This window comes from Desmodus rotundus, chromosome 2 (genome assembly GCF_022682495.2).
Source record: "Desmodus rotundus isolate HL8 chromosome 2, HLdesRot8A.1, whole genome shotgun sequence".
Lineage (NCBI taxonomy): Eukaryota > Metazoa > Chordata > Mammalia > Chiroptera > Phyllostomidae > Desmodus > Desmodus rotundus.
Genome location: NC_071388.1, coordinates 150,451,409 through 151,604,841, shown reverse-complemented (window position 1 = coordinate 151,604,841; position 1,153,433 = coordinate 150,451,409). Strand labels below are relative to the sequence as shown.

General features: G+C 36.5%; 5 protein-coding genes, 2 long non-coding RNA genes and 3 pseudogenes across 12 annotated transcripts; 5 read left to right on the top strand and 5 right to left on the bottom strand.

The window, feature by feature from the left end:
* Positions 1 to 217,604: 217,604 nt before the first annotated feature.
* LOC112322223 (4-hydroxybenzoate polyprenyltransferase, mitochondrial pseudogene) lies at positions 217,605 to 218,262 on the bottom strand (annotated as a pseudogene).
* A 149,481-nt stretch (positions 218,263 to 367,743) lies between these two features.
* Positions 367,744 to 855,969, top strand: KCNH7 (potassium voltage-gated channel subfamily H member 7). Of its 4 annotated transcripts, none has more exons than XM_053918731.2 (15): positions 367,744 to 368,244; positions 370,019 to 370,249; positions 677,291 to 677,446; positions 696,988 to 697,416; positions 710,333 to 710,547; positions 757,559 to 757,873; positions 770,244 to 770,643; positions 788,835 to 789,034; positions 813,223 to 813,475; positions 816,368 to 816,573; positions 820,046 to 820,145; positions 831,671 to 831,934; positions 836,832 to 837,000; positions 844,424 to 844,616; positions 846,763 to 855,969. In XM_053918731.2, the coding sequence occupies exons 1-15, from the start codon at positions 368,169 to 368,171 to the stop codon at positions 847,027 to 847,029; spliced, it is 3,474 nt and encodes a 1,157-aa protein (XP_053774706.1). In that variant the 5' UTR covers positions 367,744 to 368,168; the 3' UTR covers positions 847,030 to 855,969. The 4 variants fall into 4 exon arrangements, with proteins under 4 accessions (XP_053774706.1, XP_053774705.1, XP_053774704.1 ...); XM_053918730.2 differs by having other exon boundaries at positions 757,559 to 757,984; positions 813,232 to 813,475; XM_053918729.2 differs by having other exon boundaries at positions 757,559 to 757,984.
* On the bottom strand, positions 580,794 to 582,068 carry LOC139440672 (targeting protein for Xklp2 pseudogene; annotated as a pseudogene).
* A 1,823-nt stretch (positions 855,970 to 857,792) lies between the features above and the next one.
* On the bottom strand, positions 857,793 to 875,189 carry GCA (grancalcin). The gene is made up of 8 exons (XM_024579891.4): positions 875,052 to 875,189; positions 870,963 to 871,136; positions 866,481 to 866,550; positions 862,801 to 862,844; positions 862,363 to 862,510; positions 859,707 to 859,820; positions 859,369 to 859,427; positions 857,793 to 858,497 (listed from the first exon to the last, which is right to left on the bottom strand). The coding sequence occupies exons 1-8, from the start codon at positions 875,076 to 875,078 to the stop codon at positions 858,471 to 858,473; spliced, it is 663 nt and encodes a 220-aa protein (XP_024435659.2). The 5' UTR covers positions 875,079 to 875,189; the 3' UTR covers positions 857,793 to 858,470.
* A 14,380-nt stretch (positions 875,190 to 889,569) lies between these two features.
* LOC128780247 (uncharacterized) lies at positions 889,570 to 901,437 on the bottom strand. The gene is made up of 5 exons (XR_008426171.1): positions 901,062 to 901,437; positions 899,961 to 900,139; positions 899,015 to 899,083; positions 892,370 to 892,503; positions 889,570 to 890,008 (listed from the first exon to the last, which is right to left on the bottom strand). It is a non-coding gene; the product is annotated as an uncharacterized lncRNA (long non-coding RNA).
* A 55-nt stretch (positions 901,438 to 901,492) lies between these two features.
* Positions 901,493 to 950,437, top strand: IFIH1 (interferon induced with helicase C domain 1). The gene is made up of 16 exons (XM_024579905.4): positions 901,493 to 902,297; positions 908,213 to 908,381; positions 912,661 to 912,807; positions 924,748 to 924,852; positions 930,194 to 930,414; positions 935,538 to 935,748; positions 936,623 to 936,840; positions 937,992 to 938,108; positions 939,858 to 939,981; positions 940,515 to 940,778; positions 941,132 to 941,388; positions 943,954 to 944,103; positions 945,614 to 945,775; positions 949,055 to 949,245; positions 949,743 to 949,836; positions 949,932 to 950,437. The coding sequence occupies exons 1-16, from the start codon at positions 901,845 to 901,847 to the stop codon at positions 950,109 to 950,111; spliced, it is 3,063 nt and encodes a 1,020-aa protein (XP_024435673.2). The 5' UTR covers positions 901,493 to 901,844; the 3' UTR covers positions 950,112 to 950,437.
* Positions 950,438 to 963,068: 12,631 nt separating this feature from the next.
* LOC112322222 (glucose-6-phosphate isomerase pseudogene) lies at positions 963,069 to 964,645 on the top strand (annotated as a pseudogene).
* A 9,446-nt stretch (positions 964,646 to 974,091) lies between these two features.
* FAP (fibroblast activation protein alpha) lies at positions 974,092 to 1,048,729 on the top strand. Its single transcript, XM_024579860.3, is given in 25 exon segments — positions 974,092 to 974,182; positions 991,736 to 991,834; positions 992,785 to 992,879; positions 993,775 to 993,849; positions 995,325 to 995,377; positions 999,371 to 999,443; positions 1,000,122 to 1,000,242; positions 1,001,129 to 1,001,283; positions 1,003,297 to 1,003,400; positions 1,005,473 to 1,005,608; positions 1,009,329 to 1,009,373; positions 1,015,368 to 1,015,472; positions 1,015,571 to 1,015,641; positions 1,018,290 to 1,018,343; positions 1,020,228 to 1,020,352; positions 1,025,470 to 1,025,517; positions 1,030,924 to 1,031,022; positions 1,031,355 to 1,031,424; positions 1,032,161 to 1,032,355; positions 1,037,079 to 1,037,133; positions 1,044,948 to 1,045,047; positions 1,046,083 to 1,046,147; positions 1,046,619 to 1,046,691; positions 1,046,954 to 1,047,027; positions 1,048,348 to 1,048,729. Coding segments are annotated over 25 exon segments (2,283 nt in total). The 3' UTR covers positions 1,048,450 to 1,048,729.
* A 21,490-nt stretch (positions 1,048,730 to 1,070,219) lies between these two features.
* GCG (glucagon) lies at positions 1,070,220 to 1,079,397 on the top strand. 3 transcript variants are annotated; one of them, XM_053919436.2, is made up of 6 exons: positions 1,070,220 to 1,070,308; positions 1,073,282 to 1,073,378; positions 1,074,781 to 1,075,005; positions 1,076,667 to 1,076,804; positions 1,078,159 to 1,078,302; positions 1,078,945 to 1,079,397. In XM_053919436.2, exons 2-6 carry the CDS (start codon positions 1,073,287 to 1,073,289, stop codon positions 1,078,949 to 1,078,951), a joined length of 606 nt encoding a protein of 201 aa, XP_053775411.1. In that variant the 5' UTR covers positions 1,070,220 to 1,070,308; positions 1,073,282 to 1,073,286; the 3' UTR covers positions 1,078,952 to 1,079,397. The 3 variants fall into 3 exon arrangements, with proteins under 3 accessions (XP_053775411.1, XP_045043390.1, XP_053775412.1); XM_045187455.3 differs by having other exon boundaries at positions 1,074,844 to 1,075,005; positions 1,078,945 to 1,079,374; XM_053919437.2 differs by lacking the exon at positions 1,078,945 to 1,079,397 and having other exon boundaries at positions 1,074,844 to 1,075,005; positions 1,078,159 to 1,078,306.
* A 32,652-nt stretch (positions 1,079,398 to 1,112,049) lies between these two features.
* Positions 1,112,050 to 1,127,196, bottom strand: LOC123478660 (uncharacterized). Its single transcript, XR_008426256.1, has 5 exons — positions 1,127,077 to 1,127,196; positions 1,126,886 to 1,126,954; positions 1,124,458 to 1,124,551; positions 1,119,851 to 1,119,957; positions 1,112,050 to 1,112,307 (listed from the first exon to the last, which is right to left on the bottom strand). It is a non-coding gene; the product is annotated as an uncharacterized lncRNA (long non-coding RNA).
* Between the last annotated feature and the right edge of the window lie 26,237 nt (positions 1,127,197 to 1,153,433).

The window sequence follows — 1,153,433 nt, the reverse complement described above, 5'->3', positions numbered from 1 at the left end:
TCCACTCAGTGAAAACCACTAAACCATTTTGGGGGACGAAACAAAGTAATCCATCCTGACACTTTTTTAAGAATCTCTAAGAGAAAAAATGTACTACTAGTAGTGGCTTGGTGATTCTGTGCCGGAGTAGACTGTTCTAAGCTACAATCTTAAAACCATAGACTGTCAAGGTCTGAAGGGGTCTTTGAATGGCTCACCCAACCAATCAAAGCCCCGTGGTTCCCCAACTTGCTGTTAGGTAGTCCTTTAGTTTACATTTAAATATCTACAGTGACAGAAGTTTCGTCACCTCTTGAGATAGTTTATATGATAACTACAATAGCTGCGATTAGTTTAGCCTCATGAGGTTTGAATGAGGCTAAATCCATCTATGTAAAGGGCCAGATCATACCACCTTGGAGTCAGCGTTTTCTTGAACAGCGCCTGTTTTTCTATCACTTGTTTCTCCTGTGAGAGTTTCAAGTTCCCTTACTATCCTGGCCAATTGTTTAAAAATGGAAGAGGTAAGCTTTCCATTTATCCACCCCTCCCATATATAAAGATACACCCAATGGTAACTTTGTAGTTACTTATTTCAGTGTTTCCCAGAGTAAGTTCGTACGCATACTCAATGAAAAACGTTTCAAAGGACAAACACCGTCAGAAAGGGTTGCAAATCTTCTCATGGTGATTCACATACAATTATCATACTAAAAGCTCTAAGAAGCCTTGAGAAAAGAACCCTATTTACCTTTCTATAGTTTAGTATTGTCCACACTTCTTTGACCTTAGAACACTTTCATAACAACTCTTAGCATTTCTTTCAACCAACTCTTCTTTAAAATGCATGTTCAGAAATAGTGGCCATAAATTTACTGACAAATCATAGGCGGAGGGCTGAACACATTTGGCCAAGTAAGTGTTGAATGAGAGACGTCATGTGACAGGAAGGAAAGGCAGCATTGTTGCCACAACACCATTGTCTTTGTGTTTGCGCCCCCTCGTTTTTCCCGAGCTCTCCCCTGCGTTGCCCTGTTGGTCTTGGTCTCCATATGCACACGACAGCCTCCTATAGAACAAGTCAGAGTGCATTTGTAAGAGCTCCATGGAGCTTTAGAACATCTGAAATGAGACCACAGTCCTTCTTTTGAAAAGGATAATGGATTAGGAAGAACTAAACAGAGTAAGTATCCATCACAAGCATGTGTCTTCCTTTATTGTAGTTTAGAGACAAGTGGTTATATGGCATACACTTCTTTGCCAGCCTCCACTCCAAAAAGACCTAAACCTTCTATGAATATTTAATAATTAAATATAATTTATTCTCAAGAAGAGTTTACCAAAGAAGTTCCCAGGAACAGTGCCTTTCCTTTGGATGGCAAGTTAACGGAGCAATGCAGAAACAAGCCATGACAAAATGAAAAAAAGAGTCTTGTTATTTAAACTATATTTTACAGGTAAATGCGAGGAATTCTGGCTTTCAAATGATTTTTGTTATGATTGGGTGGTATTTGCAACAAGAGTTTAATACCTTGACCTGTGTTTCATTACTTATCAGTAATTTTGCAGCTAACAACCAAACTAAAGCAAAATCATAGAAAGGACACAATTACAGTAGAATTTACAGAGAATACAATTAATCTACCTCTGACAAGCCAACATAAAACCCCTCCATTGCTATAAAGGGTCACCCTTAAATCCAGGTTCTCTATCTAGATTGTTTGATTAGACAATATTTTAAAAATTGAGGGAAAATGTTCCTGTGATAATGAAGTGGTTTCATTGACTAAAAATTAAGGTTTCCTTTTTTAAATCTTCTTTTGTAAAAGACTTTAACCAATACTCTCCCTAATGATAATTACTGTATTTCTAAATTGAGGAAGCTGGTAGAAAATAAAATCTCCTGTGTCGGGAGTCAGTAAATGTTTAAAAAAACCACCCAGAAACAGAAGCAGCAGGCCCCTCAGAATATAGTTCTGAGAAGTGGGATTGACTGAGAGGTCGCCCAACAACATAAATTTATGAAGTGATTATATATACATATAATCACACACACATGCATACACATACATAAGAACCATCTCAACTGTATGTTGGAACTTGCTAGAAAAATAAAATGAGCTGGACTCTCCTTTATTTTGTGGTCTTGCAAATGGGAATTTGTAAGAAATGAGTTCACATAACATAATAAGAAAAGCAGAAGAGACTATCTCTGCCTTTATTTCAGTACTTTGACTATGAAAGTAGCAGGTATCTGTTAAATGATGTTATGCTGACAGACATTCAGTAAATCTTGTGGAATGAATTAATATTTTTAGATCAGGGAGTTGCTCTATAGGTTTTCCTGAACATAGACGCCGTCTCATTAGAATCACTACTTTTCTGTCTGAGAGGGACACCATGTGTGATCGTTGAATGCCGGCTCTGCCAGTTAGAAGCTGTGTGATCCCAGGCAAGTTGTTCCCCCCTCTAAGCCTCAACCATTGGTATTTGTACGTAAAAATTGGCATGACAATGCCATCCTCACCACGCTGTGGTCACGGCCTCTACAAAGTTCCAGAGTGTCTTCCCTTTAATAAGTATGTAGTAAATCCCATACCTCTTTTTTCCTCTCTTCCTCTTTTCTTTTTCTCTTCCTCCTCCTTGTCCTCCTCCTACATTTTTATTTTCCTCCTGTATCTTCTTATTGTTACTATTAAATTCCCTGCTAACTGACTTTTCATGTAGAACTACCATAGAATTTCAGCTTTCCATGGGATCAGATGTCACTAGATTAAAGATACATGTGCCACAACTGTAGTAGCCAAGAATAGAATTACCTGCAACAAAAAATGTTGGGAAGAGAACAGTGGTGCCTCAGTTTCTCAGATTTTTGCCTTCTGTTTACTTCACCTTTAAAATGTGACTGATGATAGATATCCTGGTGTGACTCTGAAGGATCCTCTCAGCAGAGCTGGCTCGAGGAGAACGTTTGGAAGGGTGTCTCGGCCTGAACCGGCCTTGCTACCAGCAGAACTCCACCTAAGTACATCCCCCAGCTTCTCTTCTGGCCCACCCAATTTGCAGGCGGCTGCGTGGGGTGGGGGTGAAGGGGTGGGGGAGGAGTTAAGAATTCAGTGGCAAAAGTTGAAGAAATTATGAGGATTCTGACATTTAACAATTTCTTTTTGCAGTGCCTTATAATTTTTAAATGTCACAGAGAACTGTAGTGGCTATTAAATCTGAGATCTTAGCACAGAGTTAGGTCAGTTTTATTTTACTAAAATTGGCTTGTTTATTTCTGGCAAGTAAGCATTGCACCTCAGTGTGACTATTTCTCTTCCTCATCTCTAACTACTCTATCATTTGGTTTTAAGACCAAGGGCCACAATTTAAAAGACAAAGCAATAAAAACAAAAGCAGATTTACTTTATTGGCTACAGGGTTTTTTGTCTGCTAGAGCAATAAAATAAGAATGAAGCTAACATGTTTGATGCATTTCACATCCAAATAGTTTTATTATCAAGAGTCTTATCAATAAGCAGCATAAGTACATCTATTCAGAGACCTCAGGGTCACCTTCGGAGTAATATTGATATTTAGATATTTTACAGTAATCAATTTAGCTGTAAAATAGTGTTCTTTCAAAAGTAAAACAAAGGGAAAAAATCCAGTAAATTACATTGTCACTGAACCTCTTCTCAGTAAATGGCAAGAAAGTTTTAAAATCTGTAATAAATACTAAGTTACATAGTATGTGACTTGCCAGTAGAAGGGGGAAGTTCTGGACGTATAACTGATGCTGCTCTCAAGTATCTTCCTGTGATTTTCTGTGTGCACAACGAATTTTGGAGCGATGGGTTCCCCATATGTAAGGTGTGGTTCAAAGGCCATATTCTTAATGAAATTTTCAAAAAGACTCCCCCAGGTAAGAGCATTTACACCCTTATCTGAAATTCCAAAATGTTTTATTTATACTTCTTAGCATGGATTATTAGTTTCTACCTTATGTTGTCAATATTCACATACAATTTATATCTTTCCTATTTAAATGTGAGTCCAGAAAAACAAGGCATTTGTCCATTAGCCTCACCAGAGGACATACTTTTTGATTTTAGAGAGAGGGGAAGGAAGAGAGAGAGAGAGAGGGAGAGAGTGAAACACTGATATGAGAAAGAAATATCGACTGCTTCCTTCTCGTATGTACGTGCCTTGACCAGGGACTAAACCCACATCCTAGGTTAGGTATGTGCCCTGAGTGAGAATCAAACCGCAACCTTTGGTTTAAAGGATTAAGCTCTGACCAACTGAGCCACACCAGCCAGGGCTTCACTTTTATATTTGCCACAGGGCTTTACCAAAATAAATACCCAGTTTAGGTCTGTCCCTTTGGGGCTAACTGCCAAAGTGACACACACACACATACTTGTCAATTTTGCCATAAACCATTTTAAAATTTTAGAGTCAAGCATGATCCCAGAAATCCTCCTCTTTTACTATTCGCCCACATTTTATGCACTAAGATGTTGCAGCTGAAATAAACTGACCAGTAAAAGCAAGGTAAACGATATGTCCAAGAACACATAGTGAAAGGTTTTTTTGAACTAAAAGAAAACTGATATTAAAAGTTTTGATACCTTTATTTTCTGAACCTCTTATGTATGCATGTATATACACATGCATGCTATATGCATGCTAATTTATTATTTTTAATCATACCACCATCCAAAGAGGGAAGTGACCGGTGAAGTTTCTATCAGGAAATACCAGCAGATCCCAGGCTAGAATACTGTTCTCAGGCATACATTATACATCCAGGTTGTATCATTTCTCTGATCCATGAACCTGCTAGTTACTTCTCCATTGTGCTCAACCAAACCATCTCACAGATGTAAGATGGGATCCAGAGCTGTGTGAGGATACCAACAGGGGTAGGTCTAGAGATTTGGTGAGATAACACAGATCTCTAAGACTACAAAAAATATCGATAACTATGCCCTACTTTTCATCTTCATGTTAGATATTACTTTCCTCCCTTGATAAAAGAATCTTTCTAGATGTCCTTGTATCTGGCTTCTATGTGAACAATGAGAAAGAAATCATTTTCACATTTCACCTCTCACTTTTGAAGAAGAAAGAGCCAGAGAAGTTTTTAAGATTATAAACAGAATTGGAGATAGAACCGGGGTTTGAACCGAAATATGTAAACTCATAGCCTTTGTCTTTTTCATCTTCTGTTGTCACCTCCATATGCATACAAACAATGGGTATATAATGAGGAACAATTATGTTTCTCTAGAAATGCTGACAACTGTGACAATGAAATAGGCTACAGTTGAGGAAATCAACATATTTTGTGTACTTGCAACATGAAGATGCCAGTGGCTATGCCTTACAGGTCATGAAAGTTAGAGAAGGCCCTTTCGTATTGTGTTCTTTACCCGGGCAGACTCAAGCATTCGACTCCTCTGTGTTTAGTGATCCGACTTTATGTTGGTTAGTAGGGTTTGTGGTTTTATTGATAGCTCAGTAGCTTTTTATGTTAACAAAAACAACAATAAAATCAAACACAGAAATGTAATATGTGGATAACTGGATAAACAAGGTTGAGAGTTTGAGCTATTCTTTCAACTCTTTTTATTCATATATAAATATATATCTAAATGTCTCATACAAGAATATTTAAATTTTTAACCAGATGCATATCATTCTATAATTGGCTTTTAAACTTTATGTCATGATTTCTATATTATATATCTATTTAACCACACATACTCCTCCTGTTACTGGACATTCTTTCTCTCTCTCTCAGACTAATCTTCAATGGACATTTTGCCCTTACACTCTCATAAGTGATTATTTCCTTATGTTAAAATCTTACATGTAGAATTGCTGGGTATTGCAGGTTGTGTTTTCCAATAGCACAGTCTGAGGTGAAGATTGCATTTAGGAGATGTATTAGGAAGTGCTCCTGGCATCAGTGTCTAAGGCACAGGTGGCAAACACAGGGCCCGCAGGCCAAATCCGGCCCTCCACGTTGTTTCTACCCAGCAACAGCACTGAGCTCTCACTTAACTGTTAAGGAGTAGTTACATTTATTAAGGTCCTAAAATTACATTCAGCTCTTTGAAGGCAACCACAAGGCTGACATGGCCCCGGTGAAAATGAATTTGACACCCCTGCTCTATGGAATGGAAGAGAAGGAAGCTGGACCAGTGAGAAGTTGGTTGCCATGCAAACTCAAAGAAAGTCACAGCTGATTTTCCTGGGAAATTTTAAGCTGGGTTGTATGCTTAGAGTTTTCTCAAGTTAGGATGAGCCACTGGATGCAGGCCGCCCATGGAAGAAAGCTGGCTTGCCCTGTAGCTAGGTGGCTCTCTTCAGCCAGGTTGATTCCAGAAGACAGTTGACAGGTGAGGGTTGTTTGCTGTACTGCACTGGGTCAACAGCAATGCATGATATAAATTGATAAATTATGCCAGGTTACCGTCTAAAAAGCTGCTAAAATATGTGAATTCCATCAGCAGTATGTGAGAGTACTTGCTGCCCAAACCCTTAATAATGTTAAAAACTATCAATCTTTATAATGTTTGCCATCCTGATAGACAAAAATCCTCATTGTTGTTTTAATCTGCACTCATTCTTAGTGAGATTGATAACTTTTTATATATTTAAAGGCCTTGCATGTTTCCTTTTGAGTGGCTGGCTTGTTTATGCTCCCTTTGTCATTTTCTATTATGCTGATCTTTATGCAGTAAGAATATTAACCATTTGTTTTTTACACATGTTGTATGTGTTTTTCAAAGTTTGTAATTTGCTTTTTAATGTTCTTTGTGTATCTTTCCAGGTAGACTTTTATACAGTCAAATGAGCAGATCTTTCCTTTATTTCAACCTTTGTAGTAAGAGGATTTTTCTTATTCAAGATTATAAATGTATCTTCATATATGCTTTACTTCTAAATTTTATGGTATGTTGAATGCATTTTGATTTACTTTATAAATATGTATAACGTGACACCACAATTGAAGGTTGTTCTGAGGCACCAAGATACAACTGATACCTCGCTCTAAAGTATCTCAAGGGGCCAGAGCATGATGCAGCCATTGCAATTTTACATCGTGAAGGTTGCAGGGCTCTTCAAAACTCTCAGCTTCATCAAGAATATATGAGGGTCAGAAGCGGCTGATTACAAAAGTGCATGTTCTTCAGTTAAGCTCCTAATGTTCTGTGCATGTATCATACTCAGGGAGGTACGCATACGGCGGGTCTCTCTTCACTTTAAGGAGGTCACTTAGCAACTTCAGTGTGTCCTCTGAAGTTTCAGGACATGGTCATCAGGGGAGTAATGCACAATGGACAATTTAAGGGATAAGGGACTAGCTTCCTAGCTTTTTTTGAGTTTAGAACAAAGGGCAGATTGCCACTGACTGGCCGATTTGCATGCCCAGAATTTCTCAGAACAGAGGTTCCTGAGTGTTTCTTGTGATCAGAAGCTCCTCCACCACATCTCTCAACACAGAGATATAGAATGTGGGGTCAGCTTAGATCTTATCCCACAGGGACACCCATGAGAGCAAATATTGTAAATACCAGCAGACCTCAGATCATATTGAAAGGAAGGAAACTGGACAAAACACAGTTTATAATTGTAACTTAAGAGTCCTGCTTCTTCAACATAATAGTTACAGTGGTGTGAGACAAGGATCTAACCTTTTCTTCTTTTTTTTTATTTTTTAATTTTTTTTATTTTTTTATTTTTATTCAGTTACAATTGTCTGCATTTTCTCCCCATCCCTCCACCCCACCCCAGCCAGTCCCTTTTCTTCTTAAATGTAGCTAATTTTTCCAATGTTATTTATAAAACAATCCACCCTATTAATCATGGATTTGAAATGCTACCATTTTTATATATTAAATTTAAATATCTTTCTAGTTATCCTTCTACTCCACATGTTCTAGGAATGTAATAATTCCTCTGCTTTATCATAGTCATTTAATAAAATGAATTTATAAAATCTTTCAATATCTGGCTAGATAAATCTATTACTATTTTGCTCAAACATTCTTTTTTCTATATTTGAGTGTTTCTTTTTTTTGCAAATGAACAAAATGAACTTTAAGTTAATCAGCCTCCTAAATTATAGATATTTTATTGGAATTGCAATAAATTCAAAAAATGATTTTTGGCAATATTTGACATCTTTTATAAAATTTAGACTTCCCACCAAATGGCTTCCTTTATGTTCTTCAGCAACTTTTTCTGGCTTTCTTCCTAGTGTTTGCATTAAATCCTAGATATCTTTTATTTAATTGTTATGGTGACTTAGATTATTCATTGTCATACTTGCAAATGTCACAGGGTTACATAAATAATCTATAATTATTATAATTATATTACTGATAAATGCTTAACTTCTGACCCTCTGGAAAGTTTTTAAGTCCCTGATTTTTATATTGTAATGATTTCCACAGTGTAAATATTTCTGCCACGGCCAACTTCAAGCTATCAGCATTAATGACACCAGACGAGGAATTAGGAAAAGTGTGTTGAATTTACTCTTGTGAGCTGTTAGGTACCAATTCAAGTACATTAGTGTTACTTCTTGCCTAGTCAAATAATGTTTAAATGATTATAATCAATTTTTTGTAAAGTCCAAAGTAAACTTTTAAATAAGTATTTAGAACCTAAGAATCTAAGGACTTAGGAATTTAAAATTTAGAAAAAAAACCTTTGTCTTTATATATATTTTTCCTGTTTTTACCTCTTGCTACTACTTCAGATACATATTAATTGAAAGAACATTGTAATTTATCTTGTTCTCTCTCTTAGAGACTCTTGATCTGTGGTTTTCCTTTTCCTTTGGTTCTTATCTATAGCTGGGCGTGTAGGTGAGTGAAGTGCACACTGCATTGGGCGTGGCAGTCCTCTATACTCAACACCCTTAAGGACTCCAGTCAGCTGCGAAAGTTCTCTTCGCCAAGTAGACTTTCAGAGAAGCCACTTCAGCCACGAATTTCTTGTGAGTCTCAAAGCTCTTCACTGTCTTCTCTGACTGTGCTTCTTCCAAAAGCTTCTTTCATCATCTGCTGGCTGCATTGTGCACAAGCCTGTGTGGTGTGTAATTTATAGTTACAAGATGAGGAATGCTATTGGAATTCAGTGGAGTTCTGAACCTTTTGTTTTGTTTTAATTCAGTTTTGTTGTGATAACTCAAAACTACCTTTATAGTAGGTTAAAGTGTTAACCTCATTTTTCTTTTCTCCTCTCAATTAAGAGCCATGGATATTTTATTTATTTATTTATGTAATTTACATAAATAAATAAATAAAATATTGGGACAGATGTTGCATGCAGTTGCTTGGTTCTCAGCTGAATTTTACTTTTCTATCATCTCTTCCCACTGCAGTGCCTTCCCCAAGCAGAGTTACAGGCATTTTCCCAGCCACCGTTCCATGCTTGAGGGTTTTCCGAAGCTTTGTTTGGAAAATAATTCCACTGAATTTTGAGGTAGGTTCTTCCTTTGCCTGGCATATTAGTTTGCTGAGGCTGCCATAACAAATTACCACAGACTCAATGACTTAAAAAAAACAGCATAAATTTACTTCCTCACAGTTGTGGAGACTAAGAGTCCAAGGTCAAGGTGTTGGCACAGTTGGTTTCTTCTGAGATCTCTCTCCTTGACTTATATGTAGTCATCTCTCATCTTCACCTAGTCTTTCCTCTCTGTGTGTGGTGTCCTCGGCTTCTCTTCTGAAGTAGACACTGGTCACATTGGATTGGGGCCAGTTTAAAGATCTCATTTTAATTTAATTACTTCTTTAAAGACCTTGTCTCTAAAGAGAGTTACATTTTGAGGTATTGAGGGTTAGGGCTTCAACACATAAATTTGTTGGCAATAAAATTCAACCTAAAACACCATCATTGAAATTTAAGCTATTGTCCATTAGTTGGCACTGTACCTAATCTGCCTCTTTGATGACACTTAACCTGGTTTGCCACATTTAATCCCTTTTTATTCCTATATTTCCATGGACTTTTCAATGGGATTTGGGGAAAAGGGGAAGATGAACCCATGGACTCAAATTGTTACCTCTATATTGAAAACTTCTCATGTTTTCCAATGCCTAAATAGAAAGCAGAGCAAGGAGAAAACATAGGGAGGGCGGTCACTACAGTGTATTGATCTGCCCTAACCCTGAAAGGCACCACGTTCGTGGGTGCATGCACATGAATATTCAGTGGGGAGCGGACCTGAAATGCTCTCACATTTAGTCCTCATTTCATTTGCTCCAAAATGTTTATAGCCAAATTTTGAAGTTATCGATTAATATATAATTAAGCTTTGCACAGTTAAAAATGAAACACAGTAAGCACATTTATAAATATTCTAAGATCATTGTCAGAATATTATAGAAATACTTATATTTTGTTAAGGACAATTCAAAATTGTATTACTTTCTATACTACATATAAGGAAATACTATATACAATATTATATGTAACATAAAATACTATATATGAAATATATAGTAATTTACAATGTTTCTGTCTACTAGTCTCTATTTAGTAATATTATTTTCTAGTCATATCAAAATATGAGTTTTTATAAACTACACAAGCACTATTAATAAGAATGGTTAAAAATAGGTCTTAAAGTTTCATATTGTAAGAACATTTTCCAAGAATGCATTTCATTGTCTTCTCTTGATTCTTCAGCCCACACAGCTGACACAACTGCCCCCTTTAATTAAAATGAGAAAATATATTGCTTATAAAGCTTCATCTTAAGTGGAGCCAGAAACAAAATCTATAGTTCCCATAATGGGAGATGCACTATACAATGGAATAAAATGATAAATTGATAAATACATAGTATAATTATTTTTTCCTGTGGCTATCTTTTATCACTAGCAAGAAAGTACAAAGAATTCTAAAGCCCTGTTTAATAAAAGAAAAACTATGAACTATATAACTTATGAGATGAGATCTTATACTTTTAAAGGTTTTTGAAATTAAAATTCTGCATAGCTCTTTTTATTCTTGACATAATTTTACTCCTCTCTTTATAATAATAAAATCCTTCTGGATAATTTCTCCTGTTGCTTTTTTTTCAGAGGAGTGAAAATTTTCAAGTGTAAAACAATTTTAATGACATATATACTTTATTTTGTATTTGTCTATGAATGCTTTGGTCATACACTGGAAAAATGAGAACAAATACAGTTGTATCATTAAATGAACTTTGGACATCAAATAAATATTTACTGGAGGCAAAGAAACAAAAATATGAGCTGCTTACTCTGAGAGCTTTTCAAATTCTCTAATCTATTTGAAATTATTTTGATTTTGTTATTTAAAGGTTAGAGTTTTGTTTTTGTTGTAAGCAAGCCTCACTTTGGCTATCTTAACAGTTGTTGGGATTCTGGAGTCAGTGTTTGCCTTCATTCTGCTTAAAGTACTGCTGGGTGTTTCTACTTCCCATTACGTTTTGAGCCAAATAAAATTTTCATGTTTCTCTCACAAAATACGTATTTTCTGAGGGTGGGAAGACAGGAATGTGGAGATCGGGGGAACAACCCGAGCGGGCCACCGTGCTCACAAGCACGCGTTTGCACAGATTGACGATGCTACTCTGTGCCACCTCAGCGTTGTGTCCAGGTTTCATGTTAGATGGCAGCGATGCAGTAGGGCAGGGCCGTACTAGAGACCTACTCATAGTCAAAGCACTTCAAAATGCTTCCATCACAATATAGAAACAAAAAAATCGCACCATGGTTTTACTGTGGTTATATATCTATTGGCTGGTGTGTAGGAATATAAAACCTAATGGTTGTTCCTTAGAGAAGAAGGGGATATAATGCGTATTTCATTTTAACTCTTTAAAATAAAGCATTAAGGTTCTCCTCAGCGTTAGTGGATTCTTCTTGGCTTAGCCCCACTTTTTAAGGGGAACATGTAGAGACTAGGTTGAATCTATCATAACTCTTCCGTAATGAGCAAGATAATTAAAAGAGCATTTACCTACTAAATGTCATCTATATCCTTCTATTTCTTATAACCCTCAACTACTCTGTTAAAGTAGGTTATTTTAGCCACTTTTATATAGGAAGAAACAGACTCAGAGAATGATTATACTGCCAAGGCTTAAACATAGTACTGTCTTACTGAAAAGGCTACGTTGATTCTAACTCATATAGTTATCCCTAAAATGTTCAAAAGCCTTTTCTGATTTTGTTGCTAATAGTTACTACAATGCATTTGAAGTCACAGAATGGGGGTGAAACATAGCTGAGGTGAATCACAATACTCAGCTTTCCTTTGGCTCCACCAAAGAGGTTCAGCTGTGTAGTCAATTAAAATAAATGAATGAAAACATCTACATATAAATTCTGCAATGACTGCTCAATGACTGTCTACACACGGCATCATGGAAAAGCCTCAGATGAATTACAAACATGCTGAGATTTATAGATATGGAATATCTTAAGTTTTTGAGGTTGTAGGCCTACCCCCTGTCCCAAGCTGCTTCTCTGCCCTTCCCCCAGGCACCAAACCATGGTTGTCAGCATACAAAACCTTTATATTTCAAAAACATCCTTCGCCTAACTGGCCCGGTTCTGTCTTCTGCCACTCCTCATTTGGCACAGCAATATCAACATACTGGCATTTTAACAATGTGTCGTGTTTTACTAAACCACTGTGTCTTTGGTCAAGGTGACCTGTCTTTTTGGTATGTTAACACCACTACCACCTTTTTCCTAAACTCTCACTTACTCTACTTTGGGTCACAGATGATAGGTAACAATCTCTGTGGCTTCTTCTGTAGGTCCCCAGAGAGACCAAAGCAATTCTCCTAGGCTCCCACACACTTTGTTTTATCTTCACTTAAAATTAATTATTAATATTAAAGTGATTTTTTTCATTTGTATCTTCTGACTGTAATCTGGAACTCATTCTGACAGACACAACGCTTCACCTGCTTAAATTGATGAGTAGACCAGGGTAGGCACCACTAAAATTTGTTTAATTAATTTTTTAATAACTAACTTAGAAAACAAGGCCACAACTCCCATTCTTCTTTGGGGGAGGCAAAAAACCCAATATATATTCTGTCCATATATTAAATAATAATGAAAATACTTTCTCAGAATTATATACTACTACATACATAAAAAGGGGTACACTAAAGTTTTAAGTCCCCATTTGGAAAGAAATTTAAAGAATACTTATTATCAAATAATTATTCTTTAAAAAAATTAAAATAAGAAAAAATCCTATATTCTTCAATTCTGTATTTTAGTGATATTTTGTTTTAGTGTTATTATAACTTAAGCACTTAAGAGTTAGATGACCACTTGAATATAAGGTTAAAGGAGAGAATTTTTTTTCTACATTGTATTTAAGACTAGAACCTACCAGTGGGAAATAACAAAGACCTAAGGGATTTCCCATGAATTACCATCAAAAGAACTTGTGGCTCTTACTTTCAATTTGAGTTTTAGATTTTATATTCAGTAAATACTTTACTTTTTTAAGTGAGTTAAAACTTTAATTTGTTTAAAATAAAACAGTCACAATGAAATATTAAGAATATGCCTAAAAGTAGTACCATTCAGGGGGTACATCTGATACCTGTCTCTCTAACATAAGCATATTTTTGAAATGCCTTAGGGGAAAACACAACACTTCAAAAATTACTTCATAATGGTCAATTGTACATTATCACAATTAACCCAAATTACAATTATTACATTGTAACCCAACTTTTTCTTCCGTTATTTTTCAAAGATACACAAGAGTCTAACCTCATGAAATCAAGAGGGTAAATTTTATACTGCAGGCCGAGCAGTCTAGAAGTGCTACTGGATGATCTCCGTGGAATTAGAGAATGAGCGCCGTGAGCCATCAGGGGGTCGCCAGGAAAAAGTGGCCAACAATCATTCATTCTACTTTGCCATAAATGTCCCTGGGACAAACATCCTTGTAGCTACACTGTTTCACCCATAATTACTTTCTTTCCACAATTATTTGGAATTTGGGGTAAAAATATGCAAAATAAGGTGTGTGATCTCTGTTCCTAAATTATTTTTCAGAAAGCTTTCATAAATCTATATACCATCAGCAGTATATGAATGTTTGTTTTCCTCATCAAAATATAATTTATCATCAAAAGTATGTTATTTTTAAAGAATCCCTACCACGTTGATCAATGATGAATTCTTATTTAATTTTCATTTTGATTTCTGGGTGAAACTTACTACAATCGTAGACATTTACATTTGTGTGTGTGTGAACATCTGAAACATTTCTCTGTGTGAAAAACCTGAATATTTGTCTTTCTCTTGTGAATGTCGAAGGGCTTTTCATGGGGTAATGCTTGCCTGGAACATATATTTTAAATTCATTTTTTCACTTTGTTATTTTGATTTCAATGTTACATATATTCATTCCCGGAATACAGAAATTCCAAACTTTAAAGTAATCAAAAGCAACATTATTTTCTCTTTTTTTTCTTTTGTGGTTTTCATTAACTGTGTAGAGATCTTTTTGTCATAGTAATTGCCCACCTACACTTTCTTGGAGTGTGTTTTTGCTCATCATGACATCCATAATGGTGTGGGTGATTATTTTCTCATACGTGCCTTAGAATTGATCATGAGCAAGTCCATGCTACTGTTTTCCAATCACATGAGGCTTTATACTTAAGTTCCTGCCAATGGAAATATTTTCTGATTTTCTGATTCTGCATTGTGACGTTATTGCTGCCAGCACAAACCTTCATAAGTAACTAAATGCATTACATATTTGTCCAGACTCTGTATAGCTTTTGATGGAAGTTCTTCTTTTTGGCCATCTCTTCAACAATGAGACCATAAAAATGTAAAGGCAGTCTGTGCTTGTGTTAGAGCTTAGAAAAATTCTGAAAAATCTTGCAGCTTTTGACAGAATGGCAAGTGAGTGTCTTGCCGTTGTTCCTCAGGACAGAGGCAGCGAAAAGTACCAGCAGAATGCTGCTTAGTAAGCTCTTCAGCTGAAAAAGAATTGTTTTCTTCTGTACTATCATGTCAGTTCTGGTAGACCTACTTTATTTTGTCTCGTGATTTTTCCCCCTTTGATGTTCACCTTACTTCTATTTGCTCTCATTATTATTTTACGTGAATCATAGACACAGGGACCATGGGGAAAATGACAGGTCATTGTATTCAGACCTCTATACCTAGTGCATGTTATTGCCAGACACTTATATTATTCCCTTTAGAATTATATTTAATCTCTTTCTGAATGTCTTATTGATGTTTCCTCAATGACCTCTTTGGGTGGCTATTCCATTGTTAAATTGCTCTTGCCTTTAGGATACTTTCTCTTATAAGTAATTTAAACATGCCCTTCTTATTTCTTGTAAAACATTCTAAGTCAACCACGAATGATTCTTCACTCTACTGTACATTATTTTTTTCTTCTGCTGTAAAATACCACATGTCATGGGAGGCAAGCTCTGCATTCAATGAGCAGGCCATTCGGAAGAAACCTAACAAATTCGTGTCATTCCCTCACACGTAAAAGAAACAGCTAAATGTTTTCTAAATTTTTTTCCAGCTTTAATATTCTGTGATGTTATGCTTTGTATCTTGGTTGTGGAATTTCTAAATTAGTTTCTGACCCATGGTATGTTATGCCTATGAACTTTAAAGTCTTATGTTCTTAAATTTATGGTTTTAATTTTTAAACATATAAGACTCTGAATTTTATTTATAGTAATAATAATACCTATTTTATTGAGTACATAATTATGCACTACTTTATACTATAGAAATATTTATATATTTAAAATTTCTTTGTAATGATATTTCAGTATTTTGTTAGAGTTAAATACATGTACATACAAATACACACAATATACAATATTATATTATATACACCCTGACAAGGGTCTGTCCAGAAAAAGTCCAGCCATTGTTAATATAATGAGAATGGTTTGTGCAACATCAATGTAACTGGCAGCCAAGGAAAGTGGACTGGGATGTGAATATGTGAACAATGACGACTTCACTGTACTGTAAATGCCTGTAAGTGAGGCATTTAAGTGAGTAAATGCCTTTAACTGAGCATGTGTACTGTGTGGCCATGGCATTCAAAATGACTGAGAAAATAGAGCAATGATTCAGCATCAGATTTTGCGGTAAGCTTGACCATTCCTCCACAAAACTATTCAGATGATTCAGAAGGCCACAGCTATGGGCAACTGGTGGTTGGCAGCTTCATCACAACAATGCATCTACTCATGCATCACGTCTTATGCAAGGTTTTTGGCAAAACATCAAATCACCCAGGTGACTCAGCCCCCTACAACAGAGATTTGGTGCCCTGTGACTTCTGCCTTTTCCCAAATCTAAAATCACCTTTGAAAGAGAAGACATTTCAGACTGTCAATAAGATTCAGTAAAATAGGGCCGGGTAGCTGATGGCAACTGGGAGAACTGTGTGAGGTCCCAAGGTGCCTATTTTGAAGAGGACTGAGGCATCATTGTCCTATGTACAATGTTTGTTGTATCTTGTGTCTTCTTTAATAAATTCTCTATTTTTCATATTTCATGGCTGGATACCCCCTGGACAGACCATATATATAATATATAATATATAACATATAACATATAACATATATTCAATTGAAACCATTATACTCAACATACCTTTATTTCCATCCTTTTTCCTTTTATGCCTTCACTGTGTTTTTCCTTTTTATTTATAAAGAATTTCTGAGGGCATGTTACATGAAGACATTTTTTAGAACTCTTTTCCTATTCTCTATGACACTATTTTATAATTCTTCTTATTTTTTCTATGTCTATCAAGAATGTTCATTTACTTCTATGTATCTTCAAGAATTTTAGAGTTAACTAGTATTTTTAAAGAAACATTTTTTTCATTTTGAAACAACTTGGTAAGTGAGTTATTTAATTGATAATCTTTACTTTTAATTCTTTTAAAAATTTTATTCAAGTACAGTTTTCTCCATTTTCCCACCACCACTTTCCCCCACCCCACCAACCCTTACCTCCCACCCTCAGTCCTACTCCCCCCTTGGTTTTGTCTATGGGTTCTTTATACATGTCCCTTGATGACCCTTCCCCTCTTATCCCCCATTCTTCCCCTCCCCCTGCCCCTCTGGTTACTGTCAGTTTGTTCTTCATTTTGATGTCTCTGATTATATTTTGCTTGCTTGTTTATTTTGTTGATTAGGTTCCACTTATATGTGAGATCATATGGTATTTGTATTTCACCACCTGGCTTATTTCACTTAGCATAAGCTCCCCAGTTCTGTCCATGCTGCCACAAAGGGTAGGAGTTCCTTCTTTCTTTCTGCTGCATAGTATTCCATTGTGTAAATGTACCATATTTTTTTGATCCACTCATTTACTGATGGGCACTTAGGCTATTTCCAGCACTTGGCTATTATAAATTGTGCTGCTATGAACATTGGGGTGCATAGGTTCTTTTGAATTGGTGTTTCAGTATTTAGGATATTGTCCCAGTAATGGAATTGCCAGGTCAAAAGGCAGTTCCATTTTTAGTTTTCTGAGGAAATTCCATACTGTTTCCCACAGTGGCTGAAGCAGTCTGCATTCCTACCAACAGTACACTAGGGTTCCCTTTTCTCTGCAACCTCACCAGCATTTGTTGTTTGTTGATTTGTTTATGATAGCCATTCTGACTGGAGTGAAGTAGTATCTCAGTGTGGTTTTAATTTGCATCTCTCTGATGGCTAGTGATGCTGACCATCCTTTCATATGTCTCTGGGTCCTCTGTATGTCCTCCTTGGAGAGGTGTCTGTTCAGGTCCTTTACCCATTTTTCATTGGATTGTTTGTCTTCCTGGAATGGAGTCATGTGAGTTCTTTGTATATTTTGGAGATCAAATCCTTGTCTGAGGTATCATTGGCAAGTATATTTTCCCATATGGTTGGTTCCCTTTTCATTTTGCTGATGTTTTCTATAGCTGTGCAGAAGCTTTTTATTTTGATGAAGTCCCATTTGTTTATTCTTTCCTTTATGTCCCTTCCTCTAGGGGACATATCACTGAAAATATTGGTGTGTGGAATATCTGAAATTTTCCTGCCTATGTTTTCCTTTAGGACTTTTATGGTGTCAAAATTTATATGTAAGTCTTTCATCCATCTTGAGTTTATTTTTGTGTATGGTGTAAGTTGGTGGTTGAGTTTCATTTTTTTGCATGTAGCTGTCCAGATCTCCCAACACCATTTGTTGAAGAGGCTATTTTTACTCAATTTTATGCCTCTGCCCCCTTTGTTGAATATTAATTGACTATAGTGACATGGGTTTATTTCTGGTCTCTCTATTCTGTTCCATTGATCTATGCATCCGTTCTTATGCCAGTACCAGACTGTTTTGATTATAGTGGCCTTGTAATATAGTTTGATGTCAGGTATTGTGATCCCTCCTGCTTTGTTCTTCTTTCTCAAAATTGCTGCAGCTATCAGGTTCATTTATGGTTCCATATACATTTTTGAAATATTAGTTCTATAATTGTGAATTATATCATTGGTATTTAAATAGGGGTTGCATTGAATCTATAAGTTGTTTTGGGTGGTATGGATGTCCACTTTCACCCCCTCGATTTAACACAGTATTGGAAGTCCTAACCACAGAGATCAGACAAGAAAAAGAAGTAAAAGCCATCCAAATTGGAAAGGAAGAAGTAAAACTATCACTGTTCACAGATGACATGATAGTGTATATACTATCATGTAAAACCCTATAGACTCCACCAAAAAAACTCGTCAACCTAATAAGTGAATTTGGCAAAGCAGCAGGGCAGAAAGTCAATATTCAGAAGTTGAAGGCACTTTTGTACATGAACAATGAAATATCAGAAACAGAAATCAGGAAAAATATCCCATTTGCTATGGCAACAAGAAAAATAAAGTACCTAGGAATAAATCTAACCAAGAAGGTAAAAGCCCTGTACTCAGAAATCTACACAACACTGAAGAACGAAATTAAGGAAGACACAAATAAATGGAAGCATATACCATGTTCATGGATTAGAAAATTAACATAATTGATAATCTTAAACTTAATAGTTTCTTTGTTATATGAAATTTTTTTGTTTTGTTATTGATTTGGTGATATCATCTGTCAATAATAGTGATGAGAGTTGGCTCTCATACTGCCTGCACATAGTACAGCTTAAACCTATATTTTTTTATTAGTATTAGTGAATGGGAATGCATTTCTTGGTGTGCTCCTTAGGCAACATTCCCAGATGTTTTACTAAACAAAGTAGAAAATTGTGTCTTGAAAAGTGGCATATTCTTCGGGCATCTGATAATACAAAATAGATTCAATACTAGGTAAGTCTGTAGGCAAGGCTAGTTAGTTCCAGCTTCCCTGTGCCTTAGTGGTTCGGATCTGCCACCTAGACTGTGCACCTGTATTGTTCTTCTGACAGCCATCCCATCTCTCATTCCTATGAAAGTTCAATTTCTGTAAAGACTGTTTGATAGTGTTTTCACAGTCTTTCTTCTTAATCATGCCTCTTTTCATGACACTCATTTCCCCACCTCTCTACCCTATCCCACATCTCTACTGTCTAAAACTGTCCTCAGCAATATGGGTTTTTTTTTTCTGTGTGTGTTTAATCCAATGGATGCAAAGCTGTATTCTAAATGACCTCCTGAGCAGTTGCCACTATTGACCCTTATCTTGTGCTTGAAACTTTTCCCAACATTGGTATATATGACATTGTTTCCCTCTGGCTTTCATCGTAGTTAGATAAAATTGTGGTTAAGTATTCTGAATCTGGAGACAGATGGCCTGAGTTCAAATTCTGCTACTCCAATTGCTATGTGAGTTCAAGCATCCCAGTGAACTTTTCTGTGAAAAGTGGTGAGGATAATAATAGTAGCTACTTCCAGGAATTATTGTGAGAATTGAGATATCGCATCCAGAGACACTAGGAACTACATCTAGGCATGTAGTAAATGTTATATACTCATTATCTATTCTTATTTTTGGATTCATTACTGGGGACTTCTTACTTGGATGCTATTTTTCATGTTCTTCAGGATTTCATCCACGATATTCTTTAATTTTATATTACAAACTATTTTATGGGTAATTTCATCCTTTTCTAGATATGAATAACCAATAAGATGCCGACAGCTTCAGTTCAAATCTTTCAGTTGGTCTTTAAACCTGAATATACAACTACCTACTGATTATTACTTAGATGTCTCATATGCATTTCAAACTCAGCATGGTCAAAGTTGAAATCCCTTTTCTATCACTGTCAGCTGACTGACTGGCAATATCATTTATGCCAATCTTTTTCAGGGTGAGGTGCACAACCACAGGTGTGTAACTAAAGGGCGAAAATATTCAAACTTCTATGTATGTTAAAAATTAAAAATAAAGCTTGTCTTTTGAGGTGTATAAAACTTTGACTGACACTGGCTTACTCACTGAGCCTGTGTGTCAGAGAGCCTGAGCTAGGAGTTTGGGAGAGGAGCAGAAATCCATTCCGGACATTTCCAGATTTGCTTGCTACAGTGTATACCCTTTCTAGGTTTTATGGTCACGTCTATGGGCTAGGCGGAGTGATTCTCCAGGCCACCTCAAGGCGTTTTATTTTGTCTTGAATTCCCTATTCCTGTTCCTGGAGTTTGGGAAAGAGTCTGAATGGAGCAATTTCCCCCTCCCCCTCAACACCCAGGAGTTTGCAACAGCTATTAACTTTTTCTAACACAGTATTTGTGTTCTTGAGACAAATACTTAGTCATTAAAAGTTGTTTTGTTTTGTTTTTTACAAAGAATCAGTTTTTTATATATGTAGTCAATCATCTTTTAGTATTGTTAGAAAGATGAATATTAGAGTATAGCCAACAAATTACAAAAATTGATCACATACAATTAAGAAAAACTTCTTAATCATGGATGAAATGTTTCGGAGTTCAGTAATTGCTAGAATTTGTACCTAGTCGTGGCTAAGGAGCAATAAAACAAAGTGGTTGGATGATTCACCCACAAGGCGATTTTTATAGCACCTGCAAAACACAGCTGTGGGTTCTTTCTTTAGGTAACATATGTTTCTGTTTTTGAACTGATGACCTGCTTTGCACTTTTCAAAAACTAGCAAAACAAAATTCCCTTAGAATTGAAGAATTTTTAAACATGTCAAATAGTATGTGAAGTCGAGAATCCTCTAAGGCAAAGGAATCCAGTTTTTAAGAGGGTAGAGAAATAAGCAAAATGACCCAGACAGAAAACTTACCCTAAGAGAGGAAATAGCTGGGAGTAGAAAACCAATTCTTCAGAGGACAAAGATAGGAGGATAATTGGTTCAGAAGAAAAACTTCTACCTGAAGTGGAGAAAAAGCAGGTTGATAACCCTTGTGGAACTGTGAAGGAAGAGGACCAGAGCTGTCTTCATAATCATGGAGGCTGGGATGGCCCCTAGTGCTAGAGACTCTATTGTGGAAGTTAAAGGAAGTCATTGTTCACTTGTTAAGGAACTTAGATGTTTTCAGGCCACAGAAAATTTAATAGTGGGATTGAAACTATGTGGAAATAAAAAGTAAATAAAATACTAGGTGGAAAATAAATAATAGATTATTGAAAGAAGAATAATGTATATTCCCCAAATTGTTGAACTTTATTCACATTTCAGTTTTTATCAATCCTAAGTGTATCATTTCCAAAATAAATTTAATCAGTAGCAGTTTTCATCTTTACACATCAGTTATACGTATGCACTGATACGTACACACATCAAACATGATGCCTGCAGAGATTACTCAATGCTCTATGAGATGGTTAAGCAATTAAGCTTTGAGCTACTAGAATTGGAGTTAGGGATGTGCACGTGTTTAAACGAGTTATACTGACAATGGAGTGATATATACATTTCTTTATAATTCTGGAATCTTTTCTGTTGGGGCTGCATCTGGACTTTTTGTTGCTGTTGTTGTTCTAAAAGCAAGAAGAACACAACTCCAATATTTCAAATTATGGAATTATAAAAAATGAGACAGAAATAAACCATTGTAAATAGATAGGCAATTATTGGAGAAAATAGATGCCTTTAAATATGATTCTTAAATATTATGTATTAAAAATTAGAGAGTGGGGTCTTTATACTAATTTTAGAGGCATTATGCAAAGTAGCAACTATCCCAATATAGAACTTTGGACAAAGCTGCACATTTTGAACATTTTGAAGATCATTAGAAGCTAAATGATTCATGAGGTAAGTACACATAACACTCTCACATAACATAGTTTCTTACCCTGTCTGTATAAAGACTTTTAAAAAAATACTTTATGAGAGCAAATTTAAAACTAAATAAATGAAATATTGTCATTCAATTCAGGAGAATCTGACTGTCATAAATGCAGTGAACATCTATTAAAAATCCTGTTAATTCCAGAGCTAATAGAAATCAAAACTCCACTAGGGTAGATGATGCTGGTGTCCTGTCCCTATCCCCTCACTCAACTTTCAAGTTCCAGCACCTGGCTTAGTAATGAACAGTTTGGGAGCAGCCTTCCCTTCCTTATCTCATTTCCTCCCTGCCCTAGTGGTGCAGATTTTTTCCCCAAAATAAATTATTCCACTAGACTGCTTGTGTCAACATCCACTTCCCGGGGCATATAATAACGTCTCGAGGATTTCTATGTCATTTTCAGGGTAATTATGTTTCTAGAGGGCCGGTGGCCTCATAATCTAACCAGAGGTGGAACTCAGTTGCTTCTTTAGTTCTCCAAATGAAAACTTACTCTCACACCTTTTGTGAATTTAAAAGACTGTATTGAGAATTTGGAAGGCTCTCTGGCAGGAGTCACTTTGCACGATGTGCAGCTTTTCTCTCCCTCCCTTTTGCAGACTGCAAATTCTTCTCGCTTCCATGACATGGAACCCTTTCTTCAAAATTCCTCCTCTCATGGCGTACACAGGCCAGCCAGGACCGGGGAATCCTACCTTCTATTCCCACATGAACCCTGGAAAGTTAGAAACTTGAGAACTTACCTTTAATAGCTTCACAGTAGTTCAGCCTTATTATCTGGCTTTCTTACACAGAGTTGGCAAGCCGGAAATGTAGCACCTCTTAAAACTATCCCTTATGAAAACACTCAGAATATTTTGTGCTTAGAATCTTCCAGGTATTGTTTTAAGCAGTTAGCTAGGATTAATTGATTTAATCTATTTTTATCCCAGATTTACAATGAGGAAGCTGCAGGAAAGATAGGTTAAACAACTTGATAAAGGCCACACAACTAGTAACTGGCAAAGCTAACACAGTCCTACTGGGTCTCTACAGCTAGTACCCATAACCCCTATGCCATAACGCCCCTGAAGACTTTGTCTTCTGGGTCCCTAAATGGTTCACTATCTGTGAAAGGAAGTGCAAACCAAAGCCAAACCCATCATGAACAATCTAACTCAACTCACTACCTTCATACTACCTTCAAAGGTCATCGGGTCAGGCGTATACTCACACCATTGCCCAAAGGCCCCCTTCTCTCACCAGTCTTTCTTACAGGCAATCACCACTGGAGGAACTTCACTACTTGATAGGCTTCAAAATAAAACTAAACTCTCGTATTAAGCCACAAACATCTACATTTGTGCAGGCCTGTTAAGCTGTATGAGGTAGTAATAATACAATTGCTATAGAGAAGTAGGTCCAAATATACAACCCCTGAAGCAATCCAAATTCCTGGGTTACTAAAAATGTGCAGGGTAGCAGGGTGTGAACCAGCACTGGGATTGTAGTAAATGCCCCATGGAATTATTTTTCCAAATCACAAATGGCCATGGTCTCAACTGCCTTTTGTTAGCTATACTTGTGCACATAATCAACCAATTTTCTAGTTGATTGAGACAAAAGAGAATATTTTTCCTATCTGAAAAGAAAGAAGTGCCCCCCCGCAGAATTTATAATTTACCCTAACACATCTTTGTTCAGTGAAGAGCAACTATAGATTTAGAAGTGTGGTGTGACACTCTACTCTTCCACCCACTGCATGGCGGCCATTGAGTGGCAGAGAAAGCCAGTTTACATAGAGAGAAATTGCCAGTAAAACTTCCTGTTCAAGGATGAAAATTGGATATTTTCTTTTTGGGGTCTATAATATACCTATGCATCATTTATAATATTTGGGCTTTTTTCTTGTTTGTTTTTAATCCTCACCAAAGGTTATTTTTTAATTGCTTTTTTTCTTTTTTTTTTTTTTAAGAGAGAGATGAAGGGAGAAAAGAGAGAGAAACATTGATGTGGGATAGAAACACTAATTGATTGTCTCCCGTACAAACCCAGACTAGGCATCACAAGCATGCGGGCTGGGGAGTGAACCAGCAACCTATATGTATGTACCCTGACCAGAAATCGAACCTGCCACCCATTGGTTACAGGTGACATTCCAATCACTGAGCCACACGGCCAAGGCTCTCTTTGTTTCTTTATGTCTTATTTTTTAAGACTGAGGAAGAAATTATTTATTTATTTCAGTTTTATTTTGGTTTTAAATTTTCTATCGACAAGCATTTTTTATTGTTGTTGAAGTACAGTTGTCTCCATTTCCCCCCACCTGTCTCCGCTGCTCCACCCACCCCCACCTCCCACCCTAAATCCTACCTCCCTTTGGTTTGTCCACGGGTCCTTTATACATTTTCCTTGAGAACCCTTCCCCTTTTTTCCCCCAGTACCACCTCCCCTCGTCCCTCTGATTACTGTCAGTTTGTTCTTTATTTCCATGTCTATGGTTATATTTTCCTTGCTTGTTTGTTTTGTTGATTAGGTTCCACTTATAGGTAAGATCATATGGCATTTGTCTTTCTCTGCCTGGTTTATACTTAATCTACCTTGAGTTAATTTCTGTTTATTTCAATTTATAGTCCAAATTAATATAGAGATATAACCCACAATTTATATTTATTTTATTAAAAAGAACTCCCTGCCTTTTTAATCGTTTGTCCCCTTTCATAACTGTAACTAAAACTTGCTATGGCAGTTTCAGAATATAACTCACAAGAGCCAGAATGTTCAGATTCATCTGTGATCAGGGATATATCTCAGTGTGGTACAGCCAGGACTGGTAATTTCTGAAGGCAATGGTTATTTCTCAAGGTAAATGGCATTAAATGTGTCTTTACCACATACTTTCATAATTCCACATTCTCCTTTTAAAGATTGGGGTCATCTTATTTTTAGTCTTCAAGTCATTAATTTATTCCTGTTTTTTTTCTCTTCATAGAAACTTTTGATAATGAATCCTTGCTTTATCAGAGCTTGAGGCTTTTTAAAAGTTCAAGTTCACTGTGAAGTCAAGGTCTTAAAATTCCTTATGAGTAAATGATTTTTGCCTCATTTTCACCTCATTTTTAAGATTAGCTATAGCCTCCTCTAACTAAACTTTGATTTGATATTTGATTTCATGTGTATTTGTTAATGCAGGCATGCATTTCTGCATGTATGTATGCATGTAACACTGTCTAAATTGTGCTGAAAACAAGAAGCAGGTGAAGACCATTGGATTAATTAAAGTTATTTCATTAGTTAGTGAGGTATAATCTATGCATGTATTTTGTTGTTTGCAAGCCCAAAATAATTTGTTTTCTGGGGTATAGGATGTTTCCTCTACTAATACTGACTGTTTCAGTTAAATACCTGATTCTGTTAGATTTTCTATTTGTGAGTAATATGCAATTTTAGAAAAAGCTGAAAAATATTATAAAAGGAAAATATCACTCAGTTTTTCCAAGCAGACTGTGATGTATTTTACTAATAAAAATTGGAAAATGGGTTATATTCCTTTCAAATCTATGTCTAATGAGTAGTTTAAAAACTGGATTATCATTTATATACCTTCCAAAAGGAGAATTAGATAAAATTACATGAAACTAAGCAAAACATAGATTTGATTCTTCCAGGAAGAGCTAACAGTATTTGCATATCATTACAGTCCACATTGTTATTTCTTTCTTTAAACAGATATTTAAATTTGGAGCTATATTTACTATTTAAAGTAATATAATATTATGAAACAGTAGGAACCCTCAAGCCACATTTCTTTACATCTCTAATATGTAAGTACTGTGTTCATACACGACATTAGTAAGACTCACTGGGCAAAATGAAATTTTATGATAACTGATTGCAATTTTCTTGTAGAAAGCTGGGCTGAGAAAACGATGTATAGAAATTAGAACTAGTTAAAGTGTAAGGATCATGCAGAATAGAGCAATCATTATGCAAAAAATATTTTACTTGTGAAGTGTGTCTTTTTATTGATTTTAATTTTTATGTAAAACATCATACATAAAATTCATAAAATGTATAGGTACAATTCACTTATCTCTATTTATAGTTTTATCATATATGTAGTCACCCTGAAATATTTTCTCATTATTTTTGGATGGTATATACATGGAATTATACTGTCTGTATCTTTTGTTAAATTTCTGCTTTTCATTCAACTTTATGACTTTAAAAATTTATCAATTAATAGATCATTCAAAGAATATCTTCATTTATAAGACATTTTTCAAGCTACATTGTTTAATACATTATACTCTTGGTAAATAACATCTGGATTATTTCCAGGTTTAAAAAAATTGTTTTTAGCATTATTGTATTGCTGGAACATTCTTGTATCTCTAAATTATATATCTGGAATTGCAATTATTGAATCAAAGGACATCTTTACATTCAAATTTATTAGATAATTCAAATTTGCAAAGTTGTGTTATTTAAAAATTCCATCCATGTATGAAGATTTCATTTCTCCAAATCATAATCATGTTTAAAACTTACTAATGTTTTAATTATTATCAATATAATGACTGATATACAATAAAACATTATGGGCTTAATTTACCTTTTAATGATTGCTGGGGAGATTGAATAACTTTTTAAAATATAATTGTGTACCATTAGTTTTTATCTTCTTTGAAATGCTTCTTTATGTCATTTACCCATTTTTATCTATTGATTTGTTGGTCTTTTTATTATTGATTTGCAGGAGCTTTTATATATTCTAAATGCTAATCTCTTGTCTTTGTGTGTTTTGTCATTTTCTTGCAATCTTAGAGTTTGTATTTTCCCTATCTTATCATGTCATTTAATGACTATAAAGTTTTAGTTTTAATAAGATCAAATTTACTTTTCCTTTATGTTTGGTGTATTCATGTCTTATTTAATGTATTACATAACCAGATGATGTTTTTCTGTAAAAATATAAAAATTTTGCTTTTGGCAATTTGTGTCTCAATCTTCTGTAATTGATTTTGTGTGCAGTTTGGAGTAGCATTTTAAAAATTTATTTCTGAGAGGAAAACCAATTTTAGCCATACCATTTACTAAAGAGGCAGGCCATTTCCCCTCTACTGATCTGAATACCCAGCTTGCTCATCCATAAGTCGGCATGAATTCAGGAGGCCCTTTGAGTGCTGTCCCACTATTGCACTGGTCAATTTACCTACCCCTGCACTATTATGACATTGCTTTGAGTATGGTGACTTTGTAGTTAACATTGATATCTAAGACGGGAGCCCCCCAACTCCTCTTAGGGGCATATTTGATAATTTTTCTTTATATTTATCATAAAATCATATCATCACTCTCATTTTTTAAAAAAATGGCTATGATTTTGGCTGAAATTTCATGGACTCTATAATTAATTAGGCAAGAATTCATATTTTTACAAAATTGATTCTTTTTATACATATACATGGTATGCTTCTTCATTTAGTTAGGTCTTAAATATCTCAATGATATTTTATAGTTTTCTACGTGGAGGTCTTAGACATAATTTTTAGATTTATTTATAGTAACATATTTTATTAGTTTTGTAAATTTATGTTTCTTTTAATCACATTTTCTAAGTCATTCTCTCATATATATTTACACTTTTACACTTTATATATTAAATTTTCTAATATTTTACCTAAGATAATTCTTTCTTAAAGTCAATAATTTATCCATAACTTGCCATACATTTTCCATGTTGAAAATTATATCATTTGCAAATGATAAGTTTAGTATGTTCTTTATTTGTTGGGATATTATAAGATATAATTTTATTAATTTAAAATTTTAACATGCATATAAAATTTAACAAGATTTAAACTTAATAAAATATTTTATCCTTCCCCTAAATAATGTTAGATTGGTTAAACTTTAATCACCCATTTTCTAATATGCTGTTGTTATATAAGATTTTTATTCTCTCTTGATTTTATACCAACCCCATTTAAGTAGTTGTTATTAGTATAGATTCACCAAGTATATCTGTATAGTTTTACATTTTCCCCCATGCAATTCCTTTTTCATCTCAAAACTCCCTTCTTCTACAAAGAAGTAGATCTTTCAGGATTTCCTTCAATGAGAGTCTTTTAGTTTTTAACTCTATCAGTTTTCTTAATGTAAAAAAAAATATCTTGTCTTGGCTGGTGTGGCTCAGTGGATTAAGTGCTGGCTTGTGAACCAAAGGGCCACTAGTTCAACTCCCAGGCAGGGCACATGTCTGGGTTGTGGGCCAAGTCCCCAGCTGGGGGTGCAAGAGAGGCAACCACACGTTGTTTCTCTCCCTCTCTTTCTCCCTTCCTCTCTCTATAAAAATAAATAAATAAAATCTTTAAAATTATCCCTATCTTCTTTGAATATTAATTTTTCTAGATAGGTAATTGATTATTTATGGTTATCTTGCTGTTTGGAGAAATCATTTAGCCTCTTTCTTTCCCTCCGTTGTTCTTGTTGAGAAGCCAGTTATTTGTACAATCATTATTTCTTGCTATATTTTTTCATATTTTATTTTATTTTTTTATTGCATTATTTTCCTTTACCATTTAGTTCCCTTATCCTGTCTTCTCTCTGGCTGCTTTTAAGACCTTTCAATTTAATGATTTTTTGAAATTAAGAACAATCTAACAATAGCCAGAGGGAAGTGGGGAGGGGACAATAGGGAGAAGGGTTTTCAGGAACTACAGGGACAAAACCAAGGGGAAGAGTGGAAGCAAAGGAGGGAGACAGGTTTGGCTATGGTGGCAAGAAGTAGTGAGGGGAAAATGCAGACAACTGTAATTGAAAAACAATAATATAATTAAAAACAAGATTTTATGTCATGGGAATATAAATAGTCACTCCCATGGACATGGACAACAGGGTAGGGAATAACTGTGGGAGCAGGGGTGGGCGGGGCAGGGAAGAGCAATGGGAGAAAATTGGAACAACTGTAACAGAACAACAAAGAGAAAAAAAGAGAAAGAAGAAAAGAAGAAAAAACCGGAAAAAAGGCCTTTCAATTTAATGATTTTTTGCTTTAGCTTCTAATTAAATTTATTATATTTTATCTGAGCTAAGGATGTGGATCTCATTAGTAAGAACAGCTATATTTTGTTAGTTTTTTCCCTCAAATTGTATACTTTGATTTTCAGCTTGCTTCCCTTAAGTGTCAAACCATTAATCTTCATGGCATTAGGCTCACAGTACTAAGTTGTCAAAACTCAGCCCTGGTTGGCATAGCTCAGTGGATTGAGTGTGGACCTGCGAACGAAAGGGTTGCTGGTTCAATTCCCAGTCTAGGGCACAAGCCTGGGTTGCTAGCCAGATCCCCAGTGTGGGGCACGTGAGAGGCAACCACACACCGACATTTCTCTCCCTCTCTTTCTCCTTCCCTTCCCTTAAAAAAAAAAAAATAAATGTAATGTTTAAAAAAAAAAAACTCTTAACAAAATCCACCCAGATCTTTACTTAAAATGTTTACTCTTGGAATCATTCATTGGAGAGTCTAATTTGATAGGTGTATTTTGGGTCCCAGAAAATACTTGTAGAGGAGGAGAAACTTTTCCTCTAGCCTCTTAGGTTCAGTAATTGGCAGTTGTAAATTAAACTGACAAAAGGCAGATTAACAAGGGAAATATTTTATTTCTGCAAGCAACATTCATATATTTAGGACAGCTCAGTGATGAATAACTCAAAGAGGTAGAATTTGGAACTTAGATACCAAACCTAGCAGAGGGAAGGGAGGCAGGCAGAAAAGACTCTGATGGGAAAAAAAATAGGTTTTTAAAGAATGCTAAATGTTTTCCTCTTATGAGAAAAAGTGGAAGATAAAGTTTGTGATAATGTGTGCCTACAGAGTTGTGAAGTCTTTGCTTTTTTAATTTAATCTTTATTGTATTTTTTTTCTTTACCCTTTAGTCCCCTTATACCCCTGACCCCTAGCAATCACCATACTGTTGTCCATGTCCATGAGTGCTTTTTCCTTTTTGTTCAATCCCTCTACCTCCAAACCTCGCCCCTCCCTCCCACTATAGGGGTATGAATAGTCTTTGTGTCTTCTTCTAGGCCATAAAACTCCTCCAGTGAGGGGACTTATAGTAGGTTTACTCTAGGTGTCTCCTCTGGGAGTAAAAGTGACCTCGAGGGAATTTATGACAGTCCTCATTTCCCCAAAGTTTCTGCTTTTAATCAGATAAAGAGAGCTTTGAAAGGGCTTCTTTCTGCATCTATTAAATTGAAAATGACTTTAGGCTAAAACAGTCGTTACACCAACTTTGTCATTTCAAATGATTACTCACAGGCCACAGAGAAATCTAGGCCTAAACACAAACCTATGGCATCAGTTACGAAAACTAAATGCAACTTATACTGTTGTTCTGATTTCACTACGATAAAAGACCTCCAGGAAGTCACTTGCACTTCATCGTCTTTCATTTTACTCAGATAATCATACTGGCCCTTTGTCATCAGCTAGTTGAGAAAACTGGATATGAGAAACCTCTGAACATCTCAAGAAGAGGTAACAAATTCAATTGAAGCCAAATTATTTTCTAAGGTTGTTGTGATTTTTCTTTTGGTGTTTAAATTTTAGTTTTGTCCTCCAAATCTATCCAGATGATCGATAATCTTGTCTTGAATCCTCTTGTATCTCAGCACAATTTCCTTTTCTGTATTTTCCCTCACGTTACCACAGACCTTCTTCTATCACCCAGAGATGCTTTTAACATACACATGTTTAGTGACTTCACTTGGAAGGTGTGTGCCCTGTGGAGAGTGAGCTTATAAAGAGAGGGCAATCGGATCAGCTCACATTCAATGGGTAGCTCAATCCAATATAAATAGCAAAGTCTGTCTTCTTTCACATTGTGGACAGCTTTGTGAAGATATAAATTATATTACGTTTCTATACTTCATAAAGCAAAAATACATGATGCATATTAGAAAAATATATTAGTCACTAATATAAAGACACAAACTTCTGGTTTCTATTTATTATATATTTCTAATTGGAATTTACCAAATTCTTACAAGTTAAAGTTTTCACTATGGCTCACTCACATTATTTAAAATTTAGAACTTTGTGGCACCAGATACAGATATATTAAAATATTCAATCAAAAATGTTCCCAAACCAATAAAAGAGGTTACAATTGAGATATTTTCAGACCATTTATTGAAAGTCATGCATGTTTAATTGAAAAATGAATATGATGTGGCTCCTGCCCTTTCCTTTAAATCATTTTTAATTGTTATTCTATTACAGTTATCCCAGTTGTTCCCCTTTTGCCCTCCTCTGCCCATCCCACCCACTACTCTCACAGTCAATTCCCTCACTATTGTCCATGTCCATGGGTCATTCATACCTGTTCTTTGTCTAGTCCCCTCCCCTTATTTCCACCATTATCCCCTACCCTCCTCCCCTGTGGTCACTATCAGTCCGTTCCATTTTTCCATGCCTCTGGTTCTATTTTGTTACTTGGTTTATTTCGTTCATTAGATTCTTATATGTGAGTTCATATGGTATTTGTTTTTTACTGCCTTGCTTATTTCACTTAGCATAATACTCTCCAGTTCCAACTCTGGTGTTACAAAAGGTAAGAGTTCCTTCTTTCTTTCTGCTGCATAGTATTCCATTGTGTAAATGTACCACAGTTTTTTCATCTACTCATTTACTAGTGGGCACTTAGTTTGGTTCCAGCACTTGGCTATTGTAAATTTTGCTGCTATGAATATTAGGGTGCATAGGTTCTTTTGAATTGGTGAATCAAGATTTTTAGGGTATAGTCCCAGCAGAGGAATGACTGGGTCAAAAGGTAGTTGCATTTTTAATTTTTTTAATGAAATTCCATACTGTTTTCCACAGCGGCTGTACCAGTCTGCATTCCCACCAACAGTGCACTAGGTAAACAACCTTCCCCCACATCTAAAATAACTGGAGTGAGAACAATGAACAATGCCCAGAACAAGCAGTAGGAAGGACATAATCAAGATAAGGGCAGAATTAAATGACACAGAACTAAAAGAACAATTCAAAGGATGAATAAATCCAGGAGCTGGTTCTTTGAAAAGACAAAAGAAATTGACAAACCTTTAACCATATTCATCAAAAAGAGAGAGAGAGAGAGAGAGAGAGAGAGAGAGAGAGAGAGAGAGAGGACCCAAGTAAAGAGAATCAGAAATTAGAGAAGTTACAACTAATGCCATGGAAATACAAAAAGGATTGTAAGAAACTACTATGGACAACTGTATGCCAAGAAATTGGATGACCTGGGTTAAATCGGCATATTTCTAGAAACGTACAATCCGCCAAAACTAAATCAGGAAGAAGCAGAAAGCCTGAATAGACCTATATCAACTAGCAAAATTGAAGCGTTAATCAAAAAACTCCCGGCACACAAAATCGCTGGATTGGATGGCCTCACAGGTTAATTTTACCAAACATTTAAGGAAAAACTAACTCCTGTCCTTCTGAAACTATTCCAAACAATTCAGGAAGAGGAAAGACTCCTAAACTCTCTTTATAAGACCAGTATCATCCTAATTCCAAAGCCAGGTAAAGACACACCAAAGAGAGAATACTACAGGCCGGTATCTCTGATGACCATAGACGCTAAAAATCCTGTCCTTCTTATTAATGTAATCCTGTTTCCCCAGCTTCATCCTCCACCCACCAACCTCACTAGAAAAAAAAGAATTAGAAATGACTTTTAATAAAACGTACCTTATTTCTTCCATACATTGCATCAATTCTGATTACTGAATAGAGCCCTATGGTTCATTTATATCCAGCATTGTGAGTTCTGAGGAAGGAGCAATTAGACTTCAACAATGGGATTCCAGGACATAATGGACAATATGTCAGGTATTTAGTTTCAGTATCTTCATTTCTATTCACATCTTTGTGTACTGTGTGATTTTTCCTTAATTTAATTTTAGTGCCATTATTGTATCTTCTGTTTAATTTTTTTATAGCTTGCTATAATTAAGCTTTTATTTGGCAGTCATTTTAAGACCACCGCATAGTCATGGAATTGTTGGTAATATGTGATTACATTATGTTGTCTTTCGCCAAGACACTCTTGTAAATGAAGCATCATCCTCAGAGATTTTCTTGGCTGAAAATGTAAGTAATTAAAAATGTAAACAAATATTATCTGTTACATATGCTGCAATAATAAACACTTCAGTATAATACAAGTTAATGTCTCTTTGGGGAAACAATTTAATCCCGCTACAACATGTTTTATAAATGGACAAACAAATGGTGAAGCACTTAATATCGTATGTAATACGGCATGCAGATGCCCAGAGATTTTACGTGTTCTTTCCTTGAGTGTTTATGTATTTCTCAGTAGGCATTACCAAGAATCTTTCAGGATCGCTTATTATTTTATAACAATGCCAGATACTCAGATGTGAAAAAAAGAATTACCCAACAAAAATTTCTAATTAACACCCAATATAAATAATAACATAAGGAAATGGGGCCTCATTGTCTATAGATTTTAGGATGAAAATATTGCTTTCAAGGCAAAAATGTCCATGCATAAGCTTTACACATTATTTTAGTTCTTGGTAATCACCCTAAAAATCATTGAAATGTACACAAAAGATTGTGTACATGATTTTCATCATAATATTATTTTTCATATCAAAATATTATATAACCTAGGCATATAACTGTAGATCATTGGTTACATAAAATATGGTAAGCCCATAAAATGTGATACTATGCAGCTATTAAAAACCAAGTTGTAGGAGAAAAGTAAATTACATGACAAGTTATATTCCATGAATAAGTAACAAGTAAAAAATAGGTGTACAGTATTTCTCAGACTATAAGATGTATTCTCTCCCCCCCAAATTTGGGAGGAAAATGGGAGTGCATCTTATAGTCCAAATGTAGCTTACCTGGCTCACTGAGGGTGTGGCGGGAGGCGGTAGAGTGGGTTTTTTTTCATATTTTCCTCCTCAAAAACCTAGCTACATCTTACGGTCCAGTGTATCTTATAGTCCAGAAAATATGGTAACTAAGAGCAGTTTTTCAAAGATTATTCAGCTCTGTTAAAAATAAGTCATAATAGGTTCTACATGATCAGTATTTATTGTATATCATTGACTTTTTTCCATACTGAAGTAAACCACCCAAAGAAAATGATAAGATCAACTAATTGAACAGACTGAGTTCTAAAAAAAAAATTGATTGATATGTTTTGCATTATATAAACAGCTCAGGCTTTCTCAAACCTGTCCCCAGCCTTTAAATCATGTATATAAAGCAATAAATTGTACCAAAGTCCAGGCATCTAATTGAAAATCAGATTTTTAAAAGGTAAAATATTAGCAGGGTAATTCCTGTGAGGTGCTTAAAAACTATATCTATTTCTTATTGTACAAGGATAACTTTATTTAAGTTTGATTAAAATAGAACCTGTTATTTGACTCTGGCCAAATGAGGTTACCAAATTATCTTGCTTCAAAATAACTATAAAACTGTACAAAATTGACAAAAAACACAACTGTTTTCAGCATGTAGACAATGAACATTTCACATAAAACAATCTGAGAAGCATCTGTGCTTGAAAACCTGCTGAACTTTGAGTAATATCATTCCAAATCTCTGGCTCGAGGCTGCCCTACCACCAGCCACCCACCCACATCCACCAACTTTCTCTGCTAGGATGGGATGGTCTGGCAGGGTTTTTTTCAGTACACTAAATTTGGTGTGGTCCGTGGTACCCATACCCAGCAACATTGTTATTGTACGTAACTTAACAAAGGCAGGGAAGGAGAGAACCAATGACTTGGTGTAGTTAGGTTATGAATGCCATTATGATTGGGCAGTCTGATTTCTGTTGAGGTTGCATACATGCTCAGTGGAAACTGAAGAAGCCCCAAGCTGTTCACACGGTCCTGAGAATATGCACATGCACACAGAAGATGCGAAGGGGCCCAGACAGAAGGCAAACCCTGAAGTAAATTACGTGTTCTTGACATAAAAAAGGAAGTGATGATTTTGTGATGTGATGGGATGTTAGCTAATGCTATAGCACTAATCGTTTTATAATATGTAAGTGTATCAAATTAACATGCTTCATACCTTAAACTTCCACAATGTTATTTGTCAATTGTCTCTCAATAAAGTAGGAAAAAATGGCCTGAAATTTGGAAATGACACAGATATCAGTAGAGGACTGTAGCCATACTGGTAAATTATCAAGTGATTACATTGAAATTCTCAATAAGGAGGTACACACACAGTTGATATATACATACACACATATATCCAATATGTGTGTATATAGGTGCATGTTTGTACATATATAGTAAAAATTCTGGAGTTGAAGAGTCCAATAACAAATGAAAAACTTAGTAGAGAATGCAACAACAGATTTAAGATGGCAAAAAAAAGAATTAGTGAACTTGAAGGTAGATCAAGGGAAATTATACAATTTGAAAAGAGAGAAAAAATGAGTGAAGAAAAATGAACAGTTTTAGAGACCTGTGGGTCAACATGAGGTGTACTGATTTACATGTAATCAGAGTCCTGTAAGCAATGAAGAGAGAGAAGAAATAGAAAAACATAATGAAACACATAATGACAGAAACTCACAAAATCTGATGAAAAACATAATCTGTATACTCGAGATCAACAAACACCAAAAAGGATAAGTAAAAGGTAAAGTATATACATTAGAAGATGTGATGAATAGACACACTATAATCAAGCTTTTAAATGACAAAGACAAATGGAAAACCTCAAATATAGCCACAGAAAACAATACATCATTTACATGGAAGAATAATTACAATTGGTGATTAATGTCTCATCAGAAACAGCAGAGGCCAGAAAGCATAGAAAAACATATACAAAGGGCTGTGGGGAAAAAACAAACAACAAAACAAAAGAGAAAACTGTCAGCTAAAATTCCATGGCCAGCAAAAATACCATCTAAAAACGAAAGCAAGAGGAAGATGGTATAGACAAACTATTCCCTATCCCCCACTCTAGGCACTGCTAAAAACCTAGATTGTATAAAAAACAAATATAAAAAAGATTCTGAAAAGTGTAGACAATAAGGCATCTGCCTAGATATCTCAGACTGGGTACCAGAGAAAGTAAGAGTATAGAAATGCCATTAGTCACAAAAAAGAGTTCTCTCCAACCAAAGTGCCAGGGAGGGGCAAGTCTAGTAAAACAAAAATCTTTTCGATAATAACCACGGTACTTTAACCAAACACTCTCCATCAGAGGCAGCAAAGTTCAAGTGAGTATCCAGAATTTCATTCTTCACAGACCAGAATGAGACACCCAAACATCCCCTCATTCTTATTTCTCCTTGCACTGGCATGGTATAGAGTAAGCTGCTTGAGGGTTGGAATTTTTATCCCCACAGAATGATTAGGAGGGCCCCATCCTTAGCGTAACTAGAGATCATCATGAATAACAGTAATAAGGTGCTCCTCCCTTCCCAGCTGTGGTGTATCATTGGCGGTCTAATGAGAAACTTGAACTCCTTCTTATGCCTACCAGTAATAAGGAGCCCTCCTTCTAGGCACTATTGGACACAAAGTGGAGAACTAATACTTTGACTGAAGTAACAAGATGGAGCTGCCCCTTCCGCTGTCACATCATTAAAAAAAATGATAAAACACAACATATAAGTAAGATTCAGAGTCTTATGAGATGGTTTACAAAATGTCTAGGTTTCAATAGATAGTTACTCATTATACAAATAACCAGGAAAGTGTCAACTCGAGTAAGAAAACATGATCGTCTTAATGGATGCTAACACCAAGATGACAGATTTCAGCATTATCTGACTGATTTTTAGGCAGGCAACCAAAAATAATACTTGAATTAGCAATTATGAACATGCTTGAAAAAATGGGAAGTCTCATCAAAGACTCAGAAAGACAGAAAAGAAATAGAAGATAGAACCAAATGGAAATTTTAGAATCCAAAAATAGAATAACTAAAATAACTCAATGAATGAGCTCAACAGGATAGTAGAAAGACAGGAGAGAACAGAAGAAGGGATCAGTGAACTTGATGATGGAAAAATAGGAAGCATGCAGTCTGAACAACAGAGAAAATAGACTGAAATGAAATGAACAGAACCTTAAGAAACTGTTGTAATACAACAAAAGATCTAACATATTTGTCATCATAGTCCCAGAGAGAGAAGAAAAAAAGTGAGCCTAATAAAGTGTTCAAAGAAATAATAGCTGAAAATTCCCCAGTTTTGCCAGAGACGTAAACCTACAGATTCATGACCTAAGTAAACCACAAACAAGATAAACGCAAAGAAATCCATGCCAAGATTTATTTTTGTTGTAATTTCTAAAAACTAAAGATTAAGAAAAAAAAGTCTTGAAAGCAGCCAGGGAGAAATCATGCAATTTACATAAGGAAGAAACAAATCAAATGACAGTGGATTTCACACAAGAAACCAAGAGCTAAAAGGAAAGACCTGTCAAATCACAATTTTATACTCAACAAAAATATCCTTTGCTAATAAAGGGGGGATTTAAAATTATCAGATTCTGAAAAAATCTATTGTAAAAGAAATTCTCTAAGTAGAAAGGAAATAATAAAAGAAGAAAACTTGAAACATCATAAAAGGAAAACACTGACAGAACAAAATATGCAATAGACTTACCTAGTCTTGTTTCTAGATACCTTCTGAGTTTTCTAAATTATATTAGTGATGTAAACAAAACTTATAACACTACCTTATGTAATTTCATTAAATTAAATTGGTCAAAATATACCAATTAAAGTACAGAGATTGACAAAGTGGATAAAATAAAACAACCAACCTGAATGCTGTCTACAATCATCTCACTTTAAATATAATCATATAAGTAAGATAAAAGTAAAAGAATGAAAACAGATAAACCATGTAAAAAAAAAAGCAGGAGTAGGTATACTAACATCAGAGAAAGTAAATTTCTGAACAAATTACGTGAAAGAGGTGGAGACATTAGATAAAGATAAAATAGTAAAGCCATCAGGAAAATGTTATTCCTAAATGTGAATGCACCAAACAAACAACTATATGCGTGAAACAAAAATTAATAAAACTAAAGGGATAAATATCCAAATTCACAATTCTGGTTGGAGATTTCAACACTGTTCTCTCAACAAATCACAGAAACACTGAAGATAAACATCAGCAAAGGTATAAAATAATTCAATACCATGATCAACCAATAGGACCTAAGTGATATTTATAGAATACCCTTCCCAACAACGGAGAATATATTTTCTTTTAATTGTTCTCAGAACATATGCCAAGATAAACTGTAACTTGGGCCATAAATCAGTCAATCAATCAACCAATGTCCATAATTTAAAACAGTAGAAATTATACAGAATGAGTTATTTGACCAGAATACTAGATACCAGCAAGAGAAAGATAACAGAAAAAAATTGGCAAACACTTTGAAAATAAAATGCATACTTCTAAATTACTCATAGGTCAAACAGAAATTCTCAGCATAAATGTAAATGTAGAATGATACACTGTATTGAATGAAAATGAAAACAAGCACATCAAAACTTGGGGTAGCAACTAAAGCAATGCTGAGGGGGAAACTTACAACACTAATTGCTACATTAGAAATAAAACAAATCTATAATCTAAGATCTCCCAAATAGAAGCTAGAAAAGGAGAAAAATAAACTCAAAGCAAGCAGAAAAAAAACATAATAAAGATCAGAAGTCATGAAATGGAGAAAAAATTAAGGAACTCAGTAAAACAAATGAGCTGTTCTTTGAAAAAAATCAATACATTAGATCAACTTCTGGCAAGATGGACAAAAAGAGAAAACATAAATTACTAATATCCAAAATGAAATATGGCATATTACTACAGAAATTTCAGACATCAAAAGGATAATAAACAAGTACTATGATGACTCCATGCACATAAATTTGATACATTTAGATGAAATTAACTAATTCTTGGAAAAATATAAACTGCCACAACTCACCCAATACAAAACAGATCATTTGAATATCTCTGTGGCTATTAAGGAAATTTAATTCACTATTAATATCTCCTGAAGAATAAATCTCTGGCTTGGCTGGTTTCACTGGAGAATTCTACCACACAAACTGACACTTTACTGAAATTGTATAGAACTAAATAACACATATACTAACACAAATGTGTATGACTAACATTAAGGAAATTTGAATAAGATAGATAGACTGTATCCATGTCAATACTATAATATAGTTTTGTAAGGTGTTATTCTTGGTGGAATTTGCACAAAGGGTACAAGGAACCTCTTTGTATTATTTATTTTAAAATTATACAAGCAAGAAAAAATAATAGAAATTAAAAGCATCCAAATGTTTAAGGAAATAGTATCACTGACATTATTTGTAGATGAAATTATCTGGTGTGTATAAAATAGGAAGGAATTTACACACATCTATCATATTTCTATACATGAGCAATGAAAAATCTGTAACTAAAATTAAAAAAATATTCACTATAACAAAACTAATTTGAAATATATTTATTTATTTATTTTTAATATATTTATTGATTATGCTATTACAGTTGTCCCATTTCCCCCCTTCACTCCCCTCCATCCTGCCCACCCCTTTCCTTCCACATTCCTCCCCTATAGTTCATGTCCATGGGTCATACTTATAAGTTCTTTGGCTTCTACATTTCCTATACTACTCTTACCCTCCCCCTGTCTATTTTCTACTACCATTTATGCTACTTATTCTCTGTACCTTTCCCCCCTCTCTCCCCCTGTGACTCTCCTGTTGATAACCTTCCATGTGATCTCCATTTCTGTGGTTCTGTTCCTGTTCTAGTTGTTTGCTTAGTTTGCTTTCGTTTTTGTTTTAGGTGTGGTTGTTAATACCTGGGAGTCTGCTGTCATTTTTACTGTTCATATGTTTATCTTCTTTTTCTTAGATAAATGCCTTTAACATTTCATATAATAAGGGCTTGGTGATGATGAACTCCTTTAACTTGACCTTATGTGAGAAGCACTTTATTTGCCCTTCCATTCTAAATGAAAGCTTTGCTGAGTAGAGCAATCTTGGATGTAGGTCCTTGCCTTTCATGACTTGGAATACTTCCTGCCAGCCCCTTCTTGCCTGTAAGGTCTCTTTGGAGAAATCAGCTGACAGTCTTATGGGAACTCCTTTGTAGGTACTGTGTCCTTTAAATATTTAAGACTTGTGTACTAGAAAGAATAAAACATTGCTGAGAGAAATCAAAGTTGATCCATTTAAATGGAGTAGAGAGAGAGTCCATGTTCATGGATTAAGGTCTAATATTGCCACGATGACAGTTCTCCCCAGTTGACTTCTAAATTCATTGCAATCCCTATTACATTCTAGCAACTTTATGGTAAAGACTGTCAAAATGATCCTAAAATTTATATGGAAAATCCAAGTCACTAGAATAGTCAAAATCATTTTAAAAAAGAAAAATTGTTGGGACATATAAAATACCTTGTTCGAAAACTTAAGAAGTCCACGATGACAGGACAGTGCGGTGCTGGCATAAGGATAAAAAGACAGATCAATGAAACAGAGTTGAAAGTTCACAAATAAATTATTTCAGCCAAATTCAATTGAACTTCAATGAAGGCAAGTCAATGGGGTAAGGGTTATCCCCTTTAAAAATGATGCTGAGACAATTAGATGTATGAGGAGGAACCTCCCTATAAAAAAAAAGCCAAGAATTACCTTCTGGAGGGCAGACCCCATGTAAACAGACCTCCCCCACTAGCTAAGTGTTCTAGAAACCCATCTGTATCAGTGTACCAGCTGGCATTGGTGTGGGCGGCTGTGTTCAGCTTCAGTACATTTTTTTAAAAGACTCTCAATGTGTTTGCCCATTTCCCAATGGGTGATTTAGCAGCACATCTGCCCACATCTCACTGAGTGTTCAGCAATTTTTGACCAGAAATGGAACGACTCCTGCGCCTCACCCTCCCTATTCCCCCAATCTCTCCCTAAGTGGCTTTTCTTTTGTTTGTTTCCCAGGATGAAAAAGTCCTCAAACAGAAATATTTTGCCAAATGTGGAAGGACAGTACTTTAAAGGTGACTGAAGTTTAAATATGTAAGAATAAATACACAATGTTTTTATTGTCACAACTTTTTCCCCATTGCTCTCCCCTGCCTTGTCTCCCCCGACTCCCGCTGTCATCCCCCACCCATAGTCCATGCCTATGAGTCTGCCACTCATAAATACACAACTCTTTATAAATAAATTATTTTTTAGGGTACTCCCTTGTATACATTAGGTTACAAGCCACCAAAGTGAAAACTTTGTGCTTCAAAAAACATGATCTAAAAAATGAAAAAGACAAGCCGCAGAGTGGGGAGAAAGTTGGCAAGTTGTATATCTGACAAAGGAATTGTACCTAGAATATAAAAGAATTCTAACAACTCAATTGAAAGAAGACATACAACCCAATTTTTAAAAAGTCAAAGTATATTAATAGAAGTTACAACAAAGAGAACATGAGTGGCTTATACAAAATCATACAATGCTCATCATTAATCATTAGAAAAATGTGAAGTAAAATCATGGGAGAATATTACACATCTATTCAAATGTCTGTAATCCAAGAGAAATACAATAATAACAAGTGGTGGAGAGGATGTGAAAAAAACTAGAAACCTCACACATTGCAGGTAGTAATGTAAAATGTTAGGAACTTTGAAAAGAATTCTGGCAGTTTCTTAGAAAATTAAACTTACCATAAGAACCATATTTTCTCAAAGAAGCTAAGAGAAATTAAATGTATTCTCACCCAAAGACATGTATGCAAATGCTCAAGCAGGAACTATTCAAAGTAGTCAAAGTGTAGGAAAAAATCCAAAACGTCATTAGCTGGTGAATTGAAAAACAAATATGGTACATCTGTAGGAACCTATCCGAGTGACATGGCAAATGCAGCCTAGCCCCTGATTCGGAAAACCAATAGGGAGCAAGTCTGCACACAGGAAACAAGCCCGTGGATTGGTTTTCCCATGGGGAATCAGGCCTGCATTGTACCTGGGCTGCTTTGAGGCTTGCTTTTTGCTAAAACTCCCTCACCCTGAATTGAGGCAGCAAATGTTTGCTGCATATCTTTAAAGTAACTTCCCAAAATCTGTGCTAACCCTCCCAAGTATGGAGTGTAACCAGTTCAACCACTTTTCCCCTTGATCTGCAACATTCTTTTCTCTGAAATAATTAGCCGCATTATTTCCTTGGTTATCTGTAAAAGATAAACACCTAAAGTGAACCTGTGCATAGTAAATGAGAACCATCTTTGATGTAACTACCCAGAAAAGCAATAAAAGCCTGCCCAGGCAGGGGTTGAGGTGCCCTCTCTCACTTAGAGAGTGGCCATGCCACCCCTTTTTCTCCACAGCACTTCTATGGTCCATGTGAATTTGTCTCATCTCATCCACAACACACGGATCCTACTGGCTGGAGTCCGCATCATCTATCCACTCAATGTGATATTAGTTAGCAATTAAAAGAAATGAACTACTATACATGTATGTCAAAAACATTGTGCCCAGTAAAAGGAACCAGAGGCAAAAGACTTCATGTTATGATTCCAGTTATAGAAAAGTCTAGAAAAGGCATATTTATTTATTTTTTTAGATTTAATTTAATTTAGTATATTAGCATTTAGTATATACCAGACTCTTAGTGTTTTACAGATACTAACTCATGTAATCCTCATAATAGTCCTATGAGGTAAAGACCATAATAATTCCCATTTTATTATTTTTTGCCTATTTTAACTTTTATTTTTTTATTGTTGTTCAAGTACGGTTCTCTCCACTTCCCTCTCACCGTTCATCCCCATCCCTCCCACCCCCACCAGGTGGGAGTGTGAAAAGGCATATTTAAAAGATAGATCAAAATGCAGATCTATTTTTAATTTTTTTGAGGTATGTCCCTACTGCTATTCACAGTGGCTGCACCAGTCCGGATTCCCACCAACAGTGCACTAGGGTTCCCCTTTCTCCAGACCCCCTACAACACTTGTTTTTTGACTTATTGATGATAGCCATTCTGACAAGTGTGAGATATCTCATTGTGGTTTTAATTTGCATTTCTCTGATGATTAGTGACACTGAGCATCTTTTCATATGCCCATTGGCCATCTGTATGTCCTCTCTTGAGAAGTGTCTACTCAGGCTCTTTGCCCCTTTTGTAACTGGGTTGTTTGGTAGGGGAGGGTTGGTGTTGAATTTGTCTGCCATTTGACCCAGTGATCCCACTTCTGGGAATATATCCAAAGGAACCCAAAACACTACTTTGAAAGAACATAAGCACCCCTATATTTATTGCCATGCTATTTACAATCACCAAGATATGGAAGCAGCCCAAGTGTCCATCAATAGATGAGTGGATTAAACAACTATGGGGCATTTATCCAATGGAATTCTAATCAGCCATAAAAAAAAGAAAGTTTTACTCTTTGTGACAGTATGAATGGACCTGGAGAACATTATGGAAAGTGAAATAAGCCAGTCAGGGAAAACGAAATACCATATTATTTCACTAATATGTGGAATCTAATGAACAAACTGACATGGAAAATGGGGACAGACTCATAGATGGAGAGCATTGTGCCAGCTAGTGGGCAGGGAGTTGAGGGTTGGAGGGATTGAATGAAAATGAAAAAGGACTCATGGACATGGACAGCAGTGTGGTGATTGTTGGGGGGAGAGGGATATGTGAGGAGACTATATGGTAATGGAAAAAAATAAAATAAAAATAAAAAGATTGAAAGCCCGTCAGTGATTGCCAAGGACTTGGTGGGTGAAGAACAGGGATTAAGTGTGAGGGGGGCACAGGAAACTTTTTGTTGAAGAACATGTTCTCAAATTGGATCCTAGGGAGGTATTCACTTCTGTATAAATAATCTACCATCATCATAGAATTGTGCATTTACAATTGGTGACTATTTAATATGTCAATTATTTGTGTCTGTTAATCTGTTCAAAAATAAACACTGATATTATTAGATGTAGGATGTATTTTTTTAGAACAAATGTAAAATAGACTCTTGAAATAGCCTAAGTCCTTTAGGCAGCACTTGCATAATTCAGGCTTTTTGGAAACTATGCATTTATTTCATTTTATTTCCTGTATCTTGAGATAAATCTTTTATGTCATTGTTTTAAATGATGAAATTCACTTGGTAAGTGCATTATGGGTTCAGTAAAATTTAAATTTAACAACTTAAATTTTATGTTATTTTTTAAACTACATTGTTGTTCAACCTATCAATTCAATCACTTTTAGAAGCATTGTTTATGCTCTAATGTTCCCTGATGCTTCCATCGTTCTTTGAATAGGTGAACACATAGATGTAGAGCTGTTTCTCAGAAAACATTTGTTTAATGTCTACCTGTGCACATGTACGTTAAATACTCAATTTATTCATTTCGTATTTTGCATCCTTAAAGAGTAAAAATATTCTATAACAGTGCTTTTTTTCTTTTTTCATGAGAGGGAAAGAAAGGGAGAAGGAGAGGGAGCAAAACATCAATGGGAGGGACAAACATCAATCTATTGCCTCTCGCACATGCCAGACTGGGGACCAAACCCACACCCTAGCATGTGCCCTGACTGGGAATCGAACCCTCAGCCTTTCAGTTTGTGGGATCACTCCCAGCTAAGTGAACCACACCGTCCAGGGCTGTACAGTATTTTCTTACGGAATATCTTAAGATCATAAATTAGAGGAGATCTCAACAGTGTTGGAGTACTGTCAGATGTAAAGCTAGAGACTGGGAAAAAGCCAAAGGAAGCCTTGAAATCAAAGACACATTGCATGTCTTAAGTGTGACTAAAATTAAATCCTGTCTTCCGGTCTTTAACATCCAGCTCTAGTTTACTCCTTTTCTCTCTGACTTAATGCACACACTTTTACTTTCAATATCAGATTATCACATAAAAGCCCTTTTTATGTATCTTACTTGTACCTAATGGCATGCAGAACTGGTTAAACATATGTGGTCTTTGACCTTAAAGCAAATCACTTAAAACAAGTAACACATATATGAAAGGCATATGAACAACTAAATACATATGATTCTAATATTATGCTTTAGTTCTTCACAATATGCTTGCTTGTTATTAATATTTTAGGAAAGTGGTAATGGGCATCCATACAACACTGAGTCATTTTATTTCACCTTATTCTTCATTCCCTTTTACAGTTCCATATGAGAATTTCACAGCCTTTATTTTAAAGAGGTATGAAGACAACTAAGGGATGTCACAAAGTAATTTATATAGAGTTTAAAATTTAGGGGTCCTTTTTATTTATTTTTGGTTAGTTTTGAAGATTTTTTTTTGAATCTTGGAGAGGAGGGCCAACCAGATGTAACAGCCCCACCAATTTCTCAGGTGTCTCCACTAGTGTTGGAAGTATCCTATCTCTCCTGAATGTGTGGGCGTTCACTGACCAAGAAGAGGGAAAAAAGGAAGCCTCAGGGGACAGTAGAGTAAGTATTCATTCCATGGTCATCTTCACTGGAAAAAAAAAATAGAAAATGCTGCCATTTGGTAAATCCCTGACTTATGATACCAAAGTGTTTTCAGATAAAGCCTAATGGAAGTGAAGATTTCCAATGAAAGAAACATATGTTAAATATATAGACTGTTCTATCTTTAGTTCTTTTCTTGTGAAACCAATTGCTACTTTTCAAGAGTTACAGAAATCTCAGCTAGCATCTGTGATTGCTGTTTCAAAGCATAATAAGGAGAGAAAGGGTGTATTATTAATCAGAAAAGTCTTTAATTACTTTTTAAAAAAGAAAAATGGAGAAATATAAAAATAGAATACGATATCACATTTAATTGTGTTTATTCAATGTCACAAATGCTTAAGTTAAATTAAGAAAGAGGGGCTAACACACAATAATAAAAGTATCTCATATCTGTATACCACTTCCAGATACAAGCTGATGTCTTAGTCAAAAAAAAAAAAAAAGGGACCATTTTTTAAATCAACAGGAAAGATTCTGAAGGAGGTAGCCTTTCAGTCTTTATTCGTTCAAAATTGTTTTTTTCAGGTTCAGACCATGCTTCAGATCTTAACCCTCCTATACTCTATTTCCTTTTCCCCCTTTCACTTTGCTCTGTGGATGATAGGGATACCAAATCAATACTGTGTAAAAGAAGCAGATATAACATTCCCAGAGACACTGGAGACAGGGAATAGAAGCCACAATTCATTTTTTCTGTCTCAGTTTAGATTGTATTTATACCACCTGCTATGCCTGCGGGAATGGAATCTATAGTAGTGTCTTTTAGACACAAACTTTCTCTTAGTGGCTTTCCTTTTTCTATTCAGTGTGATAGGATTCTTTTTTTTTTTTTTTTTTTTCCCTGGGAAAGGTAGTCTATGGCACTTGGCTGAAGAGATGAGGCTTCAATGAGATATAGGAGAGAAAGAGTGACAAATTAAAATGACAAGGTTGTCTTATAAGATTGTGATCCAGTGAAATGAAGTATTTCTAGTCAGTCAATGTAGACAGCATTATGCTAGGCGGCAATAGATTGCAAGACCTGGGCATCCCGCATATGTCTTTGAGATAACTGAATTTGTCACTACCAACACTCTCCCATATTGTGTCTTTCCTGGCTTTTGAGAGTAGGAGTATGGGCAAAGGCATTCATGTAAGTCAAGTATTTAGGGATACTTTATTTCCGCTAAAAAAAGCTAAAAATAAATTTTAATAATATATCATTCATTGAAATGAAATTCAACCAAGAAGAAGCTTTGAAATACATAACTGATAGCCTTGAAAGTGACGGTGAACTTTGGCGTCAAATGTCTTGTCACATCTGTTTCCTCGTAACTCTACCTGGTGGTTGACCACACACACTCTTCTCTGAGCTGCAGTCCTGCTTGCTGCACATCTTTACCTGCATAAATTTACTATCGCTCCAAACTTAACAAACAGTGAATAAATTTGTAGACTTTCTTAAAATAAATCAGTAGAAATACAATTGCACATTATGCAACAACAAGTTTAAGTTTAATCTGTATTCAGCTGCTTGGTACCATATGGGGAAGGGAAAAAGAGTAGAGGATTATAAGCATGCTTGACTGGGGGAAACTCGGAGTCATCTCTAATAGGCCTTCTTTGTCCCCTTTATATGTGACCTACATGCCCCCTTTATCTGGACCCTTTATATGTAAATAACCAAGCCCTATATATGTAGTTGTTTCTTGAAATGTTTCTTACAAACACTTTTTTCCTTTCCTTCATTCTGCCTCCCACCTAACCATGCCCCTATTTCTCTTCAAAGTGAGAAAAATGATTCGTGGGAACTCTGTTATAAAACGCATTCAATGAAGCATTGAGAATACATAAGAGAGTAATTTTTTTCATTTCATTAAAGATCCTATTGATGATGTGGCCAATTATATTATGTTAAGGAATTGGGGCAAGCCCAATTGTAGGGTTTGTATTTATGGTATATTTTGGAAATGCTCTAAGATTTCTTGAGGACCCAAGGCAGGAAAAAGTTATCCCCTCCTAAAGTAGTGGATGTCTTCAGTTGTGGGTAGCCATGTTTTTCATCTTTTGGCGGATCATGGAATTTTAGTTATTCTAGTGTACTGATGCAATCCCTACAGAAAAGTAGAATATGGTGTGGCGTTTTTCAGAGCCGTGTAACAGTTGTAGAATGGCAAGATTATTATATTTGTGTCTTTAGTTAAATGTCATGCCCATTTCCCCCATTAGACTCTGCATTTTTAAAATGTATATATTGATAGTATGAGTATTTCAGATGATTTCTATTTTCCAAAACCAAATTCTAGAAAGTTTAGATAATTAGTTGAAAAGTTAAATAAATGATCGATGTCCAAACTGATTGTTACAGAAGACTTAAACTCCCTAAAATTCAAGGGTCTCTGGATATGTATTTCATACCCAGTCCTAGGAATGGGTGATAAAAACAGCCCTCGGGGTTGAGTGGCACAATTCTTTGTAGTCCAGAAACACAAAGGAAAAGTTAAGAAAAGTTCTACCATTCCTGAGAATAAGGGACTTTCTTATGCTGAATCAGGAAAGCTGTAACACATATTCCCATATGACAAAATAGAAACTACCTCTCAACGTCCCCATCATTAGCCTATTATCTTATTTTTGAAAATTTTAGATTGTTTTACTCAGTTTCCACTTGGAGATTTTCCTAATGTGTTAAATAGAGGAAAATAAAAGGTAAGTCATAAAATGTCAAAAAGAAATTTAAAATACTCATATAAAATGCAGGACCCAAATATTACATCTCAGATCCATCAGGTAAGAATCAGGAAATAAAATCTTTCTTTTGTAAAATTAGTGTTTTTATTTATTTTATTTTTTTATTTTTATTCAGTTACAATTGTCTCCATTTTCTCCCTATCCCTCCACCCCACAAAATTAGTGTTTTTAAATTATATATTGCTGAATATAAAATTTTTTGTCTAAAGCCAGTGGAAAAGAGAAAAGGTGACTTACTTCAAAATCAAAGATAACACTATATGAATGAGCTCCATGAGAGTCATAGTAGACTAAACTGAATTTAAGATGAATAAACAACTTCAATAAATTGAATTAATTAGATTGGGCTTAAGTATGCAAGCAGTCTATTTTCTGAAATCATGTACAATAACTTGTTCAAGAAGTGCTGGTTTATAATTGCCTAAAGTCAGAAGATAAAAAAGAAAAAGTTAAAAATCCATTACGTTTGTGTTAACAGTCTAACTAAACTAATTAACTGCTACCTGAATTTTCACACCTCTATTTTATGATTTTTCTTGCCTCAAATCTCCAAGTCTCAAAAGCAGCAAACAAAAAAAGCATTTGCAATAAAACAGTACTTAATATAATACTAAAATATACCATTGTGAAAATCAATTATTCTTATTTTCCCCCTTTATGATTACATTACTTGACCAACAAATTTGTCATAGACACTCTCTCTATAAACTTATGTACCTTCATCAGTTATGTGTACACACATAAAATAATAAAATATTTTATACAGCTATCAACATATCCTAACATAGCTACTTTTAAATTTAATACTGAGAATTAAAATTCCTAATATTCTAGAAAAGTTTGGAAGATGTGTATAATCAATTTTTTTAATAATTAAATAAAAATTTCAAGTTAAATACCTATAACCAGCTATCCATACATGCACAATATTGAAAGTGTCTAAAAGGATTTCTTTAGTTTCTGCCTGGATTTAAATACATTAAAGTCTCAGTTATAGATAGGATCAGTTTATCCACACACCTTCACTAACTGGGGTCTGTTCTTTGTATTTAATTTTTTTTAAGAAAAAGATGTATGAAAAGAAAAAAAGTCTTGATTAAGATGTTATGCTTAGCCCTGCCTGGTGTCTTAGTTGGAGCATTGCCCTATGCATCAAAAGGTACAGGTTTAGCCCCCAGCCAGGTTACATAGCTAGGTTGCTCGTTCAATTGCCTGTCGGGGCACATCCCGGAGGCAACCAATCAATATTTCTCTCACATTGATTTACCTATCTGTCTCTCTCTTTCTCTCACTCTCTCCCTCTTCCTCTCTTTCTAAAATCAATAAACATATCCTCGAGTAAGGATTTATGAAAAAAGAAGTTATGGTTATATAACAGGGCAAGTACTAACTGTCAACAAAAATTAGGCAATCCTGTTCTGTTCAACCATATGAAATCTCCGATATTTGACTATTTTTGTCTTGCATAAGTGATAATTTAATATAGTAAAACCAAATTTTATTTTGGTTTAAATCAGAATTTTTCATTTCCTATACATATCAGTAAATGGATATATAATGATATAGCAAAATAATTTTCAAAAGTCTTCCAATTTAATGTCAAGATGACAATTTTACCTTTGAAATTTGAAAAGTTTATCTTATAATACATCCTTATTTCCAAGTAATGGTCTTCTAAGCCACTATGATAAAATGTACTTTACTGAAGGTGCAATTATTCTCACAGTATATTATATTATTCTCTTGTAGAAGATATTCTGATGTTGCTCAACAACTGGTTTTATCAATATGTGTTTTATTGTGATTTACTTTGTATAATTTAATGCCATCTCATTTACAAAAGGAGATATTGATAGTGATAGTATTTTACATTTCAATAAATGTATTTCATTATATTGTATTGTATATAATATTTAATAATATATTTGTAAATATATTATATCATGTATAAAATATACTACTTCATAATATTTTACACTCATTATTTTCCTATATTTTCTGATGTATTTTAATTGACAGAGTTCTAAACAAAATAATACTGCCCATGAAGTGTTTGCTTATTGTTCTTAAAAAAAGTTTTTCTTTCTTGATGACATTTTAATACATAATTGATGAATAACATTGGATCTCAAATTACAGAATCAATGGAAATAAATTAAGGGCTCAGAAACCACCAATCATGCCATGTTTTAAGAGGGGAATCTGCTAGCAGTCAGTGTCATATTCATGAACTGAAATTTTTGAGAATGATCAGACCCGAATTTCTTGTATTGCTATCCCTCTTTCATGCTCTCTGTTGTCAGACTGTCTGGCAAATTTCTGCACTCGAGTGCTGACTGTGAAGTGGCATTGAAGTTTAGCAGGACACATTTCCTGTATATATCCACGGCTGTTTGTGCAATTGGTGAGAACACTCAGTTAATTAATCCAAGGTCACAAGTTCACTACTGTGTGGCCCCATTTACTTTGTTGTATTCAAGGGTTATGGCTCACACCCCTCGGCACAGGTAGCTTTCTTGCACTCTATATGCTATTTGTCACAACAGAGGTGCACGCAATGGTGTTTGGAAAGATCAAAGCCGATCCACGTTCATGGTTGGGAAAATCACTCGAGGTGTCTGTTTGTCAAGACTATGTTCGCATGTCCACCACACTCCCCTCCATCCCTCACAGCCGGGTAAAGATAAGGCTCTTCAAGTTTAGTTGGGAGAGGTGATCTCTTATTAATCACAAGTGGCCACTCTGCCGCCCCCATAGTAGTGAAAGACTGAAGCTCACATTCAGACCCACTGTCGCAGGTACTGTTCTTCCAGCCTTTTTATGTGGATTTTGAATTTTAATTAAAATCATTAAGCACACAAAATTTCTCAAGTCAAGAGTCATAGACTCTAAAACTCAGGAAATTCTCATAGATTATAAAAGAAATTGTAAGAGTCAAAGTAAACTTGTTTTAGTTATTTATAAAATCATTTTATAAAACTATATTTTTTATCGCCATCTAGTCTCTTCCAACTTTTAAGACATAATCTCAGGTAATGTATAGATTTTTAGAACTTAGAAACATTTATTTTTTAAATGTAAACAAGAAAGTAATCAACAACATGGAAGAAGATATTTTATAGAGTTTAAAACTAATATCTATCTCACTGAATTTCATTTTCAACATGAAGGAAGATATTTTATAGAGCTTAGAACCAATATCCACCTCATTGAACTTCATTTTCTAACAAATTAATTCTTACCTATAATTATTTATGTTCTTTTAAAAATTTTTATTCTGTTGTACTTCTTCCACTACCATTCATCCTCCTTACACCCTCTTCCACCTCCACCCACCCCCAGGTCCCGTAATCACCGCACTGTTGTCCATGAGTCCTTCTTCTGTTTGCTCAATCCCTCTGCCCGCAGAGCTGTCAGCCTGCTCTCCATGAGTTGGTCACTATGTTTTTTATGTGCTAATAAAAGTTTAAAAAGTAGTCACTAGTTAGTCCTATAGCTAAAGTCCCAAAATGTAAAGACTTTGAATAGCTGCAGACCCAAATTGTGTATGTGTGTGTGTGTGTATGAAACTTCACAAACCACTGTTGACATGATCAGTCACAGCACCTTCTCCATAGGCTGCACAAATCTTTTTCTTTTTTGCTTTTCAGTTACGTTTTTACCTTTCTTTAAATAATAAAGCATAATATTCCAAAAATGTTGCATATTTCCTTCCATCTTCAATATTAAAATGGCTACACAAAAATTCACCAATTTTGATAAGTCTTTTTAAATGCATGCTGTTATGACAGTTGTTCCAATGCAATCTAACTAGATTGTTTCAAATGAAGTTAAAATAGACTAAGCACTCCTAGAGCCATTTTATGGAAAAAACCAAATGAACTTTTCGGTCAACCCAATACATAGAGAAAGAGGAAGTCTTAAATTTTACAGCTCGGTGAGAAAAGTTAAAAAACCAAAACATAAAACCTAGAAAAGTAAAAACAAGGACTATCGTTAGTAGATATGATGTAAAAGCAAAAATCCCCATATACACAAAATGATCTTTTTAAGAATTCTTACCTTATAAATTTACTTTCATATTAGAGTGTGAACCTATAGGGAGGAGGAAAAAGGAAAGATGGGGATAATGGAGAAAAAATAACAAAGTAAAACAGTGATACACTTTGCAGAGATGGAGGATAAGGTAGAGTGAGCTTCCTGCTTTGCACCTGAGGTTATACAAGGGATGGACAATTGAGGAGGTGAGAAGAGGCAGAAGGAAGAAGATGAGAGGCTCAAAATCCTAGTCTGCCTAAATTGCTAAAGGTATCATTTAAGGTAAGTGCTGATTGACTTCAGAGCAAAAGTGAGGCCAAGGTTGTCAGAGCACCTCTGACAGCAGCCCACTCCAAGGACGGAAGGGTTGGTTTACCTTATGCTTTCAGTGGAAACGCTGCTGGTTCTTATTCATCTTACACTCCTTACATTCTAGCAATGATAGGTTCAGATTTTATTAATCCAGGAGTTGTTTTCCTAATAAGGCTATTTGTGTGATGATATGCCAATGTGACTTCAGGTACATTTGGTGAACTATTAAAATGTTAAAAGAGTACACTGGGTATATTGAACTTGATTAGAAAAAAGTGCTGCTGATTGCCCTACAGCTAAACTCTTTATTAATTTGTACCATGCGATTTCTACTTTGAAATTCATAGGCATTTAGAAAATTAATCCTTCATAGAGAGGATAATTCAGGTGGTGAACTTAATAGAAGAAAGGCCTTTCAGGTATTTACTTTGGACACATTATCCACAGCAGACCTGAATGGACAGCACTCTGAACCATTTGCTGCAAAACACCTTTCGGTAAAGCAAGTTCAGAAGTTGGCCTACAGCTTATAGTGATTGAATAAATCTTGCATGTACGTGGTCCTTTCCGTTTTAGAGTCTTAAAGTGGTTTATGTAGTACACCTGATTTTAGAAGGCAAAAGTATAAAATGCAGGGTTTGGGGCAAAACCAACTCATGCTACTAACCACATCCCCACACAGAAGCAAACAAAAAAGCCACCCATTCTTCCTCAGTGGTAGATATCAGCATTGACAGGAAAATCTCTCACAGAAAAGCCAACTGGGATATCACAAGCATAATATTATAGGCAAAATTTCTACCAGGCACCTACATGGTAACCTCAAGCTGAATTCTGTTCTTGGTGATTTTGTTTCAATTTTCAGAAGAGTTTTGTAGCATAAATAACAAAGTGCAGAATTGATTTGGGGACATAAATACATGAAATAAAAAGCTGATTTTCATAAAAAAGGAGGTGGGATGACTAAAGTCATCTTAAGTAATATTATTTAATAATTCCTCCATATTTTTCATATAATTCGATAAATTCACAGTGCACTACAAAATCAGTGTATACCCAGCTGGAAACATTGTTCAAAGGGTGATTATCTCTAAGATTTCTTCACAGTGAATATGAACAGGTAACATCTTGGAACTCAGTCTTAATCCGTTTAATGTGGCCATATCCTATATATATTTATGTGTATCTACACAGTTTGTCAGAACTCACCACAATGACAGAGATGCATGTAGTTCTCATATATCCATATGTAAATATGTATATATATCCAAATGTATATCCACAGTTCATAAATATCCATACATACACCAGGCATGGCTTCCTGCAGGAAAAAAAAGCATAAAAATAAGTACAACTTGAATTTAATAACCACCAATGCATTTCCAGTTTTGCAAAAGATCTATTCTCAGCTGTATAGAGAAAAGTAAAAAGAATCTGTCAGGTACATTTTTTTTTAAATAGAGTTTTGCTTATTATATCATCATTGTCCAGGCTGACAAAAATTCTTAGGAAAATTAATGGATAACACTTTAAAACATTTATTTCCAAGTCTGTGTTTTCTCCTTTCTCTGTCAATATGTTCTAATACTGAAGAGAGGATTTTTGGTTTATGACTACTGTACTCAGGAAGCTGTTGGCAAATCAAAACTGTCTCTTGAGCTGGGGATGTGACCAAGTATGTCTTTTCCTTTTTGTTGTTGCTGTTTTAAGAAAAATAATTGGAGCTTAAAAACAACAATGACAATCTCTAATGAGAACCTACATTGGAGATTGTATGTCAGTCGAAGTATAAACTAATCATTCGTATAAAGTTAGGCAGTTGATTGACATTAGCTGGGACATATAACATTCACGGTGTGTCTGTGTGAGTTTTGATTATTTACTTATTAATAGCTTCTGGCCTGCATATAACCTCCCAGCCTTCAACTAGGTTTACATCAGCTAATATCTGCATATAGGACAGAGAGTCCTGATTCCTCTCTGATAACGAGGTAACAGTCAAGCCAGACCAGCTAACCACACCCTGCCCCCACCAATCTTCAGGCCTGACACTTGATTTTGTGATGCTTCATAATCTCTAGTTTAAAACAAACTAATGTGGCCTACGAATAATATGGTCTGTGATTTTCATAAATAGGCATCCTGGGGAAAGGGTCAGTGTCAGAAATAAGAAGGTTATAGATGAGGGCACACTCAGGCCTTAGGGCTGTAGCACATCTGTGGCCAATTGTGGACAGATTTCCACAACCTTTCAGCCAGAGCCTCTGCACTGTTCTGGCAGGATTGTAAACATGTTTAAAATAATGAAGTGGGTGAGAGTGGTAGGGAATAGTGATATACGTAGTAGCAGCCAGATTGACAGGCACACGCATTATTATCTTTTATTCCTGCTTTTTAAAAAATCAGATTATTAATTTTCATAGCACGTATAGAAGAACAAAAGAATGATTTAAATGTCTATTACCACCTATTATCTGGGGCTACATTAAGAAGGTGCTGGTCAGCTTGGCTTCATTTGTCCTCCAGATGCTGCAGAGATGTGAGGCCAGGCCAATTGGGGTTAAAGCAGGCAGGGAACTGATACAGCTGGGGATCGTTAAGAGTGATCAAGGGCCAGCCAGAAGAAAAAGCCAGCTGAAAACAAGGCTGAGAGCTCTTCCAGGCAGAGCGGCAGAGTCACGTGCATTCAGGAAACGGCCTAACCCCATCCAGCGAACTTTGTTGATTTAATTAGATTTTGTTTAAAATTCCAGAGTAGGAGCAGCTTGGTCAGCTTTGATGCAAAAATTGGACTGGAAAAACTATTGTTAATTTTCAAAAGTAATATTGTCGGGGCATTTAAGAAATGTTAAGCACCCTTTTATGGTAATATATATATATATATAATACAGCATGCAAATATCTGCTTTCTGATAAAATATTATCATCCTTCCTTGACCAATTAATACATAGATTGTGGATTTGGGTAGCAGCCTGCTTATTTATACACTTTTAATTTATTGGCTTTCCTCCTGTCTCTCTGCCTGTCACATTTATACTCCCTCATAGTACTTTCCCAATGACTTCCCAAATAAATTATTTGCACTCAAATCCTTGTCTCAAAGTCTATCTGGTAAAACTAAATCAAGATGCACAAATCTTAGTAATTACTTAAATTTGATTTGTGCCTCACAGGGATATTTTGAAGATCACATTTGATATTACATGCAAAAATAGTTTTTAATAGTAAGTGATCCAAGGGGAAGTTATTCAATTTCCTCCACCAAACTATGAGTTTTTAAAGACCAAAAAATGTATGTATCTTCACAGAATTATCGAAGTAGAGGAGGACTTTAATAAATGACCGTGGAAAAATGCTAGAACTCTGATGCTTACTTGCCCACCTAAAATATTTTGAGATCTAAAAGAGGGTTTGTTGTTTTCATGGGCACAGATTTATGGGAGATGCAGTCACTGAGTTACCTTCCCCTGTGATTCTATGAGTGTAAGGGGAGGCAACAAAAGGGGTAGTCTTAGCTGAAACTAGCTCCGTACCTATACTGACCTTGCCTATAAAACATAGCCTTGAGAAAGACAACCAATCAAACAAACTAAATTCTCAGTCCCGAGAGGCCAAATTATTTTCCAAGGAAAAGTTAAACCCAAGTAAGATGATGAGGGAGGAGATGGACTCAGTTCATCCCCAGGATTTTTGTTGGTTTTCTATGTAGCTCTGGAATTTTCATCTCTTCTAGAATTTTCTTATTTAGATATAACTTAAAGTAGTGGTTCTCAAAGTGTGGTCTTTAGCCATAGCATTAACATAATCTGAAAGATTGTTAGAAAAGAAAACACTATTTTTTATTTGATATTTTTATATATTGCAAAACGATTATCACAATAAGTGCAGCTCACATTCATCACCATACACCAGCGATTTTCAGCCTCTTTCATTTCATGGTACACGTAAATTAATTACTAAAATTCTGCAGCACACCAAAAATATATTTTTTGCTTATCTGACAAAAAATTGGTACCATTTTGATTTATTCACACAGGATGATTATTGTTGTGTTTATTGTCGTCATTTTTTTTAAAATTTGGCAATCTACGGGAAAAGAGGTCAATGTCCCTGATTAAATAGTTAGGTATTGAATGTTTTAAAAATTCCTGCAGCACACCAGTTGAAAATTGCTGCCAGACATAGTTATAAAATATTTTTCTTGTAATGAGCTTTCAAGATCTACTCTTCTAGCCACTTTCAAATATACAACACAGTATTATTAACTATAGTCACCGTGCCGTACACTATATTCCCATTATTTACTCATTTTATAACTGGAAATGTGTACCTTTGACCCTTTGTATCCATTTTGCCCACCCCATCCTGTACTTCTGGAAACCACCATTCTGTCTCTGAATTGATGAACTTGAGTTTTTTGTTTGTTAGTTTGTTGATTCTACATATAATGTAGATCATATGGTATTTTTTTTCTGTATGAACTATTTCACTTAGCATAATGCCCTCAAGGTCCACCCCTGATGTCACAATTGGCAAGATTTTGTTCTTCTTTACAGCTGAAAATTCTATCATCTATCTATCAATCTGCCTACCTACCTACGTACATACATATAGATATCTATATCACATTTTCTTTATAATTTCATCCATCAATGGACATTTAGGTTATTTTTTATGCCTTGGCTATTGTAAATAATGCTGCAATGGACATGGGGGAGTAAATTACTGGATGATATGGTAGTTCTATTTTCAGTTTCTTGAGGAATCTCCATACTGTTTTCCCTAGTGGCTGCACCAATCTGCATTCACACTGACAGTACACAAGTATTCCTTTTTCTCCACATCCTTGACAACAAGTTATTCATTGATTTATCGATAATAGCCATTCTAACAGGTGTGGATGATATCTCATTGAGGTTTCGATTTGTACTTCCCTGATTATTAGTGATGTTGTTTGAGCACCTTTTCATGTATCTATTGGTCATCTGTCTGTCTTATTTGGTTAGATGGCTTTTCAGATCCTCTATCCATTTTTAGATTAGATTGTTTTTTAAAAATATTGAGTTGTATAAGCTCTTTATGCACTTTAATTATTGACCCCTTATGAAATATATGCTTTGCAAATATTTTACCTCCATTCAGTAGGTTGTCTTGTCATTTTGTTGATGGTTTCCTTGACTATGCAGAGGGAAATTCTTGAACTCCATCCTGACCTACTGAATCAGAAGTTCTAGACTTGGGGCTCAGCAATGCATTTTAACAAGCCTTCCACATGATTGTGATACACTCTTAAGTTTATAATTCCTGACCCATAGAGATCTCTTTGGACAAACTGAGAATGACTGCAGTTCAAATTGAGACTCCTAGAACCAGTCTAGTCTCTTAAAATTCTACTGGACGAAGGCTTTCCTGTTTCTGTCCTTAGAGCACCGTAAATTGAGAATCTGAGTTACATTTTCCAAGCTTCTGAGTACCAGAGCAATAGGAAGAAGCATTCAGGATTTCTAGGAACATGACTTTGGAAATCAGGTTCTGTATAACTCAGTAAGGGTAAGAAAGAACAGAAGCCTATGTACATCTCCCAAGGGACACAAAGCAGTGGGAAACTTAGCAGTGGAAAAGGATGTGTTTCTCTTAAATGACCTCCACGGAGGTTAGGAAATAATGCAACACCTTCCTAGTGTTGTCTGGACAGGGACAGCGGGTCTGCTGATGTATAACTTCTTTCCCCTAACCATCTTAATTACTCAAGTGTATCATTTTCTTGGGAAAGAATATAATGTAATTCTTGATCTTGGTAATATTGCACAGTAAAAGTCTTAGTGTGACCTCTGTGCATGGTGCCCTCTAATATTCTTAATAAATACAGGCTCTCAGATAAGTAGCACTCTCTATTTTATTTGGAAATTACATGCAAATTAGATATAATGGCAGTTTATTTGTATTTACTATTGGATTTTACTGCTTATTAATATGTTTAATGTGTTTAAACTCAGTATTTCCATGGCCAATTTGATGCTTGTACACTGTGGTATTCATCATGGAATTGTATTAGCATTTGAGATCCTCACATTAGGCTAGATATGGAAAATTGAAACCAGTATGAAGGAAAGACATGGAAATAACCAGAAGATTTGAAAGCAAACTAGTGGGGAAAGATTGAGGGAATTCATATTAAATAATTTTGAGAAAGGAAGACTTAGAGGAAGCCTACCCCTTTACCTCAAGTTTATGGAGAATAGTCACTAATTGTTCATCCCCTTCACTGACAAGAATAAAAACATGAGCTTAAATTGCAGTAGGTAGAATATAGGTTAACTAGAATGACCTTCTTGGAATTCAAATCAACAAAGGAATGTTTTATAATTGATAGATTTGGACTTCTTCAGTGGAAAATTGGGCAGCGATTTGAAGAGAAGGAAGCCTAAGATTTTTTAATTTTAATCCAGTTTACATTGAATTCCCATACTTAGATTTTAATAAATAGAAAGGTGTTATGGGAAATGAGCAGTTCTGCTTCACCAATGATTCAACTCTAGTTAAATATCCATGAATACTAAAAGGGTAGTTACAATCTATAATTTAAAAAACCTTAGAGTCAATCACCTACTATTTAGCCAAAACTTCATGTTACTTTTTCTAAACTTGAAAATTTTAATTCCCACCATTTCTAAACATTGTTTGTATATACTCCCTTTGAAAAAAATTATTTAAAAAATAAACCAATGAATTTTGTAAAACTATTGTTGAAATCTAAAGAAATTAATTCATTTCCAATTAGCTCTGTTATCAAAAGGTATTTCTTTCTATAAGGAATATTCATGTCTGAGAGGATAATCTACAAGTATAGATGCCCATTGACATTTAAATCTATATTACTTTTAAACACAATAGAAAATTTGAAATGCGTCTATCCTTCAAATTACTGTTTGTATAATAAAAAACTGAGGAGTTTAATAAATCAATAACAAATATGTTTTAATAAGAAAAAGATTTGGGCTTTGACTGAGTGGCTCAGTTGGTTGGAGCATCCTTCTGTGAATGGGAGGGTTGCCGGTTTGATTCCTGGTCAGGGCCTATGTGTGGGTTGTTGGTTTGATCCCTAGCTGGGGCCTGTGCGTGGTAGGCAACTGGGCAATGTTTCTCACCTTAATGTTTCTCTCTCTCCCTTTCTTCCACTATAAAATCAGTCAATAAATTTAAAAAGTTTGTGTAAAAAGTAAAAGATTTAGCATTCATTGTATTTTTAATTAAAAAATATTAATGTTTGATTTCTTTAGGAGTTGCAGGGGAGCTAAAACTTTATGTGTGTGCCTTTGTAGGTTTGAGGGTGGCTATGCATGTGCATACATTTGTGCACATATGAACACACACATGCACACTCATATTCACTTTTCTAAATAATTACTAACAACAGAATCCGTCAGGAAGAGTAATTGCAGGACATGATTGATGTAGATTGAATCTTTAGACTTGATAAATGATGGAACACTGGAGAAATTTTGGTTCAAGATGACTTCATTAAATCCTCGAATTTTTAAGTGGAGAACAGTTTGATGTTGTATAACCCATCAGAAAAGTATAGAACCTAAAACCACAGTGCTTCACTCTTAGAAATAATTGGATCTCAAATTGATAGACTTATAAACTTGTATTCTGTAGTTGTGGTAACATAAAAGTAGTATTGCATGTCAATTTAGATAGTGATGGTTTGAATATGTTCACAATTATCATTGCGTTGTTTTATTAATCTTGGCACATCTGTTAAATAACATTTACAACACAACTATATAAATCCATTAAATAGATAAATGTTTTGATTATCTTTTATTGTTTATTTTTCATCTTCAGGGATTCATTACACTGACTATACCTTTCAAAACATAATCTACAGCTTAATTATGCCTTGCAGTTATAAATTTTGAGCCAACATAGTAAGGGAGAAGTTATTGCTTTGGGGGTACGATATTACTAATGAATGTTTGCTCTACGACACCACTGCTGGTATGAAATTCTAAGTCTATCCAAAAGAAACTCTCCTTGATTTCACTATTCAGGGATCACAAGTCAAATTTTTATGTACTGTAAGCTTCTTAGGAACAAAATCCAAACCCATTGATGGCTGAATAAATTTCACAGCTTGTAGAAAAGACACATATCATCGTAATGTGTGAAATTTTAATCAAAAATGTTATGAAGGAGAAAGGTAAACTGACTGCTATAATTAATGTGTTCTGACACAGAGATTTAGCTGGCGCATTCGGGGACTGGGCTGCGCTGTGTTAACTGTTCCACTGCTTAAGGACTGTCAGAGTTTGAGGAGTTCCTATGTTACGGTTTCACCATTCGACACATTCTCCTAGAGCATCGGCTTTGTCATGATTTGAAATGTAAAGTCATTTCTTGCTTGGCTTTTCTATTAATATTTAGTTAGGTGTCATGAGTGTCTGCTGATAGGGTATATTGTATTCTTTTTAAAAGCAGCTTTTTAAAAAGATTATATAAGCATTGCTTTTAAAATGAATCACCTTGTGTTTTACTTCTCTGATGTTTAAATACAGTATTATCCAATCTCTTAAATGCGAGACTATTGAGTAAAACTAATTAAGGTAATGGAGGAATTAGGAACCATCCCTTCAGGCAACACATCATAACAATATATTTTAATATTATACTACACATATTTCATAATTAAACACTACTTGCTTGATCTCACAAAGTAACAAAACATATCTCCATGTAGGAAATAAGCTCTGATTTTTAAAAGGACATTTGCTAGATGTTTCTAATTTGGAAGTTGCATCAAATTTGTAAACTATTTGTAATCTGCTAAAATATTCTCTCATTCCAGACCCCGGGTGAGACAGTGGATTTCACACCAGACTGTTGGTTCGACGGCGGCTCTATATTTCACAGAGATTCTTCTGAAAATTATAGATTGGGTTCCTGGCTCTGTTGTGTCAATCTCCGTGCAGAGATCTACTGCAGACTCTCTCAGAACACTGCCAGTGTGGTTGTGCAGTAGACAAAAGACATACCTGAAAGGGGAAGACAGATATGCCACTTAAATTAAATAGGAAATGAATTGGCCAGCAAGTTGGTATGTCTGCTGAGACAAATCATGGACAACATGTCTCTCAACAACAAAACTTATTTGTTTTCTCTTGCCAACAGATTCATCACTGACCAGGCAAAACAGGCAAAATACATTAGTGTCATGGTAAACTGATAAAGAGAAGTGCCTCAATCTAGCATCCTCAATGGCGAAAGTCTTAGGGCAGTATTGATCTGTGTTATATAAATCTTGTTTTCTGTCTGCAGAAGTGAATCAGGAATGACCCGTAAGGTTAACAAACATTGTAATGTCTTTCAGCTGGGGCAGATGCCTGTGAGTTCCACACATTGTATTTGGTCAAGTTCCATCTTGTCATTTGACCGGCGAGAAGTTTAACTAATTGCTGGCAATCACAAGAATGTCTGACGGAAGGAGAGAATTCCTACAGTTTTTACCCTCTCTACCGTCCCCCCTTTTTCTTTTTCTTCTTTTTTTAGTCTTAACCAGCAGTCAAAGCCAAGTAGCGGAAAACAATCAACACTGAATTAGTCAGCAGGAGTCTTCACTTAGTTGAAAGTTTATGTAATTGGCATGTCATGTTCCTACATTGCCAAGAACAGACCTGATTAAGCTGATGCACTTTGTTTCAGTGAAGTTTGACAAAGAAAGCTTCTTATCCTTTTGAGTTACATGTCAGGGTATGTGCTTAACATGATTTTCTTCTGTTCATAAGGAACCAAAGGCTAAATGTGTATTCTGTGAACTGATAAAATAAAAAATCTCACCAAACTAAGGCCTGACAAAGTTGGTGTTTTGGGGAAAAAACAAGAGAATATTGGTGTGAAAGATAATCACCAATGAAAGAAAATTCATCAGTAAAACTACAATTGCCCATAATAACCTGCTTTATTTTATAAACAGAGCACTTTTAAAGGACTATCAAATTCAGTCCTATTTTACAACAGGGCTCATTTGATTGCATATGCTTTCTCCACATGCAGTGTCTTAAGCTTTTACTTAAAAACAAATCTTTCCTGGAGCTTTAACAATTTTTTTTTTTTTTACAATGGAAGCTCTCTTTAGAGATTAATCAGCCATCTGAATTTGGCCTGCTTATTTTTTTACAGTGTTTTATTAGGCAGTGTACAATGGATTTTGCCCTTATTTGTGAAGTCAGCCTTCTTGGTGAATAAACAAATGCCTGGCAGGAGAAGAGACTCCATAAAGCTTATGATATTTTATTTGTATTTGCTCACACTAGTGCCCCCCTTGTCATAGCCCTAAACAAAATGATAAATTTCAACTTGGCTTAGATTATTAAAGCTAAAAGAGAGCAGTTGCTCGGGAGCAGTCCACGCATCTATTGCGTCATAGTTGACAATATAAAGGCAGGATTCAGGGAACTAATGGAGTTTCTTTTTCTTCTCCCCTTTTGTCATAGAAAGGTCAAGCTAGTTTTCAACATTTTATGTATGTCATTCTCAATATAGCAACAGAATCTCTTATTGAAAACAATGTAAGTAAATGTCTTTGCGATGCTACTAGTCACCTGATCAAAAGCCAATGTTGAAAACACTTCTAATGACTGTCTCTTATGCATCAGTGCACCTACTAATGAGCTGCCAGAAAAGGCTTTGTAAAGCTTTGCCAAGATAGAGCAGGAATGTGAGAAGCCTGAGATATAACTTCCCTGCTGTGATCCCTGCCTTTCTACTAACAGGGAGCCTAGACTCTGAGCTGCTAATGAGCATGCTGGAGAGAGTGTCCAAACCAATGCAGGCTGGAGACAATTCACCTGTCTGCTTTCAGATCCAGGGTATGATGCATGACAGTAAGACACCCGGTTGTAGCTTTTCTTTAAATAATTTAGATATTTATTGATTTTTCCCTCTCTACCCCCATATTTTTATTTAGTCCCTTGCATTTTACTCTCTTTCGGTGATTTCTAGCACCATCAGAGAAAAAGGAATAAGAATTATTCCTTCCATTGACTTACTCCAGCACCTACATATATACAAGAAATTAATGTCATTATGTCATAGAGCAACAATATGGAATACTTAATTAGTTTTTCTGTAGGAAAGAGGAATATGTGATTTTCAGAGGTATATTTGTAAAACAAGGCAGTTAAAATTAATAGCTTTTTAAAGCCACAATATGACTTATTTAAATTAAAGGAATTCAAAATGTGGCATATATTTTGACACTTAAAACAATGTATGGCATAAGTTAAAGGATTTTTCTCCCTCTAGCAATGCCTTGTTCAACATCTTTATCCATAGGCAAAACCCAGCAGGATCTTTATAAAGAACACTTACTTGGTTTGTAGAAATTCCTGGCCTATAAATGAAATAGTTAACTGCAGGATACCTTTCAAGTTCAATGCTAAGCTTTTCACATTATACATTTTGATGTTATGCTTTCTTTGAATTTTCCTAGAGGCTATTTTACTGGTTAATATTTTTTAGTCAAACAAAATTACAGAATACAAACTGTGTAATTTTACCAATTTGCAATGCCACAATTATCCCGGAAAGAGAATCTACATCCCTATCCATTAATTACAATCCTATCTTCTAGGATCCCAGGAGGCAGCCCGTGCTGTTCACATGGGCTAGTGCTATCTGTCCCTTCCAGTTGCTAATGCTCCTATTTTCCACAGCTCACCCTTGCTTTTTCTAGGGTTGATACAACATGCCATGGGAAATCGCAGGCTCCGTGGCAACTGGGGAGATAAGAATTCTGTGTGCCTGGGCAGTCCCTTTTATCCAAGGATCTCCAAAGAGCTTTATAAAATCTATTTTTTTTAATCCTCTGGATGCCCCTGTGTGATAGGTATTAGCCTGACTTTATAGTTAGGGGTGCTGAAATCAGGAAGCATCTACCTGCATCTCAGCCCCTAAACCCTTCTCATCATTGGATATGGTACAAGGAGACAGGTTGAATTCCAAACCAAGTACTAACAATGTGGAGATAGGGTTGGAATACACAATTCCTGCCAAAAAACGTGTAAGGCCCCAAAGACATTGAATTGTTCATAAGTACAAATAAAAAAAAGTAAACACTGCCAGAAATACAAATAATATAATCAATATTTGAGGTAACATCTAAGTATTTTGTAATAGGTCTGACTTGGAACTTTGTCACCAAGAAAGCCTTACTTTCTCAAAGTTGGTATTCCAAAGTACATTATTTCAATTTGTATTCGGTTAACAATTTGCTAAAAGAATAGAGGGGATAGGGGTTAATTTGTAAAAGCTTTGAGTATATGTCAACACTGTACAGAGTTACCCAAGATGTAAAAATCAACTTTCTGCTCTCAGGAAACTTATAATCTAAGAGGAAAGAGAAAAAATAGTTAAGCATATTAACATAAATCATCTAAATGTCATGAATATTACTGCTGCTGCCAGCAAAATTATATTTTGAGAATTTCACAAATCCATTTCCTTCTCTCAGGAAACTTATACTCTAAGAGAAAAGAGAAAGGCCCAAGATAGCAGAGGAGTAAGTGCCATCTATAATTTAGTTGTAATTCCAGTTTGGTTCTGAGAGGAACAAACCTGGAATTACAACTAAATTATAGAAAAATCATCCTGAATAACCAACTGAACACTAGCTAGAGATAAGCCTTACAACTACAGACAGAAGGAAGAAGCTGCATCACCACAATGAGACTGGTAGGTAGCACAGAGGAGGTGCAAGAGGGCTGGCTTGGCTCTGAGGATCAGCAGTTGAAATCCAGGAGGGATAGTTCAGTGGCTGGGGGCTCTCCCTGAGAAGTGTGGGGAATAAACCCCAGAGTGGGCTCCCCAGCCTACAGAACTGGGTAAAGAACCCAAATAACTACCATACAGCTGTGAAATGCAGTGGGGTTTCTGTCCACCAGGGAGCAACACGTGGAGATGCAGAGAGCCTCTTAAAGGGCCAATGCCCAAAATTCTGTTTACAGCCACTTACCCTTGGCTCTAAAAGAGGGAGGGAAGAATGGACTAGGGATGTGTGAGGAGACTCTGGGGCTGGTAGCTCTGGAGAGAAAACTGAAGGAATAACTGCCAGGTTCCCTGTGCTAAGTCATTTCCTGTACTTCTGGAGACATCTTTCTCAGGCAGAGTACTGGCCTCCAAGTGATCAGCCTGAGGGGAAGCAATAGCCCCACCCACATGACTTACTCTGCCCCACCCTGTGGTAATTAAGTCCTGCTGCTGAGGAGTAGAGCTGGAAGACTTGAACTCTTTAAGCCTAACAGAAAGCCTGCAGACAGAGGTGGATCTCTGGGAGCTTCGAGACTGTAGCTGACCCTCCCCAGGGCCCAGTGCTGCCCTTGGTGTACAGTCTGATTCTTTGTGCACACAAACAGGACCAGCAGAGGGAGCCAAATACTGTGGTTCATTGATAGTTCCAAATAGGTTTCCCAGGACAGTCACAGGCAGGGTGTGCACAAGAATCTTGAAGATCTAACTAATACATAGAAACAACACAGAGAGGAAGCCCCAATTGGAAGACAAAGAAACAGGCTTCAAACAAAAGAACAAGACAATTCTCCAGAAGAAGAACTATATGAAATTGAGGGAAGCAATTTATCAGATAGAGAATTTAGAGTAATGATTATAAGGATACTCAACAGCATGAAAAAAGACAGAAACCATAAAAAAAAAAAGACCATTCAAAATAAAGAATGCAATGTCTGAAATAATAACACACTGGAAGGAATGAACAGTAGGTTAGATGAAGCAAAGCATGGATGATTTGGAAGACAAGATAGATGCAAATACCCAAACAAAACATCAAAAAGAAAAAAAGAGTTTTAAAAAATAACAAGAGCTTAAGAAATATTTTGGACAACATAAGGTGTAACAACATCCACATCATAGGAATACCAGAAGGAGAAGAGAGTAAGCAAGGTATTGAGAACCTATTTGAAGCAATAATAACCAAAACTTCCCTAATCTGGTGAAGAGAAAAGACACACAAGTCAAGGAAGCTCAGAGAGTCCCAAACAAGCTGAGAGGCCTATACTGAGACACATCATAAACAAAGTGACAAGTCTTGAAGACAAGGAGAGAATTCTAAAAGCCTCAGGAGAAAAGCAGGTACTTACATACAAGTGAGCACTAATTAGACTGACATCTGATTTCTCAACAAAAACATTTCAGGCCAGAAGGGAGTGGTTTGATATATTCAAGATGATGAAGAGCAAGGACCTACAACCAAGGCTACTTTACCCAGTAATGCTATCATTTCAATCAAAGGAGAGATAAGTAGGTTCCCAAACAAGAAAAAGCTAAAGGAGTTTGTCAACACCAAACAAGTAATGCAACAAATTTTAAAGGGCTTGTTTGAAGATGAAGAAAAAGAAAAAAAAAAAAAACAGAGGAAAATAACCTAACAATAAAATGGCACTAAGTATGTATCTGTCAATAATCACCTTAAATATAAATGGCTTAAATGTTCCAACCAAAAGACATAGCGGTAGCTGAATGGAAAAGAAAACAACACCCATATACATGCTGCCTACAAGTGGCCCACCACAGATCAAAAGATACACACAGGCTAAATATAAAAGGATGGAAAAATATATTTCATGAAAATGGAAAGGAAAAAGAAAAGCTGGGGTAGTAGTACTTATATCTGATAAAATATACTTTGAAACCAAGGGTATAGCAAGAGAAAAAGGACTTTACAGAATGATAAAGGAAACAATGCAATAAAAGGATATAACCCCAGCAAACATTCACACATACCCAACACAGGAGCACCTAAATATGTAAAGCAAATCTTGATGGACATAAAAGGAGAGATGAACAGAAACACAGTCTAGTCTAGATTTTAACACCCCTTAGTTTTCAATGGATAGATCTTCCAGACACAACATCAAAAAGGAGAGAGCAGCCTTAAATGGCACAATAGATCAAATGGATTTAATTGATGTCTTCAGAGCATTTCACCCCAAAGCTCTAGAATATACATACTTTTCAAGTGCACATGGAACAGTTTCTAGAATAGGCCCCATGCCAGGACACAAAACAAGTCTCAATAAATTTAAGAAGACTGAAATCATACCAAGCATCTTCTTTGACCACAATCCTATGAAACTAGAAATCAATCACAAGAACACTGAAAAACACACAAAGACTTGGAAGCTAAATAACATGTTATTAAACAACAAATGTGTCAAAAACAATATCAAAGGAACAATATCAATAACAATGGTCAAAGGAACTGAATAGACACTTTTCCAAAGAGGACATACAGATAGACAATAGTCATATGAAAAGATGCTCAACATCACTGATCATCAGAGAAACACAAATTAAAAACACAATAAGACAACATCTCATACCTGTCAGAATGGCTATCATCAATAAATCAACAAAAAACAAGTAGTGATGAGGATGTGGAGAAAGGGGAACCTTTTTCACTGTTGGTGGAAATGCATACTGGTGCAGCTACTGTGGAAAACAGTATGGGGATACCTCAAAAAATTAAAAATGGATCTACCTTTTGACCCAGTGATCCCAGTTCTGGGAATATATCAAAGGAACCCCAAACACTAGTTTGAAAGAGTATAAGCACCCCAATGTTCATTGCAACATTGTTTATAATCACCAAGATATGGAAGCAGCCCAAATGTCCATCAGTAGATGAGTGGATAAAACAACTATGGGATATTTACACAGTGGAATACTACTTGGCCATAAAAAAGAAGAAAGTGTTACCTTTTGCAACAGTATGGTTGAACCTAGAGAACATTATGCTAAGTGATATAAACATTATGCCAATCAGAGAAAGACAAATAGCATATGATTTTACTCATGCATGGAATCTAATGAACAAACTGAACAAGCAAAATAGAGACAGACTCATAGATAGAGAGCAAGATGACAGCTAAGGAGGGGTTGGGGGTGAAGGGATTAAGCAAAAAGAAAAAGGAGTCATGGACATGGACGACGGTGTGGTGATTGCTGGGGAGGAGGGGGTATAAGAGGACTAAATGGTGATGGAAACAAACACAATAAAGATTAAATTAAAAAATCATTCTAAAAAGAGAAAAGGAAATTACTTAAGCTTATAACATAAATGATATAAATGTCATGAATACTACTGCTGCTGCTAACAAAATTATATTTTGGGAATTTTAGAAAAATGTTTCTTTATATGATTCTGTTTGTGGAATTCTGTCATTGCATACCCATACCAAGGGGAAAAATATATTCTTACTTAACACTAATTTCTTATTAATTAGCACTAATCTTGAAATACTGTGCAATGCTTTGTTAAGGCCTGGCTAGAAACCTGGGTTCAATAGATGTAACATTGTCTCTGTTTTTTGGGATTTTACATTCGTATGGAAACTTTTGTTTTAGTATAAAGTTTTATCTTTTAATCTCAGGTCTTTGTCAAAATATGTATAAGTTTTAAATATACAATTTTCTTTCAATTTTCTCTTAGATCAATACAATCAAGAATATTTCCATGGATAAAGCCAAAGCACAGAAGGATTGAGGGTGGGAAGTGGGGTGGTGAGGGGGGAAGTGGTGGCAAGAAAATGGAGACAAGTGTACATGAACAACAGTAAAAAATGAAAAAAAAAAGAATATTTTATGTCACTCATTGGCCAAATATTTCAGAACCTATGTAAATGTCTAATAAATTATCAAACCAAAACTATAAGAAAGCCTGCCTTTCTTTCTCTTTATTTTTCTCAGAATCTGTGTAGAATTGCAAGTAAAGCACAATGTTATCCTAACCTATCATTAGGCACACCATGTTCTTTTTTAAGCAAAGGAATTTTCTGATAGTAAGTTAGGCTCTTGGAAAGAAATGCCTGCTCTTTGAGCCACTAGGGTCCCATTATGTAAGTATAACATTGACTGGTGCCTTGCACTCAGTTTAAATTTTTATATTCCCCACTTCTATCAGTAAAAGCGCAAACATCCTTATATATTCTCATTTGTATATAAATTATATATATATGTATATATATGCTACTATACTCAATATATGTGTTCTAAAATACACAAAAGGAGATTAAGAAGGATAAGACAAACTATTTTAATATTGCTTTATTAATAGGATAAAACATTTTGCTTCTTATAATGGTTAATTATTATATTATCCTTTCAACTGCTCCTGTTGCTTTCCTCCATAATGTTAAATAATAAGCCCATGATTCTATTAATCTATCAACCATAAATGACTACAACTGGTTTCTCATTAAGGAAGATAAGGAATTTAAATCATTAAGAGTCTCTAAAACTCCTCCAAATTTGTGAATTATATTTTTATCTCTAGTTATATGGGTTGCCCCTAGAAATCAAATACCATTCTTAATATTTTATTGTCTGATCCATAACTTTTTGGTGTTATATGCAACTTCCCTATACAGAAGAAGTCATTAACACTCCAACTCTTTCTTCATCTCTTTTTATCTTACCCCCAAAATTTGATTTTTATTTATTTATGTTATATAGTTAACTTGATGCTATATAATAGAGTATATATAATTATACAGTTTAATAAAATGTAACTTATGTATACTTCTACAGTATAATTTAGTTTTAAATGTAATTTGTATTTAGATTAATTCTGAAAATAGGTAAAAATAGTATTTGAAATATTATTATGAGAATCATAATTAGTTCTATGGAGTACAAAATGTAGCATGTTGTAATTTGTTCTGTAGAAAAAACAGGTACAGTTTTTAATTTTTAACTAAATCTATTTTTCTTAAAGATGGACACTCCAAATGGTTTAAACACATTTCCTTTTCTTACACTTGAGAAGTGCCCCAAAGCTTTGGGTCTATGATTTTCTTAGACAACTGGAGTTTCTGTTAATATCATTTTCTCATTAAAAATAGAAATGTATGCTCTTCATGCCATTGGATACATTGTGAAGTTCTGACAAAATACTCAAAATACTTTCTAGGAGTTAAAAAACTCCTGGATAAGACTGACTATTTTGGATTTCACATCTTCCTCTTAGAATTCATTTCGATATTCTAGGAATATTTTAGTTTCTTCTTTTTTTAAGAAGATACATGGTACAATTCTGAGACCTTCCATTTCCAAAATTAAAAAAAAAAACTGTTCATTATTTCACTGTCTTCAGCCCCCCAAACCTCTACTGGTATGCTGGAGCTGCCTCAAACCAGCTCACAGATGCTGACTTTTTGGCATCTCTTCCCAACTCTGTGACCTCACTGTTGTAGTTTAAAATTGGCCAAGATGGGAGTGTTTACCCCACAAAAATCATCACAGTATATATCAGGTTGGCTACTTTATTGTTTTGAGAAATGATTGTTAAGCTTTTCTTAATATACAACTTCAACCACCAGGTTGGGTATGGAATTTTAGATTCAAAATTACTTTCACAATGTATTTAGAAGCCCAGCAAAATATTCTTTTATTGATTGCTTATATACTTTCTTTCCTTCCATATTTTCTCTTCTTTCTCTTTCACTTTGGAACTGCCTTGAGTATTGTTTATGTACTTTAATGTGACGTAAATTCCCTGAGGACAGAAGAGTCTTTTTCATTTCCATGACAAAATCCATGAGGCAATATGTGGCACATAGTAAGCTTTCAATACATGTTTGACTAGTAAATGTAGCAAGTCTGTTAGAAAAACATTGGCCTACCTAGATTTATCTTCTGTGTCACTTTATGTTTTGCTCAAGTATTTAATCTCTTTGATGTTTTGTTACAGAGCAGAGGGGGGTGGTTCACGATAAATTATTACAGAAAGGATTCCCCCTTTCTGTCTCTGGAGGTTCCTTCCCCCACGCCCACCTGCTAGGTTTGAAATGCCCGCCGCCAGAGATGTCTCTCAATGCCAGAGACTGGTGAAAAGGAAAGGAATTGTTTATTTAAAAGTTACACAAACTTAGAATAATGACCTAATGTCTTCAATAAGATACTAAAGTCCTTTAGAATACCCACAGATGCACAGTCCTTCCCTCTCCCTGTGCCCAGTCCAGGGTACTGTGTCTCAGGAAAAGAAGTAGAAGTCCGTGATTCAGGCTCCCGGCACCATCAGCTGTGTGGCTGCTGCGATCTCCAGTTAATCCAAAGCCATGTGGCACCTTCTCATGGCCCACCAGCAAGAGTTCTTTCTCCCCTTTTCTTCCTGGCAAAGTCTCTCCTGCTGTCTAAGCTGTGTGGCAAAAAGCAGCACTCCAAGACCTCATGGTCCTCTCTACTCTCCTTCAGAACAGCGTGGTCCTTTTCCCCATTTCAGAACCTCGTGGTTCTCCTCTTTTACTTCAGAACCACATGGACCTTTATCTATCTACTTGCTTCAGAACCTCGTGGGTCTACTCTTTCCTTCAGAGCCGCATGGTCTCCTCCCCTTCAGAGCTGCATGGTCTCCTCCTTTCTCCCCCGAAACCTTGTGGTCCTCTTCTCTCTATGGCTGCCGGGCCTAGGTTTAAATCCCAGTGCCCATCTTCCTTTGCAGCCCCATTTCTGACTCCTCCTACAGTCAGTTACACCTGTCAGCATCCTTGTATTCTTCCAGCTTTTCTGAGCTGCCATAGTAAGTCTGGGCAGGTGTGGCCCCATGGCATGGAGCCAATCATCTCCAAGCTTTCACGCAGGCCCTGTAACCAGGGGGAGTTGCTTCCCAGTCCCATCTTGGGTGGAATTTGGTCCCATCCCCCTGGCTCAAAGCATGGCCACAGCTACTTAACACATCCATGAAACCAGTTAAAGGTTATAGATATGTTAAATGACTGTGCCAGGGGTTAGCTGCAAAGCTCTTGCTACCCAAAACAGCTCTGAATGGCCCTGTTCCATGTGTCCCATCCCCCCTGGCTCAGGCCTGTGGGGGTGAGGACATCCTATACACATTTTTCTAATATTTCCTGGACACCCCAAGTCCTGGACCCCATTACAAATCCCTTCTTGGGGCCATCCTCTTGGCTGCACCCTGCTTCAGTTTCACTTTTCGGGAGCTGTGTCTTATTCTCTCACTTCTCCTTGTTGATAGCAGCATGTTCTTGTCTTACAGCTCTTGTTTCTATTATATAAGATAGTGTTATGGTACACTCTTCCAGGGTGTGCCTTTGCAATTCTTTTAACATCCTTTTGCTTCATTTAATTTTCTTTGCTTCCTCTGATATTAGTCCTTCTGTTATTTTATCTATCCTTTTCTTTTACACTAATGATATTCCCTAGGTCTCATGATTCTTTAGTGATTGGCTTTTATTTCTGAAGAACCAGCTTGACTGAGATAGGTAGTTCATGTGGGCTTCTCTTATTATCACTGTTACCTCACCCAGTTTGAAAGGACTGACTGCAAAATCTGTGTGAGTGGATAAAGTTTGTTAACATCAGGAAGATTTCATTTTTTCTGTCAGGCAAGGCACAACACACCACATTCCATGCCATGTGTCAACACTAAAAGGCCTTACCCTGAAGAATATTCTGGGAGGCATATAGATAGATATGAGTGTGAATGTGAATATACATATATATGTATAATTTATATATTTATAATTTTAAAATAGGCTGACCCTTCTTTATCTATAGGTTTGATTTCATATGCTTTCACTTTCCAGAAATTCTACAAAATAATTAGTTCTGAAATTCTTGTTTTCTTCTTTCTTATGGCTCTTACCTCAGAATCTTAAAGTATTTTTACATTTATACTTCTTTATATTCAATTTCATAAGTCTTAATGAGAGATGGTAGTTGAAACAAGTGCCTAGCTCTCTATCTGGAATCATACAGTTGGTGTGCCTCTTAATAACTTCCTCAACAATAATACTAATTCTGACTATTTGGAGGACTTTTCTCTTAAATAAAACAAATCCCCAGTATGATATTAGAAATTATTGAATAATGCAAATTGCATTATCAAGTTTGCAACTAAATGTATTATATGTATAATCTGGGATACACCTGTAAGTAAAAAAAATCTACAGCATATTTATAATATCAAACACAATGCCTCTTTGGGAAAATCGGGATGTAGGAGAGGAGTTTGGCAAATGTGAATGTATACATAAGGAAAACTAATTAATATCAAATTTCTATATAATTTATTTAAATATAGGACATTTGGCTTTCTCATGAAAAAATGAAGGATTAGAGGCATTTTGAATGTGGTAATTCAGTTTAGCAAAAGAAACAAAAATTTCCTTTGGAAATGTTTTAGTCTATGTGGATATTTAAGTAACCATAATTGCTTAGTGAGTTCTGACAAGAGAAAACTGAACTAAAACCTCTAAATAACATGTGGTTGCCTATTGTGATTATATAGGAGACCATTCTGTGTGGCGTGGGCCCAGCTCCCACTTGGAAAAGCTAGTGGAGCAAGGTCCAGCACACAGGACCCACGCCCACAGATAGGTTCTCCTGTGGGGAATCAGGCCTGCATTGTACCTAGGCCACTAAAGCTAGTGGAGCAAGGTCCAGCACACAGGACCCACGCCCACAGATAGGTTCTCCTGTGGGGAATCAGGCCTGCATTGTACCTAGGCCACTATAAAACTTGCTTTTTCCAAAAGTCCCTCATGCTGAATTGAGGCAGCAAATGTTTACTGCATATCTTTAAAGTAACTTCCTAAAATCTATGCTAAACCTTCCAAGGATGAGTGTAACCAGTTCAACCACTTTTCCCTTTACATTTGCAAATATCCTTCCTTTTTGATGTAATTAGCAACATCCTCTCCTTTGTTTTCTGTAAAAGGTAACCACCCAAAGTGAACCTGTGCATAGTAAATAGGACCATCCTCGATGTACTTACTGTACCTAGAAAAACAATAAAAGCCTGTTCAGGCAGGGGTGGGGGCCCCCTCTCTCACTTGGAGAACGGCCATGCGTCCCTTTTCTCCACAGGACTCGGTAGTCCGTGTGAATTTGTCCATTGCCGCCACAACACATGGATCCTGTGGGCCGGGATCTGCATCAGATCAGACACAAGAAAGGTTTATTGGCTGTTAAGATTCTTTATTGGCCCTGCTTCCAGAGTTCCTGGAACTTTTCCTCTATTAATAAATACACTTAGCTGGAATTTAAGTATGATAAATGATCATTGGCATATCTCTCTATTTCCAGCAATTGAGCAGACGGTCTATATTTCCACATGCTATAGATTCGTTGTGTTATTACAATTTAATTATATTAATGACATTCATTTACAATGCTATCTTCTGATTGTGATTCTCCTTGGCGTCTGGAAAAGTTGTAAGTTGATTACTTAATCTAAATAGTATATGCGCAATTGTCTTTTGGATTGTGGCCTCACTCAAGAGGTTCAGAAATGGAGGGTTTTCAATAGCTATTTATAAGATATTTGATTGCTAAATTTTATTTCAAGGAGAGGGGTTCTTGGACCACACTACCAGATTGATCAGTCTAGGCTAGTTATTTACCATTTCCAACTTCAGCATCATTTTTCACCTATAAAACAAAGGAATTGTATTCATCATTTCATGTACCTTCTAGCCTTAAAATTCTGTGATTGTAAGATTCAAAACTGGTAATATACAATAATAATTTATTTATATATTAACATAATTTAGAAACCTAAGAAGGATATTTAAATTTGGGTGCATTAACTTATATAAATTTAAAATTATGAGAATGACCCTTGGTTAATGCTAAAGTTTTACTCTTTAATACTCCTTAAATTATATTTCCTAAAAGTTTCCTTGAAACTCCTCTTCAATTTTGGCAAAAATTGAGTCACTTTTCAATATATTACTATAGATCCCATTATATGCCAGAAAAAATGATTAATAAAAGTTGAAATCAGCTAGTAATTTCATTAAGTTAAGTGAAATGGGAAATCAGTAGCACAAAAAGGTGAAAAGTAAATGCCTCTTTCATGTTCTCATTTAACTCATAAATAATGTAATTAGAGTTTTGTCTTAAATGTTTATTGAGACCATGCTCTCTCACTGAGAACTTTCAGACTTTGCTCTCCTTGAGCTTTAATGTTCAATTTCATTAATATAGTGTTGGCATGAGTAATAAAGTACAAATATTTTATAAAATCAAAGTTCTAAGGAGTGACTATAAAACAGTTGGTGTGTTTCTTAAACTAGTTCCCTCCAAATTAATTTAAATTGGCTCTGGAATGAGCACTGAAAATTTGCTTAAGGACCATAAGAAAAAGGTAATTATAAGTGGCAGAGCATCTGACTTTGGGGAGCTGTCTGGTAGGGTGTTTGGTGTACATCCAAGTTTTCTCTAACAACTTTATTAATTATCTGGAAAAAGAAATAAACAGCATGTTAATTAAATTTGCAGCTGATAATAATTGGGAAATGTTGCCAACTTTAATGCAAAAAAATGAAAACGAAATAATAAAGATAAAAACATATTGGGTTGATATATGAGAACTAAAGAATACAAGTAAGAAATTACAAGTATGATAGAGGAAAATAACAGGATAGAATGAAAAATTTCAATCATAAAACTATGAAAAGAATACATTGGTAAATAATCTTAAAGATTTATAATTTAGCTAATAATACAACTAATAAATATTGTAAGCTTAAATGTGGCAGAAAATGTACATGGCCATCAGTAATGCTTTCATATATTAAGTCTATGGGTCATTAATGACTTCGTTCAAGAAATTCTAACACAAAAAAATTGCATGAAATCTTGGTGGTTGAGATTTGGAGAAATCAATGTGATGACCACAGTGAAAATGTTTTTTATTAAACTAAATCGTGTTTAGGCTTTCTCATACCTAATCTTCATTTTAACACTCTATCATCAGCCTTTACATAGTCTTTATCTATTCTTGAAATCAAACAACTGGGCTTTTTAAAAAATCCTAAATTGTTTGCTGAATGACCCCTGTACTATGTGGTATTTGTCAATCATACTGTCAAGGTTCTTTATGAACAAAGAATAGTTTCATTCATGTATGAAAGCCTAAATAGCCATAAAATGCAAGTCAGAAGAAGAAAAATAGCAAGACAAGATGAAATGATGATGCACTTCTGTTTTTCCTTACTCTTTACTCTCCATAATCCATTATTCTCCTAGTCATGAAATTCATAATACAGGAAGACATCACAGATTAAACTCCCATCGTATCTAAAATAATGGAGCCCTTACAGCATCACAAGTACCGTATTTTTCAGATTATAAGACATACTTTTCCCCAAAATTTGGGAGGAAAATGGGGGTGCATCTTATAGTCTGAGTGTAGCTTTACCTGGCTCGCTGGGCAGGGGGGAGGGGGCAGTGGTGGAGTGGGTTTTTTCCCTATTTCCTACTTTAAAACTTAGGTGCATCTTATAGTCCAAAAAATACGGTACTTAATTATCTGCCTTTCTTTATTATATGATAAGATACGTAAGGATAGAAACAGCATCTTAAACATTTTTGTACTTTTCAGCATCTAGAGTCATGCCAAATATCTACCAAATGCTCGGGGAAAGTTAGCTATTTAAATACATGCTACACAGTATTTTGAATACTGTTAGTTCCATGACATTGAGCAGATTTTTACCTCTCTGAATCTCAGTCTTCATGTTCCTAAAGATGGGGAAGATAATATTCTATTTTACAAGGACTTGGATAAATCCTTCACGTAAAATATAGTGCCTAGCCAAGAAAACTCTAACTCCTTTTCCTTTCCTTTCCTTTCCTTTCCTTTCCTTTCCTTTCCTTCCCTTTCCTTTCCTTTCCTTTCCTTTCCTTTCCTTTCCTTTCTTTCCTTTCCTTTCCTTTCCTTTCCTTTCCTTTCCTTTCCTTTCCTTTCCTTTCCTTTCCTTCCCTTCCCTTCCCTTCCCTTCCACTTTCCCTTCCCTTCATCCTTTTCCCTTTCCTTTCCTTTTCCCCTCCTCCAGTTTTGTTGAGATATGATGGACATAGAGCACTGTCTAAGGTACACAGCCTAATGACATGACTTACATATATTGTGAAATGATTACCACAATAAGTTAGTCAGCATCCATTATCTAACTATAGATACAAAAAGAAAAGTAAAAGAAAGCTTTCTTTTCATCTGATGAAAACTCTTAGTGTCTGCTCTCTGAACAACTTTCAAATGTACCGTACAGCAGTGCTAACTATAGACACCATGCAGCACATCCCTAATATTTATTTACCGTACAACTGAAAGTTTATAACTTTTGAGGCCCCCCTTTTAAAGACTCTCAACAAAACCAATCTAGATGATTTTCCCCTAAACTAAATTATTTTGATACAAGAAAATGTAAACTATTTATGAATATCAGTATTTTAAATGAATAGATGCTTCTAAGAGAATTGGACTTTATTAGACAGCTATAATGGCTCTATATTTTCAATACTTAGCTTTCTTGAAACTTGTACTTTTCTTTTTAGATTTTATCCAAATTCTATGTTCAACTCTGTATGCATTGTTAAGTAGGTGTTAAGTGACTTACCTTGACTTCACATAATGATAATATGTGAAAAGATCTTATGATTTATGTAGTTGAGAATTTTAAGACAATTATTAGAACACTATCTGACCACTCCATAAAAATACACATCACCATAAAATAACTGCACATGGAGTATTTAATCCTGAACTTCTAAAGATGTAAAGTGAAAGTAGTTACAATAATCATTATTTTCAATTTTATGTAGTTAAGTGGTTTTACACAAAAAAAATTAGCCTTCCAAATGACATAGTTATAATGTGTTAATGGTAGCATAACGTGTTATTACATTATGCAACATAATTTCATGGATATTATGTATGGCATTTATGTACTTATAGTTATTAGGAGATACTCAATTTTTTCAGACCACATTCTTCTTAACCCTATTACTTAATGTAATCCCTGAGTGGTTTCTCTGCCTTTTGATGAGGTCTTTATATGACTGTATAACCTATTTTCTAAAAATTTAACTTACTGATACCCAATTTCTTCATTATTACTTTTCTGTCTTATTCTTATTTCCCAATAAATATTTAGAATGTCCTAAAAAATATTCCAAAGAAGTGGTTATTGTCTAATGTATCTAGTTAATAAGAAATGCTTTGATTTTGAAAATTGGCTGTTTGTCTAGTAAGTCTTAATAAATGTGGATGGAATTGAATATTTCTTTTATCCTCATTAGTACCAAAAATAGTATTTTATTCCTCATAATTTATTCATTTCTTTAATAGTAAAGTGTCATTTCTCAAATGCTCAACATATACTTTAATTCAGCACTTGCTGAGTACTTGCTTCTTCAGAGACTATGCAAATAATGGTTGACAATACAGACTTTGCCTCAGACAGAATTGGCTTCAAATCCCATATTTGATGCTTAATTCCTATGTGAATTTAGATGGATTTTCTTTACCTATAAGATAAAGTTAGTAGTTATCATTCTAAGATTATTGTTTCTTGAAGATACATTAAAATAGGATAGCTAAAATTTCTGGCACATGGTACTTCAGGACATAAAAATGATATAGTTAGTATAATTAATAATTCAATATGTCGAGTGGTAGTATTACAGATGTGAACAAAGAGTCCATAGTTTTGTGGAGCTAAGAACAGAAAAGATGACATAATCAGATAAGATTTAAAGTCTCTGCCCTCAAGAAATGCCACACCATATTTGGGGGGGTTTGTTAGTTTGGTTTTTCCTTTTTACTTTCCTTTTTCCAACACCATTTATCACCTCTATACCCTCCTCTACTTCCACCTGCATAACCCTCTGCAATCACCCCACACAACAACAATATTTGTTGAATAAACAAAAAAAGTGGGAAACACATTTGTACAGATTAATGTCAATGGAAGTCAGTGTGTCAATTACTGTAATCAATACATTGGGTTGGCAAAAAAGTTCATCTAGTTTTTTTCCATATGATGGTTCAAGTAGTGCTTAGTTGTCTTTAAATTTGAAACAGTTTTGTTAGATTGTATTGTGACAGCTGTCACATCAGCGTGCATTTTAAAAAACTTACCAAAATTGGTAAATTTGTGTACAGTCATTTTATTATTGAAGATGGAAGAAAATACACAACATTTGCATTGTAGTATTTTTATTATTTCAAGAAAGGTAAAAATGCAGCTGAAATGCAAAAAAAGATTTGTGCAGTGTATGGAGAGGGTGCCGTGACTGACTGAACATTGTCAAAAGTGGTTTGCGAAGTTTCTTGGTAGTATTGACATTTTGGCCAAATATTTGATATGGGGCTCTCTCATGCATTGGAAGATGTTTAGCAGCACCCCTGGCCTCTAGTCACTAGAAGCCAATACCAGGAGATAGCCAACATACTCAAAATATCCAAATCAATAAAGTTATTGGTTAAAATGAAAAATGTGTCTTTTATTTAAAAAAAAAAACTAAATGGGCATTTTGGCCAATATAATATAAGCAAAGTCCTGTGGCTACTTAGGAGAAAGAGATTAAATGATTACAGTTTAGCATGGGAAAATGTGTAGAGGTTTGACTTTGGAGAATAAGTAGGAATCTAATATTTTGAGAAGGCTGGGAGGGTATTCAAAGCCAAGACAAAACCATGGAACATTACATTATTGAATGTTTGCAAGATCAAGATTTTGAGTATTCTGTGGATGAGAGCTGTAGAGTCAAAAAGCGGTGGAGAGGTATCCGGATGACATTGATGGGACAAGATATGTGACAATTATCTGAAGAAAATGGGGAGACATTCAATGACGAAAATCATCTAATATTTTTAAACAGTGTATTTCTGTATTTGCATGGATATGTGGGGGGTTTCTTTTGTAAGCATTGTGTTAGAGCTTTAGGTTGTATTCACAACATCCCAGAGCCTTTCCTCTAGCATCTTACAGTCCATTCAGATCTAGATTGCAATCGGTAAATGAAAAACATAGAAAGTGGTCTGACAACGGTCAATACGTTCGGTATAGTAAATTAGAAGGGAAAAGGTGGTTCTAATGTGTCTGGATGGGGTAAAGCAGTACTTACAGGTTGAGAAGTCACAGTTACAATGAGTGGGCTGGTGCCAAGTAAAGGATTTATTTCTTTTTTTAGAATATTTTTTTCTTTTTTTATAGTTGTTCAATTACAGTTGTCCCCATTTTCCCTCATTATTGTTCCCCACCCTACTCACCCCCACCTCTTACATTCAATCCTGCCCCCATTGTCTTTGTCCATGTGTCCTTTATACATATTCCTTGATGACTCTTCCTCTTCTTTCCCCCATTATCCCTCTCCCCCTCCCCGCTGGTTACTGTCAGTTTGTTCTTTATTTCCATGTCTCTGGTTCTATTTTGCTCACTTGTTTGGTTTGTTAATTACATTCCATTTATAGGTGAGATCATATGGTATTTGTTTTTTACCACCTGGCTTATTTCACTTAGCATAATGCTCTCCAGTTCCATCCATGCTGTTGCAAAGGGTAGGAGCTCCTTCTTTCTTTCTGCTGCATGGTATTCCATTGTGTGAATGCACCACAGTTTTTTGACCCACTTATTTAATGATGGGCACTTAGGCTGTTTCTAACACTTGGCTATTGTAAATTGTGCAGCTACAAACATTGGGGTGCATAGGTTCTTTTGGATTGGCATTTCAGCGTTCTTAGGGTATAATCCCAGCAGTGGAATTGCCAGGTCAAAAAACAGTTCCAGTTTTAGTTTTTTGAGGAAATTCTGTATTATCATTTTTCTCAAAGACCACAAAAGTGATGACAGCATTGCTCCCAGGTTTAGTTTTCTTTATTAGCTATTAGTCTTTTATACAAGAATACTATATTTAACTGTTTAATTTCTCTTTTACGCCACTCTGCATTTTGCTTTATTCCTTTTCTCTCCTCCTTTTCCATAGAAATTGATCAAGAAATTTCTCTGTCAAGAATCCTGAAAGCCAAATAAAAAATTTTAAAGCCCTTGCCAGAGCGTCTCAGTTGGCTGGGTGTCATCTCACAAACTGAAAGGTCGCAGGTTCAATTCCTGGTCAGGGCTAACACCCAGATTGCAGTTTCAGTCTTCATTGGGGCAGGTGCAAGAGACAACCAATCAATGTTTCTCTCCCTCTCTTTCTCCTTCCCTTCCCCCCTCTTTGGAAACAATAAAAATAAAAAATAAAATAAAGAATCCCGAAATGGAGTGTCAATTAATAATATGAAAACAGTCAGTTTAGGGTATTGAATTATATGAGCTTCTAGTCAGAGCCCCATTATCTTCATCTTACTTACTAAGCATGGTGCTTAGTAATCCTTGGGTTCCTGGCCTCTAGAATGGAAGTATTAATAATACCTTCTTTATAGGCTTCCTCTGGATATTAGGTTGAATAATACATACAAAGAGCCTACCACAATTGCTAGCATGTAATAGGTACTCAATACACATTAACGTTATTATTATCTTAGTGGTAAAAGCCCAAGACTAGAGCTTATGAAAAAGTTGGTTATCTTTTTTCTCCTTATGAAATGAATAAATTGGAGCAAGTCATTTAACACCTCTGACCCTCAGATCTAAGTCTTTTAACATCTCTGATTCCTTACAAAGATGCTGTAAAGAAAACAGAAGTATGTAGGAAAGTGCTTTTTAACCAAAGAAAGAAATCTTTACAGAGATAAGATATTATTTTCATCAATGTGGTTGTTAAGATAGCAAAATCTAGTAACCAAGTTTAGTGGGGTGGGATGGGGTGGGGGTCACAGATTAAACTACTGTTGTTAAAGAGCTGGTGACTGAATCAATAGGTGTCACCTCACCCAGAAAAATACAAAGCCTCTTATTCTGTGAGGGTTGCAAATTACCAGGTTTTTCCCATTTTGACTCCAACAACCTCACTTTTACTAATCATATAGTTTAAATTTCCGAAGACCTCAAGCAATGAGGGATGTCTTAAGTTGGTATACAAAGTAATCATAGAGTGCCCAGAACTATCACTCCTCTGTAAGGAGTTATCTCAGGACAGCTTTCTCAGTGTGGCTAAAGGTATATTTTCTACTCTTCTTTGTCTGGACCCAATGCCCTGTAATGAAGACGGCAGGGCTTTGAAAGCCAAATCTGTTTATGACAGACTCCCAGCTAACCTCTCTACTGTAATATTAAATAAACAATTTAAACGTAAGTCTCCATAATTATTGGGTTAAATAAGTCTGTAAACCAGACTTTAACCTGAACTTAATTTATTTTTCTGACTCTGATAAACCCTAATTCTAAAAAGAGGTACACAATGAAATTTTGGGTTTCTAGATGGCAACATCAGTTCTATCAGTGTCAAATAGTCCTCACTATAGACAAGTAGTCCCTTTTCCCAAGCATATATCCTTTCATGGAAAAACTGAGGGATTGTTACAATGCATACTTACCTTGCAATGTCTTTCCTCCTAGTTACCTGGACACTTCTGTCAGTGAGTTCAGATATAAATGAGTCCCTCCAGTTCAAGTATTGTATCTGACCAAGAAACAGTGACTTTTTATTGGAGCAACTGCCCTCAGCTTTCTCCTCAACTCATATCTTTTTCTGGTTGTTGATGATAAGCAACACCTTCATTGGCTACCTGTCAATTTTACCCATAGACATTATATTCACTCTGAACTATCTCTATAATTCCTGTGGGTCAAGCTCCCTTGGCTGCCTCTCCAACCTTCCCTGTTCTGACAACAGAGGACCCTGGCTTCTGACAGTTAAGCATCACCACCTGGCCTCTATTACCTCAGGTCACCCTCATCCTCAAGGGGGTTAATGATCCCAGCTCTGTGATTACCTCTGTTACCAAAGGAGATCCACCACTGAATGTCCCTTATAACCACTGCATTTCCAATAGCCGTGGTGAACGGTGTGTCTTCCAGGTCCTCCTGTGAAACATGAATTTCTGATAAATTTTTATTCAAGCTTGTCTAGTTCTCTCAGGCATCTACCATCTCCCAGAGTAACACAAGTATTTTTATTTAACTCAGCAGGGGTTACCATTTTCTTCAGGCTTCTAAGAACCATTTAAGCAGGATCCCAGCCAAGATGGAGGAGTAGGTAGAAACACTTCTCTTTTCCTTGCACAACCAAAATCAGGATAACGATCAATTTAAAAACAATAAACAACCATAACCACCAGAAAATCAAACTGCATGGAACTCTGACAACCAAGGAGTCAAAGAAACATTCATCCAGTCCAGTAGGAGGGGCAGAGATAGTCAGGGCAAAGAGGACCTGCGGCAAGGAGGTGGACTGTGTGGACAAGGTGGGGGCTGGCTGACCAGGAAACTAAAGACTCAAAACCTCTAGCTGTAAAATCCTGTGGGGGGTGCAAAGGCAGGAGAAACTCCCAGTGTCACAGTAGAGTTCATTGGAGAGGCCGTGGAATCCTAGAATGTACACAAACCCATACACCTGAGAATCAGCACCTGAAAGGGCACAGTTTGCTTGTTGGAAGTGAGGGAAGTAATGGAAAGTGGGGTTAGACAGGAGCAAGCAAGCAGCATTGTTCCCTCTCTAACCCTTTCCCCATAGATAGCACCACAATACAGCAAAGAGAGTTGCCCCACCCTGGTGAATACCTAAGGCTCCACCCCCTTACAACATAACAGGGGCACCTAGACAAAGAAATATGGACCAAATGAAAGAATAAATCAAAACTCCAGAAAAAGAACTAAGCAACAAGGTCATAGACAACCTATCTGATAGAGAGTTCAAAACACTGGTAATCAGGATGCTCACAGAACTGATTGAGCTCAGTTGCAAAATGAAGGAAAAAATGAAGGCTATATAAAGTGAGATAAAGGGAAACATACAGGGAACCAACATTGAAGGGAAGGAAACTGGGAATCAAATTAATGATTTGGAACAAAAGGAAGAAATAAACATCTAACCAGAACAGAATGAAGAAATGAGAATTCCAAAAATTGAGGAGAGGTCTGGGAACCTCTGAGACTACAAAGGCTAGCTACTTTAAGTGCTCTAACATCTGGATCATAGGTGTGCCAGAAGGAGAAGGGAAAGAACAAGAAATTGAAAACTTATTTGAACAAATAATGAAAGAAAACTTCACCAAGGCTAAGGAAATAGACTTCCAGAAAGCCCAGAAGGCCAAAGAGTCCCAAAGAAATTGGACCCAAGAAGAAACACACCAAGGCACATCATAATTACATTAGCCAAGATTAAAGATAAGGAGAGAATCTTAAAAGCAGCAAGAGAAAAGGAGATGTTTACCTACAAAGGAGTGCCCATAGACTGTCAGCTAATTTCTTAAAAGAAACCTTACAGGCAAGAAGGGGCTGGAAAGAAGTATTCCAAGTAATGAAAGGCAAAGACCTACATCCAAGATTACTCTATCCAGTAAAGCTACCATTTAGAATGGAAGGGGAGATAAAGTGCTTCCCAGATAAGGTCAAGTTAAAGGAGTTCATCATTACCAGGCCCTTATTATATGAAATGTTAAAAGGACTTATCTAAGAAACAGAAGATCAAAATATGAATAGCAAAATGACAACAAACTCACAACTATCAACAACTAAACCTGAAAAACAAAAACAAAAACAACCTAAGCAAACAACTAGAACAGGAACAGAATCACAGAAATGGAGATCACATGGATGGTTATCAGTGGGGAGGCAGAGGGGTAGAATGGGGAGGAAGGTACAGGGAATAAGAAGCATAATTGGTAGGCATATAATAGACAGGGGGAGGCTAAGAATAGTATAAGAAATAGAGAAGCCAAAGAACTTATATATACAACCCATGGATATGAACTAAGGGGGGGATGCTAGAAGGGGGAGTACAGGGTAGAAGGGGGATAAAAGGGACAAAAAATGTCGACAATAGTAATAGCACAATCAATAAAATATAACTTTTTTTTTTTTACAAAAAGAACCATTTAAGCCTTGTTCCATATCCCTGGAGTGGAGTGACATTGGTTAATAAAATTATATAGGATTCAAGTGTACAATTCTATAATACATCTATTTTTGTCTTTGTAATTAACAAATGTGTTGTGGGGATATAATTTGAAACTGTGCAAATACTTTGTTTCACATTAAACTTTTACCAAGTTACTTTATCATCCATTGATGTTTCTTATGTTAATAGATTATTATTTCATTATGCTTGTCAATGGCAATTTGATCATTATTTCACTGCTTTTGTATTAGTTGGCCATATCTGTATCTTTTGGTTGCAAAGAATTTCAGGTTGATAGACTATAACTTCCAAGAATATCAAGGATGTATCTGTCTCATACAAGCTGTAATGCTATACTTAACATAGTTCTTGGAATGATAATGATAAACATCTATTTGTTAAGTTAATCATGAAATAAATGAATAAAATAATGACAGATTTAAAATTTTAAAAATAAGTAGTAATAAATGAATATAAAGATAAATTAGTAATAATTAAGAATAATAGGCTAAGTTATCTCTTTGCAAAACATACTACCCAAAGCACTGGGAAGAAATCTACAAATATCCACATATAACCAAAGGGATCAAACTATATCCTCAGGTCCTGTCAATTCATTTGTATTACAATATGACAAAGAAAAGAGTCATTACCGAAGGGTGGTTATGTCACTGAAGTAGTAATAATATCATTACTATTCACCAGAATTTATTCTCTCCTTGTAGAAACATTATACTTTCTTTCTCTGTTGAAATCATGCATGATCATGTGACTCACTCTGGCCAATAAAATGTGAGTGAAATGTGTAGTAAACAACCACAGCAGAACACACATATTTACAAGCATCACCAAATCAATCATTCTGGGTCTTAAAACCCACCTTCATCGGTATAAAAGAAGAGACGTTATACAATGCTTACTCTCATAGCACAATAAAATTAAAATAGAATAACAGAAAGATGAATGGAAATTTTTCAGATATGTGAGATTAAACAACATACTTCTAAATAATGCATGGGTCAAAGAAGAAATCTGAAGAGAAACAAATACTTTGATCTAAATGAAAATGAGTGCACAATTTATCAAAATGTGTGGGATAAAGCAAAAGCAGTGTTAAGAGGGAAATTTGTGAATGCATATATTAGAAAAGAGGAAAGTGCCCTGGCTGGTGTGGCTCAGTGGGTTGAGCCCCACCCTGAGAACCAAAAGGTCACCAGTTTGATTCCCAGTCAGGGCACAAGCCTGAGTTGTTCCCCAGGTCCGCATTTGTGGGCATGTGTAAGGCAACTACACATCAGGGTCCCTTTCCCTTTCCTTCTCTCTCTCTTCCCATATCTCTAAAAAATAAATAACATCTTTAAAAAAAAAGAAAAAGAAAGAAAGGAGGAAGGACATAAATTCTCTAATCTCTAAGTTTCCACCTTAAGAAACAGAAAAAGAAAAGCAAATTAAGTCCAAAGTAGGCAGAAGAAAAGAAATAATACAAATTAGAATAGAAATCAATTAAATTGAGAACAGGAAATTAATAGTAAAAAAAAATCAATGAAACCAAAAGTTAGTTTTTTAAAAAGATCAAAGAATAGATGAGCCTCTAGCCGGCCTAACAATAACAAAAGAGAAGGCACAAATTACAAATTTCAGAAATGAAAGTGGGGATATCAGTGCAGATCTTTTGGACATTAAAAGGAAAATAAAGGAATACCAGGAGCAACTCTATTGCCCATAAATTTGATAACCTAGATAAAATAGAGACAGTAGTTGAAAGACACAATCTGCAAAAACTCACACACAAAAAATAGATGATCTGAATAAGCCTATACTTATTAAAGAAATTGAGTTAATAATTAATAACTTTCCAGAAAGCGCCAGGCTCAAATAGGTTCAGTTGTGAATTCTACCAAAGGTTTAAGAAAAAAATTATACCAACTCTCTACAATCTCCTTCAGAGATTGAAGCAGTGAGAATACTTCCATTCTCATTCTATGAGGCCACAATTATCCTAATAACAAAACCAGACAAAACATCAGAAGGAAATAAAACTATAGCCCAATATAGCTTATGAATGTAGATGCAAAATCCTCAGCAAAATATTAGCAAGTTGAATCTCAAAAAATATTAAAAAGTATTGCATATCACGACCAAAGTATTTGAGGCTGGTTCAACATATAGTAATCAATTAATGTAGTCCTTCACATAAACTTGTTAAATAAGAATAATTTTATCAATGGATGCAGAAAAAGCACTTCACAAAATCGCATACCCACTCATGATAACAAAAACTTTGAGTAAACTAAGAAGAAGAAAGGTAACTTTGTCAACTTGACAAAAAAACTATCTACAAAACATAGTTAACATCATACTTCATGATGAAAAATTCAAAGCTTTCCTACCAAGGTCAGGTATAAGGCTAGGATGTTTCCTCTCACCACTGCCCTACAATATCATAGTGGGTATTCTTGCTCATGTATTAAGACAATAAAAGGGGAAAAAAGAAGAAATAAAATTGTCTTTGTTCACAGATGACATAAGTGTCTGTGCAGAAAATCCAAAAGAATTGACAAAAAACTGTTGGAACTTATAAGTGATAATAGCATTGTTGCAAGGAGCAAGATTAATCTTACAAAGTCAATTGCTTCCATTATACCAACTAGGAAGTAATGGAATTTCAAAGTGAAAACACAATACCATTTATATCAACCCTCCTGAATATGAAATGTGAGGTATAAATCTATCAAATGTGTACAAAATTTATATAAGGAAAATTATAAAACTCTGATGAATGAAATCAAAGAAGAATAAATAAATGGAAAGATACTCCACATTCATGGATAAAAAGATTCAATATTGTCAAAATGTCAGTTGTTCCAAAATTGATATATATTCAATAAAATCCAAATAAAAATTCCACCAAGTTTTTATGGATTTTGACAAACTGAATCCAAAGTTTATGTGGAGCCAAAGCAATATGGAAGGAGAAGAACAAAGCTGGTGAACTAATTATCTAACTTAAATATTTACTCTAAAGCTACTATAATCAAGACAGTATGATATTGAAAAAAAATAGACAGATTAATGGAACAGAACAGGAAGTTCAGAAATAAACCCATAGTCCACCAATCTGTGACGAAGGAGAAAAGGCAATGGAGCAAAAATAGTCTTTTCAATAAATGGTGCTGAAACAACCGGACACCCACACGTAAAAAGTGAATCTAGGCACAGACCTTCCACCTTCACAAATAGAAACTCAAAATATATAACAGATCAAAATGTAAAGCACAAAACTCTAAAGCTCCTAGATTAAAAAAAAAAACAACAACTAGATGACCTTGCCTATGGTGATGACTTTTTTGATATGACACCAAAGACATGATGCATGAAAAAAGTAATTGATAAGCTAAAGATTATTACAATTAAAATCTTCTGATCTGTAAAAGACAATATCAAGAGAATTAAAGGACAAGTTATGGACAAAAGAAAATAATTCCAAAAGACATATCTGATAAAGGACTGTCATCCAAAATATATAAAGAACTCTAAAAACTCCCCAATAAAAAAGCCACCCTAAATAAAAATAAAGACCTTAATAGACACCTTACCAAAGAAAATACAAAAATTGCAAATAAGCATATGAAATATGCTTCACATCATATGTCATCAGAAAATAAAAATTAAAACATTAAGATACCACTACATACCTATTAGAATGCCCCAGATCTGGACCACTGGCAATATGAAATGCTGACAAGTACATGGAACAACAGAAACACATTCATTGCTGGTGAAAATGCAAAATAGTACGGCCACTTTGGAAGACAGTTTGGCAGTTTCTTATAAGATTAAACATAGTCTTAATACACAATCTATCAATCCTGCTCCTTGGTATTTACCCAAAGGAATGAGAAACTAATGTCCACCCAAAAACCTGCACAGGGATGGTTATAGCAGCTTAATTAATAATTTTCAAGTCTTGGAAGCAACCATGATGTCCTTGGTTAGAATAGATCAACAGACTGCAGTACATCCAGACAATGGAATATTACTCAGTGCTGAAAAGATGTAAGATATCAAACTGTGAAAAGACAATTTCAAGGCATATTATTAAGTGAAAGAAGCTAATCTGAAAAGGGTGCATACTATATGACATTCTGGTAAAGGCAAAACTATTTAGATAATAAAAATATTGGTGGTTACCAGAAATGCAGTGGGGGAGATGAATGCTCAGAGCACAAAAGATTTTTAAACAGTGGGAAAACTCTGTAAAATAATATAGTAATGAATATATGTCATTATTTTTTGTTCAAACAAAAAAGGTGCACCAAAAGTGACCCTTAACCTATGGACTTGGGGTGATCATAATGTATCAAGGTAGCTTCCTCTTTGGTTTAAAAAAAAAGTACAATTCTGCTCTGTTAAATGATATTTTGTTGTAAATCTAAAACTGTTCTAAAAAAAATAAAGCCTTTGTAAAAAAAAAATGTGTAGTAAAGAATTTGACCTGGTCCAAAGAGATATCTGGCCTTTGTCCCCAACTGCTAGGGCCCTAATCTCTAAACCCTTGGCATTCCATGAGTGATAAGAAATTTTTTTTGTTATTCACAACAGACTCCTTGGACCTCATCTGATAGTTTTTGCTAATGTGGTGGCTCATGGTAGGCCCGTTCAACACATGTAACAGCCTGATCTCTGTAGAAGTAAGGGTGAAGCCTGTTCAGCCACAAGGGCAATTAATTAATCAATCATGCCGGCACAATAAAGCCCCAGTAAAAGCTCTGTATACCAGCTCTTAGGTGAGCTTCATGGCTTGGCAATACTATGCACGTATTGCCACCCATAAATGACTTGGAATAATGTCTGCTGAGGACAGTGGAAGCCTAAAGTTGAGAACACTTTTTGACTCTGTCGTACATGTCTCTTTCTTTGGCTGCTTCTAATTTGTTTCTTTCTCCTGTATTAAATTGTAACCTTTAGTGGAATAGCTATCAATGAGTTCTATGAGTTCTGCCAGAAAATTATCAAATCTGAGGATGGTTTTGGAAACTCCCCAAACTTGCAATTGGTGTCAGAACCAGGACAGTCCTCTGGATTGTGTCTTCAGACTTTGCATTGGGGCTAAATCTGGATAGAAAGTGATATATTCACTTCAGAGCAGAGACTTCAGAGCCAGCAAACGGTTTGCCATGTCCTTTTCTCTGCTTCTGCAGTCTTAGAAAGATGGTTAACCTGGAACTTCCAGTGTACTAATTCTGTGAGTGCCTGCAATGAGCTGACCCCTCTGACATGCAGAGATGGCCAAGCCACTTCAGTGGGAAAGAAACTTTGCTGGTTTAGCCAACTAAGATATTACGGTTGTTCATTATCACTCAAAAACTAGCCTATCCTACTCTGATTCTAGAATATAGGAGCCAAATAAAAGAAGTCGTTAATGTTCGGGAGGATTACAGTTGTAAATATGTGAAACACAGAGCTTATTCTTTTATTATTATTTATTAATTATTGCATTATTTTTCCATGTGAACCACTGTGAACCTATTTTTGCCCACCTCTGTATTTATTTAACTAAAAGAGTGATTTATCTTAAAATGTAGGGATAATTTATAAGGTTTTTTCCATTGGCACAATTCTATTCTCCATGCAAATCACCTGTTGTTGCTTTTATTCTAGTCTAATCAACTGTCACATCCGACTTGAAGGTGAAACTATGTTACAGTAGTGAGAATTTCCATTAGTAGAAAGTTAGGATTGTCAATGAAAATATATAAATTAACATTCTTCTTTTTATATGACTCTTATAGGTCAACTCCTTAGGATCTCATCAATTAGTAAAGAATGATTGACCTGCAAATTTGAGAAAAGATAAGAATATATCTGTGTTGATTCTACCACATTGAGAGGCTCTGCTTTCATTGACAACTTCTATTTGAATAGCGCCACTAGAAGGTTTTCAAGTTCTTCAGATGAAATTACTTCAAATAATGATATTAAATCAACTACGTATGCCTGGCTGGTGTAGCTCAGTGGATTGAGCATGGGCCTGTGAACCAAAGGGTTGCTGGTTCGATTCCTGGTCAGGGCATAAGCCTGAGTTGCAGGCTAGGTCTTCAGCAGGGGGCAAGCAAGAGGCAACCACACATTGATGTTTCTCTCCTTCTCTGTCTCCCTCCTTTCCCCTCTCTCTAAAAATAAATAAATAAAATCCTTAAAAAAACAAAAATAAATCAACTATATGAAAAAGGTATTTTGCTATTATTTGAAGTTTGTACCACTTCTCTTTAAAGCATTTATTTTTCCTTTTCTCTTTTCATTTCTTCCTAAAAGATAGCAATTATATATAGAGCTAGTAAGGTACATTGACAGACTAGGGAGAAAAATAAAAACCTATTAGCTAATAGCCAGGAAGAACCAGTCTATTTTAAAGAAACCTCATTTATACCTATATTGCATTAACATCACAATTTAAAATAGATTATTCTAAATTACCTGTCACCTTCTGTCAGAAATATGTTACAGACATTTCTTGAACCATGAAAGCTGAACTAGAGAAAATTTGTAAATGGGATCGATCAGTTGATGCTTCCTCCCTTTCTTCCCTCTACTCTACGCATGGCTCAGTCATAACACAGGCTCCTATGGATGCCTTGTTTAATGGCTACCTAACAGCCATTCTCAACTCCCTCCTCCCTTGTCTGCCCTTCATTACAGAGACTGAAAGGCTAGCTACTTTCTTTCTCCATCTCTTTTATAGACGGGAATGTCCATATGATACAGTTCTGGCCAACAAGGTTTTAGAGGAAATCTGCTGAGATCCCTCTGAAATAAGTTTCCTTACTGGATGAAAGAAGAGAAACACTATTGTGAAGTTTTCCTGTGTGACACTTTGCTTCCCACCATTAAATCTGGTTATGTGAAGACATAATGATGGGAGATGCAGCACCTATGAGTGATCATGAAGTAATATGTCAAAAAATGCCGAGACATCAAGCAAATTGATGAAAAGACTCTGGGTTCTTGATGACAAAATTGAGCTCCTGAACTAAGCATAGGATAGCTGGACTTTAGAGTTCTAATCCAGTCACCATAAGTGCCAAGAATTGATTACGTAGTATAATATGTCTCAACCCCAAAATTATTCAAAGTGTGGTCATCATCAGCATCATCTGACAAACTGTTGAATGCAGAATCTCAGGACCTTCCCCAGACCTACTAATTCAGATAGGCACTTTAACAAGACATCCAGGTGACTGGTATGCACATTAAAGTTTAAGAAACCTTGGTTTAAGCCCACATAAGGTGGCCATGGTGTTATTTGCAGTTTCAAATTTTATCATAACTGATAGAACTGCTAAATTGCTGAGGTTCTCTAGTAGTATTTGTTGTTAAGTGTATGGTACTCTGATCCAAGAATAATTCCTTAACACTTATATTTTCCCACATTAGAATCAAATACATATATACTTCTATGTTTTTCAGTTTTTCATAGTTGACAACTCATATAACTAGCTTTTTCTCCTATTGTCTTTTATTCCTGTCTGCTTACCAAAGAAAAAAAAGCTTTCACTCCATTATTTTTTCCTTTCTCATTCTTTAATTATTATTTTAATTTATCAGTGGCTTATTACTATACATCTATATGTAAATATAGATGATAAATAGATATATATGTATAATTTTATGTGTACATATATATATAAACATATAATAAATTACATATTTATTGTACATTTATGCTAATATAGGATTAAAACTTATTTTATAAGTATATGTGATGCTTATAACATATACTTATGGTATTGATTATGCTATTACAGTTTTCCCAATTTTTCCCCCTTTATAACCCCCTCTGCCCTGCACCCCCCAACCCTCCGGCATTCCCCCACTTAGTACATGTTCATGGGTTGTACATATAAGTTCTTTGACTTCCCTGTTTTGTATACCATTCTTAACCTCTCCTGGTCTATTTTATGCCTACCAGTTATGATTCTTATTCCCTGTACCTTTCCCCCTCTCTTCTTCCCCTCCCACTCCCCACTGAAAACCCTCTATGTGATGTCTGTTAAGCCATGAGTTCTATTTACAGTCAAGAAATTATGCTTTCCTTATCTTTATTAAAAAACATATTTTTATTGAGGAAACAAAAATGTGAATATTAATTCAGAAATAAAAGAGAAGAAATATGTGAGACTAGAAGAGAAATTGGTTATGGTTAAAATTTTTTAAAAAAGAAATTTGCCCCCAAAGTTCTTAAATGTATTCCATGTGAAATTTTCAAAATAACTTTACTTTCTTCTCAGTTGTCTTTAAACCTACAGTTTAACTCAAATCAAAATAAAAGGTACACAATACTAACAACATTTATTGTATATTCAATGATATTTTTAAAATATGATATTTTAAAGAGGAATTATTTCTTTCCCTCAAAGATTATACTTTTTGAGTTCATAAAAGCTAATGATTTAATGGGCTTGCCTAGAGTCTTCATCATTACACATAACATTTTTTGAAATAACCCATTCCAGACTTACTCATAAAGAAATTTGGGGAGTCCAATCTATTTTTTATATGCCAATATAATACAATTCCCTGCAAGTTCATGAGAATTTACTTTCTGCTCTTCAGAATAAAAAACATTCTGCTTATGGAATGTTTATTTTGTTCCAGGTCCTATACGGTACACTTTTTGTGCATTCTCAAATTTAGTTTCACAATATCACTGTGATAGGAACTAGTGTCAGAGAAGAAGATATAGCTAATACACAGTGCAAGCCAGAATAACAAAATGAATGTGTAACAAGAGGTTTTCTCATTTCTGCTACAAATATAGATTCCAAGAAGCAAAGATACATGTTTTTTAATGTAAAATTTTTTGTAAGGTAAATCACTTTTTTTCTCTCAGTCTGCAGTCACCAAGATTTTTTTAATTTTCAGGAAAACCTCCTCTGATATCGAGACTGGCAATTCCACGAAACTTCTGGCAAAATAACTTTCTAATTTGTGCTCTGTAGAGTTTTGTGGGGTTCCTTGGCCTGTCCCTGGAGATAAGGCTGGGACACGGGGGCAGGCAGCTTCCCCAAGAAGTCTACAGATTCAGGCCCGCCATTGCTGGTGCCCTTTCCACTGTCTGTCCGTGGCACCAGATGCTTCTCTCTGCTGTTGTGACAGTTGGAAGGCACTGTGTCTTGATTCTTTTCATTATCCTGCTGAGCCTGTTCCTGAACTTTTGACAGTAGCTGCTGCTTAATGACAGCAAGGCTGTTGGTAAAATAGCTGTCGCTTGTGTTAAATGATCTATAAATCTATGATCAAACACTGTGGTCTGGAAAAAGTGGGTGTAGAGTTAATGTGGCCCAGCCATTTAATAAGATGAACTGTGAAAATATTGTAAGGAAGACCAAGTACAAACAAGGCTTAACACCATGGTCATCAGATTATAAAGACTTCCTTATTACCACATATGGGGATGACCTGGCTGAGGCTTTCAAATCCAGCAGTGAGTTGCATTTTTGATTGGGTCTCAGAAGTCAGAGGGACTCCCCAATGAGTCCATTTTTCTAGCAGCCAAATGCTAGTTATCAGCCTCTCCTCTGCATGCCGTAGGTCTCTATGATCTATGTGGAGCAAAGCAGAGATTGTTCTCCACTTTATAAAAGTTAGTCATTAAGAAGGTTTTATGTTTTACCAGTTTTGAAAGATTTTGTAAAGGCCATCACAAAGAACTGTGTGAGTATGGAAAAGTAAAGGAGATAAGAGTAGAAGATCATCTGTTATTTTTAAGCCATAAAATCAATGATAGGATTTGTACACTGAAAGAACTTAGATGAACCTGAAGACTTTTTTTCTCTGCTTCAATTCAACCTGGGCTTTTTGAAGCCAGGGAAAAAAATCTAAGATAAACAGAAATAAATTCATTGCTTTTACAAACTCTTATCAGAGCCTTGCTCCCCAGCCTTGTTTCTGTTGGTGAGACCTCTGTACACCTCGAAGACGGATATCCTAACAGACAGTGAACGCAGACAGGGAGCAGCTATATAAACCTCAGTGTCAAACACCCTACAAGTTGACTTGAGGCATATTTCACCAGATCTACTTTAGCAAATGGCAATTAACGTGCAAGGAAGATGTATTGGTACGAAGGAGTGGCCTAAGTCTGAAAATGACTTTTGTTTTGTGTTGTTTGGGTAGAGGTATGCTGGAGGCTAGATTTCAGACAGTGTCAAAGAGAGAGAAAATGAGGGTCAGAAAATAAGCTCCTCCTAACCTATTCCACAGCCAGCTGCTGGACAAGCAAGATCATTTCCATGAAATTTAAATGAGGCATTTAAATTGGCTCCCTGTATAAATTACATGTATATTCTCCTATCTGACATACATGCTGATTTTAGATCCGTCTTGTTGCTACTTAGAAAATAGTTTATGTAAAATGGGTAAGGACTGAAAAAAATTAGATTGGCCCAATAAGAAGGTTAAACTTGTTTTCTTTTCCCAAAGCTTGCATTATTCATAAAATTAGATTTTTAAAAATTTAAATTAATGAAAAATTGAGTTTGAGCTCTTCATTACATAGTTATAATAAATGTACAAGTTACAGAAGGATGATTCCTTTAATAGGAAAGATGTGTTTCAGAAGCTTACAATCTTTTATTTGAAGATAAAGAAAGGAATCATCAACACCGAAGGACAAAATGGGATCAGAGAAAAAGAATTTAATTTTATGAATCTCCTGAGCCCTACAGGATTCCTCTGCTGAGAAGTTAAAAAAGTGTCCACAATGCAAGATGTGAGTAGTGAAGGGAACAGGCTTACCCACTCAGTCACATCCTTCCTTTGGCTTTCGGCCTTCCCCAAATACTCTTTAGATTGATCTTCCTCTTCCCCTCTTTGTTTACCTTTGTTGTAGAATTAGTACAATAGCTCTAATTTGAAACTTCAATTTAGCTAGAAACATCTGCCCTGAGGTCAGTGTGAAAGGACCGGCATGAGTTCTTTAGAAAAACTGCTTGCTCCCTAAGTCATGTTTTATCATTAATATGAGAACACTGATTATAGAAGTATTTTAATTGCTTTATGTTTATTGTTTTATAAAATATAAATTCTTTTCTTATTAAAATACATAAAACAAGTCTAATGATTGTATTGACTGAAGGATTCAGAGTATTATCATGATACTTTTAATTCTATAAAACATTAGAATACAGATTATTCAGAATATGCATTTTGCATTTTTAGATACTTTAAATTTTTACTCAGAAAAGTTTATAGAAATCCATGTAGTGATCTTAATAAACTATCTTATATTTTCCATTTGAATGATATAGTATACCACTAGAATACAAAGAAACTAGGGAATTATAATTACATAAACAGGTGATTATAAGTCAGGTTGTTTAATAATGTCTGATGAAGTCTAAAATTCAAGTAGTCTTTCAATTGCTGAAGAATCCATATAGATTCCAGCTCAATGAAAAATTAAGAGCTGAATTTTGTTTTTCCAAAATTTCTTATTGAAGTCCTAACCCCTGTGACCTCAGAATGTGACTGTATTTGGAGGTGGGATTTTAACAGTAATTAGATTAAAATGAGGTCCTTCGAATGACCTTTAGTGCGATATGACTGCTGTGCTCATAAGAGCAAATTTGGACATAGACTCGAACAGACAAAGAGAAGACCATGTGAAGACCCGGGGAAGAGATAGCCATCTATAAGCAAAGGAGAGAAGCCTCAGAAAAACCACCTTGCTGATACCTTTATCTCAGACTTCTAGCCTCCATAACTGTGAGAAAATAAATTTTTGTTTTTAATCTATCCGCTCTGTGGTTCTTTGTTATGGCAGCATTAGCAAACTAACAAACTACCCCAGGGATTGTAAAGAGATAATTTCTTCCCTAAATTGTTTTGTCTACTCTCCCTAAAACAGTAAACTCGGAGACAATCTGGCTGATTAACTTCTTTAGTAGTTCTCTAATTAGCTCATACTGTAAACAAATAAGCTTTAATTGAATATTTTCTGTCCACGTCTCACATGCTAAGTTCTGCACATACAAGGACACATTCTCAAGGAATTTACAGCTGGAGGGAGATGCAGACATACAGAAGTCGCTGCAGTCCACGCGGGAGGTTTCCAAGTGCACGTGCGCTCGCGGAGATCTTACTCTTTGCCAGCACTGAGCTGGAAGAAAATTGAACTCTCAAGAAAGGATTTTTCAATGATATCTAATAATATTGCTTATTTTCTGTTGAGGGAGAGAAGTTTTATTCATCTTTCCCATGGTACTCTCTTCCACCTAGTCAGTCACTCAAGTCAAAACCTGAGATCAGCCTCAAATTATCTGTTCACTCTCACCCCATATCTACTGGTTCATGAAGTCTGGTGATTCTTCTGAAATATCTCTACACACCGTGTGCCCATACCTTATTCCCTTTCTCAAGGCTTCATCATCTCATACTTCTATTAGTTTAGTCTGCATCTACAATGGAGATTTTTATATTTATAGGAGGAGAACTTCTACCTTCTGTTGCCTTTAATTTTAATTAACCTTCCACATTCAGTCAAGAATTATATTCCTGAGGTGGAAATATGTAACTTTCCTGCACAAAACTTCAGGTCTGCTATTTAGATGTAACTTCTTATCCTGATAATACTACGTCTTGCCTGCTTCATTAGCCATACTTCCCATCACCTGCTGGACAGCATGTCATGCTGTGGTTGTAAGAAAATTAAGACTGTGAGATTTTAAATATATCATACAAACTTAAATAAATATAGGGGGAAATTAGGAAATATTTTCAGTAATTGTCAAATTAAAGAGAGGATAACCATCCTAGATCTTAATATTTATGTATGTTTTCAATATTTATTATTCACTATTTATTAAACCATACATTCTTGTCTAGGTCCTACATTATAATTATTATCATTGTCATTTTCCCAGTAATATGCATATAATACTTTACTATGGGAGAAAATCTATATTATTCAAATAAAATTTATATTTATAAATAATTAAATAGGAATGATCTCTGTCTTCTAGTGTCTTGATATTTATATTGAAAAACATTATGTGGATATTGTTGAACAACAGGGTAAATCAATCCAGCATGTTTTCCTCAATCGTATTTGATTTTCTTGGAGAAATCTGACTATATAGAGCCTTGTAGACTATATAGAGCCCTGTAATGGGTCCATTCAAAAATGTTTAATCAAATAACAAATCTCCATATTCTTTTCTTGCTTGGAAAAGAGTTTCCAGTGAAGAACATTTTAAAGAAAAATTAAAGCATTCAAATCTTTAACCCAATGAAAGCAATAAACTAGTATATTGTATTATATTTTTCATAAATAGTAAAATACGTATTATATTTCATGACTTCTAAATTTTATATGACATACATGACCCCAGAAGCAGAATCAAGAAGTTATTGCGATAATAATGTAAACAGTTGTTCTCTCCTTATGTTAATACGTTTGCTAAAATAGAATGTTATGAGCCATTGCTTCAGAATAATAAGCATTCATTATAAGAATACTGACATATTTTCAATCAGCCAAAGAAAAATTCTCTCACTTTTTGATAGCAAAAACTGACAATCTAAGTCTTTACACGTTGCATTCTTGTTTCTTTCCCCATCAAAAATAAAATTGCTGATATCCTAGCCTCCCTCTTTAGCATATAACACATTGTTAGAAATCAGTAATACTGAGAAATTATTTTCAAAAGCCATCCAACCGTGAATATTGTCTTCAAAAGTTTCAGCCCTCTGGAGCCAGCTGTCTGTCGAATTCATGAGAGTTATGGGAGGGAACAGTCCAACGACTACAAGAATGTCTGAGGATGAAGTCTCTGAATATTATGCTTAAAAGCACTGATCATCAAAGAAAGAACAAGAACCCAGCTTGATTTTAATGAAATCGTTTTAAAGTTCAGGAGAGGCACGGACTGTGGAAAACATCAGTGACTTGGAAAGCGGGTTGAGAGAGGAAGCCCCCAGTCTGTTCAGAAGATTACTTGATTGGTATCAGAGGAAAATTGGATACTCTCTTGCAAATGAGCTTATGGACAGCCCTTATTCTGAATAGGTATGTTCCCTGTCCAAACCTGAAATTGTTGCCCAAACTCTGTCTGTTAAATCCCTGCTGCTTACGTTGATGGGCTTGGAGATTACAATCACTTCATTGTCATTTCCAGGGCTTCTAAGAAAGCTTTTCAAAGTGTTCTGTAAGTTTTATGGATAAACATAACTTGCCAGCCTCCAGGGCTGCTAATTTAAAAGCTTTCTTGAGCATTAGAGTTTCAAGGAAAATAATCTTTTTTTTTTAGAAGTGTACATTAACTTACTTCTCACTAAATCATGAGAAAGGCCTCCTATACCTTCTCTACTAAGTATTAAAAAGTTACCAATTATTAGGGACAAGGTCATTTACTAAACAATCATTCAATCTAAACAGAGAAAACCCGCTGCTGAGAACACAACTAAAAAAATTCTTCAGCTAAATTCTCAGAAAATTAATGCTCCTGTTATCTATATTTATATTTAGAGAAGGAGCAGTGAGAATGTTTCATCCTTGAACTGGGAAACTACCTCCGAGTGCTTTGCAGAGAAAAAGCAGAAAGTTTGATTGCAACAGCAGGCTTGAACAGCTTGGATGTGCGGAGTATTGATTTCTTTCCTGCATTTATTCTATTACTGTGTTAGGAAACGTTAAGTATCAGAAGAAGGATGGCAAAGTGGACATTTTTAAAACAGTTTGACATGATTGAAAGTCTTCATATTTGTCACAGTGTTTACCTGCTACACAGAATTGTTTTGTTTTCACAGTTTTGTTCTCAATAGATGTCATATCCTTGAAATGTGGCAGATGCATGTCTCTGAAGTATCAGTTTTTCAGTTTAACACCAGATGCAGTCAGTTGTGGGCCAGGGAGCCTTGCTATATTGATAGATCCATATACTTTTGCTCCTCTTTTTACTAATAAAGCAGTTGGTAAGGGCGACAAATAGCCTGTATGGTGCTGTTCAGCACATGGATCAAACACTGTTCTGAGCACTGTTTTGTAGCCAGCCACGGTCATTCTTTCGTCATGTCTCAAAAGGTACCATAGTTCCCAAGTTGGTTTCTCTGGCAACTGTAGAGAAAGTTGAATCACAATTCAAAATTGACCAGTCACTAGCCCTGGGGATTTTTCTTCACCCGCCAAGCTTCCATGTGGCCTGTGGAGTGTGGAAAGGGGCTGCTCCTCCCAGTTTCCTGAGTCTTTTGAGACAGAGCCAGTGAACCACAGCTCTCTGTGTTCTGATCACACTGGAAGGATTTTTTTTTCTTTACAAGTCATTCAGAACTGCTTTGACTTTCTTAAAAAAATGTTATCCCAGGGAACAATGCTGCTTTTTTGGATTGTTTTGGGCTCTTCATACCTGTTGAGCTCGAATTATGCTGAAGCTGCTAACTCACTTGACAAAGAGTCATCTGGGAAACAGTTTGAAAGTGTAACCTTTTTGCTTCCTTTACAATCTTCACGTCTCTTGTATGACCAAATGTAATGAAAATAATAGCTTGCTAGGCCCCTAAAAGGTCCCTCAGATATTCCTCATGTAAAAGTCATTTCATATAAATTGTCTTAAGATAAAGATATTATCAAAGACATATGTCTCAAGTTTATGGAAAACTCCTTTCAGCCCTTGAAAGAATTATGTTGTATATTTCCTTTTTGGGTCTATGTGTAAGAAATATTGGTGATAGAAAACATGCTAGTTAGTCTAGGCCCTGAAAGTCTCTCACATTTGCCACAAATATAGAGTAATTCCAAATAAGCCTCATATTGGGAAGCATTGCCTATTTGGGGAAATATCCAAGCACATTTCTCCATTAGTTGATATATAAATAAACCACCAACTTCAGACAACTAGGGTAATTGCCATTAGAATTATAATTAGTTAGAGTTGCATTAACATTTACTTGGCATTTTCTATGAACACTGATAGGGTGGTGAAGATGGTAGAGCAATGTGACTTTTTACCTGTGTAGTTTACATCAGGACCCATACACTGCACAGACATTTGGGCAGAGACTGTGTGGGGTGGCCAGGCTTAAAAGAAACAGGCTGCAAGCACCCATAGCACAGAGGCATTTCCAATGCCACTGGAAGAGAAGTAGTCCTTTTGCTTACTGTTGTTAGTCACATTATCGATCACCAGCACCAGAGGAAATGTAACCACCAATGGTACAAATTGAGCCCAAGAAGTAACTCAATTAACACAGTTTCAATGCCATGGCCACTTTTTCAAGATGTGTTCTTGCTCACTCAGTGATTTTTCCTGTTTCATTGATTCTAGGTACTCAGGTTCCCTAAGAATATATATGGCCAAGCGCCCCTTCTTTTACTTTTATGGCTTACCATAGCACAAATTGCTGCAGATGTGAATGTTCTTATTGGCATACATGGAAGAATGACCTTACTTTCTAGTGCTATTATAAAGGCACAGTTTAAACCAGCCTTTCAATTTTTGTGTGACAGAAGAAGGGGCTAATCTTATGGGTCTTGACCTCTCTCGAGCATTCAAACTATTGATGACAGAGCACAAGGCTCTTTACATTCCCTGCTTGTCATTTTCTTGGCCTTAGATGGTTTCCAACCCATTTCAGTTCACGTGCCTTATTGACGTCCTGCATGGGAGGGTAATGCGTCTTCTCAGACTCAACATCTCTGGTCTACTCTTCTGTAAGGATTAAGGAAAGAAACAATTTTCCCGCGTCCCGAACTGGATTTCTACATCCCTAATTTATAGGAGCATACATAATACTAGAGGTATAAGACCTCCTGCCTTATTAATAGATTACCTAATCAATGCATGATTTCAAGCACCTGGTTGATCACCCAATTTCATAGCTCACATTTGTTCAATAAACTGGACCTTCCTCAGAGATACCTTTAATTTCTTTCACAACAGATGTCTCAAATTAGTTTCCCATTTTTCTTACTGAGCTTTCAATGAAGGTTCCATCTATTGTGCTTATTCTAGGCACCCACCCTTAGGCATCTATCAATACTCTATATAAATATAAGCAGGAACATTTTTAAATTCCTCATAAGGATATACAAAGGCAAAATATAAGATTGTTAAGGATGTACTAAATGCACTACAAAAGGAGATGTAAAAAATGCTAAAAGGGGATATTCTAAGTTGTCTGTCTGTTTGAATGGTATTCCTTGGAGAGGTCAAGGCACCCAGCCCTCCTGCGTGCCCTCACAGGGGTTCCTTATGCAGGTGGCCTCACTCCTCTCACCACATATAATTGGTCCCAGAGTCTGCGCCAGATACAAAGGCACCCTCATAGAGCCTGGCCAGCAGAGTGTACATAGTCCTGTCGAGAGGACTTTTACCAACGGGGTTGCCTTAAAATGGATGAGACTGACAGACCCAATCAGATTCCCATCTCTTTTGTGAAGTTTGAATGGGACAATCAAAGAAAGGGTGAAGACAACAGCAGGGTAAGTTGCTGAGAGATGCATAGAAAGGAGGCAGTAAGCAGAAACTATGGGGATATAGGACTCAGGGTTCAGAAAATGCCTCAATAGAGGGGAGAATAATGAGGGTCAGCTCACAAGTGACAGCAGGAGCTGTAGATGCAGAGAGAGAGAATGACTAAGTTGGCACCATGGAGAACAGCAAAGTAGGGAGGAGAGGATGACGAGCTGAAGGGACACCTTGGTTCTCTAGAACTGTTTTTACCCTAAGTGATCATCCACTTCCTCATGGTAGCTGGCTGTGTGGTTGTGGGTGTATTCGGAGAGTTGTTCCCTCTCCATGTTGCAAGTTAGGAAGCTATTTTGCCCTTCCATATTTATATTTATGTCTACCTATTTTTCTTCTCAATAAACCACATCCAGAGTATGTGGCTATTCTTAGAAGACAGAAAAAGTAGCACAATATTTATAGTCATTTTTGGCTGGGAGAGTAGATGATTGTTGAGAAAATTTATAGATCTGATAAAAAATTTATATTAAAAGGGGTTGTGAAACAATTGTCAGGATAAGTGTTCTTTAAACTGTTTTCTGAGGGATATATTTTGAGGCAATTCTTAAAAATGAGGGCTTAGGATGAGCATAATGTGTTAAGTTTGAGAACAATTGAGTATGTATATTAGTTTACTAAAAGCTCTATGAAGCCTTGCAGTTAAGAACAAATATTACTCTATTTAACTTAGCAAGAGAAAACACCTTTTTATTCCATCAGAGCAACAGATAATCACCATATTATTTTTCTATAGTATGTAGTTTGTAAAACTTTAATTTATATAATGATCTTACTAACCACATGACACCGTGGAAAAGATAGCTGTCCTTGAGATAGTACTTAGCTGTGAATTATTGTAAATCTTGGAATTCTTACTACTTCCAATGTCATGCAACTGGTCTTAGAAATAATACTAAAGGTATATTGGTTATTACAAGTTATGTAAATATCAGTTTGAAAAATTTCTTTCTCTTTCATTGTGCCTGTCATCCGGTCATCTGTAATAGAAGATTTCCTTTGTGGCATGTCAGGGCAATTTAGAGTTTCTGCACATACATTTTTTAACCTGAGGAAATTGGAAGAGCACTAAGAATAAAATGTGAATATAGTTGTCTTAACCACTTTGAAGTAATGTGACAAAGATCGAAGATACCAACAGGGATTAGATAAACATGTTTTGTATCCTGTGTACAGCTGTAACTGGATTTAAATACTATTTGCCATACGGTATTAAAATACTGGGTTTTCTAAAACAGTTTGACATGCAAAGTAAAATATTCAAATTTTATATTTCAGTAAGGAGGAGGGTAATTAACACTATTGTAATGGGTGTTCAACTAGAAAAAAGAAAGAGAAAAGGATTTTAATTAGAGATGCAACTATTGGTTTAATCTGAAGAAGATTTTTAAGAAAATGAAAGTAGAAAATTAGGGTAAAACTATGAAATCTCCTTAACAACTCTAAAAATAATTGGTCAGTAGAATGTAGTTCCATGCGATATTTACTTAGTCAAGTAACTTTTAACTCTGATGATATTTATGTGTAGAATTGGGGAGGAGGCAGGAATATTATAATTTTTGGACTGTTGAAATAATAAATATATACTTTGAAAATTTAAAGAAGCCTAAAAGGGAATTACCACCTACTCATAATTACAATGTCTGGCAACACTGACTCTTTTCTATCAGGCAGGTATTTTCCTTCCGCCTTGCTTATGCATATATTCTGTCAGAATTGATATATTAAAACATATTTTATAACTTTTACCTGTGCTATTATTTCATCAATATTTCCATACTTTCCACACTACTCAATCAAATAAAAATTATTTAAAACTCTTCTCAATCCTCCTTTTAAGAGTTACAAAACATCCCATTGCAATTTATTTAACATTTCTCCTCCACTCCTTAACTCAGGTTGATTTCTATCTAAATCAAAGTAAAGTTTTAATTTACCAATAGATTACAAAGACAGGCTTAATGAGTCAAAGGTTTCAACATTTTAAAAGCTTACAATCCATATTTTAAATATTTTGGCATAAATATTGTAAACATTTATATTCCATATTGTCGCACATTAGAACCTTTCTATTTACTCATGTGCAAACTTCTTGTTCACATCCTTTCTCAACTTATTAGACTTTGCGATTTTTTTGTTGGGTTTATATGAAATTTTTTTCATATTAAATAAAAATATTGTTAAATATTTTTAGATTTTTATTGCTCTTAATATTATTATAATAAATAAAAGTTGATCATAATCAAAAAGCCATTAATATTTCTGCTATGATTTCTTTATTTCCTTATATGCTTAATATGTCAATTTTTTCTTAGAACTTATGCAAAGTAGGGATGAATCCTCTCTGTGGGCTATTGTACTTATTGTGAGAAAGAATTTTCTGAAAACCTGTAGAAGGACTAATAAGCAAGTTTTATTTTTTTAATCCCTTAGCAATTTTTAGAGTTAGGAGAGGAGGAATTCTAACCCTCTTATGTTAACCTCTATCTCATCGGTGGTAACATCTCCTCGAGATTCTCAGCATTCCAGGACAGTGAGAGATAATCCAGTGTCTCCTGTCGATTCAGACAGAATGAGAGAGTAACCTGCACTACTTCTGCACAGAGGTGGTTTTCTCCCCTCGCAATGTAGTCCAAGGAGGACCTACACCTGGGCAGACTGACTTAGGAAATGTGAGCAAGTCACAGACTTATTTCACCTGATTTATACTTCTATCTCCTGTAATATATAAACTCCTTTGCAGAGTCTCTTTCTAGACTACTTTATTCTATCATATTGACTTAACACTTATATTAATATTATCATATTGTTTCAATTGTGTTATTTTATAGTAAAGTTTAAAATCTTGTATGCCAAAACCCTATTATTAGTCTTCTTTTTGTTAACCATTTTTCTAACTATGAATGTCTATTTAATCTTTCTAATTAAATGTCAGATTCTAAAATCATCCCTTTTGGATTTTTGTTGATTTTTCATTAAATATATACATTGATTTTAGAAGAAATTATAATATTATCTTCTAAGAGATATCCTAATTCACAAAAGCCAAAATTTGTTTTAGTTCCTCTGAGGTATAATTTATAAGGGACTGCAGTTTTTTGTAGTGGGAAGAACAGTGGGTTTGGGATTAGATCTAGTTCCCAGGCCCGGACCTTGATTTTTCTACTTTTATGAACCTTGGAAAATTAATTCACTGCTTTATGGCTCAGTCCTTTATTTGAATAATAGAGAGGCTGTACTAGATAAGGCATTATAATCGTCAATGAATTTCATTCCAAATGGTGAATAAAATGAACATCTGATGTTACATGAAATAATTGTTGGGTGCCCACTGGCTACTTAGCAATAATACCAACTCAGTTTAACCACCTCTCTTGCTACAATTCAACATTCCTTTGCTGGGTAAGGATATATTTCACAGAATTAGATAGAAATTATTATCTATTAAAATTATGCTTGCCATATAACAAATTAGCTAATTATCAGTAGAATGGTACTCTGCACTATATATGTAAAATTAGAATCCCAGATTCAACTAGTTGGATTTTTAGTAATATAATACCACTCTTTCTATGACATTTTACACAGAATTCCAGTATACAGAAATTTATGTGATGGGAAGTACGTCATAAATATTCAATCCCCCACAAAAAAGTTGTAAAATAAACATAACTATTGCTATGCTACAAAATGGATTTAATGTAAAACAACTTGGTTAAAATGAAGTTCCATATCTAAAGTAACTTCACAATTTTATAGCTATCAAACTTAAATATAAAAGCAACTTTAAAGTAATTATTTATAAACACTAAAGCAAGATGTGCAAGCTGCTATGAAAAAGAAACTAGATTCTCAGTTTTAGTTGTTTAAATGAGCAAAGTTCATTACTCTCTCACGTTTTCATTCAATGTGGATTTGCTCTCTGTTGTCATTGGCTGACTCAGGGTCCTTACCTCCTATGGATCCAAAATCTCTTATGGCCTAATTTTTATTTGCATTTAATGGCGTGGATGAGGAAAAAAAAGATGAGGGAGAGGACATTTTCTCTTAACCACCTAAACCTGTGGATGATATAGTACTTCTCTCTACTTTCTTTAGCCTCAATTGTACGAACCTGCATAACAAGAAGGGAATCTGAAAAGCACAGGTCCAGGGATGTTCCCAGGAAGAAGAGAACACAATTAGTTGTGAAAACTAGTTATTTCTGCCATAGTTCAGCCATTCTTGCCATGAAATATTATTTTTCTCAACATATAAAACACACACACCCCTTTCCCCAAGAAGAACACTTAACCAATGTTTGCTCCAGTGCTAAGCCTGGGCTATCCACATGGTAGGCAATACTCTCCAGCAGTCCAATTGTGAATCCTTGTTGTCTGAGGACCTATGAGCTAAACAGGCAAGTTTTCTGCTCTTTCCATATCCAAGAGGCACACCTGCCGAATATCACCTACCCTGGTAATTGGGAAGTTAGTGCTTTAGTTTGAGTCTTATGCTGCTCTCTGGAAGGGACTCATTTGTCCATCATTTATGGTGTACCTTTTCCCTGACCCTTGGGAGGCTATTCTTTGTTAGTTATTCTCCATGATCACATCTGAGGTAGGCTTGGGGAGTGTGTCCCCCTTGGAAGCAGTGAAATTTTTACAAACTGCTTTTAACAGAGTCAGTTTGGAGACTCAAATTGTGTTCCACAGCCTGAACAAAGGCTCTATTTAGCTTGGACTTGTTCTTAGAGATTTGACAAAAATATAGTTGACATAAGACCTATTTGCATCTAATTAAATCCATGTTCCAGTAATTATGTTTCTACCTAGACAATTCTTTATTTCTTGCTTCTTTCTCCCTAATACTCTCTGTCCCAACTTAATGGTGCTAATTTGAGGCCTTCTGGAACAAAACCCTCATCTTTTCCATGGCTGAATCACTGTCTTCAACTAAGAATTTTCTCTAAGTTTTCATTGCTCAGTCTTTTCTTGTGCTATCTCTTACTATTTGATACCTAAAAGCAAGTTCTAGAACTTCTGTTCTTCTCAACTCAGTTTTATTTATGTTAGTAAACCAAAAATTATTTCTATAGCTCCTCTATTTCATTTAGTAGCTGGCCAAAGTCACCAATAGTCATCTAATACATGCTAATACACTGCTTCTCCCCAGACAATATTTCTAGAACTGCCTGCTCAGTGGCGCAAGGTCTGCCTTCCAAAGCATCATATCAGCAATTTGATTGAATATTTTGCTGAAGAATATCAAGGCCCTCCAGTCTTCATTACATGTGGGACACCCACTAAGCCTATTGGTGAGTATTTTGAGGTAATTTACATTGGCATTCCACTCTTGGAATCATTTTCTCTTTTGGTCAACGTAAGTTAATGGCTATAACAAACAACTCCAAACTCTCACTATCTTAAATCAATAAATATTTGTTTTTCAAACATCAAAATCTAGTATGGGTGGCTCTGCTTCAGAGAATTAGCTTCTTCCCTTATGTTGCTTAACTATTTTAAGCACTTTTTTTCTCTTCTGCATTAAGTTGCTGGATGGGGAAAGAAAGGGCAAGTAGAAAGCACACACACTTCTATTGCCTTGGTGCAAACAGTGAAACATGCCAGCGCTGCTCTCGATGTATTGGCCTGAAATCCATGACACCACTGCACCAGCAGCATCAGAGGCTGGGGAATGTATGCTCCATGTATTTCCAGGAAGTGAAGGAACTCTGCGGCGCTGCTACAAGCCCACAAAATACTTGACAAAGAGGGTTAAAATTTACCTATTTGTTAAAATTGCCTGTTACTATCACTCGTTTCTAAATTCACTTCTAATATTACATCAGAACAGAAAAGAGTACAGCAATAATGCCGTTTCATGTCTCCATTTCTTATGTAACTTTCTTGCACATTTGTTTAAGTGTCACAGGCCTAACATCTGGGAAGACCCAAGTTGTCCTTTGCTGGCCACAACCCCCGTGCCATTACCCCTACCGACTGCATTCTCAAAGTGCATCTTCGGTGAAGGGAGGTGGTACCATTACTTGAAACTACTCATATATTTGGTCAGAAGAAAAGGCAGCTATGCATTGTACTGTTAGACACCACGTGGCAACTATCGGTTTGATTTAGTTCCATACCATGTAGGAATTTTTACATATAGATGGCGAGTCACTGTAATTAACTAAAAAATTTAAAGAGTAAATTTATTATTTTTTTACCATTGTGAACCTAACAAATGGGTAATCAATCCATGGAAAATTGAGCATGAACTATGAAAGAGATGAACACTTATGTTCTCTGGATTATGGTTGGGTAGGAATCTGGTAACTGTTCCTGCAGAGGAGGTTTGTTTAAAAATCTCTGGGGCTACTAGAACAGAAAACCACTGATGTGGTCAGTTATTGCTTCTAATTCTTTGCTCATCCCTGACTCCATATTCTTTTCCATATAATTTTGTAGTTCCTCCAAGTAGAGGCAAGGTCTATTTCTCTATTCTTTGATTTAGGCTCAGCCATGTGACTTGCTTTGACTAATGGATTCTAGAAGATGTGAAGTAAGTAAGCAAAGGCCTGAAATGAACTTGCACGGTTGGGCTTATCATTACACTCCGCCATGTCCATTGGAAAAGTGTGCTGCACCTAATGCACCAAACCAAGGAGGAGGATAGACAGTTAGGGACCAGTTTGACCCAGCTTCTGTCTTAGAGCCAAGGTTGTCCAGGCCCAGCCAGCTGAGCCTGCTCTGCATCACCCAAAGCCCAGTCAGCTGTCAGGTACACGGACAAGAGTAAACGATGGCTGTTTTAGGCCACTGAGTTTTGGGATGTTTTGTTAAACAGGAATAATTGATTGATATACCTCTCAACAGGTAACAAAATGGACTAAAATGAAAGTTCCTTGCCCAAATTAAGAGCCCAGATATATAATCAGATGACTGTATTTCCAGATGTGTGACCTTTGTAACAGTCTCTTCAGTTCAAACTTAGTTTCTATAGGGATCTACCCCAGACCATGGCTTAAGTTCAGAATAGCAAAGCTTACATATTTTCAATGTAAGCAGAATTAAAATGCTATTAGAGAATTAAGCTTTGTTTATGTTTTTAGTTATAGTTTTTTAGAGTGTACTTTAAGCATTGGCCATAAGCCACATTGGGACATTAAGTAATCACAATACTATCACATTACAATATTCAGCTGGCAACAAGGCCTACAATTATAGTTAAGCTTTTATTCTCTGTGTCTGCAATTACCTAACCAGTGAAAGGAGATTTTCATGATTGCCATTAAGGATTTAATTATGACTGAGTTAGACATAAGAACAGTTGTTAGCTAGATATCTATCCATCCCTGTGGGCAAATTGGTCCATCTGAGGAGAGGGCCTACAAACACAGGCCAAAGTAGTAAAGGCAGCAAGTCAGTGTACTATCGTGGACTCAGGACACATTGCTGCCACTCTAGTTCCCTTCTGGCAGCTTCATGTGGTTTAAGCCTCTTCGGTGGCCTTGGCACCTTGGGAGGACAATTGGCCTCATGTGAAAGAATAGTCTATGGTCCTGGCACAATCCTCTCACTCTAGGAGTCTGGCTACTTACCAGAAATAAAATAAAGTTCTTAGAATCGAAGTAATAGTAGACCAAGCAAACGCTTAGAGTTGCTTGGAAAAGGCCTGGGAGTTCGGATATCACTAATTCATTGGTTTTATTTATTGAATGCTCCTGTCACTTTAATAGCCCATTTACAAATGTAATCCAACATTGAATATTTAGTGGCTTTGTTATAAACCACATCAAACAGTTTGAATCTAAGCATGTCAGAGGAAAATGTCACTGGTTTGCCTAGTTTTTTGACAGGCATGTTTGTTGGCAGATAATAAGCCAAAAGTGCCATTGTTTTTTTTTAAATCTGTAGAATCCAGACAACACTCTGAACAAAGGACCAACTAGAAAATAGCAGAGATAGAGAGTTACTGTGGAGTGCTTGAGAGAAGCTACTTCGTAAAGATGTTAGAACAAAATTTAGCTAAGCAAAGGTGATGCTATTATCTGAGTGTATGAAGTACATATGTTTCTCATTAATTGTTTGCTTAAGCAGGCTAACATTGATTATAATACAGACAAAAAAACCCTTTGTTTTTGTTTCATTAAGAAAAGAAACATTATTCATTGTCCATATGCTAAATTTATTTTGACAAGCATGTGTCGAACCACTCTTATAGCTCTAAGATTTTCTTTATCTCACTAGCTCAAAACTGTTCTACAATTTTAACTATTTGGAAAATAAAACTGATGCATTTTAGAAGGTAACATAACATAAGGATTCTCAGTAGGAATTCCATGCCATGGTAAGTTATATTTTTAGGAAATGTTTAAAATTTAGCTTGAGCCTAAGAAGAGTGAAACCACTTTTTTCATATTTAAAAATATACTTAAAGTAAATTTAAATTTAAGCAGAATTTTTAAAAATCCCATCCATGATTAAGTTGAACAGAATTAGAATTATGCATTAATTCAGTTATAAAACACTTAAATTAATATTTACTGTTTTTAAGAGAACAAAACATACCCACGAGACACACTTTTTAAATAAAATTGCATGTTAAAATTTAAGATGTGAAAACTGTAACTTAGAATTAAATGTAGAAACAGGAAAAGATAAAATATCCCAAATGGCAAAATCAACATAAAGCCACATCAGAAAATGGCCCTGTAATTGAAAAGGGTAAAAATCTTAGAAATTAAAACATGAAAGGAGGGCAAGACCTACAATAAACAAGGTGATTAGACGTAGTGCAAATGAGAGTGAAGAGGTCCACTCTATAAAATCTCCAAAGATAGACCTCTACTCTACTACAGAGAAAAGAAGAAAGGAAGAAGGAAAGAAGGAAAGGAAAGTTCACATAGAAGAGATGATTTTATTGCCTAATTATTGTACTTTTAAAATTATTTTTAGCACATGTTTGTAGCATATGACCATGTATTAGCCACTAGCTAGGTCATTTACAGATTCAATTTATACAGTTTTCTAAGTAACTCTAACAGATTGGCTACATATTGCTACTGATGCATAGAGTAGGTAACAATTGGTAGAAGATCACACAGCAGTAAAGAGTGGAGGTGACTTTCAAACCCAGGCAGGCTGATGCCAGAGTAAGTGCCATGCTTCATTGCCTCTCTAGTGGTTTAATGAGTAGCCATGTCCTTGTCTACATGTATGCCTCGCTTACTTTCATATTTTCAGGTCATTGTAAATGAATTAATATGTATACACATATATGTAATATTAAACTGAACTCCAACTTTAACCAACATAAGTTGCATGCTATTCGTCTTCGAATGCATTGTCTGAACACAATTGAGAAATTGTGGTTCTACTAGTTGAATAAGTTCATATGTGTCCAAATACAAATTAAGAATTTTTGCCCAAGAAATTCCCTTAGAAGAGAGAAACATACCTTGTAATTGAATTCATTCAAAGTTTTTTTAGAGAAGACAAATCAGAATAATCATCACTGATGTTTGTTTTATGTGATTATAGAGGTTACCTATAATCTCTATTTTCTTAAATCAAAGAGGACTAAAGCCTTCCAATTGTGTTAGATGCTATTGTACATAAAACTTTTATAAATCACTTTAAAAAGCAAGACAGTGACTGATTACAAAGATCACATTACAAATCCATTGCCAAAACAACCAAAGCAAAAACAAAAAACACAGACAAAAATTACAACAGCAACAAAGACAAAATATAAAAATATGGAACTTTTCTAATCTCATACAGATATGTACTTATAACTTTGGATAAAATTCTAATGACAGCAATTATGTATTGATTCAAAAACTGTATCAAACAAACTAATTGAACAAAAAGATACAGCTTTCTAAGAGATATTTTAGATTTAAAAAATCCAATAATTGATAATAAAGAAATTTATGTTGAAAAATCATTAGAAGCATTTAAATAAAATTGTTTCATGGAATGTGAGAATGGAAAACGTTTCTAAATTAAACTATTATTTTCTAGTATGTGCTCGTATACCTTAACTCATATCTGTAATTAAATTTTTAAAAGAAATACTGCAGAGACATCTGACATTTTTACCTATAATCTTCAAAGTTAATATCCAAAACTTTTTTGTGTGTATATATGCTGATTACGCAATATATAGTATATAACATTTCAGTGTTTATGATCTTAAATATTTCACACTTAGATGTTAGGTTGTTGCCTTTATCTGCTGTCCTTATTGTTTGAACAACAGAAATGACATTAGCATGCTTGGTCCACTGGTTCTTCATCTAATTCTCTATTTGCTGAGTGCTATTCATAATTAAGAACCTCATATTGACTCTTGTGTTCTACCTTTAAATATACATACCATAAAGTTTACATAATACATATATACTTTTATTTATATTAGTATATAAGTATTTTAAAATTAAAACAAAATCTTCCCATATATGTTTGTATGTTTGTAAGTATTTTAAAAATTTTTAAAAATCTCCCCATATATGTTGCATGTGTGTTTTTTTTAACAGTTTTAAGCCATTAGAAGAATTAGGTTTACAAATTTATTCCATAAACTTGTGTCAAATACCAAAAACTAACCAAATGTGTTAGACCATATGCTTGAATGATTAGGAAGCACAAAACAGTAAAGCTATAATTGTCTCAAGAGAAGAAAATAGACCCCCAACAACTGTAGACAATGCTTGGTAAATAATAGTCTATCATTAAGTATTTTCTGAATATTTTACATGAAAACTAGTGTTTGTGAATGTGCCACAAAATGTAGGCTTATGTCCTGGAGAAACATGGATTTAGAACGAATTCAAGAAGATGAGCTCTGTAAAGGAATTTAAAGAAATTAGTGGACACCAGTGAGCAATGCTTATCACAAGTGTCAGAAAAGGAGCCTACACTTTGTAGAAACTCTCATAATATTGTTAAATGACAGATAATGGGACTTCTCTGGCTGGAGAGTTGAGAAAAAGTAGCAGTGCGTGTGTGCGTGTATGTGTATGCCAGTGTCTTGGAATTAAGATGGGGATGGAATTGAATATCAAATTAAAAATTTATATTTAAATTAATACATAATGGGTATCTACTGCAGTTGCTTGATTGAAATAAAAATACCTTATAAAAAGAGAGGTGACATGAAAACAGCCTTTAAGTAAAATGATCCTTTCCTTATTACTACTGTGTATGTGATAAACTAAAGCAGCAAGGAATGAGATTCTAGGCAAATCATAATGAGGAGCTGGCTATGTCAGTGCAGAGAAGTTCATTTATTAGTAAGATGCTAAGAAGAATACACTCACGGAGAGAAGTGGGTATTATAAATAGTAGAGATACCTCCTACAGGTTTAATTGTGATTACCCATCATATAAAAGTATTCATTGACTGGCTCAAAATATGCATTTGTTTAAATTAAGAAAACTTATTAATGAATTTATAAAAAATATATATACAAAATTAAGGGGGATGAATTACATAAATCAGTCAGAGAGCTAACAGAGAAAATGGTTAAACGCAAACTCTTAATCCTAAGAGACTGGCCCATAGTGCCATCTTGTGTTGAGGATCTGTTTTTTCTGTTTTGTTTTCACAGAGTAATTTTCATGGTGCTAAACTATACATGGAAGTAAACATAGGTGATTTTGCCCTAATTTCAAATTAGTAAATTGCTGAAATATATAGCAAATAAATATTTTAAAATAATTCTTGTCCACTTGTCAATTTTTATGTTCACTGTGCTGCAATTTTTTTTTTTTTTTTTTTTTTTGCTGAAATGTGGTCTGTCTCCTGGGACCAGGGGAAGGAGTATTGGAAACAGATGGATTCTGAACTGAATCTAAGGGCAGAACTAAATAAGCATATTGTTTTAAAGTATTAATAATGGTAATCAAAGATGGCACTCAACTAGAAAAAGAAGGTATGAATATTCTAATATAACTCTACAAACAATTGGATTCGGTGGTTTCTATATTTTTTACATCTATTATTAAAATGGGTATGCACTACTAATATTTTAATAGAGAAATTTTTTGATTCACTGTTTTGAAAATAACTGAAATAGGAACTAATTGAATCTATGTTTGGAAAGATAACAAATCAATCTTTTTATTACATCTAAACCTTTATTATTTCAACTACCATTTGATTACTATTTCTAATCACCAGCCAAATTGGATCTTCTTCCCTTAATCCCTGGAGAGCTAGTAAATAAAATGATTGGGGAAGATAATAGACAATGAACTGCGAGCCCTATTTCTAAAGCTACTATCCAAAATTGTTTTATGGCCTACAAGTCTTTGGATGCTTTCAATTGAATAATTTTTTTTCCTAGAAAATCATAGTAGCTTTTTCTTTCCTATCTTCCCTTGTCTCTATGACTGATTCATTTAAGGAAAAATAAGCTTGAATTGGCTTTTTGTACTTTCCTTTTCCTCCTGTCAAATGACCTTTATTTTCTTAAATATAGACTGGCACTAAGTTAGAAAATGAAGATAACATATATAATTTAAAATGTAGCCTACCAGGTACTAGACCTGTCCCTGAAATAAAAGTAGAATCCTCAGATTCTAATCTATTCAAGTCAGTATAACTTCTTAATTAAAAATCTATACATGCCGACATATATCCTGAGTCTTTATTTGTAATAGAAATGTTTAATAAGTTGAATATATAAGTAAAATATTTATAGTTACATGTAAGCCACAACATATGAGTTTTGTGTGTATCTAATTTATATATAACATATATATATCATTCTACTGAAAAACTATATTTTCTATGGTTGTGAGATATGATACAATGGCATTACACATTCTGTATCTTCAGTAGTATAGACAATGAAATTTTTACGTGTGCGATAGTAAATAACTAAGGCAAATTATCTACCCAACAAGGGTAATTTTAGATACTATATAAATTTTACTATAAGCCATCTTCTAGCACTAAGTCAAAAAATTTTATTTCTAGAGAGTTTGAGTACACTAATTAAAATTTCATACTGTCATGACCAATTCAACAATGTGCTTAATTATTGTCAAAGAATCTCAACTCTTCATATAAACAGATTTCTTCACTGACAAACCAGGAATTCATCACTAACAATTATTAAGGATGTCATGTCTTTCCTTTTCATCATAAACATTGTATGTCATCCCTTTGCAGAATGCATATTTTCGTTTAATTGAAGTGCATTATTTTTAGGGAGAAAGCTGCTCAGCAGATTAGGGAATTTGAGCTAGCTGGTGGAGAACCTAACTGCATAAGCCCACTAAGTGTAATTGTAAAAGATGAAGGTTTTAAAATTTGCATAATTGCAACTATTGGTAGGGGTCGGTAACATATTTGCATTATCTACTTATGTTCCATACCAACACTTTTAAGCACCACTTAAAAAAAAAGTCTGCTAAGTCAGATGCTTATAGGTGTCAGAACGTCATAACCTGCACTGCAGGCAATGCCTTTTCTACCTACACCCCTGAGTTTTGACAGCTTTCTAAAACCAATTTCTAGGTTTTGTTACTATTTCCACTTCTGAATTTTGAAATAAATAGTCTTTCTGTCCATAGCTACCTGCAGCAAAAGAAATATATGGTGCTTTAAAACCAAGCCACTTATCCCTTTATCTATTTGTTATCATTTATAATAATTAATATTTACAAAATGGCATTCACAAAATAAGCACAGAGATAGCTAAGAATAATGGTTTCTAGTAAATTCCCCTGGCCTACCCAATAATACATGAAGAATATTTAGGTTTTGTTAGAAAGTGTTTGTTTAACACATCTTGACTATAATATTTTGATATATTTGTGTCTTATGCACAGGAACTAGAAAAGTTTTCTACATACCATTCAGATGCTTCTAAGAAGAAAACGTGTTTGCATTTCAATCTACACAAATATAAAAATGTTAGCAAAATGTAATTATTAGGGTTTTCTAAATTTCTTTTTCATCAGCTTTACTAAAAATTAGCAAAAACTATAAAAACATTTTTGATGAAAGAGGATAGCTGTCATTATACCTAGGTAAGTAAGAGTCATCTAGTTCTTATTTACATTGTGCTTTTAATTTGACTACTGTGTTTTTGGTTCTCAACATTTTCTTCTCAGAGTACTCTTTCTTTTCGTCTCAGAACATAGTTTTTAATATTTAGTTGAAAGCTTAAAGTATTTTAGTTTATTTTAATAATTCCAATGTAATAATTTACCTGTCCTCAGAACACTGGTTTTCACCTTCTGTACTGAAACATTTCCCCCTAACTTTCTATTTTGATTTTTTGTTTGTTCTTTTTTCTGAAGCAAGGTCTATACCGCCATCTATTCTTTCTAATGGGTGTAATAATGTTTAGATTTTTGTTGCAATACCCTAGGCTCTGTTCTCTTACTATTTGGTATTTCCATTATGTGATCGCAGAAAATTGCACAGAGCAGACAGACAGTATTGGTTGAGTGAATGAAGAAATAAATGAAATTCACTTGGTATTATTTTGAAGACAACTAATGTTTATTAGTTAAGAAAAATGTTGAATTGATGATCTATCCTATTAACTAGATTATTAAGGTTCTGCCGTGAAGGTACCACGCATAAAATACGGTTGTAATTTTGTGGAAAGGAGGCAGTGTTGAATAGTAGAAAAAACATGGACTATCAAGCCAGAAAAGACAGGTTTAAATCTATGTTTAATTTTACAAGCTCTATAAACTTGGGCAAGTTATTGAACATCTCTGATCTTCAGGTTTGTCTTCTATAAAATAAGGGGAAAATATCATAATTGGGTTTTAATGAAAATTAGAAATAATATATGAAAAGTGACCAGGCCTTATATATAAAAGCTACCAAATCAGTGGTAGCTATTACCGTCATGATTTTTATTAGCAAGTTCTCAAAAGTGGTTTAAAAATCCCTGTCTTCATTTTTCAAATTCAACTATTTCAGATATATTTAGAGAAACAGGAGCAGCTACCAAAAGGTGATCATTTCCCTAAAGTATAGGGAATCTTTTAGCCTCGAAGGTACACAGACTCTCATGACTGATTCACAGACTTCCTGGGACACAGCCAGCCCTCTCGCTCCACACACTTTCGGACTTCCAAGTAGTTGGAAGAGCGCTTGCTGAAGACTCAGCCAGGTCATCTCCCAAGTGGCTCAGCCTACACCAGAAACTTCTCTTATTTTTTTGTCCTCTTGAAATCTGGCATAGGCTCCTCTTGTATCAGGAAAATGTTATTGTGGGGTGGGAAGAAGGAATGGGGCGTAGGATAAATGTGATTTCTATCAAGTACCAATATTCAAATATTTAATCTAAAATGTATGATACCCAGGGCACTAATGCAATCACAGACTTCCATTTTCTAAAATACAGAGTCACAGGGCACACGCTTTGATCTCCAACATGATTATTTTTTTAAAAAATTTTAATAAATTTGAACTTTAAAGTAATAACAGCCATTCAAAGAAATAAAAGAGAGAACTAAAACCATAAAATAGTAAATCTAAAAATGACCATTAGGAATCATTGCATAGATGAGAGGCCAGTTCTCAAGGGACTGGGTGAATTCCTTGCTCTGATTGGCTAAATGAGAACAATGATGGCGAGACTTGAATTCATGTGTCTGTTTGCTGTGCTAGATATATTCTATATGCGTTTAAGCACATACCTTTGAAGCAGTTTACCTTCCAGGATATTGTGACTTGAGACAGGTAGTAAGTCACTTATGGGAAGTCTAGCTCCAATCTGGCCATCTTTGAAGTCTCTCTTGGCTTCTATTTTATTGAGCCTGCAACGTTTTTCTCATCTAACAGAAGAGGCACATGCTGCATTGATGATGCAACATGGTGTGTATTTGGAGTGTACTTTTTGCCTGCTATTCAGGTGTTTCTAAAAGGGAACATTTTAATTCTACCTTATGCAAGAAAATGTGTCGTTCTTGGCCAGCTAAATGTTTAGTCAGATACAAAGACTTAAAGAAATGATTTAAGAAAGGGAGATGGTAAAAAAAAAAAAAAAGCATGTTGTTTTCTACAATGAGTCATGCTTTGTAGAGTAAGAGTCTGGAAAGTCAAATGGTTTTTTTTTTTTTTAATTTTACAAATGTAACTGAAAGCTAATTAATTCAGTAAAAGTGCTATATTCATAAAAGAAAAAACAAGCAACAATTGCTTACAAATCAAATGTGACAAGAAGATAACGTTTCCTCTAATTAAAACTGCTTCTGGTGTGCTGGCAATTCCCAATAATCAAAATTGCAGAGGAAGTGAGTTTGTTTCACTGGCTCCTGGCGAATGCATACATTGACTTCACACTTACAGTAAATATCAAGATTTTTCACTTGCGTAGCCCAGGTTCCCTTCAGTTTCTGCTCTCCTGAGGTAACTTCCAAGCCCAGCATTTTCTGTAACTTGATTCCTCAGCACTTTCCAGGAAAGAAGGGTCTCCTATGCCTCCACTTTTACTGTTAACTCCTTCATAATAGGGTAAAGCCTTTTCATCATTTTCAGCTTTCTCAGTCATAAAAAAGAAAGGAAAATATATAACCATACTTTCTTTTACAGAAAGTTAGAACATTACCACTAAATATAATGAAGTCTCTACTTAGATTTCCGGGTATCTAAAATAACTGTACATGCGTGTATGTTTGTCATATATTTCCTGCCACATCTTCACCTGGATGATAATGATAGGGTGGGACTCTGTAAGAGTATTTTTCTCACTGCAGAACTGGATTTGCTGGTTTGGGAACCCTGGGAAAACTTGGTGACACTGTGGCCGATCCACTTTATCCCTGCTTTGTTAGGGAATGCTCCTGCTCTCTGGGGCTCCTCTTCCCCAGTTTCATTGACTTCAGGAAAATGTTCATTAGGCCTGATCTCTCTGTCTTTTTTCTTCCTTGTCTTTTTTCTCCCACTCCACCCTGGACTCTAGGGCTCTTTATTCCTCAGGTCCCCCTGTAGGTTAAGCCTAAGCTCTTATCCTCTCTTCTCTTGAACTCATAGTCACCACTGGCATCTGTATTTCATAACCCTCCAAATAAATAAGTAAAAGCAGGTACTCGCCTCCCAAGTCTCCAGGGCTGACCACACAAACAGCTTGAGACACAGCTTCTGTCACAATTTCATACCACCTTGCAGCTAAAACTTCCCAATGGCGTTGAGATGAACCTGACTAGAACTTTAATTCCCCAGCACTTAAGCTTGCCAGACTTCGACAAGGCCTTTACGTAACCTACAAACAGTGAACATCTAAAGAAAAACAAACTATGGACATAAAAGATGAATGAAGGCAAAAAAAAAAAAGTCTGTATCTGTGCATGGGACAACGAAGGGTTTCTGCTGAGATCTTCACGCTTTTCGGGGGGTCTGATCTGTCAAGGGAGAGCTAAGGTCTGAGCCTAGTTGGGTAGGTCATCTGTTTTTGCCAAGACTTTTCACTCTTTCCTCTGTATGCACACGCACACATGCACACATATGGCTTTATATATATGGCATTTTTCAAATGGTGTGCACCTTTGAAATTATTCCACCATGATTATTGTCTGACAATGTAACTGGTGGTCAAAAGGGCTAATACTCCAGCTCATGTGAAGTTTGATTTTTGCTTCTGTTTATGAACTTGAAGTTTAAACAAAGGAGATATTTTCAGTTCACAAAACATTATCATCCTAGGTATATGTAAGTCTCCTATCTCATGAATTGGTTGATTGTTGATTTATCTTTTTTTTAAAGTTTTTGTTTATTTATTTATTTTTTATTCAGTTACAATTGTCTGCATTTTCTCCCCATCCCTCCACCCCACCCCAGCCAGTCCCACCTCCCTCCCCCACTTCAACCCTCCCCCTTGATTTTGTCCCTGTGTCCTTTATAGTAGCTCCTATAGACCCCTCTCCCCACTACCTCCTCCCCACTCCCCTCTGGCTATTGTTACAATTTTCTAAATTTCAATGTCTCTGGTTATATTTTGTTTGCTATTTTCTTTTGTTGATTATGTTCCAGTTAAAGGTGAGCTCATATGGTATTTGTCTCTCACCGCCTGGCTTATTTCACTTAGCATAATGCTCTCCAGTTCCATCCATGCCATTGCAAAGGGTATAAGCTCCTTCTTTCTCTCTGCTGCGTAGAATTCCATTCCAAAAACTATGGTACATTTACACAATGATTTATCTATTTAAAAAAAATTGTTCTTCCTTAACCACACTCACTATTCCCTAAATGGACAGCCACTTGAATATGTAGCTTTTTATTATATCGTGTTCTTACAAATTATGTATTAGGTTATGTGCATGTATTTTAACATGAATAATATTCTTATGTAACTCTGTTTCTTACTTTTACCTACTATGTTTTTAATACCCATCCTTGCTTTTAGGTATACAAATAGTTCATTGTAACCATTCCATAATATTCATCGAGTATACTACATTTTGCTTATTCATTAGAGTTATGAGGTTCACTTCAGAGTAGAGAAAAATAACCAAATTCCCTAAAGTTTATTTTCTCTTTTTTTTTTTCTTGCTTTTAGATTTTTTTCCTTGGCTGTTCTGGGTGAAGGGCTACAGTGACCAAATTTAAGGTTGGAAACAAAAGGAGAAAGGATATGATCAGAATTGTAATGAACAGGATTAAGGTTTAGGGGTTTTGGATATTGTACAGTAGTAGTGTCTGCAGGCCTTCATCTAGTCAGACTTCCTTGCTGCTAATCTTGGATCTACTCAGCAACTCCATGACCTTAGGTAAGTTACTTCAACCTTTGAGCATCAGTTTCCTCATCTATAATATGGATATAAAAATAATATGTATCTGGTACCAATCCATCTAAGCTATGTTATGCTGCCACAACAAACCACCCTAAAATCTCAAGGGATTAAAACCACAGAAGACATCTCTTGCTCAATTTACATGTCAATCAAAGGTCAGCTGGGGGCTCTGCTCCATGCAGTTTTCATCCTTGCTGCTGGAGCCAGCTGAATGGAATGACCACCATATGAATTGTTTGGTTGCCAAAATATAAGAAAAAGAGAACTCTGGAGTCTCAAACAGGAGATTAAATTCTCCGCCCACAGGAAATGACTATAAATTCTGCTCACAAGGTTTTGGCTATAACTGATCATATGACCCTACTCAACCCCAGGAGTTTATAAAGAAAAATCTGACCAAGTGCTTGGAAGTTAAAAAGCATAAACTATTCAGGGAACATCCTTAATGACTATCATATGCCTCATATGGTTGTCCTAAATATTCATAGGGTTATTTTTTATCAAGGGGTTAGTATAGTACCTGAAGCACCATAGACACTGAATAAATATGACCCTTTGCTTTATAGTTCATATTAGCTCTATAAAGCACTCTTTGCATGTTTTCCCAACATCCTGCAGTTGAACACTGCATTCTACTACCGTACTCCCAGATCTCCCTTTTCCTCCATATCCCATTAGAAAATATGCCAACAGCTCCTTCATGTTTTTGGTGAACAGCACCTTACAGCACCTTGATCCTCATTCTATTTCCCTTGGCTTTCCCGGGCACTGACTCTTTGCCAATTCTGCCATTAAACTACACTCTAGCCTTGGATCTGCTTGCCTTACTGATCTTGGTGACAAGTGGTTCACAGCTGTCTATGCTATGGCTTTATGGTTTATCATATAAATAAAATTATTATCCAAACTAACACTTTTTTAAAGAGTAAAAGGGGGCCAGCAAGTCAAAACTGACCACCATCAGGGAAATTGGGATGGATAGTCACTCTACTTTGTCAGTTTTGCAATAAGCCATATGGTGCCAGCTCGGCAGGCTGGTCCTAGCCTTGAGGATTATTTTATTTTTCAAGATACCCCAAGCATCACTTTTCCTGGGCAACATTTCAGAACTCCCTTCTTCCTCCAGAGTTAGTACATTCCTCCTTTATGTTTCCAAAGAAATAAGTATACTTTGCATTGAATGCAATTGTTTATTTACATGACTATCTCCATCATAGAACTATGAGGTCCTTAAACACAAGGATCCTTTTTCATTTCTTTGTATCCCCAGGAACCTGCAGAGTCCTGACCCACGGTAGGCAATCAATGTTTGTTGCACAGATGAGTGCAGTCCTAGAAATGAAGTACTTTAACAAAGGGGACCAAACCTTTAATAGGTTGGGGAGTGTTTCAGGCATTGTGCAAGGACAGCTGGAGATAGATTTTGAGGAAGAGGATATTTCAGTATTGTCCTAAGATTTCGTGTCAATCAACTTTCTTATTTACATTTGAATACTGTTTCTAATCCATTAGTAGTATTTGGAGTCATTAAGTTCTAGAAATGATAGCGCTCTACTATATAAAATAGTTTTAGATTTTCTAAAACTGCAGATGTTTTGTTATAAATAATAGTAGTAGTAATAAGAATCACATAAGCTTTGGAGGATTTAAGTCCTTTAAGTACTAACATAATTTTAATTTTCAAAAAATCTAAGCCCATCACTGATAGAATTTAATGTGCTTCCTGAAAAGAATTTCTCATACAGGCTGGTGACATAACTTAAAAAAAGGCCACAATTTTCTGGGAAGTTCCATAGCCTCTAGAACTCTTATTAGCATATATTTTCTCTATATTATGCCCCCCTCCTTTTTTTCTAGCCAAGGTCTTCCATTTTTCCAAGAGTCTCCTAAATGGCACCCCCAATTCAGACTCTTTCACCTCCAGCCCACGCACCAACAGTCACGTGGCCAGTGCTCATGAAACAGTAATTGCATCATAAGAGTCCCTTTATCAAAAAGTACTAATAAGGTTGATCCTTACGATTTTTAAGTTAAAGGACAATATGTTCACTCAAACTTCCTCATCAATTATACCTAACTTACCTTTCCAGACTCAAGACTTAGTACTATTCACCATAATTCCTACTCCGCAGTCACACAATTGCCTGTCTGAATATACTGTGTGTGGGCACAGGTGTCTTTGTCTGTTTGCTTCTTCCTTCATCTGGCTAAAACACTTCTACTTTTTCAATCGTTAACTTAAATAAGACACTTTCCTTCCATTTCATTCCCATCTATTTTTAATTTTACCTTAGTTTAGCGTTTACATCCCCAACTGATTTTAAGTTCCTTGACAAGAACTGTTATGTCCAATTCATGTTTATTTCTTGCAGTGCCTACTTAAAGTCCTGAAAATATTAGTTACTGGTTTTTAAATGTAATAGAAGTAATTATTATAAAATTACATTGCATTAGAGTTTCAATTCTGAACAAAGACATACTTTTTAGAATGATCAGATTTTTGGAAGAGATTAGACTTCCACAATTTTTTCTTTCTGAAATATTTTTTCCCAGGTCCACATTCATGAACTAAGGACAATCTTTCTTATTTCTTGATTTTATTTTCTCATGTCAACAGTTATTAAAAAAGCAATGATGGAATATGCTTTCTAAAAATATAAAAGTATTTTGTAAAATATACATAACAATCATGGACTCAAAATTGTTAATATTGTTTAAAGCTAAAATCTCTAATAATCTTAATATAAAAAGTGATACATATTGCCTATTATAGTGACATCTGGTGGCTTATAGGGAATGTTACATTAATCTACCAATTTTAACCTCTACATGTAACTATTTTCATCAGATAGTTGGTTTGTTTTTGTAAATTAGCCCTGTTTTAAATTTTTTGATTCCTATCTGAATGGAGAAAATTAATATCATTTGATATAATTTTATTATTATACTTTCTAATATACACATCTTAAATTGATATTTCCAGTGATAAAAGTAGGCTAAATTGCATACTTGGGTTCTTCTTATGCTGGAAAGGGTGGAAAGTGGAAGAATGTATTAATAGCACCTGTCACCTGTACCACTGTAACTCTGAACTCAACCCTCCCTAAACAGCCTGGTCCCCTCCAATGTGCATGTCATCATCTGTTCTTTGTACCTGGTGTGAATCACTGTGGTGGAACCAAGATCAAAAACACAGAAGACTGACATTTCAGACCGACTTACCCCTCACAGCTGATCTGTGTGACCCTGAGTCAGTTCTTTAATCCCTTGGGCCTTCAGGCCTCCGCTTCTGATTTGGACTAGATATCCTTCATTTTGAAAATTCTTAAAAATAGTGACTTACTATCAATAGATAGTGATGATTAACTACAATGACATATCTCTTCTCTGATATTTGGCTTTTAATACATAGAAGATAGGTATTTTTAAAAATGATAATAAGGCTGCTTTAAATTTATATTCAGTATTCGTATGATATGCATTCTGGTAACATTCATTACCAGAGTACCCAATGGGATAACTCAAGATTCCCAGGACCACTGGCAGGGAGCCAAAGCTATTACAGTCACATTTGTGAATAAATTAGAAAGAGCTTAGGCTCAGTCTCTTATTCGTAAGAATTGACTAAATGTACCTTGTGCTTTATCCCCATTCAGTAATTTCCAAAGTCTGTTGGAGAATAAATTCATGTGAATCATTTGGACACTTGTTAAATGTATGTCTCTAATGTTCCCCACTGAATCTACTGAAGGGAAAGTATTAAAATCCACATTTTTAACATGCTCTCTTGATACTAATGATGGTTATTCTGATTTTGGTACCATTTGCTATCCCAAGTCAGTAACCACATAGAATTAGATAGAAAAGGACACTAGTACCACCTAGTTGATGAAAGATAAAGTTCTTTAAACCAGGACTTGTAGATTCAACTGTCTACAGGGCCCACACAAGTAAGTTTATGAAAAAAATTACCAAGTAGGAATTAAGAGGAGCTCTAGAGAACATACTCCATGTAAAGTAGACAGCCTGTAATTAGCTGCCAGGAGGGCAAGCTTCCTAGGGTTGCAGTGTGCTTTGTAAAAAGAAGATGAAAATAGGATTCTTATGTGAAACCTGCAATTTGTATGACTTGGAACGAATTCAGTGTGAGCTAAATGAAACATATTTGTGGCTTCAAGTTTGTTTTCTCTGTTTTTGATCCAGTTCTTATTTGTGCCTTCTCTCTTTCTCAGCTCCACCGCATTTTTCAGTCTAATGCACTTAATCAGCCAGATGAACCTACAGAAAACCCTATACAGCATCCTTTTACCTCTCAGGGCACACATAAACTAATTACTAAAATTCTGCAGCACACAAAAATAAATAGGCTTTTTGCCAATCTGACACACACAAAAAAAAAATAGGTATAGTTTTGGTTCATTCACACTGGATGGCTATTGTCATCTTGGCTGTCATTTTTTTTTTTTTTGTAATTTCACAACTAAGGGAAAAGAGGTCAGTGACCCTGACTAAATAGTCAGGTATTGCATAGTCAGGTTTTGTTTTGTTTTGTTTTTCTTTATTTTTATTGCTTATCCTGTTACAGACGTCCCCATATTTCCCCTCTTCGAGGCACACTGGTTGAAAATCACTGCTATGTATATAGGATGGTCATTCCATCTTTTCTGTTGTTGTAGCCTTTCATATTCTTACATTTGCTGAAACCTGGTCTCTTCCATAAAGCATTTTAAAACTTTACTCTCCAAACATCTACAAACGTACTTCTTTTACACTCCCGAACTTTCTCATCGCCATCTGTTTAACAAATGTCAGTGTAGGCACCATTCATCCTCTCATGGTAAGATCTGTTAATGCTCTAGCTTAAATACGTGGAGATAAATAATACTTCCAATAACAATTTTTGTCAATGAGCAAATATATTATATACAATTAGCCTTCACATATATATTTAAAAATTGAAACCTTAATATGTATTCAGTACTTGCTTAACATTACCCTGAATAAAAGCAACTACTGTGCACATCTCTGTTCATTATAAAGCAAGAATCAGGCTTTTTTAAAAAAATGTATTTACTTATTTTTAGAGAGAGGGGAAGGGAGGGAGAGAGGGAGAGAAACATCAATGAGTGGTCACCTGTCACACACCCCCTACTGGAGACCTGGCCCACAACCTATGCATATACCCTGACTGGGAATTGAACCAGCAACCTTTAGGTTCTCAGGCTGGCACTCAATTCACTGAGCTACACCAGCTAGGGCAAGAATCAGACTTTTAAAAATAAATAAATAAATAAATAAATAAATAAATAAATAAATAAAGAGAAAATGACCTTTCTCAATTTAAAAAAAGGTAGAAAAAAGGCCTTCTCTATGAGGTGTACTCAAGAGCCTTGATCTCAAGGCAGCTTGAGAGAAAGGCAACAGGAGAGGTCCAAATAGAGGACTTGAAATGAAAACTTTTCATAAAATAAACACTATACTTCGTGATAGAAAGTGTTTGCAATTGCCCAAAGGTATTAGCCAACGTATCAGATGTGTTTTTGTTTTTTTTCTTGTTTGTTTTGGTTATAAGGAGTGGTGGAATGATGCTTCCAGGTGATAAGGAGAGACACTTCAGTTACCCTGAAAAGAAAGGAAAAAATATAAAAACATATTTCTCTGAGAGAAGACCCATAATAGTAGTATGAGGACTGAGGACACCAAAGAACTATCAATTATCTCCACATATTTGAATTGGGTCATCTAAAGAAACTTAGGCATTTATCCTAACCTGGAACGCATCCAAAAGCCACTATTTCTGAATCTATGACATATCACCAGGACTCGTATTATTGTAAAATGATATGACTCAATTAATTTGAATGAAGATAAAAGATATCTAAATTTTATGTCCTATAATCAGCATCACATATGTGACACATTAGTAAAATTTATAGAAGGTGATGATTTATTGAATGGTAGCTATTACCAAGGCTTTATAAGAAATGATGGAAAAAGAATAAAAACAAACACAAGAAATCATCTCTACTCTAGAGTAGATTAAACTCTATTTAAAAAATAAGAATAAAGTATAGGAATAAAGATATTTCAGAATGAGGTAATATTCTGAATGAATCGTGCATTTTAATGAGAACTTGGTCCACTGAATGTTACAGAAGATTCAGAGTATAGTGGCCATAGCTAGGGAAAGTAAATAAGCTTTTTAATTTGTCTGTGTAGCTAACCATCGTTGAGTTTTCTTATTTATTCAACCATGTATTCATTCAACAAACATTTAAGTGCTTCTCTGCATTTTTTATCACAAAGTAAAGCATTCTTGTGGCTCAAAAAATACATTAAGAAGTTTCATTACTACCCCATCGCAATCTATTCCCATATGATGATTTTTATCTATTTATTTCTTATCTTTCTAGTTTATTTAAACCTTTTAGTATACAAAAGATAATGTACTATATATACTGGTCTTCACCTTACTTTCAGTATTATAAAAGCTCCCTATAAGACTGAGTAGTGTTCCAGTGTCGCAGTAGTATTGTTTAGCCCATCCTCTATAGATAGATAAGATTATACCTGATCTTTTTGCTAATACCACCAGCATCACCATTGATATAACAATTATCTTGTAGATGAGTGTTTGTCCACAGTCCTTGCCTTTTCTCACCGAACTCCTTCAATAGATTCTAACACTCTAACAATACTTACGTAATTTCTTACTGGTTCAAGTGAAAGAGGATTGAGAATGGCAGCTTGGAGACTGACGTAGGGAAGAGAGAGCAGGAGAGGTGACAGGGGAAGAAGCATAGTAAGTGTGGACAGGTCCTGCTCCGAATGCTGCCTATTGCTAGGATGTCATTTCCCTGTTCACAGGAGCTGCAACTCTGAAAGTAAAATAATTCATTATTATCAGGTTATGGAAATTATAAGCCCTGCTGTGGTTGCCTATAAAATATAAAGAAAAATGATTAAAAAATGACCACCATCAATTCAGGAGGTATTAACTGCTTAAAAATATCCTAAACACTACTTTAAGATATATATGAATTATATACATATAATTATATATAATGCATATTTATATAATTTTACACTCAATATATTGACATTGTTGGTAACATCTGATATAAATCACAGCATGAATCATCATCCATTTCCTTCTAAGCAATTTAATGGGGCCCTGATGTAACTAATCTTAGGAGAAAGAGGATGATTTGGGGCTATCCATAGCTCATGCTATAATTTTTTTCCTAGCAATAACCATCTTTTCTATCTTAATCTCTTATTAGTATTAAGTTGTGGATTATTAAACAGTCAAAACTGAATTGTGTCATGTCCCATGGAGTTTTATCATGTTTAAATTTTCAAAACTTGACTACTTGTAGGAAAATGAAAGGTATTTAAAAAACCAAAGCCCAGTTCTTCCCAAGCTCTGACAGCTTGAAAGGAGCTCCAACAGAGAAACAGAAGCACAATGAAAACTCCTGGAGCCTGGAGCCACCCATACGGGACTCCTTGGCAGCCTCCGCAGAGAATTTGTCAGTATTTCAAGTTCTGTGTCCAGCAGAAGTAACTCCTGCTTGAGTGTGGCTGGTAGGGTAATAACATGGGTGTAATAATTTATTGTTTTAATTTGAACACTTCATCTGAAATTTCATATAGTGTGCTTGAGTGTGATATTGTTACATTACAGAATTATATACTTATGATTTTGTAATAAAAAGGGGTGTTGTTTGTGTCAGGCCTTGTATATATACACATTATTTCCTGACTAACTTTTAAAACATAGACATCATTTGAGACTGTGATTTGTCTCAAAATTAACATTAATTTGATATTTTATAAAAGTTTGCCTCTAACATGTGCATTTATTTTAAAACATACTCATTACATATTTCTTTACCTTTTACTAAGAACTGCTGTTTAAATACCTGCTTTAGATCCTAGTCCTTTTATGAATGAGAGCATGTTCATGATATCTCAATTCATAGCTCATTTAGTAAATTGATCTTTTAAAAATATCTCTATCTAAAGGTAAAATATTTTAAAGCTTTTCTCTGCAAGGTGGGTCTATAATAGGATACACCTGACACCCACTTTTAAAAACTTGCAAGATCCATCGCTAATTGAAAAGTTATTAATGCTGCTGCCTCAGAAGATCTCAAACAACTTTCAAATTATCTGGTTGTAAAATCCCATATGCCTGTGAGGGATCAATATTATTTTGAAGAATATGTGACTTCTGAAAGCTCAGAGTCAGTGGTGGAGCTCAAAATAGAAACAATGAATCTTGACTCTCAATTTGTGTCTCTAGCTAACCACATTAACTGGACAATTTTCTTTCATCTGTGTATTATTAATAACATAATATCCTGTGACACAACAGACTAATAGCCTCTCTGGAGAATTACCTTAGGGTTACATGGTACACGTTTTTAAAGAACATGATTTTATATATATATAACAGAGTACTTTTTTCAAGAAATGCCAGTGTTATCATATACCCAGATACCTCATTCAAAGGGAGGTATTTGGGATTTTCAATCCTATTTTTATTTTAGATTTGGGGAAACTGGAATCTAGACTAAATAAGTTACTGTCTTTGGGTCCAAAGAAAGTATTAGACAGAACCTTGAATCCACACTATTCAACTTCAAATCAAGACCAATGGGTTTTCCAACTAATATGGATTTTGGTTAATGTTATTACTGTTAGCTATTAAAATATCATGATGACTTCACTATTATTTCACTACATTTTAAATTCTTTTCTCCCTGAGGGGCAATGATACTGTGCTTTAGGGTTTTCATGTTATTTCTGTTTTTAATTTCTTATATACCTTAAATGCAGGCTTTCTTCAATGGCTGGCCTCTCCTTGAACTTCTCCTTTCTTTCTGTCATAAATGTGCACGGCTTCACGTGTTCCTTACATGGAGCTCATTCCAACATGTATAACACTAGCATACCCTTACTCTGGAGATTTATTTCCTTTCTAGTCATTTTCTCCTGGATTTTCAGCAGCAGCTCAAATTCAACATGTTCTAAGCTCTCCTTAACTTTTTACACTGGAAGGTATCAGCCTCATACACTCAGTGATACCATATGTATAACTAGCCTCTTTTTAAATTTTTTATTGTACTTTCCATTACTGTTTATCCTCCTCAATAAATAGCCTTTTATTTTCCAGATTTTCTTATCATTATATCTTCATAGATCTTTTTAAAAACATTTTCTTCCTTTTTCTTTTTTTATTGAATTTGTTGGGGTTACATCAGTCAATAAAATTATACTGGATACATCTTGTACATATTGCATTATGTGCTCACAATCCTAAGCCTGGTCTCCTTCCATTTATCCCCTTTTACTCCTTTCACCTGTCCCTACTCCCCCTTCTCTGGTAATCACCATACTGTTGTCTGTGTATGTGAGGGTCCCTTCACCTATTTGACCAACGTCACAGGCCCCCTCTCCTCTGAGGACTGCCAGTCTGTTCTCTGTATCTATGAATCTATTTCTTTGTTTTTTAAGATTTTATTTATGTATTTTTAGAGAGAGGGGAGCAGAAGGAGAAAGACAGGAAGAGAAATATCAATGTGTTGTTGCCTCTCGAGCACCCCCTACTGGGAACCTGACCTGCAACCCAGGCATGTGCCCTGACTGGGAATTGAACTGGTGATCCTTTGCTTTTCAGTCCAGTGCTCAATCCACTGAGCACAGTAGCTGGGACAAATCAGTTTCTATCTCTTTTGTCTACTTTGTTCATTAGATTCCACACATATGTGAAATCATATGGTACTTGCCTTTCTCTGACTGGTATTTCACCTAGCATAATACCCTCTAGGTCCATCCATGCTGTCAATAACTAAGATCTCCTTTTTATAGCTGAGTCGTATTCCATTGTGTAAATGTATCACATTCCCCCCCCCCCCCCCCGCGTCTACTGCTGGGCATTTGAGTTGTTTCCAGACCTCGGCTATTGTAAAGAACACTGCAGTGAACATAGGGGTGCATACATTCTTTTGAATTAGTGTTTTGGGTTTTTCCAGATGTATTGCCAGAAGTGGAATTGCTATGTCATAGGGCAGTTTCGTTTTCAATTTTGAGGAAACTCCATGCTGTTTTCCACAGTGGCTGCATTCCCACTGACAGAGCAGGAAGGTTCCCTTTATAGGTCTCTTATCTCAACTAAGTTGTAAGCTTCCTGTGAATATGGTGTTTTTCTTCTTTATTGTCCTGGTACATAGCACAACATAACAACTGGCATCTTCAGTACATTTTTGGTGAATGAATGAATGAAGGATCATTATGTAAATGTCTAGTAAACTTTTAGGGTTTATGAGATGGAAAAAGATCCATTCCAGGTAAGAAATATAGTTTAAGCCTTGCATTTTGAAAAGTTGTCAGAGAATAAATTACTAAAATCCCCTATATTAATATACTGAGACACCATTGCAATATGTATCACATTTATGTGGTTTGGGGATATGATTTTAATAAAATTATATTCCCTGATGGGGCAGTTTCAACAATAGGTTCTGGTTTCTTAAATCAGTTTTATAAAAGGATACCATTCTAGTAAAATTTGTTAGCAAAGTGTTAGGTGTTTATACTTATGAAGGAAATACTATTAAGACAAAGGCATTTTCAAACAAATAGGATTTGATTATCCATTAATGGTAAATGGGAAGTTCATGACCTGAGCCTAATGGGCCCCTTACAAGTTGTAGTGGACAATTAAACGACTCAGCAGTGAAACTGACATTGAGGAGCAGATTTTGCCTGCCAGCCGCTCTCAGGTTTGGATTTCACTGGATCATGTTCCGAAAGGTCAGCACTGGCCAGATGACCAGTCCAGGACTGCAGATGGCAGTATGGTCACCTGACCACTCTGGGGCTCCCCAACCTGCTGCACAGGCTCAAGTTCACTGAAAGGTCATGGCAGGCCCTGTGCCACTGCTCAGAAATCCTATAATCCTTGGGTACTCTTTCTTTTCCATTATGTGGATAAAATAGATACTTTTGTCTCCCAGCCAGAGGATAAAATCATGACGCCCTTGCAAGTTACAAGATAGTGGCCTGGTTATAGGGAGCAGCTCGTGTGGGAGAGCTTTCTCCAGAGGAATAGTCACGTTTTGTGAGTGAGACAGCATTTAAGAACTCACCAGAAACTTGGAAGACACACACCACCGTTCAAGTCTGACTATGCCAATCACAAGCTGAACATCCTTGTGCCAGTCATGTCATCTTGAACCTCAGTTTTATTTCTAGCTGCAAACTGGAGAAAATAGTATTATACGTATCCTACCGTGCCCACCTCAGAGACTTGAGAAACACAGTATGTAAATCACTGGCAAACTGTCTAGGGATAGCCAACCGTATTATCCATTCTCCTTTTGTTTGAACGAGTCACTGTAAGAATTTCCAGAGAAAAAAAGTGAAAAAAAATTTTTTTCTTAGTTTTGAGCTATATGAGTTAAGCTTAGTAAGTAGGTGAGAATGCACTTGTTGCTCCTTAACTCTTTTAACAGGAGACCCAAAGGAAGACAGGAGAATCTAGAAACGTCTCTGGTCAATGATTGTCCTGCTCAAATTTTGCCCAATTTAGCAAGAAAGGACATCAAATTTAATTTAAATATTTTATACTCTCTCAGAGTCAGAATTAAGGAATATATCTTTGAACATAGCATGGAGTTGTATTATTTATGATCAAATAGCATTTAAAAAAACTTCTAGGATATGGTCTCATCATTTCCCTTTGGTTATGTTATTCTTTGACAAGACAGTAGGTTGTACTGTCACTGCCTCAGTAGGGTGTTTCATTTGCTCCACAGGCCTAACCTCTTGTCCATCACCTACTCAATACAAATGGAGTGAAATTATGTCCATAAAGTACTCATCTGTGCACAAGGGACAGCTGGGTTCACAGGTGGTGCTGGAATCCTAAACAATGAATTTGTTTTCACATTTATATTTATTTTTGGCAAGCTGACTTAAGAATAATCAGAAATGGTATCTCAGTGTGGTTTTAATTTGCATCTCTCTGAGGGCTAGTGATGCTGAGCATCCTTTCATATGTCTATGGGCCCTCTGTATGTCCTCCTTGGAGAAGTGTCTGTTCAGACACTTTTTGCCCACTTTTTAATTGGGTTGTTTGTCTTCCTGGAGTGGATTCATGTGAGTTCTTTATATATTTTTGGGATCAAACCCTTCTCCAAGGTATCATTGCCAAATATGTTTTCCCATATGGTTGGTTCTCTTTTCATTTTAATGCTGCTTTCTCTAGAAATGGACTAGATCTGGAAAAAATGCCAATAACCCCTAGATGAGTCCTTAGCAGTGATTCTGCAGAGTTTATGCACAAAAGTCGTTAGGAGACAATTCTTTTTGGAGGTAAGATTTTAAACTTGTTTGTTTTAATTTACAGTGACCTAAAGAAAGACTTAAAACATTTTAACTTAGAATAAATGTGAAAAAATTTAATGTCTTGGTTGAGGAAATCTTCACCAGACAGAATCAAATTTGCACTAGTGCTTTCTAATTTTGCCCAGTTTTGTCTCTACGCCCTGCATCCGCTAGGAGAAGAGCATCAGTATACAGCTAATACAACCTTCTCTGAAAGTTCTCAGGAAAAACAAGCAAGAATACAATGAAAAAGAGGGCAGATGTGCAGTCCTCGAGCCTCGGTTGGCTCTGCTCAGCTTGGCTTGGCTTCAGGTCCTGAGTGATTGAGAGAACACTGATTTGCATGGCTGATGCAGATCAAAGGGAAGACAGAGTGACCCACTGCCCTGTAGCTTGAGCCACAGTAGTAAATATGTGGTTCCTTGGAGCAGAATCAAGCACACAATAAATAGATCAGTTGTCTCTTGGAAACAACACAGCTAGAATTCCTACCTTGTTTTTTTGTGACAACTTGAGAACAAGGCAAGTTTTGCAGCATGCTGGAAGGGAATAGTTACAGTTAGGAATAGACGGCTGTCATTTCTCTAAGTGTCCTTTTTCAGTGTGCGGGCAGTCAGCATTCTGAGTAGCTTCTGTTCTTTGTGTGGCACCTGCTCTGCTGTTGACTTCTAGACACTGTGTCCACACACACGTGGCTAAAATGATCTTTCTCCAGGTGGCTTCCATGGGTACTAAAGGTGGGGTTTGGCTTCAGGAACCTGGACTCTTACTTGTTCACTTAGCAACCTTCCTCACTATGATATTCACATATATGCTTCACACACTCACCTACTGTTTCTGCCTTCATCTCTGTCCCTGATGCCTCAGTTACCACCAACTTTTGCTCACATGATTTATTTGTTCATTGGAGCAACTGGTGGGGACAAACTGTAGCCTCTATTCCTCTGCCTCTATTTTATACTTTGTACCTTAGGGAAACATTGATTAGAAAATTCGTGTTCCTTGTGCTCGCAAGTGCTCCCACAAAGGTGGCTTTACAAACATTTGAACTCTATGCAAATCTGTCACCTCCCTTTTTCCCTGAAGCCAATCCTGATCTTTATTTTTATTTATTTGTTTATTTTATGTTTTTATTTTTGGTTAGGTGTCTGCACAACCCCACACAATCCGAGCCTGACTTCCAGCGTCAGGCTGTCTCTTCATGGTGGGAAAAAGCTGACGGAAACCATTCACACAGAGGTGTTAAGAGCTTAATGAGGACACTCCCTGGAGTGTCTTCATTTAGAAAGAGATTGCCTGGAGAGGTTACCGATTTACCCAGAAAAATGGATTTCTAATCCCAGAATTTCGTCAGAAAAAGGGAAGGAGATTTTCTTGGGGTGGGATTGAGATCTTTTTTTTCTTTTTGGCATAACTCCAGAAATTAAACAGAAGCAGTCACCTGATTTGTCCTCTGATGAGGTGGCCCAGATTATGTCATTGTCTTCGGTTCAAATGTAGCAAATAACCTTTGAGGGAGAAAAAGCAGAAGACAAAGGGGAGAGAAGAGGAAAGCGAGGGAGGAGGTGAAGGGAGGGCATACAATTGGTATCACTGCACAGTGACCTAAAGGGAACAGAGAACTCCACAACCCCTGTCCCTGTAAGGAAATGTGTTTCTGGGCAAATATTTAGGTGAATTTGGCATAGAACCAAAACTGGGGAGTTTGGCAACTGAGCTAGATGAAAATGAATTCATATTAACAGCATAAAATAAATTAGTGAAGTACTTTCGGGGGAGGGTGCATATTGAATTAATTTAGTCAACTAGAGTCCTTCTCGTGAATGCACTTCCATAAGAAATTTTAAAATCTCATCTGCTAGAGATTATGACTCAAAAACAAAACAAAAATCAAAACAGACAAGGGAAAAATTAGATCATTATAATTAGATACCTAAGATGACTTAAAAATAGCCACATCATATCCAGAGAAGCAAGAACAGGATGAAAAAATTAGTAGTAACATTGATAATATTTATTTTAGATAATGGTAATGGTAAGGATGATCACACAGCACTATTTTAAATCCTTACAAAACTAGATCATCATGACAATTGTATGAGCTAAAGACCATTAGCATTTTAGAGACGAGAAAAAGAAGGCACAAGAAGTTGCACTTAAAATTAGCAAGTGGCAGAGCCAGAAATAAGCAAAGTCCTTCTCTGGTTGTCTTTTCTTGTAGTGTGAGGCTATGCATTAGCATTTCAATGCAAAGTTGTATCAAACTTTTGCTGTGCGTTTGAATTGTGTTTAATCTGCCCCTTTGTTTCAGGGTCTTGGTAGTTCCTGGTGATGCAGTCCAAACAATGACACATCCTCTCAGTATTTGCAGATCCTGCGCTCAGTGCTTCAAAGGGAATAAGAACCAATTGTTTGGGGGATTTAAACAAATGCAGGATGATTGTTTCAGTCTATCAATTGCCACAATTTTCTTACTTTAAACAACAATGACAATAATATGATTTAAAATTCTTGGTTTTGAAGTTTGAAGGAAGTACAGTAGATAATTTTGTCCTTCACCCTCTCTTTACAGATGAGGAAACTGAGGCACAAGGGCATTAAGTAATTCGCTCAAGGTAACACAGATATTAAAAAAAAGATTACTTTTCCAAAAAGTAGCTGTATCATAACTTGCTAAAAGACACAATGCTTACGGCCACTGATGGCTATATAAAATAGACGCTTTACCACTTTTCGTTAACCTTCATCCTTCTGTTTGACTTTGGCTTCTCCCGAGGCTCCAGATTCGGTCTTGTTATTTGAGAGCAAACACTGGCTTTTTAGATAGTCAGTACCCTCTCCTGCACCCCCCACCGTCATTGTCATCCTTCACTGAAGGGTGACAGCTTCTACAACTTTGTTTTTCAGGGAGGAATCACTTTTTTCTTTTTACCTTCCTTCCTTTGTTTTTCAAGAGTGTTTCATTTTTAGTACCAGAAAAAAAAGATAGGTTAAGATGCTTATTTAATACATTTTTGACTTTTCCTGTAATCAAATCCCTGGTTCTAGAATTATTTACTTAATGAACATATTTTGTAATGAATTATGTATGTATGTATGTATGTATGTACATATGCACACATATTTATATAAGTGCACACATGTATATATGTGTATGTATATGTAGTTACCACTTGCCCACACCTCTCCTAGGCCTTGTGACATTTTGGATTCAAATGTTTGCTCTAACTTTTAGTGGGTGGGTAACTGAACAATTTACTTGCCTTCTTGAATCTCTTGTTTCTCCCTATATAAATTAATAATAAGAGTATTTATTTTTCAGAGTTCTTTTAAAGATAACAGATATATTGATAGTGTAAAGAGTTTAGCACAATGACTGGTATATAGTAAATGATCAATTAATGTTATGCTTATTATTTTTGCCCAGCCTGTAGTAGGTGTTCAGTAAATGTTCTTAGTGTTACTATTATTATTCTATGTCTCTGACCATTCACAATTTCTCTCACTACCCTAGCAACAATGCTTTATAACTACCACCATAATTTTATTAAACAGAAAAATAAATAACATGTAATATGCTGGTGAGAATTATGTGCAATGATCCATATACAACAGTTATTTAAAGTGTTCAAGTGTTCAACAAATAAAATTATTACAGTTTTGTTTGCCAACACAGTCGTCGTATAATGTTTGCTATGCACATTTTCCTTGCCTAGCTGCTCTAGCATCTTAAATATTGATGTTCTTTATCTAATTAGGCTAAATAACTTAGCTTTTCATTTCTAAGAGAAATGTAAAACCACTAATGTTATGAAAATCCCAGTTCTGCCTATGTAACAAGGTGTAGACTGGGAGGCCCAAGGGCCCCCGAAAGAGGGAATTTGTAATGGGGTCCAGCACTTAAGGTGTCTGGGAATGTAGGATAACCCCCATAGGCCTGGCTGGGGGAGGGGAGACACGGAGTAGGCCACTGAGAGTTATTTTGCATGTCAATAACAGTAGGCTAGCTTCCAGCCTGAGTGGAGCCAGAAGGTATGCATAACTTTGACCAATGATGTAACGGGGAGGCAGCCTTCCCCCACATCCGCTGTAACCACATCTGCAGGGCAGCTTGGAGATGGTTCCATCCAGGGCATGGGGCCACGACTGCCCGGACTAACTATGGCAGTCAAAAAAGGCAGAAACTACAGGAGTGCCAGCAGGTGTAGCCGATTGTGGGATTGTGGGAGGAGTTGGAAATGGGGTTTCGGAGGAGGTCCAGCCTGGGGTTTAAACTAAAGGTGGGCCATTACGAGGGACGAGAGGACAATGGGAGACCTTGTGGGAAGCAAAGGTTGTGAAAGGACTCTCACTGGTGGGCCATGAGGAGGTGCCACGCGGTTTTGGATTAAGAACTGGAGATCAGGCAACACAGCTGACGGTGCTGGGTCTGCAGGAGACCTGCCCAGCCGAACACGGACTACTGGGAGGAACAGGGAGTCTAGCTGAGCTACGGCTTTCTATTTCTTTTCATGAGATACGGGACTCCTGCCTGGCCTGACTGGGCAAAGCGGGTAAGACAGGACTGCGTGTGTGTATTTGTGGGTTTTTTAAAGGGACTTTGGGATTTTAACGGTGACATTCTGCCATTACTCTAAACCTGTATAACTTTTGAATAAATAGTTCCTTTCCTTTTCACCAAACTCTGGCACTGAGAGCCACAGTTCCTAACATCTGGTGGCTGGCAAGAAGGACCACAGTGACAAAGACCACAGGGCTGGTTTCGGTAACAGTATCTGGGCCCCACGGGTTGCTTTTGGTAACACCTACACTGTCCTCTGTGACTTTGGCCAGGCTATTTATCATCCATGACGCTCAGTTTCCCAATCTTAAAATAAGGTGTTTGAATAAGATCTCGAATTTCCTTCTGTGGTTGCATAGAGAAATGATGTTCCTGTATCTGCCCCGTGAGTGGAAGCCCGTGGTCAATCACCATTCACCACAAGTGCTTACGACCACCGCTTTGCTTTCAGGATCTAATTTGAAATAATCCAATGAGATTTCTTGTAAAAGAGGTACATGCCCCTTCAAATATAGTTTGTAATTCCCTGTATTTTCTGTTTCCAAAGTTGTCTCCCTGGTGCAGCATCGCGATAACGGGCAGTGTGCACTTCGCTAAGTGAGGCTCTCAGTGTAAGTCATTTGGTTTGTTAATGTTGTCGTAATTTTTTGTAACAGTGTTAGCCTGGACCTTATATGTGGAAGTACAGAGAGTCGTCATCTGATTAGCCATAAAGCAATACAGTTTTGTGAAAAAAAATGGATTTGTTGAGGGAAGGCATATAAGGTTGCTTGTTTTAATACATGGCGAATAGTGACATCTATCGGAGACTGTGTGTAATGAATTACATGCAGCTAAAAATCAGGATTTTGTGGGCGTGGTAAGGTTTTAATGTGAAGAAAATGTTTTAAATGGAAAAGGGAAAATATAAATTCAGTATTAACATGTAAGGTGGCTGTCTCCCTGAAGAATTAAAAATGCTCGGTATATATTCTATGAAATAAATGGCTTCAAATTACTGAACAAATTGAAGGAGAAGAGAACAATTTCCATGGTAATCACATAAAGGGGAACTTTTACCGGGGAAAGTAAGGTGAGAACAGAAATAACGAGAGGTTGCTCAGAAAGGAGAATAGTCCTGGCGAGCAAATAAATAGAGGTAGTCTTTAGTTGAAATATCTGTGTAAAATACTACTTAATTCTCTAAAACAATAACGCTAGTAAAACAACTGTAGATATAATTACAGTTGTGCCAAGTGCTATGCCATGTAAATGGTAGTTCCCAACTACAAATACTGGGTAGCAGACACGTCTGGAAACGTAGTGGCTGACAGCGAGGAGAGAAGCGTGGACTGGTGGCCAGGGCTGTGGTTCCGGATCCCCAGGCTCCCCAACCTCAGATCCTTACTTATTTTACCCCCAACATGAGGAGGGATGGCAGAGCAATTTCAAAGGCCAATTCCAGCTCTAAACTTTTTTAACTATAACTTTCAGTTCGTAGCTACTTTTCTCTTTGATGATTGTGTGATTAGCAGTTAACTTGATGTGCAACCTTGCACAAAACACTTAACATCTCCTTGCCAAAAGTTTCCTCACTTACAATTGCAGGTGTTTGGACTAGGTGACCTCTAAATTGACATCTGTAGAATGTGATTATTCTCAAACACGTTATCATATTCTTAAACTCAGTTTAGGTCTTGAGTAAATTAAAACTTTACCTTGAAGTAAAGTTTTCAGAAGAATCAGTGAATGCCCAAGCATATAGAAAAAGGACTACTTATATTAAACATGAATATATCTCTGTGGAATATATTCCTTTAGTTTCAAGGTTTTTTGGCTGGCCTAATAATTGATTAGACATGAGACAGAGTAGCAAGTAAAAATAACTAAATTTAACGCATACATGTGGATGGGAACCCCACATACAGGAAAGAGTCAGACCGCACATGCAGGAAAGGTTCAGAGATAGAAAGTGGGCTTGAGGAAGATAAGACATTAGCGAGGAACGAGGTAATGCACCTTAAAGGCTTTAAAGGGTTGTTTCAGGACAATGAGAGGTGCAGGTGTTTAGTAAGTAGAAATTTGCCCTGTCATATTGATAGGTCAAAAAAAGGTTATCTCTGGTAACCTTTCATTATAGGCAAGGCCCCTAATTCAAGTTCTTCTAGGTAGTCAAGGGTGGGGCAAGTGTCTCCCTTGAGCCTGAGTGGGTAAGGTTGCTTTTTGACATACAGCAAAAGCACATCTTGGGGTAACTAGCTCTGAACCTCTGTATCTACAAATATATTTGTATGAACTTAAAAAGGATATTTTGATTTTTAAAAATCTGTATCCCTATATCACTTCTGTTGTTTGGTCAGTGATAGGAGACAACAACCGAAAAGGCAGTGTCTCTGAAGGTCTTGTATCCTGTCAATCCGTCTCATTCAGGCCTGAAGTCTGGACCAGCGGCATTAAAGAGAAAAAGAAGTCTAAATTTCTGCTCTGGCTGGTGTGGTTCAGTGGATGAGCTTGGGCCTGGGAATCAAAGGGTTGTCAGTTTGATTCCCAGTCAGAGCACATGCCTGGGTTGCCAGCCAGGTCCCAGTAGGGGTTGCATGAGAGGCAACCACACATTGATGTTTCTCTCCCTCTCTTTCTCCTTTCCTTCCCCTCTCTCTAAAAATAAATACACAAAAATGTTTTAAAAAAGAAGAAGTCTAAATTTCTGAGTTCAATTTTCTGGATTCTCCCAAAGCCTTTATAGTTTAAGCTGATACTCATGAAGGGGACTACCGAAGATTTTGAAACATAACTAAATGTGCATTTCCTATATCTGTTCTGAAAAGAGACATTTTAGTACTATCTATATTCAAATTTTACTATACTCATTCTGGAGAAAACCATACATTTTCTTCGAGTTCAACAAAAGAGAAACTCTTTTCCCCTGATGGTTTCACTTGAAGCCAAACTTATAATCATCTTAATAGTAAATTAGAGACCAATTTTATTGGGCACAAGTATGTCCCAAAAATGATTTTAAAACTTCAGGCACAGTATCTCATTTTATTTTCTATTTATTCTGTGTTAGTTTGCCATGGAAAATAAACTTACAAAGAACCTTATATAAGGTTAAAAAATAGCAGTTGCTACTGACAAAGGTGAATGGAAAAGTTGAGGCAAACTGAATTAAGCTTGGTACATATATCTCAGGTAATTATGTGTTGAAAATTTAATTTCAAAATATTTTTAAATTTTGCCATTTTCATTATAGAGGATTTCCAACATATTAAAGAATGGAACTGTAAAATGAACCCCAACCAACATGAGCCTACAGGTGATCCTGCCTCGACCACGACCACACACTCCCCTTCCTCCCATTATTTCAAAGCAGTCCCTAGGATTACGTCATTTCATCTGTGTGTTTCAGAATGCGTCACTAAAACATTAGCAATTTTGCATCCAGTATCCTAAACTCCCCAAGCAATATTTTTATTATCAAATATTCAGTCAATGTTACTTAGAAATGCAGTTGAAATTAGAAAATATATTTTCTTAACAACCAAGAAATAGAAACTTGCTTAACCTGATAAAGAATGTCTTTTTAAAAGTTACTATATATCATAATTAATGGTGAACATTTTTGAAAAGTTTTCTCTAGTTATCAAGAACAAGACATGGGTGCATGCTAAACACTGCTCGCAGAAAACATTACCAAAATATTAAAATTGCAAGAAATTAAGAACAAAAAGTTTACAAAGCAAAAAATTAAGCTATCTGTTTTGCAAATGGCTTGCATGTGTATGTAGAAAATAGAGACTTTGTAGCAAGGTAGCTGAATAAAAGGGAAATATACAAAAATTAATGGCATTTCTAGCAGTAAGCAGATAAAAATGTAAATAACATAAAAACATGAAGTACTAAAGGAAAACCCAATTAAGTTATGCAAGACCTCTACATAAAAACTACCAATATTGTTGAGGGAAATTAAAGAAGTAGTATATGAATGGAGCAATGTAGTATTTGTGAATTGAAACTCTCAATATTGCAAAAATATCAATTTTCCAACCTGATCCATGGATGAAAAGAATTTTCAATCAAAAACACAAATTAATCTCTATAGAGAGATTTGACATCTGGTTGTCTATTCTTCTGTCTATTCTAAAAATATTGACAGAAGTGGATTTATACTAAATATTACATTTAAAATAATATCATGGAGTTCATACATAAGACCAAGCAAGACCTGGCAATTTCGTCTGGTAAAGCTACCATGAGTCACTTTCAGATTTAGAAAGTTCATTACTTACATTTACAGCAAAAAAGAATAAGCCAAATGTGCCAGCTCCCTGGGTCCTTGTCCAGCACAGTAAGAAGGACACTGAAAAAAAGAGCTAAATGAGCCCAGTGCAAGTTGTGAGATATCCTGTTGCTGAGGAAGCGAACTGAACACACGTCTATGTGATTTTGTGTTCTACAGCTCTGTTCTGAGGGTGTGAGAACAGAGGTAATGAGAACAGGCATGACAGCCTTCCAGGGGAGATAAAGAGATGACTGGGCAATGGCCACATAGAAGCCCCTTACAGGTCTCCCACACTCTCATGTACCCAGAAAATCGTTAGGACAGTGGCCAAGGCTAAGACTAGCCACTGTTTAAGCCTCTGTCTATAAGAATGCATCCGAGGTTTTCAAGATAGCATGGATGAGTCATTCCCCTGAAACCTTGTCTTACAGGAGAAATAGAAAAGGCAAAGAAGATATACAGAAAGCAAATCAGCATAAGAGAGATGTTCCACATCATATGACATCAAAGAGATGCAAATTAAAATGAGATACCACTATCCACCTGTCAGAATGACCAAAATCTGGAAAACAGATAATATCAAATGCTAGCAAGGATGTGGGCCAACAGGAACTCTCGTTCATTGCTTGTGGGAATACAAAAAGGTACAGTCACCTTGTTAGATACTTTGTAATTTTTTTAATAAATCTAAACGTACTCTTGGGATTGCAATCCAGCAATCAGAGTTCTTGGCATTTACTCAAAGGAATTGAAAACTATGCCCACACAAAAGCTTGCACATAGGTGTGTTTATGGCGGCTTTATTCATAATTGCCAAATTCTGGAAAAAAACAAGATGACCTTTAGTAAGCGAATGGATCGACAAACTCTGGTACATCCAGGTAATGACTGTCATTGTCAATGTCAATGTGAATTCTTCAGTGTTAAAAAGAGATGAGCTATCAAGCCACATAAAGACGTAGAGTTTTAAGACACCGGTTTGCATCTTAAGTGCATATTACTTAGTGAAAGAATCCAATCTGAAAAAGTAACACAGTATATGATTCTAACTATATGACATTCTGAAAAGTGCAAAACTATGGAGACAATAAAAGATTAGTAGTCATTGCCAGGGGCAGGGAAGGGGGGTGAGAAAAATGCATAGAGTACCCAGGATTGGTAGGGCACTGAAAATACCCTTAATACTGCAATAGATACGTGTCATTATGCATTTGTCCAGCCGTAGAATGTACACCACCAAAAGTGAACCCTGACCTAACTGGTGGACTTTGAGTGATTATGATGTATCACTGAAGGCCTGTCCTTGGGGAGAAAATGCACTATTGGGGTGAGTGATGTTGATAATAGGGGAGTCTGTGCATACGAGGGGGGAGGGGTGTACAAGAAATCTCGGCACCTTTCTCTCAATTTTGTAACTCTAAAACTGCTTTAAAAATACAAAGTCATACCAATAATAATAAAGGTTAAAAAGTAAAAATCAAAAGCAATACAAAATACCATGTATGTGAAACTAAAAAAAAGAATATTCTTGGGGTGAAGAAGAAGTCATGAGGATGTACTCATAGCCCACTGCCAACTTTCTGAATTGTAAAGGAGTATTTAAAAAAATTAACTTGTAGCTTTAAATATATATCAGAAAACAAGCAAATGTAGTACATAAATTCAATATTAAAATCACATTAAAAGAGAGAAGAAATCAATCTAAAGTAATAAAGAAGAAAGGAAACACTTCTATATGTAATCATCAGTATCCACATTAAGTTTAACATCAATTCTTACTGGTGTCTCCAACACTAATCTATTACCACCGGGGTCAACACCCTTGCTGATCTTTATGGAACTCGGCTCCAACCACTCACCATGCATACGCTTACTTGTTCATTTCTGGGATCCTTGCTTAACAGTATCAGAATTGTTAACCTGTCCCCCTGTTGGAATAGCTTTATCAACTAGAGCACACAGCTGGTATGCAGGTTTTTTTTTTTTACTTGAGTATTACAGGCTACATCCTTATCTATACATCTATTTATATATTTATAGATATGTATAAATGCAGTTTAGTATGCAAACTTATAATTCTTCACTCTGCCAGCTGAGAGGACATAAAAGAACTGACAGGGCAGTAGAGACAAAGGACACCAAATGCCCAAACCATGGTTTCTAACGCCACTCTCTAATAAAAGGAATCATAAATCTTTGGAGAAAATGGATGAATCTAGGATTGGGGTAGGGAACATCCAAGATGAACCTGGAGCACGTCATAGTGCCACAAAGTAAAAAGAGCTTAAACAAACAAACTCCCTTATGTTAAGGGGGTTAGTTAAACAGGCAGAGAGCCAACAGAAAGAGCTCACAATGGAAAAGCTGAAACAATTTGAGCAACAAAATAAATAGATTATAGCCCAAAGCATAAAATAAATATTTATGAGTTCACATTGATATAAATAAGTATTTCAATAAATGAGGCACACAAGTCAGATCTCCTGTGAAGAATAATTCCAAATAAGTTATATAGACATTCTACATTAAAGGTAGCGGAACATCACACTCCTTCGGTGACTTCCTTCCACAGAGTGCCGTATGGAAAGGGGTGGAAGAGTAACTTTGCTGTGGAGAAGCCTGGCAAACGACACTCCAGCCAGGCGAGGAAGGTCAACACCCATGGTTATGAATCGTGTTGATAGTGTGAGCTCTGGCATGATGACGAAAGTAGCATCGATCTTGGTGATCTCCACCCCACCCAGAGGAGAGGGGAGGACTCGCATGTGGTGTAGTCATGAGAAAAGCTCTGGACAAAGATGACCAAGAGGGTTCTATGTTACCTATACCTGGCCGGCACTCCTCAAAACTGCCACGGCCTCTAAAAACTGGAAGACCCACGAAAAAGAGGGCTAATGTGGTGCACTTTTGCCCACCCTGAGAAATGTCGTTCTTTCTTGTCTCAGATCTTTAGGTTGTGTCTTTGAGATGAGTATCTTTAAAGTCATTTCTATAGTTACAGTTGCTTTATGTGTTAGATGGACAGATATTTGGAATCTTATAAATATGGGTTGGTGACAATGTGTGACAGGCAAAAACAGAGAATAAAAGGTACTAGAAATTCTAATCAGCTATGGTGGGAGTTGGGTGCTGGTATTCAGAGTGCTTCTCCAGCACTGAGCACGCAGGAGGAGGACCTTTGCAAAGGTGATCCATGTGTCGGGAGAATGGGCCCCTGAGCACCGTGCCAGACTCTCCTTGCTTGCTTCCTGTCAAGTTCGTAGTGCTCTGAAGAACACTTTTTCTGTTTAATTAACATGCTGGCTTTTTTCCTCGTAGCCCCCTGCCAGTGCTATTTGTTACATGGTCTTAAGTGTAAGGTTTTTATACATATAGAAAGGACAAAGATTATACATTCTGACAAATGCTTAAGAGAAGCCCAAACTAAACAGTTTCATTCTTTTTAATAAAGGCAATTAATGAATTGAGTAATCAGAGGTCAGTTAATATTTATTTTCAGGAGAAAATGTTCATATACCTCAATTCACGTATTAGTAAAGATCTTTTTCAAACCAAATGATGTATTTTTGAATAAATAAAATATGAAAATGACCCTCTGCCTTTGAAACACTTTGGTGAGGCATTCCAAAACTATAGAATTTACCAATTAAAAATATGCTGATGATTGTAACAGTGGAGAATAAAGACTAGATTTGAGTTTTAGAGTGAGGAGTTGAGAGAGAAACATATACTTTGTTGAAAATATTTCTTCTATTCCTTATCTCTTTCTTCTTTTGGTACTCCTATCTTATGTATGTTACACCTTTTGTAGCTGTCCGGTAGGTTTTGGGTATTTCCTTCCATGTTTGCAGTCTTCTGTTTCAGTCTTTTCTGATCTGTTTTTCAGTTTGAGGATTCTACTGACGTGTCCTCAAACTCAGAGATTCCTTCCTCAGCCATGTCCAGTTCACTAAAGCGTCGATCAAAGGCATTCTTCATTTCTCTTACAGTGTTTTTGATCTCTAGCATTTATTTTTCTTTCTTAGAATTTCCACCTCTCTGATTCCGTCACTCATCTGTTATTACATGGTATGCATTTATTGGATTAGAGACCTTAGCAAATTCATCATATTTGTTTTAAATTCATGGTCTGATAATTCCAACATCTCTGTGATGTCTGGTGTTGATGCTTGGTCTGCCTCTTCAGATTACATTTTGCCTTTCAATGTATTCTGTACTTTGTTGTCGTCGTTGGAAGGCAAGCATGACATGTTGGGTAAATGGAACTGTGGTAAACTGAATTTTAGTAATGCAGTGGTAACGTGGGGGAGGTGAAGCGTTCAGTAATGATCTGATTAAGCCTCTGTCTTTTAGTGAGCCTGTGCTGAAGTTCTATTTTGCTTCCTCCAGGCCAGCTAGGCTCTGGTAAAACCCCACTGGGATAAGCACCGCTAAAAGGATTCCTCTTGAGGTCAGGCCTTGTAAAGTAGAACAGAGTCCTCTGGTGTATTTCAAAGTGGTTAATTTCCCCCTCCCCCTCCTGGAAGCCCAAGGGGGCGTTTCTCTGATCTTACAGCTTGTCCCAGTAAAACTGTTAGAGCTCCAGGAGTTAAAGCTCATAAAACTGTGGGGCGGTCCCTCTAACTGTCTCCCTCTTAGGCTTCTCCACACTGAATCTCCAGCAATTTGCCAATTATAGTTCAGGCCTGCCCTCCAGATCCCCGCTGGTTTCTGCTCCTAGGTTTCCACTTCAGTCAGCTGTGATTCCTGTATCCTCCCATCGGCCTCTCAGATTTGGAGCCAGTGGTTTGCTCTGTGGCTTCACATGTCTGATGGATGTCAACAAAGTTGTTGGTTCTCACTTTGTTTAGCTTTTTACTTGTTGGATGGAGTGATGACTTCTAAGCTCCTTACATGCTGGACTAGAAACCAGACATCTATAAACTCTTATTCTTTTCTTAAAATTAGTTGGCTACTTCAGCATCTCTTTTCCCTCCTCTGTTTGCTACAATAAATCTCTAAGGAGGAATTTCTGGTATTCCTTAAGTGTTTGATAAAAATCACCTGCAAAACAGTCTGGACCTGGAGGTCTTATGTCTCTTTAAATATTGCTTCAGCTTGTATTTCAACATAAATTAATTAAATTATTTGAGATTTTTAGTTCTCTGAATGCAGCCATAATAAGTCTTTTTTAATTTTCATAAAAACTCCAGGCATTACACATACTACCTCTGTTTGGGGAGTACTTTTTTTTACATGTATCTTGCCAACTAACTTTTATTATCCTGTAGCTTTGGCACTTTCGTTTGCAATCAACAGCTCTCATCAAATGGTCGTAATTGTCTGTGATAGAGAAACATGTCTTCCAGAAAGCCTTCCCTGATTTAAGTCAGATTCGATGCACACTTTACCCAAGCAGATGGAATCCTATACTTCCAGTCTCTATTCCTTCTCATACAATACTGTCATTTCCTCTAGACTGGTCATTATGCCCTAGTAGTCCACAATCTCCCTGAAGGCTTTCCCTTGTATCCCTTCTTCTGTAATGATTGACATAAATGAAGTCTTTAAAATATGTGTTAAATAAAATAATTATTCTATAACACTATAACGAGGTTCTTGTGTTAAAGAGAAAGTGATCAGCTTTCTCCATACCCTCTTTTATTACTGACATTTGTGGAGAGATTTTAATTGTCCAGTGTGCACTTTAAAGCAGATAACTACTGCCATCTGGTGGCAACTATATAAGTTACAGTCAATAGCCTCCAAGTGACTCAAAGTTTGCATTCTAAGCCAGTAGTTCTCACTCAGGAGTTAGGAAATCAGATTAGGGAAGAGGTAAGTAGCAAATAATGTGTTTCTCAAAATACTTAAGAGGTCAAAGTTAATGTTATTTTTAAAAGAATATTATGGGTGTATTTAGTGGTAAATCTATAATCACATATTTTACTCACAATCTCAAATATTCTTTAAAGGTACTTTTTTAGGTTAATACATATCATTATATTTTCCCACTGAATTAACTTTTTGATCATTATGAAATGTCATTTTTTATTTGTAACAATTATCCTTGCCTTACGTCCTACATCGATACTAACATAGCTACAACAGGGTTTTTTTTATTATTATATGCACATCAAATCTTTCTCCCTTTCACTTTCATTATCTGTGGTTTTATATTTAAAGTTTGTGACTTTTACTCCATCTCCACTGTTGGCTCTGGTTTATGTGCCAGGTTGTCCTCTGGAGGAGGTCACACCTGTCTTCTCTGAGGGATTTCAAGACCATTACTTTGTCTCTTGCCTTCAACAATGGGTGGGATGCTATCTTGGTTCAGTCTTAAGCTGGCCAGGTGAGGATGGATACTCCTGTACAAATAGGATGCTCTTTTTGTTCTGACAATGAATGCTTGCCTATACTCTCCGCTAGTGGCCATGTAGGAAAAGCATTGAACAAAATCGCACTCTAGGAACGCAGTGACTATCGCCTGAAGTGTTGCAGGGAAGACGTTGATGAATGATATGTAGTTTAAGCTATGAAATCCAAGTAGGAAATTAAACATGACCAAGAAATGAATTACTATTCACATTTTCCTCCAAGCACTAGAAAACTATCAATGATAATCAGTTATAAATATAAAAACTTGCTGGAAGTTTCATTGTATGAATTTATTGTCAGTTTAGTTGCCTTAAAAGTTGTGCTATAAAAACATATCGCCCAAATCACATTTGAAGGAAACAATAAAGTTCTTAAGATGTAAAAAACCAACAAAAAAACAAAACAAAACAAAAACTAGTATCTAAGGGCAGCATACTTAGATGATGTAGCATCAAAAGTAACAATGTAACCAGTATTAAATTAATAGTATTAAGAGGTTGCAGAGCCAAGATCTATATTGTTTCCATACAAACAAGTTCCAAGGAACCAAAGCATTGTGATTAATAACAATGTTGTCCCTTCAATATTGGAAACATGGAGCTAGCCAAGGACAGCCATTTGACAATATAGAACACACACACAGAAACCATTGCTGCACCTGGACAGAAAGAGGTTGTGCTTGGACAGTGCAAAAATCGCCATGTGTGCCAATGAATAAGCACCTTAAGTGCCTTGTCTCTACATAGTTAAAAAAAATCTCCATAATAAATCACTATACCTTATGTAGACTCAGGAATACTGTAATGCATTTAGAAATCATGTTGTAGATACTGAAAGGCTCCTGCATGAAGTATTTGCCTGATGTCCTGCCCACTCTGAAGGTAAGTCCTAGAGGTGGTCCTGTTTGTAAACATTTCTCATTAGACAGTAGGGGGCTTGTTTAGGAATGGGGTCACAGAAGGAAAATATCCCTAATTGAGCAAGATGTAATTAAACAGAACAAAATGGAAACTTCCCTTATAGTTTGAGAAGTGGTGAATATGCACGCTGATGCTGTTGCATAAATTACTGGAAAGCACCAATTCAAGTTTTGGCAAAAGGATCACTTGAGTCCAGGAATCTAGTTTCCATAGCCTTCTGAGTTTCTTCCTAGGATAATACAATATAAAATTATAGAAACTGCAAAACTATGGGCATGGGAAATGATTCAGATATTTTGCCACCAACCTACCCTATCTGAAGATAACACACAGAAGATTTTTATAATTTATAAAATTATAAATTACAATTTATAATTTTATATTTTTAAGGAGGAAAAAGCACTGTTGGTCAAATTATTCCAAAAAATTGATAGGGGCGAACTACACATTTTCATTCAATTAAAACAATATTAAAAGAGTAAAAAAGGATGTTGTGTTTTTTAGCACAATTTTTAAAAATCCTCACCCAAGGATATTTTATTATTGATTTTTGAAGAGAGGAAGGAGGGGAGAGAGAAAGAGAAACATAGATACGAGGGAGAAACATCAATTTGTTGCTTCCCGTACATGCCTTGACCAGGATCGAACACACAACCTAGGTGTGTGCCCCGGCCAGGAATCCAACCAGCAACCTTTCCGTGTGCAGGATGACGCACCAGCCAACTGAGCCACCCGGCCAGGGCTTTTAGTGCAATTTTACAAAATGTAAAATGACCAGCCAGAGATCAGAAAAGTGTAAACCTGACACAGTCCTCATTAAAAAGATGGAAATTCCAAATGTTGGTGAGAATTCAGAGCGATTGAGGTTCTCGTATTATGCCAATGAGACTGTAAATCAGTACAACCTATTGGAAAACTGTTTAGCAGTCCGTGTATACTACTGCTGAGCACATGCCTACTCCATGATGCAACAGTCCACTCCAAAGTATGTAGCCAGCAGAAATGCGTACGTGTTGACCAAAGTCAAAGGCATATAGAAGACGATTATAGAAACACTATTAAATGATTAAAATGAGCCATTGTAGTAAAATCACTTCATCAGAATACATCACAAACATATCCAATAAAGTCTTTAGAATTTATTCATATTAAGGTAGAAGTAGAGTGGAATGAGAATTTTAAAAAAAGGCAGATCAGTAATTTGTATATGTAATATTACATAATGTATTTTGTATACTAGGTCATATATTAATATATGTAATACAATATATAGCACAACATATATGTATATTTGCATTAATTATAATACCTATTACTAAAAACTTTTAAGAAAGCTTTCATCATTCTTACTAAAAAAAAAAAAAGAAGAATCAGCTGACTAGCAACCAGAGATGGGCCTTGGGAATAATTTTTCTTCTTGAGCTTATTTTTATCTGACTCCCCATGTCCCAACAGGGACAGCATTACAGGCTTTAGACTGAAGCAAGACTATGTGTAACATATTTGTGATATTCCCATTAAGTCCACACATACACTTCAGTATTTAGAATTTTTATCTATAAAATTTATTCATAGAGAATACTACATTTCTGTTTTTTAAATTTTTATTTATTTATTTATTTATTTTTAGAGAGGGGAAGGGAGGGAGAAAGAGAGGGAGAGAAACATCAATGTGTAGTTGCCTCTAGTGTGCCCCCTACCGGGGACCTGGCCCACAACACAGGCATGTGCCCTAACTGGGAATCGAACCAGTCGCCCTTTGGTTCACCGGCCCACACTCAATCCACTGAGCTATACCAGCCAGGACATGAGAATACTACACTTCTTAACAAAAGTAGATAAATGAGATCCAATTGTGTATATTATCAACTATTCAAATAGCTTAACTGTTGAGATATGATTACCACTTTGTACTAAAATTGCACAATATTTTTTACCTTGAGAATATTTAGTCATTTATTATAAATATTAAATATATGTAAGGTGTCTGATATAATGCTCCCATATACATATACATTGTGAAATACTTACTATGGTGATCTAATTAAAATATCCATCATTTCCCATAGTTACTGTTTCTGTTTGTGTGTGTGCGGTAAAAACAACTAAGATCTTCTCTCTTAGCAAATTTCAAATATACAATACAGTATTGTTAACTGTAGTCAATAATTTGTAGTTAATTTAATGATATACATTAGATCTCTAAAACTTGTTCCTCCTACAAAACTGAAATTTTGTATTCTTTGATCAATACCTCCCCATGAAGTGATCTTTTTTATAAGCCAAAATAATCAAAAATATTTTCTCTTCCTCAAGCATTATTGTAGTTTATGTTACATATTATATACAATATGATGTGTATATAAGGTATATGTATAGTATATCATATTTTAAAATGCTTGCATATAACTAACTCCCTCTCCCTGTTATTTTGTTTTTTGACCACTAACCAAGTAATCTCAGAGCCTAACTGGGATATAATTACACAACTATTTGAATGTCAGTTTTCTACTCTCAGAGTCACATGATAATCATGAATCTTATTCACCATTTTAGATATTTTTCATTAATTTGTTGTTCTACCCTTAACATTTTAACAAAAGCTATAATATCTATGTCTTTGTATCATCCCATCCTTTTTCTGCATGTCAACTTCTTTATTTAAAAACAGGTAATATTTATTTGGAGTCATAAAAGGTCCCCAAGTAAATCACAATTATGGAAAAACTGTGAAGTCATAAAGAAAGGTTCCTCCGAGACACACCATGACCTAGATAGAGAGTTTGCTCTGGAAAGAAAGTGCTCAGGCTCTTGTGCTGTGTTAACTTTGCATTGCTATAAAAAGTCGGACTCACAAAATCCCAGCGGAAAATGTACATTTCAGCAGTTGCTAAGGTAACCCCTTTAAAATTCCCTAAATAGAAAAAATAAAATAAAAAATACATTATTTTGAGGGCAGATTAGTTAAGACTGTCCCAAGACTTTCTAAGTGTGTTTTGCTGGCAGAGATAAATGACTGTGAAGAAAATAACTGGGGTCCGACATGAGACACAGACACAGGTAAGTAACTAAGAGACTGGTTTAAATGATGTTAAAACAGCATAGGGCCGCAATTTCAACCCGTGTGCTGGAAGAATTCTTAAAACATGTAATACCCAACTGTTTAGTCAGGGGCACTGACATCTTTTTCTTTAGATTGTCAAATTAAAAACGAAACCAACAAGAGCCAACACATCAATGTCTGGTGTGAATGAATCAAAATTATAATTATTTTTGTCAGACCAGCAAATATATATATATATTTTTGGTGTGCTGCAGAATTTTAGGAATTAGTTGGTGTGTGCCATGAGGTGAAAAAGGCTGACAGTCCCTGGCATGGGGCGAAGCCCGTCTGAAGTTCCCTCTGGTGCCCACAGGGTCGAGCGGCCTCAAGGGTAACCAAGAGTGAGGAAGTTAGAGCAGAGTCATATTCATCCCTGCGGGTGAATTCACTATTAAGCAGAAAGAAGCTGGGGATAATTTGCTCACCACACAACTCTTTCTATTTAAACTTTATCTTTATCTGGGTGACCTTTGAAATTACAGATTTCTTATATAAGAGCTTGGAAATGCACAGAGAATGAGTTTCAGAGAAAGATTAAGTCACCCTGTATTTGAAAAGGATACAGTATCTAAATACATATTATTTAAAGAGGCAGCCACTGGATGTCATTGTAATGCCATGGAAATAAAAGTTTCGTAAGTAACTTTTGGTCATATGGTGACCAAATACATATGGTCATAGTATTAAGCATTGTTCAGTCTCTAGCATCTAAAACATCATCAAAGATATGCTTCCCAGATTTCTGTTTGATGGTAACAGTGATGAGATTTAAATACCTTATTTAATTTACATATTTTCTGTTTCATTAGCCAATTGATAAGTAGACTGAAAATATTGTTACTCTACTTTGAATATTTAGATAGAATTAGTTTTTATTATTACCAAATGAACTAACATTTTATTAACTAAGACAAATTATGGTTCACTGGAAGCAGAGAAATGAGGAAGAGCTGAGGCCCAGCCCACAGGATGCCTTGGCTTTTGAGGGGAGGTACTGGAAATCAGTGATTCATAAGGACTGCAGGCACCCTGGGCACTCAGGAAGACTAACCATGGGAATACTGCCCCTGCCAAAGAAGTTGGCGCCTTGTGCTACTTAGGACGTCCCGTTCAGAGTACTAGCTGCCAGAGAAACTCCTGACAGGTTTCCACAGTTTTACATAAATGTAACAAATCAGCTTGAATCAGTCCCTTTTTCCACACAGCTCAAAATTCTATCTCTGACAGAAACACCAGTGGATAAAGTTACCCTTGTTCTGTGTGTGGTCAGACCAAAAAGCTTAGGTAATTAGAAGTGTCCCTTACCCCTATTTTTGACATCCATGTCTCCCTTAATAGGAACACATAATAAATCTAGTATTTCTTGATCTAAACAAACTTACTAAAGGAAATCAATTAAACCAGGTTTCATCCAAAAGGCTCAGTGGTCAAGACTGAAAAACCAGGCTCTATGAACTTCTTGGAACATGTAATAAATAGTATCAGGGGCTCTGAGAATTCCCTCAGTAAAGAATTCTATATGTTTAATATAGGTATGTTGCCTTTTAATTCCTATCATAATTTATCAGTTCTAATATGTTGTTATTTTATACCATACTTTAATTTATTTACAGATTCTCTAGACAAAAAGAAGCACCATATTAAATGTATGCATGCAATCATTAATCAACCATGCTATTTAATTATTCCTAGACTTAAGTACAACTTTTTTCTCAATGAAAGCATCAAAGTTTCAGCCTAGAATTTCACATTCTGAATTAAAGTTTCTTCTGAATCACCTATGGGTCAGATTTGTAAGGTTTTTCTCACCATGTGATGTCTTTTTTATCACGTTCAGTTCTGATGTGCCATTTCAAAGACTATTGTTTTTTAGTCGTCTGGGGCATTTCATTCCTGCCATGCTCTCCTTCTCGAGCTTTGGTGCAGCTGTCCCTTTAATCTTGCCATAAGGCAGCAGAAGAAAAACTCAGTGCACTGTAGGTTTCATACTTTTTCTGTAGATAACTGGTTTTGAATTTCGGCATGCATCGGATGCACTTGGAAAGCTATAAACACACAGATTGCTAGGGCTGATAAACACAGATTGCGGAGCCCCACTCTGAGTGTCTGATTCAGAATGTCCGGGTTGGACCTCAAGAGTTTATATCTAACAAGTTCCTAGGGGATGCTGATGCTGGGCCCTCGTTCGGACAACCACTGGCTCAGGTCTTCTCTGAAATGGTTTGTTCAAACAAAGCAAAGCCCTTGTTCAAGGGCTTTAAGGTGCTTAGCTGTAATATCAAGGATAAAAACAATGTCATTAAACATTCTCCTGGACTTATTTTCAGCCGATTGCATGAATATATTGCTCATGTGACCCATTAAAAATTTATGAACTAGTTGTGCTAACTAGAGATCTCTTGTATGAATATTCAAGAAAAATTTTACCAGTCTTGTACCAACACAAAAATCCTAAAATCACTTTTCATGAAAGTATAATTATATATTTGAGAAAGAAAATACATGCATTCTTATGTAATTTCTTATCTTTTACAATGGTACAAGATAGTAGGAGCAGCAATAAATAACATCAAAGTGAAGCTTCATTTCAAAACTGGTAGCTTTTGAAATTACTATTTTTAATAGCTTTAGTACTGGGAGTGTAATTTTGAGGTATATATTATACAATGCTTATCTATTTCTTATCTAGTTCAATTTGAGGTTAATTTCTTTCTTCATTGAATTTCTTCATTAGATCACTGAAAGTCATACAGCATCTTCTGAAAATTAAACATTTAAAGATGGAAATTTGTAACCTGATTGGCAGTCCTTAATTGTGCAAAAAATGCATCAGAAGTTTTTTTAGCTTAGAGAAGGCCATGACCTTGTTACAGAGAGTTGGCAATATTTTTGGTCTATAATTGCATTGTCTAGCATGAGACAAACAATTGTTTTGAATAAGTCTCAATGAAAAAATGAAAAATAGTAGTAGTCCCCCTTTGTCCATGAGAGATACCCTCCAAGACCCCCAGTGGGGGCATGAAAACACAGACAGTTCATTTTCTAAACATATGTACATATGATCAAGTTTAATTTATACATCAAGCATAAGAGATTAACAATAATTAATAATAAACAGAACAATTATACCAGTGCACTCTAATAAAAGTTATGTGAACGTGGTCTCGCTGTCTCTGCCCCTCAAAACCAATCCCATGACCGAGACTGCGACTCTGTGACTGATGAGTGGGTGACATGCACAGCACATGTCCTATGGACAAAGGGATGAGTCAAGTCCCATGTGAACAGAGCAGGATGGGGCAAGATTTTATCACTCTACTCAGAACAGTGTGCAATTCAAAATATGTGCATTGTTTAATTCTGGAATTTTCCATTTAATATTTTTGGAGCACACTTCAATCTGGGTAACTGATACTGAGGAAAGTAAAATAGCACATGGTGGGGGGGGCACTGTACAACTGTATTTATGTGTAAGTATCTGCATCTTGAGATTCTGAGAGTATTTTGGCTTTTTCTTCACAAGAAAATGTTTAAATATAGTCTTTTCTCCAGTGATAGGTGTTTAAGTCTTATAACTGTATTTCTATGTTTTTTTAAGTATGATTTTTAATTTTTTAAATTTTATTTATTTATTTTTTGAGGTTGGCTATCATTTTATTTTAGCACTTTGATGATTTCATTTCTTTTTTTTAATTTTAATTTTGTATTGTTATTCAATTACAGTTGTGTGCCTTTTCTCCCCATCCCTCCACCCCACCCCAGCCAAACCCCCCTCCCTCCCCCACCTCCACCGTCCCCCTTGATTTTGTCCATGTGTCCTTTATAGTAGTTCCTGTAATCCCCTCTCCTCACTGTCCCCTCCCCACTCCCCCCTGACCATTGTTAGATTGTTCTTAACTTCAATGTCTCTGGTTATATTTTGTTTGCTTTTTTCTTCTATTGATTATGTTCCAGTTAAAGGTGAGATCATATGGTATTTGTCCCTCACCGTCTGGCTTATTTCACTTAACATAATGCTCTCCAGTTCCATCCATGCTGTTGCAAAGGGTATAAGCTCCTTCTTTCTCTCTGCTGCGTAGAATTCCATTGTATAAATATACCATAGTTTTTGGATCCACTCGTTTGCTGATGGGCACTTAGGTTGCTTCCAGTACTTGGCTATTGTAAATTGTGCTGCTATGAACATTGGGGTGCACAGGTTCTTTTGGATTGGTGTTTCAGGGTTCTTAGGATATAATCCCAGCAGTGGAATTACTGGGTCAAAGGGCAGTTCCATTTTTAGTTTTCTGAGGAAATTCCATACTGTTTTCCACAGTGGCCTCACCAGTCTGCATTCCCACCAACAGTGCACTAGGGTTCCCTTTTCTCCCCATCCTCTCCAACATTTGTTTGTGGATTTGTTTATGTTGGCCACTCTGACTGGTGTGAGATGGTACCTCATTGTGGTATTAATTTGCATCTCTCTGATGGCTAGTGATGCTGAGCATCTTTTCATATGTCTCTGGGCCCTCTGTATGTCTTCCTTGGAGAAGTGTCTGTTCAAGTCCTTTGCCCATTTTTTAATTGGGTTGTTTGTCTTCCTGGAGTGGAGTCATGTGAGTTCTTTATATATTGTGGAGATCAGGCCCTTGTCTGAGGTATCATTAGCAAATATGTTTTCCCATACTGTTGGTTCTCTTTGTAATTTGGTCCTGTTTTCTTTAGCCATGCAGAAGCTTTTTATTTTGATGAAGTCCCATTTGTTTATTCTTTCCTTTATATCCCTTGCTTTAGGGGACATGTCTGTGAGGATGTTGCTGTGTGGAATGTCTGAGATTTTCCTGCCAATGTTTTCCTCTAGAACTTTTATGGTGTTACAACTTATATTTAAGTCTTTTATACATCTTGAGTTTATTTTTTTGTATGGTGTAAGTTGGTGATCGAGTTTCATTTTTTTGTACGTAGCTGTCCAGATCTCCCAACACCATCTGTTGAAGAGGCTGTTTTTGCTCCATTTTAAGCTCCTGCCTCCTTTGTCAAATATTAATTGACCGTAAAGACCTGAGTTTATTTCTGGGCTCTCTGTTCTGTTCCATTGGTCTATGTGCCTGTTTTTATGCCAGTACCAGGCTGTTTTGATGACAGTGGCCTTGTAATACAGTTTGGTATCAGGTATTGTGATCCCTCCTGCTTTGTTCTTCTTTCTTTTGTTTCAACATTTTATTATAGTAAAAACCTTGAAATAACATTTAAGTGACTTTTAAGTGTGCAAATAGAAATATAAACTATGATTTTTATCAATTTTAGTAACAGGTAACAATCCGTTAAGATTCTTTTTATGCATATCTGACAAAACTACAAGCAAATACAATGCACCTTTCCCCTCTGTCTAGAGATTGGCTATAAAGATGTGAGAAAATGTATACAATACACATGTCAATAGATTAAAAAAATATTGCATTAAAAATCAGGGAAATAGTGATGTACACTGATATAATTCATTCATAAAATGTCCAGAGTTGGCACATTTGTATCCTCTGACAGTAGTTTATGTGTGTGTGCACTTTCTGTCTTTATAGAACAGAGGTGGTGGTGCAGGTCCTATTCCTGCCAGCACTTCTTCAGTGGAGTGCTTCCCTACAAATATGAGCTACTTTCATCTCTTTATCTGAATTTCAAATTATCTGAAGGAACTTGTTTTGGAGGTAAAAATGTCATCAAAACAGTTCACAGTCTAAGTAATGTGATATTATATATATATGTAATACAAATGTTTAAACTCATTCATTTCTATATAGACAAGTCAATGGAATAAGATTGTGCCTCTATTAAAAGAGCAAGGGAAAAGTGAATGTTTAGTTAAGCGATATGGTAAATCTCAGTAAAATTTTCTCAGGTAACTACAGATCCCAAATATAATCTTCCCCCAAAGGTTTTAGTTTATAGCTCCTTTTCCTTCTGTTTCCTTCTGCAAAACACCCACTCTGAGTTACCTCCTTTTTTCTTCACAGTCTAAATCCCTCATGATAGAAGAGCTAATTCCCTGAGCAGGGAGTGGTCAGGGGGTAAGCAGTAATGCTTATGAAATAGGTGAGGAAGAAGATAGTGCGTTTGGGGAGTGGGAGTAAGAGGGCAGTCATAGGAATGGAATTTGACACTGATGAACTCAAATGTTCAACCTTATTTTTAAAGGTTCAGTAGTCATCCATTCGTGTTAAGGCCACATCTGAAAAGAGAGAGAGAGACACACAGAGAGAGAGAGAGAGAGAGAGATCGATTGGTTGCCTCCTGTGCATGCTTCATCTGGGGATCAAATATGAAACCTAGGCAAGTGCCCTGATCTAGGATCTAACCCATGACCTTTTAGTATATGGGACGATGCTTTAACCAACTAAGCCACCTGGCCAGGGCCGCATAGCAGAGACTTTATAAATTACTTGTTGATTGGTTGATGGGTAATTTTATGTACATGTTTTGTATTTTCAAGTTTGGGGTTGTAGGTTTATCCAATTTATTGTCTGAAGGCAAAATCCACTTATTATTTCATTTTTTCAATAAACATGAATTCAATGCTCATTATGTGCCAGGTGGGACTGTGCTAGACTCTGGATTTGCAAAGATGTTATGACCTCTACCACATCCTCCTCCACCACCACTAATGAAAATGTTGCAGCAGTCGCTGAGGCTGATGATAATAAAGATGATAAAAATGACTGCCAACTTTTGTTGAGTGCTTACTATCCTAGGCATTTCTCTAAGTGTTGTACTCATTTAATTTTTAGAACAAATGCAGGAAGTAGCTACTCTTATCTTCATTACATATTGAGGAAACTAGAGCCACTTGTCCAACATCACAGCAGCTAACTAACAGCATCAACTAACAGCTGATGCATCTAGGATTAGGTGACTCATTTGGGCGACTTATACGGGGTCTGGACCCCAAGCAGTCTGGCTCCAGAGTCGCTTATGCTAAAACAGTTATGGTAGAGAGAGGGACTTTGCCTTCCAGAAGCTCACGGTTTGGAGGCGGAGCATGAGACATGAGTGGGCATGAAAAATGCCAAATATGATTTGCAAATTAAGCACCGTGAATGTACAAAGAGTGATGTGCTGAGATCTCCCTGGACAAGTTGTTGAGGATGCACAGAACAGACAGTACAATGTAGAGCTAACAGAAGTTCTTAGCATCTGATAAGTCATTCACAGAATAATACATATAAATGCATAAAAATTAAATAAAAATGTAACTAAAGCTAAATGTATGGAAATGTCTGTTTAAAATGCACTGTTATATAGTAATACATGTTCTTCTTTATTAATGCAATAACTAACAATATCTAATGGTGGTTCTAATAATCACCATAATTAAAAGATGTGAAGAATGTAAACATTATTTGAGACACCTGTAAAAACAGTAAACTGTTATGAAAATATCCATGATTTCCATTGGTGATAAAGTCACAGGTTTCTAATAATACTGAGGTGTATAGACTACATTTTGTTTCAAAAGATATGCTAAATTTTAGTTAGGGTTTAGTAAAACTCAAGATATAATTTTTCCATCCACATTCACAAATACTTTGAATTCCATCATCCATGGTCTATCTGGAGTCCATGGACCCCCACTTAAGAAGCCCTGAAAGAATAAAAAAGCACGTATGATGTGGACAAGGCAGGCATAACCTAGTATGGTATGATTTAGAAAATGCCATATTAAAGGTTACCTTGAGGTGAATCATTATCACCTTCTCTAAGTACATGCAGCATATTACTATTCACACATTATGACCTGCTGAGAAGCACCATTAACTTAGACCGAACAGTAAGCACTTTGCTCTCTACAAACTCTGTTCCTCGTTGGTACCGCCAACTTAGAATTTACATGTTCTTGCCAGGAGTGTCCTGCAGATTTTAGTGTCTTAGTAGTTTTATTACAAGGTAAACCTTTGACCACATGAAAGCATAGTTTCTACCTGAGAGAAACGCACAGTGTGAGAAAGAAGCTCCAAAATATAATAACAAAGGGACCAGCATTTTGCAGCCAATGGAGTATACAAATTATGTGAATGTCCAATTTGAGACCTAGAAGGCATCTTGGAAAAACTGATAGAAGATGAAAAAGAAAGGAGAGGAGTTGGGGTTACCCTTTGAAGGCAAGATCACCATTGCAGTGCAGGGGGCATCACTGAAACTCAGTGTTCAGGTGTTTGTTTACCACTAGCCCCCTGCTGCCAGGGTGTCGGTGCAGGCTGGGACGTTTCCCACAGCACACGCGGAGGCTCCAAGCAGTTCATTAAGGTTTCTCACCTCTTCCTTGCTCACCCCATCTTGAAGGTGTAAATTAGACAGGCAGATGTAGCATCCGGGAAGTGTTCCAGCTGCACATTTAGAATGTGGAGTGTTCAGCACTATGGGCATTGAGCAGAGCTTTTCCGTCTGTCGCACGCCCAGCTGCAGTGCCAAGGAAACCCCCCAAGAGGCCCCTAAATGCTTTGTTCTAGAGGAAATAGTAACCTTTATCAGGACAAGCTACAGTTTGCTTTTTAATTTTTATTGTATAATGAATACGTATTGAACTTAGCTGAAGAGAAAGAAGATTCTGATTGAAGTCTGTGATGCCCTCAGCTCCCTGGCTACATGATACCTGTTAGGAGAAAGTTTTAAAGGGTCCATTTACAGCAATTTTCAGAAGACGCCTGCGTGCCAAGGAGAACACGAGGTACCCAAGAGATGAAATGGCATAAAGCATGCTTCCTCACACTATTTAAAAAGTCCTTTGAAGAATGATTTTATATAATTTATCTCATATTTTCCTTATCAAACCTCAAATCTACAGGTAGATTTTATTTTTCCAAAATAAACCATACACTGGTTAAGTAGGTAAACCAGTGTCATGAAGATATTTTATAGTACAATTGGGTCTCAATGTCTTCATTCATGAAACGCTTCAATAACTACCATTTGCCAGGAGAACATAGAGGAACATAATATAGAATTCTAGACTCATTGAATTTCCTCCATTATCTCCCAAATAGTCTACTATGGAGAGAAGTCATCTAAGAAATAGAAACAGTCAGGTACACGCAGAGATAAAGGGCAGCCTTACAAAGAACTTGGAGGGCTGGGAAAAGTTCTTCCTGTGAGTGCCTTTAGCGCACAGAGATCTGTTCCCATTTCACACTTTCTCAGCGGGAGTTCCCTAGTCTTCCTACTCTAAATGTCTCTTGTATTCCTGTACTCTAAACTGTAAAGAGTCAGACTCCACTGGTGGTAAAAGCACTCTCTGTTTTGGTCCCTGACATAAACAATTCTGTGATAGATTCTGCCTGGCCCCTCAGCGGGTCCCAGAAAGATTAAAGGCTAGCTGACCATAGTAATGACCATCTCAACAACACACACTTGTAATGACTTTCCCTGCTTTTTGTTCTTCATTCTTTCCAACATTTCACTCCAGTTCTCTGGGATTACTTCCAAAAGAAGCCTCTTGTACACATGCCATTATTTCAAGCTCTACTTTCTGGGGAAAGCCTAGGTAAACACAGGGGAACTACTGGTCTTTGGTTTTGTGCAATCTAAGTTCCTCCGGTGGCTCTATGTTAGAAAAGAATGATGCTACTGTATATACTATCAACTCTAAAAATTAAGAGTTGAATCAACACACCTTGGAAAAAGAGTGACTCCAACTTTGAAGGAAGTCAGGATGAGTAGAGCCTAAATGTCAATTGCTCACAAATTTTACTTACCACAAAGTTGCAAGATCATCTTAGTATTATGTTCCTTCCATCTCCCCTAATTACAGCTCTGAGCAAAAGAAAATGAAAACACCTTCTGCCCTGCATATTTCATGCAGCATAGATTCAGCCTAAAGGCAGATTTTTCTTTCAATTATGTAAGCCCCCCACTGAGGACTCCACTCATGTGTCCCATCCTATTCATTACAAAATGTTGTTTTCCTTTCTTAGCTTGATCCATTCCAAGTGAATGTGCCAGGGATCTCCTGTCCCTTTGACTTGTCTATGGCAGCAGAACACGAGTGGCATTGTTCCTGAAAGCCACATTGCCACAGGCACCTCCTCCTCACCCCTCTCCTCATGCATAAGGAAATAATGCCTTCCGCCTTTTTTCACATATGCAGTGGCTCTGTGGGTGATGATTACAGTTTATAATCTGGATGTCTCTTCCCCAAGTTACTGTAAGAAAAATGAATTGCCCAGACCCGTATACTCTATTTAAATGATTAGCAGTTACCTTAACATTAAAACATAAAAACATTTAAAAAATACAGCTAAACCATGTGACTGACCTGCGTTATGATATCACTCACAAGAAGCTGGAGAGCTGGTCATTTTGCCCCTGTCTGCCTTCAGGTGCTCCAGAGGAAGGCATTGTATAAAATTTTCATTTCAACATGATCCCAATCTTTGGAAAGAGCATAAAAGCTTGAGCTGTTGCAATTTGTTATCCACTGTTATAAAAAAAAGTTTCATTTACACTTTTACTTTAACATAAGGACATTTCCCTTTTAATGGTATGCTGGAGAACAAGAACAAACATAAATGTATCACAAAAATGGTGTAGCAACTGCAAAGTCACAATATTTGATACCCTACAATATTAGGCAAACATAAAGTAATTATTTTTAGGTGATGGTAATGTATCTGTGGGTGTGTTGGGAGAGGTCCAAACCACTCCTCACCTTATTTTCTAAGCATGGGTAATGGCAGGTTGTGTGATTTTTATTTAGAACAAAATAATTATATCCATTATTTCCACCTAAAATACTTTTGGAAAACTTTTGCTATTTTTAAAAGCTACCACTAGATGGTATGCAAATACACTTTCTCGGTGGCTGGTTCTACTGTCTTTATATTGTTAGAATGTGAGATATATCTGTATGTGAGATGTTCTGATTTAACTCTATTCTTGTCTTCAGGGTGGGAGAGAGGAGGGAACGCCCTTGGCTCAGCAACTTTTCACTGACTATTGTCAGCTCCATGGGATGAACTTATTCCCTCAATGTTAAAGGTAGTGTTTTGACTTTCTAAGCTTTAAATTTTCCATAATGTTTTGCAAGTATACCTAAGAACCAGTTATTAAATAATAATATTTAAGCATTGTCTGCAATTAGTAAGAGTACTTCATATCTAGGGGTTCTTTGGACTTGAGGAACTAAAGATAATTTACATTAATGATTTTTTAAATTACATAGAGTTTTTTAAAAACTACACAGTTACCAAATATAAATACCACCTCATGATCTGAAAAAATATGTATTTTCATATAAATCATCTAATATTTTAATAGTTAAATTAATCCCCAATTTGGCCTATTCAAATAACTATGGCTTTCAATATGTATGATAAAGTTTAATGACATTTTTTCCTACAGAGATTCTGATTTTTTTCTTCTAACTCATGAATGAAATCAGTAGGTTTCTATTTCCAATGAGGTAGTAACATCCATTACTCTATAACAAATCTATGGTGAGTCCAGGTCTTTCCAACACCAATTACTTATTCGAAGTATCAGTACAATCTAATTCACAGTATTAGATAGTATGTTCACCAGTGCAGCATCGTTATTCCTGCAGGTGAGTGCAGGTGAGCTCCTGTGCAGAAATCACCTACAAGTTGTCCCCATCCATGGCCTCCAATTGGCAGCAGTGGTCTTCCTGACATTCTTCTGAATGGAGAATTAATAAAAGATCAGCAAAGTGTAGGGAGAAAGTGAAGAGGAGATGGCATGGCCATGAGAATCACTGACTTGACTATTTTTAAAAATTAACCTTCTCTCTGAATATGTAACACAGTCCTTTGCATATTTTCACATTATTATATAACCACACATACCTAGACAGCTATAAATGCGATAAATATAAAAAAGACCATCTGCACACATAATCACAAATATAATGGGAGACTGCCTTACCTCTCAAATTATCTGAATTTCCCTGATTACTCATTCTGAGATAACTGAAACTTCATTAGTCTGAACTTCATGTTCATGTATTTTATTCTCATTGCCACATTTTCTTTTAAATCCTTGGTTTTTTCGTCTCATATATTTTTCTCTGTTGTTGCTCCGAATCACAAATTAATCCCAGAGGAAGAGAGATACCCATGCAGATTTCACACGGGATAGAGACCAGCCTCCCGCTGCCTCCCAAGTAATTAAATTCTTTGCCCACGTTCCAGGCTCACCGATTCCATGCAGACACTTCCTGTGGCAGGATAGAGACTCTTGGATCTATTTTCCTTAACCTAATTTCACATCTTCTGAAAAATTCTGTATTTTGCCATGTATAATGCACCCACATTTTTGGCCCAAACTTTCAGGAAAAAAATCTTTCATTTTAATTTTGTAATTCAAATTTTTAGTTATTTACATTTAGATACTTGTTTTTTTGCATTATAAAGGAATTTTAGCATTTATTTTTGGATATATTATGGTACAAGAAATTTTATGTAATAAATAATTACAGAACATAAGAAGAGATACAAGGTACAAGAAGTTTTATATGCAGGTAACAAATTTATGGAATTAGTACTACCCATGTGTGATGCCCATCCTTATTTTTCCCTCAAAAATGTGGGCAAACAAGTGCACATAATACAAGGCAAAATATGGCAGCTGCAAGGCAAGATGTAGTGATCCTTGTGGTCCACAGTTAGTTTCTCTTGAACCTGTCGTCCGCGGGCCCCTGCGGACTCTGTGCTGTTGTTTGTCTGGAGCCACTCCTCCTACTATGAGACACGGTACTTCTTTCCTTTCTATAAAAAAAACAAAGAGAAAAACCCTAATGAATTATTTTGTCCCTCCACACTTGCTCCCCATTACTAATGTTTATCTGTTATTTTACTGAAAAAGTGTCAATGTTCCAGCATTTTCATTCTTCTCTTTATTGATTATAACTTCTGCTGTTTTACATCTGACTCTACCCTCCTGAAGAAAAAAATGCTCACTTTAAATTTTCAGTAGTCCATTAATTGCCACCAATAATAACATTTCTTCTTTTCCTGGACCTGTAGACTGGATTTATTTTGTTGACAAACTTTCCTTCGTGAACCTCCTTTGTGCAGTGACTCTGTGATGACTAACTCACTACCCTGATTCTCCTCCAATCTTTCTGATAGCACATCCGTTCATTTAAGGCCTCCTACGCTTCCCGTTTCTTTTAAAATATAAACATTTCTCAGGGCTCACTACATTCGGATCCTTTTCCTCTCTATTTATTCTTCACTTAATTACTTTTTCACTTACCCAGTCCAGTTCAGTTAATCATTCCAGTTCAGTTAATCATTCCAGTTCATCCATTCCGTTGTCTCTCCTGGGAACTGATCATCACAGAAAAGCTAATTGACCAATGTGAAAAGAATACTGGGGTTACAAAAAATCATCATCTGTAATCAAATAAAGTTAAGTATATAAACCATGTAATCACAGTAAAGATTAGTCCAGGCAAGAATTATCAATGGAATCTAATCTAGAAAGCAATTTTGATGAGATGTACAATATTTGTATTGTCTTAAACAGTCTTACTATTGGTTATTAGTTGCAAAAGGAATTATGTAAAGTGTACAAGAAAAAATACAATAAAGATTAAATTTAAAAAAACAAAAAACTAAAGGGTAAAGGGTTTTGAAGGGAGACATAGGTAATCCAAAGGTGGGGGAGGGGTAATAAAATGATTTCTGTCCCCTGTCTAAATGGAAATAACCTGAGATACTGAGCCTCTCTGAATAATTAGCACCAGTCGGAGAGGTATCTAGAGTTGGATAAATTGCACCAAATAAATTCTGGGACTTCAATTCAAAACACAGGAAGCATGAGTTGTAGTATTATTTTATTTGAAATAAACTGATTTCCTATAAATAATAGAGTATACAATGCAGAAAGTAAGCATCACTTGCGCTAGGTGGTAAAGTGAACATCACAGAATGAACATTGATAGACATTGTCTGCCTCCAGATGTTATGCTCAGGTATACTATCACTTAAGCCCCCTGTACCTCAGCTTCTTTAATTAGCAATGAATCGAAGATATGCCTTGTGGAATCAAGGACTCAGCATCATGAGCATTTGATAAACATTCATCTCTTCTTTCAAAGTTTTTCACAACACATCTTCATTCAACATTTTTACCTTTTATCCCATTGCTGTTCAATATGCTTTTTTTCACTCAAGACACCTACTTGTGTGTCTCCTTTCAAAGGTAGACTGATAGGGAGTGTTTAGTGTTGTGTCTTACACAGAGCAGATGCTGATACGTGTTTGTTGTTGCCATTGGTGTTTGATTGCTATACACATTGTTTTGTTTGATGAATTGGAGGAGAAAGTACTCTTCTAATTTATACTGTCTGTTGCTATAGATACCACATTTTCCTTTAGGTTTTAATTTTCTTTCTTTTCTATGGGTCCAGCAAATTATTTTGATCATATCTCTTCTTAATTTGATTTAGCTACCCAAAGACAGTTATGAAATATAATTAAATTTAAAAGACAATCTAAATTCAAAGCCTATAAACAACTCCTTTCATAATAAAGTTTATTTTTGAAAACAAGTATTGGAAGACATTTATTGATTATGCTGTGAAGAATAAGATAACACTAAATTTAAACTTATTATTTAATTGTGCCTAAAAAAGCAAGTTAAGACTGAGTACATGATGCAACTTGTTTAAATAGTTTAAAATCTCATCTGTTACATTACAATTGTATTGGAAAATCTTGTTTATTGATTACACAGAGAAGTATAAGACAACTATTGATTTTAAACTGAAGTTTTTTTACAATTTGGTCTAAGAAATAATTAAGCTGTTAAGGTTTAATGCATGATCCATTTTTATTAAATCACCTTGGAGCTTCACCATTTACATTAAAATGTGTTTGTCAAATAGTAATTTTAGATTCTGAGATCAACAAGAAATATTGTTTTAGTTTTTGGTATTTACTACATTTATCATAGAGTTTGTGCTCATTAGCATATATTGTGATTTGTCTAGATTATGGCATGAAGTAAAAAAAAGAAGGAATGTCCTTGTAATACAAATAAAACTGTTGAGTCAGTCAATATTTTGAGTAATTTTCTCAACTTATTGCTTAGTAATTTAGCAATCTTTGTACAGTGATTTAATTTTTTAGCTGAGACAAAGGTTTCTTAAACTTTCTTTTTATTTATTCATTTTTATTTTTTGTTTTTCCTCTTTCATTCTCTTTTTGACTTTTTATTTTATTTTTTCCACTACCATTTATCCCCCTTATAAACTCCTCCCCTCCAGCAGTCACCACACTGTCATCCATTTCCATGAGTCCTTTTTTGCTCAATCCTTCCACCCCTAACCATCCCCCATAGATATCATTCTACTCTCCAACTATGAGTCTATCCCTATTTTGCTTGTTAGTTCAGTTTTTTCATTAGATTCCACATATGAGTGAGATCATATGGTATTTGTATTTTGCTGACTGGCTCATTTCACTTAGCTCAATGTTCTCCAGGTCCATCCATGCATCGCAAAGGGTAAAGTTTTCTTCTTTTTTATGGTCGAGTAGTATTCCATTTTGTAAATGTCTCATAGTTATTTTATCCAGTCATCTACTGATGGCCCTTGGGCTTCTTGGACTACATCAAACTAAAAAATTTTTGCACAGCCAGAGAAACCATCAACAAAACGAAAAGACAACCATGGAATGGGAGAGCATATTTGCTGATACATCTGATAAGGGATTAACATCCAAAATTTATGAAGAAGTTATGAAACTCACCACCAAAAACCAAACAATCCAATTAAAAAATAGGCAAAAGACCTGAATAAACACTTCTCCAAAGAGGACATACAGATGGCCAATAGACATACGAAAAGATGCTAAATGTCACCAATCATCAGAGAAATACAAATTAAAACCACAATGAGACACCACTTCAGACCGGTCAGTATGGCTGTTATCAATAAATCAATAAACAACAAGTGCTGGCAAGGATGTGGAGAAAGGGAAACCCTTTTGCACTGTTGGTGGGAAGGCAGACTAGTGCAGCCACTGTGGAAAGCAGTATGGAGATACCTCAAAAAAATTAAAAATGGATCTGCCTTTTGTCCCAGTGATCCCACTTCTGAGAATACATCTGAAGAAACCAAAAACACTAACTCAAAAGAACATAAGCACCCCTATGTTCACTGCAGAGTTATTTATAATTGCTAAACTTTCTTTTTGGACAGCCTTAGTAAACTTATTAAGGTTAAAATTAAGTATCTGCTTTTCAATTTGAAAAGTAAGTAATTGCAATAGAACCTGAGTTATCTACATATACAAAATTAAAGTAACCCTGTAAGAGAGGGGGCTGGAAGGGTGGAGGGATCAAGCAAAAAGGGAAATAAAAAGAGAAAGAACTCATGGACATGGGCATGGGTATAGCATGTTTTCATGGATATTAGATGAATTTTCTACATGCTCACATTCCATAATGAATAAGAACTTGTGAACTGACTGGATCATACATACTGTTCCTGATATGTATATACTATCACCCTATCTATACAGAAGAGCTTTTATAGATGAAAAAAGTTATACTTTAATATTTTCTCAATAGAGGGCCAATTTCTACCACCTGCATATCTGGTATTAAAGCATTTGAATCTTTCTAATTAATTGCATGGAGTATTGACAATTCAGATACTTGTCCAAATTCAATTATGAATTGACTCTGATTTAATACTTGCCAGATGTTCACTTGAGATAACTAATGTTTTAGAGGCGGTACAGGGATTCATTAAGTATCTATTCCTTTGAGTTCTCTAACTTCTCCAACTTTCCCTATACTGAGTCAGAACATCAGGAAGCAATATTAGGTTTTCTTAGCTTCTCATTAAAGACTTTCAAAGTCATAAAATGGAGCCAGACCCCTATGGCTATATATGGCCACCCCCAGATCATTGTTTTCCTTCCTTCATTCTAAACAAACAAACTCACACACAAATATACAAACAAAAGGAAAAAAGCTTGGAAGTTGTCACTTCCACACTTACAATGAGAAAAGAACAGAAAAACTGAAAATCAACAACTCTTCTTAAAAGTGGAGAACTGAATTTGCTGTACAAATTGCTACCCCAAACAGCAGAGACAGGTGAATACAGAGAATCGTGGCAAAACAAGCCAAATGGAAGAGGGGTAGGTTTTTCCTGTTGCCCACTTTAGGGAAGATAGTTGAAATCCTGACAACGCAGGCTTGCGACCCTATAAAGGCTACACCTTAGGAGTAAAAGACTGTCTATGGACCAACACATTCTCCCTAAGACAAAAGACCAAAAACCCCAGACCTTCTCTAGCAAAGATTAAGATCAAGCCTGCAGGTTCCCTGTCTGGTAATTGCTGAGTAGCTTCTACTGAATCAACTCTCCTAAAGAAAACAATAGATTCTACATTTAAAAAAACCCACGTGAAGGCAATGAGTTCCTAAGCAGGCAGAATCAGGAGGGTGTAGGCCCTTGAGAAAAGTGACCGCACTGGGTGAGTTTTCTCTTTTTCACATCTTTTCTACTGAAGGAAGATTGGACTTGTTACCACAGAAGGCAACTGACCTTTGATTAAAAAATCTTTAGTCTTGCTGGCTCAAACAAACAGAAGGTAAAGACACAGACAATCACAACAGCGAGGGCGAGATCATGGGAGCCCCGGCTCCAAGTCTTTGTATAACCTCTGATCAGATCTCTGGTTGGTCCCTGAACGACACATGGGTAGGACAGAGAGCAAGCAGCCCACCTTTAACGAAAAGAGTCACACACAGATTTTAGCTTTCACCCATGTTAGAGAAGGCAGAGCTTGGAATTTTAGCCCAAGTTAATTATTAAATGAATTGATACTCTGAAGAGAATATAGAGGAATCAAGAATGTCCACAATATATACTTTTTCATGCCCAGTATACAACCCATAATTATTATCCATGCTAATAAATATGAAAAAACACGACCCATTTGGGGCAACAAAAGTGTCTTTCATGATAATCTTTTGCCAAATTGTTCTAAGAATCACAATATGCATCATTTACTAACCATAATATACCATGAATTAATTAAATCACTGCATATATAATTAGAAACTCCTTACAGTATAATTGCATTTGTATCTCTCCTATTCTTTGTTATTTTGTCATAAGTTTTGTTATGCATGTTCTAAATAGCACATACATTATTACTATTTGTGATTAAATAATTTGCTTTTAAAGAATTTAAGAAAAGATATAAAAATATTTTTATTCACCTACATGTTTACCATTTCTAATGTTTATCATTTATTCCCCTATATAAGAATTTCCATCTGGAGTCATTTGCCTTATGCCTGAGAACTTATTTAGCAATATGTTAGTATATACCTGGTGTGACAAGTTCTATAGTTTTTGTTTACTTGAAAATATATTTTTGCCTTAAATTTTAAAGAATATGTTTCCTGAAGATAGATATTTTATTTCATGATTCTAAGAGTGTTTTTTCATTGTCTTCTGATTTATATTGTTTCTAAAGAAAAGTAAGGAAATCTCATTGCACATGAACTGTATATACTTTTTCTTTCTTTTTTGGCTCTTCTTATAATTTTTCTCTGGTTATCAGTATCTTGACTATGGAAAAGGTACATTTTGCCCTTTATTTATGCTGCATTGTATTCACAGAGTGCTTTGCACATGAAGGCTTCTCTCTTTGATCAAATTTGAAAAAATTTTCAGCCACTATTTTTTCAAGTGTTTTTTCCTACACTTTTCTTTCTTCTTCTGGGGCTCTAATTATATGTATGTTATACTATTTGATACTGTCATCTTGGCTGTTGAAGCTCTGTTCATATTTCTCAGTCAGCATAATTCTGTTGACTTGTTTTCATGTTTACTGAGATTTTCTTCTCCTTTGTGCAATCTGTTGTTAAACACAGGCAACTAATTTTTTGTTTCAGATCCTGGGTTTTTTTTCAGTTTTTCATTTTCCATTATTTTATAGTTCTGTAGCTCTTCTAAAATTTTCCATCACTTCACATATTTTATTCCTATTTTTCTATAATTGCTTTAATTTATATGAAAGTCTTAACCATTAATCCAATGTCTGGGTCATATGTGGGTTTATTTTTAGTAATTGTGTTTCTTGTTTCTTTATATGTCTAGGGTGTTTGTAGTAGTTTAGTTTAGTAGTGTCATAGAGAATCTGGACTCTGTTGCTGCCTTCTAAAAAATGCTTTATTTTGTACAAGTATGAAGTTAAGTTACAAGCAACTTAATTGATCTTTGAGAAGATTATTTTTAGGCATTCTCAGAATGGTCAATTTTTTGTTTCTTTGAGTCTTAGGGTAAACTCATCACGCTTTAGATGCAGTCTTTACTGCTAACGTGTGACCCTTATATTGTTCCAGTGGAAACCCTGAGAGGTTTGCCAATTTACTCAAATGTTGAGATTCACACTCCAATTCCATCTCTACAGCAGAGAGTAGTCACTTATATCTTAGTATAATACTTTCAGCCTTCCAGTCGTTGTTTTCCCAAAAAGCATTCATTGATGTCTTATTCTGCACACAAATAGTTGAGAGGACAATGATTTGAGGGGTGTTATGTGCAGAATCTCTGCCGAGTTCTTCTTTCCAGGGTGCTCCCCTCATATCCTATCTACTCCTAGATCCATGAGTCTTATTGTCTGACTCAGACCAATAAGACAGCAGCTTTTCTCCTGAGTTTTATAAAAAGCGTGTCATGTGGACCTGAGAGTTCTCTTAGGGAAAGATCGCACAAATGGTGATCTTATCCAAATTTTTCTATTCTTCCAGGGTTAAGCCTTCTCCAGTTTGTGTTTGTTTTAGATACTCTTCCGTTACTTTAAGTATTTATATGTTACGTTTATAATTGTTAGCAGCACATCAGCTAGTCCATTATAATTTTTTATCATTGTCAGAAGCTAGAAGTTTCCATCACTTTTATTTGCTTGATTTGCAAATTATTAGTGAACTAAGATATCTTTGAAATATTTTACTAATTTTAAATTCATTTACATGCACATTACCTCTTAATTATGGGAATGTTGGATCCAGAAATGAATATGAGCCTCAGAAATTAGATATGTCATTATTTTAGTATGCAATAAGTATACTAAAATTTACAAAAACATGCTTAGAAGACAGCAGTCAGGAAGCTCAAGCCATTTTTAAATATTTACTGAAGTTGCTAACATGCTTTCTAATGTCTATTTACATCACTTGCATTTTCTGCTCTATAATGGTTTAGATTAGTTTTCTTGTGTAAAGCAGCACTACATGTCTTGGGAAAGGATGTATATATTTATTCAACATATATGATTACTACTAAGGACATCTCACATTCACAGAATACTCACATATGTTTATCTGGTTTAATAGCCTGTTTTTAGAGAAGGAGAGGAAGGGTGAAAGAGAGGAACATAGTTTTGTTTTTCCACTTTTTTATGTATTCATTGGTTGATGTATGTGTGTGCCCTGACTGGGGATTGAACCCGTAACCTTGGTGTATCAGGATGATGCTCTAACCACCTGAGCTATCTGGCCAGGGCCCCTGGTTTAATACTCTTAACCCTTTTGAGGTATCACGTCAGGATCTCTATTTTATAGATTACAAAATTAGAATCTTAAAAGGATTATAGTGACTTTCCAAATAAAACAAAATATAGAAGGTGATAAACCCAGTCTTGGATAAAGAATGTGCCTAATGGTTAAATTTAGCAATCTCTTTAATTGTGTCCCATCTAATTCTGCTTTTGATCTCAATGCCCTTCTTGGTATAAATAAAATACCTTCTGTTGTCCTTGATATATAACACAGAGTAACACAAAACACATCATAGTAACTTTATGTTTAAGACTCATTACCTTGATAAGAAAAAAAATAGAAAACATTAAGTAGTACATAGAGGTCACATTTATTGACATAGTTCAGATTAGAATTTGGGTATCTTACCTACTAAGTTTTCCATTGTTGCATGCTTCACATAGCTAAAGAGATGCATTTGGACTCATTTTTTCTATTACCATGTTTATAATTTTAAATATTGATCAAATTTAAGTTTAATAAAAACAATTTATTTTCACTTGAGCAGAGAAAATTTTGTAGGAAAAAATCAGTAAGTGAAATTTTTAAAGTAAATGTTAGATTAAAATCTGTCTTCTTAGCCTGTAATGTTTTATATCATGCCTGAGAACAAGTTAAAAAATTGACTTGCAAATAGCTATATATATATAATATATATGAATAAATATATATTTGTATATATATATATATATATATATACATATTCTAGAACTAGTGTAGTTTATCCTGCGGAAAAAATAAAAGGTAAACAATTTTTTAAACTATAAGTTCCATTGATTTAACACCACTTTGAAATTAACCATTTAAAACAATTTAGCTCTGAAAATAGGACTCGCCCTGGTAAGCCCTGTACAATATACAGCATTTCGGTGATAGTGCTGATTTTTATGGGAGTCTCCTTCTCTGTGACTTTTTGAATTAAATCAGACCTAAAAAATCTGCTGCCTAAGCATTCTATTTGGCTTCTGCTCTTATATAATATAATTGTGCCATTACTTAGATGTCCTGCGCAGAAAATTAAGCTGTTTCTGAAAAACTCTTTCCTTGATAATACACTGAATGCATATCATTGCAGAGAGGGAGCTCCTTGAAGAATTTGTACTTGTTACTAGGAAACCATATTCATAGATTAAATATCTCTTTCATACATCCACCGCTCAATATAGACGTGTACAGATATCTTATACACACATGCATATGAATATCCAAAACTTGAGACATACATACAAGTCAAGTTAATATAGCCTTACAGAGGTATGAGTCCTACAAATCTTGTTATACTGAAAAGAAGGTCACTTTTGAGATGTTAAACAGACTTATGATTAATCCCAGAACTTATATTCTTCATCTTAGAAATATATAGAATAGATATTTAAAGAATAAAACAAGCTAAATTTGAAATCTTCCCAGTTTCTGGTTCTTCTGTTTTGAAAATAATTGTGAATGGTAATGAAGAAAGACAATTTCTGGTTAAACTGTCAGAGCTAAATGTAGCTATATTACAGGATTTATATATTTACTTCCTTTTAAGAAAGTGAAAATGAAAATTGTACAGCAGTGTAATCAGTTTCCTAGGATTTCCAAAAAGTTATAGATCATTTAGTCAAATTCTCTACATTTTTGATAAAATTATATAAAGCCATCTTTTGCAATTTGATATAATGGTAAAATGTATCCACCCAAGTACTGCTCATCAGAAAACTTTCCCTTGGTGGGTACTTGCTTAAAACTAAGTATGATATAGAGTAATATAAAAAGGAGAATTATTTTGACCCAATGTCAAGAATGACCACTAAGCATCTTGGGACAGAAGTAAAGCTTCACTTAAAGGAGCTATCTTAGCAAAATGATTACTAGCTCAACTATATTTTAAGGAAGCATATTAGACTGGGGACAATAATAACCCCTCCAGATTTGTAGGGCAGGTGCACACACTCTCCCAGCTCTAAAGAAGAGTAAGACACTTCATCATAGTTCCTTTCTGAGCCCTAACGTGTTCCCACCTACCTACCTGTGCCTTAAACCATTCTTGCACAAGCTCTTGTGCACACATGCATGCACGCACACGCACAAACATTCAACCACAAATGCCAAATCTTGGGTAGTTGACAGGAAAATTGGCTCTATAAAAGTCAGTATGTAGTTGATACAGGACAGTAAGAAAAATATAAACTGTTGTGGAATATGGATTTCTTGTATTCACTATATAAACATTTCTGTGGCTTTGTGTGAGTCAAAAGCACTAGCTGGGGTGAAAAAAGCGAGTGGGGATTATAAATTCAGGAAGTATAAGTAGTTGAGGAAGTTCAGAGAGCACTAAGTACACAATTGTGAGGAGAGAGGCTGAGTGAGGAGGGCTAGAAATCACAGAATTGCGAAGTTTCCAATTTGGAACAAATTTAGTCACAAATGTGCATATCGTAGACCAGAGATTTATTGCCCAATCTTGTAAGATATAATGCAAGAACAACAACAGTGTCTCCACTCTCCTGATCCTTATTCCAGAGTTTTTCCCATTATATTCTGCTGCATTCATGCATTAGTTCCCCCCAGGCTCCTATGCAACTGCATTTTTATTACTTCCATTACTGGCAAACAAAATAATACTCTTTGATTGACCGTATATAATAATGAAAGCACCCATATCCAGAAATTAATGTTTTCTCAGAGAATAAAGGACTTTGAGGTATCCTTGGAAGAGCATCTCTAGCCATAAAATTGTGAATTTAAACAAATATATAAAATTATGTGATTTTAGTTTAAAGTGAAAAACTAATTTAAAAATTAAAAACTATTTAATTATTTAATATAATTCAAATGCTCATTTTTCCTTTTCAGGAGAAAAAGTAGATTAAAAGAATTGAGAAATTGGTAAAATGACAAAAGCAAAATTAAATCATTTTCTAACACTAAGATACCTTTAAGGCATTTTGAGGACTTATTAAGCATACATTATCTGATTAGACTAAATATTCCAAAATTGAAGAAATAAACTGGCTATATGTGTGTGTGTGTGTGTGTGTGTGTATATATATATATACACACACACACACACATATATATTCAGAGTACAGAAGGAACAACCAGATACTAAAAAAGTGGTTACACAGAAGGAGCTGGAAAGGAAAGTGTTAGGAGTGAGACTCTTTTAACTATATGGTTTAATTTTGAAATTATATAAATAATTTACTTCAAATCAAGCAGATAACTTACATATTTAAAAATAAATTAAATAAAAAAGATGCAAAAGGAGTGAACACACATGACAAAGGAATGTAACACTGTAATATTGATAATCATACAGAAGAAGTAATTTTGTTAATCATAAGTGGAAGGAATACTCTTTTTAACACAGCTCTCTCATGGTACCCTTGGCGGGATATACTCTAAAAGCAAGATAAGCCCTGGCTAGTGTGGCTCAGTGGATTGAGTGCCAGCCTGCCAAGCAAAGGGTCACCAGTTCAATTCCCAGTCAGGGCACATGCTGGGGTTGTGGGCCAGGTTCCCATTAGGGGCACGCAAGAGGCAACCACACATTGTTGTTTCTCTCCCTCTCTTTCTCCTTCCCTACCCCTCTCTCTAAAAATAAATAAATAAAATCTTTTTAAAAAGACAAGATAAAACAACAGCAAAAACTGCAAAGAAAATATTACTTCATAGTTTTGATATTTGTAGTGGTAGAAATATAGAAATTCTGAAATTGTCTGCATGTATTTTAAGATTGAGCAAATGAAGAAATGTATTGATAGTATTGGGAACTGGGTTCTCACTGTAGGAGAAATGAGACACAAATATGGGACAGGAAAGAAGAGAAAGAATTTTATAGAGTGGGATTGGTGTTAGAGGTATCAGTACAACCTCTTGTTTAAAAAATATATGTCTATATAGCTATGCATTAGCTATAGCACAGCTTAACAGTGTTTGTTGACTAAAATTCCAGTAGCTGTCTAGTACCCAGGTCTTGATTTTTTCTTTTATCTTTTAAAGTATATTACTTTAAGAAACCAGGGCTTCTTAGAAAATTGACCAGGGGTGGAAGAAGGAAAGTACCAGTCTGGAACATGCCAGACAGAAAGTAAAGAACTTCAAAATAGATAGAGATTTGTAAAGGATGCAGGAGCCAGCAAAAATGGGGTTCACTGGCCAAATTTGGCAAAATTGAGAATGAGTAATGACATGAAAGGTTTTATAGCACACTGAATAAAAAAATACATGAGTTTATACAGATACATTTAAAAAAAATCTTTACCTGAGTAGAAGAGGGAAAACTCTACTTTATAGAAGAGCGCCAACCTATAAATATGAAAGTATTGATGGAATTATGACATCATAACCATGGTAATTGATTCAGGCAAGAATCATCAATGAATTTTAAAACTATTACATAAAAGGTTATTGTGAAAAAGGATTTTCATAATCTCAGAGTGTTACTCCACAGGCTACTTATGGATTCCAAAGAGAAAAATATACCTTCAGAATGATAAAGTCTGGCAGATGGCCAACTTGACAAAGAAGTCAAGTTTGGCATCAGAAATAATTAGGCACATTGACTTATACGGTTCCCATTATGATGTACTGAGGAGGCTGTATCATAACCTGTTCAACATTCTGAAAAAATGATAACCTGAATCTGATCAGGAGAAAATAATCAGAAAATTAAAATCAAAAGATATTCTGCAAAAACAATTGTCACAGGCATTTAAAATGTCAATGTTATGAAAGATTATTAAAAAAACACCTGGAGGTGTGGTCTAGATTGTACACGACTAAAGATCCATAATAACTAAATGCAATGTATGATCCTTGATTGAATCACAGGCTGAGAAAGAAAAAGAAAATGGACATTGTTGGGATAATAGCAAAAGTTTGAATATGGACTTCTTTTCAACTTGAGAATAAAATTTATATAAGTTGAAATGAGTTTAAATACTCAGGAAAGGTGGTCTAATTTGGTATTACTGACAACAAAACATTTTATATAAAACTCGTTGTAAGAACAAAATTAGTGATGTTGAAATGAAAATAAAAAATAGATTTTATAATTGAAAATGTGATAAAGAATAAAAAGTATTGTATTTAGAAAGTACAAAAGAATAAAGAATAAAATAAAAACCACCATTAATCTCTTTCCCATGAGAACTCTCCTTAATATTTCAGTATGTGTTTTTCCTATATTTCTTTTTTGTATTTACTTTTTTAACACAGCTTGTCTTCTCTGTGCACTACTTTTCCCTTGAGAGAGTGCCGTTTCCAAATCTCCCTGACTATTACGCTCTAACTTTCTAATAAGGGGAGTCATATGCTATAATGTGGCTCAACATCTATATGGTTTTAATTGTTTCCTGGATTGGTTTAACAAGACCATTCTTAGCTTAGTTCACTTTTTCAGGAGATATGTTTCCTTAAGTTCTGGTGCATATGTTTGTAAATAAAAATGAACTCTAGTTAAAATAATTGAAAAACCCCAGAATAGTCTATTTGTGAAACAAATGAAGCCACCAGCCATAGCATGCTGAGAACCTCACATTTGACTTTCTTTTCCTTGTAAAGAAAACTTTAAGTCTGGTGCACAATGATGGAGGGCATACAGCATCAAATGAAAATGCTCTTTGAAATGACAAGAATTGTATTGCTATAAATTTTCTTCTACTACTGTTCCTCTGTTAGAAAAAAAAGCAGGGGAAGATTCTTGGTCTAGATTGTTGGAGGCATAGATAGCATAGGGACTGCACAAGAACTGGGGAACTAGCAAAGGCAATCTCAGGCTCAGTTTCCCTTTTTCCACCCTGGCCCACAAGGGGTGCTCTGACAGTCCCTCTCTCACACCTCTGGTACCTTTCCATCACAGTTTCCTAGCTTCTGAAATGGGATTCTCTCTCCTCACACCCCATCCACATGGTGCTCACACACTCCTACACTTCCTGGTGAGCTGAACTGCTTCTTATTGTGGACTGTTTATTTCCTCACTGGTTAGACAAGCAGAATCTCTGTAATCACACAAACTTATAAACAAATTAGTCCAATTCCAGATCTACAATTCACCCCTAAAACTCACCCTCTCTAAAATATTCAAAAGACACATCACTGTAAGAACTTACCTTCAATATGTTTACTTTGAAAATACTGGCCATTAAAATCCAGTTCTTTCTGTATGTGTATGAAAACAATTATGTTCTATCTGCATATTATAGGGAAATCAGAGCCAGGCTCATTGTGTTCAGGCAGCTACCAAGACAGAAGTCTAGCATTAATATATTAATTATTTTTCATTTTAATTAACTCTGAAAGAAGCAAAAAAAGTAACTCTATGTTCCCTCTATTTTCCTCACATATGCCCCACACCCCTCCAATATAAGGAGGACCAATTCTGGTGGCGTTAATTATTGCTGTGTCACTGTTAGCTGCTACAAGAGTCTCACTGCAGTCCCGGCTGGCTGGCTGCCAAAGGACAGTTTTCCTTCTCCTTGGCCTTTCTCATTCTTTTATCGTTAGCTGCATGTGAAACTGTCACACATATTTTTATAAAAAGCCTTTTTTTTTCATGAGAACCTAATTCATTAAATATTATATCTAGCCTGAAATTCTGGGTATCACATGCCTCTGTGTGTTTCAAGAAAGTTTATTTTTAGCTTGTTCCTTCTCTTGTGCTCTGTCAGCACTTAAGGCTTCCCTCCCTCTGTAGTTAGGTGGTTAATAAAGGCTAATTGCTGAGAAGAAAGATTTATTCTGAAAGGAGATCTCCATGAATCCTTGGGATGTCTATTTCTCCTGCTATGTCAAATATTTATATCGCAGCTTATAAATGAGCATCGTTCAGTTGGGGTTATTTCCATTGGCACCAAAGGTCAACATTTCCTTTTATAAATTATGTTTAGATATCTGTTTACATTCACAAAGTCCTGATTTTGGTTTCTGTCCCTTTATCACCCACAGTGATCCAGCAACAATGCAGTCCTGATATTTTGAAGAGAAAAAAAAAAAGATCCTTCTAGACTTTAGTCAAAATGCAGTAGGAGCTCTGATCTCTTGAAAATCATTTGTCAAACTGATTTACACAGGAAACACGAATTACTTTTAGGCTTTCTTAGGGTGGGATGATGAGAAAATAAACTTCTCAAGGTTAGTGAAAAATAGTATTATTATTATATTTAGAAATTGATTTGATTTGATTGGAGACTAGTCCTTGAGTTTTAGGAAGAAGCCATGTTCTCACATTCCTTTTCCTCTGTGTCTTCCTTGGTTTGAGGGACAAACCTCAAAGTCATTAAGTACTAACTTTGAGGTTACATTATTTGAGATATTCACTGGCAGTTCTTTTTGGTGAAAATAATTAAGAGGTATTGAGTGGATATGCTCATTGCTTTTCAAACTCCACCCTAACATAAACACAGCAAGGAACCCAATGTTCAAGTCTAAAATAATTTTCCTTTCATAAGTTGAATTGATTTTTACACTAAGAAAATCAGAAGTAGCTAAATACTCTCTACTGTTGTTGCCTACAGCTGTACTCTAAAAGTAGTAGAGTTTTCCACCAAAATTATCTGATGTGGTATTCTGAAACCCAGCAAGAAGTAAGGCTGGAATAATCTTTGTTCTTTAGCGGTTGTTGAAGTAGCCACCAGAGAAAGTTCTGGGACTCATCAGCTACAGCCAATGAAAGTAGGAGCAGATGCTTTCTTTCAACATAACAAATCAAAATGCTGATCTTGTAACAGGGAATGGATACACTGTATTTATACAAAGCTACCCATATTAATCTGAGTAAATGTTAACCCAACTCGTTACCTGATATTTTTCCTCTCAAAACTAGAGTATACAAGTTAAAAATTTTATTTCTAACTATATCTTACTAGAATCAGCAGTTTCAATTCCTGTGTGCACCTCAGGAGCAGCCTGACCTCACTGCCCCCAGTCACAGGAATTCAGCTAGATGGTCAACTCCAGGACATTGACTGTGAAAAATCCGTATCAGCACCAGCAGGGACACTGCCTGCTGGTCTCTTTGTTCTGCTTTCCTTCTGCTTCCTTACAAAAACCTCTGCCTGCACTGAGATATTAAAATCGGCTTTGGGAAAACAGTCCCCTCATCCACTCAGGTCGCCAGCACTTGAATAAACATTTTTCCTTCTCACCAGCACCTGTCTCATGAGTTTGGCTTTCACTGCAGCAGGCAGCCAAACCTGGGTTCAGTTGTGATCTCACCAACACTGCCAAAAAGAGTTGTGAATAAGAAAATTTCACTGAAAACTTAGCAATAGTAAATTTCATTACTGGTCTGTGTTTGGTGAACTTCTCTCTCGTACTCTTTCTCTCCAGCCATTTCTGATATTATATATTCTTTCTCCTCTGTTAGTGGTTATTCTTAAAATTTCAACAGATATGTTGAATTAGGTTTAAAGTCAATCATTATTTCTATGATACTCACCCAACAACACAAGCAACATAGGATTATTTAACCTAAACATTTCCCTCCATATTACGTGTTTTTTTTTGTTTGGTATTTAAGGGTTTTTTTCTCTATTTTTTACACTACACATAAATAATAATTATTTTTATAAAGTTAATGTTAATATAGATTTACCAACTTGTTTTCAAATATTTTTGCACATTCTTCTGCATTGCATCCTAAATTGTCTTAAATATATATATATTTAAAAATCTGGAATGTATCTGTTAGAGTATCTTTAATGAAATTCTATTAAAAGTAAACTCTTATCTTTTATCAAAATATGTATTTCATCCAACTCTTAAATGTAAGATAAGGTGGGTTTACATTATGAAGTTATGGTTATTTTTTAATCAAAGATTGTTCCATTAATTTCTAATGTTGTTGAGAAGTTGCTGTCAGTGTAAATGCTGATTGTTTACAAATGAGCTGTCTTGGCTTTTTCATAACTTTTAAGATCTTCTTTTTGCAGTTTCACAGCTCCACCATTGTGTCCTACTTTTGTTTTGTTTTGTTTGTTCCCTGTTTGAATTTCGCTGAAATTCCTGAATCTGAGAATTCATGTCTTCAGGGAGTGCAATGTTTAGCCATTAACTCTTCAAAGACTGTCTCTCCTGCATTTGATTTGCTCCTTCTAAAATTTTGAAAAAATATAGATGTTCTTATTTTTATATCTTCATATCTCATGTTTCCCTAAGTTTCAGATTAATATCTTTTTACTAATTATCTTCAATTGTGCCTGCAGTGAATGTTTATGAGAGCCTCTAGTTTCATCATCACATGTCCTTTGTAGACAATCTACTTGTGTTTTTTGTTTGGATTTGAGTTTTGTGTGATTTTGATTTTAGTATCTTACTACTTTCAAAAAGTCTCTTGCTCCTCACTTGTGCTTTCAGATCCCATTCATTTTTAACACGCTTTCTTTATCTGATTCACCCAATCTTTCTAAAATCAGAAATATTCGTGGATATAATTCAGCTGATGGTTGTTTCTGCTTTCTCTTACTTATGGTAATTTATTTCTTAGTGTTATAATGATAGATTAGGAGCTCATATTCAGTTATTCCTTATAAAATTTCTAAAGACTGGGTTCAGATACATCCTTCTAAAAAGGATGTGTGTTTGATATTTCCAGATACTTGGGATCACACTAAGTTTTCAGGTTGGGGGTTTCCTGGGACTTGTAAGTAGTATAAATTCAGGCCCAAAATTGTGTGAAAATGCCTCTGGCTCTGACTTCTCAGGAGAGACATTTTTCTTTTACCTATAATCAAGGTGATAGACAGACAAATTATCTTGTCACTTTTAATTGCCAGAGGGAATATTTTTTCTAGCATGTCCTCCAGTGAGGGAATAGCTCATGGAGATTGTGGGGTTTTCTTTCACACAAGTCTTAGTTTCAACTCACCATTTGCATGGCCTGAGGCCTTAATTCCATTTAATCATGAGAATAGTTGCCATGTCAGTTTTAGCATTTTATGACTCTTTTATTTTTCAAATGTCCAACATGGTATTTAAAAGGATGCTTGTACTATTTTATCAAGAATGCCCATGTTTTATTTAAATGAAGTTTTCCCAGGCTAATTCAACCATACAGCCAGAAACTGATGATTACATTATTTTTCCAATGTGGCCCAAAGGATTAATGGAACATTAAAAATATGGGGTTTGATCCTAAGTCCATCAGTGATACTCTGAATGTTCCTGTTTAATAACATGAGCAATGAGCAATATGTCTCCTTTCCTACATATTTTTTATATAGTGAAAGTAATGTTACTGGCTTCTCAAATGCAGATTCTGGATCCAGATACTTTAATATGTTTTAAAAACTCAAGTCTGACCAAATAATATGAATTGTTTGGGGTATATTTAAGTTGTCTCATTTTGTATTAGTATATATTTAACACTTTTCATTACTTGCAAATCTTCCTTTTTCACAAGGAGAAAGCAATGCCCACACTTAAAGTCTAATGTGTTAGACATCAGTATCTAATTAGATTTAAAAGCATTGTTTTTGTGATATTGCATCTCTTTTAAAGTTATCTTCTATTTATAGCAATGTTGCTAGTTTTTATAATAGTGGTATAAGTTACCATAAGTATTTGAGTTTAAGAAGTGAGCCCATTTAAAGAAAATACTTAGTATATAGTAATATATGTGAGATATGGACATGGTAATACATTAAAGGTAGCATTCAGAAAACATTGATAATAAAGTTTGATCAAACATGTACTTTGAGCTACTAGTCATCAGTAACCATGGATTTGCCCTGCCTGATGTTAACAGATTCTTTAGTGTGCTTTCACTGGTTATAAACAACATATTTATAAGGCTCTTGGTGAGAAAATGAGGAAGAGTATATGGTTAGAGATTAGGGCTCTAATTATAACCCACACCTTAATTATATGATGCTTTATCTGACCCAAGTATATAATTTGCTTATAATTTCTTAATAATACACATAATTAAAAAAAACTAAATCACTTCTATAACCATAAAAATTAAAATAAAACTCAGCCTAGGTAACAAATTAGGAAAATTAAATTATCTAGAGACATGGTTGCTAAACCATCATGTTAGTTGGGTATTCTAAAGGACTTTAGTATTTTAATGAAGACATTAAGTCATTACTCTAATTCTGTAAAACTTTTTAAATAAATAATTCCTTTCCTTTTCACCAATCTCTGGCACTGAGAGATGCCTTTCCCTGGTGGTGGGCAAGGCAAACCTAGTATTGGGGGGAGACCCCTGGAGTACAAGGGGGATCCATTCGGTAATAGCATATTGTTCACCCACCCCAAGGTCTGTTCTGTAACATTTTGTCATGAAGTTCAGAAGCAATAGAAACTAGATATTCTCTGATATTGATTGAGTACAGCAGTAACATTATGTCTGAAGCCCTACTTGTAGGCACGCACTCTGAAAACATATTCTTTAGCATTGTTTACAGACAATTTCTTTATTTCTTTTCTATCATTGCAGGAGGATCCAAGCTCTTGAGTCCATATTTAGATTTATTAAAAAGAAATAAAATATTTAAACACTGGCTTTATTGGAATTCTATTAAATATAGTTTTTTGAACTTTACTACTTTTGAATTGAAGTTGAGTACCTGTGAATAAACTGATGCAGAAAGTCCTTGTATTCTGCCTTCGGTCACCCTGGATGTGAAACCAGGGTTAAGAACCAACCGTCTCCCAGTTATTTCATTCCTCACCAGTACTGCCTGCAAAGGGACAGGCAATACTCAAGCTAATGTAAAGGCATTTTTAGACTGATTAAAGAAAGGGATTTTCAACAATGAGATAAGTCAAGAACATATGCATCAGTGCTAGCTCAGGCAGTACACACACACAGTAATAATAAAAAGAAAATGATTTTTGTGGTTTGGAAAGGTGGTTGTGTGCTCCATTTTGATGGCACAGATAGAATGTTAATTTAAGGATAAGAATTTAGAGTCAGAGGAATGGAGATGAGCAAATAGAATTATACTAAGTGATAGACCTAGGTATGCCTAGGAGGAATGGAAAATCACCAGGTGGGAAAACTGGAGCCTGGGAAACTGTAGCCTGGGAAAATGCCTGGTTAGCCAGATGCCTGGCTAAAATTGGGGTCTGGGGTCGGCCTATCAGGCATAACAGGATGCAGCTTTAACTTGAGCCTGACAAAGTGTATCAAGAACAGCAGTCAGCAGAAATGGCACCCAGCAACCAGCTCTAGCCAATCAGACTCTGGCACCCCAACCAGTTACCCTTGCAGGTTTTTACACTTAAAAACCCTGCCTTTAGAACAACTGAGTGAGTCTTAACCTCCCTTGGTTGGCTCCCCAACCTCCCTAGGTTGGCTCCACTTTCCCTCTTATTCCCCACTAACAAACCCTGCTCCTTAGCTCGCTGTGTTTGTCTGATTTCTTGAACGACTCTGACCTAACACTAAGGAGACCAGCATAACTAGTAGATATCAGTATCCCTATATAAATGTGGAGAAAATGGCGCCATAAAGAATGTAGGAAATTTGACTAAGAGCATATTTCTAATAAATGCTACCACCTGAATTTCAAAATAGACTTTGCCAGTGAGGAGCCCAAGATTTACCCTAGGGAGAAATGAAAGACATTATTACGGACAGCAGGGGTAGGCCCTCTTCTAAAAACCCATTCCTCCAACTCATTTCTAGTTCTCATTCTCATTTCATTCTGGTTTCCTTTATTTCCACATTTCAAAATTCTTTTTTTCCATTTTATTTTTCATTCTCAAAATTTGTCAAAAATAATATTGTCCTCATTTACTTGATTTCAGAATCCTTTGGCCACTGCCTGAGAAAAACAAAAATTACTTTTTCTCCTACTGAGTTTTTTGTGTCTGCTTCCTTCAGAGATGTTCTCTGAGAATTAAGGACAAAGACAAAATGAAGAGCTGCAGGCAAAGCTGGCCTGGCTAATTACCATTTCAAAGGAATCTGATGGGAATTTTCCCCCCACATTTAGAGCTCAACTGTTTCTCAACCTGTAACCAAGGTAATGTAGCTGCACATTTTAGAACCGAAGAAATTGCTCACTCTTGATAGATCTCCACCTTTCTGTCTTTCTGTCTTCCTTCTAAGCACCTGTACCTTATACTCTCTGTCATCAAATTTTGTCTCTCAGCCTCTCATCTCAATGTATATTCTTTCCTTCTTATGTTTTACCCTAGTCCTTTCCTTCTCCCTCAAAATATGTAATGCTTGTATATGTTTTAATATAGTCTAAAGTACTTATGCATTTATTTAAAAGATGTCTCTATTAAAAAATTAACAGTATTTCTTTTAGCATTTTACCTCTCAGAAAGAATATGTCTACATGGAGATATCTTGGAACTCCATTTGTTCAGCCTGTTAAAAAGATAAACTAGGGCATATTTCAAAAGTTTGAGCAAAAATTGATTCAAACTGGACAGCACCCAATCTAGCAGAAAGAAAGGCACTCCAAAGAACTGTAAAAAATAAAACACCTTTATAAGCAGAGGAGAGCAGGAACAAGGAAGTTATAATAGACAAAAAAAGCAGGTTGGTTATTGCAAGGTGACTTTCCTTTAGAGGATGGCAAGGGTCTACCAGGCAGATCACCTAACTGGAGCTGATGGAGATGCCTCATTGACTGGTTTAAGACTCCACCTCTGGGAAACCTACAAATGTAATTCTCCGGTGAGCTGCAACTTAGCATAAATGACTCTGTTTGGGGCTTGTCATCTTGTTTTTAATAATCCCCATATCACTTTTTTCAGTATTTAAATTTCTTGCAAAAAATCTTACTTTCCTTGCTCACTTCATTATGAGCTATACAGGGGTGATCAAAAGTAGGTCTACAGTTGTTAGTACACAAAATAGAGTTTATCCTTGCTTTATTTATCATTTATTATTATTATTATTATTATTATTATTATTATTATTATTAACCTACTTTGCCCAACCCTGTATTTGGAGCTTTTTCTGTAAATAAATGCATGGGTACAAAAAAGTAGTATTTCTTTCCTCTACAGAAAACCTTTAAAATTTTATTCTTAACTTTCCTCCACTCCAAAAGTTTAGAAAACACTATTTTATATATATTTATTCTATCACTCAAATAATTGCTTGGCCTTCAGTTTTTCTCCCAGCAAATGTCATTGACTCCATATTACACTATACACATACACACAAATAATCATATAACTTGTAAATTGGTGAAGAGAAAGCAACAGATTGATTTAGTGTAAGGTTTTTCAAGAGCCCTTCATGTAGTAATATACATTTTGAATTCTCTTTAATTCATATTTTATTTTTCTCATAGTACGTTATGACAGAACTGCTGTGGCACAAACATACTGTAGGAAATGTTATTTTTCCATGTTTGTGTGTATGTGTGTGTGTATATATATTTATTTACATACATAAATTTGATATGAACAAATATCTCCATAAACTTATTTAATTGTTCTCTTTGATTGCATAATAAAGACAAAAGTTTTCGTTGACACTAGTCAGAAACAAAGTACCGAATCTAAACGAAGAAGTGTGGTATTGATATTCCAGTGTGACCTACAAGTACATTAGAGAATGTACTAGAAGTACATTTTGGGTTTCATGCTCCCTTGGTTCTTAAGAGTTAAACTACAGATTTGAGTCATAAACAGATCTGACACATGGACAAAAATAGAACTTTAAATGGTCCATGCCTATTTTTATGAGACATCTTGAAAGGAAATATTACTTGGTAAAAATTTTGTGATTGAATTTAGAGATTAAAAGCAGTAACATTGATTGATTAATAATTGGTACATCTAACTCTGAATATTTGGTAGTTACCTCCAGGGCACCTGATGTCTTTTTCCCAAATTGGAATTACAGTCTGATGACCATGTGTTCTCAGGTATAAACACAGTTATACACAGGCATATACATGGGTTATAATGAGGTCGCTTTCCTATCTTTTGTCTGCATTGACCGGAAACTAATTTGTTTGGAATTGGTGAGGTTAATTAAAAAGCCAGAAGAAATTATACTGAAAATACTACTATCCAATCCATGAGTTTCTGACAAAGAAACAGTATTTCCTTTAGGCGCTCTGTTGTGACTACATATTTAGATTACCTTACTCTTGAAAGGAAATTGTGTTTTTTGCGATCATAGACTCAATTTGTGTTTGCCAAAGGTTAAACAGATAATTGATAAATGTGCCATAGTCAAAATTTGTCATTTCTCAAAGCAATTTAATCTTTCCCTGGGATGTGAGGGTCTGCTCATAGTTTCCCTGTTTTGGATTGTTAATCTATATTAAAGCTGACCTTCGCCAAACTGATTAAGGCATTTAACACTTCAAAAAGAAACATTAAGCGTAGTGTATGTTGTGATGCTGACCTACTTTTTGAAACTTCAACACCAGTGACATCTTTGCAATTAATACAAGATTCTTTCAAAGGGCTTCAAAGGGAGATGATGGTAAAATCTACAAAGGTCTTCCAAAGTGGAAATTAGAAAATTAATAGAGGTGACCATGGGTTCAAGAGACTATATTTACTTAGTCTTTTTCTGCTCCTCTCCTAGCTCCTACTAGGAAACCCCACACAGAGATGTTAATAAAAACTGCCCCAGAACTTGGCTCAGTCTCCATGATGACTCATCCACAAAAAGTGGAGTGTTCGGCATAGAGTTTGAAAACTAAGTCAGAAGTTATAATTGCTATCTTAGAGCTAGAACAAAGGGTAGAAAATTTCTTTACCATTATTTGATACTAACTTTTGAGTTACAGCACAGTTTTAAACCCATAGAACGCAATATGTTTCAAATAGGTTGTCTCCTCTTTTCTCCTTTTTCACAAAATCATTTCAAAAGGAGCATGGGTTATTGTTTCGATTGTAGGAGAGGTCACATTGCACTAGGGAGTTTATAGATAAGTTGGCCCTGTGCCATTCTAAATATATCAAGAAGTTCCCACTCTGCACAGGCATTTGGTCTGCATAATTACCAGCGAGTCTTAGGCTTTGTTACAGAAGCCTATGAAAACAAATGTAACTTTCCACAAGGACAATGACCGAGTACCCTTAAGCATCTCTAGGCCCTGTGTTTAATTGAAGCTTTATCCAGCAAAGTATTTACTCAAACATGCAAAATTCCTGCCATATCTACAGATAATAATCAGGCTGTAGAGGGAAGAAAGAGAGGTGAGGTAGTCCCTAAGGCAACATGAGTTATGTATAGAAGCTAAAAACTAGTACTTCCACCAAACCAGAAGTAAAAGATTGCTTTCAAGATAATAACTTGGAATTGTTACTGAATTGTGCCCTCTTGAAAATGTGTTTCAAGGTTGCCTTCAGTGAGATAACATACATAATGTTAATAAGTATCAAATGATAATGAGATAATATTTTACAGAGAATAATATAAGGACTGTACCATAAAAGACTGAGGTATAGATTTTGAATCAGGAAACTGCAAAATAAATTCCACAGACAATTATTTTATTCTTCCTGCTTGTCTTGTTTTCATTTCAATAAGTTTCTAACATTTAAAAATTGGGATGGTTTCAATCAAAGAACCAATTTCTGCCATCTCTTGCACAGGTAGGAATTTCTTCTCACTAAGATATTAAGTGATAGAGACTTAAACCAGTAAGTACTTTAAACGAAATAGAAGCACTTAATAGGTAACAAGTACATACCATAAATTTTCATAACACGATAACATTTAATGTGCTCTCACAGGCATCAATTCTATGTCTTATAACAACTCTGAAAAGTAAGCAAAGCAGATATCCTTGTTAAAATAACTTTTGTTGAAGAACAAAAAATAATTTGAAAATTGATGAGAACTCTGGCCTGTTTTCTACCAATAATATGGTTTTGGAGTGTGTTCTTATATACCTGAATCATTGGAAATTGAGTAAGTGTTATAACAGAGAGGTATAGTTGTTAAGAAAGCAAGTTCTGGAATTAAAAGATTTGGGTTACTACTCTGGATGTGTTACTTAATATCTATAAGGCTTTAGGCAATTTAACTATATTTTTCATTCATAAAATGTACATAATTACATATATAATGCCTGTTGAGTACTTGTAACAGTGACTAGCACATCATAGAAATTCAATAAATGATATTTAAAAGAATTACATTAAGATTCATAGGAAAATGGGGAATTTGAATTTACCTACCTGGCTGAAAAAGTTATTTAGTTTGTTTTAATGTAACTTTCTCTTCACCAATTCCATACCATTAAAAAAAAAGGCCAATGTGGAATTTAACTTAGATAGTTGTAAGCAAGTGAGTCAGGATAGCAAGAAGCTAGGATAATTCCTTGGCAAGTGGAATAATGAAACTGAGACAGATAGCTGAACACACTGGCCAAGTTATTTACAACCAGATACAGGAGTTTACCTGCGTAGGTATAACATTTAGGCTTCAGTTATATATAAGCTCCAGGACTAGAAAAGTTGCAAAACCAGGTGGGTGATGCCAGGACCAGCTACAATGACTAATAACCCCCTTTCCTGGTGCCTGCCAATCAGTAGAGACTATGACCCTAAAAGAACACACCTGGAAAACTGATGAATATTATGTTGAAAGTCTCCCCTAAGATCTCCCCTAAGATTCCTACCTACAAGAGGAAATGAAAGGACAGTGGTCCCAGTGTGTGCACTCTCCCTCTGGGGAGCAGCCTGTGCCATTCTCTTTCACCTCTTCTTTCCTCACTTCTTCCCCAGCAGGCACGAATCTCCTGAATTCGAAGGCAATGGGCAGCTGGCAACCTGTCCCAGGAAAATCCCCTAAACCTGTCCCCAAGGCTCCCTTTTCTCTTACTTCCCAGTGAGCTAAGGCGGCCAGGCCTAGGCTCTCCTGTTGCTTCCTTTATGCTAAGCCCTCCCTTATTTTACTGATCCCAGCTTTAATAAACATATCCTCATAGTCACTTGGACTTGTGTTGTGAATCTTTTCTACATGAAGTCAAGAACCCACTCACTACGGTCTGGCCTGGCCTTAGGAAGACCAGTTAGGGCCAGGTCCCCTGTCCAGAAACATGTGGCGACCCAGATGGGACTTTCCTGAGCCTATGCATCCCAGCTGGCTCATTAGCAGTGACTTGGACTGTCTTATCGTGTTGTAGAATTGCAGGATTCCAGAGATGAGCCTGCCCAGGGCCACCCCTGAGATAGGACCATGCTAGGTACCAGCTTAAGTCTATTATCCTAGGTGGTTCCTTGATTTACATCAGGTGAGCTTGGGTGAGTTCCCTTGGAATTCCAGACCACCCTGTTTTTATAAGTTAAGAGGCTAAGGCTTTTTGCTCTGTCTTTTTAAAAATATTTGAGGTAGAGCTAAGGGTTAAGGTTTGAGAAGAAGCCAGGCTAAGTCAGGATAGCAGGATAAAAATGAACGGCTGATATTTAACTTTGGCTTTTAGTTGAAGTTGCTTTCTGGGAGTCTGAACAAAAACCTCTTGCTGGGTAAATAAAAGTCTAAACTCATTCAGCTCTGAGAATGAAAGGCACTTATTTCTTCCAATTCGAATCTCAGACCTTCTTAGGTGACTGAGAATCTACATAGAGGGGGTAGGGAAAGGCCAAGACATGTGGGAAAGTTTGAGATGCCTGGGCAGTCCCCCTTGGAGCTCAGAACACAGGTAGCACACTTTAACCCAGGACACAGTTCCCTCGAGGTTTGTTCAAGTTTTGCAGATCTCAAACTAAAATTGGGGTCTTCATGGGGAGGCCCTGACTCCAGGGTCAGAGAATTGACCTAGTTCCCATTAATGCTCCTGTGGATATACAGTTAATAGAAAGGCTTTATGTGCAGGTACTTAAAGAAATGAGATTTAACTGGAAGCGATTAACTTAACGTGGCCAAAATATAGCTCTTTTGATGCCTAAATCTATTTAGCATGCAAAATTAGAAAAGCAGGCTCTAAATTAAACTGGATGAATGGGAAGTTTATCTTAATTGCAAATTAGAGGTTCTTAGGGGGAGCACAGGGCAATTAATGCTAGAATAGAAAACCAGAAAGACCAGTTTGAGGTGATGGGCAGGGTCTGACAGCCACTGTTCTGTGGTCTTGGTTTTTTCCAGGCCTGGGTTGGGCCTTCCCCCTGGCCAGTCCCTTTGCTGGACCTGTCAGGGTTCTCTGTTCATGGTTGGTGTGGTTCTTTTGAGTTTTCCCAGGCTGGGCTCTGCCCCTTCCTTCCATCATTTTGGCTTCTGCTGTCAAGTACCTGTGTAGTTCTGCTGTGTCATCTGGTTTCTGCTGGTTTCTCCTGTGTCTGTACCTATGGGAGAGGTTTCACTTCTACCTTCTCCTTTTCTGATGTTCCTGGTGCCTGGCCTAGGTTGAGCCCCAGGGAAACACTTCCTGTCTGCCTGGAAGATTAAGTTCCAACTGCCCAGGACATGGTGGCCTCCTGGAGCCTGTGAATAAGCCTGTAAGTGCTATGGTTTCCCAGTAAATCAGGCTTGATGAAGTGCTGTGGCTTAGTGATGAAGCAAGCCTGGTGTCTGCTTTAGCTTCCCAGCTTGCTGAGCTTAATGTCTAATTCTACTTGCCACCTCCCTTTATTAAGGACTGGCTGACTACCTACACTAACACTTGGACTAAAGCAGAATTAAGAAATCTACCTTAAGGTTTTCCTGACTTTCTCCTGGGCCCTGATGGGTTTACAAAGAAATTTAATTTACTCTTAGGGAATATAGTCCTGGCTACTCTGATCTATTCCAATTAATATACCTACTGGTTTCTGAGAGCAAAACAGCAGAATTACTAAAAAAAGAATTGCTAGGAAGCTCTTAGGTAAGAGTCTGTTTCTACTGCAGAAAGCCAGGTCATCTAGGAGGGATCGTTGAAGGCTGAAGTGGAATTTGGAAAGAGGGGCAAGACAGAGGCAGGCATGGGGTTGCTCCTGAGGAGTTTCCCCTTCTCCTTACTAATAGTTTGGGAGAAGTTGAAATTATCATGGAGAGGAAAACTACTAAGGCCCTAATACATACTTTATTTTTTTTTTAATTACAGATTACATTGGATATTATTTTATATTAGTTTCAGATATATAGCGTAGTGGTAGGACAGTCATACTTTGTAAACAATCCCTGTAATATTTTAAGTGCTCAGCCAGCACTGTACATAGTTATTATAATATTACTGACTATATTCCTTATGCTGCACTTTTTATCCTTGTGACTATTTTATGACTACCAATTTGTAATTCTTAATTTCTTCACCTTAGTCACCTAATTCTTCCTTTTCCTCTGGCAGCTGTCACCCTACTTCAGAATAAGCTTCTATGCAAATGGTAGAGACTATTATCCAATGTCTCCTTTTAAATCAGAACCTGTTTCCTTCCAACTAGGAAATGTTATATGACAACATATATTTTTATCAATCTCATCTGCCCTGATTCACCTGATATGGCAAGACTTTCTTAAAACCAATGGTGCCCAGTATCATTTTCTAGAAGAGTGAAACTCATTTAAAAATATGTACGCATATGAAAAAAAATTTTAATAAGTAAATGGATTTGTCAGTCCTTTAAAAACATCTGAGTGGCAACCCAGTCTGGAGGTATTAAAAACACCTGTCTTTGTTTGAAGCAAATGAAGTCTTTACAGGACCAGAGGTGTGGCTCCAGAACATCACAGCCCACCAAATCCTTTGTAGGTAATTGACTTTATGAAACCAGAGTCCTAGAAGAAGCTTGCTTTCTTTCCCTACATTTTTGGAATGTAAATACCTAGTCTTTTCTGGGAACTCTCAACTGGGCCATCTTTTTAAATAGAAATTTTTGGAGGTAAATTTTATCAAAAGGGAAAAAATCCTTTGCTATTCTGAACAAATCAATTTAACCTATTTCAGCTATTATTCCTTTCCAAATTAGTAAATTCTGATAAAAATACTGAATATCTAGATATTTTGGAATAACAAGAAATACTAAAACCTTGATTGTTAGACAAGTCTTAAGTTCACCTGCTCTTGGCTTTTTATCACAAAGAGGCAGTAAAGTGGATTTGCAGCTGTTGATGAATGTCTTGTGCTTCACTGCAGGTGTGTTTCTCGAGAGTGAGAGTGTGTTTGCCAATAGAGGAACCTATGTTTCTAAAGGTCAAGAAATGTGTTTATAAAAGTCAACCTAAGGAATGTTGGTTGATTATTTTTTGCTTATGCTTGGAATTGAGGCTTCTAAGGGTTAAAAGTTAAAATTAAGTTGGAAAGGTATTTAATGGTTTTGGTAATAGAAGGCATAAGGCATGAAGATGTATTTTTGAAGTACAAGAATTAAAAAGAGTTGTTCTAAAGATGGTTGTTTCTGAATGGGTAAAAATTTGTGAAAGTTTAAGGACCTGGAGTTGTTTCTATTACACTTTCTCTTGCCCTAGTCAGTGTAGGGGAAACCGACCTGTCGACTGTGGAGTAAATCCTTTGTCAAAATGCTTCTCGTCAAAGCTGAGATGGAACGTGAGGCTGCCCTCTGGACACGGAGTCACCCACCCCCATGACCATCCCCCAGTGATACCTGGCACACAGGGTCCAATGAGTCAGGCTTGATCACCCCTGATGTCCAAAGGGACTGTTTTCCTCCCCTTTTGTTTGGCCAGCCTGATCATTGGGAAGGCCTCCCTCAGGTCACGGGGTAAACACACCCATGGCTCAAAGAAGCTTTCTCTCTCTTCCAGTGTGGAACTTTTTGAGTCCCCTGAGTATGTCAAATCCATCTCCAAGGCATCTAGCCAGTGTCCTGGTCCTTGGTGAGGCCACCCTCAGGTCATGGGGTAAACACATCCACAAACATATTTTCCCTTTGTATTCTTTTTGCTGGTGGGGACTATTACTCCTTGTCCTCTATCTGGAGCATTTGTCTTCTGTCATGAGGTTTCTGACTTGTCAGTGAGCCAAGGCTGTCCCCTCACCCCCCAGACTTTCTCCTGCTGCTTGATTCCTTAAATTGGAGAGAGACTTTCTTTATTTCCACCACTTATTCATAGCCCTTGAAGCTTTCATTGAAAGTCTCAGTAGGTCTTCTTGTTTGGTATTTAGGCCCTTCCCTCCTTCCCAGTCCTCTTAAAAGTTGTCAAAAGTGAATGAGAAAAATCTTGTGCATTCTCTACAAAAAATAGCGGTTTGGATTGTGTGTATGTCTTTATGTATTTAGTCTTTATGTGTGTAGACTTTTTGTAATATGTGTTCATCTGTGTATTGTATGTGACATGTTTCCTGCCTCTGGATGGCATAACTAAGGTGTAATATTATATTGGCCTAAAAAAGAAGAAAATGTTACCCTTTGCAACAGCATGGATGAGAACATTATGCTCAGTTAAGTAAGACAGTCAGAGAAAGACAAATACTATATGATTTCACTCATATGTGGAATCTAATGAACAAACTGAACTAACAAGTAAAATACAGATAACCTCATGGAGAGCAGGACCGCAGCTACAGGTGTGGGGGCAGAGCTTATAGGATAGAGGGATCTAGAGAAAAGGAAAAAGGACCCATGATCATGGACAACAGTATGGTGATTGCAAAGGAGAAGGGGACATTAGGGAGTTAAAAGGTAATGGAAAAATATAATAAGTAATTTTTTAAAAAACAGATTAAATACTTACATAAATTGAACAAGATCCTGTGGTCTGCAGAAAATATTTGATATTAAAACTGGTTGTAAGTTGATTAATGTCTTTTAGAGTTATTACTATAAAATATGTGTTTGTTTCACCCAGATGTACAAAAATGTTATGTTATGATCTTTTGATTAGGTTTGTTTGACAACCTTCCCAAAATTTATTTATTTTATTTTATTTTTTAAATTATTTTATTGTTGTTCAAGTACAGTTGTCTGCATTTACCCTCCACCACTCACCCCTACCCCAACCATCTTCACCTCCAAAATTTAAATTTTCAGTGACTTCTTTTAAAAACTGAGAAATGTTTTTAATGATCATCTCTCTGATGATTAGTAACACTGACCCAGTGATCTCACTCTGGAAATATATCCTAAGAAACCCAAAACACTAATTTGAAATAATATATATGCCCCTATATCCATAGCAGCATTACTTAAATAGTAAAAATCTGAAAACAGCTCAAGTGTCCATCAGTAGATGAGTGGATAAAAAAGCTGTGGTATGTTTACACAATGGAATACTACTTGGCAATAAAAATAATATTGTACCTTTTGCTACAGCATAGATGAACCTGGAGATTATTATGCTAAGTGAAATAAGCCAGTCAGAGAAAGACAAATACCATATAACCTCACTTACATGTGGAATCTAATGAACAAAATAAACAAACAATATAGAAACAGAGGCATGACTACATAGGACAGAGTGGCAGCTGTTAGAGGGGAGGGGTGTTCAGGGACTGGATGAAAGAACATGAAAGGATTAAGCAAAATATGGGATATATATACACATATATATTAGACATCATATATATACATATATGTAAGACATCATAGACATAGACAACCATGTGGTGATAACCAGAGGTAAAGGAGTGTGAGGTGTGAGGGGTTGGTGAAGGTGGGCAAAAGGGGAAACGTGGGAACACAAAGAGACCTGGCTCGGCGTCATGGGTGCACAATGCGGTATGAAGATGACGTTTTATTGAGTTGTACACTTGAAACCGACATGGTTTTGGGAATCAAGTTCATCCCAATAAATTTTTTAAAATTCCCTATGATAATTTTCTTTTGGAGAAAAGTATTGGGTTGGCCAAAAACTCCATAAAAGACAGTTTTCATTTTCACCAATAACTTTATTGACAAAATAAACTAAGCAAGAAATCTCCGACAAGAAACTTCACAAACCACTTCGGACACATTTGATCAGTCACAGCACCTTCTCCATACATTTCACAAATCTTTTTCTTGTGTTTTTACCTTTCTTGAAATAATAAATCATAATACACCAAAAAGTTACTTATTTTCTTCCATCTTCAATATTAAAATGGCTAAAGAAAGATTCACCAATTTTGATAGGTTTTTTTAAATACATACTGATATGACAGCTGTCACAATACAATCTAACAAAATAGTTTCTAATGAAGTTAAAGAAAACTAAGCAATACTAGAGCCATCTTATGGAAAAAAACAAATGAACTTTTTGGCCAACCCAGTAAAATAGGTTCAATTTTCTCTCTTTTTTATTAATTTTATGCTGTTATTTTAGTATTTTCTAGACTGTTATTTAATACCTTTTGTATAAAAAACATGCTACTACTGAAGGACTAATGAACAGTTATGTTATGGTGTAGTTAACCAAATAATTTGGTTAAGCAAATATATATTTAATCATTTTCATAGGGGTTGTCCATCCACCAAATTTCTACAGTTCTCCTTTGCTTTGCATTCTATTACAAGTAACTGAGTCTAGTAAATCAGGTACAGGTTGGATAAATATATTTTCTTATGTTGATTATAATAAAATATGGTAAAAATAAGCACACCTAAATAAATAATATAAATAAAGAATTAATACTTTAATTTTGAATGTACTTCAGAATCTGTTAGAACAATGTAAGAAAGTTCATTAAATAGTTTATCTTTGATGATGCTATAAAATGTGAGAAAGAATCTTAAGGTTTAGATTCTAGAAAAATAAAGATTTTTTTTCAGAGCTCAAAGAAAAATGATAAATATGTATAAAGCATCAACAATATATCTTTCCCTCTATATGAACATGTGCAGTATTTAAATTTAAAAGTTTAAAGAAGTAAATATTGTCAATTGTAATTTATAAAAGAAATGTGTTTATTTGCTATTCATCCAAAATTTGGAGTGTTCTATATCATCTAGTGTTCTAGTGTATATATCATCTTGAGATAATTAAATAAATTTTGGCTAAATATAGAGCTTAAGTTTCTTTGAATCTACTGTCATCTGTCTTTGCAGAGTATACAGCCAATTCATCTTATGAAAAGATGGCTGTGATAAGATGTAAATAAATGCATGCATATATATAAATAAATCCTCATATCTATATACGTTATGTACATATACATGATCACACAAATAAATATATATAAATTAATACAAACATATACCTAAACTAATGTGACAAGTGAATGCATTCAGCTAAAGTGAGAGAACAGGACTTATAAAAAAACAGAGTAGTGGAAACACAAGGGCAAGTTAAATTTCTGAAAATGTAACTTGAAGTGAAACAGCACTTATTTCCAGCATTAGAAAAATATATACAAAGCTCCCTGGTTGGATCTATTTTGGTCTGTAGACTTCATTTTTATTTATATGCCAACGTAGCTAAGTTTAGTAATTCTCTCTTTCTGTTACCAGCACTATTAACAAAACTCTTGGAATAAAAATATGCTTTTCACTGTAACCTGGTTAATATTCATCTTTAAGTTTAATTTTATCATATGATTCAGACGTAAGTTGATTTTTCGAGGCAATAACTAGCTTCCCAACCTCAGCCCTCTCTCATGCCTTTGCACTGCCTATTAACTCTCGGAACTGACAAACACTCCCAGGTTATGGGAATGGAACCCAAAGGAACTACTGAAATTAACTTTCCATACAGTTTGTTAGAATAGGAGCTGGAAATAAAAATTGATTAGAATTACAGAAATAAAATACAGTTCTTATAAACATGAACTTTAAGACAGAACTCTACACTTTGTATGATCATACAATTTGTTGTTTTGGAAACAGGAATGCAAAAAAAAGGGCATTCGAGGCAAGAACAGCCTATGGAAAGGTGAAAAGTTACACTGAATATTTCATATTGTGTCCCAGAGACTGCATGGGCCCTGATACAAAGTAGCTGCAAAATAAATATTTACTGAACATGCCAAATTAAGAGCTGACAACAATAGCTGATGAAAATGTTGCTTTTCTCTATAAAGAGCATGTGTTCCCAAGTCAAGACTGTGCAAAAACATTTAAGCCCTATCTGCTGAATTTCCAAATGCTTTCAAACATCCCCACTTGTGTTTCCTACCCCTACCTTAAAAGCTAAGAGTCCCAAATGAATTTTTTTTTTTACTTTACCTGATCCAAATTGATTGTAATTCCTCAGTCCTTTTGCATCCCTTCAATTATACATCCAACACCAGGTTGAGATATATCTGCGACTTCTCGAGTCTCCTCATCCAAGTATGCTGCTATTTTGATAGACATCTACCAAGGAGAAACCCTGCATTATCACATAGTCAGACGTATATGATTCTCCTCAGCTCATTTTCAGATTCTTGAGCTCCTTCCCATCTGGTACACTTAGTATTTCTGTTATACAGCACAGATATTTCTCAAGAATCTTGACAGTAACTTAAATCTATTCAAAATGTAATAAGATTCAATATTGTAGACTCTCCAATCTTTTTAATCCCTTTTATATAATTTATAATTTCAGTTTTCTAAATAAATTTCTATCACGTAGCCCTTAAATTTGTCCTTTTCCCTATTTTCTACATATTTATGTAGGCATAAACACTACTTCTTTGCCATTACAAGAAGACATTGGGATTTCTCCTTCCATATTTGAGCTTCACTGACCTTTTTGTAATTACTTGGTATTTGCGACTCAAACCTGGTTAGGTCCATGACTTCATAATTCTTCTCATAAAAGCACATGGCTTTCTCAATACATGATTATGTTCCCTAATTAAGTAATTATTTTTTGTTGTAGTTAGGGTAATTTTGACCTTTGAATTTTAGTTTACATTACTAGCACTTTAAACAAAATGTTCCAATGAAAGTTCAAATATATAGTTGGTACATTTTGAATTCTTATGACAATATGGTAATAAAAATAAGGCAAAAATTATTTTCATGTCAAATGAGGGAAAATGAGGCATAGCAAAGTTGGGCAATTTACCAAAACCATTTAACTAATGGCATTTTCAGAAAGAATATATAGTTTACTATGAATATTTCTTGGCCAAACTTTTTTTCTCAACTACAACATCACACAACATGAATAGAAAATTAATCATAAATTCAGACTGAAGAGGATTTACATCTGAAAATAACCCAAGTGTAGTTCTACTTAAATAGCATCTGTTCCCACCCACCATCTCTTCTGATTTTGTTTCCCCCAAGTGCGAGGAAATGTGATTGAGGACATTCAGCAATGTTCTTATGTGCTTTACCTCCAAACTCGAGGTTTAATTGGAACTTGTGGTGTGAGCTACATTTCCCTGTAAGAAACCAACTATATCTTCTGTAGTAAAAAATTCCTTAAATCAAAATAGATTTCATGCTAAGTTTTTTACAATAGAAATGGAAAGTCAGCTACTAATTTCCTTTGGTAAAATTATAACATTTTACTGAACATACACCTATATGTTTTTAAATTTTAGACACAAACATGGTTTGTTTTGCCAAATATATGATATTTCCTTTTTGATTTCCATTACAGGGTATCCTTTTACTTGTATTTTGTACAAGATGATAATCTGAACTCATCCATATTAAGCACTCCGTAATTCACAAAAATAGTAACAACTACAGCCTTTAGCTTATGATATCACACACAATTCCTAAGTTTAAAAAAATATTTATCATCACCAGTCATTAAGGTCTATAGCACTCACACAGATGTTAGGAAGCACCTGTAAATGTGTGATATGCTCACTGCCACGCTCCAGCAAAGAAAAACAGGTCTCCACGTGCCTCTGCTGGGCTGATCTCTCCCCATTAAAGTGCCTCACTTTCTCCTGCAAGCAAGGAAAGTATCTTTGGATGTTCATGGATGAGTTTCTAGGGCTCTATAAAGGTAGAACGTAGAAGATGGTGTTGTTTTTATTTCTCAATTAGTAAGCACAAGCTTACCCAAGACTACAAGGTCTATGCTTCTATACCAAAGATAGCATTCCTAGTCCTTTTTGCTCCCTTGAGGGTTTGAAAATACACTTTTACAAACTAAAGAGTAAGGTGTTCCTTCCCAGTCCTCCTAGAATCTAGACGGACGGTCCAAATGCTGACCATGGACCATAGAACCATCTTTCTTGTTTACCTTTCTCCAATTTATTCTTTGCTTCTACCTCTATTTCCATTATCTTCTCCCAAAACTTTGAAAAGGTAACATAATTTTTTAAAACATAAGCTAATATGCTAAGTTTTTTCCTAACTGTTACATATTGAAATTCAATTTGGCCCAAAAGACTTTTATGTTGGATATAGCTTCTGGGGTCTCTCAGATCTCAAGCCTTCTAGTTTGTCCACTGATTTTTTTTCTTATTTGATTGTATCAGTTTCTGTTCTACTCAACAGCCTTTAGTGGGTGTTTAAGCTCATTTATTACTTTTGGCTTAGTAGGCAGAAAGTGAGAGAAGAGAATCTAACCTCCAAGCTTCTGTCCTACTTTTTTTACATCTTCTTGTGATAATATCGGAGTCACTAGCAGACCTATTAAACCCATTACAGCCTGAGATTCATATTATTTATTGCACCTGACCCCGAGACAGAGCCAGAGAGACAGAGAGAGACTGACTGCGTGTGTGTACAACAGGAGGATTAACCAAAGCACTGAAACCTGACAGGGTTTGACGGCAAAGACCCCAGATAGAACCACTTAAGTAACTGTGAAAATGTAACTATTAGTCCAGATATCCTCCTGAGAAAGATGTTTTGTCTTCATGGTTATATCACAGTAGAACAAAGAAGTTACAAATAATTAATTCAGTGGGCCAAACATACATTTGAGTAAATAACAATGAAATGACATAAAATATAGAAACATTTGCCTGTTGATCTTTGGCACTAAACATTTATATTCTTCCTTTGCCATAAACCATGTTCATAACAGACTCTCTGTTTGGAAAAAAAAAGCATAAATGCTTCAGGAAACTTCTTTCAGTCTTAGATGTTAGCCACTAAAAATAGAGAGGTTTCTGGAGGAGATATTTTTGGCATTATTGACCATAGTCAGAAGGAAATGACCTACAAAAATACATTTTTGGTCATTTGTGTTTTTAGCTGTGTCAAAAAAAGAGCTATATAAACAAAAGCAAAGCACAGATTATATCCCGGTAGTAGTTAATATTTATTGAGGAATTACAAAGTACCAGATTCTATTCTAAGCATTTTATGCTTATTAATTTTGTTATCCTCACAATAACTCTAGTACCCTATTTTAATTCTTCAAATAATTCATACTGGTGGCAGTTCCTATTATTCACTGTTCAATGCAAATCATGTTACTTTTTCAGTAGCAAAATCCCATTACGCCTTGTCTTTAAGTGCTATAATAATTTATAAACAAAACTAAAACAATTCAATAAGCTAAATTAAACCAAATTAATTGAATCAAAACCAAAAAAAGTCTCTTTTAAAAATTAGAATATCAAGTGAAAATTTAGCATGACGGATCAAGAGATGATGATATTATGGCATTGCCATCATTTTCATTAGTGTCTCCTTTAGAATTTCCCAGAAAGTCAGTGACCAATAGAATCTTTACTGCACGTTAGTAGGAGACTAGATCTTAATTCATGAACTGATTATTTTGCTATTTTGAATAGAACATTTTATTTACAGATAACGATTATTTTAAATAATGACACACTTTACTTAAGAAATTGCCATTTAGTCCTTACCATTTTCAGTGCAATTTGAGCCCATGCGCACTTTGCAGTTCAACTGCAACCTTCTCATCGTGAGGGACTCAGCAGCCAGACACCTAATGAATGATGCATCCCTAACTCAGCTTCTTCACTTCTGCAGTAGTGCCTCCACTCACTCTCTAAATGGACCATTTCCTTGCTTAAAACTTTCCCTGAAAAGGTTTCCAGGTATAGAGGGCAATAGTGACCATCTGAATCTGATTCTCTTTATACAACCTTCCAAAAACCTACAAGAAAAACAATGACAAATAAAAAAACACAAATAAAGAACACTAAAGAAATTACTACTGGCCATGCTTTAGACATTACCAGGGGATGAAAAGACTATGAACACTTAATTCCTTGTATGTATTGAAATGAAAAACAAATTCCAACCAGCTCTCATGGCTGGTGGAAATCTATACTTATGTATGAAGAATGCGGGAAGGGAGACTTAAAAGGGTCTGTGAAAAAGAAGAGTAAAACAGAAGATGCAGATAAAAGACAAAATCACTTCCAGAAAGAGACATTTCAACAGGAAGTACCAAAATACAACACGCAAAGAATTGGTGGTTCCCAGTGTCAGCTATGATAATGGGCTTGAAAGTAAACAGATCTGCCTTTGGAAAGCATTGCTTTTAGCGGTAGAATCTTTGAAATAGACAAAGGGTGGCAGTGAAAAGAAAAGAAAGAAAGAAGAAATGAGAATTAAAAGTTAAAGATCTCACAGAAACAAGAGACAAACATGAATACCACACTTCCCTGCTTCCTGACACCATTCCTATCATCACTAACGTAAGTTTTTAATTACATTTTATCATACTGGTAGAAGACAGCACTCCTGAGCCAGGAAAATAATCAACAACAAGCCAAGGATTAAAAGGAAAAAAATAACCCATTCAATGAAAATTACTGTAAAAAGTGAATAATAAATTCAAATTAAAATATTTTTTGTAATAAATAATCTTTTCAAAAATAAATAAGGCAACAGAAGAACACTAACATTCTAAATTGAGTAAAATAGTCCTACGTAAGCATTTAGCTATAATTTTAAAAGTGGACTGCATCAGAAATATTAAAAAACTAATGACAAAAAAAGACAAAACACCAAAATATTCAATGAGAGTCAATCAAACTCATAAAAAATTGGAGAAAACAAGCCAAAGACAAGGAAATAAAGAATAAATTAGGAGGTGTCCTAGGGGGTATAGATTGAAATAAAAATTTCATAAGGGACTTTTAGGAAAGGCAGAAAATCAACAGAGAGTACATTTGAGATTTTTTTTAAAGGGTAAAAACTTTAAGGAGAAAGTGGATTAAATGTCAGGCAGGCAAGAAAAAGAACTATTCTTTATATAGTTAGAGTTCCCGGGATACACTTGCCATTCTCAAGGCTATTGGCAGTTGGTTGTTCATTCTGGTTGCTCTGGGGTTCCGGATTAAACTTTTCACCATCATATTCACATGAATGGTGGCAAGCATGCTGGGTGTGTGCAATTTGATTCACTTAATTTCTCAGAAGTTCAATACACATGATAGGAACATAGGAACTAAAACTCACAATTATCCTCTTGCTGAACATAAGGTCTTTATCAACATTATGATTTTTTTTTTTTCCGGTCAGGCTTCTGTCTCTGCTGAGATCTTTGAGACTGCTGATCCACGCTGGGTGCCATTTGAAAATCCATTATGATCCTCAAGGAAGGCATAGCATTATATTTGCTTTTTATATCAAAGGACACATCTGAAAAGCCTGCTCCATTGGCTTCTTGTATGAAGGAGATCCTGTCTAGAAAATAAGAACTATAGACCTAGAAAGAAAGAAAAAGTAAGAAACAAGTAGTTTTCACATTATAAATTTTCCAACTCATACTAGATCTCTACAGAACAAAGTTAAAAAGTTAAATATCATTATGGAAATAATTAAATAAAAATTTATTAAAACAAAACTCAAACAATTCACTAGTTTAGTCTGGTAATAATAAGAGTCTGTAAAATCATAATATTGAAATTTTGTTTTTCCTACACATACATGTTGATTAGTTAAAATTTATGGAATCTGCTATTACTGGTCATTATACTTGCCCAGCAGTGTGGCTGTTAAATTTTGAATTCCTGCATAATCACCTGCAGAATTTGTTAATCTCATGCTATATGGAGTCTCCTGGGGATTGGCCATTTGCATGTTTTGACTAGCTCACTACGTAATTTTGATATACATGTGTATCATGGATCACCATCTTAGCACATGGTAGGGTCTTTAATAAGGTATATAAAAGGAATTTACTATTGATAGTCCTTATCAGTGCTCAGTATGTAGAGGACCTATTTCTTTGCTGCAACTACACTTCTCTGTCATCTTTTTTTTTTTTTTGGCATTTCACTTCATGTTAATATATCTGTCCTGTAGTAGTAAGAGGAGGGGAAAAAAAGATGAAACAAAAAATTCTCAATTTTTCTTAACAGTTTTAGTAGAAGTTTGAGTTAAGAAATAGATTAAAATTGATTGTGAGATTACCTGGGGATTTATTATCTATACTCTCCATGTTTTTAGTTCTCACAGATTAATAGAGCTGATCATGTTGTCTTTGATCCTAAATATATCCTAAAATAGATTAAAAAATCTTAGAACAAGAGAGTTAGCAACATTGTCAGAAATTTTCTAAATCCCTTCAGTTTCTTGATATAGAACTGCATGATCCTATTTTACTTTCAGACAGGCTCTACTTTGCTTGGTATGAATACTCAGAAGGCAGCAAGCACTGTGGGGCCATTGATGTATAACGTGAGCATGATGTGTGCGTGTTTTCCTCTTTACAGCCGGTTATAAAATGTGCTTAGTCTTGTGCCAACCAGTTTGAGAAATAGGTAAAGAACAACTTGCAAAGGGTTCTTGAAAAGAGGTAAGTAAACAGAGGAATCTAAGAGGACTTAATCAGACTACCATGCAGGAGAGTAAAAGGTGTTTACTAATTTAATTGGGAATAAAATGGAGGATGTGTTTTAAACTGCTTCAGGAAGGGTTGAGCCTCACCTCTACTTGCAGTTTCCCTAAACTAAGCACACAATGCCATGTTTGTCTCTTTTCACATGCTTTTTTCTTCTACTCGGAATGCTATTCTCTTGCAAGACTTTCTTGACTTCACCTATCATGCATTTTTCCTTCTCTTGGCTTATAATAGGGTATAAAATAATGTTCTTATGCTTAGCTGCTACATCTCCTCCCAGGCAGAGATCATACTTGTCCGCTTTAATTCTCCATTCTCACTTCAGTGTGTTGCATACATTGGTGCTTGATAAATGTTTGTTGAATGAAGAAAAAGTAAAATGGGGAAAAAACAACCATCTCTTGATTAAAGAGTTGTAGGTTAACAAAAACAAATCACTGAATGGAAAATGGTAAATTGTCTTCTTTCACCAGAATTGGTCAGAAGTAAATACATGGAGCCTCTGTTGCTGTCTTCAAGTCTATTCTTTCTCTTAAGATTATAGGAAGGCTCTCAGCATGGCAACTGTGGTGGCCTCCGAGAAGCTTCCGAATTAGTTAGAACTGACACTTTGTAAGTCTGAGCTCACAACCTGGGCCCAACGGATTGCGATAATACATGACATTGCAATCCCTGAATAAATGAATGACGTGAACTGCAAGGTGCAGCCTCCTGTACCAGAGCAGCAACTTGAGAGACTGCAAGCAGAAAGACTGAGAGCTTAAATGCTGGCTTGTAACCAGGTAAATGTCAACTCCCAATCACAACAGATAGAGAAGAAAACACCCTGCATATTGTTTTAACCAGAGCTTCACAAAATTTAAAGTGTGTAACAGTCATCTGGGAAGACTTTAAACCCATATTCCCTTGGGCAATTGATTCTGTAAGTGTAGGAACCTGCCCAGGAATCTGCAATTCAACTAGTGCCTAATGATTCTAAGGCAGTTGGACCTTTGACAATTACTGCTTTATGTTAGCTACAGGGAAAATTTTCCTGCTAATTACATGACAAAATCCTGAAACTTACCCCAAAAGACTAATAAGAATAATTAAAATTGTTTTTGTGAAATTAATCAAATAATTCAGAAACTTGAATTCATATTCTTTGCAAGATACAGGCATATGGTATAGTAGTTCAGAGACTATATTCTGGATTGTTACTATGCATTGGATCATGGAGCTTTTAGGAGAAAGTTACTTCAATGTTTTACATCTTGATTTTCCCCTTCTTAAAGAATAAAAATAACAAAAGCACTTACAGAGCTATTGTAAGGATAAAATGAGATAATATAAAGTGCTTATTAAATATACTGCTCCCAGAGGAAGTTAAGTAAAGGTTGTCCATTGCAATGATGATATAACTTACAGTTTGGGAGATGATATTTGGACAATAATAACTATAATGCAAAGGAGATAGGAAAAAAGTAAAAAAAAATTCTAGATATCTATATTAGGACAAGAACAATGGGTTGCACAAGGTTTAAGGCATTCAATTCTATAACATAAGTAAAGATAAGCTTCTGTGGAACTCTAAAAGACAGAAATCATATATTCTGCTATGGGGAAGAGCTCAAACAAGGCATCATGGGTGGACTGACATCTGATTTAGGTCTTGAAGAAACAGTGGGGTAGCAGTGAGAAATAAGACTGAAATGCTACAGGAGTCTGAAAAAAGTAGCAAAAGAAGGCATTTGCTTATTTGATGGTTTTTTTCCACACAGGAGCATCTAACAGGGCAGGAGACACTTTTATTTCCAGCTTGTAAAGCAATTCCAGAGGTGGTAACTGAGATGTCAATATCGTGGCCTTTTCAAAATGCAATGAGTCAACTGAAGTCTAGAAAAGAGGTCTCTATTAGTCACAGATAAATATTCAACCAAGCTGGTGACATGAAGCTGACTGGCAAGAGTGGAGGTGCTGGTATTGAACAGATGCAGCCTTTTCAGACTACATCTCCCAGACTTCTTCTAAAGGCAATTTAAAACAATGATGGTACTTAGGCCCCGGGAAAAAACAAAACCTAACACCACAGCCTTGGGCAATGAGTGCGTGGTGTCAGTAAGGGCACCTGAGTGCTGTTGGCTCTTGTATTAACCCCTCCTGTGGTTTGGGGTAGATCCTAAAGTACTAAGGCCACTCTGTCCCCAGGGATTGTGACTCCCAACTAAATTGAAAGGAAAATCATTAAAGCAAAAAATGCCTCAAGACCTTGCATTAGGCCAGAGACTAAGTGGTGCTGCTATTAGAAAAGAAATACATATTAAGTTAATACTGTTTTTAGACTTAAACTAAAATATATATAATGTATTATTTTAATTCCAGCAGTGCTACAGAGATTAAAATAGAACTTTTTGAATTTTGCAAAGAATCAATAAATATAACATCCATATGTTAACCATTCAGCTGTCTTTTGAATATCAAGTTACTAGAAGATAGTCATACCTACAATATTTTCCAATAATATAAGTATTAATTTTTGTTCCTTCATGGAAATTATATAGTAAGAAAAACACTGTGGAGTTGAATTCAGAGGTTGTAAAATATACCAGAGACTATTAGCTCTGGAGACTATTAATGTTTCTCTTTATATTAAAAACTCATATTCTTTAAATACATATAAATATATAGGGTGGGCAAAAGTAGGTTTACAGTTGTGGGTATAGAAAATAATATAATAATTAATAAATAATAATACAAGAATAAACTGTTTACGTACTCACAACTGTAAACCTACTTTTGCCCACTCTGTATGTGCTTAAAACATATATACACATATATGAGCATGCTTAAAACAACACAACAAATATTCATAAATCACCTTGAAAGGATTTTTATTAATATATGTTAATATCATCTGAAAGAAAACCTGACCTCGTTAAACATCCAGAATTATGCACGCTGTGTGTACACCAAGAGAGATGTTATGCAGGATGCCTCGCTGAGTAGACAATTGTAGGGAACTTCTTCCTCATAAGAGAAATGTGCTGGCCTTGTGTGAGATGTAGGCCACATAACCGCCCCTCAAGGTAATATAAACATACTGAATGCAAGGGACGTGGTCTGTTGAATGACCTCCAAAATTCAATAGAGCAATCTAGCTCCGACAATTTTGCTGACTAATGTACTAGATAGCATTATTGGATTTCCTGATGACACATCATTTATGCTTTCAAATATATACAACAATTATTGACATCATCATCAGAGTGGCAATATACAAATACATCTTTACCACATAGGTGCCATATAAAAAGATACTCAATCTACTTATATAGAAATTACCACTAAAAAAGGAGGCATTACTTAGAGTCTGAAGAATAATAGTGACAGGAATCTCGGGTTAGATGTCAGGGTATATTCTGTAAATATCTAACCATTATTTGTATAAAAGAATGAGGGGGCAGCTGAGTAGCTCAGAAAGGAGAAACCCCGAATAAGCTTTGATTCAAATTATTTAATAAATTCTATGATTTTGCTATTGATAATGTTTACATAAAGAGAACAGGCTTGTGGTATTTAGTAGTTGGGAAGTTCACATACTAGTAATATTTTTTAAATCACCATTTATGTTTTAGAATATTAATAAATGAGTAATATGTTTAAGAAAATTTTATGTACAGAAGTGACTCCAAATTTTCTTATCTTAATTTATAAAACATAGTGGCTATAGAAACATGGTCCTATTTTAAAAAGCTTAGAAAAAAGCCAAACTTTTAGCAAAGTTATATCTACTTCTGATCTGATAGAAAAACATCATGGATTGGCTAGCTTGCTCAATGAGTAAATTACATCTGAAAGCACATTTGCACACTTTGGGATGTTGACTGAATAAACTCATGTTATGTGGCTCTTCATTCCTCCTGGAACTTGACCCTCAAAGCTGTGGGCAGGACTAAAATGGGTATTATGCACTCCTGTAACACCTGCTGGCATTTTATTGTTTTATTCTCTATGTGTACATATACTATTTGTCAAAAATATATAGGTTATGAGGAAATAATTACCATGTTATAGAACAATATAGTTCACTAATGATTTCCTACATACCGTCCATGAGTTAAAAGTTGTTTACTTGAATTTCTGTTGAAGCAGAGAAATTAATCTGGATGCTGCGTAGAAGATGAACTTGAGGCAATGACCCCAGTAGGAAGGAGGTGCCGTAGTCCAGTTAGAAATCCAAATTTTACTCATGTTGTGAGAGGGATGAAGAAGAAAAAAGTAGAGAATAATAAACAAATACTAAAGATGTTAATTGACTCCTCTTGATGATTAATTCTATGTAGAGGATGAAGAGAACCAAAGGAAAGAAAAGAGTTGAAGGTATTTCTAAGATTTTTAGTGTAGTTTGGAATGGTTAATGATGTCACCAATACAGAGAACACACAAGGAGGTATTGATTGGAAGCAGAAGAATATGATGAATTAAACTGAGTACATTAGTTTGGAAGTTATTCAAGGCATGCAGGTAGGGGTTTCCAGCTGATATATGGAAGACTGAAGCCCAAGGAAATTTCAGGGTTGGATTTAGAAATTTATTCAGTATCACTAAATGGTAGTAGCATGGATGACATCACATCAGGAGAAAATGGAAACAAAACCTTATAAAGATTATTAATGTTTTCCAATTATCATGAAAAGAATAAAAAGGATACCATAAAGGACATGGAGTAGGAAAGGTCAGAAAAGTAGCAATACTAACAAAATTGCTTCACTGAAGAAAACTACTTTATGATAACCAAACTGAGTGTTCATGTAAAATGTCAGCTCCGTTGGAGCAAGCCACACAACTGCCTAGTTCACTGCTGAGTCCCCAGCACTGGAAGTGATGTGTGGACCTTCATGGGTACTCCGTACATGTGAAGTGAATGACTCAAACAGTGATATAAAATGAATAATAGAGGTTTATTCAAATAAATACTAAAACATTTACTATTGATGAGGTAATTGAGGACATTTCAATACAATCATAGGAGCAGACATCAAACTTTAAGGGAAGCTTAAGTATTACAAATACTGGGAAATGACTTCTCTTCAAAAAATTGTATGTGAAGGAAAAGTAACAGGAAGGCAGCTCTTAAAATAAGAAAAATAAAACTCGGGAGGCAGAACATTATGAAAAGAAGAAAGCCCTCTAAACCTCTCAGCATATAAAGGATTGGGGTGAAGTCAGCCTAAAATGCAGCACAGAAAGGGAAATTCCATGCCCACATGGTAATTTCTTGAGAATGCAGGCGGAATGTCACTCTATTGTCTTCTTACTGTATAGGTTCTGACATGCAGGAGGTACTCAGATTGGATGTACCTGCTGAATCAACTACATTTAAACTATATTCCAAGAGGAAAATGTATTGGTTTGTCCTTGTTAGTCTTGTCTTTCCCCTCTCTCCACTCAGCATGGCAGCCAAGACAACTATCTCAGGAGCTGGACCCACACTTGACAGTCCGACAGGATGCTAGTGCTGTTGGCAAATGGGGCTTAATTATGCACAGGTCCCAGAAGCTCTGAGGAAATAAGATGAAACTATTGTTCCTTGTTATGAAATTAATTTCCCTCATCTAGAGATCATATATTTTTATAGCACTGAAAAATTTTTATGAAATGGAAAAGGTTTGAATCAGATACTAAAATTGTTCAGTTTTGGTTAGATTTTTAGAGCTAAATTTTTTAGTCCAAATAAGTTTGTTTCTGGGGATAAATTAATTTCATATGTGTGCCTGTATATTGAAAAATAATAACATTATTTTAAATCTGGGTTTGTTTTTCCTTCTTCCCTTCCTCCCTTTCTTCCTCTCTCCTTCCCTTTTTTCCTTCCTTCTCTCCTTTCATTTTCATTTCTCTTAGAATGATAGTCATAGAAGCTGGATGTTTTGATTTAGGGGATTGTATTCCATGTTTCTCTCTTAACTGTACACTACACAGCTAGTTTGCAGTGTTTGGATACATACATTGGTATCCGTAGTGTTTTGCCAAGAGGCAAGTTGTAGGTAGACTGTTACGTAAGTTACTGCTGCTCTACAGACTGTGAGCATTTGGAGCTCAGCCGTTGACAGTGCGGATATTGGGAGCTGTTTTATCTAGACTCACAGGATGTCTCAGTGGGTCTTTAATCCGATTTAATAGTGCCAAAATAACCGGGTGCCATGCATGTACAATATGCCTGTGTTAAAAATTCCCACAAAATTTTTGGATGAGTAACCTCACAGGCAAAGTAACTCATATCTGATATTTAAAAAACAAAACTGATGTGATTGTGTTTCTTATTTTCAAATGGCAAAGAGTATATGATCACTAAATATGCTTTAATTACTCCACATGTCCTAAAAAATATATGGTGTGGTAGGTCTCCTCTAGAAAACATCAATTTCACAAAAACCTTCAAGTGCTTGTTTTTCTCCATGGTGATGACAGCAGAGCCCCACTGCCTGTATAAAAGTTCATTTATGATGAAAAACTGCTTAAACTATCTCCTAAGATTATTTTTGAGCTTCTGCCCCCCAAAAAAATTTGTGATGTAATCAGCTGAAGAATCAGCTGTAAAGACCAAATAATTATATAAAAAGGCAGAAAAACATAAGACCTGACTTGTGTTAATATTTCTCAAACTTTTATGACCTTAAAAGTCACTTGGGAGGCTTATTAAACATACTTTTATGGGCCCCATCTCATGCCTCCTGAACAGGAACCTATGGGTATAGTGGCAGGACTAAGGAATTTAATAACCACCATTGATGAATTTCATGTCAGTGGTCCTAGACACACATTGTGTCCAGGCAAAGTTTTAAAATTTTCTGGGATTCAGTACCAGATGGTCTTTTATCTTAGTTGATTTACATTTTTTATTTCAACCTTTAGTCACATGTGGAGATGATGTGGGATTATCAATAGACCCTCCTGGGTCTGGGAACCTGGAGAGAGTAAAGGTCAAGAGAAGAGAGAGGGCTGTGCCGCCCCCTTCTCTTTGCTCAGGACTTGGTGGCCAGGTATCCTTATCCAGGCAGCAAAGCACACATTGAAAGCAATTGACCAGTGAAGTAAAGGAAATTGGGTCTTTCCTGAGCAGGTAAATTTGCTATCTGAATTATCTGGGGAACTGACCTGATTTTCTGCTTTTTCTTGTCAATGGAGACTTGGCCTAAATTTGCCCTGATTGCTTGCTCACCAAAGATGGTAAGTGGTCAGACTAATCCAAATGGTCTAGTGTGCTCTTGCAACATTTGTATTAGTCATTCATTAGCATCAATGACACAGTAAATTAAATTTTCCAAAAACCCTTTAGGCATTATGTAGCCTTTTTATATAGGTTATGTCATTTCAGCCTCCAGGTACAGGACAGTATTTTTGGTCCCATGTTACTGTTTAAAAGTTGGAAAGCCCAGGAAAATCTAACAGTTTATTATTTGGAAATCAGAAATTAAATCCCAGGTTCCTTGACATATTGTTTAGTGTTATATCTTTGATTGTGCTATGATTTATTTTTTCTTTAAAAATTATTAATACATAACTATTGCTATTTATTAATATGAATCTTGAATCTGCTAGGATAGTATAAATTGCAAGTCACAGATCATCTTCTCAATCTGGCTTAAATAACAAAAATGATTTATACACTCTTGAAAGCAAAGAATTGTATAGCTAATTTTACCTCAAGACCCAAGCTTGATCCTGAGACTCAAATAAGGACTTAGTGTTTTTCCTCCCTATTTCTTCACCCCACTGATTGTTTACTCTGTCTAGCAGCACGATTACTACTTGTGACCGTAAAGCAATGGCCAGCAGCACCCGAAGCAAAACGTTCCTTCATATTCAGCAGGAAAGAAAAAGCTTTTTGCTCTTATTCAAGCTGATGGCTGGATTAAATCCATTTAGATACCTGCCCTGTTAAAGAGGCAGAATTGATGCCACGATTAGTCTAAATCATGTAGAACTCACACTTGAAAGTAAGCTTCTCAAATACCCAGTGTTAAAAGAAAAGGATGTTCATGGAGAGCAGAATAATTTTGCTTGTCAGAATTCTGATTTCAAAGTCCCAACGTCTTTTACTACTGGCTTTTAAAATGTTTGCCTGATTGGTGGGAGGTTTGTGAAAATGGAATCCTGACATGGGGTAACAAACTAGTTAGACCAGTGTTATAGAGTAAAAACTCTATATTTATTAACTCATAATTAGAAACTCATTATTCTCCTAATTCTGGTCAGCATTCTTATAATTGTTTGCTTTTCATAACAAAAGGAACCAGGATAGAGAGTGTGCATGATACAGTATAATCCTTTTTAATATGTGAAATGTTTGATAAAATATGTAGACTACATATTAATCTTAAAACACTAATATTTTGAGGACATAGTAAGCCCTTTCTACATATTTATTCCACCCTGCCACCCAAAAGCTTTACTAGAATGAAGAGAGTGAGCCCCTTTGAAACAATCTTTGTACTGATTACCAGACATAACAAGAATATATCAGCAGAACAAAAATATGGAAGCAAAGGACAAATTAGGAGAAAATTTTTTATAGTTCTCCCTTGGAAATCTTTTTCTTTATGGAAATATTTTATGCCAAAATAAGAACTCTCTAAAGTTTAGGAAGATTAAGTTATCTTGAGAGAAAAATCATTCCAATTTTTAAGATCCATGTAACTTTATACAGAAAATGTAAGCATTAAAATGCTTCATTCAATGAACAAATATTTTTTAAGCACCAGCTCTGTGCAAAGTATTTATTTAAGCATCCTGTTGAATGATTACAGAGGATAGATTTTGTTTGTCAATGTTTAGTTTTGTTCAATATATTTGTGGATTGACTAGCCTCTAATTCCAAACTTGCCTTAGAAAGATATGAATTTTCCTTTTGGAAATCATATGTCCATAACTCTCAGTTCACAGGGTTGGGGCGTGGTAACCATACCACATTGTCCTCAATGAGCACCTACCAACTCCCTGGCCAAGAACAGAAGGTCTTTGTTCCTGTCCACAGAAACTGGTTCAGAGATTTACCCAAAGCAGACTACCATTGGGTAGTCACTTCAGAAAATTTTGTGGAAGCTATTAGGAAAGATAAATTAATAATGCTCTTTATACAAACTGCTGGATACAAACATCAAGCTCCTGGGGGTCACCACTGGGGAGAGAACTGTCAGGGAAATAAAACCAACATGGAAGAGAACAGAGCTGAGAGATGCAGATAAAAATCTAGTCTTAACGATAATATTTGAGTGGCTGATGTTATCAGTTTCTGAAACTATACTATCTACTTTTCAGTGAGCTGAGCCAATTCATTTTCTGTTTAGTTTAAACCAGTTTTATTAGTGTTTCTTACACAACTAAAGTATAAACAAATATAGTTGCTCTTATTTATAAACTAACAAAAATTAATGAATTGAAAACATATATAATATAAAGAGGATATGGCCAGTTGCATTATGTTAAATACAGTTTTTATAAGGGATTAAAATTTTCTAAAGGTAGACCAATTTAATGACAAAGTTTCTCAGTAGATTCCATAACTCTCCTTTATCACAAGTGGTCTGGGATTTCATCCCCTTTATATAAGAAAGACTAAGACAGAAACATCTCTAAATATTTATGTTGTTTTTAAATAAAATTTACATAGTTCTCAGAGGACCCTACTCCAGGGTAAGGGGATTTTAGAAAGAGATGACCTTGGGCACACTTATAATTCAATTTTACCTTAAGTTAAACAGGGGATTTAAAAGTTGTCGATTTTTAGTCTAGCACGTCCATCTAGATGACTTTTGGTGTGCGACGTTTGGAAAATACAAACCACAGAACAACTGTTTTGATAACTCCTAAAATAAATAGTGTGGTAAAAAAAAAAAATAAGAAGGTGACAAATAATACTATGATACCCTAGGTAAGTAGCAGAAGGCATTCTTTTAAACCTCATTTTCACATTTCATCAAAATTCGTAGTTAAATAACATAGCTATTCCAATTTTGTTTTGATTTATGCTTACATGATATAATACTTTGTGTCCTGTTTTTCACCTATTTTTGTCTGTATATTTAAAGTACATTTCTTATAGACAATATATAATTGGGTCTTACACTTCTCTGCTGTTCAATAAGAGCATTTAGGCCATAAACATTTGATGTAACTGTTGATATATTTACATTTAACTCTACGGTATTGCTGTTTCCTGTTTTGTGGTGTGTTCTTTTATTCTCATAGTAGGTAAAACATTTCATTTGCTTATTTAAATTCTCTAAAATGTAAAAAAATAATGTTTTTCTTAATTATACATTTTGGCAGTGAATAGAAGTTACAATTAAAAAAAAAAAAATCAAGCCCTGATTTTCTGTAGAAGCTTTTGTTTTTCCTTAAAAGAAAATTCATTACCCTACAGACATTAACTTGTGTGATTCTTTCTCTGATGTGCTCAAACTCATATAATTCCCCTTGTTTAAGAAAAGAATCATAGTGAGCAGAAGAACGCATCAACTTAAATACTCAAGGTCATCTCAAATCCTGGTTTCTGTGATAAAAAAAAGAATTTTGCTAGCAAATTGTTTGACTAAAATCCATGCAAGTTGCTCTAAAATTTATCTTCTGATTCTTGAATTTTTAATATATCATAACATTGCTTATTTGAGTTTAATTATAAGGTAGCAAGACCTGAGACTGTTTTGAAGAAAATTGTTTTTAAAATTCCTAGATAAACTTTATTTGCCAATTTTCTATTCTTCTATCTATAATTTTCCTCATTTTATCTTTTTATCTTTCCACTAATTTCCAAAGACAATCCCTCAAAAAAAAAAAAACTACTGGACCTATTATTTGGTTGGAGATAAATCTATCCCCACAATCCTCGGGTCTGTGACTGTCTAGAGTGTAAATCTAAAGAGCCAGATGGTCTTGCCTGATGAGGGCAGCGTCGTAGGGAGTGATCTGCTCGCTCTGCTCACCGTGCATTCCCACCAGACTCAGTCTCCAGCCGCAGTGACTCAGTGACTCAATGACTCAGTCTCCAGCCGCACAACATTGAAGCCACTGAGCTACTGCTTCATGTTTCACTGAGTAACAGTGTCATGGACTTAAGACCAATGACAGCATCATCTCTTTTGTCCAGTAGGGATAGGCAAAATTATGTATTAGTGTCCACATAATTCCAGAAAAATGAAGAGGAAGGCAAACAGATTATAGGAGCTCTAGACAACAGATCATTCAAATATTACTCCCCAATTAAAAGTCAACCCTAAGGTTAACTGAGGCCGGTGTATAAATCTTTTTATTACTAAGTAGGTGATGACAAGAAGTAGGGATGCTAATATCAGAGCTACACTTTTCATCATAGTCCTTGTCCAGAGTCATTAATAGTACAACCTGCTCCATGTATCAGAACAACTTCAATCCCGAATAAGGATAATATATACCCATCTGGAAAATAACCTGATTCAGAAGCCAGTCAAAGCTCCAGGCACATGGCAGTCACAACAATCAGATTCCAATGGGATTGTCCAACTGCACGAAGCGCAGGTATGACTGTAGAGGGTAAGACCCAAACCCAGGCCCTTCATGCCACGGTCTGAGAGGCTGCTCAGGCCCCCAGTTTCCTGAGGCAGTGCAAGGCAAGGGCAGCGAGCAGCATGACTGCAGGCTCATGAGAGCTGGCCCTGGAAAACTTAGGCAGCGTGGTCCCCTGCCCTGTGTTCTTTGTTCTCTGTCTCTGTCTCATTCTCTCTCTCTCTCTTCTTCATTTTTGGCTTTCTTTTGGTTACTGAATACTTTTTAATGCCTTTTATGATGGCATTGCAGCACCATCATTATCTTATTAGCTATACCACTGTATTAGTGAGGGTTCTCCAGAGAAGCAGAACCAATAGGATATAGTAACAGATTTATTTTAAGAACTTGGCTCAGGTGATTGTGAGAACTAACTACGGTAGTCCTCTTTTATCCAACAGAGATATGTTCCAAGACCTCCAGTGGATGTCTAAAAGAGCAGTTAGTACCTATTTATTCTATGTTTTTACCTACACATGTATAACAATATTGACACTTAGCATTTAAGTTAGGCACAGTGAGAGATTAACAATAACTAGTGTAATAAAATAGAACAATTATAGCAATATTCTGTATTAAAGTTATGTGCATGTGGTCTCTCTCAAAATATCTTACTGTACTCATGCTTCTTGTGATGAGGTGAGATGATAAAATGGCTTATTAAATCGAGGAAGTTTACATTTTCACTTAAAGTGTTTTCACTTAAAACTTATGTACTTTCTACGCATATCTGAATTGGTAGCATCACTACTCTTGCACCTCAGGGCCATTATTAAGTTAAATAAGGGTTACTTGAACACAAGCACCTTGACACTGGAGCAGTTGGTCTGACAACTGGACACCTACTACTTCAGTAATGGGTGGGGAGACGCTGGACCACAGGGTGGTTCATGTCTTACGTGGGGCAGGGTGGGATTCGCAGGATTTTGTCACACTACTAAGATGGCACACAATTTAAAATGGATGAATTGTTTACTTTTGGAATTTTCTGCTAGATACAGTATTATTGGACCCCAGTTGGCTAAAGGTAACTGAAACCTTAGAAAGCAAAACGTAGGATAAGGAGAGACTAATCTAATCAGAAGTCTAGATGCTCAGACAAGAGCGGATGTAGTTTTGAATCCGAACTGTTGTAGAATAGGCCAGTAAACTGACATTCAGATAGGATTTCTATGTTTTACCATCCTGAGGCAGAATTTCTTTGCCAGGAAACCTCAGTTGTTTCTTACGGCCTTCAACTGATACGAGACTTACTCATTATCACAAGAAACTCTTGTGTTGCTATTTCATAGCCATACCCGCTTCTCTCTGGCCCTTGCCCCTCTTTAACCCCTGTCAGTCAGAGATCTGTCCTCCCTTTCTACAACTTTGGGGTTTTAAGAGTGTTACATAAATGAAATCATACAATATAAGTCTTTTGAGGCTTTTTTCCTCAGCATAATTCTCTGGGGTTTCATCCCAGGTTTCTTTATGTATCATTAGTTTGTTCCTTTTTATTGTTGAATAGTATTCCATGGTGTGGTGATACTGTTTCCAGTTTGGGGCTAATATGAATAAAGCTATAGACATTTATTTATGTAATTTTTTATTTCTATGGGGTAAGTGCCTAGGCTAACAGTTACTGAGTAGTATGATAATTATATATTTAGTATTTAAAGAAAGTACCAGCCTGTTTTTCAGAATTGGTTTTACCATTATGCATTCTCAACAGCAGTGTATGAGGGATCCACTTTCTCTCTATCTTTACCCACTTTTGGGAACTGTTTTATATATTTTTTTAGTCATTCAGATAGGTATGTAGTGATATATCATGGTTGCATTTCCCTAATAGTTAATGATGTTGAACATGTTTTAATTTGCTTATCTGCTATATCTATGTATCTATTTTATTGCAATATCCATAATGTCTTTTTGCCTAGGCTCTAATTGAATTGTTGAGTATTTTACATTTTAACTATTTTGTGTGGTTTTTTGACTTTTGGGTTCTGAGTCTTTATATATTTTACAAATGAGTTCTTTGTCAGATATTTGGTTTAGATATTTTTCTCCCACAGTAGAAGTTCTTTTTGTTCTCTAACAGACTCACAGATGTTAATTCTGACGAACTCCAATTTATCAATTTATCCTATTATCAATGTGATTCTACTGTCAAGTCTAAGAACTTTTTGCCTAGCTCTAAATGAATGTAAGCTAATTAATACACATCTACTTACATAGTTATCATGTTTCATAATGACAGCATCTCAAATCTATTCTCTTAGCAAATTTCTAGTATTCAATAAAGTATTATTATCCATATTCATCATGCTGTGCTCTAGGTCTCTAGACTCATTCATCCGATATGACTACAACTTTGTGCCCTTTTGACCAACATTTTCCCATCCCCCACCTCTCCGACTCTGGTAACCACCACCTACCCTCTGTTTCTATGTATTGGTCTTTTTAGGTTCCATGTATAAGTGAGATCATGTGTTTTTTTCCTATTTGTGTCAGATTTATTTCACTGAGCATATTGGGTAATTTCTAATATTCTACCTTCCAGATTACTGATTCTTTCTTCACTTCCCCCTATTTTAGTATTTTCCCAGTCACTCATTTTTTATTTCAGTTATTTTGGTTTTCACATCAATTTTTTTATTCAGTTTCTTATTTTCCATATTTCTTTGATGAGGCTTTCTATTTGTTCATTTTTCAAGTACGTCTGTAATTGTTTGGTGAAGTGTGTTAACGATGGTTTCTATAAATCTTTGTCAGATAATTCTAATACTTCTGTCATTAGGTCTTGGCCTCTATTAATTGTTTTCTTTTTTATTCAGTTTGAGATCTTCCTGTTTCTTGGTACAAGAGGTGATTTTGGACTGAAGTGTGTACATTTTTATGTTATGTTATAAGATTTGGTCTTATTTAAACTTCCGGTTTAGCTTATTTTCTCTTACACTGTTTCATCAGGTAGAGGAGGCAGAGGAGGTAGAGGAATGCTGCCTCATTATTTCCAGATGGAAGTAGAAATTCAGGTGCTTCCCTCGGCCTTTGTTGACAATCAAAGGAGTGGGAGCTCTACATAACTCTTCGGTGCATATGTGAGCTTGAGCTCCTCCTGTGTGGTCTCATGAGGAGTCCCCTACCATTGTGGTGGGAATGACCTCATTGCCGCTGGGTGATAGAGTCCTGACTCTCCGCTAGGCCTGCTATGACACCATTGGTGAGGGGCACTTTGCTACTTCCGAGTGGGTGTAAAATTCGAGGCTGTGGTCTTCATTAACATTGTGGTGGTGGACTCATTACTAGTTAGTGGAGATGAAAATTCTAAATCCTGACTTCATCGTCTCTGACACCATCTCCGGGGCAGGGATGGGTATGAGACCACTTCATTTCAGCCTCACAAGGGTAGAAGTCTAAGTCTGCAGCTCAGCCTTTGCAGGTGTGGATGGGGTATGGCTACAGTTTTTTTTTTTCCTTGTGGCTTGATTATAATGAATTTATTATTGTCTAAAATATTTCTGTCTTTTAAGGTTGTCCTTCCCTAGCCCGCTGACTACAGAGAAGAGTTTTTGTGTAAACTCTTTGGCATTTCTAGGTTGCCAGGTTTTGCAGTCCAAGTGTGGGATATGAAGCAGAAAGAAAGACTGGAGAACTTATCATCATGTAGTCTCTTGGCTTCTGAGGTCCTGTTGGTCTACCTTTCCTTACTGCCTTCTGTCTCTCTCTCCCCTCCACGCACATATGCACACACACACATTTATATCTCTCAACCTATCCATCAATCTGTCACCTATGTATGTATCTGAGTTTTCTAGGACTATAATAATTAAGTACCCCCTACCCAGTGGCTTAAACAACAGAAATGTATTATTTCACAGTTGCGGAGGCTAGAAGTTCATAATCAATATGTCAGCAGATCTGGTTTCTTTTGCGGCCTCTCTCCTTGGCTTATAAATGGCTGCCTTTATGCTGCAAAATTTTTTCTTAGAGAACAAGTCAGATTATATTAAGGCCCACCCTAATGGTCTCACTTTAACTTAATCAGCTCTTACAAACTCTATCTCCAAGTCCAGTCACATTCTGAGGTACTGGGGGGTTTGGGCTTCAACACATAAAATTTGGAGGAACACAATTTATACCATAACACACTCACTCTCAGCCTCTCTCTCTCTGTCTTCCTCTCTCCCACTTCTCTCTTTCTAGGTGAACAGCATACACACGCATGTGGTGGGGCAAAAATAGGTTCACAGTTGTTCCTATGGAAAATAACACAATAATTAATAAATAATAATATAAGAATTAACCGTGTTTTAGGTACTCACAACTAAAAACCTACTTTTTCCATATATATACATATACATATATGGAAAAAAGTATATATATAAAAATAGTATATATACACACATATATACACATATATATGTATGCATATATATGTATACATACTTTATATATATATATATATATACTCTATATATAGAGAGTATATATAAAAGTATATATACATAAAGTGTGTGGAGTTTAGGAATTTAGTTGTACTTACAGGGAGGAATAAAGAAATAATACATGTACTCTATATGTTCTACATCTTCCCAGAAGGAAGTTCTTACTGGTTTTAATGTCATCGCTTTAAATATATCTTTACATTCTAACCTCCAAAATCTCAGTCATCATTTATAGAGTCCTATCTCTCTTTATAATATACATTTTTTCTTTTGGTTTCAGCAGTTTGATTATATGTGTCTACATGTGATCTAATTTGCGTTCCCTTACTTTGCATTTACTGAGCTCTTTTGCAATTTATATTTTCCACCAAATTTTGAAAGATTTTGGCTCTCATGTTCTCAAATATATTTTCTGTCCCATTTTCTCTTTCTAGTATTTATGGAACCCCAACCATAAATGATAGATTACTTTTTTGTGTTGTAGATTACTGATACTCTTCTGTTTTCTTGACATTTTTTCGCTTTTCCAGGTTAGATTGTTTAATTGAACATTTTCTAGGTACATTGATTCTTTCTTTTACAATCTCCAATCATCTGTTGGTCCATTTCAGTGAATCTTTTATTTAGAAATTATGCTTCTAAATTCTAAAATAGCAATTTGGGCTATTTTTTATGGTTTCCATTTTTCTGTTGAGATCCTCCAGATATTTACTGATTTGGTAAAAGTTTCTTTTTGATCCTTGGATATGCTTTTAAGAGTGACTATAAAGTTTTTTTTCTGTAAATTCCAACTTTGGATTTATCTCAAAAATATTTTTATTGACAATTTGTTTCTCTTAAATATAGACCCCATGTTTCTATATATCTAGTAAAATTTATTGTATACTAGATAATGTATAATGCTTCATAGAAATTTTGGATTTTCCTTGGAATGATGTTGATTGTTTTCAGGTAATAAATTATTTGCTGTTAACCTTGAGCTGTGGAGGTTTGTTTTTACACTTTATTAGAAGAGATCTGTTTGTTTTCATCTTTGTTCAATATAAATAATTTATTCCTGCTACATCATTTATAGTCTTAAGGCATACTTTTGTGGTATTTCACTGAGAACCCAAACTCAAAATTGTATCTTCCTTCTGTGGGAAGAAACTGAGATGTCTGCCTAAGTAATTCAGCCTTCCACTTGATGTTTTCCACTACTATCAATACAGCCTTCCCCACACACGCACAGTTTGGGGAATAGCCAAAGATCTGAGGGTGGTTACACATTCGGGGATCTATCCCTTCTCTGTCTTCTTCCTTTCCGGGATTTTCACTCTGAATTTCCAGCAACTCTGGCAGCCCAGACTCTATGCTCTGAGACTTCAAGCCACTGAGACAGCGGTTTTCTGTCTGAGTTCTCGTCACCTCGTGCCACATGAACTAGAATGTGTGCTAGTCGAAAAGTGGAAACATTGTTAAGATACAATTCCATTTAATTTTATGTCTCTATTTATTTGATCTCCCATGTCTTCCAATATATGTTTTAAAAAATATTTTGTTTAGAGTTTATCCTTGTTATCTGAGAGAGGTTTAGGTCGTACCAATAGAAAATACTTCACCCTACCAAACCAAAACTCTTTTAATTTCTAATTGTTAGGAAAAAAGGATAAATTAAAGAATAAGAACATGGAGAGAAACATAAATGATAGTGATTTACTGATTTATTAGAATGGTATATGTAAAGTGTTTTCCAGTGGGTTTTTGAGTTTTGGCAATATGGTTTTGTTTTTATTTGAATAAATGTTAGGAATATCAAGCAGTTCAAATCAATTATCAAATGAGTATATTAAAACAAAGAAACTCAAATAAATATAGAATTTGGCTGTATAACCCCATGCTAAAATCTGATTTTTGGACTGGGTCTCACATCAGGTTTGCTACTTCTAATGCTACTTGGAACAATTTCAGCTTCCATATCTAAGACTTCAAAGGAGAAATAAATAATAATGATTATTTAATTTTTTATCAGGTTCTGTGAAAAATAATATTTCTCTTCTTAAGACCAATAGAATTATTTTAGAAATAAAATAACGCAAACCAGTGAGCACCGTGTGTAGTGTTTGTATTTGCTAAGTCTGTAACAACGAGTTTAGGGGATACTCATGAGGACCCGTCAGTGTTCACAGATGTCATTTTTTGATCTTTGTCAAAATCCTCTTTAAGTATTCCTGCAAAATACTTGCAAAAAGATTTAACTGTCAGAGAGTAGAGTAAGCGGCTGGTTTGCCTTGACTGGGGAGGCTCAGTTTCAGAAACCTGGGTTTGTTCTCTTGTGATTTCAGGGCAAATTTCTTTTGCTTTCCTACACAATTACAGGAATTAAAGTCAATTCCTCCTTATAGCTATACTTATAAAATTGTTCAAGCAAAATGAATTAAATAGAAATACAATTATTTTCAAAGAATGAAATAAAAGCCTTCTCAGTCTAAACATTTAACTTTCCCACAATGCCCGCACTGTGGCCTACCTTTTCTATTATTTAGGCTTGGTTTTTTATTCTTAAGATCTCCTAGTCTTACTGTGCTTGCAAATAAATGGAAAGGCTGCTTCTGGGAGGATTAAAAAATAATTTTCTGGAAAAATACTTTTACACAAATAAACACTTCTTTTAAAGATAAACATTAAGCATTGTGTGCACAGTTATAGTCCTTTAACCTAAGCTTACACTCCATTGACTAAACCTGTGTTTAGATTTTATTTTTCAGCTTGACTTCATTTACCAAGTAGACCAGAAATATTAAGCAATTCAAGTTTCAAACATATGTTGTCTATAAGAAAATAATGTTAACAAATTGGTTATACATAGAAATTTGTTTGTATTTTTTTTATTTGTATACATATTTTTATACCAAACAGTGTTTTCTTCTTTATTTTTTCTCTGCCATATAGTTAAAATAGTAACACTAACTCAAAGTAGTACTGGCTAAGAACTTTTCAGTACTGACCAATTTGATCAGGTAGTTGGAAATTACCTCTCTATGTGGCTCCATATAGCATTTCTCTCTGTGAAAATGAGAATGAGTGCTTATCAATATTTATTTTACATACAATGTGTTTACATCTGTGTGTATTCCTCTTATCTCCTGATAATAGGCCTTTTGCTATTCTTCTCTATCCAATCCCCACCCCTCCGTCCGTCATTTCAATTTCACAAGTGTTTATTTTGCTAGTGACCTTTCTAATTCATCATACTCCCTGGATAGGTGTTTATCATTTGCCTTCTGCTGCTACATGTGAATCTTCTTTTCAAGTTATGTTACTGTCAAATACTTCCCCCCCCAGGATGCCAATTTCACCACAGGTAAAGTGTATTGGACTTCCTGGTATTCTCTTGCACCTACTGGTTTGAGAAGCAAAGAGGGAGACATACGCTGGGTAAAGAAAAGCGTATATACCCAACTATGGAGTCTCTTGGGGAAATTCTTATGTCAGGTACTCAACTTTCTTAATATGTATAGTATTTGTTGAAGCTTCTGCCAAAATTTATTTACAATTTTTAGCAATTTGTATCTTGTCGAAGTCTTAATGCAGTATATTGGACACAGAGGGTTGTAGTTATGTTTTGGCTCTTATGTATTGCTGTGCATGTGAGTGATCTCTTGTATTTTGCAGTAGTTTAACACGTATTTTACAAAAGATCTAAAATAATAGCAGTCACATTAATAAAAATAAGCAACAGTAAAGTCTGATTGAATGTATCTTACTTACCTTACCTATTCCTGCCATATCTGTTCCATAATATTTGTTCAATTCTTGGTTGCATTTATATAATGTAATTGAATACTTTCATACAAATGCTGCATAGAATAAGGCATTGTGTTAGCTGTAGCTTCCTCAGATGTATGGGGTAAAATTTATTCAGTTCATAGCTATGAGCACGCATGAGCGCCTGTCATTTATTGTAATATAATTGCCAAAGTGCTGCTTGTCAGAACTAGCACCACATTCATCATCCTATTCAAATCTTCTGCATTTTTTTCAAATATTTAAGAGTCTATATGTTACAGGCAAGGTCAACAGTGGTTCATTTTTTTAAAAATCATACTACTACATGTTTGGCTCTGTGTGTACTCTAGATTGCAATTAGATTCCATTTCTTGATCATGGGCCGAATTGTCTCTGTACTCAGCATTGTTTCTGTACTGTCTTATGTTGAGTAGGATGTTCCGGGCCTGTTTTGTATTAAGAAAACACAATATTAGATTAATGGTCAAAAGCCTAGGAGTGGCAGCCCTTCTGCTGTACATTTTCTGACATTGGTATAGACCAAAGCACTACGAATTTACATAATTTGTTCACTCTTCTAAGAGTATGAGGCTCTGGGCCCATAACTGTAATTACAACTTAATTATTCTCAGATGGTATAATCATCTTTATACAGAGAGATTAAAACAACTAGGTAGAAAAATAAAGTAAAAGTTCTTAGTGTGTAAGGCCAAGCATGGACTAGCATATATATATATATATATATTTATAATTGGAAGTTATCAAAAATATAAAGAAATGTTTACTTGAATATGTAAAATTTTATCATTATTCAGTATTCCTAAACAATGAATAAGGAAGAAATAATGAAATACCTATGGATTCAAATGTTAAAAATAGAAAGGAGGAAAGATATTGGAGTGCCTGTTGGACACCAAGTTGGAAATTTTCCTCATCCCTACCGGATCATCAGTTACTCAGCTTCTGGTTGGACTCTGGGAATAATGAGAAACCCTAATCTCATGAGCAAGCCTATACCTCCTTAGGCAAGGTTTTTTTTTAAGAGTTTATTTATTTATTTCTAGAGAGGGCAAGGGAGGGAGAAAGAGAGGGAGAGAAATATCAATGTGTGGTTGCCTCTCACTGGGAACCTGGCCTGCAACCCAGGCATGTGCCCTGACTGGGAAAAGAACCAGTGACTCTTTGGTTTTCAGCCCACGCCCAGTCCACTGAGCTATGCTGGCCAGGGCAGGCAAATTTAATTTTCATTAAAAATATTTAAACAATATTTCTATAGAATTTCCACATGACAGATTTATGAGAACTAAAGTTAAAGGACAAACTAAAATTATCATGCCTTATCATAATATATATTCTGTTATCTGCTTTTGTTGAAGAGTTAAATTATGCTCTGTTTCTAGCTTCATAGAAACACCAAGATGAAAATAAATAGGAAAGAAATAAGCAATCTAAGACTGTGGCTTTTTTTTTTTTAATTCAGTTGGGCTTGGTTTAAGTTTGGGGTTATGTTATATATACTCCTTTTATTGTGACCTTTCTTATTGGTAACGAATTCCATAATTTTTTCATTCCTTTACTAAATAAGTATGGTATATGTATACTAAATGTCAATTTACTAAACAAGTTTTTAAAATATAGCTCGTAAATGTATTATCAAACATCAAAATCTACTTTGGGGCCTTATTTGTCAGGAGGTTGTGTGCAGCTAATTTACCTTAGCTCAGTTTGTTCATTTGGCAGACTAATATCCCTGTCACCCATGCCCTGCAGGTTGCTGGCAACCCTGGACGATAGGATCAGGCCACCACCCCAAAGAGTCAAATCTCCTGGATCAGCAGTAAAATGTGTGTCTGCGGCAGACAGTTTGCTCCCAGGAGGAAGGCAGGCAGAGGTAAGCCAAGCATGTCTAGTTAATTGCCCCAAATTTACCCATCAGACACATCATCTCACCTTCGTGATGACAAAGAGAGGTGATCAGAATGTTGAGGAAAAATTCTTCCTCAGGGGAGCCAGAAGTAGGTGAAAAAATGTTCCCAGTTAACATGCTCCATGGAGAGAAATGGGCATGTATCTGCTGATCAAAGAAGTTTCGGAACACCGTTTTCTTTCCAAAGGCTACTACTTCAATGGAATATCAGGTAAGATTTAAAAAATGTTATTTGTCACTCTGTTTTACCCTATTTTAACCAGTTTCCTCTCCAGTTTGTAAAATTTTCTTTTAGGGGCATTCACAGCATCCAAAAACACCTCAGTACATGCCTGGTATTGTCATTGTTTTCCAACACCTATGCTTCTACGGCCATTTATTAATGGTTAACTATGTCCTTCATAATTATGTATTAAGTCCATATTTTAAAAATATCTATTTATAGTGAGATATTTATATAGTGAGATATAGTGAGAACTGAGGTTTTTAGTAATCATCTAGCCCTAAGCTCACAACTTTAACCATTAAAGAAGCTGAAGTTTTGAAGAAACTTAAGTCAAGAGATGCAGACTTCTATGGGGTCACAAAATTAAGCTAAAATGCTTTCTAAAAATATAAGCATTTCCTGATTATAAAATGTATTGAGTGACTAGATCATACATGAGTTCTGTCCAGAAAAAGTCCAGCCATTGTTAATATAATGAGAACAGTTTGTGTGACATTTACACAACCTGGCAGCCAAGGAGAGTGGACTGGAATACACATGTGTGAATAATGATTTCACGGTACTAGTCAGTGCGGACAGTAGACTCCACTGAGTGAGCATGTGTACTGTGTGGCCATTGTACTTAAAATGAATGAGCAAGCAGAGAGAGCAATGAATGTGCATCAAATAGTACATTGAGCTTGAAAACTCTGTGGAAACTATTGGAATGATTCAGGAGGTCGAAGCTTTGGGCAAGTGGTGATTGGCATGTTCATCAAAACAATGCAACCGCTGATGGATCATGTCTCATGCAGAGTTTTTTTGTGAAACATCAAATCAACGAGGTGACTTTTTGTGCCCTGTGACTTCTGGCTTTTCCCAAACCCAAAATCACCTTTGAAAGAGCAGAGATTTCAGACTGTTGATGAGATTCAAGAAAATACGACCTGTCAGCTGATGGAGACTGAGAGAACTGTGTGAGGTCCCAAGGTGCCTACTTTGAAGGGGATTGAGGCATCATTGTCCTATGTACAATGTTTCTTATATCTAGTATCTTCTTCAATAAATGTCTCACTTTTTCATAGTATGTGGCTGGATACTTTCTGAACAGACCTTGTATTCTTCAGAATAAATTTACTTCATGTATACCTTAAAAATTTTTTATTGTTGTTCAGTTACAGTTGTCCTTATTTTTCCTCCATTACTCTCCCCTGCCTTGCCCACCACCCCCTCCTATATTCAGTCCTCCCACCAGTTGTACATGCCCATGGGTCCTTTATACATTTTCCTTGACTGGACCCTTCCCCTTATTTCCCTCATTATGTCCTCCCCCATACATCTTAATTAATATTTTCTGTTCTATGAGCTAAACATTATTTTCTTAATTTTATAGATAAAGAACTGAGGATCAAAGGAATTTTAAAACTCACTCAAGAACACAAACCTAACAATTAGTATATTTCTGACAAACCTAATAATTAGCATATTTCTGACTTTAGAAAGAATATTTCATATTTCTTTTTGTAAAGACCTGTGTCCTTTATAGAAAGCTTAAAGAATATAAAACTGTATTTAAAAAAATACTATAATACAAAATTCCAAGACCTATAAATAACCATCATCAACAATTTGGTATGCTTTTACAATTATTTTTCTACTTTATATATTTATATATGTTTTACATAACTGAAATTAGTGTTAGTATATATTTTTCACTTTCTAATGAGATAATATTCACTTTTGTAGAGTGTACAGTTTAGTTGGTTTAATATATTCACAAAAATGTGTAACCATTACCATAGCCTAATTGCACAAATTATTCATTACCCCCACAAAAAAAACCCTTTACCCATTAGATCTCATTCCTCATTAGGCACTTCCCCCAGCCCTTTGCAACCCATATAACCCTGAATCTCTTTTCTCTATATATAGATTTGCATATCCATTCATATAAATGTAATTATACAACATATATCCTTTTCTGTCTGGCTTCTCTCACTTAGCATACTGTTTTTAAGGATCATCCATGCTGCAGCGTGTATAAATACTACTTCTTATGGCTGAATAATATTCTAGTGTATGAATATAATGCATTTGCTTATTCACTCATAAGCTGATAAACAGTTGGGGTTCTACCTTTTGAGTGTTATGACTAATTATGTTATCATTCATAACTAAGTTTTTGTGTGAATGTGTATTTTTAACACTCTAGGGTGTACACCTGGAAGTAGAGTAGCTAGGTCACATGGTGGCTCCCTTGTCTAGCTCTTTACAGAAGCACCAAACCTCCTGCAGAATCAGCTGTACCTTTTTCCATTCCTACCAGCAATGCATCTAGTTCCAATTGCTCTCCATCCTTACCAAGACTTGTTATTATGTCTTTTTGATTAAAAATATACTTAATATCTTTTTACCTATTAAATTATTTCATGAAATATCTTTGTACATGTATACTTTATAACTATTAAAACTTGAAATCCAAAACTAATGTAATATCGTGTGTCAACTTAAATTTTAAAATATTTTTTAAGTTGTCTACCACAATGTGTTTAAATATGGCTTCTCTTAATGCTTAGACTTTCGCCTATTTGAACTAGTCAGTATAATAATGCAAGGAGCTTATTTTTAAAAATATTTGTTTTTATATTTTTTCTGTTATAGATTTTCTAAATTATTTTAATACCTATTGTATAATCACCAAACAGAAAGGAAAAAATCTTAAGCATGTGACAAAAGTATGATCTTTTAAAATTATATTTTATTGATTATGCTATTATTGTTGTTCCAATTTTTCTCCCATTCTCACCCTCCACACATCAGCCCCCACTCTCTCAAGTAGTCACCACACCATTGTTCGTGTCCAAGGGTCATGTGCATAAGTTTCTTGGCTATTCTATTTCCTATACTGTACTTAATCCCCATGGCTATTCTGTAACTACCTATTTGTACTTCTTAATGCCTCTTCATCCATTCCCCCCACCCTGCTCCCTTCTAGCAACCATCAAAACACTCTCTGTATCCATGAGTCTGTCTCTGTTCTTGTTTGCTTAGTTCGTTTTTTAAATTCAATTGTTGGTAGATATGTATTTATTGCCATTTTACATTTTAGAGTTTTGATCTTCTTTTTCTTAAATAAGTCCCCTTAACAATTCATATAATAATGGTTTCATGATAATGAACTTCTTTAGTTTTTTTCTTGTCTGGGAAGCTCTTTATCTGCCCTTCTATTCTAAATGGTATCTTTGCCGGGTAAAGCAATCTTGGCTATATGTCCCTGCTTTTCATGACCTTGAATATTTTTTGTCAGTCCTTTATAGCCCGAAAAGTTTCTTTTGAGAAATCAGCTGACAGTCTTATGGGAATTCCCTTGTAGGTAACTAACTACTTCTTTTCTTAATGCTTTTAAGATTCTCTCTTTGAGCCCTGGCTATTATGGCTCAGTGGTTGAGTGCCAGCCTGTGAATCAAAGGTTTGCTGGTTTGATTCTCAGTCTAGAGCATATGCCTGGGTTGCGGGCCAGGTCCCCAATAGGGGGTGTGCAAGAGGCAAGCACACATTGATGTTTCTCTCCCTCTCTTTCTTCCTCCTTTCCCTCTGTCTAAAAATAAATAAATAAAATCTTAAAGAAAAAGATTCTCTCGTTGACCTTTGTCATTTTAATTATGATGTGTCTTGGTGTCAGGCTCTTTGCACCCACCCTATCCCTGCACAGTTAATTCCACAGAGGGTGGAGGTTTGTGGACAGTGGTCATAGCCAGTCAGTGAAGCTGAATGGCCTTGGTAAATCCCTCCCATTGACCTGCCAATAGCAATCAAGGCTAAAATACAAGAGGAGGGTGTCCCCAGCCCACACAAAGGGTGCACCTTGAGTACCCAGCTTGGGTGATAGGGGAGGCTGGACAACTGGACTCTACAGGACACCTACCACATTAGGCTATGCTACCAAGACAGGAAGTCATAGCAGCTCTACCTAACACATAGAAACAAACACAGGGAGGCTGCCAAAATGAGGAGACAAAGAAACATGGCCCAAATAAAAGGACAGATCAAAACCCCCCAAAAACACCTAAACAAAATGGAGATAAACAATCTATCAGATGTATAGTTCAAAACACTGGTTATAAGGACACTCATGGAACTTAGAACTTCAGCAGCATAAAAAAGACCCAGTCAGAAATGAAGGATACACTAACTAAAATAAAGAACAATTTACAGGAAAAGAACAGTAGCGTGGATGAAGCCAAGAATTATATCAATGATTTGGAACATGAGGAAGCAAAAAACAACTAATCAGAACAAGAAGAAAAAATAATAATAAAAAAAAAAGACAATAGGGTAAGCAGCCTCTGGGACAACTTCAAGCATTCCAACAGTCACATGATAAGGGTGCTGGAAGGAGAAGAGAAAGAGGAAGAAATTGGAAATGTATTTAAAAAAATAATGAAAGAAAACTTCCCTAATTTGGTGAAAGAAACAGACAAGCAAGTCCAGGAAGCACAGAGTGTCTCAAACAAGATGTTTGAATTTTAAATTACCTTTTAGGGATAGTTTCTTAGGCATTTCACTGATTAGAATTATATGAACATTATAAGTGTTTTTTATAGATGTTTTAAACATTTTTAAGATTAACAAAAACAAAATTAATGTTCTCCTCATCAGTACATAAGAAGAACACGCATTTTTGGATTTCTCATCAACTCTGAGTAAAAGTTTTTTTGAAAGGATAAAAGGTACATTTTTATTACTTTTTGAAAGTTCTTTTCAACATCTACTGGCCATTCATATTTTCTTTTCTGTGAATCATTTTTCTTATAAATATTTCCTTTTCCCCTGTGATTATTTCTAAATATGCATTTGTTGTAATCAATCTATATGGCCTCTTTAAATATTACATGACATGAAACTTTCACATATTGATTACAAATGTTTTCCTCAGCTTTACCTTTATTTTGTTTATAATGTGCATTATAAAGATACATATTAATTTTACTTACATAGTAAAATTTATTAGTCTTTGAACATTATTTTTCTATTGCTTAAAGGCAAGAAAACCTTTCCACCACCAGAGATCAGTTAAATATTCATCAATATTTTATTTTTCATGATGTTAAGTTCTTTTTACACTTGTGTTTACTACATGTATGTTTTATTTTGATATATGTGTCCAAGTTTGTTCAGAATTCTTAATAACTCTCTATTCACTGGTGAGGTAGAGTCTTTTAAAAGGTGAACTAAAACTATCTCATTTCTTTCAGGACTTGTTAACACTAGTAATATTCTGTTGGCTTTAGACCAAGTCTCCATTTCTTGAATTATCTTAATAACTCCCCATATGAATTTGGGCAGAGTCTTTGGTTCCTACATGGAAAATTGTTCTTTAATACTTGCCTCCACACCCCTCTTGTGACATATCTTCACTTGCAAGTCAACTCTGTGGCCCAGTAAAGTTTATTTCTTGATTGAATTTGGTTTTCCAGATGCTCAATTTACCAAACATTTTCTCATTTGATATGTGGTTATATGCATGTGGTAGGGAGAGGGGTGAGAAAGAAACAGAAAGAGAGAGGTTTGTATAACCTATGTTGTCCTTGCTTAAAGGTTTTCCAATTCTTTTTAAAAAATATTATTTTGATTTATTTTTAGACAGAGGGGGAGGGAGGGAGAAAGAGAGGGAGGGAAACATCAATGTGTGGTTGCCCCTCTTGTGCCCCCTACTGGCAACCTGGCCCCCAACCCAGCCATGTGCCCTGACTGAGAATCAGATTGGTGACTCTTTGGCTCACAGGCTGCACTCAATACACTGAGCCACATCAGCCAGGAAGGCTTTCCATTTCTTAATTGGTATCACATTTGTGGTTATTGTAACTTTTTGATGTGTTTTAATTCAGCTAATCAGTGTCCCTATGTCACATTATTTTAGAAACAGTTATTTGTGAATTTATTCTTCTTTAATGTTTTGATTTAACTTTTTAATTCTTTAATAATTTTCCCTTTCTCCTCTCTGAATTTGAGGAAAATTTTTGAGATTTTAAATTTCTTTAGTAATTTGGTATTTTGCTGTATTCACTGCCTCTATTAATAATTTTTAATGTTATGTTTTAAATCCTCTTCAAAGTCTTCATAAAGCTAATTACTCTCCATTTTTATTCTTTTATACTACTTGTAAAATTCAAATAGGCAAAGTCTTTTTTTTTAAATTTATTAAGAACATAAATTATGTGTTTATATAGATGACTCTTTTAGTAAGAATAAACACCTACATCTTTTAAGAGGTCACTTTCTTTCAAACTAAAATACCTTTGAAAGTCCTGATAGGTTTTGTTTTTTTTTCTGTCAGTAGAATGTTTTTAATTGCTCAGTATTGGCTGGTCATCAGACAGAATTAGACAAAGGTCAGTGAGGTCCCTACCTATATGTAAAGAAAAAAATTAAGATCTGTTAGTGATTATACAAAGAAAAGTAAAATGAAATGGTAATTTGAATATGAACATTTTCCTAAAAATGCTTTAATAATGATAATGACTGAGCAAAGAAAAAATGCCATACAGAATCTGTTTAGTTTCAAATATTGGATAATTTGGTATAAAGTATATAATGAGCCTGATTATTTTGCATTGGCCAGTGGATTTTTAGCTCTGAGATTGTCTTGACTTTTACCTTTTTTCTAAATAGGTTTTAGGGGAAAACACACACAAAAATGCAATTCTAAAGTACTCAGAATAGGTACATTCATAGAGACAGAGGGTAGAATTGTGGTGGCCATGGTATAGGGGAGGGGGAGTGGGAAGTTGCTGCTCCATAGTATGGAGTTATTTTTTGGGGGGGTGGTCAGAATGTTTTAGGACTCAGTAGTGGTCAGGATTGACAGCATGTTGAATGTACCAAATGTCACAAAAATTATACACTTTAAAATGGTTAGTTTTTATGCTATGTGTATGTTAACACACCCACACAAATCACCTATAAAAATAGGGCAATTTCTTTCTCTTTGTAGTCTTTATTATGCCATATAATAGGATGTTTCTTTCTCTGATAGACAAGAACAAGAGAAAAGCACAGTGTAAAGCTAAAGCTGATCCAGGGTGAGGCATTTATGGACAGCATGTTGTTCTCAGCAGAGCAAGGTACCTTGTAGCCTGGAGCTACCCACCTTCAGGAAACACGATACAAAATGGCAGAGCAGAAACACAACACCTATAAGAAAAGTACCTGCTTGAAAAACAGCAGAATAGGAAGTGCAGCAGTATCTCCCCAGCATACATTTCCTGCTAAACAGAATTACAAATTGGCAGTTACAAAATAGTTGCTGGCATATAAAGTACAGCATGGGGAATACAGTCAGTAATATTGTAAAAACAGTGTGTGGTGCCAATAGGTACTAGACTTATGGGGTTGGGGGGTCACTTTGTAAGTTATATGAATGTCTAACCACTATAACGTAAACTGGAAACTAATATAATATGAATGTCAGCTGTAATTAAAAAAATAAAAATAGCCCTGGCTGGTGTGGCTCAGTGGATTGAGTGCCAGACTGCAAAGCAAAGGATTGCCTGTTCAATTCCCAGTCAGGGCACATGCCTGGGTTGTGGGCCAGGTCCCCAGTAGGGAGCACACAAGGGGCAACCACACATTGATATTTCTCTCCCTCTCTTTCACTCTCCCTTCCCAACTCTCTAAAAATTAAATAAAATATTTAAAAATTAAAAATTAAAAAATAAAAAATAAAAAAAATAGTTGAGTTCCTGTCTGCCAGTGGAATAGGCTTCTATGTTGGCCAGTCTAGAAGTTCCGCTGTCAAGGAAGAGGCCCCTTTTCCATTGTCCTGCCTGTCCACACAGAAACAGATCCTTTCTACATCTACACTGCTTTAGTGGTTCACTTCATATTGGTGTTAAGTCAGTGGCCTTAGTATTGAATATTCACAGGTTTTTGCCTGGTCAGTACGTGCTGTCAGTGCCTTTCTATTAATAGAGCCCCCTCAGAAACTTGAATCTTCTGTAATACTTATCTGTTGGGCTAATACCTACAACCAAGATCTTGACTACACTGAACTCCATGTTCTTTCCACATCTGACCTTTAGTTTAATAGATTCTGCCTTTAGTACAGTAAATAATAATGACTCATCAGATATTATTTTAAAAATTATTTACTGATTTGAGAGACAGAGAGAGGGAGAGACAGAGAGAAACTGATTTGTTGCTCCACTTTTTTATGCACTCATTGGTTGGTTCTTGTATGTGCCCTGACCGGGATCAAACCAGCAACCTTGGCGTATCTGGACAATTCTCTAGCCGATTGAGCTCTCTGGCCAGGGCTCTGGGTTTCATTTTAACAGTGCTTGTTCATTCTGTCTGGTGAAGAATGACTAATGAAAGAACCCTGCTATAGGTGTGGGTGTCACTCTCAACAGTTATATTTTCTGCACTCCTCACCTCCTTACCTTCTGCAGTTGTTTGCCTCCTGGTTCTCTAAAGAAGCTGGCTTTAGCTCAAGGACAGAGAGATTTGTCTTATAAACCCTGAGAAGCAGCATATAAAGGGGTCAGTCTACGTAGAAGACCTAATAAAGACAAGAAAGCATTTTTTTCTTCTCAAGGCTGCATTTTCTTCCCTTTCTCCTTTCAGCTCAACCTTCCTCAGGTTAAATTTCTCTCCGCCGTAATCTCCTGTGGAAAGCCACAGGATGAAACCAATACACACAAACATTTTGAATTTTTAAATATATTTTATCTAATTCTATATCTCTCAGGTCAGAGGCCTGTTATGCTAGCAATAAAGCAAAGTGTAGGGGCGTTCTGGAAATGACAATGACTATTGATTAAAAGAGTCAGCAACAGCTGCTAGATTCAGGGCTTAGTAAATGTTTATTGAGTTATTTTGCTTGACTTCATAGTTGCTTCTGATATCTGAATATTAAGAATATTTTGTTATTTTCAAAATCTTTCTTTATCTGTTTTATTTCTCTGATGCTAAATGCCCCTGTATTAGTATGATCAAGCTGCCATACAAAATACCACAGACCAAGTGGCTTAAAAAACAGAAGTGTTTCTTCTCACAGGTCTGGAGGCTAGAAGTTGAAGATCAAGGCACCAGCAGTGCTGGTTGCTGGTGAGACCTCTCTTCCTGACCTGTTGACTACTGCCTTCTCACTGTGTCTGCACAAGTCCTTACCTTTGTGTATGATGGGAAGTAAGAGTGGTCTCCGGTGCCCCTTCCTTTTCTTCTAAGGACACCAGCCCTATTGAATTAAGGTCCGCCTTACAACCAGACTTAACTTTAATTATCACCTAAAGGCCCTATTTCCAAAGAGAGTTACAATGCTTATTAGGGCTTCAACATATGAGTTTTGGGGGGATAAAATTTCACTCATAACAAGTTCATTTTTTAAATCAAAAATTTAGCAATAAGTAATAGATATTATCTTGGAATATCTATTGCTCTCACTGTGAAAAGCACATTGCAACCTTTAGGTCAGAGGAAATGCTCACTACTATTGACTAGGTGGAGAATCTTTCATGTTGAAGCAAGGAAATTTATTAGATTAAGAAAAATCAATATATAATATATATTATATATTATAAAAATTAATATATAATATATTTAGTGTGAGGGTTGGAAAGGTATAAACATATGAGTAAAAATAAGTATGTGATTATTGTCCTTGGAAATATATGTTGAATTGTTAGAAGTATGAGATCTGTCCGGAAAAAGTGTAGCCATTGTTAATATAACAAGATCAGTTTGCATGGCATAAATGTAACCTGGCAGCCAAGGAGAATGGACTGGAATGTGCGTGTGTGAACAATGATGACTTCACTGTACTAGTCAGTGGGAGTGGTAGACACCATTGAGTGAGCATGTGTACTGTGTGACTTTCACATTCAAAATGACTGAGTGAGTGGAGAAATGCATCTGTATCAAATTTTGCATTGAGCTTGAACATTCCTCCATGGAAACTATTATTCATGTGATTCAGAAGGCTGCAGCTATGGGCAACTAGTGATTGGCATCTTCATCACGACAATGCACCTGCTCATGTATCATATCTGGCAGAGGTTTTTGGTGAAACATCAAATCACCCAGATGACCCAGCCCCACTACAGCCCAGATTTGGTGCCCTGCATCTTCTGGATTTGCCCAAAACTAAAATCGCCTTTAAGGACCAGAGATTTCAGACCATTCATGAGATTCAGGAAAATACAACTGGGCAGCTGATGACTATTGGGAGAACTGTGTGAGGTCCCAAGGTGCCTACTTTGAATGGGACTGAGGCAGCATTGTCCTATGTACAATGTTTCTTGTATCTACTATCTTCTTCAATAAATGTCTCTATTTTTTATATTATGTGACTGAATATCATCTGGAAAGAACTCATATAATATGCCAAACTGGTAGTCTGAATAAAAGAGGTCTTAGTAAGATACATATAAACACAAGAGAAAGTAGAAAGGAACTGTGAGGATTCTGCAGTCTTTTAACTGGGAAAATGAAGCATTCTGGGGAATGTTATATTCATTATAATATATTATTAAGCAGGGTAATTGTTTCAATTAAGAATGGACCATGCTGGCTTCATTACTGTTTTCCTCAGTTAGTGGACCCCTTTGTCAAGAAGGTAAGCCATTTGTTACAAGTACCTAATGTATTCTAGGCGCTGAGGAGATGGCAATGAATTAGACAAAAAGGTGGAGTAGAGGCAGGTGATGCTGCATTTCATACCACCTTAGCCTCTAGCAGTAGAAGACAGTTCTCCCACGGCTGACAGTTTTCCTATTCAAGTATATTTTCTCCTCAGTCTAAGTGTTAGGCTTTCTCCATAACTCAGGAAATTGCTCATCCCACAAAATGGGCAGCCCAGAAGGACTGGGAACTGAGCATTATCAGGAGAAATTCCCTCAGTGGGGAAGTTCTGACACAATCATTTCTGCTATAATGCTTGTTTTGAAAATGTGAATTTGTTCCAACACGGTAAGGACTGATTTGAGCAGGACCCAAATTTTGTGTTGACTTATGCATTATTTCTTCCGTGGGAAACATTAAATTAGGGACTGGCAAACTCTGGCTCATTGCCTATTTTTGTAAATAAGATGTTTTATTGGAGCACACAGAAATTCATTTTTTTACACCTTCTTTTGATGACTGCGGCAAGGGTTTGTATGTCCCATAAAACATTTACTATCTGACCCTGTAAGAAAAAGTGTGATAATTTCTGATATAAGTGAATGCAGAAAACAGCATGCAGCTGACCTAAATTACATGAAAATACAAAAAAATGCATGTGTGCACACACCTGGGACATCAGAGTGACCTCAGGGCTACATATTTTATGAGCCACACTTAGTGTTTCAACGTGCCATCAGATTCCACATAATTCTTCTCCCGCCACTTCGTAATAACTCACGAACTGGGCCTTTCCAGCATGCCTTCCAAAAGCAAACACCAGGTCATATTTATTGTAGATTTTATGTATTTCTAAACCAGTTAACATGTGTGACACCTTGCTACCACTTTTAAGGATTTTATTTTGTGTCCCTGTGTGTGACTGATGAAGTTTTTGATTATTGTAGTCTTCATTTTTCTATAAGCCCTGGGGTCCTTATTGCATGATTTTGTGTGATATTTTTGAAACACATATGCCACATTACATCAGACCCGATTGTACTTTCTATACTCTGTCCCTCAGAAGTCCCCCAGAAGAATGAGCACCGACTGGCCCATTAGTTACTCGCACATTAGCAGGCAGGTTAACTGGGTCCTCTCTTCCCTGTCTCACTCACCCCACCCCCTTCTTCTACTTCCTTGAATAGCCTTGCACATAAACTGCTGCACTCAAGTCTTTGTCTCAGGCTTTAATTTGGGGGAGAACAAATTACGACAACAGGTTTGTTTACTCATGAACATTTATCCTAATTTGGGAGAGAACTAATGTAAACAAATGAACATACGACAAACAAACAAGATAAATACAGATTGTGGTAAGTTTTATATAGGGTGATGACAGGAAAAAATTGGGGAGGGCACTTTAGAGAAAATTCAGTGAAAGCCTTTCTGAGGAAGTAACATTTGAATTGAGATATAAAAGATGAAAATTAGCCAACTGGGGTAGTAACGATAATGATGTTATAATGAGAAACGCTAGAGGCAAATCACTACATGGAAATGTACCGACGTGGTACACAATGATGTTTTGTCAATACTTGATGTGTTGGGCTCTGCAATGCTCATTTATCCTACTGGTGTGGCAACAAGTGTGCAAGTACATCTTAATTAAACTGTGTGATACTCACTGTATGGAAGGGACCACAGCCTGGAAATTCAAAGTTCACACTTAACCATAAAATGAACATAAGTGGTAGAAACTGTAGTAGTTTACTGCCTGAATGTTTCTCCCTGACCTTTACTCCTATGAAAGGAGGGTTTTCAGCACAAGATAAAAAACAACAAGTAGGATAAGAGATCAACAACCATGGCATAAAAGTACAATATGTGCTACAGATAAAACATCTAACATGACCCCGCGAATCCTCTTGTCCCTAGTAGTAGGCTCTTAAAGAAAGGGGTGGTAATGGCTTTCATATTGACACTGGCAGTTGTGATAAAGAATGGTGATAATTATGATACTATTTGATTATCGATCCTCAGTGCAGAAAAAAATCAACCATTAGGCTTGCCAATTTCAAAGATACACAAAATTTGAAAAGTCTTTATATATTACTGGGTCCTAAAACTTAAAGTATCTTATAAAAACGACAGCAACAGATGGAAGATGGGATGGGACAAGAAAAATCGCTTTGTTGAGTGTCCACATGTCATCGCTCTTTGGCACGTTACATTTGTTATCTTACTCATCTTCACAATAGGAACTGATTCTAGGAAAATTTCTTTAATTTGCTCAAGATCACAGAGCTCATTCAAACCGAAGTGTATCTGGCTTCATGCTAATAGAGAAAAAAAAGTTACTGATACAGGCTGATGAGGTATGGATAATTTTAAAGAAAAGAACAAACATGGGGGAAGATTAATGCCAGCTTTGAGTTTAAGAATTTACTGAGAAAAGGTTGGAAAGGTCAGAAGACAAGAAAGGCTGCAGTGGGACGTGAGGTCTCCTCACTTATACTGTACTGCAGTTAGCAGTCATTCAAGCTCATTGGTCATCCTTTCTACTAAGATAGATAGGATTCAGCTTACAATCAGTAATTAAACATTTGTGCTGATTTTGAAGAATTTTATGAACACAGTAGGGAAGACAAAATGATTTAATTGTTTTGCTAATTGCTGAATAACCACAGTATAATGACAGGTGTTTGCATTTGTATAATTGAAAAAAGGCCTAGAATTTCATTTGTAAGAAACTCTATACTGAAACTTGAGGAGTAAGGACTGTCAGTTGACCCAGTTCAATACTGTAAAGCAGGGGGGGGTGAATTTTTTTTTAATTTTAAAGTAACATTAAGATGCAACGTCTTTAGCTTCCTCTACCCTCTCTGGTAGAGCCCACTGATGGGCCAACGGGAATTACTTAATATAAAAGAGTATGGAACTAAAGGAATGCCCACCACTAGTAGTTGGCTCCTCCCTTGTTCTCTACTTCTATTTCTTCCTTTTAACATTTAAAAAAAATTATCTTCATAAATTTTAATTTTATAAACTTGATTTTTTCTCAGATTTATCTCTATTCTTCTTTTAAAATCCTTCTCATTTATATTATACTATACTCTTTTGTTATACATTTCATTTAGGCTTAAAGATAACGAGTGTTCTGTGACAATAGTCCTTCTTTGTACATAAATGTGGTTTGAAAAATTTTATGTTCTACTCAAAAGATGACATCTTACTGAAAGAATATCCAGTTGGTTGAATAGGTTCAAAATTTCAGCAACTTTGGGAAAATTGCTAAATTGCTGTAAGCATACACTGTACTGTATTATTTTTTAAATATTTTATTTATTTATTTTTAGAAAGAGAGAAAGGGAAGGAGAGAGGGATAGAAACATTAATGTGTGGTTGCCTCTCATGCGCCCCCTACTGGGGACCTGGCCTGCAACCCAGGCATGTGCCCTGATTGGGAATCGAACCAGCTACCCTTTGCTTTTGCAGGTCCGCACTCAATCCACTGAGCCACACCATCCAGGGAGGTACTGTATTGTTTTTCCATAGCTTTTCATCAGTTAAAGAAAGAAGTAATGCTGCTAATCTTTATCTGAGTCATGTGCTTCCAGAAAAAAGCGGCAGTTAAGAAATCCTCTCACCATTTTGCTTTCTGACCTCTCCTTACTATTTTATATTTCAAGAAACAGCTAACCTAACCAGAAAGGGCTCTCCCTCTCTTGCATATTTCATTTTAAAAGGCTCACTTCCACTTCCACCTATCCTCAGTGATTCAGACTAGGCCCATTTCTGTTCTTCATGACTCCAACAAGACTCACGGATAATTTTTTTGTTTACCTGCCTCTATAAAACCATTCTTCATTAATGAACATTCTCACTATTGCAATAGCCATAATAGAATTGTCTCCTTAATTGTCCTGTGCATTTTGTCTTTCACAGAAGGCTGAATGACTGGAGGAGATACTTAAATTGATTCTTGTCAAAAGCTTTCATTGTGCCCATTCTTAGTGTCCATTAGGCAGCCAAATGACTGAAGTACAGTTTAGCGCATAGCAAGTAACTGGTTCTGTTCACAAACATTTGGCACAAGCATGGCTCCCTAAAGTAGAGAAGTCTCTGTTAAAGCTCATCACCACCAAGTGATATGACTTAAATATCCAAGGATGACCTTTTAATCCAAAGTATTCTATCCCTACCTTACTGGTCTATACTCACAAATCTAGCAAAACATGGAAAGTTTTTAATTCAGTGCATGGCACATAGTGAATGCTAACTACTAGTACTTTTAAGTATCATTTTTAACCAAGTATTCATAGCTCTTATGGTAAATTAAACTTTCATTTCTCTGGCTTGGAAGACCTTTCATATCTGGGATGTTTGCTAGTAAATGCAAATCCTCTTGGAATGGGTTACATAAGAGCCTATAATTGGAAAAGCTCTAGATTAAAATGACTTATAACCACGGATAAGCCAAAGCATTTTTCATAGTAATTGGTGGACAAGAAAGGAGAAGGCATTACAATCTACTTATAATTTGGTCTTATACTGGCCACTCAAGGTCATGGCTATGTCCTAGAGTTTCATGTTACTACTAATAGAATAATACATTAATACTTTATATTCAGATGTCCACAAAAAGCTTCTTTTGTTTATTTCTTATAATTTATCTATCCTTGCTTAAAAGCATCCCACCACCCCATTACATATAGCTTTATTCTCCTGATTTTTCATATAGATAAATAAATATTTATATTTATATAAATAAATATTTTTCTATGTGTATCCATTTCAGAAAAAAGATAACTAAATGTAGTTCAGTCTGATAAACTCAATCTTATCTGATATTTTAGTTGCTGTCTCTTTCAGGTCCAAACAAATCTTGAAGATACTTCTCTCCTCCTTCCCACTCCCTTCTTGAATAGATTTTTGATACAATGAAAACTAAGGCTTACATGACACTGTATCTGAGGGAAGAAGTAGGGACTGAAGACTGGGTCTTTCACCTACATAGGAACTCTGAATGCTATGGTATGGCTAGTTTGGGCTTCTCTTTGGACTAGTAATTGCTGGAGCATGAATGGTCCTGTTCAGTCATGAAAACCATCTTTTCAGGGCTATTCGTCCTTGGTCAGAAAGTCCTCACACATGGTAGCTGCTTAGTCCTGAAAACAGAACCCTGCAGATCCACCATACTTCTCAGTTATTCTCTGGATCATCAACCAAGACAAACAGAATGCCTGGACACCCTATGCTTCACAGAGGGCTTGGGAACCAGAAGCACTTAAACAGAGTTTTCTAGGCACTTTCTTCTGCCAGTGCTGTACAATAACTCCACATCATGGCAGGTGTGACTATGTTCTGCTACACACAAAGATTTGTCGCCTTCTCGGGAAAGTAAACCACTGGCTGATACCAATGCACTCCACTCCCCCAGTCATTTCGGGGTTTCTTCCCATTCTATTCTTTCACATTGTTCATTTCCCATGGTAAAAGAGAGAAAGCAGGAACACACATGTCTGATCATTCTTCCCTCTCTACATGTCTGTCTGCTCCTTGTTACCATACACTGGGGCCATAATGGGTGAATGTTCTTTGTTATTTGCCATCTCATTCAAGGCAAAGACCACCTAAGATCCCCCTCCATATCCTCTTTCTACTGGAACAGTGGATCTTAAGGACTTTTAGAGACCCTGCTGACTAGGAAAAAACAGGCATCTTCCTGATAATTAGCAAGACAGAAAGCCAGAGAGATTACTCTCCAATGAACAACACCAGACTCTTGGTATTTTACATGAATCTCTGCAGTAAAGGAAACACCAAATATAACTGATATCTAATTTCCCATCAGGTCAACTGGCTGAGGACTCTTGTTTGACCTCCACTGAATTTAAATAGATTGAAAAAATAAAGAAATAAGATATCTTTTGCAAGCCTTAATTTGTGTATAACTTTCATCTGTTCTCCACTTTGTTTAGAATTTCTTTGTTTAGAATTTGCTTAATTTTGCAAGGACTAATAATATGATTTTAGAAATTGATAGTTTTATTTTAAAAGAGATTTCTTCCTCCTCTAGGTATGATGTTAATAGATTTAAACCTTGCAGACATTACATAGGGTGAACGGTTATTTATTGCTCTAAAGGAAATCAAACTTTTACAATTTATTATACTCAAATATCCTTGAGTTTCCCCATCATCATATGGTATGACAAGTATATCATATTAGCTATATCTATATTATTAACAGTTGTGGCTTTTAAGAATTTGAGTATTTTAGAAGCAAGACCTATCAACCCACACATTAATTCTTTATGCTGTGCAAAATACCTAAATCAATACGCATTTTAGAAGAATAAAACAATCAATACTACCAAAACTACAGTGAGCAGAGTATGTCTTTGCACTTCAGTTGAGTGCTGGAGATCTGTGGGGAGACCCATAATTGGATTGATTTAATGTTGAGCTTTCCATGCTGTATTACCACTGTACCCCTCTGTAGTAAACCTATGTATTCAGGATCAGAACCCCGGTTCCAACTGCATATGCTTAGTGTGTAACACCTGAGGTATATCTGGGGTCATCTGCTAAGGGGATGAGGATGTGACCATAAAGAAAAGATGCTAAAGGTAATTTGTAGAGTGATAATTTACATTTTTTTATTTAACAGAGTCATTTTCATAGAGAAGTATAACATTTTACCTAATCCTGAAAAAAAGGAACATCAGAAATAATTGAGTTCTAATTCCTCAGCAACTAACCTCTATTGAATTCAATTCAAGTAAAATAAGTGACAAATTTTCTGTCAACCTAACTCAAAACTCTAATGTAAATATATTATAAGTAGATAGATAAAGGAGTACAGATATACTTCCATTAGGTATTCACCCCCAGAATATATTTCACCAAACATGAATGTATTTTTTGTATTTAAAAAAATTATAATCAATTGTTTGTTTGAAAAGCTAGTCACTCCTCCTTTCCCCAGCCAGAATCTGCTGCAAGCGTCCTTGTCAGTTATAATTAGGTGTCAAGCTGCACCGAAGTAGACCAACTGGGTTTCACGTGTATTCCTCTTTATCACCTGTTATGGACTTACTCGCCTCCTCTCAAATATACATGTTGAAGCTCTAACCCCCAACGTGGCTGTCTTTGGAGATAGGACTTTTAGGAGCTAATTCAGGTTAAATGACGTTATAAGGGTAGGATCCTAATCCAATAGGATTGTTGTCTTACCAGAGGAGGGAGAGAGAGAGAGTTTTATCCATGTGCATGCTTTAGGGAAAAGACATATGAATACACACTGGGATGGCAGCTGTCTGCAGGCCAGGAAATGACCCTCACCAGAAATCAACCACGCTGGCACTGATCTCAGACTTTCAACCTCTAAAGCTGTGAGAAAGAAATGTGTTGCTTGAGCCTTCCAGTCTGTGGTATCTTGTTAAGGCAGGCTGAACTGAGTAATATAGCACCATTTTGTAAAAGCAGCATGTCCTCTTACTAATCAAGGCCAACTATCCCTGCTAAGATAATGACAACTCTTCCAGCCTGGTGTCCCCTGGTCACAGGGAATCCAAAGAGCCATGGTGGCAGCTGTAGCTTGTAGCTCAATGAGTCCTTTGCTGTGTTCTAAGAGTACACTCTTATTTGACAGTATGTCCTCTAACCCCACAGAAACAAGTGTTGTGCAGATAGAAAACATAATTTCCTAAGTCAGTGACTGGGAATGACAGTAAGAAGGGCCATTTCTTTAGGCACCTTCAGTTCTCAGATCCATGCATTCTTTTTATTGGGAACACAGTGTCATACGGTTTTCTGATTTAGTACATATACTGGGTCCTGAATTTAGTACATATACTGAATTTTGAATGATGACACACTTCCCTGCAGATTATTTCTTGGCACTTTAGCATAATCCTCCATAGGTATCCCTCCATTAAAGGACACCAGCTGCTTCTGGGTGTTGCATTATATGATATAATCAATGGATCCCAATATTATAGGCTCACTTCTGCATATTCTTTGCTGTGAAATGAATCCTTTGATTTGATGCTAGAGTATAAGGAATTTAATACCTAAGGACTGGGCATTTCCTGAAGCCACAGATAATGGTTCTTGCTGAGGTTCTGTAGGTAAGAAACACAAATCCACACCTGGAAGTAGCAATCTCTGCGAGGATAAAACACTGGCACCTCGAGGACAGAAGGCCTGGTACAGTTAACTTTTCATCAAGTTGCCGATTGGTCTCCTTGAGGAATTGTGTCATGTTAGTGGCTCAGTGTTGGTCTTTGTTGCTGACATGTTGGGTATTCAGAAGAAGCAGCAGCTAGATTAGCCTTGGGAAGTAGGCCTGTGAGTAACTTCTATGTCAAAAATGGTGATTCTGTCCATATGTTGCATCATTGCATCATTTCTGGGGTGACCAATGATGAGAAGTGGCTAATGCTGACTGGTCAAACAATTTTGTCTTTATGGTTGTTTGGTGCCTCTTATGCAGTAGATGCTTCTGGTGAGTGTTAACTTTATGATACACAAATCTTCACACTTTTTTGCCTACTCTCCAATGCCTACCCACAAGCCTCTACCCAAACCTCTTTATCTCAGATCTTTTAGTCTTATTCCTTCCAGGCTGCTGATGAGATTGTGAGGGCATTGAACTTGAACTACAATGAATGGTTTCTTTTTCCATGTGAGAAGAAAATGAGGTCTATCACTTTCAGCCATACCTTTAAAAAGCGTGTTCCTCTTTATTACTTTTCAAGGCCATTTCTGAATGTGGCAGCCACTCTTCATTTTAAGCTTGCATCCATATACCATAATGACTCATTAGTAAACAAAACTTGATCTCTTCCCTACTCCTTCAGCCTGCCATTTGGGACCCCTTCATAAGACTATACACACATGAGTGAGCTGAGATGGTTGTACACCTTGATGAGTGACACGGATGAGTGGGCTCTCTGCTCATGCAATTTACTTGTGACCTGTGTTCTCTCTCAAACTCAATTTCAGGTGTACCACGCCTATCTTCTGAAGCACTGCTGCTGGGCTCATGCACCTTCATGATTTAATGGCTTCAATAGAATCCATTCATAAGGGGAAGTTCCAGAGACCAGATGTGTGATCAATGGTCAGTCATTTCCTCTCTTACAAGTAATATCTTCCAGTAACATGCCAGAAACAGTTTCTTGAAATGCATTATCATTCACTGTAGATGACCTGGCCTTGTTCCAGAATCTCAGGAGTTTTCACTGTGTTTAACTTGGGCTTGCCATAAATTCCATACAGTCTTTCCCCATAGTTGACACCTCTATCATCAGATACTATGGGCCAAGAGACAATCTGGATCTTTTGTGGAGCTCTTTCCTATCCTGGACCTCACTCAATGCTGGCAGACTTCCATACCACACAGTATGTAGGCTGAAACAGTATTCCTAGGGGTAAACCATGTTGACTCTAGGACCTGAGGAGCAGGTGCTATGCTCCTTCTCTATGGTAAGGGAGGCAATGCAGCAATTTGTCCTTTAATTTGGAGTAAATAACAGCATGCCCTTGATCATGGAGCCCCTAACATTTTTAATGAAATGGTAGGTCTCTGAATTTTTCAGTTTCCAGAGGGCTTACTCCCCAGTCTCTCAGTGCATGTGTCCTACTAAGTCTGTACCAACTCCTTCATACTCCTGCCTGATCGCTATGATGTCATTAAAGAAACAATCACCGTCATTTTCTTCAGAACATTCAGAAGGTACAGATCTCTTAAGACTATATTATGAAAGAAAACAGAATGCTTCATATAATGAAATGTAAATGAATATTTTTTATTCCATGTGAATTTAAATTATTACTGATCCTATTTTCTAACAGAAGACTCGACACATATGAAAGATGAAGCAAAGAAAAAGGATTAGATGGAACTTTAGACTGAAGTGCAGTTGAACCTTGAGCCTAAGATGATGAGGAGTCCTCATAAACCACTTCCCTGGAGGGGTTCACTATCGGACAGAAATGGCCCACCTTTAATGCCCCCACCACCAGCCAGTCATTGCTGGCATCAGCCCGGGGGAAGCACGGCTCTGTTGTGGCTGGAATGAAAGGTGCTCTGAAAACCCAGTCAGCTCTGCTGTCTGCAGCAGAGTTTTTTGAAGTTGTAAGTAGTGCAATCACGGTTGCCACAAGCAGAAAAAACTGTGTCTGTTATCACTCATCTCACCATAAAGATCTTGAAATTTAAATTGATTTCACTTTCCCAGCATAAGGCAGGCCCCTTCAACAGAAAACAAATAAACTACTTCTCACAGGTACTCATTCTGACCTCACTAAATAAATGTTGAACAAATACATAAAGAATGCCAGTTTGAAGACATAGTCAATTACTATTTTGCCCAGAGTGTTTTCGGCCTACCTCTCATGTATATTTATCTCCTATCACTCCTCTGGGGTCTCTCTCCACATCCCATCTCTGCTGCTGTGCTCATGTATCCTAGCTATTAGCATAGATCATATTTTAGGTAACTGCATGCAGACATTTGATTGTTTTATTTTGTCAATCATTAACACATCTTCCAACCATCAGGTATCCGTTACAGGCTTGCAACAGATAGCCAATTATTTTTTAAATGTACTTTTTTAGCTTACAGGCTGACAAAATAACTATCGAACTAGAGATAGATTTGGCAGAAATGGAATTTGTGCTTCAAAACAAGACGAGTCACTAAGTGACTGGGTGTGCTTTGGCACCGTAATGTGTATGTTTTCCCACATCAAAAGTATGTGCCAGCATATTTAATTTTATTCTTGGAAGTTTTATGAAAATATTACCTTATAAAAAATAAGATATATGTGTTTTGTTAGTTTTTCAATGTGAATACATTAGATTTAAATGGCTTGTTAGGTACAGAATGCAAATCCTTCTTAAATTGGTGGCTGTGCACCTTGATGGAACAGATTTTATACATTTTTTTTATTAAGGATTCTTTGTCACTTTATGTTTAAACTACTTCTCATATGTATTGGCTTCAAACTAATCTCAGCATCTATCTATAGGATTCTTCACTGTTCATTGTTTCCTCTATATATAGTTTCATCCATCTGTTAAAATCCCAGTTTATCTTTTGCTGTTTTTTTTTCCTTGAGATAAATTTTCTTCTCTTTCTATTATAGTAAAAGCCATCAAAATAGATACTTCATTTAAAATATTTAGGTAGTAATATATATCAAGTTTCCTTCATTGTTTTATGCATTGAATTAGTAGTTATATACATACATATATAGTATTTACTGATATTATTTATTATTTATACATACATATGTATAATATAGTATTTTTAATATATCTTGCTCTGACTATCTGTTTAATAATTGAAAGTGTTTTGTTGGGCAATAAAAGGTACACTCTTAAAAAATCACTGTGACTCCTTACATCTCAAAGTACTGTTCAATTTAAGTTTGAGTAACATGGCTACAACCTAATTACTGTATTGTGTGCTGAAAGAAAAGATTTTCCTTATTTAATACTGAGAACAAGTATATTTCTTGAGAAAAAAGTTGTCTATAAGTAATATCACTTCTCCATTTCCTATTTAGTCTTCACCCCAATTCATTCTGGGTTTTCTCTCGACCATTCAATGTGTAACCTTTGTTAAGGTCACAAGTGTTTCCCAAATCTAAGGGACAGGTATCAGTTTTTATTTCATTCAATGGATTTAGGTGGTCATGGTTGAATATTTTGTGAATCATTTTTTCTGTCTTAGCTTTCATGGTTCCTTATTTAACCGTTTGTTTCATTTTTCTCCTTTTTTTCTTCTTCATGGCTACTATGACTTGATCTCCATTTCTGGTTCATCAATACATGTTGTAACAGCCAGTGAGGCCTAATTTGGCCTTACCTACCTTGCTAACTATATTGGCCAGCTATTGCTGCATAACAAACAAGTACAAAAATCTTAGTGACATAAAATATTAAAAATGTGTTTCTTTCATATCTGTGGGTTGGCTGGAGTAGTTCTGCTGATCTTGCTTAGACTTGTTCATGAATTCATAGTTGGGCAGTTGGATAGACTCAGTAGAGTCAGCTGGGCAACTTTGACTCAAACTGTAGGTTGTCCAACCAGGCAGGTGGCTATGTGTTAAGTATCTCCTATCCTTCCAGGATAATGGGATGGACAGAACATGTTCTTCTCATGGAGATAGCACAGGTGCTAGAAGCCTTCAATGCTGTAAGGACTAGGTTCAGAATTGCCACACTATGATTCCACTAATATTCTATTGGTCAAAGAAATTCATGTAATTGAAGCCAAAATCAAAAAGCATTGGGAGACACTCTGCCTTAATGCAAGGAAATGAATTATTACATGGCAAAGAATGTGACTATAAGGATGAGGAATCTGAGTCACTAATTCAATCCATCACACTGACCTAACTTACTCATCATATTGGTCACCTTCAGTTCTGCAAAGAGATTACATTTTTTCCCATATCAGGATCTTTGCACATAATGTTCTCATTTTCTAGAATATTCTTCCTTCTGATATTTGCCTAACTGTCCCTTATTTAAGATCATCTCAGAAGTACATTTTCTGACTGTTATAGAACAATTGCAATCTCCTTTCACTTTCTCATAGTGCCCTTTGGTTTCCTGATAGCAATGCATAGTATTCTATATATTATTTTATTTGTTTATTAGATTTTTTCCCTCTAGAAGTCAAACTTTATGAAAGCAAAGAGCATCTTTGTCCCATTTGCTATTATTCCTCAGCACAAATGCAAGGTCTTAAATATGGTGTTTAATCAATAAATATTTGTTAAATGCATAAAATGAAAAAATATTATTGGACTATTTGTTTTTACTTTGAAATTGTAGAAAAGTGGTAGTATCAAAAGCATTATACCTACCTCTTTATGCCCTAGAAATGCCTTTTCTGTGGTTGAAAAGGACGAGTTAGAACATTATCATAATGATCCAGATAGGACAGTGACTTGGAGTATACTGGCAAAAAAGAAACAGGAGATTTGGGAAGAAGATGGTGAGTTTCATTTTGGACATTTGGAGTTTAAGGGGTTCATAAAATATCTGTAACCATAGAGTTACTCTCTCCATAGAGTGGAGATATCTAGTAAGCCATTGGGAATGTACGCTGGAGAAAGAAATTTGTTCATTGCTAAGAGATAGGCGTTGTAGCCATGGGAGTGGACAACATTGACTCTAGGAACAAGAATGAATGATGTCCTAGAACTTTGCCCTTATGTATCTCCAAAATTTAAAACTTAGCTGGAGATGAAATAAGAAGTGAAAATTAGAATGCTTAACTAGAAAAGTAAGAGGAATACTATGCCATCACAAACCACGAAGGGAGAAAATGTTTTCTGAAAGGGAAAATAGTAAACTAAGTCAATTGGCATTGAAAGGTCAAATAAGATGTGGAAAGAATAGTACCATTGGAGATGGACATGAAGAATACTTAATTTACATTTTCAAGAACTGTTCAAAGGGGTTCTGTGAATAAAAGTGAGACTGGTATGAACTGGACGCTAAATAAAGGCAATAGACAAAGTTAGTAGGTTTTTCCAGGAAGAGTAGATATGAAATTAAGATTCCTGCCATGTGCCTTACATCACTCCTGGAATTTCATTTTTTTTCTTTTACCACATGAAGGAATCAAATACCTAGATGTGAATAACTAGCCCTGGGCTTTAAATGTTAGCCCCACCAATTACTAGTTATTTTATTTAATCTCTAAGCCTCATTTCCTTATATAAAAATTAGGAATAATAACAGCAAATTTACCAATATCCATAAGTGTCAAAGAAATATTTAATGAGAATATGACTGTCATAGATGGGATACTTCATAAAATTTTCATTTGAAAAGAGTGAGCTTTAGAAATATCATAGAAACAAAGCATACTTTGTCAAACTGAGGGCCTTTCATTTTAAAAATTAATTTATTTTGTCATCTTTAACTTTGGTACTTTGCTTACATACATCATTTGGCTCTTCTGTGATAGTATTTTATTTTCCCTTTTTTTCTCCTCTCTTCATTACTATTTATTCTATCAAGGTTTGAAAAGTCTTCATATTCTTTGTTTTTCCTCTGACTCTCTAATTGCCTGAACTTCTTTCCCTGGTCTACTCCAGCACCTGATTCTTGACAAAAAACATCCTGATGTTACAGTTCTGGTTATACAATGATACTGATGACTTCCCAGACTGCAGTTCCTTCCCTAACACTCAATCTCACTGGGCAGGTATTTATTTCTGTAACATGCTATTTACCTCTTGGGGGCATATTAGTATCATAAACTAAACAAAATAGTTTAGTGTCTTACTCTTACATAGCATTATTCTATGTTGAATGCAAAATTTAAGTCCTTTCATATATAACACTATTTTTCTTATAATAATGCTATGAGGTATGATTAGTATTATATTCATTTTATGGGTAAGGAAACTAAGGCACAAGAGGTTGAGGAGCTTGTCCAATGTGCACAATTACTAAATGGAAAACCACTCTGCTCTGCTGGTCCACAGAGTGTTACTGCTATTCCAAAATCCAGAAGTTCTAAAAAAAAAACATACATTTTTGTAACTCATTTTCCTGTGATAGAAATTGATTTCAGCATGATTCAGTGCAGGAACATGTTTTCAGGTAGCAGGGAAGATGCTCATGGAAAAAAAAAAGAAAATACATTATTGTGACACACATCTAACTATATTTTTCCTACTTGGCACTGTGCTAAGTTCTGAGTATACCGTAGTGAACTGAACATAGTCTCTGGTCTCATGGAGCCCCTACTCTGTGGAGGAAAGATCCTTGATCAAACAAGATTTCAGAGGAGGCAGGAAGGGATGGGACCTGAGCAAAATGCAGTCCTCTGATAGCAGTATCAGCATCACCTGGGAGCCTGATATAAATGCAAATTCTCAGACCCTCCCTCAGGCCAACTGCATCAGCAGCTCTGCTGGCGAGGTCTTGGAATCTGTGTATTAATACACTTTTTACCTGATTCCTATGCACTTGAAAATGAGAGTCACTGGTCTGGAGCACACCGAGTGGGATCAGCCTTGTTAAGGAGAAAGAAACAAATGGGGAATTCTTTTGAAGCTGTGGAGTATGGTGAAATGAGACAAAGTAGATTATACCAGGAGACTCTACTTTTCACTGAAGTGGGAGCGAGGTCACCTGCTGAGCATATGCACAGACTTTTGGGCCCTGGCAGTTGTTAAGTCACAAACTGTGTCCTTACATAATATACCTTCACTCTGGCTAACGTCTCCCAACTATAAGCACCTTTATATTTCCTAGTCGTTCTCACTTAACCTGAAGTGCTTCCTGCTCCTCTAAATGTATTAAGGTTGCCCCTTCCTACAAGCCCACCTTGAGTCAGTGGAGCCTTCTCATAGAAGTGCCTTTCTCGTTGTAACCTGTAGCAGTAGAGGTATACTGTAGCACAGATTCTGGAGCCAAAGGACTGGGTTTATATCGTCTCCACAGCTTGGCATGTGATTTTTGGGAAGGCTACTTAAATTTTCAGAACTTCAGTTTCTTCAGTGTAAATTAAAGATGATAGTACCTACCTTGTAAGTATACTTGGCCCATCATGAGCACTCTTCAAATGGTAGCATTTATTGTTTATTGCCTTCCATATTTGCCCTCAACATATGCTACCTATATAGTTATTTTCTATATATTTATATGTTTATGCACTAATGTATATATACACATAGATATATATCATGTACACACATACATGCATAAACATAGGTTGTCTTTTTACTTGATAGCAAGGGCTAAATCTTGATTGCTGATGTGATAGTTCTTCATTTTTTGCTTTCTGTTTTGAGTCTGGGGCAAGACCATCCCTTTTAATGTATCCTACACAGTATCTCAAAAACTGTGCTCTATGTTATTGCTCTGATGGGTTCATTATTAACCTCAGAGGAGAACAAATGCTGTGATGAGAACACTGACGTACAGTTTGAACACTTCTATTTTAGGGTTTTTCAAGTTCACCACCATTGACGTTTTGAGCTGGATAGTTGTTATGGAGGCTGGTCCTGTGTGTTACAGGGGGCTTAGCAGTATCACTGGCCTCTTGATACCATTTGCCAGTTGTGTCATCCCAGTTGTGAAAATAAATGTCTACAGACATTAGCAGATGCTCCTGGAGGACAAAAATGCCCTTGGTTGAGAACCTCCGATCTACCACTGATTTATAGATATTTGAGCTTTGTCATTTTTGAGTTATATGCAACCTTGGGCAGGTCACACCACTACTTTAAGCCTCAGATACCTCATCTGTAAAATATACATAATAATAGCTACTGCATAGGAGTGTTATAAATATCAAAAGAGATGCTGTATTGCAGTGACTCACGCAGAATATCAGTAATACAATTTGTTCATCTAAATTTCAGAACTCTGCATTGTTTATCCAGGCAGAACAAGAGCAAAATGCTAAAATGCACCAGAAGGGTGAAAAGGGAGCATGCCCTTTTTTAACTCTCTTAATTCTCTCCCACCCAGCATCATTTTCCACTCAATTTGACTCATCTTTGTTGCAGAGCTAAAATTGGCACTGTTTTTAAGTAACCTTCATGCACCACCTGTCTTTCTGGCAACCCAAACTTAAAAAGAGACGAGTCAGAAGTGAAAGGGGAAGAACGAAACACAACCACCAAAACATCCAGCATAGAGGAGTAAATAAGATTCTGAACTTAGAGAGAATGAATTCTGTCTTCAGAGAATACAACACGTTCCCTGGTGGCTTCATAGGGTTCAGATACCTAGACTGAACTTGAGGGATACTATACTTGATATTTGAAAAATATAATATTTCTTAAATGGAAAAAATCATTAGTGTGAATAGTAGAATATTAAATATTCCCTTTATAGTTTAGCAGATTAATGAAACCATTCTCCATGTAGAGTAAAATTATTTTTAAGAAATTGCTTGATTTGGCAAACCAATTTATCTTTTTATGATATTGAAACTATAAATAAAATATTGTAACTAATTAAATCATCATGAATGCCTTAGCATGTAAAACAAAAACTAAATATGTCAAAAGATGCAGATGTGGGTCCTTTCTCAAAGGATGTGGCAGCTGTTAGATGTAATAAAAAAAATTCGATAGACCAACAGTGTTGCTGCAGAATTAAGCAGTTCTGTTTAACTTGAATGTCTTTCTTTGCATGGAGTTTTCACAAATTTATAAATTGTTGTAAAAATACTTTGTGTGTTTTTCTGTCTTAATAAGCAAAGCAACCTGATACTTCCCTTAACAATGTATGTTCTTGAAATGCTTCAGTGGTTTTCATTCTTATGAACAATGAGTAATGAATAGGGAGAAAACCCGGCATTAAAATATCCAGAAAACTTTTTAAAATTTTTATTTATTTATTTTTAGAAAGAAGGGAAGGGAGGGAGAAAGAGAGCGAGAGAAGTATCAATGTGTGGTTGCTTCTCATGTGGCCCCCACTGAGGACCTGGCCTGCAACGCAGGCATGTGCCCTGACTGGGAATCAACCCATGACCCTTTGGTTCACAGCCCACGCTCTTTCCACTGAGCCACACCAGGCAGGGCAGAACACTTTTTATTAACATGTCCCAGAGACCCACTGTTTTTCTTATATTCATCTGTGTTTGATAGAAGCCAAGCACAAAAATACCTTAGTAACTTAGAGTTTATTGTAGTATATTGATTTTATCAGAAAGTAAATTTTAAAGTCATTGAGGTTCTTACCAAGGTCATAAATCTCAGAGCTACTATTAAAATATTTGTCTCCTTACTGGAATTAACCTTTAATTCCCAAGAGGTCCTTGTCATAATATAAAATGTTTCCTTACTTCCTTCCTTCTCTCCTTCCTTCTTTCCCTCCTTCCTTCCTTTTTTCCTTCCTTCCTCTCTTGTCTTCCTCTCTCCTTCTCTTCGTCCATCCCACCCATTCTTTTTTCCTGATACTCTTTTCTTTTCTTTCCTTTCATTTTGTTTTTTTCCCTTTCCTTTCTTTTCTTTCTCTCTTCCTTCATTTCTTTTCAGATTCAACATATTTATATTGATTAGATGAACTTGTTTCAGATGCTAAATTTGATCACTTTTTGATAGAGTGGGTGACCCACAGATTTGCCTACTTCTAGTAAGTAATTTACATTCACACTAAAAATAGTGTCTTCGACACTAAATGTGTTATAAACACTAAATGTCATGGACACTAAAGGTGTATTTTATAGTTGCTAGATATCTAGCCACTATTATCATTCACTTGGGAATTAGAACTCAATCATAAACTGTCATACAAAATAATTTGAAACTATTTTATTTTGTACATTTATTCCTTATAGCTGCCTTTCCTGACTTCAGAAGGATTAAGATAGAAAGAAAATAATCTTTTTATTGCTCATAAATAGTGCTTATGTTGCCACTGTCACCCTGTCCTCACACACACACATATATTCACAGATACATACAAATACACACACATAATCTTCCACTTCACCAACATACTGGTTTGTTCTGTAAGGATTTGTTAAAATAGGTTATTGCTCAGAAGGAAAACCTTACTTAGAGGAAAAAAGAGTTTGTGACTCACAAAGAGTTCCCATCCAGTGATTTAATTATTTATTTGCAATTAATGCCCTCTCTGATTCTAACTACTCATTAATTTATTTAATAGTCAACTTATAATTGTTTCTCTAATACTGCTCTGGGACTAGAATTTCTTTGACCTTTTGTATGAGAAACAAAAGGTAAAGTATTTTGCTTGACTTTCCTTTTTTATCTTTAATTTAAAAAATTCTTGCTCAGACTATATATCATAGACAATAGAAAAAATAAGTAGGAATGATCTTGGCCTTTCCCTTGACTATTCTATACTAAAAATATATTCAATTTGCTATAATTTAATTAGGATTATTATAATTTTTTCAAGGCCTACTTCAATTATTTCATACACACACACAGCCAAACACACACAAAAGTGTGATGAAACTTCTAACTTAAGAATTTGTACTTCTATACATTCTGATTAAATGAATATTTATACATCATATGTAAAGATAATTATATATTTGCAATTATATATGTATCTATATATTTACAACTTGTACTTTTACTACATTTGATATATATTTAAAACATTTCACATGATTCAAATCTCAAAATATTTTCTTCCTGCTTGGTAAAGAAGGAACCAAAACACAATTTGGTTAAACAGTTTACTTAAGGTCATGTAATCAGACACTGTCCAATCTGAGATGGTAACCTCAATGTTCTGCTCCATAGCTTAGCAATTTTTCCCTGCATTCTTTGCCGGTGGAGGGTGCTATGTTTACGAGAGCAGAACTCACGAAGTTGCCTTGCCTGAGGCCCGTGAGGTGCAACGGAAATAACTAATCATGGCAGTTACTAGAGCCCAGACATAGAGCATTATTAACTTAAGCTTCACTTTGTGCCTATCTTTCCAAGCAGCACAGGGCAGGCAAATTTACTTTTACTATATTAATACTATTTTTAAACTTTAAATGGTTTGCTTCTCTATTATCTCTATTACCACACACTCCCATCCCCTTTTCCCACCATTATTTGCCTTTGCGGGGTGGGGGGGCAGTGTTCCCAGATTATGTAGGGTGTGTGTGTGTGCACACGCACGTGCACATGTTCCTTTCTGTGTATTCTGATGTACTGTGTCCCAGATCCTGTTTTTGAATAGAATACTTTATACATTGTTGTTAATGTTTTCATTAAAGTTCTTTACAAAGAGAATGCAGTATTCAAACATTCTACCTCCACAAAACAGGTAGACAGGGATGCTAATTATTCATCTTAACATTTTTAATCTTCCTCAAGAAAAAATAAAAAGAGGTGTGTGTTTAGAAAACACAGGCAAAGTGAGTGTAAAAGTCTCACTATTTTAAGTCATGTCAGCAAATTGACTCAAACCAGGAATAGCTATGGAAGGGAACTTGAGGTGGTAAGCACACCACGATATAGACATGATGTAATGTAAAATTATATGCTTGAAATCTATATAATTTTATTAACCACTGTCACCCCAATAAGTTTAATAAACATTAAAGAAGAGCTATGAAATTTAAAAAGCTATTGCGCTGAGAAAGCAGAGCTAGCATGACCATGCATAACAACTTTTAAAGAGCTGCCTCATATACAAATCTGCTGCTTGTGCTAAACATAAGCTTGGGCAATTCAAAATGGGAGCCACAAGCCTCTCCTTTGTCTTAAAAATGGGAAAGAAGAAAACAACTATAACTAAGGTTAAAACATTTTTTTCCTTTTATTTCACTTGGTGAGACCAAATTATGCAATTTTTATAACTTACTGAACAAATTCTAAACTCAATGGAAAATATCATTTATCTCTCCAACTTGTTGTTAGCAAAACTGCAACATTTATGAGCTGCTCTTGAAGTAATTGGTGGTCGCTATCTCCAGCTGGACTTTGGTCATAGAAGACATCCATGCATTGGAGTTCAGAGAACTGTGGCTGTCATCTAAATTTCTTTGAGCCATATCATTGTATTAGCAGTGCCGTGGGCTCCAAGTCCTTGACTTCATGCAGGAAATGTTTCACAACATAAATCTAGGTGATTTTAAATACATTTATTAAGGCTGGGGACAGTGAAACAAAGGAAGGGCTTAATGTAGCAGAAGCAAGATCATAGCAACAGAAGCAAGCCTAGGCAGAGCTCCTCGGCCCTTCGGAAATGTGAGGAAGAGTTGTGCCTAGGAGTGGCTGCCCTGGCCCTTCAGAAAGAAAGTCACAGAGGCAGAAGAAGTGAGCCAGCTGGGCTGCCTGGACTCAGGAAACAAGTTACAGAAGCAAAAGAAGGGCCCTTGGAGACAGGAATCCAGGACAGACTGCTTCCTTGGTTGTAAATTTCCTGGAAAACATTAGAGCTTAGAAGAAAAAAAAAAAACAACAAAGATACATGCCTGAAGAATAAAGGGGGGAGGGGAGGAAGGTGCTCTCCCCAGAGAGAGAGAGACAGAGACAGAGACAGAGACAGAGAGAGACGGAGAGAACTCACACTGGATCCTTTGCCTTATTGTTTTCATCTGTTTTCTAGAGGCAGAGATTTTAGAGGAGGATCTCAATAAAATATTTATCGGCTTGCCAGTTATGTTTTTTCAGGGTCACGTGCTCTACTGACTGGTCAGCACTAGGACAGGTGTCATCAGTCATTACATCTGGTCCTGATGCCAGCCGTGGTGTTGCTTCATCTGATTTTGCTGCTTCTCTGAGCCTGGAACTGAAACACAACTGAGGCCTGGTTTGACCAAAACTGTCTCTGTGGTCAGTAGACTCAAGGCTTTGTTCCTAAGGTTATTTAGTGTGATCAGAACTTTATTGTCTCAGTACTGAAGGGCATGGTTGTGCAATGGGGAAGGAAGCAGGTGAATCAGGGCCATAGATGGGGCCAGTCTGAATTAGCCATCTTTCTCAGTTTCCCCATTCCACTTGCCAAGGAATTTTCCTAGCTTCTTCTTATCCTATCTTAATTTCAGAGAAGTGTGTGTTGACCGTGACATTAATTTGCCAGGGGTTTTAATTTAACTTATGACTACTGAGTCATAAGAGAGATTTAGTTTTAGTAATAGAGCTGATATTTTAATAAAATATAATGTTCTTTTAAATGCCTGGAGAACTTTCTGGCTATCTATAAAAATGTATATTAATTTTGGGGGGTTCTTAATGCCATCAATATGATAGATTTACGCTGCTGATCTGTAAATCTTGTTTAATCTTATTACGGTTCGAAGTCCTTAAGAGACTTTGAAGAGCCCTTTGAAGAGCCCAGACAGAGAGCCCTTAGAAATGTGAAAGAATTTTCTGTTTAGATCTCTGAATTTGTTATTGCTTAATTGACAATGGGAGTAGAACAGTCAATATTTGCAGAATTGCTACATGCACGCACCTGAAGTATTAACGCTTGTTAACGATTTCAAAGGACCATTTACAATTAGATCTAAATGTTGTTTCAAAAATGTAAATGTTATCAATACCTAGCAATGAGAAGAGTTTGTTAAAATGATCCAATAGTGGAATAATTCGATCTTAATTCATTTATCAGTTGCTTAGAATAACACAATGATAAATAATTATCACCTAAACACTACTGGTTGTACCATTTCCTTTCAAGTGGTATTTATGACATCTTATCAGCATACCCAACTTAAAAGCTTACACATGTTTTTCTCATCCATGTAATCTAATCAAAGGTGCAAGACCTGGATCTATGCCATACAAACCTTCCTCGCTGCACCATTGCAGACTGCGTGGTCCAACTGGAGTTGCTGGTCTGCTTGATGTCACAGGACAGATCTTACCAGTGTGGAAGATGAAAGGATGTTCAGGCCACATGTCCCGGGATGACAGTTTCCTTTGTGATGAGCCACAGAGTCACAGCTTGTTCAATAAGCCTGTGATAGTGATAAAAGACAAAGCCGTCAGTGTATAGCAGACTGTGGCCTGTGTGCTCGTGACAAACCATGCTATCTCTCCTCACAGCTGCTGACATCTCATAAAGCATTCCCACAAGTGGTGGCTAGAAATAGTCTCTGAGGACAGCCCCCAAAAGAGTAATAGCTTGCTGCTTATCTTTGAGCGAATGAATGGAAAAAAAGCCTGAGTATACAATGTAGTTCTCTTAGTCTCACAGATAAAGGTGGCTTTATACTTAGAACATTTTGTATCCTGGGCCTATTTCACTTAATAAAAATTTTGAACAGTGACATAAAGATGACTATGAGATCTGTTTTCAAAGTGCTCACTTCGAACATTCCTGTTATTGTTCCATAAGTCCATAGATACACTTTATGGGACTGCTTCTGTTTATTCAGGAACTACATATCAAATAATAATAAAAAACAATTATAAGAGAATAGCAATTAGAACTATTACCTAGTTCATGCATACAATTTGCTAGGCACAGTGCTAATTACACAATATGCATTTCAATAAATCCTTTTTGCCTAAATACAGCTTGATGTACCATTTTCTTTCAAGTAATAGTATCATTATAGACAGTTTGTAAAAGAGGAAACTGAGGCCCAGAGAAATGACTTACCTAGGTTACTCAGTGGATAAATCAAAGATTGGAATGTGAGAGTCCTGATTTACCATTTCCATTCTACCTGAATAATAACAAGTGGAAACATTATAAAGTGGGTAGATAAAAAAATATTTGAGCCCTAGCTGATGTGACTCAGTGGATTGAGTGCCAGCCTATGAACCAAAGGGTCACTGGTTCAATTCTCAGTCAGGATATATCCCTGGTTTAAGGGCCAGGTCCCCAGTAGGGGGTATGTGAGAGGCAACCACACATTAACGTTTCTCTCCCTCTTTCTCCCTCTCTTTCCTTCTCTCTAAAAATAAATAAATATAATCTTTTAAAAATTTTTGAGGTCTATGGTCTTGTACCTTATTTTGAGGTCCTTCAAAATTCATCAATGATTTAGATCAACCTTGGGTGTTGAAGTTGTTAGGTTCAGTTATCTCATTATGTCAGAGAATGATATTCTTCCACATGCATGATTATTTACAAAAAGGAAATAGTTTTTAATAACATTCAGCAAACCCTTTCCTTTGCCTCTTTTTTCTTCCTCCCATTTTCCTAGTTTCTTTATAGCCATTTTAGTTTCCATTCATCTGATTCACTTATTCCTTAGACTACTCATGGTGCTTCCTTCTCTTCCTAATCAGCCATTTCTCTCTCTGTCTCTCTCCCCAACCCTCTCTCTCTCTCTCTCGCTCTCTCACACACACACACATTCTGATGTTAGCTTTTATTTGACCATGGAATGTTTTCATATAGTTCCATAATTGTTTTATATGTTTTATATGTGTGGATTTTGGCATCTATACTTTCCCAAAAAATTATTGAGAGGAAAATGGGTCAAATACTTCATTCATATATATATACACATGGATACACACATATATACACATGATATGTGCATATATACATGCACACACACATATGCATGCATGTATATATACACATGCACATATATACACAACATATCATTATCAGACTTTGCAGAGTCCTGGACAAGTAGAAGTCCCTCTGTGAATGATAATTAAATTGAAATGCTTTTCCCAGCTAATGGTTTCAAAGGCCAAAGACAGAATTCGTAATGTGAAGGAACAATAATACCTGACATATCCACATTCTGAATAAGCTTCGCAGTAGCCACGGAAGTGTGCCTTGAAAAAACTGACTTTTTCTAGTTTACTGAAGTTGAAACCAATCCTGTCAATCCAGTGATTCTCGCTGTGCTGGGGGCACTGGCTAATTGCACTGCGATTTTGGGTTTGCTGGCCACTATAATTCTAAGTGTTTATGATAAGCCTTTAACAGAATTTAAAGACATATTAGGACACAAAGATTAGTACTGAAACATATTATTTAATTGTAAAATAAAGTTTCAGGCTGGAATTAAACTTTTAAGTTTAATTAACTGATTGACTTACAAGTTCTCAACTTTGACTGTAAATTTAATCAACTAAATTATATATTTTTTCATGAGCCATCTCTATCCATTATTGATTAAGGTAAGACTTAAGAGGCCAAGGCATTTCAGGTAGTTCTGATGTGCATTCAGAGTAAGCCAATAATCTAGTTTAACCACAAATTGGTTCTAGAATCTCTTCTATAACACACCTTCCCTAGTTAAATCTAGCTCTTTAACACCTTCAAATGACAGAGAAGTGTCAGGGTACATAAGCACTCTCATGAGCTGAAAGACTTGAGCTCCCTTGCAGAATATATTATTTGTGGCCAGAGAACAGCAACTCATCTCATTAGCACACACAAAACATGCTCTTAGTTCTCAAAATTAGTGTATTTTATAAATTTACCTCCGAGTTAAAAAGCACATATCAGACAGCATGAATTTTAAGCCCATGTCTTTCCTACTGAAAGTTTCATGTTCTTCAGGAAAAAAGTGGGGAAATAAAGTGAAAAATGATTAAGGAAAGGCCAGGGAAAGATTCTTAGGACACAACAAAAGAAAAGGGAGAATAAAAGATTTAGCTAGAAAAAAGTTATTACCTAGTACATTATTATGAAGATTTAGCCATTTTTTCTGCTTAATTTCCACTGCCAACTTTATATCACAGAAGAACAAAACTAGAAATGAAATTGTATGTCCATGCATGTGTTTGTTGTTTCATCATTCAGGAACGCTGGCAGGCTGGGTAGGAGAATACCAAGACTAACTATCAAGTGACATCAACTCATATTTATTGAACATTTATGATATGAAAGACTGTGAGAATACGAGCTTGGAGAAGGAGAGTATGGACTAGCCAGTATACGGAGGACCTGAAAAAATTAGGCAGGCTTGTTGAGGTGGATCTGTCAGGTTTGAAATAGACCAGAAGTAGCCTGTAGAGGGAGACAGAGGTAGGGAAACCATAGATGTCTGTGGGGAGTTAGAGAGAGCGATGAATGATGATTCTGAGTGAGATGTGAGGTTGGCCCCCTGTCAAAGAAGAATAAAGTTATTAGAAAATAATTGCCCAATTAGGAAAAGAAACTTCCTAATAACTTAATAATATTAAAGAAATGATTTGGGCTTCTGTCTTTCCCCAGGTTAAGAACCAAACCGTAATCCCCAAACTGGGGCTTAAACAGAGGATGGGAGGATAATTTTGCAAGTAAAGCATTTGTAAATTTGAACTATTTAGTGAGTTAAAGTTGACAGGGATGGGGTCCAAGAAGACCAGCACAGTCACTGTGCTAAGTATAATCAAAGATATTGAGATTAAGGTATTATCTTCCCTTCAACAGAAAATTTATACAGAGATAAGAAACAATAAAATAAAGTTCAAATATAACTGAAGAGGGGTCATGAAATTAGAGGAGAATAATTGCACCCAGATGAGTTGTTCAGAGAATAGTGGTTCTCAGAGTCTCAGAGAGGGGCAGATCCCTTCAATCTTAAGGGCTAAGGAAATCCGAAGGATTTGTTACTCAGCAAAAGTAAAAGGGAAAATACCAGGGGAGAAGCCATCTGCCAGTAAATGCTTAGAGGCAGGATCTTACGACAACATCATTAAATAATTTATTTGATAAGAGTGGAGTTTTTTGGCAGGCATCGCTTTAGGTGCATGAATACATACCCAATAGTTCAGACGTCAGTTTGGGGGGTCCTATCGAAGGTTTTTACAAGAAGGGAGTAACGTGTGATCAAAATAGTGTTGGACTTGATCGTTCCTGTAGAATGAATTAAAGGAAAGAGAAATCGGAGTGCTGACGCGCAGTGACAGAGCGGATAAAAGGCCGCGAGGGTCTGAAGTTGACCGTGGCAGTGAAATAAAAAGAAAAGGCCCGCTGCACGAGTTATTCCAACGAAAGAACTGAGACGACGGTGTGGCAACTGCTGCTTATTTACTTCAGTGCTTCTGTCATTTAACTGAAATCAAAATTCTCAAATGAGTTTGGTGAAACATTAGCTTAGTTGAAATGTGCAACAGTTTACCACATAAAGGTCACAGAAATCAAACCCCAAAAGCTTTCTTGTTTGGGTGTAATTATTCAAACATCATTTGGAAACAGCATTTTACTTATAGGCTGCCTCCCGAAATTTCGCCCGTCCCCTCAATTAGACCTTTTCATCTGTGGAACTTATCCAAGTCAACAATGGCTCCTGGCCTCTGATGTCCTTTTCAAATCATATCTGACAGGGAGAAAACCCACTGTCTGTACCGAAGATAGAAAATAACATTAAATTCTAAAGCAATATGGGTTCATTATCACTTAAAAGGATTTTGAAATCACAGAGGTTCTGAATTTGACCATATAAAAGCTCCATTTATTGTGTTGGTGCTTTAGGTGATGGAATACAGAGAGGTCAGCTTTGTAAGTGGCAAAACTACAACAACAATACAAACAACAACAACAAAAACCCTTCAAAAGTACCTTAAACAAAAAAATTGAAAAAATACTATTTTACACCTGGATTTTTCAAAAAATTGAATATTTTCCGAGTCAATTCTGTTGATAGATAATAATCAAATAATCAAAACTTCATTACCCACAATGCATAAACTCTGAAAAATCTGCCCCTTAAATATCTCCTGAAGATCTATTGTTATGTGATCTATTGTTATTGTTATTGTTCTCTAGTTTGCGCATTCTTTGAAAAGCCCCAGGTATAAAAGGTGATACACTTCACTCTCTTATTTGTCAGTGATACACCCTATAATTAGTTAGAACATTTTAGAGTTATACAGGAATCTCCAGCATATTTTGAGATGATAATACTTCACAGAATCATGGCATCTCAAATTTGAAAAAGACTTTGGAATTATATAGCCAATCTCCCACTCATGATAGAAATACCTTCTCTAACAAGGATATCCCTGAGAGAAATTATCACCCAGATGTTTGAATGCTTTGCAAGCATTTTATTCTATAGTGCTATTACAAAAAAAGTTTTTTCTATATACTTATCCAAGACATTTATAAAATTGTTGAAAAAACAAAGCCAAATGCTAACTCTGTTGTATGAGCAACTTACTAGAAATATCATCACTACTTGCATTTTTGTATTTGACCTCATTTCAACATCTTGCCCACAATGAAAGAAGAGATTTTAAGATCTAAGTTATTAGATACTTTTGAAGCAAAACATTTCTAAAGAGAAAAGTCTAGGTGCTCTGTCTAGGCCAATCTCGTCCGACAGAGGAAATCACTTAATAGGGCCTGGCCTGTGCTTTGTGAGTCCATGATGCCCTCTAGTCACCACCACTTCATTTTCAAAGTGCTTGCGAGTGGTCTATTTCATAATTTATTTTAGAATGATTCCAGGTCTTCATAACAACTTCACCAGAATACATATTTATGGCATACTTTTGATTCATTCATTTTTGACAAATACTCATTAAGGACCTACTTTATACCAGGTAGGGGTCTATGTTCTAGTAATATGATGGTCAATATATCTGTACATGCTAGGAGCTTATAGTCTAATTGGGAAATAGAAAAGAAAAATTGATGGTTTAAACACACTGTTAGAAAGGATAAGAAAGAGGAAATAAAAAAAAAAAAACTTCTCACAGCACATTAGAGAGACATTTATTGAGGTTAAGTAAGGTTTTTCCAAAGAAGTTTGGATCTTACCTGAGATAGATGTAGAAGTTAAGTAAAGCAAGGATAATCAGTGTGAAGGAATCAGCATGTTCGTAGGTCCCAATGATAGATTTTCATCTCAGTGAAGGCCACAGTATGTAGAGAACAGAATATAGTGCTAGACTGGGAAAAAGGCAATAGTGAGGCTGTAGCAAGAAATGAGACTAAAGAGGACAGTACCAAGAGAGGCCGTACTGTGTATGTATGTGTGTGTGTGTATACACAATGTGTATGTATATGTGTATATATATATATATATATGTATATATGTATACACACACACACACACATATATATATATATTGCATGTGTCTCTGTTGTCTGTTTAAAAGAGATACTAAGATGCAGCAACCACGAAGTTAGAAGAAAAACCAGGAGAATGTGGTGGCATGAATGCCAATAAAAGACCATTTTTTCAAGCAGCAGTCAATTATGCCAAGTGTATTTTAAGAAATCAAGCAAGCAAACTGAGAAGTGTTTATTGGATCCAGCAAGAAATAAGATCTTTGTGATTCTGAGGCAAACAATATCAATGGAGTTAGAAATGCTAAATCCAGATTGTTATAGATTGAGGAGTGATTTCAAGGAGCAAAGGTGAATGTAAGTATAGAGAACCCTATAGATTGCTTTGTCAGATGATGACAAAGATAACTCCATAGCTAGGAAAAAAATCTCAAGGAAGCATTTTTTTAAGAATGGATATATTAAAGTTAGACAATGTTTAAATCTAGCAGGTATCAAAAAAGGAAAATAATTTATAAACTTGAAGAGCCTTGAAAGAATAAGATCAAGATCAAATGGCAAGCATCATCATAAATAGGAGAACATATACTGTTTTCATTTTAAAAGGAAAAAGGGAGAAAACGATGGATGTACATGCTGAAATGCTGTAAGTTTAATTAGAGCTATGGGAAACCAAGAAAATGCTTCTTATGTCTTCTACTTTATAAGACCAACTGCTTAAAAAGTCACAGATATTTAAATCAAAAGTTTAAGAGTGGAGAAGGTCTTGCAATGAAGAGAGGTGGAGTTGGAATGGCTTGCTTTCCAGTGCATTGGAAATCTAGAGACGTATCAAACAGTTGAGAAATAATAAACATATTATCTGCTGACATTGGGGACCAATTTGGGGATAATAACCACAAAGTTATAATTGTACAGTTTTGTGGAATTTATCCATCATGTCACCAGACAGATTGTAGACAGGGAGAAAACAAACACAGGATGAAAATGCCCAGGAAACATTGGCTAAAGGGAAGCGGGGGTGGAGGTTAAGATCAAAACATCGAGAGACTATGCAATTGGATGTGCTGTCTTGTGGAGGCACATGCCTTTGAGGATAATGGAAAGATTAGAGTGAAAATAGAAAACACAGCCAGGCATTAAAGTCTCTAGTGAGTAAAGACTACATACACAGTATGTATACTGTAGGGTTGTGTATACCAACAATGAGGACTGCTAGAGGCTGAAACAGCTTGATGTTATTCACCCCAAAAGAGCAACTGTGGCAAGGAAATAAAGAAATAATGGCTTGTAATCAGCCCTGGCAATTATGGCAGGAGCAGGCACTGGGATGTGTGGATGTGGGGAAAAAATAGCAGACTTCTTATGAGGAGTCTACAGAAAGGCAGAGTGGAGCGATTACATTTTACCCTATTTCAAAAATTAGAGCAGTTGCAACTTTAGTCTGAGCTACCTCTGTGACTGAGCAGAGAGGAATAGAAAAGCAATTGCAAAGTCTCTAAGGTGTCCAGGATCCACGTAGTTGTGACTGCTAAGCCATTCTAATGACTGCTTACCTGCCTCAAGCAGGTTTTCTTCCACCTAGGATTAAAGACTCTTCCTATTTACATAAAGAGTAAATCAGATTAGAAAAGCGTGATACTCACAGACACACTGTTGTTTCTCAGTACTGGTTCTAACCGCATGCTCCCTCCCCATTCAACAAGGCTCTGTCGAGCCTCTTAAAAATAACAACCACTTTATGTTATTGAGTGTTTCCTATGTGCAGTCACTTGATAAGCTTTCACCAACTCTATGAGGTGTCAGTACTCATACTGAAATGTTGCAATGAAGGCAAAACTTAGAGAAAGTAGGCAAGTTGGTCAAGTTCACAGAGTTGACTGTCTTCAAAACTCTTGCCTTTCTCTGACCATGAACCAATTTTCCTTTGAATCTGGTTCCCCCTGTTCTCTTATTACCTACCTAGTAACCTTGCCCTTTGCTGGCAACCTCAACCTCTTAGGATCAATTGTCCAATTTGTCCATGTTTGAATAATCCCCTTTGATCTTAAACCAATGTTCTATATCTACCCTGCCTTTCCTTCTATAGATTTTCTTTGCAATTTATTTTCCAATCTCCCCATTCTTCAACTGTGCAGTCAGTATCTTCACTCCTATATGTCTCCACATGTGGCTTCGGGCTTTCAATCATTTCCTTTGGTTGCCCTAGTTGTAATATCTAGGGAGCTCCCTGGACTTTGCTCTCAGCCACTGTACCGAGTGTAATAATATGGTGCAGAAATGTATGATAACCTCATTGCCCTCCAAGGAAATGAAAAACCCAGCAGAAGGCCAAGTATATAGATCTCAATATGGCTCTTTGATCTGGAAGTTTCTAAGAAGACAACTGGACTTTAAAAAAATAGAATGGTAAAATGAGCCAGTTGCCATTCTCCATGAATCTGTGATCTACGCATAGCACAAGTACAATTTTGTTCTATAAGCTGCCCCAGATATTTGTTAGCCTATTAAATTATATCTTATTATATTGTATGACTGCAAATAAAGTGTCTTGGGTATATGAGGCCAGAGTACCTACAACTATTTGAGGTTCATTGTATTTTTAAGCCTGCAGAGTTTGATAGCCAAGTTATTACAGATGGAATGCATAAGAACATTTCTTTGGACATGAAGTAAACATTTATATGACCACAGGAAAAAAATATTGCTACATCCCAAGGTGACAGCTTAAATTTTTTAATTCTTTCTTTCATTCATTTATCTATCAAGTATTTTTAAATAATTGCTGTTGGCAAGACTGGTGAGAGGGCACAAAAGAGTCACAATAATGCAGCTATACAGATTACTTTGTTTCCCATAAGGAAGACTGTATATGAACACGAATAATTACAATTCATGAAAAACATTATAAAGGCCTTAGGAATCTAAGCACTAATTCAGCTCTAATATTAAATGCCAGCAGTGGAGATTATAATTACTATTCTCAATTTTTCATATACCAATGGGTATAAGAAACTGGCAGCAATTCTTCTGAGCGATAGACTGGTTGGGAAGAGTTAGAGAATAGAGGAATGTGTACTAGAATTTCTGGGGTCAAGACATGTGCAATTACTTTTGAAACTTCCAGGGGATTGGAACAAGGACCCACGTATACAGGCAAATGCATATTACTTGAGAATTTTGGGGCTACATAAAAAACAGGCTATCTATCTTAAGATACTCTTTTTGTTTGTGGCTTGGGGAGAGAAGCTTGTGAATGAGAGACTATTGTTGGGTTTAATAGGTTAATGAAATTTAGGGTCTTATGATTATTATTTCTTTTTTTTAATTTTTATTGTTATTCTATTACAGTTGTATGCCTTTTCTCCCCATCCCTTCACCCCACCCCAGGATGATTATTATTTCTTAAATGAGTTCCCAAACTCAAACAAGAAAATATATTTACTTTAAAAAACAATGAAATGATGATTTTAGTAACAAAATAATTTGTTCCAATTTGTTGTTATTGCAATTACTTTTACAAAATACAGGTTGGATTCTTGGTAGAACGTGGGAAGTGAATGAATTCAGTTTAAAAATTCACAATGAGTTTATACAAATGTAAACTAAAGAAAAATTAAGAACAGAAAATTAGACCACACTGGGTGAATATTTTGAATTTTATAGACAGAGAACAGAAACCTTATCAATTTCAAGGGGCTGATTGACACAGATTCAATGTGAGAAAGTTTTGTCTACCACATGTAAGACAGTAGAACTAAACTTACTTCACTTCAACCAAGGTGAAGAATAAGATGCTGACAAAACACGTGACTTAAGTGGAACACTATCTAATGAAGGTAATGGTGCAGCATAACCTGAAGGAGGGTGGGGTAGGCCAGAGGTTTGGCATTGGAGCTCTGATGATTTATTTGATGAGTCCTGTGTTCTCTAAGGAGGTTTATCATTTATCGATAGACATATTGCAAACAGAAGTATATAGAGTTAAATGGCCAAGGATTTCTACATTTTCTGTGGCTACACGTGAGGGTAAAGGAAATGTGCAGAGAGATTCTCAGTGTCCATTCACATCTACATGACAAGACAAAGCAAATACACAATCACCAATGCAATGATCAGCTAACAAAAACGATCCTCCCTGCACACGCACTTTTCCAACCTCTCTTTTCCTCTCCTCCACTTTCTTCTTTTGTTTTAATCCTTTCCTTAGTTCAATACTGTCAATCATATCCACCAGATCTACAAAATCCATTGAGTTATACCATATAGTTTATGACAAAAGACAATAAAAAAAGGGAAATTGGGCCCACAAAAATACATATATACATAAAAAATAATATGGAAGAAATAAAATTTAGATGATAAATTGAAAAATGAAAAACATTAAGTAAGACAGTAAAAGTTAAGAATATGACCACTCATATGTGGGATATAAAACTGAAACCAATAAATGAATAAGAAACCAACAAACAAATAAAAACTCATAGACAAAGACAATAGTAGGGTAGTCACCAGAGGGAAGGAGTTGGGTGTAGTAAAGGGTAAAGGGGGCCAAATATATGGTGACAGAAGATTTCACCCTGGGTGGTGGGCACAAAATGCAATATACAAATGGTGTATTACAGAATTGTATACTTGAAAACTATATAATCTATTAACCAATGTCACCCCAATAAATTTAAAAAGTAACAAAAGTTTTCCTACAAAAAATAAACTAAAATAAAATTAAAACTATCAGTACTTAGAAAATGTAATAAAGTATATTCCATTTACAACAGCAACCAAACTGGGCAATAAACACAAATCCAATAGATAGATTTGTGGTAAAATAACATGATTTTACTATAGCATATAAAGTAAAATTTGAATATATGGAGGCTATTGAACAAGTTTAATTGAATTGGAGTTTTCAAAATATTAATACCATAAACATTGATCTATAAATTAAATTATTAAATTCCAATGACAATATTAGTTGTGGAGTTTTTTAATATCTAAAAGAAAAAATTTCTTCCTATTGTTTCAACTTTTCAAAATTTCCTAGTATATTCTTATTTGCAAATTACATTAAGTGATTTTTAGAATTATTTCTTCAAATTACTAAGCAAATAATCATTTACTTGATAGAAAATTATGCAAAGGGCATACATATAGAATGAAAAGAATGAAAATAAATAAAATGGCTAATAAATAATTATAAGGTAAATATGTAACTTCTGTAATAAAAAATGCCAATAACATATATATCATTGTTTTCCTCTTCAGACTGAAGTTTTAAAACACTGTAGCACTCTGTGTTGGTGAAAATGGGAGGAAATGGGTATCTTCAGTGTAGTGACCTGCCCTCTCCCCCTGTGCATCAGCAATTCAAGTTTTAGGAATTTTTCTGAAGAAAATAACTGTACGCAAAATAAAGGATTTATTTACAAACATATACGTTGGAGTGCAATACTTCATAGAGACTAGGTCATCAATCAGCATGTTAATTGATCAGTGTGACCCAGGCAACTTAACCCACCAAGTTTCCATTTCTTCATCTTTGAAAAGGGATGGAAATGCCTATTGCTCAAAACTGTTGTGAGAACAGCTAAGACAATGTACGTAAAGCACATAGCTTATTCTGCACATGGAAAGTAGCTCTTGATAAGGTTGGTTATAAGAAAATGATATATAAATACATGTTCTATTTATACATATATAAAGATTAAACATTTCTGTGCATATATGTCTACAGACTGTTTCAACACAATATAGTTTTTTTTCTATTCATATGTGGCTTTTAAAATTATGTTATATTTTTTCTATATAAATAGGATTGCTGGAAAAGTAGTTGTTTCAGTAAATATATCTTTTATTGTGCAGTTGGAAATGTCCTAAATGGTAGTTTGAAAAATAAAATTCTTAAATATTTAATTTTCCCTGCAGTCTTCCAACTATCCCTTCACATACACACATACACACGCACCCACATTGTGTTTCAAGGCCCAATAATATTTAGCCTTATCTCCACAATTTAAAGTTTACTACTTCATAGTTTCCTCCAAATCATCAAATGCACCTTTGCAATTGCATTTATGCCTAACACATTGAATGCATGCCCTGCCACTGTTTTGAAGTAAAAAAATAATATGACTGAAGACTTACTGCCTCAAAAATCGGTGTGTTGTTCTTGGCTCTTCTGTTCCATTTCTCTGTGTTATTGGCAGAGCTGTTTGCCTAATATTGCAGCCTGGGACTGTGTGACTGTTTACACACACACCTCATTTTAGTCTTACGAACTACACTGATACCAAAGTCACACACAGCAGTGACACAAGTTAATTACACCATTCTCAAGAGTATCAGACCTCAGGGCAACGTGGGAGGAGGGCTACTTGAGGGAGAACTCTATTTAAACTCCTAAGAACAGCCAAAAGTAGGTTGAATATGTCTGTTATCACTACCCAAGGAAGGTATCAACATCCCTGTAAATGCCACTCTTTTAACATCTCTCTGCAGCTTGGTTTATTATAATCTGGAAATGATGCCACCTAGGTGCACTGCATCTCCTTTATATTTGCTTCAAATACAAAATTTATTTATAATCTCTTAAGAGATAAATGGAAAAAAAGTGGTTTTTAGTTGACACAAAATGCTCTTAAATTTCTTGCTAGCCAATCTACACTATTTCTTAACAAATTTATCAGATTTAAAATTCCAAAGCTGGGCCTTCAGGCCACCTTATCCCGGCTGAATAAATTCTTCCTGATTCTTATAGTCTTCTTCAGATTGACACGTAAGCAGTGTGATGCTCAATTTCCAATGTGGAGATGGAATTTGTGCGGGAGGTGGTTCTTGCCTTGACTTTAATTGCTCAGATTACATTGAAGGCCCTCTTGGCTTTCAGTGACTCCAGAACATAAGATTCATGATCTGACAGTTTGGGTGAGGAAAGACACAACAGGATATGCCAGAACAGTACATTTTTGTAACTCTTGGGTCCTGTGGAGTGATGAGAAACAAAAGTCATTCTGCATTTTAATGTAACTTCTCCTGAAGGGAGTGCATCCTGTCCCTACATTAAGCACTAGAATTAGAGGTCTCTTGAGGGATCCCTGGGAGATCAAATGTCTCACGGAGAAAGATAAATTAACACATTAGAATGTGGGGTTTTTTTGTTTTGGGGTTTTTTTTTGCATTTCAGATTTGGAAAATGAACTGCCATGCTTAACATAAGATGTTTCCTCCTGTAATTTCGGGGTCTATTTATTCAGTATAGACTGACAAGTGACAGACACACTCCCCCTGTGAAAAGGGCTATAGTAAAGCTAGAATTCTCTGGGTTCCAAGCTGAGGTCATGTAACAACTGAATAATAAGAAGTAACTTGTTTATACAGCAGACACTTAAGAATGTGAGGTCGACTGTTCCTTGAATTTCAATAGATGTGGATCTATCTTGAAAATGATCATGATATACAATGAGTGCCTCTCCCTTCCTACATCTTTATGTTGGGATTTGAAATATCTTGCACATGTTTAAGCAGCACATGTCTTTGTAATCACTAACATAAATCTTCATGTCTTGAATTAAGAAAGGAAGACCAAGAAACATGATGGGTAGCAAGGAATGGCCAGATGAGATATAAAATGGTTGCATAATTGTTCCCATAGTGAATAATTCACAGATGACTATATTTTTAAGTTATTCAAATGAATAGTAAAATCTAAGTCCTTTATACTACTACTATTATTATATCAGTTCTATACACAGGTAGCTAATTTAGAAGATCAACTGACCTTCCCTTATAATATGGCATTTGAGGAAACTAAGTGAAATACTTTGCACAACCGTATACCCAGAATCAGATCAGGAATGGATTTTATAGATAGTCTTCTGCTACAAAAGGTGGTCAAGAAGCTAGATCAGGACTTAAGAGCCATAAGTGAAATTTGACTAAATATATAAATATACACACAAGCATGGTAGACAAAATGATGGTCCCCTAAAGATGTCTCCAACTTAATCTCTGGAACCTGTGAATATATAGGGTAGGGCAAAAGTGGGTTTAGAGGAGTTCATAAGGAAAATAATACAATAATCATGTACACACAATTGTAAACCTACTTTTGCTTTAACCTGTATTACCTTACATTTTGCAGATATGACTAAGGCTAAGGACCTTGAGATAGAGAAATCATCATGGATTATTCAGGTGGGTGCAATCTAACCATATGACTCCTTAAAAGTGGGGGGAGGCAAGAAATTGGAGTGTCCTTTAGAGTCTCCAGAAGGAAGTATAGCTCTTTTGAAACCTTGACTTTTAGTTCAGAGACACTCAAATCAAACTTCTGATCTACAGAACTGCACTATAATAAATTAGTGTTGTTTTAAGCCATTAAGTTTGATCACATTAGCAATAGATAAATAATACTATAGCTATAAATGCGTCTATTATATATATATATTAAAAAGTATACAAATTGTAGGTATACTGGTCAATAATTTATTACAAACTGCTCACACATGTAAAATCACCAATCAGATCAAGATACAAAATATTACAAGTACTAAAAAAAGCCCCTTCATGCCCCATTTCACACTACCTTTTTACCCAGGGCATCCACTAATCTAACTTCTGATAGCATAGATTAGATATGCTTGTTTTCAAACTTGAAATATATGGAATCATTTAGTATATATTATATTTGTATCTAACTTTTTAAATTGACATTATGTTTCTTAGAGTCCTATATATCGTTCTTACAGCTATTGTTGTTCATTCTCATTACTTCATAAAATTTTGTTATATGCATATACTACAATTGACTTATCACTTCAACTTTTGGGCATTTGGTTAATTTTCAGCTTGGGTCTATTACAAATAGTGCTGACTTAAGAATCTTGTACTTGTCTTTAGTGGACTGATATCCATATTTCTTTTATGTCTATGCCTAGGGATGGAATTGCTGAGTCATGGGGTGTGTGTACATTTAACATGAGTGTATGCCTTCAGTTTTTCAAATTCTCCTACCAGCAATGTATGAGAAGTCCCAACGCATATATCTTCTCCAACACTTGGTATTTTAGTCTTTTTTTAAAGTTTTTGTTTATTTATTTGTAGGGAGATAGAAAGGAAAGGAAAAAGAGGAAAGGGAGAGAAACATCATGTGATGGAAAGACATAGATCAGTTTCCTTTATCAGAGACCTGGCCCACAATCCAGGCATGTGCCCTGCCCGGGAATTGAACCAGTGACCTTCACTGGTTGGCGCTCAATCCACTGAGCCACACCAGCCTGGGCAATATTTTAGTCTTTTTAATTTTATTCAGTCTTGTGTATGATGATATTACATTGTTTTTAATTAGGATGTTTTCATTATTAGGACTAAGTTGACTAAATTTTTTAAATAAATAAATGTAGAATTACTTTTCTGCTTCTTTTGAGATGACCATATAATTTTTTCTTATGTTTTTATTAATGTAGTGAATAGCATTGATGGATTTCCAAATGTAAAAATGCATACTTGATTTGCTGTAATAAAGTCTATTTAATCATGAGGTATTCTTTTTTAATAGCAACTGAGTTCCACTTTCTAGTAGTTCATTTAGGATATTTGAGCTAGATTGGGCAGAGTAGTTAGCAAAAACATTTCCTTTCTCTTAATATCCTTGTAAGTTTTGGTTTCCAGGCTATGTAAGCATTATGTGAAGAGGTAGATGTGTCCCTTGTTTATCTATTTTCTGTGAGACTTTGTGTAATATTGGTATTTGGAAGGATTCATAAACCAATGTATTATAGCCTTAAATTTTCATTGTGGGAAGATTTTTAAAAAATTAATTAAATTCTTTAAAAGATTTGATAATATTTAGAGTCTAAATTTTTTCTTAAATCTGTTTGGAAAGTTGGGTTTTCAAATAATTTTTCCATTTCATTTGAATTGTCAAATTTATTGACAAATTTTATAAATTTAATCATTAAAATTTTAATATTTGGATTATTTATACTGATACCTTCTATTATATTCCTAATATAGGTAATTTGTACTTTTTCTTTTTGTGTTAATCAGTCTTGCTATTTTTTTTCAATTTTATTAAAAGTTAAATTAAAATGTTTTGATGATTTTCTCCCTATAATGAAAATTTTATATTTCATTGATTTTTCTTTCAGTCTTATCCTTATTTTTGCTTCCTTCTTTATTCTTGAGAATAGATTTGCTATTCTTTTTTCCTTTGTACTTTTCTTGAGATAAACTATTAGTTGATACTTTAGTATCACTTCTCTTCTACTCTCCGTACTCGTGTGCGCATCTTCCTTTCAGCCGTGGTTTGGCTCCGTCCGGCATGATTTGCCATGTCACGTTTTCATTATTTTTTAGTTCAAAACACTCCAAATTTCCACGATGATTTCTTCTTTAACACATGGATTACTTAGAACCTCCAAGCATATGGGGATATTATAGTTTTCATTTGATTTTTCAATTTTAGTTGAAATTTACTGCGATGAGATAATATACTCTACATGATTTCAGTGTTGTGATATTTTTAAGGATTTTTTCAATGGCTTAATATATGATCGATTTAACGAATGTTTCCAGGTAGTTCAAAAAAAGTAAATGATGTCATTGTTGGGTGCAGTGTTCTGTATGTGTAAATTTGGTCAGTTTTTTATTCATGTTGTTTAGATCTTGGATGCCTATACAGCTTTTTCTATCCGTTACAGAGACAAATCTGTTAATTCTTTCTCTGTAATTGTAAAATTGCTACCTGTTTAGATATCTTACTTTCTGGTTTATGAAGAGTGGGGCAAAAGTAGATTTACAGTTGTTCATATGGAAAATAATATAATAATAAGTAATAATATGAGGATAAACTCTTGTGTTTCACATGCTCACAAGTATAAACCTAATTTGCCCGCCCTGGATATATTAACTATGTGTTATTTATTGCAACTATATTTGGGATTGTGACATATACCTGCCTGATTGATCAATTTATGATTTTAAAATATCTCTCTATTATTAGCAGTGTTTCTTGCCTTAAAGCCTACATTCTCTATTAGAATAAGTACATTGGTGCTCTATTTATCAGTATTTTTAAGATTTATCAATTACTATCTTGTTATTTTCACCATGCTTTTGTGCTTATATTCAAAATGTTTTCATCTCTTAGCAGAAGAGACTTTATTTGAATCTAACTAGCATAGTATTTTAATTAAAATATTCAAACCATTTACCTTTAATATAATTACTGACATAGATAAATTTGAATCCATCATTTGACTATTAGTTGTCTCTCTGTTCCTTGTGTGTCTCCTTTATTCCTTTGTTTCTTCTTTTAAGTTTTCTTTTGTATAAGCACGATAATTTTATTCTTCCATTTTCTCTATTACCTTGTGAATTATACATTCTTTTATTACTCTTTTAGTGCTTGCTGATTAAAAATTTATTCTTGACTTATTACCATCTAATACAAGTTATTAATAACTTTGTGGCGCTGTAATGCCAGCATATTGGAGCACTGCACCAAGAATCCACCTCTCATTTTTGCATTATTGTTGTAATGCATGAAGTCTATATTTATGTGATAAATTTCCTAAAACATTACAATTATTGTTTTATAGAATCAATATATATTTACTCAAATATTTACAATTTCTAGTGATTGTTATTCTTTTAAGCATTCCATTTCTTTGACTAGAATTATTTCACTTTGGCTTAAGAACTCTTTTTATATGTCCTAGTGCCTGTCGATAATATACTCTTAGTTTCTGTTTGCTGAGAACATTTTAATTTCTTATTTGTTTTGGAAAATATTTTTAATAAGTACAGAACCATAGATTAACAATTATTTTAATACCTTAAACATATCAACTCATTACTTTCCAACTTCTTTTGTTTCTGATGAGAAGTCATCTATTAGTCTTACATTTGTTCTTTTGAAAATGTCTTTTTAATTGATGCTCTTTGTGTGACCTTCTTGTTTGTGGTGCTGAGTTGATTAACTATAGTGCTTATAGTTATTATTTTTTTTTAAATCTTGCTTGTGGTTTGCCAAGCTTCTTTTACATGTTGATGGTGTACATCTCTTTTTTTAATTCTCAGGTAACGTTTCTTTAATATTATGTCTCCCCTTTCTTCCTTTTACATGTTGTTAGACTTCTTGACAGTTTCTCATATATGTTATAATCTCTATCTGTTGCTCTCTGTGGTTTAGATTGGATATTACCTATTGACTTGTCTTCAATTTTTTTAAGTTTATGTGAAAACCATCCATTTTGTCTTAATTTTAAGTATTGTGTTTTTGTTTTTACAATATTCATTTTACTCTTATAGCATATTGAACTTCCCCATGTTCCCATTTTTTCTATTTATCCTCCAATTTCTTAAATACACTTGTCACAGACATTTTTATTTTTTAATCTTCACCCAAGGATATGGTTTTTTTAATTGATTTTGAAGAGAGAAAGTGAAAGAGAGAAAGAGTGAGAAACATCAATGTGAGAGAGAAACATCATCAGCTGCATCCCATATGCATCCCAAATGGGGATCAAACCCTCAGTCTAGGTATGTGCCCTGACTTGGAATTAAACCCATGACCCTTTGGTACATGGCACAATGCTCCAACTAACTGAGCCACCTGGCCAGGGCTTGTCACGGGCATTTTTAAATCATTGACTTATGATCCCAATATCAGGATTGCCTGAAAGTCTGATTCTATTGTTTGTTTATCCTCTTAGTTTATGACCCTATGGTCTTATCTCTCAGTATACTTAATGCTTTTTAATATAATAATGAACAATGCAATAAAGAATCTATAAAGATTCTGATTATAGATGCAATTTTTTTTCACAAAAACAGTCCTAGAAAATGAAATAGAGTAATAATCAATTTAATCCCATGAGAAATGGAGCCAGGTCAAAATTGCATTTGATTTTGGTCAAGATTCAATCTCTACTTTGTCTTTATTTCTAAGGTATGCTTATTAAGAGTTTTAATTGAGGACCCTGGAAACATTCTTATCCATACTTCTATATCACAGGTGGCAAACACGAGGCCCATAGGCCAAATCCAGCCCTCCACCTTGTTTATCTGGCCCGGCACCTTGTTTCTACCTGGCAGCAGTGCCGAGCTCCTTGCCCCTAGTTAAGGAGTAGTTACATTTATATGGTCCTAAAGCTACGTTTGACCCTTTGAAGGCAACCGCAAAGCTGATGTGGCCCCAGGTGAAAATGAGTTTGACACCCCTGCTACACGATTGCTGGAATTTCTACTCTGCTCTTCAGAGATGTTCAGTTTAGTCTTGCTCTTTACAGCTTTCAAATGGAAATTATGTTATGAAGAAGTCTGCTTGTGTGTTTGACTACCAAAACTCTTGCTTTTCTTAGTTTCCCAAAAACTCTCTGCTGAGAGGCCCAAGCCTGGGTTTCTACCTCTAGCTGTGCTCAGAATAAGAAAATATTCCCAGAAAGTAAAACTAATGGTAGGCTCCCAGTGTCACTGCACTGTTCTCTCAAATGCCTTCAAAAATTGGGTTTATTGTCCTTTCCTTTAGCAGAGAGGCCCCAGTACTCAGTGACATTTCAGTATTTGATAAAACATTCAGTGCAATTTTCAGTGCGGTCCTTTAACCACCCTTCCCATCTATGAATTTAATTATGGGTTTATGAGGAAAATTGGCCATGTGTTTTGGGGAATTTAAGTCTCCAGTCCTGGATGACAGCTAAGACCTCTAGGGCTCTATTGCCCCCTTCTCACTGTACTCGTGACTTTTTCCCTAAAGGAAGCACAGACCTTCAGGAATTAGATTACACTCCAGATTGTCACATGCTGCTAGGGAGAGCACAACTGGAAAGTCTGAGCTCACCTTTGAATATGTTTCTGAAGGTTTTCTCTAAATATGTCCCTTTAATCTTCTTTATATCCATGGCTCTCTGATGCCTTTCAAAGTAAGATTTTTATAATTTATCTGGTTTTCCTAGGCATTCCCATTGGAAATATTAGTCTCTTGCAAATTACTTCGACTTACATGAAAGTGAAAAACTCCGTAGATAATTTTTTATTTTGATTTGAATGCCAATAAGGGAGTGGGGGGTGCAATATTCTCCAGTTTTCCAAAGGTTCTACAATTCCCTATTGTCTAAAATGCACAGCCTGATACATTGGAGAGTATGTTTGTAACCACTAGACTAAAAGAAACTATAACTGTTTATCTTCTCTGTCTTCCCAGTTCTTACCAGTTTTTTAAGGTTCAATTCAAACCAAATTCCTCTGGGGTACCTTGCCTGATTGGCAAGAGATGTCTAGTTTCAATGAATTTCTTAACACTACTATCCTTCATTATCATTTTATTAAGCAATAAATATTTGTAAGAGCTCATGTATTCTGAAATAGAAGAAAATTTCTATTATCTGAAATATTTTAGATGTGGGCAGAGAGCAATGGAAGAATATATTCTGACTCTTGCTACTCTAATCTCACTCTTAATTGAAAGTTTGTTTTAAAAGACTTTCATAGTTATAGATTTCATGGAAAAGAGACTAAATTTTTTTTTGAAAGAAGTAGCTCTTAGACTACTTTGACAATATATTTTATAGATCTCCCATTTGTATAGAGCAAGAGCAGAGCTGATTTTTAAACACCTTTTATAATTCAACACGGAGTCACTGTCATCCATGACAGTTATGTCAAGTGCTATGTCAAGAATGAGGTAATATGGTGTAAGAGAACACCCTTAAGAGGGGCCCAGGATGCCCAACACTATAAGTTGGGCACTTAGAGAAGGACTCCTTCTGGGCACTGATGAGTGAGTGAGTGAGCTGTGAGTGAGATGGCTACCCATTTTTTGTGGGCTGTAAGAATTCAGATCCCCTACAACATTCAAGCTTGGCTGTACCATGGTCATGCTCAGTGCCTTGTCAGACTTCCCCTTCACTGACATGTGCCAACACTGTAGTCACCTGGCTTAAGACTGATGTCTGCCTCTCCACCTGTAGATGCTGCCAGTGACGGGGACTTCCCGCTGGGCATTCACTCTGCTCAGTTCTATCCTGTAAGCTCCCCGTCTTTGTCTGTAACCTGCCTGTGACTCTATTGGCTTATAGGGGAGGTCTCCTCTAATAAGCCTGGCATTGTGGAAAGACACAAATGTGTGTGAGTGCTTTCTTCAAGGACTGTTCCTTACTCACAACACCAGTGTTTTCCTATTTTTGCAAACTGAAGACACAATGAAAAAAAAGTGTGCAAAAATATCAGTTGCCCCTAATTAACAACATCAAATTTATTCCACTGAATATGACTGTTAAGTTGTTCAGTTGAATATTCTTCTGGCTAGACTTAAAACCCTTCAAGCTTCAGAGTTGGAGGAAAGCCTGTACTATACCACTAATGAATGACATCTCATTTTAGGTAACATTATCCCTCCAGGCACCAAAGGCAATCAGCTGGTGCCTAAAGCATACAAATACGTAGTCACTAATGTTAATAAAATGATGACTCTCATTTTGAAAAATAGCTTACAGCAGTATTGACGATATTCCAGCAGCGGTATTTGAAAATCCGGCCATAATACCCTGATATTAAATTCTGTGTATTCAATAGTGCACATTTATCAATACACTACCTACCACATGATTTATATACTTGACTCACCCAGTGTCCTCCAGCATTGATCTCAAGGCTGTTTTTAACTCTGTAGTGAAAACTCTAAACCTTAAAATCCTAATCAAATGTCATCACTACTCCAAATCAGAAATATGGCCCATGGGGATTAATGCAGGAGAAACTCTTTGGGGCTTGCGTCATAAAATCTTGCCCAGAACTAATATCAGCGAAAGGGAGGCAACAATTTAGTGAGCCAGGAGACTTGCTGTCACCCTCCACTCATCAGCAGAGGCTGGGTTTCTCCTTCTCACCATTTACTCCAAATGTGAAAAGAAAATTGCTGTTACTTTAACGAGTAAAGGAGGGTATATAACCAGGATGTGCTTGAAAGTGCACTTAAGGTGGAAAGAAAAAATACTTAAAAATAAATTCCTGTTAAAATTAGGTAAATTTAAAATTGGAAAAACCCTTAGGACAAGAGTTAGCCCCGTTATCGAATGTTAAATGTTTAGAAAAGATTGAGACCTGGAAAAATAGCATTACCATTTCTAACACCATAGGCTCTGAGGCATGAGAGTTACATCTTAACAAAAAAATAAAAATAATTTCCAAGGAGATATCTGAGCATTTCTGGTCAAACTCTTCTTGGAGGACATCTTATAAGCAACAGTCTGCATCCTGTGGACTCCCTGGCTGTACCTGGCAGGGTTGGTAACAGTAGTGGGGCACCCTACTTTGTTTTCTAAAGATAGCCAAAGACTTAGTTTCTATATCCCTCAACCCAAATAAAAATAATCCCCATCATATGTATTTAATGATGCAAATAAAGCCACAGGTTGCAAATAAAGCCAGTCTTGCTGTTCATATTAATTTACATGTCTGCATAATATAAACACTTTTATTAAACATCCAAAGTATGAAATATAAAAACAAGTAAGACCCCACAGGCTAAGAAACAAAATCATTGAGGTTGACCCAAGAAAAATCAGAATGTAGACATAAAAAATATTTACAAAATTGGCAGGCTACCTTCTAGCAATGTAACATAATCTCTCAATTTAATTAATTCCTAAGATGTTATATTATTTACATCAAGGTTATAAAAGACTTTAGTAATCTTAAACTATATTTTATTGATTCGTGTTATGTTTGGAATTACCATTCAGGCAACCATATAAATCAGGCTTAAACCAGAGAAGAAGAATTAGTAGGAGATATGAATTAAAATATTTATTCCAAATGACTAGCTTATACCATTTTAGGAGCTAGCTGCACATGTCTGAAATGAAGGCAGGCCATCAAGAGGAACAAGCTGGAATTCTCAGGCAGAGGATGAAGCTACTGTCCACAGAATTCTTCCTTATGAAAGCCTTTGCTTTTAGCCAGTTTCAGCTGATTGAATCATGTCCACCCCGACTATCTAAAATAATCTCATTACTTAAAGTCAATTGGTTATGGATTTCAAACTCATCTACAAAAAAAGCTTCTCAGCAACACCTAGCATAGTGTTGAAAGAATAACAGGGAACTAGCCAAACTGACATATCAAAGAGACCACCAAAGTAATATACAGAGGTTGCAAATTTAAATATTGGTTGATTTCTCTAAATCTCAAAGAGCATTAGAGTACTCATGTGCAGTTCAAACCCTCCTCACCCTAAGAAAGTTATAAAAATATGGTATATATTATACTTCCTTTCCTTTCTTTTTTTCTGGTTTTCATGGGCATCAAATAAAGGTAAAGAATGCTCAAATCTTTTGGCTATACATTTTTGTCTCAGTTTTCATAGAGATAATAATGGTGCAAAGGAGGTATTTTTGGATAAAGATTTTCCTATGACCCAGTGCCATAGAATATGCTATTCCACTATCCCCCTCCTTAAGAAAATTTAAAAAATAAAAGAAATAATTTTGTAGACACATTAAACATACTTGTCAATGATGGATAGTGTTAACATTGATGTATTGATTCATTAATAACAAATTAGAGAGTTTAGTTCCATAATTCTCAATCAATATTACAGAAATCTTGTCCTCTAGGAACATAAATATTTCAATTATGGAGGAAGATATACACTATGGGATGTTTACAACATTTTAGAATGAGCACAAATTTTTTTCTTTTGCTTGGCATTGTGCTTGTACTTGGCATTGTTTAAAATTATGCAGTTTGTTCTAGCTGACAGCATAACAAGAAATGCAAATAAAATTACAGTAAAATCTTTTTTGTTTTTAAACTTAAGTAAAATTGACATTATTATCTTCTAAAATTGTATCAGATTTAACACATGTATAAATTCATATAATCACTACTACAATCAAGTTGCATAATAGTTCTCTTGTCCCCAAAACTCTCTTGGACAGCCCATTTGTCATCAAACCTCCTCCCCATGACTAATTCCAGGGAAACATGGACTTTTTTTTATCCCTATGCTGGGTGGGGCAAGAGTATATTTACAGTTGTTCATGTGGAAAATAATACAATAATTAAGAAGTAATAGTAGAAGAATAAGCTCTGTTTTTCTTATACTCACAACTGTAAACCTAATTTTGCTCCACCCTGCTGTTTTGCTTTATTTTTCCAAATTTTGTGTTAATGAACCTTTTGAGAATATCTTCTTTCATTTAGCATCATATTTTGACACATATCTATGTTAGATATGTATCAATAGTTTGTTCTTTTATATCACTGAGAGTATTTAATTACATGGATGTACCACAATTTATTTATCCATTTACCCAAGAAAAGACATTTGGATTGCTTAGAGGTTTCAGCAATTATAAATAAAGACACTATAAACACTTGTGTGCATACCCTTGGTGAACATATATTTAAATTTCTATATGATAAATACTTAGAAGATGAATTGCTGTATCATATGTTAAGGTATTTTTGTTTGTTTATGATGGATACTTTATAGCTTTGATATTTCATTGTAGCTTTGATTTGCATTTCATGAATGGCTAATAAAGTTGAGTATATTTTCATTAGCTTATCTTCTTTGGGGAGAAGAATATTTTGCCTGTATTAAAAATTCTGTTGTTTTATTGTGTAGGAATTTTGAGAGTTTTTAAATTTATTCTGGATAAAAGTTCTTTGTTGGGTATAGAATGCAAATATTTTTTCTAGTTTGTGACTTGTCTTTTCATTCTTATTAGTGTATTCTTTCACAAGGCAAAAATGTAATATTAATGAAATTCTATTTATAATTTTTCATTTATCATTCATATTTTTGATATGATATCTAAAAAATATTTGCTTTACCCAAAGTCACAAAGATTTTCTTGTGTTTTCTTTTTATAAATTTTATAGTTTTACATTTTGTAACTGATACTTTGTTTTGAGTAATTTTTAATAAGATGTAAGATTAAAGTTCATATTTTAAAAATGTGTAGATGTCAAATTGTTTCAACATCATTTGTTTAACAGATTATTCTTGCTTTATTGAATTGCCTGTGTGTCCTTGTCAAAATTAATTGGTCATATTTCTTTGTGTCTTTTCTGGAATCTCTATGCGCTTTCTCTGATTTATGTCCATCCCTGGCCTGTATCACACTGTCTTGATAACTGTAGTTTTATTATGAGTCTTAAACTGGTGTGAGTCCTTTGAATTTATTATTTTTTCTCCAAAACTGCTTTGGCTATTCTAGATACTTTTACATTTTATATGCATTTTAGAATCTGCTTGTCTCTATCTATAAAATAATGCTACTGAGATTTTTATAGAACTATAAATTAATTTGAGGAGAGTTAACATTTTAAATATATTGAGTCTTCCAGTCTATACATTATTTATGTATTCTTTGAATTCTTTAATCAGCATTTTATAATTTTCAGAATATAGATCTGGTTTTTAAAGATGTATATATAAATACTTTTTGAGTCATTGTAAATAATATTTTAAAATCTCAGTTTCTAATTGTTCATTGCCAGAAAATGGAAATATGGTGGAATTTTGTATGCTGAGCCCATGACTTGCAAAACTTACTTATTAGTTCAAGAAGGTTTTTTGTTTGTTTTATAAATCCCTTCTTATATTCCACATAGATAACCATCACCTACAAATAGAGACAGTTTAATTTTTTCTTTCCAGTGAATTTTATTTATTTTTCCCTGTCTTATTATAATGTCTAGGACATCCAGTACAGTACTGACTAGGAGTGGCTAGAGGATGCATCCTTCCCTTCTTCCTGGGCTTATGGTAAAAGCAGTAAATCTTTCACCATTAAGCCTAATGTTACCTATAGGGGTTTTGTGTAGATTGTCAGTTAAAGATGTTCATTGCTATTCCTAGTTGGCTGAGATTTAACCATGAATAGAGTTTCAATAGAATTTCTATTCTCTAACCTTTAATTAATATTTGAACATTAAAACAGCTCTACATTCCTAAGAAAACTCTGCTTTATGTGGTGTACAATTTTTTCTCTCTACCACCTCAGTAAGTTTTCACCTCACAGCATCCTCACTTTTCTGCCCTCTGACTAGAAAACCGCAGTTTTATTTTTTCCACTCTGTAACAGACTTCCAATGATTGTGACTGCCTTTGAGACCAAGTGATGAGAGAATGGAGAGAGGAAAATAGCAATAAAGATTCTTTTCACACTATGGTAGCACAGTTCTTTTGGAGAGAAATAAGGGTTCATGTCTTTAGAGTTTTTGGTGCTTGTCTAATTATTGATTCCAATGCTGCCCCCACTGCCGTGGACATGCTTGTGCCTGGTAAAGGGGAGAAAAGATGAAAATATATGGGGGATATTCTTTACTCTCTCTGACTCATTGGGTCTTCCTTCTCACTCTCCAGACCAGAAACAGAAGCTTTCACTTGGCACTTTTTCTGTCTGAACATAATAAGCAAGTTAGTGTTCAAGTATCTTTTTAAAAAATTTGTATTGTTATTCAATTACAGTTGTATGCCTTTTCTCCCCATCCCTTCACCCCACCCCAGTCAAACCCACCTCCCTCCCCGCCTCCACCCTCCCCTTTGGTTTTGTCCCTGTGTCCTTTATAGTAGCTCCTGTAAACCCCTCTCCCCAATGTCCCCTCCCCACTCCCCTCTGGCTATTGTTAAATTGTTCTTAACTTCAATGTCTCTGGTTATATTTTGTTTGATTTTTTCTTTTGTTGATTATGTTCCAGTTAAAAGTGAGATCATGATAGTTGTCCCACACCGCCTGGCTTATTTCACTTAGCATAATGCTCTCTAGTTCCATCCAAGCTCCTTCTTTCTCTCTGCTACATAGAATTCCATTGTGTAAATGTACCATAGTTTTTGGATCCACTCATTTGCTGATGGGCACTTAGGTTGCTTCCAGTACTTGGCTATTGTAAATTGTGCTGCTATGAACATCGGGGTGCATAGGTTCTTTTGGATTGGTGTTTCAGGATTCTTAGGGTATAATCCCAGCAGCGGAATTGCTGGGTCAAAGGACAGTTCATTTTTAGTTTTCTGAGGAAATTCCATACTGTTTTCCATAGTGGCCTCACCAGTTTGTATTCCCACCAACAATGTACTAGGGAGTTCAAGTATCTTTTGAGTCCAGCTTGGGGACCACCAGAATAAAAATTAAATGGGAAACTTCCCTCCAGTTTGAGGTTCTTCAAATTCTGGTTTTCTTCTCCATTCCACCATCTCCCACTATTTCCAGAGTCCTGAGAGGGCTTCTGCATGCATTGTATCCAAAGATTTTAGTTGCGGCTAGTAGGAGAGACAGAGATAAATGCTGTTATTCCATCTTACCCAGGACCAGAATTGACACAGGTCTTTTAGGTAAACATTACATATAAAATCCCCTTTATGCCCCTGGATAGAATATATTTACTGTTGATACTCTAAAATTCATTTTGATCTTCCAAAATTAAGATGGCGATTCCTCTTTACAGGCAAACTATTCAGATTTTTGACTTGCAAATTGAATCCTCTGAAATTACAGTCGAAAAAATGCATACCATAGATGTTTTTTAGATTTTATTTATGTATTTTTAGAATGAGGGAAAGGGAAGGAGAAAGAGAGGGAGAGAAACATCAATATGTGGTTGCCTCTCACACGCACCCCTCACTGGGGACCTGGCCTGCAACCCAGGCATGTTCCCTGACTGGGAATCAAACCAGCTACCCTTTGCTCACAGGCCAGCACTCAATCCACTGAGCCACACCAGACAGGGCCATAACATAGATTTTTAAATAAAGAATCAAGCAGAGCTTTACATTAGACTACGTATACAACAAAAATCCAATTACTTTATGGTTAGGAGTTTGCATATATTTGCATTTCTCTGAAGTCTCATTAATAAGAGGCACCTACTATTCAGAACACCTTTTTGAGTATGTCATCAGAGGCAGCTTATTGTGTGGCCTTGAATCACTATTATCCACTTTTGCTTAGAGTAACTAATTCTTAGTAGAGTTGGAGCTTTTGTATTGTCGTTATCTAAGTGCTTTATGTGTAGTGATGGTGAAAAGAAGCAATGTTTGGAATGTTAACAAACACACAGATGTAACTTTTTCCCTTGAAAGGAGTTATCTTCATCCAGCATCTTTTAACTAAAAATATTAGATGCTTGTTTTGATTATTACTTTTGTTGCCGAAACTGGAGAGAAAAAGACAAAGATAAGATAGGTCTCTATAAATTTGAGGATTTGTAGGTTCATGATTCTGACAGACTATCTGAAGTGTTATTTGGCATGCCAGTGCCTAAGTTGTCTGGAATCTTAAAAATGCCCACGAGCAGGAAATCCCACATTGGGCAGCTCAAGTGCTGGACAAAGAGCATCGGATAGAAAATCCAAGCTCCTGGGTCCTGCACCTGGTTTTACCCTAAAGAAATGCCTTACCTTTTTATTATGGGTTAGAGTTTTCTAACAGTTGAACCCCTATTGTCTCATCTGATCTGCTTACCCTGCTTTTGGCCAAAAAGTACTCATTACTTTCTAGGGATGAGAAACAAAGGCCCAAAGATGTTAAGTAAGACCTTCTACTCTCTGGGAATTTATGATTCTTTCCACTTGAATGCCATTAGTCAGCCATGATATTAGAAGACTCAGTTTCTTGGTCTGAAAAATTAAAGATTTTCACTCAATTTTTTTCTGAGGTCTTTTCTGATTTGCTCCAGTCACAGTTACACATTTTAACACATTTTAGATACTTATGAACTACAATTAGTTATTTTATAAATGACTTCTTAGGAAAATATACTATTTTTCACAACTCCTCAATCTACTAAATAGCTTCATTCTCTTACTAAAATATGAAACATTTCTTCTAAACACACTTTACTAATTAAGTATGCCAATATATACCTTATATGATGGCAGATAACCTTAGTATAATCTAATAGTATCTGATTTCTCATTGTGTTTGCAGAATCATTTGAGAATTATGACCTATTTTCCAATCACTCACTCAAATTCTCTCAATTTAATATGTTTCATTAATATAAAACCCCAATAGAAAGGTAAAGGTTATGAATAGACAATTTATTGAAGAAGAAATATAATTAGACAAATAGATGATAGATAGTTAGCATCACTAATAGCTAAAGAAATGCAAATTTAAATAATGTGTCACAATTTTTCACACACCACTCTGGAAAAAATAGTAAAGATCAGTAACCTACAGTGATGGTAGGATATGCGAACATGGAAAACTTCATATACTAGATTGCATGAATTAATGTTTATTCGGTCTATTGTGGAGTGTCTGGCATCCAGTGAGCACTTAAGATGCCATGTTTGAAATCAATCAATAAATTAAATAATTAAACTGCTAGTGCAAGTGTAAATTGCCTCCAATCCTTTAGAAAGTTATCTAGAAATATCTATAAATATTAAAAATGCACTTATCCTTTGAATGAGCAATGCTACTTCTGGCAAGTATCTTACAGACATAAGCGTGCCAACATTTAAAAATATATGTATAAATATGTTTATTTCAGCAAAAATACTGAAAATAAACTGAATTCATGAGCATGGGAATATTGAATAATTTTATCGGAGTCCCAAGACAACAGGTAAGTAATGATACTTAAAGAGAGTTTATTCACATGAGAGTTTTTTTTAAAGTATGATTAGGAGGTAGGGAATCTACAGGAGATATTTCAATAACCCAAATTTAGTAGGAGTGGAGCTGTTACCCTCCATAGGCCCAAGGAGAGGAATCTGTGACCAGGGTTCAGAAGGAGAAATAGTAGAGGAGACCTCCTTCATAGGAGAAGTGGTCTTCACTGAAGGAAACAGCCAGGCTGAGGCAAACTTGCAGGAAGTGAGCCCTCACCCCTTTTTCTTTCTCTAATCTTCTGTCAGGGCTTTCTGTTTTCACCTAATCAGAACGAGAGGGCAAGGGAACCCACGGGAATGTGCCTCCCCGAGTGCTGGGTAGAGATGGAGGTGGTCCTGCAGAAGATATCTGACATTGTATTCCCATGGGTACTATAGAATATTGCACAGCTATAGAAAAGATGTGTGACTGATAGAGATGATCCATAGCATGGAGATAGGTACCTATATATGATACATATGTGGAAAAAATTGGGAGTGTAAAGTTTCAAATATGATTCAATTTTTAAAAACAATAATTATGTGTACATATATGTATAATATATACATTATGTGTATAAAATATATAAACATGTGGATATATAAACACATGTGTGAAATGTCTTAGCATTTTGTTTTAGTGATTCTACAAAGTCCTTTGCAATAATTAGGACTATAAAATGTCATAAAGGTTGCAGTCATGGTAAATTCAGTTCAGATGATTGATTATATAGATTGACTGGCTGACAAGGCTGAAATAAAGATAATTTGTTTATAATTGCATAAACTAAGTTTGTCATATGAGTAGACAAAAAGTGTGCAGATAAATGAACTTTCAAAAAGAGAAGATGTCAATTTTATGTTTTTCTCAAATCCACATAGTTGGAATTTTAATGGAGCAAAGCTTACTGGGATCTGACCTACTTTTGAGTCAAGGAAACAACAGTCATTAGTACGCAACTCTAATGTGATGCCCTTAGCTCAACAGCAACTTATCTCAAAGTCAAAAAGTTGCCTAAAGTCTGCAACATTTGGTAGATATTAATCTGGTAAAAAATCTGATTTTATCTGTTCAGTTGAGAGTCTCTAAATATTTGGGTATTTGTCTCATTTATTGAAGGATTTTATATAAACATCCCTTCCTCTATTTTTACATACCTGTGCTTATAACACATTTTCTACCTTTAACATATTTTCAAATGTTATTGACTTTCAAATATTACCTTTGCACACAGTAACTTGTAGGCCTTGCTGTTTTAAAAACACATGCCAGACTTGGACTCGCTATAGATAATGCACCATGCTTGCACAGCTGTTTCATCAGCCTTACCTGGGATCCTTTTCAAAATTCTAGGGCAAGACAGGAGTCCCACAACCACATTTCTGGCACACGGCCAGCCTCACAGTCTCACTGCTCAATATGACACACAGCTACATTTGGTGCTTGGTTCTTCACGACACCCAACAACTGGTGTTCTCTCTGTTCTCTCTCTCTCTCTCTCTCTCTGAAAGAAATATGGATGCTCAGTCATTATGGGCACAGAGTCTATTGGAAAGAGTCCCAAGAGAGCCACATAAGTGTGAGCTGTGTGGGAAGGAACGTAGGACCTCTTCAGGCATGGCTGCACATGTAGAGGGCATTTGCCATTATTAGTGTTGACCTCAGATGTGAAAGGCAGCAATTATATAGCTACTTTTTAGAAGGAAAAAATCATGTGTGGCAAAGAATTTGTTAAAAGTGTATTAAAATATGACTCTTACATTGGCACATAGGAGAGCCTTGAGATTAGCACATTGTGTTAGTACTTAAGCAATAGGTTTGTATATATTAGCCTAAGGAGCAATTCTGTTGGGTATTAAATTAATTCTTGTTACCTAAAATAAATGATCTACTGGATTGAAATTATATCCTTGACATTGTAGAATTGTAACTCGAATGAAATAGCTCATTATTATTGAAATCTGAATGTTGTTTGTAATCATAAATTCCATATAGCAAGTTAGACAACAGAAACATTGAAAAAGTTTACCTAGTAATCGCTTATTCTGTTTTCATGATTTATCTTGGTAATTGAATATCTGAAAGTGGTAGTAAAGATATAGAGGTTCATAAAAGTGTCTGGAAGCTTTCACAGCAGAAAACAAACAGGTGATTATTACTGAAAAACTAGCATAAAGTTTGAGAATCTTATGCCTCTGTCTTCTCATATCTCCAATCCCCACTATTTTAGCATATAAAATACTTCTGTGCTTGTACAAAGTAAAGCAGAAAGCAAAACAATAGTGATACAGAACCCCCAGCCTATGCTTTTCTGGAATAGCTGTGGGGTCCGATTGCCCACTGCCAATAAGCATGACTCCCAATGCCAGAGCTTCTTGAAAAGGAAAGGGATTGTTTAGTTAGAAGTTATACAAATTTAGAATAATGGCAGAAGTCTACTGGTAAGTCCCACTCCCTTTAAAATACCCCAAACACACAGTCCTGCCTCCCTTTGCCAAGTCAGGCCAGTTTCAAAATATGCAAGTCAGAGGTACTGTCTTTTAGAAAAACAGAAGTCCATGGCTCAGCACTCCCAATCACATTTCAGCATCCCAGGCATCTCCCATTAATCCGTGCTTGGCTGAGCAGGTCCCACAATTCCCAACATCCTCATCCATGTGCCAAGTTCCCCAGGCAGGTTTCTCAGTGGTTCTCTTCTTTCTTTCTCCAGCATTTAACCCAAAATGGTGTGGTACCTCCTCATGCACCAGACCTCGTGGCAGGTCTGAGGGGGCCCTTCTACACCCATTCAAACTGCATGGCCCAAATTCCCTCATGGCTGCCCATTCTTAGTTTTAAATCCTGACCTGAAGGTTCCTGGGTGACCTCATCTCTGACTCCTCCCACAATGAGCTACATTTGCCAGTTTCCCATATAGTTTGCATTTATTTGGCTGCCATCCCCAGTCAGGGCAAGAGTGCCTCAGTGATCCAGGCAGACTGCTCCCACTGGCCACATCAGGAGTCAGGATATATTCTGAAAGTCACATCCACCTTGTCCTAAGGGGACAACACAGATGTTATCTTGCCTTTGTTATGCAAAGTATCTTAAGCCATATCATCCTTCTCCATATCCCCCAACAAAGTGCTATGGGGGCTTTGGGGGTCCTCAGTCTACACCCCATTTCAGTAGCAAACCAGAGCAATCAAAACTGAACAAATAACCTGTAAATCAAAGCCTATGACTATTTTGTAATATTGCAGAAAGCAGAACAAATTGCCACCAAATGATATGACAAACTTCTTGTAAAATACAGATCAAAAGCAGAATTACAGGTTAATACCACAGGTAAGGTGCTGGCAATATAGCTTTTACCCAAATAAGAATTTTTCAAATGGCTTCAAAGACCTAGTTGCACTCAGGCCATTTTCCTTTTGCTCCTACAGTGTTACTCACAAAGAGACTGTACCAGGCTGCACGTTTAACAGGGTAATGTCATGGTACGTTTGCAGATTGGAGCCTACTGAGAATACGTATTGAGCTAATGCTAAATTTTCAGAGTCCATGACTGAATAATGGCCTACAAGTAAAAATGTCTAGTGTTGCTTCTGCAGCCGCTCGACACCACTGAGTTTTCCTCATTGTCAAATGTCCTCTCCCCACTCTCCCCCATGCTGTGATGACTCTCAAGGAAAAACAAAAAATTTGCTACCCATTAGGGGGCCTGTGGATTCAGAAATAGGGGAATATACGAAGAGGTGGGAAAACAAAACAAAACAAAACAAAAAAGATAATTTAGGGGAAGTACAGTTTCCTACTCCTGGACTAGACTGATATGCCTACTCAATGACCCATGCCGAAAACTGACTTCTTCACGTACTAGCTGATTATTTCACCCGGCTTCATATAGGTCAAAATCAAAGGCCTCTGGTTGAGTTTCAAAAATTAGCAGAAGCATCTAATATCTGTAAATACAGTTGAATCACTGTAAAGTAACAAGCATTTTTATAGACGTTTTATTCTCACAATCACCCTGTGAGCTATGATGCTATTGATCGAATTTAAGATATGAGGGAGCAAAAGCTCAGAAAAAAGTCAAGTAACTTTCTGAGACCAGGGGGATGAAGCCAAAATTCAAAGACAGGTATCAAGACCCAGAGAGTATCTCTGCTGATGCTTCTGCTACTCCCTATTGCCTTCTGCACTGTTTTCAGCTCTCCATAATATATATGTGATTTAACTCAGTCCAGATCCAGTCATCCATCCAGGATTCAACAAATACTTGCACAGCTCTGCATGAGGTACTGTGTTATTTCCTGAAGCTTTGAAAGATCAAGTGCGCTGGGAATTTTGAGTTTGATATGGGAGTGGTCAGGTGACTGCATGCTGATTATTCAACACAAGCACAGGTAGGCACTGCCCGTGGAGGGCCCCTAGGGACTTTGTGGCTAAGAGTTAGGTAAGAACTCGATTACAGAAAGTCAAAAGGTACTATTGACTAGTTGTACCTCTCTTTGAAGTATCACTAGATTTGATAGCTTTTAAATGTGTCAAAATGTCTAGATTGAACTACATTTCCCAAAATAACCTGCATGTTTCTGATTAGGGTGGATAATAAGAAGTATTTCCACGAGAGATTTGGAAGGTGAGGCTGAAGCAGCAGCCGTTTTGTTGTCACACTCAGGTCAAGGCAGGTGCTCCGGCACTTAGTCACTGATTGTGGCTCACCTGCAACTGCTTCACTTTCCCCAGACCCTCCTTTAGCTTCTCTGACTGCTGGGCCAGGGGAGTGCTTAGGTCCATGGCAAAGGGTACCAGCTGCTCCTGCAGAACACTCACTTCATCAAGGTTGGGGGTTTGTTCTCAAATGTACAGCCAGCTCATGGTAACAGGTGCCAGCTTATCCTTGTGCCCCACACTTTACATTTCCCTTCCCTTGCTGTCTGTCTGCGTCTTATGTATTTCAAGTTCCAGCAGCTGAAACACAGGATGTAGGTATGTTGTCCAACTATATTGTGCGATGTCAGACTCTTACATCAAAGCTGTTTCTCTGATTGAACCCTGACTAATATACTAGACAAGGAGCAATCTAAATGGTTTCCCTCCTTACTTCTAGATCACATGACCCAACTGTATCTAATACTTTTTGAACCTTAAATGTTTGTACCTTAAACGTTAGTAATTGCTGTCGAGTGAATGTTTGTGTCCCCCTAAAATTTATGTTGAAACCTAATTGTCAATATGCCGGTATTAGGAGGTGGGGCCTTTGAAAGGTGATTAGGTCTTGAGGGCTGAGCCCCGATGAGTGGAATTTAGTGCCCTTATAAAAGAGACTCCAGAGAGCTCCTCTGTCCCCTCCACCACGTGAGATTATAGCAGGAAGAGGGCTTTTTATGAGCTAAGGAAGTGAGCCCTCACCAGGCACTGAATCTTCCACCACCCTGATTTTGGACTCCCTAGCTTCCAGGATTGTGGGAAATAAATATGTGTTGTTTATTAGTCTCCCAGTCTATGGCATTTCATAACAGTAGCCCAAATCGACTAAGACAGCACACTGGGCCTCTTGCAATCTCCTACACTCCATGTTTTTGACTACTCACTCTAAGTTCCCATAAGCTAACCACTACCACTCCATATTGGCAGGCCAGATATCTCTTCTACATCACACTTGTATATCTAGTTGCCTGCTGAACATACTTGCCTAGATGTACTGCATACAGACTAAAATTTAATTTGTTCAATATCAAATTTATTATTGCTCACTCCACACTCTGAAAAAATACAAATGTAGTAACAGAGGGGTGAACACCTCTGATTTTCTCCTAAGGGTTTTTTTTTCCCTAACTATTGGAACAACCATTGATCCATTGCTCAAGCCAGAATGCTAGTTTTCTTTCATTCATTGCTATTCTCTTATTCTTTACATCTAAGCACTCAGTCATAACTTTTCAAAACATCTCTCAGATCCATTAACTTCTCCCATACATACAGCCACTATTCCAGCTCAAGCCACCCGTATTCCAAGAGATGGCCATTGGTAATGCATGTTTGTACTGTAAAGCTTATGTAATATATACCTTTGTTATATATACATCATATATTATACTTATGGGCAATATCTGCACTATATATATTTATATGAGATCATGTTATGCATTCTTTTCTGAAACTTGTATTTTTACTTAATATTTTGGAAACAGGCTTTTTAACTATTATAAAGCATTATGTGTTATGGGTACGCCACTGTTTACTTGCATCATACAACAAAGACACACATGGTCAGGAATGCATGTAGACAGCTTTGAAACATGGAATAAGATGTGCCTTTCCCCATGTGCTTATTTCTATTTTTCTACTTCAATCACTGCTAAAAGTGTATTATATCGGTCACAGTGAGTTTAATATTACAACTTTAAATCCGGTACCATACTTCTACTTTTTAAAAATTTTTATTGTTATTCAGTTACAGTTGTTTGCATTTTCTCCCCATCCCTGCACCCCACCCCAGCCAAACCCACCTCCCTCCCCCACTTCCACCCTCCCCCTCGATTTTGTCCATGTGTCCTTTATAGTAGCTCCTGTAAACCCCTCTCCCCACTCTCCCCTCCCCACTCCCCCATACTTCTACTTTTTATTTGTCAACATTAAGTTACAACTTGAATCTCTTAAATAAATAATGATAGTTCATTTTATTTGGACCATCTTCCAATTCCTACCATAAATTAGATATTTTTACTGATTAATTTTTAGTTTTTCATGTAAGTAATTTAAACTTTAAACTGTACTCTTGTTTTATGTGTTTTGTATTAGTTTTTACCAATATCTACTGATTCTTCTCTATGAAAAAGGAGGAGATTAATTAACCCACTCACCGTTCCCAGGTCTTACTTTCTCCCATTTATGTCTCAGTCTCTGTCAGCTACATCATGCCTTTTGCATCATGATTGCGTCGTTAATTATCTTGCTCAGTACGTTCAGCTGCATCACAATAGTTAAATATACTTTATTTATTTTTAGGTTCCTTCTCAAAGCTAAAAACCAATAAATAACATTTGTGGTAGCCTCAGTTAAACAAACACATCTATTTACTTCACAACGAAATAAAATATTTGGACCATAAAAAGAGCAAACATTTTTATGTAATTGAAGCTTCTAAAAGGCAAGGGCTAATGGTTTCTCTTTTGTTTCCTTCCTAGTGCCCTTAATTTTCTCTGGGTCATTTTTAAATATCTTTTCCTTGAATCCTATGTAATATTTCCTTGGATCACTGGGAATGTATCGGCAGCTAAACTAGTTCAGTTCATTAGTTGTTGCAGCTGGGAAGACATGTACCAATGGGAACTGTGGCACGTCTCAGTCAGGGGGTGTTAGAATAAACGGACTATAAGATTTGGGTTTGTGTTAGATTTGGGAGAGAGTTAAGTAGTTACACTGTGATTGTTTGCTCTCAGGAAGTGGGAGTAATTCTATGATTGTTTCAGTAAATCTTTAAAGAGCGAAGATTAGATATAGGTTAAAGCTATAATTGATAATGAAGCAGCAATCACTCTTACTGTCCTGATAAGAGAATGTTGTTTGTTTTCTGTGCTTTGGAGAATGTTCTTATTTTGTTTGTGTTCAGACATGATTATGTTTTGTTTTATCATGGTCACAGAATGGCCTTGTTTTATATTGATGTTCTGTGCAACTGTTTAGCTTCAGCAGGAGAAACCAAATAGCAAAGAGTGCCAGGCCCGCTTGTAGCGCCACCAGGACTTAACTGATAGTACTAGACCACCAGTTCCTGAAGGTCAAGAGCAGCTATGTATGTGTGTGTGTATATGTATGCATGTATGTTTCTGTTTGCCAATCTATTATATATAGCTTGTATGTATATAAAATCATACATCTGTTAAAAAACAAAGCTCAACTTAGTGAATTTTACAATCTAATTGCCTTTGTTAAGCAATCCACACAGGGCAGCATGCCATCTCCCAGCTAGGACTATGCTCTGGGATGTCCAAATGGAAGGTTTTTATAGGCAGAAGGGTGGTACAAGGCAGCTATTGGCAGAAGAAAACAAAGGCTTATTTTTAGACCAGGACATCTTTTTATCTGTGGGGGAAGGAGAGAACCTGTACTGGTGCTTGAGCAGAAAATTCCGGACTGATTATATTTCTGGGAGAGATTACGCTTCTGGAAGAGATTGAAACCACAATTAAAGTGTTAAATTTTGGTTTGATATCATGTGTTTTTAGCAAGAGTGATGCCAGTTTTATCTATGAATATGTATGTGTATATGTGTGGGGTTTTTGTGTATATCTATCTATATCTCTATCTGTCCATATCATCTATATCTATACCTATACACAAAGATACCAATGAATCCTAACTGGGGGTAATTCTGCTCCCCGCTCCTGCGCTGGCCAAGGGTGTTGCTAAATATCCTATAAGGCACATGATAAGTCTCTACAACAAAGAATTATCTAACCAAAAATGTCAATAGTGTCAAGATTGACAAACTAAATTATACACATGTGTATGTATGTTTATATATAAAATAACATACCTACACATTCATATTCTTATACATATACATGTATATGTGTATGCCTGTGTAGAGTCTATGAGAAATTTTCTCAGTTCCTGTATGTCTCCTAATTCTTCTTTCTTCACACTTGATTAATAACTTGGCTAGGTACAGAACTGTAGGCTAAGTAATTAAAAATGTTACTCTGCTATCTTCTATTATTCATTGTTGCTAATGAAAAGTCTTAAGTAAATATGATTTTATTCTTGATATATTTTTTACTCTCCCTTTTTCTCTCTTGAATCTTTCAGAATTTATGTAGCTATGGATTCTTCTGCAATTTTTTCATTAATTCCATAGGTTCTTTCATCATACGTATTCATACTATTTTTCCATTTAGAAAACTTCTTTAATTTAAATCACTTATTACTTCAGTTGTGGTTTTGTTTTTTTATTAATGAGAATATCCATCATTTCATTTTCAAAAATCATATTGTAATTTTCAAGAACTTTTAATTGTGTTTAATTTTATGTTAAAGAAAATGTCACATTTTAAAATGCAGTACTATTTGAAAAAGTCTCTGCAGATATTAATTATATATTTTAATTACTTTTTTCCTTCTAATGATTTGTTTTGTAGGCATTACTATTATTGCTATCACTCTGATATTAATTGTTCTCAACTCTCTGCTTAATCTTGATTGCTCATTCATAATTAATTGAGTGACTAGATTGATTAATGAAGGCAGGGAGCCTGGAGACCCAGAGAATTGCCAAAAGGAGGACCTGACTCTGGAGACGAAGCGGTATAAGTTACTTCCCTCAAGGGCAGATTGGATATTCTGTTTACCTTCGCTGTGCTGGCAGTGGAGACTCTGCCAGAGCTCCAGTGTGGCTCTCACAGAGGACGTTAAACCTTCCCCAGACAGATAACAGATTTTCTTTAATTTGTGCCAGAGTTTTACCCCAAGGGCAAAATCCTTTCCTTTAAGTTATTCCATTTTCTTGTGTAAGACAGGAAGGGGTTATTCTCGGCTATTTTGCAATCAGTTATTTAATGACTTTTTCTGATGGTCCCAAGGCCCACGTCCACTCTTTGGATTTGTTGGCTATTATTGGGCACTCCTTGAGGGGTCGTTCAGGAAAGTTACTCACAGGTGTCTTGGGCCTGTGCTTCTAAGGCCTCCCTGGATATTTGTGCAGGGTACACAGTGCACACCCATGAACTGTGACCCCTGGAGTTGCGCAGGGCACAGCATGAGAACTACATTTCTGGTGTTTCTTCTGCTCTGATTTTTCTGCCAGTCCCTGTCTAGCTCCCCAAATGTCTCTAGATTCTTATCTTTGTGGTTTCCCAATAATATCACATTTTATTTTTATTTTAAGTATTTTCAATATGACCTTGGAAAAATGAAAATAAAACAAGTGTTCTTGAATCAGAAATCATCACCATATGCTATATTTTTATATTATTTTGCCAGGATATTATCTATAATGAGATTAATCTCCTAAATATTATCACTCTAAAACCCGTAGATGGAGAGAGATAATTAGGTATCTCAAAATATGTATGCATGCATTTTTTAATTTTATTTATGAAAAACTATAACTTACCCAGAATAACATAGAAATCATTGAGAAATTTTTTGGAAACCATGATTTTATCAGTCTCTGATACTTTAAACGTAGAAACACATTAAATACTATACATACATATATGTGTACATATATATATGTAGAGAGAGAGAGAAATTATTTGAAAATAAATAATGATATTTATGTTTAGAAGCTTCCTCTACTTAAAAAATGTAGGCAAGAAAATAAATCAAAAAATAAAAACCAACAACTAGAGTCTAGAAACTTCCAGTTTAAAAAGATAATGAAGATAGAAAGAAAAGAATAAAAGACTGATTATTGACAGTCTCTTCCTTTCATATTCCAAACCAATGGAAGCCACTCAAGTCGTGACTTTTGCCGAATACATGTCAATCAGGATAAGCAATGTGTTACAGGTTAAGTTTCCTGAGAAGCAGACTCTGAGATGGAGATTAACATACAGGATGTTTATTAGAGAGTGCTCTTAAGATCAACAACTGTGGAAGACAGAGAAAGGAAGCAAGAAACCATACCTGAAACTAGAATGTAGCCCCAACCAAGACTCTGGAGCTCACAGGGAGCTCCAGAACTCATCTGGTGTTTCAGAGATGTCTCAAATTAGTATAAAGGATCTCAGTTGTTATATCCCATATTGATTAGCCACTGGATGTAAGCACACAAGGAAAGAAGTGTGACTGGACTAAGGTAGCTTCTTTCTACTAAGGATAGTTGAAAAAAGGTTGATAGTTGATGGCCATCTTCTGACATTACACTCAACAGCCAGGAAAAGAATAAGTCCTTTATTCCTGAAAGGAGATCAGGCATTATATCATGTATCAACCATAGTTCATCCTTTCTACCACTTGCATTTACTTCTTCTTACAGGTTCTGGGAGCCTCTTCCCTCTCTTGCTGGAAGGGGGTCTTAGAAGAGGGAGATGGGTGGAAGAAACTAGTCCCAGCTACTAACCCCAATTTGAGGAATATGAAGAGGTGTTTCTCAAAGCCCATGAATCTCCACCACAGATGCAGTGGCCTTGCTCCAGCACCCTACAGGTCTGCATGATATTCTCCCAGTAGGGCTTGTTGTAGAGTCCATATGCCATCCTTTTTCACCTTGATGTCTCTAATGCCAAAGGGTCTTTTGTGTCATATGACCACAACTCAATAAACAGAATTGCTTGCACTGCAGCCTGGATCATCCCAGCCCTTTCCTGCTCTGAGGGGTCACTCATAGCTTTAAGATCACTAAGTATATTCTCAGGTGTGAGGTATGCTGCCTCTGGGCTGACTAGCCTCTGGTTCATTCTTCATGGTGAGAGGCACAGAATGCAATAGTGTCTCCTATATTTTGGAGAAAATGTCCTAGCATGTTAAAAATATAACATGTTTGTTATCCTGGTGGGCCCCTAAGTTGTCATAGGATTTATTTCACACTCTCTGAAGTGCATATGGCCACACTTGCTCATCCAGTCCAATTAGAATAATGTCATTCATATAATAGTGGATAAATATGACGTTCTGTGAGATATTCTGACAGCCTTGATTTCCTCAAACTATGTTATGACAGAGGACAGAATAGCTACCTTAGCCCTAGAGCAAAACTGTAAATATATTCTGTTGTCTGTTCCTTTCTTCTGACAATGACACAAAAAACATTGGCCAGATCAATGGCCATTTACCAAGTTCCTGAGGTCATGCTAATCTGTGCTAGCAAGTATACTACCTCTGGCACCGCAGCAAAAATTAAGCTACTGTTTTCTTGAGTTTATGATAATCTATTTTATCTTCCAATATTTATTTGGGTTTTTTTTTGGTTTTGTTGTTTTAGAGATTTTTTTAAAGGAAAACTGGTGTATTAAACAGAGATATGATGATGGCTATCACTCCTACATCTTTAGAAATTTAAGGGTGATGTTTATTACTGCTATTTCCCTGTAGCGTGACACTGTGTTTTTTATTAACTGTCCTAGCAAGGAATATGGGTAGAGTGGTTACTGAGATTTCCACTTGGCCTTAATAATTCGTTTACCACAGGCCAAGCACCCAATGTATGAGATGGTGCCAAGTAGCAAGTATAACCACTATACATTTGGGAATCTTAGAAACGACCACTGGATGAATCAACAAGTCTGGTGGACCCAGACTTAAACTATGCATGTAAACTTTGCATGGGCCAGGACCCCATTTATTATCTATCCTTATATGATCTCACTACAACAGGGAGGGGCATGATATACTTTAGGTCTCAGGGCATCATATTATCTCTGACCAGTGTTCATTGGTCCTTGTTCTGTTTAAAAGATTTTATTTACTTATTTTTAAAGAGAAGGGAAAGGAAGGAGAAAGAGAAGGAGAGAAATATCAGTGTGTGTTTGCCTCTCACATGCCTCCAACTGGAGACCTGGCCTGCAACCCAGGCATGTGCCCTGACTAAGAATCGAACCAGCAACCCTTTGGTTCACAGGTCAGCACTCAATTCACTGAGCCACACCAGCCAGGGCTAATTCATGAAATGATTAAGTATTTTGCTTTGTCCTCTTGGAAAAAGACTTAGGAATCACTGCTATGTATAACTGCTGTGGCTCGGTAGGTCTCTTTTCAGTTAGTGGGTTTATGTCCAAAATCTGACTCTGAGATGGAAACTGGATAAGACATGGTGACATTTTATCAATAAATTTGCCCTTACCCTCAGCTTCCTCATTTTTCATCATTGCTTTTGTAGCTTGAGAGTATACTTTTTGGCCACATAACTATTATTCCCCTTGGGATTCTGCATTCTGTCAATGCTGAAATTGGGCTTCCTTGGCCAAATGATTTGAATCCAAACTCAGTGCTCATTATGGCAAATGCACCATCTACATTCTGATGGTTAAGTGCTGCTGCCTAGTCTGTATTCAGTAGAGTACTTTTCTCCCCACTGCTATTAATGATCTCAGCTGCCCTACAGAGGAAAGCAATCAATTGATGAATTTCCAGTGATGCTGAGGGCAGTCTCACCAGCACAATCATTATTGTTTTGGTAAGTGGTGGATCCCAGTGGCTCTCCCATGGAACAGAATAGTCCAGTGGAATTTCTAACCATATACAGTACATCCCCTTTAACATGCCCATATCTCTGACACTTTCCTCTCTCTTCTAGCAACTGCTATATCAATTCTGACATTATCATCTCACTAAGTAACATCCTAGTAATTTATATCTTAGCTGTGAGTTCACATCTTTTCCCAGGGTCCTTGACAGAGTTATACATTCTGCATTTTTGAAGAATACTACCCAAATTTATTTACCCTCCCCCTTGGCCCAGCAACCTCAGAATCCATTCCCAAAGACACTTTCCCACCTTATGCTGGTACACATTAGCCAGATTCCTATCAGCAGAGCACTCCTAACCACTTCTGATTTGGCACAGCCTGAATTGAATTGATTTTTGCTCAAATAAACACTTAAAATCTTTAACATGCCTCACTTTATCTTTAACATCTCAGTGAATTTATAATCTTCCTGGGAAACTAAAAAGGCAAATAAAAAATCTACAAACTGTAAATGAGTATGTTATTATGATGCAAATAAATGAACCAGTAATAACTGTTAGGTGGAGTTTGTTTGCAAAAGTGAATCACACCTCCACTGGAGTCTGAATCAACAGCAATTTTGGCTAAAAAAGCAGATTCTATGGATGGACCTACTTCAGATTTACTGAATTGGAATACCTATAATAGGGCATGCAAATGTGCATTTTACAAATATTGCAAGTAACATTGATGAACAGTTATGTTTGAGAGAAACTTGTGAAAAATAACACCTCAGCAGGGGTTAAAATAGTTGTCGGCAAAATGTTATAAAGACCCAAGGAGCTAGGAATCTTGAGAAGAATCATAAAAATGAATGGAATTTAGATGGATGAAGAGGGGAGAATGTATTTCTGAATCCTAGAGATGAATAATGAGCAAGAAATATTTAAGAGATATGAATAGATCAGACTATAATGGCATACACATTAGAGAATAGCAGGAAGTGAAGTTGAGTTCGTATCTGGTGGTGGGGAGCTTGGAATGCCAGACTTCAAAATTTTTACTTTATCCTAAAGCAATAAAGGAATATTTACATATGCAAAGGGCCAGTATTGACGGAAACAAAGTTTTGAGGACATTAACCTGGTTGTGGTGTGTAGGATCTCCTGAAATGAAGAAACACTCTAAACAAGATCTCAGTGGGAGATCATTGCGATAATCAAGGTATGGCGCCAATTGTCTAGATTAGGGAGTGAACTAGAAGAGGTAGATGAATGTAAGAGAGATTACAGAAAGAATATTTCATACATGTTTTGATTCACTTTATTTTTCATGAGGGCTGGCAGTTATTTGTAGCTGGTAGTATTCAGAGAGGCTTAAAGAAGAAATAACTTTACAAATGGTAATGCATATCACATGCTTGTGCTGGCCTGACATGGGACTGAGTCTCTGTGAATGCCTGCTTCAACACTGACTATTCATATGTGACACAAGTGTGTGCTGCCATGAAAGGGTAGTTGGTCAGAGTCAGAGGTTCTGTTTTCAAGTACTGGCAAGCTCTTGTTTCTGCTAGGTTTTTGCTGTTCTATCTAGGGTATGCAGAAAGGTATACAAGATGGCTCTAAGGTCCTTTTGGTCCTGAAATTCTATGACTTAAAGAAATGATAGCTTAGATGTTATAATAGATACCCTATGTATGAATTTGCATCATTTACCATAAAAATAGTAGCAATTTCTTGAGTCTCTTCTAGATAGAGATAATCCCCTTCTTCCCATATAAAGCTGTTTTATTTTATTTCTCCATTGTGCTGTTTTTGGTATACAATGTGGCATTTGAGTTTGAAGGAAAGAATCTTATTTAAACTTTAAAAAGGCACTAAGTTTTGTGCCGGTGTGGCTCAGTTGGTTGGAGCATTGACGTGTAAACCAAAAGGTTATGGGTTCGATTCTTAGGGCAAACAGCTAGGTTGTGGGTTGAGTCCCTGTTTGGGGCACATGCAAGAGGCAATTGATTCCTGTTTCTCTCTCCCATCGACGTTTCTCTCCCTCTCTCTCTCCTTCCATTCCCCCCTTAAAATCAATAAGCTTGTCCTCCAGTGAGGGAGTAAATAAATAAATAGGAACCAAGTTTTAGTGTTCCATGGGAGAAGGAGGTAACAGCACAGTATAATGAATATTAGAACCAGGCATCTTTCATTTGCCTACATTTGTAGAAATGCTTATGGAAATTATTTTTAAGCTTATGGAAATTATTCTAAGAAAAAAGACACAGAAGCATGAAGAAACGTACTGATGAACTTCTGAAGCTGAGAAACTGTAGAACACCCATCCCTGCATGCTGAATTTAGTGGCCAGAAAACATGAATGACTGTGAAGTGTCTTTAAAATCATCTCTGAAGAGACTTTTAACTGTTGTGGATCAGACTTGCCACCATTGAAAATCTTATACTGCAAATAAAAGAACTAGTACTTTTAAACTTGGGAAAAAATACTTTATTTTTGTTTTAACATAAATACAATTTGCTTTCTGTAATATAATCTCTCCAGCAAAACCAAGAGGGTGGGGTGGTGAGGATGGTGCCTGTAATTTACTGTCAGGCAGGCATTTTTCATCATCCAGATAATTTTTCTTTACTAATGTTTGTAGGCAGTCTGTACTGAAAAAGCAATTTTAAAGTAAATTGGGCTCATTTAGTAGCATACATGATAACTATGAAAAGTTTTGGTGTCAACAAAACTTTATTTTAAAATAGATTTGTTTTTAAACTAAAACGTATTCTAACTGATGTTTTAAAAATGAACAGAGTAAAATTGTGGTTCAAATATTTTTAAATTCATTACTTTTATGGAACTATTCACCCTACAAATAATTTGAGTAGAAATTTCTTAAGTATATTAAAAAAGATTCAATTACCCAAAATGTGTTTTACATTTGTATTTAAAGTTCCCATTTACTAAGTCCATGTGTACCTATATATTGAATCCTATGTGTTCAATCTTGGATTTTTTTTCTCTTTTTTTAATTGTTTTTCAAGTACAATTGTCTCCATTTTCACCTCACCACAGCCCCTGCCCTACCCATCCCCTCCTCCCACCCTTGATCTACCCCCTTTGGCTTTGCCCATGGGTCCTTTATAGATGTTCCTGAAAACCCTTCCCCCTTTACCCCCCATTATTCCCTCCTACCTCCCCTCTAGTTACCGTCAGTTTGTTCTTTATTTCAATATTTCTGGTTATACTTTGCTTGCTTCTTTGTTTTGTTGATTTTGAATTAGCTGCTTGGAATTTACCAAAGAAGTTGACTAGCCCTGATCTTAGATGCCAGCTTATGATATAAGCCCTAACCAGAATAAAAAGTGTGCATACAGCTTTTTAATTTATGTATCATTTGAATAATATAGTGGAATTTATCTTGTTTTGAATCTGTTTTAATATTCTTAGAACATATGTAATCAACATAAAATATGAAAAAGTATGTAGGGTACATAATTTTATTATCAAGTTTGCTTTTGAAACTCATTCTAATAGGAGCAATTGGCAGAAAGGGTGACAAGGGAGGTTCCAGGCCTGTTATGTAGTCACAGGTGAGCATTGTCTGGGAGGCACTGTTGGCACACAGAACTGCAAAGACATTACAGAGCCATTTCAGGGACACCAGGAAGAGGAGGCAGGATTTAGGTGAGAAGCCCCTCAGGGATCCCTGGAGGGTCTCGAAGGTATTGTAAGGACCCTGTCACCGGGAGAATTAGATTTTTCAGACCTTGTGAAATTTGTAGTTTCCCATACTTCCCTCTAGATCCACTTTGGACAAATTACTCCCCCCCAATATTTTTTTAAAGAAAAAGGTAAAACGGTATAAAATGGATTTTAATAACAAGTCAAGCAGGTTTTGAATTTAGAAAGCATGTGGCAGAACTAAATATTCCAATTAACTTTGTAATTACTAACAGCAATTCCTAAAAAGGACAGTGAAAGATGCTAGGATTTGTAGAGTGATTTCAAATTTTACACGAAGTTTGCTTATTTTTCCAGCATTGTTCATTCCAAAAAGAATATTTGACAAGGTAGAGGAAGGGAACAGAACGCTATCCTTATTCTGTATTTTTCATTATCAATTCATGCCAAGAAACCATGGAAAAATGACAGCAAAGAGCAGAAAATCTGGGTCAGGCATAAATGCATATGATAAATACATGAACATGTTTGAATTATGGCATTCTGAATAGATTTGGGGAAAAGATTGCTGAATTATCAACTTGCTTTTGCTGAAGCTGTAGTTTATGTCAATTTGAGGGCCTAGTTTTATAAATACTGTACTGCACATTGAGAGTGTTATACTATTGCATTGACTTAATTAGCAAAACAAGCCCATTGATAGGTAAGACTAATAGAAAAATAAACATATACAGCCACTTACTACATAATACTGATTACTTCTGTTTTCTTACTTTTCAACCCAGGGGTCTTCACTATACAATGAATTGCACATTTCTTGAACTGATTTTGTTGAATTTTATCTATGTTTAATTCAAAAGTTTTCCCAGATTACGGAACAAGTGCCGTATATGTGGCACAACCTCCATTTAACAAAGGATCTTGAGGCATGGCTAGGGGATTATCTGCAGACCTATAAGAGTGGAACTGAGGTTCATTGTTCTAATGGCTTAAATGGACATAACAAAATATATTTCTTGTATGAACACAAAGTCCATTTGGTCCAGCCCCTTGTTTCTGGTGAAACATGAGGTTCTGTTGCATATGAGATCTGTAATCAACAAATTGCACTTCTTAACTAGCTTGAGGATTAACTAGGCAGAGTGCTCTCTGGGCAGCCCATAACTCCTCTGACCCCAGCTATCTCCAAAAATCTGTAGGTCAGGGAAAGGGTACATCCCTGCAATACACTGTTGGGAAAAGAAGTCCAAATGCACGACCAGCTGATGGTAGCCTGGTAGTGATGGGTTTTCATAGGCAGTGCCACATAGTTATCTATTATCACCCTTATATCTCTGACTTTGAAATTCCATATTGAAATATTAACCTCATTTAAATGAGTCTGAAGATACAACAAAGAAACAAAGGGCCAGAGGCCAACGAGTCAAAATATATAACTCTCCAAATCTGGCTTTTAAGAGAAGTTCACATTATGCATTTTGAAGATTTTTGTTTGTTTTAGTTAAGCCCTTCTTTATAGGAATCATATCTTTACATTAATTTATTGCTCAAATTAGTTTCACAATTACCCTATGAGAAAGGAGGCATAAGTTGGACCTTGGGTATAATTTTGAATAAGTCAAATTTCCCAGCGGGACTTTTCTCCTTTCTGTCAGTGCTCTTCCTAAATTGTCCGGAACACACTCCCCAGATTCTACTTAACGAATCCCTCAAGGTCCTCGTGAGCCACCCAATCTACGTGTAATCCCGTATAGCATCCCCTTTGATTTCTCTCACCCCATCCCTTCTAACCAGCCCTCGCCTTTTCACTTATGTTTCCATCACAATAAAATTTCCAGGAGAACAGGAACCTAGTATGTGTTGCTTACAGTTTTATCTTCAGTCTGGTGTCTATAAGTATATTAGCACATTTTTTGATAAATAAATAATGTATTCACTGCACCTGATTTGAGCTTTTCATTAGAATAAATTCTTCTGATTTAACTCATTTCTAGCAACATCTCAAATTTGAGGATATATATAACTATAAATAAAGGTAACTTCATTCCTTGAGGTGTTAAAAATTATTTGTGACACTTGTTAAAGAGAGTAAGGAAGGCTTTATTCAAGAAATTATTGCAGTGGATATAGGGAGACTCTTGCAGTGGGAGAGAGAGTGGGCTCAACTCCAAATACAACAAGAACAAGTTGGAATTTATAGCCAAGGAGCAGGGTGAAGATCGATAGCTAGAAAATTACTAAGAGAAAACGTAAGGCGAAACAAGGGATTCTGGCTAAACGGACCTAACAAGATTTTTGCTGGAGGCAGGCCCAATGATCAGATATCATTTGGGGGATGGTAGAAGATAAGAAATCCTTGGTGATCTCTCAGCTTCCTCCTCAGATATTCAGTCCTTAAAAGCTCCTTTTCATACAGAGACCAACATTACTCTTCAGTGATTTTTGGAATACTATTTGTGTTTGGTTTGTAAGGTTGCCAGAATTCACAAATGAAAAACAAAAAAAAAAAAAAAACAAAACCCAGGAAGCCTAGTTAAATGTATTTTCATGTAAGCAATGGAAACAAACAAACAAAAAAAGAAATACTATTAGATCTTAAAGATGATGAGATAATGGAAGATGGGGTATTTGGACTAAAGTGACCTAGCAGGATTCGTGCTAAAATTAGATGATGCGGAGATGAACATGGAAGGAATTTCAAAGGTTGAGGCCTAGGTAAAAAGGAGCTCAAAGGAGCCTGAGTAGAGTGTGGTCAAGGAGAGAATCTGCCAAAGGTCATCTCTGGAAAAAAGACAGATAAGGCAATGCCTGAATTCCAAACTGAGAATTAAAATAGCATTTACAGGTTTGTTTGACTTTTTGCCTAAGTGCTCCACATTTTGATGGCATTTATTATCAACAGATTAGAATCTGGATTTGAATTTTTGTATTCTTACTTATCCAGAACTATCTATATGCTTCTATTAGTAGATTAGTAATAAGTAGATATTATTTATTAAGCTTTTCAAATAGCAGAATTAAAACATAAAATATCTACACAGCTTGTAACAGTTAAGATATTTCTCTCACAACTAAAAGTCCAGAATTTGGGTCCAAAAGGGTCTTCAAGAATTTAGCAATTCTTGCCTCCTGCTTGTATTTTATTAAATGCCTAACCCAACCAAACAAGAATAATTTGGGATGTAATTTCAAAATATTACCATGACACAATTAGTCCCTTACGTGTGGTTAAATATTGGTAAAACTGGGGAGGAATGTTCCTAAACAATAGTTTTACTATTAATTCTACACTTAAAGTCTCTCTAATCCCTCCCCTTTCACTTTGATTATGTACAAAACATTTATTTCTCCATTTTGTAATAGATAGTAAATCTAATGACTTAAAAATTAGTTTGAAATTAATAGGAGCATCAGCAAACTGCTTCCTGGTTTTTCTCACCATGTGATACATGCAAGCTTCAGGAGAGCTGGTGAGCTATCAAATGGAGGAAAGAGAAGTTGTAGGGCAGGAGAGAAGAGAGTATTAGTTTGCTAGGGCTGCCACAATGAAGGACCACAAACTGGGTGGCTTAATTCCGCTGCTGGGATTATACCATAAGAACCCTGAAACACCAATCCAAAAGAACCTATGCACCCCAATGTTCATAGCAGCACAATTTTCAATAGCCAAGTACTGGAAGCAACCTAAGTGCCCACCAGCAAATGAGTGGATCAAAAAACTATGATACATTTACACAATGGAATTCTACGCAGCAGAGAGAAAGAAGGAGCTTATACCCTTTGCAACAGCATGGATGGAACTGGAGAACATTATGCTAAGTGAAATAAGCCAGGTGGTGAGGGACAAATACCATATGATCTCACCTTTAACTGGAACATAATCAACAGAAGAAAAAATCAAACAAAATATAACCAGAGACATTGAAGTTAAGAACAATCTAACAATAGCCAGAGGGGAGTGGGGAGGGGACAGTGGGGAGAGTGGTTTTCAGGAACTACTATAAAGGACACATGGACAAAATCAAGGGGTAGGGTGGAGGTCGAGGAGGGAGGTGGGTTCAGCTGGGGTAGGGTGGAGGGATGAAGAGAAAATGCAGACAACTGTAATTGAATAACAATACATTTTTTTTTAAAAACTCAAAAAAAAAAAAACAACTGGGTGGCTTAAAACAACAGGACTTGATTTGTTCACAGTGCTAGAAACTAGAAGTCTGAAATTAAGGTGTTGGTAGGTCATGCTCCCTTTGAAACTCTGAACTAAAATCCTTCCTTGACTCTTCTCAGGCGCCAGCCATTGATCTTTAGGCTTCCTTAGCTTGCAGCTGCATCACTCCATCTCTGCATGGCACTCCGCAATGAGTCTCCGTCCAAATTGCCCCCTTCATATAATAACACCAGTCATATCAGACTTGGGCCCACCCTTATGACCTCAACTGGACTTGAATATATTTTCAAATGAAGCCACATTCTGAGGTACTGGGAGTTAAGGCTACAACATATCTTATTGGGGTACACTGTTCAACCCCCATCAGAGTGTTTAAGATAGCATTAAGATAATCCATTTTGGACTATTGGCATACTAGTAAGGCTAAAAACTGAGACTATAGGAAGAAGGTGGGTTGGGGTGAGAGAAAGTTTAAGAAATAAACAGTTTATGGGTGGTATTTTCAGCATTATTAATTGAGTTTGCTCAAGGAAACCACACAGATTGTCAATTCCCTGTGGATGAACAGTTATGTCTTTGATCAAGAAGAGATAGAAAAATAATCCAAGCAAGAGTAGCCAGAATCTTGGGAGAAAAATTAGGGATAGCAAAGGAAAATAAAATTTTAAAAAGGACTGTGATCAATAGTGTTGAGTTGTTTGTTCTACCTAGGAAAAAAAATTACACTTAAAACAGTTTTGTTCTGAATACATCATAGATCATAAATGATATGAATTTTAATTAAAAGAAAATTAACAATAAAATAATACTTTATATAACCTGAAGCCACATGCAGACATTAAATCAATATTGAGCTGCGTTCGTTCATTTCTAATGTTCTCATCACCATGCTTGTTAACTGAGTGTTCAATCTAAGGTGGTCAGAATGCAGATAATGAGGCCAGTTGTGTTTGTGTATACTCATGAATGTGTGGGTGGTTGTGCTTTAAGTCAGCAACACCTGGCCAAGCCCTGACACAGACAAACTGTGCCCCTGCCTGAACCTGCTCTGTGGCCCTCATCTGTACCCCAAGGAGTACTTGCAGATCATGTCAGAATAGCAGAGACCAGAGTAATTACATCTGTGAGGTGAGTTGGTCTTGTAATTGTAATTGAAATTGCTAACCAGTCTTACAATTACAATCATGGCCTAAAAATTTCTGGGCTTTGATCTCTTAATGAGTGACATTTGGAAGGGCCAAAGTCATTATATATTAAGAACAAAGACCATTCAGTAATCCTCCCATCACCCATGCCGCTTTACAAAGTAAATCTGGACTTTCTTTCTTCTCATCTTAAATTACTAATAAATAAGACTTTGCAATCATTGCGTGGCCTCCTGTTTTCATTGGGGCAGTGGAGTGCAGAGGAATGAGCACTGGACTGGAAGCTGGCATTCCTGGGTTGCAGTTCTGGCTCTGCCAGAAACTTGCTACATAAGTACAAGCTGGCCCCTTACCTCCAGGAGCCCTAGTTTCCTCATTTGCAAAAAGAACATGCATTCAAATAAAAAAGTCAAGAATACAAATGTATAAGAAGCAGAATTATTTTTATGCTGAGATAGAATAGATTTTCATGGTATTAAGGGAAATAATGTCAACCATTATGCTAAATATGGAAGATCATTTCCAGAGCTTTGTTACACCTTTACATTTACATGAGCTGTTACAGCAATTTTGGGACTACTTCAGTCAGACAAAGAAGTGAAAAATAGTATTTTGCATTGACTTAGTGACTTTCAAATGAAAGAACTTAAAATCATTTTAGAAATTTAATAGTAAGTTATGACCAAGAAAGCTGGCTTTAAATAGTTTGGTAACAGATGCATTATAACTTTCAGTCACAGTAAGCAGATTAAAGACATGGAATTCTCAGTTCTGTTTGGGATAGTATGACTTTTTAAAAAATGCAAAAATCATGCCATTTAATAGAGAGACTCAGCTGTACCAGCTAAAAAGAATTAAAAATGTCATTGAGTACAGCAGGAAATAATTGGGTAGTAAATTTTATAGTATATCCCATCAAAAGCTTGTTTCCACCAAATTGATCATGGAGTTTTGAACAATGACAAATCCTTATATCCATTCATCCATTTATCCTTTCATTTATTCAACCCAAAATGATTTATAGAGGTCTTCTGTATACATTGTGTTGCTTTTGGTACTAGGGATAAGGAAGTGAACAAGCAGAAAACATCTCTCCCTCCTGAAGATTACATCCCAGTGAGATGAGATAGCAATAAATGAGCAAAAAAATGATATAAGATCTTTCAGAGAATGAAGTAAGCTTTGAAAGAAATATATTACACAGCTGTAGGAGAGAATGACAGTTGATATGAGAGAGATGATTTCATAATGAAGGTGACGTTTTTGCTGAAACCCAAATAATAGGACTAAACCACGGTGGTAGGCAGAATAGTAGCAGATGTCAATGGCCCTATCCCCACAACCTATGAATAATGTTACCATACATGCTAAAAGGACTTTGCAGCTGTGATTAAATTTAAGGACTTTAAGGTGGGGAGATTATCCTGAATATTTGGATTCAGCTCAGGCTTATCATAAGAATCCTTAAAAACACAAGAGGAGGGACTAAAAGCAAATCAGAGAGACCAGGTGTGACAAAACATCAACCCGCCCTTGCTAATGGTGAAGATGGAGAAAAAGGGTCAGGAGCCCAGCACTTCAGCAGCCTCTAGAAGCTCAGCTCCCACACAGTAGAGACCATGGGAAAATAGAGACCTTGGTTATAGAGTTTTAAGGAATTGTATTTTGTCAATAACCCAAATGACCAGGAAATAAACTTTTCCCTAGAACCTCCAGAGAGGATTTTATTCCAGTGACTCCTTTACCATACTTCTGATCTATAGAACTGTAAGATAATAATTTGGTTTTAAAGCATTAAGTCTGTGGTGAATTTTTATGGCAATGGTAGAAAACCATTACAACTAGTGTCTTAGTTTGTTCAGATTGCTGTAACAAAATATCATAGACTGGGTGGGTTACAGACAACAGTCCGGAGGCTGGAAGTCTGAGATTAGGGTCCCAGTGTGGTCAAGTGAGGGTCCTCTTCTGAGCTACAGACTGCCAACTTCTTGCTGTGTCCTCACACAGTGGAAAGGGATGGGGAACTCTATGAGGTCTCTTTTGTAAGAGTATTAATCTCATTTATGAGAATTCCTCCCTCATGGCCTAATGACTTCTGAAGGCCTAACCTGTTAAAATCATCACATTCAGTATTAGGATTTCAAAACATGGTTTATGGGAGACACAAACATTCAGACCATAGTGACTCATTTTGCAAAAAAAGTTAAATTCAAGACAATATTATTCTAGGAAGATGGAACAGCAAATTTAGAAGCATGAGAGTAGGAATAAATTTACTGTATTTGATAATCAGAGAAAAAACACACAAACAAAAACAAAAAAAACAGTACGACCAGTATGATGAGTGAAAGGAAGAGAGATAAGAGAGAAAATCTAGGGGGTAGAGAGGGACAGGATTCAAGAGCTTTATTGGCTCTGATAGACAGCTTGGGTTTATTCTGAATGAAATTCAAAATCACCAGAAGGTTTTAAATCAAAGTATGACATGCCATAATTTATTAAAAAATATATATTGGGTTGACCAAAGAGTTTGTGTTGTTGTTTTTTTCTGTAAAATAAAAGACACATTTTTCATTTTGACCAATAACTTCATTGATTTGGATATTTTGAGTAATTTGGCTATCTCATATATGATAAAATGTTGATTGTTCTCAATTAATGTCTCTATTTGATTGCTACCAACTTCAACTGGTATACCTGACCACAGAGTATTGTCCAGAGAGAAATCTCCAGCATGAAACTTTGCAAACCAGTTTTGACACATCCGATCAGTCACAGCCTTCTCCATACATTGCTCAAATCTGTTTTGTTTTGTTTTTTCTTTGCATTTCAGTTGCATTTTCACTTTTCTTGAAATAATAAAGCATAATATGCTGAAAATGTCATGTATTTTCTTCCATCTTCAATATTTAAATGGCTACACAAAAATTCACCAATTTTGATGTTTTTTAAATGAATGCTGATATGACAGCTGTCATAATACAATCTAACAAAATTGTTTCAAATGAAGTTAAAGACAACTAAGCACTACTTGAGCTCCTTACCAAAAAAAAAATGAACTTTTTGGCCAATCCAAAATATATTAGTCTGGCTGCTATGTGGTAAATGGATTATAGGAGGCAAGAGCAGAAGCACCAAGGACCACTAGGAAATAATTCAATAGTGTATGTAAGATGATGGCGAATTGGGAAATAGCAATAGATACAGACAACATAGGTGGGTTTAGGATATATTTGGACTTAGAATCAGCAGCATGAGCCAGTCGTTTGGAAAGGAAAAATCTCAAAAATGGAACTTGATCTACAACCTGCTCCCTATCCGATCCCAAGTCAGTGTGACAGAAGCTCCACACTGTGTGGGTGTGGCTCAAAAGAAGGGATTGGGAATCCCTCTCCCGTTCCAATTTATAGTCAAGAGATACTGTGCCTCAGCGTGTCTCATAGCCCACCTACGGCCTTGAGTTGCAAAGACTAACTTCCTGGTAAATGTAGCCAAAAAGTTGGTGATTCCTTTTTTTCAACCAACCTTCTCTTATAGAATGGTGTGCCAGGCTGAAGCTACTGGTACACTAATCACCCTTTCCCCAGTTTGCTCGTAGAATGGAGAATACATGTTGGAAGAGGCAATTCAAGAGAACCACAATCACTAACCCAATATACTACTTATAAACCAAGGGGCTCACTCCTAGAGAAGCAGACCTCTGTCCCCATATCCACCACAGAGATTTTGTCTAGGGGCAGAGACAGACCATCAAAACACAGTGATCCCAAGTTCTCCCCAAGGGGAATGTGGAAAATTTTAAGCTTAAGGACACTTTTAAAAACAACGATTTTGGTGTTAACCAATTAAGAAGAGACCAGTAGCTCTCTTAAAAAACTACCCCTGTAAAGAGGCCTGGAGTTAATTAGATTAGATTTTGGAGCAGTTTGTGTCCCAGGGCATTGTCAAAAACAGTAGGACCATTAGCTGGCCATTAATGGAGCCTAATGACTGGAATGATATGAGCAGAAGCAGATAGTTTAACAGAGATATCAGGAAAAAAAGATACTCAAAGAACACCAACTAAAATCACTATCATCCCAGGATGCCTGCAGAGTAAACCTATATATTTCTGCACCTGTGTTCTCTTCACTAACTTTAAAGCAATTTTATAAAACAATATACAAATAATTGAATTCTTGGGCCTATGAAATACAGTTGACAATATGTGAAAGAAGGAGGAGGTAGAAGCAAAGCTGTATGGAATAAGAAAATGACATCATATGGTAACTTGAATCCATAGGAACAAACTAGGAGAGTCAAAATTTTTAAATAAGCATGTGAACTTAAAATATGTATTTGGTCTCCTTTTCTATTGCAACACTTTAAAAGATATAAATTATATAAAGAAATAATTATAATACATTGTAGGGTATGTGTCATATACAGATACAGTATGTATGTATATAGCAGCATCAAATGGGGAAGAGGGAATGAGAGTAACATTTCTGTATATAGCTGGAAATAAATTCTTATAAAACTAAAGAATACTTTCATAGGCTGAAATGTATATAGTAAGCCCTAAGAAAATAATTTTTAAATATAGTAAAATAATTAAAGGAATTAAGTGTTACACTGGAAAATATTCACTTCATGTAAAAGAAAGCAGTAAAGGAAGAATAGAGGAACAGACACGAGACACATACAAAGTGGAAGGACAAACATAACTCCAAATATGTAACATTAACTGTGAAAGGATTAAACAATACAATCAAAATGTAGAGGTTAAGAGACTAGATTAAAAACAACATCCTACTATGTGATGTCTATATGAAACCATTTAGATTCAAATATACAAATAGTTGGAAAGTAAAAGGATTCAAAAATTTCTATCCTTCAAAGAGCAACCATAATATAGCTGGATTGGCTATATTAATGTCAGACAAAATAGATTTTAAACAAATAAATATTAGTAGAGGTAAAGAGGAAAAAGATATATGCATGGTCAATCCATTGGGAATATATGAAGTTTTTAACATATGCATCTCACAAATGATCCCCAGAATACATAAAGCAAAAACTGATAAAATTTTTAAAAATTGATATTTCAAAACTAATAGTTGAGAACTTTAGTTTTCCACTTTCAAATATAGATATGTGGATGAGAAACGGGATTTCATGGAAAGTAACCTCACAGAGCGATCTGATCATAAATTCCTAATGTGGCATTTCATGATGGGTGGTCACAGCCTGGGCATACAACTTTTTTTTTACTTTATTATTTTTTTAATTTTAACTTTTAAATATCTTTACTGAGGTATACTTGATATAAATAAACTGCACATATTTAAACTGTGCAATTTGTTAAGGGTATACATATCTGCAACCATTGCTACAGATAAGATATTGAGCACACACGTGCATCATCCCCCAAAGATTCCTAGTGTTCCGTTGTAATCATCCACACTTCTCCCTCCCTCCAACGCCGACCTCACCATCCTTAAATATACCCATCTGCTTCCTGTCAGTAGTGTTCAATTTGCTTTGTCTGCTGTCTTTTAAAAATGAAAACATATTGTCAACTTTTTTATAACATAGTGATTAGACATTTATATAACTTATGAAGTCATCACCCCAATAATCTAGTACCTGTCTGACACCATACATAGTTATTACAGTATTACTGAGTGCATTCCCTATGCTATATTTTACAGACTTGTGACTATTTTGTAACTACCAATTTGTACTTCTTAATCTCTTCACCTTTTTCACCCATCCCTCCCAACCCCTTTTTCATCTGGGGATTGTCAATGTGTTCTTCATATCAATGAGTTTGTGTCTGTTTTGCTTGTTTGTTTTCTTAGAGTCCACAGTGAAGTGAAATTGTGTGACATCTGTCTTTCTCTGACATTTCACTCAGCACAATACCCTTTAGGTCCATCCACGTTGTTTCAGATGACAAGATTTTTTTCTTTTAATGGCTGAGTCATATTTCATTGTGTATATGCACCACTTCATCTCTACCTACTCATCTATTGAGGTACATTTAGGTTGCTTAGATACCTTGACCATTGTAAATAATGCTTCAGTGAACGTATGGATGCATATGAATTAGTGTTTTGGGTTTCTTCGGATACATATGCTAAGTGGTATTTCTAGTTCCTTCTTTGAGTCTTGTTATAGCCTTTGTTTTAAAGTCTCTTTTGTCTGGGATAAGTATTCCTGACCTGGCTTTGTTTTTCACTTCCATTTTCATTATTTTTCCATTCCTTTACTTTCAATCTGTGTGTGTCATTCGATCTGAAGTGTGTCTCTTAGAGGCAGAATATGTAAGAGTCTTTTTTTGTTAACCATTCAGACACTCTATATCTTTTGACTGGAACATTTAATCCACCTACATTTAATGTAATTATTAATAGATATGTATTTTATTATTCATATTTTTATTTTTAAAGAAATCCCTTTAACATTTCTTGTTATACTGGTTTGGTAGTGATGAACTTTCTTAGCTTTATCTTGTCTGGGAAGGTCTCTATCTCTCCTTCAATTTTGAAGGATAGCTTTGCTGGGTAGAATAATCTTGGTTGTAGGCTCTTGCTTTGCATCACTTTGAATACTTCTTGCCAAGCCCTTCTGGCTTAAAATGTTTCTGTTGAGAAATCTGCTGACACTCTTATGGGAGCTCCCTTGTGGGTAACTAACTGCTTCTCTTCTCTTACCACTTTTAAGATTCTCTCTGGTTTTAACCTTTTGCATTTTAATTATGATGTGTCTACATATGAGTCCCTTTGGGTTCATGTTGTTTGGGACTCTCTGTACTTCTCAGGTTTGTGTGTCTATTTCATTTGCCAGGTTAGGGAAACTTTCTGTTATTATTACTTCAAATAGGTTTTTAATTTCTTGTTCTCTTTCTTCTCTTTTTGGTGCAAAAGTTGGATACTCGATGTTGTTCCAGAGGCCCCTTAAACTGTCCTTAATTTTTTTTTTTTTTTTTTGCTGTTCTGATTGGGTGTTTTCTGCTCCCTTATATTCAAAATCACTGATTCAGTCCTCTGCTTCATCTGTTCTACTGTTCATTCCCTCTAGTGCATTCTTCATTTCTGACTGGTTCTTTTTTTATGGTTTCTATGTTCATTTTTCATGCTGTTAAAGTTCTCTCTAACTGTCTTGAGAATTCTTATAACCATTGTTTTGAACTCTGTATTGGGGTAGATTGTTTACCTCTATTTCATTTAGTTCTTTTTCTCAAGAATCCTACTATTCTTTCATTTGGGGCATTTTTCTTTGTCTCTTTATTTTTGGCTACCTCTCTGTTTTGTTTCTATGTATTAGGCAGAGTGGCCATATATAGTAGGTGTCCTGTGGGGCCCAGTGGAACAGTCTCCCTACTCACCGGAGCTGGGTGCTCCACATGTGTCCTTTATGTAAGTTGCATGTGACCTCCTGCTGTAGTTGAGGCCCAATTGCTGTTTGTAGGGATTGACCCTCAGGTTGATGGGTTATAAGGACTGGCTGTGACTACAATGGGCTGTCCTATGTGCGTGGGCTGATTCTATGCAATAGGATTTGCTTACGCTGGGCTCTTTCTTCCTTTCATAGTTGAACATTGCCAGAGTGCAAAAAGTTTTATGTGGTCATAAAATAGTTCCAACTACCTTGATATTTGAAAAAATGTATTATTTTACTTGTGTTGTCTCTAATCTTTCATCACGTAGATACTTTAAAAAATAATCACAACAAAATGAGCCGTGCAGCCTTACAATGACCAATACTGACATCAGTTACTTTCGGGTGGTTGATTTAAAGATAAGGATGTGGTAACATTTTCTCCCCTCTTTATGATTTTAATATATACTTCTACAGCATAGTTTTTTAAAAATTTAGTGAAAATTATACATTCCTTTTCATAAAAATACACATACTCACAACCCTCGAATAATTTCAGAGTGAGCCACAAAACACTGAAGTTTGTCCTTGGACTCTGGGCTCATATTCTACCTTAAAGTTAACACTACATGGAAATGAAACAGCTGCTATATGGGATATAAAGTTCTCTACATAAAAGGTCAGCTTCCTAACTAAAGCCAAGTGCTTTACCCTCAAAATTATACAGACTAGTTTACCTCTAAAGACATATTTGGTTTTCTGTTAAAACTATATTTTGCTTGTACAAAAGAACTTTGTAAAATTCTACCCAATAGAAATGGAGGGGGAATTTCAGCTTTTCCCCTTGCACTGGGAAGACACGTTACTGTTAGTCAAACACATTTGCTGTAAGAAAAACACTATTCTAATTTGTATTTCCAGTGACTAGGATGTTTATTCATTTGTTTTATATATATCTAGTTTAGATGTGCTGGGGAATAATGACTGATCAAAACTAGAGAACTTTCCACCTGTGGAGTTTGGAGTATAGTGACATAGATATTATCAAAGTATATTAAAATAATAATTGGTTTGAAGGAGCATGGTGATAGGAAGAAAGATTGTTATAGAAAAATTTGACCTAATCTAAGGAAGCAGAAAAGTGTTCCTTTTAAACAAAAAATTAGCAACTGAACAGAGATATGAGTAAAATTTACATAAGTAAAGGGGAGAGTAAACATTTTGCCAAAAAAAAATTTGGAATTCATGAAAGTTCCATGTCTGGAAAAATTATAGAATAGAGATATTTCACATATTATTCTTACTCCTTTCTGTATTTATAGAAGCAGCAAAAGGCAATGAATAAACCTCATCTTATTACTGTGTCTGTAGGTTGAGCATTGTTCTTGTTTGCTTGGGGAAGGCATGGCTACCATCATGGTATGTTATAAATAGTGCCCTCTTTATTCTCAGAAGTGCCTGTGTTCAGACAAGGAATGGCATGGGCATCTGCATCTGTTCTTCTGAGTATCTGGGAATCTCTACAAGTCTCATCTTTGATCTTTAAGGCTCTTTTTGGCTATGAGTACTATTATAATATTTTTGATAGCTGTGAATTTCTGGCCATTTTTGTTTCCTTTTAACTTCAAATGTAGTTTATTATTTTATATTGTATATCAAATCACTGATAATATATTTATCCTCAACATGTCCACTGTTGCAAATAGAAGTAAACTATACTGTCCTGCTTCTACATATGTCCGTGAGTGCATTTATGCATATACCATTGTATGTAAAATCTATTGATTGGTATTTCCTATATTATCTGAGTATCATTCTTATATTAACACCCTAGCCCTTCATGATTGCTTCAGTGCTATCCTCAGTCTTTTTTTTTTCCATTTCATACTAAAATGTAAAAAATTACATAAATTACATGGTAACCTTATGTGTTGTCTCGCTGCCACCTGGTGGCAAAGGTACAGAAAAGGGAGCAAAACAAAGATGGATGACCCACCAGGTGAAAGTCATTTCCCCTTGCAGAAAAATCACGTGTTCTCAGATTTGTTTTCAAGGACCCCTAATAGAAGCATTTTCTATATCTAAGGTTTGGCTCTTTTAATAAACTGTACACATAGCCCCAAGAAACAACAAGAGATAAAATTGTCAATGATTAACCAATGTATCTTTATTAAAGAAAATGTGAAAATACTATGTTAAAAATCTATTTTAATTATTGAAGAATAAGCTTGAATAAGCTTTTTAATTTAAAGGGTAAATGAAAAAGTTTTTTTTTTATTTTGTATAGCTTCACTCTTTGTAGATAAAGGAAATCAATAACCCTGGTCTTTTTTAGTAATAATTACTTTTTTTGATATCAAATAGATATAGTTCATGACTTCCCTTTGTGGTTTAAATCATTTTCAAACTAAATCCCCAAGACTAAAATCACCACTTTCAGCTTAAGTGTCTGGTATTCATTACTAGCTACTCTATTTTTATTACAATTTTCAATAGTTGATTTTTACTGTATTTTTTCCATTACCAATTATCCCTCCATAAGTTCTTCTACCTCCATTAAGACCTCTGCTGCCCCCACATTCACCATACTGTTGTCTGTGTTCTTTTTACTTTTTGGCTCGATATCTCCACCCTCCAATCCCTCCAGAGCTGTCAGCCTGCTCTCTGTCTATGAGTCTGTCTCTATTTTGTCTGTTAGTTTAGTCTATTAGATCCCACATATGAGTGAAATCACGTGGTACTTATCTTTCTCTGACTGGCTTATTTTACTTTGCATAATGTTCTCCATGTCCATGCATCCTGTTGCAAAGGGTAAAATTTCCTTCTTTTTTATGGCTGAGTGGTATTCCATTGTGTAAACATACCAAAGCTCTTTTATCCACTCATCTACTGATGGACACTAGGGTTGCTTCCAAATCTTGATGGATGTAAATAACACTGCAATAAACATAGGGGTGCATATCAAATTAGTGTTTTGAGTTCCTTTGGATAAATTCCTGAAAGTCAAATTGCTGGGACAGAAGGCAGTTCCATTTTTAACTGTTTGAGGCATTTCCATAATGCTTTCCACAGTGGCTACACCAATAGGTATTCCCACCAACGGTGCACAAGGATTCCCTTTCCTCCACATCCTAGCAAGCACTTGTTCTTTGTTGATTTATTGATGATAGCCATTCTGACAGGTGTGAGGTAATGTATTTCACAGAACTAGAACAAATATTTCAGAAATTTATAAGGAACCACAAAAGACCCCAAATAGCAACAGCACTTTGAGAAAGAAGAATAAAGTAGGAGGAAACATGCTACCTAATATCAAACTATACTATGAGGCCATAGTAATCAAAACAGCATGTTACTGACATGAAAAAAAGACATATAAATCAATGGAACAGAATAGAGAGTCAGAAATAAACCCACATCTTGATAGTCAATAATATTTGACGGAGGAAGCAAGCACATACAATGGGCTAAAGACTATTCTGTAAGTGATGTTGGGAAAATTGGACAGATATTAGACCACCTTCTTATACCACATACAAGAATAAACTAAAATGGATTAAAGACTTATATGTTAGACTTGAAACCATAAAAATCCTGGAAGAAAACATAGGCAGTAAAATCTTGGACATTATTGAAACATTTTTTATGATATATCTCCTTTGGGGAGGGAAACAAAAGAAAAAATAAACAAATGGGACTATATCAAACTAAAAAGTTTTTGCATAGCAAAGGAAAGCATCAACAAAATGAAAAGACTCCCCGCTGAATAGAGAATATATTCGCTGATATACCTGATAAGGAGTTAATATCCTAAATTTATTAAGAACTTATAAAACTCAACACCAAAAAGACAAACAACCCAATTAAAAAATGGGACCTGAATAGACACTTCTCCAAAGAGAACACATGGATGTGAAAAGATGGTCAATGTCACTAACCTTCAGAGAAATGCAAATTATCTCCTATTTGTGAAATGCAGAGATATCACCTATTTTTATTATTCTTTACATCATGATAGAGCCAGGTATTGACTGGTGTTTTTTCAGGGTCTAGAAATGTCATTATATACTCTGAAAAAAAATGCATTTAAAGGATAATACTAAATATCATTTTGGCCCTTGCTATTCACTTTTTCTAATTTTTTATGCTTTCAGTGAATAAATCCCATGGAATATATGAGTTGATCTCTGTACTCAACTTTTTCTATTTGAGAAATTTTGCTGTTCAGATTTCCACGTTTGTCACAATTGTATGTATATGTTTATGTAATATATATGTACTATTTGAGTTAATTGTATATATTATAATTTATTTCTGTATTGGAATTCAGTCTACTTGTGTACACACAGGGTGAGGCAAAAATAAATTTACAGTGGTGAGAATGCAGAAGTTTTTTGTATTATTATTTATTAATTATAGTATTTACCATATAAAGAACTGTAAGCTTACTTTTGCCCTACTCTGTATTTAGTAATAAATTAGTGCTTATATTTTTCCCAGCTTGCTTGAAATATAATTGACATATAATATTGTGTGAATTTAAGGTACATAATGTGATAATTCAAAATACATATTGCAAAATGTTTATCACAATAAGGTTAGTTAACATATTTTTAACCTCACACTATTGCCATTTTTTGTTGTTATACTGAAAGTGTTGAAACTCTACTTTCATAGCAACTTTCTCATCTTTACCAATTTTCTTTACATGTTGTACTACATCTGGTTCTGAAAAAACTCTTGTGAGGGAAATAAGGAGGATATAAAACTAATTATTCTTATTTCTCAAATAAGGAGAAAGGAACATAAATTGGCAGAGTGAAGAATTATTGAACTGGGAATTCTGGCTCCAACTCCAGAATTTGTTTCAATACATCACAACAAATGGTGGGGCAATTTTCCTTTCTTTTTGAATATTCACTGAAAGTTAATATCACTAAGGGAATTTGGCATGCTCCAAAGGACAACCACAGTGTGAATGCGCGTGCCTTGAATTTTACAGAGGTGTACAGCATGGTCTCAGCTAAAAATTAGAATTATAACACATTCCTTTCGGTTTCATTAAGAGGATTAGAGTTAATTTATGCAAATCTCCTAGCACAATGCCAGGCAGATAGGAGGTGTTACAAATAGCTATTATTAAGAAAACATGAAACTTACAAGATTCTTACCAATCATCAGACCACTACGGAAGACTGGTTCTCTAAGATGAACTGAACTGACAGTAGATTACCTGATGTGTACTGGCAGATCTTAACTCCCGAATTCCAAAGTTACCTCATCACCTGCTTGGTGCCTAGCAATGACTTTATCACTGCCATACTAACACTGATTGGAAAGAATTTGTTTTTAATGTTTTCAAATGTAGTTCCCTCATGTAGAACCAAATGCAGTTACAGTTAGTTTGGTTCTATCCAATTAGTACATAAGGGCATATCTTATTATTAGTACTGTGCAAAAGATGTTTAATAAAACGAGCAAGCAAATACAACTCAGAACTGTACAAAACTCAACATATTTAGTTAATATAGCAAAGAATGAATTGTACAATACAACAAGTAAAAACACAGCCTTATAACTCTGTGATCATTCCTGTATATTAGTATGTGTGTATGCATGCATGTGTGTGTGTTTTAATGAAACAAAAATATGCCCTGATCATAGAAGCAAAACCAAACCATGTAACAGATATTCCTTGTAGGCAAGAAAAGTGAGTGGGTTTTGGCCAGGACTCAGGACTGAGAAGGCACTGCCAGGTGCCAAGAGATTCTAACCAATCAGTATCTAAGAAAAGAATTTAGAGAGAGCAATAAATGTCCTGGAGAGAAAAACAGGAAGTGTCACCTAGTAACCACTTTACAGTAGCATTCTGAGGCCAAAACATTCCCAAGATAGCAATGCCAATGCCAAAAACATAGAAAAGGGACCTGTGGAACAGAAGAGAAACTATGCTGGGGGCTAATGTTCTTTTAGAAGAAGGTACTCACAGTAAAGAGAGAGAATTTATGTAATAGATATCAGATAATTTGATAAAATGAGTAAAACTATTTTTGAAAGTTCAGGAAATATTTACTGTGATGAAAATAAACTTCATCTTTCAATGTAAGTACTGAAATGGGACATATTTTATTTAGTGTATTTATTTATAACTGTTAAAATATATAATTGTCATTAAGCAAAAATATAATATAAAATTACAAAAATAAATTTGAAAATATGTAACTATTTTCTTTACACAATAAATCAATGGATCACTGACCATTTTCTTTACAAAGTAAGTTCCACATGTGCATTTAAGTTTAATTTTCAAAAATGTCTATTTTCAAACAACTGTGGATATGGCATAGAGTCAAACCATAGTCTCAGGTATGAGAAGCATAATAAAATACTGAACACTCAGATTGTGGTTTTAAGTATCACAGAAATTCAAGTGTTGTAATAGATGGTCTACGCGTTAGACAAGGAAATTGTCTTACTAAAAAGAGAATCTAATATATCTCCAGGATGACAGAAAAGTGAAAAAAGTGAAAAGATCAAGGCTTTAAGAACCTGAGTCATCAAATGTTGAATTGTTGAATTATGCTTCTTCTCTGATTTCATTATACAGAGACAAGAGTACTCAGTTCTTACTCAAAATTGATCTTTAGAGAAAAATAAACTACCAGACGATTGAACAGAGATCTCTATAGTCTAGTTATAGTGAACAAAAAACTGTCTGGCTTTAATGAATGGTTAGTTTTTTTTAAACAAGAAAACGTGGGTGTGGATGTTGGGGAGTGTGTGCATTTCTCCGATGACTGTGATTTGCTACCCGGCTTTACACTGTATCACCCGGACCACCTGGGAAGCTTTTTAAAAAGGGAGATGTTTGTGTCTCACTGTAAAATGATTAAATTGGATCTCTGGCCGTAGAACCTGGACATTTTTAAAAGGTTCTCCAGATGACAATATGATTGAGCCGTGGTTAACAAACAATGACTAAAACCAACAATAATGAATACCAAATCAGGCTCTATGTGCCAGGCACCCTGTTATATGATTGGCTCACATTATCTCACTAATCCTCATGACAATGGTAAGGTGTTAACATGGTTTGTATTCCCATTGACAAATGAGCAAAATAATGCTTTAGAAAGGCTAGGTAACTTGCAAAAGTATATAGTTTGGAAAGAAGAAAAGTAAGGATTAGTTGATTTTAGGAATTTATAATCTACTTTGTTACCAAATCTAAAAATTCATTGAATTATCATGTTTTGGGTCCCTATTAATGTATTAGAACTTGGAGACAGATAAATAGGACATGACCCATGCCCTTGAGACATTCATTCCTAAAATATCCCTAGCTTTTATGCCAGAACGTAGCTGTGTCTACTGGTATCTCTATGCCTCTCATGTATATTTTTCCTGTCTCTCTTTAGCAGCTCTTCAGATAGGAATTTTACAGCAGCTGCACAAAGGCATTTTAAGCTGGTGCATGTGTAGGAATCTCGACTTGGACTTTGTAATTCTAAAGCTGTAAGTTGTTGGCTGGCTAATACTTAATACGAAGTTGAGTTTTAATGAATTAAATTGCCCTTCCAAAGAGGTATATTTGGCACTTGTCTCAGTTGAATGTATTTGCTTACATTTATATCCACAGTACCTAACACAGTTTCTACCTAGTACATAATTAATATCAAATAACTTATTTAATTGAAGTAAACCAAATTGAATTGGAGTAACACCTCAAGATGCCAATCTGAGTTACTCAAGGGTTCATAGTTTTAGGTTTCTCTTCCTAGACTTCTGCTGATGGTGTTAGACCACTAGATGAGGGCATGGTGGTGAGAAAAGGCTTTATTTAGAGAAATGATGAATCTGTTTTGTGTCTTCTGCTGGGATCCACTTATTCTTGCAATTTGATCCAAATTTATATATTTACTGGGATGGGACGTTTATAAAAGTGTCATGTACCCTATTGAGTCCTAAAATATTAAGCAGATATGAATGGAATTCAACATTAAACTTTCCAGGAAATTAAAATAAGCAAAGTCATCACTGGGTAGCTGAAATTTTGTACTTTATGTATGTGATTACAAAAAGACTTTGGACAATTAAAGCTTTTAACTTCAGTTTAGAAAAAGTGTAGCAGGGTCTCTGATGTAAAAACACAAATGTTTCTCCATAGAAATGTATATTCACTCTTGGGATTTAAATGCTGAATTTTGAGTTTTGTCAAGAGCTGTTAATGAGGGATTCTCTCCAACCACTCAAAAACTGAAAGAGAATAATCCCCCCTTCATGAACCGATACTTTTCAAGCCTTCTTCCCTAAAATCTAGGTCAGGGAATTGGCCTAAAATGAAACTTAACCTTTTATATTTGCATAAAAATGACCGTTTCAGTCCCAGCTGGTGTGACTCAGGGGACTGAGTGCTGGCCTGTGAGCCAAAGGGTGACTGTTCAATTCCCAGTCAGGACACGTGCCTGGGTTGTGGACCAGGTCCCCAGTAGAAGGCACATGAGAGGCAGCCACACATTGATGTTTCTCTCCCTCCCTTCCCTTCTGTCTAAAAATAAATAAGTAAAATCTTTTTAAAAATGACTGTTTCAGGGTTTTACATAGCAATGTGTGAATGAAGGGGAAAAAATTAATCGACAGACCTTATTTGAGCAGCTAACATCATTGGTGAAAAGCTGTCAGAACTCTAAGATCTGATAGCAAGGACTGGCCACAAGCCCTAACAAGTGAACCGACCAGCACATTCAATTTTAATTAAGTCCCCATGCCAGGAAAGAAGGCTTTGTGGAAAAGCAGGCTTTGGGGGTACCATGTGTTTGTGGAGTTGCTCTCTATTCATGGAACCATTTAAAATAATTGCAGCTGGTGTGGACATTTAGCTGACCAATTAAAAGAATTTTATCATTTGACTCCTGCCCAACATTTGACATAACTACAAAATGATCTTTGAATTATGTACACCTTTATGGCTGTTTGTTCTCCTGGGAGGTAAGGCTTTCATCCAGAATTGCTGTCTTTCCTGAATTCAGGCCATCTCTTCCTCTTTTAGTTTCCTGTCACAAGTAATAAATGGAAAATAAACCATTCCAATCTTCTTGCAAAAACACCAAGGACTCTGAGGTAATGTTTCTATCTGAACTGCAAAGAGAGGGAGGAGGCCAATTACAGCTGTCGAAGGCAAGCTGGACTCTGTCTTTGCAGGTAATAAGATCTGCCTGACACTCACCATCTGCACCTTCATAGCACCAGTTGCTATCAAATTACATTTCCCATAAATAAATTAAAGAAAAATCGAATCACACAGCATATGGAGATACATCTTCTCTGGTGTTACTTACATTTGCCTTTGTCACAGTGACTATTAAGAGAAGGGATACTTGTGACCTGCTCTACTACTAACTTATGGCCAGATGACTTCACCACTAAGATGTGGCCCTATGCCAGTAATGCCACCTTCACATATTAAGTTAACATTTTCTCAGTTATCTCAGAAAAAAGGGCCTGTAGGTTTAATGAACCATTTCTCCTCATTCTGGAATACAGGAGAAGGGTGCTAAAAATAAATAAATAAAAAGAAAGGAAGAAGAGAAAGAAAGAAGGAAAGAAAGAAAGAAAGAAAGAAAGAAAGAAAGAAAGAAAGAAAGAAAAGAAAAAAAAGAAAAAGAGAAAAAAGGAAGGAAAGAAAATGCTTACAATTTAGGAGCTCTATCACAAATATTTCTCTTCTGTCCCTAAAAGTACTATGGATAAAGAATGGAACTAGGAAGCAATAATTTTTCCTAATAGTTCTGAAAAGTCAGAAAAATTGTATTTGTTATAAGGCTGTGTTTTACATTACAATAAAGAGAGGAGGGAGAGAGAGTGCGTAAACTGGGAAGATGCATAATATCCAGTCTAACCTTTTCATTGTCACTGTTCATCTGCTTTGTTCATCTTTAACCTCTCCCAGCACATCTTTGTCCTAGGTATATTTACATGTTATAATTCCTTCCACCTTAAGAAAAGTTATCAGGGCACCTCAAGCCCCTGTTCTGCTATCGTATTATATCTTTTCTTACTGTCATCATTATGGTTTTGAAAATCTCCACTTGCTCACTTCCTGTCAGTGCCTCAGTTCACTACTTTCCCCATTCATCTTCAGGATTCCATGAAACTGAAATATCCTCAATTCAATTTACACATTTTAGCCATTATGCTGTAACTCTCTAGCCCCACAACATTTTACTACTCCTGTATTTTCTAAACTCCAGCCATATTCCCTGCATCATTAAAATTATTTCCTGATTTTCCTTCAACCTCTGTGGTCTCCTCACTGCATCAAGTCCATCTTCTTTTCTCATTCCCACTGTTGTGACCTTAATGCAGGACCTTATCAGTTTTTATCTATGTTATTCCAAACTTCTTCTACTCAGTATTCTTCCTCTTGTGTGCTGAACTTCCAACCCATCTTTTTTCTTGCTGCCTCTCGTAGAGTGTTATAACGACACTCATTTCTTCCTCCTTTCCTTAGTAAAATCCTACATTGGCCATTAGGATAAAACCCACACATCTTATCTGGTGCTACATATGTCCTGGCAACTGCTTTCCAGCTTCACCTAACTCTCATCTACAGGCACAGGCCATATCAGATTCTTTGAAAGCTACCCAATTGCTGCATTATCCTCATCATAACTTCAATTTTTGATTTCATCTTTTAGTAAAGCCCTTATTTTACTTTTTACCTGGCTAACTTTTACCCATATTTCATGACAAATCAAAAATCTTATCTCCCTGGGAAATCAACCTAGACAACATATGCAGACTTGATTTCTTTTCATTGCTTTCACAGCAACCTTTATAGGCCTCTATAGTCCCTTCTTATACTGTTTCACAATGGTCTGAATCCTGCCACTAGACTCATCACCATTTAGTAATGAACTGTATTTTTAATGATATATTTCTAGTATTTACATCAGGGCACAATATTAATCATTCAATGCTTAGAAGAATGCGAGAAGTAAAAGAGGAAAAAAGGGAAGCAAAGGAAGAGGAAGAGAGAAAAGAGTAAAGACATATAAAAGGAAGAAAGGAAGGCCCTGGCTCAGTAGCTCAGTTGGTTAGAGCACCGTCCTGACATACCAAGGCTGTGGGTTTGATCCCCAGTCAGAACACATACAAGAATTAGCCAATGAATGCATATTTGAATGGAAAAATAAACCACTGTTTCTCTCTCTCTTTAAAATAAATAAACATATTTTAAAAAAGGAAGGGAGATAAGTGTTATATTGTGCCAGCCCAACATCCATCCATGCATCCATTCTTTTGGTAGTCATTTTCTTAGGAGCCACCCTCTCCTGTTCTTAGTCCATGTGATAAAGGTGGAGTTAATTCCACACTTGGCTTCAAGTATGGACATACAGATTTTGAAAACATTAAGTATTAACTTTGCCTGTGAATTCTAAAAGTGGAAGCTTTGAAACTCAAATATTTCAAAAATATAAAAATAGATTTTGTGTATGTTTTCCAAAAATATGTCAGATTGGAAGTCAAATTGTGTACTCCTTTAGTATGTATATCAACAAAGCTAAGGTGTCTACTACAGATCCAGCTGATATTCTAACCCAATCGTCTAATCTATTAATGAGCTCATTACCTTCAATGATGCATAAAATCACTTATCCACACAAATGGGCCCTTGGATGCAAGTTTACATACTGTTTGTCCAAACTTACTTAATCTTTTGCCTAGAATACATTTATGCATATCCTATATGCTATTAATCTTGTTATTTGTGACAGAATAACTATTTTGATTTATTTTTCCCTTTAAATCAGTCGTAAAATCCTTTCTCTGAGATGTTTCAGAAATTTCATATTTCCTCACCATATCCAGTTTTTATTTCTACCATTACCTTTGTTAGTTCTCTGTGTAACCAACTCCTAGAGAAAAGGAAGGCATATTTCAACTCTTCGTACTCTAAAGAGAGGATGGCATGTTGACAAAGCCAAAAACTATATCCAGCCCATAGATGTATTATCAAAAGCCAAATTCTAACAATTTGAAGATGTAACAAAAAAGCTAAATTTGAGCTTTTTTTAAACAATAATTTTCCACAAACTTAAGCCCAAGTTCATACATGGTAACTGTTATGGGCTGAATTTTATCTCTCCACCTCAAAAAAATACATTGAGTTTGTTAGGTATTTAAGAATGCGATCTTATTTGGAAGTGGAATCTGCCAATGTAATCAAGTTATGATGAGGTAATACTGGACGACAATGGCGGTCCTTAATCCAGTGACTGCTATCCCTTTAGAAAGAGGGAAACTTGGGCACAGAGACGCAGACACAGAGAGAGCAGCACCATACAAACACATACAGACACAGGGAGAAGGCCATTGTGGCAGAGATTGAAGTGATGTGTCTATAAACAAAGAACTACAAAGACAGCTGGCCAGGAAAGGCAAGGAAAGATCCTCCTCTTCTGAGAGACCATGGTCTTGCCAACACCTTTATTTACAACTTCTAACCTCTAGAACTCTGACACAACAAATTTTTATTGTTTTAAGCCACACAGTTTGTGGTGCTTTATTATTCAGCCTGAGGATACTAATATAGCAACAATGGGCTAGAAATCAACAGAGGCTCTCCCCTACAGATGGGGCTTGTAGTCTTTAGTTCCAGGAGTTAAGGGTAGTCTCTGTCACACCCTCACTTAAACTTTATGACTTGGTGAGCACTGTCATTTGTCATCTTACACTCAGTTGATTTTGCTTATTCGCATTAAATCCATGGTCCCTTTAAGGCTTTGAGTTTGTGATAGTTTACTATTTATATATTAATTTTTCATTTTTATTTCAAGTTGTGTATTTTCTTAAAACAACTATTAGCAATATCATTTAGTTGCTTTTGCTGCTGCTGGGTTCTTTGTGTAGTTGTTAACATTTTGGATATTGACTTCATCTTGACAAAAAAGAGAGAAATATCTAATATTTTCACCTAGATATCAACATGTTGTGCCAGATAATTTTTTGTTTCAGTGGTGGTCTTGTGCATTATAAGAAAATTATTGGAATCTCAGGCCTCTACTCACCAGGTGCAGGAAGCACCCCCATAGTTGTGACAACCAAAAACGGCTCCAGCCAGACTTTGTCAAATATTGTGGCGGAATGGGAGAGAAGAACAACAAAATCCCCTTCACTGAGAACCACTGTCCTGGGTTATCAGTCCTATTGTCTCATAAAAATAAACACAGTAGCATACTACAATAGATGTTCCAGCATAGCAACTGTCTCAGAAAGTAATTTACATGACTCAGTGATGCCAGTGCACTTTTGTCTTATCACCTTCCATCTGCAAGAATTATTCTCTTACTCTAAGACAAAGAGTGTTAATTGCTTCCCAGCATCCCTTTAGCTATGCCACCTTAATAACAAGAACACTGATATTTATTTGGGCACATTGTCATGCATATAAAGTTTGTCTTTCCTAGCTGATCTTAAATTAAAATACATAAATTGATAGTGCTCAATTAAACATGTGGAAATGCTATGTAAAATTATCAAAAAGTGCCATTAAAAGGGTGCTTAATCTTGTTCAGTTCTTTTTGCTTCCTGCTAACTGGCATTGAGTATAATGGTTGGAACTCTGGCAGCCATTCTGAGGCAAGTCACTAAAATTTGAGAAGTCTAGAACCCTGAAAGAGACAAGCTGTTACATAATTTCAGAATTTCCCCCCAGTGGGATGTCAATTTAGAAGAGAAAAATAAAATTTTATCCTGTTGAAAACACTCTTATTTCAGGCTTCCTGCTGTATGAAATGCAGTCTACTTTTAGCCAACACATAGTCCTTTCTAATTCTAAGGACCTTTCCTTAGGTTTTATGATAATTTGCATTGTTTTAATGTTGACTCACATAAAGCTCTCTTTAAAGTTCTAAAATTGACAGTTCTATGGCAGTAATAATGTATACTTTGTGAGAGTGTGTTTCAGATCAGAGCTATTAAAGCCCCTGATACACTGTGTGATGCATATGTTGCTGTAATCATGAGGACAGTTATAACCGCTGGATTATTACCCCATTTGAGGGTGTCACCATTTGGTATTCCTATTATCTGAGGAAGTGATTCTAATGGTCTTTAAAGTATCCTCTTTGCAAGGTTAGGGTGCCTGGCTAAGTAAAATTTATGTATTTGACTTAACTATTTTATTTTGAGTTACACTAAGTACAATATGGGACATACAACTAATATATTTTTTAAATGTCTTCTTTGTCAACAAAATAAAATTATTTTCTCTAAACTACTAGATCTATAAATTTTAAAATACCATCGGTGATGTCAGATTTCAGATCTAGTAGTTTAGAAGCTCTCCAGTTGACTAAAATTCACAGCAAAGTCTGAGAACCATTGCTTTATGCTTTAAACAAGAGTCGAGAAGGCACTTTCCCCACTGTTTGCTACCCTTTACTGAGACCGGAATCGTAGCAACTGGAAGGGAGATGAACAAATGGTAGCTCCCAAGATTGTCCAGGTGCTAATAATCACAACGTTTTCCTTTTTTCATCATATACTTCTCTTCTGATATTCTTATCTCTTCATGAATGATTAGCAAGTCTAAAACAGGAGAGGAATTTTCTATTTAATTTTTAATTGATAAAGGACACTCAGACTAACAGTTGAAAAGAGGAGACCATCAGATGGCTTGGCACTGATCAAGAGCGGCACAAATCACTCTGGTATTTTTAGCCACAATTGCCTCCACTCCCAATCCACTGTTTTTCTAACCTCTAGCATTGGCCTTTGTCAATTACCTTCTTTTGAACCTTGGAAACTTCCTTTTAACAAGTAATAAGAAGTAATGCCATACAAAATGAGGTTATGGTATTCTGATATTTTAAAACCACATGACATTTCCTAGTATTCATTTATATGAGAAAATCATTTATCAAACCACTGTTCCACCACCTCCTTCAAAACTCAACTTTCTAAAACAAACAAAAAAAAAAGTAGCTTGTAACAAGTAAAAATCCAGACCTTATGTGTGGAGGTCAGTTTTAAAATACATAGAAAGAACATTATTGCTTCCCTTAGTGCATACTATGATCTGGGGTTTTAAAGATAACTTTGTATATGCTTAATTGATGATGTCAAATAGGGATTGAAGTAGTTGGGCTTTAATAAAGGAAAATGGAATTTGAAAATTGAACATAAACATTTTTATTTGAAAAGGTAAAAGTAGGTATTCTTTAAACTTGATTATAAGTGCACTTTTACCCTTTTTAGGGAAAATTCTCATAGAAAGTACATTAAACAATGCTGTTTATAACAGAGAAGCATTCATAATAACACCCTCACAGTTCAAGAAAATAGAACATTGTCAGCACCCATCTCCCATCACTTCCCAATCCGACCTTCCTTTCCTGCAAAAGTAGCCATCATCCTGAATTTTATAGTAAGCATTTCTCCACATTTCATATGACTCCTATGAACTTTCTTGTATGTGTGTTTTAGACCATGCAACAGAGGTTAGTGTGACAATTGAGGAGGTTGACATGCAGAGCTATGAAAATGATTAATAGATGGATAGCTAAGAAGAATATTGCTTAATTTATACAAGGATGAATGTCCAGGAGACAGAGAATAGCTTTGTCACATTCCAGTAAGAAGTCACAATTCCGCCTTGGCTGGTGTGGCTCAGTAGATTGAGTGCTGGATTGTGAACCAAAGGGTTACCAGTTCGATTCCCAGTCAGCGCACATGCCTGGGTTATGGGCCAGGGCCCCAGGAGGATGTGCTTGAGAAGCAGGCACAAATTGATGTGTCTCTCCCTCCTTTTCTCCCTCCCTTCCCCTCTCTAAAAATAAATAAACAAACAAACAAATAAATAAATAAAATCTTTTTTAAAAAAGAAGACACAATTCCTTACCCAATTTTTTCTTTACCTGATCTAGTCTACAAACTCCAAATCCATTCATTGACTGAAGGGAGAGCTGGATCCTCATAAGGTGGAACACAGTAACTCCATGGGAAACATTTAGTGGTGATTCTCTGAGTTCTTCTGCAAAGCACTATATAAAAATTTACTCAGGTTACTATCTTTTGGAAGAAGAGGCATGCCCAAACATTTCGAGGGCTTTTGGACACAGGTTAGAAGTTGCCATTGATACTCAGGGCCCTGGAGCATCATCATGCCCTGCTGATTGGGGTAGAAATTTATGTGGAGGTATGTCATAATAATGTCCTGACCCAAACCCAGCGCATCGTGGGTCAATTGCATCTACAGACTGAACTATATCAGTTCAGCGATTACTTCCTTGAGTATATGATTATAAGGCACATCACATGTTGGCAGAACCATAACAATGTTTACTAGTCTGGTGGGGTAAGAACTATCATAAGTAGGGATTTAAAGTAGAAGTTACTGAAACTGCAATACCTTTCTCTGCTAAAATAATAAATTAAAACAATATTTATCTCAGAGAGAATGACAAAAATTAGTGTTGTCTTTAAAGTATGCAAGGGTAATAGCTCCATAATATACTCATTCAACATACCAGTATGACGCCTAGAAAAACCAGACAGATCCCTAAATGTGGGAGCGGGTGGCAGAAGAGGGAGAGCCACTGTAGAGATGGCATCATGAGGCGGAATCTGCCTGACTCTAATGGCTCTGAAGATGGTGAAAGAGGTCATGAGCCAAAGAGTGCGTGTGGCCTCTAGAAGCTGGAAAAGGCAACTAAATGATTCTTCTCTAAGTCTTTGAAAAGCAAACTAGCCCTGCCAACACCTTGATTTTAGCCTAGTGATTAACTCACTGGCCCATGTAAAATAATTGTGTGCTCAAATCCCTTTCTAAATTTTGCTCCTGTTGGTCCTTTGGCCTCATGGTTGACAGTTTCCTCTGTCCAAATTATACTCTGTCATCAAATATAATGCAAGTCCATCCTCCTCCATAAAAGCCTTTCCTGGTCACTTTACCAAATGTCCTCTTCTCAAACTTCCTGTGATATTATAGTTTATATCACACTCTAATATATTAATATATTTTGTATTATATACTATTGATTAGTATATGGTAAGATTATTTTCTCAAACAGGTTTCAAGCTGTAGCACTGAGTGTCAACCAAAATCCCCGTGAAGGCACAAAGTAACATAGGATTTACTTACTTAGGGATTATTTACAAACAGTGTATAGTCAAGACATAAGAAATTGTGGAATAACCTGGGGATACTATCAATAAATTAATACCATCCCTCAGCAAGATGGCATACATGGCATACAAGAGGACGAGCTGCTTTCTGTAGTAAACACTTGAACCCAGAAGGAGAGACAGTAACTTATAGTTAGCTGCCTTGAGAAAAGCAGTGGCCATTGGTTGAGCCAGTCAAACTTTCAAGGGACCTTACTAGGAAATACATATAATGGTCTCACTCTGGTTGGTGATCTCACGAAAGATCTCATTAGACAAGGGAGTACTGTTAATGAAGCCCATTTGCAATAGTTCAGACTCCCAGGGCGAAGAACAGGGTGGAAAATATTAGTGAATGGAGTATTGGAGGCAAACAGAATAAGGGCTTTAGTATCGTTCAAAACATTATAGGTCCTGGCAGGAAAAAAATATATACTTTGCAAGAACTTGTTAATTGTGTTTAGTTTAAAGAATAAATAGAAGCTATGTGATTATATTATTTGATTAAAGAAATATTTGTTAAATGCTCACCATATGATAGGCAGTCTTCTTCAAGTTCTGAGGATATAGTGGTAAATGCAATAGAAAGAGAAAAAAACTGCTTTATGGAGATTTCACATGCCTTATACCAAGTGTATATTACAGAGCTATAAAATGCTTTTTTACATGCCAAAGATGTACTTAAAAAGATTTCAAGTCTCACAGCCAAACCTTCATCTAAATAATTTATTGATATATAAAAGGTCACTATAAGACAAAACAGTAGATCAATTTCTTCAGAAGAATAAAGTTATATGTGGAAATTTAAATTTTTTTAGATTTTATTTATTTATTTTTAGAGAGAGGGGAGGGGAAGGAGAAAGAGAGGGAAACATTAATGTGTGGTTGCCTCTTGTATGCACCCCACTGGGAACCTGGCCCGCAACCCAGACATGTGCCCTGGCTGGGAATCGAACCAGCCACCCTTTGTTTCACAGGCCTGCACTCAATCCACTGAGCTATACCAGCCAGGGCCGAAATTTAAAATTTTTAATGTGAAAATTTATAGTAAATTATTAGTTTTAAAATTTCTATTCTTTGCATAAATCCTTATTGTGTTTGCTTAATACGAGATGAACAGGAACAAATCTGCTCTGTAGATTACAACCCTCAGCCCTACAGCTCAAGGGAGTGCGAGTGTGCTTTGATGCAAATGAATTCTACAGATGCAGAGGGCTCCAGCTTGCTGCTGAACTCCAGGCAGACTCCAGCTTTGCTTAGCCCCATGCATTATTACTTTGATGAAGATCTGTTTGCTGGGGAAATTAGGTATTAAATCCCTCAAATTTAATGTTCAACATAGTTTCTTCAGGTGGTTCTACAATAGGCCAATGGCTCCCACAGGAGTTGTAAAGTTTTTCAAATGTTAATACCAAAGTTGCATTAATTTAGTTCCCATTTCAAAGCATTAATTTTCAGTGTTCTTGTATCTTTTAGCTCCTTGTATTAAGCCTGATTAACTCTCCATTTCTCTGTAAATTTCTCCAAACCCTCCTTATCCAGATATTCAGGGTTGGTATATATTTATTGATCAAAATGTTCAACTTTGGCCAGAGGACTCAATTGGTTGGAGCGTCATCCCATACACCAAAAGGTTGTGGGTTTGATTCCCAGTCAGGGCACATACTACATACATAGGTTTTGGGTATGATCCCCTGTTGGGGCACATACAACAGGCAACAAATTGATGTTTCTCTCTCCCATCAATGTCTGTCTGTCTGTCTGTCTCTCTCTCTCTCTGTCTTCTTCTCTCTCTGAATTCAATAAACATATCCTTAGGTGAGGTTAAAAAAAAAAGTCCAACTTTCAGAAGTAACAGGTTTTAAGGACTTAGAATAAACCTTCATGAACAGGATCTTAGGCACAAACATTCGTTAGCAATTATTTTCAGACAGCCTAATTATTATTGTATACTAACTACATAAAAGCCCTATGTTAGGTACTGTGGGGGGAAAGATACATTGGGAATAGAAAACATCCTTAAGAAGTGTCTAACATAGTTCTAGAGGAAACATTTGAGGGAAAGAATTTTAATTCAAGGCAAAATGTACTTCCTACATTCCCACACATTGGAATTTGTTTCTCCGTTTATTCAGATATTTGTAAACTGTAAAACTGTTCATATATGTACTCACAATAGTGTCCATCCTGCAGCCTGCTGACCACTTGCAGCCCAGGATGGCTGTGGATGAATGAAGCCCAACACAAAATCATCAATTTACTTAAAACATTATGAGATTTTTTGTGTTTATGATCACAATGTATTTAAGATGTGGCCCAAGACAACTTTTCTTCTTCCAGTGTGGCGTAGAGATGCCAAAAGGTAGAACACCCCTGATTACATGTAGTGAATATTTTAACACCATTATGGTGTGTCATTTTTTAATCCTCACTGAGAATATTATATGCTTATTGATTACAGATAGAGAAGGAAGGAGAAGGAGGGGGGAGAAACATTTATGTGAGAGAGAAATAGCAATCAGTTACCTCCCTTACATGTCCCAACCCTCAACTGGGGGATCCAAAACTTAGGTATTTGCCCAGACCGGGGATCAAGCCTGCAATCTTTTGGCATACAGGATGATGCTCCAACCAACTGAGCCACCCAGTTAGGGCTCCATTACTTTATTTTTAATGTAGTCTTTCTCGAACACTTCCAAAAATACTTTACATTTGATTTGAAATACACTGATGCATGTCAAATATACTAAGTACAAGAATGTCTTTCATATATAACTTCTGTATATTTAGAAGCTACCCTTTTTCAGGTATTATGAGGTATTCGAGGGTCCTGACTCTACTCAATAAATTATAAAAACAAAGAGGTGGAGTCAGAGAAAACTACTTGTTACAACACATAGTTTTGTAAAAATATAACTTAACTCATTTATCCTCTCCCAAAATCTCACTGTAGGGATTTGCAAATGTTTAACACTTTTACTTGAATATTTATTTACTGCTAAAGTGATGGCTTTTAAGCTTATAAAGGTTAAGAACGAAATAGGTTTATGTAAAATTACAAATAGTCAAAATATTTGTGTTAGCAGATGCAGTACATTATATTCTCCATTTCCCCAGTTATAGTAATGTTTCATGATCAGCAAATCATGGACTACATACAAATTATATTTAGTTGTAGCATGACTGACAAAGCAGCAAAAACTGCTCATTCCAGTTGAATCAACCTGTAGTTGACTCTTGGATGATTAGCTTTTGACATTGAGTTTCGTGAGAATTGTAAGAAATCATTATGCTACCCTCATATAATAGACAGAATGAGAGAAAGTAAACTGTTTGGAAATCATAATTTAGGTAAGAGTAGTTCATGTGTGTTTGGGTGTCTGTTAATGTTATTTGAGCCCTAAGGTAAGAAGATTTATGGAACATTTAAAATACAGACTTTTTTTCAAATAGCTTTCTATTACATCCCTTAAATTTTGCACTAAGTAAATTTTTGATTTCAATATTGGAAATCTCAGTACTACTGAAATGTATGGGGTCACTAAACCTCTTGTAAAAATGTGTTTGTCAGAGTATTTTCTTTTGGAAATTGTTTGAGGTACAGTATAGAATAAAGGTGTTATATATAACCTGAGCATGTATGTATTTTATTGGGCCTTTGCATTTGACAGAGAGGAGTAAGTTACAGATATCAAGCACAATTTATTAAAGACTATTTATAGTTATAGTGCACTTGAGGGTGGCCATGAGACACAATTCTGCTCAAGAAGTCGGAAGGGATAGTTTTCTTTGTGCAATTTATGAAACAATGAAGGTATTTTTAATTTAAAAAGAGGAAGGCAGACTCAGCTGGTACACACTTTCCTGCCCCTTTGGCCTCGTTTTTAATCTTGCCATACTCATTTTTCATGGGATACAGGTTAGAAGCTATTTTGCAACTATGAAGAAACAAACCTGAGAAAAACAATAAAGCTTAAGATGGGGTAACTGTGTGCTTCTAATGGCATATGCTTGAGCTGTCCTGCCCAGGACTCCCTGACAAGGACTTTTTGTGGATTAGACTAATAGAGTTCTGAGTCAAGCACATTGGTATAGAGTTTTCAGATGTTTGCAGCCAAGTACAATTCTAACAAATACACTTTCAATCACACCGTGTAGAAAACTGCCTCCTCCATCACTTACTCAATTTGTTGTAATGCCAAAGCCAGTGAGATAACCCAAACTTCTTCAGCAGAATGCCAAGGTCATATTACTTAATGCTGACACCAATGCTGGAAATTATTTCTAAAGGGGAAGGATTCTAGAACTATCCTGAATGATTATTATGGAAACTTATTCAACATAGAAAATGCCATATGTGAACAAAATGATGCCCAAGGTGTTTTTTTAGTGTACTATTTAAATAATCATTTACAGCAAAGAATTCTCATCTGTAAAATGTTTTTTTTTCTCCTGATTTTATTTTCAGCATGTTTCATAATGTACTGTCTGCCAGGAGAAGATAGAAGAAACCTTATGTTGGCCCATAATGGTACATGACAAAATATCATGAAACAGAATGAAAAAGAATTGGAAGAGGAACCCTGGCTGATGTGGCTCAGTGGATTGAGTGCTGGCCTGTGAACCAAAGGGTCACTGGTTCGATTCCCAGTCAGAGCATATGCCCGGGTTGTGAGCCAGATCCCCAGTAGGGGGCATGCAAGAGGCAACCACACATTGATGTTTCTCTCCCTCTCTTCGCCTCTAAAAATAAATAAATAAATTATTTTTAAAAAAGAATTGGAAGAGGAATTTCTTGACCTGAATTAATTCTTTAGATTATGGTTGACAGCATAATAAAAAATGACAATGATAAAATGACCTGCAAGGGAAAATCATCCACTATTACTTGCTGCTATGTGACATTATGCTATGAAATAATAATTCAGATAAAAATGGTAAGAAATTAAATTTTAAAAAATATAGTAGGAGGAATGTATGTGGTAGATGAGAATTATTTCCAATCTTTAGTTCTACCCAGGGCTAACAATGTTAATGACTGATTTGATGGAACCAGGGTTTTGTTATTTAGATGAACTCCCTGTATAAAATATATTAACAGTATTCAGCAAAATAATTTAATGTGGAAGACTTAAAATAAAATATTAGTGTGATACAGTTTTATAATTATACTTTTCCCAAAAACAGACAGACTATTCAGACAGGACAAATTAGAGAAAGAGAAATGGAAATGTGTCTGAAAAGATTGAATATGTTCACATTGGGTAAAAGCATCTCAAGGAATTTCAGGGACCAAAGTGCTGTAAAACATTACTAAAATATGCTTGAATGGGCAGTATGGCTTAGGCATACAGTGTTGGTTAAAAGGAAACATTCAAATTAGTTATCAAATTTAGAAATTTAACAGATTTGAAAGAAGGAGTCAGTTTTAGCAGTTAGTAAGGGCATGAGATTCATGTATTAGTTACATGGCTGGGAAATGAACTGAGCTGAATGCATTTTGTGACCTAAAGCAAATCTCTTGATCTTGATTCCCTAGGCTGTAAAATAGCTGAGAAAGCTGGCAGTCCTTGCTCCCTTACCTGCCTCACTCCATGGGTAAGAAGTTCCCTTTGATATCAGTGCATAGAAGGTTAAAGAAGAGAGGATGCTAAAAACAAATATTAATACACATGCAATTGCATGTATAAGTCCTAGATTTTACTGTTAAATTTATTAACAACCACTTGAAACTATGATTATCTTTGATTTATAATCAAGCACAACTATTTAATGGTAAATATATTTTTTCATTTAGCAGTTTGAAGGTGGAATTGAGCCAAAAAAGTATTTTACTATACTTATGAACATCTTTATACTTTACAATATTATTAAAATAGGTGCCAGATTGTAGTAAATTATTTCTAGACACCTTTATGCTACCAAGCATATGATGTAACTGTATATCAACTTGAAGGAAACATGTCTTATTCAGAAATAGAATCTTATTGATACTTAAAAATAAGTTAGTTCTTTCATATCATGTGGGGCAGCACTGTTGGTGTGAATTTTTAGTGGTGCTATTATAAATAGTGGCCTGTTTACTACTAATACTGAACTGTATTAGTAGGAATGGCCACCTTTCAGAAAAGTCATGGTAAGCTCATTCCTTCCTTCCTCTTTCTTTCCTTACTTATTTCTATTCACTATTCCTTCTGTTTTTGCTACATCTTCTTTCCTTTCACCATTCATTTCCTTTTCCTTTCCTCCTCTTTCTCTGTGCTTGTATTGGGTTCTACCTCTTCCTTCATCCCTTCCTTCCTGTTACCTTTTCATCTTTTTTTCTTCTTATCTTCATTTTCCTATATTTCCTCTTTCTTATTTTCTCTGACTTAATTTCAACCATTCATCCTGCTTCCTCCTCTTTTTTTCCTTTCATGCATAGTGCCCCCTTCTGTCTATTCATCCATACATTCATCCTGTATGTTTTCCATTCTTCTTTCTAAAAACAAACATTTATTGGATACTTAATATGTGCCAGATGGCATGCCCAATATTAAGATTTCTGAAATAAAGAGTACCTTATCTCCAACAAGGAAAGATCAATCTCAAACTTATTAAAATGATATAGAGGACTATGAAAAAAGAGGTATAAGTTAGAAAAATGAGGCTTGTTGTGCACAATGTTTATTTTTATGCTCCATCCTACTTTCAGAAGCACTTGTAGAAACTTAGGGTAGCCCATTAGCACCACCCCCAACAATGACACACTGTTACATGTTATCACAACTATTAAGAATAGTGCTCTTTCTTTCTCTCTCTCTTTCTGCAGATCTCATTTCTTTCTTTCAATAGCCCATCTTAATATCATAAGAAAGGTTATTCTGAAGAGACTTTGGATTAGTCAAGCACCAGAGATCACCTACCTGGGATTCTCAAATTTTACACATTGCTAAAAAGCCTCTCTTCACAACTGGGTTTTGGTTCAGCTCTTGGAAACTGAAATCTGAGTCCTTGGAATAATCTGCCTGATATAAGTGCACTTTTTTTTGCCTCACACCTTGGACCATGTTGTATCTGTTTGATATCTTGGGGAGGAGCAGGAGTTTGAGACTGAATAGCAGAGTCCAGTGACAGAGCACTGCATGCATCTGTGGCTGATCTTTAATAAAAATCTTGGATACCAAGTCATAGGTGAACTTGCCTGATTGGTGACATTTCATATGTTGTCACATATTGTTTCTGATAAAATGAAACCTTTCTCTGTATCTCCTGGGAGTGGACATCTGTAAATTTTTACCTGGTTCTCCCGGACTTCACCCATGTACCTCTTCTCTTTGTTGATTTTATTTTGTATCCTCTTACTGTAATAACCATAATAATAAATATAAAAATTTTTTGACTTGAGTCCTTCTAGTGAATCATGTAGCCTAAGGAAAGCCTTAAGGACCTTAAACACAACAAGAGATACCTGTCTCTTTTCTGTACTCTCTAGAGACCCCACTTTTATTAGAGTTATGCAACATGACACCATTGGGGGTAACTGGGTGAAGGATCTCTCTGTTTTGTTTCTTACCACCACATGTGAATTCACATGCACATTGATGTCAAAACTTGTTTGAAAAACTCTTTGAACCATGCTTTTAATAGGAGTACATTTTATTTTGTGATTTATACCTCAAAAAAGTTGATTTTAAAATTTCTGTATTCTGATGCAAATATTCTATGACCTAAGAGAACATGCTACTAACATCAGTAGGAGCCTAAAACTAAGCGAACTTCTAAATAGCCTTATTACAAGGTCCTGGTCCTTACCTTTCATATAATAGCCAGAGCATTTATGCATTTCCTTGATGTTGGTTTTATCACTAAATTATCTTCTTATGCTTTTCCACTAGAATTACTATTTTCCCAAGAGGCTCTTCAGTCCTTCCCACAAAGGGTTTTGTAGGCAGCCCCATCATTTTGACAGAAATATTCAAATATACTGTAAAACCAGTTATACACAAACTATAATCCCACCTTCAAGACATATTTAATAACCCTACAAAATCAATTCAAAATGTAATTATTGAATGCTTATTTAATGCTAGTGCTGTATCAGGGATTGCAGAGGTTATCAAATTATTACAAAGCAAGATCCGTAGCTTTATGGACATTATAGTGGCTCTGCTACTTGTTAAGTATGTGATCTTGGTTAAGTTTCTTAGCCAATTTCAACTTTAGTTTTCTCAACTGTTAAATAGTGAAAATAAGAGTATTTCTCTTATAAGAATTATATGAGTTTCAAAGTATTATATAACAATGCAAAGGAAGTGCCTTGATGGGTGCCTTGGGCTTCAGAAGAAGAGAATAAAACAATGATTAGAGTAGTCATGGAATTGTAAAGATGATGGCGCTTGAGTAAACTGTGGAGAAAAGGTGGAGGTAGAGGAAATACAAAACACTAATAACAAGGGAGGATGTTTGGCATGGATCTGTAGGTTATAGTGGGAGATGAGAAAGAGTAAATGAAGGGTATAATTATAGAGAGCTTTGCATAATAAATAGAACTTAACATTTTTATCCAAAAGTGATACAAGGCTATGAAATGTTTCTACTATGGCCACAATAAAAGGTGGTGTTTCAAAGAATATAAGTGTGATATTAATCATATGGATGATTTATACTTAGACTGAAAACAGAGAAACAATTTAGGAAACTATTTAGATGATTCAGAAATGAAGGGACAGAAGTCTGAAATCTTAAAGTTTACACCCAAAAATAGAATGAAGGAAATTTAACTAAATATACCAATTTTATTATAATAATTTAACCCAACACATTATTTAATGGTAATAAGACCTGTGTGATTTTTCTTTAATAAAAATAATATATGTTGATTTAATGGTTAATTAATAGTCTATAACTATTATACAATTTGTCATTTTCTCTCAATTAGAATTTAGGTTTTCTTTTCAATAGATGAATCCTCATTATTAGTGATAATGCATTAGACACTGAAATTTATACTAAATTTGTTATACAATGATCTTCAGACTACTCATTCATTCAATCAATAACTGTATCTATATGTTACAAATTGCATTAGGTATGGAAAACATACAATTTTTTATAAGGAAATGTTTCATAAGTTGTAAAACTCAAGTATCTCCTATTTTCATTTTCATTCCTACAACTGGAAAAATGTAACCACCACGATTCAAACATAAGACACTTGCATCACTCTGAAGAGTTCCTTGTGACCCCTCTGCAGTCTTTTCTTCACCCTGTGCTTTCACAACCACTCATCTATTTTTGTGAGTGTAGCTTTTAAAGGAATTATATTTAAATACAATTATACAGTTTGTTTCTTTTTGTGACTGGCTTCTTTCATTTAGCATACATAATGCAGTAGAAATTCATGCATATTGTGAGCGTATCAGTATAGATTGTTCCATTATATTCCTGAGTAGTAGTATTCATTTGTGTAAATAAACCTTTTTTTCCATTTAGTAGTTGTTGGATGTTTGAGGATATTGTAAATAAATATGCTATGAACATTTACATACAAGACTTGGATTGATGTTGGGTCATATGATAAAATATATGCTTTATTTTATGTTGGGGGGCTTTAACGCAGTCCCCCAGTCCGACACGGATGAAGAAAAAGACTACCAAGACATGATCTGCTTGGGGAGGAAAGGTGGCCGCTTCTCTCAAAGGGGAAGGGCCCAGAGCCTCTCTCTCCAGGGGCTTTTATTAGGTTCATTCACACAGGAATACAGATAAAGCTCATCAATCATTGTCAGCCAGTAAGGGTTAAACAATACATGATTTACAGAGAACTTTGAGGGCTTATTGTGAGTTACAGCCAATTAGTTAGAGGGCCATAAAACCTTAGGCGCCAGACTCATCTCAGGTCTGGACCCTTATCTTTTAATCTGAGGGTACAAATTAAGTAGGTTTCACAGGAATGTATGTATTTTTGTTAGGCCTGATTCCCCAGGGAATCCGCCCCTCCCAGCACAGGACTGCACTGCCCTCTGTTATTGCTTCAGGCTTAAGTCAGGCAAGGGAAGTAAGGCAGCCAAGAGATTAGGGGACTTCTTGCAGACAGAATGAGGACTCGGGCTGTGTCAAAGCCGAGGGGTGAGGGTCCGTCACCTTTTTCCACAGCCCCCCGAGTCCTTCCCTGCGGGCCTCTTCCGTGGCCATGCCTGTCTTCGGTTGATCCTCCCTTGAGGATTCTTACCCGTCATTGGCTAACTGGCCAAGCTCAGGGCCAAGCAGGGTGAAATGGGCAGGGGTGGCACACCTGCGAGGGAGATAAGCTTTGTCTCCTTAGTGGCTTATGGTCCTAACTCTGACTCAGCCTTAACCATGGGGGGTTACAGCCTCTGAAACCAGGCAGGGTGGTTCCCAACAATTTTATATAAAAATCTTTGTAAGAAACTTTTTAACAACAGAGGCTGTACCATGTTTTATTACTATCAGCAACATATGAGAATTTCAGCTGTTCTATATTGTTATCAACCCATGGTATTATTGTACAACATTTCTTTTAAATTCTAGCTATGCAATTGGGGATAAAGTAGTAGTGCTTTTTGGTTTTGATCTTTATTTAGCTAATGATTAGTAATTTTAACCATATTTTCAAGTGCTTATTGTCATCTTTACATCTCCTTTAGCATAGTGTCTGCTCCAATATATTTCCCATTTTTATTGATTTTGTCCTGTTATTATTGAATATTAGGAAGGCTTTATGTAATCTGGATGCAGGTACATTATTGGATATATGTTACTCCATTTTCCCAAATTTTGGCTTGCTGTTTCATTTTCTTGACAGAATATATACATGGTTTTTAATTTTGTTTAACTCCAATTTATCATTTAAAAAATAATGTGACTTTTTGTGCCCTATTTAAGAAATTTTTACCTAAGCCAAAATTATTAAGATTTCTTCCTATGTATTATCTAGAAGTTGTATATGTTTAGCTTTTATACTTAGGTCCATGAGCTGTTTTGAGTTAATTTATGTATATGGTATGACATAATTTTCCATACAGCTTCCAATTATTCTAGCAGCAATTATTTAAAAGACTACCATTTCTGCATTGAATTATCTAGGCCTATTTGTTGAAAATCAATTAGTCTTGGAGTAAGCCTCTTTGGATTCATCTTGTTTGAGACTCTCTTTGCCTCCTGGACTTATAGTCTATTTCCTTCACCAAGATAGGGAAGTTTTCTTTCATTATTTTTTCAAATACATTTCCAATTTTGTGCTCTTTCTCTTCTCCTTCCTGCACCCCTATGTTATGAGAATGTTAGAATGCTTAAAGTTGTCCCAGAGACTCCTTATGCTAGCCTCATTTTTTTAAATTTTGTTTTCTTGCTGTTCTGATTGGGTGTTTTTTGTTTTGTTTTGTTTTGTTTTTGTTTCCTTAAGCTCCAAATCACTGATTTTATTCTCAGCTTCATCCACTCTACTGTTGATTTCTATAAATTGTTCTTTATTTCAATTAGTGTGCCCTTCATTTCTGCCTTGATCTTTTTTGTACTGTTCAGGTCTTCACCAAGTTACTTGAGCATCCTTATAACCAATGTTTTGAATTCTACATCTGAGAGATTGCTTTTCTCCATTTTGTTTAGTTCTTTTTTTTTTTTTTTGAGTTTTGTTCTGTTATTTCATTTGGATCATGTTTCTTTGTCTCCTCATTTTGGTAGACTCCCTATGTTTGTTTTTATGTATTAGATAGAGCTGCTATGTCTCTCAGACTTGATAGAGTGGCTTAATGTAGTAGGTGTCCCGTAGGGTCCAGTGGCACAGCCTCCACCATTATCTAAGCTGTATGGGGATTTAAAGTACAGCATAGGAAATAGAGTGGCCAAAAAATATATATGCATAACCCATGGACATGGTCAATGGTGTGGGGATTGCCTGAGGGAATGGGGGGACTGAATGGTGGGGGATGAATAGGGGAAATTTGGGACAACTGTAATAGCATAAATAATAAAATATATTTAAAAAAAGAAAATCAATTAGTCATATATGTTTGGATCTATTTCTGAACTCTTCCATTAGCTTTATTGATCTATGTCTCTATTTTTATACAATGCTACACTGTCTATGTTAATGTATACTGAGTATTAAAATCAGATAATGTAAGTCCTCCCACTTAGTTCTTTACTTTAGAATTATTTTGGCTATTGTGGGTATTAAGAGTTACATATAAATTTTAGAATTGGCTTGTTAACTTGTAAAAAAAACTATGAGGCTTTCTATAGCTCAATTTAAGGAGAATTGACATTTAAAAAGTGTTAATTCTTTAGATCTATAAATATTGCATATCTTCCCACTTATCTGTCTTTTTCAATTTCCTTTAGCAATGCTAATAATTTTTGGTGTGTAAGTTTTATTGATGATGATTTTAGTTGGTGTGTACCCCTATATGCATTACATAATCTTTAGGCTATTTAAATTGTTTTGTATTTTAATTTGAATTACTGAAATCATTGCTAGCATATAAAATGCAATTTATTTTGAAATTTTTGCTTGTATATTATAAGCTATCTAAACCCAATGATTAGTTCTAAAGCTTCTTTGTGAATTACTTAGGATGTCCTGAGAAAACAATCATATAGTCTGTGATTAAAGAAAATTTTACTTCTTCCTTTACAGTTTAAATGTTTTTATTTATTATTCCTGCCTTTTCTCAGTGACCACAATTTTGTGAAATGTTGAATGAAAGCCGCCAGTGAACGTCTTTCCTTGACCCTGATCTTAGCGGTGGGGATAATTTAGTTTGTCAGCATTAAGTATGGTGTTGGAGAGAGGCTTTTATCGATGCCTTTTGTCATGTTGAGGAAATTCCCTGGTATCCTAACTTAAAGAGTTTTTTAAATATTAAATTAACATCTAATATTGTCAATTCTTTTACTTCAATTAAAATCACTTATTTTTATGCCAATATAGTGAATTATATTGATTTTTAAGTAACAAATTAAGTAATAGGGAACAAATTTAAGGAGCAAATTCTGTTTTCTAAAATTTGAATTGGGGGAGATTTGCATTTATGTTCACAAAAGAGTGCTCTGAGATTTCTTGTAATTTCTTTTTTTTTTAATTTTCTTTTTATCTTTAACTTTTTTTTAAAATTTTTATTGTTATTCAGTTACAGTTGTATGCCTTTTCTCCCCATCCCTCCACCCCACCCCAGCTGAACCCATCTCCCTCCCCCAGTAATTTCTTTATCTGGTCATATTATTTGATTGCTGTTCTCATGCTTTAGAAAAATTTTCTCCTTTCTTTTCTGTATAAGTTACTTTGGAATTAGTATTATTCTTCCCATAATTATTTGGTATAATTCACCAATGAAGCCATCTGAAACTGTAGTTTTAAGGCAAGTTTTAACTACCAATTCAATATTTCTTTAAGAATAATAGAGTTAATCAAATTACATTTTTGAGTGTTTTTTTCCTTAACATATGTCATTCAAGATTACATGTATTTCATCTAATTTAACAATTTTGTAGACATAAAGTTTTTTATAATTTATAAAATCATTTTTAAATGTCTATAGGATCTAGGGTTCCCTTTTCTCCACATCCTCTCCAACATTTGTTTGTGGATTTGTTTATGTTGGCCACTCTGACTGGTGTGAGATGGTACCTCATTGTGGTTTTAATTTGGGTCTCTCTGATGGCTAGTGATGCTGAGCATCTTTTCATATGTCTCTGGGCCCTCTGTATGTCTTCCTTGGAGAAGTGTCTGTTCAAGTCCTTTGCCCATTTTTTAATTGGGTTGTTTGTGTTCCTGGAGTGGAGTTGTATGAGTTCTTTATATATTTTGGAGATCAGGCCCTTGTCTGAGGTATCATTAGCAAATATGTTTTCCCATACTGTTGGTTCTCTTTGTAATTTGGCGCTGTTTTCTTTAGCCATGCAGAAGCTTTTTATTTTGATGAGGTCCCACTTGTTTATTCTTTCCTTTATGTCCCTTGCTTTGGGGGACGTGTCTGTGAGGATGTTGCTGCGTGGAATGTCTGAGACCTTCCTGCCAATGTTTTCCTCTAGGACTTTTATGGTGTTACAACTTACATTTAAGTCTTTTATCCATCTTGAGTTTATTTTTGTGTATGGCATAAGTTGGTGATCGAGTTTCATTTTTTTGCACATAGCTGTCCAGATCGCCCAACACCATTTGTTGAAGACTGGTGTGGCCACTGTGGAAAACAGTATGGAATTTCCTCAGAAAACTAAAAATGGAACTACCCTTTGACCCAGAAATTCTGCTGCTGGGATTATACCCTAAGAACCCTGAAACACCAATCCGAAAGAACCTATGCACTCTAATGTTCATAGCAGCACAGTTTTCAATAGCCAAGTACTGGAAGCAACCTAAGTGCCCATCAGCAAATGAGTGGATCAAAAAACTATGGTACATTTACACAATGGAATTCTACACAGCAGAGAGAAAGAAGGAGCTTATACCTTTTGCAATGGCATAGATGGAACTGGAGAGCATTATGCTAAGTGAAATAAGCCAGGCAGTGAGGGACAAATACCATATGATCTCACCTTTAACTGGAACATAATCAACAAAAGAAAAAAGCGAACAAAATATAATCCGACACATTGAAATTAAGAACAATGTAGCAATAGCCAGAGGGGAGTGGGGAGGGTATAGTGGGGAAAGGGGTCTATAGGAGCTACTATAAAGGACACAAGGACAAAATCAAGGGGGAGGGTAGTGGTGGGGGAGGGAGGTGGGATTGGCTGGGGTGGGGTGGAGGGATGGGGAGAAAATGCAGACAATTGTAACTGAATAAAAATAAAAAATTTAAAAAGTATATAAAAAACACATTAAAACTCAATTATAAGGAAAAAAATGTCTATAGGATCTAAAGCATTGGTTGCTTTTTTATTCTAGACATTGATAGTTTTTTTTTTTTACTCCTGACCAATTTAACTAGAAGTTTTTCAATTTTATTGATCTTTTCAATGATATAGTTATTATTTTCATTGATTTTCTTTCATAGTTTTTCTATTTTATGTACAATTTGTATGTCTTTTATTTTGTTGTTTTGTTTCTTAGTCTCCCAAGTGAGAAGCTTAAGTTATTGATTTGATAACTTTTTAAAAAAATAATGAGCACTTAATTTTATAAATTTCCCATTCTGTTCTGCCTCAGCTGCATTTCACACACTTTGATATGCCATTTTTCTTTTTTCAATCAATTTAAATTATCATCTATGTTTACTTCTGTTTTCTTCTTGACTGTTTTAGTCAGGGTACTACCAGAAGAAGATAGATAGATAGATAGATAGATAGATAGATAGATAGATAGATAAGATAGATACATAGCAAGGAAAAGGAATTAGCTTGTGTGATTGTGATGCATGGCTAGGTAATTCCTGAATAATTTCTACATCTGTAGGGCAGGCCATAAGGAAGGGCAAGTGGGAACTCTTGAGCACAAGCTAATGCTGCAGTCCACAGGCAAATCCTTCTCCTTTAGGGAAGCCTCAGTTTTGCTTTAGAGCCTTTTAACTGATTGAGTAAGGCCCACTCTTGTTATATAAGATAATCTTCCTTATATAAGAAACTAACTATATATTTAGTTACATCTATAAAATATATTTGTAGTAACAACTCAGTGTTTTGTTAATAATCAGGTACTATATAGCCTACCCAGGTGAACACATAAACTGACCATCATATTGATCCAACAGTAATAAAGTAGTAAAGTTTTAAATTTCTAGTTATTGGGTAATTTTTATATATCTTTCTTTTGGCATTCTAATTTAATTTCGTTTAGTCAGAGAACATACTCTGTATAATTTAAATATTTTTGCACTTATGGAGATTATCTTGGTAATTGTTTGTTTTGGTGATTGTTCCATGAATGCTATTTTCTGGTAGAGTGTTCAATAAATGTCAAATAGCTTATATTAGTTGATAAGATTGTTCAATTCTTCTACGGCCTTACTAAAGTTTTGTCTGTCTTTTATTGAAAGAGGTATACTAAAATTTGAAACTAAATATATATGGAAGTTTCTTTTATGAACATTTTAACAAACTTTCATATATGAATGTATGAAAATTATATATTAAATACATGAAAATTATTTATATATAATAAAAGTATATATATGAAAAGTATATCTATGTACATATATGAAAAGTATATCTATGTATATATATGTACATATATATGTATATGTGTGTGTGTGTGTGTGTGTGTGTATATATATATATATATATATATATATATATATATATATATATTCTCTCTGGAAAAAGTCCAGACATTGTTAATATAACAAGAACAGTGTGGGCAGCATTGATGTAATCTGGCAGGAAAGTGGAGTGGAATGTGCATGCATGAACAATGGTGACTTCAAAGTACTAGTCCGGGCAGGGGGTGGTAGAGGCTGTTGAGTGAGCAGTGTACTGTGGGGCCATCCCAGTCAAAATGACTGAGTGAGTAGAGCAAAGAATCTGCATCAAATTTTGCATTATGCTTGCACATTCCTCCTTGAAAACTATTCTGATGATTCAGAAGACCACAGCTATTGCAACTGGTGATTGGCAGCTTCATCACAACAATGCCACTGCTCATGCATAACGTCTCATGCAGAGTTTTTTTTGTGAAACATCAAATCACCCATGTGACTCAGACTTGCTCCAGCCCAAATTTGGTACCCTGTGATTTCTGGCTTTTCTGAAAACTAAAAACACTTTTGATAGGGAAGAGATTTCAGACCATTATTGATGAGATTCAGAAAAATATAGCAGGGCAGCTGATGGAGATTCCAACAAAGGATTTTGCAGAGCATTTTGAACAGTGAAAGAAATTCTGAGAAAACTGTGTGAGGTCCCAAGGGATCTACTTTGAAAGGGACTGAGGCATCATTGTCCTATGTATAATATTTCTTATGCTTCTTCAATAAATGTCTCTATTTTTCATATTGCATGGCTGGATACTTTCTGGACAGAACTTGTATACAGATATGATACTGTATATATGGACCTTTCTTTTTCATAAACTTAGTGGCAACTACACACAAAAACCCCAAACCAAGAAACATAGCTTAAAAAGAGGTAATCAGAGGAAAGATGTAGAATATCACAAAAACCCATACAATACACAGAAACATAATGGAAAAGAACCAACAGAGGCACAGAGTGACCAGAAAACAAACTATAAAATAACTATAGAAAATCTTTGTACATCAATAATTGCTCTAAATGTAAATGGACTGATTCACCAAAAAAAGAGGCACAGAGTAGCAGATTGGATCAAAAAGCAAAACACAACCATATGTTGCCTTCAAGAGACGTAGCTAACTGTAAAGACAAAGTTAGACTCAAAGTAAAAAGGTGGAAATGCTTCTGCAAAAACAAAATCCACAGAAAAGCAGGTGTAGCCATACTTAGACAAAATAAATTTCAAGGTAACAAAGGTAACAAGAGACAAAGATGGACATTTTACAATGATAAAGAGGACACTACATCAAGAAAACACAATACTTCTTAATATATGGGGTCTGGCACAAATAACACCCTTTTTTATAACAAAATCTTTTATTACAAAGTCCTAATCATATAATTCTGTAACATAACAATATCACATTCAAGCACACCATATGACATTTTAGTTGAAATGTTTAAGTTAAAACTATAAATTATTACACCTATATGCACACCCTAACAAACACACTCAAGCAAGTGTTACTTTTGCCAGACCCTGTATGTGTAACCAATCCAGGAACATCAAAATATATAATGCAACTACTAACAGAACTAAAGGGAGAAACTGACAAAAATAGAATTGTAGTTGGGGACCTTAATACTCCATTGGCAGCTCCAGATAGATCATCCAAACAGAAAATCAATAAAGAAGTATTGGCCTTAAATTATACATTAGATAAAATGGACATAATTGACATTTACAGAGCCTTTCATCTAAGAACTTCAGATTGTACATTGTTCTCCAGTGCACATGGAATATCCACAAGATAGACCATATGTTGGGTCATAAAACTAGCCTCAACAAACTCATAATATTGAAATACATCAAGCATATTGTCTGACCACAATGCTTTGAAATTAGAAATCAACTGCAGAAAAGAAGTAAAGAATATGACAATGATGTGGAGATCAAACAACATACTACAAAAATGATGGGATCAAAGAAGAAAAAATGTGAGATCAAAAGATATATAGAGACAAATGAGAATGACAATATGACATCTAATCTTCTGAGATTCAGTGAAATCAGTAATAGAAGGAAAGTTTGTATCATTACAGGCCTATCTCAAGAAACTAGAGAAATCCCAAGTAAATAAGTTGACATTACATTGTAAAGAACTAGAAAAAGAAGAATAAGAGCAACCCAAATTCATTAGGATAAAGAAAATAATAAAAATTACAACATAATTGAATGAAATAGAGAAAAAAGGTATACAAAAAATTAATACAACAAAGAGCTGGTTCTTTGAAAAAATTACTAAAACTGGCAAATCCCTGGTAAAAGCAGAAAAGAATCATAAACAAAATTAGAAATGAAAAAAGAGAAGTTACTCCAGATATCACAGATGTACAAAGTATCATACTAGAATACTATGAAAAACTATATGCTACCAAATTTAATAACATAGAAGAAATGGATAAATTCCTATATATAACCTTCCTAGACTGAATCGTGAAGAATTATAAAATCTGAATAGAATGATCAGCAGTGAGAAAATTGAAACAACCATAAAAAATTTACCAAAATAAAAGTCTAAGATAACATGGCTTCATTGGTGAATTCTACCAAACATTCAAAGAAGATTTGATACCTATCTTTGTCAAACTACTTCAAAAACTTGAAGAAAATTCAATACTTCTTAACAGATTTTAACAATTCAACATAACCCTGAATCCAAAACCTGGCAGAGATAACACACACACACACACACACACACACACACACACAAGAAAACTGCAGAATAATATCTCTGATAAATACAGATGCAGAAATCCTAATCAAAGTACTAGAAAATTGAATGCAATAATATATTTAAAAAATAATACATCATAATCAAGTGGGGTTCATTCCAGGTGCACAAAGATGGTTCAACATATGCAAATTGATATAATATACCACATTAATAAAATAAAATACAAAAATCATATGATCTTATCAAGAGATGCAGAAAAAGCATCTGATAAGGCACAACATCAATTTATGATTTATAAAATGGGTATAGAATGTAAGTACCTCAACATACCAAAGGCCATATATGACAAATCCTCAGCCAATATTATAACCAATGGTGAAAACCTGAAAGCTTTTCCTCTAAAATTAATAACAAGACAAGAATGTCTATTCTCACTATTATTATTCAACATAGTTTTGGAAGTCCTAGCGAGAGCAATCAAGCAACAGAAAAAAAATAAAGTCATCCAAATTGAAAAGAAAAAAGTAAAAATGTCACTTTTTACAGATGATCTTATTCTGTATATAGGAAACCCTAAAGACCACAAAAAACTATTAAAACAATAAACAAATACAATAAATTTACAGGATACAGAAATCAGTGTACAAAAATCCACTGCTTTCCTATATACAAACAATGAAATGTTACAAAAAGAAATAAAAAAATTCCTTTTGCATTTGCAACCAAAACAATAAAATACCTTGGAATAAACTTAAAAAAGGATGTGAAGGACCTATGTACTGAAAACTACAAAGCATTGTTAAAAGACACTGGAAAATATACAATGAAATGAAAAGATATTCCATGTTCCTGGGTTGGAAGAATCACCATAGTTGAAGTGTCAAGGTTACCAAAAGCAATACACAGATTTAATGCAATCTCCATTAAAAATCTTGATGTCATTTTTTAAAAAATAGAACAAAAAAACCCCATCAGATTTGTACAGAACCACAAAAGACCCAAGATAGACAAAGTAATCCTGAGAAAAAAGAATAAAACTGGAGCTGTCATACTACCACACTTCAAATTATACTACAGAGCTACAATAACCATAACAGAATGGTATTGGCAGAATAACAGACAAAGATGGATGGAATAGAACTGAGAGGCCAGAAATAAAACCATGTGTATATGATCAAATATTTTTTGACAAAGGAGCTAAAACACACAATGGAGTAAAGAAAACCTTTTCAATAAACTGTGCTGAGAAAATTGGAAAGCCACATGCAAAAGAATGAAACTAGATTATAGTTTGTCTCCATGTACAAAAATAAACTCAAATGATCAAAGACCCAGATATAAGATCTGAAACAACAAATTACATAGAAGAAAAGATAGGTACTGAACTTAAGGACCCTGGACATAGAGAACATTTTATGAATTTGACCTTAAAGACAAGGGAAATAAAGGCAAAATTGAATGAATGGGACTATATCAAACAAAAAACCTTCTGGACAGCAAAGGAAACAGACAACAAAACAAAAAGCAACCATATGGGAGATGATATTTTCAAACAACAGCTCCAACAAGGAGTTAATATCCAAAATATATAAAGAACTCATACAACACCAAACAATCTAATTAAAAAACGGCCAGAGGACCTGAACATACACTTCTCCCAAGAAGACATGCAATAGCCTACAGATCCATGAAAAGATGTTCAGCTTCACTAGCTATTAGAGAAATGCAAATCAAAATTACAATGGGATATCACCTCCTACCTGTTAGAATGGCTATTATTAACGGTACAGGTACTAAGTGTTGGAGAGGTTGTGCAGAAAAAGGATCCCTCAGTCGCTGCTGGTGGGAATGTAAACTGCTGCAGCCTCCGTGGAAATCAGTATGGTGGTTCCTGAAAAATTAAGAATAGAGTTACCACGTGACCCAGCAATCCTTCTTTTGGCTATCTATGCAAATACTTGAAAACATTTATTCACAAAGATATATGCACTCCTACTGCAGCATTATTTGTGGTGGTCAAGACATGGAAACAACCAAAGAGTCCTCCAATAGAGGATTGGATAAAGAAGATGCAATACATATATACTATGTAGTACTACTCAACCATAAGAAAAGATAAAATACTGCCATTTGCAACAACACGGATGGGCCTTGACGATATCATGCTACGTGAAATAAGTCAGTCAGGAAAATCTAAGAACCATGTGATTTTACTCATATGTGGGATATAAAACTGAAACTTATGGACGCAGACCACAGTATGGTGGTTATCAGAGGGAAGGAGGGGAGGGGTAGTGAAGGTTAAAGGGGGCCGAATATATGGTGATGGAAGATGATCTGACTTGGGTGCCGGGCACACAACACAATATACAGATCAGGTATCACAGGGATGTACACTTGACACCCAAATGAACCTCTTAACCAATGTTAACTCAATAAATTTAATTTAAAAATTCCAAACTATAATAATAGGCTTGTTTATTTCTACTTTTCCTTCTACATTTTTATTTAACAAATAAATATTTAAATATTTTTATTTAAAATTTTGTAATGATTTTAATGAGATATAATTCACATACCATAAGATTCATCATTTTAAAGTATATAACTTAGTGTGTCCCCTTAGTATATCCACAGTTGTTTAACTATTACCACAATCTAATTTTAGTACATTTTTATCACTCCAAAAATGTACCTTATACCTAGTAGACAGTACTCCCCATTTCTCCCTGCACCAGCTCCTGCAACCACTAATCTGTTTCGTGACTCCAGGGATTTGCCTCTCCTAGAAATGCCAAGTAAATGGAATCACACAAGTTGTGGCTTCATGTGTGTAGCTTCTTGCACTCACTGTAATAGTTGCAGTGGCAATCAGTTGTAGCATATGCAAGTATTTCACTCTTTTTTATGGCCTAATAGTATCCAGTGTATAAATATACCAATGCTGGCAGTTATTGATTTATATAATAAAACTCATTATAAGTATACACATAAGATATTACATTCTGTTAATGAATTAATGTATCTATCTTTATCAACTGTCTCTCCCTATCCCTTGTAATAGTTCTTGCTCTGAAATTCACTTTACTCTTAATATAGTAATTTTCAGTTTTTAATATAGAGTCTGCATGCTACGTCCTTTTCCATTCTTTGATTTTAAACCTCTTTCCATATTTATATTTAAAGTGGAGTTTTTGTAGACAACAATAGTTACTCTTCATTTCAGGTCGACAAACTCTTCCTTTCAGAAGGGATGTTTAGATTAATTACATTTAATATAATTATATTGTATGATTATGTTAAATCTATTACACAGCAATTTTTTGATCCCATCTATTCTTAGTTTCTTTTCTCCTCTCATTTTGCATTAGTTTGAAATATTTGTTGATTCTATTTTGTCTTTGCTCTTGGCCAATTAGCTATATATCTTTATTGGGTTTTAGTGGGTGTTACAGGGTATATATGTCTCTCCCTCTCTCTACATATATATATTTATTTATATAAAATATATATTTACATAAATATATATAAAGTATATATATAGAGAGAGAGACTTTAGCTTATTACAATCTAAGTTCAAACAATATACTGTCTCACAAGTAGTATAGGAAACTTGTAGCAGTATACTTTCATTTCTTCCCTCTTGTCTTTTGTTTGGTTGCTGTAATATTTACTTTGATATTGTTGTAAACCCCACAATTGATTATTATTGGTTTTACTTTAAATATTCAACTGTTATTTTTAAAAGTATAAAAATTGTGGGGAAAGTTTTGCATTTTTCTTACAGATTTACCATTTCTAGTAATAGTCATTACATTGCTTCAGTGCAATTTTCCTTTTGATACAATTTTTCTTCTGAAAGTTTTTCTTTAACAGTACTTATTTTACTACATGTCTACTGATAATGAATTCTCTTGGTTCTGCTTGTCTGAAAAAGTTTTTATTTTGCCTTAATTTATTATAGATAATTTTTATTAGATAGTAAATTTATGGTCAGCTTTTTGATTTATTTTTGTACTTGCTGTTGTTTTCTTTAAGTACTTGAGAGGTGTCACTGCACTATATATTTACTAGCATAGATTCTGATAAAAAGTCTCCATTATATGAAATTTGACACTTTTTCCTATCATTTGTTTTTAAGGTTTAAAAATACTTCAATCACAAGTTATCAATTTGATTATAATGTGTGTCTTGGTATGGTTTTCTCTTTCTTCTTTTTTGTTGAACTTTGTGTATCTCCAGGTTCAAACTTTTTAAAAATCAGATTTAGAAAATATTGAGTTATTTTTTCAAATGGCTTTCTTATTCTGACTCCTCTCACCCTGTCTCTAATTACATGCATATTAGATGAGATGGCACTGTCTCACAGTTAACAAATGCTGTTTTTTATTTTAGCCAGTTTTTCTTTCTCAGTTTCATTTGGAGAGTTTTTATTGCGATGTCCTCAATTTCACTGATTTTTTTGGTAAAGTTTAATTGTTCTTAATCTCATGCAATGAAATTATTTTTCATGTTTAATGTTACATTTACATATCTACAGTGTGATGTGGATCTTCATGATATCCTCCACTTCTTTCTTCAACAGGCTCATGTTTTCCTTTACTCTTTTGGACAGAGGTAGTGTATTTATAATAACTGCATAATGTCATTTTTTGCTAATTCAATCATCTATATAATTTCTGGTTCTTTCTATTGATAAACTTTTCTCTCATTTTTTTGCATACCTGTGATGTTTGTTTTGCTGCTGGTCATTAAGTTTGTGTCTTATGTGCTAGATTTTATTGTATTGCTTTACATAGAGATACTTGTGTTCTGGGAAATAATTAGAATATCAGTATAACCCTTTTGAGACTTCCTTCTGAGCTTTGTAGATCATGATTTGCTTAAGGTCTAATTTTGCCCCTCCATTAAGGCAATAACTTTCTGAAGTGCCTAAACAGTGTTCCATGAGTTAGAGAATTTTTCACCTTAGATGGTGTCATAGTTAACTATTTCCAGTCCTGTGCAAGTGCTGGTACCAAACACTTGTTCTACCAAATAATTTCCTTATTTTTTCCCCTCTGGTGTTATGTAGCTTCCTCACACACTTGTGCAAAACAGTACTCAGACAAAGACTTGGGTTGAATGCTGTGAAGTTATCTGAACCTTTCTTTTGTGCAATCCCCTCCCTCTCCATGATTCTGCTCCATAAAGTCAAGCTGCCTTAATTTCCCTAAACTCCAAACTTTATCTCCTCAATTCAGTTCACAGAGCTCTGTTTGCTTTTCCCAGTCTGTGCATCTTGGTCTGAAAATTCTGTTTAGCTGGTGCATTGGGACAATCAGAGAGATCAGCTTGTTTTTGCTCTTTTTGTGTGTGTGTGGGGGGGAATAGGTTCCTATACTTTTTCTTGTTTAACATCTGAAAACATGTTGCTTTCCATATTTTGACCAATTATATAGTTGCTAAACATGAGACATTAAATTTTGATCCCATTACTCCATCACGAACAGATATAAAAGCTCAAATAACAGCTTCCAAATTATTTGTTTAGGAAAAAAGCTGGTTCTTAGTATATAGACTTGCTTAAATATTATAGAATTTCTATGGCAGAATAAATCTGTCCAAAGATAAAGTTACAATTTTCAAACTAAATAAATTGAATTTCTTCCAGAAAAGAAGTGGTGCCATATAGTATAATTTTAGGAAAAATATATATAGTTCTATATTGCAAAGACCAATCGAGTTAGGGTTAATGACTACAACAAATAATTCATCTGGATAATAAGAAGAGTGCATTTGTCAACTAAGGAATAGTGGAATAATTTTAAGACCTACTGATATAAAAGAAAATTTATACACTATCTTAGTCTTCTAAAAAACTATAAGGTATAGTAGCTGGCTCACTTTTGGAACTCCGTGCTAAATTACTTAGGAATTGAGTAAAGAAATAATCTTCTAAAATAGCCTTACCAATGCACTGTACCAAATCTTCACCTAGAATATGTGTGTGTATTTATATTTAACAAACATAGATTCATACATTATAAGAAATCATTTCTCTTTTATAGTTATAAGAAATCTAGCTGTTTTGCATTTCAATTATTGATGAATATATCAAAAATACACATATAAACAGATTATTTTCTGCAGGAATAGATGACATGTTATAGGGAAATATCTACAAAGATCTTATTCTTTACAGAAAAACAAACTCACTCTTAAGTAAGATTCACATGCTATCAATATAATGAGCCAAGTAGTAACCATTTGGATAAAAACTAATGTAGAAATATTATCACAAAAGTATCTCAAGACCAGTGATTAATAGCCATCTGGGTTAAAACTAACACGTACACTATGTTATCAGAAAAGCATCTAAATTTTTAAAGAAATATTCAATTTTATGATGAGGCATGCCTATGTTAATACATTAGTAACAGTCACTGACATTAGTCCAAATCACTCAAAGTAGCAAGTACAAGTATGATTCACCTATTCCATTCTATACTGTATTTTGTATGCCCCAAACACATGCCACCAGTACAACCTTAATCTGAATTTGTTAAATCCTATATATTAATGTCAATATTATTTACTTACTAACTTTCCAAATATAGAGTGCTTAGATTGTAGCTGTTATTTAAATGTCCATGACCTGCCAGAGTTTGTGCTAAGATGCTCGCCCACTTGCATGCTGGCAGGGTTGTCTTACCTGATTCCTCATCACCGGCCCATGAATCTGGCTTCCTCCTGCTCTGTACCCAGGCTTCCTTGGGCCCAGAAATGCATCTGGGAGGCCAGCAAACCCCTGGGACCCTGCCATCAGAGCCCTGAGCCCTTGCCCTTATATTCATTTTCCTAGTTATCCTTTACGTAAAACTGAAAGTTGGGGATGGTTATACTGATTTTAAAAAGGAAGCTGTGGACAAGAGAGATTAACTGTTTTCATTAGTTTCTACTATAAGTGTCTATTTCATGTTAGAACCCAATTTTCTTCTACCTGCACAGAAATATTGTTGTTTTAATAAATGACCTCAAAATTTCTGATTCTTTTGATATTCTAGAGCTACATATGATAATGCAAGCCAGCCCTGGCCAGGTGGCTTTGTTGGTTGGAGTGTTATCCCATATACCAAAATGCTGTGGTCCAATTCCTGGTCAGGGCCTGTACCTAAGTTGCCAGTTTGATCCCTAGTCCAGGCATGCACAAGAGGCAACTGATCAATGTTTCTCTCTCTCTCTCTTACTCTCTCCCTCCCTCTCTCTCTCTCAACTCAATAAACATATCCTTGGATGAGGATTGAAGAAAAGATAATAGAAGCCAAAATTTGTGAAACTTATAACTGTAAAGTTGGATGCTTCTTAGGTTAAATGGGATCTAGTTACTAAGATAATAACACCCAGGATCCCCTTAGAGGAACTCATTAAAATGGTCTCTTCTTGCCCTGGCTGGCATGGCTTAGTGGACTGAGCATCACCCTGAGAACCAAAGGGTCACCTGTTCAATTCCTAGTCAGGGCACATGCCTGGGTAGCAGGCCAGGTCCTCAGTTGGGGATGTGCAAGAGGCAACCACACGTCAATGCTTCTCTCCCTCTCTTTCTCCTTCCCTTCCCCTCTCTCTAAAAATAAATAAATAAACTCTTTAAAAAAATAAATTAAATAGTCACCTTAATGCTGCATTATGGTAATCCAATCATTAAACTAATTTTGCCAAATTTAGAAAACTTCACACTGATTCATTGATTGATATTCTATATAATTACAAAAATGTTAAACAAATTACATTGCTTATTTGATCTCAGAAAATTTTCATTCCCTTTCAATATAAGAATGTCACTTATATAGCCCATAACAGTTGTTCCTAGTTCCTTAAAGATTCAAGCATTAATGTATAATATTTAAATAATTCCTAATGTAGAGTTCTTGAGTAGCCCTCCATTTATTCTGTGGGCTTGTATATAAAATTTTGTGTGTATGAAATTTATGGAGTATTTGCTATGTGGTAAGCATTGGTAAAAAGTTTTTTAACATACCACAAATACTAAACTACTAATACTTAATTTTAAAGTAACAGAGATAATTAAGTAATTTTAAGAATATATCTGAATCTATACTGTATCTTTGCTCATAAGTAGATTGTGTTGAGTATTAAAGTGTACACTTGATAGATTCCAACAGTTGAATTTCTGTGCTTTGTTCAATATTTGGAATTCTAAAAATAAAGATCCTAAAATACTAAAAATGTATGATACCTGGCATCAACGCAAAATGTAAAAGTTGCTTTTGTAGAGAGGAGGGGTAATCTTTCAGCCAGCAAGCAGCCATGATTACTATCCTCTGGTTTTATTCTATTATGGGCTGAATATAGATTGATGTACTTGTCTCCACTGTACCAATGTATAATGCATGAACACAATTACTAATGCAATTTAGAAACAGGATGCCTTTAATCTTCTACTCGGATCAATCAATTACAATACATAGGTTATAGACTGTCCTATGATCTTACACTAAAACCTAAACAGAACTAATCTTAGAAATAAATGAGGTTGGAGAAGATGTGAAGCCCACAGAGAATGCTCATATGAACACATACAATGGAACTTTAACCATCACGTATTTAATTCCCCAGGACAAACAAGCAGAGGCTACTCTAAAGGTTGTAGAGAAAGAATACTTCAGGGAGCAAAATGCCACTTTTCCTTTGAATAAACTATTTTTCTACCCTTCAAGTGAAATTCAAGGGTTTTCAAACTCAATAATTTGTGAAAGTTAATATCAGACTCATAACAACAGACATAATGCATGGCTACCCTTTACATGCCAATGCATCTTGTTATATGGCAAATAAATAATTGTGTTTCAAACAGCATATGGAAATGCCTATTTCCTTTAAAACAATATTCTTTTACCTAATTTACATGTGATTTGATAAAAGCTATTTTCATATGACTTTGACATAACTTACTGTCGTGTGTATTTAGTGTACATGAAAGCTTAATTACAATTTACACATTAGTATGTGGTTTGTTCACTTTTCTCTAAAGTCTTGATGCATTTTGAGAGAAATGTATTTGAGCTTAGATTTACCTAAGAAGTTAAATAGAAAAGAAAGGTGCTTTAGAAATTGAATGCAAGTAGCACTCAGTGTTGCTGTGGGTATCCAGTGAAGACAAGTAGTATATGTGAATATATCTGGGCCACTTGCCTGAGTTTGCAGTTCTATTGTCTCTTGCTGTTGTTGGCAGAGAGCAGTTGCTAACGGTATAGTCAGAGTCAGCACCATGGATAGCTCCCTTCACACATTTAGCACCTAGGAGAACTGTGTTGTTTCACAAGCCCAGCTGCGGTTAGAACAGAAGGACAGAATGATCTACTTATACCAACAGGGCGGAGGAAATAAAGCCATATACTGGAGAAGGTGTTTTTTCAATATTCCGAAGGAGGGAACTGTACAGATTCAGGAAAGCTAAACTACTATAAGAGTCTGAGGGTTGTCATATATTGCTTATTTTTAAGTAAAGCTAATTAACTGGAAAAGTTAACATTCCCAGGCAATGCGTCACCTTTCTGATTCATTTTCATTACTCTGATATGAAAGAATAAGAATTTCTTAGGTTCTTGTTTTGGTTTGGAATTTTTCCCTTGGCTTGTATTTTCTGCAATGTAAAACGAAAGTCATTTTATTTATTTCCTTGTTATTTATTGCAGTCTGCATGATTCATTTTCCTAACTTCACCCTCCTTCGCGGACCTTTTCAGTTCCATCCAGACTTTTTTTTTTTTTTTTACTTCAGGTTTGAGGTTAAAACTAAGAAAATATGGATGCGACTGATGCAAGACACAGAAACCTCCACAACTTTCTCATTCAGCTACATTTCTTGATAGGGGTCTCTGAACCCGTTATCGCCATCTGGAAACGAGGTTTGTCCATGTTCCAGTTCTGTAGGTTGTAGTGGCGGCAATTTCCATTAGAGAAAGGGGTGTGGAGAGGGACTGAATATTAGGTTAAAGGAGGGAATAACATAAATGAAGCCAAAAGAAGCAAGAAAAACTAGAAAAACAACTTAGAAAACACCCTTTGTTCACATGGCTTGTCGCATTTGATTTGCTAAGTTCCAGGAGGACTATTTGGACAGAAGTACATGCACTTATACAATGAGATCCCCGCGTTGGCGTGGAGAGGCAAAAAGGAAGCGGACGTGATTCTGCCCCTTGAACTCTTTCCCATCCTAAACCAGATGATCTCTTAGAAATGATAGAAGAGCAGAATGGTGTGCCTCTGTGCCCAGGAGATGAGTGGCGTGGGAGGTCACACTAAGGCTGGTAACTCTTAGCCCCACCCACCTTTTGTTCCTTCCCCCCTGGCGCCCAGCCTCGCCCATTTCAAACTCGATTTGTACCAGTTTCTCGCACAGTCTTTGGCCTTCTCATCTTTCTCGCAGCCTCCAACACCTGGAGACCCAGTCACTCCCCAACCTTGCACCTCCTTCGGGATTCTAGCAGTGAAACTGGGCATGCCCAGCGGCGGCGCGGGTCTTCGAGAGGCACGGTCAGCGCCGGGCAGGGACCGGACAGCTAGTTCGGCCGGGCGTCAGAGCCCACCTTCGCCCAGCCGGGGATTTCAGTGCACCCTGAGGCTAAACCTGCACCTTTAAGTGGCTCATCCTCAGTGCTCAACCTCCTGAACGCCACCAGAGTTTAGAACTAGTCCTCAATGAGGGACTGTTTTCCCACCTGTCTTTTCTTTACAGCTAAGGGTGTTTTAGCTATCACGGCGTGAGAAGCTCAGGGATGGAGCCCTTGACTGGAGGCCGTGGAGATCACCTTCCCAGAGTAGCTGTTTGTCACTGAGTTTTGGAGATTTCTTGGCTGGCTTCCGCTACAGCACGCTTGAGTAATCCGAGCTGTGGCGGCGCCCAAACTCTAGGGATAAAGAGGACGCGCGCGCGTGCGCGCGCCCCTGTAAGTGTGTGTGTGTGTGTGTGTGTGTGTGTGTGTGTGTGTGTGTGTGTGTGTGTGTAGGGGAGAGGGCGGGGATAGAAACGTCAACCTCTCCCTCCCCGCTCCACCCCCCACTCCAGCCTCCTTTTCTTTCTCCACTCCCGCAACAGCCTCACAAGTCTTCCATCCCCCATCGGCCATTCGTACAGCTGTGGGGAACTACCCGACAGGTTAAGCCCATTTGCAGTGGGAAACTGGCGCTGTTCGGGGGAAGAGAAACAGATCGATTGCCCTTGTGACTCTCCGCCCTCCTCCCCCTTCCCCACCGCTCCCCTCTCCCTCCCTCCCCTGCCGCCTCCCTTCTCCCCGCCTCCTTCCTTCTCCCCACCCCCAAACCCTCTCGCCCGCGGCAGTCCCGGAGGTGCGGGGAATGGCTAGGACTCCAGTGGGGAAAGCGGGTGTGTAGAAGTGGTGCTAATGGAAAGAGATTTCTGGTTGCAAAAGAGGATGCTCTACCACAAAGAGCGGCTCGCGCGCTGGCCTGGGCTCTAGCAGAGCAGAGATCCCGGGAGAACTCCGGAGCTCGCGGGGAGCGCTCCTCCGAACGCCGGGGTCAACATGCCTGTCCGCAGGGGGCATGTGGCACCACAAAACACATTTCTGGGCACCATCATACGGAAATTTGAAGGGCAAAGTAAGTTCATCTGTTCTTCTCTCTCCCTCGCTTTCAGCTTTGATAGTGCTCTGGGCGCCCGCCGCTGACTAGCGGAGACGGCAACTCCGAGCTCGGGCAAGTTCAGCGGCTGTGCAAACCAGCCCGGAGCTTCTCACGGCTGCGGGAGTGTTCTCCCTTGGTATTAATTTTGATTTACATTTTAGATTATGGTCTCCATGGTAGGAGGCAATTTGGTCCTCCTCGCCCACTGCTACCTCATCTGCTTTAAGGTGCTAATGTCCTACTATCTTAATGGGAACGTACTAGTGTAACGTGGGTTTATATTTTGAGGCTGTTTTATTGCAGAGTTTTCGAAAGTCGGGAGCAGGGCAGAGAATACTGTTGGAACTAGAGAATGTAAATGGCATCAGCGATGTAAATGGCTATGCAAACTATATATCTTCTTGGTTAAATAGCACGGCTTTGTCATGCCGGGGATGCTGCTAGTTCGTAGACGCTAAACTTTGCCTGGAATCAATGCAAATCTGCACCATGCAGGATAATTTGGAAAAAGTGTTATTTGATTCGTGCTGGTTCCCAATGTAAATTATTATTCAAAAGAAATTTTTTGTCCCTTTATTATCCCCTTCAATTTCCATCTAGAAATTTAAAAACTGAAGTGCACTGAGTAAACCCCACAAAGACTGCATGCAGAAGAATTCAATATTCTCATGTGAACTAACTGTAAGGAATAAATGTTATATAAATGTGTTAATTTTAAACTCTACATTTGTTCATTGATATTCGACATTTTTTAAAACCACATTAACACACATCTGTGTTGTGTATTTTGCAGTTATTTTAGCACTGTCTTCGATCACATGAACTTGTGTGTAGAATAAACTTGTATATCCTGCTTTACACTCTATTTGGACATGGTGAATGTAATTGGTGACCAAAAATTAATATACCATTTGTATTAAAATACCTACAACCACATAAAATGTCAAGGTTCTCCCCAAGTAGAAGTGGAAAGGTGTTAACATAATATTTACTGTGTATGTGGATGTGTGTGTAAATATTTTTATCTTCTGGGAAATATATGTTATGAAAAGTAGAACCTTTTCATTACTGAACTGCTAATTAATGTGAAATACTTTCATTGGTAATAGTTTTGTTATGTTTTTAAAATATGATGCATGTAGTATATACCTTAGGGGGATAGAGACAAGCCAAATCCAAGAATAATAGCTACTTTAAGAAAGTTGTACTCAGCTGGGGTGGGGTGGAGGGATGGGGAGAAAAGGCATACAACTGTAATTGAATAACAATAAAAATTTTAAAAAAATAAAAAATAAAATTCAAAAAAAAGAAAGAAAGAAAGTTGTATTCTAAAGGTCAAGCTGTAAGTGAGAAATCGGAAAGCTACATAATGTTTCACTGTTTGGCTTTGAAAATATTTATCTTACAATTAGATGGTATTCTGGAAATATCAATGGGGCAGCTGATTGTCTGGATGTGCAGTGGAACCCCGGGGATTTAGAGGGCTTGAGAACTAGGTTATTTGGGAAATTACATTCTCAAAATTTGAAGAGTAGTTCCTTAATACTTTTTTGTTAGAACTATTTAGGACCAGTAATTTCACATTTAAGGTTGGGTGTTTTTTTTCTCTCTCCTTTTTAAAAGCCTGGACAGTTAGCACTTTGGGAAGTAACTGCATTTCAGCTCTCTTATTACGCAACAAATTGTTTCAGTGTTTATGAAAATCTTCTGGAAGATTTTTAAAAGATACCTTACTATCTTCTTATTACAGATAAAAAATTTATCATTGCAAATGCCAGAGTGCAGAACTGTGCCATCATCTACTGCAACGATGGGTTCTGTGAGATGACTGGTTTCTCCAGGCCAGATGTCATGCAAAAGCCATGCACATGTGACTTCCTCCATGGGCCGGAGACCAAGAGGCACGATATTGCCCAAATTGCCCAAGCGTTGCTGGGGTCAGAGGAGAGGAAAGTGGAGGTCACCTACTATCACAAAAATGGTAAAGTTTACCTATTTAGGATTTCTTGTATTTGATTGCATTCAAATGAAATTTTCACAACACTGAAAGTTCATATGCAGAGAAGCCCCAAATATGCAGGTGTAGTATGTGCGTTGCTTATAGTATTTTAGGATTCAAAAATAAGGATATTCTCATTAGTGGACTGGTAAGAGCAATTTCTTCTTTGGGTAAGTGTCCTCCGTACTCTTCAAAAGTGCAGAAAGTTAGTGTCTCTGAGGACAAAGTGTTGCAATTCTTACTCTCTCCCTTGTCTAAGAAATGATAAAAGGGCCAGTAATTTACTGGCATTGTTGACATGCATTTGGTGGGAAAAAAAATAATACAGAGTTTTATATAGTTGCTTAAACTCAAAAATACAAAGCAAAGTCTTGTTAAAAACTATATCTGAAACTAAAACTATTAGATTTTACATGTTTCTTGGCTCTTCAGCTTTATTTGGTAGGCAACGCCTCTTTTTCCTGTTGCTTCTTTTTATACAAGATTAAGAATAATGTATGAGAACTTCTAAAATTGGTCTAGTAAACCTACGTATATTCAAATAATAAAGGCTGTTCATATTCAAGATTTGTCCTAAAAAACAAAATGAAGAAAAGGAACTATGATATTGTGGAGTTACTAGTACTTATTTTTTCAGCTACAGCAAAACTGGCATCTTCAACTTAAGGTCAAACCTCAACTTCAAGGGCACGCCTCCTTCTTTCAGGCTTGCTGTGGTACCGTAAATATGTTATCCTATAAAAGTTCTCAAAAATACACATTTAATGGACATGCATTTATTAAATGAACAATATGTACGTATATAAACTCATGTAATATATATTCAGATATACCCATTTTAAAGTATGTACACTTCCAAATGTGCACACTTAATTATATTTGACAATGTAGATATAAAGGTGAATGGATTAAAAATGCATATTGTAGTTAGTTTCATTGATATTGAATTATCATTCATTTCTTTATTTCATTGATAGAAATTAGTAATGCAGAAGGATATCTAGTCAGCTTTTTAGATACCTTAAGCTTTGAAACTGAATATACAAGTAATGTGTTGTAGCCTATATCATATAATTACTTGTCATTTGGTAAAATACAAAGAACAACTTCTAGCAGAGAAAAGGTTGAACTCTTCCTCTTCTAATCTCATAATTAAATATTTCATGACAGAAAATGTACAATTCTTAATTACTGAATTGCCCTTAATATCAATGAGTTGGTATGCATAACAAAGTATGATTGGAAAAATAGGTTTGTATAATTTTAGATTGATCTGGAATGAAAACAATTATGATTATTAACCAACACAGAGATTATTTTTAAAGTTCTCCTCACTTTCCCCCCACTTTTCAATCTCTACTGTCGGCATGCTAGAAATAGCCTAATCGTCCTGTTGTCTTGCAAACACTTCATGGACTGAGGCTTTACCCAAATGCAAGTCATCTTCTTAGTGTGTGTGTATCTGATGCCAAGAATTTGACTTTCAGCATAATTTGAATGTCTGACATTTTGTTTTATCTGAATACTTGTCATGATATTGACATAGTCTCTATCGTGGTTTCTATAGGTTGTATTGGCCCACCTTTGGTCATTATGGTTTCTGGGACATTTCAGAATTTTATCAACTTAGATGATTTAAGTATAAATGAATCTGGACTGTCCAGATCACTTAGAGACTAACTATATTTTTCATATAGTATTTTCAAATATGAATTGTTCTTTATCAAGTGGAATAGTGCTTCTTGAAACCTAGTTTAACTTGAATAATGTGAGTGTGTAAAATAATCTCAGAATACCTTTAAAGAGAAATTTATCACAAACTTGAATGTAAAAATTTCTGCAGTGAAGATGTTGGAATTTGACTAATGCAAATCTTATTTCAGTGATTTGCTTGGTTATACAAATTAATACCTCCCTGTTTTACACAAAGAAGTTTACTTGGAAATTTGTTTAGGTATATAAATAATCAACCTTTGGTGATGATTTTGATTCTGTTGGCTTCATTTTGAGGTGTGACTCAATCTACAAGGACTTGGGTATCTTTAAAAGTTAATGACAAATGCTGGCTATTTTGCTTTCATTCATATGGGAAACATGTGGAGATGGGTCAAGAGTTTTCTTTCTCTCCAAAGAAAATGATAAATTTGAATGACCTTTTTAGATTGTAAAGTCACAGCCAGACTTATTGGCTCTGAATATAATCAACTTGTGTTTTTGCTACTAGTTCATATACCTTGAATAGAATCTTCAGAGGTGATTGGTTTTATTCGCAAGCCATCTGCAAAATCAGTCAGGGCTTGTGAAGTTCGAAAGCTTTGAAAGTCTTGCCTCTGAAAGACCTGTCAGGTACTCCAGATTTATAAAAGCGGGAAGGGACAAAATCAACATTTTCATTGATTTGTTTCTTGAAGTTTCCTTAATTCTTCATTACTGAGGTCACTTACTTTTGAGAGGTTCTTGGAGTCTGAAGAGTATGTGCAGAAAATGCTTTCTTTACTTATTCTTTCTGTAGCATTTCATAGGAATATGAATAGTGATGTAGTATGCACGACGAGCAAATTAACAAAAAGTTAAGATACTCTTTTTCCACTTTTTTCATCCACTCATATTGGAGTAGCAAAAATAAGAGCGTGGCACTATTTCTGAAGTGGCCAGAGGGTTTATAAGCAGTTTAAACCCCATGGTCTATGCAATGAGTTGGCATTGATGCAACACACAATGAGCTGCGTGATTACCATCGTGAGGCAACACTTCCTACCATGCTAGTTTATGTGATTTAACTGGGTACAGTAGGACTTGCTGTTTACCAGGATGTCAGTTTTTAAAAACGTAGTTATTTGCGGTAGGAATATTTGACAGCCCTTCTTCTGAGGATTCTGTTTTACAGCTTAAGTCATTATTGCGTAAATCATTCTTGGCAGCTGTGAAATATTGCTTGAGGTAATAAAGACATAAATCTTTTGACATAAAACTCTAATTATACAAAACTATAATTATGGTGAGGCTTATATAAGGATGGGTAAGTATTTTAGTAGCATAGTAGGTTCATTTTAAAAATACCTTTTTACGAATAGTGATTGAGAAATGGCAAACACTCAGTTATTAACTAGCTTATCGTTTAGAGAGGATGTTAATTATTAGCAAACAGAAGGAATAATTTAGTCATCCCTTAGTTTATTGCCCATGTAGTTTGGCGTGTATATCATGGGTGAGAGCTGGCTAGCTTAAGTGCTAAACCACTTCAGTAACCTTTGGAGATGTGATTTTTACTACATTATGTTGCAACTCTAAACATTTGGAAAATTAAAGTAAATTTCTGCAAGAGAAATAAAGGTCTTAACTCAGTAGAAAAACAGGACTTGACATGCAATATTTCTGAAGCACTGATCATTTCTATATTTTTGCCATTATGCTATTAGACATAGTACAATGGTAATTTTGTTAACAAGTCAGAAATATCCCTAACTTTGTGCTGCTTTTTACTTTATTTTTGAAAAGATTTTACTTACTTATTTTTAGAGAGAGAGGAAGGGAAGGAGAAATAGAGGGATAGAAATATCAATGTATGGTTGCTTCTCACAAGCCCCCCAACTGGGAACCTGGCCTGCAACCCAGCCATGTGCCCTGAATGGGAATTGAACCACTGATCTTTTGGTCTGCAGCCCTGCACTCAAACCACTGAGCTACATGAGCCAAGGCCTGTGCTGTGTTTTAAAAACTAACAGATGAAATGGGGCTGAGGGAAGTCCCTTTCTGATCCAGACAGGGACCATTTGCAGACAGGGCACTAGTCATGGTGGGATCAGTACCAAGTTCCGAAGGCAGCTTTGGATCCAGCTAAAGCAGGAAACTGTGAATCGATCATCCCTAAGAATTATTAGGAAAGACTTCATAGAAAGTGTCGTGTTGCTGTGAGTAAAGGGGAAGACGCATACTAAGGGTCACCTTTCTCCAAGGAGATGTTTTAGGCGATAGAGGCAGGATAGGAGATACAAAGGAGGATACAAACCGATCTCTGCTTTTAGGATGTTTGTATTATAGAGTCACTCGTGTTCGTTTCTATCTTCCGCCCCAAGATGTTTTTAAGGAAAGAAAGCATATACAGACCATGAATAAAGAAGCTTTTATGTAAATGGAAAACAGAATTAAGGGTTAATTACCACTCTTCCTCTACTTCCCCACCCTAATGTAAACTTGTTTATGTATATTTTCTGTCACCTTTTGTCATTTTTATGTAATTATAACTTATTAAAGAGACAATGTAGTTTGCTGAAAATTTTAATAGCTCAAATATATGTCTTATAATAGCTTTACATGTTATGATATGTAAAATATTCAGCTGTCCTATTTGCCAAACTGTAGTAGAGGTACAGATGGTGGTTTTTAGAAGAAAATAGAAATATATTTTGTATGTAAATAATTGAAACAATGAGAAATGTTTGCAGGGAATATCTTACCTAGAGTTTGTTTTGGTGTTCATTTTAATTTTCTATTTATATATTTCATGTCACATTTAATAGAATATTACTGTGATGTTATTATTAACATACCTTTCTATTACATACCTAAACTTTATACATTAGCTATTATATAGAATTTAAACTTGATCAATTGTATTTGTTGCCAAAATCAGAATTCTCAAGAATCATTCCTCCCTACAGTTTGAAAACTGTATTTCAATATTGTCCCAAGTGAAAACAAAATGTTCTAAAACTGTGGGTGGGCTGTGTTCTTCAGTCCTTTTTCACCACTCAGCAGCACCATACCTCTAAGCAACCTTGGTGCTAAAAAGGAGCCCTCTTATCTGCCAGCTTGCGAGATAACTGCTCAGTTATTTTCACACCCGAGGGGCTTGAGAACAGGTCAGTTTAGGACTCTATGCTTAGGCTAGATTAATTGGGAAGAACTGGTTTCTCTGGTTTCTATTGGCTTCCATTGGCTTTCAGTGTTGTTTTCATTTTACTTATTTATTTTATTTTTGCTATAAAAATCACTAAATCAATTACTGTCGATCAGCAGCCAGGAGAGTCCTAGGATAATTGAGACAGGGAAGTAGCAGTTTGGGCATGAAATGTTAAGACAAAAACACTCATCTCGCCATCTGAACGTGAACACTCAGGCTCGTTTTCTAATTTTTCTCTGTCTCTTTCCTAAACCGAATTGATCAGAAATTCCTTTCAGTCTTTATATCTGAAATATTTCCCAGTGCTACCCCCCACTTTTCCAGTGCTGCCAAGTACTCTAGTTGAAGCTCAGTGAATCCTTCTTCTGGAGTACTGAGTATCAAAGTTTCCCTCCCTCTCCAATCCATTTTTCACAATGCCATCGGAGAACTATTTATGAAACAAGAATTGCACACCCTGATGTCTTATTGGAACACGGAATCATTGTAAATGAATGTCAGGCATTAAATAATGGATATAACAATACCATTCTTACATTCTTGTTTTCCTTATTATATGAGAAGAACCCTGAAACCCAGAGAGATTGAAAAATTTCCAAATGACACCCACACAGTCCATAAAGTGTTGAAGCCTGAGTCTTTTAACAACTTTGTATTTGCTGCTCAATATGCTTAGATCTTCTCTTGGCTTAAAAATCTTTCTTAATTCATTAAAATTATCAGGATAATGTTTTAGACCTTTTAGTAAGATGCTTGGTGCCCCTCACAGTTTAATTCACTTGGATTTCAAGTAGGGTATGTTTAAAGGAACCAGCTAGATTCCCAGCTCAGGCAATAGCTAGGTGAACTTAACTAAGTTTGCCTTTACGGTGCCTCCATTTTCTTTTCTGATCTATATTTGGAGAATGATATCTACTTTGATAGGCTGAGTGAACATGTATACAATAAACTACACAGCATTACTGCTGGCATGTTTGCCATCCCATAATATGTGTTCAATAAATATCAATCCGTTGAATATCTTCTCAACTCCATTTCTCCTAAAAATCTTATGTTTCAATAATACTTGACTCAGAATGCTCAGAATTTCTAACCAAGCACTTTTCTGTCACCAAGTCTTTGTTTATCCTTCAGAAGCTTTCCTTTATCTATAATAAGCAGTACAAAGAATCTCTGAATGAATTGCTTTTTCCTCAGCTTCTGACTCAAAAGAAACAGTATCTTCCTCCCAAAAACAGGTCAGAAGACTTCTGTGTGAAGTCCTTCCTGATGCCCCTATTGCCTGCTCCAGAACATTGAGTAACATACTTCTGTGTCTCTGTAACACTTGGTTCTTAACTCCAGTGTAGCACCTGGAGTGTGCTACATATCATTACATATTGTCCCAGATAATGCCATCTCTATTTTTTAGCTCATTCAGAAAAACATACCAAGTCTTTGTAATTTTTATGTCCAGATTATGTAGAAGAGAACCTGGCATGAAGTGCATGCCCAAGTAGAAGTCACACAAAGAATAAAGAGAGGATGAGAAATGATACCATAGAGATCAAAAAACAAGAAACAGCTGGAGATCAAGAGATCCTGAGGAAAGTGAGTTGCCAGGAAAGAGTGGCGTTTTGATTTTTCTTACTTTCTTTAGAAAACTTCTAAAATGTTCTTAAGAACAATTTTTTCCCTTAATTTTTATTAATGGACATATTCCTCTGCTTAATAAGCTAAGGTATTAAATCATCTTCATAGCTTATAACTATACAAATAGCTAGAAAACATTTAATAAGAAGGTAAGGAGAAGTTATTAACCAGAAATTATTAATGATTTCCCGAGAGTCACTCACTCCCCACCAATCAGAATGACTCTCACCAGTGTCTCCAGCAATCTCTATGTAATAGCCAATTTCAAAGTTTTCTTCTTTTCTTTTCTAAATTGAATTCATTGCTGTGAATGAATTCTACACAAGTTACACTGTATTGGCATTCTATATCTAGTATGGGATTTTATCCCTCCGTGTTTTTTGAAAATTCTTAATTGACACTGAAGCTGATTTCAGGGTCAATCAATAATGAGTGATGAGTCTAAAACTATTATTGTCAAATGAATGTTTATTTTCTATACAGTGTGCTGTCTACATTTAGTGGAAGTACCAAGAAACAATAGAATCAGGCAGCAGTAGGACATTAATCATCATAGATGAAATTTGTCCTGTTACTGAACAATTAAGAAGGTCAGATTGCCACTTGTCACAGGTAGGTTATGAGAAACTTGAGTACCAGGCTCCTATCACCATGACTGAACATTTTATATCTTCCTCTTGTTCCTTTAATTCATGTGAAACATCTAATTAAGAATATCAAAGTACTCTTTCTGTGGACAGCTCAAATCCTGGCTGAGGCAACACCTGTGCCCTGTTCTCGTTTAAAGTAGGTTTGCACCTTTACAAATTCTCCTTTTCGTGCTTTCCACTGTTTTGTGACTGTCTCACACTGCTTTTTACTTTGCAAATGGGTAGAACAGCCTTGGCTGGTGCTTAGTGAGTAAGAATTAAAGAGAAAGAGAGACGACTATGGGTGCGTTTATGCCTTTGGTTAGCTCAGTTTGTAAAATAATCTCAAGCTAGACTGGGCTAGGCAGGGCCTGGCGAGGCTGCCGGAGCCACACTGCTTTTGTTTACTTGCTTTTTCCTCCAGGATGACCAGTTAGAAGATATGTTACAGCAGGTGGAATCTCACTATTGTTGGTTTTATTGATTACTTTCCTGGTTCTTTTTTTCTTCTTTCTTAAGTCTCCTTAGGACTGTTTCTATGTGTTGTGTTTTTGTTTGTTTTGATAGGACATTAATTCTTGCACGTTGCTTGAAATACTGGTTTTGAGAAATACATATCTGCGTTGGTTTAAGACAACTAAGAACGGTTGTGGCTTCTCGTACCAACTATTGACCTCTATGCTTGACACACCTTTCTTTATTCTGTTCAGTAAAGTCTGTATTAATGATCCATGATGATGAGCTTGATGAGAAAGATTAAAATATAAAATTAATGGTGGTTTTATAACCAGTTTCTCATATATCAAGTAAAAAACAAAATATAGGACTAACTAAATAAGCTATTTATATGTTCAAAAGAAATAAACAATTATTTGTTAGAAAACACCACATATTGAAATCACATTCCTAAGGTCTTTGAATATACTAATTAAAATCACATCAATTTAAGAAACTTAATGTGAGAGATAATCAACATTATAAATTAGGTGAATAATTTTTAATCAAGTTCCCATTTACTTCTCTTAGCCAAATTAGTTAAAATTTCTTTTAGTTTTGCTAAAAGTTTCTATATACACTGTCTATTTTCTTTAATAGCGTTAAGCAGTTGATCTTTAGCAATACATTTATTTAGGCCTGTAATACCCATAGATGTATTAGTTGCTAAGGTCATATTTCATAGGCCTCTGTCCTCTACCCAATTTAGATCTTCTCCCAAAGTACCACTGTAAATGAAGTTAAAATTCTCTAACTGGCTCTTTATAGGTTACTTTACCAGACTTTTGCGACAGCTTTGGGAGTATATATTATCCAATTTTACAAATTAAATTGAAGTTCAGGGAAGTTAAGTACTGATGATCACAGAGCAAGGTTTAAAATCTAGACTTGTCCATGCTTGCAAACTTTTATTGCCCATTTTATTGCCTCACATGATACATTTTTAAACCTTATCCTCCCCCATCCTATACATCCTAATTCTAGTTCTTAATCATAGATTTAATGATTACCTGATGCATGAAGCTGATTCACACCAAAGGGTAAATGAAGTGAGCTCTATCCTCTGTATTTTAAGAAGAACTGTATCATTCAAAATGAATGTCTCTCTTGCAGGATATTTGATTTCAGTAGAGTGAGGATAGCTAGCATGTGCTTTTCTAATCTTTGCATAATTATTAATGGCACTCTTTTTTACTCTTAAAAGTGTCCCCGTTTTAGGCTGTAAATTATATGGTCACTTTATAGCTGGGGGATATTTTTAGTGAAGGGCCTCTCAGCTGCTATTTGTGTAGTCATTACCCAGGAAGTCCAGGAGCAAATTCATATAGTAGTGTGATTCAGCAGCAGAAGCTCTATTGTGTTATTAGCCTCTCCTTTTCCCACAGGGTTATTTCCTGGGAAAATTATGTGATTTGACCAAATTCACCACTTGTATTTTAAAAAGAAATCATGAATTTATTGGTGTGATGAGTCTCCGGTTTATTTCAAAAACCACCCCCCTGCAATTTCTTCATGGGCCACGTGTCAGACCAATTTCCTGCTGCATACCCTAATGTCTGTGTCCCTGAGCTCCTCCTTGAGGCCACCGTCCTCTCCTTTGCACGGTCTCTAAATCCCTCAGGCAAACTTATTCACATTTCCTAATATTTTTTCTTTGTTTTTAGTAGAGCACTTATGACATTATCCTGTAATAATTTGTTTCTATGTCTATTTCTTGAGCTCTTGGAAGGGACTCATTAAGGAACTTATATTTAAAAAAGAGAGGAACTGTGAAGAGAGTAAAAAATAAAAGAACCAGGAATATACCTGTTTACCGATGGGAATGTCAGGTGGCAGGTTCTAGAGAGTTTCACTCATCCATTCATTCAATTTCCTGTGCCAGTCATTTTGCTTTGTATGAGAATTGTAAAATTAAGAACTTATATTGTTTATTAACTTAATAATTTGATAACTTGCTGCAATTTGTTCTAATACTTACCTGTAATAACTTGTATCTCCTTCTAAAAAGACATGACAACTAATCACTCTTATTTAGTTAGACCAAAAGGAGTAAGGTGAATGTTCAGGACAATCCAGAACGACCCTTAATGCCTAAACAGTTGGCTGATGCTGATGGAGCATCCACAGGTCAATAAAATAAAATGTGTACATGTTCTTACAATAATATATGCAAGTTTGCAAGACATTTAGCCCTCCCTGAAAATCCTTAGTTAAATACACACAATAAAGTACATATAAAACCTTGAAATTATTCTGATGTCTTTTTCTGCTATCTCCACACACTAAAAGCAACCTCATACTGACACTGGTTTGCCAACACACTTTATTATTTTTCCCAAACCCAGAGTCATGGGTTGAGATTTTCAAGTCTGGATGGTATCAGCGGACACTTCCTCAGACACATCCTGATACCGGATTTCATCACCTCCATAAGGACTTCATATCTTTACTCTCTTCCTAGTGATTTTAACTCCACTGTCAATAAATTAGACAATACAAAGAATAATTTTAAAAAACTATAATCTTTAACCTAAGAGATAGCCACTGTTAAAACGTCATATATTCTGTCTATAATTTTTCTAAATAAATACACACATGCACACTTATTTTTTTACAATATCAGAATAGCACCAGATCTACTAAATTGTAGCCTGTTTTTCTCACTGAGAACTTTATCATGAACATGTATATGGTTTGATGATTATATAATATTTAACACACAGAAAGCCTGAAAATTATTTTAATATTCACAAAGGATTACATTAAAGGAAATACATCTTATTATTAGACACTTTATTTTTTTCAACTTTTCACAATTGTGAAAACATACAAAGAGCCTGTACATCTATCTTGCACACTTGCACTAATTCTTTCCTTAGTATATAACTAGAAGTATAATGCTGTTAAAATGGTATGTGTATCTTAAAAACCTTTGGTACCTGTTGTCAAATTAAACTCCAAAAACTCTGCACTCAATTGCATATTTACTGTTTATAGGTAAACTTAGAATTCCTTTTAATTTTTCTTGACCCCATGAAAATAAACTTTTTGTCTGATTACTGAATTTAATGCACAATCTTTACTGAAAAGCTCATGTAGAAAATATTTGGGGCAATTTATTTTCTAATGTAAAGACACCAGTGCTTTGAATTGCCAAAAGTAGGGAACCATGGGAATCTCTTGAGTAGCTGAATGTCTGGACTGGATGCCCCAGCCCCCATGAGGGTCCTTCTTCCAAAAACTACTCTTTACACTGACATTTTCATTTCAGTAATTTGCTAACAGTTTTTTAAGCTTCAGACTCAGAAACTAGTACCAATTTTTGACTTTTTGCAGTATCGTGTGAAGTTTTTCTCCTTTGTATTTGGTATAAGTGGGATCTTATTATTTTTAGTATTTTTTTCCATCTAGACTATAATGAAAATCTTCATTAGTGAAAAGAATTTTATTTGGTAGTTTGCATTTGAATAAATATTCACATAAATAAAATTTTATTGTTTTCTTAGATTCAAAGTGACAAGCATGAAAGTTAATAAACTCATAATAAATAAACATTTGCCCAGGAGACCATGTAACAAAAATGAAATGTACTTATAAAGAATAAATAGCATCAAATGCTCAAAATTATAAAATAATTTCAAGGAAACATGTAAGTTACAGAAACTCATCATAGTATTAGATAAACCACTAACTGTATCCAAATATAATACTTCTGAAATGACTGAAGGGAAGGATCATTTCTTCCTAGGCTACCTTACTAACCAAGACATGAGGAACACACGTAATCTGATATTTCTAGCTGTGACTCAGTTCTCTGGTCTTCCCGCCAGGTGTTCTTTATAATGAATGTCACCTAACCAAGACTCAGTAGGATTTATGAATTCCCAAATTGCTAGTCTCATAATTTGTTCCCCAAATGAAAGACTACACAAAAAATGCCTCTAATGACATGCAGCCTCAACTGTCCTACTAATCGGCTTCTATTCAGCAGTCACTCCAAAGCTGCAGAACTTGTTTCTTTGCAGTTCACGTTTCTAGAGGGAGCAAAAGGTATTTTACTGAGATTTCATACCCACCAACATGTATTATTTTATATGTATTCACAACAATGCGATGGTAGTGTGAGTTATACAACATTCTGTTTTAATTATTGACTCCCTAGAGGATTCCAATAACTTCGATTCTGAGTTTTCCTCTGGAGAATACTTCATTTAAAAGATCTTTTAGTCTTTTTTTCATTAATCTAAACTTGTTGAAAATGTGAGGGATACTAATTATACTTTCTAAATCTTTTCCAAGAAGAGGTTTATAATATTATTCTTAATTTTTTCAATAATATAAAATAAATCTGAATGTTTGGTTGAGCTACAGCTCAGCTACAGAAATGAAAATTAATCTCAAGTGTAAAAGAATAGGCAAGAGTATTTTTATAAGTACTTTTTCTATGGCATTTAAAAATTATTAACATTATTTTTTTAGAAGAGAAGGCTTAGAAATTTTCATTAGAATACCTGAGGTTGCAGAATTTAAAATTAAAAATATAACTGCTTACTTGCATGTTGGAACACATGGAAAAGACAAACAAAACATATCCCGGGCATTCTATTTTCATTCCTGCAGAAGTGATATGTGCTACCTTGTGTTACAGACCACAAGAACCACAGAATTAAAAAACAGGAAACTATTTTAAAATAATGACATTATAATATAACCAGGGAGGACCACCTTACTACTAATCTAATTATTGCAGATTTGGAATAATCAACCCCTCTCCATTCCCACACCTAATTTAAGCATCACTGACATGAAACATCAGACCCCGGAAAGGCGTTCTTTCTGTTTCTTTTATTTACATTTGAAATCGGTGTTTTGTTCATGAGTTTAAAGGTTGAACTTGCTGAATTATCTTTCTCTGACAACTTATATGTTATTCTATAACTAAGATGAATTAAATATGGAGTGTGGTTTGAGCATTTTAAATAATATTGATAATGACTATCATTTATTGAGCACATGTGATATGCTAGTACTCTTTTAAAATCTCATTTATCCCAAACTCACACCATCCTCTGAAGTAGGCATTTCATTGTTTCCATTTTGCAAATTGAAAAGAAGTCAGTAAACTCTCTGCGGGCCACACAAGGACAATAACGTACACGGAAGCTCTGATTTTGGCGCAGATCGTCCTCTCTCAGACCCTGTGCTCTCGGAACCCTGCCTGCCGCCTCATCACACCTCCCGCACGTGCAGTCCCACACACACAGTGAACACGCCTGTGCAGCCAAGCCCCAGCTTGGCAGAATGGCAGAAAGCTGTGAATGGTTTTTAGATTTTAGGAATTTAAATGTTTTAAATTTGGAGGCTTTGAATCTTTTTCTCTTAAACACAATTAGACCAACACCTGCCTTTGGGGTTTTAGAAACAAGTTAAATTCACCTTTGTTTTCCCAGTGCTTATTCCAGTGCCTTGCAAAAAGTAGCTGTTCAAACTGACAGTAACCAGAGGGGAGGGGATAATGGGGGGAAAAGGGAAAGGGTCATCAAGGAACATGTATAAAGGACACATGGAAAAGCCAAAGGGTGGGGAGGATCGAGGGTAAGAGGTGGGGATGGGTGGGGTGGGTGATAGGGGGGAGGGGAAATGGAGACAACTGTACTTAAACAATGAAGATAATAAAAAATAGTTTCTTTAAATAAATTAATAAATTAAAACATAAGGCAAATTCTGATCTGTCGGATACTTCTTCAATAAAGTGGAAGTCATTTCTTGCCTATTTGGAAGGGATGATAAAAAGGAAGCACAGCATAGTGGCTAAGGTCATGTATTCTGGACTCAGGTTTCTGGGTCTAAACCCAGAACACATTCACCGTGTGATCTTCTGCAAGTTACTCAACTACCCTCAGCTTCATCATCAGTGAAGTGGAGGCTATGATAACAATTGAATCTATCTTATAGGTTTTACAAAAACTAAATGTGTCTGTATTCGTGAAAGCTCTTACAACAGTTCCTGGCACCCAGTAAGTGCAGTATATGTTAGTGAGTAAAACAATATGAAAAGAAAACTGTGAAAAGGATTTGGGTTAAAAATATATATTAAGTCGATACGCTCACTGAGTGTTGTGCTCTAAAGGAAATTTGGAGCTGCATGTGTGACAATAAAAATGTGTATCAAATTTTGACATCAGTAAGTAAAAAAAAAAGAATTTGCAGTATTTCATAGAAATTTAAAATGTGAAATCCCAGGAACTTTGTCCTGTAGATCATAATCTCATTCAAATTCTGTATAATTTAATTAGTTCTAGATCTATTTTGAATGCAACTTGTTTCTGGTGGTGGTGTTCCGACAATATCAGTATTCTGGGTAAATTGAGCCTTTACAATTTTTCTTTGCACAGCTATCTTTTAGCTGCATCGCAACCAATTCCAGTAACATTATCCCCAGAATCAGTGTGTTTTGAAAGCCAGAGTTTCTCAAGTTACAGTGAAGTATAAACCACCACAGTCCACCATTCCTCCCCTTTGGATTTACTGGGAATCAAAATCGAGCTTATTTAAAAAGCAAAGAAGTGGGATTAATTGAAACTTACTGATTTGGAGAAAATATGTAGGTATAAATACCCAAATATAGGCACCATAGCTAAGGTGACCATATACTTTATTATTCAAAGCAGACTTCTTTTTAAAGTAAAGAGGAAGTTATTAATAATTACACGAGGAGAACAGGACGGACTCAGGACCGTCAGGGTGTCCAACTGTTTGGCATCTCTGGGCCACACTGGAAGAAGAGATGCCTTGGGCCGCACAGTAAATACACAAACATTAACAAAAACTGATGAACAAAAAAAGGTTTTCAGTAAATTTATGATTTAGTGTTGGGCCCCATTCACAGCCAGCCTGGGCCGCATGTGGCCTACGGGCCATTGGTCGGACACCCTGGCAGACAAACTGGATGCACAAACACTGAATACAACCTATACCGGCCACTGTCTTTGAGGTTTTTCAAAATGTCTACCATTCTATGTTGCAGGATTTTCATGAACATTTTTTAGCCTTCTGAAACTGGTGAGTTTGAAAATGTAGCTGCTCATTCCTGTGATGCCTATGATGCTTACTATGTAGACAAAGACAGTATCTTGCTTTCCAGAGAAATAAGTCCGAATTCCTCTAAAGAACACTGCACCTGCTGACCTCTTTGTTATAAGACTACCAATTAATCTCTCTATGAGCACCACATTGAAAGTTCTTAGTAAAGGAATTAACCTCAACCTCATTAACACAACGTTGAGGGTACTTTTAACCTAAAAGTAAACTAATTAACCTCTACTGCTTTGTGAACCACAGTAAATCATGAGAACAGAATCGACTAAAGGTGAAGAGATTGAGTTTGTTGTTGAATGTCAACAGTCCTTTATAACATATCTTTTATTCTTAAAGATTCCATAAAGGATCTTTGTATTAAAATCTGCTAATGCACGGGTGTGCACCGGGTGTTGTGCGGCCATCTTTTCCCAGCTTATGACTATTAGGCCTTAGTCATTTGTGTTACTCTATTTGTAATCCTATGACAAAATTAGCCTTCCTTTGTGTATAAAATTTATTGTCTAAAGGTTGTATGTTAAGCAGGAGGAACAGTCCCAGAAAAGTTGGGACAGAAAAGTTGGGACAGGCAGCATTAAAGCAGAAAGTTACCAACATTCTAATTTTAAAATCTTTAAGTTAATTAATTAAGATCTGCAATATAAAGTAAACTTATAATTTCTAGTTAGTTTAAATGGAAATCGATTTCTCCAAATTAAAAAGAAATGCAATTACTTTTTTAAAATCAGAACTTCTGGTCAAGTGGGCAGTGTAGGTAAACACAGCTTGCCTCCTTGCACAACCACATCAAAATTGTAACTAAACTATAGAGCAACCATCATACAGAACTGTCAGAATTCAAGCTGAATGCAAGTTCCACAACTACAGAATTAAAGAAGAAACCAACTGTGGAATTAAAGAAGAAATGATACTGAGACTGGTAGGAGGGGAGGAGATATGAATGGGCTGTTCCCATACCCACGTGTGGTGTATAAAAATCAGGAAGAATATCTCATGGGCAACGGGACCCAGCCCCATACTAGGCTCTCCAGCCCAGGGTTCCAGTGCCAGGAAGGTAAGTCCCCCAAACTTCTAGCTGTAAAAACCAGCGAGGATTGAGGCAGTGGAAGACAGAAGCTGCTGGAGTTTCAGGAAATTCAGCTTAAAGCACCTATGCAGGGACCCATGGACCTACTTGGACTTACTCCTTCTGAGCTCCAGCACTGGAGCAGCAGCTTGAAAGGCATCAAAGACATACAGGGAGGGACTGAATTGTCCAATATCAGGGTGGGAGCTGGGGGGCGGCTTTCTCCCAGACAGAAGTGCTGGCACAGGCCATTATACCTTTTCTGAGCCCTCCTCTCACAGAGCCACAAGGCCACTAGGTGGACACCATATCTGGAACTCCACCAACCTGGTTCATACTCTTTGCCCCATGCTGGTGATTCTCTGCCCAGCCCCATCCAACTTTTGGGCCCACACAAGCTGTTTCCAGTGGCTTTTCATTATGAATGGCTTGTCTTGGTCCAGCTTCAGATTTTCCTAAATTCTCTCCAACAAGCAGCGTCTGGCTTCAGTGAGTCCCGTACCTCTTGTTAAGTTGCCCCAGGCCTTGCACTAGCAGCAGCCAGCCTTGGTTCACAGTGCTATGATCTAAAAAGGAAAAATAGAGTAAGAAAAATGCCTGAATAAATACATTGAATAATTTATATATGTGCTCTTTCCTCTCTTAATGAACTAGGAAGGAAGAAAAAATACACAGACTTTCAATCAGCATTATCTTCAATTTAGAATTAATGAAAGAAGTTAATCATAGATAAGAGCAGCCTGTAAAATTATTAGCTTAGCAGCCATTTCTTCTTTTCTGTGACCCTGCATTCTTCCTCACTTCCTTATTTCATGGAAACATTGTCCTGTCCCCAAACAATACATGAGCCAGACATGGTAGAAATCATAGGCCACTCAAAAACAGAATTTATCAGTCTTTCAAGTGGCAACCAGATTAGCACTTTTTTTTTTGCAAAATTTAAGGAAATAGTGATCCATATGTCTAGTTTTGCTGTTATCACTTTAATTAAAATCTTTATTTTGAAAAAATATTCAGACCTGCAGAAAAGTTACAAAATATTACAATGAATTCTCTTATTACCTTCATCGGAACTCAGCTATTGTTTATAAGTTGCCACATTTGCTTTGTCTCTCTCTACATTTGCCTGGATAACATATATACATATTTTTCTTTTCTGCCCTGTTATTTATTTTGCTGAGCTATTTGAAAATCACTTGCAAAGACCATGGCCCTTCAGCCTTAAAAAAACTGCAATGTTTTATCTCATAATCCAAAAGAATTTATTTCTATAACTACAGATAAATTATCAAGTGCAGGAAATTTTATACTTATACAGAACTATTATCTAATATGCCCTATCTTCAAATTTTTCCAATTGCCCCTGTATTTTCCTTTAGCTAATTTGTTTTTAGCAATTCAGGATTTAAACCTGTATCACACATGGCAGTTTGTTACCATGTTTCTTTAATCTCTTCTAATCAAAATCACTTCCTTAGCCTTTCTTGACAGTGATATTTCATGACAGTGATATTCTTTAAGAATAAGGGCTCCTTGTTTCATAGAACATTCAATATGAATTTGTTTGGCAAATCCTTATAATTTCAGTCTAATTATAATTTTTGTGATATATAATATATACATGATGTTGTATCCTTTTTAGAACATTACCAAAAGCACCTAGTATAAGTTTATCCCATTATTACTGATGTTAACTTTGATATCCCACCATACCATTTTTCACATGGCTTGAAAAAAAAACAGGAAAATGAAATGTAACAATACCCTTAAATCAACATCAATAGGATAAATTTAACAAAAACATGCAAGACATTGTGAAATGTCTTGAAAGACATAAAAGACATGAAAGATCAAGGAACTTTCCTGAGTTCTTAAAGGTTTTTTCAGCTTATCTAATAATTAAATTTACATGAAACAGATTAACAAAATAAAATAACCAACTATAATTACATATGTATGTATGAGCACCCCACATACATAAGAGGTTCAGAGACAAGGAGGGAAAACGTGTGTGTGAAGGTATATATATATATATGATATATATGATATACATATATATGATTTTGAACTGGTGAGGAAAGCATCTTAGGGCAGGATGATAAGCTGTTCAATAATTAGTGGTTTGCCCTGTTCTAAATAAAGCTCATAAACCATTATATCTGGTCATAACTCTTTTCATAGCTCAGGGCCCTAATTTAAATTCTTTTAGGGAGCTGCAAAAGTATCTCTTGATCCCGGAAGATCTTGGTTGCCTTTAGCTTAAAATACTCCACATACTGATACCACTAAGGCATATATTGGGGTGACTTGTTCTGAATGCCTACAACATCTGCATTAAACAACCCATAAATATTGATGAGAGAAGTTCAGGAGTGAACAAGTAAGTGGAGAGATTTTTCTGGGCTCATGAATTGAAAGTCTCAATTTTCTAAAGATTTCTAGTCTTCTCAAATTGATTTACAATCCTAATAAAATTATAGCAGACTCTTTTAAATATAAAGTAACAAGCTGATTCAAAAAATTATATGAAAATGGAAAGAATTTAGAATAACCAATGCAATCAGAAAAAAAATAACAAGATTGGAGGGCTCAAACCCCCTGATTTTAAGAATTACTATAAAGCTACAGTGGAGTGACAGTGAACTATTAGTGTAGGTATATGCAAATAGATCAATCAAACAGAATAGTCTAAATAGGTCTTTACATATATACACTTAATTGATTTTTTATAAAGTCACCAAGGTAATCCACTGGGGAAAGGTAACTATTTTCAACAAAGTTAGATTAAGTGGGAAAATATGAGAAAATGGATCTTGATCCTTATGTTATACTGTGCAGAGAAATTAATTTGTTGTGGATTATAAACCAAAGCATAAAGGTTAAAATGATAAAATTTCTAGAGATAAATTTTAAAAATCTTTGTAACTTTGAGTGGGAAAAGAGATCTAAGAAAGTATACAAAAGGTACTACCCATAGAATAAAAAATGATGATTTGAACATCATCAAAATTAAAAATTTATATACTTCAAAATATTCTATTAAGAACACGAAAATTGACTCAAGCAGAGAAAATATCATCAGTGCATTTATTTGACTAAGGCAGTGGTTTTCAACCTTTTTAATCTTATGGCACATGTAAACTATTTACTAAAATTCTGCCACACACCAAACTACATTTTTTGCTAATCTGACAAAAAATAGGCATAATTTTTATTCATTCACACCAGAGGGCTATTGTTGTGTTGGCTGTTGACATTTTTTAATTTGACAGTTTAAGAGAGAAGAAATCAGTGCCCCTGGTGAACGAGTCAGGTGTTGCATGTTTTAAAATTCTTGCAGCTTATTTCACTTAGCATTATGCTCTCCATTTCCATCTATGCCATTGCAAAGGGTATAAGTGAAATAAGTCAGGCAGTAAGGGACAAATACCATATGATCTCATCTTTAACTGGAACATAATCAACAAAAGAAAAAAGCAAACAAAATATAACCATAGACATTGAAATTAAAAACATTGTAACAATAGCCACAGGGGAGTGGGGAGGGGATAGTGGGGAGAGGGGTCTACAGGAGCTACTATGGGGACATAAGGATGGGATCAAGGGGGAGGGTGGAGGTAGGGGAGGAAGGTGGGACTGGCTGGGGTGGGGTGGAGGGAAGGGGAGAAAATGCAGACAATTGTAACAGAATAAAAATAAATTAATTAATTAAATTTAAAAAATAAATAAAATAAAATTATTGCAGCACAGAAGTTCAAAATCACTAGACTAAGGAGTTATATTCTCTCTCTATATGTATCTAGCACATCTAATATATCATACATAATATAAATAACATTCAATATATGTGTTATATATGTGTTTCTACAAATCATTAATGAAGCAACCAACAACTCAAATAAAAAAGATGGGCAAAAGACTTGTACTGATACTTCAAAAAATAAGATACATAATGGCCAATTAACACGTGAAAAGGGAAATGCAATTTAAAAGCAAAATAAGATGCCATTTAACACCCACCAAATAGATAAAAGACTGACAACACCAAATGTTGATGAGGGCGTGGAGCAACTGAGACTCATACATTACCAGTGGGGTTGCTAAGTGGTATAAACACTTTGAAAAACTGTTAGGGTTTCATTATAAAATTAAACTTGCACCTACGTTATGGTTCAACATTTCCTCTTCTAGGTCATTATCCAAGAGAATAAAAGAGCTTGTGTACAAAAATGATCTGTGTAAAGTGTTTACAGCCTCATTAATTTAAAATAGCCCAAATCTGGAAACAACCCAAATGTTCATCGACAGGTGACTGGCTACATAAATGGTGGTATAGCCATCAATGGTATATCAATCAGTAGTAAATAATACCAAACTATCAATATAAACGAACAACAACATGAATGATTCTCAAAAATGTGTTGAGTGAAAAAAGACAAATAAAAGAATACTGCATAATTTAATTTATGTAGAGTTCAAGATTAGAAAAATTAAATTACAGAGATAGAAATCAAAACAGTTGCTGCTTATGGGCGAGGGGGTGTAAGAATTGCCTGGAAGGGAGTATTGTGGAGGGAGAAACTTTCCTCTGCCCACAGGTTCTTTTCAGTGGTCTAGTAATCAAATAGATATGATTACCAAGAGAAAGTGACCAAATTTAACTGTATACATATGTATGGGAGCCCTGCATACATGAGAGAGTCAAAGACCCCACACACATGAGACAGCAAGGGAAATGGAGGTATATAGGGCATACTGAGCTAGGAATGATATAATGTACCTTGGGGCTTCAGAAGGTAACTTCAGGAAAAGCATCTATTCAGCAATTATTAGTTTTCCCTGCTATATAGATAGGCAATATCATTTCTGGGGATAACTCCTGTGGTGGACGAGGCTCCCAATCCAAATTCCGCTTCCCCACCCCATAGTCAGGCTAGGTACCGCCAACTTAAAATAATTTGCATACCACGGAGGCACATCTTGGGGTGGCTCATTCTGAGACCCTATGGGAACATACAGGAAATTTTTAGAGCGATGAACATATTCTACATCTTGATCTGTGTGTTGTTTATATGAGTCTCTATATTGCTCCAAACTTAACAAATTGCATACTTAAATTTGCATTTCACTGTACATAAATTTTTCCTCAATTTAATACAATCATAATATATTTTAAGAGTCCATACAGTCATTACACAGACTTCAGTGAGACATAAATAAATGCATCAAGGGGAAATGCATTCTTTAAATTCTGGACATTTACTTTCACATGTAGGAGAATTAATATATTAACTATTTTGCTAATTGGATATTCAGCATGGCAACAAAAATCACAGTCAATAACTCATTTTCTATGTTTTTTCTAAGTTGAAAGGCATTAGTAATATCATGAAATACCAACCAGAATTCATTTCCATAATTTAGGGAGTAAGGGTAACACATTTGATTAGCAACTACTTTTGTTTATTTTTCCCAGTTGCCTCTCAGATTATAAAATGCCTTAAAGGAACTAAATCAATTATTTTATTATATGTTAGTCTATTTTGTATTCACTTTTACCTCTTGTAACAATGATAGTTTGTAATTTTAAATCCAATATTTTATTCTCCTAAAACTATCTAAATCAATTTCATTTAATTCTCTTTTACATTAGTAAAGGGTGTGTCGGTTTTGTTTAAGGGCATCATTTTTATTTTTAAGTGGCAAATAGATCTTCAATAATCTGTGAGCTCTTCAGGATAAGTATTCTCAATTGATTTCTGTTTGTACTTTTCAAGATTCTATTATGGGAAAAGGCAGAAACAGCCATTTTTATTAAAGTCACTTTTTCTTTGATGCAGATCCAAGCATTGGTCAGTAAAGAAAGGGAACTGGAACCATAGAAGGGGTTTCTTTGGTAGGGCTAATTTCTAAGTGGGTTTTTTAATCAGGAGCACAAAGGGTATGAGGAAATTAATTGTGTAATACAAAACAATAGGTGCTACTCATGTGGTTAAGTGAAGCTCTTCTCCACCCAAATACTGATATCTAGAATGCCAAAGCTTTCTTTGAAGACTAAAAGAATCATGTTTAAATGTGTAGTTATGTTGGGATTAATATGGCTACATTCAAGAGATGGTAGTAGTTGAATTATAAATATGTCTCAAAAGAAAGGTTTATGTATGGCTACTAGAGCTGAGACAGACATATCTGAGACGCAAACTTACCATTTGATTGACCTTGAGGAGACGGGCATAAAGGGCAACCAGGTTTCCTCAGTGGCCAACCCTTGGTGCCCTCCTGCTTTCTGGTGTGCAAAGTCTACCAAGGCACTCTGACCCAAGTTTTGTATTTCTCCCTTTCTTTCATTCTTTGTGTCTAACAGTTGAAAAGCGGTTCAAAAGCACACCTGAAGCCTATTGCACATACAACTGAATTACTTAATAAGATTTTTCTAATGAAAAATCATGAAAGTCAAATTATATTCTAATTATTTTGTCTGTAATTGACCACTTAAGATTATTGAAATATATATTATTGAAATTAATGTCTCATATTTTAATATTATCATTCTGATTACATATATCAGTTTAAAATTTTTAAGACTTCACTTGTATAAATGAAAGCTTCATTTCAGTAATCCTATTCTTTTAATTATAAACTGAACCATCATGTTTCGGACAAGTAGGAGGATGAGATACATCTTCTTTTTTAATTGTTATAAACATTAGATTATGATCTATGGTATTTAAGAAATATGTGGAGAGATTACTCTCTATGAAAAATATGATTTTCAGAATAGAAAGACAAAGGTTTATATTTGCTACTCAGTTATTGGAAGAGACAGAAAAAAAAAGAAGAAAGATTCAAATATAGGAAAACACACCTGAAGTAAAAAGAAAGGGGCCTATAGTGGAGAGTGAGTAGGGTAGGAAAACTGCTTTAAGGCAATAAGGAAAACATATTTTACATATATAAATATATTTATACTAAATATATATTTTATTTTTATTTTTTAAAGATTTTATTTATTTATTTTTAGAGAGGTAGTAAAGGAGAGAGAAAGAGAGGGAGGGAAATATCAATGTGTGGTTGCCTTTTGCACTCCCCCAACTGGGGACCTGGCCCACAACCCAGGCGTGTGCCTTGACTGGGAATCAAACTGGTGACTCCTCGGTTCGCAGGCCGGCACTCAATCCACTGAACCACACCAGCCAGGGCTAAATATATATTTATATATAAATGTATTTAAATATAAATGTATTTATTATAAATGTATTTCTACATAAATATATTTTATATTATATATATTTCATATTATATATTTATATATAAATATATTTTAGAGAGAGAGAGAGACACTGCTGACTTCCTCCCCTCAGGAGAAAACATGCCAATGAAATCTCTGACAAGCCAAAGTTCAAGAGGGCTGTTGGAGACTAGACAGCATGAGCCTAGAAGGATGAATTCTTTAGTGTGAAGAATATTTATTCCTGAGCTCTGCTTACTGTTCTACTAGGAGCTAAGGTAAGAGTGATGAGTAATGGATAAGAGGACACCCTAATTGTTCTCTGTAACAAAAGTAGCAGGACTGGAATTCATTATATCTTATTGTGTGAGTACCATATATTGACATTGACACAGGTGAAAGAACTTCCCTTTTATAGATAAAAGGTCTTTGTTCCAAATACCAATTTACTTTTCCAGATGTAGAAGTGAATACGTGGGGTCTATTTTGCCTTCCGCTCCTCATCTCTTTGAGAAGTAATTAGATTACGCCTCATAGAAAACAAGGTAATAATGATAATGGCACTTCAACCTTTGAGTCAATTTAAAACAGTATCTAGAGATGAAATGCTGCAGAATCATGAAATTTTAAGATGGTAAGCAATTGGGATCACCGATTATGCTTTCTAGGAAATACACTAATGGTTATTGTCCCAGGGCAGCTGCCCCACAAATGCTAACCAACTAACATGCTTTCTGCCTGCCTTCCAGCCTCTTTTCCTCCCCTTCTTTTCTTTATATCTCCTTCCCTTCTTTATTTTAACAACTTTTATTTTACAAATGTAGAAACCAAGGCTAGGCAACCTGCCCAAGCTTAACTTGACATCAGGACCAGGGTCCATATCTTCCAATTTGTAAATCAGGGCTGCTGTTCCTATTATATAGTGAAAACATTGTCTTCCTGCTCATGCTCTCAACTAAGCAATCTTCTAACAATTATCAATATTTAGTTTCTTTTTCTTGAAGGTGAGGAGCCCTCTGCCTGAATTTCAAGTCAGCATCTCACTGAGTTTGAGCAATTATATATGATCTTATTTCCTCATTGAGCATTTAATTTGCTTTTTTTGGTGCTTTTTAAACAACCCTTCACCACACTTGTTCCCCGATATATCACATGAAGTGATGTAAATTGATAAAGCTTCTTGAGCAGGTTAGTGCTCTCTGTACTGTATGTTAACATAGTGAAGCCTATTTGCCATAAAATGATATAGCAACATTTTAAGAGGGGAACTCACATCTCACAGACCATCTACAGAGGTATTTGAAATGAAATGGCATGCAGATCTATTTGAGTTGGTAAACCTAATTTATTCTGCTTTATGAGCTCTTGCAGGTAGTTTTGAAGGGTTTTTGCATTTGTGTTCATAAGAAATGCTAACATCAGCCAGGCTTCTCTCTGTCATGAAGACAATTACACTGCAGAGAACAAAAAAATAAATGAAGACAGTCCATTCTAGTTACAGCTAGACTTTCAGAGTTTCTCTTTCTGAGTTGCTTCAGTCATACAGTCCTTAGAGATTATGACCTGTTCAAAGCACCAGTGTCCTGCATGCCGAGGTCACACTGTATTGTTTTGGCTCCCACTTGAGCCTAGGAAGACACTGGGGGTAGGAAAATTAGAGCAACCCCAGTGATGATATTTTCTTTCTGCATGATGTTCCCTGATGACTGCACTCTTAATTTGTCCAATTGTAGAAAATAATGGTACATTCAACTTTTTAAAACTCTATCTCTTAAGAAGATAAGTGTTTGGTCAGAGTTTTGAAAATACACAATTCTGTTTGCTGCTACCTTCATTTTTTGGCCAAAAGTCCTTGTTACTTTGACATTTAATTGTATGTGTGTGATGTTGACTTACACACTTAGTATCCAGACTTAGGTGTCTGTGATCTGTTTTTCCCCAAATCATTTTTTTCTTTAATTCCTAAATTGTAGTTAGGGAAGAAAACTTTTATAATATAATATTTCAACATTCTACTCTTTTTTTCATTCACTATAATATTACAATACAAGGTGATTAAGAGATCTAAACATGGGAGGGCTTCATTATCAAAGTAGCTTTTCATTTAAATCTTATTACCCTATTTCATTAGAAACGTATTAAAACTCAGTATATGCACCGTTAAGATTCAGGTGTTGTATTTTAAGAAGACAGGATTCTAAAGTTGAGAATCATAATGATGACCTGGCTTTTTTTTTAGCTTACATGAGGAGTTGCATAAAAAATTAACCTACCTGTAAGACGTGGACTTAAACCAAACAGACTACCAGTCAGAAAAGACTATTTCCAGGAAAGGTAGAGAGCCAGCTAGTTAGTGTAGGCTGGAGCAGGTTCTTGGAGGCCCCCGAACAATCCTCTAGTAGCTGGGTCATGTGGTAGTCTCTGGGGCCGTGCAGCCAAGGTAGTGTGGGCAGCATTCAAAGTGTCATTAGTGGCTGTCTACCAAACTATGCAGTACTTTGTGATTTTATTAACAGAAATGACTATCCTGGGTATAATTATCAAATAACAGTACATGTGTATATCATACATATAGATATATAACTTTATGTCTTTTATTACATATAATTTATTACATAGGTGAATTTTCCTCAGTATGAACAGTACAACTAAGATACTTACTTAGTTTAAATCTACAATTAAAGGAAATATCTTTTATTAGGTAAACCCAACATTATCTTTTAATATTCATTAGAACTCTTGTGTCACATGAGAGTTTTCAAAATTCTTTGAAATGGGATTACTAGGGGCTACATGGTTTTGTTTTGGGTTTTTTTCTGTTGGGATTATACCCTAAGGATCCTGAAACACCAATTCAGAAAAATCTATGCACCCAGTGATCTTCATTCTTGACTAGAAACCCTCCATAAGCAAAGCTTGGGATGGTAAATTTCTGTACTCCTATTAAAAATTCACTAGAGTGGTTATGTGGGGGAGGAAGTTACTTATTGGGAGGAAATGTAGAAGATTATCTCATTCATATATGAAATAATAGGTTCTTCTATTCAAAATTCTTTATGAAGATTGTATTGGTGGAATGATTCACAATTTCTCTCACTCTAGCTGAGTTCTTACAGTGTACCTGAGTTTGCCTCAATATCAGCTATTCAAAAAAAAAAGAACTTTTTGGAAACTTTGTGAATCACTCTATCATGTCTGCTTTGAAGTTTCTATGTAAATGTAGCATCCTTGAAAGAGACAATATTATTGATAAGACGAATCACTATGACATTTATTTATTTCAAAGTTCTAAATAATGCTAGCGCACGGCCTATTAATAAAATACATCTGTCATATTCGATGTGTAAAAATGTAAATGTAATTACTATTAAAATTAAATTTTTCTAATGACAGACTAAAAAATTCAGATAGATTTAAAATTTTTTTAAGCTGTGTTAACAGTGGCTGATAGTGAATAAAAACTAAGTCCCCCCATGCTTTTATAGCACTTCCCACCCACAACTGGGAGAGAGTGAGCGATGGACATAAAGTGCTGATCTAAGGTGTTAGAAGTTTCACCAGGTTTTAATGAGCCTCACAAATCACCCCAGATGGCAGTCTGATATACTGCAGCCTTTCTAATACAGTTTGCTTCCCTACTGTTTAGTGACACTTAAGTGAGCACAAAAGTAGAGGGATGCACCTGATGAAGAATACTGCTGGCAAAGTGTGAAGTGCAAATTTGGCTTTAGTTCTCATCTATGATTATCTTCCCTTTCTTTGAATTGAAGGTTAGCATGTTGCAGTTGTTCCTGGACCTGCTTGGGCATTGGGGAGAAAAGTAACCTAATGTTAACTCTCCTGACTGCCATGTTTCCTGTCTTCGCTCTCACCTTCAACATTTCCAATCCCCTCTCTCCATAGTCCTTGTCCTGTCTCACTTTGAACATGCAAAAAAATATTGCCTAAATTTTTTTAGAGAGGGAGGGTAAAGAAGAGGGCTATTTTATAATCTTCTCATTGGTTACTCTCTGATTTTTATTTACTTCTTTCTATGTCAGATTTCTTAGGTTTCTTCTTCTTACCTTTTTTCCTGCATTTCCCTACCTCTCTGTCCATTCTCAAGTCCCAGAAATCTTGGAATCCCAGTCATCCTAGTGAAATTTCACTCTCAAATTTCACCAAGGATATCTTCACTGTAAGGTTGCCTTCTCTTCTTCTGAATATGCTCCAGAGAAATCTTCTTTCTTGTATTTCTTGATATTATAATACCCTCCCCTATGAGTCTTTGATTCTCATCTCCTACTGTCTTCGGATCTTCATTCTTTATTATTATTGTTGATTTGTTAACTGCAGTTTTACTTCTCAACTCCTACCCATAGGACTGTTTCTCCACCTTTATTCAAGTACAATTTCCTGATGACTAGTGTTTATTTCATTTTCATTCCAATTATCCTGTATTTCACTACCAGCATAATCATATTTGTCCCTGTTTTCAACTATTTCTTTTTCTCAAAATATCAAAAATATTCAAATTATTCAAGTTATTCTTCCTGCTTTCTGTCTAAAGTTTATGTTTTTATGTTAAATTGTAAGGTCTCTCATAAACCAACTCTACTCTACAGGATGAAGTTTCTAAAATACTTTAACTGTGGCCAATCAAAAATTATTTTATATTGTAAAAACACTCACATATACATATACATGCACACTGTACTGTATACTCACACAATTGAAACAAGTTTCCTGAAAAGATACTTATACATACTACATACAAGTTACTCCCATTTTCTTATTTTGTTTCCTACAAATATATAGGTTTTGAGCCCCTAAGTTGACTTCTTGTCATGATCCCACCTACTTCTTGTCCACATCACATGAAGTGGCCCAGCTTCTCTGCTTTTTCATCTCTTCACCCTCTGCCCCCTCAACTCTCTTTGGAAGAGTGTACCCCCATCCTACAAACACACCTACTCTTGATTTTGCATTTCATCTAGGTTTTTCCATTGTAAGTATTTTCTCATCATGGAGACATCTCTTCCAGCTTCAGCTCTTAAAAATCTTCAGTTCCTCCGAAGGACAACATTTCTAAATCTGTCCGATACAGATGACACATAATCCCAGCTGATTTTTTAATGGTTTTATAATAGTACATTTTCTTTCTATCCAGTTCATAAACTCATTAAGAATAGTACTATGTTCCTTATGGCACATTAATTGGTCAAAACAAAGCTACAAGTTTCTTTTTAAGGTAATAGGACAATAAGATACTAATTAATTCATTTGTCAAACTGATGGATTTATATGATAATGTGAAAAGAACTCAGTTTCCAAGGTCTAGGTACAAATCTTAGCTCTACTATTTATAAGTCATGTGCTCTTGGTCAAAGTCCTATCTCTTTCTCATTTGTAAAACTAGGACACTAGAACCTGACTCAGAAAATTGCCAGAAGGATGAAAGGAGAATACTTGTGAAAACCCCTAGCATTTACTGGAAACCTAATGAATATGTGTTGCTAAATATGCTGTGTTGGCACATAACCATTTCACTGCTTTTTTGGCCTTTTTATATTTGTTTTTAATATTTTCAAATATAATATTTCCAGCACTCCTGTTACACATTTCTGACTTTGCCAATTACCCACTAGACCTTTCTTTCTAAATGTGATGCTTGAGATCAGGTCTAACAAACCATAAAGAGGGAAACTATGCATGTCTTCAGGTTCTGGTTTCTGGGTGACTCTGAATTGCTCTGGAGAGCAAAGAGGTACAACCAGGTTCTATATTGTATTTTCTTTGTAGAAAGCCAATTATCATAAGATTTGCTTCCATCAACTCTAAGGGCTCATTATGCCAAATTAAATTAACTTTAAAATGTTTTACTTAAAAATTAAAAGTTTCTTTAAAAAATAAAACAAAATATTTTGAGCTAATTTCTCATTTTGATGGGAGGGTTGTATTTTAGCCATTAGCATAGCTTAGTTATTTTACCAATTATAAGAGCTTTTTTTTTAATTTGGGAAAGTAAGGTTTTGTATTTCAAGATAAACTAGGACACCAAGTTTTAGAGGCACATATTGCATCAGATTATAGCACTAAATTTAAATTCATTTTCAACTTTCTGTGCTATGATATATGCAGATTGAGAGGAAAGTGACACACATAAAATCATGTCTGTTAAGCTCTTTAAATTTAAAAAATAGGTTTTTACTCACCAAGTCTCCCAAGAGTGGAACTCGCTGGCATAAATTATCTAACATCAGGTAGGTCTCCCAGAGTACCCGAGACAGACGGCAGATGTGAAGGCTAGAGATGCGAGAGGTAAACAAACGTAAATGTAAGCATGATTTTCCCACTAATATTAGTTTACTTCTACCCTAAAGTCAGTATAAACTCTCTATCTTTTGTATTTTATTTGGATTTTATTATGCGTGGTAAACATGTACCCTCTGATGTGATGACAAATTTCTGACAGACTTTCTGCCCACACCCACCTCATAGCTTGATTTCCTTACCTATGTTTCTCCCTATTTAAGAGATATGTTCCTAGGTAATACACTCATGCCATATCAACCTATTGAAATCATAACCTCTACCAGTTTCAGTTTATTCAACTAGAATATAAGTACTATAGTATAGATAGATGTATTATGGACATTATTAGATTATATATGTATATTATTTTAAGAATAGGTGAGAATGCATCATCTACTATAAAAATTTGAAAAACTGTGAATCTATATCAGTCAAAAGTTATAAAAGTTTTTCTAGAATTAAATAAATAAGTTAAATTTTTTGTTGTTTCCGATTACCTCTGCTCCTTTCAATTAATATGTAAAATTAGAAAAATATCTTTTGCTGTTATATTTGGTACCCTAAGGATATCTGCAAATGTTTGTGTGAAATGAAAGCATTAGACCTGATTATCCTTGTCCTAAAAGAAAGATACTTTTATAAAAATTTAATTCCTTTAAGATCCAATGGTCTTATTATGCTCCCCAAAATATTTCTAGCAAAATTTGTGTTTCATATATAAGTCTGACATTTTTTTCTTGGTCATATGAGCAGTAAGAACTATTGGAGCCATAAGTACTGAATGAAGCTTTCCCTTCAATTATGTAAGTTACATATCAATAAAGGCTTGACCTGTTCTCAGAAGAGGCAGAACAAGAACTTCTAAAAATGTCATTCCAGTATTTCTTAGTGTTGGAATTTAAAGAAATAACATCTTCTGAAAATTCTAGTTCTTAATAAATTCATGTCACAAGAAACAAAAAGCTAAAGAATGTTAAAAGACCTGTGGCTTCAGCCGATATAAAATTGTTAATTATTTATTCAAATTGCCTCAAAAAATGGTAGAGATATTTACCAGATAATTTTTTCTTTGAATTTTCTCTCCTTCATACCATAGGGCTTAATAATAATTTTGTTTTATATGACCATATAGTCAACGTTAACAATTACCTTCAAGTTAAACTAACTCTCAGTTGATGGGTCTCAAAATTGATCCTATCTAAATCTTGATTCATATCTGCATAATCCCATTGTTAGTGGGTTAGAGAAATCTTTCAGGAGATCTTAGCTAATCATTTGTGTGATTAGCTTTTATCCTCCAAGTACTGAGTTTCACAAAGCAAACACTAGACTATGAAAGTTAGGACTAATATGTGGCTTATCTCAGGCAAAATTCAGCCACCAGTTGCCTTTATTTCACTGCCCAGAAATTTCCCCATTGTTTTCTTTTGTGCAGCTGCTTTGTCCTTGGGGATTGTAAAAAAATTCCAAAATTATTTCATGAAAAATATAATTAGGATTCTTTTATTTTATATGTGTGTATGCAAATAATGGGACTACATCAAACTAAAAAGGTTTTGCACAGCAAAGGAAAACATCAACAAAATAAAAAGACAACCCACAGAATGGGAGGCCATGTTTGCCAATACATCTGCAGTATAAATACGCTGCAGCAGTTCACAATCATCAACACCACATCCTGCAGCTGCTGCTGCTCCAGCTACTCCCACTGTCCAGGCCGTTCCCCAAGTTATCACGCAGCAGCCTGCTGTTCCCGTACAAGGTCAGGAGCCTTTGACTGCTTCCATGTTGGCATCTGCCCCTCCTCAAGAGCAAAAGCAAGTGTTGGGTGAACAGCTGTTTCCAATCATTCAAGCCATGTACCCTACTCTTGCTGGTAAAATCACTGGCATGTTGCTGCAGATTGTTAATTCAGAACTTCTTCCTATGCTGGAGTCTCCAGAGTCTCTCCGTTCAAAAGCTGATGAAGCTGTAGCTGTACTACAAGCCCACCAAGTCGAAGAGGCTGCACAGCAGGCAGCTGACAGTGCCACTGGTGTGCCAGCTGTTTAAAATTGATCAGGGATCATGAAAAGAAACTCGTGCTTCACCGAAGAAAAATATCCAAATACTGAAAAACTTAAGTATTATGGGAAAAACATCACAAAATATAAAACAAAATTTTGAAAAAAGAGAAGGAAATTTTGGACCTTATGTGCCGAGCAAATGCCAGGTCTAGCAAACATAATTCTAGTCCTAGATTACTTATTGATTTACAAATAACAACAACAAATGACACAAAACTAGTAAAATATAAAAATAATGTGTTATAGATCCTGGGAATAGAATTTTCAGCAAAATACCTAAATTTAAAGCATTCTTTTTTTGATTTTGTAATTATTTACTGTGGAATAGCTCAGAATGTCTCTTCTGTTTTAAATAACAGAATTGATAATTGAGCAAGGAATTGTTTTGGATTATAAAATTCTTGCTTTATTAAAAATTCCTCAAACAATGAAAAAAAGGGCAACTCACAGAATGGAAGAACATTTGCTGATACATATGAGAAGTGGTTAATACTCAAAATTTATAAAGTACTTACAAAACTCAACACCAAAAAAACAAAAAAAACAATTAAGAAATAGGCAAAGGACCTAAATAGACACTTCTCCACAGAGGACATACAGATGGTCAATAGACATATGAAAAGATGCTCAACTTCACAAATCATCACAGAAATGCAAATTAAGACCACAATGACCTATCATCTCACACCTGTCAGATGGCTATCATCAATAAATCAACAAACAACTAGTGCTGGTGAGGTTGTGGAAAAAGGGAAACTCTTTTGCACCCTTGGAGGGAATTCAGACTGATGCAGCCACTGTGGAAAGCAGTGTGGAGATATCTCAAAAAAAATAAAAGTGGATCTGCTTTTTGACCCAGGATCCCACTTCTGGGAGTATATCCAAAGGAACTCAAAACACTATTTGGGAAGAACATAAGCTCCCCTGTGTTCACTGCAGTGTTATTTACAATCACCAAGATGTGGAAGCAGCCCGAGTGTCCATCAGAACATGAGTAGATAAAACAAGTATGGGACATTTACACAGTGGAATTCTACCTGGCCATAAAAAAGAAGAAAATTTTGCCCTTTGCAACAGTATGGATGGACCTGAGAACATGATGCTAAGTGAAATAAGCCAGTCAGTGAAAGAAAAATACCACATGATTTCACTCATATGTGGAATCTAATCAACAAACTGAACTAACAAGCAAAACACAGACAGAGACTCATAGATGGAGAGCACATGACAGCTCATGGGAGGGGGGATTAGGGGGTGGAGGAATTGAGCAAAAAAGAAAAAGGACTCATGGACATGGACAATCACAGTGTGGTGATTGCTGTGGGGAGGAGGGTATAAGGGGACTAAATGGTAATGGGAAAAATACAATAGAGATTAAATTTGAAAATAAAAGAATGTGTATGTATGGTCCATTACAAAATGAAAGTAAACTAGAGAAATAGGGTAAAGATAGTGGGTCACATTTTCAAAATCTGTTAAAATTTGTACTCCATTGTTAATCTTCCTCTTGATCTGATATTCACATGGGAATTGACCATTTCTAAACTAACAAATGTGCCTTGGCTAGTGTGACTCAGTTGGTTGAGCGTTGCTCTACAAACCTAAATGTTGCAGGTTCAATTCCCAGTCAGGGCACATGCCCAGGTCACAGGTTTGGTTCCTTGTTGGGGTGCCTGCAGGAAGCAACTGATGATTATTTCTCTCTCACATCAATGTTTCTCTCTCTTTCTCTCTCCCTTCCCCTCTCTATGAAATCAATAAAAAAGAAAATAAATAAATAGACAACCAAAACACATTTCTTTTAAAATTTTTATCACTGACATTATTGTATATCTCCTCCATTTCTCCCTCTTTTGCCCACCTCCACACAACCCCCACCCTCCCTTCCCCTGGCCTTCACCACATTGTTGTCTGTGCCCATGGGCTAGGCATATATATTCTTTAGCTAATCCCTTTACCTCCTTTCATCCAGTAATAAACATTTTTTAAATAATAGATTTTAGTTTTTAAAAAGTCCAAGCTGACTGTGTAGTATAGAGAAAAAAGTAAGAGTCTTTTACATGTCCCTTTGAAATCCAGCTCTACTCCTCAGAGATTAACTCTTCTTTTTATTTGAAATCACTAATTTCTTTTTCAATTGTACCACTTAAGGCATTACATATAATGGTGTAACCAAGCAAAGTGGGGCTCATGCAGGTAGAACCTTGGTGAATGACCCAACAATTAGTGATGAAGGAAACAGGTTTCTATTTACAGGATTCCAACCTGGGGGGTGGGAGTGCTTAACTGCTTTTAACCAACTCCTTGTGAATTCCTTCCATACTAAAACACTATTGGCTAAAAAAATATTACTAAAGATCCAGAGCCTCACACATTGCCTGGCACATACTGGACACTCACTGAATATTTTTTGAAGAGAAATAATGGATTTTAAAAAAGAACTAAATAAATAAAGAGACATTCTATGTTCATGGATAGAAAGTCTCAATATTGTCAAGATGTCAGTTCCTTCACACTTGGTCTATAGATTTAATGTAATCCCAATCAAAATCCCTGGAGGTTTATTTTGTGGTTATTAACAAACTGATCTAAATTTTAATGGGAAGTGAAAAGACCCAGAAAATCGAACACAATGTTAAAGGAGAAGAACAATGTTGGAGAACTGACAACTGGTGCTACCCGACCTTGTGACTTATTATAAAGCTACAGTAATTGAGACAGTCTGGTACTGGCAAAAGAATAGATGAATAGATCAGTGGAATAGATTAGAAAGCTCAGAGATAGATGCACGTAAATACAGTTATTGGATCTTGGATGAAGGAGTAAAACAATTCAATGGAACAAAGGTAGTCTTTTCAACAAATGGTGTTGGAACAACAGAACAGCCACATGCAAAAAATAAAAATAAAAGAATCTAAACATAACTTACACCCTTCACAAAAATCCTCTCAAGTTGAATCATGGATGTAAATGTAAAATTTAAAAAAAACTATAAAACTCCTAGAACATATCACAGGAGAAAATGTGGATGACATTAGGACTGGAATGGACTTTTTGTATACAACAGCAAAAGCATGATCTAAGAAAGAAAAATAAGCTGGACTTTATTAACATCAAAAATTTCGGCTCTACAAAAGAAACAGTCCAGAGAATGAAAAGACAAGCACAAACTGAGAGAAAATATTTGCCAAAAAAAAAAAAATCTGGTATGGGACTCTTCTACAAAGTATACAAGGAACACTGAAAACTCTACAGTAAGTACATAAACAAAAATATTTAGAAATGGGTCAAAAACCTTAATAGACACTTTTCCAAAGAAGATATACAGTTGTAAATAAGGGAAGTACAAATTAAAACATCAAACGATATGCCACTGTATACTACTGTACTGTCAGAGTGCCCAAATTTGACACACCGACAGCACTGCCTGCCAGTGAGAGGGTGGGGCCCCAGCACCTCCCATTCACTGCTCAGGGGAAAGCGAAGGGGCACAGCCACTTTGGAACACACTGACAGTTTCTTACAAAACTAAACATATTCTTACATATGATCCAGCAATTGCATGTGCTCTGTGGTATTTGCTCAAAAGAATTGAAACCTTTTTCCCACAGAAAAACATGCACATGGATGTTTATATTGGTTTTATTCATAATTACCAAAAATTAAAAGCAACCAAGATGTCTTTCAGTAGGTGAATGGATAAATATATTGTGGTGAATTCAGACAATTAAGTATTATTCAGTGTTAAAAAGAAATGAGCTATTAAACCATGAAAAGACATAGAGAAGCCATAAATTGCACATTACTAAGTGAAAGAAGCTGAAAGAAGCCAAAGTCTATATACTATATGATTCCAACTATTTGACATTCCAAAAAGTCAAAACTTTGAAGACAGTGAAAAAGAATAGCAGTTGCCAAGGATTTAGCGGGGAGGGAGGGATGAACAGGCAAGGTGATTTTTAGGACAGTGAAAGTACTCAGCGTGAACAGTATTCGGGTGGACACATCTCATTATTTAATTGTCCTAACCCATAGTCTGCACAACACCAAGAGTGACCCCTAATGTAAACTGTGAAGTGGGGTGATAATGATGTGCCCATGCAGGTTCATCACTTAGAACAAAGGCACCGCTCTGGTGGTGGGTGTTAATAAGGGGGAGCCTGGGTGTGTGTGGGGCAGGGGCTATAGGAAATCTCTACTGTCCCGTCAATTTTGCTGTGAACTTAGCATAATGCTCTTCAGTTCCACCCATACTGTGGCAAATGGTGTAAGCTCCTTCTTCCTCTCTGCTGCATAGAATTCCATTGTGTAAATATACCATTGTTTTTTGGATCCACTCGTTTGCTGATGGGCACTTCAGTTGCTTCCGGTACTTGGCTATTGTAAATTGTGGTGCTATGAACATTGGGGTGCACAGGTTCTTTTGGATTGGTGTTTCAGGGTTCTTAGGGTATAATCCCAGCAGCGGAATAAGCCAGGCGGTGAGGGACAAATACCATATGATCTCACCTTTAACTGGAACATAATCAATAGAAGAAAAAAGCAAACAAAATATAACCAGAGACATTGAAGTTAAGAACAATCTAACAATAGCCGGGGGGGGGGGGCAGTGGGAAGAGGGGATTACAGGAACTACTATAAAGTACACACAGACGAAACCAAGGGGGAGGGTGGAGGTGGGGGAGGGAGGTGGGTTCAGCTGGGGTGGGGTGGAGGGATGGGGAGAAAAGGCATACAACTGTAATTGAATAACAATAAAAAATTTTAAAAAGATTTGCTGTGAACTTAAAATTGCTCTAAAATTTTTTATTTAAATAAATAAATAGGAAGAAAAGAATGGACAAATGAATGCAAATAATATAAGTAGTAAATTGTTTCAAGGTCCATGGTATACAAACTATTGAAAAATCACTTTCCCCTTCATGTCTTGTGTATTTTCAACTTGCAGAGGGAAGTTAGACTTTAGGTTTTACAAATACAAATAAACCACAAGCTTGTTTTCAGAAGCTCCACTTTCTATTAAAATTGATACTTTCACATAAATATTTTAGGGGTTTTGTTTTGTTATTTTTTAAATTTTTTTGCATTAAAGGATTTAATATTTACCCATTGCATTTCTATTACTATAGAGTCTTATTTTCTATTTGTATTTCTATAAAATTCTATTTCTATTACTGTACTTTCTATTGTATGCTATAATTTCTATTTCTAACACTATAGTTCCTCATTTTAATTACTCCTTATATAATAGTTTTAAGTGCATAGATTATATACAGATCTCTATTATGGTCAATACCAGCTAGTTCAGGTAGTACTTCAGTTTGTTTTAGGAGTTAATGTAGTTACCAATGATCATTTATTCATTCTGTTTTGACCTCATTAAAAAATAGTACTCCTTTCTCCCACAACTTCAACTTTACTGAAACCACAAATTCCATTCGAACATCTAGTGTTGGTAGTGATGTGAATGCCTAACGGATTACAAAATATTACTTTATTACCACAATTTATATTGACTATGACTACTAATATTTCTTTCATTGGCAACTTTAAGAGAATGCCCTAAAGCACAATGCAAATTCTAACACTGAATAACAGAATTTGAGAACTAGGAGGCCAAATCATTTCTTTTTTTATTAACAGATGATGGCTATTGGTATTGCCTTCTCTCTACTCCCTGAATTACTAAGATAAAAAAGTATCTTAGTTTATAAACTACAGTAACAATTTGTTAGTTACAATTCAAAAGCATTTACTATTTTCTGCCATCACAAAACAATACATAGCAAGAACTCAGTAAGTTGTGAGTTATAAATAGCATTTTATTATTTTCATCTAAAACCCCTTTATTCAAGGTGATGTGGGGAGAGACAAGCCATATTCCTGAAACTGAGTTATCTAAACTTAGAGCTAGTTTAGAATGATTTTAGAAATCTGCGTAATTCTTTGAGGCAGTGACATTAGAAAACTTCATGTCTGTGAATTTAAATATTCCCATTCTTAAATTTATAGAAATCATATAATTGAGGGTGAGGGAGATGAAAATGAAATGAAGTTACTTTGATTTTCAAATAGTTTTGGAGGAAAATTCTTTGGGTGATTTTTTGGGGGGAGATAAGAGGAGATAGCTTGGCCTGTTGACCTACCAAATGAGTCATTGCTCGTGGGTCCTGTAAATAAGGAATGAAGAAGAGGAAACACAAGGTAAAGAGAGCACCAGCGACGTGAGGTGTAACTTCAGCTTAGGTCCAAGGTCCAGTAATGTCCATTGTTTCTTTATTGCTCTAATATTGCTCTGTAAATTATATCCCAAAGTAAAATCTGTTCTCTTCAGGTACTAGGATTCCAGAGCTGTTCTCTGATTAGAATAAAATGTATGCCAAAAATGTTGGTTTCCAGAGTACTGGCATATGAAAAATAATGGTCTTTGCAAAGTGTAATTCTATATTATCTCGTGGTAACAGAGTCTTACAGAACAAACAGCTTAGGTATCTCGGCTGTCAGAAAAGGATCATTTACTGGCTGTGTGATCTCGAGAACAATGCATGGTCTAAGTGTCCATTTCTTCATCTGTAAAACAGGGATGATAACTTTCTATGACTGATGAGTTAAGTACAATGTTATTATATAGGTAAACTATCTCACAGAGTTAGGTCAACAAAAATACCCTTTTTATTACAAACAATAGTTTTACAATGGCAGCTATTCCTGAATTATTTTTAAATTTCTACTCTTTTTCTTTAGTCTATTTCTAATATTAGCTTAATTGAAGTAAATTTCTCACTTATGGAAACTGATCTAAAATTGAAATACATTTTAAATGATTCAACTATTTCTTCTGAAGACTGCAGAAAAGTTTAATTTTATTTGTAAATAAATTGACTATCTCACTAGTGATGTTTGAACTGCAAAAATTATTCGTAGTAGAGTTAGAATAGCATTTAGTTCTCAAAATAGAAATCTTTGGGAAATTAAGGAGAGTAAATACATTAGAATAGTCATTTGTATGGGATTATGGACTGTGCTCCTTTCAGCTGTGCTTTCTTAGTTGAACAAAAGGCATTTTCAGTGAGAATTGAGTCCTTCCCACCTGACTTGGTGATATCAAATCACTGAGTTTTATTTCCCTTCAAGCTGTCTAGTTCTTCCTCTGCCATGTTCAGTAGAACCTGAGGGCTATTTAAGGCTCAAAATCTCCCTAAAGAAGCTGTCTGTCAGTAGGCCTTCTCAGGGCGCCTGCCAGAAGTTCACCCACACTGTCGAATATGTAGTCGTGTGCTGTCTCTTGTGGTGGCCACTTACCCCGATGTCACTGGCAGGGACTTGACTATCAATCAGACTAGTATGACTGAGAAGCTGAGTCATTTTCTGTTTTTAATTAAATTTAAATAAAAGGCTTGAAGCAGTCTACGTATTTTTCTGTTAAAGAAGACTATTGTTTTTTAACTATGTTTTAATTTAAGCCACTGAAAATTTATCATCTGAACTGATGTATTCTAAGTATAAAATGGATAACAAATTTCAAAAACTTTATACAAAAACTGTGTAGTATCACATTAACAGTTTATGTTATATATTGTCACATATTGCAATCACATTTTATATATATTGGGTTAAATATATTGTTAAAATGTATTTCATCTACTTCTTTCTATTTTTTTTTCTGTAGCTGCTAGAAAATTTAAAATTACACTGTAGCATTCATTCTATTTCTGTTGGACAGTCAGAGATGACTGAAGTAAAAATACCCAACTGAGAATCAAATGCAGACTTCAGAGAAGTCAAATCAGGCTTAGAATGTGGCAGAAGGGCACAAAAGTTGTTTGCTCTTAAAGATTCTAATTCAGAAGCTGTTATAGTTTAGTCTTAGCAACTAGTGTGTAATCTGTTCTTTAGCTGGAGTGCTACAGACAGCTTTACCTGATCTGTAATAGTTTAGGCTTTTCCAATTCCCTTGAGTATTGGGAAATACCTGATGCTACTGTATCTCTCACTCTTTGGAAAAAAACAAAAACTAGAAAGTTATTAAACCGAGAGTAGTTTTCAAAGTACTACTAGAACCAATAACATTAACATTACCTGTCAATCTTACTAAAAATACAGTTTCTCCAGCTCCACTCCAAATCTACTAAAACAGAAAATTTGGGGAGGAGGGGTCCTAAAATCTCTGCTTTAAGTACCTCCGTTGATTGAGATGCACACTAAAGTTTGCAAACCACTGAAATATAATACCTGTACTGAAATATAATATTCTTGCTAACTGGTGAATAAAATTCATTAGTAGCCTAGATATCACTAAGTCAACTGGTACTATAGGATTATAACTAAATACTGAGGCTGTCAGGAACTCCTCAAGAACTATTATGCCTCCTGCTTCCAACAACCTCTTGTATTTAATCATTCATTCCAGGAAGACCTTTCAATAGAGATTTTCCTGGTTTAATTTTTATCAATTGTTTTAATGGAGTTTACTGCTTAGCATTCTCAAACACTCCCGATTTGTTGTGGGAATCTAAGCTACCACAGGTGCTTTACTTTTCATAATGTGCGCAGAAGAATGCAGAGTCGGGTGATAGGTTAGTTTTAAGGCAGCCCACTGTGCTTCATCCGTTCTGCAGGAAAATGATAGCGTTGCCTTTTGAGAATGTCAGAATGATTATGTAACTTTTTTGGTGCTAAATTATTTTGGATATGACATCCATGGTAAGAAGAAAAGGGTGCTTCAGAAATTACTTCAGAACCTTACTAATTGTTTTTGTTGCAGATTTTAATTGTATAAATTAAAAAATTAATTACTTTATTTAGAATCCTATCCTTGCTCTTAATTTTGGTACCCTCAGTATTTGTTTAAATATTTAAGTTAAGAATTCAAAGCTTGTCTTTGTGTTTTAGATTCCCAATAACACATTTTCTTTTTTATTATTCATTTATGTTTTTGAAATTATTAAATATTGTGCAATTGTTTTCTAAAACATATTTACATAGCACATAGAAAACATATCACATTAGTTCTAAATATATCAGAATAAAATTTTTCTTCTTTTAAAAATGTACAACCCTTGTCTCCATTTTCACATACCTAAGTATCTATTTAAAAGATATAAAGCACAAATTTTATATTAAAATGTGAGGTAAAAATCAATATGTGTATATACGACTTGACTACATTTTCCCTTTCTTCCAAGGAGAGAAAAGCCAGCAAGCAATCTCTGTTAACTAGTGCCACCTCGACACCTGCATTTCCGAATACTGCTCCCCACACACAGGACGAAGTATCTGAATAAGGAGCACAAGGCTGCAAGGACACACGACTACTTTTACTAATAGATAACTAGGAGTTCTTCAAAGAGCTTTAGACATTATGAGAGTGCTCAAGGCCTAGCTAACCCTTCAGCATGCAACATCCATGTCAACACTGATAATTATTTTGTATTTTATAAGCTAAAGTACAGGAGTAATAGAAAGTAACAGGAGTTTTCCTCTTTGTCAGCATTAACAAGTGATACTCTCTTTCATGTACATGACCTATGCCTTCTTAAAACATCGTAACTTGACCCAATAATGCTCTATTCCATTATAGGTGGGTAGTACAGAAATAATATCCTTGACAGTGACAGGTGGGTTAAATTGCTTCAAAGGGCAGGTATTAATGGTGTGTTTTGGATCAGGGCTTGAGGTATCCTGGAGTTAAACTGTTGTAATCAGAATTTTTAAGTTGGAGATGATGGGTGAAAGAAAGAAATGAATTAACATAGGTAATACGAGAATGGTCAATAAAAATCAAGAAATACTAATGCTTCCAGTTAAATGACCTGGGAAAAAGCCCTAGGCAACCTCAGTACTTTCATTTTCTACAATGCCGCACCTGGCCATTTCTCTAAACTGGTTTAAGTTCTTCATTTTCTACAATGCCGCACCTGGCCATTTCTCTAAACTGGTTTAAGTTCTTTCATCAGCAGTTTCTCTCCCTCTCCCTCCCTCTCCCTCTCCCTCCCCCCCCACCTTTCTCTCTCTCTTTTCCCATAGAGGGTTCAGGTATGCCCCCAGGCCCTAACCATTGCTTATTGTGGTGATGTGTTGATAAGATATCTGTTTCTCCTAGAAAAGATAAAATATGTACAGCTATAAATTCTTTCATTCTAAGGCTTTGGGTTGTTTCCTCCCCCATTCTCAGTAGTTATTCCTAGCGTACGTGTACACATACATATAGGTGTGTGTGTACAAGTGCCGAACAAAGCCTTTTACATTTGTAATGCAAACCCCCACACTTAGATTAGCACGTAGTACAGAAGACAAGTACATGATTGATGATGTCCTATGCTTTCTAAGGCTTTGATATAAAAACAGGGCACAAAAATTATTTACCAAAATGAAAATATCTTCTTGTATGACAGCAGCTTGTTCCAGTTTCACCTGTGCTTTGCTATGAATCACAAATTGGTTGAAATTTCTCCCTGAGAATTTTTAGCCTCAAAATATTTAAGTATGTTAGGGGAGAAAAGGGGGCTTGAACATTTATACACTCCTGTATCTGATTTTAAATGAAATTTAAGTTCATGAGTATAATACAGTTTTTAGTATAGATCTATTTTATAAAATAGGAAAGATTATATATAACAATGACACAAGGCAGGCTTCTAAAAATTTAAGATTTGGGTTATAATGATTGATAATATGGACATTCACCTAATTTTTAAAAATATTAATTAATTGACTATTAACTATGTTCCATGTTATTCCACATGAAATATATAACTATTTTAGGAAAGATGTATGCAATTAAATATTTTTTCAAAAATTAAATGGAAATCTTATAGGAAAAAACAGCACAATATATAGACTATTTAGACTTCACAATTGCTATATTTGAGCATTGAATTTGGCACTGAATTTCTTGACAGCTTAAGGAAACTGTAGATAGGACTGGTTAAAAAGGAGAAAACATCTGTTTCTCAGGGGAAGCAAAGCTCTCACTAGTATTTAAAAAAATAAAATATATTTTCTTCAATGGGTCTTCATCCAGAGGGTGAACCTTTGTGCACTGTTGGTGGGAATGCAAAAAGGTGCAGCTGCTGTGGAAAACAGTATGGAGGTTTTTCAAAAAACGAATAATAAAGCTACATGTGATCCAACAATCCCACTCCTTGGTGTTTATCCAAAAGAATTAAAATCAAGATCTCGAAGAGGTATTTGCATTCCCATGTTCAATACAGCATTATTCACAATAGTCACAATAGCCAAGATGTGGAAAAACCTAAATGTCCAACATGAGACAAATGAATAAAGCAAATGTGGTATATGCATTCAATGAAATGTTATTCAGACTTTAAAAAGAAGGAAATTCTGCAATGTGGGACAACGTGACCTAACCCTGAGAAAATTATGCTAAGTGAAATGAGCCATGCACAGAAAGACAAACCCTGTATGATTCTACTTCTACGAGACATCTAAAATAGCCAGACCCATAGAAACAGAGCAGAATGATGGTCGCCAGAGGTCTGGGTGTGCAGGGAAGCGGGGAGTTGCCATTCAGTGTGTGGATGGGTTCCGTTCTTCGAGATAAGTGAGTTTCAGAGACCTGCTGTACAACATTCAGCCTGCAGTCAACACTACGGTACCCTACACTTAAATTTTTTAAGAGGGTAGATCTCATTTCAATTGTTCTTATTACAATTAAAAAAGAATACTTCAGCATTAATTTTAAATTCATTCAGTTTGTCTACAAACATTACACAGTAAATATCAGATCCCAAATGATATCCTGTTAGATGAAACAGGATGTCTTGACTCTCACAGAAATTTTATAATTTCTATTCATGTGTCCATCTCCATTACTGGATTGTGAGCTTCTTATGGGTAGAGACCACTTTTATCCACAGTGCAGTGTGTGGCGCGTATAGTGCAGTGGTCTTCCAGCAGCATATTTTATGGTACTTTTTCTATTTTTGAATCTTAAAAGTGATACTGTTTTTAGACAGTATTTTATAAAAATATTTTGAAAGAAGAATTTATTCATACTGCCTATTTTTTAAGGAAATGAAATAATCAAATATAGATAAGTGGTTCAAGATATATTATTGAATATTTGGGTTTGAGCCAACATTTCAACTATTATTCATTTGGACTAGATCTGTTATTACACTTATACTAGGGAGATAAAAGTTCTTAAAAAATGAATCCTAGAATGTTGTACAAGATTCTGTCATACAGTATGCAGAATGTTTAATAAAAATTTAGCCCTGGCTTGTGTGGCTCAGTGGATTGAACCTCGGCCTGTGAACCAAAGGGTCGCTGTTCGATTCCCAGTCAGGGAACATGCCTGGGATGTGGGCCAGGTCCCCAGTAGGGGGTGCATGAGAGGCAACCACACATTAATGTTTCTCTCCCTCTCTTTCTCCCTCCCTTGCCCCCTGTCTAAAAATAAATAAATAAAATCTTTAAAAAAAAAATAAATAAACTTTAAAATACCTATGTGCAATTTTCTAAAACTCATGTATCTCTTTAAGAATCTTACCATATTTCATACCAGTTATAATGCACATGAAAGCTCTGGCTAAAATTACATTGAAAAAAATTATTTTTAATGTTAGCTCCACTATACTCTCTTCATCAATTTCTCTGGGACAGCAAGTTTTTAGGAGAAAAATGTAAATTTTGAAAAGCCTCAGGACCAACAATTTTTATTTTCTTGCTAAAATACTCTCTTTCTAGACAGGAAGTTTCTACCAAGGAAAATGGCAAGATGCAATAAACTATACCTAGAGATATGGACACAAGGGAACAAAGCTTTTTACCTTCATTTTTCATTTATTAAAAACAGATAAATGTATATTTATCTGAACTCACATTATTAATAGTATTATTCTTGCCATTAGTCACAATTTTCTTTATTCTTTTTAAGTGTGAAAAATGTAGAAATTGTGTCTCATAATTCAGAAATGGGACCCTAAAGACAGCTAATGCAACGATTTAAACTTCTATTTCCATAATGTTATACAGTTGATTAATTTCCATAAATTCATATTTCCCTCTAACTTTTGCTGAATTTCCAGAACTATAATTCCATCTGCACATTTAGTTAACAGTCTTAGGGTAGTTAGGCCCTTCCTTAGACAAAATGGTCAACTTGCTTCGGGTGCACATGGCTCTCCTAAGGATGCCCTTTGGGTCAGAGCTGCCCTCTCTGCTGTCCCATTTGAAGATCTGCATTGACCGTCTACCCCCATACCTGTAACATTTATGTCACAGATCACAGATCTGCAAACAATGGCCCATGTGCTAGAAATAGTCCAAACACACCTTCAGTTTACTCTCATTTTGTCCTTGACCGTGTTTCATTTGAATGTGTTGTGTCTGTTCTGCTATGGCCTCAGTCCAGCATCCAGCCCCTGGAGATATGTTAGTTCATCCTGAAGAATGTTCTTGTTTTCTGCTGAGTAATGTTAGACTTTTCCATTCAAACAAGAAATGTTAAGTTCCTAATAATTACTAATTAATGGATCCATTCTCTTAGGTAACTTGTGTGTTTTCCAGCAAGAATTATCAACATCATAATCTAGAGATCCTCATATTGTTGGCTCAGCAGAGCATTGTGTTAAGATTTCTGAGACCAAATTAAAATTCATAGCGAAAGACTATGGTTATCAGTGGCCACAAGCTGAGGGATTAGGGTTAATCACACTTCTGTAGTTCCAATTGATGAGAATTCACTATCTTATGTCTTACATTTATGTATGTGCCACATTCCCCCACCATCCTTCAACCAGGCTGTCGTTTAACTAGATGGATAGTCATGCTAAATATCTGCCTATCCTTGTGCCAGATCTTTGCGCATTAAATGCTGCCTATCTAGTTGGAATAAAATTAAACCAGGTCAGAGGAGGAGCTGTTTTCTGATTGCCTGTCTCTTGTGGCAACTCTACATACAAAGAGATTCAAAATTTAAAAATAAAACATGACTAGGCAAAACCAGGTGTTTAAAAAAAAATCCTGAGTGATTACTATCAGGCAAACATAAACAAAACTCACTTTGTTGAAATGACCTGTCCTACAGATCCCCTGCTGTTGCTAGTGCATAGGACCTGTGGCCTGTTAAAAGTTCACATATGCCCTATGCTGAGCACAGAATGTGCTATTCATAGCTGATACTCCTAAGAGAGCACAGGTAGTACCTGTCCTGAGAAACATTGTCTTGATAATAGGAGATGTGAAATACTATCATGTATTTTACATTATGTAATTTAGGCTGGGTAGTGTATGGCCATAGATTAGTTTATTATCTAGATTACGTGAGGAGTAAACCTCTAAAGTTACTGTCGTTAAAAGTGACTTGAGCCCACTAAGCTCATCTGAAGCAGGTGGGCGAGTATCTCACTGGACAAAATATTAAAAACCCAGCCCACTCTGGTTTCTTCAATATCTGTGGGAAATTCTTTTTGTCAAACATTGTTGACTTGCAGCCTATTATGTGCCAGGCTCTGTCTTGGCACTTTGTGTCATACGTCATCCATTATTACATTCAGTCCTCTCAAGAGGTTCAGATTGTTATAGCCATTTTACAAATAAGAAAACTGAGACTTAGAAAGATGAGACAGCTTTCTTAACTTCATGAAGCTGATCAGTGGTAAGTATGAGATGTAGGCCCGTGCTCTTTTTGTTGTTATTCATGATGTATACATAAAAAAAAAAAACCTTTTCATTTAAGCAAAACAGAGATGCTATTGGTATGAAGCAAACTTACTCTAGAATTTCAGTTTTTCTGTTTGTTCATTCTATGGGCCTGTTTGTGCTTGTCTTCAGATTTTTGAGGCAGCGTTCTCACTCTGTGCTCATCTCTGTTTCCCCCTCCTTTTCTTTTTATTCTTCTTTCCTTCACTTCGCAGAAGAAAAATAGCCAACATCTGTTTGTGATTCTGTTCACAAAGCTCACTCATGACCCTCTGCATGAGTTTTCTGACATATGTGAGTATGGCCAGAGGAGCCCTTAGTGTCTGTCTTTCACAGCTTCCTTGATATATGCTTCTCATTTTCTAGATTTGGAGTCATATATTTTCAGAGTGAATAGTTAGTGAGTAGCGAAGCAGGGCCTGAAGTTAGAACTCAAAGAGCTTCCGGGAGCCAGTAGTGGGGTTCTCCCCCAGGACAGACTTCAGCCTCCTATAACCAGAGGAGCTCCATCTGAGTGAGATGTCCTTTGGAAGAACGGGTGCGTCCAGAAAAGAGAAATTTGAATCCCACCGGTATAGTCTAGATTCCTCACAATGGACCCTGACTGCCCCCTTTCCTATGCTTCTATCTCCATTACCACTGAACTCTTCTGAAATTATTAAGTTTTAAACAAATTCATTCCAATTTATCTGCTAAATTTTCTAATGATAAAAAAGATTTTAATAGAACGTAATTGTATCATCTAATTGCTGAATCATATAACATTAAATCATTGATAATATGCAAGGCAAACATTAATCTACAACTAATTCATATATCCTTTTGTATCTCTGAAATGAAATAACTGTCTGAGAATATAGGTTTTTGTGGTTACTTATTCATTTTAATGATATTAAAAACTAAAGCATGTTCTTAATTACTGACTAGCTGGGTAAAATAGAGTACAATGAACAGCTTAAAAAGAAAAAAAATACACCGAGTAATTTCACTACCTCTGATATATAGACTCAAGGTCATGAATCAGAACTTTTAAAACTATAAGAACTGCAGGATATTAAGAAATAAAATTAATGTGTTTCTATGCATATTAATAAGGTCATTTTCTATGTCCAATTATTCTAGGAACTAAACTATATTATAGTTTGAAGCTAGTTTTTTTTTTGGAAGGTATTATCATGTATTAATAATGAGAACACATAAATGGTACAATAAAATTGGTTTGGTAAGCCTAATTAGTAGGGCAACTTCAGGCAATTCATTTAAGTAAAACCTCTCTGAGCTCTCTTTTTTCATATGGGCCACAGAAGTAGGCTTAAGGGTATGAGTGTATTGGAGAAAGTACTTATGAGAGAAAAACAGGAAGAGTAAACTCTGCAAGGATAGTGTTTGTTAAAAGCTTGTGAAGGTTATCACAGTTAATGTATGAGTACTTCGGTAAGCATACAGAAGCCACAGCTCTAATCTTTTCTCCTGTGTTTCCTAGAATGTTTTTCTAGCCCTGCACTTAGTGGAGGTATATTTTAGGAGAGGAAAGGTGATGCTGTCTGCCTGTTGCTCATGGGCAAGGACAAGGAGTGGTTTTTCATGTACAGACATTAGGTATATGATAGTCCCTGGCGTATAAGTGATAAGATCCATTTATCTTTCCTTCCTGCCTGCCTGCCTGCCTCCCTTCCTGGCTCCCTTCCTTGCTCTTTTTCCCTTCCTTTCTTTTCTCTTCTCTTTTCTTTTCTCATTCTTCCTTTCTCTCTTTCTCTCTCTCTTTCTTTCTCTTCCTTCCTTCCTTCCCCTCTTCCTTCCTTCCTTCCTTCCCCTCTTCCCTCCTTCCTTCCCCTCTTCCTTCCTTCCTTCCTTCTCTCTTCTTTCTACTAGCTAGCTATTCATCTATCATTAGTTCTTCATTTTACTATAGAATTTCCCATCCAGTATGAAGACTAATGTTTTTTAAAGTTCTGAAGTTATTTCTGCAAAAATCTGAGATGAGAAACAAGTAAATTTCTTTCAAAATTATTCAGCTTTAAAAGTTGAACATCTAGATAATCTCAAAATTAGCATACTTCATGTTTGGTATGTTCAAGTCCACTTGGACAGTAGCTTATATGCAGAATATTTGTTTAAAATGAAAACATAATACAAAAATATTTTATTTTAAAATAAATTTGAAAGAATTTTTAAAGACATCATACCAACATTTATTCAAACAATCTCTAAAATAATGTGGGTTTTCAAACCTGATTTGTTAATACAAGCATCTGAAGCCACAATTCCAGGGTCCATATCCTGGCTCTGTGACTTCCTCCTTGTGTGCCCTCGAACAGGTGACTTGTCTTTGTGCCTGTTTGCTTATCAACAGAATGGAGTAATAGTGCCTGGCGGGAGTGTAGTAAGGAGGAGCTGATACATGTCAATCTAATAGAACAGTGCCCAGCACATAGGAAGTACATTGTGAATGTTGGCTCATATTACTAACTTTCATAGTGTTTTTTTTTTAATCATTGAAAGGGGAGTTCATTCAATAATTTGAAAATTAACAGCCCAATACAAGTGATGCAGTCACAACTCAGTGCCCATTTCAGGGAGTTTTGAGTAGTACTGGTCTCAGATGCTTTCCTGACATAGTCATCATGAAAAACTCAAACAACCCAGTAGCCAACCAGCAAAGAACAAGAACAAAAAATATCCCATTTATTCTGCAATTTCACACACAAAAAAACAAAAACAAAACTCTACATTCTCCGTAAAATGGGAGTAGTAATGGAAGCCAGAAGAAAATAAACCCAAAATGCAGAAAGAGTTTCTTTTTAACTCACTCACTTGAGCGTCTAAATCAAGTTATATTTGACTGCAAAAATTTGTAACTAATAGGAAACTATGATCATGAATTAATAAATCAGTGAAACATTGAAAAAAACTTGATGTAGTATACTAGTTGGTGGTGATATACTAAAAATCAACATACTAAGCAAGAGCTATAATGGTAAATAAAAAGTTAATAGAAAATAAAATGTTTATTAAAGTGTTATTATTAAGACCATCATCAATCTTAAGAGCAGGCATTGCTAACTGGTGTATTTCTCTCCAGCTAAATGTAATTCATAGCAATTAAAAAATGTTTCTGATTCATGCTGTTTCATGAAATGCTAATATTTTCTTTCTAAAGTAAAATATATGTATAGATGACAATGTTATAAGTTCCTTTCAAAGAATAAAATTAGGAAATAGTACAGACTCTTTGCCCATGTCATCTGTTAGTGACAACGAGACAAGAGATCTAAGAGACTATAAAACCCTTTAGAACAACCTCTCCACGTCTCCCCGTTGCCCACTCTTCCCGTTGTGTGCTGGTCATAAGGCAGTGGAGATTAACGAGCAGTTAGAAAGCATTATACTCCACTGGTCCAGACTTGGCTTTATTCAAAATTAAAAGCCTCTGGAATATTACTGTGGATAACATGGGACAATTTTATCAAAGAATTCTTTTTTCCTTAAGTAATTCCTGGAGTTATTCAAAACAATCATGTATCCCAACTAGGGCTGCCTTCTGAGATCTTTAGGAAAGAACAGGAATCTAACATTAATTAATATCTGTCTGCTTTTGACTCTCACTGCAATTCTGGGGGAAAGGTAATCTGCCTGCTATTTTTGTGGGTGAGGACAATGAAGCTCAGAGAGTCATTTGCTTAATATATCAAATTTACAAAGGGGGTCTGGAAGCTTCTAGCTGAAGCTCTTTCCACAACTTGATGGAATTACAAAAACATTTAAATAAAGTTGAGTATGAAACCAATTAACTAGCAGTTAATTATTCAGTGTTTGTGTCAATGGCTATATAATTGGTGATAGGAGAATTAACACATCCATGGTAATAGTTAAATGATAGATAAAATTTTGGGTTCAGTATTATTATTTCTGTTTCTAACACTATGGAGATTGAAGGGAAGAATGCTAAGTTGTACTCATGATGCCAGGGTCCACACAGCAGTTCTGCCACTTACTGACGCTAAGAATAGGAGAAAATTATTTTGTAATTTTCTGTATTCTGTGAAACCAGGCTAAGGATGGCCAGGATGATAAATAAAACAATGTAATACAAGTCTCTAATATATATTAGCTCAAAAAATTATTGTTGATTTGGGTCAATAGTATTGAGTATCATAAGTCTTTAATTTTTTTCTTTTTAAAAAATTTTTATTGTTATTCAATTACAGTTGTATGCCTTTTCTCCCCATCCCTCCACCCCACCCCAGCTGAACCCACCTCCCTCCCCCTTGATTTTGTCCATGTGTCCTATCCTTTGAAAATTTGTGAGGAATTCCCTTCATTTTTATTGAAGCAAGACTCCCATGTAATATGAATTTGCATTGTTCCTGCAATCCAGTATTTGGAGTTTGAAATGCAGGCTGCCTGTAAAAGAGCAATGGAAGTCTTCAGCAAGTTAAAATTTTTTTAAAAAAAGACTTAAAAGTTAAAATTTTTTTTAAAAAGACTTAAAAGTTAAATTTTTTTTAACTTGCTGGAGACTTCCATTGCTCTTTTACAGGCAGCCTGCATTTCAAACTCCAAATACTGGATTGCAGGAACAATGCAAATTCATATTACATGGGAGTCTTGCTTCAATAAAAATGAAGGGAATTCCTCACAAATTTTCAAAGGATATCTCTATATGTGTTCTCAGATACACAGTTATTCACTCTTTGAGCTGCAGCTAGAATGCACTTGATACATTTAGAAAAGAGAAGCTCTGAAGTTTGGAATCACCGATGAATAAATCAGACATTCATTTACATTTCAAACTGAAACATGCAGAAAGGCTCTCTTTAATGAGGATATTTTATGTCCGAAGTGGCATTGAAGTACAGAGACTCTGCTGAGTTTTAATGACAATGCCTTTCTTTTATTCATCATCTTAGAGATGTCACCTTTAAGGCATACAGCTAAAAGAATTTGGTAAAATAAGTTTAAAAGAGATTAATTCCGTCTAGTTTCACATTGTCTTTCTTTCAGAGTGTTCACTGAGGCATCAGACTGGCAATTACATCTCTGTCAACATCTGCTCTCATTTTACAAATTGACAGCGTTCAGAAGCAGACATTGAGATTAGATGTTATTCTTAAACTTTGGATCAGGCTATGAAATCACATTTGTCTACTACAGAAAAACCTTCCTGAAACATCTTAAAACGTTGTTGGACTGAGCCAAACGTGTCCTGCTAAGCACCTAAGTTTATGTTGCAGTTTTCCAAAACTTGCCAATATTTACTTAGTTTACCAAAAGTGGAAGCAATTGGGTATTGTGTAAATACACTGGATCAGGCAAGTCCAGGCACAGGAGCTGAGTCACTAATGAGTGTCATGGGATTAAAAATTTATTATACAAGTTAGACATTACGTAATTGTGGATGTTGCCATTCCAATGAAGGTCAGGGAGGATAGCTGTGTTATCAAAGAAGCACTCAATCTGAGAAACTGAGCACTTCCAATTAACAAGTTAGATTACCATGGGGAAGGTTTTGTGGGAGTTGGTAGGCAACTGTTGCCTCTGATAAGTTACCACCTCTGTGCTTCCACAGTGAAGCACCTGGTGGTGGCCCTGGCCACTGTTGGATAACAGTGACAGTAGCCAAGAAGATGCTGGATACAGAATGTGAGAGATTTAGCACAGGCTGGAACACACCTGGTAACTTCTGCACTTGTTGATCACAGCATCTGATAACCCTCTCCGAGTCAGGGCTCCTAGATTGCTCCATTTTTGCCTTCCACATCTCCTCTATACTCCCCTTTAGATCAATTGTATTTGGCAATCAGACAGCAAAGTGGGTTTGCAGACCAGTTTCCAACTTAATCAGATATACAGCTCAAATCACCACAAGTTCCATAATACACGCTGTGAATGCCTGTTCCATTGCTGGACTTGGAGAGTGCCTGTCAGTCAATCTCCTTTTGAAGCTATATGATTTTATTTTATTCTCAGAAGAATGGGATAGAAACACACTCAAAATTATTGTTTTTCTTTACTAATTGAATGTTTACTCCATAAACCTCTCTAGGCTTTCTGTTTTGTTTTTTCTTTTAAATAGTGTTGAAACCAAAGTCTTTATGTCAACCGAAAAGATTTTAAAGATTGGACTCCTCATGTCTTCTCTGATCTTATAGTCTCTTTCTCCCCTTCCCTCAGCTCCAGCCACTCGGGCGCCTCTCGTTTTCTTGAAAATATCACACATGCTTCTTCCTGCCTTAGTGCCTGTAAATTTGCAGTTCCTGGAATGCTTTTCTCCAAAAAAATCTACATGACTCATTGCATCACCTCTTTCTGGTCTTTCTCCAAATATCAACTTCTCAGAAAAGCCTCATGGATTATTTTATTTAAAACTGTACTGCTTACTCCCTATTTATCTCTTCTGATTCATTTGTCTCCATTAGCCTTTTCACTGTTCAAGATAGTATGTATATTCTGTATGTATCTTGCATGTCACATTTTCTCCTATGCTAGAATGTAATCCCCATGAGGGCAGGAATTTTTGTGTGTTTTGTTTAGTACTGTACCTGGCATATAATGGGGCAGGCAGGCAGGCAGGCAATCCAGTAGTAAGCTCACAAATACTCATTAAATATAGTCAATGAAATAATATGTCACACAACTGTTTGGTCTGTCCATAACTATTGTGCTTGGGATTTGTGTGATGAATGTGAGGAGTAATTTTAAATGCCACAATTCAAAATAACACTAGGGAAAACCAAATTCCAGCTATTTCCTTTTAATTTTGGCTTTTACCTCACTAATGATGAAACTTGCAGTATGAAGATTTGTTGAATATATCTAGCTTTCTAAAGTTCTACTCTCCTAGGATTTTGAAAAAACTAGTCATGAAAGGAAATTGTCTCAACCACGGTAAGAAATTCGCTCCCCTCTCAAAGCCCTGAATTAGTCACTGTTCTCACGGGGCCCCTGAGATCTTAAAGGCTTGAGCTGAGAGATTTAAAAGGAAGACAGTTCAGCACCCAGTGTCTGCATGTGCCTGGTGGCTTCTCACATTTGACTGTGTAGTCACTACTCTTTAAGGACTCCGTGTTCAAAACGTACTTTTGAGATATACATAGATATAGAGATATACAGATATATAGAGATATATATCTCAAAACATGTCTTTTAACAAAATGATTTAACTTGCTGAAGACTTCCATGGTTCTTCTACAGGCAGTCTGCATTTCAAACTCCAAATACTGTACTGTAGAAACAATGCAAATTCATATTACATGGGAGTTCTGCTTCAATAAAAATGAAAGTATCCAGTCATGTACTATGAAAAAGAGACATTTATTGAAGAAAATACAAGATAAAAGAAACATTGTACACAGGACAATGACACCTCAGTCCCCTTCAAAGGAGGTGCCTTGAGACCTCACACAATTCTCCCAGTCTCCATCAGCTACCTCAGCATATTTTCCTGAATCTCATCGACAGTCTGAAATCTCTCCCCTTTCAAAGGTGATTTTAGTTTTGGGATAAGCCATAAGTCACAAAGTGCCAAATCTGCATTATAGGGGGGCTGGGTCACCTGAGTAAGTTGATGTTTCACCAAAAAAATCCGAATGAGATGTGATACATAAGCAGGTGCATTGTTGTGATGAAGCTGCCAATCACCAGTTGCCCATAGCTGTGGCCTTCTGAATCATCTGAATAGTTTCTATGGAGGAATGTTCAAGCTTAACAAAAGATTTGATTCAGATTCGTTGCTCTACTCTGCTGAGTCATTTTGAATGACAGCCACACAGGGCGCATGCTCACTCAACTGCATCTACTGCCCCCACTGACAAGTAGAGTGAAGTTGCCATTGTTCACACATGCACATTCCAGCCCACTCTCCTTAGCTGCCAGGTTACATAGATGTCACATGGACTTTTTCTGGACAGACACCTTGTATATATAACCCCGAACATTTACTTATCACACCATTGTTCTCTTACCTTCTACTCCTTTCATTTTCCCCACTTCAATCCAATTTTTATCTTCTTCATTTTCTTCTGCCATGTTTGGTAATTTCCATTCTCCTAGGTCATGAAAGTGTGTATAAATAACATTGAGAGTTAATAAACATATAGATTTATTTAATAAACATAGGGACTTAATAAGTATGGAATTAGAATAAGCAATCCAAATTCAATTTCTTGCCTTACCACTTACTGAAGCCAAACATTGTGAAAATTTTGTATTTCTTTAAGCCTCATTTGTTTAAATCACAAATAGCTTTTGTGATTCTGTCTTTATGAAGATTATGAGTGTATATATATAAAACATTTAGCATAATGACAAAGATAGAATACATTAAATTCATATCATTATCAATATTATTATTTATAAATGTAAATATATACCTTTCACATAATACCATATCTTCTAGGTTCTCAGTTTCCTGAGGTATAAAATGAGAATATTAAAGTAGAGTATCTTTAATGTGCTTCTCAGCTATAATATTCTGAATCTATACTATATAGGTTGTGTGTGTAAATGGGCATGTTTGAATATGTAAACATATGATTTAGTCTCTATTAAGTTATCCCTTAAATCAATTGAACAATGAAGCTACTAAAATATATAACATCATTGAATAATAGCTTTTCTAACAGCTACTTTTTCCCAAGGGGAATCAAATCATATTAATTCACGGCAGTTTACTTTTAAAATTGTGTATTTATAAAATTTGTAGTTAAGTAAGTGGTTTAATAATGTGTTCACATTTTCTGCCCTTGCCCTTCAGACACAGAGACCATCTCTGGGTGCTCACAGTACAACTCTCAACACATTGGCACTGGCGCAATGCACCGTATTCTGTAGCAGCAAAAGATTAGGTGAAGAAAACCTAAAAATCCTTCAGGGGAGAATTTGTGACGCACAGGCACAACCATGTAATGGAATATTATGTAGCCCTCACAAGCGATGAGGCAGCTCTCTGAGGACATGTATGAATACATCACTAAGATATGTTATGGTGGAAAAGAAAGAAGGCAACAGAAAGGTTTGAATAAACTATAATGTTGTGGAGGAAAATGATGCTTCTATGTACAAGTCTACCAGCGCTACTAACTGTTACTACCTTTAAGGGAGGAAATTACTTTTTTAGAAACAAGAAAGGGAGAGAGGGACACTTATTTTTGTTGTTCCTTATCAAAATGAATTCATTAGCACATAGTTTGACTTTGTATTTTCTATCTCCTTGGATACATTCATACCACAAGTACCCTTGATATATTTATCCATCAAATAACAGAAGATTTTTTGTTTAAACACACTATTGCAACAGAGGCAAGGAAAAAACAGATGTATATCTTGAGGAAATGGAGGCAATTGAGAGAGAAGAGGAAGGGGTTTAAAAAGACTCATGAGGACATTGAGAAATAGATTATTCATGGTGCAATTGACTCAGATACAGAAAGGAAGGAAAGCGGACAACAGTGTCATTAATTGCGCAGAATTTCTCTAAGAGACCTGATGGGGCATGCTTGGTTCAGACAGTTTTCTGCCACCAGGTGGCATCATCAACCCAAGACAGTTTGGATGCTCCAGGTTAGTATAGGTTACTATGGGTTAGTGGGTTGGTAAAGGGAAGTAAAAATGAAATGGCTTTTGGACCAAGAAATGGAAAGCAATGTATGAACAACTATTCAAAAGTTACTATAGCAATAAATACACATGTAACAACTTAAGTCTTCAATTGATAGTGCTTCTTAGGAAAAATTATATTATATGATGATGTATGTGTATGTAAAACTGTTGTTTAAGGCTTGCTTAAAAAGCTATTTTCCTTAATGTTAAAATGCATGTTATGGCTTCTGAAAAAAGTTTTTCTCCATAAATTTTGTCAGCAAAATAAAACAAAGTGAATTGTATATTAAAACAGAGATTTTTAGTTGCACTAAAATTTGAGTGGAATGACCTAGGAAGCTGGACGTCCAGGAAAAGAAAAAAAATATCAGGCTTCTCTCTGATAAGGCGTCAGTCAAGCTCAGAACTTACACATCAATTTCTTCATCAGATAAATAACATAATAATAACAATCTCATTGCAATAAAGATTAAATGAAAAAAAAAACCACAGAATACTGAACATAGAATCAGCTGTAGGAAACAAGTTGGCTCCAAAAAAGAGCAGTTCTCTTCTCCTTTGACCTGTGAGTCTTTACATACGTTTTTTCTATGAAGCCTCCTATTGTGGGTAGAGAGGTTCTGTCTTTCCTGACTTTGTATTCATGACAGGAACTCAATCAAACTGTATGAAGTTGCTATTATATTTTTAAAGATTTTATTATTTTTTAGAGAGAAAGGAAGGGAGGGAGAGCAAACATCAATTTGTGGTTGCCTCTTGAGCACCCTCTACTGGGGACCTGGCCTGCAACCCAGGCATGTGCCCTGACTGGGAATCCAACTGGTGACTCTTTGGTTTGCAGGCCAACACTCAGTTCACTGAGCCACACCAGCCAGGGCTGATTTTTTTTTTTTTTTTTCAGAAGTGGTAAGAACACTGGAAAGTTAGACAAGAGACAAAATTTGTCTCACAAACTAAGGAGTCTAAACTTTGTTCTGTAAGCAGTGAGGAACCATTCAAGCATTTTAATACAAGATGTTAGGAGTTCATATTTACACTTTAGAAAAATAACTGTGTCAGAAGTTGAAGTCAAGAGAGAAAAGAGGAGAGGGAGGGAAGAACAGGGGCATAAAACACTTATCACCTACAATGCACCACGTATATAGCTATGTTATTTTACATTTTATGTGACTGTTTACTTCAATCTCCACAATAGCAATAATATTATTGTACTCATTTTACAGGTGAAAACAACCTAGAATCAAAGATGTCAAATATACCACCCAAGGGCAAACTGTTAACACAACTGGTTTATAAACCCCATTCTGCCTAACTGCAAAACTTGCACTGTCTCCAGCATTAGCAGTAACAAATCAAGGGAGGTTGCAGAGTGTAGTTTGGAGGAGTGGGGATTAAGGTAGAGAGAAAGTGAATGTTTTGTATACTTAATTGTCTCATAAAATTTAACCCTAAAAGAAAAGCTATGGAGTAGGAGCAACAAGCTATTTATTTGATTTGCTGAGTTAAATATTTTATTAACAATATTTATTTTATTTTATTTATTAATTTATAAAGAGCCTTGAGAAAAAACTGACAGTCATTATTTTTATTTTAGCTTCTACCAGAGATTGGTAAACTAGTCTGTGGGCCAAATTCAGCCTACCCTCTGTTTTTCTAAGTAAAATATTGTTAAAATAGGACCATACTCATTTATGCGAGACTATGGCTCACATTTGCACAGTATCTATGGCTGCTTTTGCACTAAACAGTTACATCAGAGATGTGTGGCCCATGTAGCCTAAAATATTTCTATATGGTCCTTTACAGACAAATGTTTGCCTACCCATCTTACAGCAAAACAAAACAAAAAAACAAGATTTGTTGAAAGTTGTTAGCAAAATTAAATGGAGTATGTGGAATATATAAAATGGTATATGCAAAAACAAGATTAATAAGGTTGTTCGTGCAGGATAAACTTGCAAGGAATTTTGCTGCTATTGAGGGAAGGAAGCGATGGAAACCTTTCCCAGGTGGGAACACACAGAAAAGGATAGATGTGGACCTGGAGACTGAAGAGATGTAGTAGGAGCTGTAGAGGGACATCAGAGGCTGGGCCAAAGGCCTGGGGAGAATGAGTGCAGAGACAGGAAAGTCAGGGAAGGGTGACAGTGTAGGGAAAGATGGAGAAAATTATTTTAGAAATATGTACTGTATTAAATGTGGCATAATGGAAAGAACATAGACTTCACACCCGAGAAACCTGGTTTGACTCCCGGCTCTCCTAACTGTACACAGGTAACACTGGTGAAATAACCTGTCCCAATCTGTTTCCTTATGTGTAAAATAGGGAAACAGTGCTGTCTGCCCTCAGGAGTTTTGGTGAGGTCAAAATGAGATGCCACATAGTTAACATTGTGCACAGGTGTATTAGGTAATTGTAGCTGTAATAAGTTATTGTTATTGTTGTCCATAAAGTTATTACATTTCAAAATGCTATAGAAATTAGGACAACTTTACAAGTATTATATTAAAATAGATTTAATTTTCATCGGTGTCAAAAGTGAACCTTAGCTTGAGTTTGGCTTGTTTTTTATTATAATTTCATGTTTTTTAATACTTCTTTAGTAGACAGACAATTTTTCATGTACGTGCCTAAGTAAGAAATTTTCTAGCATAACATCAATTTCCTTGGCATTGATGAATAAATTTAAATGATTCATTACCATTGCAGAATTATTTATTATAATTGGTATAATTATAATGGAATTACAGGATGTGATTAGATTATTCTCTTAGTATTCCAACTTCAACTTTATTTTTATTTTTAATAAATGATTCAACCTCACTATTTCTCTTTCTACAGCTATTCCAGGGAGTAATAACAATGGCATAGCTACCTCCCTAGTCACCCAAGAATTCCTCCAGACAACCTTTTTCTCCTTGCTGTTCTAATCCTTATGGAACACTCTATGTTTTTTACATATTATCCATGAATCAAATACCAAAGTCAAAATTAATAGAGCAAAATGACTCCTTTTTAATGTAAATGTTAGTGAAAAGGTCTTAGGAACACGAGTTGCCATCATGTACAGTTTAAAGACTTATACAGTAGCATACAACCACACACACATACCCTCCCCCCAGCACACACATATATAATCCGTCTTGGCTATGAAATTTTTAGGAAGTAAAAAAGAATACCTTTTTTTCTACCTGATTTACAAATTAATTGAGAAGTAGACGCAGGGGTCAGATTGTTGGGTCAGTTTTAATAGTGATAAACTAGGTTTGGCAAGTTTGGCTTAAATGTGAGTAAATGGGTGTTATAATACATTAGTGCCCCTGTAAGCCATGGGGGTTATGTGCCAAGACCCCCAGTGGATGCCTAAAACTGTGGATTGTACCAAACCCTATATATACTATGATTTTCCTATACATTAATACATATAATAAAGTTGAATTTATAAATTAGGCAAAGTAAAAGATTAACAATAATAATCAAACAATTATAACAATGTTCTGTAATAAAGTTATGTGAATATAGTCTCTGTCTTCGATAACTGATTAATAGCTGAGATGGCTACCACGTGGCTAACAGGTGGTGGTATGTAGGCGTGAGTACCTAGACAAAGAGGTGGACGACGCCCCGGGCAGGATGGAGTGTGATGGTGTGAGATCTCATCACGCTGCTCAGAATGGTGCCTGATTTAAAACTCACGCATTGTTTATTGCTGAAATTTTGCATTTGATGTTTTTGGACTGTAATTGACCATGGGCAACCGAAACCGCAGAAAGCTAAACCACTGTACTTCTTGTTAAATTGAACCTTAAGCATCTCCAGTTGAGAGAAGGGTGAAAGTCCTAGAGTGTTAATCTAGCAAAAGTTTGTTCTCATGGAAATATTAAGAGTAGGAAGTAAAGGTCTACCTACCGCATCAGTTTACTCTTCGGTCTGCTTCCTACCATCAGATGTGAGAGAGCAGCAGCGCAGAGGGCTCAGTGTCCCCGTCGTTCTGAAGCAGAAGGCAGCGGTGCTTCTCCCGTCCGTTTTCACAGTTTCTCTCAGAATCTTAGTTACCTTTTTCGTCTCAGAATCTTAGTTTTCTGAAACCTTTTGTTGTGTCTCCTCTGACATGTATCCTGTTATGTTGCAAGTATTTTCAGTTGCCCTAAGCTTTGATGTTTCACCGCACCACTGACATTTATTTTATTGTTAATCTGTTATCCCTCATGCAAACATGATTTGATTTATAGCGTGATGTAACCTTGATGGGTACTCCGTGGCTCACTGAGCATTCACAGGCTTGCTGTGCATGTACATTGTTGTCCTTTCTCTGTTTTGGTTTATCTTTTGGAGCAATTGGCACCGAATTTAGCTTAGTGCTGAACTCTTTGTTAATTTTAAATCTTTCTCAGTGTACATATTGGATTAATATTTAATGATTCATTTACCTAACACATACCAAAAAGGATCATTATATAGGCCAAAGTTATAGTCTTTTTTATTTTACCAAATAAGAACAGCCAGTCTTAGAAAAATGGTATTTGTGTTTTCAAGTCTGCCTCAACTTGTATACTAGTCAGTATGATAATGCAATTGATGTTAACTCAATTTATGTCACTAGTCTACCTTGTTTCACACAAAGGACCAAGTAGCGTGCCTGGTACTGTCCTCTCTCTGACAGCCTGTTGTGAATTTACTCAGAGTCTTGCATTCTAACTTTGATTAAATCTTGGCTCTGCTACTGGCCTTGAGGACATTAGTAAGTTGCTTCACTTTACTACGTCTGTCAGTATTCATCTTTATAAAATGAGGATGATACAAGCCTCACGAGGTTGCTGGAGAATAAAGTGAGAGGCTATAGTTAGTATATGTAAAATACTTAGCGTAGTGCTCAATTTATATAGGATATGTTCAACACATGTGAAGGTACTTAACTTCAATATTTACTCTCTCAGTTTCGATGCCACCAGAGACAGTACTGTATTGGTGATACTTGCTTAGTGAACAGCAGAATGATCCTAGAGATTCCAGGAACCCCTTATATGATAAATCATTCAGCCTGTATGTATGGAGTTTGAACTGGTGAGTGGACACGGGGCTCCAAGTACAAACTCCAACAATAGAGGGTAGAATAGGGAAAGAGAGGAAAAAATAATAGTCGCTGGAGGGTTTATATAGGAAACTTCTCATGAAATAGCTGGTCTTATGTCCATATTCTACCCAAGCCAGGGAATTACTTCATGCTCATCTCCTGTGCATTGATTTAGTTAAAACTCTTTGAGGAATGAGAAACAAAACTACACTTTGCTATAACAAGTAGAATGAAATGGTACAGTAGCAGGTAGTCTAAAGATCTGAGAGTAAATCCATTGTTGTCCAAGATAATGAAGTGAAGTACAGTCATACCCCATGGAAAAGGAAATTAAGTCCTAGACTGAGCCACTCTCTCTCTTTCAGGGGCTACATGGTCTCAGGTTTCTGTCCTCTCTTCTTTCTCTTCTCTCTCCCAATCCACCCACTTAAACACTTCTCTCTCCTTCTTTCTTTTCTCTTATTTTCTCTGTCTCCTCTTCTTTTCTCTTTTCCCTGCTTCTTCCTTTCCCCCACATCCATCTCTTTCCCCCAACCCCATAAGCATTTTTCACTTGCACTTGGTTCAAAATGCAGTCTTCAAACACATAAATCCTTTTGGTTCATCACCCAAGGGTGATTGTCTCAGTCTTTCACTATTTTAATTACACTTCCCAGAGAGGAGCTGGTGTGGACCTGACATTTGTATTAGCCACTGGATTGGCCTTCCTGTTGTAAAGTGGAGCAGTTGTGGTTGTGCTCATGTGATATCTATGTTAAGCTTCCCCTCCAGAGGCCGTATGAGCAGGTTCATTGGGAAAGTATCAGTCATGTTCAGAATGACTGGTACTTTCACATGGAATCTGGAATGTAGTATTTGCTCAATAAATGTCTGCTGCCTGAATTCATGATAACACTAAATTCCTAGCTTATTTTAGTAAAAATCTCAGTTTTACTAATAGTACACAGCCACTGTTTCAAGTAGTTATCCTTAGCCAAGTATTTAACATTATGCACATTCCATGTGCTCACTTTGTAATTCTTACAATGGTCCTATGGGAAAATCAGGAGCAGAGAGGTTAAATAGCAAGCCCAAGGAGCCAGGTCACAGAACTAGGAAAGAGCAGAGCCAGGTCTGTGCATGGGCACCCTGGCATCCACACTCTTGATTTCCATTCTAGGCTGGCCCTAACCCTGTGCTTATTTTCAGACCATATAAAGTAAGTCTATATTAACTTGTATAACTACTGATATTTTATTACATCTTAGTAGTAGTTAAAAATATAAGAGAATGAAGTTGTTGAGTAGCAGATTAACAAACACCAAGAAGGTCAGAGTTTCCTGGCATGCCATGCAAATGCATGACCAAAATGGGTAAGCTTTGTTCCTAAAAACCTGTTTTTTTTTTCTTTTTCTCCTTTGACTGGTTATAAATCTCTCCTTTTTTCCCCTTTTTCCTTATCCATCTTTTTCCTTTTAATATCTATTTCAATCATATCCATTTAAATGTTCTATAGGATGGCTACGCCTGTTGTAGGAACCATTTCTACTCAATTCTCAATTTCTACACTATTGCCTGAAAGCAGAAAATTTCAATGTGCCCTAAAAGGACAATATGTGAGTAGAGGGCACAGCAGGGTAGACAATACGAGGAAAGCCTTTGTGCAACAAAGAGCAAGTCCCATCTCAAGCATTATGTAAAATACAAAGACAATAAAATAAAGTTAAAATTACAGTGTAGTTCACATTGAAATTAGACTAACAATCAAAGAAAAACAAACTAACAGACTTATTGTTTAACTAAACTAGTGCATTTTTAAAAATGGTAATACTCACTTATGTAGAGAAGGCATAAAGCAGGGGAGGGGTGTCTTTCTAGCAAACAATATGATGATATGCATTAAGGTCTTTAACATATTCATTCATGTCTCTCTCAAAAACAATATTCTAAGGAAATCATTTCGAGCATGGCATAAATTTATGTGCACTGCTGCTCAACATGTTCTATTCACATAAATTAAGCCCAGTGATAATTTAAGTGTTCAACAATGAGGAAATGTTAGAGACCAGAGATGTAAAATATTATGCTACTATCAAAATGATGTTTAGAAATATTATTACAATTGTTAAAAGCCATTGAAGTGATGATATAGAACTTATTCTAGAGCTCTCCATAAGTGCAGGTACATACACATTCAAAAACAAGAGGAGATGAAGTAAATACACCAAAGTATTTGCAGTACTTATCTCAGAGTGGTAGAATTATACATAAATTTTTACTTTATATTTTGGTATTCCAGTTTTCTACAACAAGCAGGCTTTCATGAGGGCAGTGATCTTCCACTGGGTTTGCATCTGAAGGAGTCTCTTTATTCCCTATCTCCTCACCATGGACAAGCCCAGAGATGCACTGGCCACTTCATCCCAGGAAGAGACTTGTTCTTGGTATTTGGCCCTAAATCTTATGGCTCTAAGTTAAAAGAAACCTGAGGTTGCTCACCCTAATTGTAGGATAGGAGTTGTAAAACAGCAGCAAATACCAGCTTTCAAGTAAGCCCTTTCCCAAGATGAAATTCTCTGAGCGGGAAAGTAGGAAAAACCAAGACAGTGTCATCCCACAGGCTGTGGGCTCAGTGCCACAAGACTGCCCCCCATGCCTCTATATACACATTTAAGAAGCCCGTCTCAAGCCGAGGTTTTATCACCTGAACTTCTGACCAACAAGCTGTAGGTTGGAAGTTCTTATGACCCCTTTCTTGGGCTCAATTAATTTGCTAGAGTGGCTCACAGAACTCAGGGAAATACTTAGTTACATGTACTAATTTTTAAAAGGATGTGGCAAAGGATACAAATAAACAGGTAGGCGAAGAGATACACAGGGCAAGGTCTGGGAAGGTCTCAAGCACAGGAGCCTCTGTCTTCCTGGGGTAGATGTGTTCATCAACCTGGGAGCTCTCTGAATCCCCTTACTATTGGGATTTTATGAAGGCTTCCTCACATAGATGTGATTAGTTACTAACTTTGTTTCCAGCTCTTTTATCTTCTCTGGAGGATAAGGGGTCAGGCTGAAAATTCCAAGCTCCTAGCCATGGCTTGGTCGTTGTGGCGACCAGTCCCCATCCAGCAGCTGCCTAGGAGCTCATCCAGAGTCACCTCATTGAAACAAAAGATGCTCCTAGTGCTCTTATCACTTAGGCATTTACAAGGGTTAGGAGCTCTGTGTTGGGGACTCGGACAGAGACCAATGTTTATTTTCTATTATGTCACAGCAGCATAGAGACAAATGTTTCTATCCAGCTCATTCCTCTCCCCTTTTCTGCTGAGGATAAGAACTCTCTCCATTTTGGATCCTTGTTTTGCTGATATAAAAGCAAGTAATAAAATCAATGCAATATAAGAGAATAAAGAGAGAAGACACAAAAATTGATGCAAGTTTAAAGTAAGTTTAAATTGCAAATGAACCTAAAATAAGAAAATATTGTAAATAATGATTTAAAATGAGGATATTTAAAAAGGAAGTGTAGGAAGTTTCTCTTCTTTATCTGTAAGGTTGAACATTAATTTTTTAAGATTTGTATTTTATGGTAAATTCCTGCATTTCCTCTCAAAAGGGAAATCACTAAACCAGACATAGGAGCTATTAAGTTCAGTTAAAGCAGCAGTTCAAATTATTGTCCTTAACAAAATTATTTATAGCCAGAAAAAATGCTTAGAAATATTTGTTTTAAAAGTAAATTATCAAAATGTATAAAAGCAGTCAAAAATATTTTTTGTATCTGTATTGTTTAACCAAAGACAGTCCACTGCCTATCACATAATTTCATTATTATTAAAAATAGAATAGATAATAATGTGTTTCTACTCATTTATAAAACACTGATACTCCTCAGAACTGGTTTATTCTAAGTATTGCGTTCTGATGACACTCACTGATAGCTAAAAGTTTGATTCTAGCTACAAAATAAAGGGTTACTTTATAGATATAAAAAGATTGATATCTACCTACTTTTATGTTTGTTTTTGCTAGAGAGCTTTGTATTTATTTTTGTCAGTGTGCTTTCTGTTTTGTTTTACTTGTGAGTCATAAGTTAACACAATTCTTACTTCATCTTTCTTCACTGTCATTTGCCAACACCCGCAGTTCAAGTTGGCAAGACAGACAAGTTCCAAAAACATTCGGATCCTTATAAAGACATATTGGAATTCATTGTTGGGAGTGAAAGTTATTTTTATGGCTGCAGTATTCAAAGGGATTATAGTTTGATATTCAATGAACTATATTTAGTTTGCAATCCTCCTTCATTACATATTGTTTTTGACCACTGAAAACTCTCAGTCAGTTACTAATAATGAGACCCAGAGAAAACAGTAGCTAAAGTGAAAGCCATGTTCATTTAGAAATCTTCCCTTGATATGAGAAGAATTATTTCTTCTACAAATTTATAAATTTCTGGAAGCTTTGGGCTCACTTCTTATTTGTCTTTGTATGTGCAATGTCTATTCAATATATGTATACTGAAAAAATTAATAAAATTCCAGGGAGACATGTCTATGAATTTCAGTCAAATTTGTTAGTATTATAATCTCAGAAATTCTCAGTTTAGGATATGGAAACTATGTACTTGTACATTTTTTTTCAATTTTATCAAGACCTGTTATTTATCTTCTTTTCAGGACTTTTTCCTTTGATATTGGAAGACAGTATCACTTAATTGTTTGAAAGTATCATTTAATTTAAGGAAATATAGCCATATTTTGCTCTAGGATGAATTCTGATAAAGTAGGAAAATTTACTAAGTATAGCTGTATATAAATATATATAAAAGGTTATATCATATTTGATCCAATCAAGGTGAAACTTGGTAACACTGCCAACATGAAAAGGGAGTTCAAAGCTTAAGGGAGAGTGATTACATGAGCCATGTGTAGGGATCAATTTCTCCTTTTTATGGAAAGAGCAGAGTCTGATGCTCTTTGCTTTTCTTCTCTGAGTTGTGTATGTGTCACTTTCCTTCACTGTAGAAGCTTCTTGAAGACAAGGTTGGTATCTTTCACTCTGGCACACACTAAGTGAACATTTAATGCATTGAATTTACTGAAGTAGGAGAAAGAAAGGGGAGGCAAAATGCTGATATAAAAGTGAAGGTCATATTTAAGTAGAGTCCTAATTGAGCTCCACTATTGATGGTAAGGGATCAAAATGGGGCTTTGAAGATCTTAAGTTTGAAATAGATTGGTGTGCTTCCAGCTGTGTCTCAGCTGGCTGCTCTGGTGCCCACTTGACTTTAACGACACTTGTGGCCTATGGAAAGTGGGGAAAAGGAAGACAGATTTAATAAATACTCAGAGAGAAATTGTACTATTTTTAATAAATTAGGACCAAAGGAAGGATAAAGTGTTAAAAAGGGATTTTATTTTTATGAATCCAAAGAGGCTAAATAACTAATGTTATGGAGAAGTTGGAAATAAAAGTCTACAATGGAACAGTAAAATGAACGTAATGGGGACAACATAGTTTGGAGAAAAAGAGTAGCCTTTCTTGTCAGAAAATTGAAGTTCAAGTTCAGACTTTCCTCTGGTTACTATGACCTTTGCATTTCTCAGGGTTTTTTTTTTTTCATCTCTAAAATGAAGGAATATTGATATTTTAGTTATAGAGATATAGCATGATGATTGTGATAATACATGTTTTGATTTTCAGTGATTGTTTGGATTAAAGAAACTGAATTTCATTCACTAACTCAAATAAAATAGGGATGTGTTTTTCAAAGTACAGGGAAATTAATAGCTAATCAAGACAAGTATAGCCTAGCTCATAAAAATTTGAAAGTTACCATGACTCTATTCTCTTTCTCTCTCTGTACCCGGGCTCTCCTGGTCCATCATGACCTCATTTCCCTGATTTCTCTGCCATTCTTCATGATGATATTTTTTTGGCTAAGAGTAACAGAAAAGCTGATCATGAATGGATTATACAACAAAGGCTTTATTTTCTTATAAAATTAAAAGTTTGGAGGTAGAACACATCCAGGGTTGGTCATTCAACAGCTCACTTATGTCATCATAGACTCAGCTTCTTCTTCTCTTTATGCGTCTCCACTGCCACCTGCAGGCTTATCCTCCTAAGCCTGCCACTTCCAGGTCCACAGATAGAGACCTCAGTCTCAACCATAAACTGTCTTCAAGAAGAAAAGGGTTGTTCGTTCTTGCACAGTTCTTTTTAAGAGCAAAGACTACTAATTAGTTATATCCCAGCAATAATTTTATTTGTTAACCACAGAGCATTATACAAAAAAATGTAAAATTTTTCATGAAATGTTCAAATGGAAATACTCTGAAGATACAAAAGTGTAAAATCAGAAGAAAGTTTTAAAAAATTGAGTTTAACTCTAAGACTTACTTTATTGATAAATCAGAAATTATAGTCATGTAAACCACTTAAATTTATAGAAATTCTATTCATTTAAATACCTTTCCTATTACAATTATAATATTTGCTATAATGAGCACTAAACTAAATAAGCAAAATATCTAAAACTCTTTTAAGGTAATTAGAAATAAACAAAAATAATAATTTTGCAGAGCCAAATATGTGTCATAGGAGGAACCAACAACATTTACTTGAATACAAGGGAGGGGATTGAGGGCAATCTCATGAAGAAGTGCTATTTGGGATAAGAAGGCTACACATACAGCGAAACTAAGTACATGGAAAAGCAGAGTAAGCACCGACGTGCACAAAGTAATGTTGCTAATACGTACACAATGGTAAGGGATCATGAAAAGTTTCATTTTATAAGAGTGATAAAAATAGCAATGATTTTTAGACAAGATTTTGATCCCGGAATGCCCTGAGAATCGTGCTAAAAAGTTTCAACTGTACAGTTGAAAGCCAGAAACCATCAATTACCCGAGGAAGACAGCAATGTGTGCTTTGGGAAAAGGAGCTTGTTTTGGAACGTCGGGAACTTGGAGCTCTGGAGTCTCTGTAATTGTCTAAGCAAATTAATAATTTCAATCAGAGTGAAACAAGAATGAAAATGAGCGCTCAATTCCATGAGACAGCTCCAAGTTGTGAAGATGTAAAATTAATTGCCTGAATATAAGGACAACGTAACTGAAGATTTTAAACCTGAGGATCTGGAACAAAGGTAATGGGTCTACCAGAAATGTGACAGAAGGAGGGTAAATTTATTTGGAAGATGCAATGAGTTCAGATTTGTATTCAGTGAATTTGAGGTATCAGCAGGACTTGCAAACATTTGAGAAATTCAGGTCTGGAATTTGGAAGAAAATTTGACTGAGTTAGGACATTTAGATGCCATCAAGTAAAGATCAAAACAATTCATGAGATTTAAAAAAAAAACTGGTTACTTTCTCATAGAAGATATTGTAACAGCTTTATTGGATAGTTACAGTTTCTTCATGAACTTACATGTTTTGTCTTAATTGATTCAATCAGAAGTACGTCCCAAAGGTATTAGTGTCATTGTTTTATAGTTTGTGACACATGCTCAGATAGGTCAGGCAACTTGCCCCAACTCAAGAGGTCAGAAAGCAGAGAGATCTGAATAGATTTGCTTGTGTTTGGACTCAAAATATCACCTTTAGTATTTTACTATTAACTGAACTTAGTACAAAATCTTTAGATTCTAAAATATCATGGTTAAATAAGTTAAGTAATTATGCACACAGATGATATCCAATAATAATGTTCATGAATTCTGTATTTAAAAATCTAAACATCTTTACTAGATTTCTTCTCTAGTTTCCTTCAAATTTTGAATCAAAGTTTATTCATTTAGATTTTATGTGGTGTCAGAATAAAATGAGGGGGTTGTTGTGAGAATTTCCAGACAAATATGTAACCAAATTGCCATGAACAAAGGCTTAAGATGTAGAACCTGTGAATACCAGCAGTTGAAAAGTAAGCCAATAAAATATTTCATAGATTTTTACTAAAAATGTAAAGTTTAAAAGTCCCTCATTAGGCAGTTGATGAATACATTTTAATTAAAAAACAAGAGAATCACTTTGTTTTCATATAACATGTTTCCAAAATCCCAAAGGATTAGAAACGTAATAGTATACCTGTATTCAATATTAATTTGTTTATCAGAACTTATGTGCCGAGAGAGAAAAAGAGGGAGAGAAACATCAATGTGTGGTTGTCTCATGCATACCCCCTATGGGGGTCGTAGCTCCCAACCCAGGCATTTGCCCTGACTGGAAATCAAACCAGTGACCCTTTGGTTCACATGCCAGCACTCAATCCACTGAGCCACACTATCCAGGGCTGCTTTTTTGCATCTTAAGTTGGTGTTTACACAATTTGACTACTCAATCAGCAAATGCCATGTTTAATATTTTGCTTCAATATTATTGACCCCTTGGGTTTCTACTTTATGCCATGTACTTACAGATATATATGCATATACACACATGTATAACTATATACATAAGACATTTGTTTCATTGAAAAACATTTTTTCCATGTTACTTGCATATATGTTTATAGATGTGTGCATACATGGCATTTATTTCTTAAAATGAAAACATATTTTTCTGTACCTTTCTCTCTTTACTACAGAAGGCTTTAAATGTATGGTTATAATAGCAGTATGTAGACAACAGGGCTGTTAATTTAGCAAATATTATTAGTTTATAAATATTCATTAAATTTGTTTTTAAGCAGCAGTTCAACTTTGTAAATGGTTGTAGTCAGAAAAAAAGCTCTAATTAGAGGCAATAACTAGGACTTGTAAAGGTGATCAGGGATTTGTGAGCATTTGGAAGACTTACTTTTCTCAACAGGAGAAAAATACCTCCTGGGGAGCTTGCAATATAGTTTGCCTGTATGCCAAGTAGAAAGAGAATGGAAGATTTCAAGTCTTAACGGTACAAGAGAGTAGAAGTCTGTTATTTAAGTTAACAAAAAACATCTTGTAAATCACATTATGCCTAGGTCTTTCCTTGGAGAAACTCATCTTTTAAAAGAGTTTGTTACCAATATTCCAAACTCACATTTAACCCTAGTATAAAGTTAAACCCAGTTAAACAAGAATAATCTGACTATGGAAACTGCTTTTCAAGTTCAGAGTGGTGATTCTTTTCCTCTCAGTTACCTTCATATTATCCCTGCCACCAGAAACTCAAAGGAAGCAGCTTTTTTGAATACGTACAAACAAACCAAAACAGGTGTTACTATAGCAACCATAGAACTCTGAGGATGACTTCTCCCCTCAGCCCTGGCCAGTCCCTGCTCTTCACCTCTCCTTCTGGCGCTTTTGTGCAGCAGTGCAGACTGCCTTGGGGTGGAAATGATGATTGGTGATTTGACTGGACAGTGGTGGGGCAGGGGGCAGGCAGAGTGAACAGTGCATCTTGCACTTAAACTTTGCAGGTCTCCCAGAAGCTGGAAGACTTCCTCCTGGCCACAGCTACAGAAATTGACACTTACGGGGCATCTGTTGCTTGATTCCCTAACTTTTCTTTACCCTCCTTTAAAAAATACTAGTGGCCTTTCTAATTCTCTACTTAATAAAGCAATGATGTCTCTTTCATCTCTGCATTTTTTTCAGTTTTTCTCCCTAACCCACCATATCCATGGCCCTTGAGCCAAATATGATGGCTGACTGGAATCTGTGGACTGCTGTTTCCACAGTAGCTACTGCTCTGAGTAAAGTTAGGGTAGTTTTGACTTAGAGGTAAATGGGTGGTGTTAGATTTTCAGGATTATCTTGCTTCTCCATATAGCACAAGTAAAGGCTTTGTTTATCAAAATTAAACCCAGCTTCAGAAAGCATCTCAAATAATTGAAATGCTAGTCATTTCATCTCAATTTTAATATCTCATGAGGTTTTATCTTTATTAATCTATCAACAATATTTTTATTTACCTTTATGTCTCTGTGGCTAGTCAGTTCAATTTACTAATTGCTTATACTCAAATTAGTTTTGAAATCAATAATTTTAAGTACTTAAAATTAGTTTTAAGCCAATAATTTAAAACTTGAAAATATTTTGACATGGCTACTATGTGCTAACTATCCTGCTGACATAAATAATGACTATTCTTGTTAACACAAATCTATTTGTCCCTCATTTCACAAATATTTTATCTTGTCAAGGAAATGTTGTAGGATACCATTCCACTTGTAAATGTATAGCATAGCTCTTTTTGAAGCCAGCTTTCTAACTGGGGATAACTCTGCTAAAATTTCTGGTTGGTTTTAGAACTTGGACTTATGAAAAAATATTTTGACAACAAAGAGATACAAGACAGATTTGAAGAGTTAGGAAAAGGGACTTCATGTTCTACACCTTCCTTTTACCAATAATCAAGGCTTTCAAAATTCAGTCTGTTCTATTTGGATTTTTTTGTTTACTTTTCCATTAACTTTTGTTCCATGTTGAAGTACCTGTGTAAAGCAGGAGCAGCCTTGACTAGTGATGAAAGTGGACTTTCCCAATCAATAACAGGCACTGGTAATTTCAAGCCTTCTGTTCTTTTGTGTCACACACAAACACACACATACACACACACGTATGTTTTTCCCTTACCTTTACAAACAACTAGTGTGAGGAGAACACTGGGGCAACAACAGTGTAGAGCATATCACTTCTAGCCCCTAGGAAGATGGCCCTCAAGCACCTAGCAGAGGACCTACCATACAGTAGAAGCCACACAGAATTGGAGAAGTTGAAACAAATGAAGAATTACAACAGTGAAGTTCAAGGTGTGCAGCTCTGCGATCACAATCGTAGTTCTCTTTCTTAAACCTGATGCCACAAAGCTGATGATTATTTAAATATTGAGGTAGTGAAGAAGATACACGTGTATGTATTTTTTGGACTTGTACACATACCAGGATCTAAGTATTATATATTGAAGTAGTTTTGACTTTTATTTCTTTTTTTATTTACTCTTTATTGTATTTTTCTATTACCATATAGAAAAATCCCTTTATTTATAAATCCCCATATATAAAGTCCCGTTATACCCCTTCCTCCCTGCAATCACGACACTGTTGTCCATGTCCATGCGTCCTTTTTCCTTTTTTGTCTCATCCCTCCACCCCCCAATCCCCCCCCAAAGATGTCATCCCGCTCTCCGACTATGAGTCTGTCCCCATTTTCACTGTCAGTTTGTTTTTTTCATTGGATTCCCTATATGAGTGAAATCATATGGCATTTGTCTTTCTGTGACTGGCTTATTTCACTTAGCATAATGTTTTCCAGGTCTATCCATGTTGGCACAAAGGGTAAAATTTTCTTCTTTTTTTATGGTCAAGGAGTATTCCACTGTGTAAATGTTTCATAGTTGTTTTATCTGCTCTTCTATTGATGGACACTTGGGCTGCTTCCATATCTTGGTGATTGTAAATAACACTGCGATGAACATAAGGGTGCTTATGTTCTTTCAAATTAGTGTTTTGGGTCCCTTTGGATACATTCCCAGAAATGGGGATAGCTGGGTCAAAAGGAAGATCCATTTTTAATTTTTTGAGGTATCTCCATACTGCTTTCCACAGTGGCTGCACCAATCTGCATTCCCACCAACACTGCAAAAGGGTTCCCCTTTCTCCACACCCTCACCAGCTCTTGTTGTTTGTTTATTTATAGATGATAGCCATTCTGACAGTGTGAGGTGATAGGTCATTGTGGTTTTAATTTACATTTATCTAATGATTAGTGATGTTGACCATCTTTTTATATGTTTTTTGGCCATCTGTATGTTCTCTTTGGAGAAGTGTTTATTCAGGTCCTTTGCTCATTTTTTTAATTGGGCTGTTCATTTTTTAGGTGTTGAGTTTTGTAAGTTCTTTATAACTTTTGGATACTAACCATTATCAGATATGTTGGCAAATATGATCTCCCATTCTGTGGGTTGTGTTTTATTTTGTTGGTGATTTCTTTTGCTGTGTAAAACTTTTTAGTTTGATGTAGTCCCATTTGTTTACTTTTTCTTTTTTTTCCTTTGCTTGGATAGTTATATCCAATAAAATATTGTTATGAGCAATGTCCAAGACATTGCTGCCTATGTTTTGTTCTGTTATTTTTATTGTTTCAGGTCGAACACTTAAGTCTTTGGTCCATTTTGAATTTATTCTTGTGTGTGGTATAGGAAGGTTGTCTGGTTTCATTTTTCTGCGTGTATCTGTCCAATTTTCCCCACACCATTTATTGAGTAAACTATCTTTAGCACATTGTATGTGCTTGCTTCCTCTGTCGAATATTGATTGACTATAAAGGTGTGGGTTTATTTCTACACTCTCTATTCTGTTCTATTGATATATGTGTGTGGGGAACTGTTCCAAGCATGGGAAATGTGGTTCAGCCCCCACTTGAAAAGCCAGTGGGGAGCGAGGTTGGCGGGCAGGACCCACGACCATGGATAGGTTCTCCAGTGGGAAATCAAGCCTGCATTGTACCTAGACTGTTATGAGACTTGCTCTTGCTAAAACTCCCTCACCCTGAGGCAGCAAATGTTTACTGAGTATCTTTATCTTCCCAAAATCTGAGCTAGACCTTCCAGGTATGGAACATAGCCTGTTTCAAACAGTTCTCCTTTTACATTGCAAATATCCTTCTTTGATGTATTTAGTGACATCCTCTCCTTTGTTGTCTGTAAAAGATAACCACCCAAAACAAACCTTTGCATAGTAAAGGAGGACCATCTTTGATGTAAGGGGCCTAGAAAAACAATAAAAGCCTGTCAAGGCAAGGGTTGGGGCGCTCTCCTCTTGAGAGAGTGGCCATGCCATCCCGATTTCTGTAGTCCGTGTGTATGTGTATATTGCGGCCACAACAGCAGATCCTGTGGGCCGGGATCTGCGTCATCTGGCCCATCTGCGTCATATGTGTTTGTTTTTATGCCAGTACCATGCTGTTTTGATTAATATGGCCTTATAGTACAGCCTGATATTATGTAGTATGATTTTGTCCTCCAACTTTGTTCTTTTTCCGGATCACTGTTGCAATGCGGGGCCTTTTGTGGTTCCATATAAATTTTTGCAATACTTGTCTTAGTTCTGTGAAATACATCATTGGAATCGATAGAAATCATGTTGAATCTGTTAATTGCTTTGGGTAGTATGGACATTTTAATGATGTTAATTCTTCATATCCATAAACACGGTATGTGCTTCCACATCTTTGTATCTCCTTCAATTTCTTTCATCAGTGTCTTATAATTTCCCAAGTACAGGTCTTTTACATCCTTGGTTAGGTTTATTCTTGGGCATTTTATTGTTTTTGAAGCAATTGTGAGTGGGATTCTTTTCTTAATTTCCCTTTCTGTTAGCTTCTTATGGGCATATAAAAATGCAACTGATTTCTGGATATTAATTTTGTATCCTGCTACTTTGCTGAATTTATTTATTAGTTCTTGTACTTTCTTGGTGGAATCTTTGGGGTTCTCTATGTACAGTATCATGTCATCTGCATATAATGACAGTTTAACTTCTTTCTTTCCAATTTGGATGCTTTTTATTTCCTCTTCTTGTATGATTGTTGTGGCTAGGACTTCTGGTACTATGTGAATAAAAGAGGTGAAAGTGGCTATTCCTGTCTTGTTTTAGATCTTAAGGGAACACTTGTAGTTTTTGCCTATTGAGTATGATGCTGGCAGGGGGGTTGTCATATATGGCCTTTATTATGTTTAGTGTGTTCCCTTTTTTATCATAAATGTGTGCTGAATTTTATCAAATGTTTTTTCTGCATCTACACAAAGATGTAGAAGCTAAATAACATGTTATTAAACAATGAATAGGTCAACAATGAGATCAAGGAAGAAATCAAAAGATACCTTCAACAAATGAAAATGAGGACACAACAATCCAAAATCTGTGGGACACTGGGAAAGCAGTCCTAAGAAAGAAATTCATAGCATTACAGGCCTATCATGCACACACACGCACAAAAAAACAATAAATATTCTAACTTTACACTTAAAGGAACTTGAAAAAACAACAAACTCCAAAGTAAAGAGAAGTAAGGAAATAATAAAGATCAGAGGAGAAATAAATGAAACAGACTCTAAAAAAATTATACAAAAGATCAATGAATCCAAGAGCTGGTTCTTTGAAAAGATAAACAAGATTGGCAAACCTTTAACCATACTAATAAAAACAGAAAGAAAGAAAAGGAGAGAGAGAGAAAAAGGAACCAAGTAAATAAAACCAGAAATGAGAGAGGAGAAACAACAAGTGACAACAAAGAAATATAAAGAATTTTAAGAAAATATTATGAACAACTATATGCCAACAAACTGGACAACCTGAATGAATTGGATAAATTCCTAGAAACATACGATCTCCCAAAACTAAATCAGGAATAATCAGAGAATCTGAATAGACGGATTACACCTAATAAAATTGAAGCAGTCATCAAAAAACTCCCAACAAATAAAAGCCCTGGACTGGATGGATTCACAGGTAAATTTATGAAACATTCCATGAAGAATTTGCTCCTCTCCTTCTGAAACTATTTCATAAAATTCAAGAGAAAGAAAGCTCCCAAACTCATTTTACAAGGCCAGCATTATCCTAATTCCAAAACCAGATAAAGACACAATAAAAAAAGAGAAAATTATTGGCCAATATCCCTGATGAACATAAATGCTAAAAGACTCAGAAAATATTAGCAAACCAAATACAGCAATGCTTCAGAAATATCATACACCACGATCAAGTGGGATTTATTCTGGGAATGCAAGTTTGGTCCAACATTCACAGATCAATAAATGTGATTCATCACATAAATAAAATGAAGGATAAAAACCACATGATCATACCAATAAACATTTCTTTTTTTTAAATTATTGTTTTTCAGTTACAGTTGTCCCACATTTTTCCCCTTGCTCTCCCCTGCCCCAACCCCCTCAACTCCCACAGTCAATCCTCATTCCATTGTCTGTGCCCATGAGTCCTTTATTCACATTCCTTGACCTGTCCCTTCTTTCCCCCTTTATCCCCCTCCCCCTCCTCTCTGATCACTGTCAGTTTGTTCTTTATTTCCATATGTCTATATCTATTTCTCTCATTGGTTTGTCGATTAAGTTCCACTTATAGGTGAGATCATATGGTATTTGTCTTTCAATTCCTGGCTTATTTCACTTAGTATAATAGGCTTTATTTCTTCTATCCATCCTCCTCATCCTGCACCTGAATTCAAGTCTGTTCAGGCTTTTCTTCTCTTCTTCTTCCTTGCCCTCTGACAAGTAAGTTTATTGTTTAGTGTTTGTGTTAATCCAGACTGGTATATTTTCTGCTCATCTGTATTCATTTTTCTCCTTACTTGTTTTTTTCTAGTCACATCAGATAAAATAAATTCAGTGTAAATAATCATGTCAGCAACACAATATTTTAATTTTTTTGAATTCCTTTTTTAGGTTTTAGTTCATGTTTATATAGTCATATGTGTCTAATTTTTAAAAAATATATAACAGATTAGAAAAATTGTTAGTTAAACCAAATATGTTGGCTAGGCTCTCTTTGCAATTTAACATAAATATAGTTTGGATGGAGTAAACTTATATATGATGTTTCATAAGATGTTAAAATGTCATAAATTGTGGAAAATAAATTTAAAGTTGTAACTGCATCTCCTTAGACATATTTATGTTTACATGGAGTAAATGCCTTTAGCTTTTTAAAAATAATTCACGCATTTTTTTAGATGTCTATATCCAATCCTACATTATTTATTCTCTCTCTGTTTTGTTCCAGCTATTGTACTTACAGTCATTTGTGAAGAGAGTGATCATTTATGCCTGGTCATGATTTAAGTGGAACTATCAGTCTGTTTCACCCATAGTTTTTTTAATTACCATATTGTGTTTTTAGGAATTTATAATGATGCCTTAGAATAATCTTGCTGGCTTATACTATATTTTATCAATATTATCAACATGTGGATAATTGGGGTAAAAAATACAAAGTAATGTCTAATTATAAGATATTATAAAGAAGGTTACATAGAGGAAAGTAATCCCTTGGAAAGGATTTCCTTTTTAATACTTATATAAAACATTACTAACTTATTCCTTAAATTATTATGGTCAAATTAACCATATAACCGAAGCATCACTGGCTCTTGTAGGTATTATTTTTCTTTTATAAAATAAAACTTTCCAAGACATTGTACTAACTGTAGGTTTTCTAGTTCCTGACTTACAGTTCTCTTACTTGAGATTTACATGAAACCTTACAGAATTTTAAAATAATAGTAATATAGTATTAGAAAATATTTACTTCTTATGTGGAAAATATGAACAAATAAGAGGCATGTGGTGAGAAAGAAAAATACTGAGAAGAGACATTTACAAGCACTGTCTACTGAAATAAAATCTTTTCTTCAGATGGAGAAACCTTCCCCCATACACACTTCACACAGAGACACACATACCAAGCCCTAAGGCAATTCTGTTACGCTTTCCCTGATTTCCTATATTACTTGTCACATTGTTTACACATCTGCTTGATTAAAGAAAAGCTAAATTTTATCCCCAGAGACTACTATACTAGTTGACACGTAACAGACTCTGAATAAATATGTAATGAATGAAGGAACCAATAAACACAGGTAGTGTAAAACATTCGTGCTGCAAATGCTTTCCTTCAAGGATAATTTTCCACCAGGTGATCTACCTAACTCAGACAAAATTACCAGCTTCCCAAGGTTCTTTGGCCATGCATCTTTGTAAAACCCAGTTCCCTGCACTCCTTCTTTCCCCTGGCCGGTTCAGTCAAATATTTACTATCTATTGAGGCATCAAGCTCTGACTACCCTATTTTCTACCAGGTTTCTTTTCTGATGATTTTAAGTATCAGCATATTGATAAAAACTGGAAAGAAGCATACTATGTAACTTATAGTGAATAATTTACAGTTTTGAATAAAATTAACAGTGTACAGGTACTATTTGCAATGAACAAATGACATATGCTTAGCATAACGTAAGAGGCAAGCAAAATAGCATAGTGATAATTGATATACGAATAAATATAGATATGACATTTTCTTTAAAATCTGCCCAATTGAGTGATTTAAAAACTGACTCAGAAATAATATTTTTAGTGTTTATTGTGTACACAGAATTATCCTTAGTAAACTATGGTTCTGTCTTAAAGGAGAGTTCATTCTCTTATGAAAGTCAATTTGCATAAGTCAAAGTTTTGGTAGTTTAAAGATATGTGTCAGTCACATGGACAAAACCAAGGGGGAGGGTGGAAGTGGGGGAGGGAGGTGGGTTCACCTGGGGTGGGGTGGAGGGATGGGGAGAAAAGGCATACAACTGTAATTGAATAACAATAAAAAAATAAATTAATTTAAAAAAAAGATATGTGTCAGGTAGAGGGGATCTTGGATCGTGGTTTCTGAGCTACACTTGTAAAAGTGCATTAAAGTTTGAAAAGAAGAAAGAATCATAGTAGCAGTGATGAATCTTATCATTTGTACTGTATCCATCATTTAATGAAATGCTTTTAAGATGCTGCAATGAATCTGTTATTTTAGTGGCCAAACACCTTTCTTTTCTCTCAGTCAAGTTAAAAAAAAAAACTGCTAAAATAAGCGTCTTAAAATTCCAATGTACATGGAACACATTGACTGCTTATTCTAGATAAAATGCATGTTAAGAATCACGTCTCCAGTGTTTATATTTTTACAGTTTTCTAAGCATACCAATATTACGTATAACTTTGTCTGACAACAATTTTATAAGACAGACAGGCCAGGAGTCAGTATACTTATTGTATGGAGAATGCATATGAGGCACAGATATAATATGACTAAATTCCAGTTCCTAGGCCTCTGGCAAGCTTTCTTCAGACTCCCTTAAACAATCCCTAACTTTAAATAAGATGTCAAAACACAAACCCTTGAGACATTAAAATAGGGTCTAAATGAGGGATAAGAACAATACTGCTAGTGTTGAGAGGAGGCATTGCAATTTGTACCACAGGGTGGTTTTAGTCGATTCCTCCTCTGCTGAATCGAAAGAAAGAACTCCTACCTTTTGCAACAGTGTGGATGGAACTGGAGAGTACTATGCTAAGAGAAATAAGCCAGGAGGTGGATGACAAATACTGTATGATCTCACTTATAAGAGGAATCTAATGAACTAAATAAACTAATGAACAAAATAGAACCAGAGACATAGAGACATGGAACAAACTGACAGCTGCCAGATGGGAGAGGAAGAGGGAGGCTAATGGTGGAAAGAAGGGGAAGGGACTAGTCAAAGAACATGTGTGACTGACCCGTGGACATGGACAATGGTGTAGGGATTGACTGTGGGAGCAGTGGGTGAGCTAAGAGGAAGAAGGCCAAGGGGGGAAAATTGGGACAACTGTAATAGAATAACAATAATAAAAACAAACACAAATAATTAAAGTTCCAGAGTCTTAAAAAATAAAAAATAAAAACCAATGCCTCTCTCTCTACTCCTCAAGGAGGTATAACCCTTCTCTCTGCACCTCCTCTCCTTTCCTCTCTCCTAGGCTCCCTTCCCCTCCAGTAATCTGCTAGCTCAAGTTATTTGCTGTCCAGATGTTATAACAAGGACTCATACATGCATATGTCATTTTATAATATATTTAAAGAAAATTTTATAGTGTGTAGAGAAAAATATAAACAGGAAGTCTTAGCCATGGAAAGTAACATGTCTAGATGGGGCAAACCAGTGAGGGGAGAGAGAGAGATCAAGACCAAAAGAAGACAAAGATGCAGCAAAAAAAGGGCTCCTTGCTGCCCTTGGAAGGCAGAAAGAGCAACATTGGATGTTGGCTTCCCAAATTCTCTATCCACCCCTGAGAGGCTAATGTTTACTATGCTTCCTTTCCTGGAGGATCAGCAACCCAACTTAAATTAGCTTAAGGGGGTGGGGGCGGTGTGGGAGAGTTGAGAATGATGGGGAGAATGAGAGATGCTCAGAATTAAAAAATACTTGATTATTCAAACCATTGAAAAGACAGAGGCTATATCACTAATATACCCACAACTCAGAAGCAACTGGAACCACGGTCTCAAATAGCACCAGGCACTCTTGGTGCTAAGAGAATCTAAATCCTTTGCAACGTGCATCATGTTCTTATATGCAGGTTTCCTCTCACTGGTAAGAAGGGACAGCACTGTTGGAAGTGGCCAGATTAAGATCGGACTGCCCTACATTAAACAGCAGACTGTCTACTCATTTGCTCTAAGACTTGGATTACAGTGTACTCACTGTATGGTGTGGTGACTAATAACAGAGTTGTAAAACATTCAAAGTATTAAGAGGAATGGCTGAACCCTACAAATATCAACTGTTGTGTTGTTACAGGTATTTTGACTTTGGGGACTCACTTCTCATTGTATAGTTGCTTGAGACAGTTTCTCTTCCCTAGGTTCTGGTTTGAACAATTTGAGATAGTTGCCAATTATTCTATGTATAGTCCTGTGTTCAGATTGTAAGGACTTTGGACCTACTGGGCTGAAGAAGGGAAGGGGCGCTTCCAGAGGAAGAGATGGAATGGCTGCTGAGCAGACCAAGCATAGATGCTCACTGCAGATTATCCACAATATTTATCCTATGCCCAGACTAACTATCCCTTCATAAGCTTTCTGAAGTGGGTCTCCATCAGAATCCCTGATATGGATGGTGTTCTAATTCTAGATATAAATGTAGAGGAAGACAAATATATGTATAAATAGATTAGGTAAGTACTAATTGGCCAAAAGATAATTGTTTTGTCAGCTTTTATAGAAAAAAACCCCACAAGCTTATTTTTATTGTAATGTGTCACTCCAATTCTTATATAGAGAAACTTTTTAGAAGGCATTCATAAATTTAGAAATCACTGCCAAACAACCATAATGATATATCTAAATTAAAACTAGCTGTTATTATATCTATGTAAATAATGGGCTATTTATAATTGAAAGAAAATATTCTATACTGATCTTTCTAAGGAAGTTTTATTAGCATGCTTTTCTATAGATATCTTAAGTGTGCCATTCAAGAAGACCGTATTTATGCGCTTAATAAAGTACACGTCTACAAGGGAAATGCTTGTTGAACAGATGCTGCAATAAAATAAATTCAACAAAATAAAATGTTGAAGTTGAGCTTATTTGTATACATACCAGACACTTAACATTTCTGGTGTAATTAGGTTTTAAACACAAGTGATTTGCTACTTTTGATTACATTAAGCATACTAGTGCATGATTCTGAAGATACCATCTAAGGGGTATAATGGATGTATCTTAAATTAATATCACTTAGCTCAAAAATCAACATTTATAATAATTTGTACTATAAAAGTAACTGAATAATTAGACTTTTCCAACCAATATATTACAGACCTCAAGGTGTTTTAGAATTATTGTGTTAGTTCCACAAATCCAAAGGAAAAATAAGAATTATCTGAAGATTTAATTAAAAAAACGTGTCTTGAACATGTGATTTTTTTTCAAATATAAGAGGTTGATAGAAATGTAAATTAATTACTGATAATGGTTGCGGCACACTAATCATATCTTTAATTAATATGTATCAAAACAAAATATTATGTGTGAAGCTGAGACGTTTAAAAAATATGTAAAGTTGTCCTTAAACTGGAAAATGTTTTGAAGCCCCTGCATTAAACTCTCACTAAAATGTGTCATATTTTTAAACTATGCCAACATATTGTTGAAGATAAATGTTCCATCTAACATTGCAAGCTACATTAATTTATTACATTAAGAAATTATCAACAATAGCCAGAAGGGAGTGGGGAGGGGACAGTGAGGAGAGGGAATTACAGGAACTACTATAAAGGACACATGGACAAAATCAAGGGGGAGGGTGGAGGTGGGAGAGGGAGGTGGGTTCAGCTGGGGTGGGGTGGAGAGATGGGGAGAAAAGGCAGACAACTGTAATTGAATAACAATAAAAATTTAAAAAATAAAGAATCAAAATTTCCTCTCTCTGATGCAAATTAAAACCACAATGAGATACCACTTCACACCAGTCAGAATGGCCATCATAAACAAATCAACAAACAACAAGTGTTGGTGGGGTTGTGGAGAAAAGGGAACCCTAGTGCACTGTTGGTGGGAATGCAGACTTGCATGGTCACTGTGGAAAACAGTATGGAATTTCCTTAGAAAACTAAAAATGGAACTGTCCTTTGACCCAGCAATTCCGCTGCTGGGATTACACCCTAAGAACCCTGAAACACCAATCCAAAAGAACCTATGCACCCCAATGTTCATAGCAGCACAATTTACAATAGCCAAGTACTGGAAGCAACCTAAGTGCCCACCAGCAAATGAGTGGGTCAAAAAACTATGATATATTTACACGATGGAATTCTATGCAGCAGAGAGAAAGAAGGAGCTTATACCCTTCGCGACAGCATGGATGGAACTGGAGAGCATTATGCTAAGTACAATAAGCCAGGCAGTGAGGGACAAACACCATAGGATCTCACCTTTAATGGAACATAATCAACAAAAGAAAAAAAGCAAACAAAATATAACCAGAGACATTGAAGTTAAGAACAATCTAACAATAGCCAGGGGGGAGTGGTGAGGGGACAGTGAGGAGAGGGGATTACAGGAACTACTATAAAGGACACATGGACAAAATCAAGGGGGAGGGTGGAGGCAGGGGAAGGAGGTGGGTTTGGCTGTGGTGGGGTGGAGGGATGGGGACAAAATGCAGACAAATCAATTACAAAATGTAATTGAATAACAATAAAAATTTTTTAATAATAATAATTAAAAAAAAGAAATTATCTACTGCATGCCACACAGTTAGTTACCATTATGAAAATACTACGGCATTTTCCATTTAAACTACTTTTTGATCTCCCATTGTCAGTAAACACACTATACACAGAGTTACCATATATGGATTTTTCAGAACTTTGCATCTTTTGAATGTTTTAATAGGTAGGATTCTGAGGCCTAATTTGTTAAACTTTATAGCAAAGTAGAAATTAATTAATGGAAGCAAATATCCATTATTACCTGCAAAGTAATTACTGATACATTTGCAACATGTTTACATTGTTTCAATAGTCTCTGGGTTTACAAATGCTGTTTTCCTTCCTCTGCCCTGTATATTTATTTTTCCTTTTCCTCCGTCTTTCCCTTCCTCCCTCCCTCCCTTCACCCTCCCTTTTCTTCCTTTCTTTCTTCCTTCTTCCTTATTTTTTGTCCTTAAACCAATCTTTCCAGCTTATGTCAATGATATGGCCAAGAGCAATCATTTCAATGCACCTTACTCTTCTTGGGTTGTAGAAGCTCTGGAGTTTACATAGTCCAAGTAAATGGGTTGAAATGACCTGACTGGTAATCTATTATGGTCACCACTAAAGAAGTATCTTGCCTTACCCTGAGGATATACTTAAAAGATGTCATTTCTGCTACCAAGTTCTCTTCATTGCAGTACTGGGTAGTTCCCTCCAGATTCACGCAGCTACCCCTACTCAGGATGTGTTACTTCCTCAGAACTGTGTGTGAGTCTAGGTTTCATTAACAGAAAATAAACCAATTCCTTCTCTGGCTTGGGCAACTTCCCTTTACATCCAGAAGTCTCAATGCTTTTGTTTGCTTTGGATTTGTTTTGAAAGTTCAGTAAATTGACTCACTTTTTAAGTACACAAGATGAATTTATAGAGGATTCAATGGTAAATCCTTTGGTACAGGAAATAACTTCTAAATTTAATGCTTTATCAGAGTTACTTACACATATTTTGTGTCTAAAGCATTAATATATCTATAGAAATATTTTTAAAGCAATTAAAATTAAGTCACTACTTACAGCTAGAGTTTCTTCAACATTTTCAGCCTGCAGTTTATATCAAAAAATTTTTTCAGTTTGACTAGACAATATACTCTTCCATACCGGTGTAACATTGCTGTTTACCCTGCACCCAGCCCAGTCTTCAGTGCCTGCCCAGGAGCTCAGGCTGTCTCCCAGTCCAGGGATAAGAGTGCAGGCATGATCACTCTACTGATAAAATGATGCAGTCTTATTGCAAGAATGTAACTCTCACAAGAATTTGACTGATTCTCCTCAATGTCCCTTATCTTAAGGTGTATGTCCTATGTTTCCTAAAGCAAATTCATTAAACATCTGTTTGTTTATTCAACAAATATCTATTCAGCTCTTAGTATTTATAAGCATAATGGCTCTCATGGAAACAATAGAGAAAAGACAGGTTATTGTCCCTTTTCTTCTGGAGTTAACAGACCAGATCTGCATATAAAATCTCCAGTCTTAACATTGTACTTGACTCTGGCTTTTGTTCTGCCCCAGTACAGTGAGCTCATCGAAAATAAGGTCATCTCAGTTGTGTGTAATACAAACTCACAAGGATGAGTGTATGAAAACAGAGCATTCTATGGCAGTGTATCTGATAAGTGCTGAATTATTAGAGGAACTCTATAACTTGTCAACCGTACCAAGAAACAGGTTCTTTAGCTACTATTTACTTGTACTAGAAATGCACGTCCTGGTGAGAAATCTAGGGTCTGATATCCCAGGCTCTCAGGATACAGTGGAGAAAAAAATCCTTTTATGTAATTTTTTGTAACATGTTGTGAGGACTTCAGAAATAATCACCTCTTCAGGGTAGTCCCTTTATCTAAAAATTTTGGTAACATATACCTTTGTGGTCAAAGCTTCTAGGAATACATTCTTGGAGGGGGGTTAGGTAACTCTAAAATCATTTCTGGCGGATATTTTGTTTTATATTTCTTGCCAGATTTAAATTCTAGCAATAAAGCTATATCATTTCATCAGTAGTGTGATCAAGACTGCATTTTTGGAAAGGAAAAAGTTCATTAAATAAACTAATTGGGGAACTTGAATGGTAGTCATTAAAATGAGTTGGCTTTGCAATACATGTTGAGAGAATTGTCTGGGAGACTTTATTTCAAATGATACTATTTAAATCATGCATAACATTTAAATCTCTAAACACTGGTGTTCCCATTTTAATTTTAGCTGGCAGCAGAAGGAAATGGTAAAACAGCAGATGATTGCCTCAATAATTTATTCCACATTTTCTAACAGCTTTACAGATTCCAATAAAAAATAATAATCTAAAAATGAAAAATATGCAACTAAAATTAAACATAGAAAAATATTCTTAAACTAAAAAATGTTTTTCCTTATATTCTCCCAAATAGTAGAAAGTAAATTCTAAGGCTTAATTTTATCACTGGTTTGTACTGATGAATAACTTGGACTTTTTCAAAAAAATCAATATAGATTCAGTCCTATTAAATTAAAATTTCTGAGTATTTAGCTAAAGGATTAGTTTATGTTTGTTTTTGAATTTGCATTATCTAATAGCAAACCCCATATTAAAAATGCCCTATATATACAATAAATTGTTCCTTAAAACAAGGCCTCTAAATGTTTTGACTGAGTTTTAGTTCAGTTTCAACAGAAAATAAGAGAGGTAACGTTTCCTCTGATGGGACCAAAAGGAGACTGAAGTTGGAAGTGTCACTTCAACCAGTAGCCTTCACTGAGAGTCTGACACGCACCAGGGTTTGTCCTAGATGCTGGGACGGTAGCAAACAAAGGGGCAAGGCCGTGGCTGCCACATGGCTTACACTCAAACCTACAACTTCTACTAACATTGGAACTGGGGTAAGTTATTCTATCCCTTTTGGTTGTTTTTATAAATCAAATTGACCTCTTCAGTTCATACTGGTGACATTTTGATTTATTTTGAAGGAAGACATAAAATTGTATCAGCCTCAAAGTCTGAATAATAAAATAAATATTTTTTATGTTTATATGAAAATAAATCATTTTGGATGAGTTACTTATGAACCTAAAAATTGAATTCTTTAGTCAACATAATTAGAATAGAACCTATCCCTTAAAATAAAATGTGAAATGTTAAATTTTAAAACGTCACTTGCTTCTCTAAACTACTTAGTATTTTGATAATACTAACATCTCCATTTACCTATTTCAGAAACAGTGAAACAGATACAAATAGGACTACTGCTCTGGTTGTAGGTTTTTAAAAAAGAATTATCATTTAGATTGACCACATACAGGCTGATGATTTAATCTCCAAAATCCAATTTGATCACAGCTCATGATTAATATTTAATGTCATAACATAACTATGGTAAAGATTGTTATAACTCAATAATAAAATGGTAACGTCTGTTTAGGTATGTATGTAAGTGAATTGAAATTCCTGTCATTACGTCATAAGGTAGATATACTGTGGTCCTCCACACGTGTTTTGCTGGAAACCATTATTATGACTATCTTTACATTCAAACCTACATTCACAAAGCATCATGCAAGGATTCTAACTAAATACTCCTGAAAATAAAAAGGAAACTGATCAAATTACATTAAATAAAGCAGACTGGTAAATTTTGTTTTTTATTATGTAATAGATATATGTGCATTTATACATCAACGGTACAGGAAATACCCTCTGTACAAAAGAAAATAGATTCTTTTGGGAAAATTTTTAATTCATTGCAGTTTTTCTAGAGAAAAACAATACTAGAGGATGTAAACATAAACCGGAAGAGTGTTGGGAAGTAAGAAACCTCACTACTGTCCAGACAGCTATACGGCAGTCACTAGGTGTGCAGTGGAGCAGTCAATTTCTGCTAACTGTGGACCTCAGCAGCCCAGCAATTCATGTGTTTATTCTGGGTCAAAATGAATTCCTTGCAAAGGGACTTCTGTTCTTAGTACTCTACCAAAGCTGCTTTCGAGTTTCTAAAAGTTTGCTCAGTGTTGAATCCAATTGCTTTTTTGTGGCTTTATTTTTTCCTTTGCATTTTATTCATTTGGATTTGAATGAATTATACTCTCTTGATTTGACTCTTTTGAATATTTCCTATCAATCTCATCCTTCAGCTGTTACTCTCTTAAATCTCCTAATTTCTTAAAAATAAATGTAAAAATACATGTAAATTCCCTTAGATTGTGTCATTGAACTTACTTTTCTGATCTCATTATTTCAACAATTCCATCTGCTGTATAATTTATAATTGTATATACCCAGCCCAGATCTTCACCTGTCACTTGGGTATCTGCATGAGAAAGCTCACTTGCACCTCCATCTCTTATGTTGAAATCTGCACTGATTATTTTAACCATTTTTCCCAAACCTTTTTCTTGTTCATTCAATAATTTTATTTTTGCTAGAACTCCTAATTTTTTAATACTTTCTATACCCTGCCCACCTCTTCTTATGAAATTAGTTGCCAAAGTTGTTGATTCACTCTTTGCAGTGTCTTTCTTTTTCCTCCCCTTACCTTTTTGCCTTTTCTCTTTTCTACTTCTCTTGTCCAATTGACAACTTCTCTCACCTGGTCTATTGTAACGATTACCTTTCTCCCATCCCTGTTTTCGGGTTGTATCTCCTCAAATTCATCCTTCAATATTACGGCAGGCATCATGCTGGTTTGGGTTATACACTGTGGGAAATGAACGGCTATTTCCAAGGATATTTTAGTGGAAATAATAAATACCATTTAAAAAATATATAAATTATCACTATTATTTTCCTGTATTAGTGTTTTATCCTGTTGCATAAAATGGAGCAAAAACAGCCTCTTCAACAGATGGTGTTGGGAGATCTGGACAGCTACGTGCAAAAAAATGAAACTCGATCACCAACTTACGCCATACACGAAAATAAACTCAAGATGGATAAAAGACTTAAATATAAGCCGTAACACCATAAAAGTCCTTGAGGAAAACATTGGCAGGAAAATCTCAGACATTCCACGCAGCAACATCCTCACAGACACATCCCCTAAAGCAAGGGACATAAAGGAAAGAATAAACAAATGGGACCTCATCAGAATAAAAAGCTTCTGCATGGCTAAAGAAAACAGCACCAAATTACAAAGAGTACCAACAGTATGGGAAAACATATTTGCCAACGATACCTCAGACAAGGGCCTGATCTCCAAAATATATAAAGAACTCACTCGACTCCACTCCAGGAAGACAAACAACCCAATTAAAAAATGGGCAAAGGACTTGAACAGACACTTCTCCAAGGAAGACATACAGAGGGCCCAGAGACATATGAAAAGATGCTCAGCATCACTAGCCATCAGAGAGATGCAAATTAAAACCACAATGAGGTATCATCTCACACCAGTCAGAATGGCCAACATAAACAAATCCACAAACAAATGTTGGAGAGGATGTGGAGAAAAGGGAACCCTTGTGCACTGTTGGTGGGAATGCAGACTGGTGAGGCCACTGTGGAAAACAATATGGAATTTCCTCAGAAAACTAAAAATGGAACTGCCCTTTGACCCAGTAATTCCGCTGCTGGGATTATACCCTAAGAACACTGAAACACCAATCCAAAAGAATCTGTGCACCCCAATGTTCATAGCAGCACAATTTACAATAGCCAAGTACTGGAAGCAACCGAAGTGCCCATCAGCAAACGAGTGGATCCAAAAACTATGGTATATTTACACAATGGAATTCTACGCAGCAGAGAGAAAGAAGGAGCTTATACCCTTTGCAACAGCATGGATGAAACTGGAGAGCATTATGCTAAGTGAAATAAGCCAGGAAGTGAGGGACAAGTACCATATGATCTCACCTTTAACTGGAACATAAGCAATAGAAGAAAAAAGCAAACAAAATATAACCAGAGACATTGAAGTTAAGAACAATCTAACAATAGCCAGGGCGGGGGTGGGGGGTGGGGGCGGGGATAGTGGGAAGAGGGTATTACAGGAACTACTATAAAGGACACATGGACAAAACCAAGGGGGAGGGTGGAGAGGGGGGAGGGAGGTGGGTTCACCTGGGGTGGGGTAGAGGGATGGGGAGAAAAGGCATACAACTGTAATTGCATAACAATAAAAAAAAAAAAAAAAAAAAAAAAAAAAAAAAAAAAAAAAAGAAAATGTTTTTGTATATTTGATCTGTTTAGATTTTCCTCAAGATTAAAAGTAAGTAATATTATTTAATTTAATGTTTAATCTAAGTTGAAATTCATAGGGAAATATAGATGATTAACTCCTAACACATGTAAGCTATTACTCTCATAGGGGAGGAAAAATAACATTTTTCTCTACCCAGCTAGGTTCTTGGTGGAGACACCCCCGCCACTGTAATAAAATATAGAATAATAGTAGAACAAACAGAAATTTAATAACATGAATGCCTTCTGTGTACAGGAGAGATAATCAGGAAAAGTGAGTACTTAAGTCCCTAAGATGGCCCAAGATACCACTGTAAATCCCTTCTCCAGGTGAAGACAGAGAAGATGCTGGGGGTGGAGTGAGTCAGTTATGGGAGGTTATCAGGCAAAACACAATAAACAAGGGTAAGGCTGTTATGCAGATATGAGTCTATGTCCCCTCCATTAATAAATTTCTAGAGATTTCTCTGGCTTCTGAGTTCTCTGAGTTCTCTGGCTTCTTCCTAGTAGAGAGAGGGAGATACATTTCCAAAGCTATTACAAAAGGGTACTTTCTACTGATTAGAGCTTCTCCCTTGTCTGCAGTTTCTTAAAAATAGCCAGCTTAAGATAATAGTTATGCCAAAAAGGCATATTTCGGGGCAGCAAATTCTGCTCCCCTTCACTCTGTAAATAGGACTTTACAACTTGATTGTGTAACAACTGTATGAGTTGTAAGAAGAGCAGCTAAACAGGAATGAGAGGTAATTCTTAAACCCAAAATCATTCATCTGGGAAATCTTATTAACAAAGAGGCTGAGCAGCTTGTTTCCAGCTAATTTTTAAAAATGGAATAGTCCTATTTAGAGTAATTCATCTATAGGGTGCTAACTGAGTGATTTTAGAATTAGGGTTTTCGGTTTCAACAGAACCAATTCCAACTAACATAAATAAGAAGAAATTTACTGAAAAAATATTAGGGTTTTGCCAACTCAACCCAAGGTTGAATTCATTTTAATACCATTTTTTTAAGAATAGAGAAACCAATATTTTTAGTCTCTTTGTCCCTCTACTAATGATTCAGATTCTAGGGAAGGATCATCTGAATGTCCTGGTTTGAATTATAATATCTAATCTGATTTTTTTAACCCTCACCTGAGCATATAATTATTGATGAGAGAGAGAGAGAGAGAGAGAGAGTGAGAGAGAGAGAGAGAGAGAGAGAGAGAGAGAGAGAGAGAGAGAGAGAAAGACATTGATATGAGAGAAAAACACCCAGCAGTTGCCTCCATAGGCACCCTGACAGGGGATGGAACCTGCAGCCTTTTGGTGTACGGGATGATGCTCCAAGCAACTGCGCCATCTGGCCAGGGCTCTAATCTGTTTTTATGAGCCTCTGTGAAATAACAAGGTACATTTCAAATACAGAAAATAAATATGACAGAAAACTCTATTGAAGGAAATTGAAATTGTACATGCACAGCTGCCACGTCAAGGCAGGCCAAATTAAGGAAACAAAAAAACATTGAGGATGTCTGATATGACACAGAGAATAAATTTTAGAACATACCCATGATCCATCCTCATAGTGAACAAAGAAGGAGAAAAATAAAGATCAGGACCTAATTATACAAATTTGTAAAATTCAGGGTGAACCTTCATTGGTTAAAGGTACACATATTCTTGATGAAGTTTAAAGAACTCCTTTAGACATCAAAGTTGCATGGACTATTGTTAGTCAGAATTTCTTAACCTCCCATTGTGCTACGTGCCCTTTTGACATTCTGGTGAAGTCGGTGAAACCCAACCTGAAATAATGTTTCAAAACAAAAAACAAAAAACTCTCATAGGAAACTAATGTTATTTAGATGGTTTTGAAAATATGAAGTTTATTATATGTAAATATGGTTTTGATGCAACATTAAATAAGTTCAAAGGTGTAAATGTAAATAATAGTTTGAGATATTTACCACATCATAGTTGATATAAAACTATTATATCACTTGGTAATGTCAGGATGAGGAAGAATCCCTTCACTCTACCCTTCTTTAGTGTTTACAGCTAGCCTAGTAAGATAATAATAATATTAATACAAGGCTAGTTTACAGGTGAAAAACCAAGTAACTACAAGCACATGGGAGATAATGATATGAGGCTCAGGTCATAAAATAAAGCTTAAAGAATGATTGAACCAGGCACCTATCTATAATTTTTAGACAAACAATAATTTTGTGAGAAATTGACAGGACAAAGGAAACACAGGTGTTGGAGTCCACAGTAAGGGATTTGAGTAGAATTCAGGTTTAGGCAGTTAATTGGTAACATTCACAAGGATTTGTTGTAGGCTTCTGAGCTCTGGATTCTCTATTCTGTGGATAAACCTGTTTAATCTGATTTCCTGTTAGCCCGTTTGTAGCTGGGAGGGCACCTTTCACACAGAGATTTATTTCCTGCATTTAGAGAGATTGCAGAGGGTCAGAGAGCTCCTCATGATCTTGCCGCTTCTCAAGTGATTTTAATTCAAAATAATCAACATGCCATTGTGGGATATTTGGGGTGATCTGCCCTAGGTCCCAACAATAACAAAGTTAAAGAAATTTCTAATGCTATTGTGGTGAAAATCTTAACCCTTTCTTAATGGAGTCCCAGAATCACAGGTGAAATCCCTGGCCTATGATAATTTCAAAGTATGGTTCTGCCTGAACATGGAGAAATTATTTAGGAATTTCTGCTTAGTTATGTTCACCCTAGATTTTCAGTTAAAAGATAACTTATTTAAACATCAATAAGAAAATATCAGTAAACAAAAATACAGAGGACATTAAATGACTTGTTTTTTGAAAGATTCAAGGTATATGCTAGAAAGCAAGCAAATACTTAAAAGATCAAACAAGCTGTATTTTCTTCTTAAAAATTCTGTGTTCTACATGAGCCTGGGGGAGGTAAACACTGGTTTGTTAGTCCAGAGGAGAAATTTTTTCATTTTATTTTACCATTAAAAGTGTTATTTGTTTCTGTTGAAAATTGAATTGGTTATAGAATTACTTTCCTTTTAATATTTTTGAGGTAATATTATAGTAATGGAGACACAGTTTGCCCCATCCTAGATAAATATAACCGCCAGTTAAACAGAACAATAAGTCTTACTGGCATGTAGGAAAATATAAATTAGGACAAGAAAGAGACAGCAGAAGGAAAACTAATCTGTACTTTAATATAAACAGGAAAAAGTAAATTCTTTAAATTATTTTGCTTACCTCTTTTATACATCATTCTTGCAGAACATGATGATAGATTACTTGTGTGGAAAGTAGTTTATAAGGTAGTAGTAAAGGGTATCATAAATTTCCATTTTAAGTCATTTTTTTCTGAGAACATGAATTCCTTCCTCTTAAGAGAAAGGTTATATATAATGTTACATAGGAGGAGAAACCCAAGACATCCAGAACTCAGGAGAGTTCCTGTGTTAATCGTCAGTGAACTCCTGTTCTGAGACCAGATTATTATGCTTGTCTTGGGGGCAGAATCATCATCACAGGAAATAACTGATGGGTAATGATGTTGTTGTCTTGTTGTTTGTTTGTTTTTAACTAGGCCTAGCAATTGCATATAAGGGAGTTAAGCCTAGGAGAGTTCAAATAAACATGCAGAAATAATTCAGTTAATTTTTTTTAATTTTAATTTTTTATTGTTATTCAATTACAGTTGTGTGCCTTTTTCAGTTAAATGTTTTAAATGATGATTTATAATATGTGTTTGTCATAGCATAAAAGAAAGAGGTACATATTTTCAATGAGATTCTTCCAGATTTTGCATGTATTCCATAAAAATATTTGGAGGCATAACTTTTATTCTTTCTTATTTCCATGTGCAAGAACTAGAGCAAAATTAATTCCAGGGCGACACATTTTTTTATACAGCCCACAAAACAAAAATTAAACAAAATGTAAATGCTGATAAAATTATACAAATCAAACTGTCCTACAATGTTAAATATATCTGTTAACTTGACTTTTCACTTTTATAAATGGCTTAATGTACTTATTAAATTGCACCTCTAAATTATCTCTCGTCTAGGTATATCATGCAAGCTCATTTATTAAATAGCCTTAACTTGGAAAGTATATCATATATATCATAAATTACATTAGTTCTGTTGCATAAACTTAATGGGTTATATTAATTTTCTGAATTTTATAACCACTTTATTCTAGCATGAAGTTTATCTAATATTAGTAACATTTTACTTTTTAAACCTGTCTAGAATTGCTAACTCTTCTATATTTTATTACTAAATAAACTAAAGCTCATCAGGTATTTTTTGTTTATTTGCTCACATGACATTTTTTTCTTTCGTGAGATTAAAAGTTAAATTTAAAGACATTCTCCGTGCTCTCTCTGTATGTCCATCCAGAATACAATGACTGGTTGTCTCTGTATGTCCTGTGTCACTGGCACCTTCTTCCTGTGGCACCACTGCCTTGAAGCCAATGCCCCAGTGTGTTCTGTGGATTCCCTGGCTTTGCAAAGCTTGCTCTGCTGTCATTAATGATTTTAAAGTTTTCATCCTTATCTCCTCTATGTTAATGGTTTGAACTCAGAGTTGACATTCCTTTTAATTAATCTGATTAACCTTCCTAGGCTCACATAAGTCCCCAGGGAAAGTTTCCTGTTTGAAAGCAGAGGAGCCCCAATTTGAAGGTCTTTTCAGGTCATCAGTATGATAAAATTGAGTTTACTCATTAAAAAGATTTACTCATTCTTATCAGTATTTCTTTCTTTCCAGTTTTAAACTTTACTCCACCCTCAGCAGGAGTGTTCTCTTCCCTTATCCTTATTATTATCTCTCAATTCTAATTATTTCTGTGCTACGCATTCCTTCAGCACCCATGGAGACCCACTACGTTTTTTTTTTTTTTTGGTATTTTTTGTCATGTTTAGTCTTTCTGTGTACTTTCTACTCAATTACACAATCCAAATGCCTTGGAGATCTAACTTGGGGATTGGCTAACTCCTTCACATCTTTGCTCAAATGTCAGCTTTTTAAACAGATTTTCTGTTTAAACTTGCTATTTTCTACTCACCCCTCTTCTCACATTTGTCATCCTCACATTCTAGAACCCCATAGTCTGTTAAATGTTTTACACATTATGTGTAACATTTCATAATTTATATTGTAAATTTTTCTTATATATCATTTTTATAAGCTACCTTTTAAAGTCTGTCTTTAACACTAGAGGAAAAATCCCACAAGAACAGAGATTTTTGTTCACTAATATATCCTTTGAACCTAAAGGAGTGCCTGATACTTAATATAGGTTCCAGGAATAGTTGTTCAATCAATGAATAATATCTGCCTTCTGCATTGTGTACCATTTCCGTGCTCCTTAATACATAGTGCAGTGGGTTCCAAAAATCCAAATTGGGTAGATATTTAGTACCGAAAATAGAAATAATAATAAAAGAGGAAATAAAGAAAAAAAGATAAAGATTAAATAGATGCCTACTGACTTTGTTGAGACTTCCTTTGCTGTTTTGTTAGTGTTGTGTCTCCTTTGCTCATAGTCACAGCTTCATAATTTTGAGGAATCTTGTAAAAGTTAGTGTGAAAAGAGTGTGGCCACTTATATACTAATATCAGAGAGTGATTCTACTGTGTCTCACAAGATCACACTTGGGAAGAAAATCACAGAATTATGAGAAAGAAAGAGTGTGCCTATGTAGCTAGCCAGAACATTTAAAATTGACACTATTTAGACATCCTCATGCATGAAGCGTCTATTTTCCTTTTGTTACCAATGCCTTGATGAAGGTATTCAGTATTTCACATACACATAATTCATTAAGCAGCTTGACTAAGCTGAAAAATAAGGACTTAAATAAATCCGGGGAATGACATGAACACCTGGTATATCTTAGCAGAAGGACCATTGTTTTAGCTAAAAAATCCAATCTGAATATCACTGGCTGGCATATAGAATTTAAAACTACACCAATGACACTTAAAATACATTTCACAGAAGCCATAAAAAGAAACCTCTATGATATGAGGCATCCTAAAATATGTTCTGTGGAGTATTATCACATAGGATGTTCCTGAGGATTATGAAGTACTGAAGCCACAAGGTCATTTGCATTTCCTTTGCGCAAGTCCACACAGACCAAGTTTAGCGTCTTTGAAAGACTTTTCAGAAAAAGATGGCTTTTTATTGACATCCAAAGATTTTCATTTTAAGGCCTACTATTTGGTTTGAGTCTCAGGCGACCACTCCAACCACAGGATCTGTAAACTACAGAAGAACTGTCAGGAAAGGTAAAAATAAAAAATTAGTATGAGCACTCTTAGGGAAGATGGACACATGATATTACAAACTACTTCATCTGTTTTCTGAGCCACTTTAGGAAGTACTATAAGTATTAAGAGTCACTAGGTCATGATATAAAACATGACCCCTTGCAAGAAATGAATTATACGAATAGCGAGTGCATATGAATATCGAGAATCCAGTTCTACACTAGAAGTTACACACATCAAACTACTGGTTGGTTCTGGTAGCTTTCCACCATCCCTGTGTGCTTCATTTTCTGAGAAGTGTTAAAATTCAGTAAAACTGGAAGAGCAATTCCAATTAGCAAGTCACTCTCCTGCCTTGAACTAGCCTATGGGTAGGATATTGAGTTCAGTGGTGCCCACACATTTGCTGTCACTCCACAAAATCCCAGCTGCTCAACTGACACCCAACTAGAATGTGCAAACAATAGTTTTTAGATACATCAACAAAGAGCAAGAAAAACACAACCACTTTGTTCTGAACCATGAAAAGTAGAGAACATGTTCTTGCTTTTGAAAACTCTCAGGAATAATACCCAGGAACTAACATACCGACTTCTTTCCTTGTCAGTGCTAACAGATCAAAGATCATGATTGTTTCTTTTATTATTTTGTACTCTCATAACTTTTAAACCCTCAGAATCTAACCCCCATTTAGATAAAGCTTTATTTTTTTAAGATTTACAATTTTCTTACTCATTCAATTGCTGTTCGCACCAGATGGCATTTTTGCTACCTTATTTTTAAAACTTTTTTTCTTATCATGCCATTCAGCTCCTCCTCCACGCAATGGAATACTCAGTCATCTACACTCTGGAGTTAAATAAAACTCTCAAAATAAAGGCACTGAGAATATTTTTATAAGCAGTTTTAATACTTTATCCAAAAAATTATTGAGAATTGTTATACTTTCTTTGTTAGTTTTGCTTTATTATCACTTCCCTGTGAGCTGAAAAACCTTAATTTTTGCTTATTAATGGTTGATAACGTACCATTTGAAATTTCATGGCAATCCAAGACAGTCGTAGTAGAGAGTGTTTACTTTTTTGCATTTATTGTATTCTGTCCTGACAATGTTGAAGAGCTTCATGGATAACTTCAAGTTCTTCAAAACGATGCCTCTTAAATATCCTATGCTAATTATCTATACAGCCCCCCATATGTAATTTGTAGAAATCGTGACAAACATGTTTTTATTAATAGATTAGTCCATTTTTAGTGTGTGGAGTTATGGTGTTTTACTGATTTCTGGTTTACATACTTGCTTTAGGTATATAGCAAGTGTTATTGGTGCTTTCCAACCTTGGCAATTTCATAAAATTGGAGTTTTGAGCAAATTGGGGCTGAATTTCAAGTTTGATTTATTATTTCAGGCAGAAAGCATGCAAAGTTTGGCAGTGTAAGATGAGTTTTGAGTTTAAGTTTTCTGGTTCATTTAAACCTGGATCTCAAAGAAATCCTCAAGGGATAAGAACTCACAGGAACTAGAGCTGGATTCACTATAAATATTTTCAAGATAAAAATACTTTCTGACCTCAAACTCAGATTCCTCTTTATATATTAACATTCATAATATCACTGTCCAAATCAGTCATCTTTTTACAAACTAAGATGACAAATTACTATTTGAAGACTATAAATTTTACTGTAGCATTATTGAGAATGATTTGGCTTAAATGCAAAATCACTGCGAGATTTGCAATTTATTAAACCTATTTTCTAGCAATATTGATTTCTATATTTATATTGTAGTTCTAGCTTGAGAACCTGAAAACCAAAATATCAGTGAAAGAGAGGTTGAAGGTAAATAATTGTTTTGTACTTATTTTAGAACATATCCTGGTATGGGAGTTAAAATGCAGCCCTTTACCTTACAATACAGCACGTTCATGAGTTTCATTTTGTAAATTGTATGTACATAAAAATATTAGTCTTTATAGAGTTACATCAGCTTCAATCATCAGTGTGTTAACTGACCTGGAATGCAGCAGACTTTGGCTTATAATAAAAAACAACAGCACACTTAACTGCTTTTTAATACCTTTTCTATGAATAAAGAAACTAATGTAAAAGCAGAAAGCTTCTTTTAAGAGAGGAGAAACTAAGAAAAAGACATTTGTAAAGGTGTTTTTTCTAATACGTGCTCAGAATAAACATGCCTATTATGTAATTTTATTTTTTAACAGACATACGTTAGAAGTAGAAAGCAGTAAACTGAAGCAGTAAACATACTATTGAATTCTATTCCATGTAACGTCCACTGGCCCCTTCAGAGACTATCTTCTGTAGGGAATATTGCCTTTTCAAAGAATATTCTGGTACAGCAATAAAAGTCATACTGACATTTTCTTGTTTAAGGTAATTTTTTTTGAAATTACTTGCTAAGATTCTTATTTTCAGACTAAAGAAAAATTTTGATTAGAGGATTCAACCTATGTCATTTCCTAGATGCCCCATCTAGTATTCTTGGTCATTCAATCATACTGAATAATGGGTTCTTTAGTAAAAACAATCTTTAGGTGGTGATGTTGCTGGAGGAAATAGGTTTCTTCCATGGTCTCACAAGAAAAGCATTTCAGGGATGCACACATAGCAGGATTCGAGGTATAGTAGCAAGGTATTCTGGAGTGAAAAAAAGACTGCCCTCAGGTACATTATGCCTGATATCTCATCTAGACCAGGTGGCTCAGCTCCATCTCACTCAGAAGTAGTCCAGCCTCTGCCCATGTCCCATCAAGCCCATGAGGAGGGCCAGGACCCAGAGCTGGTATTCCATTAGCCCAGCATCCTAGACTCCAGTCGTCCAGCACAGTCTCTGTTCCCATCCAGCCCAATGAGCACAGTACTTCCACACACATGGCTACTGAACAGACAGAACTCAGGACTTAGTTAAACTTTGATTCTATTTCCTTGGGTTTGGGAGAGTGTAGGCTTTCTTTCAAACTATCCAATTTCTTTCCAACTCTTCCTGGGGCTATCTAGTGCCCCTGCCCCATCCAATCCATTTCCTGGATATCCCAGGATTTTGTGCCCTTATTCTATTTGGTCTTTTTTCCAGATTTCCCCAGACTAGATTCCTCTCCTTCATGGTCACCATTTTGGCTCCTGCTGTACATGCTCATAGTTTTGCCTTGTCATCTGGTTTCTACTGTGCATGCGTTAGTAGAAGGATCCCCCCCCCCCGCCCCCCGCCCACAACACCCTGCTCCATCTTGGCTTCTACTGTGCACACACCCAGCAAAGGAATTTCCCCCTTCATGTTTATCCCTGCCCCTACCTCTCACCCCCCAGTAATTCATGTGAATGGGCTCAATTTTTTTCCAGGGGAAATGGAAAAGCTGGTCTTTCCTGCCTGTATGGGGATTAATGTCCTTTTGGTGGAGAATATGGCTGTCCCCTGAGGTGTCTGTGAAGCTGTAGCTTCCTGACTTCATCAAGCTTAGCCCCTTTTGCTCCTTTCTCTTTTGTTAATGCCTAACTAGCTACCTATGCTAACAGTGACTCTATCATTTTGTCCAAGTGCAGTTATAAAAGGTAGGTGAAATACAGTGGTTAAATAGAGGTAAGTGAGCTACGTTAAGGGAAATAAAGCTTAAATCAGAATTGGGATTGAATTGACAAATGACTATCAAATTGCTTTATACTGACAAGACCCTTGTATGGCATGTTTGTCTATAAGAGGGCTAGATGCTCTACTAGTCAAGTTCATATAAAGTCAAGGAGTCCTACAAGGATATTTCCAAATATCAGTATTTTCATATCTTTTAGGGACAAAGCACCTTTGGGCATTTAGCTACTTTGCCTTAATATCAAACACAAGGTAGGTAAAAACTAGTGAGCAGTGGCTCTAACTACTCTTACAAAGCACTTGGTTACTTGTAGAAACCAATCAGGAAAGGTAAGTGAGATCTAAATATCAGCATGGCTACACTAGTCTTATTTCTGGAATCACACGTTATTGTGGCAATTAAAAGTTCTATAAATTAGAATAAAGCTATATGTATAGAATTAAAATTGTCAGAAAAGAGCTAGTGAGAATATGATGATTAGAGCTAGGAGGAAGTGGGAATACCTGTCTGATAGGAAGCTTGTTTGCCTGAGAACTTCATTACAATGAATCCAAAAACAAAAAAACCCCAAAACCCCACAACAGCCACAATAACAAAACCATGGGGGAGAAAAAAGCTGTTGCTTAATCTTAAAAGGTTGTATTAACAGTAGTAATATATCTTAGAGAAACTATTGAAAAATACCACTTGTTTAAAATGATAAAAATGATATGTTCCCTGACAACTGTATTTTGTGATTATTAATAATGGGTTTATTATGGTAGACACTTATGGGTTTTTAAATCTTCTGTGATTTGGGATATGAGTAGTCAGATGAGTTTGTGAGTTTTTTACAATCTGATCAGTGTAAATGTTTATAAAGATGATTTATTTACTGTTTATTCATTAATTGCTCTTATCTCCCTGATGACTTCTGGATCATCAACATTTTGGTTATGAAATTTATTCTATAGTTTTGTGTCAGTGGATCATCTTTCTTGCCCATTAATAAATATGTGGAGAAATGTTATAAAATATGTTATCTCTCTTTAGATGCAATTCTTGATAATATGTCTGATTCTCGTTCTTTGATTTAGGTTTTTAATGAATGACAGGTGTCATTCTAGAGTGGCATAATGTAAATTTTAAGGCTCACTTCATAGTCAGTCTTTTTAATATTTATTTTTGTTGTTATTTTTGTCAGTTTATTCTGTACTACTGAAATTTTGACCTGTAGTAATATCCATTGGTTTACCGAGCCACTGCATTAAAACATTTTGTACACTTCTAATTTTTAATAATAGAAATGCGATAAATCTGGTACTCTAGTCATTGAGTGTGCATTCTAATTCCAGTTCTTAATCAAGTTTTATTTGTATTGGTAAATTAGTTCTTTCTTATGTTCCCATATATCTTTTGCTAACAATCTATATTATATAATATGATTTTGGATTATACATGCTTATGAGGGTCACAGTAGAGATTATGAAAGTTGAGATTTTCATACTTAACACTTCAAACGTAAAAGCTGAACTCAGACTGTTGACTAACACTGAATTACAGTTAGTCATGGTCATGTTGATAAAACGGTGGTAGCAGGTGAATAAATATATAATATAATCATGGAACATATTATATATAACATATAGTACTATTAAATATATACTAACACTATTGAATGTATAATATAAAATACATAACTATTATAAAATACCTTTGCTTTTACTTATAATTTTTTTTAATTTAACATAAACATAACATCTGTTATATATGTAACATATGTATGTCATTGTGTAATACCAAACAACCCTTAAGTGAAACACTGGTTGACTTTCACCTTGAGAAGACTAAGTAAATTTGTATCTTGGATGCATAAGCAATTAGTCAGTAATCAAATATTTCTGAAGTACATATCATGTTCAAGGTTTTGAGTTAAGGTTTTTGAGAGAACTGCTAATAAATAATAAGAAAAATGTTCTATGTCCTTGAGATGATTTCATGTGTACCAAAGTAGCACTTCTAGAAAGTTCAGAATAGTGCTTTATCTGACCAAAAGAGCTGCAGCATTTCTGATGACATGGCAGGCCTTGGGAAAGTAATAGAAAGAGGAAAGAATTACGGATGAGAGACGAGAGCAAAGTCGTGGAGGCAGAGACGGTAGAAAGTCCGAGGGGCTATATAAAATGCCATGACATAGAGCTGGGGGATCTGGCCAGGAATTGAGAGGACTGAAAATACCAGTCTGATGATTCAAATTTGATCCTTATTGAGGCATCATCAAAGACACTGAGCAAGAGTGTAAGTGTAATATGTTTTCCTATATCCCATGCCTTTCTCTTTAATTGGATGTACTCATTAATCTTACCTGGAGACACAGACTCATTCCCTCCAGTCAGGGAGGAAGGTCAGCATCCCCACTGTCCCCATCTGGTACTGATTGGAGTCCAGCTGTGCTACCAGCATTGTCTACCTGATGTGCCTGGGAGGACCTCTGGGATCTATCTCCTTAGCCTTTGACTCATAAAGCTTCCTAGCTCCTGTTTGTCTGCTTGTTAGCTGCCTTAAGGCCTCCAGTATCTAACACTAAGATACTGCTCCAAATCCATCTTTGTAGTAAGTCTTTGCCTCATCTGAGTATTTGACTCCTATGCCTTCATCCCTCTCCCTTGACACACATACATACACACACACACACCTGCTGTTCAGCGTCTGGCTGGGATCCTGACACAAAACAATAGATCTCTTTGAACAATTAGGACTTGACATTACCATGTGTCATTGAAACACTACTTTGCTTTGGAATCACCCACCCTTCACCTCAGGACTAACATGACAAAACTTGTCCAACCACTTCTAATATATGGGCCCCTTGGAACACTGGCCTGTGGACTGCTCATATCCCCTTGTGTTGATTAGTTTTTGCTGCACAATTAATCCTCCTCATGTGTAATGCTGTAAAGAATACACACTTTTGGGACTCAGCTCAATCCCCAGCCTTCCTCACCCAGACACTGCCACCCTAATATGCCATACCTCAAAGCTGTGTCTACTCTCATTATGTCTGAATGATCACATCTTTAGGTGTGGCTACTAACCTCAGATTACTGTAGTAGAGTGGGAAAGGAAGGAATCATTTGGAATTTGAGACTTTGATCACCCATTCAAACCAGACCAAGCTATATGGAAAAACATTAAGGAGGTTCTCCCAATGACCAGGCCTACACAGGACTGTGGCCAAGCCTGGAATTCCCTCAGTGTTGGCCCAGCCTGCAAAGGGAGAATTAGAAAATTAGGGAGGCTCCCCTGACAACTGGGCACCAGGCAGGACCTGGGGCACAATTGTCTCAGTTCCTGTCAATAACACAGGATGGTCCACACTGACGCAGCTGTGCATGCAGTGAGGAAAAAATTTAAGCTAGAAGCTAGATAAAACATGGTGCCTTAGGTAGCAAGGCAAAATTAGACAGCATCCAGGTACATGTGGCTGCCAATCAGGATGTTCAAGAAAACAAAAGTGTGTCGAGACAGGGTAGTGAAGCATCTTAAAAGATCTATGGAGATAACACTCAGAAATGGTGGTAGGCAAATGGCATAGGGCAGCGGTCCCCAACACTTTTGACACCAGGCACCCGTTTCATAGAAGACAATTTTTCCTTGGACCAGGGGGCAGGCCAATGGCTTTATAGGCTGCCACCAGATGCAGCTTAATTGTCACTTGCCACTCACTGACAGAGTTTTGATATGAATCTGCAAGCAATTGATTTATTATGGCCTCTGTGCAGTCAAACCTCTCTGCTAATGACAATCTGTATTTGCATCTGGTCCCCAGTACTAGCATCACTGCCTCAGCTCCACCTCAGATCAGCAGGCAGTAGCTTCTCATAAGGAGCACAGCCTAGATCGCTCTCATGTACAGTTCTCAGTAGGGTTCATGCTCCTATGAGAATCTAATGCCACTGCTGGTCTGACAGGAGACAGAGCTCAGGTGGTCTTGGGAGCAATGGGGAGTGGCTCTAAATATGGTTGAAGATTCTCTTGCTTGCCTGTTGTTCATATCCCACTGTGTGGCCCCATTCTTAACAGGCCACAAACTCCTATAGGTCCACGGCCCAGGGGTTGGGGACCCCTAGCATAGGGAAGGAATCGGCTGGGAGGTAGACCTTAGCTATTTAACAGGAATTTGAAGCATGGTTCATAGTCCATTAGACAAGAAGTTGGGGAGGATATAGTGTGAAAGAAAGAGAGCCAAGAGCAGGAAAAGCATGCAGAAGAGGTTTTCAGAAGAGTATTTAAAAATACACATCAGGGCACAAGTGCATTTTGAGAATGGGAACACACAGGAGCCAAGAAGGTCTGAAGCTCCCAAAGAAGATGGACATCTGTATTTCAGAAGGGCCTGAATGCCAGCAGGCCTGGGGAACTCAAGGAAAGTTGAGCTTCTGCACAGGCGTGGGTTAGTATCCAGAAGCAGGGGCAAAACTAGGTCTCTGAGTAGAAATCTAGTGGGGAGGGATTATGGACTAAGAGTTAGGCTGAGCCTCACTGAGACCCAATGAAAACAGTGTTCTGCTTTCACCAAATTTATGTTGCAATGAAGTTCATCATAGATGGAGTAAAAGCGTGTGGACAACTTGGTTGCCTAAGTCTCAGCAAGAGGCAGACAAGTAAGATACATTAAATGTTTCTTCATATTTATTATTTTTTTATTCTCTTAGGAGCCCACATGAAATGGATGATACCCTAATTTTATGGTAGATTAGTCTCAGTAAGGATAAAAATTGCTTAACAGCCAGGCAAGTGTCAGAACACAGTGCAAATGGGGCTCTGAGCTTATTTTTGAACATTTATCCAAAGTGCTATGTCAGCATCAACTCAGTTCCAGGGTTTCCTTTAGGATTCTTTTTTGCCAGGAAGAACTGGGTCAGATTAGGCAGTGTTCAGAATGAAGCTACAGAGTTCAGAAACCTCCTGACTGAACTGGAAAGCCTTCATCAGCAAGTTCTACATAACCCCGATTAAATGAAACTACCAAGGCTAACTTGTCTTTTGCAAACTGTCAGAGTAGGGCACTGATCTTCTTAACGTGTAAGGGCTGTGCTTTGTGATTAAGAACCCAGGGTGGGATGACTTTGATGGGGTCATCAAGAACTCACTCAAAAGGGTTATACACAGAGGGAGTAGGGTCTTTGCAAATAAGGACTGAAAGCACATTTATGTGTAGATATTTATATAGATACTCACACATATACACATGCACACATACCCACAAACACATGTCACTAGAACTAACTAATGGCTTGGTAACCAGACTTTAAATTTAGAATGTTACAGAAATATTCTACCAAGGACAAAGTAGAGCTCTTCTATTCTTACAACTATTTTAAAAAGCCAAGCAATATCATCCAGAGTTCAACCCTCTTGACCTTACATCACAAAAGTGAGTAATGGTGAAGCCAGCAAAATAATTTAGATTCAGCCAGTAAATTTCCAGGGTTGTGTTTGTGATTGACTTTGAGTATTCTTATTCTTGTCCTTGATCTTGTAGTTTCTATCAGTCACTAATATCTTTTCTTTAAATGCAGTATGTGGTTTTGAATGCCTCATTTTTTAAATGTTATTTGATTAGTCTTTTTTTTATTTAATGCATATTTTTCCCATGAGCAGTTCCATATAATTTAATATACATAGCCAAATGCCTACATTTTGTGACTCGCAGTGAAACTGTTAGTGTTCCTTGAGGCCATGTCTCATTTCCTCCTTTCTGCTTGGGTGACCTCACCTTGCCTTGTGCCAGTCACAAGGCTGCACTGTCTCACTGTTCTGATCCATGAGTATGAACAGGGTCGTTCTCTCCAAATCTATCAGCAGCTGCTCTTCTTGGATCTCACAAGCCCTCAGCCACTGCTCTCAGTCCTCACATCGCTCAGAAACCAACTCACAGAACAATGAGACAGTCTATAGCCCAACACCACTCAGGACTAATTACCCTTTTCAGATACCTTTGATAAAGGGACTCTAAGAAGACACAACAGTCCAGTCTGAAGTATGTGATTTTAGCTCACTTCCCCAAACACCAGTCACGTTACAAATGATGTGGGGATATTTGCTGTCCAAATCTTGGTAGTTTTAAACGAAAAACGTTCTCTAAAACACTATATTTTTCCTGCTAGAAACTGTCTCAAAAGATTTCAAAGTCCATCTCCCTGGGCACTCCACATCAAGACACAAATCTGTAGACAGGCAGATGTGGGCTCTGTGCCTCACCAGGAAGTTGGATATGTCACCCTACCACTAAGTAGAAGATCAAATTCCAGGTCTGTAGCTGTTTTTCTGCAAGCCCTTTTTTTTCCCTCCAAGCTACACTTTGAGGCATTTTCTTTCAGAACTGTAATGCTGTTTTGTTTTATTTTTTTAGATGTTGGATCTATCAATATAATTGGATCATGAAAAGGCAATACCTCTCCATCAAAGCTTCTTTAGTTGCTGAATCCTCAGAATAAGGGCATGAGTCTTTAAAAAAAATAAATGTTTAATTACCAGTCACTTAAAGAAATACAATAAAGATAATAACTGTTACAAAGTTTTCTTGCACTGGCCCATACCCTATGCTCCTTCTTTTTAAGAAGCCCTAATGCCTCTTATTATCATTCTTTAAATTCTGGAGATGTTTCTTGATGCTTTCTACCTTCCACTAATTAACCACTACTGTATAACATACCTATTTCTCCTTCTGTGATTTTGGTTACCTCAGAAATCACAGAAGTTCTGTTATTGGAGAACTATATATAAGCTCTGACAGATGAGATGCTTAAAGGTCCCATAGCCACAAATGGATCATTATCCTTCTGTGTAACCTCCAGTTGAAACTCTAAATCTATCAGCTTTCAACTTTGCCTTATGGAAGCAAAGCACCTTGAGTCATTTACTATATAAGATACTACTCCTTAAAAGCCTCTATTTTGATATAAATCATATATCATAGGACCACAAAGAAACAAGAATCAAAAGCCTTAAGTGTTCAGATTTTGTAGGTTCATATAATAGGCAAAAGTTGACATTTCTTACAATGACACATGCGCAAAGTAAATTTGCTTATTTTTGTATAACTAAAATTAATTTTGATCATTCTGTAGAATTAGCTACTCATTGCATTCAGGGTATTTCATTAGTTATTACTCTACTCAGGATTTTTAGTCAGTGTGGGATTCCTTCTCTTAAGGCTGAGACAATGGAATCAAGGAGAGAAACCCGAGTCCTCATTCCCACCCAGAGTCTGCACTGTTTTTATTTTTTATCAGCATTAATTCCAAGAGATATCCACTCAAAATATCCAGTTTTTTCCTGTGGTTAAGCCATTGGCCCACACCTGTCACTCAGCATCGCACTTGTCCTGATTACAAGGCCCTTCAGTGGTTTTCTCTCACTAACTCCAAGCCCTTCTCAAAGGCAGTCCCGTCGGCTATTTAATGAATGGCGGGATCCACTATGATGTATTGCTTACCTAGACATGTCACGGCCATTTCTTGCCAGTTCATAACACACAAGACTCATCTCCTGGAGATGGAGGCACAGGCTCAGTTAGCTTTAAGATTCCTGAAATAATCTATTGACTTTTAGGTTCCCAAACACTAGGCTGGAAGACAAAGCAATAAGTATAAGAAACAGTGTTTAAAGCCCCTTTTCAAAGACTCCCATCAACATCTAAATCTTTTGCTTTGGGTGTGACTTCTTTCCTATAATCAACTCTCTCCTCTCCCTATTTTTAATTCTTAATTTAAGGAGGATTGGTAAAAAAAAAAAAATGATTCCAACCAATCAGAAGTTTTCCTTTGACTATGGCTTATGATGTAATCTTTGGGTCTTAGGTTCAGCTGAACTATGGCTTTTGATATTTAAAACCATGATTTTCAAGTAAAAAGCATTTGATCTTAAATTATCAATGCCCTAGTTTTTAAATGTTCAGTTGGGTTCTCAAAACACTCCATTTCTCTTTAAACAATCTTTGCTTGAGGAAGGAAGTGCCTCATGTCTAGTTTTCACAGGGGAAAGAGCTTTCATGTTAAAAAATCATGGGGAAAAAACAGCTTTTTCAAGTTTTTACCACACAAGGGCAGGACAATTACAGTAATAAGAGAGAGTGAGGAGTGACATTGTGTTGCCTTAATGTTTCCCGATAAAAACTTTACACAAAATCAACATCTATGGCCATTATGCTTTCTCATAGGAGAACATATTTTGTCATAAAAACATAAAAAGGTCATAATCTAAAAATGAAGGACAGTTTTTTCTTTATGAATGATATGGAGCATTATGAAAAAACAGCCACATCTGCTCACTGACCACAGTTTCTGACTAATGAAGGTGGTGTGCCTAGGAATCCCTCCACTTTCCTGAATCGGCAGCTTCGGAGAGGGAGTAAACAGCAAATTGTCAGATCGCTACATGGTACATGAGTAAGCCATTTTCTTCTTCAATATTCTGGGAATGTCAGCTTCTAGGGATCCCATTTTAGAGTAAGTGACGGGTCTAGAATACTTATATGGAAGATAAAGGATTTGTTCTATTGCATTTACAGTCATAGAATTACACACTCTTTAAGAAAAGTGGACAGTGATCAAATGGTATTTTAAGTCCTTTCTAAATTTGAATTTGTACAAGTTCATAAAGCTCTAATGCAATGGAAATCTTTAAATTTTTAAGGGGAAGAGTCACCAAGGAACATAGATAAAGGACCCATGGACAAAGCCGAAGGGGGATAGGATTGAAGGTGGGAGGAGAGATGGATAGGGCAGCGGAAAGTGGTGGTGGGAAAATGGAGATAACTGGACTTGAACAACAGTAAAAAAATAATTTTTTAAATAAAAAAGATCGCCAATATAATCATTATGCAATTTTATATTTAATGCACTGTAAAATTCCTAGTAGAAAAGTATATTAACTGAATGTAAAACTCAGGCTATAGAACAATTAAACTGAGACTTATAGCCATATTAAAAATTCACTCAAATAAATTAAAATAGGCTAATTGAATTTCATTTCTTTCTTTTATGTTTAAAAAGATTTTGCATGCCCTTGGGTGTGTGGGGGTTAAATTTTCTCTTCTCCCCACTTGTCTGTGCAGTATGCTAAGCCTTCCGATGCTCTAGGATTAGAGCTCAAAGACCACATTTGCAGTGTAGGAGCATTTAGGTAAAAAGAAAATTCTACATTTTAGCTATCTTTGTATTTTTATCAACCAAGCAGAGTGTACAGCCAAAACAGGTGCTCAGTATCCTATTAAATAAATATTCAGGGTAATATAGATTGCCTATCAAAATACCTGACTCTCATATAATATTTTAATTATTTAACAAAATAGATTTTAAGGTCAAGCATACAAGTTTAGTTTACTTTACACTATTTTACTATTATTACATTAGAGTTGATTGGCCTGAAGGAATTATTGAATTATCTAGACAGAAGAATTTGGGCCACAATTTAGGATGTCTGTCTATCTATCATCTATTATCTATCTATCTATCATCTATCCATCTATCATTCACCTATCCATTTATCTATCTATCTATGTATGTCATTTGTCTACCAATCACTAACCCTATTTGTAAAAGGCATAATAAAAGTACCAAATACCTGTACAGAGTTCTTCCCTTAGTTCATCATCTTTTTTAAACATCACAGTAATTTTCTGAGGTGGATATTAACAACTGTAATTTTATTGTTACAAATGTGGATATTAAGGTTCAAAGAAGCAAAGTCAATTACCCAGCTGAACACACATTATAATTGGAAATACAAGTTATCAGATTTTCAATTCTATTTTACTTCTAATATACTTTTCATTCAGTTTAGTTCTACCTACAGGATCCTTAATATATGATTTGAAACATGTTAATTCTTTAACCAGCAGCTGAATTACTGTGAAGCACTACTTAAGCATATGAACACATAAGCATAAAAAGAATATATCCTTGGAAGAAAGGTATAAGAGATAGACTCTCTGAATATAACAGGTTCCTATTGAACTTAGTTTTGGATTCCTTTTTTTCTGCATAAAAGCTGTTGGTTTCAAAGGTCCTGGCTTATTGTTGGCATTCCGTGCTATAGCGTGCATCACAGGCTGTCATATTATCAGTCAAATGCCACTTCAATATCAGCTCAGGAGAACAGCATGCTACAGACACAAGAAAACAAAATCTCCATCCTCCTCACACACAGCCCCTCCCAACGGCCTTGTCCTCTGCCCACTTCCGGGCATCTTGCCTGCAACACCACCGTGGTGGTACTTAATGATGCTCCTGTGGTTGCAGAGGAGAGCAGGGCCGGCCAGTCACCGTCCTCGGCATCTGTCTAGTGTGTCTGTGGCTGCTTAGCCTGAGCTTGCTCTGTCATTTAGCAGGGAACTCAAGTGTCTGAATTCTGCCAACTTTATCTGCCAGCTGTCAGCAGTTCAGGTTTCTAAGCCAATAGGGTTTTTTTTATAGTTTTATTTTTGTAATTATGAAAAATTTCAAATAGAGAAGAAATAAAAATAATGTACCTGACATCCTCATACCCACCACCTAGCGTTACCAAATTTAAATTTTACCACAATTATTTCAGCTTTTTTGTTTTTAAACTTTTCCAAATTTTATTTCCCAGAGGTAAGCTTCCATCCTGACTTTGATAGAGATTATGTCCATAAATATTTATAAACTTACGCTCATAGCAGCTATCCTTAGAAATAGTAAGGCATTGCTTTATGTGTTTTATAAAGTATGTAAAATGCTTTACTTTCCACACTGTGCACGTTTTATTCAATGTTATGATTATTTATCCATAATTGATACATGAGTTCATTTATTTTCATCTAGGTATAAGATTCAATACAGTGAATATAAAAGAATCTCATAATCAATATTTTCATTATGGGAATTTAGGTTTTCCATCTCTTTCCTTTTCCCTTCCTTTTCCTTTTTCTTCTCCACTTCTTTTTCCTTTCTTTAGATCACTATTGCAAACCAAGTCACAGGAGCAGTTCTTTGTGCACATGTGCAAACATTTTATAATGTATATAAATTAGAAATAGTGTTGGTGTGTTAAAATAGGCACACCTTCAACTTTCCATAATATGGCCAAATTACACTCCAAATGAGTGTAATAAATGTGCCTTCATTCCAGCAGCTTATGAAACAACACATCGCTTCCCACCTCAGCAGTATTTGATACTGTCAAGACGTTTTAGTTTGTTCAATATAATGATACACAGTTACATCTCACTAGTCAATTTGAACCTCTTTTTGCGTTTATTTGCCATTTAGGTTTTCTCTTTTGTGAGTTGCTTGTTCATACCTTTGTCCAGTTTGGGGAAATAATCGTGTTGGTTGTAGGGTCTCTTTACATACATTCAGGACAGAAAGTCTTTAAGAGCTAATATGCAGTACCAGCAGGCTTCTCGGGCTTTGACTTTTTTCCATATTGTTTATGGTGGATTACTCTCCTTTCCTAAGAGAGAAATTTCTAATTCTAATGCTGTCAGTTTTTACCAATTATTTATTGTACATTTTGCTTCTCATTTTAGGAATCTCTTTACTCTTAGGTAGTAAAGATTTTTCTCTTATTCTTTATAATATATTTTATTTTTAGCATTTGGTTACCAACTCACTATAATTCAATTGTGTATACATTATAAGGACAGACTCAATTTTTGTCCTTCTGTCCATCCTTCCTTCCTTCCATCCTTCCTTCTTTCTTTCCTCTTTTTCTTCCTTGTTTTGATAACCAGTTGTTCCAATACTTTTAATTTTGTTTAGAAATTTAATATCTGTCTTGATGAATGATATTGGAACATATTTTTCATTCTCATACTATCTTTGTCAGGTTTTGGTGTCAGGCTTATTCTAGTAAATTGATTCCTGAGTTTTTAAATTTTTTATTTCTCAGTTTTGCCATATTTTATGTAAGATTATTAGAGATTACCTAAAAAACCATATGGATATTTTTGGCAAGTTGGGACATGGATATTTGGGAAGAAATTAAAAGTTTTGAGTCTATTGATTTAGTTGCTTTATCAATAGTAGTTCTGGATTTTAATTTATTCTTGTTAGTCAAATTTACATGTCATTGTAGAAATGTATCAATAGTATTCTCTTATAATTTAATTCACTATCTCTTTAGTTTATAGCCTTTCATTTCTAATACTGTTTGCTTGATCATATTGTCAGAGTTCTATTTCATTACTTATTTTTGAAATATCAATCAATTGCATTATTTCTAGATATTATTCTAGTTTGTTACTCTTTTCACTTAATTGCTTAATTTATTTTTATAATGATATTAGGTTTCTCTAAGTCTTTTCCCAGTTTTTGAGTTCTAAGCGTATATAATTTACAGTTTATAATTTTCTAATGCAAGAATTTATAGCTGTAAATTACTTCTGAATGCCATGTTAGTTATACTGCATGAGATTTAGTTCCACAGATTTTACGTCTAGTTTTAATTTTTTAATATTTAATAATATTACATTTTAATCTAATTTACTAATTCTGGTGTGACTTCTGTTTTTACCTGAGTTATTTAGGAGCAGTTTTAGTTTGTAAAATTTCCAAATGTATTTTTCTGGTCAATTTTTCCTTATTTTTTACATTTATTTATATGTGGTTAATGCGGTTAATAAATGCACTTATATAATATCAAATCATTAGCCATACAATTTTTTCTTGTAGTAGTGAATACTTCTAGCAAATAAGTTATTATAATAGTCACATTTTTTTGCAAATATATATTTTGATACATTAATAACTTTTTTCAAAACTAAGGTCGTCTATTTGTCAATTTCTGTTTTTTTTCTGTACTGTTTGCTTTTGATGTTTTGAGTATTTAACATTTGTTGCATTTAAATTTCGACATAATTTTTGCAATTTTTTCTTTTGCTGTTATGTATTGACCCTTTTTCCCCCATTATATTTTGCTTTAAAACAAATGTTTTCGATGTTGTTATTGCTATTACCACTAGTTCATTTTTCTTAGTATATACATGTCTGATATATATTTTACCATTCATTTACTTTTGACTTATAGATTTTTTTGTTTTATATGTGTCTTTTGTAAATAGCATATAGATCAATTATTCAGTTGTATGGGGATAAGATAAACTTTGTTGTGGTGTTTTTTTTTAAGTAAACTTATTTCATATACATATATTTTTATTTCTCATGTACTTGGGTTAATTTCATGTTATTTTGAGATCTTTCCTTGTTTATTTTTATTTACTTTCCTACTTTTTACATTAATAGGTCTTTTCTTTAATTCTCATTTAGGGAATAAAATTTCATAACAAAGTATCTAAGTCTGTATTTTTAAATACTGTTTAGATCATATTGAACTTATGAACCCAAGAATTCATGTTTTTCCTGAAATCAGGAAATGTCTCAACTATGTCCATTTTCAATATGATTTAATGGTAATATTAACTTATGATGATTCCTTAATCTTTATTTCAAGAAATATTGTTAGATATCATTTAGATACATTCTTTTTAATTTCTTTTCTATATTTTCATTCCTTTTCAACTCTTCTAGCTTCCTGATTTGGCTGTGTCTGATGAGAAGTTTAAATCATACTTTAAGTTTCTTATTTTAGGAACTAATAGAATTAAAAGCAATGTTTTTATGCTCAAATTGTCTTGCTATTTTCAAATTTTCAATTCATTAGTTTATATCTAATATATTTAAATCTACTTTTTTATGGACTTGATTTTCTTGCTAAAAATAAAAAGCATATGATCATCTAAATAGATGCAGAAAAACATTTAACAAAATGAACCAACACCAACTCAGGATAATAAAACAACAGAATATTGCAATAGAATAGCATTTTCTCAAACTTCAGGGCATACAGAGAAAGAGAGAGAGAGAAAGAGAGGGAGAGAGAGAAACCTATAAGTAGCATCACACTTAATGATGAAGGCCAAATGCTTTCTCCCAAATTGAAAACAAGGCAAGGAAGCCCACACATTACTTTTATTTAACATTGTACTGAGTTATAAACTAGTTCCAAAGTGTAGAAAAGAAATGAAAAATATGCAGGTTGAAAAGAACTAAGACTGTCTACAAATACAATGACAAATATGTTGCTAGAACTAAGAAGTGAGAGTAGCAAGCTTTTTGAATATAAGATTAATTTCCAAGAAAAATCAATTGTATTTCTTGATACTAGATATTAAAAAGTTAAAAATTGAAATGATAGCATCAAAAGAAAATATTTTGGGATAAATTTAGCAAAATATTTATGCAAGAACTGTTCACTCAAAATTACAAATATTGGAAGATGAAATATCATTAGGATATCCAATCTACTGAACTTGAGCTGTAGAGTCTATATACCCCCAAGAGGCAACTTCGAAGAAACTGGAAAACGGATTCCAAGATATAGATATAGAAATGCAAAGGATCTAGCTTAAGCAAAACAACTTTGAAAAAAATCAGAGGACTTTGAAACTTATTATAAAGCTACTAACCAACACAGAGAATATTGATATAGAAATATATGACAGGCATAGAGATCAATAGAAAAGCACGAAGTTGAGAAATAGGCCTACACATATAAGGTCAACTTATATTTGACAAATGTGCCAAGGTAATTTCAGAAATGGAGGAAGGAAAGTCCTTGAAACAAATGTTGCTAAAACTTAGATATTCATATGAAAAAAAAATAAATTAAAATCTTGAACCTTACTTCACATTGTATAAAATATTAACCTGTAATAAATCACTGACCTACGTGTACAGAAAATCATGTGACAGAGGAGCATAAAGAACAGTATCTCGAGGACAAATTCAACAAAACCAAAGAGTGGAAAACTACAGATCAAATGACCCAGTTTTTTTAATTATAAAAAGATAAAAATAAATAGACAGAGGTTAAGTGTATAGATTCAGAATGTATAAGTTAGAACCTACAGATAAAAAAGATAAAAGGTATACCTACTAAATGCAGTGAGTGAACTTTGTTGTATCTCAAGTACAACAAATTTTTAAAACTCAGTAAAATTGGTAGATTGATTGGACACAATAATGTTAAGAGATATTACTAACTTTTAAAAATATCACAACAGCATTATGACTATATGTGTTTTTTAAAGAAAATACTCTGCTTTTTTTCTAGCAAGGAGAAGTATATTTGGGAGACCACAAGACAAGCTATTTTAATTTTATTTTTTATTGTTGTTCAATCACAGTTTTCCCCATTTTCTCCCCATTACTGTCCCCCAACCTAACAACCTCCACCTCCCACATTCAATCTTCCCCCCATTGTCTTTATCCATGGGTCCTTTATACATGTTCCTTGAAGACCCTTCCCCTTCTCCCCCCCATTATCCTCCTTCTCCCTCCCTTCTGGTCACTGTCAGTTTGTTTTTTATTTCCATGTTTCTGGTTCTATTTTGCTCATGTGTTTGTTTTGTTAATTAGGTTCCACTTATAGGTGAGATCATATGGTAGTTGTCTTTCACCCCCTGGCTCATTTCACTTAGCATAATGCTCTCCAGTTCCATCCATGCTGTCAGGAAGGGTAGGAATTCCTTCTTTCTTTGTGCTGCATAGTATTCTATTGTGTGAGTGTTCCACAGTTTTTGGATCTACTCATTTATGGATGGGCACTTGGGTTGTTTCCAGCACTTGGATATTGTAAATTGTGCTGCTATGAACACTGGGGTGCATAAGTTATTCTGAATTGGTGTTTCAGGATTCTTAGGGCATAATACCAGCAGTGGAATTGCTGGGTCAAAATGCAGTTCCATTTTTAGGTTTTGAAGATACTCCATACTGCTTTCTACAGTGGATGGCTGCACCAGTCTGCATTCCCACAAACAGTGCACTAGGGTTCCCTTTTCTCTACACCTCACCAACACTTGTTTGTTGGTTTATTAATAATGGCCATTCTGACTGGTGTGAGATGGTACCTCATTGTGGTTTTAATTTGCATCTCTCTAACGGTCAGTGATGCTGAGCATGTTTTCATGTGTCTATGGGTCCTCTGTATGTCCTCTGGGGAGAAGTGTGTATTCAGGTCCTTTGCCCATTTTTTAATTGGGTTGTTTGTCTTCCTGGTGTGGAGCCCTGTGAGTTCTTTGTACATTTTGGAGATCAAACCCTTGTCTGAGGTATCATTGGCAAATATGTTTTCCCATACAATTGGTTCCCTTTCCCTTTTGTCGATATTTTCTTTAGCCTTTTAGTTTGCAGAAGCTTTTTAGTTTCATGTAGCCCACTTGTTTATTCTTTCCTTTATGTCCCTTGAGCTAGGGGACATATTGGTGAAAATATCGCTGAATGGGATATCTGAAATTTTCCTGCCTATGTTCTCCTCTAGGACTTTCATGGTGTCATGACTTATATTTAAGTCTTTTATCCATCTTGAGTTTATTTTTTTTTGTATGGTGTAAGTTGGTGGTCTAGTTTCAGCTTTTTTGCATGTACTTGTTCAGATCTCCCAACACCATTTGTTGAAGAGGCTACTTTTACTCCATTTTATGCTTCTTCCCCCTTTGTCAAATATTAACTGACCATATTGACTTGGGTTTATTTCTGGGCTCTCTGTTCTGTTCCTTTGGTCTATATGTCTGTTTTCATGCTAGTACCAGACTGTTTTGATTACAATGGTCTTGAAATAGGATTGAAATATGTGCAAATGAAATGTTATGATAACTGAACTGAAATTCACTATGAAATAATCTGCTGTTTGGCAGATATAGATAAAGATACACACACACACACATATATAAAACAGCATTACCAATGAGTTGATAATTATTTAAGTTTAATATTAAGTGCATCAGATATTTTTACTCTATTATCTCTCATTGTGAATGTATTTGAGATTTTCCATAATAATAAGAGTCTTAAATATCCATGTAGGAAAAGGTAACTTCTATATACACAGTGTAAAAGAAACCAGACAAGACCCAAAAGTACTTGTAAAAGAAAGAAAGAGAGAAAGAAAGAAAATGAGAAAGAAAGATAATTAAAGAAAGGAAGGAAGGAAGGAAGGGAGGAAAAGAAAACCTACCCTTTTCCTTTTAGTCATGCTGTTGTGAATAACCTGAGTGCTTTTATTACTCTAGTATTACTGACATGTGATATAGTAGGACCAGGTGATTAAGCTTCAGATGACATCGGGTAGCTTTTGTAAAAATTTCAGACTACATAATAGTTGTATAAACATATTCTGAATGTATCTTTGGGAGTGCTTGTGATTACCCTATGATTAAGGTTTTTTGCTTATAATTATGTCTTTTGAAAAGAAATGCTGCCTTAAAAATATTCATCATAAAAATGTAAGCAAAGATGGTAATAAATGCTTCTTCTCTAAATTTAAACATGAATTGGAAAAATATTAAAGAAGACTTCCATATCAATATGAATTTACTTATACCGTATATTAAACTACTGTAGTAGGAAGCAGTAATCAGTATGAATGTATAGAAGTAAATATTACCAATAACAAATTTGAATTTGCATTATTAAAGATGTAATTCAGTTTTATGTTATCAAAAATATTTGAAACAATCTTCTAATCATTTTGATGACTTAACAATAGAATTGAGAAAACTACAGTTTTGACCAAAATTAGGTTTACTTTTTTCCCAAATTGCAGAAACATTCATCAGCAAACTGTTGGCTAATGTGACCTTAGCTATTCAGAAAACATTCCAAAAATAAAATAATCTTTAAGTGTGAGTCATGAAAAAAATGTAAAAAACACCATATTTTCTAGGGACATTGCATAAGATTTGAGAGAAGTTACCCTTTCTTTTGATGTAGTCAATTGCCAGTATAGCTATTTGACTATATTGACTTTAGTGCTATCTGGTACACACACATACAGTAAATCTAGCACTATGTTAACAGGTCTGGAAATTATTTTCTCAGCTAGAAAGGTATTAAGCACAATCTCTAAAATTCATGGTTACCTACTATTCCAAAGCTGTTTATTTGCTTTGTCTCATCTTGCAAGACCATAATTTAAACCAGAGTTATTAGAAAACTTTTTATTCCAACATCTTCAACCAAGTTTTTATCAAACACAAAGTCTTTCCAATAAACTTGATAAGAATCTGTTTTTATCAGATTCTTTATTCAGAAATGGTGTAGTCTCATCCATATTTATGGTTGTAATCTCCACAATTCTAGCTTCAGAACTAAGGTTGTAATGTGCTTTTGTATTCTATGGTTTTTAAAAGAAGTCCTTCTCCACTGCAGGGTCACAAGATAGTCTCCTATGTTGTTTTTTTATAACCAGAGTTTTACTTCTTATGCTTGGGTTTTTAAATTTATATGGAATCCTCCCCTGCATACATAGTAAGCAGGAATTTTGTTTATTTTCTCCATACAGTGAGCAAGATTTAATAAGACTATTTATAAAACAATCTGTTTTCTCATTGATTTGCGAAGATTTCATTATAAATTCTCATTTATACATGACTTTATCTCTGTAATCTCTGTTTTTTCATTCATCTATTTGTTTATGTGCCATTAACACATTATTTTTATAATTATGGTTTTGGAGTATCTTTTACAATCTGGTACAGCAAGTCCCTCATTGTTCTTTTTCAGTGATAACACAGCTATTCATGGATTTTTTTAACATTCCCTATGAATTTTAAAATATGATTGCCACATTCTTTTAAAAGATCCACCTGGAATTTTCATTTGAAATTTGGGATTGCTTTATATGAATGGGTTAATTAAGTTAGAATTTTTGTTATTCTTTTACTAGAGATGCCCGATCAAAACCATGGAATGTTTTTCCATTTTCAAAATGTCTTTTGTACCCTTTAATACAGGTTTAATATTCCTTCTACACAGGTTTTGACTGTTCATTGTTAAACTAGTTTCTACATAAGTTAAATGATTTCTTAAAACCAATTTTGAATGCCTTTTAAAAAATACATATACATATACAGATATATTATTTTTGTTCAATTTAACTTAATCTAGCAACTTTGTTAAACTCTTTTATGAACTCTGTTAATTCTTTAGTGTATTTTACACAATCACGACATTTACAAATCCTAATTTTAATCACTTTCAACCTTTTCTTATAATATTGTCTGGGACATCCTGTATATTAAATAGTAGTAAAATTTTGGTATGTTTTTTCAAATCAAAATAAGGAATTTCACTTTTAATTATATTCTGATAAATAAGTATTGAACTCTATTAAATCATATTTTGTGCACTATTGGATCCAGTTAGCTAATATTTTATTTAGCATATTTACATATAGACTCTGAGTGAAATGACTTATGGTATTCTTTCTTTTATTGTTTTCCAGTTTTCAATTGAGGTTACACTCATTTCTTGTGTTTTAGAACTAGTAAAATTAAGGATTAGCCCTGAGTTTTATTAACTCCCTTGTATGATCCTAGATTATGGGAAGGGAAGTCTTTATTGTTTCAACTTTTAGTAATTGTTGATCTGTTTAGGTTTTCTAGTTTTCTGTGTACCATTGTGTGATTTTAAATATTATGAAATATAGAATCATTTCTTATGGAATTGGAAGTTTATTAGAGTTATATAGTCATAATATTTTGAAAAAGTCTACAGTGCTTCTTTGTAATTCATTATGACTTTACTTGTTTATAGCTACTCTTTTTCTCTTTGTCATATTTGCCAGAGGTTTATCTCATTAATATGTTTTAAGAATAATCATTTGTTTTGATTTACTCCTTTTTGTTTAAATGAGTTTTATCCTTTTCTTTATATTGTCCTTTCTTCTTGTTTCTTTGGGCTTGCTCTGTTGCTTTCTTTACAATTCCTTGATTTGAATATTTAGCTCATGTTAATTTGCATCTATATTTTTTCCTGAAAATGATGCTTAAATCTATACTTAAGTGCTATACATACTCACTTCCCACCTATGCTTTTGAATGCAGTGTTTTATCTTTAATATCATAATTGAAACTTGTTCATTGCATTAGTCAAATTACTTGTATTTCTGTTCATTTGCATTTACTATTAAAAGACTTGCTAAAAATTTAAAATATAGTTGGTGATTTATCTTTTTTCTTGCAATATTTTACTTACTTCATTACATATTTCAATTCTACACTTAATTTTATATATACTTATAAATTTATATATTCTGCTCTATTGGTTTTTTATTGTTGTTTATTTCTTATTGTCTCATGCTACTTTGCTTTACATTCTGTTTTAAATTTGATTTAAATTTGTCAGATATTACTATTCCAACTTTACTTTGGTTTATTTTTGCTTGCTTTATCTTTCTATTCTTTTATTTTAACTTTTTATATCTTAATGTTTTAAGTATGTCTCTTTTAACCAACGTATTGTTAAATATTTATAACACCTTAAAGTGTCTATCTTTAGACAGTGAGTTAAGATCTATTTACATTTATTTTAATTATTCTTACTTCTGCTATTTTTAAAATTATTTCATTTACTTTACCTCCTTTGATTACCATACCCTTATCTGTTTTCAACAGTTTATGTCAGATTTGTCAAATTTTTCAACATGAGTAAAAGCTAATCATTTTATTTTTGTTCATTAGGTGGTTGTACTCAAAACCCATACTGATATTTAGGTTTATAAATTTCAAATTCATTATCATACATATCCTCCTCTGAAAAAACAAAGATTTTAATATGCTTTAGTATCTTTCTTGTTTCTCCCGTCCTTAGCCTCCATTTTAGGCAATGTTTATAATGCCTAGCATTAAAGTTTTAGAGATTTATTAATATATTTTTGACATATCACCCTTTTGCTGCTTATTGCTTCATATAATAATAAACTGTATTAAACTTCTTTTACTTTTAATGTCCTCTTATGTTTATTGCTTGTCTCATTTAGATACTTATTCCAAGAGAATTTTAAAAATTAATCTTTATGTAGCAAACTTTCTGAGATTTTCTGACATGAGAATATCTTTATAATGCCCTCCATTTAAATGGTAGTTTGGCTGGATATAAAGTCCATATATATTTATTTTTCACTTTGAAGCCCTAAAATTATTACTCCATTTTTTTCTTATATACAGCATTGCTACTTAAAAACCATCTATTTAGCTTGATTTCTGGCTTTGTAGTTATTCAGTTTAATTTTTCTAAACGTTTATAGAATTTTAAAATTGTATTTTCTCACATTCATGCATGAAAATATTATTACTTAAGTTAGATATATATTCATGAATCTTTTCAATCAGAGATAATCATATGCTTTTAATTCTTAGAAATTAATTATAATTTTAAATTCTCCATTTCTCTGTGCTTTTTTCTTAATTCTTCTATTTCCTTATTATCTCCTTCTGTCTTCTGTTATAGTATTATCTCAATTTGATCTTCCAGCCCACTAATTTATTGTTTGCCTTTATCTGTCCTGTAGTTCTACAGTCTACTTTACTGTGCATTTCAACTACTATATTCTTTGTTCTTGAAATAATTCTTGGATCTTTGTAATGAATTCTTGTTTCTGTCTCATCATTGTATTTTGCTCAAACTATTTGAGTATATTTCCTATGCTCATTTTAAAGTCTTAGTTTTTCTTTCCCAATAATTCTGCTTCATTTAGTAATAAAAATAATCATTTATAAGTTTATTTTGACCTGTATTTTCATGTTCTCTTGATAGTATCAGCCAGTATACCAATAATGTACTCTAGTGAAAGGTTAAATGCTGGACTCCAGAGTCATCATAAAGAAGAATGTTATGAACATATAACATACATATATGTGTATGTGTAAATGTGTATAATGGCAAAAATAAAAGAAACTGGTAAATATTACTACTAATTTTTTCTGTAAAGGTTTTAATGCAGTCAACCTCAATTTTTCTTAGATTGTAATTATATACAATTACTTGGTAGAATACAAAATTATCCAGCCATCAATTTTCTTTCACTGAAACCTAAACATCAGTATGATTTTTTTTAGAAAAAATCAAATACTTAATCTTTTGAAAGTTCTTAATTATTTCTGTTAATAAAACGTGAAGTCATTTTAATTTACATACATGATACTATGGTTGTTATGGTATCTTTGGATTTAGTGTGAAACATTTCACTTCTCAGAACACTTGAAGTACAAAATAATTAAGGTATATTAATTACATGCTATAAGTTTAGCCAGTAAGAAAGAACTACCACAGCTACCAAAAAGCTAATCTAAACATAACCAGGCATGAATCCATTCTATGTTTCCATCTTCCCTACTGGGTTGTAAGGTCAAATTAGTGTAGAACAGGTGAGGAGAGCATGCAGCCTGAGGGAGAGGAAGACTGCAGTATAACCGGGGAAAGCATCTCGGTGTCTGTCTCTTGTAGTGTCTTCAATTTACGTAGATATTACTGTAAGTAGAAGAAGGTGGTATCTTTTAGGGGGATTTCTGATGTCTTTCCCCATGTGTAGTGGTGTGCTGGCACCAGCTTGACCAATTCACAACAGCTAATATTTAAATTTTTAGAAGATTTGTGAGCCAGTTGTTAAACACCATAAAAATGATTTTTAAATGCCAGCCATTATTAAAAATTGACATATAGAAATTTATAATTATAAAATATCCTCAAATCTTCAAAACTAATTATTCCTAATTATTTTACTCCATTTTACACTTATCTGTAGCCTTGAGGTAATTTTCACCTGTTGTCTAAATGATGGAAGTACTGTACAATGGTATATTATTGTGCATCTCTTCCCATGTCCCCATTTCCTGGCATCATGCCGGTGTTTGAAACAGGTCATAGTGTCAGGTTCACACCTCAGCAAGCAGCAAACACTGCAGATCTTGACCTGATTTGTTGTTTTGTTGATTGCCTAAATTTGACCTAGTAATAGGATAAATGCTAACAATGCAGACTTTAGGTAAAAGTGTGTAGTGCATGTAGCCATTATATTGTAATTAGCACACAGGAAAAAATTGAGGAAATGCTCTTCCAGCATTTAGAATCTATTATCCATTTTGGCAAAGTTACTTACATCAAAGATAAGCAAGAGAAGTTTCTACAAATGTAGTTGCTGCAATTTCATCTGACTCATCAATTTAAATGAAAATGTCAACCAACTTTGGGTCAGAACTACACTCATGCATCCACTGCGACCATATTTTGAGGCTGAATGTCAGTATTCCGCAAAATGCAACTAAAGCATTCTGTAAGAATCTACTGGCTATATGGAATTTATAATAGGGTATTATTTTTAAATTATTTAAAAATGCATACTATACAATGTTTCTATCAGTAAAAATATAGTCAACTTATGTATGTATACATATGCACACTTTTTTTTTTGAGAACTGGTCATTAAAAGCCTATAAGCTCACCACTGCCCCCATAGATTGTCTCAGATAACTCCAAAAGACTCAATTTCTCCACCCTATGGTTCTTTTTTTACCTTCTTTTATTTAACTAAAACATCATGGGCATTTTAAGTACAGGGAAGTACAGAAGAAAGAATTGTAGAGAATTTGTTATTTCAGTTGCTCTCCTGTGCTTAACTGAAGAGTGAATCTGCCCACCAATCTTTTCCCCTGGGGCTATGTAAGGACTAGCATTTCAGCAATCAGTTGCTGTAGAGATGCAAACCACCTTTACAGAATCTGATTCGACATGCCTCAAGGTAGCAGTGAAGGCCATACATTTATGACTACTATTTTTATAGATATAAGAGAAGGGAAACTTGAATTGACAGGATTTGTGGCTTTTGTTTTTAAATCTTGGCCATAACTAACAGCTCCTGATATTTTAAACATATCCACAAATGAACACTGTATTATAAATAAACCTGCAGGAAACCATTCATACAAAGATTTTTAACACAAGAGGAGGGTGTGGTGAGTCTGGGATGGCAAATTCAGGTAGAGATTTTCTATCTTGGGAGCTTTTGTTTGTTTGTTTATTTGTTTGTTTGTTGTTTTTTGACCCTGAGAATGCTGATTGAAAATAGCGAGCAATTTGGGATAGTGGGTTGGTTGAAGTCATGGTTTTGTATTTAGTAACTAGCCCACATATTCCTATTTAAAAACAAGGCTGCAAAATTAGGGTTTTTACTCCATCTGTTTAAAACTGGCGTAGTCAAGGTGTTTTTTAATATTATAAAATGCTTCTTGCTAAAACCTTTTTACCTAAGGAATTAGAAATACAAGGTCTGTCCAGAAGGTATCCAGCCATGTAATATGAAAAATAGAGATATTTATTGAATAAGCTACAAGATATAAGAAACATTGTACATAGGACAATGACACCTCAGTCCCCTTCAAAGTAGGCACCTTGGGACCTCACACAGTTCTCCCAATCATCAGCTGCCCTGTCATATTTTCCTGAATCTAATGATCAGAAATCTCTTCCCTTTCAAAGGTGATTTTAGTTTTGGGGAAAGCCAGAAGTCACAAGGAACTAAATCTGGGCTATTGGGGGGTTGAGTCACCCGAGTGATTCGATGTTTTGCCAAAAACTCTGCATGAGACAGGATGCATGAGCAGGCGTATTTTATGATGAAGCTACCAACAACCACTTGCCCATAGCTGCAGCCTTCTGAATCATCCCAATAGTTTCTGAGGAGGAATGTTCAAGCTTAATGCAAAATTTGATGAAGATTTGTTGTTCTACTTGCTCAGTCATTTTGAATGCCATGGCCACACTCAACGGCATCTACTGCCCCCACTGACTAGTACAGTGAAGTCATCATTGTTCATGCATGTGCATTTCAGTCCACTCTCCTTGGTCACCGGGTTACACCGATGCCATGCAAATGTTCTCGGTATATTAACCATGGCTGGACTTTTTCAGGACAGACCTTGTATGTTGTGGATATCAAAAAAGAAAAGAATGCAAGTCAGTTCACTTCAGAACAAATTCTCTAATAAATACATTTTGTTACTGAGCAGTTTGACATTTCAAACTTTTAGAATGTAGGTTTGGATTTATGATATTTCCTTCATTAAGAACAAAGAAACAAAAAAATCTGTAGTTTATGCATTTAACATGCATGTACTCAAACCTTGTTCATTGACCATCTCTCATTTTCATGAAAAGGATGAAGTAAAGATAGGTATTAACTTGACAAGATATTTTACAATAAGGTTCTTTAAAATAGCGATCTGAACAAATGCATTGCTAGGACTGGAAGGAATTTTAGTGACTAGTCCTGCACTCACATCAATACAACACAGGCTGACGCTCAGATAGCTAGGGATCTTGTCTGAGTGTATTACCACTTTGGAACACAACTGTCTCCTGAGGGCCTTTTGTTCAGAGAGAGATATTATCATTGAATTGGCAGACAGGTGGGGGATTATAGACTAAATTCTTTTTTTCTTTATATTTTGAATATTTATATTATTTTAAATGTTTGGAGAAAGGATTATTCAGATTGAGTTATATTATATATAATAAATCTAATGGTTAGACTTATTATATATAATAAAGGATTGTTCAGATTGAGTTATATTATATATAATAAGTCTAATAATTAGACTTATATATAATAAATTTTAAAAGAATTAGGTTATAATATGTTTTACATGAAACCATGTTAGATTTAATTAAATGTTTCTTTAATGATGTAGAAACCACTTAAGTAATTCACTAAGACATTATAAATGTAATATTCAAAATTTCAAATTTGTCATATATAACATTTGTAGAAAATTAAATTAAACTTTACCCAGTGAGTGACATTCCCTAGAAATCTTCTATAAGAGAAAAACAAAGAGGTAAAATTTAAGCAGAAGGGAAAGGAATAAACTAAATATGAAATTCACACTTAATCCTGACTCCCATTCTATTCTTTAAAAGTGACTACATTTTCTTATGTGTCTTTCTAGATAATTTTTAAAATGAAAACTCTATGTTTTTAGAGAAGTTTTTGGTTCACAGCAAAAATGAGGGGACACTATAGATTTCTCGTATAACTACTTATGCATAGCCTCTCATTATCAATATGCCCCACCAGAGTGGTACATTTATTATAATTGTAGAACCTACATCAACACATCATCATCACCCAAAATCCAGAGTTTACATTAGGACTCACTCTTGATGTTGTACATTCTATGAGTTTGGACTTTGGGGGTAAAAAAATATTTTTCTGTCACCTTCTAAGTGCTTCTAGCTGGGCTAATAATCCCATTAACAGGAGAAAATATTCAAGGTCTATTATATGCATGGACTTTCAGGGTGTCATAAGAATGAGAGCTAAAATGCATTGGACAACTGAGGCTTAATATGCCATTGTGGACAAGGCAGTAAAAGGGACAGGGTTCTGGGATTCCCAAAGTGGGGGAAAACGTGTTTCACAGGTAGCTGAGAAGAGGAGTAGGACACATATGGCAACCAAATTCCTGCTTGGCAATACAGAAACAGTGGGACACCGGGGCATCTAGCCAACAGGACCCAACGTGAAGTATTCATATATAATACTGAAATTATTATGTAATTTAATATGCGGTGGATATGAGATTTCCTTCCTGGGGCAGGCCTTGATTTTTTATTTTTTCATTATTATTATTTTATTATAGTTGTCCCAATTTTCCCCCCTTTGCCCTCCCTCACCCTGCTCACCCCCAGCTCCCACAATCAGTCCCTACACCACTGTCCATGTCTGTGAGGCATTCATGCATGGTCTTTGACTGATCCATTCCCCTTCTTTCCACTGTTATCCCCCTACCCTCCCCCTCTAGCATCTGTCCATCTATGTCTCTGGTTCTATTTTGCTTGATAGTTTATTTTGTCCATTAGATTCCTCTTATAAGTGAGATCATATGGTATTTGTTTTTCACCGACTGGCTTATTTCACTTAGCATAATGGTCCCCAGTTCCATTCATGCTGTTGCAAAAAGTAGGCAATCCTTCTTTCTTTCTAATGCTTAGTATTCCATTGTGTAAATGTAGCACAGTTTTTTGGTCCACTTATTTACTGATGGGCACTTGGGCTGTTACCAGTACTTGGCTACTGTAAATTTTGCTGCTATGAATATAGGAGTATATAAGTTCTTTTGAATTGGTTTTGGAATTCTTAGGGTATGTTCCCAGCAGTAGAGTCACTGGATCAAAAGGCAGTTCCATTTCTAGTTTTTTGAAGAAATTCTATACCGTTTTCCACAGTGGCTGCACCAGTCTGCATTCCCACTAAGTGTTCTGGGATTCCCTTTTCTCCACATCCTTGCCAGCTCTTGTTGTTTGTTGATTTATTAATGTTGGCCATTCTGACTAGTGTGAGGTGATATCTCATTGTGATTTGAAGTTGCATTTCTCTGATGGCTAGTGATGTTGAACATCTTTTCATATGAAACATTCATAAGGTCTGCTTTGTTCCTGTCTTTTTTCCCACTGTGGCTCCTAACTTCTGGCTCTTTCCAAGATCAAACCTACTCTCAATAGATAAAAAAATCCATTATTGAGTATGCTGAAGTTAAAATTTTCACAAGCTCTGAAGGTAATGGCAAAGAGTTGTAGGAAAGTGTCAGAATAATGGTGGAGTCATTGGAGTCAGCGCACTGGAAGCACTACTTACAATTGTACACCCTGGTATGTTTCACTTAGCAAGTCACAGTGCTTCTTAAGCACATGGTAGATTAAGTTAAATGTGGCACGGGGGTCTTAAAATCAAACTCAGTTTCTAGAGTGCCTAGTGCTTCTTTTAGATGTCAGCTAAGGAATTTTATTCTTTAGGGATCATTTTTATAATGTAGTTCTTTTCAGGTACTGCTGAATTTATTTTCCATAAGCAGCAAGATCTCATTCATCTGTTCATTCTGGTGCAGGGAATATAGCTGTGAACAAAAAAGGAACTTCCATTCTTGTGATGGAAACTGGCAATCAATACCTGAATGCCTAATACAAGGCGAGGGGGTGAGAAGGGCTGTGAGGGAAAGTTAAGCAGAGCAAAGGTGTGTTGGGGGACACTATTTCTCTCAGTGCAATCAGAAAAGCCTCTTTGAGAGGCTGACAAGTGATCACATATCTGAATGCATGTAGGTGCAAAGTTTTCCTGCCAGAGGACAATAAGTGCAAAGATCCTAAGGACTTTGAAGAATAACAAGGTACCGTTGAGGCTGAAGAGGAGTGAGCAAGAACTGCTAGTGAGAGAGGAGCACCCTTCCTCAGAGTGGTGTATGGGAGAAGAAGTGATACCCTGGGGCTGCATACTAGCTTCATCATTATTATCTGCGAGCAATTTACTTAACCTCTTCATGTCTTGAGATCCCCAACTGCCAAATGGGAATGATAGTAGAACCACTTCATAGTTTTTGCAGCAAGTAAACAAGAAAACACACATATAGGACTTCACATAGTGTTGTTGGTGATAAGGTATTAAATGAAGGAACAGAGAGTGAAGACATGAAGTTGTATCTTTCCAAAAATGAAAGAGTTAAATATCTGTTCACCTATTAATAGGGAAAACCTTTAAAAATAGTAAACCTTCTAGCTCTAGCTAATGATTACAAGTTTCCATGCAGTTATTTCCCTCAACATCTTGTAACAGCTGCTTTATTTTATTTTAGGTTTAGTTCCTTTAAAGCAGAACTATAAAAACACATTTTCATTCCTTTGTTATAGTCATGAAAATATTACACTTGTTAAGGGAAAGTGTTTTAAAAGCATATTCATATAAATATAAGAAAATAATCTATATCATGGCTGTAATCAGAGGCTATTCTTTCCATGTCATTAATAAAGTATGCAAATATTAGTAAATTGAACCATTTCCAATGATTCAATGTTATGGTACATTTTTTATCATATTTTATGACTTTATTTTTACATTGACTTTCTAGTTCATGTCAACTTTATTTTTCTCAATGGAACAATGGGGACCTAACTGTAATTTTGCTCTCAAAGGCTAAATGTATGCCATTACTAAATTGGAATGTAATCTCTCTCAAATACCAAATGTAGAAAAATTGCTTGTGTATGTTTCTGGATTTTCATTGTCTTCCCTTTCACCATTTTCTCCTGTGCCAATATGACATTATTTTAATAATTTTACATTAACATTAAATGTATAATATATAAAAATAGTATAATAATAAGCTAGGTGGTGAGGGACAAATACCATATGATCTCACCTTTAACTGGAACCTAATCAACAAAAGCAAAAAGCAAACAAAATATAACCAGAGACACTGAAGTTAAGAGCAATCTAACAATAACCAGAGGGGAGAGGGGAGGGGACAGGGAGGAGAGGGGCTTATAGGAACTACTATAAAGGACACATGGACAAAATCAAGCGGGGGTGGAGGCAGGGGAGGGAGGTGGGTTTGGCTGGGGTGGGGTGGAGGGGTGGGGAGAAAATGCAGACAACTGTAATTGAACAGCAATAAAAAAATGTTTAATAAATAAAAAGAGTTAAAATATAAAAAATAGTATAAACATTAAATGTATTACATGGAATTTTATTATTCATCACTGCTCCTTAATGAAATTTTCTTGTCTACTCTTATTCCATTATAATTTCATATAAAGTTGGTATTATTTTATGAAGCTAATAAAAATACTGGGATTTTTATTATAATTGTATTAAATTTATAGGTGAATTTGGGAGATCTGACATGTTTACATTATAATTGTTCTTACCTGGGAATATTCATGTCTCTTTCTGCCTGAATGTTTGTGTGTGTGTGTGTTTACCAAAACTCAAATTTAAAGGGAATTTTTTATTTCTCACCTTTTTTCCTTCATTTCAGTATCATTCGCTGTTAAGGAAATACAAATTAAAACCACAGTGAGTTGTTACTATACCCATATCAAAAAGGCTAATTTAAAGAAAGTAACACTAAGATGTTGGCAAGAATGCTGAGAAATTGAATCACTCATACATTACTGGTTTGAATGTAAAATGGTATAGCCAATCAGAAAATCAGTTTGCTAGTTTCTTTAGAAAACTAAACAAGAAATTATCACAAGACCTGGTAACTGCATTCCTTGGCATTTTTCTAAAACACCCATGTGATCTCACATGAAGGTATAAAACCATTACCAATTTTGTATTCCAAATGAGTCTATGTTCACTTGATACATATTATTTTCACAAAAAATAATGTCAGTTGTGTCAGAAAGTATTCTATACCTAAGACCACATAAAAAGCTATTGTCAATTTTTGGTGAGAAACAGTGTTCAGTCTAAAAAGGTAAATGTGTAGGCCTTGTTCAATGTTTTTTAGACTTTCATTTCTTATACGATGCACTTTGAAAAAAGCATTTACCTAAAACAATATTTGAGATAATGTTTTATAATATATCTCTTTGAAGCATAGAAGATAAATAGAATGAATTATAAAATTTGCATTTCTGTAATCTAAGCAGAATTTATTTGAAAGGCTTACATAAGTTCTGATTTCAAAATATTTAAGATTAAGACGCATTTCTGAGTCTTTTAACACATTCACATTTACTGCTTAGGGGAATAATTAAATTAGATTGTTATTTCTTATAGGTAAATAAGTCTATACATTTTGCTTTGAAAAAATACTTATAAATTTGTTAAATGCAAACATAGATCTTTTTAAAGAATAAATCTTAGATATCATAAATTGCTTCTTTGTATTTCTAAATAGTTAGCATGTTTGTCTCTTGTATCTTGTTAATTTCTGTGTTTCTTTCAATTCAGATTTCAGTTAAAGAACCTAAGTTTTTATTTTAGCTGTGCCGATTATAAACCACATGGCTCCAGGAAATTCAGAAATTTAGGTTCTGAAATAATTCTTCTAAGAAATGCTTACTAATTTTAGAATTTTCTTTACAAATTCAACTCAGATCCTGGCTAAATTTTACCCTTGCTAAACAGATAAAAATATCTACTCTACTGTATCAGTTATGTATTACCACAGTAATGCCACTTAATAAAGAGCCACAATATTTAAGTTGTATAGAATTATAAACATTTATTTAGCTCACAGACAAGCAAGGGCCAGCTGGTCTTGGCTGAGTTTACTCATGTATCTGAGAGAAGCTATGCATCGGCAAGGTGGTTCTGCTGACCTTGGCAGGGCGTCCTCATTTATCTCTGGTCGCCTGGCTGTTGACTGATAGGCTGTTCACCTATCTAGGATGACCTTGTATGGGGCTATGGAGGTCTGTGCTCTGCTTTGTGTGTACATATGTGTTTTTGAGCAGTTTTATGTTCACAGCAACATTAAGAGGAAGGTAGAGAATTTTTCATATAACCCCTCACCCCATGTTGAGCCTCCTTCATTATCAACATCACTTACCAGAACAGCAAACTTTTTAGCAAGGATAAACCTACATTGACACATCATAATCACCCAAAGACAATAGTTTTCCTAACAGTTCTTTCTTGGTGTTGTATGTTCTAGGAATTTAGACAAATGTAGAATGACATATGTGCATTATTATGATGTCATGCAGTGTATCTTAACTGCCCTAAAAATCTTCTGTACTCTGCGTATTCATCCCCCCATCCCACACACATCCTCACCCCTGGCAATCACTGATGCTTTTATTGTCTCCATAATTTTATTTTTCCTAGAATGTCATATGATTGGAATCGTACAGTATATAGCCTCTTAGATTATCTTGAAAGTAGTATGCACTTAAGGTTTCTCCATGCCTGTTTATGGATTTATAGTTCATTTTTCCCTAGTGCTGAATAATATTTCACTACCTGGATGTACCACAGTCAATCTATTCACCTACTGAAGGGCATCTTGGTTGCTTCCAAATTTTTCCAATTTAATAAAGTTGTTATTAACATCTGTGTTAAAGCTTTTTGTGACCATATGTTTTCAGTTCATTTGTGTAAATACCAAGAAGCGTGTTTGCTGGATCATATGCTAAGATTTTGTTTTGTTGTTGTTGTTTCATTTTTTTTCTTTTGTAAGAAACTGCCAATTGTCTTTAAAGGTGAATGCCAGTTTGCATAAACACCAGCAATGAATGAGCATTTTTGTTGTTCCATATTCTACCAACATTTGCTGTTGTCAATATTCCAGATTTAGGCCATTCTAATAGATGTGTAGTAATATCTCATTGTTGTGTTAATTTGCATTTCCTTGATGACTTATGATGTGGAGCATCTTTTCATGTACTTATTTGCCATTTGTTTGTCTTTGGTGAGGTGTCTGTTAAAGCATTTGACCCATTTTTTAATCGGGTTATTTGTTTTCTTACTGAATTTTTAAGAGTTCTTTTATATTTTGGATAACAGTCCTTTTTCAGATGTCTATTGCAAGTATTTTCTCTCACTCTGTGGCTTGTCTTTTTATATTCTTGACATTGCTTTCCACAGAGCAGGCATTTTGCATTTTAACAAAGTGTGCCTTATCAATTATTTCTTTCATGGATATTACTTGTACCTAAAAAGTCATTGTCATACCCAAGGTCATCTATGTTTTCTCTTATGTTATTTTCTTAAAATATTATCGTTTTGCATTTTACATTTAGGTCTGTGATTTATTTTATATTAATTTTTGTGAATGATGTAAAGTAAGTCTGTGTCTAGATTCATTTTTTTTTGCATGTGGTTTTCTTATTGTTCCATTACTATTTGTTCAAAAGACTATCACTGTTCCATTGTATTGTCTTTGTTTTTTTCTCAGATATTAGTTGACTATATAAATGTGGGTTTATTTTGGGGCTCACTGTTCCCCTCCATTGCTCTATTTGTCTATTCTTCGCCAATACTATACTGTCTTGATTATGGTAGCTTTATGGTAAGTCTTGATTTCAAGTAATGTTAGTACTCGAACTTTTTTCTCCTCTTTCAAAATTGTGTTTGTTATTCTGGATCTTTTGCTTCTCTGTACAAACTTTAGAATCAGCTTGTCAATGTCCACAAAATTACTTGCTGATTTTGATTGGGCTTGTATTTAATCTATAGATCAAGTTCGAAAGGACTGACATCTTGATAATATTGTCTTTCTATCCATGAATGTGGCATGTCTTTCCATTCACTTAGTTCTTCCTTGATTTTATTTTTCACCTCTATGTGTTTTTTTATTTTTTAGTAAGCTATCTCCAGTATGTTCTCATGGTAACACTGAGGGATAAGCACTAAGTGGAAACATTCAACCATTTTTCCAGATTCCGCTTGTGCCGCAATTGCTAACGTACCTTTGACGAGAGCGAATACCGTGGATAAACTCAGAATAAGGTGCAGTGGATTATACTCCAAACTCTAGCTGTAAGGAACTGCAAAGCGATGGCAATAAGCATGAACACAGGAATGGATGAACTGGTGCCAAATATGATCAATCTGCCACGCCGATTATTAAAAAAGTTGTTATAAAGATGAAATAATATATTCAAAAGTGCTTAGTAAACTACAATGTATTTTGCACATTCTCATTATTACTATAACATTTATAATAAAGCTGTCATGACAGATATAACTTTAGAACAAAGATGAGAAAAGTTTGGCTCATGGCCTACATTTGTCCTATGGCTTCTTTTAATACAGGCCATAAACTAAAAATGGATTTACATTTTTAAATGATTGAAATTCAATAACATTTTAAGGATGATATTTTGTATCACGTCACAATGATATAAAATTTAAATTTCAGTGTCAATAAAGAAAATTTTATTGGAACATAGCCATGCTCACGAGTTTTCATATAGTTGCTTTTAAACTACAGTGGCAGAGTTGAGTAATTGCAACAGGAACTATGTGGACCACAGTAGCTAAAATACTTACGACCTGATCTTTACAGAAAGAGCTTGCTGACCACTCATTGTAGAATATTTATGTGGGTTTTTTTTTAATTTTTGTTGTTATTCAATTACAGTTGTATGCCTTTTCTCCCCTTCCCTCCCCCCCACCCCAGCTGAACCCACCTCCCTCCCCCACCCCCACCATCCCCCCCGATTTTGTCCATGTGTCCTTTATAATAGTTCCTGCAATCCCCTCTTCCCACTGTCCCCACCCACTCCCCCCTGGCCACTGCTAGACTGTTCCCAACCTCAATGTCTCTGGTTGTATTTTTTTGCTTTTTTCTTCTATTGATTATGTTCCAGTTAAGGGTGAGATCATATGGTATTTGTCCCTCACGGCCTGGCTTATTTCACTTAGCATAATGCTCTCCAGTTCCATCCATGTTGTTGCAAAGGAAGACATACAGAGGGCCCAGAGACATTTATGTGGTTTTTAAACAGGTATTGCTAAAGAAATCCAGTCTGATTATTTGGGTTACTCTTCTAAGATCTTTCAGGGAATATTTGAAATGGCCAGTAGTATTATTATACGAGTTTTGACCAGCAGTACTTACTGATAATGTACTTGGTTTGTAAGCTTAACTTTTCCTTCATATTCTTCTCTAACTACTCTCTGCTCTTTTTTTTTTTTTTTTGTCTTTCAAGGTCACCCTAGCTGGCTGTCCCTCTGCAGTGTCCTTGCAGCTCAGTTTACACAACTAACTGATATGAGTCTCAGTAACTAGTTGTTTCCTGAACATTTTTACAATAATGCTTAATTTTACAATAGTGCTTATTTTACAAAAGTGCTGTGTCATCTAATGGACATGGTTCATTAGATGTTTCATTCATATTTATATTTTCTACTTCACCATTATTTAAGCAATTCAACATGTGATGTTTTGTTAAATCAGTATACCTCAGAATTAAAACCCTACATTCAAGCGTAACATTATGTTTGTACATTCCATTATTACAGAACCAGCCAGTGATGTTCTAGAACAGCTGTGGAATTCGATTGCCCACTACCAGAAAGTGTGACTCCCCAGGCAAGAGTTAGGTGAAAAAGACAAGGGGTTGTTCATTTAAAGGTTATATGGATTTAAAATAATGGCAGATTCCTACCATTCAGTCCTGCTCCCTTTAAAACACCCTAAAACAAGTAGTCCTGCCTCTCTCTCTACCAAGCCTGACCAGTTTCAGAATACGCCACTGAGAAGTACCATCCTTCAGAAACACAGAAGTCTGTGGCCCAGCATTCCTGGCCATAAGTTAGCTCCAAGCATATCTCCTGTGTCTGTGTGCTTGGCCAGGCAGGTCCCCCGCAGTGCCACCAGGTCTGTTACCTCCTTCTGTGCAGGAGGGACACTGGGGATGTTTCCAGTGGGCCTCCAGACCTCCAGACCCTCCAGACTGACTGAAAGGCAGACCTACAGGCGGACCTCATGTTTCTTGGCATGCTCCAATTTTAAAGGCTTGACTCCAAACTTCTTGTGTGGTCAAACATCCAGCTCTTCCCATGGTGCCTTAGTGTCCACCATTTTTGTCAGCTCCCCAGTGTCTTTGATCCTCTTTTTGGCTGCCATCTTTAGTTAGGGCAAGGGTGCCTAGCCACTCACAGGCATCCAGGGTGGACCTGTGGCCCCCACAGCTCATGCAGGTGCTGTGTGAGCTTCCCTGTGGCTATGTCAGGAGTCACCCTTCCCCTCACTCTGCCAGCTCACAGTATCACATTCAAGTACACAGTTTGCCCCAGGCAACAGCCTTTTTCCTGGTTTTTCCCTTCAGGCAGGCATGGGCTGTTAATCTGTCTTTGTTATGCAATATTGCTCAAAGCTATACTTTCCATTCTGTGGGCATTCCTTCTCACCTCCTGCCTTTTTTGCAGGATTGGGGGGTTCCCCCATTTTCAGGGGACCCATGCTCTGTACCCCATTACACTATCTTCAATTTTTTTAAGTTTTTACTTATCTATATATTTGATTTTATGAGTAGTTAAAAAACTAAAATGAGTAATTTTATGTAATTCTGCTTTTAATCTCACACTGGAACTCACCTCTATCTCTTACTTTGGAAATCTCTTATTCTCAATGCTTAGAAGGTTTTAGGTGTTCAGTGCATTTGGGGATCAAATATCAATTTTGTTCAGAAATACCAACCACAAAACATGTCCTCTACCTATCATCAGAGATTTTTCTTGCTCAGTAGTTTTCTTAACGCTGCCTCCCCACTCTCTCTCAAATGGTGAAACAAGAAATTCCCATTATATTCCTCCTCTTGATAGTAAATGGCTTACCTTTGGCCACTTTCTCCAACCATAAGGAACTGTCATTCCAACGTCCTGAATCAGGTGTTTGAGCTCTATACACATCTCTCCCTCCACATACCAAAAAAAGAGAGAGATTACATCCGGCAACAACAGCATTCAACTGGCATTTCACAATCATATGCGAATGATTGTCTTTCTCCTTTATTTTATATAAAGTAGGAAATATGTTCCTCTGCCTAGAAAGTTCAGTGAACTGCTCTGATAAGGGATTCTTGAAATGTACAAGCTGGTTAACCTCTAATATTTTTTCAATGATCATTTATATCTTCCATATTGAAAACTGATAGCAAACAGGTTGGTAGAAGAGCGGTATTAAAGCATTTGTATACCATAAAATACCAATATAGATGTTTTAGGAAGTATAAATTAACTTAGTTTAAGGATATTTTTGAGAAAGACTTGTTCATTTAATCCTACATCCTTTGTTTCACCATCACTCTGATAGTTGTCTATTTCATTATTTCCAACCATTCTGACTGTAGATGAGTAATTTTTTCTCAACCACTCTTCCCTTATGCAGCAAAATGTTCCTTGTCATGAAAAAAGAGGGGAGAGAGAAGTGGGGGGGGGGTGCAGAGAAGGGCTTACGGAGCGCTTTGCCAGGGCTGCAGAACAGCTTTGCTGGGTGAGGGAGAGCTGGGAGTTGGAGGCTGAATATAACCAGAGGCATTGAAGTTAAGAACAATCTAACAATAGACAGAGGGGAGGAGGGAGGGGACAGTGGGGAGAAGAGTTTTCAGGAACTACTATGAAGGACACATGGATAAAACTAAGGGGGAGGGTGGAAAGCGAGGGAGGGAGGTGGGTTTGGATGGAGTTGGGGGGAGGGGTGGGGAGAAAATGCAGGCAACTGTAATGGAATAATAAAATAATTTTTTAAAAAAAGAAGACGTAAGGGAGGCATTCTCACAAAGAACACCAACGTGTGCTCAGAGCTGCAGAGGAAAAAGAGTATGCGGCTCAGAAGCACTTTTCTGTGATTCTTAGTCTTGTATTCAGGTGACATTAACATTTTTTCATTGTTTTTTAATTTAAAAATGCCAAGAGTTTCCTGGCCAAAAAAATGATGGGAAAAACCTTAATAGTGCTAAATAAAATGTCTCCTACAGGAGGGCAAGTCCTTTGATCAAAGGACTCTGGTTCTTTGTGAAGGTTTGCGGAGAAAATGCAACATCCTGAATGCATAGCAATGAAAAAGGGACAAAGACAGATGGGAAGAGAGGGTGAGAAAATTGTTCTCCTTTTGTCTTCTCCCAGCTCTTTACCCTTTCGTATTTATCGCCTTCAGCTTGTGCTTGTATGTTTGTTTTGGTCTCTTTTTCCTTCTCCTTTTGAAGGTAATAGCTATTGTAAGCCTGCCTCTCCGCAGGATGGGGGCTTCTGCTGTGTGCTCCTTCTTTTATGGAAACAAAAACACATTTATTGTGTAAAGCATTCAGAACTGGCTCTGGCTGTCTGACTTCAGACTTGAGAGCATTATTTTACCCTTTCCAATTTTTGAGTTATGTTAACTGCTGAAGAGAAACCTGGGTATTGGTCATTGGGAAAAGGACCTGAGAGGTTACTACAGCACACAATAGTGCCAAAGTCATTCTTCTAATGAAAAGAATACAAACTAAATTCCCTTTGAAATTTGTTACTGAAAACGCAGAATTTAGATGGACACAGGCGATATTTTGAGAATTTTACTGAACAGCACAGATTGCAAAAGCCTCTTATGCATATAACCTGATGCCTCAAAGGGCCAGAAACTTCTCACATTTATACTGTACCAAGGTGTTGCTGCTCAGAGACTATTTTCATAGCACCTTCCTGGTAAAGGCAGAGAGTAACAGATTAATGGTGAAAGAGTTCTAAAAACACAGTACCTTTCGCTCTATCTGCTGAAATAGAAGGCCTCGAGGTGACATCTGGAGTATTGCTTTAGAAATATATTCATCCCAGGAGGGCATGCGCGGATTGAAATAGGCACAGAAATGGCATGTTATCTACATTGTCCCTCACAAACTCCTGCCCCGTGCTACTTGGTTTTCACATATCATTTCAAAGCCTTTATTGTTATTTTTAGATAAGGATTGTTCAGCCTTTTGGAAGTGTGTTCTAAAAGAGTACAGTGGTTATTTTTAACACCTTACAGGTAAGTTTTTGATGTGGTTGTTGAATTAAAGTGATACTGAAGAGGATCGTAACAGGAATCCAAAGTAAAATTGCAAAATGGTCATAGGTAGACCATACTGGGACCACAGACATTTGATCCATAATACTATTTTAGAAGAATTCTTGCCAACTTTGAAAATCTTTCTATTTCATATTAAAAATTTCAGGTTTCTAGTTTCTCCTGAAGGCTTAAAGATCTGGCTACACTAGGGCAATGTTCTGAATGACAAAATTGGCTGCAGCCAAGTAACAGCGGCTCCGAAAGGGCAGCTCTGGCCAAAGTTTTCTGGAGGCTCTGACAACAGGCCACATCCCCATACAGTGTGTGTGTTATGGTCCTGCTCTCCTCCCACTGAACATGAGCATGTCACCTGCCTTGGAGTCATTGAGTGTATGGTCTTCGTTCCAACAAAATGTTAAAACTGGAATGTGTCTTCCCAAATATTAGTGGACAGTAGTGCCAACATGTTTGTATTTGCTTTGTGTATATGAAAAAACACTGTTCCAAATTCATATGGTAGTTTCCAGACTCTATTTAGCATTTCAGGTATATAAAGGAATTTATTGGGCTAATTCTGAGCAACAGGTTTGCCTAGCTCCTTTTGAGTTTTGAAGGTAATTTTGCATGTCAGACCTATTTTATGCGACTGCAGAGCAAAGCTATTTTAACATTTGATCATCCTTGTTCCATGACTAGCAAATCCTTGTCGCTCTTGGAAACAAGTGTATTGCTACTCAGTGCTTTTCTCATTATCTTGTGTGATTAGCATGCAGTGCAGAGGAGTGAGTTCCCTTCAAAATCCATTCTCAAACAATCCAGTTTGATCCCTTCAACCTCCTGCTGAATGACCAGGCTGTGTGCCTCTGTCATTTCAGTAGCCGTGCACTTTCTGGGCATCTGACAGGTATTGGCCAGTCTATGAGGGTACAGATTTTCAGTGCAACAAACCGTCCGAAGGGAAATTTATCCCTAAGGGCTGGGGCAGACAGAGTGCTGACAAAGGTCTTGAGTAAAACATTAACAGAGGGAATGAGGACTGAAAAGCCAGGCAAAGGTATTCTAAATGTATACAATGGGGAAAACGATTTAGAGCTCGGGAGCTTGAGATGTTGAGAGAAGCCTGAACAGATTGGTTAGCTGGAGTAAAGGGTTGCAATAGAAGGTGGGACACAGTGGGGCAGGCTTTGAATTTCAAATGTAGATGCCCCACTACTATCAGTGATTCTTACCTTGATTCTTTTATTTTGATTCTTCAAATAATAGCAACAACATCATAAGATTATTTTGCTGTGTGTCTGCAATGTACTTCTATACTATGTGTTGAAACTAATGTTAGGTGATTCTAAAGATACGAGAGGAGTACCCAAAAATGGAATTTATTTATAAAAAAATGTGTATTTATTTTTACATGTTTAAATGTCAGTCACCTTCAAAGTACTCTCCATTTGATGTAATATATTTATCGAGACCTTTTTTCCACTGCTCAAAATAGTTTTTGAACTTGTCATTTTTGATGCATTTTAGTACTTCTGCTGTTTTTTGTTTCACCTCTTCCACATCGGCAAAACTTTACCATTTGAGGACTATTTTCATCTGGAGAAACAAAAAATTTCCTTGGGGCAAGACGGAGTGAATAGGGAGGGTGGGGTACGGGGGTCATGCTGTTTTTGGTCAACAACTGCTGGACACTCAAGTGAGGTATAAGCTGGTGCATTATCATGAAATGGGCAAACACGTTGAAAGAGTCTTCAAAAAATGACAATAAAATTAGAGCAGGGGGGGAGTTTCAATGAAGCTGAACACAGCCTCTCACAACAACACCAGCTGATACACTGATACAGATGGGATCCTAGAATACTCACTTAGCTGGGGAAGCCTGTACTATAAAGGGCCTGCCCTTCAGAAGATAACTCCATTTGGGGGGAGTGTACTTCTTATAAACTAATTTTTTGTACTTCATAGCTGTTCCATCTGGCATTCTGTCACTCTGATGTTCCTTGTCCCTACCTGGATGCCACCCAAAAGATTCTTTTTCTGCTCATTCTCCAAGATGATGGGAAGTGAATAGAAGGTGACTGAGAGATTACACTATAGGTTCGTATTATATACTTGCAATCAAATTCTCGCTACTCTTAAAAGCCATTCTACTTTTATCTCTGTCTTTGCACTTTATCGAAAAGCTATTCCAATCTTTTATCCCTCCATCAGAAGTCCCCAGTTTCTTCCCCTACACCCTTCATTCTTAGTAAGCCACCTTGGAGAAAATGAGCTTCCTTAGCACTTCTAAGTGTCCCTCTAACATTTACAAGGTCCTCTTTATTCTCACCTCTCTCTCTCTCTTCCTTTGATCAGGTGTCAACAGGTGAAGCGGTCCCCTAGAGAGGAAGCTAATTGCTCTATTTATGCCACCAAGCCAGTGCCCTTCAATTCTTTCAGGACTTTGACCCTCAATGGCTTCATCTTTCTTTGTTATTTTTTCTTTCTTTAGTCTCTACCTCATATTCCTTGTCACACAAACACCCTCAACCTACCTTAATTTTAGTAAACCAAGACTGTCTCTGGACCCTGACAATACTGCAGCTACTATCCTAAGGCTTTAATTGTTTTGTCCTAAGGACCCTCAGCTTAAGCTAGGCAGTGCTTCATTTACTTAATCAGTAAATAACTCTTGAGTGCCTACTATATGCTAAGTATTCCACACTCCAGTAAGCTAATAGTAAACAAAATAAAGACCTAGTCCCTACTTCTCTAGATGGTAGTAAGGAGACAAATAATATATAGGGATACATTGTACTGTGTTTGAAAATTAATGAGCGAGGTAGAAAAATAAGGTAGGCAAGGGCAATGGGATATGGGTAGGGAGGTTGTACTTTTATTTATTTATTTTATTTTTCCATTACATTTATATTCAATATTATTTAGTATTAGTTTCAGGTATATAGCATAGTGGTTAGACAACCATTTTCTTTACAAAGTATCCCCCCAATATTTTCAGTACCCACCTGATACCATACATGGTTATTACAATATTGACTATATTTCATATGCTATACTTTACATCCCCATGACTATTTTGGGAGGTTTTAAGTTTAAAAAGGGCAACAAAAGAAATGTGTCACTGAGAAAAAACATTAGAGGAAAGTTCAGATGAAAGATATTTGGGCAGAGAAGAAACCAAATGCTAAATAAAGCCTGTGACTGAGGAATACCTGGTTATTCCAGAAACCACAAGGTGGTTAGTCTGGCCAGAGCATAGTCAGTAAGGGGGAAAGTCCTCAGACAATGTCATAAGTGTGAGATATGGTCATTTGTCATCGTCTGTATCTCACTCTTTTACATGTTTTGGGTACTCATTACTTATTTCTTTATTCAAAGCTACTTATCCATGTGCCATATGTTCTTAACAGCAGGGTTTAATCTTATTCATCACTGTACCCCTCACACACTCTACTTTTGTTGTTTAGATACAACAGATGAGCATAATCTGTATTTCTTTAAAAAAATTACATGAAATACATTATGACTTTAAAAAGGAAGCATTTTTTAAAAACATATTTAAAAATGTTTCAATTAAATATTCAGATGATGGTTGGGTGCCAGCTACATAGTTTATGGTGAAGACTATATAGTTCATATCCTTCACTTTTAAACATAATGATATCTAAATTTTGCCATTATCAACTGATGTCAACGCCTTCTCCATAAAGGTTAATGATCCTAGTGCTTTTTACCTTTTTTGAATTTATGAATTCCGTGCTTGGACTTTTAAATATAAAGAAGCATTAAATGAGTTCCAGAATGTAACCTTAAATTTATAACCAAGACAAAAAAAAAACCTTTAAAAAATGGAATCAATTAAATGTTTTATAGTCACATAGACTTGGATTATCTTTCTTTGATTTCCAAATGCAAGGAGAAAAAATGATGTTCTTTAAACATGAAACTCTCAGGGAAAAAAACACGGACTGTAAAAAGAAGTGTTGGTTTTGGTTAAGATGGTGGCATAGAAAAATGCTGTATTCCATAGTCACATCAAAATTACAACTAACCTACAAAACAACCATCATTCAGAACTACCCAAAAGCTAGCTGAATGGAAATCTTACATCTATAGATTTAAAGAAGAAACCACATTGAGACTGGTAGGAGGGATAGAGATGTAGAATGGGCTGGTCCCACACCCACATGTGGTGGATAAAAATCAGGAGGGATAGCTTGGCTGCAGAGGTTCCCCCTCTGAAGAGTGGGGGTCCCAGCCTCACACCAGGCCCCCTAGCTCAGGGTTCCAGTGCCAGGGAGAAGAGTCTCCATTACTTCTGACTGTAAAAACAGTGGGGATTGCCCTGGTGGGGTGGCTCAGTTGATTGGAATGTTGGCCTGTACACCAAAGGGCTGCAGGTTCAATCTCTGGTCAGTGCTTAGTTTGCAGTTTGGCCTTTCCAGGCCTAGCACAAGTAGAAGCCATCTGCAGATTGCTTTGTAGCTCTTGTCGGGTATCCTGGACAGAGCACAGCTGACAGCTGACCTTAGTCTGCACGTCCTGGAAGTTCCCAGAGCCAGTGCCCACAGTGGGCAGCTTCAAACCATGTTAAAACACCACCCAGCCAACTCCAAAGTATCACAATCAAGGGGAAGATACCAGAGCTCACTGATATAAGTCCTGCTTTGTAGGATCAGCCCCTGCACGGCTGATTTTCCATGTTGGTTGCAGCCAGTCCTCCCAGTCGATGGCCTGGTGGGGGATGGTAAATCCTTCCCTTTGAGGTACCAATAGAAATGAAGGCTCAACTACAATGGGGGGGTATACACACCCCACAGAGAGACACACCTGTATTTCCCAGCTCAGGAGATTGAGGAGATTGTGTCACTGGACCCTGAAGGACACCTACTACATAAGGCCACTCTACCAAATTTGAGAGATATAGCAACTCTACATAATACATAGAAGCAAACACAGGGTGGGAAACAAAATAAGGAGACAAAGATATGTGTCCCAAAGGAAAGAACAGAACAAAACTTCAGCAAGGGAACTAAACAAAATGGAGACAAACGATCTACTAGATCCAGAGTTCTAAACAATGCTTATAAAGATGCTCAATGAACTTAGAACTTCAACAAAGAGATGAGAAACATAAAAAAGAACAAGTCAGAAGTAAAGAATAAAGTAACTGAAATGAAGAATACGTTATAGGGAATCATCAGTGGAGTAGATGAAGTAGGGACTCATATCAGAGATTTGGAAGATAAGGAAGCAGAAAACAACCAATAAGGACAGAGAGAAATAAGGACAAAAAGAAAAAAGAATCCAAAAATTTGAAGATAGTGTAAGGAGCCTCTGAGACAACTTCGAGCACACCAACATTTGCATCATGAGGGTGTTAGAAGGAGAAAAGAGAGAAAGAAATTGAAAACGTATGTCCAAAAGTAATGACAAAAATGTTTTCTAACCTGGTGAAGGAAATGTACATTCAAGTCCAGGAAGTGCAGAGATTCCCAAACATGATAAAATCAAAGATGCCCATACCAAGACACATCATAATTAAAATGCAAAAGGTTAAAGACAAAGAGGGAATCTTAAAAGCAGCAAGAGAAAAGCAGCTAGCTACCTATAAGAGAGTTCCCATAAGACTGCCAGCTGAAAAGCTTGCCACCCAGAAGGGATTGGCAAGAAATATTTTGAATATTTTAAAGAGGTGAGGGGGTTAAGAAGTACAAATAGGTAGTTACAGAATAGCCATCAGGATGTGAATACAGTATAGGAAGTAGAGTAGCCAAGAACTTATGCAGATGATGTATGGACATGAACAATGGGTAGGGATTGCCTGAGGGAGTGGGGGGTGCTTGGTGGAGGGGGGCAAAGGGTGGAAATTAGGACAACTGTAATAGCATAATCAATAAAATATAATTTAAAAAACAACAAAGTGATGAAAAGCAAGGACCTACAACCAAGATTACTCTACCCAGAAAAGCTATCATTTAGAATTGAGGGTAGATAAAGAGTTTCCCAGAGAAGAAAAAGATAAAGGAATTCATCACCCCCAAAACAGTATTACATGGAATGTTAAAGGGCCTTCTCCCAGGTAGGGGTTGGGGAGATGAGTGAAAAAGGTAAAGGGATTAAGAAGTACAGATTGGGATCTGGCTGGTGTGGCTCAGTGGATTGAGTATTGGCCTGTGAAGCAAATGGTCACCAGTTTGATTCCCAGTCAGGGCACATGCCTGGGTTGTGAGCCATGTCCCCAGTAAGGGGTGCGCTCGAGGCAACCACACATTGATGTTTCCTCTCCTTCTCTTCCTCCCTCTCTTCTCCTTTCTAATATCAAATAAATAAAATCTTTTTTAAAAAGTACAAATTGGTATTTACAGAACAGTCATGGGGGTGTAAGTACAGCATAGGGAATACAGTCAATAGTATTGTCATAACTATATGGTGTCAAATGGGTCCTAGATTTATCAGAGTGATCATTAAGTAAGTTATGCAACGTCTAATCACTGGATTATACACCTGAAACTAATATAATGTTGTATGTCAATTGTGAAAAAATATATTAAAAATGTGCCCTTGGGCTTAATTGAATGCACATTCTAGTGTGCTGTGAGGTAACACCATGAAACTAGAGATGTTCTGTAGCTTTCAGATAGAAAACTTCTCTACAACTATGCTCATTAAAAATCTCAGTAGCACATGTTTTGAAAAATCAAGTATGGCCAGACCTACCTATAACTGTGGTTATTATATTTTTATGTGCAAGAGGCAATTTTAGCAGTTTTTGCTTGTTGTACAGACAAACATTAGTCCATGTACATCCCTCCTACAGGCAGTTACATTTCAGCAGTGGTTGACATGATTCCCCTGAAGGTGAAGTCAATCAGAGCAAATAGTTTCCCCAGAGTTCTGGAAGTTTCTAAAATAAAAATATGTTACAGAGATACCAGATAGCATATTTGCCAAAGGAGTTTGAACATTCTTGATTATATAAAATGGTAGGATGATTAAGGACAAAAACTTTATATGAATCATATCTAAGCTCCTGAAGCATATGATGTTGTCAGGTTACCTAACACCTCTGAACTTCAGTCTTCTCTTCTGTAAAATGGGGATCACAGGGGTGCCCTATTATAGAATTTTATGAGGATTGAGTAATGCACATGAAGTGCATAGAAGACATTCCATTTAAGAGAATCAGTCTTATCACCATCATCACCAACATAATCATTATTCATATTATTATCATGATCATTTAATTACTAAAGCCATTTTAAGGAGATTGTAGTTTTTCTGTCAGTTTTTCATTTTTGCAAAAGTTTTTGGTTTTTTAATGATTCTGTAGCTTAACAAGTTAAGCTTTAAATATTTCTGAGGTTTACTAGATTTGAATCATCCCAACTGCAACAAAGCACCATAGTCTCCAGCAAAGCTCCCAAAGTCCTCCTGCATTTGGTTAATGGGGCAAAAAAGATTTTACGTGCAGTAGAGCATTATTCTGTGCCTCGCAAGTGTTCTGTGGGCATATATAGCAGAAGCTCAGCTGAAATCTCAGGAACTTCAAAATGTGGAGTCTGACTTTTAAGTCCACTACGTTTGTGTAGAGTGTGTTTTCTTTCCAGTGCTCTAATTCCGTTACATTATGAATGCTCCAGCAGGAAACCCTGGCTGACAGTTGCTTTAGAATGTTCTAACTTAATTTTAATGCACTGTTAGGATTTTTTCAATTTGGTCCCCAAAATTCTGATAAGAAAAAGAGTCACTGACTTCATCGCTAAATACCAACTTCTTCCCAGATGCTCACAGCAATATTTTTGATGGGCTAAGGTAATTTAAAATTTGAAATTACTCAAGTTGAGTCTTGCTATTAATTCATAATACAACAAGGTCTATTTTATCAGTCCAAGGATAACAATGAGTATCATTAATTTGTCAAATCCTTGAACACCAGTTTAGCCCATTTAAACAATTTAAACTATAACAAATCTACACCCAAAGAGACAAAAGAGGGTATATGCAGACATAATTTTCCTTCTAGGCATGAGGCAAACTTGAACCCATCTTACTGTTTCAGTGCGCTAAAAAGGCAAGTAATATATATATAACGTTCTAATCTTCCCAGGAGTGAGGAATATGGCTCAAGATTTAAAACTCTTATATCTTATCTGTTTGAGCAGCATCGTAGTGATAATAAAGTTGCCATTCCACCCTTCATTTACTCAAAGTTGCTATTTGCAAAATACTTCAAAAATGTACCACCTTGTACTTGCTTTCACTTACACAGATAGCTCTAGTTTCCAGATAACCAAGCAGGTATAGAGGGTGGGCCCATGGTCCCAACACAACAGTATTATTGAATGAATATGCTATGAGAGCTGCATGTAAATTCTACATGTATTCATCAACATTTAGTTATTAAAATACTTTTAAATAAATTTCCTAATTTTATAAAATGTTTTCTTCTGTTTTTCTCTTTCTTGATGATAGTATGATTTAATTAATTCCATATAGCTTCAGTGTATAAATAGAATGCATGATAATAAAAATGAATTATAATTTGTAAATGTGATTGATCAAAAATTCAATAGTGACAAACTGTTTATAAGAACAAAATATGTTTCCAGAAGTGAACTCAGCCAAACCCTTCTCCAGAGAAGAGATGAATGACACTTGAAAATTCCATATATAAAATGACAGGATTAGACAATCATTTGTGAGATAAAAAACACATTTAGAAAGAAAGGCTGCTGAAAGGATAAGAACTTTAACCGAAACAAAACTATCCCTGAAAATCTAACTTTTAGACAAGGATATTTCCTTTCTTTAAGCATGTATAGCAAATCACCAAATTTCAAAATCTCATTTCTTAAGCTAACTAACCCTTATCAATTAACTGACTCTACTATATTTACTCTTTAATGATTAGAGTTATTTAGAATCTAAATTTTTAAAATTAAAATCTTATACATCTTCCCTCAAAAAAGTGCTAAGAATTTAAACTCATTTATAAAAATTTTAGGTTTTATCCATCTTAATTTTGTCAAAACACAGATTTTCAAAAATATGAGAGTCTTTCTTACTATAAGCTGTTACCCCCTAAATATTTTTTTCCTATCTCCATCTCCACTTCAAATCAGACTTTGACTGAAAGAGCATTAAAAAAGACATTTGTGTAGGTTTGTGCTATCCTCTTATACTCTCTCTGGCCATAAAGTCATTTTGCATTCAATTACCAAGAGGTGCCAAATGGGGTCATGATTTCAGAGACAGCTGGCTAACACTCAGGCGCAAAGCAGCAGGGAGCCTGGGAAGGGGCAATGAAAGAAAATGTCTCTCCCATTACCTCGTGGGGTTCCTTTCCTGTCATGTGGAGCTGGAAGAGAAACCCTATCTGGATGAGGCTGTGGAATTTTTTTTTGAGTCAAGTATTTAAAATAATAGTTCTTCCAAAAGACAAAAGCTTCTAAAAATCTGACCCTATAAGACCTGGAACCAAGGCACACAACTCATAAAATACAGGCTATAATTTCTGTACAACCAAATGTTGCATTTTTAGTCATCTAAACTCATGGGAGAAAAAGTATTGTCCCATAATATCTTTCCCTGAGATTTCAATGACTTGATTGCTTCTCTAATTGACTTTTTTTAACTGAACATATTAAAGAATAACGCTTTGTCATTATTTTGCATCTTTTAATTTTCAAATCTATCAACGCCCACCTACCCTGGAAACAGGTACATTTCTCTAACAGAACTAAAGGGCAGGACATATTTTGTGATTTAGTCAAGGTCAAACATAATTGCAGTGTCTAGGGAGGCATAGCAGGATATCTAAAACTATTTTTTTCTGGAAATTATCCCAATATTTTTCAAAAAGCCAACATATTTAGCTATTTGCTAATATTATGATTTTCACTGTAACTTCTTAGAATATATGTGAAGCACAGAAGTCACAGTATTACTATAAACCTTTCCACCTGTATATTTTCTATGTTAATAAAATGCTTCCCATTATTTCTTTTTCTAGTCCTTTCTGACAAACTAATATATATATCATATATATTATATATATATGTATATACTGTATATATAGGCAGGTAGATTACTTAAAGTACCTTCAACTGTTTCTGTCATTTTTCTTAAGATCAGATTCGATGCCACAGACGTGCTAGAAGCTCCAGATAATTGAGTCACCTTTTCAAATCACTTTTGTTGCCCTTCTAGTATCATGATGATTAGGGTGACGGGTAATGCCTGTTCAAAAAAAAGTCAGTGTTAGTCCTAGGGAAAGTTGTGAAGTAGTTAAGTTTAAATTTTATGCTTTTTTAAAATATCATTTTATCAATTTTAGAATACCTGCACCTTAATCAGATTGCTCTCTGTAGATATTCTATATAAGGTTTAAAGTTACCTGTATTTAATATAGATGTGTCATTTGGAATGTTTTAATGCAAAATATTTATATAAAATAATGATAGAGATATATTTACTCAAACGATTTCCTCCTCTATTTCATATTTCTATCAGTTGTATTCTCTCAAGTACACATGTTTAAATCCTTGAAGTTTGCATAAGCTCTCTGTCATTTAGGTGTATCATGTATAAATTAGAGATAATAATTGTAACCACAACATAGGTTGTCTGGGGGATCAAATGAGATACTGTTTAATGCATGGTGTGTAGTCATATCTAATACGTTCTATTTTTAGCTATTGTTACTATTTACTACCAACTACCATACATAATTACATATCAACATAGCTCCTTTTTAGTGTCTATCATATCCAGCATTTTTGAAAATTATTTATACCACCCTGGTGATGGTCTAGGTCCTTGCTCTCTCTCTGAACTACTGCTGTCTAGGTGTCTACACAAGCATTTATTAAGTTTCTACAAAGACGAATGCAGTTTGGGGATCTTAGAATTTCCAAAGATGAACCAAACACTGTCTCTTAAGAAACATTCAGGCTAACTAGGAAGAAAGAAAATAGGAAGAGATTTACAATTAGCATGACCAATGAAGATTGAAAAAAAGGAACTAACCCGGTAAAAGTGACAGGTAAGACGGATGCTCCTGACACAAACATCAGCATGCTCTTAAGGACCCAAGTGCTGAGGAAGGGGAATTAGACATGTGGTGCTTTGAAAGAATGAATAATAATTCAACTGAGAATTTCACCTTTTTATCTAAAATGTTGTAACACATGTTGAGTTCTTTCCTATCACATCCACACAGCATTATTTGACAGATTATCATGCAATAATTGTTGCAAATGTTTTTAGAATATTTTTAAGCAATTCAAGCAAATGAGCAACATCATTTGAGTCACAGTATTTCATTGATTGTACTAAAGTGATAATACATTACATTCGAGGTGGGAAGCAGATGTCTCTACCTGATGGTGTGTCCTTTATTTGACAGTAAAAGATGATGTCATATGGCTTATTTTACTACCGTGACTAATCTATGCATAATATAATGTAATAGCCTCTGAATTCAATACTCTAGCAAGAAGGAGGGAAATACCAGCAGAGAACAGGCTTTGTCTGATTTTTAAAGAGAATAGGGTGCTTATCACAATCAGGAATGATGATGATGATGATAATGATACAGTGAATGGTGTTTATGATTCATGCTGGCTAATATTTCTCACTGCTCTTGCTTTTCTTTAAAAGGATTTATCATTTGCAAATAACATTTTATCTCCTCATAATACACTTTAGAAATTGAAATTGGTCGAATTATACAATGCTGATGAGCACCAAGTCTTTAATTTGATCTTAAATGTTTATGAGGTTAAATTCCAACCCTTAGCCTTACATTATGTTTTGTAGTTACTGGCTTTTAGAGGTGTTTTGAGGGCTTACGAAATTGTATTTTTGAAGACAACATGCCCAAAATAGCCATCTCTAGAAGAATTTAGTATTTCTTGTTCCTTGTGTTAATATCATCTATTTTCTGGACATTTTGATGCTGAAAATATGAAGTAATTTTTTTTTATATGTTAGAATACTGTGTAAATGATTTTCCAACAGCATAAATTTTCAGAAATGGTCTATAAGCTGTTATTGAACATTTATAAGATATAAAATAGACTATAATGAAAAGTATACATTTATGTATGTGCTAAATATAATAATTCTCCAGGTAACTTATCAATAATGTACCACTAGAGAACCTTTTTTATTATGCATGTCTCACAGAAAAAATCAAATATCTACACTAGAGAAACTATAATAAAACCTAAACCACACGACTGAGTTTCCTAATTATTTGTATCTGTCAATATTGAAAATGGTTTTTTAAAAAATTTCCCAATGACTCCTTCACAGCCATTATATTTAATACTGTCCTTAATAACAATTCATTGATTGTGCCATGACGGTTCTGCACTGAGCATTTGAGCACGTGAAAAACTGTTGGCCCGGCTGTGAAACCAGTGTCCTGGCACATAGGGAAAACACAAGAACAATTGCATTTTGAAAAAACAATTCCAAAGCCTTAAAGAGAGCAACCGATATTTAACTATTTTAATAAGCCAAAACTCCGATTTTTAAAGACATCAAAACAGATTTGTTGTATCATGTTCATCCATGGGAAAAAAAATCTAACCGAATGAGCAACATTCTTCCAATTTGTTAAAAATCTTTGACAGACTCAAAAAAGAAACAGATTCTTAAATGTTAAGGAAAAAACTGAGAGCAACAGTTTTTAAACCTCTGACACAATCAGTAAGAAACAGATTCTGTGAGCTTCAAAAATTGGAAAGGATCTTTATTTTTCCAAATATGCTGACAGTCATAGAGTAATGGATTTTTAAAAGAGACTCCCTGCAAATATTTACATTTTTATATGTAGAATTTTGGAGTGGTTGTCTAGCAGAGCAAGGGATGGCAGTTTTGTCATATTTAATTTACCCATTTTTCCTTTCCCATGCACATCAAAAATGTGTTTTGAATCATGATCCCCACAGACTGGAACCTTTCCCACTGAAAGGAGCTGGACCACAGGAGCCTTTCTCTGACTTCCTCCTCACTATGTCCGCCAACCTGCGGTATGTGCAGGGGCTCAGGAGAGCATCTCATGGTTTCACAGTGAAACTGTAAATAGATGAAAAGTGTTTTCTTTTGGCCTTTTCCTAAAGTGATATTCAAAATCTCTTCTCTGTCTTCTCCCTCTTGACTGGAGCCCCCGAAGATGGTACACCCCATCATGCCTCTGCCCCAAAGCTCACCAACCACTTCCACAATCACAGCACTTGCTCTAGCCAGAGCATAGTCAGTCTCATCTTTTGATATATTTTCATATTATTTAGAAACTCTCAAAAATGTTTTTGAAAAGAAAGGAAGTGTGTGAAGATTTATCCAATTTGGGGTTCTTTCCACCATTCCTGGAATCAGTACAGTACAGTACAGAGGCAGAAGCCAACTGGAAAGACTTGTCATAGCCATGAGGTATCAGCCTTAGGTCATAATGTTTGCCTTCCTTTCTTTCCCCTATTACTTACATAATTTAGAGAATTGGCAGCAGACGGCAGTGGGTGGGGTGGGGGGAGACACACTCTTAGAGATGCATAACTGAATGGCTCTTTCTCTGCTGTTCGAAAAGGAGCCTCTTGTTTTATTTTGAACATCATGAGAGGAAGCTATGTTGACCAGGAATAAGACAGACTGTAATTTCAAGTTGTTAGAGGTGATTATGTGGTACCCATTTGTCAGTTAGCTCTTCCTAAGTTAAAAGCAAATAAAAAAGAGGCTATCAACTTTCAACTAGATCATGAATATAAAAATATAAATCTTTGAAAAGGGATTGAATCTGAAATAAAGAAATGAATTCATTACTTAGAGATGTAAGCTGTAAATTACTGAATGAATATGTAATATATTTTCACTATATTTTTGATCAGAATAAATTCATTGGAATGATAAGAAGTTTAAAACTGGGTATGCCTAGCCAAAGAAAATATTGTCTTTCCAGTAACTATTTCAGAATTAAAGTTATCCTAGCATAAAACATACATTTGAAAATATAATACTTAACAGGTAAAGGGGAATAATTATCATTTAGAAGTTATCTGAAATGAACCAAATATTTTTAGATGAATTTTCTCATTTAACCTTCAGAGCAACCCTATGGTATTGGTCTTGTGTTCTCCAGTTCATAGAAGAATAAATTGAAACACATAGAGATAATTTCCCCTCCAAGTAAATCCAGAACCTGGGAATGAACTGTTTAGCTGAAAGCTAGTGTTCTTTCTAACATGCAATTCTTTGAGTTTTGCTCAAATACAATTAATTCTTAGCAGTCTCTAATTTTAAACTGTCATAAAAAAAGAATGATGCCATATGAAGTACAGAGGTTTTTTTGAGAAAATATGACATACTAATAAGCAGTACCATGAGAGTAAAAAAGAGGTAGATTACAGTTAACCTACCAAGAAAAAGTATATTCACTGTAGCAAAGAAAAGAGCTACAGACAGAAGGAATAAATAAAAGGGAGACTTTGTGTTTACAGGCTGTCATGGCTCCCAGTAACCTGAAGTGCTAGAGTGCGTACCTTCCCCGGACAGAGAGGTATTAGTTAAGCAGGATACACCGCTTTCTCTCACCAGCAGTACAATCCCTGGCATACTTCTTTTATTTATCAATTGAAATAGTTTTATAAAGAGATCCTTTTACCATCTTCTATCTAGTTAGCAATACAGAAAAGTCTAGCTAAATTGAAAGAACCAAGACTAAATGCTTGATTATTTCCATTTATTTACCAGTTTTCAAGATAAAATGAATTCGTTTCTAGCATCTTCCAAATGCCAATTAGATTTTTTAAAATATGGTTATGAACCTACCAATTTAAATACGTTTGAAGGGTTTCAATCAATTTCAAGTTTTATTCATTTTGAAGTTCAAATGGTCCCATTTTGGTAAAGGAAGCATCTTTTGCTTTTGCTGCTGACTCTTCTGACATGACCCTAGCAGATTCTGCAAGCTTCTTCAATGTCTGATGTGACAAAATTTCTCAGGCGCATTGATGCTCTCCCTGTCCCAGACCTGGAGTCAGCTTTTTCTTGAAGAAATCCTGCTTTCTTTTCATGGAAAAAGGCATTTCAAGGTCACACCTGGGGTCAAAGGATGCTTATTACTGGTGCATTTATCAGTGTACAGCACAGGAAATATATCTCAAAAAATAAAATGTTTTATGAACATTGTACAATCTTTTCATTTATGTCAGAACTCTGGTACTTATTATTATTATTTATTATATGATCCCTTCTGTGTCTTCTACATCAAAAATTCTAGAAATGAAAGACTCAGAGGATGATAGAATTACATTAACTTGTAATTACTTATTTACTTTATACCAATTATACATGTAAGAGATTTAGAATAATAATACTATATGTATGTAAACTTTCTAAAGGTATATAAGTGTGAATATAATTCCTAAAGTATTTATAAAATGTATCTTAACATAATCCTTCACCCCTTCCTATTAAAGTAATATTATGTCTGCATTACTTAAATATGTATACTTTGCTCTCATTTTTATCCCTCACTCAGTCTTAGTTCTCCAAGCAGCCATATGCTTAATGGTTACCTCAGTCCTTTTCTCTTAGCCTCCTTTTGTCGTTTGGCTGGCTTGAAGAACATTCTCTGGTGCAGTCCTCTAGAAAAGCTTATGTGGACAATATTCCTGTAACTAAAATTTGTCTTTCTGAACTTAGGTAAGGATCACAAAGCCTTTTTTGTGTTGTTTTCTTGTAGTGATCCAAAAAATATGACGACATACTTTCCCAGAATTATTGGAGCTGTTCTTCCTATCTGCTTTGACAGGGACTTTCTCTCTCCTTAAATCCTTTTGTCAATAGTCAGTCCCGTTTTTATTCTTCTCCAGTAGTTGTCCCCTGGTGTGGGGCCCTGGGATGTCAGCCCCTTGTGCTCTGAAGACATACCTAGCTTGGGTCTCCTACATTCACTGACTATTTTTCTAGGTAAAACCACACCCAGTTTTCACTGCTGTTCTCAGTGTGGTCCACTATGCTTTCAGGGGAAAACCTCTTGATATTTGGGGGTTCTCAGGACCATCAGGTGCTCTATTATTTTCCTCTGCTTATTTTCCCAAAGACCCAAGTAACCCATAGCCTGTGTCTGGCAGTGGTGTGTCCCCAGAAGTTTGTATTTTGGGGTTTATGGGGCAATCTTCTCATTTAGTTTTGTTCTGTTTGTTTTTCATATAGTTTTGGTTTTGCTGTCTTGTTAATACATCTATTTTTGTGTAAGGATTCAGCAAAATTTGAAAACTATGCTGCTATGGCTAACCCCCCAAAATCCAATAACTGATTATTATTCAATACTGATGCTCCAGTATACAAATACAAAATACAAAATGCTCCAGTAATAGGAAAAAAAATACAATTAATAGATGTGTATAAATAACACAAGCAATAGAATCACAAGTTTCCTCCTAAGGAAAAACATGAAATTTTATTTCAGCAAATTGCATTAGTATCCAAAACAGTGCAAAGTGAAGATACCTAGATTTAGTAAAAATCTTCACTAATTGAGAAATAATAACTTTAAGAGTGACAATTTTTTAACAATAAGCTAGCCTGAAGTTGTTGTCCAGACAATCTTTTGGCTGTGAGATGTGCTTCTATTTCCCAACCTCCTCTTAACATTTTTGTAATAGGCTGATGTCCATTCTTGGTAAGCACATTCCTGCAAGAGCAAGAACTCATGGTATAGCCTCATGCTTATAGCCAGAGGCTATAACATCAACTTCCTGAGTGAGGGGCTTCTAGAATCATCAGAGTCCAGACTCCTCATGTGAGTGTGAAGTGTACACTCACACCCACACAGCAGCAGGTTTTAGAGTGCTCGGTACTGCAAAAGTCCACAAATGCCCACTGCCTCTCCGCCACAGTGACTTAACCTTGTTCAAAGCTAAACTGTTCAGGTGGACATGCAAATCGGACCTCTGTGTTAGTGTTACAATGACTCATTGTAGATATCTTTCACAATGACATAAGATGTCTTTTTTCTTCAACAGTAAAACTATGTTCATTATTTTTCAAGTTCTAATGTGCTGATGAGAGTTCATAATACACTATGTAAATTACTGCAAGAAAAGTGAATTAAAATGGAGGTGATTAATTATAGTTCCTCAAATATGTTTTCAGAATGAGAGCATATATCACTAAAATTTGTGGATACTTTTTAATAGCTAGGTTTTATACTTGTATAGCACCTTTCTTTAAAGGGTTTTAAAACACTGTCTCATTAATTCTCACAGACTTTTATTATTAAATTATGAAATCACTGCACCATTCAAAATTAATGACAATAGGATATTGTTTCTTCTACCAATAATATCTTAATTGACTCCTCATTATCTGTAATCCCCTCTGAGATCACAGTCAGCCTTTCTTTATATATATATTTGTTAACATGAGAAAAGTTTAATATTCATGTTCAGCTTATACTGCAACATATTTTCAAAGATTTGGAAATTGTCTTTATTCTTTTCACTCACTAAATCAGAAATGTCATCGTCCTTTGTAAGTTTTTTGTGTCGTATTTTCCCACACACATGTTCGATGGCCCACTGCCCCTCAGCTAGCTTTTTGCCTGCAAAATAAGTGGCCAGAACCACTTGAGCGCCATGAAGCTTCCCGCCTCCTGCCATCAGTGGGTTTCCTTAACTCTTCTGATTTGCTCTTGGATGCATGTGCCCCTGGTTTAACTTTGCACATTGAAAATTATCTTTCACTGATCTGAAAGTGTTTAAACATGGAGTAATTCTTCACTGTTACCTATTTTTAATACTTCCTGAGTAGATACATTCTTCTGATGTATGATTAGAACGGATATGAAGAAATGCAAATCTCATGCTGCAGTTGAAAACTAGTAATTTAATCTTACCATATCCCCATGAAAATTTAGCCACTTTCTTTTCTTAGTAACTATTTATTTTGAAACTAGTTCTAGGAGTTACAAGTGAATGTCTGCTGGATGCAGTAGTTTTGTGCGTATGTGTGTGCTGGAAGTTTACTCAAGAGCTCCCTTAAAATGAAGAATCAGATTTAAGCTAAAGGTCTCAGGATGTGTTTCTTAATGAGGAATTTTAACAAGTAAAAGGCTCTTATCAAATAGTTCATGTAGATAAACTGTTTATAGACTCTCCTCCAAAAACATCTTTTTCCCCTCTTACTCAGCATACTTCTGTGAGGACTGTTTGGCATTCTTGCCCACATACATACAACCTAAATCTGATCGTTTACCGTTTTACAAATTAAACAAAAAAGAAACATGTATTTTTCTCATTTACTTATTAATTTAAGTAAGTTTGTTAAGTAGTTCACTTCTCTAGATTATTTAAAAGTTTTCTTTTGAACTCTAGAACTTCTTTATCAGTATGTCTCTATGTCATACTTCCTTTTGCTAGAGCAATTTGTGTGCTGGTTATACTTTACGGTGCTTACTTTTATTGAATCACATTTATTTTTGAGGTGCTTCCCAGTTCTCCCATGTGGCCTCTCATTCTTGAACACCAACATTTTTTTTATTTTTGATGACTGAAAATAAAGCACACATATGAACTTTTATCAACCCTTAACCAGCTCATGTCAAACATTGTTTTTGTCCTTAACCATGTTATATCAGCATATATTCTAAAATATCAATAGAGAAAAAAATCAAATTATCTAGAGAGTCCTGTACATTACTGGATTTGTCATTAGGAATATGAAGCAGTCAATACTCTGTCTCTTGATGGCACCCAGTCTTCCAAGTTTGGTATACAATATTTTCATTAAAGTACTCAAACAATTTGACACATCAAATGTGAAAATGTGTGTGTGTGTGACTGTGTGTGCTGTTTGTGCACATTGAATTGTGCATGTGTGTGCACCAGGGGATTTTGTTCAGCATAGTCTGACATAGATTCTAAGACCCACATTTCATTGTGGTCATGGTATAACTCTGATGAAATCAGATGTTGTTCACATCAACATTAATTTCCCTTAGACAGTATCAATGTCATGGTCTAAATGACAAGTAAATGTGAGCTATCGGATTTGCAGGACTAAATACAATTGGTCATGCCATAATTCCAATAGATTAGCAAACGTATAAGTCACAGGAGAAAAAAAGTGACATTTTTCTTTGAGTCTGTGAAGAGAATATGATCCAATCTTAACTACCTCGGGGAATTGTGTTTAACATCTTTCTCAAAGGCCAGAATTGTTTTACATGTTCTCAAATGACTGGTAGGATTATTTAATTAATTGGTAAAAAAAAAAAAAAAGAAATATGATAGTATCTATTTGAAAGGAGATTTTTTTAAAGGCAATTGTCAAGTGATGTAAACAGTCTTAGTTCGCTATTCATTTGAAGGGTGGGTAAGGGAAATGTAGGACCAAGGAACAATGTTTAGCCCTGTTACAATGGAATGTCAAAATGGAGCTCACACGTATGTGGAAAATATGACCAACTAGTCTGTTGTTTCCACGTGTAGCTGTGACCTAACTGACCATATTACCCCTGAAGTTGCTGTAGTGGACTGACTTCAGTTATAAACAGTTACATATAAGATATTTATTATTTTCCATATAATTTATTATTTTAACAGTTTTCTACTGTAAAAAATATTTATGGGAGAAAAGAATTGAGTTAATGAGAATCATGCATATAAAACCTCAACAGAGACGGGACAGAACTGTTACTCTATCTGCTGCACAATACCTCTTGATCCATTTTCACAATACTTTTTCTGGTAAAAGTTCATTCAAACTAAGGTTTCCACAGATTAGAAAAAAATTATCCACTTGCCTATAGGAATAACAGACAGCATAAAAACTTAAAAATCAATAGCAATGGTCTAGGAAGTAAATTACTAATAATGGTCCTAGAAAAACAAAATAATTTAAAAGTAGCCAGAGGAAACCCCCACTTCACCTTCTCTATGAATGTTGGTTTATCAACCTGTTTTCTATTACAGTTAAGATGTATTTTCATCTAATCTCATTTGAGAGATTTAAAATCTTTGTCCTTCTTTTATTTAAAAGTCCATCTCTATTATTCATGGATGGAAATAGCACTACTCCCTGAAGTCTGTGTCCAGAAATTTAGCAATTCCTTCTACATCTCCATTAATCATGAGAAGCAGGAGAAACAGTGACTGAAATCAACCTTACAGCCACCTAAACAAGGAGCATAGGCAACCAACCGGGAAATTCTAGCAAATGAGAAGTGATGAAAATGAGATCTGCAGTAGCCTTCCTCTATAGAAATAAAAAGTGAACTTCCCTGTGAAAATTTCCTTTCACTAAATAAAAGTGTGGTTAAAATGCCAGTTATTTGACAAGTTAACATTGACCAAATTCTATTATTTAAAGGCAGACACTGCTTTCTTCCTCTTTTCCCTTGTCAGGTTAACAAAAATTAGAAATCCCAGTGCGCCTGCAGAAGGCAGATTTCTCACAAAGCCACTCACCTGCTATGACGAGGTGGTAGAGCTTATCCTCCCTACACTCCTTATCTTCCTTAGCCTTAGCCTCCTCAGACATTTTTATGTAAAGGCATGCTGGAATGACTATGCATTTCCTACATAACGTAGAAGCTCTAGAAACAATTTAATTTTAGATTATATAGTGCATGCCACAATCTTTGAAAAATACATAATGGATGAATACCATTGTTTCCTTTACTTGAGTCAATAAGGCCCTAAAAAGGACAAAATACATTTCGACTGGAAATGATACAAATAGACTTAACTGAACCTTGTCTATTGTATTATAGTTCTTGAATTGAACTTACTCATACAAGGCATCACGTTTATCCTTTCAGAAGAAAGTATATTTTCAAGATTCCTGTGCTACTAAAAGAGAATCCTAAATAACCATAATAATTAAATCCAGTACAATAATTATTATCTGCAGTGTTTAATATCACAGGAGTATAACAAGAGATATTATTTATGGAAAATGAATTATGGACCAGGCACTGACTTGGAAAATGTGAGGAGCTTTATTGCATTAGTACTCAGGTTAACAACAACTCTGGCTAGATAACATGTGATGTGCCCATGTTATAGATGACAAAATAGAGGCTCAAATGTTACATAGCCGGTAAGTGGCAGAGAAGGGATTCATTCTAGATCATTCTGACTCCACCTCTGGCCTTCTTGCACTATTTAAACTTAAAAAACTCTGGGAGTTAAGACACCTACACCCATTTGTCAATGACAATGAACCACATCATGCCATTAAATAGCAATGTAGACAGCAGAGACACCCCCAAAAATAAAACAGGATTGGGGCAAGGAGAGGTTAGTATTAAAGTGATAATGACTTAGGAGCAGAGAACTACTTAAAAATACCTATACCATGTTTAAAATTTATAACAGCAGAAAGATGAGTTGCACTGGATTGCTATAAATCATAATTCCACGGAAAACTGTAAGTTCACTTTAAATGGAGTGTCCCAGAGTTACCTCTATTCTTATCTCATGCAATAAAATAGCGTGGTAGGAACTATACACCTCCTAATTGCTTAATGAATTTTTATTTCATTCTCAAAACTTCGCTGGTAGTCCTACATATTATAAATTATCACTAGTACATTTGCTTTATGTCTGTCCCCCTATGTAGTGAAATATGCTTTAATTAAAAATTTCTTATGAAATGCTTGATAAAAGTAACTAAGGACTGTGCACAGAAGTTGTCTTTAATTATTAGAAAGGCTCCTGGACCAGAGAAAATCAGTCTGGTGTTTATTATTCATGAAAAAGCTGAAGTTTAAATTGACATATTCTTTATTTATCCCCACAGGTCAGCTTTTAAAATGATCGATCCTTACTTGCAGTGTGCTAGTAAATATTTAACAAGAATTTGGGGGAGAAAGAGAGGAGCTCTGGTTTGTTGTTTACCAGTTTTGGAGGTAAATACTTCCAACATGGCTGATGTCAAGCTAGCAATGTTACATTCTTTTGTGGAATTATGAAGAAATGTGCAGTAACACTCTACAAAGCATTTCTCTTTTTATTTTTATTTTTATTTTTATTTTTATTCAGTTACAATTGTCTGCATTTTCTCCCCATCCCTCCACCCCACCCCAGCCAGTCCCACCTCTACCCTCCCCCTTGATTTTGTCCTTGTGTCCTTTATAGTAACTCCCATAGACCCCTTTCCCCACTATCCCCTTCCCACTCCCCTCTGGCTATTGTTACATTGTTCTTAATTTCAATGTCTCTAGCTGCTGGGATTATACCCTAAGAACCCTGAAACACCAATCCAAAAGAACCTATGCACCCTAATGTTCATAGCAGCACAATTTACAATAGCCAAGTACTGGAAGCAACCTAAGTGCCCATCAGCAAACGAGTAGATCCAAAAACTATGGTACATTTACACAATAGAATTCTACACAGCAGAGAAAAAGAAAGAGCTTATACCCTTTGCAATGGCATGGATGGAACTGGAGAGCATTATGCTAAGTGTAATAAGCCAGGCAGTGAGGGACAAATACCATATGATCTCACCTTTAACTGGAACATAATCAACAAAAGAAAAAAGCAAACAAAATATAATCTACAAAGTATTTCTGACATACAGATACAAAAGAATAAATAACCTCAAGAGCATATAATAAACTGTTATAAAAATAATTAGTAAGTGAAAGTTTTATACATATTTCCTTTGTTTTTAATATATTTTATTTAATTCCAAGTGCACATTATTAAATTTTTATTAATAGTTGTGTTTAACCAATATCGCACAAAAGTCCTAAAAATGTAATAATCATTGGGAGTCATCATGACAATGTTAGCTGGCCTTAGCAGACCACTGGTACTAAACATATAATTTCCTAACTACGTAGCATTGCAAAACATCAGTGTTTTGAAAATGAGGGAGTGGGGAATGATAATGGTACTATCTGGAAAATGGTCAAAAGTTAATCAATTGGGGTCAGTTTCAAGGCTGAGGTTTTTATCAATTGTATTCTTCCTAATTGGCTCTTTGACTGTTGAGGAGAGAAAGTCGAACACAGATTTTGGGGTTTCTTACTTCCCACGATGACCCTGATGAATCTAGACAAGGAATCCTGGGGACAGCTAAATGCAACTGCTATGATAAAAATACTTTCTCCTGAAAAACAAACAAACAAAAATACTTTTCCAAACTGAATGTGGGCTTTCCTGGGTATCTAGAGAGCTCTGATGAATAGAAAAGGGTTCATCTCTAATGGAGAAGATGTTGAAACTTCACCTGAGGCTTCTTGTATGCCAGGCAGGTTGGTGACCCTTGAGAATTTGCACTGGCCTAGGCAGGTGTGTCTGTGAAACTGTTGTGGACCTCCAAGACATAAGCACATTTTAGCAAGGGCAAAACATGGAAGAAAATATAGAATTATAGAAGGAATTTAAGGAAACAATTCAAAAGAGAAATGTAGAGATACTTCATTTAAGGCATGCAACTTTGTTCAGATATTTAGATGAGCCCCTCCCAGAACGTTCCTAAAGCCTGAACTATTTTCATGTCTTGTGAAGTATTTTCATGACTCACATTGTCTCCCTGGGTACCTCTTATAACCAAGCCATGACACACATTTATAGCACGACTAGTTACGTTTGGCAATATTAGCTCTGGCAAAGAAGCACAGTGGGTTTGCATTTACTAATACTGGCTAGTAAAAACATATATTTTTTATTTTGTTGTGGGGAGGAGATGATTAACAAAAACTCAGGGTTGGAAAAATGGCATAGCCAGTCCTCTGGTTAGGAGACCAGTTAACCACCTTGGATAATTTTTTTTAACCCTCAACTAAAGAAGGAAGTAAACATGTTTTTAAGTTTGGATTTTGAAATTAGGAGATTGCTTTTAATATTTTAGTGCTTAACTCCTCTGCTATAAAAGAGGGATATGTATAGTGACAGAAAAATCCTGTAAGATCATTTTTGTGCCCATCAGAAGGTAAAGTCATTGTCCCACTATACACTGAACATTTCCCAATATCCTGATAAATGCACATTCTTCCTTATGTCTCAGTCTCCTTGACCTGGTTGGCTTCTTCCATTCAAACTAGCTCATGGTCTGGGCAGTAATGTCCAAGAACCACTACTAAAATGAAGTGTTTTTGTTCCACTATAGTCAGATTACCAATCACCTGATTAGGGAAAAAAGAGCTAAGATTCAGTGAGCTTGTTTTAATATGAAACATCTGTTTTGTTATTTTATTCTGCTTTGTTTTACCTTCCCTGAGTGGATGAGTAACAATGAATCATTATTAAGTTTTGAGTAAACCTATCTTCATGTCCTATCTAATTCCCCTTTCCCTTGATTTGTAGTTTTGTCTCTTTCTCTCTGTTCTCTGGGCCAGGCTCTCGAACAATCCTCCCCCAATGGCTTCATCAGCCTCTCAGATGCATCTCTAACTTTCCTCTTCTGGCCTCGTCTTGCTTGTCCTAATATATCTGAAATACCTTTTCCACCAGGCACTTCAATTACTGCCTACCAACATTTGCTTCTATTTTCTTTCTAATACATTGTTCCCACCTTGAAAAATCTATCAGTCTCCCAGAACTACCTCACTCCCAGATTCATCAGAGAACTACTTCTAATAATTCCAACATTTCCTTCTGACCATCCATAATAAGCCGTTCTCTTACTATACATTCTGTCACTAAAATATACTCAGTAGGCCTTTTGTCATGCATTTTCTGATAGCATATCAATTTTCTAATTGTAAATTTTATCTCTGAAATAAGATGCTAGCATGGTCCAAAAATTTTGTATCCATCTTATTGATAAGATCAATAAGATTTTCTAGGTACCCAACAAGTATTAAAATTTTACTTATTGAATTTAGAAAATAGTGTGACTGAATGAGAGAAATATTATGTCTCAATGAATTTAGACAGGCTGGAAAGTGCTTTTGTTACCAGATGGGATCTGGCAACAAAAGCAGGTCTGCCTTGGACCTGATGGTAGCGTGTGGATTCCTGACTTCATGAAGGAAATATTTCACCACACAAGTCCAGGTGATTTTGAGAGTAATTTATTAAAGCTGGGGACAACAAAACAAAGGAAGGACTTAGAGTAGAAAAACCAACAAAAGAGAACTTAGGTGGCACTCTGCTTTGGCTTCCTAGAAATAGTATAGGAAAGGAGTGAGCCAAGGCGGGGCTGCTATTAGCTCACCAGGAAGTCAGAGGAAAGGGGGTCTTGGAAACAAGATCAAGGGGTAAGGCCTGGACAAGCTGCCACTGCCCACTGCTCCCCTGGTTGCAAGTCTCAGGGGACCCTTAGAGTTCAGGAGGAAGTAAAGTGTTCATGCCCTCATGCCCAAGAAGGGGCAAGGGCATGCTCTAGAGCGAGCCCACACTGATACCCTTTGTCTTGAGTATTTTATCTCTCTTCTGTGGGACAGAATCTTAGGGAACGGTTTCAGCAGAATATTCATCAGCTTTCCAGGTGTGCTTTTAAAATGGTGATGTATCAAAATGAGCACACAGGGAAGTTTGAGATTATTCTTTGGTCTACTTTACTGTTTTACTTGTATCTTGGGTCTGTCTGGCTTCAGTGGGTTTTTGTTATTTTTTCCCTTAACTTCATCTGTCCTTGAGTTTGGCTGGCCTAAAGGGCATTAATTGGGTCTCTGTTCTCTATCTCCCTGATCAGGGTGATTTAAGCTGTATATTCTCTGGTTAGGGAGGGGAGGTATAGACCACATGCTCTCAAGTATCCTTGGTTAAAGGAGATAATTTCCTGTGATTCACTAGCTGGTTGTAAGTTGTTCAAATTGTTTGGCCTTGTTTACTTTTTTTGTCTCAGTTTCCCTATTCCACTTGCCCAGGACTTTTCCCAGCTTCTTACTATCCAGTCACACTTGTATAATAGGGAACTAGACACTTTCTTAATTTGACCTCATGCCTTTTATTAGAAATGTTCTCATTGTGTCTAAATTTGTGAATTCTGACATACTGAGGTAAGTTACTCAAGCTGATGTCAATGAGCCACATGAGGTTGGAGTAAGGATGACTATAGTCATATAAACAAAAAATGAAATCAAACGGGAAAAATACTTGCAAAGAATAAGTTGTCGAAATAGTACATTAGAAGAGGTTGCTGGTTGAATGGTTAAGAATCGTTTTAGACGGGATTAACAGAAAGATACCACGCTAAGGATAGAAGTTTCTAAAGTGGACTCTGCCTTTTACCATTTACATAAGTTTGAATGAGCTACCTAATTTCTCTACCATCAATACCTTCATCTCAAAAATGAGGAAATTATAGTTGATGAATCCTAAGGCTATTTTCAGCTCTGATATACCATAATTCCTAGTTAGAAATTTTTCTAAATAAGGAATTTTGAATTGTATATCTGAAGATATTGTTATTTAAAAAATATCTGTACTATCTAAATAGGAAATCATATGCTTCATTTGAGTACCAAATGATAGATGTACCTGTGAAAAACTAGATGTTCTGATTCCTTCACAGAGAGGGATGTAAATCTCAATACACTACAATTTAATGCCTTCTTGAATAAATAGGCACCATCACATTGTCATGCCCTGCGACAGAGAGTTATGGTTCATTCAGCAGGAAAACTTCTTCTGTATTACACTTGCTTTTACCAACTATGCTTAAAGTTTTAACCATGTGCTTCAATATTCCTATTCCAATATCATCTTTATACTTTCATATATAAGCAAGCAAAATTGAGTACAAGATACTATGTAAGAAGTCTTTCTTAAGCTGAGATGTATTAATTGACAAGTCATTTATTAGCTGGATTTTGCCTGGTTGAACAGTCAGGAAATGATGGTTTTCTGTGGTTCTCTCTCAATATTGTGATGTTAATCATTGCAGATATAAGCAGGTTCTTTAGCACATTATTAAACTTAGTTTTAGAGTTTTAGTTTACAATTTATTGTTTTCTTCCAGTCACAAAAGCAAATAACTTCTTTTTTATTTAAAATTGTAAATTACAAAAAACACAAAGAAGAAGGTAAAATCATATATAACACCACCATACAGAAATAACCATGGATACCATTTTGTTGAACATTCTTCAACAGATTTTATGTTACCATTTTGTTATAATATCTATGTCTTTTGAAAAATAAATGAATGTAACTTTATCATCCCATAGCTGTTGCCACAATTCCTGAAATACAGATTGACTCAACTACGACCATGGTATATTAAACCTAAATATTTTGTTACAAAAATTCTCAAATTCTTATAGCCCTTTTGTCATTCACAGTGCAACTAGGCTTACAAATAAGTGATTCTTACGACTGACAGGAAGTGGATAACAGCAACGACAAGGCTTTACGCTTCTAAAAATGGCCCCTGTTTCTATTGCTCTTGTACTGCATGTATGTATTAACAGCCCCATCTCTCTGGATCTATTCTGAGCTCGTCTTTTGGCTTACAGCAGTGGTTCTCACACGTGATGTTAGAGATGAGATGACGCATGTCAGGGAACATTGCAAAGCTGATGTGGTGGTGCTGGAGTCACCGCACAAGACGGCACTCAGAGCTCCCTTTGGTTTTTTACTTTCACATTGATTTAAATTTGGGGTCCCTCCCTTTGGCAAAATTATTGCTAGAGTTTGTTGGTGTTAAATACATCAAAATTTCATAGTTCACTTAGAAAGCATGACATTTTAAAAACAGGTGACTTACAGTGGATTCACCCATCAAAAAAACTAAAGAATAACAATAAAAATTTAAAAAAAAGATTCAAAAAAAAAAAAAACTAAAGAACCATGAGTTTAAACAAATTTTTGTAGGCCTGAAACTGTTTTATGGACAGTACTTGTCAATCAGTTAATTATAATAAATTTAGCACTTATTTGCATTTGTCTGGTCTCTTCTTGAAATACTATCTCATTTGAACTTGACTTGGCCAACAAGACCTTCATCACCTGCCCTATTCCTACTTTGCAGCCCTACTGTTAGCCACCCTCTCTGTGTCCCTAACCTTCAGCTTTCAATTCATGGTCCAAGCCTCTTGCTTAGGCCCTTCACTAGAAAACCCTGAGCTGAGCATTTTACACTTACTCCATTCTCTTTATTCATCTTTTTTTCATTTCTGTGTCATTTTAAAAGCAGATATTATATGTTCATTTTTAGAAATTAAAACTATTCAGAAATGAATAATAAATTGAAAGTTACCATGATCCTATATTACAAAGATAACATGTAAGTTTTTAGATAGCTTACTTTAATGTTTCTAGAAATAGTTTCTAAAGATTATGTTAAAGAATTTGATAAATACAAAAGACTATGTGTGCTATACATCAGCATGGTAACCATTAACCACGGTCCACTGCACAACCTTGGACCCACAACCTTAGTAAAACCAAAGTCCTATGTGCCTTTTGCTTATCTCCTCTCCCAACTCTTCTTCTTCAGAGTATTGTTTCTTTAATTTCCACAAAGACTTTGGAAAGTAGGTGCTAATATTATAATCACTTAAAGCTAGCACTTAAAGGCTTAGAAAGTCTAAAAAGACACCACCACATAGCCAATATAAAACCCAAGACTTTCCGCCTCCAGCGCTCAGGGTCTTAAACGCTGTTCGGCTCCATTATCCCTGGACTTCCATTCCAGATTTGAGATCCTGATAAATACTGTCATGCCGTCTAGAACTCCACTTTCATGGGAGGATCATGACTATAATTACATAATTATTTGCACACCTGTTGACATAGTGTCAGTGTCCTGCTATTTCATTAGCTCCATGAGGGTAAACACAGATGTTTCTTCATCATTGTAACCCCAGTTACTGGAGCTTAATATATATCTAGGGAATGGGTGGTAGATAGACAAGGGGTTTTATTTATATATTCACTAATTTCAGACATATAGCAGGTGCTATGGAAAACATGAAAAGTCTTGAGATTCCTCTTATGTTGTATATAGATGTATATATACCATGTAGATCTGACTCTTTGCATCCCTCCCCAATTTTTACTCATTCCACCAATGAGCATCCTGTCCAGCAAATGTGTATTCTATTTCTGTTTTCTCACATACCTCAGAATTGTTTCATTCATCAAGTCCTTTCTGCCTTCTCTTCCTCCTCAAGACTTCCAGACTGTTTTTACTTGAATGAAAATATTGCTAGATGGCCTACTGTGTGATCAGCCTCCCACTCTTCTCTGGGAATAATCATAGTTCAGTTCTAGTAAAAAGAAGTGTCTTCTTTTCCATTTTGATCCTTGAAAGTAAATCAGCATAAAATAATGAGACTGTCATGTCAAATACCAATAAGCCATTAAAATTACATAATGTAAATTAGCTATATATTGCCATTCTTTATCTAGAAGGAAGCAATATTCTTTATTGACTTTGTTTCTGCAGTAGGTTTAAATGTGACGTATTTTCTACATCTGAAAATAAAACTTTAATTTTCTATAGTCTTAAATTATATAAATTGCAAAGATACCACTACTTTAAATGTTCTCAAATAAGTTTTTAAAATTGGTTTTCAAAAGCAAATTAGCTCAAATTTAGAAAGATACTTCAAAATATCATTACAATTGAGAAATGTAAGATGTAGACATAAATAAAGTATAATGCTTTAATTAATACAAAGCTGAACCTTGCCACAGTTTTTACCCTGAAAGAAAGATAATTAAAAACAATGCAAAGTATTTTTTCATGTGCCTCCTGGGTTACTGAATGGATAAGAAATAAAGATAATGATATAAAGAAAGAGTTGAATGTGAGATGCATACAAGCAAGAACATGCATTGTTCGATGATGGTTTTTTCTGTATTTAACTCCCTAAATTGCTCCTATATTTTAAACAACTGCTCAGAGTATTTTAGTAATTAGTACATCAGGGATACATTAGTATAAAATGATGGTCTTAACTCTAGGATTTTTTAAGCTTTAGTATTTTTCCTTCCCCAAAATATAACATGCAAATAATTTAAATTAAAACAACATATCCCCATAATCTACCAATGTACTCTAATATATTAAATGTACAAACATTAGCTTACATGTGCAAACCTGAAAATATTGCATTATTGCCTGTTGAACATTTCTCTGAGATGAATAAGAATAGGGCTACATGATATCAATTCTTTATACCCCGAGACAATACAAGCAAGACTATTGTTCTGGGAAGCTTCTGTTTGCCAATCTCTTTGTATAGACCTCTTCTCTTACCTTCATATATCAAGGGCTTATTATCATCTTGCCTAAAAAGACCTGCTCCGTGTCTGAAAACTTGCACTCCAGGATAATCTATATGCTGCTGTCTCTTCTCCCAGCTGTGTAATTTCACATCTGCGACCTGTTATTTCAAATTTTGCTTCATCCTGTATTTACATTTCTTAAAGTCCAAGTTGGAATATAAAACTCCTGTACTCAAATCTTCTACAAAGACAGCTAGTATTCATTGTATTTATTTCAAATTCTTTGGTTAATTTTCAAGTGCATTTATAACCATAATCTTCATTCAATCTTAAGGCCCATGACTTCTCTTACTTTACACTTGTACGAATATCCTACACAAACCTAATATTACTCCCATTCCCTACAAATGACCTACTCCAAAAACTTTGGGTTTCTTGGCTGGGAGTCACAGGAAATTAGGCTGTTTGACCACAAATATGTGTCCCTATAGTTTGTTAACATTAAGTATTAAAGAAGGTTCTTATTCTCAAGACATCAAAGCAAAATTCTCCCAGAAAAAGCCTCCAAAATATATCCATTTAAGGGTTGTTGGGTTTTTTTACTGTAAGAAACAGGTTAACTCACTGTTTATAAAAAGATATAAGAACTATTACAATCAAAATGCTTTCTTTAGAGAGAAATATTTTGGAGAAATGAAAATTTCTCTTCATTTTATTTGACATTTAAGAAATTATTTTTCATAATATGAATTTGGGTTTTTTTTCTGATCTTAAAGGTCCTATTTACACATTAGACAAGGTCCTATTTACACATTACACATTGAAAAATATAATTATATATAATTTCTCTATTCAGATATGGTTATATTAATGTTTTGGCATATTTTGTTCTGATCTTTTTTTGGTGTGCATACCAAGAAAGAGAACTGATATGCACATTTAATTTGAAGGGCTCCTTTCAAATTTTAAAACTTGGTGATTAAAAGAATCCCTTTATTGGGATGATGACTTAGTAAGTTATAAAATATATAATCACAGAGGTATGCACCTAAAGTGAATATAATATTGGATGTCAACTGTAATTGAAAAATTAAAAAATGATTTATAAAAAAGAAATAAAATAATCCCTTTGAGAAGTTTTTCTTTAAAGAAAAATTCCAGCTAATGCTGTTGGAAGGACTGACATAGAAAATACATCATTTTGTAACCACTAATTAAATAAAAAATCCAAAGATCATTATTGGTTGAAACCATTAGCTCAATGGTTCTCAAGTCCAGATGCACATTAATGCCATTTACAAAGTTCTGAAAAATATCTTGCCCGGGCCGTGACAGATGACAGATCAATGGTTCTCGCAGTCTGTTCACCAGTCCAGCAGGAGCAGCAACTGCAACTTGTTCCTGATATGTTGTGCAATGATGCAGATGAAGCTGTAATCCTGGGGCTGCCAGCTCCCCAGAGCCTCCTAAGGTTATCAGTAAATTTCACGCATCGCCATTCGTCCCCAATGTGCATGCAGCGTTACCATGAAGAGATTTTTATTGGAAACTGTTCTTCATTGGTGATGAAAATCTTTCCTACATTTGGCTGGATATTGAACCTCATCTCATTCAGGATATCATCATTTCTTAGCAATGTTCTCAGTTCTTCAAACTGGAGATAAGTAATGGAATTGTAACGAAAGAAGCTATCTTTCATCAGTCTTGTACAACATGCCATATCCTCTTCTGGGGAATGTGCACATAGTCTCTAGCCACTTATTTTCACAAATGGAATGTTGTTAGAAAAACAACACATTAGGAAAGCACATAGCCTTTAAGTGACCTAGGAAACTGCAGTTGTCCAGTTATATTAATGTGATGTCACATGTATGTAAGCATAGGAATAAGTATACATATGTTAATTAATTATGTAAGATGCTTTACACTTGTTTAATACTTGAAAATTTATAAAGCAATTTTATTTATAGTATGTTGTTTTAGGCTCAAAATGTCTGGATGAAAGCCAGTAAAAGGGGGAGTGACAAAATGTGAACAGGCACTTTAGGAAAAGGGTATCCAAATGGCCAATAAATGAAGAAATACATACCAAACAAACAAATTAAAACCATAAAGTGATTCTACTACACAAGCCCCAGAATGATGAAAATTAAAAGATGGATAATACCAAATATTGGAGAGAATGTGGGGCAACTAGAACTCCCACAAACTATTGGTGTGACTATACATTGGTTAAACAAGCTTGGAAAACTGTTTAGCACTATATACTAAACTAAGTACACATGTACCCTGTGAACAGGTAATTCCACTGAAACACATGTTTATAAAAAATGTATAAGAATGTTCACGGCAGTATTACTCATAACAATTCCGATTAGAAACTGTACATATGCTTGTCAACAGTAGTACAAGTAAGCATATTTTAGTATACAGTGGAATACTGCACAGCAGTAAAGTTGAAAGAGTTACAATTCCTTGCAACAACATGGATGGCTCCCACAAATAATACTGAGTGAAAGAAGCCAGGCACAAAAGAGGATCTAAGGAGTAGATATGTTGAATGGGTATACTTCTGCAGTACTGGTGATATTCTGTTTCTTATTCTGGGTGTTGGTAACTGGGTATGTTCAGTTTGTAAAAATTCATTAGGTTATACATTTATAATTTTCTCACTCTTCTGTGTTCATATATATCAATATAACTTTAAAAATAGCATGATATCATTGCAAAAATGAATATTAATTAATTACCAACAAAGAAATTTTTTAGTACATATGACCAGATTGCTATACTTTCTGCTATATAATCTCTCAAAACTCACAAGAACCATATATTACAATCATTTAGCCATTTATACTAATATTTTTACATTCAGTTAACCAAGTTGTTTGGCACAATTAAACAAGTTAAGAGACTGAAATAATAATTTTGTGGTATACTGTAATATTTTAGAAAACTATATTTTAGATAACATTCTCCTATCTTCAAGCAATAGTACCAAAGGATTTGTTTATTTTTGTTTTTTTCATAAATGATACCCTTGTACGTTCTCTAGCCCTGGGTAATTTCTTCAGGAAAACATCAGACACATAGGACAAGAGAAGAAGTATTCTATCACAAAGTGAAGCCTTAGGTGGTAGTACTGGACAAGAAAAGTTTTCATAAAGTTACTTTGGAAAACTTCATTTTTATTGATTTTATTTTCTTATATTTTTTATTGTTGTTCAAGTACAGTTATCTCCATTCCCCCCTCAACATGCTCCCCCACCCACCCATCCCCTCCTCCCACCTTTGAACCTACCCCCCCTTTGGCTTTGTCTGTTTGTCCTTTATACATGTTCCTTGGTGGCCCTTCCCCCGTTTATTGCAAATTTAAAATCATGACGGTAGTAACTGCAGGAGCTCTCCACGGTATTGCTGCTACTAAATGCTCACACCATTTCATTCTAGGTTTCTTTTCAGTTACTTCTAAAGCTCCAGGGAACGTCAGCTGTGGCAGCTGCACATCTAGCACAGACGTAGAAATTGGAAGTGCTTTGCTTGCTAGTGAAAGTTCAGTTCTTTTCTTCCTTTTTTAAAAAATACACTTTTTTGTAAAAAGTTTATTTATTTTTAGAGAGAGGGGAAGGGCAGGAGAAAGAGAGGTAGAGAAACATCAATGTGTGGTTGCCTCTCATGTGCCCCCCACTAGGGACTCACCCACAACCCAGGCAGGTGCCCTGACTGCAAATCAAACTGGCCACCCTTTGGTTCACACTCAGTCCACTGAGCCACACCATCCAGGGCTCAATTTTATTCTTTCTGTTTCGTCTCTTTTTTGTTAGACACTGTGCTATGCAACTGTATCAAAGGTAGCAGAGGAAATGGCACATTTGGCATTTTTCTTGGTCGATTTCCTGAACCTTACATCCTACATTCTCAGACTTTAAATTATTTCATAAGTGGAGAAGAACATAAAATAGACCCATTTGAATGTAAGATTTCATTCTATTTAAGTCTACCCAAAACGCGTGGGTCTCTTCAATGAGATTTCCTACTGCAGTACTTGATAGGTTCTACTTCTGCCTTTAAAACACTTTCTAAATATTAACATGTTTCTCTGTGGTTGGAACAGAACCTTGCTGATAACCTTTCCTGCTTATATGGAAGCTAGCTTTTTAGTAGCATCATTACTATAAGATATTCAAGTTCACTTAAATGCATCCTCTCCTCCCCACCATAATATCAGTGTTCATCATTATTTTTATTTCCTTTTCAAGTTATAAGATACAAGTAAACCATATAATGTTATGTTTTGAATATTTTTGAATTTCATATTAGTGGAAATATATTCCTTGTTACATTGTACCTGCACATTTTTTACTGTGTTATACCTTTGCATGAATATACTACAATTAATTTATCCAACATTTATTCATTTAGTATACACCTTTTTTTTTTGGTTTTCTTGCTTTTAGAAATAATCTAGCTGTTTTAAATACATAAAGCAAAATTATTTTTCTGAATGGTTAGATTAATTTATACTTCAGGAATCTAAATGCTTACTGTAATCCAAATTCTATTGGCACTTGGCACTATCTGGCTTCCTAATTTGTGTCAAATAATGAATATAAAATGCTAACTCAAACTTTAATTTATATCTTATTTATTACTAATTATGCTTATTATCTCTTAGTACCTTAATATATCTTATATTACATATTTTGTGCATAATATATCTTAATATATCAAGTATCTCGTTCTGTAAAATATCTGTTCATGTTTGCCTATTCTTCAAATTAAGCAATTTACTATAGACTTACTGATTTGTAGGAGTCTAGTGTACATTATGCAATGTAATCTTTTGCTAGTTATTTGTTGTAAATATCTTTTCCCAATTTGCAGCTTGTCTTTTTCATGTCTTTGTGTTGCCTTTTGATGCATAGAAGGTCTTTATTATAATATAATCATACTGATCAATATTTTCTTTATGACTAATGCTTTGGGTGTTTTGCTGAGTAAATCTTTTCTTATTGTAAGTTCATGAAGTTTTTTCTCAAATTACCTTTTAAAGATTTTACAGTGTGACCCTTAATGCACATATAATTAATTTTGAGTGTATTTTTAAGTACTTACACATGTGTTTCCAGGAAAATGATTTTCTCTTTTATATACTGATCTGCCAAGCTTGTCCTGTTCTCTAGGATTTCCATAATATGAAAGTGTTTCTGCAATTTCTATTTTGTTGAATTGCTTTATTTGTATAATTTTGTTGATATCACATTTTAAAATAAAAACATATACCTTTGTAATGAATATTGATATATGATGGGTAGATTTCTCAAATATATTATTGCTCATCCATGTCCAAGTCATTCTTAGGCTTTTGCGTTTCTATTAAAAATTTGAAATCAATGTTTTAAATTCCACCAAGAATACTTGTTAGTGTGTTTATTGCACTTACATGGATTTTGTGGTTCAATTTAAGTAGAATTAGCAATCTGAAGATATTGACTTTTCCTATCCAGGAACATGGCATATAACTCCATTTACTCAGTTCTTAAGTGACTTTCATTAAAGTTTAAAAATGTTCTGTATAAAAATCACACACATATCTCACTAGGTTTATACCTGAATATGTAATATTTTCTTGTCATTCATTGCTATATTTCCTAATACTTTTTTCTTAAATATATATAGATATGCAGTTGATTTTTATATTATTTGTACCCACCATATCTGCTAAACTGTCATAAATTCTAAAGATTTACCAGTACATTCTATGCATAGTCTTTGTAGACAAATAATTCTCCTGCAAGCTCTTCCTTTCCAATCCTTTTGTGTTCAACAAATTTCCCTTGCCTGACTCTGAGGGTTAGGTTACAGTTTAATGTTTGCTAGACATGGGGACAGTGGATATTGCTTTCTTGTTCTCAGTGTTAAGGACAAAGAATGCAATATTTCATCATTGTTCTCAAAACATCTTACCAGAATTTGTCAATTTTATTACATTATTTTTAAAGAATCTCTGAGTTTCTTGTTGCTATGCATTATATATTAATATTCTATTTAATAACTTATAACTGGATAGAGGAATTTAAAGTTAATAAAAATAAATGACAGTGCAATACCCAACATGCGGTATGCAATGTGAGTGTTAGCTAATGCCACTGTTTCTATGTGTTTTCTCTTCTATTTATTTTATTCACATCTCTTGTGCTTTCACAAATTATTTGGTCTTTGCATTTATTACTATTTATTCATTTATTTATTTATTATTTTTATCCTCATCTAAGAGCATGCTTATTGATTTTAGACAGAAGGGAAGGGAGGGAGAAAGAAGGGAAGAAACATCGATGTGAGAGAGAAATACCCATCAGTTGCCTGTCATATGCTCCCTGAATGGGGCCACACCTGAAATCTCGGCATGTGCCCTGACCAGGAGTCAAACCAGCAACCTTTCGGTTTACAGAACAATGCTCCAACAGACTGAGCCACACCGGCCATGGCTTATCATTATTTTTAACAAAGGCATTTAAGATTATTACTTTCTCCTCAGCTGAAGAGCACTTTATCTGTGTCACAGTTATTTTTGAGCCCTGAGTCATATCTACAAGTGAATTTCTAAAATGTTCAAATATGTGAAAATCTTCAAGTTATCTCTTTATTAGTGGTTGTTCAGGGAATCATACTTTGATCATAAAATATGGTGTACATAACCTTCACCTTCTGAAATTTGCTGAGACTTACTTTGTACTTACTACTTAGTCACATTCTGCAAATATCTCATGTGTGCTTGAAAGAGATGTCCCAATATTTAATATACTTCATTAAATCAAACTTGTTATTTGTGTTGGTCAAATGTTTTCTCTGCTTAGACTTCTTGTCTGCTTGATGTGTTATTACAATGTGTTAAAATCTCCCACAATGCTGAAATAGTGATCAAATTTTTCTTGTAGTTCTGTCAATCTTTGTTTTATGTTTGTTGAGGTATATATGTTAATTGCATAAAATTAGTTACATATTATTTCTTTTTTAGATTTCTATAAATTTTTGGTTTATGGTTATTAGGCTATGCTACTAGTTACATATATGTTTATAATTACCTACTGAATAACAAATTTAAAATTGTATTGATCATTTTTGTTATGTCTCATACATTTGGATATAGTTTTTTGTAGCAAATCTCTATTGTTTGTGATGATACAGCTCTATCAGTTTTCTTTTAGTTGGTGTTACTTGGTTTATCATTTCTACCATTTAAATTTCATTTATACTTTTACTTGTATATCAATCACTCTGACAACCTTGCCTTTAAGCTTAAATTTATCATGATGGTTGTTATATTTGATATATTTCTTTTATCCATGCTTTTTATTTCCCACATTTTTTTTTGAATAACTAATTAGCTTTATTAAGCAATTGATGAATAAGGCAGCATCCTAACTAGCAAGTAGAAGGGCAGTACACCAAGAGGTTCCTTTTTGTGGCTAAATAGTATTTCATTATGTATAATATTTAATATTTTACATATAATATATAATATTTTCTTTCTCAAGTCATCTGTTGATGGACACTTAGGTTGTTTCCATGTCTTGGCTTTTGGAAATAATGTCTCAATGAACAGGGGGTGCAGATATCTCTTTGATATAGTAATTTGGTTTCCTCTGGATAAATCCCCAGAAGTAAAATTGCTTGATTCTCTGCTATTTCTATTTTTTGATTTTGTTGCTTGTGCTTTAGGTGTCATATCAAGAAAATTATTGCCAAGACTCCCATCAAGGAACTTTATTCTTATGATTTCTTCTAGGTATTTTATGGTTGCAGGTTTTGCATTTAAATATTTAATCCATTTTGAATTAACTTTTGTGAGTGATGTCAGATAGGGTCTAGTTTCATTCTTTCACATGTGAATATCGATTTCCTCAGCATCATTCATCAAAGACTTTGTCTTTCTCCATTGAATATTCTTGGCTGTCTCGTCACATGTTAGCTGACTGTATATGCATGAGTTTATTCATGGGTTCATAAAAGCAACATCTTTTTTGTTTGTTTGTTTGTTTTTTTTAATATATTTATTGATTATGCTATTACAGTTGTCCCATTTCCCCCCCCACTCCACTCCATCCTGCCCACCCCCCTCCCTCCCACATTCCCCCCCTATAGTTCATGTCCATAGGTCATACTTATAAGTTCTTTGGCTTCTACATTTCCTACACTATTTTTACCCTCCCCCTGTCTATTTTCCACCTATCATCTATGCTACTTATTCTCTGTACCTTTACCCCCCTCTCCCCCTCCCACTCCCTTAATGACAACCCTCATGTTCTAGTTGTTTGCCTAGTTTGCTCTCGTTTTTGTTTTATGTGTGGCCGTTAATAACTGCGAGTTTGCTGTCATTTTTACTGTTCCTATTTTTGATCTTCTTTTTCTTAGGTAACTCCCTTTAACATTTCATATAATAAGGGCTTGGTGATGATGAGCTTCTTTAACTTGACCTTATCTGAGAAGCACTTTATCTTCCCTTCCATTCTAAGTGATAGCTTTGCTGGATACAGTAATCTTGGATGTAGGTCCTTGCATTTAATCTTGGGTAATGTAATTATGATGTGCCTTGGCGTGTTCCTCCTTGGGTCCAGCTTCTTTGGGACTCTCTGAGCTTCCTGGACTTCCCGGAAGACTATTTCCTTTGCCAGATTAGGGAAGTTCTCCTTCATTATTTGTTCAAATAAGTTTTCAATTTTTTCTTCTTCCTCTTCTCCTTCTGGCACCCCTATAATTCGGATGTTGGAACGTTTCAAGGCATCTGGGAGGTTCCTACGCCTCTCCTCATTTTTCCAAGTTCTTGTTTCTTCATTCTTTTCTGGTTGGATGTTTGTTTCTTCCTTCTGGTCCACACCATTGATTTGAGTCCCAGTTTCCTTCTCATCACTATTGGTTCCCTGTACATTTTCCTTTGTTTCTCTTAGCATAGGCTTCATTTTTTCATCTGTTTTTCGAATAGATTCAACCAAGTCTGTGAGCATATTGATAACCAGTGCTTTGAACTGTGCATCCGATAGGTTGGCTATCTCTTCATCGCTTAGTTGTATTTTTTCTGGAGCTTTGAAGTGTTCTGTCATTTGGGCCATTTTTTTTTTGTTTGTTTGTCTTGGCGCATCTGTTACTTTAAGGGGCGGAGCCTTAGGTGTTCACCAGGGCGGGGTAATGCTGGTCGCTGCGCTGTGACGCTGTACGAGGGGGAGGGGCCGAGTGGGAGCAATGGTGCCCGCCTCACTCTCCTCCGGATTTCAATCTTTCACTCCGCTACCCACAATCAAACTGGGCCACTCTGGTGCTGGTTCCCGAGTAAGTGGGCCTGTGCACACTCTAGGCCCCTGTGGGTCTCTCCAACGACCTCTCCTGTGAGGCTGGGAGTCTCTCCTGCTGCCGCCCCAACCCCCAGGGGCGTTTTCAATCAGAGGTTTGAGGCTTTATTTCCCTGAGCTGGAGCCCTGGGTTACGCAGTCTGCTTCGCTCCCTGCCGTTTGTCCGGTATATCTGTGGGCGAATGTGGTGCCGCAGGGTGCTACCCGCTGCTCTGCCTGCCCCGCTCTCCACCACTCTGAGTCCGGCCTTCTGGGTTTATCTGTGCAAATGTGGGGCCACAGGGTCTGCTAATGCTCAGACTGCCTGCGCCATTTGTCCCACACTCCGCCAGTCTCAGTCCCGCCACAGCCACAGGAGTCCTCTCCACCCCGGTGCCCGTCTCCGCCCCTCCTACCAGTCTGGATGAATGGTTATTTTCTATTTTCTTGGTGTTGGTCCCCCTTGCTGTTCGATTCTCTGTCAGTTCTGGTTGTGCGAGGAGGCGCAGTGTGTCTACCTACGCCGCCATCTTGGTTCCGATCCTATTTCCCACATTTTTAATGATTTTTCTCTTTTTTGTGTTTTTAAATTATGGGGGGGGTGTCTTATTTCAATTCTTTACTTTAGTTTTCAGACCTAATTATTCACTGGTCATCCTGAATATGTAACATGTATATATAATTTGATGAAGTATATATCAAATCAATATCTCACCTGCTCCTGGAATAATAACAGTTTTTATTATCTTATCCAATGGATTATTGTTTATACAGTCAGTGTTTATGACTGTATTTTTTTTGTAATAATTCCTTCCTGTACTGTAGACATCCTTCCTGGGGTCCTTTCCTTTGAGCACAGATCTAGACATTACTTTAGTACAGGAATTCTTTATTTCTCTACGTCAACACTGTTGACATTTGTGAGCAAATACTCCTTTCTTGGTGGGGGGGTGGCTGTCCTGTGCAAAATGCTGCAGACATACCAGATATTCTTGTCGGGACAAGAGGCACGAGGAGAGGAACCGGCAATTAACTCAAGTTTAAGAACCACAGTTTTGCAGGTGTCTTTAATATTCAACATTAACAATTTTTTTCTGAAGGATTTTTTTATTTTGCCTTTGCTCTTGAAAGATCTAATTGTATAGTTGTTGGGTTTACAATTATAGATTGTGGATTATTTTCTCTCAGCAATCTGCAAATACATTCCATAAATTTTTGGTTTGTACCACTGCTTTGGGGACTATTTTCATTCTTTGGAAGACACTATGTTTTAGCTGCTTAGGCTTTGGTATCTCTTATCTTCCTGATGATGTAGATTTTTCCTATGATACAGAAATCTAAGTATTGATTTCCTTTTCCCTACATGAGATTAATTTTAATTTTTAGTCTAAATAGTAACACCTTTCAATGCTTCTAAAGACAACCCCAACTATCACATCTTGAATTATTTCCTACTTATTCTCCTCCATTATCTCCTACTTGTTATCCAACTAGACATATATTACTTCTCACTCTATCGTCTATAATTTTTAATCTTTTCTTGAGGCTTTAAATCCCTCTGGTTCACGAGGCTACTTTCTGGTCACAGTTTTCATATCCACACTCTAATTTCTTTTAAAGTTCTGTTTAGCCACACTTATCTGCTGTTTAACATATTTATTAAATTTTCACTTTGAAGTATTACATTTTTAATTTCTATAAGAGTTCTTTTTGAAATATATCAGCCATTTTTAAGTTTTCTGGAATTTCATATGTTCTCATATGCTGCCTTTTCTTTTTAAGCATAGTAATCACAGTTTTATTGTTTTTGTCTGACAATTCTTATAGTTAGTGTATTTGAAAAGGTAAATCTTCTACCAGTTTTCTTCTTACTGCTCCTCATTTGGAATTCGTTATTCTTATGTGTATCCTGTGTTCCTATTGTATGCTCATAGTCAGTAGAGCATTATCTGTAAGCACAGTATGTGGCACTGGTGGAAGATTGATATTCTATCCAAGGAAAAGTAGCTCCTGCTGTGTCCAACACTGGGGAGAACTACAAGCCTTGGATTATTTTCGTGCTGTAATTGGTATTTTGCAGATGACTTAGATAACTATTACATTAGGAATGGTTTGTGGTTCTGAATCCTTAAGAAAATTCTCTACCCACCCCTCACCACTTTTAGCAAGTTTAAGGCAAAAATTCTTTAATGTTGAGTAGAATTTTCTTTTACTTCTATTGAGTAGATTTTAAGGGGAGTACAGTCCTTTGAGGCTCTGCATTCCACCCTGTCAGATTCTCAAAGTTTGGTAAGCCCTAGACTTTATCGCTGGTTCCCCACACACTTAGCAAATGTTAAAGCTTATGCCCACTATCAACAAGAATCGGTAGATGACCTCGAGGTCACTGTCAGCTTCAGGTAACAGTTACCTTCTGGGTTTTTTCTTGGCCTCCTGATGTTGTTTTGTTTTGTTTTTACTTTCTTGACAGCTTAGCAATATAACTAAACATTTTATTAACTAAAGATTTTCAGTTGTTTTAAAGAGAAAACATTAGAAGGTTTTTTCTGATATATGCTGAAAATGGAAGTCAATTTTTTATTTTTAAATAACACAAGTCTAACAATGCCACCTACTTGATTCCTTTAATAAATAAACATTGACCACGTATTCAATACAGCATTCTAACCACTGTGTTAAGGACTAAAGGTATAATGTGACTAGGACAGAATCCATTTTTTTAAGTAAATCATTACATTCTAATAGATGAAAAAGGTAATAAACACAAAACTTAAGACATATAAAAATAACTTTGGACACCAATGAATACCATGAAGAAAATGATATGAGATAGAGTTAATTTGGACAAGATACCTGATTTTATCTAAGGATTGGACCATTGGCTTTGAAGAATTAAAATATTACCTGAGGCCTGAATGATGAGAATTATATACTCATTGAAAAGTGAAGGGTGTTCCAAGCAGAAAGAATAGCAGTCGCAAAGGTCCTGAGATGCAAATTAGCTTGCGTGTTTAATGAAAGAAAAATGGCTAATGTAATTAAATACAGAAGATGAAGAGATGATTAGAAAGAGGCAAGTTCAAAAATAAAGGTACATGATAAATACTCACATTGGTAGTCCATGGCAAGGCATTTGGGTGATCAGTGTAATACAGAACCATGGCAGGGCTTTATGCATGGGAGTGACATGATCTGATTTACACTCCTGAAAGATCCTCCTTGCTGCTGTATGAAAAATGGATTGGAGAGTGCCAGACCAACTGTAAGCTGGTGAGAATACTTTTGTCATCCATATGAGGTCATAAAAAAGCTTGCATTAGGGGTGGAAAAGTGGTGGTGGAAAGGTTTGGCTTCTGATAGTAGATTGAATATATGAGAAAGATTAAAAGCTGACTTCAAGGATACTATTTACAGAGATATATAGAAAGTTTAGAGGAGTGAATTTTTGCAACATAATAGTTATTTTTTAAATATTTCAAGTTTGAGGTGCCTATTTGATACCCAGTTAGATATATTAAGGGGAGAGTTGCATAGTTCAGGACTAGGGAGCCATCTAAAATGAAGGTAACATTTCAGTGCCATCCAAGTTCTGTAGTGTTTTAAACAAATGAATTGGATGAGAATGCCTACAAAGAGAATTAGCATAAGGAAAGGAAGATAACTAAGGACAAAGAGCAGTAATAATTCAGCAATTATTGATCCACTCTTTTTTCTCAAATCAATTATTGATCTGAGAAAGATAGAAGCAAAGGTACTGAGGGGAAAAAACAGATGGAGAGTATACTTTTCAGGTAAATGTTCATAAAATTAAAGTGAGTCAAGTTGATTAAGTTGCATGATTTCTCTAGCCACATCAGCTCCAGTGGTATACCAAAAGGTGTATACAGGTAATTAGATTAAGCAGAGTTGGTGTTTTATTAGGCAATTTGACATCAGAGAAAAGGGTTAGGTAACTATGATCTTTGCAAAGGAAGAGTTATAGTACCGGATCATGGAATCTAGTCTAGATATTGAAGCAATTGCAGGGAGTAGGGTCACAGGTTGCAAGACTTACTGTGCTCAAGAACTGTTGGGTGGGTATGCTGGAGAAGAAGGCTGGAAGGAGAGGGAATGATGGACAGTGAGAGGGATACTAAAACCCATATGTTGAAGGTGGCACAGCTACTAGAGTGATGGCAAGATCTAGATGATGGTTCTACCAAGAGAGTCTGGCGGCTGATGTGACTGAGATAAATGGGGACTTGAAACATAATAGAATTCAACGTGAAAGGCAAAGGGCATGGTGCACACTAAAGTCAACAATAGTGATCACTGTTGTTTTCAAGAACAAGAGGCCGCATTTGGGATGGATCTTTAGGACAGTGGAAATATCCAAAACATTGGAGGAGAAGTCAGGAGCTAGATGCTGACATCATAAGTAAATAATACAAATGATCAGGCAGCTAATAGATTACAATAGAGAGGAGAGGTAAAAAATGGTAGTTTGATGATGGGCTTTAAAGGAGGTGAAGTTTTTGAAGAGGAAGGAGGGAGACAAGAAGCAACAGTAAAGGGCAGAGAAGATGCCCAAGGCAGCTCCAGATCCTAAGGCAGGCACATAAGGTGTGAGAGGAAAGGGGAATTTTTAAAAAATGGGGTTCTATTTGATCATAGCAGAGAAACAATATCCTCAGGAAAGAGTGAGGTTTTACTAAGAGTAAGTAGGTGAAGGAAATCATAGAAGAGTTTAAGAAGGAGGGAAGAGTCCTTCAGATAAAATGAGAATTCTAAAAGGCACTGTTGGAATGGTTTAGGAAGTCAGAAGTGGAAAGAAAAAGAGGACAGGATTTATTAGGGAATGTACAGAGCATTCGGAAGATTTGGAAGATGATCATTATTAAGATGTGAGAGAATCTGAGCAGGTTGGGTTTCTGATGCTGTTAGAGGTGAATGGAACTATAAGACATGATGGCATTATTGCTGGAAATTGGAGGATACAACAGTGATTGAAACCAAGGGGCAGCTCAGCTTTCTGTTTGGCTTGCTTACTTGTCCCCTAGAGCACAAGGCAGTGGAGGACCTTTGGTGGCTTATCATCCTGAACTCATTCTAAGCAATAATTTTTATAAAAGGAAATACTTAATGGTATAGTTTTTGTTGTTTTTCAGTCTATACTAAAATAAAGATAAAACTATCAAAATTAAAAATCTTGTTTTCTGCACCTTTTATAACCATTAATGTTATATGCACAACGTGCTTTGAAGAATGCAGATTCCCACACACCCTATCACATTCATGAGAATTTTCAGGCAGCAAATTCCAGGAGATTAAGGGGGACTAAGGGGGCCAGTTAAAGAGAAAAGCATGTAAAGAAGTGAAGAAGCCTGCCTGCATATTACATTTTAATTAAATTGGATAAAGGAAATTGGGATCTAAGTAGCAAAACATGTGAAACTTGAATCATTGGATAACAAGAAGTAGAGGGAGAACTTTAGTAGTTACTAAAAAGGTTTTCTTAGTAACAACTTAAAAAATGAGTTGCTTGCAGATAAAATGGGTAGAGATGGCTCCTTTTTCTAGCTTGCAACAGTCTCAGTGACATTTGAAATATTTTTCTTTCATCATTTTTTAGACAAACATTAGAAAACATACTCCAATTTTTCAAGTGATTAATTCAGTTTTCCCATAATTTTACTTTATTTAGATCTGGCCAAATATAACATTTTTATGAAAAGACATGTCTAATAAATATAATAATGAGTTAAATTTAAAATTTTGTGTTTTGAATATTAAAATCTAAATGAGTTTCAAAATTCTTAAGTGTAGATAAGACTTTTTCTAATTTGCATGTAAGACAAACACTTGATTATAACTTTGGATTTATTCAATATGCCTATAATAAAAATAAGATTTTTGTTTGTTTGACTTTTACTTTTAGTAGAGATGAGGAAATGAAAGAACACAAATACAATTTGGTATGACTTGTATGATCTGAGAACTTTTTAAGACTAATTTAAATTATGTTCTTACAGAATTTAAAGGGAAAAATGAGAAATTTAAGAAATTAGAATATGTATCAAAATTGTAAGCAAAATCCAAAGACATGTTTTCCATTTTTCATAATGCTTTTCTAGAAAAACCAAATAGAAGTACACTTTCAAAGGTAATTACAGCTGATAAAAAAAATATGAGTTGAAGGTGACCTAAAAAAAGAAGTGGTGAAAAAATTAGGAGAAGAAGTTGGGCAATTTTTTTTGTCCTGTCCATAATTAAGGTTCATATTCAAAAATATCTAACTTTCACAAATCTGAGCTCATCATAGATGGGGCCCTGTTGTGACAGCTGCCATCCCTTAATTGCTGGGTGTCCTTTTAAAAGACTGAGAAACCAGATCATGCCGAAGAAGAGCATTTAGGGACCTTAGGCTGAGTATTTTATGGCCGACAAATAACTGTTTTCAGTATTTAGCAACAGGTATGTATCTTCTACTCCACAGAGGCTGGAAAACTGTATTGTCATTTGCCACTTAACACCTTTCTATAAAAAGGTGGTATATACTATATAAAAAAATAAACCATATTTATAAGAATATGTTATATGGATCATTATATGGATGCTATTTACTGCATATGGAATAACTAATAGTCTGCCCCAAAACCAATTTACTACCCAGAGTTTATGGTACATCCCTTATTTTTCTTCTTTGTGTCTCATTCTTTTTCTTACCAATTGTCATGATGTAGTGGCGTGCGGTGGGAAAAGCGTGCATTAGAATTAGACTTCTATTCACATCCCACTTTCACTATAAACAAACTATATAATTTTTGCCAAATTATTTAACTTCTTTATAATTCAATGTTATCCTCCATGAAATAGGGCTTATGAAATTTAGAGGCAAAGAACAGGAGACATCCAGCACAGTATCTGGTGCACAGCAGTCACCCCTAAAATGGGAACTATTCTACTGATTCGAGAATTAGGAGATTACTAAAGTAGGTACTTTTCACCATGGGGTTGGGCCTTAGGATGTCCAAGAATCCCTGAAAATTGCATGTAAAGTAGGTTTTTGTGCATAAACACTCCTCGGGTGAGAGGGTCTACAACATCTGTAAGATTCTGAAAGGGTGTTTTGAACTTAAAGCAGTTAAGAGAAAATGTGGTTGAAGAAAAGTTGGCAAAAAGAGGAGAAGAAATGACATGGAAAGAGAAAAGGATGAACAGGCAGTTAGAACAGCAATTAAACAGGAATCGTATCATAACTTTAAACAGGGGAACCAATTAGCTGAGAATTTTCAGAGAAAGAAGACCATAGCATTGGCATGGTCTTAAAGAGAAGGCAGAGCTGGCAGAAATGAGTAGATAAGGTTAGGCAGAATCAGGAAAGCCAAGCAGAAAACAGTACAGTTTGTAATGGGGTCTGCAGTGAGGGCGGTGGTTCTTAAGGTTCCGGGGAAGCTATTTCAAATTGCTTCTGTTTTATCTTTCTTTTTTACTCAAATCCGTTTACACAGTTCAGTTGACTGGATTATGTGTTTTACATTGATATTTCTACCCCATTTTGAGACATTTAAGCCATCTCATTACTGATATATTACCATATTGTCTGATATTACCTATTCTTAATAACTTTAATTAGGGTTTGATGAAGCTTATTCAAAGCGGTCTTCTCTACACAGGTTAAGTGTTTAGATTTGCATTTCAATTTCTATTCCCTCTGACAATTGATGATTTGATTCTCTTGAACATTGTCAGAATGGGAAAAAAATGTTAGTGATGGTTTTCTAGAAGAGCAAACTAATCAGCTCTCTATGAAAAAGGAGAACTTAGTGATAATCAAAATTATATGTTACTTTGAGAGGAATGTAAATAAGAGAAATTCTATTTGAATTTATTGTCATTAGTAAATCATCAAAAATTGTCATCAAAACATAACTTAGGATAACACTAAATGTAAAAAGAAAACAGAAATGTTGATGAAACAATAACAAACACAAATTCTGCAAATGTAAATTTCCCCCAAGTATTAAATTAAGCTATAAGAGGAATCTTGGAATCAATATGCTTGTTGAATATGTTGAAAATGAGTATTCAACAACCAGGTTCTGCAAGTTTACTCTGTGCCAAGCACAACTTATAGGAATCATGTTTTAACTTCACAATAACTCATTTACTGATTTTACAAATGAACAAATGGCAGCTTGGAAGGTTTTATATGACTTCCCAGGGCTGTACAACCACAAATACTATTCACCAAGGGCCTACCATGTGCTAGACTTTTCATCCACTGTCTTTATCCTCATACCCACAATGTAAGAGAAGCTTTATTGTTATTATTCATAGCTACAAATGACAGCTAAGGTCAAGATAAGTTGAATAACTTGGTTATATAGATCAAATGGAGATATAAAAGTCAGAAGAACCCTTGTCTCTTGACCTCAGATTCAATTCTCTTCTACTTTGTCATATCTGTTCACTTACTTATTCTCAGAACAATATTTATTGTGTACCTACTATTTGCCAGGCATTTTATTAAATATTGTACATATGATTATGATAAACAAAAGAGTCTTTTTCTAATGGAGTTTATAGAAGATTATGATAAACAGATTTTATTTTATTTTTAAATTTATTTATTTTTTAGAGAGAAAGGAAGGAGAAAGGGAGAGACACACTGATGGGTTGCCTCTCACACACTCCCAACAAGAGACCTGGCCTGAAACCCAGGCATGTGCCCTGACCTGGAATCCAACCAGAGACCTTTGATTCATGGGACAACACCCAACCCCTGATCCGCACCAGTCAGGGTGAAACAGATTTTAAATAAGTGAGCAAACAAAGACTATAAAGAAAAGAAAACAACTTAGTAAAGAAAGGAAGTGATTAGAGAGGACTTCTATAAGAATCAGTTGTGAACAGAGAAAATGTGTTCTGGCTGGACAGAAGGGCATACAGAAAGGCTCTGAGATGGGAAAGAGACTGGATTTATTAACTCCAGTTAATAATGATCAAAGATTTTTTTGTATAGAGGATAATATGTGCTTATATTAGAGATCACATAAATATATTTACTAACAAGTTTATTTAATAGTAAGAAAAAATACATATATGCTTTAAAAAATGGGAGTTTTATACAAGAATCCCTCTTTCTAGCAGTGATATGCTATAGCTGCTTGGCACTTTTAGAGAAATCATACGCTTTCTAAATTGCCATAGTCCTTCGCAGAATGCTTCCCATTTTTCTTATCTGCAGTCATTTGAATCTGTAACCCTTAAACTTGATTATTAACCATCTCTAATATTCAGTATTTATTTTAAGCTGAATTTAGCATAACAAACCACTGCATTTTTTCCCATTTGCCAACCCACTCTTTTGGTGGGTGCTCCATAATGAACATCCCACAGGCTTCACCATGAAGCGCTCTGCTCACTTATTAGTTTTCTTCCACATGGCCAAACATGCCAACCAAAATGCAGTGTCCTCCTGACAGGCCTGGGCAGTCTCAGAGAAATGGGAAGCAGAAGAGGTGATTTCTGAGCCTTATGCTAGTCTTTCCTTCCTCATCATATTCACTATAGCAATTTCTTTTCACTTTTCTACCTATACCCAATATACTTCCCACCTATGATTTCTTTTCCCATATAAATAATGGATCTGAATGCAAGGGAAAGCCAAGCAAAGAGCAACAGCCAGACTAGATTCAAAAGACCCACTTCTGAATGCTCACTCTTCATATCCTGAGTATTTCATATGAAATATATAAAATATAATTTATATATTATATGTATATTAAATGATGTATATAACAATGTGTAAAAATAATCTATAAATGCTTATAAAATAAAATGTAATATATAAAGTAGTCTATACAGAATATAACAGACTTTATATAGAGTGTGATTATAAGACTCTAATAAATATTATATTTTATATAGACTATTTTATATGTATTATAGGTAGACTTTATATAGAGCTTTTTTTATTAAAACAGTGACACTAAGTTTGCATGAAAACTTGAGTCAGTGTATTTACTTTTTGAGTTTCAGTTTCTGCAGACAAATTTGTCAGTACTTTTCAGCTACTGTCTTCATCCTCATAACCACAATGTAAGAGAAGCCTTATTGTTATTATTCATATTTACAAATGACAACTAAGGTCAAGATAAGTTAAATAACTTGGTATGTAGATAGAAAGAAGATACAGTAGTTAGAAGAATCTATGTCTCGGGACCTCAAATTTAATTCTCTTCTAACAAAACAGGCATCATTTTAGACTTTCTAGAGTATGTTTACAAAAGACAAAACTATCCACACAAGTTTCTCAAGTTTCAAGAAGGGATGTTTAAAGACATTAGGGCCTCATATTTTAATAACTATGAACACAGTACAATAGAACCATTTTTGAAGGATTTGCCACATAATGTTATTTTAAGAGATTGTAGATATGTATAGTTGTATCTTTTTTGTCTTTTTCTATGCCCTATATTGTTTTTATGCCAAATACTATATCAAAATTGTGTCTATTAAGAGATATACTATAGTTGCTATTAATATAAATACTAAAGTCAAATGTTTATTGAGAACTATTTGTGTCAAACTCTATACTAAAAATTTACATATACTATTTCAATAATAATCACAACTAATGTTATTAACCTCATTTCACAGATGAAGCCTTAAATTATCCAAGGTTTCACAGCAAAGAGACAGCAGGGATGGGATTATAACTTAATATATTAGGCCTTTATGACTTTGAATCCTGGAGATTTAAAAATACCAAATTTCATCAACTCCTATTGAGTTCATCAGACTACCTGTATAAATACAGAGTGTGACACAAAAGTAGGTTTACAGGTGTAAGTACATGGAACACAGAGTTTATTCTTATACTATTATTTAATAATTACTGTATTATTTTCCATAGAAACAACTGTAAATCTACTTTTGCCTCCCCCTGTATAAACAACTGGCACGTGGATTTAGCTTACATAGCTTTACTAGGTCTGGCATGCTACATTCTAAACCCAGAACTTGGGGCATTGCATTTGCCTGAAATCTATTAAAATATGGTTGATACCTATGGTGTTGGAGTCAAGCTTGTCTCTTAAGTCTCAGTTTTTTCAAGCGAAATAATATTATAATTTGGTCTTAGTGAGGATTAAATGAGATAAAATAAAGGCTTTGGCACACAAGAATCACTCAATGGTGTCTGTGGCTACATTAATTACAAAGACACAGTAAAAAGTGCTACCTGAACCCAGACTCCCTGATATCCATCTTTCTTGAAATATTCTATATTAAGGGACTTAAAACAATGTGTATTTGTATGGAAGAAAACAATTTTTGATATATGATTATTGTTATAAAACTAAGATTTATAAAGTGCCTGCAATGGTCTAGATCATTTATAAGACATTTTATTGAATATATTTTATTTAATCCTCATAGCATTTTTGCTAAATGGTGTTGTTATTGTATCCATTTTTGAGGATGAGAAGTTGAAGGCTTGGAAACGTAGGCATTTTCCCCAGGAATACAAAGCTAGCGTGAGGGGTTAGACCTAACTCAGATAAATTGGAACATCTCGGCTCTTTCCACCAACCACACTGAAAGCTTAAAGTTCACTGCTTTTGAGTCTTCCTAGTTAAAATTGGAAATAACTATGAAGGGTTAGGAAACAAAACATTTCTTTTGCTTAAGATTCTGTAAAAAAATATTATACAATACACTAAGGCATTTCTCTACTATATTTTGTAGTATTCATATTTCAGAATTGGTCTTGAGCATACAGAAGGCCATAGTTTACTTTTTAATAAATAAAAAATAGTCAATATGCATTTGGGCAATGTTTTTCCTCTGAAAATTTTCCAAAATTTAGCAGTTCTTTAGTATGATGGCATGCATTTTTCAAGATAATAAGTAATTATTAATATTTTTATTATGTTGACTTTGCTATTTATGGTATGGTTCTTTTTAGAATTTGCAGGTGAAAGAGTATGGCTTTAATTATACATCGTATCTATCTTTTAGCTGACAGAGTCTCAGTTAAGTTTTCACAGGCTTCTCTGTTTCATTATTCACTCATTCACTGAGTATTAATGGGTGCTTCCTACGTGCCAGGTGTCGTGCTAAGGGAATGAACAGAAGAGCATCCACGGCCTTGCTCTGGTGTAGCTGACAGCCCAGTAGGGGACACAGGCATCACATAAATGAAAATTGGCAACACATATAAGTTCCATGATGGAGAGATTCACGGTGTTGTGAGAGAGCCTGACAAGAGAATTTAACCTTGTGTGGAGGTCTGAGATGGCTTTGCTGAAGAGATGACATTTGAACCTAGGTCTGAGGAATGAGTAAGAGTTGGCCAAGCAAACAGGGAAGAATGAGTTCCTTTCATGATAGCAGCATATTCCAGGTCTTCTTATGATTTCATTCATGCTGAACAGATATCATATGTTGAAACATAACCCTCAATAGAACTGAACCCCTGGGTTCTAAATTATGAAAAGGACCCACTATAGAATTATAAATGAGCAGCAAAGTCATAAAAAGTCTTTGCTTCCTACATATCTTTACACACACACACACACGTGATTTTTTACCATACTATTATAGAAATGATGATAAAGCGTTTCCCTTTACATATAAGACAACTATACTGCATGCTTTGCAATTGTGGAGAAATGTGTGCAAGCGTTAACCATGGGGAATTCATTAAAGGCCTCAGGAATTACTACAGTGTGCCAGGAATTGTGCTTGGCTTTAGAGATTCAAAATAATATGAGATAGTGCCTAATAAATTAGGGATAAAGTATCTTATATGAGTAAGCATGCAGTTGAAAAACCCTGTACCACTAACATAGGGATCTATTGCTTTGTTGTGTAACTGTACAGATGAATGTGAACATAGCTATGTTTGATTATGCTCTGTTACTGACCCAACAAAGAGATAGTGCAGAATCCCTTTTAATTTGAAGTAAATAGCCCCTGAAAATTCCATCTCTCCCTCTCTGCCTCCCTTTCTCTCTGTTGTACACGCTGTCAATGGCAGAGCTGGGAGATTAAGACCCAGGATTGGTTCTCCAGCCCTGCTACTGTCTCAGTGAGTTTTCATGGGGAACCCCCTCCTGTACCAGCGCCAAGAACAAGAAAACAAATGCTGTACCGCTCTGCATAGGCAATGCGGCTTCTCAGGAGACTTGATATTTAAATGGCTTCAAAACAATAAGGGAGTATTTTAGAAATCCATTGAAAGCTAAATAGTACTAGACAGTTGTTATTATAAACCTAAAGGTAAAAATTATTTTCAAGTTACCCTGGCATACTTTTGTTCTCCAACAATTTACCATTTGTGCTGAGCTGAGCTTTTCTCAAAACAAAAAACCTTGTGACATAATTATTCAGATATAATCTCTAAGAAATCTGCATACAAAAAAAAGGCTTTGGTACTTTTTATTTCAAAACCCACTCATGCATCACAAAGAAAATGCTCTTCCTCTGAGGAGGTTTTGTCATGAATAGGTTAGGAAAAGAAACACTCAGGTGGATTTACTTAATAATTGATAGTGGAAATAGAGTCTTAATGAAATTTCCATCTTCCTGAAACCTGAACTCTTTATTACTTTTTATTATTACCTAACACTGATGTGCAGTTACCTGACACAGCCCAGCTGAAACTCATATTAACGATGTAAATTGTCTGTGTTGGGAGTTTTTTCAGTCCTAATCTATCTCTGTTAATCTCAAATAAAACCACATAAGCAGTGGTAAAGAGAAAATTACCAAGCTAGAAACATATGTTCTTGTTCAATACATTATAAATTAAATGAATATTTGATTTCCAGTTTCAGAGACCAATTAATAAATGGTAATATTTCATTGAAACAGATTGTGTATTCTTGTAGGTGTTCAGTGGAGTCACCTAAATTTCAAACCATCACCTCGAAAGTGTCTAAATTTACACTTTTATTAAAACTTTCCAAAAATAATCATTTGTAGAATTATAATATTTGGCAAGGATTCTCAAATATTAGGGCCATTCCCATTCCAACACTTGTTTACTTTATAAATCTGAAGATACTCAAGCCCAGAAAGAAATGAACTTCAATTGCCTAATGTTCTAGAGTTGCCAGATCAGAGACTATAAAAACAAGCAGTGTCCTTAGAAACCCATAATCTCAATGAAGTGACAACCTCCATGACAGACAAGTAAAATCATCTGTCTTCGGCTGCCAATCTGCCAAGGACGGGGAACGGCAAACTGCTCCTAAATTGTGCACTCCATTTTCGAACAATGCTATTTGTAACTTTTATTTATTGGCCCCTGTTCTGCCCTCTGAAATCACACTAATTCTTTTGTTTTTTCCACAACTGTCTTTCAAATCTGACTGCAGCACAGCTGACCCTTAGGAAGTCTCTCCTGCCCATCCTTCACACTTTTCCCCAGTCTTCATATGAACTTTCCTTCAAACTTTACATCTTCTGCTATTTCTTTTTGGGGGATTGTATTCTATCAATTTCCTTTAAAAATGTGATATCAAGGGTAGAAGACTATAATAACTTGATTTTGAACTTATTGGACACAACAGAGTTCATTGTGGACCCTAAAATTTATATTATCACAATTATATGAATTTTACAATATAATAATATTGTGATACTATAATATCTTATTTTATTTTAATGTTATCATATTTGTAGCATTTCTCTGAAGCTGATTTTAGATACTGTAAAGTCTTATTACTAATGATACTATCCACATTATAAGCACATCTTATAAAATTCATTTATTACATTTTTCTAGGGGGTTGAAACATTTGCAATGAGCTAGAAAGGATAAATTTAGAAACAGTAAGCAATTAATGCCATCAAGGATTGTAATACTTTAATATAATTGAAATCACTCTACAGCAATGAATAAAGTAGCAATTATACAATTTCCTCAGTCCGGGGAAACAGAGCCTTTGTAAGGGCCAGATTATTGAAGATTCCTTCCTAACAAGTAGGTCAGACATTAGCTGGAGGCATCTTGAAGTATGGCAAACACTCGGTACCATTATGTGAAAACGCTGCTGCTGTAAGGATACCATACATTTCTAAAGAAGATGCCAGGGTTTATTACCATATTACTCACAAATGATTACTCTCTCCTCATTAAGGAATGATGAATAAATAAAGTTAATTGAGCGCTTACTTTATGCCAGTCACTGTGCTAAGTCCTCTTCATGTATTGTCTCTTCTATTTCTTAAAATGTTTTAAATTATATAATACCATTAAACCCTTTTACAGATGAGGAAGAATAAAGTTTATAGAAAATAATTTGCTAATGACAGTAATTCTAGTTAGTGATAAAGATAGGACTTGAACTAGGTATGTCGGACACTCAAACTCTTAACTACTTTGTATCATTCATGCATTACTTAGTTACTTAATTAATTAAAACAAATTTGTCCACTAGTATCAACAAGGCTCAAAACATGTTAATATAACTGGTAAGTGCTGGGTCTTACATGCAAGAATTTTGAACTTCTGACCTCAAGACCAATGGCTCTTTTGTGCTGCTGTGGCCAATTTGAGACCCCAGTGTTCTAAACTACATATCACATTTAGCTCTATTTGGACTTCATATTGTGGAATTCAGAGAAACTAACATGTAGTTTGGCCTCTATTTCTCCCCCCATGACTTAGGCTAAAGAGCACAGTTTCCCATTGCAGTGTTTCTATTGGCAGAGGGTAGTGAAAATGTGTCCTTGTAATGTAATTGGAAAAGTCCCTATCACAACTATACATTTTTGGAAGGTCTGTTTCCAAGTTAAAAATTAATGCAAATTTTATATCTTACTACATAATATATAGTTGTTTTATTTCTACGTGTTTTTAATCCAGTTTCTTAAGCAAATGGCAGCCTTGGAAAGAAACAGCATGTGATTTTTTATGCCCTGGTTACTGCCGTGTAACCGTAGGACGTGCATGTCTCAGTTTGAGAATAAGGGTGGCAAGAAGTTCATTCAGAATTTATTAATTCATTCATTAAAAATACTTGTTACGTACCCACTCTATGCAAAGATAATACAGACAGGATATGGAGATAAATAATCCATACTATCTGCCCAAGAGAACCCTAACAGGGGAGACAGCCCAGCCAATAATTCTAACGTTTACCGACCCTCTACCACTGAATACTGTCGCAGTAAGTCTTCGAGCTATTAATAAAATATTAACACATTATTGTTATCTAGCTTTGTTTCAAAAACTTCTGTGGGCCATTTCCAGGCAGTGAATAAGTACTGATGCCACAGAGGCAAACGCCATTTCCCACTTGCTCTCTTACTGAGGTTCTCTCTGGGTTTTTGCTTTGACTGTGTCTCCTATAAGCATCTTTGTATGGGAGGGTAGAAGTCTGAGACAGCAGCTTAAATAAAACCTTTGCGTTACAGCATTTAATATATTTATTCAACATGTTCACCTCTAGGCTCCAGTGTCGCTTACTTGTGACATCATTTTCCATATATCTTTCCATCATAATTATAATTCATTGATTATTAATACCCAATACTTCTAATTGATCAATATTAAGGAGTCCCACTGTTATACTCAACTAGCTTACTCCTTTTTTAGTGGTCTCATCTATCTTTACCATCCTGTCATGAAATTTCAAGGTCATTGTCTATTTTGAATTGCTTCTAATATATTGTTAGGATTCTTTATATGGTTTCTCAAAGTTCTTTTAAATAGTTCAGCTATTTTTGCTCCTTTAAAACTGTTGCATTTATGATGTATATAGTCTCAAAAGCTCACAGAAGCATTAAATAGCCACTCACAAACACAAATAGTTTTTACAATTTTATATATTATTACATTAAAAGATACAAAACATATTAATAACATGTATTGAATTCCTGGCCTAGTTTTAGCAATACTGTATAAATAAATGTCAGAAATACATGGAGATTTTATAAACACCAACCTTAACATGTCACTTACTAATAACATTTATAAATTAATATTTATGATATTGAAGTGGTTGCTATATGTTTAATTGTTAAGTGGCAAGGATGGCATCTGAAAACCATACCAGCCAAAACCTGGAAAAACATGACTGATCATTTTACATGCAGAGAAAAGCAAGGCAATGTGAAATAGCTGCTTGATAAAGTTATAAGCAACTTATTAAAGAGGCTATAAGACTATTTTTCCTCATAGAAAAGAATTTGAAAGAATTTATGTAGGTTTACTGGAGAAGGTAGCATTTTAACTGAACCTAAAAGAGGGGTGAGTAAACTTTTCCTGTAAAGGGTCCTCTTTAAAACTCTGTGGACCAAGAGGAAAAAATCGAGGATATTATGTAGGCACTTATATGACCATTTCAAAAGCAACTTTTTAATGCAATTTTCAGCTTGTGGACTAGACAAAAAAGAAGGGAAGGAAGGAGGGAGGGACGGAAGGAGGGAGGGAGGGAGGAAGGAAGGAAGGAAGGAAGGAAGGAAGGAAGGAAGGAAGGAAGGAAGGAAGGAAGGAAGAAGGAAAGAAAAGGAGAAAGGTGGGTGAAAGGCCACATTTGGCATCAGGCACTAGTTTGTTGACCCCTGGCTTAAAGTATGCCTGAGATTTGAAATCATAAATTGGAGGGAAAGAATGTTCTGGCCTGAGAAAAAGCAAAAGCACAGAGATGTGTTTTCTTTAAGTGTGAACAGGGAGAGAAGAAAGTATCAATAAAGCTGCAAATATATTAGAAACTAGATCATGGAGGGCTTAACATTATATGTTAAAGTTTAGTTTATAGGAAAATTATAAGTTTATAATAGGTAATTTATTAGTAGAATTTATTGAATACTTAGGATAGGCCAATTATACGCTGTCTGGAGTTTGACTCCAGACTTTATATTCTAACCTCTGTGATATGCTCAGTATGAACTCCCTGATAAGCACTTGTTTCTTCAATGCCTGCTACAAGCTAACTAAGGATATGACAATACATATTAACACAGTTCTCGTTCATCGGTTGTTTATTGTCTTATATACCATAAACCATGAAAAACGATATCAATATGAAGAATTTGTACATTGTGGAAACAAAATTTAGGAATGAACCATCATAGATTTACAAAGAAAATCATCATATTGTGAAAGCCTCATATGTAATAATAGTTACAGTGTTTTACTATATACATTATGTATGACTATCCCTCCAAAAAAACACTCAAATACTCACACACACAAATACATACATGCTTGTCAGAGTCCCAGTTGAGAATGGAGTTAGCTAAGGAGACTGGAACTAAGTCAAGAAACTGCAATTCTATCAGCAGCTTGGGCCAGGTCCTACTTAAGCAATCCACATGGTACCATGTGACATCAGTTAGATACATAGACAGAGATTCTCCATTTTTGCTTGGGACCAGGAGCCTCTCGACTCTGAGAAACCATGATGGAAGTCCCTCTGTATTTTTCATGCATGTTTTGCTCTACTCATTGAGTTGACAAACTAGTCCTTGTCCACCTGGATCGCAATAATGGCATATCCTTTAATTAAACCCCTAGATATTTCATGGTGTTTAGAAACCACTCATTTATGTCTTTCTAGAATTAAATGTGCTCATTAACCTTGGAAAAATAAATGATTGATATGAGTTGAAAGGTCAAATTCTCTTACTGGAGCTACTATAAAGAACACAAGGACAAAATCAAGGGGGAGGGTAGAGATGGGGGAGGGAGGTGGGACTGGCTGGGGTGGAGTGGAGGGAAGGGGAGAAAATGCAGACAATTGTAACTAAATAAAAATAAATAAATAATTTTTAAATAAATAAATAATTAAATCTTTTTAAAAAATGAAAAAAAAAAACATTTCCCTGAAAATATACATTCTCTTGGAGTTACCAGAAACTCTTATTGTGACCTTATTTAGTAAAGAGGACAGAGAGCTGGAAGCAACCAATACTGTTGCACATTCCAACCTTGTTCAATGCATAATGAAAACTTACAAATTGACTTAGATCTTTTGCAAGGCTAGTCACTCTCTAGGAGATAAAGTGAGTTTTCTCAGGTTTCACCCACCTGAAAAGAGCAATGTCCTCTTTAAGTTTCCTAGTCATAGATGTGAACAGAGTATAACCAGTATAACACATGCTCATTAAAACTGCCACAGAGTTGTTCCCCTGTTCCATGGGGAAATTAAAAATAATACAGATTATAAAAACTTCAATAAACATAACTCAATCAACCAGAGGCAATACCTAGTAATACAATAGGGATTCTTGTTAAAATAAATTTCTCAGACATAGATTGGTTTTGCTAAAACATAGCAGAAAACTTCTACTAATTGTAAAGGCCATGAGTGAAATATGAATAGGCAAACTGGTAATAATTTTTAGAAATTAATGTATTAACACCTCAAAGTATATATACAAGGTTTGTCCAAGAGGTACCCAGCCATGTAATATGAAAAATAGAGACATTTATTGAAGAATATGTAAGATACAAGAAACATTGTACATAGGACAATGACACCTCAGTCCCCTTCAAAGTAAGCACCTTGGGACCTCACACAGTTCTGCCAATCACCATCAGCTACCCTGTTATATTTTTCTGAATCTCATTGACAGTCTGAAATCTCTTCCCTGTCAAAGGTTATTTTAGTTTTGAGAAAAACCAGAAGTCACAGGGCACCAAGTCTGGGCTATAGTGGGGCTGAGTCACCTGGGTGATTTCATATTTTGCCAAAAAGTCCTTGATAAGACATAATGCATGATCTGGTGTATTGTTGTGATGAAGCTGCCAATCACCAGTTGCCCACAGCTGTGGCCTTCTGAATCATGGGAACAGTTTCCCTGGAGGAATGTTCAAGCATAAGACAAAACTTGATGCAGATTCGTTGCTCTACTTCCTCAGTCATTTTGAATGTGATGGCCACACAGTACACAGGCTCACTCAATGGCGTCTACCACCCCCACTGACTAGTACAATGAAGTCGTCATTGTTCATGAATGTGCATTCCAGTCCACTCTCCTTGGCTGCCAGGTTACATTTATGTCAGACAACCTGTAGTTATATTAACAATGGCTGGACATTTTCTGGACAGGCCTCATATATCAACTAATTTATACATATAAGATTGTTATTTTTCTTATAAGCCCTAGTAGCTAAAGTAGGAGCTCTTAGCCTGAAGGCCCTGGGAACAGGCTTAAACAAGTTGCAGTCAGAGAGACCTAGCCTTTCACTCTGTTACTTAACTAAGGCAGAAAATATTTTCTGGGACATGATTTTTGCAAATAGTTTCTGCTAAATTGTTCAATATGATGTCTAAAACAAAATCAATAGTCTGAATGATCACTGGTTAAGGATACTCTGAGCCAGCTGGCTGCCCTGTTTGATTTAATAAATTTGGAAGGTAAGCTGGTCTAGCATTACTTGATAAAGATCACTGTGAAAACACAGGGAGGGCAGTTCTTAGAGTTATTAAAATATTTCAAAGGAGAAATTCCATTAGCTCAGGGGTTTCTCTTAGTAATAGCTAGGGCTGTGTAGAGTTTCAAGTTTTAATTGCATACATAATTTTTTCTCTCATTGCACTCCATAAATTAGTTTTTAATTCTCAAACTGTAATCATTCTTTCATCTGAAACTTCCCCAAATGCCCATAATTTGAACACTATGCTTCACCTTGTTAAATTGTTTCAGCATAACAGTAAACAGATATTGAAATCTCCGGTATGTTACTTACTGCTTTACCATTTGCTTAGTGCTACTCCAGCCTTTTGGTTATTTACTCTCCATTTTACCGCAATAGCAAGAAAATAGTTGCCTGCTGCTGTGGACTTTAAGTTAAGCCAGTGTCCCCGTAGTCCTAAAACACGTCTGTGGCTTCCAGTGAACATGTGTAGATGGTATAGTTGTTTCTGCTGCCCTGTCTCTCGGAGTTATGAAAGTGTAACACAAATGAAAGAGGCATTCTGGCAGTAGAAATGACCCTGCCCATGTAATAAAATATTGACAAAAATACACCACTTCACAAGCCCACATGCATGTTCTGCCTTTTCTTGCAAAAGCACAGTATATAGCTAAGTTGGAAATCTTTCAGTTAATTGCATAATTCAAAAGTGTATATTGTGTACCTATTGTACATAATGCATTACAAGGGTCGTGATGGATACAGAGCAAGATTCAGAGACAAAAGTTAATCATAAGGGCCTCATAATCAATTTGTTAAAAAAAAAAAAGCATATGCACTGCCTACAAGAGACCCTCCTCAGAAAAAAAGACCTACACAGACTAAAAGTGAAGGCATGGAAAAATATGCCAAGCAAATGGACAGGAAAAAAAAAAGATGGGGTAGCAATATTTATATCAGACAAAATAGACTTCAAAACAAAAGCCATAAAAAGAAACACTGAAAGATACTTCATAATACTCAAGGGAAGAATCTGTCAAGACATAAACATTGTTAAAATATATGCAGCCAACATAGGAGCACCCACATATATGAGGAAAATCTTGAAGGACTTCCAGAAAGATATAGACAGCAACACACTTATATTAGGGGATTTTAATACCCCACTGTCAAAAATGAACAGATCTTCCAGACAAAATGTCAATGAAGATATTGCAGCACTGAACAATGTCCTAGATCAAATGAACTTAACTGATATATATAGAACCTTTCAGCCCAAAGAAGCAAAATACACATTCTTTTCAAATGCATATAGAACAGTTTTAAAATAGGCCATATAACAGGACATAAAACAAGACTCAACAAATTCAAGAAAATTGATATCATATCAAGCATTTTCTCAGACCACAAGGGCCTGAAGCTAGAAACCAACCACAAGAGAAAAACAAAAACATGCAAATTCATGGAGATTGGATAGCATGCTATTAAACAATGAATGGGTTAATAATGAGATCATGGAAGAAATCAAAATATTTGTGGAAACAAATGAAATTGAGCACACAACAGTCCAAAACTTATGGGACCCAGGAAAGGCAGTCCTGAGAGGGAAGTTGATAGTGATACATACAGGCCTACATAAAAAAGACAGAAATATTTCAAATAAACAACCTAACCCTACATCCACAAGAACTGGAGGAAAAACAACAAACAAAGCCCAGAGCAAGTAGAAGGAAGGAAATAACCAAGATATGACATACAGACTAAAAGAACAATCCAAAGGATCAATAAATACAGGAGTCGGTTCTTTGAAAAGATGAACAAAATCAACAAGCCTTTTTTTCATGAAGAAAAAATTAGAGGACCCAAGTAAACAAAGTCAGAAATGAAAGAGGTGAGATTACAACTGATACCACAGAAATACAAAGAATTGTAAGAAATCATTGCAAACAGCTATATGCCAAGATATTTGAAAACCTAGATGAAATGGACAAATTTCTAGAAAAATATAATCTTCCAAAACTGAATGAAGAAGAAGCAGAAAACCTGAACAGACCAATAACAGCAAAGGAAATTGAAGCAGTCATCAAAAAAGTCCCAACACACAAAAGCCCTGGACCAGATGGTTTCATAGGAGAATTTTATAAAACATTTAAGGAAGAGCTAACCCCTATCCTTCTCAGACAATTCCAAAACACCTCAAAAGAGGAAAGACTCCAAAACTCTTTTTACGAAGCTAGCATCATCCCAATTCCAAAACCAGATAAAGACAAAACAAAGAAAGAAAACTACAGGCCAATATCACTGATGAACATAGATGCTAAAATCCTCAACAAAATATCATCACACCACATCCAGCAATACATTAAAAGGATCATACACCATGATCAAGTGGGACTCATCCCAGGGATGCAAAGATGGTACAATATATGCAAATCAATAAACATAAAACATCACATAAACAAAAGCAAAGATAAAAATCACATGATCATATTCAATAGATGTGGAAGGTACAGCACCCATTTATGATAAAAACCCTCAGCAAAGTGGGAATAGAGGGAGCATTCCTCAACATAATAAAGGCCATATATGAGAGACCTACAGCCAACATCATACTCAATGGGCAAAAAGTAAAAGCTTTCCCACCAAGATCAGGAACAAGACAAGGATGTCCACTTACAGCACTTCTATTCAATATAGTATTGGAATCCCCAGCTACAGAGATCAGACAAGAAAAAGAAATAAAAGGCATCCAAATTGCAAAAGAGGGAATAAAACACTCACTGTTTGCAGATGATATGATAGTGTACATAAAAAATCCTATAGACTCCACCAAAAATCTATTTGACCTAGTAAGTGAATTTGGCAAAACAGCAGGATTCAAAATCAATATTCAGAAATTGAAGGTATTCTTATACACCAACAATGAAATATCAGATCAGAAATCAGGAGCAAAATCCCATTTGCTAAAGCAACAACAACAAAAAGTACCTAGGAATACCTAAACAAGGTAGGTAAAAGACCTGTACTCCTAAACTACACAACACTGAAGAAAGAAATTAAGGAAGACACAAATAAATGGAAGCATATACCATGTTCATGGATTAGAAGATAAACATCATCAAAGTGTCTGTACTACCCAAGCAATGTTTAGATTCAACTCAATCCTTATTAAAATACCGATGACATATTTCACAGATATAGAACAAACATTTCAAAAATTTGTATGGGCCATAAATGACCCCAAATAGCTGCAGCAAATTTGAGAAAGAAAAACAAAGCAGTAGGGATCACAATGCCTGATATCAAACTATATTACAAGGCCACTATAATCAGAACAGTCTGGCACTGTCATAGGAACAGATACATATACCAATGGAACAGGATAGAGAGCCCAGAATAAAACCCAGGTCTCTGTGGTCAATTAATATTCTACAAAGGGGGAAGAACCATAAAATGGAGTAAAAATAGCCTCTTCAACAAATGGTGTTGGAAGATCTGGACAGCTACATGCAAAAAAAGTGAAACTCAATCACCAACTTACACCATATACAAAAATAAATTCAAAGTGGATAAAAGACTTAAATATAAGTCAGGACATCATAAAAGTCCTACAGGAGAACATGGGCAGGAAAATCTCAGATATTTCACACAGCAATATTTTCTCCAATATATCCCCTAAAGCAAGGAACATAAAGGAAAGAATAAACAAATAGGACTTCATCAAATAAAAAGCTTCTGCAAGGCTAAAGAAACCAGCAGTAAAATGAAAAGGGAACCAACCATATGGGAAAATATATTTGCCAATGATACCTCAGACAAGGGTCTGATCTCCAAAATGCATAAAGAACTCACACAACTCCATTCCAGAAGATAAACAACCCAATTAAAAAGTGGGCAAAGGACCTGAACAGACACTTCTCCAAGGACATACAGAGGGCCCAGAGACATATGAAAAGATGCTCAGCATCACTAGCCATCAGAGAGATGCAAATTAAAATCACAATGAGATACCACTTCACACCAGTCAAAATGACCATAATAAACAAATCAACAAACAACAAGTGCTGGCGAGGATGTGGAGAAAAGGAAACCCTAGTGCACTGTTGGTGGGAATGCAGACGGGTGCAGCCACTGTGGAAAACAGTATGGAATTCCCTCAGGAAACTAAAATGGAGCTGCCTTTTGACCCAGCAATTCCACTGCTGGGATTATACCCTAAGAATCCTGAAACACCAAGTCAAAAGCACCTATGCACCCCAATGTTCATAGCAGCACAATTTACAATAGCCAAGTGCTGGAAGCAACCTAAGTGCCCACCAGTAAATGAGTGGATCAAAAAATGATGGTACATTTACACAATGGAACACTATGCAGCAGAAAGAAAGAAGGAGCTCCTACCTTTTGCGACAGCATGAATGGAACTAGAAAGCATTATGCTAAGTGAAATAAGCCAGGCAGTGAAAGATATATACCAGATGATCTCACCTATAAGTGGAACTTAATCAACAAAACAAACAAGCAAGCAAAATATAACCAATGAAATAAAGAACAAACTGACAGTAAGCAGATGGTAGGGAGGAGAGGAATAATGAGGGAAAATAGGAGGAAGGGCCATCCAGGAACATGTATAAAGGACACATGGACAAAGCCAAAGGGGGTAGGATGGAGGATGGGGGGTGGGGATGACTGGGGCAGGGGGGCATTGTGGAGTGCAAATGGAGACAACTATACTTGAATGACTATACAAAATAAATAAATAATTGAACTACAATAAAGTAATTAAAAATAAAAAAGAAAAGGAAAAAATTTAAAAATACAAAAAGTATATGCAAATGAGTATTAAATGGTATATAAAGCAAATGATGAAATATATAAAGGTACTGTGTTCTAGCTCAGTGCCTTATATATAGGGGATAGTCAATACACATTGATTATTGTGATTAATGTACTAGTGGAGTTGTGTATACAAATGAGTTCTTTTAGAGTCTAGATAGGAACCCTCACGGTAGAGTATTCAGGAAACTTAAACAGGTTTGTTAAGGTAAGGATCAGTAGGGTTTGAGACAGTGAACTTAATCAAGGCTCACCACCACCCCCTCCCTGCCCCATACTTAATACTTACCTGTTGAAACTTATTGGGTTCAGGAGTCTTTAGTTTAACTATAAGGATGTACTCTGCATGGCCTCATTGTCCTCCTTGCTTCTGAGCAAATAAAAGAAAATGACTGTGTGGGCTTCATTGAAACTGAAGTGGTTAAAAAATATGTTTAAGGTTTTCCAATTATGAAACTTATTTAGATGTTCCAGACTCTCTGATATTTTTCTCTGTCATATCTTAAAAGTGTGCTGTATTATTCTGAAATATAAGAAATAATACAAAGAGGTTCCACGTGCCCTTCACTTAATTTCCCCCAGTGGTAACATCTTGTATAACTGCAATATAGCAAACAGGATATTATCATTGATGGAGTCAATATGGAAAACATTTCCATGATAATTAGAATTTCTTAGGTTTCCCTTATGATCACTGTTCCTTCTCTCTTGTCCCAACACCTTCCTTAACCTCTGACAACTTCTAATATCATCTCTGTTTCTGTAATTCTGTGATTTCTAAACTGTTCTATAAATAGAATGATACAGTATGTACCCTTTGGTATTAGTTGTTTTTTCTCCCACTCAACATAGTTGCCTGGACATTTATCCCCATTTTGTATGTATTGATAGGTGCTTTTATTGCTGACTAGTATTCCATGGCACGGATGTATCACAGTTTGTTCAACCATTCATCTACTGAAGAACATCTGTGTTATTTCTGGGATTTGGCTGTTATAAATAAAGCTACTATAAAATTTCATGTACAAGATTTGTGTGAACATAAGTTTTCATTTCTCTGCAGTAAATTCCCAGGAATACAATTGCTTTATCACATGGTAGTTTCATGTTTATGTTTTAAGAAACCGCCAGACTGTTTCACAGAGTGGCTTTACCAGTTTACATTCTCACCAGCAATGTATGCGTGATTCAGTTCCTCTGAATTCTCTCGAGCTTTTGGTTTTCTCAGTGTTTCTTATTTCAGCCATTTTGATAGATGTGTAGTGATGGTTTATTGTGGTTTTATCTTACATTTCCCTAATAGCAAGATGAACATCTTTTCATGTTTTTTTGCCATCAGTATATCCTCTCAAGTATAGTATATGTTCATATCTTTCATCTATTCTCTAATTGAGTTGTTTGTTTCTTTCGATGTTCATCTTTTTGAGTTACACAGTCGAGACTAGTCCTTTGTTGGTTATGTGTTTGGTAAATATGTTCTCCCACTCTGCAGCTTGCTTTTGTCAAAGGCCTTTTTGCCTTTTGTCAAAGGCTTTTAGTTTTAAAGAAGTCCAAATTATCAGTTTTTCTTTTGATGGGTAATGACCATGGTGTCAAGTCTGAGAACTTTTGCCTAGTCTAGATCTTAAAGATTTTTCTCCTATGAAAAAAATTATAGCCTTATATTTTACATTTAAACCTGTTATACATTTCAAATTTTTTATATAAAGTGTGAGGTTCAGGTCAAGTTTACTTGTTTGGTTGGTAGGGTTTTTGCCTATGTAAGGGAAGTCCAATTACTTCATCTCCACTTGTTGAAAATGCTACCTTTCCTCCACTGAATGGCTTCTGTAACTTTGTAAAAATAAGCAGAGCATTTTTGTGTGGATCTGCTTCTGGCTTCCCTGTTCTGTTCCATTGATTTATTTATCTGCACCTCTCCTAATATCCCAGTAGCAATGTAATAAGTCTCAAAATCTTAGACTGATGCCTCCCACTTCATTAATTTCAAAATTGTTTTAACTACTCTATTTCCTTTGTTTTTTCATATAAATTTTGAATACTCTGGTCTATATTTACTTTAAAAAACACTGCTAAGATTTTGATAGGAATTATTTAAAACTGTATACCAATTTGAGGAGAATTGAATTTATTACTATTGAGTCTTTCAATCCATGAACATTTAAGTCTCTTCATATGTTTATAAATATTTATAAATTTGCATAAATATATAATTATAATTATAGTTATAAATCTTCTTTGGTTTCTTTCATCAGCATGGTGTAGTTTCCAGCATACAATTTCTGTACATGCTTTTTAGATTTACATTTACACTTAAGTATTTCATTTTGGAGTATGATTGGAAATGGCATTGCATTTTTAATTTTTGTTCACTGTAAGTATGTCATATATAATTAATTTTTGTATGTTTATCTTGTATTCTGTGACCTTAATGAATTCACTTATTAGTTAAGAAGTTTTTTGGCAGATTCCTTGGGATTATCTATGTAGACAATCATGTTATCTACTAACAGGGATAGTTTTATTTTTCCTTTCCCATCTGGATACCTTTTATTTTATTTTCTTGCCTTATTAAACTAGCCAGAATTTCTAGCATTATGTTGAATAAAAATTGTGTGAATAAACAGTTTTGCCTTTTCCTACTTAGAAGGAAATTATTCGATCTTTAACAATCTCTGGTATTTAAATCTTAGTATTATAGCTTTTATTTTTGTTTTTAATGTCTGTTTTCCTTACAGGTAAAGCAGAGGAAGGACCTTGAAATGTAGTATTTGTATTCATGGGCTTTGAGTTTGCTCAGGACTAGGTGTGATTTAACCCTCTGTTCCTTCCCAGTAGTGTTACCTCGGCAAGCTTCATAACCCCTCTAAGCCTCACTTTATTCAGCTGTAAAATGTGCATTGCATTTATTCATTACATAAATTTAAAATCAATATTTGTAAAACATTTTTCCTTTTTATTGAATTCATTGGGGTGATGTTGGTTAACAAATTTATGAAGGTTTCTGGTGCACAATTCCACAGCATATCATCTTTACACTGTATTGATGTCTCCTTCATAATAAAAGTATTTGCCTATCTTACAGAATTATGATAACTGAATGACATAAGACTGACAAAATACCTAGCACATGGTAGGAATTTCAATTTTAGCTATTATCACTGTTACTATTAGACTGCAAGTATCAAATGAAAACCTGTCTTATAATAACATAGTTAGATTGCTGATTCTCAATGGGCATGAGGAGAATAATATTATCCCCACCCCAAGGAACATTAGAAATGTCTGGAGACATTTTTGGTTGCTGCAGTTGGGGGGATGGGGAGGTCCTACTGGTGTCTACCAATAGAGGTCAAGGATGCTGTTAAACATCCTATAATGCACAGGACATCCTTCATAATAAATAATTATCTGCCCCCAAATTTTAATATAGCTAGGTTGAGAAAACCTGAATTAGATGGACAATAGATGTACTGTATATGTGGAAATATATGAAAAATACCTTACAGTTTACTAGTGAATCCTTTCTTCTCTTTAATCTTGGCCTAAACCCACCTTTTCCAGGATTCCTTCCAAATTGGCCCGTCCAAATTCAGAACTTGCCTTAGTCTGGCACCCTTTAAATAATATATAATTTATGCTTCTAGATTGCGATTAGGTTGCCAGACAGAGTGAATATTTATATTCTGAGGCTGCATATTCTTTGGGAATAACTCTACTTTTTTAGTATACATTGCTGATAGTCATTAAATACATTTAATAACTCATCTTTGATTTGGCTTTTTTTGGTCTTGAACTCTGGTTACTTTTAAAATACATGTTTTTCTTTATGCTTTTTTTTTCAGAAATTCTTCACAGTTAATGATGTAACAACTTGTCTGCCAATAAGATCCAGTAATGGTGCTAGAAAATTGTTCTTCAGATTGCAGTTTCTCACATGGGACTGCCAAAAGATAATGTAAAGATAAGCACTATGAAAGATGACACATTTGAACATTTTTTTAAATCTTAACTTTGGCTTACATATAAACTTACATATTAGTATTTGGGTCTAAGGGGCAATAAATTACAATAATTTCTTCTTCAAGATCAGATAGGAATTAACACATCAGCTTTCTAACCAGTCAAATGGATTAAAGAATAAGTTTAGATGTTTGGCAACATATAACTATTTCGTATTTCTCTTCCACTAATATAAGATGATTCAAGGAATAGTCAACAAAGCACATACTTACCTCATAAGCTACAAGGGCAATCAATCCCCCAACCCACAGGCTCTGCTTAAAGAGACAAGAAGACCACCCTACATAAGGAAAGAATTAAGTCTTGGAGAGAGAGGCCATAAATGTAAGATATTTCCAAATAAAAACATAAGAATGAGGTTCCTCCCAACCATTAATGTGGAAAATGACACTATAGACACCAGAACAGAAGACACAGAGGAAGTATATTCTAATGTAGGCAAAGTGATAGGGATTGTAAGGAATAAAGATGAAAGGATGTCCCAATGTTGAGTCCTCCTGATTGAGGTCTTAATTAATTGCCTACAACAGACCCTTCCTGTAAGACTCTAGAATTAAGAAGAGTGGAGGAGAGTGGGGAGGAAGGCAGCCAGGTAGTCCTAGGCAGAGAAGTTCTCTGGGGAAAGGTGGAGGGTTGAGAGTTGAATTGCACAGAGCAAAGACAAGCTCTGTCACTCAGTAGGATGTGTCAGGCTGGCCTATCAAAGCCCAGTGCAAACCTGGGCCTTTGGAGGAAAGTAAAATGAGTAGGTAATCAAAGAATCTGTAGGCTAACTCAGTGGGATTTTTTGGTTGCATTCATTTCAATTGATATATTGCTATCATTTGTATGAAAAATTCTTAAGAAGCAACTGAACGTGGTCAGTTTATTAAAAATTGCACCATGTGATGTGACATAATGAATTTTCATGATTAGTTTTTTGTTTGGCATTAAAATACTGAAGCCCTAAATCATCCAGGCCTGGAAACAAGAGAAAAACGTTTATCCAGACAGTGAGGAAAAGGGAATGTGAGAAACCAGCCAAGGCTAATTTTTCATGGATTAAAAACATGATGAGTGTCCAGCAACTAGCAAGGACCAGCAATCACATGACGTTGGCTCTGCTTGATAACACTTGGCAACAGCTGTAATGAGTGTCCTACAAACAGAATGATTCAGGTAAAAGCTGGAAAACTTTCAATGAAACATCTTTCCTCCGAGGAAGGTGAATGCTTTGTATACATTGAATCAATTCTTCATTTCTGTCTTTGGCTATGATTCTGGTTTTTGGATAATGCTGATTTTAGGCTATCTGCAGGAAATAATGTCACCTCATAAAATATTCTTGTTGTCAAATAGGAAAATGTACTAAATAAATGCTACTAAACATCAATTTGGAAATGAGACATTCTATGCATGGATTTCAAAATACCCGAAATCAAAGTAGGTACAAAAAGGAAGCTCTAATGAAATGAACATGGCTCTTCCAGCAAAGGTGAAATGAGCTTTTGTTGCACATTTTAAAGTGAAAAACAAAATTATTCTCATTAGTTGTGGGTAAACAGAGAACCCACATAGGGGGAATATTTGATAGCTTTTTATGGCAGCAAAATGTTTCCAAGAGCATTTCTGGCTTATGGATAAAAACTCATGGTGAAGGCAAGTTTCCTCTCAGATTACAAGAGAACAGCATGGTTTTCCAGCATCTTCTCAAATGTGAGCAACTTCAAATGTATAATATGATAAAGAAACAGACTATTTTGCTGATAGTTTTTTTTATCAGTGGTTACTTTGTACAAAATGAAATGGGAAGAATTCTAGGTCAAGATTTTCTATTTTTCATTAGGTAACAAAGAAAAAGAAGATGTAAATAGATCACTCTTGACCAAGTTATTATCTAAAAAGAATTAGTAGAAATCGTGATTCGGATGTACCTGTCAAGGCGGCATTTCTGACCCTGTGTGGGTGAGTGTAAAATCAGCACTAAGACCTGCAAAACTTTAAGGTCAAAAATAATGACTAAACTCATCATTTTAGGGCAATACATAATTCAGGCACCCCAGATCAATCTGGAATAGGCAACAATTATACACTTGTGCAGGGAAAGAGACCATAAAAAGTAGAAAATTTCCTTCTGGACCTATTATGTTATTATTATCCCCATCAAGAGCAATTTCATTGCATTTGTCTCCCATTGTATTTTGAAAAACTTAAGGAAAGAGATTGTGTCTTCCCTGTTTTTGTAAACTAAAGCTGATGTCATGGCACATAGTGCATTGAAATATTCACTGAGGAAGTGAAATTATAGAACAACCCCAGAATATGATCTCTGTGTCAGATGTGCTAAATCAACACTGTTCAACAGAGATTTCTGTGGTGGAAATTTTAGGCACTGCCCAATTTGGTAGCTGCTCACTGCACAGAGCTATTAAGCACTTGAAATATGGCCAGTGCAACTGAGGGACTGAATTATTAATGTTATTTGATTTTAAATAATTAAATAATGTTATTTGAAAAATGTAAAATAAAGCAGCCACATGTTGGACAATATGCTGCTACATTTCACAAAAGAGTGAAGGAAATAAAAGGTGTTAGATATGTCATCTGCTATTTAAATATACTTGTCTATTATCTGTCCCCATCTCAATTTATGATCTTTAATCAAGTAAGAAATCAAAAATAAATCTCATATATAAGGTTAGCTTGACCAGTCTTTTCCTTGTTGACTAGTAGTTGCCAAATGTCACTTACCCATCTCAACCATTGACTCCGTGTAGAGCAGAGCACGATGGAAGACACTAAGCACATAGACTTGTTGGGATCCTAGGACTGTCAAGCATTTGCAGAGTACTCGTGGAGATGTTCCTTAAACTCTGTGTGTCTAGGTTCCCTCATCAGTGAAACGAGGATTCTGCCCTTTGCTAGGTTGTTGGGGGATCAATGACATTACTCTTAATCCTTGTTGCAACGCCTGATACATAAGAGGTAGTTAATGGCAGCTGTTACTACTGTGGTCATTGTTAAGGGTAAGAATGTGCTAAATGCTGTGAGGATATTGGAGGATATAATACAGTCCCTGACATTTTAGAGAGGTTTGTAAAAAACTTTCATTTATCCTACATAGATACCAATAATTTTTCTCTCCTTTCTCAATATGTCATGAATCCTAGTCCATGATATAAAGATGAGAGGCAACTCTACAAGACCCTGTATGCTTTTGAGAGATTCCTGTCCTACTTACATCTTCACACTCCTAGAACAGGCACAGGGTAACTAGTGCTTCAAAATGGTTATTGAATTTAAATGATATAAAATATAGCCTTCACTGCAGCTACTAAGACAAGTATTGCCCTTATAATGCACAACAACCAGCAATAGCTACAAATAGAAAATGCAATTGAATAGATAAATGCTTCGTTAACTATAATAATACTTACCTCATACACAACTCTTTCATTGTACACACACACGGTAAATAAGTAATCTAGAAGAAATAGCAATAACTGTGAAGGACCCATGGGAAAGAAATTATCAAACTATATAAACTATCAAACATATATGAAGAGGACTCAAGTTAATGCAAAGGCAAACCTTGTTTCTGGATGGGAAGATTAAATGTAGCGAAGCATAGGACTTTTAAAAATCAATGGTTTGTGGAGAATTTTCGAGAAAGTTTTGTAAAATAAAAATAATAAGCTTACCCTATCGAGTACTAGAATAAATTTTAGAGCTGCAATAAGCAAATCCACATAATATAAATAGAGGAATAGACATATAATAAGTGGGATAAAATAGATGAATTCAAAATGGGTTCCAGTAAAAATAAGAGTTTAATGTAATAAGTCAGTCACATGTGTGTGGGGAAAAAACTGGTTTAGCATCTCACCTCATACTGTATACCAGTTCCTAAAAAGTACTTTATTATAATAAATTCTAGATGGGTTAGTGGATTATATGAAATGACACCAAGAAACAAGAAAATCGTGTTTATCTGTTGTGAGGAAGGTATACTGAACATCAGAGAAGGTAAACCCTGTAGATAACAATATTTATGTGCCTATAGACTCAACTTTCTACCATCCTAAATGTATAAGCACATTAAATTATAAGCCAAAATGTGTGAAAAAACAGTTTTATAAGCACAATCAAAAGGAACTTCATAGAATACTGCGGTTAGGAATTCTTCAGCTAAAGCTCTTGACTCAAATGCTGACAGGATGATATATAACCTAACTTTTCAACCACAGGCTAATTATTGCACTCTAATTTTTTTTCTTCACAATAAAAATTTGCAGTACTGTACCTCGTAGGGATAACATGACAAATATTAAATGTATAAATCTAGGTGAATGACCTAAAACATAGCAAAATGCTCAATAAATCGTAACTTAAAAATAAGGGGTAGATATTCTTGTTATATAGTTCTATATATTAGGAATATTAATATTTTTCTCATATAAATGTTTCAAATAATTTTTTAAGATTTTATAATATAAAATGGAGGGCTTGACAAATTTTAAGACATTAAATAACAAAAACAGGTAGGGGAAGACAAATACACATTTATTGTAGCCCAGGCTACTGGAGGACTTAGTGCGTGTGCTGCATGGCATTCCCTGTTATAATCAACACCCATAGGGGAAGAACGTGGCTTAACAGCGGCAGCTCTGCCCACAGCTTGCTGAAGGCTCTGTGAAGCTCCCCATTAGTCCGTGCAGTCTTCTTCCTTGTTTGTTCAGTTAATGAGGCTTTCCCCCTCAAAGCAAAGAGCTCCTTAACTCGAAATCCATTTTGTGCAAAAAAGAGGAAAGAATCTCATATGTGATTATTCCTTATGGATGCCATGACTTAACTCCTATCTCAGTATTTAACTATCTTTATTTTCTGATTTAAAAATAGAAAAAAGGGGGAGGAGTGCAGATAAGGGCAATAGAAATTACGCTGTGCTGATATAAAGACTTTAAATTCTTGTCAGAGTTAAACTCATCTTAAAAGTCAACTGGTGGTTCAAAGGAAATAACTACGTGGGATCTGATCAAGACATGTGTGAGTTGAATCTCGTTATCACCCTAAACATTGCAGGATAACAATTCTCAGCACAGTTAGGGTCCATGCTTGTTTGGTAGGAAAAAGTCTGAAAAAATGGGTTCTCTCCACACCCCCATGACAAAGAAAGAAGACTCCTGGTTTGATGAAAAAAGCGGCTCCTGTTCCTAAGTGGACTCACATTTATGGATTCTTTTCTCAGGCAGTTCATTGGGCAAGATGGGCACACCTTCAAGAATTCTGGGATCATGTTTCTATGCTCTGATTTACATTGTTGCAGTTTCTTGAGCTCCTCGGCCTTCTGATCCGCTGCACTGTCGCAGGTCACAGGTCTTGCGCGCTGTGTAGTTTGCAGCACAGGAGTCTGTGGGTCCCTGGAAATCTTAGCCACAGCAGACTGTGATGGTAACAGAGTAATATCATCCTTCTTGCTCCTCAAGTGATGTCTGTTAGGTGTTCATTTACAGAAGTCTTTGACCTGCTGTGCAAAAAGCATATATGGAAAAGCTGTTTCATCAAATGTTCTTTTCTTTCCTTGACACAGGTTGAAAGGCCTTATAAAGGTGCATCCCTTAGTCGGTCGGACAGGAGACGGAGGACACTTTCACTGTTCAGGTGTAAAGTCCACTTCATTATTTCCCTCTTGGCTCTTAGGATGTTGTTTGATTTTCTCATCTATGTGGAAGTGGAAGTTAACTGATTTGGTTATTTGGCTCACTGAATTCACAGGTTGGCCTGCTCCTGCAGGAGCAAGTTTCTTGAATTCTTCATTCTTTTTCCACATCTCCATCACTCCCTGCTGCATTTTCATGCTTTTTTCCAACTCTTGCTCCTCAGTACTTCTTAAAATCTTCTGCTTTGCAGGTGGTATACAAGGCAGAATATGGTTACTCTTGGCTTTCTCCTTCTTTCCAGAAATATCTTGACAAGCAGTACCATCTTCCTCCTCTTCTGGCTTCTTTTTATTGTTAGAAAATTTCATTCTTTGGATAGAATTTCACTCCTGATTACAGACTAGCGCATCTCTTGGCTTTCATTTTTTCATGGTATTTTTCTTTCTGTGCCAAATCTTTCGAGCAGAGAGTCTAACAGATCTTCTCTGAGGCTGGGATGGGGTATTTCTCAGGGTGGCTCCCTTCACTTCCAGGGAAGAACAAGCATTTGAGGGAATGGACTGTTGCGCCAGATTTTCTTTTTATGACTCTTTTTAATAAGGGTTGTCACCTGATCTCAAAATATGGCAATACCTTGCTGAGAATTTACCTTTCTCAAAGGAGTTTTTCCTGAAAAAGCCCCATCCCATGCTTCCAGGAAACATTCTCCAATTGGCTGTCTCTTCAAACCAAGAGTCTATGTTTAGGGTATCTTCCATTTCATTCAAAGATACAAAGTTGATGAAGTCTATGGGAGCATCGTACGAGTAAGGCTTTAACTTGTGACATTGTCCCCACTTGTGGTTTAATCTGTAAGCCCAATCAAAGTTACAATATGCTTTCACATCCCTTCTGAAGTCTCAAAGTTTAGCAGAACCACTGTGGGACTCATTCTGTAGTGTTGAAAATTTGAACTCAGGCTTTCCAGTCCTAATATTTTGATTTTATATAGGCGATCTAATTTTATTTCATTTTAAATAATTAACTGATTGTCACAACACTATTTCTTGAGTGGTCTATTCTTCCCAAAATGTTTTAAATGCCATTTTTTCAAGCTATATTAATATTTATTCATATGTATCTTTCTGGACTCTGTAGTGTTGAGCTTGATTGGAATTGTTTTAGATTTATAGATTAATTTAAGAAAACTGACTTCCTAAAAAACTGAGTTTTTAAATTTGGAGACAATATATTTCTCGAATTATTGAGTTCTTTTTCATATTGCACATTCAATAAACTTGGAGTTTTCCTCAGTCATCATACAATCGTTTTCAGTTTATTATCAAGAATTTTTGTTGTTATCCTTGTTGGTATCACAAATTATATTCTTTTACCATTATATTTTCTAATTGGTATTTCTGATTTATTAAAAAAAACTGTTGAGCTTGAGGAACTTACTATCTTGCTGTGTAATTTTGTTACTTCCAACAATTTTCAGTTGATTCACATGAATTTTCCATTAGATCATCTCATCATCCACAAGTCAGAGGGGCTTCTGGAAACATCTCACTGCCATAAAAGCAATCAAGTCCCCGCCCATGTGAATTCTCTCTTTACCCATGTTAGTAAGAGTACATTTTATTTTTCACTTTAAAAAGTACAACAAAACTCACTTCAGCTTTGCTGGAAGGTTCACGTCCATTTCAAGAGCTTCTTTTTTGTACCTACTTTGATTTCAGTTGTTTTAGAATCCATGCACAACACGTCTTGTTTCCAAACTGATTTTAGTAGCATTTATTTAACACATTTTCCTATTGTGTCAGTGGTGTGATGAAAACATAACCACATGGGATCACTCACCAGAGCTCTTGCTCTGAGAAGATTTTACTTATTCAATAGCTCATTGGTGAGACAGGTGAGTGATCTATAATTTGGAAGCCCAGAGGAATATGTATGTACACATCCATGTATCTTGATGTAACATTGCTAATTTGTCATTCTTTATTTTCATGCAGTTTGATGCTTTCAATTAAAACTGCAAAGACTGTACATATGAGACTTCCTTAAGTTGTATAGTCAATAAATCAGTCATTCTTTTGATTCACAATCTCTGAATATCCAGTATGCGCAAGTCACTACTACAGTCTGGGACTGCAAGGAAACAGATACAGTTTCTGCTCTCAAAGAATTTACTCACCAGAAAAATTTAAGTGATTTCTATGTGACTCTCTCCTGGCAATCAAGGCAGTGACAGATGTCGTGGCCAGATTATTCCTGAGTGCAAGCCAGCCTCTAAGCCACCGCAAGTTTCTTAGCAGTTCCAGCTCAAAGACGTTAAAGTTTTATTATACAAGGAAATATGAAAATAACTGGTAATCTCATATCCTTGTTTTTATTGTATTAACAAATATTTAGCTATTCATTTTAAATAATTTCTACACACTGTGTCCCATAGTCTCCTCTGTCTTTTTATTTTAGCTACTACCTCTACCTTTCATGATAAATTATTTTTTTTGTTGTAGCCTTTCTTTCCAATGTGAGCTATTTAATGTGATCCCTTACCCTGCAGCTCTTTCTGCTACAGTGCTAATGCATAACAGAATACTAGAAAGCCAAACAACCAAACCCTGTGGGGTAGAATAGAGCTTGAATATTCTCATGTTATTTGAATGCCGGTTACCCAATTCTATTTTTTAAATCATGTAGTAACTCTAAAGCATAGAAAAAAGGAAATCTTGCTGCCTGGGCCCTGACTCTGCCTAAAGCAGCTATACCTCTAAACTTCCTCATTCCCCACCAGTCCCCCCCCCCCGCCCCAACGAGCTCCTACGTGCCTAAAGTGAGAAAATGATAAGAAACATTTGTTGACGGCTATCATGTGGCAGGTAAAATTCTAACTGCTTTTTCTGCATACTCATTCAATCTTCACAACGCTGTCATGAAGCAGCACTCTTTTTTCTTCTTCTATAGACAAGCGAATGAAGGGTAAAGTAAACCGTCCAAGGCGTTAGCCTAGAATGAAACAAAGCCAGGATTTGTACCCATTTGTACCCAGAAAATCTTACTGTAGAAAATTCAGAGATCAATCTCATCTCTCACCCCATCACCAATAAAGGATAAAATTGAAACCAAGGGAGGTACTAAAGCTTCTTTTGACACATAGGTATTTAACTATAACTTTCCTGTGTTAAGAGTAAACTAATTTGACTCCATTTGACATCTGCCAGCATTAAAAGACCTATCTGATGACATTTGCTATAGATTTGCAATAAAAGAATACCAATATAATTATGTTAGACCCAAAAAACCATTCTGTTCTGTACATCCCACTGTGATCCAGTGGCCAATATCCCTTCCTTTTGCCTCGTCGGCTCAAGTAGGCGGAGCCTGAATATCATGTGACAGGGTGGTACTGACCCACTTCTGATACTGCCTCCTGTGGAGGTTCAGATGGTGGCAGAGCTGGTCACTGTCATCAGCACAGCACAGCTCCTCTGAGCAGCCGGCACAGAAGTGTTGTGTATTTGATGGCTATGCATAAGAATGGCAGTTAATTTCTTTAGGAGTTTAATTTAAACCTCTCTCTGCAGTTTCTAAATGTAAGTGAGAGAATGAATAGAACAGAATGTTCTCATTTTGCAGAAATAGAATAGCAAGCTATATATTGAGAGAAATTAGACTGAATATTATTTTAAGAGTTTCACATGAGAAGTGGCAAGAGGAAAATACCCTTTAAGAAGAGTTTTATTTTTTGGTATTTTGGTGACTTCTCTCATAAAAGAAATATTTGTGCTACGCATGTAACTAATGATACAGAGAATAATACAAACTGATTACTTAACAAATGCAACTAAATGAACTACCTCTATTTTGCTAAAATAAAAGTTAATAGCTACTTTGTATACTGAACAACTCCTTATGAAAAAAATACACATAAAATTTCTGCATGTGGAGGAAATTTAACCAACTGATAATATTTAATCTTTTGGGGCTTTTTCTATACATATAAACACCAACACAGAATAAGTAATGAATATGTACTTATTAAATTGATTTCTATGAAGTCTATGAATTAGATATATGTATATATAATAATTCTATGCAGTTTTATCCAGCCACACAGTTAATTGTGTGTAATCAGTTATCAAAACAAATGTATTAAAGCATGAATTATTTTCAGAATCCCCAATACCTATATATAGGGAAACAACATCTATAAAAAATGTTCCAGCCTTTCTCCCCCACTTTGAAACACATAGTTAGATAAGTTCATAAATTCCTAAGTGTGGCAGAGCCAAAAGAGCATTCTCAGTTGCGAGAGATCTCTGCTCTCTGGCTGTCCACTACGGGTGATTTGTACAGGATTATTGTCGGTGGGAGCACACTGCTAGGGTCCTCCAGTGCCAGGCATTACCTGGTCACATGCTCTGACTTAAATGATGACCTTATGCAGGATTTGAAGCAGAGGAAAAACAAGATCACAAAATAAAATTACAGAATTGCCTCTGTAGAAGCTACAATATTGAAATTTAGTGATTATCTTGAATATCTTGTGGGAATAACTAAAAATGCTTAAAATGAACAATATACATACAGAAATATGTGTGAAATGGGAAAAAAAAGGATAAGTTAATTGGTGGAGGCATTTAGATGGCAGAGAAAGAGGTTTGGGTCATTTCTATTTAGAGTGACCATATGTCCCACTTGACTGGGGACATTCCCAATTCATGCCTTTTGTTCCAGCATAATATCCAATTTGAATAATGCATTATATTGAGTCTCAGTATCAGGGATTTCCTGTATATTACTGAGCAAAAGAATTATGTGACAGAAGGTCTCTGACAGGAAGATTATCCTGTGCTTTCTTGGCACCTAGTGCAAAGGGAGGCAGGAAAAACTGTGAAAGGTTTTCCCATTTGTATATGCATGAGGTGACTCTTACTTCGTGAATAGGACACTAATAACGAGGAGGATCCATTAGACCTAATAGAGGTGTAATTGACAGAATTTTAAAATGATTTAAAATAAGTCATGATGGATAAAGAATCTCAGATGTTGATATGTTATAAATCTAGAAAATTTGAGAAATGATATTATTAGTAACAAAAATGAAATATTAGTAGAAAACTAGTATAAAGAAAAACTAAGGAACCCACTATCTAAAATATTTTCAGGGTCAAAGGCAAGCCAAGGAAGTTGTTTTATCTTATCATAAACAACAAGACTCTAAAGAAAGAAGAAATATACATTTGAAATTATCAGCATATAGGTGGTTTTACACAAGCGTTAAAATTTCTGGACCAAGTTGACTTTTAAACACGGGGTCCAACGTTATCTCCACTAATAGTATCTAACATGGTATCCAATATCGATATCTATGTATCTGCACATTTACCCAACTATCTACCTTAGAACATGTGAGGATTCAATGCAAGAGGAGCTATCAGCAGGCTTTCCGGGGACTGACCAGAGTTCTCCCAGTACCATTGGTCTTAATTACTGCGAAATATGTCCCAGGATTTGGAGATTAATTTATAACTGTAAACAAAGTCGTTAGTTGTCAACAAATACCTAAGAGAAAAAAATTATTTCCTCAATAATAAGAATATATGTTGGTTTATCTATTAAAAAGATCCCTTTCAGGGAAGGACATAATTGTCTTTTATTTTGTTTTCAGGTTGTGTGATCACAGGGGAAAACATTAATGGATTAGCTGTCATCTGGCATTGATTTTTGAGGGTTTTCTAGAGAGAGAGTTGGAAAAGGGATTTGGCCTTTTGGAAGAATTGAGTATAGTGAAATAAGAGCTAATTCTGCTTGTTCCATTTTATGGAGAATTATAAAAAATATAATTAATCCCCCTCAAATAATTTTTCAATATTACCCTTGGGCTCTTGTCCTGATTATTCATAAGATATACCCAGTTAAAGGAATAGTGATATTTTCAAATTTAGTCCTCATTCTCCTAGCAATATCTTTTTAGACCTTGTTATTTATTCAGAGAATGTCTTAACAAACTGGAGTATATTATATTTATTAAGTTGGATAATATTTTTCTTAATAACTTTGTATCTTCCATGGTTAGTAAATGAATAGCCTAGCACAGCTCTTGACACAAAATTATTAATGAAGAGCAAGTAAATGAATGAATGAATGAATAGACAGATAAGGTATACATTCAGCAAAAGCTGGCCAAGATTACAATATCTTTAAAAACACTATCTTTTTTCACTTTTATCTTTGTATCCCTAAAAGTGCCTAGAAGAGAGATTTACCCATGCCAGAATTTTAACAAATGTTTTCTGAAAGAATGAATCAGAACATGCATGAATGTATATGTTTTTGAGCCATAACAACGGTGCCTGGCCTGTTTTTTAATCTTGCTCTTCTACCCTTTAGTACTCCTATTCAATTAACCTATGTAATAATATGACTTAAAATCAAATTGCTGTGCTGGACAATTTTTCATACCTCCTAAAGGATATAGGAGAGAATCACAGACACTTACTAAGCTATATCAGTTAGAGAGAAGTTTCAATTGATCTATCAATCAACCCGTTAATATTCACAGTTCTAAACTCATAGGTTTTTATAGATCACAAGTAATGAAAAAAAGCAAAAATATTTTAAACAAAATGTAGCAGTTTATAAAAGATTAGGGTTTGAAAAATAAAGCGGATGATTTTGTCTTCCCAAAGTAAAATTGGATATGTTTTATTTCTAAAACAGTACTTGAGTTTTTTTAACTAATGCTTCCTTATATACATTTAAATGAAATTCTATGCCAGTTTGCATGTGTGTATATGAGTGCATGTGTCCTCTAAAAGGATCTTTAAGATGCAGATTTTATAAATGGTTAGTTTATTTAATGACATTGTAGGATCTCTGTTATAACATTCAGTATTAGAGATGTAGGGGCAGGAAAAGTTTTCCTTGACTCTCTTAGGGTTCCTGGGTGGGCCTGAAAATTAGACTCACAAAGATAGATTAACAAGAGAAAAGCATAAAAATTTATTTAACATAAGTTTTATATGACATAAGAAAACAAAGACCAGAAGAAATGGTTAAATCTGAGTATTTTTATGCAAGGTTTGATCAAGAGCTGAAAGATGTGATAAGACAAAGGGTGTGAGCTAAGTGTGGCAGTTTGGGGGAGGGGAGCTTAAAGAAGCCTGTGCCTTCAGACTCTTCTCTGTGTCCCTCAATCATCAGAGATAAAGATGAGCCTCCTCCGGGTATAGGGAGGGCCTTTATCACAGGAGGGTTTGGGGACTTGCTTCAGGAGAAGGTCAGAAAGATTTTTCTGCACACGTCATTTCTCAAATTCCTTCCACTTGAATATTCCATACATAAAGGTGTTATATTTTCGAGTAGCATGTCCTGAACCATTTCAGGGATTAGAGGATACTCTGGTTTTATTATTCCTAGTTGTACTGCCTCCAAAAGCAAATGGGCACTTCTCCTTTACAAAACATAGCTACCCAGACCTAATAATAGGGGGAAGAGGCAGATGAAACTCTTGTAGCAGCGTTAATCTATAATTGCCTCACCTTATAATTTACTATTATAATGCTGCATTTACTCGGAAAAATATAATAAAGTTTTCCCTTTGTTATCCTGCTTGGTAGGGTAAATTAATTACATATCTCTTTACTAAAGCTAGATTTATCTAGGAATATTTTCATTTATTTCTTTTATATTTTTAATTAATTGAAAAAATAAACAAATGTTCAAAAAGCTCCCTAAATTGTATGCTCATGATTATCAGAATTAACGATCTAAAATTATAGAAATTATTTTAAAATATTCTAAATGGTATATCATTTTAATAAATGCAGAACATTTTTCCTATTTATGAATTAGATCTTATAGTTATTTTACAGGTTATATTTATTATTAATTCACATTAAATTTGAAAGTATATTTTGTACATGAATAACCCATTTAATCTATTAGAAATGTTATACAAATATTGATTGTATAGCAAGTATTCTCTAAACAATTTCTGTACATCTGACTAGTGACCAGCACTAATGCTTTGAAGAATCCTCACTCCAGCTCAGCTTTATATATATAACTTTATTTGTGAATTTTCTGTCTTTTCCTTTACTCTTCTATCATCTGACTGTGTGGAACCTCTGTTGGAGACCTGTTGCTTTGATTTTCTAAATCCTTAAAGCCAAGAAATTAGTCTCTGCTGCCCTTCTTTCCTACTCTGGCTTTTCCACACTGTTAGCTGACCAACTGACTCTCAATTCCACTGCTTCCCAGCCTGAAACTTCACCTTTCCGGCACTGAACATAAGTAGAGGCTGAGAAACCCATTCACAAAAATAAAAAGAACACACCCATGCATAACCTGAAAGCCATGCTGCAGTAACACATAGGATTACTGAGTTTTTCTCTTTACTTTGAAGCAAAAAAATGAATGGCAGTGTGAGAAAAAAAATAGGGTGCTTTTCTCAGTAGAAATAAATTTTCATTGTAATATAAATTGTACAAATGCTTTTGATCATTGCATGCTTTTCCCATTTAAAAAGAAACCTAGGAGAGAGGTCAAGTTTAAAGACTTTTATGGAATTTGTGTTACTGGGCTACCTCCTTTTCATTCTGCCACCCACACCAACCTGGTAAAAAGAAGGTGAGGCTGAGGCTACGTACAATCTCAGACAAAGCCACAGAGGCCGGGAAAATTGATGGTGTAGAAAGAGTAGGAGGGGATTTAAACATCATACCTTCCGATTTTCTCATTTTACAGATGAGGAAACCAAGATCCCAGTGGTTAAAAGTGATTCTTGACCAAAGCCACACCGCTAGTTGTTGATACAGTTGGATAATAATCCAAGTTTTCTGAAGTTCATTACTTCTCTCTTCCACCAGTTCTGATGCAACACTGCGATTACTTTTTCCACTTAGAGATTTAGCATTCCCAAGTCTTGTCATCAAGAATCTACATGAGGGGGGCTGTACCAACCACTCCATTTTCAGCCTCCACATGGGCTGGCATGTAGGAAATGGAGAGTTAATATAATATATAAGAGTTAGAATTAAATTAAGCCAAACTGAATTTCGCTCTTTTATCACCATGAATCATAAACTGAACTTAGGAAATAGAGATCAGACAAATGTGGAAAATTTTGGATTGCTAGACCGTGCTCATCACAGCCAGTGCACAGTGAGAATCTCTGAACTTTTTAAAGAAATAGCCTGATTTCTGCTCTAGCAATACTTTGGAATTGAAGGCAGTTTAGAAAACCATAGTACTAGAAGCTTTCTCAGCAACTTTCTTATCTCTAATTTAGTAACTTCTCATTTAGTGTGAAATAGGAAATCATTTTGTTAATTACTTCAAAACTAACTTATGAGCAATCTAGGAAAGAAGTTTCACTTTTTTTTGGATGGCGTATTTAAAGTATTGGCAATTTGTACATTTGTGCATGTGCATTCATAATTATAATTACATTAATGAACATTTTCCCAGAGCTAAAACTTTTTGCTGATCATAATATTTTAAAAAGAAAAAATACAACAAAGCAATAGGAGACTTTCATAACCTCTTGTTTTACTACTTTAACAAAAAATAAAATGACTCTAACTGCATTCAGAGAGTGCTGCATAAATAGATAATTATAATGAAAAGTAACAATTGATAGATAATATTTCTTGGGTGAGTGGAGTGGTAACATGACTCGAGGTAGGAGTATGACTTGGCCTTGCTACCTCGCATTTGAGAACTTTAATACATTTTTTAAGCCTTAGGAGAATCTAACCAGGAATGTACACCCTGACCACTGAGGCAGGTCCTTGATAGTTTTAAGTTGTTAATTGAGTCCTTTTGAGTAATTTATATTTAATGTCTTTTCTTTGATGTAAACAGCCAGCAAAGAGAGGCAATTGTGGGTTTATTTACAATTAACATGTTTGTATGTAACGTTTGAAGTGGAGAATAAAAAAGTTAAAAACATATAGTAGTTAACCCTGGAGCCCAACGTGGGAGGCACAGCACTTTTGTATGTTTATTAGAATTTCTGATGGACTCCAGGCTGGCTGCACACTGGCGCCTAGAAAATACTTGCTTTTTTAGGGATAGGACAGAGGGCAAGGAGTGTAAGTGACCAGAAGCCACAGGTAATTTGTTTATGCTAGCTTGAGACATTAACAATGCACAATTTGAAGTTCTGTGAACTGTGAAAACCAAAATTCCTCGAGTATGCTAGAGAATGGCAGATATGATAGCTGATGCTGACGTTAAACCGTACAGCTAAATTTTTTAACTTTCAACTTGAGAAATATGTTAATCAATGTATCTTTTTATTTAATTATGAAAGTTTTTAAACATGCAAAAAGATATAATTATTATAATGTACACACTTGAAATTGGTACTCAATTGAAAAAGTATAATACAAATGGAGTTCAAGAACCCTCTCCACTAGTGCTTTCTTCCCTTCCCACCACCAAAGTAGTAACTGTCCTAAATTTTACAGCTCACTACAAATATGTGTTTTTTCTCAAGAAAACATACCATAATTTGTATTATAATGATAAAAATGTTAGCTCAGAGAGCAAGCTGACAGCTGTCGGCAATGGTGGGGGCTCTTGCTGGAGGGTGGGGGGTTGAGCAAGTAAAAGAGAAAGAACTCATGAACACAGATGACAGTGTGGTGATTGCTGGGGGGGAAGGGGTTGGGGGAGTGGAGGCGGGTACAGGGGGATAAAGGGTAATGGAAGGAGACTTGACTTGGGGTGGTGAATATACAACAGAGTGTGCAGATGCTGTGTTGTGGAATTGTGCACCTGACACCTGTATAATTTTGTTAACCAGTGTCACCCAATAAATTCAATAAAAAGAAAAAGCACTATTAGATGTATTCTGCAGATTACCTTTTCCATTCATTATTATTTTTAAATATTTATCTACTTTGATACATTTACCGCTAGTTCATTCATTCACATCACAAAATATTATTAGATGTATGAATATATTCCGCAATTTATTTAGCCTTTTTTTTGTTTGGGGAAGAACTAGCTAGTTGTTTTTTGTTTTGTTTATTTTGTTTTGCTGTTAAAAGCAATGCTACTGTGATTATTCTGATATATTTCTGCCCATGTATGTGTTTAAGACTTTCTATAGAGCAGTGCTATTCAATACTAGTGTTCTGTGATGAAGTAGGTATAACCACCCAAAGTGAGCATTTGAAAACTTTTATAGCAATTTTTTATTGTTGTTCAATTACAGTTATCCCCATTTTCTCCTCACTACTATTCCCTGCCCCACCTATGTCCACCTTCCACACTCAATCATCCCCTCCTGCAAACTTTATAGCAACTTGACATTAATACAACACCCATGTATGTGATTTCACTTTTTGTGAAATCATTATACTGCAATGGATTATACATTTTAAACCATAGATTGTTTAAGGAGTATTTGTCTAGACTATATATATTGGGGCAGAATTGTTTTGTCGTGAGGTATTCGTGATTTGCTTTTTAAGATATTGCCACTAATTTCTGAAGAATAACTAGAATAATGTGCTGGTTTAGATTCACACAGGAAATGTGGAGTGTCTTTGTGCTTTATTTACTCTGCTTTTTCTCTGATCATTTTTAAAACCTTTTGGTGAAAAATTATTCAGTTTTCATTTTATTTCCCCTCTACTATACAATTTAAACACTATTTCCATTCTTCTAGTGATAACCCTTCAAAAATTTAATTCATTCTCTCTCCTCTTACATGTTTTTTAAGCCAGTTTTGTGCTTCAGTTTCTTTTGAGCTTCTTATCTTCCTTCTGGAATAATTTAATTCATAGTAACTAAAAAGTTTTAGTGTGAGGAGTTAATTTATTTTATTCATTGAAGTTCTATTGATAGAAAATTCTTAGTGTTGTTTTGACTAAAACACACATTATTCTCTTGAATAAATTTCTATCCAACAATATTTTCTCAGTACATGGAATAATTGTTCTATTGTCTTCTGACTTCTAATGATGCTATGGAGGTATTTGCAGTCCATCTAATTACAATCATTGGGGGAAAGGTCTTTCAGGCAGCTGTAGAAATCTTCTTATTGTATTTAGTTTTCTGCAGTTTCACTAGGATGTGATGTGTCTACTATGGATTCCTTTTTGTTTACTCGAGTGAGATTTATTAGCCTCACTTAATCTGAAGACCCATACTTTTCGATTCTAGAATGTACCTGTGCTCTTTCTTCCCTTTCTTTCTCTCATTATATAGAATCCTTTTATCAGAAGCTCAATCAGACCCATACTAAATCTTCTCACTCAGTTCTCCAAGACCCTTAAATTCTCTGACATATTTTACATCTTCCATCTCTGTGATAAATTCTAGGTAATTCTTTCAATACATTATACTTATTTATTACTTATTCCTTTGGCTGGCATCTAGAGTAACCTGTTATTTGAGTTTTCCATTGGATTTTAAACTTTAACTATTATTTTTCAATTATATAAATGCTTTATAAAATAATGACTGTGTTAAAAAAAGTTAGTGTTTGTTCCATGTTTCAACCTATTTTCTTTTAGCATTTTTAATATGTGTATTTACATTATACATTTAGTAACTAAATTATGTGGTGTTCTTTTGGATTTAATTTTAATTAAGCACTTTACTGATTCTTCTTCATGTATTTTGTGATTGTGGACTTTTAGTTCACGTTTGACAGAGCTTTCTCTCTGAGAATTCTGAGAAGTTTCATTTCCTCCTGCCAGATGTTCTGGTACAATACTAATCAATACTAATTAATTATGATAATTTTCTATTTGGGGGGCTCTGAGACCTCCTCCTACAGAGTGCAGATTTAAATATTAAACCATGTAAATGTAAGTCAATGATCACAGATTTTCAAGAGGAAACATTTTTCCACTCAATCTCAAGTCAAGCTACATGAGTTTGTTTTTGAATCTACCTTTCACCAAGGATCCAATCTTTCATGAATTCTGGCTTTGCGTGGTGCTCCCTGCTTTAAGTTTGCATAGCCATTAACGCTCAGTCCTCTTAGGCACTGAGCTCTGAGAACCCTTCCAAAGCAGCGCTGACATCTACATCAGCTTCTCTCTGAATTATAGTGTGCTCTTCACTATGGACCCTGGTTATTTCCCTTCCTCTCTTGGAAGCTCCGTTCTGAGTCTACAGTGAATATTTGCTGTATTTTGCCCAACATTTCTGGTTATTTTATATTCACAGAGTTTTTCAAGTTATCTAATATGTCATCACACTGAAAGTGGAACTGAAATTTCATCTTTTCTGTTAGCCGCACTCTAAGTGCTCCTGACTCCACAGCTCTGTTCCAGACATCCCCTTTTCTGCAGTGACTTTCTCCATGTTCCTAAGTCCTCTGCATGAAGTAAGACTGGACTCAATTTCTGCCTCCTTTATGAAGCATTTTTTCACAATCTCACCCTGAAGTGAACCTCACTTCATGGGATAGGGGTCAGGTATCAGTGAAGCAATGACATTATCTGGATTTCTAGTGTCCCTGGAGAGGAAATGGGTGCTACTCTTCCTTATTATGTACCCGATATATTGTTGTGAAGTAAAATTTCAGTTTTAACTTGCACTGTGCTCAAATGTGCAAGAAAATATAATTCCTTTTGTGTTCTGTTACTCGTGTTGTCTTTCTCCCCAACCGCAAGTACATCTTAGTCTTAGCACATTTACTTAATGCCAAACCCATTCAATTTTCTTTCACATCTGCTGCTTTAATTAGTCCCTTTAAATAGTGTTCACTCTAAAACAATATCTTTTAATATCTCATACTTCTTAGCTCATTATCCTTTTTCAGTTTCTTTCTAAAATGGCTTTACAGTATTGAAGAGCAGCGCGTGTCAGCACAACCTTGTATCAGAGAGCATAAGTCAAAGTCTAGGGTGTGGCGTCATCCGGCTACTCCTTTCCTGGACAAGATGCCTTGTTTGCCCGGTGCATTCATCTCACGCTGCCGGGGCTCTGAGCTAATGAGTAGGGCCTGTATAACTCAAGCCCTAGTCTCCTCTGACTCTGGTGGGGGACCTCTGCACCCCTGCCACAACCCCACTTGCCCCTGTGCCTGGCAGCCCACCGCAACACCCACAGTGAACCGACGGTGGGCCCAGCTCTCAAACCTCCACCCAGGCCACGTGTGACTGGAGATGATATAAAAAGTTAAACCTCCAAGCCTTCAGGTTTACTTTCCTGTTGCTGCACCCTTCATATCTTACAAACATACCTTCCCATTTTGGCCAATATCGTGTTTTCACTGAACCTAGATTTCAAACCTGTTGTCTCAGAGAACAGCCTCTGTGTCTGTGTGATTTAATACCTTCTACAACAAATTTTAATTCTTACTACACTCCCGCTCCTCAGTTGGAGGTAAGCACAGGGAAGTTCTAGTACTCAATTATGATGTCAATACCTTATCAGAGACAATATGAATAAAGATAAAAATAGCTAAATCACCAGTCCCTGCCTATTCTTCTGTTAAGAAGATTATAACTGCATGATATTAGCTGAAAATCAGGACTAGAAAAGTGGAAGATATTTTAATAAATTGTGGGTTACATATAACAATAAAATTAGCAGATTCTTGTTGTCTCCAGAAATATACATATAAAACAATTCTCAAGCTACTTTAATTTTCTCTCTCAGGGGCAGACTAGCCTTAGCATTTAGTGAATTGGGATGATTTCCTGCATACTAGGCTTTGGGATACTGGCACTCCGTAGGGGTGATGGTTCTTGAAAATGAGGTGTGGAGCCAGACCTAAGTGGGAAATAAATAACTCATTTAGCTGTTCCTCTTAAGGGAATTCTTTCAGGCTATGAGGGGGTACCCAAAAAACCCAGAATTTATTCATTAAAAATACGTATTTATTCTTATGTATTTTAACTTCAATCACCTTCAAAATACTATTTGATGCAATACACCTATTGAGACATTTTTTTCCACTGCTCAAAAACAATTTTGAACTCATCAATTTTGATGCCTTTTAGTGCTTCTGCCATTTTTTGTTTCACATCTTCCATGTTGGCAAATGTTTCCCTTTGAGGACTTTTGTCATCTGGGGAAACAAAAAAAAAAGTAGCTCCAAGTAAGATCAGGTGACTAGGGAGTGTGGGGCACAGAGTTCATGCCATTTTATGGTCAAAAACTGCTGAACACTCAGTATGGTGTGGGCAGGTGCACTCATAAATCACCCATCATGAAATGGGCAAATGCATTGAAAGAGTCTTCAAAAAAATTCACTGAAGCCGAATGCACCCTCTCACAACAACGCCTACTGGTACAGTGATAACAGATGGGTTCCTAGAACACTCACTAGAGGGGAAGTCTGTACTACAAAGGGCCTGACCTCCAGGAGATAATTTTGGTTTTCTTGGGTCCCCCTACTATAATCTCCTGGCATATTTGTCCCAGGCCCAGACCAGCCCCGATAGAATTGCACCACCGTGACACCTCACCTAACTCTCCACTCATTTGAATCCTTGACACTTCCAGAGTCGCCATTAGTATCTGGCTCTCTTTTGGGAATGTCTATTCCACTCTCTAGTGCTCCCCTCCCTTTCCTTTATTTTCTGCCATGTGTCCCTCCACAGGAGGTAAAAGCTGCAAAAAGTTTGATTGCCAGTTGTGTGAGGTAAATAGAATGCTTAGAACATCAGAGGCTGACTAACGGAAATTACTTGAAATTAATTATGCTAACACCTGCCACCAGGGTATGATGATAAGTAACCCCTAGTACGGTTAAAGTGTGATCAAAGGCAGAGTCAGAAGAATGTAAGAAATTTTCAGGAGACTGTAGGTAGTCCCATTTGACTGAAGTTAGGGTATAAATAAGAATTCACTAGAGGAAATTTTCTACCTCCCAATACACTTTACCTCTACCACTGGATAAAAGGAAGAATTATGATAGCTCCAGAGTCCCCCATGGTGCATGGGAGGGGGGATAGTAAATTGCACTACCTTAGAAAATCAGAGAGAAATGACTTCTTAGTGCAGTGTGGCCACGGGATGCCCAGCTACAGAACACACTCCAAGTGCCCAGTTGTAGAGTCCAGACTTTGGAATCATCCTGTGCCTATAGTACTAATTTTAACACTATTGAAAATAAATTTTGCTTGGAATTAAAAACACGTAATCATGCCTGCTGCATGTTTCTCATCAGCTAATAATGCCATCAACCCCTCACACAGAGCCCTGTCTGCTCAGTGCGGCAGCAGGCTCCTGCCAGCTGAGTTACTCATCTATGTGCGCTCTATGTACATAAGGTCAGTACACAGAAATCAGATCTGGTCCTCAAACTGTGGCACCTTTGTAATCACCCAGCCCAAGAATATCCCCAAATACTGAATAGATTGGGGGTCGAATGGAATAGAATGGACCTGTCGAAGAAATAGAGGTAGGGAATACTTATCAAAATAGCTAAAAGACAGATTTTTTAAATTAAGAAATCTATAAGTCAGCAGAGCCTGTATTTTCAGAACATTGCAATTATATTCATATAATCAAGCTGACTGAATTTGTTAGATTTGGAAGAGATCGAAGTATAATTTTTTGTAAAATCTAGTACTTTAAAATTTAATATTTTATTCAAAGATATGAGAAATGTAAAATATTAACTATTATATGTTCAGGAAATAATTTGCATAAACTATATTGTGTTTAAAAATTTCATTCAAATAAGCATATAATAAGGCTATTGGAATATTGTTAATAAAGAGAAATTTCACACAGCTTACATTATTATTTATTAATGTCATTTTATACAAAATAAACATGAAGAAATCATTCAAAACTTTTTCTCTTTATTCTAAATGTGCTTTCACTCTCTCAAAATTTAGAAGCTATACAGTCATCCTGCTTTCTGTTAATATAAAAGCCATTTTTTAATCAGTTTTCAAAAACATTTATTTTTTAAATTATAAAATGAATGTGTGGTCATAAGGAAATAACAACTTGAAGAAAACAATTTGTAGTCTCACCACTTACAAATAATCACTATTCACAGTTTGACGTACATTCATTACTAGCATGACTTTTAATCTATGTGTGTATTTCAAATATTGAGATCCTTATATACATATGTGTTGTATCAGCCCCTTTTAATGTCCTTTATTTTAAACATTATTCAAAGTCAATATGTCCTACTGGAAATATCAGTTTTAGTAGTATTATACTATTCCAAACTCTGAATGTACAATAATTTTTTAGTCATTCTGTGATTGTCATACATTTAAGCTATTTTCAGCTCTGTTCTTATTAAAAGTAACATTTTAATGTATATCTTTGTCTACATCTTTTGTTTAAAGTTCTAATTGTTTTTGTGATATAGACTTCTGTCCTGGCTAGTGTGCCTTAATGGATTGAGTGCCAGCCTGCGAACCAAAGGGTTGCTGGTTCAGTTCTCAATCAGGGCACATGCCTGGGTTGTAAGGGGTGCATGAGAGGTAACCACACATTGATGGGTCTCTCCCTCTCTTTCTCCCTCCCTCTCCCTCTTTCTAAATATTAATAAATAAAATATGTTTTTAAATTTTTTTAAATAATACAGATTCTGGGAGAATTACTGAATCAATATGTATGAACTTTAAAGTTATATTGCCACATTTCTTCTCAGGAAGGTTTTGTCTTTGTTTTAACTAATTTATTCTCAGTATGTTAAATCCTCAATAGCACTGTGCATTTATCTTGGTTATCATAATAGGCAGAAAATGGTGATCTGTTCAAATTTACATTGATAAGATTATTAGTGAAGTGGAACATTTTTTACATATATAACCCATTTGAATTTCTTCTATTAAGTGTTCATATCTTCTATTATACTTCCTTCTCCTTCCTATTAATTGAATAGAATTTAGGGTTTAAGACACTGAGTTGAAAAAAATTTAAAGTAGAAAACAGTCAACATCACCTTGTAATTACATAAATCCTTAAAAATTAGGCAACTTTTACCTTACTATCTATCAGTTAACTCAATGACAATTTTAATTAACACAATAATTTGTATCTCAGTTCAGCTTTTGGTTTTCTTTTAAGCTTGGCTTTTACTTTTGAATTCCTACATCAAGTTCTCAGCAAAGACTTATACAGTGTCTCTGTTTTCTTTCACTTAACTCATGCCCTTTCTTTCAGGCCACATATCCCCTGCCACATTCTCAGACCTATTACCTAGTAGCAGCCAGGAGGATCTGAAAAGTGAAGGACCCATGGACAAAGACAATGGGGTGGGGTGGAGGTTTGAATGTGGGAGGTAGGGGGTGGGTAGGGCTAGGGAGAGTAATGGGGAAAAATAGGGGCAACTGTAATTGAACAAAAATAAAAATTAAAAAAATAAAATAAAATGTCAAAGCTGAGAGGAGGGGGAAGGGGAATAATAGGGGAAAGAAGAGTAAAGGTCAAGTCAAGGAACATGTATAAAGGGCCCATGGACAAAGACAACAGGGAGGGGAGGGGAAGAGAGGGGAGATTGAATGTGGGAGGGAGAGTGGGTAGGGCAGGGTAGAGTAATAGGAGAAAATGGAGGCAATTATCATTGAACAAGAATAAAAACCTTTTTTAAAAATTCATGGGCCAGCTAAAGAAATCTTTAATATTGGAATTTAAAAGTAATGAGAGAGACCTATTTATACACAAAAGGACTTTCTGCTATGTAGTTCATAAAACTGCTTATAAAATCTGTCTTGAACAGAATATTAATCTTTCTAGCACAATTATAAATATAAATAAGTAAATAAATGCATACATACATACAAAAAACACACACAAAATGCTATACGTGGAATTTAGTAAGAAGGCATGCAATATGCCCACTTAATTTACAAGAAGTCTTGGAAAATTTGAGTAAGCTTTATTTATACTGAATTCTAGTTGTGTTTAAACTATAAGTGGATCTCCAGATTTTTTGATTTGTAAAAGTTGTGGAATTTTTACTCTTTACTTTGTCAAGGGTCTATTTTAATGCTGAGAAAAGCAAATTATCAAGCTCAGTAACAGGAATGGTAGGTTTCCCCTTGCTTTCAAGGGGAAATTTCCCCTTATTCAAGGAGGAAATTCAAGGAGAAGTTTCCTCTATAAGCTTTCAAGGGGAAAGGGTCAAAGCTGAAACTGAAACTTTAGCAATCAGAATACCTTCTTACATTTAGATTATTTTCCATCAGGTAAATGATAGTTGTGCAATTTACATTAAACAGAATTTTTTGCTCACATCTATCACTTTTTGAGCAACTAGAAATCACAACAAAGAAATTCTTTCAAAAGAGTAGAGATTTTTCTTTTCCTCCAGAGTTAAAAAAATAAAAATGCATTTGGTGTTCCTTTCCAAAGATTTCTAGTTGTAACTCTGTTTACTGCTGGCTGCTGTACCATGATAAGTTTAATACCTAGTAAAACAAGAATTCTAACCAGATTTAACAATTCTTCTCTGAAATGAGTTAGCTTGTCATGGCTACAGAGCAGACTGAATCAAAAAGCAAAATTAATCTGCCTTCACAAAGGAGAAATCTAGCCTGTTATGTAGTTTGTGGCAGTAATTAATGCTGCTTAGTTTTCTTTCCATGCTCAGCTCAAGAAATTTAATAATAGTTCAGGTATGTGGAAAATGTGTTGAGCTTCATTCGTTTTGGCCACATGGGAGGAAGAGAGATTGGCATGTTTACACACTTTCAATCTCTCAGAAAAGAAGCTTCTGATATGCACTTCCACTCTACAATTCTCATTCACTTTCACGTAAAACTAAATAATTTTCCACTTTCCAGTGGAAAAAAGAGAATTGATCAGGAACCTCAATGGAAGCTTGTAAAATCATTGATAATTTATTGACTAATTTATGAAATAATTAAAAAGTATTTCAGGTTGCTTCTCCTATTACTACTGTTTTTGAATACAGAAAGATATAAGCATATTTTTAACTTTTCATCAGTATTTAATTCTGACATACTGCTCTTAAAACCCAGCTTTTAATATGAAAAATTAGTGAGAGGGTGTTTTTCTGAATGTAGATTTTTATTGCTTCCCAGATAAAGTGATTATTCTTTGTTTTTTCTAAAACAACAAAATTTCAAATAATAGCTCAAAAAATTAAAAAGCAAGGAATAGATAGAAAAGATTTAGAGAAAATAAAATCAAAATGTCAGAAAGATTTGAGGTGAGGGAGAGAAATGCTTCCAGAATAACTCTCCTATTTATGGCTTTAGTCACTGGGTAGCTAATGGGACCTTTCATAAAGATATGGAATATAAAAAAGGAAGAGATTTGGAGGGGAAATCAAATGGTTCTGCTTTCAGTATATTATTTATGAAGTATGTATGGAATCAGCAGTCTGATATGCAGGTGGAAGCTTGGGAGAGGAGTCTGGGCTTAAATAAATTTGGGAATCCTTAACACTGAAAGGGTCATGATTTAATTGGACTGAGTAAAATCAGCTAATAGAATGGCAATAATCTATAAATCAATGCCCATTCTCCCAAAGGAAAAGTACTATATTTTCTTAATTTTAGGACCAATGAACAATCCATTATTGAACCAAAGAGCAGATTTACTAGAATGTTCATATCTACTCCTTACCGTAATTTTTGTTCATCAGTCATGACTATGTATAATCAATATAAATGTATTTAATTTTTTAATTCTTTTTTAAATTTTTTATTGTTATTCAATTACAGTTGTATGCCTTTTCTCCCCATCCCTCCCCCCACCCCAGCTGAACCCACCTCCCTCCCCCACCTCCACCCTCCCCCTTGACTTTTGTCCACGTGTCCTTCATAGTAGTTCCTGTAATCCCCTCTCCTCACTGTCCCCTCCCCACTCCCTCCTGACTATTGTTAGATTGTTCTTAACTTCAATGTCTCTGGTTATATTTTGTTTGCTTTTTTCTTCTGTTGATTATGTTCCAGTTAAAGGTGAGATCATATGGTATTTGTCCCTCACTGTCTGGTTTATTTCACTTAGCATAATGCTCTCCAGTTCCATCCATGCTGTTGCAAAGGGTATAAGCTCCTTCTTTCTCTCTACTGCGTAGAATTCCATTGTGTAACCTAAGTGCCCATCAGCAAATGAGTGGATCCCAAAACTATGGTATGTTTATACAATGGAATTCTAAATGTATTTAATTTTTAAAGAAGATGAAGCCAACAGCCACCATTAGGAAAAATGTGTGTTCCTTCTTGAGCAATCAAATTTGGAAAGAAATCCCTAGTATAGAATAGAGCTTTCTCTAGCTAAATAAGTAAATTCTCCCTTATGAATGTGTTTGCCACTCACATATTTTCATGTCAATTAAAGAAGAATCAAAAGGCTGAGCTTCCTTAAAAATTTAAATTATAGTACATATGAATTGAGATTTTATTTTTCAGGTATTTATTTTAACACTGTTAGTATTTAACTACCAACTATGAGAAATGCAAGCAATCCTGCAAATATGTTTTATATATTTTAAACACAATACTAGAATTAATTATTGAGATAAAATGAGTTAACTTATGAATTCTTGAACTAAATCATTTTATTTTACTTTTTAATTAAATGTTTTTCTTTTTTTTAGAGAGAGAGAGAGAGAAAGAGAGGAAGGGAAGGGGAGAGAAAGAGAGAGACACACACACTGATCTGTTGTTCCACTTTCCCATGCACTCATTGGTTGATTCCTGTATGTGCCCTGACTGGGGCTCAAACCCACAACCCTGGCACATCAGGACAAAGCTCCAGCCAACTGAGCTGTTCAGCCAGTGCTAAAGCCTTTCATTTTTATAGAAGAATACAGTAAGGGTAGGGTATAAGCATATCACACATACAGAGGAGGGAGAAAAGTGATCTGGAATAGACAGTTTTTCTGAAGGCTGGTAGTTTACTTGTTCCTTAAACGAAAGTGTGTGGAAAAATATCTCTAGATGTAACAACAATGTGATTTTAAAGACGTGGGTGTTGTGGGATAGTTATTTAGGAAAAATAAAATGCAATACATGTTTAACAAATGAAAGGGAGCATCAACACACACAAGGGTTTACAATATTTAACATAACTTGGTAATATAAAGTCTTCCAAAATCTTCCAATTTGATCAGCTATGACTGAGTACATCTCTTATGGCACAGATAATTGTGTGACTTATTACCTTTAAAGGATGACATACTAGAATAAATTTACCATTGACAATCCAAACAAAAAGATAAAAATATTAACTGTATAGTTTATTAGAGAATGTGATATTTAAATACAAATTAAATAATGGCAAGATAATTAAAAATCACATTTTCCTGGATTTGGAAGTTTAACTTGAGAAATGTCAAAAACACCAAAAAAAGAGCGAGTATGTTTTTTTTAATTGGAAAGTCAGAACAGATGCAATATACTTGAATGATGGCTGGTGAGAGCAGTTGGAGTTGAAAGCCCACCACCTATCAGGGTGAACTCATAGAGCCATCTTAAATGACAGGACTCCTGGTCAACCGATATCATTTAATCTATTACCTGCAATCCACTAGCCACCACAGGCCCCAAACTTTCAATGGTTTATATGGAGCATAGGTACTCTTCTCCAGCTAGCTGGTGGGACAGAATTCCAACTAGGTATTATTCTCTCAGGAATACTGATGTGAACTATAGAAGTTACCCTTTCTTTTCCTTCTTTTGATTATGTTTTCACTGAATCTTAGAGCAAAAGGGGACTTGAACAATCATCTAGTTTGGGGATAATAATAGTATACGTGGTGCTTCATCTCTTTTTCTCTCCCCATGGGAAACATCACTACTCCATGGAATGTTCTTTCCTAGGAAACAAATAAAGACTTAAATGTTAGACCTGAAACCATAATAATCCTAAAAGAAAACATAGGTAGTAAAATCTTGAACGCTGCTCATAGCAATATTTTATCTGATATATTTCCTAAGACAAGAGAAACAAAAGAAAAATAAACAAAAGGGACTACATCAAACTAAAAAGGTTTCACCCAGCAAAGGAAACCATCAACAAATGAAAAGGCAATCTGCTAGATGGGAGAACATGTTCCACAATGATACATCTGATAAGGGGTTAATATCCAAAATTTATAAAGAATTCATGAAATTCAGTACCAAAAGAGCAACCCAATTAAAAAATGTGCAAAGGATTTGAACAGACATTTCTCCAAAGAGGACATACAAATGGCCAACGGACATCTGAAAAGATGCTTAACATCACTAACCATCAGAGAGATGCAAATTAAAACCACAATGAGATAGCACCTCGCACTGGTCAGAACGGCTATCATCAATAAATCAACAAACAAGTGTTGGTGAGGCTGTAGAGAAAAGGGAACCATTTTGCACTGTTGGTAGGAATGCAGATTGGTGCATCCACAATGGAAAACAGTGTGGAGGTACCTCAAAAAATTAAAAATGGAAGTGCCTTATGACCCAGCAATTCTGGGAATTTATCTGAAGAAACTCAAAACACTAATTTAACTCTATGTTCATTGCAGCGTTATTTACAGTCACCAAGATACAGAAGCAGCCCAAGTGTCCATCAGTAGATGAGTGGATAAAACAACTGTGGGACATTTACACAATGGAATACTACTCAGCCATAAAAAAGAAAAGTTTACCCTTGGGACATCATGGGAGAGCATTATGCTAAATGGAATAAGCTAGAGGAAGAAAAATACCATATGATTTCACTCATATGTAGAATTTAATGAACAAACTGAACTGATAAACAAAATAGATACAGACTCATAGACAGCAGACTGACAGCTCTGGGGACAGGGTTAGAGGGTAGAGGGATCAAGCAAAAAGGAAAAAGACTCATGAACATGGAAAAGAGTGTGGTGATTGTGGGAGGGCAGGTATAAAGGGGGATAAATAGTAATGGAAAAATACAATAAAAATAAATTTAAAAAATTCTACTTCACAGTTTCTGGGAGAGCATTTAAGGCAGCCACCTCCAGTCCATTGGTATTCCAGGTGAAAACATTCTGCCACACCTGTTCTAGTCCAGATTTCCATTTCACAGTTAAGGAAACAGAGACTCAGAACTCATTCACAGCTGAAGTAGAAAGTCAGCCTATAATATTGAAATGAAGCTTTTCTCTATTGCCAGTAAGTTGATCCATACAAGAAGTAAAACTTTAATCTCTTTTGTCCTATATTCCAAGTTCCCGAACCAAAACATATACATTGAACTCTTCTGTAATGAGCTGACAATTTGAAAGGCTCATTTTTTTTCTGTTTTGACTTTACACAAAAGTAATAGATGTTCAGGGAGTTGTCACTATAACTGATTCTTTTCATATGGATTAAATAAAATTTTCCTAAATACTGGGCAACATGCTGCTTGTCTTGCAATCAAACGAACAGTAAATTTTGCAGAGGCAAAATCTTCCACCCTCAAATTATCTGGTTCATCCATGAAATAATGTCAAGCAGAGTGCCATAATTTGTAAGGCGCCCTGAGGGAAAATGCCACCCAAGGGTGATCACCTTCCTGCAACTGCTTGGCCTCATTTAACTCAGTGAGACTTCCATTTATCTTTTCCTGAGACCCAGTGTGGAGATAAAGTAATCACCAGAATTTAAAAATAACACAATGTAGAACTATTGCCCCTAAGCCCATCACAGGTGATGTTCTGCAGAGAAAAGTCCCGGGTGCATTTAGCATCTCTGTGTGTGATTGATTATGAGCTGGAGAGAGTAGTCATTAAGTTTGCCAAGTACATCCCATCATCAGGATAGGTGAGCACCTAGGAAACAGGATTACAACTAAAAATGACCTTGACAGCCTGAAAAATGATTACAAACAAATGAAACTGAGTTTCCTAGAAGCAACTGTGCATCCGCATACTTGCTGAAGAGACCTCGGACTGCTCAAATTCAAGTTTGCAACAGATGCGTTGTTACCTAGTGAGTTGCAGACTGTGTTTGGTCAGCAAAGACAGTTTGCTGATTAGAAAATGTAATTCTGAATTGTACAATTAAAAGAAGCAGAGTAATATGTACTTCGTAAAATGTATAATCAAATATTTTGTTAAGTATAGCATATAATTTTATCAATGAACTAGTGAAAATGTCAATTAATCACTAAGTAATGTTTTTAGATTAATTTGTGGGGTATATAAATTGAGAAAGTCTTAGAAACCCTGGAAAAGAACCAGAGACCTAGGATGGAAAGAATTACAAGGAAAGTAGAAAAGGTTAAGAAATGTTAATAAAAGGATTTAGAAGTGTTGAGAGCTCAAAGCTGGGCAGTGTCCAAAGTGAAGTGATGAGAAACAGGTCAAGGTCATAAGGGTTTCAGGCCATAAATAAGAAGAAAAGATCTGGAATGTTGTAAATTCCAATTTCATTTTGGAAAAACACTTCGTAGACGTAGTGTCAATCCAAGTATTAGCTTACAGTTTTTCTTGGATCCAACAGTACAAAAGACCTAAGAGTCTGAGATCTTGTAAGGGTAAAATATTTATGTGGCATTTAATTTCTCTCCGTGAAGAAATACTAATTTATGAGAATAGTTTGAGTCCCATAACCTTTAATAATAAGTGATTACAAAGGTATTGTTTTAGCTATTGAGAAATTATAAAATTCTTTTTTTTAATTATTTTACTATTGTTCAAGTATAGTCGTCTGCCTCCCCCCCACCACTCCCTCCCCACCCCAGCCATCCTCACCTCCCTCCCCTTCTTCCACCCTCCCTTGGTTTTGTCCATGTGTCTTTTATATATATATTCCTGAAAACCCTCTCCTCCTTCCCCCCAATTATCCCCTCCCACCTCCCCCTGGTTACTGTCAGATTGTTCTTAATTTCAATGTCTCTAGTTATAAAATTCTCTCAAAACTCTGTCATTAAATATTTAGTATTTTTAGTGTTATTTGATTTGGAGCACTACAAAGAATATGTAATATTTCTTAGTAATGCTGATATCATGTAATATCTATTGTGGGAAATAAGAAAAACTGGCATAATAACTTCTATATAACCCATGGACTTTTAATGCTAGATAGGACTTTTGACCTAATCTTAGTAATCATTTCATTTGACAAATTTAATGTAACAACACCTGTAATAACTATAAATACTTGAATTGATGACAACACAGTGCTTTTCAAGTGCAGTAACATTTCTTTTAAAAAATGATCAAATCATTCATTAAAAGAGCCTTTAAATTTGTTTAAATGCACATAAAATATATAGTCTATGTGCTGATTTCCAGGTGCTACTGTGATTGTAAAATACAGCAGTTCTTCAAGACCTAGAGTGATTTTTCTGCCACATGTAACATTGAAACAATTTTACCACTTTTAAAGACTACTTATGATTTGGATATCTATAGCTTATATTCACATCTGATAATCTTCAGGTGAGTGTTTGTATAATTGAAGAGTCTTCTTCATTATGTTCTTAATTTGTTTTAAAATGTCACTTCTTTTTACAAGACCACCTCTCTTGTTGTATCCTCAGCTTATAAACAAACAAACAAAAAAACTATATGGTAACCCCACATTAACTTCATAGGTGTTCTAAAGGAATTAGCCAAAGTCTCTTCAGCACACAGGTAGTTCTGAACTGTTTAGCTTGTGAATGCAATGTTAGTTTCAGCAGCTGCGTCTTTATCATGATAGAAATGTTGTCATCTGATGTTGTCATCTTACTCCCGTGGCTCGAGCTGCCATGGGAATAAGAAGAGAGAGGGAGTAAAAAAAGAGAGTGAATATTGGTACAAGATGAACAAAAAGTCTGGACATTGGCTGGAAAGGAGAAACTGGGACTAGGGGCAGAAATGTTCTCTGGAAAGTAGTGCACAAACAGAAACCTGACAGTTCATAATTTACATGTCTTCTCTAATGAAGATCAGAAAGTGTTCCTGTTTCCAAGAGTAGAAAAAAATGGATTTCCCAAATGTTAATGTGGTTTGGCTACACTCATTTTCCCTTTTCCCCATCTCAGTGCCCACCCAGTGAGGACTGTTGTTCGGACTGAGGAGGGGTGGGATAGGAAAAAGAGAGAGGGAGAGAGAGACTGACAAAGACCAAAAGTGGCTACAGCAGTGTACGAAGCCTGTGGCTCCGGAGGAATAGATTCACTGTCATCAGCTAGCAAGTCTGTGAAATAAACCATAACATTCTCCTGAAAGACAGTGACAGGGATGTGCCCTCTCTCACCCCAAATTATCAAGTTCTTCAACAAATTACAAGTCTAACTGGAATATGATGAACTACATGTATGCTATATAACCAAAGAAAAGTAAACTACCACCATGTGAGAAAAAACCTGGTCCCAAAATATCATGGAAGCCAGGACTCCCTGCTCAAAACAATGCCACTAAGGCCATGATCTTTCTTTCGTCCTGCATGTGGAAGATGAGCCAGTCAAGGGCAAGTGCAAGGCAGGAGACATAACACCGGAATGAGCACAAGCAATATTTAAATTAAAGTGCGTGACATCTGAGCACTTGTCCATGCATAAGTTGAGTCAATAAGTATATACATTTGTCTGTTTTGAAGTTAATTTGATTCAACTCTCTGTCCTTGGTTATGAAATGGAATCTTTGACAAGTATTATTAGAAACAAACAATGTAGAGAAAACATCTTCACTTCTATTTAGCAATGAGAACTCTGCAAATTGAAAAATGTCAAAAAGGCCCAGCCTTAGTATTTTGGGCATTAGTTATCAAAACTAAAGATTTGGCCTGAAAGAAGGAAATAAGAGGTTGAAATTCATATTCTCACAGATGATAAGCAGCAATTCTTATCCCAGTCCAACCTACTCCAACTTAGACAACCAAAGAACAGTACCGAAGGTGGCATTTCAAAATTACATAGGGTGCCTTTCCTGGAAACAAATGAAAAATTGCTACCAGTGTTAAACTGTGTCACATTTTTCCTGAGATTGTACTGTACTAGACCAAGACTGACTACACTACTGTTGGCATTTAGAAATGTTTGAAGTCCTTACTCTCCAAGTGAGCCTTCTCTCCCAAATACAGAATACTTGTCTATTCTGTCTGCCTATATTATTATCCCCATTATACAGAGGAGGAAAAGTGAAACTATCTCGTTGAAGCAAAAATATGTTCAAACATATTTTCTATTACTTATGACAAGGGTCAGCAAATTTAGGTTCATGGGCCAAGCTTAGCCTGCAACCTATTTTTTATATGCCCCTGTAAGTAACAATGATTTTTATATTTTAAGGGATTTAAAAAAGGATTATGCAGTGACAGAGGCATCATACGGCACACAAAACCTAAAATATTTACTATTTGGATTGTTGTAGGGCTATTAATAATAATGTCCCTTTAAATGTAACAAGTGACTGATTATTAGTGAATTAAATAATTTGTATAAAAATTGGAATGTATCTAAACCTAGAAAGTATTGTAGAATGCAGACACTCTTGTTTCATTTATAAAATACTATGATATGGAATTAGTTGATAAGATGTCAAATAAGCACCAATATTTTGATATCAAGAAGAAAGAACCTTTTCTATTTGTAAACTTGACCAATTCAACAAAATATAAATAAATTGACAGGACAAACCTTTGCCAGTACAGCCCATAAATAGGATACATAAAATAAAGACTTTCCCTCTAGATATTTTTATAAATAGAAAATAACATAATTATAATAAAATAGAAACCACATAAAGTGGCGTTCAGTTCCCTAGTAAGTGCATTAAAGGCTTGGAGGCCCCCGGAAGGAGGGACTATAGGCAGCAGCTGCAGTCAGTTTTTGCAGCTTTCACACCTAAGTCTTGACACCGGTTCCTGTTGTTAAGCTTCCAAGCCTGCCCATTGCCCTCAGCCAAGAGTTCACCTTCCCGACGTATTTCAGATTTTGTAGGAAGAACAGTCATGGAGAAGACCTAATAAAACGAGCTGCTATTTTTCCGTTCTCCCTCACACATGTCTGGGGACCCTATTAACCAGGCCGACTATGATGCCTAGAGATGTCTTCCCTGCCTCCTCCGATAGTTTCCACCTCCTTCCTAACCAAGGTACTTACAGACGCATCAGCCTCACCGCTTTAACATAAGTCTAGTGCTGCCTGCAGGTTGCGGATAAAACCTTTGTCTGTCAGGAGACTAGGAACAGGTCGGGAAAGTCAGCTCATCTCTGCACTGAGTAACCTTTTAGCTGCGGTTACTCCCCACCGACCTCACACACTATTCTTAACTGCTTCTTTGTCACTGCTTTGTTGAGTGAAGACTCTCTCCGTCAATCTAACGGACGGACAAAGTAAAAGTGGACTGAAATCCATCGATTCTGTGTAGAATTTTCACCATAACCTCAACATTCACAAGTCTTTAAACAAGTTTCTCAGAAAGTTATTAACTGGTGCTGGGACTAGGAGTTCATCTGTGAGAGGAAGAGAGAGTAGGGCTAACAGAACAGGTGTGTTGATTCTTAACTGAGTTAAAAATGAAATATTAAAAATGAGGGTTTACATTTCAAAATGAAAATAAAGATTCTTCATTTATTCAAAAATATGAAAGGTTGTTCTAATCACAATTTTAATTTTAATGCTAAAAATATTTTATAGATTTTTTTTGACAGGTTAGTTACCCACTTTTGACATAGTGACAGGACAAAACTATGAGGCTAAGTCACTTGAAAACTCACTGAGAGATAGTTGTTCAGTCACATGATTGCACTGCTGTGCTGACTGTTTATTTTCATGCCATGGATAATTCCTATTTTGCTTTTAATGTCTTCCACAAAATATATGTAGCTGTGTACTTCTGGGGGGAAATTACTTTTGTAAAGGTGAAATTATAAAATAGGAACAGTTAGAAATGACAAGAGCTTATTGATCTTTTAAAATAATTGATTTTTAAAAAATAAAGTAAACTAAATCATTATTGAGCTATTGTTACATGCTTACAACATGTTGGACGCAGTGCTCAGGTGTGCAGAGACACATGTGAAGGACGGTCCTTGCCCCATTAGGAATGACATTATAGCTAGAGTGCAGACCGAAACTAAAAATAAGAGAAGTGCATAGTTTCAAATAATGTAACGTAGGTAATAAATTGGGTGCTGTATAAAGAAAGGAACCTTGTTGTGGGAGGGGATTGGCTGTTCATGGAAAATCTCCCTGAGAAGATGATAGTCTCACTGAACCTTGAATGTAGAGATGAAGCCCGCCATTGAAGAGCTGGGGAAATGCAGGCACAGGCAATGGACCAACAAATGTCCATGGTCAGGGGTTAGGGAGGGGGATGTTCCAGGAACAGAAAATTTATTGTGGCTGAAATGGGAGTAGTGAAGATGAATTCAAATGGCAGGCAAAGGAATTTGATACTTTGGGTGCTAGGAAAATGATGAAACTGGACTCTACAGTGCTTGCCTTGATCACAAGGCAGCCTAGAGAATACAACCTTTCCTTTGTCTTGTTTTGCTATTTTTCTGGATCTGAGTCCCCATGAGATCCCCGTGAGATGCTTCTCTGTCACCTTCCAGTTGAAGCTGGTGTTGGCATTTATCCATCAAGATTTTCATACTCTAGAGTCTTCTCTATGTTAGAGCTAAAATATAAATCTTAAAGGCATTTTCTGTTTATGTCTCCAGGTGCAGTTTTTTAAATATTTGTGCTAGTTCCCTCCTATTCACAGCTATTGCATTTGCCAGAACTTCAGGAGGCGCAGCTCTCCTCCCACTCAAGTGCCCCAGGGGGAATGCCAGGTACAAGTGGTCTTCTTTTCCTGCCATGCTGCGGTTGGGGACTTCTGAAATCTCTCTGGTTTGGGTAGGACAAAACTATCTTCAAGTCTACTTCGACATAAAAGTCTCTAAAAGCCTGTTTTTCTCCTTTTGCTTTCACATTCTATAATTGAATATCTCTTCTTCCTCTACTTCCAACTTCCATCCAAAGCTACACGTGTACTGTCCATCTGGGTTAGTTTTATTCATCTTCTTTTCTTTTCACTTAACTAATGCCTTCTGCATTGCATAATGTAATCTAGCTTTTGTCATCTTATGCATGGTCTTCTCTTTCCCTCATTTCTCAAGGTATCAGTTCTTCCCTCAATGCACAACCATTGGAACAAAAACACTGAATGTTTAGTGATTAATGGAGATAATATAGCAGTAATAGTACTTTATAAATCATCATTACCTGTAATCTCTTGTATCAAACCTCACCCATATATAAAGTCAGAAAAATTAGTTTCTTTTACGTTAAAGCCATGGCTTTAAAACTTACTTTATTAGTGGAACTGTTCCTCAGACATAATCCCACATGGAACTCCAACCCTCGGTATGTAAAACAGATCGCAGGAGGAGAGCTGCTCTGGAAGATGAAGATGAGACACCCTTCAGTCTCTCCTCTGCACCTTCTGATTATGCTTCAGGCACTTATCCATATGAAATCTGATGTTCTGAAAAATGCAATTTGAAACCACAGTGCTAAAAAATTATTCTGGATCTGTTTCCTTAAAATGTCAGATTTGGGAACTTTCCTACTTGTTCTACTTGTTATGATGACAACTCAGTAATATTGATGATAGGTCATTCACCTCCTTCTACTTTTTAGGATCACGGTAATGCATACAAGCTACTGGGAGGAATATTCTATAATCTGCTGTAAAAGTAAAGTTTTAGCCCTGATCAGTTGGCTCGGTGTCGTCCTGCAAAAGGGAAAGGTTGCCAGTTTGATTCCTAGTCAGGGCACATGGGAGAGACAACGAATTGATGTCTCTCTCTCACATCTATGTTTCTCTCCTTCTCTTTCTTTCTCCCTTCCCCTCTCTCTAAAAATATATAAATAAAATCTTTTTAAAAAGTGAATTTTTATTCAACACATAATGAGCCAGCTGCCCGCACCCTCCCACCACCCTCCTAACTCATACAGCTTATGGTTCCACTGGAGGCTGTTAGGCCTGGAGAGCTTAGGAGGCCATGCCACGTTGTCGCTCTCTACCCAGAATTCTTGTTGTATTTACTTCTTTAACAACCTTGTGAGATAAACAAGAATGAAATCTTTAGCACAAGTTGAAATGTGAATAACTTAAACCATATTTAGGTAGACAAATTAACTTTTTAAGTTATCTATTCATGAAAATGTGATTGGGATGGGGCAGCCTCACATCCCAATGTGGCCTATGCTTGGGTCCTGGTGTCTAAGCTTCCCTCCTTGACTGAAGTAACGCAGGTGTAGGTCATGTGGAGGGAGGCAAGAGGATAAACAGGTTAACTGACTATCCATTATCATTGTTGGAGAAAAGTATCTACAATTTACCAAATAAATAATGGATTAAGAAAGTCAACTTTGACTTCGACAAGAAGTTTATAAATTATTACACATATCTTAGTCTGACAAACACCCACCCTTTTTTGAGGGGGGGTATATGGAAAAGACCATATAGTGGCATATGACTTAAAAATAACATATTAGAGAGGGAATAACGTGAGAAAGAAGGGAAAGGGATGTAAATGAACATGTATGAGGGACCAATGGACAGAGCCAACATGGGGTGGGATTGAGGGTGGAAGGTGGGTGTGGGTGGAAAGTGGTGGTGGGAAAATGAAGACAACTGTACTCAAACATCGATAAAAAAAAGTAAAAGAAAAAAAAGAAAACAACCTCTTACCAATAAAGTAAAATTTTTACTTTACAATGAACTTAAATTTATTTAAAATGTACTTAATAAAAATTTTATGCAACTTGCAAGCAGCAACAACAACAAAATAATATATTGGTTAATATGCCAATTAATGGTAACTAACTCATAAACATTTAATGCTGCTCCACATTAAATATGATAACAATGCTACCAGGATCTATATCAAACAGAGATTACTTTTTGGGTAAAGGTACTATAAAGTATATTAGGTGTTTTTGTTTTTGCTTTTTTCAGAAAAGTGACTAAATTCAGATGTATGCTGAATTACCAGTGGCTCTTTCACGTGATGCATATGCAACAGTGACTTGGTTGTCTGCGTTCTATGATCTTTTAATAGCTGGTGCAGTGCAGGAGCAGTGGGAAGCAGAAGGGATGGTGTGCCAATGGCACCATTGTTGCTGTTCAGAAGTATGACTGGTTCCCTTGTCCCGACAGCAATTACAGACATAAAGCTTTTGCCTGGGAAATGCTCTTTTTGGTTTATGTAGCAGAACTTCTATGTATCTCAGTTGTGCTATCCTGTATTGTTCTATATACTGACTCAACATGTATTCTTAGGGTGTGAAAACATAAAGATACAACTAAATGAATTTGGCATCTTATGGGTACGAAAGCAAAGCAAACGAACGGCAAGATATATTGTGTTAAGAAGCAAGTGTTTGAGTACTTGTAGATATAACCTGTCACTACAGTGCAAAAGGGATATGCTTTTAAATTTGCTATTTATCATCACATATGCCAATGTCTTTTCTGGACCAAAATGGGAAAAAGAAACTATATAAACCAAAATAGACTCATAAGAACACAGAGAGAATATGGATGACAAAGCATATGCATGAGTATAACTAAAAATAAAAATGTTTTTGCTGCTGCCTCTGTACTTTACGTTTTAAAAAATCTTAATGCTAAAAGGACAATGGCTTCACAATAAAATTGTTATTAAAAAACAATCTCAGCAATATTTTAATGTAGACTCTGTAATAGTTCTTTTACTGCAAGCTTGCAATTGCCCTGGGAAGTTATTATTAGTGGACACCATATAAACTGGGGGAAGTAAATATATATTTTAAAGGAAACTTTATTACAGTGTATCCTAAAAGTTTTGTTTGGGTTTAAATTCTTAATGACAATTTCTCCCCCAAAAAATATGGACCTTAAAATATCTCCCGACTAAAAAACTGATGCAAAGTGTGTGATGAAGGCTATGCAAGTTTCCCTAATGGGACTGGCAGGTCACTCGTAAACATGAAGTAAATAGCATAGTAAACAGCATAAAATTAAATGTATAAATGATAGACAAATAATTACAGCCATACCATGACAGTATTCATGTATATGAATTTATTTAATGCCAAACAAAAGCTTTGCTTACAAGTAATATTTAAACAATAGAATTTGAGATGGAAGGACGTGAAGATATTCTTTCCATGGAGAAATAAAAATATGGTTGTGGTATATGAATCAGAGTTTAAATTGAACACAGTCTTGACAGAATTTTGGTCATAATAATGATAGAAGTATGTATAACTAGGCATCATAGAGATGACTTACTTGATAAAGTAAGAGTTCCAAAAGAGCAAAACAGGACCTACGAGGCTTTGGGGGTTCTTACATCAAAATTTGCACAGTATCACTTCCTGCTCATTCTTTGGGTCAAAGCAAGTTGCAAAACTTACCCAGAGTCAAGGGAGGTGAAGTAGATCTATTTGATATAAATAGATGTTTCATATTTTTTATTAAAATTGTACTGGTTTTTATTACAGTGAAAATTATTTGTACTAAGAAATTCATACATGTCACTGTACTTCTAATATTAAACTAACTTACAATGTTGTTTTGTATTGATTGCAAAGCCCAGCTTTCTATTTCTAGGGGGAAAATGAAAACAGAAAAGAAACCATTATCATCCCCTCAGTTATTGACTTCACTTATTTAGGCATTTTAAACAGTCTCAGTTTTAGTAGCTTAAAGCAAAAACCATTTATTTGCTCATAATTCTGAAATTTGAGCTCAGCTCAGCTAGGCATTTCTTTGGCTGGGTTTATCTGGCATCCCTCACAGGGTTTTTCAGTCATCGGATCAATTGACTAAGGATGGCACGTGGGAGGCGGTTCCAGGTCTGAGGCCTCAGAGGCCTCAGGCCTCAGCTGGGAGGCTGGGTGCTCAGTCTTTCCTTCCATGTGGTACATCATTCCCAGCTTCTTCAGAGCACAGTGCTTCAGAGTTCCAAAGGAGCAACACAGAAGCTACGAGGCTGTGGGGGTTCTTACATCAAAATTTGCACAGTATCACTTCCTGCTCATTCTATTGGTCAAAACAAGTTGCAAAACCTACTAAGAGTCAACAGAGGTGAAGTAGGAAAGAGATGCCACCCTTCGTTGAGCAGAGCAGGGACGTCACATGCAGATGAGCATGTCCATAAGGACAGGAGGAATTTATGGCCACATTTTGCAATCTACCGGAATCATCAAATTAAAAGAGAAATAATATTTTGATGTATTAATAGTAATTCAAACATGAATGCATAGAAAGAAAATCCTGAAAATTTAAAATTTTATTTTAAAGGAAAGGCTGTTTTTGTTTATAAAATATACTGTGTGTTTTGATTATCTGTTGTAAATATTCTGAGATTCTACACAAATCATTCTATGGCTTTATGAATTCATACATTTTTTGCATTTCTTCATAATATATGTACCTTCTTCCTTTAAGTAGGTTAGGTAAGACTTGTCAACATGACCAATTCCAACACAAACCTAACTTGTTTAATACTAATCTAACAGTGTTCCTGAAAATTCTTGCTCTAAGTTCGAATTGATGAGGTATAGCACAGAAACTTGTGCATTATTTAATCTTTTACCTAGTTCTGTCTTTTAATTTAATTATTTATTCAGTTGTGTTCATTTATTTTAGATAAAGACTATTATTCGGTTATATACTAGAGGATGTTTTAGAAATGCTTTATTAGTCATTATCAAAAGATTAATTTAAATTTAATTTTATTCCAAAATCTCTGAATTATTAAAATGAAAATCTATATGTGGTTAGATGTATTCAAGTTCGGAAAAAGTGTATTTTTATGTATACAACATTTTTAAACGTTCTGCGTTCTTTCATTAATGTGAAACAATTACACAACTGTCACTTTATGCAAAGACATTTGCTAATCATGAGGAAGTAAGGAGATGGTGAGAAATATAAAGATGAATAAATATCTTGACCAAAAATGTCTACCAATGGAAGGTATAAAGACACACACACACACACAAAATGCAGAGATTTCAAAAAGTAGAAATCAAGAAGTACATTGGCCTCAAAGTGGTCATATTTAGATTTCTACTTTGGTCACTTTTAAATCCTTTGGTGGAGCGGAGCAAGTTGAAAAGGCAACAGCCCACTTCCAGCAGTTAAATCCCCGTCACCAGAAGCTCCAGAGCAGGGGCCAGCAGGCTGGAGGAGCTTCTCTGGCCTGGCAGGGCTGTGTTGATGCTCACAGCACATCTCCCTTCACAAAGCACTTCCATAGACGCTCATAATCTCAACAAATCCCACTCTGTGAGACAGGTAGAGCCCTTGTTTTTTACAGATCAAGCAACTGGCAATGAATTAGGGAAAGTGACTTGCTCAGAGCTAAATAAAAATTAAAATGAGGCAGAATTAGGACAAAACCTAATGCCTTGTACTCATCTCATCGCTTCTTCCTTTCTGTGTGAAAAAATTGTCAGCGTAATTGGTGAGTAAAAGCTTAAAGTGCCAATAGCGTTTATTAGTTCACAAACACAGCAACATGCAGTGGCTCTGGGATATAACAGGAGGTGATCCCGAGATCTGTCGTAGATTCCTCCGCAATCACGTGTCCCAGGACGTAAAGTATGAAAGGCCAAAGGATGGGCTCTGATACTTTGTGGTAGCTTTTCAAATACCTCCACCCCACCTTTGATAGTGCTAGGGTTTGGGTCACAAGGCTAATTCTCACCGATTTGTAACAAGCTCCTTTTGGTATTTCAAGAGCTAAACCACATTAGATGGTATCTGAGGTCTACCTTCTTGGCTCTCAAATGTATGAGGTCTTGGTTCATTTCTCAAACTACGGTCTGGGGCTCTTAGAAGTCTAAGGACATATTCTTAGGGATAAGCAGATGCTCTACAAGAATTATTTAACCATATATGAATTAAACAAAAAATGGAAATGGACTTACTACATATATGATGTTTCCATCCCATGACTGCACCATGCAAACGAGGTCTACAGAATGTAAAGTAAGTCATCCCATTGCTGTCATAGAGGCCTACAGACCTGTATCCATTGCAAAATTCTAAATGCAGTGAGCTCTGAAAGCCAACCAAAACGTAATGCAAATGCTTTTGACTCATTTGGTAGCTAACTCGGACTGTACAAAGCTGATGCTATTTATAGTTTTTATTTACTGTCTTCTACTGTGAATACGTATGTATTCATGTATGATTATGCAAAGACATTAATATGTTTGATTATTGGGTGCAGCCTTTTTCTCAAATCTGAAAGACTTTGAATTTTGAAATAGACTTTGAATTTTGAAAAAAGACTTTGAATTTTGATCTCCTTGTTTTGTGTGTATTAAACTTATAAATGCATTTTGGTAGTAAATGTGTTAAGAATAGTAGATATTTTCAGTTAATTTTGAATTTTATGTCTTTATGTTTTCCATATTAGTATAATGAAAGTATTTTAGGTCAGCACTGGGAGGCACACTAGATATTTTGCCTTTGCTTGTTTAAAAACACATATATTAATCACAGTTGGGAAACTTTGTTAAACACTATACTTAGTAATCAGAACAAGAATAACAAGATGAATTCAGAGTGAATTTCAACCTTCTTAAGCCTTGTATACTGACAGAATTACCCTGGGGGAAATGTAGCTATGACCTAACATATGACTGCGATATTTTGCTATGCATTAGGAAAAACGATTTTCACTACTTGTAACGTGCTGATGAAAGTATATCTAAAGTGTTTCATTCATAGGAAGCATGACTTTTCTCTTTGTGACATACAGGCATGGAGCCTATCTTTGCTAATAACCATCTGGTCACCGACCTGAAGCTTCTGTAGATTCTAGGAAATGAAAATGTCTCTAAATATATAGTAACTAATTACAAACTGTTTATAGCTATTAGTCAACCAGCCTTGTTTAAAGAGTTGGGATGTTTTAAAACTTGAAAAATACAACCAGGGATGCAATTTTGAATTTTAGCACTTATCACAGAAGTTGTCTCTATTTTTTATTCCAAAATAGGTAATAAATATCTCATCCTCACTAAGTAACTAAAATGTAACATTTAAAATACTACTCAGTGTGGGAAGATTTATGAGCAAGCGATTGTAGCAAACTCATACTGAATAGTTGCTGGTCCTACTTTCTGGATGCACATGTCATCTAATATCCAAGGTAATGATCATAGAGCAACCTCATTCAGTCCCTTTGATGTGAGAAGGAAAATGAGGTTTTGAGAAGTTTTGTAGGATGTGCATGATCACACCGCTAATTAATGTTAGGCTCAAGTCCCCTCACTTTGAATCTAATTGTTTGAACATTTTTATCATTTGAAATGCTGTGCTCTAAATATAAGGAGGAAGTGACTGTATCTGCCCAAAGCTTGTAAACCAGTTGCCTTAGAGTGCCAAGGCAGTAGTGTAGAACTGGAACAAAGAGCGTGACTCAGTCAGACACCCTTCAGCAGGGCCGGCTTTGGGCTAGGTCACTGAATAGTAGATTGCAGAGTAAAAGCCTTGTCCCACAAGTAAAAGGGCAGAAAGCCTCAACTAAACAATTTCACAAACAATTGTGAAATAGGCAAGTTTGTCTAAGGAGTCTTCCTGCCGTCCCCAAAGCGATTACTTTGTGTTTTATCCCTGCTAATTCTTACTAAAGGGTTAAATGCTAAAGTGCTACCCCATACAAGAATTTATGAAAATGCTTCCCACATTTATTATTTTAATAAGGGACTTCAGAAGACTCTTCTTCGATCCTCAGAAAGAATGGCAAGTTGTTTAGGGCAGCAAATTTCATCCAAACATCCCCTCAAACCAAAGGGCAGAGGACTACTTGCAAGGCCAAATGCAGTCCTCCAAACTAGCCCAGCAGAGATCATCCTGAACTCTTGGAATCACCTTCCTCATAAATCTCAGACGGAAGGGCAGAGAGTGCAGCCATGCTTATCCAGCCCTGTCGAAACGGCCTCTCCGTTTACTCAGCCCATTTTGCTTCACAAGCTGGCTTGTACCTAGAGATCTCCCCAGTCCTTCCATCAGACACTGGGCTTGTCAACTCAGATGAGAAGCCTGAGGATGAACAAGAGAGATTTTCAACTCAGTAGTTTATTCTGACAATGAGTATCTCAGCACTGCTTTTTCTTTCTTGGGTTAGGTGGGTCCCTTTGTAGTCAAAAGGTTTGAAGCATCTCCCTGGATTATTGCACTTGTTTAAAAATTATAAATCAAACCAAATTCCAAAAAATAAAGGTATATGACATTACATTGTAATTTTGCTCTTGGCATTTGGCATTATATTTTCCCCAATAATTTTAAGTATTACACAACAAAATAAATGTTATTCGTCAATCAGTCTACTGACCTACCAGGTAGCATTATGTAAAATAAAGTTTGCATCTTTAGGAAGAAACATCTGTATTTAAATGTAACTTTTAAAAAACCTAAAAGAGTAATAATAAGGCATAAAGTAATTTTCCATGGTTAGAAAGGACAAGCAGGGACTATGGTCTGCAATACCTCTTCTTATAATAAAGCAGAGAATAAGCTCTCATCTCTAAAAGAATGAGCCCCGACTACCTTGGTAATGGATGTAATAAAACAATGATTCTATTTTTGCTAAGCTGTTATAATAGTGATTGCTGCATTGTTCAGTCATTTATATATTTCATGCAGTCCTGAAAGAGCTATCCATTGTTGTTTGATTTATTGAAGTGTCTTCCATCACGTACGGTTACAAAGTGCAGTTAGCAAAGTAGGTTGTGTAGTATGCTATGCTTGGGTTAGAATTAAAAAAAACTAGTTCTGAAAGTTTGGATTTATTTTGTCTAGTGACTTGGATCTGTCATAAGGGAGGACTGCAACCCTATGATTTGAAATCAGAATGAAAGTTCCCCTGCTTGTAAATCAGGGACATATCCAGGGATCTGCCAAATTTCACTTGCCTGAAGCCTGCCACCATTACTCATCATGGTCACTCTAGATTCTTCAAAGCTTGGGAAAATTATGTTACTATGTATTTTTTCTCCCTGAGATTTAATTGTAGTGAAGCAACATCAATAAACAGTCCATCACTCTCATTGTGCATAACCAATACAAAAAATTCCACCCATTTTTTCAAAAATCTCTGTTAGTCTCATTCTCTCCTTTCTCTATAAAATTATCATCCAGGCCTCTTGACATCCTGAAACCATTTTTGTATAAAAGTCTTACAGTTTTCTCCTGTGTGTTGCTCAGTGCCCACAGGGATACTCTGCCTAAATGTGCTCTCTGCTTTCTACCCCAAATCAAGCATGCTTCTCATCCTCCCTTTTGCTGCTGTGTGTAAAAAAGGTCCCCAGTGCCATCTCTGTTGGTGGGATGGTTAGGGCTCTTCCCCTAGCAGGTCCTCTTTCTGTCGCTCACGTCATTCATTGCTCCCCAGGATACGTGTCCATGGAGAGGACCTCCTTTTGGCAGCAACACATGAAAGCTCTTGTTGTAATGAAAATTGTTGAGTTGAGTTGCACCAAACACAATTAAAGTGCACTAAATTGCCTTGAATGCAATGGGATGGAATGGGCTGTGATGGAAGGGACTGGAATGAGGTACCTTGGTACTAGACCCCTTCTCTTTGAAGCTTCCCTGTTTATACCTTTGTAGAGAGCCCAAGTTTCACTTCTTGAGGTGATAGCTCCTTCCATATTTGGATTTATTTACACTCATTTTTATTAAAAAGTTCACTCATGAAATATTATATCTTCATGAAGGATGAGGACTGCGTCTTAATCATTTCTTTTAGGCACTTGGTAATTCTTTTGTATGAAACCACTATATTATTTCTAAGTGAAGGACATGGACAGTGAACCATAAATAATATAAACAAGTAAGCGCTGTTAGAGGACAAGTATTCAGTTATAATTTACAAAGACCTTCCTGGCTTTGTGCCCATAACACAAACCAGGAAAGGCCGCAGAGTGGCATTATCTGAATACTTCCAAGGGGATTGCCCAGAGGACGTGTGGTCTGATTTATTGTCCAGCCTTCTTTGAAGGGAGATGGAGAACTACTGCATGAAGTGACAGCAGCTCTTCATGACAGTGTTATTTTATTTCATTTTTTTCATCTACAGAAAGCAAGTTTTATTTTTTCATACAGAATTATTTTAAAATCATTATCAGTATATTTCATAAATAAGAAATCATCTTCTTTACATAAATCTTTCTTATTTTCACAGTTTCAGCTTTTAACCTTTCTAGGGGAAAACCAATGTGTTCTATCTATGATTTAAAATGTGATCGCTCACCCTGGCTGGTGTGGCTCAGTGGATTGAGTGCCTGCCTGTGAACCAAAGGGTTGCTGGTTTGATTCCCAGTCAGGGCATGTGCCTGGGTTGTGGGCCAGGTCCCCAGTAGGGGGCAAGCAAGAGGCAACCACACATTGATGTTTCTCTCCTTTCTTTCTCTCTCCATTTTCCTCTCGAAAATTGAATAAATAAAATCTTTAAAAATTTATTTAAAAATAAAATATGATCTATCCATGTATTTTTGTCTTAGCTAGGGCTCCTCATTAAATGACTGCCTCTGTTGCCATTATGATGCACACAGACTTACAGGAAGGCTATACATGTTCAGAAGTGCCCACCTTGTGGAGGGTGAGCTAAGCTAGGGCAGGTAATCTGCTAGCATCCCTGAACTTGCTCCCCAATGCTACATCCAGGAACAGAAGCCCTGCATGTTTCTGTCATACAACTGATGTGTCAGACACTAGGGGGATTAAAGTGTCTCCAGGCTGCTCACTCCAACTGGAGAAAACAGAATTTTCATGTTGACATAGCAGAGGAACAAAAGGGACATTGCCTCCTTGGAAATGTGATTACGCTAGTTCTTTCCACACACTTCACATCAGCCTTGAAATACTACATCTCCCTCTGCAGGAAGTAAAATAGAATAAACCCATACTTAGACCCACATTCTAGTGCCCAGTAGGGAGTAAAGAATGGCTCAAGCCCACAGAGGAGCCAAGTGACCAGCCGAGTGGTTCTTGGGGGTGATGAGCTTCATTCTCAGAAGCAGTGGCGGACCTCTTCTGGCCTCATTCTCCCTCAGCCAACACAAATAGGAGACGGCGTGGCTCACTGCTCAAGAATTTATATGATGTTTAAGGATTCACACAGCCTTCATAAACCTCATAAACGACACCAGAAAAAATAAACCTGGCATATACTTTTCTTTATGCTATGGCTGGGTTTCACTGATAAATAGAATTATTTTATTACCCAGTCAGTCTAAGTGAAGGTGTTTCAGTAGACAGGTAGAGATAAAGTAAAACTGATCACCTTGCCATGCATAAAAGTCTCATAAAAATGAATGAAAGCTTAATTTTTGTTTTTAGTAGACTGAAAATAACAATAATTTGGTAAGACTGTACTCACAGGAAGTCCATTTGTTTTCTCAATTATAGCAAAGGGTGCTTATCAAAGGAAGTAGGCCTCACTTCAACACCAGCAATTTCTTCTCTCTTTTACATTTGAAATGGATGTATTTTAACCCTCAGTTCCTATGTCATGGAGAAGACAGCCTTATTTCTCTGGGTGCCAACTTCAGTCCACAGAAAACCCCTGAAGTAGGCCAAGGACTGTGGTTTCTTCTTTCACTGTCATCCAAAGAAGCTTCCGCCCTGGCTTCCTAAGGTCCAAGGCACAGTGCCCTACCTTATTGGCTATACTTGGCACTGATCTGCAGACACTGGCAAGAGCCCAAAAGTGGGGATCAGAAGCCTCGGTTGTTTCACTAACTGGTTTGTCATATATCATACCTGTCATTAACATTTGTGAATTGGGAATAGTAATACCTACTTTCCAAGGGCTTGATGAGGACTTACTATATATATATGGAAATACACTTAAAAGCTTAAAGCACAAAATAAATATAAATATTTAAATACCTTGAAATAACTTGTGTTTAATGTCTGCCTCAATAGATACTCATTTGCTAAAAAAAGTTATTGTTCAATAAATGTTATTTTCATCTGCCTCCATTTGCTATTGCCTCAGCTAGTGTTGAAGGGCCCAGTGCTTGCTTTCTTTTTGGTTTTTTTTTTATACTCTCACCTGAGGACATTTTTTCATTGCTTTTAGAGAGAGAGGAAGGAAGGAGGGAGAGAGAAAACAAGATGCACAGAGTCAGAAAGACAGAGAGACATCAATGTGAGAGAGAAACATCCATCAGTTGCCTCCCGCACACACACCAAAGGGGGATCTAACCCACCACCCTTCAGTCCTTCAGTGCAATGGACCACACTGCAACCGACTGAGTCACAGTGGCCAGGGCCCCCGTGCCTTCTAAAAATCCCACACGTCACACTCCCTAGACTTGAAAGGTCAGTATTTTCTCAAAACATTCTCTCAGCATTCACCACATTTTATTTGTAATTACTTGTTTATTGTTTGCCTCACTGGATTTTAACCTCTATGAGGACAGGGCTATGTCTATTTTGTTCACATTTGTCTTAATGGGACCTAGCATTTTGAATAAATGAATGAACCCCCGTGCACCACTCTAAAGCTCTCTCCCACTTCTCTGATTCCTGCAATTCTTCTATCTAGAAACAAATGATTCAGTTCAAATAAGATAATTGATAATAGATAATGAATATCCCCAGGGCAGGGTAGCTTAACAACTAAATTTCTTCTCACTGAGATATAAACAATTTTAAAAAAGATGTTTTATGAGAATCAGTTCTGAAAGGAAGAGATCAAAAGAGACAAAGGCCTGAAGGGAGAAAGAGTGCAGACTGGACCCTGGGAAAGAGTAAAAACCATGCTTATCTTCTTGATAATTTTGTGAAAATCTAGCCCACCCCTTTAAAAACTGTTTCTGTCTTTCGTTCTGGTCTGCTCCCAATGTTGAGTCCACTCAGTGTTGGTGGATGAGGTGAGTCGGCACCAAATACATCAGTGAAAAGGACTAGAGAAGAGAATATCCAATGATTGTCATGCTTTAGAGATGCCATAGAAACATGTTCTGTGCAGAGTGACCCACATTACTACAGGCACATTCGACCTGAGTATGTATAGATAGCGTAGGGACTTATGTCAATATTCCTTGGAACCAAAAGGCACACCGTCTTATTGGAAGAAGCAGAGATTCTTGGAATCTATACCTCAGCAATTTAGGAGCTTTATGAACTTGGGCGAGTGCCTTAATCGTGTTAGGTTCTATTTCTTCAACTGTAAAATGAAAAAGGCAATGCCCATGTGGAAAGAATCTGAAACTAATTATGTAAATACATAAATTTTATTTTTTATTTATTTAATGGGGAACTGCAGAAAATTCTAGAATATAACTGCTTTTTAAGTGAAATTGTGCTCTATGGAGAAAAAAATAAATGAAGTATGTTATGCAAATATACTTTTTTGCAGTTTATAAAATACTGTCCCTAGAAATCGTCCTCATCTGAGTTAATAAAAATCTGTGAGGAAAAGAACAGGTTATATTTTCTCAATTTCATAGGAGTAATGTAGATTAGGTTAAGTGCCTTGGCTAAAATTTTAGGAAAACTCATACAAAAAGGGAAGCGAGGCTCAGGGTCCAAAGCCCCAAAGTTTAAAGCTTTTTACCCAAGATCCTCCATTCTTTCACCTTACTCGTCCACCTTCCAGAGGAGTTTCCAGAGCCAAAAATTTTGAAACCTCTTCGTATTCCTCTTTATATGACCTTCCCTCCTCTCCTCTTTATCTATAAACTGAATGTTGTTAATATAATTTGATGTTGCTTAAATGACGGAGAGTGAGGACCGACAGAGCAAAAAGTTATAATAAATTATGCTGGTTGAAAAAGGTTCTATTCTTTCTAATTCCTCCCGATCAAATTCAAACTTACCTTTTCTTTCCCTTTTTTTACCTCTTATCCTTCAAATTCATCTCTTATTTGTAACACTCTGTTGGTCCTCATCCTAGTCCCCTTTCTTTCTAAAAATCTGTGATACACATTTTTATCTACCAACTCTTACAAACAAAAAAAGGAAACTAAATTCCTTGTGGCTGTAGTGGATTTTTTGAGGGGGGAGTAGGGTATGGCACTTTGACAAGGAAAATGGGCATAAGTGAGAGAGGGGAAAGATTGAGACTAGGGAAAAGGAAGGAGGTGCAGCTAATTTCAGTCACTGTTCCGGGTCTTTTTGTTTTTCACCTTTAAAGAACAGATTTCATTAGTGAGTAGGTTCCATTCCAAGTGGTTCCCTGACTTCTTAAGTCTTGGGATGCTGGCATTAAAGGACATTTCATCGCCTTCCTTCTCACTATCTCCACACCCCCGGTTTTACAGAACTGGGAAGTGAAAGTCAGAAAGGTTACATAAGCCATGGGAAGGTGCACAGAGGGTAAAGGAGCAGCACTTTTTCTTGTCTGTTGCCTCAGGAATTCCGAAACCATAACCTTCAGTGGTGTTAGAGAAAAAAGCTCAACAAGCCGCTGTTAGTGAAGTCAGGGAAAATTCCATGAGAGAATTTGAATTCTTCACATCAATTACGAGGGGGAGCAAAGACAGACAACGGTTACTTGGTGTGCAGCCATGATCTGTCTTTATGCAAAGAATAGATGTTGCTATTAGAAAAATGCACTTTGGCCAAATTCAGGCCTTTTTCAAAACTGATGAGTTCAGATTTAAATCAAACCCAAATTTTGTGGTTTCTCAAAGTTGTTCATGCATGGCAGAACCCCATTGCCTACAAGTGAGGCAGCGATGCGAAAGATCGTTCGTAATGCCTCCAGAACTGCAAAAATAATTGTTTAGTTTAAATTAATTTTACAGTCCCATGGTTAACTGAAAAAGTGAAATATCTCTGGGAGTTCGTTTCGGAATTTTTTTAACTGAAGTAGTGATTTGGTGTGTTTAAGGATATTTGGAGTATTATCATTTCTCTGTTTTAACTCATGTGAATATAATCTCAATTCTGAGGGAAAATGTGTACCTTTGGCTAATTCACAAAAAAAAATGTTATTGGTTAATAAAGGCATACTAAAGTATTTAGAAATGCCATTGGGATGTAGTCAGGTAGTGTAGTTACAAGCAGAAGAAAGGGGCAGATGACAGCAGGCAGACCTGAAATTTTTATCTCTTCCCTGGTAAAGTCAGTCTCTAGTCGTCAGATGTGGCTGCTGGGGCTGGGAGAAAATCTAGCCCATAATAGAATGAAACATGTAGAAAACGTGGCTGTAGGTAAGAGCTGGCCATCCTGGTTATCATTTGGCATGAAGAGAGCCAGCAGAAGTTAGGAGGGTGACTAGACAGGCAGCAAAGCACAGTGTCAGAATTCCAGGCAGGCAGGCGAGAGAGCAGTGAGTCTCGGGGAAATCTGTCAGTAACAGAGCCTCTGACAATAGATAGAGGCCAACTGATGCCCTCGTGGGATGCTATCCTAGAGGAACAGAAACCAAAGCAAGCTGCAAAGAAATACTGAAATTTAGAAAAGAAAGCAGGAGTAGAGTAAATGTAGGAAGGGAGCCAAGGTTGAGGAATAAGGCAGAAAGCCAATTATTCTACTTGATCTTCAAGGTCAGGAGCAAACTAGCAGCAGGTGTGATTTGATCCTATGTCCCTGAATAGAAGGCTTTGCAGCACTAAACCCTCCCACACAGTCAGATTCCCAGCTCTGGATCCTGGGCTAAGCCTGCCAAGTGACTTAGCTGGAGAGGAGGGGGCTGGGGCTGCGCAGAATCAGTGCCTGGTATGAGCACTACAACTGTACCACAATAACTGAAAAACCAAGAGAGTAAAAGCCTCAAACGCTTAATACATCCGTGGGCATTTGATATTATATGCCAAGGGTAGCTCATACAATATTTACCATTCTCATCTTCTTCAGTATGTAGCATTCTACCTGAAAACTATTTAATCATGAGATGAAACATGGTTGATGTTTTGCGTTTATAAACTCAGCCTGATAATACTATATAGAGGAAAAAACATGGAACTGAGTCTCCCAAAAGCAGGCTTAGGTCCCGGACCTGCTGGGACGGGCTGTGGTATCTCTGCCACCACCCAGCGTGGTTCTCATCATTTGTACCCTGGCAGGATGAGCCCACTGGTTCCTTTCAGCGCCAGCTTTCTGGAGTATTTTCATTCCAAAACTTAAAGGGGTAAACACTACTAACGTATCCAGAGATTTTTCTTCTAGACAGTTCCGTGGCATTCATGACATTGAATGCTTAAATAGAAAACAAACAAACGAAAGTACTTTGCCCTCAATAGCCTCAGAAAGTCATTGCAGTCTATTAAGTAAATAGATGACATTTCAAGTGCATTTACACGATTGTATTAAAAGACCGTAGTAAAGGAACATAACAGTTCTATTGAGCGAACTCTCTAACAAGTATATGATTGAGTTTTTGTCAATTTTTTTACAAGGAGGAGAAATTAAGACTTAAAAATTATGCTAATGTTAAAAAGGGACCATTAAAACCTTGAAATAATAAGACTGATTCTTTTGTCAACTTGAAAAATGACAAAGTGAAAAGTCACAATACACCACCTAATTTCTCTCAGTCAGTCATGTTTGCATTGTATTAAACATTGATGCTTATTAACATTTATTGTACTTTGTAGTGTCCAGTGAAAAATATCCATGCCATGGAGATGCAAAATACAGCTACTTTGTAGAGTTGTTCAATGGCTAGTCAGTGAATTATGTGATTGAAGATAATTCAATACCAATATTTAAGATAAAATATAAATTTAAAAAAATTTAGCTACCTGAGAGGAAGAGGTTTGATGATAACTTTAATAAGTGAAAAATTATGACCTCCAAATATGCTTACTCTGCTCTTTTTATAACATATAATTTATACAACAACTTGTCCTCATGGGCAATTTTTTTGCCAGTGAGTATATGCAGCAATGTACTTGCCTACATATTAACTATGATACATATATGTCTTTTTCTTTAAAAAGTTGAAACATAAAAACACCCTCACAATTAAGTATGTAGCAATGTTTCTATAAAATAGTCAAGAACCTTGTTGAACATGAAAACAGTTGAATAATTCTTTTGATGTAAGACCTAGAATAATTTTTCTAATCTTAATTTGAATTTATACAATGTAAACACAAATAAAAGGTAGCAGAAATGCTTGTATCTATCTAGTAATCTGAAGAAAATAATTATCTTCCCTGCAGACATATCAAAATAATAAACATTTTATAACAAGTCTGTGAACATGTAATTAACAAGTAATTTTTTTGTAAATCTCTGGACAGAATAATTATATGGCTTTCTATTTGCTAAGGTATTTCAGCTTAAATCTCTATACCATATTTTTACAAATATTTAAATTATATTATTAATTTTGACTTCATTGAATTAAAATTTTCATTCATTCTTATATGTATTTCTTCAGAAAATGTTTACTTACCTGCTCTTTTTCAGGCACTGGAGGTGGGGGGATGCTAGTACTGCCACAATAAAGAGGGATGAGCTATTATTCCTACCTTAGAGGTTCTCTCACCCCGTCATGGCTTAATTTCAGAATTTGCCCATCTCCTATCACAATTTCCCTTTTGGCCTTTCTATATATGATGTCATTTAAGATATTTAAATTGATTTACATAAGTTTTTTTTCCCAACCATGTCACATTTCTTGAAGAAATTAGTTTCAGGGTTTACTGAAATCAAGTATGAAAATTATTAGGCTATACTTGTATTTTCATGACAATTGCTTTCAGGACCCAAATTTATGGCTTCCTTTAAAATCATAGTTATATTTATGTATGTGGTCATCCTTAAAAATTTAAATAGCCAGTTGTTCACCAGCAAAATGAGTTTTTATGGGACTAGCAGAGAATTACAATAGGGACAGGCAAGCTATGGCAAAACCATAAACAAGCTCTGAGAACAAAGGAAAGGACCGTTCTTGCATAGAGAAAAGCGGGGAGTGATTGAGTCATGGCAGTCACTCATTGGCAGGGTCTGTTGCTAGGTAAAAGGAAAATCTTCCTCCTGCTGGGGAGTAGAGCAGTCTTCTTCCTGTTGAGGGTTGTCACAGTGCCTACCGGTAACGCATGAGAGCTCCCCTGCTGGGCATCCTGCCTCCATTTTAAATGGGGTTTTTATAATTTATTTTCACAATGTCATATGTGCAATATCTGAGAAAAGCTATAAAGACACAGCAAAAGCCAAAGAAGATTTTTTCTTAAAAAATAAATATCTCTTATGCTGTTTGAGTTTTATTTACATTTCATTCTATTTAAAATAATTTTCATAAAATTCCTTAAAAGTTTTATATTTTTCTCACTACCTCTGACTAGAGTCCTTTTCTTTACTTATTTCTTATATAATTTTAGATTTTCTTTTTATTTCTACATTATACAATAGATCTAACTTAATTCTTCAACTAGTAGATACCTAAAGCATTGACAAAAAAAAATGCTTATTTAAATGTCACTAGCCTTTGTTTCATTATAACAGTTCTGTTATTTAATCAATTAGAAGTGAGAATTATACAAAGTATTTAACACTTTAATGGTCTTAAATAACATTGTTTCATACATATATTTCTATTCTCCAAATCATTCTTTTCATTTTTTTAATCTGAAAAGTATTTATTGAGATATTACTGTGTGCTATGCGCTGTTCTAACCAGTGAGGGCTGGGGTGGGTGGGTGGGGTTTGAGGTAGGGAATGGGAATAACTGTACTTGAACAATAATAAAAAATGTGAAAAATAAGAATAAAAATAGTTTTAAATATGATCATAGTAAAAACTACTTGCCCTATAAAGCTTACATTTTAGAGAAGAGAGACCAGCAATAGAAATAAGAACATAAAACTTACAGGGTGTAAAACTTACAGCATTTTCCACCACAATCACGTAGATACTTGTTTTGAGCTATGGGGAGCTGGGGGATGGAGGGGAGAAGCCTATAAGCAGCGTGGTCTCATGCACAGTACAATTAACATGTATGATAGCGGTAACACCTACTGTTCTCACTTTTGCTCAATCCGTCCTTCAGTTTTATCGAGATGCTTGCCCTGGTTAGCCTCACCAAATGGCTTTTGGACTTAGTTATTCAGAAAGGAAGGAAGGAAAGAGGAGGATTGAAAGAGCTGTCTCACTGATCCCTAACCCTTTGTAAATTCCAGATTTATCAGAGTCAGGTTACTTTGACAGCAGATTGGAAACAGTTATTTTAGAGTATCAACCCAGATAACGTGATAACTTTATAATTATCATCTTCCTCCTAAAAAATAGCCATATTTTTCTGTTATCTTGTTTTCTTGTGTATGCTGTTTATACCAAAAACTGATATAATAATAGTTCTGCCTTTGTTCATTGAAAAATTACACTATTGACATGTTATCGATAGATTCTGAATACCTAAATCCTCCCATTTCCTTCCGGAGGGTCAAAGCCTGCTATTCCTTTAGGACTAGGCTCCGTAAGGTTTAGCTAAAAAATAAAATCAATTCTGATACCTTTCTCAGAGGAATTGTTTCACTTTTCCATTGGGTACCCTTGTTTTCAGTACATAATTCTGTCACAGCTAACCAAAAATATTACACTTTGGTGCCTACAGAGGAGATCTCTCTCTGACCCTCACCTTTGCTCACCAGAATGAAAACCCGTCCATGGCAATTCCTATGTCTTAATTGACTTTGCAGCTTCAAGAAAATACTACCTGCTTCTTATTAGGTACTTAATAAATGTTTCCTGATTAAATGAATAATGAATAATGTTGTTTATATATATATATATATATATGGTAAATCGACAGTATCTTGTTTTTCCTTCCTTGTACTTAATAATCTTATTCTCAAAACAACTAATTCAATTTAGGCAGATAATTTGTGGACACAGGGTAGACCATATGGAACTGAGTCTGTGAGGAAGCCTCATTCTCATCTTGTTATAAATAAATGAGCTGAAAATGGCTATGAAGGCTTTATTGAACACCTGCAAGTCCCAAAATATTATACCATCCCTAAATGAAATTGGACTAGGACAAAGTGACCACTCCTAACACAAAAATTGATTTAGAAGACATTAAACCCCAGCAAGTGCCGTGACTTTGAGGCTGGTGAGCGCCACAAAGTATGAAGGAGAAGGAAAACACAGAATTACAAACAACAGGGGCTTCTTTTGAGGAGGAGGGGTTGGTGCTAGCAGTGGCCTCTTAGGCTGAGGTCTTTCAAAGACTCTTAGTCTTCTACTATGAAATTTAATGTGCAGGGCATGGTTTCCAGAGAGATGAAGGTGACTTGTAAATTCCTTAAAGCAATAAATAATAAGCTCATATTTATTAAATATTTAGTATACTAAACACTTTATGGCTATTATTGTATTTATCCCCACAAAACCCTTTATTATCCCTGTGTTTTATAGATGAGGAAGCAGCGGCACAAAAGCCTCAGTAATTTGTCCAAGGTCACACACCTCAAGATAAGAGCTAATATTCGAATCCAAGGTGTGAGTACATTCCTACCACTAGTCTGCTCCCAAACTAAAATATATCGATAAAATTTTTGGATGGTGAAATCTTATAAACATAACATCACATGCCTTGTAATGATTTTGGAAGACCAAGAACTTACTCCAGACTTCCAGCATCCTAATATGTGTTTAGAATCACAGGAATACTCTATGGTATATCAGAATAACTAAACCATCATTCAACAAGTGGCAATATAATGGGACATACTGAGATCTTCATACATCAACATCATGTTGACTTCCTCCTTTCCGTCTTCTTTTACCTTTCAGTAAGAAATTGTCATCCTTTGGTACATCTTATCAAACTATTTTTGTATGCTATTAATTTCCCAACATTCTATGTAAAGCATACTATATCCCAATGGGGGAATATACTAAATAATTAAAATCTATATAATAACCTGTGCTGTCTATAACTTACATAAATGGAGATGTTTCCAAATTCTAGTTAGTTTTTTTCTTTCAAACAAAATAATTTATTTGCACACATTACATAAACATGTGGTGAGAAGAATAGAAATATATCTTAAATTACCCTAAGCATCATGCAGAAAAGACCTAATGCAAAACCACAACAAACCATGACAGTTTACTGATACTGGCAGGCGTTCTGCTGGTCTGGCAGATGGACATACTGCAGACCCTACTTGTTGCTGTGAAATATTAATAGTAAGGGCATGATTCCAACCTGAGAACATAAAAGCAAATTACTTTGGAGGATAAGGGGATATGCGAACACTAATCCATTGCTGAGTTGAAAGTCTCCAGAAATAAAAATGGCTCCCGATAACAGGTCTACTGCAGTGATTTTCAACCTTTTTCACCTCAAGGCACACAGAAACTAATTACTAAAATCCTGTGGCACACCACAGAATTATATTTTCTTGCTGATCTGACCAAAAAAATAGGTATAATTTTGATTCATTCACACCAGGTGGCTATTGTTGTGCTGGCTGTTTTTGTTTTTTTATTGACAATCTAAGGGAAAATAGGTCAGTACCTGTGACTAAATAGTCAGCTATTGCATTTTTAAAAATTCTCGCAGCACACCAGTGTGTCTCTTGTGGCTCGCAGGTTGAAAATCACTGGTCTAATCTAATGCTAAACACCTTTTAACCAGGTGAGGTTTGGGGGAGACTAGAAAGTTATTATGAATTTTCCAAGCTCATGAAATATGGAATAATAAGTCTGATGTAAAGGAAGATATATTGACCTGGGAATGCCAAAAGTGAACAGGATATGGATCTAGCCTTTAATGAACCTCAGAAGTAGAATCATGTAGTAATTTTACAGATGCAAAAATATTATATTGTATTTCCTTAATCCTAAACCAATAATCCCTCTCATCCTCAATATTACAAAGAATTAGTGGTCAAGGTCACTCATAAAATATTTTGCAATTTATAATAGGAGAAAATAGCCTGTATAAATGCCTCCTTAAATTTACCACAAAGGGTCTTCCCAAGGTTTTCCAAGAAGAAAAAGCAGAATAGATCAATTGTATAAGCAATTTAGGGGTTAGTAATTGTGTTTACCTCTCTAGACCAGGGATACATGGCCTGCTTCATGTTGGTAAAGCTAAGAAAACTAATTAAGAAGAATTCTGCAAGTATAACATTCTCTTTTAAGGTCTGCACTAATGTTTTTAACTGGGATGCTACACCTGTGAAATTTCTGCCTTGTCCCTTAACCTTAGTTATGTCATTCAGACTCTCCAGCTCAATTCTGTAAATTGAGTAGAAAAACACATGTCCTAACTATGCTACACAGAAATTCTAGAAAGAGAAAATTTTTTAAGTGGAAATAGGGATGAAAAAACAGCATAGAAGGAGCAACATACATGTGACAATTATTTTAAAATGAATTGTGTGTGGGAAGGAGGACACAGAAGAAAAAAATATGTATGTTTTAAGTTTTGAAATAAAGTCATTTTAAAATTTACTAATTTATTGCTATTAAAGAATCAATGCCTAATGAAAACTTTACCCTAGATAACAAAATGTTAAGCTTCTTCTAACAATAGCTGTGCTTTATAGGGAAGATGTATTTCTTATATAAGCCCATAATAAATCATTGCTATGAATACTAGGCACAAGAAAATATTAAGGGGAAAAGAAAGAAAACTAGGAATTTATGTTTCTTTTAAAAGATTGTTAGTTCAGACACTGTCTATAGTCCCAAGGAGACAGTGCCACGAAGTCATCTCAGTATGTGTAGGATCTCATTTGCAGACCCCTAATTAATACCTTCATTCAACAGCCCACATGCTGAGCTAGGTTTCTCTCAGTTTGCACTTTATAAACTTTGAAATAAATTTTCACTTCTTTTTAAAGAATAAAAGGTAAACAGTCATACTTCGAAATTCAAGGACACAAGAGGTTTCTTAGATCTTTGCAAAGGCATCCTTTATCTGATAGATACATGCCGTTTCATCCTAGATTTAGGGTCAGCTAGCAAAAGCATAATGAATTGTTTTGTGTTCGAAGCCATGCAAATAAAACTATTGCTGAGAAGGGGGTGTGTGTGTGTGTAAATTTCCATAATGTATTAATCATGAATACGATAAAAATGGAGTAATTAAAATGTAAATGTCTGCATCTCTTAAAACTGTTGTCAGTTGCTGCTTCCTAAATGGTAGCAGCATTTACGTGTCTAGCACTTTCGTGTAAGTCATTATATGAAGTCATGCTGAATATCAGCCCCAAGGGAGTTAGCGTTCACTGAGTTCTCACACGAAGAGAGAGAGTTTCCTCAGATGGCATGGGGAAGAGATCAAATGCAAAACCTTGGCAGTTGTCCCTGCCTGGCAGGTGCTTATCACTGGACCTTTAAACGAGTGAATACGCCATCTTTCATTTAGTGCCAGTGGCTTAAACTGTAAATGTTGAAAATACTTACCTATTAAAAGTGATAGTTTCAAGAAAGACCAAAACCGTACTCACATCTTCAAACTTCAGCGACAGCACTAGGTTCTCCAAGGGGGCGAGCATTCATCTCCACTACCATGGTTGCACCGGAGTATATGGCGGAAGTGTGGACACGCAACTTGAAGGTGGACTCCAGAAGGACTGAGCTTATACTAAAACTTTTAAATCAGACTTGCTAAGGGCCCAGGGAGAGCATGGGCGAGACAAAGAAAGTAACATAGACGTTTGCGAGATGTCATTATGTTTGGGATTCCCAGCAAAGTACTTCTCTTTGGCAAGAGGTGACCCTGCCCCAACCACCTGGCAACACTCTCAGCTACCTCCAAGACAGATCCCAGTGAGTCTGGCCCAGAGAGAGACACATTTGCCTCCCATCTGAACTCTTTTCCCCAGGCAGCTAACACCAGAACTATCCACTCTTTTAATCCTTTGCCTTCACTGCCCCAGCCTGGACTCACCAAAGCCTCAGCTCAGCCAGCTCAGAACAGTACCCAGGACACCCAATCTCCATGTGAGATCAGCACAGTGTTCAGACAGCAGCACGTATACATGTAGAAAGAGCTAAACTGCTAAGAGTTGCACTGCCAAACCCACATCCTTACAATTAAAGCCTTGTCTCAAAAACCTCTTTAATTCTCTCTGAGCAAAATTGTAATAAAAGTATGTACATTATAAATCAATAATAAATTTTAACTAAAATTTTGACAAAATTCTGTATATTTCAATGCAAAGGCAAACTTTTCATTTTCACTTAAAAATAAAAGTTTGTTTTAAAGGAAATGAGATGCTGATTATTTTGCGGCAACAATGACAACTACCACTATTACTTCATAAGGAAAGAAACAGCCACAGAAAAAATATAAATAAATAAAAATAAAAGAAAGCGCTTAAAGGAAAAAGAAAAAAAGGGAGGAATACATATTATATACATCATGGATTTTCAATATAAATTAGATACATAATTATGGTCTTGCTAGAATATAAATAGAAATTACAGATCTGAGAGAAATCTCCTACTGAGCAAAACATTTAGTGTTATAAAATTCAACAGTCAGTAGAAACAATATTTCCAGATTGTAAAAAATGTTATTTCAGTTCTATATTTTAAATACAAAGCTTGCTGATTATCGTGATTCTGTAGAAGAATCATTCCTTTTTAAAAACAGATCTTCTTGCAGAGACTAACATACTGGGAAAACATGGCCTCATGCTCAGTTATTTCAAGAAGTGTGAATCATGGAATGAGCCATTGCCTAAAGAGTCACCTTTTAAAAAGTCCAATTATAGCCTCTTTAATCTTGTGTAACTGCAATATTTATAAACCACAAGTATTTGTAGAAATAAAATTATATCCATTTTGAGCAAACAGTTCATGAAAGCATTAGTTTTATCAGGTTTTCCTTTTGTTTCAACATTGGGAGCAAAATAGGGACTTTACAAGTCTATGTTCCAAAAAGTAGTTCTTTTCATACTTGACCCTCTGCACTAGTTCAAAGGCATAACAGTTCTAACCTCGAACACTGCAGGTATCCTTTTGTGCACAAAGGTTAAACAGTCAGAGCTGGGGCACGACACATTCTCTTCTGTCCCTTTGTGCCCTTTTTGATCTTGGTTGCTGGCTACCCAGCTACATAATGATTTTCAGCTATTCCCCACCTGGCTGAATGGGCCCTTCCCTTTTGACCTGCAGCCTCTCCTCACTCTGAATTCTCCTGGAGGCCAAAGTGGGGTGCTATCTTTGCTCTGGTTCCCATGTGTGGTTGGAAGTTAGTTACTTACAGAGAAGTGAAAATAGCTTTTTATCTGTAAAGCCAGAGACTTACATTCACACAATTTTTGAAATGGCAGAGAAGTGCTTCAGAAATGTAAACTTCCAAACACAGGGGAAAACTGGGTTCCCTGATTCATAAAGTTTGCAGCAATGCAATTTGGCATTTACTTTATTGAATTTGGGGAACACGATGCTCTGGTAGTTGCCACTTAAAAACTAGTCTTGTAGTCAGTATCTTCACTACTTTTTATAGTTTATACCCAAAAAGAATCAAGTTTATCACAGACAAACATATAGGCTAAGTTTGAAAGTAGGAAAATAATATTTTAGAACACTATAACTAATGCCCAGAGTGGGTATCAGTTTCTAAAGATGAGAAAAATTCTATTCTGTTTCCTTCAGCTTCAATGTTGGATGTATTATATAAACATTGAAACTGTAAGTTCCAAAACCTGTCTAATTCTTTTTCATAGTTTTTGTCTGCATTAGTTCAAAGGCATAACACTTTTAACCTTGAGTGCTGTTCCACATAATTCAGAATTCTGTGTATTAAATACCATTTGTGACATAATTCAGGCACACCCCACACCCTCTACTTGCCCACTGTCCACACAGACACAACCTTAGTTCACCCATACAGCAATGCAGACACATTTTGAAGGCTACCCTTACCCCATCAATACAGACACCTTCATCTTTTTATTGATCCATCTTGTTTTCTTGTCCTATTCTATGTTCATACCTAAGGCTTTAATTTTAAAGCAGTTACAACAAATACTGATGACAATGACTCAAAAGAAGCAATAGGGCAACTTGGAACTAGTAGTACAATATGCGATGGGTGTCATGCTTGCCTGGTGTGAAGTAGTAGGAATGGTAAACTAAGACAGATTAGCTTTTGTTTGTGTGTTTGCTTTTAAGCATACTAAAACACAATAGCTTTGCAAATAATAATACTGGTGCTAGGATTAATAGTAAATACTGGAGTGTTTTGTGCACTTTTTGACATAATTCAGCACATTTCTTATTAATTCTGCTTTTACTGATCACAGCTGACTATGACATTGATTTTTCTCCAAACAATTCATTAAGAGTCTTTGCTATAGATCTCTTTAAATGTGATTCTGTAATTGAGTTCTTTAGAAATTGTCTATTACTCTGGTGTCTAGGTCCTTAAAATCTGGTTCAGAGCCTTTATGTATTAAATGAGGAGCTTAAATTTGATGAATTCTAAAATCCTATTGTTCTCTGTCATCTAAACCATTTGATATCAAAAGACTTTTATACGTTTCCCACCTGTAGACCATCCACTTATTCTTTTAGACTAGTACGACTCTTTTAAGAAAAGACTGGTTTGTATTTTAGTTTTATATCAGAACTTCACATACTTGATTCTGACTCCCTCTCACCTTCACCTTTCATGGACCAAGACATAAATAAAAAGTTCATGGTTGGGTACAAATACCCCAAAAATGTATTTCTGCATGACTTTTTAAACCCTCATTTGTAAATTTTCAACCACTGTTGGGAACTGCCCTGCCTGGTTTCAGAAGCTATAACTCCACATGGCTAAGGCTGAGTCAGAGACCTTGGGACCCTAAGCCAATAAGGAGACAAAGCTTATCTCCCTGGCAGAGGTGCCACCTCTGCCCACTTTACTTTACCCTGCTTGGCCCTGAGCCTGACCAGTTAGCCAATGACGGGTAAGATTCCTCAAGGGAGAGACAACCTAAGACAGGCATGGTCATGAAGAGGCCCACAGGGAAGGACTTGGGGTGCTGTAGAAAAAGGGGGTGATGGACCCTCGCCCCTTGGCTGTGACATAGCCTGAGTCCTCATTCTGCCTGCAAGAAGTCTCCTAATCTCTTGGCTGCCTTAATTCCCCTGCTCAACTTAAACCTGAAACAATGACAGAGGGCGGTGCGGCCCTGTGCTGGAAAGGGCAGGTTCCCTGGGGAGATCAAGCCTAAGAAAGAATGCATAAAATACTGTGAAACCTGCTTTGCCAATACCCTCAATTTAAATGATAAGGGTCCAAACCTCAAATTAGTTTGTTTCCCAAAGTCTTATAGCCCTTTAGCTAACTGACCCTAACTCAGAATAAGCCCTCAGAGTTCTTTGTTTGTTATCTATTGTTTGATCCTTACTGCCTGACAATGATTGATGAGCTTTACCTGTATTCCTGTGCAAATTGAACCCAATAAAAGCCCATTGAGGAAAAGGCTCTTAGCCCTTCTCCTTTGAGAGATCGGCCACCTTTCCTCCCCAAGCAGATCATGTCTTGGTAGACTTATTCTCATCCATGGCAGCTGGGGGGAGAGGGGTCCCTGTGGGCAGAGCCCCCACCTACATACCACAATACAATTCATTTACTTTATTTAGTTATCTTAAGCTTTGTACAGACTAATAAAATAATCCACAAAAGCTCATGACATTTATAAAATTGTTCCTTTAACAGAGCTTTAAAGTCATAAGAATTTCAAGCAAGCTTTATTTTTTCAACACACCAAATTTAAATAGGACACATGAAAAGTGGGACGCATTAAACCCCTGGATTTTTTGTAACAAATTTTATTTTTAATCACACTTTCTACATTGCCATTTGTGATTCGTTTTTTCTCTAATTAATATAATCTGATATGCCTCTTTTTCAGATTCTTGGTTTTGTACTGAAAAAATACATTAGTACCATAGCCCATAGTATGTGTAATACCCAACACTTGAACCACAACTTGAACGAGAAAGTGGGGTTCTGATTGTCAACTGATTTGGGTTTCACTATACTTCTGGACAAAATGGGCAGAGAGGTAGAAGGAAAGAGAGAGTTAAAGTTCTTCCAAAAACGGCACAGAAGGTAGACAGGTGACTCAGATCCAGCATACTGCCATTTGAGTACAGAGACTGGACCAACTTGAAAGAGTGAAACCCAGCTTGAGCACCCAGAGGAAACACAGCCCACGTCGGCGGCTCTGGCACAGAGAGCCCCTGGCTGGCACGCCCACAATGGGCATCCCTGTGATCACTTGGCTGTGAGCACACGGGAGGGTAAATAACTTAGTTTTAAATCCTTTTTATATTTAGTTCCAAAATTATTCTGTAGTGTATGAGGGGAGAAAACATTTATTGTAAGTGTACTTTTTATAAAGTTAGCAAAATGTCATCTACATCAATCTAATAACCTCAAATTATAGTAATTTTTAACAACATTGTGTGCGCTACTTTTTATCACTAAAAATCAAATGCCATGTCAATGTACCACAAAAGCAGATGCCACAGGTAAAGCAATGGCCATTTTTAAGAATTTTTTTTAAGTAACACTGTTTTGGCAGGGACTTAATGTATCTTTGTGTCTTTTAATAACATTAAACAATATGATTATTAAAAAACCCCATCTACTTTATGTAACAGGTTGTCAATTAGGAGAGATGTAGAAACCTATAATTTTTATATTAATTTATATTTAATATTTGTTTAATGCTTAAGTTAGATTTGGAAATGTTCCTTTTTTCCCACCAATACTCTACACTCTCATTATTCTCAAGATATCTCTTGGGTATGTAGCTGTGATATGCCTTGTTATGTTAATGAAAAGAAAGGGAAATAGAAAGTTTTTAAGTATGGTCTTTTTGCAGAAGAAAGCACCAATTAAAGCACTACATGTTATTCTTTCTGCAATACACATGTTTTATGAAAATAAATTAGCATTTAAATTCTTCTTTCACAAGATAATGTAAAGTTTGAAGATTGAATTGTAATTCTTTGTGTACAATGAATATACTTTTAAAAGGTTGCTTCCCATATATAAAGATAAATTTGCTTATGATTTAAGAGGTCATGTCAAACTATCTCTTTGTGAAATGCTAGGTCCTATTTTTAAGGAAAATTAGGAAAAAATAGCATCTATTTTAGATTAGGTGGACCATTCAAAAAAAGTTTTACTAAAATAAGTATATACCCACACACAGACATACCTTCCCTACTCTAGTTAAGGAACTTAAAATCAAGACATCAAATTAATCTACAAAGCTTTTCACTCCAAAACTTACTAGGGATCTGATTAGATGTTAACTATACCTCATTAATGGCAAGGGCTATACCCAAGTCTTGTTTATCTTTAAATACACTGTTCAGTGCCTGGCACACAGAAAGGTATACTACTAGCCCATTTGTTGAATAAATGAATTAACTACTCTAATTTGATCAAATTTCATGTAATAACCTGCTCTCCTTCATTATTACTTCAGTCATATAAAGGGTACTTTTTATTAATTTTCTGAATATGTTTCAATACACATTTAGTTTAACAACAAGAATTAAAATTTTAATCATTGCTTGTTCAATCTGGAGGATGGTGAGGTACGGGGTCACAGTGCAAAGGTCTGCCCATATCATGAATTCACCAACTCATATTTAATGAGCAGCTATAGTGTATGAATTTGTGAGCTAGGCACTGAGAAACAAACAGTTTAAATATTTCTTTTTTTTCCTTTTTTTTTTGTGGCCTCCAGGAACTTTCAGTCAAGCAGTGACATGATTCTTATCCTGGATTTTAATAGACCGTTTTATTGTTTCTAATCTTTTACTCATCTTTTTGTAAGAGAATTAAACACCCCTGACACATTGAGGCTGAGCTTAACCATACAATATGTCTTGGGCTAATGAAAAGTGACTGTAAATGACATATATCACATTTGAACAGAAGCTTTAAGAGCCATAATGTTGTTAAGTCATTGCGTTTTCTCTCTGCCATTAGAACAATGTGCCTCAAACACAGACAACCCCTTTGGCCTGGGTCCTGGGATAAAGAAGTGTCTAAGAGGAGAGGCACAGACAACTCCTAGCTGCCTTAGTCTACCTTTGACAGGTGCAAAAAGTAAGTCATTTTTGGAGTAGGCTACTGAGATTTGGGACATTGCTTTGTCCACAGTGTACTGTAGTCTTCCAAAGGTGACTCATATAAGGACAAATTCAACAATAGTTTCCCAGGCAATTTTAATGTCAGAAAGATATTCTTACCAAGTGGTTCTCTGTCTTAAAATATTATAGCAATTTTTACCAATTACATTAAAAATGAAAAACTAGATCTGACACCATACTTTTTCTGCTGTACCATATCATTTTTAAGGTAATATTAGTGATACTTGCCAAAATAGAAGTATGTAATAAAGTCTATCACTCTATTAGACTTTATTACATTTTCCCATTTAATTTTTCCAACAATTATACAAGAAAGCCACTGTTATTTTCTTCGCTATTTTATTTCTTTTCCGTGTTAAATGGGTCTAGTAGCTTTCCCAAATTACATGGCTGTCTTTCCTCTTACCCTCTGACACTCCATTCTTATTTCTTCATCTGCTTTTCAAATAACAAGGCCTAAAAAGTTACTACGATGCAAAGAGAAAGGTGCTGAAGACAGAATACCTGTGTTTTAATCCTTATTACTAGTTATGTGGCTTTAAGGACATCACTTAACTTACTTATCCCTCAGATTCCTGACTCATAAAAAGTTTGATGCAGACTCAAAACAGGAAAAATATATGAAACATTTTTATAAATTGCATGGTATGAAGATGTATATTACTCTGATTATATAGAAAGAATACTATTTCCTCTATTTATATTAGATTATCAGAAATGTGAACTGGCACATTCAGCATTACTTATAATAATAATTAACAATAACAAAGAGATCACTTGTGCAAACCAGGTTTATAATCTAGGAACTTCACCCTTATTCTCAATAACATAACTTTTTTACATCAAGTATATCTTGCAAAGAAGAAATGAAGTTTGCTTCTTAATCAACTGCAAAAGGATGCATTTTTTTAAAGACAGTGGCACCATTATCTCCATTATCTCCCATCTCTTGCCACTGTTCCATCAAGAGGGAGAACCCACTTCTCTACTCCCAAGAATATAGGTGCACTGTGACCTCTTTCACAAACACAGCATGAAAGAAGTGATGCTGTGCTGATTCTGGACTTGGCCATTAATAGGCCTGACAGCTTCCGCTTTCTACCTTTTGTAAAGCTCAGACTGAACACTCATACGTGGAATGCTTCCTTTAGAAACCAAGGCACCACTCTCTGAATAGCTTAAGACATATGGACTTTTCACTCCCAACCATCAGCCAGCTTTGACTGCCAGTCATGTGACGCACAGTCCAGTCTAGCCTTCAATGACTGCAGCCACAGCTGACATCTAACTGCAACATGAAGGAACCTAAACCAGAGCCACCTAGCTCAGAACTTAACCTCCAGAACCATGCAAAATAATAATAAATTATCATTTTAAATTACTGATTATTGAGGTGTTTTTTTACATAGTAATAGATAAGCAGAACACCAAATGATCTTCTGCATTACTTGTTCTTTGTTTCTTTCTGTGAATCCATTAAGACAATTTGACTAAAACTGACATGATTTTTAAAGCCCTTTAGTGGTTTCATCATATTGATGCTATGTGCCTTCAAAATTTTATATACTAATTTTAAAATGAAGATATTATTTCACATGTTTTACAGCATACTTTGAAAAATAATTTTTAGGAAAAGAAAGAATTTTCATGCAAACACTAAAAAATTCATTGCGTTTTTATCCAGTTATGTGAGAGGAGATTGGGGATCTAATTTGCATTTATTTTCAAATGTAATTATTTTGAAGATTCAGTAAAATAGGTTTTCAAGTATCAGTTTTCTTACATTTTAAATAACATATCATGTCAGATAAATTGCAGCCAGGTGTTTGCAACTGATTTACTCTTTTGTGGGAATCATTTTTTTACCCAATGAAAAACACCTTTCTTCTTTTTTGTAATTATAAAGTAATACTCACTCATTATTGAGAATGACAGCATAAGCTGTGCACAAAGTAGAGGTATGGGTCCTCTGAACATCACATCCCAAAGACAGTGCCAGACAACCAGCTGCCCTTGGCAATTCATTTCATCTCTTTGTCATTCAGTTCCATCTATAAAATCAAGGTAATGATAATGATTCATAGACTTCCTGTGGAATTATATAAAGTGCATATAAAAGTCAAAGCATATAGAACAGAGCCTGAAGTATAATAAGGGTTCTATATGCTAGTTTTAATCGGTAAAAGTTTGATGTCTAAATGTGTTTTCTTCCAGATGCTGTTCCGTGCATACATAATTACAGGTATACATTTTTCTTGAAAAAATTTATGGAATCATAAATACTCAGTTTTAAGCTGACTTCTGAACTCATTACTACATCGTGTGAACACAATTTCATAACAATACATGTAAATATGTCTATTCCTTTTTATAGTCACATTGTATTCAAAATTATCTTACATTCAGGATTATATAAACAAGAAAACCAGATAATTATCTTAACAGAATAGAAACTTTTACTCAAATAGGTCAGAATAGTTTTTGATCATATGACAAATTATTTCTTAACTCTAATTCTAATAGCCACCATGAGACTGCTTGTCTACATTCAGATAATAAAATTGATGAAACCAATATACAAAGACCACAAGAACTAGAAAAACCTAAAGCTGGACATCCCCATAATATCACCAGAATTAAGCCTCCTAAATAATCGATCAGTTTAGTTCAAAACTCTGGGTGCCTATGTTAAGATTAAGTTCAGCATGTCACAAACAGAATGTTTATTTTATTATGTAAAACTCTAATCAAAGACTAAGTAAATTCCAAATATATATGAGTATCTAAAGACAGAATTTGGATAAAGAGTATCAAATTATAGATAAAGAGAAATTGAGTGAAACCTGAGGTACTTTAGCCTACTAACATTGAATTCACCTAAAGGATAAAATAAAATGTCAAAAACAATAGGTTTTAGAGGAGTTCTGGCCAATATGGAATCATACATAAAAACACTTCATCACACAACCAAAAGAGGGATAAAAACCAATTTAAAAATGAAAAAACAACCAGAATTACCAGATTATAAAACTGCATGGAAGTCTGACAACCAAGGAGTTAAAGAAGAAACATTCTTCCAGACTAGTAGTAGAGGCAGAGAGGGGATTGTGGGGCTGAGAGGATGCTCAGCAAGGCAGCAGCTGGTGGACCAAGCCAGGTGGCAGCTGACAGACAGGATTTCCCACATTCCTGTGCTGATAAGCTGGGAGGAACAACTGGGGAGTCAGACAAACTGCACACCTCAGGGTTCCAGCATGGGGAAAGCAAGTATCAAAACCTCTGGCTGCAAAAATCTGTAGGGGTTGTGGCAGCAGGAGAAACTCCCAGCCGCACAGGAGAGTTCGTTGGAGATACCCACAGGGTTTTAGAATGTATACAAGCCCACCCACCCAAGAATCAGCACCAGGGAAGCACTTCAAAAGGCTCAATTCGCTTGTGGAAAGCCAGGGGAAGTGACTGAAAGCAGGGTGAGTGAGGAGCAAACATGTTTTTCCCTCCCCCGTATACAGTGCCACAATGCAGGGAAGTAGGTTGCCCCACCCTGGAGAATACCTAAGGCTCCACCCCTTACTACGTAACAGGTGTACTAAGACAAAGAAATATGGACCAAATGAAAGAACAGATCAAAACTCCAGAAAAAGAACTAAGTGATGAGACAAGGAGATAGCCAACCTATCAGATGCAGACTTCAAAACACTGGTGACCATGGTGCTCACAGAAATGATGGAGTATGGTCGCAAAATAGAGGAAGAAGTGAAGGCTATGCAAAGTGAAATAAAGTAAAATATACAGGGAACCAACAGTGAAGGAAAGGAACCTGGGGCTCAAATCAATGATTTGGAACAAAAGAAGCAAACATCCAACTGGAACAGAATGAAGAAACAAGAATTTAAAAAATTGGGAAAGGCTGAGGACCCTCTGGGACAACTTTAAACATTCCAACATCGGAATCATAGGGGTGCCAGCAGAAGAGGAAGAGCAAGAAATTGAAAACTTATTTGAAAAAATAATGAAGGAAAACTTCCCCAGTCTGGCAAAGGAAATAGACATGCAAGTCCAGGATATTCAGAGAGTCCCAAAGAAGTTAGATTCAAGAAGAAACACACCAAAACATATCATATACTTAAGTTACCCAAGATTAAAGATAAGGAGAGAATCTTAAAAGTAGCAAGAGAAAAGGAGAGAGTTACCTACAAAGGAGTTCCCATAAGACTATCAGCTGATTTCTCAAAAGAAACCTTGCAGGCAAGAAGGGACTGGAAAGTATTCAAAGTCATGAAAGGCAAGGACCTACATCCAAGATTACTCTGGCCAAAAAAGCTATCATTTAGAATGGAAGGGCAGATAAAGTGCTTCCCAGATAAGGTCAAGTTAAAAAGTTCATCATCACCAAGCCCTTATTATATGAAATGTTAAAGGCACTTATCTAAGAAGAAGATCAAAATATGAACAGTAAAATGACAACAAACTCACAACTATAACAACTAAACCTAAAAAACAAAAACTAAGCAAACAACTAGAACAGGAACAGAACCACAGAAATGGAGATCATATGGAGGGTTATCAGTGGGGTGAGGGAGGGGGAGAATGGGGAGAAAATGTACAGGGAATAAGAAGCATTATTGGTAGGCACAAACTAGACAGGGGGAAGTTAAGAACAGTATAAGAAATGGAGAAACCAAAGAACTTATGTGTTTGACCCATGGACATGAACTAAGTGGAGGGGGGGTGATGATGGAGGGTAGGGTGGTACAGGGTGGAGGGAGATAAAGGGGAGAAAAAAATTGAAACAACTGTGATAGTATAATCAACAAAATATACTTTTAAAAAGTAGGACATATTTTATCAGTGTTATCCCCAAGTAAACTTCACACAGTGGGGACAAACTGCAAGTACTTTCTCTGCCGTTTCATTAAGCAGGATGTCTGACACTGGCAGTGGTAGAACAGGGGATTTGGCTTGGTAGGGGAGAGGAAAGGAATACTTAGGCTCCAGTAATTCCATTAATTCCTGAGTTCAATCTGCCCTGAAATAAAGATAAAATCCATATAAAATATCAAATTTGCTATGAAAACAAAGCTCCAAGGTAAGTTTCCTAGCCTTCATTTGTCAATGAAGTTGCCACCTCTGAGCTCCTCTCATTTGGCAATTCTGGAGTCACCCCGGGTTGCTGGCTGTTTTGGAAACTGCTGTACAATAAATCTTTTACATGGCATCGTGGGGATTCACATATAAAATGTTTTATTCTCAATATCATATGATGTATTCTCTTTCTGGAAGTACTATAGACAAAGATACATAAATAAAATCTATCCCCTTTGGTAGGTTGAATAATAGCCTTGGAAAGGGGTACCTGCTCTAAAGCCCAGAACCTGTGAATATATTAGTTTACATGACAAAAGGGACTCTGCAAAGGAGATAGAGTTCAGCACCTTGGAATGGGGAGTTTCTCCCGGATTTTCAGTGTGGTCCCAGTGTAGTCACAAGGGTCCTTATAAAATGGAGGCAGGAGGGTCACAGTCATTGAAGGTAATGTGACCCCAGACGCAGAGGGAGGAAAGAAGATATGATGGCAAAAGCAGGAGTCATAGTCAGAGAACAATAGGAAAATAGTACATTGCTTGCTTGAAAATGGAGGAAAGTGCCGTGAGCCACAGGTGCAGGTGATCTCTAGAAGCTGCAGAAGACAGAGAAAGGGAGCTATCCCCAGAGCCTCCGCAAGGCAGCCCCGCTAGTTTCTTACCTCCAGAACAGCCAGATAAAAAATGTACGTTGTTTTAACCTAAGTTTGAAGTATGTTGTGATGAAGAATTACATAGCTGATTTTATGATAGTAAAGTAGCTAAATATGTCAAGTTTGATAAGAGTGTGATTAACTAGTAATATTCACAATGTGTTATGTACTGATGAGAACATAAATGTGATTATATTTTTTACTTTTCTTTGCAATCCTCCCCCTCACTTGTTTCCTTCAGTGTTCTTGCATAAAAGATTTTATTCCATTTATATCCTTCCAATATGGTACAAAGGATACACCTTCTTTTCAATGCTTTGTGTGGTAATGATTTTGAACTATCTCTGGCTATGCCAAGGATGATGTGACTTGTTCCTCGAAGCTACAATCCCTAAGTCACTGACAACCCAGTGTCCCCTAAACATCACAAAGGAGTACACCTGGGATGTGTATGCAAGGCAACCAATGTAGCTGCTTTGGGGCTGACCCAGGTATCAATCATAGCCGTGTGATTTCTGGTAGGGCCTACTATGGAAAGTTTATTTATTTATTATTTATTCTTTGTAAAAAGAGGGGTTATGTGGTTTTACAAAACAGAAACAAAGAAAAATAAGTGGCATAGCTTCATCTTTTAGTTAAATTGAGAAGCTAACTTATACACAAGTAACACAGTAGAATCTTACAAAATACACTCTCAAGGTAGAATGGTATAATAAAGTGCAGAATCCTCTTAAAAGTGCTAAGGAGATCCAGATAAAAGGGTAATTAGAGTCCTTTTGAATTATTTAAAACATGGTCCTTGACTCTTGAAATTCCCACAAAGAGGAAACATAGTTTTTAAATTGTATTTGCTAGATGAAGGCAACCTTTTTTCTCATTCCTGACTCATGAGAATGAGGTATGCAACATGGCAAATAATCAGGGTCTTCATCTTAGAACTCCTTTGTTACTGCCTTGTTAGGGAGACTTGTGTTCAAAAGGTTAATTACCCTTTGTCATATGTTTCCATTGGTTAAAGAGCTCATAACAACTCCTAGAAGATTCATACAATGTAAAATTCACATTCTGTATCAAGAATTGAGTAATTAAACACCCAAATTGTAAAATTGGTGGTGAATATAGAAAAACACACAAGAAAACTAGAATTGCCAATCTTCCATGTTGAGGCTAAAGGTGATTTAGATGCTTTGTATGTTGACATTATAAATCTTTCCAAGATTTGATTTCTACAAATACTAAAAATGTCACATGGATGTAGACTATTGCATGAATGATGAGCAAGGGAATTACAATATACCAGGAATATTCTATGACATGATATAATAACCCAATCATGTGACCTCAGTACTGGGGGAATATATCCAAAGCTCCAATCCTTTTTAAATTTATAATAATTAGATTCATTAAACACTCCTGAATTTCACTTCATAATTTCATACTGTAAAACTTCTTAAAGTAATACATTTCTTAAATATTCTATCAATTATAAATGAGACTATGCTTTTAGTTTCAATTTTTAGAATTTCTCTTTGAAACATTAGGAGATGCTACTTTGTTCTAATTGTTAGGAACTGGACCTAATAAGAGACCTAATAAACAGCACTTCTTTTCCTACCTCACAACAAACTTCAAACTAGTGGAAAAAACAAGATAAAATAATATGATTTCTGCATCAAAACTTCATTTTTATGACTAAAAAACAAAGGTTAGCATGGAGTTTATGACTTTTATTTCAGGGCAGTTTAGACTCCCTTATACCAAGTCCCCAAATAAAGCAGCCTCACCTCCCAATTAGAAATATGCAGAGGGAAAATGTGTTCTGTTTGGTTAGGCGTATTCTTAAGAGGTAAAAAGAGGAGCTGAGTCAAGCAGGCCTGATATTTTGTTTCGATTTTATCGAAACAAAAGCAGATAAATAACATTACCTTCCCAAGGGCAAGGTGACCAAGGTGATGGAGAAGGTCCCGGGGTATGACACTAATCTAACTTTTGGATAGAAAGAGCACACCCAGAAAGGGAGAGCAGGAGCCTTCCCCCCAACACCAACAGCTGAACTCCCAGATTGCTGTCAACACACCTTCTGTATAACCCTTTTAATTTATTTTTTATAAACTTCGAGAATACTTCTTCAATTTTTAATTCTCCAGGTAAAGAAACATTTGTGAATTGTGCTTCCTAAGAAAATTTGCCTTGTTCATTTTAGTTGCTTCGTTGAGGACTTTTGTATCATTTGTGCATTTCCTGAGGTCTAGTGAAGAGTGATACTTTTCATATTATCCTGGGAAAAGGATTAGCCATGTATATTTCCAGACCTTTTGTTTCTACTTTTCAACACCCTTCATGAGGATGCTCAGAAATGTTGATCTTCTCAACAATAGCAGGTTGGGCTCATGTCTACACGGAACAAGAAAATCTTCACCATAGCTCTTTAATGAATCATGATTGGGTTGAGATCCAACCATCATTTTGCAAATATCATCTAGATTACTTTTGCCTAAATATGTGTTGCCTTACTCCCACTCTGAAACTTCTGCCATTTCACACGTTCTACATAACTCAGTCCTCATTCAGTGCATTTCCACAGATCAAACTTTTACTATATGCATGAGTGTCTTGCAATTTTACTATTCAGCTCCTGAATTTTTATTAAAATGTCAGATAAAACAAATTTAAGCAGTTTCTGCTGTGTATTAGTTTCCTATAGCTGCATGATAACATAAATTTGCAGCTCAAGACAGTGCCCACTTATTGGCTCATGGCTCTGCCAGTCAGAAGTCTGAGTGCAATGTGACTGAGTTCTCAGCTCAGGGTCTTACAAGGCTGAAATCAAGCTACCATCTCACGACTGCAGTTCTCATCTGTGCTCATAAATTCTTGAAGCGCAATGGTTGATGGAAGAATTCATTTCTGCTAGCTGTCAGGTCAGTACCACATTCAGCTTCCAGGGGCTTCCTCTCTGAGCCAGCAGGCAAAGAAGACTTCCCTTCTTATGACCAACAAAGAAAACTCTGCATTGAAAACTATCAAGTGGCTTGCGCTCTCGCGCTCTCTCTCTCTCTCTCTCTCTCTCTCTCTCTCTCTCTCTCTCTGTTTCTCCTCCTGCCCTCCCAACAACCAGTGACTTCTTCCTTTAGGAGTGTCTTTTTTGCTTTCTTTCTCCTGTGTTCCAAGGGCCCTTCTTTTGCCGCTGTAACTTGTTTCCTGAGCCACTGCAGCCCAGCTCTCTCACGTCTTTTCTGCTTACTTCTGCTATCTTTGTGATTTTCTAAGTAAACTTTTGCTGGAGGGAAATAAAACAAACTCCCAAGTGATTATGTTAGGCTCACCCAAATAATCTCCCCTTCTTACAGTCAACTGTGCCATGACATCAACTTATGTGAAAATCAAATTGATCAGATTCACTGTTGCTAGAATTATGCAAGGTTGTGAACACCAGAGGCAGGAAATTTGGGGGCTCGTCTCAGCATTCTGCCTTGTAAATACTCTTAGAGATTCCCAAACCCGATTGTTCCTATGATATTTTTGTTCTTATTTTTGAATCAGCCTCTTTATCTCTGCAAAACACTGTTCAAAACAGAATATCATTCAATTTTAAAAACTTCTAAAATCTCTGATAAATATCTGTTAAGTTTTTTAGGCCTAAATTAATTTATGTAAATAAACAGGGTACTTAGAACCAGACAGACCTGGAGAGGAGTCTGGATTCTACTTCATAGCTATTTGACCTTGACCAGTTAGTGATGTGCTTACGGAGTCCTTTTAGTTTGTTTCCTTCTGTAAAATGAAGACAAGACAGCAACTCCCACCCCTGGAATGCTGTCAGTATGTAATGGATGTGTTATAATTCTTACCACACTGTTAGGTCCAGACTGGTCAGCTAACAATTTCTCTCCTATTTCTTTGTTTTGTTTCTCTTTTCTTTTCACTTTTGTTCTGCTTGGTTTTCATTTAAACTAAAAAATCTCCAAGAGATGAAACAGACCTGGCATTGCCTTACAGAAAAATGTGGCTTTTCCATCAACACATTATCCACTCTTCTAATATGCTGATCCCTCTTAAATGCTTATTATGAGAATCACATTGACCATTAATATAATAAATTACATATTTTCTGTGTCAGCACCACAACTTGAGTACTTTAAATATTAATCATGGGAGTTGATTTATTTATATTGTTTTTGTATAATACATTTAATGCATTCTAGTTATATTGTGTGGTTCTAGAATTCTTCAATACCTATTAGAATAATTTTTAGCTGTTTCCTTTTCTTCACTGAATATACATACCTTCAGTGATCAAATTTGTTCCCCAGTTAATCTTTTTTTGTTTTTATCATCCAATAAAATGTATTTAACTTCATCACTTAGAAATTTTTGCAAGTTTCCCTCAAATTATTTTTGGCTTAATTTTTTAAGCTTGACCTTTAACTATTACTAGGTTCCCTGATTCTCTTTCACAATTACTTCATTTTGAAGAAGAGTTTTAATTTTTCATTTGTTTTCTTCATTCAAGTGTGTGGTTTTGCTCCTTAGTCATACAGGACTTGTGGTCAAGGTATTTTCTTGGAAATACATTGTACTTCGTTTAAATGACTTAAAAGTTTCTCCTGGGATATTAATTAGTACTTTTAAAAATGTTTTAAATATTCTGTCAGTTTTTTCTGTATTTATGTTTTCCAGCATTAATCACTCTCCTTATGATGGATATTTTTAGTTCCCCACAATTTCACTAAAATGTTGAATTTGATCATGCTATTCACTTAGTAATTTGCCATTCTTCTGACTACTGCTCAGAACTAAATCTATTACATTTCATTCCCCTTGAAGTTCCGAATGCATTTAATCTTGGAGAGTCATTTATCTTATCCAAATACCTAACCCCCACATTTTTGTCCTTATTAAGATTCCTGCCAGTCTATATGGGGACAAATGGAGTCTGTCTCCATTACAATCTGGCCTAATTTTTAAAATTCTTTGTCTCGTCTAATATATCTAACTGATTCTCATTATCCCTAGTTTTTTCCCTACATCTCTACTTTTTAAATGTGGCATGCCTGCTTACCAAGTTTTCACTTACTGTCTTTGTCCGGTAATATTTTTATCCTGCATGAATCAGTATCCAAATATTTTTGGAACACACAAACCAGGCAATTTGAGAAGAGTTAATAAAAGAGTATTTTACAAAAGTGCAAGTAGGGTTTACAGGAAGCCACAGGAAACGTTGCAGTGTCCCAGGCTCAGTAGCGGTAGAAGCTGTTAGAAGGGGCTAGCAGAGACACTGACAAGAACCAGATCCAGAAATACAGCTATTGGCTGAGGGCTGAAGGGAACTATGAAATTGAGTGAGGGATTAATCAGAACTCTGCAAACCAGTAGGGCTGGAGTTTAGGTAAAAAATAGTTCATCACTCTCCTACCTCCCTCCAATTTCTTGCCAGAAATCTCCACTGGCTCAAATCCAAGTGGAAGCCAGAGGATAATGGAGTCCTTGGAGCATCTTCTCTCCACTTTTAGCAGGAGCAGAAGGACAGAAAGGTGAGCCTGAAAAGGCAAACTGAAAAAATCCAGCAGAAATGTCAACACCACTTACACCATTATCTCAATGCCTTTTTAGAGAGGGTGTGGCTTAAAAGAAGCATATGGTTTATTTCCCTCCAGCTAGGTTCTGAAAAACCATTCATTGTCTATATATATTGCCAAGGATTCTACATCACCTTGGCTTCTGAAATGATTTTGGAAATATTTATGCATTCTCCAATTAAGATGCAACTTGATGTTAGCTCTCTGGGAGACACTTTGAAATACTGAATGCTTCCCAGGTGCAGTTCTTGGAAGTAGAAGCATTTAAAGAATATCTGTTCTTGTCTGTCAAAACTTTTCGTACAGGGCCTTTTTACTATGGATTTTCCAGTGATGTTAATAGATGACCAAACATTGGCTCTTTTCTTGTTCTTGTTGATGTTAATCCTATAAAACACCTACTTTCTTTGTCCCCAGAAATTTCCAGTAATAAAGAGGAAAAATCTAGGAATTAATTGTTCTCATCTTAAAACTTTTAATCTCTTTCTTCTGAAATATAATACATGATAGATAAATCTTGCTTGTGGTTTTATAATGTCTGTTTCAAATCTCACCAATGTATTCAAGCTAATACTTTTTCAGCTCTTTTTGTGATTATATGTGGAGGATGAAACTCTCCATTGCCATGAAACTGTCTCTCCCCTTGACTTATCATAAGTTTCTTATGGCATAATTAGGCATTATGCCATAAAACATTTAGAGAAACTTTCCTGGCATAGGACTTTGTCTCCAGAAACCTCCTGTCAAGTGGCCTGGATTAACTCAAAGTAGTGACATCACTGATCAGCCTCAAAGTCATCAGGCAGAAAGAGTCATTGGTATACAGATGGAGGTTCCAGTCCAGACAAGCTGAAGATTTAAACTTTAGCTGATGGGATCAACTCCAGCTTTTATACCCAACATATTTGACCCATGTAGTCGTAGGTAAAAGCAAACAAACATAGAGTGTATCTGCCAAGTTTTTGCAAGCACCAAGGCCAATATTTACCTATTTACCTGAAAATTAAACCCCTGTATCTCTGTCAACAGGTGTTTAGGCAAGATGTTTAGACAAATATTTGGACTTGCAAGTTTTCATAAGGGATTAGACTCAGGAGAGTTCAGAACTAGAGGCAAAGTAGAGGCAAGGCCTGAGAAGGTAAGTGTATAGTTAGAGGCCAGTCGGACCAGAAATACAGGGTGTCGGTGGGAAGTTAGATGCTCACAAGAAAATTGGATAAATTACAAGCACATTTTGCCCTCTGTCCTTAACTTAAATAGTATTTGGCTTTATCTTCCTGCGAATGACTTACTGGCTACAGAACTCAAAATTATTCTTTGATAATTCCTTGGTGATAATAATAGTTAATATTCTTTTCAATATGCAAGGCAATATTTCAAGCTTTTTGCAGGTAGTATGGTGTCATTGAATCCTCACAATATAAAGTGGGTAACACCATCATCCCTATACTAAAGATGGGGAAATTAACTCACAGAACAGTTAAGTAACTTATTTCGAGATCAAACACTGGAAAGTGGCAGATCGAGTAATTAACCTGACAATCTGATTGCGAGTCTTTGTGCTTAACAACTACCCAGCCTCTCACAGACACAGGAAGTACATCCTGCCCCTCATTCACACATGTGTTTCTGTGTGCACAAATTAGATCATCCCCATCCCACACTTTTCTCTGTGGTCTCAGCATTCACTAGACCATAGTAGTCACTATGCTGTTGCCTTGAAAAATCAAAGGCTAGGTCCTAAGTCCTGGGTCAAACTCAAAAGCAACAATAAGTGTGTTTGGGGTGAATTTGAAATAAAACATTTCTCTCTCTTGCTGTGCAACTCATTTGGAAAAATATATCCAGAGCAAGATGAGCTACTGCAAAGCAACCCCTCCATCAGGCATCTGCTACAGGCTCCGGCCTTCAGCAGCTTTTGTGAGCAGGGAACATCTGTAGTAGCCACATGCCCCAGAGCCCGGTGTCTAAGCCTGGGAGAGAATGTTCCCCACTGACAGTGCCAACGGGGAAGAAAAAGCCCTGTCATCACTCGTTTCTAGGACATCTTATCTGCTCTTTCTACTACTCAAAAAATTAATCTAGGTGTTTAAAAATAAAAATGAAAATCCCAAGTTATAACAATCAAACAAGATAAAAATTTTTGTGAGAAGGGAGAGCTAAGTTACCTACAGAAATACCTTTAATTTTCTTTTCCTGCTTCTATCACTTTTGTCCCACACAAGCCAATAGAGCCTTATTTTAACCCCATCGAGGTTTGTACTCATTGTAGAGGATTCGCAGAAGAGGCTTCAGCTTCTTTCAATGATTTTGTTGTTGTTGTTGTTGTTGTTGTTATTTTAAAATGTGTCTTTTTGTGTTGAATGAAGTAGAGGGTATCACTAGGAATTCCAAAGGTATGTGCTAATCTCGAACCCTGGAAGAATATAAAGCTCTATGTGATGGAGGTCATTCATATCACCTGTAAGCAAGTAGAAATAAAAGCATCATTATGTTGTGTGAAGACCAAAGTGCATGAGGTCATCCCCATTGGAATTCTGACTACCCTACAAACTAGCTGTGGTACCTGGCGGGAGACAATTTTTCTTCCCATGTCTCAGGTGTCTCTTCTCTGAAATAAGAACATTTATTGTTTGTCACGATTAAGGTTCTTATGAGGATTAAATATGATAAAGCATGTAAAGGATGCAGCATGATAACTGTTGCATAGCAATTGTTTGATAAAAATTAGCTATTTGTTATTGTTATTGTTATAAAAATGAGAAATACTGGGCATGAGGATAATTATATTAGTTGTCCCAGAAGGGGCCACACATCTGCCCTAGAGTTACCAGGTGTCTTCATTGCTCATGCTTTCCCCTCAACCTGCCATTGCTCCACTCCCACTTTCCCTATGTCACTATCACTTAGGACCCAGCTTAAATGATGCTTCCCCATGAAACCTTAGGCATTCCTGAGCAGAATGACTTCTTCTCTTCTCAGGCACTCTAGCACACTGTTGTGAGTAGATTTTTTTTTTGATGAAAGGCCCCTATTTTATTTATGATTATAAGACCTACAATTTTATGTGCAGTACATTATAATAGCAGAGGTACCTAACACACTTATGTTAAATTTTGTTGATATAAAACATATTTTACTCATTCTAAGATACGCAATAAGCTCACATTATTCATAATTTTGGTTCTGCTCCAAACACTCTATAATTCCTTTCAGTAATCATGAATATACCATGAATAGAGCAAACCACACACATGGTCATATACAGCCCTACTTATCAATGACATCAAACAATCTCAACTGGCCTCAGCATTCTAACTGTGTTTGACCTTGATAGTAATGTGTACAATTATGGTGATGTGCAGATTCGCCCCTATTCTGAGTCGGTCCGGTACATTCAGTGTGAATGCAATTTTTTCTGAATGAATGGCAGTTTAGTGGAGTGGTCTGGTTTTAGAACATTTGAGACTTGGTAATATCATTATGCCTCATGAAAAAACTGTTAAACCAAATAACCAAATATTTACTCGTGTATAAAACCCACAATGTATTAAAAGCTGTCACAAGCATGTCCCAAAGTTGCTGATTACAAAGGTAAATCTGGCTTGCCTGGATACTGAATATAGGACTATAAATTAGCTTCAGCTTGGTCTAACACTCATATATTCCAATACACTAATTCAAACCAAAAATCTTCAAAATTAAATGGAAATCAGGGCTGGGTAGAGGGTAATTATAATAGTACATATTGAGATAATTTGATATATGAGGCAGACAAAGTGTAAGAGTCTTTATTTCAAAGTTCAAAGTCCAAATAATTTATTAGTGGTTTATCAAGTACAAAAAGTAGCTGAGTTTGCTTTTTCCAATATCAAGTTTATAAATACAATATAAAGAAAACCTAATTCCTGAGCATAAATGTCAACAGTGAATATGCCAATGGAAAAGAGTGAGAGTTGACAAATAATTGTAAGTTTACATGTGCATGGATTTTGAAAATGAAGAGGAAAGACTCCTGAGGAAACAGTGAAAATATTTCCTTACAGATGTCAGAGTTATCTCATGCAACTTAGCGTTATAAATAGTAGTGGATTATTGAACTAGGTGTTTTATGTTCTAAAACCTGATCTCTGTCAAATAATATAAACTGGACCTAGGACGTGAAACGCTCAATTATATTTTATTTAGTGATAACCTTTCAATTGAGAGCTAGATTATAGGGAAATCATTACTGCAAGATATGTGATCAAATATGACAATGATGCTTTAGTTGGGTTTCTGGGAGTTCACATTGGGACCGATACCAAGAAAAATATATTGAGTAGGTGACACTGGCCTTGGCCATTCCCTCCCACCCTGCCCCAGCCTTTTTTTCCCTATGGTTCCTTCCTCTCCAGTAAGCATCAAGGTGACCTAAGGTATTTACTTTCTTCCTTCTCAGCAGTGTGTCTTTGAAACAGGGAGGGAACATAACACAATTCAGTGTTTTCCAATGACATTCCAAAGAGCTAGATGTTGTTGCAAATTTCTCTAAAATAGGATTTCAGAGACAAATAAATTTGGAAACTGCTGAATTAAACTAAGTAAATATACTTGTTTTTGCAGAATTTCTCAAAACCTCTAATACAATAATGTACACTGAGCAACTCCTAGAGGAGGACATTTCCCAAAATGGATTAATTAGAGGAGCCTTTTCCAGTAACATCTATTATGTCTCACTGTTTTGGAAACGCGGATGTAGGAGACAGAGAAAAGCTGGAACGGTCTGAGTTCGAATGCTATTCTACTATTTAGTGAAAAACTTCTCTCAGACGATCGCTTTCATGAGAAACATGGCACATGGAAAACACTTAGAAAATAGTAGCTATGATTTAATTATGTTGTTTATAGTAGTAGAAAATAAATTATATAGGAATCAAGGGAGCAGAGTAGAGCACCTTTATTCTTAGAAAGCCCAGAGATGATAAAAATTAAGAAAGAGGGAAGGTGGGAAATGTTCATGAGGCAGTACAGAACTGAATGGATTAAAATAAAGTGGGCATTGGGCAGGCTGGGCAAGAGGATGGTGGTAGGAGGGCCACAGAAATGCGCGAGACTGAGAGAAAGACATGGAAAGAGTTGTAGTTCTCAGGCCATTGCTTATAAAAGATAAAAATTGCTTTTAAAATTGCTTATGAAAGATAAATCCAGAAATAAACATTATTTCATACATATTTTTACCATATAACAAACTATACTAACTATGGAGCTTTCTAAAAGAAGCTGAGTTCCGTTATCATAAAAGTTACCTAGTATACAGTATACTTTTTAAAGACATTAAAGACTCCACAGAGACAGGAGAACTAGTAGAAAATAAACCAAGGGCCTTATCACTGAAAAGTAAACAAGACACATTTTAAGACCCTAGATGATAAGAGGAAATTCCCTCTACTACTTCCTCATCCTGTTCAAATTGCTATTTGATGAAACTTCTCATCTAAAAACAAAGAGATAAGCTGATTTAATCTCTGAAGTTCCTTGAGAGTTGAATGACTCAATTTCATCATCAAACATTTGAACAGAATTTAACCACCATTTTAACTTGAGAAATTGATTTTCCCACCTCATTTAATAATAATAAAACTCATTTATTGCTCACTTTCTCTACTCCAGGCTCCAAGCTAAATACTATACATGCATTACCCAATTCTACTCTTTCAGTAACGCTATCAGGTGGGATAGTCTCTTCATTTTACAGAATAGGAATCTGAGTCTTGGGGATATTAAGTGTTCTGCCCAAGGTCACTCAGCAAATAATAGCAGAGCCAGGTCTGTCCAACTACACGGAGGCACTACTCACGGCACTGCCTCATTGTTTTCTAAATGTTTACAATCATTTTAAATTAGAAGAAATTAGAAATAAGTCACTCATGCTGTTAACATCTCAGATGTTAGTATGGTAGTGCTCATACTACCATACAGAACAAGAGTGTGACAACCAGATTTGTGCAAATCAGGGTAGTACTTTATTTTTTTCATGAAAGGATTATATATATATATATATACATATATATATATATATATCTCCTAGAAATTTCAAAAGGGCACTTGTAATCATATATATATATATATATATATATATATATATATATATATATATATATACATACATATATATCTCACGTGTGTATATATGTCTCCTAGAAACTTCAAAAGGGCATTTGGAATCACATGATATTCCAACAACTACCTCAGCTATCTAAATATGTTCACAATTGTCATGATTAAATTATATTGCTGGTTGTCAAGTTAAATTTATATATGTTGGATTATTGTGTAAAGATTATTTCTTTACACCTAATGTATTATCAGATGCACAGCTCAGCCCTTTTGTTAATAATGCTCCTGTATTCCTGTATAAGATGTTTTTATTAATTCACATGAGTTTCTCCTATATGCTTTGACTACAGAGTCCTTCAGGCTCAAGCAGGTGACTGATGAAATAATAGAAATAGATGTTAGAATACTTGCCTCCCACAAGCAGTCAAGTTTAACCCAATCCACAAAGTCAAAGAAACTATATGTACTCAATGGAAGTGTTACTCCACTTACTCTTGTTGATATGATATTGTGTGAAAGTTAATAAGCAGGTTTTCTAGATGTAGCTTCTGTTTTTTCAATCAAATACCATAAATAGTTTCCATACCTTTTGAACTTACTTCTTTTCTTTAGGACATTGTTAATACCTGAAACCACCCATGTCCTGTTTGTACACTAAAATACTTCTGAAGATGCTGTCACACTTAAAACAATTCACTGGATCCCCAATACCAAAAGACTGAGTTCCCACAAAACAGAAAGCCATCAAGACGTGACATCCTACTGCTCAAGCCTTGTCTATCACTTCTCAGCTCTACTATACACTCTAATATATTATTAGTCTATTGCAACTGAGTTGCTTAATAAATTAACATAAAGTGTTTCATGTAACCATGTCTTTAGAGCTGCCAGAGCCAATCAGTTCCCTTTCTCAATCAGTCCAATAGCTCCCCTTTGTCAGCCCAAACTTTTAAATAGCTCTCACCATTTAATCTACATGCATTTTACTTCATTATTTCTTTCTACTCCAACTCCACTAGATTATAAAGTATACAGTGATAATGATATCCATCTGTTTTGTTTACTGCTCAGCCCCAGTCCTTAGAACAGTGCTGGGCATACAGTGGTTTAGGAATAATCAGCTGGTATAGTGAAATTGGTTTGAACTGTACATATTTCTTCTCCATGGAACTTCCTTCCAATTTTACTCTTACTTAGCCTTAAAATTTTAGGCCCAGCATCTCTTGGCTTCTTACAAGAGTAACACGTTGGGCATATCCAGTTTCTATACCTATCATGTTATATTAAAGTGTTCCATTCCCATGAGCTACCATTTGTGAAGTATTGACTCTGTGCTAGGCACTATACTCTAGGTGTATCATCTCATTTACTGCTCAGACTTTAAAGGATAGATACTATTACCCTGAATCTACACAGAAAGAAGCCAGAACACAGAGAAACTAAATAACTTTTCAAGTTTAGTACCCAGGTCTCTCTTTAACTCAAAAGTCCACCCTCTTAAGGCTGCAGGTTACCACCCACCACAGTCACAAATGCTGTGTGATTGTCCACTGCTACCCCCCCCCACCCCGCAATAGACACTGCTCTTACCAGGAGATTAATATCTCTTAAAAATAATCAAATGGTGAAACAAATGTCAGATAAACAGAATTTTTATCTTTGTTTTTATCACAGAAATTTCTGCTAGTCCTGTTCAAGGGCTCCATCATGGACACCCCTGTTGTTTAGGTCACAACTCGCTCAACAGGGTACTGGTATCAGCAATTACTTACAAGGAGTGAACTGGAGGGATATCTGGAAGGTTGTACGTACCCACATAAGATATTTGTTCTGAATAGAGCAGTGGTCCCCAAACCTTTTGGCACTAGGAACTGATTTTGTGCAAGACAATTTTCCCATGGACTAGCACAGGGGGGATGGTTTGGGGATGATTCAAGTGTATTATATTTATTGTGTACTTTATTTCTACTATTATTACATTATAATATATAGTGGAATAATAATACAACTCACCATAATGCAGAATCAGTGGGAGCCCCAAGTTTGTTTTCCTGCAACTAGATGGTCCCATCTAAGGGGTGATGGGAGACAGTGTGTTGCCTATGTCCAATCTACTCCACAATCTTGTTTTGGTCACTGTCACTACAGAAAAGCCTGCTTCACAAGGATAGGATGTTGGAAATGGAAACAGGCTCCTCAGTGCTTTTGTGGCAATCTCAAGATATTCTTCCTTGACTTTAATCCAGAACGTATGGAGATTTGAGGTTGTCTCAAACATACTTTTAAGGCCACCGTCATTTGTGATCTCAAGCAGCAGAACCTCTTCTAGCACAGACAAAGTCGGTTCACTTGGCTTATTCACAAATGGGTTGCGGATCCATTGCTTCCCAGTTCAGGGTCTTTTGTGGATGGGAAGTAAATGCTCACACTCTTCTGAAAGCTGAGATAGGTAATCACGCACCAGCTGGGAGAGAGAAGGCTCTGGCTCAGTCTCTTTCAAAATCTCTACTAATGTTTGAAACATGTCAAACATCCCAATGTTCACATGTCACCCCCATAATTTCACTTTGGCTTTGAATGCAGCCACTTTATCTGCTGACTTGAACACAGTTGTCATTCTTCCCTGAAGTGACAGATTGAGTTCGATGAGCAGGTTGAATATGTCACACAAGTAAGTTTTGCGACCCATTCTGTGTCACTGAAATGTGCTGCCAGTGGTGGCTGTTTTTCTGAAAGAAATCTCTGGAGCAGCTCTCATAACTCAAAAACTCTGGCCAGTTATCTCCCTTTAGAAAGCCTTCTCACTTCTGTGCATAAGGGAAGACGTGTGTGCTCTGCGTCCATCTCCTCACAGAGCTGCGTGAACAGACGTGAGTTAAGGGCATGTATGTTAATGTGGTTGATAATTTTAATCACGTCCTGCAAAACATTGTTAAGCTCAGGTGACATTTTTCGGCCAGCCAGCATTTCTCTATGGATGACGAAGTGCATAGACTCACATTCAGAAGCGACCTCTTTGACCAGAGCAGTGAAACCAGAAAGCTGTCCAGTCATGGCAGCTACTCCGTCTGTGCATATACCGACACAAAATGACCAGTTCAGGTTCCTGATATGTAATCATTCAGAGACTTGAGTAGCTCTGCAGCTGTGGTGTTGGTTGGCAACAAAAGTGCATGTAACATATCCTCATGCACAGCCTCCTGAAAAATATATCACACAAAAACAAGCATCGTTGCCTTATTGTCAAAATTGGTAGACTGGTCAACCTGGATTGCATACCACAGTGACTCATTAATCCTAACACTTGTGCCTCAATATCTCTGCTATTTCACCCATTTGTCTAGTTAGGTGCTGGCTGAAAGAGGAACACGTGCCACCTTTTGAACTGCAGCCTCTCCTAGAAGTTCACAACAAATGTCCTTAGCAGCAGGCAGGGTCAACTCCTCACCAATGGTAAAGGTCTTCTCGGCTTTAGCAATGCGGTCAGCCACTAAGGATGATGCTCTCAGTGCAGACACATTTGAGGAAGTGGTGGCCTTCAGTAATTGCTTCTGTCCTTTACATTCACACTTTTTTTCTTTTGAAAAACTCCGAAGGCTTGTCTTTTAATGCAGGGTGTTTGGTCACCATGTGGCAAAGCAGTTTTGAAGGTTTCATGGCTTCGTTGGATAGCCGGCCGCCACATGTTACACAAAGTGGGATTGGAGAATGTGGTTCATCTGCTGCAATGAAACCGTAATTTAAGCAGGACTCAGTATGTTCTTTTAAATGCAGCTTTCTTCTTCTTGGCAGTCTTAGAGCCTTCTGCTATCTCACCATTATTAGGTCTCTCCCCCTTTTCAAAGAAGCTCTCCAGTGATGTTTGTTTTTACTCATTTCGGCGAGGGTTAGATTGTGGGCTTACCAAAACTGTGACTGAGATAAGTGTGCAGTGGGTGAAAGAGGTGTGGCCAGAAGTGGTAAATAAAATAATGTGTGGGCCACACTCAGACTAAAATAAGCACTGGATTCTGACATAAATCCTGCCACCAAAAGCAGCTGTACAATTGAAGTGCATCAACTCACTTGCCACTATAAAGCCTGCCACCAGGTGCAGCTTCATTGTCACTTGCTACTCACTGATAGGGTTTTTATATGAGTCTGCAAGCAATTGATTTACATGGTTTCTTTGCAATTAAACCTCTCTGCTAATGATAATCTGTAATTGCAGCCGCTCCCCAGCACTAGCATCACCGCCTCAGCCCCACCTCGGATCATCAGGCAGTAGATTCTCATAAGGAACACACAGTCCCGATCCCTCACATGCGCAGTTCCCAGTAAGGTTTGCACTCCTATGAGAATCCAATGCTGCCGCTGGTCTGACAGGAGGTGGAGCTCCGCGGTAATGCAAGCGGTGGGGAGCAGTTGTGCGTACACTGATCACCTACTGATCACATGCTGCTCGCCTGCTATGCAGCCTGGTTCCTGACAGGCCACGGACTGGTACTAGTTCATGGCCTGGGGATTGGGTCCTCTGGGATAAAGGATATATTAGAGCCCATTTTAGAATAATTGTTTTTTACTATTCTCCTTTAAAAAATTATCTTGAGTGTTAATCCGTTATATCATTATGAAAATTTAACATATATAATGAGGCTCCTCTTCAGTAGGAAAAGTTCATAATATTCCACCTTGGAGACCTGGAGAGAGCAGGGGAAGATGGAAAAGGCATGGAAAGAAAGAAAAGGAAACATTAGATGCAAAAAAGTCAAGTACAAATTTTGTTAGCTTCTCACCTGTGCCTCCACCTGGCCGCAGTCACCCAGGAGTGGTAGCTTCCTCCTTCCGAGACACGTTAGAGTCCCCTTTGCTTTTCCAACATGCATTTCTTTTTACTGTTTACTTGAATTTCAGTAGTTTCATGTTTGTTTACATATAATTTATACATTTGTTTTTATTTATAAAATCATAAGAAGTATAAACCTATGAAATTTATACTTAGTTCAAATTTCCACATTTTAGAGAAATATCATAAAATAATTAAATTCAACGAAAAGGATTTCTGAGAATTTTTTTTCTTTAAATGAAATAGATGCATTTCTCAGGTTTGGAAACACTGATACAGTGAATTCCTAACAATGGGGATTTAGGTTGTTTTATGTTATTTTACTAATAAAAAGTGTTCAATTAGTTTCCTCTCTCAAATATCTCTATGTGTTTGAGTAGACTAATAAACGTTTTAATTCCAGATCAATAACACTGCCTCTTTGGAACTGGAGGGTGGGAGAGAGGGAGAACAGTTAGCAAACATGAAAGAAAAATAACAACACGTGGTGGTGGAAAATGACACTGATTTATTTTTTTAACAGCCATGTTGGCACATGTTGAAACAAGCTTATGTTTACTGATTTTCTTATTAACTCTGTTGACTAGAGAATCTGAGATTTCTATCAAAATTGCATTGTGGAGAGAAACTGTTTTCAGAAATGTTTTAAATATTTGGTTTGAATTAAAGAAAAAACTCTATCTCTTTAAAGAGGCCTTTGTATCCTAAGATTGCCATACATTTTTCCTTCTAGGGTAGGTCTCTGATGTTATTTTTTTAATCTTCAAAAAGTGCCACCCCAATCCTGGTCTACTAGAAAGAGATGAAGTAAAAACTCCCAAGCATTCACTAAAACAATCAGCTCAGAGAAGAGTAACCTTCCCTTGGTGACCAAAATACAAAAAAAAAAAAAAAAAAAAAAAAAAAAAACCAAACAGTGTAGCTTGTGGTTCCAAGAGTGGCAATTGCCTGGAGAGACTTGAGAGGTAACTGGCCCCTCTGAAAACCCTCCAACAATAGGAAAAACAATAGCTCACATTATTGAGTTTTGCTCCCTGGGTCTCTCTCAGATAATAAAGGCTCTGGTGACTTCCTGTAGTAAAGTCTCAGTTCTAAAATTACAGTTCCCATCCTGTCTCAGGTCAGAATGCAATGGGGAGCCAGCTCCAACCTTCTACCCTTTACCTTCTCCTCATACCATGGTTGCTAGTTGCTCCCTTCAAGGTAGAAAGTGAGAGGGAGGAAAAGTCATAGAGCAGGAAAGTTCTTACCTGGCTGGCGGGTTTGCCCTTTCTAGGTCTGGCAGATGGTCAGAGCTGATATTGTCTCTCCTAGACAGTTGGGAGGGCTCTTTAGAAGCCCTGCTGCCCATCCTTCCTCCCCTTTTTACCCCCTGAATGCCCCACCACTATCCCTCCAACTGCAGGGGGCACATTTCAAAGGTCTTGGAATGGACCCTTAAAGTCTCCTCACCAGGTCCGGCCTTGGAAGGGGGCAGCTCCTAAGATCAGGAAGGAAAGAAACCCACAACAAGGATCCTGCCGTCTCCAAGGAAACCTCTTCCCCGATCCACTCACTCCACTCTCCTCTTGACTCCCAGGCTATTTTGTATCCTCGATATAAAGGTTCTGGAGCTATTTCCTATGTAAATATGCATGTGTTGCAGGTAAGGAAGTAATTTTCACTTTAGTTATCTCGTACATATTGTATTAGAATGTCATATCAGTGAAACTGAGATAGGGAGCATTTCATTCAATACTTTTGTACATAGATATTAACTCATTTAGATTCTAAAACAGTTCTATAAAATAAGAACTATCCCCATTGTACAGATAGGTAAACTGGAATATATATAGACTTAGTAAATCACCTGAGGTTCACTCATCAGGTAAAAGATAGAATCAAGATTCAGATTCAGACAGTTTGCTTGAGAGCTGATACCCTCGAACAGTAGACTATACACTATTATCTACAGATACTGTGCACATGGAACATCTGTTAACACTGAAGTGAGTTGCACTTGGTCAAGGGAGCAAAAAATATGAAATTTCCACACTTGTAATAAAGTTAAACATTTACTGAGTCTTACTAACTAGTAAGACTTTATGCAATAAAAATTTAGAATAAAATAATTGGGAAAAATTACTCCATTATATATTAATATGTTACAATATCTCTCACCTATAAATGCAAAATCTGATCACCTCCAAATCTTCAGCTATCACCCAGGCTTCTGTACACCTTTTCAGTAAAACACCTTAAAAGAATTTTCCATGGTTATGTACACTTCTACTCCCTTTTACTCTTGAATTCATTCCAAACACTTTCACAGACACTAATCTAGCAAAGTATCTTCCGGAGAGGTTCCCTGTGATTCCATAATCTTTTCTCAGTACCCACTGTGCCTATCGGCTATGTCTGCGCAGTTGACCTGCCCTCCGTGTGCAGTACTCCTTCCCTCAGCCTCCCGTGCACTGCACTCTGGGTTTTTCTCCCCCTCCCCAATTCCTCCACAATCTTCACCAGTTCTTCTTCATCTTCTGTTCTTTGATGTTGGAGTGCCTTTGGTCGCAAGCCCCAATCTTCTCTGTCTCTATTAAGGATGACCTCATAGAGCCCCTAATGACTCTCTGGCTTAGACTAATCTCTGAACTGTAGTCTCCTATATCTAACTGCCTTCTGGACACCTCCCCTTGGATATCTAATAAGCAATTTCAAAGTTAACATACCCCAAATATGGATTTACACAACACCCAAAACCACCTCTTCCTACAGTCTTCCCCATTTTCTTAAATTGCAACTTCATTCCTTCCAGTTCCTCAACCCCCAAATTTGGACTTGGCTATAATCCCTCTCACTCTCTCACGTGGTACACAATATATCCACAAATTCTGCAAGCTCTACCTTCACAACAGCTCGAACAGACTCCTACTCACCGCCCTCTGTGACACTTCAAACCACTCTTCAAACCACTCTCACCACTTGTTAGTGCCACTGTTATATTTTCCTAATTGGCCTTCCCGCTTTCACCCCAGCCATCCCTACAAGCTATTCTTTACACAGAAGTCACATAGATAGTTTTAAGTTGGATCATGCCAAACTCCTCACAAACCCTCCAAGGTCTTTCTGTCCAAATTCAGAGGCAATTTCCAAATCCACACATTAACCTTACACATGATATGGCCCCCTACTGCTCCTTTGACCTTACCACAGTCCAACTACATCCTACCCCACTACCACCACACCATACCAGTCACACTGGCCTCCACGCTGGCCTCCTTGAGCTTACAATTATGCTTCTGCCTAAAGGCTTTTGCACTTGCAGGTTTTTCTGCCAGATGCACTCTTTATCCACAGAACCACATAGCTCACTCCACCACTTCCTTTGTCTTTGCTTACATGTGATTTGACAGAAGCATTCTCTTACCACTTATTATCCATCACCTTATTTTGCTTTCTCTTTCTTCATTGTAGTTAATTTTACTTGATGTAGTGGATACTTATGTGTTCACTAATTACATCTCCCCTAGTAGGATGTAAGTTCCATAAGTGCAGGAGCTTGAGTTGGTTTCTTGCTGGTGTCCTCATCACCATCTGAGAACCCAGAACAGTGCTTGACCCAACATTTGTTGTTTAATAAACTAATTTGGGGAGACATAAGGATGCACTGTCAAAATAAAGACTAAAATAAAACATCTTTCAAGCAGCTCAAAGAGAAGAGTGCTGGCATTTTATTTTAAAATGCAGCTAGGAGCCCTGGCTGGGGTAGCTCAGTGGATTGAGCATGGGCCTGCGAAGCAAAGGGTCTCCAGTTTGATTCCCAGTCTAGAGCACGTGCCTTGGTTGCAGGGCAGGTCCCCAGTAGGGGATGTGTGATAGGCAGCCACACATGGATGTTTCTCTCCCTCTCTTTCTTCTTCCCTTCCCCGTTCTCTAGAAATAAATAAATAAATAAAATCTTTAAAAAATAATAATATTAATAAACAAAATTCAGCTAGGTGTATACCATCAATTTACCAATAAAGAGGTAATTATTCAAATCACCGGGGTTTGCTTGCTCTGTGGGTACGGTTAAAAACTAACCTTGTAGAGACTTTGTTAAAATGATCACTGTTTCTCCTAACGATCCTTTCCCACTTTGAGGATGTTTGCACTCAGGACACAGCATGAAAATGAACTTGATAATAATATTAGCATAATTGTATGTCTAATTTAATAATTATTATTGGATAATGTTGTAAATAAGCTTGTTAATGAACATTAATTTTATTTGAATACAAAGTTCATTTTAACAAGACTAAACTTTTTATTTCTAGATTTCTTTAGTTTCTTTATTTATGCATTATTGATGTGACCATTTTTTTTCTTCTTTGCTATGCTGTTGTTGGCTGAATTGTGTTTCCATGTTTCTTGCTCCCAATGTTGCATTCAAAAAAAATATTTAGAAGCATAATGTAGTGACTTCTTAGGATAATGTTACTTCACAAAGTAGTATCTTGACAGAATTTAAAGTTTGTAGAATTATGCAAGCTAACATGTTTTTCCCCTATAAAGTATATTTGATTTTCCTTCTCTTCTTAATTCCATATACTTCCTTTCAATATCTGCTTTCCAGGAGGCTATGGAAGATTGATGGAGACATTAAATCCAAAAAGTAAAAGAGAAAAAAAGTAAATGAGTCTTAAGTTAACTTTAGAGAAGATATATTGCTTAAAAGAAACATGCAGGAAACAGTGATAGTGAGCAGAAATTCCAGAATAATTATACTTATTAAATCGGCATTGGAGCCAAAACATATAGATGAACTTTTTTTTAATAAAGCATTGTAATTTTATGGTTTTAGTACTAAACAATAAAATTACAAGTATTAGTATTGAAAGAAATGATTTTTGCCCCCATTACTGAAAGCAAAATTACCCTGCTCTATTATAAACTTGTTAGAGCTCTTTCTTCATATTTTTATTGACTTCTCACAAATCTGTGCTATATGTTTTCTTATACAATCAGCATTATATCTCAAATGTTGAAAGATTTTTAAACTACTAAATAAAAAATTTGCAAATTCAGAATATATTCTAAATGATCCAGATTATGTTATTTTAAGTATTAAAATCAATTTGTATTTTGGTTCATTAGCAAAATACATAATGGCTATTTCTTGCATCTCCACAGACTCTCTGTTTAACCAATTTGTATTGTGATACCCAGCCTGAAGCACTTCTAATTTTAGTTCTAACAGAACAGTCTTAAATTGCTTATTTTCTGTTTACTAAAGTTATCCTGCTTGTTACCATGGAAACTGTGACAAGTGTTCTAGCTAACTATTTTATTAAATAAATTAAAGATGGGCTGAAGACTGTGAAGGTGCAACATGTCCTTCTTAAAACACACTTTCCCATCACTGAAACCGTCATCGTATTTGCAGAAAATATGAAATTAATTATATATAAGGTCTTCCACCTTTTGAAATTGGGAAGCTAGCCATATTTCAAGATCTGAATCATCACTAGTACATATGCTTCTCTAACTTACAAAGTCTATGTTCTGAAAGTGTTATTATAAATGAGTTTCCTGGAAATTAGAATGTATTCATCCATAGAAATTATTTCATAAATAATAATTAGATCCACAGGCCCACCCGCAAAAGCCCTTCAACCTCTGATGTCTCAACTACAACAATATTAGCAGTGGCTTTTGTTCTCAGCTATGGCAGTAGCAGCCATGTTATAGGGGTGGGGAGGAAGGAAAAAGTTTTCTTTTACTCATTTCATTTTTGACTCAAAGCATAGATGGACACAGTTGTGGAATACTAGCATCCACCAGCCTTCCCAAATGCTGAGCCCCCAACTACATCCTTCTGTTATTGGCCTTTGCCTCTGTCACCAGCCTTTTTGTGCCCTTTTATTTTCCTGTATCTCCTTCCAAAGTTCATACAAGGCCTATTTTGCTCTCAATCTGCTCCTGATTCTACATTGAACCATCACTGTCCTCAAGAGTCAAGGTGGTCTCAACTACTCTTTTATTTATTTTTTTAAGATTTTATTTATTTATTTTAGACAGAGGGGAATGGAAGGAAAAAGAGAGGGAAACATCAATGTGCGGTTGCCTCTCACACATCCCCCTCACTGGGAACCTGGCCTGCAACCCAAGCATGTGCCCTGACTGGGAATTGAACCTGAGGCCCTTGGGTTTGCAGTCTGGCGCTCAACCCACTGAGCCACACCAGCCAAGGCCATTAACTACTTTTTTTTTAAAAAAAAGCAATTGGGCTGAGCACTGTCTCTGGAGATTTAGTGACTTGTATCAGGTTCCTTGACTGCCCCAGAGACCCAGACAAAGGGACTACCCTAAGTGTAGGTGGTTCAGGGAAGAGGTGTATGAGTGGTGTCCTGGCAGAATACAAGTGGTATTAAATAGGAGCAAGTTTAGAACATACCCAGAGGTGTGAACAGTCTTACAAGAGCCACTGGGGATCTTCCAGGCACCCCAGGGCCTAGAATTGGCCAGGAACCTTTAGGACTTTTGAACGGGCTGCCCTCCAGGACCTGTGGCCATGGCAAGGTTGGTAGCACTCCTTGTTTCACCCTGCCATGCTTTTATCTATTGCCAATGCCTCCTACTAGCCAAATCTTCCCAGAACCCAGAAGCCAAAAGAGCTAGGGACACAGTGACCATAGAAGTCAGCTGCTTTAAGATCTGGAGCAAGGCAGAAAAAAGTAGAGGATGGATGGGGAGAGGGTTGTAGGAAACTGCCATCTGTGACAACATGGATGGATCTTGAGAATATCATGCTGAGGGAAATAAGTCAGAGAAATTCAGGAACCATATGATTTCACTCATGTGGTATATAAAACTAAAAGCAACAAATGAACAAACAAGATGAACAAACAAAATCTCATAGACACAAACAACAATATGGTGGTTTCCAGAGGGAAGGGGGGTCTGGGGGTAGCAAAGGGTAAAGGGAGTCAAATATACAGTGACAAAAGGTTTGACTTTGGATGGTCAACACGCAATGCAATATACATATGATGTATCATAAAATTGTATGATACATACAATTTTGAAACCTATATAAATATATTAGCCAGTGTCAGACCAGTAAATCTACTTAAAAGTGTAAAAAAAAATAAAAACAATAAAAAAATAGTATTACTTGAATGACAACTCTTCCTGAACCTTTTGCACTTTAAAAATACAATATTTTTAACCCAAACAAATCTCTAATCTGTGATATTTCTGTCACCATGACTAAAAAAATTATTCAAGACCTTGAGAACATTATGCTAAGTGAAATAAGTCAAATGAAGGCAAATAGCATATGATCTCATCTATATGTGGACTCTAACAAACAAAACATACAAAAAATAACAACAGCAAAAAAAAAAAAAAAACTCGTAGACACGAAGAACAGACGGGTGGTTGCCAGGGAAGGGGTTGGGAGGGATGGACAAAGCGGGTGAAGGGAGTCAAAAGGTACAAACTTCCAGATATAAAATAAATAAATAATGGGCTGTAATGTACAGCATGGTAAGTATATAGCTAATAATAATACTGTATTGCATATTTAACCATTGCTGAGAGAGTAATCTTAAAAGTCCTCATCACAAGAACAAAAAGGAAAAGGTAAACTATATGGTGATGTTAAATAGACACTATGATCTTCTCACAATATACACAGATATTGAGTCATTTTGTTGCACATCTGAAACTAATATATATTATATTTTCATTATATCTCAACAAAATATTCATCTGCTAAAATATGAGGAAATTGCTTTAAGTCTGTACTCAGTTTTAAAAGGTTTTTGTTCAAGGTTGGGTGGTGGTTGATTGTAAACTGAGTCATCCCTTTGGTCATTTCCAGATGATTCTAATAAAATATATCTAATTAACCCTATAATTGTGTTCATAAAAGAATTTTAGATGGGATTTCCAGTCAAGATGGAGGCATAGGTAAACACACTTCACCTTCTCACACAACTACAGAAAAAAATTGCAACTAGACCACAAAACAAATATCACCCAGAATAGTCAGAAAATCAAGCTGTATGGAACTCTGACAACCAAGGATTAAAGGAAGCCACATTCATCCAGACAGGTAGGAGGGGCAGATCCATGGAGACAGGTGGAGAGGCGCAGAGCCTTGGAGCAGTGCAGAGCAACATCAGAAAATGTGGTCCCACATTCATATGTGGTAGATAAAAATCAGGAGGGATACCTCATGAGCAAGGGATCCCAGCCACAGGCCAGACCACACAGCCAGTGTTCCAGCTCCAAGAAGATAAATCCCCATAATTTCTGGCTATAAAAACCAGTGGGAGTTGGGGCAGCAGAAGAAACTGCTGGATTTTCAGAAGACTCATCTTAACTGGCCCACATGAACTTAGGACGTACACAGACCCATACACTGTGGGATTCAACATCAGGACAATAGCTGGAAGGTCATCAGTGTCATATGAGGAGAAAATGAAGTTACTGGAAATAGGAAGAAAGCTGGGAGACAGCTGGCAAACCTCCAGAAACCAGGTAGCAGCACTGTCCCCTCTCCAAGTCCTGCCCCCACATGGGGCCACAAAGCAGTGAAACAGTTGCCCCACCCTGGCAATTGACTAAGGCTCCATTCCACACAATTTGCAGGTGACTTTTATACAATAGGCCATGCTACTAAAATAGGGAGTCAAAGCAGCTCTACTAAATACATGGAAACAAACACAGGGAGGCTGTCAAACTGAGGAGACAAAGAAATATGGACCAAGTGAAAGAACAGAACAAAACCCTAGAAAAAGAACTAAATGAAATGGAGATAACCTATCAGATGCAAGTTCAAACACAGGTTCTCAGGATGCTCAAAGAACTCACTGAGCATGGCAAGAGCATAAAAAAGACCCAGGGAGAAATGAAGGTTACATTAAGTGAAATAAATAAAAATCTACAGGTAACCAGCAATGGAGAGGATGAGGCCAAGACTCAAGTCAATGATTTAGAACATAAGGAAGAAAAAAGCATTCAATCAGAATAACAAAAAGAAAAAAGAATTGAAAAAATGAGGACAGTCTAAGGAGCACCTGGGACATCTCCAATGTATCAGCATCTGAATCATACGGGTGCCAGAAGGAGAAGAGCAAAAGTAAGAAATTGAAAACTTATTTGAAAAAATAATAAAACTTCCCTAATTTGATGAAGAAAATAGACATACAAGTTTAGAAAGCACAGAGTACCAAACAAGTTGGATCCAAAGAGGACCACACCAAGGCAAATCATAATTAAAATGTCCAAGGTTAAAGATAAAGAGAGAATCTTCAAAGCAACAAGAGAAAAGCAGAGAATTGCCTACAAAGGAGTTCCCATAAGACTGTCAGCTGATTTCTCGAAAGACACTTTGCAGGCTAGAAGGGACTGGCAAGAAATATTCAAAGTGATGAAAAACAAGGACCTACAGCCTAGATTACTCTATCCAGCAAAGCTATCATTTAGAAAGGAAGGGCAGGTAAAGTGCTTCTCAGACAAGGTAAAAATCTGCAGGAGTTCATCATCACCAAAACATTATCACATGAAATGTTAAAGGGACTTATTTAAGAAAAAGAAGTTCAAAACTGTGAATGATAGCCCTGGCTGGCATAGCTCAGTGGATTGAGCACAGGCTGTAAACCAAAAGGTCACCAGTTCGATTCCCAGTCAGGGCACATGCCTGGGTTGCAGGCCAGGTCCCCAGTAGGGGATGCCTGAGAGGCAACCACACGTTGATGTTTCTCTCCCTTTCTCCTTCCTTTTCCTTCCCTAAAAATAAACAAATTAATTAAATCTTAAAAAAAACCATGAACATTAAAATGGCAACAAATTCACAACTATCAACAATTGAATCTGTAAAACAAACTAAGCAAACAAGCAGAACAGGAACAGAAGCATAGATATGGAGATCGCTTTGAGGGGTATCAGTTGGGGGGGCGGAAGGAGGAACTGGGGAAAAGGTGTGGGGATTAAGAAGCATAAATTGGTAGGTACAAAACAGACAGAGGGACGTTAAGAACAGTATAAGAAATGGAGAAGCATAACCCATGGACATGAACTAAGGGGGTAAATTGATGGAGGGAAGGGGGGTACCAGTCAGATGGGGGCAAAGAAGGAAAAATTTGGACAACTGTAGTAGCAAAATCAATGAAATATATTTAAAAATCACAATTTCATTTTTTTTTGTTTGAAGGGACCAAATTAACACAATAACATAGACCAAAATTTTGTTTTTATTTGCTGGCAGATTACAAACCAAATAAAATGATTATAATTTGGGCATTGGAAATTTTGCACATAAAAGGAAACAGTTATTGGAACATATGTGAGAGAGAGTCAATAATTTATTAGTTATATCCAAGAAAGTAAATGAGAAACAGGAAATGATTTCTTTAATGCTAAAATCAAAATGACACTAAATGAGTTATCTTCATTGTTTATATACATGTATTTTATATTGATTCATATTTAAGCAAAATACATAATGGAAGGACAAGATTTTTTTCTAGAAAACCAAAGCAACTTATAGATTCAATGCAATACCTATTAAAGTACCAATGGCATATTTCACAGATATAGAACAAACATTACAAAAATTTATATGGAACGATAAATGACCCCGAATAGCTGCAGCAATTTTGAGAAAGAAGAGCAAAGCAGGAGGGATCACAATACCTGATGTCAAACTATATTATAAGGCCACTGTAATCAAAACAGCCTGGTACTGGCATAAGAACAGGTACATGGACCAATGAAACAGAATAGAGAGCCCAGAAATAAACCCATCTCTATCGTCAATTAATATTCGACAAAGGGGGAAGAAGCGTCAAATGGAGCAAAAATAGCCTCTTCAACAAATGACGTTGGGAGAGCTGGACAGCTACATGCAAAAAAATGAAACTCAAGCACCAACTTACACCATACACAAAAATAAATTCAAGGTGGATAAAAGGCTTAAATATAAGTCATGACACCATAAAAGCCCTAGAGGAGAACATAGGCAGGAAAATCTGATATATTTTATGCAGCAATATTTTCACTGATATGTCCCCTAGAGCAAGGGACATAAAGGATCCAAACAAATTGGATCTCATCAAAATAAAAAGCTTCTGCATAGCTAAAGAAAATAGTATTAAAATAAAAAGAGAACCAACCATATGGGAAAACATATTTGCCAATGATACCTCAGACAAGGGTTTGATCTCCAAAATATATAAACAACTCACATGACTCCACTCTGAAGAGACAAGCAATCCAATTAAAAAATGGGCAAAGGACTTGAACAGACACTTCTCCAAGGAGGACACACAGAGGGTCCAGAGACATATGAAAGGATGCTCAGTATTGCTAGCCATCAGAGATGCAAATTAAAATCACGATGACATACCACTTCACACCATTGAGAATGACTATCATTAAAAAAGCAACAAACAAGTGCTGGTGAGGTTGTGGAGAAAAGGGGACCCTAGTGCACTGTTGGTGAGAATGCAGACTGGTGCAGCCACTATGGAAAACAGTATGGAATTTCCTCAGAAAACTAAAAATGAAACTGCCTTTTGACCTGGCAATTCCACTGCTAGGATTATATCCTAAGAGCCCTGAAACACCAGTCCATAAGAACCTGTGCACCCCAATGTTCACAGCAGCACAATTTACAATAGCCAAGTGCCGGAAGCAACCTAAGTGCTCATCAGTAAATGAATGGATCAAAAAACGATGGTACATTTACACAATGGAATTCTATGCAGCAGAAAGAAAGAAGGAGTTCCTACCCTTCACAACAGCATGGATGGAACTGGAGAGCATTATGCTAAGTGAAATAAGCCAGGAGGTGAAAGACAAATACCATATGATCTCACCTTTAACTGGAACCTAATCAACAAGATGAACAAACAAGCAAATTATAACCAAAGACATTGAAATTGAGAACAGGCTGACAGTGACCAGAGGGGACAGGGGAGGGAATAATGGGGGGGGGGGGCGGAAAGAGTAAAGGGTTTACAGGAACAATTATAAAGGACACATGGACAATAACAAGGGGGGTCAGAAACAGGGAAAGGAGGTGGGGAAGGTTGGAATGGTGGGGAGGGGAGGGGGGAAAAGGCAGAAAACTGTACTTGAACAACAATAAAAAAATGTTAAAAACAAACAAAAAAAGACTATACTTTTTTCCCTATACTAATTATTATACAGGTGGAAGTGAAAATAAATGAGAATTAAAATTCTGTTATTCCATAATGTAGTGCCTGAATTTGTCTGTGAATACTTTCTGAGAAATTTTATTCATAATTTATGTAAATGTATATACAATACAATATGAAATTAAAAATCAAAGTAGTTTTTGAAGAAGTACAAAGTAGTAGTTGCAAAATAGTCACAGGGATGTAAACTACAGCAGAGGAAATATAGTTAATAATGTTATAATAACTATGTATGGTACCAGGTGAGTTTTAGACTTATTGGGGATTGCTTTGTAAATTATATAAATGTCTAACCACTACACTGTACAGGTGAAACTAATAATATTAAATATAACTTTAATTGAAAAAATGCTAATTGTAAATGCTATGTACTATATGTCTCTGTTTATACAATCTTTTAAAATGGAAAAGTCCAATTGTTTATGGAATGACAGTATTTAATTTTAGTAAAAATTGGAGGGTATTAATGTATATGAAGTTAATGTGGTGACTCCCTGGGGGAAGGAAAAGAATCAAGGTTATGCAAATTCATGATAGGGAAGTTTCATATGTATCTGTATTATTTATTGCAATAAAATCATACTATAGTGAGAAAAAAATCAAAATATTTTTAATTTAATTTCAGTGACCATTTTAGAAAAGTCTATAGGGTTTTATTAAAATTTTAATATTACCAATACTTCAAAATGTTGGCATATTTTAACCTAACATTCATCTTTCATTCCCTTAGGGTCAACTTTCATTTGCAACACTCACATAATTCCAGTGAAAAACCAAGAGGGCGTGGCTATGATGTTCATCATTAATTTTGAATATGTGACAGATGAGGAAAATGCTGCTTCCCCAGAGAGAGTAAACCCAATATTACCAATCAAAACTGTCAACCGTAAGTAAAAGTAACATGTACATAATATTTGTTATATTCTGTTATTGAAATAATTTTAATACATTCTTTGCATATTTCAATTCTTAAAATATATTTATACTTTAAGTAAAATAATTTTCTATGAAAAAAGCCATAGCTGACATTGCACTTTCATTCCTTACAGAATCAATCAGTTGCTTTCAGAGCCGTCTAACTTACATATACCATAGTAAACTCCACCAGTCTCCCACTGATGGATGTTTAGGTTGTTCCCAAACTTTGGCTGTTACAAATAATGCCAGAATACATTGCACATGTATATTTTCATATATGTATATGTATATTTTGGAAATAAAACATCTTCAGGGTAGGTTCTATGAGTGGGATTTCTGGCTCAAAGTTTAGATGCATATGTAAGGTTTTTTTTTATATATATACTACCAAGCTCTCCTCCTTATGGTTTGAACCATGTTATATTCTCACAAGCAATGTATTAGACCTTTGCCTCAAAGCAATACTAACAGAGTGAGCCAGCCTTCTTGATTTTTGTCATACTAGGTCAGTAGTATCTGAATGAGTTTTAGTTTACATTTCTATTTTTTTTAGTGAGGATCATATAGTTAAGCACCATAGACCTTTCTTTTTCTGTCACCTGTCCATTTCTTGCATGTACTTTCAACTGTGTTTTTTCTTGTTCTTTCAAATTTTAAAATAAATTGCAAATCACTTCTTCAGCAAACAGCTGGTTTTATTTTTTTTAATCTTTTTCCTGATTTTTTCCATTCAAAGCCTTTTTTGCAATTTGGCTAAATTTGTCAACCTTTTTCCACGTTGATTCTGAATTTTTGAGTTACATTAGAAAAGCTTTAACCATGCCAAGTTTGTAAATTTATTTTTAATCTAGAAATTATATGGTTTTATGTGTTAAGGTCTCTGATGCATTTAAGTTTAGCTTGGTTTATAGTACAAGATATGAATTTTATGACTTTATCAATGTCAGTCCACCTTTTTATTGATTAGTAAGTCTATCTTTTCACCAGTAATTTGAGATGCCACCGTTATCCCATATTCCTGTGTACTTTAATCTGTTCCTCAAATTTATTCTGTTCTATTGGTCTATTTGTCCTTCAGGATCACACTTTTTTTTTAAGATTTTATTTATTTATTTCTGGAGAAGGGAAAAGAGGGAGAAAGAGAGGTAGAGAAACATCAATGCATGATTGCCTCTTGAGCACCCCCTCCTGGGGACCTGTCCCACAGACCAGGCATGTGCCCTGAGTGGGTATCAAACCAGCGACCCTGTGGTTCGCAGTCCGCCACTCAATCCACTGAGTCACACCAGCCAGGGCAGGATCACACATTTTTAAATATACCATTAATGCCTAATATGAAATGTTCTTTTTGATATTAATTTTCAAGGGTTTATAGTTATTTCTTGCCTAAAATTTTATATGAACTTTAGAAACAAAATATCTAGATAGAAAAAGTCCCTTTAGTATTCTCATTTATTCTTATTAGATTCACATTAATTTTATAAATTAATTTGAGAGAAATTAAAATCTTTATGTTATTGAGTCATTCTATAAAAATTGTATATTTTATATATTTTCATTTTAAAGTCTAATTTTTGGGTGTTTTTTGAAGTGTTTTCAAAATTTCATTTTGAAAATGATTTCTAGTTCAGTTTCCTACTAGATATTTAACTTTTTGTTGTTGTTGCTATTATAAATAGAATCTTCTCTTTTATATATTTAATGCTACTGATTTTTTTAGTAGTTTCATACTATCTTAGTGAAATTTCTTAGTTTACAGTAGCTTAGACATTGACTCTCATGAGTTTTTCAAGTATCACATCACATCAAATAGAAATTGCTTTACAGTTTGCTTTGGAATTCTTATACATCTAATAGTCGTCTTTTCTCTGATTCTACTGGATATTACCTCCAATGCATCATTTAAAAGATGTTGTTGGTGAGCATCATGCCTGATTTCTAATTTTTGTGTGCATGTCACCAGTGTTCCCAGATAATTGAAATGATGTCATGTGGGCTGAGTTGAATGTGTTTTATAACTTTAAGTGAGTTTCTACTGACTTATTTTCATTAAGAATAGTGTTGAAATTTGAAAGTTGGCTTTTGGCATCTGTAGAATAAGTGCACTATCTCTTTTCTTATTTTCATGGTAAATTTTATTAATGGAGTTTACTAATATGAAATTACCCTTTCAACTCTGGAAAGAACCGCATTTGGACATGAGGTATTTCATTTTATGATGTGCTATAGAACTAATTTATCTAAAGCTAGATTATAATTTTTGCATCATTATTCATTAGGAATTCTGTAAATTTTTCTGTGTATGTTAAATTTCATCAGATATGGTACCAATATTATAATTCCTTAAAAAAATAATGTGGAGTTTCTTCTCTATTTTTCTCTGCTACGAAACTACTTAAATACTTTGGGTATTATCTACTTTTAAAAGTTATGCGTGGTACCTCTGCAAAATGATCTAGGCCTGGTACTTATTTGTGGACTACTTTTTTGACAAATTTCTTTTTTTTTTTCTCCAGAGGTTGGTCTAGTCAAATTACTCAGCTCAACAAGTACCAGTCTTGATAAATTTTATTTCCTAGAAATTAAGTATTTTATATAGATTTTTAAAATTTATTTTAACAGAATTAGGCAAAGCGGTCTTTTATGAAAATTTTAAAATTTCCTCTCCTCCTATATTTATTTCTTTTATTACATTTATGGTTATTTTATTTTTTGTTTCCTCTATCTAAAACTTTTGATCAGTGCTTTTCTTTCCTAGGAACTAATTTTTCCTGTTTATTAATTCTGTTAGTTCTAAACTCGCAAATTTCCTTTTATTTTTAGTTTTTTATCAGCTTAACTTATTGCCCTTTTCATGCATTGACTTATTTTCATCATTTCAATTTTTTTTTTGATATATGACCTTAAGGCTCGATATTTTTCTCTAAGCACGGCGTAAGATATACCTTATAAATTCAGATATGTAGTATTTTCATTATCTTTTTTCTAAAAAATGTTCAAACTTTTTTTTCTTAGTTTCTAATTCAAGAATTGTTTTGTAGAGAGAATTTTTAATTTTCCAATAAGAACAATATTTTTAAAGTGTTTAATAACTATATTAGGAATTTACATGTATAACTAACATGTTTTTAATAGTAACATGTTCTGTGTTAAATATATTATGTTTATGCTATTTTTCTTAGCTCTTTTTTACGGTTGTATTTTGCTTGTTTTTCCTGTTGTCTTTTCACTTTAATTTTTAGCAACATTTTTATTTTTTTCCAGTGGTTATTATCTTTATTTAAAGAAGTTTATATGATGGCCTTAATCATTTCTGCTTTCCCTCAATGTATTTTCATTCCTTACTATGAGCAAGAATAAGATTAGCTTGTATTCTTTTTCTCCCCTTTTCACCATGTGATTTTAGTCAATAATATTATTTTAGTGCTTACCTTTGCACTCTGAAGTATACCTAGTTTTTTACCATTTAATTTGTCAATTTAAATTATGTCATTTGACTGTTTCCTAGTACCAGAAAGACACTTAATGAGTTTATTTTATGTTTTCTTCTTTATTCTCCCATTTTGATTGGCCATGGTGTTTTTAGCTTGTTAAGTTTGTAATGTTTACATACTTACCTCTCACTTTTTCATGGTTTTAAATTTCTGATGAAGTGTATTCAATGCTCAACACTAGTCTTTTTGCAAATGTTTTTCTAAATATTATGGGGAACACCAAAAAACAATTTATTAAAAAATTGTATGTTTATTCTTATGTGTTTAAACTTCTGTCACCTTCAAAGTACTCTCTATTTGACTCAATAGACCTATCAAGACATTTTTTCACTACTCAAAACAGTTTTTGAACTCGTCGATGTTGATGCCTTTTAGTGCTTCTGTCATTTTTTGTTTCACATCTTCCACATTGGCAAAGCGTTTCCCTTTGAGGACTTTTTTCATCCAGGGAAACAAAAAAACATATTGTTCAGGGTAAGATTGGCTGAAAGGGAGGGTGGGACATGGGGGTCATGCCATTTTTGGTCAAAAACTGCTGAACACTAGCCTCAGTGTGGGCAGGTGCGCTCGTAAATCACCCACCGTGAAACGGGCAAATGTGTTGAAAGAGTCTTCCAAAAAAATTCCCTGAAGCCAAACACAGCCTCTTGCAGTAACACCAGCGGTTACACCGATACAGATGGGCTCCTAGAGCACTCATTTAGCAGGGGAACAAGGGGCCTGCTCTCCAGAAGATAATTCCGGTTTTGGGGGTCGTCGCTAGTTTTATAACTTTTGGATTAAGTTTATTTTTTTCAGGAAATGTTCACGGGTGAAATATTTTCAGAGTTCTTTCATGTTCAATACTATTTTCTGTAACCTTTATCCCTGAAGAACAGTTAGGTAATTATAATATATTTGGCTCACACTTTATTGCCTCGTGAACCTTACAGATATTGTCCCACTCTTTTCTTGCATCAGATGTTGCTAATGTAAAGTCTAATATCAACCTACTTGACTGCCCTTTGTGATTTTAATAATTTCCCAGAGTCTCAGAAAATTTTAGAAATGAAACTAATAATAGTAGAATTCAATACACTTCAATCAAACCAAGAAGACTTTTAAAGTCTAAATTTGTTATTAGCATATGTCTTGAACTAATTATTCCAACTCAGTTTTCCCAGATACAATACATAAATTTAATTCATCTTTTATTTCAGGAAATTTAATTATAATTTTAAATATTAATATTATTTCTTTTTGTTTGCTTTTCTTCAGGGACTCAGATAATATATATGTTGGACCTTCTTTACTTGTTTTTCATATCTTTTTCTCTTTTTATTTCTGTTTTATTTTCTTGGCTTCTATCATTTGCAACCTTTATTTCTTGTGGGTAGCTTGTAACGTGGTCTTAAATTTTTAGATGACTTTTGTATTTTTCTTTCCTGTATTTATCCTATATATTTTTTAGTTCTTACTTTGCATTTTTTGTTTGTTCAGTTTTTACTGTGTTTTTAAATTCCTGATTTGTAATCTACTTCATTTATTCAATTGCTGGTTTAAATAAATTTAAATTCATTTTTGTGTGCTATATTTATCTTCTGTTGCATAACGCAATTTTTAGCACACTTTCCTCTACAAAATGTGTTTTATTTCCACCTTCTGCTTTTTATATGATATCTTTGTACAACTATTAGAGTTTACTTGTTTATATGCATTTATGCAGGACTTTCCCTGGACTAGCATTAACAAGGGGCAAAAAAAAAAATGTGTCTTATTCGAGTGGCTTTCTTTATTTTTTAGTTCAAAGGCTCATTTATATATTACAAGGAGTTGGATGTTTTGTTTTGTTTTGTTGTTTTTTGCTTGTCCTTTAAATACAGTGGTACCTCGGTACCTGTCATTAAATGATTCAGTAACTGGTGACGAGTACCAAACCCAACGACTACTGAACAATGAAACATTTTCTCTCGGGGGGCAGCATTGCAAGTGTGGCGAGTCCCGAGCAAGCACGGAGTGCTGAAACATTTTCTTTTTTCTCATCAAAATGGGATGAGTAAAGAATTTGACAAGTTCTAAAGCTGACAAGTACCGAAGTATGACTGTATATGGCAGTATCTGTTTTTTTTCCCTTTGTCTTCTGATTTTTCTGTTTCCTCTTATATCAGCAAAGGGACCAGGAAAGGGACGTTATAGTTAGCTGCGTCCTTGTTTCCCTCTCTCTAAAAGACAATTCCACCTTGGAAGTTCCTCCACCTCTCCAAGCAGTAGTGCTTTTCTGAGGCTGCTCCCTGGGCCTTTCACACCACTTTTTATCGTCTCTCTCCTCGCCAGTGCTCTGTTCATTCAGGTCACTCACCTGCTTTCAGCACCTTTTACTCAGAGTGCAGCCCTCTTATTCTGGGGGTAAACCTGTATGATGTGTCTTCCTTCCATCACTCCACTTTGTATTCCACTTTTTTCACTTAGTTTCTGCCTGACTCTACTGCTGTGTGCTCTCCATTCTGCTGAATTCGGGCATTTGTTTCCCTACCTCTGTGTAAATTAAAGTTTGTAATGTCTCTTTCTCTAACAATTCTTTAGGCATAGTTTATGAGTATTTTTATTCAACTCCCTATTGCCCTCTTTGATTGTTAGGGGGATCAGTGAAGAAGTTGGAATTTAAGTATCCGTCATTGCCTGTGAGAAGCTGAAAGCCTTATCACAGACTTTAATATGTTAAAAAAGAAATTGTTGTATTGTATATAAATTTAGATTACAAAATATATATAAAATTTTAAAAGAACAGTCTCAAAATCCTGTGTTGCAAACCTTACTATACTACTAAATCAAATGTACACCAGATGAGAATTTTTTTCAGTATCAGTTACTTCCTTAGTACAATATTCTGTTAAAGCCATATTGGGACAAATATTTTAATATGATGCCAATATTCTGAATATTTTACTCTGAGCAGTCTCACGCTTGGGGAAAATTCTCTATCAAAATCATTCATTTGTAAGTATCCTTAGTAACACATAGAAACAAAACTGAAGCATCATTAAGAAACTATTGTGATACCAAAGTTTCATTCTTCTAAGTTGCTGACTATTATGAATTTTTATGTTTTTCTAACAATTCAGGCATCATCAAATGATTCCTGAGAATGTACTTTAGGTAATGTCAGCCTGTATTTAGGTCATAATGTCAATAAGATCATTTGTTTGGGGGGATGCCTAGTTTAGTTTCTTCATTGTCTTCACAAATTCTTTATTTTCTCTATAGGATAGTTGTGTTGTATGGTTCGTCAAATTGGATGGAAGTGAAAAAGAGAAAGTTATGTCAGGAGTATCTACAGTAGCCTCCCAGGATATAATATATAATCTATGCTACTTTATACTGTGATTAAAATAGTAGCTCGTGTACAAGTGATAGAAAATTCAGCAGAGATTGTTTTTTATATCGTGAACATGAATGGTTTCCCTACACTGCAGCTGTCATTCATACAGAGAATCATTGAATCAAAGAGTATAAATATGCAGATAAAATTGTTTCCAAAGCATTACAAAGGCCCTTTATTTACAACTAGTATATTGGGTTTCAATTGTACCCTTCTATCATTGCACACTAAATTTCCCTTTAGTTGGTGTCAGTTTTTGATGAGTTGATTGTTAGATCAAGCGGAAAAAGTGAGAGACAAATTATGCCTGGTAATTTCTGATACTATACAGTTTCTACTTTGTATTATGTCTGGTCTTTGGCAAACTCCTGCTGACTTTTTCTTCAAGTGTAACTTGTTATAACTATAAAATAATGTTATTGACTATTTCCAACATTGTTGTTCCTGGGGTAGCCACTCTAACAAACAAACAAAAAAGAAATAAAAGAAAGTTAAATGTTGAGACATCTTTTTTTTGGAGAAATATCATACCTTCAACATACTTAATGTATTACCTAAATAAGGAGTGTGTATGTGTGTGTGTGCCCCCAAATGGTGGGGTTTAAGGGAGAGTAATAGGGACAAGGCAACCAAGAAGATGTGAGTTTCTGTACATTTAAAACCCTGTCTTGAATTGTAGACAAAACACAGGAAAAACTGTGAAGTGACAACATGAGAAACACAAATAAAATGAACTACTAAATTTAGAATATTAAGTGAGAGTAAAGGAGGTAAATGCGCAATAGAAAAGATGGATCATAAAAAGGCATTATGATAAATGGGGCTGAGTAAATTCTGGGACCTAGAGACTTGCTTTCTAGTTAATGAAGTGGTGGATCATTTTTCAGTCCACATATTTAGTTTCAGGGTTAGGAACTCTACACAAGAAAAGTGAACAGTTTTCTCTAGGAAAAACTAATTTTTAACAAACTTATTCTGCGTCAGTGATATAGGGCCAGCAACATATAGATGACTTTTGTACCCTGAAATGAAGCAAGTGCAAGAAAAAGGATTATCTTGATAGACATATCTATCAAATTGATAAATACTACATAACTGAGTCAACAAATTTCTATGTAATAAAAATAAGTAACAAATAAAAGATATAATTAAATGTTTTATCTCATTGATAGGTTCTGTAAAAACTCTGCAATCTAAAGAAATGGCCATGACACTCACCAGAAAAGAAAATTGTACTTTTTCTACCCACTAGAAGGAGGGCACATCTAAGGGAAATAATAGCAATGGAAAAATGGGGTCTTTCTTTTTTTGTTTTTCCTCTAGTATATCTTTTGCTATAAAATACTTGCACAATGTGGAATATAACCAAATCATGTGTTCTTCTAGCTTCCACTATTAATTTCAAAAAGAAAAAGGAAAAAAATTAATTGTTGTCAAATTAAAGAAAAGGTTGCTTTAATTCTTTTAAATAAAGTACTTTTTTAATATATTTATTGATTATGCTATTACAGTTGTCCCATTCCCCCCCCCACTCCACTCCATCCTGCCCACCCCCTCCCTCCCACATTCCCCCCCTATAGTTCATGTCCATGGGTCATACTTATAAGTTCTTTGGCTTCTACATTTCCTGCACTATTCTTACCCTCCCCCTGTCTATTTTCCACCTATCATCTATGCTACTTATTCTCTGTACCTTTGCCCCCCCTCCCCCTCCCTCTCCCCTATTGACAACCCTCCATGTGATCTCCATCTCTATGGTTCTGTTCCTGTTCTGTTTTGGGTGTGGTCGTTAATAACTGTGAGTTTGCTGTCATTTTTACTGTTCCTGTTTTTGATCTTTTTCTTAGGTAACTCCCTTTAACATTTCATATAATAAGGGATTGGTAATGATGAACTTCTTTAACTTGACCTTATCTGAGAAGCACTTTATCTTCCCTTCCATTCTAAATGATAGCTTTGCTGGATACAGTAATCTTGGATGTAGGCCCTTGCATTTGATCTTGGGTAATGTAATTATGATGTGCCTTGGTGTGTTCCTCCTTGGGTCCAGCTTCTTTGGGACTCTCTGAACTTCCTGGACTTCCTGGAAATCTATTTCCTTTGCCAGATTAGGGAAGTTCTCCTTCATTAGTTGTTCAAATAAGTTTTCAATTTTTTGTTCTTCCTCTTCTCCTTCTGGCACCCCTATAATTTGGATGTTGGAACATTTCAAGATGTCCTGGAGGTTCCTAAGCCTCTCCTCATTTTTCCTTATTCTTGTTTCTTCATTCTTTTCTGCTTGGATGTTTCTTTCTTCCTTCTGGTCCACACCGTTGATTTGAGTCCCAGTTTCCTTCACATCACTATTGGTTCCCTGTACATTTTCCTTTGTTTCTCTAAGCATAGGCTTCATTTTTTCATCTGGTTTTCGAACAGATTCAACCAATTCTGTGAGCATCTTAATAACCAGTGTTTTGAACTGTGCATCTGATAGGTTGGCTATCTCTTCCTCACTTAGTTGTATTTTTTCTGGAGCTTTGAAGTGTTCTGTCATTTGGACCATTTTTTTTTTGTCTTGGTGTGTCTGTTACTTTAAGGGGTGGAGCCTTAGGTGTTGGAGGGTGGGTAACGCTGGTCGCTGCGCAGGGACGCTGTACGTGGGATGGGCCCGCTTCACTCTCCTCCAGATTTCAATCTTTCACTCCAATACCCACAATCAAACTGGGCCCCTCTGGTGCTGGTTCCCGAGTGGGTGGGCCTGTGCACGCTCTAGGCCCCTGTGGGTCTCTCCTACAACCTCTCCTGTGAGTCTGGGAGTCTCTCCTGCTGCCGCCCCAACCCCCACGGGTGCTTTCAATCAGAGGTTTGAGGCTTTATTTCCGCACCCCCCCCCCCCCCCCCCCCCCCCCCGCACTGGAGCCCTGGTCTGCTTCTGCGCGGTCTGCTTCACTCCCCACCGTTCCTCTGGTTTATCTTTGTTCGAATGTGGGGCCGCGGGGTGCTACCCACTGCTCTGCCTGCCCTGCTCTCCGCCACTCTGAGTCCGGCCCTCTCGGTTTATCTGCACAAATGTAGGGTTGCAGGGTCTGCTAGTGCTCGGACTGCCTGCGCCGTTAGTCCCACACTCCGCCAGTCTCGGTCCCGCCACAGCCACGCTAGTCCTCTCCGCCCCCGGTGCCCGTCTCAGCCCCTCCTACCGGTCTGGATGAATTTTGTTTATTTTTTATTTCCTTGGTGTTGGACCCCCTTGCCGTTCGATTCTTTGTCAGTTCTGTTGTGCGAGGAGGCGCAGTGTGTCTACCTACGCCGCCATCTTGGTTCTCCTCTAAATAAAATACTTTTTAGGTTTCATTTTAAATTATTTACAAGTATATTTGAATTTTGTATTTCTTCTCTTTTATAGCAGGAATCTAGAATCACCAATCTGGTTCACACACACACACACACACACACACAAGTACACATATTTTAATTTGTTAAAAATTTCTCAAGAGAGACTGAGAAAACTTTTTTGTTTGTTTGTTTGTTTTGTTCATTAGATTCCCCATGTAAGTGAGATCACATATTATTTGTCTTTCTCTGACTGGCTTATTTCACTTAGCATAATTCTCTCCAGGTCCATCCATGCTGTTGCAAAAGGTAAGAGTTCCTTCTGTTTTAAAGCTGAGTAGTATTCCATTGTATAAATGTACCACAGCTTTTTTTCCACTCATCAACTGATGGGCACTTGGGCTGCTTCCAAATCTTGGCTATTGTACATATCACTGAAATGAGCATAGGGGTGCATATATTCTTTCAAATTTGTGTTTTGGGTTTCTTTGGATATGTTCCCAGAAGTAGAATCACTGGGTCATAAAGCAGTTCCATTTTTAATTTTTTGAAGTAACTCCATACTGCTTTCCACAGAAAACCTATTTTAAATAAAACATTATTAATTGAACAATATACTTCCAAAGAGAAAATGAATGCATTCTATGTTTTAAATTGTTTAGCTATAATTCATAGCAGGTATCCCCAACATTTTGCAAATAGTAAGTACTTAATATATATTTGTAAAATATATAAAGAAATAGATATTATTATTAAACTGAGTAATTAAGTTCTTTTCCATGTTGAATCAGCATTAACCAGATTGTCTATGTCAGTGATTCTCCAAGTGTGAGACCTCCAGCATCTCCCTGAAACACGTTTGAGATACTGGTTCTTGGGTCTTACACCAGAAGAACTGATTTGGAAATATAGAAATTCAACAATCCGTATTTTAACAAACTCTTTGGATCTTTCTGATACCCACTAAATTTTGGAAACTACTGGTATAAGTTAATTAATGTTTATATAAAACTATAAAGATAAATTTTAAGTGGAACTAAATGTAAGAATTTAATAAAATTAATTTTTATAGTTCCTTACTTTTACAGTAATTTTTAAAAGGGAACATTTTATTTAATCTTATTAAGGTACTGTAATTATCTTCCATTATCTTTGAAAGGATTCAAATTATACTCCCCAAATCAAAGCAGAATTTTACTTTCATCCTTACCAAAATAAAAGTTTGAATTACTCTAAAAGCTTTGACTGAAGCTAAGTCTACACATACAAAATACAGTTGGTAATTTAGGGAATTATCTAGCTAATATAAGCCCTTTAAAGTGTATTTATATGCTTTGGACTCAATATTATGAATAATTGACATAAAGTACATATTTTCCTGAATGGCTGCATTCTCCCTCAAATTTGTATCTCAATTTTCAGACGTCACTAAGGAACAAAGAAATTTTCTGTATGGCTGGTTTATAAAAGGCATTCACAGTGTTTTTATTATTCTCCACTGGAGCTGAAAGGCATCCTATAATTCAAAGATGAAGAGCCTCTATAGTAACATAGAGTTTCCCTCAACAAGAATTACCTAGAAACAATCTATTATTTAGATGAATCTAATTTAACATTTTCCAACATAACTAATGTTTTCTATTATGTGTTTAGAAGTTTCCTCTTTGTAAAGATTAAATTTGATGTAGAAAAAGGACCCATAATGTGGCTGCTAATGATAAAGTTTAGTCATAGGTTACAATTAACTTTATATCATGTTTTCCCTAGGATTTAAGCAAAATTATATCTCTAAAATCAAAATTGCTGGTAGTTGGAAAGAAGTATGCACTATCCCTTCACTAACAATGAATGTTAATGATCGCTGTAACCAGAAAATCCACACCCGAGTCCCTACTTGTTTATCACTTGGAAGATTTTGTTACTTAGCAACCCTAAATAAGGCACGATCCCTACTCACACATTTGGGTAACTGGTGTTTGTGCCATTTGTATTTAGAATATTCCATGAAGAGAGTCCCTGTCAATATTATAACTACTTGGTCATCCTAGGTCAGTCTAGGTAAACATGTTATTATTTTCACACAACTTGAATAGATTGTTTAACCTGGCATTTAGAAAAGGAAGAAATCAATTGAAAAGAAACGAAATAACAGTTGGGGTAAATCATTGATTTATTAAGCAGTTATCACATAGAAACCTAATTTTATATATATATATATATATATATATATATATACATATATATAATTATATATATGTATGTATGTATGTATATGACACAGACACACACACACACACAATATGAGCTGGGCAGGTTGGAAGCAATGCCTCTCAGACATTTGTGAACCTGTTCCAGAGGTTCTCTGCTGGGGTAGCTCTTGCACTTGCTCTCACACATGCTGCAGCCTTGACTTGCTGACTCCCACACAGGTGTGCAGTGCACTATTGGGTCAGGACTCACATTGCTTCAAGATTCCAGTTCGGTCGTATTCTTCCTGCCTTATAGTAAGATCTTGCCCTTTCTCTGCTCTCACCCTTGGGAATGTCCCACGAGTCTTATCTTCCAAGGCGTTACTCACCACATCTGCTTCTTTAAAGAGTCCCATGTTGAGCTTCAGGCTCACTAGGTCAGTATACTCCCTGGTGGTCTTGTGTTGTCACTGATACCAGAATCAACCTGCTCCGTTTGGCACCCACAAATCAGGGTAGCTAATCCAGCACTGAGTGCACAAGGAATGACACTTTTTCCCAGTCTTACTGCTGTCTGCTGCCTTCTTTGACAGCAGTATAGGTTCCTCTGGCAGTCCGTGGACAACATTGTATACCTCCTTATATAGTCAGGAGTAGGAAAGACTCTTTGCCTTCCAGGTACCTCCACAAAAATTTTCTCCCTCAAAAGAAAAGCAGATATGTTGACTATGTTCCCTGTTTCCCCCATAAAACTTGAAATGGCATTCTCTCTGACTCAGAAATTAAAGTCGTGTTTCTCTTCACATCCAGAAGTCTTTAGCTGGATAAAAAAAATTCACAATGGTTTTAAGGCTTCTAATAAGTGTCAGACTTTTGAATACCCTGATTTCAGAAAGGTAGATTGACACTTATTCAAAAATCTTAATTTTGTATGATAATAGTTGATAGTAGACTTAATTTAGATCATTGTGTTTTTTAGACCAAAAGCTGGCTGTCCTTCCCTCTGTTCTGTGCCATGCAGCCTGACACGTCCCTCAGGGCTGGAACCATGCTGCTGGAATGTCGTGGGATGAGGTCGAATGGTTGGTTCTCTGCCCCTCACTGAGAATTGTCAAAGGCAGGGAACTGCCTTACCCAAGGATATGGCCCTTCCCATGGCCTGGCTGTAGCCAGTGACAGGTGATGAAAGGGTACAAAGTCCCGATACCATGCCTTCAGTTTGGCATGGTTTTGAAGGTCTCTCCAGCTCCAGAGCTCTAGGAGGAACTGCTGAAGCTTCAGCTGCATTTGCATAACAGTTTCCATTTGCTCCGTCTTGCCTTTGCCCCTTCCTGATAGGCTGTCTCCTGAGAACTGTCTCCATGAAATGCTCTGCACAGTCTGTTTTGACAGCTCCAAGTGAAGACACTTCTTCCCACCCCTAACTCTTTGTAAGGAGAAATCTCTACTTACGACCTTTATAACATCCCCCACTTCACCTGCTGCCACACACATGCACACACACACCCTCTCCCTACCCCACTGTCTTCTTCCATCTACATGACTGCTTGAACTTGAGTTTCTCTCTACTTTCAAGTCCTTAATTCAACTAAGCTGAAACAAGTAAGAGTAAAATGCTTTAATTTACTTTTAACTGGGTTTTAATTACTAGGCAATCTAAGTTCTAAGAGTATGTAGAAATAATGAGAAATTGAACTGAAGGAATGATTGGGAATTTATAGTTGTGAGGAAATTCAGTGATTAGGGATATATATGGAGGATTTTTCAAAAATATTTGTATTACTGTGAGAAATATTGTTGTTTCTGATATCCCTAGGTATATTCCTAATAGAAAAATTATTTAAAGTCAAATTGGCACAATAGTTTTCTGCCAGACTCTGGTAGATGAGAACCAGCTTTCAGAGGGGAGACAGAGAGAGAGAGAGAGAGAGAGTTCAGATTGACAAGATCTCTCAATTTGGAAAAGTTTGGCAAAACCATTTTATAAAGTCTCATTACCCTGAGAGAGGGGGTAGGAATGTAGTTCTGATCATTGTAATTTTTGAGGATTGTAATTAGCACAATGATAGAAGCAAAGTAAGTCAAAACTGGAAGTAATATTAGGAGTCAACTAATCCTAGGGCACTCTAGGGGAGGTTAATGGAAGGTTTGGGTTTGAGATGGGGAATTTTATTATTCAAACTGTGAGATAATAAATTGTGTGTATGCATTTATCTACATTACTTTAGAGGAGTTATGATTCTCATTATATTCTCAAGTGAATATTTATGGTCCAAGTAAACAGCAAATTTTGGGTAAACTGAAATTAAATCATGGAAACTACTGTTTTATTCTGACTTTACCCTGATTTCCTATTTGATCATGGGCCAAGTATTTCACATCTTTCCACATTTGGTTAAAGTTATAATTCAAATCATAATTCAAAGACAAACACAAAGCGAATATCAATGTGCCTTCTTGGTTGAGAAGTAAAAAGTTCAATATGACGCAGGATACACGAAGATGCAGTTCTAAATTTATGTTCAGCAGCTTCACAAAGTGACATGTCCAGAGAAACACATTGTCATAGTAGTTCCTTGTAAGTTCATGTGTTTTAGAAACTACATAGCATCTTCTTATATGAAAGTGGTATACTTAAATACAACAATGTTCATGTAAGTAGTTTATCAAAGCTTATATTTACCTTGGGGAATGTTTTAAAAATGTTTTTAAAAAAATGTATTCAGCTGTTCTTCTTTCAGGTTTTTTGAACATTTTAGTGGATATAATAAACAGTATCTATTTTAGTTATACAAGTTAGAATACAGATGTAATAAAAAATGGAGACTCTACTTACAAGAGTGTTTTTTCAGTGTTAAGGCCCTATAGGACTACACTCACATGGTGTTTTGTATTTCATGCTGGAAAGTGCTAGCATTAAGCAAAATTCTCAGTGTGTATTCTTTCCGGATGAACGGCAGTGAGACAACTAAATCTGTAATGCAATATAACATGGTCATATTAACCTAGTGGTGCAGAAAAAACCATCTGTACACCTTGTACATGACTAAACTATGGAAACAAACTAAATGCCTGGTGTGATCATTAATTTTAAAAAGGCAGTGAATTGTTTTTAAAATAAGGCAGTAATGATTGTGATAAAAAATGAATAAGAGTAGGCATTGACCTTCAGTCCATTTGTAATAAGTTTGCAAAATTGATTTGTAAACTGCTTTATTACTCAATTCTATGTGCATTAAAAACTGATCAAATGATTCTGATACAGTTCACTAATTCTTAACTTGGCAATTTGAGCAAATAGAAGTGGTAGTAGAATTATGTGAGAATGTTTATAAAACAGTTATTATGATGTGCTCTTAATCTTATTTGCACAGATTGATTACTCTCTTTTGCATTTTATTAATCAAGAGTTTAATGTTCAACATACTTGGGGTTTTTCTATGCATGTGTCATGTATTTTCCTAAAAGATAAATTCTATTTCCATTATATTTGACACTGTTAACGACTAGTAGTCCATTAGCTTACAAATGAAAGCTTACCATAATAAATCAAATTGCTTAATTCTAAAATGTCTTGTAATAGGTATTTTACATAAAATTCACTAGATGATGAAGAGTTTGAAAACACTTCTGTGTGTGCTCTAGGGTCAGAATGGTAGCAATTAATAACCTCTGAAAAAAGATGAAATTTATAATGAGTCCTATCAATTGTATAGGACATGGTATACAGTTCACCATTTGCATGAGCTACCAAGTTCAACTCAATCAATCATTTTTGGTAAATAGGGGTCAATACAATCTAAGAAGGCTAAGATTCTCTAATTAAGTTGGTCACTGCAATTAAATAGTCTAGTTTTTCTACAGTAAATGTGTATTTACTACTCCCAAACATTTGGTCAGAGCTAGGTTTTGGTAAGCAAAACAGACAAGGGGCCTCCCCTTGTGAGGTCTACAGTCCACTAAGGGGGAGAAATGTTAATAAGAAAGCCAACAAGTCGACTGTATTGGAAGTTACAAAGAGAATGCTAATCCAGTTAAGAAGGAAGAAAAATCTTCCCAACGGAATTAAGTTTGGAGGTAAAACCCAAAGGATGTACTAAAGAGGAAGAGTAAAAAAGTATCCAGCACAAGGAATCCTGAGGGAAAGCACAGGCCTCTGAAGGAGTTATGAAGTCCATGCAACTGGACCCTAAGGGGCAAGGGAGGAACGGTAAGGCTGCAGAGTGGAGATAAGTGTTGGCTTCACCCCCAAAGCAGGGAGTTACTGGGAGCAGTGAGAGGTTAAATGATAGTCTACATGATTAAATGTGCATTTTTTTAAAAAATAAAAAGTATTTTTATAGGATGGACAACACGATGGAATGTGGAAAGTGAATAGCATCCCATTGCAATAAATAAGATGAACAAATAGTAGCTTAGACCCAAGTGAGAGCAATGGATATGAGAGAAGTGAAAATAATTATTATTAGTGACTATCATCAAAAAGATATTTCAGAGGTAAAATAAACACAATTGGGGAACCAATCGGGTATAGGGAAAGAGGTGAGAGAGAGCAGTAACTAGAACGACCCTCAAGTCTTAGGCTTGTACGACTAGGTGAAAAAAAGGCCTGGACTTGGAAAGATAGATTGTGAGACTGGATTTGCTATGAGATTTTGAGGTGTTATTAAGAATTCTAAGTGAAGATACTGTTGAGGGCATTAGATATTCAGGTTTGGAACTAAGAAAAGAGGTCTAGGTCAGAGATACACATTTAAGAGTCATTGGATTAAACATGGAATTGCAAATACATGTGCCTGAGACCGTCCCCGAGAAAAGTATACTCAAATAAAATGCAGAAAAGTTTTGAGTGTTCTTTCATATTTCAAAACCATTTTCAATGCATTGAAGAAAATTTCAGAGTAAATATATTAAAGATAGATGATGGTGTCTGTGACGCTTAGAGAATATAAGTCCATAAACCAAAGACACCAGCTGACTAACTGGAAGGGCGACATGTCATTGTAAAGCTGTGGGTGACATGCTGACAACTACTGTGTACACTACTGTGTACACTACTGTGCTGGCAAGAGAAATTGGAAACTGCATTTTCTTGTAGAAAGTTCTTAGAAAAGCTTTGAATTATATATTGTCATTTCTATTTTTATTTCTTTTAGGGGTAGAAGTTTTACCTTATTAGAAGTTTTTTTTTTAATTTATTCTCGATGTAACAAACAATAGAGATATACAAAAAAGATGCAATACATTATACCTCCCCCACTTCCAAACCCACTTAACCAAACACCATTAAAAGTTTGGAGTATGTTTCTCCACATCCTTCTCTAGTGCTGTTATATGGATAAATGTAGGCCTTAGTTACTTTTTGTATTTTTAAGTATTTTTTATTGATTATGCTATTACATAATAGTTTTTCCAATGTTCCCTCCTTTATCCCCTGTCCACCCTGCCCTCCCAACCCTCCAGCATCCCCCGCCCTTAGTTCATGTCCATGGGTTGTACATATAAGTTCTTTGAGTCCTCTGTTACCTATACCATTTTTTATCTCTCCGCATCTATTTTATGCCTACTAATTATGTTTCTTCTTCCCTGTGCCTTTCCCCCCTATTCCTCCCTTCCCCTTCCCCACTGAAATCCCTCCATGTGATGTCCATTTCTCTGATTCTGCTCCTATCCTGGTTGTTTGCTTAGTTTTTGTTTTCATTGTTTTTCTTTTCTTTTAGGTTCAATTTTTGATAGTTGTGAGTTCGTTGTCATTTTACTGTTCATATTTTTGATCTCCTTTGTTGGAGTTCCATGCAGTTTGATTTTTTGATGCTTTTGGTTATTTATTGATTTTAGATTGGTTGTTATCTTCCTTTTGGTTGTGTGAGGAAGTGAAGGGTTTCTACCTACGCCTCCATCTTGGCCAGAACCAGCCTCAGGCTTTAATTATTTTTAATGAAATAGTATTATCATAAACTAATGAAGCTGAAACTTGCATTTTCACTTGACACTATATTTGAATAACCTTCTAATCAAAAATATAAATATTGTTGCATTTTAAAGAATATTATAAGATTTCAAAGTATAGTAATGCTATAATTTATTCAACCATTCTTTAGTGAGTATTCAGATTGTGTCTAGTTTTTGTGCCTTGTAATATTCTATGAATGGAATTGCTGTGTCAAATGAAAAGCATAATTTTTTCTCATTTTAATAGACATTTTAAAATGACTTTCCAAATAATCCATAGCAATTTGCAATCTCCAGCCGAGTGTCAGAATGTTCTCCCACATTCCTTGCCAACACTGGATGTTATGCTTTTTTTTTCACTTACTGCTAAATTGAAGAGTAAAAAATGATATACTCATTTGAATTTGCACTTTTACTATGAGTTTAATGTATTTATTAACTAATATTTTAATTTTCATTACCTACACTTTAATGTTTACATTTAATTGCCTTTTCTAACTATTATCCACTCTGAGATATGTATATAACATTTCATGCCATATTCTCAGATTTGGAATGAAGAAATCAGGAAAAAGAAATTCTTATCTTTACCATACATTTCTCTCTGAAACCAATGTCTTGCAAGAATTCCCAATGGAATGAGGAACATCTCATACACAGCTGACCCCAGTTCTTCCACCCACACTCAACTCACATCATTATCCAATAGAAACCTTCTAGACGTGTCAGGCCAACTCCCCACCCCCACCTTCATTCCCTTCCCTCCTGCTTACAATACAGTGACCCCCCCCAACACACACCCATACATACACTATAACATTTTCTGTTTGTTCCTTCACATGGCACCCCATCCCTTCTTTTTCTTTCTAAACTATGCCATACCCTTCAAATTCCCTTAAAGAATGGATGTACAGTGGATATATGTTTTTAATTAATTAAACCAGAAAACCTCATGTCATTCAAATAATGCTTTCATGCCACTGGAGAATATCTAACCATCAAAAACATGGTAAATATTATTTATTACTACTTCCTTACACTCATATGATAATTCATATTTCCCTTAGAGATGTTTTCTACAACATTCCTCGTTCCAATTGTAAATTATTGATTAGTAACTGTTTTTACATGTCATTTAAATATGAGTCAAATGTTTGTTTCATATTTTTTTGTCTTATAATAAAGCTCTTTTCTGGTTTTACTTTAGGGAAACTTTTTGGGTTCAAGTTCCCTGGTCTGAGAGTTCTCACCTACAGAAAGCAGTCCTTACCACAAGAAGACCCCGACGTGGTAGTAGTTGATTCATCTAAACACAGCGATGACTCAGTAGCCATGAAGCACTTTAAGTCTCCTACAAAAGAAAGTTGCAGCCCCTCTGAAGCAGATGATACAAAAGCCTTGATACAACCCAGCAGATGTTCGCCCTTGGTGAATATATCTGGACCTCTTGACCATTCCTCTCCCAAAAGGCAATGGGACCGACTCTACCCTGACATGCTGCAGTCAAGTTCCCAGCTGACTCATTCCAGATCGAAGGAAAGCATTTGTAGTATACGGAGGGCTTCTTCAGTTCATGACATAGAAGGTTTCAATGTCCACCCCAAGAATATATTTAGGGACCGACATGCCAGTGAAGGTATGTTTGCGGTTTTTTTCAAAATGAAAACATAAATTAATTGTTAATAAAAAGGAATTTTCATATTGTATTTAATTTTGACATTAATCCTTATGCCTCAAAGCAGCAATTTTTAACCTTTTTCACCTCACAACACACATAAACTAATTGCTAAAATTCTGTAGCACAGAAAAAAATTATATTTTTTGCTGATCTGACAAAAAAATAGGTATAATTTTTATTCATTCACACCAGATGGCTATTGTTGTCTTGGGTGTTGTCATTTTTTTTATTTGACAATCTAAGGGAAAAGAATCAGTGCCCCCTAACTAAATAGTCAGGTATTGCATGTTTTAAAAATTCTTGCAGCACACTCATTGAAAATCACTGCCTTAGAGGAAGAAAAGTGGGTGAAGGCTGTTAAAAAAAAAAAAGTCCTAGATTCAGAGTTGTTACTGAGTTCCTCTTTGAACCCCAGTGAATAATTTGGTTTCTTCTAGCCTCTTTAACTGTGTTTCTGCAATAATATGATAACCATTACCTGCCTACTCTATAGAATGTTACTGAATTAAAGTGTCATATAAGACATGCTTAGGTCATGGCACTATGGTCTCAAACGTAATTAATTTTGTTAGATTTAGCAAACAGTCAAGCCCTGGGCAGAAACAGTGGTGTGCCATCACAAGACAATTTTATTGACCAACTTTTTCCAAAAGAAGAGGTGTATGAAATGTTGCATAATGAGTGACCAGAAAGCTATATAAGTTGATTATGGGCAGGGAGGGAATAGGTAGGGAAAAAGGGAAAAGTTAGGGGACAAAAAAAACCAAATCCTAAAACTCTTGGTCTCAAAACCAACTTAAAAAGCAAAATCAGAATTCACCTATTTCTCCCTGACTCGTTCTTTTTTACATACTTATATTAGCTAGTAGAGAAAGTGTAGGTTTATCAAAAGCAATGGCAAAAGCTATGCATCATTGACACAATAATGAATAACATTTGTTGAGTATTTACTATGTGAAAGGTAATGCAACTGCTTGATACACATTAATTCTCATAATAACCTTATAAGTTAGGAACAAATATTAAGTGTCATTTTATAAATGAGGAAACTGAGGCATGGATATGCTAAATAAATAACTAGTTCTAGGTCATAGAGTGTTAGGGCTGGCCTTTAGACCCAGAGTTCCCCGAGTTCACAATCAGCTCACGTTTTCCTCCCTCATCCCTGCTCTGCAGGGTGGGGGTTGACTGTGGCAGCTGGGGTTAGACAGGGTAGGGGAGAGCAATGGGAGAAATTTGGAGCAATTCTAATAGATCAATAAAAAAATCTTTCTATAGAAGGGGTCTCTTGAGTCACTGAACTATTCCCAGGGGGTCCAGGATTCAGTGCCTGTTGCATAGATACATCTGTTTCTGAATCCTATAGATTTGGGTTCCTGAGAGACTCACTGTCCTTTCTGCAGTATTCCTGTGAATGTCCAGCATCACTCATACTGCCGCTTCTTAAAACAAATCTGATTCTGTGACTCCTGAGTGAAGGGTACCAACTATTTTGCCAGCTAGTCACACTAGTTTTTTAAGCCTCATTTCCAGCCTCTGCAAAGCTCCCTCCCCTCCCGTGTATTGTATTTTAATCCTACATGAAGCTAATTGCCTTTTTCCAAAAATATGTCGTGCATTTTCTTGGCCTCATTACTTTGTTCTGCCAGGAATATTCTTCCCAATTCTGTCCCATAGCCATAAGGACCCAATTCACTTCTCACACCAGAGGAATTAAATTATTTTACACCTGACCATGCAAAGCAGTGTTACATATATTACAGCATTTAATTCAGTCTAGGTTGTCCTGCATTATATGTCTGTGTCTTCCCTGTTAGACGTGTAAGCAAGTAACTGTGTCGGCATGAGCTCCTCCAGCACAGGAGTCCTGGCATCGTTAGCTCTGCAGCCTTAGTATCCAGAACAATTGCCTATGTCATGAAAGGAATTCAATGAGTGTTGCTTAAAACTGAGAGGACCATGCTTGTGTAATATATTTCAAAAGTACACACATCAGAAAATTAGTCACCTGATCCATAATGCCTTAAAATTTAAACCAGAATCTTAGGATTGAATCATGTGCAGATCTATATTTAAAGGGCACAGTGAAATAGAGAAGGCAGAAGAGGTGAAAGAAAATGGCAGGATAAAATTCAAAGAGAAAAATCAATATCACTGAAACAGAAGGAACAGTTTGCTTTGAGATAGGTCTGAGAAACTCTATATGGTCAAAGAGCAATTAGCACATCCATTTTAATCTGTAGTCCAAAGAACATCAAAAGGAGAAAGGAAAAAAAATGAAGGACAATTTTGAAACTGGATCATTATCTAAGGCCCTATAATAATTGTATGTTCGATATCTCCTGAGCCAATGAAAACTCTGAAATTTGATCTTCGAGCAATGGAACCTATGGCTGAAAAACAGTAAAATAAACATAGTAATTTAAATGACCAACATATATTTTAGTTAGTCAATCCAATTAGTGTAGTCATGTTTAGGAATTATACTGCCTCTTCAGAGATTGGCCTTATTGCCTAGAACCTGAGTTACAATATAATAACATGCAGAAACAGTGAATTTGAATATTAAAAGATACATAATCAGTGCATTTTACAGACACAAACTTAGCCTGTGATTTGACAGTGGTGCTGGGAAGGTTTCATGATTTAACTTTATTGTTTTCAATTTTATGTGATGTCCATTTAGTGCACAGTTACTGATACAACTATAGGAAAGGATGATTTAACATTTTTGAATTCCTCAGTATGAGTTCTACACATGGACATGAGTTATTGGGGTCATCTTCAATTTTCTACCCCTACCTCAGTTATGTTACTGTCCAAAAGTATATCACTTTCTTGCAGATGCTACAGTTAGTGTCTGATAAAGTCAGAGGGCTTTTTTTGTACTTCAGCTTTAGAATAATTTTAGCTACAAAATCACTGATTAGCATAGAAGACTACACTTTCTAATGTTATCTATTTGATATATTTTAGAAACTGAGCCACTGATAAGGGAAGATGGAAAACTTTAAAAATTGATTTTAGTTTTATGACTTCATATAACTGATTAACAGGTTAAACCCCACATGCACCAAATTTTGTTGTCTCCTATTTTGAGAAGAGAAATTTTGTCCTAGATTGGTTATCTTTATAGAACTTTAAATAATTTGCAAATATTTTACACTATCCTTTCACTTAATCCACATTATCAAGTTCCTTAGAACTGCACTTCCCCAACCATTTGTGGTGAGGACCAGAATTTTGTGTCTAATCCATCATGTACCAATACAATTGTAAATACAATAAAAATACATTACTAGGAAAAGGAAATGTAAAAAATAGGCATACAAAATATAAACACCAATTGTTTTATTACTAGATTGAAAGATGTAAAATTCTTCTGTTGAGCTGCTACAGGACTGGAAATGCTTACTCTAACATCTATACTACACTGTCATGGAGGAACAGTAAGCACATCGAGTTAGAACCAGCACAGTGGACCTGTGCTCTGCCTTAGAATGCCAAAGCAACACTAACTATACAATGTACCTTTTGGTCAGTTATTTTGAAATTTGCAAAATTTTATACGTAATTTTCAGGGTGGGTGAGTAGAATTATAATTTTTAAACTCTTGAAAGTGCTTGTGACTTTACTATGATTTTTGGACCTAGCTTTGATGGGGGTAATTAATTCTATATAGTCAAGTTCTCTTCCACTGTCTTGATTTGCTTTTAATGGCCCCTCAAAGTGGGCAGAGAGTTGCCATATGAAGTCATACTTTTATTTGTGTATCTCTGTCCAAGGCAATGACTACACTAGCAATTTCATATACCACACTTTTGAAAATTGCTTCAATTGAAAGCTTTGAAACAATTATAATATATCCCAAGATTTTAAATATGCACAGTATTAGCAGAGATGTCAAGAAATATTGATTTATTTTCAAATCTTGGATATATTTGAATGGTTTTGACATGACTTCATCTATTTTAAGCTTGTTTGTTTCCAAACTAGTAATGCATATTTTGTGAGTAGCAAATATATAACAAAGAGTCAGATTGCTAATCTCAAAATAAATCCAAAAACACTACATTCTGAGATTTGAAAACAGCTCATTTTAATATAAACAAATTTCCTAAATATTCTAGGTATTATACCTAGTGCACTGTGACAAGTTAAATTTAAAAATCTTACATTACCTCTGAACAGTCAAATGTTCCACTGATTTCTTACAATTACTTTTGCCTAAGAATGACTCTTTGTGAACAAATTGATATTTTCAAAATATACATTAAAGTGCATTTATGGGAGAGACAAATAATAAATTTGTGGTTAATAATGCAAGTTGGTTCATAAGGTAAACTATTGTCTTAAAATATTTTCCTTATTAACATACCAGGCGAAATTATATAAAAAATTTGCTTAACGTGCAAAATGATGTGTGGTCCTTTCAGTAATGGTTGAAACAACACAAAAATTGGCCCCTGACAAGGCTGAAAGTTTTTATTACAACTGCAGGCAGCTAGGCATGCCTTTCCCCAAACCGTCATAATTAAATATCTGTACTTCGAAATCCATTTAAATTGAGATAAATGTTTCACAAATTTTAACATGAATGCTTACGATGGCAGATATTTCTAGCATATGCATTTTATTTGGTTGCATAGTACAAAATGTTGTTAATTTCAAAGATAAATATTTAAGCATTACGTTGTTTTCTCCGATTGTTTTTACAGAGGTAATTCAGTGTATATAACATAATTTTAGTCTTTTTGTATTTCTCTCTTTCTTCACCCTATGTGCTCAAAACAGACAATGGTCGCAATGTCAAAGGTAAAGTACAAACTAAAATTTTAACATCTGATGCTCCAAGTGCCCCTTTACTTGGCATGTTAACTTGCCTGCTGTATGCCCTGTTCAATGCAACATCGCGCTGCCCTTAGCTAGTCCAGCACCCGGCGCAGTCCTCATGGCTTGACTTGGCTGGAGACATTCTTACTTTCTCAGATGTGTTATGAACGTTTTCCTGCAAGAAGTTTCCTGCTAGGTTGACAATGAACACTTCCCAAATATTTAAATCACTTGGAAAGATATAAATATCAAGCTAAATATATTACAGTGTGAAAGAGGCTCATAATCCTATTTTAGCCAAAAAAAAAAAATTTGAGCTCAAGATTAAATAAAATAAGCAAAGTGCTACATGACAGCATCACTTCACTTGTTCCTCTTTTGTTTCCTTAAAACTAGTTTCACGTTCCTGGATGGCAGGGGGTATGGTTTTAAGCTTACTGTAGTAGTAAACTGTATATGCATGACAGTCATTTTCTATTTTTCTATATTACATTTCAATCATGTCTAATTGTGTCTTATTTAGTCTGAAATCACTGGCATGACCTACAGCTACTGTTGGTTATTGTTTTACTGAGGGATACCTCTGGATAAATACGGATTTGGCTAAAAATTTGAAACTCACTTCTGTTTTTCTACTAGATGGTAATAGATACAAGGAATCACAAAATATATTCTTATAAATCGAGAACTTGTGGGGTTTAGCCTTTCAACATCGGCCATGCATGCTGCTGTGGGGGTGCGTGTGTGGCAGTGACCCAGTCTGTGCATGTGTGTCGCATGGGCACGTCTCCATCAGCAACTCTCTAATTACTTAGAACGCTCTGTTTTGACCTGCCTCCTGTGTCATTGCTACTTCAATCACTGAAGTTTTGAATACTGATTTCTCAATTGCTTCCCTAACTAATTCAGAGCTGGTGACCGTTATGAATTGATACCACTAAAAACGAAAGATGTTTTCTGGTCAGCAGCCCAGAGTAATTTGAAAATAAGGGAAATTGTGGCAACTTCCACTCCAGTTTTATTTTGGGCACTTCAGTAAAGGGGCTGTGTAGGTGAACTCCAATAGGAAGATGGGATTCACATACATCGTTATTCCACAATGTCTTTGGCCTGAGATTTCTAAAAGGAAGCAAATTAGTGTCAGCTGCAGGGGGTGATTTGTCAAGAAACATAATCTCGAGAAATAATAAAGAATACAAACAACTCTCACCACCTTGCCTCTATGACATATGACTGGCTTTAGCTTTAACAATTAACAATAAATTATTAGGCATTAATTTTCTGATCTTTTAAACATGATAGGAAATGAATCTAATTTTATCTCAATAAATAGAAAATTGAGCTAACTTACCTTCCATTGGTGTAGTTATCATTCAAACTACACCAATTTTATTTTCTACTCATAAACTAATCCACTTAATCTCTAACCTTTTTTCCTTACCCCCCCCACTTTTAAATAACAATAGTCTTTGAATCATAAAAGTCAGAATTTGGAATTAGGAAACTCTAAATCATTGTAGAAGGTTTTATATGTTAATATTTCTGAAGTTAAAGTTCTAAATTAGATAAAACATGTGCAAATTTAATAAAAAGTTTATGTACTTCTGCTCTCCAAAATCTTCATTATTTGTTCAGACCCTGAATTTGATAACTATATAAAAAATATTTAAGTGCCTGGCTCCTTAAGATTTTCACAAAGCAATTAACATATGCATTAGATATAGGACAATATATTAATTGTGCTTTTTAAATTGGGGGGAGTTTCTAAACCACATTTAAATTAAATTTTTTTAAATCAAAAACAAATTTCTATACTTTTTTTGTATACAAATGCATAGCTTTTCAATATTTAACTCAACCAAAAACAATTTCTTTACCAAAATAAAATAAGTAATTTAGGAATGCATTTTGAAGTTTTTCAAGATCATCTGGTTTATTCCCCTTGGGCAGTGGTATTGTGTAAATCCCTCACACAGGTGGTAGAGGCATCTTTATCTTCAGTGGAGCCCATTCTTTAACTTTCCTGGGAAATCTGTTTTCCTGCCTGTAATAAAAATAGCTAACCTAAATCCTTCTTGCTGAAATGTAATTTATTCCCCTTCATCTATTCTAAGTTGGATAGAGATACTAAGCTGGCTGCTTCTAATCATGATTGTGATACCACATTATAAAAACAGCAAATTGGCACTAAATCTTTTCTTCTCAATGGAATAATTTCCATTTAACCTCTTTTCTTGGGATCAACTTTGTCTCCCTTTAATAAACTCCCATAGCATTTTAACTCTGTTAAAAAAGATTTCAGAGATCAAAAATTGTAACTCATTATCAAAGAATGGAAAAGTTAATTCAAATAAATTGCATATGCTTTTTGTTTGTGTATATTACAGTTTTCAACAATTTCTCTCATAAACAGCTTTCCACCTCAAACTTAGTGATTCTTTGCCTATTCTGTTTTCCAAGTCACCAATAAAAATTAACCCCTTACCCTACTTAGTAAATAAGTCATTAAAATAATTTTACCCCTCTATTGCTTCTACTTCCTTATATACCCATGCATGCCACTGACAATGTTGTGTTCATTTGCTAACTTGTCTCAGAATCTGGCGCATAAGTCAGAAACAAAACTACTGTCAGATTTGTTATAGCTTTTACTTTCTCTATAGCCACAAAAGCTCTCAGACTCACAAAAGAAATCAGCTAATCTGATAAAACTGTTTCTCATAAGCTACATTGGCCATTCCTGAATATTTGTGATTTTATAAGTTGATTTGCAAGTGGATCTTTCAATAGTGACAGTCTTCTTCTGTAAATGATATGCCATGCGCTGAAACAGATAATACAGATGTTGACTACAAATAATTGTATTACATCGTATCTTTCTCGTGTTAAACAGGTCCTCCTCATGCTTATTGACAGTGTTGTTTTACAAAATTCAATTACTAAACGCTGCACTTGCATTTTCTTTAATGTTGTCCCTTCAGTGATTTATGTTTTATTAAACTTTAGCAAAATAAACTCAGTGCCCTAAGAAATATTGCATAAACACCTGATGGCGTAAAAACAACCTTAATCTTTTTGATTTCCTTCTCTTTTGTCCCATTTAGCTGTCAAGAACAATAATCTTTAAAAAACTTATTTTAAAAAATATATCAGATGTCCTCAGCTCTATTTCCAGCACCATCTAAAACAGAATATATTCTCCTTTAGCATCCTGTAACTCATAATAAATATAAATAGCCTTATCATAAAAATTTTAAATATCTTTAATCTAAAGTTCTTCCCAGTTGTTGCTTTAGCCTTTAGTTTGATATCTAAATGCAGGGTATTTCTTTGTAGCTGAAACCTGGCCTAATTTATACTCACTCAGACACATGATATATTAGAGCTTTATAGAGCTGTTGCTTTAGTCTTCTTGGTCACCTGTTTTTTATCTAAGTGTTTCTCTAAAGAACATCAAGCCCTCCTGTATATTTTTGAGTTTTACCTTTCTTTCTACTGAATCTATTATTTCCCTTTATTTCTGCCCATTTATTTTATTTAAATTGATTTGACTTTGTTTTTCAGGTTATTCTCTTTTCTTTCATTAGAATCCTAAACCCCATCTGTTCATGATCACTCTCAGGGAGGCTGCTTTTCACCTTTAAATCCTCAACCAAGGCCTCTCTGAATATAGACCTAGGAGGTAGGAAACCCTGTATTCTGATTTCTAGTCCTTGATTCTTATTCCATTTTGGCCTTACATTCTGTCTGCTTTGGTTTATTTACAATTGGTAAAATAAGGATATACCTAATACCTATATTAACTAGTGCTAAAAATTTTTATTAAAATTTCTATAGGCTTTAGAGGAAGCGAACCCAGCACTGACCATCTCGCACACTCTGCCAGACTTCTGCGTATAAACACCTTCAGAATCAGTGGCAAAGAGCGTAATGGTCTTTGTTATACAAGATAAAATAGATTGTGAAAGTCTTGTCTAAGGAGCATGCATGAATTATTTTACATATATTTTAAGTTTCACTGAATTTTTATGTGTATAGATTTAAAAAGTAAGCTATATTCAATCTCCAACACTAAGAGCTTTAAAACAAAACAGAATAGAATAACAGTTTAGAAAGATTTTTCACCAGTAAATAAGAGAAGCTAAAATACAGACTGCAATGAATTTGTAAGATTCTGGGGCCAAATCTTAGGCCTTCAGACCTGATGTCCTCTTGTTGCAACAAACATTTTAATACTCATTTTATTATCCTGAAGCTACATTTAGAGATAATTTAACTTATTTCTAAAAGAGCTTTAATATAAAAGAGAAATAAAAGAAAATAATTTATAATAAAATGATATTTTTGTAAATATACTAAGGTTTAAGTGTAATTATACTAGAAGACACAAGGAAATAATTAGACATAAAAAAATTGGCTTTAAGTGCACTAAAGACATGAGAAAACAGTGTATATAAGTACTTAATAGAATTATGGAGCAGGAGTATTTCTGGAAAGCAAAACAAAAACCACTATTAAAATAAATAGTAACTATAAAGGACATATGGACAAAATCAAGGGGAAGAGTGGAGGGGGAGGGAGGGGGGTTCAGCTGGGGTGGGGTGGAGGGATGGGGAGAAAAGGCACACAACTATAACTGAATAACAATAAAAAAATAAAATTTTTAAAAATAAATAAATAAATAAATAGTAACATATTGAACTTATTCATGTAAAAAATTTTAAAGTAGGAAACCAAAACTGAATTATGAATAATATACCAAGACAAAGTGGGGGGAAATGAGGAAGTATAATATTCTCACAGATGAGCTGGCTCTTGCTTTAAAGTGTAGATACTCTATGTGGTAACATGCAACTGTAATAAATTGCACAGAAGAAATCCCACTAAATGTCAGGACGTGTATTCCTCCTCCAGATCATATGCCTTCAGAAGCAATAGGAACTAGAGGATGGATTGGAAGAAGAAATGGCAATCAAGACAGTATGGAGAAGTTGTGGCAATCTCTAGGGAGTTACTAGGGTGATACTGCAAACCAACCCACAAGCCCAAGACCAACTATTTCAAATGTTTAGTTTTTAGTATCTCACATAATTTATCATATATAGGAGAAAACACAAAATACTTTTAAAGTAACGTTATTAATGACTTTTTCTTTGATTCCTATAATCTTTGCAAATATAATATTTGGCTCCAACACAGTTAAAACAAGATCCAAATCTCTTTGCTTACATATTTTTGTATGTCACAGCTATAAACACAGATTATAACTTAAAGTCTAAAAATTTTTATTGCCGTAACTCAAATGCTGTAAGTAGTGTGGCTCCGAGGTACAGGTTTTCCAAAATGGTGAACAACTTCTGGTAACATTCCAAATAAAACAATGGAAAAACCTTCTCTTTACATGTAGTTGTAGATCTGGAAAGTTCCATATGTATTCAAAGCATGCTAAAAGCACAGTGTACTCTATATGTGAAACAGGCTCAAGGTTCAGATCATTATAAAAAGGCTTTTCACCTACATGAATGCCCATTCGGACATATGGGACAATTTTTCAAGGTGAGAGAATAGCCACTTTCCATTATTTTGGAAAATGAAAATGCCTCACAAATGCCCCTTTTTCATCTTATGGCACACATAAAATAATTACTAAAGTTCTGTATTTTTTGTCAATCTGACAAAAATTAGGTAGAATTTTCATTTGTTCACACCAGGTGGCTATTGTGTTGGCTGCTGCCATTTCTTTTATTTGGCAATCAAGGGAAAGGAGGTCAGTGCCCCTGCCTAAGCAGTCAGGTATTGCATGTTTTAAAAATTCTTGCAACACACCTGTTGAAAATCGCCACCCTAGAGGGAAGCACTGTCATAGTTGAAACCACTTGCTGATCTGTGTAGCCAATTCAGTGGAGTTTACTGGAACAGGTCACAGGACAATCAAAGTACAGTTAACGTTGTCTTTCTTCTGTAATATCATAGATGATCCATGTTCTTACCCAGTTTTTTTACACTCCTTTGTAGATAACCTGCTACCGAAATCCAACAATAGAAGGATGATAGAGGAAAGGAATTCAAAATTGAGCTATTGGGATAAAGGAGTGTAATATCTTGCCAGTATCCCTGTGTACAGTTAAATTAACTAAGGAATGAAAATGCATTAGAGCTGGGCAAAAGCCAATATCAAGAAATCTGAAGTTCTAGAAAGTTTACAAATTGTAAATATTAAAATCTATGGAATCTAGCCATAGAATGATACAAAAAGAAAGGAAACATGGTAGGATATATGTTCCTATAACAAATTAGTGGCATGTTAGTGGAGAGTCCTACAGAGACCTAAAACGTGAGGTTTCTGTCAAAGCCTACCTGAAGGCTAGAACGATTTGGTGCCACTTTAGCCTCTCACTCCTCTCCTTGCCATATAAATAGAAAAGAAAGTAAAATTCCATATGCAACTGAGAACATACTGGGTAACAAATGTCAGAGAACTCAATGACATTTTTCATCGAGATGAAGTTGGCCATCATAATAGAAAAACTCAAGGAATGGACAGAAATGCATCTCAAGAAACACAGTGTTTGCTACCTTGATAAAAATTCTCTTTAAATCATTTCAAACTCTTGTAATAATAAAATATAACTTTAATAAAAAATACAGTGTGATTTTTTTTCAAGGTACTATGAACTAAGCGATGGGTATTTTTTCTTAGAATCGTATTTGATCTCAGTCGATTGGTTGTTGTGGCCCAAAGGACACAAACTGTAAATATAATTTTCAACTGTTCATACCTCACTTGGTGCATAAAGTACATTTTGATCCCTAAACTGTGTTAATTTCATTCTAAATAGGGACAAAATGAGGCAAAAAGTGTTAACTAGCAAGTTCATTCATGCAATTATGTTTTAAGCACTCTCTGAGGCAAAAAGATAATGGCTGCATAATACTCCTGGGCTCAGGATTTTTTTAAAAAATCTTCCTGATGCTGGTTTTTAAGAGCTACATAACATTACTCATTGCACAAGAAACCTTGAAGCATTCCTGATACTTCATAAGCAACAAATAGTAGTTTACCCTAAAAGATGTAGCTGGCCAGTGTACTTTTATCCTTAACAATGGCTCAGGAGTCCTGGCACCTTGCCAAATTATCTTCCCGGGAGAGGAATTTGAGATGTGACTAGGGTTGGTCAAAGGGCACAAACTTCCAGCTATAAGATGAGTAAGTTCTGAGAATCTAATATACAGCGTGGTTGAAAAAAAAGAAAGAAAGAAATAACAAGGAACTACCAACTCCAGGTATGTCCTGCTTATGGCACTTCAGTTATAAATTGTTTACCAAGGCATTCTTCTGGTATGATTTGTATTTTTCATTTTTCCTCTAAAATAGTGGTTAGTCAAATTTAGAAGAAGGAAAAAAGAAAAAGAAGGAAAAGATTTTAAAATCACACATAAGATCCTAGCGTTTTCAATAAAGTCCACGCACACACACACACACACACAGACATTTGCCCTTCTCAGTCTTCTCTGGAATTCCTCCATCTGGGCTTCACTGTTTGGAAGCTCTGCATAAACATCTCACAGAGGTAACAGAAGCACATGGAGAACCCTGCTGGACTGTCACAGGGAGGGGAACAACAGAAATTGAAGCGGGGTAGACAGCCCCTTGGGAAATTTCATGGTGACCGTGATTTTGATCATAGGCAAGTCCTTCCTCAAATAATCCCTGGATTATAAAAGGAAGTTCCTGAGAAACTTTAGGGTACAATTTAGCCAATGATAGAGAATGGAGTTTTTTTTCTTTTACTTTAGCTTTTAATGAAAGAAGCTGAGTAAAAGCTAAAGCCTCCTTCTGTACTCTGGGTGCACTCCTAGAACCCCATCTGATCCTTGAATACTCACATGCCGTTCCATGTGGCAGACAGAGACCCTCAACCCTATCACACCTGAACCAGAGTCACACCAGTCACGATCACTAGCAAGTCATTCAGGACTATTTTTTTCTTTTTCTATTTCTCCTGATATTGCTTTTACAAATACTTTCCAATTTTTTTAGGGCCCTTTAATCATATCAAGTCAAGCCTCCTGGGATCCACATCGGATTCAAACCTCAACAAATACAGCACCATTAATAAGATTCCACAGCTCACTCTGAATTTTTCAGATGTCAAAACTGAAAAAAAGAATACATCCCCTCCTTCTTCAGATAAAACCATCATTGCACCCAAGGTTAAAGATCGAACACACAACGTGACGGAGAAAGTTACCCAGGTAGGACATGACTTTCCTATCAGTTTCAACTGTTTTTATGGTTCTTTGCTGCACCATAAAAAACATTCTCTTTTCTACGAGTGACCAACAAGAGAGGTAAGCCATTATTTGCACTCCAATTTATCTTGAGATGTTGGGTGACCCTCACAAATAAATAAAACTATAAATTATAATTTTGTTTACTATAAGGCTGAGCAAAAAAGGGCTATATTGGTGTCATTGCTGCCTTTGCTGTAGAGGTGGTTAACCTGCTATTCATCATGTTTGCACATTTATTGTTTTGCTGCCAACTCTTGCATTATTAAAGCATGTTGTTTTTATTATAATGGATGTGTCCATCGAAGCTTTAGGGGACTAATTGGTATTTACTCTTAACTATGCCTCCTTTTTTGCACTTACTCTACTAAGTACAGTCAGATAAGGCCATTGACTTGGGGAAAAGAGCTGACCGAGATAGGGAAAAGTCAGAGTAAACCAATATGTTTCCCAGTAACAATATTTTATTGTTTTCAAAAAAATATTGCATGTTGAACTAAGAAGGTACTCTCTAGCAGGAGTCATGCTTTTAAGAACAGAGAAAAATGATTTGTACTTATTATATCAAAATACCAATCAAAGCAGTACCTAGCTTTTGCTACAACGCACTTACATTGTCCAGAATTCATGACTCTCAAATTTGTGTTGAGTAAACAGGTGTTTCTTTTTCCTTACAAATTACTAAATAAATTTGCTTAGCAAACCTTTTCATAAACTGTCACAATATAAAGGTAAACTTGACCCCAATCTATATGCCAAGCATTGAAGATTTGGAATAAAGTTATTATGTAATTATAATCACTCCAAACAATACTATAATAATTTGTAAATAACCTCTTTGTGTGAGCTGATAGCTATGTAAAGACCATGAGTCAGTAAATGGACCTGAGCAGTCTCTATCTGAGATGGGAAGTTATACATGCCGTATTCTGATTATACTTTAATATTTACATAGTAATGAGGCTTTTTATACCCTTGGCACTTTGTTCTTCTTAACTTAGTAAACTTCACAATGGTACATGAAGAGTCTACTGTACTGGCACTGTTTTGATAGCTTCAAATTTTATTTGCAATTGCTTTTACCTTAAAAATTCTGTTATTTGTAGACAGTAACCCTCATGTGGATGTATAGAAATTAAGAGATGTCAGAAACTTCACAGAAGACTGGTTGCAAATACTTGGGTCAGGGCTCTGGCAGCAGCTTAAGTGAGTGAGGCAGTCGGGGCAGTTCGGGGGGAGAGGAGGATGCGGGAACTCCAGAGCACGGGACCCTCTAATGGTGTGGCCACGCAGGAGTATAGGAGACTGTTCTGTGTGGCGTGGGCCCAGCTCCCACTCAATAAGGCCAGTGGGGAGCAATGTCCAGCACGCAGGACACACGCCCATGGATAGGTTCTCCCGTGGGGAATCAGGCCTGCATTGTACCTAGGCCACTATGAGACTTGCTTTTGCTAAAACTCCCCCACCCTGAATTGAGGCAGCAAACGTTTACTGCACATCTTTAAAGTAACTTCCTAAAATCTATGCCAAACCTTCCAAGGACAAGTGTAACCAGTTTAACCACTTTTCCCTTTACATTTGCAAATATCCTTCCTCTTTTATGTAATTAGCAACATCCTCTCCTTTGTTTTCTGTAGAACCTGTGCATAGTAAATGAGGACCATCCTCAATGTAATGTGCCCAGAAAAGCAATAAAAGCCTGTCAAAGCAAGAGTTGAGGTGCTCTCCTCTAGAGAGAATAGCTGTGTCGTCCCTTTTCCTCTACAGGACTCATTAGTCCCTGTGAGTTTGTCTCGTCTCAGCCACAACACACGGATCCCATGGGCCAGGATCCGCATCACAGGAGTGCTGCCCAATGTTTCCAAATCTTCCAGTGTTAAAAAGATGCTGGGAACCCAGGATTTATGATAAATTCTTAATTTCTAAAAGTTGGCAAACTTACTCAAAATACTCTTTAGGCCAAACTAAACACACCATGAGGCCTGTGGGCAGGAAAGTGTTATCTTTGCACAGCTTTTACACGCTTGGTTCACCACACAGCCCCCTATCCCGTCACATTCGCCAGGCCCACTGGGCCGGGAAAGGTGATACCAGGGTGGATCAGAGGTGGGACCTACCCCCTTTGGGGTCTTTCTAAGCCTGATGAGAGGGAAAATATTTATATTAAAGCCATAATTAAATCATTTTAATAAAGATATAGGAACTCAGAGGGGAAAAAAGAGATAAGATGGGACATTTAAACTAGATCTAGAAGCTTATTTATCAAACTGGGTAGTAAATGATGTCTAGGAGCATAACTTGGAGTCACAGACTCCGTGTTTTAATTCTGGCTAAGTCATTCATTGCATGCCATGAAAACAGGTACCATTTATCATGTGACATTGAGGCAAGTTTTAGTGATGGCAAAACTTATTTCTCAGTGTTGATTTAAGAATTAAATAGAATAATGTGTTAAAAGTGTTCATCAGTGGTAAGAACATAACAATTAATTTCAGACATTATTCTGAACATTGTTTTGTATAAATTCCCCTCTGCCCTCCTCACCATCTCTGCAGGATCCTTTTATTCCTATATTGCCAGGGCTAGCAGGACACTTGGCAGAGTGGGGTTCATGAAATATTTATGGAAGGAAAGAAGGAAGGAAGGAAGGAAGGAAGGAAGGGAGGGAGGGAGGGAGGGAGGGAGGGAGGGAGGGAGGGAGGGAGAGAGGGAGAGAGGGAGGAAGGAAGGGAGGACAGGAGAGAGAAGGGAAGGAAAGGGAGAGGGAAGGGAAGGGAAAGGAAGGGAAGGGAAGGGAAGGGAAGGGAAGGGAAGGGAAGGGAAGGGAAGGGAAGGGAAGGGAAGGGAAGGGAAGGGAAGGGAAGGGAAGGGAAGGCAAAGTTGGTGAAGTGAACAAGGTAGGGGGTGAGAATCCCAGGTAGAAAAAACAGCAAGAACACACTTTGAAGGGGCACAAAAGCCCATGTGTCTTATGAGAACAGGTGGTTTCCAGAGTCAGAGTGAGACAAGGCCAGGAGCTTGTCATAGGTCAGGGAGCTACTGAAACTGTCCCCTCTAGAGTGTTCTTTAGTACCTTTTTCACATAAGTTCCTTGGGGTTTCAGTAAAATGCAATAGCTACCATCAAGACCATTATTTTAAGGTCTCATGCCTTCTCCTTAAATCCCTCCAACTTTTGTATTTAGCTTCATAATATTACAGTATTTGTTTTAACATTTAAAAAAATGTTTAAACTGCTCATCACTGAGGGAATCAAAGGCCCACAGAAATACCCCATAGTTTTCCTATAGCTTCTGATACTTCACCCAAATCATGGAGTGTCCCTCTCCACAATCTTCAAAGTACCCTAATTGGATAAGTATGATGCAGGCAAAAAAGCTTTTTAAGTCATTGGAAGATTAGACTTGGTTCTGATCTTCCAACCTAAATTGATAGGAAGGAGATTCTAGAGACAGAACAGTTAAGTGGCTGGCTATAGCTCTGGCCAGAAATGGTGAGGGACTGGAAAAAGGATAAGACAGACAACTAGAAAGAAGAGATCAATAGGAACGCTCTATCTTCTTTCTAGTGCCTACTTTAACTCTTAGTAACAAACCTCCCGATTTTCCACAGAGCATACCAAACAAGATAGAGACCAAATACTGAGAAATTGAGAAATTCCTCCTGCAGATATAGCCTCCGGAAATTTTGTTTAAGTGCTTGAAAGGAGGGCGATCCTATAAATGTTTTCTCATTCGGTGTGGTGAAGGTTCCTTATCATGGCTCTCTCTGGAATTCCCATATTCACAACATGTAACATCTTTTGCCTCCTAGTTCCTAAAAATAACTTGTAATAACCCAAAGACTTTATTATTCCCTTTGCTGGCCTGTGTGGAAATTCTCCTTGTCTAGATATTCACAACACATTTGCTATAAGCAAGCAGCAGTCTTTTCTATATTGAATGTTCTTATTTGTTTTATTCCCTTAGTACATTTGGAATAATCCTTTCTTCAAAAGTTATCAGGATTTTGTTTACAGATCATCCAACAGTGAGTTTTAAATGCTCCTCTAAGCACACACAATAGAGCAGACATCAAAAAAAATAAAAAGACATACATGAAAGTAACATTGATTTCTATTCATGTTATGCTCTCTCCCCTTTTGGGTCCCATCTCTATTATACACTGGCTAACTTCTAATTAGCCAATTAGCTATTTGCCTCCCTAGGTAGAGTGAGCTTCTTCAGAGTAAAGACTATGTTCTCATTCATTCATTCACCCATGCATTTATGCATTCACTTGTTTATTCACTCAACAAGCATGTATTGATAGCCAGTATGTACAGTGCTAAGTTCTGGCAATTAAAAGGCAAATTCTCTACCTTTGAGAAGTGAGCAAGACAGGCAAGTACAATACATAGCCATTAATTACAAAGCAGTGTGAAGTATTTCACTATAGGTATACTCAGTGCAGAGGGTGCTGGGAGAGGAAGCATTGCCCATATTGGGAGTTTGTGGTAGTACTTGGGGAATATAAACTCTTAGATGAGTTTTGAAGCTTGAGAGGTTTCCAAGGTTATGGATTAGAATCTGGAGTGGGCTACCCTTGGGGAACTATGAGTATCAATGAATGAGTGAAGCATGAAATATTTGTATCACTAGTACATAGCATAATACACAACACTTAAGAAGAATCCTAAAAGATTCAGAAATTGACTACTGAAGGTATTGGAGAGAATTAAGCAAGAGTAAACCTATGGGTCAAAAATACCTAAATCAAGTGCCTGCCTTCTAAATTCTCTCCTAGACAAGATTTTTATTCTTTCGTTGTTTTAGGTCCAGAGACCCATTCATTATTGGCTGTTTTTACAGCACAAACTTGTGGACTCCATCAGCTTTTTTTGTCATAGTCCATCTGACCTTCTCAATTCATTAGAAAAAATAGACAATAACTCTCAGAAGGTGTGGATTTTTAAATCTTATCTACAATCCAACTGGTACAGACTGATGTGTATAAGGTGTACCACAGGGAGGCAAGGCCTTGGTTGGCCAGTTCCTACCAAATTCAGGGAAGTCATAGGAAGAAAACAATGAATTGGAAGGAAACTTGAATAGAAAACAAAGGTCTACTTTTACTATTCATTTGTGGTTCTGGATTGACAATCAAATCATTCATTATATCTGCCTTCGTTTAAATAAAGTAAACCAAATTTTGCACTCTTGTATGATTTCATTATTCCTAATCTAGTTCTAGTTCCAGTTCAAATGTTATGATAATATTTGTGATAAATAGATTGTATCATTGTGTTGTCCTGTTCAGCTTTTACAAATTAGTATTATGTCAGTCTCCTTGGATATGTAGTAGATCATCGGAAGAGTTTATAAGGTGACAGCACTGTGGATTCCAAAGCTTCACTGGCCAGTCACGTGAGATTGTATTAGTCAATGCTGTAACACAGAGCAAGTTGCAGAGTCCAACCAAAACCACCTTAACCCATTTCCCGTTTGCCCCAAGAATACTCCCTGGTTATGCCTGCAGCTGCAGTGTTTACTCCAATATTAACTAACCTTACCCCCAAAGTTTGCCACGAAATATCTCACTTTTATTATTATTTTTGCATCACTCTAGTATATCGATAGTCTTTGGAAACAAATGACATCATTCTATCTATAGCATTCTGTTTTTAGTAGTGGTATTTACTTTTTTTTTCTAACTGGGCAATGGGTAAAGCAAAAAATAAAAGGAGGAGGAACAGTTTATTGGATCACAAAAAGACCCTAAAAGTGCAGGGGCGGGTCTGCTTTGTGGCATGTCTGCATTCCTAAATTGATCAGCTAATCACATTCTTCCTGTCAGTAATGCCCTCTTCCATATTGACCTCACTACGCATCTGATGGAAGCAGGACCCTCTCTCCTGTCTCAGTACTCACAGCTGGTGATTTGTTAAGAATGGCCTTCTGCCCTCTAGTGTCCATATCATTCCTGAGAAAGTGGGCTCTGACTGGCCAGCTTGAGTCCTGTGCTCATCCACTCACCCTTGTGGTACAAGAAGTATAGTGCCTTGACTGACAACCACACCAGAAAAATTCACTGGGGAAGGAGTGCCACTGAGGAAGAACAAACAGTGGTCCATTGCAAAGATGAAGATAGGAATTCAGTTTAACAGTGTTTCTCTCCATCTCTCCCCGCCCTCATCTCTCTCTCTCTCCCTCCGTCCCTCTCTCTCTCTCTCTCTCTCTCTCTCACACACACACACACACACACACACACACACACACACACTGAATATGCATTAAGTGCTGAGGAGGCACTAGAGACACAAAAGTATAAAACCTAGTACCAATAATCAAGGGGTTTTAAATGACTTGGAGAAACACTATATAACAGTCCATAATAACAACATTTACAAATGCTAATATAATAAATGCTACAAAATCATATCATGAAACTAAGGGTAATTTGAGGGGTTTCTTAAGACTCTGTACTGGTCAAACTGTGACCAAATAGTTCTACCATTTATTACTTTATTACTTAAGAGAAATTCCTGGTAACCCATATCGGGATCCTATGAGGGAGCCTAAATGAACAGATTTTAATCTGGAGAAAAGATGATGGGAAAGAGATTTACTACTAGTCCACAAGTATAGTTTTCCTATAGCTTCACTAAGGAGAGTACTTAAAAAAATTAGTTTGGGGAATAATCACAAAGAGACTTCAGTCATAAGAAAAAATTTCTGATTGTATAAAACACCATATAATCTTGAAATCTATATAGAACTTTAAAGCCAAAATAGACTCCCATTATTTTGGAATCGTTTAAGTATATTATTGTCATAAAAATAGAATTATGATAGATTTAATAATAGCCGACATTGATTGAGCGTTTCCTATGTGCCAGGCGCTATGCTAAGTGGTTTGATAGATTATCAATTTGAATCCACAGAGCAGTTCTATGAGTTGGTACTATTATTATCATCTCCATTTCATAGAGAGGGAATCAAGCTTAGAGAGAAGAAGCAACTGGCCCAGGTCACACAGTTAATGATGGAGTAGCTTCAAACAGGCCATCTGATTCCAAACGTGAAGTTCTTAACCTCTAAAGGACAACCTCTCTATAATTCGTCTGCTTCCCTATCTTTTCCCTAAATCTAATCATAAATTAGCATGGCATTTGAACATACATGTAACATATGGCTGTATGGTAAAATGTCATACTCTGAAAGTTTAGTAGTAACTAATTAGAAAAGTGAGTGTAGAGATAAACAGGAAGAGAATGTGGTAGATTTTCTCTAAAACTCCTCAAACTCTTCAAAAAGCTGAATAAAACCATCCTTAACAGGGAGCTTCATTTCAGCATTATCTCTTGTTTAAGGTTATATCCCATTTTTATTATGCTGATTTTAGATTAGGATGGAGGGATTTTGAATTTTGTTGATGGCATGCCGCTCTGTTGAGAGAAAGGTAAAATTACACTGGTCACTCACACAAAGAAAGGTTTAGCCCTGGCTGGCGTAACTCGGTGCATTGAGCACAGGCTGTAAACCAAAGGGTTGCCGGTTGATATCTAGTCAGAGCACATGCCTGCGTTGCGGGCCAGGTCTCTCGTAGGGGGTGGGTGAGAAGCAACCACACAGTGATAGTTCTCTCCCTCTCTTTCTCCTTCCCTTCCCCCTTCTCTAAAAATAAATAAATAAAGTCTTAAAAAAAAGATAAGTTTAAAGATTATGGCTTTTTATTTTCCACTCAATTTTGTCCATTATAAGTATGCTCATTATCACTTCATAGAATTCAATGACTCTCAATTTATATTAATTTTGAAAGAACTCTAAAACAGTATTTATAATTTAGTATGTCTTCAGAAATAGGGATTGATTTATAAAGAAGAGACAGCACTGATTTCATTTAATCACCTAATGTTTAAAATCATAAATGTTTGCAAATTTTGTACATCAATTTTACCTTAATAAGCTAAAAAAATATTGATTATTGTTACCATACTACTTCCACACTGCGCTGGCCCTGCCCCAGCTTGGTGCAGGACCTTTTGCGTGTCAGGTGACCTCCAGGTTGTTGACTTGTGTGGGAAAATATCAGGTGAAAGTGAGAGTTAAGTTATTAACTTGAGGCAGTGAGGCTTAGGAAGGCGCCCTGGAAACAGGATCAGAGTTAAATTAAGCCCGGATGAGCTGCTGCTGCCCATTGCTCCCCTGTTTGTAAGTCTCATTTGGGACCCTTAGAGCTTAGGATAAAAGAAGCAAAGTACACGCCTGAGGAAAGGGAGGCATTGGCGTGCTCAGAGAAGGTAACGAATGCTGGTGTCCTTTGTCTTGTGGGTTTTATCTATTTTCTATAGGTGGGAATTTTAGGGAAGGTCCCAGGGGAAGACCTCAACAGAATAGTCATTAGACCTCCAGGTGTGTCATTTAGTATGCTGATGTGTCAAAATGAGTGTATAGTGGGGTCAGGGGTCATTCTCTGGTCAGTTTTACCTCTATTTTGAATTAGTCTGTCTCTGATTGGCTTTTTGTTATCTCTCTCCCTGACTAAGGTGATTTGAATCATTTGCTCTTAGTTATCTTTGTTTAGAGAGGATAGATTTAGACCTCCAGCTCTTAGGGTGGGGAGGACAGAGTCTAGTGTTATATCAGCTGGCTGTTAATTGCTCAGCCATTCAGGCCATTTGTTCAACCATTGTCTCAGTTTCCTCATTCCACTTGCCAGGGAATTTTCCCAGTTTCTTACTAACCTGCCTCATCATCTCAGGCTTAATAGCACAAAATTTCTTAATTCTTGCAATAGTTTCAAACTGAATAAACTTCCTTCAATGACAATATTTAAAAACGTCTTCTAGATACAGCTGCAAATTAAAAGTGGTCTTATATATAGCAATACTTTACAACAATAATATCATTGTAATTCTGACTCCAGTCCAGATTCTGATACCAGCTGGATGCCCTACACCTCAGTTCTGACACTATCTACCTGGTTATAACATCAGATGGCACAGTCTAAGGGCTCAGTCAATGAGACTGCCCCCACTTCAGACGCCCCTTGCAAGTCCAGGTTGTCACCTGTGCTTCTGACCAACTGTCTATAACTTGAAGGTTGTCAGGACCTCATCCTTGGGTTTAATTAATTTGCTAGAACAACTCACAGAACCCAGGAAACCTGTTTACTAACTAGATTGCCAATTTATTATGAAGGATATTCAAGGATAGGAATCAACAGCCAGATGAAGACATACATGGGGTGAGGTCCTGAAAAAAGGAGCTTCTGTTCCCATGTCATTTGTGTCCCCTCCTTTGGGGGGTTTTTATGGAGACTTGATTACCTAGACATGATTGATTAGTTCATTGGCCATTGTTGATGACTTTAACCTCGAGCCCCTCTCCTCACCCTGTAGATAAAAAGGTGGAACTGAAAATGCCAGCCCTCTAGTTTCTTAGTTGGTACCTCTAATAGTCAGCACCTACCATGTTGTGATTTAGGGGCTTTTCAAAGGTCACACCATTAACATAACAAAAGACACCTTTATCTCTTCCAGAGGTTTAAGCATTCTGTTTCTGTTTGGGAAACAAGGAGCTTAGACCAAATATGGTTATAATAAGTCACAATCATGAACTTAAAATTACACTTAATTTAAAAGTTTATTTTTCAACAGTTATTTTTTATCAAACCTCATTGATTCTCACTCTTGCAAATACAAAAAACAAAATTCACAACACTTCTCCAGGATGATTTAAATGTTTTTCTAAACTTCATTTTTTGCCTAACCTAAATATCAAGCAAACCTCAATAAAACTGTAAAGATCATCTTGAACTCCCAAAGATAGTAATAATCACAAAATTCCATATTAAATTTGAAATGCAATAGAAGTTCAAAATTGCCTTTGAACACTTCCAATTTAATATAACATTAGTTTTATATCCATTATCTTACTAATGTTTATAGAATGCCATCAAACTTGGCTTAGCAAAACAGAAATCCCCATTCAATGTTTTCCCCATAGTCCAAATTTGGTCTATGTCCATTTATACAAATTGAAATGAAAAACAATATAAATAGATGACGCAAGTACAAGAAAAACATTCATCAGGACAATTATGGATTCAATATTTGTGAGTGCTTACTAAAAGTAAGTCAAAATGTTGTCAATGTAAGAAACAACCAAACCTGTAAGGAACTTTTATAAAAGTTTATTTGAGCCAAACTGATGTGACATATGTCAAGAAGCAAGACCTCAAATGCTCTAGAGAATAACGGTTTTGCAGTTTTTTTAATACATTTTAAATTAAGGAGGGAATGTAAGGAAGATTACACAAAGATGGGAGGAAGCAATTTGGGGAATTATAGGATAGTTCAGCTTATGTGGTCTCTTGGTGGGTCTGAAAGGGGGCACTTCAAGGGTGTGCCTACCTAGATGCACAGGAACAGCAAGCAGAGCTTCCTTAAGAAAATAAGCCTTTTACTAAAGAAGTTATATGCCTGATGCATAACTATCCATCATGACCTGCCCAGTTAGGAATTTCTGAACAGATTACCCTGTGAGGTTACTTTCCATAGAATCCCTCTTTTCATCCATGGTGTTATGTCCAGTGGTGATACAAAAATGTTTAAGTCGAGGTTCTTGCCTTTAAGTGCCTTTGAATTAGTACAAAGCTTTGATCTTTGAGATCCTTTTTCTCTGGAAAATAAATATATTGTATAATTTTCCCAATAATAAAGAATAGATAGAAAGTAACTATAGACATTTAGGTAGCAATTGATCAAGGCAAAATTGTCATATGCTATATGAGGTCTGTCGGGAAAAGGTCCAGCCTTTGTTAATATAACGAGAACAGCTTGTGCCACATCAGTGTAACCTGGTAGCCAAGGAGAGTGGACTGGAATGTGCACATGTGAACAGTGACAACTTCACTGTACTAGTCAGTGAGGCCAGTAGACACCATTGAGTGAGCATGTGTACTGTGTGCCTGTCACATTCAAAGTGACAGCAAGTAGAGCAATGAATCAGCACCAAATTTTGCATTAAGCTTGAACATTCCTCTATGGAAACTACTGGATGGTTCAGAAGGCTTTGGGGGAAGATGCAATAACTGCTGTGCGAATAAAATGTGGCACAAATGCTTCAAAGATGGCCAAGAATCTGTTGAAAGTGATCCTTATTCTGGAAGGCCTACAACAGCCAGAACACCTGAGAATATTGAACTTGTACAGGCTGCAATCAACAAAGATCATCGACTTACAGTGCAAGAACTAGAAGCAGGTCTAGGAATGCCAAAAACTACTGTGTCTGAGATTTCAGTGCAGGATCTTAGCATGAAATGTGTGATGGCAAAATTTGTTCCATGGCTTCTGCTACCAGAGCAGAAGGAACATCGTGCTGCAGTTGGAGAACTGTGTGAGGTCCCAAGGTGTCTACTTCGAAGGGGCCTGAGGCATCATTGTCCTATGTATGATATTTCCCATATCTTGTATCTTCTTCAATAAATATCTCTATTTTTCATATGAAATGACTGGCTACTTTCTGGTCAGACCTTATATACATATTAAATATAAAATAAGGATTTTCATTACTTTGAAAAGGGAAGTATGTGATTCTAAAAAGCAAGGAGTTACTTTTCTGTTTTTACTAAATATTATATGTATATTAAAACTGACCATCACCTGCTAACATATATTCTAAATTAAAATAAAATTTCATTTCAATTTAAATCACCTTAATTAGTTCACAAGTGATACTTATCCATACTTTAGGTGATAAAAGAAAGTATCCCTATGGAAACCTGATCGCCACTGACTCAGAGCCATGGCTTGTAGGGAGAGCCTGTATGTATAATTGCTTTTAATAGTTTTGTACATTCATCACACAGTTTTAAGTGCAGGGAAGGAAAAAAAAATCCTTCTTTAAAAGTTCTTTCAGCCAAAGAAACAAGTTGAAAATAGATGCTTGAAGTAAAAAAGTAAAAAATGAGTGGTCAGAAGAGACCAGTAAAAATAATTTAGTTTAGCTACCTAGCAATTGTCTGGTTGCTATGGCAATAGGGACAAAAGAAGATTGCAGATACGTGTTACCAAGATGATTCAGTTTTGATCCCCCCAGTTAGTGTGCGCCTTGGGTTAAAGTCAGACCCAGGAACAGAAAGAACATACTGGAGGGAGAGTTTCTTTGCTCATTTGCCCTCGCAGCCTAGAGGTTGGGACAAACATAGTACAAGGTGAGTTGCCTAATAAAATCGGGCAGTGCAGTAAGTTTTCTGTGATCTACAGTATGAGAATCATGCAAAAGATTTTTTATCAGATATGGAAATCCAGAGCATGCATGGCATTTTCACACACCCAAGCAGCCCAAGGTCTGGTACTTTTAAATGACTATGATCTATTCTTTGAGTCAGGAAGTGAATTCAACTATGGAATATTATTTACATGAAAATCTCAAATAAGGAAGTAAAATAAAATAAAATAATAAAATAATAAAATAAAAAGGTCCCATACTTCTGGCAAAGATGGAGGCATAGGTGATACACTTTGCCTCCTCATACAACCAAAAGAAGGACAACAACAAATTAAAAAAAAAAAACAAACCCAGAACTGCCAGAAAATTGAATTGTATGGAAGTACAACAACCAAGGAGTTAAAGAAGAAACATTCACCCAGAATGGTAGGAGGAGTGGAGACAGGCAGCAGGGCAGAGAGGATGTGTGACAAGAAGGCAGCTAGAGGACCATATGGGTGAGGCAGCAGCTGGCAGTCCCACATCTGTGTGTGGATGAACCAGGAGGAACAACTGGGGAATAAGACAGACTGAGAAACCCAGGGTTCCAGCACAAGGAAATAAGGCCTCAAAACTTTTGGCTGTAAAAACCTGTGGGGGTTGCAGTGGCAGGGGAAACTCCCAGCCTCACAGGAGAGTTCATTGGAGAGACCCACACAGTCCTAGAATATACACAAACTCACCCACCCTGGCATGAGCACCAGAAAGGCTCAATTTGCTTGTGGGTAGAGTACGAAGTGACTGGAAGCTGGTGGAGAGCCAAGCAAGCAGCATTGTTCCCTCTCTGACCCCTCCCCTACATACAGCACTACCATGCAGCCATGTGGGTTGCCCCACCCTGGTGAATACATATGGCTCTACCCCTTACAATGTGACAGGTGCACCTAAACAAAGAAATATGGCCCAAATGAAAGAACAGATCAAAATTCCAGAAAAAGAACTAAGCAACAAGGAGATAGCCAACCTATCAGATGCAGAGTTCAAAACACTGGTAGTCAGGATGCTCACAGAAATGATTGAGTATGTTTGTGAAATTGAGGAAAAAGTGAAGGCTATACAAAGTGAAATAGAGAAAAATATATGGGGAACCAACAGAGAAGGGAAGGAAAGTGGGGCTCAAATCAACGATTTGGAGCAGAAGGAAGAAATAAACACTCAACCAGAACAGAATGAAGAAACAAGAATTCAAAAAAATGAAAGGCTTAGGAACCTCCAGGAAAACTTTAAAGGTTCCAATATCCAAATCATAGGGGTGCCAGAGGGAGAAGAGGAAGAGCAAGAAATGGAAAACTTATGTGAAAAAATAATGAAGGAGAAATTCCCCAATCTGCTGAAGGAAATAAACTTCTCCAAAGTCCAGGAAGCTCAGAGAGTCCCAAAGAAATTGGACCCAAGGAAGCACACAGCAAGGCACATCATAATTACATTACCCAAGATTAACAATAAGGAGAGAATCTTAAAAGCAGCAAAAGGAAAGGAGACAGTTACCTACAAAAGAGTTCCCATAAGACTATCAGCTGATTTCTCAAAAGAAACCTTATAGGCAAGAAGGGGCTAAAAAAGAAGTATTCAAAGTCATGAAAGGCAAGGACCTACATCCAAGATTACTCTATCCAGCAACAATATCATTTAGAATGGAAGGGCAGAGAAAGCGCTTCCCAGATAAGCTCAAGTTAAAGGAGTTCATCATCACCAAGCCCTTATTATATGAGATATTAAAGGGACTTATCTAAGAAAAAGAAGAAGATCAAAACTATGAACAGTTAAATGACAACAAACACGACTATCAACAACTGAACCTAAAAAAAAAAAAAATACAAGTAAGCAAACAACTAGAACAGGAACAGAATCACAGAAATGGAGATTACATGGAGGATTTTCAGATGGGGGAGAAGGGGGGAGAATGAGGGGAAAGGTACAGTGAATAAAAAGTATAAATCATAGGTACAAAAATAGACAGGGGGAGGTTAAGAATAGTGTAAGAAATGGAGAAGCCAAAGAACTTATCTGTATGACCCATAGATATGAAACAAGGAGGGGTAATGCTGGTGGGGTGCAAGGCAGAGGGGAATAAAGGGGAGAAAAAAATGGAACAACTGTAATAGCATAATCAATAAATTATACTTTAACAACCAACAACAACAACAACAAAAAGTCCCATAGGTTATATGGCTGGTTTAATGGCAGGTAATATATTTTTCCCTCTTGCTCTACTTATCTGCCTTACCTGAAGCACATTTATAATGAAAACTATGTAATTTGAGATTAAACCCTCTAAAACTCAATTGCTTTTAAAAAGTTCATTTAAAAGCAGTTAATCTTCACAGAATTTTTAAATTCAATTGAGATATCATCCTCCCTACGTTTTTTCAAAAATTTCCTGATCAACAGATTCTCTCCCCACCACACCACCTTCCATCCCCTGGAAATACAGTAAGTTTCACAGGAGCCTGAAGATTTTGAATTTTTAACAATCCCCTTTTCATTTGCAACCTCTGTTTCCACATTATTAAGGTCAGGCAAATTTGAGAAGCATGGGTGTTGCCCTTTCCTTTCATTCTGCAGTTAAAGAAGCTGAAAAGAGAACCCAGCAGAGATTTAGGTTTCCTATTTCTTCAGTGCTTATTGTATATTTTATCCTTTTCCGTAGACTTCTTAGAGTTATTTGGTTCAGTTGTACATTCTTATGATGTAATTACAATATTTTTTGTTAAAAAATACATGTTAATTCTTATTTATGCAAATCATATTGATTAACAGTCTTCCTTCAATGGGGGAGCTATTGTCACATCGAATTAAAGAAACAACCTTCCTCAAGAAGCAATCTCCACTGAGCAGAGTGCCTAGGCTGAGTGCTCTGAAGCACCTTCTGCAGGACAATGGTCTCCTAAGTGTTTCCCAGGGTGAAAGTTTTCTTTGCCAAATACTACCCACTCTCCCCAGAAATTAACCTGAGACATTAGCACATTAAAAGTTCTGAGAAGTACTAAATTAATCTATAAAACTTTTCTATACCTAATATTTCTCAAAGATATTTTATGATAAAAACTGTTTTCCCTGTCTGTTTCTCTTTAATACCTATCGTTATCCTAAGAACTCCTATTTGAGGGTACATTCGTTAGGAAATATTGGTCTAGACAATGCTTTTTCACAGATAACTGTGTGTACTGAATACTCAACTCAAACATAGATGTGAGAAATTTTTAAACTTTTTAAAAAGTTTTTATTTATTTATCTTTAGAGAGAGGGGAAGGAAAGGAGAAAGAGAGGGAGAGAAACATCAATCTGTAGTTGCCTTTTTCTTGCTCTCATCTGGGGACCTGGCCCACAACCCAGGCATGTGCCCTGACTGGGAATCGAACCAGCAACCATTTGGTTCACAGGCCGGCACTCAATCTATTTAGCCACATCAGCCAGGGCAGAAATGTTAAAACTTTTAAAAGAAAGAAGGTTGAGATAGGCGCGGGGTACAAGTGGTGAGAAGGAGATGGTACCTAATAATTCAGAAGGTCAAAACTTTAACCTTCTTCTCTTTTAGGTTCTGTGGATGGTCTAATAGTTAAAATGACATAAGACAGATTAATAGATGAAAAGCAAATTTTTGTGTATAGGAGCCCCAAAAACATGAAACCCAAAGATAGTCGAGCAATTGAGGCTTGTATGCCGTCCTGAGCTAAGGAGACGTGGTAGATGTCTGGGGCTTCCAAGGGAAAAGGACAAGAGGAGTAAATGTTTGGTAAACAAGTGTGTGACTTGCTACACGGATACACCCTTCTGATAAAAAGTTCACTTTGGTATTAGCTCTCTCCTGGTACAGGTCTGCTATTTTTTTTTAATGGTTTAGGCAATTAAGGGGAAGATAAACAGCTCTTACTGAGTCTGTTAGATTTTGATTGTCTTTGGCTCCAAATAAACCACATGCCAAAGTGGTACATTTTGGGGTCGACATATTCTGCTTCCCCTCAGTAAGAAGTACAATACACTACTCCTCATTGTTTTAAAGAAGCCCACTTAGTGTTTTTTTCTAACCATGTACCAAATATACAACTCAGAGCAGAAGGTGGAGAAAATGCCATCAACGTTTCCTGTTCTCTTTTAAATGCCATCTGTACTGCCTTTTGTGTTTGAAATATATCTATCACAAGTACACCAGTATTTTGAAGCCTACTCCTTTAGAATCACTTGGGTGGGAAGGGGAAAATGTAGGATGCCGGGTCATGGAGAAGACAAGTAAAAAGTGTCTAAATCTCTCTTCTGAGAGTACCATAGTTAAAGCCGCCCTTCTGCTATATTTCAATGGCCAGAGAGTTTAGAATAGACAACTCTTTTTCTGCCCCTTGTCCCAATGTCCTGAGATCGGTGGTACAAGGATGTACCAGCAATGGTAGGGACAGATGAGGTGGCGTGTGGTGTGAGGCAAACCAGGTTATATAAATATGTTATTTTTCTTTCTTCTTGGCTCTTCTATTTCCTTTTGGCATCTCACTTTTCCTTTTCAGTTGTGGCAGAAAATATTAAAAAATGGTCTGCAGCCAGGTCTAGTTCCTGGTGCCTGGTGATCTTTCTCACATTTGAAGTGAAGAATCAAGCTCACAAATCTCCACAACATTAGTTGGAGAACAGCCTTAATTTTCAGGTCATGGCGACAGCACTATGTGAAACTGAGTGAAGTCAAGGAATATAAAGAGTATATAACAGAGCGAAATATTCTAGCGTTGTTTTTTGGTTGACTGGCAGCCTCCAGTAGAGCTGTACAATTCTATTAAGTTATAATCCGTCATTTGTAAATTATGCCCATGGCTGTATCCATTATTCATGGGTTGGTACCAGAAAATAGTGATTGCAGGCCCCTAAATTCTACTACCTGCAGGCACCTGAATTACTTCCAAAACTGACTACTACCTCTTATTTATTTTCTAGAATTGTTAGGTCCTACCAGCCCACTTTGTGTTTCCAGTGAAGAAACACTTCTCTTTTCCCTTTCCTATATTTCCTTCCATAGAAATGAATGATAAATCCTAATAAAGAGAATGCTTTAATTCTAGTAAATAGATTCTAGTAAATTTAATTCTAGTAAATATCAAGCATGAGATTTCAGTATAAAGTTAACTAAAAAAAACCCAAAAAGGTATTTTCCAAAGAACAAGTATTGCCTCGCCCTCTGTACAGCCTGTTACTTGGCATGAGCACAAACTAAAGCATTAGCCTCCTAGCTATTACAAAGAGAGATTATCATATTTTTACATTTTAGAATTATTTTATATTATTTATATAATAAATTAAAATAACCTGTCAACCTAGACTTCTGATTAGTCGTGTTATAAGTTTGAACATATTTCTTACACAGATTCCCTCAAATTTGCTTACATTGTGAAGCCAAAGTACTCCTTTAGAATCACTAAGGCGGAGAGGGGAAGATAATCAGCATACAGTGAGGTTGAAGGCATCTCTCCTTGGAGGCAGTTATCCTTCCATCCTGAGCCTTCAAGCCCCCTCCCCATTTTTTTTAGTTCAAGGCAAACAACAGAGACACAAATTTTTTTAGTTCTTATTTCATATCCACGCAGTGATCTCTCTGGCGTATCTAACTGTCGAGAAAAGGGTCACAGATTATATGGCTGCATTAGGGTTCATCCTGACCCTTGTGGCCTCTCTGGTTTCTTCACTATTATTGCTATAGAAAGAAAAAAATAAAGAATATAATAGAATAAAAATTAAAATAAAGAATATAATAACACTCTAGTGTTATTTAGGAGAAAAATCTCCTTTACAAAATATGAGAATGTCTTAATGCAATTATCCCAATAGTTTTGAAACCTGTGCTCCTTAGAGATACCAATAAGCAGGGTGGGGCTCAAGGAGACGGAGCATTGGGCCCTCCACATTATCCCCGGGTGCAGTCAGGCCAGCCGCATGCGAAGTGGTTTTATGTACTGGCTTTCTTTTGTGGTTGTGTGTGTTCTGTGTGCATGGCATGTATTGACAAACCTGAAAGAACCAGGCACTCTAAGGAAACTTTAGTCTAAGAGTTCTGCTATTTATTTAGTGCTTTCCATTATGAAAACTGCTTGGAATTCTTCATTGAGTCTGATCATCAAGTCCTCAATTTTATAGAAAACTTTTAATTAAGTGAATGATCCAGAGTTCCACAAATTGTTTACTGCACACGTACAATTAGAACTCTCATTTCTGAGCTTGGAGTTTGGGGCACTTTCCACTTGATACTCTCACTTGGGAGCAGGGCCATTTAAATTCCAGTATCACCAGAAGTGAATTTTCATGACTAGTTAAAACAAAATAATCAAATAGGCTACTTTTTAAAAGATGAATGTCTGCCTCAGCAATAGGACAGACAATTGCACAGGAAAGCAAGTGACACTTCTTAACACAGTCACTACAATTTAGGCTACTTCTCATTTGTTCTGAGAATGTTCTCAGAAGAAAGTATCCTATGCTACTTTTTGAGCCAATAGTTTTAAATGTAGAATTAGTCTTGTCAAGGAGAGACACAATATACAAGAACAAAGCAACAAAGAAAACAATGAACTTCTGTTCCTTAATTGTTTTTCTTACAGAAAAATAACATTCTTGAAGGTTGGCAAGAACATTAATTCTACATTGCAGAATCCCTTTCATTGTATGTAAAATTGAAATCCATATTAAGGACCATACAGCAAAATACAAAAATATATGCCTCGTGAGTGGGGGAATAGCCGAAACTTGACTTGGCCAGTATGGCCCCTTGTCCACAATATTTGAAGAGGTTGTAAAAGATTCCACTATTGGCTTTAAGGAAAGACTGTTTAATATATTTTCTGTGTATTTAACACATATACTTTGCTATTTCCCACCCATATCAATTGGGGGCAGGGGGGTGTACAAGGGGACTAAATGGTAACGGAAAATAAAATACAATAAAGATTAAATCAAAAAAAATTAAATCCAAGAATGAAATTTGAGAACCTATTAAAATCAGAAATATGCTTTGTTATTTATGCTGTATTATATTTTTATTTCCATAGCTTATGAAAAGTTAATTCCTTAATAATAGGATTCCTTCCTTGTCCTCAACCCTTGAGGAAAAAACCCAGAACTCAATTACTGGTGCTAACAGTGCCAGAATTTTGGTTACAACATGTGAAAATTAACCTGTTAATAATTGGGATATGATTATATTCAGCTGGCATTTGACATTCACTTTGTGTTCCAGAAAACCTTAAGAATCGATTTTGAAGTCTGCAGGAAAACATTTATTTTTGGTGTAGTTACCCAATAGAGGAAGAGAAGATTTGTGCTTAAGCTATAAAGATTAGGAGACCCTGCTTCTGCAGCACTTTCAATTTCCCCAGCTTGTTGTTGCAGCTGGCAGCAGGCATTAACAATGTCATTCTCTTCTCTTGCTTTGGCCTAATGCTTAACGTGAGTGAACCACCACACCTTGATTCCAGTCCAACCAGTGAGTTTCTTGTAGCTATTTAAAAGTATTGGCATTGTTTGAAACAGTTATTCCCATCACTGTGTTTGGTATTTTATTGGATTAATTCCTTTCTTGCTCTATCACTCACATGAACTCACTTTGATACATCCTTTGGAATCAACTTTTCCCATATTGCTGAAAAACAAATACACATACATTGCAGAAGACATTTGAGTACTTCCTCTTCTCAACGCCTTCTTACATTAGGACTGCTTTCCCCTCCCCACCTGGAGGACTGTAGGCAGTGATCCCTAGATTCACAGTCGAGCCATCCTCTTCTCTACATACCAAATTCTACCCATTTCTGGAATCCATACCTGGAAATCCCAGGTACATTTGTCAGGCTTCCTGACCTCTTCCATTTTTAAACTCGAGGGCACTTGGTCTAATTCCCACACAACTAAGCAATTTATTTCCACATTGTATATCTTGTTAGATGGACATATGATAGGGAGGGAGGGGAGCAGGGAGCAACATACACAGATACATGAAGAGGTAATAGATATTTCTGTGTATATGTGTATGTATAATGAATTTTTTCATCTTCTTAACTGCATTGAGAAATAAGATTATAATATATTTGAAAACTATGTTTCAAAGAAACTAACACAGTGCTTACCCATCAGACTATAATCAGGCTAAATAAAATGCCATTTTATGTAATACATTCTTGGTACTCACAAGAGAAGATTCTAAGTTCTGATAATACTTCTTTGTTGAGAAGGAATAACTATCCATTGATTTGACGTATTTCATGGACGTATTCATGTAACATTTTTAAGTTTCTTCTCCCTGGCTAGTGTGGCTCCATAGACTGAGTGCTGGCCTGTGAACCAAAGGGTCGCCAGTTCGATTCCCAGTCAAGGCACAAGTCTGGGTTGCGGGCAAGGTCCCCAGTTGGGGGTGCACAAGAGGCAACCACACACTGATGTTTCTCTTCCTCTCTTTCTCCCTCCCTTCCCCTCTCTCTAAAAATAAATAAAATCTTAAAAAAAATAAAGTTCCTTCTAAGTACCAGGTAGGTCAAGTAAGACACTTGGAAATTAAGTCTACTTCCCCTTTCATATTTATATTCTGTCCTTGTCTTCTCTTTTTTACCAATAAGGAAAAAGGCAAGAAATAATGGGGAGACATTGAGCTGGATAGAATAATTTGGAAAGGACCAGCCTCGGCTGAACTGTAAGAGGTTGAAACCCTTATACTATTCACTTCTAAATGGAGTTAAGAGAATGTCACCTGGATTCAAAGTCCAGGCCTCATCACTTAATATTGCCAATGTTCATGGCTACATTGTTTGATTCTGCTTTGTCTTGGACCCTAATTAGGATCTGAGTAGGGATAATATTTTCCTTGTTGTAGGCTCTCATTAAATGTTTAGTGTCAGGTGTGAGGCAAAACAGCAGATGACTCTCTCATTCCACAGGTATGTATAGAGTACCAGTTCTGAACAGGATGCTGTGTTAGCAAGTCTGGTTGCAATGGTAACACATCCCTGCCATCAACTCCAGCAGACGAAGATAGAAAGATGAACAGAACCCATAAGCAAAATGTGACAAAAGTTATACAGTGGAGTAAGGGGTGATCTCTAAGCAGAGAAGGGGCATCTAACCTAGTCTGGAGGGGTCAGAGGAGGCCATGCCTACCCTGAAACATGAAGGAAAGGCAAAGGTAGAAGATGTTAGCCAGATGGAGACGTGGGCAGGGAAGGCGCAAGACACACACAAACATTCGCACAGAGATTTTCAAGCCTAGTGAATAGAAAAGCAAAGTTCCAGGGGCTGTTGTGGGAAGATATCCCATAGATTATCCAAATGTTTTAAGGTAATATACAAAAATGCAATCTGAGTCTGTTTAAAAATAAATTCCCTCCATTGTTCTCATTGTAATAAAAATCCATGTTTTCTGAATCTTCCTAATTTGATTATTTTACATAAAAAGCTTCATGAAGAACTGGGTGTTTTGTTCTCCTTGGGATATGTTTGCATTGTGATGGAGAAACTCATGAACTCAAATGAATCTTTTATTGATGAACACATGGTGGGGGGCGGTGAAGGGATAACAGGTAAAAGAAAACATTCTTATTCTCCTAAATTTCCTGCCATTTAACATTCCTCAGGAACCACCCAATGCCACTGCCATACTCATTACCATTTCTTCACCTTCAGAAGGGGTTAGAGGTTCAGTAAAAAAGACTTCTCCTGAAGAAGGTGCTTTAGTTGTGATTCTAAGTAAGTGTATGAATGGTGGAAGGCTTCCTGTGTTTACTATAGTTTGAACCATTTGCAATGTAGTTAAACCTAAAAAAAATAAGAAAAATGCATCCACCACAGGTGTCTATTTAGAATAATAGTATTTCCATACACGTGGATTTTTTTAAAACAGAATTCTTATGTTAACTAATGAGAACTTCATTTTTAATAGCTTCATGTAATGGCTGCCTTTAACTAGAGATTTTCTTTCCTCTTGTAAGGTCTTGAAATAGCTTCATTAAACCCTTGAGAGATTATATGCTCCTTGGCAAAATCATTCTTCACAGAATATCAGGTTACAGTTGTCATACCTTCAAATAAAATCTAAGATGACATTTTCATGAAGTAGAAATTAAAATAAATTCCATCCCTCTGTCTTTACAATCAGCCTGCACTTATTTCTATTCTAAGAAAGACAAAAAGTCAGGAATTAATAGAACTTTTAAAAAGTGATTAGTAGGAATCCTATCCAGACCTGTCCAAAGGCATCCCCAGGTAAGTAAAAATATTTTTCTTCAGCTCTTAAGATCTGATTCCTGTCTATACTTCAGTCCTCGTACAAATAGGAACAAACTTCACAGCACACACAGATTTCTTCATGCTGTGTCTTGAGTTTAATTCCACTGCATGGATCCTGGGGAGAAATCATCCATCGTGTACCTATGACACATAAGATACTTTCTACCTGCTCTGCACAAGCAGGTGCAATGAGACTTTCTCTGGGGACTCTAGGTAGGGAGACTATTTATAATATATGACATAATTTGAAAATATACTACAGAGCTGTGTATGAAGGACCAAGCAATATTTGCATTTAGTACTCAGGTAAAGGTATCTCTGCATGCTCAGGAGAACATTCATGGGAACAAGAGGACTTATTCTGAGCCTTGAATAGTGTATTTGGAATGGAGGAGAAGGTGCCAAGGCCCAGCAGAGGAACTGAGAAGGCAGTCTCAAGAACAATGCTGCTGTTCTCATAAAAGTTGTTATTATGACCTCACACTTTTTTCCTCCATATGAAATTATCTTTGGTCTTTCTGAGTTTCCTCAGGTGAATTCCCCTTGAGAGCTGATTTATCCTATGAGTAAACATATATATTTCATTTCTAATCTATAAATATTAAAAAAATATATATATTTCTCCTTGTAGAGCAAAATATGTATACTTACCTGATTTATACTTAAATTGTGAAAGCTAACTGCTCATTTTGTTGAGTTTTGTGTTGTGCTTTAGGTACTTGTCATTGTCTCCCATTAATAGATAAATATGTTTTTGGAGTCTATAAGAACATATAAAGTTCATAAGCCTTTTGTTTTTACAAGAAATCCAAGCTCTGGAAGTCCTAAAACATAAAATAAAACCTTGATTGATGAGTAAGGGTATTCTTTAGCTAATAAATAATTATCATTAGTCTTAAAAGATAAATAATTTATATTCAATGTATCAATAAATATAATATGTAAATTCAATATATTGAATAAGCTTTTATATAATTTAAAAGACTTTTAGATTATCACATCCCCTATTCCCGTTAGAGTAAGATAACATTTTCCAGTAATTCAGACATCTCCACTTTCCTAAATATAGAATACAGTATCTCTCTCTCCTCTGTGGTTATTCCTGTGAAGAGATTTGAAGTTTTCAAAATAAAAATTTCCCACATGTTTTATTTGTATCAGTTCTGCTTCTTTCTCAAAAGCACCAGGAAAGCCCAGGGAGATACAATGATTAATGATCTGTTCTAGAGTTTAACCTGCTCTATGAAATGTGCTGCATTCCAGAGCATAGAATCAACTCTCAAGTAGGTCAAAAGCTTCAACTGCCCGAGGGCTTACCATACACCAGAGGCAAGCAACTTTGAAATCAAATTAGCACCAGAACTCATGATTCAGTGGCTTCACATTGGACTAGAAGGTTGGAAATGACAGTATGTAATAAAACCTTAAAAATCGAATCGATTAAAACTTGGCAACTTTGAATTTGAATTAACCAGATGATGACCTTGTTCAAAATAATTCTGTTCATTCTCTAAAGTACTTTTTGTGTGAGGAGGGGAGAATGAAATAAGGAAGTACTTAGCCTATGAGAGCAGAAACCAACAAAATAGGTTCAAGGATTACTTTAGAAGAGTCACAGAATGAATGTACTCATTACAAATAATTTTATGGAACTTAATTTTTTATAACAAACAAGTAAATTAAATCTACAAGATATTCAACAGTAAGGTAATACTTGATGCTCTGTGACCTTAAGCAGGTCACAGTTGCTTGTTGACAATCTGTCGGCACATGTTTATCTCCAATACTATAATACTATGTAATACTATATAGTATTACTATGCTATATATACTACTATATAGTAATATATAGTAATACTATATATACTATACTATATAGTATTACTATAATACTATATATATTACTATATAGTATTACTATGTAGTATTATATAGTATTATATAGCATAGAGTTTATAATACTATATATAATGCTGTATTGTATAGTATTATATAGTATACCATATTATATAGTACTATATATATAGAAAACTGTAGAGTTTATAATACTATATAATACTACATAGTATTATAATATTGCAGATATATAATCTATATAATACTACAATCCACCTGAAAAATACCACTGAAACTCTCAAAGCTGTAAAGCACAACTAAGTGGGAAGATGTGGGGTATCAATGGGAGATGAAGATAGCTTCTTACAAGAGGAGCATAGATTCCTAGGTCTAGGGAGATACTGGGAGCCTCAAGGCATTCATTCCAGATGTGTGAGCCCTACCTGTCTCTAGTCTCACCTCTATGTGCCACCAGCTACCTAATCCACTTCAGCTTAAATATCATTTCCTCAAGCCTTCATTAATCATCTTCACCCCCCCACCAGACTAAATTAAATTCACCCAATTTTACATTTTCATAGTGCCGTGCTTTTATTATTTATTACAAATATCACAATTGTAATCAAATCTTTATTTGTGTAGTTGTTTGTGTTATGCCTGCCTTCTTCCTCTTATATGTAAGCTCAGAGACAGGGGTAGTATCTTTTTTTGGTTCCTGGTTGATTTTCTAGTGTCTGATACATTGTCGGTGCTCGATAAATATCAGATGGATGGATGGGTGGACGGGTATCTACTTTTCCTAGGAAGAGTAGGCCTGTATTTGAGGAGGCAAGGTGGAGTTGAAACATGCGAGTCAGAAGATAATCCGTGCCCACCTGTGTGCCAGTGAGTCAATGAGAACTGACACTGGGCTTTGCAACGGGGAAAGCTTGGCTATTTTATTATGAACAGCCCCACTCAGAATGGGAAACTTGTGCTCCAAAGCCTGGATTCCTCGATGGTTTACAGACAAGAGGTTTCATACAGCAAAAAGCTTGAGTAATCATGAGTAAGGGTTGGGGTTTGTGTTGATTGGTCAGTTCCTATGCAAGCTTCCACATTCTGATTTATTTATCTCCTGGTGGCATCGTGTCCAGGGCTATGTGACTATGCCCAGATAGTCAAGAACAGAAAGAGAGATTTGTAAGACATCCTGGGATTGTGAGTTATTGACGTTATCTTAAGAGCAAAATGAAAAGAACAGAGCTATCCATTTCATGCCTGACCAGCTGCATGCTTCTCTTATCTTAAGCAGAGTATACCTGCTGGAACTTGCTTTATAGGGAGGCCTCCAGGCCCCAGAACATAACTACATTCCAGTGCAGCTATGACTCTTAAGAAGGGCTAATTTAATACGTTTAACTGAAAGCTAAATTTTAATATACCTAGTCTGCTATGATTTTCTGTTGATTTCAAAGCCAGATTTCTACCAAGCCCCCTCCTAAATCTATTGTGGTATTTGGCTTTTAAGAGCTAAACAATATTTCATCTAGTTAAATAAAAAGACTGAAAATAAGGATACATTAGAACAAAATATTTTGCTGTAGAGTTTATAATATATTTGCTTCATATGTTCAGCAGTATTATTCCCTGTGAAGACAGAAATGACAGACTGTTTTTTCAGGGCCTGCCAACTGCCAAAAAAAAAAAATTAAAATTTCCTCCATTTAAATTTTTCCTTCTTAAAAGCTTACAGGGAAGACCTGTTGACTTTTTTGCTCAAGTCTGCTTGCCAAGGAAGATAGAACTAAAAACGCAAACAGAGCCAAAGGAATGCAAGTGTGGCTGGAGGGGCTGCCAGGTACCTTTGTACCCTACAGACCGTGCCTTTGCCTCTTGCTCACCCTGAGCCTTTACTCTTCAAAGGCATGTTAAGCCCTGAACACGTGTGGTGCCTGCAGGGCCTTAGTCTCCTGCTGTGTGAGTCCAGAGTAGGTGGTGAGAGCTCCCAGCCCCAAGAAATGTCAGCAGGAAAATCTGCAAAATGTCAGGAATGATCATGAGCCCTTAAACTTTCAAGATTCTGCCTTTAAAACTGTTACCAGGGCCCAGGCAAGAATTTTACACTTTTTTTCTCTCTTCTTTTCCTTTTCATTGCAGTTAGAAAATTTACCTTTAAAAATAGTTTTAATAGGTGCTGTCAATGACAAGTTTTATGTGGGTCTCCTAAACCTTAGATGTCCTATTTCCTGTCTCCCAGGCAAATGAAACATAAAGGATGCTGGCGGGGGCGGGGGATGGGGGGAGGCATGTCTTCTGCTCCTGACCAATGCTCATTTTTATTGCTGCAATAAAAGCTTGTATTGGAAACATGGGACTTAATCATATGCATAATCACTTTTAACATCCGAGGAGCTATGTTTCTTTGAGAGGTCACAACAGGATCTTATGTTTTGAAGCTTCACGTTTGCAAGTAGTCTCTGGGAAAATATTCTGTCCTCAAGTCAGAAGAAAGCAACGCATGGTGTTATCTGCCATTCACTGCAGATAGTACGAAATGTTAACCTCTATTTCATTTTATATCTCAAGATTACTTAAAGATGTTTTAAAATGCATTAATAAAATACACTAATAAATCTACAGTCTTAAAAACACAGAGCTAATGATAGATAGCTTAGCAAAATGGAAGTAATTTAAAATGAAGTGGTAAGAAAACCCTTCATTAGTTTAAGATTCATAACCTTCATTTTAAATATATATTACATTAAAGATAAAAAAAGCTGCTATAAAAATCATCTAGTTTCAGCATCTGTCTTCATAACAAGGTAAATGATAGTTTCAAGATAATGAGTTTTTCTGAATTACTGAATGTATTAACGTACTCTGAGGTGCTCTTATCTGAGAGCCATTCGGGCAAATTTTAATACTTAGGTATAGTGTCTGGTAATGTAATAAACATATCCTTGAAGATTACCACTAGAAGTTTGGTTTGTGTATAAAATCCCAGTGTAATTCCGACCAGAAAGTTTACATTATTCCAGCAGGTTACATTGAGAAAGCTAACGATTGATAGATTGAATTTCATTAATGGACACCAAACTCCTTTAATGAGATGCCAAGCTCCAGGGGCTTCATCCAAGTTCTAAGTGTTCCGGACAAGGCTTGCCAATTTGCTTGCTGAAGGCATGGGGTGCCCGTCCAAAAGAGTCTGCTCCAATTGCAGTTTTCTGGGTTAATGTATTCTAGGCTGAATTCTCTCACCCAGTGAATGCTGCCCTGGGAATTTCAGTGATCGCGCAACCTAACAAACGTTCACCAGACAAGCACCGGCGATGCCCAGCTGGCTCTTTGTCCCCTGTGGAAATTTTCTCAGTCAGAGCCTGGTAATTGTTTAGTGCAGCTGCTGCCGTTTCAGGGGTGCCAGCTCATCGGAGCCAACTGTATGCACACAGCCCATGACTCACGAGGCTGAGCAAGTGCACATCAGGGGTGGGTCAGGCCTTCAAGGACTCCATTTTAAGTGTGCCCTCTCCTTTGTCAACTAGTTGGGAAGAATACATAATGAAAGGCAGTTATTTAAAGGTTGTAAATATCCCATATAGTTGTAAAATTCAGCTATAGGGGTGCATCATAATCTCATCTGTGTCAAAAAACATTTCTGTGTATCTCACCAGTCCCCTACTTGGCTGTACTGTACTGTATGTGTTACAACAGCAACTATAGTGTAAACATGCTTTCTTCTATACACCCAGACATGGGATACAGAGCTGGCTTAGTCCAGAGTGAGGGGCCGTTTGGGTGGAGGCCAGGAATGCAAGTCCCATTATCTGGCCTTATGCCATATTCACTGGGAAGAAGGTTCACTATAGGATCTCCCAAAATATACTAAAATTACCAAAAATACACTTTGTGAGAAAAGGAAACAATAACAAATTATTGCAAGGCAATTTGAATTCATCAGGGCTTTCCTGTCAATTAGGAGTAGTAATATTCTCCTGGAAAAAGCCTCCTACATGGAATTATGTACACAAATGGCATCATTAAACAGTGTCACCCTGCCGCATGTACACCAAGTGTCTCCAGGGGCTTGTGGCATGTATAATGATTAGGGTGACAGTTCTTGACATATTAGTTTTCTGTTGCTGAGTAACAAATTACTCCAAATCGTTGTGACTGCAGACAACAAGCATTTATTATTTTACAGTTTCTGTGGGTCAGGAATCAAGGAGAAGCTTAGCTAGGTGGTTCCAGCTCAAGGTCTTTCTCAAGGCTTGCAGTCGTCTCAAGACTAGACTAGGGAGGGATTAGCTTCCAAGCTCACTCAAGAGGCTGGTGGCTGGCTTCAAAAGGTCCTCTTCTGAGATCATTCACATGGGCCTCTGCATGGGGCTGCCTCACACCATGGCAGCTGGCTTCCTCCAGAGCAGCAGTCCAAGAGAGAGACAGAGGGTACATGAGAGACTAAAACCACAGCCTTTTTATAACCTGATATTGAGGGTGACTTTCCATCGTATCTGCCATTCTCTATCCATTAGAAGCAAGTCAATAAACCCAGTCTACACTCAAGGGGAAGGGATTACATAGGAGCAGAAATCATCAGTGCCATCAGACAGGCTGCCTACCACATGGAGGGACTATCTTTATTCAAGCCTCAGCACAGTCTATGAAATTATAACAACCACCTCTGATTAGCCTCAGAGTCTGATTTTGTCTCCTCCAATCAAACAACCCTTACTGTGGCAAAGTGGTCTTTAAAAACTGAAAATCTGATTATTCTGTTTAACCACTGCCAATTGTCTTCAGGAGAATATCTCAACTTCTTAATATAACATAGGCCCTTTATATATAGAGCATAAAGGCAATATTAAATCATCGTTGAGGTCCTGGCTCTAAAGACAGGCTGCCTGGGTTCTAATCCTGGCTCCATAATTTATTCGTTTTATGCCTTTGGACAAGCTTATTAACTTCACAAAACTTTAATTTCTTCATTGGAACGTGAAACAATAATAATACCTACTTTATAGGATAATTATGGTAATTAAATAAGGTAATCCCTTGTGTACTCTTGGCACACTGTCTAACGCATGGTGAGACCTCCATAAGGGGAGGTTGTTATTTTAAACTTCCCCAGTTTATCTGGAGCCATTCCCCAGCACACAGTGCAACCATACCAACCTACAGTGCAATTTTGACCTCTTACAAGACTGTTTCCTTTGAATGAACAGTCTTTCTCCATTCTCCTTTATTTTAAGAACTAACATTTATGCTTAAATATTCAATTCAGAAAGTTCAGTTTTCCTCCAGAAAAATCTCTCACACACACACACACACACACACACACGCACGCAATTCTGGGTCAGCTGGCCCTTCTTATACTCCCTCAGTTCACATGCTCAACTCTATTATACTTATCACACTGCGTCATTGCTCAGGGCTCTATGGCCCTATTAAAATGTGAGCTCCTCAAGAGAAAGAATGCCTGGCACAGAGTAGGTCCCTAATACATGTGGGTGAATGATTTAATGAATGAAGTATTGGGGATATTTCTGATGCAGCCTCTTTCCTTCTCCATTTCTTGATACTACTTCTCACCCCCACTGAATGTCCCCTCACCCCCAGGTCCTGGTGCCACAAGATTATTTCAAGTATGTCTTCGACAAAACTGCCACCCAAACAAAAGTTGTTTACATCAAAGAACATGCTTTTCCTCACTTGCAGTTCTTAAGATACCATTTCGATAAAAGTCAATATTTCTTTCACTGACTTCCGTTATTGGGGATTTCGGAGTCCACAACTTCATAACTGTAGGCTCACAAGCCAAACTTCTCAGCCAGGCATTCAAGAGTCTGTACAACCTGCTCCCCACAGGCCTCTTCACCCACCCTGTCTCCACACATCCTTCTTCCTTTGTCAGCTTGTAAAAACATACATACACAAACATATGCATACTGACCACATACACAAGCATACCTGCACACACAAATACACATGTCCACAGACACACAAATATATACACACCAGACTAACTGCTTTGGGTTCCCTGTAGGTGCTTGTTAAAATGCAGATGCCTGTGGCTCCTCCTGACACAGAGGGCTGAGAGCAGAAATCAGCCTTTTGACAAGCTTCCTAAGTCGTTCATTTACATAAAAACGCTGAAGACCTTCTCCCACTGACGATCTTGATTGAGCCTGTCTGCACACTCTACTAATGTTGTGGATTTTTCCTGAAAAGCATCTCATTTCCAACTGAAAAAAAAAATCCAGTTAACCATTAACATTTACTCAAACAGCACCTTTGTTAGGCATCCTTAGATGCCACATAGTACTTGGTGGATCCTCCTTGCCTGGCCCTTGGTATGCAATGTGTAAATTATTAGTTTGCATATTCATTCTCCAGGTCAGTTCAAGTGCAACTGAGTATAGAGACCACCGCAGGCAGCACTATTGTTACTGTATCAAATATAGTCATTGTTCAATCTATCTTGCCTGCAATTTTAGCAATTACATTAAAGTATACTTTTGCTCTCATATGTTACCTCATATGAGTCCATTAGACTTGATTTTTCAATATAAAATAAAATAGCATAACAGTATTTAGCCATCACATTCCACCTTAACTTTTCAAGTACATTATAGTAAAGAAGTCTCTCCTGTCCAAGATATGTAATAAGACAGGTAAATTAAATTCTTCTGCCAAGATATTTTGTTGATAGTCTTGCATAATTTGGAATAGCTACCTGCAAACTAGATAGTATACAAATTTCAGTTGTGTTGGTTTAATAGCTTTATATTCCTTACTATAAAGGCATAAGGTTAAGTTGTCTTGGTATTTTTATTAATATTTTGAGCTCCCAATTATTTTAATGGTTCGAAATTGCCACTGAATTTTCTTCTCTAATTTAAAGTTGGAGTGTATCAGGTAGCCAGTAAGCAGACTCCTCCAGTTAACATAAACAGTTGCCAAGATTTATAACCAAACACGCTGAAGTAGAGCCACTGACGAGCCCCAGTGCCAGGGGGTTACACCAAGAGGGGGAGGACAGAGGAGGTGAGCATCAAAACACCTAAGCAACAGGCAGAATAGGCTCCTGGCACACATATAAATGTACAGGTTCACCAGCCGATCGACCGTGGTGGATTACATTTAGATTTCAGTTGACATAATAAGTTCACAACCTTTGGTGAAACAATTACTTCCAGCTTCTCTGTGACATAACTTCTGCTGACGAAGCTCTCCCCTAAAGACAGGGAATTTACATAGTTTTCCAGCCCTCAGTCAGTGTGGGCTGCTTTAGGCTGTATGTTTATTTTTTGTTTTAATATCTTGTGAATTCCCAAAACGAAGCCTTTCACTGTCATAGGAAAGATCGAAAGCCCATCCTAAAGTCAAACAGAATTATTTGGAAATGTCATGCTGCTCATGATAATCCACCTCTTTCCTTCAAGGGCAGACATTGATAAAATAATGCATGTCATCATCTGTGCGTGATTATTTCTCACCTTAAAATCATTCTCTATTATTCTGATGGACCTTTAATACATTAGAATCACCTCTCCTCACAACAACTTATTTATAATGTTAGTGCCTAGTTATTTTGTTTCAAAATTTACTGTTCATTAAATGATTTTGAGTATTTTACATGAATGAGAATCACTTAAAGCCTCCAATTAAAGGAGGAACCCAAACTAGTTACCAGTAAAGTGACACTACTCAATGTGGCAGCCTGGACTGCCACTTGCTTTACTAGAGAATCAATCAGTTCTGATCTACAACATGGGATAGTGAACTACGGAAACGTGTTTTCGGGATCTTCCGAGTTTCGTTCATTACACAACATTGGCAGGCAGGAGTTCCCTAGCACATTTTACATGCAGTGTCTCTCTCTTGCTATTTATAGACTCTAGCCAACCTTTAACATTTATATATGTGTGTTTTTGTGTGTGTGCACACATGTTTTATTTATACACTTTTGCATCACAGTTATAAGCTTAGCCTCTAACCATTGAACTTAAGGATGAAGATGCACAAGATTAAACAAAGAGAGAGAAGACAGCACGCTAATGAGATGTTAAGTTTGAGTTTCATGCAAGGCTGTGTTAATTCTGATTACCTACAGAGGTATAGTTCAGAGAAAACCTGAACTATGTAACTACCTGAACTATAAAAAGAAACTCTTAAAGATAGATTTGAAAAATAGGTAAATGGTGGACAGTCCATCATCTTGAAAAATAGGTGCCTCCTCTAGATGCATAGCTACTTAAAAATGCATATAGAAATGGGTACAAATGGGATAAAGAGATCCTTGACTGCATGGGCTGATGCACATTTAACTGATACGTAGGGAAATTTTGATAAATGTATAATATCCATACACACAGTTTACTATGGTCAGGTCCTACCTATACTCTTAACAAGAATATAATACGTGTTATCACCCAGCAGGACTCACAGAACTGTTCCTGCACAGAATAATATCCCTGTGACCAAAATGATTGATCTGAGGCAGCTTTCACCCTCTTCCAGTTGGATTAAATAAAAAACAAACATGGACAGAAATGTCAATACTCAGTGGTCTGCCACTGTCAAATCCTGCACTACCATGGCAACTGCCTATCAAATACGTAGATAAGATACATCCTTATGCTTTAAAAATTAAATTTATATATTGGAAACTTTCTCTCAATAGAGCTTGGTTTTAGTATCACCAACACAGTAACCACCTTTGACTAGTAGATTAATTTACAGTCTAAAAAGTACAGTAACAATCAGAAACCTTAAGTATATTAGGGATAAAAGGGATCTTAGAGTAGCTGAACTCAACCCATGCATTTTAGAACTGAGATAGTCAGTTCTAAAGTTTGTCAATATTTAGTGGAATATTGATATGACAATATTTCCAAACCCCGGTGTACAGAGCAGCACTTGGTGACACAGTTTGAACTGTCTTCCACAAAGTGAGAAAGATGAAACAGTATAATAAGATTTCATAAAGTTGGACTTTTATAAAATAACTGTTTTTTACTTTAAGAGTTTGTCCTTTCTGACTTTTTATATTAACATCCTTTTTTGAAAGCTGCTTTTCCTAACATTCCTAATTGATTAAATAAAAACATGGACAATGCCGTGAAATACCCCTATTTCTTTTTAGTTTACCCAACTATGAAATCCAAGAGTTGGGGGACCACTGATTCAGATGCCAGTATCAGACAGATTTCTTATATTCTGTATATGAAAGGCTTACAATGTATCAATAAGGCAAAAAGAGTAAGAAGGGTTATTTATGAAATGCATTATGTTAAAGGACAGGGCTCCTGTTTATCACATAAAATTGGATAAAAGATAAAAGGTCTGAAAGGAAATAATACATGTCTTTTGCTATTTATATTTGTCTCTGACCAGAAAGTAAATATAACAGTTTTTAGCTGTATTTGAAAAAACTGGCATATTTTATCTATCAATAAGATGTAAAAGCTGCAAAAAAAGAAAGAAAGAAAGAAAGAGAACTGAAGTGTGGACATAATCGTATCACACATTTCTTTGGCTGGGGGCGACCATCGGGAGGCATCATCGGGCTTGATTTTCGTTTGTTCTGTATCACTTGCACAATGCTTTTCTGTTTCAGGTAAGTGTTGTCAGATTCCTGCTTCCCACCAGAGAACATGAATAAAAGTCCAAAAAATTAGGAGTTTTTTTTTCAAAAAACTGTCAAAGTAAAAAATTTCTAATGAGATAAAAAATATAATAGCCAAAATGGAATTCAGGATAATTTAGAATCGAGGACAATTACCTCCTAGAAAGTTATCCTTGTACAGGAATGAACAAAAATGGAAGCTAATGAATCTCTGGCACAAAATTATGCTTCTACATCAAGTCTTCTAAATAAGTGAGAATGCCATATTTATTTATTTTCATTGATTTGGGATGTTTCTTATGTCCATTGCTTTAAAGTTTCTAAAAGGATCAAAGGCAATTTTCTTGAATGAACTACTTGAGATTCTTCTACATGACTGAAAAGAGAGGCTGTGATGGAAGGTGCATTGTCAAAGAAAGTTATTTCCGTGACACTTCTTGCCATTGTTCAGGTGTCGCCCTTTCTGACTCAGATGGAATCAGTGTCAAATTTAATGGCTAGATTCACTATGGCTTATAGTAGAACATTTGGTTTGTTTCCTCCTTTGAAAAAAAAACCCGGATAATATATCGTAATTAAAATCAATGTGTGCAGGTTTATTCAGTAATTCTTTGAATGTGGAGTGCTCTTTTTATTTTTTTTCTTGTTGCTGCTGTTTGTTTTGATTTTTGATATTATTTGAACATGGGAGAGGCATTTAGATTTTTAGTAATCAGGTTGCCGGTGCCATACTTAAAGGTTATTTCTGAGTTTTACTTAGCAAGGCATTTTTCAAAGGACCTTCTGAATTTAAAAAAAAAAAGAAGAAAGAAACAAACAAACAGAATATAATTTGTCACATAATCAACCTCCTTATTCTTATGTATTTTGACCACTTGGGTGACAGGTTAGTTATCCAGTGGAAACTATGTATTGAGTACTTACTGTGTGGGCAGCAGTGAACATAGGGTAGTGTTAGGTTCAAAAACAGAGCAAACATGGTTAAGGTCATCAGGCAGTTCAGAATCTAGTAAACAGTCCTATAACCTAATTTATCATTTCTCCTTGCAGAAGTTTAACATCTATTACACCTTTTCATTTCGGGAGGAAAGGAAGAAAGAATGGAGGAAGGAAGGGAGGGAAGGAGGAAAATAAGGAAAAATAGATGATTTAACACCTAAGTCTATAGAAGACATCTTGTTTTACTTCTTATAGTGGTATAAGAAGTTGACCTGTAGAATTCTGGTATTTCTCTATTCATTGCTCTTCTGGATCCCTAATGAAACTTGTCAGATAGCCAAAAAGAACAAGTCCCAGGGACAAATGATGGCCTTCCAAGGACTTTTTACTAAATTACTTAAATGGATTCCTGCAATTAGGATCAGACTTTATAGACTATTAACTGATCCTTAATCATAAGACTTGGCCAAACCAAGTAAGACTCATCAACTTCAAATTTGGTAGGAATGTCACACACTTGCTAATGCTACTTAAGTGACCAAATGTACTCAATCCTCAACAGGAAGACATTTCTCTCTGGAAATTTAACAGAAAGGAGAAACTGTCCTTGAAGCCACGTTATTTAAAAGTGAAGTACAGGCCTGAGTATTAGCGGACCATTCACCACATAAATATCGGAAAGAAAAATTCTATCAATAACGGAGAAACAGTTCGCCTGTGCTTTAGTCAGTCAAGGTGCCATCCTTGACTTTGCTGTAACTTTGAGCATCTTCCCAGTTAGTGCCACCCCCATTACTGCATGCTTCGTGTTCTCTCTAAACATCTCTTATTCGTACTGTTTTGCCTCCCCTCCACCTCTCTCTCTAATTATAAATGTGTTTTTGGTCCTAAGGGATTCAGAGAACCATGGAAGTTTAGGCCCTAAGTCAACATTTTACCTACTTGTGGGTCTTAAGTGACTGAGAATCATAAGGGACATTAACACATATTCCCTGAGAAATAAACACACCACACATCTTAAATTCCCTTAGATAATTTCAAGGACTTAATAAAAGCCCACCCATATATCCCAGGATAATGCACTGTGGTACATAAGTCTGTGTTTGCTCACACACACACGCATTCACATTTCCCCTCACGCTGGAATTTTCATGGAGAGTGTTCCCAATTTCTGGCCTTAAAATACAACAATCCTTGACCTGCAGACAATGTACACATTGTAAAATCACACATTGTAGTTGAGCAAACAATTAGTGTTAGATAAGAAAAATAACAATTTCAGAATCTCCCATCACATCGACTGATTTTATTATATATATATATATATACAGGGTCTGGCAGAAGTAGCGCCTGCCTGAGTGTGGTTGGTAGGATATGTGAATGTCTCGCATGGACAGCAATTTCAACATTTCACCTGAAATGTCACACAGTGTGCTTGAGTATGATATTAGTATGTAACAGAATTACATGCTTATGATTTTGTAATAAAAAGTTTTGTAATAAAAAAGGCATTATTTATGCCAGGCCATTTTTGTACATGTATAATTTCTACAGGGTTCTTGGAAAGTATCTTATTTTTTAATGAACAGGGACTCCATAAATGCTTACTGAATTCATTTTAAAGAAATGCTATTTCATTACTTGTAGACACATAGAGAAATTCATGCATTCTCAGGAGATTCTCAGAAGTAATTTCCTCCAACCACCCATCAGATGTGCAGTTATATTTTATGACACCCATTCCAACCAGATTAACTAAATTCCCCTAGTTTTGGGACACATGCTTTTATGAGGAAATATCTTAATGTTTGCTTCGAGTGGTTCTTTTCAAAGTGCTTGAGAGTTTTTAAGAAATGAATGATTCCCTAACTCACCACTTTACCAATGATCCACAAGCCAACATATCATAACTGAGATGTTCATAATCAGAGGAAAACTTTTTTGTCACCAGCAAAACCAAGAGCCTTACCTGTCTGTCTTCTGCTCTCTCTTCTTTGCATAATTGACTAATTCAAGGGTCGTGTCAGGGAATTTGATTCAGTCAGTAATTATGATTGATATTCATTATTATTTGTAATTTAATTTTGAGTTGTTCAAGTTAAATGTGCCTAAAATTATAATAATAATATTCACTTACTGGGTGTTTAAGGTGAGACAGCAATTATCTGTAAAATATCATATATGTCTTATCTTACACAGTACACTGGGGCCTATTAGGTCGATAGCTAAGGAATATGATGTTCAGGGAGATCTTTTCCATGGTCATGGCGGAGCTGGGATATGGAACAGGGCCATCTCAGTCCAAAGTCAGCAATATTTGACAGATTATGCATTTCTAATTAGTAGAAGTTGACTTTATTTGTATTTTTGATGCTCAGTATGGCCATCTAACATGTCTATTTTGCTTGTCCTATGTCCTACACATGTGTCCATCCTAATAAGTAGTATTTAGGCTTTTGGCAAGAAGTGATTCTACATCATTCTCTTTACTCACTAGTTTGCCTTAGGTGATTAGAATTTTATTAAAATCATTTTGATAGCCATGAAAATGTTCACACAGACCCTTGTAAAATAAGTTCTTCTTCTGAAAAGAGTATGCATAGTAAGAAAACATAGGCTTTATCCCCATACTGAAGTCAATTGAATACCGGCGTGCTGCTATAGACAAGAACAGGGGCCCTGGAGAACCAGAGAGCCTTGGGAAACCTAACTTCAGTTTTTGTATCTGGAATAAACAATAGCATTGTCTCAGTTTCCTGGGCTGACATACCAATGACCACAAACTGAGTGGCTTGACCCAGCAGAAGTTTATTCTGTTGTTATTCTGGAGGCTAAAAGTCTGACATCAAGCAATTAGCAGCTGCATGTTCTCTGAAGGCTCTAGAGGAAAATGTGTTTCCCCCCTTTCTCTTAGCATCTGTGTTGCTGGCAGTCTTGGTGCTCCTTGGCTCATAGACACATCACTCCAGTCCCTGCCTCCATTGTCGCATGGTGTGCTTTCTGTGTGCCTGTCTCTGTGTCTCTTCACATCTCTGCATAGGGCTCGCCACAATCCAGTGTTGCCTCACTTCAGCTTGATTACCTCTGCAAAGATCTTATTTCCAAATAAGTTGATGTTCACAGGAACTAGGGCTTAGAACTACAGCTTATCTTTTGGGGAAGATATACTTCAACCCACAGCGAGTACTTACATCATCACAGGACATTTAAATGGGATAATGCCCATCAAGCCTTCAGTAAATAGTAGGCATTCAATAAAGTTTGAGACTTTTATGGCTCATCATAGTACAGTTGTCTGTGAGACCTCAGATAAATTACTTACCCTCTCTGAGTCAGTTTCCTCATCAATAAAAATATAGATAATAATGCTTACCTGAAAGAGCTGTTGAAAGAATTAAATGTCAGAATTTAATACTGGACCTAGTTAACATAAAAGAAACTTGGTATTAACATCCTCTGTCTCCAAGATAAAGCATTGATGAGCTGATCGGGCACTCTCTCAGAAGTCACAGTGTCATCCCACCCACAATATTTCAAGGAATAAAAGAGCAGGGGCCAAAGCGGCCTGACAAACAACATGGAGGAAGGAGGCTCAGCTCCTTTCCCAGGTCCGAGTGGTGGCAGCACTGGCATAAGGAAAGCATTGGAGAGAACACATCATCCCCCAAAGGAGCGTCCCTCCTGTTCCCCTTTGGTTTGATGGTAGTGATTCTGGGGACACCTGAGCAAAAAGCCTGACTAAGTGAACATGAACATATTTGTTCTTTTGTGTTTCTTTACCCTTATCCATCCCACCTTTGAAAAAGTCACTAAACTGATAGGTGAGCTGGGTCCTGTGATTTTGCTAAATGAAGATGTGGGTCTGTGGGTCTTTTACATATTGATACATTGTCACTGTTAACACCGGTTATGTGATTTCATTAAACTAAACCTCAAGGGAGAGAAAGGAAAGAGATCAGATAAGCTGTGTACTTATGTTCCTCTCCTGCCTTTTTAAGGTCTTTGTCTTATCAAAGGTCCAACTATGAGGATAATGCTAACTGCTGGAACTAATAAACTTCCATATTGCCATGGCTTATCCTAATAGTATATTTCATGCTCAAGCAATAGCAGAAGCTGGTATTACTGTGAAATGATTTTTCTCCACTTGGTACTTTAGTGGCCCAGGTGTCCAACATCTGGAGGCTCCAACATCCCACAAGATTTAAAGACTTGAAGACTTGGAAGCATATGACTTTATGCAGTAAAGGAGAAAGAGAGAGCAGGGAAAGACACCTGCTTCTTGAAGGCTTCAGCCAAGAAGTGCTACTCTTCAGACACATGGCCACATTGAGATGCAAATGGGACTAGAAAATGTAGCTTTTTGGTTAGGCAGACACGTCCTAGCAACAGCTCTATTCCATGGAAGGGAGGGTGACAAATTTTGGTGCCCAGCAGCTATCTCTATCATAATCCTTTCTCTGATGAATTTTCTTTCCTGCTGTCTCCATTGTCTCTTTCCCTTTAAGCTGCCAACATGCTTACTCACCGACTATTTTGAGTGCTTACTATATATATTTCAGGTACTATGCTACATCCCAGGTATACTGTCTTGCTTTCCACAATTTCGTTATTGCCAGTTTAGTAATTCCTTCTGTCTTTACACTCTTTTGGCAAATGAATCCACTTTGCAGAACTTCATCCACTGCCTCTGCAGGATGAACTCAAGCTCCAACATCCTGGAAAGACCTATCCCAGGCTTTCTGTCTGCTGGACACTGCCCTCTAGTGGCTCCTGGCACATCTATCTACCTTAAGTTGTCCTAGCCAGACCTTGTATTTCCCTTTCCCCGTCTCTGAGCCTGCTCCTCAGTCACCTTTGTTTTGAAAAACCGTATGAAAGCCTTACTTATGAACTAGTGTACTTTGCTCCTGTTCTTAAATTCCATTTTTTTCCTTACATCAGATCAATTTTAAAGCAAAGATTTAAAAGTGGAGAAAAACTGCATGTGTACAGTTTCCATGAGAAAGGAGAGGAGAAAAGATGCAGGGAAGCAAACCTTAGGCCAGAGAGCGCCACCAGCCCGGCCAGCATGGGGTCGGACTGCAACCAAGGCCACGCTCCAGCTGGCCAGGGGTGTGCGCGTGAGTTTAATTCCTTCATATGTACGCATTTGAGTAATTTATGAATACCACAAATGTTTAAAATGTTATCTAACCTATTTCTCTTATACTGAGTCGCACATATGTTAAGAAGCTAATATTTTAATATTAGCTTATAGAGCACATACAATACACTAAACCTGACATTTAGCCAAAGCAGGTTCACTCTGATATTGATAAAATCATACAATCATCCGGCTCATTCAACACCCAGCACACACACGCGTGCTCACACTGACACGTGACTAAATGTCTATACTTGAAGACTTAGACAATTATTTCAAAACAGAATGCCGCAGTGATTCTACAACCTAATTTTAGCATTTTATTTATTTAAACACTTCCTATGCGGCACGTTTGATTTCTGGTGTGAATCTTTTTCATCTTTTAATTTAAACACCTGGGTAATCATCAGTGGGGCTGTCTGTTTCAATAAATACTCAGGTTTTGCTGTATTTCTCAAATCATCTGCAGAAAAGCCAGGGGAATTTAAATCTTTCCAGGTGCTACATGATCTATTTGATTCATTATTATACTGACTGCTCTCCCCAATAGTTAAAAACACAGCTGGCCTATTCGTTAACTGCAAGTGCCGAGTGAAGGATGCGTAAGAGATGAGTAGTGGCTACCAAGACCTCACTGTGGCTTTAACAGCTGCCAAAAGGACTGTATAATCCCTTGGAAGACTTAATCATTTCCTACTGCACTTTTCAGAAGAGAAGAGTAGTTATTAATCCCAGTGTTCGCACAAAATTTTCACAGCAGATCTTCATTGAATAAATAGGGTTTCGTATAGAGATTTTCGTTTTATATAACACTGAGCATTCAGTTAGAGGTTAAACAAATAGAAATGTGCTGGCAACAAGAAACACTGTATTTGGTAAAGAAAACAATATTTTAGACTGTATTAAACTATACATTTAATTGGTGGTTTCAGGAAAGAGAGAATAGAAATGTCTTTTCTGGGGACCATGGAGTCCCCCCTTTTTTTCCCCTCTAATTTTATTGTTGTACGGTTCTCTGCCAGATAAGCCAGGCGGTGAAAGACAAATACTATATGATCTCACCTTTAACAGGAACGTAATCAACAAAACAAACAAACTAGCAAAATATAACCAAAGACACTGAAATGGAGTCCCCCTTTTTATACTCTGAAGTTTTAACCCCCTCTTTCTCTCGTAAAAGAAAAACCTCGTCCTAGTTTAATTAATCACGGTTTATCTGTGAAAAGTACGTTGTTTCTCAGCTGTGTGGGAGAAGTTGGCTCTCTGAAGGAAAGTTAGACTGTGCGGCAGCCTGTGTTTAATCATGGACCCCTCAGAAACCTATTCGCATTTTTAAGACAAATACTTACCTATCATTTTATTTCTAACAGTGTCTCCAAAATCTTTTATGAGTAATTTTAACTTACTTGGAAAGGATGGCTGATGCATTTATCCTATTTCCAAGGAAGTATGAGGTGACACTATAAAATATACATGCATGTAGCCATTACAATGGAAATAGAACTATTAAAACACTGTAAAGAGAAATATAAATAATTGTACTAAAATTCTAAACTCATATAGTTTTCTGCAAGAAAGCAAAAAGAAACTACAATTAATGAAATAACTCTTTCATTGTCATTTTTAAAACAAAAGAGAGATGAAAGCTTTGATTCCTCAAGAGAAATAATTTTTAGAAATGAATTCTAAAAGTAATATATCATGCAGATATTTACAACAATGACATTACAACATAAACATTGCATTAGTGGTAGTTTTATGAGGAAAAATGCAAAAACATACTTCCTATATCAAACTAGAATGAAAGCCTCAAGTGTGAATATGAAATGCTAACAGAGAAAAAGTCTTTCATTAAGAGGCCTAACCTGATGAGTCTCCGAAAAGTGGCTGTGTTTTAATCTAACTTGATGAACAATGTAGCCAAGTATTCTCAGAGCAACTGCAGAATTAGCCTGTCCAATTGCCTTCTTGTAATGTGATGTGTCCCGATGTGATGGAAATTTAAAGGCAAACAGTGTCAGGATAGGGTAAGTTGGGATTGTGTGTTGTCTGTGTGGCTCAATGAAGGTCAACACACATGAACTAGACGTGTAGGGAGCAAAGTAAACATTCTGCTATATAAACAAGAATCCAAACTTGCCTAATAAAGACCCAACTCAGTTTTGATCGATGGGAGCTTCTGTGATGTTTGCAGACCTAGTTCTTTGTTTTTCATCAAGAAATTACTTCCTCCAATATCTTAGACCTTTCTGGCTGACATTCTAGAATTTTTAACTTCTTATTGTGAAAACTTTTAACAAATTATGAAAATAGAGAGGGCAATATGTACCCATCACCCAGTTTCAATAAAATCAACATACAGTTAATATTGCTGCATACAAATAGATGCTCACCTTTAACTTCCCCCACCTTGGATGACATTGAAGAGAACCTAAACACTATATAATTTCACCCATAAATATTTAACTATGAACCCCCCAAAGGAAAGAACTATTTAAAAAAAAACAAACCTAACCATAATACTATCATCATACCTAAGAACAGTGATTGTCAACAATTCCTGTGGTAGCTGATATCTAAGGTGGCCACAGTTGGTTTCTTCCCTTTTCCATGTACACCACTCCCTGTCGAGAGATAAAAGCTATTCTTCCACTTCGCTGAATCTGGGCTGGCCTGTGACTGCTTTGGCCAATAAAACATGGCAAAAATGATGCTGTGTTAGTTCCAGAACTTGACTTTTAGAGGACTGGATGTTTCACTTCTCTCTTGGGAGTACCACATGCCTACACAAGACATTACTAACCTACTAAAGAGACCACATGGAGAAGTTCTCCTTATACCCCTAGAGGCATTTATTTCTCAAATGTATTCCTCCTCTCCCTCTCCGCCAGGTGATCTCTAGCACCGGCTTTCCTTACCTCTCTTGCCTTTTTCTTTCTCAGTACCAAAGTCCTAACTGATCTCTAAGCCTCTGGCCCACCCCTGTTTGCTTTCTCCTCCATTCCATTGCCAGATACATTTATCTAAAACTATATTTCACCCCTTGCCTTCTCTGTCTAGTAATCTTTAACAGTTCTCAAACTGATATGCATGGAAAAGAACGTTCTCGAAGAGCCACGAGTTCTCCTGGAAAATCTTAAAAATCCCTATACCTTGGAGAAAAGTTAAAACAATATAACGATCTTCCGAGTCAATGAGATAACCACTTAGTATCAAAGGACTGCCCCCTGACTGACGTCAGTGCCTGGCACTGTTTGGGGGTTTACAATGAGATCTCATGATGCTGATGCATGCGGTATAAATAAAAGTTTTTGAGGTCATTTGGCTGGTAAAATTCATGAAAAAATTGAATGATTATGCAAAAATGGCATAGCCATACAGAAATCAAAAGAATTTGTGCCATAACTTTTAGTACTATACCAATTACTACAAATGCATTTCCAAAACATGCTCCATTGTTGCATATGCCAAATTCAATGGTTTGGTATGAATAGATATATTAGAATATAACAAATGAACTAACTTCCTCAATGTAGTTCCAGAAATAATTTGATTAGGTAATTACGTAATGTGGAATTCAATAACACGCCAAAGCAAAATTGAACTTCACATAAACAAAAACTTCAGTATCAAGTAATACTGTATAAATTGGCCTTAAATACCTAGTAGGAATAAAATTTGAATTAAGAATTAGATTATATTGTCCTAAAATAGTAATATAATTTTTGAAGTTTGTACTACTATTATATTTTGATAACATACCTTTACAAAAAGACATTGAGGGTTAGAATAGAGGAAAATGTTTTACCTATTAGATCAAACCACATATAACAAAGTTCAATCAGATATGTCAAATATTACATTACTGATGACAGTTTTGCAAATATTTTTATAATTTATTTGTTTCTATATAGGTTTCTAGGGATGCCATAACTAAATATCACAATTCTGAGGTCTGGGAGTCCAAAATCAAGGTTCCTTCTAGAGGCTCTGAGGGAGAATCTTTTCCATGCTTCCCTTCTGGGTTCTGGAGGCTGCCACCAGTCCTTGGTGGTCCTCGGCTTACAGATACATCTACCTCCATCGTCACATGGCACTCCCCCTGTATGTCTTTGTGTGTCTGTGCCCCAATTGTGCTCTGTGTGGGGGGTCACCAATTCTTTCACCAAGACCCACGGCCATCCCCTGTGACTTCGTTTTTCTTGATTGCAACTAGGAAGACCCTATTTCCAGCTAAGGTCACATTCACAGGTGCTGGAGATTAGGGCTTCAACATACGTTTTGTGGGGACAGAATTCAATCCACAGCAGTTGTATTAGGAGGTAGAAGCATAAGAAGTTTTAACCTAGTTTTATTTTTGTGCATGCTTACCTAATACTACCAATTAAAATATATAACCCATCACTGTGGTTCTGCAACAAGTATCTTAGCCTTAAAAGGAGTTTGTACTTGATTCAAGCGTGAGAAACCCCCACCTAAAGGAGAAAATCCGAGACACCTATCATGTCACATAAGGTCTTCCACAGCCTGTCACTGTCCCTGTTCACTGCCCTCCTCCACCACGATTTTCCTTGCGTTTTATCCATTGGCATCATGAAGTAGCGTAGAATTCCTCAAAACACAACACATTATTTCATGACTACCTATCATTGTTCATCCTGTTACCTCTGCAGGTAATATTCTTTCCTTTCCAGTGTTTGCATGTGTGCATTGGAAAGAGTTCCAGCCACAGTTTTTACTTCTCAGGGGAAGCTCCAAGGGGCTCTCTGTAGTCTAACTTCTACTTCTGCTAAAACAGGTAGTAGATTGCCCCATGTGGGAGGTCGGTATCAGAAGCAGGTCACCTAAACAGAAAGCAAGCTCAGACAAATATTCCTGTCTTTAAACGTGGGGGGGGGGGGGTTGTTCTTTTTGAATAACTACATACACTTTTTATGAGAAATTTGTGAATTTAACAATTTGGGATGATCTCAGCAACTTAAAACTCTTAGTCATGTCTTGCCAGAGTACACTGTGTGCAGAGAGGAATCTAATGACATAAGGAACTGGAACGATAGAATGGGTCCACGTCTTAGATGATTTTGAAAGCCAAAATAAAGTTCTGGATTTTACTTTCTAAGTGCTGAGTAGTCCCTGATTTTTGAGAAAAGTACATTACCTAATGACACCAAAAGAGATGATCAGTTCTTTCCAAACAAGAATATCATACACACACTACTTTTCTATACTAAGCAAAACAAGATCGGAGTTCTATAAGTCTGCACCCATCCACTGATAGATTATTTTAATGTTACGTATTCCTAGTTGGATTTTGGAAGTCAGATATCACTAGGACTATAGCTGTAGATATAGATCTTAGATTCTGAGGATTGTTAGTGTTTCATAAATAGTGAAATCAGTTGATTTTCCAGATTTTTTGTTTAGTTATGAATAATTCCTATAACTTCTCATAATAGCTTAAAGGAAAGCCCTGCTTTCTCCATATAGTAGGAATTACAAATTTACTCTGAGTGAAAAATAAATGGTTAGGTTCTGTATCATTTTTTTCAAAGCTAATTAAATCACTTTAGGTATCATCTAAAAAGAGCTTTAGCTATTTTAACTGAACTCTTTTGGTTATATTTAAAAGTCACGCTATACTTCAAATTCTCAAGTTTTATTTTTAAATAGGAATGATAACTTGCTATATGCGGGGTAAAAATGTATGAAGTATAACAATAAAAATAAAATTGAAAGTTGGAATTTGCCCGAGATAGTTTATTATTATAATTAAGTTAAAACCTACATGGATAGAACTACCAAAAGCACAGAAGTCACTCTTTGACTCAGTAATGGGATTTCCCGAGAGCCAGGCTGCAAATCTGATCCTGTGTTATCTGTGTGTAGAAGAATCTAGTCTAAGAGAATTTACTTAGTGAAACTGACTTTGAAGTGGGGCTATTGCACATATGTGGGATATTCATAATATAAAATTATGACCACCACTCCCTTAAAAATGCCTTTTCATGCCATTTGTAGAACTATTAAAATTTTTTTAAGATTTTATTTATTTACTTTTAGAAGGAGGGGAAGGGAGGTAGAAAGAGAGGGAGAGAAACATCAATGTGTGATTGCCTCTTGTGCGCCCAAACTACTAAAATTTTAAATGCTCTAAAACCCATATATTAAAGCTACTTACATTTACTGGGTAGCTAGATAACTTATTTGTTTTGACATTTGGTCTTGAAACTTGGTTTAAAATCACAATCTCATGAACTTTTCTACTGGGTACAGTCAACAACTCAAGTTTAACTCCCACTTTTTTTTTCAGATAAACTAATACTCTAAAAAAGTGAACTATTTTAGTCTACTCAGTGCCTTATGAAGTAGAATAAATCTTAAGAGTTTAAGTACTCTTTGATACGTAAGAATTCTGCAACGTTTTCATGTTACTGTACTAAACACCTCCTTGCACCATTTTCTTTTCCCGATTCTCTAAATGTGATGAAGGGCTTCAGGTGAAAGTATATTTGCCCCAGAATATAAACATGATCATGAATCTAGGTAGCCTGCTTCTGTTCATTACAGCCAATCTTAGAAACTGAATTAGTTATCTGTCAAACTGACTTCATGCTTTTCTAAAAACAGCCATGCATTTTTATTTCTGTCTAGTGGTATGTTCCAAAGGAACTAATAACCAAAACTTGGTATCTCAGTGACAATATTTATTATTTTTCAGTGAAAATCACATTTACCTATTAGGTTTTCTGAAGTCAAATATATTAGCAGGGGCTTATCTGGGTTGCTTCAAATGCATTTGTTTTCTATACATTATTCACAATTTATGAATTCAATTACATTAATCCCTTTTAATAGATTTTGCTGTATAATTGCCTTAATATTTATGTAGATTTATAGATTAAATAAGGACATTTTTATATATACTGTATTTTTTTTCTGTGCTCAGGTTCTTTCTTTAGGAGCAGACGTCCTGCCAGAATATAAACTGCAGACACCACGCATCAACAAGTTTACCATCCTGCACTACAGTCCTTTCAAGGCCGTCTGGGACTGGCTTATTCTGCTCTTGGTCATATACACTGCTATCTTCACTCCCTACTCTGCAGCCTTCCTCCTCAATGACAGAGAAGAACAGAAAAGACGAGAATGCGGCTACTCTTGTAGCCCTTTGAATGTGGTAGACTTGATTGTGGATATTATGTTTATCATAGATATTCTAATAAACTTCAGAACAACATACGTAAATCAGAATGAGGAAGTGGTAAGTGATCCCGCCAAAATAGCAATACACTACTTCAAAGGCTGGTTCCTGATTGACATGGTTGCAGCAATTCCTTTTGACTTGCTGATTTTTGGATCTGGTTCTGATGAGGTAAGAGCTGCTTAAGAATCTTATTTTCTGAAAGACTGCAATTATAAAAGTGAATCTATTTTAAATGCAAAGAAAATGGTGGCTTTACAAATTTTCTATATCTCAAGATGGAATTCATTTTCAAATGAAAATGTTACAAAATGAAATGGAACAATTTTGCCATTGCAAATAATTTTTTTAAATATTTGCTAGATGATACTAAAGTTTATTTATACTTTAACCAAAAATTAAACTTTAAAATAGTGTTTCGTAGCACAGTCTCAGGATGTAGAATCACTACATATTAATTCATGGGCATAAAACTATCCAAGAATAATATGTTTCTTTCTTCACTCAAAATTGTGGTTTGAGGCAGCAGGGACTTACTTGTTTTAGATTCAAATTATATGGAAGAGGCATCTTCTGAAACGTCTTGTTCAAAATCTTTCTCTTTAATAACATCTACATTGGAAAATACTTCTTATGTTCCCCATACCTTAAAAAGCTGGAAACTTTAAGGAAATCTGGCAGGTGTATGTGGAGTGTATTTTCTGGATGCAAAGTTCATAACTTTAGTCAGATTCTCAAAGGTTCTTTGATCCATAAAAGTTAGGTTCTCCTTAAGTTCCTTCCATTTAATTGGCACTAATTTTTATTGCAAATGAATTTCCTAGATTATATAGTGGAAAGATTTACAGAAAGTGTGAAAGTTAGTTCAAATAGAGTAAGATGAGAAAGATAACCTCAAATTGTGGAATTCTAAAAATTTAGTGTAAAATTCAGAGTAAATCAAATATCAAAAATACCTTCTGCAGATGGTGGCTTCCTGACCAATTAATACTGCAGGGCGGGAGAATCCTCCTCTGCCAGGGGGAGCCTATAGGTTTAGAAGTCAATTCTCCCCTTCAGGACATGCCCACCACACTTTGGGTCAAGGAGGAGTAGGCAGTCGAACAATACATTCTTCCCAGATTCTGCAAACCTTGGACAAAGTCTCAAGCCTGAGCTTCATCATCTATAAGGATGATAATATTACTTTCCTGTGCTAATTTTTTTAAATTTGAGAGTCTAGTAAGATAATACATATGGTACTCTTAGCAAACTACTAAAAAAAATTAGCTGCTGTTAAACTAGTTGAACTTTTAATGTTAGACACTCCTAACTTTTAAACTAAAAGACAAGAAAATGAAATACTTTTTTTCTTTTTTTTATTGTTGTTCAAATACAATTGTCTCCACTCTCCCCCTACAACTCTTCTTTATCTATATTTATGAGTTTCTTAACAAGGGGTGATCCATTTTATGACCCCGAGTAAGTTCTTACTGATAAAAACAGAGTAAAACCATGCTCTTTCAAATTTTAAAATATGTACACCAATAGCAAATTAAATTTCAGTTTAGTAAAATTAGCAAATAAGAGTGTTAGGGGAAGTTAATTTACTGATGATATTTAACCAATAACAATCAAACCAATGAGTATTTGGATATGCTGATTATAACCATTAAGGTAGAATTTCTGGGATGCAGTACTTGATTAGTTTAACTTCAGTTGGTATATTACTTGAAAATAATAAAATTCATTTAAAATAAGTAATTCAGAAAAATACTATTACAGACAAGCCTTCCTCTAGTGAGCTGAAACAAAACAGTTGTTACTCACACAGGATGAAATGATCTTGGGAAAAAATAGTGTCCAATCACCTTCCTCATGTGGCATTAAGGAAAAGGGGCAGTTTGCCTCACAGCTAATAGATCCAGTTCTCTACTTCTATGTGATTTCGCAGACTCCCCATGTTCCCAAAGCTGGGCCCCACACTTTGAAGGTGTGATATGCTATGGGGAGGATTCTGCCTTTGCAGTAAAGCAGACCTGGCTCTGATTCTCCTCTATGCCACTCACTCTGTGTACATTGGCAAATACTTAACTCATGTATGACCTTACTTCTTTTCTGTAAAATGGTAATAGGTAAGTTCTTGTGATTTTTTTTTATTGTTATTCAATTACAGTTGTATGCCTTTTCTCCCCATCCCTCCACCCCACCCCAGGTGGACCCACCTCCCTCCCCCCTCTCCACCCTCCCCCTTGGTTTTGCCCATGTGTCCTTTATAGTAGTTCCTGTAATCCCCTCTACACACTGTCCCCGCCCCCACCCCCCACCCGAGTTCTTGTGATTTTAACATATAAAGCAGCAAAATATGAAGAGGTTACTACAATACCAACTACATAGTAATGACTAGTTTGCCAAAGATTTCTTCTCTTTTCTTCAGTATCCCTTCAGATTAAAGTCCCTGTTTCTTAATGAAGTTTTCTTTTAAAAATTTACATGTTACCACATTAATCCATAGGTACCATAATTACTCATTTATTCAATAAATACATAATGTCCTGCTTACTTGCGGAGACCCATTCTGAGAAGTGCATGGTTAGCCTACTTGCTGTATGAGCATCGTCCAGTGCACTTGCACAAACCTAGGTGTGCAGCCTGCTTCACGCGTAGGCTGTATGGTGGAGCCTTTTGCTCCCAGGCTACCTGCCCTGCATGTAACTGTACAAAACAATATGAAATTAAATTAAGTACAAAAGAAAAACGGTGCAATCAAGAGACACAGCAAACACAAGATGTAAGAGGCCTCTGCCAGGGTCATGGCATACTGTTGTACAGCAAACTACTTATAAATAAATATTAAAGTACACTCTAAAGTAATAGCCAAAAGCATCATATAGTAAATACACAAACCAGTAGCATAGTCATTTATTATCTACTATTATGTACTGTATGTAGTTGGATGTGCTATAATTTCATATAACTGGCAGCATAGTTAAGTTTGTTTATACCAACATCACAAGCACGTGAGTAATGCATTGTGCTATGATGTTACCATGGTTATGCATCACTAGGTGTTAAGAATTTTTCAGCTGCATTGTAATATTATGGGACCACCATCGTATATGTGGTGCTTATTGACTGAACATTGTTATGCAACATATGACTGAATTTATTCACTGTCTGATATCTTGCAAAAGTTATTAGATTAGCCAGGTGCAGCTAGAAATCCTAAAGAGGTGGGAGACGGACAGGGATTATTTTCAGGACAGCTAGCGGGTTGCAAAGCACAGGAGTGTGGGATACATGGTAAGGGGAAGTATGTTGGCACCATGGATAGCCAGAGCAGGTGAGACGGGCAGGAGCATAAGGGAGTCAGATATTGGGCTGTGTTAGCTGTGAAGGATTAACAGCAAACCAGTGATGGGCTGGACCACTGTGCACATTCTTCAGGAATGACAATGAAGATACTTTCAAATACAAACTGTACTTCATACATGCATGTACATATATGTATGTGTATGCACATACATATACATATATAGGTATACATAAAATCAGGGTTTTCAGTACATAATAATATTTCAAAATAAAAGCTTTCCCAAAGTGCATAATATGCCATACAATGAGAATATTAAAGATAGTATCCATTTTTGTGTCTGGTAAAAAAATATATACGTCCAGAGAAAAGAGATCTTATGTTTAAATGTACCAACTTGGGAACTTTAATCATATGAATATGTAAAAACTAACTTTGGGATGTTTGACCCAACATTCAATAACCAACTCTAAAATCACTAAGCTAGAGGTCACTCTGATGAGAGATCCCCTAGCCCAATGTTCTTTACCAGGAGTTTCAGGGAGGTGCCTGAGAGAGTCTCAGAGGCTCACACGGTTTGCCAGCAAAGCAGTCTGATAAGACTCAGAACCATCCACCTCCGCTATAAAAAGAGTAGCTTGATTTTATGTGCTTTACCAAGAAAAGTTTCATGTAAAATTTCTACAAATTTTAACAAGAATTGACTTCATTCGTTCTGCCACTTTCACAAAGTCATGATACCCCAGTCCACACGTAGGTGCGTTCATTCTATAAGCACCTATTGAGAACCTTCCACGTACCAGGCTGCTAGAGGCTGGGTTTACAGACAAGAGTGAGACAAGGGCCCCACTCTCTGGGAGCTTGCAGTCTAGACCGGGGAGCAGCGATGAACGGAATGAGTCCTACCTGATACGTGCTTCAATAGTGCCGTGTACAAGAGGACATGGCAGCACGGAAAGGGGAGTCCTGATTACCAATGGAGGTTGTCCGGGTAGAGTGGGTAGAATGATCATGCTAGCTGGAGGGGAAACCCATTAAAATTAGAGGCATGGAACTATAATGTATTGGTCCCCAGCCCAATATGATAAATATTTTATAATTCCCCCTTTTATTATTGTCAAATAAAATTCATAGATAATATAGCATTTTAACTTGCAATTTCACAAATATAATATATAATTTCCACCATTAATATACAGAAGAAACAAAAGAAGTGATTATAATAAAATACCTAATTAATATATAAATGCTTCAGGCATGTCTACAATAAATGATATAATGAAGTCACCAGAGGCTTTTACCTAGTTATAATGAAGTCCATATTTAAACAATACTTCAATATTAAACTAAGTATTTTCTTTGTGTTTGCACTCTAGCATAAGGGTTGAATATATATGAGTATGCTTATACAGGTATAAATGTGTATATACACAGGTGGATGTATGTACATGTGCATTCCAATGTTTCCACACACCTAGGAACACTACGACTGTGGTAACTGCAGATGTGGACTGATACAGCCACTCCGCACACAGTGCAAAAACACCACGAGGCCTGTTGCCATGGAAGATGTGACTTGCTGAAACGATGAACAACTCTTAGTGAAAGTCCAAACTAAACAAGTTAATCATCTCTCAATTTCCGTGGCAGCTGAAGTCATGATAAAATTCATGAATATTAAAATGTGTAAAACTGAATTTTTTATATGTAAAACCCAGCTTCCCATCTCAGTAACTATAAATTTACTTGTAGCCCATACAAATAACTGTGGGATGTTGAAAAGTTACATAAAACACAACAATTTTTGTTGTTGGAGACTGCTTTAGACATTATGGGACTTCTACTAGGGGACCTCACTCTATTGGGAAGTAAAGGAAAATTCATGAAACCACATGCAGAGCATTTCAAGCAAAAGAAAACACTAGTGAAAATGGCCCCATCAGGAAACAGCCTTGGCATGTAAAAAGATCAGAAAGAAGGTGGGCGGCAGCCAACCTGAACCATAGAGAGAGGTGGAATGCTAAGACGTGAGGGTACTGACACAAATCACATGCAGTCTTGGAATCTGGCGTTTATTCTGGCTGCAATGGAAGCTTTAGGGTGGGAGTGGATATTTTGAAAGACCTCATGGCCGATGTCTGCAGACAATTTAGGGTAGAAACAGGAGACCCACTTCAGAAGTTTTGCTGTGCTGTAGGAGGGACAAACAATGATGGCTTGGACTGCATGGTGGCAGTACAGGTAAACAGGAGTAGATACATTTGGAATATATTAGAGGAGAGCTTGTTGTTGGATTAAATATTGTTGGAGGATTGGGGGAAAAAAGCAGAATTAATAATCACTCAAAGACTTTGTTGTGTCCTTCTTCTTTTTTGAAACTTTTTTGGCAGCAGGGAGGAGACTTAAGCAACTTTTATAGATTGTCACTCGTTTATCCAAATTGGAGAAATCTTGGGAGAAGGAGGTGTGTTATAGGGAAGAAATTCCACTGGGACCATGTTGAATTTGAAAAGCTCGTTAGTCATCCCAGCACCGGTGACAGGAAGGCAAGTGGGGCACCACATGAGCAGCTAGAACGATGAGTCAGTATAAAAAGAAGAAATAGGATTTATTAAATTTTAAATTAGATACAGTCCTGACACAGGTTTGTTTGGATCAGAGCTTCTGCAGCAGACCATGTACCAATTTACATGTGAATCTTCCAAAAGGTTGAGATTCATATTGGGTAGGTCTGAGGTAAAGCCTTGAAACCTGCATTTTTAAAGTTTCAGGAATGATCCTGCTGCCAAGTGTATGAGATCCAGTGGCCTGTCTGGGGCACAGGGGAAGTCCAGGAGAGAGCTGCTTCTGTGTGCTCGTAAAAGATTTCTACAAAACAAATACATAAGTAAACAAGTTAAAGTGATTTTCAACTAAATATAGGAACAGTCATGATTTCTTCATTGCTTAATTTAACTGAATTATTAAAATGTTTCTATACATCACAGCATCGTGAATGACCTGAGAAAAAATAATTTTGTCAATGTTATTTAAACATTAATGTCTTCCTTCCAATTTCCCTAACTTGTAAGTTACTGCTACAGTTAGTTTTATTCACATTCAACTCAGAAGAAGAAAAACTATTCAAATTTAGGGTTGATATCATTTTATTTATAAAACATGTTAGCATTGCTAAGGATAGCTCAGCATATACATTTTCACCAAAATGAATATATGAGCAGAATTGCTCATTTTTCAAAATTATTATATTAACTTTTTAGTTTAATGCAAATTACCTACTAATAACTAGAGAATGTTGTAAAATGTTCAGAAAACATGTTGTAGAAAATGAATACTGGCAGTAACGGGGCCTGGCTCCATCACTGATATCTTCCTGATGTCAGTGTCACCCAGAGAGACCAAGAAAAAGTCCTTTATTCCTTAATTTTTGCATCATCAAACATTATGCCATTCATAGCAAATTACTTCCATGTTATTGATGCAAAGGAATAATATTGTTGGATCGGTCTCCAGAAAGTCAACTTCTTATCATCTGCCTCAAAGTTTCCCATATTTTGATTATCTGTGGCAAAGCTTACTTTCAGAAATACTAACAGAACCTAGAGCATTCGGTTTAGTAAATGTTTTATTAACCTCTTCTACCCCTGAAAATCATTATTCTTTTGATTAGTTACTTGCTTTGTTGACCTCTCCCCTTTCACCTTTAACAGTTTCTCTTGAATCCTGGTCTCAGGGGAGACCTTTGAAACCTGAATAAATAGAGTGTTCGCTGAGGGAAAGTTATGTAAGAAAGAGGAGTTTGTGCTCATGTTGATGTTGTTCCATTAGGATACAAAGAAAAACTTAGCAGGTATCTGACCAGAAACTCTGATCATCTTGTGGGCATTCTCTGGACCTGATCTCTGCAATTGTTGTCATCATTTGCTGGAAATGAATTTCTAAAACGTCAGACATACTCACCACATTCAAAGTTAAATAAAAAGGATCTGATTGCAAATATGTGTCTACACATAAAGTTACATGTCTCTCTTTAGCTAGTTCTTGTGAGTTGAGGCAGAAGTTTCCATTAGCTTGTATTTGAAACTGTCGGCCATGCCTCCAAGTACTTGGGGCATGACCAGTGAAAGACATAGGATCCCAATGGAATAATTTTTGAATTAAGAAAATATAAGAATAGTCCATCAAAAAATTTTATTTTATGTTAAGCTGATCATCTAATCCTCATGGATAGGTGATTTATTGACTACAAATTGCTAGAGATGGCATACAGTACAATATTGGTTAGATCCTTCTCAGAGCAAGTCAAATTCTCATTAAAAAATATAACATCCAGAACTGTTAATGTACTGTAACATTTGCATAGTTCTATTTAGGATCATTTGATGACCAGTTTTCTGTTACTGTCACTAAAGAAAGAGAAAATGAGTTCAAACTGCAGAAAAATAGAATCTTACTTATAAAACAAAATTTTTAAAAAGCGTCTCCACAGTAAAGTTGTTCAATATTGGAGTGAGTGTCCCAGGGAGGTTGTAAATTCATCATCTCTTTAAAAGCCACAGTTTGTGGAGGAATTTGTGAGGTTTGGTATGAATAAGGGAAGAGTAAGTTGGGTGATCCCCTCTATGTCTTTTACACGCTCAACATATAGCTCTTCAATTGTGACAGTGAAGGTGTCCCTAGGAATACTGAAATAGTGTGACTGAAGCTGAACAACAAGCTAGAAACTAGCTTCAAAATTATTAAATTTTATTGGTAAGTAACTCATTAAATGGTGTTTACAAGTACCAGAGCTTAAAGGTAATTGGAATAAAATATAAAACAAAACATAAGTGTATAGTTATTAAATTTATTACTCATTGTTTCCATTTCCTTTCTTGTACCCAAATATTTCTTGACAAACAAGACAAAATAATGGATGAAGTATAAAGTTTCAGTGACAAGTCACTTTTTCAACTCTGTAGATAAAACCAAAAATCATGTACTTATCTTTCCTCATTCATAAAAGAATAATTCTACCCACTTACCATAGGCAAACATTTTAGAGAGTAAACCTCTGAAATAAAGTGTTTTAAATATGAGTCTTGACAATGCTTACTAAAAAGAAAGTAGAATTATTTTTCCAAATTATTTTGAAAAATTCTTGAGCATAAGATTTACTCTTGCTGATGAAGCTTTCTCAGTGTAAGTGCAGCCACATTTATTCCTGAGTAGAGAGTTGTTTCATACTGACAAGACATCACCTGTTCTATTTCCAGGCCTTGAGAATGAATTCCACTTACATTAAGAGAGAATATTGTCTGAACTGTTGTAAAGTGTCTACTGAAAACAAATCACATAATCTTCTTGAGTCTGGGTCTCGGGCCTAACATACTTACAAGAATGTAATTATTTAGAGTACCCATTTAAAAAAAATTTAGTGAAGAAAGTCATACTTAATAAAAATAGCTCACTTCTACCTCAATATAATAAAGGCTCTAGGACTATAATAAACTATGGATGTAGATATTTTTTTAAATTGGAATTGTGTTATATTTATCAGCCACCCAGAAATTTAAATAAGGGAATTTTTAGGAGAAGAGTCTGCATTTAGAAAAGAATCTGAAAAAGTGAATAAAAAATAACAGTCTTAAATAAGTAGTTACTTTTTTACTATGGCATTTAGGCAAAAAGAGTTTGAAATACCATTCAGTCACAGTAAAGGAGTTGAGTTCTGAGACTGCATAGAAACTGGACTTGTTAGAGTTTATTAGGTCCCCTTTGCAATAGTTCATGGGCAGGGGTAGAAAACACAGTACCTTGCTCCAACCCACTGCCAAATGGCTCACCACATTCCATATCTTATTTATTGTCATAAAGTTTTTGTGTTTCATAGTAAAACCTCTAGTGAGCTCTAATGCTTTTTCAATCTCTACCAAAAGTAACAATAAACAGAAAATATTTTTCTAGTACCAGTGAAAAGCTCAAGAAATAACATCTAAAAGAAAGTCTATCTCCACTACTTTTGAAATTATTGTAATTGGTTTAAGGACAGTTTTATTTCTATTTTTAAGAATTGAAAAAAACCACCAAGATAGACTTCCATAGTATGTCTGAATAGAACATGAAATTATATATGCCATGAAAGAACCAGACATTCTGAAAACACCACTCAGCCAAATTCTAATGTCAACACAATTATATTATATGATAGCTGCTGGTCCTATTTTTCACTTGCAGATAATACAAAGATAGTCCATTGAACTAAACAGTGGGAACTAATAGCCTCCGACAAATCAGCAAGAGGAGACTGATCATTCTTTAGACTATTCTTTCTGAGATTTTGGTGCAATCACTTCTTTTTTTGTGCAACCTGGGACAAAACACCTTTAATCTTTAAATAGATATTTAAACAAGAAGAAAAAGAAAGGAGTTATTGCAACCCTGTGTTATCTACAAGATGTGCTGTACACAACTGTAGTTAAGAAAGAAGGCCCAGGTGTGCTCACGCATCTTGATAACAATAGAAATAAGGCCAAGTCATTTGTCACATCATCGTACCAGCAGGTGGTTATGCTTGGGTACATGGCTTTGACTCCCGAAGTCAATTTTCACTTATACTTATGAAATTGGGTTGAGACGTAATTCTGTATCATAGTTCTTAAGCTTTTTTGTCCAGAAAAGATGTCTCCTGGGCGTTATTATATAAGATTTTTTATTTATCTGCTTAGAGAACTTGTCATCTAGATTTTATCCCATGTTAATGTAATTCTGGAAGAAACATCAGAGTTTGCTTTGGGAGGAAGACAAAAAGGAGCTGGGTGGCATGTCAGCAGATTCTATTCCTTTTTTTGTAACATCATTTGTACTTTACCACCTTTGTAGCCAGAAGAGTTGTCAGTACTTATTATCACAATATGATATAAAAACAGCTCACTTCTTGAAGCATCTCACTTCATTAACCAAATACTTGGAGAATTTTCATTATTTTTCATTTATTTGGGGGTTCAGAGAAATTTTGCTCCAAGGACAAGAAGTTTTAAATACAGTTCCTCAGATATTCCTAATTTTGCCATACAAAGAAATAGGTAACTGGGCTAAGATAAAAAAATAAGCATGCAAACGTAAGCTGTGAAGCACAGAAAAAAGTGTCACATTGAACCAGGGTCATTCCTGTTACCAGCGTCTGAGCAGGCAGAGCCACCGGATGAAGGATGAAGTTCTTGTCTAAAATGCCTGTCATTTCCTGCAGAAGCTGCAAGGCCAATGTTATAAACCCCCATTTGGGATCCACATAGCTGAGCTACACATTCTGAAAGTGTGTAAGCTCTATCGACCCATTTTACAATATAAAGTTCCTGCTTACTGATGGAAAAAATGTATGGGGTGTTCAAATAAAAACATGAGGAGCTTCTGTTTGTTGGATATTATCTACAATCCTGTAAGATAGAAATTATATTGCCCATTTACACTGAGCATTGATCCTTAGAGATTATATCAGTAACTTGACCTAGGAGACACACTGGTGCAGAAGCAGATTCAGACAAGTTCCTCTGTTCCACAGTGCCAGCAAATAACTGGTGCTCTACAATACTGACAATACCGATAGTAGAAAGTTAGCTTTTCTCCCAGGGGATTCTGCAGAACTAACTTAAACTCTCCACTTATTCAAATTTGAAAGAAATATACTTTTAAATTTGTGAAGGACAGAAAAAAATCTGTGTCCTCTACTGCACCCTGAAAAGTAAGACCCCAGCATTAACAGGGAAGACTCACCTCTCCACCATCCCAAACAAGCTCAGACTGGAGTCCAACTCTGATAAGCGCGTCTCAGCTATGCCAGTCCCTCTCACCTCAGGAGGGTGTCACGACTAACTGAATTACAGGGCTCAGGGGCAACTGAGGAGTCTCCCCTTCCCTTGGGACTACTATGACCCAAGGGGAGAAAATGCAGCACTTACCACAGTACTTTAGTAAAAATGCTTTTCCTGGTATTCAGTGCCCTTTTCCACCCAGTCAGTGTGAATAGATACAAGGTGATAGTTATGTCATGAGCTATTTCTTTAATTTAAATGTGTTCTTAACTCAGTTGGATGCTCTTTGTGAAATAAACACCAACAATGAACAGATAAAATGACTCAATAATTGATTGGTAAACACCATGTAGCTATGGAATAATTATATGCCCTGTGAAATATGTAGTACTTATAGCTGACATTATTTAGGAAACCTAAGAAATGAACTTGTAATTTGTGCTTATCAGATTTCAAGTCCAAACAACCAGATAAATATCCTGTTATTATATGGAAGTTTCCTATCATTAGATACCTGGTCAATAATAATCATGTAATTAGTTACATATATCATAACACAAAGCAAAATACATAATATCATTGAGAGAGCAAAAAACAAGTTATTGATTTAACACATTTAAGAAAGAAAAATGCATTTAAATGAAGTGTTTAATTCATGCTTGCGATCATCCAATAAGTTTCCTAGTTGGAACCTGGCTGGCTGCTTCTCATTATGCAAATCCTTCTCAGTTCTAAGATCTGGTCCTCAGCAAGGCCATCCTTTCTAGACTGGACCCCAATCCAACCCATGCCCCGAAACGCCATCTAGCATATCACTCTGCTTTATTATCATCATGGCACTTCTCATCTCTGAAATGATCTTATTATTTGTTTATTTTAAAAGTATTTTAAAATATTTACCTTCTCAATAGATCGTGAACTTGTTTCTCTTTATTAGGGAAGATACTTTGTCTACCAAATAATTGTTTCTATTAGAACAGTGACCATGTATATTTGTTCAACACTCTAGTTCCAGTGTGTAGCACTTGCTGGGCACACTAATAACACGCTGACATGTTTGTTGGTGAGTGAATGATTTACCCACGATGTGCAAAGCACTTAGAGCATAAAACAAGATAGACAAATTCTTTGTCCTCTAGTCTTCCTGCGAAGACACTGAATTAATGCCATGCACATTTTCAGAGTATTTTCCAAAATGGATAAAATTGTTTAAAATACTTAATTCAAACATACAGTTATCCTCAATGCGACCATATTGTTTTAACCAGTTTCTGCTTACTTGGCTTCACAGGAACATGCGTTGAGTTGTTTACCAACTGTTTCTGACCATGCATATTTAATTCCACAGACAACAACATTAATCGGTCTTTTGAAGACAGCTCGACTCCTCCGTCTCGTGCGAGTGGCTCGGAAACTTGATCGGTATTCAGAATATGGCGCTGCTGTTCTAATGCTCCTAATGTGCATATTTGCCCTGATTGCTCACTGGCTGGCTTGCATTTGGTATGCGATTGGGAATGTAGAAAGGCCCTACCTGACTGACAAAATCGGATGGTTGGATTCCTTAGGACAGCAAATTGGAAAACGTTACAATGACAGTGACTCAAGTTCTGGGCCATCCATTAAAGACAAATACGTCACAGCACTTTATTTTACCTTCAGCAGTTTAACCAGTGTAGGATTCGGGAATGTGTCACCTAACACCAATTCGGAAAAAATCTTTTCAATTTGTGTCATGTTGATTGGCTGTAAGTAGATTTCTCTTTTATCTATTAGGATAAAATAATATCACAAAATCAATATCTCTAGAACATTTAGAGTAAGGCAAAGGAAAATTTATAGAAACTTGTAGAAATAATAGGATTAAATATCTGGGAACCATAGGCTATCAAATCTGATTCTCTCTATGAAGGGGAGACACCAAAGGTTTCCAGGACCTCAGGAAAGCCAGAGCCTACAACTGGAATGACCAGGGTCTTGGGATTCAGGACCTGAGACTCGCAGTTCAGCTTTACTACTCTACAAATGCGTCCACAGTGTGGTAGCCATGGTTATTTTCTGTTTCCAGCTGAGGCAGCATTGGGTTGGGAAAGATTCGCTTACATTATATTACTAGATGTCCTACATAGATAGAAATATATATATCACCATCACTGATCATAATGTAAGGTAATCTTCTATGTATGTGTATACATACATGATTTGCATAATCATACATAGAGACACACATATTGCTGTCATTGACTACAAATTCCTTTCCCCATGACACTATGTTAAGGGTTAAGTGACCTTTACCTGGTAGTTGGGTAATGTCATGAGGATTATTTATAAGGAGACTCTTTGTCATAAGAAAAATGTCTGTATTAAACTAAATATGTTTTAATGTTAATATATTTTTTAAAATCACACCGTGGAACCACTATAGATAACCTTGCTGATAGCAAGCACCAATTGGCAAAAGCATGATGGATTTATAAAGCTTAAAAATAGCCTCTTCCTTATATTATGTATAAATTTTTAAATAGATCCAGAGTCGACTTTTAAATGTTAACATATTGACTAATGAAATGTGATTAAACAAGCTTTATTTATGACACTTAAATAGATTCACTAGTTTATTGTCCACTTTATTTAAAATTTACTTTTTATATATATATATATATATATATATATATATATATATATATATATATGTCTTGGTAGTTTTACTTTAGTGACATTTGAACAGGCAAAATCATTGTTTAAATCACTCTTAAGGTATTCTTCAAATTCAGGCTTGGCCTTGGATATAAACTCAGAAATGACATTGCACCCAGAAGGAAATGGAAGTAGAGCCTACTGGCAAAAATAGAAAAGTTCATTCCAGAGAGACTGAATTTCTCAGAGCAAACAGTCCCAACCAGTCTGTGATTACAACTGCCAGTAAATACTCCTAATGGTAATGAGCTTTAGGGGCATAGGTAGCCAACAAAGAAAAAAACAAGTTTTTTTTTTTTTTTATCATTTAAAAATCTATGTAGAAAAATATATATAAACTTTTTTAGAGAAAATAAAACCTGCATCTTAAAACTTAGAACTTGTAAGAAAGAATTTTTTAAATGCCCAGGAGTTTAACCTGTTCATCACTTAGAAATCCTTACCACTTGTGAGAATTAAGTGAAGCTCATAGTACTGCTTATCATGGGAATTATTTTGAGTGAAAGAAAACTCAGCTCTTTCCTGCTCCACACCTAGTTCCCAAACCAGGAGATTATTGGCAGTGTTCATTCCTTTCTCTTTTCGTTCTTTCCTTCCTTCTTTCTTTACTTTTGTTTTTTTTTTCTTTTAAAAAATGTGACACTAGATTATTTCTATTGATTCTTTAGGAATGTGTCTCCTGCAGATGAATTTCTTATTCCATTGCCATTTTTTCCAGTTTTCTTATTTTAAGAAAAAACATTCCAGTTAATTAGGTAGAGTAAGAGACATCCAGTTTCTACACTGCATTCTTTATATGAATAACAAATGTGGTTTTACAAACTGTAATCAAAATGATATTGTATAAAGCTTAATGTCTCACAGGAAAAATTCCTGAAGAACTCTATCATGATCTATTAAGCCATGAGTAAAGAAAAAGGTAAAATTAAGATTTAAAACTTAACGGTAATAAAAATGCTTCTGGTATTTGCTTAGACATTTGATGTATACAGGTGTAGCTATATGTAATATTTCCATTTAGATCCTATTGTATTAGCAAATTACTTGGCTTTCTTTAGATTATATTTCTCCAGTAAGTACATAGTCCTAAGATCTAAGAGTGACCTAATTTAAAGCAGAAAATAAAATACAATATCCAACCAGATAATGTAAAATACTGTATATGTACTAATCCTAATTATATCCTACGTAGTCTAGTTTATATCAGGTAGAATTCTCTTATCCTCTCTGAACTTCATTAAATATAACCTTTTTAAAAGAAAAATTTGAAGCTATATTGTAGAAAACAAAACAATCAACTATCCCCATTATGGAGATATAATTCAAGCAAACTAAAAATTAAACACTAGAAGCTATTATCTAACTAAATGCAGACAACTCAAATATTTATAGATACACTTTTTAAAGCTTCGTTTGCAAAGACAGTTGCCAATTGTACTTATGAATGTGTACAGAGAACAGTGATTAGAAAATACCTACAATTCAAAATGAAAATATAGGAAAATTTAAGCAGCTATTAAAAAGTGTAAATGTACGTTATGCTCACATATTTATACCTATGCACTCTAATATATAAATTTATATCTCTATTCAACTATTATAAATAAAACACAGACATTTAATTTTAAAAACTCATAAACCAGTAAACAAATGCAAGTGTATTTCATCAATGACCTACTTGAAGAACATCTAGGAAGAATTTCTTGTTTTTATAGCATGTAAAAAAAAAGTTACTGGATTTCTTCCTCTAGCCATGATGGAATAACTAGAACCTTACCATACCCCTATGCGTATTTTTTAAATAATATAAAATTAAATGAAATATATCAGTCAGCTGATTTTAGACATTGAAAATCAAATTATAGGGGATTTGATCCCCTAGAGAAGGAAAACAAACAAAATGAGCCTCATATTATCCTCAGCTTTCTGTCTGGAGGCATTTTCTGTACCACAGTGAAAGGACAAGCAATCTGACCAAAGATGGTGGTCTCACTGAGCTAAGACAACCAGAAAACAGGCAGCTGTGGCAAAAGAAAAAAAAAATCTCCAGAAATCTGTATAGGTGTTCCCTTGACTCTACTGATGGAAAGTAAGTCACAAATGCACGAGGTAACGTTTTGCAAGTCCTGGCAAATAAGTTACAGAATTACTGTAAGCTGAACAGTTTCTACCAGGACAGTGGAAAGCCCTCATTGAACATTAGAGTTCAGTTGAAATCTTGGAAAAATATTACCATACCACTAGGGCTTGCTAGTCCTAACAAAGCCTAAACTATAAGCCTCAAAAAGAGCAAGTTGAACTACAAGTAATTTAACAGCTTGCAAGGCCAACATCCAACATTTCTAAAGGAAGACAATATAAAGAAATGAACAATGTTAAATTTGTAATGCCCATAATCCATTAAAAGATTAATAGACATGCTAAGAAACAAGAAATGTAACCCATAGCAGGAGAAAAAAACTTTTTAACCTACAGCTGGATTTGACAGACATGATGGAAGTAGCAGACAATACAAAGCACTTAAACAAATGTGTATGTGGATTTCCAGAAAATGGAGGAGAAAAGCAGAAAAAAAATTAAGAAATGCTGAAATTTTTCCAAAATTAATAAAAACTATAAACCATAGATCTAAAAAGTTCAGGGCATTCTAAAAAGACAATGCACATGTGCATAGGCCAAAATGTATTATAATCAATATACTGAAAACTAATGATAAAGAGGAAAAAAAAACATTAAAACATTAGAGGGGAAAAATAAAGACAGTCGTGTACAGAGAAAAAACATCAGGTTGATAGCAGATCTCTTATTAGAAACAGTGCAAGTCGATAGAGAACCTGGAGCAAGGATGTCACAGGGATGGTGGCATGAAAGATGCCTGGTCTCTCCCCTTGAAGTTTCAACAATACAAACAGCTATAACTCAGCAAAGAATTCTCTATTCAATGCACAAAAATGGCTGAAAGACACTTGCATTTGAAACATCTAAAGGCGGGCAAGTGGGAGCAAAGGGGGGAAGCAAGAAGGGAGAAGGGCTTAGACAGTCACAGACAAAGCCCTGCAGCCAGGAGTTCACAGGAAGGCTCAGCTGAGAGAGAGGAGGAATCTAGTTACGGCTTTCCCTCTCTTCATCCCAGAGGAGCTAAGAGATTTGGAGGGCATTGTAGTAGGAGAGAGCAACATGAGCTGTGTCTAAGGCCAGAGACCTGGACAAGGACATAGCACAGGGGTGCAGCCCCATTATCAGGCAGTCACCATTCTGGACAGAGACACTAAACCACAGAGCCCTGCCACCCTGTAGCCTCTCAGAGCTCACTCCCCTCACACTTGGTGTTGGGTTATGAAACACATTTTACACAAACCTGAGAAATGGTACATAAGCACTGTTTACCTTGAACAAGGGATTCACTCTGTGACCTATACTGAGGTGTGCGCACAGGGGGGTAGTCTCTGGAGGTACAACATCACCATTATGGGGAGGGCAAACAACAAAGTAGCTGGCCAGTTCCCATAGCCACACCCAACATATCAAGGTTAAGCAGACGGCAGCATCTAGCTGAGGAGGACAGCACTGGGATGTCACAGAGCTAAAAAAAACTTGCAATTCAGCACCACCTGCTAGAGAAGTGCCACTCATACACAGATGCTTAAACAGAGAAGGAATCCATCAAATACCATGAATAACCAAGGTAGTGAGGCAGCTCAGAAAGAAAATTTTTAAATTTCTAAGAAACAAAGACAGGAAAATATGATATAAATGGCAGAGAATTCAAGATTGCAGTTCTGACAATATTCAACAGGATGCTAGAAAATACAGACAGGCAATTTAATGAGCTCAGAAAAGAAATCAATTAACAAAACAAGTACTTACCAAAGAGATTGAAATTTTAAAAAAAGAACCAAACAGAAATTCTGGACATGAAAAACTCAATAAAAGTGATCACGAATGAACTAGTAAGTATAGGAAATAAAGCTGACTGGATGGAGGAAGAGATTGGTGTTATTGAAGATAGAAATATAGAAATGATACAGAGGGATGAGAAGAAAGAGTTGAGCATAAAAAAAATGAAAGAACTCTACAAGAACTATCTGACTCCATCAGTAAGAGCAATATAAGAATAATAGGAACACCAGAAGTAGAAAAGAAAAAGAAGGGAAAGGAGAGCCTATTGAAGCAAATAGTTGATGAGCACTTCCTAAACCTATGGAAAGAGCTAGATCCTCAAATCTAAGAAGCAAACAGAACACCTAGTTATCTCAATCCAAAGAGGCCTTCTCCAAGGCATGTTGTATTAAAACTGTCAAAAATTAATGACAAAGAAAGAATTCTCAAGGAAGCCAGGGAAAAGAAGAAAGTAACCTATAAAGGAAAGCCCATTAATTTCTCAACAGAAATTCTACAAGCCAGAAGAGAATAGAACCAAATATTCAAACTACTGAAGGAGAGAGACTATCAGCCAAGAGTAATATATTCAGCAAAGTTATCCTGTAAATATGAAGGAGCTATAAAGAATTTTCCAGACATGAAGAAGCTGAGGGAATTTATCACCAGAAGACCTCAATTGCAGGAAATACTCAAGGGGATTATTTACCTGAAACAAAAACCAAAACGTTATAAAACTATGAGTATGAAAATCAGCAAACATACAGCATAAAAAGGTATAACTTCTGACAACAAAACCATAAAAGGAGTAGGAATAAAGGTCTGAATTTGCAAAGGAGATGGAGATCAGATGCATTCAAAAGAAAAAGGACTATTGTATATGTGAAAATTTGTTTTTCATAAACCTAATGGTAACCACACACACAAAACAAATCCAAAACTGAGACACATCCCTTAAAAATAAAAGAGAGGAAAGAAATGTGGAATGCTACCAAACAAAACAACAGACAAAACACAAAGGAAAACAACCGATGGAGGCACAGTGCTACCAGAAAACAAGATAAATTGGTTATGGCATTATATATCAATAATTACCTTAAATACAAATGGACTGAATTCACCAATAAAAAAGCACAGGGTAGCAGCTTGGATTAAAAAAAACAACAACAACAACCATATGCTGCTTTCAGGAGACATATCTAAGCTGCAAAAACAAAGTTAAACTCCAGAGTGAAAGGGTAGAAAATGATTCCCAAAGCAAATAACATCCACAGAGAAGCAAATTTAGCCATACATCTATCTGAAAAAGTAGATTTTAAGATAACAAAGGAAATGAAAAAATACTGACATTTTACAATAATAAAAAAGACACTACATCAACATTACATAACACTTAATATATATGCACCCAATCAGGGAGTATAGAAATATATAAGGCAACTACTAACAGAAATAAAGGGAGAATGGACAAAAACGCAATCGTAGTTGGGGACCTTAGTACTCCATCAACAGCTCTAGATAAATCATCCAAACAGAAAATCATAAAGTATTTCCATGGTCCAGCCAAGATGGAGGCATAGCTAGAAATTCTTCAATTCCTCACAAAAATCAAAAGAAGGATAACCACCAATTAAAAAAAAAAAATCAGAATCACCAGAAAATCAAACTGCATGGAATTCCCACAACCAAGGAGTTAAATAAACATTCATCCAGACTGGTAAGAGGGGTGGAGATGGGAAACCGGGCTGAAAAGACCCACAACAAGGCAACAGACCACCAGTGAGGTGGGGGCTGGCTGACCAAGAAACTAAAGACTCCAAACCTCTGGCTGTGAAACCTGTAGGGGTTGCAAACTCAGAAGAAACTTCCAGTCTCACAGGAGAGTCCATTGGAGAGGTCTACAGGATCCTAGAATGTACACAAACCCACCCACCTGGAAACCAGCACATGAAAGATCACAATCTGTTTGTGGGAGGCTAGGGAACTGACGGAAGTTGGGTGAGACAACTTCCAATGTAGGAGCAAGCAGCATTGTTCCCTCTCTGACTCCTCCCCCACAGACAGTGTGACAACACAGCAAAGAGGGTTGCCCTGCCCTGGTGAATACCTAAGGCTCTGCCCCTCTTTACATAACAGGTGTGCCAAGACAAAGAAATATGGCCCAAATGAAAGAACAGATCAAAACTCCAAAGAAAAGAACTAAGTGACTAAGAGACAACCTATCATGCAGAGTTCAAAACACTGGTAATCAGGATGCTCACAAAAATGACTGACTTTGGTCACAAAATGAAAGAAGAAATGAAGGCTATACAAAGTGAAATAAAGGAAAATATGCAGGGAACCATCATTGAAAGCAAGGAAACTGGGACTCAAATCAATGATTTGGAACAAAAAATAGAAATAAACATTCAACCAGAAAAGAATGAAAACACAAGAATTAAAAAAAAATGAGGGAGGCTAAGGAACCTCTGGGACAATGTTAAACATTCCAACATCTGAATCATAGGGATGGCAGAAGGAGAAGAGGAAGAGCAAGAAATTTAAAACTTATTTGAACAAATAATGAAGGAGAACTTCCCCAATCTAGCAAAAGAAATAGACTTCTAGGAAATTCAGGAAGCTCAAAGAGTCTCAAAGAAATCGGACCCAAGGAGGAGCACACCAAGGCACGTCATCATTAAGTTATTCAAGATTAAGATTAGGAGAGAATCTTAAAAGCAGCAAGAGGAAAAGAGAGAGTTACCTACAAAGGAGTTCTCATAAGACCATCAGCTGATTTCTCAAAAGAAATCTTACAGGCAAGAAGGGGCTGGAAAAAAGTATTTGAAGTCATGAAAGTAAAGGACCTACATCCAAGATTACTCTGTCCAGCAAAGCTATAGTTCAGAATGGAAGGGCAGATAAAGTGCTTCCCAGATAAAGTCAAGTTAAAGGAGTTCATCATCATCAAGCCATTATTATATGAAATGTTAAATGGACTTATCTAAGAAATAGAAGATCAAAAACTATGAACAGTAAAATAATAACAAACTCACAACTATTATCAACTGAACCTAAAAAACACAAACTAAGTAAACAACTAGAACAGGAACAGAATCACAGAAATAGAGATCACATGGAGGGTTATCAGTGGGGAGGAAGAGGAAGGAGAATGGGGGTAAAAGGTACAGGGAATAAGAAGCACAATTGGTAAGCACAAAATAGACGGGGGGGGGGGGGGTTAAGAATAGTATAGGAAATGGAGAAGCCAAAGAACTTACATGTATAACCCATGGACATAAACTAAGCAGGGGGGAATGCTGGAGGGTGATAGGTGCATGGTGGAGGGGCATAAAGGGGAGAAAAAAATTGAGACAACTGTAATAGCATAATCAATAAAATATGCTTAAAGTATTTGCCTTACATGACACATTAAACCAAATGGACATAATTGACATTTACAGAGCATTTCTTCTCAGAACATCAGATTATACACTCTTCTTCAAGGCGCTTGGAAAATTCTCAAGGATAAACCATATGTTGGGTCACAAAACTAGCATCAGCAAATTCAAGGAGACTGAAATTAAACAAAGCATATTCTTTGACCACAGGGCTTTGAAATTAGAAATCAACTGCAAAAAGGAAGTAAAGAAACCCATAAAGTGTGGAGATTAAACAACATACTTCTAAAAAGTGACTGGGTCAAAGAAGAAATAATAGGTGAGATTAAAATATAGAGAGAGACAAATGAAAATGGCAGTACAACATATCAAAACTCTGGAATGCAGCAAAAGCAGTATTAACAGGGAGGTTTATATCGTTACAGGCCTATCTCAAGAAGCAAAAGAAATCCCAAGTAAACAATATAACATTACATCATAAAGAACTAGAAAGAAAAAAATAACAAAAGCAACCAAATGTCAGCAGAAGAAAGGAAATAATAAAAATTAGAGTAGAATTGATTGAAATAGAGAACAAAAAGATTATACAAAAAAGAGCTGGTTCTTTGAAAAGATTAATAAAATTGACAAACTCTTGGCTAGACTCACTAAGGAAAAGAGAAAAACTCATATAAACAAAATGAGAAATGAAAGAGAAGTAACAATGGACTTCACAGAGATACAAAGGGTCATACTACAATACTATGAAAGAGTATTTGCTACAATTGCAACAACCTAGAAGAAAGGGGTAAGTTTCTAGGAAAATAAAACCGTCCCAGACTGAATAATGAAGAACTGGAAACTCTAAATAGGCCTATAAACACTGAGGAAATTAAACCATCAAAACATCCCCCCAAAATAAAAGTCCAGGACCAGATGGCTTCACTAACGAAATATACCAAACATTGAAATAAGACTTGACACCTGTGTTTCTCAAACCATTCCAAAATTGAAGAGGAAGCAATGCATGAGGCCAATATAACCTGATACAAAAACTTTGCAAGGATAACACAAAAAAGAAAAGTACAGAACAATATCTCTGATGAATACAGATGTGAAAAATCTAAACAAAATACTAGCGAATTAAATACAATACTCCATATGCATATGCAATAACATATGCAAATTAACCAATGTAATACACCTCATATACATAAGAAAGACTAAACATCATATAATCTTATCAATAGATGCAGAAAAGAATTTGGTAAGATATAACATTCATTTATGATTAAATACTCAAAAGAATGGTATAGAAAGAAAATACCTCAACATAATAAAAGCCATATTTCAAATCCTCAGCCAATACCACACTCAGTGGTGGAAAACTAAAGTTTCCCTCTAAAATCAAGAACAAGACAATGATTCCCTCTTTTACTAATCTTATTTGACATAATTCTGGAAGTTCTGCCAGAGAAATCAGGCAAGAGAAAGAAATAAAAGGCATCCAAATGGGGAAGGAATAAGTAAAAAGTGTCATATTTTGCCAATGATGTGATTCTGTATAAAGAGAACACTAAAGACTAAAAAATAACTATTATAAACAATAAAACCAAAATACCAGAAAACTATTAAAATCAAAAAAACTATTATAAACAATAAACAAATACAGTAAAGTTTCAGGATATAAAATCAATGTACAAAAATCCACCGCTTTCCTATATAGTAACAATGAAACTTCAGAAACTTCAGAAGCTGACAAAAACAATTCCCTTTGCAATTGCAACCAAAAGAATAAAATACATAGGAATAAACTTTAAAAAAGGATGTGAAGGAGCTCTATGCCGAAAACTACATAACATTATTAAGAAAGATTAAAAAAGACACAATGAAATGGAAAAATATTTCATGTTCATGGATTGAGAGAATCAGCACAGTTAAAATGGCCATATTATTCAAAGCAATATACAGATTTAGTGCAATCCACATCAAAATCCCAATACCATTTTAAAAAGTAGAACAAAAAATCATCAGATTTGTACAGAACCAAAAAGAAACAAAAACAAACAAACAAAAAACCTGAACAGCCAAACCAATCCTGAGAAAAAAGAACAAAGTGGGGAAGATGACACTGTCTGACTTCAAAGTGCACTACTGAGCTGCAAAGATCCAAACAGCGTGATGTTGGCGGAAAAACAGACACACAGACCAATGGAAGAGAATTGACAGCTCAGAAATAAAACCACATGTATATGGGCAAATGATTTTTGACAAAGGATTCAAAACACACAATAAAGAAAAGAAAGCCTCCAATAATGATGCTGGCACATTGGAAAGACACGTGCAAAAGATAAAATTAAACTACAGTTTGTCCTCATGTACTAAAAGTAATTCAAACTGAATCAAAAACCTAAGTATAAGATCTGAATCAATAAATCACATAGAAGAAAACATAGGTACTAAACTGATGGACCTTGGTTGTAGAGAACATTTTATGAATTTGACCCCAAAGGCAAGGGAAGTAAAGGCAAAAATAAATGGAACTATATCAAACTAAAAAGCTTGCATAGCAGAAAAACCTGCCAACAAAGCAAAACATGTAGCAACCAAATGGAAGGTGATATTAGCAAATACTGGCTCCAACAAGGAGTTAATGCCCAAAATACATAAAGAACTCATACAACTCAAAATCAAACAAACAATCCAATCTAAAAATGGGCAGAGGACATGAACAGACATGAACAAGACATAAAAATAGCCAGCAGATAGATAAAAAGATGTTCAAATTTACTGGCTACTAGAAAAATCCAAATCAAAACTAAAAGAAGATAGCAAGCACCTCACACCTGTTAGAATGGCTATTATCAACAAGACAGGTAATAACAAGTGTTGGAGAGGTTGTGGAAAAAAAGGAACCCTCATTCACTGCTGGCAGTAAACTGCCTCAGGCACTATGGAAAACCATCTGGCAGTTCTTCACAAAATTAAGAATAGAGTTACCATATGACAATCCACCTCTGAATATCTACCTGAAAAACTTCAAAACATTTACTCACAAAGATATATGCTCTCCTGTTTATTGCAGCATTATTCACAGTGATTGGACGAAAAGAAATTGGATAAAAAAGATCTGGTACATGTGTATGAGGGGCGACCCCCCAAATGAAATTTATTCATTAAAAATTTGTGTATTGATTCATACATGTTTACACTTCAGTCACCTTCAAAGTACTCTCCATTTGGTGTAATATACTTATCGAGACATTTTTTCCACTGCTCAAAGTAGTTTGAACTCCTGCCTTTTAGTGATTTTAGTGTTTTTTGTTTCACCTCTTCCGCATTGGCAAAATGTTTCCCTTTAAGGACTTTTCATCCAGGGAAACAAAAGAATGTCACTCAGGGTGAGGTCAGATGACTAGGGAGGGTCATTCTGGTTGTGGTCAAAAACTGCTGAACATTCAGTGCAGTGTGGGCAGATGCATTCGTAAATCACCCATCATGAAATATGCAAACATGTTGTCTGCAAAAAAATTCACTGAAGCCAAATGCAGCCTCTCACAACAATGCCAGCTGGTACACTGATAACAGATGGGTTCCTAGAACACTCAGTGGGAGAAGCCTTTACTACACAGGGCCCACCCTCCAGAAGATAATTCTGGTGTTTTGGTTCTTCCTTCATATCATGGAATACTACTCAGCCATTAAAAAGGATGAAATTCTGTCATCTGAGACAACATGAATAGACACTGAGAATATTATGCTAAACAAAATGTCAGTCAGAAAAAGCTAAGAACTATGTGATTTCACTCATATGTGGAATATAAAATTGGAACTCATAGATACAGACAACAGTATTGTGGTTACCAGAGGTTAGAGTGGGGAGCAGTAGTATAGGGAAAAGAGGGCCAAATATATGGTGAAGGAAGATGATTTGACTTTGGGTGGTGGGCACACAGTGTAATATATAGATTATGTATCATAAAGTATACTCTTGAAACCTATGTCACCTTATTAAACAATGTCACCCCAATAAATGTATCAGAATAAAAGACAATGGAATTATATCTTTAAAGTGCTTAGAGAAAAACAAAATCTGTTAACATAGAAATTTCTGTTTACTTAAACTCCCTTTCAAAAATGATAAGCAAAACCTGACATAATTCATTATGAGCAGACTACAAGAAATTATAAAATTCTTTAAGTGAAAGGAAAATGATACCAGATGAAAATTTAGATCAACGAAAAGGAATGAAGAACTAGAAATGTTAACTATATGGGTAGATATTAAATATTTTTATCATTTTTTTATTTTTTATTGTTGTTCAATTACAGTTGTCTACATTTTCTCCCCACCCCTCCCCCCACCGCAGCCAAACCCACCTCCCTCCCCCACCTCCACCCTCCCCCTTGATTTTGTCCATGTGTCCTTTATAGTAGTTCCTGAAAACCCCTTTCCCACTATCCCCTCCCCACACCCCTCTGGCTATCATTAGATTGGTCTTAACTTCAATGTCTCTAGTTATATTTTGTTTGCTTTTTTCTTTTGTTGATTATGTTCCAGTTAAATGTGAGATCATATGGTATTTGTCCCTCACCGCCTGGCTTATTTCACTTAGCATAATGCTCTCCAGTTCCATCCATGCTGTTGCAAAGGGTATAAGCTCCTTCTTTCTCTCTGCTGCATAGAATTCCATCGTGTAAATGTACCATAGTTTTATGATCCACTCATTTACTGATGGGTACTTAGGTTGATTCCAGTACTTGGCTATTGTAAATTGTGCTGCTATGAACATTGGGGTGCATAGGTTCTTTTGTTTTTTATGATTTTAAATGTCTTCCAAATAATTATGTATGTCAAAACTAATGACACTGAATTTGTAGTTTTTATAACATATGCAGAATTAAAAATGTGACAATGGTAGTACAAAAATGGGAAGAAGACCTGGAAGCATATTATTAAAAATTTCTACATTATACATGAAATTCTATTACATTATTTAAGATAGATAGTGATTAAGTTAAAACTGCATATGTAAACCCTAAAACACAGCTGATGAGCCAACAGGGAAAACAAAATGAACTAATAAAAAATAATAAACCCAAAGACAGCAAAAATTTTCTTTAAGAAAGGGACTATAGAAAATAAATAGCAAGATGCTAGATTTAAACCCAATATATTCATAATTCTATTAAATACAAGTGATCTAAACCCTCATTGAACAGCAGAAATTGTCAGACTCTATTTTTTTTATGTTTCAATCATATGGTGTTTAAAGAAAACACTGAAAATATAAAGACATAGGTAAAAGATTTTTTAAATGTTCATACAAATATGAATCATGACAAAAATCTAAAGAAATGTATCGATTTCAAAGTAGACTTCAGGACAAGAACTATTACCAGAGATAAAGTAAGTGCCATATATGCCCCCAATTATAGAACTTCATCTTAAATCAAGCAAATACTGACAGACCCTAAAGTAGAAATACACCATTTTACAAGACAAATCCAGAGATCCTTGGCAATTACGGCACTCCTCTCTCAGTGTTGAATAAAATAAATAGACAGAACATCAGTAAAGATATAAAAGACTTGAATAGTACTATCAATTATCTTGACCTGCGGACAGTTACAGAGTTCCAGCAGAATACACATTCTTTTCTGGTGTATATGAACGGTGTTCAGGACAGACCCTGTGCTGGGTTATAAAACCAGAACCAACACAGACCATATCTCGACACAAAAGGAAATCATAATACATTTAAAAGTGTTCAACCCTACAGAGTATTTCTTTGAACACAAGAGAAATTAGAGAAAAAAATTAGTAAAAAAAGTTAAAAACAAGAAAGAACAATAGATATTTGAAAAATCCCCAAATACTTGGAAATGAAGTAACACACTCCAAATAACCTAATATTCATAGAAAAATCACATGGAAAATTAGAAAATAATTTCAACTGAATTAAAATGAAAGTAAAACATCACAATTTGTAAGAGGTAGCTAAAACAGTGATCAGTGTGAAATCTATAGCTTTAAATGTTTTTATTAAAAAGAGAAAGTTCTAAAACCAAAAACCTAAGTTTCTATCTTAAAAAAACTAGTAAAAGACAAGCAAATTAAGCCTAATATTAGTGGTAAGAAAGAAATAAGAAATAACAAAAATATTAAAATATGAAACATACAAACAATAGAAAAAATTAATGGAAGAAAATTCCAGCTCTTTTAAAAGATCAATATAATTGATAAACCACCAGTTAAAATAAAGAGGGAGAAGTCATAAGGTATTAATGTCTTGCATGATAAAAATGAAATTACTATAAATGCTAAAGATATTAGGATAATAAAATAACATAATGAATTACTTTACAATAAAAAAATATAACAAAAATGGACAAATAATTTGAATAATACAATTTACTTAAACTGAAATATACAAAAAAAAAATCCTGAGCCATAAAATAAACATTAATGAATTTGAAATTAGTAACTTCAACTTTTCCAAAGGACACCGTTAAGGAGCAAGCAAGTAATAGAAAAAAATATATTCTTAATGCTTATATACAGAAACAGACTTGGGTCCAGAATATATAAAGAATTCTTACAACTCTATAATAAGAAGGCACCTCAATTTAAAAATGAGCAAAAGGTTTATACAAACATTTCACAAATTAAGCTACATGAATCGCCAATACATACATGAAACAATGTTATTATTTGTCAGGGAAGCACAAAGTAAAATCCTAACGAAATATTATATGCCCACAATGGTCCAGACAAAAGACTGGTGATACAAAACGTGGGAAAGACGGTGGAAACACTGATATCCTCATATGTTGCTGAGCAGAGTGTAACAACAATTTTGGGAATCAGTTTAGCAGTTTCCTATAAAGTTAAACATTCCACAAAACTCAGCAATTCCACTTCTAGGTTTTTAAAAGGGAAATGAAAATGTATGCCCAAAGATTTGTACACAAATGTTCATGGCGGTTTTATTCTTAATAGCCCAAACCTAGAAACAATGAGATTTCTAGCTAAAGAAGAGAGAAATTGTGGTATAGCCATATAATGCAAATCTACTCAGTGATTAAAAAAAACAATAAATTACACACAACAACATCAAAATGAAACTCAAAATCATAATGTTAAGAAAAATTAAAAGGCATGTCTTGATTCTATTTATATGAAATTTCAGGAAATGGAAATTAAACTTCAATGACCTAAAAGCCCCCAGTGATGATCTAGGGTCTGAAATGAGCAGGCAAACAAGCAGAGAGATTCAGACAATATTTGGGGGTAATGGAAATGTTTTATGTATCGACTGTGCTTTCACTTGTCAAAACTAACTGACTTATACACTTAAAAGAGATTAAGCTGATTATATGTAAATTATATATCAATAAAACTTTTAAGCTTACAATTTTTTTAAGTTTGTGTAATTTGCAGAAATGCAAGTGCATTTTCTCTCTCAGCATGTTTCAGCTAATACTCAGTGGCCGACTAAATTCATCAGTCTGGTTAGCGTATCTGTTTGGGGGTATAGGATGCTAAAGGATTTTTTTTAATTACACATTTTTTATTGTTGCTCAATTACAATCGTCTGCATTTTCTCCCCACCCCTCCACCCCACCCCAGCCGAACCCACCTCCCTCCCCCACCTTCGCCCTCCCCCTTGGTTTTGTCCATGTGCCTAAGGAATATTTTTGATAAGTGTTTTTTCACACAATATCTAAACCTAAAGTAAATCATTCTGATGAAATAAGAATCCCCTATTAAGGAAAACTAAATAAAAGAGTGAGTTAGGAAAAAATGCCTGTAAATAGTATAAATAGTACTCCAATGTGCTTTTGACTCGTATTTTATACCAGATAATGGGCATTAACTAATTGTGTACAGAATATAGTCATTTTGTGCTTCTCTCTGGCTGACAGTCTTTAGCTCTATTTGCCTTCTTAAAAAATAGAAAAAACTATGCCTTTTTTTATAATTTAAACAGTCATCAGCATAGAATTTCTTAAAAATTCTTAAGGTCATTCAGGTATTCAACTATGTACTTATAATCTAGATTTTACCATCTTGTCAATGAATGGAAATACCTGTTTATGACCCAAACTAGGTTTTCGTTAATTTTATAGCAATGTGGATATAAAAAACCTCAGTATTTATTAAATTTGAAATAAGAGTATTTTCCTTGACTCTTCAAGTAATTATGTGGTTTAGGTGAAATGACTAGCATTGATTATGTGGCCTCTAATTAAATCAAGTGAATTAAATCTATACTATTTCCTGAGCGTATGATAGGTACTTTGGAATCAATTTCAGGCAACTATCGCTAACTCCTTTCTTAATCAACTGTTCATTTACTAAAGTTAGGCTCATGCTTTTTTTTTCCTGGGAGGATACAGCCTAAACAGTTTGTCCACCTTACTAGACATACTGTCTTTCACACATCCCAATTCAGACTCACTACAGATGGCCCTGACTTCCATCCTTTAAATAGATAAAAGCAGCCCTGTCTGGTGGCTCAGTGGATTGAGTGCCAGTCTGCGAAACAAGGGGTCACCAGTTAGATTCCCAGTCAGGACACAAGCCTGGGTTTCGGGCCAGGTTCCCAGTGGGGGAAGGGTGAGAGGCAACCACACATTGATGTTTCTCCCCCTCTCTTTCTCTCACCTTTCCCTTCTCTCTAAAAATAAATAAATAAAATCTTTAATAGATGATAGATAGATAGATAGATAGATAGATAGATAGATAGATCGATAGATAAAGGCAAACGGCCACCCCTTCCTCTGGGACATTCTCTTAGTAGGGACACCTGTGGTAAGTAAGGACCATGTTAACCAAGAGACAAAGATAAGATGGACAAGAAAGCAAATGACCAAGAAGATAGGTCATTTTAAAACACCATGAACTTGACCAAAATCTACTTTAAAAGTGATTACACAATTTATTGATATAATATTTTGTAAAATGTTTTGGGAAAACAATGTGTCAGTTGAATATAGTTGAATCCAACCCTTTAAACTTATTTTTCCCCATCTGCATTGTATGTTGCATTCCAGTGCCATAAACATAATTACCTTTCCTCTAACGTTCTGACACACAACCAAAGGTGAAGGTAGACACCATGTGTCATGATGTGATTTTCTATAGAGAGGACAGCACTTTTTAGGATTAGCTGCAACTAAATGCAAATATAGTAAGAAAAAGAAGATGGCTTAAAAACCTTATGTTAAATTACAAACATTTAGCCTAGGTAGTGCTAAAAAGGGTATTCCACCCAAGTAGTGAGTACATAAAAAGAGTTGAATAGAAGTTTCTTTCTTTCCTTAGATGAAATAACAAAGATGTAGTTTATTTTTCCCTGCAAAAATAAAATAATATTCTCATATTCTAAGCTAGAGATATATTTGTCATGCAAAAATACTATAAAGTAAATTTTAATACGTTAAAAATTATATATAAATACTCTTAGGAAAGTATGAATTCTTTAAAATAGTTTTTTGTTCCTTAGCAAATCCAAAGTATTCAAAATAATCTTAAGACTTATGGTAGATTTTTTTTTAATATTTTAAAGTTAGGTTTGAGGCTGAGAGGCAGAGATGTCACAATTTAAAAATTAACCTTTTAACTCCTGTTCCAGAAAACATATCTTTGGTAACCTCATGAGAGACCTTCTTATAACATCACAAACAAAACATTTATTCTAAATGCGTTTTATCTCTAAGTAGCACTCCAGGTTACATGTTGATATTGTAAACACTCTGAATTTTTACTTTAATTTAGAATCCGTGGTGAATTTAGACAATTTTCCCCTCCAGATTTATCATCAAAATTATAAAATTCACAGATGTATTGGCTTGATTTTCTTTTTCCTCAATGGGCCAATGGTAAATCCTCATACCTGGATTGAGATCATCAAAGATCAACATAGTTGAGATTCTGACAAGGTATAATATGCCCAAGTGCAATCTTCCCCCATAACTTTGTTTTTTATCCAATCTAGCACTAATGTATGCAAGCATTTTTGGAAACGTATCTGCAATTATCCAAAGACTGTACTCAGGAACGGCCAGGTACCACATGCAGATGCTGCGAGTAAAAGAGTTCATTCGCTTTCACCAAATCCCCAACCCCCTGAGGCAACGGCTTGAAGAGTACTTCCAGCATGCGTGGACTTACACCAACGGCATTGACATGAACATGGTATGTATTTCTGTTTCCAAAAAGGACGCACCACAGCATTTTAGCTACAGCCAAAATGGAAAAGCCAGTCTCACCAGCTTTGAACCCCTTGCTTTTGTTTTCCTCTCTCAGATATTTATTTTCTCCCCTGGAGATAGTCTCTCATTCTCAATTCATGGCATTGCATGATGCTATATTCTAGTTATACTGTGTGGCAAAGGCATTATAACATGATGCAAACTGATATAGCTGTGTGCAGCGGAGTTCCCACTTGTGGTTGGAGAGCATTGCTAAGCTGGGGCTTGGGCTTTCACCACATGGCCTAGCTGCCAGCACCCCCCAAAAAACAGCTGGACCCATTTACATTAAGATTTGCAAGTAACAGCAGTAACTATGATGACCCCAAACAGAGATCCAAGGTTAACAATCTTTAAAAAAATAAGACATTTTGAGAATTTGTGGAAGCGGTTAGGGAGCTTAAGTATGTCATAAACACTTTATGATAGGAAGTTTTGTGTTTATGGTATGAACAATTTTTCTGTTTTAAAAAATTAACTGTGCCCTTTTACTGTATCTACTTTAATGTATCTTTCCTTTCAAAGGGGAAATGTGGATTCCTTCATAACTTTTAAACATATTCAACACCAACAATCACTTCTTGTAATGATTTCTTCCTCTAACAATGCTCAAAACCCAACACAATTAGTAGTAACATGACTGGTATCTATATAGCTCTTCTTAGAAAAATTGCATATTTCTTTGACCTTGCTGTTTGGTTTTTAGAAACTGAGACAAATCATACCATAAGTCCAAATTCTATGGCATACCATAGATCTATTTTTTTAAAAGATTAAAAATATGGTGCCTTCCTATATAGCTACTCCTCCACTGGGCAAGAACTTCAGAAAATAAAGAATATTCAGAAAATAAAACCCCTCACATATAATGACATCAACAATATAATACAAATTTTGCATAAGTGAACCTGTACAATTTAGATTGGCATTTTTCATTTGACTAGTAATATTCTAATAAAAACAGCAAAGGTTCAAAATTAGCAGCCCAGGTGCAGAGATCATTGCAAATACTGCCCAATTTGAAACACCTAGTTATATACGGATAAGTTTATCTTACTGTGTGATTTATCTGACTGAGAAGTAAGGACATGCCATTAAAAAATTTTTAAAGAGTTATCAGCACATTTTATACAAAATCATAAACAGACTTCATAAGATATATCTAAATATCCCATAATTCATTGTGAAAATGTATTTGATAAATTGATCTCACGGGGAAAACACTAATTTCACAAGAAAACACCTATAAATTGATCATATTTACATATTATTGTTCAACAAAGTTATCATTCAGAAACTATTAGGGATTCTCTAATGCTGGGTTGACTGAAGCAGGGTCAAGAACTTTTGATCAACACATGGGTCACTCAATTTTGTTGTTTTATACTGCTGCAAGATTATTTCAATAACAGTAATAAAACAACTATTTATTGTACTTCCGCTCTCCATATAACTCTAGTTTTGTGACCATATTTTGTGATAAAGTCTATTTTGTGACAACTATTTACCTTTCATTGTTTGACTCTATTACCTATAAATATGGTTTATATACCACTTGCCTATTTACAATGTACTTATGAAAGATTTATCTCTTTCCTGTCTGCTTCACACCTTAACACATGGAATCACAACACCCACCGGTAAGAACAGGAGGTATTTATATCCAATTTAATTCTCGTGTAAATTGTGGAGAGCACCCTTGTTATCTGTCAGGTTTAGAGCTTGTTAAATGATTTCCAATGTTAGTTCTGATCTTTTTTGCATGATGTAGAAAAGGAAATACAAAGCAAGAAATTGGGACAGATTACCTGGAAGAGGCCAAGTACAGAATAGAATTCCTTAACTTTAACAATGACTTGACCTCTAATAATATATATATACAGTTTCCCCCTACCTACACAAAGTCACTTTTCTGCCCCTTGCTCCACTCTGGTAAAGGTTATGGGTATACGGTTTGCATTAGATAAATTGTCATAAAGAAACTGTCATTCTTTTTCACCATCCTCTATTTCCATAATGTAGGTACTTTTCTTCCCTCTCATCTGCATGCCTGTATTACATGATCCTAAAGTGTGTGAGCTCTAAACCATGTGCCAGAGTCTTGCATGTGGTTTTGAGAGCTTGACTTTGCACGAACTTTTGTTTGTACACAGTGTCTACATTCCTCATCGTGTGACTGCCAAGTGAGTAAAAAAATCAAAGTATCAGATAACGCAAAACTCAGCAAATAGAAGATCTTAGCTAATTAAGCACGATGTGCAAGACAGTGTTGATTAGGGAAAAGCAATTGTACTCTTAGACTATTGAGAGGTTAAAAAAAAATCTAAATGGATTTTTTTTTTACCTCCAAAAACACATCGTTAAAATCTGTGTCTTGTCAGTTAATTGTTTACTAAACTGTGATTTAATAATAATTTACAGTGATTTAAATTTATGTATTGTGATACATAAAAGTACATCTAACTGTTGTATTTTACATTAGCATTCCATCTTATTTTGTTTAAATATAACCTTAAATATGATTTCTCATGAAGCATTTCAGGTCATTTTTGCTCTTCAGCCATGTTCAAATGAGGTACAAGATATCCAGTCACATGGTGTTAATTGAACTAAAACTATTTTTCATAACCCAAAATATTTGATTCCTTGATAGATCACAAAACAGGAAAGAAGTGACCTAAGCTGTGCAGCCAAATTCCTTATTTCCTGCATGTTTGGGGGTTTTTTGTGAAACAGCTATTGCCAGAAGGTTCCAGTACCAAAACCATTCCGAGCTCTCTTTTAGTTGAATCAAATAGTTCAGATTGCAAAAAGAAACTGTTCAGGATAATATGACCGATGAAAGGAAGCTATTCTTTTGCATCTGATGTAAGGCTTAGGAATGGTAAAAATTACCTCAAAAATGTCTTTAGATAAATTCTGGAAAACCCTTTCCCTTCTAACTCCCAAAAATTTAACTAATTAAGAAGAAGGAGATACTTTCTCAGGATAGGATGAAATTCACCTCAAGGAATTTCTCCAAATTAGCACTGCCTTTTAACCCAATATGGAACTTTCTGGTACTATCCAACATAGATTTTAGTGGCAACATTGCCAACAACTGAAAATCACCTTACACATCAGGGTAGCAGCAACTTTCCTCAGATCACGCACAAAAGCCTGGCATGATTGAAGAGGGACCCAAATACCATGGCCTATACATCATTCTAGTTGGAGAGAAATAATCAATTATACAGAAATTACTCAGTAATTTAAAATTACATTGGCATGAAAGAAAGCCTTCGTGAACATTTAATGACAAATTTTATTTCTTACCTAAAAATACCCCCTCATTATGCCACTAATCTTGGACAAGTCACTTAACCTCTCTGCAATTTCATTAAACTCGTCATTTTCAAATATTTTTAAAGCACCAGAACTCAAATATGCTAAATGTGTGAAACAGTTATTGTGGGAGATTTTTCTGCTTGAGGATAGAGATTCTAACCGACCTGCTGCCCACTCTCTCACTCCCTGTAGTGGACCTCTTAGTCTCCCTATGGAATACCAGCTTTACATTTTTCAGAAACCACTGGACTAAATGAGTGGTAGAATTGTTATGGCGGAGAACCAAAGAGGAGCATTTCAGATAAAGACAAGGACAGGAATAGAAGCACATATATGGGAAAATACAATGAAGAGTTAAGGCAGGTACTCCAGAAACTACTTTGTTTAATTTATTTTATGAAGACAGGAGAACAATTGAGGGGTTTTGTTTTTGATTTTGGTTTTGGTTTTGTGTTTGTTTGTTTATTTGGCCTTGACATTAGTGGAGACAATGCACTTCTAAAGATGTCTTCATCTTCATGTTGATTAGTTGATAGGAGCTGTCTGGCTCTGCAGAAACTGGATAGGTACTAAAATTTTGCAGTAGCAAGATATCGACTATTAATATATGCATTTACCTACTCTAGCCAGAGCCTCAGCAACAGGTGCTTAAAAAAAAGGGCAAGGATGTGTGCTTTCATTTTTCACCAAGACTATTTACCGTAAAGTCTCAAAAATACCGCAGAGAACAATCGATACCATCTGGAGCCCCCTGACATGAACAATATCAAACATCACACAGACATCTGGTATCTCCAGGTCACATATGATATGTGCTCAGTTGTATTTGACAAATGATAATGGTCACTTCATCCTGGTCTCCAGTCATTATCAAGAAGGACTTACTTGCAGCTAACACCATGCTGCTTCCTTGCAAAGTGAGTTCGACAACAGTGGGATCTGACCTTTTTGGTTCCTGAGACAAGAGAAATAATGGCAGCATGGCCTGGGGCTTCAAACGAGGAAAACAGTCAGTTCAGGAACACCATGCTGAGGCAATAAACACACTTCTGTGCTCCAGCCTCTCCATTTATTAATGTTCCTCTTCCAGTAGTAGGAAGCTGGAATGATGTCTCTAATTGTTTTTGAACTCTTTAAAATAATGATACTATTTGATCAGGAATCTAGAGTGCAATTTACTTTGCTGGAAAATGTGATGTGTTTCCAAACACTGTCTCCGGAGTAATAGGAGCACAGGAGTAATTCAAACTCAATTCACTTTAAGATCATTTGATATTCAACACATGTTTAGTCAATAATAAAAATGTAGAGAGAGATATTAAAGTTCAGGTTTAAAACATTCCTTGGAAATATGACTTCAAGTCCATTTAAATTCTAATATTAGAGGAGGTCCGTATTTATCAAACCTAATGGAATCAAACCATCCACAATTTCTCCAAAAAAAAAGTCCAATATATTTTTTATTTTTGTGGAAGAATTGTCTGAGACACTCCCAGTGGCCTGGGAATGTATATTTAAAATGGATATGTAAATGATCCACCCAATATGTCAGATTTTTTCAATTATCTTGAAGGGTGATAATAAGCCCAGTAATTTATCTATCTCTATTAATCATATAGCCTTTGGCAGAAATACTCAAGAAAATTATATATATTTATTTGTTTTTCTTGGTTCAGACATATGAGGATGAGTGTGGATGCAAAAAATAAACGTCAATGCCTCTTTCATTACCAGATATTCCTAAAAAACCTATTTTCGTTTGCAGCATTGGCTCCTAGTGGTCAGGTGCTCTACACCCAACAGAATTTTACACCTAGTTTAAGAACTATATGATAAGAATCTACCTTATTTAAGGTCCATCACGCCAGAGGGTACATATTAATACTCCAGAGATGAACTAAATTATTTGCCATAGTACATCTTTGCCACTCTCCTGGTAATCTTTTTACTTCAGAATGGTCTACAACATACAGCAAACTGAAACATAGCCAGTAGATATCACTAGATTGTTCACGCAGTTTTGAAAGGTAATAGCTGATTTCAATGAAAATAGCTTTACTATTAAGAATAATACTTTTAAATATCATTGTTTTTTTTAACATCAATTCTACTTGGTCATAGGTTTTTTAATACTTTGTTTTTATTGACTAGTAAATTATTTAAAATGTTGCATCTATTTTATAATAATATTGGTCTACCATTATATGCTCTTTAAATGTTAGAAAGCATCTTTAAACCATGTGGTCCTGGTGGTTTTATATCAAGAACACTGATTCCTCCAACATTGTAATTCTTTCTCAAGATTGCTGTGACTATTCAGGGTTGTTTTTTAGTTCCATAAAATTTTTTGGATTATTTCTTCTAGTTCTGTGAAATATACCATTAATATTTTGACAGGAATTACATTGCATGTGTAGATTGCTTTGGGTAGTATAGACATTTTTAACAACATTAATTCTGGCTATCCATGAGCATGGTATATGCTTCCATTTATTTGTCTTTTTATTCTTTAAAAAATTGATTATGCTATTACAGCTGTCCCAGTTTTTCCTCCTTTGCCCCCCTCCACCCAGCACTCTACACTCCCTCAGGCAGTCCACACATCTTTGTTCGTGCCCATGGATCATGCATATAAGTTCTTTGGCTTCTCCATTTCCTATGCAGTACTTTACATCCACATGACTATTCTGTAGCTACCTATTTGTTCTTCTTACTCTCTTTACCTTTTCACCTATTCCCCTACACCCCCCTCCCATCTGGCTGCCATGAAACCTTTCTCCATATCTATGATTCTGTTTCTTTTCTCCTTGTTTGTGTAGTTTGTATTTTTAGCTTCAAGTGTTGATAGATATGTACTTATTGCCATTTTATTGTTCATAGTTTTGATCTTCTTTTTCTTAAATAAGACCTTTAACATTTCATATAATAATGGTTTGGTGATGATGAACTCCTTTAGTTTTTTCTTGTCTGGGAAGCTCTCTATCTGCCCTTCAATTATAAATGCCCTTCTCTATCTTTGCTGGGTAGAGCAGTCTTGGCTGTAGGTCCTTGCTTTTCATCACTTTGATTCCTTGCCAATCCCTTCTAGCCTGCAAAGTTTTCCCATGTAGGTAACTACATGATTTTTTCTTGCTGCTTTGAAGATTCTCTCTTTATTTTTAACCTTTGGCATTTTCATTGTGATGTGTCTTGGTATGGGCCTCTGTGTCCATCTTGTTTGGGACTCTGTGCTTCCTGGGCTTGTATGTCTATTCCTTCACCAAATTAGGGAAGTTTTCTTTCATTATTTTTTGAAATAGATTTCCAATTTCTTGGTCTTTCTCTTCTCCTATGATGTGAATCTTGGTATGCTTGAAGTAGTCCCGGAGGCTTCTTATACTATCCTCATTTTTTTGGATTCTTTGTTTCTTCTTGCTGTTCTGGTTGGTTGTTTTTTGCCTCCTTATGTTACAAAGCATTGATTTGAGTCTCAGTTTCATTCACTCTACTGTTGATTCCCTGTAAATTGTTCTTTATTTCAGTTAGTGTATCCTTTATTTCTGACTGGATCTTTTTTATGCTGTTGAGGTCCTCACTAAGTTCCTTGAGCATCCTTATAACCAGTGTTATAACTCTGCATCTGAAATATTGCTTATCTCCATTTTGTTTAGTTCTTTTTCTGGACTTTTGTTCTGTTCTTTTATTTGGACCATGCTTCTTTGGCTCCTCATTTTGATAGCCTTTCTGGTTGTTTTCTGTGTATCACATTCAGCTGTTATGACTACCACCGCACTCTGTGGTTCTCTGTGGGGAGAGCTCAGACAGGAGCAATGGCCTCTGCCAGCAGTTCTGTATTGAAGAAAGTTGACCCCCAGTCCTCACCCTGATGCCAGACACTTCGGTGCCTCCCCATATGCCACAGTTGCCCTTCAATCTGCTGCCCCGGTGCAAGGGCTCAGTGGAAGTGGGTCTCAGTAAGTCCATGTATGGACACATTAACAAGAACTGTGTAAGCATCCCACAGTTTCTTCCAACAACTCAGTCTCCACTTGTTTTTACAGTCAGAAACCAAGGGGGCTTATCTTCCCAGTACTGGAACCTTGGGCTGGAGAGCCGGGTGTGGGGCTGGAATCTCTCACTTCTGAGATATCCCTCCTGATTTTTATCCACCACACATAGTTGTGGGACCAGCCCATTCCAAGTCTCTGTCCCTCCTACCAGTCTGGAGGGATGCGGTTTCTTCTTTAATTCTGTGGTTGCAGAACTACTATTGAATTCTATTTCTGCCAGTTCTGAGTGATTGTTTTTCTACAGCTTAGTTGTAATTTTGATGCAGTTAAGTGAAGAGGTGAGCCGTGTTTACATAAGTCACCATTTTGGAGATCTCACACTTATATCATTCTTTATTATTTTTAGTTTGCAGAAATTTCACACTATGGCATTAGCATCCAAGCTTCCAAAGATAATAGATTGTAGTGCCACGATTCAAACCCCTGTCTGAAGTCCATTTCCAGGGTCAGGCAGTTAGAAATGAGCAAAGCAAGGACAATGGGCCAAGTATAGAAGATCACCAGGGCAGAAAGCCCCAGGAGCTTAGCAACTGTTGAAACTGGAGAAACAAGGACCTCTCCCCCAGGTAACCTTTCCCCAATACCAAATTCATTGTTCCTTTTTGTATTTTCTTAATTTCTTTCTTTAGCATCTTACAATTTTTCAAGTATAGGATTTTACATCCTTTGTTAAATTTATTCCTAGGTGTGTGTGTGTGTGTATTTAATGCAATTGTAAATGGGATTGTTTTCTGTTTCCTTTGGTCCTGGTGGTTTTAACAGTAGATATTTAGTCACCATACCAACTTTAGGATGGTAATTATTTATTGTATTTCTTCCTTAGTGAATATTGGCAATTTATATTTTGTCAAGAATTCATTTATCTATTTAATTTGATTTTCAAAGTTGTTATAGAGTTGCATGTAGGATTCTCTTATAACTCAGTTTTTTCTGAATCAGCAGATACATCCTCTTTCTCATTCCTAAACTTGTTTATTTTTGTTCTGTCTTCCCTCTTAGCAGACCTCTAAAATATTTATATATAGGGTCTGGCACAAATAACACCTGTTTTTTACTACAAAATATTTTATTACAAAATCATAAGCATCTAATTCTGTAACATAATGATATCACACTCAAACACACCATTTGACATTTTAGGTGAAATATTCAAATTAAAATGACAAATTATTATACCCATATTATTACCCTACCAACCATACACAAGCAGATGTTACTTCTGCCGGACCCTGTATTTCATTGTTTTTTTTCAAGGAACTAAACTTTGGGTTAATTTATTCTTTTTTATATATATTTTATTGATTATGCTATTACAGTTGTCCCATTCCCCCCCTTCACTCCACTCCATCCTACACCCCCTCTGCCACATTCCCTCTCTATAGTTCATGTCCGTGGGTCATACATATAAATTCTTTGGCTTCTACATTTCCTATACTATTCTTACCCTCCCCCTGTCTATTTTCTACCTACCATTTATGCTACTTATTCTCTGTACCTTTCTCCCTCTCTCCCCCTCCCAATCCCCTGTTGATAACCCTCCATGTGATCTCCATTTCTGTGGTTCTCTTCCTATTCTAGTTGTTTGCTTAGTTTGCTTTTGTTTTTGTTTTAGGTGTGGTTGTTAATAACTGTGAGTTTGCTGTCATTTTTACTGTTCATATTTTTTATCTTCTTTTTCTTAGATAAATCCCTTCAAGATTTCATATAATAAGGGCTTGGTGATGATGAACTCCTTCAACTTGACCTTATCTGAGAAGCACTTTATCTGCCCTCCCATTCTAAATGAAAGCTTTGCTGGATAGAGCAATCTTGGAGCAATCTTGGAAAAGTCCTGCCTTTCATGACTTGGAATACTTCTTTCCAGCCCCTTCTTGCCTGTAAGGTCTCTTTTGAGAAATCAGCTGACAGTCTTATGGGAACTCCTTTGTAGGTAACTGTGTCCTTATCTCTTGCTGCTTCTAAGATTCTCTCCTGTTTAATCTTGGGTAATGTAATTATGATGTGCCTTGGTGTGTTCCTCCTTGGGTCCAGCTTCTTGGACTCTCTGAGCTTCCTGGGCTTCCTGGAAGTCTATTTCCTTTGCCAGATTAGGGAAGTTCTCCTTCATTAGTTGATCAAATAAGTTTTCAATTTTTGGCTCTTCCTCTTCTCCTTCTGGCACCCCTATAATTCGGATGTTGGAACGTTTAAAGATGTTCTGGAGGTTCCTAAGCCTCTCCTCATTTTTCTGAATTCTTGTTTCTTCATTCTTTTCTGGTTGGATGTTTCTTTCTTCCTTCTGGTCCACAGTGTTGATTTGAGTTCCAGGTTCCTTCCCCTCACTATTGGTTCCCTGTACATTTTCCTTTGTCTCTCTTAGCATAGCCTTCATTTTTTCATCTAATTGGCAACCAAATTCAACCAATTCTGTGAGCTTCCTGATTACCAGTGTTTTGAACTGTGCATCTGATAGGTTGGCTATCTCTCCTTTGCTTAGTTGTATTTTTTCTGGAGCTTTGATCTGTTCTTTCATTTGGGCCATTATTTTTGTCTTGGTGCACCTGTTACATAAAGGGGCAGAGCCTTAGGTGTTCACTGGGGTGGGGTAACACTCGTTGCTGCACTGTGATGATGTATGTGGGGGAGCAGTCTGAGAGGGAGCAGTGAGACCTACTCCACTCTCTGCCAGCTTTCAGTCACTTCCCCTGCTTCCCACAATCAAATTGGGCCCCTCTGGTGCTGATTCCTGAGTGGGTGGGCTTGTACACACTCTAGACCCCTGTGGATCTCTCCAACGAACTCTCCTGTGAGGCTGGGAATTTCTCCTGCTGACGCGTTAACCCCCACGGGTGTTTTCAATCAGAGGTTTGAGGCTTTATTTCCCTGAGCTGGAGCCCTGGGTTTCGAGGTCTGTCTCCCAGTCCACCAGTTGCTGCCTCGCCGGCTAGCTGCAGCCTTGTCCACCCCACTCCACAATCCACCTCCTCACTGAGTCCACCAGCTGCCACCTTGCCTCCTTGCCGCCGTGTACTCTCCGCCTGGCTGCCCATCTCCGCCCCTCCTACCGGTCTGGATGAATGTTTCTTCTTTATCTCCTTGGTTGTTGGACTTCCATACAGTTTGATTTAGTCAGTTCTGGTTGTTTTTTGTTTTTAAATTGTTGTTGTCCTTCTTTTGGTTGTGCGAGGAGGCACAGTGTGTCTACATATGCCTCCATCTTGGCCGGAAGTCCAGGGTTAATTTATTCTTGCTATTATTCATTGTTAGCATTTACTTTCATTAATCCCTTCTTTTTTTAATTTCTTTGTATTGTCCTATTATCCTTAACACCTGTATTAAGATCTTTTATTGTTTGAGTCTTCTGTAACAATGAAGGCATTAAAACTACACAATTTTTTTTCAGTGAAAGTTTTTCTCTAGATCCATGGGTTTTGATGTAAAATGTTTTTCTCTTATTGCTTTTAAGTTGCTTCTTTAATCCAAAGGTTATCATAGAATGTGGATCTTATGTTCCATGAACTTCTGATTTTCTGGTCACTTTTTAATAATTTTTTATTACTGAATTATAATCAGACTTAATGATTATAAATCATTTCTACTTTATAAGTGTTGAGGCTCCTACATGTAATGCAAAAGCAAGCTGTGGCTGCATTTTTAAGTGACTGACCTTTATAAAGGTTTTCTTTCTTTTTTTTCTTTTCTTTTTTTATTAAATATTCTTGAATTTTATTGTTGTTCAAGTACAGTTTTCTGCCTTTTCCCCCCACCACTCCCCTCCACCCCAGCCATCCCCACCTCCCTCCCCTGATTCCACACCCCCTTATTTTTGTCCATGTGTCCTTCATAGTTATTCCTGAAAACCTTCGTGCTTTTCCCCCCATTATCCCTTCCCATCTCCCCTCTGGTTACTGTCCATTTGTTCTTAATTTCAATGTCTCTGGTTATATATCACTTGCTTGTTTGTTTTGTTGATTAGGTTCCAGTTAAACGTGAGATCATATGGTATTTGTCTTTCACCACCTGGCTTATTTCACTTAGCATAATGCACTCCAGTTCCATCTGTGCTTTTCAAAAGGGTAGGAGCTCCTTCTTTCATTCTGCTGCATAGAATTTCATTGTGTAAATGTACCATAGTTTTTTACACATTCATTTACCGATGGGCACTTTGGTTGCTTCCAGCACTTGGCTATTATAAATTATGCTGCTATGAACATTGGGGTGCATAGGTTCTTTTGAATTGGCATTTCAGAATTCTTAGATTATAGTCCCAGCAGTGGACTTACAGAGTCAAAAGGCAGTTCCATTTTAGTTTCCTGAGGAAATTCCATACTGTTTTCCACATTGGCTGCACCAGTCTGCATTCCCACCAACAGTGCACTAGGGTTCCTTTTTCTCTACAACCTCGTCAGCACTTGTTGTTTGTTGATTTGCTTATGCTGGCCATTCTGACCTGTGTGAAGTGGTATCTCACTGTGATTTTAATTTGCATCTCTGGGACGGCTAGTGATGCTGAGCATCCTTTCATATGTTTCTGGGTCCTCTGTATGTCATCCTTGGAGAAGTGCCTGTTCAGGTCCTTTGCCCATTTTTTAAATGGATTTTTTGTCTTCCTGGAGTAGAGTCATGTGAGTTTTTTATATATTTTGGAGAGCAAACCCTTGTCCAAGGTATCAATGTCCAATATGTTTTCCCATACAGTTGGTTCCCTTTTTATTTTGCTGATGTTTTTGTTAGCCATGCAGAAGCTTTCTACTTTGATGAAGTCCTACTTGTTTGTTCTTTCCTTTATGTCCTTGCTCTAGGGGAAATATCAGTGAAAGTATTGCTGCATGGACTATCTGAGATTTTCCTGCTTATGTTCTCCTGAAGGACTTTTATGGTGCCACAACTTATATTTAAGCCTTTTATCCACCTGGAATTTATTTTTGTGTACGGTGTAAGTTAGTGATAAAATTTCATTGTTTTGCATGTAGCTGTCCAGCTCTCCCAACACCCTTTGTTGAAGAGGCTATTTTTGCTCCATTTAATGCTGCTGCCCCCTTTGTCGAATATTAATTGACCATAGAGACTTGGGTTTATGTCTGGGCTCTCTGTTCTGTTCCATTGGTCCATGAATCTGTTCTTATGCCAGTACCAGGCTGCTTTGATTACAGTGGCCTTGTAATACAGTTTGACATCAGGTATTGTGATCCTCCTACTTTGTTCTTCTTTCTCAAAATTGCTGCAGCTATTCAGGGTCATTTATGGCTCCATATAAATTTTTGAAGTGTTTGTTCTATATCTGTGAAGTATGCCATTGGTACTTTAATAGGGATTGCATTGAATCTATAAATTGCTTTGGGCAGAACGGACATTTTGATGATGTTAATTCTTCCAATCCATGAGCATGGTACATGCTTCCATTTGTTTGTGCCTTCCATAATTTCTCTCTTTAGTATTGTATAGTTTTCTGAGTACAGGTCTTTTACATCCTTGGTTAGGCTTATTTCTAGGTACTTTATTTTTCTTATTGCTATATCAAATGGGATTTTTATCCTGATTTTGGTCCTGATATTTCATTGTTGGTGTACAAAAATGCATTTGATTTCTTAATATTGATTTTGTATCCTACTGTTTTGCCAAATTCATTTATTAGGTCAAGCAGTTTCTTGGCAGAGTCTATAGGATTTTCTATGTACACTATCATGTCATCTGCAAACAGTGACATTTTGTTTCCTCCTTTCCAATTTGGATGCCTTTTATTTCCTTTTCTTGTCTGATTGCTGTGGCTAAAACTTCCAATCCTATGTTGAATAGAAGTGGTGAGAGTGGACAACCTTGTCTTGTTCCTGGTCCTAGTGGGAAAGTTTTTAGTTTTTGCCCTTTGAGTATGATGTTGGCTATGGTATCTCATATATGGCCTTTATTATGTTGAGGAATGCTCCCTCTATTCCCACTTTGCTGAGTGTTTTAATCATAAATGGGTGCTGTACCTTATCAAATACTTTTCCCCCATCTATTGATATCCTCATGTGATTTTTGTCTTTGCTTTGTTTATGTGATGTATTACATTTATTGATTTGTGAATATTGTACAATCCTTGCATCCCTGGGATGAATCCCACTTGGTCATGGTGTATGATCTTCTTAATGTATTGCTGGATGCGGTTTGCCAATATTTTGTTGAGAATATTAGCATCTATGTTCATCAGCAATATTGGCCTGAAGTTTTTCTTTGTTATGTCTTTATCTGGTTTGGGGATTAGGATGATGCTGGCTTCAGAAAAAGAGTTTGGGAAATTTCGAACTTCTTGGATTTTTTCTAATAGTCTGTGAAGGATAGGGGTTAGTTCTTCCTTGAATGCTCTGTAAAATTCTCCAGTGAAACTATCTGGTCTAGGGCTTTTGTGTGTTGGGAGGTTTTTTGATTACTGCTTCAATTTCATCTGCTGTTATTGGTCTGTTCAGGTTTTCTGCTTCTTCACTGAGTTTTGGAAGATTATATTTTTCTAGAAATATGTCCATTTCAGCTAGGTTTTCAAATTTCTTGGCATATAGTTCTCATAGTAATTTCTTACAATCCTTTGTATTTCTGTGGTATCAGTTGTAATCTCTCCTCTTTCATTTCTGATTGTGTTTATTTGGGTCCTCTCTCTTTTTTCTTGATGAGTCTGCTTAAAAGCTTATCAATTTTGTTTATCTTTTAGAAGAACCAGCTCCTGAATTTATTGATTCCTAGAATTGTGCTTTAAGTCTCTATGTCATTTAATTCTGCTCTGATCTTGGTTATTTCCTTCCTTCTACTTGCCCTGGGCTTTGTTTGTTGTTGTTCCTCCCCTTTATACAGGTTTTTCAAAGCATTTACCTTCATTTTTGTGGTAGGAAAGGAGGCAGATCTGCTGTCTTTGTTTACCCATATTTTATTCCTTTATGCACTATTCAATCAAATTATATTATTCCACTAACAAATACAGCTGTCATAAATAGTTTTCAAAACACACATTGCTGGTTTACTAGTGGGAGTAAAAATGTGAAGGGATACAATAGTGTCTGGAGGAGGGTGCTGGGTAACAGAAACCAATACAATATTTCTCTTCTATAAAAGAAGAGAAATCTGGTAGGTGAATAAAACTATTTTGAAAGTTTCTGCTATTTTGCAAAAAGTTATATAATTGCTGATATAGCCATCGCATTCTCTGGAAAACAATTGCATTGTTGTTTAGCCCTAATCTTTTAAGGGAACAAATACTCCAAGTGGTACAAAATGAAAATGGCTTGTGTGCTATATTTCTATTCTGTGTTACTTATTGATGAAACCAGAAAATAAGATGAATGGGAAACGTTTTGCATCTCATTATACTGGGAACAACTTTAGAAATCCAATCTGATGGTCAGCTATGGCAAGTCACAATTGATGAAGGAATCCTGGACTGAGTTTGGCATCTTAGTTCTTCCATAAATAAAATTCTTTCATGCACTTATATTTCAGCTTTCACATATGAAAAACAGGCTAGTCTATATTCTTTATATAAAATTAATAATACATCAAAATATTTATTCTAAAATATTATACATGAGCAATGTTTCTGAAACACAAAAGTATATTTAAGTTTAAGATGGTATATCAAGTGCAAGGTGGTACTTAAGTCATTCTTTTCATTATCTTGCCAATGGCACCTCCCTGTTCCCAGTTCCCTGCTTTGTGAGCAAGCTCAGGTCATCTACAATTAATCTATTTAGGAAGAAGCATTTGCAAATCATTCAATAGACCTCACTATAGTTATAGTTTGTTTATCCTTTCCCTTACTTGTCTTCTCAAACTACAGGAGGGTTGAGGGTATAGTCCTGAAATTGCTTCTGAGGATGCAGATCCCTCCTGTTACCTTTAGAAATCCTAGTGGGTGTTGAGGTTTCCCTGGAGACCATATTTCAGAAACTGCAATGCACCTTTTTAAGCCAGCTTTGCTGAATTAGAAGAAGGATTCTGGTGTCTGGGTAACAGGACATGTATGTAATAGCTGTAACTCCCCTCTGCACACATGCCATCACCCACATTCCAACTCATCCTTGGCCCTGACTTAATTTGGATCAGGTTAAATTTATGTCCTCTTGAAAACAAAGAAATATCTCCCAGTGATGCTGTTAACTAGGGGCAGGAGCTGTGAGAGAGGGAAGAGGAAGACAGGGAAGGAGGACTCTGTTTCATCATTCAGGGACATTTACTTGTACCATAACTGGTCAAGGGCTTATGATGTTGTTTTCCATGTCCATGTATGACAAGTTTTTCTTCTGTTTATCTGTTTTTTTCTAAATTGTATAACCATATACTAATCATTGCAAAGTTACATGCAGAAGATTACTTAATTTTCTGAAAGTATATAAAAGTCCTTAGTCATAGATTCCATAATAGTCTGTGTTGCCAACAATTTGGCCAGATATGATGACCTCATACAAAAAATTTTTTTTTTTAAATTTTCATCAGCCACATAAAGGTAAAGCAAGTAAATGGAGGAGAACCAAGATGGCGGCGTAGGTAGACACACTGCGCCTCCTCGCACAACCAGAACTGACAGAAAATCGAACAGCAAGGGGGACCAACACCAAGAAAATAGAAAATAAACATTCATCCAGACTGGTAGGAGGGGCGGAGACGGGCACCGGGGTGGAGAGGACTCATGTGGCTGTGGCGGGACTGAGACTGGCTGAGTGTGGGACAAATGGCGCAGGCAGTCTGAGCACTAGCAGACCCTGCGGCCCCACATTTGCACAGATAAACCCAGAGGGCCGGACTCAGAGTGGCGGAGAGCGGGGCAGGCAGAGCAGCGGGTAGCACCCCACGGCACCACATTCGCCCACAGATAAACCGGACGAACGGCGGGGAGAGAAGCAGACCGAGTAACCCAGGGCTCCAGCTCAGGGAAATAAAGCCTCAAACCTCTGATTGAAAACGCCCGTGGGAGTTGGGGCGGCAGCAGGAGAGACTCCCAGCCTCACAGGAGAGGTTGTTGGAGAGACCCACAGGGGCCTAGAGTGTGCACAGGCCCACTCACTCGGGAACCAGCACCAGAGTGGCCCAGTTTGATTGTGGGTAGCGGAGTGAAAGATTGAAAGCCGGAGGAGAGTGAGGCGGCCGCCATTGCTCCCACTCGGCCCCTCCCCCACGTACAGCGTCACAGCGCTGCGACCAGCATTACCCCGCCCCGGTGAACACCTAAGGCTCCGCCCCTTAAAGTAACAGACGCGCCAAGACAAACAACAACAAAAAAATGGCCCAAATGACAGAACACTTCAAAGCTCCAGAAAAAATACAACTAAGCGACGAAGAGATAGCCAACCTATCGGATGCACAGTTCAAAGCACTGGTTATCAATATGCTCACAGACTTGGTTGAATCTATTCGAAAAACAGATGAAAAAATGAAGCCTATGCTAAGAGAAACAAAGGAAAATGTACAGGGAACCAATAGTGATGAGAAGGAAACTGGGACTCAATTCAATGGTGTGGACCAGAAGGAAGAAACGAACATCCAACCAGAAAAGAATGAAGAAACAAGAACTTGGAAAAATGAGGAGAGGCTTAAGAACCTCCCGGACGCCTTGAAACGTTCCAACATCCGAATTATAGGGGTGCCAAAAGGAGAAGAGGAAGAACAAAAAATTGAAAACTTATTTGAACAACTAATGAAGGAGAACTTCCCTAATCTGGCAAAGGAAATAGACTTCTGGGAAGTCCAGGAAGCTCAGAGAGTCCCAAAGAAGCTGGACCCAAGGAGGAACACGCCAAGGCACATCATAATTACATTACCCAAGATTAAACGCAAGGACCTACATCCAAGATTACTGTATCCAGCAAAGCTATCACTTAGAATGGAAGGGAAGATAAAGTGCTTCTCAGATAAGGTCAAGTTAAAGAAGTTCATCATCACCAAGCCCTTATTATATGAAATGTTAAAGGGAGTTACCTAAGAAAAAGAAGATCAAAAATAGGAACAGTAAAAATGACAGCAAACTCACAGTTATTAATGGCCATACATAAAACAAAAATGAGAGCAAACTAGGCAAACAACTAGAACATGAGGGTTGTCATTAAGGGAGTGGGAGGGGGAGGGGGGGAAAGGTACAGAGAATAAGTAGCATAGATGATAGGTGGAAAATAGACAGGGGGAGGGTAAAAATAGTGTAGGAAATGTAGAAGCCAAAGAACTTATAAGTATGACCTATGGACATGAACTATAGGGGGGGAATGTGGGAGGGAGGGGGGTGGGCAGGATGGAGTGGAGTGGGGGGGGGAAATGGGACAACTGTAATAGCATAATCAATAAATATATTTAAAAAAAAATAAAAAAAATTAAAAAAAAATAAAAAATAAAAAAATAAAAAAAAGAAAGTAAATGGCAAAACAATTTGAGCTTTAGACCAGGGTTATGTATATTTGCATTTTCAAAACTACCAAAAGAATCCACCTATTCTGATCAATGGTTAAATATGAAATATTAAACAAGTAATCACTAAGGAAAGATGAAAAATATGTGTTTCCTCTTTCTTAATGATAAACCATAGCCATAGAAATAATATGATATGGATGACCTCTAAATTACAGAGTCCATTAGGAAAGGATATTATCTTCTAGAAACAATAAAAAGCAAGGTTTAGAGTCTTATAAGTGCTAAAGATTTGTCAAATGCTGAATGCTCACATGGCAAACAATGATTGTATCAGAATTAGAAAATGCCATGAAATATTAAGTATGTAGACTTAATATTTTACATGAAGAGACTGAAGATTTAATGTATTACTTCCATAATCTATTTGATAACCATGCTTGAAGTTTAGTGCTTCTTAGGAAATATTAATTTGTGTTTTGACTAATCCTTATTTCTCAAGATTTAAGTGTTTTTAATGACTCAGAGAATTTTTCCAGAAAATTTCCTAATATTAGTTATCACAGTTATCAAAATTGTCCATATGATTAATTTGCTGTTTCGCAGAACCATTTGCCACCCTCAGACTGTCCTTCTCAATGTGCCTTGTCATCTGCTTTGGGATTCGGCCTGGCTTTGGGAACGCCTCCATGTACAGCGACACTATGTAAAGCAAATCAAAAGCCATTCATTACGACGTAGAGCAACTCTCCAACACTAGTGGATAGGGGGTATCAGATATTCAAAAGAACACATTATGATTCTTTTTGAAAGAAATACGATATTTTAAAACACTATGGAAGAAGTCTAAGGAAAGTCCTGATAAAAACTCAATTATTGACTCTCTTCCAACAGATCTTAGAAAATGTGAGCACCATAGTGAGTGTTTTGCAGTCCAGGCAAAGAAACAGCAAACATTGAATCCTGTGTTTTAAATTTGAGGCAGGAATAATAAAGTTTATTGTCAATATACAGGGTTTGGCAAAAGTAGGTTTAGAGTTGTTTGTATGAAAAATTATACAATAATTAACAAATTATAATTCAAGAATAAACTATGTTTTGTGTACTGACAACTGTAAACCTACTTTTGCCCCATACCGTATTATGAATATTTAACTGCTGTTGGAAATTCTTATCTATCAGCTGCCAGGTAAAACTTGAACAAGGAAATAAGTTTCTCTACTGCAGCTTTTGTCCTTCTTTAATCACATGGAGGTGGGGACAGGAGCTCCCAGACTAACGTCATAGGAACAAAGAGAAACCCTAAACTGTTGGTTGGGGAAGAGAATCATGGCTCCAGATGGGCAGTCACCTTTCTCAACCACAAGATATATAGTTCCCATGAAAAAAACAAAGCCATATTAAAAAATGATTATGAAAGAACTGTTCCCAGAGTAAATTTTAACATAAAGCAGGTCTCACTTTGAAGGGTGATATAATAGTGTCGCATCAAAAAAGAGAAAAACCTTTATTCGTTATGAGAGTTTTCTACTCAGACCCCACTGACTGAAGCCTAGGGTGCATTTCTCTAATTATACCCTATCACAGATCCAGGCCAAACTTCTTTTTCAGTTAAGCCCCATTACATAATATAGATCATGTAATTGCTTTATTAGTACTAATATATATTTACATTTAAATATTTATTTATTAAAAAGTTAACAAAATTAATGTCACTTTGATGAGCACACATATATCAAATCAGAAGTTGCCAGGCTCACCACTTCAACATCCATTCACTTCTAAATTTTATGTATACATTGCTCAGTTTAGAGAAAATTTGAATTCACATGCTACATAACTGCAAATATTACAATATTGTAATATTTACCCCATTAGATGCATGTCAGCATATGTACATTTGAGGGAAGTTTAACATAAGGTTAAGTACTTTTGAGTTAATGTTTGATCATCTTTGCTAGATGCTTGCTATGGAGCAGTTCATTATTTCCATTTTTGCTTTCTGTGTGATTTCTGCAAATAGTTTTACTTTGATTTAATAATGTTACCTTGCTTTGCATTTGTTGGCTATTTCTTGTTTGAATGTTCTTAAACTTTGGGTTGTAAGCTTTGGAGTCGATTTAACAACCACAGAAAACATTTCATACTCACTTACAAGAACAAATGTCTCATTCATTTGAGAGTCCTAAAGAGTTTTATCTACATAAATTCAAGGGAAATTAATCTTACATTTATAAAATATTCAAGTGATCTGTATCATAATAAAGACATAGGATTTTTACCAGCCTTGAGAAAATTTTCTGAAACTTCAGGGACTTTTAAAAATCTGCCCACATAACAGTCAATATTAGAAAGGTAAAATTGGAAATTATCACTTACCTTAAATTAACTGTTACCTCGAGGGTTCATTTAAACAACGACTAGTATTATAAACATACATCACAAAGACCCAAATTTGCCATGAAAAGCCAAGTGTGGGAACTTCTTAGTAAACCTTGTTTTTTTAAATCTGGGCATTTAGAGAAAGGCTTGAGGGTAGGTCAACTTTCAGAGCATAGTGCCTGGTATATAGGTGGGTAATAAATATTTGCTAATAGCATGAGGACTGCTTTTCTGCATGCAGGCCATGAAGTTGATTCTGCATAGTGCTGCAGCTCCCTGGCCTTTGGACTCAGACTCAGTCAATAAAACACTGGATCTACACAGTGAAAGATGCTTTGTTCCCTCCATGTTTCAGAACGTGATGGACAAGAAGGCTGTGTAGACGGTAGCAGAAATGACTATAACAGTCATTAAACCAGCTTGTGTCCTGGTTTGTACTTGATGTGGCTACTCTTTGCAGCTAGATCTGCTTGGCATGGTAAAATGCCAATATTTGAGAGCTATTTGAGGAAGTTCCAAATCAGGTAATTTAGCAGAAGAACTACACCTCACCAAAAAAGTACAATGAGTAAGAAGAGAGAAAGGCCACACCACTGGGACCAATGGAATGGGGTGCCTTAGATAAATATTTACTTAAACCTTCCTTTTTCCCATTCTTTTTCAGTGTTCTTTTACCTCTATTTCACTCCAGCTCCCTCTCTTTTAACTCTCCTTTTAAAATCATCTTTACTAGGCATAACCCAGATCCCTTATTTGGGATATGCAAAGTTCTGGACAAGTAAGAGATTTAGTTACAGAATACTAACTTCTATTGAGTTTTACTTGAGTGATCTGTGTAACTAACTTAAGAAACTCGGGCAAGGACTCATACCACAGGAGCATTGTTTAATCTAGGTAAGTCCATCATGCCAGGATCTGTGAATGTTTCCCTTGTGCAAAGGCTTCTCCACAGAATTCTGTGGTGCCTCCAACTTGACGTTATTCTTTCCAATGGGTGTTACTTCTGATAGAATGACCATTAGGAGATGGCAACATTTAACAAGGGCACTTGAGAATGGTGCTGAAAAACTTTCCCAACTTCCTTTTCAGTATTTGTGAGTGATGCTAATACTAGAATTCCAAAAACACACTTGTAAATTGATTTTAGTAACTACCTAAAGGTTGTAATACAACTCACAGTGAAAATCTAAGTTCAAGTAAGTCAAAACATGAAACAGAAGTCAGAAATGGGGAACAATGGTTAGAGAAATGAAAGGAAAAAGAATTCTAAAGCCCTGTTGAGGCAACAGAGCTCAGAATGTTTAAACTCTGTGGAGGTAATAGAACACAAACCTTAGCAGGGAATTTCTTATTCACCAGAAAAAAAGAAAATAACACAGTGTGTGTTGTATCTCTCAATTTTGAGCTAAAGAGAACATATCAGTTCTTCAGGACAGTAAATATTTGTGACAGGAAGGAAGGAAGGAAAGCAGGAAGGAAGGGTCGAGGTGAACTGTCTATTGAACATTTACAATGCATGGGATGACTTACATATGTTATTGTATTTAACTGGTAGCACAATCCTGTCAAGTAGACATTATTAAATATTTTTGTGGGAGAAGAAACTGAATCTCAAAAAAGGTACATTGACTTGACCAAAGTTGCAACAGTAAGTGATAAAACTAGACTTTTTCTCATGCCCATCTGATTCCATAGCTAATAAAACACACTCAGAGAAATAAATCTCCTTGTGCACCTCTATTGCACCTGCATCTTCCAAGTCAAAGCATGCGTATGCACATTCACACACATGCACAAGTTTCCTTCCACACCCAAGCTATGCTTAGATAGTATAACTGAGAAATTTCATGAAAATGCCAGACGTAGCCACTACAAGCTCAATATTCTCAATATTCCAGCTACTATAGTGGTAGCACTATCCCCCTACACATGTGAAATATAAAATGCCTTTTGTACTTTATTGTAGCTAATTCTTAAGGGAAAAATAGGCATATCTAATTGGTTTCTTGGTGACTGAGAGCCCATTTTTTATCCGTATGGAGACATCTGAGAGTTGTGCTGAGACCACAACAGTGGGCTTCATAGGAAAAGTAAATTATATGCCAATGAACAGGGTTTTTTCATACTTTAACACTCCCAAACAAAGCAGCCACCTTTCAAAACATGGTGTCCAGACCTAGCTTAACTCCAGTCTATCATCACTTGCCAAGAATCCAATGTGGTAGTTTCAACAGGTAGAAGGGATCAGCGACTGAAAGGGTTGGTTCCATGAGAGGAGCTGAGCTGTTGGATCCCAATAAAAAGTGAGAAGAGTCTTTGCAGAAATGGGCAAAGACTAAGCAAGTTACATTTTGAAATAGGACTTCAGTCCAAGTAGAAAATCTGCCAGGAGTCCAGTCATGTAGAGAAAGCCTGGAAGCTACAGTTAAGGAAAGAGGTTCAGATGAGCCCCTAGGAACTCGGATGGAGGAAGGCCCATTTCTTTCAGGTATGAGCCAAGTAACACAAACTCCAGCCTAACATCCGAGTCCCTACAGCTGTGTAGAGCTGGGCGAGCAGCGTCGGACGTTTGGCACACTATTGGTAACTTATGACAAATTTCAATATTGTAAAAACTTTTATTCTCTCGCAAAGAAACACAGATGGATGAAGTGACTTGCACAAGCATGAATCTGTGGCAAATTCATGACCAAAACTCATATTCTGACGGTTTTCTTCTGAAGTACCCTTGACCCATTTCTGCAACGTTGGAGACAAGATTGGAAATAGCGGTTGTTGTGTTTCAGATCTCCCGTGGGTCCTTTCATATTGTAACCACAGTCAGGCTGACCGACCGCATCACACAGCGGCCCTACCGAACCAGGATCCCTGTGGCAATTTTAATATTTAAAGTAATAATCATTTTAAGTTAACTCAAAAATCATCTAAATTGATGTTCCTCTATGGGTCACATACATTTAAATTATCTATACAAATAATTCATGATTACTTTCAGCTATACTGGACAGCAATAGCAAGGTTGACCCAGAAAGGTAGGAAATCCTTAACTTGCATTGTTAGGCACTATACAATGCCTCCTCCCTCTTGCCCCCCAAAATGCATTCAAATGGTTATATTTGTACTAATAAAGTCAACATGAGAATTAAAATCTACATATGAAAGTCAAAAGAGCTAAACACAGAGAAGCAAGAGTCAAGTGTCTTTTCCCACTGAAAACTGGGAATTCTACAAAATAACATAAAATTTTATTCAGTTTAAGTTGAGTAGCACTTGTCACAAGCTATTTTCAATCTTTCCTACAAGTTTTAAATTAGTCACTGAATAGGCTGTCAAAATAGTAGCACTGTTAGAAGCTTTATATATTCACTGTAAATTCTGGCACAATTTCCAATTCTGAAAACTAAACTACACTTTTAAAGTATGTTTGGGGTTCTCCTTCTCTTTCTCTTCTATTTTCAGTGCTTATCACAATATTTATCATTAATAACATTCATACGAAACATAAATACGCTGAGTGCTGTTAACTAAGAGCATCCTCTGGTACATGACATTCACAAATATAGTGGCTCTTTCAGCATCATTATTTTACTAATTATAACTAAGACAGGTATACAGAGATAGTAATCCAAATTGACTTGATATTCCTTCAAAAAGTTGTCTTTCTAATTGTACCGCCCTTCATTAATTATGTCTTATTAATTGTCACATTGTATTATATCTGTGCACAGTATGATGCTAAATAACAATGCAAAGAATGAGAAGCAGTATGAAATGTTGCAGGCATTACATTTTAATGCGACAGAATTTGTGTTGAGTCTGAATGCCTGCAGTTAATTTAGAGAACAAGTATTTGAGTTAAAATTCTAACATGTTTAGCAAACCAAGTATTCATTAAGGTAGGCGAGGTAGAAGCATTGTAAGAACGCCAGTGTAACAATTAACTACACCTGCGGTTCTGTGAGCAACAAATATACTTTATTTCAGGTGGAAGTACCCTGTGCGCTGTAGTATGAAACTCTTTACTTGTTTTCCTCAGGTCCTCAAGGGTTTCCCAGAATGTTTACAAGCTGACATTTGTCTACATCTCAACCAGACTTTGCTGCAAAACTGCAAAGCCTTTCGGGGGGCAAGTAAAGGTTGCCTTAGAGCTTTGGCAATGAAGTTCAAGACCACCCATGCACCTCCAGGAGACACTCTGGTTCACTGTGGGGACGTCCTCACGGCCCTTTATTTCTTATCCAGAGGCTCCATTGAAATCCTCAAAGATGACATTGTGGTAGCTATTCTGGGTGAGTGTTTTAGAACTGGAGGGTGACAAATTCCGTTACAAGCTGGCGCAATGAGTAGTTTAAAATAATCTATTTATTTATGAGTACAACTTAAGACTAATGGGTAATTTTAAAGCTTTACTTAAACTCACTTCAAATCAAATTAACATTTCAGAAAATATGTTTTCTTGACTCTCACATTTTCTCTGATATGTAAACTGTTTCATGACGCTCTTCTGTCCTTGGCAGCTCCTTCAACATTCGAGGCCCAATATTTCAAAGTAGTATTTTCCTTTTCATCTGCGAAGACTTTGGATTCATGCTTGATCCCTTAACATCTTAAATAAGATGTACACATTGTAAGCGTACTGGCTAGCATGTGCCAATGTCCTGTCTTGAACTGGGTTTATGTTTTGACAAATTTAATGTATATATATTTGCCATGCACTTTTACCTGATATGTTCCATCAAACAGAATTATTTGAGTCATTATCTAGGTAATATAGAGCTAAGAACTTCTGGTGAGGATATTATAATTAGTAATGAACTGGTTTGGGTGCAAAAGAGAATCATCCCTCCAATCTGTTTCTTCAAAAGAAAATGTAGCGGGGGTGACTTGTAAGATTTCTTTGGAATATCAGGAGAGCAAGGGAAACAAGTTTGCAGAGAAAAAGGTCAGCTCTCCTGTCCCACCCCTGAGCCAGTAGGTTTAAACCTCAGGCTGCCCTTTGCAACACCCATCCCCACCCCTCGATGTTTGTAATCACTTGCACTTTTTCCCTGTGGATTAAATGCAGGTCTGTTTAAATAACAAGCTTATAACTCAATCGTTTTCTTTCATTGATGTTAACATCCAAAAAGACAAGGATGTAGTCTGTTCTCTTCTGTGTAGAACCAGGGTATGGCATTGCATAGGACCCGATGAACAAATGGAGATGTTTGAGTGACTTCTATATATTCTGATAATTTTATCATAGTAACAGCCTTAAAATATTTTTCCCAAATTTGACAAGATGCACAGTTCAGTTTACAATACAATAAGTACACAGGAATAAAAACATATTCTAAGTCACTTAACAACCATACAATATAGTTGGATTTTCACCAGATTCAGCCTTGGACAGTTTGTTCTGGGGTATAGCAGGGAAGGAGCATGCTTCACTGCCTTCCTAATCCTTAAATCAGCCAGAGTCAGTTTCTACAGGAAAGTAATATGCCTTCTTGCTTTAGAAAATAGTAATTTTAGAGTGTAGTTAAGGTGTACGTGTAGACTGGCTTATTTTTTGCTCATTTACAGTCATGTAAGCTAATTAAAATGCAAAGCCCATGCTGAATTTAATTCAGGGATTTTCTTTGATAACACATATACTGAAATGTCAAAATTGTAAAAAACTTAGAGATTCTCTTTTCTCCATTTCATTTAAATCCACAACCGAAATCCTCTCAAATTATGATTATTAATTCTATTTCTTAAATGCAAGCATTCATTTAAATTAAAGTTAATGTACTTGCTCTAATATCAATTGTTATTATAAAGATATGGTATCCAATTTCCCCCAAAAAATTCACATTTAAGATAAGAACATTACAGCATTTTTTTTATTAGTTAGAACTTTATTATTTATTTCAAAGTCTTATAGTTTCCATGGTTGGGTATATATGAACTTGTCTAACAAAATAAAGTTATCAGATCCAGGAAATTTTTTTCCAAATATGAAAAGAAGCTTCAGGATATATGTGAGAAAGTACTATATTATACTGCAATTGAGTATCTTTAAAAGTTATATAATCAATAATCTATTGGTAGTTATGAAGTACATATTTCACAGGTACAATTTTTAAATGTCTTAACATTCAGAGACAGACAAATCTAAGTGGCCATGACATTCAAGGGGAATATTGAGGGAAAATTAAACATAAGAGGTGTGTAAAGATTTTGTCTGGAGTCAGAATGTGTGGGATTTAATCATGGTTACTCTCTCCTCCAACTAAGGTGACCTTGACTTACTCAGTTTAACTCTTTAATCCTCTTTCCATATTAATACAATTTAGATAATTAGTAATTTCTTCAAGAGGTTACTTGGGGCATTAAATGAAATAATGCACCTAAGCATTCGACACAGCGCCTGGTACCTACTCAGTCCTCAATGAGCATTTGTTGTTGTTATTGTCACAATCACCCTCACCATTCACAGGGCCTGGCAAAGCAGGTGAGGTGGCATATGGCCAGGCAGAGGGGATGGAGAAGGCCTATCAGAATCCAGACGCTGAAATGTCTCCAGGCTTGGCAAGAACGCTAGGACACACTTTCAGAATTAAGGCCATGTGGCACAAAAACATGACTATATATGTTCAGAAAATATAATTAGATTTATTCAGCAGTTGGACAAATTCACTAAAGGCAAATCCAATAGTGCTTACTGAAGGAAACAGGGTATGTTCAAATTGCACCCCTCATCCCCTAAGTGTTGAAAATGTTGCCCCAGAGCCCCGTGCTCAGCATTGCCTGCAGAGACCATCCTGAGACAGAAAGTTCATGAATCTGACTCACCACAGCCTTTCTCACATTTCCAGATTGACAAAATTAAACCACACCTCCTATATAGCAAGAAGGATTTTTAACAGTGTGGGGCATAGCCGCTAAAGCGTGTTTGCTGCATTCCAGTTGTTTAGCCAAAAAAGCAAAACAAGAAAATAATGGGGATAATATTAGGACCAGTGCACTAAGAGGCAAATCCCATTGGACAAACAAACAAGACTGAGATACTCTGCTGCTCGAGAGTCTGTTGGCCATGGGGTTTTACATTTGAAATCTATAGTTCAGAAGTCAGTCAGTGTTCTCATCTACTTCTAGGAAAAACAAAATATTAAATTCAGATTTCTTTATTTCCTTTTCTTTTTTCTTGTTTTAAGGGAAAAACGATATATTTGGAGAAATGGTTCATCTTTATGCCAAACCTGGCAAGTCTAACGCAGATGTGAGAGCGCTCACATACTGTGACTTGCACAAGATCCAGAGAGAAGACTTGTTAGAGGTTTTGGACATGTATCCTGAGTTTTCCGATCACTTTCTCACAAACCTGGAGCTCACTTTCAACCTCAGGCATGAGAGTGCAAAGGTATATGTTAACCGTTTTCTTATTTTTTGTACTTTTGACATTTTATTTTGTTCTCAGACTGCCCAAATACCCCTGAAATGTCAAGCAAAATACTGTAGCAAAATGTTACCAATTCTGAATATCTGGAAGAAAAAGCCAACTTAATACTGAAATTTCTAAATGATAGGGAACTAATTCAGTCTAATTTCTTTGAAATATATTAAATAACTTTAAGTAAGTCAGTTAAGTTTGACCTTTTAAGAACTCTTAGGTGACATACTTGATTTTGAATAGTCTTGGTTTGTATTGGGTGTGCCAACTATTTGTAAGAAATTGGTGATTCTAGACTATTGAAAATCCCCTACACAAGTGTATCTTATACAGAGGTGAAAATATTCTTTTAGCTATCCTTTACACATTTATTGGTTAGCAATATATTTTTAATAATAATAAAAGAAGTAAACTTACTCTAGTTTAGATCCATATTTAACACGATTTCCAAATTAGAGGTAAAAATTAATCAGACTTATACCTGAGTTAAAATTTGTGCTACAGAACAAAAAACATATAGTATAATAAAAATATGCTAAATGATTCTACATACAATTTCACCTAGAATGAGTTTTGAGAGTATAGCCCTTGGATTCCTTACTCTCCTCCACTGTGAAAATATATCCTTATGATCTACCACTATTTTAGGCATACAAAACTTATACTGCAGCCCACTATTTATCATTAGATTATTCCTTCATCCTTTTCCCCAAAACTCCTATAATCCCAACTCCAATTCTAAATACTTTTTTATTGTCAGATATGAACTGTTGGACTTTTGAAACTTGTCCATGTATTTTAACGCTAACTATATACTCTCCAGAAAAACAGATGCTCGAGTCAATAGTTAGGTAAAAGGTGGTAGACTTAATTCCTCCTAGAGGTATAGTCATTCCCGGGCACTGTGAAAAACTTAAAGATAAATAAAATAAACAAGTTTTTATTTAAACTTAAATAAAAAGTTTCTTTTATTTTTAAATACAGTTTGCATTCAGTATTATTTTGTATTAGTTTCAGGTATACAGTATAATAATTAGACATGTATACAATTTATAAAATGATCCTGCCGCTAATCCTAGTACCCATCTGGCACTGTATATAGTTATTACAATATTATTGACTATATTTGCTATGCTGTACTGTACATCCCTGTGACTACTTTGCACTTCTTAATCCCTGCATCATTTTCACTGGAGTACCCAACCTGCCTCTTATCTAGCAACCCTTAGTTTGTTTTCTGTATCTATGAGTCTGTTTCTATTTGCTTTATTTCATTCTTCAGATTCCACAGATAAGTGAAATCATATGATATTTATCTTTCTTTGACTGACTGATTTCACTAGCATAATACCCTCTAGGTCCATCCATGTTATTGCAAATAGTAAGATTTTATTATTTTTGTGGCTGAGTAATATTCCATTGTGTATATATAACCCCGCTTCTTTATCTGTTTGTACATTGATGGGCACTTGAGTTGTTTCTATATCTTGCCTGTTGTAAATAACTCTACAGTGAACATAGGGGTGCATATATCTTTTTGAATTAGTGTTTTGGATTTCTTCAAACATATACCCAGAAGTATAACTGCTGGGTTATATGGTACTTCGATTTTTAGTTTTTTGAGGAACCTCCATACTGTTTTCCACAGTGGCTGCACCAATTTGCAATCCCACCAACTGTGCATTAGGGTTCTGTTTTCTTCATATCCCCATCAACACTTGTTGTTTACTGATTTATTGATGATAGCCACCCTAAACATGTGAGGTAATGTCTTATTGTGGTTTCAATTTGCTTTTCTCTGATATTTAGTGACAATTGAGCATCTTTTCATGTCTCTTGGCCATTATATGTCCTCTTGAAGAAATGTCTTTCAGGTCTTCTGCCCATTCTCAATTGTTTATTTGTCTGATGTTGAGTTGTATGAGTTCTTTATAACTTGTGGCTATTAACTCCTTCTCGAATGTATCATTAACAAATATATTTCCCCATTCAGTATGTTGTCTTTTCATTTTGTTGATGATTTCCTTTGCTGCACAAAAAGTTTTTAGTTTGACTTTTAAGGTCACTAAGGTATGTGAAGCACCAGCTCAGCTCAGCTAATTTTTTCAAAACTCTGAAAAGTTAAAAAATATGTAGGTAGTAAGATGTTCAAATTAACATTAGCATGTTTTAATAATGGTTTTACTTCAGTACTTTATCAAATCCCAGTTTAATGTTACCAAACTTATTCTGAGTTTGCCTTGAAGACAACAAACATCTACCACAGGTAACTTCTTTACATAAAAAGGTTAGTCAGTGACCAAGTAAAGAAAACGAGAGCTTCCTTTTTCTTTATTGATTTGGGAGATTACCTTTATATTTACAAGACTGGTATTTCACAAAGTGAACAAGAGGGGTAAGGGAGGAGAACCTGGAAGGAAAATAAATGGTTCAAAGCATAGGGTGTATTAAATTCAGCATTATACTGATTGTTGTGAACTTTATTTTTGTGTGTGTGTATTTTATTGAATGTATTGGGATGATATTGGTTAATGAAATTATATAGGTTTCTGGTGTACAATTATATAAAACATCATGTGTTTATTGTATTGTGTGTTCACCACCCCTACTCAAGTCTCCTTCTATCATTACTTATCCTCCCTTTCCCCTCTTCTACCTCCCCCACCTCCCTTTCCCTCTGGTAATCACCATCTTGTTGTCTATATCTGTGATATTTTGGGGGGTTTATTTGCTTACTTTACCTTTTTTACCCAGCTCCCCAACGCCCCTCCATGCTGACAGCAGTCAGTCTGTTCTCTGTATCAATGAATCTGTTTCTGTTTTGTTTGTTAGTTTATTTTGTTCATTAGATTCCACATGTAAGTGAAATCATATGGTATTTGTCTTTCTCTGACTGGCTTATTTCACTTAGAGTAATATTCTCCAGGTCCATCCATGCTGCCACGAAGGGTAAGAGTTCCTTCTTTTTTCACAGCTGAGCAGTATTCCATTGTGTAAATGCACTGCCTTCCAATCATTACCATGTAGCTTAAACATCATAGCTAATTATAATTAGTTCACATTTTTCTCTGAAGTAATACACATTCTGCAAAGTTCTTAAAATTATTATTATTTGTATTTTAAATTTACCAAGTTACATAAAATACATTTCACTTGAAGAAACATGTTGTCTCTAAATATTGTCAACATCATTCCCAAACATTTCTGATGAATAACTTCTAAAACTATAATTTCCCTTCAGGTGGTGAAACTATCAGAATTACTCTATCAATCTACTTTATAATTTAGAGACAATCAATAAGCAAAGCATCTTAGCTGTTTGCCTGCAATCTAATAATTCTCAAGTGGTTGAAATTATATGAAATAGTAAAGAGTTTACTGATAATGCATTATGTCCAAACTGAAAAATCTTCTATTTTATCTTCATGTTCTATTACCAAAGGCAGACCTCCTACTACGATCACAGTCCATGAATGACTCTGAAAGAGACAACTGTAAACTACGAAGAAGGAAATTGTCATTTGATAGTGAAGGAGAGACAGGTAATTTGTTCTATTTATAAAGTTGAAATGTAGAACATGTGGTTATTAGCTCTTCTTACTTAATTGCTCATTATACTTCTGATTTCAAAGGAAAACCTTCTTTGGGTTTTGCTTCTTTCGGTAGCTAATGATATGGTTTCTGACTGACAGCTTTCAGTAATGTCATTCAACAAAGCCATCTGATGTCTACAAGGACATCACAGATAAAGAAATAAAATAGATTGGTTTTGCTTTTAAAGAAGCCAATTAATAACAATGGACTAACTATGCCTCAGAGTTCTGAGCTGAGTGCTCTGGAGGGAAGACTCTCCTTTTGGGCCAAGGGCTCAATTCTCTCACACACATGAATGATGATATTTGTTAGTTTTATTTATCCTCAAATCCTCTGAGACACTTGCCACTCCTGCCCTCTCTAGATTTTTCTGTCCTTTTAACTATTCTTTATGTTCTACTCATATATACAATAAATATACATTTAAAATTTCACATTTTTAAAGACCTACCCCATTTCTGAGAAACAAATTGTGTAAAAGAGGCCTCGCCCTCTGTAGGAAGAAACATGACCCACACTCTATCATTTCAAATAGAAGTAGTAGGTGCTGTAACCAGGTCAAGCACACCTCAGTGGGAAGCCAAATGAGGCTACATCTAATTGTGCCTGGCCATATGGGAGAAGGCTTTCCTTAAGGAGCCTCCACTCTTGCCCCATGCCGATCCAACAAACACTCTAGTCTTCACTGATTTGGCCTGTCAGCAGAATCACTGTAAACCAAGTCCCTTCTTATATATTCTGTTCTTGGCATCTGTGACACTGCACTCTTCCTATTTTCCTCCTACTCTCACTAACTCCCTGGATATGACTGCAAGATTATTATCTTCTAAACTGGTCCATTTTAGTGATTAGAGTTTCCCAAGGCATGGCCCTAGGCCCTCTTCATATTCTATATCCTTCTCTTTCCCTGGGTCATCTTATTTATGCCTACAGTTTTATTATATTCTTACATGTGAAATATTCATACTTACTTCTTAATCCCAGACCATCTAAGCTTTGTCTCATACATCTGTCTATTAAACCATCAACTTGAAATCTCAAAAGCAGCTTAAACTAAAGATTTTACAAACTGAACTCATGATGTCTCCCTGGAAGTCTGCCTCTCCATCAGTTGCTAGGTTTCTAAATAGTACCATCATAAGTCAATTGCACAAGCCAGATACCTATCTAGGCTCTAACCTTCCCTCAACCTCTCCACCAACTCTGGCAACAAGTATTATTGTTACCTCCAGTACATCTCCATTTAGTCATCAAACTAGGGCTTTTTTGGTATACTTCTTTCCATCTTCATAGCCACAACTCTGAGCCGAGTTACCATAATCTGTTACCTGGAATACTGAAACAGCATGCTAACTCACCTTGCCTCTCTTTGATCGATTCTCCATGCTGGACAACTGGTAACATTTTTTCTAAATGCCTTTATGTTTAAGTCACCCACATATTTAAAGCCCTTTAAGGTCTTTCCATTTCCTAAAATCTTAATAAGGTGGTCTACAGTTACCTCTTCAATTCAATCTACTACCACCCTTTCTATCACTATTTAGCCTGGCCTTCCCTGATCAACTTCTCTCTTTTGTAGCATTCCAATTGTATTCTATGTTTATTTGCATCATTATTTCATAGCTATTTTCTGCCTTTAGATCATAAGCCCCATGAAGGTGGTAAATATTTAGTTACCTTTTAGTACTTGCCACATCACAAGTGTTCAATAAATATTTGTTGAAACAATTAATGAATTAAAGAAAAAAAAAAGCACACATCTTCCTTTGATTCTCTTCCTCCTTTTGCCTTCTTAATCCAAGTTCTCTTCTTGTCCTTCTCTCTGAATTCTCTTCTTAGGGGAGCTCATCTACTTGCTTCAACTTGCTCTATATTTCAAATGAACTAAACTGCCCTCTCATTCATATAATTTGTTTCTGTGTTCTTGCTTATATTATCAATACAGAGAGATCTGATCATATCCCTGGGGAGGAGTAAGGAGGGGCTGCAGGATGAGGTTGGCCCAGGCAATGGTAAACAGTCTAGGACATGATTGGCTGAGAAGCTGAAAGCCTCCAGAGTGCATGGAATTATGGGCCAGACGATTTAAAATAATAACAGGGCAGAGACTAGTTCTCCTGCTCTTCTTCCTCGAGGATGCCTGGATGATCCTGCTGCAGCTGTCTGCGTTTCTCAATGGGCGGTATTTTGGATGGGAAGGAACTCAGGCACAGACTACTATTAGGCTGGCCTGGTAGAGGATGACAGGGTTATTCTTCGTTGGGTGTTTTAAAGGGGATAAGCTCTGAGGTAGAAGCCTGGCATTCTTCAAAGTTGCGTCATTTTTGTATTTTATGTTGTTTTAGTTTATAAACTAATCCTATAGAAATAAGATAATTAAAAACTAACAGGGGGAATAGTAGGGGGATTCACATGTTAAAGATTTTAGTCTTAATTAACAACCTTAAGTGATTAAAGCTATAACTTACGTATGTAGAAAGCTGTTATTCCAAAATTATGTAGCTTTTGAATAAAGACTCCTTTCCTTTATCACCAAACCCTTGCCTCCAGCATTTTGTCTACAGGGTGGTGGCAGGCAGGAGGACCCTACTTGCTCTTTGGTAACATTATTATCTTAATCGGACTTCACCTCCCTGTCCTCAAAGACACACACATACACAACCACAGCACACAATTTCTCAACCACTAAAATTACATTTTTTATCAATGTTAATCTCCAATTATATATTCAATATACACTCATTCTTGATTTCTTCAAATGTATAGTCTTTCTTTCTCTTATGTATTCCTGAGGCACTTTCCTCTTCGTTATAGGTATATTTGTCCATTTTTTTCTATAGATTCCTATAGGAAAAACTATAGATTCCTATAGGAAAAAAAAATATTTGTTGAATTGGAATAATTATTGAATCCTCTGGCTGATTATGGAACAATAAACCACCACAGATAGTCGATACTTATTTCTGTAATGTCCTTTATTATTCTCTCAGTAACTTCTTCTTTTTTCCCTTTTTTCTTTTTTTTAGGAAATAGATATTAATTTTATTTTTTTAATTTTTCAATTATTTTTATTGTATTTTTTTCATGTTACCATTTAGTTTCCCTATACCCTCCTCCCCCAGCAATCACTGCTGTTGTCCATGTCCATCAGTCCTTTTTCCCTTTAGCTCAATCCCTCCACCCTCTAACCTCCCCTCCCCAGCTGTCATCCTGCTCTCCATCTGAGTCTGTCCATCAAGGTTTGCTTTACATATTTAGGTGCTCCTATGTTGGGTACATAAATGTCTATAGGGTTATATTCTCTTGTTGGATTGTTCCCTTTATCATTATGTAGTGTCCTTCTTTGTCTCTTACGATAGCCTTAGTTTTAAAGTCTATTTTGTAGGATACGGGTACTGCTACTGAAGCCTTTTTTCTTTCCATTTGTATGCAATATCTACTTCTATCCCTTTACTTTTAGTCTGTGTGTATCTTTCTATCTGAGATGTGTTTTGTTTTCTTATCCATTCAGCTACTCTATGTCATTTCGTTAGAGCCTTTAATCCATTTACATTTAAGGTAATTATGGATAGATATGTAATTAGTGCCACTTAATTGTTAGTCTATTTTCCTCTGTTTTTTTTTCTTCTTCCTTTCCTCCTCCTCTTCCTCTTCCTCCTTCTTCAAGCAAGAAAGCATTTAACATTTGTTGTAGTACTACTTTGGTTTTAACAAACTCTTTTAGCTTTTTCTTGTCTGGGAAGCTCCTTATTTCTCTTCCAATATTAAATAATAAGTAAACAAGCTATCATTTGCTGGGTAAAGTAATCTTGGTTGTAGGCCCTTGCTTATTTCTCTTCCAATATTAAATAATAAGTAAACAAGCTATCATTTGCTGGGTAAAGTAATCTTGGTTGTAGGCCCTTGCTTTTCATCACCTTGAATATTTTACTCCACTCCCTTCTGGCTTGAAATGTCTCTGTTGAGTAATCAGATGACAGTCTAATCGGTGTTCCCTTGTATGTCACCATCTCCTTTTCTCTTGAAGCTTTTAGGATTCTCTCCTTGTCCTTAAGCCTTGTCATTTTAATTTTGGTGTGTTTCAGTGTAGGGCTCTTTGGGTCCAACTTATTTGGGTCTCTCTGAGCTTCCTGGACTAGCGTGTCTTTTTCCCTCACCAGATTAGGGAAGTTTTCGGTCCTTGTTTCTTCATATAGGTTCTCTATCCCTTGCTTGCTCTCTTTTTCTGGTATTCCCATGATGTAGATGTAGTTACACTTCATGTTATCTGAAATGTTTTAGTTTCTCTTTATTTTTTTTTTCATTTTTGCTGCTCTGCCTGGGAGTCTTTTTCTACCTTGCCTTCCAAATCACTGATTCAATCCTCTGCTTCATATAACCTACAGTTTATTCCTTCCAGTGTATTACTTATTTCAGATATTGCTTTCTTTATTTGTGACTGGTACTTTTCTATGGTTTCTATGTCTTTTTTCTTTTTTTTATGCTTTTGAATATCCTTATAATCATTCCTCTAAACTCTCTATCTGATAAATTGCTTGCTGCCATTTCATCTAGCTTTTTTTTTGGAAAATTCTATTGTTCTTTCATTTAGGGTCTGTTTCTTTGTCTTCCCATGTTGGCTTCTTCTTTGTATTTGTTCCTATGTATTGGGTAGATATGCAAAGACTATGGAGTAGAACTTTCTCAGGTGCTGCTTGTGACTGGCCCTGGTCAACCTGTTGCTGCTCCAAGCTATCAGCGATACATGGTGTGTGGCTCCATCTGCTAGAACTGTTTGTGTGCAGAAAGAACCAGGAGGCTCACCAAGGCCAGCTTTTATCAGCACCAAGCCCTGGGAGGATCAGCTGAAGTCTCCTAGAGCCCCTAGACATCAACCTTAGTTGTTAAACTAATCAATCATATAGACTTAAGCTGTAATCAGCAGTCTGATGTAAGCTCCACAGGGTAGGGTAGAGTAATTACTGCAGGCAGGGCTGTTGCTTCCCCTCAAGCTGATGCTACTTGGAGGGGAGTGCTCTGTCTGGGAAAGATGGTTTCTCCAGGATGGGGAATAACTCAGCACAGGTATCCTGGTTGCTGTTCCTTCAGTACTCTCCCCAGAGCTACTAACCCCAGACTCTCCTCAAGTGTCTCCAGTCCACTCTGCCCTCCCTCTGCCAGAACCCAGGGTAAGTGGCTATAAACAAAATTTTGTGCGTTGGCCCTTTAAGAGGCTCTCTGAGTCTCCAGCTGCCTCTCCCTGGCAGACAGAAACCTTGCTGCTTTTCACAGATGGATGTTATCTGAGTTCATTTCCAGATCTGGTGCTGTAGGCTGAGGAGGCCAGCTTGGGATTTAGACCCCACACTTCTCAGGGAGAACCCCCCAGCCACTGAAATATCCCTCCAGAATTTTAGCTGCCATCTGTGGTATCCCAGCCAGCCATCTCATGCCTCCCCCACGCTCCCTACCAGTCTCATTGTGATGAAGTGGTTTCTTCTGTCTGTCTGTGGTTATAAGACTTCTCTCCAGCTAGTGTTCAGTTGGTTGTTTAGGGTGATTTCTCTACAATTTAGTTGTAATTCCAGATTAGTCCTAGGAGGAGATTAGTGTAGCTTTAGCTTACTCCTCTGTCATCTTGGAGTCGGTAACTTTTTCTAAAATCAGAACCATTACTATCAATTTGTTTTTCCATATACTTAATCTAAATTCATTATTCTGAAGCTAATCTCTTATTTGATGTTGCTGGAGGTAAAGAAAAGCTTGACAATGTTGTCTGTATAATAATGTCTGCCAAACAGTTGATTTATTAAACCTCCTTTTAATCTTGTTTCATTTCCTCATTATCAGGCTAAATGACCTAATTCCTGGTAAGGTTCTGAGATCCTGTTATAATTTACATTGTGTTCATACAACTAGACATTTCTACTGATTCTGAAAACTTTCCCCCCAATCACAGACTAAGTCTATAAGACCATTTTATATAAAGTGTAGATGGTAAGGGGTTTACCTGCTTCCCTGTAGCTCTTCAACATTTCCTGCTATTTCAGTGAGTAAGCATGATTAAGTTATTATGAAAACATATTTAACTCCAGTTATCCTGAGCTTCACAGTCTATTCCAGACTTCAGGACTCCAGGGTGCTATAGAGAAGTGTAAAAGTTGCTCTGAAGTTGGCCACCCATTCTCTACTTCTTGCTATAGAATCAATATCCAGGAGAAAAAACATACATATATATAAGTATAAAAAATAGAGAACTTTCAGAAAATAATTGATGCTAAATGACATGGGGCTACATAAACTGAAAGCAACCTATGAAAAGCATTGATTATTTTAAGACTTAGTTTACTGCTCATGTGAAACAAACCTTGAAGGCAGACATCCAAGAGCACTGATTGGGAATTAATTGGGAGAGGCATCAAGAACTAGAGGGGAGAATGTAAGCTTGGATACTGGAGGCAGACAGAGGTTGAGTCTTGTGCTGCCACTCACTACTTACCTACTCAACAAGGCACTGGAACGCTTCAGGCTTCAATCCTCATTTCTCCCCACCCCCATTCCAATCTTGCCTACCTCTTGGTGCTGAGGAACTTATATTCAAAAAGACATATTTTAAAAGAATAGATATAAATAGAACCTCTGGCAAGTTGACTTGAGCAAATAGAAACTTAACATATTAGATCATTTCTCTCCTAAAATGAGTTTATTGATCAAAGTGGTTTGTCCTCATGAGCTTCACATTTCTTCTGGAAAAATAAACTAATTTCCCAACAGGAAAGAGCTGTCAGTTCAGTTCTACAGTTAAGGACATCTTGTATTCTTTTAATGTGTCTTCTAGTTAGTTCTCTTTCCTTCCTAAACTTCTGGCATGGAGGTGCCTAGAACCTTCCTAATTTTACAATGGACATTGTCCAAGGAGGTGCTATAGTGCCTGAGATGGAAGGAAAATGGTATTGTTACAGAAAATGAAGAATAAAAGCAAATCTTTAGTGACCTATTTAGTAGCCACAACCATTTATAACATGGTTAGGCAGGATAGAAATAAATGAGGTATAGCCATTTGGAAGATGTTGAAAATAGTCTCTAAGTAGTCTTCAAAGTTAGATCTGATTGTATGTACTTCAGAGTGTGTACCTCAATATGATCCATTGATTATGGAAATATTTCTTTTAAAATTTTGTTATTTACATTTTATAACATAGATAATATATCAATACAACAGAATGTACAGGGTGTGGGAAAAGTAGATTTACAGTTGTTTGTATGGAAAATAATGAAATAATTAATAAATAATAATACGAGAATAAACTATGTTTTGTGTACTCACAACTGTAAACCCATTTTGCCCCACCCTGCATAATGGCAAATGAGATATAAATACACACCACACACACATAAATATTTTACCACTAGCATTTTTGTGACCAAATATTTGGAATATTCTGCTCAACTGTTTCCAGGAATGGAAAACTCAGTATCAAAGTGCTTACTAACAACTGATTTAGGGAGTCAATAACCTTTCATCAGAGAATAAGCCAGTGAGTACTGCATTGTAACAGGTCTAAAAAACGGGAAAAGTAAGATACTGTTAAAGATGCTCCTTTGCCAACCAAAGGGGTGGAAATTAAAGTGAACAGAATGTTCATCATCCTCTTTCCACTAGAGCCGATGGTGCCACACATTCCTTTGAAAACAGGAACCCATTTTATGACATATTATATATCATAGGAGTAGGGAGGGAAGACCTTCATTTTCTCATTTTCCTACCCATATAATTTTTATTAAAATGGGCACTTCTATATATTTCAACTGAAAAAATGTAATGTTCCATAAAATGAGAGTAGAAATGTCTTGAACCTATGACACTTTGTATTTCAAAGGATAAAAATAAATTTTATCTCTTTGTAATATTGGCTTAGTGATTTCACATGGTCATCCAAAAGTCAGTAAGTTTTAAAAGTGTTTCTCCAAAATAAAATAACTTCTGTGAAAGTTATTGAAGTAAGGAGTAAATATATACATTGTTAAACTTATATTTAGATAATAGGCACAATTATAACTTTATTAAATTAAGCCTTTAAATATATTTATGTTATACTTTGGCATTACTTTGGAATATCTTCTCCAATAACAAATAGTAATTAATTTTTGTTATCCATTTTGCCAATATACAAATATATCTTTATTTTAATTTTTAAGGTAGTTTTAAATTTTTTATCTTATATTTGTATAGAAAAATGACACTAGTCTTCTTTCAAGATTCTTTGAAACTAAAGAGGAATTAAGGTACTTGAAATCAAGTGAAATATGTTTTAGACTTCAATTTTCTAATGAAATGAATTTTTAAAATGCATCTCACTGAAAAAGTGCTCAGCTTATTTCAAAATTGCTACCAGTAGGAAATCTAAAATTCAGATGCTGAGACAGCACATTAAATGTCTCTCTTTGACCAAAAGATAAGTCAACCTGTGGGGTCTGACAAGTAAAAATGGTAATTAATCTGAGAGAAAGATTCCATAGATGATGGAGCACAAGTGCTTCTTCTCAAATTGTTTGAAATGGAAGAATTTTACATTGTTATTCTTAAGATAGATGGCTCAGTCGCTCCATTGAGACACTCTTATTCTATGCTCTTCAATTCATTCTGAACCCAAAGAGACACCCACAAAACCAATTACAAATGCTTTAGAGTTGTGTCCTATGAGAAAGAGGAAGAAGATGAACTGTTAGCCTGCAGAAAAAAAAAAATTTTAAATAAAAAAAGGTTTTCAGTCCTCTAAATCAGGAAGCAAATTCAAGGCCAAAATTTTTCTTCATAAAATGATGGTAACAAGTGATTATACAATCTCACTTCTATCAAAGGAGAAAATGTTAAACTCTTTCACATTACTGCCCTCAGAATAATATTTCTACATAGAATAAAAAGAGCATTAAGAAAAAATAGTACCTAATACAATTTAATACCCATGAAGTAACCCACTTTAGGGAAAGGCGGAAACGAAACAGGCCATCACAATCTAAAGGTACCTGGAAGCTAATTTTAATGCATTTCAGCCCAATTTCATGTATCCTATCAGCCAACCTCCCGGCTAAGCTTGAGCAGTTTCTATTTTTAATCCGCAAATAGATTGTCATTTCAACTTTCACTGTGAATGATGGACCATGAAGCCGGTATTTATTTGGTAGAGAAGAGAAAAATGCTGCAGTCAGGCGGCAGCAGAGAAAGTGTTCTTAGCGGCCTGGGTCCTACCAGCAGCTGGCTGGCAGTCAGGCCACATGAACTCAGAGATGAAGGTGGAAAAATTCTGCTTACACATTGGAACAATTCAGGGATATCAAACGTTTCCTTCTTCTTTTGTGACCCTGCTTTTACATGGAAATTTTACTAAAGATTTTAGATACTAAGTATAAAAAGTAATTTCCTCCATTTTCCTATAGAATTAAATAATAATCTCTCATTCACATTTTCCAAATACTTGTACTGAGTTGAAACCAGCAAATTATATTATAATTCAATTTAACAGTAATGTCAACTGATGGATTTGTCCCTAAGTATCCAAAATTAGACCATAAATTAGTAAACAAAGATGGAGGTCCATGTAGTAGGTGGGACAGAACATTCTACTGGTAATATGTGAGGATTTAAAAACCTACAGAAAGCTTCCAAGACCTGTCACGCCAAATAGACAAAGTGGTTTAATAATTTCTACTACAAATACTCACATTAGCATTCCCACTAGAACCAAGTGAATTGATGGTTGATTCAGTTTGCACTTGATTCTGCTAGAAAAGATGCCGTGAAAGTGTATAAAAGAAAAGCTGATTCCAACCCCATTTCCCGTCTGCACAAAGGTTCACTTAGAAGCAGAAGCAGCAGCAGCAAAACAGCTGCAATTCACTAAGCAGGTGTGAGGATAAGTTAGAAAAGCAAAGCTTTTCTTTTTTAAAAAACATTTACTAGCATAAAATTGGAAACTATTGTTTGAGGAATTAAGTGATGTGTTCACAAAGTGAGGAATGTTGATCAAATTTTCAGGAGAGGAGAAGTTAAAGAGAAAACAGAGGAAGAAATGACAAGAAGGAAGTTTAGAGGCTTAAGGAGGCCTGTGTCAATGACACTGCAGAAAAAGAGTTTGTGTAGGAAGAACTGATCTAAATATTCACAACCAATTAGGTTAGTGGTTGAGTAGAAAAACATAATTGATGCTGAGTAATCAATGATGTCCACAGTGCTGGAGACTGGAAAGTTCTGTGGTCTCAGCAATGAAGGGATCACTGAGCAAGTGTGAACTCTTAAGGAAAATAAATTGAGCAATCAGCTTTTGTTACATTTAACTTTAATTGACAGAACATTAACTCCTTAATAACAATTTTACATGAGGTTGATTTTTTAATTCTATCCATTTTTACCTTTGGTTGTTTTCTGGCTTCTCATATTTTAAATTATCATTTTTTAAATAAAGAAAAAATCTCTGTTTCATTTCTATGCCATATGGGAATTTTTAAAAAAACAGTTGGACATATCTCTGGAGTGGCCTTAAATCAGTTCATTTGGCCTTCTATAAATAACAAAGTAGGCACAAGCAGGCAGAGAGTAGATGAGGACACTGCCTCAACCGTTTCTCTAGAAAATGATATACCTACTGGAGTGTGTTGGTTAGTTATTATCAGTAACCAGATGGAGAATTACACTGTCTCCCCAGGAGACTAATGGAAACAATTTCTGGGATTTGTCTCTTTGAGTATTTCTTGCTGAAATATGTTCTAACACAACCTTCAGGGCTGAAATTATCCTGACATTTCTGCATAAAACAGCCTAATGCACTCCTGGCTTTGATGTAATTAGGTAAACCTACCTTAATTACTGTATTTAGCTTTATATTCTTTGCAGTATGCTACAGAAGCAAACTGCCTGGAATGTCAAGGCCATTCATTACATGTGTTGAATTACAGTTAAAATTCAGCCTGCCATCCTGCAGCACAGGAGGCTTCTAGTTTTGACCTTTGCACCATGTGAAGGGCTGCCCCAGATGCCAGGGCATGAACATTTAAAACAAACAGGAAGATGCATTGTGGTGATGTTTTCAAATTGGGACACATTTCCCCTCCTTTTTTCATTTTCTTAAAGAGATAATGCACCAGATTTTAAGACTACAAATGACGGTTGAGCAGACATGAGGTTGTAAGTTATTCTACAGTTCTTTTCCTGAAATATAGATAGTATTACTGTCCCAGATAATCTTTTAATTTTAATACAAACCATGTATTTCATTAAAATGATCTCATATACATTGAACTGCGGGGGGGTATCTTTAAGTAGATACATTTTCAATAGAAAAAAAAGAAAGACAACTTTTCTGGTAGTTTTACAGAAAATTCTGTTTAAGTTATTCAAAGAACCTCATTATTAAAAAGGTAGTATGTGTATATATAGCGTAATATGTATAGAGTGTCACATTTAATTACCGTCTATAAAATAACTTTCCTTTGATAGATTTTGGCAAAGGAAACACTACACATGATCCTGAAGACTCTTTAGATACCATAAGAAATTATCAGAGTTCCAAGAAACACACTGAAGAGAAAAAGAGCGGATCTTCATCTTTCATCTCCTCTGCTGACGATGAACAGAAGCCTCTCTTCTCAGGAATAGCAGATTCCCCTCCAGGAGTGGGGAAAGCACCTGGACACAATTTTGAAGAAATAGTGCCCACCTCAGGAAGAATTCGCATAGATAAAAGAAGTCACTCTTACAAAGGTAATCAAGTTTCTCAGGAATCAGGATGTCTCTCTTTGGTGCTTATCATAAAATGCTGACTTTTCACAAATAAAGAACTATACCAGCATAGGTTAATCTAATTTTTTGCAATTTCATGAAATATTGGCAGAGTTCAAATCCAAGATCATCTACAAAGTGTTTGTGCCATTCTGGAATAGTGGTAATTATATAATAGTGGCAATAATAGCATAAAAGGGTTTTGGGTTTTTTTTTTTTTATGGCCAGACTTAACATAATGACCTATAGAACGCTGTTGTTTTGTAGCATGAAAGGGTAGTGCAAAAACACTACAACAAATGCCAAAAAAAAGAAAAATCTGTTCACTGGGTATTATGAGAAAATGAGGGAAAATGCCCCTAAATAAAGCATGCTGTTCATCCAACTCATTTTAACACATTTATTTAACATCTCCACTGAGAGAAATAGCCAAATATATGGGTTTTGCTGTAGAAAATATGCCGGAGGTGGGTAATAATGAATGTTAATTTGATGCTAAAGGATAAGAAATTCAGGAAAACTTGAAAACTACCACTTGGAATTCCAATTAACTTATTAGTATGATGGGAGCTAGATCTACTGATCTTATTAGATTTACCTATTAAGTAGGTGCAAGAACTGGTATGGCTCAGACTACTTGGGTTCCCATGACAACTCTGTCATCTGCTCCTTTTATGACTTGGGATAAGTGACTGACAGACCCCCTACTATGACTCAGTTTGCACATCTTTAAAATAGGAATAATATTTTCTAACTAAATAATCAATTGTTAATCAAAATAACACACATGAATTATCTGTTTTAACATAAAATCTCCAATTTGGTTTAGTATTTTCTCAGAGATTTTATTTTTCTAACCCTTTAATCATTGAATATATCCCTGGATGTATAAAAATGTAGAAGGCATAGCAAAAAGTCAAAAGCATATAATAGAAGTGAAGTAAAAATAATTCCCAGTCCGACAGGATAGCAAAAATTATGGGACGGAGTAAGTAAATATTACCTAACATTGTCACCATTATGTGAAGTGACTATATTGACAGCAGAGTTTTACTGAATCTAGGATGGTTAGGCTTTACATTTCTCCAGTTACTTTCCCTGTCTTATCACACCTGCCGCGATCCTCATAGCTTTTGCCATGATCCCACAGTGAAGTAAGCTAAGAATATAAGCAAATGTTCTCTGGACAATCTAAAATCTTGATGAAGTGAGTGGAAATAGTACCTCATTTATCACGATGGAAGAATAGAATATGAGATGTGATTACCAAATGTCCTATTTTAGTTATTTATGAAAATGAATTCTGGGAACTGCTAAAAATAGAGAAAGGTTGTATCATGGAAGCCAAAAGTTCTGAGGAGCCTGCTGAGCCACCTCTACTATCACCAACAGGCAGCATAATGTGGGCCTGATTTTTTTAAGTACTTTTGGTTGTTTTCCACTTGATTTTGAGCCTCAAGTGACAAGTTATTGAAGATATAATTTCAGGATTTTATTCGACTTTATAATGCCTCTTGCTGGCAGTGAATTCTCATGGCCTTTATCTTATGTTTTTCTTTGCCACTTATTTTTAATTAGTTATTCTATATGCACAATAAAATAGTATTATAACATAATCTTAATATCTATAAATTTTTAATCTTTAGAAATTTATATCTATAAATGTTTAATGTTTAAAAATGTATAATGAATTTATAATGCAATTCCTATTCAAATAAATAATTCCTTTGCAAACGTATAGTTAAATATGCATACCCATTGAATAAACATAATTGATGTCATATAACATGTGTGACAGTTAATTTGGTTAATCAATATAATTAACAAATGAAGAATTATTAAAACTTCATTCAGTGCAAATTTCATTCCCTAATGATTATTTAAGGTGAAGTACTATGGAATGCTTGGGAATTTGAATACCATTTATAGTGCAGCTGTAACTGCTGCAGTTTGAATTACTAAATCCCTACAAATTTTAGTTTTATCATTAATAGAAATTTCCTTTACTCACATTCCTGGCATTTGTCCTGCTGAATCCAATAGCAGAGCATTTTCAGGCAACACTAGAAAGAAGCAGACTCTGATCCTACTTAGACTGAAGGCAAAGTTGACTCTAGGGAAATTGGGTACCCGGAGAAGAGTAGAGTTTACTTGCAGTTCATCCGTTTCCGGGAATGTGTCCTGCCACTATAGCAACCTTTTCCAAGGCAACTGAGCGTAGCTTCTTTCTAAGCTATATTTAGAAAGTGTCTACAAGGATGTTCATTTTGATTAAGGCCCTAACCAGGATTTCCCCTTAAACGCCTTTTTTAATATTGCTGTTAAAACAAGCTAATCACACATATCCAGATTTTAATAAAAGAATAAATTATAATCAAGGAAGTCTCTATCTAATTTACATTTTATTCATTTCTTCTAAGGGAACATTATCTGGTTTTTTCTCAAGCACTGAAGAAAAACATAAAACCTACATAATTTATTGCATGTGGTTTACCATTGTTCTTTAAATATCAATTTATTATATACTATTTGAGAGAAGGAGGTGTTAAGCATAGGCAGGAATTCTGTACACTTTCTTGGCACAAAACTTCTGAGCACAGTATGTAACTTTATCCATCAGTTCTTATTATCTCTTTAAAAAATTCCTACATTAACCAGCTAGCAGGCAGCTAGACAGAGACAAACATTGACATCACCAAATTACTAATGTGTGTTCTTTATTTTTAAGATTTTATTTATTTACTTGTAGAAATAAGAAAAGGTATGGTTAAAGAAAGGTAGAGAAACATCAATGTGAGAGAGAAACATCAGTTTGCCTCTGGCACACACCCCAACTGGGGAACGAACCTGCAATCCAGGCATGTGTCCTAACCAAGAATCGAACCTGCCATCTTTCACTTTGCAGGATGATGCCCAACCAGTTGAGCTACGCTGGTCACGGCAATATGTGTGTTCTGAATGTTTGTTTGGTGTTGCTGCTCCAAATTCAAAACCCAGTGTACTAGGGCATTATATCTTTGTTCTTCATTTTAAATAGAGTCACATTTCTGTAAATAAATAAGTCATACTTGTCACTGAAAATCTACCAATATACTAGTTAAAACTCCAGCAAAATTATATTTTTATTCTTATTTTTTTTCATTTTGTTGAGTTTGGTAAAACATCAAAGGAAATTATATACTGTCGCTGTTAAAATCAAACAAACAAACAACAACAAAAACCCAAGATCCCTTAGGCTAGGGAAGCTTTAATCTTGAAGAAACAATCTGGAATTCATAGCAAGCTCTCTGAGGTCTGCTCTCCATTTCAACAGAACGGGCAACCCTGACCTGATATTTTTCCAATGCTGTCTTTGAGTATGTGAATTCCTTTGTTATAGCTTCATCCAATTGAAGCAGAAATTATAGGAAATTGTAGGCACCTCACTAGAGAAATTTCTGTGTATTCAGTGATAAAAGGATAGTGATAGAAAATCCATGAGAAAAAGAATATAGAAATTTTGTCTGCTACCTGGAGAAAGGGTATGCTTTTGAGCTGTGTGACTAGACTTGGAAGAAATTGTAGGAAAGGAAGGGATTTTGAGAAGTCCAGCAATCCTGTTCATATTTCTGTAATTATAGCTAATCTCAGCAAAAGTTACTTTCTATTTTTTTAAATAGCCAAGGATATAAATTCCTTAATTTGACATAACTTTGGTCAATGTTTACTCATAGGTACCTATCCAAAAAAACATATACCAAATCAAAATCACTACTTCTAATTCAAATCTGTTTCAATCTGATAATGAAAAGAAATGTTACTGCTTTTTATCCATAAAATAAACTCCCAATTCCACTAGTATTCTTCCATGAATTTTATTGTCCAACTTTTTAATCATGTTGAATGATTTAATCAAGTTAATCATGTTGTCTAGATGTGTAAAATGTAAGAAATCAAAACAAAAGCCATCAAAAGTATATGAGAAAAATAAAGATATGTTTGCTCTCAGATACTGATAACTTGCAAATACAGATTGTAGGAGGAGCAGTGAATTAACAGAAGCTCGGAAAACAAATCTCTATGAAAAATTATCAAAACCTGTCTACACTGAATTTCTCAAGTTCAGGGCCTATGTCTTCTTCATCTGTAACACCTCCTCATTTAGCACACTGTCTGGCACATAACAGACACACAGAACATTTGAAAAGAGGACCTGAATAGATAAGCAACATGTTTTCAAGTATAGTAGCAGAAAAATATTCTAAATAAAAGAGCCACAGAAAAAATATTGGAAGTTAAAGTGAGGGAGAGTGCAGAAGGAGCTACAAGGAAACAAAAACCTAAAGCAGTGCCTGGGACTAGAGGAACTTTAAGACTCTTCCCATCTTTAACAGCATATGGTTTCTTGGCTGTATATTGGGTTGGGTTGGCCTCAAAGAATTCCCCTGAAGATCAGCACTTTCCCATGGCTCTCTTCTTGGACCCACTCTGAATCAGGAAGGATGCAAATTATCCTATGGGAAAGATCCCTAAAATTTTAAACCTAAGTGTGAAGTAGTACAAATGGGGCTGTTTCTTCCCCAACATGAAATTGCAAAATTATTGCTCTCTAATCAGTTTGGGGTTAGTTATCCATGTTTTCTCATAGCACAAACAGAAAGAGGACAAAATTATATTTTAGATTCAAAGCCTGACATGTTTTCATTCATGTGGAAATGACGAGAGAGGTGGAGAGCAAAGTCAGAGTGAGTGGGACACAGCTAGCGGTTGGTTGTGGCCCCTGGACAGCTCCCTGAGTCACACTGGATCTCTGTCTTTGGGTTCTACTTCAAGGTCCTTCCCTGCTCGTATTGTGGATGTCTCTGCATTACTGATACATCCGTCTTGCTATTTCCCACAGATATCTCTGACACAAGAAGCTGGGAAAAAGAAAATGCCCTGACGCGGGCCAATGAGACTAGTCCCTCAGCACCTCAGCAAACAGCCTGGGGCATCTCTGAAACCGAAAGTGACCTCACGTATGGAGAAGTGGAGCAGAGACTGGATTTACTTCAAGAACAGCTGAACAGGTATAAGCAACGGCAGGGCGAAGAGGACATAAACCAAGCCCTTAGTTTACCCCTTGTAAATAGCAAAGTCCTCAGGCCATAATCTCATATTTTCTTTCTATGCTTACTAATTTAAAATAAGACTAGAAGTTGACGAAAACCCTTCCTCTTTTGATCGCTCTTTTATGCTCATTGGCTGGTTTTGGTTAACTTAATTATGTGTTATGGCATTTTTTAAAGTATCAACAAAATTATTTAAACATTTATTCAGTTAACTTGTTAAAAATGTGACTGAATTGAAAATCTCACTGAGTTGAATCCCATATCCTTTCCATTTTCCTTCTATTTTTGATCTATATTATTTTTAAATGAGGGCTTCATTTTGGTTTTAGGAAAGGTAGAACTCTTTAACCTAAATCTGAGTGGATTTGTTAAAATGGTCAATAAGACTTAGAAAAAAATGCCTGAATGAGTATGATACAGCTAGCATAGTTGTAGTTCTTATGGGACTTGACACTGATTCAAAGGTAGCCTCCAGGTACACTGCACACCACCAGGCAAGGCAGTCCAGGCATCACAGATGGAAAACGGCACGACCATAATGCTCAAGTCACAGGATTTACTAAATCAATTTAAAACATAGCAATGAGAGATGAGGAGAGCCGGATGTGGTCATTAACATATCTCTATGAAGCACAGCATGGCAGAAGGACCACACTGCCTGAGTCCTGATTTGCCCAATGTTCACATCTGCTGCATCCGCCTTCTCTGCTGATGGTGTGGTTACTAGGACCAGGGCTGAGGTTTGCACTAAGGGGTCCACAGACTAAATAAATAAATACATAGAGCAAGTGCATGCCTGTGCCAATGGAATGCACTTGCTCTATCGCAGATATGTAAGGCCAAGTGCTTCACATGTAATTACTCTGCTGAACAGCAATGTGTTTGTTGGCCTTTTTTAGGTAAAGCTAGAATGAACCTATACTGTGCATCACCAACAGGTGGTCAAATTTGGGGATAAGAGCATCTGCCCAGAGCTGACATGAATCATTGGTTCTTTCTATCTCTTTCTATGTAACCGCTACACTCTGGTTTGTTACATCATATTTCTATTCTATTTTTGGCATGTTTTAGGTGGAAAACTGCATGAATCCTCTGCATTTTGCCTATACCATTATGTTACCTGTTTACTTACTATCTGCTTAATATTTCTTATGTGTTTTATCTATCCTGTTTGTTGTTTTTATAGCTTTTTAAAAATGTTATGTTAGAATTGAACAGTTTTAAACAATATAATAAGCACATTATATGTGTGTGCATACACATATAGATTACCATAAAATTTAATTGAATTTAAAATTTCCTGGTGCTGAGGTCCATATCTCATTCCCAAGTGTCAAATTCCAGTTTTGTAAATTGAAACTTACCTGAGAAAATTCAAACAGATTATCATTTACTTAGAGTCAGTAATTCTTAAAGTATAAGTACTTGTCATGATAATTATTATTTGTTAGAAAAGCATATTTAGTTGCTTAATACACTTGCTTTTCTGCTCTCTCTGCCATATATGCCAAGCCACTTTGATGTTTTAGCCATGGCATATGTAAAAAGCTATACACCATATAGCACACGAGAATTGATATGTGTGACCCGAACCTGAACTTTGATTCTTGTGACCGAGAGAAGATAATTGTCCATTTATTTACTGCCAAGACATAAGTATGTATTTGGTCTGCTTAGTAAATAAAACAGTGAGAGAATGAATGGACGGATAAACGGCAGGGAAGCAGCGAGTTCTTTAGCACGTACTTGCACCGCACTTGTAATTGGTTGGCCTAGACTGAAGTCATAACTCTGCCACGGAACTGCTTAGGGGATGACTGGGCCAGGGCACTTAAACTTCTCCAGCTTCAGTTCCCTTCTTTGACTCAGATCTGTCTGCAATGCCATGGTAAAGACTAAGATAATATATGTGGGAACTGTAGGTTATACAAAATAAAAGGTGTTATACTTGCAGTTAGGTAAAATTTGATTGACAGTGAACTTCCTTTACTGTTGTTTGTCTAGTTATTCTCCAGCTTTACATGCATTCCTGTATTTCCTGTTTTGGACGTTTCATCAGGACTAAAGTTTTATTTTAGGTTACCCTTGTGCCTTGTTATGTGTACCAATCATTGCAATTCACGTAAATCAAAGATTACTGAAAACATTTGTTTTCAATATATCCCAGAGCTGAAAGTACACAATTTTCAGGGCACATACACCTAGGACCCATTTGGTTTTCAATTGCCCATTCGTGATAATAATTGTTGTGATTTTATTACACTAGCTTAATAATTATTACTATTACTGCTACTATTATTATTAGAAACTTTTCCCCAGCCAGTATGTTTTGACATGTTACCACAACCCGTATGTCCTTAGACATATTTCTTTTCCTTGGACTAACTTCTTACTTCTGATATTTCACAGATACTTCATTGCCTATCTCAGCCTCTTTTGAAATCTAAAATATCAAATCCAAAATATCACACTTTTATTGCACTGCCATCTCCAACAGCCTCTTTCCTCCATGTTAGGAGGCAAAAACAATTTTGAAGAGGGAAGCGCAATTCGGCCTTTAACTTTGTGGGGTGAGAATCCTGAGGTACTTGCTAGAGTTGGAGCTTAGCTTCCACTTAGCTTAGGACCCACTTAGCTTCAGTGTACTGTCCAAAGGTAGAACTGTGAATCTCTACCCCGTTTGTCTCATCCAAATACACATATTAAGTACACAATGCAAAAAAAAGCAAACACAAATGTTCTATCCTGAATTGTCCTTGCTGCCGCCGCTGCTTCTCTGCTTTAATGGCCAATTAAACTATATTTCGGGTAAAGGTCCTCATAAGAAATGTTCTCATACCTTTATATAATGTGCCTACAGATATACATATTTGGGGAAATCGTTAACACTTCATCCTAAAACAGTGCTTCTTGCACTTTAATGTGCATTTAAAGCACCTGGGGATCTTGTTAAAATGCACATTCTAAGTCACTGGGTCTGGAGCCGGCAGAGATTCCACGTTCTAACAAGCTCCCAGCTTTGACCACGCTTTGAGTAGGGAGACTGTAGAGAATGTAAAAGCTTTTAGTAATGATTCCATCCCTTGCAGAACACTCAGCAATTTATCTGGATGCCTTCACTATGGCACTGAGCATTTGCCTCACCTAGAGTTATGGTATTTTTATGCACTTCCTTCATTTTTCCAAACTAGGTGGTTAGCTTCCGTCAGTGTCCAAGATCAGAGTCCATATTTATCCATCATCACGTCCTCACTTCACCTTCCTACCCAGCATAGCACCTGCTACATTGTGTGTCTTTGAATAAGCAAATGAAAACATTCACTTCACACAGCAGTGTAGCTATGCTGCTGTGGGGAAAAGAAACACAATTTTCCCTCTATCCTGAGTTTTTGGTCGAGACCCCTGTAATAAAAGACAAATTAACAAGGAGAAACAAACATAAGTTTATGAATATGTATACCTCATGTATAAATGGGAAATACTCAGGGGAAAATGAGTAACTTCCAAGGTGGCTTAGAATCCAACATTAAATATCGTCTCAATAGAGCAAGGGGAAGGGAGATGCAGGCCTCTTAGAGGAGACCAGAGGATTTTTAGGAGAGATGAACAGCCTCTTAGAAAAATAGATGGGAGGTCTGATAGTTTGTGACAGAGTATACTTGGGTGTGGAACTTCTAGTCTCCTCTCCTGTGACCAGGGTCAGTCTCCCCTGGTAGATAAAACTCCCAGGGAAGGAATTTATAACAATGGAGTTCATTTGGGGAAATCCACCTTTAGGCAGATAATGGGAGTTTAGAGAAAACCTCTCCCTGCATTTGCTGTTTTTCAAGTGCCTACAGCTCAAAATAATCAGTATGCTAACGGGGCATATTTTGGGCTGGCATATTCTGGTATCCTTCACTGACCAAAAAAAGTTTTAAAACTGGGTTTTTCTTTTCTGTTTTAAAGGCCAATCTGGACTTTTAAAACAATTATTTGTCATTCCTCCTGAGTAAAGCAGAGTATTTAGTTTCAGTAGAAGAGTCCATCCCAATGGAGCCAGTAGACCCTAGGCATGAAACATGAAATGTAAACGACATGTGGGAAAGAAATTCTTCACTAAAGCTCACTTTTGTTGAATGTCTCAGTCAATTCAGGCTCCTATAACAAAAATACCATAGAATGGTGACTTTTAAACAGCAAATACTTATTTCTCACAGTTCTGGAGGCTGGGAAGTCCAAGATCAAGGTGCGAGAATATTCAGTATCTGGTGAGAGCTAGTTTCCTGGTTCAGAGATGGTTATCTTTACACTGAGCCTGCACAAGGCAGAAAAAGGAAGGAAGCTCTCTGGGGCCTCTTTTATATGGGCTGCCCTTCCCACTCAGGAGGGCTCCACCCTCACAACCAAATCACCTCCCAAAGGCCCCACCTCCTTATACCACACATTGGGGGTTAGAGCTTGAATGCATGAATGGGGTGGGGGTGGGGGTGGATCAACATTTAATCAGTGCTTTGAACTACCCAAAATATCAGATAACCAGTTAATAAAAGCAAACCAAGTATATAAAACCACTTCAGGGAGACAGTCACCTTGACAGGGCCTAAGTGGTACCCAGAGGGGAAGTAAGAAGCAGGATATTTATAGGATTTTGGAGTCTGAGCCTTTCAAGGTAGGGACTGGTGGGCTATGGGCAAGTTCATGGCATAATACATCAGGATTGATGGACACCATGAGGTGAGGCTCTTAAAGCAAGTCTGGATAAATAAAACTTGTTTGATAAGTACCTTTGAAGGTGAAGTGAGCCTCACTAATGGCAGCATATTTCAAATAGTAAAACTCCGCCTTCCAATAGGTTTTACCTCAGAGTCTCTTCAAATACACAGAATCCGTGATATGGAGACATTGTTTCCCACAGATCACTGCTGTTGACAAGGTTTCATAGGATTCAGAAATATTACCATAACTTTTGACTGCCTTTTGGGGCTTGCATCCCCCTTGTTGATGAAGTTTTTATGGCACATTCCATCCCCAAATCCTTTTAAATTCAATGTAATAAACAAGTGTAAACCACTCACTAAATTTTAAATGCTGTTAGTGATTGGATAAATTTGTAAAGAAATGTTTAAAATAAAGACTGAATGTAGAATTTTCTTTGAGGTCTCAGAGGAGAGAGAAATTAATTCTGAATGGGTCAGATAAGGGAAGATATTTGGTTGCAAATGTAACCTGAGCTGGACCTTGAGGAAAAATGATACACAACAATAAAATAAGTAGTCTGCTCAATTTAGTTGACACCATAAAAAAAATTAGATCAATCCTATGGGTAACAAGTAGATAAATAAACTAGTTGATAACTCAATTTTTCTTTTTTCAATGTGTTCTTTTGTCATTTACAAGGCAGAATCATGTATGATTGATAGCTATTGGTTTAGAGGACAATAGGCTTTATAGCTGTAGGTACCAAATATAGAAAACCAGTAAGAATAACGTTTCTCAGAAGGAAGATTTGTAGTATCAATTAATATTGAGTTGAAAAGAAAAAAAAGATCTTTTCTTATGTTTTCCAGGTTTATTCTGTTCTCTTTCAAATCAAAGGCTAAGTTCTTTTCCATAAATATAGCATGTGTACATACAATTGAGCAAAATTAATTTTATGATTTTAATATTTTTTTGGTAAGATTTAGCTTTTCTTTGCATTTTTCATTCAGAGACAAAAGATTAAGCATGAGTCAGTAAAGAATTAAAATAAGAGTTGCCTAAAATTCCCTCTTTTTTAATGCTGTTAACACATGCATTAATTTAATTTAAAATGAAAATAAAATTAATAAGCCAGTTAGCTACTTGTGAGCTTTGGGTGAAAAATGATCAGATTGGTATTTTGCAAGCCAGAAGGATAATAAAAGCAAGTGAACTTTTACTTTGGTTTGTTTCTTAAATACCAAAAGCCCTGAACTATAGACAGGAAAGGACTTTAACATTTAACAGTACTAAGATTACAGAAAGTCTATAATGAATAATATACAATTCTTGATGTGAATAGGAGATAGGCAAAATAAAATAAAGGTAATATAAATTTGAAACACACAAGAAATTACCCAATTGTTGTAACTATGAAAGGAATGTGCTAACCAAATCTCTTTTTTATAAACGTTCACAAGGAACTGAGCAGAGCCTGATTAAAAAGAAAGGACAATCATTGATTAAAAATAGATTCTCGGTGTGTTTTATATTTTGAAATCAATAAAGTGTAATTGTAAAAATGTAACACAATGTACATTGTAAAAATAATTTATTCTGTTCAGTTGCTTTTCTGTTAAGATCTTATAAATAAGCAGGAAAGCAATGACCTTTATCAGAACCATTAGCAAGACATAGAAAGTTAGCATCAGCCAGGAGAGCATCTCCATGTTCCCTCTCCTGTTCTTCTTGTTTAAAGCCAGGCCATAATTCTGTTTGTTGGTGATTGTTTTGTTTGGATGGCAAAATTATGCTCAGCAACAGACTTCGTCTTTGCCAGCAATTTGTTTAACAGAGGTGTGCTTTGGGAAATATAATTTCACAAGCCAATAGCATACAGATGCTATCTCTTAATAAGCCAAATAAGAAATAACATACTCCAAAGCAATGATGGATTAATTACATTCTTATTCCAGGTGAGGGGAGCAGAGAAGGAGAGAAAGGAATAAAGTCCAAATTTAGATGAGATACCTTTTACAGGCATAGGCACTTGGGAGAGGCACTTGGCCAACCAAGAGCTGACATCCAGCTACCAGCACAAAAATGAAAGGCCCTTGTTGCTGGAGCGCATTGCTAGGGAACAAAGGCCCCAGTGTTGGTGGTCATTCCAGGCTGCTCCAAGAGCTATCACCTCCCGGGCCGCTGTCTGGCTCTGCGCCACTGCCTACCAGCAGTGCCTTGTTGGGGCAGGAACAGATGTCCCTTCTCTTTCTGAAACTGCAGCACTGTTTATCTCCATTGTTGGCCAAAGAGTCGCCTTGGCCACAGCAGGAACAAATGTCTCAAAATCTTCAAGAGCTATTTAGGTCAGCAAGGTGTCAGCTTGCCCATACCAAAACTCTGGGATTGTTCTCACAAACTCTCAGTATGGATAGTTTAAAGGTCGCGTTGCCGTATTTGCTTCTCCACACGTCCTTATCAGTGACAACAGGGGAGACGATGACTTCCAGACACAACTTACTTCACTCTTACAGCAAAACAACTTCACTTCTACAACTTTGTCATAAACAGGTGGATTAAAACAACTTCACTTAAGTCATAAACAAATGGATTTAAAATCATAATAAAACAGCAGACAATAGTTGTGCTGAAACTTTCTCAAATTCTTTGCAATGGTGAACTACTTCGAGACTGTCTTCCCCCATTTCTGTCTGTCCCTCAGACTCGAATCCCAAATGACTGCTGACGTCCAGACCATCTTACAGTTGCTGCAGAAACAAAGCACCGTGGTTCCCCCGGCCTACAGTATGGTCACTGCAGGAGCGGAGTACCAGAGACCCACCATCCACCTGGTGAGAACCAGTCAGCCGGGAGCATCCATCAAGACAGATCGAAGTTTCAGTCCTTCCTCACAAGTGAGTGTAGATAGTGTGCAACCAAGAGTGTCTCTCAGAGTGTGTTCTAGGGACCATCTGAGTCAGCGATTCTCATTCTACTCAGTTAGAACTTCTGGGAATGGGCCCACGACCAGCATTTTACACAAGCTCCCTTCTGATTCTTATGCTCATTTGCTTTTTCTTTTTTGGTTTTATTAATTTATTTTTAGGGGGAGAGAGAAGGAGAGGGAGAGAAACATTAATGTGTGTTTGCTTCTCACACACCCCAACTGGGGACCCGGCCCAAAACCCAGGCACATGCCCTGAGTAGGAATCTAGGAATTGAACTGGCGACCCTTTGGTTCACAGGCTGGCACTCAATCCACTGAGCCAGACCATTTAAAGTTTGAGAACAGTGGACCATTGTTCTGGAATGATCTTAAAACACAACTTTTTTTTTTTTTTTTTTTAAGAAAAAGCTTTTTTTAAGAATCGGTCTATGTGTGTTTCTAGCTGACAGAGCTTTGAAAGCTAAGGAGTAGCACTGGGTCCAAAAGTCTGTAATTTGCTCTAGGGACGCACTCTTGGGCAGGGTCTCAGGAAGGAAGGGGAGGAGACAGCAGTTGGCTACAGACGACCTGAGGTCCCAGGGCAGCCAGATTGGTAATCTTAGATGATCTGTGCCCCACCCATCATGGAAGATCTCTAACCCTTTTTTCACCTGGAGGGTAGTAGCAGGAGGAATAAAGTGTCCTTTATTTTGCCTCTGAAACCCTCCAAATGGACCCGTTTGAGTTATATTAATATGAAAAGTCTAATTCCCTTGGAATTCTACTGTGGGAATCATTCTTAATTATTTAAACACTATGGCCAAATGGCACCTAAGACTGATGATTTAAATAAGAATTTATAAAACAATCATACAAAACTTTTCTTAACTTTTGGAAATTTAGTGCAAAATATTTTGGGAAATGAAATGTTGACATGAGAACATCCAAACCTACAGAGAATTATAATCTATCCAAACCTGTATAGAAGAGTTCACTTGAGCCAAACTGACCACATATGCCAGGGAGCGAGATTTTGAATGCTCTGGAGAATGACAGTTAATGTACCTGCATTTGTGCATTTGACACTGTGGAGGAAAGGTAAGGAAGATTTCATGGGGGTGGACAAAGCAAGGCAGGGATTGGATTACAGGATAGTTAACAAGATTATGTGCTCTCTTGAGGATAGTCAAATTTTATTTCAAAAGCCTGTTAACCTAGATGCACAGACAGACCTTGTACTAAAGAATTTCTATGCCTGGGGCATGACTACCCACCATGACCTGCCCAGTTTACCACAGGGTGAGTTTATGATCAGATGATCCTGTGAGGTTACTTTCCATAGAACCCCACCCCCTGCCCCATCTTTTTCAACAGAAACAACATTAATAACAGGAGGAAATGTGCAGGAAGAAAATGATTTCTAAAATATGGAAGTAGACATTAATTTATCTCTAGTTTTAAATGCCTAGAAAACATGCAAAACCATGTTCTTTGCTTTTTGTTTTCAGTGGATTTAGGAACACTGTCTGAGTAAGGATGGGTGATTTTTCTTTCTCTTTTTTTGAATAGTTCATTTTTATTCTATTTTTCCAGTACCACTTAACCCCCATACCCTCTTCCACGTGCACTCCCCTAGTCACCACACCGTTGTCCATGTCCGTGAGTTCTTTTTCTTTTTTGTTGGATCCTCCCCCACCCCCCACCCCCCAACAATGCCGCCCAGCCATGCCAACCTGCTATCTACAAGTCTGTCTGTCTTGCTTCTTAGTTCAGTTCAGTGATTTTTCTTCCTTTTTTTTTCTTTTCTCTCCTCACAAATCCACATTTTCTATCCCAGTTTTGTCTTGAATTTTGAAGTAAAACTCATCCGAAAAACCCAGTGTGAAGTAATGGAAAAACAAAATTCTGATCTGACTTCCGAGTAGAACTAAAGATCTTGGAATGCTTGTTCAGGATTATCTAACCTAACACCTAACGTCCAATGTCTTGACCCATCTTTGGGATGGAAAGGTTGGTTAATACCACTAATTAAAAACAGGTTTATGGGGAAAGAAAATATATTAAGGTTTCATGAGTATAATTTGAGAAATCTGTCCAATAAATTACAAAAGCATCTTTTCTTTTCTTTCTATCAGTGTCCTGAATTTCTAGACCTTGAAAAAGATAAACTTAAATCCAAAGAATCGCTCTCAAGTGGCATGCATCTGAACACAGCTTCGGAAGACAACTTGACTTCCCTTTTACAACAAGACAGTGATCCCTCTTTAGAGCTTCACTCCCCGCAGAGGAAGACTTGCCTTCCCCCAACGAGGCGCCCTTCCTTGACAGACTCGTCCCCGAGCACTGCAGGAATCCCAGGTCTTCATAGGCATGTTTCTGATCCTGGTCTTCCGGGGAAATAATCACTTTGTACTATTTATTCCACACACAATGTAAGTGCTTTTAATGGCTGTTTTCCTTTTTGTATTTAAATCCTCTCTACTTGACTCAGGGGCTCAATGGTACCATTATATGCAAAAGTACTGTATATTTTCCTAAACTGAGGCTTGTAAGGTAAAATTGAGCAGTTAGGATATAAATAGACATATGAACTCTTTTGTTCCAAATGTTAAAACTGCCAGCATCTCAAGGCACCTTAATTTTTATTTTTATTTTTTAAATCATGTGCATGTTAGGAAACTTCAACTTCTCTTGCATGGAGACTCTTACTACTTTTACTAAATCAATACTTTGTTATGAAAATGCCTTCAATTAGAAACCAAGGGATAAAATTGTTCATAATGCAACTCAGATGATCCTCAACTCAAGGAAGTTCAAGGAGAAAAAGGGAACTTAGTCACTTTGGAGAACAGATTCCTGTCTGTATCAGGATGTTCACTTAGTTAATTTTATTCATTCCACCACACTGAAAACAAAAATGCAGTTTTACAGTTATAAATCCCTGACAATATACTTAGCCATTTCCAATTACATGAATATAGGCAAGCATTAAGGAGGACAAAAAGGCCTTTCTAGTTAAAATTCTGTCACTAGCTGAATTCAGAAACTACCTAAGACACTTTCCATGGGCACATTTCCTTAAAGGATTAGAAGCAAGTTTCTCTAATATTTTTTTGGGGGGGTGAGGGAGGGAGAACTACTAAAGAGTGATTGACAAAAACTGATTCCCCAACTTTCTTCTGACTTATATTTTAAGGTAATCGGATTTGATTAAAAGAGTAGTCGCACATAGTTTTCCAAAAACTGTGCAATTTTTGTGGATTTGCATGGCAAAGTAGCTATCATTAAGGATATGTGGTTCTATGGCTTTGTAATCCCAGCTATAGAAAAACAATGTGCACTTACTTGCCTATATAGGAAATGCACACACAAACTGTAAAATTTCAGTTTTATTCGCTTATTCACACACACTTGCTGATCAAAGACTAAATGAAAATTGATTACATAAGGATTGGGCTGAATATATGTAGACCCCAGAATTTTGGAACATACAATGGAATAAATTTTAATATCTTAAACTGTTAGATTTTCTTTTGGGAAAGGAGGCCTACACCGTTCATAAAATCAAGATCCAGAAAAAAGTGTAAGTTAATTTAAGACTGATTAGTCAAGTCCCAGTCAAGATGTTTTATTTTTCAATTCATTTAAGTACAATTTGAAACATTATGGGCTGAAACATTACATTGATTCCTTCTAAACAAAATTTTGAAATCTGTTGAAATTTTCTTAGTCCTTTACTAATTATTACACTCATATATTTTTAAAGAAATATTATACCTGTGCACATTATTAAATAGACTAATTTCTATCCCTCCTGGATAGAAATATAATTTGAGGGGTAGAAATATAATCTATTGATTTCCCTTTAACATGTATACTGATATATAAGTGTAAAATACAAATGAATTATTTAAATTTACAAAAAGTGTTGCACTATTGAAAACATAATTAAAGTGACCTTAAATTTCTTCCCATATATTTTTAAATGGTCACATAAATAATAATCTGTGTGAGAGGCAAGCTGTAGGCAAGGGCATGTTAATCCCTGCTTAATTTTAGAAACACCAAAACATATGCGATGAAGTATGGATGTCAAAATTACCAGTCAATTCAATAAAAGTGTAATAATTTTAACCAGCTTCCCAAGCCATTTGGTGTTATGCAGGTAGAAATTTAGAGACTAACTGATGCTTTTATATTCTCATCCAATGAACATTTGGGGGTGCCTGGCAGGGGAGAGAAAAGACTAACTTTATTTGGGGGATGATTTAGGGATTTTATTTCTGAATTTAGGCATATTTTGGCAGCGGCAACAAATTTCATAAGGATCGCCAGCTTAAACTCCAGGGAAATTCAGAATAAATTCACCAGACACTACTCATTTGTAGGAAGAGAGAATTTGGCGGGTGAGGAATTTAGACCTGACTGTTTGATTAGTGAATGCTTCAGCTGCAGCATTTGGTACGACGTGCATAAACTCCAGCCTTCCACATAAAGCCGCTCTACTTCTTTATAAAAACCAAGCATGGAGGAATGGGAAGGTGGAATGTGCAAGCATCCAGCTTGTTTAAATTGCAGCATGACACGACCTTTATTTCTTAAATCCTTGATATAAATTAATTGCTTGATATTAAAATCTAAGTCAGAGGGTTAGGATTAGGAGGGTCCCTTCCTACACGATATAAGCTTAAAAAGAGCCTGAGCAACATAAAGAAGTGATCACTCAGGCATAAGTGGCAGAAGACTCAGTGGTTAAAATGACTTACAGAAGACCAAAGCAATTATCTTAATTTACACAATTCATCCCCTTGTCCCAGCCAAAGATCTAATGTCTAAAGTCACTGTCACTTTTCCCACCGGCTGTAGCAAAAGCTGTCTGACACGCCATCTGGGATCTTGCTGAAAGGCAGGTTTAACTGCTGTAACCAATAAAAACAGCAGTATAGCAACTGCTCTCTCTTCAGGGGTGTCCAAACTTTTGGTTTCTCTGCACCACACTGGAAGAAGAAGAGTTGTTTTGGGCCACACATTAAATACATTGCAACATGTAGTAACAAAAGTATCTCGTGTTCCAAGTAAATTTATGATTTTGTGTTGGGCCGCCGTATTCACAACCATCCTGGGCTGCCTGTGGCCCACGGTCCACAGGTTGGACTCCCCTGCTAAGTGTTTAGAAGCACTCACATAACACCTGTGGCTTTCCACCTAAAAATAACATTACCTGTTTCCAGGCCAAAGTGAAATGCCATCTGAAATCTAAAGTTTATTTGGGTAAGATGTTTCATACTGTTATTAATTGCTGCACAGAGAGTTAAAACTTAGACTTATAATTTTACCCTGTAGGGGAGTCCCATGCTCTAATTAGAAAACAAGAAAACCAGGAATGAAAACTGCTGAAGCAATGTTCTGGCAGATTTTTAAAATTACTAATCACTCATTCCCCAAACTAAAGAAGGCAGGGACACATTTGGTACAGCATAGTTTGTCAGGTCCATTAGAATGGGTTGGCCATCACAGCTGAGCTTTCCAATTGTCCTAGTCGGGAGATGCAGCAACCAAGTCAGGGCAGAGTGGCCTTTGTTGGCAGGTTTACAGGTATGTATAAAGGTTGCTTACATGATCCTTTTGGAGGCTGATCTCTAGCAATGACTCCAAAATGCCTAAAGAACAATGTCCTCATCCAAATGTTATTTTAAAACCCCATTATATATTAACTAAAATAAAATGTATCACCTCATCAGCATATATGAAATAATTATTGACAGTGTATTTCCCCTGAATGCTTTCCATGATTAGAAAGAGGAATCGGTGGATTTACTTGCTAAAAATGAATTGCAACATTGACTCATTTATAATATAGTGTAGCCTTTAAATTGTTTATCCATGGTTAATACCAAAACTACATCAATATATTTAAGTATATTTCTTACTGCAAATCAAAACTTTTATAAATTACTAAAAAATTCAAATATTAGGTTTCTAATTATATTTTTGCAGTGAAACAGATGTGTCTACCAGGCGAGTCACTAGGAACACAAGATGAGATATTAAGTGTGCTCCTCAAACTAGCAGCACTAGCACCAGCAACCTGGGCACTATAGAAATGCATGCTCATGGGCCCCACTCAGACCTACTAAATCGGAAACTCAGGCAGGCACCCAGCAATCCCTTTGATGAAGCCCCCCGCCCCCGATCATGATGCACGTGAAAACTGTACTAATGGGCGGTGAGGGCTTGGCCTCCGCGGTCAGACCAACTTGGGGGTCAGCACACATTCTTTCATTAATAGCTGTGTGACCCCGAGCAAGTTAATGAGTGTCCCTGAGTCTCTTTTTCTGAATCTGTAAAAAATGAGATGATGGTACCTGCTTTGAAGAAGCTTGAGGAGAAAATGAGATGGCATATAGCAAAGTGCCTGGCACATAGTAGGTGCTGAAAAAATGCTATTCTTTGGTTCTCATTCAGGAACATGACATTAAAATCAGGAACATAATTTTCACAATGTAGCTTTTGCATAATGTGCTATGTCTCCAACTAAACAGCTGTTACCAAGACTAAAGCTTTTGATTCAGAAAAACACACATGTAGCCATTGTTTAACCCTCTTAATTGTATTTTGCACTATTAGGTTTATAGCTTTAAAGTAATACTTACTATTTACAGTAGTAGAGAGTATGAATAGCATTGTAACAAACACATCTGCTCTGAATTGAAGTTAAACGCCCAGTATACAAAGGTGATGTCAAGTTCAGTGCTACCGGAATGTATTCTATAAACACTGCCTCACTGTGCAAGCCCCTCTTTACATTCATGATATAGTTCCCAAATGGATATATTTGAAAATACATTTTCAAATCACAATTTTGAAAGAAAAAGCTTTCTATTTTTTTCACAAAATAGACTTTTAGTCATAATGCTTCTTTTCAGGCATCTAGGATTCCTCCCTCACTGCACAGCTGTATTATACAACCTTCGACTGCCTAAGCTCTGGTGTGGACTGGTGGGAATGGCAAGATGCAATGATAAATCTGAATTCAGATGTAACTTTCTCCACCTACTCTCATGATAAAACCTCAATGGGTCCCAGTATTGAAAACTATAAAAATGGAGGGAATGTCTTAAATATCTTCAAGAGATGTGGTTAGGACCCTCTAAAATATACCACGGGGAAGGGCTTTATAAACCATAAAGCACAACACAACTGTAAGGTCATCATGTGACTGGGGCAGGATCACAGAGATGGTGGAAGGAAGTGCAGAACAATCTAGGTCTTCTGAGAACCTTATGTTGCTCTTTCCCCTACTCAACACTGACCACATTTACACCCAATGACAAAAATCTATGAAAGGTATTGACCAAGGTTACCTGAATAAATTGAATTAAAAAAATATATGTAAGGATTCTCACACAACTCTCAAAGACCCATTTGCCCAGAGCAGTAGAACACCAGAGTTAGGGATGTTTCCTCTGCTGCAACATCCCGATATTTGTCAAATACTGCCTTTGTCCTATGTTGACAAAACTTTCCATTTATTGGCGTTGCGATTGTTTTCTAGGTTTGCAACAGCTCCGCCCACCCCCCACTTCTCACTCACGTGCTCTCACTCAAGGCTGTTTTCTTACAGCTCTACTTATAATGAAGTGATGTTAATATTTTAAAAACTAAAAGCATTTTTCCTTATAAATATTAGACATTGTAAGTGATCAGTGCCCAAGCTTAGAATAATTATTCTTTTGTGGTACGAATACACTGTTTTAAAAATATGCAATATAGAAAATTCACAGGAACACATGACTTATGAAAAACTGACAGCATGAAATCATCACAAGGCTTATTTATATCAAAAATTAAGTGGAGGTTAAGAGAGGTTATTAACAAGAAGTCATTTAAAACTAGTAAGTTATTACTATGAACAATAAAACATCTACAGAGTGAAATGATAAGAAGACAGATGTTAAGAATATAATCAATTGACCAATTTCATTGTTCTACCAATCATAATCAAACTTCTAAAAAAGCAGTAATCTTAACACGGTTATTCTTGAAAAGCTAATGTCAAAACATAAATTCCGGTGTTGTAGTCATGACATCTGTGATTTCCATTAGTTAATTTATATTTTCAGAAACACAAAATAATTTGGGATACCTGTGATTTTTAAAGTGCTATACATTTAACCTACAGTCTTTTTACTTCCTTTGTTTTTAAATTGAAAATAATCACAACTGTTAGCATTTAAACTATGCATTTTTTTCATGCTGACATTACATTGTTTCACTGTACAAGAAGACTCCACACCATTCCATCATCCTTATTTATGAGTAAAATTTGAGGATCAGTAATCTTATAATTAACTTTTCCAGTTTCATCAAAATGCCCCTAAAATTACAAAAGTTTTGAAATGCCAAGACACCTTTTTTCCAAATATTAAATAAGATAAAAACATTAAGGAATCCCTAGTTTTTATCTCCTAGGTACATACTGATTTTAATAAGGCACATTACCTCTATTTAGCTGAAATATGCATTCTATAATTTTGATAGAAAATGTATAATAGAATGTTTGCCAGGTAAAGAATAGATTTCAAAAAATAATTTGTGATCACTTGAAAATATCAGTTATCTGATATAAAGAAGCTCAGTTGCATTGGTAAGTAGTAAGTACCTTGGGATGCTTTAAACATGATGAAACAATCTACCAAAACACAACTATTTCCTAGTCTTTATGCACATATTGTAGCATGAAATCACGATGCTTTTGAAATACCCTGTGCAGAAATATTTATTTTTTAGCAAATATTTTTCTCAAAGATTGGTATGTGGTACTGACAGTGTAATCTACTTGCACAATAGTTTTGCAATAACCTACAAATAACTATAAATACAAAAAATGTAAATTTCATGTAAAAATGATTGCACATTTTTGGTAGCTAAGTGTACAAGTTGTATTGAACATATAGCATATATCCATAATTTAAGAATGAAGCATATAATTTCTCATCTATTTATACACGAAAATTCAAGGATTTGTAAAAGAAATTATTTGGGGGAAAAAGAAGGTAAATCTCAATAGCTAGTCAGGATACTTTCATTGGCGAGGCCAGCTGTTTCCAACATCTTCCCAGGCACAGTACAAGACAGGGGCGTGCGGGTGCTGGTGGGTTTCACAAAGTCACATTGATTGTGACGGCGCATCCAGGGTTTTACTGAGTCCCACTAGGAGACAAGTACACTGAGTGAGTGATGAAAGCATTACATCGAACATTAAAGAAACAAAAACATTTTGATTTTATTACTGCCGATCAAAAACACAAGAGTAATTTACTAAAACATTTGTTTAAAGTTTCTGACGGCTAAAGATTTGAATTTGTATGTGAAACAAAATTGTTACAATTGATATGCTTGATTCATGTTTTTCCTGAAAACATCCAGATAACATTATTTTCATTTACCTGTTTCACACATTCTTAATTTGCCCCTAGAATCATTCATCTATTTTATAAGAAAAAAAATCAAACTTAAAGAAAAGCTTTTAAAGAAAATGTGTTTGTCATGATGTGGAAATTTTCGAAGACTGTTTAGTGATTTACATCTCCCACCATTCGTTTTTAAGATTTAAAAATCCAAGAGAACATCTCCCTACTTGATAAATGAAAAACTAAACCAAACACAGATTAGCAGAGAGTACTAGATTGATATCTATAGGAAGGCTGGTTAGAAAACAAGACTCAAAGTATGAAAAAGCTTAACATTTAAAAACTTAAAATCTCTTATAATAAATTTGGAAGTACTGCATTTAGATGGCTCTGGGAAATGAAATATGCATCCAAAAATTCAGTTAACCATAAAATTATTTTTAAATGGCCTATAATTTTTCAAAGAATATGGGTCTTTAGTATGTTTCTAGAACAATCATATGAGCAGTTTGGGTTATCCTTTGAAATCTCAGTAATCATGGCAAGATAAAATGTGATTAAGTACAGCCAAATAAAATGCAAATAACTGTAGGCATGTGTCTGTAAAGTACATATTTACATTTTTATGTTTAAAAGGTTGGACACCCCCACTCCCTCTCTGCCCCCTGCTCACACACCCCGAATGTTATCAGAAGGTAGACTCCTGGCGTAAACAGTGACGACCTAGCCCAATTCTTCTCATTCCCTGTAAACTTGACAAATTGCCACCATCTCTGATGTTGCACAAGGGGTACAACTTAAAACAACAGGTAGTACCTAGGCAAGGACGTCCTCACTCCCTAACTCTATGCACATCATAGTTACGTATTAGTGCTGCCAATGTCTACTTACTATCTCTTCAGACATAAAGCACATCTGAGTTCTGAATGCTCGCAAATATACAAAGCTGCATATTACCAAGCTACTTGGGTAAAAGGAATGTAGAGTAATACAAGACTCTTCTTTTATATGCCAGTAAAGTATCTTTTTTTAAAAAACAAGTAGAAAAGACATGGCAAGAAACAATTAAAAGCACAAGATTTCCAAGTATTCACGTAATGAGCTGATGGTGAGTCAGAGAGAAATTTTTAGTAAGTTTCCCAGTGTTTTGCTGCAAATTTTGTGCTCAGAATTCTACATTACTGGACAATTTTAATATATGTACATATGTGACATGATGACCTTATTCTAGATCACAAATATTTCAACAGTACTCAATTAAAATCCTTTCTGCATTCATCATTGTAACAGTTGAAAATGGGGTTTTTTTGCATCACTTATTATGAAGTCTAGGCATACTCTTAGATACCTTAACATTGTACATTTATTTCAAAATGCTTAATTTACCACGTACATGACTGAATTAAGGCCAAAAGAATTGTGACCTTTTATTAAAATTTTTAAAGTAATAAAACATCATAGTTGCATTATAAAATTTAAGAAATATGCTAACCTGAAAATGTTGGATTTTACTTACTAGATTTAATTTACCAGATTTTTCACAAATTTATTCCTATCATTTCCCAGAAAACTGCTACAAATAGGAAAAAACATTATCATCTATGAGGCTGTCAAACGTAGAAAAAGAAAAGCACATTTCTGGCAGCGTATGTCTGTCCAGTTTAGTAATGCCGTAAGATGACGAGCGAAGTTGATTTGTGTATTTTACTTAAAAAATCACAAGTTGATGTTTTTGTTAATTTTTTTAATTGCACGGACTTTAAACTACATTAATAAATTCTACTTTCTTCCAGGATAAATGTCTTTTCCAGAAATAAACATATCACTTAACATTTTTATTACTTTCTGTTTCTGAATGCATGCTTAAGTAGATCAAATGAGCACAGTCCTTAAGATTACAATCAAAATGGACCAAATTAACACTCTAATAGTATCGACTTCCCCTCAATGTAATTTAAAATGTGTAAACTGGCACTGGAAATAGAAGTGGAATACTTGACATTTCATTATTTGGCAGTTTTTTAGGTATAGGTGTTACTGCACTGTTATTTGAATTGAAGCATCTCATGTATGTAACAGATTTTGTATGATTCAAAACTTTACAGCAAGCTATTGAATGTTTATTAAAAAAATTCTCAAAATGACATGGAAACATGTTTACTGTACAAATAAAAGCTTAGACATTAAGAGTGTACATTATTCAATGATTTATATCCTAAGAAAACCGGGCATGAATTAACCAGTACACACTACCATGCTGACATGACGTATTAATATTCCAGTCAAGTACAACCGACTTCAGAACAGCCCAGTAACTCAGCCACCTATAAACTGGATGTTAAGATGCTAGGCTGCTGAGCCATATCACCCTTCTACAGTGTGAATGACAGTGTACTGACATTAGCTTTTTCCTACAATTCCATTTAAAAAAAATTTTTATGGTTAATACCATCTCACATTATCAAATATGTTTAAGAAAAGAAATTACCAGCCAGAGGACCAATTTATATGGATTATTTATATACATATATTTATAAAACTGACCAAATGAATTTGACAAGTATATAAAATTATCAGTATCAAAATGACTATAATTATGTCATTTCCAGGGGTTTTTTTAAAGTTGATTTAAAATTGTATGTTCATAACATTGTTTTTTTCAAGTTACCACTAACCATTCATCCTCCATTTTTAAAGAAACATAGTTTTATAAAGTCTATGTATTAATTTGGTCACCAGCCATACTAAAATCATGTCAACTTACACAGTAGTGCCCCCATATCCATGGTTTCAGTTTCCTGAAGTTAGCTGTGGTCTGAAGTTATAAAATGGGAAACTCCAGAAATACATCATAAGTTTTAAATTGCACCCTCTTCTGAGTAGTGGGAAGAAATCTCCGGCTGTTCCAGGCCATCCCTCCCTCCTGGGACATGAGTAACCCCTTTGGCCAGCACAGACACGCTGCATGTGCAATGAGATATTTTATGACAAACAGACCACATTCACGTAACTTTTAATACAGCACATTGATACTGTTGTTAATTTCTTACTGCATGTAATTTATAAACTAAACTTTACCACAGATGTGTACGTACAGAAAAAAAATAGTATAAAGAAAGTTAGGTACTATTTCTGGTTTTAGGCATCACTGAGGGTCTTGGAATGTATCCACCTAGATGAATCGGTGGGGGGAGGGGGGAACTACTGTATTCTCGTTTAATCTGGAGAAGATACTCAGTTCATGTGTAAGAAAAATATGTGTTTTATTAAATCTTCATTAAGAAGGACTAAGGTTTTGCAAAAAAGCAGCTGGCCTAATTATAACAGCTTATACCAGGGATTTTAAATGCTAAACACCTGGCGACCCAGCTTTGCAATTGCAAGAGTGCTCCCACTCAGAAACGTTGCTCCGGGTCTAGGATGCTCCATACCACCCAGATGCCCAAAGACTCACTGGTTTCCTACTGCCCAATCCACCCGCGAATGCTATCAGTAAAGTCAGGTTTATAATTTCTGAATATTTAAGCAAAGTGGTGTATCTCTTGACTTTTTCTAACTTTACGAACAGTTGGCATCATATATAAACAATTTAGTTTAACAGAACAAATCTAAATGTTGGCATTTCATTAAAATGTATCATTTCCAGAAAAATCTAGATTTAGCAAAAGATGCCATTTTAGGTAATCTGTGTCTTCAGTAACAAATTAAAGTGCAGAGAGAAAAGTTGTTTAAGAACTTTTTTCCATAGAAACCAACAAAACACACTGAAAAAAGCATGTAAAGAATAAAAAAAGAAAAATCATTCCTCCTATAGGCTTATTTCACTACATATTATTTTATTGTCCACCTAAGGCAATTTAAAATACAACTTTAGGAACTACAATGTCCTTCCTCACAGTCGAAGACCTGTGAGTTTCTGTTCTTTGATAACGGGACTAAGAACGAACCCCATTATGACTGCGGCACAAAGTCCAGGATTGCCCATCTAGCTCACCTTCAAACCCCAACTAAGGCTGAAAGGAAAATTTGTAACCTTCAGGTAAGTGTAAACTAATTTTATCTAGGCTTTTATCATTTGGCTTCTTATATAATCTTAAAAATTAAGGCTAAGCTATATTTACATCAATTAATCATATAGCAATATTTGATGACATTATACAGATTTCCATAAAGTGGTAACTTTTCTAAAAGCAGAAACATCCCAAATACAAAAGCATCTTTTATTGTTTTGAATCGTGCGCTACAATAAAAACACATATTTTATATATATAACAAATTAAAGTGCTGTATATATACATATAATGAAGGGAAGAGATTTAACAGGTAGAAACATGGGAAAGCCCCACCAAAATCTTCAATGCAAAGTAGTCCAGTTTATTTCTTCCAGTCAGAAACATTCAGTATTTCTTCAGCTTTCAAATTCTAGGCATTCAAATTGTCATAGTACCCTGCAAAAACTAGTATATAAGCAAAATCATCAGCTGTTAACAATAAAAAGGTGTTTGTTTTTTACTATATTCCATAAAAGCATTTTCACAAGTTGAGAAAGTTTGATTTTCCAAGTCTTATAATTCAACCAGTACATACTAGTAGGGTAACAGTGACCCTATAACGTCCACATAAAAACAACACAACAACCCTAAAATATTGAAACACACAGGAAACATAACTTTCCTATAGTATCTTTTAAAAAAAAAAAAAACCTGGATTCAGGTTAATAGCAACCACTTGAGTAAGAAATAAACAGCTTTATAATCTATCATAAATGAAAATTTCCTATTTCTATTAGAACTAAGAAAGATCACTACAAGTAAACTATTCTTCATAAAAATAATGGTAGTTTTGCCCTAAAAAATGATTTCGAAGATAAACTGTCAAAACCTGTCATAGCCCTGACCGGTGTGGCTCAGTTGGTTGGGCATCATCCAGCAACGCGAGAAGTGGCTGGTTCAAGGCCTGGTCAGGACACATGCATAGGTTACAGGTTTAGTCCCCATCAGGATGGGTATGAGAGGCAACCAATAGATATTTCTCTCCATCTCTTTCTCCCTCCCTTCCTCCGACTAAAAATAGTAAAATAAAACATTTTTTTAAAAACCTCTCATAAAATTTCAAAATATATTTTATGTTTAAAATATTAAGTCAAGTCGGTATTTGTACCAATACTGAATCTTATATTTACATTCAACTAAAAAATATAGAAAAAGAACATGGGCTATGAAATATATTACTCCCAGTATTCATACCGGGGTTCACTTATCAGTTTTTGGTAACTATGAACACTTTCGGAACACAGTGTAAATATCAAAAGTTTAACAGGGTACTCACATCATCATATACGAAATTCACAACCCCTTGTTGTAAGTGGTCTCTTCTCCTAAAGAAATCTTTAAACAAACAAATAACTTTTTTATTATAATTGAAAATCTACAGTTTCAAATACATGGTGTCCCCAGGTACAAAAAAGTGAATAAATTCTTACTCGATAAGAAAACCTCCAAAACTGAGGTATATATAACAATTTTTCACTATTTGTATTCCAAAAAATTTAAAGTCTTAACACTCTGATTAGATTTAATAATGAACGGAGGAAAAACATATATTGTAAACTTGCTGTACTTAAGAAAAATAGCTATATGATACTGCACCCATTTTTAAATATTTACCTGTCAATGCTCGAAGCTTCACACAACAAGCAACATAATCGTCGAAGGAGATCCTGCCATTCTTGCTATAACGTTTAACAATAGCAGTTAATGTCTGAGGACTCAACCTATAACCTAATAAAAAGGGAGTGATAAATTAAAATTTCTAAAACTAAACACCATAAGAAGAGCACAACAAACACTGCATTCTTGTTAACAGTCGCAAAATATATTAACTTTCAAAATGCATTCCAAAAAAATAATAAAAACAAAACTCAATGTTAGAAACAAAACATATTCACACTAAAATTGACTAAAGCGACTATTCATTACTAATAGTGGCACATAAACACCATAATTCTAGCTTATAAAGTCAGAGGTAAAAAAAATCGTTTTTAAAAATATATTTTGGTTTAGAAATAAATGTCTATGGTATTTCCTAGGTTTTAATGCTTCAATATTTCAATTCTGTAATTTTATTTTTTTATCCTGCAGGTATGTTTTTAATTTGTTTTTATTTTTTATTAAGGTATAGTGACATACAACATTATACTTCTGGTATACCACATAATGATTTGATATTTGTGTATATTGCAAAATACTTGCCAAAGGGAGCCTAGTTAACATGTGTCGCTACACATAGTACGAATGTGAAATATAACTTTCGCCCTTTGGCTTCCTATATAATCTATCTTATAAGTTTTGTTTTTTCTTGTTATAAGAACTTTTAAGATCTACTTTCTCAGCAATTTCAAATATGCAATACAGTATTGTTAATTATTAACTATAATCACCATGGTGTGTATTACATCCCCATGACTACTAATTTTACAATGGGAAATCTGTACTTTTTGCCCTCCTTCACCCATCAATGCTAAAAATTACATAGTTCTTTAAAGACTAACAAAGCAAAGATTATTAGTGATCTGTGCTATCATTCAAATCCTGTATTTCCCATTGAATATTTTACTTAAAAGTGTCTTTTATAAACAAAATTCGAGGATCAACATGGTTATTCGGAAGGAGAAGAAATAGAAAAATGGTATTCCTTTTTGCCCCATAACCCTTCCTTGGTTCTTTGTTATCTAGGCTTGTGGTCTCCCGAAGTTTTTGACTGTGTACTCCTATCAGTAAAAAGTTTTGGATCATTCACTCTATTATGTGTGCATTAACTGAATTTTAAATACCATACACATATCACTGTTTGATTATTTATGCTTTAAAATAGATCTAAAACTAATATTTAAAAAGAATGAAATAAAAATAATTAGAAAGACAAATCAGTATGTTCTACTTCCTGCATCCCTGTAGATGGTCTTATGTGTTTAATGATGTGTGTGCACTTCACTGTGAAGAGCGAAGGCCCAGAAGCATTGTCTGTATTGTTACTGAGTGAGTAGATATGGACAAAAGACACTAATCCACTCAAAGGGAGAAACAATAAAACTAAATGCAATTGGAGAAAATCTATGTGTAGATATAATAAAAAATGTAATGCAGAAAGCTTGCTAAAAGTAAATAAAAGGAGAGGTATAAATTGAAAGAAGCAGCAAGTAAAACATGCAAACTAATGGATTTACATACAAATCCATTTTGAGCTTTCCATTAGACAGCTATGATCTGGGTGTGACACTGATAAAATTCTTATGATTTCCCACAGCATTCTTAGCAAAATAATGAAATATTTTAAAATATATATGAAGATCTTAAATTTGAATAATCCAGAATACCTCTTTGTTATATTCAACTGCCTATGTGAACTCTTTAGTGGTATTCTTTTTTGCAAAAGGTTAATTTTTAAACATTATGAATTAATGAACAAGTTTAATCCAATAGTTATTAAGGCTCTATAATAGAACAATTATGTTTATATGGCCAGGATTGTCCCTGAAATGACCTTTATAAGACAAAACAAATCACTAGTTTTGACTTCTTTAAAGTGGAATTTGAGATAATTTCCACTGGGCTCAGATTTTAACTTTCAAAAGTTAATTTTCTTACAAATCCATATTATTTAGAAATGCGTATAAATAAAATCACAAAGGTAAACATAATTAAGAAAACTACTTAAAATTGTGTTAACTGTAAGCAAGTTAAACACCATTGTATATGATCACTTTTCTAAAGAACGACTGAGAACCTTAGCTTATCAGAGATTAATAAAAATAAAAGTCTTTTAAAATATTCTAAAAAGCATACTTCCCGTTTGGAGGTATTTTAATGTCTACTGTGTGTTCTATACTACATAAGAAAAAAAAACAAAAAGAAAAGATGTTTTTTATTGCTGAAAAGCTGGGTTAGAATACGGAGACCTCTAACTGAGATACGCCTTCGCTGTCAAAGTGGAGGCTTTACCAAGTTACAAAACAATACAATATAATTGGTAAGTAAGTACTAAACATTAGAGGAATACATTTAAATACACTCAACAGAGAAAATTCATAAGTTATTCTATGATCCAGAATGTATGAAAGTTCATCTTTTGAAAAAAGAATGGGTAAAATGATTTTTTTGTGAAAGGTCTTTAGTCAGAATTTACCTACAACCTTGAAATCAAACTAGGAACAGCTGGTGAAATAATACATCCCTTTATTACTTGGCAGAATGAAATAAGGAAGTTCATCCGATCAAAGGACAAAGATAACTGGGTGTATGCTGAAAACGCTAACACTCTTACCCATAGCAGCGATGGCTTGGTTCAGTTCATGGTGCTCCACTGTGCCGCTCTGGTCTTGGTCAATAGTGAGGAAGTTTTGTTTCCAGGCATTAAGGGCTGTCCAAAGTTCTTTGAATTCATTAAATCCCATTTTTCCCGTGTAATCTCTCTGAGAGTTTTATTAACAAAAATAAATTTTGGTACCAGAGAACTTACCTAACCCAAAACTCCAAATCATTGACCCCCCCAAAAAGAAAACATTCGGTTGCCTCTGCCAGAGTTAGCCAAACTCAGCATTTGAATAAATTTCTATGTCAAGCTGGAAAAGTGCGGAATTCAAACAGGATCTTACCAAGTATTTTTAAACTCTAGTTTACTGTGGTCATCTATAACCAACAATTTCCTTAATATGCTGAAAGCAATTATTCAATAGTATTTTCTATTTTTATTCAAGGATACATCCAACATGGCAATCATAATTCTGCAGGTTTCCAAACTGAAGGCTATAAAACACATTTATTATTTGAATTAGAGTCTGCCCAATTTTATCTATGTAAGATTATGACAATTTCTATTAGCAAATTAAAACTTGATAAAAATTTTATCACTCCAATCAGCAAACTTTGAATGTTAGCCACCCATAAAAAAATAATAATAATAACAGAAGTTACTACTACCTTCAAACTACTCACATCCATTAAGGGGATTTGGGTAATTAAATGAGCAATTAATTATAAAGTAACTGAAACTTGCTGTCACAGAAGAGAAGGAGGGCTTTAGTCTTCCTAACACAAATACAGATGCGGTGTAAGCAGGAGTTTGGGAGCACAAGACTTGAAGGAGTTAGTGATTTGGTTACGTTTGCGGTACATGCGAGGGAGCTGCACGCGGTGGCACCAGAAGGACAGGTGAGGGCCAGATAGTGAGCGTCCTGAATGCCACCCTAAAGATGAGGCCAATGGAAGTCACTGAAGGATTCTAAGGAGCAGAGGGACAATTCTAAAATCTCCATTAGTTTACAATGACTAGACCGTGAAGTGAGGTGAAAATGGATGTAGCTACATCATTTGGGAGTTTTACTGAGGCTGACCAAGTAAGAGAAGGTAAGTTTCTGAACTGAGGCATCTGTTCCCCCCCATGAGGGAGTGGGTAAAGAAAGGAAGAAGAAATAAATAAAACTACCTTAAAGTCACGGGTTATTATAAATATTAACTTTTTTGTAATCATAGAACTATAACTGAGGACTCACTAAGTAGAATTTAATTTCTCAAAACCTTATTATAGTTATATTCAACTAGTATGTGATTTATCTCAAGAAAAATTATAGTGCTCATAAAGGAGACATATCAGTATAGTTAAGCTTATGAAGTTATAGCAGCTAGTAGCTCACTAAGATAAATAAGTAAAAATGCTTAAAGTTAGTTGGTTTATTTTATGCTATTTTATTTTATGCTATTTGATATTTTTGAAATTCTATAAAGAACCAAATTATTTCAGCTAAATTTTAGACCCATTAAGGAAAAAAATAGAAAACATTCCACAAGTAAAATAGCTAATTTTCTTTAAATTGTTTAATATAGTGTCAATGTTAGAATAGTTGATTCTAGACAATTTTAACAGACACTGAAGGAGCATTTACTCTGAACCAGGTGGTGTTTTGTGATTTCACATAAACATGCCACATGCATTATAACCCTAATTTTATAATTATAGAAACAGAAGCCCAGAAAGATAAACTTTCCCAAGTTCACAGAGCTAATTACGTGGAGGAGTCAGCAGCAGAGCCCTGCACTCCTTATAAAAACCGCAGGAGCAGGGAGGGGGCACAAAGGTCACATGAGACATCTCTGGAGTGCTACCTCCATTATTCGGTGAGCAGAAGATACCTGCTTGGTTTAAAGTTAACACGTCACACATTCATTAGGTGGGAGATTCTCAATAGGTGAGAATAAACAGTAAAAATGGAGTCATAAAATATGCATATCTTTAATCTCAAAATAAGATCAAATATATATGATTAAATATTTTGACAAAGAATAAAAAGTGAGAATTTTCAGGAAAGCTGACAGTTTCGCTCTCTCACCCTACACCCCATTAGAATAGAAAGTAAAATTTTTTTAAGTCATAAACCTTTAGAGAAACAGAGAGTAAGAGAAGAAACAAAGCAACAAAATTTTGCAAGTTGGAAGAGCAGATGGACATGAGTTAACTAACGTAGATCTAAGCAAGTGTCTCCCTGAACTTGCGATAAGAAAAGCTGAGAAGCAGCCTTGTTATCCTGGAAAAGGCCCCCAAAGTTTAAGAAATGGCAGAACTTCTGTAAATGGGTGTGACGGTAAGATAAAAACAGAAGGCATGGTTGAATGCCTACTTAAGGAGAATTTAGAGCTCCAAATCGCCCCCTGGCCTCAGCTAAGTGGTGGCTACTATGTCTGCTCCCACCCCAGCAGAAGTCTGGGGCTTTATTCCCTGGAGACCTCTGTGGACTGCAGGATTCCAGAACAGGGCTACCTGACATTATTACAAGGCAATTTAATGACAGTGTACAAAACAAAGCAATTTAATGACAATGTACAAAAGACTGGGAGCCCTGCTGCGTACTCCCTCTTCCTTTCCAGACAGATTAGCTGGACAACCAGCCCAAAAGGAAATCCCTAAAAAACTAACACCCAGTGTTGCTCAGTAAACTGCCCAGCCTAACCATCAGACATGGAAGTCAACAATCAACACCTAAGCATGATCTCAGACTGCTAACTAGCATTTTAGTTGACTATGACCATCCAAGGATCACTGACACCTGGAAAAGACATCTAATACGAAAGACAATCTAACACACAAACTGGAAAAAAAAATCGTTGGAAACAAAGGTTATGTAGAAAGACAGAAACTTTAATAGTCTCAGAGATAAGGAAAAGGAAAGACAACACATTCATGAAAAAGAAAAAGAAGCTCTTGGATTTTAAGAACATGATAGCAGATAAAACTCAATAGAAGGTTTAGAAAACAGATAAAGAAATGTCCCCCCAAATGGAGGAAAACAAGAAATAGAAGAGAAAAGATAAGTGATCCATTCCAAATAGCAGGCATATCAGAGAGAGAAAATGGAGAAAACATCACTGAAGAAAATTCCCCAGAGCTACAGCAATGAGTTCCCAGAACAGGGGTGCTCATGGGGTTCCCCACACAACACAACCAGGCACATCACTGTGGACTACCAGACTAGGAACAAAGATTTCATAGGCCTCAAGAGAGGAAAGACAAATGACATACAGAGTGACAATGGAAGCTGAAACAATGGAGCAATACCTTTAAGATTTTAAGTGAAAATGATTTATAACTTAAGAGTCCTATACCTGGCCAATCACTTAATTCTGAGGATAGCATGAAAGCATTTTCAGATGAAGTCTCAAAAAACTTACCTCCCATGCACTCTAATTATTGTAATTAATGTTATAGTTTATAGAATTAAAAAAGATGACCAGAGATAAAATAAAGGGGAGATCCAGAGAGAGGAAAGACAGCTCCTGAATAATGGTGATGGAATGCCAGAATGGCAGCTCTGCACAGAAAGTAAAGCACAGCACAAAGCTCCGGGATGATGATTAATAGCAGGAAGTAAAGTTATATAAAATGGAAAAGTAATCATATCTATCACGAGACTCAAGAAGAGCATTTCGATAGTGACAATAAGGCAAATACTGATGATTTGATCTAATGTAAACTACCGTACAGCTATACTGAAAGGGTGGGAGGATGGCAAGGGTTCCAGTGTGGAGTTCAGGGACAAAGGTGAGTTTAAGGTTGAGAGTTAAATCCTCCTGCTCCATAGCAGGACATCATCTGACAATCATCAAAACTGAAAATCAAGTGTGATTAAAAAGCTTGCTATTTTGACATCTGGAGGCAAACTTCAAAACAGTGAGCTGAAAATTGAAAGAGGTTCCTCTATGAGTGGTTAACATTGGGAAGGTAGACATGCACGACTAACAGTTATTTTCATAGCACACTTTGCAGAATCATCTGACTCTTTAACCTGTGTGCATGTATCTCTGTGATAAAGTTATTTTAAGTATGGGGACAAAAAACGTTAGAAAACAAATTTCCCATTTCAATTTCAACAGAGGGAAAAAAGATCTCACGAGAATAAGTTCCACTAATTCCAGACTGTGTCAAACATTTCTGAAGTTCTTCTGCATCCACTTCACCATCCTGTCAAAAGTAATTATAACTTGACTTAATGTACAGTTGTAGAAAAGCATACTAAAATGCTAGTTGTCTATTCTAGGCAATCAATAAATATGTTATCTTCAAAATATTATTCTATCAACTACAGAATAACTGACAAATATTGACAGCAAAGGCATATTACAGAATATCATGAAATATGTTTTTACAGAGTCCAGCTGGCTAATTCTAAATATAAAAATTTTATACTAAAAAAATTTTAAAAGAAATGTTTTATAATCAATTTATATTAATTTATCAAGCATTTCAAATATAATTTATTTTCTCCACATCTAGCAAACAGCTGAATGGTTCTGTACTGTAGTAGTTGAAAGCATGTATCTTGTGACAAACACCACACCTCTACTTAAAACAGTTGGAAAAAATGCCAAAAATATCTTCAGAAAAGTCTTGAGAACTTCCCTTTCATGCCGGTTTTGGTGGGAAGTTATTTCTAAAGGATACTGAAGGAGAAAACAGCTTTGCCCTCCACCACCAATACACCCAGCAAAATCTGAGTTCCTTCAATTTTGTTAGTATACTTCTAATTATTGCTCATTTTTGGCTTGAACATATGGGAAATAAGTTTTTAATGCAAATAAGAAATCAATGGAGGTGAAACAGGTGGAATAGTCTCATGTTTCAGTACCTCATCTTGTTACCTACAAACAGAGGAGAGTAATTTACTTGGAAGCATCAAATACTCAGTACATTCTCACAAATGCAAAACAATAGCTTGTTTGTTTTATTGATTAGGTTCCTTTTAATAGTGAGATTATATGGTATTTGTCTTTCACCGCCTGGCTTATTTCACTTAGCATAATGCTCTCAGTTCCATCCATGCCGTCGCAAAGGACAGGAGGGGATAATGCGGGAAAAGGGTGAGTGAAGGGTTTACAGGAACAATTATAAAGGACATATGGACCACAACAAGGGGGGGATGGAAATGGGGGAGGGAGGTGGGGAGGGTCAGGGCGGTGGGGAGGGGTGGGGGGAAAAGGCAGAGAACTGTACTTGAACATAATAAATAAATAAATAAATCCTAAAAAAGAGGGGAAAAAAAGAAAAGCTCCAAGAAAGGATCAAGGAGACAAATTTAAAACATGTATTTTGTAAGAGACCCAAGAAACAACAACAAAAAAAACTTTTACAAACTACTGCTAGTAAGTATTATAAATACTCATATTCTGATCTTTAGCATGGAGTTCCTCATAAGAAAAGTTAGAATGGGTCTAAAGGAATTAAAAAATACTGGGAATCATTGTTCTCAATGAACCCTTCATGTGGTATTCACTACGCAGAGTATCTAAGTGCTCCTTTCTCTGTCATGCATGTTTTTGTGATTTTGCTACAAAGTTTAAATTCTGTAGTTAGAAAATAGTATTTTAAAAAATGGTGTGGACACAATCTAGATGGGGACAATCCCAAAATCACTACATACGAACGGTAACACGGGGAAGGAAAGGGATGACATGGAAGGGGGACCAAAAGGAGAGATTCCACAAAAACTGCGTATGAAATGAGTTTATGAACCAAAAGTCTAAAATACATGGAAAAATCTAATGTTCAAAAAGACAGCCAATTAAAAATGAGCAACTTTAGAACAAATGCATACATGATGAAACTAACTTTATAGACGAATCATTAAATCAAATGTTAAGAAAATGTAGAGAAATAATTGAATAACTTCCATTGAGAAAGAATAAAAAGTTCATTTAACAAATATTTACTGAACAACCTGCTATATACAAGCACCGTTAAAAGGACTAAGTATCAAATACTATCTAAAACAAAATCCTCACCTTCATAGAGTTTACATATTAGTAGCAGAGAGACGATAAAGCAGAAATTACTTCTGATGATACTAAGGGGAACATACAGCAGAGGAAAAGTAGTGAGGAACGTGTGCATTGGCCCTGAGCAGAAGGCAATGCTATTTCATACAGATGGTTGAGGAAAGCCCACATGATAAAGCGAATTCTGAGAAAGATCTGAACAAAGTAAAGGAATAAGCTCTGCAGCTGTCTCAGGGGAGAGTGTTGTAGACCTGAGCTCTCTCAAACAGCAGCCGCTAGCCATATGCTCCACTGGATCCCCAGACAGGGCTAGTCTGAACTAAGGTGTTTTGTAAGTATAAAAGACACACCAGGTTTCCAAGATTTAGTGCCAAAGAAAAGAAACATATCGTATTCAGAAATTTTACATTGATAATACTGATATGTTAATATTTTTGATATATTGGGTTAAATAAAATATATTATTAAAATTAATTTCACATATTTCTTTCCACTTTTTAAAATGTACTACTCAAGGCTTTAAAACTACATATGTGGCTTACATTTGTGGCTCATATTGTACTTATTTTGGCCAGTCCTGCTATATGCAAAGAAAACAAGTATAAGCGTCAGAGGATGTTCTTGGTATTGCTATAATCCTTCCCCTATCACCTCTAGCCTTCTTTCCCTCCATCCCTCATTTCCTACATGTCCATCTCTCACTGGACACAGACCTTCTAAGTCAGTATCTGAGTTTCATTCCCTTTTGCTTTGCCAAGTCCTAGCACAGTATCTAGTACAAAGCAGGTTAGTTGTTTGGGTAGAATAAAGATAATTAGCATTGCTTCTTAGTTAAACTATAATCCTTTCTGATAGTTTGTGGCCAAGTTCATTTACTATTTCAAAAGGTTAAAATATCAGAATTTCTTGTGCAAATGTGGATTAAATTAAAAAATCTAAAATCTAATAGAATGAATAAAACTCAATTTCACATGTGCTTTTTACAGAATGTTCAGTCAGAAAAACAACTTGAACAGCTTTAGTAAAAGCTTTAACCATCAGGAAGCATTCTCTAAGTACACTGCTCCATGTTCCAATTTCACCCATTTTATGAAAACATATTACCTTAATTAACTGGCTAATGAGCAACGTCTTACTAAACTGCATGAAGAAAGAAATCACTTTGGATCTCGTCACCTGCACTTAGAACTGGGGGGTCGTGATCGACTGTGTAATCCCTCTACAAAATTTGGTGGCACTGGTAGGGGAAAATTGCATTTTCTAATTAAATAATAAGAGCTTTAGGTAGATAATTTTAAAAAACTAATTGCCATTGGTTAGGTTAATGGCCACTGATAGGCAGCAAGATTTTAAAATGAGATTCAAACTCAAGTCATATTTGTTCAGTTACTCAATCTTAATCTCCACTTATTTATCGATAATAAAAGGGCGCGTCCGTTCCGCCCACCTCAGAGCTGCAGCGTGGAAAGTGGAAGCAGTGTACACGCTCAGGTTGTTGCTGGTGTTATTGAGATGCATGATGTGTGTGTGTGCACACGAGTAAGAATGCACGTGTGTCCAGAATTTCCTCGGATCAACTGATGAGTGGATTATCACTGTTCAGAAAACATCACCCTATAAAAAGGAACACTGCAAAAACTTTTAACTGGACATTTTTCATAGAGCACCATCAATTATGAGGCCTATCAAAAAAGAATACAGCTGTAGAGGTGAATTCAGCAATTAGGTTCTAGGACCATAAGAGTGTAAATCAGATATGACACCTGATCCTAAATCTAGGCAAAATTCAACATATAAAAGAACTGACTAAATATTTGGACTAAAAATTAAAAATGAGCTAATTTACATGCCATTCAACACATTTATCATTGAATGTAGGTACACAATGTATTCCTGGTGCCAACTTGGTAAGGGAGAATACGCCAAGAGTCGTGTCCCCGTGGAGTTGAACTATTCAAAAACACAAGACTGGAAAAATTAAGGAAAATATCAAATAGTACAAACATAGTAAATTACTATTGACAACTGTTACAACTGAAATGGTTCAGAAGTCAAATAAAAGTATCTACATATGTATGTCCAGTTCCTAGGTTTTAAGATGTAATTTTATAAAATGGATTTATATGATAGTCTGTTATAGGTAACATTTATTCTCAGTATTACACTATTTAAAAATTTCTTTGCATGTAAGAATGGCATAATGTAACAGGATTACACTTAGCTGCAATTAAAAAATGCTATTAAAGGGGATCAAACACTTAAGGGTCTACTGTTTTATACAAGTCTGGGGCTAGGCAGAACACGACTGTTCGGCAACTTAATGACGCCACCCATGTGCACGTGCAGACCTCTTTTTCCAAGTCCTCTCTGGCTCAGTCTCCATACCACCCTGTTTCCACTTTTAGTTAAATGAGCTATGTTTGGGCTTCATGCTAACAGACTTTTTAAAATAAAACAACTACCTCAGGAAAAAAATTAGTCTAGATAAGTTTAAAATACAAATTTGATATACACTTAAAATAATACACCAAGTAAAAAGTGAGCATTTCTTTTAAATAGCAATCATTTCAAAAACTGGTATTTGTGCATTTAGTATCTCACCTGTCCAGCGACATCAGTAAAGTACCTCCACATGGGGTCTTCCGCTGCGGCATAACTGTTCAAATAAGGTGGGTATCCCAAGTATCCACCAGGGGGCACATGTGGCCCTGTTCCTGGCACTGGCTGTCCCATCAGCATCTGCATTCCAGGCATCTGCCCACTAAAATTTCCAAACTAGAAGAGTGAAAAAGGAGAAAGTTACTATTACAAATGTCACCTATTATCCACTAAAATTGGTTTAAAAAAATATTTATGTGCAGTCCACTGAAATGCAGAAAGACTTACTGAAAGCTTCCACATTTACTATCACAAAAGCTGTTAGCTAGATGCTAGCTGGCCTGCCTTAAGACCTAATTCCTTTCATTAACATGTTATCCAGCATTAAAAGAACTGTGAAAGATGAAAAGAAGTCTCTAGCCACAAAGAACTTAATCTAAAAGGTGAAACTGAGGCACAGTTTTAAAAAGTGTTTACTATGATCATCCGTGAAATAAACAAAAAGTAAAAAATGTAAGAAGATTTCACCTACAGGAAAGCTAACAAGTAGTGTAACTCAAGACACATACTTAGAAGACTACATGGTACAACGAAATTGTGAATAAGTCAAGGGAAACGGCATAGGGACAAAAACACCCTCTCCATCAGAAAAAAAAATTTTTTTAAAGCAAGACACCAATGAACAGATCGGTAAAGTGACAATTCCAACCATGTTCCTTTTCAAAACTAAGAAGAATAACAACAATACCAACAATAATAACATGCAGCTAATATTTACGGGGAGCTTTTTATACCCCCGGTACTCCAGGTACTTTCCCTCTGTTACGTGATTTGACTTGCCAACAGCTCTACGAGGTACTAAAGTACTACGTCTTTTCTGCAGTTGAAGACCTGAAACTTCAAGAAGTTACCAGCATTGGTTATGGTCAAATAACTAGTTAGAAGTAGAGCGTGATTCAAAACCAGGGTCTGACCCGGGAGGCTACCTACTGTTCGTTTCCTCTACAGCTCTGGTTTCCCTCTTTTCACTTTGGAACTTGGTATACATATTTAATAATCTAAGAAGATATTTTACTCAGTATCTTTATGAGTATGAAGGTGAAAGAAATACCAAAACTGTTCTTTACTCCATTTTGAACAAAAATATTTTTCACTTATTCTTTTTTTATACAGTTTCAAAAAATTTTCAGTTACAGTTGACATTTACTATTATATTAGTTGCAGGTCTATGACAATACTGGTTAGATATTTATGTAACTTATGAGGTAATTTCCCTGTTAAGTTTACTACCCCCTGACACCATACAGAGTAATTACAATAATACTGACTATATTCCCTATGCTGTACTTTACATTGCCCTATTTTGCAACTGCTAATTTGTATTTCACCTGCATTCATTAAGTATCCAGCAGGGATTGCCAGAAGGCAAAAGGAGAAAAGAATTTAAGCACAAGGGGGAAAAAAGACCTTTTTTAGTACAGAGGCCTTTTGTAGGACTTTGAAAAGCCCTAGCAGGTGGGATTTGCTAAAAGCCAAAGTATGGAGGAAGTACTATAGCTCCAGGAAACGTCCTCAAGAAGGTGATCAAAACCTAGATTCTGAAGCAATGAAGTACAACAAAGGAAACAGTAAACATCAAAACAATATTACAGGTTAAAAACAAAAAAATAAAATAAAATAAGTAAAAGACATGATTGTTTAAAAGTTGCTTCTTTGAAAAGACAGATCATCAAAGGACAGACCAAGATGAGGAATTAAAAAAAGGAGAGTATATAACCACATATAGACTATATAAATTAAAATATATATATTAACAAATGCTAGGAATACCTTTTTACCAATATATTTGAAAATGTAGATGAAACTAGCATTCTAAAATGATATACATTACAAATACTGACTCAAGAGGAAAAAAGTCCTATTTATCATAATTGCAGACTAGGAAAACTTGATCAAACTTAATAATGAAAATAATCAAAATGCTGCAAAAATTTTATTTTTAAATCACCTGATAGAAGACAACTTCCTGGCCAAAATCTGAGGACAAGCCTAAACCCTGAGATAAAAGGATCAGCAAAACTCGCGAAGCTTTTTCTCGGAGGGCAGGTGGCAATAACCATCACCTAGGCATCAGTTCCAAGGCCTCCGAGGACATGGGATGCAACCAATTCTTAGGGCATATCCAAGAATGTAGGGTTTATTAAAGACTCTCACCAACTTAAGCTTCACATAAGGAAGAAAAACTGTAAAAAGAAAAATCTATTAGAAAAGAGGCCAAACTAAATATATGAATATTAGTGAAAAGCTAGTGGTGAGGTGATGCCAAAAGATGATTATGGACCCTCTACTATAGCATCTCTATTTGTTCTTGAAGGTTCAACACTAGCTTTTTCCTAAACCAGTCAGGCAAGCAGTATTTTACGAAGCGTCTGGCCTTATGAATGACCTTCTATCTTCCCTTCCTGACAAGCAGCACTAACTCCCCAAAAATCCAAAAATGGGAGAGCTGGTACTAGTGGTCCAAATAAAGATAACCGCAAATTCTTTGCCATCTCTCCCATGCAAAGGCAGACTTTCTCCACTCCCTTGAATCTGAGTTGGACCTGCTTCAGCTTTATCTGATAGAACACAGCAGAAAATGCACCATGTCCTTTCCAGACTTGGGACATTAAGAGGAAGATTCTGTTTCTCTCTTAGAAGAAAGCGATTATGAAGTAGCCCAAGACTGATGCAGAAGGGTCCCTGTGGAGAACCGGAGCTCTTAGCCATTATACAAGGCTAATCCATTAAAATAGTTGTAAAAATTCCTATTACAGTAAGTTGTCTTCTTGATAGTGTCAAAGGAGTCCAAACTGATTCCTATACAGTCATAGTTGCCTGGTGATGTGACTGAAGAAAAGCCTGGGCTTAAAAGTGTTAGCAGTGTCGTTTTCATGTTGTTTCGCACATTTTTGAATTTTTAATATAATCTTTAATTCCTAGTTTCTTCTCAGAAATTTTCCATCTAGTGGGCCATTTTAGGAGGGTTACTCTAGTTATATTGGATTATATAACCTGTAACCCCAGAGAACACTGTGCATATAAACTGTAATAAACCACAACAAGCTGAAAGGAAACAAGTTGAGAGGCCACTGTAGAGAACTCCACTTCATCCCTCAGGACAGTCCCTGTAATTTATGTCAGTGTGAAAATGTTTTAAAGTCCCACAGGTTTTTGCTACCATGACTAATTTTTAAAGAAGGCTCTACCTTCCTTAGGCATCTGAAACTTTCTTACTAAGTTTAAGGACTGATGAAAGGTAAACATAGTAAAGTAGAAGAGGCCTGGTGAAATTAGCAAGTGTTAAGTCCTATACATAACACCAGTAAAGCTCAAGTTCTCTTTCTAGGGAAAAAACGTAGAATTAAAACTGGAAATACACTGTATGTTATTGTTTCTACTCACACCCCATTGGATCATCCCTCATGTCCATTTGTTAAGACAAAGTGTACTCGTCCACTTTGGACATCACTGACGTAAACACTGAAGGTTGGGCTCCTTTCTGAAAAGAAAAAGCTAGACGCCAGGATACTGCAATTGTAACTTCCAACTCAAAGGTGATGCAAAATAGTTATGTAACAAAGAGTAAACTTCCCCAACCACAAAAAGTGTACAAGACCAGATTACACTGGGCAGAACGGTAAAGATTAGGAGGCATTTAGCATATCTTAATGTATTCAGAAGCAATTTAAAGTACAGAAAACAAGAAGTGCTCAAAAAATTCAGAAAGAGGATGTCTAGCAAGACTGAGAGTCGTATGGCAGGGGACGGGAGGATGCGTAACAAAAGATGACTGGAACAAGAAAAGGGTGCTTCTCCCCCGCCATTCCAGTAAAATTTCTAAAACCAAAGGACATTCTTGGCTACACCAGACGCGGCCCAGGGACAGGGACACTAGGCCGGGCCGGTTTCTAGCACCGCGCGCTCTACCGTGCCGCCCGGCACTGGAGACGGTGATGCAGCGCCTAGGGGCGGATCCTGGATGTGGGCACCGCCAGCAGGGGTGCCACGCCCCGCGGGAGCGGTTGCCGCGGTGAAGCAGCCGGGACTCACCCCTCCTCCGTATCCCGGGTAGGCCATGACGAGCGGAGCAACTGTCACCGTGTGCGCCCGGCTGGGTAGAAAGGGTACTTGCACCTACAGGTGCAGGGGAGGCAGAATTGAAGACGCGCCTGCGGAGCAGTTGGAGTCCCTGAGACACCCACTGCAGAGTCCAGCCCCGCCCTGCTAGGTTCCGATTGGCTGAGTGTCTGAGCCCACCCCTTTCTGCAATCCAGTCCCACCCATCTCGTCTGGGCTTCAAGCACCCAGTTTTCTCCTGCTCTCTCACCTGTTGGCTCGCTTAGGTCTCGAGCTCTCATTTCACTAAACCGCGAAGAGGACTGCGGCGGTAACTTCCACCCTCTTTGGAAAAGTTCTCCAGACCTAAGTTTCTTTTCCCTTTAGGGGCTCCATATCGGTCATGACTTAACCTACTCCCTCACTTTTTTAGCTAGATTTCCAAATACACATCTGTGAATTTCAAAACTTGCAGAGTTACATTTATTTCTGAATAGCGTTGTTGTCGCAGTCCAAATTTTGAAACCTTTACCTCTGCCCCAAAGGGAGTGCTTCTGAGCTAAACCAACTTGACATCAGACTTTACCAAAAAGTTTTCTGTAATTTTTTGGTAGATAAACAGTAACTAGAGTTGCCAGATTTAGGGGGAGAAAAAAAACACAGGCTGTCTAGTTAAATTTCATTTTCAAGTTAATAATGAAATTTTATGATATGTCTTAAGTATTGCATGAGACATGCACTCTATGCTAAATATATATATATGTGTATATATATATGTGTGTGTGTGTGTGTGTGTGTATATATACTGATAATATACAGGATGTCCTGTGTATTATCCTGTATATTTTCTGGCAACCCTATCAATGACTCAATCTAGAGGAATAGCTTGGTTTTTATCACTCGACAAAAAAGTTAAATGCTCAATGATTTGATTTATTAAGTAATAGTACTTGACAGTTCTCTGGCACTCAAGTGAACTTTGTAGCTCCAGCTTTAAAAGGACAAGGCACACACACAATACAGGACAGCTGTAGCTTAAGAAACAAAAGATATTATTTTGAGTTATTTCTGAAAAAGGCACCCACTAAAAACTATTTTAAAAATAAGAATGTGTGGGGCAAAGCGTTAATTATTAGCAGAGGAAACGAACCTTGCAAAGCCGAGGACCTATTGCTCAGCTACACTGCAGAGGAGGAACACGTTGAACCTTGTGCAATCTACTTTTATAGGAAGAGGCAGGGAAAGGAAGATTGCTAAGGTGCAAGCCACTCTTGAGAAAGTGTTAGTTCTTCTAACACAAAAAATACTTTAGCAAGTAAGATTAAATTATTGTCATTAATAAGTATAGAGGGGTGTGGTGAAACTTGGTAAGAAGAAAGAACATATGACTCATTAAAGTATCAAGTGATAAAGCAGTACAAAGCAAAACAAACTATTACAAAGTTTTATACTAGTTCAGGGGTGTCAAACCCATTTTCACCAGGGGCCACATCAGCCTCACTGTTGCCTTCAAAGAGCCAAATGTAATTTTAGGACTGTCTAAATGTAACTAATCCTTAACAGTTAGGTGAGAGTTTGGCACTGCCACTGGGTAGAAATGAGGTGCAGGGCCCAATAAAGCAGGGTAGAGGGCTGGATTCGGCCTTCAGGCCTTCTGTTTGCCACCTGTTTTCTAGCTGATTAACTATATATTCAAAGACTCAGAAAGCATGGAGGGCTTTACATTTGCAATGTAGGTCTAAACCTCTGGTCAGAATTTTTGTACACCTTCTTTACATTATAATAGCCTTACTGATGCATTATATTTGTATATGTTGCAAGTCAAGTCTCCATGGCTCTCTTGCATTTTTTACACATTATAGTTTCCAAAATAGGAATAGTATTTCCTTTGAGGGCAGAGAGATTTGCTGCAGGATAACAAAGATCGTCTCTCGCTCTAGGTTAAAACTTTGGGTAGGTTTGTTAGCAGGACTTTCCTAAGCTTAAAATTCCTCCATTCTAATATAAACCCACTGCTTGTGCAGCTCCCACCTAGCAGCTCCATTTGGCCTTGTGAACTTGGAAGCAAGAGGAATTTGAGTCTGACTTTCATGCTTCCTGTTGTGCTGTGAAAAATAAAGTCCTTTGTCTCTAGCAGAATGCTTGTGGCTTCTGTCAACTTCTATGAAGCTGTGGCAGTCTACTTGTTAGACTGCAAGTAGGATAACATATCAGATCCTTCACAGTTCTTGGCAATGTATCTCTTTCTTAGAGAAAAAGCTACCCGGAGAAGTTCCTATTGAATGGTAGCAGAATATGCCACCCCAAAATATGCCACTTTCACATAAGGATTTTTTTTACCATATTTTGCCATGATATATGTGCACTTTTTTGCCCAAATTTTTGAGGGGGAAATAAGGTGTGCATTATATATACATGGGTAGTACAAATTCCATATCTATGTAACTGTATTTTAATTATTTTATTTATACTTATATGCTAAAAGTGTAACTCTAGAAAGCAATAACGATATCCATATACAAAATAATACCCTGGAATATGATAATCAGTTTTGTTTATCATTATCAATAAATTAAAAATTGAATTAAAAACTTGAAACAAAAGATTTTTTTCCTGAAATTTTGGCCAAAAACATGGGTGTACGTTAGGCATGGGAGCTCATTATACACAGCAAAATATGGGGTAATTAAAGGCAATTGAGAAGAAATACAAAAAGCTCTCTGCTCTCCCTCTATTTGCCTAGAAGCAGGACATAAATTTACAAAAGTATCCCTCTTCATACTCTAAGACAGCATTAGAAATTGAGAAAGCAGGGATTTAAATCTACATGACAAATCTTGCACTTGCTTATTCTGCTATCCTGGTAACTTCCTTATAGCCTGTCTTCCCCAAACCTCTTTCTTTACTCTTTAGCTGAAGATGATATTTAAGCTGGAGTTCTAATCCACCTCTGAGAGTTACTCATTTTTCCCTGGCTATCTGCAATGTATACAAGAGGATACATATCAATTGACTTCTGAGGTTTTTCTCTTGTTAATCTGTTTTTATTACAGAGATCTCAACCCAGAACTCAGAAGAGTAAAGGGGAATTATTTCACTTCCTATTCACTGCCATATAAGATACAGAGAGAACTTTCAACACTATATCTGAAGTATCTCTCTAACTAAACCTAGTATTTCAAGTAATAAATTTTCTAGCATAGGAATTTAAAACTTCAAATGAATGTATAAAGAGTTTTTTAATAATTTAGTAATGAATATTTGCTTCCATGATTCAGGTAGTAGTGTATGGACAATCATTTTATGAAAATGTAATGTATAAAAACAATTTTGTTATACATTTGTCTTTTCAGAAAACACTCCATTATTATATAAAAATAACTATTTGTAGAGTGAATACTATGTAACAGGAACTGTTACATAGTATTGTCTTGTGAGGTGTTATTCTTCAAAACAATTCCATCCAATATGATATACACTATTATTATCGCCATTGTATATATGCAAAAAGTAAGGTCAAGATTTGTATATCATGTGCCCATAGTTGCATAGTTAACAACAAAACCGAGATTAGAACCCAGGAAGTTTGGCTGCAAAATGTGGTCACTTAAATAAAGCATTTCCCCTTCTCTCACTAACCCTACCATACTATTTCAAAATACAATAAAAATCACTACACTGTAAGAGGAAAGGAGTTAAAGAGTAGAAAAGTGGCACACCAACAGCTAGAGAAATACACAAGAAAATGCATGGTTTTGACTAAGATTAGCCAATGTAATTATTTCTCTTACAAAGGATACAAGCTTTCTGGTGACTACAAAGCCTTTCATGATTATATCTACCTATGGTATATCTTTCAACTCTTGGTGGTCTGTGGCCTTGTTGTAGGTTTAGATATTTGATTAACCAGCACATTTATTGGTACAATATAAACATTAATGTAACTATGGTTCTTTTTCCTATCAGTTGCCACACTTTATGTGAATTTTGCCCTATATGAATTTTCTCTCTCTTCCTCTCTTTACAGGTGGGGAAACAGGGAATGAGAAACCAGAGAAAAAATGTACTGCTCCTCAGCAAATATCAGTTTCAAAGCCAGAGCCTACTTATCTCATAGAAATCTTTTATATGCCCAATACTATAATGAGACATAACTCTAACCAGCTAATGAAAAAACAACATTAATGGAGCTTATTTTATATCACTAAGAAGTTTTACTTAGATCAACTAATTTATTTATTCAACAAACATCTATTGAACATCTACAATGTAGCACTAGTTTAGTGAGGAAAAAAATCCATTGGTGGGCTTGGGGGGATGCCCTTGCCCTAGTGGAGCTTACATTCTAGCAGCAAGAGCAAATAACAAAAAGTAAACATAATGAATAAATAAATTATATGATATGTTAAAAGATGATAAGCGCTATGGAACAAAAGGAAATTGAAAGCAGGGGTAGGGTTAGAGAAGCAACAGTAAGCTGCACTGCTAAAAGGATGCTCAAAGTAGCCTCGTTGCGAAGGTCAGGCTTGAACAAAGACTTAAAGGACGTTAATGGCTTAGACATGCAGTTATTACACCTGTGGGAAAGAACGCTATGGGCAGAACAGGAGCTATGGTCCTGAGGCAGAAGGATGCTGACCTGTTTAAAGAGCAGCAGTGAGGTCGGTGCGTCTGGTATGGACTGAGCCGGGGAAAGCCCTGAGAGTATTTTCAGAGCAGGGGCACTGGGAAGATCAAGTAGGGCCTCTAGGGGCCATTGTGAGGATCTTCTTTTATACTCTGGGTGACATAAGAAGACACTTAAGAGTTGGGGCCTTAGTGAGACACGATGTAACTTATTTTTAAAGTATCACTCAGCTCTGTTGACAGCAGACTGAAGAGGACAGTGCAGAGGCAAGGAGACCTCTTAGCAACCTGTTGGTGATTTAGAAATGACTGTGACTTATCAGGGTGTAGCAGTTGAGATGGTGAGAAGTGGTGAGGTTATTTTCGATTTCTAAGGTAGACCCTGAGGGTTTACTGATGTTTTGTTTTGGATTTACCCCTGAATGACATGGTGACAAATATTCTCTCCTTGACCAAACTTTAGCCAGGTTATTCTGAGCTCTCTTCTTGACTGGGCCTTAATCCTAGCCTACAATGAATTGAACAAACACAATCATAATTTCTGGCAGTTCAAGGCTGCATTCCCAAGATGACCCTAGCTTCTTTAAAGTGCCTAACTGGCAAAACTCAAGGCTTCCAAAAACCAATACCTGAAGATAGGGTCCCTGTCTCCCAGCTTTTGTGAAAGGGTAGGAGCCTAACTTCAAGAAGCACCAGTTAGGAAACCCTGATCAGTTTCACGTGACTAAGCCCTTCTCCCTGCATATTATAATTCTCACTTCCCTCACTCTACAGAAGCCCCACTTGTCCCTTCTCGATTCCCATTTCTCCCTTTAAAGCTCCTAGTCTCTGCTGTACAATTCAAAGTTGATTTCAATTTATACTGGATTCTTTTCCCTATTATTAATTGTTATAATTCTTACAATTTTCCTATTATTAATAGTATATTATTGATTAAAATCATCCTCATCACTTTAACTAGTGTCTTTATCTTTGTCAATGGTAGAGAATGGAGGAAGAGTTGTTTGGAATGGCCAAAATCAAAAATCAACATTGGACAGGTTAGATTTGAGATGCCTGTGAGACTATGTGACTATGTCCGGTAAGCTGTTGATCTAAGAGGCTGGCCAGAGTGAACAGCTTAGTTAGGGAGGGTGCCTATCAACCACCTAGCATCGGCATCTTAATGAACCTTGTTATTATTCTCCACTTGATACATACACAGCAACTGTGGAGAAGCAGCAGAGAACTTAGTGGGAGGTGATCCTCCAAAATGGCTCTAAAATAAGAATTAATTGCTAATGCTGGCAATGAACATGAAAGTGGCCAAAGAAATTAGTTCCTCTTTGACATCACTATTTATAAAAAGTAATGAATAATAGAAGTAGCTTTATGTACTAGTGAGCTAATTATATTTGCAAAACAGTTCTGGCAAACTTTAAATCCATGTAGTGTGAGAAATGACATACAATGCCTTAGCCAGCTTGCTTCCATAACAAAATACCACAGACTGGGTGGATTAAGCAATAGAAATTTATTTCTCACAGTTCTGGAGACTGAAAGTCCAAGATCAAGGTTTCAGCAAGGTCAGTATCTGGAGAGAACTTTCTCCTTGAGTTGCAAATAAACTCCTTCCCCCTGTGTACACACACAGCTTTTCCCGGGCACTTGGGGAGGGAAAAAGACAGGAATCAAGTGCTCTGGTGTCTGTTCCCATTAAGGGCACTAATCCCATTATGAGGGTGAAATCTTCCTAACCTGGCCTAAAACTAATTACATTCAATGACCCCATTTCCAAATCTATCACTCCAGTGGGTAGGCTTCAACAAATAAATTTTGAGTGGCAGAGTTGACTCTACGGCACTTACAATCTGAAAGGTGAGGGAGAGGGTATACTTAGTCCTAGCACTCACAGTTGTATTTTCACCTTGGATCAACCCTGGTAATTTCTTTTTATCTGTCTCATGCTAAAATGTATTCCCATAGATTTCATGCCATAGTTTTAATTGTTATACATGCACTAATTATCATACTTTCTCCAGAAATAATTCTTTGTGCTTTTAAGGTGGAGTAAAAAGGCTGTGTATGTGTTATTTGCATAAAACATAAAAATATTGCAATCTAAAATGAAGCCATCCAGTCAAAACTGCATTGTCAGCCTAAAGCTGCTTCTTCAGCAACTGCCTGAGGGTTACTGTCTACTAGTGAGGACAGCAAGAAATAATAAGCTTTCTGTTTAAGAAACAAATAAATATTATTTACCATTTATTTCTCAGACCAGCCACTTGACAACTTGACCTTATTCAGCTAAGCTTTCAACAACACATTTGTCCCTTGCTAATTCTGGTAATACTAAGTACTCTTTTGGCAAGAACACAAACTCTAAAGCAATTGAATAAACAGTAATGCGTGTATGAAAAATGTCAACAGGGCTCTTCAGAAAGGGGAAGAATGGTAGTTTCTCAATGTGTACATTCTCACTTGGATTGTTAAGTCCTGTTAGGCAATTTGAATTCAATGCAAAGTTCTTTAGGAATGCTATATATATAGTGTTTATCAGAATGTGTACATACAACTAATGCTCAATAAAAGCACGAACACAGTGAATAATAGCTTTAAGAAAGTAACCTGTTACTTGGGCAATATTGGAAAAACAACTGTCTTAAATTTTAAATCCAACTTTCATGCTCATAGATATCAGGCTTTGCATTATCACATGGAATCCTACACTTACAAAAGCACCTTTCTACAAAAATACATGAAATAATGTTGAATGAATACTTTTTTCACTGGTGCTTATCCCTTAGTAACTTGATTATGTAAAATGTGGATTGAGAGTAGTCCTTACAAAAACTAAAAATACTTTAATCAAAAACATAAAAGTGGCCTAGTTCTTAAATAGATAATGGGCTGGTTGAAAGCTGAGGTTATCCCATTTCCACACTAATTCTCAGATGTTCTGTGTGTGTGGAAAGGCAATATTGCCCCTCAGCCTTATCAATGTCAAACTATTGGTGGGAATAAAACTTAACAGTAAGAATGAAAAAAAAAAACAAAACACTACAACCTATTTAAGTAGCACATGATGCTTTTCACAGCTATTTTTTGGGTTATCACATTTGATCTTCATAAAAATCTTGTGAAATACCATATTTTACCATGTATAACATGAAATTTTTTGCTCAAATTTTTGAGGGAAAAATAAGGATGGACATTATACATGGGTGTAATGATTACATACCATGGGTATAATAATGGGTATAATAATCCCATGTATAATGTGCACAGAAACATAAGTGCACATTATGCACAGCAGAAATACAGGTAAGTAGCACCAATTGCATTTTAAGAGGAAACTAAGATAGTAATAAGTTGCATTGTGGAAGTAGGCACACATCAAAGCAGATACAACATGTTTTTTAAAACAAAACATGACCTGATTAAATTTCATGTTTGGAAAATAACTCACCATGCTCTTGTGCTTTTGAATGAATGAATGCTTCAAGCTTTGTAAGTTGCTTAAAATCTGATAATTCAGATGAACTTTATTGCTTGAGTTATCCCAAATTAGAAATTGAAGTAAAATAAAAAGAAAAAAAAAGTTTGGTATCCCCTTGTAAGGTCCCTGAGGATTGGAATTATGACATATACTGAACTAACATACATGAGGGCCCATGATCAGTGATGTTGTCAGGAACAACCTGTAGGGGGTTCAGGCACCATTCAAGATCTGCTCGATTTAGCCTACCTTGGACATTTGTTTTGGGAGAAACTCAGTTCTTCTAGCTGACGCAGTAAAGAATTACAGATCAGCAACCCTGCTAGCATGCAAGCAGAGGTTATTAGCGCTAAGTTCTAATGGGAAAGCAAAAGCAAGGGTGGCTAGAACTAGAGTGGCAAAAGCAAGGTGGCCAGAGGCCAGGTGGCCAGGGACACCCTGGCCAGAGGTCCCCCATATGGCAAAAATAGCCAAGAGCCAAGAGAGTGAGTCCTTTGGTGTTATATAAGACTTATATAGTGGGTGGGGTGGGGGTGAAGAAGTTACATACTGATTGCCGGTTATGGAGCCAGCTTTCCCAGAGAGACGTGAACTACCCAAAAGTAGATATGGGTGGGGTTTGTTGGCTCGAATTCTTATCATGCTCTGGACTCCATTTTTCTGTTTGTATATGTGACAAGGGGCAGGCAATTAACCAAAGTTTTTTTATGGGTTTTTCTCTGGGCACTGTAGTCCGCCTCCCTTTCTCCCTTTCAGGCCTTGGAATGAATACACAGTCTCAAGGTTTTCCTTTTCTCAGCCAGTGGAAATGATACACACAGACTTTCAAGGCTCCCCCACCCCACCTCACTACAATAGTTTACTTGTGTTTTTCGGAATGCCTGGCAGCCTTATCGGACCAGGCTCAGGATGACTGACTCAGCGGGTGAGCTTTTGCTTTTGGCCTCCTGTATTAAGTTCTTTGTTAGATTGCAATGGTGAGGGCCCTGCCTCTATTTCCCCTCTGGCCCTTCATTCCCTATAACATTCTCCCTTGAGTAATAGGAACGCAAATCTTTGGGGACTTTGGACTCAGGGCTACTGAGTCGGTGGGTGAGACATATCTCCCTCCTCCTCCCTGCCTTGGTTTGCTGTCTATCCTGTCTAACTTCCCCCCTCCAAGCATTTGGAACCCAACTTTGGGGGCTTTGGGGCAACGACCGCTCAGACTGCTTTCTGCTGTAAAAGGGCCAAGGGGCGTTAAGCCTTCTTTGGCTTCCATCTGCTTGCGAACTATCAGTCAGAGGAGGTGGAGAGAAGTGTCCCCCCATCGGCCTCTGATAGATGTGCAGAGCCTGAGGTCCCAGAGGTCAGTAGTTGTTTGTAACGGTCATCTGTAGCCTTACAGCCTCTATTCTAGAAGAGGTCAATTTAATTAGTGAGTTGCCAAATAGTAACATTAATTAATAACAGTCCTGTGTGGTGGATCTAGGGCTTGATTCCCCTCAGCATTAGGGAAGAATGTGTTGTCAACAGGACATCATAGCAACCAGTCCGTTGTTCGGCCAGCTGCTGCTCAGGGCCTTGAGTCTTCTAGGCCTTTAGTAAGACTCGGTCCCCTGGCCAGAATGGGTGCAGATTGTCTTTTGGGAAGGCATGCAGTTGCAAGGTCTTTGCTGGAATGACATTTGACAGTGGCAATTGTACAGGTCCTTCTTGCCTATAAATTGAGCATCTTTGATGATGTTACAAACACAGTTTTAACTTCCAAAAGAAAACAAACTTGAAAACAGTTAGCTACACTAGTCCAGTGTCCACCACTGAGCATTGTGGTTTTCCTTGAATCACGATTTTTCTCCCTCAGATCACCCTCATTGTCATTAAAGGGACTATATTAAGTCTAATTTTACTTTTGTCTATTTATTTGCATAAACACAACCAGAGCAACAATTGATCTTTAAGTCTGCTTTGGTGGAACTCCCACACGGAACCTTTAGATTGACTCTTTAGTCCACCCTTCAGGGCACAGAAGCTGAGCCTGCCATCTGGCTTCACACCTGCCATCTGGCCTCACAGCTGCCATCTGGCCTCACCTGTAGTAGCTGCTTCTCTCAAGTCCTCCTAGCCGTCTTTCAGGAAAGCAGCTGTTGTTCCTTCACCTGGAAAGACTGCCACGAACTGCACAACCAACCAAGCTTCCAGGCTTTTCTCCGGTGGGCTTTCACTGGCTTTAAAAGTCAACCCCAGTTCCTCAAGGACTTTTGGTTACAACCAGAGACCAAGCACACCTCCTTCAGGCACCACATCCCAGTCAATGTCTTGGTTGACAAAACCACCATTAGCAACTTGTCTTATGGGTTTTATGCATAAGAAACCTATGTCTTCACTCCCTCCTTCAGAATGCCACATTCTGGAGGGATCAGGTAGGGAGAAAAATATAAAGCATGATGGAAAACTCCTTGTCCTTTACCCAGAAGGGGATTATCTAGCATGTCATCAGTAGATGCCGAAGTAGACATTTTCTTTGAACCAGAATGAGAGATGGAGCATGAGATAATGCTAAACAAAGGTTGCACAGAGGGAAGCTCCGACCACTTGCCTAGCCTCCGACAGAACGGATGTAACTGGAGTATGGTATTGTAATTGAGCCTGAGGCCAGGCTTTGTTACACAAGAAAATTAGCCTTCTTTTCTTGAGAGTTGGGGGTCAATCCTTTCCCAGTGCCTAACAATGCATCCCAGTGGGGATCCTGGGGGATAGAGCGCATATTTCCTATCTGGTCTGTGGCACATCTAGGAACTCTTGGGCTCCTAAGAGGCATCCCCCTTGATTGCTCAAGGAGCCTTTTCCCCCACAAGCCTATAACCCTTTTAGTGGGTTATAAGGCGTCCCCCGTCTTCCCACCACAAAGCTACCAGGTATCTCTGGTGACACAAGCTGAGCTTACCACAGACTACTTCCCTATGCTACTGGTGAAGTTGACAGTTTCTACTGAACTGGACCCTTTCTGCGGATCTCAAAACCTTTTATAAGTTCACCTTCTCACCTATGAAGAGTCAAAGAGAGGGGATGGCACTAGCATATTTCCTTCAAGGACTAGAGGCCAACATAATATTGTTCAGCCTAATAAGAGGGGTCCCTACTGTTGCCACCTATGTGGCCCTGGGTCTCATGGGTCTCGGTCTCAGGGACTTTACTGGGTTAAAACACCAGGGGGTGTGGGGGTGAGCTGGGAGTATAGAGTGCCCTCTCTTTCTGCTCTGAGCCTAGAGAAAGAGAAAAAAATATATACTTGGTGATTACTGCATTCCTTTAGTGTGCTCAGAAGTGGGCTGTTTCATCATCTAGTGACCTTAACAATTTTTACAGAGGCTAGAGAAGAGGCAGGGGAGATGTCTCACTTGCCATGGCTCACTCCCGGGACTGCAGCTTCTGGGCCTCCAGATGGAGAATGCAGAGTGCTTAAAAGACTCATATTTTCTTCCTGAGTTTTACTGTCTACTTAAGGGGCTCTCTGATGGAATCAAAACTGAACCACATCTTTCTGAACCAGAAACAAAAATGGCAAAGGCAGAGTTTCAAGGAGGAACTGGGATACCAGCCTTCGAACCTTATCTCACACCAGCCCGTAGTAACAAGCTGGTGGAAGGAGGGTCAGAAACACGGCAAAGACAGTTCCTAATTGTTGCGTTTCGTCTCTGTAACAGGTTTTCGTTTTTTTGAAGAGAAGTTGGATGGATTCCTAAGCGTACGTCTCAGGCTGTGATTCCTGTGGGGACGTAGAAGGAACGGGTTTAATTTGAGGTAGATGGACCCAACTGGCCATTCCCGTGAGCTTTACTGCAGCTTCGGTGTGTGGTAGGACCTGAAGTGAACTCTTCTAGGTTTGTAAAAAGACCATGTCCCCTAGTTTGACTTGTTTGGGTTGGTAGCCTTAAGTCTATTTCTATACTCCTGTAATTCGTGCCCCTAAATGAGGGCTGCCGCTAAATTCCTGAGGGTGGACAACTCCTGGGCATCGGCTTTCCTGTTACTCCTAGGACTGTGGGGACAGGGATCCAGAGGAGGAAGTAGGGACCGTGAATGCCCCACAGTCGCAGCTAGAGCTTGGGTGTGCCTAGTCTCCTTCCGTTCATTCTCCCGAGCCGTGACCTCCCTCTCCTTGTTGTAGGGTGGGCGTGTGGTCAGGAAGAGGCCTATGGAATGGCCATTTGATGGCACTGTGGTAGAATATAGCTTACGTTTGTGGCCTAGGTCTCCTGTGCCCCTTAGCTAGAAAAATGCCTTGTATGAAGGGGATTTCTGACTACCTGACTAGGTGTTTGCAAAAGAGACTAAGGTATAGTTAAGGGTTTCATATAGTGGCCAAACCTCCCCACCCCCTAGCTGATATTGGGGCCTAGCTGTATTACAAAAATATCAGTTGGACTTTCTTCAAGTTTTGAGGATCGAACTGTGCCCAATTAGAAAGGATACATCATAAGGGGGTACCACCAAGAACGGACTCTTGACTCCCCATCTAGAAAAAGCAGCTTCCTGGAATAAGCCTGGCAAAGGAACACAGGCAGTAGGCTAGATTGACTGCCCGACCTCTTTTCTAGGGTGTTGAAAAAGAGTCTTAGTAATACCTGTGTCTTTCTGGGAGTTAAGGGGTTAAACAGTGGCAGCTATTCCCTGGGAGGGAACTGGGAAGCAGATTGTTTCACCCTTAGAGTGACCCCCCCCCTCAGGAATCTGGAGGAAAAAAAAAAACTACTGAGATAACAGCCTCAGGACTCAAGCAGCAGCTGAAAACCCAGCTTGAGTTTTAGTGTTACTCTTTTCCTCTGTGTTGGAAAGACAGGCAACCTGCAAGCTGTAATGAACTTGAGTAACTTTCAGCGTTCCAAAGACTTGTATACTCATTTTCCTTCTTTAGGACACAACACTGTATCATAAGGACAATAAGTTCCCTCAAACTTGAATTACCCTATTGTTCTCAGGACCCACTAGCTCCTAGGTCTAGAATTTTACAGTGTTTTAAGACTCATATGCTTACGTTTTTTAAATTTCTTTTTTACTTCCAATGTTGTTCCTTCCCATGCCACACATGGATGCAGCATATATCTCTTTCCTCTATTCCTTCTTACCCTTCTCCTTCACAATCCTTCTTTAATTTCTTCTTTCTCCTTCCCTTTGCTTCCCTTTCTTAATTTCTTCTTTTTCCTTCCTTCCCCTTATACAATCCTTCTTCAACTTGCACAGACCATCTATGACTTACTTGAACCTTCTGCAATATACATACCTCACGTTCTACAGTGAGCATAATAAGTCCTCAGCCTGATTAGGTTACCATACATTTGACCTAAGGAATATATTATGAAACTTATGCATTGATGCGGATCCCGGCCCTTGGGATCCGTGTATTGTGGCTGCAATGGACTATCGAGTCCTGTGGAGGAAAAGGGACTGCACCGCCACTCTCTCAAGGGGCACCTCAGACAGCCTCGGCCACTCTCTCAAGTGCTGACCCTTGCCTTGACAGGCTTTTATTCTTTTTCTAGGTACAGTACATTGAGGATGGTCCTTATTTACTATGCACAGGTTCTCTTTAGGTGGTTACTTTTTACAGAAAACAAAGGAGTGGATATCACTAATTACATCAAAAAGGAAGGATATTTGCAAATGTAAAGGGAAAAGTGGTTGAACTGGTTACACTTGTCCTTGGAAGGTTTAGCATAGATTTTAGGAAGTTACTTTAAAGATATGCAATAAACAGTTTGCTGCCTCAATTCAGGGTGGGGGAGTTTTAGCAAAAGCAAGTCTCAAAGCAGCCTAGGTACAATGCAGGCCTGATTCCCCACGGGAGAACCTATCCGTGGGTCCTGTGTGCTGGACCTTGCTCCCCACTGGCTTTTCCGAGTGGGAGCTGGGCACAAGCCATGCAGAACGGTCTCCTATAATGCATGAGCTAAGAAAAGGCATAGTTAGGAGAAAAGAACCTGGAAAAACCAGCACTTTCCACTAAGGGCTAAAAGCTTGTTTTCTCTTGAGAACTAAACGTAAGGGGAGAATGTGCCTCAAGGATGGGAATGTGATTGCTTTACAGTGTGCCTCGCATTGCATGGACTTCTGCTTGTGGCTGGTGGGAAATCTAAAGTTCTGTCCTAGTTCCCATCCCAGCTGTCCCTCTCGTGGGTGTCTTTGTTGCAACAAGCACCCTAGTGGCTTTTAAATACTTGACCCGACCCATGCCCACAGTGTGCGGCAACTGAGAGAAAGAGATAGATACAAGGAGAGAGAGAGATGGATAGATTCTGGCAAATGCAACATTGCTCCTCCCCTGCAGGTCCTGCAAGGAAATTTGGATGTAAATTGAAGTGTAAGAGAAGAGAGATGCTGCAAGGAAGCTACCTGGGGGAGAGACATGCTAGAAGCCACCCAAGAAAGAGAGATTCTGCAAGCTTACAATAGGCTAATTATGTAAAATAACTTTCTTCTGGCCAGGTTTATAAGCTGAAAAGGCTGAGGGTGGTGGGTGATGGCAGTTCCCTATGAGGCCCCTGCACATCTTAGGGATTGACCTGAGACACCTCTGTGAGGCCTCCACGCACCTAGGGACTCCTGAGAACCTGGGCCAGAGGGAGGAGGTGTCCCCTTTGTCTTCAGAACCCAGGCAGGTGGAACCCAAGCACTCATTCCAGATTTGTTTGCGGCATCTCCTTTACCCTATAGGTGAGAGACCACACTCACTATGTTCCAAACTGCTGGAGACAAAGGGTGGAATCCGAGTCACTGTCTGAGTCCCGGCACCATATGTTACAGAAGAAACTTCCAGAAACTTAAGTTTTTCTCACCGACGTAGTAATGAATCAGTGAGGTGGCTAGCCTGCAAACAAAGTTTATTAGTGTTAAGTTCGAGCGGGAAAGCAAAACCAAGGTGGTCAGAGGCCCCTGTCCCCCATGTGGCAAGAAGAGTCAAGAGAGCAAGTCCTTTGTTCTGAGGACTTATATAGTTGGTGGGGTGGGGGTGAAGAAGGCACATACTGATTGGTGGTGTGGAGCCAGCTTTCCCAGGGAGACGTGACTACCCAAACGTAGGTAGGGGTGGGGTTTGTTAGCCTGAATCCTAATCTTGCTCCGGCTCTATTTGTTCATTTTGTATATGTGACAAGAGGCAGGCAATTAACTGAAGTTGTTTTACGGACTTTTCTTTGGGCCTTGTAGTCCTCCTCTCCTTCTCCCTTCCAGGCCTTGGAATGAATACACAGTCTCAAGATTTTCCTTTCCCAGCTAGTGGAGATGATATACCGCCCCCCGCCCGCCCCCCCTTGCACTATCATAGCTGACTTGTGTTTTTTGGAATACTGGCAGCCTTATCAGACCAGGCTCAGGATTACCAGTCAGCGGGGAGCTTTTGCTTTTAGCCTCCTGTATTAAGTTCTTTGTTAGATTGCAAGGGCAAGGGCCCTGCCTTTATTTCCCCTCTGGCCGCTCATTCCACTATAACCTATTTTGTCTTGCTTTCTGGCCTTTAGCCATAAAACTCAATTGCTGTCAAATCCACCAAAAAAACAGATGGCACCTTCACACAGTAACTGAGGGATTGCTATAAAGTTACTGTTTACAAAGGTGTCGACATAGTTAAGAGGTACCAATAAGGGATGATAGGGCATCTCAGTGCAAGCAGCAGTGAGTGAGGATCAGCTACCACCCTTAGGCTGAGGGACAAGGCAAGGAAGCAGTTCCTGAAATCCAGAGAGAATTGCTGTGTGCTGAGGGCCCCCTGACTTGACCTCTAGTAGAGGGATGCCTCCTGAACTAAATGGAACGGATCTGAGGGAACGAATATCATAACCACATCTTATTCCTGCCTCTGATCTCCTGCCAGTACTGCCATTGACTGCTCCCACTCAGAAGCCAGAGGAAAGGGAGTTTATGGATGTAATCCAGAAAGGTCAACCTCCCAGCAAACAGTTCGGTGTAGTGGAGCACAGGCCTTCAAGGCGAGTGGAAAATATCAAATGCACTAAAGAACAAGAAGGTGCACCACTTACAGTGCTGTCAGAATTTAACAACTCTTCAATTAGAGAGTCATTCGATGTAAATTTTCTGTAAGGCCAAAATTATACTCAGTGGTGAGTTTTTCTTTCATTAAACCCAAATACTTGCCCGAGCAACTATGCTATGCAGACGAGAGAATGAGAGAGAACCTAGTTTTTCACTCAAGCACCATGATTCCAACACAGACCTGGGCCTCGCATTACAGGAGGCACTGCGGCAACCAGCCCGGGAAAAAGGGACGGGAGGTGGGAGAAGGCAGGCTGTAACCTAGCAACACAAGCCTTAGGACACCGTTTACTCAAAAAGTGCAGAAATGGTAATTAGTGATATAAGAAAACATAATTAAACGAAGAGAAAGTACCAAAAAGTGGTGGGTGGTGACATAGCAAATACCTGGTTGTGTGGGTAAGGAAAATCAAATATTTAAATCAAAATTCCTGTGTAAAATATCTTTCTGTACACTATTGTAAATAAATGTGCACATAAAGTAAAAACTGTTTAAAAGGAAACAAAACTGATGTATATTGGACAAACTGCACCTGCAATATAGCTTTTTCAGTATAAATTTGAAAATTGAATGATTATGATCTTAACCTTGAAAGGACTAACTAAGCAAAACATGTATCTTCAACTTTAAATTCTATCACAGTTTTCAATAATGGAAAACAATCAGTTGATATTTAGGTTGCTTTTGATATTTCTTCCTCACTGATATTTGGGAGACATTCATGTAGAAAACTATCAAGTAACCATATCATGCAGATAGTAAATTAACACCAATAGCAGAGTTAGGACAATTTCTCTTTTTTAACTCACTGATTTCATTCATTCACATAAGTTCATTAACATATTTCAAGAAAGTATGTTAATGGAACCATAAACGACCCCAATTAGCTGCAGTAATTTTGAGAAAGAAGAACAAAGTAGGAGGGATCACAATACCTGTTATCAAACTATTCTACAAGGCCTCTGTAATCAAAACAATCTGGTACCGTCATAGGAACAGACACATAGATCAATGGAACAGAACAGAGAGCCCAGAAATAAATCCATGTCTGTACAGTCAATTAATATTTGACAGAGGGGGCAGAAGCATAAAATGGACTAAAAATAGCCTTTTCAACAAATGGTGTTAGGAGATATGGACAGATACATGCAAAACAATTAAACTCGACCACCAACTTACCCCATACACAAAAATAAATTCAAGGTAGATAAAAGATTTAAATATAAGTCACAACACCATAAAAGTCCTCGAGGATAACATAGGCAGGAAAATCTCAGATATTCCATGCACCAATATTTTCACCGATATGTTCCCTAGAGCAAGGGACATAAAGGAAAGAATAAACAAATGGGATCTCATCAAAATAAAAAGCTTCTGCACAGCTAAAGAAAACACTAGCAAAATGAAAAGGGAACCAACTGTATGGGAAAACGTACTTGCTAATGATACCTCAGACAAGGGTTTGATCTCCAAAATATATAAAGAACTCATACAACTCCACTCCAGGGAGACAAATAATCCATTTAAAAATGGGCAAAGGACCTGAAAAGACACTTCTCCAAGAGGGACATACAGAGGGCCTAGAAACATATGAAAGGATGGTCAGCATCACTAGCCATCCCAGAGATACAAATTAAAATCACAATGCAATACCACTTCACACAGGTCAGAATGGCATCATAAACAAATCAACAAACAATAAGTGCTGGCGAGGTTGTGGAGAAAAGGGACCCCTAGTGCATTGTTGCTGGGAATGCAGACTGGTGCAGTCACTGTGGAAAACAGTACGGAATTTCCTCATAAAACTAAAGATGGAACTGTCTTTTGACCCAGCAAGTCCACTGCTGCGACTATAACCTAAAAATCCTAAAACACCAATCCAAAAGAACCTGTGCGCCCCAATGTTCATAGCAGCACAATTTACAATAGACAAGTGCTAGAAGCAAACCTAAGTGCCCATCAGTAAATGAGTGGATCAAAAAACTATGGTACATTTACACAATGGAATACTACACAGCAGAAAGAAAGAAGGAGCTCCCACCCTTCACGACAGCATGGATGGAACTAGAGAGCATTATGCTAAGTGAAATAAGTCAAGCAGTGAAAGACCCATATGATCTCACCTACAAGTGGAACTTAATCAACAAAACAAACAAGCAAGCAAAGAAGAACCAGAAACATTGAAATAAAGAATGAACTGACAGTAACCAGAGGAAGGGGGAAGGGGGTTAATGGGGAAAAGAAAGGGAAGCGTCGTCAAGGAACATGTATACAGGACCCATGGACAAAGCCAAAGGGGTGTAGGATTGAGGGTGGGAAGTGATAGTGGGTGGGGCGGAGGAAAGTGGTGGCAGGAAAATAGAGATAACTGGACTTGAACAACAATTTAAAAAATGAAAAGAAGTTTGTTAACTGGTGTATTAACTATATTTTCTTTTTTTCTGTATTCTTGATGATCTGGCATCCGGGGCCTGGGTGACTGGAAAGAGACTGCCCCTTACAGAACTAGTCAATTCTTGGAGGGCAACAAATCTTCAGGGAGTGTGCTCTGCATAGGTAAACTATCCAATCCAGAGCCCATATTCTGGGAATGAACTCCTCTCTCCGCCTCTTACACTCCAAGAGGCAATATTCCTGTGTGCTAAACTTGTCAGGGCCAGACCCCTAAAGACAGTCTCTATGCCCCAGAGCCTGCTGAGATTATTCAAACTAGCCAGTTCTCACCCTCTTTAGCCTCGCCTTTCCCACGGCAACTAAAATCAAGGCTCCCGCCCAAGCTTTCTGCCCGATTCTTCTGCCTCCTGACTGAGTCTGGTGCTTCCCCCTGGTGGCCCTGCATGGCCTGGTGTGTCGGCCTCGTCTTCAACACTGTAACAGTTTTTTCAATGGCAATCACCTCCTGACCTATTGTTCTCGTCGTATTACAATAAGAATAAAACCTACATTTTAAAACAATTGGTTCTATTCATTATCGTCTATGCTAAATCAAAGGAAATATCCAGTAACTATTATATTTCAGAGATTGACAATTGACTCCAAGTTAGTTCATGTGTTGGCTGGGTGACTGTGGGCAACAATACAACTTCTATGAATCTTGGTTCTTCCTTTGCAAATTGGGGATAGTCCTTAGTAGAAAATCAATTAGTCCTTTATGCTTTTGTCAGCTTTTGTAAAATACAATACTTTAAGTTTGTACTAAAGTATAGCCATGGTTTTATCTTCCCATTGGGAAACATAGATTACCTCCTTTTTGTGTTACCTGTCAAAAAATTGAGAGTTGTACATAATGACAATTTTATCTACTTGAAACCGGCCGGACCAGTTTGACCCAGTTAAGATTTGATAGTGAAAGCGCCACAAGGTGGCGGCAAAGGCAACACCATCTCCAGCAGGTCGCAGTACAGAGGAGCCTAAGGAAGAAAGCAAGGGAAGGCTTCCCCGCTTAGTTCCTTTGTAGGGAAGAGTGAATGCAGTGGAATGTCCAGCGCTGGACTGCTTCGTGCCTGCCGGCTCCTCAGAGGAGACCCTGTGTCCGTAGGGTTTCCGGGAATAAAATGAGCCGCAGGCAGTGCCTGCCCCCCACCCCCGCCCCGAGAATCTGGGTTAGCTTTCAGAATTCGTTTTGTGAGGAAGCCCAGGTGTTCACCAGAGTTTACTGTGGTGTTCCACAAATACTAAATGTTAGGATTATTCTTAATTCCTAGTTAACAACAGAAGCACATGTATGGATGCACAAGCAGTCTATTCCTGAAATAGACATTCTGAAATGCATAAAAACAAATGTTCACTCAGTTCATGCTTACAGCCTTACTTACATTCATCTGCTATTAAAATCACAATCCTTCACCCTGAAGTATTTTAAAGTGTATCACTTATAGTAATAAAGTAATTTAGACTAGTCTATAAATTTTTTAAAATCACCTTCATAGTAAAATAGTCACTCTTGATATTTTTGCTGCATTTGAGGGATAAAGAATCAATGAAATGACCATCTGTGCTGAGTCCTAACATTCTATACTAGTTCTAAGGGTTGGGAAGGACTGTGCAAGCTCTCCCAGAGCTGTTCCATCTACACACTCACAACACAAACACGCACACAGTACAACGAGTATAGCACAGGAGTGAGCTTGTTACTTACATTAGGCCCTGCTGCCCAAATGCCCTGCGCGTCTCTACCACAGGGACGCTCACGGGCTCCTCCTCCTGTGGCGTGTTCACATGACCCTGCCATGGACAACTCTCCCCTAGAGATCTCTTCTGCACGGCTGGGACCATCCCAGCTCACTCTCTGTTGCACAAATGTGCAATGTGTGTATGCATGCATACACACACATATTTACATAATAGGGGGCTGGTAGGAAATACACTGGAAATATTAAAAATGCCTATCGCTGAGTGATGGGATCACAAGTAATTCATAAATCTGCAATATTATATGATACCCTCCCTGAAATTTCTGCAGGGAGCATAAAATGTTTTTTAAATAAAAAATAAATTTTATTAAAATATTCCATTTAAGAACATGTCTGGACAGGATGGCTAACGATAAAATATAAAATATCTTCAGTTTCCATGTGCACTGACATTTGTCGTGAAGCAATGATAATACTGGTAACTTGGCATGTGTTAGTACTTCCAAGATTTAAATGTTGCATTGCTCCTCTCATTCTAGAGTTCTCTCCTTTCAGCTGCACTTCTTCCTCCTCTGCTCTTAGTAACCTTGCCCTTCAAATGCATCACAACCTCTACCCTTTGGGGGGCTATCTACAGCTGCGGTCTGCAAGTAATTTGTTCTTGATCCTTATCAGTAAAAACAGATGAGCAGGAACCTTAATAAATATACATCTATTTATTTACAAAACATTTACATGTACAACTATGATAACATCATAAAATATAAATAAAATTAAAAGGTAAGGGATCAGATGAAGATTAAAGAACATTTTTAAATGTAATTGATATAATTTAGTGCATTAATATAAATATTTTCAATTGACAAGGCTTTATTATTATTTTTAAATGTTAGCCATTTAGCAACTCCAAAGTTCAGTTTACCCCAATAGTTGATTTCAGTAACTCATTCTACAACACTCCTACTCCTACATAGAAACTTTGTCGGTTATACCATTTCAGAGGTGAAACTAAATATTCAATCAATTGTATGGCGTGGGTACTAAGAATTAGGGCAATCGCCATTCAGCCGGAATGGACAGGGTTGAGAGAGCTAACTCCAAAGTGTCTGCCAGCTACTGTCAACCATGATATCAATGAAAAGACAACGGCATTCCAATTACATTTGACTGTAGTTTGCTCTTAAGCATTTATTTTAAAATAAAGTAAAAGCAGCACAGCCAGTCAATGACTTTGGGGCAAAGGGACTGTTTTCACACAAACATGTGCCAGTAACTTTTTGAAAAGACCTAGGCTATGGAGGAAGCATTTGGAAAAAATTCTGCTGATACCTGATTTTAATTAAAATTTTGGCCAAAAGTGTTTGCTATAGAGAAAAGCTTTTACATGTGCACACTTAAAACCAGAACATTATAACTGAATTGGTGGAAGTAATTAAAGAAATGTGTGTCAAGATCTAGTAAACTTTGCCAGAATTTCTTTTTCTGTTTTGGACCTACTTGAGATATAAAGCTATTACAGGAACTTTTAATAAACTTTTCTGCTAAATCATCACATTTACTTCTGTTTCTTGCAAAAAGGAACAGAAATTCTTGCAAAAATACTGTCTAGAAACTCAATTACATAGATAGTCATTACAGAGTGTTTGTGTACATTACTAATTTATTTCCACTATAAAGTGTACATTCTTTAAGGGATAGTACCATCTCATTTATTATTTGCATAAGAACATTGGCAGTCATTTACAGGGCAAATACAACATTCCAGATCTGGTGCTAAGTGCTTCACAGTCTATCTTTTTAACAACCTATGACATGATACTGGTATCATTTTCATTTTACAACTGAGAAATTCAAGGTGATTTCCGCAAGAATGCAGCAATTCATAGGCAGTGCTGAGATGTGAATTCTGACATCCTGAGCTCAGAGCCTCTCTGCTTAACCACAGGTCTATAGGGTGAGGCTAAGGGTATCTAAGTTGAAATTACACAGAGTAGGTTCTTTATTGACACAATTAGTAAACAAATGAAGGAAAAGAATAATAATTCCAGAAGGATTTCCTCATTAAACTAATTGTCATTTTTCTTTGGAAAAGACATTACTACCATGTGTGGCCATTAAATTGTAGCTTTGATTTGTCAAAAGAGTGGTAGCTTTGATTATTACTACTTCTTTTTTAATATATATTTTATTAATTATGCTATTACAGTTATCCCATTTTTTCTCCCCTTTATTCTCGTCCACTCTGTACCCCCCTCCTACCATCATTCCCCACCTTAGTTCATGTCCATGGGTCCTACGTATAAGCTCTTTGGCTTCTCCATTTCCCATACTATTCTTAAACTTCCCCTGTCTATTTTGTACCTACTATTTATGCTACTTATTCCCTGTACCTTTACCCCCATTCTCCCCACTGATAACCCCCCATGTGATCTCCATTTATGTGAATCTGTTTATGCTCTAGTTGTTCACTTAGTTCATTTTTGGTTTTTGTCCCTTTAACATTTCATATAATAAGGGCTTCGTGATGATGAACTCCTTTAACTTGATCTTATCTGGGAAGCCCTTTACCTGCCCTTCCATTCTAAGGGATAGCTTTGCTGAATAGAGTAATCTTGGGTGTAGGTCCTTGCCTTTTGTGACTTCTTTCTAGACCCTTCTTCTGATTATTACTACTTCTTAATTACAGAAAACTCAAATAAAAAGTTGGGTAACAGTGGGAATCTGTTATGCAGTGTACTCCTGACTTATTACTTAAAGAAGAAAATGCTAAAAGGTGGCTTTTAAAACTGATGGAGACAGAAATATGTCTTTTGAGTTTAAAAAGGATTGGCAGGTCTACTTCAAAGGAGAAAGGAAAAAGAAACTTACATTTAGAAAATGAGAAGGATGAAAGTGAAAGCTATTAGAAGAAACTTGACAGAGAAAAACATCTATTCAAACAAAAGCAGAAAATAAAGTAAATCACGATGCAAAAATATAGGTGAAGAAAAAAGGTACATTTTGAGAGACTGTGGTTTGGCTTTGTTTTCCTCAGCCTCCTTCCTCCACAAGGGGTGCTATCAAGGTTATGGTAGATTCTACTTTTTAAAAAATTATTTTATTGTTGTTCAATTACAGTTGTCTGCATTTACTTCCCAGCACTCCCCCCACCCCACTTAAACCTCCCTCCCTCCCTTCCTTCTACCCACCCCTCTGGTTTTGTCCATGTGTCCTTTATAGTTGCTCCTGAAAACCCTTTCCCCCATTATCCCCTCCCACCTCCCCTCTGGTTACTATCAAATTGTTCTTAATTTCTGTGTCCCTGGTTATATTTTGCTTGCTTTTATCTTTTGTTGATTAGGTTCCTGTTAAAGGTGAGATCATATGGTATTTGTCCTTCACCACCTGGCTTATTTCATTTAGCAAAAGAGGTTCCTTTCTGTTTTCCCTCAGGTCCCCCCACCTTAGTCCTCATCACCCAATCCTCATCCAGCAGAGTTCCTCATACTTGAGAGTAAATATGAATGTTTTTTATTAAACATTTTTTATTGCTGTTCAATTACAGTTGTCTGCATTTTCTCCCCACCCTCCACCCCAAATATGACTGTTTTTGATGGATATTATGTGATACTGATGGTGAGAGTTAGGAGAGGGCATCTGTTTGGGAAGGCAACCGCTGAAACTGAATGTTCATTATTATCTAGAATCTTACCTAAATCAAGAAAGAGGCAAGGGTGCTCACTCTCACCACTCCTATTCGCCAGAGTTCTGGAAGTCCTAGCTGGAGCAATCACGCAAGAGTGAAAAAAAATCAGAATTTGGAAAGAAGAATGAAAATCGTCTCTATTTGCAGATGACATGATTTTATATGTAGTAAAGACTCCACCAAAAGTGTTAGACCTAATCAACAGTCAATAGTTTCAAGATACAAAATCAATATACAAAATTCAGTAGTGTTTCTATACTCTAACAACCAATTATCTGAAAGAGAAATAAAGAAAATGATCCCATGAACAAAGGCATCTAAAACAATAAAATACTTAGAGACCACGCCATATCACCTGGTTCACTGCATTTTTCTGATTATTATTCATTATCTGTCTTCCCACTCCCATTGGAATGAGTTCCAAAAAAAAGTAGAGAGTTTGTTCAGTTTTATTAACTTCCCCTTGATTAGTGCTGGTCATATAGTAGTTACTTAATACATGTTTTTTCAATAATTGAATGAATGAATGATATAATCTGAATACAAACACTGAAACTTCTGCTTTTGACCCTCTCAGCTGGGCAGCAATTTCATGGTGTTAAAAATCCCATTATTGCCCTGTATTTACTCAGCAATCTCTCTTATTTCCCTGTGTTTGAAACTAAAGAACAAAAAAAATGGTTACGAGAGGACAGAAAATTTGGGGGTTGTTTGTTTGTTTGTTTTTCCCTTAATATACAGAATGAAACCTGCCTGCACACAGTGGGGAGAGGCACCTTCTTGCAGCAGCCCCAAAAGATATCTTTGCAGAATCCATAACTGGAATTAATAATTTGAATACTGCTGTGGAAACATCTAATTGATTCCCTTCTACCTAGGTGCAAGGTCAACTCCTAACATCAGGTAAAGATATAGTATTGCTTTATGAAGAAACAGAAAAGAATAGGCTCACCTATAAGGCCAAGGTTTCACTTCATTTCAGCAGCTTTCACTGTGTGTTTAAGATTAGGCCCGCAGGTAAAGTCAAGGCAAATAAAATACCCCTTCAGCGCGGAAGTCATCAAGGTCTTACTCTTTATATCACACTGGTTACTGTGTAAGTATGTGCTTTCTTCAAGTAGCATACAATCACTTAAGGAAGAAAAAGGCTTAGCTGTAATATATAGAAAATAAATTTGCTATAAAGTGCTCAGTTGGATACTTTGTATGTCTCTGGTAAACACAAAGACTCTATTTTCCTTATCCAGTCCAAAGCATGACCAAGTTTCCCTGCCTATCCAAATATCATTGAATGTGCTTGCTATCATATTACCTTTCCTAAATATATCTTTTTGATAGCCTAAATGAGCCCTCCATTCTCCATGTAATTCCTGGACCATGAGGTTCTCATCATGAAGCATATAGACTACCACCCACAGTCACCCAAGGCAGCAGAATGCCTGAGTAGCAACCTGAGGACTCATGTTTATGTGGCTTCTGTACTAAAATGAAGCTGCCATTTTTCAGTGTGGTGTCTTTTTTTTTCGCTCATGACATAGACAAATGTTGATGTTTACTACAAGTTGGTACATTAGTTGCTAATTAAGTTCCTAGCTGCTTCAGCCAGAACTTGCTGTATTGAATCCAAGAAAAGAATGGCAGCTATGTCAAAAATAAGTTGTTGGGGATTTTGTTTTGTTTTATTAAAGGAAGGTTGCATATGAAAGGATATGGGGAATTCTCCTGCTAGGAGATAGAAAACCTTCAATCTCGGCTTCCTCCTAACCTGAGTTGGTGGTTAAGGGACCCCTGGGTCTGTCATCAGGCCCTGGTCAGAGCCAAATAAAAGCTCCAGTCTACAATGGGCCACTGAAGTGAACTTTGTCATGACTTACTCTTTCTCATAACCACCCACAAATTCCCCAAGGAAAGCTTAAGTTCTTGGGGACCCACAGGACGTCAGGTCTATATCTAGAAAGGGTGCAGTGGCCCCTTCATCCTGGGGTGGTGGGGTTACAACTCTCTGGAAACATCTTGTTAGCTTCAACTCTCCACCTGTCCATTGCAATCTTACCGCCCTGGCGGGGCCAGGCCCTGCCTGAATTTTCCAGCTATGGCGAACTCCTTCCTGTAGGGCATCAGTTTCTCTTCACTTAGGGGCTGGAAAGTCCCGAATCACGCGCTCGCCTGCCTTCCACGGATGTGTGGCAAGACGGCCGTGGGAAAGAAGTCTGATTTAAGAGACAGAACCCTGCAAGGGAGACAAAACACCCGCGGGTGGTGCACTGCCGGAGCGTGGTTGCCTTTCTCTGGCGGGAGGGGCGGGGCGAGTTCGCTTTCCTTTTCTCCGTCCCGCCGTGCGGTGCGCGCGGCCCAGGGCTCCCCTTTCCAGAATCGACCAACGGGTGGCTCCCTGGGACCTAGCAGCCACACCCCCGCCCTGCGGCTGACGTTTGGAAACTCCTGAAGAGGAGAATCGAAACGGAAACCAAACTGCCTGACCAAAAGCTGGACTCAAAAGCTCCCAGCCGAGGGCGCAGCGGCGGCTGCCAGGTTTCCACCCGGCGAGCACTGCAGAGGCAGCGGGTCCCAGTCCTCCGCCCGCGGCTGCGTCCGGGCCCGGCACTCCCCGCGCACCTGCCCACCTGCCACCTGCCCACCTGCCACCTGCGGGGTTCGACCGCACCGCCGCGCCCGGCTGGGGGTGTCTGTGGCCAACCCTTTGCTGGCAGGCACAGTGCTGCAGACCCTGCTACTCCAAGGCGACGGGCAGTGGTACACACAGAGCACCTGTTGAGCAGAGAACAGCAGCCCGTCCGTCTACTTGGGAGAACCTCTCCTTTTCTGAGCAGGAAAGATGTCGATCGGGTATTCTGCAGACGAGAGTTTCCAATATCTCATCTCGTGCTTCCGGGCCAGAGTGAAAATGTACATCCAGGTGGAACCCGTGCTGGACTACCTGACCTTTCTGCCTGCAGAGGTGAAAGAGCAGATTCAGCGGACGGCCGTCACCGAGGGGAACATCTGCGCGGCTGAACTGCTCCTGAGCACCTTGGAGAAGGGACATTGGCCCCTGGGCTGGACGAGGGTGTTTGTGGAGGCCCTCCGGAGAACAGGCAACCCTTTGGCTGCCCGCTACATGAACCCTGAGCTCACAGACTTGCCCTCACCATCCTTAGAGAACGACCATGATGAGTGCCTCCAACTGCTGAACCTCCTTCAGCCCACTCTGGTGGACAAGCTCCTGGTCCGAGATGTGCTGGACAAATGTGTGGAGGTGGAATTGTTGACGATCGAAGACAGAAATCGGGTAGGTGTCGGTACCCGCTTGTCAGTACCAGATGGAGCTGAGCGTTTAGGCAGATTTTGCTACTCCGGGCTGGTCATTTTCTGGCCCCATGCAGATGTTCTTTGACATCTTTGGGTAAATCTGGTTCCCTCCTTCCTTGAGAAGAGAATAGCTAGGCGCTTAAAACATAATGATTTTGAACATTTAAATACAAAAAGGCTATTTTTCTAATTCACTCTAATAAGCTAAAGAGTTAGTTCTAGAATAACAATGTGTGCTAATAGATATTATTTATTGAACACTTACTGTGTGCAATGAGTATATTTTGCAAAATATATTATCGGTGTTCATGCTCCGAATAATCCATTGAGGTGTATAACATTATTAACTGTTTTACAAATGCGAAAACTGAGGCAGGTTAAAAACTTGCCCAAGGGTTCCTAGGAAGACAGTGTCAGAGCTGGTGATTTAGGGCCCGATGGTGTGAAGTTTTATGTCTTTTTCAGTCCACTGCCACCGAACAGGGATCAGGAAAACATGACACGCGGGCTGAGTCCACACTGCTCCCCGTTTCGCCAGGCCCAAAGCGAGACTGGCTTTTAGATTTTTAAATCTTTGGTGTTTATAAAGAAAGTTTTATTAGAACACAGCCATGCTCATTCATTCCAGATGATGACTGCTTTTGCCCTTCAGGGTAGCCCACAAAGCCTAAATATTTATTATCTGGACTTCAGAGAAAATATTCGTCAATCTCTTGCCTATATTATACATTATGCCATTCAGTCTTGGCCTAAATGGGGAAATCACATGTAATATATACACTTTTTTTTCCCTGGAGTTTCAACATTCTCTGAGAATCAAAGTTTGAAGATTCATTGAGAAAATATGTCTCTAGTTGCAGTTTTTCATATTAGTGAAGAAGTAGTGGATATTTTAGGTGGCATTTCAACAGGGTGAATTTTGCAAGTGACTATACACTTAATGTAATGTTTTACTGTTCATTGTTTTTCAACGAGTAAGGGTGTACTACTAAGTATAGATGTAGTGACCTCTTTGAATCTGACTTATTCAGGGTGATAAGTCAAAAGCCTTATACTGAAAGGCAAATTGGGAAATAAACCCATGACTAAAAGTCAAAGGCCTTGTCTAACATGCTGTGAGTTTCACATTTTCTTTCATTCATTCATCCTTTCTTTTTTTTTCTTTTGACTTATTAATTGTTTGTATTTTCATTACAAGATTTTGGGCCTTGGACTCATATCAGCTTATCATGTGACTTAGTCTTTAGTGACTAAATTTCACGTTCCTTTGTAGCTTTGACAGCTATGGGGCTTGTCCAAAAACCTAAACATGCATCTGATTTTGATGGCTGGTTTTCCCAACAAGTAAATTACTTTACACTGTTGTCTGTAACGTTTATGTAGTTTTGTGTATTGAGAACCAGCTAGAACGCATTATAGTAGTCCAGCTGGATATGACAAATGTGTACATCTCTGTGGCAGAATCTTAATTTGGAAGACAGTATGCAGCCTTCAAGCCAGCTGGAGATAGAAGATGGCATTTTCAGCCACAGTAGCTGTTAGGAAGTCCAGAAGCAACAGAGTCCAGTAACACCACAAAGCTGTTTATGTTTGGTGGGTATGATGTCCCGATTGCCAGCGAAACAGCACTTTTCCTTATTTACTCTAAATACTTCTGCCTATCAGCATCACTTTTGTCTTGCCTGGATTGAATTTCCTCCAGCTAGATTTTATCCAAGTTCTTGATTCTGGCAAGCTTGGAGGCAGCTAGCAGTAATGCAAGGGAGTTGACACAAGGAAGAGATAGAGTAAAGGGACATTTGTGTACTGGTAGCAGCTAAGGCCAGTGCAACCCAAACTCTCCCTCAGATTCATATCTCAAAGGAGGCTCTTAGAGACAGAGGGGCTATGTATTTGAAGTTCTCTAAAGAGGGATAGTGTCTCTGTGAGATTCTGGGATGGTTTGTGTGCACATCATTTTACCTGTGTCATCAGAATGAAAACTACACCATAGTGAACAATGGGAAGGACGTTCTAGGATTAGAGGAATCTATTCATACGGAGGCCATTGATGAATGTTTATCTGAAATGGAAAAGTGCAGCGGGAAAAGCATGAGAATTTGGAATGGAAAGATCTGGACTTAACATCTTGGTTTCTCATCATATATGTTACTTTGGGCCAAGTTTTTTAAGTTCCCTGATCTAAGTTTACTCATGAGAATGAACATCATAATAATTTTTTCTCTCATAGAATTTTAGTGAACACAAAATCATGTTTATGAAAAAGCTATATAAATAGTAAAGAGCTATTTTGCCATGATGATGATCATCTTTATTATCAATCATTTGGTTACATTTCCTTGTGAATGTACAGTTTCAGGGATTCAGGTTAATTGCGATCTGATATTTAAAGTCCCTGAATTAAACTGAGTTGAGGAATAAACTTTATCTTTCCACCTTTAAGCTCCCAGAACCTAACCAAGACTATGTATAGGGTTGGTACTTAATAAATATTGACTATTACTTAAGTAGTTAGTTAAATTTATTTTCCAAGAGTTGTCTAGAATAGGAGATGAAAACACATGATATGATGAATCATGGCAGACATTGGGGAATGGATGCATGATAAACATAAGAGTTCAAAATTTGCTTTTGGACAGCTTACAGCAGCATTTAACTAATTAGTCAGGACTTCTAGAAATCCTATTTCACTTTAATTCTTTTCTTGTTTTGCAGTAGACATTGTTTACTAAGTCTGTTAGTTTAGGATTCCAGTCTCCACATGTCAGCTCTCCTCCCCACATAGCACAGCTCCTGAAAATGACCCTGGACTTAATTTTGTGTCCAGTGACTACCCAAAGAAACTTACATAATTGTTTTATTTATTCATAAATTCATATTTATTCACAAAGGTGCCATGTTAATGAAAAGATTGGCGAATAACACAGATATTGTCTGTGTTTTCATGGAGCTTATGGTATAGTGTTGATCAGTGTTCATTCTTCTAACAAATAGGTAAAGAATGTCTAGCAGGAGCTAGACACTATTGTGAATACTGGTGACTCAGAAATAAGTACAAGAGTTGCTTTATGGATCATTATAGTAGGATGATCACTAACTGTAAGGAGTGCCCGCTGATTGACCTGCTTCTGCGTTAGGATGCTTATGGGACATCTTGGCCTATTCATTGACTTAGCCATGAATTCTGGAAAAGAAACAATCATATAAACATTTTCATAATGTCTTAATATCATTTGGAGCAGCTGAAGAGAGGTGCATGTTTCAGCCCTGGCCATTTCAAAGCATAAACATTTATAGTCCTGGCAAACCCCATACAGCTTTTCTTTGCACAGGAGAACCCGAGATGCTATGACCAATCCGACTAGAAACCTAGTCCACTGGTCCAGTTCTCCCTACGTGAAATTGAGTACTGTGGTCATTCCTCACCAGCTCATTATATTACTAAAGAAGGATAGATAAGAATTTTATTAGCAGGAAAAAAGTATTAATAAGAAACTAGTTATGTTAATTTGATAATATACAATTATTTGGTAGGACAGTAGCTTTTTGGGGAACTAGTTCCTTAAAATTCTTTGCTTTTAATGTGAATTTTACTTCCTGATTTACTGGTACTGAGGGTTGAGCTCTGCTGTATCACAAAAATCACCATTATATTTACATAGCTATCTATGGTTATTATGAGGGATAGAAAACATTTTTATCAAGCTGTACAATTGTGTTGGTAAACCAGTGCTTATTGGAGATCATTGGTTTCTCTACTCATTTCTGTTGGAAAGAAAAAACATAAAGAATCTAGAATATGAAAGCATTGAATTGTATTATCCACAAATTCATATTTACCTTATATTCTTTAAATTACAATGTATTCATAGATAACAATGTATTCATAGACATTTTAAATTACGTGTAATTTGATATTCAGAGAAAAAGTTCAGTGTGGGAGGAACATGAGTGGGAATCATCATACTTTCTGTTGCAGCCTCAAGTCTAAATAGCTACCTCCCAAGAATTTCAGCAACCACGTTCATGTATTGGAATCTAATATCTTTACTGCATTTTAGGAGAGCAGATTACGTAAAATATATATATTTTATATATATGTATATATACATATATATATATATATGTACATAGTTGCTTCAAAGTGTATTGATGTATTTTCTAATACCCAATCAGGGAAGATTCCTTAAAAATCCAGAATCTTAATGAAGCTGGCAAAATTGCACAGGTATTATATGTAGTTCCACATTCAAATAATAAAAATACTTATAGGAAATAATGGAATAAGGATCCTTAAATGCCTGAACTCAGTAAGGACAAAGCAAGTTATAGTAAAAGTTAACTGATTAATAGTTAAAGAAAATTTAATGGATATAACATGCTTAGGTTTTTAATAAAAGTATTTATTACAGTGCCTCACTTGTTCTTTGTAGAGCAATTCTTTCTGATTAAGTTAGCAGATAATAATAAGGTCATTACAAACACCACTGAAGACAAAGAATTTTTATTAGGTTAATGAAAAATTAAAGAAAAAGGTAAGAAATGAGCAAGAATCTGCTTACAAAATGCCGTGGGGGAGAAGAACTGAAATCACCTAAAATTTATTAAGTTCAAGTAGTTATTTTAACCCTTCTTGACAGAAAATGAACTCAAAATTAGGGACAACTATTAATTAGTACAGGAAGTCAGCATTGAAGCCAATTGCCTGCAATCAGCTTCCACCTCAGCCATGGACTAGCAGTGTGTCCTCGGGAGGCAATTACACTTCTCTGCACCTTGGATTTTTGATCTGTACAATGCGTTAATATTGTTACCTTTTTTAGAGTTGTTGGGTTAATATATCCAAGGCCTTCATAATAGCATTACTGACTATTAGCTAATAAGACTACAGTATCCTCTGGGTAGAAACCATGCTACACACTTATGTACTAAGCAGTGTTCACTGGTAAAAAGTTTGTAAAGATAGATGTTTTACCTAGTCATCCATAAAAATAGCTAACACTGAATCTGTGCCAGACATTGTCCCCCAAATGCAAATTCCTGACTTTAAAAGCTTATGGCATACATTTATAGGGACTAGGAAACACATGAATTTTGTCGGAAAAACGACTCTAGCTACACAGTAGATCCCAGACATCAGTATTCGTCACAGCTGAGTCCCGTGTGCGGCAAGGATGGAGAATGCCTGGAGTCTTTTTCAGTCGCTGCATTTTACGCGGGCAGAAACTGAGGGTTGATGGGAGAGATACAGTAGCTCACCTGACGGCCCAGCCAGCTGGTGGTGTCCCATTTGTTTTCTGCTGTAACTCTGGCTTGTGTTCGTCCACGTTTGGAAAGGTTTGCTTAGATTAATCCAAGAGAAAAATTAAAGGAAGCCTAAGGGTTGTTAGTGAATGGATGGAGAAATAATTCTGCTCCCTACTTTAAAAAAGGAATAGATAGAGGAATTAAATTTGTCTCGCAATTTTCAATAAATGCCAACTTAAGAAAAATATTATAGTAATCATAAATATTGCTAATACTAAAGAGGCAAGAATAGAAATCCGTGATAGTAGTGACTTCATCGTGGTAATAGTGAAGAAATAGGAGTTGCGTAAGGAATGTTTGACTACCTGTTTTCAGACTCCACCAGCTAAAAGTAGAAATCAGGTCCTAAATACACAAAAATAAACATAAAATGGCTAGAGAGGAAAGGTCCTTTCTTTTGCACCCCTTATTCGGAATAGCTGAGGTAAAACATTCATTGCTACAAGTGGCCCTGCTCTGTTCTCTAGTGTGTGAAATGTCTTTATTGATACTTAGGCTTAATGCCCAATTTTTCTGAAGGCTAGTTCCTTTTAAAATTAACTCTGAAGATGTTTGACGTTCTTGAGTTCTGCTTTTCTCTTAAAACAGGTGTCTGCTGCAGAAAATAATGGAAACGAAGTGGGTGTGAGAGAACTGCTGAGAAGGATTGTGCGGAAGGAAAACTGGTTTTCCATGTTTGTGTGTGTTCTGAGGCAGACGGAGAACGAAGCCCTTGCCTGGGAGCTGACGGGCTCCAGCACCTCCGACCCCGGCGCAGGTATTTGCGATTCCGCGGAGGCAGAGTTTGCACATTTGCCGGTGATTGAGGGTTTCATGGAGCTTGCAGACACCAGGCCAAACGCTACGATGTTTAGAATCAAAATACCAAAACTGAGAGGGCTATGGGAGATCATCTCTTTTTCTCCTCTTTACAAGTGAGGAATCTGCTGCCTAGGAAAAGATTAACTTACAGAAAACCTCCAAACCTAGCAAAATAGACAAGAATATTGTCATGTTGGCAGCTAACTCCTCGTCCAACACTCTTTCCACTACCCATCTTGTTTTAGAAACAAGGTGATTGTCTGAAATTTTTATCAAGATATTTTTAACATTGAACAAACAAATTGGAAGAAAATGTTTTAATGATTATTATGACTCTGCCACATAGTCTTCTGGATATTTATATATGTTTTAAAGGAATGTATTAATATTTGATTAAGTGTCTGTAATAGCCAACATATTTCAATATTACTTCATGTGAGCTTTTAAAGTTATTAAATTATTATAACATAGGTAACATTTTATAGCCATATATTTATAATGCTGGTTTACACTGCCATCTTATCCCTGGCTGCATTGCTTAGATGGTTAGAATGTCGTCTCTATACACCAAGATTGCAGGTTCGATTTCAGGTCAGGGCACATACAAGAAACAGCCAAAGAATGTGTAAACAAGTGGAACAACAAATTGACCTTTCTCTCTCCCTCCCTTTCTCTCTCTCTCTCCCTCCCTCCCTCCCTCTCTCTCTCTCTGCCCCCTTCCTCTTTCTCTCTAAACTCATAAACTGCCATCTTATTTTTCTTTTCAGAGTAGGTATCCTATGTTTTCAAAAATATCATATGTAAGACAAATTGAAAGTTAATTGGTAATAACTGATTTAAATGAATTAGACTTATTTCAAGCTCATGTCTACCCATTCAGTCATTCAACTAACATTCCGTGAGTGCCAAAGGTGTGCCAGACACTGCTGTAGGGGCTGAGGATATGGACTTAAAGGAGACACACAAATCCCCCCCCCCCCATATACCACACTTTCTAACAAGATACGGAGTAAACTATGTCCTAAGTTACCTATGCAAAATAAAAAGATAATTGCTAATTATTTACAGTTCATTGTTTTTATATTACATTAATTAGCTCAATTTTGCCCAGTGGTTTGAAATACATACAGAGATATACATATACGTAAAGATAGATGATCGATAGATAGAGAGATAGAAATGTTTTTACTGCGCTGTATTAAAATGCTCTAAAAATATCTGGACGAGGTCTTTTGTCCTCACCCCAGAACAGATGCTTGGCAGGGTCATGTGTTCGTGCCCTCCACAAAGTGCAAATCGCAGGCGGCCTTGCAGCTATCCATTCTCTCTTGAATGACTCAAGGATTAAGGTAGCGGGAGGCTCTTGCTCAGTCAAACTTGGTCAGTCCAGCTTTCAAAACCCAGACAGTCACTGCATGATCTGTCTACAGGCAGGCTCCCGGGTTTCTGCTGTCATTGCTTCTGTTCCATGGCAAAGCTGAACTGTGTAGAAAGTCCTTTCAGTTGGAAGCCTTTTTACTTTGTGTCAGTTTTCTGGAAGGGCCTTCACTGCAACATCAAGATTATGATCTTTTACGCCTACACATTCCGGCCCAGCCGTCGTTTCCCCAGCGCGTCTCTGAGACGTTTGCTGAGTCTGAAGGTACTTCCAGCCAAAGCTGCACGCAATGATGGGGCCGCCTCTGTCCTGCACGCCTCAGACATGAGCTGGGCCCCCCTCCAGACCATCCGTTTTGTGATGAATCCCTTTCAAGATGCCATGGGCACACTTGCATTTGTGACAAGCATTCTAGAACTTGAACTTCAAAAGGGAATGACTGCTGTTTGGTTTTTTTTCCCCTGGAAAATTTTGGCCTCAGTATATCAAAGGATGTTGGAAAGGTCAGCCTTTCAGATCACATAAGACCTTCTCACATCCATCCCCCCAAAGAGAGGGTACCTATCCATTCCCCACCTGTGTGCAGTGGCATAATTATTTAGGAAAGGGTCTAGAAGATCTGCTCTGAAGTGTCTTCTAGATTCTCCTGACATAGACAATGTCTGGCAGTATTTCTTGCTAAGATATTTTTAAGTTCTACTTTACAGGTTACCTCGTTAGAAGTTTAACATAATTTTTCAAATTGTAATTCTTTGAACAATAACAATCTATAAAAAGCATGTATAGTAAATCTCACGTAATACCTCTTATAATACATCTCATCATAGACACCTAACATTCACACACCTTCCTCATTACTGTCTATTCTATGCTATAAATTTGAATTTAAGCCTCTTTCAGATTCTCTCAGCCCATGCACATCTCACTCATGGCTGGCCAGGGCAGAGCATTTTATACCAGTGGAAAGTCCTTATGAAAAGGAAAATAGTGGCACCAGTTCTCCATCAGCCTTCCATCCCTCCCTGGGCCCACGGCAGGGGCCTCTCCCTCTTTGGACCAAAGTGGGTGATGGTAGATGTTGACTCAGACATGTGGGCTCTAGTGAGGGCAGGGAGCAGAATAGAAATGGATCTCTGAGCTTCCTTTGAAGGTCGGATAGCAGATGCCAATCTATGTCTGGGGCTCAGCGCTCTTCTGCCCCCACACCAACTTGTTCCAAACAAGTAGGACTTACTTTTTCTTTCCTCAGGAAACCAAATCAGCAAAGTCGGGGATTTAAATATTGTTTGCTGAACAGCACATCTTATCATGAGAATCTAAGTATTTTTCTAGCAGGACTTGACGACCAGAAAGTTAGCTGTGATTATTCTTGTGGCCAGGAGCTGCGACAGACTAACTTGTGTTACCCCAAACCCACACGCTGACACTGCCCCTGCCAGTGAGACCGTGTCCGGACATCAGGTCTTTAGGAATTAACGTTAAATGGGGTCAGAAGGGTGGGCCGTAATTCCGGACTGTGGCCTTGTAAGAAGAGATAGCCTCTCCCCCACCGTGTAGGGACATAGTCAGATAGTGACCTTTATAATCTTCTTCTTTGAAACCTAAAGAAAGAACTCTCCCCAGACACCAACCCTGCTAGCACTTTCATCTTGGACTTCAATCTCCAGAAACATGAGCAAATAAAATTCCGCTGCTCAAGCCACTCAGTCCATGGCACTTTGTTATGGTGGCTCAAGCTGACAGCTATGGGGGCCTAGGCTCTGAATCCTCACGCTTATTGAATCTTTGCTCCTTCACTTCCCTGGATGTGTCACTTTGGCCAGGTCTTGTCCATTCTGTGCCTCAGTTTACTTCTCTGTGAAATGGGGATAATAATATCACTCACTTCCTAAGGTTATTTGGAAGATTGAATTAAGTGAACATGTAAATTGCTTATGTAGTAAGTTACAACAAGTTGACTATTATGATTATACACTCCAGACAGACTTAATATGTAGCTGCAAACATTATCAAGTTGGCCAAAGACAAAGTCCAAAGTCATAACAATTTTTTTCAGGATATTACACATGTACAAGACTCATTCTCCCTTATTTTGTAAGATAGCCTAATCCAAAATGACACTTTGAATTTTTTTCTTTATGGCGTCCCTCTTCTCTGACAGATTGCAGATTCTGAAGGATAGAAACTCTTGTTTTTCTTTGTAACCACATAGTCCTTTAAGCAAATACTCAGTAGATATTGGCTGAAGGAAGAAACACCGGACAGAAGGGATAAAGGGAAGAAGAAAGGAAGGAGATAGAACATTTCACTGAATTTTTAAAAAATCTCCAGAAATTCAGAATACGTGCATTCAGGCTGACATTAAAGCATACGTACTTCTCATGTAAAGCACACAGCGAGGGAACAAAATGGCAAGAGCACAAGCTAAAGAAAAACTACCACCAAATTTGCATTTTCGTTAACTCAGCCGTAAGCGTGCCTTGCGCCACTGAGTGAGTGGCTTACTTCCGAAAGGTGGTGGTCAGACAGGAGATCACCACACTGCAGTGTCCACGAAAACAGGTTCCAACCTTTCAAGGGTTCCAGGTGTCCAGCTGCATTTGGGCAACCGTCTACGAGGGACCCCCCCCCCCTACTTGGTTTTCAGAAAAACAATAACAGGAATTTATAGTGTATAAAAGCTTATACTGAAACATAATGTACATTCTGTTTAGGATTCAAGGTACTGAAGTATATTGAGGTAAATCTCTATTTAGAACCCCCAATTTCATTTTCAAAATGACAATAATGGTTTTATGTATACTATACAAAAATGTGCATTGCGCCATTTTTTACATTCTAATACTTTTACTTATAGAAAATGAGGATTTATCACAAGAAGATGGTCCTGAAGTTAAAGAGCCACTTCCTTTAGCTGCAGACCCTCCAAGTCCAGAGACACGGGGCTGGGGCGTGGAGAATAATTCCGTGGAATCATCGTCTGTGGATTCTTCTGTAGTTTCAGGTACTTGCGACACCTACATACTTTATAGACACCAATGACTACTTCCCCAAAGTCAATTTGTGCATTGGTGACATCAGGATCTGTTAAGCAGAGGGAGAACACTTGGGCTTTGGGGTTTTGTGAGCATTTTTACTAAAATAATATTTTTAGAAGAGATTAAACTAAAATAATTCCTCTTGGAGGCTAAAAATGTTTTCAAAACTAATGCAATATTAATATGTTATGAATACGAACACATTTGGTTCTAATTTTACTTTAGAAGACATCTGTGGTCCTTGCAATGTGGTAAATATCATAAGCATGCCCTATATTTCACGGTTTTCCATGTACTTTCAAATATGTTATAGACATGTGCCACATAAGGATGTTTGAATCAGTGATGACCACACTAACATACTGTAAAGGCTGGTGGCCTGGGAGCAATAGGCTACACCACACAGCCTCGGTGCGTAGTGGGCTGTACCACCCAGGTTTGTGTATGTGCGCTCTGCGATATTCGCACAACAAAACCACCGAATGATACTTCTCAGAACATATCCCAGTTCTTAAGCAGCTTGTTTCATCCAAAGCTCTGATAATGAAGTAAGGCCATTACCTCGTCCCCTATTTTACAGACTGGGGTGTCTCAGGGAGGCTCAGCTGGATAGCAGAGACTAAAACTAAGGCTGTCGATAGGAAGATGACCAGGTGCTAAACTGGCTTGAATTGCAGTAATGAATCGGTGTGAGAAGGAGATACCATGTTCAGCTTTTTGATGTGAAACAGCCTGGAAGGATCAAACTAATTTAATTATGTTCCTCTCCCTAATTTGTTCACGATAGAATCCTTCTCTCCTCTTCTGTCTCCCCAGCAGGGCCACATTTTGGTTTCTCAAGACATACTTAAAGTCTGTGATGTGCTGATAAGTGTTTAACAAGCATCTCTCTGGAGAAACAAAAAAAGCCCTGATTGGCAGTGTATACCAATCCCCATGGTGTAAATGCTCCCACTAACGCTGCTTTCAAGCCTTCAACCGCTGTGTAGCATTTTCATCATATAGGCATAAATAGCCTCAACATCTTAGATGATACATTAAAATGATCAGGAAATGATGGGCTTTAGCATTCATTACCTTTGTTTTAATATCATTTATTTAATTGTATCAGTATGTTTATGTAACTTAATTTTTTTAATGACTGTTCTCAACAACTGGCTCACAAAATTCCTGAAAATTTAACAATTGGCCCTTGTGAGCTGGAATAAGCTGACTCCAGCAACCACTGTAAAGTATACTGTTTTTGATTCAGAAAAGTAATGGGGCTGCATTACAGCAAATTTGAAACATAGAAACATACAAAGCCATACTCTCATAGTATAGATACATTATTCTTAACGATCGAGTATGTGTCCTTCCCGTCTGTTCACATACCTGGACATTTACATATAATGACATTTTTCCTGTGTTCATTAGATGTTCTTCTACAGAATGGCTTATAAAAATTGAATAACGGTTTCATCTGCTGGATGAATTATAGTTGATTATCTAATTGTTGAACATTTATGATGCTTCCAAATTTCTAAATTGTGAATAATACCACAATAACTTTATGTCTCAGTGTCACTCTTTTCATGTGTTATATAATTGAAAGTTCTGGATCAAGTGGTTTCTACAATGTTAAGACCTTCGATAATTAATGTCAATTTCACTCCAGGACCTAGCATCAATTTACATGTCTTCCAACAACATAGAGAGTACCTATTGCCCTGAAGCCTCTTCTGTCGATGCAGGAGTGGGTGATATTTTAACACTTTTGCAACTGGGTATTTTATTTCAATTTGAATCTTTTGATTCCTAATGAAAAACATTTTTACAAGTGTATTCATTTTTGCTGTTGTTTTTGTTAATTACCTATCTGTGTTTCTATTAGGTTCTTTATCACCTTCTTGCTGGTTTATAGGATCTTTCTATAGCAATCCTTTGTCATGAATAGTACCAGTATTCTTTATAGTCTGCTTGCTACTTAGGCTTGTTTATGGTGTTTGTTTCTTCTCACAGCGCTCCGGAAGGCAACTGGAGGAGGGTCTTGTTGAGTGCAGATGCTGGGTCAGTAGGTCCTGTGTGGGGCCGGAGGTTCTGCCTTTCTCTCATGCTCCCAGGCACTGCTGCTCCTGCTGGTCCTGGACTACACGTTAAAGAGTGAGGTTTAATGTCTAGACCAGCAAAGCTTTTAAACCTGACTTCTGGAAGATTTTTCTTGTTTCATTTGAGCAACTGTGCTTTCCTTCAAAAATCATGTCAGTAGGAATGCTAAAATCCACTATCTAACTTTGGAGTTTTCACCGTTTAATACATTTCTTTGGTAGGCTACCTGACATCTCTGTGGGCTCCTGGCTATTTTCTAAATCCACACTGGAGAGAACTGAAGACAGGATAAAGGCTCAGAAGTGATCCTGCATCTTAAATAAGGTTTTCATCAAAAGGTGCCTAATGCGTCCCATGGGATTGCACTTTGTGTATGGAGGATTCTGAGTCTTGAAGTGGACAAAGTTGAAAGCAAATCTTTTTTAAATTTCTATTTTCTTACTGTTTAATATAAAACTTAAAGCTGCATGTTGGGGGGAAAAAATCTGGATCTTAGTAAGGGCCATAGAGAACAGAAAGGGCTTTTCCCTCCCCCTCCACCCCTGAGGTTCCTCCCTTCCTCTCTTCCCTTCACTTCTTTCATTTAACAAATATTTATGGTGTTCCAGGAGTGTAAATCCAGGGGAGTAGGGGACAGAAATGGCTTCTCCCCCCACGGTGATTTCAAGTGATGGCTGTGTCGGGCAAACAGTAGTCACTGTATTAGCTGCATAGTAAGTGCTGTGCATAGTACTATAGTAAGTGCTATGAAGAAAAGTACAGACTATTAAAATAGGTGACAGTCTGAAGACATGTGAGTGTGCAGTGAGATGTGCAGTACGCTGAGGACTCTATCCCACACAGGGACTTGAACTCTCTTCGAGTCCGGAACACCTTTGTGATGTAGATTTGGGAGCAGACGGGGGGCCCTTGTGGCCCTTTCCAGAGCAGTGCCAAGGAGTAACTTATTTATGAAAGTGCAGTGTCTTTGCGTTCGGGTATAGACGCTGCTGCTGTGGATTATTCCAAGTGCCTGTTCATTTTCTTGGTGCTCTTCAGAACTAAAATTACTGATATAAGGAACTTGTAAAATACCATGAACCCAAAGAAGTTAGTGCAGTTATTTTGATTAAGTTTTTGTTGCAAAATTTACCATGGAAGGATTTTGCTTACATTGCCTTCTTTAACAGAATTAACAATCAAAATAAATGTGAAAGTATTCCTTAGTCTCTAATATGCATTTGCATAATTTTGTGTATCTATTGATATTGATAATGTATAATCTTTACTTTGAATTCTAATATATTAAGATTTCAAATAGTTACCAAAATGGCATCGAAAGGAACTTTTACTTAAAGTGCACACAATCTGTACATACGAATTTTCATATGCAGAAAGAAAAAATTTGACTTGAATTATTTCCAATTTCAAAGGAAGATTTCTGTAATTTTTATTTCTGAACCAGTTTCTAAATTTTTTATTCAGTGCATACAAATGTTAATTACTCATAATTTAATGCAAAGATTCCTCATATATTGTTTTTAGCTCATTTTACTCATCACTACACCTAATGGGTGAGACAGACTGCCATTAATAACAGTGGCCCACCCTGAAATCAGCTTTGGTCGCACTCCTCCTTTATGCTAGGACGGATGTATCAGAGTTCCCTAGTGGGCGGATCTGGAGAGGGATTGCGTCACGCCTCCTCATTGGGGGCTGGCATGTCTTCTCTTTTTCTCCTTCCAACTGCTCCCTATAAAACAAAAGTGGTTCATTAAAAAATACCAAAAGTTGGTGGTTTTTTGGGGGGGGGGGTTGTTTGTTTGTTCTGCCTTTTTCCAAGTTAACAATAATTTCTAACCGATATTTGAATAGGTCTCAGACTATTAGTAGGATTTTTAGGCTGGGTTTATAGTCCTGCTTTCTTAAGTCACTGATTAGATTATCACAAGAAAACATTGGAAAACTTCGGTGTTTCTGTAGACCACACTTTCTGAGAAAACAACAGAGGGCACAAAGCCTACATTCATTTTATGCCATTACAAACATTTTACTTATAGCAAGTACATAATTATATGGATTTAAAAGTTCTATAAGTGGACAATAAAATTGACGGTACAGTCAGTTCTAGTTGTCCGCTGCTGTTGCTTTGTCACAAGGGAGTACTTATTTTACATCAACCTTTTTATGATACTGTTCTAGGAAATCATGCTCTATAATAAAATGAAAGTAAATTAAATGAGATTCACAATGAAATAAAATTTATTGTATTTGGAATAGACTGACTTTGATGCAGAGTTCTGCAGAATATCCCCCAAACTACTTTTATCATCCTCTGTTGGATCTTGCTGTTGTTCAAACTAGAAAGTGCAAGTACTCCGATTGGCCAGCAGAGGGCGCTTTTACATTTCTAAAGAGAATAATTTCACTTCTGTATACAGTAAGGGAGTAGAACGTGCCACGTGTGAATACCCAGTGCGCATGCCTATGAGTGCATGTGTATATTTTGATTTATATATTCGTTCACGTGAAGATTTTAAAATTCCACCCCAGCTAATGAGCTTACCAACCTGCTTGTTTTCAGACTTTAATACCTTCTTTTTCATATTCCCCCATATGTTCCACTCCTTAGGTTTATCCGGTGACATTATGCTTTGGAATATATTGTGGATATATTTTGCATAGATCATGTTCTGTAGGAGGGGTTTAAAAATTGACCTTTATAAAACAGCCTCCTTCCCCCTGGCCCAATCTGTTATAGCACTTTTGTTGTTGTTTTGTTTTGCCTTTTTATAGACCAAAGCCCGATCTTAGATTTGCTCTATACTATTTTCTGTTAAAATGCCACAAAATTTATCCTTGCACTTGAGGACCAGAATAATGCTCCATAGCACTAATCTCTAGAAATTTAGAAGTTTTTAAAATCTCTAGAAACGTATAGCACATAGCGGCTGAGATCTTAGTGGGAAAGGCGGCTGACACAGAGGGTGCGGTACCATTGTGCCAGAGCGCCTAGACCGTTACAGGATCGGCTTGAATTAAGATAGTTCTCCTTCACTTCCATATTTGTCTAATTTTAGTGATATTAATTATTGTGCTATTGAGGCAATCCAAAGGGCAGATAGGAATTTGAGCTGAGGGGGAGAGAGAGATGCTGCTGCTGCTGCTGCTGCTGCTGCTGACTGATATTGGTGTTTTTTAAAAAAATAATATAGGTTTGTATTTTATTTGAAACCTACCAGGAGCTGTCTAGGTCTGTTATGTGACTTACAATTGCATAATAGCTCTAGGAGGGTTACCATTCATGTTTCAGGAATGAGGACATTCTCCTCCAGTCAAGTCTCCGGAGTTTCATCACCGTATATTCCCCTGTACCCTCTTCTACCTCCCCCAGCCCCTGTCCCTCTGGTAATCACCATGCTGTTGTCTGTGTCTGTGTGTTTTTTCTCTTTGCTTCATCCCTTCACCTATTCCATCCAGCCTCCTAGGCCTCCTCCCCTCTGACAGCTGTCAGTCTGTTCTCTGTATCTGTGAGTCTGTTTCTATTTTGTTTGTTAGTTTATTTTGTTCATTAGATTCACATATGAGTGAAATCACATGGTATTTGTCTTTCTCTGACTGGCTTATTTCACTTAGTGTAATACTTTCCAGGTCCATCCATGCTGCTGCAAAGGGTAAGATTTCCTTCTTTCTTACTGCCAAGTAGTATTCCATTGTGCAAATGTACCACGGCTTTAAAAGGTACTCCCAAAAGTTTATCATTCATCCTTTGAATAATTATAAAATACTGTCATAATGCATGTGTGATCATCTCAGGTGATGTTTGTAGGAAAGCCCTTAATTAGAGGAATGTATCCTTTGGGGCGCTGCAATTGGCTGATACTGGCTTGCAGGAGCCAAACGTGGCCAGGACTTCCTAACTCCACACAGTGACATCTCACTGGTAGCTTCAAATCAGCCATGGTGATAACACTTACACTGTGGAAATTGGCACTTTCTAATTGTGGCCTTTTCCCCCCAAGAGCCTGACTTTTGAACATTAACCAGGGCACCCTTACATGTATGTCTTCACATATTTTCCTCATGCCTACTTCTGTCTGCTTAACCTGTACACCTCCCGAAGGGCATCTATCAGCTAAAGACATTTCCAGTTCATCTTCTATCTTGCCACCCCTGAACTTTGTTATTACCAGGACTTTCCATGTGGTCATCTGACATATCACTCATAAGTGACTCTGCTCTAGGACTTTTTGCCTCCAGCACTGACTGGCAGTGAGTGAATGGGTTGTTCTAGTGGTACGGTTATCCCCAGAACTCTGTCCTTTAATACCTGTCTTTCTCTTTGAGACCCAACTCTAAAGGCCAAAGGGCATAGAGATAAATTTAAGCCAACATACTTACACACAATTCAAATTGAATTCTGACGGAAACATTTCAGCAGTATGAATGCTCCGAACAAGGAGCTTCATGGATAGCCACGCGGGCCGTGGCTCTAGGAGAGTTTCCCTCTCTCTCCACCCCCCACCCCCCTCTCTCTGAAACTCATTTCCTAGAAGCTTGGATCCAGGAGAGAATATGCAAGGTGGGTGGAGGTGGCTTCTCTCCATTCTGTGGGAACACATGTTCCCTGGCATGGAGAGCAAAATCTGACAGACCAAAATGTGAACGTGTGTGTGCGTGCGCACGCACAGATCCGTATACATGGAGCTGAAAATAAAAGTCATCTATTTCCTCTCAAAAAAGATTAAGTTATTTCAAAAGAAAAGGAAGTATGTATATTATTAGCAGTAAGAAAGTGAAGCACACGAGAAGTCCATGCCGTCTCTCTGTGTGCACGCACGTGCACGGGTGCTGGCACTTTTAGGGGTAGTCTTCGACAGCCTCGGCTGCGGGGCCGGTGCACCTGGAGAGAAGGTGGGGATGGCTGAAGAGGTGAAGCTAAAATGCGTGAGGTCAGAACTACTGGAGTAAGCATAACGTTACTGTGGCAAGTGGAATTAGCGTATTTGCAGGCCCCATCACCACGGCCTCTTGGGAGGGCGGGACGTGCCGGAGCCCTTCTTTCTCAGTAGGCGCAGGGCCCCTCGCACTGCTCCCTGCGGTGATGTAAAACCGCCTTCCAGCAGACAGACTGCTCGACAGCCTGAGGCCAGAGGTAAGAAAGGAGGGATATTCTCTGAGCTAGGAAATACATCAAGGCTGAAAAGAGAAGGGACATGACCTGGCAGGAATAGAAGTCAGAACTAATTTGTATCGTAAGGATTGAAGCTTAGGCTTTACGTTGAAAAAAAGCAGTGTAATTTATCGACTAGTTGTTATAATAGCATTTTCCAGCAGAGGGCAGACTTTATATTGAAATAGATCTAAAAAGGCCTTCAACCTAGAGGTTTTCATTTGAATTTTTTAAAACTTCAATATTTTTGGTTTCTACATAGTTTAAAAGCATTTTAAAGGTCCAGAGGATGTTAAATATGAAATTTCTCAGGTTCCAGTTAATATTTCTGTCTTAACATATTCAAGTTGTAGTTGTAAAACGAGTTTTTTTTCTCCCATGGCTTATGGTCTCGTGCTATCATTGTAAGTGAAGGTGTTCTTTTTTGTGTGTTGTTTACAAAATTATTAGAGAAAATCCTCTCTCTCAACTACACAAGCATCATTTTTCTTAATTTCAATAGAGTTTGATATGAATAACTTATTTTCTTTAACAGAAATAGCCAGCATTTTCTGATCTGTTTCATAACTAGCTTTGATATTTTCCATAGAGGAAATAACACCTATATAAAAGTTAGCTAAAAGTATTATGTAATAAAACTCCACTATTCAAAGCCTCTTTAAGCTGCAACTTCACGAGAATTCAAGATTTGTTTCCCTTCATGATTCATTTCCTTGCTCTAACAGAATCATTCTCACAACAAATGAGAGAGTAGAAACTACTGTGTATATTAAAATTTTTTTAAAAGGTTACATCACTTGTGAGCAGTGGACGAGCAGGGATCGGGAGACCGGTCCTTGGGTCTGACACCACAGCATGTGTTCCCTTCAGGGTGACACCCAGTCTCCAATGGATTGTATCTGGTCTGTTTTTAAATCATAGACACATGAGTTTTTCATTAGATTGTAAGTTCAGATTGACTTACTGTAAAAAAGTATAAAGTGTGAAAGAAGATATTTCTCTATAGTCAAATGCAGAAGTTTTTGGCTTATAAACTCAATAGGTTGGTTTAATTTTGGCATCACATAAACACTTTCCCAGTCTGGTTTTTTGGGGGTGGTGTGTATGTGTGCATAACATGATTTTTCAAAATGAATGCAGGAAGAAAAGCTCTGGGAAGGACATTCTCAGTGTTATGGGAAATGCAGTATAATATATTTTCTTTTATTATTAAAATTATTATCTATAGTACTTACATTTCTATGAAATAAAAGATATATCAAATGCATAAGAAATTGCTATCTAGGAAACAAAATTACTTCCATGTTGAGAAACTGGAAATTTTTATATCCTTAAAATGACAAAGAAATACATTCACTTTCATAATGATCTCTAGCAGAAATTACTGCAATTAATTTTGTCAACAGGATAGAAATCTTCTTTGATTTGTGTACAGGGAAAATGTTTCATAACATTAAATAGGATGTTTAAATTAAAGTTAACTAAAGTCTATGGATGAAATCAGAAATATTAGCAACAAAACCCAATCTATCTAACTTTTCTTCTTGCAAATACAAGCTGTGTGTGGTGACCCCTTTGTAAGGCATGTAGATGTGAAATCTCACTGTGTTCTACACCTGCAAACTAATATCATATTGTATGTCGACTGTACTTTAATTCAAAAGAGCTTGACATTTCAGAATAAAAATTAGACGTGAAATTTTTAAAAAAAGACAAGCTGTTTCGAATTGATAGAAAACCTGCCATTACAATGATAATGTCTAGATACTTAAAAAAACCTTTATTTTTCTCAGCAGTGTGGATAAAGGACTGTTTGCTGGTTTACAGAGCTTCGCACAGATCATCAGCCACGCACAGCGTAGGGCGAAAGGCTTGGAACTGGATGTAGATTCAGAAAATGGGGACTTGCAGCTCTGCCCTGTTCTAGCTGTGTGATCTGGATAAATGATTTAACCTCTCTGACCTGTGGTTTCTCACCCATAAAACTGAGGCGATAATGGGCATCTACCACACAGGATGCTGAGGGTTTAAAATGTAATTTGCATTATGTCGGTGAAAGCGCAGAGCTCAGTGACACATTGCAGATTTATTTTTTAGAGGAAAATAACCCCAATAACGAACTTAATTAATAATACCCTATTTGGGGCAGCAGCTTTCTTTAATACTCACTAATTATTTGTGTACATTGCATTAAATAGGTTCTCCAAATTGTATGTATGTTAGAACAAAGCGTGGGGAAAATCCTGACTTTACACTTACACGGAGCAGATTTAAGATGATGGTTTAACTGCTAGTGATTACAAAATGAAATGGAAATCAAATATAATTTCCATTCGGATACACTTAGTTGGAAAGTTAAAGATACAGTGTTTGATTTTAGCTAATATTGGTAAGTACTTCTCTGTATTTGTGGTATTGTTTTTACTTCTCAGTACCACATTCAATACAACAAATGAAAACCATGTCAAAATTTAATTTTTTGCCTCAAAAACCTGGGTCTCTATTTCTAAGATCGAGAATTATCCTTACACTGACATTTTCCCCATTTCATTTTTCACCTTGCTTTTTCTTACAAATCATATTCTCTTTTCATCAGTACATCTGCCCAAAACACTCTTCTACTTGACAGTTCTATCCCACACTCGCCTCTGAGCTTCTAACAAGGCATACCTCTGGGGATTGCAAAGTGCCATATTTAAACTCTCTCAGTGAGATGTACAGGTTTTCCCGTGTGATCATAAGGGATTCCTCAAATCCGAGTTTTAGAGCTAATCTACGACAACTGATAAGCACAGTATTTTCACATTAGTATATTTATGTTGTGCTAATGTATTTAAACAGTATGTCTGTCTATTGAGAATTTTTCTACAAATTTCTTATTAGCTTGTTTTTACCTTTCAAGAACGATATCTCACATTTTAATTGGCTTTGGCTGTAGTTCCATATTTTCTAAGCTAAATAGGCTTATCCAGGTTTCCAGGGAGAGGTCACAGATGTCACAGATGCGCAGTGGAATACTAGTCGGCAGTAAAAAGGGACAGATTACTGACACAAACAGCAACATGGATGCATCTCAAACTGCCTCTGCTAAGTTAAAGAAGCCAAACACAAAGGCTATATATTGCATAAATCTATTTGTCTAACATTCTGGAAGAGACAAAAGGACAGGGACAAGCCAAGTCAGTGACTGCCAGGGGACAGCAGGAGGCAACTGACTGTGAAGCAGGGTGAGGGGACTTTACAGTGAAGGAAACATCTTGATTGGTACGGTGGTGACAAAACTATATGCGTTTATCAAACTCACCAAACTATACACCTGCAAAGGGTCATTTACAATGTGTAAATTACACCTCAATACACCTGCCTTTGAAACGTAACTGGCTAAACAAAGAGAAGAGACCTGTAGTTTTAGGGAGTTGTATGTCATCTTTTTCCAGAGGAGTTTTATCGATAATATACTATGTGCCTGTTTTTCAACCATTTCTATTTCCAGCCTAAATGTGTGGCACCCAGACTCGTTTTCAATGGCTACAGGCTACTTTAATGTAATTTATTTAGTGTGTCTGGCAGCTTTAGCATGAATAGTCATCTAACAAGTATAAGTATTATGAAATGTTATTAATGGTAAGGAGAACATTATAAAATAAACTCTTACCCTGGAAATACTTGAATTTGATTTCATTTTCCAACCACCAGTAATTAAGCCAAAGTGCTAAGAGCTGATCTTACCTAATGTTATTCAACAGTTATCCGATATGAGGAGGTAAATTGTACTGGTCTCATTTTAAATAAGAGGAAGTTAGCACAGAGCAACTGCAATAGCAATTTTCCCAGATTCTTCCTCTTCCAAAGCCAGCACTTGTAGCCATCTTTCCTTCATTGTTACCAGTTTGGCAATAGTTCTGATCCTGGAGGAGTGGATTGCAAAAATCCTTGGAAATTGTGAGGAGGGAAGTCTTCCCTTGAGGGACAGATTTTCAAAAGGAATTGATAATGAGTACTAAAAACAGAAGATTGGGATTGACAAGGGAAGGGTGTGTCCTTGCCACTCACGTTAACTGTAACCCTTTGACAGAAGCTTCGTTTATTTATAGTAAAGAGAAAATGCATTTACAACCTCACATAAGCTCTAGCACCATTGCAGTGCCAGGTTTTAATGATATTCTTCCTGAGCAAGGTTTTAATACTTTAAAGTTCTCTTTGTTACTGAACTGTTGTTTTCATAACTAACCAGTAAATCAGTGTATTTTATTATTTTTTTACTTTATTCACTAACCACCATTTTATGTGAAAATAACTCAATAGGTTCTTTATAATATATTTTTAAATGGCATTGTCAAGCCTAGATCTTTCTCAGGACAAAATTTACATGAAGGGGGGATGACAAAAGTCATAAGTCCTTACCAGTTTGCATTAGCTCTCGTATTGGATGTATGGTACTGTAAGTGGGGTTGTGCATTTGATTCACTACCTGGCAACTTCTCATTCACAGTGGAATTTGTAATTGTAGCTTGCCAAAGACTCTTACCTCTTATTCATAATTATGTGGGTGTGCCTTCCCAACTTGCATTGAACTGTACGTACTGTGTGCTGTAGAGGTGTGCAGTTAAAATATGTTTATCCTCAGAAATATTTTTAAAATATTTTAAAATGTTTTCCTTTGCAGAATCAGACACAAGTTTGGCAGAAGGAAGTGTCAACTGCTTAGATGAAAGTCTTGGACATAACAGCAACATGGGCAGTGATTCAGGCACCATGGGAAGTGATTCAGGTACTGCCTCACTGTTGTGTAAACCTTAAAAAGTGTGAAATGAGACGCCATATAGTGGAAAGCATGGGGGCTGTTCCTACCCTCCCAAATGTATTTATGCAATTAAAGCAATTCTTCCCTACAGTTGAAATAGTTTTGGAACTTTGCCATTCACTTCCTTTAAAAGTACAACTTACAGAAGTCTTAGAATCAAGCTCTCTAATTTTGATCCAGTGCATATCTTTTTGGTCTGGCATATGCCACATTCCATAGAATCATATTATCTAGTCTATTTATGGAATCTGTTTCAATTAATTTGACTGTTTTGAATTCTGTATATAATTGGGTACATTTTTCCAAACCCTAATTTTTTTTATTAAAATACATTTTAAATAAAAATTTTGAGTCCCTCTTTAAATGAAGAACTAGAAATTACATGTACACTTAAAGGGTTCCGATTTCTCTTGCATAGGAATAGTTTACAAAAATATTTTTGTCACTAAATGAGAACTTTGCTAGGTGTCTTCCGAATTGCTCTCCAGATTAGGTACATAGCCCACCAGCAGTAAATGAGAGTGCCACAGCACACTGCAGCAATACTTCCTGTCACCGGATTTCCTAACTTTTGTCAGTCTGATCAATTTCAAAGCTCTTCTTTTTGTTCTTTGCGCATTTCCATTATTACTAAGCTAAAATGTTACCATCTTTTAAAAATGGGGGATGAGTTAGTTCTTGGATGTCTGTCACACATCTTTCTGTATTTGTCTATGTTTGAAATGTATCATAATTAAAATTAATAATTTATATACAAAAAAGTGCTTTACAATGTGGGCCGCTAAGAAGCCGTAGGAAACTGGCAAATTAAGAAACAAATTACTTTAGTCTTGGTGTGTTTTATAATTGAGTTGTAGTAAACCCTTAGAAAATATTGTGTACTTCAGATTATCCTGCGTTCCCAGAGAATTATAGAAATTTAGATCTGCAATAGGCTTAAAGGGTCAAAATAATTTACAGAAGGATGTTTACCTGCCCTAAAAGCTTTCAAATTGGAGTATATCGTCTCTTTTATTTAAATGTCCTTTATCTCAATAATATTCCTGAATCCCTTGTAAGAGTTGGTTTGAGGAAACTCAATTCACCAAATGTCAGCCATAACATTAACTCTAGCTAAGAGGGGTTAATTCATTTTCTGCTATTCAGTCAGTGTTTATTAAATTCTTGCTATGTGCCTATTTCTGTGGATTATATTTATTTTTTCTATGCTTGTTATACAGTTGTTTAATTTAGTTAGAAATGTTTAATTAAATGTTATTGATTGTAGAATTCAAACATACTCTAGCTAATATGCAACATTTTATGGGTATTTCATCCTAATTTTTGTTTGGCCATGTAAGGGCTTTTCAACAATATTCATTCATTCAATAGATATTTAATGTCTGTCCTCTCTGTGCAGGGCATTTTATCTGGTTTGAGATGCTAGCAAATGTAACTGTTTACTAATTTTCAGTCCTCCATGTGGCATGAAAGACGTGATAAGTCTAAACGCAACCTACTTTTTAAAAGCAAATACATTTTCAAAGGCAAATACATGTGAAGACAAACACATTTTCAAAGGCTATGCATTGACGTTTTAGATGGGTCAGTGCTTAGGAAAAAGAATTGCTTTGCATAGTGGATAGTAGAATTCTGAAATTATAAAATCGTGCAATTCCTTTCCATTAGGTGCATGATATACGATGAAATAGAAATCAATTTTTTTAAAAAAGGTTTAGGTGAATCACTAATTGGTAAACACATATTGAATCACTAAAAAGCATTACAGCGTTTGGGGTTACATTTTAACCTTCGAGGATGACGTCGCAGGGGGGGTGTTGTTCCTCATGTCCTTTGTCCGCCTTCAGAGGTTACAAAGTAGGCCATCAGATCACGGACGTGACCCAACACCAGAACATCGTGATCCTTTGTGAAGTGTTATGCCATAGTAAAAGATAATTAATGATGCTTTCAAAGTTTAAAAAGTCTAATTATACTGTGGAAGGCACTTTTGTTTTTCTGTTTCTCATTTTCAGAGAGATATACTGCTTAACACAGAGTAGCATAATTTTTGGAACACACACTGGCCTGACATGTAGAAAGTGTTTCCTAACTATTTCAAGGTAATACCCATTAAAACTTGTCCAGCTGGAATGGTGTATTTTTTGTGGTTACATACTATAGGTAAAAGAGTACTTTTTCCATTTCAAACACATGCGGTGACAGACCTTTTCTCTCCAAGAATAACTCAGCTGTCAAAATCAATGTGAGAATGAAATTTGCCACATGGTGTAGTTCCAATAGAATGTTATTATTTAAGCCCTATTTGATTTCATTTTTCTGACCGTTTATATGGCATAGTATAATTTTAAGATCTTTCATCAATATTTGTTGTAGAGGAAGGGCACAAAGTTATTCAAACCCCACACATATTTAAAACACCACTTTCATTATTGCATTTAATTGATTTTGCTTTTCAAAGAGAGCCAAAAAGAAACAAACAATAAACAAACACAACCCAAACATTTTTTTTTTTTATAAAGGAAATTGGCTGCTGGCTCATTGACACCAGTCCAGTTCTCTCCTTCTGGTGACAGAAAAAAAAAAAATTCTCTTTTCGTTGCTTATGGGGATAAATTCTTCCAGTCCTATGTCAGAGGATGTGATAAGGCAAGAATCAGGCTGAATATTTAGCACTCACCCAGCTCTTTTTCTTTGGATGCTGTTCTCACAATAAATCCAACTCTAATTTTTTCCATATTCACTCTGTGCTTCTCTTTTAAACTTGGGGACACCCATTGAGTTTCTTCGATTTGACTCAAAAATGTGGAAGATTATTGAACTATCCTTCTAATAGCCAGATATTTTTAGTGGCAGCAGTACAGAGCCCTACACCCTGAAGTCCTTGAGCATAAGGACCATATTCCTGAGAACACATGGATATAATCAGGCACCCAGTAAACAGTTACTGCAGAGTGAATTAATAGTACATGACTAGTTAAGTGGCAGTGAGATGTGACTTTGATTCCAGACTTAAATGTGTGCATGATAGCCTTTACAACAGTCTGAGTCTTCTTCAACTTATTAGTCCATTCTGCACGTGTGTAAGTGATATTGACGTTCTACTCATTTGACTTAGTTTTAGACTCCTGGCAAAGACACTTTGGAAATTGATCTAAGTTTCTCTTGAAAAACATGAAAGCAAAAGGGGAAAATGATGGGTTTTTTAAAGTACATGCATCTACCGTGAGGAAAGCAGACTTTTATTATTATTTTTTTAAATCTATGCAAAAATGTACGTAGAGTTAAATGAAGAGAATTCACTAGTATCTTTTAACAGACTTGCTCTATCACAGAGTAATTTATCAAGGTAAATTTCTGGATGTTGTTGTTAAACACAATTTAAAATACATCTTCCTTTACAAATATTGTGGCTTTTTTAGAAAAGTCATGTGATAAACACTCATAATATAGATGGACTATTAAGATTTTCATCATGTATAACAGCCACTTAAAAGAAGTAATGATATTCTTAAATAAATATGAACCTTCCATAAATCTAATAGAAGATGAATTACTATAATTGATGTAGACTCAAAATAAGCATGGAAAGAAAACTTGTAAATGTATATTTTTAAATGTTGGTGATTTTGAATGAGTTTTTTCTGAAAATCATATTAAATGAATCAGCAGCTGATCCAATGGTAACTTAAATGTATTGCATCTGTGTTGACTCACCCATACAGAAGGCAAATTTCCTGCCAGGTTACTAGATGACTCTTCCTAAGTGGTATTTGGTGTGAATTTTCCAACCTATTCAGATGGTACTATCGCAAGTTAAAACGCAGTTAAATAGAATCATCCGTTTGCTGAAATGGAACCATCAGCAACTTTTTTGAAGTTAATGGGATTATGTTAGCTTAGTTTTATTGCAGTCGTTGATAAGGGAAAGGACACTTACTTCCTGTATAATGAAATACTGATAAGTGCTGTCATTTCATTTTTTCTTTTGATTACATAGAGCATAAGTTAGGCTTTTAAATTGATATAATATTTATTTTACTGCATTCCACATGATAAGTTACACATTTTTATATCTTTTTCCCCTGGCTAATATAGATAAATATGGTCACTTCTAAACAGAAGATATTCAAACCATGATGTACAATAATGATTTTATCCAAATGTTTATAAAATTAATGTATGTTAGTACTTACTTTATCAGTATATTAAATTTAGGAATCTATGTAATTGGAAATATTTTTAATTGTGCTTTGAGTCTCAGGAAAATGTGAATATGTGGAGACATACATATAAGGAAGTGACAAAGATCACAATTTAAAACTAAATAGCAAAATTAGTCACAATTCAGTTTAAATGAGCCTTTTTTTTTTCTTTTTTAGTTCTATGAAAACCTACAAATTAAAGGCTGGTATGGGAAGATTTTTTCCCTTTGTCCATAAATATTGCTTCTGTTTAATCTGGTTTGTTCAAATGCCAAAAATGGTTTGTTTTTTTCTTTTCTTTCTTTCTTTCTTTTTTTTTTCAAAGACAGGGAGAGAAACATCAATATGTGGTTGCCTCTCACGGGGCCGTGGCTGGGGACCTGGCCCACAACTCAGGCATGTGCCCTGACTGCAAATCGAACCTGCGACCCTTTGGTTTGCAGCCCACACTCAATTCACTGAGCTATACTAGCCAGGCAAAAATGGTTGTTGTTTTTGGGTTTTGGTTTTTTTTTCTCTGCCATTTTTAGATATTTGAGGTGATAGACAGATAGATAGATAGATCAGTGTGCATGCCTTTGGTGTTTTGTCGTTAGACAAAGTGTTTCAAATGAAGGAGAGTAGTATCAACTATAAAATCTTTTTTGCAATAAAAAGTAGGGGGGAATCCAGAACAAGGAGGACCGATGGTTCCTGCTTACCCAGTTCCTCTTGATATGTAGGTGAAAGGGCTAAGAGAAACATGTGGAAATGGTCCAACAAAGAAATGGAAAGTCTGATGCATTAAGAACTGTAACTGCCAATCTTGTACCTTTCTGTACTTTCCCCTTGGCTTCGCCCATTCTGTGAAAAGACTCCCACATGTTGTCCACCCCCCAGGCTTCTTCCATGACGGAGCTCCTGGGTTTTATCCTGCAAATACAAAGTGGGCTGACACCCATTTGGTGCAGAAAATAGGGAATGAATTGGTTTGGACGATACATGAAAAGCAATTTAAACACAGAGACCTATGTTCTGGGTAAGGGTTTCTTAGCCTTGGTCATTTTATTGTTCATTCCCTTATTTATTTTTCCCTTGTTTTTCTTCCTGTTCACTTCCTTCAGATGAAGAGGAAAAGGCAGCAAGAGCATCCCCTGAGCCAGAACTGCATCTCAGGCCTTACCAAATGGAAGTTGCCCAACCAGCCTTGGAGGGAAAGAATATCATAATATGCCTCCCTACAGGGAGTGGGAAGACCAGAGTGGCCGTTTACATTGCCAAGGATCACTTGGACAAGAAGAAAAAAGCATCCAAACCAGGAAAAGTTATAGTCCTTGTCAATAAGGTATTCAAACGGCATGTGGTTGTCTGTTTTCACTTTATTATTTTGAAGCATTTCTATAGTGACGTTTGTAACAATAGATCACATAGATTTGATTTAATTATAAAAATATCAAAAGAATTTATTTTATCTTAAATATTTGCTTTTCAAGCTGTATGTAATATCTTAGTTATTAGCCTTTAAAATGGATTTTTTTCTATAAAACCAAATTAAATCAAATAACTGTACCGTACTTATAAAGAGTATATTTACCCACATATTCTTGAAGGTTGACTGGTACCAATTTAAGTTATCATTGCACGTAAAATAAATGACCTCAAAATGTCACCAGAGTCTAGGATCAGATAGTCTTTTCTAGAGTCTCTTTAACCATCGGCTCTTAGTCAAAGGTGACAAGTGCTCTTTCTCCAGAATATATATAATTTGTTTTAAGAGAAAGAGAAAACTAAATTAGTATTTGGCTGATTTATATCAAGTTAGATAGTTTTCAAAGACTTTGTATATATAAGACATACACATCATTAAATGCAACTGAGGTGTTCTTTCATAATGCGTATTTAGGGCATTTGAAAGCCATCTTCATAAACAGGTATAAGTCCCCTTCATTTTAAACAAAGTCTGGTTATTTGAGCTTTATTCAGATAAATGAGAGTTTATTGATTTATACATTTATAAATTTTGAATATATTAATCTTTAATGTTTTAGGGAGTAAAATGGAGGATACTTTTCCATGAGCAGAAAGTCTTTTTTCCCCATTACTTATGGTAGCTAGATTCTCAGTTGTTCCTTTTCAGAAAATGTAGCAATATATTATGCAACTTTCCTGTATCTTTTGTATTTCTATTATGATAAAAGTTCTTAGTTGCAACATGCTTTTCTTTTAATCCTCATCAGAGGATATGTTTATTGATTTTTTAAAGAGAGAGGAAGGGAGAGTGAGAGTGAGAGAGAAACATCGATGTGAGAGGGAAACATCAGTCAGTTGCCTCTTGCACGCGCCCTGACCAGGGGTCAACCCAGCAACCCAGGTATGTGCCCTGACTGGGCATTGAACCTGCAACCTTTTGGTTACGGGATGACGCTTCAACCAATGCAGCCACCCAGCCAGGGCACAACTTGTTTTTCAGTACTGAAGAAACATACTCAGAATTCATGATCTGAATGATTTCCATCATGTAACTAAAATTGCATTATATTTATGTATATGTGCTAAGCCTAAAGACCTCTCCTTTATACTTGTATGCACATTATTGGAACAGTTTTATTTTTTTTGTGGTAATGGTGATACATTAAAATTTTCATGTAGCTTGTCATATATTCTTTTTATTAAGGATATCTTTTGGCCTACAATAAATTTAGGTGTTTGACCCTGGACAAATTACTAACTTTTCTCACTTTAGTTTTCTCATCTGTAAAAGGAATAAAATAATACTACCATATATAGTTGTTCAGAAGCTTAAATGAGGTAATCTAGCTAAAGCCGAGGAATAACTCAGTGAATATTAGTTCTTTCTTTTACTCCTCCTCCTCACCTTCGTGAGGAGGTGGAGTAAACCTAGGATTTAGTTTTGATTCATCTGCTTCCTACAGTTCCTTTGAGGTCACAGTGTCATAGACTATTAGAGTTGAAGGACGCCTTCAAGATCGAGCTTTTGTCCATTGCCAAGTGGTTCTCTCACGTCTGCTGAGTAACTTCTCATATCGAGGATGTCTCCCTTCTAACAAGACAGCTCGATCTATTCTTTGAACGGCTGACACTGTTAGAAAACTTTACATGTATTCATCAAAATCTGTTTCTCTGGAAGCCACTCTCATTGGTTAGAGTTCTTTTCCCTGTAATGATAAAGAGTAAGTCAAGTTGTAAATTTGTCTCATTACAGCCCTCCACATAGAGAAGGCAGCAAGCATTATGCAGCATCTAAGTTATTTTTCTTTTTGGTTCCTGAGGTACATACTCCCCCAGTTCCTTTCACTGTTCTTCATATCATATGGTTTCCAGACTGTCCATCATCCTGAGTGCTCATACTTTTCCAGACATTTATCTCAGGCCCTATTAAACCTCAGAGACCAGTGTTGAACAAAATACCATAGATAGAGTCTTACAGTGCAGAGTCGAGGAGAAATTAGATGTGACGCTTAGCCTGTGGCTGGGTTTGCCTTGTCACCCACAGACTCCTCTGCTGCTTGCTCTAACCTAAAAAGCCTAAGTTCATTTGAAAAACCTGTTAAACGAGACCTCTTAAGTTTTGTTCGTGCAGTTAATTTTTGAGCAATTACTTAAGTTTATTTACTCACATCATTATGTGGATTGGTGATTTCGGGTCTTGTGTTTTTTGTATGCATCTAATGTACCTGCCTTTTTGTAATAATGACTTGTCCGCTCAGGGCTAAGTTCTTGTTGGAAATCTTCCACCCCAATGGGTCTAGGTGATTCTTATGAATTTGAATTTGCAGCCATGTTTACATGTTAAATTATCCTCATTAATTATTCATATCAATTGCATTGTTGTATAGATATTTAAGGATATGAATTTAATGCTTGATCTGCTTCCCTACTGTTTTTCTCTAAGAATTACTAGAAATTCCTCCATGGGTTCTTCCATCTATGTCATCGTTTTTTACTTTATTATTCCATTTCTTTGAATTTTAAAGTCAGTTTAGCTTTAATTATTTTTGATTGAGTTGGAAATCTCTGGCCCAGTAAATAACCTAACCTGCATTCTGTGTTTGGCCCAAGAACACATGATTATAACCCTTGATCTAGAAAGGAAAAATCCTGTTCCCTAATACCATTTACTTTCATCTCCCTTTCTCCATACTTTCCAAAGTTATTGCCTTCAAATGCAGGGAGAGATGAAAACACAACCTGTGTTTCCAGACTTTCTATTTCCTATCTAGGGCTCCAACATCATGAGAGATAAATCCCAGGTTCCTTCAGATGCTATGATGCAGCCCCATATGATTCAGCAGAAGTGGGTAGCAGTTGGGTTTGATTAGTCTTGGCAGGCACTCTGTCACATCTCAGGAAAAGGCTCCAAAAGGACCACGCACCTCCCAATTAGCCATGTCAGACTTGCATCTGGCTTTCTCCGTGTTCTTCAATAGGATGTCAATGCCACCCAGTGTGAATATCAGGATTTTCAACACCTGCTACCTCCTGTGACAGCTTCTTTTTGTTCTGGAGATGAGAAGATGCTGCTTCTTTGACTCACCCTTTGTGGACAGAACCTCAGGTCCCTATGTCACTTCACAGTATAAAGATTCTTAAATCACTCAGTAGCATTTGGGTATTTAAAGACAAATGTAATGCACAGCCTGTCCCCAAGAAATCTGTAGAGTAAGAAATAATAAATGTGTATTAATAATGTAATAATACTGTATTGTACTTTACATTTTCTCTTTAAAACCACACAGCCATTGTTTGGAGTAACCATAATTATTGCCTTTTTGCCCGTTGGAACACTGAGGCTCTGAGGCTTTAATTAGCCAGTCAGGGATCATCCAGCCAATAATCAGCAGAACTGGGACTCGAACCCTTTTCTTCTGAAGTCAACTGGTCTCTCTCCACCACACTGCTAAAATAAAAGGATGGGTGAAATATCAGGGAAGTTTTCTGAGTGCCAGCAATATGTCACCCTCCATTTTATCTAATTTTTCACAATGACCTCGCCATAGGTTAACATTAATCTCACTTTATTAATGTGGAAATCGAGATGATTAAGTAATTTGTCCAAGGTCACACAATAAGCAAGTAGCTGCAGTAGTTGTTTTCAGAGCTTTCTTTCCTCTAGCTCGCACTCTCTTTCTGCTAAATTTAATTCCCACTGTCTTCCTCAGAATACTTCCTTCTTAGATTATCGCCTCTGTCTTGTATAAGTGGAATGAAAAAAATACAGTTGGCCCTTGAACAACGTGAGGTTGAAGTACATGGGTCCACTTATACACAGATTTTCTTTTCAGTAAATACAGTAAATGTGATCTCTTTCTTATGATTTTCTTAGTAACATTTTCTTGTCTTTAGCTTACTTTACTGTATGAATCCAGCCACTCCTCAGACAAAGGACCAGGTGTGGGGTTGACTCTAGAGATTGTAGCCTTAAAGAGTGAGACCCTTTTTTATCTGCTTGCATGCAAAGATGAGCCCCTGCTGGCCAGGCCTGGGATGCCTTCTTTATCCTGGACCTGGCCCTCCCGTTATCCATGGGTCACTGGGTTCCACCTCCACATTCATAGTTTTGCAGGACAGAGTCCTCAGAAGAATTGCATCTTGGCCTATTAGTGAATGAGAAGATACCATAAAGCACCAATTGGGTCAAGGCACCTCAAGGCCAATACACTCTCACTAGACAATGCCAGTTGTCTCTGAAAGCTTTTCACCATTTTTGCCAAATTTATGTGTTTTGTTTTTTTCTCAGCCACCAAAGCTATTCCAGCAGTCCACTCCTCACTTCACATCCACTCTCCTAGGCAAAGCCTTATGGTCTCACGTTTCAGTCCCTGCTCCCTCCAATGCTTTAGGCATGTTGCCTCTGGCCGGATCCCAAAACAAACAACAGTAATAAATCAACCCTAAGTGTAACAGAACGCACAAGGGCCTGTGAACTGTTATACTAAATTTAAAATACTCTGCTTGATGCTCATAGCCCTTTTGAGCCTAGCCCTTTTCTACCAATTAAAAATTTATTTTTTAATTTCAATTTATTTCTTCACTGGCCCACAGTTTTGTGTTACAAGATTAAAATTCCTTCTAAAGCCTTGTTTTGAGCAGTCAGTTGCCTCTTCGTCTTTGCTGTCACTTGAATGTGTTTCCATGGAGAATTATTACAGGGTATTATATTAATTTGTTTATTTTCAGTCTTGGTCTATGTGGTGGGCTAGAAAGTTCTCAACCACATCTTAAACATCACTGTGTCCCAGACTCAATGTCCACACCTGACGGGCATTCAGTTAGTGCGTATTGACAGACCAATGAACAGAATGATGAATAGGTTGTTATGCCTAATTAACTGATAATGTAAGACCTTTGTTAATGCTTGACACCTAGTAGGTCTTTGATTGATACTCCTTTGCTTTGACATGTTTTTTCTTTTCTCTTTTCTTTTTTTTACTTTCGGCATTTGTAAAGGTACCATTGGTTGAGCAACTCTTCTGCAGAGAGTTTCAACCATTTTTGAAGAAATGGTATTCTGTTACAGGATTAAGTGGTGATACCCAATTGAAAATATCATTTCCAGAAGTTGTCAAAACCCATGATGTTATTATCAGTACAGCTCAAATCCTTGAAAACTCCCTTTTGAACTCAGAAGAAGGAGAAGATGATGGTGTCCAGTTGTCAGGTTGGTTGAAGTATAGATTTTTGAAAACAGAAAAATTCATATTAATATTAATACTATAGAAGCTGTATTAGTTAAATAATTTTAAACATGCTGATTAAAAAAATAACTTTGGTTTATATTATCTTTTGTTGTTTAAGTTTTCATTAAAACCCTTTTACTTCCTTGGAGAAACAAATAAAAAATTTGAAAAGTTTTTAATTAGATCACTGTTCTGCATATGAATATTAAAACTACATCAAACAATCACTGGACTTTCCATTTACTTCTTAATTCTTGGTGCAGAATTAACTTCATGTAAGTTCTTTTTATATGCTACGTATCCTGTTAGATCTGCCTTCTTCTCCTTAGAAAAACTATACAATCTTTTCTATTTTGTAATGAATTGGGAGAGAAGGTAAGAAAGGAATGGAAATAAGTACAAATAATTTTAATAATTAAATGCAAGGTTAAAACATGCCAAAATTTCCTTCTTTAAATAGTGTATTTTTTATTTGATATAATAAATGTAAAATTCACCTACTTAAAATAAACATTATATTAAGAAAAAAAGTGTAATCCTGAGAATTTTTGGATAATAATCTTAAGTTTAAATTCCATCCCATAGTACTCTTTAGGTCTATAAACTTTCTAAAACTCATCTAATAAAATAGGCATAGTATCTACCAGGTAGAGTATCATGATTAATATACATAAACTTTTGAATGTACAGGTGATTAGAATAGTCTTAAAAAGTGAAAAACAGCAGCGTCAGTGTTCTGCCCAAGAAAAGACATACCTATGGCAACTCAGTTTACTAGCTTAAAGGTTTTTTTGGGTTTTTTTTAACCGTACCTTGCTGGTATAGACAAATGAACGATGTGAATTTTCTTTTAAGACTTTTCCCTCATTATCGTTGACGAATGCCATCACACCAAAAAAGAAGCAGTCTATAATAACATCATGAGGCGCTATTTGAAACAGAAGTTGAAAAACAAGAAACTCGAGAAAGAAAACAAACCAGTGATCCCCCTGCCTCAGATACTGGGACTAACTGCTTCACCAGGCGTTGGGGGCGCCACCAAGCAAGCCAAAGCTGACGAGCACATCTTAAAAGTAAGTCGTGAACTTAATGTATAAACCAAAGCTAAAAAAATATGACAGTACATCTTGGGTTTTTAAGTGAGGTTAGGTTCAAGTCCCATTGAGTGCATGCAAGAAGCTATTGCAGGGTCATCAGCTAAGTGAAATGTTTGCTTTCAAGTAAGTATAGTCAATTTTCTCCAAGACAGTAATATGCCTTAATAACGGCTATGAGAGAACACATCACAAAAATTATAGAAAGCTGATGTAATTAATGAAATGTGGGGGCAAATTAAGTACCTTCTTTTCAATATCCACTCCTATTATAAAAATGATCTATTTGATAATGAAATGTGCATACCACTATGAATGTTTCTAATTTTCATACTCAGTGAATTTCACAATTACATATTTTCTATTGTCTTTTTGTTCTGTGTGATTCTCAGGTTCTGGGTAATTCAAATTGAATGGGAAAATTGGATACGTGAATCTGTAATTGAAAATATATTACCCATCAGCTGCCCCCAAAGGGTAACAACACATAAAGCACTGTTGTTGACTCAAGTGTTAAATGAATTCAGAGTCAGCCAAGAAGTGCGCTGGCATCAAAGCAACTGCATTTGTATTTCAAGTCCCTGATATTTAATTTAATTCAGTAAAAATAATGTAGAGTAGACAGAGGTACAATTATTGGCTCCTAGATATGTTATCATTGGGATTGGGGACAAATTCTAATCTAGACGCAGGCACATGGGCTTCAGCTGCTCCTAGCTCCACACTGTCTTCTTTATGTGTAGAAGAGAGTGGTAATATGACCCATAGATGTCAAAATGACCTTTGAAACACCTCGTGTAGTATGGTTTCCTCATAACCACTCTCTGCTGGTCTCTGCAAGCTGTTACACCCCTTCCATATCAATTTTTTCCAGCTAGAAAAAGCAAATGTAAGTAATGAATATAAATACACTTTTCTGGAATTATTTACCAACTTGATTTAGAAGCTCCTTTTTACTCTATCAAGACAAATTGGTTTTTGGTTATTGGTTAATCAGATCCACAGTAAAGCAATACTATAATGCTATGATTAGCAGGTAATGCTACTTATTTCTTACATGAAAAAAACTACATTAAATCAGTGAAAGGGAAAAATAATTATTTAAATATTGAAAAATGTCTCTTTTCCAGATATGTGCCAATCTTGATGCATTTACTATTCAAACTGTGAAAGAAAACATTGGTCAACTTAAAGACCAGATAAAGGAGCCATGCAAAAAGTTTGTGATTGCAGATGACGCCAGAGAAGTATGTGCTTAAAATGTTGTATTTATTTGATTGCTAATATCGTACTCAATTGAAAGATGCAAAGATTGTTTTATATGGGCCATCTGAATAATATTATTTTAAATTTTTAGCAAAATGTTACAGTTTTGTACTTTTTTTATTGATGTTAGGCCATGAAACACTGCTGTGAGTTCTCTTTTCCACCCTTCTTTTAGTTTTCCAGTTTATACGAAGAATAGCTCAGTTAATTGACTACAGATGAGCCAATGGGGGGCTGAGGGTAGGGAAGGTCACATAGCTAAACTACAGGGATTATACCGTAGTTTGCTTTATTATTATTATTATTATTATATTATTATTATTATTTAAATTTCTTGGTGAATTCCAGGATTGGTTTTCTGACATTCCAAAGTGCCAGTTTTCTTGCTACCAGATTACAGTTGGCAAAGATAAAAGGAATCCTCCCTAATTTGTGTATTGCTTAGGAAACATTGGTGTGCTAAAGAAGTGAAATACCTATTTTAATGGTACTTTCTAGATGACTATTTTCACCAATAATAAATAGCAACTGACACTCAGTTTGGAGCTCATGATGGTACATATGTCAATACTTTCTTCTGTGAAATTTACAAAGCAGAATAAGTTTTAGCTCTATGTGCTTGACCACGAGTGTAATCATTGAAAATCTACCTCATAATGATGTTAGGGTTAAATGGTATGAAATACACATAATGAATAATCTTATGTTTAAAATGTAGTAGGCACTGAACTAATGTGAGTCACCATAAGTTCTGATTTAGTTTTACTTTAAATTCTGGTACTTATCTGCCCCAGTTGAACTGGCACATTCGGTATACTTTATTTTCCTTCACTTTTTGTTACTTATTCAGTTTTATTTGATAAGATTAAATGTGTGTTTTTACTTACAATCATTAATAAAACACAACATTCCTAGGGTATTTTATTTTATTTTATTTTTTTTGCAGGGATGTAGGCCGGGATGAAATTGCTGGATGTGACTTAGAATATTTATTTTTAAAAATCTGCCATCTTACTCTTTAATTTAACTTTTAGGATATGTTTCCATTGAAGTATAACACTCAGAAAAGTACACATTTGAAGTGTATAAGATAGATTGCTGAATTTTCATAAACAGAACACACCTGTGTAACTAAAACCCAGGCCCAGACACACAGCGTCGGGGCACCCAGAAACTCCACACTCCCCCTCCAGTCGCCACACCCCAGGGACAGCGGCTGTCCTGACTTCCACCACCAAAGATGGTTTTCACTCGTTGTGAACTTTCTGTGAATGAAATCTTACAGTATGCACTTTTTTGTGTCTAGCTTTTTTCAAAACTCTCTTAACTTTAAATTTTGGTATAATGCTGAAACCAAAAGAATATTTCTCAAATTAGATTGCAGACTTTCTAAATAACTGTGGCATTACTTTAAAAAGTTTTTTTTTAAATTAGTATTAGCATCCTTGGTTATCATTCATTAATTCTTCCTTTATAAAGTATTTTAATTGAAAATTCCAGAAGTGGTACACAGTGTTGGTGTGGATATATCTTGAGGGTAGAGACTTTTAAAAGAAAAAAAATGATAAAAGAATAAATGTACAAACAGGTGATCAGAGATTAACTTATTACTTTGCTTAGACAAAGATTCTGAGTCAAATTTATTATTACATAGAAATTATTTTCACAAAGATAATGTTATTCCTCTAACAATATCAACACATAAGAATAAGTGTGTAACTTATTTTTAGGATCCATTTAAAGACAAACTTCTGGAAATAATGACAAAGATTCAAACTTTTTGCCAAATGAGTCCAATGGCAGATTTTGGAACTCAACCCTATGAACAATGGGCCATTAAAATGGATAAAAAAGGTAATCGGGGGGGGTTTACCTAACACTTAGTTTATCCCATGTTTATGCCAATATTTCAGTGACTATCTCATATGTTCCCAAGCAAACTGAACGCAGATGGAGTTTCTTTGTTCTAAGTAGGACAAGGATAAACTTGTTCTAATTCCTTATCTAAGGAAAAGGCACCAATTCATTCATTTTCTCGTTATCTCCAGAGTCTTCACTTATAGCACATTTAATGTATTGAGATAAGTATTAACAGTCCTGCCTCCAATTGCAAATTCAAGTGTTGTGTTAGTCATGCCATCCCTCTGACTCAGCGTGGGTCAGGGGTGTGTTCTCACTGCCGTAGAACTCGAGCAGCCAGTCTAGGAGTTGGAGCCTTTGCCCCCTTTGAGAGCCCATGGCACACTTTGAGTCTTGCTTCCTCACTTCAGAAACAAAATGAAGCCCATTCTAGAGTCAGTATGACAAACATATTCCTGTCCCCAGCACAGTATTAAGAGTGTGTGTTTGGATCGTTCTTTCACGCTACGTAATACATTCTTTCACAGCTGCAAAAGAAGGAAATCGCAAAGACCGCCTTTGTGCAGAACATTTGAGGAAGTACAACGAAGCCCTGCAAATCAATGACACGATCCGAATGATTGATGCATACAATCACCTTGAAACTTTCTATAATGAAGAAAAAGAAAAGAAGTTTGCTGTCCTAGATGATAGCGATAAGAGTGATGATGACGGTGATGAAGATGAGAATGATGAGAAGAAACCTTTGAAACTGGATGGGACGGATGAATTTCTCATGAACTTATTTATGGGTAAGAATCAATGTCACGTTGATTGCATGGTCTCACGCGCTGACTGCTTTGGTGTGTGAACTGCTGCTTCATAAGAGCTCTCCTAAAGGCCCTCTTAAAATAACATTTCATTTTGAAAGAAGAAATCCCGCTCATATCTAACCGATATGACCACAGTAGCCATGGATTTCACAGTCAATCATTTGGTCATCTGGATTTTAGTCAAGATGACTGAAATTTATTAAATAGCTTGATTATTAGATATAGATAAAAGATGAATTATGATTGAACTACATCTCAGTGCATTATTACATAAAATCTTCCACTGTAATTGTTCCTATAGTTTACTAATTTAAACTAATTATTTTTTAAAGATAACAAGCATATGTTGAAAAAACTGGCTGAAAACCCAGAATATGAAAATGAAAAGCTGACCAAATTAAGAAATACCATAATGGAGCAATATACAAGGACTGTGGAAGCAAGAGGCATAATTTTCACGAAAACACGGCAGAGTGCATACGCCCTTTCCCAGTGGATTAATGAAAATGAAAAATTTGCGGAAGTAGGAGTCACAGCCCACCATCTGATTGGAGCTGGGCACAGCAGTGAGTTCAAGCCCATGACGCAGGTATGAACATCTTTTTGGACTGCTGTTCTATGCTGTTACTACTCTTCACAAGTTCGGTGTAGTCTGTCTTTCATCAATTCTCTCACTACACCACAAAATAACTTTAAGGAATGAAGCACTTGTTCTTGAAGTAAAATGTGAGTTTAATAGCAGTCTAGTCTGTGGTATTTGAAAGGCTAAGTATTGGCCTAGGAGTCATTTTTTTTCACATACTCAAAGAAACTTTCTAAAGTGAGTTTCCTTTGCAAAATATCATTGACATTTAAACTTATAACAAAATACCCAAATGGTTGCAATGTAATTATCAAGTGGAAAATTCCAATCTCCTCAACAATATCTGCATTATAATTAGAACTGTGTAAAACAGGTTTGCATTGGACCCAATCTATAAGAGACTTGGAAAAATGAAGACATTTGATGGGTTTGAGATTTGGGATCATGAGAGATTTTCTTTTCCTCTTTAAGGTTTTTGTTTTGTTTTGTTTCCCTTTCTTTATATAACATGTCATGTGTACAGGAAAAACACTTGAGAGAGAAAAAAGGCACCTGTAGACATTACAAGCATGTGGCTTGTTAGAGTAAAATGTTCTTCTGAAGTTATATCAGTCCTTAGTCTTGCTGGACAACAGGATACTTCAATTCCAATAGTCATCACCATTCAGTCCAATGAGGCAAATTAGTGTTTGTGGAAAAGAAATAGTTCTTGAAATTGTCTACTATAATGCTTCATATACTCTCTACATGTACTCATGTTAAAGTTGCCTCTTAAATTTATGCCAGAGAAAGCATTGTGTTTCATGCTTTCTCTGGGTAAGGGGTTTGCTTCCTTCTTTGTGATGAAAGCTAGTTTACTTACTTCATGTTTCTTTTTTTTTTGCCCCACATTCTAGGAACCTCACAGGAAAAATTGTAGTCTCACAGCCTCTCTGTAGTCCCTACAAATAATACATCTGTATTCTTTCACTTTTGGTCCTGCTTTTAAGTTTCTATTATATTAGTTTTAGTGTTATAACTTTGTGTCTGACCTCAGTTCCTCTTTGAAAAAAAGTAAGGTAGAGATGGAACATATGTTCTCAAGCTACTTTGGCTAGTCATTCATTTTGGACTTCGGGGCTGCATACCAATCCAATATAGGACACACCCCCTTCCTGACTGCCCACATCCTCACCTTGTAAACTGAATTTGACTTACTGGGAGAGGAGTTGCCTAACTCATTAAAGATGTGTTAAACACTCTTACTATTAAAGTTACTCCTTTGAATTAAGGGACAGACATCTTCTGCTAAAATCCAAGGACGTGTGAGTTTTATTAGCAGACATGAGTGCAAGAGGGAGACACTGTCAGAGGAGACTGGAGAGGGAGTTTTCTGCCACAGTTAGCAGTCAGATGAAGGCACGTGCTGCCTCTGAGAAGAAAGCAAGGGGAGGGGAAAGCACACTGTCCATCCAACACGTTCATTCTTGTTTAAAGTATGGGGCAGAAGAGAGCGTGAATGTGCACCAAAGCAGACTGGCCCCACAGCTTTGATGAGAGCGGCTGTGAAGCTGAAACTATGGTCCTCTTCTCGTAGGGCTGGGACTATGCTGACCCATTCCTCTGATGCAAGAGTCAGAGAGTGGATTTAATTTCTTTACTTATAGTAACTTGCAGAATTTAGATTTTATTCATTTAAATATAATTGTTTAAATTATGTTTTTCATAACTTATTCTTTCATTTTTATTTGTGTCGCCCCTTTGAATGGATAATATATTTACCACCTTTCAAAATTAGTAAGGCACAGGGCCCACCACTGCCCTCCACTCTTCTAGCTCCCCTGTTGTATACAACCAATGTTTTCAGTTTCTCGTGTGTCCTTCCAGGAATATTCTTGCTGACTCATTTTCTTTTTTAAGATTTTATTTATTTACTTTTAGAGAGAGAGGAAGGGAAGGAGAAAGAGAGAGAGAGAGAAACATCAGCGTGTGAGAGATACATTGATTGCCTGTTCTACACCCCCAACCAGGGGCCCAACCCACAACCCAGGCCTGTGCCCTGGCTGGGAGTCGAACCCGTGACCTTTCGGTCCACAGTCTGGCGCTCAATCCAATAAGTCACACCAGCCAGGGTGCCTGAATGACTCTTAAAGTGACCAAATGTGTAGTCTGTATTTCTGGGTAACTCAAAACTCAGCAATTTTTGTAAATGTCACTTCATATTATTTTTGAATATTAAAGATCCTGAAGTTATTGTAGTGAAAAGCAAAACCCATTTAAGTTTCTCATCTCTTTCATTCTTCCTCCCAAGTTGCCCATCGGTTTATTTCCTTGTTGTAAATGATAGTCTCCCCATCTCCAGGCTGGAAGATGGAAATATTCTTGTTATTGTGTGATAATCCCAGATTGTAAATCAAATGTGTCTCAGCATCATGTCTTTGTTCAATGACAAAAACAGATGGCATCAAATCCGTGTATGATCTAATCCTTTGATTTACACTGACCAGTTGCAATTCTTTATTTATTCTCCTAATTAGATGATTTTAATGTGTTTAGCTTCACAAAATTTAATTTATTAAAATGTTTCTACAGAATGAACAAAAAGAAGTCATTAGGAAATTTCGCACGGGAAAAATAAATCTGCTTATTGCTACCACAGTGGCAGAAGAAGGTTTGGATATTAAAGAATGCAACATGATCATTCGTTATGGTCTCGTCACTAATGAAATAGCCATGGTCCAGGTACATTCAAATACCTCTAATATGTTAATTTTTTAAATCTTGTATTCTTATTTTAATTGTTTTATTTTAGTAAAACAGCACACATAGTTTTAAAAATATAGCTGTTTTCATATGAAAAATCATTTTACAATGTATGCAAGTACTAAATCATTATGTTGCATACCTAAAAAGTAATATATGTCAATTATACCCCAATGAAACAAAAAAGAGAAAGCTTGGAGAGCTGTGCACTACTGCCTTTTATATTATTGTTTAATTCATATTTCAACCAGATGCCTGTTATATTTTTAAACAACAACTCTTCTTTGGTTGTTATTTCTGTGTCCTAGGACTTTTTAAGAACATAACACTGGCCCCATCTGTAAGAGTCAAAATAGGCCTCCTCATTCCCAGGATGTCAGTGAGCCCCCAGCTGGACCGAAATCTAAAGCACAGCATCCCACAAATGTCTGATAAAGCGACACGCCAAGCCTCAGGGAGCCCTGCTCTTTCTGTGCTTTCCTCCCTTATTCTTTCAACTTCTCTATGCTTGACATTTTTCATAATAAAATAGCGATGGGTGTGAGGCATATAAATATATATATATATAAAATTTCTACATAAACATATTCCCCCTATATGCAGGAAAAGATAAAAATAGTAAAATGTCCCAGTTTTTATTCAATTTTACTTTATATTTTACCCACCCTATGTTAACAATCAAATTATTACCTTTTGCTGAGTAAGCATAGGGATTATGTTTAACATTCTTCCCATAAAATTAATAAAGTGGCTTTTTTTATATGCAAAATTGCATTCTTGAATGGAAGGCAAGTCATGACCAAGATAACCAGACAGCCACCAAATGAAGAAGTAATTTTATTTCAGGAGTTGATTTGTTAGCTTTTCATTACTCAGGATGCATTTTTCATGAAGATAATATTATAGTTGATAGGTTCCTGGGCTAGGCCATGCAATTTTCTGTTACTCAAAATGTAACTAAATATCACTTTATAAAGAAAACTATAGAAGTTTATCACCACGTTGAGCATGTTTTCTCATGAAAACATGCTCAAAAGCCAATGTAGGCTGCGGGGATGCCAGGAACAGGGCTGCATGCTCTGCAGCCCTGGTGTCAAGGTCAGAGACACCCCCCTCCCCCCTCCCCCCTCCCAGCCGGCATGGAGGAGTGGTGCTCCGCTGGTCCAGGTCACTCATGACCGCTACAGTGTGTGAGAGAGGGCCCCGCAGAACGGAAAGGCTGGATGGGTTGCTATTCTGTTATTGAGGCTTTTGAGGGCTCTGTGGGGACTTAACCATCATCATTCAAGAATATTGTTTCTGTATTAAAGTACATTTTGAGTTTCAAATAGCAAGTTTATAAACAATGGAGAATGACTAACTTTACTGAGAATAAAGAGAGCATTCGAAGGCTGGGACACTGAGCATTTCAGGACAAAAATGGGGGAGTTCATGGCAAAAGAGCGAAGCCCTTCCTTTCCATACTTATGTAACTTCTTTCTCTCCTCAGGCCCGTGGCCGAGCCAGAGCAGACGAGAGCACCTATATCCTGGTGGCCAACATAGGCTCAGGAGTTGTAGAACGCGAGACAGTTAATGACTTCCGAGAGAAAATGATGTATAAAGCTATAGACCATGTTCAGAATATGAAACCAGAGGAGTTTGCTCGTAAGGTATTGTTTTGGGCTCTCTCTGACTTAATTTAGTTTTCACTTTTAAATGGCTACATGTGATTACCAGACAGAAACTGTGCTGAAGTGTATGTTCCAGTTTAATGAGCTATTTAGTCCAGATTCACATACAAAGAATCAAAGTCCATATTGGGCTGAAATTGCCAGAGAGCCATTCCAGTGGACCCAGCCATAATCTTTGCTAATGTAAATGTAAACTGCCCTTGATCCAGAAACACCAGTGTAACTCACCCATTCATCCCAACCTGGCAATTTTGTTTTCGTCCAATCTTCTACAGGCACATGTTTTTTCATTTCAGAAATATTCTGAAATGCCTCCGGTGCACCAGGGAACATTCTTGAAACAGAGAAACAACAAATAGGCAAACAACAAAGATAGACCCCTGCATCATGAAGTTTATATTCTAGTGTGTACACTGTGAGATTTGAAGAGGAAAAAAACCAAACAGAAATGAAGCAAGAAGCATACCATAGAGAGATAAATGCTAGAGAATTAGAATAGAATGATGTGGGGAAAGTAACTAGACAGGTACTACAGACTGAAGAGTTGGGAAAGGCCTCTTAGAGGGAGAGACACTAGGCTAGATCTGAATAAAAACAAGATACATCTTATGTCATCTAGCTGCATCTCAATTCACTAACATAGAGTTATTTGAGTGGTGAGAGGAAGGCAGTGAAGGAAGAAAGTATTTCTCCAATATTTCAGGAAATCCCCCATACCACTGAATTAAAGACTGTGAGAACTATAATAGCAAACAATCCATTTAGAAGAAAATTCACACCCTTGCATATGGGTGTGAATGTTAGTTTCTTAACATTGGAATTGGCTGTACCCTAAATAGAGTTTCACGAAAGGGATGCTTTCAAATTGGTGTGCATTGCTGTAACCAACTCCAAGGTTTCCTGGCCAGGTTTCTACACAAACTTATATTTTCAAACCCTTTTCAATATAAGGAAAACTAAACATGTTGTAGTGTCAAATCAAACATTTGTGGCCGAATAATCCCACTAGAAGGTTATTGCCTTACATTTAATGTCCCAGATGAATGAAATCAAGTTACTGTTTTCAAAAATTGAGTTTCAAGACTAGTTACACTGGGAAAACTCTAGAACAACTTCTGGAGTTTGAGTCAATTTTTTTCCAGATAATCTCTAGAACAAGATACAGTCCCTGTAGGGACCCCAGAATGGACTACCTTTTTAGGTCTCTTGACTAAGTGATCTGCCTTCCTAGAACTGCTCCATGTGGACCAACCCAGAGCAGGGACGGCAGTGATGTAAGGCACATGCCAACCACCACTCTGCCCAAAGCCCCCAGCAGGCATTGCCAGGAGGTCACAGCACTCCTTTCTTCTGAGTTGAGAATCCTTCTCATTCTCTCAGTGATTGGTAACTGTAAATAAATCGTGGGAGTTGACATATAGGTGAGGTCTATTTTCCATATCTTACACAGGGTTTATACATAACTGGAAGCTTCTAACAGTGGAGATCTTAAACTTTTTCCTTGGCATTGACCTAACAACTTTTGCTACGTTACTACATTTTATTTGGGCTTTGATGATAGCTGTACCTGCCATATATTTATTATAATTTCTTTTCATTTTCCCCTTCTAATTAGTTTATATGCTTTATTATTTTAAAGCTAGTCTTTTAGTTTCTGGTGCCCTGGTTACATATCCAAACATCGACCTTGGTTTTATTTTTATTTTTTCCATCACACTCATAGGTGTGACTTAATTGCCTACGTGTGTGTGATCCTTGGCCTAATCATCTTTTAATCAGGTCCCTAAACAATAAATATCTTGTAAGAACAACCTAATTAAACTTCTAGGGAACAGAATACTTCAATTTATTATATTTTTCTAATTTTCATGGGAAATTAGTCTGTGTACTTGTCTGATTAAACTATTCTGTATCCCCTAAGTTTGCTCGTAAGGCTTCTTTTCTCTTTCTGTGCTAAATATGACGGCCCAAAATCAAGGCCTAAAACAGAGAGGTGAGAGCCAAGGGGATGGGCAATTCAGCTCTGTTCATCAACACTGACGATTTACTTTTACTGAAAGTGTCCCCTCAGTCTTAAAGAAAACAATAGTTTCCTCCACAATTTAATATAAATTGGTCATTTAGAAGAGGTTCAGTTTGGAGGTTCTTAAACCAGGTTTTTCTACTGTGAAGTTGTATAGGTATGAGAACTGACCAGTCCCTGCTTCAAATTTTGGGTCTTTCCTAAACTAGGTTGTTTCTATGATGAAATAAGTTTTGCCTCTAGTCACAGAACCTAGAATACACAGCATAAAGGCCTATACTCTCACATAAAAAATGCAGGCAGGCTAGAGTCGAGCTAGCTCCGTGATGTCACGAGGATCCTGGGCCTCTTCCCTGCCCTCTCCTCCTCTCCCCGCCCCTTCTCCCTCTTTCTCTCTCTCTCTCCCCACTCTTCTCTACCCTTTTAGTATTTGGCTTCCATTCCCAAGGTCAAAGATAGTGTTTAGAATTTTAGCTCTCACATGCTCATTCTAGGGGGGAGGAAGGGAAAAGATGGAAAAGGCAAAAGTACACATGCCAACTACCTGATACATAAGGAGCCTTTCTGGAAATACCGCTTAACATTTTCTCACATCTTGTTGACCACTGGCTTGGAAATACAGTCATTTAGCTAGCATATTTCTAGCCAGAATGACATTATACAATAGTTCTGTTCCTAGGAAGAATGGGTCCTGGGTGGGAAACTAGTAGTTTCTGTCACGAACATGAAAGGAGGAGATTTGCTTAGGTAACGAAGGGTCTGGGAATTAAAATGTAAGAGGAACAATGAAAGAAACTGGGAGCTTATCATAGATAAGAAAAGACTACGGGTAATGTAATAACAGTGTTTAGTTCCTTAAAGAGATTCATATGGGAGAAAGTCTAGATTTATTTTGTGAGACCATTAAAACTAATGAGGTGGATGAAGGGAAAGAGGGAGAGGTTTTGGGTTTTTTTGTTTGTTTGTTTTGGTCAACCATGGCTGAGGACTTTCTCCCCAGAGAACTTTTTAAAAATGGAATGGGCTGTTTTATGAGGGTTCCACATTTTCATTATTATGTGAAGGTTTCTATACTAAATTCTTTGTGGGCCATGCCTCATTATTTTTATTTTTAGCCTATGGGCCAAGAGTGTATTCTCATAACTATTTAAGGTCTCTGAATTCAACGGGACTTACTTCAGTGAGGCAATGAAAAAAAAAACAAAAAACCATAGAATATTTTTTGCTTCCTGCAGATTCTGGAATTACAGATGCAAAGTATTATGGAAAATAAAATGAAAATCAAGAGAAGTATCGCCAAGCATTGCAAGGAAAACCCATCACTAATACGCTTCCTCTGCAGAAACTGCAGCGCGCTCGCCTGCTCTGGAGGCGGTGTCCACGTGATTGAGAAGATGCACCACGTCAACATGACACCGGAGTTTAAGTGAGTCCAGGGAAGCTCGGTCGAAGTTTCTTTGAAAGGGGCGAGGCAGGTTGGATTGTAGATATGCTTCCAAAATAGCACAAATTCAATTTATTATGTCTAGAACTTCTTCTCTGTAAACTTTCCCAAATTACATCTCTATGTCAAATGTTTATTTTTCAAATATGCTGTCTGGGGGAGGGAGGGAGACATGTAAGGCTCAAAGCCATTTTGATCTAAGACATATATATATATATATATATATATATATATATATATATATATATATATATATCAGTGTTTGTAAGTTCATATTTGTTTCAAGTCTTTGAAGAACTTAAGTTAAAAGAATTGACAGACTTAAAGAATCCACAAAAGGCAGCATGCTCCTTGAGAGGTGGGTGTGGAAGGGGCATCAGCCTGAGAAGGAGTGTCAAGTTCAACCACATGCACCCATGGGCTGCATCTTGGTCATCTGTGAATTCTCAGGACTGTTTCCCATTCCTTGGTAATTTTAGGGAACTCTACGTTGTGAGAGAAAACAAAGCACTGAAAAAGAAGTTTGCAGACTATCAAACAAATGGGGAGATTATCTGCAAAGCATGTGGCCAGGTGAGTCCACTGCTGTGGGTTTATTCTTACTTGGCTCAAAAGGAGTTCTTATGTGCATTTAATTTTTTCCTTTTTCTTTCTCTTTTGCTTTCTAGGCTTGGGGAACAATGATGGTGCATAAAGGCTTAGACTTTCCTTGTCTCAAAATAAGGAATTTTGTAGTGTTTTTTGAAAATAATTCAACGAAAAAACAATATAAAAAGTGGGTAGAATTACCTATTACATTTCCTGATCTTGACTATTCAGAATATTGTTTGATTAGTGATGAAGATTGACATTCAATTCAAGATTCTTTTAAAATATTGTCAACTTAACATTCAATATGATTTTGATTAATATTTTATTATACTAAGGAACTGATGTGAGAATTAGTAAAATAATGGCTTTACTCTGAGATGAGCTGTACAGAGGAACACAACAGATCATGCTTTCAATTATTCATCTTGCTTATGGACGGGAGGTAAAGAAAATCTACCGGTCACGCTCGCTGGTGTGGAGCAGTCGTGTGGAATACTGTGGGGAAGCGCCAGCGTGTAAGTGAGGGTCTGAGGCACCGATTTCAGTGCTGTCACTAATTTTCAAAATAAAATTAAGTAAATCAGTTCATCTGTCTGAACCAGTCTCCTCATTGTTGAAACAGTAATAATATTATGTCTTTGCTTTTATTAGTTTTCTATTGTCACATAACAAATTACACCAACTTGGTGGCTTAAAACAATACTCATTTATTGTTGCATGTGTGCAGTTCAAAGGGCTGGGCAGGGCCTTCTGCTCAGGGTCTCAGAAGGCTGAAACCAGGTGTCAGCCAGATGATGTCCTCATCTAGATGTGCTTGGGAAGGGTCGCTTCCAAGGTCTTTCAGATTGTTGGCTGCTGTTTCCTTGCAGCTGTACAGTGGAATTCCTGTCTCCTTACTAGTCGTCCACTGGGATCACTCTGAGCTTTTAGGGCCTCCCTCACCACATGGCCCTTTCACAGCACAGCTATTGCTTCTTCAAGGCCAGCAGGGGACTCTCTCTCGAGTCTGCTAAGATGAAGTCTTAACTGTACTCACAGGGCTGACCATCTCAGCCTGTGTGCGGGACCTGCCCACACTAAGAGGGGAGGGGACTTTTCCAGAGCATATCTAGGAGTAGGCAGAAATCTTGGAGGCCACCTTAGAATTCTGCCTCCCACACCGCTTGCACAGTTTTTGATAATAAGTGATGTATGTATACATAGGAAAGCACTTTGAGATACGTGAAGCACCATAAAAGCCCAGATGTATTAAGAAGCAGCATCGGGTGGTTTAAGGCTTACTTCCTTAACCTTCCCTCCATGAACATAACACTATGCTCAAAAATGACCAAACAGCAGGAATGGTGGCTGAATGTAGACCAGTTATCAACGCCTACAAGGTCACCTGTGTCCGTGGAGATGTCCAGGGCTCACGTAGGATTTTAGCGAGGAGAGGATGCTGGATGCTATAAGAGAAGAAAGACAAAAATGTCTGCCTTCACCCCGCCCTAGCACCAGACAGAGGAGTAAGCTCTTGGTGGCTGTGACATTTTCAGTGTTTCTGAAAGAAGTGCACGATCATGTGGAGATGGTGCAGCACCCGTTCTCCTAGTAGACAAGCAGCCAATTTGGGCATAGACACATGAGACAAAGCCACAACTGACCATTTAAACCCACGCTCACCCAGCCTCACAGGTGTTCTGCTTCACAGAAACAGTTACCTCCTGTGACTAAGGAGAAATAAAGAGTTGGAGGGGCAAAAGGAACTTCTGTGGTTTCGTTGGAGAGAAAATTCTATCTAACGGTAGTTCTGAATCTTGATAAGACTTAAGTAAGGGTAAATATTAACCAATCAGAGCTTTTGGGAATGCAAGAGGGCAAAAGAAGATTGTGGTTTCTTAAAATACTTTTTAAAACTCCAGCTGACTCCACTTAAAGTACTGCTTTCTTATAAAACATTTTGGAAACTGCAAGAAACCAAATGCATAAAATAGCTAAATGTACTACTGTAACATATGTAGACTGTTTTTAAGGTTTCAGCAAATATCAGGTTCTTTCATCTATGTTTTCCAGTAATTTTTTTAAATAAAGAAGTGTTACTTCTACTTCAAAGTTTTAAACTATATGTTTCAAATAGTATAAAACTTGGTATGTGATGGTAACAAACTCAAACTATGGTGCATGTATTTCATTCAAAACCAATTGTGATACTTGTAGCATTTGGAGTTATTGTTACTGAACAATTTAATACTTATAATATGTTAGGGTCATTTACAGAATATGCTCACGACATGTAGACATCAGCCTGATGGAATTCCCGAGCCTTAGGCCCCAGAAAACTCTTCAGTTGGGTGACATTGAGCAACCTCATCTCATAGGGCCTGTGTTTCCTCTCCTGGAAAATGGAAGAGTAGATTAAATGATTCCAAGAGTCTCTTACAACTCTACCATTCTCATAGTCCATGCTTCTGTCTCCCTGGCTGCTTGCTTCTTAAGACCATGTCTAACTAACACTTGCTGAGACTAAAGGTAGCCCCTCTCTGCTAAAGGGCATGGCAGTGTTCTCACAGAACTAGAGGTAGGTGTCTTGAAGCAGGTTTGAAAGGCCTGAAAGTCAGGACATTTTAGAACCACATGCATTTCCAAGCCAAGCTTGTGGATAAGAAAGGTAAAAATTTATGCCAGAAGTTTGAGATCATTTCGGACCACATGAAATTAAAATGCAGTAACATAGTTTATATGTATACATATATATATCTTGAATATAAGGTTTTGAAGCAACACAAAAATGAAGAAATGGTTTTCCAAAGGATAATTAGTGCATGTCAAAAGCAGAAGCAATTGCTGAAAGTGAAAAATGTTATAAGAGAGGTGAATATTTTTCTCTGCAATTTAATAGTCCCTGCATCCTAGTGTCATGCCTTAGGGAAAAGGAAGTTCCTGGTATTTCTTTCAATTCAGTTGACCATAAAGCCAAAGAAGATTGGGAGTTTCTTGTCATTGTTGCTTTGAAGGTACAAGAGACTTGCACACACTTACGTGCTGATGGGAAAGAGAGTGAGAAATATTAGTAATGTTCAACCCCAAAGGGAATTGCTTGTCGGGTGTTATTGGTATTTGCTACCAAATGCTTTTGCTACAGTCCTTTCTGGCAGCCTGATCCTTTCTCAGATGTGGGCCTTTGCACATGGTTAGAAGCCCTTCATCATCTCTTCAGCAGTCATCCCTGATGTCCTTCCAAGGCAAAACCCATGTATCCCTTCCCGATATCTGTCTAGCATAGTTCACGTTTTTAGAACTAGAATGGAGAGAACAAACAGAGAAAGGAACACCCAGTCGCTCTGAGTGTGATGAAGTGCTCAATTCCAAAATCTGGTAAACAATTATGTGAGTCACGGCAAGAAAGAAAAAACAAGAAAATTGTTTTATTTAATACTGAGAGTTATGAAGTTAATTTGGAATGACAATAAGCTTTTGTTTTCTTCACTTTGTGAAATTCTTAACTAGTCATACAAGGGATATAATTTTTTTGTGGGGAGAGGATGCAATGAGACAAACTCGAGTTGGGATCCTCACTGGCTTTGTGATTTGGACAAACCACTTACTCTCTCCGAGACTGTAGGGAGCTAATACCAACCTTGAGAGACAGTCGCGGGAATTCAGGTGCGGCACGGAACATCCCTAGCGGCTGGCACTAGCAGGAATCAGTGTATGGAATCTAGTTGTAAGCGCGGTCAGAAAAGCAGCGGCAGCTGCAGCACCGCTGCAAGAATAGCCTGCTAGCAGGAAGTGTCAGACCCGCGTTTGATCAGAAGTGTTACAGTCCCACGTCTAATATTTAGCCCAGATGGCTTATCCCAAGGAGTAAATCATAGCTGTAATAAAACATGATCGCTATGAATATGTATTCTGTGCAGCTAGAGGAAGGATTTAATGTCCAGTAATTTTTGTCCAGCATGGACAAAACCGAGTGACGGTTTCCTTTTATTGGTTTCTAAATCTGTAAACTTTTTTTTCTGAGATCTTAGGTTATAAAATATGAAATACATATGGAAAACATTGCACATATTTTTATAAATTCTAGATATTTTCCACACAATATTACCAAGTCCCTCTTTTTACATGAAATTAATCATTCCATAAGCATTTCACTTGAAGATGAAGTTGGACAGTGGTGAGCACTATTAGCTCACAGTTTTTAGATCTGAACTCAAGGCCAGATTCTATGTGGGGTCGTGGGAAAGGGGAACAGACTGACTACAGGAAGCACTATTTAGCCACGCAGTTGTTGGAATACATTTGGGCCACTATTTAAATTGAATAAATCTAATGTAGTATATTATTTTTACATAGTAATTTTAAAAATGGGCAATTATTTAGATACTTATTTTAAAAATTTAAACATTTATTTCAGTTATATACATATAGGTAATAAGAAACCAAAGATGAGCATTTTTTCCAACTTGAATATCTCCTTCAAAACCTGTCTTCTGCTGTGCTTTCTGAGATCTTGTATTTTATTAGCTACACACAGGATGAATGGACCACTGAAAAGTTATTTCTTTCATTTTGAATCTCTTAACAGTTCATGGAAATTATCATAATTTATCAAGCTGCAATAATTTGTATAGTACTAAAATTACCAAAACAACTGATTTGGTGTTAACCTGGACACGGTTGCCCATCAGAGATTAACCTCAATTTAGTATCACACTAAGGTTTCTACTATTACATCGATTTCATAACATTTGACTTAGACATATAATTTCCTGACTTGCTTTGCACAGTTCATGCTAAATAACCTCTTGATTTCAAAATTTCAACTTATAACTTTCAAAGGATTTATTTCATTAGACAAGTGAATTCCAAATTTTTCTCTAAAACATTGATTTTTTGGTGTTTAATTAGTCAAAATAGCTTTTTGTTTTGAGAGCCATCCACAGGTATGGGAAACAGAAGGTTGCATTGGGTTGTGGGGTGTCCAGGGGGTTTCTGAGTCCTTTTTTGGGTGATCCCACATTGGCATGAGGATGTTGAGGTTGGAGAGTGCAGAGATAGGAAAAAAGGGTAACACCTGGCAATCCATAGAAGAGAATTTTACCAGCAAATATTGTTATGATGACCTCCTGTTAAGAAAGGAAAGGTCATTCTGTGTTTAGAATAAAATATTCTTTTGTTTAAAGTATATAATAAGTTTGAGACAATTTCATAGGTAACATTTAATTTTAAAAGATTACTAAACTTTATTTACCTAAGTAATTATGAAATAGTTAAACTAATATTAATAAAATTCAACTCCCCCATAAGGGTTTGGGAAGGAATAAACTAATGAAGGAGGGTGCCAACTTCTGACAGGGGAATGGTCATGGGCAAAGGTCAAGACTTCTCTGCATGGAACTAGAGATGGGAGGAAGACTGTGAGATGCCTCTTCTCTGATCATATCCATTCTGTCCAAAGATGCCTTGAGACCCTATCTTATTTTCCCAACATTCTCCTAGACAAAAGCCTGAGCAACTGGCCCAGGAAAGTCACCTTCTGGCCCAGAAAAGGTCATTAGTTCATACCTACTGAGGAAAAGAGTGTCAGACAGTCATAGTTTGCTGGGGAAACAGTGTGGCAGGTAGAGAGATGGATAGTTGGTGCCATGTACATCTCTGTTCACAGTATCCAATTATTTGTATACTTTTAAAAATGTTTTTTAATATGCTTTATAATGGGGACCAAATTTGACCGAACTAAGTGATTGAACTAAGAAAAACTGACCTGTACCAAGTAAGCCTGGTAAATACACTTCAACAAAGAGTGAATTTCTGGAGAAGATAAAATGGATATAATAAAAATAGGTGATCTTTAAATGGACAGTGTAAAAAAAATGGAAAGAGCTGGAGAAAAAATGTTAAAAGAGGATCCAAAGTTTTAAGCCTGTTTATAGGTCAAGGCTTAAGTAAGAGACACCAGGAGAAATTCAAGACTCAAGAGGAAATGAAGAGGGTATAACTGTGGAAACCAAATGCATGGGAAAAGGGAAGAGAATGAGGTCAAGAGCACAGGAGAAGGTAAACGCCAAAGAAGGGGAGCTGCTGCTTCTGAAACCGGAGAAAACAAATATGAATCAAAGATACAGCTAAATGTGCACTTACAGAAGTAGGAGGCTGGTGGGATGTATTCTCCTGACATCGGTCAGTAGGTTATCTGCTGAGATGGGCTTTGGATTTGAGGATGGACACGGGTTCACAAGAAAAGTAATAAAGACTTTTAAACATGGTTTCAGGGAGGAAAAATAACTAATTAGAAGCTGATAAGAGGATCACCATGCAGTGTGAGAACTGGCTGAATTGGAACTAGCAAATGTAGAACCAGTGATTTAATACAGCAATTTTCAGCTTTTTTCATCTCATGGCACACATAGACGAATTACTAAAATTCTGCAGCACACCAAAAAAATATTTTTTTTGCTGATCTGACACACAAAAAAAGTAGATATAATTTTGATCCATTCACACCAGATGGCTATTGTTGTGTTGGCTGTTGTCATTTTTTTTATTTGACAATTTAAGGGAAAAGAGGTCAGTGCCCCTGACTAAGTAGTCAGGTATTGCATGTTTTAAAAATACTTGTGGCACACCAGTTGAAAATCACTGATTTAATAAATATGTGCAAGATTTGAGACTAAGTTCTGTTACATTAACTCTTTGGAATGTGAAAGGAAAAAATCTGAATGTTTAAAAATTTGTTGGACTCAAAAAGCTTTAAAACGTTCAGGTCCAGTGTAACCCAAATGAAGTTGGTCTTGTTTGTGACTCTGTTCAGCAAGGGGTTGTATCTAGAGGAAACCGAACATCAGCATCCACATTAATAAAAATATAATTCAAATATTCATTTCTGACATGTAAAAACAGTCCAAGTGTAAATTGTGTATTATACAATATTTTCAAGTCTTTTTAAATGCTGTTTTTCCCAGAGATGTTCTTCACCACCCCTCATTCATTATACAGGAAAAATACTTCACCACCTTTTTCTCTTTCCCAAATCCTTAAAATTATCTCCCTAAAATCATCCCGTGTTACTTTTTATCTTTTCTACCCCTTCTCTCAGTCTTTTATAATGTAAACCAATATGATCTCTCTGTGTTCATTTCTTTTTCTCACCATCCCTTTTAGGCTTGATGGATGCCTGAACCACAAACGGTTTTGCCACCTTTGAAGGGTGCATTGGGAAGTGGGGAATTTTTGTGAACATTCATACTAACATTTTTAGTCCCTGGAGTATCAGAAAATAACAATGCCAGTTGCCAATTTATTGCCTCTCATCTCCAAATTCAACCTTTCTATCTGCTCCCTAAGCACGCATCTGAGCCCTTTAAATATTTTTGCTTTGCCAGATGGCATGACATTAAACTTTTTCTGTAGAAGGTGCTGGAGAGACTTCAGGGGAAAAAAAAAAAAAAAGGTTTTGCTCCTTGGTTCTGGTGTGCTTGCTCGGAAGCTTCTGCAGTGTTGGTGGTGTCTTCAGCTCCTGGTTCCTGCAGTACACGTGGCTTTCTCCAGCACCAAGGCCTTGCACGGCAGCCAGCAGTATACTCCGTAACCAGCAACTGCATCTTCTCAGGCAGTTTTATGTAGAGCGCCTCCAGGAAGACAGCTCTCCATAAACAGATTTCCTTGGCACGCAAAGGGCACATTTCCAGCAAGCTCCAAAAGGCAGAAAACCTGCAAGTTCTGGTGGCACCATGGCAACTCCTTTGCTTTCCGTAACTTATGACTCCTATCCCGTATGGTCTGCATCTTGGCCCTGGGTGCTCTGTCTCAGCCGCAGGGGAAGTGGCTGCTTGTATGCTGGCTGTCTCTCTATTCTTCAGAGTTCCTTTTACTTCTTATTAGCTAACCCTCTGTTACCGTAATCCCTTTATACTTAATAATTACTTAGATTAAATTTTACCTGTTCAAATTACTCTACAGTTTCTCCAACCAGAATGAACCCAGACTCATACAATATATCTGAAGAAATATGAGAATTAGTTGACAAAAGGGTATAATTTTCAAATATCCAATGACTCTTACATGTAAACATTGTCTTCCACACAGGAAATGACTCAAATGCATCTGACCAGTTCTCTAACCAGATCATTTAGAAACAGGACAGGATGTAATTTACAACTAGATAGTTTTGTTTACTGAATCCAAACAACCAACTCTATACTACCAGTAACAGAAACAAAGATTCCTACCTTGCATGAAAAACCGTGCCATGAATTGCTTAGAGGATTAAATGAGAAAATACGTATATTACGGAGGGAAAAAAATCACTTAAGACTGGGACAGTACCTCTCAGACAGAGAGAGACATAGAACTACCTGTGTTTTAGAACCCACTAACCAGTTTTTGAAGATGAGGCCTTTTTAGGGTTCCTGGGTAATTAATCAAAAAGATAGCTAAATTGTTTTGCATAAAACAGAATCAGTTAGATGGAGCCAGAGAGGAAGGGAGAACATTTTCAAGAGGGAGGGAATCCCAGGAGCAAGGCTGGAGGCTGCAGCCCAAGTAGAAATTATCCATGGAAATTCCACCATCATTGTCCCAAAACTCCAGTAAATCTGCTACTTACACACTTGAGTTCGTTGTTATTTGGCACCGGGCATCAGGACCATCTGGCAGGGCAACGTGGAAATGATGAGCACACACAGGGAAAGTGGGTACAGAAAGTTCCAGATAGCAAACGGTGAATACAGTGTACAGTGACTGACACAAGAAAGCATTCGGTAAATACTAATTTCCTTTTTTAAAAAATTTGCGGTATAAGATAAATTCTCTGACTTTGGGGAATTAATAAATTTGTTACAAGTTCAATGATTATAGGCACATTGTCAGAAAAAATATGAGTATACAACAATTGTATGGTATCAATTATAGGTATTGTGAGCTCAGAAAGTCAGGGATCAATTGAAAAGTTTTCTGAATTAGAGTGGGTAAGGAATTATATAATGCCTTGTGAATATAAGATGTTCAATTCCTACTTCTTTCAATTAATTTAAGAAGGGAAGAAGAGTACCAAGTGCATTCTAAATGGAGGTAACAAGGAAGAAGGAGAAAAACAAATATTTTGCATATTTATTGCAATGTTGTACTGAGACTCAGCTTGACAGCATAACCAAAAATGAAGTCATTTTAACTTTTGAGCAGTGGAGTGACATATTTTGGAAGATGACCTATAAGGAGTTAGCAGGCTAAGTCATATTAAAGAGAGAAAAACTGTTAGGAAAGAGATCAAGGAAGGAGTTGGTTGCAGTCATTCAGACTGCGGTTGTGAAAACCTGGATTTGCTTGCTGGCCGTGAGAGTGGAAGAAATGAGTGGTTCCAGCCGATGCTGAAATGGAATGAGGGTCTGGGAAGACAGGGCTGGCCTCGAGCTGATGGCTGTAAACAAAACAAATACAAAAGTCCGGGACAGTTGGTGATAGAAACAAATACAAGGCATTTCTTTACATTAACTTATTTTTGCTCTCAATGTGACTCGCTTCTGTTGGTTCGTCATGTAGTGCCGCATGTGATCATATTCCTGTGCATGAAGTAACAACAGTTTTGTTGCACCCTAGAATTTGTTCACTGGGCTCCAGCTGTTTCCTAGTCCACCCACACCGATCACCGAGCTGTGGTGGATGCCATTTCCTTGTCCTGGGGAAACGGTTTAACATGAGTCAGAATCTCCTGATTTTTGAGTAAAGCAAACCCTTTGCTTCCCACAGGCTCTGGTTCCCAAGAGGAATAGCATAACGAATCTCATCTGTTCCTACATCCGTTCCCACTCCACCAAGGGGGACAAACTGGCTGTGTGACCTAGGTGCCCTTTTGGTCTCTCAAAAACTAAGCAAGGTGCTTTTGGGTTACCATTCTGGTAAGGCCAGGGAAGTACGTTTCAGAGAGTATAAAAAGAAGGTTTCTGCCCTCCCTGTTCCGGGGTCCTTTCCAGTGCTGCTCTGCCTCCAGCTGTGGCCTGAGATAACGGTACCTTTGTCTGACTTGAAGATTATTCCTGACCAGCTCGGCCCAATAAAACCACAGTGTGATACACATAACTATTTGCAATTTGCAAATAGCTTCCTTAAAAAAGTTAAAACAGATGAGATTAATTTTAATAACTTATTTAACTCAATACAAATATATTGAGATTTTATCAATATCAAATTATTAATATTTACAGTATTTTGCTTAAGGGTTCAAAATTCGGTATGTGTTTTACATTTCTAGCACACCTCAGTTTGAACTTGCCAAGTTTCCGGTGCTCAACAGACACGTTTGGCTACTGGCCACTGGGGTGAATAGTGCAATTCTAAACATTCTGTTTTTTTTAAGAAAGGCATACATAAAATTCAGCTTAAACATGAAATTTCAATTATTTTGCAAGTTATTACCTAACTTCGAGTTCTCTTATTTTTTCTTAATTTTATGAAGTCTTATCTTCTTAGTTGTGCACATCTTTATACCTGATACAACAATTTCTTCAGGGTACATAATGGACATTACGGTTCTCTGCCCAGATCCCCTCTCAGGGAGGAGACACCCAGCCACCCACCCGGGGCCCCTGAGTATTGTTGCTGATGGCTCACAGCTGCCCCCTCTCTCTGGGCATTACCCTAGGTTGTGGGGACCTGCCACCCCTAATGTTATGCACTCTTAAGGTTGACCTGAAGCCAAATGGCTGATGAAGGGACACAGGTCTGTCTCCCTTTACTCCACTCAGGACAACTCTAAAGGGCCATCTCAGCTCCTGAGACCCTGTAGGGTAAACTAAGACCTTTTTTGCAATTCTTCTATGAGTGAGCATCTCCCCCTGCCCCATCCTGCCTTCTTGAGAACCACTCCCCCCTCCACTTCCCACTCCCCCAAAAACTCTGCTTGCATCTCTCCATCTCCAAATCTGTTTCTAGAAAACCCAGTTTAAGAGAGAATATAAAGTAGTCTCTCTTCTATCCAAGCAAGATTATAAGCAGTGTTTGAGTAAAGAGGAGGAAAAGTAGGAGTCAACTTTGATTCGTTTCTGTGTTTTGTAATTATACCTCACCACACATGAATTCTCTGTGACCCTCCCTCTATTCGCTCTCGTTGTCTTTCTTGTCCTATAGAGAGTCTTTCCCAAAACCCAGTTACAACTGAGTAAAAGGTATGATAAAAACTGGGATTCATCAACAACACTGTGTTGAAACATGAGAAAATTATCTCAAAGGAAAAAAAAAAAGGCATCAACTGCACGATACAGTAAGCCATACATTTCCTGCACTGACAGAATACTACTACCTTACTTACTCTCCCGTGCCTACCTGCATACGCAGAGATGCAGAGCACTTGTACAGGTCACAGTAGCATTATCTTCTTATGCCTTCTGCTTCCTTCTCCTTCCTCCGGGAAGTCCCGTCTTTCTGGCCTTCATATCCTTATGTCTGTGAGTCTCTGACTTCCCTAAACACTCTCTGGTTCATCACCAGGAATCTGAAAGTCTTAGAATGATAGTCTGGTCCAGCCATTTAAAACTTTAAGGAGATCAGAAAGGGGAAATCAGAATCACTCTTGTCTTAAAACTTAGGCTTGCCTGTCACAGGAAGATCTTTGACTCTCAAACTCTTAAGATGATTCTCACGGAGAATGTTGCCTCTTACTATTCCTGCCTTAACCATTTTTGATGACTTTATATCTCTGTCACACATACACATACTCATTCAGGTTAATAACAATTCATTCTGCACAGTATTTCTGATGGCTGGTTCATATCTTACAAAGTCACAATCGACTGATTTGTCTTATAGCTAAGACCATTATAACCTAGGTTAGTGCAAGAGGGAAGGAATTATTCCTATTATTTTTCCATTCCCTGCTGCTATATCTCAAGTCCTCTAAATAGTTAGAAGTAGTCAGTTCTTAGATCTGAATTAAGTTAGAAGACTTTGATTCTCCATCTGATTTGGTCTCTTACTGAAGTTGTTGTGACTGTTTTAGTATCTGCAATATTCCTCTATCTATACCTAATTGTAGTATAGACTGTAATAATATAATGACTAAAAGTGCTTTGCATTCCTGAAAAAACCTTTTTGGCCTATAAATTTAGGTTTAGAAAATTGGATAAATCTCACACAAAGTAGACTGGATTCCTTTCCCTCAAAAACCTTGCTGCCTCTTTGGTCTTGATAAAATCCAGAGGGGTGGTGGAAACAACTTTAAAGCATGTGGATATTTACCTGATGAGTCACAATAAATATGTTTTTAATGGGTATTTTTATTTTGTCTACAACTAAGAAATGACTGTGTTAGAAATACGGAAACCATGGAAGTTACTGTGCTCCTGTGAAGTATTAGGTTTGCCACCCTGGTGATACTGTAATGGCACCAAGAGGTCAGTGACTAAGGGCTTTTCAGAAGAGGGACCTTACATTTGGTGAAGGACAGATTGTGGAAGTCATAGGGATAAGGGGATTCTGGCATAAATAATACTTCAGGCACTGAGAATGTGTCTGAAAATACCTAGTAATGCACAGTAGGTATTTCTATTAGCTCAGTGAAAGTGAAACTAGAGCAAGCCCTCACACAGTCAAGCATGGTCCCTCCTGCATTCAGCTAAGGGGCTTTTCTTCTTTTATCTTCCATCAGGAGATGGGAGTTTATAAGACAGAAGGGAATGTTCTTACTCCTTTTTCCTCTCATGGTCAGAACAAGGCTACAAAAGAATAGAAGGTCATGCCTCAGTATCACATAAAGAGTGGTTTCTCCAACCTTCGGTATTCGCCAGGAGTTTGGGGAACTCCTGGAAATGGGGGTCTGAGCTCATGCCCCACTCTCACCAATTGTTGTGGAATCACTTTGTAGGACAACAGATTCATGCTGGAGTCAACGGCACGGTTCCACAGAGTCTACCTCGTCCTGCTCTTCCTTTCTGCTTCCTGCTGCTCCCTCCATCCTCCTTCGCAAGTCCCTGCTGTGACAGGTCATTAGTATGAGCCTGAAGGAGGAGGTAGCCTGGAAGGGAGAACTTACTGCCCCAGAGTTCCTGTCAATCAGAGGAAAAGTCCAATCCCTCAGCTGCCCAATGACCCAGGCAGCCCACAGGCTTTTCAAAGCCCGCACTGCCCTGTACAACTTCTCGACTACATCAGCTTAGCTTTGCCATTCAAATTGATTGTTTACACCAGGTCATCCACCACCAGCATGGCAAATCACTTGTTCACAAAAGTAGCCCCAGGCTTGCTGAATGCCTTCTGCCCTCCTTCCTCCTCAACTCACATCCCAGCCCATGCACCCTGCTGCTCTCCCATTGGCTGTGCTCTCTAAGAATCTGTGGTTCCATAAGCTGCAGAAATGAAACTGCAAGGTCAGCTCTGACCTCAACTTGCAAGCCTTTTTGAAGAAGACAAGGAATGCTTCAGCCACTTTAGCTTGATGCTCAACACAAACCATGGGTATAGTCTGGTGGATTACTCCAAGGACCTTGTGACAGAGGATGCGATACAGGTGCTGGTGGGCCTGGCCAAGCACAGAGGTGTGGAAGCCACCTGGGAGTGTATGTTCAGTGGTGAGATCAGCTTCACCAAAGATCAGGCGGTGCTGCATGTGGCCCTGTAGAACCAGTCAAGCACACCCATTCTTGGTGCGCAACAAGGATGTGATGCCAGAGGTCAACAGAGTCCTGGAGAAGATGAAGTCTTTCTGCCAGCAGTCTGAAGTGGTTACTGGAAGGCTTATTCAGGCAAGCCCATCAGAGATGTCATTAACATCAGCACTGGCAGCTCAGACCTGGGACCTTTCATGGTGAGTGAAGCTTGTAAGCCTACTCTTCAAGAGGTCCCAGGGTCTGGTTTGTCTCCAGCATTGATGGGATGCACACTGCCAAAACCCTGGCCACCCTAAACTCTGAGTCCTCCCTGCTCATCACCACCTCCAAGACCTTTAACCAGGAAACTGTCATGAATGCCCAGACAGTGAAGGAGTGGCCTCTCCTGTGGGCCAAGGATCCTTCTGCAGTTGTGAAGCACTTTGTTGCCCTATATACCAACATGACCAAAGCGAAGGAACTTGGAATCGACCCTCAAAATATGTCCAAGTTCTGAGATTGTGTGGGAGGATGCTACTCGCTGTGGTCAGCCATTGGACTCTTCAGTGCTCTGCACATAGGATTTGACAACTTTGAGCAGCTGCTCTCAAGGGCCCGCTGGATGGACCAGAACTTCTGCATGGCACTCCTGGAGAATAACATCCCCATCTTGCTAGCTTTGCTGGGTATCTGATACATCAACGGCATTGGGTGTGAGACACACAACATGCTACCCTATGACAGGTATCTGCACTGCTTTCCTGCATACTTCCAAGAAGGGTGACATGGAGTCCAATGGGAAGTACATCATCAAGTCTGGTACAGATGGGCCCCACTGTGTGGGGGAGCCAGGGACCAATGGCTCACGTGCCTTCTACCAGCTCACCCACCAAGGCACCAAGGTGATACGCTGTGATTTGCTTATCCAGGTCCAGTGTCATCACCAGATAAGAGAAGGTCTGTATCACAAGATTCTTCTGGGCAACTTCTTGGTCCAGATTGGGGCCCTGATAAGAAGGAAGTCAACAGAGAAGGCCTCCAAGGAGTTTCAGGCTATGGGAAATAGTCCAGAAGACTTTGAGAAGCTGTTGTCACGCAAGGTCTTTGAAGAAAATCGTCTAGCCGACTCTACTCTGTTCACCGTTCTCACACCATTTGTTCCTGGAGGCTTGATCACCGTGGATGAGAACAAGATCTTCATTCAGAGTATCAGCTGGAACATCAACAGCTTTGATTAATGGGGACTGGAGCTGGGAACACAGCTGGCTAAGAAAATTGAGCCTGAACTTGATGGCAGTGTCCCACTGACCTTTCAGGATTCTTCCACCAGTGGGCAGATCAACTTCATCAAGAAGGAGTGTGAAACCAATAAACTCATGCTGGGCCACAAAACAAACAAACAAATAAATTAAAAAGGCCCATAATTCTGGCACATGTATCCAAAAATATTTTTTCTAGATCCCTAGTATTCCTAGAATTTAATCAAATGACTGCTCTTGTACTTAATTATAATATACTGGTACTATTATTTTTATACAGTATATTTTAAATTTCAATTTGCTGGAAAAATTATCAGAGTGGCACGCAGCATTGATTAGATTATGTATTCACTGTAATTTTGCTAATTAGAATGTCAAGAGAAAGTAGACATGGAGTTCAACTAATTCTCACTTTACTCATCCATAAACAGATACTTCTCATAAATAGCTGGTAATCTTTCCCCAGTTCTCAGGAAAAACTAACTGAATAGCTTCGGTAAAGTCTCCTATTACTAATTCTCTATGTTATAATGAAAAAAACCTGCAATTTGTATTGAAAGACACCCTGAAGCAGTAGCACAAGGATTAAATGACCATTGTTCAATAACAATAGTTAATATCTAATTGTTTAATAATAATAAGCTTGGCACTTGAACGGTCACAGCTGAAGATGCTCTCCTTGAGCATTAATCTAGTTCGGGCCTATAGCAAGCAGGTGAGCTCCATATCCTCTATTTCCTTCCTGTCTTCCTTCCCTCACTCATCCATTTCGACAGCAATATTTATTAAGCACCTAGTTTGTGGTAAGTATTGTTCATATATCCTTGGGACATATGAGTGAAATAAGCCAAAAATGGAGCTACATGTGGGGTAAAGAGGAATAAGTGGGGTAAAGAGAAATTATATATATATATATATATATATATACACACACACACACACATATATATGTATATATACATATATATACACCGTGTATATGTACATATACATATTTACACATTGTATATATATGTATATATACATACACATATATGTGTGTATGTAATAAATATTACAGGACATTGAGAAGTGGTAAAATCTGTAGGAAAAGAAGAAGAAACTAAGAACAATTGGAGGTTGAAGGTGATCGGTTTTAAATGAATGAGTCTGCCCCATTGAAAAGGCAGCATTTGGGCAAGGACTGGAGTCCATGTTGTAATGTCTTTCCTATTTTCTGATCCATAGATCTTACTTTGCTTTCATTATCCTTCCTGACGTTGTCTACTAAACACATAGGAAAATTATTTACTTATAGGCTCAAGATGACATAGATGTTAGGTCAGTGCCACTTGTCCTAATATCATTTTTTTATGATAGCGCATGATTTACCTTCTGAAAACCTAAGAAGCCTGTTCTTATGATGTGACATGGACGTGCTACCAAAAGTTGTCTCTTGTCCTCTCTCAGTTCCTTCACTGTTTTAAAATCTACTTCTTAAAGAAGCTGCATTATTTTCCCATCAGTCAGCCAAACTGCCTGAACTCACCACCATTAAGATATTCATTATGTTGTGGTAGTATTAGCAATTCTCTTTTCAAACTCAAATTTGCCATGGGAAATTTGACTCAAGAAAAAAACATTTGCATCGTGAAGGGAAAAGGCTGTGACATAGACTGGCAGGTTTACAGACTGAGGGCTTCAGGCTTCTACCAGTAGACCAGGGGTCAAGTGTGGGGTGGGGACAGGAGAATTAGTACGGATAGAGACCAGAAAAAGATTGTAAGGCCTTAAAATTGTCCTCGTACTCAAGAATGTTGTGGGACCCCCCAAAACAGATGATCTTCTGGAGGGTGAGTCCCTTGTAGCACAGGCTTGCCCCACTAGGTGAGTGTTCTAGGAACCCATCTGTATCCCTGTACCACCTGACGTTGCTGTGAGAGGCTGCGTTCAGCCTCAGTGAAATTTTTTGAAGACTCAGTGTGTTTGCCCATTTCACGATGGCTGATTTACCAGCATTCCTGCCCTCCCATGCTGAGTGTTCAGCAGTTTTTGACCAAAAAAAAATGGCATGGTCTTCACCCCCCACTCTCCCTATTCACCTGATTTTGCCCCAAACGACTTGTTTTTTGTTTCCCCCAGATGGAAAAAGTCTTCAAAGGGAGGCATTTTGCCAATATGGAATCGGTGAAACAGAAAATGGCAGAGGCACTAAAAAGCATCCAAATCGATGAATTCAAAAACTGTTTTGAGCAGTGTAAGAAAACATCTCAGTAGGTGTATTGCATCAAATGGAGAGCACTTTAAAGGTGACTGAAGTTTAAACATGTAAGAATAAATACAACCTTTTATCAATAAAGCTGAGGGGTTTTGCCCCCCTCCTTTGTATAATGAACACACAGAATTAGTTTTTACTCTCACAAAGAATTATGTTCTCATATAATTTTCTTGACCACCCGGCCCTCTGATCTACTTTTATTTTCTCATGGGGAAACCACTTTTTGACCTTTAATGGAATCACAGACTGAGGTAAGGGTTTGGTAGGAGTGCAGTGGTCTGCTTCAGCAGGAAGGAGTATTTTATCACTAAACACCTTTAGAATTTCTGGACATGGTGCTAACAAAAATCAGATTGATTTTAGTGGGTTTATTATTTTTTGTAAATGTGCTATAAACCATGCACTCTCATTATTGTCTGCTTCCAGGGAAGATGGCGCCCACCCCGCGCTCCTTCATTGTCCACTGCTCTGGGGAATGTATTTACAGAGTTTCTACGGATCACACAACTACAGGAACATTTTCTTCTTCCTTCCAGAAAAACGAGACCATACTACACATATTAAGCAATAGATTGTGGATGTTTTTCTATGTCAATACATTTAGATCCACATCATTCATTTACATATGTTCCATATTGGAGTTTTGAAATTTTCTCTGCATTGGCTGTCAGACAGTTATCAGTTTCTCGATATTATAAGCTGAGTTTCAACAATATTCTTGAATTTGCATTTTTGTATACTTATCATTCGTGTGTATTCTTATGTATTTTGCATTTCAGATATTCTATTCTTCATTTCTAACTGGTACTTTTTCATGGTTTTTATGTCTTTTTTTAATGCTGTTGAAGTTCCCACTAAGTTCCTTGAAGTTCTCACTGAATTCCTTGAGCAACCTTATAACCACTTAAAAAAAAACCCTCTATATCTGGTAAATTGCTTGCCTCCATTTCATTTTGCTCTTTTTCTGGAGATTTCTCCCACTCTTTCATTTCGAGCATGTTTCTTTGTCTCCCCATTTTGGCTGCCACTGTGTGTTGGTTTCTATGTATTAGAGAGATCTGCCCTGTCTCCCAGCTTTTGTGGGTGGCCTGATGTGGTAGGTGTCCTGTGGTGCAGTCTCCTTGATCACCTGAGCAGGATGCTCCAGGAATGTCCCTTGTGTGATATTTGTTAACTGTCACACAAATGAATTTGTTCACTTGTTGCTGGACATTTAGGACAGATTGGCAGTTACAAAATAGTTTCCATATCTTGCCTACGGTAAATGGTGTAGCAATGAGTACAGATATCTGTGTGATATTCTGTTTTTATTTCCTTTAGATATGTAGCTAGAAGTGGGATTGCTGAATTCAAGCTTATTTAAAGGTTGTTATCTATTTTCAGAATTATCTCCATGGTCATTTTTTTATTTTCCCTGAGTGTCTTTTTTTCTCTTTTCTAGTTGGTCTTCTTAGTATCTTTACTTTTCCTTTCATGTTTTGGGGTTTTGACTCTTTTAAAAATATTGTCTCCTGATTTGGGGGGTTGTAGCAAATAGAAGAATGAGGCAACAATGGGGAGACCCTCGTATGCAGGTAGGGCTCATCAATGATGGGTTTTGTTTAAGGATAAGAAGTCAGGAAGCCTTCAAGCTGGAAAACTGGATTTACTCTGGTGCACTACTCCCAGCTCCTCTTCTGGTACTCTCCAGCAATAGTTTACTATCTCTTAAAATTAAGTCTCCCATTTTTTTGCCTGGCATAAACACCTAGCTGCAGATCGTTCTGCATCCAGAGATGAAGCATTCATATAAAATTGTCCAACTAGTCCCCTATTTTCCATCCCCATTTCTCTTTCCTACTACCAACGGTCAATGTAATCTCAGTTCTGAATTGTTCCCTGCAAGTTCCTTCTTAGGTGTGTCCCAGGTGATTGTTATTTCTGTTCTCCTTTATCCACTGATGATACTGTCTCCATTCTCTCTACTGTTCTCGGACTTACCCTTTCCCTCCACTTATGGTAAACGTAATGGAGTTTCAGAAAGCAAAGCAATTGATACATAAGTTTAGTCTACCATCTTGAACTGGAAATCTCTCCGACTCTTTTAAAAAGAGATTAGAATGCAATTCAGAGTACTTTTTCCACCCTCCTCAAGTATTGGCATAATTTGTCACACATTTCAAATGACACCCTAGCTACTCCTTCATTTATTTCTTCTACTTCAGTCACTCATTTCTTGGATGCACACCTTTGTCCTTGCACTGAAATCTTAAACTGATGACTGCTATTTTCTGGTATCACTTTTTTTTTTTACTTTGCACCCTCTCACTCAGTTACTGGTACAACACATGCATTTTGGCTCTTCAAGATATCTAGTAGCCCATCTAACTTCTTCCTTTTGTTTCACCTCCTCCTAGATCCAGCCTCACGTATACATCCCATCACTCTACCCATATATACTCTCCTGTCAGAACCCAAAACACAGGCTAGTCAAATTGCGCCATAGAATAAGGCTGCCTGGGTTCATGTGCCGTCTCTACTAGCCACTTGCTTATGAGCACATGGTCATAAAAGTAATAATAGTACTGATGTGCTGAGGATAAAGTGAGGTAGCATGTGTCAGGTGCTTAGAAAAATGTCCAGCGTAATAGAAGTGTTCAGTAAACATCAGCTAGTAGTAGTACTATTTTCTAATCTAAAAATATGAGTAAAATAGCACTGTGGTTTAGTGAATTATATCAAAATATAGAAGGCCCTTACACAGTCATTTTATACTATTTAATCAGTCTTCCTGCTGATAAAACCACTTCTAAGGAGATGTGATATTTGCATTTTTAAATTACATTGAGACACCCAAAGACATAAGTTTTTTCTCTAATGTTTCTTTTCTAATCCATTTTTGATATATAACTCTCTGCACTTCCAAAGCCAAGTTGCCTTAATTCTTATAGGATAATGAACCAATGACATCTAATTATAATATTTATTTAGGTGGAAGGTACCAATTACAAACTGGAGAGCAGGTTGCTTCATATTCTCACTTATGGAACAATTGTAGTTTTAGAAAACAGACCAGATTCAATAAGTACTTTAAACTCTATCTTTTTTCATTGATGCTATGTTGTGCTATTTCTTCCAGATCCATTATGAATATATGACAGTCATTATGTGCTTTGAAGATCTTAGGACTCTTCCTAGCTTGGATCTCAAAATCTTTTTGATGATGGGTATTCTGATGGATATCTTAGTTCAAACAAGTTCCCAGAGGAAGATCTTTAAAATATAGGCGCGTTGTAATTATTGCTCTGATTTCTAGACCCAGATTCTAACGAAATTCTAAGTTAATATTTTGGACTCCATTCCTCTAGTGTGAGACTGTGGACTTCTGAGACATGCATGACAATGTCCTCTGAAGATGTCAGGGTTGCGCAAACATGCTAATATTCTGGTGCTAATGATTCTGCCATCGCACCCTTAACATGTCTCTCAATGGAAAATCAGTGAGATGTCAACCACAACTTTTTTAGAAGATACTAATTACTTTGAAATTAGTCTCAGAAAGTGTCACAAAGAAACAACATAATACAGTAGCACTGGCTCATGTTGCAATCTTGAGCAAGTTACCTACATTTTCCTAGGTTCTGTTTCTTAATCAGTAAAGTGTGTTTTGGTATGGATGAAATATATTATGAGTGAATACATTAAGTGAAATAATGTATTAAAGCACTTTATATATAACAGTAAACAGGAAATGTTTATTGAATCTGAGGAATTAAAAGTGTAGACATGGCCTTCTGAGGAGCAAACTCTTATTTTAAAGAGTAAAAAATTAAGGCCTATGTTGGCGCCACTCCTGCTGTCTTACCCCCTACTTACCACTTGTCCTTACATAATGTCTTAGCTTTCAGCAGATAAATACATCCCTCTTTTTTTTTTTATCTCCTTACTCCCAAATAAAAAGACAACATCTTTATTTATGCTTGCAGCATGGTCTTACCTTAACACTTTAGGAATGTGTTTTCTTGGAAAACAAATAAAAATGATTTTTTGGCAGACCTACAATGGCTATTACTAAATAGTTCTAGAAATCTCTCCTAGAAAGTGAAGGACTTACGTTCTAATTAACTTAGCCATCATGTAGTCATATTCCAAACTGGGACTTAGAAAGTTTGGAAAGAACTCAGATGAGCATCTACTGTACTAATTCTTGCTCTTCATTTCTACAGGCCGAAGTCTTACTTTCCATTTTTGTAGTGTTCTAATGGACACACACAGTTGCTTTCTGAGAAAAGTTCCAGTCTTGACAAAAATTAGACTTGAGTTAAGGATTACAAATATGTGCTGTATGTCCTTTCTGTCCCCCTTCCCAGGTCCATACAGAAAGCAATGAGCATTCGGGGCACTCTTTCCTACTAGGCACAAACCCAGCTTCAGGCTCATTCTCAGCAAGAGCTCCAGGAAGGGGAAAACATTATGTAAGAACTTATGTGCCATGCTTGTCCAAGAATGTAAGCTCTCTGAGGGCATAGACTGAGACTTTTTTCTATTTTTTTTCCCAACAAAAATGTTCACTGGATGGTAACCATGTAAAATAAGAATAATAGTTTCCTTATTTTTTTAAAAAAAAGTGCTAGCATTTTCATTTTGACTCTAGAAGGAGAAAAAGGCAGTAAGGATTTCTAATATAAAAGAATCCAAATTTTTGCAGCAAGCCCTGTTTGGAGAAATATTGGGACACTTAGACATTATCTCAAAAAGATGGAGATGTGTAGCTCCACTACAAGCAATATATCGCTAATCCGAGAAGTCAAATGGAAAAGCTCTTGACATCTTTATTCCATAGTCAGTTTCATTTTTCTTAAAATAGTTCATAACACTAAGTTGCAGTTTGAATCACCCAAACTTCAAAAAAAAAAAACCCAAACCAAACTAAATAAACATATTTTAGACTCATAATTTCAACTTAAAGTTGTCCCTCTTAAAGCACCTCCCCTTCTTCATGGGACCTGTTCAGTGAGTCTCCCGTGGATGCCCACACTTGGCCCCAGTCCTGCGTGGCACACAGACCAGTCACACGTCTGCACATTTTTTATTGCTAAAGCAAATAGTATCCATTTTAATTATACCTTAATCATTTAATACAGTCAATTTTTTTCAGGGCATATAGTCTTGGAAATAACCCACTAAAAAGTACTTGTGGACTGTGGGGCTTTGGCAGGCTGGAGCAGAACTTCTGAGAACATGCTGTGTGAATTTTCCAAAGAAGGCGGCCAATCTGAGAGGACCCACATGGGAGCAGCTCAGTTGGGCCCAGGCTGGTGGCTTTTGTCTTAGATTCGAGAATCTTACAATCACATGGAGATGCCTACAAGTGTGTAGCATACCTCGGTTATTCCTTTTACTGATTATTTCAGTTTGTAAAGAGCTGCCCCAATCGACTGCAAGGGAGGGGGCCTCTTCTGGAAGCAGGGTGGCTACATTTCTCTGCCAGTAAGTGCTTAATGACTCATTTTCCTCAACAGAATTTTCATAAGGCTGGAATTCAGGGAGGGCTGTCTGGAGAATGTCTGAGAGGAATTTCACAAGCATCCATCCCGCCGTTCGCTGGAGGAAGCCTCTGGTGATAGCCAGACCGGTTGACAAAGGCAAACAGCAGCAGATTCAGTAACGTTTCCTCATTATCTTCTGCGAACAGTTCCTGAAAGGTCGCCCTGAAGTTTGTTTTAGTCAGGCTGAGAACACTGTACACTTCCAAAGAAGAAAACTCTTAGTGGAAACACTGAAGACGCAGTAGGTCAGTGCCTGTGTCTATGTGGAACCACAGCTGCTGTCCACGGGAACCCCAGTCACCCATTTTACTGACCTGTCAAGTTGACCAATTGCTTTGCAGTTATGTGGATTTAGCCACAATGAAACTGTACATAAGATTTCCTTCTATTTTCAAATGTTTTTGTATTTATTTCGAAGGTTTTATAATTACAAAATGGTCCTCTCTCTCAAAAGATATTCTGAAATAGAAGCAAAAATATCACTTTTGCAAAGCCATTTCCATTCTTCCAAAGGTCTGCTGGTAAATTATTCTTGCTGATCTTTCCGTCTTTCTGGCCTGTGCATACACACCTAACCCATACTAAATTTCACCAGATGGCATTTTATTTCTCTAAAGGAAAGCAGTCGTGGGTTTAGACAGTTGAATTTTTAAACTTCTGTATTTACTGAAAGTGCATATGGTGCTACATGGACAAAGAAGTTGTGCTGAAGGAAAAACATTTCTGTCTGCAGTACCTCACGATCTCTCAGAGGGAGAAAAAAGTGCAATTATCTGGTACATTTCTCACAAAATCTTCCGTGACTTTAATTTTCTTCCTCTCGTCAAAATTAGAGTATGGGTACTACAAATACCTGAAAGTTTGTATTACTTTTAAATTCTTCTTTTGGTAGCAAATAGAAAGGTTACACGAAATCCAATAAATTGCCAAAGTCAACAGTGAGAGATTTGTCGAAGAAAACGAAACATAAAACTAAACTTCTTTAAAAAAAAAAAAGTTAAAAACCTCTGTATGTCAACGTAAGCAGATGTTGGTGTAGAATTTACAAGGATGAGAAGGCTGTAAAATCTCCCTTGAGCCACTCACAGTTCATTTCAAGGCCAAGAACGCCCCCAAAATCTGTTTCTAATTTTACAGAAATCTTTTGAAATTTGGCACAGTATTGAAAAGTCCGTGGAAAGAAAAAAACCTTGTCCTAGCTTCAGCTTCCAATTCTGAAGACAGACTTGCTTCCTTTCAACGGTTTTCACAGATCCAGTGACCTACGCTCTGAAGTCAGAATTAGCTAACGTTCAAAAACATCTGGAAAAATGAAGGTTAGTATATGCAAACTCAGGTGTTGCTAAAGAATGAGAGCCGGCAGGACTGAATGTGATCAAAGTTTTACGTTGTTTAGAAGGCGAAGATTTGTACGTAAGTATATACTTCCTGGAGTGGGTTGGGATTGGGAGATTGTTCTAAATATACTGTAGAAACATTTGTCCTTGTGGGACTGGAAAAATTCCAGCAATTATAGCCAGACCAGTGGAAGATAATGAAAAGTTTTGTGGGGAAGGCGAAATAAGATTTAGCTATAAACAAAATCTTGCCTTTTCTACTACTCAGCAGAAACTGTGTGTATATCTAATTTTTTAAATTTTATGTAGATTTGGTTAAAAATCGCAGTTGGAATTGCCACTTCTGCTGGGCTTGCTTTATTGGTGATGTGCATTGTCTTACGTCCTTCAAGAGGTAAGAATTTTTCTCTAATTGGCTCTGTCGGCCTCGGAAAATGCAGTAACACACACGGTCACTTGTAACTGATCATTCCCTTCCTGCTTATTTTCCAGAGTAAGTGTGTTATTTCTAAGAGGTCTTAGAAGCTCACAGATATGCTTCTGTGCAGCCAGAAATAATGAGGAATTTAAGGCATGAGTACAAAGAGACTTCCAGTATTATTTCAGCAAAACCTAAGCACTATTCTGTATCATCCCTATCTCCCCCAAATATATGCTATAACAGGTCTTTAAAGTCAATATTTTTAACATTGCTTTTCATTATTGCATTGCCTCATAGAGAGTAAAAATGAGTATGAATGGTAAACTTAAAACAGAACCCATGATTTGTTTTTTTTAATTATGAGTCTTTCCAAAAATTTAGGAAGGTTGTCTAGAATAGAAATGTTGAGAATAGCTGTACAGAAAAATGGAAATTGTTCTAGATGCAGTATCAATGAACAATCAAATTAGAACACTGAATATTATGAAGCGAGCATTATATTTAGTGATAGGTCAATTCTTTTTAAAAGAGTTTAGGTTAACATTAGTCTCCCTTTGCTGAAAGTTGGAAGCTACTATGGACTAATAGTGGGCCAGTTTATATTTAAATTAAGACTTTGTCTATAAATTATTCAGCAATATTAAAGGAAAAGGCTTCTGTGAAACTATTATGAAGAGAAGCTCAAGTTCTAAAACAGGAAAAAATACAATAATAACAAGTCTTGTGACTTGAGATCTAGGGAGAGGGAAAAAGTTTGTAGCAAAGCTATTAAAAGTTTATAGTAGCTAAGGTGGGAAATACTTTTGGTTAAAATTTAACTGTCAATAAGGAAAATCAATGACAAACCTTTAGCTAAAGAATGTGTGAGTCCTAAATGATCCACTGCCTTGTAAAAATTAAAATACAGAAAATATCTTGAAAAATTTAAAATACTGATGGGATTTTCACAGAATTACAACAGGAAGCGGTTAGTCAATAAGATGAAAGCAATGCTCTTGTATCTTCGGTGTTACTCTTCAATCTGTTTCCCGCTCTCTGCTAGCACACAATTATTCTTAGGCTGTCGAGATGTAGTGTGTGCATCCACATACTTCCCTCATACAGCAATTGTCAGGAGACAGATTAGGTCCCATTGACCTGTTGAATGTGAATCCATTCAAAATTAGCTCCTTAGGTTAAAAGGAACTCCCCAGCACTTGAAGTTGACACTTTCCTCCCTCAGAAATAATAGTCTGAGGACAAAAGTGTATGGACTAAATTGTGAGCCTGCTTCCATGTCCACAGTCAAGGATGGTTTGCCCTGTACTTTGGAATTTGAGCCATAATTCCTAAAAAGAAATATGCTATAGTTATACATTTACAAATAATATGTAATTATTCACACACATAGATATTTGTGTAATCATACATAAACCCAATTCTTACCTTCTCTCCAAGTTTAGACATGCACAATATGCACATAAATGTATGTTATAAAAGTACATATACTATGAAAATTTTACATCACTTAAAACCTAATTTTTTGTTTCAACCAATGGGATAATTCTCAGAGCAAAATAATTGCCTTATAGAGGGAAGTAATCAAATTAAACTTCAGGAGAAATTGTATTGCTTATTCAGAAACAAAAAAAATTATTAAAGAGCTGAGAACTATATATTTTTGTCCATAATGTCATTATCTTTCTACTCTAAATTGTCCAAAGAACTCAGAATGTCACTTAAGTGACTTGTATAGGGGACTTTCCACTTGCCTACTTCGTTCAGGATGACTAGGGTGGAAGCTCTCCTTCCTGCCAGTCAGCGGTCTAGGCAGCCTTGATGTTAAGTGGGTCCTCTGACTTCCCTCCTTCCCAAACCCCTCTCCTCAGTCGTCCTTAGTCTAGAGCTCCAGGTCCAGTTCTCACTCTCACAACTGCCCAGTGCCCGCTGAGAATAAGATCTAAGGTGGCAAGGCAGGAGAAGGGAAGGAGGAAGGAGGAGGGGGAACAGAGAATTCAAAGCCAAGGAAGCTTCTAGTTGGCCTTCTCAAACGTCCTCAGAAATTCTATTACCTCATATTTTCCTTAGATGCTCTTGTATTCTTCACCCAGTATTATGTACTAGCATAAGAATGGTCTTCTTTGAAGAAATGTAAAGACACACTTCAAAAACAAGGAATTAAGTCCCACTGACTACCTGCCTATCAGTGTGCCAGTTGTTGGGGAAACAAGGGTGAAGCAGTCTAGGTTTCCCTCTGAAAGTCAGGGTGAGAATCCAGGAGAAAGGTGTGGTCTTCACCATAAATAGGAGACCAGAATCTCCCCACCAGGTCTAGGTGAAAGAAGAAAAGATAGGGGCTTTTCCACAGAGAGAGAGGGTCTCAGGAACACCAGCTTCAGGATCCAAAGAGCCGTGAAGAATCTAGGCAGAACTTTAAGAATAGAAGAACGTAGCGGTAAAATGAGAAAGATCCGTTTAGATTACTCACACAGTAATGAAAATAAGGGGCAACTTTTTTTTTGAAACTTTCAAAATTTCCAATTTAAATTTTTACTCAGTGAAAAACACATACGGCTTTCTACCTTTTCATCCAGGCTGTACTTCTTTGGCCTCAGTCTACTCCCCTTCGACCGATTCCTTTCCTCTTCTCTTGCCTCTATTCACTTTCTCTCATTTTCCCAAACACCTTGCCCCTCCCTGTGCAAAGATGCAACTAGGTCGAGGGTGGGCCCAGAGCTCCACAGCTTCCCCTCAGTTTTGTCCACCCCAAAGAGAAACCCACACAGGCCTGGTTTCAAGAGATTTACAGAGGTGACAGTGACAAAAAACAAATAAACAGAAAACTACAATTGGAAAGTGATAGAGGCTACAGAATTTCCAAAGTAGATTCTGTAAGATCTTGCTTCATGATTTACAGTTTCTGAATTCTCGGACCTGCCTTTGTGAAATTCATTTGTGAAAGAATATGTAGGAGTTATATGCTCTCTCTTTGAATTTCTATTCAGTGTAGACTTTCTCACATGGTGATGAGCAAACAATATATGTCAACTATTATTTTTCTACAGTTTCTAACATGCAGTAGCTACTTGGTAAGTGATGGCTAGAATTTTCCTGTGTTCTTCATCCACATATATTTATACATACAAAGATGACAACTAGGTCCGTCTGTCTGATATATTTCAATTTCAATAATGTTCTTAGTTCTCGGGGAGGGGGTGCTCTTTAACCTTGGGTGTCGTCCCTCTTCCTATTTCCCACTTCCTCAAATCAAAAACAACAAATTAATTTTTCAGTAACTTTTGTGTGCAAGGTACTCATAAGAGACGTAGGCAGTTCTGAGGCAAAAACGAAAGAGAATAAAGGAAAAGATAAAGGGAACTGGGGGAGGGGCGGCATGGAGAATAAAGGTGAGTGAAGAGGAAAAAGAGGGGGCAGTGCAGGCGGGAGAATGGCACTGCCTCCAGGACCGCTCAGCGAACGGAGAACCGCTTCGCCTGGCTCCGGGTCTCCCTGAGTCCTGCCTACCTTTCACCACTTTTCCTCTTACTGTTGCTGTTTGGGGCCTGTTGTGTTTTACAAAACCTTGTATTAGTTGCCAACTTTTAAAAATCAGAAGATTTCATGTAGAAGTTTAGATTTCTGGCGTCTCTTTAAATATTAGACCAGCAGCATTGGGCCTATGGTAATAGCTGGGAAGCAGGAGTCTTTACATGGAAAATGCTTTCTCCAGTTTGCCACAGAACCTCAACTTTACACTTCATTGTGTCCACATTCATTTAAGCATCTGCCTGGCACCTATGAACATTGGACTTTTAACCCTTGGGCTGGAAAAGAAGTACATGATGCCTGCTGGGGTTAAAAGTAACTACCCACTGAATATGAAAAAAAACTGAGATCAGTGTCTCACAGTCATCCGTGATCCACAACGTCCAGTTCATTGTGGCTCCTGGACACTTTGCTTATTTGTCCAACAATTATGTATTAAGTATCCAGCAAATATCAGCCACTGGTCTAGGGCATGAATGATGAAGTCTCTACTATTAAGAAAGAACAGTTTGATAATAAACAAGTAAATAAATACATTCATAGAATATTTCAAATTCTTGAAAGTGCTGTCCAGACAACTAGGATGAGGGCTGTGTCAGACAGCTAAGGGCTACCATCACGAAGCACCACAGGCTACAGACCTTACACAACGGAAACGTGTTTCTCAGAGTTCTGGAAGCTAGAAGTCCAAGATCAAGGTATAGACAGTTTTGGTGTCCCCAAAGTCTTTCGTTCTTAGCTTGCAGATGGCTGCCTTCTCTCTCTGTGTCCTCACACGGCCTCCTTCTCTGTGCACGTGCACTCCCGGTGTCTCTTCCTTTTTTATAAAAACGCCAGTTATATTGGATTAGGGCTCCACCATTCTGGTAATGTAAACTTGATTTCCTCCTTAAAGGCTCTATTGCCAAATACAGTCACTTTGAGGGTTACAGCTTCTCTATGAATTTTGTGGGGATACAGTTCAGTTCATAACATGGGTATTTAATGAAGGCTTCTCGGAGGTGATATTTGAGCAGAGACCTTAATGACAAGGAGGACACATGCTGTGGGGAAAATCCAATCCTCACGGCAGAGGGAAGAGCAGGCACGAAGGCCTAGGAGCAAGAAAGTGTTTGGGAAGTTCAAGGAACAAAAGGGAACTGATAGCTGGTAGGCCAAAGTTATGTAAACAAATTAACACAGGAAAATATGCATATACATATGTATTTGTGATTATAGACATATACAGGGTGGGGTAAATGTAGGTTTACAGTTTTCATATGGAAAATAATACAATAATTAATAAATAATAATACAATAAAATCTGTTTAGTGTACTCACAACTATAAACCTACTTTTGCCCTAACCTGTATATAAATTATAGCAATTACTTACTTAGCTAAGTAATGCTTTATGTGATTTATTTCAAGAGATATATGAACTCACAACTTAGATAGAAAACAATATTTTATTAGAAGAAATATCATTTAGAATGTCTGTATTTTAGGCAGAAATCCATTGGTATTAGTATTATGGTTACTATTACTACTACTCTAACCTCAACAAATATTTTTTATAAAATAAAATATATATGAGATGACATCATCTTGAAAGGAGAAGTGAATATTTTTTAAGGCTTGAAATTTTCCAAGTATCAACATTTAGAACTGTGAAACTGACTCCCTCAAGCATTTTAAGAGTTTTAAGCTTATTTATTCCCTGTTCTTTTGGAGGAAATAAGGGAAGTCTAAAGGGTTTACAAAGTTCATGAACATAAAAGAGCTTTTGAGTTGAAGTTAAATAAATCAGATTATATTTCTCTAATTTGCACTTGGATTTTAAAATCACAGAAGATAAATATTGGCAAACATTCTTTGAGTTTTGCCAAATGCTAAATAATTTAGGAAATAATCCAAATCTTTGGATAATTTCCATTTTGCAGAGGAGTTTCCCTGTTTTTGTTTTCCAAAGCAAATTGTGTTACAGCTTATAGAAGAATATCTAGTCATAGATACACCTTAAGAAAAACATGTCCTAAAGCTCACATCAGGGATGTGGAATCAGGGCTAAAAGTTCTTCAAAAACAAAGGCAGTCATACAGAGCTTTAAAATACAGTGATAACTAACACAGTAGGCAAAAACTGAAATGATTTTTTCACATGATAATCAAATACTAATTGGCCTATTGAAAATATATTGCCCATTTTAAGTAGAGCAAAGAACTTATTGTTCATTTTAGTAGCCTGGTGAACTAACAAAAATTATGTAACATAAATAGAATAACATAATTTTTAAAACTTTATTTCCATCAATAATAACTAGAATAGGATTTCTTAGTGTCTAAATTAAACTTTTCATACAAATTATGACTTTATACTTGGTAGAAAAACAGATGTGATAGGACTCTTTACAAGGACAGAATAGAAAGACTATATGTCAAAAATCAGATAGCTTACATGAAACAGACAAATTCCAAATATATACAAACTACCATGATTTACTGAAGGATAAATAGAAAACCTGCATAGAACTATAACAGCTACAGAGATTTATTTAGTGATCTAAAAACTCTGTCCCCCACCACCACCAACAAAAAAATAATATCAGTCCCAGATGGTTTCACAGGTAAACTCTACCAAACATTCAAGGAAAAATTGTTACTGATCCTTCACAAACTTTTCCAAAAAATAGAAGAAAGGAGACTATTTCTTAACTCATTCTATAAGGCCAGTATTACTGTGATACCAAAATAATACAAAGATGTTACAAGAAAAGAAGTTATAGACCAATAATAGTTATAGACCAATATATCCTATGAATATAAATGGAAAATTCTCAACAAAAGGCTAACAAACCAAACCCAGCAATATATATAAAGAATTATACACCAAAACCAAGTGGGATTTATGCAAAGCATACAAGGTTGGCTTAACATCCAAACATCAATTACTATAATAAATCATATTAATAAGAACAAAGGCCAAACACATGATTATCTAAGTAGGCACAGAAAAAGAATTTAATGAAATCCCGCTCCCTTCCATTATTAAAAAACTCATCAGACTAGGAATAGGACCAATTTCCTCTATCTGATAAAAGGCATCTACACAATATGCACAGCTAACACACTGGTGAAAGATTCTGTGCTACCTCCTAACATCAAGAACAAGACAGCATATCTGTTTTTATTACTTCTGTTTAATATCTTATTGGTGGTGTTAACCAAAACAATTAGGTAAGGAAAAGAAATAAAAAGTGTTCAGATTAGAAAGGAAGAAGTAAAACTACCTTTATTTATAGATGACATAACCTTATTTATAGAAAATCCTGAGGAATTTACTAAAAACTATTAGAACTAATAGACAAGTTCAGAAAAGTTGCAGGACATGAGCTCAATATATAGAAGTCAGTCATATTTCTATATATTAGCAATAAACAATAAAAAAGTCTAAATAAGTGGAGAGAAATTCTATGTTTATGGATCAACATTTTAATACTTTTAAGATGGCCATACTCCCCATACATACCTATAGATTAAATGCAATCCACATCCAAATCCTAGATGACTTTTTTGTTGAAATTGACAAGTTGGTCCTTAAATTCATATGGAAACACAAGGGACACAGAATAGCTATCTTGAAAGAGAAAAATGTTTGAGGAATCACATTTATTTCAAAACTTACTATAACGTTGACATAAAAACAGTGTGGCACTGACAAAACGGTAGGTATATAGATTAATGAAATAGAGTTGAGAGTCTAGAAAGAGAGCCTTCCATTTATGGCTAACTGAATTTTAGTGGGTGCCACAACGACTTAATGGGGAACTCTCTTCAACATATGATACTGAGACAACCAGCCATTCACATGCACAAAATGTGGAAATCCCCTTTCCACACCATGCCTACAAATTAACTCAAAAATGGATCAAAGACCTAAATGTAAGAGCTCAAACTGTAAAATCTTAAAACAAAACATAGGAATAAATCATGTGTTTGACATAGGCAGTGGTTTCTTATATATGACCAAAAGTACAAGCAAGAAAAGAACATAAACTGGACTTCATTAAATTTTATTTATTTATTTATTTATTTATTAGACAGAGGGGAAGGGAGGGAGAAAGAGAAGGAAATGTCAATGTGTGGTTGCCTCTCGTGAGCCCCCTATTGGGGACCTGGCCCGCAACCCAGGCATGTGTCCTGACTGAGAATCAAATCAGTAACCCTTTGGTTCACAGGCCCGTGCTAAATCCACTGAGCAACTCCAGCCAGTGCTGGACTTCATTGAAATTTAACAGTTTGCAAAGGATACCATCAAGAAATTCAAACCCTCAAAATGGGAATATATGCATCCAGAATATATAAAGAACTCTTTTAAAAAAATTTATTGTCATTCAGTTTCAGTTGTCTTGCCTTTTTCCCCCTTGCTCACCCCAACCCCGTTCCCCCTCCCATAGTCAATCACCCTCATTGTCTGTGCCTACGGGTCTTCTATTTGTGTTCCTTTGCTAGCCCCTTCTCTTACAAATAAATATTAAAAAGGCAAATAACCCAACATAGGAATGGACAAAAGATAGACATTTCCCCGAAGCAGACACACAAATGTCCAATAAGCACATTAAAAGATGCTCAACATCATTAGTCATTAGGAAAATGTAAATCAAAACCACAGTAAAATACTAGGTGGAGCATTAGGCATCCATTACAGCCTGCCTAGTGAGGAGTGGGTGGGCCTTCAGGGTGGAGTAGAAATAGAGAAAAGCAGGTGGAATATAGAGATTCTGGAGATCGAGTTGTTGGGTCTGGGTGTTGGACAAAAGGCAGAAAGGAAAGAGGGAGGTCAAGGGTCACTCCTAGGTATTTGATTTGAGGAACTATATGCGTGATAGTACTGTTGACTTGGAGAACTCTGGATGGGCGGCATGGAATTTGTTTCTCCTTTGCTTTATATCAAATGATTTTGAAGTGCTTATAAGATAATGCGAGTGGAGGTAATAAGGAAGAAGTTTGATATTCAGGTCTGGAATTCAGAGAAGAAATCCAGTGGGGGTCATGTGAAGCAGTGGTTGTGGGGATGAATCAGCCTAAAGATATGCAATGGAAAACCCCGAGAGCATGAAATGTCTAAGGAAATTGGCTCCTCTTCAGGCCCCAAGTAAACACCCATATGAGCCACAACAAAATTAAATTCAGAGATTAGAGGAAAGTGAGCTGGCAAAGGAGACTCAGTGAGCCTACATTTTAAGGACTAAATTATTCTACCCCTCACCTTATGCATTGCTTGGCCCTTGACCTAATTTTTGTTTGGCTTGTGTTGTTGTTGTTACTGTTGTTTTATTACACATGATTTTTCACTTTAAGTCATAGTATAATGATAAAGCGTCCACCTCTAAAATTGGATGGAGCTGGATTTAAACCCAGGCTCTGTTATGTGTTATACAAGTTACTTTGCCCCTCTAACTATGCCCTAACCTATAAAATGGAGTTAAAACACTATGTGTCTCAGAGAGCTGCTGTGAGGACTTAATGGGGCCATGAATGCTTGGTACTTTTAAAAACTTACTATTGGTGCTTAGTATTGGTCTACCTCAAATCCATTTTTTCCAAGTCATCAGCTTTTGCCCATATATAATATTAGTTTTTAAGTAGAAGATTCCATATGTGAATATTCCTTACCTTTGTCCCTGTGGTGCTCACTCCAGAAACAAACATGACCTAATGTGACGGCGGGAGGTGATGCCTCCTCATAGACAGCATCTCTGCAGAGCCAGCAGAGAGACCCGTGTGGTCGACTGGGAACCCACTCACTTCTCTTGATGTAGCGTCCTAAGAATTGGTTCTGAAGCAAATACAGAAAGGAGAACAAAGGGACTTGTCACATTTGTGTGCCCACTTTAACAAACCATATTTTCTTACATAGTTTGTGGTACATATTAGAGCTAACATCAGATGTCTCCGCTCTGACACTTATTCCCCATTTTGGGGGATTAGAAAATTAAATGGCAGAAATAGAAACAGAATCTTAATGAAGAATAAGCACAAAGTCTTAAGAAAGAATTAGAATAGTGAATCATTACTTGTGAATCGTTTCTGTGACTTGTAATTTCTTGGATTCATAATTGAAATAATTTTCAGCCTTGCTTTAGTAAGTTGAAAAGCAAATAATTAAAGTATAGTTAATTAGAGTGTTTAAGTGGTGTATGACGAACTGTGCTAAAGATGGGCAAAATTGACTATAAGGACGCTGTCAGTAATTAAGTGTTAATCAAGTAAGCATCAGTGACATATAGAAGAGACATATGTTTTCAGAATTTATTTCTACTTCTGATCAAATATTTAGAGTTTAAAAATTATATGTATCAAAATTAAACTTTAAAACAATCAAAAGATTATATTTCAATATTAAAACATTATTTGGAAAGGGGCATGAAAATCCATTTATTCATTCAATAATTATTAGTGGAATCTTTTTCAGGTGATTGGAACTTGTTTGGTGTGGCTGATGCTATGGAGGTACATTCTATGCTGACTTATCCACACACACACGTGTTCAAGGTGCTAGAAAACAGACCCTCAGTGCTTTCCCTGCAATCTTGCTTAAATCTAATCCGGGGAAGATTCATTCTCCTTGCCCTGTCTCCATCGTTCATGGATCAGCGGGGGGAATGCACTTAGAGAATACAATTGGGCATAAGCTCACAAGACAGTGAGCAAAAGGATTGAATAGGGGTATAAGCATTGCAGAGGACCATCAACATTCCTTGAAGGCCATGATCAACACTTAGTTATGGGGAGTCTATGCCCATGAGGTATGGACTGCCAGGCAGGCTATGCTCACCCACCTACCACAAATTTATAGGCAAGGAGCGATTCCAATGATAGGCACAGGAGTACAATGATGTACAATTCACTGAGTACATTAAGTAAAATCACTAAATTTGGATTCTTTGCAGGACAATCTCCTGGGGGGACTGGTAAAAATGAAAACTGCCAGGGCCTCATCCCCAGAGATTCTGAATCATTAAGTTTGAGGTACGGACTAAAAATCTGTTTTTCAAACAAGCATTCCAAATGACGTCCAAGACTAAATTTTGTTACATTTTTAAATAAGGGCATGTTAGTTAGAAGAGTGTATATATGAAATTTACAACATGGACTTGAGGGTATAGAGTTAGGGCAGGTATATATTTGGAGGAAAATTAGTGAAAACAACTTAACATAAAATCATCTGTCAAGTTGATTTATTTTTTCATTCAACAAATATTTATCTTGCTCCCACTATACGAGGTCTGTCTGGAAAAAGACAAGAATGATTTGTGCAACATTAATGTAACCTGGCAGCCAAGGAGAGTGGACTGGAATGTGCATGTGTGACCAATGAGGACTTCACTGTACTAGTCAGTGGGGGCGGTAGATGCCGATGAGTGAGCACATGTACTGTGTGGCTGTCACATTCAAAATGGCTGAAGGAGGAGAGTAACAAATGTGCATCAAATTTTGCATTAAGCTTGAACATTCAGAAGGCCGCAGCTGTGGGCAACTGGCGAATGGCAGCTTCATCATGATAATGTGCTCGCTCATGCATCACATCTCTTGCAGAGTTTTTTGGCAAAACATCAAATCACTGAGATGACTCAGCCCCTCCACAGCCCAGATATGGCTCCCTGTGACTTCTGGCTTTCCCCCAAACTAAAATCACCTTAGACTAAAATCACCTTAGAAAGGGAAAAGATTTCAGAGCATTGATGAGATACAGGAAAGTACAATGGGGCAGCAGATGGTGATTGGGAGAATTGAAGGGGGTCCCAAGGTGCCTACTTTGAAGGGGACTGAGGCGTCATTGTCCTCTGTACAATGTTTCTTGTATTTTCTTTAATAAATGTGCCTATGTGTTATATTACATGGTTGGATACTTTCTGGACACTCCAGGGCATATACTAGTGAGACAATGAAACAGAGACTCTGTTCTCATGGATAAAGTCCTATGGTTTATACAATTCACATAAATATAGAAACAAAAGTGTTTATTTTCAGTAAGTCAAGCTAAGTGCTGAGATAGCAAGAAGCCAATAGCATTTCCATAGACCCCAATGGAAGGTCACTTCTACTGATAGCAGGGGTCAGCATTGAGTGCATAGTGAAAATTTATTACATTTATAATCTTTCTAAATATACAAAGAACCAGAGTTTTGATTGGAAGTTCTAAGTAAACTTCATGTTTTATAACTCTGACTTTGTGACCTAATGCAACATCTCAGAGCAGACACATTACTTCATCGCATTTATGAACATGTGGTCATTTTCAGCAGAAAGAGGAAAATGACTAACTTAAATTCTTCCTATTCGATTTGCTATCATTCTGAGCCCAGCCTGGCCCTAGCATGATCACACCTTCTGAGCCTCGCCAGACCACGTGTGAGATTAGGAGCACTCGCCTACCCCAAGTCTGTGCATGAACCCTATTTCTGCATAAATATAGCTGGCACTCTGGATATATTTTCTCTATGTCTACTCTTTACTTCTTGGATGCTGGTGGGGCTCATTATCACCATGGTAATTAGTAGTACAATTAATATGTGATTACAATTGCTATACAGATAATCTGAGTCATAACATGAAATATGCTAAATTCTCTATATAGATTATTGGCATTTACAGCTACTATGAACACATTGAAAATAAATGACTAACCAGGAAGTAATATGAAAGATACTCTCCTGTACTTTCCTAGATAATCTAGATTAGATGTTATAAAAAGAGTAAATAACTAAACCTTGAAATCTATTTAAAAATCTGATAAAGACCAACATAATTATTAATGATATGAAAACAGAAATGAGCAGGAGTAGTTTTTTTTAAATATATTTTATTGATTATGCTGTTACAGTTGTCCCATTTCCCCCCTTCACTCCAGTACATCCTGTACACCCCCTCCCTCCAACATTCCCCCCCTATAGTTCATGCCCATGGGTCATACATATAAGTTCTTTGACTTCCACATTTCCTATACTATTCTTACCCTCTCCCTGTCTATTTTCTTCCTATCATTCATGCTACTTATTCTCTGTATCTTCCCCCCCTCTGTCCCCCTCCCACTCCCCTGTTGATAACCCTCCATGTGATCTCCATTTCTGTGGTTCTGTTCCTGTCCTAGTTGTTTGCTTAGTTTGCTTTTGCTTTTGTTTTAGGTGTGGTTGTTAATAACTGTGAGTTTGCTGTCATTTTTACTGTTCATATTTTTTATCTTCTTTTTTTTAGATAAATCCCTTTAACATTTCATATAATAAGGGCTTGGTGATGATGAACTCCTTGAACTTGACCTTATCTGAGAAGCACTTTATCTGTCCTTCCATTCTAAATGAAAATTTTGCTGGATGGAGCAATCTTGGATGTAGGTCCTTGCCTTTCATGACTTGGAATACTTCTTGCCAGACCCTTCTTGCCTGTAAGGTCTCTTTTGAGAAATCAGCTGACAGTCTTATGGGAACTCCTTTGTAGGTAACTGTGTTCTTATCTCTTGCTGCTTCTAAGATTCTCTCCTTATCTTTAATCTTGGGTAATGGAATTATGATGTGGCTTGGTGTGTTCCTCCTTGGGTCCAGCTTCTTTGGGACTCTCTGGGCTTCCTGGACTTCCTGGAAGTCTATTTCCTTTGCTAGATTAGGGAAGTTCTCCTTCATTATTTGTTCAAATAAGTTTTCAATTTTTTGTTCTTCCTCTTCTCCTTCTGGTACCCCTATAATTCGGATGTTGGAACATTTAAAGATATCCTGGGTGTTCCTAAGCCTCTCCTCTTTTTTTTGAATTCCTGTTTCTTCATTCTTTTCTGGTTGAATGTTTCTTTCTTCCTTCTGGTCCACAGTGTTGATTTGAGTTCCAGTTTCCTTCCCATCACTATTGGTTCCCTATACATTTTCCTTTGTTTCTCTTAGCATAGCCTTCATTTTTTCATCTAATTTGTGACCAAATTCAACCAATTCTGTGAGCTTCCTGATTACCAGTGTTTTGAACTGTGCATCTGATAGGTTGGCTATCTCTTTGTCACCTACCTATATTTTTTCTGGAGCTTTGATCTGTTCTTTCATTTGGACCTTTTTTTTTTTTTTGTCTTGGCGCGCCTGTTAGGTAAAGGTGCGGAGCCTTAGGTGTGCACCAGGGAGGGGTAATGCTCGTCCTTGTACTGTGATGCTGTGTGTGATGTAGGGGCTGAGAGGGAGCAATGGCGCCTGCTCCGCTCTCAGCCGGTTTTCAGTCACTCCCTCTGCTTCCCACAAGCAAATTGGGCCTCTCTGGTGCTGATTCCTGAGTGGGTGGGCTTGTGTACATTCTAGGCCCTGTGGGTCTCTCCAATGAACTCTCCTGTGAGGCTAGGAGTTTCTCCCGCTGCTGCCACAACCCCCACGGGTGTTTTCAATCAGAGGTTTGAGGCTTTATTTCCCCACGCTGGAACTCTGGGTTGCTCCATCTGTTGCCTGGTCTATCAGCTTCTGCCTCGGCCGGCCAGCTGCAACTTTGCCCACTCTGCTCCACAATCCACTGCCTTGCTGGGTCCTCCAGCTGCCACCTTGCCAGGAGTCCTCTCCACCCAGCTGCCCGTCTCCACCCCTCCTACTGGTCTGGATGGATGTTTCTTCTCTATCTCCTTGGTTGTCGGACTTCCATACAGTTCGATTTTCTGTCAGTTCTGACTGTTTTTGTTTTTAAATTGTTGTTGTCCTTCTTTTGGTTGTGCGAGGAGGCACAGTGTGTCTACCTACGCCTCCATCTTGGCTGGAAGTCCAGAAGTAGGTTTTTAAAAAAATGATTTTAAACTACTGTTTTTATACATTTATTTCTCCATATGTGTAATATTAATACTAACTATATTTATTATTGTAATTATGATATTTCAGTTATAAAGCTGTAGTATGACCAAAATGTTCCAAGTATAACTGATAAGTTTTATACTAGAATAAAAGTTAAATATTAATTATATGTACTAGTAGCCTAATCTGAAACTGTGTTTTTCCCAGACTATGATTTTCATAGATATTCAAAAATAAAAACAAAAATGTCTCATTGGTCAAATTAATTTAGGCAACACTGATCACATATGTCTATTTGAAGAATACTAATAAGCTATGGTAACAGCAAAAGCTGACATGTATTGACTACTTATTATGTGCCAAGCATAGAGCCAAAAATTGTACTTGCATTAACACATTTAATTTAACTTTCTATAAAAAAATGAAGATTAATTTTAGCTAAGGACTTGTCAATTAAGCATAATTGTAAGTATGCAAAGTTATATGCAAGTATACCTAAATAGGAAAATCTATTATATATCATTAGCCATAATCAGAGCATTATTTATGCTAGACAGAAAAGACATCCCCACAGTTATATTTATTTATTGAATTATTATTTTTAAAAGTTTAAAAAAAAATTATTGATTAATTTTAGAGAGAGGAAGGGAGGAGAAAGAGAGAGATGGGAGAGAGAGAGAGAGATTTGTTGTTCCACTTATTTATTCATTTATTGTTTGCTTCTTGTATGTGTCCTGACTGGAGATTGAACTTACAATCTTGGTTTATGGGGACAACACTCAAACCAACTGAGCCACCTGGCTAGGGCCATCAAAAAGGTTTTATTTGTGTGTTTTTAATAAAATAATTATCTAGGGGTTTTTGGTATGCACAGTAAAGGGATTCACTAAATTTTATATCTATATGTTCCAGATTATATAGACACAAATTAAATTTATCTCAAAAGGAAAATAATTTTCACTGCTAATAATAGTGCCAGAATTTCCCCTTGACTACATTAGAAACAGATTGCAATTTGCGCTTAGGAGAGCTAAATAAAATTGAATTGAAATGTTTAGCAATTATTCCTCTGCTATTGCAGTAAAATGGTTTTTTATTCATTGACTGAGAATATAAAATCAGTGGTATGAATTTTGCTCAAGACCATTTCATTAACTAGGATAACTTTTATTATAAGTAATCATACAGCATGAACAATCTTACTTAGGATACAAAAAGAATGTAAGAAGATGATCATTTTAAAATATAGAATAAGCTAATATTAACTATTTACTGTCTAGTTACAAAGGGACTCACCAGTCACTTGTGTTCTTATAGCCACCAGAGTAATTTTTAATAAATTCAGAACACAATGCATGGTCCTAATCAATTGTGTTGGGCACACATACATCAGTGTTAATCAAGGAAAATAGCAGAAAATGCTATTATCCAGTTGGTCAGTTGGCTTTTATTACATGGCAGTGCATTTATATAATTACAAGGCTAATAGAGCATGGTGAGTCTCAAATTTTAAAATCTAATGTGGTAGAACATATTTCTACATTTTCTAGTCCAGTCCTTCATATTACAGGTGAGAAAGCCATGATGCCAGAGAATGACTTACCAAGACATACAGGAAATTAGCAGTGGAACCATTCTGAAACAGAGAGCACAGAGACCCCATCCATCTATCCCACCAGCCAGCCATCCTTCCATCCTTCATTTCATTCACCCGTTTATTCAACGATTACTTATTAAATGCTTATGACATATATGCTAGTCACTAGGGATGTGATGATGAATAAAACTAGGCACATATAGTCTCCAGCTTTATGGTGAATGTTTCAAGAATACAGAGGGAGGTGGAGAAATAATAAAATAGTCACTCGAATACATACATAGTTGCAAAGACAAATGCTCTTAAAAACGGTAACATGGCCTACAATAATGGAAAACAACCGAGCCAGACCTAAACCAGGGCATCAGGAAGGGCTTCCCAGAGAAAGTGCCCTTCCATTGACTACTAAAGGCTAAGTAGCAGTTATAAGAAGAAGAGAGAGGCTCTTTCTCCAAAGCTCTGGAGAAAGAAACGAGTATTTGAGAAACAGAAAGTCCAGCATGTTTGGAGTCTAGAAAATAGTGGGAAGACAGCAAGAAGGGGCTGAACGGTGAGGCCATCCACACTAAGACATTTTTGGACTTTACCCTAAGAGTCGTGGAAAGCTATGGAAGAGTTTAGCAGGAAGATAAAACTCTCATCTTCAACTGTTTTATTTTTTACATGGGCAATACCAGATTTATAAAGTCTTTTCAAGGTACAGGATATTTTTCTAAGTTTTGGTTCTGTGAGTGATGGTCTGGAGAATGTGCACAGAAGGAGGGACAGAGAAGAACAATATGGACATGAAGGAGACTCGAAGTTGGTTACTATCCACTTCGCGTATCTGACTGTTTCAAGGCTTTGAGAATAGTCGTGATTGAAAAACCCAGTTGTTTTGGAGGATTTAAGCATAGGTGAAATTTGCTTATGGTTATAAGCTACACTAGGTTAGCTTTTATATGGCAAACCTCTACTCTTGGAATGTCTGAGATTATTTCTGTAGATTATGTGGTTTTGTTTTCTTCTGGTCCAGTTTTTGTTTACAACAATCCATAGTCAGGATGAGCAATTATTGCTATTAATTAAGGCCTCTTTTGAGATGTCTGAAGGTAAAGATTCTGGCTGGTCGTGTCTGACCAACTGGGATGCTAAAATACATCATTGCTAAGTCAGCTGAAATTCAAGACAAGCTATATGTGAGGAAATGCAGTAAAGTGCTTAGGAGGCTAGGTTTTTAGTCAAACTCACATGGTCTTCAATCCCAGCTTTGCAAGGTTTAGAGTTGTTGGAATCTCATTTCACTTTCCTTCTTAAAAACCTCTGACAACTCTTCACTGACTGAAGAATAATGTCCCTGCTGCTCGGTAATGTCCTCCCCCACACCCTTCATACTCTTCAACATTTTCCCACCAGTTTTCCCTTCCAGGCAATCTGACCACCTGTCCAAGCTTCATTTACCCTGTCTATAAAAAAGGAGATAATACTTATAATAGCTATTAAGACAGGAATTAAACAAGTGTTTTGCAAATGGCAGATTTTTTTTTCATTACATGTGAAAGAACAGATGAGAGAGAAGCTTAGAATTTATTTGAGTTATTAATCTTCTTTTCAGTAGTAATGTGTTTCCTCTTCCCCCAAAGTTCACAACTCTGAAGAAAATACAACAAGAGCACTCACACTGAAAGATTTTTTAAATGGCACATTTTCTTATAAAACATTTTTTCCAAGCTGGATTTCAGGTAGGTGAATTATTATTTTACTTTTGGGTTTTTTATTTTTAAAAATGTATGTTTTTGTTTTTGCTTTCAGTACCAATGCATCTCTATGGTAACAGAAGCTGAATCCTTTGAAATGAGGAAAAAAGAGCAATTATTTAGATAGGTCAAATGGTCAGCAAAGCACCTTGGGCAGAACCAGTTAGACCAGATCTCCGCCCCCAAATAACTAGGCCAATAGGAGTTTAGCAGAAAGTAAAAGTTGAGAATTGTTAGAAAAATCTGAGCATAAGATATAACTTTTCAGAATGGAAGGTAAGTATTGGTACGTATTTAGGAGAGGTCATGGGAATTTTACCAAAAAAGAATGCCATTGTTAATCCGGATAATCACAGAAATGGACAAATCCCACCCTAAAAAATTCTTTAAGGGCCATAAAATTGATATTTACATATAGTTTTGTAAAATGGGGTGTTGTCAAATAAGTCTAATCAAACAAATAGTGAAGTCAACTAAATTATTTGTGACATTATAGCTTATCTACAGGGCCACTAAACAAAACTGAATATGTTCATTTTTCCCTTTAGGAAATAAAATGTACATAAAGTAGGTTTTAAATTAAGTCAAACACAACCCAAATAAAATACATTTTTATTGCAAGAGAAACTTATCATTTAACACTAGTTTATCTTCTTTGTAATATGGATAAAATCTGATTTTATTCCCGAGTATCCTGAACTGGTTAAAATAGGGCTGTTACTAATAAATAAGGCATATTTGTGGGAAGTAGAAAAAAGTATTCTTTTATTCCTTTCACCATCAACTTATTATTTTAAATCTGACATAGTAATATGTACTAGACAAAGAGGAAAAGCAAAGTAAGTCTGTGAAATAAGAGATGTTTCTCTTTGTTATAAATGTATTTCCTGTTCAAGGAGATTATTTCAAGTTTTTGTTTTCCTTCTTGTTTAAAGGACAAGAATATCTCCATCAATCTACAGATAATAACATAGTATTTTATAATATTGAAACAGGAGAATCATATACCATTTTGAGTAATACCACCATGGTATGTATCCAACACCTTCCTCCTCAAGAATCTTTGCCAGCTCTTCACTGACCAAGAAAAAGGCCAAACTCTTAGCAACTGATCTAGACCCAACCTGCCTTCTCGGCTCCATTCCCACTATAGCTCTCCTTTAATTATCTCTTCTAGTCCCACTAGATTACTGCCCTTCCCTCCTCTAAATCCCCTAACATCTTTCTTCCCCTGTGCAAATAATATTGTATGAGGAAAAGTTAAAAACCCAGTCTTTATAGTCAGACAAGCTGAGGTTCAAGTCCTGGTTCTGCCACTTACTAGCTGCAGAAACTTGGGTGAGGTTCCACACTACACTAACCTCACCACACTTCCATTTCTTCTGTAAAGTAGCAATAATACTGCCTCTTTGGATTAATATAAGAATTAAACGAAGTAACATTTAACAGTGCTTAGGGCAGTGTCTGACGTAGAATAGTAAATGCTACTCGGTCCTTCTGGACTCTCAGTCCTCCTTCTTCCTCTCCCCTCAAGGGCTCACTCATCGTTTAGAGCCAAGCTCAGACAGCACTCCCCTGCTCTGTACAGGCAGTTACACGCAGTTGGATTCAATCACTTCTTCCTTAATGCTCTTGGAATGCTATGTTTATATCTGTTTTATAGAACTAATTTGTAATGTAAGATACTTATTGACAAGTTTAACATTATATGCTTCTTGAAATCACAACGTATATCTTTACTGTATCCTCCTCCCACAGTGCCTAACAAATATCTTTGTATATAGTAGGTACTACATAAACATTTTAAAATTGCATTGAATATATATGTATGTAGGATATATCAAAGATATGATATTCTGTTAGAACTAGAAATTAACATGATCTGTTATTTTTCTGCATTCTAATCAATTTTTTTGTAATTTCAGAAAAGTGTGAATGCTTCAAATTATGGCTTATCACCTGATCGGCAATTTGCATTTCTAGAGAGTGATTATTCAAAGGTATTGACTATTTAATTTGGGATATTTGAGTAATAAGGTATATATAGAAGGAGATTTAATTTTGGGATTAAATCTCCTCCTAACACAGTTTGGTTTATAACTGTAAGAGGAAGCAGGAGCCTATTTTTATCTCTAAATGTTCAAGAAGTTAATGTGGGCTCGAGGTGAGCCCAAAAGCATAACTGAAACATATACAAATAGTTTAGCTCATTTGTCTGGTTATCATCCAGTAATAGAAACTATATTCTTCTAGGGAAAAATACTTTGTTTGGGGGAACTGATATTGATAAGAAACAGGTGAATTATCCTTGTATTTCTAAAGCTATTTGACATCATAAATCATTAGTTAATTCCCACATTTTAACCTTATGAAAGTTTATTATTATTTAAAATTGAAAATCAAGGTGTAACTTATTTAACTCAGTTGCTCAAGCAAGATAATATGCCATCAGTGGTAGACCAGGGTTTAAGTCTCTGTCTTCGAAAGTCTAGTGTAGGAGAGTCACACCAAATCAGACCATTTACCCTTACTTAATTTTCCTTTCCTGACTGAAGTTGTAAGTTAATCGTCTTCAAAATGATCTTTATTTTTGAAAAAGGGAAAGAGAATTTACTACTGATTTAAATATCTAATAATTACTCTTAGATCAAGAACTTTTATTTTAACTGTCCTTTTTCATACCCTACTTGAGATGCAAAACTCCCATAACATTCAGAATGAAACGTCAGTCTTGCTATACTTCCTGTTGTCCAGTCCACCGACCAGTTTCCGAAGGACCATGTCTTGGTCCAGCAATCTCCAGAAAGATATGTTTCAACCTTCTGGAGCTCCTTTGCCAAGAGTTTGAATTCCCCTTTGAAAAAAAGAAATCCAAAATAATACCTGCATTATTTACTAACCATGATATAAATATACTTGTGAGAAAAAGCAGTTTTTATAAAGAGGAATTATAAACTATCTCTCTCCTGTTTATTTTTCAATTTCTATTAACTTAGAAACTCACACTCAAAGAAAGGCAAGCATGTTGTAATAAGACTATATGTTGAATGAAATTCTTCTTACCCAGTTTTAGTGGGTATCATGATAACCAATTACTCAGGTGCAGGATAATCCTATGGGCCATGGAAACCATGGAGGTTTCACTTCAATCCAGGTAAAACATAAAGGGAAAATTCTTAGGATAGAATGTGTCAAAGGAAAGCTTGTTATGTTAAGAAATGTCTTTCAATATGGTTCTTGTGGAGTAAGGGGTGAATCACTGATGAGTTCTGGAACTTGGACAAACAGAACAAAATTACACAGTAAAACCATTTAAATGAAGACTAATTAAGAATTGAAACATATCCTTCCTAATGCCCTGTGGAAATAGTCCTTTCAAAATTCTGAACTTTGAATTGAATGATCTATGATTATGCATTCTTGATATAAGCTTTTAAAAATTAAGATTTTTCTTTGCTTCTCTTCTTCCTGACAGCTTTGGAGATACTCTTACACAGCAACATACCACATCTATGACCTTAGGAATGGGTAAGACTTCATGTCTGTTTATGAATACTACTGAAATGTAATCTATAGACTTTCTCATTTTAAATTCTGATTTGAGGTTAAGACGACTTTACCTTGTTACTGATCATAGTTTCTTACTTCTTTATAATGTATGTGCAATCATCAATTAAGAAATTCAAGCAAATTTCTAGGCAATATTCATCTCTTTTTGTAAGTTAATATTTTGCTTTTTGTAGGCAATATTGTCCCTCTCTCCAGGTTTAAATACCAAATTACAAAATACCTTTTATGGAAATAAACATATGTAGTGAAAGTAAAAAACATGCAGGGGAATAACACACTGTTTTCACCAGGGTGGCTAATTCATTGGAAGGAAGGGAGGGAGATGCAGCATTAGTGGTATCTGAACATACACACTGTTAGTTGATTTTAAATTAATTGTTCTTAAAGTTAGTATCTCAAATTCAGATGGTAGATAAATTGTTATGTGTTATATCACTTTCTTTCTTTACCTGCATGTTTAAATATTAAAATATGTATAATTTCAAGGAGAAAAAATAAGTAAGTCAGTAGACAAAGGGCTAAGAAAGAAAATTCTTGGCAGAAGGAATATTATGTAAAAACACAAAGGGAATGAAGATCGTGGCATGTTAAGGAAACTCAAAATAGGTCTGTCGAGGTGAAATTGGAGGAGGGCATGCTGACTACTGGGAGGTGGTGTAAGGCTGGGAGGGAGTGGAGGCCAAGAAACATGGGCCAAGTAATAATAAGGAAGCCATTAAAAGGAGTTTAGGTTTCATTCTGATGACAATAGGGAATCACTGAAGAGTTTTAAATGGGAAACGACATGATCAGCTTTGTACTTAAGGAAAATGGACAATGAATTGGTTTAGTTACTCATCTTAATGTGATATCTTATTTGTGTTATATAAAAGGAAAGAGTAATGATATGTCTTAAAGAGGTATTAAAAATCTTATGGTCTATTTCTCCTTTTGTTTAGCAAGAACACAAAAATTCAAAAAATTATTTATCTACTTTTGAAATTGTTCAGAGTTAACTTTAAAAGAGTAGAACTTAAAAAAAAATTTATTGTATTTTTTCCATTACCATTTAGTCCCCTTATACCTCCTCCCTTCCGCAATCACCAGACTGTTATCCATGACCATGAGTCCTTTTTCCTTTTTGCTCAATCCCTCCACCTCTTAACCTCCCTGCAATAGCCGTCATCCTGCTCTCCATCTATGGATCTTTATTTTGCATGTTAGTTCAGTTTGTGCATTAGATTCCATACATGAGTGAAATCATATGGTATTTGTCTTTCTCTGACTAGCTTTTTCATTTAGCATAATGCTCTCCAGGTCTATCCATACTGCCACAAAGGGTAAAATTTACTTCTTTTTTTATGACCAAGTAGTATTCCATTATGTAAATGTCCCATAGATGTTTTATCCAAAGAGTATAACTTATCTTCTTAAACTGTCAAATTAAGACATAGGAACCAGTACATAAAGTAGTATATACATTTAACTAATACACTCTGAGTATTTCTTGTCTGATCCACTTTGTCACCAAATTCAAGAGATACTTTTTGAGCATCTACTGTGTGAAAAGTGTATATGGGAGGATACAAATGAACTCAAGGCACCAACCCTACTACTCTCAAGAAACATTTAGACAAGTGAAGTGAATCTACTCTTTCAATTCAATTAACAAATTGTACTGAATTAATTAATGCCTAAAAAAGAGATTAACCATTTTCTTATTTTTCTTTTAATCAATTTGAAATTTTCCAAGTTTTACCTATGTTGAGGTTCACAAAATTAAACAAATTCCAAAAGAATAGGGCAATACTGTTTTAATCATGGTTTATATGTTTTAAGGCCTAGAATCATTTTAAATATTTAGCTTTTGTGCATTGAATTTAATCAAACCATTTTTGTTGGGTTTTTTTCTTAACAACTATTAATTTTCCAGATTTTTTTTTGGTTAAGTTAACATACAATAATTTAGAAAGTGAGGGATGACAAATTTGTTGAGCTTTAAGACAAAATTGAACACTATCGACTCCAAGTCTTCCACGTGCCTCGGAAGAGTCTATAAAAATCCACCACAGAGAAAATGAAGATGGTCTTGTTTCAAGGAAGGAAAGGAATACTGAGAAGATAACAGCCTTTGAAAAGCAGCCTCCTCCACTTTCTCTCATACTGTTAATTACTCAGAAAACACAGAAGATGGCAGCTGGGGTGACTTGCCAGTCATGAAGAGACCGTGTGCTGAGACTCTCTGCTTGGCGCTGCCTGCGTGACTGCATAGATGATTCCACAGCATATGGCAACATAAGGCAATGTTACAATGTCAAAGGTAACATGAAGGCGGGCTTGAGGCAGAATTGTAAACCAGGTGAAGAATGTTTTCTCCTTGGGTCATTCCTTTGCCTGTGCCCTCATATGTCTTTCAATATGTTCCAGACCTTCCAGGGGCCTGGTGCCCGTAAACCGCTCTCTGGTAGTCAGGGTTCGCATTGCAGTACCAGTGGTCTTCTTCCTCCAGGGCCCCACCCTTTGTCCAATCAGACTGGTCTGTGCAGTGCCATGTTCCCTCATTGTTTGCTAGGTCTCGTGCTGCATGGCAAATACATTACACCAAGGTGATGGATGTTATAAGCCTTCACAGCTTCCAAAGTTTAAAAGAATTAGAAAAGCAGACTCACAGGTGGAGAGCAGATGACTGCTAGTGGGGGGGAGGCTAGATGGGTGGAGGGATCAAGCAAAAGGAAAAAGGACTCATGGACATGGACAACAGTGTGGTGATTGCTGGGGGAGAGGGTATAAGAGGACTAAATGGTAATGGAAAAAATACAATAAAGATTAAATTTTGAAAAATGTCAGGTATATGTTAGGTCCAGGTTGGAGATATTGTTTTGAAGAGGAAGCCAAGGAGTCTTTCTTCAGACTTCTTACATTATACCTTGGAGGTAGGTCTTTTTTGTTGTTGAGAAGTTTTATAAGTTTATCTGAACCAAACCGATGACATATGCTAAGGAGCAAGATTTCAAATATTCCCCAGGTAGGTCTTGTTTGTGTCTCCACAGAAGCATATTTAATGAAACTATTAATAAAATCTTCATGAAGATAAAAATGAAAACTTAAGCAGGGCATCCTATGATCCTTCAACACATAAAACCTTAACACGTTCTTGCTGAAGATCTACAAAAGCTCCACAGTGGGAGTCATTCAACTGCGTATTTGCAAGATGACTCTAAGGATCAAAGTGAGATTTCTGGCCGAAAGGATATTTGAAGTTTCCCCATGGGTGTAGGACTTTGCAAGCTGAAGGCACACTGCCCAATATACGATCTGTTTTTCAGTTTAGCTTGAGATCAGATGTTCCTTTCCGTTTCTGATTGCAAGTCAGATCCCTGGGGAGATTGTCAAATGGCATCTTATTTTCAAAAATTCGAAATGCATATGCATTCACAGAGCCGGGGCTTGTGAATGGGAATGTGCAAGAGTACATATTGAACTTCAACACCATTATAGAATTTCAGAGCTGGAAGGCACTTCAGCGACCATCTTAGCCGGTGTGTGCAAATGAGGGTTAAAGACTTGAGTTTAATTTGGGGGTCTGCCAAGAACTAACAAAGTGATTTTTAAGTCACATAATTTCTCTAACCTCATATTTATTTTCTATAAAATGAGGGAGTTCCTTTAGATACTTGCTAGAGATTCCCACTTTTGCAGTCTGAAAATCTTGAATCCTTTACCTTGCTATAAAGGTCAGAAAGTGGAGACCCAGAGAAAGTAAATGACTTCTCAGTAACTAGTAAAGATTTGCAACTACTAACCCATTTCCTCATGTCCCAAGTGGCTGCTTTCTTTCTATCAGGTTTGAAGAGGCAGAGAGGGTGAAACTTCATTTATATCATTTGCTTATGTTTTCTGCTCACACAGAATATTATCTGTTTTAAATAGCAAGATTTATTTATTTTTCTTTCTGTCTTTCTGTCCTTCTAGAGATTTTGTAAGAAGAAATGAGCTTCCTCATCCAATTCAGTATATTTGCTGGTCTCCCATTGGAAGTAAATTAGTAAGTGTTTAAATTATAATGTGTTTAATCCTTTAAATAAAAGAGGAGCCATTTGATTTTGGCCTTTCTTAAATTTCCTTGCATAAAAGAAAAAAATACATTAATTACTACTTTTTAGTGGTTAAAAACAACAAGAGTTTTGATAAATTGAAACCCATATGAGAATTCCGCAAAATCTCAAGCTCATGGATAGACTTCTTTAAATATCGCAGTCAGAAACTTTATCCTTATACTCAGCCAGAATGCGTTGTGCCAGAAAGCTCAGGAAAAATATGGTTTTCACAAGTTTCCCAGACTAGCTTCAGACAACATGAAATTTTGTCCAAGCTCTTATTTAAGGACTCTAAATAAAGATGAGATCTGGCTAGCTATTAATATTCAGAGATTTATTTTACTTCCTGTTAATATACATAATTATTTACTTGGGTAATGAAACCACTAATAAAATATTAGACTTTATTCTTTTTTGTGATATAGCTTTTAAAAATCATAATTGCTGATAATGTGAGTTGGTTGGTTTTTTTAACCTATTAAAATTATATTTTAGTTGTGAGTCTTTTTGCATCTGGATTGCTACTCTTTTAAAAGGTATTAAGTGAATAATTAACATAAATACACAGATTTAATTGCATTTCGTATGGAATTTTCCCTTATTAACCAGCTTACCACCACTTCCAGGCATATGTATATCAAAACAACATCTATTTGAAACAAAGACCAGAAGACCCACCTTTTCAAATAACATATAACGGAAAAGAAAATAAAATATTTAATGGGATCCCAGACTGGGTTTATGAAGGTAAGTTGTATTCTTTTTCTACTGCTGCTGTTTTAAGCTTTTAATTGAGAATAATTGCATACATTTAGTAACATTTAGAAGAGTGGTATGTTCCCGAGACGAGTGGTGGCATTTCTGAAAGCTGTTATCCATGTTATGAACAGGACGTGCCTGTTCTGAAAGAACAAAACCTCATCAGGCTGGTAGGGTTTATCTGAGCATTACAAAGTGGGAGAAATAATTTATATTCCAAGAAGATTATGGTCCTTAGATGCTGTTGGTTCATTTCTCAGGTTTGTTTTTTCTTGAGAAATAAATATATTTTCCTCAAAACTAAACAACTGTCTATTTTACTTTGTGGGAAAATATTCTTAATTTTTTTAATTTTTGTGAATTTTGCCCTCTTTCTAGGTCCTGTAAGATTCAAGACTTAACTGGACTTTAAAAAGTGCTTTAATCTTTGTCTTTATTACAAAAATATATAGCTCAACTCTTTTTTAAAAATAATATTCCAAGGAAAGAAAGTCAACTTATTTATGTCACTGTACTATAATTACATTTTCTTGGTTTTGGCTATTTTAGGTGACAGTAAGAACCAGCAGCTTCCATAAAGGGAAAAATTAATTCCTGTTAATATAATTAATTCCTGTTAATATGTTTATTATGTACTTTAAAAATTATATTCTGATTAATGTCAAATCCTAAGAATACTAATTGTTTGATAAGTGATACAAGGATAAACTATTCTTAAAAAATTATTTATCTTTTAATAAAAATATAGCATATGTCACATCTACATAAGTTATTTCAGGTGATAAATGGATATACACAATATATTTTGAAATATTTACAATGATTTTAAGAGAAAGCTGTACTTGTAATTAATATGCTAGTATTTATTTTTCAGAGGAAATGCTTGCTACAAAATATGCTCTTTGGTGGTCTCCTAATGGAAAATTTTTGGCATATGCAGAGTTTAATGATACAGAGATACCAGTTATTGCCTATTCTTATTATGGCGATGAGCAATATCCTAGAACAATAAATATTCCATACCCAAAGGTATGTTGAACACTTTTAGCAGCTGCTTCTATTTTTCTGGTGTCAAAATGAGCAACCAATACCATGAATAGAGGTGGGATCAACAAGTTTGGAGAGCTTCTTATCCTTGTGCATTGTAAAGCAAACATTGTACTGTGCTCTATTATTTATGTGGACATCTGTTGCTTTGGACATCTGGTTGTGCTGGATGAAGTAGTCCTTGCTAAATCCTATTGCAAAATCTTTGAAAAACATATGGTCTAGATCATGGAGGAAAAACAAGCTTAACTTAAATTTAATTTTTTTATATTTCATGCTCCAAATTCAGGGTAAAGTTCTGTTTTGCAGTTCTCTCTTGAATTCTCATGTAAATGCAAACTAGATTGGGAAATACAAATGTTGAACTTGATGTTTCAGTCAGGTAGAAGCAAGTATGAGTTATAATCTTTTCTGGACATACAAGGTAGCTTAAGTTTGTGAGCCTCGAGTGAATTAAACAGGGTGTGAGCCCCAAGTATTTTGCATAAATATTCCAGAACTCTCAGTGTACATACTTTTGAATTATTCCCGTGTTGAAGAGAACAGACCTGTATGTGCAGATGGAGAATGGCCAGGTCACAGTGGAGAGCATTGTATCCAAATTTAATTTAGAAAAGAAATCTGAAAGGGGATCAAATAATAAATTCTCCTCTTGCACAAGGAATGAAGTGGTTTTAGAATGTAGTTCAATGTCCTTTTGTTCCCATTGCTTTTACTTGCCAGGGAAAGCCTGTCATGGATGGGTCCAATGGGTCCCTAGGTGACAAGGATGAGACGGATGTGCATACACACAAGTGGATTCCGAAGCGAGCCCAAGAGGCCGTAGTGACAGAAATAGAAATTCCAGACAGTCTAAAATTTACGTTTGAAGTTATTTGAGAAAAGCCAAAGGATAGAAGATGAATGTTTAGGTAGGAGATCCCTCAAAGGCTGCATATAAATTCTGAAAGCTGGAGATACTTGGAAGTGAGAGATGCGATGTTTGGGATCCAAGATGTAAAAGGACTTGGGTCTTTAGGAGGGTGGAAGGGAGCAGGAAGAGATGAAGAAACCCAGACCTGTGGAGTAACTGACATTGACAGAGAAACTGGGACCCAAATTCTCATGTTTCATTGAAGACTGAACTTGTGGAATCCTCTGACTTTGGACGAAGAGGTGAGACTACTTGGAAGAACTAAGAAGTCCCAGCGAAGCCTTGAGTAAAAAGGGCGGTCAGAGGAAAGCTTGGACGATTCCCTAGATAAGTCCAACAGAGCAGAATCATTTAAAACTACTTACCTAAACTGTGGATTTAAGTTATTTAACAATTACAAGATTCTCTTTTTCTGTGGTAAAATAGCAGAGAAACTATAAAAAGCTGAGTGTGAACTATACTGTCATATGCATTCAGGGTATATAACAGCATAAGAAAACAAGAAAAGTATAAATTCCATAGACCTTTATTTGGAGGTGAAATTTTCCTAATTTGGGGGGGATGATAGCATATAGTAATATGCTATAGTTAGATAGTAATATCACCAGCTAGGAGACTGAGTAGTGATTGTCTGGACCAAATTATAGGGTTAAAGCAAAACATATCTTTCATTATTTATTTGTACACTCTCCTCCCAACACCAATCTACCTCTACATTCACCCTAGCACATGGAGGAATGATAATAAAAGTAATAATAATAGGAAATATCTGTCTTTAAGTTCAGAAAAAGAATCAATTACAGAACTGCATTTTCATGTCCAAACTATCTTTTCTACGAATCAAAGGGCCCTCATTAATTGCTTAAAATATGTGTTTTTACTCTGGTTGACACAATATTTGTAATTGTCCTACAAGTAGAATTGAAATGAAATTCCTCATTGTGTTGAAATTAGAATGTTTTCAACAGTAATATACTTAACATTTTTAGCTTATAAAAATATGCCTAAATTCCTAAAGTGTCTTGAAAATGTTGGTGATAGTTAGAATTTTATGAGCTTATTTATCTCCATCATCTCGGCAGGCTGGAGCTAAGAATCCTGTTGTTCGGATATTTATTATTGATACCACTTACCCTGAATATGTAGGCCCCACAGAAGTGCCAGTTCCAGCAATGATAGCCGCAAGGTATGTTCATCTCAGATGCTTTCCAGAAACTGAAGTTTAACACAACTTTCTTAATCAGTGTATATACTTCTTTTCTAGTGAGTTGGTGATGAGTATATATACTATAAGCAAAAATAAACAAAATTAACATGCAAAGCTAAATACAGGCAAAAGTAAAAAATCACAAGTTTCTTAAATTTGTTTTAAAATATTAATACTTTTTAGATGTATAAAGATGACCACACAACACTTACCTCAGATGTATGATTGTCAACTTAGAACCAATAGGTAGATAGTAAAATTTACATATGTCCTCAGCCTGGCTTCTTTCAAGTCCTGCTACTTCCTTTCCAACCCAGGGTTTGTCGGTCATACCTATCACATGTGCATGGCAAACAAGAGAAGACCAACTGACCCTTTACAAATCTTTACCTTTTTAAGTAGGATGCAGTCTATTTGCAATTACTGGTTGTAGAATTAATTATTTGGGAATAAGGAGACAGGGACATGAAGCATCCTCACTTCCCCAGCATGGTACCCTACTTAGACCTTGTCTGATTAGTCCTGACTACAGCAACCTTCCAGCCTTCCATCAGTCCTCTGTGGTCATTCTGGCTGAAGTCAATAAAAGGAAGGGGTCCCCATGTCTGCCTGGTGTGCCTCCTTACTACTTCCCAAATCCTAACCAACCAAGGCTTGGCTTCTCTTCTTCTGGCTCATGAAGACAGGTCAGCTGTATGACATGACCAAACATTTCACTAGTATGGACCTTGCTGGTGTGGCTCAGTGGATTGAGCACTGGCCTGTGAACTAAAGGGCCACAGGTTCAATTCCCAGTCAGGGCACATGCCTAGGTTGCGGGCCAGGTCCCCAGAGGGGGTGAGAGAGAGGCAACTACACATTGATATTTCTCTCCCTCTCTTTCTCCCTCCCTTCCCCTCTGTGTAAATATAAGTAAATAAAATCTTTACAAAAGATTCGCTAATATGGAAAAGAGCCTCATCATAGGCTTTTGCTGGGTCTTCCCAAGGTAAATCTAGTCTTGGTTAATCAAAAATATCTTTAATTTTTTTGAGTTATCCATTATTCCCTACCCTAACCTAACTGATGAAAGCTTGACGAAATGCACCTTTGTGTGTGTGTGTGCCATTCTCCTTAGGCTGCAAAGGGAATGGTGGAAAGAGCATCATGTCAGGTCAAGAGGCTTGTTTGACCATCTGTAAAATGCTAACAATATGTTTAACAGTAGTAACTAACATTTTTGATCATTCGCTGTGTAGCAGGCATAGTTCTTAAGCACTTTAAGCACTCAGCAAGTTTTTACAGCAACTGTTAAAACTGGTAATATTTTCATTTCCATTTTATATAGAAACAGAGGCACAGATATGTTAGGTAACAAGCCTGAGGTAATATTAACTAGTAGGAGATAAAGCCAGCATATGAGCTAGAGACTCCAACAAGCTCTGTGATTTACATCATGTCCAAAATTCTGCGGGTATGTACGTGGATGTGTTTTTATCTGCAAGTTCATCCTCAGAGCCAAATCATTGCTGCCATGCATTGACATCTACTATGTGCCAAGCACCATTGGGCTACTTTGTGTGCATCTCTCTGATTATTATAGTAACCCTAATTTCACCCCCCCCAACCATGGTCAACTCGGCTTCCAACACAAACCTGCCTGGAGAGAAAGGTGATACTTTACCACACTTCGCTCTCTCAACTAATTAAAAAGTGAAAAGTTGAGTTTACCTATGCAAAATAGCTAACTTAATGCTTTTTCTCCTGTACATTGATCCGTAGCTTTGGCTTTGTGCCTTAAATTCTTTTCTAAAATATCAAAGTTCAAATTGGGGAAGAAACTCAATTATAAAATAATTCCATTAGATAAATGAACTCTCTAATAAGTATTCTTTAAATGTCAGCAGATATATTTAAACTTACTCTGCAGAGAAAGGAAACTTTTGCCTTCCTATTGATGGAATAAATATTTAATAATAATAAAATACATCACTTAGCAAGCTGAAATGAATAAATTATTTGAATGTGATATTGGTTTATGGTTGTGACTTTCTGTTTTGACTTATTTGCAGTGACTATTATTTCACTTGGCTCACATGGGTTACTGATGACCGAATATGTCTGCAGTGGCTAAAAAGAATTCAGAACGTTTCAGTCTTGTCTATATGTGATTTCAGGGAAGACTGGCAGACATGGGATTGTCCCAAGGTAGGTTATATTAAAAGCACAGAGGTGTCTTTGTGAAGATGACAGTTCAGCAGTGGGGACTGACTGACAGCGAACAGTTACATTACACAGCCAGGATTACTGCATTCAACTCCTGATTTGCAATATCAGACAAAACAAAACATTCTCTGTTTGTAAGTTCATTATTTCTATTAAATAAATGAGAGGCTTCTTATTTCCTTTAATGCTTTAACATTGGTTTTAGAATAGAGAACAAAACTAAATCAAATAACATTACTTTGGAAAAATCAGTTATCTGGTTCTGAATTAGGATGGAAATTCATCCTTTTGAGATTACAAAATTGGCAGTCCAAAAATGAAAAATACTGAAGATGAAGAGATAAGCTGGGTCTATAAGGGAAATAGTTATGTTCTATTCAAAAGAACTGAGATAATATGCAAATGGTGGCACATTCTATTCAATGTCAAAATTGAAAAATAAAAATTCTAAAGGAAATGGATATTATCAGAAGAAAGCTAAATATTCCCGTTTTAAAATCAAAAGTAGATAACAGAAAATGTGATAAACTATTAGATCAAGTTATCCTTCAATCTTATCTTAGGAGGGCCCTCCAATACTGTGCTAATTTTAGGGAGAAAAAAAACCCTCAAGAAGTAGGCACAGATTTATTGTTGAGTTTTAATTGTTTCTATTGCTCAAATCCAAACATAATCTGTTGAATTAATGAGTCAGGAAACTACTTCACCAATCTAAAAAGCTTTAAAATATGCTTGTTCATAAGCACTCACATTAGAGACTAAGAAATACAAAAATGCTTTCTTTAAATAGGAAATTTGACGGGTACATTTCATGAGACTTCTAATTATAAAGAAATGTTTAATTAAACCAAATGTAGGATAAACCTATTTTATAAAGAAAGGAAAGAAGCACAGAGCAATCAAAGTAAATCACTGAGTTCTATCTAGAAATTAGGACATTATGTTTTGCAAGGAAAAAATCATGTGAATCTGTTTGGAAATATATCAGGACTATAATAGTCAAGTTACTCAGGCTAAAAATATTTTTTTAAATCACTACTGTGTCTGTAGCAAGCTTGACTAATTTTGATGAAATATGTTAGAAACTTATTTTTATCTTATTTATATTTTGATATACAAAGCAGAAAGATGTTGGCCTTAATGCAGTATCACAGGCAAAAATAAAAAAGAGAGAATTAACTTGATTGTGTTAGTTAATTAGAAACCATTGTTCTGATTAGTCAGCCTTGATGTTTTCATCGTACCTGGGTGTTAGAAATTATTGTTTAAAATTTTTTAGTTTAAAACTATAAAATTGGTCATTTAGATATCATTTTTAGCTCTTAAAACCAGGCATTTAAAAACTGTAATTGCTTTGGAATCTGAAATTCGAATTTATCAAAACCAGTGACAACTTTAATCCAAACTGATAGAACATATAAATGTTCATTCAATAAGATGTGGAATTCCCTGAAATATAAACTTCAGTTTTGGGCCCAAAACAGTAATTACATTTAGAATACCAGGTTTGAATAAACTTAGGATCTCAAAACAATCTCTCTTTCAAAATAATCTGATAAATACATGGAACACATTTTTAGATTTAACAACAACAGAGTATTGACTTTTCTAGCAACCAGACTCATGATGGTGTGTGTGTGTGTGTGTGTTTAAAGCAAATAACATTTAAGATTAAGTGACCTGGCAACATTTTATTAATGCTTGAAGATATTCCCCAAACAAAAAAGTGAAGGAAACTGGCAATAATTACTTATAATATAATTATTTTAATGAAATTCATTAAGAAATGTGTAACCTGGGGAAGAAACATCTTTCATATTATTCTTCCTTCTCTGAAAAGGGGATTAAAATTAATTTTATCTTCATGGCTAAAAGTAACAAATCAAAATGTTTCACTATTTTTTCAAGTCTTGTTCTTTCTGAGGCACTGGCTTATCCCTATAGGAGAAAATTTAAACTACATTATGTTTTTTAAATTATATTTGATTGATTATGCTATTACAGTTATCCTAATTTTTCCCCTTTTACCCCCCTCCACTCAGGATCCCCCACTTCCTCAGGCAATCCCCACACCATTGTTCACGTCCATGGGTCATGCATTTAAGTTCTTTGGCTCCTCCATTTCCTATACTTTACTGTACATCCCCATGGATATCCTGTAACTACCTATTTGTGCTTCTTAATTATGGCCCTACTTCCCTTGTGGTCCTCTTTCTACTTCATTGACTGTTCTTCTTCTCTCCATCTCTTCTTCTTCTGATTTCTCCAGAAATCTTATTATTCTCCAAGTCAACATATTTGCAGGGTAGGCTAACTGCTGTAACAACAACAACAACAGACAAGCTCCAATAATTCAGTGGATTAATAGAGTAGAAAATTTTTGTACATTTATGTACACATCTAACAGTGAGTCTAGGTAAGTAAGTGTACATGGAGACTGGTGAGGGTGGGGTGCACTGCCCCACACAGTCATTAAGGATCTCAGGTCATAGCATTTCTGCTCTCTTCATCCAGTGACCTCCAAGGCTAGTCCAAGGTTATTCAGACCTCACCATCAATACCCATCTGGGGGATGGGAAGAAAGAATATGGATTATATATGGGAAGTTTTTATAGACTAGGTCTAGAAGTAGCATAAGTCACTTTTGCTCTCACACTATTGGTTAGAACTTATCACATGACCACATCCAACTGGAAGGGGCCCTGGGAAATGTAGCCTTGCTATAGTACTAACAAAGAAGAAGAAATAGTTATTAATTATCTTACAATCTTTGTCACAACTCCCTGCTTACTCTCTTTAAGTAATTTTTATTTATACCAGAGATTTCGGTTACTAGCTGCCTGTCAAATTCATTCTGAAAATTTCAACTTTTAAATATTTCTGGCTACATCTTCTCTGCTCCATCATCACTAACACAACCTAGATTTGGGTCCTTAGCATGCTTTTCCAAATAGTACAGTAGCCTTCCAACCAATTTCTCTTCCTCTTTCTATCTTACCCACTTCTAATCTATTTTCTGTATAATGTTCACAGTTATGTTTTCCAAATCAAAGGATTTACCTACAGGAGAAATTTAAACCTCTCAGGGTGGTATAAAGTTTTCTCAGAGATCTTGCGGGTATCTCTGGATCCATCCTTTTCTTCTCTTTCCCAGAGTCACTCTTCACTCAGCATACTGAACCGCCTGTAGTTTACCAAGTTTTCTCTAATTATTTGTCCAGAAAAGCCTACTCATATTTTTAGGCTTACTGAATATTTGTTCAATAAATGATTGTTTGTATTATGCCAAAATATACACCAAAATAAACTTCGGTGCAATTTTTAAGATTCCTACCTACTTTATAAGACTGAGAAAAGAAAAAAAAATTAACCTAAACTCCACTATAAAGTGCCTTCTTACCTATATGATACCAAGTACTTGGGTTGTGTTAGACCTTCATTAATGTTGTGATATTTCTAGTCATTATGTTATAGGAAGTTCAACCAGAATATTAAAGTTTTGCAATAAAATCTAGCCTTTAGATTATACATGTGCTGTTGTATAAGATTTTGAAAATAGTCATCTGAAACTCAAGTGTGAAGTTAGTTGGCTAGCGATACTACACACTGATGAAGCAGCATAATTGGTTCCAATGTCCAGATTATATTTAGGAAAAACTGTCTTCCTAATACTATGCTTGATGTGCTCTTTTTGTCTTTTAGACCCAAGAGCATGTAGAAGAAAGCAGAACTGGATGGGCTGGTGGAGTATGATTTTGCTATCTTTTCTTTATATTTTAATGAAACTCGACAGATTCTCTGCTATCAAAGAACTATTTGAAATGTATTCAAACTTTTTCTCATAGAAAAAAATATCAAGGTAAAAAACCCAATGATAGTGATCCTTTCAGCAATTTTGTACTAGACACTTCAATGTCTATATACTTAGAATTCCTCATGTTCCAACCTTAACTTTTTCAACTGACTCTCTGATATTCATAATTATTACTTCTTAAACAAATACAATAAAGATCATTTTGAAAAGGAGACATAATCCATGATCTTCCTTAAAAGATTTTGATAATCATTAGCAATTTGAACTCAAGAAAAAATAAATACATTGGGTATCCTTGGTAATTTAGAGTTAGCCTACTTCTTATTAAATTTTATTATAAACTGAAATTAATAAATAAATTTATATGTATAAACATATATACATATATAAATACACTCAATCTAGATTTTAAGTAAAATGGTAGCAAGTAGAAAAATGTGTGTTTTGTAATGGTTTGTGATCATTTATATCTGGACTTTTGGGAATAGTTTTATTCAGTGATTTATGCAGATTTTCAGTGTAAAAAATTATGTTTTAGGAAAATATCAATTGTATCTTACATCCTATATAAAATACACTAAATAAGACATAAGTGAAGGTTGTGTGGTTGCTGTCACTGAACACAAATAAATGATTGAAATCAACAATCATCATCTGGATTTTTAAAAAAAGTTTATTTCTCTGAGATCTGGACACATTCAAAGAAAGAATTAATTCTTATGACTTGGTTTAACACATAAACCCATAGTACAAGGGCAAAAAAAAATTCAGAAGCCAATTCTAAGATGATAAGTCTTGTAAAAATTCAGAATTAAAATGGGTAGGGAGAAAGAAAATTATAAAGTAAAAGTCTTCTGATATTAAAAACTCTATTGTACTTTTTTTGGATCCAGTGTTTTTAGCTTGCATATGTTTACTCAGTATTCACTGCTATTTACTGGCTAAAGAATTATATTCAATAAATGTAAACTATATTCTAAAATAACTAAGTAACAAGGATAAGTGTAAGTCAGAAAACAATGGGAAAGTTCTACTTGAATTTACTCTTTGTCACTGTTCTAAGTAACAGGAAAAATTAGTATTCAGTGAAAGAACAGGATTTTCTAAATTTTTTAGATTCTTGGTCAATCAGAAGCTTACCTTCCAGAAAGGTAATTCTTAGATCAGTGCTTGAAAACTTGAGGAAAGGGGAAAGTTAATCCATGAATTCACTCCTATCATAAAGATTTCCAGTAAAGAACCAGGGGAACAAAGACTTGAAACTTCCTTTGGTTGTGTTCTCCATGATGACAAATATGACTAGGGTTCCTATAAAGGAACATGAATGATGTGATTTTACGAATAGATAAACAATGATACTAATAACCTTCCCAAAGACATAATTTTAGGAATTCATACATATTTGTTCTGAAAATGCTACCAGGATTCAAAACATCCTGAAATATTTTAGGGTACATCTTTTGATATCTACTATTTATAAGCATCTTGAGGTCAACAATTGCATCCTATCAATTTTTGCAATTTGTATAGCAACAACCTTTTTAAAAAATACTCACCTGTAGATGTGTTTATTGATTTGAGAGAGAGAGAGATGGATTGTTTGCCTGTTGTCTGTGTCCCCAACCAGAGCTCAAATGCACAACCTAGGTATGTGCCCGGACTGGAAATCGAACCCACAACTTTTTGGTGTAGGGATGATGCTCCAACCAACTGAGCCACCAGGCCAGGGCATCACCAACCTTTAGATCTCAGCAAACATTACCTGGATAAATGGGTGAATGAATGAATGAATGGATGAATGAATGAATAAATAAATAAACAAATTGCCTTGTAAAGCTGTAGAACACTATTTTAAATACCTCAGTGGAGGAACGTACATGTCCTCTGAGGGAAGATGAGGTCCCTACATTAAATCAAAAGTCATGCCAAAATAAATCTAGTGAATAAGTAAATTATTTATCTGCAACATATGATTTTGTGCCAGATATCCCTAATATCTGTAGCTCTAGAATTCTATTGGGAAACATTATTTTTCTCATTTACTAATCTGAATCTCTTAAAATTTATTCCACAGTCAGTAAACTTTCTAAATACCAGAAGGATTGTCAAAGATTCTTTGCAATGATAGCTTGCAAGAATCAGTAAACTGTATAAATACCAGAAGGGGAATTGTCAAAAATGTTTGCAATGATAGCTTTTAAGAGTAAGTCCACACTCTCCCAAGGCAACTGCTTTGCTGAGGTCATTCATTCGATTTTGTAGGTTCAGACATGTCTTTTGAAAAAGTCAGGGTACAACTTTGCACAGTCGTAACTCATTTGTCATAGAATGCTGCATAGCTTCCTTTGACTGATAATTAAATCAGTGGCTTAATAAAATTGCCCAGAAATATGTCTTTCTGACAGTTCAGGTAATATTTATGAGGAGTGTGGACAAAGTGTACAGGCTAGTCAGTATAAAGAGCAACTTTAGAGTTCTTCCTTTAGAACTTGTCAAAGAGATTTCAACTGAAAAAGGCCTTCAGAGATTACCTATGGATTAGAAAAGTGAGATTAAAGGACTTGCTGGAAGAAAAGGACCTGTTTATTTGCAGGTGCAAAACTAGCAAATAGTTGCTGGAGAACTTTACCTGTTCCTTTCTTTCCTCCAGCACGAGATAACTTGTGTCCTAACTTGGAGAAAATAGACTTTTTCGGTATTTGATCAGAAAAATAACAACAACAAATTCACTTTAAATAAATCTCTCTTTGGTCTGTAGAGAACAGACAAGGAGGAGGAAGGATTGAATCAAAGAATCTGGAATTTAATTGCTAAATTTTGGAGAACAAACACTAGAAGCATAATGCTTAGACTGCACAGCACATTTAAAACATTTCAAAATAATTAAGCAATACACTACACCCCTTTTAGGCTGTTGACAAAATCCCTCGGTTTGGAAAAATAAATTTTCTACTTGATGCTTGAAAGTCTGTGATTTACTAAATGTGGACTCAGTTTAGGCATCAGCCTTAGGTAAGTAGGACCTCAGGTCATTTGCCAACCATAGCAAAAAATTATCTGGCGGTAAATAATCTTACTTCCCAAGTAAAATGTTTTAAATGGCTTTGCACATAGAGATGAGTAATTTATCAAAAAAATCTAAGCGTGATAAAGTGATCAGTGAAGAAGCCTGGATAAAACTGAGGACCACCTTGTTACATGTGATTATCTAGGTCCAGGTGGGACTTGTTGCCTGAAGCACTTAAGTGAAAATGCATTATGGACTTAGCTCTGGCAAAGAGGAAATATTTTACACTCTCTTTACCTCGCCCAAGTTACCTGCTTATCTAAAGCAGCTATCTTTGATGTGTGCAGTAAAAAGGGAAAAGATAACAGTCTGTGCTTAGCAAAAAATGTTCTTCCTGTTTGCCTGATTCTAATATTTTAAGACATAGCACTCTGCCCTGTTATTTTTTTATTTTCAGTGAAAATAAAATTTTAAGTTTTAATCAAGAGCAAAACCTTTTTTCCAGTTTTTCAACTGACTGCAGATGGGAGGAGTATATTTATTTTTATTCTGACACCACAAAATATTTTGTGACCTCAGTTCCTTTCTAGCAGTTAAGACAACATAAAGCCAGTTTTTGACTTTTACCCTGAGTGAGAGGGAGGCATTCTAAAGTCATTATTACTAAGTAAGTATATCATCATTTGCTAAGAAGGCAGAACTTTATTCAAAAATAGAAGAATGATTTTTGCCAGACATGCACTAATGAAATTCCATCTACAAAACTGCAGATCGGAATTTCCTACACCCGGAATGCTCGGCTGTCGATTTCACTTAGAGTTATTAGTCTCGATACACAAAATCCTACCGAGGCTGGTCTTATTAATAAGCTAATGAGGAGATCATGCAAGGAAACAGTCCTTTCTCATTATTCCATTTGCCATTTTGTTAAAGATTTATCATTTTTATACCAAAGTGATAAGACTTAGGACACTGTATTAGTTTTCTGGGGCTGCTGTAACAAAGTACCACAAACTTGGTGGCTTAAAACATCAGAAATTCATTCCCTCACCATTCTGCAGACTGGAAGTCCAAAGTCAAGGTGTTGGTGGAGCCATGCTCCCTCTGAAAGTTCCAGGAAAGACCCCTCCCCTGCCTCCTCCAGCTTCTGGCGGCTTCTGGCAATTCTTGGACTTGCTGATCCTTCAGCTAAATCACTCCAACCCCTGCTTTCATCTGCTCATGGCCTGTATCTCTCTGTATCTCTCTGGGTCCTCTCCTCTTCTTGTGAGGACACCAGTCATTGGATTTAGGGCCTACCCTATTCCAGTGTGATCATATCTTGATTCTTACCTTGATTACATCTGTAAAAAGCCCTATTTTTAAATAGTGTCACTGTCTTAGTTAGTTTGGGCTGCTTTAACAAAGTATCATAGACTGAGCAGCTTACAAACCACAGCAATTTATGTCTCACATTTCTGGAGGCTGGAAGTCTGAGATCAGGATCCAGCATAGTCAGGTGCTGGGGGAAGCACTCTGCTAGTTGCAGACTGCCAACGGCTTGTATCCTCAGGTGGCAGAGAGCAGAGCAAAGAAAGCAAACTCTCTGGTGATTGTTATGAGGGTACTAATCTCACTCATGGGGGCTCCAACCTTATGACCTCATCTAACCCTAATTACGTCCTAATGCCATCTTATTGGGGGAAGGTTTCAACATATGAATTTGGGGGAAATACAAACATTCAGTCCATAATAGTCACCCTTGGAGGTTCTGGATGGAAATGAATTTAAGGGAACACTATTCAGAACACTGAAGATACCACAACAAGTGATTGCATTTTGGCATCACACAATCATAGTCATCAATTTTATCAGAAAGATCAAGTATCAGCTCACACGTGGGACCATCACTAAAAAAGCAAACATCAACTTTCCTTGTTCTCTCCTTGCTCAAAAAGGAGTTTCAGACTGGGTGTCAGCAGGACAGGTGTTTGTAGCTAAAGGATACTGGTAGTTTTTGGTGCTTGTTGCTTGGTCAGTTCTACAGGAGCTGAACGTCTTGGTTCACTGCCATTTGCAAGCACTCAGCTAGAAAGAGCTGGTTTTGGGTTATGTGTGGGAATATTGACTCTGAGTGATGTAGAGTAGCTCCTTCCTCATGTAGGCCTTTCACCACTTTCCTTTCCTTTCAAAACCTGGTAAGTCGATACTTGTAATGGGAAAAGCTGCCAGCTGAAATTGGGTGTAAGGACATCGGCAGGATTTTAGTTATCTGTACCATTCAGGATGTTGCAGTGTGGCTGGCTGGGCTCCAGGGCACACTGGAGCTGAGTGTCAGGGACTCCTTAGGTCATTAAGGGGTTCCCAGCAGGGTCCCTGGGAACAAGTCAGGGTGCTAATGAGCTCCAGGAGTAAACCCTCCACTTGCTTGTCCTAGGTAACATTTTTTCTCTCAAGTCCCTCCCTTAAAACTGTGGCTAGCAGGCCATGATATTTTAATCTTTAAAATATCTTCACTGAATCATTCATATTAGGTTGTTGGCATTGGACAAATCAAGAATTAAAGGGGCCATCAGCATTCATAAGAGTCATATTTTGGTCAAATACCATATTTTGAAGATTTGACTTGATTAACATCAACATTCACATGTGATTCTTTTAACTCTATTTCAAAGTACATAATCTCAGAACATAGAAATTCAATCAAATTAAACATCCTAAACCCAGGAATGTGAAGTAGCAATTAAATAGCAGTTGGAAGGTGTAAGTGCCTATTAGAATCACTAGAAAAGCTGTGTAGCTGAAAGATGCAGTTTCAGATGTGAGTGATGGAGGGTAGGGGAGGGAAGGCACCCTGGTTCCTATATACACTGCTTTTTAAAAACCTATAGTTTTAGTTTGGTTTGCCTTTTGAACATAACCTCTGGGGTTTTTTTTTCAGTTCTTTGTTTCAGCACCAGTTTTCAGCTATGATGCCACTTCATACTACAAAATATTTAGCGACAAAGATGGCTACAAACATATTCACTATATCAAAGACAATGTGGTATGTTCCTTCCAAGATTTATCTCCTCAAAGATCATTCACTTGAGGTTGCTCAAATAACACTCAGCTTCACACAACATAATGTTTGTCTTTTTATAGGAAAACGCTATTCAAATTACAAGTGGCAAGTGGGAGGCCATAAATATATTCAGAGTAACACGGGATTCACTGTAAGTGTTGCATGAAGCATGTTGCACCAATCAGGGTTTAATTAACTGATGGATGTACAAATGATCCTGCCCTACCTCTTTCAGTTAACGGCATTTGTGTTACTTACTCTATAGTTTAGTGTAGACAGCTATGGTTTTCTTAAGCCTTCACATTCTTTAAAATCTAGTCAACAATTTTCTTTTGGAAAGAATATATAGTAAGTGGTCATTTCCCTTCCAGCACTTGATAGATAATTATATAAAAGTATAAATTAAAAAAATAACTGGTATTAAGGACAAATTTTACACCAGCACTTAAAACAATGAGCGAGCTTGACAAGTCCACTGAGAGCAGCCCATAGATATGAAAAATGTGTGCTGACTCACTGTTACACAAATTCATTATCTGTGACACCTATTGTGTATTGAGCAATTACTGTGTACCACATAATGTAAAGCAGAAATGATTATCCCAGTTTCACAGGTAAGAAAACTGATACTTGGAAATTTAACTTGCTCGAGGCCACAGAGTTAGTGGTAGAACTAGGATTCAGACTTAGAACACATTAAATCGAATGTTCTTATTGCTAACCTCAACACAAGACTTCTCCCTTTCAGTTTCTCTTTTTCAGTCCATCCTGCATACAGTCTAAATTAACCACCCTAAAATAATCATTTTTAGTCAAATTTCTCTGATCAAGGATGTACCGTTCTTTTCCCTTACTCCTAATAAAGTCCAGATCCAGGGCACTCCTTTGTAATGTTCCTGCCATTAGCTGGAGTTCTCACAGCAAAAGAGAGGGGTTATTAGTTCAGGCTCACTGGCTAAAACCTGTCAGAAACTATTGCCAATCCATGAAGTTCTTTGAACAGTCAGCAAAGGAGTTTGAACATGCTATGGAGCAGCCATTGAAATCACCAGTGTAAGAGAAGTGACAAGAGAAAAACAGATGGGAGCTTTCAGACATATGTTCGCAAAGAAGGGGAAACTGAAGGCAGGAAGGCCCAGCTACGGTCATAATCTGGGCCTGAGGTGGTGGAGACCTGAACTAGCACAGTGGCAGTGAAACACAGACTCTAAGGGAAAAACTATGCCACCTTTTTTTTGCATCTTGGCACTTGTCATAGTGCCCGACACAGCCAGAGTTCAATAAATATTTGCTAAGTGAATGAGAGGAAAGGTAGATAGACAGTAAAGACACAGGGAGGCTGACCAGGACTGGTGAATTAGTGGCTGTGAGGGCGAAGGGAGAGGAGAGAGGGGCGTGGATGCTGCTGTGTTAGAGATGAAGACAGTTGTGAAACCTTTGACATAGGAAAACTGCAGGGGGCTGTTTGGAAAAGATACAGAGTAGTTTATTCACAAATAATTAGAGATGATGTGGCAAAGGCAAGTGCAAGTGATGACTGGAGTCATGTGAAGTTAGTAAAGACAGGTAGAAGGATGCTGGTAGAGAAGATAAATGCCAGAAGAGTTAATACCAGGAGTGAGTCGTATTTTGTTGCCTTTTCCTCTTATTGGAGAATAGTAAGAATTTTATGCAGTAAGGGCAGAGGAGTACTGAGAATTAAAAATTGTTAACCAAACCTTGGTTATTCCAAACTTTTCATATCTTATTATGTTCTTCCAAAAAATAAAAAAGATGGACACTTTGTAATATTCCCATGAACTCACGGAAGAGTAAAAATCATGCTGCGAAGTTGGATTTCCCACTTCATGGCTATATTAAGACAGGTTAGAACTGGGTCCCAGATACTTAAGTAGCAAGAATGGTCTCTTGTGACTTGTTTTGCATCTGGGTAAACTAACATGCTCCTTTGTATGGAATCCCAATGTGGATGAGTTTCCTTTTTTTAATTTTATTTTTCAATTACAGTTTGCATTCAACATTATTTTGTACCAGTTTCAGATGTACAGCATAGTGGTTAGACAATCATACTTTATAAAGTGTTCCTCCCAATATTTTCAGTACCTACCTGGCACCCTATATAGTTATTACAATGTTGATGACTATATTCCCTATGCTGTACTTTACATCCCTTGACTATTTTGATTTCCTTTTTTAAAAATATAATTTATTGATTATGCTATTACAGTTGTCCCATTTCTCCACTGTATTCACCTCTGTCCTGCACCCCACCTCCTACCCTCATTCCCCTCCTTAGTTCACGTGCCTGTAAGTTCTTTGGTTTCTCCATTTCCTGTGCTATTCCTGATTTATAGCAAACTTATCTAATGTCAAGGCATCTGCAAAATAAATTTAAAATGTGTTTAGAATCATAGACAAAATTAAATAATACAGCATAGAGGAATAGTAAACTGCTAATCGTGGGGGAAATGGGTGATATTAATCAAATAGTTTATTTTAGGTGGCTATAGCTATTGATTCAGAATATATCTATAATCAGAAAGAATAATCTGCATAATTAATTTCTATGATTTGAAAATTAGAGTAAGCACACAAAATTCAGAATAAACAGTAGTGATTTATGTATATAAGTGTCAGTAAATAGTTTATTTATTATTAGTTTATAAATTGAGTTAATTTACTATTTATTAATAATTTAGGTGAACATTTGACTGTACTGTTCAATATATTAGAGTTAGTACTAAACTATCACCATTTAGTTATTGATATTTATTTAATAACTTCTAAATATGTTTTCAGGTTTTATTCTAGCAATGAATTTGAAGGTTACCCTGGAAGAAGAAATATCTACAGGTAATTTATGCCAATTAACTTTAGTATTTTTATATGTTGATATTTGAATAAAAATATATCATAGTCCTCAGGATATATAGAATATTTGTAAAAAGCCTGAAATGCAATAGGAATAATTTATGAATTAAGACAAAATATTCAGAGAATGTTATATACTACATTAGTATAAAGTTATATACCCCCAAGACATTAGCTAACTCAAATGTTTGTTTTTAAAAAGAAAAACCAAGAAATTTTAATGCAGATATAAACATAATGCATTTTTCAGATTATAAGATTCACCCCCCCAAATTTGGGAGGAAATGGGGGTGCGTCTTATAGTCTGAATGTAGCTTACTGGCTCACTGCGGGGGAGGGGCGGTGGTGGAGCAGGGTTTTTTTCTCTATTTTCCTTTTCTAAAACCTATGTGCGTCTTATGGCCCGATGCATCTTATAGGCCGAAAATATGGTAATTTAACTAAATTTACAGGTAATTGAGGACATTTAGTCACACACATTTACTAAGTACCTACTGTATTCATTCCCATATGTGTGATTTCTTTTAACATCATTTACTTAGGCATAAGCCTATCATGATTGGAAGGAATTCATCTCTGTTCCTAAATTAGTGTTTAAGTTAGTCCAGTCGTCCCCTTGGTGATGGGAATAGTGTCCTCAACAGCCCCTTCTGGATGAGGAAATAAAAACAAAAGGTGCCGTAGGTTGGTAGTCTGCTACTTGCCAGGTACTTTCTATCCACTTTATATTTTTTATTTCATTCCCACAACAACTCTGTGAGGCAAGTGGTATTGCTGGAGCCAGGATTTGCACCTGGGCAGGCTGCCCATGACCCCTTACTGTTAACAGCCTACCTCACATTTCCAAGGTCACTCCCAACTATGAACATGAATATAGACTGTAATTGAGGAAATAAGACAAGTTCCCCCTGCTACATTGCTCTGTTTCTCCTTGGATCACAGCTCCTTTCCTGTTGGGGAGAATCCCTCTGTGAAGCTAGCAAAGTCTCTGACCACCCCCTACCCAACACCACCAGGTCAGGGGCAGCAGTAGAGGGAAGACAAGGTCAGGGGCAGCAGCAGAGGGAAAGCAAGGTCAGGAACTGCAGGGGCACAGGTAATCTTACCATTTATACTGTGTTTCTGACCCTGCCCCATTCTGGCATAATACCACCTGCTCTGTCCCAAATGAGATTCTGATTCTGATACGATCTGGGAGTCCGTATGTTAAAGCCAATCACCATAGTCAGGAACCACGCAGAGGGCTCTGCTGAGGTGAGAGTGGGCCCAGCATGGTAGGTACAGGTTGACTCGTGCAGAAATGTGCAGAGGGAGTATTCCCAGGAAGAGCTTCCGCGAGCCCACATTTCCTGTCCACTGGAATGAAATGCACAGGAAACACATAAACTGTGGTTTCTTATTTCCAATTTGCTTATTAGTAATTTCTCCTTCCAGTTATATGATAAAAACAGGGGCCCATTCTTGGTGAGACTACCAGATTCTCCTTGTATGTTTTGCTGGTGGGAATACAAAAACAGAGATGGGAAGATGAGGAACCACACATTCCCAACCACTTTGTAAAGTATAAGATATGAATGGCTATGAGAAGTGATTACCTCGTACCCATTCTAGGTGTTAGATATTTCTCTCACCCCAGCAAAATCGCAGAGGGCTCCTCCCTCAAGGCTAGTACCTATTCAAGCAAAAATTGAAAATCAGACTACATCAAAATACTAAGAATTTAACTTTACTTTAAATGACATTGGCACCAGAGAGAATAGAGTGGTTTGATGTCAATATGTAAATTAGTCATTTTATAGGGAGTGGTACATTTTGATAAATACAATCTCAAAACTCAAACTCAGTTTTATTTTTATTTTTCTCTAGAATTAGCATTGGAAGCTCTCCTCCAAGCAAGAAGTGTATTACTTGCCATCTAAGGCAAGAAAGGTGCCAGTATTACACAGCAAGTTTCAGTGACTATTCCAAGTACTATGCGCTCGTCTGCTATGGTAGGTAATGGACTTAACACAAGCCTAACCGCCTCACTGCTACTGTGCTCATCTTTGTTACCACCATTTGGTCAATCCTTAGCTACAGATTATTAAGCACTTGCTATACCTGAGGATCTTATCTACATAGATAAGATATCTCTGTTATCTAATGCTTATGGGAAAAATAAAAGAAAGATAAGGAAGCATTAACATAGCCTTTTTTTGCAGCTGAGAACCCCAAGTAACTTGCAAAAGTCCTGGCTTCTGATAAGCATGGGAACCAGGATGGGAACAAGGGTCTGCTGTAAATCCCAACCTCTTACCCACCACAGTGCCATAGCACCACGAGGCTGTATGCAAGCACTCTCCGCCAGCTATCCAGCAGGATTGGAAAAATATCATAAAAGGAATCGTCCTCTGATAAAATCGTTGCTGGTCTTCTCCCAGTTGCCTGGAGAAATGCCAAACTCTGACAGTCAGGGGAAAGAACAGTGGCCTAGAAACCTGAGCTCTTCCCTTGGAGGCCAGTAATTCTTTAAAATATAGTTTCAAAGGGGATGGACAAATGAACTTTTGTCACCTAGTATGTCTTTTCTAAATTTGGGAAACATAGAAGTATTCATTTAAATATTTTAATAATCATAGGTAATAAAATATACATTTCCAGCTTACTTAGGCCATGTGAATAATTTCTATCCAAATACTTTTATTTTATGCATAAAATTTTATTTATATTTTGAATATAGGGCAAGCAATAAAATAGGATAGGGTAGGTGATGGGTAGATTGAAGAGCTATGTTGGGGTCTTGGGAATTTAGAAAACAGACCTGGGAAATAGTTAGTCCTTCATCCTCTGTCCCATTCCCCAGTTAATTCCTGAGTTTTCCTGGTGGGGGACAGGAAACAGAGGAGGTTATTACAAAATGCCTGCCACTCTCCTAGTTCTGGTTTCACCTCCCCATGCAGGGGTGGGCGGCTTAGAGAACAAATGGCATCTTTGATTGAGGTCCCTGCCTAGTGGCCAAGGACCCTGAGGTGCCCTTCCCTTCCAAGAAGGAAGGCCACCCTGACCTCCCACTTCTCTTATTTCAACCACCTGGCTCCGGAATCTGTGCCACAGCTCAATTGGCTACATGGAAATGAATAAGCATTTCAACCCAAATGCTCCTCCAAGAAGTCAGTTTGATACAACACTTTCATAAAATGTTTGGTCAATGGCATCTTTGAAGAGTCAAGAGATTGTTGTTCGTGACCATATGTGTGACTATGGCATTTACAGGTATACATTAAATGTCCTCTCAAGTTATGTGCAACATTTTTCAACCCGAGCTATGTATTTATGCAACATATATTGAAAGCTTACATGCCAGGGATGTAGTATCATTGAACTGTCTGTACTGAGTCATCTATCTTTCTTCTTCTGAAGGCTCAGTCTGCTTTCTTTTAATCTCTATAATCATAAGGTCAAGAAGAATAGCTAATGCATAATAGACATTGAGTTCTTGCTGAATGAACATAAGTGCTACAAAGATCCAAGCATTGCTGCCTTTTGGAAAGTCTACCAAATAACTTGTTCTTATGCTGATATATTTACTGGTAAAGCTATCAATGGTATATTTACTTACATATATGAGATCTGTCCAGAGAGTGCCCAGAAGTTATCCAGCCATGTACTATGAAAAATAGATACATTTAGTGAAGAAGATACAAGATACAAGAAACATTGTACACAGAACAATGACGCCTCAGTCCCCTTCGAAGTAGGCACCTTGGAGCCTCACATAGTTCTCCCAATCGCCCTCAGCTGCCCCATCGTATTTTCCTGAATCTCATTGGCAGTCTGAAATCTCTTCCCTTTCAAAAGTGATCTTAGTTTTGGTAAAGCCAGAAGTTGCAAGGCCCCAAATCTGGGTTGTAGAGGACTGAGTCACCTGGATGTTTTGATGTTTCACCAAAAAACTCTGTGTAAGACATGATGAATGAGTGGGCATGTTGTCATGATAAAGCTGCCAATCACCAGTTGCCCATAGCTGCAGCCTTCTGAATCATATGAATAGTTTCTGTGGAGAAATGTTCAAGCTTAACACAAAATTTGATGCAGATTTGTTGCTTCACTCACTCAGTCATTTTGAATGCAATGGCCACACAATACTTGTGCTCACTCAACTGCACCTCCTGTCCCCACTGACTAGTACAGTGAGGTTGTCATTGTTCACACATGCACATTCCAGTCCACTCTCCTTGGCTGCCAGGTTACATCGATGTCATACAAACTGTTTTTGTTATATTAACAATGGCTGGACTTTCTCTGGACAGACCTGGTCGCAAAGACTAAGCTCTAATCAAAAGTTGGTGGAAGAGTCCTTTCTAGAACTTGAATTGCCTGACTTTTCCACATTCACTCTTGCTTGGCAGTATGGTAATTTCCCATTTAGCAAAAAATATACTGTGTGGGAAGCATCACATCGTCTGGTGTTTTGAAGCTCCAGTAAAATGAGTCACTGCACCATCATAAGAAAAACCTTGAAATCTTTCCCTTTAGGATTAAGAGTAAAGCCTCATTATGTAACATCAAACTCTCTGAGAGATGGTGAGTAAATCCCAGATAATAGATTTAAAATAGGTGAAATCACATTTGTGATGCCGATGGAACAAAAGGAGTGCAAAGGAGGAATTCTAGACAACTGATGCTTTCGCCACGAGGACTACACTCTCAGGATGTTTGTGTCGGGGCAGTCAGTCATTAGTGTGTCTGTAGTTTGGGCAAAAAAAGATATGCCAGTTCTCACGTCTGGAACTGCATACCCATGAAAATTCCATAGGGCGGATGCTGATTGCCTAAAGTCAAGAAATCCAGATTCATGTCTCATTTCCTTACATCCTGACCAAAAATATAATGTGTGCTTGTTCCTTTTAATAACTTCGAAGAAAAGCAGAACAAAATAAAGATCTCTGAAATGAAATTCTATAAAATTCTGATACTCTACACAATAAAAAAAAACCTGTTGTTTTTTGAGGGATCCTAATAAATAATAGCCCTTCTCCTTAGTTCCAAGATGGACTGCGGTGTCAGAAAGGAAATCAAAATATTAGCTTTATTACCTGTAAAGGTTAGTTGGAAAATGTGGCTAAGGTGTGCAGCTTCCTGACATCGCACCCCAGAATTAAGGTTGCTCACATACTTCCCTTACTCCCCATGTGAGTACACCTGGATGACCGCTAGCTTCTCCTGGGGCTCTGGAACTGCCCTACCACAAGTACTGAGCAACAGCTCCAAAGCATGTTTCTGCAGGCAGGAAAATGCCAAGAACAGGGCAGAATACGGAGTTACTTTTACCCCGGTCTTCTCACATCTCACCAAATAGGTCATTTCCCTGTGTTGTTTGGGACCAAGGTGTCACTCTAATGCTGCTCCTTCCACAAAGAGAGAAGCAGGCTTCTGAAGGAGGGAAAATGTACCTCTGCCCCAGCCTCCATGTTTATTGCTTTTAACCCACTGACTGCCTCAGCAAACAGTATCAATAATATCCTACAAATAATATCCTTTAAAAGTATATTTCCGGGTATTATTTTATTCTACAGTTCAAGTAAGTGACAGACAGTGTTTACCAATTTGTAGATCTTGTTAAAATAGCCAGTTTCTACACAGAGAACCCGAATTCCATGTTGGAATATATGTTGGACACTGGTGTGCCACCCAGACCTCTGGACTTCAGGACCGAATCACTCATTTCTCTAGCTGCTGAGAGAGCTGGTAGCTCACAGCTCACAGCCCAGCCTCCTTCCCAGCCCCTGGGAATTGCTCCCAACCCAGGCATATCCGATGACTGTTCCATTATGCAGTATAAAAGCCAGCCCCCTGGACCCCATTCAAGAAAACTCTGTGAGCCATCCTGCTCCAGAGTTCTTGTTGGGGCTGGCTGACATCTCCCTTGTGACTGCACTAAAGCCCACCTTCCCTTGCTGCCCCAACCTTCCTCTCCTCCCTCACAGGTGTGTATTCAAATACCAGCCCCTAGATAAACTTCTGGCCCACAAAACTCTTTCTGGGTCTGTTTCCTAGGGAATGTGACCTTTCACAGCATATTTCAACAGACACTATATTCTATATAAATTTATTTCTTCATGCATTAATTACTTCAAAAAAGATGGTGGATTCTACCTACCAGTGTAAACTGAACCAAGAAGACAGATTGAAAATAAAATGTGGGTACTGGTGAAGGCTACTGGATAATAAAGACACAGATAAAACTGTTCCATACAGCATGATGTCCTGCCAGCGGCCATGTATCTCTGCCGCTTCTGGGGTCTATCTGTGTAATTAGATCCGAACTATTCAGCTTCACTTTTGGAAAAGTGCACAGGCAAGACTTCTCACATCTGTTCTTTGACTGGGCTTGGATCTCATGTGTTGTTTAAATGTAACTTAAAAGGTGATGTTTACTTCTTTGTGGGGGAGAAATAGCTGCAGGATTAAAAGCTGTATTGGGTTGGCCAAAAAGTCCATTTCGTTTTTTCCATAAAGTAAAAGATACATTTCTCATTTTCACCAATGACTTCATTGATTTACATATTTTGAGTATGCTGGCTATCTCCCACTATTGGCTTCTAGTGGGCAGAGGCCAGGGGTGCTGCTAAACATCTTCCAGTGCATAAGACAGTGTACAGCAAAGAATTATCTGGTCAAAATGTCAATAGCACCAAGAATTTCACAAACCTCTTTTGACACGTTCCATCAGTCACAGCACCTACTCCATACACTGTACAAGTCTTTTTTGGGCTCCAGCTGCATTTTTACCCTTCTTGATGTAATAAAGCATAATATGCTGAAAGTGTTGCTTATCTCCTTCCACCTTCGATATTAAAATGGCTGCACAAAAATTCACCAATTCTGTAAGTTTTTTAAATGCATGCTGATATGGCAGTTGTCACAATACAATCTAACGAAATTGTTTTGAATGAAGTTAAAGACCACTAAGCACTACTAGAGCCATCATAAGGAAAAAAACAAACAAAATTTTTGTCCAACCCAATACTTGAGCTTGATACTAATCACAAACACTACTAGCAGTTCTCATAGAAAACTAAGCGTTACTTTAAAGCTAAGCCATGCTTTGTTTTCCCTTTGTGCACAGGCCCAGGTCTCCCCATTTCTACCCTTCACGACGGCCACACTGACCAAGGTACTCTCTGCAGCACGCTGTTGTCCTGTCTATGGGGAGAAATCCTGAAGTTTCAGACACTACACCAGGGGAAGCAAGAGTTCCCCCACACGAGGGGAGGATATCCTGTTATCACATAGCTTATTATTTATAGCTTATTATTATACAGAGTTGGATATTCTTTGAGTCAAACCAGATCATATGAAATTCAGTAATTATTTGCAGAACCTGGTATAACACAGATGAGTTACATCAGAGGGGTTAATTCTATCCTCCCCAATCAGCTTTGTAAGAAGCACAGAAGCTTAGAATTGGAAGGAAACAGGATATTTAGTACAACCTCCCTCCCCCCTTTTTTTTATACCATCTCAAACTGGAGATAAATTCCAGATATAACTCCAGTTCAAAGCAGAAGGTGATATCATGCTAGCTTTTTTGTTTTAACAGCTACGTCACACTGCTGCCACATATGAGAGCCCTGCAATTTGGAGGCTCTTTCTATTTCCAACTGCTAGCAAGACAGTCCTTGTCCAGCCCGCAATTGTAATATTGGTTCAGAATAGTTCACAGATCAACGATCACCCTTTGCGTTCTCAACCGTGTTATCTACGTGTAGTTGACCTGAAACCCTTCCTGAGGTTCTCCATTATCTTTTGACGTACTATTAAACCATGGTAGAGCGACGAAGCTGGTGGGGACTAGGGACAATGAGGGACTTCAGTACAATTTTGGTGACAGGTCAGGCCACTGCTTTGAGATTTGTTTGGCAGCCAGCTCAATGGCTCAAAGATAAGTGAAAATAAGGTAATGAGGAAAACAGTCAGTTCAGTAGCTCTGGACAGGATAGGCATTGTAATAATGAGATTGTGAATTTAGTTTCATTTTGAAGTTTTTTCTTTTCTTTTTTTACTTTAGGTCTAATACTAAAATACTTTTAAGAATAACAGATTGTATTTCTTAGTTTGGCTCATCTCAATCTTCAGAACTTTTAAGGCAGTTGTACTTTCAAATCTGTAACTCCTTGTTTTAATGGAAGTTGCCATAAATGTACAATTCCCATTTTTCCATGACTGCAGAATGAAGGTCAGCTTCCCTTTTCCCAGACAGCAATTTCTGTAGGGCTTACAAAACTTTAATACTTTACCTAATATTTACAAGTACATGCAATATATATTTATAGGCTTTCTAACTCACAGAATAGAATGCACATTTGTTAGAGTACAGCTCTGCAAACTTGTCTAATAATGAAATTCTCCAGAGATGTTTATTATAAATGTTCTGAGACTCTTCCCAGAAATTTCAATTAAATAGACCCTAGATTAGGTTGATTAGGTTAGGTAAACTGTATTTTTAATAAATTTCTAGACAAATTTTAGAGTTGCATTTTATAGCAGATGCTGTGTCTTCTATTTATTTGTAATTTTTTCATCCATTTTTCCATTGTATTTGGTGCCAGAAATCTCTGTGCAGATTTTTATTAAGCACCTCTCACATTAAATCAGACACTGTGCTGGATAATAGATCCATAAAATGAATTAATACTGGGTCCGGTATGGTTTCTGTTCTCGGGGAGAAGATAGATCGATGGGGGATGCAAATGTGTGAATTGACAGTTACAACACAGTGGGGTAAAGTACTGAGATGGGGAAATAGGGAGAGCACAGAAAGCACATACACAGGGCAGCTCATCTGGGTTTCCGGGTTAGGAGGTGTTTCTCAATGATAGCTCCATCAGACTGGTGACTCAGGAATATGAAGGAGGGATTGATGCTGCTTGGGTATCTGGCTTAGTCAGTGGAATGATATTGATGGTTCTTTATGGAAATGGGGGACTCTCAGTGGACAGAACACTTTGGGGAAGATGACAAATGTTGTTTTGTATGTTGAGTTTGAAGTACTGACGAGATATCCAAGCAGAGCTGTCCTGAACAGTTTTGGATCTGGATATTGGAGGATTGGTTTGGACAGAAGATGATGATCAAGACGTCATCCATTGTATGGACATAAGTGACATGGTTACTCCAGCCTTGGAAATGGATGTGACAGCACAGTGGGGACAATGGGGGTGGGCAGGACTAGTGGACAGTGAGTCCAGACTACAACCATGTGGAACACCAACATGAGAAATGGAAAGAGAAAAAATGAGTCTGTAAAGGAGACCAAGAGAGAACAAAAGAAGGAGGACAACCTTGAGAGTATGTTGTCGTGAAGAGCAGGGCAGGAGAGGATCTGGGCCAAGTGCTGCAGAGAGTGAGGCGAAGCCTGCTGTAAATCCACGCACTTAGAGGCAGGGAGATTGGCATTAGCTGGATCAGAGCCATTTCTGAGCAACAATGGAAGTGGAGGGCAGACTAAAGTCAATTTAGGCCTGTGCAGGTGGTAAATAAAAAGAGACAGTATTTCCAATAGGTCCCACTGATGAGAGAGAAAGGATTGATAGAGGTTTAATTTGGTTTCCAAAGATGATAAACGTTTGAGCATGGTTAAATGTTGATAGAAGAGTTAGACCCAAAGGGGGACAAGACATGCAGGAGGGAGGTCCCTGAGAAGTTGGAAGAAGATGCAGTCCAGAGACAGGTGAGGGGATTAATCTCTGGCATTGTGATGAGAGAGGATGAAGAATTATTATGCAATTGGATGAAAGTTTGAAGACATTGCAGAAAACAGTGCAACAGCTTCATTTTCTTTGCAAAGTGGGTAAGGCCATTTGAAAACCACAGATAGTACTTGAACCAGATGCTACAGAAACTCAGAAGAGTTGCCACTTGACATTGAAGGCCCGGTTGAGGATTAGTTGCTTCAGGCACAGCAGGTGTTCATTAAAATTACCCGACTGATGGAATGACCTCATTTATCAGCTTTTTTTAAAAACAAATTCTTCACATAATTTAATTAATGGGCAAATGTGGTAGTTAAAATGATTTAAACAAAAATCTAATACATGATGCATCATTCTTACCATTTAATTTCATCATGATCAAAAGCCTACAAATGTACAGAGGAGACATACTACATGTCAGGTACTAGGTACCAAGGATGCTGGATGCTGAGTATACAGGGAGTGAGACAAGGTAAAAGGTGCAGCTGGGACGGTGGCACACCTTTGCCAGATTACAGGCTTTTAATGCAAAGCCACCTCGAGGAGCCCAGTTGCCACCCCTCCTCTCCTGACAGCCCTATGAAATTCCATTTTGCTCCGAGGAATGAAAAAATTGCCCACTTATTACTTATAAAAATGCAACCTCCGACTGTAGAAACATTAGCAAACTTTTAAATTAAATTTGTTATTTCAGTAAGTTATGAATCAGAAAAGTTCAATAGCTAGGAACAGAATGGAGAAGAAATCAAAGTCAAAGCAACCTGGAAACACCTGTTTGTTGTCTCCAACTAACCTGTTGGAAAAATGATAATAATGGTAATACATGAATAAATAATGAGCCCACACTGTGTGCTTGCTTCACACAGGATTCCTGTTATCCATGAAATCTTGACGTATAAAACCCACAACAGGAGAATTAAGAGCAGGCTTTGTTGTACTCAAAATTGTGTGTATTCTTTTTATGTATTGATTGATTTGCTTTTAACTTTTAAGATGACGCAAGTATTTCTTTCCTGATGGGTTAGCCAAAGTTAAAACAAAATTTGTGTATCTTTTACAGCTTATGAATAGAGAACTACCCTAAAAAACAGAATTATCTTGTAAAGTCTTGTAATACGGTTTCCCCCCTACCCCCCAGGTGAGTGTTCTAGGAACTCATCTGGCATTGTTGTGAGAGGCTGCGTTTGGCTTCAGTGAATTTTTTTGGAAGACTCTTTCAGTGCGTTTGCCCATTTCATGATGGGTGATTTTTGAGCATACCTGCCCATACTGCACTGAGTGTTCAGCAGTTTTTGACCAAAAATGGCATGATCCTCTACCCCACCCTGCCTGTGCACCAGATCTCACCCCAAGCAACATTCTTTTGTGTTTCCCCATATGAAAAAAAGTCCTCAAAGGGAAACATTGAGCCGATGTGGAAGAGGTAAAACAAAAAATGGCAGAAGCACTTAAAACATCAAAATCAATGAGTTTAAAAACTGTTTTGAGCAGAGGAAAAAGATGTCTGGATAGGTATATTGCATCAAATGGAGAGAGCTTTGAAGGTGACTGAAGTTTAAACACGTAAGAATAAATACATGATTTTTTATAAATAAATTCTGGGTTATTTTGGGGTCCCCCCTCATATACCCCCAAAAATCTGTAATTGTTCTAAAATTAAATATAACATGTTGGAATAAAATGCCACGAGTATATGAAAACTGAGAGTTATAAGGGAAGTGGTTTGGCAAACACAGTGTAGCTCCAAGTCCTCTTCTAGTTCTCTGTCTTCAAGGATTACTTTTTTAAAAAGTCACAAAAATAAGTCCACAGAATGTCTTTTGTAGGAACCTCTGTATTTCAGAAATCATTCAGACCCTCTTTTAAAAAATAAAGCTACAAATTCTACATATTGTACGAAAGCCTAACTTTACTCTAGAAGATGCTTGGTATTGATCCCAGTTCAGCATAAAGCTTACAAAAAGCCCTCTATTGCTGGAAACTCAATCTACAACATCAGAAGATAAATGGATTTGTTCAGTTTCAAAGTTTAAAGTGTGAAACATAAGATGAAATATAAACAGCTTTTTTTTAGAGGATCTTTTAAGATGAAAGAAAGGTCATAGTGTGTATATATTGTTGTTTTAGTAAGATATATTACTACTATGAGAGAAAGAATTTGAAGAAATAGGATATACAGTGATTTAATACAAAAAAGGAAGAATATCCTATATTAATCAAGTACAGAAGGAAAGGGTTAACAAAAAAAATAGATATTTAAAAAAACAGAAATGTATTTGAATTCACACACCAGAAATTTTAAAACAACTTTTATAACTACTTAAATGATTATTTTAAATTTGAAGTTTCAGAAATATAGATTTTACTCCTACTTTTTTTAGTGAATGATAAAATAAATGTCACCTACTCAGGTCATAACTGCACCTGAGCTGAGGTAGGGAAGAAGAAAAGTTGAGATAGGGAAATACGTTTTAATAAACATTCGTGGTTCTGTGATTCTGCTCAAAATGTGTTTTGAGTCTGTAAAAATCAGTTTAGGACATAATGATTGCTGTCCTTCAGCAGTCCAGGCCCGCTGTGAAGGCTGGGTTAAAAATAAGCTTGCCAATGTGAGATACTTCAAGCAATCCTTATAGAGATTAAGTTTCATCCATGAGCAGGGAGAGGTGGGGGTGGATGGGTCAGGGAAAGTGGTGGTGGGAAAATGGAGACACCTGTACTTGAACAACAATTAAAAAAGCAATAAAAATAAATCCAAAGGAACTTTTAGAAAGGGAATTTTCTTATGGAAATGCTACTACTTAAAAATGAACATTTTATTTTTTAAGAAATTAAAATCCTGGAAGAAAACAAGGAATTGGAAAATGCTTTGAAAAATATCCAGCTGCCTAAAGAGGAAATAAAGAAACTTGAAGTCAATGAAATTAGTAAGATATTTAAAAACTTCTCATTTATAGATATGAAGTTGAGCACTTACTTACCTTGCTTTATAAAATGATAGGATAAATTTTGAAGTTCAAATCTTATAATATTACAGGATGTACTTTTAATTTTAGAAAATGTGTGTCTAGAAAAACAATAATTCAAGATTTCTAGTAATTCCTATATTACACAAAAACATAAAAATCAATTTAAAACATATTTTTGATGAACAGTTTACTAGCAGTAAATTAATTTTATGCTATTAATGTTACTAAAGAAAATAAATAATGCTATGAGTATAGTGGAATAAAGATTTTTCTCCTTTTTTTCCCCTAAGCTTTATGGTACAAGATGATTCTTCCTCCTCAATTTGACACTTCAAAGAAGTACCCCTTGCTAATCCAAGTGTATGTAACATTTTCTTTGGTGTAAAAAGTATTTCCTGAAAATATGTTGGATTAAATACACATTTATGAGATAGAATGAACCACTCTCCTTAGTAACATTTCCTATTGATGCCGTTTTTATATATTCCTCCACTAATAAGAGTAAATAAAATACGGCTATTTAAATAGACTGAGGAAGTTTGGGGACTTTAAGTGGACTTGCTTGCATTTGCTGTGTTGAATTTCCTTTGTATGGCAAATTGCCGAATGTGTCAGAATACCTTGGAGATAAATTGCAGCCAAAAAAAATATTGTAAATCATCTTAGTGTCTTATGTAATTGAGTTTGAAATGAAATAAGGGAATGGAATACATTTAGTGGAATCACACCCAAAATCAGTGCTGACCTACACACAATTTGCTTAAAACACCATGCATTTTTTTTAGTATATCTTATGTCTGCTTTTAGCAAGTGGCAGGTGGCAGAAATGACGAAAAACCCACACATATTCCTTGAAATGCCAACCCTAGATGTATCCGTTTTGGGGAATAGGAGAGGCTGTGTCCCAAAACAACTTCCTTGTAGCAAACCTCTGGGAAAAGCCTGGTCCTCTCTTGATTTTGAGCCAATTCTAATGCCACTGTTATTGAAATTTTATCATACAAATGTACTGGGAAATATGAAAGGCAGTTCTTGGCCATGATGGGAAGTTGAGTTTTACAAAAGAGTCAGAGATTCCCTCTTTCCTTGTCTGTAGGTATGGCGGTCCCTGCAGTCAGAGCGTCAGGTCTGTATTTGCCATTAGCTGGATATCTTATCTCGCAAGTAAGGAAGGGGTAGTCATTGCCTTGGTGGATGGTCGAGGAACAGCTTTCCAAGGTGACAAACACCTGTACGCAGTATATCGAAAGCTGGGTGTTTATGAAGTTGAGGACCAGATCACAGCTGTCAGGTGAGCACCTGTCATTCAAGCAGAAATTGACGTGCAACAGAAGTTATGGGCTTAAGTCTTTTTGTCTATTTTTATAATGTCTATTTTTCCAACTCATCTAAAGCTATCATTAATCTTAAAGGAAGATTTTTGTCCAATATGAGAAAAAATCATTCATGGAGGAGAGCTGATAAATGTGTAGAAAAATGATTTATAGTGGTAAGTGACAAATACTCTCGTTCGATGTTTGTCATTCTAATAGCGTTTCATTTATTCACGTGGCTCACAATTCGCAGAAAAATTTGTATAACTGTAGGTCTGTTCAGTGGTCTGTAGAAACCAGACAGCTGAATTTGCTCAAGTTTTGTGGATTCTACCTCGTAAATTTAGGAATAGGTCAAGATTTCATCAGCACTATACACTTGCAGATGTTAGGCATTTATTTGTCATTAAACAAGCTGTGAAGCTCGGCTGTGTTAGCATGGAAGTGTTTCTTTATTTTCATTTGACAAAAATTTCATTTTACATTGTAGAAATTATATTATGAAAACATTTAGAGAAAAGACAGGTTCAGAATCTGAGTTTTACTTCCCAACTACATTCTGAACCACAATTTATGGCTCAATTATCTTTTCCTAAAAAAAAAAAAATAGTCAACAATATTGTTGCTTATTTGAAAATACTATTCAGGATTTTTCTGGATATTTCTGTATAGTTGTCGGGTTTCTGTCGTTATGGTGTAAGTAGATGAATTCGCGAATGGTAGTTCATAAATGTAAAAGCTGACACAGGCTGATGGCACCCTGAGTCGTGGGAGTGTGTGCATGACAGCCAGAGGTTAAGCACTGTGTCACACCAAACAGCAATTTAGAAAGTTCAGGAATACATTTCCTTTATCATCTTAGTGTTATTAATAGTTATTGATTTTATTCAGCATCTACAACACAGATTGTATTTAACATCTAGGAGCCAGGCCCAGACAACACTTTTCTGTATTTTGTCTGTAATTAAAGCAGAAAAGTTTAGACTCACAAGTAATTATTTTTTGAATAGAAAAGTAATCATAACCCATATGTTTGCAATTTTTTCTTCCATTCTGTGAACAGTAATACACTCAAAAAGTGGATTAAAAACAGACTATTTGAGTAAAATCTTACAAATCAGTAAGTAGATTATCAAATAACACTACACAAATCTGTAGACCTCATTCATGCCTAAGTTGCAAGAAGTTTCATCTTTTTTACTAATTCGTATTATTGACCTTTCTACCATTAACTCTGGGAGAGTCTTCTGCCTGACAGAGAGAAGTAGAAGAGACAGTTCAAAGAAGAAAAAAAAAACCAACCTCCACGGGGAGATCAGTTTCCCATATAAAGACTATGGTGTGCCTTAATGGGAATGTTAACACAATTGTCAGACTGAATTCTTTAAAGAATTTTGTTTGGCACTGCAGGCAAATCTGTTTGTATTTAAACCATGCAAGAAACACCAAAGACATGTAAGTCCTGGGACTACTTCAAAAGACAGAGATATAAATTATGCCTCATTTATAATTCAGCTAGATATTTTCCAAAATTAATAGAGTTAAAAAGTGGTTTGTTTTGGCATTGGTTAACAAACAATCTCACGAGCGTCACCATTCATCACCACAACTTACCAATAACAACCAAAGATGGCATTATATTCTTGCCCATTTATTTGCCACCAGAAGTACAGCATTCAAATTTAAGAATATCTCAAAAACAGAAAAGATAGCTTCTCAGTGTGTTCCTTGGATGGAATGAAAATTTAAACCTGAAGCCCATTCTATGAACCTTAACAAAGATTGCTGTTTCTGATGTTCAACGTATAGCAAAGAAAGCCACAAATTTTCCTGATTTTCACAATGACTTAAATGCCTTAGGCATTTAGAACTGAAGATGGACCAGGGATGTTACTTGGCTACCTTTATCATCAATGAGCCATTTTTAGGATGGAACCTAAAGAAGGTCTCCTGCTATAGATCAGGCACATCTTCCCTCATTTAGTCAGCCTTTCAACAAGATCAACTACTAATGCACACCATTGCAATACACTTTGTATGAAATTGTCCAGTTTGCAATCCCTATTTCAATGTACTTACAATCTTTGTAAAGTGGAAACAACCTACACTCTAAAGGGACAGCATTGCTGTTTGACAAAACTTTCAGCAAACCTCCTAGTGGGCAAGGGGCAGCTGAGTGGCCCATGCAAGGGACAAACGCAACAATGGAGATGCCAGTTGGGGCTGGCCTTGGTTTTGCAAAAGTGAAAGGGAAGGCTTGAAGCCCAATGCTTTGAGAAAGCTAAAAAGGGTAGATTTATGAGGACAATCCTGGGAATAACTCAGCCACATGACTCCCCGGAAGTGTTTTAGGAATCTGACACTGAACGTCTGACCTAGGGAATTGGGATTTTAATATCTTTGTCATAGCCCTCAAATTACCTTCCCCCCAAAGAAGGAAATTTGTCCCTGTGAATCTCTTATAAAATTCAGTTTGGATAGATTTTTTATATACTAAAAGAAAATCATATATACATGTTTGGAAATAACAGTAAATACTAGTCAGGGTCAATAAATAGATTCAAACAAAGGAAAGCAGGAAAAAATACAAAATAAACTATACAACCTCACAACTTTTAACTACACAAAAGAAATCTTTCAAAGGAGATGCTTGTGAGGTCAGAGAATGACTGAAACTAGAACCCGCTTGCTTCGGGCTTCTCTGTAAGTGTCACATATGTGAGAGCCGTAAACCTCACTGGTAATAGAGTGAACTCTGCTCATTTGGAGGATACTTGACATTTTTGACATTCCCACCACTTTGAAATTTTATATAACTTAAGGGTTAATGGTAAGGAGGAATTATATGATAAAAATACATGGTACCAATAAGAACATTTCCAAAATAGAATATCAACTAGAATTGTAAGTTGAACTTTGGTTTAGGGACATTTTTATGAGAGAAAAGTTGTAAAGTTCAGTCCAGCATCCTAAATTAGAAAAACATGCTTTTTTATTTGTTACTAACATGTTGTTGATTTAACCACATTATCAACAGTATTTCTGATAATTCTCCTGGAAGCTCTTCAGAATTTGGAGGTAAATTTTATAGAGCCTTGTTGGTCTCAATGTGCTCAGATTATCTAGGTAACCTTTAACCTAGTCCTGCCACATTAAGTGTTAATGTTTCATTTCCATGTTAACTATTGTGCTATCACTTCCTGTAAATGTCATCATTTCAGAATAAACCTAGGAAGGGAGCTGTTAAGAATTTCCTGTTCCCATATATAACCTGTTATTTACTTTTACCCTAGACGCAAGCAATATGATTGCTAGCCTCTGGGAGATCATAAAAATCACATTTGGTTTTATGGCCCAGCACTGTCTTCAACCACTAGTGGTGAGCTGACTTTTTTAATTAAGGAAGTGCACCTTTTCTTCCTTTTGGTTTTTGAAGTTTGAGGAAGAACTGCCAGAATGCCAGTTTGCTGCACATTTTCCCTGCTTTACTATGAATGGCATCCACACAGGTAGCAACTTTCCATTTGCTACTGCATTTCTTCCCTGTACTCTCCAGTGTCCCTCAGAATCAGTGTTGGGTAAGCTGTGACTGACGGGGCTTCTTCCCATCTGTTTGTCCCGGGCATTTGCCCAACTCTACGCATTGGAGATGTACACGTCGAATCGATGCAGTGAGCAAAATGGTCACTGTAGGAAACTCAGTTTTTCAACTAATGAAAATCACTCCATCCTGCTTCAGGAGAAGAATCAGAAAGAGCATTAACGTAACTGAAGGGAACAAAAAAGTTGTGTTTTTCTGGGGCCGCATGCCACTTTGCTCCCCTCCTTCCCCTTACTGCTGCACCCTGGCCTCTGCAATGGCTCCTCCAGGTGTTTTTTTCATCCCCTGCTTGTTTCTCTGAGAGTTCTTGAGTTTTTATCAAATTATTCCCAGAATAAATCACAATTTATAAGTCACAAACACTAGCCCTCGAGGGAGCATGAAATAAATTAGCTTAAAACACTCTCACTCTCTCTCTCTTTTTTTTTTGTACCAACCTTGTAAAGTTACATTTCTGAGGGCTTCCCATGACTTTTAAAGGTTGCCCTTCAGCTCACCCCTTGCTCCTGAGCAGAGATTTATTTTAAGAATAGGTTCAAATGGAGGCTCTTCTGCGATGGAGCTGCATTGAATCATGTCCATATCCTAAGAGTTGCAAATCATTGTTCATACCATGATAAATGCAGGGTGCTTAAATATGAGGTGGTAGAGAGATGGATATTTTTCCACGGATGAATGTGACCCACAGTGAGATGGTGATTAATATCTAAGTAAACAAGGCCATGAGAAATTAATGAAACAACATAGCAACAAACAACAAAAACCTCTTTTTCTACAGCTGGGGATTTGGAAATACGGTCCTCACATGGTGATATGACTTGTTGTTACTGTGAGCCACCCACACAGTTCGGACATGAGGCCTTCCGGCCTGAAAAGTACTACTCAACAGATGTACAGTAGAGTCTAGAGGATCTTTTTATCCTTTCAGAAACATGATAATATTATTTTAATTATTTGTAAATGTAGCCCGATTATGCATGTGTTTAAACAAAGAAAATATAGCATTTCTATTAAATTTTTGGATTAAATATGCTTGTGTAATGAAGTAAATGTCATGTGTACACACTTAAAATTCTAAAAATTTGTTTCTTTTACTTTAGAAAATTCGTAGAAATGGGTTTCATTGATGAAAAAAGAATAGCCATATGGGGCTGGGTGAGTTGTTTTATATGTTTTATGCCTATTATTCAGTTCTGCAATTATCATCTTCTAAATTGTTCGCTTATAAGGTTTCTCATGAAATGTTAATGTTGGCACATAATTTAATCTGTCAATGAAAACAGTCAATTTTAATAATCTGGGCTTCAAAGTGATTGCTGTAAGTTGTTCCCTTTTTTCAATCATTTAGTTTCTTCCCTATATAGCAAATTAATTTATAACTGACACTTTTACTTAATAATTTGGTATTCAATTATAGTATACTGAACTGAACCATATTCATCAGAGGTTGAATTCCCTTCATTATTTTAAGGTTAATATATATCTTTTATTTTATATTTCATCATTTTATTTTAATGAAAATCTAAGCTAAAATTTGAAATTACAGAAACGTTCAGAATATAAATTCCCCAGTATCTTTCCTAGGCCAGTCATATCTTGTTCGGTTTGGGGGCAGAGGGGTAATCAATATTTTTTAACCAGACCTAATGTTAATTTGTGCCCATCAGAGAGAGAAGGATTATTTAGTTTCCTAGTTATAGGTCATGAAGAACTGTGCAGGTCTTTAAAATACATGTTAAAAGGAAGTAGCAAAGGTGGTCGGTCATGGACAATGAAGTCACTGAAAAGGTCGGAGGAATACTGGAAAGGACTTAGATTTGCCCCCACAAATTATGATAATTACCCTTCAAGAAAGATTTCCTGCTTCACTTTTTGGTCTGAATTTGTACATTTGCAAGTCAATTTGAAGCCATTTGTGCTTGGGTTGTTTTTCTTGGCTGTTTCTGTGAGCGGCCTGCACAAGATGGAAGGAATGAAACCCAATATTGAAGGGAATCTGCAGAATTTGGCTCAGGTCTCAGCCCAGTGACCAGGTGAAGAGCTGTTATGAATTTGTGGAAAGTTGTAACTTCAGGCCGTTTGTTCTTTCTTAAAACTATCAAATGTTAAGTATCTAAACACACTGGTGGTATTCAAAGTGAATAAATAAAATATTTCAGATAAGACCTTTCCTACCATCCATTTTTATGATGTTTCCTAAGGTAAATTCTGGGAAGATTCAAATTTCAAGCTGAACACTTACATATAATATTTAATATTTCTCTTAGAATTTTACTTTGGTTTTATTGTAGGCTTTGAAATAACCATAAAGTGGAACTTCTAATTTCATTTCTGGAAAATTCTAAGTATTAGTTTGGTAGAGAACCATCTATGTGGGATGATTTAAGGAACCCACTCATCACCCAGAAATACATCCATCAGTCTGAAATTCTTCAATAAGACATTCTCACCATGTCTGTACAAATGCTTCTGGAAGAAATAGCATATCAGGCCCCTTTTATTGTTTCCTTTCCAACATGGCAGTGGTTGTGAGGTGAGCCCCGAGAGCATGTGTGGGAGAAGAAACAAGTGAACCGCTAAAGGATATAACACCTCAGCAGCCTCTCAATCAGCAGGAGGACTTGAGAGGTCCTGAAGGAAAAAGACCTTATTGCTATATATTTTTTATCACTTCTTTGAGTGTAAGACCAATACATATTCGTTAATCCATCCATCTCATTGTTGACTCATTTATTGTTTCTTCCACGTGCAAAACTTTTAGTGACTCTCAACTAGGTCTTCTATGAGGTTCTTTAGGGGCTAACAAGATGAGTAAGTTATCTCCCTGGACCTCTAGTAGAGTAAATAGACAAAAAAAAAAAAAAAAGAATTGCTCGGCAAATGTTCCAAGTGTGAAAAGAGATGCAACTTGTGGAGAGTACCAGGGAGAAGAGTGGTTAATTCTGGCTGTGAGAGCCAAGGGGAAATTCAGAAATGAGGCAGCATTTGAGCTTGGTGACTGGAGGTGAGTTAAGGGGCATTCCAGGCGGAGCGAAGCCTGCGTTGCCTAGGTCCTAAGGTTAACCAAGAGCATGGTGAATGGGGGCTCTGAGTTCTTTAGGAATGTTTGAAATTTCAGGAATAGGAGGCATATGATGAAGAAGGTGAGCTGAGTCTGGGTAAGTAGGTAGCCAGATAACAGGAGTCCTTTTAGGCCACATAAGGGAGAACGAGCTTTATCCACAGCTCTGTGACACGTTTCTCTCCTCATTTTTCTATGTCCCACGGTCTTTACACACCATTTATTCTTTAAGTGTTGGTGTTTCTCTGGGTCTGGCCTTCACTCTCATTGTTCTTCATTTCCTTGGGGAAACCCACGTGGTTTCCAGGATAATGAAACTGCCACATCCCTGCCCCTACCCCACGTCTCCCTTCTGAGCTCGACCTTTCACAGCTCTACTGACCACCTCTTCCCAGCGTCTTACAGGAGACTCAAGTTTAACTTGCCCAAGTTCAACTTACTATAGCCTTCTTTAAAACAAGTCCTCATCTTTATTAAGGACCTCACCACACACCTGGCCACACAAGTTATTAAGGTCAGAGCTATTTCCAACTTTACCTGCTCCCTGACTCCAAACATCTGTTGGTTAGTAAATTCTGTCAATTCTCCCTTCAAGCATGGAACCTGTTCTCACTGACATTGCCACAGTTCAGGTTTCTTCATACGTTATTTAGACCAGAGCTTCTCAAATTTGGGCTTACATGAGCATCCCTGGAGAACTTGTTAAACTGTAGTTTCCAGGGACCTACTACCTGAGATTGTGAGTTGGTGCTCCAGGTGGAACAGTAGGATTTGCATTTCAAACACAATCCCAGGTAAGGCTGATTCTTTTGGTCCATAGGTTGTGTGGTACCAGTTTAACTCTTCCAATTGCCTCTTAACTAGCCTCACTGCTTTGGCCTCACAAGCTCCAATATTTCTAATAAAGTTACTGTTACAAACCACAATTCTTACCAAGTTGCTTTCCTGCTTATATATTTTGTAGGGCTACACAATGACCTCAATCCAGGCACAAACATAATTCCTTAGGTGCCAGGCCCTCAGCACGCGGGTCGCAACCTAGTTTTCCAGTCTCACCTTTCTCCCGTGCCTGTTGAATAATTTGACTTCTGTGTGTGCTTCCTTGTTCCAGGGATTTTGTAAAGCCTGTTCCCTGCACCTGCGATGCCCACTATCTTCTTCCATTTCCCACCTATTCCTCACTCCCCAGTGGAAAATTGTTACTTGCTCGTTCAGACCCAACTCCAATATGACTTTTTGTGCTCCAACAGCTCTTCATAGTGCTTTTATAGAAATTGCAATGTTTTATCTTCTCTGTCTATTGGTTTTTCCCCCAAGAATGTCCGCTCATCAAGGGAATGGACTTTGTCTTTTTTTAGCTTTGTTTCTCAAATGTTTAGCATAATACTTTGCCACATCATAAAACTATGCTGTTGTTTAAACTGAATTTAACCTTATAAGTCAGTGTTACCCTAAATGTGTTCTATTACTTATAAGAAGTGTTTTGAGAAAAGATTATCTGGGCTAATAATTTGGTAAATCATAAATTCTATATAATAGTGTATATATGCTCATTGAAGGAGTATTAAAGAATCCTGTTGTATTTTGTCTAATACAGTATTACCAAAAAATATTTGATTCCAGGATATCTCTTTGAGAAGTGCTCTAGAACTCAATAGGGAGTGGAGTTGGTATCTTAGAAAGATACTCTTGACTGCAAGGTAAAGGATGGCCTGAGGTGCAGGGAAAGAGTGGGCCAAGGAGTTAGGAGACCAGTAATACTGGCAAAAATACCACGGGCCTGAATTTAGGCAGTGAATTAGGTGACAGGAACCGGTCATAACTCTGAGTGTTCTTCTAGAGTGTAATAAGCAGGAACCAATGGGAAATTGGAGAGGGTGAAAAGGAAAACATTGAGAATAACCATGAGGGTTATTTAGCTATTACTGTATTCCATATCTGGAAGGAAAATACCTGACTCCGTGAAGTGTTAGGCATGTCAATGGTCTGAGAAATGCACCGTAGCTAACCACGCAGCACTGTTTGAAGTCAGTTGGTCAGTAAGCTGCAAATCCTCTGTTTTCCTCCCCTATCCAGCTTGGGAAGAGGAGAAGAGGAATTTGTATCTTACCCTTTTCTTTTTTTCTGGCTCACATAAACCAAAGTCCTGTAGCCCTGTTTTTACCTGCTTATTAGATATCTGCTGTGCCTCCAGCACTGTGCCTAAGAAGGGTCTTTGTGACAGTGGTTTTAACTGGGTAGCTATGTGCCTCGGAGGGCATTCGGCAAAGTGTGGGGAGATTTTTGGCTGTTACAAAAAACATGCTGGTGTTTTTGATGCTGGTGTGGTGCTACCGGCATCTACTGAAGAGAGGCCAGAGGCGCTGTTAGTTACCTCACAGTGTGCAGGACAGACTCCCACAAGGAAAGACCTGTCCAGACCAGAATGACAACAGCACCGAGGTTGTAAAGCCACAGTTTATGTGAAGAAAAATTGAAGCATTTATTTTCTGACAATTGAAGAGCAGCAGGGGTTTTGCCTAAATTATTAGAATAACAACCACATTTATAGGCTTTGCTTTGTTAATATAGGCCTAGCCAGGTGGTGTTGAATAAGCATTAGTTCATGATTTAATCTTAGTTCCTTTCTCTTCCAGTGACTAATTATAAGCAATTTGAATTGCTATGTGTGATCAACGATGTAAAAGTAGGACAAATGCACCTCTAATGAGACCATATTAGATTCTAAACTTAAAGTTCCCCAAAACATTTGCTCTAGTGTAGGGACGTAGCGGAAGTGGTGTGGCTGGGAGAGCCAGGTGTCCTGGGACTGAGTCCCACCGCTGCTGCTTGCTGGCTGCGTGACTACTCTAAGTTTACTCTGAGCCTCGGTTTCCCCATCATGAAACTCAGCAGTAATGTCCTCACCCACTCACCTGGAGGGTTAGATGAGTTCATAGAAAAGTCATATATTAAACAAATATTTATTCTATTCCTACTGTGTTTCAGATCATATTCCCGGTGATGGTAATGATACAGAAAAAAATTTCTACCTTTCTGGAGTTGGGAATGGTTGGGAGAAAGACCATAAGCAAGATAAAAAATAAAATGTTTAGGATGTTGAATGATGTTAAGTGCTGTGGAGAAGAACAAAGCAAGAAAAGAGCATGGAGTGCAGGGTGGGTAGGTTTTTAGATTAGAAGGACAAGTGAACTTTTTCTTTTTTCTTTTCTTTTTTGTGTGTTAAGATTTAAAATGGGGAGAAAGTAAGTCATGCCAATTTCTGGGGCAAGAACATTCTGGGCAGAGGGTGGCATCATTGGGCACAGTTCCGGGTGAGGTCATGCCTGGAGGGCGGCGAGAAGATCGGGATGGCCAGCGAGCACAGGGGAGATGTAAGGCAGGGAAGGGGCGCAGATTGCGTGGGGTCACAAAGACCTTTGCAGTAATCTCGCCCATATAAACATTAGCTCGTTATTATTGCCCGTAGGTAAAATGTTCCAATGTGCTTTATAGCTCACATAAAAATATTCCATAAACCCCTCAAAATTCTGTGCCCTTCTAAAAATGTTTTTAAAGATATCCTTCATTTAAGCAAAATGGCAAGGCGTCTAAGTGCAAAGGACAAAATTCTAGAATTCTCATGGCCAATCTGCTCCGTGGGTTCTTTTCTTGCGGCAGCCACCCACTCTGCCTTGGAGCCCCACCCAAGGGAGAGCAGAAAAAAGTTAACTCTGGTGCTTTTTTCTTCTTCGTTTCTACAATAAGAATAGTTTTGCTAGGCTGCCTGAGAATTTAAACTACACCTTCTTTTGTTGTGCTGCTGCTAGTATAGTTTTGTTCTTAGAGATAGTTTGTATTCATCCTGAGAACATGAACATTTGATTTAGATGCAGCACTATTATCTAATCACTGAGTAGGTACAGATGAAGAATTTCTAAGATTTTGAACAGATATATTCGAAAACCTTTTTACTATGTGCAAATGGTTTCAATTTCCAATCTCACCCCATGCTATTTTCTATTCCGGGGCATAGAGGAGGAGAAGCAGGACCTAGTATTGTTATTTGCAGTGAACACACTTTCCCAATAAAACCATAAGCAGTAATAATTTTTCTAAAGGACTCAGGCTGACTCTACTCTCATTTAAGCCTAAAATTATGAAGGAAGGAAAGGTCTTCTGTCCCAGTAGTAATTGTTGCTAATCTACTCATCGAAACAAATTATTTTGGTATTATAGGTGAAAGTTTGAACCTGATACAAAGTTTTCACTTACCAAAAAGATTGAAAAAATTTTAAAGCAAAAAAATCCTTTAATGTATTTTTTCTGTTTTCTTTATTTTTAAAATTTATTGGGGTGACATTGGTTAATAAGATTACATAGGTTTCAAGTATATTTCTACCAACATGATTTTGAAGTCCAAATGTTTCTTCTGTTTTTAAAATATATATTTCCCCTATTAAAACATGTTTTAGTTTTTCTCCCCGTATGATAAAAAAGAGCCCGTGGTACAATCAGAACCACCTCTTTATTCTGTGTTTGGGAGTCAAGGGTCCTCAGTAAAACTTTCCAGAGCTGGAAACATAAAGCTATAAACTAGAGAAGTCTTCCTTTAACTGTTGAGTTCAGCAAGATTGTTTAGCTTATTCCCCCACTTCGTGTATTTTATGGATTAAGATTAGACCCCTGCCACCGACCCGTGGACGTTGTCCCATTTGTCTGCCTGTCCGTCTGTCTGCTTTTCTCTGTTGCTTTGTAGAGTGCTCACTCTCACTCTTTCACCCTCTCTAAAGGCTGACTTTTCTGGACTAAAAGGTGATACGACCTTTTCTGACCTGAGGAAAATGATTTCCGGGAATCTGTGGTAATAATATTTTTTAAAAAGTCCATCGCTGGTGGGGGAGTCATACTCTCCTCCTATGGCTTGCAGGGATGTCCCGGCATTGGGGCAAGAGTAAACACGGAGACTCACTTCTTCATCTAGCACACACATCTTTGGAGGGAGGGAGGATCCGTGTCCCAGAGCACTGCTTGCTCCATGTTTCCAGAAGAGACTCTCCCAGCAAGTGCATATGGGTTAGATGTGCCTTCCAGGGAGAGGAGCAACCTTATTGCGAAGCTCTGATTTCTTCTTCATTTTTTAGAAAAAGGTTCCAATTTCCAAGTGACATGGGCAGACAACTCTTCTGTTTTTAGGGTCGCATTTCTGAGTTACCTATTGATTGCTGGAGGGAGAAAAGTGGTGAAAGCTAAATCTGCCCTTGACCCTGAAAGTTGTATTCCTTTGTGTATTTCTTCATTTTCCTATCAAATTTATGGGGGGGTATGTAAACTTTTTAAAAACACTAATGGCTTTTCCTTATTTGAGCTGCCTGCCAGAAATCCTTAAGACAGAACACGTAACCTGACATTATACAAAAACCCTGGCCATGTCTTAAATAGTCTGCAAGGTTCTATGCCCTTCCCTTGCTGTTCTGTTATGAAAATAAGTAACTACGCAGATACAAGTTCTGCCTCACAGGACTTTCGCAAATTATGGGAAGTAGCTTGCATTTACATTTTAGGAATAATCTTTTTTGGTTCATTTCTTTCAAGTAAAATTCTGTTTTTGCTGTAGCAGGGCCCTGGTTGGAAAAATATAGAAGAGAAAAAAAGAGAAATTTTTACAGAAAAATTACAATTATAGCCATGTCTTAAACTGCTCCCGCCATGTTCTGATCAGCACACCAAGTATTTATGATTTCCTAAGGATGAAATTACTCTTATGCCCCATGAGCTTGCTGCCAAGGGTGTAAGGTAGACATTTACTCTACCCCTTGCATGTTCCCCAGCTCCCATCAGCACTGCTTGTGAGTAAAGTTGCTATAAAAATATCGAGGAGAGTTTATGAAAGTAAATGTGGGACTAACTTGTAACAATGTCTCCACAGTCCTATGGTGGTTATGTTTCATCACTGGCCCTTGCATCCGGAACTGGTCTTTTCAAGTGTGGGATAGCAGTAGCTCCAGTCTCCAGCTGGGAATATTACGGTATGGAAACATTTCATAAATGTTGCTGAAAAAACATTGAACACATAATTACTCTTTATGTGAGGTTGCTAAGAAAACAAATGATGCAGTAAAACTCACCCCAGCATCACTGGGGGAAATACAATGTATAAACAAGGTTATTTTTATGATTCATTATAATCATAACAATCAAAGAAATTTTAGAGTGAGGAAGAACTTGTCCAAGATCCAACATATCTTGTTCTCTCCAGAAAACTTGTTCCTCCGGCTGAACCAAACTTTTATAGTCAGAGTTGACTGAGCTTCTGGAAGCTCACAGCTGCAGAGCATAGCTGGATTTTAAGCACATCCTATACAAAGTCAGACAGAGGCCTAGGAATTCACCTCCACACCACCGTTTTGCAGCTTCCAGCACCATTGCTCCAGGAATCAGAACTGTAAATATCTGTTCGAGAAGTACACCTCTCCTGGTTGCCTATTTCTATGATTAATATCAATGAAGGATGATAATTTGGAATTAACTCTAATAATTGTATGAAAATTAGATTTCATCCCTGTGTTGGGGGGGGCGGGAATGAGATGATTATGACTTGTAGGAATCTTTATTCAGAAACAAAAAGTATATGTATGTTGGAGGAGGAGGATTTAGGGGATGTATTTCCACTCCAGATTAACTAACATGAAGGGAAGTAATACAGGTGGCTGTATTTGTGATTTCTCATAAAATATAATGAGGTCATTCCATGGGGTCATTCCTATCTCACCATTCTCTCAACTGACATGCTTTGGGTAGAAGTAAAAAAGCTACAATTCAGCTCTTTCTAATGATAGATGCTCCTGTTTCCATGATCCCCTCCTCCATTACTTCTCTAGCCCCATGGAGGCAAATTGCAGAGCAAAAGGCTTGGGAGGAGCATCACAGTGAAGGAAAGCAAAACCCTTCCTCAGCAGCCGCACACGGGAGCACTGAGCAGCAGTTATCCAACCAGGGGGTCTCACTGGTGAATGAAAAGATACATATCATATGTAAATAACACATTCTTACTTATTTTGTAGCATCAATCTACACAGAGCGATTCATGGGTCTCCCAACAAAGGATGATAATCTTGAGCACTATAAAGTAAGAATTTTTTATTTTATTTGGGTCCTTAATTTATTTCAAGTGTGCAAAATAATTTTAAAGCTGCCATTCAGAGTTCACACTTTGGCTGGGTCCCTGAGCAAATGTGATAATCTTTTGTTAGCTGCAAAACACCTCACTAGAAAGAAATTTACTCCTTTTGGATTTTATTCTTTCTTTCCCCTTCCTTCTCCCCACCCCCAACCCCTACACAGCTTGAGCAGGCATCATTTATGCCTAAGGTCTCACTCATATGTAACATATGACACATAAACTTTCAGTTTTTCAAACCAAGAATCAGATGGAAGTAATGCAAATGATGAAGAAAATGTGTTGCTCTGACTCTTAAATATTTATCAACCAAAGCAATACATAATTTCAGTATTGGTGCTAAGTCCATTGCACAATGATTTAGCTAGTTTTCTATTAGAACTTGCAGCAACTAAAATGTTAATTTTTCCTCTTTTCCAGAATTCAACTGTGATGGCAAGAGCAGAATATTTCAGAAATGTAGACTATCTTCTCATCCACGGAACAGCAGATGGTGAGGTTTAAGCAAGACTCTTACACATAAAAATACTGAGCCAGCATCACTTTGTTTAAGAAACATTAAGCATCCTCCTATGCCCATGCTCAGGGTCAGTACCTAAGAGTCGGGGACATTTCCATAAACGAGTGTGATTACGCACTGCTGACAATGTCAACGGCATGACTAGATAATTGTTAGTGCTCATTTCCAGGCAGTACATTGTCACTCTGTGCTTTCTGGTATTTAACAGCACTTTAACTCTCTCTCTTTGTTGCAGATAATGTGCACTTTCAAAACTCAGCACAGATTGCTAAAGCTCTGGTTAATGCACAAGTGGATTTCCAGGCAATGGTACATAATTTCATTTTACTCGTGTTCATGGCCTTAGACCCCTAAGCAAAAAGGAGGAACCTTATTTTTAATTCCCTTTTTTTACTAAAGCCTGACAAAGAGGCTGAAGGGTAGAGTAGGCATAACATTAGCAAATGAATCTGGATCTTTCATTAACTCTCTGAAGGACACTAGACTAGTCGTGGCCCCTCTGATGATTCCAGTTGAATCATACATAAAATAAAGGCATCCCCAAGATGAGATGATCTCCTAGCTCCCACATCCAGTAGCTCTGTGATCCTATGTGCTGAGACCCTGCAAAAACCTGGGAGCCCCAAAGCACCTAGAAGATCCTGTTTATTCAGTAAGAAGCAATTGCAGAAAGTTATCAGAGACCCTGGAGGCTCCCTGAAGTCATGCAGCTCCTCCACTTGGCGCTAGAAAATGTTTTCTTCGGTTTTGTCCTCAGCTCCTGGCACATGCTGGGCCCACCACAGGAGCTCCCATTTTTACTGAGGGAGAGAATGAATGAGCTAACTGTAAGATCCAGGTTGCATGAGGAAAATCAGGCAAAGCCGAGGCAAGGGAGACACCTTCCCCCTCCTTGGGAAACATAAATTCTTCTTTACTTGCTTATATTGAACAACAGTCCAGAAAAGGAAACACCCATCTTTTTGAAAATTGGGGTTTTTTTAAATATTGTTCAAGGGTGAGGTGAGATTTTTTTGGTCTTTTTTTCCATTGTGACTCTCCCCAAAGTCAATTCAGCTTATAAGTCTATAACATTACACATGACCACTAGCCACCTTTAGTCAGTGAAAACTATAATCTTACCAGCATCTTTCCAACAGGAAAGTTTAATCTATGACACCATATTTCTGCTTGTTTAATGACACTACTTTTAAGTCCTTTAAAGAATGTTTATGGTTATATGTGTTGTGGGTTTTCTACAATAGGAAGGAAGTAGAGTCAGAGACTAAAACCCTTATGGAATGTTTGAGATAGAAGGAACCTTAGGGAAAATCAAACTCAGCCCCCTTATCTTACAAATGAGGAGACCAAGCTCCAGAGGAGCAAAGCAGCAGTCCCAGCACATGAGCCCTGGAACCCACGCCTGCCTCCTGGTCCTCCAGGCCACTGGCCACCGGGGAGCTTAGCCACCGAGAGCCAAATAAATCTTCCCTCTCCAAACATTTATGTTTGTTTATTTGAGTGTCCCTAGGTAGAATGTCAACTATAATATGAGAAAAGTTAATCTGGCCCTGGGAGCATCCGAAAGTCAGAGCTGGGTGCACGGCGCGGCTGCAGGAATAAAGGAGGCCCCTTCCTTTTGTGTTTCAGTGGTACTCGGACCAGAACCATGGCATAACGGGCCTGTCTACGAAGCACCTATACACCCACATGACCCACTTCCTAAAGCAATGTTTCTCTCTGTCAGACTAGAAATGGTGCCGATACTAGCCTGTTTCACAATCTGAGTACTTCAGATAACTGCTCAGACTGTTTGCTTGTTTTACTCTTTATGTCGTTAAAATGGTGGTATAAACAAACGAATGTTGTTTGAATGGCTGGCAAAAAAATTAGGACTCAGAAGTTCAATGGAAATATTGTCTACATTTCCTGTTACTCTGAAAAGGAAGAGAAAAGGAAGCCATGCCTTTTGCTTTGGACACAGTATTTTATCACCTGTTTATCTGAGGGAAAAAAATAAAGTCAGAAGTTAAAGTGCTATTATTTTGTCTATGTTCATTGATCTCAGATTCTGGTTTCTATCACAGAGAGAAGTGGTTCTGCTAGACAAGGACATGAATAATAGTAGGGTGGCTGGTCATGAAGGAGGAGAATTTAGAAGCTGTTTGAGATGCATTTTGTAGAGGTTTGCACTCCACGCTGTCTGTCCCTCCAAGAAATGTTTATTAAATGTCTCTTAAAAGATTTCTTCAACATTGCCAAAAGCTTTTCATAAGGATAAAGTCAGAATTTTGAATTAAGGCTCCTTTTAAGAAACGCTTCAAAATTGGAAACATTCCTATTTTGCATCCCTTTTTTTTGAATTAGTAATAGTAACTGCCTTCAGATCACTAAACCACACCAAACTAAATGAAACAAAAAATTAAATAAAATAACATCAATTGCTGGAAAGGAAAAATGTTCTATCTCTGAAAATTTTCAGGGGTTTTAGTTTACATTATAGTTTTTTTTGAAAAAGAAAAAAAATGCATAATGACTGAAATCGCAAAGACAACACTCTGCCAGTAACAGTCCCCGTCCATTAGAAAGTTATGGGCAGCTTGCCAACTCTGTGGTACCACAGAATTCAAAAGGACCACACCAGGTCTCCAGAAACCATTTCTGAAATGAATGTTGGAAGTCTCCCTGAAGCCACTGCGTAGGGCACTGCTCATTGACATCTTTCCCAGCTCTGGTTGCTCTGGATGATTACCCCCCATCCCTAGCTTGATTCTCCTCAGTTGCAGATGGAAGACTCTGGTGCCTTCTCTCACATTCTATAGCCAGCAGAAACAAAGCAGGTGTAGACCGTTATAGCAGGAAGGGCCATGAAGGTCGTAGAACACAGACTCCTCTAGAGTGTTTAGATTTCTCAGTTCCACACTCTTTCCACCACTCTTTCCGGAACTCATTCCTCCCTCTCAGGCCATAGAGTCCCACCTTGGCCTCTGGAAGGGCTGATTTGTCATGGCCGGGGAGCCTGGGCAACAGATTCAGGACTGGCCAGAGCCTATCTCCTCCACAGCAGCTGCTGGGGGTGGGAGAGAAGCCTATACCTCCCGTTTCTGTTCTGTGCGGAGCAGCTTCTGGAGCAAGCCCACATTTCCTCACAATTTTTTCATCATTCACTCTCCCCAACCAGGGAGAGGAGAAAAACGAACAGCCATTTCCTGCTCTATCAAGGGAGACAATAGGGCAAATAAACAGCAATAGAAAACCTTGTTACTTCCACTTATTTTCTGCCCTTGTGGAATCCACGAGCATGGAATTCGGGATCACCGTGCAGTGAGTGGTCTCCAGCCTCAGGCCTTTGTTCCCACTGCCTCAGGGCAACTCCTAAAAGACAAATCCAAGTATGTCGTTGTCCCATGTAGAAACCTCCAGTGATTGTCCCCCGTCTACAAAACAATATTGTGGATATCAGATGTAGAGCAATGCCATCATCACAAAAAGTGCTATTAGTGGGTGACATCCTCAAGGAGTCTTCATAGTCGGTATCTTGGAACACAGCCCATGACAGAAGCTCAGCAACTGGTGAAGGAGTGAGTGCCTCCGTGTTCACGGAAGACTCAGGTTTTCCGCTTCACTGTTGACGAAGCCTTCCCTGGCCCCTCCGGCAGAACCATCCAGATGCTCCTCGAGACCGTCAGCATGTGTTTATGTATTTATTCATTTATTCAGCAAACATTTATTGAGTTTGTCTGTATACTAGACGCTCTGCGGGACTTTGAGGATACAATGGAGAGCAGGGCAGCAACTTGAGAAGCAGTTTTGGGTTTTTTTTTTTAATGTTCTCATTTTGTGGAGCTTTACTAGTTTCTTTTATTTTGGCTTGGAAGATAAGAGGTACATGAACTATAAAGGGGAAAGATTTTAGTAGAAAGTACTAAACTGAAAGGGATGATTTTTAAAAAAATCTTACCTTTTATACTTGTAGGAAGCAAATTATAATAAGTACTATTCACCACACTTCATTCTTGCAGATGAAGCTTGGGGAGAAGGGTTTCCCAACACCATAATCAATGCACAATTATCCTTCATATAATAAAAACTTGAGATTTTCCTTCATTTATTCAACAAATGGAATTGAAGCCACTGTTTTGGTTACCCCCACACCCTCAAAAAGACAAGTATATTCAATAGGCAGGCACTTAAAGTATTGTCAAGTTGAGAAGTGTCGTCACAACGCGAGGTCAAGTAAGATCGGTACCCTGGGGGGGGATCCTAGTATGTGCTAGAAGGAAACCATAAAAAACTGCACCGTCTCAAAACAACCTCATGTCTTAGTCTCACAATGCTGACCTTGGAGCTCTATTTAAAGGTTTCAAAATTCTAAGTGACTAAGATTTCTTAGAGTGAATGAGAAAGAAGCAGCAAGAAAATGGGTATTCTGTTAAATTTAACATAGATGAAGGAACTTTATTGAGGTTTTAACTTTTTAAAAATCTACCCCAAGGCATAAAATGTACGGTTTATTTCTTCAAGAACCCTTCTCTGAATATCTGTGCCGTGCGTGGAGAGCTCTCGCACTGCAGAGGTTACAGAGACGACTTCTGTGACAGTTTCTCCATTTCTGGACTGTTTCAGTAAAGGCGACTTAACGAATCTGATTTTCCCAACATTTGAGCATTTTTCAGAAACTGACAGATCTTTATGCAAATGTTGTTGCCAAGCTGTTTGTAATGGTGAAATTATACTTTGACAGTAACTCTTTAAAATATATTAAACCCAGCTAAGGTTTTTTTGGAAATGTTGCCAATTAAGTGACTTTAATGAGCTTCTTGATGGTAATGTAATTAAAATTCAGATGTTCTAATTGTAAAAAAAATACAGTTCTGGGAAAGTTAACAGTAAAATAAGCAAATGTAAAATGAATTAGGGCTAATTTAAATAGTGATTATGTGGTCTTCTGAGAAGATTCTACCAAAACAATGCTTTTAAATATGCTGTTTGTAAAGAAGAAAGAAGGCACCTACCAGATCATTTAAATTTAATCCAATAGAGCAGATATTTTGAGTTTATCCAATAAAACAGATCAAAAAATTCTGAACACAGTAAATCATTCTCAGCTTGTGAAAGGAGAAATGCTAAAACTCTTCCTTGGCATTACAGCCAGGTACCTTGGCAATTGGAAGTGGAATAATAAATTAGATTTAGGGAGAAATAAGTGCCTGAATCTTACCAAGCTATTCACGGGGAAAATTATCAGGCCTCCGGCAAAAGTCTCCAATGGCCGCCTGCTCAGATTATTGGCGTGCAGCTCCAACATGCTGGCCATAAACACTTCCTTTTCGACAAACAGGTGATGTCTTTGGCAAGTTAGAGCAATATGATTTCATTCTATTAGCCTCTAATTAATACTCCATTACTTCCTTTACTTAAAAATTGCTTTGACAGTATCTGTTTTCACCAATATTAGTGGGTACAGCATTCCACCCTTCACTCTGTGGAGAGAGTCTGTTTCCTGTGAGTGAGGGAGAGCGGTAATTAAGCCAAGGTCATGCCACATGGTTGGAAAACTCATTTTCCTTCTTTCATAATTACTGTTAATTGACAAGCAAAGAAAGGAGCATCTTTGCTAGTCATTCATTATTAGGGACAGGAATTTTTCTCATTGTTACAGTAGGTGAGTTTTTGAGATAAATGTCTTAAGCCTCTAAAATAATATAAAAAGTATTTGTTTTAAAAAAAATTATGATCCATTCACACATCTTCAGTTTGTTATTAAAACATACTTTTAGATATTTATGGACATAATATATATTTTCAGTATGTCATAAAATTTACTTACATCACACTGGAACTAAGCTATACTTCCAGCTTTAAGAGATGATAAAAAGCAACAATGCTTTATACAAGTACTATGTATATACTAACAGGAAACAATGTGTCTCTCTTGGTTTTTTTCAGAAGATTAAAGTAATACTTTGCAACATGGCAGATTATTCCCTTTCAAATAAAATTCAAGATAGCCTACATGTCAATTATTTTCAATACAATATGTTCCTTATAGCTCATTTTAGAGGTAGTGGATGCTATAAACAAGGGCACAACACTAACTGGGACTATCTGGTTTGTATCCCAGCTCAGTTACATGTTGCTAGCTGTGTGACTGCTCACTTTTCAAAAATCCTCTCTGCTTCAGCTTCCTTGTCTGTGAAATGGAGGATAATAATTGTTCCTACCCCATAAGGTTGTTTGGAGGTTTAAATTATTTGTTATCTGTAGAGCTAACAGTGTTTGGCATGCTGTAAGTATTTTGTAAGGGTTTGCTAGATACATGAAATAAACCACTTTTTAGTTAGCATTTTCTTTTTTTAAAATTTAATCTTTTTGTATTGTTTTCCATTACCAGTTAGTCTTCTTATACCCCCTTCCCTAGCAGTCATCACACTGTTGTCCTTGTCTATGAGTCCTTTTCCCTTTTTGCTCAGTCCTTCCACCCACCCCCCACCCCCACTAGCTGTCATCCTGCTCTCCATCTATGAGTCTACCCCTGTTTTCCTTGTGAATTCAGTTTGTTCATCAGATTCCACATAAGAGTGAAATCATATGGTATTTGTCCTTCTCTGACTGGCTTAGTTCACTTAGTATAATGTTCTCCATGTCCATTCATATTGTTGCAAATGGTAAAATTTTCTTTTTTATGGCCAAGTAGAATTCCATTGTGTAGAAGCCTCATAGTTTTTTTATCCACTCCGAACTGATGGACACTTGGGCTGCTTCCATATCTTGGCAATTATAAAGAACACTGCAATGAACATAAGGGTACAATTAATAGTCTGATTCAGAAGCCAATAGTTTCTTTCCCATATCAATGAATTTAGTTTAAGTGTAAGAATCATCAAACACTTACAAATTAATCTTTTTCTGAAATGATGCGACCTTTCAGGAATAACCAGTATAGAAGTTACGAGTGTCCAAGGAAGCTCATCAACCTCGGTACTTTATCTTGAATAAGTTGTTCATCCTTGCATCTCATCACCCGTCCAAGGAGTCAAATACTCAATAGTAGTGATGGACGCACCTTTGGAGAAGACTGACTGTCAGGGAAATGTGTATTTGAAGGATGTGGACAGTCTGATGCACAAGCTTCATGCACAGAATGCATAGCACCACACAGGCCCTCTGCTCCGGCCGCGTCTCCACCATTTCCCACAGCCAGCCTCACTGGTCTCCTTTCTCTCTCTCTCTCTCTCTCTCTCTCTCTCTCTCTCTCTCTGTGTGTGTGTGTGTATGTGTGTGTAGACCAAGCTTATTTCTGCTTCAGTGCCTGGAATGTGGTTTACTCGTATTTTCTCTTGGCTGTGTCTTTTTCATCCAAGCCACAGCTCACATGTCACCACCTTAAAGGGGACTTCTCTGGTCACTGTGTTCTACCACACACATCCGGAGACTTACAACCACATTATCCAATTGTGTTTTCTTGATAGCCCTTATGAGCATCAGAAATTATTTTACTTACGTATGTGCTTCTTTGTACCTATTTCCTCCATTCAAATATAAACTCACTATGACCAGTGACCCTCTCTGTCTTTGCAAATCTCTGCACCCAGGGCCTGGACAGTCCTGGAATTAAGGTAGGAGGAGCTTGATAAAAATTTGCTGAATATAGTCCTATTCTCTGTGGATGGGGGGCCCATGAAACTAGAATCCTTATGTGTAATGTCACAGTGGAAACAGATCTCATCCTTTCTGGAAATTACTATGTAGTAGAAACTTGCTTTTTCCCCCTCAAAGCAAAGAGAAAAAACATTCCCTGAGCAGCAGGTGAGCCACCACCAGGAGAATGGGGTTAGGAAGGACACGAATCATAGAAATCTAGAAGAGGTTGCTCTTTCAAACACAGGATTTTGGTTAGGAAATGACAACACAATTCACTGTACTGTCCTACTTCTGATTCTTGCTGCCTCTAGTGAATCATCAGAATGCCGCAGACTGAGAAACTGTGGTAAAAATGTTCAGACTGGAGAAATTCAGATAAACTCCTAGAACACTGTTGATTTCTCTAGTAGCTTTAAAGATTCTTTTAAAGATTTTATTTATTTATTTATTTATTTATTTTTAGACAGAGGGGAGAGGAGGCAGAAAGAGAAACGTCAATATATGGTTGCCTCTCAAGCACCCCCTACTGGGGACCTGGCCCACAACCCAGGCATGTGCCCTGAATGGGAATCGAACTGGTGACCCTTTGGTTTGCAGGTGGGCACTCAACCCACTGAGCCACACTAGCCAGGGCTAGTAGCTTCTATTTAAAAAAAAACAGTAGTTTTAAAAATATATTTTACTTAATAAACATATTTCAAGCCTTAATAGTTTCTTTCACATTATAAAACAATGATACCTGTGCCGTACACAATGATACCTGTTTCTGTCTTTGGATCAGGTAGGTCATAAGTTCCATCCCTGAAAGTTTTCTTGGTTGGTTCTTTTAAATTCAGATTATAAACTTGGAGTCATCAAAAAGAAGCCAATGGGGATATATGTATATAGTCTTAAAATAATTGTCATCACCATCACCATCTTCCTTAATGAGAATGATTTTATATGAATTAATTAAAGGTTGAGAATCTTGTATTGGAAAATGTAACAGATGCCTTGGAGTACAGCTCCCAATCTCACACAGCTGCTGAGGCCAGCCAGGCAATCAGAAGGAACGAAGAAACGCAAGGAGGTGTCAGCACGGTCTCTCATAACCTAAGGGTGGGACACTGGCAAGCTGGCGGGCACACGAGAGAGACAACTACTGGTTCAAATTGTCGCCGTGTGGGAACATGAGCCTATTGTCTCCTGGCCTGATTTTTGTCAAAAGAAGTCAGAAAACTGGATTGTAAAATGGAAACTCTTAGTGGTGGACACTTGACAGTTAATATATGAGTAAATAAAACTCATCTGTGTGCCAGACTTGATCTGTGGGTATCAACTTCTATTTTGGGTACAGGTTATAAACTGAGTACTCCATATATATTGTTTCATTTAATTATCCAAACTCTGTAAATTAGCAATTAAAATATGTATATTTCAGATTAGGAAAATGAGGTATAAGTTATGGAACTTGCCTGAGATTCCATAGTTCAGGGGAGTCACACGATGGTCCTCCCACCCCTGTCGTGCTCCATGTATGTGGAATGCCTTTCAGATGGCGTTGTCCCCATTCCTGTCACTAATCAAATGTTCAGTGCAGAGTATTAATAAACAACCCTAGTAACAGGTCCTTATCAGTCATTATGAGAATTTAAGTACAGTTAATGAAGTAGCTATGAAGTCACTGCTTAAATAAACATTTATACGTTGGCTTTGAAAACAGAGTTTGCTGCCTCCGTCGATAACTTAGTGACTTCTGCGAGGTTTGCATCTTGTTTCTGGCCCCAGCAAAATATTGTGCATGTACAGCAGAGTTATCCAATATGCAAATCCAATTCGTGACTGGACTCAAAATAACATTAGCTTTCCAATCTTCCTGTCACCTTTCCTCCACTCACCAGTGTTTTTTCTCGATGTCTTCTCTCTGATGTTACCCCTGCTCTGTGCCTTCCCACACCTGTTCTCCTGCCAACTCCTACACCATGGCCGTGGAGCTACAGAAGGAGGCAGAATGGGGGGGAAGCTTCGAAGATCTCACACGAGAATGGTCCCCAAATTGGCATCGGGTGCATCTTGCCAACAGCACTCAGGCTGCCAAAGCAGAGGCTCCAGAAATAAAGAACAATGAAAGTGTAAACCTGCGGTTTCATTCCTCCAGATCAGGTTTTTAGAAAAACAAAAAGTAAAAAATTTTAACTCTATGTAGAATAAGTATTTTTGTGTTTCTTCCCTGTTTTTAGTTGGTGGCTGTCAGTGTATGCTGTAAAATCACACACACATGTGTGCCTCTAGGTTGCCAAAGCACTTTCAACATAATATCTGGAGTAATTTTATTTACTTCTTCAAGTTACAGTATCAGGAGCCATAAAATGTTTACACAGTCTTCTCTGGTGAAAAAGCTGTGCCCAGGGAAGCCTGCTATCGAAGTCCTGGTATCAGTTCCGTGACACAGACTTGGAGTCTCTTGCATGGTATTTCTTATTAACGAATACTGGGAATTCATCATTATCGAGGAGTTAGAACTTTGTGATAAACCCTATAAATAACTACTCAATAGCAACACGGACCTTGAATCATATTTCCCAGAAAATAAGTAGTCATAGAGACAATGTATGCAATTGTTAAGATGTATAATTTATTAAAATGTGTATTTTATTAGAATTTTATTCATTTTAAACAATAATTTCTTATATGTTACACTCATGTATGTTTTATCTGTATAAAACACATATTTATATATACATATGCATGTATAAGTGTGTGCATATGTATTTATTTTTAACTTTGTCTGTAGGGTGCCAGTATCTAGAATACATAAGGAACTCTTACAATTCAACTGCAGAATTTAAAAATGGGCAAAGGACTTGAATAGACATTTCTCCAAAGAAGATATACAAGTGGCCAACACGCCCATGGAAAAGTTCTCAGTATCCTTAGTCAATAGGAAAGTGAAAATTAAAACCACAAAGAAGCACCTATGAAGATGGCTACTTAAAAAAGAATGGATACAGAAAACAGACTGACAGCTGTCAGAGGGGAGGGGGTTGGGGGCTGGGTGAGAAGGGTGAAGGGATTAAGCAAAGAAATAAAAAGAAAGACTCATGGCCACAGACAACAGTATGGCAACTGCCAAAGGGAGGGGAGGTGGAGGGAAGTAGAAGAGGATAAAGGGGGAATAAATGGTGATGGAAGGAGACTTGACTTGGGATGGTAAATACACAATGCAGTATACAGATGATGTACTGTAGAATTGAATTGTACCTATATACTTTTATTAACCAAGGTGAATAAATTTAAAAAAGAAGAAGAAGAAGGAGAAGAAGAAGGAGATCTAGACCAGTCAGCTTACAAGTTAATTTGAAATACATGAACAAGCCTAGGCAAGATCAACATTATTGACCAGCTGACCCATAGCCTGAAGGAATAACAAATCCTTGTTGTTTTAAGCTGTGACCTCCCCCCCTTCCAAAAATAAGAAAAGAAGTGTTAGCAAGGATGTGGATACGTTGGGACTCTCGTACATTGCAGGTGGGAATGTCAATTGGTTTGGCTGCTGTAGAAAACAGTTTAGGAGATCCTCAAAAGGTTAAACATAGGATCACCATATAACCCAGCAATTCCACTCCTTCAAGAGCAGGTTCTTAATCAAATACATGTACAGGCATATTCATAGCTGCACTATTCACAATAGTCCAAGGGTGGAAACCATCCAAAGGTCAATAAAACGATAAATGGATAAACAAGTTGCCATGTATATTCAGCCATAAAGAGGAATGAAGTAGTGATAAATGCAATTACGTATATGAACCATGAAAACATTCTAACTGAAAGAAACCAGCCACAAAATGCTATTGTATGATTCTATTTACGTGAAATACCCAGAACAGGTAAATCCGTAGAAATAGAAGGCAGATTGCTGGTTGCTAGAGGATGCAGGAGGGGAAAGGAAGAGACTGTACTGCATAGATAGGGAGCTTTATTCTGGAGGGAAGCAAATGTGTTGGTACCAGGCAGGAGTGGAGGTTGCACAGCATTGAGACAGTACTCAATGCCACTGACTTGTTCATTTAAACAGGTTTTGATTTTGTTATATACATTTCATCTCAATTTTTTAAAATCTGTTTTTTTTAATTTCATCTGTAATAATTTTCAGCCTAGGTAATCTGTATTACTTACAAATAAATAACTATGGCATTATTTCTAGAATCAGCAGACTCCAGTTTTGATATAAGAAAAAAAAAGTATATTCCAGGAACTTAAGTGTTTTATAAATATTTATTCTGGCCCATCCTCATTTCCAGTAAAAGAAATACTTTCAAGAAAACCTCCTCAATAAATGGTGCTGGGAAAATTGAAAAGGCATTTTTTTCTTAAAGAAAAAATTAAAATCTGTTATACTTATTTTAACCAGATGTTGTTTATTCTATTACACCTTTGGATATAAGAGAGAAGAGACCCACAGGGTTATCACAGATACATACCTTAAACCTTTTGAGCACTGAAAATACTTAGACCTCTCAAATATTGGAAATTCCTTTGTCTGACAAATTCTGTTCTTCCAACTTCCTGCTCAACTGCACTCACCACAGCAGCTCTCCCGAAGCAGTTTTTCAAATACCAGAACTCAGGCTGCCTCCTTTTTTAGTTCTTCCTTTCTGTCTTCACATCGATCTAGAGAAAACAGTAAGAATGGGCTCTCCTTTCCAAGACCTGTCCCACTCTTTCGCCCTGCTCTGAATTGTATGCTCTTTTAATGTCCCCAGCTTCATCAGCAGAAAGCGAAACCACAGCTGTCTGAAAAGGTGAAAAGTCAATTGTGTGACATATTTAAAACTCATGGATCTGATTCTTTAAAAATAGAATCTCCACCATCACTTTAGAAGGCAGTTTGGCAGTCCCTCAAAAGTTAAACAGAGTTATATAACCCAGAAATTCTACTTCTAGAATTATTTCTCTTCTTTTTTTATTTAAGTATAGTCTACAATATTTATTACTTATGTTAGTTTCAGGTGTACAATACAGTGATTTGACATGTCTTTACCTTACAATACCATGGCCCCACTAATTCTAGTAATCACTGGTCATTGTGCTAACTTATCACAGTGTTGTTGCCTGTGCTCCCTTCACCTTTTCCACCCGTCTCCCCATTCTCATCCCTCAGGCTACCATCCCTTTGGTCTCTGTTTCTATGCACCTACTTTGTTTTGTTTTATTTGTTCATTTGTTTTTGTTTTTTTTTAATTCCACATGTGAATGAAATCATATGGAATTTGTCTTTCTCTGTCTGACTTATTTAACTTAGCTTAATACCCCCTGGGTCCATCCATGTTGCCTCAAATTAAAAGATTTCATTCTTTTTTATTGCTTTAGAATTCTTCTAGAATTTTACTGTGCCTGAGAGAATTAAAAGCATAGTCCAAGCCAAAACTTATACTCAAATATTCTAGCTTTATTTATGATAGCCAAAAAGTGGAAATAACCCAAATGTCCATAAACTGATGAATAATTCAACAAAATGTGGTATATTCATACAATGGAATATTATTCAATCTACTGAAAACTATGAAGCATTATTAGAAGAGATTGTAAAAGACACAATGAAATGGGAAGATACTACATCCTCATAGACTGGAAAAATCAACATAGTTAAAATGGCCATGTTATCAAAGCAATATGCATATTTAATGCAATTCCACCAAAATCCCAATGTCATTTTTTAAAGAAGTAGAACTGAAAATCATAAGGTTGTATGGAACCTTACAAAAGACCCTTTTGGGGAACAAAAGACCCCAAATAGCCAAAACAATCCTGAGAAAAAAGAAGGAAGCCATAGGTATCATACTACCTGACTTCAAATTATACTACAGAGTTATAATAATCAAAACAGCATGGTATCGGCAGAAAAATAGACACACAGACAAATGGAACAGAACTAAGAGCACAAAAATAAAATCTCATGTATATGGGCAAATAATTTTTTTTTTTTTTTTATTGTTATGCAATTACAGTTGTATGCCTTTTCTCCCCATCCCTCTACCCCACCCCAGGTGAACCCACCTCCCTCCCCCCTCTCCACCCTCCCCCTTGGTTTTGTCCATGTGTCCTTTATAGTAGTTCCTGTAATACCCTCTTCCCACTATCCCCGCCCCCACCCCCCACCCCCGCCCTGGCTATTGTTAGATTGTTCTTAACTTCAATGTCTCTGGTTATATTTTGTTTGCTTTTTTCTTCTATTGCTTATGTTCCAGTTAAAGGTGAGATCATATGGTACTTGTCCCTCACTTCCTGGCTTATTTCACTTAGCATAATGCTCTCCAGTTTCATCCATGCTGTTGCAAAGGGTATAAGCTCCTTCTTTCTCTCTGCTGCGTAGAATTCCATTGTGTAAATATACCATAGTTTTTGGATGGAGAAAAGAAAACCTCTTCCATAAATGGTGCTGGGAAAATTGAAAAGGCATATGCAAAAGAATGAAACTAGATCACAGTTTGTTCCTATGTACAAAAGTTAGTTTAAAATAGATCAAATACCTGAGTAAAAGATCTGAAACAATAAACTACGTAGAAGAAAACATAGGTACCAAACTCATAAACATTGGGCTTAGAGAACATTTTATGAATTTGACCCCAAAGGCAAGAGAAGTAAAGGCTAAAATAAATGAATGGGACAATATCAAACTCAAGAGCTTCTGCACAGCAAAAAAAAAAACTGCCAAAAAAACAAAAAAACAAGCAACCAAATGGGAGATGATATAGCAAATGGGTTAATATCCAAAATATATAAAGAACTCATACAACTCAACACCAAACAAACAATCCAATTAAAAATGGCCAGAGGACCTGAACAGATGTCTCTCGCACAAAGACATAGAAATGGCCAAGAGATAAATGAAAAGATATTTGACTTCTCTAGATACTAGAGAAGAATTACCCTATGAGCAGCAATCCCTCTTCTGGGGATCTACCCAGAAACATTTATTTAGAAAGACATGCGCACCCATATGTTCACTGCAGCATTATTCATGGTGGCCGAGACGTGGAGACAACGAAAGTGCCCGTCAATGGAGGATTAGATAAAGAAGATGTGGTATGTATATACTACGGAATACTACTCACCCGTAAGAAAAGATAAAATACTGCCATTTGTGACAACATGGATAGATCTTGAGTATATTATGCAAAGTGAAATAAGTCAGTCAGAAAAGGCTAAGAACCATATGACTTCGCTCATACGTGGGATAGAAAACTGAAACTCATAGACACAGACAACAGTATGGCAGTTACCAGAGGCAATGCGGTGGGGGCATTGTAAAGAGAACAGGGGGTCAAATACACAGTAACAAAGATGATCTGAATGTGGGTGGTGGGAACACAATGTAATATGTAGATCATTATCATGGAAATGTACACTTAAAACCTACACGATCTATTAACCAATGTCACTCCAATAAATTTAATTTTAAAAACAGAAAGGAAGTACTGACTTAGGCTGCAACGTTGATGAACCTTGAAAATACTATGCTAAGAGCAGTCAGATGCAAAAGGCCAGATACATATTGAGTGAGTCAATTTTTATGACATATACAGATTAGGCAAATACAGAGACAGCAAGTAGATTAGAGGTCATAAAATGCTGTAAAAGGGGTGGTAGGTAGGGACTGTTAATGGGCACAGGGGGTGATGAAAAGTTCTGGAAGTAGACAGTGATGAGGGGTATACAACATTGTGAAAATACTAAAAACCACTGAGTCATATACTTTAAACGTAAAAGCTAAACTATAAAATATCTGGGATTGCCAATTATTTAATCTTTAAATGTTTTGTTACCTTAACCATCTGGCATCTATGAATGGATTCAGACAGCAGGCAAGGCAGGTTCCAAGGAGGCTAGAAGACGCTGCCTGGATGCCCCCCACCGCTTTGTAGAGCCTTCCTCTAGAAGGGCAATGTGGTCTGGACTCAGATACGGCTGTGGCTTTAAACACCTTGGTTACTTGTTCTAAAGCCTCATCTCATTATTCGTAAAACTGAAGCAGAAATATTTAACTTTCTGTGTATTGTGAGGATTAGACAATAATGTACTCAGAGAGTTTTGCTTTCAGTAAACATTCAATAAGTAGTAACTGTTTGTATTTTTAGGGGACCTACTCCTCCTCAATGACATGTAAATGTTTCTGACTTAAACAGTAGAAGTTTATTCTATTCCATTCAAATTATCATTATTTCTATATCTATTGCTTATAATTCTGTACATGAATTCCAGATTAAAAAAATGAAAGTAATCACCTACTCAGATGGTTGGTACTGTGTGCTAACCACATATGAATGGCTATTACAGTTTCATCCAGGTGTTTAGTCTGAAGCGGCCCTGAAATTATAATTTATATTTGATTCTTTTCATTAATGTCATCTTTTCATCAATGTCAACTGTCCTAAATGATACATTTATGTAGGGCAAGTGTCTGTAAAAATATTAGATGCAAATTGGTGCTTAATAAGTTAAACCAAATTTTAAGGTATTTATTGAGTCATCTCTCCTGCTATGCACTATGCCTAATGTTGAGAGGAAGAAGTGCAAAAAAAGTGTGGAAGAGCCACGTTCCTTGAGTTCCAGAGTTTAGCTGCTCGTGTTCATGGAGAAAGATGCTGGTGATTATGGACCAGATTTAGGAGAAGATGAAAATTTATCTTCCTTCAGCATTAGAAAGGGCCCACAGTTAGTATTCTGTTGTGATCTAGGGAGAGAAAAAAAGATTTTTATTTCAATGAAAGTAAAAATTCAGTCTTAAATTCCTCTGATAATGTGGCAACAAAGAAATGATTTACTTTTTAGCGGGAGTCAGGATTAGTACAGAAGACTTTCTAGCCATAGAATTATTTGAGTGCAGAAATAAATTATTTTGGTAATTTATTATAAAATAAAATTGTAGAAATTAATTCTGTATATTTGAAGAATAAAATAACCAAAAATGCATTATAATAAATGTAAACATGTTTTACTTAAAAACAAAATAGTAGTCTATAGGGCTTTATAAATTATCCTCTACTCTATGCTCATATCATTTCAATATCACCAAAAAACTGGGCATATCTTTGCAAAACATCTGATAAAATCTGAATTGGCAAGACCAAACAAGTTTCAGGCAGGGGGCAAGTGTCATTACAAGGCATAAGGAATAAGAAAAAGTGTTTATAACTCCATTTTGCATTTTCTGCACTTCTTTATATACAGATTTCAAATTTTAAATTCTTTAATGGCTGAAGTTACTTCCTTTTACAAAAGTCTTTGAAAATTTTTCATTTCTTAGTTGGTTCACATTAAAGACTCTAAGAAGCTTGAAGAAGAAAAAGTCTTTCCAGATGAGCAAGAGGTTGGATAAATGTAATGACATATGGTTTGTTTTTTATAGCTACAATATGGAAAAAATAGAAGCATAACACATGTATTCAATGATATATATGTATTTATATATAAAAATATATATTCTAGCTACAAATTATGAGATAAGATTATTTTGTACAAATGTGATATTGTTTTCCTTCTTTTTCTTGTTCCCTTTATGAATAAAAATAACAACCGAAATTTAGAACAATTTTAAACATCTCATTATACTTGGGATCTAGCAAAAGATAAAACTGACATATGCAGAGCCATGGTGCTACACAGCCCCTGCTCAGACTCGCGAGTTCTCTACAGGGTCTCAGAGCCTCAAGGCAGGAAGACTGTCCACCGAGCTTATTGCCAGGTCTGCCCCCTGCCCCCATATCAATAGGGGAACTCAAAAGTTGAAAGAAAATTTAGCTTCAAGTTATCGTTAATAAGCTTAGTAATTAATGCATGGAAAAAAAGTATTGTTCCAGGAACTGGAGGTGTGACCACCCAAACTCCAGGAGACCCACAGGAAACTCGAGCTTTGTACCCCAGGGAGACTGCAAGCATCAGGATGGTATCTGAGCCATTGCGCTCCAAGGAAAGGCATTTGCAGCCCAGGACGCAGATAAAGAGTCCCAGAAAGAAGAAGATCAAAACTATGAATATTAAAATGGCAGCAAATTCATAGTTATCAAGAATTGAATCTAAAAAGCAAATAAGCATTACAGAAATAGAATCATGGAGGTGGAGATCATTTGCAGGGTTACCAGCTGGGAAAGGGAAAGGGGAGAATGGGGGAAAGGTACAGGGATTAAGAAGCATGAATTGGTAGGTACAGAATAGACAGGGGGAGGTTAAGAATAGTATAGGTAATAGAGAAGCAAAAGAACTTAGATGCATGACCCACGGACATGAACTTAGCGGGGGATAGCTGGAGGGAATGAGGGTAACGAGTAGAGGGGGGCAAAAGGGGAAAATTGAGACAACTATAATAGCATAATCAATAAAATATATTTTAAAAATAAAATAAAAATAAATTAAAAAAACAAAAAAAATCACAGGTCAACAGACGAATGGATGCTAAGAAAATTGCCAGACTGCAGCTTTTATCTGATTAACATTTTCCCTGAATTCCAAACCCCTCATCTCCACTTTTCTTCTCCTTGTAGAAAAGGTCGGCTTGAGATGGGACATAAAACGGTCTTTTAGGGCGGCAGTCCCCAACCTTTTTGGCGCCAGAGACAAGTTTTGTGGAAGACAATTTTTCCACAGAGTGTGGAGGGGCATGATGGTTTTGAGATGATTCAAGCTCATTACATTCAAGCTCACCTCCTGCCATGTGGCCTGATTCCTAAAAGGCCACAGACCAGGACTAGTCTGTGGCCCTGGGGTTGGAGACCCCTGTTTTTAGGTATATAACCTGCTGTTTTCTCAGATCTCTGGCCATCTAAATACAGCGCCCATAAAGATTCAGTCTTGTCTCTACTTATTGGTTCTGGTAGTGACAGGAAGCACACACGTTGACTTTTTCTGATTTCAGTGTTCCAGATGGATGGGTCACAAATGGTCTCTTAAATTATCTCTCACTCAGAATATTTCTCACATCCTGTGGCAAACTCAGATCTTCTCAGAAGTTCTTCCTTTATTGGCCCTGAATCTCTGATCCCATTAAGTCACTCACAGAGAGGGAAAGGGCATCTGATCATTACAAGCTGTTTACTCATTATTTTAATTTTCAAAGGCTATTGTTAAATGACTCTCTATGCTTTTTTCTTCAAAGCTAAAAAAAACTCAATGTAAACTTTTCTCATGTGCTATGCATAATTGTATTTACTTTTTGTTGTTTTTTTTTTAATTTTTTGAAGGCTCACACCTATTTTCAGAAGACCCTTATTATGAAGAAGAATGTTCTCATTTAGGAAGAACATGACATGTTGGGAAGGTTACCTCCCAGCAACAAAAATGGACCTCAGACTCATAGGGGAAGTCTCACTGCCGTGAGTAAGTCTCATGTAACGGAGTGGAGGCACTCCCTCAAGACAGGCTTGGAAGAAGGTTAAAAAGAGGAGTGGTAATCATTCTTCTGTGATCTCTGAAGAGTGAACCCCTTGCCCTGCCTTCATTGCAAATGTTTTTCCACCACCTAGGCCCTTCCCTGTGCTACCATTTACCTCCAGGCTTGGTTGCTACCATCTGTCTCCAAACTACATTTACTTTACGTAGCTCATACTTCATAACTGATGGGTCAGACCCTTTAGCTTCCAAAGTAACTGATTAATTGGTGCCTTTATTTTATTATAGTTTTAATTTTACTTTTCAGTTTGGAATATTCCATATATATATATATATATATAAAGCAGAATTTCATAATAAACACTGTTTACTCATCAACCAGTTTCAATAATACAAATCATGCTTATATTATTTATTCCTTCACCCACACCCCTCTTATTAATTTTACTATTTTCTTCTTTTAGTTAAAATTTACATAAATTGAAGTTACAAATCTTAGCCACAGTATCTTGGCAATCTCACACACCTGGGAAACACATCCTCTTTCACAATATAGAATATCCTGTCTCCCCAGAAAGTCCCCTCCCAGACTATCCTTGCTCCTCTGCTTCCGAAACACACTCACAGTTCTAAGTTTTGTTAACCTTTGTTTTACCTGGTCTTGAGCTTCTATAAATTGGTCCACACGGTGTGTTGGGTGTTTTGCGTCCACCTTCTTTCACTCTGCATTATACTATGAAATTCATCCTCGTTGCTGCCAGTATCAGTTATCGGTTTCTTCTTGTTACTGCTGTTCAGTAGTACCCTTTGGGTGATTCCCATACCACAATTTGCCTAGCCTTTCTTTTGTTGGTGGACAGTCGGGTTGTTTCCAGTTCTTAGTTACTGTAAATAAAGCTGCTGTGAATTATAAGGCTTTTTGTGGATACAAGTCTTCATTTCTCTTGGGTAAAATGCCTAGAAGTGGAATTACTACTCAAAGTGTAGTTGTCCATTTAGCTTTAAAGTTTAACCTTTTCCCCAAGTGGTTATACTGTCACTCCTTTTTAAATAGCTTTTTTGTTTATTTTTAAATAGATAATTAAATTAAATGTTCAGAAAATGGAAACAGCCTCACAAGTACATAATGAGTAGTGTTCTTTGTTCCCTGTTCCTGTCTACCCCACTGCTTCAAACTACAGGAAAACACTTGCATTAGTTTCTTGGGCATTCTTCTAACTTTTTAATATAATTACAAGTAAATAAACATGTTTGTCCTCTTTCATCTCCCTCCACAAAAGGTAGCCTACTGTATATCCATATTGCACCTCCCTGTTTTCACCTAACAACATATCTTAGAGTCTTTCCATGTTGGTGAATAAAGAGCTTCCTCATTCTGTTTGTAAACGTTGCTCTATTGATGGCTCCTTGGATTGGCTCCCAGCGGTTACCATTATGCACAATGCAGCAGTGAGGAACCTTGTGCCGACATCATTAGACATATACACGAATGATAACTTTTCAGAGTGGTGCTTCAGCCTTAGTAGGCCGAGGGTTTTCAGTATTTGTACTTTGATGGTATTGTCGACTTGTGCCTCCGATCATTCGTGACATGTTGCACCCCCATCAGAAATGCATGAGAGTCCCCCTTGTCTGTATTCTTGCCACTGGAGTGCACTGTGCAGCTGGATCTTTGCCATTCTCAAACGATGGAACTGAAGTACCTTGAACAGCTGAGAAAAATACACATGCGACAACCCCACACTCCACAATTCTGTGAGGTGAGGTACTAAGCAGGATTGTCTGCATAATTGGGGGGCCAAGGACAAAATGGAACAGTGAAGCCCTTGTTCAAAACTTATGAAAATTTTAAGGTGGTAAGAGGACAGCACTAAGCCCAGCAGGGGCCTGCTAAGCATGCAGTGATAGAGGTCATAAGCCCATAGATGTTGTCCTTTGTCCTAAGCATCATAATGAAAGCAAAATAAAATCTTTGAATAGGTACCTTATTTTATCTAAAATGATGTAGATTTTTGCACGCCGTAGAGTAATTGTGTTTTAAATTCCTTATATCAAATTTAACTGACCTTTCAGGAAGGCATATCCTGGCTGTGGACAATACCCCCCTAGCAACCACGAGACACCCCTCATGCAACCTGGTGGGAGAACTCTCGAAGATTCCTCTTAGAACTCCCCTGCTTCCAGACAACATTTTTAATACTAGCCTTATAAATACAAGGCCACTACTTTCCTTGCCTCTCATCTAAATAAATAATTGCTATGAAGGGAACTGAAGGCCCAGTGGAGGCTGGTGTTGGGACAGTGTTTGGAAGATCTATAAATTCAAAACACACTTGCTGTTTGTCTTAATTTCTCATAACACAATGCCCATTAAGGAGCCTGATTTGCCCCTCATAGGGAGAGGAGTGGTGCCCTGCACAGTGAGGATCTAAATGCTTCTGCATTCTCAGAATGCCCCTCATGATGGTGTCAGGACTCCAAGGATCAGTGTTGGTGGCCTGGAGATGAAACTATAGGAAATTTCCTGAAAGAACTTGGATTGTCACTTCTGAAATAGCAGAAAGCAAGTGGGATGGAGGGAAAGAAACAAGTTTTAGTGAGATATTGGAAGAGGACATTTACTGAAATGCCAGATGCTGTGTTAAGCGCTTTATATCTTTATAGCTTTACATCATCTGCAGAGCTCCCTTCTTAGTACTGCTCTACAACCAGGTAGCACCTGAAGAGGAAAGAAAGAGACACAGAGAGGCAAAGAAGCATCTACCCACATAAGCAAAGGGAAAAAAAGTAGAACCAAATGCCAAACAACTAATAAAGTATAGCTAATATACTCATGAGGACTGAGGCAGGAGGGAAGAACTATTTGATCATATGTTAAACTGATTTAAAATTATTACAAAATAATTTTCAAGCCATTACTGCATTTACAAGTGTTCATCCAGCTGGCCGCGAGTGCTACTGTTCTCTGCTCTTTCACCCCCCCTGCTGGTAGTGCCAAAAAGGAATCCTCAGGTCAAAACAGCGACAAGCACCAGGCAGGAGGTGAAGAAATGAGGTGGGTATTTTATGCAGCTGAGCTTCAGAAACCTTAATATACACAAGAATTGCCTGGGATTTTGGTAAAATGCAGATTCTTACTTAGTAAGTCTGGGCATGGGCCTGAGAGTCTACATTTCTAGCAGGTGATTCTGGTCCATAGACCATGTTTTGAACAGCACCACCTTCTAGTGTCAAAAATCACCAGCACAAAACCCAGTTCTGAAGGCTTCCCAATTCCATGTAGAATTTATCTCTATGATGTTTAAGTAGTTCTCTACCCAACGTTGGGTCCAATCCGCAGGTGAAGAATTTAAATTCATTGGGAATGTTTCTCCAGTTGTATCAATGATTTACTTCCGTAAAGTCATCAGCTTCATCATGCTTTTGATGGTATTGGAAGATGGGAATCGAGTGAGAAAATGTTGCAATAACTTTGTCATACAGAATCAGTTTTTTATCTTAGAAGAGCCATTTAACCTACCCTCTCATTTGGCAAATACGGAAGCTGAGGCATAGAGAGATGAGTGACAGGACCACAGTCACACAACATGTTGACAGCAGCCAGACTAAAACAGAGTTGTATGCTGTCTGCCAAATCACTTCCTACTTTTCTCTTCATTTGAAGTCATCAGGCTCATATCTGCTAAACCCAGTATATCACTGAAGTCTTAAGTGGCAGATGACACAGCTCAGGAAATACATACGACAGCACACATAGTAGCTTGTCCTTTTATAAATTAGTGTCCGGCTCTCTTGCCAGTAGCCTTAACCTTTAAATATCCATTAGAAGGAAAAAGAAGTACTAGACCCTATCTTTTTAGCATGACCCATCTTGGATGTTTAATGGTCATTTTGCTTTATCCTTTCTTTCTGACGCCAGTTTATTACAACAGAACATGTTAGGTCCTAACTGATATGCCTAGAATTCCCCACTAAAAATGCAAATTAATTTCGTATAGTGGGGACTGCGAGGATTACTAAGCAGGTTCTAAGTGAAAAATTTATTATTTGGGTAGATAAAAGGATTAATTGATTATTATATTCAGATAAATTTATCATATCTAAATAGCAAAACAGAAAAACTTCTAAGACCCTCAAATAAGGCCATCCTCAAAGTGGGGTTAGCCGTGAACTAAATAATTTCACATCTTCAGCATTAAAATTCACTTTAGAGTAGTTAAGTGAGTTTCATGCTCGATTGAGAGTGAAAGGTAAATTTCCAAAGTGTCCCTTCCATCATCCTCCCTCCACATACACACACACAAAAAGGCACGAGAGTAAATAAAGTTTCCTGTCCTCTGAGGTCCCACCCAATAAAAGCGTAGAATGAGATGAGCAAAGTGAGTGGGCGAGTGAAATCGTTTGTAACAAAAGCCCATTATTTACAGATGAGAAATTTATATTGTCAGCACAGTATCTGTGAGGCTAAACAGCGGTGGAGAGTATATAAATGCAGTGCACTTCGGTGCAGAAGTACAGAGCTCAGGACGCAGCTCCTCCGCAGTTCCAAAGAGGGCTCGCTCTCGCTCGCCTCCTGCTCTGTTCCACACCCCGGAGTCAGAAGGTAAGATTAATACTGAGGGGTTGTAAGACTATATGTTCTGTTTCAGATACAGTGAAATATGTATAAGGGGACAAATTATTATGAATTAAAGTGTTGTTCTTTCATCTTATACTTTATTACTAATAATACATGGGGCAGAATTGGGAAGAAAAAGTGATATAAAATGTATTCATCTATATGTCAACACAGTGAGGCCGCAAAATGATTTGGAAAAATAATTCAATGAAAAAATATAAAGTAAAAAGAAAAACAAAGATTCAAATCAATGCTCTGGTTACAAGATTTAACTGTTATGAGGACCGCCTTTTAAAAATAAGGGGTAACATTTTTAAAAATAAATATTATCCTTGGATTTGATAAATGTGTATATTACTGGGAACAGAAGGCGCCTTTTAAATTCAGCAGAAATGTGTCCATTAGAGAGGCGATAATAGTAATTTCTCCTTACCAATGAAAACTTAGAGTTTTCTGAAAGAGAAGAATCAACATCATCATTCAAATATTCAAATTTCTGATAAGTCTATCAAAAAATCAAAGTCCATGAAATCAGCTCTTTGTAAATAAGACATAGCTTATTTGGTGCAGTGAACAAATATCAATTATTGGGAATTCTTGACTAGAGCTGAATAAAACCACAGATTAATGATTACCTACTAAGGATTGAGAACCAATACTGATAAATAAAATATCTAAAATGTCCACATTCTGAAATGAAACTTTAATAAGTCTCTTTAGATTCAAAATCAGATGTTCTAAAGTACCTCTTTACGTTCTTGAGGAAAGAGAATGATTTTACAAACATCTTCAGTGAAGTAAATAATTCAGTGATGTGGTTTTCCACACCTGCCAAAAACCTGTGAAAGGAAATGAGCCGACCAGTCTAAAGAATATTAATTTGGCCTACAACACCGATACATTTAGGGAGGCTATATAATGTCACCTTGCCTAGGTCTAAGATTAATCTTTCTAAAAGACTTCCTACACAAGGAATACTATTGTTACTACACTGTCCCTTTAAATTTGAGTGGAAAGGTGAAGTTTTTATAAAACTATAGATTTTCTCTTTAAGTTACTTAAATTTGGGGTAGGGGCGGGGAGTACCTGGAAATTCTTATCTGAAACTAAAATAATACACATTTGCTTTTTCAGTAGTGGCATTCAAACCATTGAAGTATTCTTACTGTTTTCACAATGTTGTAGACTTCTACACATGAATAAATTACATTTTAAAAGTCGGTTTCTCATTCAGTAGAACTCACTGTATTGCCTGTAGAGGACTTTGAACATTCACTTCTGTATGGTCGTTTCCTTGTCCATCAGCTCCCACAGCAGCAGAACGCCACATGCTTGGAGGCCACCTCCGCATGATAGAAGATTTTGTCAAACCTTCAGGGACTTTACACAGAAGGAATTATTTAGGACTAAATTGACTTTGCCATAGTGGTGTAATTCTACAAAGAAATGTTTGCTTTAATTTTTTTTTTAATTCCTGAGAGTGTGAACTTATAATTGAGAAGTATAATCAGAAGACACTACTTACATACATGGCAAAATGTCCAAAGTTTGCCGACTAGATAAAATGAAGAATAGCAAAATGCCAAATTAGTAGTTTAATGTTGATGAATGAGGAAGGTGATATGTAAGTCCTATTGTGTTCCTTTGTCTAACTGGCACTTAATCTAAAGAGACTTAATATTTCAAAGAAAAAAATACCACTGCTGGTATTACAGTTTCCATGATTTAGTGCCAAAGATAGATAGTAAATATGGCTAGGATGTTAAAGAAAAGATTGATAGTTTAAAATGATAATATTTGTAAAATTGTTATTTCAAACCAAATGCCATTTGCTAAAAATACTCATGCAAAGTATTTATGGATAAACATAACCAATGTTTAATTGAAATGCCCACTTCTCAAAGTAAACTTGGTCGGACTGAAGTAGCAGAGAGAAGTGCGTGACAAAAGCTGGACTTGAGTTTCTGCTCAGAATGTAGAGGAGCTTGCCCTGTGGGGGCATTCTGTGCCAAAGTCAGATTAGCTCCTATCCCATCCACTCTGCACCATCATGTCCCGGGAATCCTGTGGCTTCACAGGGCATCTGCTGTGGTACCAGGAGAGGCAACCGAGTGTATCCTACAACCAGGTCTAGAGTGTCACGAGCAGTGAATGACACGCCCTGGACTGAGTCCAATTACAAAACAACCCGGGGACTTCCAGGACTTCAGAAGCAAGCATTAATTTTCACTATGACAGTGATCTCTGAGTTTCTTAGTTGTGATTGTTCAAGTTGCCAGAAGCATTAGTTCTTGTTGCAAATTGCTTGTCTTTAAAATGATTTTTTTTCCTTTAATTTAGAACAGGTCAAAGCACTCTAAAATACCTCAAATCTGTTGGCCGCTTTATAATTACAAAGTCTAGACCAAGTTACACTATTTAAAATATAAATGAATAATACATCTGAACCGACAGCTGGTATGCCAAGTTGTAGCCTGAGGCTGCTTTAAGATGGTTGAAATGCAGGATAATGTAAATGCTTGGAAGTGAAGGACTATTAATTGAAAGCCAGACTGATAGGGAAGGGGGTGGCATTATGGATAAGGTGGCTTTCAGACTAACCATATGTAGCATATCATCCACAGTGGATATTTTAAATGTTTATCATGGACATTTTGTAATTCTAAGTCTGGAAATGAACCTTCTAGTTATTAACAGAAGTGTCCCACATTAATGAAAAAGTTTAATAGTGGTACACATCTTTTGTATTTTTTATTTTTGCCATCTAAAAAATCTGGAGGAAATATAATCTACTATTTGAAATTATGCTGGAAATGTACTCAGCATAAAGTTGATGAATAGTATTTTCTTTTTATTTATAATATTTATTTTGTCAAAATCAAACTAATTGAGCCTGACATGTTTAAATACGTCTGCCTGTCTCCCTCCCCCCACCTCTCCTTGACTGTGTTCCAACAGCAAAAATGAAAAGCATTTACTTTGTGGCTGCATTATTTGTAATGCTGGTCCAAGGCAGCTGGCAACGTTCCCTTCAGGACACAGAGGAGACATCCAGGTATTAAATCTTTAGACTTGAACTAACATAGCACTATGCTTATATTATAGCCTGTAAAAACCATGATTAGTGAATGGGTCTCAGTAATGTAAAATAAATACTCTGCATAATTTTCAAAAGTTTAAAATATCATTGTGATAAAGTTGTTTCTGGAGTACAGATCAAAGTATGTTGTTTCACAACCAGAGGAGTAGGCAATGTTGAAAAATGTGTTACATGGGAAATTACAGCCCGTTGAGATCTTCAGCTGATCCTATCTACCCATTCACTACTCACACACTGCATAGTAGATTATTTTAATTACTCACACCAACTTTTCCTTTTTATTCCTTTTGAAAATAACAGTCTCGTGCTAATTGTAAAAGTCATACATGTTCATGATAGAAAATATGCAAAAAATGTTATGTATTAATACGTACTGTATATGAAAATATCTCAGATCATTATACAGCTCCATATCATGCCTTTTATCTTAGCACTGTATTGTTACCTTTTTCTTTTATCATTAGAAATATCTACCACATGTGTGATATCTAATGGCTGTGCACTATTTCATCTCATAAATGTGCAAATTTATTTAGCTTTTCCTCTTCTATTGAACAATTGGGTTCCTAAGTTTTCCCACAAAGAATGCAGCAAAGAATATTTCATCCTATATTTTCTTTTACTGTTTATCTGAGGCTAGATTTCTAGTGGTAAAATTACTGTGTCAGAGGGTTTGAATGATTTTAAATATTTCATGTCTTTGCCAGCTTGCTCTCTGGAAAAGTTATACACACGCACACTCCCATCAGCATTACAGAAATATTCCTCTCACAATACGCACCCCTGTATTCAGTCTTTGCAGTTTGGTAGATGAAACGGTATATCAATTCTATTTCTGAGTATTAATCACATTGAATATTTCCCCGTATTTGCCATGCCAATCAACTGTTGATTACCAACACGTGGACTATCCACTCACTCTACGGTTTGAAATTAGCAAGAGCTTTTCTTTGTCTTTCTTTGAACTCTTCTTTCTCTTTCACCATTAGCTATCATGTAACCAGGTAATGAAGCTGCTTTTTTATATTAAAACATGCAAAACAAAATTTGGAGCATAGATCAGCTACCCAAATGATTTGAAATTCTTTACTCTTTTAAAATAATCTAATCATTGCTCTCTTCTGTCATTATTGGTACAATCATAAGTAGATTAATTAGTTGAAAAAAGATTTACTTAATCTTATTTCAGTAAAGAAGAAACCAGTTAAAAATCTGTTACTAGGATTCAGAATCAGAGTGTATTCAACTCTAATGAAATTCTGAAATTCTCATGGCAAACAAGGTCTCTCTGACACCAGCTGAAATACTCAAGGCACCTGCCTTTCAATTTCATGTGGTCTTGTGTTTTGTGGAGCAGGTCGTCCTCAAGTGAGTCCACTCTTGAAGAGAGATTTATTGCACCAAACATTGTTCTTCGCAGCTCATTCCCAGCTCCCCAGAGAGACCCGCTCAATGATCCGAATCAGATGAATGAAGACAAGCGCCATTCCCAAGGCACGTTCACCAGTGACTACAGCAAATACCTGGACTCCAGGCGTGCCCAGGACTTCGTGCAGTGGTTGATGAACACCAAAAGAAACAAGTACGAGTCTAAACCTAGCCCAAAATGCGTACACAAATGTTACTACTTAAATATGTCTAAAATTTCTCTCAACTTTCTTACATTGTCAGGCTCATCAACAATGCCCGTAAGCTTTTTCAGTTTTGATGATTTTCAAGGTTGGTGATGTTATCCTCTGTATGATGCCTCGAAGTGTCTCAACGGTCACCCCACCAAATGCCTTACCCATGCTTTGATGGAACATAGACTTTAAACTCTTTTCCCAATGCTGGTCTTATTGTTAATATTTAGTCTCTTGCTCACTTTCTGTTAACATTGAAAGCTGACTTTTGTAGACTTGCAAGGTTAGGAATTTAATTTCTGACCAAAAGATGAGAGCAAATTCAACATTCCTTTCAAGGGTTCAAACTCATGGCTGTGATCACATTCAAAGTAACCTCTAGCCAAGTTAATCGTGGTAAGGAATGGAAACAGATGCAGTCTTTTTCTTGTAGAATACAATCCAAGATACACATTTAAAATTATAGCCTAGCTGCAGCGCATAAAGAGAGAAGAAAGCAAATAAGAACACAAGCCTATCATAAGGCATACATTTTAATGTTGGATTTTCATTCACAGTGTTGGGTTTTATGATGCATGTAGGCTACTGAAGTAAATCATCCACAAGGGTTTCACAGAGATGGTGGAATTTCACAATTTCTTTGGAAGGTGGCCCATGAGGGAAGGGAGTTATGCATTCAAAGTAGTTGAAGGAATCTAAGAATCAGGAAAAGGGCATAGATTTGTCTGGATATAATGGGAAAGGGAGAAAGAATGAGAGAGAGAGAATGAATATGGGTCAGCAGGAAGAATTGGAGAGACAGGGTGGTTGGCCAAAAGTTCTTCAAGTGGAGGGCATGACAGGAAAGAGGGTTGTCGTGGTGAGAGCAGACCCTGGGAGCAGCCCCGTTAGGGACTACCGATGTGGCCACGGGTGAAATGTGAAAAATCACAAGTGTGAAAAAAATGGAGACAACTGTCCTCATTTCTAGAAAGAGCATGCCACAATTTGGTAAATTAATGTAAAATAACCCTTGCCTTCAGAGATTTCTATTGTGTTTAAGATGAAACCTCTCAGGGGTAATAAATGCAGGAGAAACTGAGGGCAGCTGGTCAACCACCTACACAAAACACTGCACACACTTGAGGGTGATATGGGTCCTCATCTTAGCTTTCCTCATTGCTGTCCCATCTCACATTTCCTTTCATCCATTATCCTGTGGTCCTTTTGATGATACTTTGAGATGGTCCTTTGCTTTCCCTTGACTCAGTTATCTATCTTGGAACCCGATGCACTACTAACAAACAGCCGCCTTGCTCGAAAGCAGCAGAGCACATCGGGAGTCCACATACACTGAGACTGAAGTAAATGCAGCATCAATAATCAAAGGCTCAGATAAGCAGAGGAGGTGAAAATGGGTGTGCTGAGTGAAATAGGGGAGCATTAGCTCTTCTTAATTGTCATTATCCTTCTCCCATTAAACTCCAAGTCAGATAATTCATGTGGTTTCGAGGTGAGCTACTCTCATCTCCCAGATCTCCTAAGCCCCTTGTGCATAGAATCCTCAACCCGAAGCTGCCACTGCTCATGGAACCATCTTGCTAAAGACAGATCTCCAATTTAACCTTCGCATGTCTTTCAGGAATAACATCGCTAAACGTCATGATGAATTTGAGAGACACGCTGAAGGCACTTTTACCAGTGATGTAAGTTCTTATTTGGAAGGCCAAGCTGCCAAGGAATTCATTGCTTGGTTGGTGAAAGGCCGAGGAAGGCGAGAGTAAGTCTGTATACTCTTACTGAACTCTTTCGTGTGTGTGTGTGTGTGATGCTGAAAACATAGACTACAGTTATCTATACATGGATTTGAATTATGGAAGAAATTACCATAGTCTCATAAAGTAAGGAAATAGCTCCTACTGTGGGAGAGAGTCTATAAGAATCTAATCTGTTTTATCGGTAGTAGCAAGTATTAACAATAGAGTCAAACAGGTGCTATTTTTATCCCACATTAGACTTGTGTTATAATTAGACTATTGATTTGTTAACCCAAGACACCTTTGAGGATAGAATGCTTTTGAGAACTACGCCAGGACAACAAGCTTAAACTGGAACTGTCCTAGGAAAACTAAGGATAACAAAAAAAGAAATAATGCTGAAAACTTAGCTTGACTTTAAATATTTACAAAATGGGATCAATATATATTTATGTGCTGGTAAGTATTTAGGTATGAATCTGATGAAGACTGACGGGAACTAAACTTAAGATGTTTAATGAAATGACACCCAAAATAGATATTTGCTTGAACATCCATACATTTGACAACATGCCCATTTTTATGGCACTGTCACGTGGAAAACCATTACATTTCCACACCTGAAAATGGGGCTAAGACCTGTAGGTGCCACCTGGGATCTTACCACCACCAAACACGCCCCGAACCGTCTCATTTTCTCCTGACCGTTTTGATTGATACTTGAATTATGAGAAGCAGGAAATTCACGTGCAACTCAATTTTTCAGTGAGGTTTAAAACAAGCTTACGGAGACTTTAAAAAATTATAAGACACAAGGGAACTGGTATTATCACTGTTTTTTTTAAAAAAAAACATTAATAATCCAGTTTACAAAATCAATGGTAAAATAGTTACTTACACTTGAGGATAATTTATAGCGTTTTAAAGGGATACCAAAAATTCTGCTAATTAAACTCATAAAGAGAAAACCTGATATAGGCTAAGGTTTAATCCCCTAATACTGTACTTTGCAAGGCTGTTCTGATAATCACTAGTTTTATAGCACAGCATACATTTTCTGAATCATAAACAAATTAATAGTCTCAACAACAACTTCTGTGTTGCCAGTGTACTGAAATCTCTGAAGCAGCCGGAACATTGAAAACAGCACGAAGTTACACAGGCTGGGGGTCACGTCCCAGCTCTGCCCTTTTCTTCCTGCGGCATTTGCGTTCCGACAGGACCAGCGCATACGGGTTTCTATGACGCTTTCATAGAGGCCTCTGTAAATAGGAACTTAGTTTTCTTGATGACCCTTATGTCTCCAGTGATAGGCAACCAGTAAACATTTATTTAATGCATTTAACTGAATACTGATTTTTCCCCCTTTTTTCTCAGTTTCCCAGAAGAAGTCACCATCGTTGAAGAGCTCCGCCGCCGACATGCCGACGGCTCTTTCTCTGATGAGATGAACACAGTTCTTGATAATCTTGCCACCAGGGACTTCATCAACTGGTTGCTTCAGACCAAGATTACTGACAGGTGATTACGTTTTAGTTCATTCTGAAAACCATCAAGATTGTCATAAATATTATCATACTGCCACAGGTCGTTCCCTATGTGGGGAGGAGAGTCTTGGTATAGAACCAAAATTATGAATCATTTAAGAGTACATTGTTGTATTTGTTTTAAATCACTACACTTTTATCCATTCACTCATTTATTCCAAAAATATCTCCTGAGTTTCAATAAGGGACAAGGCATTAGGAACAGAGATAAGAATACAACGTGGAGATGTCATTCACGTGTTAATGTCACATTACGCAGTTCTACGTATGCTGAAATTTTAGCACAAAATAAAATACCAGTATATTTGGTGGTATGTACTTAATGTAGTAAGCCTATCGATAAAAAATCTAAACACCAAAATTAACCACTTATCTTGATAGGCTGTAGTTGCTTTTTTATAATTATTTCTACACTTCATATTTCTTGTTAGGGAACCTTTAGGATAAATTATCTTTAAATGCAAATATTTGAAGAGTTCAAAAGGCTAAGGGATTTATATGATATAAAGATTAATAAATAACTTTATCAAAATAAATGTTTAAAGTGCTTCCTGGATAATTTACGTCCTCTGAGTATTCTGGCAGTTACATCACGATCTCTGTCTTTTATCTTTAGGAAGTGAGTGTTCCTATTCGGGATCTGCTTCGTCACCTGCCAGCCACGCGGGATGTTTGAAATTTTAAGTTCTGTAAATTTAAGAGGTGCATTTTGAAGCCGTATTGCTTTGCATGCCAATGAATAGATTATCTTCTGATGTTATGTTGCCAAAAGATTATAAATGGAATAAACCATTGTCAAAATATTGTTAAAATGTCAGCTTCAAAATATAAAAGTGCAAAATCTCTTATTTTCTTCTTATTTTGAATGAAATACCCTAACCTGCTTATAGTTAACAATGAAATTATTTTTCTATGATATAATTTGTACATATAAACTATTTCAATCACAAAATGTCTGCATTATAATAAGGGTAGGACTGGCCGCCAGTGGTGAAACTGGAAAGAGAACTTTCTTCTTGAAACTTTTGTCATAAAAACACTTAGCTTTCAATATATCAAAGACAGACTTTAAAATACTCAAGCTCCTTTCCCATTTTCTGTTTTCTCTCTTCTTCATGCCCCCACTCCTTCCAAACACCTCTTCTTCCTGAGCGGGCAGCCCACACCCAAATCTGGTCAGGCATCGCTTCATGTTGTGAATGGCTACATGCTAACATTTGGAGCCAACATTGGAAACTCATGGTATTTTACATATATGTATTGATTTCAGGCTTCCCTGGAAAGATTAGGACTTCAGGCAATATTAGATCCACATAACAAATCTCTTCTGGAGCTGAATGCCAGCTGCCTCCTGTTGAAGAGTCACAGGCTCTTCGGTTCACTATTGTGCCCCCTACGCACCCACACACAAACTACACACATATGTGTGCTCACACACCACACCCACATAACGTACACAGGCAGTCACTTTCCCCTCATCCACTTCATTCATACATCGCACTGGCCTGGTGCCTGCTGACATTGAAGTGTCTGTCATGCCCTGTGCCCTTACCTCCCCGTCCTGCAATGCCCAGTATCTTATGCCAGTCTGGTGTTGCCTGCCATGCCAGAGCTTTTTTTTTTTTTTAGTTTACAGCATTGCCAACTCTCTTTCTCTCTTTTTTTATTGAAGTATAATAAACATATAACATTGTGTAAGTTTAAGTCACACAATGAGCCAATTTGATACATTTATTTATTGCCATATGATTACCACCTCTTTTTAGCTAACCTTCTATCAAGTCACATAATTATTATTTCTTTGGGGGCATAAAAACACTTAAGATCTAGACTTTTACAAAATTTTCATGGATAATACAGTATTGTGGATTGTAATGACTATGCTGAGCATTAGATCACCAGAATATACTCATCTTCTAGTTGCAAGTTTTGACCCTTTGACAAAATACCCCCAATTCCTGCACCCCCGCCCCCTCCCAGGCCCTGGTAATAACCAGCATTCTACTCTCCTTTTCAATGAGGTTGAGTTTTTTAGATTTCACGTGCAGGTGATTTTACAGTATTTGTTCATCTCCATCTGGTTGATCTCACTAAGTATAATACACTCAAAGTTCATTCCCATCGCTGGCAAGTGGCAGGGTTCCCTTCCATCTCACGGCTGACAGAGCAAACAAAAAATCAGTAATATCCGACAAGCTCAATTGACATAGTAAGCTTGATGTTTATAGTACATTACATCTACTACTAATAAAATTAATATTCTAAGCACAAGAGAATGTTTATCAACATTAACTTTATGCTGGGTCAAAAGTCTTCTATAAACTTCGAAGATGAAATCATTCAGAGTATGCTTTCTGACCACAGTGGAATTAAGTTAGAAATTAAAAACAAAAGATACCTTACAAATTCACAACTGCTTGAAACTAGGCAATTATTTCTACATAATCCATTGGTCAAAGAAGAAATCATAGAGAAAAATAAGAAAATACTTTTGAATTCTAGGATAATGAAGATATAATAAATACAAACTAGAAATAAAACTAAAGCAGTGTTTAAGAGTAAAAGATAGCTTTAAATGCATTTGTTAGAAAAAAAAATTAGGAAATCAATAGCCTAGGTTTTACCTCAGAAAAGTTTAAAAAAAAACAAACCCAGCCCTGCCTGGTGTGGCACAGTGTATTGAGCGCTAGCCTGTGAATCAAAGGGTCACTGGTTCGATTCCCAGTCAGGGCACATGCCTGGGTTGTGGGCCAGGTCCCCAGTTAGGGGCACACAAGACTCAGCCACACATTGATGTTTCCCTCTCCTTCTCCCTCCCTTCCCCTCTCTCTCAAAATAAATAAAAATAAAATCTAAAAGAAAAAAACTCAGCAACTCTCAAAAAATAAACAAAAGAAAATAAACAATTAGGAGAAAATAATGAAATACAGAAAAATTGGTAGTAAAAATTAAGATAGCCAAAAGTTGGTTTTTGGCCAGATTAATAAAATTAATAAGTCCCTAGCTTAGGCAAGAAAAAAAGAGGAAAAATTACCAATATCTATAATAAAAGGGGACAGCTCTAAAATCTTACAGACAACAAAAATAAAATAAGAATATATTATATAAAAATACATGCCTGATAAATTTGACAATTAGATGAAATGGACAAATTTCTTTAAAACTCTTACGAAAATAGACACAACTAATAGGAAAATCTTAAGAGTCCTCTGTGTAGTATAAAAGTTGGATGTGATATTTTGAAATTTTTTCCAGGAAGAACTTCAGGCCCAGATGGCTTAACAGGTGAATTTTTCTAAACATTTAAGGAAGAGAAAACACCAATATTACATAAACTCTTCAAAATAATGGGAAAATAAGGAATATTTCCAAGCTCATTTTATAAGGCCAGGATAACATTGATATAAGAATCTGAATCTGATAAATATTTTATAGAAAAGGAAAATAAAAGACCAATCTTGATTCATGAACGGAAGTGAAAAATCCTATACAAAACATCAATTAATCAAATCTAGCAATATGTAAGAAAAGCTATTACAGTATAAAGAAAGTGCATTCTAAGAATTTCAGAGTGGTTTATCATTTTTTGAAAATTAATATAATTCACATGAACAGGAGAAAATTCATATGCTCATTTCAATAAGTGTAGCAAACACATCTGATGAAATTCAAAACCTATTAACATTTCACTAAATTCTCAGAAGGAAATAATAAAGTTAAAATCTTTAACTATTTTGGGTAGAAAAAAACAATAAATAAGTATTTTTTCTTTATTATTTACTATAAGAATAATAAATCAAAATTATGATTTTGTGAAAAGCAACAGAGAATACCACTGGCCAACCTAAGCAAAGAATAAAAGGAAACAATATATAATATAAAATACATTGGAAAACAACCATTGAGACAGATGAAATTAAAACAAATTTGAGACTACTGAAAGTTCTGAACAAAAATATTTATATTTCTGGCAGATATGGATAAAAATTTTAAATATATTTTATTGATTATGCTATTATAGTTGTCCCAATTTTTCCTCCTTGGCCCCCCTCCTCCCGGTACCCCCCCACTCACTCCAGCATCTACCCTCCCCCTTAGTTCTTGTCCATGGATCATGCATATAAGTTCTTTGGCTACTCCATTTCCTATGCTATTCTTGACATTACCCTCTCTATTCTCTACCTACCAGTTTGTAGTTCTTAATCCCTGCACCTTTTCACCCATTCTCCCCCTCCCCCTTCCAACTGATAACCCTCCAAATGATCTCCATATCTATGATTCTCTTTCTGTAATGCTTGTTCGTTTACTTTGTTTTTTAGATTAAATTGTTGATAACTGTGGATTTATTTCCATTTTAATATTCATAGTTTTCATCTTCTTTTTCTTAAATAAGTCCCTTTAACAATTCATATAGTAATGGCTTAGTGATGATGAACTCTTTTAGCTTCACGTTGTCTGGGAAGCCCTTTATCTGCCCTTCCATTCTAAATGATAGCTTTGCTGGATAGAGTAATCTAAGTTGTATGTCCCTGCTTTTCATCACTTTGAATATTTCTTGCCAGTTCCTTCTGGCCTTCAAAGTTTCTTTGTCTTCATTTTGGCAGCCTCCCTATGTTTGTTTCTATGTATTAGGTAGAGCTGATTTGACCACCTGTCTTAGTAGCATGAGCTATTGTAGAAAATCGCACCAGTAAGTTGGATGGGGCGGAGCCTTAGGTACTTGCCAGGGCGGAGCAACCCATGTGAACCAGATTGATGGAGTCTTCGATATGGAGTCACTACTCTGTGGCTCTGAGTTGAGGAGGGCTCAGAAAGCAGAGAATGCCGTGGCCTGGCCTCTGGATTTTTGACTGGGAAAAAGTTGTCCCCCAGCACTTGCCCTGATATGAGACACTTTAATTTTTCCCTGAATGCCACTGGTGCCCTTCCAACAGCTGCACCTGTGCTTGAGCCCAGAGGGAGTGAGTCCACATAAGTTCTAAGTCCATTGTGGGCTCTTTAAGAGGAGATACCTGAGAATCCTGCAGTTTCTTCCACTGCCGGAATCCCCACTCGTTTTTACAGCCAAAGGTTATAGGGAATTATTTTCCTGGCACTGGACCTCTGGACTGGATGGACTGGTGTTGAGCTGGAATCCCTTACTCTCAAGGTATCCCTCCTGATTTTCATCTACCACACGTGTATGTGGGACCACCTGTTCTGCATCTCTGTGCCTCTCTGCGCATCTCCATGTCTCCACCCCTCCTACCCATCTGAATGAATGTGACTTCTTTAATTCCTTGGTTGTCAGACTTCCACACAGCTCAATTTTCTGATGATTCTGGGTGTACTTCTTTGCAGCATATTTGTAATTTTTGCTGTGTTTGTGTGAGGGGGCAAACCTTGTTTACCTATGCCTCCATCTTGACTGGAGTCTGGATAAATATTTTTAATGTAATTTTTAAAAATTAGTCACCAGTAGAGATTTTAAAAAGCTTAAGTACTCTGATTTTTATAGAAGAAATGTTCAAAAGTATCAAAGAATTACCTCATAGAAAGGTACCAGATCCAGATCATTTCACATGGAACTCCTATCAAACTTCAAAGGGTGGGTAATTACTATGCTTCATAAATTATTCCAGAGGCTAAAGGAAAAACCAAGAACAGCCTAATCCTTTTAATAGAGTGAGTAAACATTAAAACTTAAACTTGATAAAGATAGAAGAAACAAAAAGAAAGTTATGGGCTAATTTTACTTATGAATATTGAGTTTGAAATCTCAAAATATAATCAGCAAATAGAATTCAACAGAATATTAAAAATATTAAGACACAATGACCAAATGTAATTTATTCTAAAATTATCATGGGTGTTTCAATATTAGGAAATCTAATGATGTAATTATATCACATTAAGAGATCTAAAAAAGTTTTTTATTATTATTTCCACACATGCATAGGCCTTAAACAAACATATATAGCCAATCCTCATACAAAAATTCAATAAAATGGTATTAATACATTATATACTGATATCAATTTTGCAAAATCCAGCAGACTTCAAATGGTGGCAAAGATATACAACAACTGGAAGTCTCATACATTCCTGGTGGTAATATAAAATTAGACAATCATTTATGAAAAACATGTGGTAGCTTATTAAAAATTTAAACGTATGCCCACTCTATATATTAACCAAAAACCAGATTATTATAAATAATGTAAATACCCATTTCTCTATCCATAAGCTACTGGCTGAATGAATCACATTGTGTTGAAAAAAATGGGAACTAAAAAGACATTAAAAAATATTTGTATTTATATATGTGCATATAGATTTGAACAATTGTGCTCTTAATGGCTTTCATTATAAATTTAAAAAATTGGAAACAACATGAATGTCCATCAGAAATGGACAGAAAACTAGCATATTCATAAAATTAAAAATTACAAAATAAAAAAGATAAATTATTAATACATGTAGCAACATGGATACATGTCACAAACAGTATGTTGCCCAAAAGAAGCCACATACACAATAGAACACGGCACCTGACTCTATTTATAGGGTGTTTAAGAAGCCGAAGACAAAACAGAACATAACACATGATTATCTTTGTATGAAGTTTAAGAACTGCATGAACTAAGCAGTAGTGGGAGAATGGCTTAGTAGTTGCCTCTGGGCGTGGGGGAGATAGGGAATTTGAGTAGAAATGAGCAAAAGAGAGCTTTCTGGAGTGATGGAAATGTGATTTTCTTTCTTGATTGAGTTGTGGGTTACATGGGTGTACACATCAAAAGTCAGCAAAATGTACACTTAAGATCTGTGAATTTCACTGTATATAAAATTATACCTTAATAAATAAATTTCAACATGTAAAATCTATATGAATAAATCAGTATGAAGATCTGATTTATACTGAGATTTACTTATATTTACACTATACTGAGATCTTATTCCTAATTCAGAATCTTTATAATACATTCTGTTGACAAAGATGCAGTTACACCGAGTCTTCAAAACATGCAGATCAACATGCAAAATGTTATTACTGCTTAAAGAGGGGAATTTGACAGTATACCAAACTACTTACACATTTTGTCTTTGACTCAATAGCTTTAGTTCTAAAAATTTACCCTGAAGATTGACACTCAAAAATAAAAATCTACAGTGTTATTCTGTGCAGATATTGATTGCTCATTATAAAAAATCAGAAACAACCTACATACCCATCCATAGGGTATTGATTGAATGAAATCACATCCACAAAATCAAAATTTCAATAGCCATTAAAAAAAGAATAGTCATAAAGATAGGTACAATTTTAATAGTATTATTAGTATGATAATTCTGAAACTGTTAGAAATTAGGTTCTCACCCCCTCACTACATGAGAAGGGGGAAAACAATATGGAAGAGGAAGGGCGAGGAAGGGCTATGAGGAGATGAACTGGAGGTATTAGTATGTGTATGTCTGCATGAATATACGTGTGCTTCTTTATATACATATGCATGAATCATGCATGTGTGATATATAAGTACATGTATGCACACATGTGATTGCATACAACACATGTGTGATACACATGACATATGTGTAGAGAAAGAGAATTTAGCTACACTACTCCATTACATTGCTGCATCAGCAACCACTTTGTGTGGCTAAGGAGCCTAGAGGGGTCTTGAACTGTCACTAGCCTCTCCCTGGAGCACGTGGCCTAGATAACAGCTTCAGAGTCATAATTAAATACAAGTCCCTGTGGGACTCCTCCAACAACATTTGTTGTAAGCATTCTCCATGCCTTCCAGAGCTTTCCCCTTGTGCAACCCCTAGATAAAACAAGACTCCCATGGGGCTTACCAAAACCCCACTCTTTTGATTTGAGTTGGCCAATCCACCCTTAGCCTAGAATCCCCAAAGCATGTCACCCTCAGACCCTAATAAAAGCATGTGCCACAGGTCTTCCCCCCCCTCTCCATCTGCATGATGTCTTGACCTCCCAGTGCAGTCGCTTAAGGGTGCTGTGTCATCAACTTCTCTATTTCACTTTCTCTTATGGTCTTTTGTTGAACCTTGGCTCACCATCCCACACTGGTGGGCTTTATTTAACAAATGTTAATTTAACAAAGTCACAACAACACACATCTCACACACACACACACACACACATGCACGTGATTAGAAATACCATTTCCCACCCAAAATATCAAGAGCTCCTCGGAGAAATGCATGAGTCTCTGAGGTATGGAACGTACAAGGTGAGCTTGGTGCACCTTTTGCTAGAAAACAAGGAAAGTGCCCAATGCTTGTGGAAGAGAGGTGTGAATGTGACAAAAGGGCTGCCAGTTGGTATACCTTGAGCACGAGATGTATAGAGTTTTAATTGCACTATTCTTTTGACTGTTTTGTAGGTTTAAATTTTTTCTATGTAAAAGATATTTTTAAAAGTCATTGTCATTGAAGATTGCTGGGATATCAACTCATGACTTCAGAAAAGATAAACATAGGAAAAGAAGCAAGCATTGCTTATACTTTTTCTGCAAAAACTGTTCTTCAGAGTAACTAAATAGCTGGTAAAATATTTTTAATAAAATTCCAGTTAAATAATAAAAAAGAAATTATAGAATTAGAAAAAATCACCATTTGGCAATCTTTAGTAAAATTAACAGATCCAGAAAACAATCACCACCAAAAGATACTGAAAGCGTCAGGTGCAGATCTGATGAGGGACTGTGCGGTGCCTGGACCAGGCTGGTGTCTGAACCCAGGAAGCACAATGTGATGCAGTAGAATCACCCCGAACTAGTGTCGATTAAAGATTGAGCCTGAATCTATAAAACATCTTAGTCTAAATACCAGCTAATAAAAAATATGGAGGAAACTGTGAGCCAAATGGAAAATATTAAACATTTATAGAACAAATGATTCTGTTTCTGTATCAGAATATTATCTTTTTAAAGGAAAGAAATTTGTTACAGAATAAAAGAGATGTAGTAAAGACAGCCATCAAGGCAGTTGTGGACCACATTTTCATTTCAAACTATGGAAAGACATGTTGATAAAGTTAGAAAAATTTGAAAATAATTTGGGTTTTAATATTAAAAACTAATGGTTAATTTTGAGAGTATAATAATGGCTATATATTACATCTAAATTATACTATAATGGCATATTGAGCACTTACAGGTGAAATGATGAGATTTAAATTACTCTAGCCTCTCCCACAAAGGGAGGCAGAGTAAACAAAATATCATTGGCAAAGCACTGATAATTATTGCGGTTGAGGGATACATATATGGGAATTTATTGTGCTATTCTCTCTACCTTTCTTTGTGTTTGAAAATTTCCATAATAAAGAAAAAAGAAGAAGAAAACAGTGGCTCATCCAAGGATGTAGCAATGGATCGGAGTTCAACTGGCAGATTTGACATGTAATCTGAAGACGGACAGAACTAGTTGGATGTGGGAGATGTGCAGTAGCATGTTGGTTAATACTTAACAACCAGTCCCCGGGAGTGGGGATAGAAAATCCTCAATTTGTAGTTATCGCCAATACTCATGGTATGTGAGCTCCTGCCATGGCCGATCTCACATGGACTTGGGAAGAAATGGGCACTCTTCCGTCTCCCCAGGAAATGAGCCCCCACCATCACTCCACAGGCTGAGAGGAAGGGATGAATAAAGGATTACTCCTAAATTTTTATATTCAACAATTGGGTAGTGTAGCTGAGATACTATGTTAGGTGAGTGAGAGCCATATAATTTGGACATTAAAAGTAAATATACATTGGAATAAAAGAATACCAATTTCAGAATAGTGAGTTACCTCTGGTTGGGAGTCAGAAGAAGCAAGGACTGGGCACAGTACTTCCACTGTTATGGTATTTGGAATTTTTTATGTTAAGGTTGTATATGGGCGATTATGAGTGCTCACTTGTTTTTTATACCTTTTTGAACTTCTTAAATGGATCATAATATATTATAGATGAAATGAAGATAAGAAAGAGAATGCAAAAGAAAAGCTGTGGAGTGTCTCCAGCTTCTCAATAAAATACCCACAAAGACAGAATAATGAGAAGGATGGCTTGTCACCCTCATTATCATCCATTATTCTGCAGCCATAGCTGGGGGATTCTGGTTACATTTCCATAAACCAAGCTCCTCTCGTCACCATAACAACTCCCATAGCATAACATACTGATGTTTACATAGACTGTATTCCACCCACTCATATTCACTTGAATCATAATATCTTGGGAGATGGGGTGGGTGTTTAGAAACACACTGGTCCATATGTATTTTGGAGCGGTTGCTGTGACCCTTACGTTTTAGCCCAAGTCTTCTAATTTCATTTTCTCTTACAGTTGTAATTCTTCTTCTGGCCGTATTATTGCTCTGGCTGTCTTTTGCTTTAGTCACAGATGTCTAGGTCTCCTCCACCAGTCCAATCCCTTATCTTTTTAATTTTTTTTCTACCTGGAATGGACTATTAACCTCATAAAAAAAAAAAAAGAAACCTAAAAATGAGAGAGAAGCAGCAGTTTGGGCAGTATTTCAGTAATCCAGTTAAAAAATGATAAAGACTTGAGTTAAAACACTGGGAGTGACCAGAAAGGAAGAGGTAAAGATGATATTAAGGAGGTGGACTGAGTAGAAGACTGCGGCATAGAAGTTACATTCTAGCTGGTTTGCCTTCTGGATGGTGTCATTCACTGAAGAACACTACACTAATCCTCACTCAGCGTCATTGATAGGTCCCGTGACCTTAAGCATAATAACATACAAAAAGCTAATTTCTCCACAGGCTAACTGATGCACAAAGAGTTAAGTTCCTATGGCATCTCATCAATGTTATAATAAAACGACATAACCAAAACATTATTCAAGGACTTGCTTACATGTTAGATGCAGAGGAGGTTTTAGAAGCAGGAGAGGAGAGAGTAGGTTTAGTTTGGAACATAGAAAAGATATCCAGTAGACTTCTGCATCCACCCCTGCCCCACAAGAACCCACTAAAACTTGTCCCACAAAACAATGGTGGGGATCAACTTACAGTGGACTGAGAAAAGACAAGAAAATGACAGGTGCAGATAACAAGTGTCGCCTAGACCACTGTGGTCTCTGTGGTCAAGTCTTTCCCAAAGGAAGTGTCCTTATACATACGAAGGACGTGAGAGCAGTATTCGTGGGAGCGGAATGTTTGGACTTGACAGTATATTTGCAAAATGTATTATAGAAAGTTGAGAAACTTGCTAACTGTTCATATGGAAAAGAGAAAGAGAGAGGGCAGATTGGTAGAACCCAGCGTTTTATTATTGGGTGATTTAATATGTGTCAGTTGATTTGTTCAGAGAAGATGTCTGGAGAACAAACTTGCATCTCCCCCCAGCCTGAGCAGACCACGCAGAAAGCAGAGTTGGGAAAGGTGAGTCTTCAAAATGAAAGGGCACTCTCCTCTCTTTCAGAGAGAACTGAGAGAAGGAAGAGGACACAGGGAAAAAATAGCGTCAGTCTTTGCTTAACATGTCTCTTTATGTAGGTAACAAAAAACAGCTGAAGAATAATACAGTTTCAGAAAACTCATAGGCAGAACATGAGTTTGAGTTTAAATCATAACTTTGTTGGATATTAATTCAGAAATTTTACTCTTTAAAGATGACATTCCCCCAGGCAAATTACAGGTTTCTGCCAAGACACAGAGAGGTTTTTGCTTTTCCCCCAACATTTTTGAGTGATCCCTCTCACTTTTCCAACAATTACAATTTCATTTTTGGTGTTTGAAATAATTCCCATCTGACATCTGAAACAAATACATGACATTTCTAGGAAACTAGCTTTTCCCCCCAAGAAACATATATTTATAGTAACACATCTTCCTTGAAAATTCATGGTGCTTCAGATTCTTAACGTTATACCCCAGCTAGAGAAGCTAGGCATAGAGCAGGGCCAGATCGATGTGGCAGAGAAGAAAGGAGACAGGCTTTACCATCAGGCCCCCGGAGCTGGAGTGGCCCCTCTGCCAGTGACTGGTCACGCAGCTCCACTTCCCCACGCCCCAGCCGCATGGGGATACTAATTCCACCTCATCGTGGTGTTGTGACACTTAAGTAAGAGGGCCCCTTCCAAGCTCACGGTGCAGTACCTGGCATATAAAACCCTTTCAAAAAATGCAATCTCTATTACATAAGATATTTTAAAGCAACTGATAAGGAGTTAAGGTTATCAGTAGTCTCATAAAAACCCACTGATTTTGTTGTAAATGTGGATAATGGGACCCCACTACTAAGCAACCTCATAAATCCAAAACTGATCTATTAAATAAAACCATGAAGTTCAAAACAAGCCCAAATATTTTCATGAATCGAGCTGAGTTCATTTCTTATTGATGCTACAAGTTACCATAAACTTACTGTTTTAAACAACACACCTTCATTACCTGACAGTCCTGTAGGTCAGAAACTCAATATAGGTTTCAAGAGGCTGAAATCAAGGTGTCCACAGAACTATACTCCCTCAGGGGCCCTAGGGAAAAATCCCTTCCCCTGCCTTTTCCAGCTCCTTGGAGACCGCCTGCATTCCTCGGTTTGTGACTTCTTCCTCTATATTCAAGTATAGGTCTCCATTCTCTGCTCCCATCATAATATCTCTTTTCTCTCAGATCCTAATCTTCCTACCTGCCTCTTCTCAGGACTCAGTGATTAATTACTTGAGTAATCCAGGGTAATCTCCCCATCTCAAAATCTTTAAGTTAATCACATTTACAAAGTCTTTTTTTTCCCATGTAAATTAACATAATCACAAGCCCTCTGGTCCAGAGGCGGACATCTTTTGGGGGCTTCTTTCAGTCTACTCTAAAACCCAAGACAAATTATCCAGCTATAACATGTAGAAAGTGGCAGTTTGACAGTGAAAGGCTTGAGATTTATTGTGGAACATAATTTAGGTCAGAAATTTTTTTAAAAAATGCTGTAATGTAAACAGTAAATATGATGCTGGGATAAGATAAGAAGAAATTGTTGCTATTTATTTACAGCTGATCAGGACAAGCAGAAATGCCATTTCCAGTTTTATATGGTGACCTATGGAACAGACTCAAAGGAGAAAAATTTTTAATTACAAAAATTCTTGTAGAGGGAAAAAAATAAGTCTTCTGAAAAATGAAGGAATTACAACTGTGTAACTTGGGAGAGTGAGTAGCACAAATCGCAATGATTAATTGCAACAGTTTGGAGTGTGGGCCAGAGATAATTAGCCGAAAAGGTTGATCATGTCCTTACCATATTCACAGAGAGGTGGAGAGAGAGAGAAGAGAGAGAATGGGCCAAACTGCAGTGACAAACTGGGCTTTTAAAAAAGGAAGTTCTTGACCATGAAGATCAGACTACCAAGGAAGCTGTGTAATCTCCATCCTTAAAGAGCTTTAAAAATAGTATAAACAGCCATCTGCACAAGATGATTTATGCATTGACCTTCAGGAGGCGGGCCCAGATCATCTCGTGAAGTCCCTTCCAAGTGTGGGATTCTATGATTTAATCAGTATGTGATTTTTTTTTTTTCTCAGCTCCACATTTTGTGAGATAACCAGCAGATGGAAGCCACAAATCCCCCAACATCGTACCAAAATCATGGTTCCTCACACTGGTAGGGCCCGGTCAAGCTTGCCAAATTGGCATCAGTTGTAAAAATCATTGAAGGACCCACCTCAAACATTTATTTATCTCCTCATGGGTGTCTGGACCACCCATGTCTACAAAATACAGATAATCTTTATATCAATTCACATGCAGTGAGCTTTGATTTAGTGTAAGGGCAAGTTACATATGTTAGAATTATTTGTCTAATTTTGAAATCTGAGGCAGCAGCTCTCAAAAACATTATTAGAGATTTACAGGCCCTTGTCTAAGCAGAAATGAGGCTGATTGGACACTTTGCTCTGAAAAGATTCACAGCTCACTTGGGATTGGTGTTTCTCACTTAGGTAACAGATATGGTTTTCTGTGTATATTTATACGTTCACTGAACAAATATTTGAGTGCTGACTGCACTCTAGGTCATATACAAAGCATTGGCATGCAGTAGTAAAGCTGACTCCGACCTTTCCTCAGGGAGCTCAGAGTTTCCTGAGAGAAACAAACAAATGAGTGATAAGAGCTACGATGGGGTCAGAGACATAGAGCTAACATAGGTGGAGCAACCAACCCAGCTTGAGGGAATCTAAGAGGATTTCTGGAGCAAGTGATGTCTGAGCTGGGGTTCAAAAGATGAACAGAAACTGCTCAGGGAGAAGGGTGTTGGAAGAGTATTGCTGGGAGAGAAAACAGCATGAGCGAGAAGCTGGTAGACTGCCCTTCTATGGCAAGTGAGAGAGAGTCCTTGGGTATGGCTTGAGCATGGAGGGTAGACTAAGAGGGTGAAGGGAGCCCGGGAAGAAGGAGAGAGAAGGGGAAGTCAGCTATGAGGACTGAGATCGTGGGAAGCTTCATGGGCCATGCATAAAGAATTTGGACTTGATGTGAAAGTAATGAATAGCCACTGAAAGATATAGATCAGTTTTGTCCTTTGAAAAAATGCATTAGAACACTTGAATTTGAGGGAAAAAATATTTACATTTGCTTCAGCAAAAGGAAGATTTATCAGGAGGATATTGGGAATATAAGGAGTCCAAAGAGAAACTGAATGTCCAAGCATAACAAGGGGCCAAGATACTTGTCCCCAGGAACAGAACCAGGGATGGGAGCATCAGGCACTTCATTCATGGGCTTCATCCCTTTCGCTGTTCTTTCTGTCTTTCCAGTTCCATTAATGCTCACCAAAAACTCCTGAAGTTTAAGCTAATCTAGACAGAGACTGACCCAATTTTCTCAGTCCTGAATCCAAAATGCTAGTGGAGAGGACTCATAGGCCCAGGTTTAGTCTAGGAGCTCTCTCTGCCCTGAAGAGGTGCGGAGGTGCGTGGCTACAGGTCATCTGGGCTGTAGCCACGTGGAAGGGAAGGAAGGCTTGTTCCGGAAAAGGAAAGGCTTCTCTGCAGATTCACCAGTGTGTCCCCGCAGCCACTTGGATGGGTTGATAGAAAGCCAATGTGGAGATGATTGCATGTGTGTGGCTTCTACCCGGGGACAGTGGAGACACTCAAATTCTTCAGTAAGCCCAGGGACTGTGTAGCTGCCCTAGCCACAGCCTGGGGCAAGCTCTGGACCTCTTTTCAGGCTCCATAATCCTGAGAGCAGTTTCTGGATGTGTTCTTATTCAAAACTATAACTACTGGCAGATTCTACTCTCACGTATGAATTTTAAGTCAGTATTCTTTTACTAAAGTTATTATTTTATCGCATTACTAAAATATGTATGACAGGTTGGCATGTTTGTTTATGTGAATGTAATTTTTTACATTGTTACTTAGGATCACTATATACATACCATTTATAATATTCTCGGGAGCAGTAAAATCACATTATCAGTATTAACAAAAGTTTCCTTAAATTAGTGTTGAAGTGTGAGGTATAAGTCTTCTTATTAATGAATAATTTACCTCCTTGGTAAATTAAAACAGTCTCCTTCCGTTTTAAATTTCTGCTAACACTGCCAGTGCTGCAATAAGCAATATACCTGCAGTTATACTTTTCACCACTAGATGGCACCATGCATCTTTCCTTCTGATTTTATTTCAAACTAGTTTTTTAAGCAGTGGGATTTGCTTTTTATGTGTTTTTATTTTTTTCCAAAGAGTTAATGGTACTTTTGCACCATTTATTGAATAGTCTTCAATGTCATTACTTATTTGTGATACTGCCTTTAACTATACACTAAATTTCTATATATGCTACGCTGTTTCCAGCCAATTTTATCTTTCAATCAAAAACCATGCTGTTTTAATTATCTTATTTTTATAACACATTTTAATATTTGCTATAACCACCATTACTCCTCAAATATGTCTTGAATCTTAAAGTCTTTCTTATCTATTATGGTAATTTATCCACATGACATAGGGCTCATTTAATCATTTTTCAAAAATCTGGCACTTTTATTGGAATTGCCAATAAATATAACAATATATTATAAGTTAATTCAGAAGGATGTTAAATCTTTGCAATATTTATTTCCCTCAGTAAAATGAATGCTTTTGAACTGGTGATGTAGACAAGAGCAGGAGCAGAGTTCTTGGCATGCACATGAGGTTGTGTGCACATGTACACAGGGTAAATGGGTGTACAGAGGGGACACATTCAAATATTCTCCGTAAAAATGGGGGAAAACTCATGTCCAACTGTATCAGGCTGGCCAAATAAATGGAATAATCTCAGTGGAATATTTATTCTACTACAAATAATGATTTCAAATGATTGTCAAATTAGAAGTAAAAGTAATAGATGTAAAATTATATATACAACATGATAACAACTTTGTTTAAAAACTAGAGACAGAAGAAAATAAATAATGCACTAACTTTGGGAGATAGAATTATAACTAATTCATATTTTCTTAAATTTTTTTCAGAATTTTCTGCATTTTCTACAGTGAACATGTATTGCTTTCATAATCAAAAGAAAACAAACTTCTAAACCTTTAAAACAAGTGGGTTTCATGGAGATTGCAAAGGTATACCATTTTCTTATTATGTAGACATATATATCTCTATCATAAAAATTTGCTTAATAAATACCCTCAGTACTACTCCAAATAAAGAAACCTCTCATAGGAATATCTTTATGATACTTTTCTCCATACTTCCCTGCTATTCTCTCAGAGGTGATGCTACTATTTATCTTAAATTGTAGGTCACAGTTGTCAAAAAGTTTATTGTTCTAGGACTGTCCACCTCCATTTCTTTTGCACATGTCCAGTTTCTCAACCTTTCCCTGAAAGCAAGTCTTCACCTTCCAATAAAAATAAGAGGGTCTTAAACTTTCTGGCCTCAGGTTCCCTTTACCCTATTAAACACCATTGAGTAGCCCAAAGAGCTTTTATTTATTTAGACTGTATCTCTGAATATTTAACATGTTCAAAATTAAAACAGAAATTTCTAAATATTTATTTAATTCACTTAAAATAAACCCTGACTGGTGTGGCTCAGTGGATTGAGTGCTGGCCTATGAACAAAGGGTGACAGGTTCAATTCCCAGTCAGAGCACATGCCTGGATTGCAGGCCAGGTCCCCAGTAAGGGGTACATGAGAGGCAACCACACATTGATGTTTCTCTCCCTGTCTTCCTCCCTTCCTTTCTGTCTAAAAATAAATAAATAAAATCTTTAATAAAATAAAAGAAGAAGTTTGACCAAGAGGGCAACATAGGAGGCTATGAAACTCCTCTTCTCCAATGGACACACAGAATGTACAGCTACAAATGAAGCAACTATCTCTGAAAGAAATACAGAAACTAGCTGAGTAATTCCTATACACTGGGTGAGTAATAAAATGCCTACATCAGAATTGGTAGGGAAAGCTGAGACACACTGTCATCATAAACCCCAGCCCTAGCACAGAACATACAATCAGGAGGGTGCTCCCAACTCCCAGCTTCTCCCTGAGGAGTGAAGGGTTTGAACCCCATATTTGGTGCCCCAACTTTTAAGACTTCTGCCTGAGGGCCCCAAGCACCTAACTGTGAAAGCAATGAGGCTTGCCCCCCAGGAGAGCCTCAAGGCTACAGCAAGCCAAAAACAAAAAACAAAAAAACCCACTCATCTCTCAGTTTTTCCCTAAAAAGTATCCATCAGCAAACACTGAAAGTTGTTGCCTGTGGGTCAGGCTTCTCATTTAACACATGTTCAGGGACTGGCTGCTGCAGAGCTTACCCACTCTCACTCACCACTTTCTTTCAGCACAGTACTGGGAGTCCTAGCCAAAGCAATTATGCAAGAAAAATAAATAAAAGCCCTCCAAATCAGCCAGGAAAAAAGTAAAATTGTCTTTATTTGCAGATGACATGATATTATATGTACAAATTATTAAATACTCAAAAACTGTTAGAGATAATAAATTCAGTAAAATTGCAGGACACAAAATCAATAAGCAGCTGAATTTCTATATACTAACAATGAACTACCAGAAAAAGAAATTAAGAAAACAATCCTATTTACAATAGCATAAAAAAGAATAAGATAGTGAGGAATAAATTTAACCAAGGAGGCGAAAGATCTCTGCACTGAAAATAAAAAATATTGGTGAAAGAAACTGAAGAAAATGCAAATAAATGGAAAAGAATTCTGTGCTCATAGATCAGGAGAACTGAAATTTTGTAAGTGTCCATACTAACCGAAGCAATCTACAGATTCAATGTAATCCCTGTAAAAATGACAATAGCACTTTTCACAGAAATAGAGAAATTTCTAAAATTTGTATAAAACTGCAAAAGACCTCAAATAGCTAATGCAATCTTTAGAAAGAATAAGAAAGCTGGAGGCACCATTCTTCCTGATTTCAAACTATTATTTCAAAGTTATAGTAATCAAAATATCATGGCATTGTCAGAAAAACAGACACATAGATCAATGGAATAGAACAGAGATCCCAGGAAAAACCTATGCATATACGCTCAATGAATTTTTGACAACGGAACCAAAACTATGAGAAAGGATAGTCCCTTCAACACACGGTGTTGGGAAAACTAGATTGTCACAATCAGAAGAGTGAAACTGGTCCCCTATCTTGCACTATACACAAAACTCAACTCAAAGTGGGTAAAAGACTTGAACGTATGGCTTGAAGCCACAAAACTTCTAAAAGAAACCACAGGGGGTAAGGTCCTTAACATTGGTCTTGGCAATGACTTTTTGGATTTGACACCAAAAGAAAAAATAACAAAAGCTAAAATAAACAAGTAGGACTACATCAAACTAAAAAGTTTCTGCTCAGCAAAAGAAACCATCAACAAAATGAAAAGGCAACCCATAGGGGGAGAACATATTTGTAAACAGCATGTCCAATTAAGGGGTTAACATCCAAAATATCCTAGAAACTCAGACAACTCAACAGCAAAAAACAAGTAACACAATTTTAAAATGTGCAAAGGGCCTAAATATTTTTGCAAAAAAAGGCATGCAAATAGTCACCAGGTACATGAAGAGATGTTCAACATCACTAATCACCAGGGAAATGCCAATCAAAATCACAACGAGATATCCCCTTGTACTTGTTAGGATGGCTATTATTAAAAGAAGAGAGATAAATGTTGGCAAGGATGTGGAGAAAAGGGAACTCTTTTACACTCTTGGTGAGAATATAAACTGGTACAGCCACTATGGAAAACACTATGGAGGCTCCCCAAAAAATTAAAAATAGAACAACCATATGATTCACAAATCCCACTCTGAGTATGTATCCAAAGTAAACAAACCATAGCTCGAAAAGATCTCTGTACTTCCATGTTCATTGAAGCATTAGTCACAATAGCCAAGATATGGACACAACCTAAGTGTCTGTAAAGGGATGAATGGATCAAGAAAACATGGTGCATATATTACAATGGGCTATCATTTAGCCTTTCAAAAGATGGAATTCCTGTTGCTTGCGACCACATGTATGAACTTGAGGGCATTATGCTAAGTGAAATAAGCCCAACACAGAAAGACAAATATACTGCATGTTGTCACTTTAAGGTGAAATTTTAAAAATTATAGAAAGGTCAAACCCTTAGAAACAGAGAGATGTAGTTGAAAGACGTGGGGTGTGGGCAAAATAAGGAGAGACTGGTAAAAGAGTACAAAGTTTAATTTATAAGATGATTAAGATCTGATGATTTAATGTGCAACATGGTTACTATAGTTGATAACACTGTGTTGTATAATTGAAATTTGCTAAGAGAATAGAACTTAAATATTCTCAGCAAAAACAAAACAGTAAATATGTAAGGTTGTGAATGTGTTCATTAGCTCCATGAGGGAATCCTTTCACAATGCATACGTAAATCAAACCATCACATCGTAGACTTACAATTTTAGTTGTCAGTTATACCTCAGTAATGCGGGGGGATGGGGAAAATTTGGGCCGAGACTTCAGCCTCATCTGCGTTCTACTTGGGAAGGATATACTTCCACGTATATACTTCGCTCAGGTTGTTGGCAAACTCCATTTACTGCGGCTTTAAGACTGAGGGATTTGGTTTCTTGCTGGCTGTGGACTGGAGGCTGTCCTCCGCTCCTGAGGCCACCTTGGGGTTTCTCAACATGATGACTTGCTCCCTCGAAGCCAGCACAGAGAGAGCCATCAGCTCCAGCACAAAGGGCATGGCTGTCCTATGTAAGAGAACCATATGTTCATGTATACCCCATCACATTTGGTAGGTTCTGTCGGTTGGTGTCTTCAGATGTGTTTGTCCAAGGGGCTGGTTGTAAAATACTTCAGATGATTTATTTGGTTAGAGTGAGGAAAAGTCTTATGGAGAAAGGGTTATATTAGCTGAGACCTCGAGGAAAAGTCTTATGGAGAAAGGGTTATATTAGCTGAGACCTCGAAGGATAAGAAACCAGCTGTGAGAAGATGGGGGATGGAGGCGAGGAACGTTCTGGGAAAAAGGAACAGAACGTGGGGCATGTAGCTATGCCCCCGCACAGAAAATATTATCATACTCTTAGGACAGTGTGCTTTGTTTCTGGGTCTGATTTCTCCGTTATCTAGTAAGCTACACCAATTATCTCAGAATCTTCTTCAGGACCTATTACATAGTTGGCACTCAGTGACTTCAGTGAATAAATTGGTGGGCTTTGAAGTGAAAAAAGAAGATAAGAATAAGCCTGTTAAAAATTAACATAAATAACAATTTTATGGAAAAGGTTGTTTTTTAAATGGTAGTTTTACATTTTTAAAAACCTCTTTAATTTCTAGTTTAATAGCAGACAGCTGGATTCTGAAATCTACTCCTGCACTTAATTCTCTGTGCTGCCATGCATCATGTAGCCTCTGGAAAAACTCCACTGTGCCTTCACAGGACAAAAAGCACAAGCTGCAGGTGACATCTTAATAATATTATGCAAATAGTTATGACATGAAAAATGTCCTGGGGAACTCTAGCGGATGCCAGACCACACTTTGGGATTAATGACTTGGCTGGATTAAGCTAACTGAATGATCACTATTCCAAATTCTTTCCTCCCTCTTTGTTTTCTAATACTCATACTGAAACTAAAAAGTAACGAAGATGACAGTAAGAACACTAATATAAAACAATGTTCCTCATTGTCCACTTGTCTGTGTAGAACAGCTAGGCGAACATTTTAAGCCAGGCTAGTATGTCATTCTAGAGGTGACTGGGATTTGTAGAAGTCAGCTACACCCCACCCCACCACTGTCCTCACTACTTCTTAGTTATTCCTTGTTATTCCTTGTTATTCTTTGAAGCTTGTATGAGATCCATGCTTTCTAATTCTACTCCTCTCATACTTCTTGGTCAGTTCAATATCCTTGTAGAAGATGCTCTCCATGTCTGTCCGCTCAGTTCCTTGCCCTTCCATCTTCCAATGACCTTGTCCTTCCCTAGACTTTGGCCCCTCATTCCCATGGATATAACCTTGGACTTCACTGCAAATCCCTGATTATCTCAATTTTAAATGGCCTATTTTTTGGCCAATAACTACCTTTTTATACCCAGCTAACTTCCTAAACCCCAAGTTCAACAATTTTTCAACTCTACAAACCCCTCCAATCCATTGATTCTAATACAACACTTTCCCTGGCTCTTCTTGCATCCTCACCCACATATTCCATCATCCAATTTAAATACACGGTCACTTATCACTTCCTTAAATTTGTCCCCAACTTCTTTGCCCTGCTCTTGCTTCATCAAACTCTCCTGGTGAAAGCCCAATCCTGGTTAAACTGAATATTCTAGATTCAGATCTAGATGCATGGTCACTTATATTTTGTGGGTGATTAGCACCATCCAGCAATTGTATTATATTTTCTTAGATCATTTACACTTTTATCCTCCAGAGTGGCTATATCTTACCTTTTCCTCTCCTCAAATTCCAACACCTTTTCCACCCTCACTCTCAGAGGACTACTTTGCCTACTATGTAACTAAAAAATCTAAAGCAATCCGAAGAGTCCTTTCACATCTACCCACCCATTGACATGTGTGCACATTTGCAGATTTCCTTGTTGCACTACGGTTGATCCACCCATGTCCCTAAACTCCAGTCCCTCCTGTGGTGCACTAGATCCTGTCCCCCTAACCTACATAAGCCACTGCTCCAGCAAGTCTCTGTCTCTCCTGCCTCATCAATTTAGTGATTTCTACTGGATCTTTTTATTTTCACTGATTAAAAACTCTCTTCATCCTATTTCTCTCTCTCTGGACATGGCCTATTTTTCTCATTTCCATTAACAACAACACGCCTTGAAAGAGCTGTCTACACCTGTCTCTGATTTAGCTCCTTCTCTTCCCTGTTGAGTCTACTCTAATCAAGGTTTTGTTACCATTATTTGTTTCCCAAATTTGTTCCTATCAAGCTCACCAGTACCTTTCACGTTGCTAAATCCAATCACTCATTCTCAGTCCTCATCTTCTTTGATTATCAATATTTGACATGGTTCTTCACTGTTTCCTTCTTATAACACTTTTTACCTGGCTTCCAGAACACTTTGTTCTCCTGGTTTTTCTCTGGAGGACTATTATGAGGGCAGAAGAGAGAAAAGTGGTAGTTGAGTTGGAATTATACAGGTCTCTACAGTCATTAAGGGATTGGGTTAGAGATAATATTCAAACAGAAGAGACTTGGGAGACTCATCTAACATTAAAAGAGAGAAACTGACATTTACATGATGCAACAGGAGGATACTGGCCCTAGGGAGATGGTCCAGGTAGGCAATTGAATATTGGCATTCAGGTTTTGAGGATCAGGGATTCAGGTGGAGGGCCAAGGGATGCAGTAATGATAGGTAAGGGTAAAGATAAACTAATAGTATTGGCAATCTCAACTCCATCTTGGTAACCAGATTGTTCTACAAATAACACCATTCATATATTTACTTTCTAACTTGTCCAAATTGCTTTTATGTATATTGTTTCTTCATAATATCTCTGAGCAACACAGCTATTTTATCCCAATTGCATGGATGATGAAATTGAGGCTTGTAGAGGTTAAAACAATTGCCTGAAATTATACTGTTATTGAGACAGTATACAACTGTATACTCAACAGAACTAAGACTAAAATCCAGATCTGAAATAACCAAGAAGCAGCAACCAAGGCCCTGACACAGGCAGCAGAATTAGACACTTCAGATGGCTTGGTCCAGAAATACCAGAAAATCAACATCACATCTGAGACTAGGTGCCAGATATGGGTGGGGGGAAGGGATTGGGGGGAACAAGCAGCAGTACTGAAAAGTCAACAGGAAGGGGCATTTCCTGGGTGGCAGAACTCAAATAAAGCAGGTGAACTGAGCTGACCACAGGTAGAAGGAATAGGTGAGTGGGTTCACCTGACTGAGGGGGTGGCGTGAGTGTGGAAGAAGCTGAGTCATTTCTGACAATCATCCCAGAAAATCAGTGAATCCAAAGTTCATGTGGAAGATCTGATGTTTATCTCCTGGAGTCCTTTGACCTCTGGACTAAGGAAGAAGCAAATACGTGGCATTTTAGTGGTATGACCATTCGATATTAAGCAAGAGATGGGATGTGTATAATTTTTTTCTGCATCTAACCATATCTCATCCCAAGGATTTAAGTAATTCATGGCAAATGCAAAATTCTTAAAAAGCGGGTTAAAAGAACTGACAAATTATTTCTTTGACATGCAATTTGTTACATCTTGTTAGAGAAAAGCTTTTATTTTTTTGCATTTTTTATTATTGTTTTATTGTTCTGTTACAGTTGTCCCAATTTCCCCCCTTTGCTCTCCCTTGCCCCTCACCTCCCACAGTCAATCCCCACCCTGTTCTCCATGTCTATGGGTCATTTATACTTGTTCTTTAAACAGGGCCTTCCCCTTCATTCCTCCCTTATCTCTCAACCCCCTCCCCTCTGGTCCCTGTCAGTCCGTTTTTTGTTTCCCCTCCCCTGGTTCTATTTTGCTCATTGTTTGTTTTGTTCATTAGGTTCTACTCATAGATGAGATCATTTGGTATTTGTGTTTCACCGCCTGGCTTGTTTCACTTGCATAATATTCTCCAGTTCCATCCATGCTGTCCCGAAGGATAGGAGTTCCTTCTTTCTTTCTGCTACATAGTATTCCATTGTGTAAATGTACCATAGTTTTTTGATCCACTCATTTACCGATGGGCACTTAGGCTGTTTCCAGCACTTGGTTATTCTAAATAATACTGCTATGAACATTGGGGAGCATAAGTTCTTTTGAGTTGGTGACTTGGGATTCTTAGGGTATATTCCCAGCAACAGAATCTCTGGGTCAAAAGACAGTTCAATTTTTAGTTTTTTGAGGAAATTCCATACTGTTTTCCACAGTAGCTGCACCAGTCTGCATTCTCACCAACAGTACATGACAGTTCCCTTTTCTCAACATCCTCACCAGCTCTTGTTGTTTGTTGATTTGTTTATGATGGCCATTCTGACCGGTGTGAGGTGGTATCTCATTGTGTTTTAATTTGCATCTCTTATGGCTAGTGATGCTAAGCATCCTTTCATATGCCCATGGGCCCTCTGTATGCCCTCCTTGGAGAAGTGTCTGTTCTGGTCTTTTGTCCATTTTTTAATTGGATTGTTTGGCTTCCTGGCATTGAGTCATATGAGTTCTTTATATATTATGGAGATCAAACCCTTGTCCATGGTATCGTTGGCAAATATGTTTTCCCATATGGTTGGTTCCCTTTTCATTTTGATAATGTTTTCTTTAGCCATGCAGAAGCATTTTAATTTGATATATTTCCATTTGTTTATTCTTTCCTTTATTTCTCTTGCCCTAGAGGATGTATTGGTGAAAATATTGCTGCATGGGATATCTGAAATTTACTGCCTATGTTTTCCTCCAGGACTTTATGGGGTTGTGGCTTATATTTAAGTCTTTCATCTATTTTGAGTTAATTCTGGTGTATGGTGTAAGTTGGTGGTCTAGTTTAATTTTTTCTGCAAGTACCAGTCCAGTTTTCCCAACACCATTTATTGATGCAGCTATTTTTACTGCATTGTATGCTTGTGCCCCCTTTGCCAAATATTACTTGACCATAGAGACATGGGTTTATTTCTGGGCTCTATATTCTGCTCCATTGATCTGTGTGTCAGTTCTTATGCCAGTACCACACTGTTTTGATTACAGTGGCCTTGTAGAATAGTTTGACATCAGGTATTGTGATCCCTCCTACTTTGTTCTTCTTTCTCAAGATTTCTGTAGCTATTCAGGGTTGTTTATGGTTCCACATAAATTTTCAAAATATTTGTTCTAAATCTGTGAAATATGTCCTTGGTATTTTAATAGGGATTGCATTGAATCTATAGATTGCTTTGGGTAGTATAGACATTTTAATAATGTTGATTCTTCTAATCCATGGACATAGTATATGCTTCCATTTGTTTGTATTTTCCTTAATTTCTTTCTTCAGTGTTCCATAGTTTGCTGAGTACAGGATTTTTGCCTACTTGGTTAAGTTTATTCCTAGGTACTTTATTTTTCTTGTTGTTATAGTCAATGGGATTTTTTCCCCTAGTTTCTGTTTCTGATATTTCATTTTTGGTGTACAAAAATGCCTTTGATTCCTGAACATTGACTTTATATCCTGCTATTTTGTTAAATTCACTTATTAGATTGAGTGATTTTTTTGGTGGAGTCTTCAGGGTTTTCTATGTACACTATCATGTCATCTGCAAATAATTACAGTTTTACTTTTGGTTCTCCAATTTGGATGACATTTCTTTTTCTTGTCTGATTGCTGTAGCTAGAACTTCCAATACTATGTTGAATAGAAATGGCGAAAGCAGACATCCTTATCTTGTTCCTGATCTTAGGGGGAAAGCTTTTATTTTTTGCCTATTGAGTATGATGTGGGCTTTAAGTCTCTCATATACAGCCTTTATTATACTTAGGTATGTTCTCCTTATTCCCACTTTGCTGAGTGTTTTGTCATAAATGTGTGTTGTGCTTTATCAAATGCTTTTTCCACTTCTATTGACATGATCATGTGATTTTTGTCTTTCATTTTGCTTATGTAGGGCATCCCAGGTATTGATTTGCAAATATTATACTATTCTTGCATCCTTGGATGAATCCCACTTGATCATGGTGTATGATCTTTTTAATTTATTGCTGGATCTGCCAATATTTTGTTGAGGATTTTAGCATCTATGCTCATCATCAGTGATATTGGCCTGTAGTTTTCTTTGTTGTATCTTTACCTGGTTTTGGAATTAGGATACTATTGGTCTCATAAAAATAGTTCGGGAGTCTTCCCTGTTCTTGAATTTTTTGGAATAATTTGAGAAGGATAGGGGTTACCTCTTCCCTAAAATTTGGTAAAATTTGCCTGTGAAGCCATCCAGCCCAGGGCTATTGTGTGCCAGGAGATTTTTGATTACTGTTTTGATTTCACTAAATGTTCTTGGTATATTCAGGCTTTCTGCTTCTTCTTGATTCAGTTTTAGAAGACTATAGTTTCTAGAAGTTTGTCAATTTTGCCTAGGTTTTCAAGTTTCTTGGCATATAGTTGTTCATAGTAATTTCTTATAATCCTTTGTATTTCTGTGGTAGTGGTTGTAATTTCTCCTCTTTCGTTTCTGATTTTATTTATTTGGGCCCTCTCTTTTTTTCTTAATGAGTCTGGTTAAAGGCTCCCCGATTTTGTTTAACTTTTCAAAGAACCAGCTCCTGGATGTATTGATCTTTTGAGTGGATCTTTAGACTCATGGTCTGACTGAGCAAAATGGCTTCTGCGGTATGGGGGATGACTCAGCACCAGGATCCTAGAAACTTCTCTCTCAGTTCTCTCCCCAGACTCACCATCCCCAGTCTTTCTTCAAGCATCTCTAGACTACTCTGCCCTGCCTTTGTTGGAGCCCAGGGTAAGTGATTGCAAATGAAAATTTATGCTTTGGCCCTTTAAGATGCTTCCTGTGTCTCCAGCTGTCTGTCCCTGGCCGAGAGAAACCCTGCTGCTTTTGGGTTGTTATCCAGCAGGATGTTATCCAGGTATTTGGGGCTCTGGTGCTGTAGGCTCCCCAGCTTTGGGTTTAGACCCCACACTTCTCAGGGAGAATCCCCTGGCTGTTGAAATATCCCTCCAGCACCTCAGCTGCCGCCCAGCCAGCCCTCTCCTGTCTCCTCCACATTCTATACCAGTCACGTGGTGAAGCTGTTTCTTCTGCCTGTCCGTGGTTATGAGGCTTCTTTCCCACTATTGTTCAGTTGTTTATTCTGGATGATTTCCCCACAGTTTAGTTATAATTCCAGATTCGTTCTGGGAAGAGGTTAGTGTAGCCTCCACTCACTCCTCTGCCATCTTGCATCCTCTGAGAAAGGGTTTTAAATTTTTACCATAACAGATATTAAACTAGCATGACCAAAACAAAAATCATAGCACCCCTCTATTTATGATACACTCTGCCTCCACATGAGTTCAGTGAAGGTGACCTTCCTTTGCCCCTGGATGAACACTCAGACATCCCAGGAGTTTTCTAGACACTCTCAGGTGTCTATGTCAGGACAAGGACATCCCACAGTCCGTACAGTAACCAGCAGAGTTAAATTCAGTGATTAGACTATCTTATAGAATCAAAAACTGAAGTTGATTTTACTCTAAACCTTCTCCTGGCCTCTTGCTTAGGCTGCTTCTCTGTGGGTGACTTATTCTCCACCTTGTGCTTTCTTTCCTCCCCAACCCACCCCCTGCCTTACTCCCAGCTTGCTAACCAGTGTCCAGGTTGGAACCAAAACCAAGAGAAGAGAGAAAAATGATAAGGCGATAAGAAGTGTCCATCATGAACTGGTTTTGTTTCAAATGTTTACAAATGGGTCTTTCTTTCATGGACACTTTCATAGGTGTATGTAGGGTCTCTCCTGGACCCCTCCCCTGCAATTCCTGTGTCTTGGAAGTAGGAGGGGGGTGCAGATGCATGCTATTATGTTTGGGTTGTCAAGAAATGTTCCTATTTTTGTACTGAAAGTCTATATCCTGGGAAACCCCTCAGTCCTGGGCAAACCAGAGTGGTGGGCCACCTTAGTTGTGGGTACTTCTACAGCCCTTAAAAATCTGGTATCGATTCCAACCCCTGGCTTCTGATCCTTCACTAGTTTAGGGCCTGATGAGACAAAGCTTGTGATAAAACCACATTGACTCACTGACCCAAGTTACCCACATACCTATTCCACAGAAAATATTCCTTTACTCCTTTTAAATCTGGAAGTATAAACCCTCCATCCTGCCTGTATCCAAATATTTGCAATGATCATTTCCAAATGCATAGAGACATCACCTCCACATGATCCCTTCCCCTTTCTGGGAGAGAATCAAGTGTACCCTGGGCCCATTGGACATATTCCTTTCCATCACCTCTGGGAGGGTTTGGTGATGGCCAAGGGGATCCTCAGGAAGATACATGTTCCTCATAGATGTGGTCAAGTCTACATGTAGCCCCTGTAATGTGTATGGTAAGCTCATAAATAACCCTAACCTGGGGCCATCTCACCTTGTTTACTCTATATGGTAAGATAATAAAGATCTTTTGATTAAGTCTCCTTTAAAAAACTAAGATAATTTTAATGACATAATTTTTAAATAAAAATATTATTTTTAAATAAAAAACATAATTTTAAATAAAAATATTATTTTAAATAAAACAGTAGTAATAAATAATAAAATTTAATAATATAACATTTGATAAAAAGGATAGCAGTTTATTGTATTATCATTACCCTCTTTGATTTTCTTTTTTTAAACTATTTTTTATTGATTATGCTATTAGTTTTCCCAATTTTCCCCCCTTTACCCCTCCTCCACCCTGTGTCCCCAACCCTCCAGCAATCCCCTCTGCTTAGTTCATGTCCATGGGTTGTACAAATAAGTTCTTTGAATCCTCTGTTTCCTATACCATTTTTTATCTCTCCCCATCTATTTTATGCCCACTAATTATGCTTCTTCCCTGTACATTTTCCCCCCATTCCTCCCTTCCCCCTCCCCACTGAAATCCCTCCATGTGATGTCCATTTCTCTGATTCTGTTCCTGTTGTTCGCTTAGTTTTTGCTTTCATTGTTTTTCTTTTCTTTTAGGTTCATTTGTTGATAGTTGTGAGTTTGTTGTCATTTTACTGTTCATATTTTTTATCTTTTTCTTAAATAAGTCCCTTTGACGTTTCATATAATAAGGGCTTGATGGTGATGAACTCCTTTAACTTGACCTTATCTGAGAAGCACTTTATCTGCCCTTCCATTCTAAAGGAAAGCTTTGCTGGATAGAGCAATCTTGGATGTAGGTCCTTGCATTTCATGACTTGGAATACTTTCCAGCCCCTTCTTGCCTGTAAGGTTTCTTTTGAGAAATCAGCTGATAGCCTTATGGGCACTGCTTTATAGGTAACTGTCTCCTTTCCCCTTGCTTCTTTTAAGATTTTCTCTTTATCTTTAATCTTGGGTAACTTAATGATGATGTGCCTTGTTGTGTTCCTCTTTGGGTCCAACTTCTGTGGGACTCTCTGGGCTTCCTGGACTTACTGGAAGTCTATTTCCTTTGCCAGATTGAGGAAGTTTTCCTTCATTATTTTTTCAAATAAGTTTTCAATTTCTTGCTGTTGTTCTCCTTCTGGTACCCCTATAATTTGGATATTGGAACATTTCAGGTTGTCCCAGAGGTTTGTAAGACTCTCCTCACTTTTTTGAATTCTTGTTTCTTAATTTTGTTCTGGATGGATGTTTATTTTTCCTTTTGTTCCAAATCGTTGCTTTGAGTCCTGGTTTCTTTCTTGTCACTGTTGCTTCCCTGAATATTTTGCTTTATTTCACTTTGGATAGCCTTCATTTGTTCTTTCATTTTTTGACCAAGCTCAATTAGATCTTTGATCATTTTGATTACCAGAGCTTTAAATTCTCCATCAGATAGGTTGGCGATCTCCTCCTTGCTTAATTCTCTTTCTGAGGCTTTGCCCTGTTCTTTCATTTGGGTCATATTTCTTTGTCTTGCCACAGCTGATAGGTTGTAAGGGGGAGGGGCCTTAGGTATTCACCAGGGTGTGGCAACCCTGCCTGTGGGAGAGGGGCCAGAGAGGGAGCAGTGCAGCTCACCTGCTTGTCTCTAGTGCACTTTTCAATGGACTCTCCTGTGAGACTGGGAGTATCTCCCACTTTGGCAATCCCAGCCATAACCCACAGCCACCTCTGAGTCCCCTTAAGTCAGCCCCTCCCTCGCAGTCCCCCGAGCTCAGCAATCAGTTCCTTCCCCAAGGCTGCTGCATTGCCACAGTTTTTCTGAGTTGGCCTGCGAGGTCCACTGCCTTACCGGTCTGGTTGTTCTGGTTGATTTTTTTCTTTAATCCCTTGGTTGTCAGAGTTCCATGCAGTTTGATTTCTGGCGCTTTTGGTTGTTTATTGATTTTAGGTTGGTTGTTATCTTCCTTTTGGTTGTGTGAGGAAGTAAAGGGTTTCTACCTACGCCTCCATCTTGGCTGGAACTCTCCCTCTTTGGTTTTCCAAGGTACAAGTTGGATACTAGTCCTCTGAGAATCCGAACTGCAAGGAACAGGCTTCAAAACTCTCCAAATGGACCTTTTGAGGTCTCCTCTTAGTAAAGTTGGGGTAAAAAAAATAATATCCACCACTATTACCTAGGACGGAGTAACTGCTCTTTTCAGAGAAATAATGTAAAATTACCCTCCATGTCAACTTTCTCCATCTGAGTGTGGTTGAGGAGATTCAAGTCACGGAATGTAAATTTGGCATGGTGTGATCTATTTATGGAATACCACATGAAGTCTATCTCAGTATCTCACTCAGTCTCCACCTTTCATTTTAATGCTGTATTACACAAGATTATCCAAAATAAAAGCTCTATCCGGTAGGCTGCACCTGTGATAGATTTCATTTCCCTCATATTGTCATAGCAATATTTATGTTTTCACATACTCTTGTAGAATCTTGACATCTTACCATCAAGCAGTGAAATATTCTTCTCTCTTGAAATATGGGACACTCCAGTCACTTTTAACAAACACAGTGTAATGGAAGTCTGACTTCCTAGACCAGGTTAAAAATAGCAAATTATTAAACCATGACCACTGAAAGAAACTTATCCATTTTACAAAATGACATTATAAGTTATTTTGAAAAACATAGGAATGTTCTCAAAGTAAATGGGTTTTTGCCATAGTATGTTCCATGCAATAATTACTGAATTATCTATCTGCTCTATGCCTGTTAGTTCTAAAATTTAGCTGTTTCTAGTGAAGATGCCCTTTTCCCCTGACTTTTCCTTTCAGACATATATAGTGTGCATACCATTTTAAAGCCATGTACACATTAACTTATCTAATACATATTTTAAAAAATAGTCTCAAATCTTAAAAATGTTCCTTAACATTTCTCTTGTAAACACCTGCCAAACAAATATAAATTCAGATTTCTGTCAAACTTGTTTTCCATATCCAAACTGAGCTCTGATTATTTGGAACACACAAAGCATAATAAAAGTTAAAGTTAAAAAAAACAACCCTAAAATAAAATGGCACTGTATCTTTAAAGGATTATGTTTAATTATTGAAACACAAATATGTGAAGGATTTCTCTTTTCTTTTTCCTGAACCATGTCCAAATTAAACCAGTCCTGATCATAAAGCAAGGTTAACAAAATGCTCCTGGTTCAGGTTCCCTAAGGGACCATTCATATTGTTATAATACTACAAAGTGGTAATAACAGAAGGCTATGAGGAAATGTAAATTCCTAGCAGGAAAATCCCAACACAGGATGTTAGATAGCAGTGGAAAGTCGCCCCGCCTAGTGGTGTATGTGCAGCTAGAGGAATTCCCAATGAAATTCTACTGTGAAATAAATAGAAACATCACTTGTAAGCACTTTGGAATGTTTTCACACTGCTGGCCTTTAGTAAAGACATTCAGTTATAAGGTTGTTGAATAAAATATCATAGCTTATCTCATTTTTTGTCTTCAACAACCTTGCAAGATGGCTAATACTGTCACCACTACGCAGGGAAAGTCCTGGGTGACACAGCCACTCATCACGTGCAATACTCTCCCGCTATTACACATGTCTGACCTGCACTCATTCATTCATTCGTTTACTCATTTGTTCATTCATGTAATCTACAAAGCCAACATTTTGGTTAATACATTTGAAGAACACACAGTCCAAGAAGGACCAAAGGTAACTCAAACACCGCATTACAGAGTAAGCAGTTCAGTAGAGGTAAAGTGTTGTGAAGTCAGGTAGGGCCTGTGGCCGGACTGATTTTTAGCTGAATCCTGGAGTAGAGATAATGTAATGAAATTGTTTCAATACATGTTTTGTAACTCGGCACTTCTCAAACTATGCCTCAAGAAACACGATGTTTGGCTTAATACCAATAAACATTCTATGGATGACGGCATATTCCAATTAGCAGCAGTTGCTTTGTGGTTTGAACCGGCACTTCATTCACTGTAAATTATTTAAGTTGGCCTACTGCTTCACCAGAGAGCCTGCTGAGCTTGATCACACAGAATCAGGCTGACATAATCTGGCTCATTTATGCAATAAGACCCCACAGGTGGCCTCACAGCTGAATATTCTGACCTGGTAGGACTGAGGCATAAGACCCCATCACAGAGGGGCCAACTGTTAAACATTGCAATACTGAGCCTTCCTGTAGCTGATACTGAGGATGACTTGTTTTTCCAATCATATATCCTTTTGTAAATTTTATTTTTAATTTCAGTTGACATACACTGTTAGTCTAAGGTGTACAACACAGTGAGCCAACACTTACATAACTTACTCAGTGATCGCCATGGCGAATCTGGTGACCCTCTGTGTCCATCCGCAGTTACTATGATATTGTTGACTATTCTCTTTACTGTTCATTACATCTGGGTGGCTTTTCTTAATTGTTTAAGGAGAAGTTGGACATTCTTTGTAAGAATTTAGTGGGTATAATAAAAAAGAATTTATTTTAAAAACACACTGGAAGTGATAATAGACTGAATTGTTCAATATTTAAGGAAGAACTCAATTTATCAAAGAGACTTTTGAAGTTTAACAAGGCAAAATTGTCTCCAGGGTGAGACCAAGTAACACAAACCTCCAAAATCCACTCAACACCCGCATTTCCCAGGAGGATAGGGAAAACAACCAGCGGGTTGTTTGTTTAAAGCGGGTAATCTGAACAGAGTAATGTTGAAAGCCGAAGTCAGAATTGGGTTTGTTAGAAAATTTTACAGTGAGAAGAAGCCTCCCCAGGTATCTCCAACTGCACACAGCAAGTAGCCAGGCTTCAATAACAACCTTCAGAAGAGCACATCCCTTTGTGAATTAGATATTTGGCAGCAACTTAAGTGGGCCCACCTTTTTCAGAGCGTTTCATGTGGTTTTTATAGATGCCTCAAATGGGCACTGGTAATTTCTACTAAAATTTTCCCTCAGGATAAAATGTATAGTCATGAGAATACTCTGTAGGAGTTCTAAGGTTTGTTTATTCTTACCATGTTTTTAAATGTTTAGAGCAAGACAGCACAAGTTCAGGGTGGCAGGGACGCCCTCTACAACATGGCAGGACCCATCTCAGGGGTTGCTCTTGGAATAGCTAAAGGGGCTTTGATATTCAATAGCATAGGATGTTCCTTATTTTATTTACCTTTAGTTATTTATTTATTTTTATTTATTTTCAATTATAGTTCATATTCAATATTATTTTGTGTTAGTTTCAGGTGTACAGCATATTGGTTAGACAATCATACACTTTATACAGCCTTGCCCATGATATTACCAGTACCCAACTGGCACCATGCGTAGTTATTACAGTGTCATTGACTAAGGATGCTCCTTACTTTAGTTAATACTTCATACTTGCACATCGCCTCCTGGACACTGTGCAGCTTGACTACATTGGTGCCAAGGCTCCTCCATGCTGCATTCTGAACAAAAGATAACAAGATTTGTTGAGCATTTGCTCTGTGCTGACCTCTTGGCATAAATTATTTCCTATCACAGCAGAGAAGCAGGACTTTCTGATTCAAAAAGTACAAAAATTCTGATTGCCACACCTACAGATTTGTTCCCACAGCACCCGGCTCAGGACACACCAGGAACAAACTTCTGTCCCTCAGCCAAGGTCCCAGTTCTTTTCTACAAGTCTTGGCAAGGCTAATGTCCTTTCTTATTCTGCAGAACTTCGCGTGGAGTGTATTCTGTACTTTGGTTACAGAAGGAGGGGAGGAGTGGGAGAAAAGAGGAACAGAGAAAACACTGGTTTGCTTTTCATGTGAGGGTTGTAATTGTTTCTTCCTTGGAGAAAGTACAAATTGCATGAGAGAATCTTGTTCCTCCTCTTTCTATATCTATCCTCCTCCATCCTTATTTTCTTGGCTCTTTTTCTAAAACCCATCTTTTGCCATAAGAGGGTAAAGAATAGGGTTGAGCACAGAAAGTTTGAAAACAATTCTAGTTCTTTTCTTCTTATTTCAAGTCCCAGAAACCATGTAAAATCATAATTTCCCCACATTTAACACGCCTCCCTAAGCACCTGCCCCAGCAGCCCTGGCTCTCTGACGCCTCCCGCGCCGCACCTCCCCTGTCCTCCCTGTGCTCTAGAGGGAACATGAGCAAGAATGTGACACCATTTCCACAACCTTGTGTATACTCGATTTTTTTTTAATTTTGGAATTTCAAAGCAAAACCAAGTTGTACTTATTTAAAAAATCAAGTTTCCCTAACAAAATAATAAATAATTTTGAAAAGAAATTTTCCAATCAACCATGTATGACATTTGGCTTTACTCTGTTTCAAATACCAAATCAATCCTTACTGATTCAGTCCCATGAGAAATTAGATGGAGAAAATAAGAATCAACAAGATAAAAAGGGACTGTTTTATTAGTATCCTAATTATAAGGAAATTTTGCAGTATACACTCAGGTGTGTGTGTGTTTATGAGCAAGTGATATTGCAAGTTTATTTACTCATTAACAAAAGTTTTATTATCATCTACAATATACCACATATGCCAGTTCATGCTAGATGCTGAAGTTACAGGACCTAATATAGCGGTGTTTGGATTATCTATTGCTATATTACAAACCACCACAAAACTTAATGCCTTGACATTATAATTTATTCTGATCTCTATAGTTCAAGTTAACTGGGCTCCACTAGGCAGTTCTGACACACGGTCTCTCACATCATGTGGTTAAAATCAGTTAGTGGTTGGGGTTTAATTGCTCTGAACATCCAAGTGGCCTCATTTGCCTCATTTGCTCACACCTGTGATGTCCGGAAGAGCTGAGGTTGGCTGGACATATCTATCTCTTTATATTTCTATCTCTCTATCCCTCTCTCGATCTTTCTCTCTCTCACCTTGTGGCCTATGCACAAAGCCAAGTTGGACCTCCTTACTGCCAGGCAGCCCTAGGCAGTCAGACTTGTGGATTCCTCCAGAACACAAAGAGACCAAGGCAGATGTTACAAGGCTTCTTATGACCAAACCTCAGAAGTCATTCAGCCTCACTTCCACTGAATTCTATTGGTTACACAGAACAAGCCCCAGACTCAATATGGGAGAGGACTATCCAAGACCATGAATGCTGAGAGATGTGGTTTGTGGGGACTAAGGGGAGGGAGGCTACCTTTAAAGACTGGCCAAGATAACCAAGCGACTGGCCAAGGGGCTTATTGTAGTTCAATAAACACTGGAACAAGAGTGGTAGTTGTGACTACTAATGTAGGCTTTGCCATGTGGTTGTTAAAGTCATTTCACTTTTAAAAACAAAACAACAAACTTAATGGAAATCCCTACTGAAGTTGATTTTTAGTGGTGTATTAAACTAAGTATTATGAAGCAATTAAAAATTATGCTTTCAAAGAATATTTTGGATGGAAAGTGCTTAAATTAACTTGAAAGCAGAACACATAAACAGTGTGATTGTAGAATATTACAATTTTGCTTAAAACACGCGTTAAGCACACACACATATGCATATAAACCCATAGAAACAAGACTAGAAAGAATCTAATGAACATGGTAAAGATGGTTAGAACGAGTGGTTTTTTCCTTTCTTATACTTTTACAAATTTCCTACAAGAACATCTATTTTTATGACAAAAGTTGTATTATAATGTATTTTTAATAAACATCCTGAGAGAAAAAGAAACAGTCTGTATACTTATTGGTGAAACTTGGGCTTATTGTCATAAAAGAATGACACATTAGCATAGATTCCTAATATATACTTGGCAAACATGAAAATAAAGACTTCAAGGTGGCTAGAGGTGAGGTTCACAAGACTTCAACATTAACAATCTTATACAAGAGGAGCAAAGTGGCAGGATATTCCCTTAATTCTCCTACAGGAAAAAAACATATCTTCACATTGGAAAGAGTCCAAGGTCCCTGGGCTTTGTCCCAGAACACCGAGGTTCTCAAGAGCCATATGCTTTTGTCCACAATTCTTTTATGTTACCATTTGACTTACTTCCAAAAGACTTTGTCCTAAGTTTACAAAAAGGAGTGCAAGAATATAAGAAGGTAAAAGAGTAAATATAATTAAATATATATCTTCATTGTATATGAGATAAAAGATCAGGCCCACTTATTGGGGAATCCAATAAATTAGAATAACAGTGGGGGGAAGTCCTTTCCTGTCTCACAAATTGTTATGTTGATGGGAACAGAAAGGCATTTCAGTGGGAGGAGCCATGGCTAATAACCAGAAATGAGAACTTAGTGGCCAGATAAGATTTGAGCCATGGCTAATGTGGCCTCAACTTATTTCACCGGCAATGAAATATGGTACAGAAACCAAGACTGTATTTCAAAATGACTGAAGTTCTTCATTTCTTAAGAATTGTTAAAAATATTGAAGTACATAGTTTACAACACTACCTTAAAATTCTTTTTCTCTACTATATGGGACGTCTGCTAGTCATTCATCCCAATACCCATTTTTCTTTCTTTTCTTAGAAACGGAACTCCTGATTTTGCTGGATGTCTAAAATAAAATAAAACATTTCCCAAGTGTGGCCATGTGACAAGTTCTGGGCAATGAGTTTAAGTCGAAGTGTTGGGTGTTACGCGTGGGAAATTTTCTTAAAGGGTGTTGGCAGGCCTTCTTTGTTTTTTCCTCCTTTATGCTGGCAAAAACACAGATGATTTGGCTCAAACTGAAACACCTCCTTTGCACCATTATAGACCATGCTGAACGATGGAACAAGAAAAGGATCTCAGGTCCTTGATGGCCATGGAACTTCCATGATGGTGATGAGCTACCTATGGTTTCTGACTAAGGAACAATCTTCTGTCTTATGTCAGCTACCATAATTCAGAGGTTTTTTCTTCACTTGCAGACAAATGTAATCTTAACTGATCCAAAATCATATACCTTACATTCTTCATTTCTATATCCTCTTTTACTAAATTCCTCTAGAAAAACTCCCTACTTGTAGCCTCTAGGACCCCAGCTCCAAAAGACTTTTCTTTCAATTACCAAGAGGAAAACATCTCACCTCTCCATGCAGGGCTCTTATCCCTGCTCCCTCTCGTTTCCTTGGGACCCTGAGGCACCGCTCCCTGTCCTTATTTTCAAAATCTGCAACACGCATTCCAGACTGGTGGGCAATGGCAGTCTCTTTGAAAGGCCCAAAGGGAAGAAACCAAGTATGCACAGCCGTATTTAGGAGGAAAGGGACAGGGCCCAAAAGCTATAGGGAAGATTCCTACATTAATAACGTTTGCTATATCACACAACACTTTTGGAAGTGAGACAATTAAGGTAAAATTTCGATGTTGACAAGATACCTTTTTTCACATGTGCAAATAGCTTTACTGAAAATGTATATTTTTTTTCTTATGGTTATTTCCTGTATTGAATGAAAAACTAAAGAGGGAAACATTTCACAGCTTTTTAAAATGATAATATTTGAGGTAGAGCAATCCTGGGGCAACATTTTAATTCTTTAGCTCTCACATTTACATGGCATTTAAATGCACTACTTCATTTTATCTTCTAAGCAACCCTGAGGGATAAAAGGCTGTGCTCAAACTCTGTACACAGAAGAAAGCTAAGGATCAGAGTTGTGAGAGGCCTTGCTCAAGTTCACATACTATGACAAGCTATATTATTGTTCCCAAATATTGGCCACCCCACACCATGGTAGGATTAAACCTTGCCACATATTTGACCTCAAGCTTGGTGATGTGACTTCCTTGGGCTGATGAAATGTGAATAGAGGGCCAGCTGCCAATTCAAAACATAAGCTTTTAGAGGGATTCTTCTACTTCATTTTCCCTGCCATAGACCTGCATGCCCTGGGAATAAGATGGGTCTGTGATAAAATACGTAGACTTTAGCCACAGCCAATCTGCAGTGGACATGTAAACTGAACAAGAAATAACTCTGTGTTTATTTGAGGGTCATTTATTCTTATTATATAATTTAGACTATGTTGACTGATGCACAAAGTCAGTGACTGGAAAGCCTGGGGCTAAAAGGTCAGCCATTCAATGCAGCATTTGCTTAGTAGCCCCTCATTCCAGCAGTACCCAAAGAGCTGGGGGAGTTGTAGGCAACTGTCCTCTTCCAACTTCATTCTCCCTCTCCCATGGTGGGAAGTCCTCCAATCCACTGGGACCTGGCAACCTATTACCCCAGGCCAGCATTAACATTTTCCCAGACAGCCTGTTGCCAGGTCATTCCAGCTGCAACTCAACACACAGCACTTTTCTGACTGGTCCACAAAGCTTCTGAGGACCAGCCTGCTGCAGGCCTTAGCTGGAACAGTGGTTGCTCTGCCCACGGATGACCTCTTACTTCCATTGTCACCAAACTCCAGCTTCTCACTCCACAGGTGACCCAAAGGACTAGGAGAGTTTCCCTGGAGCCTTTCCTTCTCCTCTGTCCTGTAACAACCACTCCACTTTGTAAGGGGGGGGGGGGGGGCTTTGAAGTTGGTATGTTGCTCTAGTTCTAAGACAGAGGGCTTTTAGTAGTCCTCAAGGAACAGGCTAATCAGAGTTCAGCTGAATTAAAGAAGGGAGGTCAACAGATGTCTTGTCAAGATCCAACCAGGACAGCATCCATCGTCACAAAGAAGGCTAATATGTAGGCCAGGGCATCAATAGTAGCTGCCGTGGCTGCCAAGGAAAAGCTGAGTTCCCCATATTTCATGACAAGATTAAGAATCAGCATGGGGGTTGGGCACAGAGGCTTGGAGGGTCCAGAAATCCCTTTGGGTGGGGCACAACTTGGCCATTCTCTCCAGGCTGGGGTGGCCTGAGAAAGCACAGTTTACATGCCATTTACATAATACACTGATTTGTCATAGCAGGTGCTTTCTTGCCAAAAGTATCTTTCCACCACTAACAAATGCTTGGGCCCCTTACGATGACTGAGTTTTCCTGCGTGAGGTTTCCCATATGTTATTATCAACAGCAGCATTTTTAGTTGATACAGAGAATATTAGGGAAGTTTTTAACATCTACAGGAAAACAAAACAGTACCAGTTACAGTACTGTTTAAGGAAAGTGACTTACTTTTGGCTTGTTTTGGAGCCATGATAATTTTAGTGACCACTTTTAAAGTTTATTTAGAAATCTCATTGCCTATCGGGCTTATGATCAACCTTTAGAGTAAACTGGAGGAAGAAATAACTTTAGCACAGGGCAGGTGACGTGAAGAGTTGTAGGGACAGCCAGGAAATATTTCTGATATGTTTTGAGGACAAGGACACCTTCTCCACAAACGTATCTGTAAACTCACTAAACATCTGTCCACCTAAGCAAGGCCACAACTTAGCTGCTTGCCCCCGGACTACATCTAAAGAGGGCGAGGCCTGAGGAGAAACCAGGAGGAACAGAAATTAGGACAGGGTAGTGCCCAGGGAGTCAAAGGAGGAAGTTTGGGACACAGCGTGACTGTAAGGCAGCTTTGACTTTCAGTGCAGAAGTGGTACCGAGGTCGGTTAGTGCAGTATTTTACTCTCTTTAGAACAAAATGTATCGAGTACATGGATCCATTTCTATGTTTCTGTATTCTGGTAATGTCCTGTGTGTGTTTGTGTGAGTGTGCCTGTGTGTGTGGGTGCATGTGTTTGCCAAAAGCTAAAGGGGGAGGGGATTTTCCTCACTTCGGTGAAGTTGGCTGCAGAGGTCTGTTTCAGCAGCTGTTCCAACTGGGCAGCCAGGAGAGAAACTCAAGAAGGAGGATAGGAACAGCTGTTACAACTGATTCTATGCCCCATACCTCTCCCCACAGATTCCTTTCAAGAGCTGTTAAAGTCTTCCTTTTCACTTTTTATGTGACATCTGTATTTTAATACGGTCTCCCCAGGTATCCTCGTGGCCACGCCTTCATCTCCCATGGGTCTTGCCCAAATGTCCCCATTTCAGTGAGTCTCCTCCGACCACCCCACCTAAAACTGCAGCCCTGCCCTCTCCAAACTGACATCCCCTATCGCCCCTTTCAATTTCTTTTCTCCATGACACAATTTTATTCTTTAAAATGTAGTCTTTGTGGCACATAAAAGAATCTATATAAAATATGTCAATTATAAATCATACCAATAAAATAAACACCTACAATGTTCACTGCAAAGTAAGAATTAAAACATTTTAAACACCCTGTCCTCTTCCTCATCTGCACCGGTAACATGGTCATAGTAGTACACATAATTAAACACAAAACTAAAAACAACACAAATGTCTATCAAACAAAGAATAAATACATGAATTATGATATATTCACCCCATAGAACACTTATCAGTGGAAATGAATGAACTACAGCTACATACAGCTGAGCATGAATAAATCTTAGAAACATAATAAGTGGAATAATTAAGCCCCAGAAGACCAAGTAGAATGATATCATTTATATAAAGCTCTAAAGCAAGCAAAACAACGTTATTAGCATGAATCTTAGTAAGTGTTAACACTGTGAGACATATTCATCATCTTTATCTTAGTTTGTTATTCAGATAGGACTTTTCCAACTTCAACATACATGTAAAATAATGTCTTCTAAATTCATGCCAATTTTAAAAACTCTTAGTTCCCAAAATGCAAAACTATATTTAGCCTTCCAAGTTAGCAAAAAGGAGTCAGTCTCAACTCTTTGTTTCCTGCCCACCATATAAAACTGGTCACTCCACCAGGTAACTTTGCCTCTTGAACCTGTCCCCAGTCTCCATCCCACCTCCCATCTACCACTTCCTTACATCAGATCTTCAACCTTGAATTCTGGACGTTTAATAGTCTCCTAATTCACTTCCCCATTTCAGCCTACTCATAGAGTATCTTTCTGTGAGTTATCCAGAATATTAATTTTTTTTTTTATTTTGATAAACTTCAAATCAGTTTAATATGATTTATTAAACAGTCTGAACTTGGTAAGAGTATAAACCTAAAACAGTTATTTTTTTCTCCAAGTCCCAGATTCATTTGTTCTAGGATAAGCCCTTCTTTCCACTTACCTTCAGATTACTTCCAGTCCAGTCCATTTTCATCCAGTTAAAACTTACTTTTCATAGAGTTCTCCTCCCCTCTTCCAGCTCCTGCTGCTTGACCCACAGCCTGAAACCTACAGGGCACAGTAGGTGTGGTCCTCATCCTTCTTTAGTATTTTCACTTCTCAGGTGAGGATGAGGGGGGAGGGGAATAGGAGTTATGGAAAGAGACAATTGGGTCCTACTTAAAGGACGCTGTTTTGGTTCTCTCTTGTCTGCACTGGTCATGTATTTCTTCCTTGGATATGGCAGGAGCCCGGATGCTAGCTCTTTTGAGCCACACTGTAAGTTTACTTTGGGGCATAATGCGTTCTTGTATAGTTCTGGGTATATAGGAGATCTGATCCTGCTTATCTTATTCCAATCCTTATAAAGCCAGCTCATACCGGCCAACTGTTAAATTTTCAGAAATTACATGAGCTGGTTGTTAATCCATTGATATCTTGAAATCAACCATGTTGGGAGAATTCACACTACACAAATTGGCAAAAACCGCCAATCAGTTCTCTTATTTTTTTCTTTTGGCAAGCCAGTTGTCAAACACCTACTAGCAGGTCCACAGCTTTCATCTCCCCTCCCCAGTGATCCACTCTAGAGTTTCTTTCGGCTGCAACTTCTTCACCCCAGGCCTTTTGGGTGGGGTACTGACAAAATCGCTGGAGTGGATTCCTAATGTTCAAGTGACTCAGAGGAAAATCATGCTCCGTTGCCACACCAAAGGGTGCGCGTGCTGACAACTAACTCCCTGCTGGCTCTCCACTCTACCCTGTCATTTTTCTCCGAATGTCTGATCTTTGTGCTCACATTAAGATGGTAGCAGTTCAGCAATCAACTGCCTATACTGGCATACAGCTCAGGAAAGACTGACTTCCTTTTCTACCCTTTCTATGATGTCCTCAAAGTCTGGAAGTAATTTTCCTGGGGCCTCCTTTCTACTCAGGCACTCAGGCCTCCCAAGGTCTTGTTTTTCTGACAATTTTCCTTGGGCAGCAATTCTCACACTTTTTGATCTCAGGACTCGTTCCCTCTTAAAAAAATATTGAGGACTCCCAAACAGCTTTGGTTTATGTGATTATGTCTATTGAAATGAAAGAATTCTTTACAACACATAAATACAGACGCATACCTTCTATTAGCCATCAGAGAGATGACATCATCTCTCTCATGTGGCCTCTGGAAATCTCCACCACACCTCATGAGAGAATGAGAGTGAGACAGGCAAATAATGTTTTAGTATAATTTTTAATGTTTTGATCTCTTGACATCCTTATGTAAGGACTCAGGGTACTTTAGAGTTCCCATCAGCTGTTGGAAGACAATTCTCCACGAGGCTCTTGTGTTTCTGCATAACTTAGAGCATAGGCACGAGCCACCTTTGATCACTATGTTTTCAAGGATGTTTATATTGTGAACACCCTTGGAAAAATAGAGACAGTGTCTTCCTCCAGAGAAAAGAGAAGATTTGTTTAATGTCAAATATAATAAAGATAAAGTCTCTCTCAGGCAAAGTTCATTATAAAACATTAGAATGTTGTCCTGGCCAGTGTGGCTCAGTTGGATGGAGTGATGTCCTGTGCATCAAAAGGTGTCAGGTTCAATCCCCGGTCATGCAACATACCTAGGTTTGGGCTTTGATCTCCAGTCAGGGTGAGTATGGAAGGTAACCGGTCAATGTTTCTCTCTCTCTCTCTCTTTCTCTCCCTCACACTTTATGAGAGCAGACCCCCCGCAAAACACAAATTATCTTCTGGAGGGTGGGCCCCTTGTAGTAATAGGCTTGCCCTGCTAGGAGAGTGTTCTAGCAACCCATCTGTATCAGTATGCCAGCTGGTGTTGTAGTGAGAAGCTTCCTTCAGCTTCAGTGAAGTTTTTTGAAGACTCTTTCAGTGCATTTGCCCACCTCATGATGGGTGATATACAAGCACACCTGTCCACACAGCACTGACTGTTCAGCAGTTTCTGACCAAAAGCAGCATGACCCCTGTGCTCTACCCACCCTATCTAGACTGAGAGTGACTTTTTTTGTTCCCCTGGATGAAAAAAGTCCTCAAAGAGAAACGGTCTACCAATGTTGAAGAGGTGGGAAAAAAACCAAACAGAAAATGCACTTTTAGTATCAAAATCAACAAGTTCAAAAACTGTTTTGAGCAGTGGCAAAAACATCTTAATAGGTGTATTGCACCAAATGGAGAGTACTTTGAAGGTGAGTGAAGTTTAAACAATTAAGAATAAATACACAATTTTTCATAAATAAATTCTGCATTTGGGGATCCCCCCCTCATAATATCAATAAACATATTTTTTAAAATTTTTAAAAGAACATTATAATGCCCAGTATGAAGGATGCCACTGTGTCTCCTTTAACATGGTCCACGGCAGGTGCAGAGGTCACCTGACATTTCTCATGCTGCCATATGGGAATTGGGGTTTGGTGAACTCGGTGCAAAATTGATGATCACTTGATTTTGCTGTCACTGTGGTTGTGAATAATAAATTGTTCGTAGCTCTGACCCAGTCGTCCCATGTCTTCTGCCAGCATACACGAAACTGTGGCAGGCTAACTTATTAGCCTGAGGTAGGATAATCTCAAATCCTTTCCAGCTCTTGTCATCCACATTTTGGGAAGCATGGTCCTAGAGGTTTCTCAATATGCCATAAACTCATAAAGCTAATACAGTCATAGGTATCTCATAGATGAACTCTATACATTTGGGGCGATTGCTACAAAATTTATTACATTTTCTTTATATTATTCCATTGTATTGTGATAAAAATACAACACAGTGCATGAGGGAGGATACCAAGTACTGAATTTCCATAAGATGTCCAAATATCTGTACAAAATTTTTAAAAACTTGATCTTTTTCCCTTGAACATAATTTTATACTGGATTTTTAAAATGAAGTAACCCCATGCTATTCTTATACAAGACTTTACATATAGTAACTATTATAATTCTATATTTCTAGAAATGTCATTAACATATTTATGTTTTGAAAATAAATTATTTTATTGTGAAAGAACAGGGTGCTTTATGGGACTGGTAGGTAAATCACACTCTCTCTAAAAGCCACTGAAAGTCATTGGCTCTGCCACCGTTCCCACCGCCATGTGTCCCCTTTATTGTTTGACATAGTGATGACAATTATGTTCTTCTGTACCTGTCACTGAGAACTAGGATTAGCATTATACCATTTAGGCTCTTGTGTGTGCTTTTTTTTTAAGTAAAACTTATCGAAGTACAGTACACATACCGAAGAGCACACAAATTGTAAGTGCTTAACTAGTTTCCACCAAGTGAATATATCCATGTTGCCAGAAGCCAGATCGAAAACCGACATCAGAGCCCACCTCGTGCCTTCTCTTGTCACTGCCTCTCGTAGTGGGAAAATCACTATCCTGACTTCCTACCTCATAGATTAGCTATGCTTCAATAATGTTTTTTAAAAAGCTTTACTGAGATATAATTCACATGCCACATAATTTATCCATTTAACTTATATAATCAATGGTTTTTAATGCATTGGCACACTGTACAACCATAATGACAACCTAATTTTAGAACACCTTCATCATCCCAAAAAAGAAGTTCCATACTCCTTAGCAGTCACCTCCTAACCTTCCTCACTCCCCCACAGCCATGAATACAATTTTTAAATGATTATCTTTTCACATTCTTGGGGTTTGACATCAGCAAAACTTCATTCACTTAACTAAATGACAAGAAATTTAAAAAGCACTTATTTGGACCTAATCAAATATTGTCAACAGGTAAAGCTGTAAACAATCTAAAAGGCATTTTTCCCTAACAAATCCAATAATAAAACTTCCCATGGAACTTTAAATGAAATTTTAAATGTTTTTGAACTTTCCTACTTTGTATTCATTATCTACTGCTGGGTAACACATTACGCCAAAATTTGTCATCTCACATAGTGTCTGTGAATCAGGAATTTGGGGAATGGCTTAGCTGGGCATTTCTGCTTCAGGTCTCTCAGGAGGTTGTGGCCAAGTTCTCAGCAGAGGGATCGAAGGCCTCCTTCCAAGGTGGCTCACTCCCATAGTTGGTAAGTAAGCTGAAAAGTGACCCCCCCCCCAAAGGTACCCATGTTCTAATCCCCAGATTCTGAGTGTGTCACCATACATGGAGAAAAGGACTTTGCAGATGTGACTAAATTAAGATTCTTGAGATGGGGAGATTATCCACATGGGCCCAGTGTAATCACAGGGGTCCATATAAGAGGGAGGCAAGAGGATTAGGGCGAGTAGTAGAAAATGTGAAGACAGAAGTAAGTGGCTGGAGTGATGCAAGGAAGGGCTCCGAGAAGTGCAGGGTCCAGGAAGGGGCTTGAATTTGAAGAATCAAGCATCACTGGGTCCATCTTGGAGGTTGGCTAGCACACACAAGTATTTAAATTATAGTGAAGCTCTAGGCTACAGAACACATTTATGCCTTGTCTAGTTTCCATGCCACTAAAGACCACATCAGTCAGAAATGGATAGACTGGGGCCTTGAGATCATAGAATACCCAGCCTGTCTTCTCTGATACCTCTCCTTTTCCCACAATGCTGACCTTGAGTTGTTGTAATGTTCCTTGGGCACCCGCCATATGAATTCATCCAGCAGCTCCATGGACCTATCATAGTATGCATTTCTGAAAGCACAACCTGAAACAAAGGATGGTATGCAGGTAGTTTATTCAGGAAGGAAGTCCAGGTTAGTGCCTGGGAGAGTGAAGCATAAAGGAAGGAAATCAATAAAAGGATGTGTTTACAAACTGGCCACCATTGTGGGTGACTAGTGTTCAACCCCACAGGACGCCCTGGGGAACCTTTTGAAATGCATCTCAGGGTAATGCCGGGTAATGAACAGAGCAAATATCACCCATCAGTTCCCACTCTCTTGGTCAAAGATGGCCCCATGGGCATTTATTTTCCCATACCTCCAGGCTGTGCCTACATAAGTGCCAACGTGATTCTTACAGGAACCGCAGGCTATGGCACCTACGAAGCCCTGGGTCAGTAAGCCAGAGGCATACTGAAGAGTCTTGAGGAAGGTACTGTCAGGTTGCCCCTGTGGGAAGCTGGTAACTCTATGTGGAAACCACTAACCATGACAGTGGCAGGTGAACTGAGAGGATTCGGAGTGGTCTACAAATGATCTTCCGTATTGGCCCTTTGTCCAAGCTGAGTAGTCTGCAAATGGTGGTAAAGTAGACACGTAGACAGATGTCCAGATGGCAGAGTGCCACCTTCGCTATGCTGAGCATGCATTTTAGTGGCAGAGCAACAACTGCTACATGTTTCTCGGGGACCCCTCTGTCTTCCATGGAAAAGGAGAAAGCAAAATCTTTTGGCCAGTTTTAAAATCTTCTGAAATGGAAGACACCAACCAGTTGTGTTCAGATTTGGAAATTAATTGCCAATTTTAGAGCCTATGTGTGTGTGGGGAGGGAGGGGGAAACAGTTACTCTTCTATTAATATGTGTTTTCTGGACCATCCAGATGACCACCATAAAAGAAAAATGCTTTTTTCCACATCTGTGTTTGTGTTTACTAACATTAATTATTAAAGCCCGTGGTAGTTTTAAAAAGTAGCTGACAATTCTTTGACATATTTCTCATCAAGACACAACATCCATGTCACGTTCCCCTGAATCTGGGTGGACATATGGCTCATTGTAACCAATAGAACACAGTGGAAATGGCCTTTTGTGACTCCTGAAGCTCGCTCAGAAAATGTGAGGCAAGCTCTATTTTGTGAGCTGGGACACTTGGGATCTCTGAGCTGCCAGTAAGAAGCCTGACTAGCCTGAGAGTCCCATGCTGGGAAAAGGCTGAGGCTGCCTGGAAAGGCATGTGTTGAAACTGTAGTTCACCACTCCAGCTGTGGTTCCAGCCAACAGTCAGTATCAGTTACCAAAATGAAGGCGTTGACTTACCTCCTGCTATCGAGTCTTTTCAATTGAGCCCCAGATATTCTGGAAGAGACAAGCCATTCCCACTGTGCTCAGTCTGAATTCCTCACTCACAGAATCCATAAATGTAATAAAATGGTCGTTTAAACAGCTAAGTTTTGAGGGAGATTTAATATATTAAATGAAAGTCAAATGACTTCACGGCATGTTGTGTAGATGAACGATTCACAATAGTTTGAGCAGCAGAAAGAAGTGGAAGAATTGAATCATCTCAAAACACAAGGTATTATAGTTAGGTGGCATTCTTTTATAATTAATGGAATTTATTGTCATAAATTTGCTGTGGCTATTTGGGGTCTTTTGTGGTTCCATACAAATTTTGGGGATATTTATTCTAGTTCTGTGAAATACACCATTGGTATTTTGATAGGAATCGTGTTGAATCTATAGATTGCTTTGGGTGGTATGGGTATTTTAATGACATTAATTCTTCCTATTCATGAACATGATATATGCTTCCATTTATTTGTATCTTCTTCAATTTCTTTCTTCAGTATCTTATAATTTTTGGAGTACAGATCTTTTACATCCTTAGTTAAATTTATTCCTAAGTATTTTTGATGCAATTTTAAATGAGATTGTTTTCTTAGTTTCCATTTCTGATAGTCCATTATTGGTACATAAAAATGCAAATGATTTCTAAATATTTATTTTTTTATCCTGCTACTTTACTGAATACAAAATAAATATTCATTAACATAGCTGAAAAAGTTCATAAAAATATTCCCATCCAAAGAATGCATGAAATGATTAGATTTGAGAAATAATGCTTTGTACTATTATCAGCTACTTTCTACTTTAAAGCCCACTAAAATACCCTACTGTTTATTGTCTACGGAGTAAGTCTAAAGGAAACATCTCTATAGGAAACACAAGGCTCTTCACAATCTACTCTCAATTTCATCTTTGTTCCTTCCCTCCCTTCATTCGTTTGCCCTGTGTTGCAGCTGCCCTGAACTTCTCTCTTATCTCCCCCTCAGAAACTCCTACTCCACTTTAAAGACCCAGTTCAAGTGCCACTTACTCTGTGAAACTTTCTGGATTTCCCCACAGGATTCCTTCCTATGTGTTCCCACAGTGTATCAGTCAGGGCCTGCCAGGAAACAAACAACACATCCACATGGGTAATTTGTGGACACTTCCTGAAATGAGCTATGACTGGTCAATAATGCAGGTAACCCACTATTAAAAGAGCCAGAGGATTTGATACTTTACCTCAATTCTTTCCTCTGATCCACGGCAAGGGTCCCCATTGGCTTACCCCGACCAGAAGCCAAAGGGCAAGGAACCCATTGATACAGTCCATACAGATCAACCAAAGGGCAGAGAAAGGCTGTGGGAGCTGGGGGAAAAGAGGATATCCAGGCTTTTTATTTATAGTTGAGTGACATTTTATTGCTGTGATCTGTTTTTATGAGTACTTTCCCCTGGACTCTGGCCCTGCCATGATTCTTTCCAATACTCTGCCCTGGGCATGGGCAAAGATTTTAAACTACACTAGTTTCTTCATAAGTGTTTGTTGAATTAAGGAATTAATAAGAGAATAACAAAGATGTAAATACCAAGAGAATAAACTGGAATTCTTGAATATTTCTTGATTTTTATTTTTTAAATCTATCTCTACAGTTGTTTTACTTATAACTTTTGAAATCTGGTCCTTTTATTTTTTGTAATAGGTTCTTGTGATTTTTTCCCCCTAAGGATAAGATTTATTAACCTAAGGGAAAAATATCCATTTGCATTATATTTTCATTTGTTTTCATCTTCTTACTGAGATTTTAGGTGTTGAGGATGGTTAAAATTATATCTTACTATAAAACTCATTTTAATCTGTTTTATTTTTATGTATATGACTGTGGGGCAATTTAATTTATAAAATAGGACACATTTATGGCACATGGTTTAAAATTTTCCTTTCAGTTTTGTACTGATTTCCTAAATTTCTTTACACTATTTGTATGTATCTTGTCAATCAAGTTTTATTATGTATATGAGATTAATAGAGAAATATTACTCAAAAGCCTTCCAGTTTCCTTGAATGATTTTTAGTATTCTATCACACTTTTTTGTAATTAGATTTAAATACCCAATTCCTCAAAATTTGCCATACAGAGAGCTGTCAATCAAAGAATTGGCAGGCTCTGTGAACCGCCTGATGAAGTTTTATCGCTACTCTCTGATGCCTTCAAGACCAGCTTTTGCGAGATGATCCTTCATTTCACATGTCTTAGAACTCACTCACACTTCTTATGCTTGGAAATGTAACACACGAAGTGACAACCTAATCCACAGCTAATAAGTTAGCGGCTATAAAAATGAACATCCACATTAACTTGCCAGGCATGGAGAACGAAGGTGTTACACTGTACTCGTGTATATATGTCTGCCAGGGCAATAGGACATATGCCTTTGGAGATGTTTCTAAGTTATGCAGAGAAGCCGACAATAATTCTTGAACTTTGCTGTCAGGATCCAGTTTCATTTAAGAGCCAAACCAATAGCATCAAAACACTTGGCCATGATCAGACACAATCCAGCCGGCAAAGGAAACATGTAAAACTTGCCCTTGTGTTGTAAATTTTTTGAAAATAAGACTATCTCAACATACTCTGTTGTGTCCTAGTTTAAGGTATAGATTTTGCTGAAAAAAATAGCAATTAAGGAGTTCTTAGATCATTTTTTCTGCATGTCTCTTATTGCACAAGCAAGTAAAATGAATTACTACATTTAAAGAAAATTTTGATTAACATTTATATGATTACCAAGTATAAAAATACAATTCTATCATATTTTTAAATATACATTCAAAATTTAAAATTTTGGGTTTATTCAGTTGCAAGCGATTAATACTTAAATTAATGGACTATAAAATTTCATTTGAACCTCACCCCATAAAACTGAGCTGTGTCCATTAAAATCTAATTTTAAATTTTCTTACTTTATTTTTTAAATATATTTTATTGATTATGCTATTATAAAATGTTCCATTTTTTTCTCCCCTTTAACCTCCTCTGTCCTGCACCATCCTTTCCTCTAGCATCCCTCCCCCTTAGTTCATTTCTATGGGTTGTACATATAAGTTCTTTGGCTTCAACATTTCCTATACTATAATTAACCTCTCCCTGTCTATTTTGTACTTACCATTCATGTTTCTTATTCCCTGTACCTTTTCTCCCACTCTCCCCTCTCCCCCTCCCCACTGATAACCCTCCATGTGATCTCCACTTCTGTGATTCTGTTCCTGGTCTAGTTGTTTGCTTAGTTTGTTCATGGTTTTGGGGGGGGGGGGTGCGGTTTAGGTTCACTTGTTGATAGTTGTGATTTTGTTGTCATTTTATTGTTCATAGTTTGATCATCTTCTTTTTCTGAAATGTTAAGTCCCTTTAACATTTCACATAATAAGGGCTTTGTGATGATGAACTCCTTTAACTTTACCTTATCTGGGAAGCATTTTATCTGCCCTTCCATTCTAAGTGATAGCTTTGCTGGATACAGTAATCTTGGATGTAGGCCCTTGCATTTCATGACTTGGAATACTTCTTTCAAACCCCTTCTTGCCTGCAAGATTTCTTTTGAGAAATCAGCTGACAGTCTTCTGGGAACTCCTTTGTAGATAACTGCCTTTTTTTCTCTTGCTGCTTTTAAGATTCTCTCCTTACTTTTCATTTTGGGTAATGTAATTATGATGTGCCTTGGATCCAACTTCTTTAGGACTCTGAGCTTCCTGGACTTCCTGGAAGTCTATTTCTTTGCCGGATTGGGAAAGTTCTTCTTCCCTATTTTTTCAAATAAGTTTTCCATTTCTTGCTCTTCCTCTTCTCCTTCTGGCACCACTATGATTTGGATGTTGGAACATTTAAAGTTTTCCCGGAGATTCCTAAGCCTCTCCTCATTTTTTGAATTCTTGTTTTTTCATTCTGTTCTGGTTGAATGTTTATTTTCTTCCTTCTTGTTCAAATTGTTGATTTGAGTCCCAGTTTCCTTCCCATCACTCTTGGTTCCCTGTACATTTTCCTTTATTTCACTTTGCATAGCTTTTACCTCTTCCTATATTTTGCAACCGTATTCAACCATTTCTGTGAGCATCCTGATTACTACTGTTTTGAACTGTGCATCTGATAGGTTGGCTACCTCTTCATTGCATAGTTCTATTTTTGGAGCTTTTGATCTGTTCTTTCATTTGGGCCATATTTTTTTTGTCTTGGCATGCCTGTTGTGTCCTAATGGGTGGAATCTTAGGTATTCACCAGGGTAGGGCAACTCAAGTCGCTGTGTTGTGGCCCTGTATATGAAGGAGGGGTCCTAGAAGGAACAATGCTGCTTGCTCAGCTCTCAGCCAGTTTTCAGTCACTTCCCCTGCTACTCACAAGCAAGTTGGGCCCTTCTAGTGCTTATTCCCCAGTGGGTGGATTTGTGTACGTTCTAGGACCCTGTGGGTCTCTCCAACAAACTCTCCTGTGAGTCTGGGATTTTCTCCTGCTGCGGCACCCCCCACAGGTTTTTACAGCCAGAGGTTTTTGAGGCTTTATTTCCTGCACTGGAACCTTGGGTTGTGCAGTCTCACTCCCATTTGTTCCTCTTGGTTTATCCGCACTTGACTGTAGGACCACCCGGTCTGCCAGCTGCCACCTTTCAGAGAGTCCTCTCCACCCCAGCTGCCTATCTCTGCCCCTCCTACCAGTCTGAATGAATGTTTCTTTAATTCCTTGGTTGTCGGACTTCCATACAGTTCAATTTTCTGGCAGTTCTGGTTATTTTCTGTTTTTAAATTTGTTGTTGTCTTTCTTTTGTGAGGAGGCAAAGTATATCTACCTATACCTCCATCTTGGCCAGAAGTTTAACTTCAAATTTATTTATTCTATATAGTAAGATAAGCTATTTGACATACAATGCTTTAAACATTTACAAATTCTTGATATATATATATTTATTAATGTATTATATTTATGAATATTGTTTTTAATAAATGTGAACTCTCTTATCCTCTTCTTAATGTGATTTTTTAAATTGTGTGAGCTTGTCAAAATAGAGAAAGACTCAGACAGACAGCAGGGTAAATTACTCAAATTCACAAGGCTGGTAAATTGTGAAGCCGAGATATAAATCTGTAGCTAATTAAAAAGTGTGTTCTTTTTATTTTTTCATATAGTTTTCCAACTCAGAAAAGTAAAACAGACCATAAGCTCTTCAACGATAAGAGTTCTTCCCAAAGCATCACTGTGTATCAATATGCCTGTCTGTCTTTCTGTCTGTATTAATTCATTTATTCATTCACTCATTCATTTAGTCATTCATTCATGGATTCAACCACCATACATTCAGTGTGTACTCTGAGCCAGTTATTATGTTAGGCTCTGGGAATCCAGTGGTGTACAAGATGAACAAAGAGCCCTGCCCTGGAGCTGCTTATAGACTATAAAGTGTCTTAGAAAAGCAAAAAAGCAAAGGTAATATAATTTGGTCACTACTATAGAGAGAAGGAGGGTAGGGGTCTCAGGGAATTTAGATTTTCAGGCTCTGGGAAGATGACTTGGATGAAGCAGCATCTAAGCAGAGACTTCACAAAGCAGGGGTTTCCAGCTGCAGGAAATGAAGGATGCTGCTGGGGAGACAGGGTACTGAATGAGGAAAGGCTTGGAATGTAAAACAGGGTACCCTGGGAAGGTGGTGGGAATGATAAAGAGGGGAGGAGGTGTTACAAAGGAATTTATAGATATGATCAAAGGATTGGAAACCATAGGACCACACTTGCATTTGAGGACAATCTCTTTCAGCAGAGTGTAGACCCAATGGAGGCATAGGGAACAAGGAGGGCAAGGACTCTGTGGTTAAGAGGCTCCTAAGAGAAGTGGCAGTGGCCTACCTGCACACTGAAGAGGTTCTGGGGACTGGAAAGTGGGAAGGCCAAGTCTAGGGACTGGGTGTAAGGTAGGGAGAGCATACTGTGGGCTGTTCATAAAGTTTTGGTGTATCTCAGGAATACTGAGAGGAAATTGCTGAAATGATTCATACAGGTCAAATCCTATCATACAAAATTCCATTGGAGCCCTGGCTGGTGTTGCTCAGTTAATTGGAGTGTCGTCCTGTAGACTGAAAAGTCTCAAGTTCGGTTCCCGGTCAGGGCACATACTCGGGTTGCAGGCAGATGATTGATATTTCTCTCTCATGTCAATATTTCTATCTCTCTCTCCCTCCTTCTTTCCCTTCCTCTCTCTCTAAAACAATGAAAAAAATCTCCTTGGGTGAAGATTACAAAATAAAAAATAAAAAACAAACAACAAAACCCTCCAGAGAAAACAATTACAAATGAACACTCTCCATTGATGAAAATGGAGACTTGTCATGAGAAGAATAATTCTTCTTTAAAAATCTTAAACTGCAGCATCCAAAGGAAAAATCTCTAGTAATGAAGTATTCAAGCATTCTGAAGGGGTTAGGAGTCTAAATCTAACTTCTTTTAATTGATTGGAGAGAAGCCATTCTTTCCTCTCTAGTCAAAGATTTTATATTTACTTGCTTTCCAAAGAAAAAGATTTACTCCATGATAAGCAAACTTGTTGGGTTTCTCCCTGTTTTTATGCTGCACCACACCCCATTATTAAGACGATTAGATGCATCAACTGAAAAACAACATTAGCTCTTTTGCATAATTCAGAGTAATAAGTCTATTACTGTTACTGAAACTAAAATATAAAGAAGGTGGGAACTTATGTTTGGACATTAGTAAAATTTTTTTCAACCCAAAAATGTTTCTTTTTTTTTTGAAATTTTCACATAACAGTTAATTAAAGTTATTATTGGTAATTTTATTAATTATCTTTAATTAATTTTATGTTAGCATTGTTTATTCATGTGGAAAGTATTTTTAAAAAATTAAAGCATTACTTATTAAAATACATAGTTCTCAGTGCGATAAAGATTTCTTAAACCCCCCCAACACAATTCACATATGACTCAACACAATAAAGATTTGTTTCAAGAAGCCAAAGAACGTCTATGTATGACCCATGGACATGAACTAAGTGGGGGGAATGCTAGTGAGAGGGGGTGTGTGGGGCTGAGGGAAACAAGGAGAGAAAAAAATGGGACAACGGTAATAGAATAATTGATAAAATAAACTTAAAAAAAGATTTGTTTCATAAAATATTATTGATTTTAGTGTTTATAGTAAACTAACATGCTTTTATAATTATAAGGCTAATATTTAATTACTGGGCACAAAACATAAGTGGGTCTTCTTTCATCAATTACTAGCCTATTATAGTATGGAACATGGTGTCATGTTCCTATTTTGTAGCTGCACTTAAAACAATTTTTGAACTTATCTTCTTAAGTGTTCTAAGTTACTATCCGAATGTCAATTTTATATTGACATAGTATACAATGTGTTATTTTGTGGATTAACTTCAGACATATCAGGTTGTACTATATTAAAAAATTGTCATAGTATAGGTCAAAAATCCTCCAGGATCAGCAATTTTACATGGTTCAAATATAATCTTTGCACACACATTTCTTACGTCTTTCATTATCATGAGGAATTAACAAATGGTCACCCAATCATAAGTGACTGCCTAAAGTAACATCGTTATAACATATATCCCATTTCCACTGGTAAAAGGAGATCACCCATCCATAAAAATTAAATTAACTTTCAACAGGGATGACTGGGTAGATAAGAGTCCTGGAAATCTAATTATATGTATGTTTAAGTTAAGTTTATGATTTTCACTAAAATAATAAAGACTTGTTTGTTTTACAGTAAATTTTGTGTTTGAATATTAATAAAACTTCAAAAGGTAATTGTGAAGCATAAATGACCTACTTATTAATCAATGTCTTTCAACACAATAGGAAGGAAAAAGCTTCTGGAATTGTCCTCCAGCAGTGCCTTCAATAGTGTATAAAAAAAACAGAGTCTCTTCTTGAGAAAACAGGAAGATCCTGGACTTTAATCAAAGAAACTGGTTTGTCCAGGCAGTTGTATTTCACTCACCTTAAAAGTGAGAATGCCTTGGTCACTTCTGTCTCAAAGCAGCTGTAAGGTCAGAGGGATGTCAGGGGTAAAGATGCAGGCACACTTCACCCTTAGCCTCTGAGATCCAGGAAGGAGTCCAGACCTGCGAGGTGGAGGTCTCCACAGGGCTGAGGGTTGCCATACTGTGCTACAATGCACAGCATCCCAGGTGCTAAAAAAAATCATTGGGTAGAAAGAAACATTTGCCATGCATACCTTTTATGAATTATATTTATGAAACTCTACATGTGCTTAGCAATACAAGTAGCTTAAATTTCTGGATTTGTTTTATCCATATGTGCTTAGTTCCTGAAAACTCTGAGAAAAAAAAAAAAAAGAAAGATTACAAATACAAATTAAAAGACATGGTCCCTGCTCAGCAAAGGAAATCATTGACAAAATAAAAGACAACCCACAGATAGGAGAACATATTCACCGATACATCTGGTAAGGGGTTAACATCCAAAATTTGTAAAGTACTTTTAAAATTCAACACCAAGAAGACAAACAATCCAATTAAGAAATGGGCAGAGGACTTAAATAGACACTTCTCCAAAGAGGACATACAGATGGCCAATAGACATATGAGAAGATGCTTGATGTCACTAATCATCAGAGAAATGCAAATTAAAACCACAATGAGATATCATCTCACACCTGTCAGAATGGCTATCATCAGTAAATAAACAAATAAGTGCTGGTGAGAATGTGGAGAAAAGGGAACCCTTCTGCACTGTTGGTGGGAATGCAGACTGGCGCAGCCCCTGTGGAAAGCAGTATGGAGATACCTTAAAAGATTAAAAATGGATCTGTCTTTTGACCCAGTTATCCCACTTCTTGGAATATATCCGAAGGAACCCAAACACTAATTTGGAAGAACATAAGCATCCCTGTGTTCATTACAATGTTGCTTACAATCATCAAGATATGGAAGCAGCCCAGTGTGCATCAGTAGATGAGTGGATAAAACAAGTATGTGACATTTACACAATGGAAGAAAATTTTACTCTTTGTGACAGTATGGATGGACCTGGAGAACACTATGCTAAGTGAAATAAGCCAGTCAGAGAAAGACAAATACCATATGATTTACCTCATATACATGGAATCTATTGAAAAAACTGAACTAACAAGGAAAAGGGGAACAAACACAGATGGAGAGCAGGCTGAAAGCTGTTGGGGGGAGGTGTGGGGGTGGAGGGATTGAGAAAAAAAAGGACTCATGGACAAGGACAACAGCGTGGTGGTGACTGCTGGGGGGCAATGGGTATAACAGGACTCAATGGTAATGAAAACAAACAAACAAACAAACAAATAAATAAATAAAAGTGTAAGTCTTTATGGGGGGAAAAAAAAGACATGATCTCTGTCCATAAAATGACCACTTTCTTCTTGGGCAGAAAAAGATGAACATATGAGTACAAGAAAGAATTAGAAAATACATTTTATTACACAGTTACCCTCCTCGCTCAATGCATTAATTATTACAGTACACTTACATATATAGCACCTTCCTTAATAGTCCAAACATGGACTATGGAGCAAACTGTTGAATAAAATACTTCCCTTTTTAGCAGTGAGTTTATCTGGGAACCAATCCAGTCCCTTTATTCTAATCATAAGGTCTTCTGACTTTGGGGTCTCCCTAAACCAATCTTTCTCATGGTGGGTAATACCTTCAGAAGTCCTAGCTGGAAAATTAAGAAAATGATGCTAGTGAAAAATAATACTAGTGATAACCCCAACTCCCAGTTCTGGAGCCTACTATGCTTGTGCCCTTTAGTAATTGTTTTACTTATTTTGCATACCTCTTTAATCCTTACAGTATTACTTGCAAAATGCTATTCAAAAAAGACAATGAGGCATAGCCTGTAAGCACTTCATCCACGCTTCCCCTCCTATACCAACTTGCATCTCAGGTGTTAGTCACCAAGTAAGCTGCAGATTGGAGCCTGAGAATTTTTTGTTTGTTGCATGACCACAGAAGTCCGACCTGCCTCCCCACATCCCATTCCACCCAAAGTCTTCAAAATTTCTAGAAAAATTTTGCAAATCATTTTTAAAAATCTATTGGGACATTAAATCTCCTGAAAAAGAAAAAATTCAAAATGCATATATTACCTAGGAAATACCATCATTACTTATATACCCCGTCCCCTCTGCCTGAGTCACGTAGCACTTGAAGATGTTCTTTTAGATTGTTTTGCTGGAGCTCAGGCTGTCTTTTCCCCAGTAGAGTCCTCTTTCCCCTGTCTCAGCTCCTCAAACAGCCGTCTGCACCTATTGCACATTCCTCTTCTCCACAAGGACTGTGAACATCTGTCCAACATCTTCCAACTGGAGCCTGTTAATTCCTGGCTATTTAGGGCACTGGAACTTTGACCCTCAGCTTTTCCTTATCCAAATTTGATCGCAATTATTTTTAGCCTTGTAGATTTTATTTTTTTCAACATTTTAGTCATTTTTGATGTCTCCATTTTTCTCCTATTTCTCCATGTTGTGTAATATTTCTTTGATTATCTTTTCCCAAGGAATTCAGAGAACCTGATGACTCAGCCCGCCACCCACACAGCCATCTGAGGCAGGAGGCTCTCCTCCCCATTTCTCTGAGGTGCAAGTTGTTTGGCTCTGGGGCAGCTCTGTTTTTCCAGCTGTCAAGCAGCAATGGACCCAATTTTTTTCTACACACTGAACATTGACATGCAGCAAATTGTGTTATGGTGTGGTAGGGTGGAAGCAAGGTCTAAAAAAAAAAGCAGAGTCAAAATGGAATCTTAGAACTCAGCATGCCTATGAACAGATGCAAGAAACAAGTTTAACAATTTTATTATGTACCTAGTGCCAGGCTAGCTGCTGGGAATCAACAAAATAAACTCATTCCCTGGCCTCCAGAAGGAAGAGACACAAATAAATTAGCATTTATTCATGCTCTGTGAAAACACAGAGGCAAAGCACCTCGTTTGGACAGGTGGTGAGCAAGGCTTCTCAGAGGAGACGGCACTGGGGCTGGAAGGTTGATTAGGATTTAGTCAGATGTAAAACCAGGGGGCTGGAATACCAGGCAGAGGGAACGTTGTGTTTACAATTCTGAAGCAAAGGAAAGGGCAGCAATTCTTTCAAATGCAAGTAGCTTAGCATACGTGTGAAGGTTTGGGAGGAATAGCAAGAAGAAAAGTGAAGCAGAGGCCAGACCATGCTAAGGAACAGACTTTATTCTGCAGCAGGGAAAGCCACTAATTTTAAACAGGAAAGTAACAGAGGCTGCACTGGAGTGAAATTACAAGACCAGAGGCCAGCCAGGGCAGGCTAGTGCAGTGACTGCACCGGAAAAGGGAAGGCCGGGACAAAGGTGAAGCTTGGAGGGATGTGGAGGAAAGAGATATTAAAGAGGTTGATGTGCAGGGTAAGTAGACACCAGGGAGGATTTCTGTCTGGGTTGGACAATCTTACAGGCTATTCTCGCTGAAATGGGACGTGATGAAAAAGGATCATTCTTGAGGTGTGTGGGGGGCGGGTGGTATGAGTAGGGGTATCGCCACCAGTAATTAATGATTAACGTAGTCTTAGCTAAATTGCCTTTGATAAGCCTCTGAGTCATCCAGGCCAGGACATCCAGGGGGCTCAGAATCCAATAAAGGGATCCCAACTGAAGAGACATGTGGAGAAATCATCAGCAGAGAGATAAATTTGAAAGCTTCAAGGAGTAGCTGAGGTTACTCAGTTGTTATATCATTAAATCCCCATAATTCTGTGAAGTGGGTTAAAACAAAATGCCTATGGACATGTAATAATTGGATGACAGACTCAGGCTTGTCTGACTTTAAAATCTTTGCCTTTTTCTCTTCTCCATGCTGCCTTCCTGGTGGTATATTGAGTGCTTAGAAGATACATCCGTTTCCGTGTTCACGGCCCTGGTGAGTTCCTGCCAACCCAACGCTGTTGTCGTTTCTGGAAACACAAGTACTAATAAAACATAACTGCCACATTCAGAGCAGGCTGAGAGACAGGAAGTGAACCATCATTTTGATATAATATGGTAAGGGCCGTGAGGGAGGTATGTGCGGGGTGTATCTGGCACAACTGTTAGGAATCAGGAAGAGCCACTGTCCTCAAAAGACCAGATAAAATGCATATGTCAATAGTGTCAACCTCCAATCAAGTCTGTTGATTATAATTCAAGGAGTTTGAGAGTGGTGACAACGGTGGAGAGTCGGAGCCTTGGCCCGAGGTCACTGGTTTGGAAAAGACAAAGAAAGAGATCACTAGACCTGGGAGGAAAAGTAAGAGCACCTGCAGGAAGGAGCCAAGAGGACCTCCACACTAAAACACCAGATCCGCATCCCAGTGCCTTCACGTAGCCTCTGGGAAGTCTAACCTCCTTCTTCAGCTGCCCCTGAAAATGCTTTTTGGGGGGCCAGTAAAGGCTAATCATCTCTGAGATTTGGTCTTGGGTTTTTCTAGCAAGCTTGGATGGATTAGCAATTGTTAACTTGTTTGTAAACCTTCTTGTCCCAGTGATGAGACTGACTTGCTCACCAGGATATTTTCAGTACACTGTCTGCAAAGTAGCATCGTAATAAATGTTAACCTTTATTGACTCAGAGCTAAATGTAAATAAACTAGTTACAGTCAAAATGTTTTCTTTAATTTTCTAAAATATGTATCTGATTTTACATAATAGATTTAGTATGTCGGGATTTCGTAGTCATCTATTAGTAGAAGGAGCCCTGAGCTCTATTGTGGAACCTCTGATTAAGTTTTCTGAATATTTATAGCCATCATCTCGTTTTTACCCAGAAGACTTTGGCTGGTCGTTTCATTGTTACTCATAACCACATGGCCCGATTTAAAATCAATCTCCTAATCAAATTCACAATCCATCTTTCAGTTTTTTCTGATATCCTTTTTAGTTTATATGCCAACATATTAATGCTAATACACTAGTGAATGTGGCTTTACTATAAAAAGACAGACAATCTAATGAAATCCTTAAGAAATAGTCACTTGAGCACTGAGCCTTTTTCTGGACCCCAGAACTGAGTTGTCTGCTCTTGGGCACCAACGGATCCAACCTGAGGCCATCTCTCCCCTCCAGCTCTCAGCCCTATCTCTCCTCCAGGCCCTAAGGAAAGAGTGGACTAAAATGGACTCACTATAGTCAAGCTGCTATAAACTAAAGGCAAGTAGGTTGAGGCCTGAGGAAATGATTCTATTCTCATTTAACTAGCCTGGGAACTTAAGCTTCTGAATTTTCCAGTCCTTCCTCAATGCCTGGGCACACATCTGACCTCCAGATAACCCTCTGATTACCCCCGAAGGACTCATGTATTCATTCACCTGGCCTGCATTATCCAGGCCACCTGACGGCTGACTGGTAACTGTCCTGGACCCATCCTAGAATGCAGGACTGATCGTTCACAAGGATACACTTTTTCCTCTAAGAACTCTTTTCTTTCTTCTTCGAAAGTGTTTGGGGTTTTTGCCTAATTATGATTCCAGTTTGCAAACACCTGAGTAAATCTTTATCATTTATTTCTGGCCAAAGCCTCCAAACAATTTTTGAGGGTTTTTTTTTTCTTTGACAGTCTCAATTCTCAACTTCCTCCATCCAGCTTCTGCCCCCATCCCAAATTTGGGTTTTATCTCTGGGCAGGCAGGCATGGCCTTCCAGGTAAACATCTCCTTTTCCTGAGGGATGGAGGGAGAAGGTCTAGAATTCCCACAGAGGACTGAGGGCACCGTCACTCCTACTGTTCATGTTCAGTTCCCACTCCTGCTCCCTGGCCTGGGTTAGGAAGTTGTGGACAGTACCAAACCCACTGCCGCTCCCAGGACCCAGCAGTGCACGTGGTGAAGAGAAAGGGCAGGACTGGCAGTATAGGCATGAGCGGGCGTGTACAGTCTGCACTTCTCCACATCAGAGAAGCTTGTGAATCAGAAACGTATTTTTCAGGTTGTGGCCTGGGTCTACATAGGAGAAGCCCAAGAGTAGAGGTAGAGCACATTGGAGGATGGGGAGGGCAGCCTCAGGAACGTGGCTTGGGAACGTGGGATGAGCATGCAACCGTTGGAGAAAACAGAGCCAAGAGGCCCAAGGCCTCCGAGGGACCAGCCAGATGTTCTGAGAGCAGGAGGAGGAGAGACAGGTGAGAAAGAGCCTGGGAGAGGAAGTTGCTGTGATTCAGAGAAGATACTTTGCGCTGTGAGCAACCCAGGCATCCAGTTCCTCTCACGGGCCGGAGATTCGGAAGTAGAATGCAAAGAGCTCAGGTTTGGGTGGGTGGTTAGGATCCAAAGCTGGAGGTTGACATGGAAACAGCAGAAAACTTTGGTGTCCTGCTTTGCTCCTCCATCCAGATTTTGCTCTTGTTATTCAGCATATCACTAACCCTTTGCAAGAGTTACATAAAACCACGGCAAAATAAGCCCTGATACCTGGCCTCCCAGACATCCCTGTTTTCAATGTTTCTCTGTGATGTCTGGCCCCCAGCCCTGCTGGGGGTTCACCCGAGATGAGGGCTGTTTGCTTTGTCTGACCACACGGTTTCCCCTTCTGTCTCTTTTTCCTAGGCCCATAAAAATACTGAGCCCTAGAGGCCCTGGCTTCCTCTGGGGCCAGGCAGCAAGCATCCTGTCCCCACAGTGGGAGCAGGGAGGGGGCTCAGGGATCCCCAAGGGGTGACTCAGTGCCTTCCATGAAGCACCAGTGGGGGGGGGGTGCGTAGAAGAGTGCATGTCTGCTCTAGAGTTGGAGTGAGGAATTGGTTCTCAGTGGCAGGCGCCTGGGTTTCAATTAAAGAAACAGAATCTAGTTTTTACCCAGAAGACTTTGGCTGGTCTTTTCATTGTTACTCATAACCACATGACCTAATTTATTTGGTTATGATTTTAAATTAGGGTATGTGGTTAATAGGACTGTTAAGACTGGGGGGACTGTTTGGGAATTGGGGTCCAGGCAGGTCTGGGTTAAGTCAGAAAAAGAACCCAGAGGGATTTTGTTCAATACAGTTCAACCCAGCCTCAAGTAGCCCAGAGATAAATTCAAACTCTGCTTCAACTTTCCAGTCCCATAGGAGCGGCGTGCTGAGGCATGGTCCAGTGAGGCACGGTGGGCACAAAAGCTGCACTGACCAATGGGGAGAATTTCTGTGGGCAGAGGTAGAAGGGCTCTGTGGGTAAAGGAAATGGCTTGAGCAGAGGAGGGAGTCAGAAAAGCAGCACATTGAGGAAAAGAATGTCCCAAGGTGGACGGAGCACAGGTGTGAGTGAGCAGGTATTGGAGGAACAGGATGACGACGCAGGCTGTGTGCTGTGTGATGGCACTGTGACCGCTGCAGGCACAGGCTCTGAGGGAAAAAGACAACGGTGGTTGGAACACCTGCTATGTGTGACCATATCGGGTCCCTTTCTTAACATTAGTAATACTGCCAACCACTGTCCAGAAGGTAGCGGTGGGTCTCCATTGCACAGATGAGGAAACCGAGGTTCATACATGTCCTGTTACTTGCTTAGGGCCACACAGATAGGAGTAATGGAATCATCATTAAACTCATCTTACTAGGAAGAAAGGAAGGAAGGGAGGAAGGGAGGAAGGAAGACCACCTAAATGAGAACAAAAGCGAAGGCATTTTTTTCAGATATAGCAAGGTTATCAGTCAGCATAACCTAGAATTTGGATGCAAAGAGAGGCAGGGGAGTGGGAGTGCTTCATAGTGAAAATAAGGGAGACTTCAGGTATGCTCTGAGTGGAAATTATCGGCCTGGGGAAACAGGAAGCAGGCTAACTCTAAGTGGAGCATCTTATGAAGCTGGATTGGGAAGCATGTTAGTCTTTTTGTGGTTAATCCTGAGTTGGAAGCAAGGGCAAAAATTAGAAAGGCTGGCAGCCATTGACCAAGTCAATGGTGGATGACTTCAAGAACGTATAAGAACTTCACTATCATAACTTATGGCCCAACATTTAGACTTTTGCAGCTTGAGTTTTGAAGCTGCTTACAAAGCATAACTTTGCCCTTTGTGGCTCCAAAACCTCCTGAAGAGCAAGCAGCCCCCTAGTGCTGATTGTACTGTTTGATAAATTATAAAAGTAACATCCCCTGTACTGGAACTGGTCTACTAAAAAAAGCCTTTGTTCTGTGAGCCTGAACCAAACTTATGATACTGATAATCACTTAATCATATGTTACTCATTGTTCCTACCATTAAATGTTAAGTTGCCCCTGCCGATCAGAAAATAAATTATGTAAGTTTCTAACCTTATTTTCCTAGCAAATCTTCTCCTATTAAAAACCTTGTTCTCACTCTGGCTGGTATGACTCAGTGGATTGAGTGCTGGCCTGCAAAACAAGAGGTTGTTCATTTGATTCCCAGTCAGGGTGCATGCCTGGGTTGCGGGCCAGGTCCCCAATTGTGGATGTGAGAGAGGCAACCGATCAATGTTTCTCTTGCACGTTGATGTTTCTCTCCCTCTCTTCCTCCCTCCCTTTCCCTCTCTCTAAAAAATAAATAAATAAAATATTCAGAAAAAATAAAAATAAAAACCCTGTTCTCACCCCATACTCTCTTCCCAACTTGGAACTCATCTTCAACTCATCCTGAGTGCTACATCCTCTTATTTGCAAATCATATATGAATAAAATGCTCTTTTAATTTATTTTGGAATTTTTTTAACAACTCAATCAACACACTGTGGCAGACTGCTGTAAAGGTTGTGATATATGGTCTAATTGTCATGTGTGGTCTGGCTATTGTCTGTTTGCATATTCACTCTCTCAGCACTAAGATTTCAGAGGCTAGCTTTTGCCGAGTGAACACTCTATGTCTGCCACATGCTGGAACCAGTGCTCTAAATGAGTAGTGCTGCTGATCCTCAGTGGTTGCCCCGTTTGTGCCGGAGCTGTAGAGCGTGCATTCTCAGTGAGGGCAGCATCACCACCAAGGGAGTAGTTCTTGGGGGCAAAACATACTCTTCTTCTTATGTATAAAGCACAGATCTAGAGAACATATAGTACATAAACACACAAACGGTATATCTGTGGTTTTTAACTTTCATAAGAGATTAGTTTGAAAAACATCTAAAATAGAAGTGGAACAGTGGAGGAGGTTACAGAATAAAGAAAAAAAGGGCTGAGAAACATGCTGTAGAACCTATGTAACTATAACAGCAGAAAATTGTAACCCACCCTGCCATTCTTTTGACACTGTTTCTATCAGAGCTGACTCTGACTAATATGTAGCTTATAGATAAACAACATGTTTGTATAAGAATCCTAGGGAGGAACTTCAAAAGATACTCCCACCTTCAGGCAGCCCAGGTCCAGGAGATTTGCTGACCTTCAACAGTGGATCCAGAATGGAGTAAAGCCAGTGTGACATGAAGCCAGGATGACTAAACCAGGAAGATGCACACTGGACCATCACTTGCCTTATCAGAATGGACTGTGCTCATCGGCACACAGAGAACTTTTCGACCCCTTCCCTTCATCTCTTTGTTCCGTTCCCCTCTCCCTCCTTATAAAAACCTCCACCTCCATGCAGAGGGGAAGATGGGCTTTGAGACATGAGTCTCCTATCTTCCAGATGGCCGGCATCTGAATAAACCACCTTCTTTGACATCAGCACCTGCCTCTAGATTATTGGCTCTCATAGCAGCAGGTAGCCACACCTGTATTTAGTCACATGACTGCTTCTACCTAAATTTAAGCTGTGGAGCTAAATAACATCTGACCCTCCCTCTGGGATCGCATTGCTCTTGTAGTTCCTATTTCTTAACACTTCTTCTGCCCTGGCCAGATAGCTCAGCTGGTCAGAGTGTCATTTGTCTTTTTTTCTCTATCTCTCTTTCTTTCAAATCAATAAATAAAAATTGTAAAAAATTCTTCCTAGTTGGTTTACTTTCTTTTGAAATACAACAGCTGCTATCCCTTCTTCTCTCAAAGCATGAAGAGTGTAATCATAATAAAGGTCTTTGCATACACTCATAGCAAAATCTCTTACCTGGGGTCCCTAAGAAGATCCCATTTCTCACATAGTCACTTTTTCCCACCCTATATCTCTTTTAGGAAGAGAAACTCAAGCAGCAGAAGCCAGATGCTAGTCCAAAAAGTACACAATAAGAGAGGTAAAGTTGTATTCCACCATCTTGCCAAGAAAAAGGAGAGTCCTAATGAATAATTTTAAATTGCATGTTTATCCACTAAAATGAACTTTGTACTCTAGATTAAAAAAATGACTATACACTTAAAATGGTTATGATGGCAAATTTTGTTAGGTATATTTTATCATAACTTTTAAAAAAGAAATAACAGACACTTTTCACTCTAGTTCAATATCAAACATGAAGCATTTGCTTCTTACTGTAGTTACTCATAAAACATCACACAACAAAATCAGGAGGCCTTCCTACATATGATTTTCTGATCATGTGATCTAGCCTCCAAAGAAAATAGGTGGTTCCTTCCAGGGCAAATTAGATCTCTCCTTTCAGTCTAGCCGTGCTGTACTGGTCTTCACTATTCCTTTTCTCTAAGTTATAGCAGCAACTGCCCAGGCACTTCACCCAGACACTAACCCCAGACGCATTCACAGGCACCACCACCACATCCCCCACACGTCTACAGCTTGGAAAACACTGGGAAGGAGCTGGCGTCATACTCACAGCAACTGTGTGAGAACCTGGCTCTAAGGATCTTAAACATATTTTCTCACAATGTCATACAGTCACTTCTTAAGTCAGGGGCTAATATAAGCACATTCTTCAAATTAAAAAATCCAGAGAATTTCCAGAGGACGTCAACAAAAGAGCAGAAGTCTCCTTCCCCTGTAGCTGGTGTCTGGTCTAACAAGAAGCAAAAGAGCTTTATTGAGCACTGAATGCACAAAGGACCCCTTATTTGTTATTACTGATAACTGGGGCAAGGAAAGCACCCCAAACCACAGTTGAGTAACAGTTGTTATAATCTCCTATGTTAATGAGCATGAGTTGACATGATTTAAATCTTTTTATGACAAGCTCCACGGAGAGAGGCACCTGCCCATTTAATTTTGTAGCATCAAGATTACTGACTCTTTTCCCATCTCTAGTTCTTCCCTTTCTCATCTATCCAGCATATGCTATTGCCTGAATCTTCTATCTGAGGTTTAGGCCTGATGGGATTCCTTCCCTGGAACAAACTTTCATTGATTCCTTAATATACTGAATAATGAATTTAGGACTGAAGAATATGCTCATGACTGACATTTATTTCTCAATGCTCTCTAGAATACTCTGATAACTGGGGCAAGGAAAGCACCCCAAACCACAGTTAGAATAGTCTTGGTGAAACTAAACTTAACAGATATTCCCTAAAGCTCCTCTGGCTTTCTCATTCAGCCTGTGTGTTATTAATTATCCCTTTGGCCTAAAATTTCTTCTTTCCATATATCTAAATCCACTGGATTATTCAGCTAGCTAGCTAGCTAGCTATAATCTACGTATCTCTTGGGAGAAATAAATTTTGTTGTAAATAGGTTCTACCCAAAGTGCACATAGAATGAGCTTCGAAACTATACTTAGCAGGAAAAGCAGAAAATTGAAGACGCAGATGGGATCAACGTTGAAGATAACCAGAGTGAGTTTTGATCTGGACTCCAAAGAGTGTGAGATGTGAGGTTTGGCCTTGGGCCAGAGAAAGCCATTTCCACAGACAGGGCAGAGTTCCCTGATTAGGTGAAGGGCAAGTGTCCACTGAGAAGAAAGAAAGAAATCAGTAAATAAATAAATAAATAACTTTTCTTATCTTCCAGAGTTGAGGGCAAGGAGTAAAATTGCTTCCGCTTCCTCATCACTCCCTTGTCCCCCGAGGCTCCATTTGTTCCAGGCTTCAGATTACAATCCCCAAGAGCACAGAGAAAGATCTGATGTTATGTTTTCTTCATTTATCATTTCATTTTCTTCATTTATTCAACCCACACTTATTGACTACCGATGTGTTCCAGGCCCAGTATTAGCCACTACAGAGAGAGAGATGAGGTGAAAGATAAAAGAATAACTGGAGCATTTCCAATCCTTATGAAGAGATAGTTTAGCAAATAATATGTGCTATGATGGTATTGGGCTGCTTAACTGGTTATTTTTTTTTAATATATTTATTGATTATGCTATTACAGTTGTCCCATTTCCCCCCCCACTCCACTCCATCCTGCCCACCCCCCTCCCTCCCACATTCCCCCCCCCATAGTTCATGTCCATGGGTCATACTTATAAGTTCTTTGGCTTCTACATTTCCTACACTATTTTTACCCTCCCCCTGTCTATTTTCCACCTATCATCTATGCTACTTATTCTCTGTACCTTTACCCCCCTCTCCCCCTCCCACTCCCTTATTGACCACCCTCATGTTCTAGTTGTTTACCTAGTTTGCTCTCGTTTTTGTTTTAGGTGTGGTCATTAATAACTGTGAGTTTGCTGTCATTTTTACTGTTCCTATTTTTGATCTTCTTTTTCTTAGGTAACTCCCTGTAACATTTCATATAATAAGGGCTTGGTGATGATGAGCTTCTTTAACTTGACCTTATCTGAGAAGCACTTTATCTTCCCTTCCATTCTAAATGATAGCTTTGCTGGATACAGTAATCTTGGATGTAGGTCCTTGCGTTTAACCAAGATGGCGGCGTAGGTAGACACACTGCGCCTCCTCGCACAACCAGAACTGACAGAGAATCGAACAGCAAGGGGGACTGACACCAAGGAAACAGAAAATAATCATTCATCCAGACTGGTAGGAGGGGCAGAGACGGGCACCGGGGTGGAGAGGACTCGCGTGGCTGTGGCGGGACTGAGACTGGCGGAGTGTGGGACAAATGGCACAGGCAGTCCGAGCACTAGCAGACCCTGCGGCCCCACATTTGCACAGATAAACCCAGAGGGCCGGACTCAGAGTGGCGGAGAGTGGGGCAGGCAGAGTGGCGGGTAGCACCCCGCGGCACATTCGCCCACAGATAAACCGGACCAACCGCGGCCAGCGAAGCAGACCGCTGCGCAACCCAGGGCTCCAGCTCGGGGAAATAAAGCCTCAAACCTCTGATTGAAAACGCCCCTGGGGGTTGGGGCGGCAGCAGGAGAGATTCCCAGCCTCACAGGAGAGGTCGTTGGAGAGACCCACAGGGGCCTAAAGTGTGCACAGGCCCACTTACTCGGGAACCAGCATCAGAGTGGCCCAGTTTGATTGTGGGTATTGGAGTGGAAGATTGAAATCCGGAGGACAGTGAGGCGGGCGCCATTGCTCCCACTCGGCCCCTCCCCCACGTACAGCGTCACAGCGCAGCCACCAGCATTACCCCGCCCCGGTGAACACCTAAGGCTCCGCCCCTTAAAGTAACAGACGTGCCAAGACAAACAAACAAAAAAAATGGCCCAAATGACAGAACACTTCAAAGCTCCAGAAAAAATACAACTAAGCGACGAAGAGATAGCCAACCTATCGGATGCACAGTTCAAAGCACTGGTTATCAATATGCTCACAGACTTGGTTGAATCTGTTCGAAAAACAGATGAAAAAATGAAGCCTATGCTAAGAGAAACAAAGGAAAATGTACAGGGAACCAATAGTGATGAGAAGGAAACTGGGACTCAAATCAATGGTATGGACCAGAAGGAAGAAATAAACATCCAACCAGAAAAGAATGAAGAAACAAGAACTTGGAAAAATGAGGAGAGGCTTAGGAACCTCCAGGACACCTTGAAACATTCCAACATCCGAATTATACGGGTGCCAGAAGGAGAAGAGAAAGAACAAAAAATTGAAAACTTATTTGAACAAATAATGGAGAACTTCCCCGATCTGGCAAAGGAAATAGACTTCCAGGAAGTCCAGGAAGCTCAGAGAGGCCCAAAGAAGCTGGACCCAAGCAGGAACACACCAAGGCACATCATAATTACATTACCCAAGATTAAACTGGTTATTTTTTATTTGACTCTGCTATATATTCTTCACCCTTATGCTCCTTGTCCAACACCTTGGGAGGCTGATCCCTGCAGATAGGATCCTCTATTAAGGTAAGATTAAGATTAATAAGGCTGTTTTTCCCTCTGCCTTTAGTTGGATTCCGTTGAGAAGAGGCACCAGCAAGGTATGGACAAAAAATGGGTCACACACTAAACCTGACAAGCTCAGGGGAGGCCTGCATGGTGCACCTTCCAAACTCAGAGACCTGAAGTAACCACATGGGATGGTCTGAAATTAAAACTTTCTAACTGAAAACTGGTCCCAGGCCAGTATCTTCCTTCACAAATGGTCAATCTTTACTTTAACTGAGCCTGTCTATTGTCTTTTTGCATCTAAACTAGCATACCTTGGGAATATCAAAGTAATCTCCTATTTTCTAGACCCCTCAAATGCAACCCAGGCACCAGAGCAGAGACCACAAGTCCCTGCACTGTTATTATTATCATGTTAATTGTTAACTCTTAACTCTCCTATACCCACCTCTGTAAAAGCAGTACGTGTCTATCATTTTACTTTTTATCCAGTCTGAGATTTCCTTACTTTACTTTCTCCTGCCTCCCTAATCTATCACCAATGGATTTTGTGTAAGCCCCTCAATTCTTCCCCTTTGATTCTGATGTATAAAAAAGTGGTAAAACTGCCATTTTCCAGAGCATTTTCTCAATCCCTTGAAATTTTACTCCCTGGCAATTGTCGGTTTGAGCCAAATAAACTAAAAAATTCTTACAGGTTTGGATATTTCTTATGTTGACAAAGGTATTGAAGACAAGAAAGAGTAAGAGATCAAAGTATGTATTCCTTCTGCTTTTTATCTGCTTTGTATTTTGTGCTTTTGGCTTTATCCTTCCAGGTCAACAGTCAGGAGTGTCAAACTCATTTTCACTGGGGGCCACCTCAGCCTTGCGGTTGCCTTCAAAGGGCCGAATGTAATTTCAACTCCTTAACAGTTAAGGAGTAGTTACATTTATAGAGTCCTAAAATTATTTCAGCCTGTCGAAGGCAACTGTGAGGCTGAGGTGGCCCCTGGTGAAAATGAGTTTGACACCCCTGCTCTAGGTGATCCCACTTCCAAGCCACAGGTTGTTAATAGGGGCTATTACCACACAGAGCTGTAAGGATTACTCTGGTAATAAGAGTATTTGACCTGCAATGTCAAATACTCTTTTGGTGCATTTATCATGGGGTGGTTAAGAAGGAAGTAGATGGGTGGCCTTCTAAACTATGGCTTGCTTTAAACAAATTCTAATGTCTGAGGCAGAAATCTCCTTTAAGTTGTCATAATATTAATTCATGGCCTCTCCCCAAGTTTCCAGACTCCAACCAGTTCACAGAGAATGCCTTCTTTGAAATGGAGACCAGATCTTTTGGACGCTGGAGCCTGCAATGCTGCCACAGAACACACCATATATCTTCTTCCAAGTCTTCCTCAGAAGCACATGTGACACACAGCTACGTTTGAAAATGCCCTGTGAAATGGGACAAGCTGAGGCCTCCGGGGAGTTATGAAATACTAGCCTTAGGTTTATACTACTTTTGATGGAGTTAAAATACCACTATGGTCTAGGGGTGAATTGGTTTCCTATGGCTGCTGTAACAAATTGCCACAAACCCAGTGGCTTCAAGCAACACAAATTTATTATCTTACAGTTCTGGTGGTCGGAAGTTTGAAATGGGTCCAACTGGACTGAAATCCAGGCGTCATTACAGCTGCAAGAGGTTCTGGGGGAGAATTCATTTCCTTGTTTCTCCAGCTTCTAGAGTCTGCTGCACTTCTTGGCTCGTTTATCTCCTGACCCATGGAGAGAGATTATGGCAGCCAGAAAGACCAAGTGGAAGCCCCTGGCACTGTTCCTCCACAACTGTGTGGTGAACTCACAGCAGCACTACACCCCTGGGCACGGACAGAGGCTACCGTCACTGCCTAAAAGCCTGAAATGCGCAGGAATGCTGGTTTCCTATCCCACACTAGATTAACTTGCCTGTTCAGCCTGTACAAAGTAAAATGGATTGTGAAAATGACTATGGGTCTCTCGCAGCTGCCATTTCAGGTACGGTAACTTTAGGGGGTCGAACAATACAGTCCTATGTCTCTCATAGCCTGATGAGTACTTTTTTTTCTTAAGTTTGATTAATAAAGACCAACTAAAAATGTTTCCCTTTACATGAAAGGGGCATTAGTTTATTTTACCACCTTACTTCAGGCCTTAGTCAACTCTCTTACTCTCTTTTATAGCATATAGTCTACTGAAAACTTGATCATCTTGATATCCCATGGAACATCGCATTGGTCCATTACATTGGTGAAATTATGCTAACTGGCCCTGGTATACAGTAAGTATCAAGTTCCTTAGATGCTTTAGTAAAATTAATGTGGCCACACGGTACAGGATAAATCCCATGAAGATATTTGAAAGTTTAAGGCACCCAGTGGTTTAAAGCATGTCAGGATGTACCTGCTAAAATGAAATTAAGTCACTACACTTTGTACACCCACCACAACGGGGGACAATGTTTGCCAGAACTCTTTGAATTTTGGAGACCCCATACACCACAGATGGATGTGCTTCTCCAACCCATTTGCTCAGTAACCTATAAGGCTGTTTTGAATGGAGCCTGCAGCAAGACAGGGCTTCCTAGGTCTAGGCTATAGTGATTTTGATGACTGGGATTTTAATGAAGGAGCAAACACAATAGTTACACAATAGTGGCAACCGGAGATTCTGTACAGAGCCTTGAGCAAGCCCCAGAAGAACAATCACAAAGAATATACCTGTGGTTTTTAGAACAAAGCCATGCCACCTTTTTAATTTATTAGTTATCTATGGATGTATAATAAAATATCCCAAAACTTTGCTGGCTCATCTTGGATAATGGCCACAACAGCCAATGACTATTCACTGTATGAAAATGAGTTCCTCTTTCTTTTTATTTTTGTGTGTTTCTTGTTCCTCTGCCCTGCCCATGACCCCAGTGCCTCTTCCTCAGAACTGTTTTACTTTTTAAATTTTTATTAAAGCATAGCTGTACAATATTGTATTAGCTTCAGGTATACAGCATAATGATTCAACATTTATATACCTGACCATTTGATCATCATATTAAATTTAGTAACCATCTCTCACTGTGAAAAATTATTACAATATTATCGACTACATTCCCTGTGCTGTATATTACATCTTCACGGCTTACTTATTTTATACCTGGAGGTTTCTACCTTTTAATCACCTTCATTTTTTTTTTCACCCTTCCCCCACCCTCCTCAGTTCTTTTGGTAGAGACTGAAAGCATGATCACGGAACACCCATTATTTCCATTTGCTTGGGCTACTGTAACAAAGTACCACCACCTGGGTGGCTTAAACAACAGGAACTTATTGTCTCACAGTCTGGAGATTGGAAGTCCACAAGCAAGGGTTTGACACGGTTGGCTCCTGAGGCCTGTGAGGGAAGGGTGTGTTCCAAGCTTCTCTCCTTGGCTGGTTGATGACTGCCTTCTCCCCATGTCTCTTCACACATCATCTTCTCTCTCTGTGTGCCTGTGTCCAAATTTCCCCTTTTTACAAGGACACTGGTCATATTTTATTAGAGCCCACCTTAATGACATCTTTTTAACCTTATTACTTCTGTGAAGACCTGATCTCTAAAAGTCACTTTCTAAAATACTGGGGATAAGGACTCCAACGTATCTTTTTTTGGAGGGGACACAATTCAACCCCTAACACCAAGTAACTATACAATTGATTGCTACCTGATCCACCAAACGATAGTTGGGCATGTTCAGCAGCGTCCCATTCATAAGTGAAAATGCTATCTGTATGCTGTAGGAGATGAGCCTAAGTGTTCCAGAGGCACAAGAAGTTAGCATGAGCCCTGACCGGTGTGGCTCAGTGGATTGGGCCCATAAAGCGAAAGGTCGTCAGTTCAATTCTTGGTCAGGGCATATGCCTGGGTTGAGGGTTTGGTTCCCAGTTGGGGTGTGTACAAGAGGAAATCAATCAAATTTTCTCTCCTTCTCTTTCTCTCTCCCTTCCTCTCTCTCTAAAAATAATTAAATAAATGAATTATTATTTTAAAGATTTTATTTATTCAATTTTAGAGAGGAGGAAGGGAGGGAGAAAGAGGAAGAGAAACATTAATGTGTGGTTGCCTCTCACACATCCCCCACCAGGGACCTGGCCTTCAACCCAGGCATGTGCCCTAACTGGGAATCAAACTGGCGACCCTTTGGTTCACAGGCTGGCGCTCAAACCACTGAGCTACACCAGCCAGGGCTAAATAAATTTGTTTTTTGCTTTTAAGTTTGCAGGAGTAGAGAGTTTGGACTTCATGGTGCCCTCTGCCACTGCTTCAGTGTTTCTCTCTCATCACACACCTATAGTTTTGTGGAGAGTACTGTATAACCAAGCAACAGGGGAGGGAAAAGAGTGGGCCTTTTGCAAAGTAAGTAGGTACCTGTCATTAAGTGGATGGCTGCTGCATCACAGCTCCTCTCAGGGATGCCCAGAAATACAGCACAAAGAGAAATCTTCTTAACAGACAGAACTTTGAGTAGTACATCTGTTTTTGCATTTTGCATGGAGAGATGATCTAATATAAGATTATACTAACTCATAAGTAAGTGGTGGCTAATGTGTCAGCCAGCTGTTTCCCAGAGACTTAAAAAATAAAAGAAAAAAAAACAAAACAAAACAAGATTGAAAGACTGGTGGCAAAGAGGTCTGGGTGAGGAAGATATGTGAAAGAATTTTTTGAAGTGAGCCCCAAGTCCACAGATGTCACCCCACCTCTCCTCTGCCTCCCCAGAGCTTGCTGGCTGTACAGTGGTGTAGGAGGCGAAGTAAGCATAGCCTCAGATGTATGGACGTCTCTCCCCAAGGCTGATGTGACTTGCAGCTTCCTTCCTCCATTGCTGAGTGTAGAAACTGGTGAGAGCAGAGGCCAACACTGAGCCCCCAATATGGCACTATTCCTTGTAGTCCTTGTGGATGGTCTGTTGTCACAGCTCCAGCAACACCACGGACTGACTCTGGCCAGCAGTTGGAGGAGGAAGGAGGGGAATGATTTGAAAGAGACGTGTAAAAGGCAGAATTGGTGGCCAAGCAAATAGCAGGACAGTAGAGAAGAACACCCGAAATGACTAAAGTTTTCAGTTTTTGTGAAGGAGGTTCCTTTTAATGAAGACACAGAGATGATCCGAGAAAGGTGGGTAGGGTGGTGGAGAAGGTAAAGAGCTCCGTTTGAGCCTCCGGAGCTGGGTGTGTGCATGTGGACGCATGTGTCATGCGCAGCTAGTGGTCAAGAAGGGAAAAGGGCCCTGAGTGCAGAAGCACAGTCTGAAATGGAAATAAAGACTGGAAATTTGAATTTATTCATCACCTTGTTTTAATGCTCTATAAAACTTTGCATTTTTTAATTTTTTACCTCTAACTGTGGACAAAGAGGCTTTGCTTTTCCGCTGCAGTGAACAAACTGAAGAGGCCTTTTAGAAAAAGAGCAGCACTCATGCTCGAGAGAGGCCCTAAAGGCAAATGTGCACCTGTGAATTTTATACTGAAAGTGCCAAGTGCAGAG

What these genes read in the sequence shown, in the direction of transcription:
- KCNH7 (XM_053918729.2), top strand. Translation starts at nt 368,169, where the DNA reads ATGCCTGTCCGCAGGGGGCATGTGGCACCACAAAACACATTTCTGGGC. An exon ending in CACCTACTATCACAAAAATG is followed by an intron (nt 370,250 to 677,290) that starts GTAAAGTTTACC and finishes TCATTCCCTTAG; the next exon opens with GGTCAACTTTCATTTGCAAC. An exon ending in GGACCGACATGCCAGTGAAG is followed by an intron (nt 697,417 to 710,332) that starts GTATGTTTGCGG and finishes CAATTTTTTTAG; the next exon opens with GGCCCTTTAATCATATCAAG.
- GCG (XM_053919436.2), top strand. Translation starts at nt 1,073,287, where the DNA reads ATGAAAAGCATTTACTTTGTGGCTGCATTATTTGTAATGCTGGTCCAA. An exon ending in GACACAGAGGAGACATCCAG is followed by an intron (nt 1,073,379 to 1,074,780) that starts GTATTAAATCTT and finishes TTTGTGGAGCAG; the next exon opens with GTCGTCCTCAAGTGAGTCCA. An exon ending in AAAGGCCGAGGAAGGCGAGA is followed by an intron (nt 1,076,805 to 1,078,158) that starts GTAAGTCTGTAT and finishes CTTTTTTCTCAG; the next exon opens with TTTCCCAGAAGAAGTCACCA.
- IFIH1 (XM_024579905.4), top strand. Translation starts at nt 901,845, where the DNA reads ATGTCGATCGGGTATTCTGCAGACGAGAGTTTCCAATATCTCATCTCG. An exon ending in CGATCGAAGACAGAAATCGG is followed by an intron (nt 902,298 to 908,212) that starts GTAGGTGTCGGT and finishes CTCTTAAAACAG; the next exon opens with GTGTCTGCTGCAGAAAATAA. An exon ending in GGATTCTTCTGTAGTTTCAG is followed by an intron (nt 912,808 to 924,747) that starts GTACTTGCGACA and finishes TTTCCTTTGCAG; the next exon opens with AATCAGACACAAGTTTGGCA.
- GCA (XM_024579891.4), bottom strand. Translation starts at nt 875,078, where the DNA reads ATGGCCTACCCGGGATACGGAGGAGGG. An exon ending in TTACTGATGTCGCTGGACAG is followed by an intron (nt 866,551 to 870,962) that starts GTGAGATACTAA and finishes TACTTTTGACAG; the next exon opens with GATGGTGAAGTGGATGCAGA. An exon ending in GAAGCTTCGAGCATTGACAG is followed by an intron (nt 859,428 to 859,706) that starts GTAAATATTTAA and finishes GTTTGTTTAAAG; the next exon opens with ATTTCTTTAGGAGAAGAGAC.